Source organism: Haemorhous mexicanus, chromosome 2, assembly GCF_027477595.1.
Source record: "Haemorhous mexicanus isolate bHaeMex1 chromosome 2, bHaeMex1.pri, whole genome shotgun sequence".
Taxonomy (NCBI): Eukaryota; Metazoa; Chordata; class Aves; order Passeriformes; family Fringillidae; genus Haemorhous; species Haemorhous mexicanus.
In genome coordinates, this window is record NC_082342.1 from 6036097 (window position 1) to 7189529 (window position 1153433).

Below are 1153433 nucleotides of genomic sequence, written 5' to 3' on the forward strand. Positions count from 1 at the left end.
AGAGTTTCCTCTCCTTGTCTCTGTGCAGCCCTCCTAAAGTAATTCAACATTATTCTTTACCCATCCTCTGCTTTTGTGGGGTTTGTCAGCACTGACAGCTACAACTGGTGGTGTAGGGTTACCTGCTCACAGGATCTGCACCAGTAGGGCCTTGAAATATAAAGCAAACCTTTTCTATTAATCTGAAGTTAATAGTTTTGTAACCTTTTAAATTAGGATTAATTATGGGCAAAAATTCTGAACACCTCACACAGATTAAAGCAAGATAGCAGGCTAAGCAGGAAAAATTCAGAACCTAAAATGTGAGGAATAAAATGTATGAAAAGCTGGAGAACAAATATCCCTCTTGAGAAGGATGGCTCCTTTTCTCCAGAAGTTCTTTCAAATTCTTAGTATCTTTCAGTGTTTCTGAGTTTAAGTGTCCACTCCCCTGACTTAGGAGTCCTCAAGGCCAATTTCTGCCATTTCTGAGGCTTTCTCTACATCTGCCCTCCTCTGCAGTAGCCTCTTACTCCCTTCAGAAATTCTCCAGTACCCACTCCTCCAGACTTTTCCCTGCTTTCCTCTTCTCCCACCACTTGTCCTGCTCTTCCCTCCAGAGGAATTGGGAGTCAGGCTTGCTGGGATGCTCTAATGGAAGGTGTAGCTCCCCTTCCTCTCTTATTCCTAGGGTGTTTCTCTCCAAACCACAGCACAGGCACCAGCACCAGCCTTCATCTCTGCTCTCCCTCTTCACAGCATTCCTGCAATGGTATCACATGAAATAAATTCTATGTGCCACCATGTAAGTGACTGCTGAGGAACTAAAGCCACGTTAACCAGCCTGGCCTGCTCTAAAATCTGTTTTTGTGGCAAGGGCAGCACGAATCCCTGGCTGAAAGGGCACATTGTCTCCTCCCCTTCTCCTTTCTTACCTTTTCCTGGTTCCATAATGTGGGGTTTTTCTGACTCATTTGTTGATGAATCTTGGTGGAAGCCTCACGCTGGCCATTTTAAAGACATTTTCTGACAATCTGGTAGACAGGCTTGCTGAAATAGAAAATTTCCATATTGAGAATGTTACTTTTTCCTTTTTTTCCCCTGAAGGACTAGAAGTATCAGAGCAATGCTGCTAAAGAAAAGCTATTGCTTTCCCTTTGTTTATATGTGCACATCTTGATGAAATTCTGTGACTAGTTAGCTGCCAAAACCATTTAACGTTATGAATTAATAAACCCATGAATTTTGTATAAGATGTTTTCTGGATTGCCTTTCTTGTTGCTGATTGCCATCTTTCTTAGCAGAATAAAGCCTCCTGCTTGGGGTTGTTGCTGACACCTCAAAACAGCTCATTTATCCAGGCTGTAAAACAGATTTAATGAACCATGGGATACACAGGATTTTTCAGAAATGACCATAATGACAATGGTTGGTGGATAATAACAGGCTATTTACCTGTGCCTGAGTTGCTTCAAATTTATTTTCTTCGGACAATTTCCTAACCCTGGCTAGTGCGAGAATATGATAGAGCTGTAGGTGTACAAGCAATTTGTTAATTAAAATTAATGCTGCCTTATTGAGCTGTTGCATTAAGCAGATAGGTCTTCTGAAGAAAGCATGATCAGCTAACCAAGCAAATCTGTGGGTCTGACCAGTTTAAGAGATGAAGGATTTCTCTCATAAACTGCCTACAGCCTTCCTGGTGGCTGTGAGACCTTGTAATCAGCATATCCTTAGGATTATTGATTCTCCCCTGTGAAGTGTAAAGCTTGTCTCTGCTGATGTCCAGGTCACTGGACTGATGTGTTTACCAAAGGGAATAAGAAACCCCTTTACATTCTTATGTGAGCTAATCAGATTTACATTTAATCAGGTGCACTATGATGGATTAGATGGGTGGGTGATTACTGGAGATGGAATCAACACTTTTATGGATGACAAATGCTTCCTATCCAGGAAACTCTAGGAGTGAAGAGAAATTAGGAGTTTGGTCTCACCTTTATCAAAATTTGATTTGCCACACAACACATCAGCAGTTATGGGGTTAAAATGCACACGTGTAAGGAATATAAATATCTATATATAAGTAATCAGGAAAAAACAGTAGGAAACAAAATCAATTCAGCAGAGGCAGGTAGATTTCCTGGGTAGGTTTTATGTGAGATTTAGACATTGAATCCAAAAACACAATTCACAAAACCCTTTCTTAACCTTGCTGGCATCCAATAGGATAAAGATACTTGGATGTTCACCAGAAAGTTCCCTGGTGCTCCTATCCTGCATCTGATCCTGCTCAGGAGTGACAAAAAACAATCCTGATATTCCCTTCTAGATGAGACTGTTTTGTAGTTTCATTTAACTGTCACAAATTCAAGACATGGACCTTGCTGGGCTGGAGGACTGTACTCCATTTTCTGTCCCTTCTCCTTGTCACCAAAATCAAATTCCTTTGTAAGAAAATAGGAAGAAATTGTCCATCTATAGATGTCAGATTTAGGTACCTAAATCCTTGAGAATACTTGGGTGCTAAGATCATTTGATCATCACAGAGCTTGGAGGGCTCCAGTGTCACTGGCTTTCATTGGGCAGGTAGGATTTAACCTTGGGCATCACTTAAGTGCTTTGCTAATTCCTCTCTTAGATCTAATTATGGACCTGAGTTTGGGTTTAGTCCATGTTAATATTTTTATGTAGCATAAACAAGTGCGTTATACAGCTTTCTCAGACAAGCTTGCATTTCAAAAAAACCTCCAGCATCTACATGACAGAAGATGAATTCTAAGCATTTTTTAGGAGAGAATTTTGGCACTTGTGTAAAGAAAAAGAGAGGCAGGGAAAAGAGTTGCAGTGATAATTTCCAAGGAGCCGAGTAATTTTGATACTTTTTTCACGTGCATCCCACACCTTCAAAGGGATACATTCAGCCTCTTCTGTGAGTGGAGAGTTTTGGGATGTGCAACATTTCCTGTGTAACAACATATCAGTTTCAGGTTGTGATGAGAAAAAAATTGCTTTCAAAAATAGCGAGTTCAAAAGTGCAGCTGAAATTTGAAAGTATTAGTTTCACATTCTGCTTAAGAAAAACTGTGAAAAGAGAAGCAGAGAGGAGACTGAGGATAAAATTCCAATAAAAATAAGATATCTATATCTAGCCAGACAGTCGGTATTATATATATCTATATAATACTGTGTGCATGACAAATATGGTAACAGAGCATTAAAGCTGCATGGTTAGGCAGTCAAAAGTTTGGAAACAGCCTAGTTAAGGTTGCTTGCTGTGCTGCTCTTCTCTCTCACATTGTGAACACATTATGACTTTGATTTTTTATTTTTTTTTTAAACTCCAATACTTCTCTGCATAGCCTTTTTCAGACAGAATAAATATTTCTTTTATATAACCTCAGGAAACTTGAGATGTTGTTTATTCCTCTAAGCATTTGTGGATTTTCATTATCATAGTGGTGCAGAGAGTAACACAGATGCTCAGGCTGTTTTCTAGCCTTTTGTACCATTCAGATGGCACAGAAGGGCCATAAACCAGACACCACCAACCCACCTCCCCACCCTCCTCCCATATTTCCTTCTGTTGTGTCTGATATAGATGCTTTTCTTCTGCCTCCCTCCTTCTGCCACTTTTGCATTAAGCAAAGTGAAACACAGCAGCACAGCTTTCCCCTCAAATGAGGGGGCAAAAACTGGCAGGAGCCTTCCTCCATCATCACTCCTGTTTATTAAAAAAGGTGCAAGGCAGCATCTCCTGCAAGCCTCCATGTGATTTTTCCTTGCCTATCTCTCAGGCTGGGTGGAGACCTGGGGGAATCTAGGTCTAAGTCATGTTTCATAGCAGTCATGGCCATGTTTTAACTCTCCCATCCTCCTCCCACAGACACATGGCATCCTCTGGGAGTACAGCTGGACTTGGAGAGAGCAGTTTTTCCCCACCTGACTTCTGAGGTGTCCCCAGCTCATTGCTGTCAGGCAACAGAAAATCTCCCCAGCGTCTGTGCAGCATGGAGTCAGCTCACCTACAAATTCATCTCCCTGATAAACACACAAGCTTCAGCTCCTGCTCTCTGAATATTTTTTGTGGCACAGAACTGGATCTCTGAATTTGATACTTTTTATTTTCACAATTTGCTTGCGTGTCTTCTAACCTCTCACTCTTGAACCAGAGCACCAGAGCATTGTAAACCTTGTGCCCACAGGAAATGGGACAAGCCTACTGTCTCCTAAAAAAACCCCCTGATATCAATGGTGTCACAACTGAGTTGTGCTGATGAAAACCTGAACTATGAATTTCAATCACCATCTTATTCTGAGGGTCCAAATATTTGCCTGAGCATCTGACAGAGAGAAGAAAATATTTGTGATAAATGTAGAGCTATCCAGTGCATTTTTGTTCTACACTGTCAGACAGTCTAGAGGGCAAGATCACAGCTGCCTCTGGATCCCTTCCCTCTCCAGGTAGGACTGGGCAAACACCCAGTGTTAAATGTGTTTAATAACTTCACTATTTCCAGATGATTACCAACACCCACCTGGTAGAGATCACTCCTGAAACTGAAGAACATGAATGTTTCTTCATTCATTTTGGGATAAAATCTGCAAGGTTATTTTACATCACCCTCACCACCAGTTTAAGCTAAGACAGAAGTATCTGGAGGAGGAGTAGCCACTTTGTACCAGCACTTCTGTCTGTGGGTAATGACCAGTGGAAGAGAAGGGAAAAATGGGGAGGGGGGCACAGGCTTTCAAAGGAAAGGCATTTGTATGCCTTTATGGTATTTGCTGAAGGCTTCTTATTCCTGTATTTATTTACTGAGGGCTGAGGCTTCAGCATTGCCCTGACTCTTACATGCTCCCTGTAATGAGTGTGCAGGGGATTCAAACCCATTTTACTGCATGGCTGACTAAGACTAAAGCAAAAGGGGCAAAATATAAACTGTCAGCATGAGGTGGAAGCAACACATAAAAAAAAATTTTTACTGTATCTTTTCAGCTTCTATTTCATTTTGGAAGATAGCATAAAATTCTTACCTGAAGTGATGTTTTTAAAGCTTAAGGAGCACGATGTGATTCTGTTATGCGACTTCATGATCTTTTATAAACCTGTGCTTAGCTTAATAGATTTCTATTCTGAAGTTATGACAGGACAAAAAGAAAAGATAATGTGTTGAAAACTCAGAGCAAGATCAGCAAGCTGTATGAAAGAAAGAAAAAAAAATGTTTAACTGGGAAAGTCAGCAACTCTTCAGCAATTTTATTATAAATAACTCAATTATATTGTGTAATTCCCATGATTGCCAGAGACCTCATTGATTACTCACAATGGTACTGCATTAGGCTGCTCATAATGAGATGTTTATTTTAATAACTATTTTCTATGTGGATGTACTAGTTTGCAGAAGCACTGGGTTAAGGATACTTCAGTTAAGTGACTCCAGAATGAATTCAACATAATAAGAAGGACAGATGGATGGGCTTTCAACTCCACAGCAACAGTAAAGAAGACATCACTGCAGCACAGATACTTTCATGCTGCTCTTTTTGCAAATAAAATCTACTGACATTGGCTATTTCTGCTTAGGCTGGTTATATCATATAAAGAACTTAGAATCTTAATCAATAAAGGCCCAACATTTCTCACACTTGTGTTAAGCAGCAGCTTAGCCTGGGGAGAACAATTGTCCATGTTTCTTTGACACATGCTCTAGTATACGGAATTGCACTGGGGACAAGGTAATGGGTACCTTCAGCAATGGTTTCAGATCTTGGCCTATAATTAGTGAAGAAAATAATGAGATTTGAGTTTTAGTAGAACTTCTATGAGAAAATAGAAAATTTCATCTGCTCTTGTTTCTAATCCCCATTTTGCAGGCAAATATGGGTTCCCTGTGCTGCTTCCCTAACACCTCTTTGGTGAGCACATCTCAATATGTGAGCTATTACCCTGTGTGGAAAGCTCTCCTGGGAATCCAGCTGCAAGTCCATTTCTGTGTTCAAAGTCATTATCACTCTGGCATGATCCAAAGGCATTCACAATATCTACAAACAATCAGGGAACAACTAAAGATGCAGTCTCAGCAACTGGAATTTAAAAATCCATTTCGAACACTGAGGTACTGTAATCTGTACAAAATTATTAGATTTCACACAACTACTGAGCTATTTTGACAATTTAGTCCTCAAAAATCTGTACCAATAACTGTATTGCAAAATACAGAGGCATCGGCACAGCGTGATGCGAGTCTCTGATCTCAAGTTAATCTTCAACAATAAAATGACCTAGAAAGAATTTATTTTTGTTTCTTATGTGGCTGAGGGATTTGAGCCACACACTCTGCAGACAGGAGAGACCTGGAGAAGATTTCATTTGATACTTCTTTTTTGTCATTTCTGTTAAACCTCCGCTTACCCTCATTAATCTCACAGCAGACTCTGCCCAGCACCTTCCCGTGTAAGCACGACTTCCCTGTTGGGAAGGCTGAGCAGATGCTTGGTAAAACTTCCAAGATTTGGGCCAGCACATCATATGTTATGGATGAAAATGTCTCTGGGCAGGTTTCAGAGGTGTAGCTGCAGCCGCAAGCTCCTACTGAGGGCGTGCCAAAGCCTTTTGGAGAGAGTGCCCAGGCTCCTGTAATCCCTGCTGGATCTGCACTGGGGCTTGAGGAAACTCCAGACTTTCCCTGCCCAGCACTTCCAGCTCCAACAGCAGAATGGTGCTCCATGGACCCTCTTCTTTCTCCTTGATGCACTGGTGTGTGGGTGTACCCAAAGAAAGGATTGTCCCAAGAGTCTCATTCAATATTAATCAGTCTTATCCATCACACCTCCCTCTTAGACAATACAACTCCATTCCTACTCTGGATAGATCTGTTTATAATAGTAATAGTTCCCAGCAGAAAAATAAAACAAATTAATGTAAAAATACACAAGTAAAGTGGTGGGCAGGATGGAAGAAAGGCCTTTTGAAGAAAAATGTGATGTGTGGTCCTGCATGTGTATGACTGGTTGTTCAGTGAAAGAAATTAGAGGAGACGCTGCTTTTGTAAACAAAGTAACTGCCATATTTATGCCTCTCCTCTTCACAGAAAAGGAGTTATAAGGATTCTCTTCAGATTGTTACAGTCTGTTATGATTTCACATTAAAAAATGACACCTAACACATAATGGAAGTATTTTAGTGGATCTTGGTCACTTTGAACCCACTTATCCATAATGCTTTGCAAACACAAGCTGCAGTAGAGGCAAATGTTATCATCTTTTCTCCAGAAAAGATAAAAGAGCATTAAACCAAAGTTTGTGACAGTTCATCTTCTTACACAAAGACAAAGGAATTAAACTGTACAAGGACCATTTCAGGTTCATGATATCTGTTTTAATAACCATGATCAAGTTCGAAATTTCAGTCAGTTTTTTGCTTTGAGTCTTGGACTTTAAGAGGTTCCCTGGAGACTCCATTTTAACATGCATTGTAGAATATAAAACATATACATGTATATATAAAATGCTTAGTTTTAATAATTTTAACTAAAACTAATTGTCTGTGTCTAAAATTTTCCCTCCCTTTTGTATTAGATAAAAGCATTAACTCTATTTGCTATATAATTCCTTTTAATCTCATCTGGGTTTTACTTTCTAAGATTAAGAATCCTATAGGGAGACTGGAAATCTCTGTTTTAATCCATACACAGATTTGTCTTTTACCATACTCATATCTCTCTCTCATTTGCCAGTAGACATTGTAGTCACAATTTTCAGGTAAAAGCACTGCATGAAAAATAAGGCTGGTTTGCAGAAAAGTTTAAAGGATAAGACACTGCTTATATTATTTATTAAAAATATTTTTAAAATAAACAGGTGAGACCAAATACAATTAAAAAAGCAGAAGCACCTGAAGAAAAGAAAATTTATCACTATTTTGCTTAATTCCACATTTAACTCTTTTATCATGCTTCTACACAAATTTAAACTGGTTAGATATCTCTGTCATATCTGCCTTCATTTTCTGCAGCTGTAGATCCCTTAACAGTGAAATGAGAACCACAACACTTCTCTGCTTCACCAACCAGTCCAGTTAATGATTACTAAGGGACAGAAAAATACTTTCTAACTTTATGCCCAGTATAATGTGTAAGCATTTCTTCCCTGAAATTCTTCTTCACTTGAATAAGGTGAATAAGGTTCCTTGAATGTTTTCATCAACCCTTCTATTCTTTCCTTTTTTTTTTTATGGTCTCCATAGATAGCATTTTAATAAACACTTGAACACAGAAAATTCATCCTACATGGCCAGAAATATGTTAAAAAAAGTGAATTAAATCTATACTTGCTTCCCATCCTGCTTTCTGTACACCCCAGCAAGTGTGTGACGTGGATGAGTGTGTGCAGACAAAACTGCAAAATGAAATGGCTCTTGGAAAGCAGGAAAAGAAGCTGCTTGGTGTTCACACAGTATCAGAAAGCTAAAAGCAAATTTGCCCTTGAAGAAAAGAGTGGAAAGGAGAAAGATACTGGAAGAGATTTGAGCAGCTGAATCCAAGTTTTCTTTTAAGTTTCAACTTTGTCTGAAACAGAGTTTGACTCTCAGTGCTGCTGACACTGCATAAAGTGAATCCACCAGTGAGGCTTAGATGAAACCCGTGTAAACAGCAGCAGATTTCATGCTGTTCTAATACAGACCCTTGTGAAAGCACAACTGTTCAGAAAAATATGTAATATACTTCGAGTGTGTGGACCTACAAACCTCAAGAGGCACCACTGCAATGGTTCTGCCCGAATGACTTCTGATTTGACACTGAAGAGGCAACCTACCAAGTAATAACTGTGAAAACTGCACAGGGACAATAATTCAGCTACCATAGCTGTGTTTTAAGCACAAGGAGTTCTTGCTATATATTAGTGCTAGCCTCAACAGAAAGCTTACCTTGCCATCAGATTACTCCTCTGTGTTTTAATGTGCCATCCAAACCAAAAAAACCCAAAAAATCATAGAATCTGCTGCAGAGCACACACAGACAGGTTTACTTGCCATGTTGCATATATTGGTAGAGAAAACAGAGGTATTTGCAGTGGAAGAAATAATATGGAAAATAGAATAATTATCCATCTGAGACAACTGGCAAACTACCCAGGATTTCACTGGACAGGGCTCGTAGTCTCACCTTAGCCAAGACTTATTACTGAAGCCCTGTTCCATTACAACCACAAAACTTTCTTCCCAATTAGCTCTTCTACACTCAAAAAAACTTCCTGGGCAATACCTGGTCAGCACAACAGCTCCATGATAACTGCAGGCATTGTGTCCATTTCCCAGAGGCACAATGGTGTTCAGCAGTACCAATCCAAGCCTGAGGAGGAACTAAAGATCAAGAGTTAAAGATCAGGAGTTCTGGCCTGGCAGTAGCTTCTTGTCTCCCTGAATCTAAAAGTAAACATTAAGGAGGAGAAGAGTCATTTATTAATGCTGTTCTGCACTAGTGTTCATAAGATGCATGCTTAATTCCCACCCCTGTGCTCTGCAGAGACCATGAGCTCTTAAACCAGAATGTCTCATCACCTCAGTGATGACACCTCCAGGGATCTCCAGGGTAGGGCAGATGGGCTACAAAACCTGAGAAAGTGACTGATGCTGTCTTTCGTGGTGTGAACGCTGACTCCCTAAAATAGGAGCGCAAGAAGCTGCTGCAAGGTGGCATTATTAAATTCTGAAATCAGTCTTTATGAAAGAATATGTGAGATTCATTAATCACCTAGACCACCCTGGTTTTGAGAAATCCTGTTTTAAAAAGCGAGACACGGGTGTGACAAATTAAGATATATAAAAATAAAATAAATAAAATAAAATAAAGTCGTAGGCCACACATAGAGAAAGTGCAAGACATAAAGCACAGAACCACACCACAGAGACACAGCAAAACCCCCAGATACTTCTCTAGATAAGCAGTTTGCTAACGCAGCCATCAGGACTAATGGGCATTGTGGCTTTTTTGGCAGGAAATGTGCCAAAATCTGCTCGGAAATGTGGGTCAGGGGAGCGCTCCCGCCCGGCCGGGCGGCACTGCCGGCGCCCGCCGCTCCGCGGAGCCGCAAGGCAGCAAAAGCGCCGCCGGGGCGGGGACGTGCAGCCCGCAGCCACGGCCATTCCCCTCGAACACCATCTCCGGGAGCGCCGGGAAACTTCGGAAAAGCGTAGCGCCTTTTGGAAGTCGGGCAATAGCGTGTTTATCCCTCTAGGGAAAAGTCTGACCTGTCCTGAATGCGGGTAGGAAATAGTTTAAAAGCCTGTTTGAAGCATCGGGAAGCTGTTTGAGAGCTGCGAGCATCCTTCGGCGAGGCAGCAGCGCCCACCCCGGTACCCGCCCGGCCGCAGCCCTAGCATCAGCCCTGGGTGCAGAAAGCCCCGTGGAGGTGCTTTGTGCTCCTGCCTCTCTCTGCTGGGGCTAAGGAGGCCGCAAGGGCCAGCTGAGCGAGCAAACATCGCAAACGGGGTGCGGGGAGGGGGGAGAAGGGAGCAGCTCTGCCGGCTCATGCCCGGCACGGCCACCTGATGCCCGAGGGCACTGGAGCAGATCAAAAATAAAAATGTGTACCTGTGCATTCACCAGCTGTGGCCCTAAACCAAGGGCTGAGGCAGCATGGTTGGCCCTCTCCTCAAGGAAATGATAGGATGGCACCAATCCCTCCATTGACTCTTGTCTCGAAATCCATGTGGTGGGCGTGGATCTCTTAGAAGCAGCCTTTTGTCTGAGGAAGTTTTGTGCAGCTTCTATCAAAGACTTTGAAGATTTTCCCAGAATTCTGAGATTTTGGGCTCTGCCACGGCTCTGGTCCTCTCAGAGGTGCCAGGTCTGGGCTGTGGCCAGGGGCCAGGCGGGCACTGAGGTGCTCAGGGTTTCTGTGGCTGTGCCATGCAGCTCTGCTTGCCCAGGCTGAGGCTTCCAGGCCAGGTTTGCTGGATCTGCTGAGAGTGAGCTCAGTGTGTGATCCATCCCTGGAACATTATCTTTGCTGTTTGTGCACAGAACAAGGGTTTGGCACATAGCTACACGCTTCTGCCTGGGAAATCCCTTGCAGATATAGATGTGTGGAAAACAGAGAGAGCAAGCAGGATAGCAGATGTAGCAGGGAAAACAAAGCTTTGAAGGCAGTTTGCCCCAGAAGGATGACTCAAGTGTGATGACTTCCTCATGTTTTCACAGATACTGCGCATAAAGACCCAAACTTGGGCATTGGAGTGCAAGCCCCTCTCCCACAGATACCTGCATGTCTTCAGCACCACGCACTTTCTATTATAAGTAACGGCAACACCTTGCTTTTGAGGCAGAATTGCAAATAGAATCTCTCCTGAAATCAGCCAGCACTTGAAGACAGCTTCAGCCCCCTGCAATCAATAGTTTCTGGATAAGTTGATGCATACACTCTGAAGAAAATGAAACAAAATGTACCATGTCAGTTTACATAATCCAAGAGCTGATAGCCTTCATTTTCTGAGCCACCAAAACCAAGACCTAAAATAAGGAGATTTGCAGACTGGAGTTTAATCTCTGCATGTTTTGCATACTTTCTTTTTTCCCAAAAATGTCTCAAAACCTTTTTAAGGGGGGAAGAAACAACTGAAAGTGTCAGAGTGTTTCAGAGATAGACTGAGAAAATGATGTAAGTTGGGAAAAATGCTGCATAAACACCTTTCTTTCTGTGTCATACTGACTGCCTGACATATTAGATAAGTCAGAGAAAGGCAAAAGCTTTCAGGATCCAGCATCTGAATTTGCCTCAGGAATTCAGTTTTCAACTTTACCTAGGTTCCTGTAGCACCCAGGAAGAACAGGAGGGGAATCCTCCTGGGATTGTGGACAACAAGAGCCAAGCCCATGCTGGAATAGTGTAATCTCACAATACCCTGCTCTCTTTGCCTCTGTGGCAGTGTGGCTAGTGCTTGTACTTGTGCAACTGTAAAAGGTTTTGATCAGGAAAGCTCTCCAGGAGCCCTGGTTTAAGCACCATGATTTCCACAGGCAGGTGATGGCTTCCACAGATCCTGTCATCTTCAGGCACTCGTTACTCGTCTGAACATGCACACAGGCACTCTTTTGTGTAGGGCTGGATGCATAAAAAATTGATGGCTGGGTTGAAAACTATTGTATTAAAGATGAAAATACTCCGTGTTTATTTTTTTCATCTATTGTTTGAAATAAATTTCTCTCAAGGGTCAGTTTCCTCCCATGGAATGATTTCAGACAGTTACTCTAATAATGATTTATCAGATGTATGCATGCAACAGAGATCACTGGCAGCTACATGAAAAAGAACTTAAAAAAAGGCATTTCCTATTAATTGTAAGAAATATCATGGCAACTGTCATATGAATAGTTGTTTAAAAAGTATGAGACACAACAATTTCATTATTTTCAAGGAAACAAAAACCACAACAAAACAAATCAGATGAGAACTTCCAGAAAAAAAGAAGAAACATGTTGTCTTTTATGTAGACACTCATTCCTTTGTTGGAACATTTACATATGTACCTTTACATTTGCAGATTTTCACATTTACTTTTTGCATTCCTGCACAGCTCTGCCAATTGCCACAATTTTTCAAGAAGAAATGAAAAGTGTAAAAGATAAGGATAAAGCAAACACTACAAAATCCCTCAGCTTGAACACCAATACAACTGATTATTGTTTTAATCTTGTGCTTCTTGGGCAGTATTTACTTACTATTTAATATTTTTTATTTAATATTTAATATTTGGTTTCATTTAACCAGGTAAGGCCTCAAGAGAATGGATGCTGACTTGTCTCTTTCTAGCCCTGAGCATCAACCAGGTTATCCTAAAGCCCCTAAATTTTCTGCAGTGAGCTGTTACAAACCCCTCCCTGCTGAGTGCACACTAAAGAGATGGATGTCACTACTTGGGGACCCTGTGGCAAGGGCAGAGGACCTGCCAGGAAGGCAAAGTCAGAGTCTGCATGGAAGGCCCACCTTTGAACTCTGTGGAACCAAGGTCTGAGGAAGAAGGAAGCGTTTCAGTGTAAATGGAAATATCAAAACTGACAAGGAAAAGTCAAAACAGAGCCCTCTGAAGCAATCGGCGTAGCACCAATTACTCAAGAACAGAATCTGCTGCTGGGTGCTGCTCAGGGAGATAACACATGCACTGTCTTTCCTGTTTTCATCTCCCCTGGCAGCTTGGCCCTCTAAGTTATTTCTGTACTACTCTGTCTCCTTACTTCAGTCTTCATTCTTGCATTCTCATCACAGTGTCTCCCTAGAGCCTCTTCCTCATCCTGGGCTACTAATCTGTGGGATGATAAACCCAGGAGCCAAAACTTTCTGTGCAGTAAGCTGCACTTCGGGGTTTTTTTGTTCTTGCCCTGTCTGTTCTGCCATTCTTACTGATCTTTGAAACACATGGGGCAGAGGACAAGTAAAGAAGCACAGAGAGAGAAGTGTAAGTGAGGTTATTGCCCAATGCAGAAGAAGGCTCAAGTTACAACATCTTCAGATGGAAAAACTATCAGAAGTAAGGTTTTAGAAGACAAAATGTCTTCCCTGCTGACAGCACCGTGAGGAATAGCTGCAGGGCAGAATTTTAAAAACAGAGGTTGTCTTGACCTCTCTCCAGCCTTGCACGGTGCTCAGCATGATAGATCAGGGGAAAAAAATATTATAGTGGGTCAGACACAAAGACACATCACATTGCAACAGAGATGCAACAGCACCCCTGATTTTTCCATGGCTCTGGATGACATGAACTAGGATACTGCATTTAATAGGACTAGAAGGTTTGGAAAGAGAGAGTTCAGAAAAGAGCAACAAAATAATTAAGGGACTAGAGGGATTTACCTATGAGGAAGATTAAAAGAACTAAATAAATACGTCTAGTTTGGCTAAGTGATAACTAAGGAGAGGCATTCCAACCATCTACAAATATTTGACTGACATAGACGCTAGGGAAGGAAAGGAATTACTTAGCAGGAAACAAGCAGGTATAACAGGGAGTAATGGGATGAAATTAAGAAATAGAGAATTGAGAAATCTAAGGCAAATCCTCCTGACAATGAGTTATAATAGTCTGTAAAAAATATACCAGCATATATGCAAGAGGGAACAACCTTGCATTGGTAAGGAGGGGGACTTAAGTGACTTGCTGGGCCTTTCCAGTCTCAAATATTTATCATTCTATAATTACAAATTATTAAATTTAATGACATGTGCCAGCTTTTTTTCCAGCAAGTTCTGACTGTTGCCTCAGGTCATAAGTGTGCAATTAAAGGTCTTACATTTTGACTCATGCATCCTTATGAAATTAACTAGGTTGGTCTCTCTTTTTATTATTTTACTTAAATTGAATTTCTATTAATGCATTTTCTCTTATTTCCAACTAGCAGCTCTCTCCCCCTGCTCACAACTCATAATTCCCTCTTTATGCAAGGCGAGCCTGCACACTTTAAAGCTTCGTGGCTCAGTGCCTGAACCTGCTCAGCCTCAGGTTCAATGCCTGCTGTGTTCAAGGGAGCTGCTGTTCCCAAGCCCAGATGAGCACAGGGGCTCTCCTTCCTCTGAGGATGAACTGCATGCAACAAAGGGGAAGAAAATGCTACATGATATTTTCATCTGAGAGCTGTTTGCAGAGCTTTGAAAGCAGATCATGGCCATATGAGAAGCCTCATGTCACTGCTCACCCCGGTGTCACAGCACCACTCAGCAAATGAAAACAGGTGTTCCTGTGCTACTGCCCAAGCTCCTGGCCAGGATCACAGCTGGTGGGTAGCAAGATTCCTCTCTTTCTCTTTGGCAAATTCCTTGGTTTGATGCATGTACTTGCTTGTGCATCCAACATATACTGCAGAACATCCCCTGAAATGGGTACAAACCTAGGGAGTGGTCAGAAGGTCTCATGTGAGCAGTCATTTTGGAGATCCAAGTGGTTTGTTCTGCTCTGTCTCAGACAGAGCATGTGCTGCCTGAGGTAGCTGCTCAGCTTTTGCTGATCTTTTACCATTGGCTGTGTTACATGCACAGTCCCTCAAGGGAGTTCATGCAGTCTAGTTCTTTGTGAATTATTATCTAAATATATCTTTTGTCCAGGTACGAGTGCAGCCCACCTCCCACTGTGAAAGGCAATCTGTGATGCCTGTTGCTTTTGTGATGCATTCTTCTGGTTTCCCCTGTAGTGCAGCTGCAGACTGGCACCCTGTGTCATCAATATCTGACACACTCACACTCCTTTCATTCTTGGCTGCTTGCTTAAAGCTCCTTCCCATGATGTGTGCTGGACTCCAGCCTCAGCCAAGGCAGTAAATGACAGCAGAGTTTCATCAAGATGTGGTGCCAGCCGTGCCTGCAAACACTCTGGTGCAGCACAGGCAGCATGGGCTTCCTCCTGAAGCAGGAGATGGGGCTGCACACAGAGTCCCCTCTTTGCCACCTGATCCTGAGCCCAGAGATCCTGTCTGCCAGCACGTGAAGAGCTGCTCCTCAGAGGAGATCAGAGGATGTGAGAGCCTGGCTATTTCATCCCTCAGTGAAAAATGCTGGGTGCTGGCATTACAATATTCTGAACACTAATTACCAGGAATCCAGTTCCCAAATCTTTTCACTTTCAAGATAACACTGCAGCAATCAGGCTGAAGTGGGATAATTAAACACAGCACCGTCTCCTCTCCTCTCCCCCCCTCCCCCAGTCACTCTGCAGCCCTGTCTGTCATTTCCCAGCACGGAATGGTTGAGATGCCTGATAGGAAAGTTCAGTTGCTGTGTGCATTTTACAGGAGGTGTGGCTTCAGCACAGCTTCCTCACTAGGAAAGAGCCACAAGGAGCCCCGGCTGCTCCTGTGGCTGGTTTATCACTGAGCTGAGCCCAGCCAGAAGTAGGTGAAAAAGATGTAGCAAAGAAAGGGAAGAAGGAATGGGAATACTTGCCCCTTTTCCCGAAGCAAGAACAGGCAAAATCTCTCTCTCTTTTTGAAACCCACTGATTGTGAATCCAGTTTTGGCAGCTGTGATAAATGTCCTGAAGCATCTAAATACTTGGGGTATAAGAAGAGGATTATTGCCCATCAGAACTTGTCTATCTTTTGAATATTCTGCCCAAAGCAGCAAAAAATTGAGTAATAACCTGGTACTGACAGCTCCTCATTAAGGTTCAGCAACTTCAGCCACTGCCTTAGTCCACAGTCTTCTCTCTGTCTCCACAGCTTACTAAAACAACTTTAAATCTTGCAGTTTTGGTCTTAAACCAAGGAAAGGAATTTTCTTTTACATCTGACCAGCAAATAAAAGTATCCTTCTGCAGATTTGGACTTTTCAGGACCATACACTATATACAGCTTATATATGTATATAACGATATGTATCCATCTATATCTATATCCATATCTATATCTATCTCTATCTCTATATATCTTTCCCATTTGGGCAAGTCTTTTAGAGTATGTGATACAGTGAATGCCCATTTAACCCAAATATTGCTGGATAAGTGGAAAATAAACTTCTGGTTTTAGATTAAAAATCTAAAGCCAAAACTTGTGGTTCTGATTTCTTCAGGGCTTTGTATGGAATTTTAGTTTGTGTGCATTTTTACATTCAATAGCTAGGGTTTTTTTTTTACTTCCCTAACACTTTTCAGTTATAAAATGCTTTCCTGTAGAACTGTCCACTAGACTGTCTACATTTTCACCCTTATTTTAGGCCATTTTTGCTTCTTGCACATGTCCAGCCCCTGGGAAAACAAAACTCCCATGACACATATCTTTGAATCATTCTGCTTACCACTCACAGAAAATGAAGAGGGGAAAAAACACTCACCATTCCCCATGTATTTTCTCCAGGCTGTTTGCTAGACATTTTCATCAGTTAGATTTTTCTGAACTTCCTTGTTGTGGCTATTGTTTCTTGTCTCCTCAGTTGGTTGATCACTTCCATAGCTCTCAGCATATACACTGTTCAGAAAAAACAGACAAACAAACTTCAAACAAACTTCAACTGAAACTCCAAATATAAAACAAAGAGCATTTTTTCTCAGCCTTCTGAACTGTGGGTCAGGCACTCTGCATAGTTACTTTACAGAGGTAGAGGTTGTTCATATATTTGCTTTCACTCAGAGTTTCTGTTGAACAGGAAACAAAATACACACTTCTGAGGATGCACAAAAGGAAACAGCAGCTCTACTTATGCACAGAAAACAAATTATCTTTGGGTAGAATAAAAATATTAGAGTCCAGAATTGATGTGGTTTTCATGTTATCTTAAAGAATGGTGTGAAATCTTCCCTCTCTGCACTTTTTCTTTAATGAAGATGAGATATAACTGCACCTCTGAGGCACTCCGATTCAGGACATTTGCACATTTTGTGACTCCTAGCAGACTCCTGGCTCACTTCTCTAAAGGTAATTTCACTGTCACAGCTGTGAGATAGCATCTATAGATTATTCTGCAAAATGTAACTTTCCATTAGGAGCCAGGGGGACTATTCTCTAGCAATCAGAACTCTTTGATAAACATTTATTTTTGTCTTTTTCACCTGAACAAGGCTCTGCTGCAGTGCTTGGAACAGCTGCCAGACCAGATATGGTTGCATTTCTTGTAGCTACTGGAAATCCATGCAGTGGCAGTGGCTAGCAGTGGTACAGTGGTCAGACAAGCATTGCCATTCCTTAGTGTCCTGTCTATATATCCCATCTCAGAGGGAAGCTCTTGTCTCCTGACTGCTCAGACCTGGCTGGGAAGGGGCTGGCCAAGGACAAGGGGACACCTTTGTTTGGGGTTTTGTATGAGTTCCTTGTTTATCTCCAGGCCTTACCACAACAGAAATATTTTTTTTATTTTTAATTGTTGTGGAGTTTCAGACTCCATAATTTCTACTCTTCCCCTGCTGTTGCCTTTTTGCAGAGCAGCTAATTTTCATTCCAAGGATGGTGTACAGAGCAGCCCACTAGTTAACACCAGAGGCAGCCATCTGACAAAGGAGTGGGAAAGGACTTGGGCTTTCTGTTCTGATAATCACAAGTGCCAGTAACAGGACAGGACGAGAGGCTCAAACAAAAATAAATTAATTAGCAAGGACATTATTTATGCACTGGGAATTCCTAGTGTATGTGGTGTCTGCTCCAATAACCTGTGGACAAATCACCTCCCTCTGCTGTAACACCTTAGGGAGAGGACCAGCAGAGGAAGGCAAATTCCCATCTAAAGGGAAAAGGAAAAGAAGCAGCTGGAAAATTGGAGGGGAAATGCCCTACACATGCACAAAGAGCAGAGAGATCCATATGGACACCTGTCCCTCACCACAGCTCCTCTTGCTCCTGGCTAGACATGCTCCCGAGCGATCTGCTCTTAATACCAACAGGATTGTGGCCCATGGGGGTCTGAGCATTCCAAGCTTGCTATTCCCACTGTGGTGAAACAGATGTGAGCACAGAGCTTTTAGAAGAAAAGAAAAAAGGAAAGAAATAAAACAAAAAAGAAAGAAAACTTTTCACAACATTTTTTAAAAAAACAAGTGGAACCATATAATTTGTCTTACATTGCAATTACTTCTCTGTTTGAGATGTTCACTATTTTCTGCCATTGTAATTTCACATACTGGATAATTAGTACCCTCTGCACAGAAACAACAGGAATGGCGGGGCAGCAGGAGAACTCTTTCTGGATGCTGGTACAGTAAAATATTGTCTCATTTCTTCTCAGTGCATGACTCAAATCCAGGTGTGCAGAGGAGTAAAACTGAAAGGCCAAAATATTAAGTTAAAAACCAAAGAAAGATAGTTTGTTGAATAGTCCAGCAGAGCAAAGAAAAGCCATACTGTATAAAATTGATATGAACGTGAACATCGGTTCAAGAACTGATATGAACGTGAGCATGAAATTGATGTTTTGAAACAATCCCCTGCAGATGACCCTTAGAATACAGCCATTGACTCCATATGGAGGTAAAAGTCTGCCTCTTTTTCTTTCTGAGGGATCAGACACAGAGATTGAAATAACAAATCTGTGTAGGATATTGCCTGAAATAGGGATTTTTAAACACCTTCTAATGACTCAGAGAAAGAATATCACAGCTGTATCCAAATTCCATTTCAGCTCTATGGAACCAGGACATGATGTGCTAGGAAACAAATATTCAAGTTTCCCTTCTAAAACAAATCAATTGATTGAGAATTATATCATAAGATTTTGAAACCCTGAAGTGAATACGTTGATATTAAGTTAGTGGTGAAAACTTTAAAGCATTCAGTAAACTATCCTTTGTATCAGGCTTTCAATGATTTCACAAAACTCTGGACTAAAAGCTGTTACACATATTCTTTGAAATCCCTGTAAATTTCAGTTTTAAATAGGATAAGGAATGTAGATTTATATGGTGTGCCATTACTTCCCTATGTTACAGAATTTGTATAGCTGTATCCAGTGTGAACATGGGAAATATTGCTAACAGAAGGTAAAAATGCTTCAACAGGACATGAGCTTGCTATGATGACAGAAAAATGAATGCCAAGATATGCTTAGGGGGACAAAAAGTTTCCATAACTTTTGAGCAAATAAATTTGCATTTACAGATCTGAATGGATGCCTCAGATCTCTGACAAAGGTGCCTTTCACTGAGGTTGTTATCATTTTACTCAGTGTTTTAAACTGGGGCAAACACCTTTCCTCATGGAATGTCCTGTCTCCTAAAAAAAATGGCAAGGAAAATCAAAACCAGGCTATTCCTAAACAACATTATTGTTAGGTAAAAACTTTTACAGTCAGTTTTCCAAAAGTAATACACAACTCCAGGCACAGGGAGGCAACAGCCTAGAATAGTAATTACAGCTGATCTCAGCCAGATTTAAGAAATAGTTTCTTGCACATAGCCAAGAGGAAATAACACTTCCTCAAATCATACCAGCCCAAAAAGGTTATAATGCAGTCTCCTATGTGGTAGAATCCAAATAGTAATATTTAAATGCAATATTATTATCCTGTTTCTAGGACTAGAATAATTTCTAGAGTTCATTTGAACATGATCAATTTCACCATATCGAAAATGGTTTTGAATTTAAAGTGCAAGCTAATTCTCTATACAAAGATAAAACCTAAAGAGGAAAAATAAATCTTACAGAATCCTCCTAGAATTAATATTGGATTCTCCAAGTTCAAATTACAATAATACCATCATCAAGAGGGTCCTCAATTAACCTCATCTGACATTCCAAGCAGAATATTTTAAGGGCTGTGAAGCATGCAAATAGAAACTTCAATTAAAGACAGACTTCATACATTGGACAGCTTGTGAGAATAATGTGAAACATTATGTAACCAACCTGGTGCTTTGGTAAACACCCACAGATGATGGAGAGGAGACTGAAAAAATTGAGGATCAGCATCCTAAATCCTTTCTCAGGTAGAGCCTAGAAAGATTAAGAACTTGTTTACACAGGGGAGCAGGGACTCCCTTCACATTCTTTTCCATTTTAGTTTCTGCACGTTTGGATGACCTGCATTCACACAGCACAAATCTCAGCATGCATTAACTGCTGAGAGAAAATATATTCTGTGCTTCTTTTGGAGCCATGGTAGATTCAGAGTGCATTAAGTGAAAGCATGCTAATATTCCTTGGGTGCAGCTCCTGCCTGTGTCTTCCCACCAGGAGCTGCTCCCTCTGGAATGCTGGAGAGAGGCCTTGGCTGGGGGAAACACAACCCAGGGGTGACCTTGGTGACACCCCTGTTCATATGGACTGCTTTGGCACAAGGGCATTGCCTGCCTGCAGTGGGACAGCCACCCCAGAGGAGAAAAGGTGAAGGTTCAGGCTGCTGGGTGAGGAAACGTGGCCGCAAGGCTCTCTCTTCAGGTGGCTGATTTGCTGAGGGGTCAGTGCAGGGTTTTTCTGCTCCTCTGCACGCAAGTGAGAGCCCAGCATGAATCTTTTTACACCACTGGTATAAAACCTGTCATCACTTTGCATAGGCAGCTTGTTAGTACCAAGAAACTGAGCTGGGCTTGTGGCTGTCTTTTCCCTTTACTTTTCTTACTTTCAACTTTCCTTATGCTTCTATTAGTTGCAGCAAATATTAGATATTTTGACACACCTCCAGGTCCTGTTTTTCCAAGTATCTGCTGGAGACTTGTAGCTGTTTGAAGTTTAACCTTTCCTCAGTGACTGTGGCAAAGAAAACACTACTTAGACTTGCTGCTGCTTGTGTGCATTTAAAATTTCCTGCTCCCACTCTGACTATCAAATGGGTGTTTGTATGGATTTTCACAAGCCCTATGTTATTTCATGCATGATGATAACCCTTTCCCCTAAATGTTCAAAGGGGTAAGTATTTTCCCTGTTTGAACCAAGAAATACTGGTTAAAAAAAAGATTGTGAGAATGTAGTAGTTCACTGTATCTCAGTTATCCATCCCTCAACTGGTCTGTTCTCCCTTCTGCCATCTGACACATTATATTTTCTCCTTCCACTCATATGGCTTCTCCCAGCAGGAAATCTTCTCTTACCAGAGCAGTTTTAAAATGTGACTGCCGGCTCCTGCTTTTTCATGCAATTAAAAAAAAAAAAAAGATAAACACTGTCTCCTTACCCCCAAAAACTATTAATAGAAGTGTACTTACTGTGCACAGTTCAAACTAAGAATAGTGTTAAGTACTATATCCTAATTAGCAGAGTACAGTAATGCTCTCATTTTAATCAATGGGTTTTGAAGTTCCAGCTTTCATGGGTTGCAATGAAGCACATTTCAGAATGCAGCACCATAGAGCTCTATGGCATATTTCATAGGCATTTTCCTCCCCAATTACAAAGGGCAGAATTGCTGTAGCAGAAACATATTTCTGAGGCTTTTTCCCAGGATAAAACTTAGCAGTGCAGCTGCAAATCAGCTCTGCATAAGAAATGCACAGACTGAGGGAGGAGTGAGGCAGGAGGCTCTGGGCATCATTAACCCCTGGTGTTCTGACAGCTATTCCACAGCACAGTTGCTGCCTCTGTGTCCTTCGTGCCTGTCCCTGAGAGGTGTGACACGAACTGTGTTGGACACCAAATCCAAGGTGAGAAGGAGAAGAGTTCATGGCAACAGGAGGTGTAAAGGTGCAGCCTTTACACCTCCTGTTGCCATGAACTTTTCTTTGTGAATTGATCATTTTGAATGTGAGCCTTTTCCTCTTTTCTTTGTGAATTGATCATTTTGAAAGGTAGCACCATTATGGCCCCCTGTGGTCCTTTCTTACCTTCAGTGGTTTCCTTTGGAAAGGAGGCTCATACAAGGAAATTTTCTTTCCACCTTCCTGTCTGTCTTTCCTTCTTCCCTTTACACAGTCTTTGAACAGACAGTAGCATTGCAGCCAAACCTGACAAAGAACATGAGGTTTCAAAAATGCAGAAAGCTTTGGGAAAATGCAGAGCTGGTGGAAGCCTGAAACGTGCTGAAGGACAGGGTGGCTCAGCCCACAGCCTTTGTGCACAGATCTTTGGGAAACCCAGGCTCATTTCTACCCATGGATATGGAACAACACTGTGGTTGCAGCCTGGGTAATTTTGCACAGTTTCTTGAAGCAGTTATGTCTTCTAAATTGTTATGTCTTCCTAATTGTGTTTTGAAAAAAATAAATATTTTGTTTAGTCATCTGAGATATGTTTTTTATGAGGCTCATAATAGTAGCTACATAAAAGAAAAAGTACATTTCTCATACTTTGAATTTTTTTCATGGTCCAATAGGCTAATATTAAAACAAAATGGGATAACAGTGGGAACATAGCCACATTACACACAATGAAAACAGTATTCCCCCACTTTAAAAGGTCTTTTTTTTAATGCCTCTGCACATTCACAAAACAGCCTGGGAACTCCTTAAGAAATAATGTACTAAAGTTTGATCAAATGCACAAGAAAATGCTGCACACAAAAAAGAAAATAAAAGGAAAAGGAGGGGAAATCATATAGCACTCAATTTTTTATAATTCTCCATATAGACCACAAGAGTCTTCTCTGATTAAGTGATTAAGTGTCCAGGGAAAATGTGATTTTGAGGAAAGAGTTTCTCTTCATTTTCCTGCTTTCTTAGCTGTTCACTGGACACTTTTTATTCAAAATAACTTGCAAAGCCACTAAATTGTCAAACGGGCAGATCTAGGAAGGGATATGTGCGAATTTGGTCCCAGAATTGCAGTTGCAGAGAGGAGGATTCACAGCACACCAAAGAAAGAACAAAAAATCACAATGCTTATTGCCTACACACAAAAAAATAGCTCAGAGTGGGTGGGGAGGTGGAAGCAAGTGCACTGAGACAGATATAGTGAAGAACTGAATGTGTGACTGCTAAAGGGGTCACACTCTTGTGCAAACCAAGCAGGTCACGTAGGCAGGCCTGAGAGAAGCTCTTTCTGCTGATATTCAAAGCCAACTGTCCCTTTTTGAGCATTATTCCCTAGCTCTTCCTTATACCCATTTGCACAGTGACTCTTCTCCCTTATTTTGTACTTGCAACTGTTTATTTTTTGATATCATCTGCTACTCGCTAGAAATAATAATAAATTGAATGCATTGATTAAAAAATATCCAGGGTCTAAAATTTGGCAATTTAAATTAGGTTAAGAAGAAGTGTTCAAGATAAACCAAGATTTCATCTTGGTTTAGATGAAAACCAAGATGAAATCTCTGCCCAAGAGATTGCCTCTAATCACCAGAGAAACAAGAGCCAACTCTCTTCCCCAAATGAGGAACCAGCTCTTATGCAGTGGCCAATACCACAGAACTTTTTTTTTTCTGTCTAGTTCTTGGGAAGATGCTCACTGCATCCCACCAGGCACAGATGTAATCAGACAAGTTTTAATCTTTTCTTGTAAGCCAGTCCCCTCAGCAATCACCAGCACTGCATTACTTTGATTTCCTTTCCAACTGCTCAGCAACTTCAAGGTGAGGGGCTGTCCAGCCCCATACTCTGTGTTCTAAGGGCCAGCTCTCTTCTGCATCAGAGGGCATTTAGCAGGAGACATTAAACATCTTGCAGAAACAACCAAGATTTTCCATTTCACCATTCTTGAACGGAATTATTGTTCCTTCCTGAGTAGGAGTGTGATGGTTTTTCATAGGCAGACTGTAAAAATATAAGTAAAATAAAATGCAAAAATGGCTGTTTTGCTGTTATGCTGCATTGCAGATTCACATCTAATTTCTGCCAATGTTACCCACTCAGTCTTTTTCAACTTCGCTGTTTTCCAAATTTTTCCTCCCACTGAATCTGTATGTTTGATTAATGTTTTCCCAGATGTCTGAACCTGGGGAAAAAAAGGCACTTTTGGTCTCATTTTGTTAAGTGTTTGGAATCACTTTGATGATCCATAACTAATTTTACTGTACTTGTCACAAAGCAGATGTGTGGCAATAGTCCCCTAAGCAAGCTGCATTCAATCGTTACAAACACCTGAGTTCCCCTTTCCATTCCCCCCCGTTTTTGTGCTTATATTTTTCATTAGTAATTAACCTTCACAGTATATCAAATTCTCTTTCAATGGCTTATTGAACACATTTGACACAGGAGTTATACTTTTGATCCAAAAACATTTCATCCTCTCTTTTTAGTTTCATCCCTTTGAAGAATGTCAGATTAGGATTCAGTTTAAGGAACACAATTCAGTTAAGGAACACAATTTGGGCTGTTTTGTCTCAACCATTTAGCAAGTTAACTCTCCCTATATCTAATTTATCTGGAAGATTTTTGCTTTTAATGGGTGGAGAGTCTTTAACATTAAGAAGAACTATAAACATGAAAGATTGTAAATAATTCCCGCTTAAAGAAGGTGTACTCTGTTATCTCTAACTCAGCATCCATAATTTGCAACAGCTTCACAGCTAATCTTTATTTCAGCCCTCTCTCCTGGAAAGGTAGAAATCACCTCTGAATTGTCCCTTATTTCTGATAAGCTCAGCTATCACAACAACAGAGAGATGACTGATGCTATTGAATCTGACAACGGGAGGAATTTATGCAACAATCTAAAAAGAAACTACCCCTTTGTGGCTGTGCAGAAAACACAACTATTTAGATTCATAGAGTAGCTGAGGCTGGAAGGCATCTCTGGAAATTGTCCAACCCTGTGCTCAAAGCAGTGTCACCTACAGAGGCATTGCTGGGGGTCATGCCCAGCTGGGGTTTAAATATCTCCAATGACAGAGGCTGAACAGCCTCTCTAGGCAGCCTGTGACAGTGTTCAAGCCCTCTCACAGAAGGGAAAAAAAAAAAAAAAAAACAACCAGAAGTGATTTTCTTTTTCTTTTGTTTAAAAAGAATGTTTTATATTTCAATTTGTGCCCATTTACTACTTTTGAAAGTCACATCTCATTACACTCACAAAACAGATTTCTTGCCAAGGTATATTCTGCAGGAAAAATAAATCAGCCTCAGAAAGTGCACCTGTTTTTCTGCAGAAGGTGATGAAGAACACTTGTAACACCAACCTAGATATTTGTACTACTGGACATATCAAAATCCTTATGAAACAAAAATAGCGTCTTATTCACTTTAAAGTATAGAACAAATACATCATCTATACAGAGAAATAAAGGAATTATTTACCTGTGAAGGTTGGAATAAAAGCCATAGAATAATTTATATCATAGTGGATATTAAGAGAGAAATTATAGTATTGTTCTTGTGCCTTGTTCTAAAACTTTAGGAGAATTGCTTGTTTGGTTCCTACTCTTAGATTCTTTTTCAGTGAGAGGTGCAGATGCATGTGTGTAGAGTTGTATCCACAATAGCTCTCTGGAAAAAACATAGGTGAGACTTGGAAGAATTCTGTTTCTGAGTCTCAAAGCTGAACATGGGAGAGCCAGCAGGAGTCTCTGGTACAGCATTTGAACAGCAGCATTGTCAACTACCAAAAGATTATCGCACGCAAACAATTGCAAAACTAAAATTGGGTGAACTTCCATGCTTTTATACCCTTTCTCAGAAAGTCCCTAGGGCCTTGCTGACCATTTACCTGGTATTCAAGGGTTTCTTTTTCCTTCAACTTGTATTCAAAGGGTTCTCCTTCCTTTAATGAAGATGAAATACAAAATACTGACCACCTGTCTAATGAATTGAATTGTACCTGAATTTTTATCAAGGGTCATCCTGTTTAACTTCAGCATGTGGATTGCTTTGCCAGATCTTTTGCAATAAAGGCCCAGAGATCCTGCTTGGTCAGAAGGTAAAGCTGGTTTTTGTGTTTAAGGTGCACGAGTCAACAACTCACTGGCCTCCCTGGGACTGAATAATGATGATAGTTGCTTCCATTGTCTACAAACCCTTCCTTACCATGACTTGTAAAGCTGTGTCCTACCTGGGGAGCACTACAGCCTTTGCAGCCTTAGGGCTGACTACTGCAAGCCCCTCATTTGGGTAATCCAACATCCCCATCCTCTACACACAGCGATGCTTTGTAGGAAAGGAGCCATGGAATACTGGCTGGGTTTCCCATCTGGATGACCAGGCAGGAGCTGGATTTGAAATATGCTGATGTGTCCACCTTTCCCTCAGCCCAGACACAGCACCTTGCTGGAAATGAGTAATTGGTGTCATGGGCAATTTAATTTTGGCAGCCAAAGTTGGTGCTCTGACAGGGACCAAGGTACCACCTTCACTTTGGAGGTCAGTCAGGTGCTGGATGAAATTTGTGTTCCAAAAAGGAAAGGCAAGCCCTCAAAAATGCAAGAGGTTGGCCAAGAGATGCTACCTTTTGCCAGAGAGATATTTGAATTTTACCCCCCTAAAGTAAAATGTGGTTCTTGGGGATATTTTAGAGGTCATGGTCCTCAGTGGTGCTCTGAACCTTTTGGACAAAATAAACCTTGAGAGGACATGTAGAAACAGGAAGTGTTAATAGGTTTTGCTGGTTGTCTTTTTTTTTTTTTTTTTTTTTTCCTGTGGAGTTTGTTTTGTTTTGATTTTTTGGCTGTTTTTTCAGTGGATTTGACAGTGGGTGGAAAATGGTGACTGAGACATTGTCACAATGTTGAAACTCATCTGTCTGGAAGGGTGTAACACCATGTGCTGTGGGAGAAGGAGATGGCATGAGGGAGGGAAGAGGAGAGAATGAGGTGCCATTTCTTGGATTAGAGCTTTTATAAGCCTCCAGAAGAGAGGAAATTCAGATGTTTAGCTGGCAGCAGTTGGTGATGAGGGAAGAGCCCTGGCTCAGTTCCTTGTTGGGCTCAGGGAGCAGTTTCCCTCCATCTGTTAGGAGCTTCTGATTAGATGAGGTAGGTTAAATCTTTTTTCCCTCCGCTCTCCCTTCCCAATGGTTGGGAAATCACTTATTTGTGCTGCTGGGAGCAAAGAGAAATGAAACCACACAGCCAGTGCAGGGCTTTTAAAACTCTTTGCAGGTTGCAGAGGCTGGAAAGAGATGATTAGGGTGATTGAAGATTGGTGGAAGTGATAAGATTGGTGAAAGGGCACAGAAAGGAGCAAGGAATGATGCGTTTGCTTAATGGGATATCCATCTTAAGTTCCTCTGTCAGGCTGCCTTGTTTACAACCTGTTTAATATTTGCTCTTATCTCCTAAAAATGGTGGCTTATTAAACATTTTCTGAAACTGTTTTCAGAAGGGTCAATTTTATATCTCCAAATGTGTGTGAATTGGTGCAGAGAAAGAGGAGCTACTGCACACCTTCCACGGGCCAGTGTGACTTGTCTCAAGGCCATGCTGAAGTAGAATCAACTGCATCATGTTGCAATGATGTTTTCCACCTACAGGCACTTCTGAGCTGACTGCCATAGTGATTAAACTGAGATTGTACAGGATTGGAAATAGAGGCCAGTACAAGCTCTTCGGGCAGCAAAGCTCTGACATCAAGTTCTGGCAGGTTTTAGAGCAATAAAGCAGACACATGATTACAAAAATTAAAAAAAAACCAAAACAAACAAACAAAAAAAAAAACCACTGACAAAAGCTCTCCAGCAAATCCCAAATATATACAGGCACACAGGCACAATTGAAAAGGCAAAAAAAAAAAAAAGGAATAATATTATTTCTGAAGGAAAGGAGGAGCCTTCATTCATCTTCTAACCTCTTCTCCCTTTTCACCTTCTGTGACTATTCTTGGATTCCTTACCTCTCCTGCTATGATATTGATCCATCTCCTGTTAGGGCATTAAATCCCATAATACACAATACAACAGGCTGCTCTATTTTTGAGGCAGCCCCTTGTTAATTCTCCAACCATTGTCTGCCCTGGCACAAAACAGAATAAGGAAAGACAGCCACAAGCATCCCAGAGGCCAGGGCAGCCTCCTTTCACCAGGGGTTGCCTCACTGCCTGCCTGTGCCCTGCCAGCCCAGCAGTTTGCAGTGCTGACTCTGCCTGCTTCATCCAGGTGTCATCTCAGGAGCAGAAGTGGCAGCAGCCTCTTTTCTGTGAGAGGGAAAATGAATTTTGTGATGTGGATTCTACATCACTAAACCAGCTCTCCCACTGGGGGCTGACCAGAAATTAGGCTGAGAATATGCAAGGACCAGGTAAAGGTGGTTGCTTTTTTCAATTCAAATTTGCTATTAAGGTTATTACAGCCACAAGTTTTCTTAAATGGAAATAAAAATGTAGTTTATTTTTCCTGTCTTAATCAGTGGAAAGAGGCAGCTGTGAAAAGCCAAGCATTTCTTTCTTGCTATCATAGAATCAAAGAAAGTTTTGGGTTAGAAGGGGCCTTAGAGAAATTCAGTTATTACCTCCCTGCCATGGGCAGGGGCACTTTCCACTTGACCAGGTTGCTCAAAGCTCCATCCAACCTGGCCTTGGACACTTCCAGGGATGGAGCACCCACAACTTCTTTGGTCAGTCTGTTCCAGTGCCTCACCACCCTCACAGGAATAAATTTCTTTGTACTATCTTATAAAGATATTGTAGATATCTTATATCTACCTATTTCCATTGAAACCTGCAGCCTCTTTTCCTACCAGCAGATAAACCACCCTTCCCCATATTTCCTGTAAGCCCCTGTTAAGTAGTAGAAGGCCACCACAAGGCTTCATAAGGTTTTTTAAGTTAAATACTCCTCTACTCACAGGACTGGAAAACCAAGATGGCCAAGAAAGCTCCCATGAAGCATTTTTCTAACATGCTCATTTATAACCCAAACTAGCTGATTTACATCTCAATTTACATATATCCCACAGTGCTTCATTCCATTGATTAGACATCAGAGCATTTACATTTCCATCTCTTCCACATAACAGCAGTGGTAGGTCACAGTGACCTTACAAATATCTTGTCAAAGCCTTTTGTGTCAAAACAGCACAACCTCAGAAATGCACTATCAAAACATCCCCATCATCCAATGTCAAAACAGCTTCATCACGGAGCCTAAGCACACTCACATCCAACAAATTAACATATCAAGCCTTTATGGCACTAATATCCAAGTAAAAAACAAAAACCTAATGTCTTCCCTAATGTGAAAAGAAAATTGTTCTTGCTCCCATTTCCCACTGCTAATTAACAATGTTCCTATCTACTGGGGTGTCTCTGGGGTGACTTTTTTTTTTTTTCCTGACAGTGTCACTAAAGTGACCGACATTTTCATCTACCCAAACTTGCAAAAAGTGGCTGGAAGAGGTTTCTGGGAACTTGGCCTCAGTGATTGTCAAGGCAGTAACATCCCTGCCTAGGTACAAGACTATTCAACAAAGTGAACATCACAACCGAAAAAAATTTGCAAGCAAAGCCAATACACAGTTCTGGATCATCTCCTGTTGCATTTAAATCATCTCATTGTTCAATTTTCAGGCCAGACCTATCTTAGTGCTTGTTTCACTACAAGTGACTAAATAAATTGGGAAGGGAATAGCACACACTATTTTTTTTTTTTTGTGATTTTAAGGAAATCAGATAAACCCCAAAGATTAAATCTAACTGTTTAAAAATCACAGTCTCAGTGCTTCCCTTGCCCTCCTGCCCATCTGCATACAAGGCAGAAAAAGTATGCATAACCACACAGTTTCACACCAGTGCAACTGAATCTATGTGAATCCCATAATTTGAATTTTAAAGCCTCTCAGTCTCTGCTTTGTTTGTAAAGGAGGTTTTTAGGAACTCATCCCATCACTGGACAGCATGTTTAAGAGTAAACATAAGTAGCATCCAAACATTTGAGCAGTCAGGACAGCAATGTTTGGTGCATTCTTGAATTAGGACAAGCATAGACAACCCACTGAAAATGCAATATTGCACTCAGCTAATCTGGTGTGTCAGCACTGCAAATATTCGTGTTGGAGCAGCACTCACAATTTCAGGCAATGACTTTCTTAATCAGTAAAACATTCAAATACAGAATAAATAAATATAAATCAGCTGGTTACAGCCTTTCCATTATTTTTTCTTCAGGACATTAGCTAACAACCAAAGCAATTAAATTTACAAGCAAGAGGAAGGTTAGAGACACTCGGCTCTTAACTGACTGACCTTGCAGTGGAGACACCATGTCACAGCCATTAGCACCAGGGCAGGATCTGTTGCATTTTGCTCTGTTTCCTCAGAGTCATCTCTGTGGCAGCACTGGGTGAGACCATGAATTCAGATTGATTATATCAAGGCAGAACAAATCAGAAGCAGCAGTTGCAAATTTGTAGAAACAGACCTGACTGGAGCATTACTGTAACCCCCAAGAAAAGCAGCTGAGGGCATGACCACATACCTTGATCTTGTATAAACACCTTTTATTTAATTTTTCAGATTTGGTTAATTCCAAAAGTCATTCTTTTGAAATATGTGATTTACATATTTTTTTCATTATAGATGCATAGCAGTTCCCATATAAGCTGTCCTTGAAAGTAATATCTCAGTATATAGGAGATATTCCCTCTATTTCAAATGAGAAGACTTCTTCAGAATTCATGAACTTCTTGAGTGTGACAGATGTGATGAGACAGAAAAAACAATTCACTCTACTATAATTATGGCCTTTAGTTTATACTGACTTTGCTTTGATGGATTGCTGCATTTATTCATATTTTACTTTAATTTTCTAAAGAGTAAAATAGTGACTTGCAGTCTGTAGTCTGAGGACTAATCTCAGGATTTCTGTGACCAGTACCACAGCAGTAAAATCTCTCAATGTTCATGCTTCTTATTTTCATCTGCTTCTCCAAGTCCTTCACTGAAAACAAGACATGCAAAACCAATTTAAAGTCAAGGGGGGGAAGTTCTCCAGATCTCTCTGGCAGAAGCTCCTGCTGCCTGAGAGCTGGAAAAGGAGCAGGAGCTGTTTTCATAGGTCAGCATGACCTGAGAGAGTCGGATGAAGTGGCACAAATGTGTGTAAAAATTTATGTTGAGGAAGAAGAGCCCTGTGGGGTGCTACAATTACAGAAGGGGCTAGGAAAAAAAAGAAGAGAAGTGATTAGGTGAGGAGTCAGAAGAGAGATATATGTATGAAGAAATAAAAGGATCTCATTATATATAAAGTAGGGCCAATTTGTTCCTGTAGAGCTTTGATGCCACTCAATTTTTGCTATCCAAAGAAGGATGGCTGAGAGACCTGAGCAAGCTTGGCAGGAGGGATGAGAGAAGGCCACAGGGCTGCATTCCCAGGACTTCCAAGGAAGGAGGCTGAAATGGCTGCTAACAGTGAAATGGTAAAAGCTGCTGATACTGTGGGGCATCCCAGAGAAATACTGAGAGAAAAGCTGCCTCAACTGGACAAAAACTCTCCATTAATAGTAGATCTGAGTGAGAAAATATCTGGGACAGTAGAGGATGAGAAACACATTTAAAATGTATTTGATCACCTAAATTCTCAGCAGATATAGAGCAGGAGCACCACTACCCCTCTGTGGCTGAATCACTTGAACCCAAGGTTTCAGCACTGTGGGAGTCACTCTGTCATAGCTCTGAGGCTGCTGCAGAAACATCAGCTACTCACAGGGATGAGCCAGAGTGAAGAATGAGTCACTGACATAATAAATCCTCTTGGCAGCAAGGAACTTGGTGAATTGAAGAGATATTTTCAGCATTCTTGCCATTCATGGCACAAATTACAACTACCAAAATCCATTCCAAGCAGCTGAAGGGCTCTATACACAGGGCACCTGTTCACCAGGGTGAACATCAATGTTGCCACTGAACACTTTGGGATTCACTCTCCAATCACAGGGCAGCTGCCTCTGTGACATTATCACCATGAGCAGAAAGTGGGAAGTGACTCTCAGAATAAATGAACTTTCACGATCCAGTTTGGGTATGTTGGTGCAAGCTATAATGGCTCCTTGATTTGATCATTAAACTGGAATAACTGAGGAACTTGGTGTCACCTCTCTGGCCATGCCACAGGAATTATTCCAGTGGAATACAAAGTTGAGCAGAATTCCAGATGGCTGGCCTTATGGCAGTGAAACACAGCCCTCCTGTTTAAAGATGTGCAATGAGCTGTTTGCTCTGGCCACCAGTTGGAAGCAGCAGTGGCATGATGACATTTCCACATGGCAGTGCCCAGCATGGGGAGCTGTGCCTGTGTGTGCCACTCTTGGAGAGAACACACTTCACACAGAGCCAGAAAGTCCCAAAATACTGGCAATGGCAGTGGGGTGCAGAGGTAAACTCTTTGGACTGTAAAAAATAGGAAAAAACCCCACAAAAACTTAAATCCTGAACATGTTCCAATGACATTCTGCCATTATAGCTGTTGCAGGCAATTTCTCCTCTGGTTTGATATTTTAGCTCAGCCTGCTTAAGTCTTCAGAGGCTGCACTGACAAGCAAAAAGTCTAATTACCATGTTTAGTTTGCTCCTTTTAGCATGCTCTGCAGGCTCTGTCATCATTTCACTGTGACAAGAAGTTGGGTGGTTTTTTCCTTGTAGCAAGTTCTTCACTATTCCTGTTAAAGAAATACTGCACCAGAGATTCCTTTGATGGTTTGGTTATGTTTAACTTGCCATTAATGCTGTTCTCCTTTGAAACTTCTTCACTGTGTTTACTTTTATACATCTGGTGGAGAAATATATTTGCTTTTTTTTGTTTGTTTACTGTCACACATAAGAGAGGCATACATAAATCAAATGCTTTGTCCCTTGGGCTTCACTTGTCTTGTCTTTCTGCTGTATCAAAAATTTCAATAAAAAAAAGTTAAGTAATAATGCTATAAAGACATGAAAGGGCAATGTGGCATAGTGACAAATTGCTGGGAGTTGTACATAAAACAACCTTTTGGAAAAAGAGATGCATTCTCATTTTAGATAATTTCTTCCTTCCTTGTTTATTTTTTCAACTTGAAGTTTAAATAATTTTGATTTACAGAATCATAATGAAGAATCATAGTAAAGAAAAATCTCTTGAACCATGGTAAAGATGGATAAAACTCGTAAGGAATGTAAGAGACCCAGTTTTATCTAACACGTCCTCATTTTGAATCTGATTTCAGTTATTTCTTCTTGTTGTCACAAAAGATATAGCCTAACAAACATGGATGCTTGCAGTGGCAGTAGAAAAAAGTCATCATAAGGCAGATATCTTACTACTAAAAAAAGGGAGTAAAAGGTCACCTAATTGTATATTATTGCAGATTACACATCAGCTGGGCACCGAACTGCAGTATGCAAAGTATTGTACATGGAGAAAGTTATGATAAAGAAGGGAAGGAAGCAAAACAATCCTAAACTTGTAAAGATATGAAGTGAGTGAGGTGGGAAATGAGAAGCACTGAAATAACTTTGCATTTTCTGCTGTGAAATCAAAAGACCAAAAGCCTAATCACATTGTCAGTCAGTAACCAGTCTAGTGCAACAGGGAAAAAAAGCAGAGATGAGAAAGGAAACTTTAACAATGGCACAATATCTTCTAATTTTTTTGGATCCTTTCAATTCATCCAGCTTTCACCTGACTCTGCTCCTTCTAGTGTGCCTCTTTTTTGGGGGGGTGTTTTTTTTTGTGTTTGCATGCATGGCTTTATGTCATCCCAAGCATTTTTGGCTGAAAGGCGACATGGCTTTTCTACCCCCGTGTTGTCTTCTCCATCCACTGCCTGCATCCTGGCTGCACAACTCTAAATCCTTTCCCACTTTCATGCAGCACTCTGGCAATGGCTGAGTGTGACTGAGTATTAGCAGAGCAGATATGGCAATAGTGACCCTAGTGTTGGCCTTGGGATAACAGCAATAACCTTGCAGAACTCCTGCAGATAAAACCAGCCTCTTTTCTGTGATACCAAAACCAGAGCTGATCACCTAGTTCCTCTTTGTTTTTGTGTTCAGAGATTAAGAACTGATACAAAGATATTAAACCCTATACTGGATATTATGGGAACACTGGCTTCTTATCACTTCAGCCATGCCTTTGATCAAAACACTTATATTTGCCTCATTGTAGAGCTTATTATAAACACCACATCTATTGCTTTACTGCCATGTTATACTCTTTGAAACAAAGGACTCAGCCAACCAAAAAAAGGAAGTTTTGTATGAAAATGTCTTGCACTAAATATATAAATAATCCAAATGCAACAAGAAGATTCTAAGGAGAGTCACAGCACTGAGTAATCAGCACCCATGGCCAAAAAGTTCTCAAAGAATTTCACTCAGATACTTTCAAGGAGTTTTCCCTGCTTTATGTATCCTTCTTTTTGATTCACAATATCAGGTAGGTGATGTCTTTTTGGGTTTTTTGTTTCTTTGTTTGTCTTTAAACTACTAGAGATGTCTGCAGAGAAGAGAACTCCCAAGTCCTCTCTGCACTGCTTGACACAGTTATTTATGGATTTGCTGTTTTGGATGTTTGGCTTGGAGCACTTGGTTGGCCATCCAGTTGTCACCAGCAATGCAGTAGGAATAAAATGTCAAATTCTCAGAAAGATTCATGTGTGCGTGTGTGTGTATTTTAAATGCCTGAAATCTTATTTTTAAGCTTTCAGCTTCAAAGATCCACTTACCATTCAATGGTTGCATTCATATAAGCACAGTTTTAAACAGAAGGGCTCATTCCTTATTTTGATGTAGGATCAGTCCTGCTGTTTCATCTAAACCTTATCCCCTGTCATGTAGTAGAGCTGACAGGATGACAAAAATAAAGGCTTTAGTGCTAACAAACTTTGTTTGTTCTCCCTCTTGACTTCTCAAGTGCCACTGCTATTTATTTAAAAGGAGGAGAGATCAAGCACACATGCGATATTTAAAAATAACAAGCCACAAAGAAAAATAAAACACACAAATAAACCAACCAAACAAAACTCCAGCAAAAGTGCTATTTACAGCACTGCTAAAGAACAGGGATTCAGATGGGCTCATCCTGTGCTGCTTGCAAACCTTTACCCCATGGGCTATGAGGCTTGGCCTCAAAGGACAGCAAGAGATAACGTGCAGTGATGGAAGGAATCAATCCCTGTTTCACATCAACACTGCAGACTGGGGGTACCTTTGGGAGCATTTCCTTTATCCTAGGTTGGTTCAGGCTGTGCAGGCAGGCAGTTCAAAAGCAGACAGTTTGAACAGAAGGAAAACATCACATCATTTGTAATGTTACCTGTGATCTTAGGCACAGCTTCCAAATTGGAAGGTTGATGGCAGGAGCTGATGGATGAAAGAAACTGCCCTAAAAGGGGAATGGAGCAGCTGGCCTTTTGTGTCTGGGTGGTGCAGCTATTTCTCAGGCCCCATTTTTCTGTACTTCACAGTATTTGAAAAGAATGCTCTGAAGATAATCAAAGTTTTGCCATTGACTTCAATGGGGCCAAGACCTCATAAATATGTTTGTTTCTTCTGTTGACTAAATTGCTATTACTGCTTTCAACGTGGCATCTTAAGATTGATGTCTGCACCTCATAAGATTAAATTGGCCTCTGCATTGTAGAGAATACAACTTCTCCTTGCTAGCCACTCTGCTCTCTCACATTGATGATCAGAGGAGCAAGTCCTACTGTAGCAAGTTATTTTGCCCAGAATAACCTGGCAGGATCTTATGAGATAGGGAATGTGTTTTATTGGGGAAAGTGTTGTAGTAAAAAAGTGATCAGATTTTTTAAGTGCACAAGCTCTTCTGCTCTGATGAGGTCACTTCTCATATCCTTAGGCAAAGATCACAGGTATTTACAAAATCACAGCATGTAGGACTACACTCAGGATGGAGATGTCCCTATTAAAAAGTCCTATAATCAAATCACTGTGGATCTGTCAGAAGAATTGAGGGGGTAAAGTAGGGTTAAGATTGTGGAATAGCCTCGAAGTCAGAGAAGTCTTAGGCTTAAGTCTGTGAGCTGAATTTGGAGATCATCTTAAAGAGAGGCAATAGATAAGGCAGATTAACCCTTAAATTATTGCTTGCTGTGAGGAGCAGTCTGCAGATCAAAGACTTCAAGTCACTGGAGAAGTTTCTTTTACAAACAGCCAGAGTCTGAGACAGAGGTGAGCTGGTACTAGCCCTAGTTAGCTCCAATTCCCCAAGAAAATTGCTCAGTCCTAAGGACTGAGGTACTTGGCAGCAGCAATCAATATGATGCAGTGGTTCTTTGATTGCCAGACAAAAGTTCAACGACTAAACTTTAATGCAGAATCTCAGAGCAAATGTTTTAGAAATTCCAATTGTGTTAAAGTGGATTAACTAGAAACATTGCCTTAAATTTTAAAAGCACAGGTATATAGTAGTAGGCTGGAATGTAGCTAAGTCAATATTATTAAAGCTGCACTTATAGGCCACCCATTTATTTGAAAATACTTTTGTGGTGGGACAATGTCTTAAGAAACAGAATTTAATTACTAAGCCACAATAGAAGTGTTCAATTTGCTTTTCTCTCCTATTACTCATATTATCTATAGAGCACAAATTGATTAAGCATTGGTATAAATTCCTGGAAAGGCTCAGATTCCCAATGCAGTCAGGTTTGTTTAGCAGACAATTTATTACTTTACCTATACTAAACATTAATATTGTATTTGTACCTCTGTGTCTACCAAAGGAAGTCCTAGCTTTTATTCCTTGTACTTACTGGGGTCTCAATTATTTTAATGTACATTCTTTACTTTTAATAAATCAAAGACAATTGTCTAGAACCACTAAACCCAGAACAAAGTGATCAACTTGGCCATTTCACCACCCACGCTGCACATTTCTGTTCACTTTGCTTTTGTTTCCATGGAACTTTCCCATAAGGAGAATCAAACATTTCAAGGAAGTAATAAAGTAATAATTTATCAAAAGTAAAAATTAAAATTTCCATCTGTGGCACTGCACATGTCATGAAGTATTATAATGCCCAATAGTGTAATCTGATTATATTTTAAAGTAATTATACTTAAAACTTTTCATCTTTTTTACCATCCTAACATGCTGCTGCTATCTATTCTCCTCATAGCACGGAATATATAATGGCAGAAATTATTTCAGCTTTAACTGATAATGATGCCAGCACCAAAATCAAACATGACTTTGTGCAAATCCAGGCTGAAATTCATAGCTGGATCTGTGCAAATGTTTCTGCTTTCTGCTGAAAGTTGATAGGAACTCCTTACAAAACAGTTATACAAGAGCAGATTTCAGCCCTGGTATCAGTAGCTGTGCTGTTTTCACTACCTGGATTCTAATTAAAAGTTCTGCCTTTAGTTTCAGCCAGTCTTAAAGCTGCACAACGCTTCTCATTTTTGGATGTTGTAATCATCCAGTCTCTTGATATGAAACTTTCCAAACTGCTTTTGTCTCCTTTGGACTGATTTTTGATGTGGATTTGCATCTTTGGGATAAGGGAAAGGGGATTTGCAGACAAACTGTTTTAGCTGTTTTGAGGGGCAGGATAAGGCTTTCCCACTGTTGGGTTGAAAAGCTCTAACTTTTATTGCTCTGCAGAAACTTGGCAAAGTGACAGCAGTAGCAGATGGTACAGAGTGGGACAGGAGAGACAGTCACCTTCATGTAATGGACACTTCAATGCTATTCCATGACAAAGATTCACCACCAGACAAGTTTTAACTCCTGAAAAATCTCATTTTCATATGCTAGATGAGTGGTTTTTAAGGAGAGGCAAGGAAAAAAAGGCAGCAATAGAGACAAAAAGCACAAAAGACCTTCAGAGGAGACAGCAGCTGGGTAACAGCAGAAGGCAGTGACAGAGGCTGACAGCATGAGGTCAGCAAGCAAAGGAGCACATAAACATTCTGAGGATCATCTAACAGCTTCCCTTAAAAGAATGAGAAAACCAGGGAGGTGAACCATGAGAGGTTCTGCTGGGTGAACTCTCTGGTGCAGGAAGGTGTGGATGAGATCCCATTTTACAGCCACAGGCGTTTTGTCCATGACTGATGTGCTAAGTGGTGCAGAAGTTCTCAGCATGGGAAAAAGCTCCTGAAACACCTTATCAAAACCCACATTTTCTGCTCTGAGTGGAAGGTAGATCTCCTCTGGAGTGATTCAGTGCCTGATGTCCCTCCTCAGCACACTTGATAAATCCCCATGCCCACTACACCTCTCCTTGAAGCACGAACCCATTTTTACTCCAGACAGAGGGACTGTTCAAATACCTCACTTTTTGGGCTGTGAACTTCTGTCCAGAAAGCTCCATCTGGAGCCCACACATCTTAACAGGGTTCAACACTCTCAGGAAACAGGTCTCTGACCCCTTGGGTTAAAAACATTGGAAAGGCTCCAGAAAGGTTTTCCCAGCTTCTACAGGCAATATAAACTCTTTATCCTGCATTAACAAAGGAGACAATGTAGGGACTAACCTTGTCAGCTTGATAATGCTGTTCAGCACTACAGGACCAACTGTTGCCTGGGAGAACAGAGCAGCTCCCACCAACCTCTGATCAGCTCCTCCCCATGGTGCTTGCAGTGCTGGAAACCTCTGAAAGACACAGGCAGCAGAGCAGGGCTTTGTCTACTTCATTTCCCTCAGTACCTTACAAGACATCCTAGGATGCTCTCACATGCACAGGTCCTCGTCTCTCCCTCAGAAACCTTGCTGAAGACACACATGTAGCACTATGAGATCCAAATGGCAGAGATGCCTAAAGTCAGACCCAAGGTTCTCCTGGAGCTCCTGTTCTTAAAGTAAAAATTGATCATCTTCTGGCAAGAGTACTTGGTGTGCACTCATTTTTGTACTAGCAGGAAGTACACAATAACATTTGGCTATTTTCTATTAGCTGTTGATGTGAGGGATTTTGATTACACAAACTATTATCATCATGCTGAAACTAGATCTCTGACTAAATCAAATAAAATGTTCTTTCTGTTGTCTCTTGAAATGCAGGTTTTCCACTGCTAATTTTTTGCCATTTCTTTTCTCTGCTATTTTAATTTCCCCAAAAGCCAGTTTCTTGTAAGTGTAGTTCTTTGAGGTTATTAAAGTGGGACTTACCATTTGCAAATATTACTGTTAGAAGACTTACAACAATATTTTTCAATATTATGGCTATCACACAGACCCAAGTAGACTGAAATGGCTTCAAAACAGGCTAATTTACTCCCAAAAGAAGTTTAAAGTGCGTTTTAAAACAATGGTCCGTGATTTTGTTTGCAGAATAAAGCAATAAAACCATGAAAAGAAGAAACAGAATCACAAAGCAGTCTACATTAAACTAAAACAGTTTTAAGATCAGCACAGTGAATTTCTTCCTGACTTTGAGTCCCAAGCATGTCTCGGTGTTATAACTTTGATAACTCCTATCCATGGTTTGACTGTCATTCTTTGATAAAATATTAGTGTTGTACTGTCATTACACCTCTGTGGCAAGGAATCACACGTTGAGAAAGAGAGAAAAATGACATTATCAGGAGCCACTATCTCAGAATCTGTTTCAAATTTGTATACAAAGCCATTATGACACCCTGCTCTGGCTGGTGCAGTAATGTTTTACAGCACAATTCCATCTGCAGATGTTGCCAAAGGACAATATTCTGCTACAGTGACTAATGCATTTCCCTGTAAATAACCCTCTGATTTTTGTGGGACCTGATGCTGCCTCAGATGCCATTCAGCATGAATAAAGGTGTCAGAATATGGCCTGGAGTTATTATGTGTATAACCTAAACCTTAGTAAAGCAATGAGATACCCAGATTAATGGCTAATGCCTGGGATGATATTCCTATCTTAACCCTTGCTGTCTGACCAAAGTGAATAATAACATGCTCATGGTATATCATCAGCCTCTGAAATGCAGTTGCAACAGTATGAAATTTCAGAATAAATATCTGCCTTCATTCTTTTTTATTCCCCTTGTGGATTTAAGTCAGTTCCCTAAAATATTGTTTAATATGATTTTAGAGATTTAATAGCATCTATTGACCAAGAGAGGACAAAAGTCAGCTCTCTCCCCAGCTCCTTCTCTGTCGGATAAATTTGTTTAAGAGTGCATTTTCTTTTTAGTCTTATGTTAAGAAACTTCTTCTCAATTATCTTTGAAACCATCAAACAGCTTTTCCTAGTTAATGGAAGGTCTTTAATGACACCTAACAACATATTCTCTATACTACTTTGGGATGATTTGAATACAAAAAGCATTACAACAAGCTGGATTCTATTTTTATTCAGTCTTGTATAATTTTACACGCCAGCTGAATTACTAATAACAGCAAAGTCTACCTCACATATATACACCATGAAAAAAATTAATAACTGATAATTATGTTATTGTATAATTTCAAATTATAAAATAAGCATGTATTTAATGATTCCATAAAGTACTCCAGAATATTTCTGAATATTCTAATAGAAAAGAGAATGAAATTAACTTTCATTCCTTTGGTACTTTGAGGTCTTTCACCATTGTCTCTATGGTTTTTTTTTTCATGCTTGCATAATTATTTAATACAGCCCAATCAAGTCTGGCAGAAATGATGGCCATGTCCATAGTTCAGCAGTCTGGGTTTCTGAGTGCATTTACAGTGAATGTGTGCAAATAAAAGACCAGAGCAATCTAGTGCCGAATTCTGTGATCACAAATTCAGCTTAGGGCCAAAATTCTCTCCTAAGTGAATAAAGACAATGAGACTTCCAACCACCAGGGAGATTCACAGCACCCCAAACAGCAGAAGTGCTCCCAAAAGAAATGTGCATTTGAAATGTTGATCCAGGGCTATAGTCTTATAATCTGTATAGGAAAAGCATTCCTGCATGGAGAATTCACACAAACTGAATTTTTGAGGAGGATGACTGGGTTTTAGAACAATAGGACAACAATGCAACTTGTTATTGCTGCCCTACAATATTGCCAAGATAAAATTACCTGACAGTAGAAGTACAATTCCTGATCTTCCTTGGTCACAAGTAGTTTAAGTTCACAGCTTTGCCCTTCCTGTGTGATGTTCTATGCAGAGAGATGTTCACTAATCTGAAGCAAAGAAACACTTCATTGCCACCATACTAAAAAAATATCCAAGATTCAGAGGGCCAAACAGACAATAAAGGGAAATGAAGACAACTGTGATTCTAATTATTAACGAGGAATATTATCTGGTAGGAAAGCAATATAAGGTAATATTTAGGAAAGGAAGTCTTTCATGTCCTAGATGTGAGATGCATTAAGTTGTTCAAAAATTATAGACTGGTATAATTTCCTCTGGTTACAGTTTTGAAGTGCCCATCACTGCAGTAATTGCAAAGGCAATACTCTGAATTTGCCCAGCAGAACAAACTTCTCAAAGCATAAAAAATGGTCCTAGGGCATGAAATTGTTGCCATTAGCTCAGGTGTGATGGCTGTGCTGCTGGGTATTCACAGAACTCAAACAGCTTAGAAGATAAAAGTTTGGGTGCCAAGGGGGTCTCCAGACTGAAATGGACATTTGGGGATTTATGGCTCAGCTAATAAATGTTCTTACATGTCACTTGAGGCTGTCCAGCAGGGTACATGGCCAAAGCCAAAAGTACATAAAAGAAATTGTGAAGAAGTTGAGAGAGAGAAAAAAATGAATTCACCTTTGAAGAAATGCACATGTCGACACCTTTTCTTCTGCCACAAGTTTATACAGGAGTGTAGGTCATGCAGATGCACTGGGATGTTTCCTTTACACTGGCCTAAGAACAGGGAGAGCTGCACACAAGGGCTGAGGGGTTCTTCTTTAAATATGACAAAATATGCTGCAATATGGTAAGCAAAGTGATATATCTAGTAAAGAGACATGTTGGAAGCAGAATTGCAAACCTTACAGATAAATAAGTATATTCCATAATTACAAAACATAAGCAACTCCATTGAAGAAAAAGAGCTTAAGATTTGCTGAATGTTTTTGATGTTGACAGCAAACACTTGAAATTACTCTTCAATTGAGCACTACAGTAGGAAAAAAATGCTCTTACACTGCAGATTTTAGCTACATCTGATAAGATCTGTAAAGCCTGAGGTGTATCGACAACTCAATACCCTTAATTTCGTGGGAAAGTCACTCAAGGCAGTCTTCATTGACTTTTGCTCTAACACATTAATCACAGAAAGGAATATTTGGGGTGTCTGGGATCAATTTTTATGCCTCCTCCAACTAGCTGGGATCACTGATTTGTTAAGGAATATTTCAAGTTTTTGGCTCCTTCTTGTTATGGATTTTGAGTTGTTGTTTGGTTGTTTGTTTTTTCTTTAATTGACTGACTGTTTGACAAGATAGACTATTTCTTGCAACTGAGATACAGAATGAGCTTTTGACATGCAGAACTCTGAGGTCTTGTTTTAAAGTAATTATTTAGCTTTCCCTTGAATGACACTCTGTGAGGGATTAAGAAGGAAATCATTATAAGGTTGCACATCAGTCAGGATACTTTTCTGCCCCTTCTCTTTGATTTAGACATACACTGCCAAACAAATCAAAGATTACACTTGGGAGCTGCATGCTGCTGTGATGGATCTCTGGAGAGGAAGAGAGAAAAATGAAGTTTAAAAAAAAAAAAGGTGAAAAGAAACGTGAGGAATGAAAAAAAAGTTTCAGCAAGTGTTGTCTCTGCTGTCAGTCAAATGAAAGAGAAGGGACAACTTGATCTATTGCAAGATCATAGCCAAGGATAAAAAAGTAGAAGTTCTCCCTGACAGAAACAAACACACACGCACATTCATTTTGATTCACTCAATTTTTTGGGTTTCATTGTTCTTTGATAGACAAGAGCTTTTCCCCTGTTCTGGTGACATGCCAATGCACCAGTGCAGCCTCTTGAAGAAATAATGCACACATTTCGTGACACAAAATTATATCCTGATATTGGTAAAGCTGAGAAATGAGAAGCAAAAGGGATGTTTTTCATTAATTTCAGAGCTATTAAAGAATATAATCTCTTAATGCCTCAAAAGACTTGACTATTGAACTTTAACTATAAGTACCACTAATTAGAGGTCTTCAATGCCTGATATGTCTTCAGAGGAAAAAAAAAAAGTAAATTTCACAAACCAGCTCATTAAAACTGTGATGGCTCACTGCAAACACCTGTCAGGATGGGTAATTTGGGAGTGCCTGTGGAATGAGAGAAGAAAAGCTGCTGTAAATGCAATCCAAAGCAGGGGATGCATCAAAGCAGGGAATGCATCAGTGATTTACAAGAGGGTGAATTGGTGGAACTTCCATAGGTGGAAATAAAGAAAGTAGGCAGGACTCCTTGTATCAGGAGCCACCTCTGATAATCCCAAGACATTTTCCCCTTGGGTACAATTTTCTACAGTGACAGGACAAGCATTACTCCAAGTTGTGCTCTCAGAATTAGCTGACTTAATTGCATTAAGACTGTTTTTACCTGTGAATGTACATAGCCTACCTTATACAAGACTCACCACTAAATGTTTTATAGTGGAGGGAAGGGGCTAAGGGACAAACACAAGGTTATTATAGTCATTACAGAAGAGTGTAGACTGAAAGCAAAGGTTTCTTCAAGGTATCTAAAGAACCTTTAAAAGATGAAAAGCTTTCATTAAATTGAATTCCAAAACCCCCAAATTTTGCTAAAAAAAACCCTTAAAAGTTTACTTTGCCCAAGTAGAGTTTGATGTTACAGCATGTTCAGATTTATGGTGGAAGCATCTCAATTTAATTTTTAACAGGCTGCCTTATGTAAATCTCTAAGTGAGAGAACTCATTAAAAATTGTAGCTGAGAAAACTGTGGAATTAATCTATGAACTTTTATTCATGACTATCTGGCCCTAGAAAATTATTTGACATTGCATATGGATGTCAAATACTTGCAGACTGAACTCTGCTGGCTACAACTCTTACTCCCAGCTTGCAGCAATGACAGGCTAACACTTGAACTTAACTAGTTCATTACACTTGTTCTAACATCTTATATCCCTGAAAAGTAATATGCATCTATTATAAAACTTTACCTGCAAGTGTTCTCCTTACCTTGGAGATTTCACTCTTTTAGGTGGGATCTGTAGGATCCCTGCTCACGAATCTGCAGGATTTTGTCCTGACAAAGGCTAGAAAATAGGAAAGGATAAAATCATTGGTGTTTCTAAGACATTCTACATTTCCTGAGCTCCTGTTTCTCTTGCTCTCTCAGGAAGCCTCCCACCAGCTGTAGTCTCTGAAGAGTAGTGAGAGCTCCTGATGTCATACACCCTCTGAGATGAGTTGATGCATGAAGTGAATTCTGTCTTGAAACTGCTTGATGGCCACTTAAATTTAACCAGAATTTACTTTCTTGAACACAGAAAGAATATTTCTCCTTCTAAAATGAAAGTGAAAACTAATTTTAAAAGTTTCCTTCAAAAAATATAAACTTGTGACTGTTTCCCACCCCTCCCTTTCTTTCTACCTTAAAAAGTGAAGATTTCAAGAAGAATTTATGAACTTAGATAATGTGCATTCTGGTCTGAAGAAAACAACCCTCCTTTTCTTTAGATCTAGTGTGCATTCCTTGTCTCCTCAGAGACATTGCATTGCACAGATTGCCTTTCTTTTGAATTTGCAGTGACTTTCACAAAACTCACATCAGGGGGGTAGGAGCCTTCCAGGAACCTGACTGAGATTTCAAAAAGTGTTTGTATTATTAAGTGGCTGGTATTTTGTTTTCATTTTTTGAACGTAGATAGGGAAATCAATCTTAATATTTCTCCTGTATCTAGAAACATAAAGCTTTTAGTAATACATGGACTTAGCATTCTATTTGTTCCAACTAATGTCAGTAATGTGCAGGTCTGAAAAAAACTATTTTACACATTTATATATGTATAAATCTCTTAAAATAAATTTTACTCTGAATTATGAGTGTTTTCATTTTTAATCCAGTTTGCAACAAAAAAGAACATTAGCTATTGATAAACAGAGATTCAATCACATAAACATTTTATCTAAAAAAGCAGGCAATTGGGAGCATTTTATTTACCAAATAACCCTATATGGATTCATCATCAAAATAAAATATTTTTCTAAAGATATCTGCATTGATTTTAATTAGATTAGATCAGCATAAACCAGTTCATTTTCAATAGATACTGACATTCTAATATTTCAAATCATATTGATTCAAAATTGTTTTTTGAGAGTTATAACGAGAAAAGAAAATGCAACAGAGGCTTGCAATACAGCCTGCTCTATGGAACCAGGTAAATCACACTTTGCAAAATCATTTTCCCCTCTAATAGAGTCAAAAAATGGTTATTATTCTTTAGGGTTGCTGCACTTTAATTTATTCTTCAATTCCCAACTGCCTAAGCAGTTTTTTCAGACCTTGCACAGTCCATCATGTGTTGCATCTATTTTCTGTTTGAGAGAAATTGTCTTGATTTCCATAACAAAATAATACTTTGTGCTATTGTGATAACAATACTGCAACAATCTGCGATATCCACTAACATTTCCATCTCTGCCTTTGTGCCCAATAAACTGAGATTTCACCAGCACTATCCTAATCCAGTAAGCTTGGATTTGGCTGAAGCACTGGTCAAGCAGCATTTTACACATTAGCCATGATATTCATAAGATAATAAAGCTAATAACAGAAGGATCTCTTTCCTTTTTGCACGGATAATATTTTAGATCAGAAGGATGTGACAACTGATCTTGTGGAATGTGGCTGCTGCTCACCAGCCTAGAATAGCCTGGGGAAATTGTTCAGGCAGAATCTCCCGTTGTTCTTCCCACTAGCACCCTGTACCATTAGCTGGCAGCAAAGTATTTTTCTGAGTTTGGTGTTGCATCAAAGCTTTGAGTTTTTGTTGGGAGCTGTAGTTCCTAAAGTGGCCATCTCTATCTCCCTAGCCAGACCTCTCCTTTGTACTCTGCCAGCCAGACTTTTTTCCTCTTCCACTTATTTCTGCTAAAACCTCCAGCCTCCAAAACTCCAGCACCTTCTTAGGAACATCAAGTCACTTGGCAGGCTAATTGCTTTTCTGCCCGAAGTAGTTATCAAGTGAGTACACTATTTTCTATAGTAATTACAGAATGACCCCGGGGCAGACTGTGTACAACAACAAACCTCAGTGAGAAGGCAGATCTTTGCTATTGTGAGTGGATAAACCTCCTCTAGTGTCAACGGGGTTGTGTCTGTTTCTATGGGCAGATAATTTGGCTTGCAATAGTTGGCTGTTGGTTGACTTCCTTTGTCTTTTTTAGGAACTGTTTCTGTATGAACTCCACTTATAATTGCAGGAAAGCAATTACACCTCCTTTACCTTAAGGTTATGATGACCAATACTGTCTTAGAACCCAGAGTAGCAAATTTAATTCAAATCATTCTCTCCTTTGCCAACACATGGATCAGGCTGCTCACTTTCATTTTAGAATATTTCAAAGTGCTGCTCGATAAAATCCCCAGATGGCAGAGCATTTAGCTTCCCTTCCCCAGTCAATAACAAATGTATGCTCCTTTCATTGTCTCTATTAAAAACTCAGGTGCAATTACATCATGGAAAATTTGGTTCTCTTTTCCACATATTCAGTTAAAGATGAAGCTTCTGTGTGTCCCTTGCTATAAGAACTTTGAGGATAAGGACTATAAGGAATGGATCAGTCTGCTTCTTGTTCAGACTTGACTGCTTCTACCAGTGGGAAGCAGTAGCTGTTACTGGTCATGAATATAGAAGGGATCAAAAAAAAAAAAAAAAAAAAAAAAAGGAAGAGGCTAGAGGGAAATATTAAACAATTAGCCACAAGCTCACAGCAGGACATGTATCTGAAGACAAAGCAGGAAACAAGGTCTCAGTTGTTTCACAGCTATTACCTGCTATGTATCATGCCTTGTTTAAAGATGCTTGTTTAATCATCTTGTTCTTAGCTTCACTGTTTTTTTCCTTGCAGTTATTATTTCCTTTCAGGAAAAACACTGGTGTGCTTTATGAAGGCTGCCATTAACTCTGTCAGCCCCGAGAGACAGCAGCAACTGCAAACAGTAACTTGGATTCAGAGTGAAACTGATTATGGCAAGGGGTTTAATGCATAAACTCATCTTCACAGCAAGGGATGAAGGCCACAGGGATAAAGGTCATTGCTGGTGGTCAGATGCCTGAGTGAGACACCTTGGAATAAACACTGTGGGAAGTCAAACATACAGTTTACCCTGGCCTGGTTCTATTTTTGAAATTCTTAGGAAAAAAAAGCATCACCTGGCAAGATAAATGATGACAGAGTTGGATCTCAAAACCTCAAAGTCATAATAATCAAATTAACCTTGTCATAACAAAGAATCAAATTAGCTTACATATATATCTGTCTAGTTTATCTCTGGAAAATTGGGGAGTGTTTGAAAATCCCATAAGTAAAAACAGAGGAAGATCTGCTGTATGAGCTCCTAGGCCTATAAACAATCAAATCAACTCCCTGAAGAAATAGTAGCCAAGGTTCTTAAAGGGAATCTGTATTGACTGAGAGATCTGATGTGGCAGTATTATCACACCTTTTGTGGCAAGCATTTTTACAAAGATATAACACTGCCAAGACAGGTCCCTGTATTCACCATCAGAACTCTGACACATTCACATTTGGTGCTTTTTTTCCCCTATAAGTAATAAAGGTACAAAATAATAGCAAGGAAGACCCATGACCTTATGTGAGGGTTAAACCAAGACATAAAAGAATCTTGGCTACTTGTATTAGAAAAAATATTAAAACTGCACTTGTACATGTTCAAATCCATGTTCTTCCAAATTCTAGATTCCACAGTATAGCTCTCTCTGTTAAAATAAAAGTTAAAAATTTCCCACCTGTCCAAGAAAAGGAAATATTACTCCTGGGTGCTTGTCATTATATCTCAATATTGCAAAAAAAATTGAATTTTTTTTTAATTATCAAGAGTAATGATTCTAAGCATTGCTTCTGAATTAATTGGTTGTAGTCAGCTGTCTGCATTTCTGTTTCTTTAAAAACAGGCCAAAAATAATCCTGTCAGATTCATTTGTTTGTGTTCAAACAAGGTTTCTTTTCTGTTCCACAAGGCAGGTGATGCTTTGTTAGTTTTATCTGCAGCATGTGTGATCCAATACTTCAAGTGTACTATGTCTCTTTCTTTTTCGTTTTTAATTGGGATTTTTAAGTGACAATACATTTTTATGCTGTGCTTGGGTTTTTTAAAGGTTCTCATGTCATTTTACCTACTCTAATGTGGTTTTGCTCAAACAAAACTGGCATTTTTTTGGAAAGAAATGAGTCACTGTCAGCTACCTGGAAGACAAGTATGAATCTGCCATCACTCTGACCAGACTTATTTGTTTAATTGTTTACACTTCAAGTTCCATCAGAAGTTCTAGGTAAGTTTACAGTAAAAACACAGCCATGGTCACCAGGAGTGACAGGGCTTTAACAAGCACAAGAGAACACTGACAGCAAACTTGAGATGAGCAAAAACAAAAAAGGTGAGGAGAGAGACCTGGTAGGTTACCCAGAGAGTCAAATCCATACAGGAGGAAAATTCAGACTGGTAGCCCTTGAGCTCTCATTGGCAGTGCCTGGTTTCTTCCCTTGGGAAGATAAATACATTTACCTCAGCATTCCAGCTGCCTGTAGTCATGAAATTGGGGATTGATTTGGTCATCCACACCAAAGGTTACAGCAGAAAATGAAGACAAAAAATGTGCTTACCAGAAATCCTGATGAGCCATCTTCAGAAGTGTGTTTTCACCACTTTTGCACCTCCTTGACAATGTTTATAACATCTTGATCAAGTCCATCTAGCCAGCATGCACATGCATTCATTGTTCATTATCCTGAGATCACCTCCTAATCTTCAGGTCTTTCACCGTTCTGTCTATCCTGCAATGATGAGATTTCTGAAAGAAAGACAGCAGAGTGCTTACCATTTTAACTTGGATTTGCTAAGTGAATTCATAAATAATAACCATTATCTCTAAGGTATAAATACATGGCTAATAAAATCATGCTATGGTTTTATGTGGCTTTATAAATGTAATGCTACCATGCCTTGCTATGTTGAAGCAAGGAAAGATTTCCAACTTGCCAATCATCCTGCAAGTTTTTAAGCATCCTCTGTAACAGTATCCTTAGATATTTTATACCATAGAGCATGTGTCTGCAAGAAGTATCTGAATTCCTAAGCAATTTTTTTTCCTTCCCCAGGGTACTGAAGTTTCACTTCAGAACAGCATAAGTCCTTTAATCTTAATAAACAAAATAATAATAAAAAAGAATGGTCTAAATGGTTTCCTGCGATTTACATTAACCTTTGAAAAGGTCTTCTGTTTTCTATAATACTCAATACAATTTTTACCCTTTATCTGAAAAATTCAGATTGATACTAAAAGCTGCATGTTTCCAAAACAGCACCACTCCTCATAAATTATCCTTTTCCAAGCATACAGTAGTTTTAAGGGAACTGAAATTGCTGCCATTTACAGAAACCCCCAAAAAACATTTAAAAAAAAAAATTTGAGACACTGTGGTTACCAATATGTATATATCATGCTATTTTAAATTACTCTTTGTCTCACCATCTACATTTTGATACAAAAGTTCCTGACAAAAATGCATTTGGGCAATGGTTGCTTTTAGACTCCTGGGTTTAAAATGCGTCTGAGAGAAGATACTCCAGCAGATGGATGTAAAATTCAATTTAGTGTAGTCTACCATTTTGGAACCTAGGAATAAAATGCTTTTGAAGATTGTTATCCATAATTTTTTGTTTCCACACTGGCCCTTATTTTGGGTCCATGCTTTTTTGAGAAGTCTTCTTTCATACGTTTCTTTCTCATCATATACATTCTTTCCTTTTATTATATTCTTCCTGCTTTGTGTGGTCAGACTCAGTTTTCTTTTCAGTAGAGGCTTTAGAAAATGCTTCTTTGAGTAACAGAGACAAAAGAATGTGGCTTTAGACACTTCATATATTTTTATATATATATACATATATACACACACAAACACATATATTTGCACTTAAGTTTCTAAAAGGATGCTCCAGTACAAGCACATGAATTAATTAACATTGCCTCATTATTGATTAGCCTAACTGCTTCTGAGATAGTGGACTCTTGACTTACCAAAACCTTGTAAAGAATTTAATTTGTATTCTAGTGCTCTCCCTACATGTCTAGAAGCAATTTCAACTTTTCCCTCTTATATCAAGAAGGAAACTTGAGCCAGGAAGTGAAGAGCGTTCAGAGTAAAAGGCATTACATTCAACACCACTTTAAAAACATTACACATACAGTGAAAATGAAGCTTGGAGAGAGAATGCATGCTTTGAGCAATTATAGGTGAGAGATTTTTTTTTCAGATTGCACTTTATTTGTGATGTCTCATTAAACTGACAGTTTCTTAGAGAGGGGAGAGTAATTTGAATTAATATAGTATGCATTACATATATATTGCCATATGGATACTGCAATTCTTTAATGAAATAGAATTAAAAATGGAAGTTATTTGTGGGCATAGCCAAAAGTTTATTTCCAGAGAGATGAATACATAGAAAATCCCTGTAAATTCATGAGACATCAGTCTAGGTGTCTGCAAGTAAGAAAACACATGCCACCAGTAATAGGAAATATTTTGGCCCACTAGTAAATAATTAAATATTTTCATAGACTTCCAAGTGTCTAATGTGAACATTCAAGCACCAAAGTGAAATTTCAGTAATTAACTTGTTTGTTTTAAGAATGAAAGTAGTTTCTGTGGCCACCACTAAACTGAAGTATTTAGACACATCTTCCAAAATGTGATAACTTAATTAATTCCTTCTTAATTTCTTTGTCTGAATGAAAGTTCAGAAAAAAATGTCATACATCATGCTAATGTCTTATCTAATGTATGTTTATGCCATCATTTCTTACTTTTTTTACTCGTTGTAAGCCTTTCCCTTCTGTAACAAACTTTTGTGCAATGCAACAAATTCCTGAGAAAAAGAAGAAGGTTCATTGTTACTTTAACTAAAATTTTACGTGATTTCAGAGGGCGTGTGTCTCTCAGGATTCAAATTACAGTTTAAATAGTTTTTAATTCGAAAAACCCCAACAGTAGTGTATATTATAGGCTAGAGGAAGAAGATTATATTTTATAGATAGATTCACTAAATCTGTTGGAGTACTAGGATGGAATATGCTTTTTTTTTTTTAGTTATTAATACGTTTTAAAGCAACTATGACCTTCAGAAATACAAGTTTAGAAAAAGGCCCAGAGGATCATAAAATGATGATGACACTTCAAAAAACCTGTGTGTAAGTTGTCTTTCAATCTCAAAAATTCAAGGCTTAAGCTGAGATGAATGAACAGTTATAAAGAAAATCAGCCATGTTATCCTTACATCCCTCCACACTCCTTACATGGAAATATTTTTAATGTCTCTGGAGAAGTCTACTATCTTTTTTAGGGAGGAGAAGTTAATTGGTGTTTTTTTCCTTTGTCAATCACACAAGTTTTGCCAATGCTCTTTTTTACAAGAGAGCTTCCTCAGTAGAACATTGTGAGTAATTGCTGAGCAGGCCCTGCACACTCAGAAACTGTGTGGAAGGTTTTGGAGAAGATCTTTCCCTTCTTAAAAAACATTATTTTCCCCATCTACCCACAAGCAAACTAAATACTTTCATAGTTTTCACTCTGCCTCCTCTGTTCTTTTCTCTTCCGTTCTTACACCTCATTTTTCAGTGCTGTGACTCCACTTTCTGCACTTCCCTCTCTACTCACTTTCTTTATTACTCCCTCTTCCCATTTATTCCAAACCCAGGCTGGAGCTATGTAACCCCCCAGGAGCACATTATTCATCTATTTCTGATAGATGTTTCTATCAATTCCTTATTGCTGTGCTAAGCTTTCCCCGTGTCAACAGTCCCACTGAGTTTGGTGCAGCCACACACCCAAGCAAAGTCACTGAAAAGAGGTTTTGAAGCATTTGCTGGATGAGAACCTGCAAGCAGACAGAGCATTTCTGTGGAAATTCTCAGCATGTGTTGTGTTCCAGTCACTGCTTAAATATCCAGAGAGCCCACCCCAAAATAGGGATTGCTGGGCTGAAGTGATGCACAGACCTGTCCCAGGCCCTCTCTCCTTACCAAGGAAAATGGCAGGAATTGTTGAACTGTGCTTCATCATATTGGAGTGAAAGCAATACTGACTCAAACATTCTTGGGCAAAATTTGTGAAGATTAATTCAGGACATGGAACACTCATTTATTAAAATGATAAAAGTATCAAAAATTACAGAAGTATCTGGTACTTCTCTTTCTGTACACTTCTGACACATAGCATTATAGCAGAAAAGGGAAAAAGAAAGGGATATGTTTTGCCCTTGAGAGCAATAATATGATTACAAGAAGACAGTTTCAGATCTATTGAATATTTCAAACCATACATTTTAATGTGTGTTTCATTAACTTTGGGGTGGCAATGAAAAGGAGGCTCCTTCATGGTTTTTTTCATACTGTTCCACTTCATTATTAAGCAATGATGCCAAGCTGTTCACCAGGATTGCTGCTAGCAGGCTTGAACAGCTTCTGCCAAGTGTGATTAATGCAGATCAAACAGAGTTTATTCAGTGGAAGAGATTGGCAGATAACATTTATCATCTCTTGAGAAAGTTGGGATTTCCAGACTGACGTCAGGCTGGTGATAAACTCAGAGGTTGAAGGATGTTTGACCAACTAGTTTCGCATATCCTTTAGAAGAAAGTTGAATTCCACTTTGATTAGATTTGAAACCTGAAGAGAGCCTCATTTACATGCAAAGCCTCCTCCAGTGGTTAACTTTGTTGTTGAAAGGACTAGGCAATGGAGAGGCTTATCAGTGACTGTACTTTTTTTCATAAGTATAAAGACTGCGTGTCACTCACTAATACAGAGCAGCCTGGCACTGGCCAAATCAGCATCCTCAGGCTGCATGTAGGGTTGGGGAATAATGCAGCCTGGATTTAATTCCTGCTTTGTTAGCTGGAGCAAGCAGTTCTTTGAATTTTTTTGTTCTTTCTGTCTGCTTTGCAGTATAAACTTTTCAGAGGCCCAAGTTCAGAGAAAATCTGAAGCACAAAACAGTATTTTGCTGTCTTAGGCAAATATCTTTCTAAATAATGAGAAGATTTTAATGAGAAAACCAAAAGTTATTTAGTCTTTACCTTCCTCAAAAGCCATTATCCTTAGGTTGTTTTCCTGGCTGCTGAGCAACACAAAAGCTCTGTTGAGAAACTCATTCAGTTTCTAAGATCTATTGCTTGGCCTTGAACCTCTAACACAGACCTCTGCACAGAGATCCTCTTAGAATAACAGTTTTCCACTTCCTCCACCTTCCTCAACCAAACACAGCCCTAATGGCAGTCAGCATAATAAAAAGTCTCCAGCACAAGAAAGCAAGTTCCTAACTGTTGTCAGCTAATCTCTGAGACACCCTGTGTTGTCTCAGGTGTTTGGAGGCAGCAGAAAGCTCATTAGCACCAGATAAATCACAATCCCAGGCTCAGCCAGCTCATCAAGGGGAGGTTACTGCCCATATAAAACTGTCTTGGGCACAAAGACCTTTGCTTCCCTCCCATTTTGCCTTTCACTGACGTGACCTCTTCTGCCTGAGCAAGAATTTCTCTGCAATGACAAGAGTCCCTTTTTGACATCACTGTGACCTACCTAAGGCCTCTGTTTGTCACCACCAATTTCCACAGAGGACTTCTTTGGAACGTGCTCTAGTTCCCAAGGCTCCAAATTAGAAAGTTTACTTGGTTCATCTTGTTACAGAAAGGATGCTTCATAAAAATAATGATAATTGTTTATAACAAGCAGTTTTTTCTCTATACAAGAAAAGTAAATAGAGAAATTCCTTTTAAAATCTCACTCTATAGGTACTTTTAGCAATTGCAGGTAGTATTTTTAGCATGGTGGTTTCCTCAATGTGGCTGAAGCCATGGCTCAGATTTTTCATCCCTTAACAAAAACCTTTTGGAGCCTAAATGTTCCCTTTTATTTATTTGTTTATTTTCTGAAGCATTCTGACCACCTTCGTGCTTAGAAAAATCTGCGGCTGCTAACTCACTTTCACATTGATAACACAAGTTTGGAAATATATTCTCTCAGAGACCCTGTGCTAGACATAACTACTTCATCTGTATCTTCACCCCCAGCACTGTCTTTGGCAAAGATTCATGGCTTTATATGAGTCCAAACAGCAATTTTAAAAGAAAATAACAACAAAACCCAACAGCCCAACACATATAATCTGATGCTGCAGCTTATGTGTGGCTCATCTGGCAGATGTTCTGAAGCGAGTGCCTCTGACTCTCAGAGCTCTGGTTTCTGCTCTGTTTGCAAATGATCATTTCTGCTTTCAGTGGTGGTCCCATGCCAGATCCCTGAGGGCAGTGGCAATATGTTCCACTTAATTTCAGCTTTCACTAGACCAATATATTTTTAAAGTAATAGTAATTCAGAGTTATGACCAGAGTAATAAGGCTGTGCCCAATCTATCCTTGGGGTTGTTTGCAGATGGCTTAGTCTTGTGCTTACTGCTGGAGAACAGTGGCTCTAAGGCCTCCTTAGCATCTTCCTGCAAGCCAAACTGGAGGATTTTCAAGTCCTGTCCTTTGCCTGCCCTGCACAGCAGCAGCTCCAGGTTGCTGGCTCAGGCAGCACCAAAGTTATTCAGGCTGCTGTGCAAAGTTCATGGCTCTGCTTTACTTCAGCTGTGCTCCAGAGCCTGGAGGTGTGACACTGCCCTGCCTCAGGAGCTCAGCACACAGCAATGCCAGCTTCCCCCAGCAAAAAACATTTACTTCTGCCTCGCTTGGTGAGGTCCTTTCACAACTTCCAAATCAAATTTGCTTCTCCTTAGCTCTTTGCAACGCCATTCTGAGAGTACCTGCATCTCCTCTCTCCTCTGGCAAGTGCCCAAAGCTCCACAGTCCCCCTGTATCACTGTCAGCTGCAGCAAAGCAGCTCGAGGATCTTCTGTTTACATCTCAAAATACAACTGGAACCAATCCAGTCCAAGGCTTTCCAGCAGTACAGGCAAAGTCACTTTTGTCACCTGAAGAGTGAGTGACATGAGGCACATGAGGCAGCTCCTGCTCTTGGTGAGGACAACTCCTAAGGCTTGGGCAGGGAGGGGGTGTTTGTGCCCCTGTTGTCTCCAGGGGTTAGGGCATGACTGCCCCCCTGCCACCATCCCCAGCCTGCCACCACACCTCTGCTGGGGCTGCTGGAGTGACACCCCCCTCAAAGGAGGGAGCTGAGACCATGGACAAGCATTTGCCCCTTCCCTCCTCAGACTCACCCCAGGAAAAGCCTGGTTCCTGTGACAACAGCCATACCAAAGCATGAGCACCCCCCTTCCATCACTAAACCTGCCCTCAGCCAGGAATGCCTGCAGCCCCTCCTAATGACAAACCTGCACAGAAAGGCAATTTGAGCATTCATAATCTCCTATATCAGGCTCTCATGCCATTAATGCCACCAGTGCTGTGACCTTTTAGCAAGATATCAGGTACTAGCAGCAGGCTCAGAATTGCAAACTTTAATTAAAAACTGTATTTTGAAATAAAACTCGGTTTAGATGCACTGATAAGTGATTTTCGCTATGTGAAATTTCAGAGTTGCTTTCCTGAGGAAAAAAAAAAATCATTGCAAGCTTCCTATTAATTTCTGGCTAGCTGGGTTTCAAGGACAATTTTATTAAAAATGAGCAGAGCCTTCTGTAATAAAACCTTTGCAGTTGTTATGACCACCTGTGCTACCTCCCACCTTGATCCACCACATGACATAGCACAGCTAATTTTCCCACATCCTAGCAAGGAAATTGAGCTGTTACAATTTCAGATGATGGGGCTCACATACACATATTTTAGACTTCATTATTTTTCTGTATGACACGTCTGAAGCTGGCAGAGGTTGCCTAAACAGCTTTAAGATCTCTTTCTCTATGCAGCATGGTATAAAAGTTCAGATAAAATCATTAAAGTATCTGAATTGGTGCAAAACAAGAAACAAGAGGAAAATAAAACTGGGTTCCTCATTGAAGTGCAGAGCACTGTCTGTACAGGAAAGGTCTCAAAGGAGATGATCTTAATGGATTACTGTTAATAAACATTACAGTTTATTAAACAGTTTATAAAACAAACAACAGGGTGGCACTCATCTGAACTGAAACAAACAGGGAAATTATGGCTCTTGAGGCTTACTCACCACAGATATATTGCTTCCTGCTCTCTCCTGAGCCCTAGGTCTAAGTTTTATGAAAACACTAATTGTTCCCCACTGTCACTCTTAACCACCGATGACTCAGTGAAAAAGAAAAACAAAACAAAACAAAACACCACCAAACCCCCCCCCCCCACACCAGCCTGATTGGGTCCCCACAGACCAGCCTTTTTTGGCTGTGCCCATCGCCATTTAATTTCAGGGGGCAAAACCTCCTCATCTTAGCCACAAAGGAAGGGCAGGAGAATTCATTCTGGGGAGAGAGAGTTGGCAAGCTGAAAAATGGAAGGCAGGGGAGGAGATTATAATTAATGCATATGGGTAGTTTACATGCTGTCTCCTCTCCATGGTGAGAATGTAGCAAGCTGTCTAATTGGAGCCTGCTTTTTGGCTCCATTTAAATTCCTCAGAAAGCCTTGCACTCCACAGGCTGCATAGTTAGATTTTGTAGGTTTTGGCCACAGCAGAAGCCTAATAAAAAATACTGGGATGAAGAGGGCAAGCTATTTCAGGCATAACATTCTGTTGCAACGCAAAGAGGTCACAACTGGTGAGAATCTGCATGAAATTGCATTAGGCACAGATGAAGTGTCCGATCATCTTTCTGCCCAAATTCATAAATATATTAGCACACAGAACCATCAGAGTCACATCTTGTTTTTATATCCAGCAACCATCCTCTTCACTGGTCTCTGACAATTCTGATAAATTGCTACTGCCCTTCAAAAGAACTTTTGATTTCCATTTCAAATCCTGCCCTGGCAGTTGCCAGCATATATGTGTTTAAAAGAGTGCCATGACACTCTGGAAAGAGAGTGGATGCAGATCTTTCTTGCATTTGCTCAGAGCCTCTGGAAGCCCTATAAGCAGAAGCTTTACTACCTAAACATTTTTGTTTTCAGATATTTAGCTTTTCTGCTTTAGAAAAGTCTTTAAAAATTTAATTCCCATTATGCAAAAACGAATGTTAAACAGCAACAATGCCTGCTAGTTTAGCCAAATAAAGTGGATAGCTATCCAGTAAATTATGCAGCAAATTGCAAGCTGTGGGAGTCACATCTTAAAGGGGCAAGTCTGGAAGCCCCAGAAGTTTCATAGCTGACATCCAGGAGAGAGAATTTATTGAGTGAGGACAATACAGATGCCTGGCATGGAAAAGGAAATACTAGTCTGGAGTGGGACATCAGCCCCAGCTCCATGAGTCTATGCCTAGGTGCTCCTGTGGCCTGTAACCAGTCAATAAGAGGAATTTAAGTAAAATATACACTAAATGAAAACTTCATATTTTAGTAAAATGCAGTTAGATATATATTTCAACTCCAAATGGATCCTTTAGCTAAATGCTGTGAGTTACTACTTTTGAGTGAAGTTATAAAGCAATTAATAATGAGGTTTAGGAAAGACAGTTTAAAATAAAATGGTGCATACAGAAGGGCAAAGCTACAGCTTCTAACACTTATCTGGAAACCTGTGTGCCCAGAAACTGTTTACTGAAGTCACAACACTTATTAACTGCATCCCATTCCTCCTAAAAGACAAAATTCAACTATAAACTATTTGGAAAGGCCAGACTCCCTACATTAATTTACTGAGGCTTTCATCCTTCTGCACAGTAGTGTATTTTTAATACTGCTCAAAAGATATCAAGTACCTTCTTTCCAACCTATTCACCAGCTCTAAATGAGATTTGACATTACGAGGTCAGCTTTGCTTTGCCTCTTAGGTGACTTACAAATTTACAGAGACATAGGTTCATTGTTCTCACATGGATCAATGTTCAACAGACCACTGGTTTGGATGGCAAACATTTAACTTTCAGCCATTAAGTAGAAGAGGAAATTCAGGTTGTAACAAATTACCTGGCATCTAAACAATGTTAAAGTTGTCCATTAGGAGTGCCTGTAGACAGTGCAACAGCACATTAGTTTTAAATTGCAAAGTTCAGTCAATGGAGTGATAGAGTTCAGATCTGAAACATTTTACTGAGCTAGTTAAAGGCCTGAACAGTGAAATGTATTTAAAGTGAACAAGAGTAGAATGGAAATACTTTTCCATGATCAGAGGAAGATTGCAATCCCCCCTCACAACAGTGAAAAAAAAGCACTGAAAACCACTGTAAAACATAATGGTAGTTATAGGTGATTTTTCTATAAAATTGCCACATGAAACTGATTTCATTGTGTTTTAAACTGTGTGGACATCCTGAACAAAAGATATTTTTTATCATTATATTACACTTTGTTTTTCCTACCTGCTACAGCTCTTTCCTCCTATATAGTCATGTGAAATGTCTGTTCACATCAGCTTCCCAGTTAGGAGTGTTTTCCACCTTGAATAGGACTGGAAACCTAAATAAGGCAGAGGAAGAAAAAGAAGGAATATATAAAAGAGAAAGTCAGATAGTGGTACTGTTTGGGACAGTTGTGTAGAAATGAGACATTTTAACCCTTTGTAGTTTAAAAATGTTTCATTGGAAACTATTTTGGACTGTGTTAAGCTCTATTTACCAGTTGTTTTTTACTGCATTTTGGATGAGGAAGCACAAAAAGTATTTTCCTCATGAAATATTGCTGTGAAAAAAGTTAAAGATGCTGGTGAGAACAAGCTCCCATTCCAGATGGAATCTCTGTGTTAGTGAACTAATCTGGAAATGCAGCCACAGGCATGCAGGGAACTCTCAAACCTCTCAATCAGACCATTTGTGGGGTTTTTGGTTGGTTCTTGGTGTTTGCCTCCTCAGCCTGACTCCCAGCTTTGAATTTCTCTACTCTGTACTTTCTTGGCCCTCAACAGAAATGTTTGATGTTTATCTCCACTTTTAACCTGGATTGCAGTTCCTTGAATAATCACATTCTTCTGTTGTACCAGGGATCCCAAAAGGAAGAAGACCTGAGTGGAGATGAATCTGAGGGGTTTTAAAACATAAATGGCAATGTGAAAATGGAACTCATATAGTCTGCAGAGACAGTGAGAGTAAATGATGTTTTTCTGTTTCTCTATGTATATGTTGAGAATATGTGCCTTTTAAAAATGATGGTTAAACATAGGAAGGCTGTCCTTGGAGGGAATCTGAGACATGCAAAGGAGAAGTGAGACTGATGGAGAAAGCCATACATAAATGTAAGGAAAAAAGAAATGAGGAAATGAACTCAAGGAACTGGAAGGAGAGGGACAGCAGCAAGGGGAAACAGATAAGAGAAATCTGCGCAATTATTTATTGCATAGTGTTTATTTGGTCAGCCCATCTAAACTCTCTTTAAAGGATTCCACCTTGCTCACAGTGATAGCTGCAAACTAACCAAAATACCTAGGCAATAGTTGGCCTAATAGGGCTGATTACAGAATTTGTTTGTAATAACCACCAGACATGTTAGCTGTAAATGTATGAGACAACCTCTATGCACTTTCAATACTCAAGAAAACTGCATAATTTAAAAGATATTTCATTCAGCCATGAGTGTGTGGATAAACAAGTATCAGGAAAAAATTCTGTCAGCTTGGAAGACCAGGGGAACTCTGCCTACATGACCACTGTTGCTTGTTGAGACTGTTACTTCTCAAGAGTGCAGGCAGATATTTTTATTTGGAACTCAGTGGAGAAATTGATTCATCACAAGTCTAAAAGCCAAAGGAAATGAGTACCACTAATACAATCTCCCAATTTACAGACCTCATGATCAATTTCTGCAATTGTCGTGGCAATCAATGCATTAATACTGAAGACATGTTATCATCACTTTAGATACCCAACATAAATGTTTATATTTTTGGGAATCAACTGAAAGAAGTTGCATGAAAAAAAGAAAATTCTTAGAAAAAGAGAAGCCAAATGAGCAAACTCCAACCCAAAACATTAAAATTGAGCACCTTTGTAACACCTTTCAAAACGAGTCAAAATAAATCCAAAAATATTCAAAAAGTGCAGCTATTAGTCACTGTGCTTGCTTGATATATTATCTTGGAGCATGAAATATTTCACAAAGGATGGTCATAAAAACATAAATCTACACGAAGAGTTGTGGCTGCTCACTGTTTGTGTGGGAATCATTGTGACAGACGGTTCTGCTCTTTTCTTCTACCTACTGAGGCAGTCAGTGCTGGTGAATTAGTGCCCTTATCTTTATGGGGAAAAAAAAAAAGTTGAATTTTTTTTTCTGAGAACACAATTTCAAATTTAGTGTCTGTTAGTGCTGACCTCCAACTAACAAAGTAGAAGAAAAGGAAAATATACATCTTGATATCACAAAGCTTCATTGCTATACATGAAGTTGTTATTATTTGTACTTTGCTTTTGACATTAAAAGATGATTAAGACATTCTTATTAGGACTATTCTGTGCAATTAAAACAAAACCCATCTAACCTGAATGAGGCAATTCAAAGATTTTAGAATTATTAATAACAATAATGCCTAGAATAAAACATAATCATGACATGGACCAAATCAATGATCTGCTTTTGTTTTCTGTATATCAAGTATTTTAAATAAAGGCATAAAATTTATTTCCTCTCTTGAAGCATGAAGTCAGAGAGTCTTCATAGGAATTTTTGCTACTATAAGCAGAAAACAGTATGCCATCTAAATGGAGAACTGCCTGTATATTTTTATACTTTTTTCTCTATCATTATCTTTCTGTTTATTCATCCTGTGGCAATGAAAACCAAGGTCAGTTTAGCACTATGATAAAAAACAATGAACCCTGACCATGTATAAATTTTTATAAAATTTTATCTTGTAATTCTACGTTGTGTGACTTTCGTTTATTCCCCAATGAACTAAGTATTTTCTACAGCTGTTTTTAACAGGTAGCATGAAAATTACACAGCATTTGAGGTGAATAGCCAGTATTCCCTAAGGGCATTAAAAACTTTTTTCTGTGTTGCCAGACCTGTTTTCCTTTTCATACTTCCTAAGCTTTCTTATGATTGAGCTGTTCAGAAGAGCACTGAGGTCTTTTGCTCCAGTGGCTGCAGGGGAACAAGAAAGCTTAAAAGATGCTGGACTATATTAGAATGTTCAGCAGAGAACAGACGGACTTGGCCAGACCTGTAGGACAGTTGTTTCACACCTGTCAAGGTCAGGTCTTTCTGTGTCTGATTGTTAACAACTTTAAGTTTTACTTCTACTTTAACATACTAGATAATGACATCATTTTCTCAAGAAATACTCCAGAAAATAATAGGAAAACACTCACTTCTTTTAGGACTCTTTTCTCCATGTCTCCCTGCTCCGCAAATGGAATTAGCATCAGTTCTGTGCAGCAGGTGGGAGCACTGAAATTCTGGACTATGTTTGCACAGGTGATATCAGTGATGAAGGAGAGTGAGGTAACAGATGTGTCAGGGTGCTATTTTTCCATCATACCTCACAAAGGTTGCATAAATTAGAGTTGTTTGACAGTGTGTTGTGTTGGGACTGGGTAGCTGACAGACTGAGTGCTGGATCAGTTTTCACCTCCAGTTGTAAAATTTTAAGTTCAGTCTACTGGAAAATGTTGCCCTAGCACTTGAGAAATCACAGTTGATATAAGATTAAAAAAAACTCAAACCCATCAACAACAGCAAAACAAACACTTCTAGTGTACAGTAAAAATGTGGGGAAAAAAAAGACATCAGTAGTCAAAATCAATCAACCAGCAACAGGTGGGTTAAAGAAATAGCATATTTTCAATAGTTCCTCAAGAAAATCTTATTTTTGCAAAGGCAGAGATGTCTCACCGGGAAACTCATCCCATTGCAAAAGTGTCACCAGCTAGGCTCAAAAGAAATAAGTGTTAAACTTGCCTTTAGTGACCTTGCTATTTGCATTTTAAAAAGAAAAGTTGTCTCATATAAGAAACCCATTTTCTTACTTCTCTTAAACTTTACTTCCCCAGTGGAAGCATTACACTGTAACCCACTTTGACAAATTTTTCCACAGATATTTCAGCAAAATATCAAACATCAGAATATTTTGGTGAAAAGTAGCAAGGCATCAGTTTGCAAAACCCAAGGCATGAGCAACTTACTGAATAACATTAGCAAAACCCAAATCCCTCCATGACCCCAGGAAAAATGCTTGTACTTGAATGTCTTTGTGAGATTTCTTATTTAAGCCAGGTGTTAATAGATTTTATGTGAGTTGGAGTGGGTTTTGGGCAGTGCTAACTTTTACACATAACATGAGGCCATATGTCAACTGCTGTGACAGCCCAGTGGGAAACACAACTTTTTAGAAATCTTCTCTATAATACATGCATTTCCCACAAATTTAGAATCAATCAGCTAAAATAAAGGAATGCAATTTACTGCAGAGGTCTTTAGAGGTCGAAACTGACATTATGAATTGTATTACCAAAGAACCCAAGCATGTAAGTAGCGTAAAGACCACCAAGCACTAAGGAAGGATGAAGAACGTGCACAGCCAACATCTATTCATCATGCATCATCTTGAGAGGACAGGTGATACTTCCAGAAAAGCCTGCCAGGCTGTCACCTGTGTTTATAACACTCTTGGTTTCCTCACATATGCGCTTTAGCATGGTGCATTATAGTTCTGCTGCTCAGCTTCAGAGAAATTCATCTAGTACACAGTGGCGCTGTCTCATCTGAGTTGAAGCCATATGGTGCTTCCTTACAGATAATATGTTGTGCTGTCAGGAAGACAAGCCTATGTAGAGTGAAGATGCACCTCCATTCCGTGAAGTCTCTTAAAACTTACTTGGATATCAATTTAAACCCACCGGGTTAAAACATCTGTGAGAAATTACAACTGTAATCGATTGTCTTGGCTAACGTGCTGCTGTCATGAAATCCTATTGCTCCTTTCCAGTGGAGTAATGCTTTCCAAGGAGAGGCAGAAGGGTGTAATGAATGATGTGACAAAACTATCAATGTTAAAAAAGCGAAGCCGGCAAATAATGGTTTTTGGATTCCTCAAGTAGAAATGCAGTAAGTTAAACCTGGATAATGCCAATATACTGGGAGAATATGTACAAAAGGAACATTTGACATGGATACCTAATATTTAAACAGCATGCATTTTTGTCCTCCTGAAAAATGCCTGTGTTCAGAGATACAGAATAGTTGTATTTGTACCCAATGTTAATCTAATCAAAAATGTCAGGAAAAAGTATAGTCTGCCTTTCATTCTTAAAACTAGGACCTATACCTCAGTGTGAAGTCAGCTTCAGTTTTAAATTCAATCCATAAAGTAATGCATCTCCAAGCCTGAAATTTTTTCAGCTTCTGAATAAGTGTTTGAATAAATAACTCCTTAAACTGATTAGGTAGCTTGTCTAAGAAACACAAATGCAGGCATTTTTATGTCAACTGCCATTCATGTTTGTATACTGATATATTTGCAGGACTTGAGATGCAATAGTGTAAAAATAAATTTCTAGAAAACACTTTGATAAAACGTCCTGTTTTGACCTGTAATAAAATAAATATTTTTTCCATAATGTCTCTCAGGTTAGTGAGAAAACTAGGCTGTGTATCATATCTTTCCTTTTCCCTGAAGGAGATGCCTAAGGAATGTGAAATGACACTGGAAAATGGTCTCAGTGACCCCTCAGGTTGTCAAACCTTTGGCTGCACAAGACTAACAGCTCTTTGCAAAGCATCTCTCTTGGCAGCACTCCTGCAGCCCAAAGGCTCAGATCACAAACTTTTTAAGGGAGAACTGATAAAGGTTCATTAATGTTGATAAGCTGCATTTGGTCCAGAAGCAAGTCACAGAACTCATTAGCAGGTAGAATTATAAAGATAATGGATGAGGACTCCTGCAGCTTGGTAAAATGTAAGCCTGAAGTATTTAAGTTCATTTTGCTTTATTACAGGTTTTATGGTAGTTTGCAGTCATGGTCTGCAGTTTTCCTTCCCCCAGTGCTGTTTCTCTGCAGAGAAACTAGAGAGAGGCACAAAGCCACAGAGGATTTATTTGAGCTCTCTAAGTTTAAAGCAGGAGTGACCATTCTATGTCTCACACACCACAAGGGATGCTATACATGCTCAGCTGTGACAGAGATCATGTCTCAAAGAGAGAATTAGACCCCAGTGTGGCACTCCCAGGAAACAAACCAGGAAAAGAATAGAATTCAAGTAGAGAAATGAAACTAAAAATTACCAATTTGCAGTCAGGAAGACACCCAGCGATGAAAAGTTCTGCATGTAGTCACAGCAGCAGAAATCCTCAACAGCTGCCTGCAGGCCTGGCACTTCAGAGTGTAAGGTTCACCTCAGCTGTGACTGATGATGCTGCAGAAAATTATAAAAGGCAAAGAGCCCTTGGAGAGTGCAGCCAGGGTCTCACCTTCCTAAGTATATGAAATAAGTCCAAAAGTTACTTCAAATTTTGTTACAAGTGGCTATATTGTAATCATGAACAGAAAGACCAAAACATTACCAAAATTTAAAAAAAAAAAAAAAAGGATGATGCCACAGCAAGGAGTAAAATTAATACAATATGTGAAAGCCATGCCTTATTTACAGTATTTTTCAGCCTATTTGGTTTGTAAGAACACACTCACAAAGAGGTTAAATAAAGGGAAGCATTTTATAGAACCCACAAAGAAATTATTCCACAGCATCTTGGCAAACGTGTTATGTGATCATCCCTCCTGCCAGAAAGGAGAACAACCACACCATGAGACATTAATTTGAGGCTCATTCCTTCTGTACACACAGACACACACAGATTCTCTCTCTCTGCATAGATACTTTTACAAACACAGATGTATGTGGATGTAGAAATACAATGCATAGGTTACATACACACAGACATACCTGCATGTATCATGTGTAAGAAAATAAAATGCAATATACGGTGAAGATGGCATGAATGCTGTACATTGCAGTGGCCAAGAAAAAGCAGATAACAATTGATGGGACTGTACTTTCACATAATGGTGAAAAGAATTTCACGAGGTGCCAAATTATATATCAACTCAAATTACTTTGCAAGCAACTGTATATAAATAATTTTCCCTTACAAGTTATGAGATTTGTAAATCTATTTTACCATAGAGCTGAGTGGTTTTGCTTGCTGCATGCATAGAAACTTTACTTCATTTGAAGAAGTGGCTTTGCTCCCTTTCTTCTAGCAGAACTGCCCAGAATTTTTTAAAAGAGTTGAAAATATATCCTAGATGTCTGACAGCTATTGGAAATGGTAGACTTGGTTTGGCAGAGTATGTTCAAATGGGGCACCTCCCTTTACTGTTGTGCTGTCATGCTAGAACATGCAAGGATGAATATTGGAGCTGCCAGAGAAAGATTTTCAGATATTATCCACCTAAAAGCCCTGAATCAAAGACTTGACATCATTTGTCCGTGATAAAGATTCATCTCTTCTCTGCCTCATCCAGCCTGGTGCTCCTTAAGTCACCAAAGCTCTCATAACTGCTGCAATGAGGAAGTATGAGGCAATATTATATTACAGTGCACATTGGCTGCAACAAAGTAAAGCCTTTCAGAGATTTGGAATGTATCAGGCTAAAGTGCTTGTATGAGATTTGTGAAGACTTGTTCATTAACACTGCAATTAATTCAAAGAAAAGGACTGCCTAAGCTTTTCTTACAAACTCATCTCAGCAGACTCACAGTTATTGCAGCTCAGATATCACCACAAACACAAAGATCCTGTACTCCATTGATTTCTCTATACTGTAAAATCTTAGGTGAAGAAGCCCTAAATAGTTCTTACTTTTTCTTCTATCTAATTTTTTTTCCATAGCATTATCATGCCTTTGGAAGATTCATTGCCTTTCTTTCCTTCACTGTATCTTTTAGAGTAAATTATGTTCACACCTTAGTCTTTTTTTGACAGTATTAAATAAAAGAAAAACCTCAAATCAGTACATCTTTCCTTCCCTAAAGGGAGGCATGGCTGAACAAAGGAAAACAAAAAAAGAGAGAAGATAATTGGAGCATTTTGGAAGGAATTCCAGAACTGTGTCATGAGTTACCTCTCATACATAGAAGTTAGATTGTAGATTCTGACTTGAAACCAGACTGCTGAAAGGTGAAATTGTGCAAACTGCTCTCCAGGCTCAGAGTGATTTTGAATGTATTTTACAGGATGTCCTACAATAGCATTTTGGTTCAGGCCAGCAATTAAATCTTGGCAGTTGCTATTCACCGTGCCTTGGTCTGCATACCAAAGCAGACTCAGTGTGCACATTCCTGCATTCTGGATCAAATTAACTAAGGGATTGTGAGCTCTCCTTACACGCTTCAGCCACGGTGTTCAGTCCATGGCATCAGTCTGGAGCCAGACCAAAGGCAAACACAAGAATGCTGAGTCTGCAGCTACATCTCCTTTTCCACACTGAGCCTCTCCATTGTGTCACTTATCCTGATAAGAGACACACAACTTTGGGGAGGCTGTAATTTTCTGCTGTGCCTAAATGTGTCTGCAGAGAAATAGGACCAGCTCCCAGCTGCAACTTGAATGCAATCCAGACTATGACTACAAATCAGTGGGACAGCACTGGCTAGAATGGTTCAGGAACATCAAGGAAAAAGATGAAATTATAGACTTGATTCCGAAATATTGTTTGATTCTGAAATAACCAGGGGATTAAATAAGGACATCACAATGAAATAAATGGAGTTAAAGTTGACTATGCCATCTGTGAAGTTGGCTCACAGACTCATATTGCCTGTCGATGTTGGAAATAAAATTGCAATGCACTAATTACCTTCTTCTTAGGATCCCCATAAATACACTGAATTTAACTGCAATATGTTTAAGCACTTAGTCCATAGATAATATCAAGATAAACTATTTTCAGTCAGCTCTGGCCCATTATGGGTGTAAAATAGTTGTCAACCCTGACAACCACAAAACATTTAAAATTTATGCCAAGTGCATGTGTTTTAACCATGCACAAAAATTCTTAATTTAACCTTTTTCAGATTACTAACATTTTCCATAATCTTTTCAGAGGATCTAATAAAACCATTTAGTCATTAAAGTCATTGGTCATGATTTTTTTCCCTGTGGACCCTTAATTTGCAAACTTGGCAATTCTAACTCACATTTTAATAATTTTAATTATAAAGCATGGCAGATTAGGTTTTGTCAAAAAGTTTCAGGATTGATAATGGCAGAGTTAAAAACAAATCCTGTCAATTATTTTATTGCAAATAATACAGAGAGTACAGACAAAATCATACTATAGCTCCCATTATATTTGCAATGCCTCTAAAAAATAATTAATGTTACTATAGAATTCAGGGAATTCCAGACTGTTGAAGTAACAGTGATTGTTTGCATTGAAAAATGAAGAGCTTTGTGGCTAACCCTGTGGATCAGAAGGGTCTCACATTATCTTGTGGATCCAGCCAGCTCTTTCCTCCCCCTTCCTAATGCATTTCAATCCAGAATGCTCACAGCCTCCTCTATATTTGGTGTCCAAACCTTTTTGTGCTTGTGATGTTTCAAACACATCGTTTCCATTCCACGGGGCCAAGGTTGCTCTGCCAGACTGAAGGGCCAGGGTAAACACATTTCCAATTTCAAAGCTGTTTGTTTTGGTAATTCCAGATAGAGAGGTTCTGAAATTGGTATACACTCATTTTTGTGTTTACCAGAGGCTGTTTCAGTTCAGAATTGCTCCCATAGCCCTCAACTTGCCAGAGCCCACATGTGTAGCATAATGTCTAACAAAGAACCAAACTGAGGGACTCCAAATATTTACTAAGAAAAAAAAAAAAAAGAGAAAAATAGTGCTGCAAATCCACAAACTTCATCCCACTTAAGAAATAGCTCTTGCTGTATAATCATTTAATAGGAGCGAGGGGTAAAGTGTTGTCTCAGAGGTAATTTCAGCAAGAAAATTGAGAGGAAAAGGAGCTTTTGAGCTGCACAGAATGGTGATGGCTTTGACTATATTTTACATGAGGAGAGCCCTCAAACTGAAGGGCATTTGAGAGACACAGCACTTTCACATTGCTGTGGTAAACTAAACCACAGTCAAACAGGTACCTTGGGCCAGATATATTGGTTACAAATTTGCAGGGCCTTGTGACAAGTTCTCTGAGGTTATTAATGTCATTATGAACTTACCTGTGTAAGAGTGGTGCCTCCAAGACTCTGATGAGATCAAATCTGCTAGAGGCATTTTATGAGTGCTCTTGTACTCGTTGTCACATAAATACAATGAAGTGGAATGAATGATCAAAAAGGAAGAAAACTGACAAAGAATTGGAGAAGTAGTTGCTGTGAGTCCAAGAGCAAACCTGTTCTGCAGAGCAGACTTGGGCAGGCTGCACTCCTCTGCCCCCCATGCGCTGTCAGGACACAGCCAACACCCATGGCAAGAAGTGGCACACTTTGGGCAAGTGGTCAAGGCTTCCCTCTCACCAAGCTCTAGGACACCAGCAAGGTCTGCAGCTTGAAATGGGCTTCTGTCCAAAAAACCTTGGATTTGAATATCTTCTAGGTCAACCATCTATTTCTGGGAGAACAGCCAGAATGAATAAACCCAGATCCCTCTCAGCCCAATAAGCAACCATCCAGAGCACATTTTTCCCCCAATAAATATATAATCCACGGAAATTATTATCATAGCTCAATAATTTCACCATTATAAAGGAGTGAATTAACTCCCCTTTCAACATTTTTACATTATCATAAGCTCGTGGTAGCAGTTGTATTTTAGAGCTAGCAATATGAAATCTTCAGTGGGACCACTATCTTTATAAAAGTTATATACAATAGAAGGAAGTTTCATTCTCCAGGTAATTCATGTGTGACTTACAGTTTTTGTCATCTCTTGGTAATTATTTTCCCTCATCAGGATAAGTTTCACTGGGTATATCATGCATCATATTTTAAATAACAAATTTTAATGCATGAAATCCAATACCATAGTCATTATTCTTAGTAAGACTAGGGAATCTAAAACAATAGAAAGCCTTATTTACATCTGACTTGAACACAGCCCTTTTTAGATGTGAAAAGCCCCATCTGGTATGTGAGGGCACATATATAGGATTACTCATATTTGCATGATGCACAAAACCACATGCAATAACTGTGCAAAAATATTCAGCTTTTCTGAGGGTACCCAGTTCAGCCAATACATACATTTACCATCAGCTGTGATCAACACATAATATAAAACTTAAAGATGTTGCCTTCCAGAATCCTAAAACATTGGTCTGAAATATTTTATCTATCTCAGATAATAATCCAATCAGTTCTGTCTGCAATACTTATCTCCATTACTGGAATAACTGAGCTCCTCATTTTAGTGTGGACACCCATTAAGAAAAGTAATTTTTGTTTGCTGTTCATAGGCTGTGAAGCTCAGAGTAGAGCTGTACATTTTGTGAGCTGCTCTCAAAGTCCTCTTCTACCAAAAATGAAAGGTCAAACACTACTTCCAAAAGCATCTGGGAGGTATATCCAAGTTCTGTATGAAGGAGGAAAAAGTGACCTTACTTCCTTTTGGATGAAAGGCACAAGATCAACTCAGCCACCTGTAACACCATAAATTCCAGCCTTAGGCTGAATTTCCCAAACTTTAGATTCTTTGCTGTGTGCTGCACTCCCTTGCCCAGGGTGAGGAGTACATGCAGGACGTTGGAAGAAATTGGTACAAATATATGGGTTTCACCAACCTCAGTTTGCGGAGGGAGTCACCTCCTCCCAAAGCCTCCCAAAACACACATTTATGCTTCTCTGAGACATGCAGGTGCATTATAATGAGCTTCAGAGAGGTGCCTCTCTGCGATTAAGGCTCTTTTCCTCATCTTGGAATTACAGGTGTCCAGATCTGCTGTTTGTCACAAGGTTGAGGCTGTGGTAATGGCTGCTCTGAATTTAATGATTGCATTTCTCTGCCAAAGTCCACCAGATCATCTGTCAGAGTGTTACACATATTTAACTCCTTGCATATGCAAAGTGAGGTTTTTGGCACACTGAGAATAATTTTGCTTTTGAGTCAAACCACGCAATTTTTTTTTTTTTTCAGAGAAATTATTTTTCTATCCGGCAGAACTTGAGGATTTGGAACATCTGAGCAATAAATCTGGATGCCCCAAAGTGCCAGACAAATGCCACTGTAGATTCAGGATCAATTCAGAGCAAATGTGCTCTGAGTTCAGCATGTCTTAGACATGCTGGATACCACACAGATTAAATCTGACACATTCTGGGATTGCTGGGCTCAGCAGATGCACAGCCTGGTTGGGGCTGCAGACATTTTCAAGTTTATAAACAGAAAGAGGGGGAATGCCATTTAAGATTGTTTGAACCTGTATTCCCTAGCTTCAAGGAAGGTGTTCTAGCAGTGAGTGACAGGTATGCAGGAGTAATCAGAGGAGCTCACTTTCAGTGCTAGAAATAGTTCAGTTTGTATTGAATAAGTAACTGGTAACTGGGTCTGAAAGGGGGAGGGACAGAGGAAGCCTGAGAGGATGTTACATTTTAGCCTGATAGTTAGAGAAAATAAGAAATGAATAGTTTGTCTGCTGTGATCTGCCATCTTTTGTGTAAGAAGGCTTCATGCAGATTTGCTTTGACACACAGTGGATTTGGCCACTCAGGCAAGAGAGTGAAGAAACATTTCCTTGTTGATTGCAACACAGCAGATCAGAGCTAAATCCTCATCAGGATTAGGTTCTGTGAGGCAAACTTCTAATAATCTAGACCTTCAATGAGCTATTCAATGCTTTCTGATGGGCTCTGCACGCACTTTGCTCTTACAAAAACAAATATGAATACAGAGATGCACAAATCCTGGTGACTCTATTCACTCACCTGAAAGAACAGGAAATTTCTACAGCTGGGACAGAGCACTGAGCTCAAGTGACTTGAATGCCAAAAAAGCCATTAAACAAGGGAACTGAATAATGGATCATCTCTACCTTCGTAGATGGAGAAATAAACTCCAGGAACCAACAAAACCAATTCAGATGATATGGAAAAAATACTTTTAAAAATCACACAGTTTACATAAAGTGACAGCTATCTTAAAATGCCCATATTCCCTGTAGATATACTTTGAGCATTTAAAGAAAAAAAAATCAATTGGAATTAGGTGCTTATGATGATCTTGATCTCTGATCCATAAAAGTATTTATTTTATCATAGACTTAAGTATTTTTGTAATTATTTTATTGAATGAAGATATTTCCTAGAACAGAATATTGGTTTCCCAGGGACACTGAAGCCAGCCAGAAGTTCCCAGCTGTATTTGGTTGTATACACCTTTCTGATCTTTTCAGTTGTATTATATATCGGGCAAAAGAGGCTGTTTTAAGAAATATTAGGGGTTGCAATGTGAAAAAAAGAAAAGTCAAAGAAAATAACCTTAGACCAGTTATCCTTCCAGTTTTCCACAGTCATGTGACAGCAAGCATTCATGTAGCTGCCCACTACACTGCATATTTAGCAAAAGCAGACCCACCAAAAGCCCTAAATCCAAGGGAAGAAATGTAACAAGGGTAAGGGGCATTCTTCTTCCTTTTCATCTGCCACATTTTTTTCTCCAGTGAACTCACAATAAATTTCTTCCACTATAAAAAATAAAATTGAGGAGTAGGTTCTATACTGGATGTCAGTGTCCTGATGAGACATCTTTGTAATTAGAATAAGTGAGTAGATTTTACCAGGGGGATTTAACACATCATGCCTTATTCTTTTGGCTTTGAGCTATTAGCTGAGATCTCCAAGGTTTATTCCACACCCCACTTAAGACTTTTCCGTAAAACTCATTTCACATATGAATCACTAAAAGCTGGATTTCAAATCTGATTCTTCCCTCAGCTTCTTTTACAGATGGGAAAGCTCAAGGCTTCTCAGCTACAAATTCAGCTTTGTCCTTCCAAAGATCCTTCAAGCAAATTCAATTCAGCAGCAGGAGCATCAGGCTGGATTTGAAGGAGTCACCTGCTGGCAGGGATGTGTGTTGTGGGCAAGGGCAGGGTTTGGAGGGCCAGCAAGGGCAAAAGCAGCTAGTAAATGATATCTGTGGGGTAACAGGAATGCAATAAAATGTGAGTCTCTCCATGTGGCAGAAAGGACTACAGGTGAGTGAGAGAGAGCTGGGTAAAGGAGAAAGGTGGGAGAGTTGGGGGGGTCTGTGTGGAGAAGAGGTGGCTAGAGTAAGAAAGGCACAGAGGGTTGTTAGTAGAAGAACCAGATAATTGAGGGGAGAAGAGAGACCAGCTTGGGAATATCACCTTCAACTGCTGTTGTTCCCCCATCTGGTATGTTGTTTTTACTCAAAACCCAAATAACCCTCTCACAATCCTTTGCTTACTGCTTCTGTTGCCTCTGGGCCAGCGAGGAGGTGCAGAGCAGAGGCTTCAGGGCAGTAAAGCAAAATCTACCCTCAAACCTTATAGAAGTTGGTGCCACCAGAGCCTGAGACTGCAGGAGCACCTCCTCCACATCCTCCAGTACAGTCAGAACAGCCTTTTCCTTCTCCAGCCTGTGTCCCCAAACTGGTGCCTGATTCCAGTGCCTTTGCTGGCTCTGCTCCCAGGTGTAAGCTCCAGCATCCACAAATAGACCCTCTGCAATCAGTCAGACTACTCATGTGAGTAATGGCTCACAGCTGGATGCAAACAGAGTCATGAGCTCCCTACATTTTTAGTTTTTGAATGTTAGTATTTTTCTTGTGCTTTTTCTCCACTGAGAAATTGGATAAGAAAATTGCTTTTCCTTAAATCTTCTGCATTTAGGATCACAGTGATCAGCACAGCAAGGCAAGTAAAAAGGAATCTTAAGTGAAGTTATTCCAAAGCTCCTGCAACTCATAGCTTTTTGTTGTTATTGTTCTATGAAGCTCTTTTGCTGATAGGGTTTTTAAAAGCAGTGAACAACTCTCCTGTGATTTCAAAGCACCCAATTCTAATAAATCCAGTTGTGATGGTCAGAGCCTATCAGTTCAGATAACTTTTGTGAGATCATGCTGAATCTACTTTTTACCAGGTATCCATCCCATTTTTGGTAGGATGTGGTTTTGGGTATGTACCAATAATCTCTAGTGGTAGTGTTATCCCCTGAAGTCACTGGGCAAAATGGATAAAATTTCATTAGGTTCTCCTTCTTTATTTTAATAAATCTGAAGAAAAAAAAAGACAAGAATCTCAGGAGAAAATAAGGAGATTTTTTGGTGAGGAGCTGATTTTTATGGTGTGACTACTGTAGGACACACTTTCAAAACCTGTTCAGTGTCCAACCATTACATCTGCAAAAAATGATGAATTTGAGAGAAGTCAAACAGCATGCTACTGGCTGCTGCATTGCATGCCTTAAAACCTTTCAGATCCTCTTGAGACCTTGAATGTAAACAGGCAAACTATCTTCTAAAAATCCTTGTACTTCCTAGCAAATGTCACAACACTCCTCCTTCAGAAGGATGGTGCAAGGAACTTCCTCATTCATTCTTAAAATAAAGCAAATATCTAAAGTAATTCTATTCCATCTGAAATATGTCCGGAAATGTATTTAAAAAGATCTTTTTCTTTACTGAACTCCTACTTAAATTCTTCATACAGACATATTGCCTTGTGATTTTCTTCTCTGTAATTATCTCTCCATCTTCCTTCCCCTGTAGCCATCTCTGTGCAGCCTCCTCTGCCCAGCAGCTCTCTCTGGCTCTGGGTTGTACAGCTGATTATTCATCAATATTCCTACTGCTAAGCCTGCTGCTCATTATGCAATGGCTGCAATTCATCCTCATCCCACTTTCCCTGCTCCTCTTCTCTCCCTGCCTCCAGCACAAGTTCATCTTCCTTCCTTGCTGTGGCTGTAGCAAGATCACAGCCCTTTTCTCCTGCTCTCCCTCTCACCAGTCCACTTCATAAGCTCTGACCTCCTATCTCTATAAAGCTCTTCCTCTGTCCAGACTTCACCTCTTCTTTGCTTCTAGTCTCTTACTACACTTGAAGCTCAGTGAAGGACAAAGAAAGACAGAAAGGCTGCATGGGACAGTCCTACACTGATTTTCAACCCTATTTTTGCTGCCATCTCCTATTTCAGTGACTCTCTAATTCTGTCCAAAATCTGTTTGTGTCATGAGAAGTTTTATTAGTAAAATTTTTATCTCGGAAGCCCACGTGAAGAATTGTATTTGAAATTTGGTTTACGCCAATAAATCCATAAAACCCAAAAAGCATCTCCTGACAGATTTCTGAGCAAGTGGACTTTCTGGCAAAATATTTATATAATGATGACATTTAGATTGATCAGGCAGAAAGATGACCATCTGAAAGTCTTGTGTCTGTCTGAAGAGGGAACATGTTTGAGGAGAGGATGTCCATCCAGCTGGAGGCAGAGGAAGCAGTGTACTATAAATTCATATTTATAGCAGCCTTGCCACATAAAAACTAGGTAAGGGTAGGTATATTGGCAGGATAAAAGCTGCCTTCTTTCAGAATTTGCCTGTACATATCAGGACTGTACTTTTGATGAAGTGATAAGGAAGCACAAGCTGCAAAGTTCTGCTCACTGCCTCAGTTGAAATAACTTCACCTATCAATGCTTAGAGAACTTTAAAAAGCACCCCAAAAGTATTAACACAAACATGCAAAGATCAGTTGTTCTTATAAACTTAAGTAGTTTTCTCTAGACTGTTGGGTTTTTTCTTCATTTTTGTTCAGGCACAGCAAATAGATGTGTCAGCTTTTTGTTGGTTCAGTAACAGAAAAATCTCTCGAATCCGATTATCCCTATTCATATATAGTCTTCAGTTATTTAAAAATAAGTAGTTGGGAGATTTAGTTTTGCTTCAGAAGGTAAAGTAATCTTATTGTTCCCTAATAAGTGTAGCATGAGTCACTTCACTGCGATAGTCCCTCCACATTCCAGTCTTTATTGTCTCCAAATTAAGGAAACTGTTAGATGCATCTTACTGTGAGGAAATGAATATTTCTGATCCCTGCTGCTAAATAACACGGCAGAAAATTCCTCTGAATGTACAACAGACCTGTTTGCTAATATGAAAACTGTCCCTTGAATGCATTATTCAGTCCTTTTTAATTTCAGCAATTATTTATAATTTGTTAAACCTGTAGACTAATATCAGAGACAAAAAGTGAATGTTATTTCTTTATCAAGAGGGGTCCCCATGAGCTCCCAGCCTTTCTTAGTTCTTGACAGAAACTTGATTGTGATAATGAAGCACTATAGCCACAGGTCTGTTAAAAGCCCTGCTTTTGTTTTTGAAAGGAGTTGTGACAATTGCCTCCCATTTGAATCAATTTTACACAATCCTCACAACAATTTTTTACTCCATGATCATTTATTACTCATTATTACCTGAGTGCTCGGTGACTCCCAGCACTGCAGAGGACTCACCCTGCTGAGAGCAGCAGACAAATTGATGGGCAAACAGCCTCTGCCCCCAAACATTCTCAGTCAAGGCTCTGGAGTGTGTGTGGTGAGCAGAGAGTCGCCCCACCACCCCACCCAGCAGCCAAGGGACACCAGGGCCATGGGTGTGGCTCAGCCCTGGCCATGCCAGGGGCTCTGGTGCTGATCCAGAAGAGCACAGAGGCAGGGATGCTTACACTGAGCACCAAAGGAGCCCTTTTACACCTCCCACTAATAATTAGAGAAGGCAGGCAAGCGTAGCAAGGGTAATTCACTGCACTGGGAGCAGATTCTCCACCCCACACCAGCATAAAGTCAGACTTGGATGCACAAAGACTTTCACTTGTTTCACTAGTGCAGGAGGGAGACCTAGATCTTTATGCAAATCCTTCTCCTTATTTCAAAGAACCCTTTTTTTTGACAGGTTTTAAAGAAGAGTCATGTTTTTCTTACATTAATGCAGTTTCCACCTCAACAAAGCAATGTAGTTTAGGAAATGTCTTATTAAAAACAGGTTCTGTCTTTAAATATCTAAGAAACCCTGCCTAACAAAGCTGTGCTGTATGCAGTTGCTTATTTTCTTAGCTTATTCTGCATTATCTAACCTACCAAATATTTCAGAAAGATTCTTTTTATGTAAAACCTGCCAACAAAAATCAATGCATAAGTAGTAGAAAGTAATTTTGACTAGTGCCTGCATTACCTCCAACACATGAAATCTAACCAGCAGAGCTTGAATTCAATGAAAAACATACATATTAAAAATTAAAAATAGCAAGTACAGAAAATTGAATTGAATCAGGATTCTCCTATCACTTGGGAAAACATATGGAAAATGTTTTATTCCACAGGAGAGTCCAGACAGTATTGACCAAGCCCCTCTTGACTTTCTCTAAAACATTTTTTGCATTAAAAACAACCAGTAAGAGCAGTGATTTACTTCTAAATTCCCTGTGTGTGCAGAGAGACACAAAGGTCCTAAAACTGCTGACTAAGATAAATTGCAGGTTGGAATGTATTTAACAAATGATAATGAAAAATGCAGAAAAATATACAGAGGAACAGGAGATAGCAGTGGAATGGAGTACATGACCTGCCTGAGAAGTTACTGCACACAGCCAAAGAGCAGATCCAACTGCAGATAAATTCCCCCAGCTATCAATACCTACAGAATTAAACTGCTATTAAGAGAACACAGTGCATCCTTCAGCTGCTTAGCAAAGATGACTGGGAAGCTGGTATTACAGTAGGGGAATCACACTCTTTTTTGAGGCTAAGTTAGGAGAAAAGAATGCGCCAAAATTAAATTTTTGAGTTAGAGAGAAGGAGTAGAAAAAGAGAAGAAGCTGGAAAAAAGATTAAACAGGTGAGTATTAATAGTGACACCTCCTGCCAGCATGGCTGCCTGCTGCCCTGTGCCTTGTTCCACACTTTGGAGCATCTGGTGTTGGCTGGGATTTGAGGCTGGACGCGGGAGGCAGTGGACCAGTGGTCTAACAGGGCAGGGGAATTCCTGCCATCCTCTTTTGTACACAGGTGCAGCCAGCCCCAGGCTTGTTTGCTTTTTAAAGCTCCTCTCCCTGTTTCTCTCTGCACGTGATGGCTGCAGGGGCGTCTCATCCAGCTGTCCCTGCAAGGCTCTGGCAGAGCAGGTCCTACCCCGGGCCAGGGCTCAGCAGCAGCTACAGAGACGTGAGAGCAGCTCATGGAGCAGAGCAGGTGAGAGAAAACAGAACCTGCCACCCCCTCTGAACTCATCTGCCTTCAGGATTTTCATTTTCTCTGCTTGCAGGCACTCCAGACAGGAATGAGATGCACCAAAAAGTTCCTCTGCCCACTTAAGAAAGAGCTAATATCAGAAAAGTCCAGTCCAATATCAGAAAATTGACAGAGAATTAAGAGGGGATATTAAAAGGGAACTTGTCTTTGGTGGATAGGAAATAAATTTAATAAAATCTTCATGCTTATAAATTAATCATCTCCTACTGAGACCACTTCACAGGCTTAATGTTGTATTGTTTGTATGACACTACCACAGTGTGGTGCACAAACACTGGAGATGGAAATAACTCCACAGGGAATTGAAAGAATTGTTCTGGAGTACAGACCTCAATTCACCACCACAGAATCCATGGTAAAGTAGGACTAACACCATTTTAAAAAACAATTAAAAAAAGAAACAGAAATATAATTTTATCTCCATGTGAGAACTGGCTTTACCATCTGGCCTGAAAAGAAAGGGAAGACACAACTAACTCCATGATGAGCAGATCCTTCTGGAGACAGGTTTCAATATCCCTCTGTTACCAGCATCCTCCTAATTCTGCATATGACCTGAACTTCTATTCCCTGTGTCAACAGGGTCTTATTATTTTCCTTCCCTGCCAAGTCAGCCTTAGCTCTTCTCCTAAGCCCTGGATTTACTTTGAGAAGAGGCCACCAGGCCAATCAACTACTGACCTGGTGCTGTGAATTTTCCTCCACAGAAGCAACCACTCCAGTTTTTCTCCTGAATGAGTTTTCACAAAATAGGACTCTCATCTTTGAGATCCTCTAATCCATCTAAGACTTGGCTGAACTGGGTAGCAGTTTCAGAAATAAGTGGAAGCGACACCGAGACAGAACAGGATCAGAAACTCTTGCTTGCCTGGAAAATCAGCACTAAATTTTGTAACTCTAAGCAAAATATATATTCTGAAATGGAACTATTTAGCCAAAGAAAGCAATATTGATGTCTTCATTCATTTTTCTATTTTTTCTAACTGTAACAATACATATACATATATACTTATATATCTATATGTGTGTGTGTGTGTGTGTGTGTGTATATATATATGTGTGTGTATATATATATATATGTATGTATGTATGTATATCTGTTTTCCCACCCTGGGAAGGTCTGTTTTTTCCAAGAAAATCAGATGAGGAAAGTCTTTCTGATATCTCATCAAGAAAAAAATAACCAAACCAAAACCAATCCTCTGTACCTAGCTGGATATTGCCACTGACTCATAGGAATGTGTTCCATTAATCCTCTTATTTTCTCTTTTTTTTTTTTAAATTGTGCTAAAAGAACTAATATTTTTAGCTAATTAAAGTCCCCATTTAGATGTGTCTATCATCAGATGGGAACATTCACTCCCACCTCACGATTTATATTTGCCAGGCTCTTCACCCACCCACCCACCCAGCAGACTGCCAGCCCTGCACCTGCCACAAATACACAGATCACAATTTCTGACTTGTTCTGTTCTGCAGTGACCCACTGCACCCCTGAAACACAGCAAGCACAGGAACTCTGCTGGTACCCATCCCAAACCAACTCTAATCCTGTGACAGGTGAGCACACAGAAATATTTTGTCTTGGTTCTGGTGCACAGCTGTATTTAGAAGGGCATTCAGTGATTTGTTTGTCTTTCTGCACTGAATGACTTGTGCTATACACCCCTCATATTACCCTCCTTAAGCTTGGCTTGGCATCAGCAGTTTTATCTTGGTAGCCAAAAGGGCATCCAGTGGTGACATAGAGCTTTGCTTTTTTTGGGACAGCACTAACAGGGATTTCTAACCACTCTTGGCTGTGCACAAAGCACAGTGGTGATGCTGTAGCCCACCAGCAGCCTCCAAAGGGTCTCCTCAGGGTGCCTGGCAAATACAGCAGACACAAGCTGATGTGTGATGGAGAAAGAGAGAAAATTTTGCAAGGATGCAATGGACTCGGTGATCTCAAAGGTCTTTTCCAACTTAGTTCTGTGATTCTGCCTGCTTTCATCCCACAGATTCTTCCAGAGCTGCCACTTGATGAGCCCTTCTGCAAAGGAGAGGATGGGGTGGGGGTGGTGTGTGGAAAATTTTGTGTTTCAAACCATGTCTCTGTTTTGGAAGAGGCAGAGACCAGGTTGCTCATTGTTACACAAGACAACTGCAAGAGCTCTGCACTGTCAGATGTAACACAGAAAAACAGCTGGCCTGCTAAAGGTGAGACACCTGAAAGGAACAGGATGAAGAAAAACAGCTCTAAACCTCAAGAAAATTTTGAGATGCAATTTAAAAAAAAAAAAAACAAAAAACAAAACAAAAAAAAAAACAACCCAGAGAGGTCTGGTGAGATTGCTCCTGATATTTTTATGTTTTTAATTTCAGCTGTACAGCCAAGCAGTTTTTTCCACTACCTGCCTTGTTTATAGATGAGTCATCTTTGTGCTGCCACTGCTCTCACCTCCTTCCTTCCCCATCTGTGGCATTTCTTCCATCCATGGAAATATCTGCTATTATAATGCAACAGCAATAATGTAATATTGCTGCTATAATGCAATATGACTATGTCTGAGCAGTCCCAGCAGCTGATCAAATAACAGATTATTAAAAATAATCTATAACCAAAAGAAGATGCTAAAAACTACCTTGGTTTTACTTTTCCCTCCTCATTTCTTCAAGCCTGTTTGCCTAACATGTACACCAAGGCTTCCTGTGCTTTTTGTAAAAGACCAGATCCTGGCTGCCTTTGGCAACATGCTAAAGAAACACTCATTATTTATTGGATATGACATAGCCTTTCCTACATCCCTGACTCATTCTTTGATCTCTCCTGACAATTTATTTTAAAGAATTTTGCTATCTTAAAGGATTATAACTGGTACATGGTTTCCTTTCAAAAGGATTTAAGAAAAAAAAGGAAAAAAAAAAGAGAAAAAAAGCCTGAAACATCATTTATGTTTTTCCTACTTTTAAAAAGTTCAGCTAAGTTCACATTCACCAGTTAAGAACTATTTTCATTTGTTTCCTTTCCCTTCAGAAGCAAACCACCACTGCCTCATGACACCATTACTGCAGCATTTGTGTTTGAATTTGTCCTGTCATTTCTTTGATCATGAGGCAGCAAGGACCCTCAGTGTGTCACCTTGGGGTGCTCTGCATGCACTCTAAGCAAGGCCAGTACTTCCATTTTCCTGTACAAAGTCAGAAGGAAACAGCTTCCTGAAGTGTACTGCAGTCTGAGATAGGATCCATATCCTAATGAGATTTTTTTTTCCCCCCTATGACTACATAAACAGGAGAGCTGTTAATTTTATTCACTTATGTAAGCACCTGTCTCAAGTGGGAACATTTCACTGAGTCTCTGTGCTGGCTGGTCAAAAGTGGTTATAACACCACCTTTACATCCTTAGAAACATAAGTCATCTTCAGAAGATGCAAGTGAAGATATTTTTTCTCTCTTTTTTTCTTTTTTTCAAGCTCTCCACATTTCTGGAATATCAAGGGCAATTTTAGTTTTTGCTTCTCTCATTTTGGGCCCACAAAAGAGATATCTGAGTAATACCACAAAGATTCAAAGATTTGGGAACATGTACAGATCAATTTTAAAATATTTTTAGCTTTCTGGAAGGATATTTTAATGTGTCTTGAGTCAGACTGATATTAGCAAAGCTAATACTTCTGATTGCTATGTGCAGTGCAGTGAATCATCTCTGTGAGCTGAGGTGGCTATCAGCAGCAGAGGTTAAAAGTTCATTAAAACTAGAAAATTTGCTTGTTAGTTTTCAATGTCCAGATACAAAGCCATTCATGAAAACTTACCAAGAGTCTGCTCAAATCAGAGAGGCCCTACAAGACCTAAACAGTATTTCTGGTACTGAATTACCCACTTTTTTACAGTGTGATGGCCAAAATATTGCCATTAATTGCCACATAAACAAATGATATCAAGAGTTTGGGTGCTGTCTGAGCAGTTACAATCTGCTAATATGTTTTTAATAAATCTAGATATCTCATTGAAGGCAAGCATTAGAGGAGGAAATGATGCAAGCATTCCATAACAAACAGCAATATAAAAAACCCAATATATTCTGCAGGTGGTCATTCATGATCTCACTGAGGACAACACAGTACTTGAACAGGGAATGTCACAGTTTTCCTGATTTTTCACTGCTATCCATTTGAAAAAGAGAAGGATGACGGACACGTATGTAGTACATGAAATGGAGAAGGAGGATGGACATGGTAGTACACCCAAAAAAAGTGGTGAGATAATGGCTTTAGCTGATTTTAGCCCACAATAATCTGCAGTACTTCTATCCAATACTTAAGAATTCAACATTGTTTTTGTGCCTTACCATTCTTCCCCCTCAGGCCAGCAAAAGCCTTTTCCCCAAGCAGCCTGTGGGCAGTAGAAATCCTCTGGCTCTTGGTGAGCCTGCCAGAAAACAGGGGAGTTATTCCCTGCCAGCCCAAATGGGTTGAGAAAACACAAATTTTTATATTTCCATAGAAAGGAAGTAAGTCTTAAAGTATTTTCTGAGAAATTATTTGAAGAGAAAGTATTTTTTGGGATGTACTCCCATTTTTTGGGAGTCTTGCATGTCAGAGAGATCCCACAGGAAGGCCAAGTGTGCAGAGAAAAAGAAAACTTCATAAGGGGGATGGGGTTATGGAGGGGCCAGAAGAGAAGATGTCCCTAAATCACTCCAGATGTGCTGACTGGGGCTGACATATTGCTCTGGAGGCTGAAAAGGGCATGAGGAAGGCATGAGGGCCTCACTTTGACTCAGTTATTGGTGTGAATGCCCATAGGAGCTAAGGGAAGGATGCAGGAAGATATCTGATCAGGATGAAGAAAAGAAAACCTTTCTTCCCAGAAACCTCAGGAAAGGCTTTTGAGCTGTTCCTGGAAAAAGAAGCATGAAAGTGACATCTCTGTACACAGGAACACAGCTGTCTCCCAAAGAAGGATGAGCTGTCCTTGGCACATAGCACCAGAAGACAACAGAGCAGAAGGCATGTATCAGGTACACTGATGTTACAACTGCTCCTTCATCCCTGTGAAAGTACAGTGCAGGTGGGAGACATTTGAAACTGGCAAAACTGCATTTCTGCATGGGAAGCATTTGACACCTTTCTGCACTTTTACATTTTCTATGTTTGGCTGGTTTATGAGAATTATTCTTAAAAGCTGGGACCTCAGACTGAATGGTCACTGCTGTTTGTGAATCATGTCTTGATAACAGCCTGTTTTATTTTAATTACCTAGATCTATAGATTTGTCTTTGTTGCCATGACCTTCATTTTCTGATGTTGTGGCTTTATGACAGCTGAAATTCTATCACTGATATTAAGATGTGGTGCATAACTGATGGCTCTAATATTCTCCTCCTTTATTGCTAGGCCTTTAAATGAAAAAGCTATTTTCAAAATCTACCCCAATACCTTTGTTCATGAAGTGAATACCTCTTTGAAAAGTGTTTCCAATCTATTTTTTGCTTGGAAAAACACTCAAATGTTTATCCCTACCTTAACTTCTTCCTTTATTGGCCTTTTTCTGGCTTCCCTATGTCTGATCCTGCTACATTTCAGAGCACTGCATGTGCCTAAGAGATCCATTGCATATATCCATTTTCCTGGTCTCTGGTGAGGTTACCTTTTTGTGGTACATTGGTGCTTTTATAGCTATGTCCAAGAGGAAGTGTGCTCCTCCTTTTGCATGTACAAATAAATGTAGAGTTATATGTAACACATGAAACTCCCTTGTTCACCTCTCTATTTATATTTTTATAGATACATTTGGTAGGGTTGCCAGAGACCTTTCACTTTAACTTGCTGCTGCACCTCATGTCCCTCATGGCCCTTCACTACTGTCTCTGCAATGCCATTGACCTGAATATTCCTGTTTTCATTTCTGCCTTGTGGAAACATCTGCTCAGCCCCTTAAGCCATGCAGGGAGTCTGGTTTCATTCAGGTGTCAGAAAAGCAGTGGGATTAAACCTCTTCAATGGGTGCATGCAAGCCCTGACAACTTTTAGTAGAATAGAATAGGGAATAGGAATTAGTGCTTGGATCATAATGCTTTCTGTGCAGGCAACCACAGACCTCACTACCAAAGGAAAAGGATTTGATATCGGGCACCAACTGTGCATTCAAAATAGAAAAGGCAGCAGGCCTTCTCTTGATGAGTTTAAGCATTCAGGGACACATTCTGTCTCCTTTTGTGCTCACTCTGATTAGTCTCTCACTCCCTTTATATTCCTGCTGTAACTGGGAGGGCAGAATGTGAGTTATACAGTAGTGACACGGATGGCAGAATGCAGTCTACAATAAGCCACACAAAGTACAATACCCAAAAAGAAAACAAAATTACTGGTATGGCAGTGAGGAACACTGATATTACATAATTAAATGGCAGGATATTGGTTAAAAAAAAAAAGCCAATATTAAGTTACTATATTTGTCCTTTATTTGCACTCCATTATTTTGCTGCACCTCCCTGACACATTTCATTTCTTAGGATTTTTGGTTGAAAGTGTAGATAAATAATCTCGATTTTATCACTAGAAACACTATTATCACAATAATAGAGAGCTGGATACCCTTTTCTTTTCTTCAGTGGGTGGCACAGAGTGTTTCCAAATCTCATCTTTTCCACTGTGTCCAGTGCTTTTTCAATGCTAAATCTTTTGTTTTAAGCACACAGAGCTGCCCTGCCCAACTCCTGCACTGTGTGACTTAATGTGCTTTAGGTCTTATGAAGAAAGAATTCTCAAGACTTACTTAAGTTGAAAAGACACTTGCCTGGGTCTTCCTCAAATCTGTTACGACATCATTATATCAAAATGGATTAATGTGACAAGAATGTGAATATTCAGGTCAGGGGGCGAGTTCAAATAATTTTTAAAGCTCACTCCAATTTAAAATTGCGTGAAAGTAGGTTACTCTTACAGTGACTAAAGCTAGGCAATGCTGCTGTCTTTTTAAGCATCACAGGGGATGGATGCCAGCATGGCATCCCAAGGAATGGTAAATTCTTAATGCGAGGAATTGGATAATACATCACCTCCAAAGGTTGGGGGAGCGATATGAAAGATTGAAAAGCCCTAAAGGACACAGCTGAAAGCTGGCTGCTGCATATCCTTGAGATGCTCATGCAAGGACTCTGTGATGTACAATGCTAAAAGAAGAGGCAGCTGTAGGGTCTGTGGAGACAAGGTACCTCTGTCGGTGCTAATAAGGTGTGAGGTTATCTCACTGCTATGCTTGGGTCAGAAAAACACTGAAGTTTCTCTGAAGACACATGGCTAAAAAGATAATGAAAGAGCTGAAGAGCTACCACTTTTCACTCAGCCTTTCATCAGTGTGAGGAGATTAATGATAGACTGATATCACTCTGGAAGCTATGCTAAGGCACGTAGGAAATAAGGAAGGGATTGGTAACTGCCAGGATGGTTACACTAAGGGCCTAAATCATACCTGCCAAATTTAGTGGCTTAAAACAGCACTGGTGGATAAATGAAGAACAAGAGACAACATTTACCTGGAGTTGTGCAAAGCATTTGACAGTGTCCTACACGACTTGTTTGTCTATAAACTGTGGAGGCTTAGATTTGATGAATGCACCCATTGTAGGAGGAATTGGCTGGATGGTTGCACCCAGAGTTGTGGTCAACAGCTCAACATCTCTGGAAGGAAGAACTCATCGTGGCCCTCCAGTGCCTTAAGGAAGCCTGCAAGAAATATGGGGAGGGACTTTTCCCACCAGGTTGCAGGTTAAGATTAGCTGCTTGAAAGAAATTCTTCACTGTGAGGTGGGGGGAAGCACTGGAACAGGTTGCCCAAAAAAGCTGTGGATGCCCCATCCCTGGAAGTGCTCAAGGCCAGGTTGGATGGAGCTCTGATCTAGTGGAAGGTGTCCCTGCTCATGGCAGGAGGGTGTGGAAATGTTGTTTGTGGTCCCTTCCACCCAAACCACTCTAGCATTTTATAGTTTTGTGACAAATGGCATCTTCATCTCAAGAAAGTGACAAGTTCTCTTTTCTATTTCCCCTTTTCCTTTCTCTAACTTGCTTAGAATTCAGCCATGATTTTAGGACACTGTAGAACTTGATCTCAGCAAGAACACAATCTCTATGGAGATGTGTCCAATCACTTTAAAATAACACTGTTTTTAAAAATCTAAGAAAGAACAACCCATCCAAAAACCTACATGGCTATAGGGCTGAATTAAAATTTATTCAGGACTGAGGTTTCTGGTTGGGTCAGACCAGATCTCCATAAAAAGCATGGGCTGATGGCTCCATGTGTTTTATTTTTATATTTTTTACCCATCCCTACCTGGCTCAACAGTGATTTTTTTTATTTATTTCTTTGAACCATGGAAACAGCAGCATGGGACACAGATCAGAGGCACATTGCCAAACTGATACTTGGATGATCAATAGCTGAATAGTAAAATAGAGTGCTTAACACTTACAAAAGAAAGATGGTAATGAAGAAATCTCACAAGAGAAAGAGAGAGCTCCTTCCTGCAGCCACAGCCCATATTCTCTACTTACCATCCCAATCAAAGTCCATGATGGACATAGAAAGTGTATCCCCTGTTCCCTCTCTCCTCCCAACCTTTATCTTTAACCTCTCTTCTCTCCAGTCAACCAAAGAGTCAGAAACATTTTGTTGTATCAGTCAGATACCATTTTGCTTTTTTGAGTTTTTTGTGTTTTGCTTATCCCTTGTATTTTTCCGTTTTGCTCTGACAGTGTAACCTGAGGCTTTGTTTTCACCTCCCGTCTTTGGTATTTGCTTTAACTCAAGCCAAGACACAGATTGTGATTTTTGAGTGGAATATAAACTAAAGATGACATTTGCCTGGTCCTCTATTTCTGCCCACTGGGACTGGCCTTTCTCTCAGGGGACATCTACAAAGCAGAACAAAGGTGCAATTGTCCTAAGTGTCAGCATACATACCCTTTTGCAGTGACTGCTTTTTTCAATAGGATGTAAAAGTTGCCAGGGATTGGCCTAGTCCCTCCTGAGTGTCTTCAAGCTCCTAAAACTACAAAAGCAGCACATTAATTCCTTGTCTTTTAAAACAGGGAGATGTTCGAAGCGAGTCTCCACATAAACCTTTCATGTTTGCAATATAGCAATATTCCTTCCTCAGCTGAGTTTCTTCTTCCTCTATAAATAATCTGCCCTTTATTTTTCTAGCTTTCCATGTTAATTTAACCTAACAGGTTGCTGCTTGCCACATTTTCCTCTCTGTCACATTCCAAATTGCCAATACCCATATTCTTACACATGAGCAGAACTTATCTGGAACTTTTATACACCTGGGGAAGACGGAGATTCATCCCACCTTCTTACTTGATTGCCAGTGGCATTATGCTATCTTTTGCCTGATAAGCCAAAAAATTCCTTATCCTCATTTACACAGTCAAACTCCTGAACACTTCCCCTTCTCAGAGTCCTCCTTACATTTCTGCATCTTCCAATAAACTGTGCTTACTCTGCTATGGCTGTAGCCCACTACAGACTGGGAGTTTTAGCCCATAAGCAGGGAGAAGAGATCAATTTTTCCCTCATTCCAGAAATTTTTGTAGTTTTAAAAAACAATATGTGCTCCCTCCATCTTCCTTTTTTTGTTTTGGCTATGCAATTTCAATCTGGTCTCTGAACTCAGATGACAGTTTCTAGGAATCTATTAATTCTTGGAACTTCCTGTTAAAATGTCTCCAGCTGATCCAGATCTTTCTTTAAGCAAGTGCCCCACATTCTGTATAACCCTTTAGCCTTGAGGCCCAGAGATCTTCATCAAAGTGGAGCAGAATGGAAACAGCCTCTCAAGTGCCCTGCTGCCTCCCAGTATGGTATTTGGATTCACCACAGCAGTGTGACATTTTTAACTCATGACTCAGACGTCTTTGCTGGTGGTTCAGCACAACCCCTGACCCTTTTCTGTATAACAGCTTCCCAGCCAGCTGCTCCTCATACTTTATTTATGCAGTTGACTCAGCTTGCCTACGTGAAGGATCATGCACTTCCCCCTCTTCCTTTTCAGCTCACATTCCCCAGGTTGCAAGGATCATTTCAAATTCTGCTCTTGCTGCCCAGTGCTTGCAGGTTCCTCCCTCCCAGCTTGCCCACACCTGGAGGGTGGGGATCATTAATGAGCAACCAAAGCAGCTCCAGCACCATTCCTTTGATGGGAAAGCTGATAATTGCCTTCTCTGTAGAAGTTTCAAATGATTTTACACACGCACACGCACACGCACACACACACACACACACACACACACACACACACACATACATCTCTGTCACAGATCTCTGCAGACTGTGCTTTCTTTACTTTTTGAGGATATCAGGAGAGACAGGGTCAGAAGACTTCCCAAAGTCAAGACACAAGGGATTCAGTGCTTCTTCCCTGGCATGCTGTAGAAGCAAAGTAGGTTGGTTGAAACTATTGTTTCCCCCAAGAAAATCCATTATTTAAATGCAACTTTGATCTAACATCTATCAACAAATTTTTTTTTCATTGGCTCCTTCAGTTACCAAAATAGGGATCTTGGTGTCCTTCATGATAACCACCATCTCTGACAACACCACAGGGATCTCACTGCTACAAGTGGATTCAGATCTTGGTTACTCTATGTGTATTCACTGAGAGATTATTGGCAACAACATCTCAAATTATTCAAGGAAACAATATCTACAAGTCTCCAAAATTACAATTCTGACCTGTCAGTAGTACTAGGAGATGGTGGGGAAAGTCTTGCTTCCATATTCTTTGATTAATAATATTTTTTAATAAAAACCCCCTCAATTTCAGCTGTACAAATCATCTCCATTTTTTAAGTTGGCCCCAAATCCATTACTATTATCTTTGTTGAATAAAAAGGTTTTTAAAAAGTCTACTTTTAAGAAAAGAAAACAAAAAAGAGTGCCACTTTTACTCTATCCTGTCTAGTCTCAGCACACATATAACTTAATTCAGCATGGATCCACAGTACATTCCAGGCCCATCAAGACAACTTTGCTCATAATGTGATTTTCAGTGTTTGTGAGAATAGGTTATTGGTTAAACAGATGGGGGAAGAAGGGAGCGAGGAGAGCTTTTGAAGTTATGAGATCATAGAAAATTTATTCTGATGGTCGAATCAAGGGACTTGAAAACTGGTGATAAAAAAAAGGATTTTGCAATTTCTCATGTCTAGTTAAATTTGTATCTACTCAGGGCATTGCCCTTATACTGCAGCTGAAAAACCTGTAAGACATCCAAGGTTATACTGCAGCAGGGCACCTTCCCTGGCTTCTAATAAATTTAAATTAAGAGAGCCCTGAGTTATTGAGACAAAAGCTGAAATAGTCTTCTATCTGACAGACTCAGGAAAAGCAAATGATCCCACCTGAAAGGATGTATTTTGCTGAATGGGCACTCTGGAGTCACTCTGCTAAAATGCACTTAAAGTGATGTCAAGATAAATATCCTTATTTGTGTTTGCAATTATAATTTATACTCAATATATAGCAGCAGATAGAACTGAAGAAAAATGACCTTTACAACACGAGGTATTCAGAAACAGCAGCACCAGAGGATAACTAAAAGCTTCCCATCAGTTAGAAAACAGCTCCAAAGAAAGACCTTTCTTAGATTTTGACTCAGCTGGGTGGCAGTGAGGATTTACTGGGGCTATCCCAGGCCCTCGAATCTCAGAGCCTTTGCAGGGGTCAGCCCAGCTCGGTGTCCTGGCAAAGGCCAAGTTCCCAGAGCAAGGGACATGGCACCAGGGACAGGGACAGGGGACATGGGCATCACCCCCTGCCCTCAAGTTGCTTCTGTTTCAGCTCTCCCCCTGTCTGGCTGCCCACCAGAACCTGCAGTTCTCTGACCCTGTAAGATGTCCTTTCTGCCTCAAAAGCTACAGGGACTGATAAATTGCCTTTCTTCTCATTTCAAGGATTTCTCTTCCTCCCCTGGCACACAGAACATAATTTCTATCATTCTGCATCTGCAGGAATTCTCATTAAAACTTCTGGAGCTCTGTCCTTGTGATTATCCTGTTTTTCTAAAATTGAGGGCATGGTTAGGGAAAACAAAGACTGTTCATGACTTTCTCATAGCAATACAATACATATGCAAATAAAGAGATAAAACTCCCTCAGTTAGAGAATTTCCACAGCCCAAATGGCCATAACTAGAAGCAAAATGCCCCCCTTTTTTCACAAGTTCAGTCTTCTGTTGTCATGACTGTTACCTAGAAATAGAGATACCAAAAAACAAGCTGCAGTTTCAAAACCCCTGGTATATGCCAATAAATTCCCGTGTCAAAAGGAGCAAGAAAGGGACTTTATAAGAGCTGTTGAAGTTTAGTATTCAAACACTGCTCTAGATATTTGAGTAACTAAATGAGGAGATACATTATCTCCCTATTATCACTTCAACAATTTTGATGTCAACTATTTCACCCCACTTCAAAACCCAGACTTGCAGATTTGTTTGGCCTCACAAACCACCTAGCCCAATGAACAGCATCATGGACATGACTTGCAGGTTGGGCAGGTACCCTAACCCAATCCTACAGATAAAACTCCTGCTTCTGTCCAAGGGGGTCACACTTCTCTCAAGCTACTGGGCTGGAGTTTTATTGCTAGACAAAGTTTGGCCCAGCTTCACTAGGCCACACTAACAGTAAAATAACAATAATAATGATAAAATTCAGCAAAGCATAAAAACTTGTAGAACAGTAATAGTGATGCTTCTGCCATTTTTATGGGGAACTAATCTGGTTGCCTCGTATGGAAGCAGATTATGGGCTCATAAAACAGCACAAGGGATCTGTGGTGTAATGACTTCAGTAGGTACAGCAGCAGCTTTACTAAAGCTCCCCTCTTGACAAGCTGTATGATGTAGGAGGAGAAGTATAAATATAAAATCAATCTAAATTTTATTTGATTGTGATTTCCTCCTTATCAGGACAGAAAGAGATTGAAGGAGAGTGCAAAGTAGCAGAGCCAAATGAAAAAGCCCAACCTATAATAAAAGCTAATGCTCTCAGCTGCCTAACTGTAAAAATATTTCTGCAGATGCAGGGAACACTAAAAGTATTTACATAATTCATACAAATTAGCAGGTTTAAAAGCAAGTAATCAGCTACACAATAGGAAAGAGTAAAAAAAAAAAAAAAGGCAGAATTAAGCAAATTGAGGTATCCTTCCAGAAGCTGTCATTTCTGTTACATCAGCTCGTTTCATTTGTATGGAAGAACATCAAAACCATACCTCTGAAATGACAAAACTATGCATTTTATACCAGCCTAGAAAAAAAAAAGGTAAAATGACAATTTTGCTTGATTGCATATTTTTTCTGCTCTGTTTACAAAGGAGTAATTATACATATTTCATTTTACATATTCATTCAAAATGGATACTAACAGAATAAAATTCAGCATAGCAGCTAGAAAGACTGATAAAGAAGATAGAGTGGCTGTATGTATCCAATGCTCAAAAAGTCTCCTGAACATCTTTTTGCATCAGCTACCAACATAATATCATAGCATTGTTTCTATTTCTTTGTGTCATTTTGAATTTAAGATGAGACAAGGACCTGTTTTTATTTTAGTTGCTGTTATTTAGCATGTAGCAGCATGAAATCCAGGTCTGCAATTGTAGTAGCTCATTTCTAAACACCACTGCACTTCTAAATAAAGCCTGAATCTCTCTGATCATCCATGATAGAGCTGTGAAAATGAAGCTACTCCCATAATTTTTTAGAAAAACTTCTTATTGGGCTTACAGTATAGTTTTGGAGCAGTTTGGAGGGAATGTAACAGAAAAGTTGTTTGTGTGCCATACTTCAATAGCAATGGAATTTTTGACAGAGCCTTATGATGTACAATCTGGAGGTATTTGAATATAGTTGCAAATTCAGCCCTACTTGGTTCCATTTAAATGCTGCTTGGAGTTTTGGACTCTCCTGCTGCTTCCCACAAGGATGTCCCAGGGCTGTGTGGAAGGCCCTCATAGAAGATGTAATCAAGAAGACCCCCCCCACTCCTCCACACTGCTAAATTACTGCTGGTGTTCCAGAATTAAGACCTTCAGGCACCAGGAGAACAAATACCTGCTCAGAGTAGCCTATAAACTGAAACCTAAGGTGTGCAACTGTCCAGAGTATTTCTTCTTCACAAGCCTGCTCTCTGAGAATGGTCTCTCAAACCTCTGAAAGTGCTGCAAACTTACTCTCCCACATATTCTCTTCTACCTCATCAGCCCAGAAACTCCATGAGTTGACTGTTACTATGTCTGCTTTCACATACACAAATAAAAAATATTCACCATTTTCTCCTCATACTGCCTGATTCTGTCTTCAGCCACAGTATTTTTTTTTCAGTTGCAGTGTGAAATTTACCTAATAAATTAATTGAAACAGCAATCCAGCAAGTGCTTTAGATTACAGATGTTTGCAAGCCTTGCCTCCAAGACTGTGTCTCCAAAACAGACACAGGAACACGAGAAGGAACTTGGCAGATATTTTGAGGGTTTTATATTGAGCAGAAAGCAATGTTTTTGTGAGATTGGGGTAATAAAATACTTCTGGGTTGAAAGTGGGCTTGGTAACAGCTGTACATGCTGAAGACCTGGTGAAACATTATAAAATGTACCACAAATGTCAAGGCCAAACATGTAGAGTGTTAAAATGCACATGCCCACCAGAATCAGAGAAGTAAATAAAGGAATCTGTTAGCAAATAGAAATCCACTTAAATATATGTCACAAATAAAAGAGTACCTAAAGATCTTTGACTTTCAGCTGCTGGATCATCTCTGCCCCTCAACCCTGCCTTTCAGTGTCCTTCTCTTTTACATAAGCAGAAGTTAGGCTGTGTGGCCTGGGCAGCAAAATGTTATTGCAGTGGTTTGCCTCAACCAAGGAGCTGTCTAGCAGCAGGATAAACTGCCACAAAAGCAAAGTTATCTTACTTTTATGTAAATTCCATCTTTGACCTGCATGCAGCTGATGGTGCATATTTTATTGTGTTCACTGGGTTTTCATTAGACTCCTTGTCATTTGCTGAGAGGTTTTTTAACTTCATTTAAATCTCCTTGTGCCTCAGAAATGTCAATAAATGTCATTGTTATCATCAGTTTTGTCCTGGGTTGACTTTTCTGAGTTTTCTGTCTCTGGATTTGATTAAAATTGGGAAATAAATAGCGAATAACATATTGATTGCAGGCTGGGAAAGGTTGCAGATAATTTATTATCTGTGAGCATGATATCAAGGTTTTTTCTACCAGAATCTTCAGACTAACAAAATTCATTCTGATGGAAAAGTGGGGTTTATAGCTATTCTTTAGTGCAAAGTAGTATTTCAAGCCTTTGCTTGGTCATCTATAGACCATAAATCAAGCAAAGATCAATGGTAGTTACCTCACACTGTTAGTTTAGCAGACCTTAAAAAGGAAGCTATTAGAGATTATTAAACCTGAAATCACAATGCCTTGCTTACAGGGGAAACAAGAAAAAACAAACAAGGAAAAAAAAAACAAACATAAAACCCCAACAGACATTGCCTGTGAACATTAATCTAAGCCATAATTCACTGCATTAGCAGTAATTTCATTATATTGCTTTATCCAGTCTTACAGAAGAGTAATTATTTGGGGCTATATGTCCTAAACTGACACTTTTACAATCTCCAATACTGCATCACTAGCCAAGAGAATGAAAACTTAACTCACCAGCATATGCTTCTGCACTTTTCATCATACCAATGAACCCTCCAGAATGCTCCTGCTTTCAAATCTTTCCATGACTGGGAAAATCTGAGCATAACAATGGCAATGATTTAGAGACAACAAAATGAGACAAAATCAGATAAGACATCAATCAGGCCCTTCAGTCTTTGCTGTTTACCTCTTAAAGAGTACCTGATCTAATGCCCATTTAGTCTAGAGGATCTCATTTATAATTTCAATTATAATTACAGTCAGAGCCTTTGCCTCTGACTGCTGTCACAAGAGGAGACTGCTGGTATTACAGCAAACTGAATTAATAATCAGAAAACATATTAATGTGTCTGGTGGGCTGAAGAATCACTGTTATATTTTATTCCCCTGAAATACCAACAGTGCTGCTGTTTATTAAGGACAGCTCAGGTAAGCAGCCATCCTACCACACACCAGGAAAGAATTCCAGAATGTCCAGAGTTCGAGAAAACCTAAAAGGAGCATTACCAGGAGCAGAGTTCTTGGTGGAAACTGGACCCCAACAACAAACCCTGTCCCCACCTTTGGCCTGTCAGGATCCCAGTCACTGCTCTGTGCCTCGAGTGGACTTGCAGACTGGATGCCAATGAATGCCATCAATGCTGACTCCCAGCAGCACAGAAAAAATGTATTACACTTTTCCAGAGCCATCTGAGACACCCCATTTCCATCATCCCTAAATCCCTGACAGCCTTTAATCTGCTCATTCTCACTCCACTGAAGGTAAGGAATCCACAGGTCGCCTCAGATGGGATCACTTGCTAAGCAGTCTAAAACTGGTCTTGTGATTACTGTAGCACCAAATTCTAAAGACCCTGAGTTATTCCAGCAGTTCCCTGGATTGAACAGACCTGGCTCCCTGTATGGCAAGCGCAGAGTAGCAGCAACACATAAACAACCAGCATATTAAAGGGCATCCCCTCAGGCATGCTAGTCCTGAGATGACAGAATACAGGAATACAGACTGGATACATCAATCTTTCAATTTAAGAGACATTAATGAACAAAGATCAGCAATACTTATGTGATATCCATACAATAGTATACATAAAATAATCCACACACCTGCCCCTAGGTTCAGATCAGGTTTTCCATGTATGACCACAGTCAGGAAAGCTGCCACTCTTAGGTGACACTGTCAGTCAAACAATGGATTGACAGGTGATTACTATTAATACAACATAAACTATTCTTGTAGTATTGAAAAGCCAGACTTTAGTACCTCTGGAGCATTTAGGACAAAACAAAACAAAAAAAAAAATCAAGTGGTACAATATGAGAGGATTAAACTTAATATTATCTTCTGGGCATTTTTAAAGAATAAACTTGCTTTCTACCACAAGCATTGTGAGCAGTTGGAGGACAGTTATCATTTATTACAGGGAAGAACTCTTGTAAAGAGAGAATGAGCCAGAGGAACTGTCTCAACAATAACAGAGCTAGAAATGAACTGTCTAGAGACAAGACGCCTCGTGTAAGGTATTGAGCTACACACACTTTGTTCTGTGTCTTATTCATTTGTAATATCAGGGGTCATGGTGCATTTACTGAGGGCCCAGATGATTGTATTGCTCAAGCTTGCTTTCTTACTAATGTGAAAACAGAAATATGAAGCATGCAGGAAAAATAGCCCGGGTTTGAAGGTGAACAAAATGGCAAACAGAGCAGAGAGTCATCCCATTTCAAGCTGAACTCTGGCATTAGCCTGTGAACCTTGCTTTCCAGACACATTCCCTCTGTTCCCAGGACCCCTCTTTCACCAGTGGACTCCTAATGGTGTTGCTGTAACAGAAGAAACAGACTCTTACATCATTTACAGTCCTATGGGGACAGATCCTATGAAAGTAAATGAAAAATGAACATTACTGAAGTTATTCTGCTTCTTGCCCCAAATTATTCAGACAGTGCCAATGACCCAAGCAACAGAAGACTACTCATTGTCACTTGCAATAAACGTGAAAAGGTAGACTCTGCAGGGTTATTTTGCATAGAAACATATCTAATGTTTAGTCTTTCAGTATTTTTAGTTAGGCTAGAGATGGATTTTCAAGACTTTCTAAGAGATTTCAGCAACACAAATTGCACTGAAATGAATGGGACTTTTTCTCCCAGTTGCTTTCCACTCTCCTCATTAAGTCTAAGATATTATTTTCACCGTTTCTGTACCTCGATTACAAATGTCTGCAGCATTTCCCAATGTACAATTAGATTTGGTAGCTTCCTACACTGCCCAAATATTAATACAATCTAGAAACTTGGGAAGATTAAGTTCAGCTGCAGCAGTTTCATGCCCTGCACACTAAGCTGCCCTCAAGCATTTGTCCATGGGGGAGGGATATGTCAATACCTATGAGAATGAAACCTGCCTGGTGCAGGCAATACACCTGGCTCACAAGAATACAGAGTGTGATCACTGGAACCTCATTTCCATGAAGCTCACCCATATCTTGTACTGCTGAAAATTAGTGTAGGACACCTAATTGAAAAGATAAGCAAAGAACAATCTTGGAATAAAGACTTTTCTACGTGAGTATTATTATTCTGTTTCCACTGCAGCTTCTTTTCATTGCTGTGTTTCAGGCAATGACAAACCCTTTCACCTCAAAAACAATCAATGGGATGCTTGAAGTGGTGTGGGGGGCAGAGGGATGTACATACACAATTCTTTTTTTCTGATTTCCCTAGTCACCCACTTACCAGTGATTCCATGACACCCCATCTGCACACTGGGCAGCATCTGTGCTTTAAGCTGCAACACTGCAGCCCTTCAAAGCTGGAATGGAATGCTCCCTACACTCAGGATTCTGTGCTAATGCCTGCTGCTGGCACCGAGGCAATGCCCAATCAACTGCCTGAGCAAAGTGTTGACAGACCCCAGAGATGCTTCTCTGCCCCTGCCGTGATGAGAGGGCAAAAGGAGAAGGAACAGAGTCCATTAACAACTTGAGGGGGATGTCAAGGGATTAAATATTGTTCTGAGTTTAGTACAAGATGTGGAATGACTCACAGCTCCTGCAGATCCACTGGGAAGGAAGGAGCAGGCTGCAGATAGTGAGGAAGAGGCTGCAGAGGGAAGGTGAGCAGAGGAAGTAGCAGAGAAAGAACAGAAATTTAGCCCAAACTTTGAGGTAGAACCTCTGCTGAGCTGTGCTGTCTCACACACACTCTCTCCTGAGGCCTTTGAAGGGTACAATTTACACTCTTGCAGTTGTCCCTGAGCCCAGCATCAGAGAAGGGATTGATCAGGGATATCAGTTTCTCTTGGTTTTCCCTTTGCCTGCTGCCAGCGGAAATACCCAGAGTGTGGAAGGGCAGCACCTGCACTGTAAGCAAAAGCAGAATCTACCTGCACAAAACCATAATTTAGTTCCTTGTGACCAGCTGAAAATCGATGTTCATCTCAGAGAAGGGATCTGGAAAGCCCCTCATCAGGCCATTCTAAGGTCCAGGTGTGACAGTGAGCAGAACAACTTTCCTTACACATTTTATTACAGTTAAATATCTGCTTCTTAGCCCTTCTCTGCCTCCCAGTCCCCTGCATCTTTTCATTGTTCATTTCACTAAAACACCTTCTTTTTTTTAGATAAGTCACAGTTCAGAAAACCCTTATGCAATTCTGAGCATTGCCAAGTTTGCTGAAATGAATCCAGTGCATTACTCGAGCAGAGAAAAACACATCATTCCTCTGCTGTTCTAGTGAATGTCACAGAGAGTGTAACAAAAGAAATGTTTAATTACACTGCCACTAAGGCTCACTCAGACCCCCACCATCCTCCTCATCCCAGTACAATAGCAATAATCAGGCTAATCAGGAAGCTGGTGTTTATAAATCAATTAATACATCAATTAATGCACTGCTTAATGTGCTGCCTAGAGCAGCTATTACTGGCAGTACATGTCAGCTAATTGCTTCCTTCCTACTCCACTGGCTCAGTGGGAATCTGTTGGCAAGAGGCACCCCTTGAGTTCACTTCTCTGATATTGAGGAAGATGCTGGACCCTCACATTTGTGGGTTGTGGCATGCAACAACCTGGGTGCCTCTCTGTTCCACTGCCTCAAGAAAAAACCTCCCTCGCTGTCATCCTCCCAGAGGCTGAGGGTGAAACACACAGCTTTGCAACAGGAGATGTGTAATCAAGGACACTGCACTCCCCTGCATCACACCCAGCCCCTTCTCCCCTTGATCCTGCACCATCAAGGCCCTCAGAGGGACTGCATAAATCACAGAACCAGCCTAAAAATTGATGCTGTAGGATGTATGTGACACATCAGCAGGGACCCTACACCTTTCAAAAACTGTTAAATGAGTATTTCGTGGAGTAGCTGTGAATAATTGCAACCTGTTTTGCCTCAACACAGCGGCACACCACAAATCAGAAATTAGCTTCAGAGGTGCAGTCACAGAAGTCACAAAGAATTTGAGGTTACAGTGAGGTAAAGGTGCTCGTGTCCATCAGTCCCCTGCCTTAGCCCTGGTGCTTTTCCTGGGGCTCACTTCCTTTAAAAGGCAGTACATAAAACACAGACTTGTCAATAAAGAGCAGGCTTGATTGCTGCTGAAACTTGACAATGTACCTTGGAAAAATCTGTCCCTGCTATTTCCCAGCCTTTTTTCCTCTGGTGCAAAGCACAACAATAACCTGCAGTTTTAAGCACAAGGGTAACAGGCTTTGCACAATACGTTTTTCACACCAGCACACACTTGATTCTTCAGCCTGAATTAGGGGAACTGTCAGCACCTATTAAGTACAGCCTTACCTTAAAATGGCACTTAAGGTGAGTTATCCACTCAGGTTACAGCTAAGGTTTTAAATTTGGTTGCATCTTGGGCTTCAACTAGAATACTGGGGGAAAAAAACCCCAATTTTTCATTTTTTGGATTTTGTTAGGAGGGATTTTTTGTTTGGATTTTGTTTGGGTTTTTTGAGGGTTTATGGTTGTTTTGTGGTTTTGTTTGTTTTGGTTTTATCTGTCCATGCAAACAGAGAAAGTAAACAGCACTGGATAAAAATAGATTTATTGAGTTCAAAGCTCCATCTTACTTTCATTTTTTCCTCTTCTACTTTCCCTCCCTGAAATGTGAAGAAACCATCTTTACTTTCATTATTGCTTAAAAAAGGATAAATAAGAGATTTTTCTATTATGAGAGGTTGTTATAGACTAGCAATCAAGTTCTAATTCTACTTAGCTGCATAATGGTTGTAGTTAAATTGTATTACTTTGAGAGTATGACATATCAATTCATTGGCTTTCTATACAATTAGACTGCAATAAATCAAAGTAATTTGCTGCCATATTACATGCAGACACTTATATGAGATCTCATTATCCTCAATCTGCCACAAAAGTTTTTGTATCTTTGTGCATGCAAAAAAAAAAAAAAAAGATATGGAAATATTTTGTTGAATTTTAAATTCTGAGACACTTGAGGTTCTGCACAAACCTTTAAAGAGTTTATGTTTTTAAAGATAGCTGTTCAATAAAACCCAGCAAGTCAGAGACAAGCATAAAACAGAGTACAATGACATATTAATACTGAATGTTCTCCCCAGAAAACACCTCAGAAAAAGAACCTCCAAACCAGCAAATGCAAAGCAGATAGTGAAGTAAAACAGGCCAGAAACTCCTCAGCTGTGGAGAAACTGACTCTAGTCATCATCAGAAAAGGAGCTAACTCTGAACGTCTTTATTAAGTAAGGCAACAAAGAGGACAGAGACACACCACAATGTACCAAAAAAAAAAAAAAAAAAGGAAAAGAAGATATTCTGGGCCTGTGAAATGGGTGGTAAGTTTGGAATGGATGATGCTTTCAAAGGCACTGTATTGACTGAGCACTGCCTCAAGTGAAATGGAAAAGAGCTCTCAGCAGCTGAGGGAGCTGAGCTAGTTCAGTGCTCAGTGCCTTTGAAAAGTTTTCATGCAAACCCCAGCAGCTTTCAAGCCTGCAACACACTGATGACACAAACTTCCACTGTGTACAGGGCTGGGGTTCCAGTGCTGGTGCAGTTTGCAACAACACTTGTGTTTTTAGTGAGATACCTGCCAAAGGTAACTATTCTTTTTTGTCTCTGGTTAGCCATGTAAATACAAAACCTGTTGAAATCTCAGCATCCTATGCAACCTCAGCACTGCAAACAGGGGAAACAGCTCAAAACTGAAGGATCATGCCATTCCCCAGTTGGCTTGTTGATAGTTGACTTCAGACTGCAATATGAGGATATAGCTATAAAGCCCCAACAACCACTCCATAATGGGGAGAACACCCATTCCAGGAATTTTTTTCCCCTGGCCACAAAACCCACAAGATTGTTTTAAATCTAAAATAAAACCTTTTCACTAGAATGGGCTGGTTTGTGTCATGTAGTTTACTTTGCAGTTGCCAAGGGATTTAAAAATGGGAAAAAAACTCAATGTCTAAAAAAGAGTTCACTGCTCTTAAGACTGTGATTCAGCACAGAAACACAATCCTCTGGAGCACAAGAGCATACACAACCAGAAACCTCCTGCTCCTCTTTGAACTTTTCCTTAATGGACTTCATGGAATAGAATTTGCCAAGTCTGGGCATGTCACTGATACTCAAATACACCAAAGATTTATAGGCAGAGATTCTGGCATGATTCACTGTTTGCCTCTGAACTAAGATATAGAAGGCACATTTCTGGACAGGAATGTGAAATAGTGCTAGCCAGGTAGTGATGAAGGAGAGCAAACAGAGGAGAAAAGGAATTTCCATATACAATTCTTTAGGAGAAGCTGAAAAGGACAGGGAAAAAAAAAGACAAGGAGAAAGAAAACTAGATCCAGCAAATGGTGAAAGAGACAACAATAATCAAGATTAAGGAAAGAAACAAAGAATTGCCACTTGTAGCATGACTATGAACAACTCTTAGTACATCTGCCAGGGAGAGAAATGAAGGGAGCAGATTTTTTAAGAGTAAAGCTTTTTGCCACTCTGGGTTTAAAATTGAAACATAATGCAAACAAGAAATTATTCATGCAGATTTTGGTCTTAAAAATACTAGTGAGTGCTCATAATTTTATAAATAAAAAAGTAGTAAGAGATAGGGTATGCAGTGAAAAGCAGACTGATTTCTGTGCTCCACTGAGAAAGTCTCTCAGCGCTAAGAACAGGAGAAGAAATCACCAGACTGAAAATGGATGTGCCAGTTCCATACAGGAAAGATTTTCAGAGTCATGGACCATTACAGTGCCTCCTATGAAGAGAAGCTGAGATTACACTTTCTTATCAAGAAGAAAATGTACTACTCTCCTCACTGAAGTAATAGATTATTTCTGAACAGCTCCAGATCTTGCTTCAAATCTACCACATCCTTCTTACCAAGCAGCTCCAAATCCATCACAAGTTACCATTGAAGTGTGAAACCATAAGAGAAGTTTCTTGGTAGAACCCAGAAGATAGAAAAGAGAAGAAAAGAGTGACAAACTGAACAAGAACCAGTCAACATGTTTCTATAAATGACTAATCAGAAACAAGTGAAAAAATACTTCTTCTGGTAAAATGGATCAAGATAATCATACAAGGTTATGAGACTGCAACATTGCAAGGGAAAAAAAAAACAGCCCACCAAACCATCAAACAAAATAAAACACAAGAACAATAACATGTATTAACACTATCCGGAAGGCTCATGGGGAGTTAAAACTATTTTTTTAAATTAATATAAATTGTTCAGTATTTAGTGATTTAATCTTGTAAATAACTTTATAAAAGCTAAGAATAGATGACTGGTTGACTAAACATTGACTATACAAAATGAGGTGTGTTTTTCTCCCACTCTCTCTTCTTACACAGGTAATTATGTTGACGTGGTCTTCAAAAGTAACATCATGTCCTACAAAATGTCTATTTAGCATGTTGAAATCACTAAACACTCACTGTTACAATTGTCAGTGGGAAAAAAAAAAATTTTTTTTTTTTCCTAGTCATTCTTATTACTTTAATTCTCCAAGTATTTCTTCAGATGGAGAAAGATACAAATGGGAACTCTCTGTACTTTTTATTATCTGCTGTTGTAACAAGTGCTGTGAGGATGTAAATTAAAGACTTTGTAATGCCTCCTGTCCCTGACCAAGGTCATTAACCCAGCAGAACACACATTATCTTCTGTGCCTCAGAACTCTATTTTGTGAAGTTTAAAATAAAACCCTTAAAAGATACTTGAACAGGGCTGCCTTTGACATCTTAATGCAATCTCTAATGTTAAGCCTCCTAGCTGATTTCCTATGTAATATGTGCAAGATTTTTATGCAATTCCAAGCTTGTTTCCCACAATACATAAGTGACAGAATATCTCAAGTGCTGTCTGCTCCGTGTAAGCCACAAAGTGTTTCTCAAGTAATCATGGAATCTAGAGTGGGTTGCTTACCATGACTGAGTAATGTATTTCAGAGATAGAAGTGCTTTTGTATATATAACATTATGATTTTCCCTTTGATCTCAGCTATCACATTCAGAAGTATCCTAATCTTGGAGTTGTATAGCTCCTCTGGAAACTTTATCAAACAAAGCTTTCTTGAAACATACACATATTTTTGGGTATACCCCATGTTCTGATTTCTTCCTTTTGGTAATCAGGAGCCTACTCCTCTCCATGATAATTTTGAGCAAAGCTCGCAACTGTAAACTGTGCTTCAGACAGCCCATTTTAAAAACAGTCACTACCTCCTTATGCTGTTGTGAATTTTTGAGCTTATTTAAGGTCACTAGCCAATAGGAATAGAAAAAAAATCATCTCCAAAAATATTACACATACTGCAATAAACTATGTGCCTCTATAGAAAACAAGATATTTGCAACAGTTTCAAAATTAAATCTGCCCCAGCAAAACCAGATTAATAGTTTTTAATGAACAAAGCCAATGTCAAAAACGTGGTAAATTCAGAGTGGCAGAACCCACGTTTCAAACTTTTCTCTCTACTTCTTTTTTAATGATAATAAGTTGATTGACATCTTCCCCAGAGGGGCAGACTTCTGAACACTGATAATATCACAAGCAGCTGAGCAGATTCTTTCACTAACCATTTGAAATTGCTGGGTATTGTAAGGTATTCCTCTGCTAGTGCTGACAGTAATGAATACCTAGTTTTGCACAGCTTCAACCACATGGGGGAATCACATTTTACTGTCTTCAATTTTCAGCTGGTAATCTCATACACCAGCATATTTAATACCCTTCTGATTTATAACAGAACACCCACTAATATCTTCTCAAGCACACATTTTCAAATCCTTGTACTTGAGGACTTCACAGGTGGGGGGTAAATTGCAAGGATTTGCCTTCCAAAGGTTTATCAGAAGTGCTGTTACCCCCTACCTGTGTGCCTCTCTGTCCCTGCCATATTATAGACCCAGAATTACAGAATCCACCGTAAATCTTAATTTTCTGGGCTTCCTCATGGGAACACATCGTGCATCTGGAATTGAACACACAGCTCCCTGCAAGAAATGAACATCTTTTCCATCCCACTGCCGCCCTCCGTGTGTGTGTCCCCAGAGAAACAAAACAATTAAAGCTCACAATAGCTAGGTGTTTAGCCACTCTCAAGTATTCACTGCTGTTATCAATGAGCTGCCAGCCCAGGTGGCTTTCAGTGACATTAATATCATTCCATAATGTCCCCAGAACTTTGGGCATTCCTTTGTTCTGAAGAACTGTAATGATGGGCTCTAGGATCTAGGTGACACATTCAACTCCTGTCAAATCACCTTCAGAGAAGTCATGGGGTTTTATCCATTTCTGCAGATCTGTTTTGACAGCACTAATGGCTGATTGTTGCTCTGACTATCCACACAACATGTCATAACTCTGTTAGAACATCTGTTATTAATTTACATTGCTAAAGAGCCAGCAGGAGCTGCTTTGTTTATTTTCCAGCAGTTCCTGCTGTGTGGATGCTTCGGAGAAATGATGCAAACACTGCTCACCTGGTGCATGTTCAGGCCCTTTTCAGTGACTGAGCTGAGAGTATGGAAAGCATCTAATAGGAGAGGACAGCTCTGCTTCTTTAATTGCAGTCAACAATCACACTATCTCTGGAAGCAGATGGATTCTGACAATAATTTTTCAAATCTTGCTGAAATGCCACGCTAGTCAACAGGAGTGAGGTTGTGATCACTCAGCTATCAGAACAATCTGACTTGTTCAACTCTCTCTTTTGCAGCACAAAGTCCTGGTCTGATGTTAGCTGTGTTTGAAATAATTTTTATTGTCACTCAAGACACCCTGGCTCTAGAAGTTATGAAAGATACATCAGAAGCTTCTGATGTGCTTTTGGCCTTTGATTTCTATCCAGGCTTATAAAACATTTGCAAATGGTTCCTCTTGGGAATGCAACACTTGGACTGAATTTTATATAGAAACATCTAAATGCTTTCTTTCCACAGCTGAACAGAGAAGAAAACACAACCAAGGGTTTGTCTTTGTTATCAACTTCGCAGTTCAGCCCTAAGTTCTGGTACCCTGCTTGTCCAAACTGAACACAAATCAATTCAACTCTAGGTTCTTGAAGTCAACCAACCAGTTTCCACCAAAACCAAGCTGAGTTGTTTCAAATATTTTACTCCAGGGACAGTTACCTATATTTTATTATTTTATTATTGTGGATAAAACTGTGGTGCTTTGCTTCTCCTCACTATGTGTAGTCCTCCAATACTATACAACAGTATCCACTGCATCCTAAAATCCCCTCTTCCTGCTGTGTTCCAAAGCATGCAGTGCACACTTTTGGCTCTCATGCTAGGAAAAAACAAAAACCCCCCTTGATTTATAGTCTTTAACAATATTAGAGACATTCTGAATTAGGCAAGAAGCCACTCACATACAAATCACTTTGTTTAAGGTGCAGCTGTGGGACCCAGGGGAGGTCTGGATCAGCTTCTAAGCAGTGCTGAGACACTTGCCTTCCAGAGCAATTCCACACTTTTCTTTTCAGAGGCATCATTACTGCACTGCTGGCTTTTGAACTCATGTTGCCATAGCAAACACTGTGCATTGTCTGATTATTATTTATGCTTTGAAGGTTTCTGTAGGCAATTATTTCAAAACAGAGGTATTTGCATTCTTGAGACTGAAATGAGGCTGTGGATCCTGGAATTCATAATCCAGTGTGTGCCAGCTGAATCAGTACTTGCATTTGACCACTGCAGGGTTATGCAGCTTGCCTGGGATGCTGTTGTTGGCAAGATACTGGAGGGTCATTTTTGGATAGGAAAGATGATGAGAGCTGGGGCCTCACAGGCCACTTTTGACAAAGAACAAGGAAGGAGCTTTTGTCACTTCTGAGTGGCAGCAGGAAACCTGGGGATACAGAACTTACTTAGTAAAAATAACTAAAACACAAAACAAAGGTACCCAGGTCAGCATGCACACAACTCAACCTTCCTTAACTCTGCAAGAGTCAATGAATTTTACAGGAGGTCACATATAATCAAGGGTATTATCATCTGCTGAGTAAACTGTGAAGAGTGAAAAGTTTATCTGAAACTTGTAAAGCTGCACAGATTTTAATAGCAGAATACAAAAGGGGAAAAAGGGGCCTGTGCTTTAGGCCTCACTAACTTTCTAACTTGTACTGTCTAGAAAATTACCACATTACCTTGTAGAGAGCCTCAGGATCTGCCAATTGTTTGTAACAAAAGCATGGAAATATCTAAACATCAAGTATTTTCACCATCAGTGTGTGTTCATCTCCCCAGCTCTAATACTAAGAATTTTTCCAGTTACTCAATATATACAGTATGTACCACAGAACAAGTGGAGTGGTCTCCATACGTAAATGACAGCCTAAACCCCACCTGTGTTTTGTTCCTGTAAATTGTGCTGTATTGAGCAGGAAAAAAACTTGGATCATAACACTTACATGCTATTTTCCAGAGCCAGACAATACCTTAGAGATGAACACAAGGCTGGGAAGCAACATTTTTTTCCCAATTCAGTGCTTTGGAAGGTGGTGTGACACTGACATCAGATTTAAACACCAACAGTAAATTCTCCAACAAGTAAAAGTGAAATCCTATCAGCCTGAGTTTACACCATGCATCACAGCAAAATCCTTTAGATGCCCTTCACTCTTTTTTTGGTTTATCTCCAAATTTTACCAGGGTGATTTTTCTACATAAATTGAAGTACAAACCCTATTTTTCATGACTGGATATGGTTTAGGAGATATTGTGACATTAAAGAACATCTTGCATTTTATCTTAAGTTGTTCATCTGATGTTCATGGCTATTTCTGGAGGGATATCTGTTACACAGCTTTCCAAGTGACCCATAAGCATTTGTGTGTCTATCAGGACATGACATGGCCAAATGAAATTGCATTGACAGTTACATACAAACACATTTTTTTTTTTTGTCTAAAAAGGGATATATAAATGCCTGGGAGAGGTCCTTTGTTTAATATTTATTAAAAATAATCTAAATTCTTGAAAAATTCTTGTGGGAGACAAGAAAAAAAAAAAAAAAAAAGCTGCCACTTACAATCACTTATCTGATTTCTGCCCAACTGAGAGTGAGATTTATTTTGTTATTGTATCTAATTTCCTGGTAATATTGTAATTTTAAATAAATATACCCTTGTAGTAGAAACACTGTTGCTGGGATTTTTTCAAATCCTGGAAAGGCTTTGATGGCACTGTGATTACTTGAGTAGCCACAGAAAAATGGACAAATTGAAGGCTGGTAGGCAACAGGAATAATCAAAGATGAACAAAATAAAAAACTCTTTAGCACTGACAGATTATTTGTTGGCAAAAAAGAAAGCAAGGATATGGGGGGAAAATACAATTTTAATAGAAGGTTAGTTGAGTGCACTGCAGCAAGGAATTTGAGTGCAATGCAAAATTGCATATTGTTTCGCTTGGCTTCCACATGCTTTCCTGCCATGCTAATGAGGAAAATGTCTTTAAAAGATCAACAAAGAAATATGAGTTTGTACCAGAGAATTAGATTTGGACGCAAGGTCATAAAATTTAGGTCACACAGTCCAGTGCACAGAGCAGTGCTGATAAATTCTGACAGAGGTGGTAATCAGTTAGGATGAAAGGAAAATAAAGAATTAAGGAAAACAACAGTTTTCACACGGCTGTAGCGCACTAAACAATTTCTATACTCAGATACAAATAGCTTGAAAGAAAAGGCAACCTGTAGTGTGATAGCCATTTAGCCAAATGCTCTGAAAGCTGAAGGGCAATGCTCAAATCCTTTCTGCTTTAATAAATAAACTGGTATGAAACCTAGGACAAAGAAGATAACCAGACGAGACCCATATAGCTTAAAACAAAGAGCTCAGATACAAATCAAGTCACCACGCTGCAGACTGTACAGCTTTCAGAATTTAGAGGGTGCCATTTTCCAGTAGCCTGCCAGAGTCAAACTAAGACTGCCAATTAGCAAATAGTACATTTGAATTAAAATCCTGGGTAGAATCTAAGACAACCCATTCTAATATTTTCCTTCCTTGTATGAGTCTTCCTCTGTCTTCTAGTCTTACAGCCTGGGCCATGCAAACTTAAACACAATGTATAAAAGGAATATGATGCAGCATTGCCTGAAGCTGATGAAATTCTTTTCCGCAAATAAGGATTCTGCAAAAGAGCAGAGCCCCAACCAAAACAAATATTAAAACCACATCATTTTCAGAATGAAATAACCACATATTCAAGTAATTCTAGTCTTTTAAGGTAATTCTTTCTAAAAATCCTAAAGAAAAATTGTTTCATGTTAAAAAAAGAGATGTCAGTGTGAAACTGCTTTTTTCCTTTTTTCAGTCACGTAATGTAAGACACTGTTGGGCATTCACCATTGGCCTCTTGGCAGTGCATAGAAGCAGAAAGGCTGTGCTGAAGGCAGAAGAGGAGCATGTCTGTTAAATCCTGAAGTGATGTGATTAGAAAACTCAACATTTTGATAGGGCCTAGTAAGACAAACAACAAATGCTCTCAGCCAGGAGCTTGCTCATTTTAGAGCTGGAACAAAGCTTTGCCTCAGTTTTCCTCCTTGCCAAAACAAGTTGAATTGGCAGGTTGTATTAAGTGTCTCTTTGAAATGCCTTTTTCCTAAAAAGATCAATCAATTTTTATTTAATAGGCTTGGATGGAATTATTTACTATTTCCAGGATCTAATTTGTTTATACAAAACAGTAGCCTATTTCAAAGTCAACACCATTCAGTGTCTATCCCTATTTTCATCAGTATCTAAGTCCCCCAAGGGTTGAATAGCTCCTGTAGTCTTTACCAATCCTTCAAAATCCTTTAGGAACCCTATTCAAAAACCTATTACAAATGCTTCACTCAGAGGAAAAACTCTGTGTATCTTGTTTTTATTTGACCATGACCCTTTCAATTTCCATGTGAGGTTGGTATCTTTGAATGCCCAAGAGTCTCTTATTGTGCCAGTGATTAAGAAAGTCAGCTTGTTCTTATATGTACCCATAGGCACTCTGCCAGCACCATGAAATCCTCTTCTCCCAGACATCCACATATTCCACTGTCTCTTTCTCTCACAAAACTACAGCTTGAAACAGCCTGTCTGGTCCTCAGCTTCCACTATTCCCAGAATGGACAGCATACTCATTAATAACATTCAAATGTCTTTGCTTTTTGTAGCAATAATGTGGTGAACATGCCACAGATCAAGCTGCCAAAAAAACCCCATGACAAAAAAAAAAAAAAAAAAAAAAAAAAATATATATATATATATATATATATATATATATATATGTATATATATATATATATATATATCACTGTCCATGTGTAAAGACATTCTGAAGTGAGTTAAATATAGGACATTCCTAGAGCCTGGTAGCTGGGAAGGGAAACAGAGGCCAAAAGTTTAAAGGTGTGTTGTGACAGGCAGTCAGCATTGGTCATAGATACAGCCAGACTTATTCTGCCTTGCTTCTTGCTCAGGGGGTAATTTCTGGCAGAAGCTGTAACTCACTGCAGAAGGTGCTATTTATCATAACTATGTGTAGGAGACTGAGGATCCCGTTTGAATAAAAAGTCTGATTTGCATCTTTAATGTATGATAGTTTATATTTTAAGTTATTAATGAGTATGCTGATCTGAAGAAAGAAATTTGCTAAATATTTAATGTTAAACAAGCTTTGCTTAAACAAACTGGAACAGAAGAAATTTCTGAAGTTGCAATCACAGCATTTTCAAGTTGCAAGTTTATCAATATTCAAATACTTATAGGAGATGTTTGGGAATCTAAAGCCACAAAACAATCTTAATTTTTATAACACCTTTAAATCAAAAGGATGTCAAAGTGTTTAACAAACTGCAGGCAAGGATCATTTCACCTACAATTAAAACACAGACACGGCTGCAATGAGCTTTGGAAGTGGTTTAGCAGCACAGGGGATCCCTGCACACCAATACAGGAAAAGAATAAAGCTGCTACAACTTCAGAGACTCAGCATCAGTAGGGATTTAATCCTCAAGGTTTAGGAATTCATGTCTGCAAAGTTTGGTCCCCACACAATTAAAGAAAATAAAATCCATAATAAATTAAGCAGATTGAAAACAACTAATCAAATACACAGAATATTGTGGAGAGCCTATGAGTGTATTTTGAGAAGCAGGAGCAGACTGAGCTCAATATTTCTTTATTAAAATACAGCTTTTTCTCTCTGCTGACAGACAGCATCTTGGTAACAGACATATTCCGTGCTTCTGGTCATGGTAGAAAGAAAATTATAACCACCCAAAAAAATTATGCCTATCAATCATCAACAGCTGGTCTCAACCATTTTTCCCCACAAAAGAAAAGAAAAATATATATTTAAAAAAATTAAAATAAAAATAGTAAAAATCAAAAAACAACAAAAAAATTAAAAATTAAAAAAAATAAAAAGGAGGAAAAAAATTAAAAATAAATTTTAAAAATTAGAAAATAAATTAAAATTTAAAAAACAAAAAATGTCTTTTTAAAAACAAAAATAATACAATAGATTTAAAAATTAATAAAAGTTTTAAAATAAAAATAAATAAAATAAAATTAAAATTTAAAAAAAATTAAAAATAAAAAAAATTTAAAATAATTAAAAATAAAAAAATAAAAAAGTCAAAAGGAGTAAAATAAAATATTAAAAAATAAAAAAGAAAAATAAAAATATTTAAAAGAAATTTTAAAAGAGAAAAATAAAAAAATAAATTTAAAAATAAAAAAAGAGAAAAAAAATTTAAAAAAATTTAAAAAAGAAAAATAAAAAAAAATAAAAAAGAAAAATAAAAAAGTTTAAAAAATAGAAAAAAAAAATTGGTTATTTAGATCCCAAGTCCCACAATGTCCCTTGCATAACAGTGCATAAATAGTGCATTGCTCAGTGACCCTCTGGCCCTGAGGTGCTGGAGTCCTTAATGTCAGCTGGAAAAACAGGGACAGAAAGGGCAAAGCCAAGAAGAACATTCACGAACCATTGCTCAGAATGAATTGCACTGGATTTGGCTCAGTATCTAATTTGGTTTTTCCTTTTGCTGTTTGAGGTATTTTTGATCTTCCTGATTGGCACTACAGCTCTATCTTTAAGGCTATGTGGATTTTAAAACCACAAAAAAAACCCCAAGAGCAGTGTTGAGGTAAAAGCACCCACTTCTTCAACCCTTGCCTCAAGGAACCCTGATGGGAAGCTAAGAGAAGGCAGTCCATCATAACACACCCCCAGTTCAGTTGCAATTTTGGTCAGCCTATTTTTAACCTCATTTAAAATAGAGGCAAGCAGAGCCACCCTGCTTTTTAGCACTGCAATCGGACCAGTTCATACACTTCATTCAATGATGCTCAATTTGAGAAATTCTGGTGCAGTCCCGTGGGCACAGAGCACACCCTCAAACAGACTTCTGAGGGACACCAGTCCTCACCAGGTTGTAATGTCAGGTCACTGTTTTCTCAATATCTTTCCCTAGAATCCTGAATCTTTCACTCTGTGGTGCATCCTTTGTCCCCTCCCGCAGGAGAGCAAAGTCCATGCTCCCATCTCAGCCCAGCTACCCAAGCGCTGCCTTTGAGGCACTCCCAGGAGAGCTAGACTGGTGAAAAATCACTCTCCTCAGGCTGAATTTGCCATATGTGCTCTAAGCAAAGCAGTTCTGCATAAAAGGCAGCCCTAACAGAAGTCTGTCCATCTGCACATAGACACAGCCCAGTTCTCAGCTCCAGCCAGTAAGATGCAGGCAAAAAGGATGTTCCACACCAAAGCTTTGTGAAGTTAAATGTGGTAGAGAATAGGAATTGTTCAGACACCATAGCAATGATATAGAGAGATCTTACAGGGTTGTTCCTTCCTAAGTGTCCACCTTCCTATTCCAACTAGCAATGCTCAGAAAGTACAATCCATGAGAAGGGCAGAGAAAGAGGCTACAAAGCTGGAAACAGGCAGCCCCCGTCCTGCCCTCAGGTTTGTGATTTCATAATGAATTGGCACTTTGGGCAGCCAGCTGAAGATGAGTCAGTGCTGTTCCTTAAACATGACCTTGTGGGAAGCCAGAGTGAAGCATCCTGATGCAGTTCCCAATTCAGACAACTTAGATAAGAGTGATTCAGCCTTTTACTCTGCTCTGCTGAGAAAGAATAAACCAAAAAACAACCCACCAAAGAGTCAAAATGGAAAATTCCCATCCAGCTGCACACATGACTTTAGTTTTGGCCTTTATACAAGAAAGAATGGCCACAAGTGCATAATTCCATGTGTTGTTTCCAGGTGGCAAAGGCCAGAACATTCTTTGTGTGGAGATTTTTCAAATGTGTGTGTGTGTGTGTGTGCAGCCACATGAGCACAAATGAACATTTCCAGGTGCTGGAGTGGCATTCATTATTAAAACTCTCAAAGGAGACAAGTAAATTAAAGAGTCCACTTAGCCAGTCACCACTGGAATTTCACTGGAGGGCTTCTTTTCCATGAAATTAAGGCCTCTGATGGTGATAGATATTGGCTGGGCTGTTTGTAGGATTGTTTACAGCTTTTAATTAGCCAGGTTGCTTTATAGGAACTATTTTATATCAGTCATCTTCAATGATTCTGTAGATTGCATATTAAAGTTAAAAATAAATAAGTAAAGCAATCAGACCTGAAAAGACCAACATATTTCCAATGGTTACCTCAATAGATTTCTGGCTGTATTTTTGAAAATCACTACCTAACCTAACAAGCTGATCACAAACATGTCCTCTTCTCCCAGTTGAAAATGTGTGACTTCAAAAAGTGCTCACTGAGGTTGGAACTTGATCTTTCAGCAACATTTTTCCAGCATGTCAGTGATATGGTACAATTAGTTCCTCATCAAAAAGAAATACAGCATCTCAGCCTTCCAATTTTGCTATTGCAAGGGTTTGATTTAACATCTTGAATACCTAAACACTGCCAGGCAGCTGGGAGAGAATGGGATGCTTTGAGATCTATCCTTTTTATTAAAAGCATATTATACCTTAAGGGAGGTATGTTTTTCTGTAGGGACTGCTCCACAATTTAATTACAGCAGACTGTGCTCTCCTCTTATGAGATCCATCGGAGCTCAGGAAGCACCCTGTGATTTGTATCATCACATCCTGCCCTGTCACACTGGAATGGGGAGTTATGCTCCGTTCAGACAAATAGTATCGTTGGCAAAAATTCTCTGGACAAACTGCAGAAATGACAGTACACTGTTGCCTCCACAAGGGAGCATACATCATCCCACTTACAAACTATTACCCACTAGAAACATCTCAGAAACATGTGCTGGCTGAGGGAATACAGCACCTCACTATATCTTTTTGTTTTCCCCTTATACAAGTCAGGCAACATCTCTAAATTTCCAAAGTGGCATTTCATTTTTTTGGGGTTTTCTGGGGGGATTATATTTCACAGAAAAAGAAATGCTCAAGACACCCTCAGGAGAAAAAAACCCATGCATTTTGTATATTCAATATGTTTCTTTTAAAATTTCTTTAAACCCTTTAGTTGCACAGTATTCTCATTTTCACACAGACATGCACAAAGAGGGTTTAAATACTGCTGGATAAACCAACATTTAGGAAATCAAACTACTGCAGTCCTCAACTAAGGACAAAAAATAGACAATTTAATCTCAGAAGTGCAGTAAAATCTGGATCAAATTTTGTCATTGCAGAAAATGTGCTTCTGCTCATCATGGCATCCCCATCTTATGAAAGGGAACTGACTACATCCTTATGTAAGTCTCAAGCTCATTAAGTAGAGTGAGGAAAAAGGGACTGGATGAGAGTGGTAAGAAAGATTTTGTTAGTGACATGCTACTTCAAACACTTGCTAACCAAAAAAACGTCATTCTTCCTTTACTGCTGGGCAACACTCCCACTAAGACAGCAAAAGGTTCCAGAAATGTAAACTGAGGGAACTCAGGCAAGACTGACAATCTTGGAGACTTAGTAGTCTCATGCAGACCTGATAGTTCTGTTCCTTTCGGTTGGTTTTGTTTTTATCCCTCCGAGTAGTCCTCAGTGCCAGCATCATCTGAATGTGTGAATATGTCAGCTATCTTCTTTTCTCTAAGACAAATTTCCAGCCGACACATTTTTGAGAACGAGAATAAAACACAATTATCATGTGAACTAACAACACAGAAACGAAGAGCAAAGAGAAAACAAAACAAAAAAAACCCCAAACCTCAAAGTATTATTTTAAAGGTATCACTCATGCTTTATGATATCCTCCAGACTTGTTAATGCTTGGGATGTGTAAAATTGCTCATTTATTATCTGCCTTGTCCTATTGTCAGCTGTTTTTACTGTCAAGTCTTCATCTGGTAGTCATGTGCCAAGGAAGACTGACATGTCCTTATTCCAGCCTATCACAGCTGCCAGATGGTGCTGTCTTCCCAGCAATGGTGCACAAGGAAATGCTCTCCCATCCTTGCTCTCCTCAAATCATGCAGCAGGATTGCAGGAAGGACTGCCTCTGCATGTCTTCCTTCTCCATACTGAGCACCTCAGACAGCATTTTAAGGAGGAATGGGAAGGAAGAAGGGTAAGCGTGAGCTCCTCAGAAGTTGGTCTTCTGAAAGAAGAGAGGGTGCAGGAGGTTCTTCTGTGGGTAGCGTTGGCATGGACAGTAAACAAGTGCAGAACATCCACAGGGGGCTCAGAGAAAGCCCTGCTTATCCAGTATGCATGAAGGGCATGAACAATCCCTGTGTCCTTCGGCAATGGAGGACTTGTGCTTGATAATTCCTCCTTGGGTGGATGAAGGAATTATCAAGCTCAGAACTGTCAAGCTCAGAGGTTGTGACTGCCCTGACTTGGGCAACCTCTCAGGTTAACATTGCTTTCACACGTTTGCTTCCCTCAAAAGGCATAGCAAATGCCCAAAGGCAGTCTGACAAACTTTTAAAGGGATCCTAAAGAAGAGTAATTCCTGCTAAGAAGCTCCCATGATTTCCTCCCATGCAGTAATAGCACCACTTGTCTGTATTTTTCCATATGGGCTATCTGATCTGGAATTAGGTCTCCAAACAAACTGACAGAGGAATAAATGATGGGGAAATTGCACAGACAGAGAAAAAGAAACCTTGTATCTGAGTAGCTGTGTTGGCAGCATAGGTGCTGAGCCAGAGGCTGCTCTCAGTGAGGCCTGTGACATGGGATTTCTCCGGGCAAAGACCATGAAATGATTCATAATTTAAGCTTGCATTATTAACAAGTGCCTCTAGATAGTTGTGTCTGTCAGTCGTTCTCTTGATTTTACAAGGTACTGGCCTAGTTGGAGGCCAAGTTATTAAAAAATAATCTTCTTTGTTGTTGTAGTTATTGAACTGATGCTATCAAAAGGACTCTGATTTATAGCATGCGTCTCAAGGGAGGCTTTAGTCCTTTATTTTTTTTTTTTGCTCCTTTTGATATACATTTAAATTTGCCTCTCAGAAAGTTTCTATTTCCCTCTTTCCTGTGTGAGTGCAGATTTTTAGGCTACTCTACCATTCACCCTGTTCTCAAGCAAAGATGAGTTTAGACTGTGGTCCATCTTTCTTTCCTATTTGGAATTTTCTAAGATCATTTTCACAATCAGCACTTTGGCCTCAACACTTCGACCTGGAAACACTGCATGGCTGGTCACACAACATTCTGTGCTTTCTGAAGCTCTGGGAGCAATATTTGAATGCTCCTGGAAGTTATTGTGCCTTGTTCCCTTTTGCCACTTACTGTGGGAAGGTCACCCACAGCTGAGCTGGCGTTGACTGGTGCAGGGTCTGCAACTGGAACCAGACTGAGAAATCCTTTAGGAACTGGAGAAGTTTATTAGTCAGAGTGCCTGTTACAGCCCCTTGGGTTTTGGGATCCTAATAAATGCCTCTGCATGGTACCAGCCAACATGACAGCTTTTTAAATCTTGCTCAGGATGTGCAGTGCAAGGCTGTTGAGATGTCCAAAGACCCTCCAACACACGCACCTATTGTACAAACAACACATATTGTATGCCCTCAGACTAGACATGGAAGGAGCTCAAACTTTGGCAACCAAACCTCAGTCTGCACTTGACAGCACGGCAGGACTTTGAGTCAGATCAGGACCTAAAACACCTGCAAATTCAGCTCACTTTGTTCAGCACACACCAAGTAGAGAGGCACTGGATAGATGCTTAGAAAAAAACAAACAAAAAGTATTAAACTTTTCCGGGAGCGCTGCATTTTGAGGAGGAGAGGAACGTGTGCAGAAACTCAGGGAGAGTTGTTGTCTCACACAGACACAGGCAGATAAGAGTTAGGGGTCTCCTGGGCTCCTCTGGGCACAGCAAAGATGCTGCCCAGAGAGCTGGTGATTAACAGCATTTTACTCTGCAAGAGGCAGCCCCTCCTGGCCCCCGGTTTCTGATGAGCTCCTGTACCTGGGGAGCCATTGCCTTTCCTGATGAAAGCTGGCATGTGCTCCTGTGGCTCTTGTTAAACTGGTAATTATGCCCTCTCCCCTTCCCCCTGACTGGAAGCACAGCTATTTGGCAATGGAGTACATCCTGACACAGGTCTACATGGACATGGAATATTCACACTCAGTACAGAGAAGCATTTACTTCCAGGCAGTGGCTCCTCAGATCCAGTTTCTGTCACTTAGAATGAGTCAAATAATTTCTTATACTGACATTTCTCTCCCCTGATGATAAGTGGGGTCTAGAAAACTAGCACAGATCTAGATACTGGAGAAATCTGCAATTTGATGAGGTGAAACTCTAATCCTCCCAAGCTCCCTACATAAGGCAGTAGAAAAAGTCATGCATCTTAAAAGAGTTTCTAAGTTAGGCTCATACACTGCCAAGCACAGCTAAATATTTCTATGGGAGAAAATAATCCAAGCCAAAGGAAAAAAAAAAAAAAAAAAAAAAGTGAAAATAATCTTTTTGGAAGAAAACAGAAAAAAAGTATTACAGAAAGAAGAATTACAAAAATAAAAAATACTGCAAAACTAAGAGAGCACTGTTAGTTCTGAGCCTTTGGAAGTTCCTCAGAAAACATTTCTCAAAGAATTCTTGTGCCTTTGCCCCAGCCCCATATCTCTTAAAATGTTACTGACTTAAAGACAAGCACAAGATATCAGCATGAAAAGAAATCTCAGCAGCTCTTGACACATCAACAATTAACCCTGTAAACTATTGGGTTCAGAATTTCAAGATCAATTATCTTGACTAGAAATAACTGACTCATCCTGAAGATTTGTGTTTTAATCTATTTTAGGGTACTTGGAAATGCAGTGACACTATGTGAAGCAGGGACCAAAACTTTTATCTCTTTTCTATCATGGAATGCCTAACAAACAGGCTGTACATGTCATTCTCCTGTGTGGTCTAAGAAAGCTTACAGTGTTTTCTGAAAATTGGAACAGCCTCACCATGAAGAGTGTAGTGTGATTTTTATTTTTTTCTCCGGAACAGCCTGCAATTGACTCTCCTCAAGGAGATGGGAAATACAGAATTGAGTTTGTTCAGGCTGAAACAGAATTGAAATTCTATTGAAATTCTTCTACAAAGATGAAAAAGCTCAGAAAGAGGTTTCCCAGCTTTCTTTGCTTGGATATCACTGGCGGCAGTGAGTAACACCATCACTGACAGTGCTCACCCCCAGCTCTGTGTAAATGTGCAAAAGGCAAAGAGGAGACATTTGTTGCTTCCTTCTCTTTTTCCTACCTCACTTCTTTACACTTGCTGCCAGGATATCCCCTCTCCCTCCTGTTACACCCCAGACTGTGGCCCCAAGCTCACACCACCCCCTGCAGCTCAACTGAACTGCATCCTGCTGAGAGGGATCCCAAGAGCTGGACTTCCATGATCCCCCCAAGGGTCCCTTGCAGCTCAGGAGGTTCCACAATTCTGTGATTGTGAGCCATCACAGGAGGAGCCGCAGACTGAGGTGATGCTGCAGCCCACAGCAGCAGGCAACCAGAAAACAAGAGAAGTTCCACATTGATACAGCTGCTCTTGGGGGCAGCCTTCTCTCCATAGCACAGAGGAGAGGCTGGAAAACGTGCCTATGCAACAGGGGTTTTTCAGGAACAAGGGAAGTTTCTGCATTCAGGCAGGTGCTACCACAGTCTCCAACCCAGCAGAGACAAAAAGAAGCTTTTCCATAACGCCTACAACTCTGAAAAGGAAATATTACAGTAAAGGTAGGAGGCTGAGAATGAAAACCCTACAAAAGCCAGGTTTTGGCTTCATCAGTGAGAATCAACCCTCTTATCTGCTCAGTTAAATGAGCCCTGAGAGAGCTTCCATCTGTGGGGGTGGGTAAGGACGTGGAGAGTGGGGGGCTGGCGAGGGTGGGAAGGTGAATGCTGCTGTCCTCCTGCTGTGCTTTCTTCCACCCCATTCAAACTCGAGGGAACGCTTCCATTTCTGTGTGCCCACAGAAGCTACTGCAGGAAGAGAGCCAGACTGCTCCTCAGCAGGAACTGTCTTTAACAAAGGGACTTCTTCTCCTTACAATGCTTTCGCTTCAGGGTTATTTTAATCTGAAGCTTAACAGAACATAAAAAATATTTTGGTTAAAAAGCCTCAATGGACTAAAAGCATGACAAAGGACCTGAGAAAGACTTTTTGTCTCCTTGCTTCATCTAAAAAATTTTAAGCCTGCTTTTCTTCCTTCAATATATGTTTTAGATACCAATGTCTGTATCTGAGCTATTAATAGTTGATGGGTTTGGGCTGGGTCCAAAACCTATATTCCTTCTCCTTGCCTAAGGTGAACAAGAATTCCTCTTCATACCAATTGCTCCACAGCAACAACTTCAACAAGCTGATGCTAAGCTCTAATCAATCTAAATTATTAAAACACCAATTCAACAAAACCTAACAGAGTCTATTAAATATTCTTAGAAAATTCAGAAGTTGTTCAAAGAGAATGTGGACAAAAAGCTGCTTGCATCATAAAAAATATTTGTTATGCTTAAACATGTCATTTATGCTATCTGACACTGAAGAACTTGCAAAGCAAACTCAAATCTGATCTGAGTTCTTTATGTTAGGGCTTCCCCAGTGCCCTCTCTAAAGTACTGGATGCAAATGGGGTAAGCACCACATCTCCTTTCCCAAATAATTCTAAAGTTTCATTTCCATTCACGACTGTGTAAATACATTTCCTCACCTTGACATTCATGACAGCAGACAGAAATCACAAGGTCAGCACCCACCCCAGACCATTATAATTCATTGTTTACAAGGAACATTCTGATTTCTCTGCCTGCATTCTCTGTGTGAGCATGGCTGAGTGCCAGCTGAACCACAACGATGCCCAAGACCCAGAGAGATGATGTGGGTAAAGCACGTACTGCAGCTGTGATGATATTCAGGAAGGGGCTGGAGCATGCTGAGAGTCACTTCTGCCACACAGTAAATCAGCAGAATAAACAAGCATCCTTTATCCTAAACTCTGTAAACCCACTGCTTTCGCAGAGATTAGGGAATGGTTCTTTGGTGGTATGGGGTGGGGAGGGAAATCAGTTCATTTGAAAGGCCTGTCTGCATCATTTCTGGAAATATTGCTTGCAACTAAGGAGCTGTGCGTTATCAGCACAAATCTACAAAGCTTTTTCCTACAATCATTGCATTTTTTCGGGTTTAAAACTTTCTGATTTTTCCACTAACACCTTCAGCAGTGCATTGACACTCTAAACAGGCAGTTGCTACTGCTGTGGGTTTGTGAGCAGGCAGGGGTGAGGGTTGCCCCTGAGAACACATCCATTACACCACAGTTAATAAATGAAGGCAGGGGAGCTCTAAACACAGCAGCTACAGCCCACAAAGGGGCTGACATGTGGCTTATCTGAGTACAGTGCAACCTTTGCACTGGCTGCAGGTGGCTGCTGGCACTGGTGAGGTAGCAGGGAAGAAGGAAGATCTCTGCAGAGTGGCTACAGCATCATTCATCACAAGACACACCCACTAGCATGCAGGCTGAAGAAAAGACCAGAACTCAAAGAGATTTTTACATTATGACATTCATAAAAGGTGGGACTAAATTCAGAGTTGCCATTTGCCATTCATTTGTTAAGGAAATAAATATAATCTGAACAAAGCTGGGATGTTGTAAGACTTATGTACTAATGAAATGCCTAGTCATGAAAGATTCAGTCTAATTTAAGTGCAGTTAACACTTATTTTGAAACAAAAATGATGCAAAATAAATAATTGAAAACCCAATTAGACAAATACTTTTGAAATGTGCAATACATTAAAAATTTACCCAGAAAGAATCTTAATTTTGGATGAAATTGCCAAAAAAGAAAAAAACTTATCTCAACCTCTGTTTTCACTAATTTGAGGAATTACTCATATGTCATCTTCATCAGTGAACTGGGCTGGAGGCATCTCAGTAACCACATTCTTGTAAAACACAAACATAGGAAATATTTGAATTAGTAATAAATAGAAATTCTTTTGGAAAGAGACCTCACCTAACCTTCAGATCTACATTTTGAAGCTCTCTGTTACACCCAATTTCAAACACTTTGAAGAAATAATATGGTGTACAGCGATACAGGATTTCTACATTACAATAAAAAATTAAATAGCTACACTTTTAAAATATTATAAGCATCCATGCTAATTATTGGACAAGGGCATAAACACTAGACTCTGCAGAGCACAGAAGGATTAATGGGTAACAACGAGACGCAGCAGAGTATTAAAGAGTGAAATGTAGCTCTTGGTTAAACAATAGTCATCCATTAGTGTATATTTAAGTCAGCCAAAAATTCAGAGTAATAACCAGATATGTGTATTGCAAGATGAGGTTTAAACATTTGGGGATCACAGCCATGAAGATAATGATTCAGTTGAAGAGGAGGTCAGAGATTGCCTGTTCATCCACTGTGAACACAATATTACTGTTAAAAGCCCTAATGAAGTCCTCGGAGACAGGAGAAGATGAGTGGTCTCAGCATGGATGAGACAGCTGTTGGAATTCATGCACCCAGCTCCAGTGCATTCTTCATGGCAGATACAGGAATGCTAGAGAGCTCAAAATGAAGATGTGTGGTTTGTGTGACAACCTTTCAAATTAATTGGCTAATGTGCTTCAAAAAGATTAATTCCTGAAATTTCTATGAAAACAAGGAAGCAAGGAATGCAATCCTTCTGATGGTCCTGCTGAAAGGTTGAAGTCTGGGTTCAAGCCACAACATCTTATACGAATTCCTATCTCAGAACCCCCTTAATATATAAGTTGTTAAAGCATTGAAGTCCAAGGATATGTGGGTAGTCAGAACAGGTGATAAAAAGAGGTCTTGACTTCTAGTGCAGACTCTGAAGAAGAAAGTTCCAGTGAGGCTGAATAAAACATTTGCTATCTGAATCTCTCCTCTGCTAAAATAATTAACTTTCTGGAAATTTACAAATTTCTACTCACACCTCAAAGATTTGCTACAGAGCTCTGACACAACTGATACATCTGACAGATAAAAGTGCTTTGGAACTATAGGCTAATTTTGAACTGCATTTTTATTATAAAATAAAAGCTTTCCTTATTCTCTGTTCAGCCAGAAAGTACCTGCTGCAGTGTTAGTGCTTCTCTACTGCCTTTGTTATTTCATCAGGAACAAAAGATTGCTGCCCCAATAACAATAATAATAGTACCAGTAGTGATAATATTTATAGTCCATTAAGTTTCAGTTCTCAGGATGATAGATACTTTTTAATAATTGCAAAGATAAGATTTTACTCCTCACTATTATCTACAGCAACACAACAGCGCTTAAAGCTTTTTCCTCACCAATTTGCCTTCTCATATTGGATGCACACAGTGTTTGTTCGTTACAAGAGAGCTGCTCATTAGTGCTGAACTGTTGGCAATGATCACTGGAGCATTTGTGTTTTTACCAAAATAAATAATTAGCAACTGTGTGGAAGATATTGGATGTAGAGGAAAATGGAACAAAGAAGGATCAATATGTTAAATTTTTGAGAAGCTCATAGGCTGATGAATGACCTCAGTGGTACAACACCATTAATTGCCTTATAATACAGTTTACACAGATGGGGACTTATTTATTTGTTCATGAAGAGAAGGAGCTTTTTAGGAGGGAGGAGCCCATACAAAGTCATGGACAAGTCCCCTTTAGCATTAGGCATGCCATTAATCAGACAGTGCTTATTTCTGTCATAAATATGTATGTCCTGCTTTCAGAGATGACTGCAGTGGCTTGAAATACTGTTTTTAAGATTAGCAAAACAAATCTCTTGGATTCATTTTCCAGCCAAATGTGTGAGATATGAGCTGAAATCAGCGCTGAGCCAAAGCACTGCTATACCCCAATCTATCTTTTTAGATCTACGCTCACAGAAACACAAAATGGTTTGGGTTTGAAGGGACAGCAAAGATCATCCAGTTCCAATCCCCCTGCCATGGGCAGGATCACCTTCCACTAGATAAGGTCGGTCAGGGCCCCATCCAACCTGGCCTTGAACACTTCCAGGGTTGGAACAACCAACAACTTCTCTCTGCAACCTGAGCCAAGGCCTCACCACCTCTGGGAAAATAATTTCTTCCCAACATCTAATCTAAACCTGCCCTCTGCCAGTTGAAAACCATCACAACCACTATCTGTCTGTATAAAAGGTCCTTCTCCTTCCATTTTTAGGAGCCCTTTACGTTGAAGATGATTTTCTAGACATGTAGAAGTGTAGTGCCTTTTCCTCAGTTCAAGCCTAGACACTCCAATCCCTTATCCTTCTCTTTGCAACTGATAAAGAGCACAGTGGCCTCTAATTGTATTCCAATCACCACAGTGATTCCATGCCCACCTCACTTAGAGGAAGCCTAGAAAATTATTGCTCAATGATTGTGTGTGCAGTCTCCACATGAAAAGGAATGGCAATATTTTGGGGCTAATCCAACCATGTCCAATGATCCTTTTAGAAGGGGAAAGAGGAGAGCAAATAAAAAGTATGATCTACTGAGGCAAATAGGGCAAAATAAAGTCCTCTCAAAGAAGCAGAGAAAAACAAAGAAAAGGGAAAGTCAAAGAGCCTACAAAGAAACTTTTTAATCCTTTATTCAATGGAAATCTAACATTTGGAAGCAAGTGAATCCCTTTAGTTTTCTTAAAATAGGATTCCAGTATGTTATGAGGAGCAGTATTCACAGGACCCATATAGCAGGTACACTAATCCTAGTAAGATTTAATGCAGGAAAGTTCAAAACAAGACCAAGCCACTCTTTTGGTCTTGTATGAAAAGCAGCAACTTCTAACTGTATTTTAACACTGAAGATGTAAAAAAAAAATTAGAGGGAGAGAGAGAATTTAAGGTGAAATATAATTACACGAGGTTTTAACCAATTCATCCTCCAGAAGAGACCAGTGAGGCTTCTATGATTAGTCTATCAGTCTTTCCTTATCAACAGTCTGTGTGAAGGTGACATGAGAACTTTCTCTCTCTCCCACCCTTTTTCCTCTGCCACATCTCCAAAAATTTAGATTAGCATGAACATGAAATTTGCCTTTTTTTTTTTTTTTTCTGGAGGGGTGAGTAAGCAGCTTCCTCTGAAGTCTATCAAGAGGCTGGGCAGGAGCCCACTTTGGAGCACCGACGCAGCACTGCCAGTGAAGCCTCAGAACTTCATTTTCATTGCTGCAGGTCATCTCAAAAGCATGTGCATCCTGCCAGGCATGGGAGCAAGAGCCCCATGGCCATGGTTCAGCTGTGCAGCCCTTCTACACCAAAGCAGTGCTGCTTGCCAAGCTGCAGTGCCAGCAGAGAGCCCTTTGCAGAGGAGCTGTGGTGTTATCTCTGCTAGCTGCCAATTCTCTGAATTCCTCATTATCTAAGCATGAAATCCAATGGGTGCCTAATGCCAGCTTAAACCCCAAACCAACACAGTACCAGCAACAGGGTAAGTAGGTGTCCTCAATGTATGCAAACACAGCATTGTAGGCAGGCATCTGTTGGTGCTGTTGCACTTTTATTCCTCTTTTGCAGTCAGCTCTGGTACTTATTAAAAAAAAGTTTGAAAATTCAGAGAAATCTCCTTTTCTCAGTAGAAAACTGACAGCCTGCCTGCTGCTGCCCCTGCATAAGTTGCACTATTCGTCTTCCAGACAGAAGCACCTCTCCCTGGTATATTAATTAATCTTATGCTTCATATTCTTCAGGAGCTTTTGGAGTGCTCTGTTAACTTGAATAAATGTGGAACGACCTCGTTCTTTACCATAACCTTGCAAGAGGACTTTCCATTGAAATGGGACTTGTTCTTGCTCCTGTACATAAAGTTCCAAGGCACGTTACTCCCCTGGGTCTCTCTCCAAGCTGAATTTCAGCTCTTATCTCTTGAATAGCAGAGGAGGGAGAATTATTCTCTATGAAATATCTATATTTCTTCTGATTTTACAGTTCATACCTGCTCCCATATGTCTTAAAAATGTATGTACCCAAGATTAACCTGCAGAAATGTAGTTTACACAGATACAAGAGGCTTCCTTCTTCCAATAAAATAGAATCAATGAAATGTTGTATCTCGTTCCATGTTAGCACTGAATTAGTGTTCACTTCACTGACTGCCTTGAGAATGATTTTGCTTGTCTATGCTTGTCTTGATTTCCTCATTTTACCTCCGTTAAATTTCCAGAAATCATAGAATCATTACACTTGTAAAAAACCTCTAAGATCATCAAGTCAAATTATTCAGCTTGCACTGCCAGGTTGCCACTAAACCATGTCCCCAGGTGCCACGTCCAGTCATTTCTTGATCGCTTTCAGGTTGGTGACTCAACCACTTCCTTGGGCAGCCTGTTCCAATGCCTGACCACCCTTTCAGTGAAGAATTTTCTTTTTCCCAATGTCCAATACCAACCTTCCCTAGTGCAACTCGAGGCCGTTTACTCTCATCCTTCCTTGTTACCTGAGAGGAGATATCAACACCCCCGCACCACATCCTCCTTTCAGGGAGTTGCAGAGAGTGATAAGATCCTCCCTGATCCCCCTTTTCTCCAGGCTAAACACCCCAGAACCTCCAGCCTCTCATCAGACTTGTGCTCCAGCTCCATTCCCTTCTCTGGACTCGCTCCAGCCCCTCAATGCCTTTCTTGTAGTGATGGGGCCAAAACTGAGCACAGCATTCGTGGTGTGCCCTCACCAGTGCCCAGTGCAGAGGGACAACCCCTGCCCTGCTCCTGCTGGCCACACTATTCCCGATCCAGGCCAGGATGCCATTGGCCTCCTCAGTCACCCGGGCACATCGGGCTCACTTCAGTCGCTGTCAAGCAGCACCCCCAGGCCTTTTTCCACTGGGCAGCCTTCCAGCCACTCTTACCCAGGCCTGTAGCAATGCAAGGGGTTGTTGTTACCCAAAGTATATTCCCAGTTTTCTCACTTGTGTTTTGGTGGGGGTTTTTCACTAGAAAACTTTGCTGCTTCTTAGCACTTCCACTATTTAGGGTTCTAAATGATAATATTGCAAATGAAGAAACCCAGGAATGATCTTTCCCGCAGATACTTGGGAGAGAGAAATTAATAACTTTGTGACCATAACTGACAAATACCTATGCTTTTTAGGTCTTTTTTGCATGCTAATTTCAAAGTTTGATACTAGCACTGCTTAGCTTTTCTTCAGAGAGAAGGAAAAAAAATGCCCTGATAGGAATTAATTTTGATGTAGCTAGGACTAATTAAAGCCTCTATAGTTCCATTTGTAGAACTCAAAACACTTATGAGTGTTACACACAAAAATATCCTCACAAAATCAAACCAGAGATAAAAATGAAGCATCATGGCACTAGGTATTCCTCAGCTGAGAGCAGCATTAATGATCTTCAGCCTTCTTACATGTTGCAGAGGGAACACAGCAACCATTGACAACATTCACCATGGGAATCTAATTTACTACAAGCCTAAAAATAAGACAATTATGTCTATTTTTAAATGTGACGTTTTATTAACAGGGCAGACCTGCTCATCCTCATGCCACAGTCAAGATTTTTGATACTTGGGGGCTCACTAATCAACCCGATCCAAAAATGAGTAATTGATGCCATTGTTCACTCTGTAGAAATTCAGGCATTCGCTTCTCATTGAGTAATGTCCCTGTCCACAAGCTTGTGAAATACCTTTATTCTGTTTAAGAGAAGTAGTCAAGTCCATGAACAAACTAAGCAAATCTCAGGTTGTGGAAGCATTTGTATCTGGATTGAAAGAGACCCTCTGGATTTCAGATTTATCCATTCAGGTTAAGCAAGACTCATTAATTTGATTTGAGGGCTGAGCAACCAGCTCTTCTTTGAAGTGCTTTTCTGAGAGATGGCTGCAGATAACATGGGGTGGGAGCTGTTATCACATCCACTCTCATCAGCAGTGCTTCCCTCATCAGCAGTGCTGGTGGAAATTCTTCCTTTCCATTTCAATTTTCTCTTAGCCCATTCCCTACACAAGAGCCTTTCCTAAACCTTTGTTCCCACATCCTTGGACTCCAGGGCTGCTTCCCATCCCTCTTCCCTAGTCTCTCTCCTGGAATCAAAATCAAAAAACAATCCCATTTGCATTCCTGAGAAATCCTGAATAATTTCTGTAACTGACAATATAATGTGAAATTCCAGTTGGAAATGGCCTCCCAAAACAGAGGGAAAGGCCACCCACGCTAAGACCTCATTACACATCACGCACCTTACAGAAGACAATATTTTGTGGAGCTGCCAGAGGTGTTCAATAATTTTTTAGTTGTGACAAGACAGGAATTTAACCTTGACAATGCTTATCCTCTTTTCATTTTTTTTTTTAAGTTACAATGAGATGGGTAAGCAACAGAGGAGAAAAAAAATAGCATCTTGACTCTGCTGAATTCTTACAGAACCTGCACAATGTTCAGGTTTCCATACATTATCTCCTGTGGGGGACCCCACCTGGAATCCCTCATGTTTACAGCAATCATAGAAGTCTCTGTGGGTCTCCCTTGCTGAATAATTTCCATATCCCTTTTCATTTAAAGCTTGTTTATATACTGATTCAAATTAACAAGAAATCACCTGATTAGAATTCTAGATACTTCTCTCTAGCTCTACTACAATTGGATTAATTTGAAAAAATACATAAACACCACTTACAGGCTGCTCTATATATCTGATGAAAGAATTAACTGCATGCACAGATTTTGTCACAGATTACTCAACAGTCATGGCAACTGCATTTCAAACAAACTGAACATCCCAGCAAATACATAAAGTTTTCTGGAACATATATAAACCCTCTTAAAAAACATGTCTAAAAGAGCAGGAAGAAGGCAGTAGGGTTTGAGATAAGACTTCTTTCCAACAAGCTGAGCCCTGCTAATGAAAACATATACTCACACAAATCAAAGTGACAGACTCAATATAAACATGCAACAAAAATTAATAATAAATCCTTCCTCTAGCAGGGACATGAAATGCACAAAATGACTGCATGACCAATTAATCATAAGGCAACAAAAAGTACATTCAATGAAGGTGCAAACATAGCAGAGAAACCAAATTAATTTTTAACACCATCATGTTTTCATCTGGAAAACACCCCAGACCACTATGGCTAAGTCCTTTTGATTTTGAGACTTGTCAGAGGGTCCCTAGGAAATTGAAATCATTGCAGAAAAAGTCAAGACACAAATGGACAACATGAGCAGTAGGGACTCACCTGGACCAGATGGTGTCCACCCAGGAGTTTCAAGGGAACCTGAGGATGAAGCAGACAAACAGTGGGTTATAAATTGCTATAAAACTGTGCTAATATTTGAAGGTAAAAATAGGGTGTCATTAGGAAATAAAATTGAGTCAAGGAAAATATGTCAAAGGAATAAGATTGAAGTCTGATGCCTGCATATAGCCAATTAGTAAAAGCCTTAATAAAAGACAGGATTAATAGAAACTTGAACAAACATGATCTACTTGGAAAAAGGCAATGTGTCTTTTCAAAGAGTCAGTGCCCTAAAGACCTTTTTAGGTTCTCTTTGTTGGATTTCAGCAGAAATCTAGATAAAGATCATATATGACCTATTTAGCCTTTCAAAAATTTTTTCAACAAAGTCTTTGAAAAAGTTTTTTTTGGAGAACTAGATGGACACATGCAAGGGAAGAATTCCTGGCTCGATAATAGGCTTAATGATGGGATGAAAAAGATGTAATAGGGCTGGGTCTCAAGCAGTGAAAGAAAATCATCAGTGAAATTTCCCTGGGACCCCTGCTGTTCTATATGGCCATAAATATAGCCTCCCAAAGGGGGCCAGTGGTGAGCTGACAAAGTTTGCTGACAATACTGAGTTATTAAAGTAAGAAGGACAAGACTCATGAAAAATTGCAGGAGGATATTATGAGATTGAGCTGAGAAGAGGCTGAGCAATAAAATGTCAGATGCTGTTCAATATAGGTAAAAGTACAGTTAGTCAGACAGGAGAAAAATAATCTCAACTCCACATTTAAAGTGATGGCTGCTGAGCTGAGCATTGCAGCTTCAGAGTGTGATCTTTCAATTGTGATAGACAATGCCCTGAAAATGCCTGCTCAGTGCTCAATAGCAGTTGAAAAAGACAAATCATAGTCACAAACTATTTCAAAATGGAGAGAGAATGAAATGGAGAACTCCATTATTTCATTGTATAAACCCATGGTATCCCCATACCTTGAATGCTGGCTATTCCTTAAGCTCTGAACAAATACAGTAATACGAAAAAACCAGCAGAAAATCAAAGGTGTAGGTCAGCTTTTGTATAGGGCACAATTAAGCTAAGAATCTCTGCCATGGAAATTAAGTGACTGAGGGAGGATATGGGAAAAATTTACGCTATCCTTGCTGGTAAGAAAAGAGTGGCTAGGAATAAACTGTTGGATTTCTTTCTCAACAGAATCAGAACCAGGGGCACAAAATTAAGGAAGCAGGAGATTCCTCACATATGCTATAGGATGCAAAATCTGGGTTCAAGAGGACACAGACCCTAAAATAGAAATCCACTGACAGTTATTAAGCAGAAGGAGATAGACTTGGCATACAGAGTTTTCTGACTGGAAACAATTCAATCAGAAATAGTGAATGGAAACATTCCCCATCTTTACTCTGCTTTTACCCTTCCCTAAACTTTCACTCATAGGCTCCTACAGGGTCAGACTACAGAACTCTTGGTCTGACCCACTGTGATTGTCTTTATGTGTTTATGGCTTTAGGCTACAAGGCATGGAACCCGAAACATCCTAACATTTTCCACTGTGTATTAAATATATTACAAGTGAAGAATGAAAAGTTATTTGTAACTCTCTATCACTCAGTACTGGGGTTTGTCCCATAGCCAGTGCTCAGCCAGAAGGAGCACTGATCTCATCTGCTTTATGCATTTAATCTGCTCTATTGCTGTCACATATTGCCCAGAAACCTTAATAAGACAACTTTCTCCATTTTTACTAGCAGCAGGAGAAATATTTGCTTAATCCTTTATTTTTGCATGAAGTAGTCAGAATACTTCCTTTTGATTTTTTAGATAGTGTAATGGTTGTTTAGTACACTGCAAGGAAAGAAAATGCTAGAGATTATGGCCGAACTAGTTTTAAAAAACATTTGGACAAATAAAATATTTACATTGAATGGATTTCACATTGCAGTCCCCGAATTGGCAACAAACATTACAAATCATGAGCAATATAGAGAATAGAGAATTTAATTAACAAAGCTAAAGATGGAAAAGAAAGCACACTGATATATGGAATGTGGCTCTCAGCTTCAATATCCAGCCATAACATAGCAAGTCAATGCTTCTAAACCAATCTGAAATGAGTGAAAACCAGAAGCAACATAGTTGGAAGGTTATATTTCAAAATGCAATTAGTGTCAGAATATTTCAGAACTACTAAAAGCAAATAAGTCACCAAGTTCAATACAAAGGGAAACACACATGACAAAAGTAATTTAGGGAGGGAAACAACTCATTATTTTTATTATTTAAATCTAATCATCATTAGATTAATTTAGAGGAAATTAAATGAAAGCAAAATACTACATCTTCATATTGCCAAATAATTGGTGTCAAAGAAATTTTAATTTACTGGAAACAATCCCTTCTGTGCAATTAAAGGGAAAAAAAATCTTATTATGTATGTTAAATAGCAGCTTTCACTGTAAAATATAGCTCTCTAAAGATTAACCATGGTTTAAATGAAGGACTACAGAACAGGATTTCCTACACTCTATCTTCATGAAATTAAAAAAAAAAAACCTGAAAAAAGGCCTACATGCATACATTCAGTAAGAGTACAAAACTTTATCTATTACTGTATTTTGTGGGATCTTTTGGACAAAACCAGTATTTTATTTTGTGAAATGCTGAGATGCACTTTCAGAAAACACATGTTCCAGCATAACTACCAGGTGGCTGCTCACTTTAAATCAGAATCCAAACATTTCCAGGGTGCTCCCGCAAAGCCACAGCGCTGAGTGTCACCAAGGTGTCATTTACATGACTGAGCAAGAGGCTCCACCTCCCCTTGGCAGTGACATGGAAAGTGCCACGGGCACCCTGAGCACATGGAGAACCCTCTGGCAAAAGCCCACATGGAAAATTTCATTGCTCCAGCCCTGACCAAACTCCTCTACAGAAAATTCACAGACACTTCAAAAGAAAACCTGTCAGGGGTAGGGGACATTTCTCTTAACTGCTGCAGGTTGAATATGATAGAAATGGGCAAATGTTCACATTTTTTGATGGGTGCTTGGGTTCAGAGGAAAAACATCTCTTATCTAGAAACATGTCTGGTGACAGAGAGACCAAGTGACCTCTTTCTTTCCAGTCAGCCAAGAAATGTGCCATCCTTCCAGTGTCTTTCAGCTGTTTTGTTGCAGCCAGGAACTACAGACAGATGGCAACATGTAAGAATGAAAACAATAATATAAGCTTTTTATTGCTTTGACCCTTCCAAATTCAGGCTCAGCTGGAGGTCTGTGCACAGTCAGGCCAGTTGCTCTTTTACCCAAACTAGCTCACCCATCTCTAATCAAGATGCTAGCAACCAGCTGCATTGATCCTCTTGTATTCAGCACACAGCATTTCTGTGATGCCTGTGAAGGCTGACCTAGAACAGAGGCTGGACAGAGCTAAAGAATAAAGTAGGTATTTATTGGAAGGCCTCAATGGCTACACCATGGACAGAATAAGGGCCCAGCCAGGGATACATCCAAGATTATCCAAAATGGATGAATGGTCCATGATGACCAGTCACAGGGTCTCACACTTTTATAAGTTCTGGTCCATTACCATATTGGAGTTAATGGTCCAATTATGGCTTTAACTTATGAAATCCCATCCTTCTTGTTTTTCTCTCTTCAATCCACCATTGTTTATCCTCTTGGGTCTGAAATTTAGATCATCTATCTTTAATCCCCAGCTAAAGAAAGAATTGTTTTCTCTACCTACTCTGTGAAGAGAGCTTACCATCCCCTAACATAAAGCTCATAAGTATACACTAAAGCAGTACAGAACCTGAAAAAAATATAAAAACTAAAACCTGAGGCTTCATCTGTGCTCCACAGAAAAAGATCTCACTTTAGACCACGTCAGCCAAGTGGGTTTTTCCCTCAGGAATCCACAGGTGTGAGCTCTTGGGCTCTGGCTGATGGTGTATCCCTTGGATGCCCACTCAGACCTGTGCAGTGCTGTGTGCAGCAGGAGCAGGAGCAAACTCACCTAATTAGCCCCTCCTGCTTCCTCCTGTAAGGACACCTCCCAAAGCACTGCTCCCTCATTGAGGCTCAGCCTCCAGTTTTCCTCCCAGGGGTAAAGGAGGGACATTTTCCCACTCCAAAGGAGTCATTGCAAACTCCTCTCCTAGGGTCTCTCTCTTCCTGACCCCCCGGGAGCTTTCCAGGATAATTGAGTGTCAGTTTGTGCTCCAAGGCTCCAGACAAGTTAAAGGAAATGAGTGAGAAGCTGGGAAGAAGAGGACAATCCAGAACCACAGCCTGTTCCAGTGTCCTGGGGATTTGTCACATGGGTGAGAACCTGAACAGAACACAGCATGCCTGCCATTTGCTCCAGATATCCACATTTCTCTACTGTCAACCAGTATTCAGAAGAAAGTCAGAGCCACAACAAGGAGAATGTCCTCTCCCCCTCAGCCTTGATTTAGGCTGAGCTGAGAAGTCTGGTTTTAATGAACTACCTGGCTACACCTCACAGTGGAAAACCATCATGGATTCCCAGTCCCTTTGGAGGAGGGATCAGGATTTGCTTTGCTCATGCATGCATGCAGTCCTCTGCAGAAAAGGAAAATAAAGAGTCCTTAAAGCTGCTCTAAAAAGATTCTTGTAGAGTTGCAGTTGGGAGGTACAGCAGAGTAAAAGGTGACTGTGCCCTCATCACCCTTTCAGCTACAAAAACAAAGGAAAAGTTTGATTTCCAGGCCTTTGCAGAAAGCCATGCCATAGAAATGAAGAACTTGTTTTGCACATTTACACTGCTACAAAATTTGCTAAAACAAACACATTTCTTAGTCACATTTTCCTAATAGCTGCTATCAAAATGGTAATTGACACAAAGCAAGAGGGGGCAGTGGCCATAGTATATCTATGATGTACATTTTGTGATGGGCATATAGAATACAGGCAGAATTGCCAAACAACAGTGGATTAATTTTTTTCTTAAAACACAAAAACCAGAGAAGCTTGTCCAGGAAATTTGCTGATGAAGGAGGTTCTTAGAGCTCCCACTGCTTGGTAGGATCTTTATGATAGCTCCAGCAAAAGGATGGATTACTTTAGTTCAGGTGGAAAGAAGGAAAAAGCAGGAAAACACAAGGCTACCTTGGAGATTCAGACTCTCTGAAAACAAAACACTGCTGCATTTTCTGTTCTTCCACAGAGCCCAGGGTGGATCTCCAGTTGTGTTTGATTCTCCTGATTTCATTTGGATGTCACAAGGAGCCACTGCCCTGGAAGAGAGGCCATGTGACACACAGGACTGACAGCTTCCAAGGGCTGTCTGAAACACATCTTGGAGCTCAGGCTCCTCCAGCAATTACACTGTGATAAGAAATCATCTCCTGTAAACTTCAGCCCCAAGTAGCTGCTCACAGTCCGTTTGTGACAGTGTTTGTTTTCCCTGCTGTAATTTTTCAGACACTGTCATACTCTATTTACTCACATTGCTGTGGGCTTTTGGAAGGTTTAATTTTAATTGTTATTTTACTGTTCTAAGGTGATTCTACACCATTATTCAAATAATATATGGGCACACATTTGTGTTATAAACATATTGTCAGATACATGTGTTACAATATTGACTCTTCTCAAATTAATTTTTAATGGTAAAGAAAATACTAACATATATTTATGGATAGAAAGGTGTAGTGCAACCTGCACTCATCCAAAATAAATCATGATTTGTTCCTTAAAACCATCATTCTCCAAAATTGCTGTTTAATTAATCACTCAGTGCCCATGCACTGGGGATACATGTATTTCTTTAATTTGATTAAGCTCTGAGACCTCAGTCAGTTTAGCACAATGCCAGTAGGTGGAGTAATGGTAAAGCAAATATCTGCTTCAGCTATTTATATTTATAAACAGCCATTTTTAATATCTTTTGACGAGGTTTGCATGAACTAGATGTACATATATATATATATCTGCCAGAAACATCTATGCATAGAAATATATATTACTTACATGCACATACCTAAAAACATATAGATTAAAAGAAAATACTTGAGCCATGAAGCGCTTCTTTGTCTTAAATCTGGCATTCAGTGCAGTTTTCCTCAATTCCTCTGTATTGGGTAATACATTTTTGAATTGTGCCACAAGAAACCCTGCATTCCCACACACTTAGAGAGAACTGATCAGCCCCTGAAGGGAGCAAGGACTTGCTGCAAGTTCCACTCTGGTATTGAGGTCAGCTGGGATGTGAGAGACAGCTTTGCTTAATAGTGTCATGTCCTTGCCAACCTGCAGCTGTGCAGCGTGCCCAAAGCCTTCAGTACCCTGGATAGGAGCATCATTAGCAAGACCTTGGTCCCGTGTCAGGGTGGAGGGTGGCTGTCCTGGGTGAATGCCCTTACGTGAAGTAAAAGTTTCTATGGATGCAGCTGCTGTTTTTTTTCCTCCTCTCCATTGCATAAAAATCCTCCCAGCTATTCACCAGGGCTGCAGATAAACACTAGCAACTTCCAAGATTTCAAGTAGGCAACAGAGCAGAGACTTAACAAAAGCTTAAGAGCTCAACAATCACTGCAGCAGCTTGGTCTCCTAAACCAGTAATTTTAAGCCTCAAATTAAAGCCACTCCCATAGGTGCTATCAAAATATAGAAATATCAGAAAATTAAACCAATGTGCACTGAAAGAAATACTCTCATTTGGACTGCAACCTGTAGTTTTTGCTCAGGCAAAATTCCTACCAGTCAGTTGCAGGGTTTGTTTTTTTTTCCTTTCTGATAAAACAAGCAGGCACAAGTCCCTCAGTCAGTATAAGAAGAAAACTTCTCAGTTATTATTAATGTCTTTTCTGAGTCACCACATTCAGATAAGAAGTGCAGTACACTTCTGTACAGCTATCTCAGAATGATGTCTGAGCCATAATTAAGAGAATACATCCCCTAATATCAGCTTTCATTTTATAAGTAAAATGACTGAAACTGAGCTTTGATTGCATGCAAAAATTAAAAACTTGGTCAGGTTACCTCCATCATTCTTCAGCTAGGAGATTCACAAGAAAAACATATGGGCAGGAGTCTCATTTTGCTCTTAGTGATCGTAATGTATTGCAAATACCAACACAAAAGGAAAAAAAAGGACAAGATTTCCTCTGTAAAATTAATATAGGTCTAAAGAACTGTAAATATCAGTCTCATTATATGCACTAGCAAGTACTGGTAAGGTTATTTCCCCTACCACCATTTGTTTTATGGAGCTATGTGGGGATTATTAATATTAAAGCATCTCATCCTCCCCACGAAATTCACAAGTTCAAGAAAACATTTTCTCACATTCATTTTAAAACACTGAATCCATCTGTGCTACCTTCTCTAGGATTGCTCAAGCTCATTATAATTTTACTCTGATTCTGTTTGTAAATTACTTATGATTCATTTGGGGGTTTTTAAATCCTTCCTTTATGCAGCATTCAGTAAACCAAGAGTACCTGTACTCTTGCCCCTGCTAATTCAAGCACTGCAGTACAATCATCTTCTACCTCCCTATTTTTCTCAGGGAGAAAAGGGGATGTTCAGAATTACAGATATTTCAGACTAACCACCCATTTTCTGTCAGGCAAAATATAGTCATACCCCTGAAAACAAACATAACCTCGACTTATACCAGAGAAAGCAAGTGAGCAAAAGATGAGGGTAAAATGCACCACAATCATTCAATAAAAAGAGCTGGAATATTAAGGGAGTCATGAATTAGCATGTTCTCAGGAGATCACACTCAAAATATCTGACATGTTTTGACACGTATGGAAAGAGTAAATGAGCTTGAAAGTTAAAGTAGAAAGGGAGGTTTTTGCAGAGCTGTTGCCTCATTTGGGGCTGTATTCTTCAAGCTCCTGTGCCCCTCTGGCAGCTCCTGCAGCCTTGCCAGTGGAAGGAATCAGCCAGGGCACACCCTGCACAGGAGGGGAGGTGCCTCCAGCACAGCAGAAGACAATCCCCCCAAGATCCAAGGCAGCACAGGCAGGTGCAAGGCAGCGAGGATGGGGCCAGGGTAGAGGCACATGTGCTGCACAGGGGTGCTGTGGCCTTTTCTCAAAAGGTAACCCCAGCTCACCCTCTGCACTGCTCCTGGCTGGCTGCTGCGTTGGCCCTACATTTCTCCTCGCTTTGAAGGGGCAAAAGGCATGCCTGCCTGGGAAAGAAAGCCCCACCTTTTTTAGCAGCTGAGTGCATGGATTTCAGTTCACATCTGATCATTTGGAAAAAGGGAGTGCAGAGGGGGTAAGCTCATGTCACACACTGACTCTCATTCTTCTGCACATCCCACACCCCTGGCAGAATAGGACCTACTACCTGAATTTCAGGCTTGTTTTTTCAAAAGAGACAAAAATGTCTTTCTTCTTCTTCTCCCTGTGTTTCCATCTTAATTGAGACCAAAATTGTTTTCTGCAGAGGCTTTTATTCTCATCTCAGGAGGATTTAGACTGAACAGGAATTCCCCCAATTTTCAAAATGATCACCTACTGTTACTCCAAGATTACAAGTTGAAAGCTCAAAAACCAGAGCTATTTTGAGAAAAATCATACTATCTGCACTAATTCTCTAATTGATCCATGTACTTGTCCCCGTTTCATTTTTTTATCCCTCCCTTTCTTTCTTAGGTAGTGATTTTCACAGACTGTCTGTGAGAAGGGCATTGACCCTACTGCAGTCTCCTATCTTCTCCCAGGGAATCCTATCCAAGGGGAAAAATAAAAAATAAATCCTGTAGCATTTATGGCAAGGGCCTTCTCCACTGATGACAGAAAAAATGCATCAGGTCAGTTTTGCACTCCTCCTTAATCTGACTACAGAGTTTTCAGATTAGCTTCTACCTTGCCATTCAGAGTTATACACAGCATAAGGTTGGGAGGTCTGACATGAGGGGTTAGAGGATGATTTAGTGTATGTATTTGCCCTTTTGATTTGTTTCTTGATGTCTCCAAGCCCAGAGAGACCTTTTGCATAAATCTTATCTGATGCTGCCCAGAAAGGTAAGCTCACAATAGAGCAGTCCCTTCTGCTGGTGTTATTTCATAATGTGCACCCCATTTCTGTGTCTGCCAGGGGCTGGGCCTCTGTGTCATGGTTTGCAGCATTTCATACATTGCTCCCTGGGCTCAGAGCCACGGAGAAGAGAGAGTTTAGAAACCAGAAGAGAAGTGGGTCTTAGTCAGATTTGCTGTGAGGCAGAAATCAAGGGCAAGTCTGGAAGCTCTTGGCAGAAAGTGAGATGAGAGAGAGTGAAGTGGGGGCAGAGGGGCACAAATAAAAACCAGACCTCTTTGGGAACTTGAATATACTGCAGGTGAAATCCAATATTTAGCAGAAATATTTTTCTTTCCTAAAAGTACTGTAAAAAACTAACAGAGACCTGCATGCAAATCTTAGGCTTATAGATTAATTCAGGTTGGAAGTGACCTTGGGAGGTCATCTGCTCCAAGCTCCAGCTCAAAGCACAGTCAGAGCTGAATCCATTCCCACTCTGCATTTGTGAACAGGCATGTAATAAATACCATATCCTCAAGCAAGTGTTCTGGTCCAAGAAAAAAAAAAAATCACATCCTAAAGTAACTTGACATCTGCAAGGTAAATGATGCATCCAGCAGTAGCTAACATAGGTATTCATTACACTATCACTTCAAAGCACAGCTTTCACATGTTAGCAGCAGCCTTCTTACAGCTTTGCCTTATCTGCAGTAGCACAAAATCTCAAGTAACATGCAGAAAAATGAGCTACAGCAGTGCTTCAGTGGTAGGGGGATCAGAGGAAACCTCAAGAAAGATGTGAGGGAAATGTCCTTAGAGTCCTCCTAAATTTTCTATATAGAACTGCAAAGTATGCTATAGCAAGAAACAAGATTCCCCACAGAGTTCATGTAAATGAGAGCTCTAAAAATGTGTGCTAGATACCAGAGGATTTGTTCATTATTAAACTTATATTGTGTTTACCTGTGTAGTGAAGATTGAGGAAGACTTAATTGCATGCTATGTCCTTGCCCCCTGACCTTCATGTTAATTACATTTTGCTGTAGTGAGAAATAGATGCACCATTTTCTCTTATTTCCCTAGGACTGAGACAGTTATTAATTCCTAATAAGATAGCTTTTTCCATCTGCAGAAGGCTATATTTTCTTTTCATTGCATGCAGAGTACTCCCAGAAGCTTTTCATTTGCATATATTGGAGATCACTTCACCCATTTAACACTTCCAAAGTAAACTTGCTTAGAGCCACGGTGTGGCTGTGCTCTGGGCTTTAATCTCTTCCTGGTCTGTAATTATAACACCCACAGAAATCAGCTAGATGAGGAGGTGTGTGTGTGTGTGTATATATATATATATCCTCACACATATAGGAGTGCATGAGAAGCATGGCTGCCTGGTGTCTTCACTGAGGTTCATTTTTGTCAAGTGTTAAATGTAAAGACTGATCTTTAACGTGCTTCCCACTCTTCCTGTGGAGCTGTTATTGCCATGTCCTGTGGCTTAGTTTCTAACAAAGATGAGGCTCTGTTCTGCATAAGTAAAGATTTCCTTTTTTTTTTCCTTAAGTCTTTAAGAATGTTCTTTTTATTTCAGATGGGATATTAATTGAAATTATATTCTACTCCCATCTTCATCTACTAGCTTAATAGTCATCACATTGCACAAATTATTTTTAATACCTTGAAAAATTCATTAAGTGAACAAAAGATCCTGACATAAGTCCTAAGATTTTTTTTTCCCCCCTCAAATGTGAAGTTAATAAAAAAGGACTCTAGAATATTAAGGTCTACGTCTTAAGCCAACTTTCTTCCCATTTTAAAGAAGGGTCTTTGCTTATTTCCAGCAAATTTAGACACTAAGCTCTGACCAAAGATGATATTAAATCAGAGGATTTTAACATGTATGGACCTTCCAGCAAAAAAGGAGATTTTCAGAGTAAGACTTGTTTTCTTTGTTAAGAGACTGGGCACAGAAGGCAGCAGTTAAGCTCCTTCTTAGATTTCAAGCAGGGGAAAAGCTGCCATTTATAAGAGGACTTCAGTCCTCAGAAAAGTCTCTGCCACACAGGCAAATAAAATTGGATGGAGAGACAAAGAGAAAGCCTAGCTTGTGTGGTGCCAGTGGAAGCATCATGCCCTGCTGGAGCCTGTAGAGCTGCTGAAAATCAGTTGTTGTCACCAGCACAGCTCATTTTCTCTGAACTGTCAAGCATGAAGAACACATCCTTGTCTTCCTCCAAATTCAAGCCAGTTCTCCAGTGCTGGTGTACTCAGGTGGGGTTATGTCCACATGTGCTCTGACTGCACCCCAATGAACCAGAATTATCATCAGGCTTCCCCACTGATAAAGAAAAAAAACAACAAAACAAACCTAACAAAGCCCCAAACCCAAAAAACTTTCTGCCTTTTTTCTATCCCTATTTCTCTCACCTTACAACTCCAACAAGATTTGGCATTTGAAGGAGTTGATCCAGTGAAAGCCTCCAATAACATGGACTTGGGATGAGAGGCAACTTTTGTGTTGTGATAATCATTGAGAACCAAGGAGCAGAGTAATGGACAGATCCATCTATCCTCCCACAAACCTATTTTCTTCAGTTCTTCTCCAGCCCAGAACACCAATTGAACATAGTTTTCCCCTCCCTGGTCAGTAGCAATTCAGCTTGCCTTGCCAGGAACTGTAGGACAGGGCTGGTGAGGGAAGGAGCACACCACACCCACTTGCCAGGCATTGTCACACTCCCTGCACTACTCAAGGCCATTGTGAAATTACCAACAGGAATTTAGTCCATGTTAACGCTTAACAGACTTGCCATAGAAAAAAAAAAAAAGAATTAACTTTTTTTAATGAAAAGCTCTTTCCTTTTACTGTTAAATCTGGTTTTGCATACCGTGTAAATATCAAAACTGGTATGTGTTTACTTACAAAGCATTGGTTTTTTCCTATCAGTTTGGGATTTTCAAATATAACTAGATCAGTCAGAAATTAATAGAACTCCCCATAGATGGACATGAGTAACTCATTATGTCATAGCATAAATTGCTTTTTCTCAAGTTGCTCTACATTCATACACTCCATTTGACTGGTGGGTAAAATTATCCTTTACAGGAAGTCAAGGGGCTACTGCAGCAGAAAGAAAAAAAACTGGTCATCCTTCCCAGGCTTGACTTGCTATCCCGTGGGATTGAGCTCATGTCTAAGTGCTGTTTCACGTGAACTGGCACCCTTCATGGCTCTTAAAGTTTCATGAGCATGCCTTTGTCTGACTGTGCAGAGCAAAAGTGGTGGGAAGGTTAAAAAAACAAAACACATCTGAAACTTCTTTTCCCTTGCTGCATTTCACTGCAACAAAAAAATGCCTCCACTTAGATGCAACCAAGCCTTTCATAAAAAAATCACTGGTTGACTGATTCTGATACAGCTGTGAAAATACTTCTCCAGCTCACTTGAGTAAAGGGCCCTCCATAGCTGAGGTATTTATCCAGCTTTGCTAAACATCCCATCTTAACAGCAGTGGTTGATTAATCAAAACTGTTTGCAACCCAGTAACATCCCAGACATGCACTAGAGGGTAACAGGTAATGCACTGCAAAATAATTCTACCCACCCCTTATATATTATATGTCCAGGGCTTTTAAACTCTATTTGACTGCCATATCCATATTTCATATTGTAGAGGAGCATCTAGCAACCTAATGTGGTAGGATCATGAAAATTAATTAAATCCCTGGTCTTTCTACTCTGTATTTCCAATTACTGTCCAGTGTAGTGATCATATTCTCTTATATGACTGAGGTAATTCACTAATTTTTTTCCACTAAAACAAATTTCTGCTTTGCTAATCAAACAAGGTACACTACTAGAAGTTTGTTTGAGTTAGCCTGAAGCCCATAAGATCTCCGAAAGGTTAGATTAAAAAAAATTTCTAATAGTCCACATCATTTCATCAAAGAAAATTAGGCTAAAGCTACTAGTTCAAATACACAAGAGAAAACCACCAAGTTTGATATTTGATACAGCAGCAGAACAAGTAATGAACACTTGACACACCACTACCTTTATCATCTAAGATTTCAGCCTTTTTTCTTGGCTTGGAGTGCATTATTTTTTTTTAAATTCATGGATGGCATCATAAACTCTGCAGCTGCAGGCCTCAACACCAGGTTAAGAGCTGCATAATGATGCCAAAACTGTTTCTACTTTTGTCATTTAGTGCACATAGTCTTAAATCCAAACAGGGTTGTTAAAGATTAAAAGCAAAATAAATGGTCTTAAAAAGCCAGATAAGCTAAATTGTTACAGATTATACACGTCTCAGTTCAAAATCATTAATGGCTCTCAGAGTAAGAGATTAAAAGACAAAAATAACCTAATTAGAACAGATTTACAGTGGGGAGTTGAATTATTTGTGCTCAGAGCAAGGCAGGATTTGATCTGAAGCACATGACGATGCATTGGCAGTGATGAGGATGACCAGGAATGTTAACTAGCACAGCTCTGCCCTAAACCAATCAAAACTGTGTGAAGAACAGCTGAAAACAGTTTGGACATGGCACCTTGCATATAATGTCTGAGAACTTCTCTCACTTTGCATTGTCTGAAGAAAAGGAATGTTTAATTATGATCTTTCAGAGATTTCTTTCACTATACCCATAGTAGGCAGAGCAGTGAATTTCAACAGCAATTTCCAACAAAAGCATGTATATTTATAAGCAACTCTTATGCTATATTTGTGAAGGGAATTCTGAATAAAAGGTAGCTATACTACTGGTGTTGGATGATTTCTTAGCCATCAGCAGGGAAGCTGCAAAATTATTTTGACTGAACTGAGCACTCAAGGGTAAATTCAGATTTCAGCTACCCGTGTGTAATGCCAGTGATTTGCATTCAAGAAGCTGTGGGTAGAATCTGGCCTCAAGGAAATAGCTTGTGTTAGTGCCATAACCTTTGTTTTACAGGGAGTACAACATTTGGCCCAGAGGAGAAATACACCTCTTGTAAACCAGGTAAGCAAATGGGCACAAACCTGCTCAAGACATCACCAGCATAAATCAGAAATAATCTCATTTCCATTTAAAAAGAAACTAACACTGTATGAAAGAGAAGTCTGCATGGTTGTTCTGATTTTGGTATTAGAGAGGGATTTTGGATTGCACTCCTTCTGTGGGTTAACTAAGGTCTGCCTTTTCATTCAAATTCATTTGTAATTTACCCATTAGATGCTGATGGTTGGAATCTAAAGAATTTATTTCTAGATTTCTTTAGCTATTAAATTTTCCTGTAATCAGCTTCACCCATTCATGGCTACAGCAACACTGCTCAATGCTAACATCATCAAGATCTCTGCCTTGGTTAAATATCTCAGAGAGGGGCCAGAACTTGGTGCCTTCCAACTCTTCCAAAATACCAAATTGTGACACTGTCAAATAGAAAACACTCGGGGAGTAGATAATCATATCCTTAAGAACACTGCATTAACAGATGCAAATTAACAGATGCATTGTTAAATTCTTTTTCAGTGCAAGATTGCTTACATTTCTGGTAGTGCTCATGTCTTCACCATTATCCTAATCTGCATTTTCATATGTTCAGTGGGTCACTTTCAGACCAGCTTATGTTCACAGCATAAGATGATGCTGAGACAAGCCTGAAGACCAAGGCTGAAGAATTTCAGTGTACTTTTTACTCCTGCCATTGGCCAACTTGCTGGTCACAGGACAGCCAAGCTGCATTAAATCTATTATGTATTTTTACTGCTGGTTCTGGCCAGGAGGCACTGCATGAAGATGACACCCACTGCCTTGCCTTAACCAAGCTCCATTAGGAATGGGTAACAGAAATATCCCCGTGGGCACACTTCCCATTGTTAGCATGCTGTCTAAAATCCCAACTCAAAATTTAGCTTGTATCACTGTGTTTATCACTGTTAACTACAGGTGAAATGCTTATGTAATTATGCTAGCACTTCTTCCTTATTTCCTGTGGTTTAGTCACCTGTAAAAATAAGTTAAAAATAATTTGCTACTCATTTTCTAGTTTATTTTTAACACTGGTAATCTGTGCAAGCATAAGACTTAACTGCCACAAAGATTTTATGCAGCCCTAAACACTACTGTGAATATTTGTCTTCTTTCCCAACTCCAACCTGATCTACAGGTATAGCTTCAGGTACTAACACTAGGAATAATTTGGTAAACCAATTTCAAATAATTGTTCAAATACTTTTTCAAAGTTCTATATTCAAGACAGTATGAAAAGAGTGAAAATAAATCTACAAATACCATAATTATTTTGTTTTAGAAAAATCTTTGGACAGCAAACAAATGGACATTTTGTGTTTATAGAGATGGACAGCCACAATATAAGGAAAATTAACACCACAGGAATTTTTGTTTTATTCGTCTCTCTGGATTTGTTACTGCATTAAAAATAAATAAAATCAACCAAAACTAAAAAGCAAACAAAAAACCTAGCAAACAAAATATTCCCAGCCAACCAACCCAAAATACCAAAAAACCACCAATCCAAAAACCCACAGCAAAAAAACACTTAAACAACACTTCAGTCCTTCTACTACCGTGCTAGATAGAAAAACAATAGGGTATATTTAAGTTACATTGAAAAAGATCCCAAACTCGCTCTGTTTCCATAGCTTTAGTACTTGTGTCAATATGATCATGAATGACTGAACTTAGGGTAAACAGAAATGAAGTCTGCATTGCAAAAACAAAAATAAAGCACAAGAATTTTGCATAAAATTTCAGCCTCAGAGGCTAAGTAAATGCATGTTCTCCTGCTAAGTTTCATTCCTGAGCCAAGGACACATCTTGCTTTCAAACTTAAAATACAAATAAGAAATGTTTTTAATGAATTCAAATCATAACCATCCAGTCCCTGAGGATCAGGGAAGAAACAGTTTTTTCTGGTTTAGTCTATTATAAAGTCGCATTATTCCCATTTGAAGGAGATGCATCATCTGTGAGGACTCCATCTAGCTCATCCTTCCAGAACATGAGCATCTTTCCATTTTAACTAAGTTGCACAGTTTCTCACATATGGCATGTAATACATTTCCATAGGGGGGGAAAAAATAGAGATCTACCACCAAGAATCCTGTCCTACTGAGATGGTCATCCGTGCTCCACAAACAAGAGATCTTTGTACTAGCAGAGGTACATAATTCAGCAGCTTTTCCTTTTGTGTACCTACCCAAATCCCACACGCTTCACAAGCAAACAGAGCCTGTGGAAAACACTGTTTCAGCTGAGGAGAGAGCTCCAGCTCACCAGGCTGACTGGTCCCATCAGCACACAGCACTGATCCCTGGGTAACCAAACGCGAGCTTGGCCGCCGAAATTTCTCCGGGTGCGAGGAGGCAAAAGCACACCCTCGCTTTTTCCAGAGGGCCAGGAGCTAAATTAAACATTTAGTGCTAAGCTCCTGCCTGGAGAGCCCAGCATGGGGATGGGCAGCTGCTGGCTGTGATGGCACTCAGGGCACACATCAGCTCAGCTCCTTCCTTGCTCTGCTGAGCCCTGGAAAATCGTAGGAAGTGGAGCTGGGTAACCTAAAGCTGGCAGGGCACCTGCGCAACCCACTCACTCAGAAATCTGTGGTTTTCAGCATGGCTGTTCTTTCTCCATCCTGGTCACTGATAGTTAAGTGATAATTAAGCATAAGACAAATCACTTCAAGACCAGAAAGGAAAGCTGTATATCACTTTCATCCAATACAATAAATATAATTAAAAGGAACTATTGCTGTCTCTCTTAGTTTTCCTCCATATATATCAGCTGTCATTCCTTGAGCTTTAAAGTGCTTGAATAATAAACCTGCATGGAATTGAATTACTCCAGTAGCAAGTTGATTAGTTCCCACATCCAATAAAATGTCTGCGGTGTCTCATATATTTGGCATTTAATGTTGTAATTAATAAGTCTTGATCATGTGCCTCTTACAGCCACAGGTCAGTGACAACAGTGACATTCCCCTTCTCAGCAGGAAATTGAGCCTCCAAGACATTTTCCTAAGACATTTCCAATTATGATAAACTGTCAGATTTGCTTCAGTCGTTTTGAGAACTACTTGAAGTATATCTTTCCAGGTAAAAGCAGTGCAAAGATATAAAGCAGAGTTGGTTGCAGTTTGTACAAATCACATTTTGGGGTGTATTTCAGCTTTTTTTGGATCATTATAGATTCCCAAGTGAAAAGGTGTGCTTTTTCAAGTACGTGTCTTTCCAACTTAATCTAGCATTTCCAGTGGAGTGCCAGATACCAAATTGCTTTAAATCTGTGTAGCTCCATTGATTTCAATGGTACATGTTCAATTTATTCCACACAGGGATTTGTCCCTTCAATTTAATATGTTTTAAAAGCAATGTTCAAAGTCATTTATACTCCTTTTCTTTTTAATGATGTATGCAAGAGATTATTATTTTTTTAACGTTATTTTGTTAAATATCAGGATGTTATTTGCTCAATTTTTCCAATTATATTGACAGCATGACCCTGAAAACACTAGTGGACATAAAAGGATAGAGGTATTTTTCTGAGTTATGATCTAAAACACGTGAGATCTAGTCCAGACTGAGGGTTGGGGAAAAAAAAAAAAACAAACAAAAAACCAAAAAGCAATGCTATGAAACCAACATTACTACAGCTGCTTCTTTGGCACCCACAGTAAAGATACACTAATTTTTTAAGCACTTGCAAGGTTACCCAGGTCACATAGATGCAGTTTTAAAATAATGCTCAGAATATCAAAAAACTTAAATACTGAAGGCAAAATAAGCCTATGAATTTCTAATTGCTAGTAAGAATGAAAAGTTGCATAAAAAAGGGAGAGAAAACATTGCACTTAACACCTCTGATACAATATGCAAACGGAGGCAGAGGGAGAGGAGGGGAAAAAAACCCTATCCTTTCTGTTGCTTCCCTTTCCTGGATCTTTGCTCAGTTACACTCTGATCAAGAAATGTTCCCTCTGAATTGAAGACAAATTGCTGAGAACTCTCTAATTATCAGCCTGGCTGCACATACTTAACATTTACAGTCCCACCTTGCTGTTCATGTTTGCAATGCTGCCAGACCCAACACACAGACACACACACACAGCTTAGACTCCCAATGTACTACTGATTTCAAGAAGGAACAGAGTTTGGGTCCTCTTTATTTCTGTATAGTTTTTGTTTTAGTCTTCAGGGAGAAACTTGATTGAGGTTTCTCTTTCCTGACAATCAGAAGAGCTAGAAACTTATTTCAGCTAAAGTTGAAATTTTTATGCAGCCATGTGTCTGGGATGTTAAGAGAAAAAGGAATTTGAAATATCATGAGACCCGGTGCTACTGCAGTAAACAGTAAGAACTTACAAGATGGTATGATACAACATAAAATAGTCATACTTTCCACAAAAAGAAGAATCCCCCAAGCTTTAGGAAGCTTGTTTTTAGTCCTCAAAGTTTTGCAGGGCTAAAACCTCAGGATAGTGAGCTCACTGCTTTGCCCAAAATCATGGAGTCAATTAAAAATAAAAAAACAACAAACAAATAATAAAAACCAAACCCAGTGGAATCAAAGAACTCTAGGTTTATCACTTGCTGAGTGGGAGTGAAAATGCTGCACCTTGCTTTAGGCCTGCAGTGGATATTCCCTGAGGAAACCCTATATTTCTTGCTTCAGGAGGGGGATTGTAGGTGCTGGAAATGCCAAGCACTGAGAACTGGCAATAGAAATCCTTTCCAGCAGAGACTGAGCTCCTGCCCCTCTGCAGAGTTCTGAAGGACCTTCACACCTTTCTCCTGTGAACACCCCCCAGCAAGGTGAGCTGTGAAGACCTTGGAGGTGTCACCTGCTGGTGGCAGTAACCCCAAGTGGCACAAGCCAGGCTGGACACATCAGCTCAGGCTCAGTGGCCACTGATTATTGCCCCAGGCACTGTGCCCAGGGGACAAAGCTGCTCTGCTCTGGGCACTGGACAGCACACAGTACTCCCCATCTCCTGGAACTTTGGAGTTCACTTGTGCAGAATCCACTTGTGACAGTGCAGGTGTGTCCTCAGGCTCATGTCTCAGAGGGCACTAACATTTAATTCAGCAGCACCTGAATTACACCCGGGGCTTATGCACTCCTGAACAGAAAACAAAAACTTATTTTAGACTGAAGAGTGTCGCTACCATTTCCTCACAAGCTAAGTACATGCAAACCATGTTTTTTGCTGCTCTGAAGTCCTTCTCTCTATTTAAAACACTACACAGTGAAATTTGTTTTGATGCTGTGCTCTAGCAAACAAATTTACCAGGTCTAAGAGTGTTTAAGATGACCTCTTTTCTCCTCCAGATTCCACATTATATTCACCCTTACTTCAGAGAGGTTGTCAAGGCACTTCATAAATGTGAACAGTAATTTATTTTTATTTTGCAAAATAAAAAAAAAGTAAGTAGTCTCACGAAACACTTTAAAAATAATTATGTTTGTATTACAAATTAGTAAGAAAGATCCAGAAAATTTGCGGGAGACTGAAACTAATTATCTCCTTGGAAACAACCAGTAAAGACCATGGACCAACATGAAAGGATTCCCAAGAAATTAAAACAAGAAGAATATTTAGAAGGACAATTGTTCAAATAATTAAAAAGGAAATGAGATAAATACCACAGAATGAATACAATATAGAAAGAATAAAAAGATGAAATTTAAATAAGGGAAAAATAATGCAAAACCTATTCACTATAATAGGAGAAAAACATGAAGCACCAGTGAAACCCTGATTCTCATAGGTAAACAGCCTGACTGATAAGATCCTGCTTTTCTGAACTGTAGGAATTGCACCCAAAGGTGCAATCAAAGGATTTCCTATCCTCCGGGTTTGTAATGTGCTGCTTCCTAATTTGTAAGATTTTTATTAAATTCATATGATAATACAAGCTTTTAATACTTTCTCTTTGTAATACACAGAACCAATACACAGAAACAATTTTTTCATGTAACTAAGAGGGTGTCCATCAACTACCTGTAAGTGTACTGGCTATTTTTTGTTTAAAATAAAACAACCACAAATTAAATGATTTCTTGAAAACAAGAACAGCCATTATCTTAAAATTCACAAGGTTTAAAGTAAGTGTGGGAAAGAGCTACGGAAAAATGTGAGGAGTCAAAATCTTCCCTGTCTGTTCACATGGGCTGTCCCTTCTTATGTAAAAGAAAGGTTCCTGGTGCATCTTGGAAAGACATCCCTCTCAGAACAAGCTTTGCCTACACAAAGTCATCTCAACACCCATTTCACCCACACCAGAGGTGCCCTCATTACATCAATCTTGACTCACTGCTGTGTCATACAACCCCTAAGTCACCCCATTCACCTCACTTGTCTGACTCACTGACTGGCAGGGACTGGGAATTTTAGGGTGACAAGCCTATTCAATGGAAATCAAAGTGTCCTGCCTAACCCAGATACTTTAGACAGCAAAATTTTTATTATGCCAATGTTTTATGTTTTCTATTTCAGGATGGAAGGAAGAAAGGAGGACTTGGGACACAATTTGATCTGAAACAAAACACTGTTGTGCTTTTAAACAAAACCATGCGCCTTCATTTTGGATTAACCAATATTTGATTTCCCAGAGCTGCCAGGACACCTCACCAGAGGAATTTGCTCTTTCTAGAGCTCACCTTTTCCCTGTAGGTACCTTAATTAAGCTCCAGCTACATTTACACACCACAGCAACCCCTCCAATTAAACTTTTAAACACACTGTCTGACTCATAAGACTTTAGTGCCAGAGAGAGGATGTAGTTTGAGCCCAAATCTGAGCCAAAGTAGACACGGAGCTCAGTTTTATTTTCATAAGGTGCTGGCCCGGCTCAGGCAGGCACAGTGTAACATCCAGCCTAAAAACTTTTGAAAGTTCTGGGATTTTTGGGGGTTTTACACTGTAAGAATAATTTTATTCTCCTCTCAATCCAGGAAAAAAACCAAAGATTTCAAAATCACAATTTTCAAGCTCCGTCACATCACTTTGGGCACCATCCAACTTTTACACCCCTGTGGCCGCTCACAGTGTCACCCATCCTTTTCCATCTCTTGGTCCTCCCCAAATGAACCCATTGTCACCTCTCCCACCATCATCTCTCCCATCCCAACAGGAGCTCCTGGGGCTTGAAGCAGCCATGGACAGCAATAACTGCACCTCAGCCTGAGTTAGGGCTCTAAGTCAAAAGCAGAGGTACAGATCTTGGTTCCAGCCCACTGGGATAGAAGGGAAAGCTGTTGCCCCCTGCAGATTTGGGAAGATGAGCAAAAAGATGGAGCAAGGCAGAGTTAGGGGGGACTCACTCAGCAAGGAAGCAGATGTGCTTTGGGCCGAACCTCAGCTGGGTGCAGCACGAAGAGAAACCGGCACAAAGGAGAGGCAGGAAGGATGAAGTAATTGCTGATCTTTACAAGCCCTATGTAAAATACCATTCATAATGGTGATGACAGTCACTTTCTGCAGACAGGCACAAAGGGCTTTTTCTTCCATGGCACTCTGACAGTTTAGGCAGGAAGAGAGAGGTGGCTAGTGGAAACAAATTGTCAGCGATCTGTCACCGAAGAGCAGATTGCTTTTCTCCTCCCGAATTTTCCCTCCTGAGTTGAGATTAGTCTCTATTGAAACCCAGGGTTCTGTTCATCACTGGCCAGCACCCACAGAGATGAAATTTCTTTATCAGATCTCTCTAAATAACTAGTTGAAGCTCAAATCACTCTGACCTTAGGAAGAGGAGGAACGGTCGTTGCCAAATTCCAAATTCCAAAGCACAATGTAAAATAAAGCTCCATAACAAAAAATCATTAAGGCTATTTTTCTGCATGCAGGCTGCTGTAGCACAAATTCAACCCAATGCAATCACAAGGGAATTAAGGAAAATAAAATTATTGTAAATAAATTACTACTCTTAAAACTGCTTCAATTATTCTATATTTAGCCACATGTACAACAACAGAAATTAATCTGAGAAAAAAAGATTCAGTTACACATGAAATGCTGCTGCAGAGTACCAGGAGTTTCTGAAAGCAAGGGAAATTCTCCTTTGTTTTATTTGACTTTGTTTTGATAATCACTTTGCTGTTTACCCAGGTATAATGTCATCTTCTTTGCAGAATACTAAGATCCATGTGCAAAACAGAAATGTCTCCTAATTATTTCCTTCTAAAAGCAAACAGGAGAATTTCATATCTTGTGTAATTGAATTTGAAAAATGCCAAGAAAGTTTGTTCTCTTTATAGCCAAAGTTAGAACAAATTACTTTGGTGAGGGCTGAAATGGGGGGTGGGAGGAACACAAGTTTCCATTTAATTTCCAGGTGCACACACACTTTGTCTTTAGCTGTCAAAAGGCAGCCTTTCCATGAGAGGCTACGACAAACAGATGAAATAAAAGCAAAGCCTCTGTCACGGGGGCTCTGCCTTTGTTCTGTATTTGTGCAATGCCCAGAACACTGAAGCTCTGGCTTCACAGCCAGATATAAATAATCATGGAAGGAAATGAAAGAATAACATGAAAGAAATCAAATACATGGGTAACTAGAAAGAAGGGATAAAACTGTATTTATGCTGTTTAACCCTTACTTATCAAGCTCGTGATGCTGCCTTAGGGAAAGAATTTATTCCATTCCAAGTCAACAATATTTACAATAGTACTCTTTACAGCATGTCAAAGGTAGCACCAATGGAACATAAAACTCATATATATTTATACAGCAATCACACTCTGTAGCAAAAGAGCTCAGTTTCTCCCCATGGAGCATGGCCCACTTTCACACAGAGGAACCCACGAGAGCCCTGATCAATATGTAAATCAATATATTGAAATTACTGAAGTATTGACAAGGGGACCATGGCAGCCTTTGATATCTAGATATAGGATCCAGAAACCCAAAATATCTCCCTTATCTCTAGGACTAGAACAGAGCAGGGTGCCAGCCCACCTGCAGGTCGGGTCCCTGTTGGTGGCCGATGAGCTGCTGCTCACCAAGCCCAGCCCATCAAATGCTGGGCCTCAGTGCCAGGACCCTGCAAAGCTGGATCAGAACCTCATAGCACAGCACAACAGGGGACATCTTTCTCTTAAAAGTTACAGTTCTTATCCTTTTCAACAGAACCACAACAGGCACCAAAGAAAATGTCTGCAGTTTTCCTGGATTGATAAAGATTCAACAGCAGGAGCAGTGTTCCCTTGGAAGGGATCCACCATCCATGGAAATAACGTTTGAACCTGGTGTCTTCTGTGCAGAGGTATTTGTGTGGTGCATAACAACGTGTGGCAATTAGATGCAGCACCTAAGTACAGATCCATGCAGCCTGCTCACTATGGTGTATGGTGGATGATGAGGGAAGGGAAAAGGTGCTCTAAGTACAGCCACTTCCATCCCATTGCACAGGAGCAACATGAACCGAATGTGTGAGATGGATAAACAGGGGGTAGATTTTATATTTATTAGATTGTCACATTTCAACTGGAAATAGCAGAAAGAATTAATGGGATAGCCACAGTCTTCTGCATACTTTGTACCACAGTATCTCAAGCAGCACTTTCAGAAATTGCTGCTCTTTTGTGGCTTTGCAGGTAAAATAACACGCAAAGGTAGACAAGAGAATGAAAGCTGGCTGCCTTCAGAGGAGCGTGTAGACATTTTCTTGAAAGTATAGCAGGAAAACTTTGCCAGGCAATGGTACCAATATTGCTCAGAACAGAGCTACAGAGTAAAAATATATTGGTATTGTGATTTTACAGTGTCATGTTCCCTGACTGAGAAATGCATTCGTGACAACATGCAGAAGGGATGGAAAGAGACACAGTAATATCTCTGATTTCACCAGATGACTGAAAAACTACAGAAAGCAAAGGTTAAAATGTCACAGAGGCTCTTATTTTTTTTTTTTTTTCCTGCAGAGGAGCCTGGCAGAGGCACCTTTTGCTGTTGGTACAATTGCTGATCTACAACTGACATGAGGTTCCAGTGGAGTTATTCCCAAATCATCCATGTGCAAAGAAAGCATCTGTGTTCTGTTTCCACCAGACCACAGTGCTAGCAAGCGAGACGCCAAAGGAAGGAAATGCCACAGCATCATCACTCTGCACTGAAGACAACAAGGCCATTTCAGAAGACAGCAAGCCTGATATTAGTTCATATTATAATCAAAACAAATCAAGCATGGACAATTTGGATCACCTCACCAGGCTTTAGACACGCAGGAGGAAAATTTGGTGGTAGCCAGTGGTAATATCATTCTGATGTGCTGTGCTCAATGGCTACATTTGTCATTTAGCATTCAGAGTTCCCAGACTCAAATTCTGCAGCATCCTCTGATTGCTGATTGTTTCTGGAGAAGCAGTCAACAACTTAGCAAAATAAATGATAATACATTGGCTTTTCAATCTACAGTTTGTATTGGATTTCAAGCATTTGAGATGGAAATACCAACCTGCTTGCAGCTGCTGCACTTGTTGAACAGCAGAGATCAACAAAGAATCAACACTGGCACTTGTAACCACACAGCAACAACACAAAAGTGAAGACATGCATTCAAGTGACACATAAAAAAAAAAAAAAATCCTGCAGAAATAAAAAAAAACCCTAAAAATCCTGAATCACAAGACAGTACAACACGAATGGCTACATCAACGCAGCCACAAAATCTGTTATCTAGGAGAAAAAAACATGACAGGTATAAAATGTATATATCTACATTGAACACAGATAAAAAAATAATTAGATAATTATTTTTTGACCAATGACCAAAGCACTAATAACACTAAAATAATCTATGCCAGAAAAACAAATAAAACCAAGGAGAGAAATGAAGACAGGCACATAATAGGTGAGAGAAGAGGATGATAAATGAAAAAAAGGGTAAATCGAAAACCCTAACACAGATCTTTTAGCTCAGCAAGTTTAATGAACATCTTGGAGTTTCCTAAATTTACCAAAGAAGTGCTGCTGAACACCTGAGTTGGACAAACTCCTAAGCTGAGCATAAGAAGTATAATACAGGCCTAAAGAGTTTGAAGGAAATAGTGGAGGAAGCCAACAAAAATTCAACAAAATGCAAACTGAGGAGCTGCTAAATGGAGCTGGAAGCTTGATGAGATGGCTGCAGCAGAAGGGCCTTAATCCATATTTGCTGATACAAGTCTTTAATTCTGAGTGGTGGAGTTTCAGATCATTTGTCTGGCTCTTTTGAAATTCCCACTGCCAGTCTGTGAGCCTCTGTGGTCAGGCAGGGAATGGCATTTTTCTCACTGAATCTCTAAGCCAAAGGCCCATCATCCTGTCAGGGGCTGGGAGGGGCTGCTTCTGATGGAAGATGTGTGCTTGTATTAAGAAACCCAGCAATTTCTCCTCAAAATAGATCCATTGGCCCAATGCTCCAGCTTAGTGCGAGTTCCACTGAGCTCTTCCTAGCACGATTTTGCCTGTGGTTTTAATTGAAAGCTGTATTGCTTACTGTCCATCCTAAAATATTGACTGATTCTGCTGTGCCTTGCTGGGCAGCTGCTGTGTTATGGCCCAGAGGTAATTGATGGAGAGATCCCCCTGCTCCCCATGCTGCCTGTTCCACTGGGGAACAGAATGTCTTGCTTAATGCCTGTGAGATCCTTAAATGAAAGGCATGGGAGCACAAAACACCATCATCATTAGCTGTAAGGGCCACTGCAGAGCAATGGAAAAATATTCCTTTTCCCTGCCCATCTGGGGTTTTGCACAGTGCCTAAGCAGTGCTCCCATCCCCTGCCAGCTCAGAGAGCAAGAGATCAAATCTGTGCCTCTGGCATAATAGTGCAGAGTGCTAATTACAGAACTACCATAAAGCATCTGCTGCAATGCATAACTGTAATTCCTTGGCATGCACAAATACAGCACCTCTGTGCTCAGAGAACAGTGCTGGAAACAAATCCTGGGGCCCAGAGCATGAGTGGCCCTCCAGGGAGTGTCCTGGGCCCAGGTGAAGGGAGGCAGAGGAGCAGGGAAAGGCACCAGCCCCTGCTGCATTCCCTTCGTGCAAAAGAGTCACAAGTGCAGGCTCTGCACTCACAGAAATGCATCAAAGCCCTTGAAGCTGCCTCCTCTCCCTTCCCAGAGCAAGGCCAACTACCCAAAAGAGAAGTAGGGCTCTTCTGAGGAATGTAGAGGAAAGGAACCTTCCTTTCACAGCCCAGGGTCACCCAAAATTAATTTTTTGTGGGACACCGGAGCCTCACCCTGCCAAGGGATGTCTCAGAGAGGTTTGGTATGAATTAGTCTTCCCTGAGGCACAACCTCTCCAAGAGTTCCCACTGCCAGGCATTCCTTGTTGCCACTGCACAGATGTGTATAAATGGGATGTCTTTGCACCAAAATTAATACTGGCATGAGCAAAGAACACATTAAGAATTAAACCAAATCTTCTGTTCATATTTGTTTGGAAAGGGATACTTCTAATCCATGCAGTTACTGACTGCAGGGGCCAAGAGTACTCATACACCAAATATGATGTTTTCTTGGTTTTGGGATTGGAGGGATGTAGATGTCATCTTTCCAATACAGCTCTCTCTTTTAAGGGACTTAGAAGGCCTGTCTAAAAACCCATCCAATATATCAGGTTTATAAACTGGAAGATGAACTCCATCAGGATGGAGTCTCCAGGAAAGTCATCAAGTGCTGCCTTATTCCCAGCTGTTGTACATGGATTTGAAAAAGTGACACAGAATGTGCCTGCACTCTGCACCAGGGTCACAGGCAGAAATTATCTGCAGGAAGCTTTTTGTTAGCATGAAGCTTCTCAAAAGCTGCAGCTCTGATGTGTCAGAAAATATGTGCTTCAGTGCCTGCAGGAAATACATGTCCTAGCCTATTACACCTCTCTTTTCATCAAAGAAGGAACACTCACAGCAGTCATGGCCATTATTTTAAAATAGTATCACATTTTAAGCATCAACACTAAATAGGAACCAAACCTGGACTCTGCTTTTCAAGAAAGTCAGGGACGAATGAAGCCATTCATTCCACAGTACCAATTTATATGCTGACATTTCTAACCCTGAAGACAATAAGAGAAAAAAAAAAACAAAAACAAAAAACAAACAAACAACAAAAAAACCTAACCACCCCAAAACCAAACAACAACAAGAACAACAAAAAAAAAAAGCAAAAAAACATACACCCCAAAAAATAATAGCCCTGTAAGTTCTGTGAAAAATGCAAAAGTGTATCAAGCTGTTCTGCTAATATCTTTACAGTAAAAACAAATGTAGGCACCTATCTATGCACAATGGCACATGAGGAAATGTATATGAAAACTCTTCAGCCTGAAATGGATAAATGGAGATGAAAAACTGCTTTTGATGCCAGGCCAATCCGAGAAATTGGAGGCTTTTGTGTGCTGAGTTTCCTGGATTTGTTTTGTCTGCATAGAAACACCTTTAGTAATTCAATAATAAAATAGGAAGCTTCCTCACTGCCAAAATGAGTACCAAACAAGACTGGCACCCAGAGGGTGGCTGGGCACTGGAAGAGGATCCCCACAGAAGTGGTCACAGCACCAAGACTCACAGAGATCAAGAAGTTTTTGGACACTGCTCTCAGGTACATGGTGTGACTCCTGGGGTGTCCTGTGCAGGGCCAGGGGTTGGACTTGATGATCCTGATGGATCCCATCCAACTCAGAATTTTTCATAATATGTTCTAATATCTCTGCTGGCTATAACAGATTCATCTGAAAAGTGTAACTACAAAAAATCTGCCTACAAAATTTGAGGAGCACACCAGACCCTTATAACTGCATCACAGTATCAGTGCATTTAGAAGGAAGACATTGTGGGAAAACTTCAGTAATAGGTAGGAACTGTGAATAAAGTAAAAATTAGCTTTCTCTAGTTGCTACAGAATTGTTTCTTATTTTCATTCTTGTCTCAAATTTATTTTCACTTGAGAAATGTTAGGTTCTCTGTACAAGACAAAAATATTCTTTAATAGATCTTTATCAATACAGAAATGTGGCTCTGCTATACATTTTTACCATTCAAATCAAAAGTATCTGGAACAGACACCATCTTCATTAGGGGAAAAAAATGAGCTGTAGCGTTTATGAATCAAAGTCAATAACAAGCATTGGAAGAAAATAGTAGAATACAAATGAATTTTTCTGCTTTTCTTAGGAGGATTACCGGCGCTTCCTGAACACTCCTCAGTTTATTCTGCTGACACAAAGGTCCTTCCCTTCCATCTTTTAATATTAGATTTTGGGAAATTCAATTGACCACAGTGCTCTCTTGCCTAAATCAGTCAACAACATAGCATGAAAGAAGTCAAGAGAAAAGGAAAAAATGTATTTTAAAAAGTGTTGCTTCCATAAAATCCAGAGATAAAGAATTTACTTCTTCTGTCCTCATCACTGACCTGATTCTGCTGAAGACTGCTTATGATGGTACATGTGTGTACACGAGAAAATCAAGAAAGCTAAAAGATCTTGTCTTAGAAAAATACATGTGGGAAATGCATCTGGAAATTGTCTTTGGGACTGCATAGATTTAGAGATGTGACTGTGTTAGTTACTCTTTTTTACATCAATCAGTAATACAAGGTGTTCCAAACAGACTGGGGAAGAATGGATTGAGAGCAGCCCTGGCTGGGGGTATTGGTTGATGAGGACCTGACATGAGCTGGCAGTGTGTGCTCACAGCCCAGAAAGCCAAAAACATCCTGGGCTGCATCCAAAGCAGCGTGGCCAGCACTCGAGGGAAGGGATTCTGCCCTTGTGCTTGTCCCTGAGTCCCCACCTGCAGAGCTGCATCCAGCTCTGGGATCCTCACCACAGAAAAGTGGGGCTGCTGTGGTGGACACAGAGGTGATCAGAGGACTGGAGCACCTCTGCTCTGGACACAGGCTGAGAAGTTGGGGCTGCTCAGCCTGGAGAAGAGAAGGTTCCATGGAGACCTCACTGCAGACTTCCAGTGCCTAAAGAGGATTCACAGCAAAGCTGGAAAGGAACTTTTCCCAAAAGCTGGTAGGGATTGGACAAGGGAGGGGTGGCCTTCATCTAAAAAGGAGTAGATTTAGATTACATAATAGGAAAAAAAATTCTTTCCCATAAGGGTGGTGAGGCACTGGTACAGTTTCCCAGAGAAACTGTGGATGCCCCATCCCTGGAAATATTCCTAGGCCAGGCTGGATGGAGCTTTGAAAACATTGCTCCAGTGGGAGCTGTCTCTGCCCAAAGCAGGGGAGTTGGGAGTAAATAACCTTTAGGATCCCTTCAAACCCAAACCATTCTGGGATTACATGATATGAAAAAAATACACTGAGGAGAAACAAGAACACCATATTAGATGGCTGTGCTAAAATGGAAAAAATAAAAAGAAAAAAAGATATAATTGCTTAAAGTATCTCGTAGGATCTCTGCTTGGCAACATGATTTCAAACCCTTAAGGCCACAGACCATATTTTGCTTCAGGTCTTTGGTTTTCTTCCAGACACAAGGAATTTATCAAAGCCTGCAGAAACTGTATAAGCAGCTTGACACTGAATCCTGTGAGCTGCTGAGTATTAAGGGAGATCAGTACACTCCTTAAAGTTTCTTTTGAGAATTCTTGATTTTCTTTACTGAACATGGAGAAAAGTTGAGTGATTTAAATGCAACTCTATCCAGCAAGAAAAAAAACCAACCCAGATAACTAGAGAGTAATTTGGAACTGGAAATTGAAAAATTAACTTTTCTAAGAAACATAGGTTTTGAGAAGGACAAAAAAAATTAGCATAATAAATTTGATAAAGAAGGGAAAAATACTCAGAGAACTGGTAGCTAAAGCACTCACAGGGATGAGATAAGCCTCAAGAAATTCCGGACAACTAAAAATTCCTTAAAGAAATAGCAAAAGCACAAAAACAAACTAACCCAGTGTAAAGGAGGGACAGAAAATTTAATTAGACCCCTGTTGTGTAAATCAAAATTCTTCATTGACTTCATTTTAGAGGAAGCTATACAAGATTACCAAAGATGGTAGTAAAAGAAGAGCTTTAATACATAGGGGAAATATGAAGCAGAGCTTACTAGGCAAAGAATGTAAAAGGTAACAAGAAATCATCCTAGAATACATTAATATAAGGTTAAAAACAATAAAAATTTTGGCATTTTCATAGTGAGAGAATGCCCACAGAGCTGAAGCACTGCATGCCTTCTTGGCTGTCAGTCTTCACTAGAAAAATGATGCACAACTGAAGTAGGCAGCAAAAAGCTAGGAAAGGGAATAAACAGCTCAGAGAGACTTATGATTTGTTTTCAGATTTCATAAGCCTGATAAACTTCATTTTGGGGAATTTAAAACACCTGAAAGTTGGAAGAACTTTCCCATTAATGGCTGTTCTTTCAGGAGCTCTGGGAAATGGCATAACTCTAGAAGAGATCAAATATAAAAGGTATTTCTGTGAAGGAATAGAAAAATGGTACCAATTATACATCAGTCATCTTAACCTATTACCTGAAAACCTATCAGTACAATCAAACAGCTTTTAAGATCTAGCAAGGCAACAAGGACAAGAGAAATTGGGAAGAAAAATTCTTATCAAATCTATCCAGCATCCTTATCTGGTGATATACCAGGTCTTCTGACCTTAACTTTTCTGTGACAGGGAGACTGGTAAATCATGCATTGACTCCGTGCTGCTTATGGGGAAGTCACAGGAAACACCAAGAAGATATTTTGCATAAATGTATATATGCACACACATATATATAGGAGGGCCTTCTTTGTCCCTTGAGAATGGCTTGTTACACAAGCTGCTACAGTTCATAAAAAGTAAAATAAAAAGATTGCACAAGCTCAGCCTAGAGAGCAACCTGCTAAATCCAGACAAATACATAGTATTACAGTGGATCACAGGAGAAACATGAATCAACAGTGTCCTTCACTAGCAAAATAGGTGGACATAGAAGCAGGATTAGAGACAGCAGCATCAACTGCACTGCTCCTGCCTTTTCCAGCTTCCACAGTTTTGCTGGAGCAGTGGGTTCAGCTTTGGGTATCAGCCAGCCATAAAAGTGTGGGTTGCTTGCAGAGATTACTCAGGATCAGAAGTCTAAGACTCAACCTACAAGGAAAGGCCAAGCAAATCAGGGTTGATAACTGAAAAAGTCTCCCAGTAAACTGCAGGCTTTTGGAGAGAGAAAAGGAGAAATTTATCTTCCACGTCCATGAAAGAACAAAAACAGAAACAGGTTGAAACTCCAGCCATGGAAATCCACTTTCCATCACCAGATTTTTTTTAAGAACGGGCAAGAGAAGCATTTCTCAGCAAACACAGACAAACTTTGTCTTGTAATTTTCTGCGCTGTCTTCCCTCAGGGCATTCTGAAATCCCTTTAAAACCTATAATCTATTATTTGAAGTCCGTTCCCTGCCCCTTCAAAGAATTTACTAAAGTCACAATATTTCCTTTTGCTACCCTGAAAAAAATGTGATGGAAATATTTTTAAAAAGGCTCTATTTTTTGGTAACTGCTCCAATTAGTATGATTGTCAGATATGAGTAGGACAGGATTTGCTGGAGTGATTTGGGTCATGGTCTATAATGAGGCTTTCCACTTCCACTGTTACATTTACTATCTGAGAAAAAAAACTTCATAAAAATAATACTAATGAAAAAAAATAAGTAAAAATTTTTAAGCATTTTTCAAGCATTGACAATACTGGCCTCTGAATGATTTCTGTTCCTTACAAAAGCAAAATACAAAGTTATCTGTTGCAGGAAATAATTTATAATCATTGAAATATCTTATTTTTCTTATTATTTAGGTGATTAAAATCTCCTGTATTCTACCTTGAGGGAATCACCACACAGTCCTGAATATTTCATGCAGTCACAGAGCTATTGCCTAAACTGGAGCATATTTTCTCTTTCTTGTCACTTAGGTTAAAGCAATACCAAAGTGTTTGGGTTTGATTTTGTTTGGTTGGTTTTTTAAAGCTATTTATACACAGAATTCGAAGACAGGGCCACCCAGAACATACCACTACTGGCTGTCAAGAGATCTGGAAAAGAAAACTAAATAAAACTTACAAGGAAAGGAAAAAAAGATACACCATGCCAAACAGTCTACTAAATTACCACTTTCTCTTGTTTGAAATGTTTCATTCATAGCTTCTAAATATTCTAAATTTCCTCCACCTCCAACCTGGAGGTTGTCTCATTACACACTTTGTAAAAGTCTCAAAAACATATATCCAAAATAATTTTTACCTGAATGAAAATAACCTAAAGAGATGACTTTCTACACAATGAGGAGCAGCTTCCATACAAGAGCAGATATGGTGTCCATGGTTTTAAAGAATTCCTGAATTCAAAGGCTTGGGACAAATTTCTCACATTTGAATATACAATCAGTACATTAGCATGAAACTCTTTCCAAGTACCTCCTTCCCTAAATGCTATAGAAATGTGACCCTTCCAGTTTACCTACCAATACACAACATTCCTAAAAACATTCTGTACTCAACTGTGCACCAAATTTACTTGAAACAATACCATTCCAAAACCCTTCAGAAGTACTTGAACAAAACAGAAAAATGCCATTTAACTGAACCAAAATGTTTTATCTGATGGAAATGACATTTACTCTGATGATACTGCCAGTTATAAATCAGCTACACGAGATGAGTCCATGATGGTGCTAACTACTGAGAAATTTCTTAACCTCCCACTACTGAAATAGAGGTTTTTGGGGAAGAGATCCTGAAAATGGTACACTCCAAAGAATCTCCACTCCTTGTAAATAAATCTTCAGCTGGTCATGCCTACCAGAGCAAAAGGACCATCAGGATTCAGTGACTGTGACTCCTGCCCATCAACTCCCACAGCAGTAGTGCACTGGGGATATCTCTATCCAAAAAAAAAAAAAAAAACCAAAAAAAAACCCCAAAAACCAAAAACCCAACTCCATTCTTCTGCTCCTGCTGTACCTCATTTTATCTTATGGCACAGAAGGCAGAGACAAGAAAGATCAGCAGGACTGCAAAAAGGTGCTGACAGCTGGACTGGGATGAGATAATGTGAAAATTTGTGAAACCACTGAGTGAGATGTGGTGGAAAAACACTGGAAAATTCTGACAGAAGAATATATTATCGGAAAGAGTGTGCTTGTTGAAACAGTGAGTGACAGGATTGCCAAGGAGAGTTAGATGGCTGGGTCACTGACCAAGCCAAGGGAAAGTTTCATGGTGATAAGATTACACATGACTCATGTGGGGATGGGAATGGAATTTGCTCAAGAGGAACAGCATAAAACAAGCAGGAAATTATGGAAAAGAGCAATGGCACACACCTGTTCAAGTTGCAGGCTCAGAAAAACACCAACCAACAATTTGCTACTTGTTTATTTAGAAGATGAAGCCAAATAATAACCCAGAGACACTCAGATGAAAATCAATTTGCAATGAGTGTCTAGTCTCAAGAAACTGTAGAGGACAAAGAGATGAAGATTAATCTGACTGCTTCAAGAATGTAAAGGTATTAAACAGAAAAGAGAGATCAAGAAATATCAGACTGAAACAGCTTATATCCCTCTTTAGCACAAACCACTACAGGCTGTGCCAGTGCCAGAACATTTACTGGCCGTGGGGCTCCACTGACTCCTACAACAATTCCATCACTGAGAATCTCCTGTGGGAAGCTTGATGTGAGAAGGAAGCAGAGGTCCTGGTTTAGCTGCAAAAATTAGGCATATGAGAAAGAGCAAGTAGACAAAGACCCTGTGCTGGTGCTAAAGGTGGTTTGCTTTGTTAGCCCCTCTATGATGGAAATGGTGGGTGATAGCAGGGGGGAAAAAAAAAAATTGTAACAGCTCAAAAAAAGATGACAAGAAATCAGAATTAAGATAAAATGGAACAGGGGAGATAGCAGAGAAAGGAAAAAAAGAGGTGAGGAGAAGATGCAAATAGGAACTGACAGCAAAGAGCTGTTTGGGATCATAAATGAGCTTCTTGGAAAGCAATGTGGCACTCACTGGGCTGGAGCCACTGAATTACAGGATTATACCCCAGAACTCAGCACCACAGAATCCTCTCCCAGCTACCCAAGCAGCTCTAGATTTATCACCCTCTACAGCTTCCTGCCTTTCTTAGCTTGCCCTTGTGGAAGCATTCAAGTCAATGCTGAATGAAAAATTAACCAAGCTCTCCCTCAACTTGTCTTTTCATTTCTCATTAAATTAGAGAGAAAATGTAAATGTTATTTTCTCTCTCACTTCACCAGTTACTGACAAGTCAGGAGCTAGCAGTGAGAAGACTTCATTCAGAGCTTTGTGCTCTTGCTTCTGATGCCAGCAGCTTTCACAGGTGCTACTGGGAACAATTCAGATTGCAGCCCTTTTTCATTCAAGGAGTGCTGCAACCCATGCCCAGCAAACACAAAGGAAAAACTCAAAATGAAAGGCAAGAGGGTGCTTTCTGACAGTATTTCTTTCCAGAGTTCAGAAGTGTTCTATGCTAAATTCATACAAGGGCAAACATTTCTTTAAACAGTTTTGAGAACTTCAGCATGGAAACTCTGGAAACAGAAAATTGGTGAGGTTGTACATGATGTTTGCTCCATATAAACCAAGAAAAACCTTGGTGAATGCTTCAAGATGGTGAGGGCAGGGTTTGGCTTACTCAACCTTCAATAGGTTTCTTTATTTTACAGTTTTGTTACTGAGTGTGGCTAAAAATACTAGAACTGCTCAAATAGAGAAGTCAGATGGTTCTAGGTCCAGTTATTGAACAGAAGAAGTACAGGAAAGATGCAATTTGTGGAACAAAAAGACCATGCTCATCTTTGCTTCATCTTGTTTCTTTCTGTATTTCGTCAGGTCTTTTGTTACAAAAATAAAAGAAATGGACACCACCTGTGCAGTTCTCCTATTTCAGTATATTTTTGAGGCAGGAGAAATAAATGGTATGAAACAGAACATTTCATTCAGCTAGCTACCTCCATTTTCACCGAGGTGGGATCAGACATTTAGGCATGTAATTTCAGACCTAGCCTTCTCATATCCATTTATGGTTCTAAGGAGTCCAGGATTTATTCCATGTTATTACTCTCAGCCTCAGGACTGAGGTTTGCATGATGGCCTTACTCTCCCTCCTCCTTCCCTCAAAGAATCACACACTACAGAATGTTTTAAAAGAGGTAAAAACCTCATCCTTCCCAAAGCAGAATTCAGCTCTTACAAAAGAGTGCCAGATTTGATTTATTGGAGTGCAGCCTGAGTCAACCACAGGGCACAGATTCCTGCAGCAGGCTGTATTTTAGCAGATATGATGCTTGGCTCTGCTGTTGTCTCTCTTCCACTCTGCAGTGCTTGAAGTAGTGCATACAGCTGTGGCAAATGATATTTTTTTTTAATGGGTTTTCAGTTTAAAACAACCCCACTCAGAATTCAGCAGCAACTGGTGAGATCCATCACCTCTCACTGTTTCACACCAAGGATCTTGGTCCTGATCCTCCACCATCATGACCCAACTCATCCCTGTTTCTGCAAAACACCTCCCTTGGCAAAATACTCCCAGGGAAAACTGAGTTTTTTGTCAGAACTCTGAGTCTGCCCAGCATTGGGATGTTACTCTTACATCTATGAGAAAGCTGAAAAAAAGTCACCTGGAAGAGACTAAATCCTCCTGATCCTATTGCCAGCAGGGAATTCCCCAAAGTGATGGAGCTGGGAATGTCTGGGTGTCAACTCCGTGCTGGACAAGCCCCCTAAGAATGGTTCCTGACCTTGACTAGAAACTAGAGGATGTTTTTATCTCTTCCATAAAATCTCTCTTCCCCTTACTTCTCACCAGGGCTCTGGAAGGTCTGCTCCTGTGAGGAAGCACATGGAGTGAGTGACATTCTGCTACCATGGAAGTCAAAACTCTCAGTGGTTAATTAAAATTGGCACTTAGTTTAACTTTTTAGCAGAGAGTAGCACTCTAGTTCTCCAGGGATAGGGAGAGCAGGGAACACAAAACCCCATGTTACAGATACACTATCTACATACTGCACAGTTTGGCAGCAAGCAAGACTTAACTCCTGTTTTCCTTCATTTTACATTCCATCATTCCCTTCAAATGTATTCAATCTTTTCTGCTTTGAGGGTTGGGCTTGTTTTTTTGTTGCCTTTTATTTTTCTTCCTTTTTTTTTTTTTTCAGAATGCCAAACCTCTTTAAAACAATCATAAAGGCTCTTGAAGAGTGAGGCCCTTTATTTTTGCACAGAATTAACAGAGCACAGGTTCCTTTCCTGTGCAGCTGGAGGCACCCACTTGTAAGTGAAAGAGTGGCTCATTCCCCTCAGCCAGCCAGTTCTCAGCCAAGAACCTAACAAAGGCAAATCATCCTGGTGTTTGTCTCAAGTGTTATTCCCCATGTTGCATCATATATTCATGTTACTGCATAAGACCAATAGAGGAGAAGCCCCACCCCAGGGAAGTAAAAAATCATCTTTTCACCGTTCTTTGCCCTCTCCCCAGCAATTATACACTGATTATTACAGCAAAATACATTAAGAACCTAAATATTATAACAGGGAGTCAAAAAATTTTTTTCCTCTGCCCACACATCCTTTTGTGCTTTGGGGGCATGAATGACTACTCCTGCTGGCTGGGAAGAGAAAAGAAGGGGAATGGGAAGGGAATAGAAGCTGTGGGATGAACCAAGCAACTCCCTCTTCCCAGCTGAGCTCCTGAAGTGATGCTACACTCAAGAGATGCCAGGGAGCCACAGAGAGCCCTGCAGGTCCCTGCTCCCCCTCTCCCTTCACCTCTGAGCTCTCACAGAGCTCCTCGAGGGGCTGGTGCCTGCAGATCCACACCTCAGGACATCATCCATGTGGGAACAGGGGGAGCAAATCTGCATTGAGCAAGAGGAAAACCCCGAGGGAAAGAAAAGGTCAAAAAGAGATTGATGGCAGGGGAAGGACAGAGAGTAGAAAGAGCACCGAGACTTGTGAGATAAGGAGCAAAGGATAAACTGAGTGAGAATAAGGGGAAAACATGGGTGAGAATAAGGCTTTTTTAAGAAGAAAGGGGGAGACTTGGAAGAAGAAAATGAAGAATGCCAACAGATCATAAAAATGTTTCAGTGTGTCAAGGACTGCTCCTTATTCCACCTGTTTTTTCTGGTTGTAACAAAATTATTACTGGAGGAAAAAGACTACATTTGGGAGACTGAGTGGGAGCAAACTCCACAACATATTACAAACAAGTATGAAGGGACAAAATATACCTTTTTTTAAAGCACATAGTGAAAAATAAACTGGAGGAGTGCACCTGTGGTCCAGGACTCTTTGCCTTCCCTTTTACTAGCTATAAGCATTTAGGCTCAAAATGACTCCACTGCTCTGAAGTGGTTTGTGTGACAGCAGATGTAATCTGCACACTAAGGTCCAAGAACACAAGCACCAATTCCCAGCTGCAACCATGCAATAGAGAGGAATTTGCATGGTTCAAACAGTGACTTGAACATTCTGGAAAGTACTGTGATGGATATCTTTATACTCCATTTTCTAGAGCCTAAGCAGCAGTGTACAGATGCAGAAAGGAATTTTGTCTTTAACTGAGGAAAAAAAAAACAACCTAGAACCCAACAAATCCAAAATCAGGAGGAACAAGATAATCCACTGAGCATTTTCAGCTCTGCTTGTTTTTGGGAAAAGCAATAATTTAAGTAAATAATTTCTGTTCTTGAGAAGAGCTTTAGTCAGTCTCAACCCTGTCTCAGGTTGTAGAGTCACACAAGGGAAATCAACCTCAAGCTACCTGGCTTATCACCATGTTTTAGAAGAGAAAAGAGTACTTGCTGACTGTCCCCTTTGCATCCCTCCTCCAACTCACTGATCAAAGCAGCTGAGCAAACAAGAGTTGGGGGAAAAGTTTGCAATTTACTTTGCTAGGTTAAAAGTAAATTCTTACCCCCTCCAAGCAAGCAGGATGAGCAGTGATTCAGAGAATTGTCTAGATCACAGTGTACCTTCTTAGTCATACACTACTTCAGGCTACCCCTAAAATGCTGCTATTTTTTGCTTAGCATCAAGACCAATTCCATTGCTGCTCTCTCAAGCTGAGATGGACAGATATGTTCTTTGATTTCTTGACCCAGGCTATTATTTTGTATAAGGAAACACTATATCCCTCAGGCTGTGAATCTGAGGTCATTACTAAGATGCCAAAAGGAGTTTAAGAGATTATTGAACATGTATCTTTGCCTTATTTTCAAAAAAGTAAACAATTTTCTTATGATTCTTTGCACAATAAGGGGAAACAAATGCCAAATGCAGTAGCAAGTTTTATTCCTGCTTAAAGAAAAAAAAAAAAATCACTTTTTTCCTCATTTGTTCTATCTGTGATTAAAATTTGTCTCAAATTCTTGCTATTTTGTCTTGAATAAGTTTTTGACCTGTTGTATTACATAACATACACTGTTGTGTCACCTCTACAGATAGATGTCCTTTAAAATGACAAGAGAAATCAGCAATCAACTACAATTAGAAATATTAACCAAACTTAAAGCAATGAGTCTTCACAGCCAGTTAATGTATGCCCTGATGACTTCTTGACAATATTTTTAGTATGCAGTACAATAGCTTGCTAATGCTGAGTGATACTTTTAAATACGAAAATGTATATTGAGATGACAGATAAAAGTGTTACATGATGTTTGCCCTTGGATTAAAGGTTCCTTATTTGTTTGCAGTGACATGAGAAATGATAATGGCTTTGGAAAAACTGATATTGTTTGTCATGTCACAGGTCCTCTGAGATCTTCCTCTTTTCTGTTACTTTTAATACAAAGGGAGGCCTAACTTTGCTTGAAGTCAAATCTTAGAGGCTTAGCTTAAACCTGAACATCAAAATAGCTGACATAATTCTTGATAAGTCTTTAGATGTGGGCAGAGTGATTCATAATAAGCAACAGGTTTGGAGCCTGTATCCAGCTTACAAATGACTTCAAGGTACAGTCCCATACAGAGCACATTAACATTTAACCTTCAGGTAAAAAAAGAGGCAGAAGTCTTATTATTGAAAATCAGTTCCAAGAGCAAACATGGCAGATGTCATCTTACCAGGCAAAAAGAGAAAAATTGGTACATTCAGCATGCAGAATTCTCCCCCTCCTAATCAGTAGAAATATATGCTTGAATTTCTGTGCTGGGAAAGAATGCTCCACTTGCATTAACACTGACAGAAAAGCCTGGCAGTGTCTCACCCTAAAGACCTACAAGCTACAAAATATTCATTGGGTATTTTCCTTTGTGGAAGAATAAGACCCCTTTACCATTTCCACTGTGGCCCCAAAACAAAAGGCTAAACCCAATCATGCAGCCAGGCTAATGATAGCAAGGGTTTGTCCCTCAACCTCTGGAAACAGAGGTTAGGGTGGAAGCATAAAAACATTCTTGCTTTTTGCACAGCCATGGCATATAATCTTTAAAAACAATCAATAAGCCACAGTTGGCTGGAGTCAATGTGAGACCTCCATTGCTGGCACTTGGCTTGGGGGTCCCTTCCAAGCCAAGCCCTTCTGTGATTCCATGAAGTCAGAGAGGAAAGAGAGGTGCTGACAGACCAACCACACTACTTGCAGTTTATGAAAAAAAAAAAACCAAAAAAAACCTCCAAAAAAACTGACCACAAAGAAAATGGAACAATTTTTTTCAAATACCAAAATGAAATTATATCTCTTTTAACAGTATGAATATCAATAATCAGAATATCCTATGAAAACAAAAAGAAAAAATTAAAGGAAACCTATACAGCAACAGTAGCAGGGTTATTGGCATGGTTTCCTATGAAGCTTTTAATGAAATCAGGCACAAAATTCCACAAGCAAAATCTGACCTGTTTTGACCATATTGGAGACCTCAGACCTCGGTTAAATGTGAGCATGCATGCACTAATCTGAAACATCTCTGCACAATTAGAGAAAACTGTAGAATAAAAGCCAATCTGCGAATGAATTATAGCTAAACCAACATATATTGCAGGGAAAAAATAGCATTGTACCTGATACTAATTGCAGTTGGATGAAAAACCTAGAAACAGGAGTTCCCTAACCCATAATTCCACCAAAAAATTAAATCTGCCAAAATATATTTTTTCTATCCCATATATTATGTTACACACTACAATGAAAAAAAACCCAAACCCAACTCCAAATAAAAATTTTTTGGCAAGGTAGAAAAAAAGTCATCTGTACTTTGAAATTTATTTTTGATTACAGAGGCATTCTGGAGGTTCACTACTCTTGTAATTGTGATTCAGGTTGGTAACCTCAGTTTGTGGAAAAGAATCTGCAATTAAGTGTATTGTTACGATTCCAAAAGTTAAATTTTTAAGTTTGAAAGAGATAAAATCAAGGCCTTGAGAACTTGGAGGGGGGAGGGAAAAAAAAAAGCAAACCAGAAAATCCAGCAAAAAATCTAAAGAAAAGAATCTTCAGTGCAACAAACAACACCAAAAGTCACAATTTTTTTTGTTATTACCTAAGTACTTTTTAATGTTATTGCTTTAGTATGAATCACAGCACAGTTGCATTCACTTTAGGTGAGACAGATTTAGATTTAAGAGATCTTTCTAAAACAGAAGGAACTACTAAGGGGAGAAAAACCACCAAGAGAGTGATGAGCACCTCTTTATCAGTCTAACCCGAGATGTTACTTTCCTTTGCTCTCCCTTCCTTGTTGAGGGTTGTTGGGAGCAGTCCTGGTTTGTGCTCAAAATGTCCGTGACCCAAACAGGTTCTTTGATAATTGACAACACCAAAAACACATTAATAGAGCAACCTAGTCATCTTCTCTGCTGGGGATGCAGAGGAATGCTGACATAAAACCACTTTGGTCCCACTTCACCTGAGCAGCACAGAACAACTCACTCCATGTATTGATCTCAAACAAAAACAAAAAACAAAAACAATAGCAACAAAAAAAAAGAAGCAAGCTAAGAGGGAAGGTACAGAAGGGATAGTAGGGAAAGAAAATTAAGGAATTACTCATTCAGACCCATAAAGTCCAGGAAGGGACTTGAGGAGAAAAAAAACTTGTTGAAATTGGGGCTTGATTTCTTTGGGGTTTTAAATACAAGACACAACAAGTTTCCCTGCCTAAGCAGTAAAACAGACTCAAGCAATGGGACAGTTTCTTTGCTCAGGTATTACCAGACTGAGCAGCTTTTTTTCTGCAGCAAAGTTCTTTACAGGCTTGCTTTCAGATCCAGCTGTCAAGGACCCTCCTGGCATCCTTTGATCTTTGCTGACTTCAGAGGTGACAGTGTTAAATATTCTCACCCATGAGCTGGATAACAGGGGGACTGGCCAAAAGGAAAACTTAGGGAGTTTAACAATAACAGAAGGAAACTTCTGCACCTGGAAGAAAACAACTCCAGGCAGCAGCAAAGCCTGGGGACCGACAAGCTGAGCAGTGGCCCAGCAGTAGAGGCAACTTACATTATTTACATCATATCAAGTGCCCCTTCCACCTACTATCAGTAAAAAAACAGGGCTACTTCACACAGTGGCCTCAACTTTTCATTCAATTTCCCAGGCTAAAAATAAGTTGCAGTAATCTCATAAGGTGTCAGAAAGAAAATGAATACCAGAAAGAAAATCTGTCATAATACAAAAGAGAAGTGACTAGAGCAATATATACCCTTGATTTTTTTTTGTTTCTCTTGAATTCCAAGCCTGGTCATCTAAGTTAGTCAGAAAGGGGGACAAAAAGCAACAACCCAAGAACCAAAAAACTAAAAAATCCAATGATTCATGATGACCAGAGAGATGGTGAACAAGATGCGAATGAAACATTCATCAGATGCCAAGTAGCAGACATGCCACATAATTTCTTCAAAACAGGACCTTATCCCACTTTATTCTGTTGAAACCAACTCTAATAACTTATTATTTCTATTAGACATCCTTCTATACTTGCCTTTTGCTTCTCATCTCAGAATGCTTAATCAACATTGCTATTTAGAGATAATATGGGGCTGACCACTTTGCAGCTCCTAAGTTCTACTGGGTTTCAGTAGAAACATTATACAAATTTATACACATATCACACTGAATTTTGCATGCTGGACAGATTGAGCTCATGTTCTGCAAGTTTTCCAAAAAGCAGAACTAACATCAAAGTAAAAAGTGCCCAGCTTCCTGTTCACTTTGTAGTGGGTTTGCATTTTCAAACACAGTGCATAATCATAAGTGAAAAAATGGATGGTGTCAGCCAGAATTACTTTTGTAAAACAGCAATTTATACACAGAATTTGCACTATAATAACGGGGGGGGAGGGAGGGGGGGAGCGGGAAGGAGAGGGTCTCATTTTTTAAAAATATAAAAAAAAAAAGCACAGCAGACAACTTTTTAAAATTCATCTCTATGATATTTTAGAGTAAATGTGGTTATCTTTATAAAATACATCCTATCAAAAGGAAACAGATTTGGAGGTGCTGGGAAACCACAGACAAAACAAATGGCTAAAATGCAGAGCAGAGGTTCTCGCAATTAAAACTGATTTTAAGTGTTTCCCATTGTAAGTACCCGTGCTTTCCAATTGTTTACAAGCCCAGTAATTTGAAACTTGGACACTATCTGCATCTGAATGAGTTCATCTGCCCGGATGAACCAGCACAGCTCCAATAAAGTAGTAGAGCCAAATGAGTTTGGAGCCACTGGAGACTTGGCCTCATGCTGTGACAATCAGGAAAAAAAGTGTGGTGTTTTTTTTTTCCCAATTGCCTTTGGAGGCTTCACCATGCCACCCTTAAGAATATTTTTCCAGAATTGTTTGGTGACCTTTTTTGTTCAGGCAGAGGCTGCAGGGGGGGTGCTGGGCAAACCCCCAGCCCCAGAGAGGCTTTGGCCAGTGGGGATGGCAGAGGGATCTCTCCCAGCCTCCCTGACAGCAGCCAGCAGGGCAGGGAGCACAGTTTGCCCACAGGCTCTGCAGGTGCCAGTGGAGGAGAGCAGAGAGGAGAGAGCTGACAGCTCCTGTCAGGCATGACTGGCCATTCCCTCCTTCCCTCCCTCTCCCTTCTGGGGGCAGGGGCTGTCTGGTATTTCATGCCCCACGCGAAGCTCCAGGAGGCAGAGGTGGGAAAGGAGGGAAAGAACAAGTTGATTTTGTGTGGCACAGTCGCTCTAATCAGCCAAGCCTGAAGCATGAGATCCTGGCATTCCCATTTCCAGCTCCCCTCCCATGCAGTTAACTGGGAGCAATCAGCCCCCAGTGCAGCCTGCTGCAGACTCAGCTCCCAGGGCTCAAGAGGCAGACATCTGACCATGAGCTGCTCTTGTCTGGAGCACCAGCCACAGAATTCAGAAATTTCTTCCCCTGAGTAAACCCAGCAGGTTTATTCCTTTTATCATAGGGCTTTGCAGCTTCTCAGTCAGGCTCTCATCTCGAACTTAGGTAGAGAAAAACAGCATGTTTTTCCTTTTCTGGCAAAATATAGACCATCTGAAACTTTTAAATGCAGTCACGCACATTTATCACTCTAAAGCAGATGTAGGCCTTAGAAACCTTTTGTATGGCTCCTAAAAACAGAAGTTATATGCAGGTTATAACAGAAATTATAAGACAGGCTTTTGTAGCACAAAGCCATCCAGCCAGTTGATGGGCAGCACTCCCAGCTCTCCTCACCAGTCCAATCTCTTGCTTCCATTTCATTTCCTGTGTGTTGGGCCAAGGCTCTTTACTTTAAGCTTCACCCCCCGTGTCAATTCTCACTCACACAGCTCAGCAGCCCTCGTAACAAAAGGGAGCTTTGCAGGCCCAGACCCACAGGGAATGTTCAGGAATCAGAACCAAGGTGGGCAAACCCCTGCAGGCAGCTGGGGAAGCACAGCAATGCCCTGGCTGTGTGCCCAGAGCAGGACTGCACAGAGCAGCAGCCAAGGTGCTCCCCAAGGCACCAGCGAGCGCTCAGGGCAGCGGGGAGGTGATGCTGCCCCTCGGCAGCCCTGCTGGGACCACGGGAGATCAAGGGTCACCAGGCAGCCACTTCTGTGCTCTGTGCACCTCCCAGTCCTCAGAGACCCTGCTCTAAGGGCCAGGTTTACCCAAGTCATGTTCACTGCGTGGCATCTTGGCTGCTCTTGCCTCAGGCCTCTTTATCTCTGCTCCTTTTCTCACCCAGGCATTCAGATTCCTTTCGCAGTAATGGGGCTTTGGAGAGCTTGCTTTCAAACAACTAATAAAATTCAAAACAAGGCTTCCTGATTTGTTTCTTTGGAACAGTATTCCCTGTTCAGCTCCTGCCAAAGCTCCCCTCCCAAGGCAGGCAAAAGTTTCTTCCAAACCATCTTCCTCCCACATATTAATTAAGCAGTTCTCCCAGGTCTTGCTTTTCGCTGACCACGAGGTAATTGTAGACAGATTTCCAGCCAAGCCTTGTTGCTGGCTTAGTTTTTTTTCCTCCACTTAGGGAGTTCAAATTCACAGAGGTTGTGCTGCGCTTACCACATTACAATACATGCAGTACACTACAAATATCCTGCTAAAACTTCAGCACCATCAACATATATAATTAGGACACCCTCATATTACCATGTTGTAGAATCAGCAAACAACATGTAATCCAAGGGGTTTGGGTTTTGTCTGGTCCTTTTTGCCCTCTAGGTGTTGCAATTAATTATAGCACTGCTTTTTGTTTTGCAAGTATTATTATAGTTAATGATGATTAGTGTAGATAATTTTGTTAGGTTGCTGTTTTTTAGCTTAGGGGTATCACTTCCATTCTAAAGTGTTGATTGTTTCTTATCTAACTTTGAAAATGAGATTAGATGTTTCTTGTATTGTCAAACTATGTAGATTTATATGGTAATTTAAAATCTGATAAGCTATGAGTGGCATAGGATTGTGTAATAAAGCAATCACAGCAGTTGACACTTCAGAGGGAATTAAATTGAGTCTTGCTTTAAAAGAGAGACAAAAAAAAAAAACAAAAAAACCCACTACATGCAGGGGACCAAAGCACTGGGGGATGCATTTAGGGTGAGAGAATCATTACTTAACTTAAAAGCAGTGGCCTCATTTTCTCTGCATGACTGGACAGGTGCATCCATTATGTGTTATTTCAAGAGGAAGAATAAAGGAAATAAATGGCCAAATACCAGGAGCTGCCTAGGATGAGACAGACTCGCTGAAGATTTCCGTGATGGGACTTGGATTACAGGCTTCTCCTAATGCAGCTCTCCTTACATGCTTTTGCAGAGACATGGATGGGAGAATAATAAGGCAGGAGTGACCCCAATCCAGTGGATGCAGCTTTTTCTAGAGGAAATTTAAATTCTCCTTACGGGTGGGGCAAAGAAAAAGCAGCCCTTTTGCCTTCAGATTTAAAGGCAGCTTCTAAATCAACACTGGAAATTGAATTATGCATAAGAACTCTGCACAGAAATACCCTTTTCAGTATCTATGAAAGTGAAACAAGAAGTCAAACAGATGCTTTTAGGAAAAGATGATGCCCCTGGGGACATGATTTTGCAGGATGGGAGGCTGCCTGCTGATTTCCTTCTCACAAGAAGTCACCCCAGTGTACATGCTTAGGCTTGTGGCTCAGGGCTGTCCTGCTGCAGGACAGAAGAGGCTGAAAGAACAGCCCAGAACATGCTGGGAGAAATGTCTGTGTGAATGTGGCTCTTGCACATGGCAAACATCGTTTTGGAGCCTCCAAAAGCTGCCTGAAACAGGCCAGGGCAGTGCAGTGACAGCAGACCATCTTCCTCTGCCAGTGAAGGACACAGATCCCTCTCCCCCCTAACTCAGAGCATCAGAGGGAGCTGGCACCAGTAAAGAGCCCCCTCAGGAGTTTCCCTATGGCACAGCCAGAAGATGTTATTAGGAGGGCAGACCGGGGACTGGAGAAGACACAGTCAGAGCTCAGGACCTCCTCAGAATCCATATTAGAGGAACTTAAAAGTTGGCATTAAGATGGTGGAGGAAGGGATGGGCTGTGCCCTATAAAAGTGATCTCATTTCCAGCAAGAAAGAAAAAGAAATTCAGATACTTATGTCAAGCCGCTGTGCATTTAAGAGTAGCTGAGTCTCAGTCTGAAAAGCAGAGCTGTGATCTACTTGTTTCAGTTATGCAATCCATATTTTATGACCAAATTGGGATCAAACACTGTTATAGCTATTGTTCTTGCAGATGTTACATCTGAGTAGTAGACACTGCTGTATCATCAAACAGCTGAGCCACAGCACAAGACACATCCCTCTCCTGGCTGCACAGCATGCATGTCTACCTGAAATGAGGAGGATACAAGCCCTGGAACAAAGGTGATGGTGGAAATCCTTTATTCTGGAATATCATTCTGAGTTAACAAGCCAAGAATGGGGACCAAGAGGCAAAATGCACCTTTGTTTTTAGAAGAAAATTTTATGGCATTTCCTACTCTCCTTTTCACTCCTTAAGTCTTATGTGTGTCTCAAATTTGGAAATTACCTGGAAAATGTAGCTGGACTATGGAGTGCTCCAAGTGTTCTCTATTTGTTTTAACTCAAACAAAAATTAATATAGCATCATAAATGTGTCAAGATATAAATTGAGAAAAAAAAAAACTGTCTCCCCTCTGTCTGAAAGAGCTTAAATGCTGCAGTGCTGCAATCCTCAGTCGACAGTTTTGAGGTATGAAAGATTCTCCTTCACAGCAAGTGCTAACAGAATGCCTTATCAGAGCAAGCACCACCTCTAACAGCTCAGATCTGCCAGTGAGAGACTGGTTAGCAAAAAAAAAATAATTCATTTCTGACTTCTCCTGCACTCTACATCCTCTTGGGCTAGGCTGCAGGCACAGCTCTGTTTGTGCTCCACTAATACCCTTGTCTTTATTCCACTTTCTTCCTCTGGCCACCTCTTGCTCTGCCCCCTCCATGGTCCATCTGCTGCTCACTGCAGTGAAACCAGCCTCCCACCCTCCCTCCAAAATCCACACAGGTGACAACGAGCCCCTTCCCCAAGCAAAAAATAGAGCGAGCAAAGTAAAAACCATATCCCTTCGTCAGAGTCCCAAATAAGCCACGAGCAGCCAAAAAAGAAAAGACTTCTAGCAGAAACCCCAGAGAAAAGAAGTAAATGCTACTCAGAAAGAGATAAGCCTGAACTCTTAAATCACTTAATGCCTTCCCTGAAGTCACAGATCTACTGTGGACCAGAGAAGTCAAATCTTGTCTGCTCCAAGGGATGAAGGGGCACTACAGGCAGGACTCAACTTCCTATCCTGCCCTTTCATCTTCAGCAATCCTTGTTTCTCATCTGACACATCTGTGCTATAGACTGCAGTGACTTTAATACCAGAGATTCATGGAGGATTTTTCATTGTCAAGCCCACAGCAATGAGCAATTCTAACCATTTCTGGGAAACCTTTTTCCATCCCCCTCCACGCCTGTCAAACTACCTTAACAGTATTGGTTAAACAAAGCTGCATAAACCCAGTCTAAATCAGCTGGTGGGCTCTAATTCAGGCTTGTAACTCTTTAACATTGTTGTGCTTTATACTGCTCTGACTCAGCCAAGCAGCAAGCAGTATCTGTGAGTAAAAAGGCTTTATTTGTGAGGTGCTCCTGGAACAACTCTGCATAACCAAGAGCAAAAACAATTTCATCCCTTCTTTTGGCAAACAAGCAGCCAGGCAAGATCCTTAGCCTAACCAAGGAGTGCATGCTAACACCACGTGCTCAAGAATATTCATAATCATGCAAATATTTTTGGCCCATTGACTGAGTCCCTGCAAGTGAACAATTAGTTTCTCCTCTATAAATTTTAATAAGCATAGGGCAAACCATCTTTGCTGTAGCTGTTAGCTTTCTCCTCATCTCATTATAACAGAAGAATCCATTTGGCATTTGTCAGCTTTCTCTGTATGTCTTCAGGAGAAAATTGTTCTTGGTATTCAGCAGCTTCCTTTTTTAATACATTGTCATGAACAAAAGCATGCATTCATTGCTTCTCAGATTTCTCTACACGACTCGAGAAGAGAAAGTTTTGTTTGTCAGTTGTCATACTTCAGGATATTTTTCATAAGCAAATCACTCACCATTCATCAGCCTTATGTGGTTCTACTAAAAAAAGGAAGTAGCTTGCTCCACTTTTCAACACACAGATGCAACCTCATTATAGGTCCAGGGATGAGCAACTCTAGATGCATAAACTCATAACCAATTAGCATTATGGGGAGATCTTCTGTACTTTGAAACAAATTTTTGTGCAAGTAGCTAGGGAAAATTTCCCTGTGGTTATTAATTAGAGTGGGTAATTAAGACCATTAATCTCACTGACTTTTTTCCATCTAATTCACTGCCATTTACTTAGGAATAAATTACTGATCTTTTGGACAATTCTTCCAGCCTCAAACAATTTATTCCTTTTCAGAAGGACAGCTAAGCATGGCAAGTGCATTCTCTAAAACCACTACAAGCCACACCTAGCAGAGGGGAACAAAGCCCACTTTGAGAATTTGCACCAAGACAGCTGAGGTCATTCAAACTGCCACAGGTCAGCAGAACCTCCTTGCTGCTCCCACATGCACACTTCTCTGATCCCAGGCTAGACAAAAGTGACAGGTAAGAGGGCAAACACAGGAATTCCCTAATTTTGTTGGCATAGAGAATAAACTGACACATAAGCCCACTACACTATCTTTCTATCCTTTAGGTCTGCAACAGCTGCACAGGCATGGGGCTCCTGGTGTTATGGCAGTGCCTGCCACAGAGCCCTGCTGCCAGTTTTCCAAGAGGCTTACCACTGGCTTGGTTTATGTATCTAAAGGAACATTCCAACAGCCAAAGGCAAAACTCCTTTTGCCATCTTCATTTTGCAAAACATCCAATTTTTGATTGTTTTTTTTTTCCCCTCCATACAATCCTTGCTCTTCTGTAATGCTTAGCACCTTTCAGAAGCACACAAAGCACTGTCTGTCACAGCCAGCTGTTTCCTTTCTACACCTTCCCACAACAGCCCTGAATGGGAATTTCATTAGCTGGCTCCAAATGCAATAGGCCAGGTGTGGAGAGTGCATGACAGCAGACACCAAGTGCTTTACTCAGTAATGCAGAGAAACAAATAAAAATCCTACAATAATGCAGAACTCTGAACAGAACTTTATTGCTGATACTGTACAGGCAGGGGGGTGGCACAAAGAGACACACAGCTGTGGCTGTCATTGCCCAAAAAAGGGACCAGGAAACAAGTTTGGGCACATCCAGACTGGCTCTTTTCTATCTGGTTTGGGTATTTCAACTATCCACATCCATCACACTGCCCAAGTACATCCAGGGATGGAGCTCACTCCAGAGGCGACAAAGATGACATTCCACAGGACTTGGATTCTTTTCTCTACAGTTATTTACCAGTGAGAAAGTTCATGACAAAGAAAACCAATTTTCCAGACAGCTGCAACTGGATGTGACAGGAGATGGTTCAGACTGAGAAAGCCACACAAACCATTTTGTAGCAAAGCAGTGCTGGGGACCCAGAGGAATCCCAGGTCCAAGGACCACCTTGTACAGATTTGGCTAATCTGCTCATGCAGTCTGGACATGAGCTAGGGGATACAGAGAGGCCTGGGGTGAGGGACCAATCCCTCCTAGAGCTCTAGATGCTCATACACCACCAGGGTGGATGGTCATCGTTCACTGCAGATGTGCTCGGTGCTTTCCAGATCCCATTTCCAAGCCTTCACACTCTGAAAAGCATCTAAAGTTTTGCAATACAATCCAAATAAGCCTGAGGCAGCCTAATTTTCCTTTCAAGGAGTTATGAATCTATACTTAGGCTCCTTCTTAACAGACCATTTTTGACCCAATGGCCCATGATCTCCTTCAAATCGAGCCACAGCCTATCAGTCAACTTCTGTTTAGTTCACAGATCATCAGTGCAGTGGAATTCAACAGCTGCTCAGGAGCTATTATAGTCTTTCATGTCAATCTGATTGTCAAGGGTGTAAAACAAATGGCAAAAATCTTCCAGAATAATTTTAATTGATATTTACTGACCATACACAAGTAGTAAGCCTTTATGCCCTAGCTTCTTCTCCAAAGGGTAAAGCCAAAATTCCTTATGACCAGGGAATTAGAGCTGGCAGAACAAATTGGTCAACACAGTAAACATCAGATGTATTCTTAAGCTGTAGGAGCTTAACAGCACATTTACTCAATAAATCCCTGCTCTTCCTTTCATTCCTATAAAATAAAACTAGCTAAACTTCAAAAAGAAGTTTGAAAGGGAATATTTTTTATTAAGACTTCATATCAGGCTACCTGTAGGTCTTTTGTGCACTTAAAATGCAATCCTCAAAACATCATGAATATATGAAGGTTCAAGAATTGAAAAAAAAAAAAAGTTGCATTACACAGAAGAACAATCTTTATAAGGCAGAAAAAAACCCCCAGTTTAAAGTCAGATATAGCTTTCAAAGCATGAAATATAAACATGTACAGAAACTAATTACTGGGAAAGAGAAAGCCCCAATGGGCCAACTGAACATAAAAAAAACCCAAAAAAACAAAAAACAAACTGTAGGCATGAAATTCAGCCTTGAGAAATCATCTAAAGCATTAGTTTTTATTTTCTTTACTAAAAAAAGAGATGGGGGCAGAGAGAGGGAGGCATTAAGCCAGTGGCTAAAACGTGTATATGGTTCCACACCTTTTCCAAAAAACCCACAACCCAAAAAGACCCAAAAACTTGGAGTCAAGGGGAAGGAGCTACAAATAACCAGTCTTCTGTGAGTTCAGGGATGAACTCACACGTGTGAGCAAGGAGAAGCCCATCTGTGCTCCTTAGCAGAGGGAGAAGAAGGTGATGAATGATTTGTCTCTTTCAATAATTTCTCACAAGAATTCTATAAACTACATAATACACCAAAAAGAGCAAACAACTGCTGGCCACAAGCCTCACTTCTTCCACTTCTAGGAAACATTTTCACACAGAGTGATGAGGGTTTAGTTTTTTTCCTTCCCCTGTCCCAAAGGATTTTGGAGATGTGTGAGAAAAGGAGAATAGTTACTAAAGCAGCATTCAGGTGATAGGTAAGCATCCATTTTCATTCCCTCAGGCAGAGGATGATAGTACATCCTAAATTACTAAATAGGAAGTGATACCCTCCACCTTCTTCACACCTCTTCCAGTAGATGCCTCTTGGAGAGCAGCCTTAATCCAGAGCTGTAAACTAAAGGTTTTAAGAAATGGGACTTGGTGGTTTGCATTCAAGTCATCACTTTTGCTCCATGTGTCATAGGAGGGCTGATCACATCCCCTGAGGTTTCCATTTGCTAGCAAAAGGCAGCTGGATGTCCAGCATGGTAATGTTAAGTGGCTGTAAAATGCACACCTTGCTCTTTCCCACCTTCTTGAAAGAAGGCAACTCTGCCTGTGCACCCATCCCAGAGTTCTAGATTATAAACTCAGAGTTGAGGAGAGAACATGTTTAATTCTCAGGTATACCACTTATCTGCTTGGCTTAACCTTCATTTTCTTTGTGAGTAAAAAAGAATATTAGAAATTAGAGTCATTGCTGGGACACAGCATCTCTAGCAGAGAAAGTGAAGAGTACTTAGGCAGCAAGGCAAATTCATTAGGAGGGAATTGCAAACCCAGTCAGCATTCTTCAAGAGGACAACTCAGAAGAATAAAATTAATTTGTATCAAAAGAAGAGAAAAGAAAGGAGAAAATTTACAGATTAGAAAGGCAACTTCCAGGAAGACATTGTATGCATATTTATATAAATAACTGATGCATAGAAATAAAATTAAACTTTTAAAGGTAATGCTATTGCTGGTTTCAAGGTCAGAGTAGATTTTTCCCTCACACTAGAGGCAAAACTAGGATGACACATTTAAAGCCATTTAGGACTAGGAAAGAACATCAATCCACTTAAAAACATGCCAACCAAAAGCCACAAAATATTAACCATTTAAAAAATTCTGTGTGTTTCTATTAAAAGTTTTCTAAGTGTGTGCTCAAGTAGTTCAATTGCCACATATGCACATCATTAAATTGTTGATCTAGAATAATTGTCCTGTTCCCTTTAAAAATGTCAGAAAAATGGGGAAATTCTACACACATTTGTTTTTTCCTCTCCTGTGTCATTACATTCAAACCAGGAGGGAAGAGAATATTCCTGCTCTTTACCTTTTGACTCCTCTTCAAGCTTATTCCTGCATAAAAGTTCACCCATATCTGAAACAACTCTGCTCAGAAAGAGGGACCTGAAATGCAGAAATGAATGAAGCAGATTGATCTTTTCAGTGCCAAATCAGGAGGAGAAATAAATAAGAAATAAACAACAGCTGAAGACTGAGTAAGAGCTCAGCATTTGCACACCTGTGCCCAGGTGGGTTGAAGCACTGAGCACCAGGCTGCCATTAAACCAGAGCAATCAGTGAGACACTCACAGAAATCACTGCAAGAAAGCTGCAATGTGTTTGCTGCTTTCAGCTCTCTGATATGGGGGTCTTCAAAACCAGCTGAGCTCCCACTTTTTGGCCTGATGGTATTTTGAGAGAGGAACTTTTGTACCCCTACAGAATTAACAGGATCCTCTCATTGTCCCACGTTTACATCCTTTTTCCCCTAAAGGAGCAACTGCCTGGGTGGAATTGAGGGGTTTTGTGCCAGCCATTTGTTCCACACTGGCCACTACACTTGTCAGGCAGGAAGCAGCCTTGATTAAGTTATTTGTATTCCTAAGAGGCTCCCCACTGCCTGGGCTCACTCTGCAGTGCTCTAACCCTGACCAGGAGCAGCTGAACAAGTGACAATAGTGCTGGCTGGTTTATGCCATTAAGACATAATGCCTGTCTCACCAGCACAGAACACATTTTACTGGTGAAGCCAAAGTTTTGCTGCTCTTTTCATTTCACCAGTGTGCCAGAAAGAGCCAAGCAGGTTTGCTGGGAAAGATCTGGTGCACAATCAGAAATCCTCAGCATGATTTTGAATCCTGAACTCCCACAGGTCCCACGTGTCTGCTGTTCCCTCATAACTTGGCTTTCCAAGGTACCTCCCAGCTGGAAACATTTCATTAGGGTTTTATGGCATGAACCTGTACCCAAATGCATAAAACCTGAGCTGGAGGAGACAAAGCATCAGAGAAGTTTCTCTCTGAACAAATGGGGAAAAGGCCAGGCATCACATACTACAATGAGACAAAGTGCCTGCACGGCTGCCTAGGGCTGACTGTGGCTCCTAAAGCTGGCTCTCCAGAACCCCACCCTCCTCTCACTCTTCAGAGCTCCCTGCCCAACTCAACCAGCTTAAAAATACTTCTAGCTCACCCTATTTCTCTTTTCTGCATCATTGTGGCTAACGAGTGCAGCTGAGGAAGGGTCTGTTTAAGTAAAGAAGCAAAGAACTGCTCAGTATTCTGATACAAAAACACAAAACAAATGCATTCTTCTCTCTCATTACTCAGGGGTCCACCCTAAGAAAATTTAAATTTAATCAGAAAACAAGCAAATGTAGTAATTTGATAAAGTAGATGAGTAAGCACATGGCACTTTTATGCAGTCCTGTGTTCAACTACTTTGAAAATACAAATCTAAAATAATCTCCAAAATGCCTTGACTTTTTCCTTTGTCATTCCTTTCTTCAACAGGGAAAATAATGAACAAATATTACTTAAACTCCTGGTACGTTCAGGGCAATAGCTGATTCTGTAACCCATTAAAGGAAACTCTGAGGCAGAGAGTAGGATTTAGCAACTGCTAACCATTAAAAATATATTTTTAAGTTTCCCTGCAATACTTTTCAAAAGAATTTTCAAATATGCCATTAAGCTCATTTTTTTCTTAAACATTACAGATATTAGCATCAGCATAATACCACCATTCACACATCTGCCTTTTTCCTGTCTATTCCTCTTCTATACTTGCTGTCCTCTTCAAAGCAAAGTTTTTACTTAAAAAAACACCCTTCTCCCTTGCCAGCAAAGCACTCTCATTTTCTTCCTTCAAATCCCTCCATATAACCTACATTTCACTGAGATTGACAGTAGTGCTCTAAATGCTGTCAGTATCACACCCTATCTTACAATTTTACTCTTATCCTGTGTATCATATTCTCCTAAAATCAGATTCTAAATTGCTCGGGGCTTGAAGTCGCCTTTCTACTTTTCTTTATCTTGAATCATTCCAAAAGGGCCAAGCTCTTCCCACCCTGACTGGTTAATTTGCAGGAGCTTTGTGGCAGCCAGAAGCTGAGCCAACATTGCTCTGCTCATGGACTAGGAGCCAGCTGAGCACAGATTATTGCAGCTCCATGTTTTCCACATCAATGGACTGTGTCACTGACATAAAAACAGGCTGTGTGGCATTGGGAATGTACATCGAGGTCAGCTGGTGCTGCTCATTCTCTGCAATGTCTTGACAGAGCTGTGCCTCTATCTTAATTAATTTCAATTTTCATAACTTAAATAAAAAAAATCAGGTGACTTTTAATTATGATTTTTCATGTTAGTGTCCTTAAAATTATACAATGAGGTGAAAAGTATGTAAGATAATAATGCAATCCCAACCCCAAATCATCTATTTGAAGCAAGTGAACTGAGATTGTGGAAAACAAGATGTTCTTTGATAAACTGAGGGTGCACACCAATATTACAGCAGCAGAGTATAGCAAAGACTACACATCCAATATTCTAAATATAACGTGAAAGTCATCAGAAAAAAAAAAATCCACTTTCTTGTTAAAGGTGATGGAATGTTAATCTTTTTAATAAAGGAGAAAAACCTTTTTTCATGATAATTATATGAATTTAATGGAAACTCTCCCTGTCAAAATATTAAACCAAACTCACCCCAGGAGTCCTGACCATCTAAAACATACATCTTTCTCTACTCCTTTTGAAGTAGCAGTATATACCAGTGAGCTTTCTAATTGACTTTTTTTTAAATATAGAAAGCCTTCATAAACATAAAATGAGCCAATTTAAAACATGGATGGTCTTTGTACTGAAGTGCTGATGAGATAAAAAGCACATCTGAATTACAGAAAGCACAGGCTTTTAGAAAAGGTACCTTTAGGAAATTATTAAAATAATTTCTGCTTAGTGATTTTTAAGCCAAGGACAGAAAAGCCATTTTGCACAGGCTTATTTCCTCCATCAGCCAAGGTATCAGAAGGGCCTTGGTCTGCTTTTGGAGCTGGGGCACAGGAGCAAGAGCAGCTTTTGAACACTGCAGTCTTATCATCATTACAACGTGAGACACTCGGGCTCATTGCAAGTGGCAAGAGCAATGTGGCTCCCAAAATATCCTGCTGGGGGAATGGCAGAGCCCTGTGGTGCATGGGTGGAACTCCTTTTCTTTTGTCCTGTTCCTAACCCAGAGCCTCCCACAGGGAAGGGACACCAGGGCATTGGTGTCTAACCCAGGCCAGAGAGGTGAGGCTTGCAGGACACAGAGGTGGCACAGGTCAAAGAGGAATCAAAATCTGGTTTTTAGTTCTCATAAATTGGAACTGACAGGAAAGAATCCATTGTTTGGCATGGAAGGAAAAATACATGCCCAAGTACAAATTAAAAAATGCAGGACATCATTTCTTTCAGTGGAAAGACACAGCAGAGGCGATAAAAAATAGAAATACAATGGGAGCAGGCAGTTTGAGAGAGAGAGGAGCTGGAATGCTGAGCAATGCAGTGAGCACGGATGCCTCAAAGCAGCTGGGCACTGCAGAGTCCCAGCAGCCCATGGCAGGACAAGCTGAGCATGCACTGGCCAGTTTCTGGCTCTCTTTCAGCTCAGACTCACAGGAGATTTAAAGCCCTGACCCTCAAGAAGTGCAAGCTCTGAATCCCCAATTTATCTAACACAGACTATCAGCCCTGTTGTGGCTGAGCATGAGCTGGAAAACATCAAGTGTGAGAACGCTGGGAGATCTTGGAAGCTGGCCCAAAAATACAAACCTGTTACCCTAATCCTACAGAACCCAACAACTGTAAAGGATGCCTTATAAAGTGTCCAAAGCATGGATTGTCTGAACCTTGATAGGGCTTTGTGATTATCTTGCTTTCCTATACTCATCTGCTCTTTTTAGTCACGTACTCCAAGCAAAGCTTCACCTCCACAGCACAGAGCCTTCAGCTCCTTGCTGTACTGGGGAGTCATGAAGCTGCAAAGACATTTTAATAGGAATACTGTAGCACAGCATAGAGGCAAGGAAAAAAGCTAATCAAGACACTACATCTGAGATGGAAAGTTACTGCTTTCTCCTAAAAGTTACTAGTTTCTCCTAAAAGAGAGAGCAAGCCAGGAAAGTTACTCTTTAGCATTCTCTTTGATCTGTGCATGAATTCTTCATTTAATTTGCTTAAGCTTGAAAAAGGTGGACAAGGAAGAGAAAAATTTTTTATGAGGAAAATGGTTTCACGGCAAACCAACTTCATTTGAGACTTCTAAAAATGCATTAACTTATAGATTATAAATGCATATTCTAGACCTTTCCCACAGTTCAACATAAAGTAAAAAAAAAAAAATTAAATCATCACATTGGACAGGAGATGTGTCTCACTAAAGGTGGAAACCTTTTGAATAAGATAACAATTTTAGACCTTATTACTGAAAAATTTACACTCAAAGTTTGCTATGCATTTATGATTTTTGAAGCAAGCAGGAAATGGACGTGAGATGCAGCAGCTAGCCCCAGTGCATGGCAGAAGCATTAACTACCTGCACCTGGGGTGCTCAGCTCTCTTTTACTGCACATCTTCACAGATGAAATGACCAACCAACCCCATCTTGTCAACTGTTCCACCAAGCATCCCTTCTCTGGCCTAATGCCAGCACAAATGCTGCTATGAGCATTAGAGAGGTATAATTTGATCCTCAGAACCCCTTGATCCCTTTCCCTCCTTCAGCCTTGCAGATAAAAGTGCATCATGAGGTGCATTGTGTGCAGTTTGTCAGAGGAGGCAGTAAAAGCTGGTCCCACAGTCACATTAAATTGTCCCTGGGTACCTCTTGTTAGAAGAGAATAAGGACTTTTTTTGTGCTTTCTTCAGCCAGCTCTTCTCCCAGGGTGATGTACTAAGTACCTGCCAGCTGTTTTACATTTGGCAGAGGGAGTTGAATGCTTTTTTTCCTTTTTTTTTTTTTTTTTGCAATGAAGGCCACTACATACATGTAAGCTATTAATTCAAAGACAAACAGGCACTTCTTTGATGGAGAGATGTGAGTCTGTGAGGCAGAGATGGGTTAATAAATGTGAAAATGAATCCTCCAAGGATAATGTTCCACTGTCAAATAGCAAAACAGCTGAAGCACAGTTCTGACATCTCCTCAGGACAGATGATATTCTCATAAAACGTGGGCAGGGGAGAGACTTTTGATGTCTGGCCCTACCATTTATATTTTTAGAAGGCTATACAAAAATACTCTGAGCCCCTGAGGTATCTAATGGTTCAACAGTCCTGTGCAGTAGGTTCTGCCTCCTTTCTAAGGCACACAAATCCATAAACCTTCACTGACCTGTAGTGTCAGTGTGCTCCTGCCTGCAGCCCTTTTTTTCTGCTGTGTTAGGGAGCCTGATGAGACTCCTTATTGAATTTCTTCCTTTCAACATCAAAGATACCAGTCATGCTCTCCAATTATTTAATAGATTCTGCTACAGTGGAGATCGCCGATTCATTTTCACCAGAGATACCCAGTCATTGTAAAGAGCAATTATATATAATAACACCCTAGCTGTTCTCAAACATTCTTTTATCAAACACAGAGTCCAGTGATTACCAAGATGTGCAATGATCTGATATTGATAATAAAACTTAATGTCTTTGGTGTTAGTTTTACCAAACTGTCAATGGCTTTGCGCTGCAGACCCCAGCACTGAAAATGCAGCAGCAGTGTTTGGATTGCCTTTTGCTTCACCTGTTAAATATTTATTTCACGGTCATGCTCTTTAAGCCTCACAGAAAGGTGCCTCTGATTCAGCTTTTTGCTGTCTGGGGGAATGACACAGGGAGACAGGAGTTGCTGACTTCTAAAGCCAGTTCTGTTGCTGGGCAGCCTGAAGCAAGATGCTTTGTCTCAGTCTCCCCAGCTGTAAAATATTCCTACTTAAATGTGCACAGCGGCTGAAGATCAATTTGTTAATGGCTGTGCATTAGCACTGTGCCCAGCTCTTTGAACATTTAATATGTCCTAGAAATACTAACCCTTTTTGCCCTTTTTCACAGATGACTTTCCAGACCAACAGATTAAAGTATTCCTTTTCTAAAACTTTCCCTGAAATAAAAACCTCGGTGGTAGCTACTCACTGAGCCTTGTCTCTCAGTGGCTCTGAGGTGGCAAGTCCTCAACTTGAAGTAAAAACTTTTTCTAACCCTTCCTGTTACAACTGTGATAAAACCAGAAGCAAAATTAGAGCAGTGAGGTTCACAGTGCTCAGTTGACCTCGAAGCATAAATTGTGAAGAGCAAAAGGAGAGCATCCACCTTCTCCAGACTCATTCTGAACCCAACCAGCTGACAAAGGCTGCAGTGATGGAGATAATCACTGTCTTGAGCAGATGGATGGCAGAGCCAAGTGTAAAATTCCCTGCCCTAGAAAGCTATTATGTCCCACAGGCAGTTCTCATGCATTTCAAAAAAATCCCTATTTTAGCTAGACAAAGATCCTCTGTCTTTCATGTCTTATCCTCTCTCACTTGTAGGGCTACACTAGACACAGTTTCCCTTGGCATGTTCTCTTTTTCTGCCTTACAAATCACCTCCAGGCCAGCTGGGGCCACTTGCCTGTTAGGCAGGACAGGAGCACTGCTCCTGCTGGGGCAGGGGCTGCAGCTACCACAGAGCCTGCCCACAGCAAGTCCTGGGGGCCACACAGCACAAGGATGACATGCCTATGCATGAAATAAATTTACATGAGGCACTTCAACTGCCTAAAGCACATTTCATTCATTCCACCCTCTGGATATGGGAACTGCTGGACTTCTCTTTTCAGAGCTTTCCAGGCTGAAGCCTTAAAGAGATGAGTTGACTGAAAGGCAGCAGATAGACACAGGGGAATGTTGGCAGAGGGTGAAGAATGAGCACTCTCATGGGTGGGTGGGTGCAATTATTCTGTCACAGGAGCTCAGATCTTGCACCCAGACCAGAGCTCCACACAGTCTGCATGCCAAGTTATTCTTTGGCTTTAGGATGAAGCAGGTCCAATATGTCAGGAAGCCACAGCATGGGGGGGGTGGCTGACTCATCCTATTCTGCCTCCAAAATCAGCAAGAGTTTGAGGGTATTCAAAACCACAGTGTGGCTGTGCAATTTTGCTCACAGAATTGAATCCCACAGACCAAGGAGACTAGAGGTGTGAGCAGCAGACACCAATCCCTGTGTGGGGACTTTTGGTGGGGTCAGGGACTCTGCAATCCTCCAGAAGAAGCACTCCTCAGCTCCATCACCCCTAGTTTCAGCAAAATAACTGGCCTAGTTTGCCTCTATCAACTGCTCCAGCCCTCACTTATAATTGGAATTCATACCTTGCAAAAGCTAGAGCCTGTAGCTAACAGACACAGCAAATTATTCAGCATTAACCAGCATAATCTGCACTGGTTTTCATGCTGCCTCTTTCCCACTCCTCCCCAATCACTTACAAGCACTCTGTGGGCACAGAGGAGCACATGTAGAACAGCCACAGCAGCTGGGAAGGAATTTTTCTTGTGCACTTGGCCTCTCTACTTCTTATTCCAATGCCACATCCATTCTTTCCCCACACCAGGCAGCTGAGAGACTTTGTTAATATGGCACCTGAAATCTATTTTCATCTAGCATTCAAAACATGACTGTAAATGGTTTATTATTGTCATACTTTTAGATTACTTTAACTTTGGGAACAGTGCATTTCTGCTCTTCATTTTTCCTGGCAATACACACTGCTTCTCTTCCCTGCAAGGTGAAAGATCTATGGACTGCTAGTTGTCAGTGCTTGCAAGCAGCCATTTAAGAGCAGATATTTTTTGTCAGCTTTTTTATTTGTGAAGCTTCTATGACAGATTTGGAAATTGAAGCCCTTGATTTATCTCCAGGCTGAAACTAGACAGAGGGAAGGACACCATGAGCCTTAGGAATGAAATTACAAACACGTCATTACCTCCTTTAATCTGCTCTTGTTTCTGTGAAATTGCTCCAGACAACACCAAAAATCCATGTGCTATTACAATAAAATAAAAAAAAAAAATCCTCATTTCAGACTATATTCCCCCCAGATTATTTCAGGCCTCTCACTGTTAACTTGTGTAGAAACAAAGGCTAGTAAATATATATCTCTTTAACTTGTAGAGGAGCTCAGCCAACAGACCCAACCAACACACAAAACAGTCATGTCTAAAATCACCATTCCCCTCCCTCTTTGTATTTTCCTTGAGGTGCTTTTTGTTTGTCTGGTTTTTTTACATATTTATTAAATCTTGTTTGTCTCACAGGAGAAAATGGTTTGATAGTGAGTCACACTAGCACTCAGTTCAGGCTACATTTGGCATAACATAACATCACATCTGGCACCCTGAAACCATGACTGACAGACTCTGATCAAGATACACGTGGTGGGAGTAGCAGGGGTTATTGCAAAGCAGGAGTGAGAGGCATGGGAGGAACTAGAGTGAGAAAGTGGCAAAAAGCCCAGCTCCCATTTGTCTGCTCAAGCATTTCTATTAGCTCTTGTTTTTCCACTGTGCTATAGGCCTACACAGAAATCAAAAGCATTAGTTTGTGCTGTTACCCACGTGACAGCATCCATGGGGGATTGAAAAAGCCTCTGCTGTTATGAGAAGGGCCTGAGAGGGGGTGAAAATGGATGCACAAAGAAGAGCCCCTTTTCTGAGCCAGTCCCCAAGCTGATGCTGGCACTAGTGGCAAGTCCCAAGTAGAAAATTGCAGCTTGCCTCAGCTGGGTGTGTAAAACTCCCCTTTGGGCTGGCTGGTGTGTTTCCCATGTGAGAAAAACTCTGGTCATCCTTGAACTATTCACAACTGAGACAGATGGCAAGAGAATCAGGGCCTTGTCATTTGTGCATTTTAGTGTGGTGGAGAACAAATGTCTGGTTGCATTAGGTCTCAGAAACCAGACAGAAAGCAGCAGCAACAGTGCCTTCACACCTCACATAGGTCTAAGTGGGTGAAGAAGTCACCTGCTGTGAAAAAGGTCTCATTTTGCTTCAGAAAAGATCTAGGAGAAGGCCACTCTGCCTGGGGTAATTCCAGCCTGCAACTTCAAGCTCCTGCACCACAACCACAGAGCTGAAACAAAGCTGTGCTGGCAAAGAGGAGGAATGTTCTTCCCCTTCTTAGGTGATGTGACTCGGCAAAAGAATGGGCTATGTCCCTAGCTGTTAACTTTTAGAGTTATTCTCATCATCACTGACCCAGTAAAGCTGTGACCTTATTCTTCTGAGAGTTAGCAGCAGTGACAAACAAGCCCTGAAGCAAATGTGGGCATCTCTGCAGCCCTACCACTCCACAGAAGAGCACTCGTGCCAGAGCTGAAAACACCGGCACCAGGGAGCCCCCAACCCCACTGCCCTTCCTGGTAAGTCTGCTGCTGGAAGGAGTTCAGGTAACAGCTTCCAGTACTGAGCCCAAAAGAATATCTGATTGATGATACACTCAGCTAACTTGGCAAAGCCTCAGAAAAAGGTGAAAGTTCTGAAACACCCCTTTTGTGAGCATCTCATGCCATCCAACTCTCCACAACTATTTTAAATGCATCCCTTTTCAGTGGGCTAAGCAGCTACACCCTGGACAGCCAGATCCATGCCCTAGGCATCCACACAGATTTAAAACAGAGCTCTGGACTCTGCTGTGGCAGAGAGGCACTAAAGGTTAGATATCAAAACACACAATTTCAACCCTTAAGCCCCTTCACCAAGCCACCTCTTTGTTCTCAGACTCCTCTCTGTGACATGAAATCACTACCCACCCTTTATCACAGGTGTCTTGGGAGAATAAAAGCAGTAATCTCCTAGGAAATTTGGATGGTGTACTGAATAATGGTTATTGGTACTCACTGCCATGCTGCTGTTGTCTGCCTTCAGAAGGGAGAGGTGGAAACTGTAGAGAACAGCACTTAAACAAGAGTGGGCTGTGGGCAGAAGTAAGAAATAGGCAACCTGATTTTCTCTCTCCTCCCACACCCACTAAATGGCCACATTTAGTGAAATGGCCACAGCTGAGGCCAATGATAGCCAGGTGCCAGACATCACCAGGGCAAAAGCAAAACTGTGTGTCCTGAGCAGAGAGGAAAATCAGCCCTGTCAGAAAGTGATGAGCAAAACCTGTGTGCAGGAGGCAGCAAGCTGGGCCTTACCAGAGAGAGAAATTGTGTGTCTCTTCTTTAAAAAATAACACTGTTGTTGTTAAATCAAGCTTCTTGTGGGAATTCAAATCAGTGATGGAATCACCAGAGGAAAATAAAGTAATATTTAATTATCAAGGGTTAAAAAAAGCCATATTATTAGCCACGAGCCACCTTTATGATGATTCTTTTTCTTAGGTGCTCAGGCTGCAAATTGCCTTCCCACATAACTTCTGTCATTGTGATTTCTCTGTAATGAATGTAAAAATTTGCTTCGTAACTTGACCATAATAAAACATAATTCTAGCTTTAAATTACTGTTTACATCTTTCACTTATGGCATAAATCCTCTTTATGCACAATATAAATAATTTTCCATATTGATTATGTAATGGTATTTTTCTGTGGGCACCTAATTTTATCATTGATATGGCATTTCACCTTATTTGGGGAGAGGTAAATTTGAAACACTGTTGCATAATCTCCATTTTGGAGGAGATCTTTTGGGATAAACACATCAGACATCAGTGCTTGGTGCTAAAATTAAATCTTCATCTGCTTAAATGTGTGGGTTATGAGTGCAGCAGAACCATTTACATGTCAGTGAGATGAGAATCAATTCTGCAGAATGGAAAGATTACTTAATCTGAGATATATTTTCTTGTTTTAGAACTTGTGATTGACAGACTACCTTATTACTCTTCCTTTTTTCCTTAACTTTAAGAATATCTAATGAAATTAATCACAGCCTGGAGGAGACAGTTTGAAACCTGCTAAGAATTATATATGTCAGAGCAAGCTTTACAACTCACTTGGACTAATTTGCTGCTGGCAAATATATCATTGTCACACACTTCTGTAAACTTTGCATTTGCAATCTTTTAAACTAACCACACAGGCTGAAGCACTACTTTTCAAGTTTTAAGAGTGTGATGAAGTGTTGATGCAGGATTTCTAAGTTGGCAATAGCTCAAATAAGGATGTTTTGTTATAATCCCATGTTTTCTAATAAGTTGTTTAGTCCATATCAGAGCACAGACAGAGTAGAAATCCATAATTTTGCGATTTTTAAATAAAGCACAGAACAATGCTCTATAGCTAAAGTCAAAAAACTGAGAAATTTGTCTGTACAGGAGCTTTATGCAATCAGGTTGTACCTTAGTATCAGATAATACCTTTAAATAATTAATATTAATATTATAAATTAACTCACACAATAATTTATCCTTCTTGAATGGACAAAAAGGGTTGCATTACCCTATACCCAGGCTATGCAAACATTTTATAGAAGCAGCAAAAGTCAGAGGGAAATCTCCAGCAGGTTCTGTCTCTTCAATTCCTGTCACTGCTGTCAGTTCCCCATAAGTTACTGATTTCTGTTTGAAACAAATACCAGGGAAAATATCTATGCTATTAAAACTCCTGCACTAAAGCAAAACCTTAATTACAACCTCCTATTCTCTTGAGTCGAGCTACTGACACATCTGACTGTCACACAGCCCATCTGTTTCCAAAGTTGTTTTGCTCCGCGCTGCTGAAGACGCGGAAGGCGCTGCAGCGGGAGCCGAGCTGTCCTGTGGAGAACACTCTTCCCCAGTGTCAGCACTCAGAGATGCCTGCTCATTTCCAGACTGGGTGCTGCCATTCCAGCTCTGACAGGCATCTGAGGTGGGTTTATTAGCAAATTCAGTGGATGCTGCTGAATTCAGTTTCTTTCTACGTCGGTGGCTGTCACAGACGTTTGCTCCCCTGAGACCACCTGAGTGCAAATCTAATGGGATTTCTAATACATGTTAAACTAACATATTAGTAGGAGGCAAAGGCTAATTTTTAACATCACAATCTTTGAAGGGGTTTAAAAATGTGCCTTAAATATTAACTCCATTTCATACATGGAAAACATGGAATGGATACGAGGCTTGCTCAAAAGCCAGTACAACCTAGGTAACCTGATGTTGATTTTTCTCCTATCAGCTCAAGGGATTTGGGGAAAATAAAACCCCCTAAAGTAACTCCTCCTGACCCAAACACATTGACAGCATAATAGATTTGTACTGACACAGAGAGAGTCAGGGACAAAAGTGCCTAGGGATATGAATAAATATAGAGATATCAGTATATATGTACTTCAAATGTATTTGGAGATCAGATGCAGATCTGTATTCTTTAGCCACGTTGTTATGGGACTTTTGGTTAACTAGAGGCACAGGCACACTGTAGGAGAGGCAATCCTTGGCCTCACTCATCACAGATCAAGTGCCATCTGAAATGCTGGTTTGCAAGATGTATTTCAACTTTCTAATTCATTACAGTAGGAAGCAGTAAGAAACCCAGGTACTTCTAGACTGTGTTTAAAAACCAAACAAATAAAGCAAAACTTTGAATACTGTTTAAACCCTTCTTTCTTACCTATTTTTCTTGGTTTCTTTTTTTCCCCCCTTTTGGTTATCAGAACTTTGCTAAAGAATGTTACCCGGTACAAATAAATTTAGGAATGAATAGGCACGTTGAAGAAACTAAGGGATCACCTCAATAATGTTTTGAAAATTTTTGTAAGTGTATTTTTATCAATTCATGGGAAAAGGTAAACCTTCTGGTGAGAAATTATTTGCAAAGGGACTTTTCACACAGCAGTCTTACAGAGACACTTCTGCTTTTGGTTTAAAGCCCAGTTCTCCACTGAGGAAATGCTGCTGTAGCCCTGTACCAGCCAGATTAAACTGCTGGATCAGTCCCATGAAAAAAAAAAACCAAAACAAAACAGGACAAAAATTTTAGCTGGTTCTTGGTGCCAGCTCTGTATCAGCAAAGGGGTTGGTTTTTCACAGCAAGCTGTGCACTAGAGTGAGTGTTTGGCCAGCAAGGAGCAAGGGGATGTGGGTTAGTCACACTCTACCAGGGGCTCTGCTTCTTCAGAAATGAGTCATTTGCATTTCTTGCAGCTTAGCACAGCTACTGAAAGCAGCTGCACCCAGTGAATTTTATGAGGACATTTAATTCCTAGGCCTTTCCCTGCAGGCCCACATTTCAGTCACATAACAACTTCTTAGGAATATCTGCTCATGGTTTTCCCTTATCATACTTGACAAATCCTCCTGTAGCTTTTTGCAAAAAAAAACCAAAACTAACCCACCCTGAATTCTCATGACTTCTAGTAAATATATAGGCCTTCAGAGAAAACAAACAAAAAGTAAATACTGAGTCCCTCCATTATTTTCAGATTTTTTTTTCTGTTCAACTGTAATTGCACATTTTCTAACTTGATACATGGGCAATTCCCTACCAGTTTATGGCTGTGCCAGACACTGATCCTTCCCTATATCCTCCCACTCCAATTTCTATGCATTAGCTCAGAACCAAGCTGTGGACCTGTCCCTGCTTCTTGGGAGAGGTCAGTGCATTACCAGGCATTTTTACAGAGGCTAGACGAGGTTTGAGTCAGTACTGCAACACCTCATGCAGTTTTTTTGACATCTCTGCTGCTGTCTAATGAGAACTTTGGCATAAGAAGTCATTCAAAAGGGGAAAAAAAGAAAAAACAATGAGGAAAGAAAAAAAAAGGCTGGAACAAGCCTTTCTTCATTCCTTGCCCCAGCATGACACTACATTCAACACTTTGCAAAAACAATAACTGGGTTCTATGCTTAAGTACATCCAAATGAATCAGGAGTAATTTCACAGAGGTCTGGTGGAGTCAGGCTGATTTTAGACTGAACTAGCTTTGGTATAACTCAGCCTTATTTCTCTGGTTCTCAGTTTCACCTTGTTTCATACATAGGTGATGTCTGCCAAATCACTGTTGGTCATTAGGAAAACTAAACCCATAAATTAGCTGGCTTGTTAGGGATATAGGGCAGCAAGGGCTTTCCTTTATATTCTTATATAATGATCCCTGCTTCTACAGAGTACTTAATTTCCATTTGCAAGAGAATTTCATGGCTTGTACAATGAACTCTGCAGCTCATGAAACCCTGACAATGGTCTTCACTCCTTTCTTTTGGTTAATTGTAACAAATTTCATTGGCTGGTTAGAAAGGAGATTATTTCTGGGAAGGAAATTCCTGCCTGAGGTATTTAAGGAGGTGAGAGATTTCCAAGTTTTGTCCCTTGAGCTTATTAATAGTGCATCAAGGTTTAACCTCTTTCAGTATGAATTTAACAGAGGGGTTTTAGAGCTCCTTTTAGCTGTGAAGGAGTGAGAATGCCACTGCCATTGTCAGGGAGTAACTGTCTGTCATTCTTTTTTGCAAGCGCCCGAGTAAGTGGGTGGCAGCTGGTGACAAAGGCTGTGACTGCACTTGCCATTTTCTTGTGATAGCTAGAGCAGAGCTTTGGCCTGAAGCAGTTGCTGCTGACTTTCTCGTGTCTCCAGTAGAGCTTTGAGAGAGGAGTTATGAAGATGGAAATATTTATATCAAATATTGCTGTTCCAGATGAAGCTGCTGGTGTACTGTTACCCCAAAAGAGTAGGGAATGCTTTAGACCACAGCACCATTTCCTATTAGTTATGGGGAGAGGGCTTCTGGTGGCTACAGGAACGTCAAGATATTCCCTTTTACCTTATTGTCTCCTACAGATTTCATGCTCAAGGTGTTGCCTGTAGGCAAGCTGCTCTCTCTTGGGCTCCTGAGTTCAGTGTGGGTTTTTAGCAGGACCCTTTGATCAGCTCCAAGGCTGCCTGTGAGTGACAGTGAAGGGGAATCTGATCTGATGCCTCCTCAGTCCCAGCTCTGGGGACTTTAGGGCATGTCAGCAGTGGCAAAGTGACACTCTCTCAGTCTGCCATCGTCCTCTTCCAGAAGTCTTTTTCTCTCTCGGGCTTTGCTTTGAAATTTCTTTCCTTCCCTCCCTGAACCCTTAACAGTTTTTGCTGTTGTATCTGAATCTTTAGCTATGCTCCCCTCCTTTAACTGTGAACCTCACATTCACAATTTAACTGTGAGACTTTCAGTGCTGGGAGAGGTATTGCAGCAATTCCTCCTGCCAACACCTTTCTTTTTCTCACTTTTGTTGCATTTCTCATTCCTCTCCACCCCACACAGCCTATATGATTCTCTTCCCCCTGTTCCTAGTTCCTTACGAGTTCTGTATTGTTCGCTTTGAGCATTAAAGGGAAATACCATTTTGTATGGTTTTGCCCTATAAAAGGGCACAATGATCATGATTCATTTCCTGAATGAAAATGTAGATTCAATGCCACAGGGGCACTGAAAAAAGCTTGGCTATTTCCCTCCTACTCTGAAGGAAATAGAGAGTCGTGTTGGCAGAGAAAAATGTGTGATTTGGTGCTCACATAATGCCCTGATCTGGTGCTTCTGCTGACACACACACTCTGCCAAACTGCAGCACAGCCAAAACCAGCCACACACCAGCTTCCTTCCCATCCTTGGTTCACCTTCAGGAACTGATGCTGAATCTCCCTCCCACTTCAGTGGATACTGCCTAGCTGTACTGAGTATAGTGGGAAAATCTATAATATTTTCCACTGTTGCCTTTTTCCTGACCTGTTTCCCAGGCTGGAAAGGAAACTTGAGATAATTTTAATAAAGACATTTTTACAGGTTTTAGGAAATTAGCATAATTGATAAAAAGCACCAATTAGGAGGACAAGTGGTGATGCAATTCCCCCCAGGTCAAGCCCCTTCTCTGGAGCCCCTCATTCAGCACTGGCTGTGCTTTGTCCATGAAAATGGATCTCACAGAGTTGTTCTCAGCCTTAGTTCCCAGGAAGAATTAAGACAGCATGGAGCCTTGCACCTCCTGGGACTTGGGGCTCTGGAATTTGTTTTGTCTCTCTGCCTAGGAAAGGACATGGAAAATTACTAGGGGGAAAATCTAGCTACTAATAGGTGACAGAGTAACAAATTTATGTGTGAAGAATTCAGAGAGCACATAAAAGACAAAAGGCAAAAACCAAACAGCATCAGTAACCTTTTTATATATTATGGCTTCCCTTAGAAAGGCTCAATGTGTCATGCTGAAAAACTTACAGCCAAACCTGTTGATCAATGAATAAACTTAGTTTGCCTGTGCCACACAAAGCATCACTAGCAGCCATGCAGGTATAAAACAAATAGGAAAAAGAGGAATCTGTGTCCTAAGAGACTATGAAAGTTACAAAATCATGAGCTTGGAGGAGCAGAGAATGTAGAAAGTGTTGTGCTTGTGGGTGTGCATATTTCTGTGCAGCTGTGTCTGTTATGAGCTTAACTTGAAAATTAAACACCCTAAATTAGAGCCCACCACTAATTTCATGCAGAACCAGAAGAAGACCTTGTATTAATATTTCAGTAATTCAAGCTGTTCAGTCCTATGGGATTAACCCTTTTGTACATCACCTTCAGCTTCCATGTGCAGACAAGGCTGGGTCACAGACACTGCAATCCTGTGCTACCTGCATGAAGAGGGCACCAGCCTCACCTGTGTCCAGGTAAATAAAATTTAGGAAGCAGTCTGCTCCCAGAGATTGCCAAAACCAGCTCCATACAGAGACATTGCTACACTCCCAACAGGAGGATTTCCTCCCTCCTCTCCAGCAGCTGTGGCTTGTTACCACCTTCAGGCAATAAATAATGTGGAGCTGGTGGCAGCAATTCATCTGTGTCACCTCTCAGGTGGGTTAGAGCTGTGCAGGATGGCTGGCCATGAGGAATGTCCTCATGCACCCTCAAAGGCTTGGAAAACTAGGATGTATCTTCTCCTTAAGAAAAAAGCTCAGCCTGCTTCCCATAGCCTACATCAGCTTTTTAGAATTCATTCCAAGGTCTTCGACTTTACTTTAAAGGCTGGATTTGAGTAGAGTTAAAAGTCTTGCTAGAGATCAAAATTTAGACCATCATCAAGAAAATTATTCCTCTATTCTGCTGAATGCTTTACAGGGGGAATTTACTAAAACTGGAGCATTGAATCTCATAGGAAGAGGGAACAATCACAAACTGCATTGGTTTAGTCTTCAAGTACAAAGATATTTTAAAAATATAAAGTTCTTACATAAACATTGGGGAAATATGAAAATATATAAATAAAAACCTTAACTACAATGCTTCATTGCACACATATTCCTTCATGGGGTGTGGATGAGGAAATAGATATGACTGCTCTTAGTCATGTTCCTTACTGCTGTTCTGGAAGGTAATCTCATCCCATGTGAGTGAGTGCAATATAATGATGTACTTTAACTGGATCACATCATGGTGTGTGTGCTTTTGTCTCTGAGGTTACCATTAGATGCCCCAGAAAAAAAGAAAATGCACTAGAATAATTATAGAATTATATAAAATATTTTATTTGTCCTGAGACGGGGCTAGCTAATGCCTTGATACAGGACTAAAAGCCCTTGCAAATTGTATTATTTTCTTTTCTGTTGCTTGCAATTTCTGTCCAGCCTTATCTGTCAAGGTTCCAATTTTGATTTTCTTCTCCCTTCTTCTTTGTCTTTTGTAAATTCCCACCTGTCTCTAAGTTCAATCAACTCAAAGTCCTTGAAGTGGGAAGCACTGCTTGCTTGCCAGGTGATGGCATCAGCATTTGAGATGTTTCTTGCTGTTCAGTGGCTTTGCAAATCTCCTGGTTGGATCAGTTTCTTTTTGCACCTCGAGCCATGAATACTGCCTGAAAAGAAAAGCCACAGGCTCCCCCTTTGGTCTTACTACTAGAGAGAGACAAACCTGCCTCCCATGTTCCTGGCATGTGCAGTTTTCCTCCTCTCTGCTCCCTCTCCCCTCCACCCAGCTGGCATGGCCCAGAGGATGTCCTCCCCCTCAACACTCCAAGCAGGGATGGTTGCTATCCTCACCAGCTGACATCAGTGCTAATTTCCTGTAAGTTGCCACAGAATAAAGGAGAGGCCTCTTTCTAAAAAATCTTTCCGGCTTGCTTAAAAACACTCTCTTGTCTTCTTTTCTTCCTGTGTGCAGCTTGCAGAATCAATAAGGCCCCAGCTCTTAGCCCTGAGCAGCAGAGAAGCTATTGCTGCAAACTCAGCAGGAGGAAGAGCTAGGGCAAGCAAGGAGCCCAGAGATAATCAAAAGTGCCCTCCCATGGCTCAGGATGTTGCCAAGTGCTTGGAGCAGGACCAGAAGGCTGCACACTATGACTCTTTGTCAAACAAGGAATCATCTTCATTATCCCCACTTAATTATCTCTGAATTTCACTAATTGCACTTACCTTTACCTTGCACTTCTCAAAGGGGCTGGGCCAAGTGTTCCTCTGTAACATTACTTTTGAAAAACTCTGTGTATCCTCATGCAGGTGCCTGCTGACTGTTAAAAGGGGCAAAGAGGCCCTCTTACACATCAGTGTTTAATGTGTATAATGCCATGACAGACTGGTACAGAGACTCTGTATTCAGTGAAATTATTCTCAGTGTTCAGTGTAATTTCAGGCAGCCTTTATAGTTTAAAAGAAAGCCTGTTTGTTCTCCCTTTTGAAAAGAGACAAACAAAACCCCACTAAACTCTAAACTAAAAACCAACAAAACCAAACACAAACCAAATCAAACCAAACCAAACCAAAAACCCATAGAAAGAGAGACTCTCATTGTATATTACAACAGAAAGTGGGAAAGAGGGCTGGGATTTTGTTTGGTGTTGATGAAAAAAAACCTATTAGCAGCATTTACAGATTTAGGACTCTTTTTTTAAGGGATCCATATGAGGGATATACCAGGTTGAAGTGATAACTGTAAGAATCTTCTCTCAACCAGGGAAAGGCAGAGAGGAAAGTGTCGTTACCTCTGGGTAAACTTTTGGCTGGGGACAGAAACCAGGACAGTACTAAAATTACAGCTTGAATGCAGAAAACTATTAATCTAGGGGTGGATTGCATCATTTGCTGGACTGTATCATTTTTTGGATTGTGTCATTTTGCTTGGGTACACTGTAGACTTCCAGCATGCTTTGCCCTAAAAACCATGGGCATGGGACTGAGGAAAAAGTGAACATTTGTATTGCTGCTATATTTAAAAACTTCTTCATGCACTTTAAAAATCGGTGAAGAGGACATATTTTGGTTTAGTGAAAAGAAGGAATAAAGATAAGAACAAATCCACTGAATCGAACAGGACTCTACATTTGTCAAATGTGTGCTTAGTTCAGGTCACAGGAAAACTGAGATGTAAAAGATCACTGTAAATCCTCTGCACAGAGGTACCAATCGGGGACTAGTTTCTTTTTCAGAAACACAGACACACTCAGAATTTCCTCTTCCTTCTGACATTTGTCCCTCTCCCTTTGAAACTGGTGGTCTTGCCCTTTACAACATCAACTCAAACATGGTAAGTGGTGCAGAAAACCTTGCATGAATCCCATAGCTCCTTCAAGAGGGCTAATCCACCATTTAAGTCCCACAGGTTTAAATGCTTTTCATCACTTGACCTCTTCACAAGGATGAATTTCCCCTACAGTGAGGATGGCATCCGACAGTTGTTACTTTGTCAGTCAGAAGAAACTATAAAGCAATACACAATAAATAGTATATAAACATCAAATCAAAGAATAGAATGGGTAACTCTCAGATTACAGTCTCACAGATTATTTCCTTGGATTACTGTTTAAAATCTCAGAATTAATATTTCAAGAAGAATATGTTTGATTGCAACAATTCTGGAAACAGCAAAATCTGCTCAGTGAACAGTCTGTGTGTACAGCCACTGGTCTAAATCAACTCCACTGCCAAACTGGCAAGCACCAGGTAATATATAAAATGAATAGACAATTCAGAAATGTCCAACAGATAACTAAAATTGAAATTTTATTTTTTTTCAATAATATTCATCAGACAATTTTCTGACAAGACTTTTCTGAAAGATGAAGTGCAAATGGGAACCCTGTAAGAATGTTTAGAAGAATTGTACATGACATTTTTAAGCGCCACCAAGTACACATTGAATACTTTGTAAGTATATAGGCATAGCAACATGCAAGTGTCATGTACCCAACATTACAATATGCATTTTGTCTGTTTAAAGTTATAATGAGGAAATAAAATGAAGTTGATGTGTCTCATCATCAGTGCAATATGTTTAATTCCCATGGATTTTTTTTTTAACAGGTTAATGGTTGTATTTCTGAACCATTCAAATATATCCTTCTCAGGGCCATAAATTGCCAGTGTAAGAGCAAAGTGCACCAGAGTTCCTAGGAGAATACACTTACACTGACCATGAATAGATGAGTTTGTTATAGTCCTTTCACAAATTATGCCTTATTATTTATTCTAGGAAACTTCCTGGTGAACTGAAGGGGTTTTGTAGTTATAAAATATCTAGGCTAAAAGTAAAGGATGCACAAGGATTGCTTTATAATTCTTTTGAAAAAGAGCTAAATAGCAACTCAAACATGTGCATTAAGGACTTGAGCCTTGTTCTTTTGAGATCAATAGGCATACTGTACTCAATTTTGATGGAAGCAGGACATATATGAATCCAGTAATCCATGATTTCCCTCTCTTGGCTCACTGTTTTGGCAGAAGCAGATGACTGTAGGTTATATTTGCATATTTCTATGAAAGCTATATAGGGGTATAAGCAAATCTGCATTCACTGAAAAAGGACAACATGTGCAACTGCATATTTACTAACATTAATCAATATGCATAGAAAGGAGAGAAAGAGGAAATGATAAAGAAATCAGCCCAGCAATTAAAGACTATCCTCCTCTTTATAATCAACATAAAGAGTTGATGATCATCCTTACAATCTTATTTACAAGCTATTACTTTAAACTCCCTCCCTTTACACCTATTATAAAAACCCTTCAATATTTCATTTTAGAACAAGACTGAGAAAATTACTATGTTTAGAAGAAAATAGCATTGATGATTTTCAGCACTATGCATAAGGGCAGGCTAAGGCTGTCTGTAGTTTGTGCTGAAACATGAGTTCAGAGCCCACACATGAAACACTGCTGGCTTGACCCTGAACACAGGGAAAGTGCTAAAGTGCTGACTCCAACAGGCTTGGCTTTGCACCTGAAATCTTAAAAAAGGGAAGAAACAAAAACACTTGAATTTTTCTTTAATAGTAGCATAGACTACTCCTTTCAGAGGAGATACTTTTCCTTCCTCCTTTCCAATTAGACTGCTGCTTTTAGCCCAGCAGAGAATAAATGACTTAAAACACACGTGGAGGGAAGATCTACAGTAAACACAGTAGCCATGAAGATTTTTTTTTTTTTTTTAATTTTTTTTCCCCATCTACTGCAAGGCTCTGGAAGCCCCTAGAACTGCAGACTGATTTCCATTGGCTTCACACCTTCTGTCTGGTTGGGAGTACATTAAACAGTGCTGAAGAAAATGAACACAGCTCGGCAACAGGATGATTCCTAGATGCTGGAAGAATTCTCTTAAGGGCTGCTGGAAGCGCACGAGGCTTGGAGCATCCTGAGGATGTGGAGTGATACAGAAGTGTGCTGTTCAACCATGTTTGTACCCTTATTTTCTCCTGAGTTAAAAGAAGTGCAGTGTGCTGGGTAGGATTCCTCGACAGCAAGAAGGAACTGTGCTAGCTTCTCTTAATGCCAAGTGAACAACTTTCACGTGTTTTAGAGGCCTTCGGTCCACCCTGAAAAACCCTGTAGGAAGTCCTACTCTCAAAAGAGTTTCTAATCTGTTCTGTTGACATCAAAGGCTTCTCTATTAATTTAATTTTCTCCTGCTGTTTGCAATAGTCCTCTTCTCCCCATGCATTGAGTGTTTTTAATGTAAACATGCCCTGGCAATATTACGTTTAAATAAGTGAGAGACAAGTCAGGATATCTCAACAGTGTTGATATTGCATATTTGATTCAAAAGCTTGCATGTGCTTTTTAAAGTTTCTCTTCATACGTGCATGTCTTACTTGGAAGAATTGTGTGGCAGTTGGATTGCAAATCATTATCTAGAGCTGACTAAACATTGATGTGTTATAGCAGTTTATTTTTAAGCTGTTTGGGATGAATCCCCAGCCAGCGTAAATTGGCCCACATTTAAGGCAATAGAGTGAAGCTGATTTATACCAGCTGAGGCTGTGTCCTTATGCCCCATTAAAAAGCTAAACCTCTAACAAAATTAATAAGAACAGGGCAAGAATTATGAACCCAGAAAATATTTTTACCTATTTTTAACCGAAAAAACATAATAATACAGTGATTTCATTTCAAGACTAAAGCAAAGACTCAATAGTATTTAAAATGTATACAAATATCTCATAGCTAGTACTTAGACTAAGAGGTAGATGTCATATTCTAGGAATAGTATAGTGTGGAATGATGCTAATGGCAGTTGCTAAATACATTTATTTGCCCATTACACAGGACACAAAAGAGGGTGCTAGCAATGGCAACCACAACAAGGCTTACAAAAAAATTCTTGTCTTCTTTTGCTATTCTATGTTATCTATCTTTTGGTGCATTTCTTCTGGAAGGGCATGACAGAAAAGTGTCAAGAAGGAAAAAGATCTACAATACAAGACTTCACATTTACAAAAACATTAGCTTTATCATTTAGGGCATCCTCTGTACTGCAATGGAAGCATTTTGTACTTACAATTTAAGATTACCTGGCGTTACTGAGCAAGCAGTGGAAATTCCAGGTGAGGTGATTCAGCAAAATAAGGGTCAGAAGAATGCAGCTTTCTCCCTCTTTCTCTCTCTCTCTCTTTCGTTCATGCTAAAAATACCAGGGCATATGGCAGCATATTTCAGCATCTTAACATACTAGGCTCCCTTGAGGACAGAAAAAAAGATGAAACTTGTGCTGTTGAGCCAGCAATAAGATTACAGAACAGTGTTGCCAGACATTCAGAGTGCTGGCAGCAAAGCCATTAGAGGAGTCAGTGTCTTACTTTGCCTAAAGGTGTTTTCAGTGGTATTTAATGGTGCTCCAAGAAATGGAAAGCAAAGCTGGTGAGAATGAGGAGCAGTATTTTTTATAAATTAGTTGTCATTGCAAGTGGAGGAATTACACATATTGCATGAGAATATCCACTGCTTGTAGATGTACCTTCCACTTTTCCCTTGTGACTGCTGGGGGTCACCCCTAGCTTGAAATAACCAAAATGCATATTATAATTACATGGTTTTCCAATATCCATACACAGCAAGTACAAGATACTTACATGTAAGTACACTGTATTTACCTATATTTTTGCATAGTTTTTAGTGTGTACTTTGTGCCACTTAATAAAAAGCATTACTCATCATTTCTCTTGTTGCTGTTTTTCTTTATTAGACAGCTTGTTCAATTAGAGTTGGAGTAGCTGGGATTTTTGGTATGCTCATCACAGATTACCAGTCCCTAGGAGTGTAGAGATTAGACATTTGGAGGAGTCTGGGTAAACCATGGGGGGAAGCTGCAGTGTGAACATGAGAGTTTTAAATCACCTCCTTAATTAAGAAACGCAATATCAGATTTAATGATGCTAATTTAATAAACTTACCTTTAATTGGAACGGAATTCTAAAGGTAAGAAGTCCGTTTTCCTTTTGGTAACACTTTACAATAAGTGGCACTAAATTACACTAGAACTGCTATGTTACAGGGAATTACATGTAACTACACTGTAACTGTTGAAAGAGCTACTGTACATGTGCGTACATGGTAACTTCAGTGCTGATACAATCATGAATTACATAATTACAGATGATTCTGTCCTTTCTTTTCATTGAAATAGCTATATATATATATATTTATATATATATTATACTGCAATGAAAACACACAAGATGTTAACTTTCATGTCTCACTTAGAAAAGTTGCTTTTCTTCATGCGTTCCTTTAGAGAGAGAGTCTCAGTGCAAGACGAACCATCCTTAAGTAATGTGGAAACTTTTTGAGATGTTCTAGCTTAAACTCTGAGCCTCAAGTTAAACATCAGGTTCCTTAAACTGTCTCTTGGTTTGTCAGATGACACTAAAAGAGTGGGATGATGCACCCCTTGTCTTCTGATGCACTGCTTTCTTGTTCATATCATGAGAATGTTCTTGAAGCATTAAAAAAAACCAACAAAAAAAATCAAAGTCTACATCAAAAAGTTTAAAAATAATCAGCAATCGACACTGTAAACAGTACACTGGCAGAAACTAGCTACCTGGTCTGGAGAAAACTACTCTGCAAGTGAGTGAGGGAGAGGATGTCACATATATTTTAGTGAAGGTGGTTCCCATTCAGAGCCTCTTTTTTACACACTCGCTGGTGTCTCACATCATCATAAACACTTTTCTTTTTTCTTTTCAGAATGGGAACTTGGGCAAAAAGAATGGACAACTGGCTTTTAGCCTACTTAATGTCATTAGTGTTGAGCCATGACTCTGCTGACAGAAAAGAGGGATGCCTCTTTACACCCAGTGTAGTAATTTGAACCCGTGAAGACCAGACAGGCCTGCAAAGTGCTATCCAGGTAAAATGCTCTGTGTGGGGCCTTTCACACCTGCTGTGCACAGCTGCAAGGGATATCACCAGGTGCAAGACAATGGAAGATCAAATGGGTTAAAAATGAGCATATGTGAGCAGTTTTAATTGAAAGCCAATGAAAAAAAATCCCAAACAAACCTGTCTTAACAGTACAGTTTATATCTGTTTTTTTGCCAAGTAGAAATGCTGTCTGTACATCACTGGAGAATATGGTTTGAAATGGTCACCGCAAGGCCAATCCTGCTTTTGAAGGCCCTACTTGACCTTGGCTGGGGAATGGTTCAAGTAACAACCCTACTATTCAAGCGAGCTGGAGTTAGGAAGGATGAAGAAAGGCGTAAACATCACGCTGGTGGGGAATTCCACTGGAGCAAATAAGGCCCTCATCCAGGGAAGCACTTCATTTTTAAGCATATGAACAGTGCCTTATACTCCAAGGAAACTCCTCTGATGCCTGAAGCTATGAGCTTAAAAGCTTTGTTGAACTGGGCCCCAGGTCCTGAAATAAAACTTTGATACTGTACTACAGCTAATGTAACTTACTGCTGTGACAAGATCCCATATTTTTGGTATTAAACTGAATGACTTCCTTTGCCAGCCTTTTACATGTTTATGTTTTGAAAGACATGAATATCTTGTAAACCTATACTAGTTTTCAATGTGTCTAGTAGCACCTACCTGGTTCTCTCAAACTACCATATTATATTAACATATTATTGCATTTTTCCACAGATGGGTATGGAGTGAACTGTAAAAACAAGCATGCAATCACATCAATGCAGACTTATTTCTTTAAAATGTCATACTGTATATGATTTATTATGTTAACACTCAACCACATCATATTATTTATGTCTGTATATTTTGAAAAAAAGTGCTGCTTTGATTGACGTCACCCTTTTTTCTTAGAAATTAACAAGATAGATGCTTCAACAAAAACAATTAAAATACTCTAATATTGTCCTTAAAAGGTTTATATTCTTCTGATAAATAATCTGTCACAGCACCTTTATCTTCCATTTTACCATACCACATGATGTCGTATTCCAAATTCTCCCTTCCCCACACAAAAATAAAATCCCAGGAGAAAGTCCTTTACAGCAGACCATCATGCTTTTATGCTTCACAAACACATCAACCAGAGAGAAATACTTCTTTTGTCAAAGGTGCAAAACACAGGAGCAAAGCGAGCTCCAACAAGACTTAACTTGATTTCTCCAGTGTAGAATCATTTCCGAGACCTGTTATGGCAACCTTTTCTTTTCATTGGAAGAGGAAATAAGCCAATGGGCTTACAGTGTTTTGTTGTCATATTTAAGAGCATGTGATTTTTCAGCTGTCAATTACACAAAAAAAAAAAAAAAAAATCAGAAATAATCCAAACAGAGACCTTCACTGTGGAGCTAAAAGCATGGCAGGAATTCTCTATCATTCACGGTGACATAAGTTTGTACCTCACAAAATGCATAGACAGGAATTTAATATAAAGAATTAGTCCATTTACTGTATACACAAAACATATATCTTTTGTTTTAACACTTCTATTTTTTCTTTTTTTTTCTTTTTTTTTTTTTTTAGTTTTTTTTTTTTTTTTTTTTTGGCAAACCAACATAGAGAAGCAGCTCTGGAACTGCCAAATTAAAATTGAGAATTTTAGCAACTCAATAGTACTTTTTAAGGATAGTAATCAAGTGTGGTTGTAATTTAAAACCTGAGGCTGTGCACTGGTTGTTAGCTTAAAACTACCTTTCCATATAACATTGTGCTTCCATTGTATAACAAAGAAAAAATTAACAAGAACTAGAAAAGTTTGCTGCTGAACAGTGCTAGGACATACAGACAAAAAAATACTAACACATGTTATCTACTCAGAATATTGATTTTGAGTCATATCTAAAGGGATATAATGGACATTAGAAAATGCTTACTGGTGACTGACTTAGCTACTGCCAAAAAAGTTGAATATGTATCAAATAATGTTTAATTGAATTTATTTTATGCACTATATACAGATACTAAAATGCCTTGCAATTGTGCCCCATGAACACATCAAATTTGAGTAGGCAGGTGAGTTCATGTTAAGCAAATAAATTATAAAAACATAAATTACTCAGAAACTTCTCTAATCTTTGTGATCCTAAAGCCAGTTAAAGGGCAGGACAAATTGTTTCAAAAGAAGCTCTATTATCTAAATTTCAGAGTCTGTATAGCTACTCAGCATGTTTTTACCACTGAAACACGGCACTGTTTCAAGGTACCATTTAAATCATAACAAAACAAAGCAAAACACCCCGAAAAATTCACTGGACTGATCTTTTTCCCCACCAAATCCAAACATATGAGAAACTATACTAAACAGATTTCAATTTGTGTTTCCAAGGGCATATGTTTAAAAAACAAGTTACTTTTTGAATTATAGATAGACAGATATAAAATATTCTTTGTAAACCTCTAATCTTAGACTTAACATTTTCTGTAAGTATATTAGGACCTACCTAATAGTACTTGTTATGGATTTGTTCTATGACATACTAATAGGGACATGATAAAAGAAAACTGGAAAAGAAAGCTGCATAACACTTAAATATGTAGGAAACATGGATTAAGATGATGATTAACATTGTTAAGGCTGTATATTCAAGCACTGTATGTTAAGAGAGCAGTGGATATGATTTTTAGGCAATAAGAAATGTCCTGTTTTATGCATGATACTGTAATTATAGAATGATGATGTCAACAGCTGATTGTTGGCATAAACTGGCTACTTATAGCAGGTATGCGAGTTAATAAAGATAGCAGAAGATGGCAGAAATGAATTTTGAGAAATGATAGCCAGTTTTCTCCAGCAGTCAGCCTGATAAGTAAAACTCCAAGATTCTAGCTCTGCATCTAAATGAAATACTCTTTTTTCTCCTCTGCATTGACTTGACTGCCTTCTGCATTGATAATGGCTGTGTCGGCATCAGGTGCATCTTCAGCTCCTTTTGCTTCATTTGTTAAATATGTTCCTGTAGGAATCAGTGCAAGAGAAAAGAAAAGAAAAAGAGAATTATTAGTTTTATTTTTTAACACTGCATTACAGGAAGTACATTTCAAAAAATGTACTACAATTTTTCAATTAATGAAAAATATTTTTACACAGTTTTTAGTACACATCATAAAGGTGTGCTCAACTTTCTAATTTGCTTAAAAAATATTTACACTGATACTTACACTGGTAAAGGCATATATACAAACTCTAGTATATCCACAACAAATTAAGGAAATATTTTAATATAACTCCATTTTATCTAACTGCAGTAATATGCAATATATTTTTCAATTATAGAATCAGTGATAAAATCTTGGTTATTTAATGAAATAGCTATCTATCAAAAACAAAGCAATCTTGAAAACTTAGAGATTTGTAAAACTGCTTTTTTTTTTTTAATGGCCACTGATCATTAGCATTTCTGCTTTATATTGATCGTATCTATGGTTTAATTTCAAAGAATTGTATCATAGTAGGTTCCAAGAATTACAAAATTGAGGCAGTTTTATCAAGTGAACTAACTCATATTATACTATCACAGCTATTTTTATGCTCTAGGTAACGAAAAGAAGAAATGTGTACAACAGTCAAATTTCCCTTTGTGAAAATTTTTTATGCTGGCATAAGATGTACAACTGTTCATTCAGGAAAGTAAAACAAAAGAAACACACTTTCACTGGCTTATTAAAAAAAAAAAAATCTGATTTTCTCCCAGGTAGTATAATCAAATTGTAAAGAGATGTTTTTTATCAATTTATGTTTGCTAGGTATATGATTATCCTAGCTAAAATGAGAGTTACTGAATTAATACCAACCTTCATCCTCTGCTTCTTTTTTTTTTTTTTTTTGAGGTGTGTGGAAAGGGAATCAGCTGAGTTTTAGCAAAAGGCCTACAAGCTGTACAAAGGTTAAATCTCAAGGCATGATTTTGGAACTAACTAGGTCAAAATCAAATCACAAAGAAGTCAGAAGTCAGTGTCACTCCATTCCTGTTATTTTTAGTGGCAGGGGGGACTGAAAATGAAGGGACCGGAATTATTAAGGTAAAATCACAGAATAAAGTAAAGCCAGCTCCAGGAATGAACCCCTTATTCCAGTGGGATCATTGATGAACTGATTTGAATACTCACTACTGAATTCCAATATTATCTTTAAAACATTTATTTGAAACATTAGCAAAATCCATTAAAATATAAATCTTGTTCACTCAATGCATATATATTCTGCTCAACTGATATGTAGTTAAAACTATGAGAACATGATGAGAACATGTAATCAAGTATCAGGAGTTAAGATTCAAAACCAAGGGGCAATCTTACCCCTTGGTCGCCCTAAATCACTGACTTATAAGATGAGCTTGGGCATGCACTAACTCCATGTCCTTTGCCTTGGCCAGCCCACTGGAAAACTGGTGAAATCTCACAAGGACTTCACTTGTTACTGGACTGAGAACTATCTTTTGTTCCAATGATTTAGCAGAGGGGGGGAAGGCGAAAGGGAATGGCACCCCCAGGTGAAATCATGCCTTGCTTCCAAGAGTGCCTGAACTTCCATTAAATGTGTCCTACCTTTATGTCTTGCCAGGTATCGACCAAGGAGAATTATAGAACATAGTGTTACAAAGACAACTACAGCCACTATTCCTCCTATAAGAGCGTGATCAGGTCCGGTCTGTCCAGCCAAAGCATTTGGATCTAGAGGGAGAGACAAAAAAGAAAAAGTGGTCCTACACAGAGAAAAAAAAAAAAAAAAAAAGACAGAAAAAAATCACAATACCAAGTTTTATAGTGATCATCCAGAAAATAGGGCATTTCACTCTTTAATATTCAGTACCGTTATTCCCACTTTTACTCCCGGTATCTTATCAACAGCACAGTGCTGCTTGTATTCCCAGATCGTTAAAACCCCGAGGACATCACAGTTATGAAAAATATTACCCTATTCTTCTTTGGCAGAGGTTATTAAATGAAAAAGGTTCCTAGCTTTGTCCTAGTCATTTTGCGACAGAAAACCTGGCCACAGCTATTTATAGAAGGAAAAACAAGGAAGTGAGAATTGGGGATCAGATAGCATCAGCAGAATAGTGTCTCCATAATACATAATTTATAGAATTGATTCTCAGTGGGGAACCCTTATATGTTCTCTTCCTCTCATTCCTACCCTCTTGCACCAGAAATAAAAAGGCAGATAAAGTGCAGCCGTGCCAAGTTCCTCTGCACATGGCTGAGTCTGCATGGATTTGGTTAGATAAAGGTATCAGGCAAGCTGAAACTCAGCATTCAGACTCAAGCATCAGTTTGTGAATTTACTACAAATGCTCAATTAACACCCAGTGTGTGATATCTATTACTCCAAGCTGTAATAGATATCACAGCATCACAGTCAGCTGGGATGGAAAAGACCTTTGAGATCATCAAGCCCAACCAATGAAGTGACACCACCTTGTCAAGCAGTCCATGGCACTGAGTGCCACATCCAGTCACTTAACAACTCCAGGGATGGTGACTCCACCACCTCCCTTGCCAGCCCATTCCAAAGCCCGGTCACTCTTTCTGTGAAGAACTTCCCAATGTCTAAGCCTCCTCTGGCACAGCTTCCACTTTGGTGTTGTTAGACCTCATGCTGCTCTATTCAGCCCATTGACCCAGCCTGTCCAGGTCCCTCTGCAGAGCCCTCCTACCCTCCAACAGATCAACACTCCCCCACAACTTGGTGTCTTCTGCACATTTGCTAATGGCAGAGTGAATCAGCAGGTTCCATTTCCCAGCTCAGAGCACTGGGAATACTGTCAGATTCAAGTGCTCTGCACTGGTCATTTGCCTGTTGTGATGCCTGATGTGTCACAAAAGTTGCAAAGAGACAATCATGGGAAACGGCACAACTTTGGGGTGAGTAATTCTTCAGAGCTTTTAACAACAAACCAGTAATCTGTGACTGTTGACTCAACAGAGAAGTGCAGAAGGTAAAATTTTAATCTGAGGATCATGACATGGTTCTTATTATAATGAAAATGCCTCTGCTATGAAGTAATAGTAATTCTCTGAAGATGTTATTAGCATGTACTGTATGCTCCAATCATTCCACTCTCACTGCTTCAAGGGCATTTCCCTTGTAAGAGCTATTTATGTTCTTCAAATAGTTTGCAAACAACTTCTTTGTTTTGCAAAAGGGAAAGGCAGGAACAATATTTACACATTAAAGGGGGTAAATCTGTGAAGATGATAGAAAGGCCTCTGAAAATGCTGAGGAGGTGTCGTTCCGTAATACCATGATTACATTCTGCTGGCCAGGATTGCTATATGGCAGTAAGGTGTATGGATACGTCTGGTATGGGAGTCTCATGAGGTGTAACAAGGCTAAGTGCTGGTGCTGCACCCAGGTCAGGGCAAATCCTGCTCTCAGTCCAGGCTGGGGGATGAACAGATCTAGAGCAGTCTGGCTGAGAAGGACTTGGGGGTACTGGTGGGTGAGCTGGCCTTGTGCTTTTGCAGCCCAGAAAGCCAAATGTGTCCTGGGCTGCACCCAAAGCACTGTGGGCAGCAGTCAAGGGAGGGAATTCTGTCCCTCTGAGCCACTCTTCTGAGACCCCATCTGGAGAACTGGATCCAGTTAAGGGGTTTCCAGCACAGGAAGGACATGGACCTCTGGAGTGAATCCAGAGGAGGCCACCAAGTTGATGTGAGGGATGGGGCACCTCTCCTATGAAGAAAGGCTGGGAGCATTGGGATTGTTCAGCCTGGAGAAGACATGGCTTGACATTTTGACCTAACTGAGGCCTTCAAGTACCTGAAGGGAGCCTGCAAGAAAGTTGGAGAGACACTATTTACAAGGGTTTGTAATGATAGGACAAGGGGAAATAGCTTCAAACTAAGAGTAGGTTTAGAGCAGATTTTAGGAAGAAATTTTTCACTGTGGGGGCAGTGAGGCACAGACATAGGCTGTCCAGAGAAGCTGTGGCTGCCCCATCCCTGGAAGTGTTCAAGACCAGGTTGGATGGGGCTCTGAGCAAGCTGGTCTAGTGGAAGGTGTCCCTGCCATGGAACTAGATGATCTTTAAGGTCCCTTCCTACTCAAGCAATTCTATGATTTCAAGATCTACAAACACACATGTATATCATGTTCCACAGAGGAAAGAAAAGAATTCTGTTTTCCCTTCCTTTTGCAAGCTGTGAAGCATTCTGCAACTACATTTTCAGGCATGCTGGAGCACAGAGTGGTGTGGCCACTGGTACAGATTTGGTTCTGCTCATAACAGTCACTGGACTCATCAGGCAGGATTTTGTCACTTATTGCTGGCTTTCTGAGCTCCCACACCTTTCTCTTCTGGCTGCCACAAGGACTTTGGGAAAGCTCGTCATAGCACTTCTGTGGATATGATGGCAAATACCAGGAATGTGCCCTCAAAAAGGCTAGAAACACTTTATCAGCTCTCCTGCATCTTCTTCCACCTCCACATCCTCCTGGCATGGTGCTGCTGAGGGTGGCACCACGCTGAGTACACATCACCATCCCAGCAGGACATAGGTTCCATTTTGGGCATTAAATCTGATCCCAAATCCTGTGCACCAGCAGACTCACAAGGGAAAGCAAGAGTGCTGAAGCATTGCCTTCCAAAAGTGGGAACTTGGAGCATTCAGCCTTCCTCTCCCTTGCCTTGCAGGGGCTTTGTTTTTTGAGCAGAGCAAAGAGGGTGTGCTTGAGAAGATGGAAGGTGACAGCTTGCTGAAGGAATGTCAGCCTGCTTGAGCCATCTAGAAGATTCCTCCTCTTGTGCTGCCTGTGGCAATGTTGAGTAAAGCTCCCCCCTGCAGCAAAAGGGCAGGACCCATTTGGACTCTGAGGACCACCCATCTCCCCAAGCCCTGCAGTGTGTGTCCTGCAGGAGATGGTCTTTGGCAGCACTGGGACAGGAGCATCATGAACGTGTTTTCCCACTAAAAACTGGCTCCTGCTGGTGTGCTGCCAGTAACAGTGAAGAATAAAAGGAGATCTTCTAAGGGATAATATACTTCCTGATGCAGGGCATAATCCAGAGAAGGGTTAGCACAGAACTTTATCTACAGGCATTTTTTGCAAAGCTGATTGAAGCGCACAGCCTTAGCTCAATACCCAGACTTACAACACATGTCCTCTGTGAGCTGTAATAAACATTACAGATAAAAATCCTCACAATACACTGAGATAAATACATCTCTGTGTTTTTATCCTCTGCTGTTTCCAATTCAGAGTGACTCACTTCTCTAAAACACCTGCTGTGACTACAGGAAGTGACCCAAAGCCAGCCTCAACACAAGGTTTCCACCTATTAGTGTGGATTAATGAGATTCTAATACTGCTATAGGCTGAAAATTTTTAACATTAAAATTAAAGTAGGTATTCATTGGATTTCAAAAGTAGCAGCATATTTTTTGCTCTAATTTCAACCTTGCTATCAAAGCCAGATTAGATTAGGTTGGTATTGCTAGAGAAGTTTGTCCAGAAAAAAAAACCCAAAAACTTTTACTTAACCTTTTACTACTACATTACCAATAAACAATTCCTTTGGTAAAAAGGATAAAGGAAATGAAGGAGAGAAAGGAAAAGATGGAAGCAAAGGAAATAAAGAAAGATTCCTAAAACGGGCCGACATTTTCTTGGGAAGCAAACCTTTTTCCATCTCAAAATGAAAATCTGCACAACATAAACAATATTCTGAACTGGAAGCATACCTCATGACTAAGCTCCTCATAGAAAAATAATGCTAGCATTAAATATAAACATGCTCTACATTATGCATACAGAGTAATGCACTATACTTTTGCCTTTCATGAAATGACCTAAGCCCCATGAGTGAATTATAGATCTGGGGCTTTCTATTGTGGTATAAATAATTACTATTTCAAAATGTGCCTGAGCAGTATCTGAAAGACAGAAATACAGGGATTTGGAAGCTATACTTTTTTGTATTTTAGGTATTTATACAGTGAACCTGCATATTCATTCAAGTGTTCTGGGCACAAGTCCTAGCAGCTGCCAATAAAGTTTCTGAAACCATTGACCACTCCACAGTCTGCTTTCCAAAAAGCAGAATACTATTTAGATTATTTTTTCACATTTTAAGCTTCATGGACTTTACCAAGTAAATCCTACCCTGCCATACACACCACTCCAACAAATTAAATATCAGGTGTGCAACTGTGCAATAAATACTTATAATTCAGCTGTTTCTATAAAAAAAAGAAGAAGAAGAAAAAAATTACACTGTTACTGTTTTAACACATACTGGTTTTTACTGCATGAGCACAGGCAGCTACAGTACCCATGGCCTGAAACGGTGGAATCACAATTTTGCAATCAGACTAGATCTTCAGAGATCAGTTATGATTTGATGAAACTAAGAAAACCTTATAAAAACATAGTGACAAAAAACCTCACTATACTCTTTTATTTGCTCCTTTCCCCCTCCACCTAAATTTAGAAAGCTTCTTCAAAATACTGATTGCCAATGCTGTGAAAATTTACCCATTTTCAGCTTTTGGGGTTTCCCTGTTACTGTTTGTTCACACACTGTGAATACACTTAAATTAAATAACACACATTTAAATTAAATAACACTCTTAAAATGACTAAGAGGGGGAAAAAAATGCCTAATTTTTTAAGAGATGAAACCCATCAGATAAACCTTAGACCTAATCATTAAGTGGATATGTGCTTTTTATGACCTGCTGACAAAGTTTCAATGTAGAATATTTTAATATGAATTCACACTTTAGTTACGCAGAGAAATTTCAGAATAGTTTTTCATGCTTTTGCATAAAGTGTATGTTAATTATTCACCTAATTTCAGTTTCTTCATGCATAAGTTTCCTTCTAATGTATGTAGAGCTGACTTGACTGAACAGGCTGCAGGAAAGGGTCAGATAACCCTTTCCTGAGCAAAGGCAAAACAAGGACATTTGTGAATGCTGAAATGGCATATTTTGGGGAATATGTGCTCAAGCAGCCCTCTCTTTTGCAGAATTTTGTCAATATGTATTTTCGGCTCATATGGTGAAGTTTTAAAAAAATCACTCGGAGCATGAGACGACCTAGGTTTTGAGGCATCCAAAATATTAATTTTTTTTGACCATTTCTAGTATACAAAATATTGGGAATATCCTAATTTGCTGGGGAGCTGATATAGCATTCACAAAGTGAAGAGTTATTAAGTATATGTATAATTCATAAATTACTGTTCCTTAAGGCTGGGAAAAGAAAGGGCTGTCCCATTTCTCACAGAGGTACTGAAACCACCAGCCTACAGTCACTTATACTGATTTCATGAATAATCAAATGCTGTTGCAAAGTAGAATTGCTCCAATAAGGGCTCCTGAGGCATGGCTCCGTGTTACAATTTATATGGCAGACAAATCTCTTCAAATGACTCCTGATTATTTCCCCATATTCAGGGACTTGCTATAACCCTCAGTACAACTCACTAATATTTCATAATTTTGCAAAAAGCTATTGTTTTAAGTGTTTTGCCCAAATCAGATCAGTAAAGCAATGTGCATTTTAGGGTGGGAAACCCCAACAAGTACAAAAATTAAATAAATAGCTCTGTCTGATTTGAAAGGCTATTGAAACAGTGCAGGTGAGTGTGAAAATGAGTGGTGGGAGACTGTGATGATTTCTGGAGAAAATCTAGCAAGGAGCCTCAAATCATGAGATATCTAAACTTGCACTGCTTTGAAGTGTCCTAACCAGCAGAGACCAAACTGCAACAACTATGGGGGGAGAGTACTTAGAGGGTTTCTGAAGTCCATTAGTGAATGTAAATTACATTAGAAATATTCCCCAGTGAATTTTTTCTTCATATTGGCTTAATTTCCCAAGGAGATGAGAGCTTGTGTGATTTTCTCTTTCACTCTGTTCAAATTACTTATGAAACATGGTTCCATTACAACAAGTTTTCAGAGACGGTGAAGAACTTAAAAGTCTTGTTTTCTTACAACTAACCTGAGAGGACAGGTTGCAGCAGGGGCTCAGAGCTTATTAGATATCACACAATGTGTAGGAAGGATACCTTTATGAAAGCCCTAATAGAGACAAAAGCTTCCTTGAAAATCTCTGCCCAAAAATCAATTTTTCATTAGAGGTTTCTCTCCTTTGCAAATACTTTGGTGTCCAGTGGCACAGATCCTGTTTGAAGTTTTCACATGGCTAGGTGGCATTTCTAACCTCTGAGCCCTTGCTTCCTCACCTTTTTCTCCTTTTCCCAAAGCCCACCATTCATGCTTCTCTTCCTTCTTGTCTCAGCTCACACTGCAGTATTTCCATAATTCAGTTAAAAAGCCACAAGGCACAATCTCATGGAAACCAGAGAAGATTTCTTTCTGCAGCTTATGACACAAACTTGGGTTCTGAAATATATTCAGACTAATGTCATTGCCAAGATTTAGCCATAAGGTTCATAAAATATCTAACTGTCCTACCAAGGCAAGTTTGGGGGGAAAAAAGTAAAGAAAAATCAAAACAAACAAGCTAAAAAAAAACACCAAACCAAAAACCTTGAAACAAAACCCTCAAAACAGAACCTCAAATATCTGGTTTTACATCAGTAGGAAAAAAGACTAAAGTGGGAATTGTACCACATTATGGATAGAAGGTTGGACTGAAGTGATAGCTGACAAGGTATTTGCCTTAGGAAAAGTGGCAGAAGTGCTGTCTGTGATAAATGCTGGTAAGTTAGAATTTACCCATTTTAGCATCTTAATTTGAGCACCCCAGAGTTCAATTTCTCTTGCATGGCCTGGAAGGCTGAAACAGGTGTTTTTAATCTCTTTTAGTAATCTGCTACTAACTACTAAAGTACATGTATGCCAAACTTGTGAAACTATTGTTAAGAGGGAAAAGAAACTTTCTGCACCTTCATTTAAATTGCAAAGAGTAGCTGCCCAAAGGGGCTGGTTCTGAAATTTGTTGAAAATTCATTCTGTTATTAACCAATTCTGAACTTAAAATAATGTGACAAGCTTCTTTATCCTTCAGTGCCTGAAGCAAAGAAGAACAAAACATTGCACTAATATACAGCACATATAAACTGCTATTTTAATAGTAGAACATCATCCACCATAGCAAAGACAGGCAGAAAAAAATACTTCGAAACCTTCAACAGAATTGATAGCCTTTTCTTCCCCTGCTACTGCAGTAGCACATTTGGCCCATTTTACCTCGAAGTGGCTGAATTTTACATCCATTCCTATTAAGAGCCTACATCCCAGAAAGATAAAAGTCCCAAACTAATATTTCAGCTGATGAAACCACAGCTCCTTTCAAAGAGCTCCTGTTGTTCTCATGAAGCCAAGACTTCTTTCAGAGGAGAGAAAAATGCAAATGTGTCCTGATATGTATTTGTGAGCAGGTAGCCCTTGTCAAAGTGAATAAAAGCATTACCCATACCTATTTATTTTGCAAATGTATAATGCTCAGAAGAGAGCTGCATACCTACAACATTAAGATGAAAAGTTTAGCAATATTTTTCAGGGTCCTTAGAGCCTTGTTCCATATTTTGTGCCTGTGTCACTGATGTCATTTTTTTTAAGATTTTTTTTTCCTTTCTCTTTTTTTCCTCTTAATGCTGCTGTAAAAGCTCCAGTTTGCTGAAGGGAACAGTTCCTCTAATTAGAGAACATAAAAGACTTTTCTTATTGACAACATTATATTTTTGGCTGTCAATAAACTCATTAATTGCTTCAGACTTTGTCTCAGGAAAAAAAGAACTGAAATCTGCAATGTTTTGCCTTCCTCTTATTTTCTGTAGAGGATAATTAAGTCAATTCTGGGTTTGAAGAAATACTTGTCCATCCAGCTCTAACTTCTGTAGGCTGTAGGAAAAGAGACAACTGGCACAGATGACATGAAAATTTCCTGTTAAGTTGAATGAGTCAACTGTTCCAGCATTTTAATTTTCATTTTCTTGTGAAGTTCCAGAATGCTCAATGCCTTCATTGAAGTAAAAAAAAGACGGAACTTTGGAAACATTCACCTATTAGATACTTAAAAAAGAACAAAGAAAGAACCTATCTCTATCTAGAAAAATGAGAATCATGACTTCCTACTTTGGAAGAAAAAAACACATTTCAGAAGTGTCATCTTTCTTTTGATGACTTTCCATCAATTACTATAGGAAGATCCCAGCTCTTGGTTTTCTTTGTCAAAAAAGACCAGAGACCAGATGGAGTTAGTGTGCACACGGCTCCTTTCCCTGTCCCCAGGAGTTAATTATTTATATAAATAATAAACCATTCTCTCATTAATACAAAAACTGGAGATGCCACTTTCTTCTCCCTTTCTTTGAGTATCTTTAATCTGTGGCTTTTGGTTACTTCCCACAGACCTTGATTTGCTGGAGAAAACATGACCAGGACGTGCGGGAAGGCAGCGTGGCACCTGTGCTCCGTAGAGCTGGCTGGGCATCTGCTGCTGGCTGCCATCACAGGGGCTGGGGCCAGACTCAGATGGGCTCTGGCAGTCTTGCCATTCACATTTTAGCTACTCATTATCACCATAATACACGTTAGGTAGGAACTACAGGGAGATTGCTGAGAGAGTGATCATTCAAAGCACTAAAGGGATCGCTCAAAGCTTCCTCTGCTAACTGAAGGAAGCCCCAAGAGCTAAAGCCCACTGGAAAGTGACCTCAATATTTCCACTGTGGATTTTCTGCCACCTTGTTTTCCATGCTATCTGTTACATGAACCCCCTCACTGATTGCTTCTCAGAGCTAATCAGTATCACTGAACAGCTCAAATAATAAATACCACCACAAGTAAGCAGTGGGAGAATGACATACTTTCAGCCAAGAAATGGCATGAAACAAATGGATGGTGAGGTTCAGTAGAGAGAGAGAGAGAGCGAGAGCTGGTCCTGATGGCAGAAGCTGGGGAGGAGAAGTTTTGTCATCAGTAAGGCAGAGCCACACATGTAAAGTTAGTTGAGAACAGGTAAGGATGGGTAAAGATCAGAGAGGCAGCAACAGATTCACAGTTTTACAAGGTACATTGTACTGAAGATGTTCATGAGAGTTTTAAAACCAAGAAGGCCAGATTTAATTTAATTGAAGAACAGCTCTAATTAAAACTTAGTTCTGTGGTGGAAGAAAACCTATTGTTCAAATGAATTCTTTATGCTTGTCATACTAATTTTTTTCTTACCAAATCAGATTAGACTAATTATAAGCCTATAATGACATCAAAACACCCCAGTAAACCAGCCACTTACAGCCAGAATCTGACACCTTATTCAGGCTGAACAGCAATTTAATCTGTCATGGGACTACTCAGTATGAGTAACTGTAATAGAAGAGCCTCTTTGGCAGTTAATAGTATATTTTATCTGTCAACGTATCTCCAGATTAGCCATGCATACTTGTGGTTAGGGTAGTAACTGATCCAAAAGTGGATGGTGATGGATCCGGCTCATCTCAGAAAGAGAGATGTGAGAGACATTAGCAGAGATAGCCTGCTGTAATGCACAGAGTAACAGGAATGAGGGGTAAATTATTTATAAGGTCAGCACCACCATTAATATGTGAAGCATCTTCTATAGCTGCTCTAATTAGGGCACAAAATCTTATAAAATTCTTTGTGACAATGGCAACATCCATTTGTGAAGTTCCTGCCCAAGAGATAAATCTACCTTCAATTTGTTTGAATTTTTTCCGTGTGGTTTAATTGAATGCTATCTGTTCTTTATATGCCAACCCTGTTCTAATGGAAAAAAAAATATTTTCCCCTTTTAATAATGACATGCTTGATGGAATTCAATATCTTAACCAAATTCTCCTCTGGGAACATTAAGCCTGTTGTGTTCAGATGCCTTTAAGTTAAATACCATCCAGCTATTAGTAAGAGATTGTTTGCTCTTAAAGCCATCGATTGGTAATGGGTTTGCTAAGAGTAACATTGGTCTTTGCTTTCCTAAAGGCTTTCTGTATTCATAAAAAAATAAAGTTACAGAGTCTTTGGTTTATAGGCCTTTTTTTTTTTTTTAACTTGGCAACACGCATTAATTTCCAGCAGCATGATCTCCACTGTCAGCATCACTAGCTGTAACACATCCAGATTCTACCAAGGGGGTCACATCCCCACCAGTCTGCAGCTGACAGATTCATTTCCTATCTTCTCCTGAGACAGCAACAAGGACCGAGAATCCAGAGGTCCACTGTAATTACTATGTATATTTCAGATTAAATAAATGTGATAAAAGCCTCCATCTGGCTGTTGATCAAATGTGCAGAGGCAGGCTGATTTTCAGTGACATATTACAATATGTCTCTTGTAACAGTCCCTAATGCCAGCCTGTAAATTACTTACATTTGGGATTACTTGACTACGGCAGACAGAAATATTACTCACTGTTAAAGTGCTGCCTACTGGGAGCAGGGGGGACATGGTCTAATCTTGAAGCTGTTAAGCAAGGCATTAAGAAATAATGGGGCCATGTTTATTTTACTAAATGCTGATTGTGCTCACACTGTTTGAAGATGGCAGACCCAATTTAATAGCAGCCTGAGCTTGTTCCAGATGCTGGAAAGCTGCAGAAAGTCTAACACTGGGGAAATAAGTATCAGTACTGTTCTAGAAGAAAACTTTAAATACCAGAAAAATCCTGAAAAATATGTCAGTAGTTTCAAATTATATACTATCTGCAGAAAAGAAAATAAAAATTCAGTAGTTCAGGGCCTTCCATTTAAGAGAAATCCCAACCAGAAACTTCAACAATAAAATAACACAAATTTCATGGAAAAAGTAAACAATGAAGCTGCTATTTCATGATTTACTTTACAGCTCTCCTTGCAATGATGGCTGCAACATGTAGGCAGTCAAAATTTAGCACAATATTGAAGGTCTTTTAAAAATTTATGGTAAGAAAGAAAGGTTGGAAAAAAAAATGTCTGGAGGATATCTACAGAGCAACTAATTGTGGTTTGAAGGGCTTATCTTGTGATTTACAGCTTCTTGAGCTTTATAGCTCACATATCAACAAGAAAAATAATTCTGAATTGAGAATAAAAGGCTTATTTAAAAAAAAAAAAGAGCCAAATATCATCTCCTAGTCAAAGGATGGATATTTCTGGTCTACCCTATTACATTGTCATGGTTCTTATTGCACATTCATTCTGCCCAGAAAGTGTAGCAGGACACTCTATATAAATCAAGGAGAGTATTGGCCTTGTAAATTCTTGCTCTAAAGCTGAGCAAAACACCTTTACTGTTGTACAGCTCTTAAAAGAACAGCATCCTTGTACTGCAGTGGTTAAAATTTGTTTCCATCTAGACATATGTCCGGAAAAAATTTCTGGGAGTCATTATGAGCCTAAGAAAAAACTAGAAATATTCTTCTCATCTCCTATATGATCATTCCAACAACTTTTTCTTTCTTTCCCTACTCAGGTCTTATTCTAACTGCATGAGATTTGCTATATAAACCCTTCACCTTAAATTGTCTCATTAGCCTGCATCACTTAGCATCCACTCTTACTTAACTGAAGTGGTTCATTAAATGACATTTCCTTTTAAAAGACCTCTAAAAAGTTAGTTCTCCCTTCAGGAAGTCAAGAAGACAAATTGTGAAAGTAGGAAATAATGTGCTAAACAAATCTGGAATTAACAGAACTTTTCCAAATGCCACTGTTGAGAAACTTTTCTTCTTTCCTTCCCTTCCTTCCTAATAACTCCATTGCCTTTACATTATAGCCATGTAAGGGACATGATATTTCTCTCTGAAGTATTCTGAATGCTGAAACTGATTAAAAATAAAGATGCCCTTCAAAAACATCATGACACCCTCTTTGATGCAAAAACTTTAGTTAGTGAAATTTTGGATGACTATCTAACCAACATCTCTAATGATACCATTCCTGACATGCAAATAGGAGACACTACATTCAGCTGAAAACCAGAAATAGTTTCTGAGAGCTGTGAAGCCAAGTGTGGCTACTTCAAGGGTGTTTCAGCCCTTAGTTCAGTAAAATATATAAGCATGTTTTGAGACTTAAGACATGATTTAGTGTTTTTGTTGATTTGGAACTGGGCTGTTAGACCCCAGCTCCAATTTACAAGACACTTGCTAAAGGAGACACAGGAAAGTAAAGAAACAGCTGGGAATCCGTGAGCTGTGAGAAGCAGTGCTTTTAGCCTTCCTTGCCTTCTGGAAATCTTTAGCAGGCTGCTCCTCCTCCCATGGAGTTGAGATTCATGAATTCAGAGCTCATTGTGACACGTCTGGGTCCGGCGCCAGCGGCAGCAGCGAGCCCGCGGCGCTGAGCAGAGCAAAATCACAGAGTCCCCCTTGCTGGGAGCAGCCTCTCATCAAAGCCCTGCTCCTGTCACCTGGGCCAAGGAGGCAGCACGGGGCCTGTTCTTTCAACATCCATTTCAATACTTAAGGTGGAAAGGGGTTTTTTGCACCTCACGGCCGAGCAAAATCATGAAACCTTGCTCTTGCTGTGCTTGGTCTGCTCACAGCAGCACCAAAGGCCCAGAGGGTGGGGAGGTGCTCCTCCAGGACATCATGCTGGTGGCACCCCTTGAGAGAAAGGTTTCTCAGGGAATAAGCATGGAAAATCAGATTGAAATCCTCGCCATTCAACAAATGCCTTGAAGTGCGCTTTGGCAAAGTGTTCTCTTTATCTGAGCCTCAGTTCCTCTGAAACAAACTGATGCTCAGGAACAACGTATTACTTTGACTCACACAAGGAATTATAAAAGAATGATTTTCGATATCACAGTAGTACTGGTAAAGCAGGCACATCACCTGCCTTTACACACAATATTCTATATAACAGTGTTTCAAAACATTTGAAAGGAACTTCTGTGAGTTTAATTTTTACTAAGCTTTTTGTTTGAGATATATACATCTTTTCTTTCTTGTATAAAAGGAAACTGAGTAGCTATTATTATGATTTTGCATAATGAAAAAATTAAAAGCTAAAAGCTTTTGTTTCAGAGAGGTGAGACTGAACAAGACAGCCTCGTGCAGTTATGCCACTGGATGTAATTCACACCAGATAACTGATAAAGATAAAAATAAACAAAAATATGGGAATAAGCCAGAAATAGGATGACTCTACTTTAAGAATATGGAAACAAACAGAGAAGTATTAGGGATGCTGTTAAACATTGTTAAACAGGTCAACATGAACCCTTGGGTTCATAAACCACCTCGAACTTAATAGGAAAGGATGTTCCATTTTAACAATAGAATCATTGAAGATGGATATCAGCTGATACAAGAAGGTTTTAATATTTAAAACAACGAACAGCTATACTCTCCTGGCTTCAGTTTTCCTTTTCATCCCAGTAATGTCTACTTTCCCACAAGCGCTAATCATTTACGCATTACAATTAAACTTAGAAAATTATGATTAAAACATCTTTCTATTTAGTTACACAAAGTTACCTAAAATCTCAGGGGAGCAATCAAATATTAAATGCTTTATTTGTATGCTAATCAAATGCAGCGACACAGTTTAGAACTTCAACATTACATAAAGCAATCAAACCTGCATCTAGTGGTCAAGGTTCAGACAAGTGGAACAGTAAGGTATCCTTGCCATTTTGGTCACCACTAAGCAACAAAAGCAACCACAGCAGTCACAAAAAAAGAGCCATAAAACGTTAATGATTCAGAATAATATGCGTACAGGTAGAGTGACTTCTCTTAATAAGTGACCATTCTGGCATGAACAAGTTAGGTATTTTTAGAGACCATTGTGTCTTTCATTGCTGCCATGTGGTTAAGTCTTCATGGATAATCTTCATAAACCACTACTGTTCCAAAACCTACCATGACTGTACAGGTGTAAGCCATAATACAATATATTTCACAAATGAATGAGGAGTAGCTGGGAGAATTGCATGCTGAAGGAGAGAGAGCTGAAGGAGAAAACACTCTTGCTGTCTTCTACTACAGGGAAAGGAGAAGAGATTGTGGATCCAGGCTTTCCTTAGAGGTGGGCAAAGAAGAGAGGCAATGGACACAAGTTGGGACATAAAAAGCTCAAACTAGCTGTCAAGAAATTCTTATTCACCACAAGGTGGTCAAACTCTGGAACAAGTTACCCAGAAATTCTGTGGGTTTTCCATGCATGGACATACAAAAAAATTCACCTGAGAGAGGCCCTGAGCAATCTGGTGGTCACAACCCTGCTCTGAGTTGTGACCAGCTCTTGGACCAGCTGACCTCCAGAGGTCTGTTAAAACTTGTATCATTCTCTGTTCTAAGAAATGGGCCATAAGACACCAAAATGAAAAATACATGCAAAAAAAAAAAAAAAATTTGAAGTTTTAAAATAAACTGTTAATAATAAACTAGCATCCAGGAGGATGCTAAGATCCTGGTACTGCTTTAGGTCATGCTGTTCTTTCTGTGTTGTCTTACATTGCTGTCATATCCATACTGCAAAAATTCAAAAGGCTCCAGAATTACTTTTTTTACTATATTCTAGTGATGGACACACATTTATCAGGGAGCAGGAGTTCCCATAAAACCTTAGAAATTATACCACAGAAAGGAGGTGTATGTTAGTAGAGGAAAACTCTATGTGATATAAAGGGCCTTGTCTTCCTGTCACATTATTTTTCTCAAAATAATCTGATTTTAATCTCACAAACAGGGTCTCAGAATTCTAGGAAAAAAAAAAAAAAACCCAAAGCAAACAAACTATAAATTCTACACCAGATTATTTCAGAGAATGTTTTACACAGCATTACACATAATGAGAATGTCAGAGATCAGCAAATTGTTCCAATGGAATTTCCATCAAATTATGTTTACAATTACTGAGAGGTTAGATTTGCAAAGAAATGAGCTGACATTTCAGCATTCTGAGGCAATTGCAGTATTTTCAGTCAGAATTTCAGTTTTATGGCCAGCTTGACAAAACTAGTGTAATTCTGTTTTCCTCAGGTATAGTTAGGTTTATTTATAGTGAGGTCAACTCATTTGAAATATCTTGTATTACTTTACTGAGTAGAGAAATTGTCATGCAAGTAAAACTCTGGATGGTGGTGTCTCTCTGTAATAGTAGGGAGTAAGAACCAGCAACCACAGAAATTGCTTCTCTGCCTGTCAGAGTTGATATTCAATGCACAAAACATTTTGTAGATAAAAATATACTGAATCTTATCTCCATGTAAGAACAGTGAGCACACGTTTTTCCAAGTACACTGCAGACTCCAAACGCAGCGGGTGCTCCGATGGAACTACCACATGGAAGCCCTCATCTAACAATCGGACAACTAAATACATGGTCCAAATCTTCTCTCCAAAACTGAGGAGATAAAAATCCTGCTGCAAAAATTCTGGCCTGAAATTTCTCTCTCCCCTGAGTTTCCTTGTGGGAACACATTCTGGAGAGCATCAGCCATCTCTCTTTTCCTTCCACTTTCCCATATCCCTTTCCTCTCTGGTGACATAACTTGTCTTCAAGGAGAGGAAAATTACACAGAACATCTGTTAATGATATTGTGTCCCAGCTCTATCTAGGACTGTGCTTACACACAGTTTTCTATGTCTCCAGCCTTCCACAGCTCTCTCTTACCATCCTTCTCCTCTGCTACTTTTCCCTGAAAGATACTTATGTGGCTTCAGCAATGCTGCCATTTAAAGTGACTTTACCAGTGTCACAAGCATTTCCACCAATTCTGTTACTGCCTCATTATTTTGTTTCTGTTACTTTCTACTGTTGCTTTGGAATTGAAGAACTTTTCCTGGTCCCACAAAAGTAGGCTTCATAAGACCCCTGGCAAGTTTTTTTCTATTCATTGTGAATGTGTACTCAAGGGGAGAACCAAATAGACATTTAAGTATCTTTAGTACATCTTCAGGCAAATTTGAGCAGCAAAGTCATGAAGAGTGTTCACAGAAGAGTGGCTTAAGCCATTTAGAGGACAGCAAGACAAACGCATCCCTGAAAATACATCCTTGGATAACTGATATGCTGTACTACACATGCCTAGAGGCAGCATGCCTTTTTTTACACCTGTGGACCTGCCTTCCCCAAAAAAGTTGTTTCAAATTCACAAAGTAGGTATCTCCAGCCCTAAGTTGCCTGAGGGCACAAGCAATTTGTTTTATCTCAAGGATGTTAAATACACGCTTGAAAACACTGAATTCAAACCAAAATGTCCTGACCACAGTTATTTTATTCAAGATGCAACATGAAGGGGAACAGAATCATTATGTTTCACTAGGGATGTAGACGTTAACAAAAATATTAAAATAAATACAATCCCTCCATGCACAAAAGAGGGTGAAACCCCCTGAAATACTAAGGGAACCAGCACAACAAAACTACATGTCAATTTCACTGACATTACATGACCACCTTCGCACTAAGAGACAAAAAAGTCCCCAGAAACAGACAGTGATGTTTTGGGAGAAGTAGGGCTTTGTGACTCTAATTTAAAAAAAACCAAAATCCATCCCTTTTGAGTGGAACTGTCTTGGAGCATTGGACAAACACAGGAGTTACTGCTGGTGCCTAGAGAGGCTAGACAGAGTTAGAGGAATAATAGGTATTTATTAAAAAGGCCTTTAAAGGATACACCTTGGGCAGTACAAGAGCCTGGCCAGGGCTTCACCCAAGGTGGATGATGGGTAATGAGTTTTCACACTTTTATAAGTTTTGGTCCATTTGCATATTGGAGTTAATTGTCCAGTTACAGCTTCAGGTTATGAAGTCCCATCCTCCCAGTTTGCTCTCCTCAGTTCTCTGCTGTTTACACTTGTTGGACCTTTTTGACACCTGCAATGGTGTCCTTGGTTCTTGGGCTGGAAAAGGATTGTTATGTCTGACTAAACTGTGAAGACAACTTGCTAACACTTTATATGTAGTTCAGAGTCACACACTAATACACTACAGAATCTGGAAAATATGAAAGGTAAAACTTAAGGCATCACTATACCCAAAGACCTCTTTGAAATGCCTCATTCAGCACTGACCTGCCCTTCTCTAGCTGGCTGCCTAGTATCAGGCACTGAATGTCTCCTTGGCTTTGTCCTTGTTTGACAGGTTGCACCTACAGAAGCAAATTCCTCCTGGGAAAATGACTCAGAAGATGGATGCAGTGACACATCCCCTATCTCATCTCCCTTTGGTGCATGAGCAAGTGCACACTGACCAGCAATGGTGTGATTTAGTCCTGCTCATGATCAAAATGTTCCAGAACTCTTAACAAGGAATAAACTACAGCCAGCAGAGTGGTTCCTTAACAACAACTCACATGAGAATGAAGTGGAACGTGGAACTCTGTATTTGAAGATATCCCATGTGAAGCACATGGCATCATCAATATGCTCCTCTCCTTTCTGTAAAGATTAGTTTGATGCCTCACTGTACATTCAGGAGAATAAATTCAGTTAAAATTCTCCTCTCTCTCCATCCTACATCTTTTCAAGGGGGTGCATTTATATCACAGCTGTTGATTTAAAACATGTTGTTTGAAGCATATGTACATTTAGTTGATAGGGTATATCACTCATTTCACCACTATTTAGTTTAAACAATTCCCTTTTAGCATCTTATGACAGGAATTTACAGTTAATTGACTAATTTTCTATACTATTAACATCTTAACACTTTTATGAGAACACAGAAGAAAGCAGTTTATGTGAAACCTTGGAAGGTTTTCTTCTAAGCACTGCTTTTTCACAGAGTTTATCTTCCAGTTATTAATAGGCAATCTGCAGAAGCCAAGACACACAGTTAAATGTAAATCACATTGTCTAGTGTTGCTTAAATTTGTTCTTTGAGACATCTGCTTTTCAAGCTGTATTTACCTGTCTACTGAGAGTCAGACAAATTACAGCAAGATTTTTTTTGCCTGAAGAGATATCTGTCATTTCACAGAACAGATGCAATGGGAAGAAGTTGACTTCCCTTTTTCTGAAATATGCTGGAGAAAAAAAAAAAATCCCAAAAAACCTTGCCCAAACAAAACAAATATTTTGTTTTTCCTTTACATCCAAAAAGAACTATACCAGCCAACCCTTTAAACAAATACTATCATGACTGAGTCCCTCATCAGAGGCTTAGCACTGAACAGTTTCACATTGTTTTTGCTTCCTGCTTGCTTTACTTTCAGTATTTAAGGATGCAGTCTTGTCCCATCTGACTCAATATACATTTCAACCTTTTAAATATTTAAAACATCTTAAAACTACCACTAAGAGCTGCTGGCTGACAGAGATGGTTTTCCAAACCCAGACTACTTCTGGGACCTTCTTAGTGTGAAGTGCTCAGAAATGTGCTTCTTTGAATGGAGAATACAAACCCCATTCTGCAAAGCACTGAACAGGTATTTTTCTCATGCACATATTGATGTGGTGGCCTGGCATGTCTATAAACAGTGTCACTGAGAAGGCTTCTTGAACCAGATTTGCAATCTTTAATGGAAGTCTGTCTTGTTAGAGAACAAACTCTTGAATTGCCTCCAGCCTGGTGGCAAAGAACCACCTTGTGCTGGTAAACCCCCAGATCTAAGCAGTAAAACTTCAGGAAAGATCATATGATAATTTCAGATCACATATATTTTTGTATAACTCCTTCTTGTGAGTGATTTTTAAATTTTCTTTTTGAGACAAGCTTTGTAATCATCTATTGCAGAAATCCTTGTTGAAAATGCTGACACATAAAAGAAAATTTAAAAGAAATAATAATTTTTTTAGTCCATAGACTAACACAGAGAAACAAATATTGAGGGAAGTGACAGATAAAATCTCTCCTCTTAATCATCAGTTCCCAGAATCTGACTTCAAATTATGCCATCTCTTCATGTGCCAGCAGACTGGATAGGGTTGCTGGAGGACTAAAAGAACTCCAGAGTATGGTCCTTTAAAGGAGCAACAGTGTGTAGGGGATCCATGTCACTACAAAAGTACACGTTCTGTGGGTTGCTTAAAGAGAAAAAAATGTTGTGAAACTCTCCAATACAACACTTTGAAATGTCTCATATGTGCCTTCTGAGGAAACACAAAAAATGGTGGCTGAGATTGCTTTTTTGTAACTGACAACAGCATTTGATATCAGATCTGGCTTTTTGAGGCAGGACCTGTGTGAAACAAGCAGCTGTGCATCAAAACCAAAATATTCTTCCAAGCAGCTACAAGAAAGGACCAAGACATAAAAGGACTGATAATTATAACAGCACAAACATAATGAGCACGGAGTGTAATTGATGGTGAGTTTAACTGTTCTTTCAAAGAAAAAAAAACCAAAAACCATTAAACCATTTTCAACATGTTTAGGGAGTTATTCTACTGCTAACATTTTAATAGTGCTTTTACACCTATATTGCACAGGAACCTTTTATTCCAAGAACACCCTGAAAACTGGATGAATAATTTCAATATGTTACACCTTGTGAAACATTTAAACAAACTTGAAAATCAATTATAATAAAAGAAATGTTACACTGGTTGTGGAAATTCTGGAAAAAGTAAAGCAATGTTTTCTTCCCAGTATTTTGTGCTTATTACCATTTTTTGTACAAGAACATAAACAAAATATTTTAAGAGATTTTAAAGAAACAGAAGAGATTGGAAAGGCTATGAAAGGGGGAAAAGAATCTGCCCTAAGAACGCAAACCTCTTTCTGCCCATTTTTCTTCACTTCAGTTCATAAACATTGTTGAGTCACAGTGATGTAACCATGACTTTTGGTGCTTCCTACACGACAGAACATGCTAAAATTCAGCAGAAAGACTCACTGTACCTTTGTGGGTGACACCAGCCAGGACCAAGAAAAAGTACTGGGTACATTTGTTCTCTCTGTTTGCCAGAGGTAGGGAAAGGAAAGGCAGATTTTCAGAAGTTCCTTAGAATAATGAATTAAAATCAGCATGCCCTTCTCTTAGATCTTGCTGCTGGTATTAGCAGCAGGAGTACCAGTTTTATTTAACATATGTAGCTCTCTTTACCATTTGAAAAATTAGAATTAGTGTTATACACTTGCCTTGTGCTTGTTTCTTCCAAATGCTGCCCCTTTGCCCACCATTTAAAATAAACTATAAGCGGCTCTTTGAATAGGGATAGGAAATAAAATATATATCTTTTCCTGGTTTTCACTACTGCCCCTCTTTATCCCTAATGCATTTAAAGACAGAAGAATACCAACAAAGAAATAAAATACAAGGAAGAACAGAGGCTCTGCTTTGGATTTGCTGTGGGTGCCCAAGTATTTAGTTTTATCAGGGAGAGGGTGCTGAAACATGGAATGACATCCTCTCTGAAAAGGGTGAGGATGAGAATAGCTCCAATGGTCAGCCCCTATTAGGCTAGCAAGAAACTTCCACCAGCAAAAACAGATTTCAAGGCAGAATACCAGTCAGTGCTCTAGTCACTGTTGCATGATTAGCAAAAAACAGGTGGGCAAACAATACATATTGTAGCATGCTTTCCCTTTTTTTCTTCTCTTTTTTCCCCAATTAGCTGGTTGCTTTGCTGTTGCTAAATTCCTTTTGTTTTCAAAGAATTTCATTTTCTGTCCACTGAAGCAAAACTGAAGAAAAGAAGTTGAAAAAATGATGGGGCAACTAGGCAGGTAAAATCCTTGTAAATCCTACTCCAAACTGCTTAATATTCTGAATCCCTACTTCAGGATTTATCCCTGTTGGCATAGTCTGAGTTGCACTGATGTCTGAGTAGGAAGAATTTACTGTAGATTTGGAAGCTTTGCTTCTGAAAAAAAGGAAAGAAAAAGCAAGAAATTAAGATTCTTCTGTTATGCTGGGGTTTTCTAAAACACAAGCCCCAATGATAAAGAGAAATATAAACAAACAGAAATTAGAAGCATTAGAAGTGGTCACAAACTGCTGAAGGTCTCCATTTAACTAGCATTCAAACTGATAGCGAACCATCTAGCTCATTTTGATTCATTATGAAACACTACTGAAGAAACAGAAAAATAACATAATTCCTAATGATTAAGACTGCCATTATGTTTATTTGTTTAGGCATCAGACTCTTTTCAAGTTGCTGGGACCAAGCCAGGATTCCAATTTTTGCCTGAAGCAGGCAAGAGACTGCTGAAATGAAACATTAACATCCCTATTGCAAACAAAAGTGTGCCTTTGAGAGTGTGTGCTCAGTTCAATTGCCTGAATACACACACAGGGGCAGAGCCTTCTCTGCATCACCCAGTGGAGGAGAAGTGCAGATAAATGTCTGCTATATATCCTTTAACATACCTCAAGCACCATGTGTATTAGTACACTGCATTGAGATGAGATTTCACTTTTGTTCATTTCTTAGCACCAGGAGATACAATTGGGACACATTTAATGGATGGGCCCAGAATCAACTCAATACCTTCACCCACCCACCCTAACTCCCCCAAATTATCCAATCCTGAATAATCCCTTCATATATTCAGTGTAGCATGCACCACTGTACACATGGAATATTTTATACATTAATTTACTAGGTTAGACTCAGGGCTTGAGCCCTCTAAGCCACTGTTCTTTAACAGTCTTCAGTGATGTGTAGAAGCTAAGAGCCTCTTCAGGGTATGTAAAACCAAATAACTTGGATGAAAATGTCTCCACAGATCATGAACTTCTACCCATTGCTACCTCTCAAGCCATTTCCTGTCATTTTTCTCTCACATAAATGGGTGAGCATTGACAACAAACAAGAGTAAAATCCATACACTTTTACATTGTCAGGGCTAAAAGTCAGCGTTTCTGATTCATGACTGGCTGTGCCTTCTCCTGTCTCTGTACCACAGGGAGAGGTGTGACGGACTAGGATGTGTATCCTCCTGGCAGCTGGAGTTCCACACCAGACATTTCAGGAAATTCAGGGTCAGAAATGACATTCTGCTAAGAGGAAAGAACCACAGCAATATCACAGATGGTCTCCAGCAGAGGTATCTGCAGAGCAGCATGGCTCTCCTTTCTCTGCCCAAAGAACCCAAGCACATCTTCCCATGTGCTCCATAACCTTCCTGAACACAAAAAGCAGCTGGAATTTTATGTGTATCACCAGAGGAAAAAAGACCAAAAAAAAGGTCTCTAATGACACAGCATATTTTCCCAAAGAAAAACCAAAATCAAAACCCAAAGAAAACTCACAGTATAGTTTCCTTTAACCCACTATATAAAATTCTTATTTTTAAGGCTCCATTAATGTATTTTGTAACTTCTGAATATTGAAAAATGCAGGGGTTTTTGGCAGGAAAAACAAAGCATATGTATAAATTATTCACAGGGTAATTCATGATCATATAAATCTTCCTCCACTGAGATCATATAAATCTTCCTTCATTGGTACTAGACTTAAATTTAGATTGGTCTAACAGTCACCGACTTAATCTGATTCTGTAAAAACTGTGCCCAATTTTTTACCTGTGTTTGCTGTGTTAAATGAACAGTGACTTACACAGCAGCATGTTTACATGGTTTGTACATCAGGAGGATTTTAGCAGTAAATTATACTGCTAGAAGACTTAGGTTTAACTATGTTGGATTAAGGCAGAGGGTTGTAGCAGCTGTGATTTAATCATCTCGCAATATTCCGTATTTTTATCTGTGGTCATAAAATCTGATTCTGTATTACCCCTCTCTCTGCTTTTTGTTCCTTATTCCTACCATTATTGTAACAGATGCTCTTTGGGTTTCCCCTATCACTTCTGTTAATTGTGGAGCCATTACTGCTATTACAACCTTGAGCCACCCAGACAATATTTCTTTGCACACACCACCAGTGCAATTGCCAAATAGTTTGATAATCATTTTATCACTCAACTCACACAGTAGCTGGCCATAGAAAGAAATTATTTTTTTCCTTTATAGCAATAAGACTCACATTTGATGAGCATTCTCATCAGATGGTATCGTTTTTTTCCCCTGATAAAGTGAATTATATTGTAAGATGAGTAAATGCCTTTTTCATCTGTAATTTTTATTTGCGTTATTTGGAAGGAGGAAAATTCATAACTTGGTTTTATGATTTTACAATGTCTTTGAAGCTGAGTGACTTGGCAATAAAGAGTCCAAATTAGTAATTCATTTTGTTAAGATGTGTTACATCACTATTATTTATGGCAATAATGGGGGGATTAAGCTGCACTCTCAAGCATCTCTGTCTCCCTCAAAACCATTAGACTTTTATTTAGCTTACAAATACAATCTTAAATTTAGGGGGAAAACTTGCAAATTCTGTAACAGCAAAAGAAAACATACTTTATTCAAAAACATCCTTTAAGAAAGTAGAAAAGACTTTTATGAATACATGCATAATCAGTTGCCTGTGTACTTTCATGTTTTCAGGGTTGAGGCCTAATTAAAATACACTATGGTACCTTTGAGAAATTATTTGCTGTGACAAAAAGTTCTAGTATTTGTTATTTTTCAATCCTAGCCTTGTCCTAGTCTTTAAATTTTACACAAGCAAATAAATGTAGCTTTGGAAAAATAATCTTTCAAAATAATGCAGACTACTTAAACAACCTAGCTTTACTGGTTTAGTACAAGACAGCCTGCAATTGAGACCGAAACATTTTTTTTTTTTACCACACAATCAGGAGAGAAATTATTTTAGTTTAGAGTTCCAAACAATGTTCTGAGAGCACATTTTCAAGGTTGTGCTAGAGACAGAGTGGGCAGGATGACAAAAATGTTCTCATGTTGCATGAAGATGTTTTTCTAGCATCTCTTTCTCACTTTCTTTGTCTCTCCCTGCTAAACCTCAATTTGCCAAAAAATGGTGGAAGCCTTTTAAAAAAATATCTTAAGCCAACAGAAATTTCTAAAGGGCAAGTTCATGAGAAAAAGGGGGTGCACAGTGGTGTTTAAAAATTCTGATGATTTGTGTAATGATCACTGCCTTGGTCTGATCTTTTTAGGACCTGTATGAAATGTTTTTTACCTATGTATGCTGTGGTACCTGAACTCTGCTATGGATAGCAGCACATTTATGTTGCCTGTACACCAATTTATGCTGTCGCAAAATTTATTTTAAGTAGACTGGAGGAATGAAGAGGTATATTATGGTTGTGATTTAGTTATCTTGCACTTTTCAGTATTTTTATCTGTGGTTATAAAATTAGTAGATTTAAATTTGTTTTTAAAAACATTGCAACAAAAATAGCCTTATAGTCTAGTTATTTTAGTCACCTTTTGGAAAGACACGCTTTGATTTAACAATTTTATTGTTTCGAGTAGTAAATAAAACTATGATTTCAGCTTGTTTTTTTTTTTTTTTGTCATTTAAATAATGACAAATAGGACATTTTAATTTTTTTTTTCCTGTGCAGACAAATCTGAGAAAATAGGAATATCTGTACTGGATGGGAAAACACCACCATCTAGTCCAATTTAATTTACAACCAAATGAAAAATGGAATACTTAAAGTTTCCCTTGCTCACTTCACCCATTTTTAGACTCCAGAGTCTAGAAACTTTCTGCATTGGTGACTGTATTCACATCATTCACTTTTTTCATGTCATTTCTAATTTAATTTAACTGCTGCCACCTCTCTCTCCAGCTCTTCTCCAAGGTGAAGAGTGCCAGTGTGTTTAATCTCTCTTAGCACAGACACCATTTTCAAAGATCAGCCATCCTTCTCACTCTTCCCCCCCCTTCATTTCAATCACTTTTTTTTTTGCTGCTGGATGAGCAGAACTCCATGCTGCATTTCCAAAGTAGAGGTGCATTAATTCCAAAGCACATCCTAAGGAGCACTCCTTAAGGCCCACCCCACGTTTATGAAGTGACAAAGCAATGATTTCTGTTTGGGTTTCTGCCCCTCTCCTTGCTTGAAATCATTCTTTCTCTCCAGCAAAAGGCAAGAATGCTGCAGGGTCAGGTGACAGGGACAATGACACTGTAGAGCCCTATCACTTGTTTCCTGGTAGTGAAATAATTAATATCAATCAGGTACCAAATGAAAGATTTTTGTGCTCTTCACAGTCCTGAAATATCTCAAGCCATTTTACAAGTGGCTTGTGAAAATAGCCCTATTGGGCAGGACGGATTAGGGGGCATTACCCACTTTATTATGTGAAGGAAAAATATGCATAATCTCTCATAGATTTTTATACATACTTTGACACTGAAAATTATGAACCTGTCTAAATTTAATCGTAAATTTTACATGAACTGCAAGATGACCATGCCTTTTTGCTAAATACTCTCACCACATAAAAAAAAAAAATAAACCTGAGGAATAGAAAATGGGAATGTCCAGCATATGAATAAATAATTTTAATTTGTTTTAAATTTCTGTCTTAAAAATATAGTTGTACTACTGCTTTCTAGCGGCAGCCATATTTAGCATTATCTACTATGGTACTGCAGATATTCAGATATATATTTGGAAAATGAGTAAAAATGTGAAGTCAAATTACTTTTTCTTTCTTTGAAGCATGTTCTGTGGACACTTCAGACAGAAATTGGGTCTTATCTTGAATATTCACACCTTATCAAAGTTGTGAAGTGCTACATAAAATGAGCAAATAGAGTAAATGCTTGATAAGTACATAACAATATAAATGCTTTAAGCTTATCATGAAAATTATTTATCTATAATAACACAGACTGGGTGCCAAGAAAAAAGAACAAACCAAAACCCCTCAATTTTGTTCTACTTGTCTCAGTATGCAATGAGTAAATGGAAAAAAAAACCCAACAAATTAATGGAATATTTGGGAGTGATTATACCACAGTGCCTTCTAGACAGCCTTTCAAATAAACTTTCTGAAGTAAAGTTCAAAGAATGGGGTTTATCCCTAATGTCATCAGGGTCCTAATGTCCCACAGACACATACGCATTTGAATTAAAGAACAGATGTAGCTTCCCTGATTTCCACAGGATTGCTGATACAGCACAAAGTGGGCGGCTTTGCAGGATCAGGGCAGCATCTGCAACCTGAATACTGCCCCTTGTCCAGAAGAGAAGAAATCAGGTCATGGGAAGGCACCTAGAAAAGTGTTAATGTTCAGAATATTTTGCATTTTTTTGAAGTCACAAACGAATTCAATTAATATGTAATCCTAATGTATGTTAAATGTCATGTGAAGCTGATGAAAAGTTCTTAAATTTTATTACAGGCTTGACAAAATGTGAACTTCAGGCTGAGTTAACACTGTGCTGGACTGCAGGTCCCATTCTTTGCCATGCTCTTGCCCTGCTATGTATGTAAGGGGTGCTGCCAATGCAGCACAGCTCTGCTGCTGATACATCATTTTCCTTTTGATTGCTGAAAGAAAAGCTGTGGAATGCAGTCAGGATTAGCTCACATTCCAACAACAGTGAGTGGGAATCACGTGTTTTTCTGGGACTTACCACTTTACAGTCTTAAAACCCTACTTTTTCAGTCCAATATCCTTTCATTTTTAGGTTTTTATCTGTATTTTTCATTCACTACAATAAAGGCAATGCAAAAATAATATTTAATGCAAATGAAATATCAGCAGATAAAACTGAGATCTTAAGAGATAGCATGTTGATAGAAAGAATAAATTTATTGTCATGGGCCAACCAATTACAAAAAAAATAAAGAAAAGGTGCTTTTTTTGGCAGAAAAAGTGGTCATTCCATTTGGAAAATTCCATTTACTACATTTGCTAATAAATAACTAATCCACAGTAATTTTTGACCTAGATCTGATGTCTGAAGTTAAGCTTTAGTTGATGTTCAGGGCTAATGAAGCTGATTCTTGGAACTCTCAACTGACCAAGACTCTGAGATTATTTGACTGCCATTTTCTTTTTTCCCTTTTTAGCAGCCATCCTTTTAACATACTTTTAATATTGCAATATGGCTAAAATAACTGCCCTTTTCCAACACTGGTCTTTTGAACACAGTACAAAAGACCCTCTTCTAACCCTTATAAAGAGAATTAAAATAGCTTTTTCAAGCATTAAAAAGCCACTTATTGAAGGGATCCAGCAACAGATGGGGAAATGTATGACTGTAACTCTTCTAAACGTTTGTGTGCCTTTTAAAAAATTACATTATTCCATAACTTGAACCCTTTGATTATAATTTATTTGGAAGGGAAGATGACCTAAATTTTCATGTGTGATATTAAATGTAAAGCTTAGATCTTTCCAGGAACCTCTCTTAACTGGAGGTTTGCGAGTTCCAGTGCAACCTTAGGCATCTGCTGTGGCTGCCATGATATAAATGCCAGGGATGAATAGAAGACAATGGAACAAAATAGCACAGAACAGAAAAGCCATGGTGAAAGGGACCCGCAGGGATCATCCAGCTCAACTGCCTGATTGCTTCAGGCCTGACACTCAAAAATCTTGATTGATTGCATTGTCCAAAGTGTCCTAAACACTGACAGGGATGGGGCATCTACCACTTCTCCCTCCAGGAAGGCTGTTTCAGTGCTTGACCACTCTCTTGGTAAAGAAATATTTCCTAATGCCCACTCAGAATCTCTCCTGGTGGCAGCTCTGAACCACTCCTGGCACTGAATGCCAAGGAAGAGATCAGCACTTCCCTCTCCACTTTCCCTCCTCAGGATCAGCCTCTTTTTCTCCAGACTAGACAAGCCCAGAGTTCAATTAAATGGATTAATGCCAATTCTTACTCTGAAAGAAGAAGGAAATTGAAATATGGCATATCCACAATATTACCCTGAGTACATTTCTTTTCAAAATTAGTTAGTCAATAGTAAGAGTGAGATAAAGAAAAAGGGAATAATAAAAACAAAAAGTGTGGGAATTATGAGGTTGAAATGGGCAACAATAGGGAATTTGGTCTTACAATGCACAGAAGAAGCCACTAATTTTCTTTTATCCAGCTTTGTTTTTCCCATTGCCTTCCTCAACCATTTTGGCCAATGACAGACTCATTGAATTTTAGACACTTGTGACTTTAAATACTTATTAAGAGTTTACCCTGGATTCTTCACTAGAGTTTGTGAAAGCGTGAAGAATTAGCAGCATCATTCTGTAGCCAACAAAAGACAGAGAAAGGTTTAAGACATGTCCAATCCTACAAAACCTAAATCAGATGACCCCAAAAAGAATGAAGACTGTTTTATATGATCTCTGTTTAAATGCCAGGTGTTGAGTATGTTTAATTTCATTTACATTGAGAGACAAAAGTATAATATAGGATTGTGTTTGAACACTGAACTAAACTCAAATACTGACACATGTACCAAACAACTATAGAGTAAAAGAACTCTTTACAAAATGGTTTAATATGGTAGGATTTTAAAAGCTGTTTTGTCTAGAAACCAGGACAGTTACTAATAGGTTTAGAAGCCTATAAAAAAAGGCAACGCATTGTCAACAGCAAAAACCAGTTTTTAAAAACCCCTCTGAATGTGTTTGAGCAGCATTAATTTCCAAAGCCCTGGAATCTGCTCCTTATGTTCTGTCTTCAGAATGTAGCTTAACAGTTCATCACTTTTTTAATAAAAGTCACACATTTGAAAATGTGTTTTAGACTGACCCATGTGTTGTTCATATTATGAGCATTGTTTTTTTGTTATTATATACAAGTGCATGCAGGCATTGCCTATATAAAAAATGAAACCAAAAAAAAAAACCAGAAGAAAAAGTCTCCTGCCCTTGAACTTTCCTGATGTTCTTAATTTCTCCATAACACTGCAAATATAAAAGGAGCAAGATGTTTCAGACTGCATACAAGCCATCGATTTTATTATAGGGTTGAAGGCAAGCCCACACTACTGTGAATTTCTGTTGTATATGAATTATTCCTCTGAATGTTTTTTTGGTTGAGCAGAATTATGCAGAAATCCTACAGTCCACTCACATTTCTTCATAAATGTAAAGAAGCACATTCTGCATGGGAAAACAAGACTGAAATCTGAGTGTCATAGTAGTAATTTGAAGTAAATTTTTCACAGAAATGATCTGGTAAGAATTAGTGAATACTACTCAAAAGCCCCAGAAAGTAAAGAGGTAAAAATTTTCATCATAAAAAACCAATTAACACACTTCCCTACAGTCATGCTATAATACAGGGACTTACACTAAAAATAACAAAAAAATCCCATAGGGACTGGGAATACATAAAACCACTCACAGATTACTTGGCACAAGGTCCTGTGGTGGAGGAGAGCCAACCTGAATGCAATACAAGTCAAATTTATTCTTAGTGGTACTAACTCCAGAAATATTGGGAACAGATGCTTCTGAGATCAACTGGAGAGGGTAGGGCTCTGGAATTAGGCAACCCTTAAAAACTTAAATGACCCACGGCTGCTATTGTTTTCAAAACCACACAGTTTACCCCAAAACTACACAACAACAGTCTGACATATGGGTGTCCACACAGACAATAGCAACTCAGCAGTCACACTAACAAAAATGCATTGTAGGTGATAAATGAGTTCAGGATTGGTGGCAGTAATTGTGCCAAAGAATCTCAAAGTGTGCCCAATATTTGAAATTCGGCCCAGTAACAGAGTGGATTCTTGCACTGGATGAAGTAATTGATTGAAACTCAAAGCTAAATATCAGAAATGTTCCTCTGTACAGAAAACTGCACAAAAAAAAAAAAAAAAAAGCTTTACATATTCATTTTCTGTGATATTCTCATTGTATAACAAATTAATATGGTTTTAAAAGCCAGCTTCTGTCAAGTATGTCCAGGGACCTGGTCCAAAGTCAATGCTAAAAGTCCATTACAGCACTTTGAATTCATTAAAATGAAACCTGTCTCTTCTCTGTTGGGTGCTGAATGCACTTCATGACCTGATGTGTATACAGTAGAGACTTGTTAGCCACAAGAAAAGAAGCATACAAAAGACATAAAATGTCTTCCTGAAATTGTCAATCTGGGGGATTTTTCTATCTTTTCTTTTTTTTCCCCTTTTTTGAAATATTCCCAAAAAGATTTATATTCTGGCCTTTGTTGTCTGGGATCCTTGTCTCTTACCCTTTATGCCAGAAAAGGAAATTGTACATTAAGGTAAATTGCTACTCCTGATACTTCTTTCCCTTGACTGATGGTTTTCTATTACAGGCTTGCAAGAATTCAGACTGGAAAGAACCCCAAGCATCTTGATTGAAAAGATTTGATGCATTCTTTTCAAATTCATGCTATCTAAATCACAGCAGGATGACTTGTAATCAAAGTTTTTCAAAAAGAACATAAATTTGGGGAAAAGGAAAAGGCCATTCAGCCCATTGCAAGTCATCCTGGTTAACACAGTTCTGCCAGAATAGTATCTCCCTTCTTCTTTAATGACCCCAGTGCCTCCAATTCCAAACTTGGCTCAGTAGGCTATTGAAAAATTGTATTTCTTTTTGAGTGAAAAGTACTTCCTTGTGTTGGTTCTGAATTTCATTTTTTCAGTCAGTTCCAGTTCTGCTTCCCTGTTCGGTCTTTTATAGTCAGCCAAACAGTGAGTCAAGTGTTACTGAATAAGGTTTTCCACCCTGTATTTCTCAGAGTAGATGAGTTTGTAATTCTCTCTTTTTCTCAATTTTGCAGCGACAAAAAAGGAACTCAGCTGTGATTACGAGACCGTGGACTTCAAACTAGACTTCTCTTCCACTCCTTTCCTTTGTGTGTGTTTGAAGATAACCTTTTAAAACACTGGCATTTGATTTTTGTTCACCTGTTTGCCTTTGTTGACTGCTGACACACACACACACGTGCCAGCCCCTCCAAGCACTGTGGCACCCCCTTTTCTCCACAGTGCACTTGCTGAATCTGACAAAGAAAAGACATCTCAAATGACTAACGCAGGAAAAAAAAAAAAAAAAAACAAAACCAAGCATGTGATTTAGCAACTTATTTCAATGCTCTGAAAAATGCTAAAAAAAAAAAAACAAACCTTAAGAATACCCTTTTTTGTATTCACAGTCTGAATAACTTCACATGCAAAAATTAATAGGTCGGGTTAAATAATCTCCAAAGTCACTCTCTGTAGATTTTGCTTTTATTTTTTTTTTTTTTTTGTTCTGGGAATGCTATAGCTTCAAGTTTCACCAAGGTCATCTTTCATCCAAAAAACTTAATATAATTAGTATCAATTCTGCATTTTGTGAGGCTCACACTGGAAGTTATTAACTGTGTTTCAAGTGGAGTGTCAGAGAAACGAAGGGCAGAAGGAGTAATCTTTTCAGCTTCAAAGGCACAGTTGATGACTTTAGTTCACTGGTTAGTGAGAAAGACGTGCATTTTTTATTAAAGGTGTTAGCAATACATTTGAAACCATAAGCATTTTTCTCCCTTTTTTCTTTCCTTTCCTCATTTCTAGAACTTGGCACCACTTCAGTCTTTTTTTAACATCCCACATAGCACTGGAACAGTTGCTTTAGATGTCCTTGTTGTTAGCTATAACAATATTTAGTTGTATACTTTTGCCTGTAAGAGCGAAGCACTTGATCAATACCCTGACAGCACCGAGCTTGCCAAAATCTGCTTGCCCAGTAATAAATATATTAAAAAAAAATCAACTTTTGTTGGTAGTGCTTTTAAAATACCATAAACACCTCTCTAAATAAAGTAAAACTAAACTTTGTGATCCCATATAAATACAGCAACAGTGAAGGACATTCAACAGCAACCGTTTGCTTAATCTTTCTCCCTGCTGTAAGAAATCCAATATATCGCCCTGAAAACTCAACATTAAAGATGTGCTGGACAACACCTTTAAAACAAATCAAACCAAAATCTTAATAAGATCCTAAAGATCATAGATTCAGTTCTTTCAAATGAAATACAAGAATCAATTTCACAGCATATTTGCAGAGTCTTCTTTACGATAAATATTTGCTTTTGAGAAGACAATGCATATGGAATGTGAAGCCTTCAAGAATCAATCTATGGTTGTAACCTCAAAGACACTAAAGTGAGAAGCAAGTCTCAAGTTTGCAACAGTGAGGATAACTAAGTGCTGAAGAGAAACACCAAGGGGAATCTGTTTCCTTAGGTCCTAAATTAATTCTACATATGTTCTGGTGCATGCTCTTTAATAAAATAAAAGTTTTCGTGTCTCATTATAAATCTATAAGACAGGAAACCATACAAGAATTTAGTCTAACTGATCCAGGAGGTCCCTCCAGACTGAGAAGATCACAGATTTTTTCTGTGAATAACACAGCAAAACTACATACAGTCCCACTGAAAATTAATGAGTTTATCTATATGTAAAGTTTTACTTGGAAGAATGGAAAGTACAGCCTATTTTTCTGTGGAGGAAATAATTTGGATGTCTATAAGCCATTGTCAAGCTTATGGGGCAGCACTGACAATACACTAAAAATTGCCTATCTCTCTTTGGACTGGAAAATCCAGATACATCCACTTCAGAGCTACCTGCAAGTGAGATGGGATAAACTCATTTAACCAAACTGCTTGTAGAGATGTAAATACTAGGTCACCAAAATCTCTTGAAATCAGTAGAATTCTGGCTTTTAAAGCAAGAGGTACAAAAACCTACTTCTTAAAAAGTTCTTATTTTGAAAATCACATTTCAAGCCTGAAGAGACCAGGAAGTTAGCATGAATAATATAGTTTTCATATCTTGTTTACACATGAATTTTAAAAACCACTAACTTGAGGTCCGCACCCAACTAGAGGTCAGATGAAAATGGTGAGTGTGAAATCAGTACACACTGACTCAGGTGTAGCACTTTACACAGAGCTGGTGACACTCATGACTTCTGTCCTTCTTCCCAGGGACTTTTTTTGGAAATGCCTGTGCTTCCCTGCTAGCTGCATGTGGGGGCTGAGCAGAAGGAGAGCTAACATCTTTCAGCTTGTGGCACCTGAGGCGAGGTCTGAGGCTGAACTCAGAGCAAAGGATGCTCTTGGCAGGCAGTAAAAATGCTTCCAGCAGAAGGGACTCTTAATTTGGAGAACCTCTGGCACTGCCAGTTAACAATAGAGACTGTCAGACTGCATAATTCATACGCAGTAGGAAAAAAAAAGCACAAAAAAAAAAAAAAAAGCCAAAAAAACCTCCCAGTGTGATCAGAGCTTAGGCTGGGAATGTTTGAATTCCTGATGCATTGCTGAAGCCTCTCTGGAGCTCAGCTATATAATGGAATCTTTATCAGACCATCAACCAATTGTGATACTTATCTGCACAGCCTTGCATTTTGGGTTAAGTGATAATCCATCAAGGCTGGAAATCATTGTGTACTTTTTAAGTTGCCTACTTCATTACTGCAAGCTGACAGCTGGATGGATTTGTTAGCACTAGAAATATTTGTCCCAGGCACAAAGAGCAGGTTCCTAATATAGGATATTATGATATTTTCTTTCATGTATTCAGCACGCCTGTAGCTTAATCTATGTCTCATTTATGATACTCATTTACTTGGCAAACTATTCAGATCATGAAATCTATCTTTATTTGTTCCAGAAAGCAACAGCCTCATTTCATGAATAATATGACCAAATAATGTGTAATAATGACGACGGTCTTCATCTTACATCATCATGGCTGTTAAGCAGAGAAAATTGCCATTTTATAAATGGCACAGGTCTCTGCTTTAGTTTGTAAAGGTAAAAATTGCAAAGCACGAGTACTTTTCATGGCAATGGAGGTAGTAACTAGCCTCATGTGGGCCATGTTGCCAGAATTTTTTTTTGGTGGTTGGACTGCATGAGTACTGTACATGTTGCCTGGACGATTATTTTGGATTTATATTACAACTATAAAACATCTTTTTAAAGTATCTGAGAATTAGAAATTCCAAACAGAAGCATTTGGGTTTGATTTGGGTCTGCTCACAACAGACATCAGGGTATTTCCATTTCCATTTTTCAGCATGTAGTGATAATGCAGTTTTATATTTAGTTTCACACTGCATGAAAAATTTCCTCCTTCAATAACACATTCTGCTGATACTTACTGCCCTGTTGCCTCTAAAACATAGGAAGATATGTCATGTGGATGCACCAATACCCCAAATTCCTAGCCTTAAATTTAAAAAAAAAAAAAAAAGATTATTTTCATACTATGTTTGTACAACCTCTTGCTTGGAGCTGGTGTGGTTTTGGTCTGTGATCACTGTGCATGTAAACACATCATGTTTGCCATTATTCTAATTCTATGGCGTCATAGAAATCTGTAGGAATCCAGCCCATAAAGTATGAAACTGCTTGAGAACATTTGTTTTGCTTTGGTTTTTTTCAGTCTTGTTTTTTGTGTTGTTTTTTGGGGGAGGGGTTTAATGATTTGTTTTTATTTTTTTTAACCAGATTATGTTATAAGAAGGTTTTCCTGGCTCTGTATCTATCAGACCTGAAAACCAAAAAGCTCTTTGAGTTAGAACAGATGCTACAAGCTCCTCTGTTGATCTTAGATTTGTGAGCTTTGAGAATTCACAGCACTAATTGCACCACTAAGCCTGACTAGTGGAATGAAACCCTAATTAAATGGTGCTTCTGAAAAGGAACAAATGCTGTGCAACCCCTAAAACGGGCACTGTGGATGACTAAGCCTCATAAAAATATTGTTGTAGAACTTAAGAAACTCCAAGTCCTGTTCACAGCAGGTGTATTTTGATATGAAAAAAATCCAGCAGTTTGGTCTACTAGCTGGCTGCAGATGCTAGAGAAGATTTTCCAGCTATTACTCAGCTGTAGCTTGTGGATATTTCACCTGGCTAATGGCTCTGACCAAAGCAGTCCTATTAAAAGATTTTGGAAAAGAGTCTTCATCATGGAAAGATCTCTTTGGAAAAGAGATCTCATCATGGTCTAACATAGGCTTATTGTGATTTTTTAACACACCATCTATACAGCTGAGGAACAAGTAGATTGCAAAAATAATGGTAATGAAAGAAATCAGTATAAAATCAAGACATGGCAGTTCTTGAAAAATGGATGATGAAGACTTGAATGTCTAATGGAAAAAAAAAAAAATCGAAGGCACTGTTGTTTGAATCTCAAATTTTTCGTCCTTCTAACAAATCTAGACCTTAGGTAAGCCACTAGGAGACTAGTGCAAAAGCAGGCAGAAAGAAAAAATAAAACCTAGAAAGTTCTAATTTTCCCACACAGTTTGAATAAACCCAGCCACAAATTAGGTTTTATTTTACTGCTACAGCTATAAAGTAGTATATAAATGAACTGGCTTTTAGCTGGCTGTCATAGGAAACTGCTTTTAATGTTTGACAAGGATCATTTTTATTATCAGAGCTGAATGCAAGTGAGCACGCACAACCATATTTAGAGTCTACCCTTATCTCCTTTGCCCCTTACATATTGTATAGCTTTTCCTTGCTTTGTTGTTTCTCTCTTCATTAATATCTCAGCCTGCCAAGTTATATTAATCAGATTATGAGAAAGAAAAATAAAATTACAAGGAAAGAACTGATAATGTTTAGCATTTTTTGATAGGAAAAAGTATGAAGACTACAAGTACTGTTCAAGTAGTTTCTTCATTTATGCTGCCTATAATGACACAGTTATTCTATTAGAGTGGATTTAGGTGTGTTTTTACTTTTTTTAGTAGAGACTTCAAGGATAAACTAGGGAAAAAAAAGAAAGTAACCTAATTTTTTAGCTGGGATGGTTGTCATTTATGCTAATAAATACAAATATTCACACGTAAAGTCACAGTGTTTTTCAAAATGATTACATCCTTAAACCCCTCCTTATGCCACTCTAAACTCCAAAGTTTAGCTCCACAGATTTCCTTTATTTCATACCAAAGCTAAACCAAATAAAACATAGTGGATTATAATAAGGCAGGGATTTCACTGGTATATAAATATGTGCATTTTTTGCTTTGTGGTCATTCTGAAAAATAAACCCTTGAACTCCCCAGTGCAGCTGCCTGGGAGCAGCATCACGTCTGTGCTGCACACAACTTCTGGAGATGTTTTCAGGCGTTGCTATATAAAGCTTTGAACATTCTGGTACAGTCACCATCCAAGTGAGTCAGCTGAGCCTGAATCACTCTGATACATGCCATCAAACTGAATGGATCTGTCTTTTGAGATTGGGTTTGACATTCTTAAATTTCCACCTGTTTGGGTGGTGGTGGTGGTGGTGGTGGTGGTGAGGTTTCAGTCTTCAGTAATAAGTAAAAATAAGAAAGTTTTAAAAGCTCTTTGACTTTTTTTGACTCTTTGACTTTTTTTGTTCCTTAACAGAAATAGGATTTAAACAAAACAAAACAAAACAATGCTCTGTTTGTGTGTGTGTGGGGGGGGGGGGGGGGGGATGATTAACATAATGACAGCCCATGGGAAGGTTTTATGTACATTTGTGTGCACAGGCTTTTTCCCTCGGTGAATCCAGAAACACAGAGCTGTTTTGACTTGAGGTGGCTTCTCCTAGACTGTTACTCACACCCCCTCTCCACCTACAGGACTTGGAAAGATTGGCACAGCACCACCTAAATGAACTTTACACTAACAAAGAATTTCTCCAATGGAAGCATCCCTTGTTTCACTGTTGGGGCAAATCCACAATCCTCTTGTGCCTCTTCCCAATCATAAAAGGGAAAAATTGCATAGATCCATGCACAGCTTTCACAAATAACATTACATAAATCTGATAGAAAGACTGCTGTACATACTCATACAGTGTATAATTATTCTTTCAGTAGCCCTCCAGATTTGTTTCTTCTCCTCATACATTTTATTCTCATTTTGTTGTACATTCCTCATCACAGTTATTAGGCTTTAAGATCCCCTTGACAAATATATAAAGGGCAATATTCCTCACTGGCATCAAATTATGCTTAGGGTTTTTTGAGTTAGTAGGTAATGTACCAGTAAAAGAATAATTAATTCCTGAAGGACTGTGCACAAAAACAGGCATATGTTTACTGAGAAAGTGAAAAGTTTGACTAAACAGAAAGTTTATGAATTATCATGCTGTCATCCAACTGGATCAGTAGCCTTTTTCATGTTGTTTACTAAATGCCAGGCAAATCAGGGCAGCAATGAATCACATGGATCCAGAATTAACTGATGACTTTTGGAGAATTTTCTTTCCCATGAATTAAGGCTTTTGGTAAAGAGGAGGTACAAGAATCAGAACGCAAAATGACTTGGATTCACAGATTCCATTGGCTTCTTATACTCTGTATCTTATGCCTGCAAAGACATTTCCTGAGACTGGATGAGAAGCAATGCATACTCAAAGCAGACTATGAAAAAGTCATGCAGAACAGAGGAATATCTTGTAAAACTTACCTGAGGAGATTCTTAAGTATTAAGCACTAATTTAATGACAAAATTAGTCAAATCTGTGTAGAAAGTTTATTATGCCAGCTATGGGAAACCCAGTTCAAAGATACTATCAAATAGCATACACTGCTACAGTCTGTGGAAAACATGTTTCCATAAGACATTATCCAACAAAGCAAGAGAAAGAAAACAACAAACCAAAAAAGATGAGATGTTTGAGAATATATGGATAGTTTCTCAACTTAATGTCCTTATAAATTCTTTCATGCCAGAAATCTTGTTGTAATATGAAGCAGAGGTGTCAAAGGAAAATAAGTGGTACTTTATGTGGTACTTTTTGCTCAGCTAGCAGCAGATAGTACTGAAAAACCTGGTCTTCTCTGCAATGGCTCTTATGTCATTTGTACCTCTGTGGGGTGGGTGCTCTGACATTGCAGATGAGGTTCAGTCTTGTATTTCAGGATGGCAGAACCCCCACAGCAGGCACTGAAAGTCTGTGAACATTATTTGTTTATGGGTCCCAGACAGATAGGGGAGGAGGAGACCCAATGAGATGCACCTTGTCCAATTCCCTCTGCCATGGGAATAAAGCATTTTGAAAGAAAGTCAGGATGAAGGAAGTTAAATAGCTGAATATCTGAAGTCACTGTCTCCCATGCATATACAGTGTCTCTGTTAAATGCCACTAATACAGGGAAGCATTTTCCCCACTAAACTTGGCAAATTACTGTTCATCAGAGTCATATTGACTTCTGCTTGGAAAGCAAAACCAAAAAAAGTTGGTGCCTTCAGCTTCTTTGCAGACCATCTCTACAAGTTTGCTGTCTTTGTTCATTTATCTGTCTCCCTTTGTGCTCATTTTTCACTGTGATACACCCTGCTACCCCCCATTAGAAACAGCATTCCAGTTGTCTTCCACTGTTTGGATAAAACACTAATTACTTTGGCCTTGTCCTAATTATTCATGAATAATTTCTTTATTTTTGTTATTCATCTAGTGTATTTCTAAACACTTTTGTTTTGTTAAATTTCTCACAACTTGGTCATTATATTTTGCATCTGATTTCATGCCCATTTTCCTGTTTCTTCCACATTTATATCTTCCATTATTTATGTTTATAGTAACTTTGTTTCTGTGTTTTAGTGAGGTTTGATACCTTAGACTGTTAAAAACCCAGTTTCATTTGTTTATTACATGTGTAGTATTTTCTCTCTGCATTGGGATCAACTACCATTTTCCTTTCAATACAAGATTTTGAGGAAACATTCTTCCCACACTCATTTGTCCCTCTGATTATCTCCTCAACAGACTCTATCTACCACTTCCTTGAGACTGATGTAGTCTCATCTTTTCAGCCATTTTGCTGCATTCACTTCTTTCTTTCTGGGAAAAATGAGTGCTCATGTTTCAGCAATTGATCACCCAATTTCCTTTCTTTTACTTTCTATTAAAGCAGCATCTCTGTAAGTGTGGCATCAAATTGCATGCCTTCTCCCATGTGTTAGAGCTGAAACTTAGAAGAGAATTCCCCTGTCTCAGACCATTCTATTGATATTGGACAAACAAAATAGTGAAAATGAACACTCAACAGGAAAGAAAATGAGGCCCTAAACCACACTTAGGAGGTGAGACAATGCATTAAAAACATCAGTATAATCATAACAATGACATAGTTATGACCACATAACAAGCAGAACAAAACAATTCATGAAGGGCAGCAAACTTCAGCACAGCACACCAAGAGCATCGTCCTTCCAGGATGTGAGCCCTCAGAAAGTTGGAAGCTTCTGTGCTTTACACAAACCACTTTTATAAAGACAATTCCTGTCATTCTGTTCCTTTTCAGGAAACGTTCCTCCTGCAGCCTCTTAGACCCATGAACACTGGGCTGTATTCCGTGGTCCAGCTTTCTCTTTCTGAAGGAAAAGGACTACTACCACACTGCCTCTCACCATTAAAATAACAGCAATTTCACATTAAAAGTAATAGTAAAGATTAGAAAATGTCATTTTAGGTCTGATCTCAGTTTACCACACAAAGGCCACATTATTAAAATATCTGTGCCCTGTGGAGGAATAATTTAGGTGATTTGATACTATGACAATTTTTATTCTTGCTAGTTAGGCAGACCACTACAACTGACTAATAACAACACATCTATAAAGAAAAGATGTCATAGCTGTCTTAACTTTCCTGGCCTAACTGCACCTCATCATGTCAATACTTGCAGTGTGGTAAAATAATATAATTTCCTCTCTTTTTATACAACGAAAGCTTTCAAGAGACCACATAGGAACCTCCTGCCATTTCATTAACCATGAGAGATTTGTAGCTACCCAGAAGATGATAATCTGTAAAACCTTCTGCACACATCTTCCCTATTTAACAGTTATCTGATCAGCCACTGAAGAGTAAAATAACCTTTATATTTTGCTCATAAAGAAATGAAGCATTACTAGAAACATATGAAAAGCTGTAACAGAAAAAACCCCAACAGATGGGGGTCAGGGAGGGGAGAGAGAACTTTTAGTTCATTTACTCTAGCTCTAGTGAGATAACAACATCCCTAAATAAGGAATGCCTTAAATTGTAAAGGGCTAACAAGGGTGGTGCATCACAGAGCCTCTTTGTTATCAAGCAAGATTTCATCAACAGAAATTTCAGTGCTGAGACACCTAGCTTGTTTTAAATGGTAGCACCCAAAATAACCAGCCTTAAAAAGGTCATGTTTATTTAAAAATAACTTGCTTGCATTTTGCATTAAAGTTAATTTAATAACCTTAAAAAATTAAATGCAAATGTATACAAATAGTTTAAGCATCCTGCCAAAGTTCACATACACGCTGCTAGAGCAATGGCAACATTCAAGGTCATATGAAATCTTTCTTAACCCACCTATCACCCTTTGGATTATTCTGTTAAATATATACTGAGCTGAATGCTTGCACCCTCTCTTCAGCAATTTCTATCCTTGATAAAAAAAGAAAAATCGAAATCAAAGCTCTAATTTCCTATTTATCATGTGCTTCCCAGGCCATAACAAAGAAGGATACTGTACCTCTGATGCTGGTGGCTGTTGCCGATGTGGTTGTGCTGGCTGTTAAGGCTACATTGGTTGTGACTGTTGCAGTGGTAAGGGAGGGGATGACAGTAGTGGGAAGCAAAGTGTTGAAAACATCTGGTGAGTGGAAAAAAAAATATAAAATAAAATCATATCATGCAAACAAAGGAGAACCATAACAGTGGTTTAATTTGTAAATACAAGTATGTTGAAAATGACTAAATTAAAACATGATTAACATAAATTATTACAGGTACAACAGGGTACCTTTAAATTCTTGACATTTATCACTCTCAACTTTTATAGTCAATCTTTGAGTACACAGAATTTAAAACTCTGTTAAAATGACCACATTTCCACAGAACAAGAGAGTGACAGCTTAAGTGACAAGAATCCATTTCTTCACTGAGCCATTTTAAATGTCTCACATAGTAGAAACCATATACAGATGAAACATGCTGTGTCAGAGTGGGAGATGAAGAAAAACAACACCATCATGCTAAAATAAACACACACATGTTAACGAGAAATGGCTGTATGTTAAAACACCCACTTTCAGACAGACTCAATGAAGGGAAAAAGGGGAGAAAATTCTACTAACTATAAGAGCTGCTTTTTCCGGATTGCTTTTCTTCTTCCCACACATTTGCTTAAGACACAGTTGTCTGCTAAGATCCAGAGCAGAGTATATTTCAAAATCTTTACCCTAATTTGCAGGCACAGTCATCTTTCAGTCATCCTTAATACTTACAATTTATTGTTAGTACACATCAGTATTTTTCTAAAACATCTTCAAACTAAAAATCAGAAATGATAATAATATTGCTGATAAAAAAGCATGCACGCAAGTCAGAAAAAAAGTCATACAAAAAGTGACGACAGCATCATGTAAAACACTTCAGGTTTTGCTCAAGCAAGTGCAGGACTGCCAGAATAAGGAGCATGACTGCTTCTCTGCAGAGGAACCAACAACATCTGATGCAGAATGCTCCAGTACAGTTCAGATCATAACCAGATGTACACATAGAAAATACTTTGATTACACTGCCAAAAGCAATAAAGACCAATAGGACTTTGCCTATAAGGTGATTATAGGTTTTAAAGAACAAAAAACAAAAGCTCTGAAGAGAAGCAGAGAAAAGCACTTCTGAGAAGACAAAAACATCTGACATTTTTGAGATTATTTATATGGCAGGTTTGAAAGGGAAGGACTCTTTTCTCAGCAGTTGATGGTGAGTAACCCATTCCATACTGATTTCACTGAAAATATTTCTGAAGGGTGCTATTCAGTGCAATAAAAGAGCAAATGTCTGACCCACAATCTGTCTTCCCTTGCTTTGGAAAGAAATGCAATTGGTCCCTGAGTACCATCAATTCACACTGAAATCAATGGAAGCTGAAGTAGCTCAGAGCTTTTCAGTATTGGGCCGTACAGAACTCACTTCAGACATAGAATCCTTGAGTTCACCATTGCATAATTACTCTCTTAAGGCTTCAAAGTAGTATGCTTACCTTATTTCCATGCTATATGACAGATTATTTTCCAAATTTAAGAGTCTCCTTGTTAGTTACTATATATGTAACCTACTATTTTCTGTATTCCTCAAGTTGTGATAAAAAATACCACTATGCTCTCTGGAATCTATACCTGTGTGATGTTCTACTTCTGAAGCCATCAGAAAACAAAGATCCATCTTTCATCTCTGCACTGATTTTTAATCTAATGTACACTGATATTTAATCTAATTCCCAGTATAAAATATTCTCAAGACAGAAAAATTAGAACAGGCTTTTTAAAACCCTCACAGTTGTAGCCATATTAATCACCAGGAATAATGATAACATTACCTGGAGTGTGAGTATCACAGTAATGAAATAGAACTGAGTATAACAAGCATTAGAAATAAATTAACATGTTAAAAAGATACATGTCACATGTACTGATCAATGCAATTTCTTCTCATAAAGGGAAACTCCTTCCCTGATAGGTATCTGTTAAAAATTAAACCAAAGAGAAAAAAAAAAAAACCAAACCCACCTACTTCATAAGGAGAGCAAAACCTTGCTTATTAGGAAAGCTGTATACATCATTCTTGTATGTAAAACTAATTAGTGTGACTCACGATTCCATTCATTATCTTTCTTAAATACCAATTACTTAAGACTGCAATGACAAGTTATGGTTTTATGACAGAGCTATCCAATCTGCAAGCATGCTGTTTACCCATCTTACCAAATAATAGCTCACATGAATCACTGGTTAACTTAGAACTTTCTGGTTTCTCTTGAGATTGAAACATTTCAAACAAGATTTCTTATTTTAAATGAAAGGCTACCTAGGAAGCATTCTAGCTAACATGAACCACGATATGTCAGTGTTTTAATACAGATGTGATCTCATCAGAAGAAGAAGAAGAATGAAAACTTGCGCAGATATTAGTTTCCTGATGCAAGTCATAAACTCTGATGCCAAACATCAAAATGGAAGCCTGGCAAAAGCCTTAAAGAAAATGAGTCTTCTCAAAAGGGATGCAAAAACAAGGTATAGCATTTGGTTTCTTTCTTTGCAGAGTGAGGTGAATAGCATTGTGCAAACGACTGCAGTCTGTCTGCTTTGCTCACATCAATACCAGGACCTGCTCCTAAAATCCCCAGCACAGGACAGAAACCAGGAATCAGTGGCCTGAGGAGCATCACATTTCCCAGGCAATTAAATTTAAGTCTGTTCTGGAGTCTAGAAAGGTTTGTACCAGCTTATATTCAAGGCTCTGCCCAGTGGAATACTCCATTAACAACATGAGAGTCTGCAACATGAAAGTGCAAAGTAAGCAAATAACTCAGAGCTATCCAGATAACACCTTTTGGAATGCCTGGATCATATCTCATCTTTAAACCCTACTCTGGACAGCACAGATCCAAGCATTCTGAAATGATCCCCATGTTGGAAAGACCTGTGTTTAAGGCACCTGCTGAGTCTGACAGAATGACTCCTATCAGTTCTTCCAAGATTTATGGATTCTTGTGAAAACTTTGTCTTTGCCTTGAAAAGGCTTTTGCATAAGAGAATAGAGAATATGGAGTTCAAGAAATAAACTAGAAGCAACATCCAGTGTTCCTCAGTCTCTCATCATACATTGCAGGTATAGGAGGTAAATGGGTTTGGAAGTTCCCAAAAATACTTGGACTACAGATAAAAAAAATGATACTTAACAGCACAGGCTTCTGTTTAATCCATATGGGATTAATCTACTGTGGTTCATAGAGGGTATGCTGCTCCATGTCATGCCAGAAAAGAGAATTACAATTTGACCTGTTTCTAGTCCTGCAGGACTTTTAGTATTTTTTTTTTTTAATGCAAGGCAAACCTATTTTATTTTACTAGCAAAGCACACATTTTCACCCAGAGCTCCCTGCTGGCAGCTGCTCAGAACATGCTATCATAGGGATAATGTAGATTTGTCCTCTTGAGCTTTCTGTCAGGGAGGATCTTAGCAGAATGCAGATTTCTGCCCAAGAAATCTGTGCTGGAGTGAAACTAATTTCCACTTCCTTGTCTTGCAATTTCTGAATCTAGTTGTACACAATGTTCAGCTGAAAATGAATTTTTCTTTATGCCTCTCATGCCACTAAATACCAAGCATCATTATGACCAAGAGACCTTGCAGAGCGGAACTTTTTAATTCAAGTAGCCATACCCAAATCACTGTGCCAGATTGCTATTTCAATAATTCTAAGGTATTAATTCTTGACCTCCTGTGAAGCAGAAAATAGCTATATTTTTGCAGATGGGGAGCCAAAGAAGATAGAAAAGCCATGCTCAGGAGATCTAGAAGTCAAGCAATAATTGTCTCCATTAATTTTGAAACCTCGCTTCTAAACTGGATGTTTGTTGACAGACAGATATTCAGTCAAAAATCCAATAATGTAATTAAGCTGGTATTAACTTCATCATCTTGCTAGCTCTGAAATGCAAACAACTCATGGAGAACTAATTGTTTTCATAAAAGCTGTTGAAAATAGAAAAGGGGGTGACCTTCATGCCAAGGGACTCTCATGGACCCTTTGTCACTTCTGTTCCACAGGTTATACAGGTGAGGCTTGAACTGGACATTCAGTAGGAGAGATGGGCTCCTGACCTCTCTCTGGTAGCACAGGGAGGTTTGAGCTGAGCTGCAAACACTCAGCCAAGAACCTTCATTTCAGTGAGGACCTGGCATAATGTCAGAGCTGCTGCAGAGAGCAGACTTAGCAAAGCTCTGAAAAAGTGTTCCTTGTGGCACTGCTGCCTGCTGACACACCACAGGCAGGAGCCAGAGGAGAACAGCTGGCAGGCAACCTGAAAGCTGATTCCTAGGGGATGGTGGAAAAAGGAGGAACAGGCAAACTGAGCTTGGTGTGGAAGCTGCTCTTCAGCAGAGGCTCAGATGCAAACTGCTTAGGAGTGGCAGGGCAGTGTTGGACCAGATTGACACAAAGCAGTGTCGAGCTCGACCTGCTCAAAATTTCCTGTTTGCTTCTCCTTCTTGCTTGAATTGATGCCTTGTTCTCCTTGCTAAGGCAGAAGACATCCATCCATTTAAGTGCACAGAGTCTGGATAATTTACTCTCCCTGCCAATTTGGCCCTGAGCATTTTTACTCTCCATTTCCAAAGAAATGAGAAATGGTTCTGTTTGGTTTAGCGGGCTTATATGAAAGATAGATCTGACCTATTGAAAATATTTGACTTTTTTGGTAAAAACACAACCGATATTTTGACATGACTGAGTACAAATCAGACAACAATAGCTGCAGCTGATAAAAATGTAAAGGCTTTTGTTTCAAGCCTGACAAAGGCTGACAGAAAAATTAAAGGACAGAGTGATAATGATGGATGGTCCTTGCTGTATTTTGACTGAGAATGAAAGAAATTTTAAGTGGTAAACTGAACTGAGTGATGACCTACCTGGGAAACAATCTCACTACTCTGTGAAAAATTTAATCAGTCTGTGATATGTAGCACTAAATAATTTAGCAAGGTTTTAAATTCAAAGGGAGCTGCATTTACCTTGCTCCAAGAAAATGGGATTGAACAAAAGGATCACTCAGCTTGAACATCATGTGCCAATAGCTCCTTAGCACTCAGACTGAATGATCATGAACGCTCATGGACACGAGGTCAAGGGGTTCTTTTCACTAATTGATTCAGATTTATGAAACTCTGAAATGGCAATTATGTGCTTGACATTTTTGCTAGCAAATCAGATGTCATTAAAAATATCCAAACCCTTTTAACAAAAGCTCTATGTAGATCTATATCTTTAGTTATAGCAATAAAATCTTCAAGTGGATGAGTTCATATTGCAAGATATACAGTTGGACTAACTGGAAAGAACAATAATTTTCTCTTCTTATAGAAAGTTTTGTAGCTTGCTGGTTCATTTGTGGTTTGCTTTTTAGGTTTTTTCCCCTATTTCAAAAGCAATAGGTTTCAGTAGCAAATGAAGGAGGATGAAGTATTTAAAAATACAGCAAAAAAAGCCTGTGTCCTTCTGTTTTAAAAAAGCCAAGCAAAAACTTGGAATCTGCACATCCCTGGCCCAAATTCTGCCCTTAGAAAGTTAAGAATATAACTCAGACAAATAAAGCACATTTTAATATTAGTATTTAGTACTGGCAGTATGGTGTCATCCCAAATCACTTAAAATAAGGGCCTGATATCACACTGTGGCACCTTTTACAACACATGCTCTGACCAGAATTGCTTATGACAAAATAAAAAATGCGATGAATATAAAAAAACAAGGTGTAGTAGCAAGTTATTTCTGATTATGCCATCTCATTTGACACTGAAATATGAAGAAGTTAGCTGCCCTAAATTGTCTAGAAAGAACTCCTGTAGCGAATATCTCATTTATTTTGTGCACCAGAGCAACAGCAGGACTCACAAAGACCACAGGTGTGTGAAAGGCTGATTTTCCACAAGTAAAGCCAGGTCAGGCTCAGGACAGATGTAAAAGCTGCCAGAAAAAAAACAGCTGTATATCTCAGGCAGGTGAGAAGGAAGCAGCAGGGGGATGGAAGTACCTCAGTGTGGTAGGAAGACATGGCAAGGGAGGACAAGCTTGCAGGGCTGATAGCACTGACTGGCATTGACTTCCCTCCTCCCTCAAGGTGCATCTGCCCAGATCCAGGTCAGCTCTCAGGAGAGCTGTGGGGCCCTGGGCCAGGAAAGCAGGAGGGATATTTAGGGTATTTAGGTAAAATCCCCCTCTGCAACCTTCTGTGGGCACCCTTGATGCCTCAGGTTTTAGCTTTTATATTTTTTAGATTCTGTGCTGCTTTAGTGTGTAGTCCTGCACTTCATATGAGGGGATGGTAAGCTCTCTTCACAGAGTAGGCAGACAAAACAATTCCTTCTCTAGATGGAGACCAAGGACAAATGATCCAAACTTTAGGCCTAAGAGCATAAACAATGTGGACTGAAGAGAGAAAAACAAGAAGGATGGGCCTTCATGGGCTAAAGCTGGAATTGGACGATTGACTCCAATATGCAAGTGGACCAGAACTTATAAAAGTGAGAGACCATGTGACTGGTTGTGCATTTTGTGATCATTTTGGGTTCATCTTTGGTGTAGCCCTGGCCAGGCTCCTGTATTGCCCAAGATGCATCCATTGAGGCCATTTAATAAATACCTACTTTATTCTTTAACTCTGTCTAGCCTCTGTTCTAGCTCAGCCTTCACAAGGCATCACCCTAATAAGCAGAATATGCTGAGTAGAGGCAGCAACCACCCTTATCTTGCACAATCAGAATCTAGGGTTTAGTAGACACTGGGACTATGTGCTTTATTATGCTTGTGGGTGCTTGCTAAAAAATTATAAGAATAACAATAGACACTGAAAGGAAAGGTCTTTTGCTGTTTATTTTTTTAATGGACATTAAAACATGACCTTTCTTCACAGCACCAGATGTTGCCACAAATTTGGCTTTGCCACCTGGAGACTGGAGCAGTCTGCTGCACTCACAGTTGGTGGAGCTGCACAGAGGGACCCCAGGAAACCTGAATCAAGCATTTCACAGCAAAGCATCTAACATGAACATTTGAGAGTTGCACTGGTGGCTCATAGCTCTCAAAATGTCGGGTCTGGCCTTTGAAGCCCTCAGTGCTTACTTTAGGGATCATTTTGCTCCCCACAGCACTCCACTGAATTTGCTATCAGCAAAAGCACTCTGGCTGCAGCTCCCTTGGAACAGAGAGAGAAGTTTGCAATGAAGGCCTGGAGATGCTGGAACACGCTCCCATTTCACTGCCCGTCAGATTCATTGTTTGTCACCAGCCCAGCCATTTAAAAAGCTCCCTGTCCCTGCTCCCAGTGAAGCAGAAGAATAAAACATTACATAATGTACTGTCTCACAATATATTTACCTATTGCTGCTCAGTTTTGGTGGGGAAAATTGTGTTATCTGCAGCATTTGGACTGTTGGAAGCTAATAAGCTGTAATGCCTCATTTCTTAATTTCTAGTTAGGCTAAAACCAGGTGACACACGTAGTCTTCTAAAAAAGGATAAATTTAACAAAATAATACCTAATTATTTCAATAATTAGATCTTGAAAATTGTTTTACTGAAAGAAAAATTGAAATTCTCAAGTAGAAAAATTATTTAATACTGAAGAATCTGTTTTCAAGCCCTCTAAGTTTTACTTTATTAATGATTATTAGTGCAAGATTTACCTCTAAGGACAAATCAAACCAAGTATTCAACAGAAACACTGAGGTTCGATGTTCTGGAGTATATGGATATAACACATACAAATTTACTCCAGGAGCACTGTAACACCTAATTTTTTTCCCCCAAACTTAGCACAAGTTTTGTCAGCAGTTAAAAAAAGTCCTTTCCAGTTCAATAGTAGTAATAATAACAAAGCCTATTGTTTTAAAGGAGTCAATCTGTGTTGTATTAAAGCTCATCATTCTCATTAAAACAACTACAAAATACTGCACTGAAGCTTATGCAACTTGCCTGAATTTGGTAATTCAACACTAAATAAATAAAAAGGAAAAGTTTTAGAGCATTGTTTAAGACCACAGCCTCAAATAAAGATACCTTACTAATAAAAAGGCATGTGTGTATATATATACACACACACACATATATATGCATGTCTCAATTTTGTTCACAGCCCTACATTAATAAATACAGAAACAGTAAAGAATGGACCTCTGCCTTGAAGATGTGTATAATCATTTTTTGGGTAGTACAGACCAAAGTTTAGGAAAAAAAGACGGTATTATTCCCATTTCACAGCTGGGGAAATGAACACAGGAGAATTAAGTGGAATGTCTTACATTTTACAGACTTCTGAGCCTGACAGGGGAGTTCAGAACAGATCTCCTGAGGCTCCTTTTAATACTCTGCTAAAAAAACCCGAAAAATCAAAACCTCAAACGAAAACAAAATTGCATCCAAAAAAAGCAGTTGTCCTTATACCTGCAGTGCAAATTTCACTGCATTCAGGACAAAATGTTACCACAAAAACCACCAAACATCTTGTATGAATAAAGCCAGCTCAATTTTCCCCAGAAGCACACCATTCTATCACTATTAATATGGTGTTCTATGCCCATTGCCACTGCTTAAAAATCACATTAAGGCTGTGATGTTCATTTTTATTCTTTTTAAGTAAGCAGACAAGCCATATTTCCTTGTTTTCCCAAGCCATAAAATCGGAGTATTCAAAATTAAATGAAATAAAGTACTGGCAGCTGGCCCTTGAAAACCTATAAGGAAAAGCTAATGCACAATACAAATTCAGACACCCAGCAGCCTTGAACAAAGATGACAGCTTTCTCAGAATGACACTTGACTCTTTCTGTGCTCACACACACACACACACACAAAATTTCAAAAAGCTCAGCCAGAACTGCACTGAGAAGAAAGAAAGTAAAGAGAATTTTCCAAAATTTCCTTATTATGGGGACATGTTGGAAACATGTTGGAAACTAAATGGAGGTAAACAGATTGCTGATCTCTATTTTATTACAGTTGCTACTTTCATTTCTCTGAGAAATTCAGGACAGATCACTGAAGTTGCTTTAACAACTCTAAACTCATGGCAATAATTCTAAGGTTAGTGAAGAGAGATAACAGGAACTGTAATTTATTTTAAATAAGTTTATTTCAAAATAAAACCAAAGGGTCCAACACTAATCTGAAACACTTTATCACAGTGGGATTGCTGTATCTTATTGAAAATCACCTTGGGAAAGTGACTGGCACTGTGCAACCTAAACCACAGATTTTTGCACTTCATTGCACTGTCTCTGACTAATACACTTAATTCTCACATTCCTATCACCAAAGTACACCACCTGAGAAAATAAGGCTCTATCTTTCCAGCTGTCAATCTTTTTGCTCTGTTTTTTGCGAGTTTGGGTGTTTTTTGTCCTCAAAAGAGTTCTATACAGGTAGTTGAATTCCTACCATGATTCTTTGGTTTTATGCAACACATAACTATGAATGGTGGAATCCCTGCAATATTGTCAAGACTTAATTTTGTTAAAACTACCCAACTTCCCTTCAGGGTGGGAGATATTTATACCTTAACTATTATGCCATCAAGCAGGATAGCTCACCAGTGTAAATCACAGGGGTTTTTTTAAAAAGAATGCTTGATCATATCTGCTAATTTATTTTTAAACAAAATGATACACAAAGCAGTGCAAAGAGATTTCAGTGCCTGCTCCAAAATTATGAAAGCCACCCAGAGCTCTCCTCCATCAGGCACTTCAACATGTCAGCATCCCTCAATCCTCCCTGCTTCCCACCAATCAAGGGTTGGGAAACCTGCAGGAAATGTAAACTACAAAACCACAGGGGAAAACCAAATCCACTGGTGCAATGACCCACAGTATTATCTGAAGAAGAAACATTTTGCCCACTCCTCAAGTTTTTCCCTGCCAAACTTTTTTCTGTCCTTCCTTCTCTCCTTTGGTTTGTTCCTACACTTGCCATGAGGACTAATAAGGGCAGTTTCAGCTGGAAGATAAATCTGCCTCAGGCATGAGGTTACTAAGGAGAACAATTTTTTTTCTTCAAGAGAGTAAAGAAGCCGTATGGATACCAGAGGAGGGATAGCAAAGGGTCCTGACTGAAAATTCTTAGTGTGTCTGTCACAAATGACACATCAGCTTACACCACACATATGGAGACCTCTTCCCAAGCACCTGCAGCAAAGTTCCTTCACATGGGGTTAGAACTTTCTCAGTGCTTGTGAGGGAACCACAGCCTGGTGAAAGAAGTCAGGGCATTTTGGGACATCCTCATAAGGCAGATTCCAAGTTTCATCAGCTTTGGTCGTAATGGTTTTAATGGGTTTTTGTTTTGTTTTTTTCTCCTTGAACATGAGGGTGGTTTTGAGATACACCCTTACTGTCCTCCTGGTTATTTTTGCTGTATGCTCCCCTTACTGTGGGAATCATAGAGAAAGATTAATGCCATGAGCTTTTGTGAGCTGCCAAAACAATCTGGAATCTCTGAGAGAAAGCAAAGTGATTCATATTAAGGCATAACTAGTCAGAGTTAGATCCAATGCAGAAAGTCTGTGATGGGATTCAGCAATAAAAAACCGTGACTTTAATTGCAAAGCTAAGAGAATTTTATTATATTGCATCAACAATTCAAGCAGTAAGAGCTAGAAAATATAGTTTGTGATTGCAGCACAGAGGAGGGGCTAAAGACACCTTAGGTCCCAGCACATACTTAGATTGAAACTATGCTATGAAGAGTGATGTTAGGAAGATTTTTGAGTTTGAGGGTTTAGAGATATTTCAAATTCTTGTCAGTTTCAATATTGAAATAATTAAATACTAAAAGAAAATGGATAAATACCTTGCTTCCTCTAAGAAAAATGTTAGCTAATATAAGAAACATTTTATTGAATATTTTTCTTTTATAGAGCATAGAAATGCAGGCTAAGATAAACTCCAGAAAAATTCACCAAGCAATTAATAATTAAAAATTAAATAGCAAAAATAAAATAGTAAGTACTAATAATTATTAATATAAAGTTATGGATGTTTGAAATATTAATGGTTTGAGATGAGCTAATTACCTACTTCTATCTAAGCCTCCATGCTCACCTTCACATGTGATCAAGAAGGCTCAGATACAAAAGTTCTCAAAACTCACTATAAGAAATGCATATTTGCAGAAGCTTTTCCCTACCCCTCTCAGCCTCCAAGGCATTTACATCTATCTGCAAGAGGACTCACAATCTCAGAGCAAAGCACAGTTCTGATGTATCATCTGGTATGACCAGTGGTCATTTTAAGCAATATCATTTATATCATGTTCTATTTTCTTTCAATCTCAAAAGAAAGGTAAGTTTTGGAAGCACCATGCGAGAAGGACAGACTGGACACCTTTATCTGCAAATCACCACCTCATGGTGCAGGGAAGGCTTCAATTTAGAAAAATCACTAAGTCACTTTAATATTGTCTTTATGGTTTGAGTTTCCTGAATAATAAATGGTCTAGATGGAAACAGAAGATAATTAGCAACTGTTAGATTATAACTTTATCATCAGTCTCAAGTGAAATCATTGAGTTAATATTTTCTTCATGAATATTGCATATGATGTTCATAGACACAGTAATTTTACAAGCTGGCATCTCAAAGGAAAAAAAAGGTAAATTGAAGTAAAGTTCAGGAAAGTTGGAGGTATGAGCAATAGCAAAGGGTGAAAAATTAGAGAGCAATCTTTACCACTACAACGAATCAGTGATAATAAACTCAACAGTACTGAAGGTCAGTTAAAACAGTCAAAAAAGCAGTCAAAAAGAGTGACATATTTGGTATATTCACACAATCTTTTCCCTTTCAGAAATCCCATTAGAAATATCATATCCCGTTTCATGTGCACAGAGAAAATCAAATATTTTCAAGAGTTATGTCTTATTAAGGGTATTATCCAAAACCACAGGTTTTAGAACACATATAATATGTATTCAAATGGGAAGGAGCTTTACATATTAGAATATATTGTTAAAGGTTATATTAATATATTGTATATATTGTTATTGTTCCATTGTGAAAGGGCTTGGGGAGAGATTTCCTGCCGCTGAAATACTCTGCATTCAATTTCAATGATTAATCCAATAAGAAATTAAAAAAAAATCTTTTATATGATATATAAAAAAATCACTTCATCTTAAAATTTTTCTTTAATGAGAAACAGTATTTTAATATAAAAATGTAGAAGTGCCAAACATATTCCTCAAAAGTATTAGTGTGGTTTGGAATGTTATTTTCTTGACCTTTCTAAAATACCTTTAAGCTTATCTGGAAAAGAAATTTGTATCTTATTTTTCTAAAGGCACCATAAATGAAGAAAGATCAGTTCATACAGCTCAACCATACACCCCACTATTCAAGTATTTATCAACAAAAAGCAATTTCAAAGTAGCTGCCTTGAGAGTGTTCAGGGATAATAGCTGGACAATTCATCCATAAAATTAAGCCAACAACTCCACCACAAGTTTCTTGACAGACTTCTCATACCTGAAAATGCCAACTATACACTATTCTTCTTCAGCCCAATAATAAAAGCTCAATTGCACAATTTCTTAATTCATCTGACTGCAGGAAATTAATCTCTAAATTGTGCTTTAAATTCTGGACCACCTCTTCTAGCCCAACCAAAAGTCAGCTGGAGAAGTTGTGGTAATGATTTAATGCCTTAATGTCATTTTACAATATTAATGTAAAATTAGTGTATTTCAGCACAATTTGATGGGCTATGCTTTGGAGAAGACAGTTTTGGGGGAAGGAAGGCTTTTGAGACTGAGCATGCACTCATGAGCATGCTTTTATTTATTTATTTTTCAACTGAAAGCCGAATCTCCTTTTTTCTCCAAGTTATCTTCTGTACTTTTAATTTATTTTTACTTCATATAAAATGGGAATAGTAAAAACTTTTCACCTTTGTTTTAAGGACTCTGTACTGAGACTTCTTTCTTTTAATTCAAACAAAGATATAAAAAAAGAAAAATCTCAAAACTAAAAGGCACACATAGTCACATACAGTAAATTTCTAATTAAGTCCTAAGAAGTCTTCTGAGTCTCATATTCTTGATATGCCTGATTTCTGTAAGGGCAATGTTGGGGTTATTTACCAAATCCCCCCATAATTGCAGCTATAAATGTTATTATTGTTACAACACACCATGGCTCTGCTCAATTCTCTTTTTGCAAAGCCCACGCTTTGTTCACATAAAGGCAAAATGTTCCCCTAGGCAAAGAAAGCCTGAGGTGTGTGCGTGTAAATGAGACACTTCAACTTGGAAAACTTTAAAGGAGGAAACTTTTAAAAAAGTCCAGTCACCTCAACTTGTAGGACCTTAACACCAAAACACAGAGCAGCCAAGATTACTGATGAGTGTGCTGCTCCACAAGGATGCTGCTTCCTTTCTTTCCCAAAGTTTTCATGGGGTTTTTGTTACATGTTTATAAAGGTTTATAAAGTGTCTAAAAATACTGTGCAAGATTTACCAGAGGTCTGTGGTGAAAATATTTGCAAACTGAAAGATCTATTGCCTATTCATTAAGCTTAATTTTGAAAGAAAGCAGAATATATCCTCACCTCCTCAGGTTTTTTCAATTTTCTGCTCTGTTCAGTTTCTACCTTTACAGAGAGATATGCACAAGAGAGTTCAAGACATAAAGGAAAGAGAAGACCCCCTGTGAGGACATCAAAACAGGAATGAAATAGAATAAAACATCTGATTGCTGGAAAATGAACTGAAAAATACAAAATAATCTATAACAGATAGAGGTAGAAGAGTTTGTTTAATTTCATGTGTTTTGGATTCCACAGAGTTTCTACCAATTTTAAAAAAGAAAACTTATACAGATGTACTTATACAGGTACATCGTGCTGGAATTATTGTTGGGCAGGGAAGGTGAATATCTATAAATATAGTTAGAGGTAGGATTTAATAAACTAAGGTGTCTGGTGCAGATTTGGCATAGTTATGTTCCAGATATGGAGAACAGTCAGTCACAAAGATTTAGAACTAGACCAAAAAATTAAGAAAAAAGGGGAGAAAAAAAAAAAAGACCATGAAAGAAGGAGAATGAATACATGGGAGAGAATTAAAGGAAATGCAGAATTTAAGATCACAATTAATGAGAAGTAGAGACCAATGTGGAAGTACTTGAGAATCTATTGAAGGGAAGCAGCAAATATAATTTTAAATGCAAACTTCCAGCACAAACAGCAAAAGAGGCCAAATAGCTTGTGCGGTTGGAAAGCGAAGAGATCAAGTGCCAGGCTTAAACAAACAAAAGAGAATACTTTTCCCTCAAAGCACATTACTAAATTCAGAATCTTGTTGCCACAGGTTACTATGGAAGCTAAGATGACAAATGTTTTGAAATGGGACTGGACAAGCAGGTGGAATATCAGTAATGCTATAGTTAGGAAAGGTGCAGTGGGACTTCTGGTCTTATACATTGTAGAAGATCTAATGAGGTTGTTACTTGGTCTTTCAGTTGCCTTTTTTTGCAAAAAATTGCTTGCTCAAGAAAGAAAATACAAAATGGAGAGGCTGAAGACAAAGGAACATGTCATGACACTTTTTATTCCTCAGAGATCCTAAATTGCTAGCTCAAATGCTTTCCTAGTTAAAATTTGGGCAATAAGAGCTGCCTTGACCATCCACATCAGCTGATTCATGTTCATTTCCACATTGCTCTACCATATAATTGCTGCACAACACATTACAGCTCTGAATATTTCAATTAATTTAATGCCTGGCTGTACATTGGCATATCAGGATACTTCACCAAGGTGCTCTGTTTCAAACAGGGCTGCAAATGATCAAGTGCTGCTGTTTGCACTACGGAGGTTTCTCAATGATGTGGACTTCTGTCACTCACTCCAAGGCAGAGCTGAACTGAGTCTTTGGCAGTGGCACCCAGAGGTTCTGAACTACTCCTCCAAATACAGCAGCTGTGTCCTCAGGTTGATTATGATGGAGCACCTCCTTCCTCCACTCCAGCTAAATCACTGCAGTTATTACGGGAGCTCTGCAAGCAGAGTCTATGTTTTTGGGTTGAGCAACACGAGTTTGACAGTTTGCTCTATTTGCTGGTGATTAATGACTAGTATTTGGACAAAGGTAAACAAAAATTCTTAATAAATTGGAAGAGAGTGAAAATTGCCTGGGGCCCATTACCAAAGAAAGGGTGTAATATATCTAGCCAGAATGTGCACTTCTAAAGCACTAAGCTTGCCAATTAGAATACAGAAATGACAACAGCTACAGGCATTAAAGCCTGTGTTACTGCATGAAACAAATGCTTGAGCAAACTACATGTCTTGCCTTTGTGCTTCTGCCTATAAACTCTGACTTTGTACCCACCTTCCCACTTCACAGAATACTTTTTGACATTTATTATTAACAATAAATGTTAAGAAAAAGGAAATTAGCAGTCACATTGATTCAGCAAAGCAGCATGAGCATATTTAATAGCCCAAGCCTTTAACCTTTTTCAAATATATTCAATATCTCTGAAGTCTGGTTTCTTTAATTATACAAAAAAATCTAAAAATAATTTTTATGTTTTTAGATACTAATTGCATTGGACAGATTTCCATTCATCTGCTTACAGCAATATTTATTTTCTCTGCCATCAGTTAACATCAAAACAGCATTACCTCATCATCACCACTCACAGTGGAAAAAATACTACTCTTCTGTATAATTTTGTGTTTAGATCGGTCCAGTTAGAGGCATGAGACACTCTTTGCTTGGTATGTATAATTAATATGCATAAATACTTTGATTACACCTAATCTCTAATTAGGATAAACTATATTTTCCATTTTTGGTCAGTGTTCTCTCTACTCTAAAACTGCCTAAACCTTCTCTGAGGTAGGAAGATAACTTAAAAAATTGAGAGAATTAGTAGATTGAGTATCACTGCAAGGAGGATTTCTTAGGGGGAGACAAAAATAAAAGAGACAAGCCAGATGAAGCTCTTACACCATTAACACACACAAAGAGATAAAAATCTGTTGAAGGGGAAAAAAAAAAAGAATAAAATGTATGGAAATCACAGTACATATAAGAAAAGGAAAGCTGTGAATCATGTTGCCCTTCCCTGCCTCTGCAGAGGATACCTTCTACTGATGTCCCCTGTTTCCTCACACAAGCTCCTGTGGGAAATCCAGCACGTACCTTGTCTTAGAAACCTGATATTTTAAGGTAAGAAGTCATATGATTAATGAGCTCTAACAAAGGAGTAGGACAAAAAATTACGTCAACACGTAAAGCACAGGGGAAGGGATGAGAAATCAAAGGATGCTTCCAGATATATTTAGGAAGATAAAAAATACATCCTCTATTAAACTGAAGGATGCATCTCAGAAAATGATAAAAAGTAGGTTTTCTAGCCCCCAGAGAGAGAGAGAGGAAAAATATTGTACAATTTTAGGAGGATTATGGTTCACTAGAGACATTCATGAATGTAATGAGCTAAAGAAGGGGTAAGGCTGCTTAAATTTATCTATACAAGGGATTGTGCTATTTGATAAAATAGTTGTGTCAGTCTCCTTTTTACTTAAAATTAACCTTACAGCTCTGAACCCCAGTAAGTTGTTAAGTACTGAACATCATCTCATGCTCTGTCACAGAACTCTGATTGTTTCAGAAAGCTGGGAAGCACCTGACATTTATCTTCTCTAGTTCCAGCGCTGAAATCGCAGAAATGCAATTAGGAAAACTTGGGTACTCATAACAGAAAAGGTCAGCAATGAGCAAGCTAAACCTGATAACATGCCTAATGTGCTGCCAAACATAACAGAATGCCTCCCTGATAATGAATGATTTTACAGACTGCCAGGAAGTTGATGCAAGATAATCAGACCACCAGGGGACACACCACTGTGTGCAAGACTGGGAACAGTGAAATATTCTTTGACAGAGTTCTATTGCAGAGTCACTGCTGATGGAAAAAGATCCCCCATTATAAAAGGCCATATTTTCAGAAATAATGACATAAATAAATTGGGCAGAAAACACAAATGACAGAAGTTTCAACACATGGTAAGTGCAGACGCCATTACCTCATCAAAGGCAGAGCACTTTGTGCCTGCAGCCAACAACCACCACACCACTGCCTCTGGGATGCAAGAGACATTTTTTTCTTTTCCTCTTCTTGTAGCAGAAAATGTAAATTGAGGTTAAAGGGTTTAGTTTTTCTGTTTGTCTTTAACACAGAAATACTCACACAGCGGTACAGGCTCTGTGTTCCTCATGCAAAGGTCTCCTCCTTATTTGTGTCACTAATCCTACATAAACTAATGGTGAACTTTAAGAAAAATGAAAAGCAACTTAAGTGTTTCTTTTGATAAATGATGTTTCATCAACAGTGCCAATAAATATCTCATTACTGAAAGCAGCACTTACTAGAAATTTTACGCCAAATACCTAGAGGCAGGTAAACCTGTAGTGAAAAATGTTTCTGATACCTTACAACCACCAATTAAATGTATACTTGTTGTAACTGAGTTCATCATGAGCAAATAAAATCTACATAATTGTCTTGTCTATTTAAAAACTGAAATTTACATTAGATTTTTTTCATTTTATTTTGCCATAGTTAAAAGAAATTGCATTTAAAAAATAGAGGGAAAAAGTACCATCATGAGCTACAGTGAAGGTTCTGCTTCTATATTTTCTTATATTAAAATTTAAATTATGGAAATCATGATCTTCCAGGAATTACCTGTGATAAGAGAATATCATGTTTTGAGACCCCTAGATCTGAACTGCCAGGCTATATTAAAGGCAAATGCTAATTTTATATTCTGGTTTCCCCTACAGCTGAGTTATAGCAATCTATTTTTGGATCAATGTGGAAGGCAGCTTGTTTTTTCACATGACACATATTGTTTCCTAATTTATTAGGAGGAAAAAAAAATGCAATTCAATTTGAACTTTCCTATCTTTCCATTTTATTGGAAGTAGTTCAATGCATTTAGGACATGACACAGTTTTGAGGTCTGACTGTAATGATGGGCCTGGTGATATCAGGTAACTTTTATGAGATGAATATTTTCAGTAGCAGGCTGTAACTTTTGTGAAGTATCCAATGTCCTGTCTTTGGTGGTCTATAAAAAGCTAAGCAGAAAACCTCAAGCACACATCTGTCTCTTATTTCTCTTCATACAACCTTTTGTAAAAAGCTTTATCTGAGCTGGGCCTGAGGCAAGTATTTATGAAAAAGTACCCACACATTGCAAAACATTTTTACAGGTGCTTACTTAGCAAAAAGTTCACAGCAGAAGTGAATACATTTTGTTTAAACTGTAAGAAGAGAGGCATGCCAATAAAAGAAAGACAACACACTCCCCACAGCTAGACCATAGCATCAATAAAAGTCCAATTACACATCCAAATTTTCTTGCTATTCTTTCCATAATGACCATAAGAACCTGATTGTATCAGCTGGAAATGTTAAATATGCAGAGGATGCACTAAGGAGAGCACACTCACCATGTACTATCAGGACATATTCTGTGCTGTTTCGGCCAATGGGATTTTTTGCTTCACATCGATATGTGCCATTGTCTGTTTTGTTTAGGAAGCTGATGCTTAGAACCCTGCCATTGACAACCATTCTCTCTGGATCTGGTAGTTCTCCACCGTCCTTTGTCCACAGTACTGGTTCTGGCCTGTTGGATCAAAGTGTGGCATTTATTTAGACACATGAAACACGTATATGCAACACGTACATCAGAAATAACACCATCAGCAACTTATGAATAGTCACCTACCACCCCAAGAATGTTTGAATTACTGGATCTAATGAACTGTTACTGTTACAACCTTACCATACTGGATGTGAACTGCTAAAGAAAGTGAAAGAACAAGCAGAGAAATAAGAAAGAAGATAAATAAAAAAGGAAGCAGAATGGTACTGCAACAGGCTAAGATCTTTCCTAAATTAAAAAAAATAGTTCTTGTGAGGTTTTAGGGCCCACAGGTGCTTGGCAAGGTAAGTGCAAATAGGATGATGTGAGTGTAAGTGGTTTGAAAATGGATTCTTAAATTACTTAGGCCATTCACATTCACGAGTGAACTTGAAGGCACTGAGGATTTTTCCTGAACCGGGTGTATCAGTCCCAAAGTAGCACGTGTTACACACAACCAAGATTGTTTCTCTTGCTGCATTGTGTCACAGCCCATCCCTTTCCCCACCTTTTCTTCATCCTTCCCTTAAATAACTCCTTCTTTCACATCACAAGCAATGTAAGATTTAACTTGAAATCCTCGATTTTCTTCTCTTGTGAAACCTTTCCTCTTTTGCCTGATGCACTCACATCAATAGCCAAAGGCAATGTCCTGGCAGTGCTGACCCCCTAGGCAAGGTAAGGGCGCCACAAAGAAGGAAACTGGCAGTCCTGAAGGTTCACACACACCTCCCCTCTGACAAGGCAGATCAAACTCCTTCCTAGAGACTCTCAAGAAGCTCCACAGCCCATGAGATCTGCCTAGCAGCCAGCAGGATGTATTTATTACTGGCACAGCATTTACTTGAACATAACAAGGTATACTTTCAAATTTACATGAGGGAAATCACCACGAAGACAGGACTGTAACTGAGAATGAAAGGTTGGTTTGCTGAATCTTTTCTGTGTAAAAGGAGCAGCCAGAATACCTCAGGCCCTTTCACACCAGTCACTTCAGCAGCATATTCACAGCCTGGGAATTCTATTTTACCTTGCTTGTAGCTTTATGCAGCATAAGCCACATATCAATCTCCACCCAAACATGCCAGTTGTGTGACTCAGTAATAAACCAAAATATAATACACTATTATAAAATTAGCAGTTGCCAGGTTAGTCACTAGTAGCACTCCAGAAACACTTAATTTCACTAATTTGAAGCAGGTGCTTAAGGCCTATTAGATATAAGAAGTGCTAACAAAAAGAATTAAACCTAAATATTTAAGGAGAAATGTTTAGCCAAAGTGTGGCGTCATAAAAAGAAAAATAGTTCTAATGGGTGTAATGACATGATTTTGAGTTAGGCAACACATGTAAACAGAGAGAATTTTTTCTGAAATGTACTTCTATGAAATTCAAAGTAGTCTTTAAAGAAAAATATTTATTCTGAAATATAATAAATTTACACAAATTTTAGTAATATTTTGGATGGCACCCTGTTAAAGTATTGTCAAACTTAGTACTTAGACTGGCTATACTCCAAAATTTTGATTTTATTCCAGAAAATCATATGCTCAGAGAATGAAAGCAAGGATTAAGAGCTGATAGTGTGATGGGCCTTATTTATGCCTTACCATAAATATGTCTTAATCCTCTTCCTAAGCTCGTTTTTATTAACTGGTATCCATGCACACGTGGTACACAATGCACACACTTTCTGGTTAATGCAAGCAGGGAATCCAGATGTCCATGCTGGTGTAGAAACATTGCCCTACAGAGTTCCCAGCATTAAGAGGTGATTTGCTGTGATATTTTAAGGTGGATTTGTTCAATTTTCCAGCCAACTCCACACTGTTTCCCATTTACCAGCTTACTGTGGCTCTGCAATCCCAGGAGTGGGGACTCTGAAACACTTAGGCTACAATGTGCCCTATTACCTGCATAAATGGCATGTTAAAGCAACTTCTGTGCAGCTGTAATTTATGGAACTCAGGTTTTAAATTGAAACTAGATGGCATATCCTAGGGGAAAACCTATAGGATAACAAATAAGTATGAAATGGAGCTGTAGATATAAATTATTCAGGGAGCTCTGTCACTTTGTAATACACCAACTCTAGTGTTATACAGAGCACTTAGCTTTGGTTGCAAAATGATGTGTGGCAGAAAAGCCAGGGCTTAGAGAGAGGCAGATCTGCATTCTCTGGGTGTTGGGGAAGCTGCTAATCCAGAGTGAACATTCAGCCATCCTATGCTGTATTTGTGGCAGCAGCAGAGCAATTCCTGGGCAGGAGGCCCAGAGGCAACACATCCTGGTGGTCAGGCACAGCTCTCACTCCACCTCACCACTGCCTAAAGCAGCAATTCTGCCACAGCCACAGAATTAAATTCTGCCTGCACTGCTGGGAAGCTTTGAGACACTTGGTCTACACAATTCACTGGTTAGGCAGAAGTGAGCTAAGAACATGAGACATGCCCATGCACCCAGGCCATCACGCTGCTGTGGTCAGCAGCAGCAGAATGGCTGTTTAAGGGAAGAATGGGAGTACATCCATTCTCCACTGTCCATTCCTCCTGCACTCTGTCAGCAACAGCAATCATCCTGTCAGGGGTGCTGCAGGCAACATCTTTTGATCTCTTTGGTATCCACTTATTATTTAGACCTGTGTCTATGAATGTCTCTAACATCTTTTGGAATCTGCTTATGATGTCCATCAACTATACCTCCTGTAGCAACTAATTCTGGAAGTTTCCTACCTGCCATGCAAAATGGCATTTACTTTTATCTTTCTTTCACTGATCTCCTAGAAGTGGCAATGAATATTGCAGGACATAGTAAGTAGCATTCCTTCCTATTATAACCTTGTTGTAAGTTATGACAGCCTAGAACTTATCAGGCTTGTCTCTCCCCTTTTTCTCTGTTAGAATTTGATACTTTCTGAGATTATCAGTTGGGAAAAAAATTACACAAAAAAAAAGGGAAAGGAATCTTAACTTTAGAACACATTGGGTATTCTTTCATAATTGCCTTAGTACCTTCATTGCCCGAAGGTGAAACCCTGAAACAGCTTTCCTTCCCTGTCACAAGGAACAGACAAGTGTGAATTCTCCACAGTTTATCCTACTGAAATCTGCCCACATCTGCAGACCCAGACAGAGTTTCTTCTCTTACCAAAATTTTGAAAGGGATACTTAGGTTTGACATGCTAAAACACCTGGGAAACACGTACACTCCTAATAATGCACATTTTTCTCTATTGCATACATCCCTAACATTGCAGAATGTAAGCTTTTTTAAAAAACTAATGACTTGTCACAACATTATCAATTCTTATTTGAACTGGAACAAACAGGGATGTTCGTACAAACAGAGCCTTTTGTTTGTGCATTCAGTGAAAGCCTTGGAAAAAAGAACTGGTTTTTAGTACAGAAATCTGAGTTTGTTAACTCTCTTCATGTTGGCTTCAATACCTGACACAGAACCAACAAAATTTGGTATTCTTTTCCAGTCAAAATGAAATGGGATTGAAATGAAGGTATAAAACATTGGTGTGAAGTTCCATAATGATCCCTGTTTTATATTGTGGTACTTTTCTTACAAGTAACTGAACAAAGAAATGGTAAATTCATCAAAACTATTTTCTGGCCTTGAGAGTAGGAAACCTTTTCTTTCAAAAAAAGTCAGAGACAAAGATAGAGGCAAAAAATAAATTAAAAAATGGAATTTTTAGTTTTTTAAATTGGAAAAAAATAAAATAAAAACCACACTCTTGATTAGAAAAGAACACCTAGGCACTGCCTTACCTATACAAGAAGTGTTTACATAATATGAAAGTCAACAAAAATTTGTCTACATTAATATATTTTCTTTTTAGCTGAGGTTTATGAAATGACACAGGAGTATTTTGAGATAGAGACAGAAAATTGCCAATCTCCACCCTTAACTCAAGGACAGTGATGTTTCAGTGTTTTCTTACAATTCTCTTCTCTAGTGATATCTTTATACATAACTATAATAGTTAACTTACCCTCCATTTAAGAATTTTACATATATCTATTGTATTATGTTTTCTTTTTGAACAAAATGAATCTAGGCAATGCAATCCATTTTCACTTGAAACTTTTTGTCTCTATGCATTTTTGTTGCCCTTTTTTAATTTTTGTGCACAGAAAGGTCATGTACAAAGTGTTCTTCACTGAGTGCTTAATAAAAAACACTAGGACAACTTAATGACCCATTATAAAAGCAAAAAATAACCTTTTCTTTTCTATAAGATCATACTCAAAAAGAAAAAAAACCAAACAAAAACCTGACCAACCAAAACAACAACAAAAAGCCCAAAGCCACCTTTTTACATGTCCAATCTCACTGGGGATATTCTCATCCAACTGGGTATCTAGGCAAGAACTTGAGGAACACTAACAAGATAAAAAAAAATTCCTATTTTTGAGTAGGGCTCTCTCCAAGAATACCTTTTAGTTCTTCAAACAGGGGTACACTTGTATTCACTGAAGTCCATAAACGTAAGAGACATAACCTAGTGGAGATGCTCAAATGAGTAGTGGAAAAGGTAGCACAAGATTTAGCAGAGTGTTTCCTGTTGAAAACCTGGTGCAATGTTAGAAGTCATCTAAGGGAATGATTGCTTCATTAGTTTGAAACTTATAGTTCTTTTGTATCAAGAAATTGGATTTTTTAGCTGTGTCAGTTAATCACCCACTTGAAAGTCTAAATCCTAAGGGAACTTCTTGTTTATATAATGTACACACTTTCTTTCAGTCTCAATCTGAGGAGTCATATTGGGATGAGCTGGTTTGGGAGCATTACATCTATCAACATCAATACCCACAGTCTCAAGCCTTTCATAAAAGGCTTGGATAGATGTATTTTATTTTATGAGATATGAACTCTCTGTGATTTTCTAGTTCTGCAAAACCTGAGTGACCTTCACAGAAGGTTTCTGTCACTAGTAGAATTAGTAAAGAATATCCAAAGTATCTTTCATAAAGTTCCCTTATTTTTTTTCAGAAAGAAGCTTTGAACATCTGTATTGACTATCATTATATTTGCCTCTACTTTTCTCTTTTAAGCATTCTCAGCAGTCATAATGTAGCCTAAAAATATTTATAATGTCCTATACTAATGCTTTTTAAATGGCCAAGAATTTGATTATCAAAATCAAATGTGTTAAAAAATGAGGTGTCATCTAAATGAAGATTTCAACTTTTTATACCAAAAAAATTTAACAGAAATTTACATCTATAGAGACAACAGGAACAGCAAGAAGTATTGAAGAAAGCTGCAGTGTATTATGTGAAAAGAGTGCCTAAATAATAAACACAAAGAGGTAAACAAATCTCAAATGGTGCTAATATTCATCATTTACAGGGAACAAAAGAGAACACTAAAAAATAGAAAAAAAAAAAAAAAAAGATAGCAGAAGAGGAAAGCAAGCAGGCAAACAAAGAAACCAAACCAGCTAAAACCCAAACACTTCATTCCTTACCTTTTTTCCAAGACAGATAAAGCCTTTGCTTTGTTCATCACAACTTTACTTAGGTGACAGACCTCCCTGCCTGGATCTTGCTTTGGATAAATCAGGCAGTCCTCTCACCCTTGATGGATTACAGGTGCTAACCATGCTGATATGACAGACTAAATTTGCAGCTGAAAGTCCTTATCCCTCAGCAGACTATGACAGCAACTGATTAAAGTGCATCACGAATCTTTTCAAAGCAAAGATATTTATTCTTCTACCCAAAGATACAAAGTATATCATGTTAGAGGGTAAAAGAGTAGGTTTTCATATTCATATTTCCTCCTATCCACACTAAAATATTTCCTTTCAACTGGTATTAAGGTTCCTTTTAGGTCTAAAACCTTTGCCTATGGGAAGTTGACTGTTCTGTTTCTGCATTAATTCTCCTTTTTTCTGTGTGTGTTTCCTCTCATCCGGCTGATAAGCCATTTCCTTTTATCCTTTAGTACCCTTAGAGTCTAGGGCACCCTTTGACCAAAGGCTTTCCACCTTTAACACAACTGTGCAATGCTGCTGCTCTCTGTCTGGAGAGATTTTCCCAATTGATCATCAAGACATTATAACTTTAACTTCTCTGAAGCTACTTAACTCTAGTTTTTCCCTTTGTTCATATCATGCACCCCCTCCCCTCCCCCTCGCCAAAGAAACCTCAATTTCCTTTGTTAATCATTTTCAAGAAGCCAAGGCAATATCAGATCAATATTCTAAAAAGTGCCTAATCCACATATATATGTGTAGCTTCTTACCTAATTCCAGTATTATTTACAATCTTCTCAGAGAAGTATAAAAACCCTGCTGTGAATAACATTTTGGGGAATGGCTTTCTCATAGTCATGAGACAGATCAACAAGAGAACTTATGTGAAATCAGAAGACAACTTAGCAGTGAATTGCACCAGAAATATCCTTTGTGTTCTACTATTGTAAGCAGCAGGGAGGCTAGGAATGGACAAAAAGATTTTCTAAAAAGGAAAAAAAAAAACAGTAACAAAAAACAAATCAAACAAAAGTTTGTGAGGGAGATGCCATAGGAAGGAGTTGCCATCCTATAACCTGTTCTTCTGGTATTTTGCATAAATCCCACATTTGTCATACACTACATCTGCTGTCAAACTTCTGGTGCCTCTTTTCACCCCCCCCCCCCCATTTTTTTTTTTTTAATTTCTCTGATCTGACCAACTTCCCAAACAAATTGAGCATTTCTGTTCCTTTATTACTTCTCCAGACATTTCTGCATCAGGCAAGCAATTGAGTCCATGAAAGAGAAAATTTGCTGAACTAATAAATTTATATATCTCATCATTTATGAATCTAAAAGCAAAAAATAGAGGAGGAAGACGTTGCCATATTTCAAAACTTTTAAGGCCAGGCCACCACTTAGGAGCAAACAGAACTGAAGAATACTGGTAAACTTATGTATATCATAAAGAAGATGGGTAATCCTCTTTTAAATACACCATCAGGTCAGGGAATAGCCACTGAAGTGTTTTTTTGGTTTTTTTTTCCCCCACAATAAATCTGAAAAAGCGCTGGACATTTCGATGCATTTTCAGTAGTTCAAATCAAAATGACAAGTATTTTGGAACACTTTCAGTAGCCAGCTAATAACCATTCTTTTTCTAATATGTATTTTAAAGTCTGAGGCTCAAAATGTTTTAAGTTCAGAGGAAACACTATAACCTCTACATTTTGTGAACAGCTTTAATAAGAAGTCTGCTTTAAAACCTTGTCTTTTAAAAACAATAGTATGTATGGCTATACTGTTCATTTTATGTCACCAGTTTATAAATAATTTATATTCCTTTTAAATTTTAACCAGGAAAAAAGAAAAATCCTCCACAGAAGTATAACATGTCTTTCAAAAAGATTCCTGAGGCTAAAAATGCAGTAGGAGAGGGGCAAGCCAGTGCAGCAGCAGGAAAGAGAAAAAATAAAAAATAAAATTTAAAAAAATACCTCCAAAAAAAAAACCCAAAAGCAAAAACCAACCAAACAAAAATATCCAAACCACATTAAACAATCTTATGTCATAAATCCTGCCTCACTTTCTGGGGAGCAGAGGCCTTTCAGAAGTGATGGCCACTGTGAACTAACTTGCAATAGCTTAAGGACAAAGCAGTAGGCAACACTTCACAGGAAACATCTGCAGGTTGGCCTGCACTCGGCCACAGATGAGATAAGGTGTTTTCCAATTCCTATAAAGCAGCAAGGATGCTGGTTTTGTATCAGAATTCTTGTACTGAAGGCTGATAGGGGCATACTGCACAATGCTGCACCTGTTCAGGGGGATGCACAATGTTTTATCTGCCATGCAGTCCTTCAGCAGCTCTCACAGGCAATGGATAAGACACACCTAATGACATATCAGTAATTAAAGAAAAGTGACAGACTTGTTTTCAGGAGACTGTGCAAGAAAGTAAGGGGATAGAGACCTCCAGAAGGTGCATCTCCTTTATTGCTGCAGTAGGAGAGAGCAGCAGCAGCAGAACTGTGAAGCTGCCCCCTCATCAGGAGAATAGAAATCCAGCAGAGCCAAGTACCAAACTGATGGCCAGGCAATCTCACATAGGGAAAGAAGTGAGGTCCACTCACAGAAAAACAATAATGCCTTGAAAGCTTCTTTAAAATTCTGGAGCTGAAAGTACTTTGGATCAGCACTGGAGCACATCGATAATATACGCCCTTCCCCTGTTCTGCCTGGGATTGGTGCCATATATTGATGTGCAAATTACAAAGACAAATCCCTTTCAGTCTCATAAGCTAAGACCTACACTCTCAGATAAGAGCAGGGAAGGGAAGAGAGGAGAAACTATATACAGATAAGTGAATATTAAAGAATAATTGTCAAACCTTCCTTTAATATTTTACCACTGTTCCTAAAGGCTTTTTCTTTCCTGTCAGAGTACAGCCGAGATGATAAATGGCATGTAACAATTTTATTCACATGAAAAATTGTTGATTAAATATTGAAATCTCAATAGCCTGGTTTCACTATAATTCTAGCTATATATGTTTCTAATTATGTAGTCAGTATTCAAACAGATAAATCTTTGGGCTTCCTATGCTACTGTTTACACCTTGTTGATTCCTTCTTAACCTTTTAGAGCTATTAAGGAATTAGTAGATTATTCTTTTTCATCAGTTGCAAGTAAAGCATGACTATAAGAAAAAAGAATGATGGAAACTGCCATGGATTAAATGGACAATATCAGGAAAAAAATGTATTTCAAAGACATGCAAATGTCAGCAGTATTAAGATAATATGGTGCTCAAGTGGATGCATCACTATGGCTGCTGAAAATTACTGGGATTAACCAGGAACTATGTTCTTAATGTTAATGAGGTACTGCTGGGGATAGGAATGCTGCAGCAAAGCATAATGATAGGATGTGCACACCTTAGTTACTATGCATGTCATAGAACAGAGGAAAATAACATCTTCTCATCTGGCACATCTTCAGACCTGTTTCTAATGCCGTGTCTCCTCACAGCAGTTTACAAGCATGCTGCATCCCCAGCCAGGGGAGCAAGCACTGAGGAAAACCGTGATTTATCAGAAATAAAAGAGAAAAAAATAGCAGAAAGAGCTTCAGCACCACTGATTTTAAATGCTTTACATTTTCATGTTACAGGATTAAGGTACATTTCCTCAAGATAGCCTGGTTTACATAGGTTATGCTGAAGTGCCACATAGAGATAATGGTTGGGACTTCAAAAAACAAGAAGCAGGCAGTAACTGCTGTCACGCCACATTTTCAGGTCCTTTTTCATTATGTCTGTTGTCATATCCTCAATGCCAATTGAGGTATGAAGGGTATATAATGGAATTAATGAGCAAATATTATTACAAGGTGTTTTTTTTTCCCCTTTGACAAATCCTGATTTTCAACTGCTTAGATATTTCAGGCTGCCACACTGATGGATGTTCACACGCCTAATTTGCACTGTTTTGAATTTGCCTTCACTGTGTCCCAACATTCACAAGAAACTTTGTCTCTGTTATTACAATAAGCCGAGAAATCCCATTTAAGAAATGCCAGCTGCATTTTCTGAGTTAAGGTCAAATGCTTGCTGGCACGAGAATCAAAGAGGAAAATGAAGAGTGGCTGATTCATTTCTGCTTTTTCCATTAAGTAAACAGCTGAAATTCTCATTCACAGTTATTTGCTTGTCCAAATACTACTTGCTTGAAATAATTTGCTGTTGATGTAAGACACAGTCAAGGAAAAGCCTCATTAAACTAAAATTCCTTCCTACACTTGAGGTGCAGTGACAACACCTGAGACCTGATAAAAGCACCAGTGCTGTGTCTTGGATGACAAGCAAGGAGTTCAGAACCAACCCTCATTAACCAAGGTATGCACTTCTTGGCTTTCAATGAATGTAAGAACATCATGAAGTCTGGAAGATGAAGCAAAATATCTTCTTTTCACCAGATAAGAAACCATTAATAACTAGCCGCAGCAATGACATTTCTAAGATCTTCTGTTGAATTATGTCCTCTCAGCAAGTAAATATTTGTTGCTATATACAACAGTTTATAGGAGCACCATAGGAATGAAAATACACCATAAAATTTTTGTACCTCAGTTATTTTTTCACCATTGTCAAAAAAAGCTGATGTTGAGGCACATTGTATTGAACCATAATGAATAATAAAATGTTTTATGCTTTCAAGACAATATAACAATATCCTAACAATAATACACTGTGAACTCGTGAGTATTTGTATTTCAGAGCTAAGTTCTATACCGTGATTTGTGTCAATTTCTTTTGCATTTAAAAATAACTTCTGAAATGGTAATACGATAAAGGGAAAAAGAGACAAAGATTATTTACTTAGAGAAGTTTGTTTTCTTTTCCCAAATGTGTTATTATCTCCAGACAGAGGGGAGTGCTTTAGTTCACACAAACTTCTCTCACACAGAAGATTATTCATTAGTACCTTCATGGTAATAATTTTAGCACTGTAAGGGAGAACTCCTCAAGCTCTCCATGGGCTCCAGCTCCATTAGCATCTAGTCCCAGCAAGCCACAACAGCCTATGTTCAGTGCTTAGCAGAGAAGGAGCAGCTGCACTGAGTCAGACAAAAAGTTCAGCTAGCCCAGTCCCTTATCTCCAACACTAGGGATAAGCAGATGTCTAGGGAATAGGCCAAGCACAGATCTCAGGCATTTCTGATACCAAGCACAGTTTAAAAATACTCTGTAAACCTTAAGGACTTGCTTTTTCATGAATTTAGGCAGTTTTCCCTTGAATTACTGCAAATTTTCACCATCTGTCATATCCATAGACGACAAATTCCCAAAGTTTACCAGCCATTTTATGAAAAATTATGTCCTTGCTTGGCAACAAAGCTGGTTCTTATTAGTTTGACTTACTCTTAAACATTGCCATTTGTAGAGAGAATGAACTAGCAGTCCTTAACAATTGCCTCTGTACCATTTAAAATTTTGGAAACATCTGCAATGTTTCCCTTCTATATCAAATAGGCCCCCACAAGCTGTAATTTATGTGTTCTTCAAGGATTGGTTAAAAAATGTATATGAAATAGACTTTTCCCTCTGCAAAAGGAATTAAAACCCCATGAAAGGTTTTATGTTTGTTTGTTTGTTTGTTTTTTAATTCAAATGTCTGCTAATTCCAGTCCTTTTTATAAATTTTAGTATTTGAGAAGATGTCAGCTCTACAGATCCTGGGATCTCTCCTGAAGCTCTGTTGCCCTGACCTAGCCAGGTGGTTTTAAGCATTATGTTTCCAGTCACAGTTCATAATTCATCAATCTCATCCTTGAATTCCCTTTGAATGCTGGGATAAAACCTTCTGGTCCTGCTGACTTCCTACTGCTCATTTTGCCTGTTTGTTCCAGAACCACCTCCACAGCCCATTTAAATCTTGCTGGTGAGCACCTGAGAAAAGAGGGAGTCAGTCTTTAATGAACCCAGTTTCCTCTGCCACAGAAAACATGGATGTTGCAAATCCATCTGGCTTCTCTGTAAACCTTGATCCTCAGTTAAAAATGTATGGAGAAACTTTCCATTATTTAAGTAGAAAACCCCCCAGCTTTTATTTTCAAGTTTTTTTTCTAGTTATTCCTTTAATATTCCTGCTTTTTTTGGTGGTTTGGCTTACTGAATTTTTATATTTAATCTGCCAATATCTAAGAATTTTCTCTTTCCTTTGGAAAACAATTTCAGCTTTTCAAATTATAGCTTTTGCCATTGTTATTACTTTGATTTCTTCTGTTTAGCCTCACCAACTTCATCTCAAGGGATTCTTCTAGGTGATATGTATTGACCCTGTGGTTCTAAACTCTTTTTTTATTTTTCAAACATAGTCCTCAGGCTGCCTGGAAAGATTTAATTCTCTTAGTTGCCCCTTATAACTCCTTTTTAACAAGATTCTTCATTATTATGTAGTTCCCCTTTTGATGTTGATTACCATATAATTGCCCAGACTTTATTTTTTGCCTCTAGGTGCAAACAGCAAATAAATACTTTTTAAAGAATGAGCTGAATGAAAATGGTGCAGAGAGCTCCCTCAGTCTGTGCTACTCTTTAGAAGATTCTAGAAATTGTGTGTATGACGTAGAAAGGTAGGTTAGGGATATTTGAGAGCAATAGAAAGTAAAAACAAAACAAAAAAACAAACTAAACCCCCACAAACAAACAAACCCAAGAAAAAAATCATAATCAAAAAGCAGTAATAAGTAGAAATACTGATCTGTCTCCCACTTGCATCCCTCATATCACAGAGTATCACAGTCCTTCCCACCAGCACTTCTTAACCCTTGATAAACCTTTACAATTCCATCTTACAAGTGACCAAACCAGTGTTTCTAAGCAGGAATAAACCGACACAATGGGAAGAGGTGATCCAGGTGCAGGAGCAGGGGTTGTCCTGCAGCCCCTGGAGGAAAATACTCTGGAGCAGCATTTTCCTGCGCAAGACTGCAAATCTCAGACTCAGTCTTTCCTCAGCTCTTAAATAATGTAAGTTTTGGAAACAGTTTACCATGGTGCTTAGAAGAGTATGGATGTGGAAATTTTTAAGCAACCAAACTCAGGTCTGAGAAATCTCCAAGATCTTCCTTGCAATGCACAGACTAGCTCAGTCAAACAATGAATAATTTGTTACACTAATAATAAATTAACCCAATCTATTACTTCTCTTACCTGTTTACTGTCATGCCTGTCAGAACCACAAACACTTTTATCTTGTCATTGTCATTTTTTCTGAGGTTCTGCTCATCAAAGCGCAGTGTTAAGCTCCTCTAGAAGGATGGTGCTTTACCTTGCTAGCTTATACCACATACATGTTCTCAAGGTCTTCTGCTGTTGTAAATGTGGAGTAAAAATGTAGATTTTCAATGAGCAGGTGCTCCCTGTGACATTGAGTGGTTCCACATAACATCTGCTACACATATTCCTGAATTGTGAAACATAATCAGTATAACCAGCATGACTGACACTGAATAAGTTATACTAATGTGCCTTTTTGCGTTCTACTGCTAGTGGTTGATTTGAAAACTCTATAATTTTATGGGTAACTGTAGCTAAACACTTGTCTACAGCATCTAAGTATCGAAAAGGCCAAATGTCAGGTCCTTCCCCAAAACTTCTTTCTCATTATTCAACTTGCAGTCTAGTACTTACTTAGAATTACCTGCTCTGTATTTCAATTTTATCTATTATTCTATCCCACAGGCCTTCTCTATTTTAGCATGTTTCCACCTGAGAGCAAGGAAAAGAATTATTTCAAAAGCCATACACATGCAAAATGGATTTAACGAGCACTAAAAATGCTGCGTGCAGTTGTTTTTTATACTGTACTTTCTGCACTTTTATGGGTAAACACTGCAAAAAAGGGATGCTTAAAAAAGAGGAAAAGCAATTATTGAATTGAGCCTATTAGGCAATGTGATCATTTTACAGAACACTAAAGGGAAAGTTCTTAAGCACTGCAGGAGGGTTTATTGTAAAGTGTAATTTTCAGACAGCCACTAATGCTCCCACCTGCTTCTTTTTGTGTCACACTTTTTATAACACCAATTTCTCTGCTTTCTGCAAAATACTGGGGAAAAAATTTACAAAAAAGTATAGAATGTCCTAGCTGTTAAAAGAAGAAACAAGCTCCCAGAAAGACAGGATGTTTAGTACAAAATGAAATTTAATCTATTGAATATACATACTGTATCTCAGCAAAAATGTTACCTGCTTCATAATATGTTATCTACTATATCATGGCATAATTCTAAAGTGGAGGTGTAATGTCAATGAAATATTGGTGTAGAAAGTCTCAAGCAGAATATTCACACAATCCTTTAAAATAATTGCCTTTACCCACAAAGACAAACTCCTTATGTGGAAAGTTTTCACCAGGCAGATTTTTTCCTGCAATTCATATGATATTCTTCATAAGATTTTAGAATATTTTACTGAAAATGAGCACTCATTACATATAACATATAATAGATGTGCACCAATCAAGGCAGGAGACATCATTAGCAGGAACTCCTTCAAAATGACAATATTTCAAAAATTGGTCAACATTTCTTTGTGCCTGACAATAACCACAGGAAACAGAGTGATTAACCTCAGCTGACATGGGATATATCACATCAGATCAAATTAACAGGAGGCTGGGTTTGAGTTAACAATCACCTACTCAAACAAAGTAAGTTCCTTTAGGAGAAATAGAAGCTCGCACTTCTCCAAAAAGAAAAAAAAAAAAATACAGACAGCCTAAATGGGATAAAGATACAGAGCTGAAAAAGCAATGTTAAAAAAAAAAAAAAAAAAAAAAAGAAAAAGACCAAGTAAGAACATTTCAAGAAAATATAACAAGGGCAAAGAGACAGGCAGGACAGAGATACCAGTAGTATTTGCTGAAGATAGGCTCTATCTAACTGCTGAACAAGCCAAATTCAAAGAAAGACAACTTGGAATGGACAGAGAGCAAGACAAAAGACAGGACTAGGAGAGCCTGAGCTATCCTGAGAGCTGTTCCAAGTGACAAGGAACACAGGGATGAGAACTGTGATGAGGGTTTCTTACCCTTCTCCAACTCTATATCCACAGATACAATACCCTGTCCTGTATATGTAGGCATTTATTCAAGCATATATTTACAGAACCTTGCCCAAAGGTGTGTGTGAAATGTGTCCCTGGAAATTTCCCTGTAAACTCAGAGCATCAGAAGGCATAAATCAGATAAAGATATTTCAGTTAATACTAGTTCTGAGATCAAGGCAGAGAACATCAGGGAGGCTCCTGGTTAGTTGAACGCATAGCAGTTTTGTTCAAAACCATCCACCTTTCTGCTAAGACAAAGAGCTAAAGCAGTGAAACTCCAGTACTCCCTTTTTTTTTTTTTTTTTTTTCACTTACTTGATTTCACTTGTAGATGGTCCTTTCCAGAGAAACCAGAGACTCTTAAATTCAGGATTTCTTATGTACAAATGTGTGTGAAGCTTAAGGGAGAAATACTTTGATGCTACATTCATGTTTTGCAAGAGTAATATTTCATTGTGAGTATGGACAAATCCATCCAGTTTTACAAATCATTAATATTTATTGATACTGCCTGAACTTCCAGTTTGGGCTGTGGATTCATTCTGCACAGTGATTTATAAACACAGAAACATGGATGCTTTTCCAGATTCATTATGATAATTCATATAGGCAGAACTGATACCAGCATTCCTTTCTAGGCTGCTAGGTACTCATGGCACAAACACAGATAGCAGTGAATAAAATGTAGAAAATGAGATAATTTCTTACAGAACCTCCATCTCACCTGCCAGAGAGGCCAGGAAGTGCATCATATAAAAAGAGGACAGAAAAAACTGTCCATGGACAAAAGGCTGGCCATTAGACTAATGACTCAGAGGCTAAACCTGCCATTAGGAGGCAGTTTCAAAGCAATATTGGCAAACTGCTCACACCAAAACGTTAATGGCTGAATGTCAAGTGGGCTTCCACAATTTTCTGCCCCAGATTCTGATTTCACTCTCGAGCACAGGTTTGTAGGCGTGCTAAGAACTCACTGCTGTGTCACTCCAAAACACTCTTGGGAAAATAGGGACTATGATCAATGCTAGACATGAAATATACACCACCTATTTGTCAATTTTGAACTTAGGACTTTTTGCTGCTTCAGTTCCCAGCTGTAAATTTGAGGCAAGTGAATAATCTAATAATGCAAAGGTGTGGTAAAAAAATAAACATTTAAATATTTGTTAAGTTCTTAGATACTATGAGAAATCAAAAAAAAAAAAAAAAACCCCAAACAAAAAAACATATGAACAGTATGAAGGAACTCTAATTCTCTCTTCTGGGTCTACATCAAATAAGACATACAGGTCATTCAAAACTACCATTCATAATTATTGTTTCACCGAAGCAGTCCAGAATCCTCTTCAAAGGTTATATTCTGCCACAGTTTTCAGGAAGAAAATCATTATCATGTTTGGTTTTGGTTGTGCTTTTCTCTATAACATCAATGAGCTCACAATTAATGTTATTCTAATGAAGGATATGTGAGTTTTCTGAAATAACACAAAGAAAGTCAGGAAATTCAAATGTGTCCCTCCTAGTATTTCTCAAAATGCCTTCCTCAGGTTCAGATGTCTTTCCACTTTGAATTAGTTTGAACTAAGGCAAGTATTCAGAGGAAGGAAGAGATTTTATCCTCTTTTCTTTACAATACCTTTCATCCTTAAGCCTGAGACAAATTGATTCATGAGATAATTTTTTCTATAATTTTTTCAAGAACCAAACATATGAAAACTCTGAAGAAAGGACAGGATCTTTAGGTGAAGAAGACAGAGCATGTTGTCTACTCTGACTCTGCAAGTTTTTGGTGATTGTCTCCAATGACATTCATTGTAACCAGGAGGGATGTCACTGTCATCTGGATGTTTGTACCACTTCATGGGTGAAAAACTGGCTGAACCATTGATGGAGCTGAAAGAACACTCTACCCAGGGGATGGTTAAAAGCATATTTCTTCAGGAGTCTATCGTGGTCCTGTTTAACTCTTTAATACCAAAGGCCTGGTGGAATGTGCTGGCTGCACTGATACATCTGAGGGGAGGCCACTGTTCAGAGGAGCTTCTGTGGCCTGGAGGAATGAGCCAACAGGTGCCTCATGGGAGACAGAGAACTTCAGTAAGGATATAACATCCTACATCTAAGCTGAGAAGAACCTGGAAGCTGTGGCTAACAGCAGATTTAACTAGGGCCAGCTTGAGTCCAGGCTCTGCTGCTGTCAGGTGACTGGTAGGAGTTGATTCCCTTCACTGGCTTTCCTCAGTCTCACCTATGGCCCTGCCAGGTGCTTCTCAAATGAATCAGGCACTCTCTCTCTGGGTTCCCTGGGTGGTGTGTGTTTCCTGTTATCAGTAGTATTTGTTTCCACCAACCGTTGCAAAATGTTTGTCTCACTCAAGGGAGTCTTCTTTAAATAGATGCTAGAAAAGACAGGACACTGTGTGGAGATACCACACACATCATTTACAATATAAAATTATAGCCCAAGCCTGGCTCTTCGGTGTGCACCCATTATTGAAAGTGAACACCTTTTCTTACATTAAAAGGTTTATTTTTCCATACTTTATACTACTCTGTACATATTTGTTTTTGTTTTTGGTTGTGCTTTTCTCTATAACTTTCATGAGCTCACGAATAATGTTATTCTAATGAAGGATACCTAATGAAGGTTATTCTAATGAAGGATACCTATGTGAATTTTCTGAAATAAAAATTTTCCCTATTTATCTCAAACAAGGCCAAATATTCACTTTACATTAGTCAACCAAGTGTACTATGATTCTCCTGAGCTGCATGGAGTGGAAAGACATTTCCCTAAAGCACACAGGAGACAGCTAACTTTTTCTTTGTTTCCTGTGCCCTAATTATTCCATTATATTTTGACGTCCTTTCTCCTGAAATAGCACTGACTTAAAAAACTCACATATTTCATGCATGCTTTGATGAGAATACTGACTAAGAATATTAAATACTGAACCTTTCTTTCCTTATGGGTCAGTTTTTGAATTTATTTTTGGGACAGTTTTGAGTCACTAGACTATATTGTTATGACACAACAGTGTACAGAAGTTACAGCTTGCAATAAGAAAACATTGGCTTTTAAAAAATTTGTAAGCATGGATGGCTGTAAATGATAATTTTGTTCTTTACTGTCTATATTTTTTTACAGCTACCTCATGTTTATTTTAAAATACTCAAAATACTGTCAGGCAATATGATTTCAGAAAAGTCTAGACATTACATAAAAAGGATGTCTAGGATTTCTGAAGTTTAATTACATTTCCTTTTTCAGAAAATAAACAAAGTCTCGGTAAAACTATATTATGCTAAAAGAAGAAATAAATTAAGATGCTACAACACCTTACATATATATTGGGCAAGCTCATTGATTAAAATATTACAGACTGACAGCTGTCCAGGGATCCAGCCAAAAAAACACTGAAAAGAAAGCAGTGGTAAGAATTGAAAAGGGAAGAGATTCAATTTGGTTTGAAACTACACATCAGTACCTGAAAAAAGGAATGCTGTTGAGTAGTCATATCAAGTACAGAGTGTCTTGGCCTCAGTTATGCAGAGAAATGGCTAAATGAATATTTTTACCTGTAATTTGGAGAAAACAAAAAAAGCCCGAAAGACAAAAACCCTGGACATCAATATTATCAAAATTGTCAACAGCGTGAAGAAACCAGCAACAGACTCTTGCAAAAGGAAAGACTAAGCTAACATAAATACACACATTCAAAGTTTTCCAAAAGAAAACTCTAAAATTTTTTATGCCAAGAGTTATCAGTTGGACAAAATCCTCACAAATGCTGTATCTCAAGATCCCTTACAATTTTACACATAATAGGGCATACTCCTAGAGTTTATCATGTTTATCTGTGGTAAACTGATGATTATATTTCCTTTTATCCTTCAACAGAAAAATTTAATTGAAAATGTCATAGATTTAGCCATACAATATTCCAAACACCAGCCTTCTGCTGCTGTTTCTTAGAGCTGGTGCCTGAAGTGCTACACAACTGGGTTGGAACATCACCAAATCGACATGGCCTGCCTCTGCAAAACCATCACAGTACAGGCAGGAAGCCTGGTCTGCTCCTTTATTGGCACCATCCCACTTCCACAGCAGCAACACAGTGGTTACCCAAAAGAAGGTAATTTTCAGCTCCTTCCTCAAAGTAACAGGAGCACAGGGCCTGACTGGAGCCAGTGCTGTCCTCATCCTCCCACTGATGAGCAGAGAGGTAAAACAGCACAGTTGCAGAATTAGTGGAGTCTGTCTTACACTCTCTTATGTTGCCTCACTGAATCACATTTCCATCTTCCTTTCCATCCCCTCTCCCATGCCCTCAGCTTCTCCCCCTTAGCCCATCCTCAGCATCCCTGTTCCACCATTGGCATCTCTTCACCAAGACCATGAACCCATCCACAGCAAGTGGGAACCCCGGAGGCTGGGATAATCCCAGCCCACCTCACATGTTGTGACAACTGATGCTGCTCACATCCAAGGGTCTGAGGACATTTTTTTCTCTTGTCCAAAGTCATGGTTAATGATGGGCCAAGAGAAATCTAATACCCTAAATTGTGAAACCTCAGGAGGGCCCTAGATTTAAGCCTTAGTACAGTTCTTTGTAGTTGTTTTCTGTCCATCTGCTGTATCCCTGGAGGATGCTGTTTCAGCAATAGATACAAAGTGCAGTTGATTTCCCAGAGGTGTTGGTTTCAGCAAGTCTTCTCTCCCATTTCCTGCTATAAGTTAGGGAGGGCTTTCCCTCAGGACTGTGTTGTAGATTGGAAACACAGCATCAGGATACCAATGTTGCACGTGGTTTGAGGGACAGAATCCCTTCGAGGAAGGTGATTCACATTTCAGGGTGATGAGCTGTAAGATGGGGTATGATGCTCTAAGCTGTGTGACGCTGTGAGTACATTCCAGCTTTAGCCTCATCCCGCTTCTCCCCTTTGGAAAAGAATTCCTGGTAGCAGCAGCTACCAGTATCATCAATGTCACCACAGCCACCACCTGGCTTGACCCTTTCTCAGTCTTCATCTGAAATGCCACTTGGAAGCTTGTGAAAATTGCTCTGGGGTGCAAGAGAAACGCACCTCTAAGTAAGTGTTCACTTACTGCTGCCTGCAGAAAACAGGAGAGACTGTGGCATAAAGTATACAGGAACTAACCCATGGTGTGCAAACGGCTGTGAAGGACCAGGGCTGGCCCTGAGCTCTCCATGAAGCCCACAATTCATCACTTACCTTGTGACACTGACACATCTGAGCTCGGTGGACATCTCCAATTCCTCTTACTCTCTCCCAGCCAGAGATACTCACAATGCAGGCTGGGAGCATGACATTCCTGTTTCTCAAGCTAAGCCACTGCAAACTGCTCCCAGGAGGGTGCCTATTCATTACTGGCCCTGTGCCATGAAAGACTGACCTAATGAAGCAATACAGAGCAGCTGAAGCTGGCAGTGTCTGTGGCCTGGACAATTAGAGGTGCATTTATTGGCAAAATATTTCTAGCCCAAAGGCTACCACATACAGATCCTCAGTCTTGATAATTCTGTAATGTGAAGATTTCCCCCCCCCCCCCCCCTTTCAAAACCACATGTAAGTTTTGCATTTGAATCCTTTAAGGACAGAACACAGCTTCAATTAAAATAAATAAAAAAATCAGTAAACACCTTAATTCAAGCTCTCTTTTAATTACTAAGTTATAACCAGTGCCTCCTAATGTTTAAAGTATGTCCAGAATATTGTGTGTACCAAATAGAAAATATTGTGTATGCCAAGGTATCTCACTTTTACTCCTCTGATTGTCTCCCTGATCCTGCTGTGAGTGAGGAACTGAGTAGGGCTAGAATGCCTCAAGTCTATTAGCCAAAAAGAGCACTTCATCTATTAAGTCAAGAGGAAAATACTGAGATAAGGAAAATGCTAAATATTATCCAGCCAATGGTGCACACAATGCAATCAGTGCTGGCCTCTTTCCTAAAATTAAGCACTTGCACATCTTCAGCAGATTTTGAAAATAAGGGGGAAACAGATCTACCTCTTCATACTCAGGGGAATGTTCAATGGATAGGAGATAAAAGGATAACTCCTTCTCCTTCAGGTACATTATAAAAGCAAGAGAGGGGTCACAATGGATTTTTGTGTTACTGACAGAAGTAGTTTTCTCAGAAACACACACACATCAGAAGTACACAGGTACAGAAAGGACCAACTACATGGAGCATCAGGTCAGACTAATTAGATGGACTTCCAGTGTTATGGTCTCAAGCAGGGAAGAAGCATGATCTAGGTGCTAACCCAGTCAAGATATGGACAGAAGAGTTGCTTTAAAATGATGCACGCATATAATAAATTTTAAAAAACAGTATCTATGGAGTTTAAATTATGCCAGACATAACTCAGAAGAGCTTTTAAAAATATAAATTTTGGACTTAAATGCCTTACTTGACCTAAATCTTACTTCAGGCTCCTACATAAAGCAATGCCATGAAGTCACTAAAGCTACACCAGGGAGAAATTCAGCCATAAGTGACATGATTTTTGTCATGCAATTTACACCTTTTCTAGGTTCAAAATATTATTTCATTACCATTTTCAAGACCATTCTAAATCTGTGTATCATCACAACATTATATATTGATCTTTTGAGCAGAAGGTCAATATTTAAGAAACTTGATTCATAATGACTTAATATTAAGCAATTGGATTATTGATATATATGAGTAAATATATAACAGCCCCTCTGAGTAGTTAACTGTTTTCAAGAGTCAAGTCTATTTAAGTAGTAGATTCTGTGCAAGGGTTAACCTCTGCAAATTTATCTCTAAAGATATTAATAGAAAAGATGCTAATTCCCAAGGAAAACAATTTACATTCTTAAAGTAGGCTACACCTTTCCAAATCCTGGTAGAAATAGGCGGCCAACTTGCACATATAATTAAACTTCAAATTCCCCTGTAAATGGCAGCCAAAGTTCAATATATTTTTTCTGAGGCTGGTTGATGTAGAAAGATTTTCATGAGATGTTTTCTCCTCTATCATCAATTTAATGATGTAAACAGAAAAAGATTAAACCTGCACACCTTTCAGGTTGATATACCTGACAGGGAAAAAAACAATCTCACAGCTGGAATTCTTCCTGAAAACTAAAATAGATGACAAAGTAAAAGAGCAATCTTCTATAGACACTTAATGAAGACAGGCTTCAAGGGGTTTTCTATACCAGAGAGTACTTTACACCCCAGGAGGAGACAAAGACAGTTGATTTCTGCAGCTGAGGATTGTAGTCACAGCAGAATAAGTAAAATAACAAAAAAACATATTACTTGTTAAATCACTTACACTGGTTTTCCTTTGGATTCACAAGTCAAAATTATAGATTGTCCTTCTTCAGGCCATGAATTGGAAGAAATGATTTTAACTAAAGGTGTATCTAGGAAGAAAAAAATAGACAACTTGTTGATATACACAAAAAAGATTTATTATCTAAGAGTACATTCTTCTCTATTTACAACAGACTAAACCACAGATTTAATTTACACTTGGAGACAGTTTCATATGGAGCCTTGTGCAATTTCCATTGTCTTGAGGAAGGCAATAAAAATGACCCATGCAACTAAACCAGTAACTTTTTATATCCCTAGGAGACACAGATAGAAAGCATGTGTATACTAAGAGAAAACAATTTTTATTTCTGTATTCAGTGCAAATAGTCCATATGACTATCCAAAAGTCTGCTATCTAACAAAAAAAAAAAAGAAAAAAAAATCTAGGATGAATAACAAGTACTCCATGCAATTGTTTACCTATTTTTAGGCTGATATGATGGAATGCTGCTATTAGAAGAATGAATGCAATAGTGTACATTTGAATAAAAACCCTTTTGTTGTTGCAGAAGCTTGAAAGTCATAATAAAAAAAACTACAATGGGCTTTCAGATAAAATGCGTTGTTACAGACATTTTACAGGATATTATTTCTGAAATGCAATAAAGCTGCCCCTAAACCATAACAATCTTTAACAGAATTTGCAAAGAAAATATTTCAAATATCTGCAAAAAGCACTACAGAAGAATCAGCAATCTGTCCAATGTGATTGGATTAGTTTTAAAGTTTTAATTGCAAAAAGATACCCAGTAGATCTACTGTGAATTCATGCAAAATAAAGCATTTGAAGTAGATCTTTAACTTTTAAAATATTTGCCACCCGGATTGCAAGAATATATTTTCATAGTCAACATATGACTTAGATGGCCACCTTTATAAGGAACAAAAAAAAAAAGATAAAGAAAGGCCTGTAACACATTTTTTCCATAGGAAGAGGAAAAACAAAGTTCATTGTCAGAGTGGAAAAAAAAATCAGATTTAATAGAAACATCTCTAATTTTCCTCATGGTTTATTTGTCTATAGTTTCCTAATACAAACCACTTTATCCTGCAAATCTAGGATACCTAAGTTTTGTCTCACTAAATTTGCAGTCACTGTTATCCTTAGCAGTGACACCACTGATGTCCTGTTATTAAGCAAATGTGAAAAAGCATGACAATATGACCCCACAAAATCAACCAGAAAAAAATTTAAAAGATTTGCTGCAACAATATAGCTTCCTATTGAGATGCCAATAGTCCTGAGGAACCCTAAATGGCATCTGAACAATTAAAATGATTGAAAAAATTTCTGACTTTTGATTTTTTATTTTTGCAAACCACAGAGTAACAGCACAAGACAAGAAGAAGGAAAGGCTTAGTGCAGACTCTCTGTAATTCCACTGAAAATATTTTCAGCATCATTCAGCTTTCCAGATCAGCTGCTCTAACCTTACACCAGTAGCAAATCTGTTTCACAAGTTCATATTTTTAAGGACCCTGCAAACCATTATGCAGGTGACTAATCCTTTGGAGGCCAGGCTGGCATTTGCTTCATTTTTAGCACATGCTTAAGGCACTGACCTCAAGTGCCTTAATAAATCAGGGCATCAAGTACTTCTGTGATTTCAGTGGTGCTGTTGAAGATGAATAAATTACTCTCTTGACTATACATTGAACCAGAGGAGCAAATTAGTATCAGACAGGAATACATGAAGAATTTAACTGAGAGAGGGAGACAACTAATGCAATGAGATCAAGAGGTTTCCAGAGAAATATGAAAAAGAGCAAAACTTTGATGGAAGTAATCCTGACAGCCACAGGTGAAGGAAGAAATTAAAGGGCCATCTAGCTATTATTCCTGGCTTAAATATTTTAAAATTATCAGCATTTTATGCAATACTGTAAATGACCCAAATAAAATTGAAGAGAGGATTCCAGACAATTAAGCTTTCATCTGCATGGATCAATGCACTGCTGCTTGTCCCCTACTTAAAGTTCCCATTCCTACTTTAATCCACCAGGCAGCTCTCTGTTCTCCATACACTTCTAAACAGAGCTTACTAACACAGAAAGGTCTTGTATTTATGTTTCACCCTCTAAGGCACAACAAAGTGGCGGAGGAAATCCAGTCCCTAGTGGTTTTCCCTGCTAATTGACTTTAACAGTAACTACTTGTTTCTCTAAAGCAGGAAACACAGGGTTTAATTCAATATATGATTTTTAGGGAAGACAGCAATGGAAAATTTTTGCATTTTATTAATGATTCTTTTTCAAAAACTAGATATTCTATTTTGAGTGCTTTATTCTCAGTATTACTATTTCTGTTTTTTATTTTTAGGCCATGCCTGATTTCTCTCCAGAATTCAAGCATATATTTAAAAAGGAAAAAACTTTTAAGATAAACCTGCCCTTTATCTTCACATTCACATCAATAATTTAAATGAGAAGAAATCTTCAGAATAGTTGAATTGAATCAAAACTAACCTAAATATCTTATTTTTACAAAGATGATCGAACCCTGCTGACTGGTACTTTTCCAGAACACAAGATGCTATTACAAAACACTGCCTCCCACTGTGACTCATTTTGGAAGAACTCAAAAAGTATAAATGTACTCTATCAGTGCGTTTTGACCTGTCACACTTAAAATATTAATCATAACAACCGGAAGATCACATGATCTCAAGCAAACACCAACATTAGAAAACAGCCTAAAGAAAGAAATTTAAGAACTGTAATACTGAAAGAGGTTGATTTCTTTCCAGATATGTTTATCAGCTTATTATAAATAATGTAGAAATGTCCAAAAAAATCTCCTTCTACAACCAGAGCAAAGGAATAGAGTCAAGAGTAATGTGGGTCAGATCTTTTCCTCCTCCTCTAAACTCAGTAGAAAAATATCAATGTGTACCAGCTGAACTTACCTGAACTTTAATAACTTGCATATTTTTTAGCATTTAGCCCAGCAATTTCATGATAATAAAATACCATGGACCAGTATTCAAAGCAAAATTCTTCTGAACAAGGGAGTGGTGACTACATTTTCTTTACAATATCTACAAATATGTCCTGAGTTCTAAGAATATTATGGAGGAGATAAGTATTCCAAAAAGAATAAGATTTGGGAAAGTCCAATTCTATTAAAAAAACAGTGGTTTATGTGGGTGTAAGCACCACAGCAAATTTTCTCAATGAAACACACTGCTTTCAGTACCCAGTGACTTTTTAAGTTACATTCATCTCCAGCAGAGAGAGCTTCTTTGGCCCTCCAGTCTTTAGTTTGAGTCAAGAGGTATTTATGAGATGCAGCTGATTGCTACCACCAACCTGAACTGAGGTTCAAACATGTCTTAACATATCTTCTACCCTCCACGAGCACAGAATCTGCTACTTTGTTTCTGGACATACTAGCTACAGGTAAGAATTATTGCATGGGGCTTTTTTTTTTGTGTAACCTTTTGTGATTCAGCAGACCAAAGGCAAAAGTTCCACTTAGTGATTCTGCTTCATCCATCTTTCTAGGATTTGGGCTCATCTCATCTCACAAGCCTGGGAAACCCATTCCAAAGCTTTGGGAAGATTTATCTGGTTTTGATCAGGCTATGTCATCTTCAGCAACAGATAAAATCAGTAAACATATGTGGAAAATTGATACCAGCTTATACCAGTAAAAATCTGATCTGACACACAAAGAAACTAAACACTTCAACACTTGACTTTTGTTTTACTTTTAGCAGCAACTAATGGCAACATTCATATCTTATGGAACTGCATAACTGACTGATTTAATCTCTTTGAAGCTATTTTCAAAATAAAGGTGGTTCTCATCAGTCACAAGACCTTTGCTCTTAATCAGATCTATGCTTAAAGGTGTGTTTACTTTCAGAATGTACTTCAAGCAGTTGCTTTTACACTGCTTGAAGTAAAATAGACTTCAGTATATATTTATATTATTATATCACCAAGCCTTTATAAGGTTACATGCAGGATTAAATTCCTTCACATAAATTTACTCATATAAAATAATCACAAGAAAGCTGCTGGAAAAATCCCTCATGGTAAGTTATGTTACACTTCATGTGCAAACCCTCAACAAGCACAGTGTAAAAAAGGAAAATTGAATTCATAAAAGTAAACAAATTCGCTAAGATCGTGAAACAGGCCAACAACAGAATCAGACAATTAATCTCTACTAGTTTCTTCTTAGTGTCAAGAGAGTAAAAGTGGAATTTGGCCTATTTCTCCTATGTATCTTCAGAAGTCTTGGTCCCATCAGTTCTTAGCAAAACCTTTCATGGAATTTACAGCTCTGGCTGGGTCACTAAATCAAAGTGCAACCCTTTGCATCCTAGGGCATTAATCAGCAACAGGTGTGTATGAATAAGCACAAGAAAAATCATTTTGTGAGACTAAGTGGTAGCATTATCATGAGGTTATGATTGGAAAATGCTGTTTTATCAAATAATCCCTCCCTAATATAATCATCTTCAGTCAATGTAATTACAATCCCAGAAACAGAAAATAAGACCACCTTTCTTCTTGGGCAGATGTTAGGGTGGGTGGAACACATATATTTCATTGGCACTTTTAAGAAACAACAAGTGGAAGCAGTAGACTATTCAGGAGGAGGAGTATTCATGATCTTGTAGTCATCAGAATTCCAACAGTGCTGAAAATGCACCTATGCAAAGAACCATGCAGCAGTCTTTCCTCCAGGTAATTTTGATATGTGTATTACTTTAGCTGTAACATAAACAGCTAAAGTAATACACATATCAAAATATAAACTTCTTGCCACTAGATTTCTCTACACATTTTGTTAAAAGGTAAATCCCAGCCTCCATTGGCATTCCAGTGAAAGGAGGATTAACAGAAAAAGTCTTAGTGGTTCTCCTCTGCAGAAATTTACATAGGAATAATGTATCAGATGTACAGATCCAAGTCAGGGCTCCTAATTTACAAATTTTCTGCTGAATTATAGATATTTTTTTAATAAATAATTGCAGTGATGTACAATGAAGTTTAAACTTAGCACCCTGAATATCTTCAACGCGTCTGACTCTTCAGAAAGCAGAAGAGAACAAGGACACCTCCTTCTTTTCCCTTACAATGGTAGAATTACTAATCCCAAGGGTCCTGCACTTCAGCAGTCTACATTTAAGAGGCCTGCTCTACCTCCATAACTCAGGAAGCCACTTCTACACTCCCTCACTTAGACATAATTTAATTTTTGTGAGAAGTGCTAATCAATCCATCAAGATCAGTTATTAGACCCCATGCAGTGATTTATGAGAAAAAGAGGTTACTTAATCCACTGAGTACTGAAGTATTCACACTATGTTGATCAGATCCAGCAAAATACTTATTTGGCACTAAATTATAGATTAGAACATTCAACCTTTGGAGTTCATGGATTAAGGGTTTGGTCTGGGTCAGAGTGCAAGGACCTCCTATGCCATAGCAGAGGTCAGCCAGGAATGCTAAGGTCTCCCTTCCAGACAGATTTTGAGCTAAGATTTCACTTTGAATCTAAAAAGGCTTTTTTTACCACCCATTTCCTTTGGATAAATCGGGATATTCTGACACACAAAAAAGAAAAAGCCAGGTATCAGAAAATTTTAAGCCCAATACACATTTCTCACACAATTCAGCACTGAGCAAATTGTCTCTATTTACATTCAGTGCAAACATAACCCAGATTATACCCTTAATTTTACATTTAGAAAGGTTTTCTAGAGCCAGATTAGGATATCCACAAAAAAAGAAATACTCATAAAACTTTAAAAATCCCCACCTGTTTCCTAAGAATGTGTCAATCCTTAGCATCAAGTGGTTTTGGTACATCCATTCTTGGGCTTTACATGCAAAAAAATTACTTTTTGTTTTTTTTTTTAAAGTACTTTTTGAGCTGGTGGGCTCTAAGTGAGTAGTCTTCCTATGTGTCAAAGATGACAATATATTTGAATGTTTAAATAATTATTTAAAAAAAAAAAAGTAAACACAATGCCATAAGCAGATCTTAGGTATTTTACCAATACCAACACAAACTTAGGAAAACCTTGTCCAAACTGGTAATGAATATGTACTCAGCTAGGTCGATTATGTTTCCACACTTATTTCATATAAAGTGCAATGTCCCTTCAAGTCTTTTTAAACTTGTTTATTGCATGAAGTCTGTGATTCCTACTTCCCAAGGTAAAATGGCATCACAGAAGATGTGGGTTCTATCACATTTCAATTAAAATCTCCTGTAGTATTATACATTTAAGTTCTCACATGCTATATTTGGGTCTTCTCTTTGTACATCTTTAGCATGATTTTCTCAAGATCAAAGCAATCCAATAATTAATATTTAAAACCAAAAGATTTTATTTACTGTTTAAGTAATAATAAATTCATAAAGTAGTCTTGGTCTCAACTTTTAATTTTGGATAGGTTGGTTCACATAATTTAAGGAAATGGATGATAGTGGTGGACTAGTCAACCCAGGACATAGTGTCAAGCAGAAATCAAATTTCTCTTGACTTTCTCTGTTTTTCCTTCACCAAAGAAATAATTTATTTCTGTTGTAGAATATTGAAAGACCTGGCACAGAAAAAATGTCCCATTTGGTGACAGTAACATATAATGTTCAATATATACAAGGTGCATAGGGAAAGATAAATCTTTTGAATTATTTTAGTTTATGACTCTTTGGGGTTCAAAAGGAAAAATCCATTGGTCAGGTTCTTTCCTGTATGCATGGCACATATCAGTGTGATATATGCTGCCTAAACCTCTTTTTCTTAAAACATGAGGGATTCTGTATTTATTTTCTTTTTCTTTTTTTTTTTTTTTTCACAATGTCCTACTTAGTCTTGAAAGTTCTAGTAAAAAGGGCTAAACCTTTTGAAAACTGTAGAAAAAAGGGGGCACAGCTGGTCAAACATTTGCATGTGATGAACAAAAAGTTAACAGCTTTACACAACATATCACTACAACAAACATATTAAACCTCCAAAACAAGGCTCTTCGAACTGATTAGTTTCCATGCAGCCAAATTGTCAGGTGTCTATCTCAAAACCAAGGCAGAAACAATCCTGTCCCTAATTGTGTCATAAATAATTGAAAGCAGCTCATTAACATCATTTGACCCCAAGCCTCCGCTGTAACACTTTAATTCTGATGCATCTTTCCTTTAAAAGTGACTCTCTCTCTGTAGTTTATGTTATGAACATCTCACTAGCTGCAGCAAGAAGCTGAGTTTGCTGTAATGAAACCTGTGATCCTTGCTGGACTTGCTGTTTGAGTGCAAATTATGTTAACAGCAAAAGGAAAGAGACAGGAAAGGTCCAGGGAGGGGCAAACACTTCGCTGGCTGAGTTTGTCAGGGGAAGCAAGCACTCACAATACATCAGGATGTGCTACAAGTGTTACTTACAATCCTCCTGCTAAAAGCATTGATACCACCTCCTTATTTAATGTTTTAGGATGATGAGTAGATGGTTTTAATTACCTTTTGTCACTAGAAATTTTCTCCTATACAAAATGATTTAAAAAGCCTTAAAAGTACTGCTAGAAAGAAAAGGCTTTGTTTAACAACCTAGCAGAGCATTGGATCCAACAGTGTGGAATATGATGAGGGATCCATTCAGGAAGAAAGCTGTGCTTGTGTGACAGAGCAGTTCTTCCCACTGTGATCACTGAGCATCCCATGGATGACAGGTTTTACCTTCCTGGACCCTAACCAACACAGGGAACATATCATATTAATTACTTTCTAGTTCAGAATACACTCAGCTGAGCTCCAGGCAGCCCAGATAAAACACACAGACCTTTTCTATGGTGTAACATCCATGTCATGGCTGCCAGATCATCTGGCAAGGAAAAGGATAACCTCCACCTTCCTTCCATTACCCACTGACTATTTCCAGAATACTCCAAACTCTGAATTAATCACTTAATCTTGTGCAGCAGCACCTCCTGCCTGGATCTATAATACTGAGATTTACTCTGCCATTTTTGTTTTTTGATTTGAACACAAACCACCACTTCCTCTTTGTACCAGAGTGCAAGTTACTACAACTGGTTCATTACAACACATTTTTCTCCTTACAGGTTTAGCTAAATTATGAGCTACCAACAGCATGAACAGCATGCCTTTACTTCATGGTTTTATTTTATGACTGCAAACCTTCTGAATACTGAAAAGCTTTCATAAATTTCTCAGATATTTTAGTGTGTCAGTGAACAACAACAGTTCTGGTGCTATCATTTTTAAAAATGTTATAAAAATCTAACAGTCTGATAATAAAAGATTATTGCTACCTGGTAATAAATGGCTGCCAGATGATAAGATTCTAAAAGTTTTTCCTCGGAGACTAATTCATTTATTGTCTACCCATTTTTGTCTGTTTTTCTTCAAAATGCATGTTTGTGAAATCTATTTATGTCACAGCCTTCTACATTTTTCATTGCGTTTTTTTCTCTCTCTTACATGCTTGGAACCTTTCCATCATTTCCAGATGCAAAGATAAAATAAGCAGATACCTCTGAAAATGATGATGTATCTACTTTCTAAATTAATTAGCACTGGAGTGAGCACAGGCAAGTTTCAGGAACTTTTTTTTTCCTTCAGAAACCATGAGATTATAATTTTCATACATGGATGGCAATTACAAAACTCATTGAAAATTCTGTAGTACTATATAATTTCATTCCTATTTCTAAAAAAATGTAAGAAAATAAGCTTAGGAAAGAAGAGACTTTAAAAGTAAATTCCAAGGACAAACCACTCCAGCATGCACAAAAATAAGCATCAGATTGGATAACCTAAATGAAATGAGAAAGAGGAGAGAGGAGCACTTTAATCAGCTCTTTGCAAGTGCTCACCATTTTTAATAGCTTTTACACTTACCAGCTGTGCATCCTACAGCTGTGAATCAGCATTTCCCCTAATTTGGCTTATTTTGTAAATGGCAAGCAGCATGGCTTCTGTCTGGGCACTGCTGCCTTGAATAAGCAGTTAGGGGCAAGTCTGCCTTGGTAACTTCACCAAAGCAGCCTAGCAGATGAAGTAAGCTTGATGCTCTGCTTCAGAAAAGAATGAATAACTCACTGCTTAAATGGATGAGACAAAAAAAAAAAAAAAAAATCAATATTATATATCTGAAAAATTATTCAATTAGTAATATTTGTGGGTGAGTCAATCTCGTTCAAACAATTGTGCCATGGCAATGGCATTTAATTTTAATAAAAGTATTCAACAACACTGTGAAATTAAGCCTTATGATAGTACTTCAATACTTAGGTTTGATAGAAGTGAATACTTGGTACCATATCCAAATGGATATTCCAATGTCTTCTTTTTGTACTCCTTTAAAATTGCTTTACAGTTAAGCAGGACTAGAAACAGCATATGGTCCCTTTGTTACCTGAGATTCTTTGATGAATTCTGTTGTGTCATCCTTAATCTCATCTGGTTTATTTTAAAATGATGTTTGTTGTAGAAAAGAGTAATAACAGCTTGTAACAGAAGAGTGTAAATGCACTCTCCTGGATGCAAAACAAGAAAGTGGATGCCAATGGGGGGGAAAAGAAAGACTGATCAGTCAAATATTCCCTCCTGACACTCATATTACATGAATGCCTCAATTTGAGTACCAACTTGGCAGGAAACCATTTAGGTTACTAATTCTGTAGGCATTGATTATGTGGTAGTTTGTTAAAGATATCCATTGGACTTGTTTCAGCACTTCACCTGCTGGTCATGCCAGGCTCCTTCCCCACAATTACTAAAACACAATAAAGGATGTGAAATGTGGTAGTACATAACATGTGGCTTGGGGTTTTGGGAGGGGGAAAAAGAAGCTGGAAGTACACCACCAAAGCTCCACAGTCCCCCCCTGCTCCATTTCAAATGTTTACAGCTTTACCCTGCCTTTGTCACGTAATGTGTTATTTGATCATTCTTGCCTACCTTGTGCTTGGCCTTAACACAGGCAGAGATAAATGTGAGCACATCAGCAGCCCCTGCTGAATTAAGTGGAGGACAGAGTGGCACTGTACCCCAGTTCTGAGTGTGTGCCACTCCATGGAGATAGCACCAGACAACAGCCACTCACTCCCCTTTACATGGATTTGCAGAATGGATCACTGGTTTCTGAGTTATGCATTAAGTCCCATCCACACATGAATGATATGGTAGAAACAATATTTTCTTTGCAAATCAGTTCTGTTTTCTCCAGTGAATGCAAGTGATGAAGCTTGGTTTTACAACTTTCATCTTGTTTAATTATTTTTGTCATGCCACTTTTTCAGAGTAAACAGTAAAATCTGTTTCATTTAGCATCTCCATTGCCTTACACTGCGCTCTCTCCAACTTATTTATGTTTTATCTCACTTCTGCTGTTAAGAGAAGGTAAAAAAAGAAAAGAAAAAGAAATGCTGAACTTTGAGAGAGCGCATGACCTTTCAGTGTAACTTTATCTTCTGCTTTCCCAGATTCTTTTGTTTAAAGCCTTCATTGTTCTGTTGTGTCTGACTTAAATTATCTTGAATATGGCTTAAGAACTGTAGCACATCCATAACTGTTGGAGGAGTTAAATGAGAGCTCTGGATGCTCAGCATTTCCAAATATCCCTTCAGTCCTTTCTCCAACATTCATATCAGCTATTAGACACTATAAAATTTTAGTCTCTATAAAAATAACTAAGAAGTAGCATCAGAAAATGAAAAATTGATTTTCTTCTTGAAAATATTCATCCCACCCTCATGAATGTCAAACTTCTCTTCCTTGAGAGCTTCTGGTAATGATCTCTAAATTTGTTTTTAATCTTTTCATCCAGACTATCTCACCTGCTTTCTGGTCTTTCCTACTTTTAATATTATTAAACTCTCCATCCCAAACTTTCTTTAAAATCTTCTGGAGCCCTCTCTTAGTCACACAACAGGCACATGGAATATCCTGCCCACACCAGATTTCAAAGTTTTTATGCAGAGTAGACAAGCAACCCTGTGGATTTTCTACATAAGATTTTACAGAGAAATAAATTAGATTATATTTCACTTGTAAACCGTATTTGAACATAAACCTCCAGATGGTAAAGGTCAGGATTGTACATTAACCCTTTGAACTGGATATCCCCTTTGAAAGATGAAAAGTTTGGCAGTAAATGGACTTACAAGTTTATGAATTATTTTGCATTTAAATAATGGATTTCTTATTTTCATCCATCATTAACCTAATTGATCTCATTTAAACATGCAAATTGTAGCAGTGAACTTTTCTGTTCACAGATATCATCCTTTACTGTGTACAGTAACTATCCTTTAAGTTTCATTTGTTTCAAGCATCCACCAGTATGAAAAGTTTAATAAATGTAACTGTACTAATTAAAAAAGTGCTTACATAATTATTGAGCTATATAATTAACATTTTACTTAATTTTCATTCAATATGAAGAGTACTCAAACTGTAGCTTTTAAATTGCATTCTCATTATTATCGTTTTTATCTGCATCTTTCACTAGTAAGTGTAGAAACATCCCTCCTTTAAGGGAGATTGACAGCTACTCCTCAAAGTATTGTATTGATATATTTATTTTCCATATTAAGATTCACAGGAACAAAAAAGCAAAATAAAACCCAAAACTGCTTGGGTTGGTTGAGTATCACAACATAGGTGTCTTAGGTGGGAACCTGAATGTGTAAAAAGGATAAACTTATATGAGAGAGAGTCAACTGGAAGACACTGGAACTGTCTCCTTCTCAAGGTCATAGCAATCCAGCAGAATCTTCAGTGAAAGAGAAAAGCAGGATCAGAGCACAGAAGTTTGATCTCATTTCAGATTCAGGGAGCTGGAAAACATCCAGCTTTTCCTCATGAGCTTCTGTCCAGGAACCTGAACAGCTCACAGATTTTCACTGAAAGTGAAGGACATCCCTGCTTGCTTAGGCTTACAGAGATCAGAGGCTTTGTGAGAGACCAAGGTCCTTTCTGAACATCAGACAGAAAATGCAGCCCCCTCTTGCTTCTTAAGCTGGTACAAAAGGTGGCTTTAATTAATAGGACCAAATTTCAAATGTTGGCCTCCTTCCACAAGTTCCAGAGGTCTCTGAGGTATCACAGCTCCAAACCACTCAAATTATTCCATGATAAAATGGTTGTAGGAAGGGAGTAAATCATGCTAGTTTGAAACAGAGAGCTGCAAAGCCCTGGATATGCAAATCTCAGGTTAGGTTGGTTTTGTTTGTTTGTTTGTTTTTTGGTTGTATTTTTTGGGGTTTTTTTTGGGTTTTTTTGGGTTTTTTTTGTGACTCTAGGGAATTATGTGCCTGGAAAATCCAGGTCTTTTCACTGTATCAGAAGTTATAGGAGAATTGTGTGGTTAAACTCATTGGCTGAAGTCATTATTATACAGACATTTTCTCTCTTGGCAACATGAAACAAGTTTCAATTCTTTCAAGAATTGCAACTATTTTCACTCCTGACTCAACACACAGGCTACTTGTTTGAGTTCACCTAGAATTTTGAGGCGATATTAAAAAATGAAAAAGAAAAAGAAAAATTGGAAGGCTATTCTATGACACCTTATTATCTTAGTTAACAAAGCATTTTTCTGAATCTGGGGATGCATCTCTTGCCAGATTGTCCATAAAAAGATTGTGTGTAATCACACCAAATGTTACTACATTTTACTCCTAGCCAGTGTGTCTGTTGGGGTGCCACAGAGTGTAATGAAGAGATGGTCACAAGCAAATGAGAAAGGCCAACAACTCTGTTGACAGAAACCAAAGAGATGAGCATCACGTGAAGGAAGTTTCTTTGAAGTCTCATATTTTCTTCACTTCAGAAAAAACTATTCTCTGCCTAGGGAGTAAAAGCTACTTCCAAAAAAAAGGGAGATGTGCCCTTGTTCCTAAAGCATAGGTGTCACTTAACTCTGGGAGAGTTCTGGGAAACACACCACAAATCAAAAAGAAAAAAAAAAAAAGTAGATAACTTTAAAGCAAATAAGAGAAGGAGATAGGCCAAAGTGCAAAAGCAAAGATGTTTTTTTAAGCACAAAATTGGGGAAACAACTAAAGTAAGTAAAGAGAAAGGAGCACATGAAGAGAAAATTAGAATCAGCTTCAAAAAGACAAATGGCCACACAGCTTAAAGAAAATGAATGTGTGAAACATATTTTACTTATTTACAGTACAGAAGGACCATATGTAGGAAGAAGGGAAAAGTTTTCCTTTCCTCTCCTATTTTATCATAGCTAAGAAGGGTCCCATTTTGTGTGCTTTTGCATGGGCACACATCTGCCTTTTCTGAGCTACAAAAAAAGTCAGCAAGTCTGGGTAGAGACAGACACCTTGAAGAGCCCCTAACATATTTAACATGTAACACTCATTAGAGTTGAACATTAAGACTTAAGGGAGACAGGGTTTTTGTCTCTATATACTGTTCTGATGGGCAGCTCTGAGTCTTGTAGACATTCACAAACAGAGTCCAGCGCCCAACTATTCATGACACTTTTCTTGCCTTTTTTTAGAATGCCCTATTTCATGTAGTGCTATATGAAGGTGCAGTACATCATATACTACAATTAATATATTTTTATATATTCACACACATTTTTTACTCATTTTTGTTCAGAATGTGTATTTTAGAAACTCCGTTCCAACAAAAACTTGAAAGCAGCCAAGCAGCAAAAGTGTGCTGAACCCTCCTAGCGAGCATCAGGGAACTCTGATGAAATTACTCTGCTTGCACCAGCAGAAGTTCTGGACCCATCTTGCCATCAGGGAAGCCTCCATTTGTTGGTTTATCAGGACTGAGAGGGGCAGGGTGCTGTCAGACACACGTGCACACACAGACACCCCGTGTTCTACACGGCCGCACCAGTGTGCGGCTGATCCGATACACAGCCTGCTGCATTCTCAGGGCTTTCTTTACTTAATGCAAAATCAATACCTTGATTTCCAGGACAACGATTCCAACATTCTCATGGAATTGCTGCCTAATTTTAAAGTCAAGTCCAGATGTTCTTTGCAAAAGAATCTAATAACAGCTCACAAAAGAAGGAGTGTGCCTATCACATAAACATGTTGGAATAGCCTGTGGAAGCAAGTTAGCTGACGGCTATAGATTTGTCAGGCCGACAATTCAGTGCACATCTGTGTCTGCCAATATGGAATTTACTCAAAATTGCCTCTCTAGACACTTCTTTACATAACACATATTTAGCTTATTAGTGCTGTCATTTGGGAGTGTGGTCAGCTTTTGAGAAAAATCTCACTGAGTCCATTAGCACGGATCACATCGCAGCTGCCATTTTAGAAGCACGATGATTAGGTTTGAAGTTCAAATGATTTGATTTCACTTTAAGGCTTCAAAAGCAGCCTCTGGGGTAGATTTACACAATTAATTTTTACTGAGGTCTGCTGGGCAATTTACTGTAGTCAGAGAACCTTCACTAAGGTAAGGTAATTACCACTGGGTAATTTTATGGCACTCCGTTCAGTACGAAGCAAGATGTTGGCTGGTTTCTGCTCAGATAAGACCTGGAAGGAAGAGAAGATGCTGCTTTTGGGAATCACAACATGTCTGCAACACTGAGGAGGGATGAGAAGAATTCACGGACTTCCCAGATGTGGACCAGACATTGTACATGCCCTCAAAATGTCTTTTCAAGAACGTGCATAAGGACTTAGACAATCTCTAAAACATTGTACTGAGAAGCTTTTAAAATTGAAGCACCGTACCCATCATTCTTTAATACAGGAACAAAGAATATATTCTTTGTTTAGTCTGAACACAGAAGTAAACAATGAAATTAAATATCCCTTTGAGATTTGTATTTATCACTTACAAGAAGCACTGCCTAATAATCAGTGGCAGCTGGGCTGACAAGCAAACTTCAGAGCAAAGCCAGAGGGGATACAAGTCTATTTTAGGTTTGCTATTGACAGTAAGGGTCACCGGAAAAATAAACTCAGCAAGTAGTGTCATGCTACCACAAACCTCTGCTGGCCAAGCAGAAACTAAATTACAGCCCAACCTTTAAGCACAGCAGAAAGACTTGGGCAATTGGGCTGCCCTGCAGTGCACAGAGCACAACATACAGATGAACAGGATTAAGCACAAGCAAGATATAACATAAATTATAGACAAATAAATCAAAAGATTGGAGGAGCTAATTATCCTGTAATTGTAGTCGGCGTATATAATGTTTTCCCCTATTATTTTATTATTTTGAGTTTGCAAAATTAATCTGTGAAGCCCTGTAAAAACAAGGATCAACCATTCTCTCCTTCCAAGTAATAATATAGATAATCTCCACTGCAGACTGAACTATAAGGAAGAAAGGAAAGCAAAGAGCAGCAGAAGGTCTTAGGCACTATTTCTATCACATGCACATAAATATGAATAATGGAAAATAAAAAAAAACTTTGAGTGTAAAAGTTTAGTCCTCAGCTTCATTTCATACACTGTAGCACTACTGGGAAAGCTTATTTGATTTCTCTATCACAATAATAACACATAAGATTTGTGTAAGGGGAAGAAGAGGGAATAAACATATTCTATATCTGATGGCTTTCATTTTGTTAAGCTGACTTCCTACTAAAGTTGATGATAAAAACAGCTGTGTGTACTCATAAGCACTTCTATCTACATCTCTCCATGGACTAATTACAAATATCTGTTTCATACAGTCCCAGCATCTAAGGCAGATTTCATTTTATTCTATCTTTCACTAGGCACATTTCAAAACCTGTTATTTCATTCCATTCTTTTGCTTTCTTTTTTCTCTACCTATCATCCACCGGATGCAAACACAACCCTGCACTCTCTACTGTTCTCTTTTATTTTCCTTTGCTTTTTGGTTTGTTTGTTTGTTTGTTTTGATGAAGACAAAAATTTTGTCCATTGTCAGGGGCCAGTTGCTTGAAAAAAAGCTGGCTTTTCAACATTCAAGCATAATTATTAAAGGCAGAAATGCCTAGACAAGTTCTTATTGCCTTTTCCTTCTAACTGGTGATAATACTCTGATAATTCATGAGGAGCATCCATGTTTTAACTTTTCAGATTTTAAGAAGGTGTTTAAAACTCAAGTGCAGTTCTAGGGAGTGATGCCTCATCTTTGTACATTCATTCTCGGCCAAACTGATGCTCACCTGTGCTGCTCTGTTTGACCTTTTTAAGAGACTTGCTTATCATTCTCTCACAGTTGTCTGCTAATTTTATAGATCTCTGGGACATTAGGAGCATGTGGCAATGCCATACCAACGTGGTTGTTATTTTGGAGCCTACAGGTTGTCAAACTAACAAATTCTTCTGACTTTGAGGTCCCATAATTCATCAACTTTGCCAGCACTATTTTTGGCCTGCTGCAAGGTGGCATTGAGGATATATGTTGGATCAGCTTCTACAGGGTCCTGTGAGCATGATTCTTGTTGATATAAACAGGATGGCTTTTATATGTATGAAATCATATGGACTGACAGAAAAAAAACAGCTTCTACTGGCTGCAGTAATATCCATGACAACGGTGAGAAACACAAGGAGAAAAAAATCAAGGAGCCCAATTGCAGTGTAATGTACTCCATTTGGAGTAGCTGGGGTTGCTCCAGTGAATAATTTCACTCCTCTTTTTCTTTTAAGGCTCTCTGATGAACTATATCAGTTCCTTGAATCTTCTTCTCTTTTTTTAAGTTTCCTTGGAAAATTTGACCAGCATTAAGATTTCTGAGTATGCTGACCATGGAAATGTAGGTGGCAAGGACAAGGACAACAAAAGACTGATCTTAGTCTTCTTGTCACCAATAACAGAACACTTCCTTCTCCATAGCTTTAAATGGTTCTTCCAGTCTCTGCCCTAAACTTCAGCTTCTTTTGGCACATTTATCACTTCTCTTTCTATGTATAATGACTGTATACCAGTGCTAGAGAGTATTAAATTGATTGGTGGAAAATTAATGGAGCAAGCAGGAATGATAGCGAACAATTACTTGTGTATTATGGCTTTTGAGAAGCTGGCAGTCTGAGGGGGCACTAACATAAAGAACACCAGTAATGGAAATGCCCAGTGCAGTCTGACCTTGCCAGAGTGAGTCCAGAGAAGAGGGAGAAGGGTCATGTTCAAAATTTGGAGAAACAAGCATAGAGGAAGATGTACCTCACTGCTACTTAGCAAGGTAGTGCCTTGCTACAAGGGTGCAAACTGGAAGGGAACAACAAATATTCAGGAAGTTTTATATACAAGAGGCCACAAAAAGGCTTTTTTGTCTTATGAGGCTCATGCAAACCAGGGCCCTGCCTTTACTTGCAGGCACATTACACTACATTGCAGCCATTTTAAACTCTTTTTAGCTGTCCAATTTCTGCATCTAGTGTTCCATTAAATTTGGTTCATCTGCTGTGGTGCCAACATCTTGAGCAAGGCACTGAAGAAAGAGCAAAGAATTAGGAAGTGAAGACATGGGCAAGTTCAGTGGCTGATGGCTGTGCAATTTAGAATTCAAGGAAAGAAAGTTGTTAGGGATTCATGTCTGCAGCACAGATGCATTTGAATATATTAGGAGAGGTGTTTAACAGCCATTTGGTGAAGAAAGGCCCTGATCTCTCTCAATAAAATGATAGCTAGAATGTTTCAGAAAACATTTTTAGCACATATGCTAATCCACATTCTCTAAATTTTCAGACTTTTTTTGCAGATGGCATTTTTAGCAAAGTTGTCAGCTTCTGTGTACAGAGTGCTTTTGCTATTCTTGCATTTTACATGTGCTGCAAGTCTTAGATGCTTATAGAAATATTCCTGTTTAGAAACAAGTTACATATGGCAACAGTCCTTGACATGGCTCCTCAGGAACTGGTTGCAGCCACTGAACACTTGCCTGCTCCAGGGACAGCCTTGTCTGCTTTATAACAGGTTGATTGTACCTGGTCTTGAAAGAGATTAATGAAAGGTCTTTTGCCTTCTCTTGGTCTGACATTTTGCAGATGCCTGCTGTTGCTAGCTAGGCAACGAGATGTACACATGTTCTCCAGAAAAAAAAAAAACAAACACAGCTGGACCCCGAAAAATGGTGGATATAAGACAAGTGGATATGAAAATGTCAGCTGATGGTGTCGTTCACAGTTTATAAGAGAAAAAAACCCACTGACTCAAAGGACAATCTAACTCCTGCCCTTCTGTGTAGGGCACACAGAAAACCAGATGCATTCAACTTTGGGACAATGCACTGCGGAAAACATCATGTCCAGAAATGGTGTTTGAAATAAAAAAAATAGCCAATATATAAAGATGCAATACAACTGAAGTTTGGATTACCGAGATTGTGTGGGCCAGGCCTGAAAATAAATCTTAAAGAGCTTTTCTTCCTGAGTCTGTGCTCTTAACAACACTAGTGAGTTTCTTTAGCAGCATTCAGTGTCATTGAGGCAATCTGCTACAAACTTGTTTATTTATACCCTTGTTTCAAGTTTCTTGAAACTTTCAAGGAAAACTGTGAATTAGGATGCTCTTGATGTTAAATAACCCATTTACATTGCTTCAATGATAACCAAAAAAGACAAATGCATTTTCTTTCCACTACTTCTCAAATAAAGCCAAGAACTCAGTCCCACAGTGCTCTCAATGTTAAGCTTTCATTAAACTTTTGTGAGTCACACATGTAAAAATAAAATAAAAAACACACCCCACCAACCAAATACAAACCACAGAATCTGGCTAAAAGAAAGGTGCTATCTATCTGCACAATACCAGAGAACTTTGCTCCAACAGACACTGAAACAAAACAACACTATAAAAGCAAGCATGTATAATGTGTATTACTTACAGTGTATTTCTAGAACCTGCATTGCTATCTGAGGTGTAGAGTTTAGGGACTCATGATCTACTCTGCAACTTACAACTGCACCATCATCACTGCGATCTGCTAGGAAATCCAGCGTGCTGCTGACTGTGAATGTTTTACGAGCTGCATCTTCTTCTTTTAAATATTTAACATCTGAAAGAAAGAATAAACAGTTAGTTATCTTTCCAATATTTTTTGGAAAATAGTAGTCCAGTGTTAGACAGCTAAATTTTTGATCACAATTGCTGGAAAAAAACCCCATCTTTTATTGTTGGTCTCTTTAATATAAAAGTAATCAGACTGCAGTTATTCCTCAATTTGCTCTCATTGTCAGAATAGGAGATACATATTGAAAGTGAAAATTTTAAAACTGGTTCCATGATACTGCATTCAAACAGAAATTCCATTCATTATTACCTCTTGAATGTTTAGGTCCATATCTGGTATAAATGTCCTCTGCAGGTCATCAGAAAAAGATTGTGATCTTGTCCCACTCTCACCACCTTACATATTCACAGTGCCACCGAACATTAAATTTCCCAATTTCATTCTTATAGCCTCTCACAGTAATGAAATACATGGATATTACTGAAGCCATGTGCACACAGTCAGACTCATCCTGTGCTTACTTTATTCATTGGTTATTCTGTGGTTTGGTTAGAATTATGCTAATTTACTGATAAAACCAGGTATAGTCATCAATGGTAATAAATAACTGTAAATAGAGCATGTCATAGTATTTACTGGAATATACAAACGAGTCCCAAGAAGACCAGAAATAAGATTACTGCAGAGAACTTCCACTCACTTCTTTACACCATTCTAAACTGACTTGACACTAGCAGACTCAATTAAAAGATGTGTTTTTAGCAGATGTGTTTTTAACACAGACATTGCAGTGGAGGGAGTTTTCAGCTACACTTAGGAGTCATCATCTCAGCTCAAGGTTAAGATTCACATTCAGAACATTTTGTTGTAAGAAATACATGCTAAATCAGAAATGAAGATCCAAAAGACTGAGCATTTGAGTTAAAATGTCTGAATGTATTAATTGGAACATGAGATCTTCTTACACATACTTTAGAATTGTTTCACTTGGTTCCCAACTACTTGTGATACTTATTGATTTTAGTTTATTTCAGAAAAAATGGTAAGCTTGTTATATTGATTTATTGCAGTGAAAGCTTGAAAAGACATCTATAAATACTTAAACATATATATTAAATTACACTGAGATTTCTTATGTCCTCTGTGCCCTAAAAAAAGTGAGAGATTTCAGTTTTACAAATTATACTAAATCCCATTAGAGAACAGAATGACCTAAATAAAATTTCCATGAAATATCAATTTTAGAAAGCAAATCTTCAATGGTTTAAGCTACATAGTTTTAGATTAAAAACACCTCTGACTTCAGAGAGGTGGTCTTTATCATTGTCTCCAGACAGACAAGGACACCGTGCAGTTATACAGTTTCCATTCCTCCCTAAAAAATAATTATTTCTTGCATATGAGAATTTTTCTGCCTGTTTGCTGCTAAGCTTTAAAAGATTGCCATTTCTGCCATGGTCACTATTAATATTTAAGGGTTAGAAGGTAAGAGATGTATTGATCAGAGCTAAAGCAAAGTTATTATAATCAAACAACAAATGTCTCCACTAATATTTAAAGCAAACACATGCGATATTGTTCCTAGAGTTAGGTTTCCATATTTAATAATAAGCACCTATACAGGTAACATTCCACTTATAAGTAATGTGCACATCCCTTTGCCTATTGACTTGAGGTAGGGGACAGAAGGCTCCTGAAAACATCAGCAACTTTAATTTTATTGAGACGTTGTGGATTTTTAATCCTTTAGAAAAACAACAGCAGGTAATTTCCTAAATTGATGCTGAGAAGTCCCTCTCTAGTTATTTGTTGTGTAAAAGAGTTAGACTCTCAGAATTAACTTCCTCTGCAAAAAGGGCAGTGATAAGATTCTACAAACTGTTAGCATCCTCACCAACAGAAATTTTTAGCTTTTCCTCCTTACCAGCTGTATTTTCTTAGATGCTTCTTCATGGCAAATGAAGGTGTGATTGTAATACATTCTAATTGAGTGCAAATCCAACTGGATGTAAGAACGGTGGAGATCAGCTACTGGGTACACATCATCACTCAGGACATTTTACAGAATTTTTAAATACCTCAGTTGTAGCCTACTGTTTCATTTGTTTTCTTGCTGCTTCTCTCTCCTAAATATTCCCTTGAAGAAAAGGTTGAAAAGAAATCCATGACACGAGCATTTAGTTTGGGAAGCACTGTAATGGAACAGCCTGAAGGGATACAGCTTTCTAGAGGAGGACCTAGGGGTGGTAGGACATGTTGAACATTAGTGAACAGAGTGCCCTTGCAGGGCTAAAAGTTAAACCCGCTGCCTTGCATTAGTAAAAGCACAGGGAGAAAGCCAGGGGAAGTGATCCTTCTTTCTTTGGCACATGCATGGCTACACTGAGAGTACCAGGCCCAGTTTTGGGCTTTCTGAAGAAAAAAATGTACTACAAACGTGTTGAAAAACACTGTGGTCAGTGGAGCTGTACAAGGACATCTTAAGAAAGTTGATGTTATCTAACCCAAGGAAGAAAAGACTAAAACCAGATCAAACTGTTGGTTTAAAGAACATAAAATATGGCCATTAAGAAAAAAAGCCAGAATCCCCTCAGAGGTGTACAACAAAAGCTAATGTGCAACAAACACAAGTTACACCGAGAAAAATCTGGATTATGTATTCTGAAATATCTACAAATAATGAAAAACCTAAACAAGAGGGCTTTAGAATGCTGAAAAATCTACCCCAGACAGAAATGTTTCTATGGAATCTGTCCTGGGAGACTTTTCAAACCTGAATTGGAGAAGACCTTTAGCACCTTGATTTGACCTTGGAATAGAAGTTGGGCCAAATGAAACCTTGGTATCAGCTTCAGGCCCACTTCCATGACTTTCAGACACATGCACATACAAATTTGGCTGTTTCAACTAATACAGGGTTATAGCTCATAAGCGTAGATGTTTGATAGGGAAAATAATAAATGCAAATGATGGAATGTCGATCATCTATTGCTCATTGCAAGCTATTTATTAGAGCACATACCTGTAACACACAGAAATACTCATCTTTTAAAAAGACAGTTTTTCTGGTTTTACATGGCAGATATAATGATTGTTTACATTTAAACTCAAGTTCTGACATGAAATGGCCTTATTTTCTAAAAATAAAAAAAATCATCTTTGCTTTAGAGGTTTCTCAAGACAACGATCAGTGCTTCTCTGAAATCTTTGTGTATAGTAAAATTAAAGAAACTTACTCAAAGTATCTTAAACTGTTGCAACAAAATGAACTTATTTATTTTTAAAATCAAGTCTACCTAGGAAAAGAAAAAAAAGAAAAAGAAAATCCATTCAAAATATTCCTGAAGCCTAACAAAAATTCTTTATATAACTTTGTTCAAAGAGCATGTAATAAATTTTGATGAAAAAGATAGGCAATTTCAAAATGAAAAACTTGCATTTACCTACTCCAGTATTTTTGTTCTTCATAACCTCCCAGAAATGTCACCAGAATGCTAAACTGCAGATCTCTTTGCTAAGATGGTGCATGTATGAATGACAGCACAGTAAACTAAAAGGTGTGGCACCCAGTGCTTCACATTCAGTCTCTGTCATTACTAACACTTACTTTATCAAACAGTATTCCTTTATCAGATGATGATTCCTTTTTTGAGTCACAGCAATGGAGCTACAATTTTAGAGCGGCTTTTTCCCCTTTGGTGCAACTCTGATCTCAGTGCATAATTTATATTGGTTTGCAGCATGTATAGTACAGTGGAACACAATTGGATTTACTGGTGCTAGACAGACAAACTTCTAACCTTTAATGTCAGCTGCATTAGCATATCATTTCATATCTATTTTCTCGGATTTATCATTTCACCTTTTACACTGCACAAAGCTAATGTAACTTCTGCTGATGCCACTGCAGACTGGTTAGGTTATTTTATTTCTAACCTTTGAGAAATGGCAATGTGCTCTTCAGAAGACCTAGAAAACTGAACTGAAATGAATGTGCTCAGTACTTTCCTCCTATTTCTGGTTGTCAGGGTTTTTTCCCCTTCACTGTTCTTTTTCGTACTCCTTTTATACTCCTTTCTTCCCCATCCTCTTTCTTTTGTTTTTTGTTTTTTATTTTTTTCTTTTTAAATTCCTTTAGGAACTCTTGAGAAAAATAAAGAGTCAAATCAACAAATTGCTTGCTGGTTTCAATTACTTTTCAACTGAAGGAAATGCAAAGGTATTACACCAGATTTTAAACCATATTTTTTAAAATCACATATTTTCAAATTTCAAATACATATTTTCAAATAACAAATTTTCAATATGGCCTTGCTGTTAGGCCAACTGTATCAGCGTTTATCTTATAGTATTGACATGGCTTGGAGTGATTTCCAATCTTAACATGCCTTGAATATGTATATTCATCTGGAGGACACAATCTATGCTGTGCTGTGTGTCTTAGCTGTGCTGTTTAATTCTTCTTTTTACTTGAATTTGATTAGATGCTGCCTTTCTTTCATCAATTTCCTCAAATTTCCCAGTACTGAAAAGGATTATTTTATGTTTACTCATTTTCTATCTTTGTTGCACATTTCAAATTATTCCAGTCTAAAATGTTTGTTCTTTTCAGTACTAGTCTCATTTTCATTAGAAGTATAAGAACACCTCTAGAATGAACAGGATTCTTTAGGCAATCATCTGCAATCTCCTTGTTTCACCAGTTTTATACCAGAGCTCTGCTTTTGCACGTTGAAATTGGTAGGGAATAGTAAAGGAAGATAAATGGTTCTGTAATTAACTCTGTAACTTTGCTTGAGGCAGTTTATTGAGCTAATGAAATCCAAAATATTAGATAAATCAGATAAATGAAGGGTGGATTTTTGTTTGTTCGTTTTTATTTTTTAAAGCTGCACAGAAAAGGTGGATTCTGAATCATTTATTTATCTGGTCTTATAGCAGAATGAATAGAGATGACATGAATAAATATCAATATCTTACTCTTTTTATCCATCTACTTTATAATGGGCATCTCAACTGGCTTGGAGGTGTGACAGCCTTCTGTATTAGGAATCTCTCTTCAATCACTCATTCACCAAGGAGGATTTAAAACTATTCCAGCATTTTTAAGAATATGGAGTAGAAAACTAAGCTCTAAGCAAAGAACATACCAAGTGAAAGAGAAGATGGAGACAAAATAAACAGCTTTTTATATGCAGCTCTTTCCTAGCTCACTGCATCCTTGAAGGCAAAGCCTTGCTATCAGCTTTGGTTTTAGTTACTCAATGGCTTTTCAGTTACAGCAGACTTTGTCCAATTTCCCTCAGCCCCTGTGAAGTCTTTATGATCCCCTTTAAAGTCCATCTTCACCCTCCTTCTCACTTCAGACTGTCAGCATCCTTGCCTCAGCTGGAGATTGCGAGTTTCCCAGTTGAGATTCCCTCATTTGCTACATCCTGGCTCTTCCTCACCAGAGCAGGCTCCATAGCTACCCTATGAGAAGTACATGCTCCTGTCTGTTCCAGATGGTTCTGCCTCACCTGGTCACATTTTTTAGGGGAGTGAAACTTAAATCTGGGAATTAACTAAATCAGACATACCCCATGCTGGAATAGCATACAAGAAATGAGAAGGGAAAATATCAGGGATGAATGGTCTGACTGTGATAATAATCCAGAAAACATTTCTCTATGAAGCCTCACAATTGAGTTGATTATGCTGCACAGAGTTCTGAGCAATCCAAAACATCAGTTTTTACTATTTGAAAAAACAATAAAAAGAGGTTATATGACCACTACAGTAAATTACAATCAATTCTTCATCTGTGTACTGTCCCCTACTCGTTTCATGACCCAATAGGAGCAACTTTACAAAAACAGATTAAAAAAACCCCATAATTCTACAGAATTGATAGTTTTGACAATTGGAGCAAATGACACCAAAATCCTTTTAAATACCTTTAACTTCTTTGTCATTCTTGAACCATCTGATATCAGCTGCTGGCTTACTACCAGATGTCTTGCAAGTGAGCTGCATCCTCTCTCCCTCCATAACTGGTGAGGTAAATCCAGTAATTTGTGGCTTCTCAGGAACACCTAACAAGCAAACAAGCAAAATGTCTCTGATAGTGTCAGCTGCTGCCACGAATGCACGACCAACTTAAAGTTCACTTCTTCATATGCTCTAAATTCTGGAAACAGGATAATCAATTCCTTGTGCCTTGTCAGTTAAACCTTTTTCCTGTTGTAAATTATCCATTAATCTGAATGGTAGTTGATTCTAAATAAATAAAGCAAGCAGGAATTACCTAATTTTCTAAAAGATTGCATTTTAATAAATACCTTATCTCTATATATTCTGTATGCAGGTCTAGTCTGACTTGTTACAATATTTAAACTGCCCAGCACAGCAAGCAGGATGACGAAGCACATTAGAAGCACAGCTGTGAAAATTAAACGTTAAACTGGCAACAAAAAACTAAACTGACCTAAGGTGAGAACAAATATTTACATCTAAAAAATGAAAACTTTAATTAAAAACAAAAAAACCCCAAAACAAAACAAAACAAAAAAAAACCCAAAAAAACAAAAAAACAGGGAAAAAGGAGAGTAAAAATAAATACTGGTGTAAGTTTATCTCCAGAAAAACAAAAGAAAAATATCAAGAGGTATAATCACAGCTCCACCGACTTCAGAGCTATATAAGTTCTTCAGCTATACAACTTCTTGAGAGCAGATCATAGGATATGGACATACCACACACATAATATTCAATTTGGAAATGGCTGTTTTTCAATGAGCCATGGAAGATTAAAAAAAAAAAACAAACCAAAAAATAACCAAAACAAACAAAAAAAAAAAGACAAAGAAAATTGCAAAAGTTTTGATCTCTGCATGCATAAATCCTTTTCATTTATGAAGACACAAGAATAACTTATTTTAAAGTAATACTGATGACAGTAATTTAAAAATCTCCAAAAATGTCAGTTATATCTTGCAACTACACTGCTTTGGTGTATTCACATTTGTGGCAAGATAAAGGGCTCAGTCACAGAAATTTATCCTGTGCCCTGTATTTAATAATTTAGTTTTTCTACATCTCTTTTCCAAAATGACAGATTATGTACATGAAAGCAAAGGAGCATCACCTATTGCATAGTACATCTCTTTAATAAACCTAATCCTCTCTTTCAGGACAGGAAATCATGTCTACTACAATACACTGACACTTAAATTTTCTAATTAAAAGCAGAGCAGTCAATAAAGAGATTATTAGTACATAAAAGGATAGTTTTTCTGTTTAAAAGATGCAATACATTTAAGTGGCAGAGATCCCCTTCTCCAGCAGAAAATGTTTTAGGAGTTTAAAATGTTCCTTTGAAATAGGAAAATACAAATACAAAATGAAAAACGGCAGGAATCCTAAATTGTGCAGCTTTTTCTCTTGGAAGGTGAGTAAATGATGTTGGGAAAACTTCATGAAACCCTCCCCTAAAACGAAAGTGAAGCTTAAAGGACTGTTAGGGATCAAGCTACTTTTATTATTAAATATTAGCTAAATATTAGATATAAATATCGGCTAAATATTAGGTATTTTTGGGGCTTTTCTTGTCTTTGTAACAACTTTCTATGTCTTTCTGCCATTTCAAAGGTCAAACTGGTGCACTCCTCAATTGTTTAGATCATTAAATGCCTCTCTACAGAAGAATATTAAGCATAGGCAGTTGCTATTCCAGAATATTTTGCTTTGAGTGGGTACTTTTTGTCCTTAATGGCAAAGTTGTGAAGATTTCTGTAAAATAGTCTCAGAGGGACTGAAAGGGAGATGTATTTCATATCCTAAGCACAAAACCAATTCCCTGGCTGGATTAATGTGAATATTACTACCACAGAGAATATCTTACATTAGTTCTATTAAATTCAACTGTCTGCCCATCCACATATAAAAATAAAACAAAAAGAGAGAAAGAGTCATGTTCAGGGACAGAAAAAAGGAAAAAAGAATAAAAATCAATCTCTAAAATTATATAGCCTCTTAGGTTCGCAGGTGTGTTTTAGTGAACTATAGCAATTTTGGCTGATTGGGCTACTGACATTCATAGAATCATATAAAGCTTCAAGCAGAAACTTTATTTCCTGGGCATCTCTTGAAATCTATTGCTTTTCTATGTGTATCTATAACCTTTGGGGAAAACAGCAGAGCACTTAGAGGATAAAGCATAAAAGAAGCGGCAAACCCAGTGAAAATTTGCACTTTATAGACCAAAAAAAAAAAAGAGAAAGCAGAATGAGCCAAAAAAATGCACAGCTAAGGAAAAATGATAAAGCTCTAAAGCCCCTTTTGATTTCATGCTTTCTGATTTTCTCCCCTTTGCCCTATCCAATAGATTGTCAGGAGATGAACACATGCACCTTCTGTGCACTGGTGGTGCTCGGGATGTAGAGGTTATGTCCATTTTATGGAGCACTCGTTCCGTGGTGTTTGTGTGCTCCCTAACTCATTATCCTGCCACGGTGCAAACAGTAAGAGGCATGTTATTTTTCAGCCCAGCAATATGAAACAATAAACATCAGGGGAAACCAGATCAGACGTTTACATTTATCTTCTGCCAAGCCTTAGAAAAGTTCATTCTTATCATAATTTGCCAGAGCCTGAGGAGTTTAACACTTGCTTCTTTCTGCTCGGCTCAGTTTGTGCTTACCAAGGACGGTGAGGAAAGCCTTGGAAGTCTTGACAGGCATGGTGAACAAAGAGCAGGTGTACTGCCCTTCGTCCGACAGGGACACGTCGCTGACACTGATACTCAGCTCGTGCCACGACGCTCGCACCAGCTCGATTCTGTTGTCCCTCAGAGCTGAAAAACAACAACAAAAAAATTGACGTTACTGTTGGATCCAGCACATGAACAAAGCGTGGGATGTTGTAGAAGAGGCTCCACGAAGGTTCCTGGGGAAACCAGGCCCTGGAACGTAGGGGTGTGGACACAGTTGTCTATGCAGAGCAGTTTGTTTTTTCTGTGGAATAAAGTGGAAGAGTTGAGCAAAGTTTTGAGGGGTGTATTGAGTAATTTCTAACATATATAAACCTAGAAATGACAGGACTTGAGTTAACTCTTGCTTTCCTCTAAAATCCCAACAATGACTTTGATTTCTGCCCCCTCACAGCTTTGTTCAGTGGCTAAAATAAATCTTTCCCAAACCAGCCTGTTTTTCATGTATTTACAGACGTTGAGAATTCTGTATCTAGCCCTGCATAGTTTACTTACAGATTTTTCCGATGTCCATTACTACTAATATTGAACTGGACTATCAGATTTCTAAAATAATTATTTATTTTAATTTCTAAAAATTATTTAATTAATTATTTTACTTTCTAAAATAATTATTTTTTTTTTTACCAATAGACTGAAAGTTCCACTTATACATGCATATGTAGTACATTTAAAAATTTGAGGTAATTGAATATACTGGGTTTCCATTTTTGATTATGAATAAAAATTCAATCTCTTCTGCTTGCATGGAAGCAATGAGGGAGAAGGAGAATGTAGGTTCACTTAAATTCAAAATGTCACTTTAGTTAATGATTTAAAATTTAAAGTATTTTATAACCTACACTCAGATTAACCTCCATTTCTATTGAAAAACTGACTAAACATTCGCAAACATTCTATTTTTCTGCAGTAAAGTTGCTTCAGGAATTTGCATATATTATCCAAGCCTTTCACAGCATAGAAATACTAACATCATAAGTAAGCTAACACTGTAATTCTCCTAAGCAAACAATAAAAAAGCCTCAGGAAGTTTAAGTGTATACCTCTAGATTGAAATGTCTGGCCTGACAGTGTGTGAAACTTCAGTGAGTCTATTTTTACAGCAAACCTCTGAAAGTCGAAAGTAAAATGGGACTATGATATTTATTAAGACAGTTACATCTGCATTTGTGAGAAAAACAAAGGTGTTCAAGTCCCTAATGCTGTTCTCTCTCACCTCTTTCCAAAGTCTCCAAAGACTCTTTGATTTGCCTAGTATACCTCTTCTAATGATAAAAAAAAAAAAAAAATATAATATAATAAAGCGTTTTACTGTGGCTCTTTTGCTACTCAACCTAGATGTTTCTGCCCAGTTGCTGTCCAAATCAGTCCAGGTAGATTTACACCAAAATAGGAAGATACAGCAAAGATTCAGCAAAAAACATCACTTGAATTTGTGTTTTTCTAAGGCTGCCACTTAGGTTTGCTCTCACCAGAAAATTTCAGCTGAATTTGCTGATTATTTCAGGGTAGGCCAGCTAAAGCTCAGCTTCTTCTTCTGCAGGGTCTGAGGACTGAAAGGTGGCAGGTTAGTCATGCCTATCATAAAGGCATGCCATGAACCTCTTTGAGGAACATTAAAGGGACTGAGGCTGTGTGTAATGGACACATTCCAAACAGAACTGAGATGTCATATGGCCAATCACAACAAGAAAAAAAACCCCACAATTATTTAGCTTATAATATCAAGTCTATATAATGATGAAAAGAGCAGCAACCTTAAAGGAAAAAGCAAGCAAACCAGAAGCCACAAAATCCAAAGGTGATAGAACAGCTGAGAAAAACAAGCTCAGAAAAACAAAAAAGCACATAAAGGAAGCATCTTCCAACCCCAAACAGCAGCAAAGCTGATCACTGTGGCTTTGGCAGCCAAAACTCCTCACGACAGTGAAGCTGTTGCTATCTTTGACCAAGTAGATGGGGACTCAGAATTCCTTTCTCAGCTTGTCAATTCTAATCAGATGCCAACGAGCCGACATGAGAATTGCAGTTTATTTCATATTACTGACTTTCCCAAAACCCCCAAAAAAATTAAAAAATTATTCCAGTTTTTCCAAATGGTTTGATCACCACCACATCTGTTTATATAATTTGTGATCCTCACCACACCTGTTTATATAATTTGGCAACAGCAGAAAAAATAGAAAAACAAAACAAACAAACAAATAGACCAAAACCAAAAAGCTTCTCAGCAGTCCATAATTTGGAAGTGGTGATTTTTTTTGTCCCAGTAATCTGAAATTATTTTAAAAATAATGCACTATATACATAGCATTTTACATAGCATTTTACTTTGTTATAATTTTCAGTTGTTAATGCCTTTTGATAAAGATTTATCTATCAGTTGAAATATATTCACACAGATGGGACACCATGTAGAGTTTCATGCCCTAAGAAGAACAGTGAATTCCACTACAGCACAACTGGCCTACAGATGATGCCAACAGCACATCATTTTGATCCTACAATTGAAATACAAACTGCTTCCATCAACTACATTCTTACTGCTGCCCTTCCTCACCTCTTCCCCTCCACACCTTTTTTAACCTTTGTAAAATATAAAAACCTCAGGTCAGTCAATTTTGTGGAAAGCTGGTAAAAACAACCACTGGTCAAGAGATGAGATCAGATGTTCGATGTTTCATTTTGGAGTGGATTTTTTTCGAAAGAACTCCAAGAAAGTTTTGTCCTGGAAATATCAACCCTTTGCAATAAATGCTGCAAAGAGCACCAACATAATATTCCTTTGCAGGAAAGCTGTTTATCAGAAGCATTTTTGTAAGTGCTGGGTCTAAAAACAATTATCTCTTCCATCATTTTATATCTGAATATCTGTAAGATTCCTGTCTATGCAGATGACAGGTAAACCAAATTTTACTGCTACAGCTGTAAAGTGAGCCCTTACACAGAGACTTTTTAGAATCTTATTTTCAAATTGTATTCCTGTTACTGTTTCTATATCCTCATCTGTTTAGAAACACACCAGCTTCTCTTAATGAAATTGATAGTTATGATGGATGCCAGAACTGGTTTGTTTCCATTTTCTGTCTAAGGTACAATTTTTTTAAATGGAAGTGATGGTGATGGAAACAACAGCAACAGTGGAGAAACCAGGGGCAATTCTAGCAGCTCATGATATCCAGGCACTGTGAGTGAGTGGAGCAGGGTCTTACTCATGGCAGAAAGCCTTGTCATGCCTGGCTGATGAAGTAAAGCAGCCCATGGAGCCTGGACAGAAGGCAGATACTGAAAGGTAGCAAGTGGCAAGCAGCTCCACCAAAGTAGTTCAAATAAAGCTCCATAAAGTAAAATACAAAATTTTCTATCACATTTAATTAGCACTTTAACACAAAAAAGTAGAACACTGCTCTTTTGGAGCCTTCTTAGAAATGCCTTTGTTTTTCACATTTCACTTTGTTAGAAGCCAAACAGGCCCTTCTGGCCTCTTTCTGGGGATTTTAACTTACATTGCTTAATCATTATCCTATCCATAGTTTGCATACCTACAGAGATACTAGAAAAAGGATAAATAAACAGAATATTTATTTGACTTCTGGGAAATACACATATGCCAAAAGCAGTAACAGAGAATACCAGCACTGGCATCACTTTGCTGGATTCTCATGTTGCAAGCTGTTTGAAAAATACAAAATGCAACAAGAAATATAATTACATAGTAAATTCCAATATGCCCTAGGTACATTACTTCAGTTTTCTGTAATTCCCAGGCACATATGATGTAGTTAATTTGCAAGGCATGAAATAATTATGCATAAAACACTTGTTCCTAAGCAGACACACTTCATTTATTTTACCTGTCATTCTCTTTTCCTGTGGAAAAGATTTCCTTTCAGAATGTTCTCTGACACAGAAACAAGCAACCTTGATAATTTGTATAGTTGAGGTAATTATGAGTAAGAGATACAGTCATGTATTTCAGCTGAATTAATTAGTAATTATTGAGACTGATGACCATCAAAAAAAACTGGCCTCCTTGTTCACAATCAAACAAAGCTGTACTTTATTTTTATGCAAAAAAAATATAATTTAAACATCATATGTTATCAAAGAGAAATCCTGCAACAGGAATTGTAACAGAGAGACAAAGGAACCTTAGAAATTTGCCAAAATGGAAAAAAAAAATCCGCATTTCATACCATGAAGAAAAGGCAGTCGGACCTGTTAGACATAGTAGCCACACAGCAGCATCTCTAATGCCATTTCATCTAAAATGACCACATCTTTGTAGTATTTTGAGTCATATATTTGAAGAATGGGGTAAAAAACAAACAACAAAATCCCCAAATTCTCTAGAGTAATTTGCTGATATTTTGAGAATACTAACTTGACATATGCTGCCATCCGGGGATTCACTCAACAAAATTTTCTTCCTTATCTTGGAGGTCTTCCCTCTCTTATGGGAATAACATAACCATTAGTTGGAACCAGAAGGATTTCTGATACTCTTTAGGTCATGCTAAACTCCCAGACTTCTAATATTTATGAAACTGAAACAATCCCTCTGATTTTCAGATTCCAACTTTATGAATGCAGTACCATGATTTGAAATAGATTTAGAGGGATTTAGGCTGTGTTTCTGGATATAAATGAGAAGGCCTTTTTTCTTTGCTTCTAATGAATTCAATATATCTAGGTTCCCATAGGATGATCTACAGAACTTGCATCAACCACCACCACCAGAGGAAGAAAAAAGAGACAGAATGGGAATAAATGGAACAAACCAACCTAGTATTGTTACTCTGTGTCTTCTAAACATTCATATTTCTTTTCAAAGCATTCACATTTCCTCAAAAAGAAGAAGGACTGATACACAGTTATTCTATTCATGCCTAACCTATCTAGTCCGTACTTGATGGTATCTGAATTCCCAAGACTTTAAAACTTCTCAGTTGTTTTTCATGTAGAAAGAAAATCCACTTCCTTCCTCTTTCATTTCCAGTCATGCAAGTTGATTACCTTTATGCAAGTACACAAGGGTGGCAGTGTGAAATTTTAGTAATCCCATGTTTTCTATTTCTACTTTGGCATGTGCTGAGGCTGTTTATACCTCTCAGTGGAGGCAATTCTTACTTGTTCACAGAACTGCATTTGTGAAACTATCACCTTTTTTTCCCCTGGGACAAAAGTCCTCAAACTGAGTCTACTTTCACAGGTAATGCTAATGTAGAGGGAAAAAAATTAAGATTTTCTATACAACCTGTCAAATTGGCTGACATATGTGCCATTGGTGTCCTTTAAAGGTGGCATCATTTATAGGTAAAATCAGTGGAAATCACATAAACTGAAGGTTGCAATACTGTGGAGGGATCTTTGGCAAATTGGCTGTGGAACAGGTTGATCAATTTGCAGATGCATAATGGCTTTTCCCCCATTAGGAAAATGACTAATAACACAGATGAGTTCAAACAGACATTCCAAACAGTGTCTTTCACAGTTTTCAGTCACTTGGATGCTGAGAATACTTCAATATCACTGAATTTTTAAACCCATTCATGTACTCAATAAATTTGGGGCATCACTGAGCTTCATATAAGGTACTAAGTAAAAGTTTAGAAATTGAAAAACTACGTAAGAACCCTTGCAGATAGGTTTTTCTTTCATTCCAGTGCATTTCTAAAGTATTTGGTGATTAATTGGAAGAAATAATGGGGTCAATAGAAATATACTTCTTCCATCTCTAATCACCTGGCCATCTTCTACTTCATGATGTAGCTTGCAGTCTAATAAGAAAAGACTAGATTGTTTTCAGCAGAGATACACTGGTGAAATATTTGACTACTTTATTTAGAGAACAATGTTAAACAGCAAGCTGCTTCCTCCCTTTTAAATTTTTCAGAATTTTTGCATGTTGCATAATGCATCTGCCAAAGACATGCAGCAAACTCCCTTCATCAGGAGAGGTGCTGACAGCCTCACTAAGAGAGGCATCTATTCTGTGCTTGCCTTGAAAAGGCCAAAGCACTGGGGACTCAGAACCTGCCTGTACAACCTTATCTATTATTTATCAGGGCGCACAGCCTTAGATGCTTACGAGGAAAACCCAAACAGAAAGGTAATTTCTTCAGTGAAACAACAACAATTCTCCGTTTCCTGCAATCTGGATAAAATGAAAAAGAGTTTAAGGTGACTTACAAGGACTTATGATCTTGAACACAGCTGCCGAGTTGAGGTTTCACCAACTGTTGCCAAGTGACAAACGAAGGCCAGGATGACTACATGCCCTTCATGGATGGAATAAAGAAAACTTTCCTGCACGGCAGATTTTCTGCACTGAGCTACCTTTTCTCTCACAATCATGGTCTGTACTGGCTTCTTTCTTTTTCAGAGCACTCAAGAAACATAGCAACATGCAAAAAATGAAGAAAAACTTGCCTTCTAGGGTGTTTTTAATGCCTGTTTCTTGCATTAAGGAAGCAGTGAACTTATTTTCTTCTTGTCTTTTGAGAATCATAGGGATGATATTTATTTTCTGAGAAGGTCTGAGGCCTGACTTTCTTTCCCATAAGAAATTTAAGTTTCAAATCTTTGCAAAGCACATAGGCTTTGAACTATGAAGATGCTTTACTGCTTTACTTTGTTAGAATAATGTTTAACCATACCTCCAAACAATAAAACAAAAATCACATTAGTCAGGATGAAACATTGTCTTACAAGGTCTGTTCATCTGATTCCTTGTTCAACAGGGAATTACAAGATTTCCTATTATCCTAATGCAACTGGACATGTACCACAGCACAGTAGCCTAGAAAATATTTAAAAACCATACTTCTCAAATTTACAGCTGCAAAGCTTAAAACTGCAAAATGATCTGGCAAGGTTAGAGATGGACAGAATTAAAATAAATGAGATTCAATGGATAAAAGTAATTCATAGTCTTATGTACCAAGTTGGAGATGAATGTTTTGAAAACAGTAATGCAGGAAAGGAGCCCTGAGGATTATAGAGGAAATTATTTAACTATATGTTCAAATGCAGCCCCACTCTAAAAAGATGAATCCTATTCTGGGTTGTAGTGATCCTTGCAATTATGGTAAAAGAAAATGCTACAACATTCCAAAATAGCATACATCACACTGTGCCATATATTGTAAATTACAGACAGAAACAGTCTCTCAGTTGGGAAGAGAATTTCTGAAGGTCTACTGATGGACTACTGCTGCAAAAATAATACTAAGAAAATGAAAATAATACAATGGAGAGCTGTAATAAGTCCACATGTACTTAAGGAAAGACTAACAGAAATAAGAAGGGTTTTTTTTTTCTATATGCATCAGGTTAAATAGGACTTCACTGTGAGTGAGAAATGTTAGATAATGACTTTATCAAATAGAAGTGAGAAATAAATAGTAATCCTCTTGCAAGCCAAAGCAAAGCTAAACAGATTTCCAAGTTTGTCCTTCTGCAAAGATCAGACCAGACCATTTTTTCTCATGCTACTGATGTTGATACTAATCAGTGTGTTAGCTGTACTTAAAGACTCCTGACCAAGGCAGAGTTAAGCTTATGCAGGTATTGAAAACTGTCTGGCCAAACAGCACAGAGCTCTACCAAGGCCATCTATGTATTTTAAAGAATATAAAGTTCGATAATAAAGTTCGATAATACTCTTTTTACTTGTCAAGAGACTGCTCTTCACAGTCACTGCTGGTGACCTTCATGCACTGGCTTTTGTCAGCTTTGAATGAAAGGACTCCTAAAGAACAGGGGGCACAGAATAACTCAGACAGATTTTACACTTTCAGCACTGCTGCACAACCAGGTTCTACTCAGGCCCGCCCAAATGCAATGCATTTTTTGTGCGCATCTCCAGCTGACCGTACCTCAAGGAAGCTGAATTTCCCTGACCTTGCAGAAGGTGACATTACAGTTCTGCCCATTTACTAGCTAAGCTTAATGATCCCATGACACTGGGAGTGTTTTTAGTGACATGAATGAGTGTCACTCATGATAAAGTCATGTTTATAGCTCTTCTTCAGAGTCCTAGGAAAGTCAGAGTCCTCTAATTTCTAAAGAGTGCAGTCCTGTTCAAACGTATTATTTCAGCAGAAGATGGAGAAACTTTCTCCCTTTTTGATGTTCTAAAATAGATTTTTCTCGCTCTGAGAACATCTATAAGATGCCCCTGTTCTTCCTTGACTTCTTGATCATGTAGATACAGAAATGAACATCATCCCTCCTGTAGCAGATGGCTATGTTGGCCGCAGATGCCAACACAGGAATACTCATTCTTCCCTACTACATTAAGCACTCAGACTCCCTAAACTCCTGCTGCAGCCAGCGGAGCAAGTCATCTTCCTCCAGTGGCAAGTTAAGAAAAGGCCACTGCCTTGAAAATAGTACAGAACCTGGACAAAACAGCCAAGAAATCAATGATTGATGAATGTCTCTGCAATCAACCTAGCAATTGATCCCAGTACCAATGAAGAATCAAAGCCTAATGTATTCCTCAATACTGAAGATATTAGTGCTGTTAGGGATGACTTACACATCTCACTGGGAGGGATTTGAAATATGGAACAAAGTATCAGGAGAGATGTGAGATGAGTCTAGTGCAATTCAAGGGAGGATTCCAGAAAGCTCTTTGATGCCTGCAACATCTTTTATGATAGAGCCTTAAAGTTTTATGATGTCTCTCACACAGCTGAGCAGCAGATAATCTGTCTCTCCACCACAAGAACACAGATGATCCTTATTTTGTGGGATTTGTCTTAGTTTTCCACAGGCAGATGTGCTGAAGGAACCTGTTAGTGAGAAATGGTGTCAGAAACACATAATTAAAGGATTGGAGCCTCTCTCATCCAAGTTGAGGCTATGAGACTTGGGATTGTTTAGCAAGAAGATCAGAGAATCCTGGAGTTAATACAAATTCAAAACAAACAACAACAACAAAAAAAAAAACCTGGCAGCAGATCTAGACCTCTAATTTTGATAGGAAGCTGCTCTAGTGAGAGAACCAAGCTAGACTAGATGACCTCAAGAGGCCCTTTTCAATGTGAAACATTCTAGGATCTTGTCATTCTGAATGTTTTTGGGGTAAAGAACTTGCATATCACAAAATGCATAAGTCTGATCAATCCTGAAGTGCCAACTAAAAAACCCTTTGGTAGGTATTCACAAAGATTAATCTTCTTTAGCTTTTCCTAAGCATTTTTGTCCCTCATGGAGGATGTGGATTTGAGTCCCTCTGAAGAAGAGGCTGCCAGTCTCTCTCCTCTAGAGTCAATGGGGAAAAAAAAAAAACAACAAAAAAAAAATCAACAACAAAAGAGAGGGAGATCAAAAACCAACTTTTCTAGACTATATTTAGTTTGTGTAAATGCACTTCTTTTGCAGCTATATTCCAAGAATGTGGTGACACAAGTGCAGCAATAAAATGTTTGCACTCCACAATGGCGGCCAGACATATTCACCAAGTACTAGAGAATATTATTCAAAAAATAAATAAGAACGAACACCTGAAATATGGCAGAAACTCCCAAGTACATTTTATCTGTTGCAGAAGTTCAAAAATGTAACAATTGTAAATTTAAATTAGTTTACACTTATCAGCATCCTGAGCTGTATTAGGAAGAGCATTGCCAGCAGGCCCCAAGCAGAGGATCCCTGCAGTCTCTTCAGCACTGGAGAGATCACACCTAAAGTGTTGTGCCAATTCTGGGCTCACTCAGTGGAACAGAGAAAGAGTCATACTGGAGCAGGGCCATAAAGGCAACATCAATCATATTGGTGTGACCTGAGTGCCAGCCAAGCTTCTTTATCACTCCCCTCCTCAGCTGGACAGAGGAGAGAAAATATAATGAAAGGCTCGTGGGTCAGGATAACGAGAGGAAGAAAATACTCAACACTTGCAGTCATGGGCAAAACAGATTTGACTTGGTAAAATTCATTTATTACCAATCAATTCAGAGTAGCATAATGAGAAATAAAATCAAATATTAAAACACCTATCTTCCAACCCTCCCTTCTTTCCAGGCTTAGTTTTTCTCCAAATATTCTCCGAACTTCTCTTTCCCAGCAGCACAGAGGGACAGAATGGGGGCAGTGGTCAGTTCATGTGGTGGGTTCAGTGCTGGCTAATCACCAGTGCACTCACTAGAACGTACTTACTTATTTCCTGCTGTGATATAGAATTAGGAGAAAGGCAAAGCAGGTTCAGAACCTTTAAAGGGTATAAAGAAAAATTATTAACAGTATCTACAAGAAAGAGTAATAAGAATCAGAACAAAGACTTCAGGACACTTCTCCCCCTACAATCTTTTCTTTCCCAGTGACAATGTAAAGAAACAAAACTTAAAATTTCAGTCATTTTACCTCCTCTAAGATAGTCTTTCTTCAGTTCATTTAGGGAGAGAAGTCCCTCTTTTTAATGTTACGGAGTTCATCACTCAGTGTCTGTGCTGCTGCTTCCTCCTCAGGGGGAGGGCTCCTCACACACTTCTTCTCCAGCATTGGAGATAGTCCTCCACAAACTTAATCACAGAAAGAACTATGGTACTGTATTTTACTGCACAGGATCCCAAAAAGGCGTGAAGTCTCCGGCTTTACATACTAAAAATCTGACTGGACATGGTCTGGGGCAATCTGCCGTGGTTGATACAATTGGACTGCATGATCTCCAGAGGTTCCTTTGAAGGTTCTCTGATTCATACAGTTTTTACCTGTATCATAATGCTACAGAAAAATAAAACAAACAAAAAAATTTCTCAGGCATTACTCCCCACCTTTTCGGCTTTGAAATTGCTTTTGTATAATTAAAAACTGATACCCTGCAGAGTGCTCTGCTGAACTGTAATAAAGAAAACTGTTTGATGACTATCCATCCATAGAAATAAGTCTTACCTGCTACAGGGAAAATGTTAACAGATCAACTCTGGATTGAGTGCTGTTCTGGGTAGGCCCTCCCACAGAGAATGTCTTTTCCCAGAATAAAAAAGAGTTTTAAAAACATTTGATTGAATCAGTGAAAATCTTTCCAGAAAGAACAATAGAAAGTGAGAAGGTGAAGAAAAGGGACCCTGGTATTTGTCTGAGTACACACAGGTGAGCTCTCACATGCTCTGGGATCCTGTTCTATGGGGTTGTCTTCTGGTCCGAGCTGCTTTAGGCACTTGTAGGAGGACAGCACAACCTTGAGCTTCCCAAGAAAACTTCTACATCAACACTGAATTACTGCACCATGGGCAGAAATAACAACCACCATTGAGTTTTGCAAGTTCTGGAAATTTAGATCTTCAAATGCTGACTTACTGAATATGTTTTTGAACCCTCTATGCTTGAATAGACAAAAATCATAATGTATTACTTTTATTTCCAGGAGGTTCCTTCTGAGATCAGGAAAAGAAAAACTAAATCATACAAATCTTACTAAACTCTTGCTTAAAAAGATGAATTAAAAAAGAAAGAAACAAACAAACAATAATTTTGTAGAAAAATGCTGAGAGGTAATTTCTCGAGTGTCTCCTACATTTTAAACTTCCTTCACAGATTAAATTTTGCCTAGTTGAATCATAGAAAGTATCACCTCACAGAGATAGATTAGAAAAAAAGAATCCACTACCACTGCCACCAATAAAAAATAAAATAACATAAAATAAAATTTATAAAACTGTTGTTGCACAGAAAACTGCAATCCTATAGATTTAAGAAGAGCAGCAGATTTAACTTCACACACAGGTGAAGGGTAATCAGAGCCATATGGATTAACACTAACTCAAAGGCACTCTAAAGTTATATAGGAGACCATGGGGAGCTTCCTACTGTAAAATCTCCATCATGAGCTTTACACCAATAATTAGAAGAGTCTGCAACCAGGTTTATCTCCAGGGAATGAAAACAAAATTTTATCCTCAAGTGCAAATCCATCTTCTTAATTCTGCCAGCAGACGTAAAACAATAAGTGGATTAAAGCCAAAAAAAGGGGCAAAAAATGCCTTTGTCTTCCCCAATAGCACTTTAGAGAATAAAGTTCCTTGGAGACTGCTTAAATTGAGAGGAAAGGGAAGGGAGGGGGAAAGACTGTGGGACTACTTGAGGATCTGGCCCAGGTGTGTCTATCTAGATCCAAGACAGACAGCTACAAATGAGGCAAGATGAAACATTTCTGACTGCAACAGACAAAGTAGGATGGGAATGATGATTACACTGCTCTGCAATGGGGATTGCAGTAGCCAACTTCTCTGACTGTAGGAGCTGATAATCCATTTTAAAATTAAAGATATATTGTTCCCTGTGAAAATGAAATCAAGGACTCGACTGTGTTCTCTCCCATTACAGAACAAATCAGGTAATGTAAATCAGGTATCATCTTGTAAGGTGATCTCTACTGGAATAAATTTGACAGCAGTGACAGATGTGTCAAAAAGCCACTACAGCAATACTGAGGAGGCTCAATGGCCCTCTGAACCATTATCTGGTCTCTGATATTTCTGGCAATTTATTAAAGAATGGCAGCTAGCTCTAGCTGGGGATGAACTTAACACAAAAAAAAAAAAAAAAAGGAAAAATGAAAAAAAAAACCCAAAAAACCTTCAGCAAACATCAGAAACATGAATCTTTGTGCCTAAGGAAAACCTTTGGGCTCTGCTGAAATTCTTCAATTATTCAATGACAAGTATCTAGCTGAGTTGCTGAGCTCAAGTCTCTCAGAAGGTGCAAATGCCTCCAGGCAACTGCCTGAATTCTCCTGGGTCATTTAACTGGATTGGGAGTGCAGTGTTTCTGCATCAGGGCAACTCCCAAAGAAAGTGCTGTTCCATTGATTTTACCCAGGAGCTCACCCACTAGACATCCCCAGAACTGCTTGCTGGATCTCCTCTGGCAAACTGTGATTGTCCCAAACATGCCTGTTATTGTCCCAAACATGCACTGTTACCCACAAGGGCATGGTTAGACAACCCTGCTCAGAAGGGGTAGATTTCAGAATTTCTACCTCACTTGACCACCTATTTGCATGCCATCACTGCTGGACTTTGGGGCATCTGTCATTTAAAGTGTCCTTTGAACCTCTCCTACTTTATGTGAATACAGACATCACACATATAAATATAAACACATACTAATTAAAGGAAAGATTTAGGTGTTTTCTTGTGTTTCCTACCTGCTAGCTTATTTTTTTTTTTTTTCTGCTTCCTACTGTGAATATTTGCAGTGGCATAGCTTCAGTAGGTAAAGGTGTGAGGAAAATGCATTAAGAAAGTACAAGGCCTAGATGGTTACAACATTTTGTCCCAGTCTGATTGTTACAACAGTCTGATGGTTACAACATTTTGTCTGAGAAGACTGGTGGACAAAAGGGACTGGTTTGCATTAGGGACTGTGACAACTAAAAGTTTGTCCCTTCCTTTTCACTCCTAAACACTGATTCAGATATCTGGCTACCAGCTAGACTAAGCAGCCTCTTCTCTGTGTCTTTGTTTCAGCGTGAGCAAGATCTGACCTGGCTTACATGTTACTTTTAAGGAAACGTGGAGAGTCCCAAGAAGAACTGAACAGAATCCTTTAGGTTAAAGTTGGTTGTCCAGGTTTTATTCCCCCTCATTAGGACTTCATAATGTTTAGTTTAGATGTCTTCTTCTTCAGCTTCTATCTTTAGAGTAGTCTGCTCCTAATTTTTCTTGCATTTTTCAGACATTACTCAGAGATCTTGAATGTATAATCTGAGGCAGATACTTCCTATAGGTACCTCTGCTTTTTATGTGGAAGCGGCCTATGGCTTCCCTTGTGAAGAAAACCAGTACTTTCCACATGCTACAAAGTCATTAAAAAAAGCCAGTGTTGACTCTTCAACCTCCCATCACACCTGTTTGACTGTTTTCAAAAGACAAACCTCAGCTAAGATTCTCTTTTATTTCACCCATAAATGATACAATTAAAGGTAGGTACTGGGCACCAGTCATCAATGTACAGTGCTGAAAACTACAGAGATTCCACAACCATTATACATAATGAGCTTTCCTAAACAAAGCCTTAAAAAAAAAAAAAATTAAGAATTCTTGTTGCCTGTAATATTAGTACAAATAATGTTTGAATATGTGTGTTATGATAAAGCCCTGCACAGACCAGAACTGATGGAATGCAGAAGATGCTTCTTTTTCTAATTTCTGTTTTGGTGAGCAGGAACAAAAAAGGTGACATTTCTATGGCTGAAGTTAAAAACACTACTCCTCTGAAAAATGGATTCTGGTAACACCAACAATATACAATCTATACAGGGTATGTGTATCAACTGAGAGGAAAAAAAATGAGGAAAACAATCGTTAAGACAAACAGCAGACTAAACTAAACCTGACAGGCTTGAGTGATGACATAATACCCTCTTACTCTGTGATGGTGACACAAAAATGCCAAAGGACACAAAGCTGTCAGTCTTGTTGTTTATCTTCTATCTAGGACTAATAAAAGGAGGTTGGAGACTGACAGAACAGACACAGGGACAGTCGTAGGCATTCAGCTTGCACTCTGAAAAATGTATTGATGGATTTATGGGTGGCTTATTTGTTATTGCCTTTTCCTGCATTACCTTTGTGAGCTCCCACAAACTTTTGATATAACTTTTTTTTAAGCTATCACTGCTTTTTCAAATTCATGTTCAGTAGTTATATTTGCTGATATTGCAATGCCATAGTAATTAGGTAATCAGCTTCCAAACAATTGTCCAACTTAGTTGAAAACAAAACTAAATTTTAGGTAGCCCCTTAGGGTAGCATCATGGTGAATAATGGAATATTATCAAACAATTCTATTTTTAGCTGTCTCAGAAAACAAAGCCATATCATCATATCAATCCTGCCATATCAGCTCCTAACTACTAAAAATGGTAAGTGACACAGGTCTCTGTAGAGCACAACATTGAAGCAGCACCATTTAATTTTAGCACATAAATCTTGTAAGACAGGTAAAACTAAAAGACAGGAACAAAGAACAATCTACACAGTGAAATGTTGGTGAAAAAAAGTGAATTTTCAGGTTATTGCCCCATTTACTTAGTAAGAAACAACTTGTATAAAATATTCTGAGATGAACCAAGTATTTTTCAGAGTAATGAAGAATAACTCAAGGGGGAAGTAACTCTCTGTTATTGAAAACACAGGAGACAGCATTTGCAAAATTTTCCCACACAAGAATACAATGCCTGTGAAACTCAAATCACTCTTCTTTATTACTCAAGAACATCATACAGTTGAAGAAGGGACCCTATAAGGCCACAATGCCTTACAATTAATTCCTGTCACTGGAGGGATTGCACAGACCTATGCTGGCAAGGTATGCCTTTAAGACTTGCAAGAGATATTTCCTCCTCTAAAAGAAAATACATAGGACCTTTAATTCCTGATTCATCCACCTCTCATATAGAAACTAACACTGAAAGGCACAATCCTGAAGAGTGAGCAATCCATTTCCCACTGAGGCTGGCATGCTTCTCTCTAAAGCACTGAACGTGCTCCTGAGAAACACTGAACTGCTTCTACTTTGGTTCCTGGTTTGTGGTTTGACCTTGTCTGGAGTCACTTTTACCTCACTGAGCCCATGATTTCTAACCCCATGCAGTCACAGTGACTTTTCCTTCTATCTGCCCATTTGCTGTAGAGTGTTATTTGGGAAAAGACAAGGTAACCAAGAAAGGTGGAGCAAGATTCAGCTCTCACTCCATAGTGAACTGGAAAACATTCCTTTGTTGACACAGAAACACAAATTGGCTGAGTGTTAACAGCTCTGTTCATCTCCTGGTTGCTGAGTGCTGGGGCAGCAGCAACAAGAATGGGAACAAAGTGTTTGTCTGGAATAGCTGAACTGAACAGGCATTTGAAAACCCTTTTAAGTCCCACTGCTTTATGTCCATGTGCTTGCTCCTGTGGCATTTGAGATTGATCCAGTTCTATTCTCCTCACTGACTACAAACCAGTGCATCCTACTCTCCCTTATTTCGGTGATTTTGACTGATAATTTTCTTATTTTACAACCCCCAACAAATCCTTTTGCTTTAAGGTTGTGCTTTAGCACTATACTTAACACTGGCCAATGCAAACAGAACAATTCATAAAATGAAGGACAATCAAAAAACCCCTCTCTTTCCTGCACTACACCTGCATCAGAATGCAGCTATATATATTTTAATGAGACATGTGTCAGTGTGCACCACTGTGCTACAAGCCCATTGTTGCAGCTGTTGAAGTTATTTCTCTCTGGCATCACAACACAGTGCCTGAAAACCCCCAAAGCTCAGAAATGCACCCATCATGTCTTATTACTTCAGTAATGTAGGAAACCTGTCTAGCCACTAAACTGGGCAGCAGGAACTCTTCCTCTAGATCTTTTCCCTGCATCCAACTCACATGTTTCTGGTGACAACAGAGGTTTTTATTGTTATTTCAGGTGCAGGAATCTGCTGAACTTTCAGCCATCTTGTGTTCCTTGGGACAAGGCAAGAGGAAAATAGGTGAATAAAACACCTGAGTGCAACAAAGGGGTTTTTAATTTACTGAAGTGTGCATTAGCTGAACTGCTTCCTCCTACTGTAGCATGGTCATTAACCTTCTTAAGAGATCAGCAGCTCTTACAAGCACATCCCCAGAAATTTAACGGAGAGACTTCTGCCTTTTAATATAAAGATCTGTCCTTATTTTGTCTGCGCTTTTTTTTTAATAAAATAGGTACTTCTTGTTATTTTTAATAGTATAACAAAGAAATTCCTGATTCACATTTCAGTCTCCTGTATTTCAAACAGAAACCTGATGCACTATCATTTAAACATACAGCCACAAAACTGTTTACTTTTCTACTTTTCTGTCTGTGCCACACTCAGTGAAACTTAGCGACAATTAAATTAATGCATTTAAACAAAGCTGTGGTTTCAAGGGCACCCTATTGCAGGAGAGCCTGAAAGCATGATGTCCTTTACATCCTTTACACTCTGATGTCAGCCTCCTGTCAAAGCAGCTTTATTCTGACTATGAAAGAATGTGATCTTGACCAAAATAAAAATGAAGGGAATCAGTCAGAACTATTCAGAAGATGTAATTCCTGCTCTAACACATTGCTCATCATAAACTGATTCTCAGCTGACATTGTATCGGTTAAGTTTCTAGCTCAAAATTTTAAGTGCATTGCTAAAGTAACATTAACAACTTTTACAATATCAAATGGAAATTACACTCACAGCCACGTGCAACATGTAAACAAACACCGGTACTGGCAAGAAAATAGCTCAAAGCTGGTCTAAAAGGCTTGGAGAAAAATGAGGCATGAACAAAATGCCTAAGAGGTAGGAATTGCATACTCTTATCTCAAAATTTATGCCAGTCTCTAAAGTCTTTGATAAACCTGGGTTTTACCTTCTACTCCTATTTCAGAAAAGCAGAAGATGTTTACTAGCAGCCCAAGAGATACTGGGTCCATTAACTGAAAAAAGAGTAAAGAGCTAAAGAAAACATGATTTATTGTTATAACCAAAAAGATAAGCAACATTCTATTCCTGCGAGAGAATACACAACATAAGGCTCATGGGTCAGGATAAGGGCAGGGAGAAATGACTCAGCAATTACCATCATGGGCAAAACAGGTTTGACTTGGGGAAATTAATTTTACTGCCAATCAAATAATCTGAGAATGCATTTAAAATCAAGTAAATTAGCAACACCAGACTCAAACTAGGGAAAAAAAAATGCATCATAGTATCACAACTATCTCAGTGCTTTACAGCTTATTATCTCATAAGGAAAAAAAAAAAAAAAAAAAAAAAAACCTCCAAAAAAATATTCTGCAACAAATAATTAAAAAAAAACACCCTCCTCATAATTTAGGCTATTTTAAGGACTGGTAGACCTTTATTTTTTCTAATAAAAATAGGGAGCCATTTCCACAGCCTGGAGCTCCTTGGGGAAATTCTGGACAATTCTATTCCATTTTTTCCATGGCCTGTACCTAAATATAACTACAAACTGCAATTGCCACAGATGTGCACGGTGTTGTTGAACCAGGACAACTCTCTGGACCAGCCATTCTCTGCTCCTCAGCCACAGAAGCAACATCTTGTATATGCACAGTCCCAGAGAAGAGTTTCCTTCTTTGTTTGGGCATACCTGGCATCTGAAATGCTCAATATGATGAGAGGGAAGCACTTGTGAAGCTGTTTATGATTGTCTTTGTCACCTGGCTAAAGCAGCTACCACCTCAGGGTCCCCTGTGGATGCACAGGAACAACACACACTGCCAGTTTGGAATGTCACTGGACAGAGCAGAGTGCCACTGCATGGGGCTGGACTAAAAGAGTCCCCTGAATGACAGCCAGGCTCAGCTGCACACAGAGGTGAAGGGGAAACAGGATGCAATAAACAATAAAAATTCTGCATTTCTGCATACAAATGTACTTCCTGGTGGTTGTGGCCGAGTTAATGACCTTTGGAACAGCCTCAAAGCAAGATGCCACAAGGAAAGCATCAGAAATAGGAAGGAACAGTACAGTACAGTCCCCACCAAAGCTGATTCTGCAGTGAAAAATGCAGTGCCACAGGAGGAATATCAAAACCAGCTTGAAAATAATGGCAGGGTGCAGTGGGATCTGACATCAGTCCAGCTGCACCAGCTGAATTCAGCAACAGCAATGTAACCACAGTGATGTGGTTATACCACACCAAGTACTTGTGATGGTATTTCTGCACAATTCTGCCCTTGGCTGCATATCTCAGCTGGTACCTCTGCCTCCTGACTGACATACAGATATTTTTCAAGGCTCTTTGTAAGGCTTTTCTTTCACTAACATAGCAATGTTACAATTCACTGTGGGAAATTTCCAAGTTTTTCCTATTTACTGGGTTGAATCTGATTTTACTGGCACATTGATTGTTGAAAAAAACCCACAAGACAGAGAACTGTTTTATTCTTGTAACTAATTATATGTAACCTTCACGTTGAGGAAACCTTTTATTCTTCAGATACTGTACTATGCCATTACAAAGTGGATTATAATTGTCCAGCAGGACTAGCAGGAGTGCATCAGAATTCACAGTAACGATTTACAGGACCATTAATTGCCTAAATATTTGATCAGTCTCCATCATTCATCTATTGCAATATTTATTTTAGATTTAAGTAGTTTTCTTATGCTCGTTATATCAGCAAATCACTATGGGGAATAGTTCTTCAAATAAGTTTTTACAGCATAGAATAAAAAGTGACTCTGATGTCTATAACCAGAAAGATAAAGCAGAAATTATTTTCCATTTTTCATTGCAAGGTGATGTTTTTGCTAATCAGACCACCTGAGCCAATGCACCATAAAAGATTGTTTGACACAGAGAATATACATCACAGATAAGCTTAATTACTTTTCAAAGGGGAAAGAAAACTGCTCTGTGAAATAGCAGACGGGTCTCATATTGACCTGACATGAGCTGACAGAGATGATTGCTGCTATTCTGCAGCTCAGACATGGTTGTATTTTACAAAAGTTCTGCCTGGCATGGGCAAGTTACCCACTGTAGCAGTGCTAGAACCAATGCTGTTTTCACTTTTTACTCCACACTACTGGATCTGGGCTCTACGGGGGTTCTAGAGGGCCCACACCAAGTTCTCTTCAACATCTCCATTAATGTCCTGGATGCAGGACACACAGGAATACTAAGTTTGCCAACAATTCTAAATTGGAAGGAGCTGTCAACTCTCTTGAGGGCAGAGAGACCTTGAGAAATTAAGAGTTGAGTGATCCCCAGCTGTATGAAGATTTACAAGGGCAAGTGCCAGATTGAGCACCTGGGACAGGACAGCCCTTGTTGTGTGTATAGCCTGGGGAGTGAGAGGCTGGAGAGCAGTGCCATGGAAAGGGCCCTGGGGGTCCTGGCTGATGCTAAATCTGAGTCAGCAGTGCCCTGGCAGCCAGGAGGGACATCCCTGTCCTGGAGGCACCAGGCCCAGCATCACCAGCTGGGCAAGGGAGGGGATTGTCCTGCTCTGCTCTGGGCTGGGGCAGCCTCACCTCCAGTCCTGGGGGAGTTTTGGGTGCCACAATATAAAAAGACATGAAGGTGTTGGACAGTGTCCAAAAGAGGCCATGAGGATGGTGAGGGGACTGGTGGGGAAGCCTTCTGACAAATAGCTGAGGTCACTTGGTCTGTTCAGCCTGGAGAAGGGGAGACTGAGGGGAGACCTCATTGGGGTCTTCAACGTCCTTATGAGGGGAAGTAGAGGGGCAGGCACCGCTCTCTTCACTCTGTGACCAGTGACAGGAAAGAGAACGAAGCTGAGTCGGGATGTTTAGGTTGGATATCAGGAAAATGTGTTTGAACCAGGGATGTGGTCACATCAGCCTGTTTGACTTCAGAGAGCACTTGGACAACACTGCTGAGAGCAGATGGTGTGACTTTTGGGGTGTCCTGTGCAAGGCCAGGAGTTGGACTCAATGACCCTGATGGTTCCCTTCCAACTCAACATTTTCTATTATTCTATGACCTGACAGAAGACTAAGATCACTGAGAGCCCTCTAAAACTGACACTAAACATTTCCAACGAAATACTCTTTCGGTCAAAGACAATCTGTCACTATTATTCACATCAAGAAGCATCTTAATCAGCAGGAAGCCCTGCTTTAATCAATTACCAGGCAATTCCTGCCTGTGGCAGCCTTTGGTCCAAGTATGTCACAGTCTGACTGGGAGGGACACCTTCACTCACCTCCTGCTCCCAGTGGGAGAATTGCAGCACAACACATATCCTCAAGGACTCGCAGTTCAAGTAGCAGATCCTTGGGCATATTAGTGCCATGACAGATAGCTCTGTGCAGGATTTTTGGATCCTAAGGTAGCCTGACTCACAGAGAGGCAGAGACTGGACATGCTTACTTTGAAATTATATTTATGGGAGCCTATATAGCTCTTCATCTAATTTTTATCTAAAATGGAGACCTGCATGATGCAAATGTTCTGGGCCACTGAGGAAGACAGTGCTTAGGAGAAGAAACATCATAAACATGACATTATCTTTCAAATTCCAAGGCACAGTAGACATGCAATCTCTAAGATGGATAAATAAATACATAAAAAACCCTCAAGTACTTGTAGGTGTGCTCAAAAAAACTTTTTTTTTTTCCTTGAAGTTAAAATCATGACTTCCCTAGTTCACATTAAATATCGGTAGCACTGATTTTGCAAGAAATAGTCTTCAAAACACATCTCAAGGGTATACTAGACTATATTACTTTCATTGGATAGGAAGTTAGTGACATAAAATCCTTCATCAATAATCTTAGAGTAGTCCTGTTCTATTCCAATGCAATTTATGCTTCTCAAAAGCTTTTGAGGTACTTTCTCCTTGAATAATAATGCCTCTTCTTTTTTGCTCTCTCTGGCTGGCACGCCATTTTAGATTTGATAAATCAAGCCTTAAAAATTTTATGATTATTCCAGTTGTTTCAAGCCTCCTTTCCACATGCTATTTTTTCCTGCCTTATGTTTTCATTCTCTTTTCCTTTCTAATGTCACTGTACTTCATAAATGCACTTTGTTTTACAAGGTTTTGCTAGTCTGGTTTTTATTCTGTCTCTTTATTATTATCTTCTGCTTCTTTTATTCCTTTTGTTTTCCCTTTATCTACTTTCATGTCTCTGCACTGTTACAGTGGGCTGAAGTACAGAGTAGGAGCAAAGCCACCATGCATTCTAAGGGGGGTGGCTGAATTTAGAAAAGGAAGGACTCAGCCCTAATCTAGCCTTTTTTTTTTTTTTTCCTGTAGTAAGAAGGTAAATACTCAATTGTGCTTTCAGTTTAATTACACTATTATTATGTTAGCCTTTCCATTTGATACTCATTGCAAGGTTTGTAATGGTGGTGCCTGGTGGTCACCAAGACAAGGATAGCCATGGCTTTCACACAATTAATTACACTGCACACTGCTATTTGATCACACTAGAGTGAGAAGCACATTAGGAGAAAAGATAACACAAAGGAAACAAAATAGTAAATAACTGCATGTTTTCTAGGACACTTGTATTAAAGACATTTGAAAAGCACATAACCTGTCAGGGCTCAGATTCCCTGTCTCTTTCTCCTCACATTTCACATGTTCTTTTTTTGTTTTATTTCAATAACTATGTTGAAAATAAAAATCCATGGAAATACTTTTTAACAACTAAAACACTCTAACAATGAACTATCTAGACTATAAAGTGGGATATTTCAGATGTCACTCAAATTTTTTATGGCATGACACGGGAAGGAGATGAAGCAATGAATTGAGAGCAATGCTGCCTGCACAAGACACAGACACAGAAACTGCACAGCAAGGGAAGATGCCCTGTCTCCTCCTTTGTATAAGAATATGTGTCTGGTAGGCAGGCCTGTGTTAATGCTGAACTTCCCCTTTAGACACCTTAAAAAATTAGTTTCCTATACCCACTTCATTTTCAGAATTTGCAAAATACAATGATTTTCTAATTGGCAACAAGAACAGGAGCAAATAATTTCATGGCAGGTATATTAAGGAATCTTTATTCACTCCTGTTTTTCTCCAATCTGTTTGGGTTATTTCCCCCACTCCCTCCTTCCCCCTGCAAACATATTTCTGTTCTAAACTGTCTGTTTTTACACATAAAAAAACTTGTGTACATGAAACTGACCCCATGAGTAGAATACTGAGTGGCAAATAATTCACTTCTGTCTGGCTCTGATTTCACACTTATAAATAAAGTAGCAGGGCTTTGTTCTGATATTTTTTTGATAACACCATCTCAGAGGTACAATTTTACAATCCATATTTAATGCAGAAAATAGTGAAAAAAAGAAAAAGTTTACTAATCAGTTTATTGAACCGTTTCCTTTTATTTTTTTGACTGAAGGTTCTTGACTCTTACCTCCTTTTCTAATGATGATTATTTTGCTAATGCTAGGAATCCATAGTTCCATTAGAGAGAAAAATAACATTGGGAGGCAAAGTCCCAGTTCAGTCTTTTCAGTTAGTCTCAAAATGTTATGAAAATTGACAAGTTTCCTATTTCTGATGATACTTACACTAGTAGTCTAATTACTTCTTCCTGTTCTGTGACTGTTATGCAATTATATTATGCCATGAAAACAGCATGCTCTGTCAAATTGTTCTTTTTGTTTCTTCATAAAATTTTAGTACATTCGAAGTAAGAGAAAAAGCATTCTCTGTAACTAAGCCATAGAAAAAGCACCAGCTTTTTTTTTTTTTTTTTTTTTAAATATTTATAAAACTCTTACTAATTAATGAGACCTTCAATTTACTGGAAGATATTGAGATATCTTACTGGAAGATATTGTGATATCTTACATCACAACACACAGTCTCTAAGATGTTCCCTGCCAATCACATTTGATTTTTTTGATTGATTCAATCAGGCACAATTTAATCAGAAATAAATGAAATGTCCTCTATTAGAATAAAAATGCACACTTGATTCTTATTCATTCTCTTATCATATTTCTAGTATCCACAACTGTATAAGGATTAGGGAGCTCAGTGATGCATTTTCAGCTGATCCTTTGGTCTGTTCTCCTAAATATCCAACATACAAGACATGATGTGTGATAATGGATGCATTTCTGGCTGATGACACTGGGATTGTAAGAAATGACAAGCTGATAACACTTCTTTCACTCCAGCTATAAGTCTGTTCCTTGTTTTAGCTAAGCATAGTGAAAATGAGGGCTATTTTTTGGGATGAACTACATCTTTAGCCTAAGTAAGAATAGAAGGTTTCCTAAATAAAAGAAATAAGTTTGGCAAGAGAATATTTCTGAAAAACACCAGATGATGTTGTGTGGGTAAAATCCAAAATTAAACTGAGTAAAACACAAGGAAAACACTTCCAAACAATAAAAAAAAAGGAAAAATCTTGAAGCAGAAAGGAGGCAGAATTTTGTGAAGAAATAGATTCATTATATTTTATGAATACCTAGATGTTATATTTTTGAGCAAGATCTTCAGGCTCACCAAGGCTGAGTCACGATCCCTGGAGGTGTTCAAGAAATTACTGGACCTGGCACTCAGTGCCATGGTCTGGTTGGCAAGGTGGTGACTGGTCAAAGTTCATGATCCTGGAGGTCTTTTCCAACCTAAATGATTCTATGAAGATGGTTTTGCCTTTGTCCAGCCACAGCTAACACCACATTTGGCCTAAGATTATCCAAAAAATTTACTCAATACATGATACAGTTCCTTGTGCCTAAAGCTCTTAAAGTAAGACATAATCAAACCAACACTATAATCCATGAAAATAAGGTGGAGCTGAGAATAAGACTGTCATGCTCTCAGAAGAAATGTGCAGCTGATTCAGGTCACACAGGATATGGTCTCAGCAATCTGCAATGGGCTATTACAAACATCTATCAAAAAAAAAAAAAGCAGCAAAGAGAGGCATCCTCAGATGTGATTAAAGAAAACACTGGAATCAGAGAACACTGAATGAACTGCTGTCCTCTAAAATTGTTTTGTGATGAGCCAGCCTTGATTCATTCTATGTCAGCAGAACCTGTCAGATGAATGACACACTTGGGCATCGAGCATTCATGCTTCACGCTGCCAAATGAAAGAAGATGAAAAGGTCCATCTCCATACATTCAACCCTTTCCCTAATGGTTTACCTAATGATAAGTATTATGCATTAAGCAGATGGGAGAATTGAAACAGAGGTGACATTTGATGCATATGTTAGCATGTCCTCATTCTTTTGTTTGAAGTGCTCCAAAAGAAAGGGAGAGAAAGAATGAATTCTTTTCATTTTTCCTAAATTTAATTCTTATGTGAGAAATCTCCTTTCATACAAGTACTCTAAATGAACAGTTGATTTGCTTGGGAATATAATGAGGATTGCAATGCAAAAGCTCACAGTAACTTTCATGGTTTCCCTTCAACTAGTCATTTGGATGCTTGGTCCTCAACTTCAAACCTTTTCCTAGATATTATCCAAGACCCAGGAATTCATAACACTTCACTGATGCAAAACCTATGGAAGATTTGCTACTGTCCCATAATCTCTAGAATAGCACTTTTTTACTGCACTAAGTATTGCAAAATATGGGCATGTGACTTCTATGTATTTATAGAAGCCCTGATCCTATTTTTGCTATTAAAAATTGTTTCAAGGAAAAAAATGTGAGTATTTGGACATATCATTTTCTCCTTAGCCTTTACAAAAATTAAGATAGCTACGGCAGATTTGCTTCCAAAATAATGAAAGGCATGTGCTCTTTTATACTGCTTCTTTTCACATAGATGAGGAGAGCTCACCAGCTAAGCTGTTTATCAATTACCATTGCAGCTGGCTACTGGTTCTCTGAGGCAATGAGAAGGCAGTTTTATACAAATAATTTCTACCTCAGATGCTCTCTCATGCAGAGCCCTGCTTTCTATCAACATATCTATCTATCTATCTATCTATCTATCTATCTATCTATCTATCTATCTATCTATCCTTACAAAAGGTGAGTAAACCCTTAATATCTTGCTTGGTTTAACACCTGCTGTAAAGTACCTCACCTGGTTTTCCCAAGAGGACACAAAGGTATAAATCCTGTATTTCTACCTCCAGGAAAGCAGACCTCAGGTGACTGCAAGACCCTTCAAAGAGCACTTGGATAGTGCCAAAAATATTGTGCCTTTTCATGCAATGGAGGGGGGCTAGCAGCCTTTTGTTTTTGAAAATTACAGTTTGATTGTGGAAAAAACAGTAAAAAGCAGTGCTTTTAACTTGTCCTTGAGCCAGTACAGAGTTTGTTATAGATGCCAACTATTCTAAAATTATAACTCAAAGATTTGAGGCATACATTTTAGAGGTAGTTAAAGAGGCATCAGTATCTTGCTGATGTAGAATAGTTTTTTTTTCACTCTCCTGTTAATCAGTCTCCCTCATTGGAAATATTCAAGGTTTCTCTGGACATAATGCTGTGCAATGTGTTCAGGGATGACCCTGTTTGAGCACGGGACCAAATGAGCCACTGTGGTCCCTTCCAACCTGACCCATTCTGTTATTCTGGGACTTTGAGAAGCAGATAAAAAGGTCTGCCAATATTGACAGATCTGTTTCTGAAATAAATAGGTCTGGGGAGGAGTTAATAATGAATAATAAATAGGAGGGAGCAGAGTTCTTTCTGCATTTGTAATTAATACTAAGCTGTTTCAGTGCTTACTAAGAAGGTAGAATTCCTAGATTCATGTTTGATCCATCTGGATTTTTTTTTTTTTTCTGTAAAACTGTAAGTCTGTCAAAGTTTGGGATACCCAGATGTTAAAGGCATGCTTAATTCCTGAAAAAAGGATAAATGTGGGCACAGAGTACTAAAATAATGGAGGGAACAATATAAAATATCACTATTTTATCTGTATTTTGAAGCAAAAAAATCCATTATGAAAATGGCTGCTATATTTTAAAGTCATAATGAGTCACGCAGGTTTTATTAATGCTCAACATAAAAATTTTTAAATTCATTACAAAAATTGAAGTCATTGTTCCTGAGTGCTTCAGGGATCCATATTTTTAACTGAAGTACATTAGGAAAGACTGAAGCTTTGGAAAAGCCTTTGGAAAAGTCTTCCCTTTTAATCTCAGTCAGCTGGGAAGCAGATGTTTTAAAAGCTATTTAATGGCAGAGGATAAGGTCCAAGCCAGCTGTGCCAGTTTTTCTAAGCACATCATGCAAACACTTATTCATATGGATGATATTGTCACTGTAAGAACATTGAAATAGGCACATAAACTTGAAATGTTAAAGTTCTAGAAAAAGCCCTACCCCAGGATGATAACTGAATCACAAAATCCTTCAGAGCCTCACGGCAATTCTTTTGTCACTGTCACTACTTTTAGTACATGTTAATCTTGAAAGTGATAACAGTAACCACATTAATGAAAAAATAACTTAATAAAGGTGGAACAAACTATAAACAACACTCGGTAAAAACAAGCAAGATTATGACAACAAATCCAAATTTGAGTTGTAAATATTCTTTTTGAGTTGCATGACTTTCTTTTATCTACTGGAGTAAGCATCAGTAAAAAAATGTTAAGGAAATGCATATTGTAAGAAAAAAAAAATGGTCCATATAATTATGAAGCTTTCATTAAAAAATTAATGAATATAAAAATATAATTCTGTTTATATGACTTAGTGGAAAAATAGAACAGTGACTCATTCAGTAGACAAGCAAAGCTTCATCATCTGTACACTGTTGGTACAAAATTTGAATGAGTGTTTTGTAAGGGGAAATGGATAAGAGTATAAGATGAGGCTTCTTTTGACACTTCTAAAAAAAGAAGTTCAGAGGCAAAAATTGCATACACTTGACTATATTCTGTCCTTATTTGAGCTGACAATTTAGAGAAATTCAGAATTCAAGAACTGCAATCAAAAATAGGCCAGGATTTTACCAACTAAATTCTCAGGGCTAGGGTATTAATGTGCAGTCCTATTGATTTTGGTGGATACAACTTCCCAACAATCTGATTAGCTATCCAAATAATTATTTAGTATTAGAATTTAACTAAAAATTTTTGAAGTACCTACAGGGTCATTTGGGCCTCCTGATTTTCTAAAAAGAAAATCAACTCCTGACTTTTGGAAATTGTATTAAAAAATTGTCATTATTTGAAATAATAAAATGAATACACTATAAAATAAGTTCTAAAACAGTATATTCTGATGAAGAAGGGAATTTTTCAGCATAAGAAGGAAATACACAACATGTGCTTGAGTTTGTGGAACTATTTCCTATGGATTAGCTTTCTAGAATGAATGAATTCATTCATGAATTAATCCCAAAAACAGCAACTGAAAATACCAGGTGTTTGTTTGAACTCTGAGATCCTGGAAGTCACTGAAGTTTAATCAGTTCCTGACAGCTACTTTATGCCCTATCAGATTCATCTTCTGGTTTTGACAATGGATGGAACTTTATTACCAGAGCCTTTTAGAGAGCTCATTATATCTATATATAAAATTAATGAAGGCTAACACTTAGGTGGAAGTTTCAGAACTATAAGCAATCATGGAATGCAACCCTGAAAACTTCAGGAACTGGCCTGAGGCTGGCAATTGTTGCGACCACAGTTTTGACTGAATGAGCTATCATTTGACCCTAAAGCAGCTGTCCAGCCAAAACCTATCACAGAATGGATGACAACAGCTATTTCAGCAGCATTTGTAGAGGCAAGAACACACCAAGAGTCAATAGTGAAAGTAATAAAAAAGGATAAACTTTCCATTACAAATAAAACCCAGGAAAATCTTTCTGATCCTGTTTGTACAAGAAATTGTATATAATGCCAAAGCTTAGAAGTGGAGGGGGAAAAATAGACTCCACACATTATAACTGGTCAAAGGAAGAAAGGATGTCATGATAACCCCCAGAAACAGACTTCAGGAAAATAAGCACATCTTTGTTTGTGCTAATACTTTTGCTACAGTATTTACAGTTTCTTTGAGCATTTCTTATCTCAAGTTATTACCCCTCTCAAAAGAATGAGAGAGAAAAAAACCAAACTTGCTAGGAAACGAAGTACTAAAGATTTCTTTCAAAAGTACATTTGAAATTACATAAGAAACATTACTCCTCTCCCCCTGTCTTTTATCATTACTTAATTATGCATTATTGGAATTGAGCTCTCCCTGCAAATTTCATGTGAAAGCTTTTAAACCTGGCGATGGTCTGACAATACCAAAATTCTATGATTTTAATTTTAGAATTAAAAAGTCTCAAAGAACTAGGATTTTAAGCTATAGTTTGGTATTTCAGAAATGGCAATATTAAGAATTTGTGAAGAATGCTATTTTGTTTTTCAAACCACATTATGCAAACATGTACAACATGCAAATACGACAAAAAAGAAACCTCCCTAGACCACTGCCTTTCTACTTTTTACCCTGCTTTTTTTTTTTTTTTGCTAAACACCATAAATAATAATCCCCAAATATAAAAATATACACCTTCAACATTCAGCTACTGTTTGATTTGTTTCCATCAAATAGCAGCTTAGCCTATAACTACCTTACTTGCATGTGACCTGAAAATTTCTTTTTACCTTGGGAAAATATTTACTTATAGTGAGATCTACAGTGCCTTTGGAGGAAACACTACTGATCCTATATATATATATATATATATATATATATATATATATATATATATATATAAAGAAGAAAAGAAGAAAATCTCTGTTATGGAAGCAGCTGACCTTTAACATCTTTAACATCTGCTGCAAAATCACAGGAAGCATTTCAATTAACAACTTTAGCAAACTGCTGCATTAAAATTGCTACAAATTATTTACTCAATTTCATTAACAAAAGAGAATTTCTGTGACACAGCCAAAATACTTCTGAGGAAAAGACAGCATGCTGAGTCTGGTCACGGGGCAATTGAGCTCATTTAACACAGGAGGGAAAAACAGTGGAAAGCAAATGAAAAGTGCCAAGGCTGAGCCTGGAAACCTCATTGATGGGAAGTGATCACATTTCAAAAGGGTTGTGATAGAGAAACAATCATTAAGCAATTCTTCTGTGGCATCAGGAGCCAGAAGTAGAAGCCTGGAATTAGAATTCTGAGAAGAAGGAACTTTAAACACAGAGTACTTTCCTTTTTTTTTTCTCTTTTAATTCTGTTATTTACAGATCTATTGTGAATTTTTTCCTACATCTACTGGTCAGCTTACTCAGGAAGAACCTACACTGCTTTCAGGCACTCTGAGGGCGGTCTCACACATGTGATTACTCACTGACTTGATTCATAGGAGTGTTGCAAGACACTCAAAGCTCCTGTGAACAACCTATTAATTCCTAACAGAAGCCTGCAACAAAATGCTCTTGGACTCTGGATGCTAGAAATGCCAACTAAGTTTAATGGTAATAGGATGACTTCCAAAATTCCAGTTCTACATCTTTAATACTGTGTCTTGTTGCCATTGTTCAGAAGAAGTCAGCAATTTAAACTTTGGTGATAATTTCATATGTGATGTTGCAAAGGGAAAGACTGAGATGGAAACTCGTAAATTCACATGGAGAAAAGCTTACTTGTAAAGCTTTGTATGTGAAATAAAGAGTCTATCTGAAACTACAGAAGCTCTGAAAGAACCTTCATGTAGAAGATAACCCATATTATCACATTTGCTGTGGGTTATCCAATATATTTACACACTTTTCACTTGAATAACACAAAGCAGTCTCAAAGACAGCTGCCAGGAAAACAACAATTACTGCTTGATCTGGTTGTAACACTATACCTAAACCCACATCTTTCATTTAGAGTCACTGGGCACTAACAAAGATCAAGATACCCTGCCCTCAAAGGTAGAATATAATAATATATATATGTGAGGCAAAGGAGAGAAAGAAGGCACAGACATTTTAATCCTCCAAAGTACAGGCATCAGACAGAAGCTGAAGGAGACTGATGGCCATATTTGCAAAAGTGCTTGTTTGATAAAACAAAACTCTCACCTGACCATCTCCTTAGACTTCCAGAGAGGCAAGGGTTCCTCAGTCTCTGTCAAATCCCCCTCCCCAAAAAAACCCTTATAAAAAAATCCTGAACATTCCTTTACTCTGGACCACAATTTCAGAAGGGACAGACGCAAAGAGCACTTGTTACTAAAAACAGACAATATTTTTTATAAAGAAGTGATCAAAGACCTCAAAAATCTTTTATCTGATGGTCAAGGATATTTTCTGTGTAATTAGAAATGTAAATTTGGAAACTTTCAGATGGAAGACGGCATTGAATAATAAATAATCCAAGTAGGATTTGTTTTATTGCTTATTCATGTTTGAACCAGATAAAAGCTGCAGAAATATGGCTAAACATTGCTATTGTCTTCATTAATACAAAAAAAAAAGTGAGACATGAATACTCCATCCATCCTAAGGTGGATGATAGTTCATCTTATTTACCAAAGGCTACATAAGAAAACTTTGATTGAAAAAGAAATCAACACCATATTTCATGACTCCTAACCCAGTACTTTAAGTATAAAAAAATTTTTCTGTAATTATCAGTTTTCTCTCAGTCAGTTTCTGCCCTCACAGTGTCTTACAGAGAAGTCATCCTGCTACTGATACCTAAAGCACCACAAAGCGATTTAAGATGAGTTTTTTTTTCTTTTCGACCATGTTCTTTTAGATATTCTTCTGATCTTTGAAGCCATCTATGTTCCTTCTTCATTCCCCATTTTTCTTCCCAGATATGGCTTCTGACTCCCTTTTCTCTTTGAAATCCCCACCTTCTTCTACAGAAAGAAGGAGTCTAATGAAACAGCGTACTGAAATCTCACCTCCTGATATTCTTTGAGGACCATTTTGACACTCACTACTTAAAATCTTGAGTGCCACAGAGATCTTCAGTAAAACTGTGCAAAAATAAAGAGAGCAACAAGGAGTACAGAGACTTCCAGATTATGTGAGATTAGAATGACAATCTTTGAAATTGGTTAAATAGAGCTTGGTGAGAACTAAACTTTATCCATAAAGTGATGAGTTAGAAAAACTAGAGAATGTCAAGAATCTAATTCCAAGTCTATGCATTTGAACTTAAATTCCTTAGGACTAAAACATTAGGGTGGGAGTGGATAGTTCTCATAAATATCCCATCAGTCCCACCAAACATGGCCTTCCAAAAGCACCTGATTATATTTAAAGGATTATAGCATGAGTCTATCACTGGCACAAGTCAGTGAACATGCAGCTCACTTGCATGTTTCAACTTGATGGCATTGCTTTCCTTCTGAGTTGTTTAGAATAAACAACTTGAAGTTTACAGCATGAATTTGTTGAGATCAGGAGCCCAAGAATTCTGCTTGCTGGTGTGCTATGAGAGTGTCACTGCAAATGGCACCAGTGTGCAAAGCCCTTTGGTGACATTCCTGTGACACACCACATTCAACAGAACAACCTGGTGAGACAGGGAGAGTTCTCATCATTCTGGAGAGAGACAGGTTTATGATCAGAGGTTCTAAAACCTCTTTTAATCATCAACATCTGAATCAGTGACTCAGACGTATTCAGAGGGAGAAGCCGTGGGGGAGTTTCTTTAAAAAGAACAAGCAAAATAAAGTAAGCAAAGCACAAAACTAATTAAACTTGATGCAACAAAAAACTCCAGCATTTTTGATGCAATTTATTAAAGAGAAAAAGCTGTGAAATTAACAGCAATCAAAAACTAATTAAAGTTGATGCAATAGGAGCAGCCAAAGAATGCCTGATAACATTTATTGAACCAAAGAAACATGGCTGTCAAGCTAAAAGAAATCAACCAAACTCTGTTTTTGAATAGTTACACAAAGATAATTATTCTCTGGATGACACTTACAGAATAAGATTCAAGTCATTACCTCAAAAGACAAAAGGACTGACATGCTGTGTTAAACTGCCTGTGAAAAAAGGGCCTTAATACAGAAACTTCCTAAGTAATTTCTAGGTCTTGCATATAAACAAATATGATTCATCAATCAAAAACAATGCACTGCTACTGTTATATCTATTACTTCTATAAACTATTATTTGAAAAATATTTGGGAGAACACCTTGTGTAGTAACAGGGTACTTAGAAGGCAGGGATTCCTGGTTTTTCATCCTGCCTTTGAAACTCATTGCCTCAGTGCCTGGGGCAAGTAATTATCATCTAGGAGTCCATTTGTTTTAGGATTAGGATGCAAAACTCAATTCCTGATGTCAAGCACCATTTAAGGTATGGCTAACTGCCAAAAAAATTCTTTTCCTAAAGAGGGTCCTGGTGGGGAATAGTGAAGTGGATCTGCCTGCAGTGAGAGCGAGGCACTTCAATTTTCCCAATGTAGTTGTACATCTTTTGTATCAACGATTCAGATTTATAGAAAAAAAAATCAGACAAAAATAGGTGTTCACAGATTCTACAGTATGTTAAAAGCTTAAAAGCTTTCTGTTTAACTAAAATTGCACTTCGTAAATGCTGTAGGATGGGTAACAGTCAGGGTCCCAGTAATGTCAATCTCATCCAAAATACTCAACTTCCAGCAACTGTATTCTGAAATAATCATTTAAAACAAATTGGGTTTTAAATTGGTGAGCCATATAGGCTTTCAAAATTCTTGCTAGTAAATCTCCAACATTATCATCATCATCCTCCTCCTAAAAACTATCACAAGGCTCCCATTCATGCAATGATCAAATAAAAGTCTGTCTTGTAAAAAATGGTATCACAGCCAAGTGTAGCACAGATCCAAAGCAAACTATCAGACTTGGTTCGTTATTTTGACCTCACAAAGATAATATCCTCAGTGGAGGAGTTAAGTTTCCTATAATTCATTTAATGTTTTTAGGTTCCCACTTCTTATGCTAAGATTATAATAGTAATAAAAATAATAACAACAATAACAACAAGGACAACCACCTGTTACTGATGTAGGGCATATCAAAAAGCGATGTTTGAAGCCTGGTATTCAATTCCAAAAAGCTGCAATCTGGTATTAGTGACATGGCTAAGGTAGGTTTTGATTCTTTTTAAGCATAAAATAGTGAGTTAGTCTGTTCAATGGTTCTGATATGCTATTTTATCCCCAAGGACATTTTAGCAGTGGGTGAAATCCTCATTACTGACACAGTCTTTCAACTGTACTTTTTTTTTTTATAAGAATGCTCAGCCTTACATTGTCAAAATATCCATTTTCCTTTCAGAGACAGTTTATATCATTAACATGGATATTGAATGGATTCTTTTTTCCTAGTCTGTTGTGAAATTGCTTAAAATTTCAGAAGGAAAGTCAAGATGTTAAACTCTTCTTTATCTTGGAAATAAACACTGTCTTGCAGGGAGCACTTGTTTGTATTCACTTCAACAGCAGATGAATATGGTTCCAGCAGAGCTCCAGTAAAGAGAACATTTTCATGTTTGTGTATTACAGATCTCAGCAGCCTGGTGCAGAACTTTACACATAAAATTGCAGCACCACATTACCTCCTTTCATAAGCTAGTTAAAGCCACTGCAGAGGGCAGAGTTTTATCTGCTACTCTGTGACAAGATTTGGTCTGTCACAGGCAGAACCTGCCTATGAGGCAACTGCTGGGAGTGATAAATAATATTTTAATTTCTTGAACACACAAAGTTTTTAAAGAACTAGCTCTTTCAGGCTTTTTTAGTAAATTTTTCAGCAAAGAGCTTCTGAAACATGAAATCCAAAGAATTCACACTTGTACTGTTTATAGTAATTTGCCCTTTTTACAAAATTTCTCAGCTTCTTTATCCATCTTTTCCTGCTGGGTAAGAAAGAATTGGGACTTACCCTCCTGGTCTAGAGCTGCTTCATTCTCTTCTCTCAGCTGCCTGGTCAGTATCTGCCTCTTCAAGTAGAGAAGAAAAAAAAATTCTACCTGCCTTTCTTGCAGTGGCAGAATATATTTAGATCACTTTCTTCATGTTCCTAATACCCATGAATTTATAGATATTTGATACTTATACTTTCTTTGAAACAGATTGGAACTGAAAAACATAATAATGAGGGAGCATTTGAAAGAAGAAAATGTGAGTTAAATGATGGTGCAATCATATGGTACAATTCACTAGAAACACTAGGTAAAAATGTTTTTTCTTCCAGCACTTCAGAATAAATGCACACTCACAAAATCCCAAAACAAGTCTGAGGAAACCACACTGACAGTACACCCCTTGCAGGAACATGACTTGAAACTACCTGATCATTTCTAGGCACTGAGGAAAGGAAAACCTTTGAAGATTCTCAGATGGTATTGTTTTCAGTGCCACATAAATTACATCAATTCAATTTCTATCACCCTCTATTCCAGGCCTATTAAATCTTTACTAATAGGTCTCCTTCATGTCATGCCCATGCAGCAAGATGCAAGGCCCTTTTTATCATAAGTTAAACCGTGGTAATGGGGGGATGGCTGGGTGACATACTGCTCTCAGACAAGGAGGGTAATTTGCAAATTTTAAAATAAGAAATTAATCCTTATCGCCTTCATAACAGCTTGAAGGACAACTCTGATCCACTGTGCCTTGATCAGCCTGATGTAAAAAAATACCCATTTATTGTTGTAGATAAAAGAAGGAAATGAAATATGACTGCTGGAATATCTTTCTTCAAAATTGTTACAAAGCACATAAAAATGAATAAGGACATTTTCATATCACTGCCATTTGATCTTTTCCTTTGCTACTCTCTCCCATGTTTGAAAACATAAACACAGATGTAGGCTGCTTGACTGTCTTAGGAGAAAAGGGAAGATTCTGTCACAATCAGAAAGAGAAAATCTATATTAATAAGGGTGTGGAGGTAGCATTTTTTTTTTAGCAAAGTGAGTTTATTACTGACCAGAGCGAAAACCACTTCCACCAAGGAAGTTGCAGTGCACTGACAGATTGTACACTGACTCCTTAACTTACTTCCTTGCAAATTGACATCATCATTGCCAGCAGATTTTGTTAAACATGGATGAACTGCCCCTCTTAAAGCCTTCAGCAGCAATGCTGACATTTTTTGGACAGTAAATCCTCTCATTTTTGAAAAAGCAATGATATACACTTTAGGACACATCGATCTGGAGGATGAGTCCAAGCTCATCCAGGCTTAAAAACCTTGGAAATAGCACAAGCTGACCTGAGTTGCATTAACTTTTCTGAATTCCCCTATAGCCTCTCAAAAGGAGTGGTTCAAACACAACATGATAAGAGAGTGTTTACGGCTGTCCTCGGGAGCCTCTGCATTGTGTGCTGATGTGGCGCTGCATCATCCTGGGATGATGAACTCTGGCTCGAGGAGCAAAGGCAGAACAGAGAGAAATATGGTTGGAATAAACTTTTCTTATACCACCTTAACTGCAGTACAGTCAGACAGAGAATAATGTGAGTAATAAAGCAAGGATGTAGCTGGCAAGAATGGGTAAAATATGTCTCTCTGCATAGCACACTCCCATCTATAAATGGGTAAAAGTATGCACATCCTTGGTAACTTCAACACTCAAACTAAACTGGATTTTAAAAGTCTAACTCACTACAGAAGTGGATTATTTTACACAAAGCCTCATGTTTTATATCATAGTTTTCATTTCCTCAGGAGTTGAAGTACAAGAGTTCAGCAAAAGAGCACAGCATCAAAACAAAGATACGTCTTGCTTTTTTTATCCTACTATTTTAGAAGACAGGTGTGCACAGTTTTTCATAAGCAAGGAAAAAAAACTTTTAAAAGATTTGTAAACTGTACCTTTCGTTTATCCCCACTGAGGCTGCTCACTTTCTGAAAATAAACATAAAAAACCTCAAGATGCCCCAGAGAGAAAGCATGAGACACCCCTTCTGCTGAAACAAAACTCACCAGAAGCTGGCACAAAAAAAACCCCAAAATATACAGTTATCCTACTAGTAGAGCTTTCCACGACACAAAGTAAAGCTATTTAGCAGCACAGTACCTTGTAATGCTGCCCCTTCACTCACAGGTGCCTTAGCCCTGAGCGGATCTGTGATGGAGCAGGGAATGAGCTCACAGCTCTGACCCAGGGCTCTGATCTCCCCTCTATCAGAATGGGATGTTGTTCTGACAGTAAGGTAATACCTGGGGGGGAACAGTAATTCTAAGAAGCAGTTTGTGCTGGTGGTGTTGTGCTCTGTAGTGCCAAGGTTCATCCCTTACTCCTGTTTCTCAAGAGACTGAAATTCAGTTTTAGGTCAACTCTTACATGTACGGACCTGATTCTTGAAGTAGACCTTTCCATGGTTCCAAGTACCTCCCTTGTTATGGGCATGTGAGGCAGTAAAACCAAACACTAAATTACTTTCAGTTTTCAATCAGAGGCTCTTGAATAGAGCCAATGAAAGGAAAGTTGTTTATCAGTGATCTGTGCAGCTAGGCTGATGTGTTTCACACAAAACTGGTAAAGAGCCCACATGGACAAAATCATCTTATTGAGAAAATCACTAATTAATTGATGTAGTAATGCCTCATTTTCTATTTTCTATTTTAAAACTTTGTTTTAAAACTGCTTTCTACTTTTTAAAAAAATAACTGTGATGCTAGAATGGTGTGCTGGTTTTGGCTGGGGTGGAATTAAGTTTCTCCATAGCAGCTGGAATAGGGCTGTGTTTTGTTTTTGTGCTGAACATAGATTGAGATTTTCATTTAGAACAAGTTTCCATTCCGTACTTATAAAACTGAACTGAAAAAAACATTTAAAATTACTTTTTGGAAGATAATATGCTTACATCAGGCAATTTCTTTCCTCTCCCCCAGTTCAAGTTTGATACTTAATGCTACATTTTGAAAAGAAGAATATTAAAATGGTGACATTTCCTGAAAACCAGCAAATCCAGATCTCACCGCAGTTCAGTTCTGAAGGAGAACAGCTTTAAAAGAGACATGAGGGTCTCATTATTAACACTCAAAAACTTTAGTAAAAAAGCTTGCTAAGCATTAATCCACAGACATGCTTGAAAAACATTCTGATGACTAAGGATGCTTGTTTCAGAAAGTGTGGGTACAGTGCACTAATACTTTTTTTCAAATATTTTCTGTCCTTCAGTGTCAAAAATGTTGTCTTTTCATAGTCTTTTCCAGAAGTTAATTCAGGGTGAAAGATCAGGCAGGTGTCATTCATGTGAAGTCTTGATACTTTATTTATAACAATTTCTTACTGTGACTGGTGAGCAACCAATTTATCTGGAAAACACTCAGGAGGGATCCTTGTCAGACAGAAGGATGTGGCACCCATGAGGTCTCTCAAACACTTCCCCAAGAACTAGTGAACAGAGGCTGACACAGGTATTTTAACAAGAACACCTCAGGTGGTGCTCAGCCTCCTGACTGAGAGGAATAGCATCTTGCATGATTTCAAGGCTCCTACTTGCCTCAGCTCTAAGGTGACCCTCCCAGCTGAGTGCAAGAATAATTCCAGTATGAAACTGTACACTGCAACATAGAAAAAAAAGGAACAAGCCCTCCTCTTTCAGTGCCCCACTACCCTGCCCACCCTGACAGATGCTCATGCACGGGGAAACAGCCATTTAAAATTCAAAACATTGACCAGGCAGCATCAAGAAGGGCTGAAGAAGAAAATGATAAGAAAATGTTTTTATGCTAATAAGGGGAAACTGAAGCCTTCAACAGGTCAGAAAAAAAAACCCATTCACAATCCTAGCTTATCTGCACAGAGAGAAAATTCCATGTGTGTGAGTCAGTTGCTAAGAAAGCTCTGACTAATGCAGATACAAGTCTGACTTTTTAAGTTGACATTTCTACTTTTCCAGTGGATCAGAACTGTCAGAAGAGTTCCCCAGGCAGAGCAGAGGATTGCAGAGCAGAGCTATTCTGTAGCAGTCTGAGTTGTGGCGTAAGTGCTTTGATGGAATTAGTAATGGTGGTTTAAGGAGCAGCCTCGGATTCTATTCCCAGCACTAGCAATTACCACTCCCATAACAGAATCAGAACAAAGGAACAAAATCAGATAGAAACGAGCTGGCAAAGAGCAAATTCCCTTCTGCTGCTGCTTTCACAATGCCATTAAATAACATCTGGCAGTGGGGCAGGGCAGACAACTGGAGACCGGAGCATTTTAAAGTGCTGTTACCAGACTTGCCAAGAGCTCAGCTGTACACAGTCCTTTATGTCTCTTCTGCTTTTCTCACAAGATGTGACTGTGATAAACATTTACCATTCAAAAATTAAAAATTATCAAAAATGTCTTTTATCAACTACATCAGCAGAACAAACTGTGCATCTGTAGACGGATTAAATACAATTTTGCTAGGTAGTTGGAAAAAAAGTAGTTCAAGATAGCATTTGGCATGGGTTAATCACCTCTTTCATTAAAGAAAGGAATACATACTGAGAACATCTTTCTGCCATCCGATTAAGCAATGAGCCAATACAATTGTAAATCTTCCAGAAATTCCCCATGGTTCAACTCAACAGAGGCAATTCTTTACTTCTCAGACCATATCTCTCATTTTCAGATAAGCATTGCATTAATTGTTTACAAAAACTTTCTATCATGCTGTTAAAAGAAATGAAATGTGACTGTTATGATTCTCCTTAGCAACCTTTGACAATTAAGAGATTGAATTATTCATATGCATTTTTAATAATATATTAAAATTTTTAAAGGTTGCTCACCACTCAATTGCTCAAACAGCACGCAGACCCAAAGCTGTTTGATTCCAGTATAAACAGTGCCACTGTTTCCTTTCTGCTGTTGTAGGGGCTGACACAACTTACTGTCTCTGTAACTGAGGTAAAAAGGATTTCAGGCTACTATTCTGAGAATCACATGCTATGAATCGATGTGCAAGTCATTGGAATTTCTTCTTCCTTTTAATGAGGCAGATTTTAAGCCTTGTCTGCACTTGTTTTATTATTTACAATATAAGTACTAATTCTCTGCACCCATAGCATGTAAATCTGCTCAAGTTTGACCCCTTTTCTGAAAACAGTCCAATGCAGACAAGTTTTCTCCTCTGTGCTAATAAGCAGCACAACCATGATATGAAAATAGGAAGAATGAGACTTGCACTGAGGCTAATAATAATTTCATTCAGCAATGGGAAGATACAAATGACACCTGCTTTTTTTTTTTTAGAAAAAAAAAAAAAGACTGGAAAAATCTGAAGAATGTCAGGAGAGGAAGCACATCCTGCGTGAAGAAAAAAAAATACACATGTGCTAAGACTTTACATTGCATCGTAGATTTTAAAAACTAAGCTTTTGTTTACTGGAATAAACTAAATCATGACCAGATAACCCTAATAGGAAGATCCATCTAGTAAGATGGGAAGACCTATCTTGTATTTTTTGCTTCTAAATGTTATTTTAGATAATGAGAAATTCTATTTGGGTTGCTTTGCTTCCATCTACCATACACATGAGCCATCAGTGTAATTGCATGGCATTATTTTTCTCTTAGGCTGCTGCTGGACAACAGAGCTACAGATAGAAATAAAGTAGTAACAGCTTGTGACAGGTTACACTTAAAATGTTTGATCAGACTGATCAATGGTTCTGTGCTTCCAAAGCTAAGCTGAGGTTCAAGGAAGGAAAAGATAATGGTTGTTCCAACACTTTGGATACATCTCAGTGAATTAGAAGGCACTTGGGATGCTGCCCCAGACTTAATATAGCTGTCACATACAAAAATGCTTTTTACCATCTCAGACTCCATGATGGAAATACTCACCTGCATTATTTCTTTCAAAAATTATTTCTGTTACTGTCTATCCACTTATATTACACCTTGGTTTTATTTTAGATTTCAGAAGCATATTTTTTTACCCAGTTTTGTAATTATTTTATGGTATCTAAACAGCATACTGAAAAAACTATTGATATTTGAAAGTGAACATACAAACATCAATAATTACCTTTTTGTTACAGTAGATTAACTGTTACGGCATTTTAATTATTTTATACATCTCTTAATATGAGGTTAAACTCCCTCTGTTATTGTTTTGTTGGTTTGTTTTTTCCTCTTCTCCATTTACACAAGTGCCTTTTGGTTTTTGTGTTTCCTCAAGCTCCTTTTACCCAGAGAACAAGCCTCTGAAAGTAATCTCATTCAGGTTGATTCAGTTCTTGTTTCAGTTAAATTTAAAGTTATTTTCTTTGGCTCACAGCAGAACATTGCAGAGTCTCTCACTGAGGTATTGAGGATTTTCACCCAATATCAGCAGCTCATCAGCAATTACTTTTCTGCACACAGATCCTTAAAGATCCAGGACATGATGATTTGTTACAATTTCTGTGCTGAAACAATCATGCTCCTTAAATAAGTTTCTACCAGAAAGGGAGAGGAAAGATGAGCACTTCTAATAATGGGAGATCCCATGCTTCCACCTCAGAAATTGAAAACAGTATTATTTTTGGGCACATCCAGGCACTATGAAAGCAAGCATTTACTGTCTTTATTTAAATCTTTGGACATATTCAAATCCTCAGTTTGCCTGACCTTAATACCATGATCCTCCTGTAAGCTATTCATCTGGCTTTTGGATTGGCTTCATAACATCTGATGTTAGATTTGGTAAAAATTGCCTTTAATTTCTTTCCCAGTGCTGACAGACATTTAAATATGGTATTCTTTTTTTGCTAATAGAGCAGAATTTCTATCCACGTGATAAGGTGAGAATCTAATGCATAGGAGGCATTCAAAAATTTCCCTTAGGTTTAGTACACATCTTTTACAAATTTCTTTTAGTCGGTATATTATACATATATTTAACATACCCAGTGAAAAGAGACACAAGCTGTCCTCACCCTTGCTAAGTGTGTGGAGGCAAGTCTGCTACAGAGATGTTCATACTTACTGTATTGCAGCCAGCTCTAACTCGGAGAGGATTTTTCTCCCTGAGCCAACAGGCTCCTAAACCCTGCTAATTAAGCACTGTGGGGACAGAACATCTCTGGGATGTCTCTACCCTATTTGGCTGAGCAAGATGGACATGTCTCCACAATCAGGCAAGCCTCCACCTCCCCAGAGAGGCTGTAATTTCAGAGGGCACAGGGCTGGAGCCCACAGGTAGAACCCTGTTATCAAACCAGGTTCTGGGGCAGGTTTGGAATCAACCTAGTTGTCTCAGGCCCAGGTAAGGCAGAGTGGGATTTCTGAATCATGCTGATAAAAGAAGCTTTTCCTATTCCATTAGTATTTTCCTACCTGGCAGTCACTGTCCTTCAGTCATATCCTTTGGAGTTCTTTTCCATCCACTTGGGTAATTCTCTAAAAATATGTTGCTGAATCGCTCTTCTGAACTACATTTCTCCTTGACCTGCTGTGTTTTTTATTCCTGCAACATTTACTGACTGTTAATATCCACGTTAACCCTTCTAAAAGCAGCTGGAATGGCAGTGACTGTACCACCTGCTGTTAGTGTAGAACTGCTGAGATTATATTGCATTTCATTTCAGCTCCTGTTTCAAAGTCAGCTTTTGATTGACTGCTTCCAGTACCACTACCCAGAGTGGTGCAGAAACTTAAATTTTAAATGTGTTAAGTTACATCTGTGTCTATGAGCCATCCTAAAAATGTTCTTTTCAGCTGATCTAATTTGCTTGGAGAAACCCTGTGGAATCTCAACAGACCTGTCTGTAATATCTTAGCTAGCTCCAATGTCTCTTCATGGCACTGTGCCACACAGATACTGCCATGTTTTCAGGGGTTTCTGCTTTGCCCTTGGAAGATTTTTGTCCTCCAGACGCAAAGTCATGACTACACTTGTGGTGTGAATTTTTTCTTATTTCTGTATCCAACATTGCACATTTCTGTCTGGGGAATATCTGAATGTTCCACGATTGTCTTTCCCTTTTAATTATAATTTTTCTTATGTGTTTATCCTAAAGCTATTCATTTATATACTGATATTACATTTCTAAATATTTGCACTTCAACATTTTCCAATGCTGCCCTTTTCCTCTGAGAAGCATAATTTTCACCAGACCTGAAAATATCAGGTAAAAATTCAGTTTTCAAAGTCAGTTGTTTCTCTTCTCGTCTGTTGAGTTTTCTTGGATTTATTTAACAATCACTTGTATGACAAAACATTCAGGTTCTGGTCTGTCTGGTGACCCTCTTATTCCTATGACTCCACTGTACTGAATATCCTGTGATATAACAATCAGCATTCTTGCCTGTCACATAGTTTCTCCAAAAAAATAACCTTCACCTTCCCTAAGGAACACTCCTTGCTGTGTTCCTGATTAAAAACAAAATGTCTTTTTTCTGCCTACCTTCATGTTTCTTATGATGTACAATGCTGAGCTCCACTGCTCCGGGACCTACTGCTTATCATCGAGTGTATTGTCCCACTTGCCCTTCCCTGCACTCCAACTGTTCCTCGCTATCTTTTGCTTTAAGAGTTGTCTCAAAAAACCCCAACGGGTTCAGAATTTAATGTAGCAGGTCCATTTTCTTCAGAAATACCAGGAAGTTTGGCTCATCCACATAAACAACTAGTGCAGAGAGTGAAGATACAAGAAATTTCTCTTTGCACCTCTTTTAAACTTCGCCCTCCCCTCAAAAAAGAAAGGAATTCTCACTCATAAAATATTCTTTGCCATTTAAAACAAAAATAGCCAGCAGCCTGAGTATCATGAAACTTCATTACAGAGTAATCTGAGCAGTGTCATCACAACTACTGCTTCAATTCATCATATACCAATGTATCAGCTTCATTCTCCATTTCGCTTGAGTGCTGGTAAACTCAATTTCTACACATACCCACACTTCAGCAGAATATAATGCAAACTCCTACACTTTCTAACCATCTCTACAATACAGCCTTTTACTCCCTTAATTCTGCTAAGAAACAGAAAAATAAATGCTGTAAGTGGGAGTAGTTCTACTAATTTATTGCAATGAAATAATATTCTAATGCATTGTAATACATTTTTAAAATGTAATTTTCATATTCATGCAGACAATAGCTGTCAAGATATTTTAACAGACTCCTGGTCCCTTTTATCGCGTTATCTTTTTTAAGACACATGAACACAAACATTCCAGGTTTCAAAAGTGGCAACCTGTTTTGAAACCATGGGGTTTAAGGGTAAAGTGAGACACTTGATCTCAAAAGCTCTAAGACAGCTTCTTTCCTTCCCCAGAGCACTACGGAACTACCAACCAAAATGATTTAAGCTTGTTTAGTATCCATGACCCAGAGGGAAGCTATACTGGGTTTGGTAGGGATGGAGCGAATTTTCTTCATAGCAACCTGTACTATGGTGCAGTGTTTTGGGTTCATGACTAAAACAGTGTGGAAAACAGATCAGTGCACTGAGTATCGTTGAGCATTGTCAAGGCTTTCTCTGTTTCTCTCTCTGCACTCACAGTGAGAAGGCTGGGGGTGGCCAAGAAGTTGGAAAGGTTCACAGCGAGGACTTCTAACCCAATATGACCAATAGTCCATAAACACAGCAATAAAAAACTTGGGAGTTGTTTTCCCAGAGTAGGGTCTGTCTGGAGACTGGCAGGCGCATGACACTGCGGGTGGGACAGAGTGAGTGACTGCCTTTCCATTACTTGGAATTTTTTTATTCCTATTTACTTCTCTTATTAAACTCTCATAACCTTGATCTAAGTTTTTCTTGGTTTTGCCCTTCTGATTCTCTCCCCTACCCCCTTGCAAGGGAGTGAGAGCAAGAACCCATTAATAAGAAAGAAAATTGCAGCTTAACAACTTAACCCAGGTTATCTGTCCCTATATGTCATACTTTGGGTCTCAAGGAAAGATAGGACCTGGCCAGACAGCTACTGATATTTCTCTGGCACAGTTGTGAAATCAACAGATCTGACCAACAGAAATAGATGATCTCAACTACATGCCTTGGAATGACTAAAAGATTTTTATGGAAAGCTCATTGTGAAAATTGTATTTCTACCTTATACATTTTTTTTTTGTTAAGTGCTAGAAACTTCCTAAATATTATAAAACATTTACAGACTATTGCTATTCAGGTCAGGGAGATAAAAAGAAGATAAAATCCTATCCCTCTGCAGTAACATTTCCCAATCTTAACTGGCTGTAAAATAATCCTTCAATAATTATCCATATAGTTTTCTTACATTTTTCCCATTTCTTTTCATGCTACTTCATAGGTTGATTACAAGGTATTCTTTCCTTGAAAGGGTCTATTAAACTCTAAGTAACAGTGCATCTAATTTATGTGTGTACTCTGGGATGGGGTTAAGCTTGGTCATCATGTCCTGTCTCATACCATCTCCACTCAATTATGTAACAAGAAGCAGTGCATGTGAAGGTGGAGACATAAGTCAATTCATCATCACTACTTGTTTTCACATTACCTAAATGCTAATTCTCTCCATCCTCCCAACAATACAGCTTGTCTGCCTCCCTCTCTTGCATAACCAATTTAAACCATGTATGTTCTGCTTTCATTTCTACTGCAAAAAGAAACAGTATTTTGGTAGCTTCTCTGACTTGTGTTTTGTACAAGCCTACTCCTTTTGTCTACATGCTTTCCTACATCTTAAATTCAACTGCTTACTGGAATCATTAAATGTCTACAAGAGCTAAGTTCATAATTTCTCCCCAGTCAAAAAAAACCTCAAATTATTTTTCTAACTCACAAGTACCTCTGCTTGTTTATGCAGATTAGAATCTGAGGCTCAATCACCAGAGAATGGTGTGGATTTGGTTTATACTTAAATTCAATAGCCAGAGCCTGGCTGCCACAAAACAAGTCAAAGAATAAATACAGCTATCTAGGATGGAGTTCTGTATCAATACCATCAAAAAGCCAGGATTTTCATACCTGAAAAGACCAGCCTTTTAGATGGCAATTCAATCACCATTTTAGTGTTAGAGAAAAAACATTCTCTGCACTATTGAATCCTTCCAAACTGACATACATGATTCTGGAATTAAAATCCCATGCCTTGTACACAGTGAATTTCTCTCTCCCCCTAAATATCTTTCTACTGAGAAAGAAAAAGGTCAGGAGTTGTTTGTAAGGAGCTGAAAGCACATCCCAACAGTCACGATGGTTTGATTGGAGACATGGCCTCAACTCTTTAAACACACATGCAAGTTCCAACACAGTATTGCCACCCTTGAGAGGGAGCAAATGCTGAACCTCACGGGCTGCTGCTGGACCCAAACATGGTCCTGAGATCACCTGAGGCACTGTGCCTATCAGGGAAGCTCTTGAGGGCTTTGCAAAATCAGTGTCCTCTCACAACCCTTGCCTACTGCACCACTATCTCTGAAAGGTATTGAGAGCTACACAAATGCAAAGCACTCTTACACGTGAAAAATCAAAGGTCATCTAAAGAAACATATTCTGCTGCTGAGGGATGAATAATTCTGAGGCTGGAATATCCTTTCTAATTTTTCAGGAAGACATGAAAGTGCTACTACTTGATGAAAGCACAGGAGACATGTACCCACCTATGGTTAGCAGCAGGCACATGTCTCATCAAAACCTGTGTCAGTTTGTCGCAAACTTATCACGGTCAATGTCAACACACCCTTGTTTTACTATCAAGAGACCTGAAACCTTCCCTGTTAAGGTGGAGAGCAGGTATTTTACACTTGCACTTGCCTGACTGAGCAAAACTGTTAGGTCTGTACACACCAGGTACAGATTCTCTTCCTTTTGATAGCCTGATTACACATTTTTATACTGAGGAGATTAAACAGCTTTGATATCAACAGCCATTGTTCAGTTGTACATTCCTCCTTTATAACTCAATATCCTGCTACATATTTATCTATATTCCCTACTGAATGGGAATATGAGAAGATGGCTGCTATAGTAAGTTGCATAAAGGTTCTTTTCAGTCTTTTCTTTATCAAATATCTCTGTGTTTCCATGCTATGGCCTTTTTCTTATAGCTCTGCATTCATATTTATGTCTCTCTGCATTTATTGCCCTCTCAAAATCCTTAAGAAGTGACACCAGTGAAGATAAAACAAAATAACCTATATTAATTTAAAATAATATCTGCCAGTTCTACACTGTTGCACATTGTGCTTCTTCCAAAGGCAGCAGTGCAATTATAGGTACTTGGGTGCATAAAGTGATACGGAGGTTTCTATGGCAATTATTCATTTTAATTGAACATTGTGTAGGGAAAGACTTATTTCAAGTGCTCCACACAATTTGCATTTGTTTCCAGAGAATCTGGACTTCCTTAGGGTGAGTTGTGAAATCCTATTTTTCAGGAAGACACAATCTTTAAAATTCTCTTAGGGGAGCATGGGGTGGGAGACTGAGGTAAGGTTGTTAAGCTTATTAACATTTAGGAGCATGAATCCACTCATTCAGTACAGTATTTTAAACTGTCTGGAAAAGACTTGATGTTTTAAATGAAAGAGAAAGAATTAAAAATACAATTGATACACAATGCCCTTGAATCTCTGAGGTAGAGGAACCAGAAAAGGACAGAAATACTAAAAAGGACAGCAAGGAGACAGGTCATCAGTGAGACCAAGTCCACCAGATCAAACATTTCTGTTTTCGTATATTTTAGGTACTCTGTGTTATAATAATAATGAGGAAATTATGTAGTTATTATTATGAGGATATAATGAGTTATTTTGCATCCTAATATATTTTAGAGTGTCAAAGAAAGAGTTGGAGGGAAGCAGCAGTTTTACCTTGGCTAGATAATAAAAAAAAGCTATAACCTATTTCCTGTAGGAAACTAGAACTTTTTTCTCTTCCTTATTCTCATCACCATGAGTCAAATACGTTAGGCCTAAATTTACAACAAAAAAAAAATTATATGTACTGCAACTGATGAAGACTTGGAAACAACCACTGAACTGTAACTTCACATTCACTAAATTCAGCGCTGCATTTTCTAAAACAAAGCTCTCCTTATTTTTTATCTATATCATTTTAAGGCTATACGGGCCAAGTGCCAGAAATTTCCCAAATTAAAAATAGCTCTTGTCTCCTTCATAAGTAATAAATAAATATGAATTTGATGAGAAGGTGGGGGGTGGAAGTGTTCTTTACCAGCCACACAATCTTCCTAACTGAGAAAAAAACATCTAAGAAAGAGGTGGCCAAAGCAGTATGTGAGGGCTAGTAGAAGAGTAATTTTAATAATGTGGATTTGGTATTAGTGTGTCTGGCTCATTGAGCTTCTGTACTTCAGGATATCCAGAACAGAAAAGGAAGAATGACTCCTAACTTCAATGTCAATGATTGCCTCACAGTTCAGAAGAATGCAAAATTACATTAATGTGATTTTCATAATATATGTGTCATCCATTTTTAATAAACTGAAGACTAATAATTAACCCCCTGTGAAAAGGCACAGGAATTTGGATGCCACATTTCTTCCAGGTGACTGACTCTTTTCTCCTTTTTCACCAGAAGTTCTATTTTGGTCAGAAAATGGCTTTGCAAGACAGGAGAACCAACCTGCTTGAGAAAGGAGCATGGAGTAGGTCTCACCAAGGACAATCCAGCAAGGGAGAGCTTTTCATTGCTTGGACAATTTCCTCTATTTTTGGCACCTGTTCTGCCATATGGTGATGGTCCTAAGGTCTATGGTTGGACTTGATGAGTCCTTTTCTAACCTTAAGTATTATATATACTGTCAGCTCTTACCATCCTCATATTCTGCTGGACTCTCAAACCTCTTTTGACACTTATGTGCATTCCTTCATTTTATTATTGGACTCTTTCATATTATTAAAATATATAGTTATCAAAAAAAAAGGTTTCTTGAATTTGTTTTATGCTTCCAGACATGAAAGAAATACACTCTCACTCCTACACATGCCAGTCATATAAATAGAAAATAACCTATTAAGGGAAGAAAAGTTTAGAGTAAGCAAATTTGATTTATTTCTGCATGTGGCAACACTCAGAGTTACTCAGCTCTGATGGTGATGAAAGGCTGCTGGTGATGCTGCTTGTCTAAGCTTCTGTTTTCCAACAGAACATAACTCTATAGCTATTCAAGCTTCCATTAATTTTCAGGGTTTGAGAAACACAGCCATTAAAAAACAATGTTCATGGTGTTGAAAGGACAAGACCTGGAGGTTGGTTTTGGCTAACAATAAGAGACAGGTTTGAATAGACTCTGGCAGAGGCACTGCTGTCAATAAATTAAATGCAATGACTGGTTCTAGTAGAAAGCTGATTTTTCACAGCCAAATTGTATGCCTGGCTGGGAGAAGTGGAAAAGGAGGAAAGAAAAAAAAAAAAAAGGGGGAAGCCTGTACAGTTTCACTTGCCATAATTTCCTGACAAAACCACTATTAAACATCTCTCTACATTTTGGCTTAATAATGCAACCATCAAAAGAACATGAAGAAAATATCTTTCTTACTTATAGGAACCCATACAAATACAAACAGGAAGAATTGCCAGTGAAAGCTGTAACTTCCCTCTCAGAAATGGCAGAATGCTTTCCATGCAGGAATTGGATGTACAGCTCACTCCCCTCAGAATACTTGAGACTGGAAATATCACACAGAGTGCAAATGGCTGCTGACATAAGACTTAATATCTCCAACTAAAGGATCTGAAGTTTTTCTTCACCACATGAAGACATTTCCATGTGTAACAGATGCAGAGTAATTCCTCAACAAAATTAATCATCAAATATTTCTTCAAGTCTTGGGACGAGCTAAAAGTTCAATAAAGACTGTGGTCCCTTAAATTCACACACTTGAGCACTGCACATTTCCTGTGGGGAATATAAATTGCTTCTAGTACTTACTACTCTGCATGTCATTCAAATTCGGTTGCTTTAATTCATTAAATTCAAAACTAATACAAACTTCAATTATTTGTTGTAAAAGTAGAGATTTTGCTAAAGCACACAGAAAATTCAATACACACCAAAATGGCTACAGTGCTCAAATTAATGTATTTGCAGTCCTCACACGTATTTCTCAGCATCCTTTAAAATGTCACTTATTTTATAAAAGATATAGATTTTCTGAGTATTGATGTGCCCTATCAACAGACAAGGTGTCTCTGCTTTTAGTTTTGCAGACACTATTTACCCACCCCAAATCACTAATGATCACAGCTAAAATGAAGGGGTGCATGTGATTTCAAAGTATCTGCAGTCCTCTTTCACAGCACCTCAGTCCTTTTTCTCAGCATCCTTTAAAATGTCACTTATTTTATAAAAGATATAGCTTTTCTGAGTATTGATGTGCCCTATCAACAGATAAGGTGTCTCTGCTTTTAGTTTTGCAGACATTACTTACCCATCCCAAATCACTAATGATTACAGCTAAAATGAAGGGGTGCGTGTGGGCAAAGGTGACAGCACAGGACTTACAGCTGCAAAGTTTGCACCTTCTAAACCTCTCATCTTCAATCCTACATTCAAAAGGTACTTATGATTTCAAAGAAATTGCAAATCAAATGATTACACGCTACAGGAAATTAGATAAAAGAGAAAGGAACCACTTCAACACCATCAAGAGATTCTATTCAGCTATTATATTAATAATAAAAAAACATATTTTGATTGCAGCTTCTGCAGGTATAAAATGACAGGTTTTAGATTCTCTTTTATTGAAGTGCACAGATCTACAAAGCGTTTTCAGTCCTACAAGGTATTTTAAACTCTTGTAATCATTCAGCAAAGCATTTGGACAGCAGTTCTTTAATTTTGAGCAGAGTAACAACTGCACTTGTTAAAATATGTTCTAGAGTATGTAGCACCTTTCAAAATAAATTCAAGCACCAGAATTAACTATTGAACTTTTGTACCACTGAAATCAACACCAAAGCTTTTACATTTTTTAAAGCCAAGTGATGAATTTATTACTCCTAACTTTAATTTCTTTACAGAATCTACTGCAATCTTGACATTAACGTTCTATTATGTAAAATGCAAAGCTTTTTGAATTCAATTCAAGGTCTACAAATACATAGCACTTCAAAATAATGTCCTTATTTTTGTAAGGAATGGATGTTTTCTGGTCTTTTGTTCTTCACAAATTTAACTAAAATGTAAAAAAATCTGTGCATGGAAATATTGGAAACATCTGGACACAAAATCCAAGCATTTTTTATTAGCTGTTAAGAACAGCTACCACAGCAACTGTGCATCGCACCAGCAACCAGACTGCTGTACACTAGTGGCAAACCGTGGGATTGTATACATAATTGTAAAAATATATAGAATGTATATTTATGAGTACACACTAATAAAAATGAGTCACAAGTTTTATGGGCTACTACTTCTCTTGCCACTCATAAATGCTCTTCTAATATATTTTTCAACAATGTAAAGTTATCTTAAAATAAGCCTATCAAAGGAAATTATATTAAATAAGCCTTTCAAATCCTATTCTTTTTCTTTAATAATTTAAATATAATATAATGTGCAAGAGAGTATTTCAGTGAACCCCAGTCAAAAAAATTAAAAAAGTCACATAATAATTATAACGGAAGACGTCAATTCCTAGAATATATGGGAAAAGCATTCATATCACTGTATTAAAGAGAAATGGTTTTAAACGTTTCTTTCTTATAAAAAAACAGTGCAGAAGCATGAGTTTAGGAAACAATTTACCTTTCTTGTCATCGAAGTACAGTGTCTGTTGAGCTGGATTTGACCACTGGAGGGAGGTGTTATCATTTTGATCGACCCTGCAGGTCAAATTTGCTGTTCCACCTTCAACAACTGTGACGTTCTGTGTGAGTGGGAACTGCCCTTGGCTGCCTGAGGAGGGACGGAAGGGATGCAGAAAGGAAGAGAAAAAGAGAGAAAAAAAGAAAATATTTAAGTTGCAGGATTGCATTTATTCCAGCAGCTTCCCACAGATGATAGACCCGGAATTCAATGTGATCTAGTCTGACCAATGAAAGGTAGTACAACAAATTTTTTAAAATTGCATTTACAATATATTTCCTATAACCAAGAAACAGCTGAATGAATTAAAAATAAGGGTTTCCCCCTCTTTTTCCCCCTCTGTGAGTCATACTATTTAGTTCCAAAGGAATACTCAGTATTTTTGTCTCCTCAGACATACCAAAGAAAACTCAGTGCAGGCAACACAGTTAAATCATTGTTGAAAACATCACTGAGAACATAACATAAAAATCCACAGAGTTTTTAACAGAGAGGGATGGGGCAATCTTGACTCCCTTTTCCCTTTTTATACATTTTAAAGGCCTCTCAGGATGATGCTTTCTGTGTCGGGTTTGGAAAGTTGTTGGAGAGTAAATGCAGTGTGAATCTAACACTTGATGCATGCTCTGTTGGGGGAATATAACCTGATCTCATATGAAAATGGAAGAGGTGATGTAGTAGGTCTCCTTCACATCTGTGATTCTATCCCAGAGCACTATCAATCACATTAAGTGCTTGCTGAAAAGTCACTGGGAAGGTTTCCAAATGCCTCTACACAATGGAGGAGCAGTATCAGTCAGGTTCTTGAATCACAACCATTTCCAATGACATAGGCTAAAGTGTTTATGCAGCGTTATAGCACACCCCTCGTCAAACAGCACAACACATTCTGACAAACAGGACTGCAACAAGGGAGCTTATAAAAAACATGGAAGGGGTTTTTAACATGGGTGGGGAAAGAAAAAAATCTTCAATAATCTTCAAAGCAAGACACTTCATTGAACATATGACTGTTAACTAGGAGATATATGATTATATGATTATATTATATTAGAAGATATATTATTTGAGGGTACAATGCAAAAAAAAAAAAGACAACTTAATACTCCAAATGAAATATATGCTTCTTTCTTCTCCTGCATTTATAGAGGTTCTATTAAAAGAAGCACTGAAGAGTAGGTAGAGATGCTTGCATAAGAAGTGTAAAGCCAAGATTGACACTCAAGTGGGATGTGTCAGAAATTAAAAACCTCTCTACAGTCCTACAGGAGGGAACAGGAGCTCATAGATGTGTCACAAGCACATCAAGGAGATAATATATACAATATCCACTAATGATACAATACAGAATCATAAACCCAGCATAAAACCTTCAGAGAAACATTCTATTTTAGTGGCTCTCATCAGACTTGTTCCCAACTAAGTTAAAGTGAGGCATGTGTTCTATACAAAAGCATAAGATACAGGTTTGCAGATGACCAGAGTAAAGAAGTAAAGATTAACAACTGAATTTATATTTGACCTACTGATACTGCACAAACCAGAATTCTAGTCAGATATGATTTCCCTATGTTAAATAATCCTGATAGCTTTAGGCATAGAAAAAAATCACCCACATCAGAGAAATAAATAAAATATTTCCATCAAAATGCAGATCTGAATAACTGGTATAATTTTTCTATAAATGTCAACTACAGCTGTTTAAAGATCAAAATGTACCATGTACTGATATTTACTCTAAGAGGGTATTTACTATTAACAGGATAACAGATAAAGTAAAAAAAAAAAAAAAAATTAGGAATACTACAAATACCATAGCTAATTTAAATGCTGCAAATAATAAATGCCAAAATTCTCATGACATCCTCTATATCTGACACTTCATTAATCAAAACCTGCTTCTTGAAAACCACACATTGAAAAATATATGATGAGAGAAAAATCATAAACAAGGATGGAAAAAAAAAGAAACAGAAAAGATTTGTAATTTCCTTCCATTTCTCCTCTTTCAATTCCAATCTGTCAAGGAACTTCAAGATATTGCATAAATTGCTTATCATTTAAATTAGAATTTTTTAAATCCAGAAAAATGCACACAGCCTGTTATTACTTCCACTAAATTACAGTCAACTTACCAAAGGAATAACCTTCTAAAGTACGAGCTGTGAATAGGAGGCTATGTGGGCTAAACCACTTTTTGCCTACAAGAAGCATTAAACAGAACCCAGTGCCAGAGATTAGCACAGTGAAATCTGTCACTTACATTAAAGAATTGGAATGAAAGGTAGTTTAATAAAGAACCTGCTGTAATGATTCAGGACCCTATTAACACAGATGAGGAGATCTCCCCATAATTACTCTGTGTTCTCTGTCTGATATTACAGCTCTTATCATGAAGGTGTCAGTGCGCGTGCACTCCATCATTTGTTAATGACTGCCAAGTCACAGACTCGTGTCTGGTCAAGAAGTAAACTATTCTGATCAACCATATAAATGAAAACTATAGATGCCATAACCTGAATAGGTCAGAAGAATTTCCTTTTCTCTCGCCAACCTAGTGATTGCTGATGATTTGGAGATAAGAATTAATTTATAATATAAAAAAAGACAAAAAAGTTCATTGTATCTCTTGCCAACAGAGAATCTGTATGGTTCTGGAGAGGATGCTCAGAGTTTCATGGGAAGTTTGGACTGGAGAAAGAGGTACAGAGAAAATGAGAGAAAATTTAATATGGAAAGTAGCCTGAGTAGAAAAAAGGGAGCCTTTGCAGGACAGAGAAAACTATATAAAGCAAGTCCAAAGGAATGGATACCGCACTCCTCTAAATGAAGACAAAAATTATTAGCAAGTGATGGTAGAAGTAAGACAAAGAAAAATTTAGGAGATTTACTTTACTGTTTGCATCTGATGTGGGATACTGAAGTAGGGCTGGAAGGACAGGAGAAGGTTGTAAAGCCGTATATGAAACAGGTGAACAGTAAAGCAAGCATCAACATCCTGCCCTTTTACTGCAGTAAAAGTGTCAAAGAAGTGGATTATGCGACTAGGGATTCCTTCTGGATCTTGAGGATCTGACAATATTTTGTGGGAGAGGCCTTGTTTCTGTTAATGCCCCCTAACAAAAGCATTCCATCTTGACTTAAGAAGTCCAGTAATGGAAAACTGACTGGCCTATTTCAGAGAGTAACAGTCATCATTGTTCAAACAAAACCAGAAGATCTACTTCTGCTCTGAATTTTTCTTGCTGTAGCTCCCAGCTTCCACCGGCTCTTCTATCTTTTCCTCTGATCTGAAGAGCCCTCTCTTATCAAATTTCTCTTGCAGGTACTTAAGAGACTGTGATCATATCACCCATTAACCTTCTTTTTGATAATCTAAATAAATTGAGATCTTAAGTCTTTCTGCAGAAATCTCATTTTCCTAATCCTTTAATTAGTCCGTGCCTCCTCTCTGTGCCCTCTTCCATGTGTCCTCTCCTTTTTGAAGTGTGTGTGCCAGACCTGGAAGCCCCCCTGCTGCAGTCACAGAAGGCAGAAATCTGAAGGTGATGCCACTTCTCTTCCCATTTTTGCTATTCTTGTTTGCACACTGAAAAGAGTCCCTTGGCCCCATCATCAGACACAGGTTTGGCTGAAGATTTACCATGGGGCTGGCATATTCCCTCTGACACACTTCTAGTTCTCTTCCCTGCACTGAACACAGCTTTTTTGGTAAGTTCAGTAGAATTTATTTCCTACTTAACTATTAACTGAAGATGACTGACAGGTATAATTGAGATAATGAATAGGACAGGGATGCTGAGCATCCTAAAGACAGGGCTACCCATCCAGCTTACTTGCTATCCTCCCAACAAATGGCTGGGAATGAATGTCATTTCTAACCTCCAGCAGCAGGTAAAGTCAATCAAACACATAAATATAAATATAAATATAAATATAAATATAAATATAAATATATATATATATATATATATATATCTCCACTACAGTATGCAAAATTACATTGTGTTCCAAAATCAAATCTAGAGAGAACAAACAAATTTTACTGCCTTTATGGAATACACTAATAAAGACTTAAAAAAAAAAATACTGATGGCCCACATTAATAATTCCTTGCATCTGAAAAGGAAAAAATTACAAGGTTATGCAATGGTAAATTGCAATAAGCAGTGATATTACTGCAGACAGGAGGCTGCATCAAGATATCATGGTCACCATGTTGTATCGTAGTCCCTCAGCTCATATTAGAAGCTTTGTTAGCAACATTATATCAACTTTCTGGACTAGATGGAGCTATGTTTAAATATACTGTACTACAGGTTGTTTCTGCAATGCTTTGTGGAGGACCAGTTCTCGTATCTCATTAGCCACAAGTTGTTTCCTGTCAAGAAAGGCCTTTTTTTTTGTTTGTTTGTTTTTCTTTTTCCCACCCAGAAATCACAGCTAAACTGCTTTTACATTTAACACAGATTTTTATCTCAGTATGTGAGACGTCTGTGTAGAATAATTATCATTATGTGGTCCAGTTTGTAAACATTCATCATGTGAGTTCACCTCATGTTTTTTTGTTTATGCTTGGGTTAGGTTTTGTGCTTGGTTTTGTGGCTTTGCTTTTGGATTTTTTTTTTTTTTTTGGTTGTTGTTGTTGGCTTTTTTTTTTTTACTTTTTGCAATTACAATAAAAGCTCTTTAATGAGTTTTACACTCCCACTTGATGCTTAGGTGATACATTCTAATCAATTTACCAGGCTAATTATAAATGTGACTAGGTGGCTGTAAGCACTGAGAAAACATAATTCTCTCTTTAGTTTTGTTTCTGCAAAGGTCTCTTTTTGTAAAGTAAACAGTTATGTTACTAATTAAGAGCATTTTACATTATCAGGGCAGAAAGCTTTGCCACTCTGTATCAGAAAGGCAGGAAAAGAAATGGTTTTAGTTAGAGAAAATGGCCTGGAAAAGAGGTGAGAGACAGCAGTGAATTATCAATGCTTTGCCACATTGGTTCTACTTTTGAGAGCCTGGCAGACCAGTGTACCCATGAAGCAAATTAAGTCTATCAGCATGTAAGAGGGAAAAAGTAGAGTCTAAAGTTTTAAAGCAGAGATTTTTCCTTTTCAGTCTTGCATGGAACCACAAAGCCATGGGCTTTTTACTTGATACCTCTAAGCGTGGTGTCAGCCAAAACCAGAGCCCATAACCATGCAAAGGATTAGCAGAGGAAATTAAATAAAGCAAAACAAAACAACACCTCAAATTTGAGCAAATTATTTTTCAAAACAGTCTGATTTTTAATATTGATTTTTACAGGACCAGGCCCTAAAAACAAAGGAAATATTTGAGTATGAGGGAAAGCGACTTACTACTTCAAATAGCAGCCTGCATCTATAGGGAGACAAGATTAAGTTTTGGCCTTCTTTCTTAGTAAAGAAATGAAAACATTAAGGAGTAAAAAGCTATTATGATGAAATATCTAATATACTGAATCACTTTTCTGGCTTTCTCACTTAATTTATATATGAAATAATGCAAACATCTCTCCAAGGAGACAAAATGTTATTAGCTTGTCTTTACCTAATTTAAAGAGCAATGATATTGTGAATTGCATTTCAGCAGGAATAAACAGAGATCTGCATTACTGTGCAACTGTGGGCTTCTTCTGACTTTGCAATGGGAATGAATCTGCTTCTCTGTTTTGTCAGCATGGAGACCAGATTGAAAGTTCATGTCCTAGAAATTCTGAAGGAAGAAACTACGCAAGTTGTTGCCTTTAATATTTTTAATTTTTTTTTTAAACAGTCCTTAAGAGTGTGGTAAAAATATCCATTACAGATTAAAAAAGGCAGTTTAACTCCTGATGCATAACTACCTGCTTTGCTTTATTCTAAAAGAAAATACAACAATGTGCCTGCATGCCAAACTGCATTCACACAGCATTTTTAAAGAACAAAAGATTGCCTGAGCATTATTTGATACACAGAGTCCTTGACTGGATGAATTCACCTTTCTGAACTTACTGTTTTAAATAACAGTAATTTAGTTCTATATCTGGATTGTAAATACTTTTTGAGTTTATGCAGTTATGCTGTTGAGTTTAAGTTGCTTGCTCACTGAAGAAACATCATTTAAAAAAAGAAGCAAACCAAACAAAACAAACAAAATAGTGTCCTCTGATAACTGTTACATACGCCAGTAACAAAACCTCTTGCAGAGAAAACTGGAATTAATGAGAACACTGCAGAAACTTACTACAGAATGACAGACAGTTTTAGGAGAGAGAGAAGAAATAATGCAGAGAATAACTGTTAACCCCAGATTGTGCATTCAAGGTCACTGAGCCTTTTTAAATGTTTCAGCAATACTAAAATAATGCAAAGGCAAAGGACAAGAGTGCAGTCTCTGATTTCAGACTATGAAATTTATGTCTGACAGCAAAAACAGAAAAGGAAGAAGCCAGTTCTTCCTTCCTTCATTCTATGTGTTTCAGGTATATATTTCCAAACCAGCAGCTAACTCAAAATATACTTATTTGGACTACATGACAGTGAAAGAGATTGCAGATATAAACTGGAAAAAAAAAAACACATTGAAGTAAAATTATGCCACAATGATAAACAGGAAAAAAGTATGAAAGAGATAATAAGGGAGAAAAAAAAAAGTAGGCACAAACAGTGCTGCTTTCCTAGGAACCTTGTCTAAGTGCCTATTTTTCACTCTTTTCAGGCCATCACCATGGTATTACTTGCTTGTGCATGGAGAAGAGTATCCAGGGATTTTATTCAGTTATTATTAATTAAAAGGCATTCTCTTCCAGCCCTCTGAATTCCTGAGAAAGTTATAAATCCAAACATAATTGAAGTGAACCGCATCTTCCCACAAAAGTTGTAACAAACTGATGAATTTTCTGGTTCTCATAATTGTAAATATGGCTCAGAGCTTTCTGCCACTTCTCACTTGAAAGCATTATGCTCAATTCTTTGTGCTTTAACAAATTGAAAAGTTCTTTTCCCCTAAAAGCAGGACAGCATCTAGTCCTGACATGAAGAGTAAGGAATTGTATACTTTAATTTCTTTCAGGATCTGGTTCTCATTGTCACCATATTTGTATTCCTAATCTGTAATATATACCAAAGACACCTTTGTTAATCTTCCAATTATTCAGAAAGCCAACCACAGCCTTTCCCACAATTATCTTCTATTTTAATCCCAGTTTGAAATACTTTGGGCAAATTGCCCAGAGTAAATTCAGAGTAAATATAAATATAATTTAACATTAATGCTGGGGGAAATATTTTGAAATATTTTGAAAATATTATTAAATAATAATACCTTTATTGCAAATAGGTAATGTGTAAAAAAATGGAAATTACTTTAAATTCCAAAGTAATCAAGAAAATTTTGGCTAGAAGAAACAATGGACTGATATAATTAGAAATATTAACTTTTCAAACAGTATTAAAAAAAAACAGTTGTTCTTCAGCAAAAATAAAAATATTTGGTTTCCAATTTTTCAAATCAAACATTCCACTGAAAGGTAATTACACAAAGAAGAAAAAAATGTATCAGGAGATTTGATTCATCTTTTCCCTCCTCATTTTGCTACAATCCCTTTCATGACTTCCTTTCTCTCATTTGCTAAAAACTGTATATCTCTTGGAAAAAAAAATGCTCTCTTAGGCTTTCCAGCTATTGAGTTCTATAAAAGAAAATATATTTGCATCTCTCTAGGAATACACTTTTCTTCTTTCCTTCATCCTTGAAGACAAATTATGGTATTTCAAGTCCAACATGTAGGTAACCCACCTGGCAAGGACTTTCTTATTGCATACCTATTTATCTTTGTTCTCTGTTTGACCTTTTTTTTCCTAGCTGAGCAGAACACAACCAAGGTTTAAAATCCTTCCACTTTTAACTTTGTTTCACCAACTTCTGAAATGTCATTCAAAGAGAAGTTAAAAGACAGAGAAAAGGCAGCTACACAAATCAGCTCCAAGTAGTGCTGTAGTTTGAATGTTTGTGATCTCAAAAAGCATTCAGAAATCCCCCAAAATGCACCATAACTGCACTGCTTATTCTTTATTATAAACACACATAGCAAGAGCTCACTCACCAAATGGAACCTCCTGTGTTTAAATGGAAGCTTGAACTTTTCACTGTATTGAACAGCTGAGCAAAATTAAAAAATAAAACTGTTCTAGGTTTGCCTTAGTATTTGCCCACACACTAGCTTTATTCTTGTTAAAAAATTAGAACCAAACATGTCTTGTACATATTTACACATATATGCCCACAAAGGAGAAGGGAGCGAACAGTGGTAAAATTGCTAATAAACCCCAGCTTGTTTCTGTGGATTTAACTTCTTTTTACTTCAGTATATTTTAATTAGACTAGGACATCACGTTTAAACACTGATCTTACCACTCCTGGTTTGGAAACAATCTGAATAAGAATCACCTCTCATTGCACCAGTACACTAAAGAAATCTTTTCTACCTGGACTTCCAGCATTTCACTGCTCAGTTTGCTTCAGATGACATGTCTTCTTCAAATGTAAATGAAAAAAAGAGCAAATGTGGAGAAAACAGATTTTGATCAGAGACTTATCTATTCTGATTACTACATCACTGGTGGTTTTCAGTGAAATATTCTGTAGTTGTAAATAGTACTGATAAAACTATCCTAGCAGTAAATGGGGATCAATATACAGGGGTCAGATCTTTGAATTCCATCAATAGAACAAAATATGGACAAGCTTACTTCGATACTTTCAAAACAAACCCTTTCATAAAAACTATTCTGAAGAGTTGTGTTTTAACACACAAAAGAAACCCTGTCTTAAAGGTGGGAAATACCGTGCATGCAGTTTGCTCTGAACAGCACTTCCCTTAATGACCTTGTGTTGATCAATATCTAAACGCATCCTGGCCAGCTGGGAATGTTCCCTGAAGAGGGCAGTTCTGATTCTCACAAAGGAAAAGTCAGAATGATTAATAAAGTGTTTTCCACTTGTGATCATCTGTATATTCACAAAGTTTTCACTCCTGATGATTTCACCATCCTGTCAATATCTGCCTTCTTTGTTGTTTGACTCTTTTTCTTCTGCAGAGGAGATCACAGCTCTGTTCAAGCTCGTGAAAGTTCAAGTACAAAACAACAGTTTTAAAGCTGACTTTGTACTTGATGGGTTGTTTTCCTTTTTCTTGGTTTACACAATAAAATAAGACCAGGAATTGGTCTGGAGAATAACTGCTTTTCACAATTCTAGCAGCCTTTTTGAGCCTAAGTGGCACCAAACTATAAACAACAAAATTACTTAGGCCAGACTACACTTTTAGGCATCAGAAGCCTGGCTTGACCTAAAGAAATGAAAGGCAGTTTGCACCAAACAAGGATGTATATTCCACTCTGCCCTCTCCCCTTCTTGCCTCAACACTTGCTCTTTCCCTCTGCTCTGTGTCCCAACAAAGAACGACCCTTTCCCTTCTAACAACACTATTTGTATTTCAGAGTGACAGAGGAGGCTTCTTCCTGTGCAACCTTCTGAGTGAAGAGAATGTTTTCTCAGGTGATTGCTTTTTGCCAAATTTCATCTGGGAACCAGGTGACTTGTTCCTATTAGCAGGTATTAGAAGATTAGGATTGGATCCTGCTAGTCTTTCAGGTACCTGTTTCCCTAATGAGTCTTGCATGCAGATCAGTTGTAGATGTGGCTCTAATTTTGTGCAATTTAGATATCACTCCATGCAAAACTGCATTAGACTTCGGTGTACATTGAAATAAAATCACTTACTCTCTTGACTTTCTTTTTTCCTCCCTGCGGTCTATGAAATATCCATTGATATGGCAGTGCTGATGTGCAGCAGTTCTCCCTGCTGACTTAGGCCAGCAAGCTGCTCATGAATCTAGCAGATGTTTCAGTTGTCTAGGCCAATGGAAACCTTATGGACCCTTTTTTCTTCATCTCCTCCCAGGAGCAAATGTTAGTACAGCAGATATCTGGATGTGTGCCATGTAGCAGCAGAGACAGGAAAAAGCTGCTGTGGCTTCACTGAGCGTGGTGCTGTATAATGATTGTATTTTTTTTTTCCAGTCCTCTCTAAGAGCATTATTTACAAATGTCATGATCCTCACATGTAGCTAAACACAAACCTGGGTTCTTTAAAACATCCCCTAAACTTCCCCTGTTGTGCTATTGAACCTTAGGTTAACACACATATATAAATTAGAAAGATATGTTCATAGGCTGGTCTTCTATTTCCCCACCAATATAAATTTAGAAATGCTTAAATGCAAGTTGCATTCAGCATTGTGCCTCTAACAGATTGTACAGACTGTGACAATGGAAACTGTTAATAGGATTTAAGACATGAACAATTTAATTTTTAAAAATTTAATTTAAAATATGGAACAGGCTGCCCAGAGAAGCTGTGGATGCCCTGTCCTTGGAAGTGTCCCAGGCCAGGCTGGGTGGGGCTTTGAGCAACCTGGGATAGTGAAAGTTCAACGCCCCCCATGTCAGGGGGTGGAACTGGATGAACTTAAAGGCCCCTTAGAACCCAAACCATTCTCTGTTTCTATGATTATATGGTAATTTAAAAGAAATTATATTCTTGAATTCTCTAGCTGTCCTCAAAAACTGCTTTTTGAAACCTTATTTTTTTTGTCACTAGACCTCACTTTAGCGGTGGGTGGTATGAACAGTCTCTTATTCAAAATCTCTAAGTTCTTATTCTAGAATGTGTTTCTTTTCTTATTTTGACCTTTGGATCCCTTTTATTTGTGAAAATTCAACATGAAGTCTGTCATTTCCAGTTGTCTATGAATAAAAAGCTTCAACCCAAATATCATATTTGCTTGAAATTCTTTCTCTTACTGCTCCTAAAGGTAATAATTTAGTTTAACAATAGGGATAAGCAAAAAAAAATTCCAAATTTCTTTACTTTATGCATTTATGAAAAATATTTTTAGATGTAGGCATTAATTATTCCTCTCTCATGAGACAATTAAATTATGAGTCCTCAGAAAGTAGAAAAAGGGACAGGATAGGGGCACCTATGTGAAGTCAGTTGCAGAACCAGGAACGCAGAAGTGACTTCTGAATTTCCCCAAGTAGCATTAGCTTCAGTGTCATCTGGGCTGAAGCCTTTGTCTTTTTTTAACAAAAAAGCCTAATTTCTCTCCAACAGGCTGACAAAAAGAATTTATTCATCAATTACTTCCAATTAGAAAACTACATCTTTCTTAGGAAATTTTTTAGTCTTCCTTAAAATCAGATATAGCTATGTCCCTTGCACAAAGAATCCCTCATAGATCTGGAATGAGAATCACAGTTAAATTAACTGTATTCAAAAAGCAAAGAATCAAATTAATCAGCTTCATATAAATAACCTCATATCTTTACAGATAAGTTAAACTTAAAAAAAAAATTTAAAAAGGTTAAGCTAAGAGACTACAATAATTCTATAATTGATTTAATATAAAAAAATAGCGAATTTTATAATACGTGATCCACGAGGGCTCTCAACAATAACAGTTTTGCAAAGTAATATATTTTTTTTAAATCCACTGAAATGTAAGAAATCAGAAAGTAAATTGATATGTGCATTAAAGTAATTTTCTAGGTCGGTGAATCAATGTCAGTAATGGTTGACTAAATTCCTTACTCGGCTGTAAGAATATTTTAGTTGAAGCCTTTTATTTTATAATTTACTGAATTATTATAAAGGTTATTTGGTACCTAACACAATGCTGTCTTCTAGAAAAGAGAAAAAAAAAAACCCAAAAACATTAAACTCTCTTCATGCTTGATAAAATGTCCGCTCTGGTAAAATTTGCAGGAGAGACAAAAATTCTTTTCCTTGTCACACAAACATTGCCTCACCTTGTGCATTTTACAGGAAAAATTACATGGCAGAGGAGGACAGATGATAAAATTTACAAAACTGATATACTAGCTTTAATATAGAGATTTTAATTTTTTTAAACACTTACAACACCTACCCTAAGCAGAAAAATGTATTTCCCCATTAGGGAAATATAAATGTCAAAGACCATATTTGCATATCAGGGGAGGGCAGGACAGGGGAGGAGGAGACACAATGACTAACATCTGTTGAACAGATTGAGATAACAAGATTTTTCCAGACAGCAGAGTGCATTTCTCAGGTGAAGAAATGAAAGAGCATTACAGTGAATTAATGTGTTTTAAAGTGGAGTAATAGCAGTGAAATGGGAGTTTCTGAACTTAGGAATTTTAAGGTAAGTTTTGAAAATACATAACATACAACAGCTCTTGAGTTTAGGTCTTCAGAATGAGCATAATAATTTTAGTAACTTTCAAGCACAGCCGGTACTATATTTGAGCAAAATAAGTCTTTTTTGCCTTTTTTTTCCCTAGTTGGTCTTTGTTAATTTTTTAAACCTACAGAGAAGAAAATGCAACATGGATATTTCTACATCTTTTTGCCCACTTAGATTCAACTGATTTTTTTCCTTTCAGTTTGCACAAAGCATCTCATTCTTGGCATTCTTCCACAGAGCTATCAGAGTCTCTGCTTGAAACACCATATATGAGAGGAAGGCAAAAGAACTGATCTTGTTCACCAAGTGCCTTTGTTTTGAGTATCAAGATTTCTGTATTCTCAAGACCATGCACTTGTTTATGAACACTGACAAAGCAAATGAGCAAGTGCTTAGAACACAATGTGCTTCATTAACACTGCTACTGCAAATTTTATACCCACACACATCTACATGTTTGTAGATGCAGACTCCTTTGCAGCCATTACAGAGTAACTGCATTTCTTGTGGAGTAGTTAGCTAAGATTAAAAAGACTTGAAAATGTTTTATTTGGAAAGAGGAGCTGATGATTTAGTGGGGATTTTCTGTGAAGAAGACATACAGCTTAAAAAGAGTGCACAAAGTTCTACACCTCTGAGCACAGAGCACACCAAACAGCAGAAAGGGTGACTTTGCTCATGATCCAAATCTCTTCTCAGTCAATACTCAGGCTTGAGGCATCTGTCACACTTGGACTCTTTTTCCTTTTCAGCACTGTAGTGTAGTGCTTAGTGCTTTCTCTTCAAAACAGGCAGTGGAAAGTGGCCACAGGACAAGTCCTACAAGGGTTCATTTTCTGTTTCTCCATTTCTGACCTAGAGCAAGCACAGCTATGTACACACTATACCCCAATTCGCAGCACAACCATCACTTTTATTGATCTTCCTGAGTTTCTTTCACAGAATCACAAGAAAAAAAAAAAAAATCATATCAACTAAATAACTGAGGCGAGGTAAATTCTATCACCAGAGGATACCTTCCATATTTCTCCTTTGGGCCAGGCAGCTGTGGAATAGAGATCACTGTCCTTTGCAACATCATTATATTGCTTTTTTAATCTTAATTTCAATAGTTATGTATCCCCCACTTTGAGAAGGTACAGAAAATCCATTACAAATTCTTTCCAAACCCTTAGTAAAAACCTAGCTTTCAAGCGCTGTTTTACTCACTTTTAGATGTTGCTCCTTCTGCTCGACTCTGAGAATCAAAGGAACAGAAAGAATGATAGCAGTGAAGACATCTTTCACTATCATGCACTGTATAAAAAGCCTGAGCGAGTTCTCCTGAGCACCATGGAATTACAGGCTATTACATGCACTTATAAATCTTTCTTACAGCACCTGTTGGGCTTCCCATACTTCAGCTCTCCCAGAATGATGAACATGGATTTATCAGCACAGTAATGCCAATAGGAGTCAAGAACTGGAAGTGTTTCTTGCTGTAAAATAATCCATGTCTAAAAAAAAATCAGGGGCAAAAAAGAAAAGTTGATCTTCTCAATTAATTTGATGTGTAATTAAATCATGCCTCATTTAGGCATCCTCCCACCTAGAATTTATACTTGCAGCCATGAAAAGCAATTGCCTTGAAGACTTTTGTCAAGCATGCTCCTCCTAATGAGAGATTTGGATTGGTAAATCTACCTTCCTCTGTCACTGGCAGCAGAGTCTAGAATATCTCAGCTGCTTCCCTCCAGATGTTTATTTCCCTGGCCAAATGCTGCTTCCATTGCCCTGTGTGCTGCTGTACCACTTCAGCTGTCAGGCTGGCCAGACCCTGAACTGAATCTGTGAAATGATTGGGTTTCAGCAGTCCCAGGCTGGATGGCAGACAGGTGAATCAGTGCAACCCAGGTCATGGGGACTGGGAATAACTTCTCTGATATCAGCTTGTAATAAATAAAATCCTTACTGAACCACATATCTGTGATTTCTTGTGTGCAGGAGCTACTTATATGCAAACAGATGCATGGGGCTGAATAAAAATGTAGTAGGATTACAAAAGATGAGTCAAAACTTGGCCAGAGTTCTCTTAAATATTACACTAAGTTCATTTACAGAAACAACTCACAATAACATTTCAAAAAGGGAGTTTACATATTTAAAAGGCCAAGAATAATTGGTTGGTTTTCAGCTAAACATAATTCTGGCTCTGTATTTTCACGGAAAAAAACAAAACAAGGTAACTGTTATGATCTCCAAACAAGCCAACATTGAAGAACCTATTTCACTAAAAGACTCTAACATTATTTCCACTGCTTCTGGGCAATTATTTGAAAATAATAAATTCAATGGAGCTAAAGTATCTCATTCCCCATGCATGGAAACCTTCTTTTCTAGGAATATATACAGGTTCTTAGATGATGCCCTCTGTAATAATAGCTTTTAATGGCTTTGTGTCGGGATAAGTGGGGAATAAAAAAAACAAAAAAACAAAACTAGACCCTCCTAAGGTTTTCAGTAAGAACCATTTATATACAGTTCTTGTACACCTGAACTAGACCAGGAAGAGTATTTTCTTTTTACTCACTTTACTTTTAAACAGGTAGAACAGCTGCATCCAAAAATACTATAAAGAAAAAAAAAATCTTTAAAGCAAATGAATCTGCTCCAAGAAGGATGAAAATAAGGCAGCAAAACCAACCATTAAAATTATGATTTTTGATTTGCATAAATATTTCCAATTTTTTATGCAGTGCCATGTGGGAAAAAAAAATAAAATCCAGCAATTCTGAGACATGGAGCTTTAATTAAGAGAAAAATGTAACACCAAACAACATGAAACTTGTCACAGAGCAGCAAGAGATAAGAACTTTATTTTTCAGATACAAATGAAAATGTGAAAGAAATGACTGTATGTTATAATACTGCTGCAATCTGATTTTTCAGTTCCAAAACCCACACCAAATGCGCTAAGATGCTGGCACAAGGGCAAGGAAAAAACCACAAGTCCTATCCCAGTCTGTATTTGAGAACTTGTACAATCATACAGAAAACTCACTTGCTTTTGACTGCTCTAACTACTGATGTTACAAACATTCTTGCTTCAGGCTTCATATACAGAAGGCCAGCATCATGGGGAAGAAGGAAAAGAAAAACAAACAAACAAAAAATCAACAAAACCAGCAACCCCTCTCACTCCCCAAAGCAATATCACATTTGTTTGGACATGGGAAGCTCTGTTCCAATAGATTGGAACAAAATGTATGGCAAAACCAGTGATTGCAGAAAGCCCTTGGAGCCTGTGCAGCACATTCTGCATGAATAAATGCAAACACAGAGATTATTGCAAGAGAGAGATTAAATCAAATTTTTGCTCCACAATTACAAAAACTGTAGCCATTTCATAAAATAGATCATCATATCTCACAACATCTGTTCCATCACAGTTATACAATGAGAAGCTGACTCCCCCTCACAGCTACAAGCAACTTATTCTAGCTCTACCAGACAAGAAAGTTAGACAAGTAAGTAAATTTCTTATTTGTTCTCCCTTATATACTAACAGATGAGTCAGCCTAAAGTATTAAAATAGCAAATGGAGGTAAAAAGTAGAAGGCAGCTTTCCTAGTGTCACTGCACTATTAAAGATGAGGTAGAAAAGCTGTGCCCATTCTCCAAGCAAACACATTCCTAAAAATTCAGAAAAAACTTTTTTGGTGTGTGATGACACACAGATTCATGACTACAGAAGAAAAGTCAAAAGGATTGTAAAAAACCTTACTCTACCCCATTCTCCATCTTGAATTTATGGTGTATATTTCATTTAATATCATTAAAAATAGCCAAGAATCCACATTATATAAAAAAAAACAAAAAAACAAAACACCAATATTTAAAACACTAAAGTGTAACAGGAGAAAGTCAGGAGGGACTAAAATGTTATGCCTGGCAGATGACATTACACAACTAGAATGTGATGAAGGAAGGGTCATAATCCTGGACTAGTGGAGAGAAAACCAGAAAAAACATATTGAACTGGAGACAGAATATTTAAATCATTCCTTTGGGCAGACTAGCTGCAAAGGACTGAAACATCAGAAACTGAAGGAAAAAAAACCCAACTTATGACAAGAAGTCTGAACAGTGACAAGCAACTTTAAATCAGTCTTTAATGTCTTTTGGTCTAAAAGGGACCAAATTTCCAAAGGGCAGGTCTTACTATTTCCTGAAAAAATTAAAACCACTCAGCAATTCTGAAATTTTATAGCTGAAATAGCTTGGTTAGGAACAAGGCTTTTAAAAACAAAGAATGATAATAGGTTAAAGTATAGCAATCACTGGGAAAAAAACTCAACCAAACAAAACAGCGAAAGGGACAGAGAAAATTGCATCAAGCAGGATAAAGATGAAAGAACAAACTCCATCAGAAAATGCTTAAATGACAAATTGATACATGTCACAGAAATTCATCAATTCTAATGATACTCAGTTTAAAAAAATCCCCAAACTTTACAGTCTTTAAAACGCAGAGAGGAGCAATGAGAATTTTCATTTAGAAATGCATAGCTGGCTGTTATTTTGTTTTGAAATATTGCTGGAAATGGAAACATTTAAAACTGGGGTTTTTCTGCCTTTTTTTTTTTTTTTTTTTACCTTAAGAACTTACTGAATTTGAAGGGAATTATCTCAATGAGTTCCAACACATTCATTTACACATTTATATACAGTCTCTAGCTGTATCACAGCATTAAAAGAGGGATTCACAGAACACAAGGTCTATCTACATTTTCCTCCTACAGGTCACAAGAAATAACAATAAATTCTTTAAGCAGAAACACAGAATAGACTATACTAAGGTTTCCAAACCAATTTTCATTCTACTTCAAGTTGTGTGTGGAGGGAATTGGCTAATAAAAAGTCTTACACACAAAATCCATTACAGGAAGGCTCATTTCCCCAAAAGTGGGTCAGAAACAATTTCAACCTTGTTAACAGGATGGGGAAATGACGACTGTTGAAACAAGCAATGCAAGAAAGAGATTTTAAAGTCTTTGTTTTTGCACCCAATCCCTAAGTTTGAACAAACAAATTTTAAGGGATCAAAGCCAGCCTATTATAAAGCATAAAACTATCTCTGCTGAGAACCATAAATTATGTATGGAGCAGGCATATTTACCAGTGCTGCTAGTAATGCAGAACATCTCTGAATGAGCACTGACTGTTGAATGCCTCATGTTCTTTTATGATGAATTATGCAGGAAGCTCCAACACAACTGTGCTAAGGTGCTGGAGTTCATGTACAGGAGGGCTTGAGAGCCATTGAATAAGTGGGAAACAAAAATATTACCTTTTTTCCTTTTTCCTTTTACTCAGATCCAACATTTTGTGAAGAGTAATTGCCTCTAACACAAAAAAGAATATACTGAAAAAGTCAGATAAAATTATTGTCTTCTCCACCTCCTTCCATTTTTTTTCCTGCTCACCTACCTCTCCCTTGCCACACAGCCCTTCCTCAAGTGAGGCAGCTACATAAAGCTTTGAAGTACTGATTGCAGTGATGCACTAAATTTCATGAACAAAAAAAAGGCATTTGAGAATTCAAGATCCAGTATGGTACATCAATTTGATATTTCCTCCATCGTGGATAGGTAATTTTCAATAAAAATACCCTTTTGCTTCTTTCAAAATAAGGATAGCTTCAGAACAGGTTCATTTATTGTAAAGGCTGCAAAGAATCTGAAATAGTAGTGAAGTGTGGGGAATATCTATGTGGCCCAATGAGGCACAATGCAACAACTCTTCCCAGCTCCAAGGCAGTGAGATCCAGAAGCCATCTGCTCCTCTTCTATCCATGTGCCTAGACTGCTTTGAAGCACAGCTATGCCCTAGCTGTACTATTTCTGATTCAACACCTAAGTTAGTATCTCTCTCTGGTTGCCTCACTGAACTCCACAAACTGGAGTGAGTGCAGGGATTTTTAGCAGGCACAATCAAAATCAAGTGCAGGTTTTCCCATCCAAATTGGAAGCACAAAAGGACACAGCAGTCTGTCATCTGGCTCGTTCCAGAAGATGGGAAACCAATCTGAAACCCCCACATGCAGAGTCATTGTGAGCCTGCTTGGTTACCTGATACATGTGTGGACTCGTGGTTGTGAGCACTTTATTGTTTCCTAAGACAGATGGATGAAATTCTGTAGGGAAGCCATCCGATTCAGCTAAAAATATGGTGAAACACACGTGATACTCAACCTGCCTGAATATGACATGTCAGGAAAATACGAAGTGTAATTTTCCCCCAAATACTCAAAAGTGTCTCTAATTCAATTCAAATATCATAGAATCACACCACAGAATGTTTTGGGTTTGAAGGAACCTTAAGGATCATCTGGTTCCAACAACCCTGGCACAGGCAGGATGCCTTCCATCAGACCAGGTTGCTCAAAGCCCCAGCCAGCCTGGGCTTGAACACTTCCAGGGATGGAACATGATCAGCTTCTCTCTGACAGTAAAGAATTTCCTCCGAACATCTAATCTAAAACTACCTTTTTTCAGATTTAGGTCTCATAGATCTTTCCTTTTTTTCTAAAAAGGAGGGCTATATTTCCTTTTTTTTTTGCAGCCAGTGGGAACTTCACTACAACTTCTAAAATATAATGACTTAGCCACTTCATCTGTCACTACCCTTAGGACCCATGGATATATGAGAGTATTTTTCAGTCCTTGTGCTATTTGTGTTATCCAGAGCCTTTTCTATTTATTTAGACCTATAGAGAAGTAAAAGTATATAATTTTCACCTTTTTTTCAAAGTGAATACACAGGTTTAACACAGTGCAAATTTTTTAACTTCTCATTTAAAGCAGGTGCTTGAAATTTTCAAATCTTCAGGGACAAATATCCATCTTGGGCTGAAACTTTATCTGTCTCTACTCAGGAGAGAGGATTCACTTTTTTTCTCTTTAAGAAAGTTATAAACCTCATCTTGAAGTCTTTGAAGATGAAATGTATTTTCCCTATGCTCCTAACTTCAGCAATGGCCTAGAGACTTAACAGGAAAGTAGGTCATTAGAGTCCCAGATACTTTCTTTGACACAGCTAAATGACATTTCTTCTGGAATCCAAATGTCATTTTTGCCCTTTATTCTTAGAAAAATAGATGTCAATCCCCACTAGAAAACACTGTGATCATTACTTTTTGATAGAAAATTTAAATCAATGGAAAATAAAATAAGTTAGAGGTTCTGCTTCTCTTCAGCTTCTGTTTCATATCAATTTTCTAGGCTTCCTGGGCTGCCTAAGCATGTCTCAGCTGCCAGTCTCTCCTGTTCAAGAGTGAATCTAAAGGTATCTAAGGCAGCATCTGTGCATTTTGGAAGCTCACAGAGTTCAAGATCCAAAAAAATTCTGCTTAGTTTCACACTGATTTAGGAAAAAAAAGCAAACCTCTTTTAGTGAACTTTCACTCTGTAACGCATCTAACAGCCTAATCACTGCCATACTGTAGATAAGGGAACAGCAACAGCTGAAACACAAAGCCCAACAGGTTTTAAGTCTAAATGGTTATTTTCAATCACAAGGCACAAGTTGAGAAGTGGGATGCCTTGTCTTGGCATCCTCCTGTCACCAGCCCAGTTCTCTCCTCCAGCACAGCAGTTCCCCCTTTTAACAATCCCCAATCCCCACTTGTCCCATACTCATTTTAAGCATGGCTGCAAAATGTTTCAGACTGACTGGTGTTTTGTGGTTTTCTATTATGCTCCCCCAGGATACACAATTTGCGTCTAATAGAAGCTCACATCACACACTCAAGGAAACAAAACAGAGAGAAACAAGGAAAATACATGTTTATGAAATATTTTGCCGTGAACAACCCAGCAAGTTCCATTACAGAGACCTCTTTAGCCACAAGGCCTTAATACTTGAATGACACAACATTGAAAATTGAAAAAAAAAAAAAAAAAAAACCCCACAAATAATCCTTGGCAGTGGGAGACCATGGGATGGTTTACCAGAAAAAATTCTGAAATTCAAATCACTATGCAAGCTGGGCAGTAGAAATATGGTTTAGTTCAATTGATATATAACATTTCTGTAAGCATTTAATTAAAAATCCTTTCCCACCCAATTCAGTGCCATCTCCCTCCTTTCAGGAGTTCCTTCCTGCCATCACCCTTCGTACTGGCCTCAAGTACATCAAATTCTTGACTAGAATCCAGGGAAAGTGTTTGGACAACCCTATCTCATGAAAAAAAAAACAGGAAGATACAGAAACTGTTTTCCTAGGAAGTAACTTGAGATATCAGGAAAGAAACATCCAGCTAGTGAAATTCTAAGACATTAAAAGACCTCTTTTCTGCCCCAAGCATGGATAAAGCATTTTAAAACCAGTCCAATCACAAGAAACCCTATGTCAAAATCATAACAGATTATTTTACTGCCAATGAGGGAGGCAGACAGACTCCATTACATTTTATTGCAACTCAAAACTATATTATGCCTTATACTTTTGCAACTTGGTTCCATAAATTCATAAACTTATGTTTTCAGGTCAATATACCCTTTCAGCCATAATCTTGCACTCTGACAAGCCAAGCAAATGACCTGACATAGAAAATGTTAATCTCTGCTGGTCACTGGAACAGGCGTTGAGCTCCCCAAGCTGCTGACAGGGTAACAAGTTGTGCCTCTACAGGAACAGCAAGTCTGGTACTGAGTGATGCTGCACATATTCAAAAAGGGGGAAAAAAAAAAAAATCATTGCCTGGCTGTCATGGATCACTGCAAAAACAAGGAGCATGCCTGAATACCAAGAATTCCCAAGGGAAAACTTTTATAATATCAAATAATGCCATGAGTGCCTGCGGGGGAAAAAAGGAAAAAAAAAAAAACAGGAAAGAAAAATATATCATAATTTTGAAGTTCATCAATGAGGTACTGATAACCTAGAGAGTGTGACCAACAACCAAACAGGAACCATGGAATAGGATTTACAACATCTGTAGCAGATTGGAATGCTCTGGAAGATAGACATAAGACACTTCAGGAATTTAACACAAAATGGTGCAAAAATCAGGAAATGTCCAATAAAGTCTTGTAAGGATACATCAGATCAAATACAATTCTGCTGGCATAGTGCACAATTATTCTATGTACTTAGGATACAGATGAAGTAACAACATAACTACAAAGTTAATGAAAAAATGACCAGCAGAAATTATGGAATTATGGTAAGAAAATTACAAAAAAAACCCACCTAACAGGAAATTATTATCTATGTAATATAGGTATAATTTATCTGAGATTAGAAGTTTTTCTTTTTCTTTTTTTTTTTTTTTTTTTTTTTTTTTTTTTTTTTTTTTTTTTTTTGGTATCTCACTGCTTGCCTTTTTACCACCACTGAGAAGCATTACACTTCCTAAACATCCATGTCTTGACCAAAAAAACCCAGCTAACAAATGCACCGCCAAGTCACCTTGTGTAGATGGGAAGGATAAGTGAATTTGTTCCCTGCAAATGACCAGGAAGAGGTGAAATCTGAAAGTATCATTCATACAGAAGAGGGCTGATACATCTCACAGAAAGTGCTGGACAACCTTTAGGACTGCAGTAATAGAAATGAGAAAAAATCCCCATGCACTTGGGGATTACAAATTGAAACTTCAGCTATACCCTAGAATCTCATTAGCTGAGAACAACCGAGGAGGAAGAAGACACATTTTCTAATTTATCACTGGATGAGTATGAATGACCAATATGGAGCAGCTTCAAGGGAAGCAGTTGTAAGACAGGTGAAGTATTACTGGTAGATGTTGGAAGGCTGGATAGAAAAGATGCAGTGAATCCCAGGTAAAACTGGAGAATTTTCAGCTCACTTCAGTCAACAGCAGCCAATTCACACCATGAAACACAGGAAAAATATCATCCTAGAAATAGAAGAGACTGAAAAATATCTGTCTGTCTACCAAAATGACGACTGGGAAAAAAAAATTATAGCTGTGTATTATTCACAGTGATAAAAAATTACATGTGAGAAGATGCTTATAATTAAAGATCATCTCGACAAAAGAAAAAGTTCTATGAATCTGCTGCTTCAGGAAATTAGAAGAGTACACCTGTCATTATAAGGGAAAGGTTCAGAGTTTCCCTAATGAAATTACCAGCTGAGAAGGAAAACAAACTGAAATCGAACCAACCAACCAACACCAAACCAAAACCAACAAATCCTCAGCTTTTCAGAAGAATGAAAACAGAGGAGGAAATATGTAATACCGACAGAGATTGGTCTTGATGATCAAGAATATTCCCATAGCTGTTCATGCTCAACCTGCATTTTAGAAATAGCCAAAGGGCTTGAATATCGTACTTCAAGAACTCAACCAAATACACACCTTTTGGGAAACACGTGAACATTTTTCAGGTAAAACTGACACCTTTACAGCCAAGATCACTGATATGACATCTTCTTTAGAGTAATTGTGACAGGAAATAACACTTAGCTCTTCACAGAAGCACTAAGGAAAGTAGAATTTATTTTTTAAAAAGTAAAGTTATTAAAATAGTTGTCACTAACCTACACAAATGAATGGATATATTTTGGAATATATTTAGATCAGATCAAGATGGCAGGTGAATAAAGGAGGACTATTTACAAGAGCATGTAGAGACAGGATAAGAGGGAATGGCTTCAAATTAAAGAGAGTAGGTTTAGATCAGATATTAGGGAGAAATACTGGACCTTGATAACTGCTGGTGTCCCAAACACCAGAAACTTATCTCAACAGAACTCCAAGGCCCACTTTTCCTCTTGGGCTTTTGAAGAGTGGAAAAGCCAAAGATCAGAAGAATTCTACCACATCTGCTGTGGAAAAGCATTTTTACTAGCGTGCCTTCTGAGGAATATTTATTGCTGGAGTGGGATGGGTAGTCCATTACAATAATCATTACAAAAATTGAATTCTGTAAGAGAAGCCCAACCATAGTAGGGAAGCCCATTCATTCTATTCATTTCTGTACATAACATTATCTGAAAAGAACACTGAATTATCAGCTCATTAGTGTTACACACTTTTAAATTCCTAAAATGCAAATGGACATTAATGCAGGGATTGATATTCTCCCTTCCTTTCTGAGCTTCTATTTGGAAAGCATTAGCTGACACACTTTACATTTCTAGAAATCAATGATGAATAAACAAAATAAATACTTCTCCCCATGACAAATGAAAACAGCTACTTCTGAAGGAAATTAAGCAATGAAACAAAGGGATTTCCAATGACAGGCTTTCTGAATGAAAAGAGAAACTACACAAAAAGCACAAAAAGTTTTTCTACCTTGAAAAAGTTATGTAAATAGTTTTCTCAGTAACTAAAATAAATCTTTTTTTCTCCTGATAGACCACACACAGTACATATAATATATGCATATAGAAATAATAACTATTAGAAAAAACAATAAACTAGGAGAGTCACCCTTCACAAAAGAAAAAGGACTGCAGTATCCTCAGTACCAATTAACAAAAGAATGAGTCTGTGGGAAACCAGCTGGATGCGTTCTCTGTGCACAGGTATATAAATCCGGAGTTTATAGCCTTATCTCTGTTTGCATCCTTTAAACCAGATTTTTGAAAACTGGCAATGATCTCAATAAGACACATGGGGACCTGCAAAGCCTAGGAAGAACTTCCACTACTGGCTGCTGCAAAGCCCAACTGCACTACTCCTTTCCATGGCCTTCTTTCCAGCATTTCCCTCCCTCCTGACAGCTACACTCAGTTTTATTTCAAACTCCTTAATTCTCTTGCTTATTTCCCTTTGAATATTTTTTATCAAGTTACAGTGTTTTAAAGATTTGTATCATATTCTTTAAACTTAGAAGACTAAGTTGGAATCATGACTTTTAGCTAGCGGGCCTCTAGGGAGCCCATTAACAGAACGCTGAAACAACAAATGAAAATATCCAATTTTTACAGTGTTTTGGGTGTTTTATTTAATTAATACATGTTATTAATCTATTAGCTAATCTATTATGCTTCCAGATCTGGTTTCATAGAATCATAAGTTCATAGAATTAGGATCCTAAGAAGGAAAACCTGAGGATTTTTTTCTTTTCTGGAGTGCTGGTACTGGCATACTTTGAGTTGCAGCAATCTGAGAAGAACAGACTTATATATCTGTTTGGCTTCCTGAGAGGCAACAACAGCTTCCAAAACATGAATGGCAGAGGTTCCTTCTGAAATTTGCAATTATTTGTGATACTCCAAACAGAGCGCTGGTTCTTTAACATGAGCTGAGAAGATGCACAAAGACAATGTGATCTTGCCAGTTAGTTTTTACAAGAGATGAACTTATAAGAGATGAAGCTTAACAGAGAAGGAGTTGGGTGTTCAGCAACAGGGTAAGTAGTGATTGAGGATGTTAACTCAGAATCAACAATTTAAGATGCAAGGTATTTTTCTCTCCTTAATCTCTAATGATCCTTCAGACCTTGTGGTCAACAGGCCAGCATAAATCGTTCCACAACCATCTCTAATCACAGAACATTTTTTTAAATAGTAGTGTATTAATAGCACAGGAACAAAAATCCCTCCAAAGTACACTGCTCAAGTGTTTTCCACTACCTTTCCTTTATATGCAGCCTGTAATTAAAATGTGAGGAAGACCTTGAAGCTATTAGCTCTTGAAAGAATCCAAGAGGAATGCTGAGCATAATGCTTACTTACAAAGAACTAGAGATCCCTATGAAACTATAACAGCACACATGAAAAAGTCTTAGCTGACCTAGGCCTTTATGCTTCATCCAAGAAACCAAGTTAGAATTAACAAAAAACCACACATGGCAGCAGTGATGGTGAATCCTCAGCCATTTAAACACCATGTGTTTCACTGACCACTAAAGTAAAACAAATTCTCTGAAGATCTGATCCCATACAGAGATTTAAGGAACAAATCTTGAGATCTGATCTAATGTGGAGAATCATTATAAGCCCTCTGGTTTTCAAAAGAAGATTTTAGGAAAAAAAAAATTCCTTCTTCTTAAAGCACTTTTTTCACTTCCTTTTGTTATAAAAGCACACTGAACAAAACCAAGCCTGAAAGAAAAGCCTGTACTTTTAAAAGTGTCTGTATCTTCAGAAAAATAAAAATCAGTTACCATGGGTTTAACCTGTACACCAACTGTTATCTTTTCTTCTGTATTTCAGTATTATTATCAATACCCTTTGTCTATATGAAATTTTGGAACAAAAGAAAAACAAAATTCAATTGAAGTTGAGAAATTTAGATATTTAGGAAAAAGAAATTGACAACCTGCCTCAGAGCAGCAGCTCCAACCATCTGACAGATATTAGGTACTCATGCCCAACAATTCCACAGGATGCAGAAAATATGACGAACTTGTCTTGGGAACTCACTATATCCTTTTGATTGTGCCTAAATCAACAGTCTAGACTCTGAAGCAAAGTGTTTTGTCTGACTGGAATCTGACAAATTACTTAACTGAGCCAGCACACAGCAATATGTGTATGAAATGCAATGTGCTGCCTTTGGAAATTCTTTGCAGAGAGTCATAAGGGCTCAATGCTCAAAACCATGACCAGATTTACAGCAGCACATCCATTCAAATAGCAAATAAAGCAACCACATCTCCAGCAGAGCTCTATTCAAGTATGGCAAGCTCTCCTAATACACTGCTTTTGACAGTCTCATGTGCTTAACACCCAAATGAGCACAGACAAATTAAAAAAAAAAAAAAAAGGGCAATCAGAATTTGTATTAACCATTGTGGAGGGAAGAGTGGCCTATCTGAAAGTTAGGGAATAAAAACTGACAAATGCTTTAGTCAGTGTTAACCAGGTCCATCTCAGAATGGAGCATCCTCCCTAGAGTCCCTCTCCCACAGCTGTGTTGCATTTCACAAGCATGAAAACAGACACTGTCCTTATTCCATCCCAAATTCTTCTGCACTGACTAAAAAAATCATTTAGTCAATAAATGACTGACACATTGGCTCAGTGTAGATGCCTCTCAAATAAAAAGGACATGTTGACAGCAGTAGCCCCTACAAATCTCATTTCAGGGGGGGTTTGTACCCTTCTTTTGATATTTCTATGCTGTTAGAGGAGCTCGATTCCATAATAAATTGCAACTTTAGCGAGTGTTATATGATCACAACTGTTAATATTGGGTTTTGTGCATCTGTTCTGGAAAACAGAATAAAATTCTTTAGAAGCCGTAAAGAGGACATGCAGGCTTGTCAAACTGCTGCTTCTAGAGCTGCTCCATGTAAAAAATGAAAAACTGATTCATGTTTTTTTGGTCTCCTTATTATGTAGCAGAACTTGGGAACTTGAATGGCAAAATAATTCTGACAGGAACTACAATGGCGAGCATTTTGACTGCATACACATGACATGATGTGGAAACCTCAGCTCTCTCAATATTGGTAAGATCTTACAGATGTTAGGGCCAAGTATTTCCCAAGTATAATTACAAAGAGTCAAGAGCAGACAGCAACTTTGTTAAGAACTATTATCGTCATTATGATTCCATCTTTTCTCCCTGAGGATCACTGCTGGAGTTTTCAAGGAAGAAAAAAGGACAGGAATGTATTTCATGAGTTTTCTAAAAAGCCCTCCAGAACTCAGACAACTGGTTTCTCTCCCAAATCCTCTAGGACAAATGGTATTTATATGATATACTTAAGTAGATTTGCATGATTTTTTGAGACATAATTAAAATGTCTTACATTATGTAATGGAAAACTAAACCATGAAATAATCTAGTGTTCTGATCTAATGTGAATTTTGCATTTAAGAGGATATTAAAAAAAAAAATTCAACAAGACCCAACACAATTTTAAATTTAAACCTTCAAAGTCCTTCTGCACTCTTAACATGGTCATTTTCAAAACTTTTTCACTTCCAAACTTTTCTGGCTTTTTGTTTCTCTGTGGACTGTCTTCAAAGACAAGCATGAAATTTGGTTCTACATCACCACTTTCTTCCTCATCAGAAATGCTGAATATGAGAAAATTCTGACCCTTAACATCCATGAGAAATCATGAAGGAAAACTGAAATCCGTATGTTTCAGCCTCACAAGTTTAACCAGTGGACAGAATTTAATCCTTGGAGGAAAGCACAGGCTTTATAAACTGGAAGTAGTGACTAAACTACAGGGGAGGAAATACCAAAGAGACAGTAAAGGAATGGTTATAAAGGCTACATTTACTTTGTTATTCTCTCTGAAAGTACAATCACTTACAAATATTAAAGGTGCTTTTAATACCTTTAAGTGACATATGAAAATTCTACCTTTAGAAGTCAAAAATGTACTTTGAAGAATAACATCATAGGATTTTACAAAGCAGAGCTCCTCTACTTCAATAGCACTAGAATATCTGAAAAATTTCAATCAGGTTTCAAATCCCGCTATGCTACTACAACAGTCTTGGCAAGCTTTTTGAAATGACCTTGTAGTAAAGGTGGAATATGACAGGTTTTTATTTCTACATGTCTCAGGGGTGAAAGCTTATAACCATAAATAAATGCTTTTCCAAACTACTGATTTATGGAGTTTCCCCAGGCTCTATATTGGATTCACACTTTCAACATCTATACACTTCCACTTGTTCACAACTTTTGCCATCATATGTTGCAGAGTGTCATTTTTGCAGATGATACCCTGAGTTAGCTATTCCTCAACAACAAAAAAAAAAAAAAAAAAAAAGAAGGAAAAAAAAGAAACAGCAAAGCTATTGCCTGAGTAGCATCAGTAACTGAATAGCTGAGAACTTTGTGAAGATAATGTAAATAGGAAAAAATAGGAAAAATATTAATTTTTGGGTCTCCTTGTATATGTTTATTTCATCCTGCTCCTTACATGCTATTGTGTTACTGAGTTAATTCTATGATAATTTTCTGAATGAGAAATATGCTTGGCTAATTACATGTACTAAAGAGAGGACTTAAACTGGTAGGTTTAGACCCTGTAGGTCTTGCAATTGTGTTGACTAGTTTTGACACACACAATTTCTCCTGGTTTACATGGTTTTCAGTCAAAACTCTGGTATGAATGAAACCTATTCTTTACCTAGCTATTTACAAATATATAGAATATACACAATAAACTTTATCATAAGATGTGAGAAAATCAAAGATGGCCGGGTATAACATGACCAATGATGAAGATCTGGTGAAGTCCAGTGAAAAAAATTGATTCTTAACTAAAAGACAACCTGAGTAATTGCACAACTATCCAGGCAATAACAGAGTATGTTGGTTCAACACTCTTCACATGATCCCTCCTGACTTAAGGTCCAAATAAGCTGATACCAATTTCATTGACATAATGAGAACAAACAAAGTAAGTCAAGTGAATAATGTCCAGAGTGATCTTTTGCTCCTGGATAAGATGCTTTTAGACAGTGCATCAACTGCTATGATGATTTATATTACAGACTGAGATGTAAGCCTCAAGTAGCATTGTTAAAGCTAAATTTAATCTTATGTTTCTGAAGGAGAATCAGTCTCCTCTTTTAAAAGTAAGGCAGAAACAATATACTTCTGCATTTGTAGAAGAAATGACTGAAAGAAAAAAAGCCATGGTCTTCCGTGGTTCTCAAAAATAGTTTCTTTGGGTTACAGATGCAATGTCAAGAAAAAGACACTACTCAAAAATCCACTGGATATCCACCAGGCAACAAAAAATAGTCCTGTTATATCCACCTTGTGAGGCAAGTGATATAAGAGTTTAAGGCACTTACAGTACTTAAAACTAAACAGAATAATACTAAAAAAGAAAAAAACAGTTTGATAGTATCTCCCATTAAAAGGACATCCCCAAGAACCTTTATTTGCCATTATATGCCTAGAACCAGCTTTTATGCTGTTTTTGAGAGAGAATATAGCATTGTGTGTGTACTACAGCAGAACATTGCTATGAGAAGCAGTGGCACTATAATATGAATGGGATTTCCGCTGAGAAAAAAATTAAAAATAGAGCTTCATACACAGCTAAAATGGGAGAAAGAAGCATGTCAGAAATAGCTACCAATCCAACAGGATTTTATAAAGATTGGACAAGATGAATCCTGCAAAATTAAAGCAGTTACAACTTTCCCTCTGCAAGAAGTCTCTTCTTGGGGACTTACAAATCTTCTTGAAAATGTCACCATTTCTAATCTGTGAGCCAGAGGAGACTTAGGAAGAGAAAGAAATGTTGTACTTCTAAACAAGCAGATGATTGATCTTTCTGGAGGGCTTGCTTTCCCCTCCTGCAATAGAAGTTGGCCTTTATATTCTTTTTTTCTTTATAAAAAGTTTCCATAGTCATCCTCAGTATTCCCAACCAAAAAAAGAAAAAACTAACAACAACAATGAAAAGCACCATAAAAGAAAAAAAAAAAAACAACAAACCCCACAATCAAAATTATCAGAAACTCTGATTGATACTTTGAAGGGTTAAAAGCCAATTGCCTAACTACAGGAGGTTTGGGACAGACCTGACAATAACTTTTTAGTAACACATGCCACTGTTATTAAACACTAGGACCCCCACCCAGCAAAACCCCTCACCTTCTTTGCTGCAGTACTGCTTGTTGTCCACTTCGGGATATGGCACACTTTGGGACAGAGGCATAATGACGAAACCCAAAGGCCACGTGTCCACTGATCGTGAAGCAATTGGTGCTCCAATGACGAAGGCATCTCATGCCACCCCCCACCCCTCACGTAAGTGGGTTTTTTCTGTAAATAACCCCACTGAAGCAGACTACCAAGCTGTGAAAAGTCTTGAAGCCTGCAGAGTACGCTTCCTCATAGCCGGAAATGAGGCTTTGGGGCATCATAGCCCCAAAGAAGAAGAAAGAGTGAAAGAGTGACCATCAGCACTTAAGAAAGTGTTGCTGACAGCTCACCTGAAGTTGCCTGTGGGTCCGATGAAGATAAGGAGCAGCACTGCAGCAAAGAAGGTGATGTGTTTTGCCAGGTGGGGGACCCTGTGGGCTGAGGGCACCAGAGTGACCTCATGGGAGCTGCTGCCGCCATGAAGGCCAGAACTAAAATGGCCGAAATCGTGCACGAGTTCCCTGAAGCCTACGTCAAGTGGGGCGTGGCCTTAGAGATCTGAGGCTCCTGATTGGCCAGCAACTGCGCAATTTTGAAACTGAAGTCTACGCGCTGATTGGCCCACCAGGGGGAGGCAAGAGCCACTGGGCCACCTCCCGAGAGGGGTCACAGTTCTGTGAGGGCCGCGGTGAGTGGTGGGACAGCCATGACAGGGAAAACACAGTCGTCGTGGATGACTTCTGTGGCTGGCTCCTCTTCTGTGAGTTGCTCCGGCTGACCAACCACTATCCATATAAAGTCCTCATGAATGGAATTCCCGTCTTTGTGGAATTCACAAGCAAGAAGATCATCATGACCAACAACAAGATGCTGGACCAGTGGTATGGAGAGCAGTCAACATGAGGGCATTGTACAGAAGGATCAACCGTCTGTACCTTGTGGAGACCAATGAAATAAGAGACATACCACAGTTTATGTGCAAGCAAACATTCATCTGGAGGAAAACACTCAAAAATCCCATTTAGGGTTAGGAACAGGGAATGGGATTTGCTACACTTTTCTCTATTTTGGAGACGGGTGTAGACCATCTGGCAGCACAGGCCTTATGAGGCCTGGGTTAAACTGACGGAATAGGACATAAAGAGTTAGTCTGTAAAACAGATCTAAGTCCTTGTCCTCATCCTGGGTCATGCTCATTGGCTAGCAACCAGAGTGTATCAAAGAAGAGAAAATGAGGAGCACAGAACTCCATTTCTCAACTAATTACATTTGAATGAAGACACTTGGCCCTCTCTTCCACTAGTTGGCTGAAAATTGACACATCATTAGCAGATCTGGTAAGATCATCCAGGATGCAAACCATTGTTAACTGCTGCCAGAAGAGATCTGCAAGAATATTGTCCCAAAATTGTCACAATAGCACTCCTTAAGAGGTCAGGGCAGTCTTCAAACAGGTGCTCTGCTAGAGGAAATGTTCATTTATAGAGATCAAGTTAAACAAATCTTATCTGGTGCATTAAGAAATGGTCCTTAAAATATTCATGCACTAAAGAAACCTCTGATAGCCTGAGATTTTCAGGTGGCATTTTCAGTTTCTGCTTCACCAAATTAAGTGCCACAAATGACCTTTTTAATGTTTCATTTTGCTCCCTCCTCACCCTTTCAAACCCTTCTGAACTAGACTTCTTGGAAATGTCCTAACTATTCTGCTCATAAGCATCCTGTGGCAGCATCTCCCAGGAGTCCAAAGGAATCACAGAATCACAAGGTTGGAAGAGACTTTCAAGAACATCAAGTCCAACCTGTTTCCTGACGCCTCAACTGAGCCATGGCACCAAATGCCACATCCAGTCTCTTTTTACAACATCCAGGGATGGTGACTCCACCACCTCCCCAGGCAGACCATTCCAATAGTTTAAGAAGATCTGTCCTGTGCGTATTTACCTACTCTGGAGACCACAAAAAACTTCATGCAACTTCTTCTAGGTCATCAAAAGTCTAAGAAAGAAAACCATGGTAAAATCAAGCAATCATAGTGCAAATCTATCCTGGAGCTGTGAAATCCTTGAGATACTACAGTTTGATTGGAAGGCTGTGAGCAAACAGATTTAAGTGGGTTTTACTTACTGGGTAGCTCAGTCCAAATGACCTGCAGACCAGATGACCTTTCAACCTAAATTGATTCTAAGTGCCTCAAAGCAATGCTAAAGTAGAAAGTTCAACAGCTGCTTTACAGCACTTAATACAAGCAGTCTTTGACAAAGACTGAGAAAATACTTCAGGAAATAGCATTGAATGCAATTTTTGAGAGCAAAGGCTCTGTTGTTCAGCTTACAGACAATCCCACTAGGAGGGGGAGGGATGTGGAGACCAGCAGGAGTTTTCCCATGCTAACAATGCACAAACAAAAGACAGGTGATCCCACAGAATATCATTTAATAATGTGCTCTGGAACTCTCAGATCTTAGGGTAGGCATGAGGTCAACTGTGCCTTGCTGAAAACGGCAGCTCAAATTCCAGACTTTCAGAAAGGAAAGATGAAGACCCATACATAAGAGCAAAGACATAAAGGACTGCTGGATTTAAAAATAAAAGTGCCAAAAGAGAAACTCCTCCTGAGAATTCTCTCAGTTGTGAATTGATGTTTCCAGTGCCGTATTAGAGAACTGTTTTCCAGTTAAGTGTTAGACTTGAAAAGGAGGAACAGACCTTTCTTTACTGCTTAGACAGAGTAATGAGAAAAGCAGTAAGGCATCATCTACTTCATGTCTTCCACCACAGGAGATCATAAAATAGGTCCTATGCTTTTGGTAAAAGACAGAACTATTGCAGGACTGAATTCCTTGTGGATATTGGGTGCTTTCATCACAGGGCTGTTCAGCTCCAAAGGAGAAGCTGAGGACTTCTTGAAGGCACTGTGCAGCTGAGCAAGAGATCTCCAAAGATAACGCAGATCACAGTGTCAAACCTCTTTCAGTATATAGAGTTTCAGCTGTGCATTCAATATGCATGTGCACTTCTGAAATGAATGTGTGTTAATGCTCACAGATGAGTGGTACCCATGAGTAATTCTGACTCATCCTACAATTCCTGTGCCTCCAGGGCAGTTTCTGTTTTAATGGCAATATATGGGAGTATCAGCTAATCACTGAATACTGATGAGATTGTGTTCATTTATGCTGAAAAGTCCCTTCTGTGGATGTCTTGGTTCGGGCTTTTTTTGTTAATTATGAAGGTCTCAAAGTCTTGACCACTGCTACACAGCACCACAGCTAAATACATAACAGTACAGAAAGGAGGAAAGCAATTTTTAAGGCATGCATAGGCAAAAAGATGAATTTGATTTTGTTCACTCCCCTCATTCATGTCACCCAATGCATGCAAAGTTTCTGAGAAAAAGGTCTTACAAAAAGCCATGCAAGGGTTTAAATAAATACAAACCTGAGCTGTATTTTAAGTATTGGTTTAATTATTCTAATGCATAAAAACTCCCAACTGGCTGTATTTTCTTTGATTATTATTATTGTTCTACAAACTCAAGCTAAGCAATGTATGGAATTGAACTTTTCAAACCTTGTGAATCTTGACTTCCAAAATACATGTAAACTAGCAGAGATTTTTGCCTTAAAATCTTATGTATAATTATCAGAAAACTCAAATTTATCTACCAGAAATAATATAAAAATGATAGGAAAATACATATTCTCATGATTTTCTATGCAAATATATGTTCATACATATAAACACACATGCATCTATATATATAAACAGGTATGCATTGATTTATGTGTACCTGTAAGTCAAAATACACCGCTCAGGTTGCATTTGCTACATCACTGCTTCGTTGAAATTCAGGAAATGGTTTACAGCACTGCTGACCTTACATGATTAGTTCTGAAAGGTTTCCTTCTTTGTCACACTGATTTGTGGCAATCACCTTGCTGCTCTGAAGCCATAAATCTCTGCAGATATCATAGTATGCCTTTCTATATATTGGTATGCCATCAGGAACAGTGATGATCATTTATACTAGTGTGAAAAGACAGGAAATGCTTAGGAGACACTTAGGAGTTCATTGTTCTCTGTTCAGATATTTATGACTATGACTAGAGATAAAAAATAAAAATTACATTTACATATTTATGAGCATTTTTATGCAATATCTTCATTTCGATTAAAATGCCATCAATATCCCTACACTACTATATTGCAAGTCAGAAATCTAACTACAAAGCACTTAGTTTTATCTTTTTCCTGAAAACTTCCCAAATTAAAGTAATTAACAAAATTCAGAATGAGCAGTGCTGATTGATAAACTGCATTTAGGTGTAAATTCAAATTGTAAAGAACTAATCTAGCATACCATTGGACCTAAAGATATTTTTCTTTGTTTGGAGAAGCAGAAACAACCTTGGGAGAAAATGCGTGGGCTGCAGAACCATGCAATGCAAATTGAAGGGTGCAGGCAGAAACTCACCTCTAGCTTTGTTCTTTGTAGCAGCCACTGGAAGCAAGGAAAAGATTGCACAAGAAGAAGAGAACAAAGATAGATTAGACAGAAGTTTGAGCAAGCAAGAACACAGAGAAACTTCATCACTATCGATTCAAAGCTAACAAACACCGTTTCTAAGATTATTTGACCTATTTATTAGAGACACTGCTGTGCTGTGAGAGAGTTCAGAGCTATGATTCTGTCAGAAGCCCTGCACTGAGAAGTTGGAAAATACACCAGAATACACACTCAAAAAAGCACAGTGAGGATTGCAGAAAATTCATGGATCATTAGTTACAAGTAGGTGAGAACATATGCACACACATTGGTGAATTCTAAAACGTAAAGCACAATTTGGCTTACCAAAAGTACATTCTGAAGAACCTAAATCTTATGTCTTCCCCTTGCTCCTATTTCTTCAAACATCATTTTTCTGTGAAGCTGATGCAAATAAGCATCAGTTAATCTGCAAACATTCCAATGATTTATAATCTGCTATACGATTACTGTTTTTCTTAATTGAAACCTATAACTTCAGATTGTTCTTGCACCCTAATGGAGCATGCAAACCAAAAGGAACAGATGATATTTTAAACAACAGTAACCAATCTTCAAACTCACAGAAATAGGGACAGACATTACAGCCTTCCTTGAGTATCCCGAATCCACACAGTTTCATGCTCTTAGTACTTCATCCCAGCAGGGTAACAAAAACAAACACTGTAGTTTAAAATGTTTCACTAAAAGCCACAATATCACCAAAATAAACAGAACCATTGTTTTCTGTTTTCTGAGGCTCAAGGATAATGTTGTTTAAATAAAATATTTCTCAAAACCCAAAGTTAGAATGGAATCACTCTGTTAATGGAATTAATTAAATTATTCAAAAAGATGCCATCCAAACCTCTCTAAATTCTCAAGCACACTCTGAGAAGGCATCTCATTCAAGAGCATCTCCATGAAAAAAAAAACAAAATATGTAATTCCTCTTCTGCTAGCCCTTCTTGTAGGGCAGAACTACATTGACAATTCAAAAGTAGCTATGCTTGAGACCAGAAGGCATGAAAGTAAAGGAGAAACACGAAATCCTTTTCTGGTGGCTTTGCTTCTCTTGTTTATATCTAAAAGACTTGTTTGCTTGATTTGTTTCTTTTCATTTTTGGTCTGGTGTCTCACCAGTCAGTCTTTACTAAAATAAGCAAAGAGTATATAGCAGTGAAGACCAAGTTGCCATATATGAAGAAATTGCTGAAAACCTAACACTTGTAACTTTATGAATGCATCAAAATATCAGTTCCCCTGTAGCCACCTTTTTTTATTTTTTATTTTTTCACTGGTCCCTCCTTTACGTCCAAGTTCCCCATTTTGACTTGTCAACATTCTCCTTGTAGTGAAAACTACCCAAAAAATTCTGCTTTGGGGAGCTCCAATGAGTGCAGATGCTTCTGCAGAGCTCTTTCCAGAGGGTGGTTTAAGAAGATGTATTCACCTGCAAACTGCCCGTAAATCTTACACGTGCTAAAAATTGCTTGTGTAGTAAACAAAATTAATGATCCCATTCTAATTTTAGAAGAAGTGAACAGTTTCTCCTTCATGCAAATCTAAGTTGATAATGAATACATTGAGTTCATCAACCTGTTCATTTTATTACGCTTCCCCTTTTTTTTTTTAAGCCCAGAGAATTACATCTACATGAATGTATTATCACTTCTAGCCGGAATAATCACATAAACTTAACAAAGGTCTGGAGAAAACACCATCTCCCTGTCCCCACCAGAAATTTAAAAGCAACAGGAGACTTTGTACTTAATTAAACAGAATAAAAAAAATTGTTTGCGTGTATATATAAATACATAAATTAAAAAATATATGTACTTAAACTCTTCAGTATATATATACACACAGCTGTATATATATACGCAGATGTAAGTGATATAATTTATGTGTATGGACACATAAATGCATGTATATTAAAAGAACCCACAATGAGACAACTTTATTTTGAAGTGTGTGCACTAGACAGAGAATTATTATCTTTCAGTAAATAAAGAAAAGTATTAAATGAGATTGTGCATTATAATTGTAAGTAGGACAGGTTACTAGGCTTGTTAGGCCAATTATAACTCTCTGCAAACCCACTAATAGAGGACTAGATGACAGTAACCTTCTTAAAAATGTCATGTTCAATACTTGTAAATTTTCCCATTGACAGCATGGTCCAATTACAAGTCAATTCATAAAGTTCAAACTGCACAACAGCCAAATTAGCTGAAAATGGTCTTACAAGATATAATTCTGCCTACAGAAGGCAACTAGCTACAGCTGTTTCTATCTTTCTGATACTTAGCATGAAGGAAAATTCCCTTTCATTGCTATCATTGAGGAAAGTTCTTTTTTTCAAAGCTGAAAGAATTTTCCTCTCTTCCCTCTTTACTCACCTCCTCACTCTGTAAAAAGAAGACAATGTTCATCCTATATACATTATGTTTGAAAAATTTTACCCACCTCTTGTAGTTACATGAAAAGCCATAGAAGATAAGCATAGACAAATGTTTTGAATGAGCACCATCAAGACTGAAATTTAGCAGAGGGAAGCTGAGAGTTTGGCTGGAGATATGGGAAAACTGAGCTTTTTATGCCCCATGTCAGTGACAAAAGACTTTAGGTTTCAAAAAACAACATTACAGTCAAAGAATCCACTTTTACTTTAAATCTTCAGCAAGTAAGTTGATTTATCCACATTTCATATAATACATTCTCTTTTTTCCCACCTAGACTTCCTTGCTTGCTGACAAAAGAAAAAAAACTATTCAAGGCAGTGAGTCTACCTCACCTTAAAGTAGTATATGTATATATTACTACATCAGGACACTGATTTGAGACTTCTGTAATACAAATCAAATGGTTTAGGACTGGCAAGAGATTGTTTTTGGGCACATAACCTAAAATCTGCTGCATATGTCTGGTATACTTTTTTTGTTTAAATCAAGAAGATAATCAATAAATTGATAAAAAGGAAAGACTTCTGATATCTCCCCATGTTCAGGAATATCTCTAAAAAAAAAGGACATTTATAAGGGCGATTTTCTTTAGTGAACCTATCTTGTCTTTCTTAGGAAAATTATTCTGGACAGGAGGGCATACTGCAGAAAAGTGTGAACAGTCACCTTTGTGGAACTTAAGGAAAATTTTTAAAGACCAGAGAAGAAAGAAAGACAAAGCAGGTGTGCTGGTTATGCATTGGAGCCATTCATGGAAGTGACTTTCTAAGAGAAGTGGCTCTCAATTTCCTCTGTGTCTGACAAAAAAAAATCAGTAATTAGCTGTGAGAAGTGACAATCTGTTAAACCACTGAGAAAGCTGGACATGCCTCTGTGTTAAAGATGAAAAAAACCTGGGAAGCTCTCTTTTCCTTCTGGCCTGAGAGCAGGTAACAAGGCTGGCCCAGCTCCCATCTCAGCCAGGTCAGATAACAATCTGCACGCCCCAGGCAAGACATTAACTCTTTCAGTGCACAGATAAGATTTGCAGACCTTCAATCCTCCCTCCGTATTGAGAGAAAAAGACAGAGTGAGAACATGTAGAGGAACAACATGAAGACACCAAGGTCAGTAAAGAAAGAGTCAAGTCCAGATAGGAGGAGATAGGAGCCTTGATTTTGAGGCTGAAATCCTCTAGGAAAGCTATGGAGAAGAATGTAATCGATACATCATACTCTTTTTTCTTGTAACTTGCTGAAAGTATGGGGAGATTAAGTGGTCAAATGGTAGATATGAGCAAAGGTCTCCATGCCAAAGTAAGCAGGTGTTGAAGTAGCTGTGATCTCGTGAGAAGTTTTAACAGAGAGAGAAAAGTAATGAAGACCACTTTTCCCCCATGGAGAGAAGATCTCTGTTCTCAGAGATGAAGATGATCTCAGAGATAAAGAAAACTTTTGTTCTTGAACAGTTCATCTTTAAAATAGTACCTCATAACTTGACATGGCCCATAAAAACAGCTGTGAGAAAGATGGGAGGGACTTCACAATTGCAGATACCCAGGCAGCTGTTATTTGTGGAAACTGAAACCATGAGAGAACTGTTTTCTTGTGGAGAAGTCTCCATAAATTGGCAAGAGGGACTCCTCTCCCTAAGTGAACTGAAAAAAGACTATTCTAGAAATTATACACTGACTGAATTGTTTCTGTACTCTGTTAGTGGGAAAGAAAAGGTCATAGCGGGGAGGAGAGGTGTTCTAAACATTTTTCTGATTCTTACTATTCTTTCTTTTAGGTACTGTCAATAAACTTTTTTTTTTATCCCCTTTTAAAGTTTTGAGCCTGCTTTTCCTTCCTCCCAATCCCATCTCACACCAGAAAATGAGTAAATATATTCTAGTCGGTGCACTGGTGTTTAGCCAGCATTGAACCTACCACATTAATTAGTGAATTGGCTGGGAAATCTCAAATTAGTGAAACAAAACCACTACAGCTGGAAGAAAAAACATATTTTCAGAAGTCAGTTTGGAAGGCATGGCAGAGCTACTAGATTTCTAGGTAAGGCTGAGAAATAAATCACCTCTATTTTCTCTAGCAAGGTTAAACACTATTGTATTTTTTGAAGGCTCTTGTGGTCACATCATATGTAAAACAAAAGGGTTGGCCACCAGGGAAAGGTCTGTGAGTGAGGGCATCACAGAACAGCAAGAACTCAAGGTCAGTGATCTCGGGGGAGTCCCACTATGAGAGATCTGGAAAGGGGAGAAAAACTGCCAGGTACAGCTAAATTTCACAGAACAAATGTTTTTAGGGCATTTTTAAATCAGAAAAGTAATCCTGCTGTAGCTGTGCTGTCAAAACAATATTTTAAAAAAATCATTGCCTGAATGTAAGAACTTAGATTCAAATTTCAAAAACCCTAATATACCCTTGCTCTCAAATATCAATAATATATTGTGCTTTATTTTCTGTGATACATCTTTCTGACTTCTTGCTTTTTGTATGCCAACAATTGTTGAATTACATTCTTTGATAAATGGTGGCTACAAGTTGTTCAATATTTTCTCCACACTCAGCTGCTCTACACTGTTCAATTTTGTAGACACTTTTAGACAGATTTGATATAGCTTTTATTTTATTTTTCTCTTATATGTGATTTATTATTCGATTTGGAGTTTTGTCTTTTGTCTTTGGAGAAAACCACATCCGTCCAATTACTTCAATAGCTCAATAAAATAAAAAAAGTGAAAAAGCATTTCCCCCAGATATCCAGCTAACCTTTTTATTTCAAAAAATAAGGAGAAAGGAAAAGGAAAGTGAAAGGTTTGAGGTCAGTCTTGTTCTCATTTCACCTACTGGATGCACAAAGATCACAGATAGAGGAACAAACAGTAAAATATTTAAATTTTTTAATGAGTACATACTCTAGTCAAGAAAAACCAAGGTGAAAGTCACATTCATGAAGTATATTGCGTTGATTTTCTCCAAATTCAGTAACCTACAATTCCAGCAATTCTGGAGGTCCTCTCATCTTCAATAAAAAAATAACATATCACCAGTCACATGGATGCATTTATTCCTCTGTATTTTTACTCCAGCCTTAAAATCTTTTAGGATCATGAAAAATTATCAGAGAAGCAGCATAAAAAAGCATCCCCCACTCCACAAAATAGGAGGAAACAAACAACAACAACCCACAGCCCTGTTCCTCAACACATCCAACATATAATTCAGATTACCTTTTTAAAAAAAAAAAAAACAAAAACAAAAAAACCCCAAAAATTCTTAGTTATTTTTACATTGCCTATACTTAGAATTTTCTTTTTAATTTTAGGATGATGATGATGACAACAACTACATTTTTTCCCTTTGGATAAACAGACAGATTATCACTGACCATTTAGGTCACCTAAATGCCAGCTCTGAATCTCTGACTGGGAAAGCTCCTCTGTGTGACAGAAGGCCTTGGCAGGATCATTTCCTCCAAAAACTAATGCAAATTATTAGGCTCCCACAGACTAGAGACCCATTTAAACAAAGATACCCACACGTGCTGCAAAGCAGAATCCTTCCCACCCTCCTTTTCAGAACAAGTATTTTCCAAAAGCCGCTGAAGGAGAAACAAACCACCACCATCCCCTGAAATTCATGGTGGGAATTTGAGTCTCCTGAATTCAGGAAGACATTGCTGCTTAGACTCAAAGAGTGGCCAACAGATGACACAAAAACATGGGATCTAAATTTATTTGTTTCTGATTTTCTGATCTTTCCTTTATTGCTATGCCTTTGCATTTAATAGTGAATATAATTTTTATACATAAGTTCTGCACAAGCTTCTCATGGAGATTCCTAAAATATCTGATAGTGGCATTTGCAGATATAACCAGAATCCATATATTCCTAGATCAGCCTTCCTCTCTTTGTGTATATAACCATTAAAAAACTGTGCAGTCATGCATATCTAACTCAATAGAATTCAAACACATGACCTTCTTTTATTCTATTTATTCTGTGTCCTGTCTCTGCATCATTACATCTATAAGACAAGTTCCCAAAATGACATCAGGTAATTTCCCTCAGAAACATAAAATAGTCTTGAAGATGCAACTGAAAAAGGGACAAAAACGCAAATGGGAAGGATTCTGAGGATGTCAGCCACTGCATCCTGTGGGTTTGAAGCATCATGACTTTTCTTTGGACCCCTCCCAAGAGATTGCCTAATGTAGCATTAAAACCTTTGGTGATGGGGACTTCAAGAGCTCTCCAGATCACCTCTTTCAGTGCACAGTTGTCTCTCTCAACAGTAAATTGCTTTGCTGTTTTATAACTTATGTAGGAAACTGGTACAATTCTTTCACCATTCTCATACCTTCCAGGAGTTCAAATTAGAGAGTGCATACTTCTTAAATGTAACTCTTTGCAAACCTGAAGATTTATTATTCCTGTTGTATGCTTAAAAATAATCTAAACTTTCTCAAGATAAGTTTTCGAAGTTGTCCTTGATTCCCTTCCCTAGTTTTAAAACTGTGACTAGATTATCACATGCAACAACATTTATTATGCAGCACTAATCACAAAATATTGAAAAACATGCAGCTCCATTTTTTTCTGAAAAGTAGGGTATAAATATAGTAATTTTGTTCTCAATACTCATTATGACTGGCATGACAGAGATCAGCAGAAGCCTCTTATAATCTAAACATCACTAGAGTGCAGGATTCCAGCTGTAGCTGATTCACATTAGCAGCTGGAAACACATAACACAGAATATTACAGGACAGTGAAAACAGAAGATAAATATAATCATGCCCTAAAGGGTCCTCTTAAAAATATTATGATAAGACTATTTGCCCATCCCAAAACACCAACTTTTTGCATGTTTTAATGCAGCTGGACACGTAACTTCTACAAGCAATGCAAGTTGCTACTAAGCAATTTTATCATAAGCTGGGTTTACATAAAACATCAGAGAATCACCTGCAAATCAATAATTTAACTCATGAAGAAAAGTAAATACAATTTTTATATTTCATTTTTCTATGGTAACAGTATGTTTTAAGAAGTATTTATAAAGACAGCTCTGGAGTAGTAGAATTAAGCACTGCAATAGGCTGTAAGCAGGGTTGTGTCAGGCAGAGATACAAGTCTCCAGTTCTGCTCTCAGATCACTTTCACAGTTATTTCAAAACTTAAATATTTGAAAAGCTTTAATATTCATTAATCCATTACCTCAAAAAAAGCTATCAAAATTGTTAATCATACAGAATGTGCATACACACAAACATACCCAGATTCTGTGTTTTTGTCAGGTCTCCAGAATAAAAAGAAAGGAAAAGATCTTTCTTGGAAACACTTAGCAAAGTATTTGTCTGCCATCAGGTAACTGTGACTGGGCACAAGCAGCTGAGCCTCTGTCTCTTTTCACATCTGCAGATCAATACATACAAAACACCTCAAATAATGCCCTGTCCATTTTACCCAGTCCAAGAGCAACCTGTGACATTAATGTCTCACATAGATTTGGTTTTTGATGAGGTATATGCCATCCTACATTATCACAAATAGAAATTTCCTCCATCTACTATGCTCATGTACATTCCTTTCTGGCCACAGTCCACAGGTCTGTTAACCCACAAAAGTTTAAAGGTTCTTGTGTTTGAAAATAACCTCCTTTGCAACCTACATCAAACAAACAAACAAAACCAAACAAACAAAGCCGAATAAAACCAAACAAACCAACAAAACCCAAAACCAACCAACCAACCAAAATCACAAAAACCAAAACAATAAAAAGCCAAACAAACAAACAAACAAAACCTAAAACCAAAAACCCTTTGCACCATCCAGAGCAAGAACCAATGCAGGCAGACAAATAGCTGAGGTTCTCTTTATATTACCTCTGTTTACAACTGAATCATCTACTGGAAGCTCTAAAATGTTTCTCAAAAGGCAGCTGGTTTGTATGGTTACTGTCCCTATTTATTAATTTATTTTAAATTATAGCCTTTGGTATCCCTGTATAAGAACTGTTACAACACAACCATACAGATAACCTGAATGAAATGCTTTTTAGTAAGATTAATCTGTGTATGAAGGACCACTGGGGCAATGCCTGAAGCATGTGGAAACAAGCACATATCTTAAAAGCAGACAATTAAAACCTTAAACAGAAAACAGAAAAATAGTATTTTTTTGTATTCCCCAAATATTATCCATTTAACTTTTCCAGATATTAAGAGACAAGCTTAGATTTGTCAAGATTGATGAAAAAAAAAATTGTTAAGATTGTTAAAAAAAAACCATAATAAACTCAGTGCAGAGCTCAGACAATTAGATTTTCTTAGATTCAAATTGACATCTATGACCTAAATTTAAGTACTTCTATAACTGAAGAATTGGAATTTCAGATCCATTAGCAAATCAAATATTGCACTGTTTCAGACCCCTAAATACAAAAAAATAACCTCTTACCCCAAAATAGTACTAACCACAGTCAAATGACTCTGTTTCAAACACATATTTTGTCATTTAACCTCATAAACATGGTAGGAAAAGACATTGCATTCTATATGATCTATTTATATTATATATCCCAGTTTAGATAATGGAAAACATAAGGTGATTATTTCAACTCTATCATAATTCTACTAGGGAAGTAACATTAAAATAAAATAAAAAAAAATTAAAACTCTTGAATTGTTCAATGTGATTTACTGTTTTTTTTTTTTTCTATTTTTTTCCTAACAGTTCAAGAAACACAAATAAAGTGAAAAAAACCCCAAAAAACATTAAGACTGAATGCCATACTCAAAGTTCAAATATTTAACAGCAATTTATCATCTGCGACCCATAACCATGCAAAAAATAAGGATAACTACTGTCTTTTTCCTTATATGTAACTTTACAACAAAGGACTTCAATACTGGAAACAGAAAAGTCATAACACTACACTGTTTTTCAGCCAATATCAAATTTGATGCCTCCTTGGCAAGACTTACTAAGCAGGACTTTTGGAGATTGGTTGAGATATGTAAATGAGGAATTATTTTTATAGGATTTCACAGTCCAGAAATAAATTTCATCCTTTCTATTGATCTTTTTGACCTGACACCATTTTACATCGCATATCTGAAATTTCACCTGACTTAGTAATCAGTTACTCATAATAAATGACAAAAAACAAAACCAAGACTAGTTCATTTCCTGTATACATTTCTAATCTTACCCTAAAATTTTAAATATATATGTATATGTGTGCTGAATATACGAAGTAATAGAGTTACTCAGCTACAATTACTCAGCTCAGTTACTCAGCTAGAATTACTCAGCTACAATTTTCTCACAGTTATGAAAAATACAACTGAAAATTCACAAATCAAACAAATTTACAATTCAAGACTTAAGATTTTGTACCCACATTTTTATATAAAGAAACCCAAGCCAATAATTACAATGAGATGGACCAGAATCTACAAGCTTATACCTGCACATTCAGAATATGAAAACTCATAAAACAGCCATTATGTTTTTCAGAGAGAAAAAAACCCCAAAACAGTATCAATTCATAATTTCAAACATTTTTTAGAAACCTTAGAAATTAAAGTTTTTAAAAAAAACTATAATTGCTCCACATTATTTACTTTTAATATTGACAAGAGGCCCATTTTGATTTGCTCTGAGCATTAAACACATTTCTATTCCTCCTTGCATTATGCTGCCACTGTACTGAAATTATTTGTAGGTAAAAGTATATTATGAACTGATCTATATTTACAGTAGATGTACATACATTGGCCATACTCAAAACCAGAGCAGATACATCTCATGGACAGCTCAGTTTTGCCAGAGAGACATCAAAATAAGGATTTATTGGAGAAGATCATTAGCAGGGTGTGTATTCAGAGTGAAAGCGTAGTCAGCACAAGCAGCTGGCAAACAGACACATCAACCATGGTCCATGGACCACTGTAGATGCAGCACCAAAAGAGCTTCTAAGTGACTGCTAGAAATATATGAAGGGAGAAAAACATCATTCTGCAAGTTCTACTGCTTTGGTGGAATGAAAAAGAAAAGACTGAAGGATTTTGGTTTGTATGTAGCCCAGGACCTTTAAAAACTGAGTCTAGGACAGGTGGGGAGTTAATACACTAAGCTAAATTGAAAATCATAGACGACCAAAAAAATAAAAACAGTTCTTCAATGCCAACTAGAAAAATTAAAATACAGGGAGGTAAAAAAGAAATGTGTACAGTCAATTGAAAATGAAAAATGGTAATGTGGAAAGATGACAAGATGAAAGAATTTTGAGAAACTTTTGAATAATATCACAAGAAATATAATTTTAGGAAATTAAAGACTAGGTCTAGTCAGAGTGACTATTTTAAAAATAAATATGTGATTCTTCAAGCAATCCTCTTAATTAAGACTTAGGAACTAAACTATTCTTACTACTCCTACAATGATGAATTTGTTATGGTAAAGAAATGATTTGTGAACTCCGTACATATCCGAATTGTAGAGCAGCTGCATTTGAGTCTTCACTGTACTTGGACTCCCAATGTGAGCTTTATAAAGTGCTGAAAGGACATATGCCAAGCAAATAATTTCTCAAGGCATTCCTCAGTAATGCAGTCTGAAATTCTACTGAAAAACAAACAAACAAATCCCAAAAACAGATACACACACACACCCCCTCCCATCCCTCACTCCCCCAGACACCAAACCAGTCTGCAAGACAAATAAACAAGACACTATTGGGTATTTCTAACTTGTTCCTTGACATCTCGGCCAACATGCATCTTCTAGACAACATTATTACACAATTACACTGAGCTAAACAAGCACACAGACTCCCTTTAGAGCAGAAATAGTGTTCACACCCAGTTTTTAGCTTCAATCACCACTGGAAAGGGAGGAAATATTTTGGAATGCCACCTGTTTGTAGCACAAACACTGCACAATAAAAGATACCGGGAAAAAGAACACAAAAAGGAGGTTGGTGTTGCTATTTTTGCTGTCAGGGCAGAGCCCAAAGACATTTGTCGTTCTGTGAATGAGTACAGAACAAACTCTGGCTGTTAACAAGTGCCCTGCAAGAGTCAACCAGATCCTTAACAACTAAGTGCATAGCTCAGCAAATATTACAGGCATGTTCTTGCCTTGCACACCTCTTGGAGCCCACCAAAGCAGACAGGAACAACAGAACATCCTCACTGTTATTCCAGAAAACCAAAGAAGCCTTTCAGGGCCATTTCTGATCACTTCAGCCACACAACTCCTTCCCATTCAGCACAATCCTTGCAGTTTAGAAGAAGTTTGCACACGCAGTCACAGCATAAATAGAAACTGGCAACATAACTATGAGTACTCCTCCTTAAAAACCTCATACGCCTTCTCTTCAAAGAGATTTATGAATAATGGGAACTAAATAATTCATGGCACTGCAGATGCCAGTCGAAATAGCCTCTTCCTTTTTAAGGTTTCAGTTTGTAGATGTGTGATCAAAAGCCTTCATCAGTCATGAGAGTGGCATTTGTACTCAGTCCAAACAAACCGTATTTGCATCTGAATGTTTTCCATTGAAATGAGAGACGTAATATGCAAGCCAAGTTCCAACTAAAAGGCGTTTTATGCTATTTAAATTCAGTCAAATTAAAGGCTGAATGTAACCTAAAAGGTCTACTCTCAGAACAGTAATTTGACACATCATAAATAAGACGCGTGTTTTTGTTAAGAGGGCCTTAGCACTTGTCTGAAAATTTTACACAGCATCCTAACAGTGCTGCCTCTTGAGGGATAATAGAGGAAAATCCTATATAAAAAGGAAGGAAGTAAACAGAAAACCCACTGGCAAGTAGGGCAAAGCTTTAACCTGCTTATACACAGATATGTGAAATCACAAAACCATTTAGATTGGAAAAGACCTCTAAGATCATTGAGCCCAACCTTTAAAATCAGGCAGCTTAATGCAGTTGCTCTGTGAAGGCAACACCAACATGAAAGATCTTGCCACTACATTTTTAAGCAAATAGGTACATATTGGACACCAAATTTTCACCTGTTTTATTAATCCTATTGATGAGTAAAATGAGGATCACTGTTTGCCAGGTCCATTGCTCAGGTTTGCTACTACACTGCAAACTACAAGAATCCCTCAAAAGAATTAAAAAAAGGAAAAATAAAAATAGTCCACAAAGATTTCAATTAGCAAATGGAGAAGAATTTTACGTCAGCAAGGGAAAAAGCTGTAGGATTAGATTAAAATTCTTGCTCTTGCCAAGGGGAAATATATACAACTCTCATAAATTGAGGTCAATACTAATTTTAAAAAGACTATTAAGAGCCTAGAATGTCCTGAAATGAACCTTAGTGGGGATAAACAAGATAATTCTTTTAAATTGTCATGGAGGTTTACTGTAAATCCTTCACATTTTTCCTTTTGTTTTTACTAAATTTTTGTGAGAGACTCTTCCTATTGTATTTAACAATGATATGCTTTGATAAAAGAAAGAAGCAAAATATTATGTATGACCTCAAATTGAAAAATGTCACAGGTCAGTATTATTATATGAAGTCCATCTTTATCTGGAGTTTTTTTTTTTTCTGTTTGGTTGGCTTTACTTTTTTTTTTTTTTTAAGGAAAAAATATATAATTTTTATTTGCAGATATTAGAAGCACATGAATCAGTTATACAAAATATATCATATTGAGGTATTAATTATAAAGTCTTTTAATTTAATTTAGTAATTAGTATATGCACCATACATGAGACTCACTACAAAGAGCCCAATGATGCTCATATTAATTAATACACAATCTATTTAAATACTTAAGAAATGCATGATTTTAAGGTAACACTAATTTTGAAAGGAAGAGTTTATGTGAACAAAAGGTAATAGGAAGAAGAGGAATGTACTCCAGGAATGAGACTATTCCACAGACCTCTCAGGAAAACAATAGGGAATGGCTTGAGGCAGACTAGCACAATAGAGCACTAACTCTGGGAATGCTAATGAGTAAAGCCAAGGAAAAATGCTGGAGCATCAGATATTGGAAGATGACAGTGATGGGGCAGATGTAGAAAAATGATTACCAACTTCAGACCCCCTAGAGCAGCATGAATGAAATCACATCCTTGTGTTCTGGGAAATAAAACAGGCAACTTGGACAGAAATAAAGACAGCCTTTAATTATCGAAAAGTAAATTGGGAGCAGCCCATGATAATTCCGAAGTGGCATTATTATAGTACACAATGCAGAGTTAATTCAGAAATCAGTTTGTTCAAAAGCATCAACAGCTGGGTTTAATAATCGACACAATGAAGAAAAGCTCAAGATGGGAGATTATCGAGCAATTTCAATCACATTATTAGATTTACAACTACACAGTGGCAAAGAATCTGTAAGTTAGAGTTATTTAAATAAAGGAAAACAATACTTTGGATTGATGAGCTCCAAGAGTGTCAAGAAATGAACTTTTACAGCATTATTTTGTCCAGTTGTGTTTCAGAGATGTTTTGTTATGCTTTTACCATGCCAAAAGCTGACTTTGTCATTCCTTCATCACTTGAAAAATAAAACAAATGCTGTCTTGTCACAAGACCAATATATCATTTGAATGAAAAAAATGCTTTAGCCCCAGAAAAGGCACTACCTTTATTCATTATAAATGAATAAATATCAGTTATATTCACTTATATTTCCTTCAGCAAATTCTCTTAATGTTTTTACTATTTTATAATTAAAGCATATCATTATAATTGGGAAAGATTGTAAAGAGCACAATCAGATTATCAAATGATTATAGCCAATACCACTGGCAAAGCAAAAATAGTGGATGACTGCAAATTTAGTCAAAAGGACTGAATAATTTATTGTAATAAACTGAACTCTGTGAAACACATGATCAAATTTTACATATAAAACAGGAAAAGCAAATACTGTAGTGTCATAACTTGTTCTACATACACCAGAAATTAAAGATTTAAAGGTTTTTTTAACTTTTTTTGTTTGCTTTTTAAAGGAGAAGAATAAGATTGTGTTGTTCAGACTAATCCCTGCCTTACATCTTTCTAGTTAACCAGGAATCTTTACAGCTAAAATATACTTTTAGAAATACTCTTATGTCCATCCAGTTTGGTTTTTGATCATCACCTTAGTAAAACTGCTAAGTGATGTTCTGAAAACAACAACAACAACAACAACAATAATAATAACACCAAACACTGGTGTTCTAAATATGTGCATCAGGTCTGCCTAAGAACAGACTGACAAAAACTAAATACCTAACCAAGTTTGGTGATATCATTCTGAAGTCAGGGAATGGATCAGGACAGACACAGCGACTTGACACCCTGCTGGTTATCACATGAAAGATAAATATTTCTAGTTTCTCTCCTCATATCACTATGAAAACCACACAAACACTTGGTTAAACTGTCAAGTGGCACATTAACAGTAAAATACATCCTCATGTATTTTAGTACTGATTTCCAGTAAGGAAAAAAGTAGCTCTAGGATGAAAAGAATAATATAGACAAGATGAAGCTTCAAAGAACAATTTCTGAAACCTACATAAACATTATCTGAAGACTATTTTATTCCACCTTCCTTCTCTCTGCTTTAACCCACAACTGAAGTACACATACAGAAAAGAAAGATTACCATGGTATTTTCTTAGCTTAAACAATATTTTGACAAGTTTCAGTTCATAACAATACTTTCAAAAAGAAAAACAAAAGAGCTTCTACAGTCAGCACATGGTCTACCAAGCTACACTGAGAACCAAGTACTCTAAGCTGAATATTGTTTAAAACTGAAATTTTAAATTACATTCCCTTCAAAGAAACAAAATGAATGCTGACAAAAAAGTGTCACTCAAGGTAAAATGCTGGTATCAGTTCTGTGAGAAGCTGTCAACCAGAAAATAACACAAGTATAAATATTTGGGCTCTAAAACAACTTACAGCAAACATACAAGTGCTAAATCCATATCAGACTCAGTTTTTTTTTTTTTAATTCTGCATTTTTAATACTGTAAGGAACAGAAATATCATTTGCACAGAGACAACATTGCATGACCTTCCATATTTCATCACATGGCAAACAATTCTAGTGATATTTTTGCTACCAAGTATTCCTCTGCTTAAGCTGAAATATGTAACATATGGATAAATTTCATATCAATGACAGTTGATCAAAAATTTTATTGGAAGCCATGAAAAAATCCATCTACAACTAATCATATGAATATATACATTTATTTGTTGAAAACTAACTTTTTTAGCTAACACAGGTTTTCCTTCTACAATCCTAACATTTTGTTTCTTTTAATGATTTAAGTGTCCTCTTCCTTTGCTTCATCTCCCAAACAAATGAAAACAAGCAAAAGAAAACAACCAGTCTTTCAATAGATTTTATATCGTTTTCAATCAGAACTGTAATCTGCCATTCAAAGAGAAAGGGTAAGAAGGAAAAAATTTGGCCTGTGCAAAATGAATGAATGAAAAAGTATTTTAACAAAATGTATTCATGTAAGAAGCAAATTCAGGCTAAAAAAGTCTATTACCCACTAAATATGACAGGGATATTTCTATTGACTTTAGTAAGCTATGAATCAAACAATAATTATACCATTAGATTACTGAAAGAAAAATAACAGTGATTTAGAAAAAATAAATGGAAAAAAGGAAATAGCCCTAGAATAACCTGTATAATCTGATATCAACCTTGGCTAGGTGAAATTGCATTTTTCAGCATCCTGTAATGCTGCAATTATCAGTAGTCACATGCACATATTATTATATATTTAGCAGCCAAGATGGATGATTATTGTACATTATAGACTCCTGATAAAATAAATTAACCGAGAAATGTTATCAGAGAGAATATTCATGACAAATGAAGCAAATTCCTTCAAAAACTTGCTACCCTGGCAAAGTGATGACTCACACAATAAGATCCAGGAATCAACAGACAACCAACACTGTCACAGCAAACAGTCAGCTCACAAAGTTGATAGGAGAAAAACATAATAAAATGAAATCTCCAAGAAGCAGAGCAAGCAGCCATGAGACTGCGTGTCTCTTGATCACATGTGGCTGAGCTGTTGCTCACATCAGTTGTGCTGGAGACCAGTTTAGCTGAAAGGAAACACCCAGGAAGGTGGTCACTGGCTGTCAATGCCATGATTTTACACCCCAAACTGACACATGCCATTTCATACTTCAACCCTAAAACCCAGGAATGCATCTACTAAGAAGTGGCATGCAGGTATTTTCAGGGAATTAAGTTTCTAAAAACTGTGTAGTTCATTCAAGCATAGAAAATTCTTTGTTATGCTTGATTTTGGGAAGGGTTAAAGCACCTGCTTTAGATGACCCTGCACAGGGTCTTCTGTATATATTTAACTATATGTAAGAAAGACAGATGAAGGTCCTCTTCAAGCTTAGTGCCATGCTGAGTGCACAGTCATCAAAATTCCATGAAAATCTATATTAACAATAATCCCAGGTAATTTAAAAACATGAAGCTCAAAGCACTGGAAAAGACATTAGATACATAAAAGTATAGTGGTAATAAGGAACATTAAATACCAGAAGATAATCACCTTGACATCATACATTTTTTTAACATTAAGCCTTTTTACATTGGGACCATTGTGAATTAAGTGACCATAAATCTGAATGAATGTTCCTTTCCTCTGTCCAACCCCCAAGCACTTGTGACTCCCCCTCCCCTTTTATGCCAGTACATTTCAATCTACGTGGAGAATTTAATGAAGAAACTAACGTAGCTGAAACCATTTCTCTGCATTTCTGTTGAGGCTTCAGTTCTCTTTTTGAATTTAATCAGCACCTAAATTCCTTCTATGTACTTAACCATAACTGTGATGTACTTGACTCTCATAAAAACACATACTAACACATACTCTCCTCACATCTTTAATCTGAAAATATTTTATAAAATGCATTACAGTTAATATCAGGAACACTGAATAGCTCTCAGATATAATCTACACCTTGTGTCATAAATAGAAATTGACGCTAACATGAGAAAAACAAACAAAAATAGCACACAACTTGAAACTTTCAGCATCCGCAAACAGGAGATGTTTAAGATGATGTTAATTACCTCAGTGAATCTGCTGAATTTGATTGAAGGTTAACTTTCAAGTTCTAGCTTTAGAAGAACATACTTTTGACAGATCATAAATATGGTATCAGTAATACAGCAACTTAAGACAGATCACAAGACTACTGTAATTTATAGACTTTTTGCATATTTGGACTGAACTGGACCTTAAGGAAGGTGAGAGGCTGGGGGGAGGGGGGTTTGGGAGGATGAAGCCCACTTAATGCATGTAATTGGTCAATTAATTTATCAACTGTGAAAAAAGTATAAAAAAAATAATGAAAGGCATAGTTAAACTATTCAATTTCTTTTGAACTTTATTCTCTGAGTGTGAAAAATCTGCTACTATGAAATCATGTTAAAATTTCCACTGCAAAAAGAAGCCAATTTCCAAGGCAGTACTTAATTAATTTATGGAGTTACTGCTGTGCAAGTTCATTGAGACAAATACTAAAGCTGTTTTTTAAGAGGGTTGGATAATTTTCTGATGATAAACAACAGTGGCAGCTTTGTAAGCAAAGACAATGATTGTAAGAGTAATTAAATCCCATGCTTCAGGGTACAAAATAGAATCCCTTTGCTCCAAGTCCGGCATGAATTATTACTAATAGCATTTTCCTCAACTCATAAATGTTAACCCTTAGGTCAGCTGTGGTATTTGGCCACCTTTTAACCTGTTAGCCAGTGTCAAGAGAAATCCATGGGTTAACTCAGCATGGAAGTGGCTGTGCTTCCATTTTTAAAAATATATTTGGGCACTGGCAGTGTAACATGCATGCATTATTTCCTGCTGTAATATTTCTACATCTTCCTCTCTGCTAAAATACTCCAGTAAACTAAAACTTTAGAAAATGTGAATATGAGCGTTTCATCCAAAAAAAAAACCAACCCAATAAAAAGGAGGTAAAGTGGAAGGAAGGACACATGCGAAAAGTTATAAAATTGTTCAAAATCTGACTGTCCTTTCATTGTCCACATATGTAGAAGAAAAAATAATGAGTCCAGACAACACATCTCATAATACTTCACAGCAAGTGGCAAGACAAGAAAAGACAAAGAAAAGAAAAACCCACAATGTTAATAGCATCTTGTACTTAGTTATAAACAACTGGAGAACTTCAGAGTTTCATCCCAAAAAATATGACACCAAATCCTGATCACTTTTAGGCACCTATTTTCATGAATATACACACTAAAATTAAAATAGAAAAATTAGCTGAACAATGTTGCTCGAAACCACTAAGCCCTGGAAGTATACAATCCCAAAAATGGCAAACACCACTCCTGAAGGAAATGGTGAGTGAAGCAGCACAAAGCCAATAAGGTAGGTAAAGTCCATGCCATACTTCGTGATGAGAATTTTTCATACTTTGCAATGCAAAAATTCCAAGGACAGCCTGCAAAGAACTGCAACCCACTGGCAGGTGATCCACACCTGAAATCCAGGTGGCTGTATTATTGATTCTTCCCTCATCACCACCGGGAAGACATTAATCATTAAGGAGTCAAAGCTGAAAATCCCTGACTCCTGAGATGCCACTGGACTGTGTCAGTGAGGCTGCTCAGAACGGGCACATTGCTGCTTTCTTTCCAATTACTGCACGGAGCAGCCAGAAGAGAGCTGCTCACTCTGAGAGCAAAGCCATGTGCTCCCTCAACCTCTGGCACTGTCTGCTCTCACAAACAAGTGACAGCAGCACCAGTGACTACAAACAGTTTGCAGAACCCCTATAACAAGGGCCTGAGTAAATGCATTTCAAGTTAGATTCAATATTCTCCCATGCCCCCAAGCCTTTCAGAAGTTGCCATCTGTAGCCACATCAGCACAATGTGCCTGAGTTACTCTGTCTCCAGTTTCTATACTCTCTAAGTTATATCTATTTTCAGAGTTCATATAGTAAAAAAACCCTACAAACAAACAGAAAACAAACCACCCACCAAACAAAACCAAAACAAAAGAAAAACCACAGGATTTCACTTTCTTCCTAAGGAATTTTCAACTCAACTATAGAAAGACAACAAAATTTAAAAAATTAAACAAAGAGGTTTTCTGAAACAGCTCCTTCTATTCTTTTACTCCAGAGTTAAAAGCAGTTATCTACAATGAAAACAAAAAAATCTAAAATCCCACCTTCCTCTTATTGTTGAAAGCAATAATGATAGGTTTAGTTCTAACAGATTAATAGTTATCCTGTCTATTTGGACTTAAGAGTGACCTTCAGAATTATTAACAGATTTATACAAAGGACAGTTTTCAGCAGACACCCAGATTCAGAGCTTTGTTCTCTCCATTCATTGGACTAAAATTCAGGAGCTTGGTCAAAACATTTTATGTTATAGCAGCTGATTATTTAATTTTATTCTAGGAATTATAATTTTTTTTTATGTCAAATGTAAAAGAAAAACATACCTACACTTCTTTTTAGTGTTTAATTCCATATAACTCTGACAATAGCTGCATAACTGAAAATGTTTTGACCAGGAATTAGACCAGATGATTCCTGAAGTCTATCCCAATTTAAACTGTTCTGTGACTCTGACGAAGTTTCTGTTACAATGCAAGAGGAACTTCCTCTAATTTGTAGGTAGAGGAAAAATCTTTTTTAAAATCAGTTTGTAGGCATGGAAAAAAGTAACATGCATTTACCATTAATGAAAAAAAAGGACCAGGAAATAAAAGTGGATCAGTAAAGTGGGGATAGCTCAGAGTTTTCACTCTTACTGTTCATAAGGCTGTGAGTGCTTTAAAAAAAAATCAGTGTGCAGTCAGCAGAGTGTGGTAGAATACCCAGGCTGTGCTGTGGCTCATAGGAAAGCATCATCATCCTTTAATCTCCACCTGAGTTTCACAACTCTTTTTAAACTTTACGCATTATTTCTGTCTTAGCACTGTGTGACTGCAGACATGCCAGCTTCAAGCCTGGCACAGTAACACCCAGGGCAGGGAAGCTGCTCACTGGCTGAGAGCATTGGAACCATCAGTGCTGAGTGTTTTTCTTTAATAAATTCTACACATGTGCTGTCGTGGGATCCCTGGGTGAGAGAGGAGCTGCGTACTCCAGGCAATCCTCACCTCAGAAAATGTCATTATCACGGGCTGCTCTTGTAGCAAATGAAAACTTTCTTCATGAGGGTAGTTGAACCCTGAAACAGGGTGCAAGAGGAACTCAAGAACCTCAATTTCTTGGAGTCACTCCATTTTATACGCAATGAATTCATCTTCAAATCTTTACCTTGGGTATTTTATTAATAAACTACATATCGGGTCCATTGAGATACTAATATGACTTTTGATCACCGTAGAAAAAGAATATTTTATCTCCCTATACAATTACAGTTCTAATATTTACTAATTGTCATGATTTGTGAACACTTAGAGTTTAAAAAAAAAAAAACAAACACTCCTGAATTAGGATTTAGAGATATTATTCTTGATGGAATTAAGATTTGAAAAGACACAGAACCTCAAGTGCGGTTGAGTATAAAAGGAATTTTCCCCCCTCTGGTGGCAAATTAATAATTTTTATAAGAAGCAGCCTTTTCTCTTGCATTACAAACAGGTTATTAGACAGATGATACAGTGTTTCAGTAGATTAGAAAGAGATAAGAACAGTATTTGCTCTATTAAATTGTAATTATGTTCTCCATGGTTAGAACTTTTAAATCATTTATTCATTTTACACAAAACTGCAAACTAGTTTATGTTAAGGGTGATTTACGGTACTGAGCAAACGCTGAGGCATCTCAAACCCAAGAGGCTGTCTATCTGAAGACCCAAGAGACTGAACAGTCTTGCAGTGCCTATGGCATCAAACTGTTCCTCAGAGTAGCCAAGCATAAAAGGGTGCTGACAAGCCATTTTGGGCATTGGTAATGGAGAATTCTGCTAGAAGAATGGTAAGTCTTAGCCAGGAGAGCTCTACAGCTACAGAGGCCTGAAACAGTTCTATTCCATGCTGCAGTAAATAATAAAAAAATACCAAACCAAACTCCAGCAAAGATTACCTACTGCCTCTGCTGTAACTGTGCTACTGTCACAACAACATGCTCTCCACTGCTTCAAAGGCTGACTTGATCCACCAGACCACCTCAGATAAACCAGAGCCCCATCTCATGTCACATCAGGACCAGCAGCAGCCCAGGACACAGCATTGCTTAACATTGCATTTTATTAGAAATTTTATAGGAACTTATGGTCGTCATCAAATACCTCCATAGTATACGTGACACAGACTACTCAAGTATTTCTTAATGTTTCTGTCAATGCTTTTACTAAAATTTATCAATGTACTTAATTTCCATTGCCACTAAACAAGGTCTGTGGTATTGAAAATGTCATGAATTCTCTCCCTGTTGTTCCATTTCCCTCTAAAAATACACCCTCCTGACACGTTCTCTCTCCCTAATAAATAACATTGCAGTTCCTGACCTTCAGAGCTGAAAAATGTGTATTGCATCAAGCCACATGCTAGATTTCAGGTAGCAAGACTGTGTTTGTCTTCCTATGTATTTGCAACTAAAAAATAAACCCAACAGAAAACCAACCAAAAAACTCCCCAAAACTTTGTTTTAAAGGAATTTAGAAGAGCACGAACAAGATCAATATTTTACATTTCAGGTTATTAAATTTCTACTAAAGATCCTATTCATCAAAAACATCTACACATGTATTCTTCCAATTTTTAATCCAATAAGACACATATGGCATTATGTGAGAAATTCAGAAAAGCAAAGAAAAATATCCCTGGAAATGGTTATGGGTGGCAGTTTAACACTGCTATTGATTAAGCACCTGGAATATATTGGAAGCTGACAGAAAAGTCTCTTGACTGTAGAAATCGATGCAAGATGAATCTGCTCACTTTCTTTGCAGATTGGGGAATTGGGTGTAAAGGTGAGATTCCAGCACTGAGCACACTCCCACGTGTCTTTATGGTCGTGCTTCTTACTCATCCTCATCCAGCATAACTCTGGCTGCTCTGGAATGAGGGGCCAGACTTGCAACCTTTTGGATGAACAGGATGGAAAGTTGTGGAAAGGGGAGCATTGAGTGTTTGTGACACTCAAACTCAGTCATCTCACTGAGATGCCTGACTTTCAAAACACTAAAAGAAACACAAAACAAACAAAATCACCAACAACCAAAACCAAAGGTGTCTTACTTAGTGGAAAAAGAGAGTCTTGGTTTAGGCTTCCTCTCCAACTTGCCCTTCAGAAGAATCTGTCTCTCAGTCTATTAAGGGACCTCTCAAAACTCCTCCTTCTCATGGGGAGGTGACATGAACAATTCCTCAAATGTGCTTATGGCATTAAAGGGTTATTTTTTTTTCCCCCAAGACATTGAGGACTCCACCATTCAATACCAATTCATAGGAAAGAAGAAAGAACTTGCAAAAATACCTGTCACATGGTCTCCAAATCAAACTGCAAGAAATGTACACACACAGCTGAAGTGATTGGTTAAAGCAGGCTGAAACTTCTTAATTGTCTTTAAAACAGAAACAAATGCCTGGACTGTAAACTGGAATTTGGATGGTCACCTCCATGTGCAAAACAGCACAGGGTAAGGATCTCACTAGGGTTCCAAACCTTACTACACTGAGCACTATACAAACATCAGGGCAGAAAATCCCTGTCCACAGATCTGTTAATCCCTGTTAAGAACTGCTAAACCTGCCCAAGAGAGACAAGTCCTCAAGAAAGTTCTGTAGGCCCTTAGCACATATTTCTTTACAAGAAAGGAGCAGAATGCATGACTGGGGCAATGAGAAGGGTGTTTCTGAGTAAAAGAGGTGCAGCAAACAGCAGAGGATTGCTATAAAGCAAAGCAGAGAAGAACAAGGGGAGAGAGAAAATTAGCAGGATAAATATAGCTGAGGATATTCCAGCAGACTAGGGAAAAAAAAAAAAAAAGACTCAACAGCATTCAGATTCAACAGTGACCAAACAAATGAGAGTTAATAAAAACCCTAATGAAATCCTGGACTTGGGTTAGAGTGAATAATGTCTGGAATAATGTCTGGAATAATGTCAGGCTACAGAAGCCCATCCCCTAACTGTGTTCCTGAGGAGTCTAAACCTCTCTTGAGTCACTCTTAATGTTTTCTCTTTATTCTTCTTAGGAGGAACAAGGATGAACATGGTAGAAAACAGAGGTCTTAGCAACATGAAATAATTTCCTACAGAGCTTTTGCTTAGCTTCCTGACAATGTCTTAAACTCTTATCAAAGGAAGCCAGGGCAATATCAAAGCATGAAAACACTGATCATATGTTCAAATATGACCTTTTCTGTGAGTTATTGCAATGGTTTGGACACGTTGTACAAATTAACTTACTGAAGAGGGGTCATGGCATTCTTGAAACTTCTGAGAAATTGTGCAAAAATAATAAATACAAATGTAAGTGATGGTGAGTCCATATTTTCTAAGTCAGTTTTCACCTGACCCATGTGATAAGCCTAAAAACCTCAGCCAGCATGCCTTTGCTTAATTAGGTTGCTACTACAAAATTATCCAAAACAACAGATACAAGTTCATCTTTGATAATCACCTGCCACTTCTTTATTGAAATCCTTTCGCATCTCTTCATGAACTATTTTTCTTTTTTTTCCTATGCCTGGACAAGGAATGTTGAGCAGAAACTGGGAAAAACTCAGAAACAAGTGTATGTTTTACCTCTATGGATGTTCTGTCTTACATAACAAATTGTTTCCTCTAAGTCTGCTTTAACCAGCTATTATTTGGAAAATAGTATTCTATTTGCTAAAAAATAGTATGATAAAAGTGTACAATAATCACCACAAGTAAAACAGTCTAAAGACAGATTATCCTCCTGTCAAGTTAGGAGGCAGAGGAAGCACCATCTAACACAGATTGACCCTTAGACCAGATAAAGGTCACTAGTCCCAAGATTAACAACGGAATATAAGCACATCCCCATTTTGTTGCTCATACTTCCTTTACTGCACTGCAAGCCTAGAGGTTGAAAATACTTAAATGCATTAATAAAACTTAAGATTTTTTTTTCAAATAGCACATAAGAAGGAGAGAAGAAAAAAATATGCTTGTTCTAGAAATGCAAAATATTTTATATGGATTTTTAATTTAAATATTTGTTCTGTCGAACAAAGAAAATGCAGGCCAACAAAAGCCATGATTATCAAAGAACTCCCCCTTTTCTTTCAGCTGTTTTTTAAGGGCTTGTCAGTTTTTATTGTACACTCACTCCTCTTTAGGCTCCTACTCCTATTATTTAATTTTTCTGCTGGCCTGTAGATAAGAAATCTGTTGTCAGCCTGTCTGCATATGTCCATCAGATATGCACAGGGAATAAAATGTTTAGAACAGGAGACAAAGGGCTATTCCTTTTCTCCTGCCTGACAAAAATCAGATTCACTGGAAGCTGAAGCCAACTATACCACTTTTAGTGGCAGCAGGTTGAAGAATGCTTTCTATTTACAAATATTATTTGTAGCATAGAGGAACATATGTTGTATGGTGGATCTTTCAAACTCTAAAAGTGGCTAAAAGAAGCTGTTGCACTTAGAAAAAATATAATCTGCCAAATCCAATATTTTAACTATCCACAAGGAGGAAAATAAAATTTATGTATAGGGAAAAAAAAACCCTATGAAAATAAAAATGTATTTAAAACCATCACTGAATTTTTTTGCATTTCTTTAAAGAGCTTTTCAATGACTGCTTGGCAAGGCCTGCAACATGGGGACACCTTGAAGCTCTGCTTTATAAAGATTAACACACTGAAATTCATTGGACCTCCAGTGACTAAAACACCAATGTATTCATTAAATATCACTATAACTCTACAGGTGGAAGCTCCTCTCACTTCACCTGCAGCACTTAGTGGGCAAGATTCAATCAAAAGCTCTCATAAATATGCTTGCAGTGACATTCAGCTTTGTGCTTTCCTCTTAGTTTATTTCCCAGCTTAATCAGCATTTAGAATGCACTTCTGCCACTTGCATGAGCACAACACACTGTAATAACACTGACCATGATTGATATTTCTTCATACAGACTTGCTATTAGTGCAATTATTTATTTATGATATACTTTTATGAAAATCACTATTTCATGTATGAACATCCCTAAATGATCCCCATATGCAGCAGTAATTATTTATGATATTTTGAGGAATTATTTAATATCTGCACTCAGCCAACTACTTTTTATGAGACAAAGCTCAATGCAACATGAAAAAAATGGCATCCTGAATTTGTCAACTACACTTAAATGATTGCAAAGTACAATAACAAAGATATTGGCTAACTAAATCAGACTATTCAAAGCTGTTGAATCTGAGGAAAACACTGCATATTTGTTCACACTCTCACTGACAGATATTTGCAAAACAATTTAAAGATATAAGTAAGTGGCATAAATTAAGGGCCACTTACAAAGACACTAACAGGTTGTCTACTCAGGAAAAGAAATCCATTACAGGACTATTAATTTTCAGACTCTGAAGTTTTGAAATTTCAAGTTATTCTTACTTCCTTAAAACCATATGATCTAGAATACATCTTCACCATTCTTAAGGGAGCAAGCAAGGATATCTTTCTGTTTCAATAAACAGGTAGAAAATTTATTATCCTCAGAATAACTACCATCAGAAATATATATAAAACCCTATTCTGGATTGGAAGGCATTTCATGAAAGAAAAAAAGGAAAAGAATTAATTTAGTAGCTATAATCACAGTAAGGACTCGATTCCATAATTTCTTTTATATATCCCCATCTGAAAGAGCAGAGTTCCAATTTCATCAGAAAAAATGTAGGCAGGCATTATAAGAGAGGCACATTATGGAGAAGCAATGAGGGAAGAAATAAAACACACTGTTGTGCAAGAACCACGAGAATTAAAACAGTAGTGGGAACATGAGCACAGCACAGAGAAAGGGTTAATTAGTGTTAGAGGTGGAAGCTGAGGAGCAGCTTTCAAAACACCAGCATGGAAATGTGTGAATGGTGTCCCTGTCCTCCTGACAGACAGTAGAGCTCACACAGCTTTAAGCAGGAGCTCAACCAACAGTGCTTTAAGCAGTGCTGACAGCACCTGTGCCCATGCACTGAGCCAGGAGAGAAGAGAGAGAGAAAAGCAGCAAGAGCTGCTGTGCAAAATCTGACTGACACCTCTGCAGAGCAATTTCAGGTCTGTGCTGACAAAGCACTGGCAGGAGGAGTTCAGCAGCACTGGAGCTCAGCCCAAAGAGGAGAAGCTGCTGAGAGAAGCCTGTGTCCATGCTATTGACTCAGCAGCTGACCCAGGAGAAATGGTCAGCAGCCATTCCCTGAAGCAGGAAAAGCATTTGCTGCTGCCATCTGTAAGCCATGAGACCCTGTTATCCCACTGTGCTACAGAAGCAAACAAAAGCTCAAAGGACTGGTTAAGAACAAAGAATCAAAGAACTTTAGACCAGTAAGGATCCACCAAAGTTAAAACAGTTCAGATGTCATCTAAAACCCTCTCTCTTCATTTATATATTTGGACACTGGAAAGTAGGTCATGAGATACAAAGGACTCAGGGCTCAGTCCTTAGCAGAAGTCCTTGAGAAGAGACAGAAAACATTAAAATCTTATCCTCAGCAGAAAAACAACAAATTGATCAGGGAAAATTTTATTTGCTGAAACTGTCATAACCTATCATGTCATCCAGATGATCTGACAATACGTGTTTGTATGAAGAGATGTAAACAGTTTAGCTCCTTTGTTACAAGCATTTCAAAGACAGGTTTGGAGTCTTTAAACTCTCCTCTTGCTTGAGTATGGTACTCTTGGTCCTACTGACAATAAACCCCAGAGTTGCCTTTACTGCAGAAGGGCCAGAGAGCTGGATTGAATGGACACGTTGGGCTTTATGTTTCTTGTCAGATATGCTCTGTGCAGAATGATATCACAGACAGCAAAATGGGGCATGAACAACTGCATGCCAATTTCACATCAATCCCTCTGTGCCCAAATCTGCAGCCCAGCTGAGATTTGCTGAAATCTGTTCTCAGCTACACCGGGCACTTCCACCTCCAGGGAGCTTGTGTGTGTTCCATCATTATTCCACCATGCAGTAAGGGGAAAAACCTCTGTTGCCCAGATTTTAGCAGCTGCCTCGATTCTTGCACGACCTTTTGGCCTTATTTCAGTATCTCCTAAAAAAGAATAAAACTATTTTTAACAAGTTTGTTCCTTTCCTTTAGTCTTTTTCCCAAGCTGATTTTCGGAGTGTTAAATATGAAAAATAGTAGCTGTGCATCACTGAAGATAGGACACTGAGATTTTAGACAGGAAATTTTATGGGTTTTATGAAAGGCAGGACATTAATCAGTATAATGATAACATTTATTCAAAAAAATGACCATAATACAAGGCAAATGTATCAGCCACCTTAACAAGTAAGATGAAGGACACCACCAAATAACCAAAGATATGCTTTGTTCTTAAATATGATTGCAGGACAAACTGTTCTCCAAGGAAAAGACAAATGGATGGATTTTCCAGATTCTGGCACCATAATCATCTTTTATACCTGGTGTCTGAAGAATGGTGAGATGGGTTGACCCCAAACAGCACCTAAGCCTCCACCCAGCTCACTCTTCCCCAGCAGGATGGGGAAGAGAAAAGGACAGACAAAAGCAAGAAAAAAAAAAAAAGTACATTGAAATAAAGAAATTTTAGGGAAGAAAAACAAATTAACAAACCAAACTCCAAATAAATTGGAGAAAAATGAAAAAACTGAAAACCAGGCTCAGTAGTAGCCAACAAACTGTTTCAGTCACAAATCCAAGGCACAGCACCACACAGGCTGCTATGAAGAAAATTAACTCCATGCCAGGCAGAGCTGGTGCAAGGGTCTATCTACAGCCAAACTATAAATCCTCTGTCAAGAAAAAAAGAGAAATGGAACTAAGAATTACTAAAACTGGTAAAATATCAGAGCCGTAACAGCTAGGCCCCAGTGAAACTTCTCTAATAATAAAAGGACAGCAAGAAAATTAATGGCTTGGACAGAGATTTCATTGAGTAAAATTTACCAAAGGAACAAGCTATGGAAGGAGGATTTATCTTTTGTAGAACAAATAATAAGTAACCTATCATAGTTCCATCTCTAAAATTCTGAATAGGGAAGCCACAGTGTGTATTTTTTTTGTGTTTAGCATGGTAAAATTAGGACAAGACCCAAAAATATTCATTACTGGAAATAAGGCAAAAGATACTGACACACAAATTGAAAGTAATAAATCAAATTACTTACTAGCTTTGCTCTTACTTGTACAATGTAAAGAGGAGGGAGATGAGAATAAAAAAGAAATATAAGGTACCAGTAGTTTACTACTTCACAAGTTACTAACTATTGTATAAATCCCGTACTCCCAAGTAACATGAAATGGTGATGCCATAATTGTCTAATATTTCTCTTCACATATGAAGTCTGAGTATGTGTCACATGAAGCAAGAGACTGACAACAAGAGACCAAAATCACTTTTTAATTTTTCAGCTCTGATGCACTGTTCAAAGGGAAAAGCCATATGATCAGTGGAAAGAGATGTGACCCAATCTGCTCCATAAAGACAGCTGGGCTCAGAATATTGATTCTGCTCTTTGCTTTGCCTGTCACTGACATGAGGAAGCCAGAAAGAATGACCTTGTTCTAATGGCAATATCTACACTCTGCTTGCACCACAGTTTAATACAAAAACTTCTCTCTCCTTGAGGTCAAAGCCTCCTTCCAGGTGTATGAAATCCATTATAATCATAATAAATTCTCATCTTAATCTCATAGTTAGGCTGCCTATTTCATTTTTCAAGAAGTCACAGAATTATGCTTCTGATTTCAGCTCCTTACTGAACTCTCCCCAGTATTTCCTGCCTACGAAATTCCAGTCTTCTGCCTTTTCTTCAGTGCTATCCATTTGTGCCTGCACCAGTACTCCTGCCCCTTGGCACCACTTGGTACACAGATCTTTAATTATTCCATTAACCAAACCTTTATGGGACCTAATAATAAGCTACGTGAGATCTTTTTCAGGAACCAGCGTCTGGTCACCAAAAGTTTTTGTTGCTACTGATTCTTGTTCTTGTAGATCTGACAACAAAAAGAGAGATTTTTCTCCACTTGTACTTCTGGAACACCCACCAGTAGAAAGCCAACAAAATTTATATACTGAGTATAAAATACATACAAAGCTCAGAGTTAGTCAAAAGGTGATATTAAATGGCTTCTGGCAAGGGAGTCTTACATAGAGTATAAAACTGATCCTTTTTTTTTTTCTTTTTCTGAAAGACACAGATTCAAAGCAGATTTTAATAATACAAAATCTTAACAACAATTTTCACAGAAGAACCACAGAATTTAACAAAGATTGCAATATTATGGTATACTGTGAATTATCTTTTTCCCTCAGTAAATTGACTACTGCTATAAGAGCTCTAGTCACTTGATAGTTCATTCTGTAAGACATTGCTGAGAATAATATTGCCACCATGACTTAAATCAGTTTGCAATTAACTTTTTTTTTTTTTTTAATATCTCTGTTAAGTGTTTAAAAAAATATTTTTGAGAAAAAGCCAAAACAGAGTTAACCACTGATATTCTCACCATTGTAGTCAAGGAAATTGAAACACTAATTGCAATTGCACTATCATCTGTGGCTGACACGAGGAAACACAATTACAATTCACAAAATAAAATCCATCTCCACCAAAGACCCAATTAGATGGCTCTCTCTTTTCATACTGCATTAGCACAGGAACTCTGAATCCAAAAGTATCAGATGGACTTGTTAAAAGCATCTACAGAGAAGTTTGCTTTTTTTCCTTCTGACATCAAAATCAACAGGCATCAGATTTTTCTGACTAAGCCTGACATTCCTGCTCAGACATCCAAAGCAAACTTTTCAATAAGAAGATACACTGATTGAGGATACCCTGAGGAAAAAAGATATTTATGAGTGACAGGAAGCCGACTGCTGAAAACGTATATCCCACTCTCATCTACATGCAAACACTTCAGAAGCTAGAGGGAAGCTATAAAACCTAGTCTGGGTATTAATTTTATGTTTTCTCTGCAAACTAACTCCTCATGACAAGCTTAAAATAACAAGTAGGATTTTTTTTTTTCCTACTTGCTCTGTGGCAGCCAGGATAAGAGGTCCTGGCCAGGCTTGGGCTGAGGGGTCACAAATGACCCCCACCTGTTATTTGCCCACCAAACAAAAGCATTTTTGCATCCTTCAGTGGCCTGGTTCTGTGCTCTAACAAATTCCCTACAGGAGCACTATGCTTGTAATAAAAGACTTTGAACTTCATACTCAGAACTAAAGAAGGATGCTTCAGAGTAAAAATTTTTATTACCTGAAAGTTTCCAAAGCCAGTATGAACTTTCACTAACTGAAACCGGAATATTTAACTACCACAGTCATATAAAATGCATTTTAACGAACCCCTGGAGGAATGAATCATAGCTCTTTGTTTCCCTCCTCTAAGTTGGGGAAAATAATTTTCTTGGAGCAGATCCATTTTTTCCACTGACAGAGGAAAACTTAACAAGGGGCAAAGGAACTGGGCAAACACTCAGCCTCCCTCTACAAGTGCAGAGAGAGAGAAAATCAGGTCTCCATTCCCTACTAAAGGAACAGCACTGGCATTCAGCACTGGGGAATGAGATTGCACTCCCTGTGTTAAGAGAACAAAATTGGAAAAGGCATTTAATTTAATGTTGTGTCTTAATCACACCATGCTTATTAATAAAAAATAGGGTTTGTGCTGATGGAAGGAAAAACTGACATTTCCAGCTCCAGTACTGAACAACTGGACAGCATCAGCAAATGATGATTTGCCTCAAGACAGCATTACATTATGTAGTAATTTTCATGCCCACACATTAAATTTAATTTGCAAATGGAAGAATAAATTAAGGGAAAAAAAAAAAGAAAAAAAACAACTATAAAACCAGAAATCTTGGTGACCTGATAATATGGTAGTGGTGTCCATAAACTGCTGAAATAGCTGGAAAGCAAAACACCAGCTTTGAGAAAGGGAGAGGTCAGGACAATGCTTTAGAAAAAGGTTTTGACCACTTTATAGAAACAATGTAAAACTCACAAACATTTACTATTAACATATTAAGCCAACCAATGACTTTAAAACCAGCAAATCTGCCCCAGAAACTGTGATGTAAAATTGCTGTCAGAATCTCAGGTAAACAACCCCAGGTGCAGTTATCTTATGTGAAAAGACATTTTCAGTTCTAAAAGCAGGAGTTTCAGAAGAACCAGGCTTATGCAATGCTAGTTGTATTAGGTGGTGGGAAATATTTATTGTAACCAAATTTGACATAATCACACTTGTTGCCTTGTCTGACATGCATTTTGGACACATTAAGGCAATTTATTGAATTAAGTGCATATTAAAAATTCAATCACTGTCATGCTTCAAATTACTTTTTCCTGACAGATGAGAACAACAGACATCTTACATTTATTCACTATTTCATCTTTGTCTTCTAAAATTCTCACTTTTTAATATCTGTTGTATTCCAGGTGACAATGCTGAAACATTCACATTTGGGAGGAAAGTATTAGACTGAAAATCTGATATTTTTCTCTGCAGTCTTTTTTGACTATGACAGACTTTTTACATATTCTATACATATACTACATATATGCATGTATTTATATACAGATATGCATATACATAAACGTGTTTTGCTTTAATGTAAAGACTTGCAGTTACAAAATTTTAAGAGCTTTTAGACAATTGAGTCATATATTTATACCTGAACTTAAAGGAATATTTTGTAAAACAAATTCTGGACTTCATTATTATTGATGGATTTTATGAAGCCCATTAAAAAGTGAATAGAAAAAAAACAAGATAAAGCTTTTTTAATGTTTGCTTTATATTTAGAACTTATTGGATATCATATGGGCTTACACATAAATTGGCAAAGCCTTGTGCAACTAAATTTTAAGAGGTTATTTAAAAGAGTGTAAGAGGAAAACAAGTAAATTTCTTATTAGTCATAGCCAAGTTACTTAGAGAAACTCTTTCATTATATGAGCAAGATTCTCCACAGCAGTAAGAGAGGCTATGTATAAAATAAGATGCTAATAAAAATAATTATGGAAATTTATTATAAGTATATAAATATTAAATTCAGAATAATCATTTTGCTTCCTAAATTAAACAAACCCCAAGTATTTAGTACTTTAAAAACATGAAACTCACTCCCAATCCTACATAAAATACTTCCTTGGCAGGGCCTTTGTTCCTTACACATTTATCTTGAATTCAGAGGGCCAATGAAGAGCTCCAATTCTTGCCTCTGAAAGAAGCTATTTCCTATCTCTGGCCTTTACAAATAAAAAAAAATTAAAAAAGGTAACTACTCAACTACTACCCCTTCCCATTTTGTTTTAATTACAGCTGCACTACTTTTCTCCAAGTTTTTGAAGCCTAGATAACCTAAATTTCAGGCTAAAAAAACCCCCCAATAACAACAAAACAAACTTTTGTAACCCCTTGTTTTTTTTAATACTTCATTTCTGTGTTCTATTTCTTTTTCTGGTGACCTTTATCAGAGCCTCCTCATTTCTGCCCAGCTCTCTGGAAGTTTCTCCAAGCCCACTGTACTTAACAGAGGTCTCCTGTGCATAATCCCACCCAAAAACTCATGTAACATGAGTGAATGTAACAGCTTTAACTACCTGTCTCACCAATCTGCCTCTTCATTCCCTCTCTGTTCTACCACATCCAAATTAAAATCTCATTAGCCTCTTCCTATGGCCTTTTGATATGGATGTCTAGCATGTATTTCAGATAATATCACAGCTCAACTGAAGCTTTTAATTCTGAACCACCCCTCCCTCCCACCCCCCCTTTTAAAATTTCTCTCATGAATACTTTCTATAGTATTAACCACTTGCATCTCAGCCTTCTAAATTTGACTTAAATCACTATACTTATTATACCCTATGATAAGTCCTTTGCCATTTTGGTCCACAGATGTTTCTTGCATACTGTCTCTGAAATACAGGCCTTCTAATCTTTTTGGAGAGAAAAAAAGAAAAAAAAAAAAGAAATGAAAGAAAGATCATCCCATCTTCTGTATGGCTGCATTCCTTGTTTTTTACCTACATCAGTGCAATTTTACTTGGTTCAAATCTGTTCCAGATGTGGCTACCACCAGAGAAAAGATTCATCAGTGCAGATGAATACTGCAGTATCCCATGAGCAGTGGCTGCTCCAGTGTGAATCCTCTGGATCACCTCAGGGAAGCAGCACACTCCTGCATTCTAAACCCCACTACAACTCAGTAGAGCCCCAAGGAATCTCACCTGTGCATCAACACATTGGAAAAGACATTTACATAATTTTCTTTATTGCTTAAATGCAAGCTTTCTTCATTTTCTCAGCCTTCTTGCCCTATCCCCTTCTCTACCTCAACATTGATACCAATTTCTGCTTCTCAACCAAAGCTGGAAGCCTCCAAAGCCCATTTAAACAGGAAGGGCAGATCTCCAAACCTAAAGGGTTGGTCTGCTTGAAGCAGCCCCTTAAATCCACCTTCCTCATGCAGCCAGGATCACAATAAAGGCTCTTTCAACACTCAACCTGCAGCCCACTGTGCCAAACAACTGTAACACCATCTTACTGAGTCTATTTCTCTGTTTGATCTTTTTTTTCTTTTTAGCTATCTTTTCTACTCTTGCATGACACAGACCATCTATTACCTTTTTGTGTTTATAGATCAAGTAGTACAGCACAGTCTTATCACTTACACAGTGAATGAATGGAGAATAGTAATGTAAATTAACTAAAAACCTGAATGTGACAAGACCTTTCTTAATCTATAAAAATACAGCCAGTCTGAGAAACAACTAGAGCGTGACTTATCTTTTACAACCTCTCTTTAAAAATAAAAGCTATATCAAAATATTAGGCACATCTATATCAGAGAGGCAAGAGAGGACAGGAAGGGGAAAAAGGGAAGAATTTTATAATATCAGTGTTGCTCTGTAGCAAAATGATTCTTAAATATTTTCTCTTAAAAGCTATGTCTAGCTGACAGTGTAGTCAACAGTTAATATTTATGCTCATATGAGAACTTTCTATCCCAAGGAAGATAAAAAAAATTTTTTCGTCATGTATTTTATATTCTGGTCTCTTGCTTATTTAGACATTCAGCATCCATAAACAAGCAGTTTATCCATGAGATCAGCTATGTGACACCAAAATTAATAGACTCCTGAGAAACATCCTTTACAAAAAAAAAAAAAAAAAAAAAAAAAAAAAAAAAAAAAAAAAGTTGATTAGCATGCTTATACATGGCTTAAAGGAAAGCAGACAAATTGTGCAAGAACACAAATGTCTCTTAAGACCTCAGTTTCTGCAGTCATTTGGATGAAAGCAACACTGTATTTTTGGTAACTGTGCTGTTTCACAAAATACTGCTCGTTAAGATACAAGCCTATGTCTAATAGCAGTGACAAAGGCATTATTTCAAATGCTCTGACTGAAAAAGAAAGAGAAAAGAAACAAAAAGAAACAAAAATTAAACCAGTAAAGGACAAATTGATTCATAAGCCAAAATACTGCCCCAAAATACACGAAGACACAGTTTCTCATTGGCAGTGCTACCCTTTTATGTGTCTAACTAGACAGAGAGATCTAAAACCACGTCTATCTTCAGCCAAACTATTCCTCAAGTCATTTAAAACAGCAAACATGCAAAGACCTTGCAGCACGCTTACCCTTTCAGCTTGTCCTAACTCTGCAGCCCAGAGCTTTTTATGCCAAATGGGACATGGCTTTGCTTTCAAGAGGTACCCTTATGGATTCTTTTCACTTTCCTGCAGATTTGCTGCTAGAATTTATAAGTAGCACTTCAAGCCTTTTCTCCCCCTCGTCCACACTGGTTTAACTTCTTTATGATGGCAGATAATTGTTTTGGCCTTAGGCAAGGAATGTGCTCTCTGCTTAGGAAGATGGCTGCACAGCATCTTTATAAGGGAGCCAAATGAGGAAAAAGGAGGTAGTTGCAGAACATTACATTTTTTTATCTTATCAATTATTGAGGAAATACTCTTCTATTTAGTATGGTAAGAACACTAATAAAAGGTCAAAATAAAGTGTTAGGCTCTTGGTATTGATGGGAATAAGAGTCAGGATGAACAAAAATTCAAAATAAACGTTGTTTAATGAATATGGTAGAAAAACTATCACTGAACTAACACAAACTGCAGAAAACAATAATTGCTATTAAAAGAATAAAAGAAAACTGAAATGAATCCAAGTAAGTGAAAACCTGATGGAAGTCCATCTTCTGTACAATCTTCTTTCTTATTGAACCATAAATGCATCCTATTTTTAACTGCAATTAGTATAATCTGAGCTGATACAACAAAAATAAGTCTATAAAACATATAATGTACATCTATACTGAAATGGTATCCCGAAATTCATTACCAAGGACAATAATTTATTGATTCTCAAATTCTGTATATCTGAAAAGGCAAGGTTAAAGATTTTTTTAATCAAGAGAACAAAAAAAAAGATACTTAAAACCTTTTTTCACAAATGAAATTGAAGGTGAATTTTTGAAAGCTGAGAGGTGGGGCCTCTGTAGGTGGCCCAAAGTTGTGTGCTACTTTATTAAGCTTCCTCCTCCTCTTTTCTAATATGGCATCAATAATTGTCAAAAAAATTTGGATTTTCTATTTTTTTTTTTTTTCTGTGTTGAACTTAGAATGAGGGAAAAAATTCCTGATTGTAAACTAACATAGAGATTGAAATACAATAAAGGACTTAAAGCACTAGAAAAGAAGCACAGGCAAAGATAGTCCTTCTCATCACCTTAAGCAGTTCTATCATCACAGCTATAACTCTTTCTCCTATTTCCCATATAAGTCTGTACCTCCCAAGGACAGCAAATATCATTACAGGAATACTTGAGGGAAATCTCTCCACTGATACTAATGTTTTCATTCTGTAGTGGAAGCAGCAAACCTAAACTTTGCAATGGAACATTAGAACACAGACAGCCTTTAGCTTTCCTCTATTTCCATTATTTTGTTGTTCCCTTTAATGCTTTTTTTCTCCATTCCCTCAGTACTTAGAGCCCCTAAAGTTACTAATGAAAAATCAGTTTGAACTTACTCACGAACATGACATTAACAGAGACTTTGAAATTTATTTCCAAGTTTGTTAAAAGTACTTATGAATAGTGATGTTCATGAAAAAGTTAGTTAAAAATTCATTGTATTTTTACAACAGTGTAGGCTATTCTTAAATTTCTCAAATACTTACTAAAAGCCTGGTGATTTTTCGCTATGTTTTTTGCATGTTTTCCCTGGTTTTAATGCAGAAGCTTTTAAATATAAAAGAGGTTTGGTTTTCAACAGAATAGAACCCAAACAGGTCACTGTTAACACCAGCTCTTCTTCTCACACCCTTTCTGAACCTTTTCCTATGGAGACAAACTGGAAAACACCATGCTGGCAGCAGCTGAGGAAGCAAACACAAGTGATTCTTTTGAGAATTCTGCTGGCAGCTGACTGCTCCATCTATTTCCCAGCAGTGTTAAGAACACAATATGGCAGCAACAAAACAAAAAGTCAAAGCTGTGGCTTTGCTGATATCTCATACTTTATACTCAGTTCAGAAATCTGTTTTGTTTTTTTCCAGAGACATTTGGTTAACAAGTTGCAGACTGATATTTAAATAACTATCTCTGGTTTAGCTCTTGAGAAAGAGACAAAGACAGACAGAATTCCTGCAGTTCAAACTTCAGACACCTCCTCAGTCACATACATCAAAAGTATGACATAGCTGGAGTATTTACAAGCGTTTACACAATTTTCATTAATTCCTAAATGACTACATAGCAGCTCTGGTATTTAATAAAGGGATACAGTGAAATCCAAGTGGCTGACATATAAACCTCCAGAGGCAGTACTAACCTGAGGCTGGCAGGCATCCTCTCTTCTGCTTTGGCTGAGTGACCTTTTACTTGACCTACAAGCATGAGTATCACTCAGGAATATCAATGAGAAGTACAAGAAACCAGCTCTCTCCTACACTGGTTCCCTGGGCAGTGGATGGTGCAGAAGGTAATGTAAAACCCAAAATGTACACATTGTTTTGTGAATATTTGCATTTGTCTTCCTAAAAATTGACAGATTTATCCCCTTCTGCCTTATTTCCCCTTCCCTCCGGGCTTTCTTTTTTGAAGTCAGGTTCTTCTGAAACTGCTGCACAGAGAAACAAAATATTGACATGGCTGCCAGATTGCCATGGAATTACTCCACAGAGGAGAATTCTGAATTAACATTCAACATCATTTTAGCTTTAATATTTTGTGGTTCAGTCACTAGACCTTGCAGTTTATTGCATCTGTGAACTGCATTTTCTTCTGCCAGAAAATAACCTTCTGTTTAAGGCACTTGAGGTTGGTTAAAAAAAAAAATCCTCAAACAGATTTCATTAATTCAGGCAAGAGAAAGTTAATATCCCATGACACAGCCTATTTGTTTGTAGGGGTGTTAAATGCATCATTTCCCTAATAAACTAAACCACCAGAGGAATGTCTAGAAGCTGGTGTTCCTTCCCTCAACCCATAAAATAGCAGCAGTGTCTGCCAGGTAAACTCTGAGGAAAAGTAGTCAATGGATCACATACTGATAAGCCTTTTTAAGTGAGGTAAACAGATTGATATCTCAAAAACAGGAAGAAAATATTCTGTTTGGAATCTTTTGAATGGTCTCTTCTGCAGGACCCAGAAGCACAGTCCATTTATTGTGCCCTCAAAAGAAAGAGCCTGTTCTACCAGTGCATTACCTACATTACAGTTTGAGCATTCAGAATCCCTGCATTTGCATGTTTAGAGGGATTGCTTGAGAAACATGGTTTTCATCTTGCTGATCTTTATAGTTTCAACTTATCATCTAATCAATGCTATAAAGAAAACAAAACCAATCATTTGAACAGCACAGATACATGGCATGACAAATTCAGCTTGAAAAGAAAAAAAGCTAGCATAATTACAGCTGATAACATTTGTAGAAAAGAATGCTCACTGACTTGTGCTATGGAGATGTGCCCTATCACCTTCACATACCCTGAAATAAAACAGATGAGGTTCCTACTCCACAAAACATTTAATTTAAGAAACACCTTCTCTCCTGCATGCCACAGATCAATTCACTTCTGAGCTATCATTGCTGCCCAAGAGGAATTTGAAAATCTGAACAAAATTCAAAGGTTTTCCAGCTCCTCCTATTTGTACATTTAATTCCCTGAGGACTCTCTATTAGCTATCTGGCATGGAAAGTCAAACATGTTTGTTGGAAACAAAACACCCTATAAACCAAAAGCCTTGCAGACTGTACACTTCCCAATTGTTTTTGAAAACCACTGTCCTTGGCCCTTTTAATTTGACCAGCACATCCTTCTGATGGGGAGATCAGAGTCTTTCAGAAAGCTGAATAAATGTAAGATGAAAACTAAGTATTTTTGACATGTCAAGACATATTTGAAACATAAAATTAGGCGAGACAATTGCCTAATGGATCACCATGAATGTTAACATTGTGACTGAGAAAGATCTCTGCATACATCAGAGAAATGGAAAATATCAAGTTTTCTGGTTTTATCCATCTTATCTAGGGAAACATAGACATAAAAAACATCAGCCTTCTTATGGTCTTATGCAGTCCCTCCTACTGACTAAGGAACAATCTAGACCCTTAGATTTTACTGAAATATAAATCTAGCTGCCTAGCTAACTCTCAGTTATTTTAAAGATGTATGTACCACTGCAAATGCCTATAAAGATCAAAATCATCTGCCCTGATGTGTTCTTACATCTTCTTGAGTAGAGGACTGGTCTCAAAGAAGCAAATAATTTTCTCTCAGGTAAGATTAGGCTCAGAAGCTATTCCGATCCAGACAATGGAATGGGCATATTACTCAAACATCAAGGGACTTTTGCCCACAATACTGTAAAATTCCACCAGTGCTGACTCCTGGACCAATGTGTGTGATAGTAATCTGTAAGCTTTTAGGGAGCTGGACTGGAGGGTTTACAAATGAAACAACAGAAAGCCATATTCATTTAAAAAGATAAAATACAATAGTGATAAACCATGAACATACAGCTGTGCTTTCCACTAGGATCTTAGCCCACTCAATGGTATGACAAGAATTAATTTGCCCAGCTGCAGTTCACAACCAGACTATCTCTGCTGATAGTCTGGAGTGCTGTGAGAATTCCAGACTATCAGCAGAGAGGCACCTCATGTCCCATGGGATGACAAGGCTCACAACCCACAGACTCTTGTGCAGTAAAGCTGACATGACAGGACTGCATTTTGCAACAACAGCCTCAGAGCTGGCCTGTGGCACAGCCAGGAGAGCTACAGCCACAGCACCACTGCTGGGTGACCCCTGGGATGGACATGTGTGTATGGAGATCAGCTTCAGAAGGGTAAATATCCCTTCCAGGTGGAGCAGATGAAGGGATGACAGCATGCAGGGAAGCTCAGTGCAGGCTTGTGAGGTGCAAGATACAGGAGGGAAGAGCACAGTGGAGAATATTGCCATGTGAGTTGTTGTTTCTGTTCTCAAACTTGTCAAACCACAGATTTTCACTAAAATGCACAAATGGTATCATATTCAAGAGAACCAGGAATTTTTACTTTTCCCTCCCTGCAAGGTACTTAACTGAACCAAGGGATTCTGGTATCTCATGATTGCAGGGACTGGACAGATGTTTGCATACACACACTGAACAAACATTTTGGTTTTAAAATATGTATTTATACACGCTTTATGAACACTAGCTGTGATCTGCATCTAATCTTTAGCTGTATTTGTCCTCCTTTCACCTACATGACAATCAAAAGAATAATTTTATCAATGGTGTTGTAAACCACTACATATTCTGAAAGGAGTGAATTATTCAGCTGAATCCTAACATAGTTGCCCATGAAAAGTGTTTGACAGAACTGTATGATCTGCAGGGCAGCAATCCAACTTTTAATACTGCTGTGTTACCCAAGCCATAAATATTTTTCTGACACTGTCAGGTTTAACATTCAGCTCTGCTATAATTTCTAACCTAAACTATGAATAGTTTAAAGGATTTGTAGTCTCTTAATATTTCATCTGCTGTAATTATAGTTGTTTTAATGTGCTATATCTGTTTCTGCAATACAGTAAGGTTCTTGTTTTCTGAAAAAAAAATAAAACAAAAAAAAAAAAATCCCCACACAACAAAAAACCTAAGGAACTTCAAAGCACAAATCAAAACTGCTACATAAATCAAGTAAATATTAATTATGAAACTGCTGGCTCAAACAGAGGAAGACAATCACAACTTTGGAAAAATAGTTCAGCTTCATGATTATTTCAATAACCACTGTTTACCTGACTACTACAACCTGTATACTGTGTAAAAAAAAAAAAAAAAAAAAAAAGGCAATTAAACAGGAAGAAATGCATCAGACCAACAAGCTTAATTGAAAGTGAGGAGATGGAAAAATCTAATTAACTTTGCAAACTAGTTTTGCCTTTGTCAATTACCTTAATTGTGCTATTGGAGTACAGGTTATGATCCTCACTAAAATTTGAATCACAAGAACATGTCTGAAATCTCTGAAAGAGAAGCAGCCTCTGAATGCTTCTTAATTACGGCAGCACACAAGATGAAGCAGCATCACATCTGTTGAGGCTCAATGTTTGTAGGGTTGAAACCTCTCATACTTTTACTTCTACCTACTTAACTGCTGCTCATATTTGAAATTTGGGATGCCATTACAGTCAGTCTTTTAATGCAATACTTATAAATGGGAGTTTGGGACTTCCCTAACCCTAGATTGTTTACCAAAGAATCATCTTATTTCACAGAGAATTCCCACTGAAACCACAGAACAGGGACAAAGTACTAGGGAGAAGGTACCAGGGAATTGCCACAGCACTGCTGCAGCAGTGGCTGCCTTAGGGCCAGAGCAGATCTGAACAGATCAGACCTTTTCTGCCAGCACAATTTCATGGCTGCAGCTGGCAATGACTATGGATGATTTTCTGATGGAGGACTCAAGATTACACTCTGAAGTACATATTGATAACATACTAGAGAAAAAAAAAAAAAAAAAGGTGAAGACTGAGAAAAGGACCTGGAGCTTCCCAGGGATTTCCCCTTGAGGACTGTGAGCACCTCCTTTAAGTCAGCCAAGGAGAGCAACTTCTTTCACCTCCATCATTTATACAGGATCCTGACCCTGACCAGCAGCCAAACACCCACCCTGACTCCTGCTCACTCCACTCTTTTGTGGGGCAGGGAGAAAACAGAAGGAAGGCAAGAAGACTCATGGAATGACACAATGGCAGGTTAATAGGGAAAAGCAAAAACTGTGTGTGCAAGTACAGCAAAATCCCCTGCTTCCCATCGGGAGGCAGATGTTCACCACCTCCCAGGCAAGCAGAGACTCAGAGACCATCAATGGCTGTCAGGAAAACAAACACTTTAACCCTGAATGTCCCTCTTCCTTCAGCTCTGAGCTTTTATGTCTGAGCACACCACATGATGGGATGGGATACCCCTTTGGTGAGCCAGGCCCTGCTGTCCTGTGTCTCCTCCCAACTTCTTGCCCATTCCCAGCCTTCCAGTTTGTGTGGGGCTGGATAAAACCAAGGTTTTGCACTAAACAACACCAAAATATAGCTGTTTCACCAACACTGGTTGAGCCACAACCACAAAGCACAGCACCATATGGGCTGCTCTGGAAAAAGGTATTTGTCCCACTACAAATTTAATGGAAAACACAGTCATTCCACTCAAAAAAGACACCTATATATGAAAACAATGCCAAAAATCAGCCTGAGAGATTGCAACTTTCTGTGATACAAACATCCTGACCCATGAGACAAAAAGATTTCTTAGATCTCTTAATGCCTTTCAGACTTCAGCTCAGCCTATAAACCTACTACCTGGAAGAAAAGTTGAAATTAATTCAAAGCTTTTCTAACAATCTTTTTCTTTAAAAAAAAAAAAAGTGAAATCAGCTAAATTATTCTTTTTATTTAAAAAAAAAAAATCTATCAGTAAAACAATGACTGCAAACAATGTAATTCAGAGCAAAAGCTTTAAGAAGTTGGAAATGTAAGCAAATAAAACTCTGAGAGAAAACAACAGCAAACAGTTTTGGAAATTAGTTTAAGTTACATGCTCCTCATTCTTATTGTCAAAACAATATCTTCTATTCTTTGACAAATACATATTTTTATTCAATGTTGCTGCCTCCAATCACAACACTTCCAAGCAATAAAAAAAAACTCCACACGCCTTTAAATGAAAACTCAGTTTTCTGTAACTAAAATCAGCCTTGACAGCAACACAGTTGTAACAGATCCACTCCCTTTAAATTAAAAAAGTGTGGTTTGGTTTTGTTTGGGTTTTTTTTCTGCTTATTCCTTTAAGAACTTAATCTGAAAATTATTAAGTGGAATGTCCTCCTTCTAAGTGTACAAATTCTCTCAGCTTGAAATTCCAGCTATCAGGCACCTGAATTGAGCATTGGATGGGACATCAGAGAGATCAGCTTAATCCCTCCCCTATCTCAGCACACATCATATAAATCCCATTCACAGAGCTATCAAACATCAGCCTTGCTTGTCAAGGATTCCTGCCACTCCTGCTCCTCTTGAGATCTGCCTCCTCCAACAGCACATTCCAGCTGAAGGTAAAGAAACTGTGCTCACAGTGTGCCAGGGCTGCACTGGAGGTGACATCCTGTGACAATCTCTGCGAGCTGATGGTGGGGCCACTCTTCAGCCCAAGGGGAAAAAGGTTTCCTTATCACCAGATGCAGGAAAAGACAAAATGTACCTAACAGCAGGTTGAGTCTACAGGAGGAAAGGAGTCAGGGAAACTAAGTGCAGTGCAGTTCCTGAGAGCTCAAGAAAAAGTAAATGAAGCTTTTGATAAAAAATACACAGCAGTTCGTTTAATAGTCTATACAAGTTGGAAAGCCCAAGAGTAATGTTTAAAGCTACTGAAGTCCCCTAGAGTAAGGAAAATTTTATGGATTAAATACTTAATCCAAAAGAGAAATAAATCAGCTGCCATGCCACAACCTTGCAGCCTGAGGCAAAAATACTCAATATATTAAATTGCTATATAAACAACCCATGTCTGAAAGTAAAGTGCCCTAAAAACTTAAAGAAAAAAAAAAGTCCATTGAAAAGAGCAACCTTTTTTTTTTACTTCAACTTTGCTGGAATGTACTCTGAAATGCAGACTATATGAGAAAACCATTTGCCTTTCAGATACACAAAAACAAAGATTCCATTTGCTTTAATCAGTGTCTCATACCTAGCATTTAAGAGCAGAATTGGGCTCTCTATTAGCAGTTCTGCAATTCTCTATACTGTAATATCACTAGGCTTATGTCTCAAGTCTTCTGTTTAATTAAATTGTACTTTTTATTTTTAAGATATTGGCATGGCAGTTCCACGGGAAAAAAAAATAGCATCTTACACTCTATTCTGAATTTGTTTTAAACCTCTTGCTTTTCAATAAAGCTACCTCCAAAAAGTGCAGATTTTAGGTACTTCAATGGGATTACAGCTTGCCTGCTAATTCTGCCATTAAATTAATTCTGAGAAGCTCTCCACTGCAGTTACTTCAGTAACAAATAAGACTCAAGTATAAAAGATGCATTAAAACGTGTCTTGGTCCCAATGTAAATGCAGAGAGCATTACAGCCATGTAATTTCAAGGAGAAAACAGACAAGGAAGACTCTAATAAACTGCATACTTGAAAAAACAGACATAGTGTTGGTCTCATGAAGATAAAAATATAATATTTTGTATTTGATTTATGTAGCTAGAACAGTGCCTATTAGAGCATTTTCGATTTCATTTTGATTATTTATTTTTCCATCAAAAACTCAAAGTCCAACAAGGTAAAAAACCAAAATGTATGGTACCTGCCCCACAGAGAGGAAAAACAGAAATTAAGCAAAGGCAAAGAGATGAAAACTGAATTTTCACACTGTCAAGATGAGTTGTTGTCACTTTCAACCTTGCCTGTATTGTTCCAGCATATGCATCAATTAGATAACTTATTCCACTGCAGAATCACATGCACAGGTTTCACATTTTAATGACTGTGTAAGAACACTGAAGCACTTCATGAAGGAAGAAGAGCCCTGGCAATGCAAATTCAGGTTGTCTGGGTCACCTGCCTCCCAAGCAGCTTTCCACAGCTGCTCACACAAGACGTTTACTCCACAGATGGAAAGGGATGAAGTCTTTGCTTCTCCAGCATCACTTTCACTCAGGTAGTGGTGCTGGGGAACTGACAGCTGAGCAGCACAAGCAATGATCCCCTCTCCTGCTCCCCTGGTACAGAGCAGTGGGATGCATGCAGAGGAGAGACATTTCCCCTCCCCCATCATTTAAACTGCATAAACTGTAATTTTAGTAAATCAAGCAAAGAGCTAATCAAGTTTTGATTTGCTAATTACTTCTCAATTTGATTAGAGCTGGCAGCTAATCATCTCTGGAAACGTAAAGTCAATCTTTCACTCGCATTTGAAAATCAGGACTTTAGTGTAAAGAACTGATATTGTGCATTACATCCTCATAATTATTTTTTTCATATTTCAGTGTTTTTAACAACAATCCTAATTTTCATTATTGTGGCAGCATTCTGAATAAAAACTCCATAGAGTTGTATGTGGCCTGAGAGGGAACAAAACATTGATAGAAGTTCTGGTACTGCTAACATTAAAGTTCAAGGAATATGTAATGTTACATTAAAAAATACAATGCAATTAAAAAACCTAAGTTCTCATAGAAAAAAAAAAAAGAAAGGAAAAGGATGAACAAAGCAATGCAGAATCTTAACAATCAGAAATTTCAGGGTAAACTTGTAGGACTTCATCCATGAGAAAAAAAAAACAAAAATTACATTATATAAGAGAAACAAGTTGAACCAGAATCAAGACATTCACACTATGCAGTTTCATTTTTTCTGAAGTAACAGAGAAAGAGGAAAGAGACTGAAGTTATTCTCTATTTTAGTTTTGTTAAGTCCTTAGTATGCAGTATCTACCTGTATTTTTCCTTATCTGACTTGAGGGCAGCCTTCTAGACCCACTAACTATCTGCTGCTCTTCACTGCCTGGCTTCTGCAGATCCTTCCTACATGAGTTTCACTAAGAGATAGATGGAAAGCTAATGCCCTGAAAAATATATCATTACAGCTACCACACCAGCAGTTTCTGACCAGAGTAAAGCCCAAGCGTGCTTTGATAGACAAAACTCAGATTAGGCATATCCCTGCAAAATCCCTTCCCTACAAAAGAATCATAGAACCAACTGGGCTGGAAAAGACCTTTGAGATCATCACGTCCAGCCTATGACCAAATATCTCCTCATCAACTAAACCTTGGCACTGAGTGCCACATCCAGTCTGTTTTTAAACACATCCAGGCACAGTGACTCCACCACCTCCCTGGGCAGATGATTCCAGTGCCCAGTCACTCTCCCAGTGAAGAATTCTTTCCTGATGTCTAAGCTGAACTTTCCCTGCTGCAGCTTAAGGCCATAATATAGTCCCTGTTTCCTTGTTTATGTTTCCTCAGGCTTACATTTCATGCAGCCACCAGACTGACATTTTTCAAGCCATCCTTTGCCTTCAAGGATTATCACTCCAGATCCCCATCTCCCCCCAGCCATGCATTATATGCAGTTCCTTCTGCAATGCAGACTCCCTTCAATTCCAACACAACACATGGGGAGCAGCAGCAGGGAATAAACAGCAGCTCTGAGCATGGCTTAAAATCATTTGGGAGGCATTGCAGAGAAGGGAACAGAAGGTGCCCAGTGAAGTGAAATCCTAAAGCACAGCTTGCCTCCTTCCTTTCCAGCTCCACCTTTCCAGACCTGCAGGTCTGCACCATGGCAGGACAGAACCACAGCAGTGGGAAAGGACAAAGAGGTAGGAGGTGGCACTGCTTCAGCTCCCTTGGACAGGGAAAGGGGCAGCCAACAGTCATTTACACCTGATTTACTAAAAAGAGTGTGGTCTAAGTACCCTGCTGAAGATTCTGGGACATAAAAAAGGAGTCAGAAACAACTGAGGAGCAATCTTAAATATAAGTGCAGCTTAAATTAGTGAAATAAATGGTTTGATTTTAGAAAAAACACATTTCAAAGAAAAAACACAAAGAGCCTGGCAAAAACATTTTTCTTGGACCTTTTCCTACGAAATACTTAGCTTTTTTCTTTTACCATTACTTCTCATTTTTAAACATCTTGGTTTTGTATTATAAACTCTTGAAAGATGTCATTAAGCCCAAAAAAATTACTATGATTCTTTGCAAAGACATTTTAAATACTTCATTAATAAATCATTTGATGAAGAAATTCAATCGTGAGGCTTTGTTACAAACTTGAATGATTTTTTTTCAGAACCCCCCTGAAATAAATTATCTAGCCAGCTGCAACTAGCAAACAAAAATAGTTGATACTGGGATGTAAAAAGTGTCTCTTCTGTCTATAATTTTTCTTTGTCTCTATAACAATTTCCTAAAAGTTGCTGATTTAATTGAATTGCTATTAATTCTTTGGTTTTTTCCTCTCATCTATCCATTCTGATTTTCAGTTGAATGCTGGAACATTAGAAGTGGAAGGGTTTTGATCGAAGAAGGTAGATACTAAAGACACTAACAGTGCCACCGAGTCCTTGGTGTTGTGGATTTCCAGTTTTGAGTAGCACCCTTGCTCTAGAGTCTCTCATTACAAAAATGACTGATTGCACATAACCATCATTACTGTCAAAAGTTTTACAAATTCATCATCAGTATAATAATTATAGAAAAAAAACCTAATTGTAGCTTCAGCATTTGTTACATCTTAATAAAAATCAAAATCTAAAAGACGAGGAAATCTCTGCTCTCTTTACCAGCTTCCATGAAATCACAGCAAGCACGTTCTGCTTTCCTGTTCTTTAATTTTCCTTGGTAAAGTAATTATGCATAAAATATATTCTTAGTTTTCCTGAAGTCGAATTGGGACAAGAAACTAAAAAAGGTAATTGAAACCTCACAAGACATGGAAAAGCAGACTTTGTGACATTTGACACACCCTATATTGCATTCTACAACAAAAACACAAGCTAGTTTCAAGTGATATGGATTAAACATTTTCCCTCTGATAGAATATTAGAGGTGTTGTCCATTACAGAGTATTGAAAATGACACTTATTTTTAATCAAGTGCATGTTTCCTATCTAAAGTTCAGAACAGAAATACCAGCAGCTTTCCAAAACATCCTTAAAAACACAAGATTAAAGGACTTTGGAATTAATACCTAATCTTTAATTTTGCTGTTATCACAGGCACAGTCTAAACTTGGCTACTTGTGATTTTGGCAGTTATTTCAAAAGCACAGTCAGAAAATTATTAAGGCATTGCAATGGAATCCACATGAGAAAGAAAAATCCACTGCTTAGTTTTGCCAGCAGTGCTCTTCAAGAAATATTGTTCCCATAAACTCCTTTGCTATGATTCTATTGATGAAACATTCTGCATTCACCTTAACTCCCAGGTCTAAGCCAACTAATGAAAAAATGTGTCTTTTCAAATTTAGGTGATAGTTATAGTATAAATTAGATGTACACCTAAGGTATAACTGAAACACTTAATGCTTACTGAAGTAAAACTTGAGGAAGAAATAAATTTTTTCAAAGCACTTGAAACATACAGTTGAGATAGTATCTAGTAAACCAGCTACTTTTCAAACATCAAGGAAATAAAACTAAAGATTGTATCTGTCTTAAATTAGAACACAACCACTTTTGTCCATCAAAGAGGAAAACAATTCTACAATTCAGTTTGAGTATTCAGTGATCAAGTGCCAAACACCAGTGGTTCAACTCAATCCATCTTTTTGGTCTCTGCAACTTTAGTCCTTCTTTACAAAAAATGAATAAATGAATGTGTTTGGAAAACAAGGAGGTATTCTATGAGGAAACTTAAAAAAAGTCTAAACAAGAAAATCTGGTTTCCAACCAGAAAACCAGTAAAAGATGAGGCTTATGCTTTTTTTTTTTTTTTTTTTTTTTTTTTTTTTTTTTTTGTAGAAAGCCAGAATACAACAAAACAGCATGGGTTGTATTTCCTGGGGAAACAAATTTTCCCAGCCAATTCAATTTATTTTTTGAGAAAAACATTTCTCTCAAGTCTTTGTTCTAGCCATTGCTCCAATAATTGCCTCTGCCAGTTCACATAACAAGTCACTGGGATGATTTCTGTCTATAATTTAATACAAAAATCATAACTTAAATGAAGTGAGGAATCAGGATGTTGACAAGCTTACTTGTGAAGAACAAAGAAATTATGCTAAGGAAAGATATGAACTTCAGACCCCTTATCATGAATTATACATCAGATTCCACAGGAAATTTAGAAGTAATGAAGCTTGCTATCATTTCCTTACCTTCAAATGAGTACTCTACTTATTAGCAACCAAACCGTAGTGACTAGAAGTTTGGTAAAAATTTAGTTTTTATGCATCTATGATCATAAAAATCATGGTGGAATTGTTTTTAATGTTACTGCACATTTGTTGGATTAATATTTCTGGTGGTTCTGAAAGTTCACCTGGATTTTTAAAAAAATTCAAATTCTTCAGTGCCTCAGGTACTTTCTCACGTTACTCTCCATTAAACACTTGCACATCCTTTGAGGTGAAGTGATTTTCTCAATTTTTCAAATTGAAATCCTTGTTTCCCCATGAATCTTTTTCAAATCCTAAGTTTGTTAAAAACCAATTTCCCGTTAACAGCCTAAATGAATCAAATGGAAGCTTTCTAGTTTAAGAGATATATTGGTAATATACAGCCAGAGGCATGCAAAAATTCATACAAAGACTAAACATAATCTTTAACATCTCCCTTCAGGAACTTGGAGGAAAAACAAGAGCATGGAGTGGAAAAATATAAGGAAGACACAAAAAATTATTTTGCCCAATAGCAATCAGATTGGTAATGGTGAAGTTATGAGCAAGATTTGAACAGAGGTAAATTAAAAATCTTTACACCTTTTACTAGGTCGTGGGTTTTTGTTTCATGTGTGGCAATTCTACTCAGAAACCACAGGTTCAATGTAGCAGGAAATTAGGGAGAAAATTCTAAATGCTTTTACTCCTAGTGAAGCAGTTATTTTCCAATAAGATCTCATTCTGTTCTTGTTTATCTGTTCTCTAGTGTGGCAGAACATGATGCTGCGATATTGAAAGCAAGCTAAGGATCTCCTCCTCAAACAGATCTTCTCCTCCTTTCCAAATTAATTTTTTAACACACTTGTTAGCACAGTAAGTCACCCAGATCTTAGCAGCTCTATAAATGGCTTGCTCACATCCATGTTAAATCTTTCAAGTATCTAGCAAGATGCCTCATGTCAAAACAATCTGATCGTGTAATTAAGTCCTGATCAAAAATATTATTGGAAATCACCACAAATATTTTAACTTCACGAAAATATCACATCTTTGCTTTTCATTTAACAGAACATGAAGGTCTGAGTAATCATACTACAGCAAAATAATTGTCCTAATTAACATGTGTGAAGAGTTGAAACCTGCTGTAATTATTCCTCTGTATGTGAAATATGTAAACAATTTTTGAGACATAAATTAAGAGAATGGAAATGTTTCCTCATTCTGCAGTTATTAGTACCAAATCAGAAGCTGTAACAATTTCTGCTTAGCTGATTTTTATCTGCAAGAATGTAGAAGTTTTAAGTGAAGCTCACCCAAGCTAAACATACTAGAAAACACAGTAGACATGAGACACTTCTGAGAGAACACAGACTGTGAATTGCAAATAGGTTTTAAATGGACAAAAAGTAAAAAACAATAACTACACGAAAAAAGATGCAAACTGAAATCTCATCTTAACATTGAATACCAGTAAAAAAATCCATCACAATCTATCCTGAAAACCCCACAGATACCTATACTTTCATTGCAAAGGTATTTAATTGTCTTCATAAAATGTAATATGAATATCAACTCAATATTAAAATACTGTCAAAAATACCCTGTATTTTTTCCCTTTATGTTTGGAATAAGCAACTGAAAAAAACCCTGCCATATTCAATTAATGATTTATGAGGTCAGTGTATTCTTCCTGACTAATAATGCAAAGACATCATTTAAAAATCTGACTAACATGACACAAAAGTTGTCATGGAAATAAAAGAAAATCAATGCAAATATTGCTAAACATATCCTATATTTTATTTCTCTAAAACTGGTGTATTACCATTATTTCTTCCCAGTTCTGTCATTAGTTTTTTGTTTGTTTTGGGTGGGCTTGGGCTTTTTTGATTGTTTTCTTGATTAAGACACAAAGATGTTTTAGAGCAGGGTATGACGGATCAGGGCAGCCATCACTCAGATGCTAAACCTCTCATTCCAGGAACACAGCATGTGGTGTGACCTCATTAAAACCAGTCTTGCTTATCAAGAATGATTTGAGAGACAGGTGAAATATAGTTTTTTAATTCATCATTCAATTATTTATATTTTTAACTAGTTTGTCTCTCTCTAATTGGTACAAATTATGCAAGGCAAAACTGCCCTGGTGGTGTAATAGTTTATTAAGAACAAAGAGTATATCAGCCAAAAGTCAAAGTTGCTTCTCTTCCAAATGTTTCAAACCCATACATGTCTCAGGAGAAAATGTTCCTTTAGGTTGATGTAGTTTCACATATGACACTGGTGTTCATATATTTTAGAAAACTTGGAGTTAAAGGATACAAGGTTTTGTGTTTTTTTTTTTTTTTTAAATACTTTTTTTTATATGACCTCATTGTCCTTTGCACAGCACTTCAGTCAAAAAAACCCAGGAAGAAAGCTGATAAATTACCACATCCAAAGAAAGGGATTGCTACTCATGCTACTTCTACAGACATTGCTCTTGAGGTTGGATAAATTGTTAAAATCACAATAGAGGAATGAGGTACCAAAAAAACCTTGAAATACATTGTTATGAGAGTCGGGTTTATTTGTGCTGAAAAGTTGTCAGGGAACTAAACCAAAAAAGAAAATTTTATAAATAACACTGGTTGGTCATTGTAAAAAACAAAGTAGTTTTAAAAGTTCTGCTGTCAATTCTCCTCATTCAACATAATTTTAATATGTTGAAAGCACTGAAATGTTTATTTTACCGTATATAGAAGTAGCAATAAGTATGAGAAGAAAGAAATCCAGGATGGAACAAGAGCTGAGAAAATGAAAGATGATTACCCTTCATGGGCGACATATTTGATTTATTCCACTGAGATTCATTTCCTTTGATCATAAATTATACTGTTAAAATCAATATTTTGAGTACTATGCACAGGAGGGGACACATGGGAAAACCTACTAAGAGAGTTGGCAAAGAGATACAACTCTCAGTGAATGACATGAATGACTGTGTTTATCATTATTTCATTGGGTCAGTTGCTACTTTGATATCATCTGATCTCTTCTACTGTTTCTGACCTCTTCTTCCCAACAGCAGGCATGTAACAGGCATCTCAGAGAATGCTTTTGCAAGAATCCTTTTTTGTTGAGTTGTTGAACCTTTTTTAGTCGTTATAGAAGTCAGAGGTCAATGTTATCAAAGCAAATATATGAAAAACCAGTTTTAAAAAGACTGTTATCAGTCCTTCCTCTCCATTCAGAGAAACAAAAACAAACATATTCAGCTTTTAATTTGCCTCTCTCCTGCAACAAAACTGTATTATAAATTACATATGACAGCTGAACACCCTAAAGAATCTCTCTGGGTGCATGACAGCTGAGTTACATATTAGCCAAATATGATAGAATTATTTGTCACTTTAAATTACTTTCAATAAAAATTATGAATCGATTAAACAAAAATACAAACTGTCAGTGAAGTTTTCATTTAGATTGACCAAAAGCAGAAATGCAATGCTGACAATACTAGTCTGCGGGTTTTTTTGTTCAATTGTTTTTTTTTTAATATTGCTGCTTCTAAACACAGCAAAACTTCACCAGTAATTCATGCTGCCCAAGATGTGTGCATGTTCATTCTGTAAGAACACACACTATACAGTTAAAAGTGAAAATGTTATCTCATTACTGTGTCACCCTAACAAAACAGCAAATCCCTGCAAAGCAAGGGAACACACAGCCTGAAGATCAACAGGGATTCTGAAGTAATCAAAGAATTTCTTGGTTACTTCAGGTCGAAGAAAATCTTCAGTGGAGAGGTTTACCTGAAGTTTATAAAAAGCATGTGCTGTAAAAGAAGTAAAACAGTTGCCAGATTTTGGCAACTCATTAGAGAAATCTACACTAAAACCTGTTAGATTTGGAGCTAGAAGTACTGAGACTGATTTAGAACTTTGTTTTATAGAAGAAATATAAAGACATGCTTTGAAAAATACGAAGGAGCATGCAAAATGTTCTAATTACCCTAACAGTGAAAGGAAAAGGCATTATTGAGTGTATTTTGTAAAAATTTTTTGCCATTATATATTTCTTACCCTTGAAAAAATGATAGCCACACAGAAAAATTCTTTTCAGGCCCTCACAAACTATTTGAGAACTTTCATTAGTAAACATCTGGAGATAAAACAAATTATATGAAAAAATAGAATCAGTGAAAGTTCTGAAAGCCCTATGCTTCCCAAGTTCTTCATGGGTTTTTGTGTCCTGGAAACACTTAAGCTGGTACTGACACAAAATGTTTTAGTGGGAAAATAAAATAGTAACAATAAAATGTGAAATACCTGATTTTTAGAAATAAGATAACTTTCACTGTGAACAGAATTTTCAGACTTGAGCAGAGGCACTAAGAAATTTTACAACCTTTCTTAAATGCCTCTCTAATAATGTTTACTTGAGGTTTCAGAAAGAAATAACAGCTAATTATATTGCATATAAATACATTTCTTAAATCTGTACTGTTTACTGACTCTCGAGTGACACAAACAGAAATGTAAGCATCAGTCTGCAATCCTGTCACAAGATGGGAAGTTCTACCAGAGACCCAGAATGAGTCTGAACTCATTTTGTTATTTAAATAGACCTGCCAAAATGGACAGACAGGAGCTAATTCTAACTGCTTAAATATGCAACAGCTGGATAGGTCACACTACCTTCTGACTAGCAATAAATCACTGATTTTGGTGTTGTCCCCATTATACTGAAAGGCTGAATGAAGATTCTGATATGGAAATGAATTCAAAAGAGAAATCTGGCTCAGCGGCACATCAGGTACAAATACACATGAGGAAAAAAGTACATAAGAAATAAAGCTACATAGGGAAATCTTTCACATTACTCATGCATCAGAATGTATGATTTCAAAGAAAAGGCAAAGGAAAACTTTTTTTCTGTGTGTTGTGTGTGTGTGTGCATCTCACATTGTTTGCTTTTTGGACGCAAAGGTTCCTGATACAGAAACAGTTGTGGGAACAGTTGTTCAATTCTTTGCCCTTTCTCTGTTGGAGGGCACAAAGAGATGGACCTGATTTGCAGGAAAAGATTCCCTTTTTGACTGTCTGGAAGACATGAGAAGGAAAATCCATTTAAAAAAGAACTAAAGCAATCAAAGAGATGATCTCAACCCACTGCACAATCTCTCTTACTGAATGTTCTTGACAACCAATATAAAGGTTCCAAGCTTATGTAGGGGGTTAAGAAAAGTAAACACTTAAGCCACATCTAACTCTTTTTGATTCAGGAAGAGCATCCAGGTTGGAAAAAAATAAGACCAACAGACTTACATCAAATACCAGTAACATTTGTTGTTAGAAAAATGAATTTTAGTGTTCTACCTATATACCAGGATTAAAAGATGCAGTAAACTAACTTTGCCATTACAGTGAAAAATGCAGGTGGAGAATGCACAAAACATTTCTTTTGCTTTTACTGACTTATTTTGCACCTCTGTGGTTTTTTTTTCCCCCCAAACTGAGTTATCCACATTGCATTAGAATTCCTTTTGCGTTTCTATTGCTCCACAGTGTGCTTATTCCTCACCTTGTTGTTTACAGCACATAAAGAGCTGAGGCAGGTGTTGCACATAAGGCTGACACTCTGTCAGCCATAAGCTGCTCTCTGGTCAGCAGCTGGTTTTATATATGCATGAGGTGAAGTATTACTGTTAGAAGAGCTTTCCAAAGAGATTCAGAAGTAAATTAAAGAAGCTACCCAGCTGGTGATTTTAATGAATAGGTAAAAATAATGAGAAAAGAAGAAAAAAAAAAAAAATCATCAGACACAGAGCATGATTTCACTGGAAGTATTTTCTTAAGCACATAAAGTAAGCATTTTTTAAGGTTAAAAAACAGACTAGTGTCCAGCATGAGCTTAAAAGTAATTTACTGCTCCTGTGGTCTAAAACACAACACACTGTAAAGCTCTGTCGTGGTTTACATCCACACTGGGGTGGAAGAATATTAAAAAAAAAAAAAAAAACTCCCACATGCCTGCAGGTGATCGTTCTAGAATACAAAATATGTTCCACCAACAAATGGATAGAATGAAATTTATCAGAAATTTAATTAAAACAAGTCAAATATGCAAAATTAAAAAGAAGAAATAGAAAATCTGTCCAAGCTCCCCTTCATTAATTTAGTAAGGAAAAAGAGAAGTGACTTCCATTTTTTATTATTCCCTGTGTAAGAGCAGCATGGGCTATTTTTTAGAATTCTAGGGAATTCTAAATGCAGCTAAAGTGAGCCCACTTCCCTGTGTGAGGCCACACAAAAATAGTCCTTAAGTCTCCCAGTATGAGAAGGATACTGGAAGTATCATCAGTGCTGGGCCATCAAGCTGACCCTTAGCAACCTGACCTCATGAGATACTGGGAGCTGGCACTTGGACTTCAGGGCCATTGGGAGTTCCTTCCAATTTAAATACTGACTCTACACTTCTCCTAAAAAACATCCAGATACAATTTTCCAGAGGGTTCCAATTCACTAAGGATTTAAACAAGTTTTCTTTCAGGAAAGACATGAACTGAATCCCTACAGATTTTTTTTTCTTACTAAATCACCTTCCTCTGACAGAAATTTCTTTATCCATGGAACACCCTCTGGAGGAGAGGTCCAACACGTGCCCTGGTTAGACAGGAGCTGATTTTCTACCTGGGGTATTTATACTGACCAGTGAGGCAGCCGCTCTCCAACAAATAATGATACAAATAATGATTCTTTTACATAACACAAATAATGATTCTTTTCACCTCAGCCATAGTCAGATACTACAATTTTTGTGCCTTTCATGGTATTCTGAGTAGCATTTTGAAGGCCTCTAACCTTTTTACCAAACAATTATGAATCTTCTGACTCTTGCATTCCCAGACTGTTTTAAAAACAAACACCTGTTCAAACCACATCACATGAAATCACTAACTAAAAGAAAATAACTTTTCCATCATGGAGGCAGTGAAAGTCTCTAGGATTACCATAGGATTGAGCAAACACAAGTGAATTAGCTTACTGGAGATCCAAAGGAGAGACAGGAGGGAAATTCTGTCTTCTTCCTCTAGCATGCCATGCTGTTTCATACATACACACCTTATATTTATATACATATATACATAAATATATATATATATAAAGGTTTACTAAAATAAGTCCAATATAATTATATTTTTCCATTTTCCATCTATATGTGGCACTGTTACATAACAGTCACTGGCTGGACAGCAGATTATTTCTTCAGCATTTTGGAAGTGCATAAAACCCTTTTTCTTTGGAACTCATCTCCTTCAGGAAAGAGGGACATTTTCTGAGAAAAACACAAAATACCTTTCTTGCTTTTAATGTCTGTCTTGCATTTCTATTGCTGCCTGTACTACTGGCATATTTCTCTGGATTCCCAATTTGAAGAATATAATTTTCAGGAAAAATTAACATATACGCCCCCAAACTTTGCAAGATGCTCACTTATATCTGAGATTGTCATTTCAAGACTGAGAAGTGTGCATTGAACTGGAGATAAAATCTTTCCAGACTCCTCCACCAGTCACAGAACAGCTTTTCTTTGCTTTCCCCAGAAGAGGCAAAGAGAGACAGATAATTCATGTGGCAGCTGGTCTCCCTGTGGGCAGTGTGCTGTACAGACACTTTATCATCAGGCTAAATGAATTTATTTAATTTTCACATAATGAAAATTGCCATTTCAGGAACAACCACTGTCTATTATTATTTTATTTAATAAAGCCCTTAAAAGAACAACAATATACAGAAAAAAAAGGACAAAGTCTGGGCACCATATTTGGAAAAACAAATAAAAACATAAATTTTTAATAAATCTCCGTTTTCCTTACACAGTATTAGAGGTATGTATAATGATTTTAAATTACCCTTTTTACATATATTTATTCTTATTAATCTGTATTTGTCTCTGCCCACAAGTCCATCTAGGCTTGTTTCCTAGTCCCAGTGCCACTGCTTTCCCTTGCAACCTGCAGAAACACAAATTTTCCAAAAAAAAAAAAGATGAAAGAAAGTAAAGAAAAACCCAGATTTTTGATTTTTTTCCCTATTTACAAGCTACTCTTCCACTTTTGGGGCTGAACTTGAGGAGTAGGCCAGGTTAGTAATGAATATCTGCTACATTTTTGATATACTATTAATATGTCAAAAGTTATTCCTTGCTAAATAATAGTTTTTTTCTTGCAAAAGTTTTGTTGATTTTTAAGCCCCTTGTGATCCAACATTGCACAAATTCTGAACCTTGTGTATGGTAGCTGGGTTCAGGATAACTGCAGCAAAAAAACAAACCAGAGGAGAATTAAATTTACAACTTCAAAACAGTTCTCTGGATTCAAAATGCATTTGATACACATGACGAGGTGACTGACACTTGCAATTATATGAATATCTGCTGGCTACTATTATTTTAAGCTTTTTTCAAAAGAAAGAATAATAACATTTAAAATGCTGTGGAAGTGATGATTAGTGCAAACCAGGAAACAACACTTACTGGGAATGAAAAGGCTTTGATGTGTCAAAATTAAAAAATTTTAAATTATCCACATTTTTGTTTTGATCTAAGTCAGCATATTAATACTGGTTATTGTAGCTGTTTTATACTCAAAATATGTGCTATTCTAAACATGTCACACTTAATTTTCTTGATCTTGTTCAAAAAATTATATAATAGGTAATCTGCTGAGCAAGTTCAAAATTGGTATACAAGGCCATATTTCTCTTGCCAGGTTGCTTTTTTGTACAAAACATACTTTTGATGCTAGTTTTGTGCTTTTCAATTTTGTTTAAAGACTGGAGAACTACCAGGATCTTCTAATATGATCTGAGTAAAAATTCTGTGAGATACTTTTGTTGTTGAAATATCTTCTGTTGTTCTTCTGTTGTTCTCAATAGACATCTATCCACTAAAGATCATCTTAATTTCAACAATAAAAATTTGGGTCATGGTGGCTACAACCCAAATTGTGGCTAGAACCACAGATTGAAGCAAACACTATCTCTGTGTTGATATTTGCTCCTTCTCATTTCACTGCCCTCTCAAAATACTCTGCCAACAAAATAAACAAGTAATTTCAAGCTGGGATTGCCTGGTGAAGATGATTCAAGAAAGAAGATTCAAAGTGATAGTTTCTTTTTGAGCAATGCAATCATGCATCACAAATTGCAAATTCACCTCCTGGAACAGCTGTTTAAATCATGTTTATTTTGCAATTAATGGAAAAGCCCAATTTACCATTCATTATTACGAACTTTCAAATACAGTGAGACTAGGAAGTTTTCATTTCCAGTTCTAACTTCTCACATTTTTTATTTTCTCTCTTTTTTTTTTTTTTTTAAGGAGAGTTATTGAAATCCTTTTTACATTTATTATGTAATCTTTATGTTGTTGTTGGGTTTGGATGTAGAACTTTACATATTATAAATGCATGTAAAACACACAGTGTATGGGTGTTTTTTAGAGTACAGAGGACTTTCATTTAGCAAAATTTCTCCTTTCCTGGTACTAGGTAGATGGAAAAAAAGGTTAAGGCTTTTCCCACTGTCATTACATGGAAGAGGTGGGTCAACAATCCATCACAAACTAGTTATATTAAAGAGCACTTTTAAAAGATTATTCCTTCTGAACTACTTCTCTTAGATAAATATCAGGTTATCTGTTCATAGTCATTATACATTTACAAATTTAGAACTTGAGTTATCTAAAAGCAATTATCACATTAGAAGTTGCATTAAAAACAGCATCAAACTTAACACTCAAACTAAAATGGAAACCATTTTTTACTTTCTAATTCAGCTCATCCTACACAATTTTTGGTAATATTTGTGCTGTTTTCAAAAGATGCAAACGAATGTTTTAACACCATGAACTACACAAGGTTCTATTTGCTTCTACTGCATTGCAGGAGGATAACTAGATTCTGCAGTGATGATCTACACATAAAATCTAAGCAAAGTAATTTTTTGCTCCCCCCCAGAGAAACGAGATAAAAATCAAAAAAACCTCTGGATTTTAGACTTTCTGACTTTTAACTGTCAACAAGTTCTTAATAAAAAGAGCACACTCAGATGTAACATATTTTTTATCTGGGGAAAAGGAAATGCATTCCTCATTAAAACAAGCACCTTCTCTTACATAACATTATTGAAAGTCATAAATAGTCAGTTTTACGTTTTAGATAAAAAAATTGTTATCAAATTCCCCAGTAAGTTATTCCATCCTCTAAAAATTAAGAAAAAACATGGGGGCAAGGCTCACTCCCACAAGAAATAATTTCTTTCTGTGCCTATGACAGCATTAGTCTCATTCTCTTACACTTCTTTTCAAGCTTCTACAGCCATAGCTTCCTGCCTTTTTATGATTTCCATGCTGAAGCTTAAGGAGCAGAGATAAGAGGTTTGAGGCAGAGATAACACGAAAAAGCAGTTCCAGGGGAGGAGAAGGGGAAAGGAACCCTTTGGGGTTAAGATATATTGCTAGCTGGAGCATTCAGAACAAGCCTTTTACCACTGTACCTTTGGTTAACTACGTATCCTTTTCTTGTCTTTTTGCTGTTCTGCTATGAGGATCATCCTTCACACTTCTGATTTAATGAAAGAATGCAGTCCCACATGGATGGGCACAGTGTCCCCCCTCAAACTTGACTCTCAAAGGAAGTTAAAAAAAAAAAAAGTTTACAGACCCCAACAATTTAATAAAGTAAGATCCATCTCCCAGCAGAGATAATGTTGGGGTTTTTGCATTTTATTGGTACTAGATTTTTCTTGTTTACTTTTTTCCATTCAAGCGCTAAAACCTGGACTTTCTAAAACTTGTATGCATGCACAATTAATATATAGACACAATATTTATTCATATATATATAAGCTAAACATTGCTAAGACTAAAAAAGACCAAAAAATTGCTACTGAAGAAAACGGATGTGACAGCTCTTCAGACCTTCAAAGCAGCAACTTAATAAGAATGCCAAGGACTAATATAACTACATTATATAACTATATTTTTTTTTTGTTTACATGAAGAAAGTTTTACTTTGTTTAAATGCATAAAGTTATTTAAAACAGGCACATTATAAATGGCCATCCCTCCTTGGAATGTAGTTTCCACCATGCACATTTTCCACATCCTGTACAAGCAGGAGTAACAGCCAGTGAGAAGTAACTAAGCACTGAGCTACCAATAGGTTGCTGCTCACAAGATTTCCAATGCCTGAAGTTTCCCCATATGTTGCTAAATTATCTTATAATGAGGATATTAATTTTCTGAAATCTAAACTGGGTATTAGCCAGTAGGGAGCAAGAATACCAAATTTTAAAGACTTAGAGATTGTGCGAAGCTGGATCTTCCTCCTCCTCTTTTGCAGTTCTCATTTTCTCCCTCTAGAGCTGTCAAATACCTGGCAGCTCATCCCAGTCCTCAGCCTTGCAGCTCATAAAGCTGCTCTAATTCAAAAGTGTAAAGAAAACCCGACACAGTGACTCTGAGAAAGAAAAAACAGTGGTTGTGTGACAGACACAATCATCAGTTTTCTCTATGATTTTTTTTCCCCCCTGACTTCCATCATTCAGATAAAATGTCGTCACCAATTTGGCATGCAGGTCTGAAGGAACACGCAGTAGTCTGAGATTTGCCGTGTGACCAGGGGAAAGGGTCAGAAAGGGAATCCAGCACTGAAATACCAGCTCATCAAACAGCACACTGTGGAAGTTGGTTCCTTCTGCCTCCTATATTTTACAGAAGGTATAAATAAGTCAAGTCAAATATATTAAAAATAACCTTTTTCCATTTGAGTTCCCATCCAAAATTTCCCTCTCTCCTCTCCAACTTTTTGTTACTTTACATGCAGGTTTAATTACAGCGCATTATTGGCACTTCCTCCACAATCTCAGTACAGTTGCAGTGGTATAAACAGCCCAGGTGTCAGAGGGCTTGAGGAGATTTTGGGCAGGACCTGCCAAAGAAAATTAGAAGCTCTAAATGGAAACTCTGCAAAGCCATATTGCCTATTTGAGATCCCACCTAGATAGTGTCCAGTATACTGAGCAACTTGAATTTAAAAAAAAAAAAATCCAGTTAATATTTAAATTATCTGTTCTATAATACAGCACTGACAGTCAGGCTCTTGCAAGACATCTGGTTATACAGATACTATGCTGGGGCTCCTGAGAAAAATGATGTAAACTTTCAAGCATCAGTGAAACAAATTAACCAATCTTCTTCCCATCAACAATTATTATCTTTACCTTTTCCAACAGGAACACACACTTATATGAATCAGTACAGAAAATAACTGTCAGTAAGACACAAGAGATTCCACATAAACCAAATCCATTTTTCAGAACACTCAAGTTTCACTCCCTCTAATTACTGAGAGTTCTTTGTGCCATTAGAGCTAACTATCAGCTGAAGACATGCATGTCTTACATGAAAATGAAGGCTTTGGAGTATTAGTTATACTGACACCTGAAATGAATGCTGCTTCTAACAAGCCATTCCTGCACTTACATTTCATCTGTTATCCCAACTTTACTTCATCAGACAGGAGATGGAAGCAAGTGTGCTTAGGAGAAGTGAATTTATTTGCCACTCAAACTTTGTGCTGATATTTTCATCTAAATTTGAACTATCTTCAGTACGGATAAGCAGGAATCATGAGTATTTTTCAAACTTCCTTCTCTAGATTTGTCATAGGAGAGTTCTCAAAACACAGTTGAACCAAACAATTAGAGATTAGAGGAAGCTAGAGCAAGCTTTGTTAATATTAAAGTATTCCTATCAAAGATGTGAGTAGCTTCTCTGAATTTACTTTTAAGATGGTAAACACACCCCCACCAAAGTTGGTAAAGAACCTCTCCAGCTTCTTTGCTCCCTCTTAAGACATTATGCAGACACGGAAATTTTACATTAATTTGACTGCTGACTCTCACAGAGGTAACAGGGATATTGCAGCAAACAGACTAAAAAGAGCACACCACTGCTCCCTGGTAGCTAATCTGAAATATTTGCAGCTCTTGGAAGTTATTCCTTCTAAAGATGAACAGTGAGAGCCAGCAGCCTTCCCCTGGCAGGCTCAGTGACTGACTATCACAATCTTATCTTGATGGAGATATTTCCTGATGGAGGGAGAGCCAGATCTCTGGCAGTTCCCACAAAGCATTATCTGGAATAAAACCCTTCCCCTTGCTAGCAGGCACTGTGCTACCCTCCTTGCCGCTGTCTTATCTGGTCTAGATTATAAGGAGCCTTTCATGAGTTAGGCATGGAAGCAATTTGGAAGCTTTCTCAAAAGCTTGAACTTTAAGACCTACTAAATAAGGCTTAATGTTTATAAATGACATGTCAGAGTAACTCAGGAGACTCTGGAAGAAGCTTTCCTGTCTTTTTTATTAGAGAGACAGTGTCTTTTTAGTGCCTGGAAACACACAAAAAGAGTCATCAATCGACTCCACAATCTGGAATGGTTATAAAAAGGCATTGCAGCAAAGGAAAACACCTCAAATATATGGTTTTATTTTAAGCATAAACCCCAAATATTTTTTGCCACTTTACTTGAGTTACTAACTCAAAGATGTTATCAAAAAAGTAAACCACAAGATCTTAAAATAGTCACTGAACCCAAATGTGTCCTCTGAGGACCACAGCAACCTACCTTTGGAAGGAGTTTTTACTTGGATAGTATTGTCCAAAACAAAAACCCTAATAAAGCAGGATCAGGGCCAAACCTCGGTCTAAACTTCTGTGAGCAAATTGTAACAGCTTATGGAGTATTTCCTTTGATAAAAGCTAATTTGCCATTTTCTAAGCTCAAACCAACCTTTTACTACACAAATACTTGAAAGTGGAGACTGTTATGAACAAATCAATCCTCATAATGTCCTTGAAGCGTGAAATGAGGTAACAAAGTCTCTTTGTTTAGTATTCAACATCATGTGACTTCAAGTTTTTTGGATAGGACATGGCTAAAAACCAACCTCTACAGTGCTCATATAAAGTCATGATAGAACACATCAAAATAAAGCAACTTACCACACTTCCCTGTATCTAACCAACTCACTAAAATTCTGGTCCTCAGGCTTAAAAAAACTGAGCTAGAAAAAAAGAATTAGAACTGTTCTATTTTGGTTATTATACAATACTTTCATTTATCATTTTATAAAATCTGTGTTAGGAAAAAATACAATGAAAACTGACTAAAAATTATAACAAAAACTGTTCCTAAACAATAAAAATCATTAAAATTGCATAATATGTTGTAAAGCCTTAGCTTTCATCAACCAATATAGTTCAGAAAAGTCCCAGAAGAAATTTTTCAATCACTTGTTGAATTTTTTTACAGTATGGAAAAGTATGTTTTCCTGAACTCCAACCTATGAGTATGAAATACTGCATGTCTCCTACCTAATTGTACTATTGCTAAAAATATTTCACAGTTTATATTTGTTAGTTCTAGAAGCTTACTCAACATGCATATTTTGCCTAAGTTGCTTTCAGTTTAAGTCTGAATGTGCTCTTACAAATCATCTTCTGTTTATTCCCAGTTTTTTGTTGTGCACTAAGGACTAAAACATATTTTCAGAATGGCTTGCCACTGTTTTTCTTATGTTCTACCAGAACCACTGCTACAGTTGTAACATTCTGCAAAACACAAAGCTGGTATATCACTTTTTTTTTTTTCCTTCTTTACCCTTTCCCTCTGCTTCCATAAGCTATTTGATCTACATTTAGTGTTTGGAAGGACACACAACCAATTCTCACCTCAAAGCTTAGAATGTATAAACTCCTGTTTTCTACAAAACAAGGATAACACCGTAAGCAGGATGCTACCACACAGTGCCTCAGGTTTCCTCTCATGAGGTGACATCAGAGGCAGAAGATAAAGGGAAATTGCTGGGGATGGTGATGGTCTAAATGGCTACACCAGGGCTGTACTTCTAAAAGACTTCCAAAATATATACTCACACCAGCAAAGGGGTTTTAGATTTGTTTGTGGGCAGCATTCCCCTGCTTTTACTCACAGCAAGATACTGCCAAAGAAGGTGGTCACAACCAGTACATTTTAAGAGTTTTTCAAAATAAAGGTGTCTAGTTTGTGGATTTTTTTTTTACCTGCATACTGGATGTTTGTTAGGTTTGAAGTGTTTTCAAAAGAGAAAGGGAGAAAAGCACATCATAAGCTTATAAAAGGCCTTCAAAATTCTGCTGCTTACCAAAGGGCATAACCCATTCCTCTCTATCTCTGGTTATCTTCAGTAGCCCAGGTGTCACATCAATTGCTTTAGGCTTTCTGTATCTCCCAGTATTCCTGGTACAATCTTTTGAAAGTAAGGTTCAGGTGCATTTCCTTTTCTTCTTTTGGTAATTGTGTCTGTAAGGTAACTCCAGAACTGCTGGATGGAGAGATTATCAAATAGATAGAAATCTATGCAAGTAAATCTACTGGTTATTTCACTGAAGAAAAAAAGATACATTTTAAATATATTTTAAGAGTGTAGAATGATCTCCAGCAGATTTTCTGTACCAACTATCAGAAGCTTTGTGAAAACACTCTGACTCTGCTTGCTGATTTGGAACAAGAACTAAAAGGAAAAGAGAGGGTTCAGTTCATTAACACAAGCACATTTTTTTGCTGCTTTTTCAAATTATTTGGCTTAATTCTTTGTTTTGAACTGCTGGTTAATGAAAAGGTTGCAAAAGTTAATACTGATTTAGTCTGATTTTCTCACAGAACAGGCAAAATATTGTCCACAGTAATATGACCTGTTATCCATATAACTATCTCTCCATAAAAATACTGAGGTAAGTTATAGACACTGCATTCTCCATCCTTGCCTCAGAATGACTTTGTGCTGCAGTGTAACAAGCTATTCTGACCTAGATTAAAGAATGCAAGTGCTAAGAGCAAACTTCTTTAAGGGGCACAGGCTTCAGCACTGGATGAATTGACCCCAGCACTTGCCAGAGAAAGGCAGCCCAGAGTGAGTTTCTTGCTGCTGGAGTTAGGTGAATACTTGAACCCAAATAGCTCAGGCCTGTACAATAACTCTAAATAGTTTGTGGGCACCTTTTATTTGGTGTCTGTTAACACTCCTGGTCTCAGTTTCCACAAAGTTACTTTCCATCATTAGGTGATTCATTAGCTGTATGTAGATAAAGCTCACATCTGAAAAGCAATCAAGTTCATAATCGCCAAAAACCAACCAGAGCACTTGCATGGATGATGCATGTTCCATGGCTTACCTTCCTTAGTTTCCATACAGATGGAGATTGATGTTTGCAGACTAATGCACTCAGTAAGGCTTATTAAACATTTGTATTACCCCACCTAAACAGCAAATCATCTCCTGCTGCACTGTGCTTCTTTGTGCTGAAACTCTCAAAGTGGCTACAAATAATTTCTGCTTCCATGCGAATACTTATTGGTCATGTTTAATAAAAATGGCCAGTACCACTATTAAACAAATAAAAGCATTATAGAAATCAGCTTGTTAAATTGTAAAAATCAAAGGTTTAGCTATCAGTCTCAGGTTCTCTAAATATACAATAAAGACAACTGGGACATTATTGTCAATATTGTCGATACTGAGGCTATATTAGACAGATAACTGAATTCAGAGTAATGAGTTCTGGTGCTTTAGCTTGCTACAGTTTTGGGGCTTTTTATATTAAAGTTTGTTAATGATTTAGCATGCTTTAACAGCTTCTGAAAGGGCTTGAGTAAATAACAAAAAGCCACAGAACAAAAATAAACCAGCAGTGCTCCCTCAGACACTCTGAAACCCAGAGTGGGAACACATTGTTTTTAAAACAAGAAATTCTTTGGTGCCAGTATGACTCCAGCCTCAGCTTTCTGTAGCATGCTTCACTCACCATACATGCAGAATGCACTTTAATTTCATCCTTGGGTTGTATACACACATTCCTGGTATTTTTAGAAGCACTTTAAAAGTATAAAATCTATTCCCTATGCCCTCATCAATTTGAAATTACCATTTTAAGGCTGATTAAATAAGGATTAGTGCCAATGTTCTACTTATTAGTCTGTGTCTTCAGCTGGAACTGATGATGTAGTATTTGTCAATAACTAGTTCACAGCCTTAAATTCTGCAAAAAGAAACCTTTGCAAGACAGTCCATCTGTCAGAAGATTTTGCAGCAGGCTCCCATGTAGAAGAAACCCATCTATTATGGGATGATACAAGCTTAAGGTGGCATGTATCACAGCTGTTTGATTACTACTGGGAAGATGACTTGCATCCCCCTTACAGCCCTGTATCAGAATCCAGCAGTGATGGATTGAATTTCCCTGGCTTTAGTGTGATGATGGATTGCCTTAGCTCTATGTGCAGGAAAGGTAAAGGCAGGTCCAAAATTATCATCATGGCTAGAAGATGCTGGTCTGAGTGGGGATTTCCAGCACATCTAAATAGCTGACAAAACATTTTGAGGACATTTCAAAAGTCTAAAACCATGAGACTGTAATCTGGGATTTCTCCATTGGAATAAAAGAACCTGGGAGACACAAATCAGGCAGCATGTTCAAAAATTTAATTAGTTTCTTCACAAGATCTGATTTCAAACATGCTCTGCTGTCCACACACACCCCATTCCAGTCACTCCATGCAAACTGCACATCCTGACTACAAAACATCTTACTATGAACTGAGATCTACATTGCTCTGTTGGTCTACCAAGGAGAAAAAAGAAAGCATCAAGTTTTTAAAACCTGTGTTACTACATCCAAAAAGAGAATCAAGACAACCCCCAATGATTTTAATCTTGCACTGAAATGCCTTGTTTTAACAAAACTATTGTCAAGTGCCAATATTTCACATATAAATGCCACTACTTACCTCAGTATGTTCCTTAAACACGGTTTTGATACCAGTCTATTTTTAAACATTTTATGGTTTTTTTCTTTGCATTTTGAGGTTCTCAGTGTAATGGACCTATTATTAGAATATGTTGTTATAATACAGAGAACTTTGACTGGGCTCCATTCACAGAGCTTGCAAGTCACTAAACACAATTAGCTAATTTTAAATCTTTAAATGTATTGCATTATATTTTGTGTCATAATTGGTCATAATATTTTATGGCAGTTACTAAGATTTAGAGGTAAGATTCAAAGAACAGTAAGCATAAGAGGTTCAAATCCTGCTTTCATCTTTAAAGGAGGGTTTGAAAGAGAGAAAAACAGAACAATTTCCTTTAAAATACATTTCCCTTACCCCAAATACTTAAATTTCAAGAAAAGAGGGGAAAATAAAAAAAAAAATCCAAACAAAAACCAACACAACTTAAATTTGGCATCCTTTTTATGCTTTCCTCACTTCTATTCAACCATTTCACTTCCATATCTTCTTATGTTTAGAAACTAAAGGCCTTTAGAATCCATCAATGCTTTGCACTTCAATAAACTTTCCAGTATTTTTCCCCATAAATTTATTGTTCTGTGTGTAAAACTTTTTCACTCAAGCTCTATCTCAGCCTTTCTTAATATCTTTTGATTTCCTCCCTTTTGCTTTCTGCATGAATGAAGAGTTCATTTAACATTAGCCATCCTCCCATCAAATAAAGAAATTTCACTAAAATACCCATAAAATATATTCATTTTCAGTCGGCCTCTTAATCTTTCTTCATAAATTAAATCTTTGAAGCCAGGTAGGAATTTTGTTTCTTCTCTTTTACCAGTGAAGAGAAATTATCTAAAGATCAGTACTGAAAACTTCAGCCTGGGATTTGATCTAAACATTGAATCCAAAAAGCTAAGGATTCTATCTTTTGAATGTGCATAAAGCTCAAACACCTTTTTTCCTCTCTACTTGCAGTACTAAGTTTATTATACAACCTCATGCTGTACCAAGTGGGCAAAGAGAAAAAAAAGACTGCCATTTTGTTGAAAATTTGCAGCCCATTAACTCCCAGTTAACCACTTTATAGGGAAGAAAGATTTTAAAGCAGGTATTCATCCATAACTGTCCCTATGCAACCCTGCAAAAAAAAAAAAAGTAATTTTGTTCTTCTGGGTAACCTTTGTTTTCAGCACTCCTTAATTTCACCTTCAGGGAAGTGCGTGTGTCCCAAGTCTCCTCCACAGAATGTAAATATTACTCTCTAAAAAGTCATAATGCAGTTTTGTTAACTTAAAAACCAGCTGTAAGGTGACATATTTTCCCTGGAGCTTTAACGTGATGACACTGAATTAGAAGCTCCAGTTGAGACACAGTTAAGAGCAAAGAAATTGTGTCTATATGCATGTTAGTACAACAAGTCTTTGATGGTGATCAAGCCCATGGGCACCATCATTACATACATATTAAATTGCCTCCACAAAATCATATAAAGAAATGGTTGCTAAGCAAAATACTCAAAAGGAGGAAAATGCCAGACTCAAGGTAGCCTGAAAAATCCAGTTCTTGTCTACTATAACACCATTTTTAAGTGAAGAGTAAAATTCTACCTTTCATCACCAGGAATCCTGCATATTGCAGTGAAAGAGATCACTACAAACTTACTTTCATCCTTATGCTCACTGAGCAGTCCTGTACCTAAAACCACAAACCTGTATTGTGTTGTAGCACGTAAAAAAAAGAGAGATTTTCCTTGTGAACATTTCTACCATGTTCTGCTGATGTATATAAGAACTTCACAAACCTCACAAATTTATTTTTATAAAGCCTCTTTATGAAATTAAGCATTACTCTTGAATCTGTGCTCCAGCTGTGCTCCAAGTCCCAGTTTCTGGTAGCCACATGGAACATCTGTAGGGTGTCCTGGTTTCATCTGGGATAGAGTTCATTTTCATACTAGTAGCTGAGCTGTATTTTGAATTTAAAGTAAGAATAATGTTAACAATATGCTGACGTTTTAGTTGTTAGTAAGTATACTTAATCTAAGCCAAGGACTTGTCAGTTCCCAAGCTCTGCCAGTGAGAAATGGCACAAGGGGCTGGAAGGGAGCATGAGCAGGACAGCTCAGCTGTCTGGGAGGGAGGAAGTAGTGGCTTTGATGTATTTGGTTGCTGGCTGTGATTAAAACACTACAGAGGAAAACTCACCTGAATACAACATTCTCAATTCTAGACCTATTCAACACTGCAAACCTTGTTCATGAGCCACAGCCCTCCAAAGGAGAAACCCTCCATGTCAGTGCCTATCAGACACCAGCATGATTACCTGTTTATACATATTGATTACCTCATTTTGCCTTTATTCTTTCTCTGTCTCATTATTTAATTGCAATGTCATGGATGATTTCATCTTGTTTTAAATCAAATAGCGGAAAACAAAATAATTTCAGAACACAGAACTCTGAAAAAAAAGTTTTACAGCAGATCTCTCTTGAAGTTCTACTCTGGATAGTGAAAAAAAAAAAACAAAAACCAAAAGCCACTGTATCAGTCACAATAAATAACAACTTTCATATTTATTCAGAGGACTCACTTTCCAAGCGTTTTTAAATATATTTAAAAACTCTTCAAGACACAGCCACAGTGATAGTGTATCACCCTTTAAACCAAAGATAAAATAAGCATAAACACCATATCATTGTAATTGTTATTACTTTCACACTTAACTTTGCTTCAACTTTGCAATGCAGCTGTTGCTACACTGACAGAACAAACAGAACCACCTCCTGCCTATACTTCGGTTTGTCTATTTTCCTAGCATTTTTCAACTAATAAATAACTAATAATTTTACAAGGGGACTAATATGTGAAACTGTTTTATTAAAGAGCTTCTGTTTTGCTCAAATATCAACAAAAAAATGCACACTAATGGGTACATTGTAACAAGTCAGTCACTGCTGGAAACCAGTCAACAGTTCTAAACTAAATTTTTGCAAACTCCATAAAGGGGATTAAATAACTGAATTTTGGCTATTGATAGCACTTTTATACCTGCTAGTAGCATTGTGCCTTCACAGATGTTTAAAACACATTAAATGAAATAAACTGAGCAGCATTCCCTTTCAAGGCACTATGAACCCACTGAGAGGCATTCTCACCTTCCATTAGCTTGCCTCTCCCCTCCAGTGCACTCAGGTTTTATACAGATCCTGAGCCATTTCACTGGTGTGACTGAAAGTGCTCTTACTCACAGCTGCCCCACAGGAAGCCTGGAGGAGCACGAATGTCACGAGTGAAGCACAAGGGGATGTGAATCTGATCCTCAAACTGAATCAGCCCCCTCAATCCCCTGCAACAGGAACTCCCAGGAGAGAGCCAGCTGCTGCCAAGGCATCTCATCACCACTGCTAAGGCCAGCACAGTTCCCAGTCTTTAGTCATGGCATCAACACCAAAAAAGCACTGCCATGGTACCACAGCACTCAGGTGGGTGAGTGACAGCAGCCAGCACAGGGGCAACAGATGGAGGGGAAGAGGTTCCCAGGGAGAAAAACTGAGTGGAAACTCCAGAAAATGTTCCTGGAGACACACAGAGGGAACAGCTTCAGTTAAACTTGGGGATACCTAAGATTCCCAGGGTACACAAAAAGAACAAAAGGGACTCTGAAATAGAACACGCCAATGAGCATGGCCCAGGGGACCCTGAAGCCCTGAAATTAGGCTGAGTGTTTTCTGGGTAAAATCCTTATGCTGACACACTCAACTTTTCTGCCAAATCACTTTTCCTCCTGCAAGGCATGGAAATCCTTTAATTTGTAAAAGTCAGCGCATGCAATCCAAGTGTTTGGCACCAGTCTCCACTGAAGTCTCCCCATTACCAACAATGTGTCCTAAACCACATCAGCAGCACACACCTCAGAACACATGGGAGGTCAGCTTTTAGCTGCTGAGCCTGATTCTAGAGGCCATCCATTTCCACTGCCACCCTCCCTACAAAATGAGAAAATGCAATTTTACCCCACTTAAATTAGTTACTCTTTCTTGAAATACCTCTACCTGTATGGCAAAAGCCAATTTCACATACTGCAAAGGCCTTTGCTCTGACACAATAATCACTCTGATGCCTTAGAGGTGTGTTTCAGAGACAAACATCTGGCAAGTTTCAGTTTTCTCATGACAGAGATTCAGCTGGCACTGTCATGCAGCTAACATGGGTGCATTCCCTGTGGATTTCAAGTGCTCTCTGGAGATCAGTGTGCTTGTAGGCTCCACTGTTTAATATTACCACCCAGTGAGACTGACTTTCTGCAGACTTCTCCAATCTGTAGAACCAAAATGAGAATTTAAGACCTCCCTGAAGCATACTCAGCCTGACAACTGCCTGCATTCTGTATTCAGATACAAATTTTACACTCTCCTCACACAAAATTCTCCTATTTGGAGAAGCAATTGGAAGGAAACCCATTCTTCCTAAATACTTTGGGTAATGCATGAAAGAAGATTGATTTTAAACTTTCCAATATTATCTCCTCTCAAAGAGAAGCCTGGCCCAATGATACTGTCATGTCACACATCAGTGACTGAGTCCTATAATCAGAGGAAACAATTTCCCATCAAACTGAGACCCTGAGAAATATCCCTTACATCATCTGATCCCTGGGCAAAACATTACTTGGAACAATCCTTCCTGAGCTCAGTTTCTGCCCCTGGGACAGGGAAACTGGGAGCAGATTCTTCTCCATTATCGATGCTCCCACAAGTCCTGCTGTAGCCAAAGTTGGATGCAAAAGATAGGAAGTGGTAAAGAAGTCAAAAAAAGCCTCTTCTTCCCTCTAATCATCTATTCCTGCACTATGTAAACTGACACAAAGTACAGGGGTAGCACTTTGGCTTTATCTAGTTGCATTGCCTTTGAGATTTGATATGTATTCCAGGGTTTAAAAAAAACACAGAATAAACCACAAAAAACAAAATAAAAAACCCAAAGAAAACAAACCCAAAGAAACAAGCCCAAAACCACAGCATATTCCCCTTAGCAAAAAAATGTCATTAATAATAAACAGAGACGGAGAAGAAGAGGGGAGAGTAAAAAGAGAGCCAAGATGGAAAACAAAAAATGGTAGAAACAACAGCATGTAAATTCAAATGATTTAAAGTTTAGAAATGCAAGGGGAAGGATAAATCTTAGATTTTAGCAGACAGGAGGAATGGTTCCCTGATTCCATCAGGCCTGTGAAAGTAAAGCCCCCAGAACATCTGAACTAGGGCCAGTCAGCCACCAGGACAGTTTCCTGGCAGTTGAAACCACAGCAGATGGGGAAAGGGCAGAACTCATCTCTCAGAGCAAGCCTCTCAAGTCAACAATAGTTCACAGCTGACTTGGGCAAAGTCAGGCTTACATCCTTTGTTATGAGCTTCCTCTGCTAAGTGCTTGCTGAAAGCACTGAAGAGATTAGGGCAACTCTTCTAGAAGTGGTCTTTACCTAGATGGGCTGAGGAAATGTTCTGGCTAGCAACCTGCTTCCTTCAGGCAGAAATTCAAACTCAGACATTCACCTGTTTGGGAGAAGTTGCTTGTAATTTGAATACAGAATTGGATTAGAATCAAATTTCATACATGTCTATCTCTGGGTGAGTCCCATGTAGCCCTGTTAGTTGATATGAGCAGCACTTTCTCAGGACAAATCTGATCATCCCCACTTACAACGCTCTGGTTCACATCTAGCAGCAGTCCTGAGAGGCACAAAGAGATTTCTTGAAGATGAAACTGAACTGGATACACTCCATGAACACCTGTGGTGCTCTCCAGCCTCTGACAGATGCTCCAGTCCATGCAACAAAAGCTTTCCCAAGGCACAAAGCAGGTCCTCAGTACCATCCCTTTCAATCAGCTGCCCCCTTTCTCTAATGTCACTTGATAAGGCAGAGATGGCCTTGGGGTTCACCGCAATAAAGTGCACATATTTTCAGTTTGGCCTTTCTTACACAGTGCCAGAGAAAAAATTTCTAATTTCCACCTTCTCACTTACGTCCTGGACATTGGAGTTCCTCAAGTACACCGAAGTAGAAAAATGGAAAGCAAGGCTTGGTGATGACCAAAGGAAGAGCCATTTCCACAGATTAAACAAGGGTATTGGCCAAAATGAACTTGATAATATATCTAAGTCACTTTTGCTTACATTAGGAAGGTTTTTTTTTTTTTTAATTTCTGTCCAGGCATTTTTTTCATAATACATTCAGTGCAATGTAATTGCTAAATAGAGCATAAAACAAGCTATGAAAAGGAATTCCAACTAATATGCATCAAAACATACGAATTCAAACAAATTGTTTAAGTACATTAGGAAGTTTAGCAAACTGTCAAATATCTTAAATTCTCACAGCCTCCTCAACTTCACCCTAATTACTGCTTTTAACTATTGCTACCAGTTACAACCTAAGAAAATGCTTCCCTTTTCCTCCAGGAAGGTCCATTACAACTGCTGCCCAGAGGCAAGCTCCTGAAATGATTCATCAAAACAAAACAAAAAAAAAAACCAAAAAACCCAAAACACAAAAACACAAAAAAAACCCCAAAACCACAAAAAACCCCAGCAACAACAAACAAAAATAAAAATAAAAAAAATCGTCGTCTGCAGTTTGTGACTGATTTTTTTTGTACTTGAGGTGGTCTTGAATCAAACCAAGTCCATCATGACACCAAAATAACCATTTGAAAATCGGTGTACTGCTAACATACATTCCTCTAGTAAGTTACTAAGAAGGTCAAGCTACATGACCTAGGTAGCAGTGCAAGTGATCAAATATTAATTTTTCAAACTCCCCAAGAGAGAAAGAGTGAACAATCATCAAGGAAAAAACACCAAAAAGGAGAAAAATCCTACTTCTATTCTATAAGACTGAATGCACCAGTTGTATTTAAAGAGAATAATAAAGCAAATCTGAAACATTCTTTCCCCCCTGTTCTGCTACTGGTATTTGTTACATTCTCATGCATATTGGCATGAGCAATGCTAAGTAATTTTTCATTGATCATATGGATACTTTAATTTGTATTTTTTATAATCATCCCATTGACATTCTTTTGCAACTTGTTTTGCATAAGAAGATAAAATAGGAATCCAATAAAAATAAGTTCTAAAATTCCTTATGGGCAGGTTCTCTAGAGGATATTGTCTTCTCTGTGTTCTTACCATGTATAAACCTCAGACCAAAGATGAGTTTTACAACAGTCTGAAGTAAAAACAAATTTGCAATTAGATGGACAAACACAGAGGAGATGTGGCAGAGTTGACAACCATGCCTTCATTAAAAACAAACATGCATTTTGCTTTTCCACAGGATACACAAAGAGATGGTTACTGCCTGCTCATCATTTGACCTTTGTTGCTATCATGTCAAGCAAAGGAAGGAAGCATTTCAGCCAGCAAAGAATCATTTAAAATTCCACGGGTTTCAGATAACATCTTGACAGAAATTACAAGCATTGCCTTCCAGTGACTGAGCTCATCTGGCCTCTTTGGAAAACATGGCTAAATAAAAAATTCATTATCTGCATTTTCACATTTACTATGGAAAGAAAGGAAGAAAATCTAGAGGCTGGGCAGGTTTAAATACTTGTCTCAGAGACTCTATGATTTTTCCATATACAAAAAAATAATCACTTCACTCTGCATTGTTTTTCTTAGATTTGCCTTCCTGGTACAAACATCTAACCCCTCACATCTAGAAACATTATCCATTGACTGCTTCAATTTACCAAGGGCTTAAACACTACTCTCTCCCAAAGCCTGTAACCACCAGTCAGAAGGATGAATCAAGCTAATAGCCTTATGGTGTACTCATCATTTGGCCTCTGTATTTGAGAGTAAAAGCAGCAAACAATTGAACAACTTCACAGGAGATTCTAGCAGTAAGAGTACTTTTTCCTGCTGTAAGGTCACTTTTGCTGATTCATAACTGTCAGGGGAAAAAACAGTGCTCCTCCTTCTAGATTGCCTGGTAAAGCATGACTGAAAAACAACAAAAAAAAAACCCCAAAAATCTCTAGATAAACTCTCAAATCCAAAGAACCTTTCAAATAATGACAAAACAGACTGATCAAAATGGAAACAACTCCACAAGGTGTCAAAATTTTGTTTATGTACAGCCTGCAGTAAAGACCCTCTTTCTGAGCAATATTTCACTGCCTTTTGCTTCATATTCCCATTAGACTGTCATCACACATTCACCCTGGGAGAGGAGCAGGCATGGATATTCACAGAGTTGTGTTCTTTGCCTCAGACTGCCCCCATCTGCAGAGTTATTGACTGAAACATGTTTACCTACAGCAGAACGCAGGGGTTTCACTGATAACCAACTGATGGGTGACAGCTTGCCAAGACAAAGATGCCTCCTTCAACCAGCTGTGTTTCAAGGTATTCTGTGTGTCTCAAACTAAAGTTGCAGAGATGACAGAAGGTAAGCAAGCAGCTGCCTGTTCTTTTTTCCAGTAACTCCTGTCCACACACTCTGGAAGGATTTGAATACATCTACATTTCAGAAGTAAAAAGTTAAGACTTGGTTTCAGCAGACTACTGCAGGGGTTTTTTTGTTGTGTTTCTTGTTATTGGTTGTGGTTTTTTTTTTTTTTTTTTTTTTTAATTTGAAGAGCTCTGTGGTTGTTAAATCTTTACTCAACTCCTCTGAACAAATTTATCACTTCTAACAGGAAGACACTGTAAGAATCACTGGACTTTAACAAGTCACCCTGAAGGTACTTGGTGCTTCTGCTTTCAGGCTCTCAAAGGAAAATTTCCCCAGTTACTGAAACATACTGTCACTGCAAAAGCAATGGAAGACAGAACTACAAAAACCCCACTTGTTCTGTATATACAGCATTACTCTCCATATTTTCAGTCTCTCCCAAACTATGGCAAAATTATTTAAATTTTTGGGCTGTAGATAAAGTGTGGCAGATAGAAGACCTTTCCTAGAAGCAGTTCTTTTAATTTTATATCTGATATTTGATGGTCAAGGACAAAAATAACCATTTTTGGTTGGCAATAAGGAAGACTACATTAAGTGTTACAGCTCAAAACACACCCAGAACACCACAGCATTCTCTCAGGTCACCACCACAGACCTGATGCCCAAGATATTAAGACATCTACACTCACTTATGTAATTTTATGAAGCCTTAGAAAAACATCAGAGTTTTCCTCTGCTGCACCCACATTTTACAAGTGATTCCAAATTTGTAAGAGGCTGTCTCTGTCTTTGTTTACACAGAGCACTGCAACTGTAAGCCAATTGAGGATGGAGAAAAGCAGAAGATGAACAGAAATGATCAAAGATAATTCAACTTAGAATATCCTATGGACCAATAATGAAGAGACACACCTGATGGATAGCACAGACAACATGAAACCTGTTTTTTCCCAGAAGCAGATCCTGAATTTGCTACTTTCCTTTGGTAGAAAGTTCAGGAAAACATAATAAGAAACAGGACACTGATGGGAGTCTTTGCATTTTATCAGAGACAAAAAATAATTCTTTAGCCCAGTGAATAGGATCCTACCAGGGAATGGGCTCTTGATCTCCAGCTGCACCTGCATTGCCTCTACTTTCTGTCAGTTAAAACAGGAGAGGTGCAGATCAACTACATTTCATCTTTCCCTCCACCCTCCTTCCATCCAGCAGTGCTGCTTCTTCCTTTCTTAAGCAAATCAGAGCTAGTTTGAGTGTAAAATCAGTGCAGTTTACAGTTCTCAGAAGGAACTTTTTTTTTGGATAACCAATTGTTACTCCAAGGCTGTAAAGAGAAGCAAAGGAGATCCTAATTCCTTTTTGTATTAAGGTGTGCCAGGTACTGGTCCCAGAACTGCTGTGCTGGAAGACTGCAGGGGGATAACAAGGGAAGAGAGGCACCACAGGCATTTGCTGCAACATACAGAAAACTCACTTCTGGTGCCTAAAATCATGAGTTTCAAAATAATATTTTGGCATCCATCTGTTAAAAAAGAAATCAACTAAAATAAGCAATGCTGAAAATCCAAACATTATAAATGTACAAATGCCTACTGTACTGACACGTTCTGCAGCCACAGGGCCTGAAACTCCAGCCCTTTATTGACGTTTCTTTCTGTGTGATTTTTCCCTCCAACATAATTTTTCAATATAATAGGTCAAATGCAAAACCACCCACACATTACATATATGGTACAAACACAAAATGTGTAAAACTTTATATTGGAAAAAGGCTTCCTGATGCAAACTTAGACTAAGAAGAAAAAAACCTAAGCCATATCCTATAATTTGACAATGCAGTTAAAAAAAGCAAAAACAAAACGAAAAACCCCAACAAACATAAAACCAAACCAAACAAGCATTAACAACAAAAAAGCAACACAAGCCTATAACATAATCTGGGTATGTGAAACACACAACAGTAACAAAGGCACACATGTTTGCCAAGGCTGTGGGATAGCTCAGAGCAGCATTAAGCAAAGAAATAAATGCAGACCCAAGTGTTTTACTAAAGCCCATCTCAGATTCTCTGTATTTCCTGGCATGGACAATTTATTTTTAGTACATTAATTCTCTAGAGAAAGAAAATGAGCAAGCCCACAGTAACTCTTCCCCTTATCCCAGCCATGAAAGAGATCAACCCCCAGAGTTTCAGACCAGCCCACAGCTTTTGATGCCCAGGTTCATTTCAATCTGAAACCCACTCTCTTCAAGAACTGAGAGCAGAAAAGTCCCAAAGGAAGAAAATTTGAATAGATTTATTAGTGCTGTTTGTCTGGTTGGGCTGAGGGGCTTGTGCCTTTACATCTCAATAACTATATTCCTCTAACATACATAAAATCATACTGGGAGAAATCTTTTCTCCACAAAAGCAATTTTTTCAAAAGTTTTGCAGTGCTATGGTTGTGCACAAACATAAGCATTCATGTAGAGTTTGTGGATTTATTATTTCATCTCCTGGCACCCTGATTTCTTTCAGCATGAAGAGGCTAATTTTCTTCAAATAGGACTTCATTGTCGTTCACACAAAAAGCTGAGTTCATTTAACAAACTCTGCTTAATGAAAAATAAATTATTCAGAAGGACAAAATAATATATAGTATACAGGGTCTATTCCTATATCAGCAGCAACTGCACCTCCAGCAAGGTCAGAGAATACTATTCCAGAAAACAGAAGTTTCATGTTAAACCCTTTCCTAAGAGTACACTGATTTTTACAGATGCATTCAGTATCAAGAAAAAGTGTCCGAGAGCAATTTCATTTTCTTCACCAGTGACATTTTCAGGAATGGAAACAGTTCAGTGAAGAAAGCTGAATTGCTGAGAAGAGTTAGTGGCACAAACTGAAAAAAAAAAAAAGATAGTTCTTAAAAAAAATAAATCACCACTTATTTGACCCTACTTCCTTATGTTGATAATGGCTTGGATAATTCCACCTCTAGTATTTCTTTCCACATATAGTTCTTGGTCTTTCACTGGGGCAAGCAGGCATGTGATACATTTGGTAGGCATAAGATTTTTTCCCCCAATCTCAGCATTGTAGGTCTGCTGATCCTTCCTTGACAAATATTTCTCTTGTTTGGCATTTTATCACTGGTTGAAACAAATTCTCACAGTCCCAGCAGTCCGTGATACTCGTAGCCTTTTTGCCATTCTGTCTTTGCACCTTGTGCAGACATGAACTCAAAATATTACAGGTAAGATTTAATCCCTTTTAGAAATTTATCAACTTTGGTCTTCTCTGTCACTTCAACTAGTGCCAGACCAGAATTCAGCTCAAAACTTATTTCTTCTATGGATGAAAGAGCTTTAGCTACTAAATATTTATCTATTAAATAAAGAGGTTACCTGCTTCTCCTGTTGTATCCTATTCCCTCACTTAACTGAAGTCAAATTTACAGACCTGCATCCTGCTAAAAACAGTTGAGAGTAACTTTAAGATATCACAGTCTCAAACCATTAAAATCTATTACCACATCATCACAGGATATTAAAAGAGAAAGAAAGCAAACCCAACTTTGCCAAGCCACACATGAAAAAAAGAAAACCCAAAAAACAAAACATGACACAGAAATGAACTGTAAGTAATTCAACCTCACTTTCCTCCAGGCTCATTTTCAACTGTGGGGAAATAGCTGTACATCTATTTGGAATTCATGGGAAGATTAGGCCAAAACACTCCACAGCCAAGGCAGAAATGGTAATTCTATCCAACTCTTATATATCATGCACAGTTAGCAATTGTTTACTTGGCCTTTACAAACATGCCTGGCTTAAAAAAAAAAAAAAAAAAATCAAAAAAAAGGCATGAAAAATGAATAAAATTAGTTTCTGGCAAACATTTTGGACTCAAGAGATCCAGTTTATTTTGATTAAAATTAAATTTTAAAGACCACCTCTTTCCAAAAATGAATTGGTTTCTATGAAGGCAATGTACCTAGAGGGATATCCTTCAAAGGACAAGGATACAGACTGGGGTAAAGATGCCATCTGTACACTACATGAGGCACTGTAAACATCTTTCAGTTTAATTGTATATTTTACTACAAATACTAAAAATGAAAGCCTTTTACAGAATACTAAGCCTACTGAAACAGAAGAAAAAAAATTTTCTTTATCCAGTTGTATATTTTACATGTTTTGCTTTGCTTTCTCCAGAAATGCTCATACAAACCATTCTCCCCTAAAAGTAAAAAAACCCCAACCAACAAAAAAACCCCAAATAAACAACAAAAAAAAAAAAAAAAAAAAAAAAAAAAACAGAACACAAAACCACCCACCACCCAAAAGCTATAATTGAGACTATATATCCTTAATTTTTAAACTCTTATATTTAATGCTAAGACAACGTGTTAGTAATACTCTACTGTGAAGCAAAACCAAAGTATGGGGCAGATTACCAAATTCTCTTCAAAGATTTGTTTGTTGCTATACACACTTGTTGCTTTACAGTCTGGAAATGTAATATAAATCTACTCAGCAGGTAATCTATATTGCAGAACATGGATAGAGAAAATAAAATAAAAAATGATACAAGTAAAAAAACCAAACAACCCACATTTATTTACCAGATTTTTTTTTCTCCTTGTCCCTTGAGGTTTACATGGTTTGTGCAGTCAGCAGCACATTACAGAACCACATAAGGATAAAAAAGCTGAAATATCAACCAAATAGCCCATATTTCAATGGGCATATTTCCTATATTAGGCATATTTCTTGAGCAGTGATGAAGTGTATTCATGAATAAAACCATTGCTTCATTGGACTAAGTTTGTTCTTGGAAAGTAGGTCAAAATTTATTCACATGGACATGGAGCAGCAATTTTCTAAGGCTGGAAATGTCAGTGCCTATCTTGATTTGTAAATCTCCAGGCAAACTTCTGTGCATGAACAGGTATCAAGGGCTTTCTGTGAACTGCAGAGCTCCCAGGAATTGAGCAGAAACAGTGAGAGATTCCAGCAGAAGAATGAAAATTTAAACTAATTTCTTCTATGTGTGTTTGCCATTTTACCTTTTGCATAAGGGACCATGTGAGGCATATATTGCCAACAGAGTATAAAATAATAATATTAAGTAGTCTTTTAATTAAATTTGGACTTCACTGCTTGAGAAAATTTATTACTATTTGTTTATAATTAGGAATATATATGTTTTTAAGCATGAACATTAAATGAGAAAGTTAAAGTCGACATGGCAGAATTGTACTCCTACTTAGTCTCATGAGCTTGTCTCATTTCCCCCCTTCTTCCATTCTATTTCTCAATATCCCCTAGCCTGTTTTCAATATTTTTTTCCTTGCTGAAACTTTGCCTTTCAACTCTCTGACCTTATTGTTCACACAACAGAATCTCACATTCCAAGAGCAGCCACTTCACGTGACATCTTAATTTTGCACATTTCCTAATGCAACTGTTTTTCTATCCAGAAAATATTTCAGGTGGGGTAAGCAAAGAATCAGTTTGAACACATCCCCAAAAAGAAATAACAGAGTAGGTAGAGTTCTCATCTACTTCCTAGCTTCCAACATGATTGGCACAAGAGGGTGCCTAATTTCACCTTACTCCCAATTCACCAGGAAAAAGAGGTGTGGGGAAGAGAAAAGAAAAAAAAACTGCAAAAGATTTCAGTCATTTACTGGCTGACATACTTTGATAAATACGCTTCTACTGCATTATTTCAGAAAAAGTTAGGGAGATTGAGAAGAGTGCAAGAGGGAAAAACTGTCAAAATCTATTATCTCAGGCAATATATAATAATTAAGGATATTTAATCAAGCAAAGGAAGTGGTAGCTACAGATTGTGTGGATTTTTTTGTTTTGTTTTGTTTGAAAAAAACCCTTACTTTGGTAGAGCTCTTAAATCCAGTTTAGGCTGTTTATGCATTCACAAACTGAGACTTTCATACAAAGTGAAATCTTAATTGCCTTAGTGTTTCCTGTGTTTAAGTGCCTTCCAGTACATTTAAAGAGTAATTCCATAAAGAATAAATTATATCCATTAACTGACTTTATTGGACATACTTGAAAGATAATATGATTGCTATAATTGATTTTCTTTTTTTGCACAGTTTTGATGAAAGCCAATTTAGTGTTGAGTTCTCCCTAGCAGAACTTCCTGGTTTTAATAGTGCACACTTTGATAATTTTAAAAGCAGTACTCATTAAGTCCATTTGTCTAAGATTTTAATAAAATATGAGGTACTATATCAGCATGATCTATGTTCATTGCATTAAGTATCATTTGCATTCTGGACATATCTACAATGCAATATTCATATTTATGTTCAATAGTTAGTGTATTCTTTTAAGCTGGGTAGATCTACCAATTCATTACAGTCAAAGCCTTAGCACAGAATACACAAGAAAAATAAGATTCAGGTGGTCTGTCTCTGTCCTGATATCCCTGGTGGAAAAAGTTAGAGAAAATGAAAAACCAAATATTAAAACAAACAAACAAACAAAAAAAAGTACAACCAACTAAATAAATTAATTAAAAAAAAAAAAAAAGTCCCAACCAAACAACCCCCTGCAAAAACCCCAAGCACAAAACCAACCAACCAAACAAAACCAACAAATACCCAAACCATTTAAAAAGATATGAGCCTTGCTGGAGCTGCATAGGTCTGCTGCCTTTCCACATAATGATTTCAGCTGGTAACTTAACTTGTCAATCTAACAGAGACTTGTTTTATGCTGTGCTTCTGCTGAATTAGAGTTCAAGAAGTATATTCCACTCTTATAATAGTCAAAGTTGTAAGCAAAGCCAATTGGGGGGAAAAAAAATAAAGTAACCAACATTCTGCAGGATTTCATTGCTCAGCAGCTGAATGGGCTATGGCTGAAATTATAGCTGTCAATTTATGTTCCTGTGTTGTCAGACAAAACACCAGTGTCCTTAAATTGATGAAACTCATTGAAACCAATTTTCAGCTCCTATCAGTCATATCTCGAGCTGCACTGTTCTGATGCTGGGCACTCAAGTGTAGCAAATAACTTGAGATAGTCAGAGAGTAAAAAATATTTACTGAGCTGATAAGAACAAATGGTCAAGCCATTAGTAACAGGTCTTAGACTAGGTCTTAGGTTTTTATCAAAAAATAACTTAAAATTTCTTTAAACTTAATTTTTTTAACTATTTAGTGCCCATACAGTTTTAGTTTCTGCCTAATAAATGTTAATGCTAAGTTTTGTTTTAATATGCCTGGAAATTCTTCAACATAAAAAGCAGGCTAAATGTTTGTGGTGGTTTTTTCTGTCTTCTGGTTTTCGTGGTTTTTTTGTTTTTTTTTTCCCATCACCCACCATGTAATCCAGCTGAGATTGGATTTATTGAAATACTCTTCTGTGTACAGTACTATCAAAATCTCAAAGTGCAAGACATTCAATATCAGCACGGCTTTATCCCCTCCTTTTTCCTTTATACAGTTAAAGACTTGAAAAGCCGAAAAACACATTGAGGGAAACAAAAATAATTTACTTACTTATTCACTCAGCATCTTGCTGAGAAAAATGGCCTAAGAAAAACCTGCCGACCAGATTACATTCTGCCAGTGCAGTTCTGCTCAGGTCCATATCCTGATTGTGCCAACAGATGTACAAACACAGGCTGATCCCTTGAAGGGCCTGGGATGTGTTGTAACAGCAGCACAGAGCACATGGCCATAAATAAACCCAGGGAATTCAGAACTAAAGGAGCAAGCACAGGAAGGACAAGCAGTCAATACATATTTGCATAGATCATGACACAAAAAGTCATTTTTCCTATAGTCTGCTATGATTAGAAGATAGTGGAAATTAATACACAATAAAAATCCCTTTCATGGAATTTATAATCTTTTTTTCAAAATTGCTGCAGTTGTAAATGGTTTGGAGAGAGAAGAGAAAAGGAAGGGATGTAGAGAAGTTGAGATGATGTGTTCTCCTGTGAAATTAGACCAAGATACCTAAGTTGGCAATCAGGCCAGAAAAACCTGGAGGCAGAGGCTGCAGAATTGAAGCAAAACTGACCCAATCAGAAACTCAGCTGCTGAGCAGAGAAGCAATGAGAGAGCTCTGGGGAGCAAGACATATCCAAATAGAAGCAGTGGCTCAAGCATCAAGCCCAACATTTTCCTGTGCTGTTAGGCTGGGAAGAAACCAGCCAAAATTTCAGCCAAATGTCAGTTCCATTGGTAAATAATGCTGCTCACCAAGACCTGACATTCTTAGGCCTCATACTGAATCTCCACAAAGAGTTCTGGGCATAGCATAAGCCAGCAGGTAGCAGATACCTTGATTCCAAATAACATATGTGCCCCCATATAAAGGATAACATGGCCATTACTCATAGCTTTCTGTGTCAGTAGATAAAACTTATTAAAAAAAAAACAAAAAAAGTCACTTAAACCAAAGCATGAGCAACAAGAAAAAGGCATGACAACAAACTAACCCCATCATTAAAGATTATGTTTAATTATCATAGCAAACAAAGACACACTTAGCACCCCCAGTACATCATAAGGAGCTCTTAGAGCTCTATCTTTGCAAAAAAGGGAGACCAAAATGAAAAACAAATCAATAATAATAATAATAATAAAAGTTACACAATGAAATTGCTTTTAATGGCCTGACAGCCTCTCTTAGCATGACAGAAGAGACTCCACAAACCCTGGGGTAACACAAGGAATTTCTACTCAGCTACAACTCTGGGTTCAAACTTGTAAGAGTGGTAATCAAGTATATACTACAAGATTACTTCCTATTCTTGATTTGGAAAAGGTGCTTTCCTCTATTTATATATACACCTTAAAACAGCACTTTAACACCTCAATCCACAAACAAGAGACTCAAAGTTATTTGTCAAGCTAAAGACGAATTTTAATAGCTTCAACATTTCAACATTTATAAACATTGGTTTGTTCTGGGTTTTTCATGAAGTCCAAACACTGAAGAATCAGTTTCCAAACCCATACAGGCAGTAGAGCCCTTTCTCTCATATTTTCCACCCAGCCTCTGCAAGCAGCCATGCCTATCTATGAATTCTGTGAATGACAGCCAGCATGGGGAGATAAAAAAAGTTTATTGTTTAGAAAATTAGGCCTTTTATTTGATGGATTAGTATTTTCACTTAGAGCCAATCATTTGATAGCCCACATACATCACACCTGTAGAAGTGGGTTAAGCAGACTAGCTTTGTGCCCAAGCTGAGCATGCAAAATCTCTGCATATATCTCCAAATATAAACCAATTTATAGTTGCAAAAAAATCCTAACTTGACATTTACTGCTCCTTCTGTCTTTATTTTTGGTATAAGTAATCAGCAAAAGTCATGTGCTGTACGTGCAATTGACAAGTTAACTCCTACAGTATATAATGTACTCCTCTAATAATAATTGTCTAAACAATAACTGTCAGCACTCAAATATACAGTAATGATGCCTTGTTACTTTATCACTGTATTGCAGGATTTGTCTGCTCTCCTGATGTCAGCAAAATTCCAATTCAATACAGTTTAAATGCTATTATTTTAGTTTTCCTGTGTTTAGTATAGTAGAGACATCAATACTGTGGCACCTATAACAAACACACAAGTAACTCAAAGTACATTACACATAATTATTCTTTAACAAGTTCATTGATTGCAGCAGATAGATTCTGCTCATTACCAAAAGAAGGAGGCCTATGTCAGAATAAAAAAAAAGTGTGCCTCAAAATTTTTCCACTTTCAATGCTGTTGCATTAATGTTTAATAGTATAAATTGCTTCACCCACAAACATTGATGTGTCCCAGCTTACTTCAGAAAAAAAAAAAATGTTTCTACCCAAGCCTTACCTTTGGCAGTCACTTCTAAAATGAAATGGGAAACTACTTCATAAATCTTGCAACAGGTGCCAAAGATTGAAAACCTGCTTGTACAGATTTCAGTCCCTGTGAAAATACTCTGCAAGTCTTGATGAAAGACTTCTTGGTTTTGGGGGAAAATGCTGGCCTTACTTAAAAAATGTTTTGCAGATTTTTCTTCCCCTTAAAATAAGGGGTCCACACAGTTTCTTTCAAAGAAACCATAGCTAATTTTCATTAAGTTATTTGCAATGATATAGTTCTCATTTATCCAGTTATGAATTAGGATTTGGACACAGGCAGGCAAAAAAGGAAGGGCACTCAGAAAGCTGAAATGAGAGATAGGACTATAGGTGAACATGGCTTCTATGGAGAGGAACTAGGGAACAAGGAATAAAGAATAAATCAAGGAAGAGAAGATAAATAAAGGTTAAAAAAAAAAAGAGTGGGGAATATTAAGGTCTATATTTCCCTCTCCTTGGCGAACAGACACCCAGGCCCCTTCCAGAATAGCTAACTGCATCTCAGATTTCTTTCCCCCCCACATGAATGAGGAGCTGTGAGTCTTTAACACCCAACAAGTAACAACCAGGGCAGGACTGTAAGAACAGCACAGTTTTTAGCAGCTTCCACACAGTCTGAGGTCTAAGGAGTCCCCAGAAAAAGATCAGTTTTTCCTCTCAAGAAACCCCTAGTGAGTTGTTGTGTTTCCTTTCCATTATCTATGTGGTTTATATTTTTTTCCAATACAGCCAGATTTTGATAATCCACAATACTCTATAGTAACAAGTTGTAATAGTTTTACTTTAATCTGAAAAAAGTACGATTTTCTGGGTTTTTTCCTAATCACTTATTTTCTAAACAACCAAGAAATCATCATTCAGCACCCAAAGTAAACCATAAAGTTTAATTTTAATAATACTGCTTTTTCTTAAGGACTATTTTAATCCTCTATGTTAAAGCTCCTCCCTCACTGATCTCTCATTTCCAGCCCACTCCACAGAAAATATATTTTCCAAGTATTTTTCCCATTTTACATCTTCCTTGCCCATAAGCACATAATCCATATAAATCTGTAATGTCACTTACCAAGCATTAAACCTCCAGAACGCACAGATTAATTGCTAGAAACCTCTTAAAACGACAACAGGTTCAGCCCCTAGCCCAAAACACACAAAGCAGCTCTGAAAAAGAGCTAATGAATCTCTTTTAGGGGCACACACCTTTTTGTAGTGACCCTACAATGCACCATCCTCTCATGTGTTACCCATCACATTCTGATTTGCCAAGCTGATGTAATTTCCCACTGGAATGCTGGACTGGAATCCCTCCCACACACGAGGCTGGAGTGCTCACAGGTGCTTCCTACTAACTTCAAGAGGCATAGGGTTAAAGTTGGGTTGTTTTTTTTTTTGTTTGTTTGTTTGTTTTTTTTACCTTTGCCTGCTTATTTTTTCCTAATGTTGAGTTTTAGTGAACTCCGTCCTGAGATGTGCTGCAATTAAGCAACTTAACTCTGTGTTAGTGAAGGCTGAGGATAAAATTTTTGTCTGTTTTTTTTTTTTGTGTTTTTTTTTTTTTTTTTTTTTTTTACGAACATGTTAAGAAAATTTCCACAGGAGGAGTTTTTGGCCTGTTTGGGGGGAAAAGGAGAAGGGCTGCATCTCAATTGATGGTCAGCTTGAGGCAACTGAAAAAACCTGAGAAGGCAATCATTATTTCTTTGAGGTTCCATGGAGGGACTAGCTTTTCAAGGTATTACTGCCTTGATCTAGCTTGTAATATACTTGTAATATAATTTGAAACAAACAAAACAAAACAAAACAAAAATTAAGGCACAGCAGACATATTCCTAGGTTGACTTGGTATCTAATGTTTTCAGAATGGGATGGGAACTGGCCTAATACAATCTGAAATTCCAAATATAGAAAAGCAAAACCAAAAATTAGAAAAGGGGGGGGGGGGAAGGAAAGAATCTATTTATCTGATTTCATGATGAAATAATGTTAATATCAATTCTGAATGGCAACAGTGGCTTCAAGTCATGAAGCTGCTGTTCAGCTCTCTAACCCAGTAAAGCTGTCACCACTGCTGGGTGACTTAGCAAGGACATAACAGCTTTGTTCTAGGCTTGTTTTAGGCTCACCTAGAGCATTATTTTAGCATAATAAACAGTGACAGCAACCCTGTCATTATCATCAGGTAACTCCCACTTGATTTGATTTGGTTTGGCTTTGTACAGTGGTGGGGTGTAAACCCCACTGTTATTGATACCCTGAAATACTTTTAGCAGTAATGCAGAACAGTAGCTAGTTTTTAGTCTTCATCTAGCATGCTCTTTATGAATCTAGCATAAAAATGCAGATAGAGGAGTAAAGTCATGAAATGAGAGCAAAGGCTTTCAAAGTACAGACAGAATATCCAGGATTGTAGAAATAAATATTTGGTAATCAATTACAGGTCACTAACAGATGCAACCTTGAGATGTGGATCATAAGACAAAAAAACCCCAAAAATACAATATTTGTAAAACATATCAGCTAGGATGTAAAGCAGTGGAAAAAGGGATAAGGTGTTGCAGCATGTTGCAGAAAGAAGTTCTATCAGCCTCAAAGGAACTGCAGCGAGAGGGGGAAATAAAGCATTTACAATGGACTTGTCCTAGTAAAGGACACAGAATGCTGGTGACTGACTGCAACCCACTCTTCCCTCCATTCCTGCCTGAACCTGTCACGGCCCCAGAGGGAAAGGGGATGGCAAATGTCCCATCAGAGCACAGCAGAAGATGTAGGAAGTGTCACCATTTAACACATATGACTATTGAGACTGCAATGAAAAACTCTTACAACAAATTGCCAGAGATAATCCTGATTTAGAAACTGCTAGACACCTCTTGTGTCTCACATGCTTCCATGAGCAGGAGAAGTATTCTTCCTCCTCCCTCTCTCTACCTTTTAAACAATTCTAAGAGCTCTTCAGCATAGCTTTGCCTGTAAGCTGAGCCATAGGATAAACAATTTTCATTTTAGCTAAACATCTCAGATTGAGCCAAGTGTCTGTAAGGTCAGAACACTCAATGCTTCAATCCCAAAGCAAAACAATGAAATGTAAAAACATTTCATTGCATGTGATATTTTCAGGGTCCCCTGTGGCAGGAAGGAAAAGTTGAATCTGACTCCATGTTCTTAAAAGGCTAATTTATTATTATATTATATTATTATTATATTATATTATATTATATTATATTATATTATATTATATTATATTATATTATATTATATTATATTATATTATATTATATTATATTATATTATATTATATTATATTATATTATAGAATGCTATACTAAAGAAGAGAGAAGAGACTCTTACAGAAGGCCTAACAAGATACTAATTAAAAACCTGTGACTCTCCAGAGCCCCAACACAGCTGGACTGGAATTGGCCATTAAGTTAAAACTATTCACATGAAACCAATCAAACAATGAGCTGTTGGTAAACAATCTCCAAACCACACTCTAAAGCAGCAAAACACAGGAGAAGTAAATCAGATAATTATTGTTTTCATTTTTCTCTGAGGCTTCTCAGCTTCCCAGGAGAAGAAATCCTGGCAAAGGGATTTTTCAGAAAATATGACAGTGACAATTACATCTGAGGGATTCATCCAAGGGTCAGGATAGCTGATGGCTACCATGAATCCAGACCATGACCAAGCCAGGCAACACTCTTTAGTAGCACTGTACAGATGTCCTGAGAAGCAGTGTCCACATCTTTACAATCATTTAACAACCCACAATTTGAAACAGTAGGCCTGGGGGTTGTCCTTCGGTTGTTTGTGTTTTTTTGCTTTGTTGCTTTGTTTATACACTTCTTGCAACTGCTGTTCTGTGCCCACTCACGTCTCGAGTAAATGCAGTGAAACAGATTCATGAGAACAAGGCAAAATATAACTCACTAGTGCTCAGGGGGCAGCCACTGCAGGGGTAAACTAAAGCCATCTGTTTGTGACCATTCCTGCTGCGTGAGACCACGTGCACCTCATTGCTTCCCATGGACAAAGCACAGAATTATCAGACCATGCTGCAGCACCTATTTTTTCTTCTGTAGGAAGAAGAAATCCTCTGTTGGAGCAGGGCATGGCTGAGATCAGCGGTGGAACGCCGTGAGCACGCTTGTGCAGTCTGTGCCCTACCTGGCATGTGGAATGAAAAGGCCCTTCATTTTTCATCAGTGTCTTAATCTGCACAAGTATAATTACAGCCCTCCTCAGTAATGGTAAATACAAATTATTCTGTTCTGCAAGAAGAAGATAAGCTCATTTTTTATGTTTCAACAAAAAAAATGAATGTATGATTGGAATAAAGAGATATTTATCCCAGCTTAAGTGTTAGGATTATGTAACAACTTTTGAAATGCCTGCACAGAAATTGAATGTTTTCCAGTTCAGCATCTTAATAGTCATCTTATAAAACTACAATGGAGAAAAAAGAAAGGCTTTTCAAATTTGCTACAACACTCTTTAAAGGCCACCGTAAAAAGATCAACCATAGGTCATTTATACTGTTTTATTTCCATTATAGAATTTCCTTTGAACACAGAAAATTATTTAACTGTCTTATAATTTACCATTACACAACCAACACCTTGGAAATCTTCACCATGATTTGAAAGTGTGTGTTGAATACAATAAATGACAATCTATTTACTAGCTTAATTAGCAAATAGTTCACCTCATAGGTTTTTGCCTAATTACAGTCTTCTACACCACTGTCTAACTGAAAAGAAACAAAAAAAAAAAAAAAAAACAAACCTGAAGTGTCTGAAATTACCATGTTAGAGATTGGAAGCCTTTATAATTCAAGACAGAGCAGCCTGTTGCTTAATATTTTTATTTCTTTGGAAAAAGCATGAGTTTACTACTGCTAGCCCAGCTAGCAAGTGAGAAACTTCTGAATTTGAAATTCTTGAGTGTCATGCTTTCTTCAAGAATTATTAAAATGGAGATTTGCTACAGTTTACAGTTTGTAAACTAAATCCTAAGGAGTCCTACCTAATCCTCATTTTTTTTTCTTCTATAGTTAGCAAACAAGTCTCAGTCAAGGTAATGTGGTTACAATCTATTTGTATATATTGTTTATCACAACAAATAGCATTTATAACAATGCACAGAGCAAGAAAAATACATTTTTCACTACTTTTAAATGTTTATTCTCCCTGAGACAGGAAGTCATTTACTCTGCCTTGCAGAACATTTAATCCCTTTTACCATTCAGATCCAACAGGATTTAAGGATGTACAACATCTCATGGGGCAGGGCCTGAGAGCATTCCAAGAAAAACCCCATTTTAACCATCTTTGCAGCCCCAGCAGGCCTCCACTTCTGGGATGATTTTATCTGTTATTTTTAGAACTGATAATTACTCATTCTGCCATACCAATTTCTAAAAACTGGCAAAGAAAACTGACAAGTATATGAAATATTCCATTAAAAATTAGCAGAGGGATACGATTGCTTCCTCTTATTTTCTGATGGTGATTTAGAGTAGGACTGTACTCTACAGGGGACAGTATTTCTTCACCTTCACCAGTTCAAAGTGTCAGAACTATATAGTTTGTATATATATGTGTACATGTATATATACATATATTTTGTATATATATATACATGTGTATATACATATACACGCATGTATATTTATATGTGTATATATATGTGCATATATATGTATATCATTTGTCCTTGGTGTACTTATTCCTTCTTCCTTGGCACATTCAATACCTTGCTATTTCTCTAAAACAAAAAAAAAAACAAAAAAAAATGAACCAAAGCAACCCAACCAAAAAAAACCAACAAAAACCCCACATAAGAAAAAACCTCACAGCCCAGAAAAAAGAGCCACTCACTGAAAAAAAAAAAAAAAATTAAAAATCCCAATCTATCTGTGGGTTGCATTTGATATGAACCACCCACTGTGCACCTCCTGTTTCAGAGCGTTGGTACAGGCGTTGGTTAATTCTCTCTCTTGTGTGCAGTTTTAGACAATATTCTGTTTAAATTGAATACATAGTTCTGTATTCAGTTTTATAAACCGTAGCACTGAGTACATTTAATTCATCCTTATTTTAATTTTTCTAAGGAGCAGATGTTTAGTAGGCACAGGCTGCCTCACAAGAAGGGAAAAGAGGGGAGTCAAAGTCGTTTTAGCTCCCTTGCTGAATTGAGCAACAGAAGAAAAGAACTGAGCTAAAATATGGAGAAAAATCAAAGTAAAAATCCTGGTGTAACCTCAGAGAATCAGCAGGTGCTTAATTGCTTAAAAAGAATTAGGAGGTGACAGACAACAGGTTTATACTAGACTTTCCCAGTGTGGCACTGAATTTTGAAGAACACCTTGATCAAATCTCTTGTGTTGGAAAGGCCAGCATTAAAAGGGGGAGTGTTAAAATCTGAGCAGATGTAAGAGGAATACACAATCCCTACTCTTTTAAATGTGCTTCGCTGTAGCAGATGCAGATGGAGCTGCTGCATCTCCATCCCATAAAAGGTCATACCATCATCACTGCCTGATCAGCCTGAGCTCTGGACTCACATATTTACTGCTGGGGAGTCATCTGTGAGAGGAAGGAGGGCAGTAAAAGGGATCCGTCTGCCCACACACCCTTGCTTGTCTTGGAAAAACACAATGTACCTTTACTAATCTATAAAAGTATTGGGAATCTGGAAGTGACACATTTCAACTGATTATTGATCAGTAGTTCATATGAAAGGGATTAAAAACACTGTTCACATTACACTGTACTTAAACGAGTTCAGATTTCAAAGTATAAATAAATCTTCCTCTTTTGACACAAAATCTCTTTGGCTGAGACTTTTCATTCCCACCTTCATGCTTTGTTTGCTCATCACATTAAAATTTCAATTTTTTTTTACACAGAAAGGCAAAAACAAAGCATAAAAGATATTTACATAATACTTTACATAACAAGCTCCTTTTGAGAAATGAGAATATTAAAATTTCAAAAGTACAGTCACAGCAAGTGGTAGGCGAGCAAGGCAGATAAATCAAATCCTATTTCTTGCCATGCTGTGAAAAGACGGCTGGCTTTTAATCATCATGATGTGCCATATGTAAATTCCATCAAAGAAGAAGTTTGGTAAATGTTATATTTCATAACCACAGGGAAGGAAGCTATTTATAAACACCAATTAAATGATATAATATAGTCCAAAGCCATTAATAATAAAACTATTAATGTAGGTAGACATTACTTTCACATGGAGGAGTTTTTGAAGTAAACTTTTTCAAATGCATATTTAACTAAGGAAACATTGCATTTTTTCTAGTCAAGGTCATTTTAACTTATCATATTTTCAGGGATATAAGTTGTTCAAGAAAGAAAATAATACATAAAACACTCAAACTTAGAATCACTTTCTCAAAAACTCTGAGATTGTTTCAGTGAGCAGCTGTGTTTTATATGTGGTTGGAAATCTCTACATGCATGTATGAAGCTTAAATGCAAGTTCGTGTTGGATTTTGCCAGCCTCAGGAAACGTTTGGTGGTGCAAACGTCTTGAACAGAAGATTGCAGTTAGGTTTGGCACCACAAGCTTCCAGTGGAGTGAAGAATCCATCACAATAATACTATTATCACACTAGAATTGTGCATCACTCACATTAGAAGAAATCAAACTCATCTGAAAGCATTAAAAGCCATTATGCTTCACAAAACTCCTAGAAAGGCTGTAATAATTAATGCCATAGTAATAAAGCTTTGGAATAGTTAATCTGCCCTGTCTCAAACCAGTGTGGTAAGCTGAACCTAGATGTTAAAGCTCTAAATACTGGACTAACACTTAAAAAAATGGTTTTCTTACAGAGAAGATGCTGAATTCAAGTGGTTTTAAACAGAATTCTACAGCAAAACATGAGGGATAGCTAATGACTGCTGGGCTTCTTGCAATAATGGAGCTTATAGGCTACCCACTGGATACCCCAGGAAAGACACAAGGATAGAGTATTTTACTATGTAATAAAGGCACAGAGGAATTTATCTCTTCTTGGTAGACATCACACTTCAGACACAAAATTTCTAAAAGGCCACAGCAAAGCATCAACTTAAAAAACTCCAAACCAAACAATCCCCTCCCCAACTTTCCAGATATTCAGTAATGTATATTTTGCTATATCTAAAACATCCTCAAATCTAGTTCACACTCTCACCAGAAAATTTATAGAACCCCGTGTTTGTTTTCCACAAGACAGAAAAAGCCATTTTCAGTTACAGATTTAAAACCAAAGTTTTATTCTGATGAGTTTTATAAAGAGAGCTAACTATCTCCATATTTTCAGCACACTCAGCAATGTCTGTGTGCATAAACTGAGACCTGTCATGTCTGTCTTGTGATTAGGAGAAATTTAATGCTTCACCTCTTTGTCATATTTGTTGTTTTGTCATAACTGGCATGTAGATTGAATGGCAGGTGACATTTCCAAAGATTTAAATAAGGTAAGAAATTAATCAAATTAATATATTCATTTTCTAAAGTATAATGAGTCATTTGCATATAAAATGTAAGAGTCTGTCAATATAAAATGAACTCCAAACGCTTGAGGACATAATGAACTCCATTTCTTATATTTCTCTGTGTATGCATGTATATGTGTAGGTGTATATATATATATATATATACACACATACACACTGCAGACAAAGATTTTAGTCCCTGAATTTCTTGCTGTTTTATGCAGTAGTTTAGATTGAGCAAGAGCTAATGATGTCCCCTCCATGGATCACAGCACACAGGACACCAGACTGCAGCACTCTGTAGGGGACCTACAGAGCTCCTCATATACCAGCTGCAAAGGCAGCCTCTGACCAGCCCTCCAGAAGAGGGAAATGTTCTAACAATGCCCACAGTATTTTCCAAGGGTGAACTTCAGGTCTGATTATGTAAAAGGAGTGAGACATATCCTTACCACACATGGAATTCCATGGAGATCACTGAAAACCGGGTGGAGAGGACAGGATCTTACCCTTTGGCCACTTTGCAGAACTACAGTCCTAATGAAAGTTAAGGCAAACATGGCATGGAGCTCCATATAGGAAAGAGACAGCAAATTAACACATCTGCCAAGAATAAAGAATAAAAAACGCTGTCCAGGCTGTGTTAAAATATACCACAGGAAAGTCACATTTACAAATTAAGCAGCAGGAGTTTCAAGGCTACCAGCTAATTCCAATTTAATGATGCTGCCAGTGTGTGAAACAATACAGTGAAGCAAAATAAGCTGATTTGGTCAGTCAATAATTGAAAATCTATTTGCCTAATGTTGATTTACAGTGCAACAGGATTCAGCTACTGAAATTTGTAACTGGTGCTCCTGTCAACAGAAGAAAGGGCAGCCTTTAATTTATGAATCGAAGAGAGCTAGGACTAATTAAAGATGCAACATAAAGCTGGGAAATGGTAACTCTAACATGCAGTATGAATTCACATAAACACACACATTTTAGCCAGCTGGAGCTGAGCTATGGTGCTAACTGCATGGGCTTGGCTTTGCACAGGGGGTTCAAGAGTTCTTGGTGTTTTTGCTCATGTGCACATTCCCATGATACACACAGGGCTTCTTTACACGTCCAAATACTATTGTCAGAAGGAAGAAAAATGAGTGAAGAGGTAACAAATACTACAGGGAGGTACAAAAAGGAAAAAGAAAAACAGAGGCAAGTTTTAGGTTGAAGAATAGCAGGCAGTGCCTACAAGCACAGGCCACCTGCAGGAGACCTGGTGCTTCAACATCACTTGTAGATCTTTGGAAAAATTCCGTATTTTCTTCACAACTGCATGCACAGCTCCTCCTGCAGGCACTCTATGTCAACAGTCTGCTTAAAAGACTCAAGTCTATAAAACAATTTGCCCCACTATTCCTCTGCTTCAAAATGAGCAACCCTCATTTCCCTCCTGGTGGCAGAAGAGGACTTTGGCCTGTAATTCCCATTTCTCAGTATGCCATTCTCATATTCTCAGTATTCCCATTTCTCAGGGACACTACGGGTTTAGCAGAACAAATGCTCATGAAATTTCTATCATAAGCATATTCTCCTTAAGGATATATATTTGACAAACTGTCAAACAAGGCAGAAGAGTGACAAACTCCATTCTATAATCTACCTGATCTCAGTGAAACATAACAGAGACACAAAGCAAATGAATTTAAATGCCCTATGTTGGCCTGTTATGCCTCATAATTGTTCAGATTTTGGCTAGATACACTAGGGAAGGCACTTGGAAGTTGAATTCCATGCATGCTGCAGAATGGTTACAGGAACAAGACCAAATTTAGTCTCTCACACACAGCTTCTTTTAAGAGTACTTTAGTGGTGTATGTATAAGCATAATGTTTGTGGATGAGATTATCCAACAGCTAAAATAAACTTTGAAAACGGTGATTGAACACACAAGTGTTCAGGAATTTGCTGATAGATCTTAATCAGAGTGTCAGTGAAGGTTTGGGATCCTCCAGGCAGCTTGGAGGGGAAGCTGAGGATCCAGTCACTATTTATTTGCTACAGAAGTCATTGATATGTACAGGGAGCCTATGAAAAACTCTTTTCTGAACACAACGGGAACCTCAGATTTGGTCTTCAGAAAACATGAACATACCAGAGAACACTGATCTGCAGAATTGTTTTAACCTGCTTACAGTATTGCTACAAGTGTTTCTGTGACACTTTGACAGGATTCTTTACTAGGTTCTTTCTACCTATTTTCTAAAATTAATATTCCTCTGCCAGTATTTTCCCCTACATTTCCACACTATCTCTCTGTTACCTCCAAGTCATGTTTTCTGCAGTACCTACCTGTCATTTCAGCTATCTACTTTACAGCAAAGTTCAATTTAACTTCAGACTTCTTTTCAATGAGGGATAACTGACTCTGTCTTTAAGGAGGTATGAGGCATGTTTACTCTTTACTTTTGTCTCTACTATTTTCATTCTATTCCTTTTAGTATACACAATTTTGCATACTGCTTGCCCTCACAGAGTTGTCCTTGAAGCCTACAAAACCCTCTTTCATTTTAAACCAGCTCTCTTTCACATGCTTGTTTCTGAAAGCAAAAATATTTCCTATTATGACTCAAATTCTTACGAGAGATATACAGCAATTCCAGTATATCTCTATTAATCTTTAGAAAAAGACATTTTTTGAGAAGAAGTGAGTGTAAACAGTGTCTCTGAAGAGACAGGGGGAGAAAAATAGTTATGTGTCAGCACAGTGGGATAGAAGCTACAACTCTATTAAACTCTTAATAGAAGTATTTAAATTAAAACACCCCTTTGAGTGAAATTCTGCACTAATGTATGTTACCTGAGACTTCCCCTGCCTCCTCTCTCTCATCCCACCACTGAACCCTGGGAAACATTTTAACCTCCTGCAGTGCAGTCAGCAATCCATCCATGACTGATTGACCCATATCACGATGGAAGCAGACCCTGTGGGTCAGAAGGATGCACCAAAGGGAAAGATGAGGCACTGAATCTGTGCTTGATGGGCAGAGGAGACAGAAGATTAGAGAGGAGATAAGGTGGATAATAGGCTTGGCTTCTGACACCTCTTCTTGTGAAGGTTCTCCAACCAAAATATTGTTCGGAGTTCTTTTCGGGTAATTAAATGGGAGCTGAGGGGAGATATAACCTGTCAAGGTCTGAATAGCTCAACCTCCAACACTTGCTTCCACAGAAAAGTCTGACTGAGGAAATGAAGTAAACATTCCCATTAAGCAGACTCCTGTTTCCTGCTCCCTCTCCTTCCCCCAGAGCAGGCATGCACTCACAAGGTGCTCAGCCATCCTGGGTACTTCAACAAGCAGTTTAGCCCCACAGTGAAAACCAAAGAGCCCTCAAGAGCAAACACCATTCATTACCATCAGAGGACTTATCACTGCAGGAGTCACTTTGTTTTACTGAACAGACATGCTAAATCTGCTATTACCAAGTCACATCATTTTTTCAGAGAACAAAGTGCTGCTTTGGCCACACGCACCTGTGTTTCTTTGATTGTTCACCTTCAGTTTGCTTTTATCACTAAAGCCTGGTGCCAGCTTTAACACAGAAACAAATGACCTAATGAAAGAGAGCTGAACGCTATAAAAAGGCAAATTATTCAGTTGAGATAAAAATGTGTTCTTGAATGTACATGCACACTTCAGAGCAGGACAGAGGATCCAGCTTCTCACACAGTATCACTTTTTCAGGGTTAAAAGGGTCAAAGAAGCAGAATCTGGGCAATGAAAACAGAATAGGGAATTTGTGTGTCCTGAATATGCACATGGGCACTTTATAACCAAAAAAAAAAAAAAAGGCAGTAAAAGTAGCAACATATAAAACTAATTTTCTTTATAAATAACAAAAGTTCTTCTCCCAAAGCTGGGACTTGTGATGCATTAAATGCTCTGCATGTGAAGAAATGAGTTCTTCAGTATTTCCAGAAATGGAAGGATGCCTCTTAGGTCACACATGGAAAGAAGCATAAACAACAAACAAGTCTGAAAACCAGAATGACAAGACAGATGACCTCTGTTAAAGCCAAACAAAGGTATTTATTAAAAAAAAATTACTAAAAAACATAACCCTTGAAGTCTTCACTAATTTGAATAATGAAAAAAATTACTGGAGTGAAACCTCTGATCGAACCTTAACTTGTTTCTATAAATGTAAGATCTAATTTGTATTCAGGACACATCAATTTTCTCTTGTTTTCAAGAGAAACAATTCATTACAGAAGTTTAATGAACTCTACTCCATTTTTTATCAGGCTTTACCTTTAGAGGACGAGAAAAGGCACTAAAGACACAAGGTACTCAATGACAAAAAGAACTAACTAGGATCCCTAAGTTCATTTCTTCAGAATTACATATCTGCAAAGAAGAATGACCTAAATCCTTTACAATTTCTAAGAAATTACAGCCTAGTTTTCATGTTAATATGACTATCTATCTTGTAGTTGACAACTACTGTAAAAACTGAGAAACTTCAAGATACAGACATCCTCCCAGTGAATACTGCAGTTTTATAGTCTGTAAACATTTCTCTCACTGTTCACTGAGAAAAATACAGTAAGAGTGAACTCAAAAAAAAAAAAAAAAAAAAAGAGCATCAGAAGAATCCTCTGCATGCTTCATTTTGAAGGCACAGAATTAAGGATCTTTTTTTTTGTCTAGTGATCAGTGACTGAAGTACATTATACCCAACTTTAAAATATCAGCAATATTGCCTGTGCAGTAAGAGAAGTGATCCATCGAATTTAATACAGTAAGTTCCTTTGTTAGAACAATTGAGCCACACCCCATGCTGCCACTCGTTCTCTAGCTTCACTTCAGCTGTGCCAATCAATAAAAACTGAGATTTTTGTCCTTCTACACTGTTTATGATACAGATGTGTGGCAGTCGCAACAGCATTCAAAAAATCAACCAGGATTTTTTGAGGAATTACACAAAAATGTTTTCCAGTATAACCTGGAAAAAAAAAAAGTAGTATTTATGATTTTATGTTGAATTAGGAGGCCTTGCAAAGCTAATAAAATTATCATTTAATATAGTATTTAAACTATGAGGTTTGATCTGAAACACTTTTAAATTAAAAATATTGTTAGCATTTTAAAGAGCACCTTGAGAGACAAGAGCATTCTGTGTGATTTAAGGTGTATAACAAATATGACAGAAAATATACACAAATGTGCATGACAGAGCAAGTTATCACTTTGTCATGTGCATAGAGCTCTTTAAAAAGAACATTATTCTTTAGACAGATTTTTATTCTCAGATTTCCTACTGCTCCCAAGACTCACTCCCTCTTTTAAGACAGTGGCATATTTCAAAAATCCTCCAGGTTTTGGCAGAGGATTATTTTCTGCCCCAAGGAGGTAAAAACGAGAAGGAGTGGGAATCTGAGGGTCTCTGAGGAAAGGCAGAGAGTTGTCCATGCCATGGGGTGTTGAACACCCTGGGGAGAATGGGGTCACAGCCATCAGGGGTTTATGAACAGGCACAGGGACAACGCTGCTGCAGAATTGCTCCCCCATGGTGACCATGGGACTGGCGCCATTCTTAGTTTCTAATTGGAAATTCTGGGATTGTTGAGGCAGAAGGGCAAGGTCAGCTGTGATGCACAACCAGTAGGCTGGATGGGATAGTCCCTGACTATAGACTTCCCTGCATCCACATGTACAAACTGACCACCACTGACTCAAATACAGAGGACAGAAGGCATCACACAAAGAGCCTGAATCAGTATTGCTGGTGGTTAACAGAATGTGCTGGTTTGCATCATTCTGCATTTCCAATAAAATTATACAATAGTCAGTGGTTTTGTTTTTTGTTTTTTTTTTTTAATTCAGCATGCACAAAAAGACAATCTGGATTTCTTTGTCTTCTCTTGATTATTTTTCATTGCTGAGTCTTCCTACAGACAAGTCTAAAAGTCGTGGCACTTTGCCAAAATGCACATTACTTCTGAATCAGTTTAGATGCATATTCTATCTAAAAAGAGCACCTGAGGTATCTTGGTGTACTTTCTTTACACATATTATTGTTATTTGAATTGTTTATGTGCCTGTGAAAACATGCGGAGAAGAAAATCAAAATAAATAGGTCAAAGCAAAGACTTCACAAATGGGGACAAATGTGGATCTAATACATCACTCAGGAGAAAACAAATCATTTGGTTTCTGGCATAGGCTTTTTCAGTCATGTAGAAAATCAGTTTTCAAAAATAAGTGTTAAAAATAACTAACTATCCAGATCAGGCCTGGTAATGATAAAGAGAAGGATCTGTGATTACAGGCTTATTAACTAATCTTCTAACTTTTGTCTGAATATAAAAAATTATGCAATTGTGTTTACTGTGACCAGCTTTCATTCTCTGATGGTTTGCACTGTAAACAAAAAATTTACCTCCTTTCTACCGGTTATCACTAAAGTGAACTACAGCAAAATTAAAATGACAGAAGAAGACAGACTTAAGGGAGCAATACACAAATACCTGCCAGAATGGAGAAAGAACAGTGAGGGCCACAGAAGTAAAAAAAGACAAAATAAAATTTTATGAGCTGCCACTGAACCAGGAGATACTAATTAAGGTTGCAGAGTTATATGAAAAAAGAAAAAACACAGATAATACATCTACAGCCATATTAACCAATGGCTGCCATGTGAGGCTTCACTGTGGGTGTCCACAAAAATGAAATGTGGCCAAACCCAGAACAGACAGCACGGAGTCTGAAAACCCTCCCTCATCACCACTGGGCAAGTCTAATGTAAAAATGTGGGCTTAAATTACTGCTGGTTGAATTTAAAATGTGCCAGGTCAGTGCCAGACTGCCTCATTGTCCAAAGGCTCAGTGTCATGAAGGGGACATGAAGACAAGATGGCACCAGTGAGAAGCATGAGCTTGCACTGAATGATCCCTATGGGTTCTTTCCAACTCAAAATGCTCAACGATTCTTTAATCCTGTACTGGCCCACTGAAGCTCATGACTTGTAAAGCAAAGGTTTTAATTCCACCCTCCCTTCTTGACTGCAGCTCAGGGAAGCTCTTCAGTGCCCAGCTCCATCCATTCAGAGGACATCAAAACAGGCTGGTACCTCCTGTGACCTTGAGGAGAGGATGAAGTAGATGCTAAAATGAATTGTTGCAAAAGAGCCTGCCTGAAGAAAACACACCAGGAGAAACCTGGATATTTCTTGAAGAGTTTTCCTTCACAAGCTTGATGTTGCCACTGCAAGGGAGTGAAAGGTAATTAGAGTGATTAACTGAAAATCATTGAGGAGCTGTCATTTGCTCCTTTGTCAGCGCTGAAGCTGCACAGGGCCAGGATCACTTCTCTAAAATACCAACAAAGAATACTTAATGAAGAAAGGTGACTGGAGGGTGGAACTGTTTGAGGAGTTTTGCACCATAATGTCAAACATTTGCTATTAGTTCTCAATGAATATTTTTCATCCTTAGGAGTAGTAGCCACCTTCCAAGGTTTCAATTCTTTAATATTTCATATTATGCCAGAACTCCATTCTTTTTACATTAATTCCTTTAAAAGAGAAATGAAGAAGTGAACAACATTTCACAGAAGAGTATTCAGCAGAAAGTCTTCCTGGGATTTTTAAAGCAGAATATAAAAGAAATAAAAAATAAAAAAAAAGAAAAAAATTCCTTTTGCTTCTTTAAGTGGCAATACTGATAAACTCATCGGTTTTCTTCTGACAATACAAGAATTATTGGTAAGTTTCCTTGAAGCCTGATATATTTCTGGTCAATAACTGAAATATTTCACCAATTTTTCAACAAAAATAGCAAGAATATTCTGGAAACAAAATCTCTGGGTATGCAGATTTAGAGACTGAAATATAACATTAAAAAATTATGGGTTGGGTCTCTTAGAGCATTTTATTCACCTATTACTAAGTCATTTTATTGTCCAACTTATCTTCCACATGAGTTATAATAATTGTACAGGAAAACAACCTTAGACAAGACTGCTAAGATATTTTCTGCATTCATTCACAAATAATTTTGAATTGATTTAAACCCAAAAAACACCACCAACATTACATGTTTTGCTTGAGATGTTTCATCAGAGATCTGGGCCTTCAATCCTAGTGTCACCTGAGTGGGAACATCCAGAAGGCATGAAAAAACACACCATGGTGTTGGTGTTGCTCTTTACTACACTGAACTTCTTCAAAAAAAAAATTTAAAAAGAGGAAAAAGAGCACAAAAATTATGACTGGGTGACAGCAATGGAATTTTTGAATAGTCAAATCAAGGGGAACAAAAAGAGCACTGATGAAAAGTTGAATTACTCAGATGAGGAAAAATTAGTTGACTGCATTCCACTAGAATTTGCTTTTTGGTTTGAAACCCTATGATCTGGAAAGCAACATATTTGCATTTACTTTTTAATGCATTAATAGCAGCTTAATTGTGAAAGTTTCTTCCTAAATAATCTCATTAAAAATTAACTGGTGTTTGATTGATATGAAAACAGTTTTGATTTTGCTTTCTAGCTTTATTTCTACTAAAATTGTACAGTTTGAAAAGTAATATGCTTTTCTTTATTATCACAACAGTACAGTCATTTTGCCAGCTTTTCTACTGAATAATTTGATCACTGTAGAAATGAGCTTTGCTTCAGCTTGCTTTTGATTTGTGTGTACATGCATTAAGATTTTATGGTCCTTCTCTAAAAGCTAAAATGTGATACAATAATGTCTCCCATGTCAAGGACAATGCAATGGGACATTGCTTTTGGAGGAATTCTGGCCGAGGATTTGGGGTTACCCTGCCAGCACTCTAAGGAGCAGACAAACCATTCCAGATCACTGCCCATCAGGAGGACACTGCCAAACACTTTCTGGTGGTGCCCAGCAGCAGGGTGAGGAACAACAGCCATAAAATAAAACACCAGAAGCTCCATTTAACATGAGGAAGAACTTTTTTTTACATTGAAAGCTGCAGAGCACTGGAACAGCTGCCCAGGGAGGGTGTGGATTCTCCCTCTTTGGAAACTTTAAAACATCACCTGGACACATCCCTGTGTCACCTGCTTGAGGTGAACCTTCCTTGGCAAGAGGTTGGGCTGGGAGATCTACAGACATCCCTTCCAACCCCAGCTATTCTGTGGAATACACTTTTAAAGGATATAATTATTTTTCTCACTCTAAGTGATATCATAGACAATTTAGAACTTTGTTCTTTTCCTTTTTAATTGTTCATCCTCTGTAAGAAAACCTTAATTTGGTGATTGATTTAAGAAACGTGCACAGAAACCATCATGCAAAATGTAAAATTTTGAAAAATAAAGTACCAAAATAAGGTTTGCAAAAAGAAGCCCCACAATTTCCACACAACCTTTCCTGTGATATCACATGCATATTTAATACACGTGTGTGCTTTAACAATTTAATCTTACATTAGTGCTTCTGCACAACTCCCTCTTCATTCATGGCAAAGACAGTTTACAGGAAGAGGAAATTCCATGAGCTTTAACCTCATAAATCTACTTATAGTCCTAAATTTCATCTAAGCCCTGCACAGGCAAGAAATCTTACAAACTGAAAGTAATTTATTTTACTTGTGAATTCAAGTCTTCTATTTAATGACGTCTTCCTAAACTAGAGATGCAGCTTAAAAAGAGGGATTATCCATTATCCCTACCCATTTTTATCACAAAGAGACCATACTTCCATTCACAATAGGTAGAGAGAAAAAAATCCAAGCTGCCCTAACGTAACCTCACCTATAAAAACAGTGCTTATAGCATAGTTGTATGTGAAAATGATATAAAAATACAAGAATCTCTGTAATTCATAAAACAATTTACAGCACAAACTGTTGTCACAACTTAAAAGTGACCGAGAATTGCCTTGGAAATTATGGCTAATGGATTATAATAGTCTTTGTCACAAATTATCTGGAGTAGTTTTGGTTAAGCATCATGTAGCTTTATATAACATTATACTGCATTAATATGCTATTTCATCAAATCGCTCAAAACCTCTATTAATCTTAATGGACCCAAAGCAAGAGATCTCCTAAGAAGTTAAATAACATCTCTTTTGGTATAGGTGTGCTGCTCGTGGCTGGAACAGAGTTCATTTTCTTCACAGTAGCTACATGGGGCAGTGTTTTGGATTAGTGCTGGGAGCAAAGCTGACAATGCAGGGATGTTTTCCTTCCTGCTGGGCAGAGCCTGCACAGAGCCGAGGCCTTTTCTGCTTCTCACCCAGGAAGTGGGCTGGGTGGGGTGTACAAGAAGTTGGGAGAGGATACATCAGTCAGGTGGTGGTGAACAACTACTCTTGTTTGCATCACTTGCCTTCTTTGGGGTTTAATTCTCTGTCTTTGTTATTTCCTTTTAATTTATAAATAAAATAATTATTATTATATAATTTCAATTATTAAACTCTTTTTATCTCAACTCCCATGACTTTTCTCACTTTTACCCTTTTGATTCTCTCCCTCCATCCCGCTGGGAGGGAGGGAAGGAGTGAATGCATGAATGACTGACTGCTTGGGGCTTCGTTGCTGGCTGGGGTTAGACACAACATGGTAGATAACTATTTAGCCCAGGAAGATAGATCTTATAACATAAATATCTGCTTGACAGAGAAGCAAAGTTAATATTTGTCAAAGAAATCAAAACAAAACCAAAACAAAACCAAAAAACCAAAAAAACAAAAACCCCCAAAAACTCCAAACCAAAAAACCCAACAACAACCAAATACAAAACAAAAAAAACCAACACCAAACCCCATATAAAGCCTGGACTGAGCTACCTACAGTCAAAGAAATTGTAGAATTTTTTGCTTCCCCACAGAGCCTTAAAAGAGATCAAATTTTCAAGACAGGTATTGCAAATGTACTGAGCAAGGACTTCAGGGTGGAGAAAGACACAGGAAAAGGAACTGCTGAATTGCCTTATACAGCTTCTTGCATTCTCTTTGGGTAAAACACAATCCTGCAGAGTTATTATCGCTAAAAAAATTTCAGTCACTAAAAAAATTTAAACAGGAAAGGAACTCCAGGTTGCTCAATGGTGAAATAGCCAGCAACATGCAAAGAAGCATCTACAGCAACCCCTTTTTTTTCTTTTTTTTCCGTGCTTGAATGAAGAATTTTAACAACATTCAGCAGATGCCATCATTATGTGAGAATATCTTGATTGCTGTAACTCTGCAACAGAAAACAGGATTTGCATACAAGTAATAGCAAGCCACTCCTTGGAAATGGTACTTCCAAGTGGACTTGTTAACACCAAGAAATATGGGATGCCTGCTGTGCAAACTTATTTAAGAGCATTGCATTGTAAAATATTCTAGTTGAAGTGTTCCCACTGGAAAAGGGTAAATTTTTTTTACCAAAAACTTTCCTTTTACTATGGAAGTGCCTGGTAGGATCACCACTTTATCTTAAATAAATATGCACTATAATGTATTTACATAAAGAAGGTAATACTGATTATCTTAAAATGATCTTAGTCTAGACCACTTGCCAGCATACTATACATGCAAAGTCAATTAGGTCACAGATTTGAGCACTTAACATTTCTCTCATTACAGCTCTTCATATGGTGTGAGAGGGAAAAACAGTGACAAATTTGTGCCCGTGCAGTTTCATGAATTCACCAGGAACAAAAAAAGGATGGCTACTAGGGGCAGGGAGAGATGCAAGGGAGCGAAGGAAATAAAAACAAAATATGAAAGCAGAAATTCTCCTACAGTCAGAAGGATTCAGTACGCCAATTTGAAGAATAAATCAGAAACTGTTCCAGCTGCCATCCTTCTTAAACTTAATGATGCTCTGCACAATTTACAGGTATCAATCTGATCAGAGATACAGAATCCATGGTTTCAAACCTGCACCTCAGCTTTAGTACCATTCATCTGCTACAGGTAACATGCTCCAAGATTAAAACAAATAGCATATTACATTTAAAGCAAGAGCATCTGCTGGAAGTACAGTGCAGAACAACAGATGTTACTACACCAAATAATTATCAATCTTTTGCTGATCCAGTGGCACTGACAAGGTATTCAAAATGCAGCTGGACAAGGAAAGACCTTCCCATCCCAAAGTTATTCATGGAACTCCGGGTGATTTAGCAAAATAATCTTGAAACCTCTGGACATCTCAGCAAACATTACCTTTAAAAAGCCATTTAGATTCATCACACCATTCTGTCTAGCACTAAAGGATTTATGTTGTTTACTTGTCTTTGTGTAGCTGCAGGATTTTATGTATCCCAGTATCCAACAGTGCAGATACTGGCAGCAACAACAACAACAAAAAAATCAGTGCTCAAGTGTGAATACAACATTATTAGGGAAAACCCGGCAGTATCATTCATTTTAAAGTTGCATTTTGAAAGGCAGGATACAATCAAGGAAACAAAGACCTCTGAAATGTTGTTTTCAAGAGGCTACACTCTTCTCTTGCTGCAAGACAGCCACATCAAGGACCACAAAAGCACAGGTTGTTGGTGAGGGGCAAAAACAGGAAACAATTTTAATTACATTTTCCAGGAGACTCTTAGAAAGCTGTAGATGACAGACATTCTAGTACTGGATCTTGGCTGAAGCTACTGTAATCCATTGTATTTTGTGTCAATAATCTCAGGTTAATAAATAAATGAGGTTTAGTTGTCTATTTAAAATACAAGACTCTTACAGAAGTAATATCTGCAAATCTTGATTAACGCCTAGGATGTAAAAGGAAACCAGGCTTGCTTGGTTTGTTTTTAGAGCTGTCCATATCCAATATTAACTTAAATTGAAATAAAAAGTATTTTAGATGCTTAGGTACATCAGTCTATGCAGCACAGCCAAGCTGTGCCAATCCCACCTCTCAGCAAAATGTCAGCCTATAAATCCTGTCTAGAAGCAGAAATGAGTTTGAAGCACCCTTATGGCACAATGGTATTTCAGGATCTTTTGACATTAATCTTGACATCGTGAACTACACATGCAGCTCCACACTTTGTTACTATTTGCATCACACAATTTTTTTCTTCCTTTTTTCTTTTTAATTTTCAAAGTCACTTCACAAAGTAGCAATATTGTTGTCTTATCCTTGCTTTGTAAATATAAAGACATATATATAGACTAGTATGGTAGTAACATGAATTAAATAGTTTTCACAGAAGAAAAGCAGAAGAGTAGCTCAGAATACATATATATATATATATATTTATAAGAGTAGCTATCTATATGACACAGTAGCTCAAAATAGATTTTCAAGGTTTGGTAAATATCTGCTAAGGCTGGCTACTTCTCATTTGGAAATCAAACATTTTACTGATTCAGACACTCTTCATATTGAAGGGAATCTGATGTTCACACACGCACACACACAATTATACTCCCATCATAGGCTTCAGATACCTGAAAAATGTTACCTTGCTGTAGTCTGATTATAGTGTGAGAAGATATTCTCTTACCTAGAACACAAAAGAGAAATTGTTTTAGATTAATTCACAGAATTTTTCCAATCATACATTGTGCAAATTAAAGAAAAATGAACTACATACAACCAACAAATTTGGTTTTGACTATTTAGTGGTAAATGGTCTCTAGTATTAAATAAATCCAAGGTATTCGGCATCATCTTCTTTCACATCTTTGCCATTTTCTCTCCTTAGACGATTACAAACTTTGTCTTTTCAATCAAAGAAGGTTAAAAGCCATGTAAAAATCCAAATTCCATGTTTAAATATATCTTGGTATGATTCAGGTTCTTCACTTTAAAACTTTGTCCAGTGTGTACCACTTGTACAAATGTACATGCATATACAATTTTTTTTTTTTTTTTTTTTTGAAATTAGGTATTTAAAGACTTCTATAAACCTCACTCTACAGTGGTTTGGGGTTTTTTTGGCTTGTTTGGGTTTTTGTGGGTTTTTGTTTCTTTGTTTTTTGGGTGTAACAATACTATAAAACATACTTCAGTTTCATTTTATCTTCCACTTTTTCAACAATGACAAAGTTCCCATAAGTTTTAGTCAGCAGTACCTTGAAGCTATAGGAATGGCTCAAGTAGTACTGGCACTTTCTGTTTATTAAGTGTTTACAAAGTAGTAAATACATATGTTTTCAAGCAATTTAACCTTTAAACGGTATACATTCTTTTAAGCAAAGTAAGGTCACCCTAATGATGCCAACAACAAATAAATTACAAGTTCTTTCAACTGCTTGAACTATGGAATATATGGATTCCTGGAACAACTGAAAATTTCTTCCTACAAGTTATTTATTAACACTTGTGTGGATTATTGGAGTTTCAACCAAGACTACAGAACTTTTTACTTTTCAACAAAGTTTTCCTTATGCCAAAAAGGAAACAAAACATCTCTTAGTTTAGAGCTGCAGCCATAAACCTTCAGCAACCATATTTATGGTTTTAAATTTTAGGTTTGAAATTTGGTTGAACTTCTTATGAGCAACACAGCAAAAATGAACACAAACCCAGCCAACTTGGTATGTCTGCAACACACAAAGGTTTTCAGATGATTTAAAATCCACCAGTACAATATTTCTCACTGGTCCTGGCCCAGTATCACTGACACATCCAGCAAGCACAGGCTGGGTACATTTTTTTTCCCAGCACCAACAACTGTGGATCTGCTTCTTCCCTTCTCCCCCCAGATGCTACAGCTTCTTCATGCTCTGTTTGTGCAGCCATGCACTGATCCAAAACTTCTCGGTGACATTCTCCACTCTAAACTTCAAACCATTTAAACTTGAAAACCAGTTTTCTGTTAACTTTTTAAACTAGATCATTTAGACAGGTCTGGGTTAATTTCTGGTAATGGCAATGCTTGAAATGGCACAACAGAGAGTGTGATAACCCTCAGTGGAGAAAGCTTTGCTGGCAGATGGTCCCAACCTTTCCTTTAACCTAATTCTGTTTATCCATTAGGTAACCTAAGTGATTTTCTCAGTGAACAGCTATAGGACAGCAAAACAAACTTTTTTTTATTCTCCCCTGCTATTGAAACCTGTGGAACAGAGCTTTCTTTAAAACCAGTTGTTTTCCTGTTCACTCTGTTGAGCTCATGATCTTTTTAATAACTACCTTAGCTGTTTTTGTAGATTTTCTTTGATAATTGTGACACAGTTGGGCTGAGTGATTGTACTGGGATAGAGAACAGGGGGGAAAAAAGTGACATTGCCAATGGCAAATGGTTTCTAGTGTCTATCAGATTTTATTCCAGCGAAAACCCGCTTGGCTTCATCCTCACAACTTTCAGTAAAGGTTTTACTACACTTGAAGAATTATAGAATATTCTGTCAAGAATATCAGCTCTTGGGCTTTGTTAAACAAAGAAGTATTTAGATCTTCAAATGTTAATGTATTTTATTTAGAGACTGTTAAACACTTTGAAGAAGGATGCAAAAGTGCTGTCATCTGAAAATATTTCAAATTAAAAAAAAAAATTGGGCTTCCATCAGGGCAAGCCAAGCAGGTTCTGAGAAAGGAAGACTTTGCCATGTGGAAGTTCTGCTACTGCCAATGTAGTCACAGCTCTAAAAATCCTCATATTATTCAGTGACCATGCCATCTGTCTAAGACAAAAAAAAGGAGCTCCAGAGTTAGACACTTCCTGTTGCATCCCTCTTCTTGCTCCTTTCTACTCTTCTTATCAATCTGCAGAATCCAAAATGTGTTTAACTAGGGATTTATGTGTATTATTGTGCTTCTATTCTGTTTCACAAGTGCAGACACCAGCACGGTTTCTTTAAGGTCTTGTGAGAGAAAACTTCGAATGGTCTTTGGAAAAGAGAAACAGATTCTAAGGGTGGATACAGGGATTTATTGCAGTCATCTTAAATACCAAAACATCTGCAGGTTTTAGTAGCTAGGACACATGTTACAGAAAAGAAAAAAAATAGGGTATATTATTATACCCTGTATTTTCAGCTGTGAAACTGAGTAGCAGATGTTCATGAGCAACAAGTGATTTCAATGTAATAATTAGCAAAGAAAATAGCTTTAGTGTGGGATAGCAAAAGGGCACTGACATGCTCTGGTTTGACACAAAGGGAACAGAGAAAAGTAGACCAAATGAGATTTCTGTGTCATGTACACTGAAGAAACAGGGAATGGCATAAGGATAAATCATCACTGGAGATTTTTATAATGATTTAGAGTTCACTTCCATATGATTTAGAGAGATCAGAGCTTTACAACTAAGGTGTAAATTCAAAGTTATATGTTTTATGATCAATGAACCAGGAACAAGCTGAGTTCAACAAATATCTGACCAATTAGAGACCAACAGCAGTCCTATACCAAAAGCAGAGTACAAAAGTAGCCTTGAATAAACAGATACACTGTTCTAAGCCAGCTGGGAAAATACATTATAAAATAATCCACAATAATGGGAAAAACTAAGGATTTTAAGTTGTTATCACTGCTAATGAGTCAAACTACTAAATTACCTTCCCTTAAAACATAGGACATTAAAAATTTTAAAAAAGTGATTTTAGATATTCAGTCTTAGCAACCTCCTTCATTTCTTGCTATAAATGAATCCTTTCAGCTCAAATGCAGAATACAAAACCATAAATATTTACATCTTCACCACAGTTATGCAGACTGCACAGATCCAAGCCTTGCTCACAGCTCTCAGGCTGATCAGGCCTGCTTGCATCATATTAATTCTCCTTGAGCTCAACTTTGAGTTGACTTTGAAGTTTATGAGCTGAAAAGCAGCTAAATTAAGCAGAACAAAACAAGCAAATGACAGCTAAAGAAGCATTAGACCCAAGTATATCCATTCAATTAATTTGCAGTTTTACCCACTCTTCTGTTCAACTGATTTGTCAAAATTTCAGCAGAAGTACCATATGACTGAATTTATGCTACACACATCAGTAAGATAAATATCTGAAATAAAGGACAAAATTATAAATTCTGCACAACTAGACCTAGTAAAAATAAACAAACTCAATTTTTTTCTTGTTTGCTTTTAAATGTATGTATTTGCTCTTTAGTGGCAATTTGAAATGTTATTTTATAGATATATGAAAAAAAAATCCCCTCATAAAGCGACAGAAAAATATTCAAGAGCTAAAAGAAAGAGAAAATGTAGAAATTATAAAAGTCTTCTTGGGAAAAAAGGTATAGGAGATTTTGCAGGAAACTAACAATTATTTTTTTCTTGCTGTACTATGATGGATTTCAACCCAAATTACATGTGAGCCCAATTATTACATCAGTCCTAAACAGGGTAAAGTGCTGCAGTTTTGTCCTCAGCTACATCAAAGAAACCCGACTTGTCTTCTCAACCTTACAATCCATCCTAAATATTGCTTGAGATACAGATGGATTAAAAAAGAACACCAATCAAATGCTGGTATGGAAACTACAGAACATTTCAGTTTTCAGACAGATTTTTTAATTACTATGGATATGTACTAAGTTCTCAGTAGAGATGATAGCTACTGCAGCTGTACTTTCCTAACCAAAGTATGCAAGAACTCACTTCTCACTTCACAAAGCTACCTAGAGTAAGAGGAAAGACAAAACATGGGTGAGTCTAAAGATGATCAGTAAACCTTTAGGAGTATGGGTGATGATCAGTCTGGAGTCCTGTGGAGAAAAAGATACTTTGCTCCTTCCTTTTTTTTTCTTCCCCATAAGGAAAAAAACCCAGTGTGCTTTAGTAAACACTTTGTACTTATTTTCCCACAGAATTCCTTATGGTTGTGGAGTTCCATAAGAACTTCCCACAGAATTCCTTATGGATTCTTCCAGTAATCAAGCTAACTTAGTAAAACCTATAGCTTGTCACTTCCTGAAAAAGGTGACAGGTTCTAAATTTCGCAGAGGCACCATATTCCTACAAAGTCTGGAAAGATACTAATGGGGATAAATAAATATGTCTTTTGATCCAAATACTGCCCCACTGCTGTCCTCTAAATCACAGAAACACTAGAACAAATCAAAGCAAACAATGAGAAAAAAAGTGTTATACCATCAATGTTGCTCTCAAATTTGCTGACTACATCTCCCATTAACTCTATTATTTTAATGTAATCAAGGACATTAAAGTTTTCTGAGCACTTTATGTACTCAGTATTGCAAAGCACATGCAATAATAAACTCCTATTTTTCATAATTGCCAAGTAAGCATTAATAGAAGTAATTCTTCTTTATTAAATGATTTTCTGACGAGTTTTGAAAGCTTGGATGCAGATGTACTTATCTGTCCTCTAAAGCTAAGATAAACTACATTTACTGTGTTTGTATGCATGCATGGTTGATTCTCAAATCATGCCTTGGAACAAACTAATAATTGTATATAATTAGAAACATAGGAAAATGCCCCCAGTTCACACTGCTGGCTAGAAAAGCATTGCCAATGACTAAATCAGAGGAACAGTAATAATATACTAAGAAAAAACAAATATCAAAGATATAAGCATAACAAAAAAATGTACCTTCAGTATATTAATCAACTTACTATGGCACAATCTTGTAAGAAGTGTTAGGAGATAACAGAACCAAAAATTCTTTGCTTAAGAATTAACCAAACAAAAAATCTGAGAATGTTTTAAATGCATATGCTAAGTTAAAAAAAAAAAAAAAAAAAAAAAAAAAAGTAGAGTCAACCATTGGTCAACAATAATACTAGGATTTTTCTCCATCTGAACTTCACATTTCTACTACATGGATTCTGTGTCCTGTCAGACTGGATTGGAGCCTTGTTTCTTAAAGCCAGATGGGCCAGATGTAGGCTCTCAGCTGTAATTTGGGGTAACAGCCTTATTTAAACCTTTAGAGAAATCAATGTTTAAAAGCTTATTTGCAATCTCTTAATTCTGGAGTCGGATCTCCTCTACTTTCATGCTTAAAATTCGAGGTAGGCAAATTGTGAAACTACAGGTTAGGATAGCTCTAGTAATCACATATTAGGTCCTTTGCCATGAGTTTCTTCTGAAATTATGAAAAAACTAAAACAGTAATAACTATTGTGTCTCATTTATCCTAATATACACACTTTAGTTACTTTAGGAAATGGTAGCTACAAAGTCTGAATATGATTCTAGATTATAAACTATGGCTTATGTTAATGTAGAAACACTTGGAAAATAATAAGAGGAAATATGTGTGTGTTAGATATAGGCTTGGCTTGAGATGCATTAGCAAAACATGTGAAAACATAGAGAAGCTGTGGTGAGGTGACCTTAGCTGGCTGCCAGCTGCCCACCCAGCTGATTATGTCCAAAACAGGACAGGGAGGAAAGAATATGATGAAAATGCTCTTCCTTTTTTTTTTTTTTTTGCCACAAACAACAACTCAGGGAAAATTAATTTAATTTATTGGCAGTTAAAACAGAGTCAGATGGTAAGAAAAAAAGACAAAAAGTACAAAGCACTCACTTCATCAGTCCTAAACCTCTGCCTCCTCCACTGGAGCAAGGCTCAGGAATGGGAGCTGTGATCACCCCACAAAAATGATGCCTCTCAGCCACTCCCTCCTCCTGCTTTTCCCTGACTTCAGCATTGGGTTTTCCATGGGGTCTAAAGGGGAACATGGATCACCTCCTCCTGCTCTCCCCTTGGGGCTCTCAGGACTCTGTCACATTTTTCCTCACAATCTTGGCTGTGGGCTCAGCTGTGCCCTGCTCTGGGTCAGCTGGATCCTGCTGGGGACAGCAAGGGGCAGCCCTGGCTGCCAGAGCCTGGGCACCTGTATCCCTGCAGGCCCCCAAACTTCACAACCAGGGCTCACAAGGCTGAAAATTCTCTGGGGAAGCTGGGCAACACAATCAGCCCAGTAATTTGTCATCAGGCAGATGTGCAGATGTGCTCAATCTTAATTCCTCTGTCAGTCTCTGTACACAAGGTAGGTACTCTGAGTTAGTGCTGTGACTGCTCCTGTGGCTGAGAAAAAAAGCTAAATCTTTCTATTTATCCAGCATTTTGCTTTAAGTGGACCTCTGAGTCAATTATAAAAGTATGTGTACGTGAAATTTCTATCAATAACACTAAAGAGATGAAGGAAGCACACTATGGGGGACACGAAGATTATTTTCTTATTGACATACACAATAATTGATTAGGTTTCTCAGCTCCTGTTGCTAGAAATTCTGATGTATTACACTTAGGATTACTAGTTAGCTTCCATTTCCTTTCAACTTTTGCCTCTGGATAAGCTCAACTATTCCCAAGAAGAAACACTGATCAAGTACATTTGTCATGCGAACAACTATAATAAGGTAATTCATCATAGTCTGCCAGACCCTATTCCAGGAAGACTGCTGCATTTTTATCCTTACTTAAAAATCTGCTGTCACTCCTGCTGGAAATTTTGGTAGACACTTTGGACGTGTTTAAAAGCCCTTCCAAACTGATAGTGGCAGATAATTAAGTTATCAGCTATCAAAGTCCTTTTTCACTCTCTGCAATGTTTATGACACCATGAACCTTTCTGTCTGGTTTAATCTGACCTGTTCTGAACGTGTGATCCCTTGTTCCTTCCCTTTCCCTTTCCTACTGGTAGCCAGTGACCAGGGTAACTCACTACAACAAATGAACCTGTTCTGGAGGGTCTAATTGAACAATTTTGTTTTCTTTTCAAGGTCTGAACTCAACCACATCCCACAATTTATTCTTCAGCACTGTAGTGGCAAAAGCTTTACCTGAAGGCAGAGAGCTAAGATTTTAAGTTTCCAAATGGAAGAAGAATAAACCAATGCTGGCTCATAGTTGTGAGTGGGTGAAAGTGGAGGTGCTATTAAGGCTGTCAGTAATGCTTCATGTTTTTTGTATATTCTCTAGTCAAAGCTTATTTTTTATTTTTTGTAAGCTTGGTGCTTTGCCTCCATGTTGAGTGTAAAACTTCATATACTCTTCCTGTATTTTCTCTTACATTTCTCTGGTAGTGCTCTGCAGATATAAGTATTTTCTTTTTTAAAAAAATTTGCTTTTTGTTCAGCCAAAATAAACCAGAAGGGCATGAAGTTTAAGCACTGGTGAACAATCTTACAAATGAAAATGTACTGAAGAAAAAAACTACTGAAGAAGAAGCAGGTTCTATTTTCATCTTCCAGAACAGCATTAACAATAATAGCAAGGAGAAAATAAACTCAGTCTTGCAGATCTATTGCCTCACACACAAACAGGGCATAGTTTTAGTCCTTGCACCTTGTCCATCAGCCCCTTTTATCTGTGGTTTTTCAATATAGCAATGCAAACCTAATGACAAAGTGATCTTAAAAGCTAGAATCAATTTCCACTGCAGTCACAGCCATCAGAAAGATAGGGAGAGAAGTTAGATCTGATAAGCAAAATTAAAAGTAACATCAGTTAAACCCACAGGTAGACACACAGGGTAGATTGCTAGCAATGCCATGCAATCTGTGTGCACTTGGTTTATTAACAGCATTTCATTTATGAAAGAAGAAGCAGCATGACACAAGATTTATCCTGAAGCAAAACTTCATCAAGTGTGAAAGATGGGGATTCAGCATCACAAGATAAATGAGCACTACTCCTAACACTGGAAAAGGGAAGGAGCCCTGATAGCTCTAGGTGAAGCAAGGACCATTCTTAATGCTCACTTCACTTGCATTAATAAGTCTTCAATAAAAATGTCATATATTACAAATAAGAAGCCTAAGTATGCAAGGAACCAAGTCAGTAATATTTCAGTCTTCAAAATGCTCCACCTTCCAAGCTTTGTTTATATATGTCTCATATGAAACAGGTGAAATGAATTTTAAAAAGACAGAAATAGACTTATGCACTCAGAGATTGTCATGCACTTGGAATTAAGAACATTCGTAACCATTTCACTTGGATTTAGAGTTTCTCAAGTTTGGTCCCTGAGAAGGGAGATTCAGAAGCTAAAGTAAACATTATTTTCAAAACCAATATTTAAATAGTATCATGCTTAGTTATTTTTCCTAGACTTTTCACATTAGCTAAAAAATTTCAGAAACAAGATTTCCAGTGGAGATCTTGAAACAATTATGCTTTGAAAGATTCAGCTCATATTGCTAATATTAATTCCAAATCAATCTAACTAGAGTATCCAACATGTCCAATTTGAGGGACACGATTTACCTCAGAGTATCAACAGAAATTGGTATGTTTGTTCTCCCATTCCTAGTTCCACAGCTGGATCACTCCTTGCCCACACTGTGATTCCAGGCTTGAAGCAAACAGGGTGCCAGACAAGCAGATGTCCTGAAAACCTTGGCTGTAAATTGCAGCCCTTCCCTATTCCATGACCAAATGAAGTGGCATCTGTCTCTCACAGGTGAGGAAAAAGTTCAGAGGTGCAAATAAAAGCAACTGTGTGTTGAATGGCCTTTGCCCAGCATATCCACCCCAAAATGGCAGAGCCTCTCATTTTCAATTAATAAGGGTTTTTTGTTGGTTTTATTAATCTAGTTGCCCTTACCAATCAAAGCTTGCCCGAGCTACGAGCAGTGCTAAGAAACAGAAGCAGCAATTTCAGGGAAAGATCTTCAAAGTCTAGGAGCAAAGTGTTCATATTCCACTTGAAGACAATATCTTATTATAATTCCTTCATATTCTGAATAGAAAATCTGGAGTCAAGATTTTGTATATGTGGAGTGCTATGATGTAACTATTTAGCATTTGAGAAAACCTTATTGCTTATATGGCTGTTATGAAAATCTTCCTAGACTCTAATGAAGGTAAAACTGCTGGAGTACATACAATGAGTCAGAATTGCAAATAATCCCAATTTATAATTTAAAAAACCATTAATTTTTGATATAAAAGCCATATCAAAGTTACAGCACAGAGAAACATAGTTCTTATTGCCAAAGGGACCTGGGGACCATGACAACAAATTTCAGGATGCTGGATTTTAAACTGAAGGCACTCCTGTCACAAAGCAATCATTCTTTCCATGGAGTTATAAAAACAGCCTAAGCAATGCAAGGCCATAAAGTGTTTGACCCCTTTCCCACGAGCCAATAAATCAGGGTGCCAAAGAAATACCACACTATCAAACTGATGAAGCCATGAGACTGATGAGAGAGCCTCCAAATTCAGCTGGGAAGAATTTCATTTCAAGTTTCCTGGGGGAATTCTTGATGCCAGATAGACTGAATTCCTACTCAATATTTCTCTGTCTGTGGCGATCGTCAGTTTTAATTATTCCTGACATTTTGTCTATCATACTGGATCCCTGGAGAAAAGTAATGAGTCTCCTCGTGTGAAAGGTGAAAAGAATGAAGATCACATTAACATGCTTGAAATAAATTACCCACATGATCTTGTGACTATAAAACCCCAGAAAGGATCCCATTAAACCACTTGCAACTACCAGTGTGACTACAAAAATCTCCTCATTAGCTATAAAAGTTAACTAGCAACACCTTAATTCTGGCATTTCAGTTTCATTTGTTGATTGTGTGTTCCTGTTCCAGATTCAATAACAGCAATTGTCTGATAGGAATGATCAGCCCAGTACCAGCCTACCAACAAGGGCTGCTCACCTGAGAAGTTGAGCACTGCCATTTCCCAACTGTTTTTTTAGGAGTGTTTGGGAAAGAAGTTTGGTAAAGTTATCTTTAACTTTTCCCTGAAGGTCATGTTTGTACTGAAATAAAACTTACTCAGCTTTTTTTTTGCAAAGAATATACCAATCAGCTCAAATCAAAAGCATTGGAAAGTACAAATTACATTCTCTCTCCTCCTGGCTTACTGGAAGAAGCACTGTGTGATAGTCTCAAGGAAAATTAAGCAAAGAAGTCCAACTGTCTGTATTGTCTTATCTTAATAGAATTTTAGAACAGCAATGAATGCCTCTGAAATACAACTAAGGAGAAAAGCTATTTGGCAGAAGATTATAAATTATATTTTCATACTCAACAAAATAAGTACAAGATAAATTATTATTATATTCAAAACTACAACTCAGTGAGTAAAGGCAGAAGACTTCAAAAATAATTTAAAACACTTTCCTCTGAGAAATACTGTTTTATGAACTACTAATGTATCAATACATTTTATAAAAATCACTGATACATTAAAATAGTCCATTTTGTCCCTATTTCTACACATAATGCATTTACTAAGCAATGCTGTGGGTATATGCACAAATCTATATAAATATGAAGTAGCATAAAATATCAAATACGTACTCAATTTTCTACTTTATGAAGTAAATTGTCTACCTTCTCTTGGTAATATTCACACAATACCTATTTTCTAAGGTGCATAAGCAAACATCTCGAGGTAACATTTTGTGCAGTTCTGCTGACAGGCAAAACAAGTTCAGTCCCAGAAACGTAAAAGATGGTCAAGAAATAAAGTGTTACAGTAAATATCATCATATTTCTAGCTGACAAAAGCTTCCGGATGCCAAGAGCGCCGAGTTCATTTTCTGTGATCTTTTAGCACCTTTTACTGTTCCTAAGTTTCTTCAGCAGAACTCCTGCAGATCTTTTTGTCAGAAAAATACATTAAGCAAATTAACTGGTTGCATTTCTCCTGGGGCCAGGAGCTCCCCCATATATTATAACGAGGTGATTATGTTGGCACTTTGTCACTGCTGGACTTTGCATTAAGTGTTACTTGACATATGCTTTCATGAAATGATTTAAAATAACAGGCAGTTAAATACAGGCAGCAGAACAGTGGTGACTGCACATGCTACTTGTGACTGCAGCATACACAATTCTCACATAAGTTTTATTTATGCTGTCAGACAGAAAAGGCAACTTTTCAACAATTTCAGATGAGTAATTAATACCATGCAGACAAATATGAAATAAAATTCTAAGCTACTTTATATTATTTTCCTTTCTTATCCCCTTATGTTCTCAATGGGCATTTGAACTAAATGTTTAGAAGTAAATCTCCAGCCATTACTGGAAGCAGTTTATAGAAATCTTTGGAGTCCATAACCACATAAAAAGATTAACTTTAAAAAAAATATTGAGGCGCTATTCTGCAAATTCTCAGGTAGAGAGCACAGCAGAGCACTGTAGAATAATTTTACTATAAAATTAGACATGCACAAAAAGTTTGGGTCTGTATAAATAGTTCTGACCATGAAAAAAAAAACAAATCTATAATTTTGTCAGCCACGTTCAGCAGAAGAACCAAACTCAGTAATAAGGTTTGAGCACATAAGCACAAAAATCAGATGTCTATTCTAAAATGCATCTGTTGCCTTGCAGCAGTCTTGAGTTATAAACAAAAAAAGTGACATATATAAAAAATAAACAACCTACAAACAGGAAGGAAATAGACCATTGTGAATATATTTCAATTTGATATCACATTTAGAAATTGCTGCAGTGCTCATCAGATATGTTACACTAGTCAGAACTGGTAAAGTCACAAGCCATCATTTTGCAAAATTTCCCTTTCAAGATCCTTACTGAAACTAAATACAAAATCCTACTGACTTCACACTGACACAAACACATCCTCAGGGTTAGCAAGCACAGTTCTTTGTTGCACTAACTCACACTGTTCTTAAATCTCACCTTGAATAAAGAAGGAGTAGCTATTCCAAGAATAACAAGTACTGTTGTTATTGAATGTGCTGGGATATTTATTACAATGTCTCTCATCACATATAACTATGCAAAACAGTTATTATTTTTATCATCTGCAGTTATTGAACTTCACATTCACCATCATAGAAGCTCATGCTTAACTTTAAGCTGGTTTAAAATATTTCTTTTTAAAAACAAAGGCCTTCTCCTAATTTTTCTTTTTAAGTTTCAGACACTTGGGAACTGCATTTTACGTAATAAAATGCCCTTGGTGTCACTTCAAAAACATGCAATCTGCCCCCCCCCCCCAAAAAAAAAAAAACCCAAAAAAGAAAACAAAACAAAAAAATAGACATTTTTAGGCTTTCATATATCATTATATAGGTGTAAAACCATGAAGAGCATTGTGCCTTTTCATTTTTGAGAGTTATCAATAAGAGGGGCACTCTTCAGACAAAAGCAAGAATAAAAAATGACCATTTCCTAGTTATTGCAAAGTTTATCACCTCAAGATGCGGAATAGCACTTGATAAAAGCAGAAAGAAACCCTGTAACCTCGTTTACTTAGTATGAATAAACACCTAAGTGATTTGATTGGAAAAATAGGATCAAGTATCTCCATTCTCTAGACTTTCCTCTTATAGAACAGGCTCTCAGAAATAGCATTCTTTTTGAGCTACATTTCATGATCAGAGGGATCTTTATGCTCCAAGTTGCAATTTAAGATAAAGAAAATAACAGAAATAACCCACTCATCTGTACAGACACTGTACACCACAAGGTGCTTTACCCAATAGTGAACTGGTATTTTATCCTTTGTGCTCCCAGCATAGGAAATGGAAGAGTCATAAATCAACATGGAATTGACTGGGTTGGAAGAGACATTAAAGATCATCAAGTTCCAACCCCCTGCCATGGGCAGGGACACCTTCCACTGTCCCAGGTTGCTCAGAGCCCCACCCAGCCTGGCTTTGAACACTTCCAGGGACGGGGCAGCCACAGCTTCCTTGGGAAACCTGTTCCAGTGCCACACCACCCTCACAGTAAACAATTTTTCCCTGATAGCCAATCTACCCTCTTTCAGTTTAAATGGAATAGTGGTGGTCCTTAATAAAAATTTTTTTTTTTTTTTTTCCCTTCTGGAAATGGATTAGTGGTCAGTGGGAACAGGGTGGCTTTACTGACTCTTGCTTTGTATCAACTGGCAAGATGCAACTCTGCCATTTTGCAGAAATAACATACAGCTGGTGCTATAGTGATTAATGGAAAAGGGACTATCTCTGTTCTGATGCTTGATTTATCTTTCTAAATGCAACTTCTAAATGCACAAGGATCTCACTCTGCTCACTAAACTGAGAACTGCTGTCCTTTCACAGCACAGAAAATAAGACCACCATCTGTTTCTTTGTAAATTCTTTATCTAAAGAGATTGTTGTAAAAGCAAAGAAAATTCTGAGAATAAAATTGCAAAAATCTAATTTGAAGTTGTCAAAATACAAACAAATTGGAGATGAGGATGGATGAGGGTGGGTGGTCTGGAAGCCTGTCTAAAACCATATGGCCTGATCTAAGACCTAAGATATAAATCAAAATTTGATGGTTTCCTTAAGAGATTTCAGTCACAAAGACCTATGTAAATCATTAAGACTGCAGAAACAGAGTCTTATTGTTACCACTGCTTATGTAAGTTTGTTTTTTAAATATTGTGACATTTGCAAATGCATTGTATGTTACCATAAACTCCAATTTATAGCAAAACAAACTGCTTCAAGCTGTGCTGGATGGAGCAAATGGAAGCTGCAGGTGTCTGAGGAGTAAATGGATGCCAGCTTGTTAGCTGAGGTGAGAGGCTGAGGCAAGGAGCAGGCTGAACTTGCATAATGAAGAGCAGGTTTCAGGAAAGGCTGAAATTCTGCAGGCAAATGAGAAAAAGAAGTAGAAGCAAAGATAATTTTTTATTTCTTGAGAGGGTCTGGACATATTAAGGTAAAGCAGGAGCTTATGGTAAGAAGCTGGATTTCTGGAGGCACTGGAGGAGGATCAATGGAACTGGTGAGTAATTAGGCAGAAGCCAAACACCTCAGAAATTGGTGGAGGTGGTTTGGGCAGCAGACAATGAGGATTCATGGATAATCCCCAGTACCAGACTGCCAGACCACAGAACAAGAACAGTTTCATTGCCCTTTGAAGAACACAGCAGAAAAGGAAACACCAACAATACACTAATTAATATACTAACAAGCCTTTTAGTGTGATGACTGAAACTGCTCTTTCCCCAATTAACTCTTCAAAAGGAGATGTTGTTCCTGTTTCTTCTGGCCCCCACAACACCACTTTGTATCAAAACCAGCACTTGGCTGGCTGCAGACTGAACACCAGGGAAGAACTAACACAGCTGCAAAGCAACCTTGCATTCTGCTCACAACCTTACCTCATAAACACTCCCTCCAATTCAAGCCAAGTCCTTTTGCAGGGATAGAGCAATTGAGGCAGCAACCACTTCCCATGGGGCAGGAATATAGTGAACAAGTGAGTGTGCAATGGTTTGAAAAAAAGCCAAAAGCTCGGAAGGAGTCAAACCTCCTCTGCTATCCAGTAAAGCTGGCACAGACTGTGCCTTCTTCAGGATCAAAGCAGAAGTGACCACAGACACTCAGCAATTGCCACTTCTACCAAACATTACTCACAACACAAGCTTGCTGAAAATTGCCTGTTAACTAGAAAATTACCATAATGAGATTCAAGAACCTATCCACAATCACCTTTAGAGGAAGCTCTCATATTTTTTTTTGTCTATACCTGTCTGTGTGTAAACCATGGACCAAAAGTAAATGAGAACTTCCATGCAGTGAGAGGTACTTGGTTTAGTGGGGAAAAATACATTTCTCCCTCAAAATACTGTCCTTTTAAACACAGTGCAATCTTTGTTTCAAACTTGTGTAGCCTTATACATCTGGCAATCTGCAGTATAAGAAGTGTGAGCAATTTTCAGATACAAGAGCCTGTTTTACCACCCTACCATTAACACTGTACCATTTACACAGTTCTCTTCACAGGATCTGTGAAGCTGGCATTATGAACAGTAGGAAGGAATAAATGCAAAACAAGCTTTCTTTGGCTCTTGCCCAGTGAAGTCACAGAAACCCAGAAGCTCACAGTTCAATCTTATCAGATTTTTACCACAGGTGAAATGCTTCACTTTTTACTTGTGAACTGTATCATCTGTGCAGTGCAAAAACGTATAAATAACAGGAGACAAAATGATCTTGGCACCATCCTTTCAAATTCCATTCTTCCATCCATGTGTTTTTTTAATGAGAGCTTTCATTGGTGGAAAGATATTACAAGAACTCTAAAGCAGTCTGAAGAAAATGGGAGAAAAACTCAATTTACCAACTCAATTTGCTTACAAAAGAAATTAGACCTTATTTCAGATACGTGTACTCTCCCTCACTTGAACTAAAAACATACTTAAAGCATAAGCTGGTGATTTCTTTGAGACTAATTAATGTTATCTTTACCATGTGCCCATTAACCACTCAGTCAGTGGTGACTGGAAGCCTCTTGAACTTTAGTTGTACATAGTCAGCTAAAACACAAGTTCATGTAATGGATGTGTCCTCTTGTTCTACAAGAGCAGACAGTGCTCAGAAGTTATATCTACTTACTTACACACTTCACTGTCCTTGCTGCTTGTTGCTGTCACTGAAAAGCATCTCTGAATTTGGCATTGACCCTCCAGTGAATTACGTCATTGTGTTCTCATTTATAATTGACAAAAAAAAGTGATGCAGAGAAATACAAACTACAGGGCCTAAAGCTAAATTCCTAGATTCTTATGTCGTCACCTGTGTATCACCAGACTGACCACCTGCAGTTCTAATTTGCTGAAATGCAACCTGAGCAGCACCTCACCTTGTCCTTCCCAGCCTCAACCTGGACAAACCCCAAACCATTAAAAACTATCAGGTTCCTAGTTACAGCAACTAATTTCAGTTACTTAAATTGTGAAGCACTGACTGAAGCACCTTAAACATTATAAGGAGGCAGTGGATATTATTAAATTAGTGGCATGACAGAGCCCTTCTCGGAATGATGGATGGAGAAGAATTAGTGGCCATGTAATTAGAGCACGGAAGGAAGACCAAGAGAGAGGTCCCAGAATAGCAAGTCCACACAGCACTGCTGGAAATGATCTGTCCTGTTCTGGAAGCAGCCTAGCCGCATTAGCATGCTGCTCTGCTGTGCCAATAAAGCTTTTGAAGTTAGAATGCCCTGAGTGTAACTGGATAAAATAAGTGACTCAGCTGGGGTCAGGAATCGACGAGTTTTAAACCGTGCGTTTGGGAATGTTCTCTTCCAGAGCTGAAACAAGCAGCTTTATCCTGCCTCTGCCTGACATTAGTTCTAGTAAAGCTTCCCTGTGATTGAATCTGGCTGTGCTGCTATGCCTGTGTCCCAGACAGGATCCAGTTACTGCTAAGCTTCCTCAGTGTGAAAAGAGATCAGATGCAGTCTCTGACTTGAGGATTTCCAGAGAAGTTTTTAAGAAGAAATTCTCTTGGAAAAGAACAAAACAAAAGTTTCCAGTTTCTCACAGTATCAAGAAAAAGAGAACAGCAATCCCTTTTCTGGACTCTAGTGTATTTACTCACAAAGCCTAACAAACTAAGCACCACAAATCAGAGCTCTGGGTGTGTAGCTAAATTTTCAAAGCCTCTACTGAACCTAAGGAGAGAAATTTTCAGATGATCTCATTTAAATTGTACTTAATGCAGCCCTACTGCTCAGATGTGGTCAAACTATATCACATCTCCTAGTGCTTCCTCAGTGTCACTCATTGCCCTCAGCTGCAGTGCAGCATCTGGTCAAAATCAGTAAATGTGCTCACTCTCCTCATTTTGGTGCAGATCCTGGTTTCTCTCCTCAGACAGGAGGATCTCTTAGCACCTCTGCTTGTGTCCAGCAATCTCCCCTCCCCAAACTGTGGGTGTCCAGTCCCTGTCAAATAACCTGGCAGTCAGTTTTGTTAGAATGCCTCTTGTCAAACACACTAGATCAACCCTCAGCTGGGCGCTGGCCCACTTGGCAAAGCTGTTGCTTTGCTTGGCCAGCTTCTTCCCTATATCCACTGTAGTGCCCAAAGTGGGTCTATTCAAATGCCAATGAGCTTCTTTAACCTCTTCACTGTCCCTAGCCAAGTATTGCCTGTCATAAACAACACCCATGCAAATAGTGAACATCACAGGAAAAGGTTAGAAGCAACACACATGTGCACAAAATAACCAGGATAAACCAATTCATGGTGTTTCATAAAACTAATCCAAAAAAATCTCCTTTGCTTTTGAGGCTTTGGTTGTACACAAGGATCAAAAAAGGATGAAAATCTGATGCTGTTATTCTGTAACAGAAAACTCAGGCAGCATTGTGTACCCTGGAAAAAAGGAAGACATAAAACTTCTACATAAACTCCTGGGATGCTATAAAACAACCAGTTTTCAATTTCTGACCCTGAACACTGTCAGTAAGTATGCCCTGCTTGTTCAGTCTATAAATTTTCAAGGTTATTTTGAAAGTGAAGAAAAAAAAAAAAAAGCCCACAAAAAAATTTCTTGTCATGAGAAAAAAAAACCCCTCATATCAACAAGGAAGGGATTATTTTTTTTTAAACTCATCCAGACATTATTACTGATACAACTTTTAAATTTGAATAGGCTAAGGCATGATGCATATTGTATTTTCAATATATTTAAAATTCAGTTTGATTAAAGTCCAGCAGGCAGAATTGTAGGATATAGTCATAACTTCTGTGGTAGTTTTGAAAGATGTTGCTAGATTTGAGCTATGGAACCAATTAGAGCTCCAGTTCAGTCTAAGGAAAAATGAGTCTCCAAAAATAGAACACTTGCACCACATAAAAGAAAAAGCAGATATACCCATAGAACCAAACTAGAACACCAACACGAAATGAATCCGGATTTTAAAGGAAATGTGATAAAGGAAAATGAAATACCTGCAAATACATTGTGCAGAGAATTTTACGCTGAGCATTTCAATTATCCAACATAGGCATGCCAGTGACTGCTTTACAGATACAGCTGAACTGCCTGGTACCAGCAGAAAGATGAAATTAAATATCTCTCTCAACTCCCTTCCCTTCCTTTAGACACTGAAACCCTTAAAATAATTTAACATATACATGCTCTCTGCTTCGATGCAGCCCCTCTGAGTGAAGATAGGACAGTAGAAAACAGGGCAAAAAGACTGAATCAAAATGTGGTTTTTTGTTGTTTCTGAAAATATAACAATGTGAGGGTGCTACAGTGAACACAAGAAAGAAAAATTAAAATGGTCTGAATGCCTCTGGATGAAATTATTATTTTCAGTTCAGTTACCTGTTAGATCACTTCCCTCAGAGTTATGAAATGTTATGCTGCATCTTTTACTTTCATCAATTGTAGCACTCCAGCATTATACAAAGAAAGAAGAATCATTGATGTTCTAATCTCTACTTATTTTTCTTTTAGCATTTTTAATCCTTTTCAGCTTCTTTTGAGGTACAGCTTCCTTCCAGCTCACAAAGAAGGCTAATGACATCAATAGACTGCTCACGAGGGCACTTATAACAAAACATTTCCAAAAGAATTCCAGTGCTTTTAAAATACTTCAAAATTTTTCAGGAGACTAAACTGAGCTAGATTCATCCTCCACCCCCATTCCAATGTAATTACAAAAAAAAAAAAAAAAATATATACACACACACACACTTTTTTTTATTTTTTTGTTGCTTTCTGAAGCATTATGAAGAAAAATCTCTTGGTTGTCTTTGCATTGATCAGTGAGAATGAAAGAGACCTGCACCAAGCTGGAAACAAGTCAAAATGCTCTGACTTGTTAATGAAATCCTTCCTATGTACAAAAGGCATTTACTCACCACCTTAATAGTCACACTGCAAGTAGATTTTATCTTGCTAGAGATTCATTTATTTCAATGAGAAACTAATCTCTTTTGTGGGATTCATATGAAGGATTTGAATTTAAAAATAAATAAAAGGAATTGTTTACCTGCAGTAGGTAATAACACCTTTGGAAATGCCATCAATGGATATTGACTACAGAATCATGAAGCATTAACCTGGCACACTTAAGTGAGTTGATGCTGCAAAAATATAATGAATCTTTGCTTTAGACCAGCACAGAACAAAATGAAGGCAAAATTAAAATTAGATTCCAGTCGCACTCAGAAAAATTAAGGGGAAATTGTAAAAAACATTTTTAGAGAACAAGTTTGGAAATGAATGTAAAAAGCTGCTTCTTGAAGCCTTGCAAATTGCATTTGAAGGGACTGACCTGACAGAAGGCTGGCAATGGATGCAACTGGAGCTTTAATTGACTAAGCTTGGACATCTGTCTCAGCTGTCAATCCTCCTTACAATAAGATTGATAGATGCAAGCTAATCACCAATTAGAGGCAGCTCCTTCAGATCTGGGCTGGGGCTGGAGAAGCTGAACTCGCACAGAGGTGGATAAAAAGAGTGTGCAGGGGAGAAAAAAAGAGAGAGATTTCTGTCTGTTTCTTTCCAGAGACCTGGAGATGATCTTAGGCTGAATTCACAGGGCAAAGCAGCACAGTAATGAAGGAAAGGGAGAAATGCTGGCTCCATGGCTGCGTGACCAACCTCCATCTCCTCTTAAGGCACTTTGGAGCAATACCCAGTAGGGCTTTACTTGCACAGCCATTAGCATCCCTTAGCTCCTAGAATGCAAAGTATTTCAGCAGTATGTAATGTGATTGCATTAGCTGTCTGTTTTTCTTCCTCCCCCAAATGCAAATGCATTATCTAGTCCTTCTAACTCTTCCACATCCTCCTTAACAGGTTACTATTTATAATAAAAATCATTAGGATTCCTTTTGCTCCTAATATGTTTAAACTCATTCTGGACTGTCCTTGCTGGCTGCTGGTTAAAAATTATGTTCTCATTTTCTCTATACATTTTCTACCATTTCTAGCTTTGGATATACTGCTTTTAGGAAAAAAAACCTCCTTTTTCTTCATAGTTTAGAAACTGATCTTATTTATTTTCGCTGGCCTGGACTTTTAAAACCATAGAATTATAGAATACAGTGAGTTGCAAGGGATCCATCAGGATCATGAAGTCCAACTCCTGGCCTCGTGCAGGGCACCCCAAGAATCTCACCATGATGATGAACCTTGTCTCTTCTCTGCCCCTTTCCCTCCTCCAGATTGTGGAATTGTGTCTTTGTAAACGCAGACTGTGGGTTTTATAGTTTAGACTCATTGATATTTGGGATTCACATGTAATGCCATCGTGACACACCATGAGAGCACTTTAATGAATTATAATTATATTCAAGACACAGAAATAGTGCAGTGAATTTATTCTTTCTTTTTCTTCTCTCTCCACTGGTAAAAGTTTGTTTTTTCTCAGGACACATACTAGTTGCTTTAAGTGCTCCTTTTGTAACTACATCTGCACAAGTACTTAGATTTGGATTTATGTGCTTGAAGAGGAAAAATGTTAAGAAATGTGGTGGTTTTGGGAGCAAATACTTGTTTCTATTGTTGTTTATCTCACCATTCTAGCCCTCATGTCAAGAGAAACTACTCGTGGAAGCAGCAGTTGAGGTTATAACAAAAGTTTCTAGGTTTGAAAAATAATGACTGGCAGCACAAAACCTCCAGCATGGCATAGACACATCTACCACCCAACAGAGCAGTGCTTTTTCCCCCAGAAAAGCCCAAATGGTTTCTGGAGTGATTTAGTAGCATGGAATAGATACTGAGACGTACACCACATTAAATGGCCCCTAACATGCTTTCAAGATAATCTACTTCTAATTTGCCTATGACTTGGACACATATATCAATCACTCCCAGAATAAAAAGAAAGTTTTTAGGGTGCCTCATGAGATGCTTTGCCATTAACCATTAGAGCTTTGCCATTAAGCATAAGCTTTTTTCAGGAACAAATGCATATTAGGTATCTCTGTTCCAAGGTTCTCTGTTTATTGTTAAAAATGAGCATTATTCAAAATATCTGAATTCATTCTGCAATGCTTAATAGGGAACTGCTTCCTTTGGGGAGGGGGAAGGGGAAGGGAGGAAGTAAAAGAACTTAGGCTTGCATTTTTATATCTCAGTTGTTAGAGAAGTCTCCACCTACCTAAAAAGCCAAGGAAGTGACTTTCAGATATTGATGTCTGCACCAAATAAATCCTATCTCTGGCACACAAATATTTTGCAGTGGCAGCTGACTGTCCTGCTGTTGGCTGGTAATGGAAATGCCAGAAATACCTGACATCCCAAGGGTTAAATCATTTCTGTAACAATAATGATCAAGCCATTAAATGTACATGAATATTTAATTTCAGCTGCACTTAGTTCCAGTCTTAATTGTCAAAACCACTTTGCTAAAAATATGCAAATAAATTATCTATCGTCCTCATTTATGCAACATCTTCACCTCCAGATTTAGGACAAGGAGTTAAATTCACAAAAAAGCCATTTTAGTGACTTGTTCTGCCAATTTTGTCCACTATGCGTGAGAACTATTAACTAGGACTAAGAATAGTTGTGGCATCATCCATTCTCCTTCACCAGCCTTTCTATTTACCATAATTTTCACATCTTTCTCCTGATCTATTGGAAATAACTCCTCCACAATGATTTGGCTTCATCTCCAATGCTTTTCACTTGATCCAAGAAAAAAACTCCACTGTCCAGCTTTAGGCTTTCAAAACAGGCTTACATTCAAAGTGTGGGAGCAACTCTGGGTTAAAATCAAAATGTGTGGAGTGTGATTCACTTTAAACATAAAATTATTTTAATGGCACTATTGAAAGGGCCCTAAGCATTCTCCAGAAGCTATTAAGCCATTCAGTGCATCCTGCAGTGCTAGAAACTCCACGTACTCTGGCCCAATGACTACTCCATGTGGATCTTTTATCTAGAAGAGCTATATAGCAATGAGAAACAGCAGTGACTCGCACATTGCAATTAAAAAAAAAAAAAAAAAAAAAGTATGGCTTATTTTTAATTAGTTTAACTGAGTTTTTAAAGAAAAATGTCTTTTTTTCTCCTACATTTTTTTTGTCAAGACCCGTAGAGATGAAAGACTTATAATGATATTACTTAAATAACTGAAAGAATAAAACCAGGCAAATAAAACTGGACAATCAACAACTAATGGAGACAAAACTTTTAAAAGTAAACTTGAAGCTCTACACTACAGCCATTAGTAAAGAAAAGACCCAAGGATTAAGTGACAGGGCACCTAACCTTAAAGGCAGGCAAAATGCACACCTAATACTTGTGCCTTGAGGCAAAAATCTCCTTTCCTTGAGTGACAAACCCATTTCCTACTGGTGCCTGCTAGGGGCCAAAGAGCATTCTCACATCATTTTTTATGGCTCAGCAGAGTAGCTGACTGCTTCAATTTAGTACTTTTTTAGAGTGCAAATGAAGATATTTTTTCTGTCATTGGGAAAATTTGAACTTTGCAAAACCTAATTAAGAGACATTTATTATGTTTCCCACAGCGTGTTCAAAAAGATGCGTAAATTTTAAAATAAATTACTGCTGCAGATGAGTGTGACAACATAACTGAATCTTTTGCATGGAACATCTATTGTAGACAGTATGGTTTTATTATATTTGAAGGACTGAATTTTATCAGTTAGAATGAGTAGTAAAAATGTTTTTATTAGGCAGGCTTAGAAATGCGATCAAATTTGGACTAATGCCATCAAGGTCTGGTGTGTGCCCTAAAAGGAAGATGAGAAGATCAGGCCCTTTCACCCTCACCCTACACAAGTACCTACTAAAGAAAACAGCAGGTGAGACAAGCTGCAAAAGGAACAATATTGATGGGAAAGGTGGAAAAAAACACAGCTCTAGAACATATTTATGAATATGTGAGAGTGAATGTTATGTTCAAGAAAATCTGTTTGTGCATTAATTCAATGACAGTAGAGGGAAGGATTTTTCAGGAATACTGGACTTCACACAGTTTCTTTATTTTTAATATTATGTCTAACTGTTACAAGGCTACACTACCACTATCTCTTTTCAATCTCAGGGAGAATGTGAAATTAATTCAACACTGAAACACATTGCCATGAACTATTCCTTCATTTGTTTTCTCATGTTTTTCTAAAATAAAGCAGCAACACAAAAAGATACTCCCAGGTTAACCAACTAATGTATTATTCCAAAGGAAAAAACTTATGAGCATTGTCACAAAGTGTATGCAGAATTACCCTGCCCTATTTGCCCTATACTTCCTGCAGCAGACTCCATACAGGCAATCAAGCTTTCAGGCAGTCTGGCACTGACTGTCCTCTTTTCAAAAAGAAACTACCATCCTAAAATAAAAGTGTGAAAAATCAGTTCTTGGCCAAGCCATCACATCTCAACATCTTATGTTTTCAAGCTGTAAATCAGCAGAACATTTTTTATGCCCCTTTGCCCACACTAAGATATTTCAGGTGTTTAACATTCCTGGTGAAGAGGTTAACAAAAACAAAAGGTAGAATTGCCACAAGTTATTGTGTAACTTTAGACAAAAAGTCAAAGGAGTTCTATGAGCTCTGGCCTCAAAAATAAGATTTTCTTTTTTCCTTTTGTTAAGAAGTTGTTTTTTTTCACAGTTTTGCAACACACACTGTGCTAAGTAAATGCAAATAATACCAGAAATCAACATTTTCTAGAGGATGGAGTTTGTTAGTGTAAAATCACTATTATTCAGAAGCCTAAATATAAAGTCTTGGTTCATAACTCCTGGTATCTATATTATTATGTATTTTACTAGTAGTATTTTCAAAAAAAAAAAAAAAGGCATGTTCTCTAGAAAATGAAAGAAATTCCTATGATATGCAACTTATCTACTGTAGCTCTAATAATGCAGGGAATAGGAAGGAAAGAAAAGAGGAAAAGAGGAAAAGAAAAAAAAAAAGAGGAAAAGAGGAAAACTCTGCAAATTGGCACTTATACCAGGAATAGATAAAAAAAATCATAACTTTCTCCATGTTCTTTTTTTCTTATTCCACTCAACTCTTTTTCATATTTTCCTCTTCAACACAGAAATATAGGTCTTATACACTGACTCTGAGCTATACTTTATTGCTCAGCATGTTGCTTCCTTGAATTAGACTCTGTATTGTCCAAATTCCCCATCTAATGTGACAGAATTTACATCTTTATGTGGCAAAGTATATGTTTCATCCCAGATATGATTAATGCAGAGAATTCCAGAATTCTCTACTGCTAAATGTGCATTTTAGCATTCTGTTTTCTGATTTGAGATATACTGGCACAGAATAGGATTAAGGGTAAAGGCAGACATTAATATGTTCCTAATCCTAAGAACACAAAACAAAGCAAGGCAGGAGATACCTTGTAAAATGGCAGCTTCCCCTTTTTCTCCACATATACTTATAGCAAGAAAATCAATCTCTCCCTCAACAAATGATCTCCATCATCTTCTGCCTCCACACAGGTATGATAGAAAGCCTTTTTTCTCTAAACATGAGCATGAAGCTCAACAGCAAAGACTTTTTTTTTTTCCACAGCACTTTTTTTACATCCAACTGCTCTGTTTCTCCATATATGTGAATATTTTCATATGCAGCAGGCAATGATTTAAGTTGGGGAATGAGAAAGCTAACACAAGCCAATCGCCAGGAGCTGAAGTACGAATGTTCCCAAAAGCCAAAAAAATAAACCCAACCAATAACAGTGGAACACTGCATTACCAGAAGCAGTGCTATGAAGAACAAATCTAGGTTTTACTTAAGTGCCAACAGCTGAAGCTCTGAAGAAATTTGGATAGAACAACAGAAAATTTTTCTTGAAATCAAAAAATCTTCATCAGCACGAAGCTGTTAAAGACATCTTTAATTCCTATATGCAATCTCAGTAAAATTTCTAAGATTATTAATTTCTGAGTGAGCAACTGCTAGCTCCTCACATGAAGATAATTTTTATTAAGCATGATATCCTTATACTAAAGGCCAACAGTTCTCTGCAGCAACTGAGCAAAGGTTAGTTTTCACACCCTTCTGGATACTACATGCATTTCCTTCCCACGGTAGATGGAGGAATTTCCAAAGCTGAAAGCTATTTTGAGCAGCTTCCAGAGCCTCTCTTTGTAACACCTTCTTAACTGTGATTTCCTAATCACTATGCAGAAGATTTCACTGCCTAATTAAAGGACTGGTGCAGTGATGAAGATAAAGAATACAGAGCAGGGCTGCAAGCTAATCTACAAGCAAAACACAGGAGCTACTTGTCAAGAGTAAGGGCATATTTTATCGACAGCTGTGTCCAATAAGGATGAGTTATACAGTGAAGGTTTAATATTAATGCATTTCAGTCTTTCCCATTACTTATTCTTTATACATACCTAGGGCATTTCCAATTCTCTCACTCTCCCATCTTATTGTAATGCAATTAACATTTTAACCCCTCTGAAAATCCTTGTTTTTACATCATCTCAGACTTTTCTAGACAGTGCTTGACAGAGCTGTAGGTCTCAGCAGTTATGTTTTTGGCCTATAAAATGCAGGTGGGGGTGTGTAAGTCTTGGTGATGAGTGAACCTTCTATTTGCACCTTTAAAACTTTCTTTTCCTTTATGTCTGTGTGTCTCTCTCTCTCTCTTTCTCTCTCTCTCTATATATATATTCAAGTATATAGTCTTTTTATACAATTTCCCCCCAAAAGGATATCAATAATGAAAGAGGAACAGATAGCTGTTATGGACAGAAGGCATTACCTACTGTTCTGTAAAATAACTATTTTTAAACAGTATGTGTTTAGTGACCTTAACACCAGCACTATGCTCCTTTGTACAGTCATGGTTCAGCTCCTTTGAGACCTGGACTGCCTCTGTTCAAGTCGTCCATTCCCTGCATGGAATTCTGCCCATTTACAGCAGAACCATCACCTGGGGAAGACTGAACCTCCACCATCCACATGACATCCATAAGGGAGCTCACAGCTGTCCAGTGAGGAGGAAAGAAGCAATAACCATAGAAGAATAATCTTAGGGCTGAAAGCAGCAGTCTATTCTACCTCTACACTGGAATCAAAAAATATTAAATCAAAGTCCTTCCTCCTCATGGCTTCTAATTGTCTGTTCTGTATTTGGGAGCAATTAATTTGAGACACCTGGGATATAATCTGCAGACATAAGCACTCACAACTACACCAGAAAGACAATGCTGTTATCAGCTCATAAACCTCTACACATACACTGGGAGTGTCCAAATGAAGACCCAACTGAGGCTTTTAAATTGCTGGACATAGATTGCCCATGCCTGTGTTTGCCTTGCACAACTTAAGAATAATATTAATATGGCTTCAAATCACAGAGATGTTCTAAAAGTGGATTTGTCATATGGACATGTATTTTTACAATAAAATTCTCTTGCAAGAGAAAAGCTGGGGATTGAATCCTAGCAAGCAATGAGGCGCTCATGATCTCTCTCTCTTTTCTGACACTTTGAAGATTTCAGGGGGAACAAAGCTGTCAGGACCCCAAGTGCATTTCACCTCCTGGGACTTTGCCTAGCTAGACTCAAAGCCAACACAAAGCACAGCTGGTGACTTTGGAGACCGACACTGAGAAGAAAAAGAGAAGAAACCTCAGCTGTGTCAGCTCCCCATTCCCTTGAGAGCTGCTTTTATGCTTTTATGCTCTCATCCTAGATCCCTGACTGAGCTGTGCTGCCACAACCCTGCCAGTTCCTGGCCATGACTCCTGCTGAGCTGGACCCCGACCTGACCCAGCCTTGGCCCTCCTGGTTCCTAGGGCCACAGCACATGATCAGGACCCTTGGCTGGATGCTCTCACCATCCCCAGGCCTGCCTGCCTTGCCCAGATGGCTGCAGTGATACAGGGCTACTGCTGCTGAGAGCACTGCCCTGTCCGCTGTGCTGCTCCCAGTCCTGGGGCTGTGACCCAGGGCTGTCCCTCAACCCAGAACCGCCAGGCTTGACCCCAAGCACCACCCAGACCCTAATCCCCAGCCCACCTCCACCTCTGTTGCTGTCCCTCAACTACCACACCTACCCCATCCCAGGCTGCAAGTGATGCCCAGCCCCATTCAGGTTTAGCACTGGTCTCTGGTGGCACCTGGCAGGAGGTGTTGGCAGGGTTCCCACTCCAACATCATCTGGCTATTACTAACAAGATTATTCCAAAAAGGATGTACTTGAAGATAGGAAAGCTCATCCAAAAAAGGTGAGAAGTAAACCTTGGTGTCCTGCAGTACGAGTGTCTAACTAGGAGCCACCACGTAAGGGGTGAGAGACAGAGGTTTTAACATCCCCCCAGGAAAAGAGCCAGGACCACCCCCCTTTCCTGCAGAGATGGAATCACAGAAGGATGATCTTTAAGGATGACCTTAAAGATCATCTAGCCCCATACTGCTGCCGTGGCCAGGAACACCTTTCACCAGACAAGTTTGCTCAAGGCCCTAAACAATTTGGCCTTGAATACTGCCAAGGCTGGGGCATCCACAACCTCCCTGGGCAATCTGTTGTACAAATAAAGACTTCAGGCAATCAGACCTGGTTGTGTTCTCTCTCAATGAGCCAGGAGTAGCTAAAGACACCTGGGTTCAGACTCAACAGCTATAAACATTCCATATACCAATGGTCAACCTATGGATTGCCTCCCAACCCCTCACTGGGCAGCAGGAGCTAAATGTAAGGATGGCAGAGGAAAGCTGGATGTGTGCTGATGAGCCTGCACCAGTGCAAGTATTCCTGTCACCTCCACCAAGCCAAGGATTCCCTGCTCTGTGGAGAAGCCTGTAGCAGCAGTACCCTGAGGTGTCTGTGCACTGAAAAGAGAATTGAAGTTAGGGTTGTACAAGCTGAGCAGAGAGGCCAGATACCTAAAAATTAGGCAAAATACCTTTGTTCCTTTGAGGATCTAGTTGTAAGATACAAAAGCTGAAATACTTGGGAAAAAAGCACATGAGGAAATCAATAATTCTGTCTGTGTTCAGTGTGAAGGCTGGACTGAGGGCTGTAAATGTTACATGCAGGAAGGCAATGGGGAAGCTGGAAGGAAATCCTGAATAGCAGCTCCTGCAGTCCTCAGCAGAAGTTAAAGGCTGTGAGGTGACACCAGTCTGTGAGCAGGTAATTAAAGCCTGTATTAGTGTCCCTGTCTGCAGGGGACAAATCAGGGTTGCATAGGAAATCCTCATCAGTGTTTTCTAGGCTGCCAGAGCTTGCCTTGCCACCTTGAAGTAGCCTTGGCATATGTTAATTTTCATTCCTTTTAATGTCATATTATATAAACAAGCCCTGTATAAAGATTGACTTTGGATATTTGTATTCAAAAAAAAAAAGGAATTATCCTCTTTGTTTTATTTGAAGGATATATTATAACACCTTCGCTGCTCAAAGGACACACTGTAATTAAAGATTGAATTTTCTCAGGATTTTAACTAAATCTGTCACTTAGCTTATGAATTAAACATAATTAAACACGGGGTCTCATAAGAATTGTGCTTCTGCGCCTGCTCATTTCTGTATTGTTTCTTTAACTAAAAAATTACTGGTTTTCCAGTGGTCTGCATAATTTGAAATAACTAATGTACTTGGTAAAAATACAATTTTTTTTTTTCCTTATTATAGTCAGAATTTTTACTTTCTTGAAACTGTAGTTATTCCACTCCTGTCCATGATCAAGGAAGGCAATAGCTTGTCCACAGGCAGCTTTGGCAGGGACTAAGTGGTCCCTACCAGACAATGATATCCTTTGCATTTCTCCTAATCCCTCAGAAGACACAGGGAGCCTTTGGGAATAGAGCTGCCATCTCACTGAAGCTTGGCATGGTGTGAATGCTACCTGTGAGCTGCAGTGGCCGATATTCCCACTTCTGGGAGAGGGGCTGCTTGGGGAGGGGGCTGCCCTTGCATTAAGAAGTTTCACAGAATAACTCAATTAATGATCATCTCTCTCATTTGACAAAATAAATGAAACAGAACTTTGTGGTTTTTTTATGTACAGTAAATAAGATAAAATAGATCAATGCAATATCTGCCATACATACTTTGTTACCACTCATTGTTTCTGCATTCATTCTACAGATATTTCAGCATATTTAACCCATATTTACTTGCCATCCCAGATACCTGCTACCAGCAGAAGCAGCAAATGACCTTAAACGATCCACATCACAAGCCCCAGCTCCTCTTGGCTGCTACTATTTCCCTTTCAAATCTCAGATATTCCAAGCACTTAACGGTTGATTCTTTCATTGACTAATAGCAAAAATGAAACTGCGACAAGAGAAAGAAAAAAACACATAAGTTTAACAGAATCACAGAATTTCTTTGACCTTTGGAGGTCATCTGGACCAACCCCTTCCCCCAAAAAGCACCACTTAGGCCTAATTGCTCAGAACCATGTTTAGATGGCTTTTGACTGTTTCCAAGGTTTGAGACTACACAAACTCCCAAGGAATTTCAGCTTTGCTTACAAAAAAGAAAAGGAAAAGGAAAAAAAATAAAAAAGGAGTATGCTGGCCACACATTAATTATAACACTCTTAACCCATCATGCAAGGTCAATTCTGATGATTTATCAGTGTCCATAAGGTTGAAATTCAGCTGCGTGTTGCTGTGCAAAAGAGGAAGTGCTAATGCCAGGAATATATGCAGAAGTACAACATAAATGCAGGTTTCACTCCTTCCCAGATATTAATCTCGAAATTGCTTATTTATAAAAAGTACTTAAAGATTCATAACCACTTGTGGCTCCTTTTCTCCGCAGCTGACAGCAAAAATTAAATACTAAACATAATTCTTGCTCAATTTTAAAGATTAATACATATGTCTGCCATCATACAAAGTATGCAATTAGAAAAAAATATGGAATTCTGAGTGTTTGAAAAAAGATAACACTCTTCAAAAGCGGAATTTATTTTTCTGTCAAGTACTGCCTTAGTTTAGAAATGCAGTTCATAAAAAAGTCATCCTCTCTATCTCTCAGTTCTTATCTTTCTCATAAGATGAGTTAATGATGTTTTATGGCAGCTGCACTAACTTTTCCCCTCCCTCTGCTAAAATAAGGCAATGTAGTAGAATGAGCAAAAAAAAGCCCTCTTTACTAACACTTTATGGCCTTTGTTTGGTTTTCATTTTCACTTTATCGTGTAAAGATTTTTCATCAATTTTGCATATGCTTATATATTTCACTCCTTTTCCCAATATAATTACTTCCTATTTTCTTAAAATTGCTCTCCTAAAACAAGAACAAAAGTTCTTGAGGCAAATTTATTATAGTTCAAGGCTCATTCTGTTTTCTGACTGTCTTTATGAAATAGAAATAAACATAATTACCTTGGGGACCTGCAGCCTTCTGTCAAATTTGACTGAAATCAGCCAAAAGCTTCGGATATTTTCAGGGGAAGACAGAACCATGCAAAGTCATAAACACTGAAAAGTTGTACAACTCTTCCTTTAAAAAACAAAACCCCACTAAAAAAAAACCCAAACCAACCAAGCCAACAAAACCAGTGTTACCTTAACAAATAAAATGGAAACTGTCTTGCCTCTGAGCTATGCTTCAGAAGTATGAAATTCAAAAATTCGCCTTACTCCAGGAGAAATATTCATTTAAATTCAATTTTAATGAGCGCTATGAAGTCTATGCAGAAGATTCATTTTCATAAACCACTCTGAACTTCCAACTTTTGCTCATGATGTTCTATTACTTTTTAATGTTGTTTTAATATATTCCTAAAAAAAAAAAAAAAAAAAAAAAGAAAAGAAAAAAAAAGCCACCATTTTGGTGGCTTTTCAAACCAGACTAGAGGTAGCAATTTTCAAAAAACTTTTTTCCTTTAGTAAATTCAAAGTTCCCTATTTCAAAGTAAAAATAATTTGGCTGAAACTCCTCCTAAGATTAGCTTTTGTTAGAATCCTAGAGCTAATAATGACAGAAACGTCCCAAAATCTGCAAAGATAAATCTCATCTTTTAAATTACTGAAAGCCTTCATTAAGCCTTAATATATGCTGTCAGTTTCAAACTAAATAATAGATGAGATTTTAACATAATCAGAAGAAAACTGCTGGTACCTGCCTCTGTTACTGTCACAGTTAAATTGACATGGTAATTTTCAAAATAATGTCTTCTCTAAGTCAGTTAAAGAATGACAAGCACTCACCATTTAGAAAACTTTTCTCCACATAGAAGGAAGCCCCTTCCCATGAATTCAGTGGTATGAATGAGCAAACATCTTGTTTGCTTTGTCCAGTGTGGGAGTAAAAATCAGTGGCTGGGTTAATAAAATAAATCTGAAAAAGTCATACTGACACTTTTCTCTTGGAAAAAAAATATTCTCTTGTTGAAGTACTGCTTCACAAGTATTTTATTATCTGTTTTTTTGGTATTCATGGCTGTAAGGCAAAATCTATAATAATTCTTATTAAATGTGGATTTGGGGATTGGATTGCAGACTGTGTTAAAAGCCTACACAGCATTACATGTGCTGTGAGGACAAGGACTGCACAATGCAGACAGCTCAAACCTGGGGTCCCCTTACGTGTTACCTGGTATTCAAAAGGCCACGTGCCATCCATAAAAGTTTGGTTTAGGAAGTGCTGCATTTCTCTTTTGGAAGGTCACCCTTGATGGTTTCCAAGTCTCTGTTAAGACAGTCATGTTTTGTGCCCATCAGCTGTCACTATTAGAGACATTTCCAATCCTATCCCATTTCACTATTTTAGCTGCAAAAAGGATTAAAATGGGATGTAATCATTTCAAGTACTTCACAAGTAGCTCAGAGTTCTAGCTCCTAGATCACTTGATAAAACCAGAGAAAATATTTGAACACTCAAGGAAGGCAACAGCACTATGGATAATAAAATGCTATGACTCAGAGCCCTTTTTCGGTGTTAGGATTTATTTTCTGGTTTTCTAAAACAAAACAAGAAATTTACAACTGAAAACACCTGCAAAGATTGCAACCCCTCTGGGCTGAGTCGAGTTCCCCTGGGCTTTGTCTGTGGAATCTGACCAGACCTTGACATCTGGAAATTCTTTCAGGTCATCCAAATGTGCCTGGCATCTAGGCATGAAGCTATATAAAAATAATTTAAATAAAAACAAACTCCACCATCTACCTATGAAATGAAATTTATTACTCCATCCTCCTGAGGATTTATGGGTGATGACAAAAAATAGCACAGGCTCATTTCTCTTTTCAGCTTCCAAGCAAAATAAACAGGACAGACTAAGTGAACAGGAAAAAGAGAGCTGTAATTCAAATAGTGGGCTTAAGGTGTGCATGTTCTTTTACATCCAATTGCTCCATGAGCTTAAGAAGCTAAACTCACCATTAATAACCAAGATTGCTCCATGATTAGAGAGCCACATCATCCCCTTTCAGTAAGGGGAAAATAATGCTTACTAGACACTGAACTCTTCACTGACTTGACTGACAGAGATGAGAGAGCCCTGGTGTGCACAGGCACCTCTGGGCACCTGTATTTGTGTGTTCCTGTGTGCACACACCTGTGTGAGAAGGGAAGCCTTTCACACTTCATTTCTAAACCATTTTCTTCCTTATGCAAAGGTGAAATGGAAGCTGTTCTGCTTCTGCTTTGGCCTCCTTCTGCTGAGGCTTTGATGATTGTTGCTGCTTCGTGTCACATCCATCCGTGTGGCACGTACTGCATATATCCAGCATGAATATTTCATGAATATTGGGGAAGCAATTGCAATGTGAGACACAATGCATATTTCAGATGACACATGACTGATGTGTTTAGAGATCTGGGTTTATTATGTACTTGCAACATTCATCTGCTACCAGAAAGCTGGTCTTTTCCCCTATTGCACTGAATAAAGTCAAAGAAGGAAAACAAATGTGCATTTTGAATGTATCTGATCTTTTACTGAAACAATGAATTTAGGTACTGTCATGTTTGTTTTCCACTTTCTTTCCCCAAAGACAGAGCACAGAGATAAAAACAACATCAAAACTGCTTGTATTTGCTTTAAAACACAAAAAGTTTCATTTTAAAGAACTTTTCATGTTCCACACAATTATTAAGTTTGGATTAATACCACATATTTTAAAGTAGGACTTCTACTATAGAAACAATTATATGATTTTATTTAATATTTCTGATTTTCTAAAGATTAATCTGTTACTTACTATCTCCAAATGATTAACAAGTTCAAATTTAAAAGGGGAGACCCACATCTAGTCAGCAAGCAAGCAGTTTTTTAAGACAGGCACTTGAGTGAACATTTGTTACCATTTCTGCTGTATGAATTCACAGTTCCAGCATGGGATTTCCTTCACTGTCTTGCTTCAAATCAAAACAAAACCAAAATAGAAATTACTTTCCCACCCATAAACTCACACACATGATTTTGAAAAGGCTTCATTTTTCCTAGTGAGTGAAAAAAAAAAAAAAATTTGGAAGCTCCATAAGTTTCAGGGTGAGGAGTTTTCTGCCATTTGTATTCAATGACTTCTTGCAGCTCCTCATCCTTTGGGAGCCTTAGGAGCTCCAAGGTCCCACTGAGCCCAGCCCAGGTACAGAGCCTGCCACACCTCACTCAGGAATGCACAAGAAATTGCATGGGAACTCTGAGATAGCTCTGAGTTATCTTAAGAAGCTGATGAAGAACCATGAGATCAGACTTCATCTCACATTAGCTGTTGCTTTCAGGTACCCATTCAAGCAGGTTATGCAGCTGCTTTATGGGACCTCCAAGTTTTCCCTGCAATAAAAGAGAACCTTACTTCCTGGAGAGATGCTTGCTTGTTAGAAAATCCTTTGGATCTTTAAAAATCACTAAAGGTCAAATGGAAAAATGCCAGCAACAACTCAAAACCAACAGAACACATTGCTAAGTCAATTGGTCCAATTGTGAAACTCCCTCATGACAGCTTCTCAAACCCACCTGTTTCCCCTTTAGTGCCAGAATTGTGGACATTTCAGCTACTCTGCTTTCATTTTTGGCCCTTATTTAAGGGTGCACATTTCAGGGAAGAAAATACTGCTTTTCTCTTCCCTCCTTTCTCCCTTTTGTAGATATTGCAGTGAGGAAAACAGAAAGCCTATAGCCTGCTTATAGTTCATTGTATGTACTTAGTATATTTTAAATGTGTTAATTCTCTGAAATGAAACAATTCTGTCACAAGTGCTAATGCTTCATGGCCTGAGAAAAGAAAGGATTCCAACATGCTAACAACAAAAATAAGTCTCAATTCATGCTATGCCACTGAAAAATCAAACCCAAGATCAACATCCAGAGAAAAAAGTTTCTTAGTCCCTCAAAAGCGGACCTAGTAAATGATTAGCATTCATTAATAAACAAAAACAAATTTCAGAAAAATTACATGATATAACCACATGCCAGCAATTGTAGAGAAAAAAGGAAGTAGACATCCTTGGGAATTGGGAAGCACTTCCCAACAATGCAGCTAATTGTAATTTCAAATTGGGCCACAGGTGTTAGTTACCTAAAAGCCTTCCTGTGTGGCAGCTGCTTGTTCACTGGTGTTGGTGGACAGTTCATCCCATCAAGGGCCTCGTCACAATTATCTCCTTTGTTGGCAGTCCTGGTGTAAGCCAAGAGCTGCAGGACCACCCCTGCTCCCCCTGATGAGCAGCATCCTGATGAGCTCTGCTTCTGGAGCTTGTTTTAATTCCCACACTTTGCTATCCAGCAAACCCACGTTCCCTTGAAAATAGATATTCCTGTCCAACCTTGTCTGCCTCAGGTAATCACCTTGGCTCTAGACAGCAGCCCAGTCCTTGGAATTGAGGATGAGGGGGTCAACAAATGGCTGGTTTTACCTCAGAAGTCAGAATTTGCTAGGAAAGACAACGTAGGATGGCTAGCACTGCTAAAAAAGAGATTTGGAGATATTCTTCAAGAAAAGGCACCAATGAATCATCTTGGAACAAGTGTCATGACCATACAGACCAGATAGGATTTTCCTAAACAGAGATGCTGTACATCAATGCAAACAATGTTAAGGGAAGGAGGAGAGGAAATTTAAAAAGCTGAAGCCTTCTCCCTGCCTTAATTCAGGAATGGAACAGAAAGAATACTGCAGCTTAGCCTAGAGACACAAATCTTTATAAAGGCTGACTGATCCCTAAAAGTCATTACAGTGACTTCTAGAGTCACTATAAAAACAGCACTCTTGCTTTTCTAAGTGCTGGCATTTAATCTATTTCTGGTGCACATTAATAAAATAGAGCACACAAGCTTTTCATGCACACATTCTCACATACATGCTTTGGAGCAGCATATAAAAAATGGTGTTATTCCATGATCTTGACCAAGAGTTATTAATTCTCTTGCCTTCAGCTGACATTCATTCTTATCTTTCACATCATTCTACTTTCACTGCAATCTTGAACAAAAATCTAATTTATGTGCAAACATAAGAATGCTAGACCACACTATGTGTGTTCTGTTTCATATGGAATTCCCAGCCATCACTTACAATATTTCTCATGTTTCCATCATCAGGACATGCCCAATAGACTATAGGCCTTAGAATTAAATAAAATAAATATAAGGAAACAAATTCTTCAGTGGTGTTTCTCACACTTTTCTTTGAGAATCAAAGAATTTTCAGAATATTAAAAACAAACAACAGCAACAAAAAAGCCTAAAAAATCTATTTTAAAAAGTAGGAAATACACATATATATGTATTAAAGCCTGGTATAATGGATCTCAAGGCTTCATACCTGGCAAAGGTGGCTGTAACGATGCTGATTCCCTTTCAACCTCATGCTTCTCAGACATTGATAAAGCATCTAGGCACTCAGAAACAATGTGGTCAAAGAAATTTGGTTGTCATATCTGAATGCTTGAAATACACGAGGAATAATTAAAGTGGTTAGTGTTGCTCTGGTGAGCCTTGATTTTCCATACAGATAGCTCTGGGGTACACTGTCTTTTTAATGCTACATTTTAATTTACTATGGTACTTTTGGCTGTTGCCTTCTGAGCCATTTTATTATGTTTAAAGACTTCCCATGATAAGAACACTTCAATGTATTTACAATATAGTGATTTTCTATATGTTAATTTGGTCAGTCACCATGTCTGGTTATTGATCATCTGAGATGGTCACAATTCTAAGCTAGTACCCTCAATGAACGTGCATTGCAATAAAAAAACAATGACACTAACTAGGAAAAGAGTGACACTGTTATTGCAGTTCCTTAATCTCAAAAGTCCAATCACCACCACCAACAAAAGGATTTAATATTAAAAAAAAAATCAGCCATGTTCAAATAAAAACAAATTCAAGTTTAAATACCATCTTGGGAAAACAAAGTAGTCTGTTAATCACTTAAAGCACTAACAAAATGGAGAATTACTACAAAGATTAGTTTCTATAGTCAGTGTGTGGCACCTCATTTTAGTGGCTGTAGTACTTTGGAAAAAAACAAGGCTAACAACTTTTAAAGGATAAAGAAGGATTTTTTTAGGCAAACACAAAGAGACAAGATTGTCTCCTTAACTGCAGCTTGGCTCTCCTTTATGCTCACTGAATCCTTCCTCTTCCAGTTTTTTCTCCTCTGTTTTCATCCATTCACCAAGCAACTTCTGCCTCTTTTTGCCTTTAGCTTAGACTACTTTTAACACATTTCTTCAGTCACAATCCCTGATTAAAAAGTGAACTTGCCTGCCTGGTGAAATTCCTTTGTACCCTTCCTACCTATCAGTAACTCAGTGAATTTTAGCGAGGTCTTAACTTTCCTGACTGGCTCTACAGCACAACTGCGCCCAGAGAGAGAGAGGGGAGAGGCTTTGCAGATTTACCACTTCTACAAGTGGGGAACCCTGCCCATCCATCTATCCCTCTCTGCTGGAACTGGTGATGGATTTTCCACCAGACACTTTCCCCACCACTCCCTGCAGGTCTGTCACGACTGAGCCGAGGTACTCAGCTGTCAAGATGTGCTGGGCCATTCCTGACAGTTATCCTCTCTGGTCCTTTGACAGTGTGTCTATCCAGCCCCTGAGGAATTTCACTTCCCAGTCTTTTAACAATCCTCCAGCTCTGCTGACAGCCAGAGTGGAAGTGGTCAGCTCCCAAGCTCTGAGCCTCCTATGGCCTTGCAGAGCTGAGGTCCCCAGGTGTCCCAGCAGCCTCACCAGGGGAGTCAGGACCAGGAATCGCTTCATTTTTTACAGAAAGGTTTCCTCTTCTCCTTCATGCTTTCCATTTTCTTTCCCTACTCTAAAAATTACTGGTTGTGTTTTTGTTTGTTTCTTTTTCTTGAAGATAAAACCTGAGAAACAAAACCATGGTGAGTGGCCCTGTGGCAAACCAAGCATGACAGAAAACAGAGAAGCCCAGATGGAGGCGAGGAAAACTTTCTGCATTGCACAACTTTGTATGACAGCTATTTATAGCTAGAAAGAAAGTGGTATCTCTTTCCCTAATCCTCCTCACACCCCAATAGCCAAGCCTTAAGTGCATGAAGTTGCTTTATTTCCACACATCTGTTAGCAAATCTGGACGGCTGTCACACAATTACTGGAGGTCAAAGTAGCAGGGCTAGCAATAGAGATAACAAACTAAAGCTCGTTTGAGAAATGTCTGTATTCCTTCTGTCATGCAGAGTCAACTTTATCAGTCATTAGCTTTGTAACCTAAGAGGCTCACCACACCTGTGGGCTTTCAAATGAAACCAAAGGAGTTAGTTCTGACCTTTAAATGACTAGAAAAAGGGTACTTGAGGGACATTTTCTCTGTTGTGTGACTGTCTGCAGAGAAATCTGTGCTAGAGTTCTGTCAATTTAGTCAAGTGGGACCTCCTAGAAGGGCATTCACTGTTAAAGCCCCTTGACTCAGAAACTGAATGTCCCTTTAACTCCCCAGCCTGGATTTATTGACTCTTCTGTAATGATATTAGGTTGCCTTCTATACTAGAAAAATGAAGGAAGCTTTTCAATGTTAAAATTGGGGCTGATATTTTGAGCAGCTTAATTAAGACTATTCCTTTGTAATTCTTACAGGCAGCTGGCCCATTAAAAAAAAAAAAAAAAAAAAAAAAAACCAAAAACTGTGATACTAAAATAAAGTACAGTAACGTTTAATGCTATTCTTTCACACTCCATAAGTGGAAAATATTCATATGCAATTAGAAAAAAAATGTTTAGGTTGAAAAAAGCATTTCTCTGATTGTGAACATTGTGTGATAGAGAAGTAAGTGCAAAGCTACAAGTTTTAAAGGAACTGAAACAAGTCCTGCTGCAAGTTTGGATTTTGGGTCTAAGAAGAGATGATGTTTCTCATTAGAGAAACAGCAGCAGAAGTTCCTGTTGGTGAAGCAGTCTATCAAGTGGTGTGTGGACTAGCAGACTACTTTCTAGATGCTGTGACATGTATTAGCATCTGTCCCCCAGGTCCCTAAAAAGTAAATGCCAGAACAAAATTGCTTTAAGAGCCAATTTCACGTTGCTCATTGCTTGCAAGTAAATTCTGCATCTTTCCAGCAGAATGAGATGCAGGCAGGAGTTTTAGGAATTTTGTTTAAGTAGAAAGTAGTAACTCAAGACAGATGAACACAAAAGTGCCTGTCTTGCCAAGCTACTGGGAGCAAAGCTAAATCAGTCCCCCCAAAAAACTTAGTATTAGGTTCTTCCTTCCTGCCTCCCAAAACAAGCAGCCCTTAATCTGTCAAGCAGCTTGACAATAACTCTCATCTGGCCAGGTGAAAGCAATTGATTCCTACAAGTTAGTTTCAAATTAACTATCTGAAAACACAAAATCAAATTTAGGTTACTTTTAGGTCTTATATTTGTAATTCTAAACTCTGCTACATTTTTCATGACTGTCTGCCTTTGTACCTCCACACTGATGTTTCTCAAGTGACGCTTTTAGGGATGAGGTTTAGCAGAGGACTTGACAGTGCTAGATTTACTTGGACTTGGTGATCTCAGAGGTCTTTTTCAACCTAAATGATTCTGAATCTGACCTAAGAGATTTTAGGTGTAGATTTCAACTTGACAGCTGAAAAAACTTCTGCTTCTCAGCCTATAGTTCCATCCTTTCTGGTAATGCAAACAATGGCACCTTCTTAAAGGACACAAGAATTAGGTAGAATGATTCAGCTGCTTCTTCATGACAATATCCAAATTATATTTTGTTACCTTATCAACTATTAAATTGAAGAATAATTAAAATAATAGGCAAAACAAAGAAAGATTATCACATTGCCCTCTAAAAAAAAAAAAATTGAAATCACTTACACTCTCCATATAGCTGACAATACTAGCAACTTAATTCTGTTAGCTAGCTGCTCTTTTCAGAAATAAATTTAAAAAAAAACCTGAGATAAACCAATGGCTTCAGTTTGGATTTAAAACTATTACTCAATTTGATGTAATAAAATGCACACAGAAATGTTTATGTCCTAAACTATTAGAAGCATTTCAAAGACTTTTTGACACCTCAATATCCAATACAAGTTTACTCTCAGAAATGTCTGCTAAGAAATACATTGAGCCCTTACAGATTATTATCTGGAAAAGATCAAGGAACTTGATCATTTCCATACAAATGCATAAATAAGGTTATTATTTTCATTCACAGTGTTTTAATTATCTAGGTAGGTATATAAAAAAGACATTATAGTTTTCATTCCACTACTTTTGTTTCATTCTGGCTGGAATGCAGGTAAAACACAGTTAAGAAAAAGCCATTTTTTTTTATCCACAGTCACTGAAACTTCACCTAAAACAGAAATGAAAATGTTTACATTCTTTACAGCTGGAGAGTGTTGAAATACAGTCAGTGCTTGGCTGAAATTCAAGTGTTTCTTATTGTACATAAATATTACTCTCAGAAAAACAACCCCTTTAAAGTGATTTTGCAATTCAAAACACAGCTTGCTGTACCTTTCTACCATGTTCCCTTGGTGACTCCAACTTTGCTCCATAGAATAAACAGACAGATAAAATTCAGAAGGAGCACTTATATCTTAGCCCAAAAAAACCTTGGAAGGCATTTTGAAGCTATAGCTGTAAGCAGGTCTCTGTTTAATACTGTTTATCTGCAAACGAATCAAAAACTTAAATTATAATTTTCAATCAGATCAAACTTAGGTTTAAAAGTTCTAATTTCTTTTCTTCTCAGCCTAACCTTTCCAAAGAAAAGGATTATCCCTTCCTAATATGTTCCAGTTGATATGAAATTAAATGTGAAATATGGAAGCAAAGGCAAGTCTGGATTCACAAAACTAGAGAAAGATGATTTGAAGTATCTCCAGGGCTGGGAAAATTAAAATCAGACACAGTTCCTGAACTTGGCAGTTAAAATATAATCTGCAAATACCACATCCTGCTATTTCTTTTCTTCTCACCACCCAAGAAGAAATATTACTTTTGTTCACCTTAACATAGATCTCAACTCTCTTTCCTCTCAGAATGATACATCTTTAGTATTCCTACTTGATATGCAGCATATTCCTTGTTCCATAAGTGGATAGTGTGAGAACTCAGTGAGAATGTTTTCTGTTTATAGAGGTCAAGGTTTGTGAAATAACATGCATATTATGAGATAGATGCTTAGTGCAAAACCATCTCTAGCTTCTCCTAAAACAAGAAGAAATAAAATACAACCACAGCTTCCAGACTGTCCCTAGTTTAAGCTTGTTTTATCAATAGTTTGCAGCACTCTCCGAGTTCTTCCACATTAAAATTGTTTGTAGACTTCCCTGCAGGGACATCTGCACTGAACATAAAACATGTCTAGAAGTGACACTGAGCACTGAATCATCCCTGGTCGCTCACACTGCTTGTTACTTTTATCCCAGACTCTTCTGGAAGGAACAACCCAGCTATTCACAAAGCCAACCTCTGTCCTTTTTTTTTTTTTTTTTTCCAGACAATTTATGTCCAGCTCTACTCTCCGGACACAGCACAGACAGAATCAGAGGCAATTGCCTCCCATCACCCAAGAGAATCTCTCAAAACCAACTTGGCACATTTTGTGTCCTCTGACTCCAGCCACAGCTCAAAGCATCACATACTTTGATATTCATATTACAAAATGAAAAGTTAGTCAGTGCAAAAGAGCCCTGATATTTCATGCAGTGGGACCTTAAGCAGTAAAAACCAGCTCTGTCTACGGATTCAGAACCTGTAAGCTGTGGAGGAGACCCAGAGCAAAGTGACTTGAAATGTGTACAAAGCCTTTGCTGGTTTTTGATGGTCATCTTGTCCTGCACTGTGAGGTGATATTTCTGAAAGTTCTTACTGAAATTTATTTATTATTTTAAAATTAAATATAATCCCAGCTAGCAATCTGTAAACCATTGTAATGATTTCTAGTTAAGTATAACTTTTTCTTTCCCTCCCAACAAACTATTATTAGTGCATATATTATTATATGCACTTCGGAATACAGTTGAAAACATCATTTTCAAGGAACTATTCTTCACAGCATCTATTTTATATGCAACCAGACATTTATGACAAATGATTAGTCTTTACACTGGGTAACTAGCTCTAATATCAAAAATCCATTGAGATTTAGCACCCTTAAACTCAACAATGACATGTTACCATAGTATTATCTTTCAGCACAGACATAAAAGCATAATCTTCAAGAGTTTTCATTTCAAAGAGTTCTTCTTGAGATTGCAGTAATAGTTTAATGACAGAGAGATTTTAGAAGGAAAAAGGTGTGGAAAATGAAATAAAGCTGTCCTTAAAGACTGAAAGCTCACAGAATTTTGAAGAAGAGTTCAGCAGTTGTCAATGCCAATAGAATTTAATGGAGTAGATACAAAGCAAAAGACAAAATCAATACCAAGGTGTTTGTGCTTCATTTCTTTGTAGTTGTCAAACCTTTGAAGTTGTTAAATAATGACTTATAGACTAGGAATAGATGTCTACTTTGACATTTCCTTAATGCCATGTCAAGAACCCATCTACTCATACTCAAAAAAAAAAGTTTATATGATACAGAAGAGAAATTCAATCTCAGAACCATGTGATGTGAAATTTACAGCACCTGAGTCTCTATATTGTCTTTGAAAAATACAAATAAAATAATTGAGAAAAAAACCCCAAAACATTGAATTTCTAAAAAAATCGTTCTTTCAGACACACTCAGCATGCATGTATAGCATAAAACCATTTTGTTACCTTAAGTCATTCTACAACAGACAGAAGATCATTCTTCAAGGATTCTCCATTTTCCTGCTCCTCTGAAACAGGTCTCACTCAACCCTGGCAGGCAGTCAATGACCTACTCAGAGTTGAAAGTGGCCTGGGCATTGAGGAAATGGCCTCAAGTTGCACTAGGGGATGTTCAGATTAGGTATTGAGAAAAATGTCTTCACTGGAGGGTGATCAGGCATTGAAACAGGCTGCCCTGGGCAGTGGTGGAATCACCATCCCTGGAGGCATTTAACAGATGTGTAGATGTGGTGCCTGGGGATGGGACTGAGAGGTGAACCCAGCAGTGCTGGGTTCTGGTTGGACTCAATTATTTTAGTGAACTTTTTCAATGATTGATCTCAGACAAAACCACAGGCCCTTCCAGGAGAACCCCGAGCATTCCAAACCATGGATACAGAGACTGTCCCCTTCCCACTGTGGGCCTGCTCCTGGCCCACTGAGGCTGGTACAAGCTGCATCCCTCTCTCCTGCAGGACTGGAATCTGGCATGGATGACAGGCTATCAAGTTTTGCTTCACAAGGGAGCTACTCTTCCCTGAGCCAGCAACTTGGTACTGTTGATCTGGGGCAAGTCCACCCAAGGGTGTCAAACAGGAAGGCTGGGTGAATAAACCAGAATGTAAATGAACCCCACTTCCCTAATTCCCAGGTGAGCAGCTCTGTGGCTCTGATTCATGACTCGTGCTTGATTAAGTTGCAGCAGCTGAAGAGGTTACTGTCCCACCCCAATCAGAGTGTTAAATTAGGAGGATGCAGATCTTAATTCCTTGCCCTGTTGCAGCTAAATCCTGCAGGGACTGTGAGTCAGCCCACTCAGGTGCCATGGTTCATTGTCTCATATACAAACTGAAATGTCCCTTGGTTTACCTAAATACTGCCATGGCTCTGGAGCAAAGTTTTCACCGTTCCCTCAACCCCACTCTTGGGAAAGAATCTGCCAGCTGGGGGACAGGAGTGACAGACACCAGCCAGATCCTCTTCATCTGCTCAGCAGGATTCAACAGAGCTCATGGCTCACAGCTCTTACTCTGACCCAGCAGCACCTTGTCTAGCTTGGGTTAATCTATCCTGTAAATGCAGCCTAGATGTTGAACTTTACACTCAACTCATCGCTCATTCTGTATTCATGCCATCATGCAGAGATCCAGTTAAAGTAGCATTAATCATTTAAAATCTACATCAGAGTAAAAACAATACTTAAATCTAACAAATACTACTCCTTTTATTAGCCATTAAAAATAATTTAGGTAGGCATTGTGCAAGACTATCAAAGAAAAAGGAATTTAAACATCACTAAGATCCAACTCTGAACCATCCTGCAGAACAGATCAAGGTTAAAACCAGTCCATTCATTGCCTCAAAAAGCAAAGGAGGGAGCAAAAAACAAAGCTGCAAAACCTCCTTCCTGGCTTTCTATGTGCATTTAATACTGCTGGTAGAATCTCTTATCTCTGACAGTCATTTTATTTCTTCACATATTTATGGAATACTGAGGAGAACAGATTAGGCAGATTTATTTCTTTTCAAGGTCACTCCTTTAGTGATCTGAAGCTAAAACAAAAGCTCAGACTTCCAGAGTATTCTCATATTCTAATATTTCAATATTAAATGGATTTTAATTCAGAAAACACAGGCAGAGGTTTGGAAGACAATTATCTGGTTGGGAAATCAATCTGCTAATACTGGAATTCTGTGTACACTGGAACCATGTGTAACCTTGGTTGGTGCTCTCACTATCAGATCTCCACACCTGGTAGGCCAGGGTGGGACTTCCTTACAGGCACTCTGCAAAGCTTTCACCAGACATGATCGCAATTATGCCTGTGCTTTCTGCAGCCTGCTTGACCTGGGATTTCTAAAAACTCTATTACAGGGTTCAGACAGGGGTACTGAAAACAGAATTGACACAATTGAGATGCATTGTGGGGCTGATTTTGTATTTTGGATGCCTTAATATGATTAGGACTGTTCATTTTTCCATGACAATAGATAATTAAAACAAAAATTCCCAGACATTGCATCAAAGTTGGTTTGCTTTTTCTTCTGCAACTGAAGTCTCATTTTCTTTTTAGAAAATTTTGTGGAAATATAAACCCATGGGAAGGAGACTCCAGAGAATATTTTGTCCTCCAGTAACATGTATGGATGAGATGACTTGCTGAGCAATACCTTGTTAACAACTTTCAGGTTTTAGGGAAAGCAGAGGGGGTTAGTTTGCATGCTGCTTGCTTTAAGAAATTACTGCATAATCAAAACAAGCCTTCCCACAGGAGGGATTCTTCAGCAGCCAAGGAAGGCAGACAGGCATTACCCCAGACATTCAATACAGAGGGTATGACAAGAGGAAGAACAAAAGGACAATTCAACACCTCCCTTTCTTACTGCAGCTGTAGAAGGAGCTACAAGGACTAGCAGGCAGCTCAGAGAGCTCTGCTGCTGAAGATCTACTTAAGCAAAGGGACAGAGGCACCTGGCACTGAGTTGCAAGGCACACCTGTCCTAATCCCATGTCACCACTGCAGGTGAAGCTTGGGAATATCCCTGTTTCTCAGCTGGTAAGGACAGGTCTCTCTTCTGTCCCACGGTAAAGTACTTTTTGCCACTATCAACTCTTCAAAGCACTTCAATTTCATCCCTGCAGCTTCCAGAAAACACCCCAATACAAATCATAACATAAATGCAGTCATCTCCTGCTTCAGAGACAAGAACACACAGTTCAGGGTCATGAGCAGATAATTACAATTCCATATTGTTTTATTTCATCCTTTATCTCTAGAACTTTCTTTTCCAGTATCAATTTTTGTTGCCAATCAAGAGATTGGCATACTAAAAGTATGTGATGATACACTTGACCATTTACCTGATCCAGCTTCAGTATTTCCCATCAGAGTCTTGAAAGGGATTTCACATTCAGGGAGTAAAGGAATGCAATTACATGAAAACAGTTATGTGTCAGACTTTGGAAGAACACAGAAAGCAGGGCCAAGAATAGCTGTTACATTTTAGGGAAAGGAAGCAACCTCATGAATCTCCTGTTAGGCTGTAAAGCACCAAAAAGTAAGGAAAATATTTTGAGTCCTAAAGTGATGTATAAAATGCTTGTTTACCAAAGTTATTAACTAAAACAAAGCAAAAATTTCACATTACAAGCTGTCTGATCTCTTGCTTTCATCGCTGGCTAGTAGCCAGTTAATTACAGCAAATTATTAATGTATTAAATCCTGTTTGCTGAAGCTATCAACAGTTTTCACTGGGTGAAAATATTCAAGTTTTGTAGGAACTGGAACAGATGCTTTATCCTTACCTTGTACCATTTGCAAAGTGAGGAACTGCTTAATGTAGCGTGGCTATACTGTGTGGAAAAACAGAACAAAAGCAACTCTGGCATAAAGTCAGTGACAAACTTTAATCTGTGCCAATATCACACTTGAACTTGCACATTATAACCAATACTTCTGTAATGCCACAGATAACAGTATTCCCACAGCAATTTTAAGAGAGAGGCATCTATAATGATAGGTAATTTGCCATTGCAGACAAACATCTGGAGTTGTCCAGAGGCTGAACATTATTCCACATAACTGTGCCTGGCTGCGAGTGAGAACAGTGAGTAGGAAACATTCTCCCATAATCGTCCTCTGAAAAAGGTTTTATTTATCTCCCAAAGGGTAAAAATTTTACAAATATGAGAGTTACTGAAAAACCCAGAGGACTCTTAAGGAGAAAGTAAGTTAGGCTTCACAAGGATTTTCAAGAGAAGGATATCATCTACTCTGAAGCCAGGACAATAGATTTTTTTTTTTTTTCTATGCACTTAACTCTTGTTCAAAAACATAAGCAAACCAAACCAGAATTATATGGCATAATTCAGTTCCACAAACAAGCACAGAAATTTGATTCTGCAATGTTACCAGTTTATAATAGCTAAAGAAATTGCATCATGTGGTTTTGTTTTGTTTTTTTTTTTTTTTTTTTTTTTTAACTTCCAGGGACAGCAACCAACTCTTGACCCACTCTTTTTGCACCACCTCTTGACGGGGTATGAATTTTATCATTGCATTTGCATAGTCTTTTTGTTAAGTTTCTGAGCAATCCTTCCATCTCCCCTTGCCTGCCTGCTCACCAGGATTTTGGTCCTGTCCCCCAGTTCCCTCTTTTTCCAGCCACAAACCCCCCCTTGGCTGTGAAGCTGGCTACTACAGCCAGACAAATCACTCCCAAATGCACCTCACCAACTCTACACAGTCTGATATCTCCAGCTGCCAAGCAGAAAATGTCTATTTGATGATGGCTTAAAGTGTACCATTATGCTGTCTCTGAGGTAAAGCAGGCAATGCTAACAGTCTTTCTATTTTATTTTAATGCTGTGTCTGTATATTCAAAAGTCTCATTAAGCAGTGCTGCACTTTTCCTTCTAGAAGGATGCCTGTGCAATGCATTTTCCTAAGGGTGTAACAAAAATATACATGAATCACCTTTATTCATGAGATTATCTCCAGGATGTTCTTTGTACACTGTAGGTTTAGGAAATAATTTATATTTCATTTTGGGAGATCTGTACTCCACCTGACAGTAAAAAGACTAACAAAAAAATGCACTGTTTATCTATACTTTTTTTGTTGTTTAGGTTTTTGTTTTGTTTTGGTTTGGGTTTATTTGGTTTTGTTTTTTGGGTTTTTTTTTTTTTTTTGTCTCTTCTGTATAGCATTACAGACCTGTGATACACTTGGGGCAAAAATTTTAGTGATGTATGAAGTGAAGACATCTCTAAATATTCTGATAGTCCTTGACATGATGACAAATCTGAAGAGGGAAACAGAAGCTCTCAGCTCAGATGAGGTGAAGAGATGATACCACTAAGGAGACAGATCTTACTTTACTCTATGCAAGTTTATAGCCACTGTAGCATCAAAATAAAGCTACTTGGATGAGTAGCTGGGGGAAAAACAAGTTTAATTTACCTTATCCTTCTTATACACATATTATTACTAGGTGGCTGAACCTCATGCTCAAGCATATTTGAGAAAATGTAAAGAGACATAAATTTGTTGTCAGAGTTTCAAACTAACTTCAAACTAACTCCACTCGTTTGCCACTTCTGTGTTAACTCAGCTCCTATCCCCTCAAACACAGTCCCAAAAGCTCATTCTGTGCAACTGCTAAGTCTTAATTACCTGCTGAACTCTGTCTTTAGGACCAGCAGGTGATAAAGTGCAATCACATGTGTCCAGAAGCCTTAAACCTCTGCCTTTATTTCTCAGCACACCAGACAAAAGTAGTGGTTTTTTACTTAAATTTTAGGGCAAATTTAATATTGTGTTTCAGCTTCTTTATCAACTTAGTGACCCAGATCTGAAGAAAATCTCCACCTCTAACCAAAGACTTCACCTCTCTGATAACTTTCCTGACACTGCAGTTTCTGCACAACAGCAGCATAGAGTGTTCATATGCAAACCATTGAACTGATTTTAAAAAGAGATAAAAATGGATCAACAAAGCAGTGTCTCAAAATGTGATATTTTTCAATCATAAAATTTCCCAAATTCTCTAAAATAACACGATGCATTACCTTGCTGCAGTTGATATAATGGAAAAGCTTTTTCCAAAATCTATTACTTTTTTTCTTCAAAATAAAGATTTTTATCTTTTTAGCTAAATTTCTCTAAAACTCTGTCTACATTTGAAATCATGCATGACATGTGTCTCTATGAGCTCTCAAGTAACAAAAAAATGACACCTTATTGGCTAAGAATTCTTTTCCCATCCCTCTGTCTTATGCAGATGATGTGAAGTCATGCAGAGCACACTGGAAAAGAGGCAGGCCAAAATTTTGCTTCCAAAATTAGTTCTGTACATTGCAGTACCAATATTTCAAAATTAAAAATACTAATTCAAAATTCAGGTTTTTCAGAAATTTGGCTAGCTCATCATAAAACCCATTTCTCTGTATCTTCCAAACTATCTGATAATATTTACAATTTACATGACAAAGCTGGCACTTATAAGGAAGGCACTATTGTGTTGCTTTTTTTTTAATTAACAACAAATATGGGTTGAGAATACAGGCATTATGAATCTAATGAAACTAAACTCACAAGTATTACAACTTCTGGAAAACAAGAATGGCTGAAGAAGAAAGTGTTTGTACTGACTACATAGAGAAAAAAATACCTAATTTGACTAATTTTGTTTATACCTGCATCTCATTAATGGAAACTTGTATCACAGAGTTAGATTGCCAAAGAAAACATGTCAACTCTCTTAGTATTTTCACATCTTTAGATAAAGTAATCTGGAAAAAAAAATTCCATAATGGGGAAATGTGTCAATTTTTGCTGTGGAGGGATTTGTGTTTGGCAGTTTTGAATGAAACTGTTTAATAGACATGGTCACCGGAGAAGCACAGCTTGAACATTATAATAGCTATAATTTGAATTTACCTGACATAAAAGGAGGAGGAGGGGGGGGAAGGAGAGGGAGGCAAAGAAGGAAGGGAGGAAGGCATAGATTCAAAGAGCAAAAGACTACAAAGGGAAGTAAAAAACAGCTTATCTATCCACAACAATCTCATGACTACATTAGAACTAATGGAAGCCTGCCAAGACTAGCTCAAAATTAGTAATGTTGTCCTTCTCAGTAGTGGTAGCCACCACAAGCAAGAGGTGACAAGAACTGGAAGCCTTCCCAGAATTTCATTTTCTTGGGAAAGCACCCAGTAGATAATTCTATTTAATTCCAAACCGTTAGATAAGAAAAAACAAAGAATCCCAGGTTTAAATGGCATGTCTGTATCAGCTGTGCAAGGTGATTTATTTCTTTAAATAGGGCAAAACAGTGAAAAAAAAAAATGGCTTAAGTGCCTGAGAGCAGTTATCAAGGGTCTCAAGAGAAAGAAGGGGAAATAGAGCAAATTTGGGTCCAGCATTCCATTCTGAAATTTGTAGTGCTTTGCCATTTAGAGGTAGTTTGTTTAGGCACAGTGAGGAAAACTTATGACTAAAAGAAGCAAATTCTTATTAGAAATGTGTCAACTGGCTTATTAATAAATGCAATTTAATAGAAAAGTCCTTAATATGTGCTAGCAAAAGAAAATCAATTGTATTTGCAAGTCTTAACAAAACCCTCAGTTTAATTGCAAGACATAATACTCCAGAAGGACCATGCTGAATTTATTTTACCACTTGGCTCTAATTTTAACAGGTGGAAACCATTTAAATGGAACTCAGCATTAACTAACTCCCCTCTCTACTTGCCTTTATTTGTGCCTGTGGGGTGCTCAGGAACCCCTTGGTAAGCAACACAATGTGAAAGCAAAGTATCAACAGCCAGTAAAAAGTCCCATTTCCACTGGCAGCAATCAGCTCTGCTGTGAGCTTGGGCATCCACGAGGTGATGGGGGCTGCTTGGAAAGCTTTCTTTATACAGAACCCATGGTAGGTTATATTTGGTGATGAAACAGAAGTTAGGAGGAGATGAAGTTCCTCAGCTTTGAATTTTTAAGAGCGATGTGTTTGTAAACAGACAAACCAGCAAAAAAGTTTTGCATTTTTTAACCAATTTGTGACAAAAAGCATTAAAAAACAACTAGGTAAAATCTTATTTTCTAAAGAATGCACCCATGATTTTGTTTTTCATAGGCAGCCAACAGTCTGTAAAAGTGTTTCTTTGACCAGGTTTTGATGGAATAATCTCTTCAAGTTTCAAGTTCTGAGAAAAACTGATGAGGATATAGATGTAAATTCTGAAAGTACACAGATGTGTGCACAGCAACGTGCTTCTCTAAAAAGCACCCCTATAATTCAAAGCAAGTGGCCAGGCTATTTTTTTCTAAACAAGTATTCATCATTATTGAAAACTTGGGCTTTACTTTCTCCAGTCATGGTATAAAAAATCCTCCCTAAAATCCTGTTAAAAAATTTGATTTTAGTTTTCACAAATGAAAATTTTAATTTGCAAAATCACTAGGGAAGCAAATGTTCTGAGGACTCTTCTGAATTAAAAAAAAAAAAAAAAATGTGTTTTTTTCAAATGAACAACAAATATACATTATTATTTATCTATTCTTCGCCCATAGTGGACACCCCCAAATTCATTTAGGGGAATACTGCACAGTTCCAGTTTCCATGGTTACTGGAAAAGACTCCATTTGATAGCAAAAATGTTCTTAAAAATTTTATGTTCTTGAACATGTTGAGACTAACTGGATTAACTACTTCTTCCTTCATTGAATGCTTTAATTTTTTAAAATGTGCATTTGGGGCATGTGTGTGGGTGGTGGATGCCAAAAAAAATAATTTTAAAAGGTAGAGAGGGTAGTCAATTAAAAAAACCCAAACAGATTAGTTGTTTCAAAACTGAATTTTTGAAGAGCTGATCTGGTTATTACTTGCTTACCCCAGCATATACTAAACCTAAATCCTAATAGAAGGAAAAGGCAAAAATTCACTTTCTTCCATGACCCAAAGAATGAAAACATGGAAATCAAATGAGAAAAAGTCGTTCCATTGACAGTATTTTCCTAGAAAACAGAGAAATCAAAATACTGTAACTTGTAAAGGTAAAATTTGCACCCCAATAAAACCTGCTATATAAAGAATTCAAAAGGTTTCATTGGCATTAATTCAATACTTCCTAATCACCTTGCCATTCATTATACAAGAACAGAAAAGTTTGGGAAAGCCAGTGTAAATCACCTGTGCATTTGACACCTTAAAAAGACAAACAAAATAATGACATTTACTGAAAAAATAAATTCTGAAACTTCATGGAGTTTTTCTCTAAAATGACCATTATTAAAGAGGATCTGGGACAATGGAAACTCAATAATGTCTAATGTTGACTGTCAAGAGGACAGAAAGCACAAAATTTTGGGCCAGTCTTGGCAAGCTGAGTAGAGAAAAGTAGCAGCATAGCATTAAGAAAGCCAATACTGCTACTCTCTATCTGCTGCCATATTGACTTCCCAAAATATTCTTCAGAATGTGGAGTTGTTGGACAATACAGAGGTCAGAAAAAACAAAATTTATTTTAGATATACAAGGAATGATGAAATATATTACATCATTCCTTAAAAATTAAAAGGGCTAGAGCAAGGCTCATTGCACATATGAAAATGAGCACTTGAAACACCTTAAAAAATGCTTTTAGAAACATATTCCTACCTGAATAAAAAACAACAGCTCTGAGGATAAAATATGATCCTTTGTGCATGTGGCACTTGGGTTTTATCGTCAAGGGGTGTGGGGGAGGAAGAAATGGTAAATCTCTCTTGAGCAAAATAAGAAAGTTTTCATCCTGACTTCTGCTGGGCAGAGAAAAGTTTTCAATTTAATTCTTTCTAATCACTTGCCTTAGTTAATGCTCTTTCATGACCCTTTACCACCAAAAATTGGAAAAAACAAGTCCTCTTGCTGCCAGTGAGTAAAAAGCACCGTACACAGCAGAATACCAATTCAGCCTGCAAAGCTGGTACCATTCCCACTTGTTGTTGCTTTCTTTTCCTGGTGAAGTCCATCATTAATGAAGACTACAGAAAAGCAGAGTAATTTGTTTTTCATGTTAACCTCTTCAGCTCACAGCCATGCACAGCAAGACAGACTGCAGCACTAGTGGAATGCTGGCATCAAAATTACCCCTTTCCTTCATGTCTGCTCATTTAGACAAAATAATGACCTGCAGACAACCAATAAAGGGTGTATTTTTTCCCAAATAATTGATGATTGAATCTACTCTCGTTACAGTTTACTGGGAGTTCATATAGGATTACAATTTAAAGAAAACATATTCAACAAAAGCTTCCTGCAGCTGGACCCTCTGTGTAGCATTGTAACAATCTGAATTCGAGGGTTAGACTACAAAGACTGATTCATCTGCTTTGTTCAACACCCAATTTTAAATTCACTGTATTCACTGCCTTAAACTCACTTTTCCATAATGGCTAAAAAGAATGATTATTAATTACCCCGGCAAAACTTACACATATTTCCTCAGTTTTGAAGGAGTTGATAAAGACTTCCTCCTGTTTAATACATGTTAAACTTTTTTTACTTTTCAATTTACCTAATAAATCCATCATCCAAATTGCAGCATAATTTTGAATTGCTTTTGAAAAGCACAAGCTAAATCAGTGTTATCATTCCTTCATATTTCTGAAATAGTCAAGTGCATTCCAGAGAGTGCCCTCAATATTTACCTTTCTTTTTTTTCTTCTCCCCACTTTAGGTTGAAAAGTTGTTCTGGTTGATTTCTTTTTGAGCTGAATTCTTTCAGGCTCCTCCATTTAGCAGTGTTGGTGTCTGGAGAACTTTGAAGCCTGAGCTGGGAACTGACCTGCATCAAATCTATCAGCTCCTGCAAGACCTGTCAAATCATCAACAAGCCCTCCCTTGTCACAGCTGACAGAGCTGTGGGACAATATTTCCTTCCTATCACTTTCATGGCCTTTCTGCAGCCTGAGGAAAGAGGGAGATGGACTTTACTGGCCTCGCAGTCTGAGATGCTCTTTCTTTGGAAATTGAACTTCAGCAACAAAGGGATTTTCTGGTGTCGGCCCCAGGGGCTGTGGGGCGTGCACATGTGGAAGGATAAACTCTGAAAAGGCTAGTGGCATGAAGGGGAGATATAAACTTTAAAAATCAGATCATGGAACTGTTATCAGGCTAACAATCACCTTGGTCCAGAGGAGAAAAAGACAAAACACAATAGAAACTTTTTGAGAAACATCCCTTGACCCTTCCCCAGATCAGTGGAACAGATAGGAGAGAAGCCTTTGCCCCTCACCCCTAAATTATATTTATTCCTGTGATGATTCCCTCAGTTATGAACACAATCTTCTCTGTAAACAAGGAAGACCTCTTTCAAGCATAATTCCTATGAAATCATTGCCATTACCATTGCTCCAAATAATTTTTCAGGGCACAGTTGTGGGGTCACATGTTATGGAGTCCTGAGGTGCTGAAGCCAGGAGAAGTCACTCAGTTGGTGACTACACATCTGGCACTGGTGTCTCCAAGGCCAAAGTGACAGAGGAATTATTGATACTTGCTGTTGTTGACAAGGGTACATTAGGTTAAAAAAACTTAATAATCAAGAAAAAAGTAACAGCTTATGAAAACAAAGTACAAGGCTAAGAAATGGCCTAGCTTGTTAACCCAAATGCCAGAAACATCCAAAGACTGAGACAGAGAAGAAAAGTTTGCATAGGTTTGTCTATCATTTTTCCAGAAAGGATTGCTAGCATTTGTTAGTGCAACAACATTAAAATGGAAGGCATATTAAAGATACATAAAGAACCTTTTTCTCTATTCTGTTAAAGGCGTAAACTGTGTTATTAAAAAAAAAAAAAAGAAGGAGCAGGGCACATTTTCATAAGGCTTTATGTAGATATATGCAGTCTTTCATACTCATGTTCATGGGCTATTTGCACTGAATTGACTAAAGATGCCAAGCAGAGATAGAATATTCATTTCTGAAATATAAATCATCAAGGGATGAACAGTCTCTGGCACTCCCTTGGGTTTACACTCTTTGCGAGTTTTCTGTCTCGGCAGATTCCTGAGATTGATGCTCAAACAATCTCCTGCTCCCTATGTGCTTCTCCAGGCTTGCATGTGACTCTTCAGAACCATATCTGAAGGTGTCAAAAATTCAGTTTATTTTCCTCATTTTTATCATTCTGCATGAGAAATATATTGTTCTTGTTACTCAAATACCCCCAAAAGCAGAATCGATCATTTGTCAGAAAATCAGGATGACAGGATATCATGCTCAGCTGTGGCAGGGGAAGAAGTTCAGGTTGAACACCAGGAAGAATTTCTTCACAAAGAAAGTGATCAGATATAAGAGTGGGCTGCCCAGGTGGGTGTTGGAGTTACTGTCCCAGAGGGTGTTTAAGGAAAGACTGGATGTGGCACTCAGTGCCTTGGTTTCATTGACATGGGGTGTTTAGCCATGGGTGGGACTCTGTGATTATCTCAGAACTTTATTCCAGCCTGAGTCTGTGATTCAATCTGATGTAATCCATAAAATATTCCAACATAGGAAATAAAGTAAGACCAAGACAACCCAAAGTAAAAAAGCTGAGTCCAAGAGACACTTGAAAATTAAAGCTCCTGGCCTGGTTACAAATATGAGTGAAGGCTTTTGTAGGACAAACTTTAGAGTCAAACATGTTTCTGCAATCTCCCTGCTCAGGCAGGAAAGAGAGGTGGATAATAACCACTCCACATAAGGCAATACAAAAACATTTTCTGCAGAAACATTACACTTGGAGATAAAAATGTTTAATAGAGGAATGGTAAGTGGTGCAAAGCAGTAGTTAAAGAATAAAAAATATACCTTTCTATTTCTTTTTCCTGTTCACTGTTATAATTACTCTCTACAGACAGTTAGTTCATTAACTTCCCTTGTTATTTGACTGCACATAATGAATGAAGAATCAACAAAACAGAGAATACCAGGATGCAGAGAGTGGGCACAATTCCTGTAGCTCATGCACATGCATGATGGCTCTCACATTCACATCTCGACACAAATACATGAATTTCTTTATGACCAAAAAAGCAAAAGTATTACCCGGTTTATCTTAAAATAAAAGAGAAAACTTATAATTAATTTAAAGAAAAGTATTGCTTTAAACCAGACTTGAGTCTTCTTTCTGCTGAAAATAATAAAATATTAGGGGAGGACGCAATAAGTTCTGACTAAATATGGAAACTTAAAACTATTGTAAGAAGAAATGTCAGCCTTCCAGTACACATGATTTCATCAATATTTCAATAAAATATAAAGGGAAAAGAATATTTTAATTTTACATGAGAAACAAATGACAGTTATTTGACGTAGATCAATACCTTTAGAAGAAAATGTTTTGGGGGAAAAAAGTGCCAGGTTTCATAAGAATTATGCTTTGTGGAACTGAAAAACAGATTTAGAATGTATTACCTGTAGAGGGGGGCTAGCACATTACCAAGCTCTGAGAAAGGAACAGCTGGACTGTAGTAGGACCTCTCTTCTAGGAGAGAGATAGGAGTTAACATGTAAAATATGACTTCCAAAATGTTCATGCAGACCAATTACATATGATCAGGCAGCTATAATTCATGTGCCTCCCTGATTTTTATGTGGTGACAGACTGCTCTGACAGACATCTGACATGAATTATTTTTTTTCCCCTCTTGCACCACTAGAGCTATTGCAGATGATATATCACTTCCCATGTAAACAGACATTTCTCACATGTCTAAACTGCCAGGAAACTTTATGATGCTTTCTAGGACATCAAAAGTATTAGTGATAGGGAAATATCTCTCATTTGAAAGTGCAATAGTTTGGTTTTCACCCTGTCAATTAATGAATGAAGAAAACCATTCAAGCAGCATGAAAATTGCCTGCAAAATAAAAATTCATAAAGTGAACTAGGATTTTTTTGGGAACCTCTGTGTTCACAGAGATATTGAGGAGCTGCTGTCTGAAAGCAGAACACATCTTAGGGCTCATGCCTCTTTTTTTTCTCTTTTTTTTCCCCAAGTAGTTATTCCCATCACAGGGAGCATGATAATCAGGTCATTCAGGTTTGATACAATGCTTGTTGTGCCTTTCTATCCTGATAGTATTCTTTTCAACTGTGTACTTTTTTTCTTTTATCAAAAAAGCTTCCTCTATAGCCCTGGTTTCTGAGAAATCCAAAGACTTCCGAAGCTTTTTTAAGTTAACTCTGAGACGACAAAAAAAGTGAACACTGGAATACATGTTAAAAGTTGAATTAATTTTAAATGACACAAATTACTATTTAATATTCTGGAAATTAAAATGCAGAGATTTCACAAAAGGTTATCCAGTGGTTGAGTTATTGTGGGAGTGGTTCTGCTGCTCAAGCACAAGTGTACTGTGCCATAAAATAGAGCCAGGGATATCTTGACCAGACAGTCTCAAGGTTGCCAAAAATGTTGTGTCATGCTGTTCTACTCCAGGCACATCTCTTGGCTACATTAAAGCACCTCATGTGGCATTAGATACCTTATTTTAAGCAAAAAATGTTTAAATGAATCCTGCCAAAAAATTCCGCAATCATTTTTTTCTTTTTTGAGAGAATATATAAACATTTACCATATATTCCCCTTAAAAAGCAGATTGCTTGGTATTTTAGCATTTTGTTTTTAATTTTCCTCCCTGATTGCAAAGGTTAGATTTTGACTTTGACCAACCACATCATTTGAATTGTGATACATTTTGCAGTGTGGAAAATCTTTTTACGGGACTCTTGCAGTTAGGAATAATTTGTCAAAGCAGGCTTTGTGCTTGATGCAACTCTTTAGACACACGTTTTCTTAAATTAGAGGTTATATGAAGATTTTTCTGTTTTCAAACATTGGTCAAACAACAGAACACACTGGCAGAAAAATATTCATCTCAGGTTAAACTTAATCTGGTAATAAGTGCACAGATTGTTTATAACAAAAAACCTTACAGGAACAGAGGCGAAACAATGCCTTTCTTTGCCATACATAAAAAGAGAACCAAAGGGCATTATAAATGTAATAAATTCTTCAAAGTGCCAGATCTTATCCAAATCAAGAGAGGAGTAAAATGGGAATTGCTTGCCTCTTCAGCAAGGGTTTATTTCTCACCTGACTTGGTCGAAATATAGACAGGGAAGAGAACAAGATCCTGAGCTGATAGACATCCTTAGAGCTCCACTAAAGTCGAAAGAATAAACAGATTTCACAGCATCTGAAGATTAGCCCCCAAGAGATCAAAACTTAACAGTTTTTTTTTTTTTTTTTCCATCCCTGAACACCCCAGCACTCAGTACCTTTACAATCTGCTCTACTGGAGTTCCTGCTCATAAAACAGATGGTGTGATATAGTGTCACATCAAGCACTGGTTCAAAAGAACAACCTCTTCCTTGCAGCAGGCTGATTCCTCCCCCATTCCTCAAACAGTTCACTGAGACAAACCAATTAATCAGGAAAAATTTTGCTTTAGGGGTGCTTCCTCTCCAGTCAGGAACTTTGCAGCTTTTTGAGAAGACAAAAAATGCAAATTCTCCCAAAAGTTTCACAGTAAGCTTCTTTTAATCTTTTATGCAACGCGACACAAACAAAATCACTGAAAAAGTTTGCTTGTATTGGGATGGAATAGCTTCCATCACAAAAACTAATCCTTTATTCGGGGAAATTTGCAAGGAGTCTGAGGCTTAACAGCTGTATCATAAATTCCCACTAAAGACAGGAGTGTGCTGATAAAGCACATAAACCTATCCTGAGTCACCACATCATTTACAATAGGGAAGATCCACGAGCCACAAAATTACTCTAATTTTAGTGTGGCTGCTGCATAAATTTTTCATAGAAGAGATTCTGAAAATATGTACAAGAATTTTTGTTGTTATTTGGTTTTGTTTTTTTTTATTTTTTCCAAATCGAGTTATTTTTATAATTTATTTTCTTTTACTGTAGCTTCCTTTCTCCTGCTGTAATTAATAAATTCTAAGGGAAGCACACTTTCACCTGAATGTCCTAAACTGAGACCAGCCTCACCAATCTAGTAGTGGCTGTAGACAGAGTCATGGGCTGCCAAAGATAACCCAATGAGCTCAGGAAGAGAAGGAATGGGAACAGAGTTGCCAACTGCTGGTCATGCACAAGCTAAACAAAAACATAATTAATTCCCTTAGATAGAAAGCATTCAAATGTCTGAAATGAAAATGCATAAAGAAATTAGATTCTACCTCAGATTTTACAGAATATACCTTACTAATACATAATTAAAAACAAACTAACCAAACAAAAACCTCTTAATGTAAAAATAACAATTATCTTCTCCTGTTAAGAGATTATTACATTTCCTGATTCAAACTCTACAACTTAAAATGGAAGGTGTATTTATACTTTATAGTCCCTTTGTCATTAGAAACTAAAAGAATTCAATAAGATATTTTGCTTTTTGGTTTATACTGCTTATGGACAAGCAGCAATACCTTAAAAACTACAAGAAAATTACATTTTTTCCTGAAGTTCCCAAATCTGACAACTTTTGTCAGGCTGTGGGAGAGCAATATATGATTTCCTTGTCATCAGCTTACCTCCTGTCTCTAAAAACCAAACAAAATATTTCTTTACGCTGAGGATTTGTTTTCAAATGTCAAAAAACCCCTCAAAAAAAAAAAAAACAAAAAAAAACCAAAAACACAGCCCACACGAGTTGGCCAAAAGCCAAATTATTTCTTGAATGGATAAAATACACAAGATGCTGTGCACTTCTCTGCTGCTTGGACACACACTGTTGCCACAGCCCTACAAACACTTCACCTCAGCTCACCAAGATAAAGCACTCAATCCAATTGCCTTTTAAGAAAATTGTGAAAACGTGCCCTGCCTATGAGAATGAGGACTACAGCCATGTCTTTTTTGTTGTTTTTTTTTGGGTTGGTTTGGTTTCTTGTGGGTTTTTTTGTTTCTTTCTTTGTTTTGTTTTTTTTTCCCCCACATTTTGATTATTTTCTTTGCATGAGTAGCTCATGTGAATACCAGAACTGGAGACAGAACCACTTTGTTATCTCAGGTACCTTTTGTACATATTTTAGAGCTTGCACATTAAGGATTTCCATAGGCCAAAGTGGATGCTCTGTTCTATTTTGTTCCACTGTGGACAGCAGAAGCCTGTGCACAGCATTGTATCAATATCAATGCAATGCTGCTGGATTTAATAATTGTGATAAATGTGCCCAGGAGTGCCAAAATCACTCCTCTATAGAAACAACTGGGCTGTTGTGTTCTGGAAAGCAATTCCAAGGCTGTTCTCCCCTATCCTCTCTGCCCACCCTATCCTGACAAACCAGGCTGCTGGGATGGCAGCATCACCTGGAGCTCCTCAGAGTGCCCAGGTATTCACTTTGGAGTGCAAAACTATCCTGGAAGGACCTAGGTGATTTACCCTGGCAGGCAGCTGAACACCTCATGCTCAGAACCAGGGCACAGTGGTTTACTGAAACTGCTAACCCAAAACACAGAGGGATTTCCAGATGAAAATGGGAAGAGGAAATTGCAATCTTCCTCTGGATGGATATAATAGCATCCAAGTAACCAAACCTTTGTTACTAAGAAAAAATGCAAACCCCAAATATAATTATTAAAAGAAAAAACAACATGAAACAAACAAGAAACTTCCCCAAAGCTTAGAAGAGTGTTTTATGTTTTACATAAATTTTTACCATGACCCACCAGCATATTTAATAATCCTCATTCACGATTATATAAAAGGAAGCTGAATGTTGGTTAGAACCTAAAAACTGAAAAACTGCATTGAAAGTCTTTAATAAAAATACTTTGCATCTACTGTCTAGATTTCTGAGAAAGGAAAATGACCAAAAATATTAAACAAACCAAAATGTTCTATTTTTCAAAGCTAAGATCAGTGGCAAAATTGTTTTGATAGCTACACTATATTCCTACTTCAGATAATGTTCTTAACTAAGTTTAGATGCTTAAGTAGCATTAGATCATTATTCCTGATTCACATGGAATATCAGACAGAACTGATCAAAAATAAGTTACTTAAATTTACTACATTATTCTTTAGAGACCTCTTGCACCTCTAAATAGCTGATAAAATATGAAGTACATCCTTTTATCAAATCAAGAAGAAAATTAAACTTTATGATTTATATCAATACCCCTCTAAACTTTAAGTTTCTCCAAATTAAATAGAAAGAAATTATCTACAAGTTTCTAGTTCAAGTAAGGTGATTTCCTATCGTCCTCAGCTGATCCAAAATGAATGCAAAATGAACACAATTCATATACTGTTTACATCAAAGTATATAGGTAACAAAAAAAGTTAAAAATGCAAGGCTTTGAATTTCCTAAGAGTCATCATGAATTAGAGAATTACATCAGAGGAACTGAGTTTTTCCCAGTGCTTCCCCTTAAAGCCAATGACACATAAAAGCAATGCTGACAGACAACATAAGGATGTAGAGCAAAGAGGGTAACAACAATTGACCAAATCAAGATGAAGTATCAAGTAGGTTTAGTAAGAACAAGGATAATGTACTAAAATATGCAGTGCCACTTACACCAATAGTTATTACCTTAAAACAAATAGTCTTCATCTGAAATTAGAACAATACTGAAACTATGCCTCCTAACACATCTTTCTCTCCTGCAACGCATTTTTCTGCATGAATACTTTTAACAGGGTGAATTCTTCTCTTTGCCCTAGAACAACATCATTTGAAACCCATTTACAACTCCCATTTACTGGTGGTGGAACACTGTTTCTTGCCAAAGATCGTCCCTCAAGGGATTCAGATTGATTGTTCCACCAAATACATAGTGACAAAGAGATTTTTGATCAGGGCTATGGTACAGGCAAGGTCATCAAGTGATGTTACTTCAAACCCAGTGTGCATTTTGAGGTGAGCTGGGCCCTAACAACAACCTCTGGTGAGATACCAGCCCAAGCTGTAAAATCACAACAATTGCTTTGACATTGTTTCCCTGCCACAGTCCAGCCCTTCATTTCATGTGTTTAATAAAATTATCATGTTATGCCAGAGCTCAGCATTTCTTTGAGAAAAATATACTCCCCTGACCAAACAAGCAGGAAATGTGGAGAACAGCCTTGCACAGCACAACCATAAAGACAAAAATCAAAGCTAGGAGGTTTTACGTATTTTGACCTCTGAAATTTGGGCAAAAAAAGCAGAAGCAGTCAAATTATTACTCTTTGTACTCAAAAGACCACATGAACTTTATAAAAAGTTAATTGTATAAGAGAAAATATGTAAAAATGAGTGCTATGTTATTAACTCAGAATTTTGTAATTTTATTTCTATGTGAAACCCTTCCTTTCTTTGGGGAGAATTGTCAAAGGGACAGATGCAGGATGCTTCTTTTGGGGAGCACAGCTGGAAATCAAAAAAGTCAAACTGATCTACACTTTTCCTTTTATTTATTCATTGATGTAGAATGAGCTTCTCCTTTTCCTAACCCTCATTCATAATGGCTAAAGAAATAATTATCTCTTTTCAATCATTCTTCATCAGAGACAACATTTAATAATTCATTTATACTTCAGGAGACATGTTGAGACTGGTAATTAGTTAAGAGATGGATTTTATGCATAATAATTTGCAGATGTGTTATAAAATTCCCACTCTTGAAACCATCATATGCTCTAGCAGCTTCTGTGTAAATAGAATTAAATTAAATACAAACTAAAAAAGGTATTTTCTTTTTTGACAAGATTTCAAATCAGTTTAGTTGACATTGCTTAGAAAGACTTTGTAAGACAAATGGACATATTTAAAAGCACATTTTGACTGCAAAAAAGAAGATTTGTTCCAAATATATTAATTATAAATGACATTTCTATTTAACATATAGCACTAAAATGAAGCTATGTCAGTTATATTAAAAATATTTCACTTAAAATATTTTGTTAAAAAAAAAAGTGCTGACGATGGCACTTCAGGAAGTTATTTCAAATAATAGATGACAAGAGGTTACCATTTTCTTTGGACTGGTGTAGTTTCCCTCTTTAATTATTTTATTCCCGAGTGGGCCTCATCTCACTGCAGGGAATACTGGAATCACTTTCAGAGTGCACTTCTCAAGTGTTCATAGCCTGCCTCTTTCCATAACCAAACTCTTTGGGGACAGAAAGCTGCAAACACATTTTGTTCTCATGCATGCCTGTTTAGTAAGAATCACCTTCTTCTCACTTTTAATTAATTTTATACTTCCATAGTCTTGTAGTCTGTGTTTTAACATTAAGCCTTTTCTCCTGTCAAATATCCACGCACCGTTTCAAAATGCATTTTCATGTATAGCAGCTGTCTTAACAACTGCCAGAAAGATGGATCTGAAGCAGTGTGACTGTCTTGACTTTTAAAAATATTTGAGCTTTTCTCTAAGTATTTACCCCATGATTATAATGCATTTGGAATGAACACGCTTTCCAAATATTTTCCCCCTTATCTTTAATTTGTTTTCTGCGTTGATAGGCATGATCAATAATTCATCTATTTGTGAATCCCTAAGTATGCCTTTTTCAATGTATTCTTTTCAAAGTTGTATTTTTCTGACATAATGAAATGAATTCTTATCACACTAAACAGTGTATCAGAAAGTTCTGCTGCTCTCAGTTTCAAAGCACCATCTGTGTCTCAAGGTCTCTTCAAATGAGCTGCTAGGACTAGACTTCCCAGAAAGACCAGACCAGATTACCACTTATAAACAGAATTTTAAAGCTATTTTCTTAAAACTGGCATGTCAGAAGGAATTTTCGTCAGCTGAGTGGAAGTTGTGAACAGCAGCATGGGAAATGCTTTGCAGAAATAATCAAATTCCATAAATGAGGCATTACCTTCCTTTGACTTCAATGGATCCTCGGCTGATCCCCCCCCACTCCTGGTAAGGTTTAAGTGCTGTTGGAACTTCAGGCATAAACTGTTGGCTAAGTGGGGGCTCATTTTAGCCCAGGGGTCTACTCTAAACTTTGTGACTCAACAGGAGAATCCTCCATATTCCCTTTTTAATCCTTAACCTTTACTACCCATTCTCTTCCCCCTCTTCCACTCAGAGTCCAAATTGATTGCTTTGGGTTGATTTTTTTTGGCTGTAAGTTGCTTACTTTAGGTTTTTTTATTTTACTGCACATAGAGGAGGAAGCTGAAGGTGATGAGTTCCTTGGGACTGGAGAAAAGGAAAATGAGAAATGGGAAAAGGAGTTGTGGCAGGGGAGGGTGGCTCACTTAGCACAGCAGTAGTAAGGAGGTTAATAATCCTGTCTCACTTTAAAAATTCCCTCTTGTCATGGAATAAGAGGGAATTTTCATCCCCACCAACTGAGGGGGTCAAATAAAATTGTGACATAAATCATGCTAATTATCATATCTCCTTTGGTATAAAGAAAGACATATCTAGTGTTCTGAATGGAGGATGTGCTACCATCATGTGGAGCCACAGAGGGAGCTGCGGGACTCCAGACTGGAAGAGCTGTATGCCTCAAAGGAATCTTGCAGGATCGATCTTCATATACTTACAGAAACTTTGATTCTAAACTTCATTTAAGCTTCTCTATGTTATAAAATGTCTCTGACGGGGATCTAAAGAAGAGAACTTTGAAATAATGTAACCAAATGTCTATGATCATCTTAATTAAATGTTGTTAATTCACAGCATTGCAGTCAGTTGAGGACACTGGGGTGTGAACTTATGCTTTAATGCTATTTTTCTAAATCCTATCCCCTTTAGAAATCCTCTGGGAACAATTTTTGCCTCACATCTGCCATCGAGCTCAATGGCCCCCCTCACTAATGAAGGAAAGTTCAGTGATTTGGTCTCATGCCTTTGGAAAACGTTGAAGAAATGGAATATGAATGCAGTCAGTACTGCCAACAAGACCTCTTACACTCCTGAGAGACCAGAGGAGACTGTGCATTTCAGAGGACCCTGCTCAACAGCACTGTTCTAATTCCAGAAGGATGCTGGTTACTTCTGCTCACAGTCACCAACGAAGTGGTGATGGCCCAGTGATGAAGCAGGAAGGAAAGCAACCACAGCCTGATTCAAAACTTGGATTCAATTCTGATGTTCCAAGTTTCAAATAACCTTTGCATTACTGTTGGAAGGTTCTGGGTGAGTTAAAGAGAAAGCACTCTGCAGTGGTTTCACAAATGTCTGAACTCATAAATCTGCAGGGTCTTTCTGAACATCAATAGTTGCCATGAACTAGAATTAAGGAGAAAAAGGAGGATGGATAGCAATGTCAGATTCAATTCACTTTAGACTTGTGCACTGCTTTGCTTTTCAAAGAGGCACAGAAACAAATCCTGAAATAGTCTGCCTGCTTTTAAGGTTAAACATTGTTGTGATCCACTTCTGGATGCACACCTAGCTATAACTGCTCTTACTTTTTAAGGGCCTAAAACATACTCAACAAGCATGCTTTACATGATGAGACATGTCTTAAGAAATCATCTTCTGTGCTAAGCAGCTGTCATGACACAAAGCTTCCTCTTGGCTCTTTAGATTTCAAATCTTGAGACTCCTAAAGTTTTTTTCTCTGCCCCAGCACTAGAATAATGCAATTTGTTTCATGTGTTGAATCCCTGCTCCCGACTCCTTTAAATCCCCCAATCAGAGGTGATCCCTATCCTAAAAGAATCCCAAGTACTGTAGCTCAGAATTTTGACTAAGAATAGAAAAGCCTTTCCTGCCTTTCTTTTTTTTTTTTTTTTTTAATCCAAATGGTTGATAGATTGTAGGTTGTTAACATGGAAACCACTGGATAAATACACAGGTAATTAATGTACAACAGAATCACTGCATTATTGTATAAAGAAGAAATGAGATATTTAAAATTGATACACACTTCTAAAATGGAACCCATCCATCTACAGGTCATTTACAAGATACTATGATTGTATAAACATGACAACCTCTTTTTGTTCTGTGAAAATTCACACGACATCTGTTGTGTACATTTGTTGCAACTGAGTAACTTGCTGAAATATTCTGTTTTCCTGCAGTGAATTAAGATGGGAGGGACTGTGCTGTGTTGTAACCATCAACATGAAAAAGTGATAAAAAAAAAAAAACTTTACAGGTAATGTTCTTGAGATGAATTTCTGACAAACAGCCTGAAGCAGTACTAGAGCCTGAACCACAGGCATCAAGCACCCTTTTCCTTGCCCACTCCAGTCTGGGATTTGCCCTCTGTTGTCCATGACAAAAGGACTGTAGGGAGCTCTCACCCTTCCAACCCTTCCAGAGAAGGAGCCACAGGCCAGGTGACACCACAATGAAAGCTTCAGGATTCTTAGTTCAAATCACAAACACTCCTCTAAGAAATATAACTAAAACCAGATTATAAAAACAAGTATAATTTCATGTTTTTACTGTCTCCCACTCCAAAATGGCATTTTTAAATGTCTAAAAAATTCCCACTCATGGAAAAGAAAAAGAATCTGTATCCCTCTTAGTTTTGTTGAGTTCTTTTGACTGTCTTGCATAGTTCCATGAAGATAAACCTCTAGACTTTCATTTTACTTTATTCTTTTATCAGAAATGTTAAAAGCCTCTCCACTGTCTTGTAAACTGTATTATATAGAAAGATAATGGATATGGAAATTTTAGCAGCATTATGAATACTGAAATATAACAATTTTATGAATGTAGTCTGTGAGATAACTGTGTGACTATGATGAGGCACCAACACTTTTGGTTTAAATATGTTATGCTAAAACAGTTGGGATGCTCACCATATGCCTATAATTCTTAAAATGAATGCAATCTGCTCAGGAAGACACTGCCACCTCTTTCAAGAAAACAACTGACAAGCACAGATTTGAAAGACAACATCATTTTCCTCAGCTATATATTAAACCAGTAAGTTTTTCTAGATTGAAAGCATAAGGATGGAAAAACCTTCAAGTATACAAATCCTTGGGAGAAAGGAGAATTATCTTTCAAGGGCATTTTTGTCAGTTTTGAGAAAGAAAAGCTGACCTGGGAAACCACAGAAGAGAAGGTTGTAAAAAGTTAAGACATCATGAGATGAGAAGTGTCTCTTAGTTCTAGTTATATTAGATATCCAGCTACCCCTACAGCCTTCTATTTCAATTCCTCCAGTTTCTTTAAGCAGAAGAGGTCATTGTTCAGGTGTTGGTGTCTGTACAGACTGCTTTAGGAATCCTTGGTTTTCCTTGCTTTTACAAGATGTGTTCTCTCAAAAACAATTTGTCTTACTAATACATGGTTTAGCATTTGAAAGAGTTTTTTGGTTCATGCAATCCTTCAGAAGAAGCAGTCCTGGCCAAAAATTAGACTTTCTGAATATGTTTTGCATAGAATATAAGGACTTACAGTCCAGACACAGCTGGCCAGGGAAAGGTAGACTGTGATTTTACAGTGAGAAATGGGTGGTTTATAGACATCTGAAATTGGGAGGACTCTAGCAAGGACTGCAGCAGTCAGGGAAGCAAAGGTTATGGGTCAAAGGTACACAACTTCCTATTGCTTCAGAAATTACCACCTGTCACCTGGAGCTCTGCAACTGACGGGGTACAAGATCTCATCCTGTTCCAAATGCAAACTCATTTAATTCAACAGTTAGAGCAAGCAGAAACAAAAGCACGACCACCCCAATGGGCGTTTGGTACTTTGCAAATTTGTGGAAATTCTCTTTTGCTGAGTCCTGCTGAAGCAGCACTTATCCCAGGAACAATGAGAGATGATACCACTCTTGAATACAAGTAGATTTTCATATAAATAATGGCTGTCAGCTTCGAGTTAATCACGCTTTTTGCTGAGATCATCACTATCTAAAAACAATGCATAACAATATTAAACCAGATAAATTGTTTTTTCAAAAATAATCAAGCATACTCCTTTTATACTTAGCCTTCAAATGATGAAGGTCTTTTCACTACAAAGCCTGGTATGTTTTACATAGCTTTTTTTTTAAACATTTTTAATGCTGAATATGGCAGAGTATATCATCTTTATTACTGAATGAGTAAATAAGCAGCCCACTATTGCTCACCGTGCAAAACTGGAAACCATTATAAGAAATCAACAAGTAATGGAGGGTGGGAGGGAGTCCTTTTCCTACACAATGTGTAGTCAAACTCTGCAAGCCATTGTCATTCACACAGCTCTGGATGACAAACAGCAGCCACAGATTTCATAAGAGAATTGACTTCAGGTCATGGCATAAAAACCTCTCCAAGACTACGGTGAAGGCAAATGTTCTCTCCCTCAGGAGGATCCTAAACTGCAGCATCCCAGGAATCTGAGCTTGTAAACAGATGCCAGTTTGACTGTTTTCCCCTGGTATTTCCTAAGCATCCTCTACATTTGGCTAGAGATTTTACCATAAAAGGTGTGTGTAGGATCCTCCACATTTGGGAGGTGAGGGGGAATGCTCAGCAGTGGTTTTGGCTGGCAATATATAAACTTGCATTTACTTAGAAGCCGTGGCATTTTTCTCTCCTGAAGAGAACACATTTAAATATGAGGCTCTCTTCAACAGTTATATTCCAGTTCAGAGGGACTGCCAGTACTTATTTTTCTTGTGTTTTTAATTGTTTTGGTTAGTCTTTAGACTAACCAAACAGGAATCCTAGAAAACAGACAGCAATAAGTACCATAGATCCATAAATATTATTCAAGATCAAATGATCTGAATCTAATTGAGAAAAAATACACACTGAACTCAAATTCAGTATAGACAGTTAATAGATCATCATGAAAAACCAGGACAGTGTTTAGGCTTCAAATGAATGAACCAATGTCAGAGAAGTATAGCTGTTGGCTTCACACAAGATATATCGTGACCCTATTATTAGGAGAGAAAAAAAAGCGAGTTTGGCTTTCTTTCAACCTCCTCACAGCCCAGAGAAAGAACCCAAATTCTAGTTAATATGAAATTCCTTCTGTTTCAAATATTAAATAATAATTAAAGAAGTGTTCACAAAAAATAAAATATAAGAAAACCAATTAAATTGCCACAAAGTATTGAAAAAAACCCAAAATAAACTGTCTAATATGATCACGATCAACTCTTCCCCCACCATTTAGCAAATAAACAGCAGTTTCATTCATGTGTTTGTAATATTTTCTTTTTTTGACAGCTTAATTTCATTTAACTCCATCTACTATTTGATTTCCATTAGGAATGCTAAAATGTACTGAGATGAGATGTCTGAAATGTTTACTCTCTTTAAAATAATAATTTCTGCCACATACACCAAAGTTTTCTAACATGGAAGGGCCAGCCTATGAACTCAAATGAACCAGCTCTTAGCTGTACCCATTAAAAATAAAATATACAGAAAGATGGTTTTAGAGGGTGTTTTTTTGGTTATCAAGAAACTTGAGGAAAGAGCTCCAAAATGTCATTCCATTGAGCAAACAGAAATCTACATCCATAGGTTTGCACTCTATACAGTCTTACCTAACTTTAGAAGAGCATGGAAAAATATTGCCTTTCCATATAAACATACAACCAGAAAAAAAAAAAAAAAAAAAAAAAAAAATTAAAAAATCATAAAATCACAGACAAACAAATCAAGTAAAAACACCACAAGCAGAAAAACAAAAAACCCCAAACAAACTTCACTTATCCTTAGAACTGATTCCTGCATTCTTCATTTCAACATTAAATAGAAAGACTTGCAATATGAAATTTTTAAAGAATGTCTGAGTTTTCATTTTTTTTTTCTTGGGGGGGGGGGGGGGGGAGGGGTGGTGGTTTCCCCCACAGGCATCAATTTAATTGAGGAACTCCATCTAGTAGTGAAAATAAAATCCCTTATGAGGACAATCAGACAGTGAAGCAGGTTACCCAAAGAGGTCGTCCAACCTGAGATTTTCAAGTCCAGACTGAAGAAAGCCCTGAGCAGCCTGGTCTGACCCCATAACCAACCCTGCTTGAGTCAGAGATTTAACTGGAAACCCCCTGAGTTCTCCTCCATCCAACTGATATTGTTCTGCAATCCTGCATTAAAATTATGAGTTGGATAAAACATCAAATAATGTATTGGTATCAGCTTCTGAAGAATCATATGTATCTAGAAATTTATTTCACTTCTAAAATACAAACCAATGAGTCATTTTTGGTTATATATCAATTATAGGCATTCCCAAAATCATCTCATATTCCTAAAATGAGTTATACTCCATGCAAACTAGAGGATTACAGTCATTTATAAGTCTTCATCTTACACCCAATTCTGCAGTCTCTTTTCTCAAGTGGTTCATATTCCTAGGAAAATTTTTTGCTTCTTAACATGACAGAGTCAAATACATGATATAACCAAATCAAGTACAACTATACCTTGAATTACTTAATTTGTGCTAATACAAAGCCTCCTCTAAATAGCAACTTTAAGAAAATTACAAACTATTTGACTTCGAAGCACATCTCTCAAACAAAAAAATCTGCATCCACAACTGGCTGAAGCTACTCATATCTGCCATTCAAAGAGATGACAGCAATAAAACCCAGAGCTCAGGTTTATTCTTTGATCACAAGGTTGCTGACTGGCAGTTTTATACAATCATTTTAAACAAAAGGTATTTACATCAAAAAGCAGCTGTGTTTGGGCAATGACAGGTTCAAAAAGATGCAGAGGGAAAAAGAAAAGATTCCCTCTGAAGAACTCTTTCTAATTGGCATTCTGCTAGTCCTGTGCACAAAGGAAATTGTTTAAAGTACTTAACTTTAGAAAAATAAAGTTCATCATTGTTCCAAGAGTATCCTGGGGAGATTTAGCAGAAAAAAAGTAAGACACTGGTTCAACATGGAAGAAAGATTCCTTTTAAAGGGAACACATCCTACCATAAACAGCAACAATTTGGCAATTTTTCACCATCACACATACAAGGCATTTTTCTCCCTGAGACATCATCTCCCTCCCATTTATGTCAAAAAACTTTTTTAAAAACAACTTTTAATATCTGATACTTGAAAGTTCTTTTCCTCCTTCTCTCCAATTCATTAAATAAGTGCTACTGTCAGTTCCCATGAAAACACAAGTAAAAAAAAAATCCTGATAAAACTGACTTGACTAACAAGAAACTTCCTTAGACTCCAGCCACAAATGCTCCTCTATTTACCAGCACCTTTTTTGAATTTTAGCTAGGAAATCATTTATATCAATATCAGCTTCCTGGGACAGAAGAGCTTTGCCAAGTCCTCCACAGCAGGTCAGTGGCCTGAGCAAACCCACGAGGGAAGTGAGCACAAGCCCTTCCAGGTTAGATGGTGGAGGCTTCCACAGAGCCTTCCCTACAACAGCTAAGGAGCACCAGGCTGTTATTTGTAACACCTCATACAAAGTACAGATGTACAAAGTACACTAAAGGCATCACATTTCTACATTCAGAAAAAAGACAGCATGGATTCTAGCAGGGCTTTGGAGCTCGTTGAAAAAAGGAAAAGTGACAGAGGTGTTCACAAAACAAACAGAAGTAAATAAGATGAAATTCATCCCACAATGTACTGCCAAAGTGATTGCCAGATGAAGAAATGAGATCATTTCAAACAAAGCAGCATAAGCTACATCTCAGTTTCACTGTGGAGTAAGAGTAGGCTGGTACTTAAATAAAAATGGAAGAGCCACCTTCAGAGCATTGACTTTTCTCATATGATGTACAAATTTGTTTTTGAAGCAATATTTATAACCCTGATTTTATTAAAAATAGTTAAATGCACGTAGAAAATTAGAAGCTTAAGCATCAGCTCCCTCCATTCTCCTTGCTGAATTAAAATTTGCTTATATTTGGTTTAGGGTTTAAGATGTTCTCAAGTCATAAAAACATAGAGCACACTGAAATACTGATTGATGTTAAATTATTTCAGCCCAGACTTTTCTGCTGCTCACTGTTACTTGCACTGAGCATCAACAACAATCAATCCATTACTGGTGGTAACTGACATTAAAATTTCATTTAACTTAGTGTTTTCCCCTTATGTATCAGTTTCAGGCATAACTAATATACATTAGCACTGACCTTAAAGAATTCTATTCCTCTTAACATTAAATTTGGCATTACCTTGACTAATTGTTATCTACAAATCCCCCACCAACCACATAAGTCTACTAAATTAGATTAGAGCAGAGGTAATTTATTAAAAAAAAAAAAAGCTTATATAATTAAAGTCCTTAAATCCATGTTACAACAATGGAATATAAAGTGATTAAAGAGTTCTACATGAAAACCAAATTACTAACTTTTTTTCCATAAACCCTTCAGTCATACAACTGAGCAAAGTTTAGCAACTTCGGTGATTTCCAATGTTGGAACAAGGAAAGAAAGAAAGATTTAATTGTGTGGAGTAGGGAGGTGAAATACACAGATTATGGAAATTTTTTATAAAATAATTACCCTTATTAATCCACTTCATTGGCAGAGAGAATCAAAAGCTTCCATGTTAGAATAGGGAAAAGAAATTGAGACCAGACAATAATGCTCTTTTTCATTTTCCTCTGCTCTGGATGGTAAAATACCTGGAACCTCTGGCAGCTAAATTTATTGTGGCATATGGGTGCAAACTTTTATCTTCAGCTTAATGAAAAATATTTGTGAGAAAATGTAATAAGACTATGCTATATTTTCTTCCAGATGGGTATTTCATATTATAGCTAGTATTAGTTATATGAGTTATGAAGCAAATTTATTACATTTATTTATCTTCAGTCAACTATTTTCTAAACTTGCAAATGCCAATAATTCACTTTCCAGTCAAAGCTCAACAAATTATCATAATGGTCTTTTAATTCCTAGCCATTAGGAATCCTTAGTCCTCTTTATATCAAACAAAGAACAGAACATCCTCTATCAATACTGGCCTTTTCATGCAAACTGAAGGAAGTGGCTGAGGTGATTCAAGGTCTTCCACCACTTGGAAAGAAATTACTTCTGCTGTAGGTGCTGGGATTCATGACACTGAGTCCACAAGTGGGGGTACTCAAAAAAAAAAGATAACTGTGACTGAGATTTTTCCCCTCACCTTCTGTCTAGAAGAAGATTCAGTGTGAAAAACCAAACTGCAAGCAGCATAGAACTTTCTTAACCTCAACCTTTCATCCTTGGCTTATTAGACAGCATGAAATAACACTGGAAAGAGATTAAAAGGAATACAGATGATGGCTTAGCAAAAAAAAGAACACTGAGAAAATCTCAGAAATCAAAAGAACCAAAATGAAAATCAAACAGGAATTTTCTACAGAAAAGCTGACTGAGCCAAGCTGCTCATTGTAAAAGCTTCTCTTAGTAACACTGGGTTCCTTGTACATAAAATTTAGACAATTTCATATTAGTGACATGATCATTAAAATAGGCTTTCCCTTGATATTCTGCTCCTCCTGCATTAAAGATAGATTAAAGCAAAGGTTTCCATCTGCAAATACTTAAAGACCTTCTTTGCAATTTAATCTGTCCATTTAGGTAAGGTTGGTATCACATCTTCCCTTAACAGAAGGGTCATCTGTCAGTAATCCTCCAGGTACATTTCCAAGCTTAGAATATAAAATTTTTAATCTTTCTGATTGCCTTTGTAGTGAAAGATTACTATTCAGGTAAATGCACTCTTTGTTTTACATGTATTTTATCAGTCTAAACCTCTTTTATCAACTTATTTAAGATGTGCAAGCATCATTCTCTCCTTGGCTATGAGTTTTGAATACACTGACAGGCCAACTGAGCTGTCTTCCCCAAAGAGAAAAAAAACAAAACAGACAAGATCCAGGTGATGGCATACCTCAAATATTTTAAGTAATTCAATAGAGAAGCTTCCACTTCACTGACTGCTACAGGAGTGCAGAAGTGGCATTCTTGGTGAAAATGAGCTTCTGTAAATATACTTTTGCTTCTTGACTAAGCTGCCCTTACAAATGCAAAAGTTGGAAGACTGTGTAGAATCAAGGATGTTTAACAGCAAAAGGAGTAAAGCAGGAAAATTTCCACCCGCCACCAAACATAAGAATTATATTGTCTAAGCAAAGCTCAGACTTTAATTTATTGATGTCAAGCTGGAAAGCTTGCCTTGCTTCTGCAGTTGGCATGGGATGTACTAGAAGAGCACTCAGCCTGATTTCTACTTTGTGAAATCCATCACAGAACATACGATTAAAACATTAACTCTTAAAATATTGAAGCAAGAAGAAGCACTTTGAAGCAAGAAGAAATGAATACAAAGTATCTGTAATAATACAGTACATAAGCAATCATATTTAGGGTATGTATGTCATCCCATACCTCTCTTTTGCAACACTGGTTATTCTTTGCCTTGTGAAACTGAGCTGCTACAAAAAGATGTAATATTAGTCCTTAAAATTTGTCCTTCACACAAATTCAGAAATATTGTAATAATATAAACTGGCAAGAAACATTACTATTAATTTTCATTTTCAAGTAGCTGCTGTTTCATATATCACTAAATCCTCCACCCCATGCATCACTTTAATTCCTTTTCACCTTGACTATCAAAGCAGCTACAGCCAGCTAGACACAAAAATTTTATAGCAACTATACATTATTTATGTGGCTAAATAATTAATCTGTAATCTGTTTAAAATAATTAGGAAAAAGAGCACAAGACATACTCTGTATTTTAAACACCAAACTATAAATACTTGTAAATCATCAGTGCTTGAAGCAGTTGCACCCAGAAAAAGGATAACTATAATCAAAAACAGGAACTTTGTCCAAAAGGAGTCTCATACCTTGGCATTTTGTTCTCTGAGCTGTTAGGAAAGGCCCATGTACTTCATACAGGTTTATGCTTAGCTTTTGGTAAGGAGCCCAGCTCAGAACATTTCCTGTAGATAGTGTCACCTTTTATCACCTATATATTACCTTTTATCTTTTTGCATTACTCTGGAACCAATACAAGATCCTATTCTTCCCAAAATACTAGTAAGGATCACAGCAAAGTTAGCAGTCTGTACCTGCTTTGGGCAGCAGTCCTGAATGGGTACCTCCTGAATTCTCCTCTCCAAATAAGCATTTTTGAAACAGCTAGAGGATTGTTTTGAAGTCTACATTAACATGTATACAAATAATGCCACTATTTTTATTATCCAAGGTGGTTTTGGCTTTTTCTGGGTTTTTTTTTTTTTTTTTTTTTTTTTTTGGTGATTTTTTTTTTAAATTACAAGTTTGTCTTTGTAAATGAGATCCTACAAAATGTAGACAGACAACTTGCTTTACTTGGAAATGCAATTTCAGGAGTATAATATAAGGCTCAGAAAATGTCAACTTTTTCTGAGTAAAGAGAATTGTATGATGAGACTTTGGCACAACAGCAGTGTTTATCATCTATTTCCCAGATATGCACAGTTAAATATTGGGCAAGCCAAATGTTGGAACATCCTGCATGGAGTTGGAAACAGAAGAAATGCCAGGTACTCAGACATTTACATACAGAAGGAGTTCTGAATATGAAGGTCCATAAGGCACATAATTTTACATGACATTTTGTCTATTTTCCAAAGTAGAGCCCATTGCAACAAGTTTCTAAAATTATTTTATTCTAAATCGTGGAGGTGAGATGTAGAATTCAAGATTTTAACCAACCCCAAAACCAGTGGAAGAACAGGTATAAAATCCTAATCTGTCTTTGTTACAAACCCTGAAAACATTAGCTTAACCAAAAAGAGAAGTAAATGAAGTGCTGATAGCTATTTTTTTCCCAAGTCAATTTGTAGCCTGTCCAGTTGTACAGTAACATGGTTTTAATTAGTCTCAATCAACAAGATCAGCTTACCTGTGCTCCTGTCTATGTGAAATGAATATAAATATTACAACATCACCTATGCATTTAAATCACAGAGCTCATCAGCTTCTGCTGGCAAGGTGAAAGATAAAAGCTACAGAAGGTCCTTCCCAGCCTCTGTCACTAATGATAAACAGCATTAACTGCTTCTGCAGACACTAATGCTGCTATCTTGGGAACACAGGCAGCCACCATGAGAACTTTACAGCTTCACTAATCATACTCTTGTTTGTCACAGAACACCAAATAAAATCTCAAAGAGAAAAGGCAATAAATATTAACAGCCATGAACAAAGGAAGGTCACATTAATATGTAGATCTTTAAATACAAGATGCTTTCTTCATTAACTAAATAACTTGTTCATTATTATAGTGTCAAGGGAGCGTAAGGGAGAAAATACATTAAAAAAATTCCCTGATTGAGAGGTTTAATATATTATATACTCAACATCTAATATTTACAGAATAGGGATTTTTGTTTGCTCTGTTTTTAATTCCAAGTTAAAAGATGTTTACATCACCTATTTTATAACCTCCATATGTCGTTCAGCTTTCTGCTTTACCCAGAAATTGATGGGTAAAATTTGGTTTTGGTCCACATTTACCCCTATTACTTATGGTTTTTCTTAATTTTTTCCCCTTTTCTAAGTTTTTTATTTTTCCTCTAGATTCATGGCATATCAGGATCCACTCCCATTTCTTTCTGATACCAGAATCGCAGTAATGCCCTTAATTTTTTTTTTCCCCTCAAGAAGTAGATCAAATTATCCATCCCATAAACTGTCAAATATTCCTTTAAAACCACAGTATTAGATAGACACTGAAACACTGGTGGCAGGTCAAGTCTATGTGGACATGTACTTACACCTCATCTATACCCAACAATACTTTTGTTACACAAATGCTTGGCAAAGGATTAGCAGGAACAAAAGAACTGCGTCCATCAAAACTCCACTCTCTTGAATAATGCTATAACTAATCTAAATTTAGTTTTCCACCCAAGTAAACTGTATTTTTTTACTTTTAGTTACCTTAAGCCCTTGATTATACTTTGACAAGCTGTTCTCACCTTCCCTTCACTCAGCAGCCCTCTCGATACCAAGGATTAGGGTTTAAGATGTTCTCAAGTCATAAACCAATACAACAGACTGAAATACTAATTGACATTAAATTGTTTTAGCCCAGACTTCTCTGCTGTTCACTGTTACTTGCACAGAGCATCAACAACAATCAATCTCTTACCGGTGGTAACTGACATTAAAATTTCATTTAAGAAAGGAGAAAAATAATGTCAGACTAATGTCAGGCTCCACCAGTACTACTGTAGGAAAGGTGCACAGCCTGACTCCCAAGAGGCTGTGAAGTTCATCAGAAAGACCATGGATGTGAAGCCTTTTGGGAGTGCAGGGAGACAGCCTGAGTGAAAGAATCAACTCTGAAAGAACAACTGGGCAGCCTCCCATCTCAGCCCTCCTCACACAGGAATGCTCCCCACCCTCCTGCATGAGCACCAGCCTGGCCCCAAACATCTCCTTGTCAGCCATCAATAGCACCTCAGTTATGTGATCCTTCTTGTACACAAGCACTGGAGATGAAATGAGATTATCAGGAGCTAGTGGCCTATGAAGGGCACAATAGTCCTGTCACAGCTCAACAGGAGATTTATAAACCCTGACTGGAGTGAGGGTGAGAAACCTGAACATTAACAGTATTCAAGACATGTGGTTAAAATGAAAAATTGTATTTTAAAAATCACTTTAATATCGTATTAGAAAGTCAGAATTAAGATGCAAATACATTTAGGGATACATTCAAATCGATCTTCAGTTAGATGATTCTTTCATATATATTAATTCACTCAGAATAAATTAAATTAAATCCATTTTTACATGCTGTATTGTCAACAATTACATTTTTGAACAATTTGCTACTGATTTGTTATTGGAAAGTAGGGAACACAAGCCAGACTTTATAGGGGTATGAAGTGGTCCCACGTTTAAGGCTTATCACAGAAAATTCAGCATGACCACTCCCACCATCATGGCAGATTTCTAGAGGTACACACTGAGGCACACTTGAGAATGAAAACAATGCCTTTTGTTAGAATAAGGAAGTTAAATTTTAAAGTTTTCCTTGAATTTTCAGGTATCACACAGAAAGGTGTCACTCAAGGATATGCTGTGCTGGTGTTTATCTTTCCATCTAATGGCTCTGAGAGTCTTGTCTCATCTCTAACTCAACTGCTGCATTTTTAACTCACACAAACTTTTTGACATCTACAAACTCCTGCAGCAAGGAGTTCCTCACACCAGTGGTGTGCTGATTTAAATACACATTTCTGCTGTAGAGCTGCAATTCAGCTTCACTTTTATAGCCCTTACTGAGATGGGAACCCTCTGGAAAAAGGGAGATTCCTGAAGAGGAGCCCAAGTTAGATAAGTTCTTTACCTTATGGCAATTTCCCCCTTCATTTTCCTGGTTATAGAGCATAACAGGCTCATGATTTCTGTCACACAGATGTACTTTCTAAACATGTAAATCCCAGACTGCATGCATACTTCATAAGCATATCACACAGGGCTTTTTTTCTACCCCCTCTGAAGTGAGGGATTTTAACAGTGAAAGGTTCAGAAAAAGCAAGTAAAAAGTCAGTCACAGCCATTGGCATAGATATTCAATCCTTCCCTGAGTTCATTTAAAGCCAAATTCAAAGAGAACAGCAGGATCCCAAAATGGTATTTCAGACAAGACATTTTCAAACAAGACTGTTGTTTGACTTTCAAGCAAAAGACTTTTAGAACTCATTCATCAAAAGATAAACAAACATAAGAGACCTTATCACACAGGTGCAGCAGATGTAACAGAAAAAAGGGAAAAAAAAAAATCACACCTCTGACAAAATGGGAGATAAAAGTAGATAACAAGAAGCAAACAGGGAACCAGATTAAAGTCACTATCTTGAGACCTTGTTACAACTCAGATCCATTCAGCAGAGATCTACTTCACAGTAAAATCTTCTCTGGCTTTCAGGAGAAATCACAAAGAACCTGCCATTCCAGAACAGATGTTCAGGTAATAAGTGAATGCCCTACCCCATTATTCTGTTAGGAGATAAGATTTTCAGCAAAACAACAGAAACACAATTTACTTTCTCTAGTCTGATCGTGAATTAAGTAAGGGTAGGTCTCATCCTAGCAGGAAAACTGAGAAGAAATGATTGTGAATATGAAAGTTCCCTAAAATCAAAACTTTGCCTGTTCAGAGCATATTCAGATACTTTTGGTCACTAATTATAGGCTTAGAAAGCACTTATTTCTCCAAAATATTAAAACACTCTTAAAAGTCATAATGATGGATGACTCTAAAAGGGGCAACTGGCCAAAAGCCATGTGCCTCAGACAGAGTCAGATCACAGCAGTGGCTTCCTCAGGGGGAATTTCTTGGGCCATTCCTTAGTGAAGAGAGACTGCTTCTTCGAGGGACCGACCTCGGGAAATTCAGCGCTGTTCCAAATATTCTTGTGGGAGAAGAAAATTTTGAAGTTAACAACATTTAAAAATGAAGAAAAGTTTGGGAAACAAGCCCAGGAACACTAGGCTCTCAAGAGGGGAAATTTTTATCAAGAACGGAATGTGACAAATATCTTGACCATCTCTTGCATTAAAAGCCAGAGCTCTTAGACACAACCCAAATGGATTATTCTAATATTTAAAAAAGTTGTAGATCTCAAATGTAGTAAAGTGAGGCCAACTGTTCAATCTACATTATTTTTTGACCTAAAATCCTGAATTTGGATTTGGTAAGAATGCTCACAGTGCAAATTCTTATCCATACTGTCAGTGATTTCAGGTGAGTTCCAACAAGAAACTCAGTTAAGTATCATAAATAATATTATAGCTCCATGTGAAGGACTTGCCTGAGGTTTTGAAGAGTGATGGATTCTACTAGATGACTAATACAGATCCACTGGGAAGTATGATAGATATGGGAACTCATTTCACCATTCTTCCAAGGGACATATCATTCCTAGTCAACTCAGGATGCAATAAATCATCTATACCCATTTCAAAGCTCTATTTAGGATATTGTCTACAGAAATGAGCAGCTCAACAAGCAACAACTAATTCTAACAATTAAAAAAATTGGCCTTGCAGACAAACATAGTTGCTTTACCACTAATTGGGAAAATCCTCTCAGGCAAAAACAAAACAAAAAAACAAAAACCAGGAAAATCATCCAACTTGATAAAATATTTCAGGAGTAGGTTTTAGGTGATTTTTCTTCTTCTGATTCCCACCCAGGGAGATCATGTGTACTCCCTCTCAAGGCATGCTTACCCTATTCTTATTGTGTCAGGATTCCCTACTGAAAATTACTTTAAAAACCATGTAATTGATCACTTATTTGAGAGCAGGAGCTACAAGTACCTCTGAAATTATGTCATACCCTACTGCTTACTCTGCCAATGACCTGATTCAGGGGCTACAATGATGCCAAGAGGCAGAGGGATTCAAAAGAAGAATAACACAGCTACATGATGGAAGAACCTGTCACAGCAGGAGGAACAACAAACAGAGACAGGGTCAGAGGCAATTGTTCTGTGGTCAGCAGCTCCACTAGGACTATGCCAGAAGCAGTGAAAATTTCCTGCAGGAACAAAGCAAGAACCTTCAACAGCTGCCTACAAGGCACCTTTGGAATGTGTAGGCAGCAGACAGTAGAAAAGGCATGGGAAAAAGTATGTTAGAAATTTCATCTGGAAAAGTTTTACCTATTTAGATATAGTTCAAGGTAAGTAAACCTACTTACTCTTGTGGGTTAAGTTAAACATCTGCACAAACTTGTGCATGTTGAAGATCAGAATCTGAATCTAAATTGTTAGAATCAGCCATAATGCATCTGTATTCTCAATTAAATCTGTTTTAGAGCAGTCTGTAACCACTGGATAACTTACCCCTGAGTAAACCCTGGGTAAACCCCTGGGTAACCCAGGAATTTATCAGGACACAGGATAAGAACTGTAATTTTATGTATGGCAGTGGAATAAGAAAACATTCCTGTTCTGTTATAGAACACTGTCACTCCCTGTCAAGGCACCTGAAATGGTGCAATTTCTTTTCCAGAAAATCATTTTATAAATTTGCTCAGAAATTACATTGAGAAGTAACTTTTGATAAACTAATTCACCTAAGAGAGCAGTTCAGATACTGAAACTACAAAAGAGAGCAGATTCTGTTTGTGTAGCTGAGCACCATTCCTCTCTTCAGCTTTTGGTAGTGTCATTTTTGTAATATAAAATCCAATATTCTCATATGGTACATCTGCTGTTTGTTTAAAAGGATAACAGGATATAGGCCCCTTTCTATAAGCAAGATGCAACTTACCTATCTTATCTCAAATAGAACCCATGAGTTAAGTAGATATTAACAGGTAATTGTACTGCATTTTAATTTTATTTATTTAAAATACATGTGTTACATATCTTATAGCTGTATTTCCTTTTTCCTTCCTTCATCTTTAAAACAGTACACAAATACAGAAACACTTCTTCCAAGTGAAAGGATCACTTCAAAGTCCCATATATTTTCCCCTTCAAGTACTATCATAGGTGATAAATTACAACAAATTGCAAGCCTAACAAAACAACACTTTAAACTGCATTGTCATATTTATTATGAAGTTCCTGGTTCATTGCATTTTGGCATTTTATACAACTGGTTCTGACAGTGATTAACATGGTTTGGGCTTCTGCTGTTCCACCCAAGAGAAATAAAACACCAAAATCTCTGCAGGTGTGTAATGGGCCAGGGATTCACAATCTGTTCTGCAAAGTCAGACTTCAAAGACTTCAAAAACAAAAATACTAAAGTTGGCATTGCCTCTGTAATAATTTAAAGCTTTTTGCATATTTCAAGGAATTTTAATTTCAGTGTTTTAATCAGCACTGTTTTTCAACAGTTTTCTGCAACAATTTAACCAATTGCATGAAAATTCTCCATTAGCTCTGAGTCCCACAAACCAGAAAACATACCAAGGAGTAGATCTGAGACTTAATACAGAGCAACCTAAATTATTAAGTACTTACTTGAGCTTGAAAAGGGGCTTTCACTTATTTGAAGCACACTGTACAATTTATCTGATGCATATGTGTGGTTAAAATTATACAGTAATTACAAAGCAGCAATCACACAGTTGCACCTGCAGTACAGGAGCCTCAGGACAACATCCTAATTGTTCCTGTGATTACCTGTCTAAAAGTAGCACAGAACATACTGAAGGAGAGGTAAACTTCAGGTTACAATTTCAAGTTCTTTACTACTGAAAAAAAACAACCAGAGGCAAACCCCAAAATAATATTTATTTCTAGAAGTGTTAATAGAAAATTCTGTCTTATACATTATAGAAATTTCAAAAACATATTTCCTTATTAAATATTTTTATTAAGATGTGATGAAGACAATCACTCAGTATGTTTCTTTGTGCTTTGTCTTTCCTTGAAAGTATATCCCCTTATATACAATACACTGTATTTTATCAGCACTTTGAGAATGTTTTGCTCCCTATGCAAATGGCACTTTCCTTGACCTTTGGCATTTAGTTTGAAATTCAACTTCAAAAGCATAGCTTCTTAAATATGGGGCCAAATATTTTGATCTTAAAAGAAGCCTGAAGTAGTTCCCTAAACATTTCCATTTTCCCTTGGAAATTATAAACATAATTTCAAGCTTCACTTATAAACCTGATTTTCAAAGCTTCAAAATACTCATCAGAACAAAATGAGTAACTGCAATACAACATAAACCCATGGAAAACACTTACACCATTTTGCTGAAGGTTCAGCCAAAACCATTGTTCTTGAGCAAAAATAAAATCATCTTCCTGATCATAATAAAATAACATTACCACAAAGATAAAAGCATAATCAAAAAAATGAGCAAAGGCCTGGGAAGCCTGGCATGTGACAGAGTGAGAGAAGTGGGTTTGAGCAGCCTTGAGACACGAAGGCCTAGAGAAGACCTTGGCACCATGCTCAAAGAGTGACTAAAAGAAGGAAACTCCCTTTTCACAGGGAGTCCCATGGAGAAGATGAAGGGTAATGGATGCAACTTTCTTCGGGGCAGATTCCAGCTGGGCACAAGAGGCCAATTAATTAAAAAGAGCCCAATCAGCTCCTGCAAAAATCTCCACAGGAAAGAGCTGGATTCCCCAATTTCAAAGCCTAAAAATCCAGCTGGACAAGAGGCTGGGGCAACATGTCTAGAGCGTGCTTTTGCCAAGAACCACTGGAGCAGGTGAGGGAGGTGGTGGAGTCACCACCCCTGGAGGTGGCAGTCGGTGCCATGGCTTAGTTGAGGTGTTGGGGCATGGGTTGGACTCAGCCTTGGAGGTCTCTTCCAACCCAGCGATTCTGTGAATTCTGTGAAGATGATGCTCCAAGTCCCTTCCAAACTGGTGTTCTATGATTCTGTGATCATCAGAAGGAATAAGCCAAACAAATTAAGCAGAAGAGGAAGGTTAGAAGGACTCCACAGTCTTTAGCATTGCTCTTTACTAGATGAGGATTAACTAAGCAAAGGGTCTATTAGAAGTCTTTTTAATTGCAAAGCTGTTGATGATTTAATAATTAGGTGTGAGTGAGTCATGCAGATGAGCATCACCCTGTGTGCTGTCCTGAGATAGCTGAGAAATAGGTTGCTGCCTTCTGAACGCCTCTACCTCTCTCTATTTCCATCAGCTTCAGCACCAGACCTCTGAACAAAAGAGCCACACCTTTAATTTTTTTCTTTAAAATTGTAGGACTTTGTTGCTATACACGAATTCTAATATTGTCAGTCTGAGGGAATTTAAGAGATAGCCCAATAATAAAAGCTAAGTTATTTGCTACTCTTGGAAATCCACAAACTTCACATAAAATTGCTGCAATTACACTCCATGCAAGGATTTAATTAATACTACGGAAATAGTGCAGTTAAAATACAGCACTAAACATGTCTGAAACAAAAGTAATTCATCTATGGAGACAAACTAAAATGTATAAAAAAGCACAATAAAATCACAGCATGATAGGAGAAAAGGTAAAATTCAGGCTCTACGGAAGAAATTGCATTTGAAAAAGAAAATCTTCCTAATAAGCATAGGTCTCTCAGGTTTTTCACAAACCTGAAGGAAAAGATTGCATAGAGGCTGCATTATGGGAATTTCTTAGAATCTCAATATAGAAACTTTGAAGTGCATTCTTACAAAGAAACCTCACCCATCCATTAGATAACAGCTGGGAAAGTAATATGCACATGAGTTTGAGAAATCATACACTGACTTGGTTCTGACCACAGATAGTTCATAGCACTCCTAGGAGTGTTAGGGCAGCCATTATTTGCCATTATTTTTGATGCTGACAAAACACAACTTTAATATATAGTCTCAACTCTATTGTTTGGCTTCTGATGTGGCCATATGAGAGAGCTCAGACAGAAAAGAGCAGACAAAATCAGAATGGGAAAAGTTGTGTGCCATCAAAGGAGAGCAAAATAATTATTTAATATAACAAAACACAGAGTAAAAGCCCAGGTGATGTCTGCCTTCATTATTTCCAGTTTCTACATATAGTCTACTTGAAGAAGTAATAATTAAATGGGCAAAGTTATTTATGAGTGAGTTATTTAAATCTGGACAGCCAAAATTAACAACCAGAACTCATTAGAATATTCAAGTGCCACAGATTCAAACATCAGAGAATGCAAAACACAACAAAAAAATGCTAATCTTCCCCCGTCAAATAACAAATATTATTAGCATAATTATCAGCTAAGCACCTGTGGCAAAATATTAACTTTCTTCCCTAATACTCACAAAATGGTGAGACATGTAGGACCTCAATAAGGTATAAATACAGGCCATTCATAGTTTGGGGGTTTGCTTTTTGGTTTGGTTTTGTGTTTTTTTCCTTTTTTAATCATCAGGCATCCAACCAAAGAACACAATGTTAGGCTTCCTTCCACTACACATATTCCACAATTGCAAAGTGAAAGGCAGCCTCTAAATTTCTGAGTGTTTTCCAGAGCTGCAGTCTCCTGATTCCAGGTTTGTAACACTATCAGTTTCTTTCTAAATTATAATAAACATAGCATACAAGAAGGATGTTAATTTTTCACATTAATTCAAATGTTGTAATAAAGTATTACCATGTCTCCTTGATATGAATGTTCCGTGATATTATTCCTATGATTATTAACTCCTTTGACATACACTCAGAACTATTTATACTGTATATAAATTAATAAATTATGCATCTAGCAGTTAGTTGAAGTTGCTCATTCCAATTTCTGTTAATTAATAATGTGGCTGTCATGGTAAATCATAGAATTTGTGCTAAAAAAAAAAAGTCAAACTATTATCTATCAAACTCTAAAAATGCTAATCAATACCCTGAAGACACTTTGGCCTTACTTGGCATCACTTTTCCCAGATAGTTATTTTGTTTTATTTCAAAGACTTTCCCTGCAATGCTTTGTTTTCAGAGAAAAAGAGAAGCTGGGGAGAGCAACGAATTAACATAGAAAGCTGATTGTTTGGTGTATATTAAATAATATATGTATGATATTGAGTAAAGCAGAACTAAGACTGCAGATGCAAATGACTGCAACCTATCCAAAGGCTATAAAGATTCCTGGCTGATAAAGACTCAAGTCCCTGAAAGTTTCATTTTGACAGACACCTATGGGATTTTCCATTGGTGCTGGCCTACTGAGAAAAGACAAGATCTGAATGTGCAGCTCCCATAAACGTTTTGATGCTCTATTACTAATGCTTTCCATGTAAAATTTCAGAATCAAAAACAAACATAGCTTAGCAATACAATATGTGCTGCATTTCATTTTGAGATGCAGACTGTAAAATTCCTTTCCTGCAAGTAACACAATTATTTTATGGCAAACAGAAACGTTAATCCTCACCAATGTCAGCCAGACAGCATACTTAATTCTGTCAAGACTTGCATGTTACTGTGTACCCCACATTTCATACAGTTAAAATTTCCTTCCTATGCAAAACTGATACAAGACGTATTTTCAAGCTTGCAAATCTTCCCCCACAGAATATAGAAACATGCCCCCATTTAAAAAAAAAAAAACCTAACCAGCAAACCCCTACAGAAAATTATTTATCGGATTATGGGGCATACACTGAGTAGGTGTAGTTTGAAACTAGAATGGTTCAAGTACTGAATTATTTTTATGTAGTTACTAAAAGGAGACTTTTTTTCTCTCTTGATATAAAAATTCTCTCTGTATACCCTGCTAATTCTACAAAGTGGCTATCCCTGATTCATAAAACCATGAGAACTCACTTTTTATAAATAACCTTTACATTAAAAAAATGTACATAGAAGACACTATTTCTCATGAGTTCTCCTACAGATAACACTAGTGGCATAATAAGATACATAATCATATACCCTTCTGTTAGGATTCTCTCTTACTGCAGTTCATGTGGTGCTGACTTTAGTACCCCACATGAAAAGGCTTTCACAAAACCTAGAAACCACACACTGCCCAATGAAGATGATGATGACAACTGATGCAGCACTCACAGCAGTGACCATACCACTTTCTGCTGGTATTTTGTCCCTCTGCTGGTTCTCAAAACTTAAAATAGCTCGAATCCAAGAGAGAGTCTTGAAACTCTGAAGCAGGACCCCAGTTAATTACTGATTATGCAAGCACAGAGAAATTTGTCAGCTAAAACAAGATAAAGCTGCTCCATCCGGGAGCCAGAGCAATCAACTCCTTAGCAAATCCACCCAATGGCCACAGCCTGTTCAGTGATGTGTCAATGCTGCCCAGACACCTCGTGAGTGTAGGAGTGAAGCCCAGGGTCAGCTGAATTGTGAGTTTCAGGCAAAAAAACCAGCTGTGGTGGCTCACCCACATTTCGATTCTGCCCATGAAACCGTGTCAGCACAGCGGGTTTAATGAGGACGTGGCCAGCTCAGGAGAACCATCCCATAAATCTCATCAGGAGGAGCTGACCTGAGGCTACTGCAGCCCCACAGAAAAGGTCTTTAATCTGACTCAACAAGCATTCAGGATTTTCTTCTGATGTTTCCTAGCAGACACTCTAATGCAGCTTGACCTGTAGGATGTGCGGGAGGAAAAGAACAAACACACGAAAAAGAAAACAGGAGGTAGCGAAGACAGAGTGATAAAAAAGCATCCAACAGATTTTACAAGCTCATAGTTTAAAATTGCTCTGTACTCTTTTTTTATAACCAAACTTGAGGTACAGGAAGAATGGAGCCTGAACATGCTATTTCTAAACTATCTACAACCAGAAGAAAATGCCCAAACTATTTCTTTGTTGAACAAAATAGCACCAATACTTTAATTTTAGCAAGAGCCACAAATGTTCATGCTTCATTTTTAGGAGACTGGAGGGCAGCCACAAGACTAAAACATTATTTTGAAATACTTCTCAGTACTTCTATCATAGACAGGAAATGTTGGGATGAAACTGGATTAGGATTTATATTTCTTCTTCAACTTTACTCTTCCTGGAGTTTAGAGAGGCTGTTCTATAAATCTGAAATTCCACATATTTTTCTAACACCATTCACTATTCTCTCAGCTAAATCTCAAAAAAAGAATGACCAATGCATGTACTGGTCACAGAGAGAATGAGAATTCACACAAAACAGGGTGCTGTTATGAAGCGAAAACTTGAGCCCCTGATTGATTCAACATTGTTCTAACTACTCAGGTTCATAGATGTGTTACAGAAACACAGACTTTATTTATACATATATAATGTTAGAGCACATAAAATGTTGATTTATCCTATAGTCTACTTATGCTTTCTCTGTGTGTCAGCTTAGACCTCATCTCTTTTTTCTCTCAGGCAACTTTTACACAGCCCTTATATTTATAAAGCAATATATAAATAAACAGTAACACCTGAGAGGCAATGACACCCCAGACTTGGGAATTTGACTGAAGAAAATTGAGAATTTGGAAAAAAATCCTGAGTTTCTTCAGTTAATCTAAGATTTCCCCCCCCAACACTCCCCAGATAACTGGCTTTCTAATGTTGTTATACTATCGCTTATTTCCCTAATTCTAATGCAGTAATACAGACTCGAATTTGTTAAAATAACCCAAACCATCAAACAGGGAAAGTCCAGGAGAGAAGAAATGATTGGATCATTCTTCCCAGAACAAATTCCACTTCTTTGTAAAGAAGAGTCTTCTCCCCAGAACTGAAGATTTCCCAAAGCCTGTAGTTTGCCATTTTTGAAAAACTAATGATGTCTGCTCTTCTATAATTCCTGACACCAAAAATTTAATGTATTACATATTTGATAAGAGAAAAAAAAATTCCACATTGTGCAAGTCTGGTAGAAAAACTTTAACTATAAATATTTCAAAGCCCATTCTCATTAAAAAGTAAAAATATTTCTCATCCATTTCTTATGTGCATTTGGGCATGTAACATGTATTTTTGAAAGCATTGTCTGAAAAATAAAAATTAAAAAACCCCAAGCCTTTCAAAATGGCTTGAAATATATCGCATCAAACACAAAATATACAAATCTTAAAAAACTATGTTTATTTACTTATTCAAAAATTAAATTTCAGGTTTAAACAGAGTTGAAAGAAATAAAATTATTGTAATGGAAGAGAGAAATTATCGTTTAATTGAATGTCTCTCCACAGTCATAATAAATTTATAAAGCTTTCTCTTTTAGATGATACAAGTGAAGACCTGAGAGAAATAAAGAAATTTTTGTCTCAATCCCTCAAGTTATAAAGTACTTAATCCTTTCAAGAGAAAATCACCTGAATATATCAGGGTTTTGTTCCCAGGTTTATTTTTTCAACATAGTATCTCACCAATGTCCCCGAAATCAATAGAAGAACAGAATTTCAAAAACACTGGATTGATTTGATTTCATTAATGGTAAAATTAATTGCAATTTCATGTAATACATTTCAGCCTCTCAACTCATATTCTGCCAACACTTTTGCAGGAGAATAACTCAATTGATCCAAGGGTGAGGACACCTCAACCAAAATCTCCAGCACCCCAAAACATACAAAGGCATTGCAGCATCTTATCCTCACCTCAAGTCTCCCACTCAGTGATCACCACTGCACCAAATAAAAAATTCATCACTCCTATCCTCCAGAACACACCCACATCATGATACTTTTACATCAAAAGAGTATATTTCTAATTTTTACTTAGTAACATATACTTTATAATACAAAAATTTTATAATTTGACATTTTATGCATCCTACATAGTGAAAAGAACACACCATGGCACTTCTGAGCCTTTGTTCATGGAATTATGTGGTTCTGTACCAAGATTTTAGTACTGTAAAGTGACTTCTAAATAGCTATAAAAAGGCATCTTGGTGGCATGACTATCAGGTCAAATGATATCATGTAAGTTAATATTAAAAAAAAATAAAAATTAGGCCTACATTCTGCATCTTGTGCTTTAGACAATAATTCAGCTTCCCTCCTCTTCATTCCAAGACTTAATTCAGATCGAAGAATAAATCCCACCCTTCCTTAAGAAATTAACTCTAAAATATTTTTCAACAGAAGTAGGAAACATCTATGCCTTTGAAACAGTGATTTCAGAAAAAGTATAGAAGACATTCTCAAGCTGCATTTGAGTCCATATTTAAAAGGAAACTTAATTTTTACTTTATACAATCATAGCACAAACTGTTTTGACTTTTCTTGCTTTTTTTTTTTTGGTATGGTTGGTTTTTTGGTTTTTTTTTGTTTGTTTTTTTTTTTTTAGTTGAGAAGGAAATTTCTTTACTTTGCTCACATTTTGAATACTTCCACACCTGCCAACTTATTTCAGATCTTCTTCCCAACAACACATTGATTGTAGCACAAAAATGCCCTCCTAGATTAAGGATACATATATATATATATATATATATATATATATATATATATATATATATATATATATATATATATATATATATATATATGTATATATATGTATACATATATATATACACACATATTTATACATATATATATATACACACACACACATATGTATACACACACACACCAATTTTCAGACTTCAATTGAAACACTGACAATATACATACAAACATATTAGTGCCATTCAACCTTTCATTGATTCTTTTGTTGGATACGCTATTGATATCACAGTTTAGTTGTTCTGTTGCCACAGTTCACAGCTATGGAAAAATTCATAAGTTAGTTATTTCTATTTACAGTTTTTTTCTACATAGCAACAGATTTGTGTATGGTGTCATCATGTATACATTGATTATACCTGAAAGAAATTCCATGAAGGACTAGAAAGGACTATGAACAAATTGAAGAGCATCAACACTCTTCAAGAATGTACAGTCAGGAATTCAGTGATATCTATATTTGCCTCCTAAGACTAAGATAGTTCTGATGAGAATTACATTATCCTTAATGAACAGAAAGTTACTCTGCTTTTAACCTTTCATATCAACATAAGAAAAAAAGAAAAATATCCCAATAAAATAAAACTTCTTTTTGAAATTTATGGCTTAAAAGATAAGGATTCAAGGTACAATAATAAAATTTTGATTTAGGATCAAATTCCTTTTTATCTGCACTAGATTTTTTGGGGTTTTTGTTAAGAGAAATGTGAAGGTTTCATCTCAGTCAAAACATGAACCTCCTAATTCTTTCAATTGTTTTTCTCATTCCTGCTACAAAGTACTATATTGAAGAGAAGCTCTTCATTTTAGACTACAATTTCTCAAACAAAAAAAGCAACCTAAAAACAGTAACAAATCCCTTTTTTCCCCCCTTTGTCATTCTATAATAGACTCTGGCATATTGATTTCACTTAAAAGATGCATTTCATTTAGAAATGCTCATGTCCTAATTAGTAGAAAATAGGTCAAAACACCATCATCTAATGATCCATGCATTTGGCATGGATTAGGCTTCCCATGTCCTCTGCATATACACACAGCCATAGGCATGTTTTAAAGCCAGTTTGCCACAGATGCTGAGTCACCCTGACTTTCCCTGAAATCAAAGGAATTTATTAGGCACTTCTTATGAATATAAAAGTTTGATACTACCATAAGTAACACTCTAAAGCAGTATCTCAGTAATACTGCTAACAGTTTAATATACTGAAAAATGCAGAAATTATTCAACCAAGCTCCTTCTTTTTTAGCAAAGGCTAAAGGGAAACCTTCATTAAAATCAAAAACCAAGCCACTTATTTGGTAGTTTACTGACTAAAAACTTAGTTATTTAGCAGGTGAATGCCTGTTGGTTAAGAAGGTGGGATACCTTCACATGATAAAGCAACACTCTTGGAACAATAGTCCCCCCCAAAAACTCCTACTCTAAAGTGTGCCCTTTAACCAAATAAAAATATTTTTAAAATTAAAGGAAATGCAGCCAGCTCTATTTTAAAGCAAACAAAAACTCTTCACTGAGGAAATGCAGTAGTAGTGAATTAAATTCATTAAGATACCAGTTGAGTTTGCATCTAACTTCAAGCACAAATAAATGTCTGCAGAGAAATGCACTTAATCCTGTTCATTCAGTTGTGCCTAAGTAGCTTGTTATAGAAGGACATTGACCCTGTGGTGTGTATCTTGGTGCATGCACATGTGAACTTCCAGGGAAGAGACATTTTGGGCAGATGGTTAAGAATAACCTCTTCACTAACTTTTTCACAACTCTCCCAATTAGTGATGAACTAATGATGGGGATGGGGGTTGGAGATAAGCTCATAAAGCCAAGCTCAAGACCAAAGTCTGGATATTTCTTACAAGAAAAGAGCAAATAGAGTAATTTTCAGGTCTTGCTAAATAAAAACAAAGCATATTTGGAAATGCCATCAGTGGAGAATACTGGCATTACTGATGTCTGTATACTGTGTTACTCCCATGTCTTGAATTTATACAATGAGCATTTTTACTTATAACTATTCTTCAAAATACCATTCTTTACTTTGTGGCAAAAAAAAAAAAAAAAAAAAAAAAGAAGAAAACAACTGGAGGAATCTAACTAAATTCTGCTGCTGATTTTGGCATTTTGGGGATACAGCACATTTTGCAAGGCATTGGTAGAAGGAGTAGAGTGGCATAAAAGCAGTAATATATTTGACTAGCACACTCTTAGTTATCATGCCTTTTTTCTGACACACAAGCAAAACGACAGGTGCTCTTTCCTCTGCACATGGACTAATCTTCACCAAGGTCAAATGATTTTATGTATTGCAACAGCAAATTAAATTTCTATTTATGGATTTTTCTCCAAGAGTTGAATCAAATAAATCTCTTAGTTTCAGCAAAAAGTTCCTTATTCCTGTTTTCAGTTGCACTGTGGCATTACTCCTTCCCTCTATTCCTTTTATACTCCGTGCATTACATCTCCCACCCTTAAGTTTATGAAAATTCCTCATTTCCTTGATGCCTCATCCATCCAGACCTGGGGAGCAGAGCCCGTGGTAGCTGCTCAGGAGTGCAAATCAAGCATTTCATGCCCAAAGCTATTACACAGAAATGACTGTCTGGGGTTGCATCATCAGCATTACTGCTGTAGCATGAAGGAGAAAAACAAAACAAATATTAATGGGAGAGATGGAAGGACAGCAATGAACACAAAGACTAGTTAAATCACTGCTGCTGATTTTCCATGACCTCCCTGTTTAAGGGAGTTATGCAAATGGACCCAAGTATTGACATGCAGGTGTTTCATCTCACATGGACCATCATAGCACCTCAGAGACTTCAGGGGTTTGTCATACTCGGCTGAGTCAAGTAATTAAACTATTTGTTGCAATTAAAAAGCATGAATACTGTAGAATCTACCCCTTCTCTCCTTCTAAATTTCCAACAGAAATTTTGAAGTGTTTTAAAAGCAAAGAATTCGACCACCTTGCCAAACAGATGGCGAAAAAATTCAGGTTTTCATTTGAAAAAGGTCAAGTAGAAGTCCCAACAAGGATACAGCAAAATATATCTGATATGCACAGCACAAAACCTTCTACTACGATTTCTGTCAATGATTTCTCAAAAATAGATTTTATAGATTTATAGCTTTAATACATACCTTAGCCATGGGAGAGTCTCATGGCTGTACAGCTTTCCCTTTTTATTTCAGATTTGATTAGTACATCTCATACAAAACCTAGATCTTCTGAAAAAAAAAGTATTCAAAGAAGTGGTTTCAGTGAACATTTAGGATTCCTCTCTTTTCTTTTTTTATTAAGTTTGACATTTTTGAACTATACTGTATTACAGGCTATTAGCCTAAAGCAATGATTGGGTAGATTAGATTTTTAGTGAAACACAGAATGAAAAATGTGTGAAAAATTGAAATTACAAGCTTGTATTAGTTGGTTCTCTTCAGAGGGCAGCTCCACCGTTGTTGTACAGTGAAGCAATAACAATTTAGACCCTGCAGCTTACATCAGTGTAAACTGAAAACCATATCCAACATGCCATGACACTGAAGACATCCTCCTCTAAGAAAGAGCTCTGTTTAAGCAAATATCAAAATCTTTTTATTTGTGTTTTTTTCTCCACTAATGATGGATACTGTTTCTTACCCTCCTTTTTCCTTCCCGTGTCTGGTCCACCAGTAGCCCTGGGGTTCCCAAGGGGAGCTGAAACAATTTCCCTGCCCTTGTGGGACTTGGGGCAGTGCCTGCACCCCTCCCTCCCTTCAACCAGAGCTCTTTGATGGCAGGACAGTTGAGCTCCTTCCCTTCATGCCCTTGAAGAATATTTCCCCTTCAAAAGCTCAATGCATTAGGTTCACACATTGCCTCACAGCTCAGAATGGTTTCTCAAACAGCCCATTCTCTGCAAAAACTCTGGCAACTAAATCTTGCTGCATTTCATATGTCTTGCATTAAGAAAATGCACTAAAAAATTCAGAAGTACTATATAATATACACTGCAGTAAACTAGGATAACACAAAGCCCATATTTTCTGATTGAAAAAAAAACCCACTCTCAAGGCAGAATTTTTTCTTTTTTTTTTTTAATGTATCAGTGTCTTTTTTGCATTATGTGCCATTTTAATAAGGGAAAAACGAATCAGCAGCTGATGGATGGATAGCACTTTCAGAAAGTTGATAAGATGGGAATGATAGAGCCACTGAACCATGTCTCTACCATCTCATAACAATTTTCATTATAAAACAGACTTGCTTTAACTTCATAAGGGACGTAACTCTCTTGGGCAGAGTAAAAAGAAGCTCCTGTATATTTTTAAGTTCCAAGTTACAAACAGCAGACTTTAATTCACTGCATTTACTCTTTTAGGATTTTCAACTTAAAGTCAACTTGCTTTCTACTTCTGCAAAAAAAACCCTCTATTACTTGCAGAAGGTGACTACAAAAACTCCATGTTCTCCTTTAATCTGAATTGCAAAGGAGAATTGGTCAGCCAAGCAGAGGCCAATATTCTGGGCAGCAGAGTCAGTGTGAGGATGCTGCCCTGGTGGATAGGAGACAGCAGATGGAAGCTATAGAAGAGTACAAGGCAGCACATCTATTTCCTCAAGCAGGGCAATTCTTAATTAATCTGCAATTTATGAAACCCTCCATGCTCCCAGGAATCTTCCCAGGGAGCCTTTGCTTGGCTGGTCTCTGGGGAGGTGAAAAAATGCCTCCCTTGGTGCACTGTGCCTATGGCATGACTCTGAGGACTCTCTACAGCACAGAGGAAAATAAGCACATGAGGAAGAAATTAACACCTAAAGTAAAATATCCAAATAGCACTAGGCTAAAAACTGAATAATAAATTCAAAAGGAACCACAGAATATGGAGCCTGAACAAACGTTGTATGGAAGGGGAGCAGATACACAACACTATAATGAGGCATTTAGCAAGAAAACCTCTCCTCTAAAATCAAAGGCAGCAGCTGGCATTTGCTTTTAACTAAAAAGCCTGCTTTCCTTGACACAATATTTAGCTCTAACCTTTGCCTGAGCTAGTTATAGGGGTTTCCTAGAATTGGTGGTGTCACATTAAACAACATCAAAAAGGAATGGGAAAGACTTTCAACACTAAATATATATTTTTTTATATTTCTTTCAATTAATTTTTGAACTACAAGCAGCTAGTGAAACGTAAACATTTTGCTTTGCAGAGAGATTCCCTTGAAGAAAAGTATCCTCCACCACAAGGAAGAATCATCACCATCCCAGATTAGATCCCTGGTTCACCAAATTACCCACGAGAGTAACTAAAGCCCCACACAATGCAGTCTTTTTGGATTTTAATGCATAAAAATGATCTTTATATCTCTATCATCACCTCAGGACTGACCTTCACTCTAAGTTCATCTTCCTTCTTTTCTCCCAGTTTTGTAAAACTTTATTCTCCCACTCTGGAATTTCAGCTACAACTGTCCTGCTGACTCACTGGTCCACTCCCCTACTGCTTGACTGAAATACTATTTCCAGTATCTTTCCCTGGGATCTGATTACAGCATGTAAAGAATACTGTTACTCCTTTCCCTGCAACAACAGATTGAGTCCTGGACTATTCTCACTTGGATTCTCTTCACTAGTCTCACACTCACTGTTTATTTCTCTTTTCATATATTTCCACCGTTGTCAATACACAAATGTGTCCCTCTGGATGAAAGCCATCTGGAACAGCCTTTTTGCATTGCTTTGCCTCATCAGCTTCAGCTTCTATTAAAATCTCCTTAAAACTGGAATTTTAAAATATAAATATATTTAATATGAACATTACAGTGCAATTAAGGCAATAAACTCCCTTTGCTTCCTTTCCAAAAGTTATGCACCGTTAATTTCAAAACCACAGTCAAGCTCAAAGTGCTCAAATGTAACAATGTAACAATTCTGAGTTAGAAAAACTCACCAACAAGGAAACCTTGATTTGTGAACATTAAGTTTTACCTGGTCTGCACATACATGGAAGCTCATATGTATGAGTCAAAGAGAAAAGCATCCTCTCCCTCTGAGGAGAAATGGGAACCAAGAACGCAACACACTCCACTCCTTTTAAATGTTTCATTTGTCTTAGGCTTGTGAAGAATGTCATGCTAATAAATGCTGATAGCCTGTTTTTGCAGAAGCAATCTCCTGGTTCCAAGTGAGTGGCTGGAACAATGTTTTATCTCCAAACAGGAGGCAGGAAATGTCACTTGGACTGCTGGAGTCAGTGATGATGTTACCAACAGCTCCACGAGGATGCACAAAACAGATCCTGGTCAAAGTAACAGTGAAAAATTTTGAAACAATCCAAGGGGTTATTTAAAAAGGACAGGATATTCTGTATTTCACTTGTTAGTAATGGAAGGCAGTCTGAAAGAGCTGGGTTTACCTCTACATCTTTTTACATCTATGTATCTGTTAGCTTAAATCTGAACTGAATTTACACCTTACAGAGTGAGCTATGATGGCAACATCCTGGAATAGAGTAATTTTCTTCCTCATCTGCATACTTCTCCATCAACCTATTTTCCACCAAACTGCAGTCCAAGTTCCATCTGCTTCTCCTAAATGTATTCCTATCTAGCCATGTGCAAAGCACTCTGCTATCATGCACATCCAAATAAATGCACCAAAATCAGTGTACAGATGTTTGCCTGCTTTGCTGAAGCAGGAACAGAGATGCTGAAGCTCCAGAGATGGAGCTTTATCACAGATGTTTGTCATTGCTGTGGCACATCCTCAGTAATTTCTGATAAATATTGTACTTCACACAGTGTGCTGCTATTTCAGCTGCTGTAAATTTCCACAGAGAAAGAGGTTTGAAAAGAAATGACTATCAGAAAAAAAATCATTAATAATTTTAGTTGCTATGCATTAACCAGAATTACATTTTAATACATGTGGTATTTTCTTTATAAATTAATGACACGTAAGATGCCTAATGAGATCTGGCTGACTAAGGTTTTAATCCAAGAAAACTGAGCAACACACTGATGATGTACTCATGTTAGACCCAAATTCACTTCACAATAGAATTTGGGGCAGAGGTGGGGAGAAAAGTAGCTTCAGACATAAAAAAATCCTTTTAAAATGTAAATACCTACAGTAAATGGAGACATGTTATCACTATCACACTTTGAGAAAATGTGCTTGGTTACCTTCTAATGTACTCAGAAAAACATGGGGAGGGCAAAGTGCTGGGGTGGTTCAGCATCCCAGGACAGTGTGAGAGTGCCTGAAATTAGTGTGGCAGATAGCTCTGTAACAAGGCTCTGGTTTCAGCTTCTCCAGAAGTAAAATCAGCTGAGGGCCCCAAAACCACAGAAAAAGACCTGGAAACATTGAAATGAAACCTTAACAAATCTCACTCAAAGGTATAAACAACTTTATTTCTCAGTTACCCAGTGTTTGGTACCTTTTAGTTCCGGGTGTCTCTACAGCTCAACCAAATTACATCAGTTTATCCAGGCAATAAAAGAACAAATATAATAAAAACCTCCCAAATCAGAAGCCACAAACTGCTTCAGTATAGCTTGCTGGTGGATCCACTGCCTTGCATTTATACAGCCCAACTTCCACAGTAAACAGGACAGCTCAGACAGAAAAAAAAAGTACATTATAGATTGGTCTAAACACAAAGTACAGCTCATCCTCACTAAAAATCAGATATATTGATACTGTACTGCATTATTAGACACAAAATATGCCTACACTGATGGATCATTCTCTAAGTTCTCTTTTTAGAAAATCACCCCCTTAAATCAAAGGTGACATGTTGATCCAGCCTACAGGATTTCTGTCTTGTTAAGAAAAATCCAGATATTTTGTATACCATGCAAATAATCCAGTATTATATGGCCCATAGAGTACAGAATAATGTTCCTGAATTAGATTTACTACAAAATAAAACAAAGGGAATTCTGTATTTGTCCTTATTTGTGTATTCCTAATCAGACATACACAAAAAAAATCTTCATCTAATCAGGGCACCACAGTTTGACCTGGCATTCTAACAGGCCAGGTACAAACCTACCCTTAAAACAAACAAACAAACAAACAAAACAAAAAAACAAAAACAAAAAAAAACCAAAACAAAAAAAAAAAACCACAAAAAAACCCAACAAATCCTACAAAAAAAAAGCCCCAACAAAATAAAAAGAACAAACAAAACACCGAAAACCACATAGGAACTAGTTAGTAACAATTAGAAATTTTCAAATTGTTTCTATTAGTCAGAAACAATTCAAACTTTATTATTAAGCCATTAAGAATAAACAGTCCCAACAATTTGGGCGAACATACCCTAAATCAAGGACACTATTCACTACTGCTCCTGTCAGAGCAAGCAGAGAATGAACCACTGGGAAATTTAATCTCAGCTTCATGGATGGATTACACAGCTATGTCTTCACTACAGCAAAATCCAAGATGCCTGTGGAAAACACAGCAGCCCTCTGAAGCCAAGACATGTGCTACAAGGCTCTGCCTGTGTTTCTCTTCTCCATATTGCCCCCAAAGCTCTAAACACCAATTCAAATGAAAAAAAGTACAAAGGCTCCAGTCTGGCCTGAGACTCCTCCTTATCTTAACCATATAATTATGCATTTCCTTTTCCTGTATATGTTGTGTTCATACATGGTGTGAGAAGTGTGAGCAGTCACACAGAGTGGCTGGTAGTGTCTGGGTTTTCACTTGCAACTGCAAACAACAAATAGATTACTTTTAATGCATTAGTGCCAGATGTATCCATTCACTGTCACTTGATTTTTTTTTTCCTCTGCTTTTTACAAGTCTAGTTTTTAATATTTACTTCATTTATTCTACAACATGATGCACAAAAGTTCATTTTTACTTCCATTTATAGCTACAACAATGAACACTACAGAAATAACCTTGGTGCTAAAGCATTTAATGCCATCATATCTTCTCATTTCTATGGGATTGATAATGGTTGTTGACATGCTTATGTCCAAATTCTACATGGCCACTGATTTTTATCTAAATATAAAACAATTTGTCAGGGCATAGAAAAAACTTCGAGTTTTGCACTTTCAGTGACTTTTCTGACCAGTGTGTCTTGAATATTGCCAATATTTCCCTTACTTTTTTTTTTTTTATTTTAAAGATATAAAATAATTTGAATGTATGTGATTGTGGAAAGAGAACCTTTAAGCTGATGCATGGTATGAAAGCTTTTATCTTCACTGGCAAATTCAAAACTCTACTTGCACCTTTTCTCTGAGAACAGCAGGCAAAAAAAACCACTTTGGGATTCTGAGCAAGTCACTGCCTGGCTTTACTCACTTATGGCCCCAGGCTTGGAATTGCCTTCCCTGGACTTCCTGCCTTGTGCTATGGGCTAAGTAATTCATTGGAAAGAGGCAATTACCACATCTTGATTATTCTGCAGCCCTTGCTCTGGTCTATAGGAGATGGGAGCAAACGGCATTTCCCAGCCACACATGGGCAGCCAGCCTCCAACCAGGTGTTAAGTAGGAACTTGGAGTACATGTAATTTTCTTAGCTCAGTTCATAATGACTTAAATGACTTGAAAAAAAAATATATTTCTTCCCCACCTGCAAAAACAAACAAATTAAAAAGCGCAAGAGCTCTTAGTGGAGAAAGGTGCAAATGATGCAACTCAATTTATCAACCTAATCCACATCACATGAAAACTGATGGATTACATGTGGTGGTTCAACAGGGAACATCTCTTGTCATTATTTGCTCACAATCTTCCCACCAGCCAATAACTGTTGGTCTTAATTGACACTGTGTAATTCTCAAACAGCTGAACCTTCTTTCAGTGAATGAACTGTTGATAAACCCTTTGTTAACATCTTCATAGTAAATATAGAAATTACACACTAGTGGAATGAGACAAACAGCACCCTACCCCAAAATAAAAATCCTAACTGTCCAAAGCACATAAAAGCAAGTTGCATGTACCTCTATTCAAAAGCTGTGGATTTTAACATTAATTACCTCTTTCTTCAAGCTTTAATTTAGGGACCATTGCTTTAGAGATTACCTTCCCTTTGGGGTCTTCATGGCAAACATACAGCTACAGAAACAGGAGCAGATTGTACATAGAGATGATAGAGGCAATGAGTATTATGCAGTGACATCTCTATCAAAGGGAAAACCACTCAGCCTTCCACCCAAAAACACAAACAGAAGGAAAATGCACAACTCACAGGTCTGCTCTGAACAGTGCCAGACTCCGGCCACCCAGGAGAGCACAGGAATTGCCATGAGCCCCACAGCTAAAACTCTCAGTACCAAGAGAGTACAATCATTTGCAAAGGATCTAATGCAGAAAACACTTCCCCCCCCCCCCCCCCCCCCCCCCCCCCCACTGTCTCTGGAGCATCCCTCTGATCCCATTACCCTTTCAGGAATAACAGCTTTCAAGCTCTTCTTCTCAGGAGACAACTACAGTAACAAACTGCTCAGCTATCATAGGAACAGCTATTCAGAAAGACAAATTGAGTAAAAGTTTATCTGCAGTCGCGGTTTAAGCCTCAGTTATAGACCAGTCTTTATGTGTTTAAATACAAATTTTTAAAAACTAGCAGAAGTTACCCACAGATTAATGACTGGCAAGATCCTCTAAAGTATGTCCATGTCTCAGTAAAATTAGTACTAGTGCATTAATTATGAATATTTATAGAATGTGAACTTTAAAATGCTAGTATAATGACAGTTTTTGTTTGAACTATTTTTCTTAGAAAAAATATATTAAACTTCAACTTTTGGTATCTTTTTGGTAGAGATCTTTAAAGTCAAGATCACTGTAAAAGTTTGAGTAGATGTAAAAAAATCTGAGAGAAAGATTCCCTCTGACCAATGCCTTATCAGGAAAGATTTTGTGTTTCTATGCTCTCTCATCTCTGAATTATATTTAAGTTTAAAAATCAGAAAATGGGCCACTTCCTTGACCTTAATTGTTACACATTTTTAGCTATGAAATCTTTGTGATATTTTCATTATCGCCTGTCTAATATCACCTCACCTATCCAGCTTTGCAATGCAGTATTGTCTACAGCCTCCGTGCCTTGGGGAAAGATTTTTCATTTCATTTTGTTTGTTCAGACTTTAATGAGATTCTTAAAAGAGCAATCCCTTGGATTGTAATAGAATCCCACCATAGATCAGTGGCTAGTAGGAAGAGTTTCGACATGACTGCTTTTGCAGAGAGGGAAATTTATGTTCACAAAAGTAGACTAGATAAAGAAAGGTGGAAGAAAGAGAAAAGAATGAAGCAGCAACAGGCACTTAGATTATATTAAGTGTGTAACATCAGAAGATATTCAAAAAAGGAGGAAAAAACTCACAGAAATGTTATTAGGGGGCACACTTTAAAATAAAATTGCTTCTTCCTCCCTTCTTTTCAAAGGAATTTTTATTTTCCAAAGTTACTGATAATGACAACTAGAACATACAAGAGTCCACAAAAAAAAAATGGGCAAATTGGTTTGAAAATCTGCTAATGAGAGTTGTACTGGTGTCTAGAATAATAAAATTCAATATTAAAGGACAAGAGACAGTATTTTACCATCTTATCTGAAATAGATGATTGCCTTTGTAAAAATCCCATGGTTATGACCAGAATCAGAAAACACTTTGCATACAGCAAATCTCTATATCAAAGGAAAATGATGACTTGTCTCCCTTCAATGTAAGTTTTTGGCATGTTTACTTTTAGACATGATTTTGAAAATTTAAGTATCTTTTGAGGAAACAAATAATTGGAAAGATGTTGATAATAATTCACTAAATATATCTAATTACATTATTATATGCATTCAGTAGTATAAAATATTCAATTCGGAAAAAAATGAAAACAGTCCAAACTTTCAGGCCACCTGTGATTCAACAAGACTTGGCAGGACAACAGAAGCCACCAATATAAACATTAACTTCTGTGATCAGCCCTGTGTTTAATGTCTCATGGTACTCCTAAAAAGCACTGAGAGGAGAGAAAAATGAGCAAATCATTTTTAAAGCTAATGTTCCCTGAAGGCAAGAGGAAAATGGTAAAGAAGATGAGGAGAGTAAAAATGGTTGTTCACAGGTCTTAACTAGTAAGTTCCAGCTATTTTTCATAGTGCTTTAAAAGAAAAACAAAACTAATTTCTAACATAATTATAAGCTTTTTTAAAATTGTTTTCTGGCTTATCTTGGTTTTAGTAATACTTATTAGGCATCTATAATAATATATAATATTATTTTATGCCAATTAGAATACATAAAGTTATGACAGGAATATTTTAAATCATTGAAGGGGCAGAAGACATCCACTTTCATCATCTCTGCATTACTGCAGTAATGCAGTGTGGTAATCACATATCCTCTAAACAGAGAGAGACACAGCTGTCCCAGGATATTCCTGGGAAGCTGTGAGAAACTTAGAGAAAAGAATTAAAACAAGTATTTTATTATTTTCTCTAACAATTATTATCTCTTTCTGTAACCATTATTTATAGATATAGTTCTCCAAACTGTACTATTCATAGTTCACCAACAGTGAACAGTTTTTACTTTGAGACCAATCAAGTTTCACCTTAACAAGTCACATTATAAATAAACCTACTCCTTTCACTAAACCTTCAGCCTTCTAATTCACCTTGCAAAAACTGAAGTCTTTAATTCCATCCCTAACTCAACAACACCAATGTAACACCATTATTTGCTCTTCTCTCTGTTAACATCCAAAGTTGAGAGCTGACCATTTACCAAAGAGGCAAGATAGATTATAAATTTAACTGAGATAAGCTTAATTTCTGAATCACAGATTTACTGAGGTAATAAACTATTACAATATCAGAAGGATACGTGGGTACATTAATCCACACACTGTGAGTGGTTTAGCAGACTGCAGGTGAATACATCTTTATTGATTTCAAAATGGTTTGGAGCAGACAGCTCATGGCAATATCCAGATCAGACATGAATTTCAGCCTCCAAAATGCCTCAAACATGACTAAGCAACATCAAGCACTCCCAGCTAGAGACAGGCTTGGAGTAATTAAGAACTAGCTGGTAATTAGGTACTAACCAGAGCCTCCTTGATCCCAGCTCAACATTCACTGCCCTCCCAGCCAAGCTACAAAAACTGCCAACAGGAGAAAGGGGAAGGCACCAAAGAGTCAGCAATGGTTTAGTTCTGTTTGAAGGTGTTTTTAAACACCCTCAGCCCAGAAATACCCACGGACAGCTCCTCTGGGCCGCGGACGGAGCGCAACGCAGATGCTGAGCCATCAGAGCTGGCAGCGTGCAGAGACAGCCCTGGAGCAGGAGGAGGCTTTAGCAGAGCCCTGAGCAGATGCCTGGGCCAGGTCAGAAGCACAGCTGCTCCTGGCAAAACTTCAGCTGACTCCGGGGAGCCCCGGGTTCCTATTAGCCTCCACTTAATCCCAGGCAAAACCTGGCCCTGCAAGGCAATGCACCTGAGCTAATAAGCTCCTTCTGGATCCAAAACACAGAGGGAACAGGGGGATGAGCCAGCAGGAGCCAGCCTGGGTCCTGCTGGCATGGAACGGAGCCAGCACTAATAAGCTGGGCCCATATGACAGCTTTCATGCTGGGCTGTGCTGCACATCCCAACAGCGTGGGTATTTTCAAGGTTTTTTTCTGCTATCCACTGTCACGCTGACTGCCTGGCATGCCACCACATCAGTCTGGCCCTAAAAGAGCCAGCTGTGAGGGGAAAATATGGAAAGGTCTCCTACCAATATAATTTGGCTGCTCCTGGCATTAAGAAAGAAAGATTTGGACGTTAAGACAATCTATGTTGTTTTTTCACGTGACTGCATATTTCAGCATTTTTGAACTTGCTTCTTTCCGTAGCATGGGTTTAAAACCATTTTTAAAAAAATATTTGTAATACGCCAGTGTTTGATTAATATGAATGGCATTTTCATTTTATGTTGAGCTTAAAGTAAAACCTTTGTTCAAGAAGTTTATACAAAATATGCTCTGGTGAGTTAAAAACTTTCTTATGACAAAATACAGATTTTGTATAAAATGTCTCATAATTCTCTCATTTCTAAGATTATGAAACACTGGTAAAAACCTGCCACAACTTCTGCTTTTATTTTTACTTTGGGGGGAAAAAAATAGTGGGTTTCTTTTACTCAAGTACAAATCTTGAAAAAAGTGCACAAGATATGCCAACTCATCTTTTACATCTTATAAGCCTGTATCTGAGCTAAAAACTGGGGTTTTTTTGTTCTGTGGGGAATTTAACTAATTAATGCCTGGAAATCCAATTATTCTTACAGTACATTTTAGAACAGATATATTGCTTTTTCTAAGTCATATGCAGCTGAGTTCAAATTTTTACTTTTTCCCAATATGAAATTACTGTTCTGCTTCACTGTTCAACACACCTCATTTCATCATGGGGTGGGGCTTTGGTAACAAACAAGACTAAATTTTCTCAAGTTGTGCCAGAGGAAACTTAGATCAGGCATTAGGGAAACTGTCCTCACCAGAAAGGCTGTCCAGAATTGGAACAGGCTGCCAAGGGAGGGGAGTGAGTCCTAAGATCCTAAATACCAATCCTGAAGGTATTTAAAAGATGTACAAACATGTCACTTCTGGACACGGTTTATTGGTGGATATGAAAAAGCTGAGTTAATTGTTGGACTCAAAGACCTTAAAGATCTTTGTCACCCCACATGATTCTATGGTTCTGTGATTCCCTATTTTTAAAGGAGATTAATGCAATCTAAAAAACAAGTCCCTGTGGAGAAGTATTATAGAAATGTATAGCATATGAAATGTCCATTTTGACTGAAGACTTTTTGAAAGGCCTCCCTTACATGGATCGCAAACTCCAATCTAAAATTCAATGAAACTGAACTCTTAAGTGTTAAAAAAAACAGTTGTATTTTCTTTGCCTTGAGTGTTGCATTAAAAACAATCTTATATGCAAAGTCAGCGAATTAAAAAAGTAATACAAATTTTAAAACTGCTGAAGAAAATAAGACCATTTATGTGCAAAAATTGAAATGTTGCTATTATAGGTAAACCACACAGTTCTGCAGAAGACCAGGGAAGCAGATGAGGAATCAGAGAGCAAACCTTACAGCTTCCAGCCCTCTGTTAGCATGTTTCTTATTCCAAAGTTATTTCATTAACACTTATAAACATCTCTCCCTCAGCTTTCAATAGGCAATTTCTACACACAAAGAAAAGAGCACCTCAAAAGAAAAGAAATACTCCCAGGTAGTTTTATACAAACTCTCCTTTCTGCCACAAGGTCTTTTTGAGTTAAATAAAATTCAGAAAACCTTAAAGCCAGGGGAGACAACTGCAGTCTAAACCAACAGAACCACAGAACACACAGAACAATTGTTACAAAAGGGATGTTTTGTCCCCTCCCTTGATAAACTGAGTATGGGGTTTTCTTAGACTGCAGTCGAATGAGCTCCATTTCTGAAACATTCTGTCACTCTGTTCTGTCACCTTTGCAATTTCTTAAGACTTTTAGGAATAGATACTGAAAAATAAGTTTATTATGACAGTAACTGCTTTAGCAGTTACCTGCAAAATCAACATTAACTTCCTAATTTCCATCTACCAGCCTTCAGCTTGTATATTGTACAGTTAAAGCTGCGTCAGAGGCTCAAGGTGGGTTATCCAGCAGAACAGTAACAATCTCTTTCATTGGATGAGACTCTTGATGGAACTCCAAGGTGCTGCATAACCCAGAAAGGACGGGGTAAACTACTCTGCCATCTGAGAAGTTTGTTTCATTTATTGTCACCTCTACCCTTTTTTGACAAGCCAGGAGGAAGTCCAAGATCTGGCCTTTTTTTCCTCAGCAATTCTTATAGTAAAATGCCAAGATCAAAACTTTAAATTTTTGCTCAGGTCTTCTGTGTCTCTTTTCTCCCAAACCCCTTTCAGCTGCCCTTGAGGTGGTTCACACTAAAATGGCACCATGTCAACATCACATCTCCTCACTCTGCTGTTGTGAAAGCAAACTTCAAAGCCACATCTGGCACCAGAGGGGTTGCCCAGAGCTGTGGAGCATCTCCCCAGCTCGTGTTCCTGCAGGACAGTTCCAACGTGTGTCCCTCAAACCTGGACACGTGAAGACCACCACAACCTGCTGGGGATGACTTCCCAGTGCTTGGCTCTCAATCTTTTGTCCTCAGAGGTGTGTGAACAGATTGCTCTGTGGGGATTTGCTTTCTCCTTGGAGGCTGAGCAAATTTCCCATGATCCTGGGGTTTCAGCAGCAGGAAAAACCTGTTACAGAAATTACTGATGACAAACCACAAGGGCCATGTGGCCCATCAGTGATTCGATTTTCAGAACATGATATTAAATTTGCAAGATGATTTTGCCTTGATAGACAAACCCAAGACTTCAATCTTTGTGATCACCACAAATATATCAAGGTTTCCAACCTCTACATTAATTTCTTACCATTTTAATTCTCATTTTGGTTTACCCAGTTTTCTAGACACCTTTATCATCTGTGAGTATATGTAATTCAGGCTATTTAAGAAATACAATTATTCCATCAATAACTCTGAAATATCAATCTCTGCCAGAAATAAATGCATGCTAAAAGACCCTGACTGATGCATCACTAAAAATTAGCTGTGTGACAGTCCATTCTTTTCAATCCAGCCAGCTTTGGTTTCAGCACTATACCTGTTTCGGACTAAGCTAGAATGTCACATAGGCTATGGAAAACAACCTCATGGCATGAAACACAGTGTTTAAGAAGTAACAAACCATACTTAGCATGAAAAAAAAAAAATTACCACCACTTTCTGATATGCTGAAAGTAGATATACACAAACCATGGAAACACATACTTTCACAAGACGTGTAAAACAATATTATCGTATAATTTGGAGGAAAAAACCTGACTTTCAATTACAGCATATTATAATGCAGAAGACTACTGACAATGTAAACCCCTGCAGGGAGGGATTTGTAAAATTCCCATTACAGCCCATGGTGTACTGCTGTTCACACAGAGAGGGATTTCCTAGAGCTGACATAAAACTACACTTACCTTTGGCTGCCACTGGGGTAAGTGCTAATTCAACATAAGTGATGGTTTTATTTGTTTGTTCTGTTTGTCAGAAAGGTACAGGCACACCAGTTACACTGTGAAATATAGGAATTATGCTTCAATTTTACACACAACTCAAGGGGACATTAAAGATCATCTAGTTCCAGCCAAAGATAAAGACATAAATAACAGTTTTAGCGCTCACTGTGAAAAGCTCCAGAACCAGTTCAGATGACAATGAAGACCTAGTCACTGGTTTCTGTTCTAAAAGATCTTATTAATATGGTAATTTTCAGTACACAAAATTATTTTTGATACCTCAGACATGGATAAATGCACAACACTGAAATCACGAGTAAAATTCACTATGGCCTGGTCACGCATTTTCCTGTTGTCTGTAGCAGGACATTTGAATTTGACCCAAGCACAAAAAGCTAAGCAAATATTTTATTATTTTACATTTGCATTAGTTCAGTGCCTGGAAAACAGGCTACTCTGGCAGTGTGACTGGTGACATTCAGGTGACAGAGGTGAGGGTAATATAAGGATCTCTGCCAACTGTAATGACAGCGATAGCACATAAAATAGACTGAGCAAAACAGAAAAATGGATCCATCAAGGCAACAGAGCCTCTTCCACATCAGCCTGCTAATAAAGTATCTCAGAAAGCTCAGAGTAACTTTATGCTCTGTGTTGGAAATTAGCAGGCTGACCTTCTAAGCCCGGATTGCCAATGCAAAACTAAAGTGTCACCAAGGTCAACAATTACACATATGCACAGTAACTGCATTATCATTCTTGGCATTTGTTTCCTGACATAGGAATAAGTTGAACTATCCTGTAATGTGAGAGCTGCAGAACTGAAGGAAGCAAAACTACAAAAAAACAAATCACTTGTTTTCAAAGGCTAAAAAAACAATCATTGCATTTTAATTGTACAACAATAAACTGGTGATTTAATTTATTCCATATATATATTTTAGGAGTTTGATATTAAAAATAATGAACAATTAACATAAATGAAGTAGCAATTACTCTTTTCTGCCTTTCATGCTTACCATAATAATCTGTTATGAGAGCCAGCACTGAAAAGCAATAAATATAATCTCACTTCATTTTGCTGATCAACAGCAATCAGTTAATGGTTATCATATGAGATACAATCGATAGAACAGGAAATTTAGAGAGAGATGTTTATTGCTACTTAGTGAGTACTTCTATTGATATTTTAAATTTATAATTAGAATAACAACTCATTTGCCTTTCATCATAAAAGCTTCAGTCCTTGCTTTTAGACTTCCAGACGAAGAAAACCCATAATTTTGTTGTGACAGAACTTGTAGGAAGACTAATTTCCCCACCTACTTTAACACAACAAAATGCTCCAAAATACTGCCAATTAAAAAGTGTTCAAATGAAAAAATAGAGATATTTCAACAGTGTCAAGCAAAGAAAAAAAAGGCCAAGTACTAAATAAAAAAGGGATCTCTCATTCATGCAGGAAGGATTTCAATAGGATTTTTACATTATTCTACATAACATGGACTTTATTCAGGAAGATATTTATGCATATTTCTAATCTTATTAAAGGCTTACTCACTGATGAGCTCATTGTATTTCAAGAGGGGCTTTTTTTTTTCTCCTGCCATGATTCCTTTAGAGTTGCACTTCACAGATAAAATATAAAAAATACAGTATAAGAAGCCTAATAGGATGCTCCATCTGTGACATTGACATAATAAGGTGTTTCAAAAGATATAAGAAAGTCTCAAGGGGAGATTTCTTCCCAACTCCAGGCACCTAGCAGATGTCATTCCTTCTCTCAAAAAAAAATTAAAGTCAAATTATCTCATTTTTTAAATTTAACGTGTTCATGTCTGTTTCATTTTCCCTTCAAGACCTTTTCTTTTGCAGAAAACAACCTTAGGACTATTGAAAATCCAAATCAGAAACTGAAATCTAAACTAAAGCTTAAAAACATACAATTTTTTTTATATTACTTTTTAGACAACACCTTGAAAGCTTCAGTTGTTTACAGAGCTTCAATACCTTCTGCACTTCTTCACTCCATAAATACAGATGAGTGAAATTCAAAGTTTTTTGTACAACTAGACCACTGGCAAACATAAAAACTTTTAAATACCATAAATTCTATAGCAACCTCAGTATTATACACTTCAAATTGCCCTGTTGGATATCATTCACTGGACAGATCAAGAAGATTTTCCTAAAACTGTACACAGCCCACAAACTATAGAAGTGCATTCCTTGTCTCATTTAGATGTTATTTTCTACCAGCTCTAAATTTGGTTTCCCATACCAGTTCCAGTCTGTCTCGACCTTTGGGAGGCATTCAGGAATGACCTATGGAATTACCAGTACCACACTAGAAGGAAGTGTGAATTAAGGGACCCTGGGAGGAATTATCAGTCACACAAAAATGAGACAAGCCCTGGTGACAGGAAGCACACGGTGTAGAAGAGCTGTAGTGAGATGAGCCAGGGCACATGAAACATCTGCCTGTGGAAGCTGTGATACCTCCCAAGCCTTGCCTGTGAGCCCACTCAAGGAACTTGAGCAAAGACGAGCACGAGAAGTTATTCATTCTCCTTTGACCTACTTCATCTTCTAATTAGCATTTGGTAATTGGCTGGAAAAAGTCCAATTTCTTGCCCAGTCGATGCTTTTTCAGGTATGCTGACTGCTTTGGGTTAATGCCTGGGAATATGGCAATCTGTACTGTGTGGTTTAGGAATACAAATCTCACCGTAATTAAGTAGAATCCAAGTACCTTACAGTTAGGGGTTTTTTCATCACTCCAAATGATACACCACATTGCAAAGAATGATATGAAAAAGCTGCCTGTGTAACTCCAAAGGATTAATAAACAAAGGAGAGCGATCTTGCCCTCCCCCCCCGCCACCCTTGCTGCACTTTAGAAGCAACAGATCATCAAACCTGAAAGATTCAGTAAATATTTTACAGGGAGAGGAAAGAAGAAAACATAAGTGCATTTAAAACCAACTGCAAAGTACTTTTAAGAATAAGTTTTAACTTCAGGTAAAATAGCAAGAATATTCTGAACAAAAACCAAACCAAAACCAACAAGGAAAAAGGAGAGGGAAAAACTAGCTAATACTACAAAACTGTTTGATTGGCAACTAAAGCCAAGCTACCCTTCTGCTGTTTTTGTAAACAAAGTAATCATTTACTAAACTGTCAAATGAGTTCCAATGTTCTACCCTGCAAATCTCAATCTGATGGAGCATCCCCAAGCATGCCATCAAATATGAAAAAGCTCCAGTTGAATAAAGCCTCAACTGACTCTGGAGAATCAGTTCAGCTGAAGAAATAGTGAAAAGTACATGCAAATATCTATTCTGACACATTTTTTCAAAGGTGAGTGATAGCTTTGATTTTTTTTTTTCCACAAAAAGCATCCCAATGCTTAGTCATATTGTATATTGTAGGGCACCACATGAACCTTCATAGCAAAGTCACCAGTTTCTTGTTGAGACTGAAACAAAGAGCAGTGTGGATGCTGCATACCTTTAACTGAATTGACATAGGCAGCACTAACCGGTAAACAAGTAATTGTATTTTCACACTGAGAAGAAGTAAGAAGTCTGAAAAGTCAAATAACAAGTGGACTGGAATTTCAGTGGTACCAGTCATGAAGTTAGAATTTCAGTGAAGGTTGATTTGATATTGGAAGGGTAACTGCATCATTCTGGTTTCATTAAAAAATGTAAAGAAAAGCCTTTCTGGAGATAGAGAAGTGTTTTCTACTGAATCTTATCTACTGCAAAGTTCTTATTAAGGATGAGGATTTGAGGTCAATCCTCTAGTTTCAGGAAGTTAATCGAGTGATTAAGCTTTGACTAAAAATTTCAGGGATAAAGTTCTTCCAACTGAGCTTAACCTCAGCATGTGTGATGGAATTAAAACTTAGTAAATCCTCACTTGCCAGAAGGACTTGTGTTGGAAACAAAACTGATGAGTTGTTGCTGCCATCCCAACCTTGGACGGTATATAATTAACCCAATGACAGGCTAATCATATTCAACTGCTTCTCCTGTTCTCAGTGGCTGTTATACAATATTTGAGAAAATAAAAGCAAATTTGGAACCTGCTCCTGAAAGTACAAATGTAAATACTTAGCTCTGATCTGTTTTGCTCTACAGAGTTTAATATATGTGTATTATCCTACCCACAGGCATCCATTTGAAACCAAGGCCACTAATTAGATACTCAATGTGCCAGGAAATTTGAGTTTCAGTCATGGGTTCTGCCACAAATGTGTGATGCACTTTAAAACCTTTGCCTGAAAGATACTGAGTGAGCACAAAAAATTAATACTGAGTCCCTTTTAAAATCAGCTAATCAAATTTTATGAAAAAGACAAAAAAAAAAAAATGAAGAAGAATGTGGAAGAATTCACCAAAGCATAAAACAAAAGGTTCCTTAGACATCCTTCAGACCTTTTTTTTCAATTTCTCAGAAAAATATTCAAGTACACTCCCAATATTACTAGTGACTCAGTTATAATCACTCTGCATGCAATGACAGTTATAATGTTAGATCTTCACACTGTGACCCATAATTACTGGTGTTGCTGTGGTTCAAAGCAGCGAGTGGGGAGAAGAGGTTCTGTCCCACAGGGACAGCCACAAGCCAGGCTGTTCAAAGTGAGTCACTTCACACATCCAAGTCCAAATTTTCATGTAGAAGCAGATTTTAGAAAAAGCTTTCAGATTACACTGACATTGAAAAATGCTAAAAATCCTTCTACTTTTGAAAAAAAAAAAAGCCAAAAAACCAAAACAAAACCGAATAAACCAAACAACAAAACTGTTAAGGAAACTTCCCGGTGTGACCATTCACAGGACTCCCTGACAGCCACACTCCCTATGTCACAGATTTTCACTGCTCGGACCAAAGCCCCTTTGCAGTGATGGCCCCAGGGACCTGCTGGGTTCCCACTGGTCTCCCCACTCACACAGTCAGGCCAGCTTGATCCCAGGTTTCCCAAAGCAGAGTCTCAGATGTCTCATTCCATAAAGCTGCACTAAGACAGAAACAGCCTGAGATGGTTCCTCTGAGAGATCCCAAAGGAACCCCTGGGCTTTTAACCCCTCCCAGTCCAAGCTTGCCATGGTCTTACTCTTCCTTCTCAGTTTTCCCTCTCCTGCTCTTTATTTCCCAGTGTCCATCCACCTGGCTGGGACACCCATCTTCCTGCCCTCTGCCATCAAGGCCTTTTTTCTTGGTCTCCCACATTCAGAGCTCGAGCTGTACCTCAATCTGCAGTTTACAAATCAAGTTACCAGCACCAAATATATTCCCCAGCAAAACCAAACACCCCAAATGTGTTTAAAGGCTCCTTGGTCACAAATAAAGCTTATGTAAAGCTGGCTGAAGACACAGCTCAACTGCACTGTTGCCAGCCATGCTTGCCTGAACCTGAGCAAGCTGGAGGTACTGAGCAGAACCACACAAGACCTTTGCTTGCTCCCATTTCTCCTAATAACTTCTAACACCAAGAACAGATGGATGAGCTGTTCCTGTGCAATGTCTTATGCCCAGAATTGCTGAAGTTCCTGTGGATTGCAGGCAGCACTGAGTGGGTGTCTTCCTGCCAATCCAAGTTCAACTCCCACGCAAGTTCTGCAGGAATGGTCAGGCCAGAGCCGATGCCATCTCCCAGTGCTCTGAGGAGCCAGCAAGCCCCACTGCCAGCAAGGCTACTTAGTTCAGGTTGTACACCCTTAATTTTGTCTGAGGATAAAATGTCTGAAGATAAAAAGCCTCCAACTCCAAAGCTGTCTCAGAGTGTGCATGATTACTATACTAAGGCGCATGATTACTATATTAAGGTGCACGATTACTATATTAAGCTGTCCCCCTTTTCAACCCTGAGCCTCTTGGCATATTTCCTGGCTGTGACATCTGCCTATTAATATTCCACAGGAAAGCAGTCCAAAGTAAAACTGTTTTAGGCCTCCAAGACCAGTGCTGACCTTCTTTCTAATAATAAACAAGAATTTCTGTTCCACATTGACTTTAGATTCAGTGTGAAAGAAAACATAATACCTATAAAACCCAGTACAGCTACCTAGTAGTATAAAGGAATATATGAACCTAGAAAAACAACAAAACACATATAGACACACAAAATTATCACCTTGCGACTAAACAAAAAGTAATTCTTTTCACATGACATTTCTTGCTGTTCTAGTTCACTTCTCACTGTTCATAGTTTTCCTATAAATCAATGCATCTCAAAGTCATCTCAGAACTTCAAACTTTTCTTAGCACAAAATCTTCCACCCCTGCTTTCCTCTTGCTGACAGTTCCCTGTAACTTTCAAAAGCCTTTCCCATATTCTGTGCTCTCTGTCTTTGCACTTTCTCTGCCATGCTAAACACCAGTGAAGACAGAGAGACCAGATTAAAGGTGTGGTTTAAGTGCATTCCCTTTAACAACAGCAAGGCATGAGGAATGCTGGCAAAAATATTTTTGAGGCTTTAGGTAACCTTGTGGATGAGTGTCTTCTAACAGATCATCATTGTTGTCAAGTGGATTGTTACTGGTGTGTCCCATTCTGCTATAAAAGCACGAGTTGGGGAGGATTCTTTTTGATTAAATTTTTCAGATGAAAACGAAGTGTAAACATGGCAATATTACATCTGAGAACAATTTATTGGAAAAGCAACCAGGGGGGTAAGTGTTACTACTAAAGGGGGATAGGAAAAGGAGAAAAAGAGAGGAGAGAAGAAAAAGAGAGAGGGGAAAAGAAACAGAAGACAGAGACAGTGTTACCACAAGAACACCAGCTCTTTGTTGGCATCAACTTTTACCTCACATATAACATATGCTGAGGTATAAATAGATTGGTCCCTCTCATGGTGTTAGAACAAAAGATGTACATGTGATGAGTCTGTAACAATGACACCTTACTCAGGCTATCAGAAAACCAGGAGATTTAAGAACAGATTCCCAAAAAAACAAACACCAGGTGACAGCAAAGGCCATGAAAGAGAGAGCACAGGATGATGGCAAAGCTGCCAGGGCTCCAAACACAAATCAGAAATGGTCAATTATAGTCACTAAGGGAGCATGGGTTTGTTAACTGAAGCAAAAAAAGAATGGTTTTACAAATCAATAAAGATCAAGTTAATAAACTGTGTTTGCCAAACAATATAAATGAACAAAAGCAGCTTCCAACCGTGCAGGAAGAAACACTCTAAGTCAAAACCCCACTCTTCCCAACCAAGAGAAGAAAGAATGATTAATATCAGAGATTTCTGGTGCAGAAAGTGAGGTGCTGACCATTCCCCATAATGCCATACTGCTTTCCTACTGAATTATCACCACCAATCCTAGCACCAAGACTTTTTACTAAAGGTAAGGTTAATGCTTGAGAAAGAAACAGACATTCTATGTATAGTCCTGTCAGTTCTGATTGTCCCATTTTTGGCAATAACTTGTAACAATTGCATAATTTGGTCTATAAGAATTAATATCATTATACCAAGACAAATAGTTCTCTGAGAAGACTTAAGACTTTAATGAGATTAAGAATAAGTGCTGGTTTGCATTTACAGTGTGTTTCTTTAGACCACATTAACACAGGGTGCTTGACACCTACCCTGCCCTTAAAGATTAGAGTTATGATGCAAAGTTGTGGCTTGAGATCAGAAAAACTTGCCCAGAAGCCTAATTTGCATCCTTTATCCTTTTGACCCTACAAATTATGAATTAGAAGAACAAGCTGATGGCTGCTCTCCAGAATGCCTTCCTTAAGAGAAACAATGACCAAGAACTACATTTCTTCCCTGATGGAATCAGTAATGAAAAACTGAACAGTTTGAACCAGATCCAACCGGTTCTGACCAGAGTCAACAAGTTCAGAAAGCTTCAGACTGTTTTTAAACAAGATCAAACCAGTTCAGCCCGAACAAACTGGCTCTGAAATCTGGTTGAAACCAGTTTAAACCACATGTGACCATTTCTGACTGCTTCAGACAGGTTTCAACCGGTTCAAAACAGTTCTAACTGGTTCAAAATGGTTTTGATCTGATCCAACCAGTTCTACAGGTTTGGATCAGATCTACTTCCAGCCAATTCTGAATGATTCAATCCAGTTTTGACCAGATCCAACCATTCAAATCACTTTAAACTGGTTTAATTTGGTTTGGACTAGTTTGAAAAAGATTAAAATTATGAATAAAGGCAGTATTTTGGGTTCTACTGAAAATCTGTAGAGGTTTCAGTCCCCTCATCACCTGCCCCACGCTGTTCTGTCACCACAGTATCTAACTCCACAGAGGAGCAGCAGGAGAGGTCCTGGGCAGAAGGGTCAGGCAGCCCTGCCACTGTCACCAGTGCCATCTTGACAACCACATGTAGTTCTTCTCCACACACAGAAAAGCTCCCAGAGTCTAATGACTGTAATAGTGTTGAAATAAAATAAAATGGCTGTGATTGCAGTTTCAGAGAACATAATAAATGGCAGGTATACCTAAAGATGACAAGCTAATTTGCACTCTTATTTTGGCATTATTGACAACTACACAGGAAAATTAATCAATACCTAAGCTATCTTATTTTCCTTTAAGTGATGAAGCCCTGTCTACAGTGGGTTTGTATTTTATTAAGGTGGGATTATTAGATAAAGCAAGCAAAGCTTCTTTGCAAATGAAAACCTTTTAACATCTCTGTCATTAGAAAAATACTAAACTTAATATGAGTTACAATATAGTGGGTTATGTTTTCAGGGGAGGCTGAAACTTTAAAATCTCCAATATGAAATGAGAAATGGCTTCTGTGAACTGCCATTGATAATGCAGCACAAGAAAATATTACACATATTTACTGATCATTTAAAATAGCCCATGCCTAATGGGCAATAATTTATCTAAATGGTGCACAGAATAAAAATAGGACACAAAGTTACAGACAATTATCCCCAGTTTTGAGCCAGAGCACCTGCAGCAGTTTCTACTTATTAGTTTGAAAGTTTTGTACTAAAAATGAAATATTTCTAATAAAGCATTTAATGAATGAACATACTTAGAATGCTGGTAAAAAAAATTACAAACCACACCTAAAATGCATTAGGTGAAAAACTGATGAAACAAGGTACAATAAGCCCACTTCAGAGAAACAAGGCAGCAAAAGTGGACCAGAATATTTCCAGCTACCTAAGTAGCCCAAGAAACAGGGGAGGATTTGTCTTGAGGGATTTCAGTGACATCTCATTTTGTGTAAGCCTATACAGACACTGAAGGCATGTGTCCAGCTAACCATACCTGGAAAAATAAAAAATAAAAATAAAATTAAAATAAACCTAAAATAAGAATAAAACACAAATAAAATTTAAGAATTTTAAAAAATAAAATAAAGAAAAAAATAAACATAAAAGAAAAATGAATAATAAAAATTAATAAAAAATAAAAACTCAAAAATAAAACTAAAACAGGTGTTGCCTGTGGTCATATGTGAAGGGAGAGTGGGAAGCTGTACAAAATAGTTGCTCTATTCTTGTCCCTGTCATGGAATAATTTACATCAAAGTTTAAAAATCTTAGCATTTTTGGCCAAAATTTAGATGCACACAATATAAGTGATGTATTGTGAAGTGATAAAACTGAAATATAAAGAACATCAAACAGGAGGAAAAAAAACAACAGCAGAGGAATATTAAGAAAATATAAAGAATGCAAAGGTGATAGATTCAAAGAGAAGGCTCTGAATGTTTCCCCAACACCCAATGCAGCCTGAAAATCATAATAGTTGCAAAAATTAGTTCAAGAATGTGAAAAAAATATTGCTAAATTGTTCAGTTACTTTTTGGTTATCACATGCTCAAGACAGACCTCTGCTCCAATTTGCTGGAGCAGCAAGCCGTAGGAAATAAAAGAAAGAAGAATGTAAAAGACAAATAATACTGAATAAAGAATCAACTATTTTGCTTTATTTTTAGGCCTTTAGGCCACCAAGAAGGAAATACAAGCAGAACTGCTAAGCATTTTTTTAAAGAAGAGCAAAAACACAAAGGTAAAAAAAATATTTTTTAAATTAAAAAAAAGAGTTAGTAAAGAGGAAGTAGATTTTAAAAAAGGACTCTATATTCCAAGACTGTAGCACTTGTAAATTTCAATCTTGTATTTGAAGCTGTAACACAACATGATCTAAAACAAATCTCTTGATTTAATATATAAGATTTCTTTCAATATATGAAATTATGCCTGTCCTTGAAAGGTTGGAAAGTTTAACTAGTTCATGGTTTATTTAGTACTTACAATCCTAACAGCAGGCTGCCTTAGGCCTCATTTCCACTTAATACAGAAAAACAACATTCCTTATTCATGTACTGTCTGATCAAAGGTTTACATTAAGCACAACACACAAAAAAAAAAAGCATATTTTGAGTAGATTTCTTACAGCTGAGTAAGAAAGTGAGCCCAGCTCATTGAAAATTTATTACTTCAGGTCATACTCATGTTGCAATTTGTGCACAAACTTGTTTTGCCAAATTTAAACCATTCAAAATCAAAAAGAAGAAAGGAATGGTATGATATGGATACATAATGGCATAAACACAGGCATAACAACAAATGAATAGGAAAAAAATGTGAGGTGAGGCTTCTTTTCTTGAGTGGTTCATGTTTGCATTTATTTGCATTATTTGCATGCTGATTAAAACCACTTTGGGCAGAAAGGATTCCAGGCACTCACATAATTGTGTTCCTGCTGATGGATCTTTGGGCCCAGCAGTCACAAGACTGAGCAGACAGAGGGAAATGCCAATTACTTTGCCTTGGGTATTTTAGGCAGATTGCTTGTACTGAGACAAGCCTGCACATCCCATCAGTCACCACCTGGCAAGGTACACCACTGAACTTCTACTTTAACCACTGGGGTAGATTAAAGTCAAGTCAATCACATTCAATTTCTAGGATGGTTTAAATACCTGGTACACCTCATGCAGCCACTGACAAAACAAATAAATGGTCTGTGCAGCTAGAAAAATTATCACCTCTTAAATTCTAATTACCTTGAATTTGATGTGATGGTCTACCTGATCTCTGATACCCTCTCAGGAGTTTTGCAATCAAGATGCCTCATCTCCCAGCAGGGCTCATGGTGGAGGGATGGCAGAATACAGTTGAAGTGTTTCACAGCTAGCCACCAAAACAAATTCTGGCTGAGCTTTTGTTCATTTTTCTGTGCTGAAACTAATAAGCAGATGCAGCTTTATCTAGTCAAAGACACAGGCAAAGAGGTTATTTTAAGGACCTGTGAGCTCACAATGCTTCTGGACTAGAATTAATGTCATGGAGCTCAAGACAAGCACCATCCTGGCTTACAGTGTTGTGGTACCAGCTTTATTTTACTTGAAATACAAGTTTGTTATGCTTGACAAACTGTGTGAGACCAGAAACACTTCATTTGTTTTACTTGAGCTGCTGCAGAGGAGACAGGCACAAAAGCGTTCAATCCAGTATTGAATGAGTTTGGTTTGCTTAATTTCTTACTTCTGTTAAATATCTACCTGCCTGCAAGGAAAGGAAAATGGCAACATTTGTAAAGTTCCAGGTTCACACAGGAAAAGCAGGTAGAAAAAGAAAGAAATTCTTGCGACCATTTACATTTCACATTTCATTGATGATAAAAGCAGTTATTGTCTCCATTTTAGAATGTTTCCAACTTTCTGCTTATTAAATAACTATCTCTCCTAACAGCCTGCTGTCCACTTAACAAAAACAAACATTTCCTTAGATTTAAGTCTAAAACTTTACTTAAAACTCTCAATTCTGACCAGAGGTTCTTTACTCTGGGAATTTCTCTTCTTTAACCATTGAGAAAGAGATCCTATCACAGCTTTAATTAACTTTTTTTCCCCAGCATTTTTTAAGAGAGAAATCTGAAGGAGAAACAATTTGGAAATAAATTATCATTTGTTCTTGGAGCTGGCCTTACAGGCCTTCCAAAATATTTGTCTGCAGATCCCCAACGGCAGGAGCTGGAACAATCTGTCCTGTTCTTTAGTCGACAGAATGGATCCCTCTATCCAGATCCATTTAGCCCTCTAAGTACTTCACACATGCATTGATTCTTTGTCAGAATTTCAGGGCTTTTGACTGAGACTCCCTTTTTCCCATGTTCAGTGTATGTCACAGTATCAATTCTGTTAGTTCAGAAAGTCCATTTCACTCTGGCACACTTTGTTAACTACCCCTTTCTTTCACTTTGTCCAAGAAACTAAGTAACACAACAAAAAACCTAGGACCAACAAAGCTGGGTTTTTTTCCCCTGTATCAAAGAGATGAGCTGTTAAAAACCCCTGTAAGGTCTTACTAAGGAGAAAAAGAGGAATTCTGAGCAACAACAATGGAGTCTATACCAGATTTTTGAAATAACATTTACCTACACCAGTTGTCTCCAAATCAGCATTTCTGGCATTTCCTCTGGACAAGACAATTTCTTTCTCAGGCTTCAGTCCTTGACTTGTGTTAATCACAACCCTCTGAGGTGTGGCTTCAGCCCCCCTTGGCCACCACACACGTGGCCCAGCAGCCACTGCTGTCACTGCTCCATGTGCCCCAATACTGCAGCCCCAGCACCATGGGCATCAAATGCCTTTTCCAACATCCCCTCATTTTTTGTTTTCCCCCATAATATGCCACACATTTTATTGGATATATATTTTCTCTGGCTGCATGACCCCCAAGTTGTGCTCCCTCGGGTATTTTCTAGTTTTGAATCAAGTTTTTAGATTTGCTTCTCCTTCCTATGTTTTATTATTCTGCTGATTTCACATGCTAACTGAAAACAGAATTAACTTTCTGGTTTGCTTTCTCAGTGAGGCAAATTGAATTTGTTACCTTCACCACAAATTAACACAATACAGCTTGGAAAAATGTATTTTATATATACTTGGAAAACTTGTAACACCCTTCGTGTCACTAGCTGGTATATGAATAATTCAGATTCAATTACTCAGTGACAGAGTATCTATACAAACTGCAAGAAAATTAATTGTTTATTTCTTAGTGTGAAGGAAGATAGTCCCCCATATTCAGCATCTGAACCGTGTAGTGAGTAGATATAGGAACAGAAAGTTTCAGGAACAGGAGGACAAAAGGAATCTTGTTTTCTTTCACAGTTCTGTGTTCCTGGTGCTACAGCTGGGCAAAGTTTAAGCCATAGATGAAGTGATGATTTTACCTGCAGAGTAGCAATTTGATTTGACCCTCATCCACAGAAAAGGCAGTTCTCAAAACATGAGGATTTTTCTAAAAAAATTGTGACAAATAAAGCAAATCAACAGTCAGTTCCATAAATGAGCATTTCTTTGGAAGAGGGAGGTCTGCCAACTTTTGGGAAAACCTAGAGACCACAGCAGGGCAGGACACCTCAAACAGATACTACTTTCATTAAAACTGCTGGAAAGAAACCCCCCAAAACAACAAAACAACAAATAAAGCAGTTTGAATCTAAGCACCTACACTTCAGTCTTTGCCAAGGGAGGAAGGAAAGTTGGTATCTGCCTTTTGAGGGGGAAAGAAAGTTGATTCAGAAATTACTGCAAAATGGGTCGTCAGTTTGAAGCAGTGTTGCTAAATCCATTAAGTACTTTGAGAGTAGACAGAGAATCTCATGTTTTCATATTAAATTTTCTTTTCACTTGCCTAGTGAAAACATGCCAGCTTAAAACATTTGAACACTGATTACTAAGGAGACAAGAAAAAAGGTCAGATCTTCTTTGGAGTCTAAAAAAGTGACTTGGGTTATTGTCTGATGTAATTTTTAAGAGATAGATAAGACTTAGCACAGATACAGGAGAAAGATAAGACAGCGACACATTTAAATCTGCACAGTGATAAGCCTACCCATGCTATCAAACTGCAGAAATGATCATTATTTGTTACCACACAACGCTGAGTATTTAGGCAAACAAACTCCCTTTTTCCCCAAGGCAGTCATTTATCCCTTTGGAAAGGCTTGCATTTCAGTTTGGGGGTTTTTATTTCATTTTTTAAACCAAACACATGTTTATATATATATAGTTTTTGCTTTACTCCAATAAAGGTTTGATGTTCCCTTGCTATGGGAAAAGCTCAACAGCAGAAAAATTTTAACTAGGTACTTGAAGTTAGTAATGGGACATAAGATTGATGACAAGTACATGAAAATAAAACAAACAAAAAACCCTACATGCACACACAAAAAATAAAAACAAACCCCACAAAAAAACCCCAACACAGCCCTATTTTTACCCCTCTCAGCAGAAAAACTTCCTGCATGCTTGAACAGAAGACCCTATTGGTTCTTCTGATACAGCTTGCCAAGGGAAATGCACAGACATTAGCTCTGATGATTAAATGCCACAAGACAACCCTTAGAGATAGATTTAGCTTTAAATTACAGATAATTTAGCATATTTTACTTTTCTAGTGTAGAGTTCTTCAGTGAAAACTGAATAGTCATGTATTAAGAAATTCCATTTCGCATTTAAATTCAGTTATTTCAGAACTTTATTAACATTGAGACTAAAGCAAGAGCTTTGAATCAAATGTTCAGTAATGAGAAAAAGCATTTGTTAAATAGTTAAAACTCTATTAAAATAAAAGGAACAATTTCACTTTTAGAAAAGAAAAATATCACAGAAGTGATATAAGTGATAGTAAGACTACCCTAAAATATGTATTAAAATATTCAAATTATAGTGATTTTTTTATAGCTAAAAGTATGCTGCCATGGGTGGCATAGAACTGTATGGGTTTTTGCTTTTAACATTCTGTTAGTGAACTGCTCCCAAATATCCTAAAAAAAAGAGTTCTAAGAAAAGAGGGTTTATTGTGAAATGGGGATTGATTCTATAAGCTGCATAAATAAATACAAAAAAAATTCTGAATTTTTTTTTTTTTTTTAATTGAGAAGTCAGTCGTGACAACAAAACCAATTTTAAATAAGAGCATTGCTTGCACCATGGCCAAGATCAGTCAGAATTAGTCAGACTTTGCCTTCTAAGAGGTGATTTTGGTAGCAGTGATAAATTCAACTAAAATGTGATGCGTGCAAACTAGAATTAAATGAGCTGGAATACCTGCAAATTGGAATACGTCTTATTTGTTATTTCCTTGCATGCAAAAGCAAAGATAACGTTTTAAAAGGCATGGACAACATGACAATTCATTACCATAGCGCAGACATGACCTGCTGTACAAAGCAATTACGCAGCTGCAGAAAACCCCTTCTTAATTATCCTTTCTAGTTTAGGTTCCTTCACAACTCCACTGCACAGCCTTGGCTGCATCAATCCCAACTTCTCCAGAGACAGCAACAATCCCAGGGTTGGGTCTGCAGTGGCACCTGCAGGGGGCTGCAGACAGGCTGACACAGCCCCTCTGAGGTGTGAACTGATCCTGTCTGTCAAAGCAGGTGCTAATGAAAATGCAAAAGGTAACAATTTAAAAGTCAGCATTAATCCTTCCGCTGCTCAACAGGACAGAAGGAACAAGTCACAGGTGAATCTCTTGTTATTGAATGCAGCAGCAAGGAGCTGTACAGTGATGGAGAAGGCAACATGATACTTCTACCAAAGGCTGCTGGAGGTGGCAAGGAGCAATGAACACTTTCTCATCTAGGGTTAAGAGTATTATTTATCTTATTCCAAAACACACATGAGACGAACAGACATAAATTTCTGGAACTGCCTGCTGTGGCATGATAGGACCAATGGAATCAATGAAACAAAGACCTGAAGGAAAAGAAATTCCCTCTTCTTATTTACAGTGCACTGGTTATAAAATTATGCTGATACTGACCACCAAGGGCTAGAGAGCAGCCATCATCCAAACAGGACACAAACCACAGAATCATAGAATGGTTTGGGCTGGAAGGGACCTTAAAGGTCATCTAGTTCCAAACCCCCTCCCTGTCATGGGCAGGGACACCTTCCACTAGACCAGGCTGCTCAGAGCCCCATCCAAACTGGCCTGAACACCTTCAGGGATAGGGCATCCACAACTTTTCTGGGTTACCTATTCCAGTGCCTCGCCACCCTCACAGTGAAGGGTTATTTCTTCTTAATATCTAATATAAACCCCACACTCCTTAAGTCTGAAAACCTTAGCTTTTGTTTTATGACCACCCACACTCATAAAAAGAATATAACACCCCTGTAAAGAGAATGAAGCACAAAATTCTGGACTTGCCCTGGTTCTCCACCAATTTAAATCCTGTTTCATTTCATTATTTCAAGCCTAGGAGTATTTAAGATGTTTTGTTCCGCTGTTTGCTCACCCCTGGGAGCAGCTGCCTCTGGCACAGCACAGCTCTCTTCCTCCAGAGGGAACCTGGACAGACAGTGGGACAGGCCTGGTGCCCCTTGGTCCAACAGGATCCAGGAGGTAGCAAACACAGGCTGGAGACTAAAAAAGAGTATTTTGAATCCCTCCTGCATAAACCATAGCCTGAGCAGCCTGTGGATAACAGGGCTGTCCACAAGTTATCCATGTGGGTAACTTAGATTGTTTTTCAAATGCAGCCATCATTTTTGCCAGTATCTCAATTGTTATTTTGAAATACCACTTACCCTCCAAGTTCTCAACTACTCTGTAATAAAATTCCTCACAAGGTGCTATCAACATTCAAATATCCCACTCATTTAAATAAGGCACTGTTATAACACAGTGAGCACATCATCACATAATTTCACAAAATTTGTTGTAGATATTTAACACTGATTATAATTTTGAGAAAGCAATTTGTGCAGGAGCTTCATCCTATAAGATATATTCTTAGCTGAGATTACATAGTCCCTTTCAAACAATGTGTGGTAAATTGTTGATTATAGTCAATTAAAGGATACAATATGAAGTGGTTTTATGCTACACAGTTCTTTCAACCGTAGGAAATTACTAGCAAATTCTATCAAACAGCAAAACCTATGAAAACTTGTTAAAAGCAACAACACACCTTGCATGCCATGGATAAGTCATAAAAATTCCCTAAATTCAAAACCATTCCAGCACATGTGTGCCCACAGTACAAGTTTTCACATTACAGAAATGATCAAAGCAGTGCTCTATTACCAATTTCAGCAATTGTCAATTCTCTTTTTGAGACATGATGTTACCTCAGGTTAAAAAAAAAAAAAAAACAAAACAAATGGTTGGGGAGGGGGGAAGCTTCTCACATATATAAAACTATAAATATCCAACCCACAAATACAATGTTCCTACCTCTTTGCAGAGAAAAGAAAAAACAGATGGTGTCTTTTCCAGTGATAAACTAGGTAATCTGTATTCCCTTCTAGAGATGCCAGTCTTGGTCTCCCTATGTTCTATCTGGCACATCAGTTGCAATATCATACTGTTTTTATCACCAGTTCTCCAGACAACCACCAATGTCTGGCACACTCCTTTGTGAATTAAATGCAAAATCAGGGGGTTTAACCTGCCTTCTTCAACTCCGCACTACAGCACTGCAGAGAGTTTTCTGAAGAGATCTTGCACAGTGCATCTTCTTAGTTTTATTAGCTTTATGTGTCAAAGTGAAAGGTTTAAACAAACTCTTCAGAAGAATTTACTTCTGTAAATGGAAACAAAGAAGAGCAGGCTAATCAACCATGTTCAGCAAATAACTGATGGTACAACAAAGAGCAACAAATAATAAATCAAACAAACATCTGTGTTAATTGATTCTGCCAAGTGCCTTTTCATTAATACCAGGTCATACTTCTAGAGTATGTCAATATGTATAAGCAATACACAGTCTTCAAGAAAGAGCAATCCCTGCTGTTAACAAGCAGAACGTTCTAATGATTGCTTCCTGGCTTAAACACTTGGATAAAAAACCCCTCCATTGGAACGGGAGTAATGACACTTCATTTCACTGGCTGTCTCTGATCTGCCCTGGGTAACTTGAAGCCAGGATGAGGCTCCAGGGCAGGAAGAGCTTGTGGTGCTCCCTGGAGGATGCTCCATGGTCTTTGCCATCTGTGAGGAGAGCTGGTTCTCCTCAAAGCCAAAATGGGCCTAGACCAACCCCATCAGGGCACAGGCTTGAATCCAGAGGCAGGCAAGCTCCAAAACCAGGCAATCTCCTCAAAATCACACCATGCCAAAGTAAGCCTAGACCAACTCAGAGTCAGGGCTTAAGTCCAGAGTTAGACAAGTTCCTGGGGGCTGTGGTGGAACCTCACTCTGTCTGGAGCTCAGTGGTGTGACTGTACTCACTAATTTCCTCACATAGCTTCTGAAAGGATTAGACAGCTAATATTTTAAAACCTTTAAAAAATTAAAAACTTCTAAAAAATTTGCAGTGACCTTGCAAGTTTGAGTTGTTTACAAACTTCACTTCATGAACTCAATCTGTTTATGTTTACAGGTGTGACAAAGATATACTTCAGTCTTTGGAAATTAGCATGCATATTATATTTGTCCCCTCAAATATTGTAAATCTATAATACTACTGTGCACATAAAAAATACATAACCAGAACTCCATTTTCTGATCAAAATCTAATTTCATGCCCAGCTTTTTATTTGCTTATACCGGTACTACAGATGAATAAATATGCCCATAGACCAAGTAGCCTCACAGTTTGAAGTTAAAAAATATGGGGGAAAGTATATATGCAGATTTGCATCTATTTAATCACAAATAAAACCCATTGCATTTTCTTGCAGTCTGGAACAGTACCATGTTACCTTAATCACCAACAGAAGGCAAAAATCTATTTCACAAATGTTTCAAAAAAAGCACTCAAAATGTAGATTTCAATGTGCTGACTAAAGCACGCGCAAACTGCTAAGCAAATAAAACAACTGAGCCTTTGTTATTGATAGAGGGCACTCAGACAGCCCCAGGGTTCAGCAGAATACTAAACAGATTACTGGAACCACAACCAGCACCACTCTGAGGTGCCGACTTCATTCTCAGGGTTTTATGCAAGATGGAAACTTCTGCTGCTTTACAAAGAGCTGATAAATGAGTTAGCACTAAGAGTTTTTTTCCCAGCATTTTCCTCTCTAGATTCTGTTCACTACTTGACAGTAATGCATGTGTAACAAAATCCTTAGAATTACATCCCTGTACCCCAAAAAGCCTCAATGGGATCTACACATAGAGATCCCATCAGAGGTGACAGTGACACTTCCAGCTTCTCCTCAATTAAGTACCAGTGCTACAGGAGACAATTTCTCTTTGAGGCATATCTCATGCATAACCATGCTATATAAGCTGCTTTAAAATTAAAAAAAAATGTTTACTGTTCAGACAGATTGATTTTCCAATGTATTTCACCTTTAGTTCCACAAACAATTAAGGCAGTAAAGGTTTCCCTGCCTATCACTGCTGCTTCAAACATTCTTCCTGAATGAACAGCTTGAAAATCAATGCAAATGCTTTTCCAGCAATGTGGGCTGTTTGGCCATGTCCAGAACAAAAAGTGTGGGCCAACTGGAAGCAAATATGTAAGAAACAGCTGGCAGAGAAGATCTGCTGTCTGTGTCTCACACATTTCCACAACAAATCTTGCCTCCCATCAGCTGTTGGAAGCTGGAAAACCACACTGAACATTGCTAGAGAATGATACAGATTCTTGTTACTGACCTTGACAACTTCTGACAAAGATTCTTTCAAACAGAAATAAGAAGATGAATATTTTTAAAACACTTATGCAATTGATTCCTAACACAGATATGTTGATTTTCTGGTTAAAAAAAGGTTCAAAATAAGGAGAATCCAGAATGCTCAAACTTTTGTGGAGTTCTGTGAGAGAAAACAACTAGTCTGGAAAGCATTCCTTAAACATAACCAGGAAAACAACCAGCAAGAAGCACCTGCTCCCATCAAGCAAAACACATTGTCAGTGTGTATGCAAGCTCTTCCAGCTGGAAACAAAGTACAATCTCATTTAAACAAAAATTAACGTCTCAAATGAAGACATTATTAGTTAAATGATCAATGCAGATATGATAACTTATATGTTTTTATATGATAGTTAAGCCTCCCAAACACTAGGTTATTTTTCCCAGTTCTAAATACCAACCTTAGAAATATCTAGTAAAATTGGACAAAAGCTGCCTGTTCAAACTAAGACAGTTCAAGTGTGGGGAGATATTTTTACAATACAATTTTAAAGACTTGTAAATTGGTAAACTGCAAGTGAAGATTTCCAAAAGCAGTTCATTAGTTGTCGAGGTGATCGGAATAACATGTGTAGAAAATCAATCTATTTCTTCAAGAATTTAGTACTAAGTATGTCATGTAACCATGACTCAGTCATCATTTATTCTGATATAAGACGTGTTTATATTTCACTTACAGAAATATAAAATTCTTGAGATCTGAAGATTGTTTAGTTGATGCTCTATGTGCACAAAATTGCTTTCACTCTCAGGGGTATTCAACAGTATTGTATTTCCCATTATTTATTTGTGATTGGATTTATTACTTGAAGATTCTGCCAAATACCTACCATTGGTACTTTAGGAGTAATAATTTAGCTCCATCACTATTCAGTATTAGCTCAAATGCTCATATTTCACAGCCACAATATTTAAGCAACGTGCACTTTAGAGCATCATAGCAGATCCAAACAAAGTAGGAAGAAAACACATAAACAACTAATCTGTCATTTCATGGCTATTCCCCACTGCAGCATTTACCAGTTGCCTGCTCTAACAAACTCAAAAATTCCAGCCTAGCTGCTTAGAGCCCAGCCCACAGCCCCAGGGTCTCCTGGGCTGCTCCAGCTGCCATCACCTTCCTTTGCCACCCTCGTTCATGGTTTATGCACATTTGGTTTGCTGTTGATTATCACTTTTCCTTTCAGCCTTTTGTTTTTCCCCCTACCTCACTGCTTCCACTTTTTTTCAAGTATGTTATCCATCTTCCAAATTCTCCTCAGGAGATCTAATTGGACTGCATTTCCTTGAAGCTGAAGCTCACTGTGGTACTTCTGCAGTGTTCCCAATCTCTTTGTGGACCTGGCAATTTTTTCTTTTTTTTAAACTTTCAAGTATTTCCATCTCCTCTTAGTTTGGTATCACATGCTAATTCTATTAGCATGTTGTTCAACACTCTCCCTGATCATTAATAAAGACATTAAAAATGACTGGTTCTAGCAGTGATCCCTGTGGTACCCTCAAGACACCCTTTGTTTGTAGTGTTTCAGCCAACTTTTAATCCACATGACAGTGCTCTTATCCAAGCCAATTTGAATTAATTTTGCAAGTCAGGCTTAGCAAAGCAACAGCCAAGCTTTTGCAAAAACACAAAATTACTACAGTTTTCTTCTGCATTCGTCTCCCCCCAAGTTTTGTAGGTTTTTAATCAACTAAAAGAGTAAGCTTTATTTATCAACTTAATTGGCAGCTATATGCTATGTATTTGTTCTATCACATACTCTGGAATGTGTATACAACTTTTAGTACTACATCTGCTTTTTTCCTGGTATTTTACATTTCCTTCATAGCTTCTCATATTTTAGAAGTGATAGGCAGTGCTACCACTGCCTTGTCAAGTACTGATCTGATGACTAAAAAGTGGTAAGGACTATAGCCTCAGGCTCCTCAGAGAAAGCAAAAGTAGGTTTAGCAAGGAAATTAATCTGTATGACCATTGGCAGGATTTCAGAATAAGTTGTAGGATACCGTAGCTCTATAGAAATGGAGTTAAGACCAAACTAATCCATTTTCAACATAAACAAGATCCAGCCTCCACAACAGAAATTGTAAAGGCAAATATCACAAGTCAGAATATATGTCATTTGCTGAGTAAATAGTATATAAGGAATATATGCACCTTCCTTTGTGACTGTACATGGAGTTAAAAGGCATTTTTAATTTATTCGATTCCTTGTCTTTTATCTGTAAATTATGATTTATTTTACAGGATTTTAATTTACAAATTTTCTAATCATAAATGCTTTTTCTCATTTTGCCTTGTCAAAGAGTCCTATTTAAAAATGATTTCAGTATCCCAGGCAAGTGATCTCATATATTTGGTAATTTGTCTAGGATTTTGTGTGCGCATGCCTTAATCCATAGTTGTAAAATCTATCTGTGAAGATTTTTAGTTGACTTCACCTTATTGTCATGTTTAAAAAATACTACATCTAAAAAGCCGTGATAATAGTCATAATTTATCAATTTCTTCTAGAATATAAGTTTTACAACTCTCACATGCCCTAAACTCATTGTTTCTAAAATTCTCACAAAATAAATTTCTAAACTTTGATGTCCTGGTATTACTACATTCAAAATACATACAAAATGACCCTGAATTTTGATGACTATAAATATCATTCAGTAGCTCCAAATTAGCACACTTTAATTTCATACAGGGTTCTAATAAGAACAACAAGAATCAGATATAAAACTCCAGTCTTACCATGATGGGCGATGTAGTTTCAATAATATTCACTTTAATAAAGAAAAGGTCCTATATTATCTTAATAAGAAATAACAAAATTATGGGCATGAAATGCAACTACTTTTACTAAAAGCAACACACTTTCCTTTTCAAGGAGGAAGCAGCCAGTGGGTGTTTCAAGTATTATGGAAGTTAGAGATATGTGAGAAGGCATGAAACAGAAATGCTTAGTTCTGTGCTACTGGAGTGAACACACTTCATGAAGAAATACATAAACCCTTCTTTATGAAGTGCTTCCTTCTCACCATCAGCACACTCAGTACCCCCTTATGAAGAAATTATACTTAATCGTGAAGGCTGAAGATTTCAAGCTTACTTTTTTATTTTATTAAGTGCCTACAAATATCCCTTTTTTAAAATCTATACTAAGGTTCTTAATTATTGCCTGCTTCAGACTCCCACTTGAAGTTTCCTGTTAAAAGAAGAGGAAAAAAAGACTTTATAATTTCTGCTTATCTGTGAGCTTCTTCTGGACAACAAGCACCACTGTATTGCTGGCAAGCAAGTGACCTGCAGATCATTTCCTATATTTCTGGGCAAAGTGGATGAAGAGAGATCATTTCACTTACTGCAAAGAATGTCAGGTACAAACATATTGAAATTGTAAATTATTTTGCTTTTGTAATTAGCAATTTCACTTTGTGCTTTTATTCTGCCAGCTACATCTACAGGCAATATCTGTATTCATTTTCCATCAATGACCTCTACCCAGAATACTTTGATTTCAGTGCTGTCTGTGGGAATCTGATCCTACCCCTTCCTCCCTGCTCTCTCTACTTCCTCCTGCAATGCTTTCTTATATCCTATTCCAAGCCAACATTGCAGTATCATGCCAACTGCTATTCAGTCACGATCTTGCACAAACAACTTATATAAAATCAAGAAGAAATAAATTAAATCAGCAGCATAGGACCAACAATGGGCTCTCAAGGGAACGGCTGTTCTCCTGGTCCTGTTTTTCACCAATCTCCTGGGCCTGATGGCTGTGCTACACCTGAAAGAAGGAACTTGTGTGGGCTGAGAGGTGAGAAGAACAGGATATTCTAGATCTTGGAGATTCTCCTTCTCCATGACTACAGCCACAGGCATCTTTCCCACTCACAGAAATGGAGGAAATGAGAACCTGCTCCTTTTTCATTCTCTAGAGCTTGATTCTGAGGAATCAGTCTCATATGCAGATTTTTCTTTCCCTCCAACAATATAAAGCAGTTCAAAGTCCTTGCTGTCAGAAGTTCCTTTTGCTCTCTTTCTTTCTCAGGTTATTCTGTATCAGAAGTATATTCCTGTACACACTTAAAAGCAGATATTGCACAAAGGAATGCATTACCCACTGCTCACACTTAAGCATTTTTGCATAGGTTTCATGTTCAAATTTCAGGGATTTTTGTCGAGCAATTTATGTAGGTACAAACTCCTTAAAGTGTCCACTGGGGACATCTGTCTTTGCAATTCCATCATTTCAAGTGAACATGATACCTGTGTCCCCAGGTAAAAGCCGTGATGCAATTCCACCAGACAGTTGCTGTACTTTGCGCAGTGTGGGTGTGAGAGCTAATTTTGTCCTTAGATTCAGAGGCTTCATTAACAGTCTTAACACATTCACTGCAGCTTTCTAAATCCTTTCAGGCTTTAACACTTAGGCTACTGAAAAAAAAAAAAAATTAAAAATGGAAGTTCATATACAGAAAATGTTATTTCTCTACCTCAAATAAAGCAGATCTTTTAGATGATGCCAAATGCCACATTACAGCACATCATTCCACTGAAATGAAATTTGTGGGAAATAAATCATAGCTAGTAAAGGCTGTAAATCACTACTTTGGGCAATTTATCCTGATATAAAATATGTGAAACTCTGAATTGAGATGCATGGAGAAATAGAATGAAAATTATGTGCCTACTATATGAAGGCATATGACCATAAACATAATGCATATTCCACCACTTTGCTGTTATGCCTTTACATTCTAAGGGTTTGATCATGTTACAGTATATTGATTACAAAATTAATTATTAAAGTATGTTGGGGAAAAAAAAAATCCACTTTTTTTTCCCCTAGACAGGTATTTTTTTCTAGCTTTAATGTTTCATACAGAATGGGAATATTCTAGTCAATTTCTTAAAAAAAAAATCTTAAGAAAAACCAACCCTGAAACTCTCCGGAATATTTTTTTCAGAATATGTCACTAACAGGATGAGGAAAAAAAAAGATAAATCAGTCCTTTTTGTGGTCATTAAAAGCTTCCATACACAAAAAATATTTTCACCAACTGATGGGTTCTCTCATGGCAAGATGTGTGTCAATTATATTTTATTCCTTAAAAACTGCCCATGACATCAAGTTATAATACAGATAACTAAGCTTTTACATATTGCTGGTTTAGAGATAGGAGAGGTAAAATTTTGCATCTAAATAATACAGAATCCAGCTATATTTCAAATTAATGTCAAAAGTTACAGCTATATTTACAATTTCAGTAAAAAAAGGAAGCTTTACTGTTATCCCAGTATTATTTGCTGATTCATTTCTGTTCCTTTTCATGCTCACTAATCCTAACCCAAAGGCTGCTTCTTTTTTCATTCTGACTGTATGACTGAACTAATACAAGAAATTTTAAATTATGGATGAACGTCACTGCAGTTAGCCTTGCTCCACTCAAAATTACTTCCAACAGCTGCAAATCACAACTTTGTTTCTAGCAGCAATGAGGGATGATTACTGTAGGATCATTTGTCAGAATTTTGCTTTCCACAAACAGGAATTTATCTGGATGGGTGTCTCCCAACAGCAACACCTTCTGTTTTCAGGCTGAGACCTTTTATAGAACAAATGGACCCAAACTGGCTGAAGAGCCAAGGTCGTTAACTGGACTACACTACACCAACATTTTCTAGGTGCTCCCACATTACTCCTTGGGAACAGCAGCAAAATTAAAAAACAATTCAAGATGAAATTTCTGTCAGAATCCAAAGGCCTTTTCTTATAGTGAATCACTCCTCTCTTAGGCTTCATTTATCATAGCACTGAACAAGGAGAAACTTGCCCCTCACGCAAACTACAGATATTTTGGGGATGAGCAAAATACTTAGTGAATCTAAAGCTGAAGCAAAAAAAAACAAGGCAAAAAAACCTGGCAAATTCAGATTCTTGTTTTGTTAAATGAGCTAAACTGTGAGACAGAAGAGAGCAAGGAGACATGAGAGACATTTCATTTTTCTAGACCACAGGAATGAAACCTGTCTGGAGTGAAACTTGCACAGGAGAAAGAAAAACTCTTCATTTCCTTCCTGGTCTTAAGGACTTCTGAATCAGTAAGTTTTCATTATTTATTGCCTTTTATATTAAAAATGATCTCTGCTGATTTCTTTCCTGCAAAGTTGGAATTAATACTTCCCTCTACTCCCTGAGAACCAGGTATCTGAAAGCACCTGTCATATGTGATCTGACAGTTTTGGGGATGCACCTCAGGTTCATGTGTAGGGGTTTTATTTCACTCATGGCAGATTTCAGCTTCAGGAAACAGGTTCTCATAGTCTCTTAATCAGCTAAAATGGTCTAAATGCTATTTTTGCCTGCATCTCAGGTTTTCTTTTGTCCCATTTTCTTGTCCCCCTCTCTAGACAAGTAATAATTTGCTTTGGATGAAAGCTATTATATTCATATAACATGAATTTTATTTGAAAATTAATCTTGGTTTAGAGAGATTACTATTTTATTTTATGTAAAAAAAAAAAAAACCTTGAATGGGTCTTACACAATTTTTTCCACATACACTGAAAGTAAGTATATTGCCAAAAAGAAAGTAATTTTGATTAACACTAAAATTTGATTTAAAACTGCTTTCTGTATTTCTAATTTCAGTATTTTTTAGGTTTTTCAGTCTCTAAAAACACTGCATCATTACTGACTACACATTCTGTAATAAAGAACTTCTCTTCCTGAGATGAATTACTGTACTCTAGGTAAGGTACACATGAATATGAATGTATGAGTCACCTTTTGTGACTCTTCTCTCACTCATATTAAGGAAAAAGGAGAATTTAAGACAAGCTGATAGTTCTCATATTAACAAAACAGAGAACATGAACAACAGATACACTACCACTTCTGGAAAAGCTGTCTGCACTAACAGTGACTCTCTGCTTTATATTATTGAACGACAGTATTTTAAGGTTCTTTTGAAGTCATGAGAAACATTTTTAACACTGCTTTTTGTGGCAGTCTACAAACATTTTTAAACCTTTCCCTGTCTCTGTAAAAGGGAAGGATAAGCTCCAATAAGAAAAGCAAACTGCCAGTAGTTTATTTCAAAAGGGTTTTCTTGCTCTAAAACTCCTTTTGGGAAAAGAACTAATCTCAAGGCTAGGAGCTGCATTGTGTTTAGGTAACTTTTCTTTCTACCACAAGCTTAGTGAAACACAAGTGAATGCCAAGTGACATGTTTGCAGTGGGAGCTTTTAGTCCTCCTTAAGGAAGGATGGTGGCCTATCAGTAGATGCAGCAGAGCCAACTCACCTGCTTTCCTCCAGCTTTCAGAGAAAGACAAGGGGAAAAGCAAAGTGACAACAGAGGCTTAAGCTTTGTTGTACAATAGCAACAGATTTCAGCTACTGAAAAAGCATTTATTTCTAGTCCCAAAGTGTTTGGAGAAAAGAAACACTGTTTAACTAAGTGTATTCAGAGGCATTCCTCCCCATAAAGGACAGTTTTAGTCTGATGTGGTAGACAGAGGAGTCAGAGCACAGGAAGGCAGAAGTCCACAGGAGCTGATATGAAACTGAGTGACAGACCTCACAAAGGATCTTATTCAGAAACCTTGAGTCTGACTCAGCAAAGGCAAGAATAAACTGCAGAATAAACACAGGACTAACGCCACAAAACTCACACTGACCTGGCATTAGGAAAGGGGCACCCATGTGGTCGTCTGGGTGGCTTGGCACAGACTTCCACCACCTGCTAGCACGTGGGAGATTCCCTGGTCTTAGTGATGTGGACACCATTCCTAAGGAGCTTCAATCAAACTTCCTACCCTTTCCCTTCCTCTTCTGGCAGAAGATAAAGCACGTTGAGCAGCTCTTCTCACAAGTGTTGATTCTTTGCCAAAGGTTCAGCAATTTTGAGGGCAAAAGCAATACTGCTTTCTGTTAGTTGTTGTGAAAAGCCATCTTCACTTGAAAGCCTTTCCAGCGAGAGGGCAATGAGCATGGCTGTATTCCCACTGAACTCTCCAGATAGAAAGTGAAAAACACTCTGGGAAGTGCTGTGTAATCATAGAATATTAGAGGATGAAATTCCACTCCAGTGGATCACTACATATGAAGACATATGTTATACTGGGTCATCTCTTAAAAGACAGGCTTAGCTCCCTCAGTGTTCCCAGTAACTGGTGTCAAGCACTGCCATGAATAACAATCAAGAAAATAATATATAATCAGTCAACATGTATAGTAACTAAAGAGAGCAATCTCCCAAGATTTATCTTCCAGCAATTTTAGCTCATCAGAAAAACAAGAGTAGGAAATGTCTTCAAAAGGATTTGTGATATTTGGGATAATCAAAAAAGATTAAACATCAACGTTAAAACAAATATGAAGATTCAACCTATAGGGTCAAGATGTTTAAAGAAATACATCTATAATCCCTGTAAAGAAAAGTGACAGAATAACAATTCAGGGTAAGACTTTCCAAGAGTAAATAAAGGTTTTGTAGAAAAATGAAAGTAGGCAATAATATTGGCACCAGGACAGGCATGTCCCTCCTGGCTGCCAGGGCATTGCTGAATCCCCAGGACTCCCAGGTCCTTTCCATTGCTTTCCAGCCTCTCATTTCCCAGAGTATTCAAACATCCAGTGTTGTCCGTCTCAGGTGCAGAACCCTGCACTTGTCCTTGTTAAACTTGATAGGGCTGGTGACTGCCCAGCCATGTCATTTCTGCAGGGAATTCCTGTTCTCTAGGGAGTCAGCAGCTCCTCCTACTTTAGTATTATCAGCAAAGCTTCTTAAATACCTTTGAGTCCTGTGTTCAAGCTGCTTGTGAAGATGTTGAAGAGCACAGGGCCGAGGATGGAGCCCTGTGGAACCCCACTGGTGGCAGGTCACCAGTTTGATGTCACCCCAGTCACTCTAACTCCTGGTGCCCAACCCATGAGCCAACTGCTATCCAGCTGGGCGATTTGTCCAGATGGATCCTGTGACAGACAGGACCAACAGCTTTACCAAAATCCAAAAAGCGACCTAATATTGGAAAACAGACCAGAAATCCTGGCATTAAGTGTGGCCCGGCCAGCAGAGCAATACACAGGGATCAGCTCTGCAGACAGTTTTTACAGGGAAACTGAAGTCCACAATCTCCTACACCCTCCCTTCAAAGGGGAAGGATGCAGGACTGTCTATAGGGTCAGCTGACCAAAATCCATTCACTTGTTTACCAAATACAGACCTGACAGAAATGCATCTCACCCTACCTGGGTAAATGGCAATGAGAGTGACTCCTCACCACTAGGTTAAAAAATAATCCTTATAACAACCCTGAGACAACAGAGCAGACCATCCCTACCCTTAACTTCAAACCTGAGCCCTCAACTCAAACTGAAAAAGACAATATTCAACTAAGTGAAAGGAAAGATGAACATATATTCAAGATGTTAGATAAAGTTAATCATGTTCATGAAGCTACACTAATGATTGTTTAGAGGAGGATGAACAGCCAGAAGAGCAAAACTGAACCTAGCAAGAGAAAATAAATAAACCTCAAGTAATATCATGAGGGGTTTTTTTAATAATTAACTACAAGAAAATACTCAGTTTTCTATTGTAATTAAATTTGAAAAATACAAAAATGCAATTTTTGTAGCTCTCTAACAATGCAAGAACAAAATATGAGTGAAAACAGCATCTAAAAAGTAAATTAAAGATGACAAGAAACAAAAAATGTCATTTTATCTTTAAAATACCACACAGCTCCAGTCAGTGAAATGACTTCTAAACTCCAGTCATTCATTGCAAGCTCAAGTTATCATCTGACATCTGATTACATGTAACCAGTGTAGCCTCGGTTGCAGCTATCAGCACATGGCAGTGACCCTTGGACATTCCCACACTGATGGAGATTAGTCTCTGAATTGGTATTCACTCCTGCTATACTTATTAAAAAAACCACAAAAAAAACCCCACAGAAATCCTGTGATAACGTAAGTTTTATTTCTTTACAGCTACCCTTCACAGTGCCAAATACTAGATAAAATGAAAACCTGTTCAGAGCAGGGAGAAACTAGAACTGACTGAAATGACTGACATATAAAATGCCATAGTAAAGATGGCAGCACAGTATTAGTGGTTACCTCAAAATACTATCAACTAGTGAGCAGTTCTTGTGAAGAATAAAAAACACCAGTGGTCATGTTCTCCTAGGCATAAAACAAACCTAGTGTTCAAACACAGCCTAATTTAATCAGAGGGCTGGAGCTGCTCTCCTCTGAAGACAAGATGAGAGAGTTGGGGCTGTTCAGCCTGGAGAGGAGATGTTCCAGAGAGGCCTCCAAGCACCTTCCATTACCTCAAGAGAGCTTAGGGAGGGAATTTTCGCAATGTATTGACAAGAAAAGGAGAAAGGGCTTTAAGCTGAGAGTAGCTTTGGATTAAATATTAGGAGGGAATTCTTTACTGTCAGGGTGGTAAAGTTCTGGAGAAGTTGCACAGAGAAGCTGCAGCTGCCCTGTTCCTGGGAATGTTCAAGGCTAGGCTGGATGGGGCTTGGAGCAATCTGGTCTAGTGGAAGGCATCTTTGCTCATGGCTCATGAGTCAAAACAAGATGACCTTTAAGGTCCCTTCCAAGCCCAACCATTCTGTGATTCTTTGGTCTGTCCTTAATCACACCAGAGTTTTTTGACCCTTCTGTTCTTCAGTTTTCAATATTGGTTGTGTAATCCCTCTCCGGCACAGAGTTTGAGTTTTTCAAAGAAGCATCTGTCAAACCTCTAGAAATTGTTTGATGTGAGTAGATTTGCCACAGAATTTCAGAAAGCAGCAGTTTTTAAAAGTACTACTAGAAATTCAATGAACCAAATACTCATAACTTTTACTGCTAATCACAGTTTTCAAGATTTTGCTAAATTGATAATTTCAAACCACAGCCTACAAGGTAGAAGATCAGGAGGAATGAAGGCTTATGCAATGGGAATGGATAGTAACACAAACAGAAAAATGAGTGGTTTCAGACCTGCTGTAATCCTGAGGTTCACTCACCATTGCTACCTGGCTGTGTATCACAAACATTACTTCCATTAGAAATCATCTCAGAAGACTCAAGCCTGAGCCTACTTTCTGCCATGCAAAACCACTATTTTTGTCAAATCTCTCATAACAGAAATTCAACCTTCATGCTGGTAAAGATTTTTTTTTAAAGACAGTTCCAGCACTGCTTACAAAAGGAGACAAGTCTTTAAATTGCCTTTATAAACAAAACTAAGTAATTTATACACAAGAAAGAGCTAAGACATGTGGGGTTTACACTTTAGCTTCAAAGTCGGGTCATTTTTCTCAGCATCTTGGCTTGATCTCTTTATTCACTTATTTTTTTCCCTCTACACAGTAAGACAAAGTTTCCCAGTGCTACAAATGACAAAAAAAAAAATCCCACTCCCAAAAAGACTAGCTACCTCAAGTTTTTATGTGAGCATGACAATGAAAGGAGCATTTGGCACATCAAGTTAAATAAGTTCTACTAAGACCTTGTGTTGTCTTCTCCACACCCACCTAGACTGCAACTAAATCAGCAAGGACTCCACAAGACTGGCCAAGAGATAACCCACAACATCCCAACCTGAATGAGTGAAGGAACATCAGAAAACCTACATATTGTCTTATATGAGGACTAAAGAGTGATACAATATCTGTTCAGAAAGATTCTGCCCATTACATACTGATAAAAAGCTGGTTTCAGATCTTTAAACGTGAATTTTCACATGCTCTGAAGTAAATTCAGAACTCAGCTTTGAAAGTTGCTCAATGAAAGTGATTAACTGCTGGATACAAGATCAATGCACAGGAGTCCTAAGGGCATAAATAAAGACCCTAAAAAGTATTATGTATAAATACTTCATTTCAAAACTACTGAGCACCTGCTGCAGAAACTATGGAATTAAAGCACCATCTACCAGCATAAGTTTCTGGATGTTAATGCATTTTTACATTAATCAGGATCCCACTATAGAGATGCTCATTGCAGCACCAGTATTAGTTACACAGAAGAATATTCCTTTCCAATCTAAATTAATTTGCCAGCATAAGTACATGGAATGTAGACAAATTGTCTCTTGGACAGAGAAATAAATGAATTGGATCACCTCTTTTCTGGTTTCCTGTGACACATGCTTTTGCACACCAAGTTTGTCCTGGTTAAAACATTTTCTTTCTATCAGTACATTCTAATGACACAACTAAAATCAATCATTGTTCTCTCTGTTGCCACAGAGAGAGAGATGAATCTGCCACAGCTTGAATTGCTATTACAATATACTTAGGGTAAATTATCTACTCAGCAAAGACAGAAATCCTGCCAATTCAACAAAGTTATTCTGACCTCTTCAGTGTCATCAAACTATTGTTACAATCATGGGCCCACTGGATTTAAATATTTGAGATTTAGAAAGCTTAAACATGTGTTCTGCTCCTGGAATACTGTGGTATACAGCTTAAGTTCTTCATAAATCCAAGTTGTTTCAAAAGGCAAAGGTCAGACTGCAAACTGCATGGACTTGCTATAGGATACTTAACTTTGGTCATTAGCATTTTTATCACCCAGAGTGTCCCACTAAACCATTCCCACTGTTAAGATGGGTTTTGCTTCTGGGCAGAATTTCTCTCAAAACACAGCTTTTTCAAAATCTGAACATCCTCTTTGTGCTACTATTAAACCATTTTGCAATAGCAGTATTTCTGAACAAAGCACTCTTATCGTTGAGTAACCCACATTGCTGAGGGTTAGATGACCTTGGTGGTGCTGCAACATTTGTAATTCTCCAGCACAATCAATTATTCCATGATAATTTCTTTTGTCAGAGAATATTTTAAGGCAACGAGGACTGGATTTTTTTTCCTGTGAAGGAAAAGATCTGCTTTGACTGGTATACAGAGATGTTCATACAAGGGTCACTGACTGACAAGGGAATTGTAAATTACTCAGTAATAAAAAATAATAGTAGACATTTATATAGCATTGTACCTCACACACAATGACCTCTAGGCTCATTATAATAAGTATTATTTGTCAAAAATACATTGCAGTGCCCATCATATCTTCCAACAGTTTTTACATTTGAAAAAGCCATTAAGGGAATATTAGATTTCAAATATTCTCAATCAGGTAGCCTAGCATATTACAGCAGGTGCCCAAACTGCTCTGCAAATAAAATACAGATAACAAGGTAAAAAAAAAAAACTATTTAAGATTAAGTGTCATAAATTAAAATATTGGGCAGGAAACTTTTGTTTCAAACTTCAAAAATTATTAGCAGGGAGGAAAAATGTTGCATGCTAAATAGCTTCACCTCATGTTTTTAAACTTTTCCTCAGAATCCCATACACAATCACAGCAATGAAATGACAATGAAGCAGAAATCACAGGAGTGAAACAACAATCCCCCCAAAATTTGGATCATCCTGACAAATATATAGAAGAAAGAAAGAAAGAAAATGGCTGAACTTCTCATGTGTAAACACTTCCTGCATTAAACAATATTATTCCATAGAATTTGGAAAAGATATAGAAGGGAGAGCAATTGAGCACTGACCTGGACTAGATAAAGAATTCCTGTGCCAGCATTTGCTCTTACTTTTACTGACAGGAGTGTCTAGAAGCTTAAATTCCCTAAGGATTTTGGCAACTCCCTGACCATGGAGAAGACAATAGACTAAACTGGAAGGGACATTCAGAAGTTATCTGATGCAAAGCCACACACAGCAGGAGTGACTGCAGCCGTGTCAGGAAGTCAGAGGGCTGTGTCTTGAAGTAAACCCAAGTGCACAGTCCTTTCCTGCAAACAGCTGTTTCTAGCCTTCAGAGTATCAAGCACTCACATTAAAAATGGAAATTAAAAGAAGAAATATTTCAATTGAAGCTAACATTTTATAAGATCCAATGTAAAAATCTTCAGTGCAATAAAATCTATCATCTCACAAGCAGGGCATGATAGCAATCAAAACTAAGACATCCCAGTAAACATGTCACAATAAACTGCAATGAAAGAAGATGATACATAAAAAGTGATGAATGACTGTAGTGGGGAATCCACAATTTTTCAAAGCATTACCATAGTTAAAAGACAGTAGCATCTGAGAATAATAATGACTAATTAGCAATATCTGCAGTACATTTCATGTTTAACTGGCACTGCTTAAGGAGAATTAAGTCCTAAACCTTTAATATATCTTATATCATTGAAGATGATCGAGGGCCTTGCACATAAAATATTACAGTCAAGAGCATAAATAAAATATATAAGGAATCACCTTCATATGTTGTAAGGACATATTTTACTTGAGGTTACAGAAATGGTTATATAACCTTACAGCTATTTAAGCAGTCTGACACAATATGTATATTTCTATATATTTGCACATGTGTACACTCAGATGCACAAACAGCACAAGGAGTTGTTAAGCTTTCCTTCAAATACTGCATGAAGAAACCTAATAAACACCTGTAGCTTAGATTTATTTTCTTGCTGTAAATAATTTTGGAATTTCACAGACAGTGATAAAAAAAGATGAGGAATTGTCTTAAGTTCCTCAGGTGATATTTCATCCAAAGTAAAAATCAAGCATATAGGTTAATAAAATAAAAAGGAAAACCTCAGAAACAAAGTCAATGGATTTCAGAAGTCTGGCTTTTCCTCTAAGGAAGCTGCCTAACAGAGAAAAGGCAGTACTGACTCTCCTCTCCAGCCCTACACCACTTAGACCCATGTAAACCAAACCACTTGTGTAAAACAAAAGTAAGTAGCAGCCAATTTCTAAAGCATTGCACAGCAAAAATATCAACACTAAAACTCTAAATTGCTTCAAAAATCTACTGGGCTGTTGAGCAGCCCTTGTTCTGGGCTGCTCTAGCACCAGCTGGACAAGGGTTACCTCCCTCCACAGAGCGCAAAAAAGAGGGAGACTCGTAACAAAGGCTGGGCTGCTTCAACTGAACCAAAGTCTCTTCATCTGCAGACCTAATTCTGAATGTTTAATTACTACCATAACAGGAGAGACCCATTTAAAAACACATCCAAGTTATAAAGTTGTGAGTCTTAAAATTAGATTGCACCTTTTCCACAACATCTATCCATATGAAGAGAAGGGGAAAAGCATCCTCCGTAAACAAGTTTACAATGTCATCAGGTCTCTCTTGATTGTGACCAAGTCAGCTTTCCCACATCATAAAATGAAAACTAAAGACTTTTTCATTTAATGATTGATTTTTTGGTACATTCAGAGAAGGTGGAATCCAGTCCACAAGGGAACAAAATTGATACTGATCAAAAATTTCTCAGGTCATCTATAAATCCTATTGAAAACATAGCATCAAATTCAAACAGAGAAAAACATACAATTGATTCAAGGAATATAACAAGAAGCAAAATGCCCTTGGCATGCAAACAGTAAAATGAGTTTCACCTGGGTTTCCTCCAACCCAAGTGAAATAGGCAGAAATACAATTTGATGTATCAAATCAGCTGGTCAGGAACAGAAAAGAAATTGGCAAAGAAAAACTGGCAAAGACTCAAAAGCGAACTAACACAGAAACACAGAAAACTAAAAAACAGTAAAAAAACTGTTACTAGAGCCAAGAGGTTACTCAACATTAAAACTTTTTTTTTACTTTCAAGACAAAAAAAAAGAAGGAAGCAAAGATTAAACAAAGAGATGATCTCTTTTAACACTTACATGTGATGCTAGAACACATATTTACAAATTATATAGTGTATTACATTTTACTGATCCATGATATGTTTATAATACGCCACTTCAGAACAGTTTGTTTCTCTTGTGACTTAAATTTCTGAAAACATGGTTCAATTAGAAAAGGGCTGCAATAAGTTTGTGTTACCTTTAAACTCACTTTTTATATCACTAATATGCAGTTAACACATCTCACCAAAAAGTCGCTCACGCATCAGCCTTTCTCTGAATCTATGTGAAAAACTATTCCTTTATAATCCACACATGAATGAGAGCCTGCTTATTTAACTGTATAAATCAAAGGATGATCACAGTACTTTCTTCTCCAATAGCCCCATAAAAGATTAGCAAGCCTTAACTTCTCATGTTGGGTGAGCTATTCAGGCTTAGAACAGATTTCTGAATGCATCATTTTAAGTAAAACAATTTAACAAAGTCTTACTCAGACCCTTCTTAAAATGCTATTTTTGGAATGAATTACCATTGAATGGAATTGTATTTCACCATCCAAACCCTGCAGTCCATCGTAGCTCCCCAAATCTCCTCTTGAGCCCTGAAATGGAGTTTCTTTATCACCTTGGTTCTGCACACAAACCAGACTAGAAATGCAGCCAAAGTAGTTTTCTTTCAATGATTTTTTTTTTTTTAATGCATTTCCTACATATTTAATTTTCCTTACTTCTTTTGCCTTGAGAGCACTGCTTTATATTTCTAGAAATTTCTCTGTCCTCATTCATCAATACACTTCTTCTTTCCTACTTGTCCCCCAGGGTCAATCTTAAATATCTTAAAATAGATCTCTTACAGGTAGTAACACCTAAAGAAAATACTTCTATTTCATGCACCTTCTTTGTTTTGTTTATAAGCTGTTCACAACAGGATAGAGCAAATTCTTAAAATATCTTTCAAAACCACTGCATTAATACACTTCTAGAAGGCATTAATTGGTTACATGTAAACGCATAGTAACAACAATATGATGCTGCTCAGCACTGAAACACAAAGGGAGAGGGAAAATTGATGTGAATCACTTGAGTTAGGTGCATCAACAGTTTAATAACATTGATAGTCTACAGCTATTTATACTTCTTCAGTGAATACTGTAACAGTGAGAAGTACCTGGATGCACAGTGTTTTCATCCTAAATTGTCTAAACTAACAAAACAAAATTCATGCCAGGTCTGGGAAGTTGAGTAAGCATCCAGACTGCCAAAATTGCTTTATTGCTTCAATTGCAATCTAGCACAAATATCTGTTTTCTATGCCGTGGGACTAGAAATTAATAAAATCCCTTCTAATGGCACCATTTCATTACAAAAGCCTACCAATGTTTCTGTGTTTCAGTTAAAAAGTGCAAAGGGAAAAGAAGAGAGACAAAGACAGGAAAGATCTGGAAAAAGGAAGAAAGAGGAAGAAAATTGAAGTTACTGCTTCCAAATTAATCCATGGGTACATGAATATTTATGTACGGCACCTGAAGTACTCAAACACCAAATTCTCTTCAGAGTTAAATCCTGGTTCAGTAAAAGCTTCCTCTTTTAGCCCATGTATTAATACTATTATTTATAAACATAATTATACGCTAAATGTTCAAGTTAAAACCTTCAACTTATGTGATGAAGAAACGCAAAGATAACTCATGACAGTAGAAAGTCAGATTTTATTCTTAAGTATAAAAGGATTTTTAAAAAGCCCTGCCAATTTAGCAGTAACCTCTGGGATTCTAAAATTGTGGAAGAAAGGTAAACCAAAAAGATAATCATTGTGACAGATTTAACTCATATTTTCAATGGTGTTTTTTTTCTTTTCTGAAAGTACGTTTTGATTTCTAAGAGTTGGCACAAGTTTTGATTTAAAGAGTACTTACAGCTAGCTGATTAAATATTTGTGGTACTCAGCAGTAAAAAGAAAAATATAAATGCATAATGAATTGATTAATATATTTGTATTGCTGAGGCTATTAAAACGTCAGATGAATTTTATCAGGCAAAATTCTTGGAGCAAGGCATGCACCCATAACTGTCTTGCACAAAGTGGGAGGGCTGGAACCATTAGGGTCAGCCCTAATCCAAACACCTGGAAAAGAGGAAGATTTTCTCAGCTGAAAAGATCCCAGGCTTTATCATCTTTCAAAAGGTTGGGTTAGAACACCTTGATATAACCATTCATTGAAATTCTTTGGTTTACACTGGAGAGGAGTAAATTCCTCACTTCTCTTTCCACTGTCTTTCTCTTCAAAGAATAAAAAATATTCGAAAGCAGAATGATCCATTAGACACCAGATGAGTCTCTTCCAGCTGTCCTTGCCACAAGTCCAACATAGCTACATTTAAATATGAAATGGAAAACTTCTGCTACCACTTCTTCAACTATCACCAAACAAGACAACAAGTGTGAAGCTAAAAACCCTTAATCTATTCTCTAGTTAAAATAATCAAAAATCATCGTCCAGAACTCAAACTCAAAGCAAGATCCCTCCAACCCAAGGAAAAGAAAATCCCCAAAATCCCTTTATACCCACAAAACACACAGGCCCATGAGGGACTTCAGAAGTTTTGTTGATAGCTGAATCTTCAGTAAATACAAAAGGAAGCTACTGAGCAATTATACAGAGCAAAAGGTGCAATTAAGCATTTATTGGCATTTAATTGTTATTAATTGTGCCACTTTCTGTAGTAAATCACCAATTACACACAATATGCTGAGCTTAATTGCTGTACATAAAATCCACGTGTGTTTGCACATACACACACACATAGAAATTTTCACAAAACCAGCTATTATATCTCATTGTCCTTAATTAAAATGGAAATTCAAACCACGCTTAGAAGCTAATTTCCAATTTCATTTAATGGAAAGTGAAAGATAGACTTCCAATAGGGTGTTTATAGAAAGGAATTAATACTTTCATAATAAGATTATTATTCTGCCCTCCTCCCTTCAACAGTTTCTAAATGGATCCACAGTCCTTCTGAAGACTGTGCAACTGACACTCAAAACAAAACTCTTGATTCTCAGCAGAGCTAGAGCTTTGGAAAACCACAGAAATTCTCAGACAACAGCTCCAAACTGCCCCAGCCATGTCCTGGAATGCTGGATTGTCCTTGACCTCTTGCAGAGCCTGCTGAAACCAATGCCAATTACTGTCAGTTCTGTTGGTTTATTCTGCAGTGTAGGCACCTGTAGACTCTGGAATCAAACACAACTGCAATTGCTTTCACCCAGGTCACCACACAGCCACCAGCTGATAACAACTGTCACTCATTACCCACTGAAAACATGATCAGATTGACAGCATAGATATGAAAGCCACTTCCCCCCCCCCCCCCCCCCCCCCAAATCCAGACTACCAATTCCTCGCATTGAAAGGAGTCAGCCCTTTCCCTTCTTCAGAAGTTTGTGTTGCTACCCAAATCCATTAAAAACAGCCATTAAATACATGTCTGTACTATATTAAACAAGTAGAAACACAAAGCAATTTGCCTGCAACAAAGAATATTCTCAAGCCACTTGTTCCTCAACAACACATGAAAAGAGTATTTACATGTGCTGGGAAGGAGAGAATGGGGAAGAGGGAAGGGAGAGAGTGAACTTGTCTTCTGGCGGGTTAACAAATTCAGATGCTGGTGGAATTGAGACAGAAAAACCTCAAGTCAAGTCTCTCACAATTGTACACTGCTACCAGCATTTTCCCAGTTATTTAAAGAGGGCCCTATCTCAGTCACCTTTGCCAATACATGGCCCAAAAATACAGAACAGAAACAGCAAATTTTAGGTAATCAGTCTTTATGCAAGATAATAAAGGAACAGTTCAAGTCTTATGAAGTATTCTGCCAGTCTAACATCCAAAGAGCAATTAGGTGGAATAAGTGGACACGTGCCCCCAAAGAGGGAAATTCAACTCACGCCAAGATTGGTGGCAAGGAGCATTTGTGACCAGTCACAAGAAGCTCAGGACTTTACACTGTGCTCTGCTGAACATCACAGAGTAACTTTTCATTATTTGTCAGGAAATTACTAAGCTCACATAAACAGCTTCCTTTTCATCTACTGCCCCAGGAGAGCCCAATGCATCAGGACAGAGATACATCTCTCCATCCTGCTAAAAATGTTCTTCCCCAAGCCATCTCCCCAGCTTCCCTTGCAAGAGTGAAACATTCAGGCTAAAAATAATTTATTCCAATAATGATCATGGCAGGCTAGTAAAAGTCCAATAAAAGAAGATAGGATAAATTGAAGATGAGAGTCCAATAAAATACAATTAGTAGTTTATGAAACCCATCAAAATAGGACAAACAATCAAAAAGAAAAAGCCAAATGACATCCTAGTTAAGGGAGGTCAGCAAATGCATTTTTCACCCAATTTCTTAGAGACAGATAAAGTTCAGAGATCTCAGAGAGCAAAATGATTGTCAGAGTAGCCTTCCCTCAAATCTAGGGGAGATATTTTAGCAGCAAGAACCACTGTTAGTATTAAGTTGTTAAAACTCTTACAGAATCTATTGTTAGCAACTCAGTACTCCCCTCCTCTGGGCAAAACTAAACAAAACAGAATTCACTAAGGCTGTCTTCCTATTCCTGTGTTCCAAACACCCATATACTTTTCCTTTATACCTACATAAAGGATATTTCTTTTTATTTACCAATTCAGATTTAAGACTGTGACAGGTGTAATGGTCATTACAAGCAACAGACACACTGTACTCAGACTATCACAACACGTTATGCCTGCCAATAAAAGTCATTAAGTTGATAAAACAGCTAATACCACTGCAAGAACAAAATTGTGTTGCTTCTTCCCCCCATTTATCCCTCCATTTTTCTGTTTCTGGATGTTTTTCTTACTTCTAGCAACTGAATTAGTAATTGAATGGCTATTAAAAATAATAAGCCCTCCAGCTGCACACTGAAAGTCCTCTCTTCTTGCACACTGAAAAATTCCTGGAAGTTGATTCCTTGTATCTGAAGGACATCAAAATTAGGTAAACTTTCCCATAAAACATCTTTTTTTCTATTATACTTTACTCTCCAATACATGTTAGTACTCCAACAATACCAACTGCCATCACTGATGAAACATTACAAGGAAGCTATTCAATGAAAATAGCTGAAATTTCAAGTATTATTCCTCAATATATTTCAGTTGTTTTAGTGGGAGTGTTTTATTTTTTTCAAAAATTAGGCTTATATAAAGGTTACCCTTGTGAATCTCCTGCAGAGTGACCTTCAGTGTAGAAGGGACATGCTACTAAAGCAACAGGAAAACAAGACAACAGGGCTCAAATGCATGAAGGTATTTAAGAAAAAATAATTCTATAAGCAGAAAAAGTGGATATTCCTGGCTAATATACTGGATCCCATTACTATATTTCCACATGTTTAGTATTTCCATCAAGTCTTCAACAAATATTTTGTCCCATTGCCATGACTCATAATAATGCTTAAAAGGCTACTCATTCTCAGTGCTTATTTTCCACTTAACTTCTTCTCAAGTAGATTTTAGATACAGGAACTAATTAGATTTAGGCTACTAATTCCTTCATTCCATCAAGATATATACAGAGATACCCTAGCATATGACAAAGTATTAATTAATGGGAATACATAACAAGACAGTGAAAAGCATGCTAGGAAACAAGGTTTTTACCCTAATACAATAATTTCTGTTAAAATGAGAGATATTAATAGAACATAATTTCCTTCTGATATTGGTATTTACAAGCTATATTGTAAATACTGCTTGTTTGCAGTAGCCTGAATCTTATTAGAAACATTATATTTTTCAGTTTATATTTAGGGAAGAAACCCTATAATTTGAAACACAAAAGTATGAAAATTGTTGCAAAGTTGAAGAGAAAATATTGAAAATAATGCAGAAAAAAACAGTATACAAGTGAGACAGGGCCCGATTCTGATTTGAATAAAGGAATAAAAATAGCGGGTCCTTAAAAGAGGGAAATAAACACTTGAAATTGCAACTTTTGATGGGTAACTATCATTTGAAGTGTGCTGTCAAAATATGATTTTCCCAAACGATGTGTTTTCTCAATTAATGTTGGGCTAAAGAAGAGAAGACAATCATGAAACTCCTCTGACAATCCACCTCTCTACCTTTTTTCCTCCAATGTCACACTGAAATAAACAACATAAAAATAGATCCATTGGTGAACATAGTAACAAATTGGATTATGGATAATTTTGCTATCTCCTCCAGTTTTTAAAAAATCTTTTCATGTGTAAGAGAGGACAATGAACGAAAAGAAAGATCATGAGAAACAACTGAGCTGTTTCCATTAAAAAAAACAATAGTTCAGAAGAGTTACAAAACCTGAATAATTCAACTTTTATTTCTTCCTTAGATCACTCGCTGATGAAAATTTCCTCTTTTTTATTTTTTGATTTTTGTTGTTTTATAGTTAACAACCTTCTTCACTGAGAAAAAGCATTTTTGTCTTCTCATCTTGCAACAAGCCCCCACCCTTTAATGAAAAAAGATCACATTTTCATAATACTAAGGACATTTTCTGTTCTCTTTACACACCAACTCACACATGTTACTTTTATGTAGAAGAATGCATGCCAAACTGATGAAATCTGCACTGTGTGACTCACAGAAATTCTAAGTTATTCTCAGCTACAGCAATCACCACTTCTATTTTAATGAACCTTCCTGACCCCAGGCTAATAAAACCAGAGTCAATTAACAGCAACTTAATATTTTGCAAATAATGTAAGCGTGATGCAGGAACAGCAAATTCTTGAACATGCTACAGCAACAGATGTTCTGATTGCTTATTTCTCTGTCATTTGCTTTCAGATGTTCTGACTCCAAAGTCTTCGTGCTCCTATGTTACTGTAAAAAGCCTTGCAAAATCCAGTCTCCTGGACAACCCCAAACTACAAATAACGAATGCCAAGGCATCATAAAAACTGAACATAAAATGCCCCAGCAGGTAGCCATAATGACACTGCTTGAAGATTATAGTACACTAAAGCTTCAGAAGGTTGCATAATAAAATTGCTAAATGATTAATTTAATATACCAATCGCTGCCACAGTGATTGCAGAGGCAAGGTACAAGCAGCTGTAGAATATGCAAGTGTCTGACTGGTACAGCCAGGTGTGAAGAAAACTGAAGTGAATCCTGACATACCCAAATACAGAACGACTATGAACTGCTACAGCTGAAGTGTAGATTTATTTTGTGGCTTTCTTGCCTTGCAATAAGGTCAAAGCAGAAATATGGAACCATAGGTTTTGCACTAGACCATTTATTCCACTACACACAAAATGTTTTACATTTTATCAGTGCTACTGCCAGCAGCTTGTTCCTTGATATTATCACCTCTGTAGTTACCACCTGCATTAAAGTTCCATGTCAAACATTTTCCTGATGTCTCTACACCAAAGGATAAGCTTCATGTAACTCTATTTTCCAAACTGGATCTCCATATTTGTTCAACTTTCTCTTTATTATGTGCAAGTTCTGATCTAAGCCTAAAGCACAAAGGCAATCAATGCTGAAGAATGACTAGAAATGGTTTCTTTATTCCACTCTTCACTGAATAGAAAGTTTCCATTATCTCCCTCAACATCTTTACTCTATCAATTTGACAGGGGCACATGGTTCTACACTCCACTGCCCTCAGTCCAGAACTGTACACAGCTTTTCTATCTTTTCCTAATAAAAGCATGATATATGATATTGTCTAGTGAAAACTACTTGTCTGTTCTCATAAGTGTCATCTTCCTTCTAATTGCTCTATACTTTATCGAAATGCATATTAGAGTAAATATCCAGTGTCAGTCAAACCTTAGATGCATGAAATACAAAAGCTTATTTGAACAAGCAGAAAATGGAAATCATTACAGCACAATAAATGCTAAACTAGTTAAGCCAGGATGTAAGACACCTGTGATAAAATTTACACTATGATCTCCTAACGTTTTTTGACAGATCACTGTACCTGAAAAATATTTGTCTTACAGAGAAGCATTATTTAAGATGCACTGTTCAAAGATAATTGGAACAAAATGGCAAACAGAAAAATGTTCACTCAAGGAAAGATTTTATCAAGCCTGGGATGTCAAGACAGCACACTGCTACAACTGTGAAAGCAAAGCATAGCAAATGTCCAGGGAAGCCCTTGAAATTAAAACTGTAAAAAAACAGGGGTCTCCTGTCTTCCCTGCCTCCTCCATGTGGACCTAGCAGAACAGACTCACCACTGCAGACTTGTTTGGTCCTTGATAAAATGAGCTCTAACTTGCCTAATGGGGTCCTGGTTCTGCAGGGACCCAAGACACCCATGATTGCCTTTTGTACTTTTTCTCCTTACTGTCCCATTAAATTTCTGATTTTCAGACTTTAATGAAGTTGACTGTAGAGCCCAGATGTGCTGTGGTATTGTCTGGTGCCATGTCCTGTGAACCCTTTCAAACCTACCAACTTCTACTTGTTTGCTGGTTATGAGATCCTTGAGGACTTAGGTTCCCCACATCAAAGTAAGTGCAAACTGAAAAGTTATACTTCTTTACATTCTTTAATTCACTCTAACTCACCAACTTGAATGTACACCTCAATGCTAAGAAAAACTCTGAAGACTTTGAGGAGGAGCATGGTATGACTCTAATTTCACTGGGCAGCACAAAAAAAGATAAAGGTCAGGTCTTGACCAAACATTGTACAGAAAAGTAAAGCTGCTGACCTCTCCAACACCACATCCCCCTATTCATCACATCTCACCCTCTTCTCCTTTCTTCCTTCCCACTTCAGAAGTTCAGTCCCAAACACACAACAGCTGTAGAGGGAAAAACCAGGCAAGGCAGTGATGCCAGAGCAGTGGATCTGTCTCCAGCCCCTCGCTGCAATGAGAAGCTGCTGCATATTAAATACTCCAGGCTGGACTGTGGGGAGAAAAAGGAACCAGGCATAAAAGACCAGATATTGCTTGGAAATTTAGGCCCAGGATTAGCACTGCAGTTATCTCAAAACTGCAGTAACAATCAAAACTATTAATGACAACAAGGGATACTTTCAGAATTCTGATATTACATTGCTATTGCTGTGTTGCCCAGTGCTTTCTTATATAGACAATAAAGTAGGCCTCTGTATAAAATTGTCCTCTTAAATGGGAACTAAATCTATATCAACTTCTGTTATTTCATCATAAAAGCTAAAAAAAAGAAAAGCCCAAAATTAAGCACAAGCCTCTTCCTCTATGTTTTATCAAGCCATTCTACAAGTACTCTTTTTCAGACAGAAAACAGAGTTTAAAACTCAGTTTTTCTAGCATTCTTCAGACATATTCTACTAAAATCCCACTGAGAGCTTGCCTGGCCATGCTGCAGAACTCAAAGAGTCTGTGCTCCTGGTATCACAACTGCTCTTTTGTTTCATTGAGCAGAAGATGATTTCACTTTGGTTATGTAAATTGAAGTATTTACCAAATAGTATTTTATTCTTGAAATACTTAATCAGCCAACAGACTCTGCAAAGCAACCACTTTCATAGCTTGCTACTTGGTTTACCTTTTAGTACAGCCTCAGATAAGAAGTAAAGGCAGTCATTTACAATGTAACTTTAAAAAAAACACTCTCCTGTGGTCTTATTTATCTATGCTGCATACTCACTTTATCTTCTTGCCACTACTGCTCAATACTGTGTGTTCAACACATATGGTTACTTAAAAGCACTCCCACAATAAATGAACTGGAAAAACTCAGAGGAAAAAAAACCCCACAAAGTCCACATCTGACTCCTGGAATAAGGTATTCCTTATAATTGTATAACAAGAAGCAAACTGAATTCATTTTTCCTATTATAATTTTCTAAGTGTTCAATAAATCTATGTATGTCCTATATTTGCCATGTTAAACAGAGCTTAGATGGTAGAGTCCCTTCCTCAAAATCTAACAAGATCTATATTGCTTTTAATTAAAAATTACAGTAACTGAGCTTGAAAACACAGTTTGGATGCAGAAAACAGAAAATTAAATTGTTTGAATAATAAAACAAAAAAGTTCGCCCATTAAACTCCTTCTCCATGGGAAATTATTTGTTTAACAGAGCTGGTGCTTAATCATTCCCTCCTGTTTTCACCCTTGGGCTTTACTTCTGAAGCACCATAATCAAATACAAGGTTACAATGAAAAGCTGCTTCAGTGCCCCAGTGCACAGATCATATTCTCTTATTGAGCTCCCTGCCCTTTCCTACCTGTCCTTCCTCCCTCCCACCTTCAAACAAGAAGTACAGCTTGATCTTTTCCTTGATCTTTCTGTAAAAAGCAATCTATAATATTGACCTCTAAGAAGCTGCTAGCAATTAGATTTCCCCAGGGATTACCAGAGCGAGGCCAATGTTCGATGACTCAGGAATTGCAACTATTCCAGAGACTTTTCTGAACAAAACTCCTGCACCTGGAAGAGCTGCAGAAACACCTTAGCTGAGCAAGAAAGGGAGTGGCCTTCAATTTGCCTCCCTCTAGAGCTCCAGTTATTGCTCCCTGTCAATCCACTCTGGAACAGCCCTTAAATCCCACGGGCAAACACCCCTCAGCCACGTTTTCTGCTGCTTGTAAAAGCATTCCATCCCTCAAGTATGGGCACATGGAGATTGGAAGTTTCCCTCGAATTTCCTTAACAGAAATGGGGACTGCTAACAAAAAGACCCCCCATCCAAGAAGCATAAAAAGAGCTGCCTGCTCTCTCCATACAGAAATAATTTTCATTGTTCAATAAAAACAATATTATCCTTTAGAAAGAGGGCTCACAGCCAATTTAGTACTGACAATTCTTAGTCTTATATTAATTTTAGTATTATACTTAAATACTCTTATACTCTCTTCCTTATGAACAATTATTTATAATATAGCACATCTTAGGAGCTCAAAACTACATTTAGTAGCCATCAGAGGTAAATATTTCTTGAGAAATTTCTCACTTGTAAATTATTTTCCCCACATACCCAAAGCTCTGCTGTTCTTTAATAAGTTGCTCTGCAAGAACAATATAATTTGGCTTTTTTCCCCCACCTTGGGAGGACAAGCAAGTCTTAGGGGCCAGATCAATTTTTGGATGAAACCTTGAATTCCATCTCAGACATTTTTTGAGGCATTTTTCCAGACAATTTTATCTCCCAAATACTACAACAAAGCCTATTCAGGAGACAGGGTCAGCAGACCTCAGGCTGCCCTAACATCCCCTTTATTTTCACAAACTGAGCCAGAGGCCACTGAGTACATGGACCATGACACTTAAGGACTCCCCTGACATTTAGAATCTATAAAGCACCTGCCTTTGAAGTAAGTTTCTTTTAGATGATTAGTGAAAAACTGGCTCAGTGTGTAGCCACCAACATATAAGTCCTCTCACAGACACAGCAAATAAGTCAACTTTAGACCATAACAGCACCAACTCATCCAAAATTGAATGTAGCCTGAAGTCACCAAGAGGTCTCAGACATATATTTGTATTTAAAAAGTTTAATTATGGATGGATGTGTCAAACTACTTGATAGTTTTCTGGGGGTTTTTTTGGTTTATTTTTTATGCTGGATGTTTAATGAAGACACCTGCAAGGAACCGCAGTGCTCACTGTGTGATGAACAATCTCCCATGTATAGTGCATGGAAGTGCTTAAAAGAGGAAACCAACTGGTAATTGTTTTCTCAGCTTTTTAAGTAATTGAGAAGTCCATCCATGCAGTGGACAGCAATTCCTTCATGTAATACAGTGGAAGTAAACTTTGATTTTTTTTTTTTGGCAATATTGCAGCCAAAAAAAGATGATTTTTTTCAATCTTTTCAGCACAGCAGTGGCTAAACCATCCAACTTCTTTCTCTTTCATTTACCAAAAACAAAACAAAACCAACCTCAAAGAACATAGGAGGTGTTTTAGTGTAAATCTGGAGCACCAAAATTAGGGGAGAAAAAGAAGAGACTAAAGACCCCCCCTTAAAAACAACCCAAACTTTGTATAATTCATTATGCATACACATGCACCACAGACATGGGTTCATAGGTAAAAAAAAAAGCAAAAAATCCACACCTCAAGATTTTTCTATCAGTGATAGTCTAAATTTGGTAATTGCCTGATTTAAGAATATTAGTTTCCCTCACATTTCCAAGTCTAGTGGAATTCCGAAGTAAGAACGTCCCAGAATTTGGAGATTTTTCCAGTGAGAGGAGACAGTGCAATCAGAACAGAATACAGGAGCATAGGAACATGCAAAATTATAGTAGGTATTTACACAAAATTTAAGATTGAGTCAGGTCTTGATTATATAAAGCATGTTCATGGTCTTTCAAACAATGAATTATTATTAGAAAAAAACATAATAAAAAAAAACCAACCCCCCCCCACTAAAAAAAAAAAAAAAAAAATCACCCAGAGTAACAACAGGGACAGAAAACCCAAACTGCTGAAAAGCCACTTGAGATTATCAACTGTATGATGCATTAGAGACAATTTACTGAATATCTAATCCAAAACAGATTATCACAGCATAAAACAATAATCTGCTTAAAGAGTTCACTATGGCATGAAAAGCACCAGCTCTTATTTGTGGAGTAAATCTTCATTTAAAAGAAAAGGAAGGCAAAAGAAAGGTATCATTTATCTCTGGGATGCCAGGTGAGGTGAATGCACAGCATGATGATGCCAAAACTGGCAGAGAAAGTCACTTTGCAGGGAACTAGCATGGCTGCTTTTAACATGTGCTATTCACTTTTGCACTTTTCAAAATTCTCAATTAGCAGTCAGAATAAAATAATGATAGATTGAAGTTTTCCTATTGAAAAACCATTGAGTTTGTGTTAACAGCAAAGTGGTTGCAACAAAAACAGCATACTAGCAAAAATCCTAGCAAAAACCCAGGATCCAAGAGTGAAAAAATGTCACCTAGGTAGTGAGTCAGGAGAAGAAACAGTTGGATGGGTTTTGCATATTCTGAATCTGGCATTTTATTCCAGATGTAAACAGAAAAAAGTTACTCCGGGCTGGCAGTGATGAAAACACACCTAAAATGAGGAAGAAAGAGGACCCTTCTTGCCACTCAGTCATCTTTTGGGATTTGAGGAAGAGCTGTTCTGTCTTTGGCACTTTTGTGCTGGTCCAGATCAAACTAACCAGAGGGGGAAGCAGAGGTTTTCAAAGTACTTGAAGTTCCTATTGATTTCTGCTCCTTTCTGAAACTGATCCAGAGATTAACACCAGCATTTTTGCCCTCTCTCAGATTCCCCTTCATTTATCTCCTTTTTTTTTTATCATCTTTTCATTCCATGACTACCTTTCTGAAAAGGGTTTTGATTTAGCCAGTCAGGACTTTCTATTGCAACACTGCCATGAGTCAATGAGCAAAAAGCCCAGCAAAATCAATGACTAAGGGCATAGAAAGATGAATTTTGGCACAGTGAGCTGGGATGATTGAAAACTTACTGCACCAGGTGCTCATTACAGAGTCTGGCCACTTCAGCACCAAGTTATTTTGACTTGCTAGGAGCTGTACTCTGATTTGAGGAACAAAAATTCAGACAACCTGTTAATTCAGCTGCAAAGGTGCTAATCTAGTGATTAGCATTTTAAAGAACTACATTTAACTTCTAGAGAAATAATTAGTCTGCACCCTAAAATGGATTGAGCTTGGCAACTGTGTGTGCCTTGGCTTCTAGTGAGTAGTAAAAACCATGTGGTAAACTGTGGCTACCTAAGCAAATCTCCCAATAGGTGACTGCATAAACAAAACATCATCTTCCTGTTGTCATTTTTATCAATTTGCCTTATTCTTCTTTCAAGGAAACAATAATTTTTCAGGAAAAAAGTTTTAAGCTCATAGTGACTAACTTTTTCCACCCAGAAAACCTTCAAAAGCAAGACTTGCCTTATGTTATAGATCAAACCCAGAAAATCATCACCTCTTCCTCAAAATTGTGATGAGAAACATTTCAAGACTGACTTGACTCGCCAACTGTCCCAATATTATTGCTGCAGCTGAAATAATTTTCAAAAATAGAGGTATGATATCAGTTGATACTGGACTAAGCAAGTTAATTATTAGGAATTTAAAAGTGATGTTTAGTGTTAAAACAGTTAACATTTCAGCACTAGTTAATCCATTAAATAAATGAAATATTATGCAGCTTTATTCTGTACTGAGTTACTTTTCCCCTCAAATAATGAGAGAATTGCTTAATGCAGAATCAAAGTCTCAATTACTTTTTCTCACTGTCTGCTGAAAGTACAAAGCAGTCTCGAAAAATAAAGCCACCATGTATAGAAGAGGAGAAAAGAAAATGAAAATTTGCTAGGGAGCACTGATGAATAAATAGCAGAAAGAGCATTTCTACGAAGCATAAAAGAAGGAACTCAAAAAGCCAGGGAAGTACATGTCTGAATTTGTACAGAGGAAATAGAATATAGACACTGGATTAAGAAGCTACAACATGCCACAAGAAAATATAATTGCAATATATAAATTTATAACACTGCATCAAGTGCAGTCATTTCAAAGACAAAAATGAAATAGTGAATGTCTAAATGTAAGCCAGGAAATGTCTAGAATAATTTACCTTACAAGGAGGAGTAATAATCATTCAATTCAAAAAGAACCTCCTCCAACCAGAAAGAACTATAAGTATATGAAGTATAATAACCTAAATTAATTACAAACTGGATCTACGTGGAGTCACTTGGGTTTTTTGCCTATCTGTCCCACAGAACCTCAGGAGTTGATTAGGCTGAACCCAGTTCAGTAAATGCATCTGAAGCTATGTCAGTGCTTTTATTCAACCAGACTGAGCTCAAGACAATTTTCCTGAATGTATTCACAATAAGGGGGTGACATTTTATTAATAAACCATACATAATATTATCAAAAAGGGCCCTGGTTTTCATTCTGTTTAATGGACTATATTCAAGAGACCACAATCATATCTGAAACCTGTTATTACTTCCCTAAAATGGCAGTAAGTGAAATGATGCCATTCATCCAGGTTATTTAGCAGGGACAAAACGAGTCAGTAAAACCACCTGACACAGAGCAGTACAAAAAAAAAAAAAAAAAAAGCCAAAAACCACCAAACACACAGAGGGAGGTAAGAAAAAAAAATTTACCTTAAACAAATCTGTTGCACATTAATAAAATACATAAGTCTCTTTCTTTTAAATACTCGAGAGTGATTTTCATTATTCTCTTTTCCTTGAAAGTTCTATAAACCTAAACAGTAACTTACATAACATAAATATGCCATTGATCTGCCAATAAATTAAAGCTCATCTCACTGACTATGGTTCAACAGTCATGCTTACTAGATATATTTTAAGTATTTAGAACGAGACAATATCAAGTTGCCTTTTAGAAAAAAATGATGTGTAAGAAATTAGGGACCTGGATGACACAAAATTACTTCTAGCTCATGGCTGCTAGCCTGCAAAATGTAAGCAACTGAAAATGGTATGGAAAAGTCTCAAATATTTTTAGAGTAAAAATATTTAAGAAGTGTTCTAATGCTAAAAAGCCAAGAGATATAGAATATTCTAAATACCATATCTATAGCACAGTAGGATAGGAAGATAAACTCCATGCAGAATTTTACTACTGTTGTTGGAATATGAGAATTGAATCAACCATGAATTTTTCATTAAAAATTACTATTTATTTAAGTCTAATAATTTTTAATGCTCTTATTTTTTAGAAAATTTAGCAGTTGGAAAAATACTTCTCTAATTAAAACTAGATTTGTTCAGTTTCTGTCCAAAAGCACAGACAAAACTACTTCATGCCAGCATTAGCATACTGGTGCTCACAATCTTGAATTTTGAAAACCACATTTTGGCTCCTATTCTGATGGACATACGAGGGCATTAAAATCTTAGAGAGCCACATACACACAGGTTGCTTGGAACTGCTGACTATCCTCTGAAAAGCTTCTTTCATTCCTGTTGGAGCACCCGGCACTTCCTAGAAAATTACACTTGTCTCAAAGTTTCCACACACAATGCAAATAAGGAAATTACTTACCTGTTTATCTGATCCATCTTCCTATGTGGCCCCACATGATTTTAGTTACACAAAAAGAGGGGAGACTGAAATTTCTGGGCAGAAATAAACTAAATCTTTGCTCATTCCTTGCAGAAGAGATTAATTTATGCTTTCTTCCTTTTAAAAACTCCTTCAAAACCAAGCAAACAAACAAAGCCAAGTAAATAATGCATATAAAGTAAGACATGGGAGGCAACTGAGAAGGCATAAAATAGGTGTTACTAGATGAAAGCTAAAACAGAATAGAAAAGGCCTGGAGTGAGGAATGTGAGCAAATAGCTCACTCACCATCACTGAACAGATAGCTAAGAATCACAGTCCTATCAATCAGACAGTTTGGCTTTGTATCTGTCTCCACAGGAAAAAACCAAAAAACAAAAAAAATTATGAGCACCATGAAAAAGAGCATTCAGGTAGCCAGAGAGACCTTCTGGCAACTTCATTAATCAGTACTTTTCATTCTGTGCTGATAAACAGCACAAACTGGACTAGAGTTCCCTGCAAGAACAAGCAACAACTTCAATATATTCTGTGGCAGCTTAATTGCTCTGCTGCCTTTCCTGAGCTAACACAGGGACCAGGTTAACACCTGTCTTTTGGAAGAAGTGTAACTTCTGAAATAAAAGAAAAACCTCAAGGATTTTCACATATTTATTTCTTTACATCAAATCAATACACACTTTCGACTCCCAATGAATACCACCTCACTTATACTCACTTCCCTGGCTTTTCAACTCCTACCCTACACTGCATCTTGCAAGCTGAAGGAAGGACAATATATTTTATTTATATTAGAAGTCACATAGCATGTTTTCTGCACTGTAAGTAATCAAACAAAAACATAACAAGATGTTCCATCAAGCTGCAGATCATAGACAAAGTACATCATGCCCTGTAGCAACACCTCCCATTCAGTGCACAGAAAGATGCTGCAGTCATCTCTTAGCAATTACCCTGCTTAATTCATGTTGTCCTCACATGGTAGCTTGGATATGGAAAAATATTTAGTGCCATATATACCTCTGCACAAAGCTGCACCAAAAACTCTCAGCAGAGCTATTATAAACACTGAGGTGTATCTTCCTCTCTGAACTTGAACTCTGCATCCTCTTTGCTCCTGCCTGGCCCACCTGGGAGCAAGCTGGAGGTCATCCCATGCTGCTGGCCAGAATCAGCCTTGGAGGCATTCCCAGCCCCTCAGGAATGTGAAGCTGCCTCACTCCCCGTGCTGCAGAGGGCAGCTCATCCCTTGGCTTAAGGTTCTCCTTCTGCACTTGGATCCTCAGCTCTTCCACATCCACCCCAGTGCCCAGCCCTGTTCCTAGCCCAGATGCTGATGCTCTAGCCTTGCCTGCTTCCAATGCTCATGCTGCCATTCTGGATTTCCCAGCTTTCCAAACTCACATCTTGTCCATCAGCTGATGTGTTTCCATTTGTGACTGCCACAACTTCAGCCCTTCAGTTTGACTGAATGGCTCTTCAGCTTGCTGTTCAGATCAGCCTGCTGCACTCAGCTGCTCTAGTCCATGTTTCCCAGGCCACTGTGACTGCCCCCAGTCATTTACATCATTTACATCATGCACATGAAACCCCAGACAGAGTCATCTTGACATAAATAAGGAATACTACACAAACAGCTCTTCTCCATGCAGCTTAAACTTGCCACTGTTAAAGGCTGCTTTGTCACCTTTCAACAGGAAGCCACAAAAGCACCTGCAAGCTGAGGTGTGTTACCCCACACAGTGAAGTACAAGTGCTACCATATTCTCTCCAGTGTATACACAAAACTCATCAAGATAAAAAAGAAAAATCAAAGAAAACCACGCTAAATGCACAAAGCAGCAATTGAAAGGAACAAAATCTGATTTAAGCACTCTACAAAACCCCTTTTCTGTATATGCATGCACTAGAAAAAAAGCATTTAAAGAAGATAACCAAACAACTTGCATTTAGGGATACCCAAGCAAAACTCATGTCAAAATTGACTTTTACAGAGCATATAAAAGAGAAAAGCTTCAAACTGATTCTTGTTTCAAAGGACTTGCAGATACTATTGAAAAAATAATTTGGTTTGTAATTGCTGAGATCTCAGAATTGCTCCACAAGTAGCACTTGCATATATAAAAAAAACCCTATCAAGTCTGAAGTGTTAGACTTCCTATTCTATAATTTCACTTTGAAGTACAATGCAGGCATTATAAAGAAGTTGTTTACCCTAGGAACAAAAGGGGTAGTGGGGGGGAGTCTTTGTTTTAAATGCACAATGCACATTTGTTTGGAAGGGTGGGGGGAAAAAAACACTCCAACCAACCAAGACACAAAAAACCAGCCCCAAACAAACAAAAAAAAACCAAACAAAACCAACAAAAAGCTAGCTCCAAGAGGAAAGGAACAAGTAACAGGTTATCAAATCATTTCTGCAGTTTCCTTTCCCTTCAGTCAGAATAAAACAGGGCACAGTCATAGTATTCAAAAGCCTATTAAATTCAAATTTCATCTCAAACCGGGGCAAATAATGAAGTATTAAAGTTGCCTGCAGATGGGAAAATCCTTTATCAAGGTATATTTGAAATACACCTTTTTTGTTAGACACAGTCCTGACTGCTCAAATTGTTGAGGTACTTCAGGAATTGTGCAGTTTGGCTGCACCTTGATTTTGTAGCTGCAGGGGAGTCAGCAGGAGTGCAGGGCCTCTGGGTTTTGATAGGAGGTGCTATGCCTGCTTCTCTATCAGCTGAATTTTAAATCTGCTCATCAAAAGATTTAGGAAGATGCTCCTGTTGTCATAAGTGATTCTCATTTTCAGGCATTTTATGGTTCAATTAATACCCCAAGCCAAGCCTAAATGCCTAGGGGAGAAGGGAGAATAGGAACAGAAGGGTGGAAGGATGGATATGCTCTGGTTTATAGAACCAAAGATCTAAGCAGTGTTAACTGCAAGCCAATGAGGGGTGCACATCAAGCTTTATGTAAAGTAGAGAGAAATAGCAACCTGGCTACAAAAATGTGAGCTAAAACCCTCTTTTCTTTTTTAAATAGGACAATAAAGTGTCTCCAATACATACAAAAGCCATTACTGCTGTAACTAGTAACAGAAGTCTACTCATAGGAAAATAAAAAGACCAATTTTAGTAAGCAAGCAAAGCTGATGTAATTATTCAAGGTGTCAGAAGATATTCCTGAAGAAACTTTTAAAGGCAGCTATTATTTTAAAATGCAACTCAGCTTATTTATAATATTCTGTATTTGGATTACACACAGTATCCATCCACGTTTAGTGGTTAAAATGAAAATGGCATTGGTATTTTGTCATTACAAACTGATTTTTTCCTAATACTGTTTATTAGCGCATTTATGTTAAAGTTGCACTTTATTTGGCTCAGCTTTTCAACTTCATTAAATGCAATTCACATTATTTCAATACAGTATATAAGATCAATATATCCTACTCTACATTCAAGAGGTGTAAGCACCAATATTTGGATCTATTCTTATACTCTCAGAGGCTTCTCCAGTAGCCAATAAATGCTGACATAAAAATCCCAGGCTTTTTGAAGTCCTGCTTTTATGCTGGCAATTATGCATAGAATAAGGAAGATTTTCTGTTCCTGATTAATTTTCTTATTCCAGAACTACTATATTCAAAGCTATGTTTCTAAATAGAATCCAACCTGGAACATAAATCATTGGCCTTCATATTTTCTTTCATGAACTTGCCTTAAGTTTGTTCATAAGATCCATGCAACTGTGACTAGCTCCCATCAACAGAACTGATGAGAGAATAGACAATAAATCACACTTGAGTTACTTTGTTTGGTAGCTTTAGATACCCAGGCAGATGGAAATTATTCAAAAATACCTTTTAAGTCTATAAACTACTGTCACCTTTGACACAATTTTTGTTCCATTTATACGCTATACATTGCAGCTATTAATTACAGAATCACCAAATGAAAAATAAAAAAAAAAAATAACAATGAAAACCACTGAATACTTTTCTATGGGATGAATTATTGACCCTCACAATCAAGATTTCCTTTCAGTTCCATAAAGCTTATCACTGGCTTCTTTGTATTTCAATTGAAGCAATCAGTTTAAGATTTGATAGCAGAAATTTTACAAAATCAAGTCTTAAAATTAGAGGTAAACACCGGTTATTGTTTCTGTAAGACATCTGAACTTGGAGGTAGTTTTAATAGTTCTTGAAAAGTTAACCTGCAACCTAAAAACACAAAACCAGACAAAATATCTCTATAAGATTTATTCCACCTTTTGTAAAAGTGGTTTAAAACCTTTAAAGAAAAAGTTTACAGTCGAGTAAGTCATGGCTGTGACAAAAAAAGTAGAGCCCAAATAAGAAAGCCATAACAAAATGGCTATTGGAAATCCTGAATTTATCCCATTCACTACATTTTTAATATATATTCTCTGCCTTGAGGATTTGAATTCATGGTTGTTGAGTGCTTCTGTGCTCTTTGCTCTACTCACCTATTCTTCTATACACATGACATGCATCACACGGGACTACTCAGCATTTCTAAAATAAACTTCTAAGTTTCCCAGGTTTAAACCCCCCCTCCAAAGCCTCATTTCCTAGAAGCATGTTCGTTTTATGTTTCCCGAATGCCATTGTACAGGTATGACTGAATAAACCCTATTCAGTTTAGAACACATATCAGGCTTCCTAGAGACTCTGGACCATGTCCCAGGCCTATTTTGAACACTTCCTTCCTTCCTTCCATCATTTAAACCAACTGGGCATTTGAAAATTTAAGCATCCACATTGATAACACAATTTCAGACAAAAAAGAACCACTAAATTAGCATGAAAAAAATCACATCTCACAAACTAACCATTTTAATGAACATTTAAATAAACACGATTTGAAGTCAGAACTATTTTCACCAATATAAAGTCAGAACTTTTTTTTAATGAGTTTGCAATGTTTAAGTGTATTTTTTGTACAGCTATGTTTCTGTTAATTGTAATTTCTGACAGATAAAACAGACATTTCCAATGACAACTGTTGACCCTGGAGTTGCTGGTAATGTAGTACAAAGCAATCCAGTAGGGCTGGGAGTACAGCAAAAGTCTTTTACTGCCAGTTTTTCCCATCATACACTCACTTGTTGATAAGAAGTAAATCCAGGATAGGCAAGCCAGTTTGTTTAAAAGTCTTCCAGAAAAAAAAAAAAGCTAATTATAAAAAAAAAAAATTATGCAAATCCCAATGACGAAATATATAAGTTGAGTATTAACCCACTAACAAATCTTTTTTCCTAATAACTTTTGCAGATGAAATATAACTCCAAAGCATAATGCTAAACACTCATTAAATTCAAAATAAAACACATTTATGAATAAGTTTAGTTATCTAAATCTGTGAAATAATTTTCTGAATTAGTTTTTATGACTGTGAATCAGTATTTCATGGAACACTTGTTCCTACAGAAACAATTTTCCATCTACAATTCTAAGAGTTTGCAAGCCTGCCCTATACACAAATTTTAAACAACAGGACACCAATCAGACAACTCCATGAAACTGAGTATCCAATCCAAGCCAAGATTCCCCATAAAAAATATATTTTCAAATCTTCTCCAAGTTTTTATTACACATTAATGTAGCAACCAATTGTGGCACACACCAAGAAGGATTAAAATGCCATTGCAGGGGTTAGTATCAATTATTCATTTTTGCTTGTGTGCTCATTAAAAAAACAACCAACAAAAAAAAAAATAAATGGTATCTTTTTTACTTACCCACCACATACTACAAAAAAGCAATGAGCATTGTTGGCAAGCAGGAATTCTGTTAACCTTCAGTTACTCACCTAGGAAAAAGAAGAGAAAGGGATATGCACACTTAGTGGAAGGAAGAACATGGCAGACTTAATTTGCCAAGTACATTAGTTCCATGTTCATGAGATTTTTGAATTAAAATATCTTTGAATTCAAGTTTAAAGGATGGAGATGGAATTGTTTTACAGCAAAGTGGATCACAAAAAAACAATTTGGTAGAAGTTGCATTTGTGTAAAATCCAAGCAGCCCATTCAGCTGGAGCACTGACACGATTCTGTTCTGCTACAACAAGAGGAGTGCCAAAATCTTTGAAAAACAAAATAGATAAAGACTTTGAGTTCAGAATACACTGCATAAAGCAACATTTTAACAGAACAGAGTTACAACAGTAATTTACTTTCATGACTACCATATTCACTTTGAAGGTTTTCAGTGAAGCTGGTGGAAGATCTGAAGTTTTGCCTGATAAAATTAAGACAACTTTTCTGAACTTGCACATTTACCTGTTTTAGTGTATTCTCTCTTTAGCAGAACACACTGTGCTTTAGGTAATGCCAAATGAGTTTTGACTATGAAATGTTCTGCCAGAGATTTAATGAATTCAGCATTTATTAATGAGTAGCAGAAATGGAAAGCAATTACGAATATCAGAATAAAAGCTTTCTTCATCAGTGTATACACCTAAGCTACATGTGCTAAAAAAGTCTAGGATCTCAAATGTTTACAATAGATTAAAAAAAATAAACAGCAAAACCTTTACCAAGAACATTAATATCTCCCTATAGTAGGCTACACAAAATTGCATTAGCTTCAGGAAAGGCTATGCCTTCAAATTTGGGAGATTTGCCAATGAATTAAACTTCAAAGGATGCAATAAATTGGAAATTGCTTGAAACTGAGCACATCTGAAAAACCTAACTACATCACATTAGTAGAATGTGTAGTCATAACCATAGGCAACCTAAAAGGTAGCTCTTCAGAAATGTCACTCACAAAGCCCCAAAGCATCCCAGCTGCCCACTCAGGGGACAGTAGTGACACACTTCCACATTTCAGTGCATCTCACAAACCTCACTTCAGCACCCAGACTGCTGAAGGGAAAGTGAGATGCAAAGCCATGCAGACCATGTAGTATTAGTTGTGCTCTGCATAATCCACAAGAATTTCCAGTGCTGTGGAGAGGAGCAAGGACTGTTAAAACTGGTCCTGCTATACCCCTGCCATCCTTCATTGCACAACCACAGCCCTCTTGCAGAAATTCTTCAGCAAAAAAACCTCGCAAATATTATGAATTGAAGGTTAGACTGTTTTACTGTGGATAACCTAAGAAAATTCTATATCACAGCAGCTCTTAGATGCCACTGTAGGTTCTTACATACAACCTTACATCCAAGGTTTAGGAAAAGAAGTTTCCTTTTTATTTTAGGTTTTTCCAGAGCATAGGTGCTGAGTGGAATAGTGAGGTAAACTTAGGAAAAAGTACATGGCATGCTTCATGACAGAAATTTTAAGTACTCTTGCAGGGCAATAGATAATCTTTAATGAAGTTCCTAATGATGCATCTCAAGATCTAAGACCTAAGTACATAAATTAGGTCTAGAGTGAGATCAGGGCCACACCATTCCACCATTTAAGAAGAGACTGCAGAAAAAATGCATGGCTAAAAGTCCAAGAGAGAATAATAGAAACATTATTATTGGAAAAAAAGCTCAAAGATCATCAAGTCCAGCCTTCAACTGAATACTACCACAGCCACTAAACCATGGATTGCTGCATCCACTCCCTTTTTGAACACTTCATGGGATGGTGACTCCCCCACCTCCCTCAGCCTGTTGAAACACTTCACCACTCTTGCAGTGAAGGAATTTTGCCAAATATCCAACTTAAAACTCGCCAGGCACAACGTCAAAAATTATTAGGCAAATTTTAAAAAAGCAGGGAATAAAGTCCTGAGTATCTCACTTTAACAGGTAATAATCCAGTTAAGCACATAACTTGGCTCCATTCTTATAGAGAGGATTACTTTCTGCCAATGGCTGTGGAACTTCTGAATGTATCACGTAACTAAACTGGCACCCATAAACCATCCATTAACTCCTTATAACTTGTTTAATACTATGTCTAAAAATCCCTTCAAATGCTGTCAATTCCTGCATAATTGTGGACTCCTCCAGTTTAGATTCCAAAGGAGCAATATTTGTAATCTAAGTTTGCAAGGAAAATGTTTATCTAACTTCAGAGCATTAAAAACTCATGGCAGTTGGGTAAAGCATTAGTGAGACAAAGCTTCCTCCTAAGCAAGCAATTGAAAAACAATGAAAATAGCATTTAAAATATTTATTCGCTATTACCACATGGTTTAATGTTATACATCAGATTTCTATTATGAAACCAAGCCATAAAACGTGCTCTACATCCAGTTTCCATAAGAGCAAAGGAAAAGTCACTCATCAGGAAAGAAAGAGTTTGTGAGGTTCTGATATATGCTACATTGCTTTTGTTGATACAATATTATTAGGAGGAGATACTTTTTCATTGTTTAAATAAAAATCACTCTCAAAATAAACTGCTACACAGTAATTTAGAGACAAAAACCCCTCTAGCTTCTTTCATAAAGTCCTTCAAATTACATCAGTGCTGCAGTGAAAAAATCTTATAAGCAACTGCATTTTCCAACGTTATGCTTTCATTATTTCCAAGTGTCAGACTATTAATGTGACAGCAAATTGTAGTCATTAGTCAAAAATATTGAATAAAATGGTTTACATGCTTAAAGTGACCTTGAGACTGTCTTGTACAATATTGATAGCCAAAACAATTGCTGATTCATGATTGCTCCTGACTAAATGAAATCATACTTCAATTTAGAAATTGAACTACACCTCAAATTTAACTTTTTCTTAAATTCTGTACTCACTTTTAACTTTCCAATGTATGTGGGACTATATATGAAATCTGAACTTAAGTGTAGCCAGATAGAAATATTCAGGAAATATCAAGAAAACTTACCATGCTACTGGTGTGCATGCACAGCACTTTCATTGTTATAGTATGGGATAATTGTACAGTAAAATTTTAACTGTCCACACAATTTTTAATTGGAATACTATCTAAAAGACTTATAATTCCAAAAGCACTTAGCAAAAAGAAAAAATTCCAGCTGGCTGAACTTCAGTCTTCTTAATCAAAATTTTAATTCATTGCGTGGCTTAGTGTGATGGGGGAGGAAAGGGGACACAAAATGACACAAATCACTAACTTTATTTCTTTTCTCCTTCGGCAAGAAGGAAAACAAGCAAACGATTACAAAAATTTGATAGAACAAAATTGTGGCTGTGTTCCTTTTCAGAGAAGAGAGGTGCATTACATTACTTCTCTGAATTTTTTTCCTTTTTTGGACTGTCTAGCAGTTCTGTTTGTATTCCTCTGTGTAAGTCAATACTACTTGTGTAATTTCACTGAAGGAAGAGACACATATCTACAGTTTATCTTTAAAAAAAAAAAATCACATCATCCTGAAGTACAGGATTTTACATTTTTTTGCTTCTGAACACCTTCTAGGTACACTGTCTTGCTCAAAATCCAGGTCATATAAGACAAGAAATCACACTATGAGTAAAACCAGAGCATGTCAGAGCAAGGCAGACAGCATTCCCTCTCTCCTGTAACTTAGGCCAAAACCAGACAGTTTTTTGTTCATTTGTTTGTTCTACAGATACCAATCTATAAACTTTAAAGATCACATAAAGCACAGACGCAGTTAAAGAAGTCATTAAAGCACTAGGGTACCTTCTGTAAGCATCTGCTCAGTGCAAAAGACAGAAAAGTTATGTACTCAACAGATGATGCAATCTATGTGAAAATTTAAACAGAAAATACTCCATGTTATGTGGCCTTCAACTATAGAAAAATCTATAGAAAAATCTAGAATTTAGGTTGAGGTGCACACCTAAAGCCAGAATTCAGCTGTCTGTATATCAAAAACGATCTGGCAGTTGCATATTAATGACAGAGGTTAATTCCCAAAAACTTTCTAGTCAATTAGATATTTAAGAAATCATTTAACTAATTGAAGTAAGTTCTTTATAAGACTGCGAAAAATTGTTAAGAGGTACATTTCTTTTCTAATTATCTTTATACAGACTCTTCAAACTTCCAGTGCAATTAAGCTTAATGAAAACTTTAATGATTTAAAGACAAATGAACATCATTTTAGTTGTCCTAGATAACATATATCCTTCACAAAAGGCTGAGCAGTGACATTCTTCACACAACTTGCACACACCAATGCTTTCCAAAATGGATAATATCTCTTTGGCATGTCACCTTGGGTCAGGCATAATTTAACTATTGATTTCATCTGCTTGTAATACTAATTCTTATGGCAACAAGCAGCAAGAATGGGATTTTTTTTTCATTAACTACTAGGTATTTTCTATCAAACACTAAACAAGGAATTTTTGAGTAAACACCAGGTATTTGCTATTGCACCTGTAGTGCCTCTTTCACTCGTGCAAGACACCTGGTAAAGATCTATAGCAAAACTGCTGTCATGTTTTATGGGATATTCAGAATCCATGGAATACAGCACCAGTAGGAATGACAGAGCACTGCCCTGAGAAGCAGGAAACCCCCTTGAGCAGGGAGGTGCATGACAGGAACCACAAGCCTGGCATGCTGTGGAGCCATGACAAATGAGTTTCATTTTGGTGATCTGCTTATGAGCTTCATTTTGGTGATCTGTTAATGACAGAATCAAAAACCATAAATTCATTACTCAGCTACCTCATTCAGTGCAAAGCTCACCTAGGATTTACAAGGTGGTAGGACAAATTGACACAAATCTAAAACAAAAAAGCTCCAACTTCACTCTAGTTAAAACCCATTGCAAGTTGAAAATTTTGCATTTAAGCTACATTAACTCACTTCCTAAATATTAAAACTCCTTCCAAGAATTGCTTAAAAGCAATCAGAACTCTTTAGAAATATAATTTTGTGAATCATTATGTCTTTATATTTTGCATAATAATCTTCAGAGATACAAGGCTATTTTTGTGCTGTCTTTTCCAAACACAATGTGCTTCTTTCATCTATTACACAATATGGATATGAGTATACTAGAAAGCAATTGCAATTATCAAAAGATGAAATATATGATGAAATGAAAGTATTGATCAAAGCTCTCACATTTTTGCCAAAATCTATTTGGAAACACACTCTACAATACAAAAATATAAAAGAGCTCATGCATATTCAGACACAGCCAGATGAACACACACATCAGTGCTACAGAAGAATTTTTTAAAACACACCAGATCTGACACTCGAAAGATCTCTGTATCACTGAATAAAACCTTTAGTCTAGTGACAACCACAGTGAGATCAGCATCACTCCAAAATACACACAGAGATTCAATAGGTTTTGCTCTCTCAAAGTTGACAGCATTTAAAGTCAGAGATTAAAAGGGAGCACAGGTTTCCTTCCTAAGTTTAGTATTTACCATAAAGCATTTCAAATCAAGACACACAAAAAAAACCACATTAAAGTATATGGGTGGTGGCTCTTGAAGTATCATCTTCACAAGTTTATTTTTTGACACATCTCCAAGTAAAACAACAAACCTCCGTAAGTAATCCTCAGCAAACTGGAAGCCTGACACATAGGATAACTAAACAAGCTTACCTGAGCTGAGCTTTCTCTAGCCATTACTAAAAATTAAAACAGATAAATAGCTTGCAGATAATATATTAGACCTTTTTACTTGCTGCCAATCAAAACTGAGGGTAGCATCTTAAGAGGAGATGATGGAATACTGCATCATGCTGTGGTGACAAATTCACCTATTATTACATAAAAGGCACTTTTTATAAGTCTGTAAGTATTTAAGCATTCATAAGATATTCTTTATTTCATTATAGACCTTACAAGCCTCTTACACAGTGGAAAAAAAAAAATAAATTGAGTTTATAAAGAAATTTGGAAGAGCATTCTTACCATCACCTACTGCAACAAGAGGTGGCATGAAAATCTTCCAGACAGCAACAAAACCTTCCTCCTTCTTTGTCAGACTCACACTGGGCTCACAGTTGGGCACTATAAAGTAATAGAATGAGGAGCAGATTGACCTCCAACCATCACCACTGCTCCAACACCTGCCTTTTTCTGGCTCCATGACAGCACAGACACTGGACCTGCACAACTGCATCTCCTCTCAAATCCCTGAGTCTTCCTTGACTTAACTTTCCAACAATGATCAATTCATCCCACTGGTAACACGCCAAAGAAGGAATAACAAAGGGGGTTTGACATCTTTAGAGTGTTCTCTACATAACTAGATTTTATTTTTTTTAAGAGTAATGTGTCAATGCTAAGTATAGGTTTCTATTTTTGCCTATTGATTTTCAGAGTGCTTTAAGCATCATAAGATGAGTGAGATTGCTGAGGTAAAACAATGGGAAACAAAATCATATTTACAAATTTATGTGAGATTCCTGGGCTCCCCAGGGAAGTGGGTACAGCACCAAGCCTGACAGAGTTCCAGAAGCACTTGGACAATATTCTGGAGCACATGATGTGATTCTTGGGGATGGTGCTGTGCAGAGCCAGGAGTTAGATGTGATGATCCTTGTGGGTCCCTTCCCACTCTGGATATTCTGTGATGCTGTGATATTTAAAAGCATCGTTGGCAAGCTAAAAAAGGATATTTCTTCATTTAGCTCTAGATATCCACCAAAAAAAAAAAAAAATCCATAGCCCATACAAGTTACCAATTGATGGATATATTAATTTGAAAAAGGCAATATTTTAAAAACCTTACTGTTGCTTCTGAATCACACAGTTCTACAAATTATCTTAATTACATGGGGGGGAAAAGGGAAAATTTGCTTTTCACCACATTAAACAGCATTTCATTAGTAGAAAGATATTCAGTGATGCCTAGGAATGTCACTTTTAAGTTCTAAGTTATGTGCCTGGTGTCAGAACTTCCAGCACCTGGCAAAAATTGCAGCTCAGAAGGTCTAACAATTTAAAAATAACTGAATCAAAGGCTTATTTTTAATTTCAAACAAAATAATCACCTGCATTTAGCAATACACATATTTAGACAAGCTGCCTGTCTCTGCTCTCAACCACCTCTTTCCTTCTGTCATCTCCAACTTGTCACTTTTCAACTCCAAATATGCAGGGTTTTTTTTTCCCTTGGATGACTTGTCATTGAAACTGTCAAAAACTAATTATTTATGTATAGCTATTTATTATTAATCCAGTAAAATCTTCACAGACATCACACTGCTCCTGTTTGCTCGTGTCATCCTGCTGCCAGCCCTGGGTTTCACTGCTGTTGGTTTGATGCCTTTTTACACAGATCAGCCCCAATTTCCTTGCTGACCACTTCCACAGCACAGCAGGCCCAGATATGCTGCCTGCTCTTTTTTTTCTGTCTGGTTTTCTTTTTATCAAGTTCACACCCTTTCAAACATTTTCCTGCAAGACCACCAAAGCTATAAAAAAACCCAAATTATATCAATGTTTTATACAGGGAAATCACTTTGACAGATAAACACTTTGATATTTTTTTCCCAATAATAGGAAAAAATTAAATTTTGAGGTCCTTTCTTTCAAATGGCTTCACATGACTAAATGGGTCCAACTTTAAAACAAGATGAAACAAACAAAAAAAACCAACAAAATAAAAACCAACCTGCCTTTCTGCTGAATTAATTTCCTACTTTGTGTACATTTTGGTGAGCTAGTTAGTAAAAAAGGTAGTTTCCTGTATGTGAAAGTGACAGGCACGCCTGTCACTTAACATTTTACTCCTTATTGTCCAATTTAAAACATTTCTGCACTCTTCTATTGTCCAAATTCTTGACATACCTGTAACAACCCCTCCTCCTCCCTCCTACTGTTAAAGCTGGGTTCCAATCACTGTCCAGGTTACTTTTAAGATCTTTCAAATTTAAGCTCTGAATAGGTGAAATGTAAATATAAATAAAAACAGATCTTCCACAGAAGAAGAGCTGCCACCTCCACAGATTGTATGTGATTACTTGGCCAATCCTGTTAATTCCCCAAAATAATTTGTTGCAATGTATGAGTTGTGCTAAGAGATTTAATTGGCAATTTTTTTGCTCTTCTCGCTGTTTAAAAGTCTCTATGTTCAGTCTAAAAGGAATTAACACTCCACAAGCAGAGCACAGGCTGAAATAAAATGTCCATTCAAAAAACCCAAGCAAGAGAATTCCCAGAAAAATAAACCAAAGTTAGTAGAGAATGAGAATTACAAAATCTTCTAAGGAAGGAGGTTCTGTCCCCCCCCACTGCCTGTCACAGCTGAAACTCACCACTTACAAGCAGCCCATCATCCTTTTTTCCTTTACTTATCTTAACTTCTCTACATGCAAATTTAATAGGAATCTCAAATTTAGTGTTTTCTTCTGCAATTTTCATGATTTTAACCTGATTTGACACTACCATCATACTTACCTTCACTCTCATGTGATTACTCTAAAAACTCTACCTTTTTTTCCATTCCATTTGCAGTGACTATTTGGACCTAACATCTGGTTTATTCCCTGTCCCACACCTGCCTCTCACAAAAAGCAGCCTAGATGATTGGTTTATTTGATTTCTGCCACAGCACGTCACCTTCATAAATGCAACTCACTTGATCTGGATCCATATAACACATATAGTGTGTGTGCGCACATATAGGCTCCAGATTTTTAAATAAACTCTTAAAAGCCATCATTGTAGGAAAAAATAGTTTAATAATAATAGAAAATTTTCAAGAGTCACAACAAGGAACTTTGAAACCTTAGAATACATCTATGAACCTGCTACACTGCTTCTGGCTTCTCTCCCAGATGCCTTTACTTGTGGCTTGTTTATTCCTCTAGAACTTCCTTTGGGCAGAAGAATTTTTTGTGGGGTTGGGGATGGTTACTTTTATGCTAGAGACTTCCAGATCAATTTTTTTTTTTTTCTTTTTTTCCAGTAGCACACACACAGGGGAAGAACTCAAAGCTTTATCTTCATGACAAGTCCAACAAATGCAGTCCAAAAACCACACTGCATGAGCCATGTGTCCAGTTGGAAAGTCCCCTGTACTAAATAAAAACAGAAAACTTCTAAGAGCTTATTTACCACAGATAAAATGCAGCTTGACATAACCTTCAAGTTTCTGCCATGACAAACCAAGAAAAAAGGGCTGAAGTCCATTCTACAGGCTTCATTTAGCAATAGAAAAAAAAACTCATTGTGAAAGGTACCAAAAAAGTAACAAAAGAGTAAGCACATTTTCTAAGCTTAAGATCCTGGGCATTTTCACATCAAAGTGCTGAAAGGAGTCACAAAAATATCCATGTGGAAAGGCTGCTTGGCAGGATGGTTGCCTCACTAAATGGCAAAACACAGTCAAAAAAAATGTAAGATGAATTTAAAACAATTACTCTGGACATATTACTCAGGCTTGAAGTATAATCAAGTGCCTGAATGTACAGCAGGCAAGCTACACCACCCTGCACATGTAAGAACAGAAGAGCTGATCTCATATTCTGAAGCTACTGTTGAGCATGCAGATATTTAAATTATATGTCTATTATTCAACACAGGGCCTAGTGAACATGTTCATCAGCTTTTCCTTCTATTTATTGTTACTGAATGAGCTGATCACCTTCAGAATTTCATCATGTTTAAAATTTATTTTAATGATATTTCAAGAGTTCTAGGCTGTCAGAAAAAAATGCTATCAATTGGGTTTTAGTCTTGGGGATTTTCTTGAGGGTTTCCTTTTTGTTTTAGTTTGCTTTCTTTGGAGGTTTTCTTACTATTTTGGATAAAACACAACAGGAAAAAAAGCTATAGGGTGGGTTCATGCTGGAAACTCAGTCCAACCCAAAACATGATCATGACTTCATATTTTATCAAATATTTTCCTACATGGGAAAACAAATTAAAAAATAAACCACAAGGGGAAAAGTCAATCTAGGTCTTCAGGGTGAGTTTCTAAAACAATGAAAATTTTACATACATTGGAACAGATCTTATGCCCACAATCACTATCAATAGAAAGCTTCTAAAATTCCTGGACTCACAAATCCCTTTCATGAAGAGTTAGTCAACAAGGAGAAAAATATTGACTGATAAAAAGAGGTTTCATTTTTTCCACCTATTGACTAAGTAAGGGCTACAAGGCAAGGATATTTAAGCTCAGGCCTGAGAGATCACAGTAAGGACCAAGCAAAGCACAAACCTGGAGTCAAAGAAAGCACTCTGGAAAAGGAACATAAAAGGAACCAACTGCCCACAGCTGGCCAGCACATCATCTCCGTGGTGCTCTGCCAAGAAGCAAGTCAATATAGGGAAAACCTAAACATTCACAGCTCCTGTAACTGAGAATCCCAAGGGAAGAGCTCCAGCACTCCTATTAGTTCTGGTCAATTGTGCCTTACAGGTTTGCTTCATGGATACCACTATGCTTTAATGTGGTTGATCATTGAAACAACACCTTGATAAAGGCAGAAGAAAAACTTCAGCATGAGCAGTTAAACCAGGAGATCAGAACCACCATTTCAGAAATTGGTTCAGGGTCCCACCCAGGCATGAAACAATGACACGATCCCACAAGTAGGCAAGGAAGATCTCATTTAAGACTCTCAAGAGACCAGACAGCCAGTAATAAAATACATTTTGTTCCTGTGGCAAATACAGGACAATATTCAGAACACAACTAGGGCAGCAATTTAAAAACAACTGACTCTTCAATGGTTACCTGCATCTCATCCCAAGTTAGTTCTAATATTGTCTCCCACAAAAAAAAAAAAAAAAAAAACCAACAAAAAACATTAAGAACCAAACCTTTTTCACGAACTGAGAATCTGTAACTTCAATGAACACTGAATCATAGCTAAAGGAATTTTAAGACTGAAAATATATATGCATGTTTGTACACATAAAGAGATATTTAAAAATATAAAGCAAGAATGACAAGCTTCCATTCTGAAACGTCTACATAGATTCCAAAGACAGAGATAAAGTATAGCTAAAAATCAGAGAAGACAGTAATTTTGTTCAAACAAGTCAAAAAATCAGGGTGGAATTGTGCAAGTGGAGCATCATTAAATAGTGTTAGCTCTGTGCCAAATTCATTGAAAATTCTGACAAATTTGAAAATCTCAATTGAAAATTCCCTGACAATACACAGATGCACACAAAAAATGTAAAGAATTAACTGAATTAGTAACCATGAACAGTTCCAGGAAAACAAGCATTGATGCCAACTTCCTATAATCCCCAACAGTTAAACCATGAAGTAAAACAATAAATTAATCACTGACTTTCCAATTCTCATTTCCTTCCACTATTTGAAAGGAGAAGTCTTAGAACTAAAGGCCATAGGGGAAGAGCCAGTTTAAGACTGAATGGGTCTGAATCACTGAATACCAACAAATGAACTCAAGTGGACCAACAGAAATTCATTGCCCTTAATCATCAAGCCACTTGAAATTAACTAAAAAAACCCATGGATTTTAAAAACATATTTTTGTTTCAATTTTCATTTTTTTTGTTCAATATTTCTATAAGTCAAGATGCTCTATGACTAAAAGGCAATAAACATAACATTTTAGTTTTATGAAAATAAAATCTCTGCCAAAAGAAATCAACATTTTATGTTCAAAATAGGTGCAGAAATTAAAGCACAAATTTTTTCTTAATTCAATGGTATTTGAGGAAAATTAAAAGCATGGAATCAAAATATGCAGAAATATTTTTATATGTATTAGATCAAATCTACATTTCTGCTACTGTTTTCTTAATGTATTTTCCTACATTGTTTTAAGTCTGAATTTTAACATTTTTACATATCTGAACTTGGATGCTCTTCTTGATTCTTTACAGGAACTGTAGAAATACCAAGTCCCTGAAAACTTCCCTCTACAGTTCCAAGTTTGAAAGTATTTTTTCTCAACCAAAAATATGAGTTGAGCTTTTATTTTTTCCTTCACAATACTCCAGATGTAGATTTCTAGCTCTGTCAACAGCTTCACAGATTACTTTTTTTTTACTGTGTTAAAGACAGTGCACAGCAACTGCAACAGAGCAAAGCTGATGTTACACACCTCCTTTGCACCTGTGCCTTTCATGCAAAGCACTCACCATGCTCAAGAGTTAGACTGCATGAATATCATTATCACAGAGTCTTTATGCCATTTAGCATGCAGGCATTTCATGTATTTCTGGTTTAGTAACTATAACAGGTGAGAACAAGCTTCAGTAAACACATTTGTTTGCCTTCAAATTAGAAGTTTAACTGCATTAACATACTGATATGACAGAGATAATTCAAAGGCTCATCATGCCTAAAACTAAATTGATATTTCTTTAGAGTCCTGTGACTTAAAAAAAATTAAAAACTATTCCATGAGGAATTACTCCAACCACTACATATTTATGTTTTACACAGGGAGGGAGAAACATGCTACCAAGATGGCAAACCTTCAGTTCCTACAGGGGACCTGCAAGCCATAGGTACACACCAACACCTCCAAGAGCACAGAAGTAAAACTATCTACAGCAAGCATTTTTAACAGGCAAAGTACCATCTGAAATTTCCTAAACAAAGTCAGACAACACATATCACTTCAAATCACAAATGCTACTGATTTTGCAGGACAGTTAAAAAAAAAAAAAGCTGAACTTAAGTTTTATAAATTCTTTGGGTTTTTTTTCTGCTAAATTACACAAATACTGTTATCTTAAAACAAAGACATGAATAATTCTTTAATGAGTCTGAAAAGATAATAAAAATATTATCTTTTGTGTTTGGACTACTAACTAATCACGTAAAATTTCTATTTGTAACTGACCTGAAATACTTTTTAACAGTAGTTTTACTTGTATGGGATTATTTGTGGTTTGCTTGGTTTTATTTGTTTAGGTAGGCTTTTTTTTCATTGGTTACTTTCTGTTGTTGATGTGTTATTGGGTTTTCTAGATATTTAAAATCATCTCGTTAAACCTTCTTGCTACGGCTTCCATATTTTAGGTACTGAAAAAAAATCATAGTTTTTTTTATAACAAGCTACTGGTTCAGCTGATAGAGTTCAAAATGTTAGAGAAAAAATCTATTAACAGGTTGGGCAGAATATTATTATGTAACTGGGTACACAAGGTCATCCATGGTTTTACTGTTATAAAATTACATAACACGTTAAGGAAAAGCTTGTTGCTCCCATGTGCAAATTTCTCATATACATATATATATGTTGATAAGACAATTGGTTATCCATGGCCACTAAAATTAGGCACATTGTGATACTGAAATATTTTTCCTGATGAATATTTTAATAAAAAACTAATTTTGTTTTTGTAGTTTTACTTGAACTACAAAAGAAATACCAAGTTGTGACCTGGATGACCCTCATTTCACCAGAACTTGTATGTAAAAGAAAATGGACCCCTAATCCCTATTGTTGTGGGACTTAGTAACCTCTTATCTTCTCCACAGACAATTAGTGACACCTTCCATTCCTTCAAATTTCTGAAACTTCTTTTCAATAAATTCTTTATGACATGCATGTGATATTCTAAAAGATTAAAACACCCAACTCCAAGGAATCAAACAGGAAGTGAACAGATCTCTACTGAGGTGCCTGACAGTTGAGCAGCATAGAATTACAATGGACACTTTTCAACTTGTTGTAGTTCAATTAACAATGTTATCAATAGTGGTAAAGCAGATCCATATAGATTATATTTAATATGTGCCTTTAAGAGCCAGTTTTCATGTTACTTTTTAAAAGTTAAAAGCTATCTAATTTCTGAGATTGGGAAAAACCCACCAGTTTTTAACATAAAATTATTGAAGTTATTTTAATATCAGCTTCATGGTTCCTGCATGTAATGTTATGTTGACAGTAATAATGATGAATGAATGTCACAATTCCCACAGTGCTTACTTTCAAGAAAGGTGCTATTTTGCCACCTTCCATGAGAAAAAAAAAACCAATACAAATATAGTTTTACATTAGGAAAAACTTTTTTCCTCATAACTCTTGGAGAAGTCTTGATTTGAATCAAGATTACACTTTGGCCCCTGAAATTCCAACACAGTGAAGCAATGAATAAATTAAATGAGAATAATTTAAGCCCCCTCTGGCTCCACAAATACTGGAAACATGGTCCTGGTGGATGTACATACTCAGGGACTTAGCAGAAGAATGACAGCCCACCACTAGACACACACAAGTCTGGTGAGCACACAAGAAAGGCAGGCCCTGAAGGATAACCTCCCACCCAGGCATCTATCACTCCAAGTGCCTTCCCTCACCTCCTTCCCCTCCCCTCCTGGCTCTTCTAACCCTCTCCCACACATCTCTCCAACCTCCACACAACACTCTGTAGAGGCAAAAAAGAGAAGCACCCAGAAGTCCCAAATCTCAGGGCTCTTCTCCTCTTTGGTTTGTCCAAATGAACAAAGCAAAAGGCATTTTGAATCAGCTTCCCAAAGTGACCTGGGAATCTCTGCACAACAGCAGCTGAACTTCAGAGATGGCACCAGAAACACCCATGAGACAAGGGATGAAGTGCTTGGGTAACAAAAGCAGCTCCTGGTAGTCCAAAGTCCATTTCTTCCATTTCTCTCCCCAAGTTACAAAACAATCTTCTTATTTAAATGAGTTATGAACAAGTGTTTCCAGAATGCTCTGAATAGATCAGTGATGGCAAAGTCTGAGAAGACAAAAAAAAAAAAAAAACCCCAAACAAAATACCACACCGCAAAAAAAAAAATTCCAGCCAACAACAACAAAAATCAGAACAATTTCTTTTTCATTCATTTTCATAGTACATTAAATCAGAAATTTTACCAAAGCAGTTTGTTGAGGCCCACTTAATTAGCACTTAAAGAGATACAGAGAAGTACAGAAGAAGGTATTTTCTGGAGGCTGGTTTCTGGTTTTTGCAAGGCTTTGGGTTTTGTTGTCCCTTCCCTTTTTTTTTTTTCTCTGTTTTGGTTTGCTTCTTTGGGTGGTTTGTTTTGTTTGGCACCTCTTTTTTGAGAGGTTGGTATTATCTGGATTGTCTTAATTACCCTTGGCCAACTACAGGACATGATCTTTAATTAGTAGCTTGTTTACTGCCAAATAAAATATATCTTATTCTAATGACATTTCCATATACCTATCATTCTTGGGCATGAAAATATATGCTATTATAAAAATATATAAATTAAAACATAAATTATTAATAAAATTATAAAATTAAAAGAATATATTATTGATATTATTTCAAAATAAATTGATTGAAAATTTTGTATTAATTTACTTTATAGCCTAGCATCTTACATATAATTTTCAAGAAAATACAACGCAAGTATGTGTCTTTGCATATATAATGAAAGATAACTCATTTTACAGCCTTTTTGTAAACAAGTAGGAATTTTCATTGGATACAAGACATTTTGGAGCAGTGCTTCTTTAGGAATTATAACGTAACATGATATTTGACTGAATGCTACAATTATGAACAAAACACTAAATACTGAACAACCATTTTACAGTTTTCTGTGTGACATGGCTATTTATGTACAACGTTAATTTTAATGAGCGATTCTGTCATGGAAAATAAACATCTTTTCATGGTTCAATAAATGAGTCTGATTAACCAAATCTGACAGATTTTAACCTCTAATGTTTTAATCCTCTGCCTCTATCCACGATACAACTTCTGCTAAGCTAAATATTGAAATTTATAAGAAGAATTTTTGTTTGTATTATCTGGAAAAAACCTTTACAGATCACCTTTTGCAAATTACAACACATTAAAAAATTATAAAACAAATTTGAAAACATATATTCCAACTGCTAGTCTATATAATTTAACTGAATTAATTTCGTATTTTTTTTTAACAGGAACACATTATACATTCCAATTATCAACAACAAAACAGCACAAAACACTATCTCCAGAAATGCAGGGATATTAAAAATACCTACAAAGTCTTATCAGTGATAAGTGAGAATTTGCATGCACACCAAAATGCAGTCACATCACTCCTCCATTCTGATAAGCCTATTAAATTTTCTCCCTTTTCCAATTTTCAACTTTAGAGACCAAAAAGAACAACAACAACAAATTTGTCTGTAGAATAGCATATCACATCTGCTACCAGTAGTAGGTATGCAATCACTGGGATTTTCTTTATGTTGGAAACGCCAAATAAACCTCATCACTATAAGTACAGGTTTGATTTGTTAGAACATAGCCACTATCACAAGGGCTGAAGATGAAATTTAAGCCCACTGAAACTGGGAAGAAAATTTACCACTTTGAAGGTAAATTTTCTAATCCTTTAATTTACTCCCCCTTCCATTTTAAGAACTTGGTGGCAAATGTTATTTTACTATTGCAAATCCTACTAAGTTGCATTATGTTCCCTTCTACAACAAGGTAAAAACATTTTAAACTATTTGCAATGAAAAAAGTTTTGGTCTTTGTTTTACATGGAGAGTTTCCTTCAGAGCTGCAGGAACTCAAAAATCCATAATTTTATTTCTATTTTCTTACCATCATCGTAGTAACCCAAGCTAACAGGACAGGTGCTGAAACATTTGCAAAAGCACTCCACCTATTTATTCTTAACACCTTACTTCTAGCCTTAAAATGTTCCTGTAGTCTATTAGGCTTTTTCTGCTCACTTAGAAGGGCAAATGTTATTCAGATTTTCATCTTGTACATTTTATAAACATGTTCATATCACCAAAACTAAAAATAAAAGTAACAAAGAAAAGATATTCTTCTATATTCAGGAAGAGGCTTCTCAGGATCTGCAAAAGCTATATAAAAATAAATAAATAATAATTTTTAAAAAATCATTAAATGGAAAAGAAATTGGTGATTCAAGACCCCCATGCTCTGCCAATACTTGAAATTCCCACTCAGGAAGGGAGCCTGATGCTGCTGATACCTGTGCTCTGTACCAGCACACAACAGCAAGGCTGTGTTTACACTGAAGGGCTCTCTGGTTTTTCTTATTAGCACTTGAGGAAGTGAAGCTAGTTCATAAATAACATGGTGATCTTTCAATTGAGAAAATACTTTGTACAGCTGAATTCATGAAGAGAAAGATGCAGAAACAATTACAAAAACTAAGATTGATAGAGCAGTTAATCTTATGCTATGTTATATAAACCTCCAACTGCACATCAGTCAACTAAACAAGTGCAGAAACCAAACACCTTTTTTTCACCCAGCACACAATTTTCTGAGGCAAACTTAGTGCAAATGATTGTTTTCTCTGCTTAATAAATGAAATCTTCAATTTTTCTTTTTACTGCAGCATGCTTTGGAATTATACAACCGACTGAGGTTTTATCTAGTACCAGAAAAACAACTTGCTTTAAGGCTCATTAAGCAATATTTTGAAGACTGACAGTCCTGCTCACCAGGTTACAACTGAATGATGCTGTTCATATACTATTTTGCCTTGGGAGTTTAATAACTTTTCTTGGGCTTTCTTGGCTTTCCTGCACAGAAAATGCAAGCACCACAATCCTATAAAAACTGTGAATGTATAATAATGGGCAGATTTTGCTTTTGAATAGCCACCAATCTATACTAAGTGGTCAAAGTATGGGTGAAGTGGGAATTCAGAGCAACTACTATTCTTCTTAAGTAGCATAATTTCCTCTGCAAGGAACAGACTGAAAACCAATCTCCACATTCTCAATCATGCATTGACAGGTACCCAAAGAAGAAACAGGCTAAAACACAAAGTTCTTTTGTGACAGGGGGCTCTGCATTATCCCCACTTAAAACAACTTGCTGTTCAGTTACACACATGTAATTGGTATGAATACTCACCAAGCAGATGTCTGTGTTAATTTCTATAATAGCTTTCTGAGATTGTGTTTGGGCAACTGTAGTATTCTGAACCTGTCAAGTTCACAATAATTGCTTAATTTGTGAATAGGCACTTGTAAATTTAAGCCAGTTGTCTGAGATTTTCTATCATAGCTAAGATGTGATTTTCTAAATAAAATTTCTTTGTTCCTCTTTTCCATGTGCTTCATAGTTGCACACTACTGTTACACCCTCCTCAGGTGCCTCTCTTCCAGGTCATGGTGCACACCAGTATGTTTCATCTCCCCTGAAATGGAAACCTTTCCAAAATCAACATCTTCGTTATCCTGCTGTGCAACTTCCCTATTTTTAATTTATGACTTTCCAAGGTAGTGTTGCTCATGAATTTCCAATGATGTACTGATCTTTCCTTACTTGTTCTTGATTCCATTTCCCTTCTGAAATTCAGTAAGGGGAGCTAACGTTTGGACAACTATTGTGGTTTTGGACAACTATTTATAATACAAATATTTAATATTTGTAATATTTATTTAAATATAAAACTAGTTTTATTTATAAGGACAACTATTTATAAGAGTGTTTTTGTTTCCCTCAAGCAATAACAGTAGCTAATTTAAAGTCTGTGATTACTATATCAAGCTATATTCATTATCAAGCTTACTTTTAATATGATTTTTTAACCTCTCCTTTCTTAAATATGTTATCCTAGAGATGCTGCCACCCTTGCTGATGGACTCAACTTTGGCCAGCAGCTGGTCCATTTTGGAGTCACCTCTAAAATCAGGCTTAAGGGTTGCACGACTCAAAAAAAACCCCATTGAGCAAGTGTGAGTTGTTTCTACATTTCTAATATAATATTTTAAGACTCCAATACTCTGATAATTTTGCAGTTTTCCCAGCAGTTGAACTTTATGATTAGATGAAAAATTATAAAAATGCCAAACCAAGCAATTTTGAGTTCTGAGTCATGTCCATTCTTTTCACATTCTGCCTTAAGGCTTTACTACATACCCAAGGTCTCAACACTAATAGAATTTAGTTTATCACACAATGAAACAGTTTTCCCCTTCACCTTAAGAGCTGTGGCATTTAGAGGAAAAAACCTCCAGTTAAAAAGATCTAAGCAGTTCTGCCTGTAATTGACCACTCCCTTGAAGTTTACAATTCATAAACAGTTTGGAAGTTTATGCCTCTGGAAGAGACAGAAAAATCCCCTTCCACAGCCACAGCCAGAGTCCCATTTTGGCATCTCTGGCAGACACAGGTTACCCAAACTGCCTAAATTACCCCCTGCTGGGTGACACAAACACATCTTGGTCGTTTACTCAAGCTAAATATTGGAGGATATTTAATGGTGGAAAATATTTAAGCCATATTACTTTTTTATTTCGCATGAAACCAAGCCTTAAAATCCAGGCTGAAAAAACCAGCTCCATATTTGTGAGTTTCCTTCCGAACTAAGGGTTCCTCCCTTAAATCTCAAGAAAAAATTAGAAACCCTTTTGAATGCCTCTGATATGAAGCCAACTCCTAGCAAATTAAGAATTTCAAAATGAGGAACAATGTAATCTGAACATAAAGGAAACATTAATTAAGAAGTAGCAAGGAAAAGTCATCCAAAATCAATTCAAGGAAAATTAAAAAGAGATGCAAAGTCAATGTTCACATTAACATTGCAGTGGTAGTGCTCTAGAATGATTAAAAAAACCCAGAAAACTAGTCCCCAAAGCAAGCTGCTTTTAAGTGAGGAAAGTGTTAGACTAATGTACAACAGATTCTGACAGTGCCTGACACAGAACATTGAAAAACCACATTTGACTTAAATAATAAACCCATGGAACACAAGAAGTGAAAACTGAACAGACATTCTAGCTCTACTTCTGCAGTAATAACCTCCATGCAAGCAGCCACCTACCACAGCTTTGATGTCAATTCTGCTCCCCAGTGGCTCATGGCTCTAACAGAAGAATGGAGGCCACGTTTGGCATTATTAAACCCTCCTCCAGAAATAATCTTTTTTTATCATTATGGCAAATGGAATACGAAAAAGCCACTAAATCAAATAGGGACAACACTAATACATCACACCTACATCCATAATTTTAATGACTTCTTCACATGAGAGGGTTTTGTTTAAGGAAAACAAACCAAAATGCCTACCACACAGCATTCAATTTCAAATTCTTGAAATTATAGGGAACCAAGTATTAGACTTACGAAAAGAACAGTACAGCAAAATATAACTTATGAAAACCACAACATGAAAAGTTATTATTAAAGAGGTTGATTTAAAAAAAAGAAATCACTGTATACAACAATTTATTATGTTCCCATTACATTTGATGTACTGCACACAACAAGTGTAAGTGCACTCAACCACTGTTCCTGTCTGGTGTGGATTTGGCTGTGCTCCTACTGAAGACCTGAAAAGGTTTTCAAAAGACGCTGAAAGGAAATAAAGTCAAATAGGATGCACTGTTCTGCAAACAAAACAGTTACACAGCTTCTCAAACAAAGCCTATTTGAGTCAGGAATCCTTTTATATTCAGGTAAAATACTGCTAATAAATTCAAACCACATATCTGCAAGTGGTTCAATTTAGTCACTGCCTTGAACACCACACTGGCAGACAATAGTATGGATGCAGTTTAGCCTAAATAAGGTACCACATGGAAGCATCAAGCAATAAATAGCCTACTGCTAATCCATCCCAGCAAGAACCCTTTCTATCCTGTTCTGCGGCTCCTGGGCTCCACTTTGATGGATGAACTAACAGGTCTGCTTTAATACATCCAAAACTAATCTGACAGGGAAGGGAACACAAAAAGGGGCTGTTGCCCTCACAATACCCATAAAGAGGTGTGGCCTTGGGTGCTGGTTTTGGCTGGGGTAGAGTTAGATTTCTTACCAGGGGCTGTTTAGCTTTTGGGCTGAACATAGGGTAGATAATATAGAGATGGTTTTGTGGTGTCTGTGCAGGGCTTGCACAGGGCCAAGGCCTTCTCTGATGGCAGGGAGGCTGGGGGTACTTGGGAGGAGACACAGCCAGGACAAGTGGCCCAAAGGGATATTCCAGCCCATGTGACATGATGCTCAGTGTATAAGCTGGGGAAAGGAGGAGGAAGTGGGGGACATTTGGAGTGATGCCATTTGTCTGCCCAAGTCACCCTTATGTGTGATGGTGCCCTGCTCCCTGGAGGTGGCTGAACACCTGCCCAATCATGGGAAGTGGGGAATCAATGCTTTGTTTTGTTCTGCTGTGTGTGAAGCTGTGGCTCTCCCCATTAAACTGCCTTTACCTCAACCCATGAGTTTTCCAGCTTTTACCCTTCAGATTCCCTCCCTGATCTCACTGGTGGAGGGGTGAGCAAGTGGCTGTCTGGGGTGAAACCACAGCACCTCTATAAAAACAAACCACCCAGAAGGAGGAAATGTCATGTACTGTAAGAATACTGCAGTTTGGGGTTATAAATAGAAGTCTTCTCCCACCAGTTAGTTTACTGCACTGAGAAATAAAATCCCACAGGGTTCCAAGGTTTTCTCCAAGATTTTCACAAATCAAAGCCTCAAAATAGGAGAAGGAAAGAGGGAGAAGTAATTTCACTTCCCAACACTTGAACTTCAGCAATGCCTACTGAAAAACTCCCAGACTGGTGTCCCCCAATCTTATCAAAGTAGGATTAAGAAAGAGGTTTAGAAAGCCTCCTACTGAATCAATAGCAGGTTTGGCTTGTTTCAGAGACTTCTGTCCCAAACATCAGCAATTTTCCTTTAAGGCCTGAGATGACTTAGTATTCAAAAAAAAACCCAAAATAAAACAGAACATGCAGTCTCATGCTGAAAAGCTTTCTGTATATCATTGTAGACAAAAAAAATTGGAGCTCATTTTCGAAGTTCTGCTGTGAATTCAGTGCTAGCTATGAAATCCTCTCTTGGATCAAGCCGACAGCTTAGCTGACCCAGTTCTGTCAGCAGTAGAAGCACACCAACTTAACCTCTACCCAGGGATCCTGTCTTTTATACTCAACTCCTCACCTGGAAGTGTTCAAAACCCAAGTAACCACAGCACCTCACACCATGGCTTTATATGCATGGTGCTGTCACAAGCTGGACTAGATCTCTGAGGTCTTTTCCAAACCTGATGATTCTGCGGTGTACTACAGGTATATGCCCCTGCCTGGGCCTTTTAGTACCCCTCTGGGCCAACTGCCCACAAACTCACCTGATCATTTTTTGAACACACTGGCACCATTTCCTACAAACATCCTGTGGCAGCAACTTCCAGAAGGGCAAAAAAGAGTATAAATACAAATACTTTTTTTCCCCCCTCATCTGTTTTACATATCTCTGCTCATTTAATCAGATGTCCCCAGTACTGACATTATTTCCCAATCAGTTCTGCATTTGCTTTACCACTTAAATGATTAAAAAAAAAAACAAAAAAAACAACTTTAGTCCTATCCCTCACTCACTTCAGACTAAAATGTTGAGGGTCCTCTCTTCACTGGAAGCTACTCCACACCCTTGATATTACCAGTTTCTCCCCATTTTCTCTCATTTCACCATCTCTTTCTTGAAATGAAGAGGGCACAACTGTACATTGTGCTCAAGAGGATGTGGCATGAATTTTTTAATATTCTTAAAAAAAATATGGCCCTACATTTTCTTTCAAGAAAACAAAGCAATGAAAAGCAACAAAACCCCCCACGACTTTCCAAAAGGTAATCTAACTTGACTCCTGTTGTCATTGATTGTCACTGATAATTGGGACAAAAGAATCAGAACTCATATGAACCATATGAGAGAAGAGAAGGCTACTTTGGCTAGACTGCTTTCTTCCTTCTAATTCCTAGTATGCTCTACAGCTTGGGAGAAAGCAGACTACCATTCTTAACAACAACAGTAAGATTATTTTTCTCACTCACTAAAGTAAAAGAAACATTTAACATAACTCCTCTAAAAGCATGTGAACTTGAGAAAACCCTAACACTGCCAGTTGTTTCAGTTCTATCAAGAAGCCTCAAACCAAGCTATTGTACTCAAACTGTCTTAAAATTTCAGAACACAACCTGCACAATAAAATCATAAAATTTGGTCTTTTTTAGAACTTGTCACCTTTTGATGCATGGTAAAGATGCAGTTTTTTAATCACTTACATTTTCTACTTACTAAGAGATTTAAAAGAAGAAATCTTGTGCTTTATGCAGTAAACAGTATTTGAAATGGTATTATAAACCACTACCACAAGTGTTCCCTTATAAAGCTCTATAGCAAATGGCTTTCTGTGTTTATTGTATGTCCTGAAAAGACAATCAAGTAGATTTCACGGGGATAGAATCAACATTACTGAGCCAAAACAGGTAATAAAGCACCAAGTCATTACAGTGGTTGTCTGCCAATACAATTGCTTTTTATCAGACAAGAATATCCAGTAACATATCAATTGTCTTTTCTTCTACTCTTACTTCATGAAAGGAAAGGGCTTCCCAATGAAAATTGTGCAAACTGTATACACAAAAATTGTTAAGGCCCAGAGAACCCCATAATTGCATTGAAGCAACTCAGAAATCTAAAACTTCTTAATCAAGGCTTTTCTTACCCTGAAAAAATATAGCGAGATGTCCTTATGATTTTCACTAATACAAACAAACCCATGAAAGGGCAAGACTAAATTATTGGCTTTAATATTGGCATTTCATGTAGCTGTACAAACTTTTGTCAACAGAAGTGGTGTATAATACACAGTTTATGCCAAGTGAGTATTGCAATCCATTAAAAAAACAAACTACTCACTGCTCTAAAATGAATCATATGCTACAGACATGATAAATATATTAACTTCCCATTGTTGTAACTACCATAACTAAGTTTCATTTTTTTGGTGCTTGAAATCACAAAAGTCCATAGAATATTTTACAAGCACGTGTTTTAGACAAATTTTAAGTACTACTGTCCTGCAGGTGATAAAAGGCAGCATTCACCCCTTAACAGATGGAAAACCAAAAAAGATAAAGTGGCTTTTTCCTAGTCATAGAGAGCAAAATTTCCTCACTTACAACATATCAAATCAGAGTGACTTTACTAGATTAAAGCAAATCATCTTAACATATCTAGACTTTCTTTTTTCTTTTTTTTTTCCCTCTTGCTATTAAATACACCAAAAAAAAAAAATAGAACAGAATCGATCATAAAAGAGATTCGGTAAAAATTTAATATAGACAAAACAGCCTTTAAAAATTAAAATTTAAAGAAAAAAAAAGATCTCATGGTATTTTGCTTTGGCCAGTTTGGTTGATTTTTGGGGCTTTTTGGGAAAGAAATGTTATGCCAGTAGTTTATGCATGCATCATTTCTGGTGCCTTCAAACACAGAATGCGTACCCACTTGAGTCTGTGGTAATGAGACCTCACAAAAATCAACTCCTGGCTGTCACAGCTACAATATTAGAGCAAAAAAAGATTAATTCAACAGCAAAAAAAGATAATGATAATACTGCTTTGCAGTTTTGGTTTGTTTTTTTTTTTTTTTTTTTAATAGCATGAGTTCACCATGATCTATGAGGTAACTTTGAAGTTTCCAGATCACAGTTTGAAGAAATCAGGAAAAAAAAAAAAAAAACAAGTCAGACCAAAACACTTGACTGCAAACTTGATCAATGCTTGAGATTTTTGTTATCTTCTCACCAAATAAAAAAAAAACAACAGAAATGGATATTCTATATCATAGCTGACTATGAATACACTTAAGCATAAAACTGAGAACGTATCCTTGAAGACTGCCATGAGGTTAATAAAGAATACCATCTGTTCTATAAATTTGACTGATTTATATTAATACAAACATGATGTAAATAAAAAGCAAGCTGAATACACTGTTCTATTTAAAGCTCTCCACGCTATTCATGCTTATGCTCTGTGCCACATATTTATAAAAAATGAGACACTGACAAGTACCCAAACTCTAAGTTGCCCACTGTCACACAGATTTTGTAACTTCTCCAGAGGTACTCCACAGTTCCACCCAAGTGTAAAGAACAAAACATCAAGCTGAGCAATCAAACTGAAGCAATTCAGCCTCCTCTGGATCTGAACCCTGTATTTCCTTTTAAAAAAACTAACAACTCCTTCTATGAGCTCTTCCACCTCAACTCACTTCATTCCCACCAGCTTTCCCATCATCCTTGTCTGTTCCACCACTCATAATCAAACCCTGAACTGCAGCACCAGCTTCCTGCCACAGTTAACTCAAAAACACAGATGTGCTGAATGATTTAGAATCATGGATGTAATTATCCAGCAACAAATACAGCCAACAACCATGACCTCTGCTAAAACTAAGGGGAGTATTTATTTTCTCTCAAATTTACACCAGTTCACAAGGTGACCAAAGAAACCAAGCAAGGCATGAAAGGGAAAGGAGTCAAACGGCTGAGTTGCATGAACTTCACTTCCAGAGTCACTGGCAGGTAAGAGTAAGAAAGAACAAAACCCAACAGAAAGAATAGATATTCTTAGATTTGTTTTACAAAAAGAAATTTCATCAGAAAATTAGTCTGACAAATTCACCTTAACAAGGCCCGATCAAAAGAAGAACCCCCCCCCCCAAAAAAAAAAGATAAAAATGTCTGTATTATGGACAACCAAGTATTATTCTTCCATTCAGTATTTCTGCTTGTTCAGTGAATTTGTTTTCATGAGCTGCAACCTGACCAGAAGCATTTAAGGAAAAGACTCTCAGAAAAGTCTCACCCATGTACAGATTAAAAAAGAAAAAAATTGCATTCATCTGTATCCATGCAAGCCAAATCCACACAACCAACACCAAAAAATCACCTAAAACCCCAAAAACTGCAGCTAAGCACAGTGAGGAAATGCTACCTCCTCCATCTTCTGGCAAAATATAATTTATAGTAACCTCTCATTAAGGCAGATGCTATTAAAAGAAAAAAAGGGGGGCAAAGCCTTTCACTGTATGAACACTTCCATTTCAAGAAGCTAGGACTCAATTCCCAGCACAAACTCACATATAATTCAACACTAGATCAGCTTCTCAAATGTAGTTTATAGCATTATGACTAAGGGGTAGTTGAATTGATTTTCAATTCAAGTCAGAAATCAAGTTAACCTCCACCTCTCAGCAGACAAGTCCATCCTAGTAAAGCAGGAGAAAAATATCTAAAGGTTTCTGTAGTTAACAGAACGCCCAGTTGGTAACGTAGCAAAAGGAAAAAAAAACATCACTGTACAAGTACAATCTTCCTTCCAGAGATTCTGTAAATAATACATTTTCCAGGATGAGAGTGTGCTTTCCCCAATGATGAGGATCCAGCTATGATATATTTCCCACTTTCAAACATAATAATGCAATAATAATAATAATACTGCAATTTAAGCAAAGCAGAAACAAAATGTTTACTCCTGTTTTCTCACAGTCCAACCACCTCCATCCTTGATGGGTCACCTGAACAGAGTCACAACACATCGGTCTGACCTCTCAGGCAGTGCAATGTCCTTGGCAGCATCACCAGCAAGGTCACAGATGTGTCACACCCTGACTACAACTCAATGCCCCTGCTCAATTTTTCACTGGGACTCAGTAAACAAACAATTAAAAGGATGAAAACCAAACCACACAAAATGTTAGTGTTTTCTACACATTCAATATGATTGTGGTAATGTAAGTGTGGCTGTCGAACAAGCAGAACAAGTAAAAGCTAATAAATTAAAAGGATTTACTTGCAAAAATACATCTAAAACTGTCCTTTTGACACAGCCTATGCTAGGTAGTAAAAGATATAGTACAAAGTTTTTCTCCTCTACCCCCACATGTCTTAGGAAGGTCAGTATTAGCAGTGAATAGGAGCTTCAATAAAAGGTCATATTTACTTAAGAAGTGTGATAATCACACATAAAAATTGTAGGTATTTCTGTGTAAAATTATATATACTGAAAAAATTCTCTTGAATTTTATAATGACTAGACAGAGTATGAAAACCATTTGAAGGCCAGGCTATTCAAAATATTAAGGTTCAGAAAAATCCAAAAGTATTAGTGGGCTTTCCAATATATTATTACTATTCCTCTTATTTACCTAAGGGTTTTACTTCTCTTGAAAAAATAAAAGTCAGACTGTGGCTAAATCACTTAACATCTCCCATGTTGGAAGGTCAAATCTCTGCTCTGAACCAAGGTTTTCTCATTGAAAAAGAAAAAAAGGCAGCTAAGAATAGGACTTGGATCATCAGTAAATTATCTCTGCAGAATTAGCTGAATGTTTCAGAAAAACATGCTCTCAAAACTTGAATTTCTGAACAGAAAAAAAGAAAGCAATTGATGAGACTGAGATTATTGCATTCCCTTTCTCAGGGAATCTACAACCACAGACCCTAACTTTAAAATAATTGCTGTCTATTAAAACCTTCCTAAGTTGCCTGATTCAATCTAAATAAACTCAGAAATAAATATCATCCTTACCCATAAATCACCAACTGATCAAAACCATTATTTATTATTTGATAGCCATTAAATCTTAAGAGATCATCCATGAATGAACAAGAGCTATATAAATGAACAATACACTGAGTGTAAATGTTTTAAAGTAAAGTTCCAGGAAGGATTTAGTAGCATTCTGCTTCAGTGGGTTAATTCTTGAGCAAGAACAGTAAAGCACCACGTATTTTATATGTGCTTTTTTTTTTTCCAATGATGCATTGTCCTCCTGAAATGAGTATTTTCTTGACTGAAATCAAAGACAGTTTATTGAAAGAACAGAACTGTAATGCTGCCTATGACATAACAAAGTTATCTCCCAAGGTAAAACAGTATTTTTGATCTTTACTTATCTTTTGAGATCGATAAAAAGCCACAAATACTGCATCACTGTGCTCTTGGTAAGGATTGGCAGCTTGCCTTTTTCTAGGTAAACATATAAGTTTAGTAAAGTTAGGAGAAATTAGAGAAGAACACAAACAAACATTATTCATCACCTTAATACTACTATCCTCACCCATAGTATCAACTCTAGAAATCCAAACACAGAACACACCAAATTACCATAAAACCCCCCCACCTCAAACCAACACATCAAAAAGCTGATACAGAATTGAATCACATTTCTGTGTTAATTAATGGCACATTTCAATGTTTGAAGTATATTTTAACTTTGGGGATTTTATGCTTTTTTTGATAGGGCTTACTACTTTCATAAAGGCTTGGTAATGACTCAGAACAATTGGCATGTGCTTTCAAATTCAGGAAATAAGCCTCTACTGCCTATTTTTTCTCTTAGGGAAGACTAAGAAACAATCAGCACTCATTTATCAACATTATTTGAAGTTGTTAGTTTATACAATACCTACAGCAAAGTTACAAGGAAGCCAGTACTTGTGGGCACTTTAATTTCTTTGCATTTGTATCTGATTGGTGTTACATAGGCTGAAATCACATACACTGACTATATATGAGCAGTTGTCTTATCTTTATTCTACACGGTATAATGCCAGTTACCCAAAATTGTATCCTAAAATTTAAGCACAGAAACATGAATGAAATCTCACTGGAATGGGAAGGTAATAGAGCATTCAGAGTGTTACCTGATGGTTTATTTCCCATCAATGTATTCCATTAGGGACCTTGGCAAACAATATCAACACAGAAGAAAAGAAACACATACAGAAAACCCCAAGATATATTCTGAAGCTCCACTCTACAAATTAAAGTCTGACCTGTTATGAAAAGTCCTAAAGTATTTTTCTTCGCCATTGCTTAAAGATATTTTCTACTAAAAACAACCTTGTTTTGAAACAAGAGGCAGGAATTATTTGTCTTATTTTTCTTTTTTTTTTTTTTTTTTTTTTTTTTGCTATTTCTATGGCAAGGATACAAAACTTGCTCCTATTTGCATATACACCTATATCAAGTGCATCACCAGCACTGCACAATTTCTGCACATTCTTTGGGGATTATACAAATTTGGAAAGTCTGTTTTACTGCCTTTGTTGACAGTACAACTCCACGCAAAAGTACACAAACATAGAACTGATTGTTTGTGTGTCAATTCTCCAGTCAGCTTTGCAGGAGATCTCCTTACATTAATCCCTTAAAAGCTGCTTAGGCAAAAAAAGCACTCCCTCACCTCGAGTTGTTTTAGACAAACACAAATACAAACTCTAACTCTGTGGACCTCTTTACAAGCAGCCTGATTATCATCCATTGAATCTCTTGCTGTGACACGAAAATTTCAGTTCAACATTGCAAGTCAGGTCCTTTAAACCATGGAGCTGATGTCTATTGTGAGCCATACAAAAATTGTCGTTCCTTTTTAAATGATGCTCAGCAGCAACATGGAAATGTGGCAGAAACAGGATGCCATCTCAGCCTCCCACCTTTCTAGCCACAAGTGTCTGATAACACTTTAAACTACCTCATTTTCATCTCTGTGTGATACAGCCTACAGGACTTAAAAACTGTAAGAGAAAGTTATACACTTTTCCATCAAAAAACTATTTTTATCAAAATAGGTTTTGTTCAAGTACAGCTTGAAAACATTTTCTAAGTTTCAAAACACTTGACTAGTATTTCTTAGTTTCGCTAAAACTCTTCAGGTTCTGTTTGATTTTTTATTTATTTCAGCCTAAAATAATTTGATTTTTTTCAAAATTAAATAAGAATGATTCAACATCAGTTAGTCAAAAAGACTTCAATACACCCAACACTGAATTATTGGTGTATTATTTCCATGGTAAACAAAATTTTTGCTCTGAATTTGAGTGACAACTAAAAAACCAGCATTTGCTATGGAACAAATATTATTTTCCTACTTATTTTTGCCAGAAACAAAGAAAAAATAGTGAGTTCCTTCTCTGCCCTCTTAAATCTGCTTCCCAGTCATTCATTCCTACCATCCAAATGCCATTTTTGACTGTGTTCTCTAGATTCTCTGAGCCTCCCAAGAGCATCCACATTTTACAAACTGCTTTTCTATCTGTGGCAACATTCTTCTGAGATCCCTGCACCTCAAGTGCCCCATCATAACCTTTTGCTTCCCCATCCTTAGTTAAGCCTGCAAGACACAAATTCTGCCATCTTATGAAAGTTAGGTAAAATCATTTTGGCTCTAGCTGAAAGACTTCATGGTAAAGGACCCGAGAGAGTGAAACATCATCTGCACTTGACCTAAAAAAAAACAAACAAAAAAGGGAAACAACAACAACTGAAACAAACAACCCCTGAAAGAAACAACATAAACAAAAGAAACAAAACCACTAACAAATAAAACACCACAAGATAAAGCAGAGTATATTAAAGCTATAGCATGAAAGTTGACACTTCCATGTGTAAACACATCATTTACAGGTACAATTCCAGGCAGCAACAAGCACCTGTCCTGCTCTTTGGAGAGCACAAAAAACACCAATTTACATTAAAGGGTCCCAAAGATACACACAACAACTAAACCCTAAATTATATATACTCCAGGATTCCCCTCCATTCTTGGAAGGGTTTAATTGTCAAAGCTACATAACACAACAGCTCTGCTCAAGGTAAGTGAAGGAGTGGACGTGGGCTCAAGGAGCAAACAAATCCCTTGGCAGGAGAACAGCAGCTCTGTCAGGCGCTGATCGGCAGCGCAGCCGCCGACGGGTAACGCAGAGCCACGCTCTGCCAGCATGCAGCACGGCTTGGCTCCCTTCCCAGCTCCACCTGAAATGACCTTGTGCAAGCTGTCAGTCAGCCCTGCTCAAAGAGACATCCCCAGGCAGGGAACCCTGGTACAGCCAGGATTGTTCCCAGCAGTCCGGGGAAGAGCAGCGGGCGCATCGCACAACCCTGGGATGCAACGTCCGCTGGATTTCCCAGCAGCACACAAGGAAAGAGGTTGAGTCTCCCCAAACACACACTAACAGCACAATGTTTTTAGGTCTTTGTGACCTACAATTATTTTGAGAATGCTTGTGTGACCCTTCTGAGTTCAGAACCATGAAGATGGCAGCGCTAAACCCACAACAGACCTAATTTCAGGAGGCTTCCTAGCCAAAACATCCACATCTCATACTCTTACTTACTCGAATCTTCACTCTCACTGAGAGCCCTTAATTTGCTTTATGTACATTTATTTTTGATAAAAGGTATTTTTATAATTAGAAGTCCAGAAAGGACAACCAGATCTGTCCACTCTGAACTCCTGCAGATGACAGGAAATAGTTTCACATAGAGAATGCCAATCCAGTCCAAAATGATGGAAGGAACAAAAGGAAAAAAAAGACCAATTATACCTTTATCACAGCCCAACCACACAGCAGGGCAAGGCTCCCTCAGGCAACTCTCCCCCTCAGTCTGAGAGCCCCATGGCCACATGGCAGCACATCCATTTTTCTCTTGATCATTCTGGTTCCTTCTCTATTCCCACCCTACTTTTGACCTACCTAAAGGTCAAAATTTCTTTTAACTGGCTTTTGCTGATGCTATGTAACCTGCTACCAGCCACTTTTCATTTTCTGCCTGTGCAGTGGACAGAAAACCTGATACCTCATATTTAACTAGTTAACAGCTAGATTCACCCTGGGGTACCAGGCAAGAAAAGGCCCTCCCAAGCCTGAACAGCTCTGAGTGGTGGCACTCAACAGCCCTGGCTCTACAAGTCACTGTGCTTTGCAGGTTTGAGCTCTGAAAAGCAAGCTTACCACTCACGCCTGGAGAAAAATATTGACACATTTTCACCTGTGCTTAAAAACACCATCTCTGTCTGATCTCAGCATGCATTGCCTCTTTTCATCCCTCCTTTTAAAGCACTGACTGCACAGGAGTGTACACATCTTCCATTTTCTGTATGGGAGATTTTCTTTGCTGGTATTCTGAGCTCATCTCTAGTAATAAATTGGTATTTACATGCATTAAATGAAGAAAGGGCATACAGTGTCCAAGAGAGGAGTTTGCTCTTCCTTAGCCTGACACTGTGGTCAAGTCACTTCATCTCCCCCTTGTCTCAAAACTGGGGACTACTTTGATAATTGTTTAAAAATAGTTTAAGACTCTTAGCAAGCTTAAAAAACATGGAACATGGTTTTATTATTGAAAAAAGGGATGCTGATAAATGACCATCATATTCAAAATTAAAACAGATCTGATAATGAAAGCATAGTAATGCTTAACAAATCTCATTTTCTCTGGTTTGAAATAACTACATTTATGAGTAAGAAGAAACAGCTGCAACATAACATTCCTTTTACATGTGCTTGTGCTATTTACTTAATATTGAGTTTATGGGGGGAAGGAAAAGATAAATTTTAGAACATGGCTTTCCAGACAAAAAGAAAAAGTAATAAAGATGGTGAGAATGGAAGGGGATTGACCTATCCTCAGCTTAAAAAAAAACCCTCAACAAATGCTCAAGTTTGTTGCCCCAAATCCAAAAACTATCACTGCAAATTCCTGCAAAGCAGGAATGTACAAGAGCTGACTTGGAAAAGATTTAGGTTATCAGACTGGAGCCATGCACTCAGTGGAGCTCAAGGCAAGCCTAGGTCTGCTTCTTCTGACCTGAACACTTCAGGCTGGCTCAGTGAAAGGTAGGAAGGCAAATTAAATCACCATCTGGACTAACAAACACATGTTAATGGATATCAAATTAATTTGAAGGAAAAATGGGCTAAGCCTTAAATGAAGAAAGAAGCAACCTGTTTCTTCTTTCCCCTAGAACTTTACTCCACTTTTAAAACATAAGGGGATAGGGGAAAAGAAAAAAAATACAAATTAGGAGGCACATTGCTTCCCCTCCAGCAGCCTATGAATGATTTACAACTATGAGCTAAGAAACTGCTTCCTCCTATTTTATTCTAAACTAATACCCATGGTTTCTTAATCTGATGCCAGGAACTTGGTACAAATGTTCCATAAAGTCTGTGCTGAGTGAGGAAACTGTGCTGCTCATGTTTTTTAGCATATCAGAACTAACCTCTGTTTTCAACTTCTTACTTGTTAAAAAAAAAAAAAAAAAGGGGAAGTTTTCCAATGGTTAGGTCACTGTCAAAACAATGCACAGCATGGAAAGCATACAGGGCTGTGGTCTAACAGTAAATGCACAGAACCAGGACTTGACAGGTCTGCTGAACTGCTGCTGCAGTCTTAGGTTTCCCCACTTATTCTTAAACATCTGACTGTACAAAAAGAAAGGAATAATTTGCCAATATGACTGTCTTGCAAATGAACTAATTAACATTGATAAATCCCCTCCATGAATATCAAGTCACAGACTTTAATTAAGCATGATTTCAAACTCCTTCACATGTTTATTCACACATTTACTACAGTGCTTCTGGGGTCTTTTGCAGCTTCTTAAAACTTACATACAGAAAGACTAAGTATTTCCAGGTGAAAAATTCTTAGATTAATAATACTTTAAAAATACACACATTAAACTAGTATTTGTAATTTTAACAGTGTCATAGTTCTCAAAAATTGCTAGTTTTAGTCCACATCTGAAATAGTCATGTTAAAGAATTCACTTGATTACTTCATTATTGAAACCGAAAATAAAACCTCAGAATGCACTAAATTTGAAAGCCGAAAAAAAAAAAATAAAGGCTGGGAAGGGACAGGAGCAACGACAGTGTAACTCTGCTGGGAAATGACTTAAAAACTGCCAGGCCCACTTTTCAGAAGGATAAAGAGAGGGGCAGTGTTTTTATTTCTTCTTGCTCATTGCAATGTCTAGTTTGGCCAGAAGAGACAATCCAGAGTTTACAGATAACATAGATTTGGAAAAATGCAGTATAATTCAAACTAAAATAAAAATATTAAGATTTCCTTAGACTTGCTTTCTTTAGAACAAGCTGCAGATTTTCTTACTCAAAAATTTTTAAGCTGTTCTGCTACTTCTTGAAGTAAAGTTGTCCACACAACACATAGGAATCCTTTCAATACCTCAAGTGGTATTTTAGTTCACTGTAAAAAGATATTTTTTAGCAAGATCTGCAAGGTTAACTAAAAAAAACCAAAAAAAAAAAAAAAAAAAACCAAAAAACCAAAAACTTAAACTTATTAAAGGGAATACAATGGAGTTCTGCCATTTTCAGGAAAAAGAAATGAGACTGTTTTCAGTGTTCTAGTACCCTAATTTATGGAGTAAGAACTTCAAAGTACCTTCAGCACAGAAAATTTTACAGTGTAATTGACCAATTCAGGATTCATGCTGAGTACTGGATATATCTTAGCAGCCACTATCAAATTCCACACACTAATAAAAAAAATTTCTTCATCAGTCACCAAAGCAAGGGAGGAATATTCTTATACATGTTCACATTTGTGGGCATTTTACAATACTATGTAGTCCCTGAATGAAGCAATTTGCATACTTTTACTCAGGTAGATATTATGGCCAGCCATTACCAACAGAGGTGACTGATGTCTTCTCCAAATTAATTTTTATTACAAATTCTCATGGGATTATAAAACCCAATAATCACAAGAGCTCCTGAAATGGAGACAGAATTTTTATTTACCAGCCCTAATCTGTGTTTAGAGCTGGTCTTCACTACAGTCTTGTGCACTTTCCTCCTCATCTGCCTAGGAGTGATCTCCAGACTTAATTAGATCACCACAAACCTTACATTGTGCTGGTGCAGTACCACATACACTGAGTCCATGAACGAACACTCACCCCATCCTCTGCTACTTCCCTCTCCTCCCTTTGTAAAAGATACTAACCTTTAAACACTCCCTGCAACTCACAGCAGACCACATCTGATGCTTCTCAGGTAAACACAAGTATGCTTAAGCAGGGCAACAACAAATTTTCAGAGTATATTCAAAGATTAAAAGGGTTTTTCTGGTTTTTTGTTTTTTTTTTTTTTTTTTTTCCATTTAGACTGGGCCATTCCCCTATCTCTTCCATGTCAGGGCGCTACCCTTGCACTAATTCCCTGCTCATGAAGTACAGCTCACTAGAGAAGCAAGAACTAAACTTGCAGTGTGCCTTTCAAAGGAAAGAAAAAAAGAAAAAGACCATCAAAAAAAAGCCACTCACAGTTAAAAAAAAACACTACTAAAATGACACTCCCAAAGCACAACAAAATCATAACTGAAAAAAACCTAATCAAAAACTAAACTAGTTTACCCAGATTTGGTTTTCTGTTTATTTACTTTTTCCTTTTCGTAGTTTGTTGAAGCAAAGCCTTAGTTATAGCAATTACTCTGGATTTCAGTGAAATGGGTGGAACACTTGTTGTACAAGTTTTTTTAAGTTATCTGGATACATTCCCCACACTTATCTCACTGGCAATTCCAACTCACACATCACAGAAAATCAAAGTCCAACTAAGAATTAGGAACCTGAAATGCTCTGGTAGTGCTCATACCCAGCATATGTGTTAGGCAGGAAAAGTGAATTATATTCAGTTTGGATGTAGAAATTCCTTGATCATAAATGTCTATCTTGGCTGTATATTGTCTGCAGAAGTCACCGCAGAAAAGAGCAACTAAAAGTTACCACATACAGAAGCACAGGACTACAGAAGAATTCAGATTCATTCTTTGTGAAACAGATAGTTATAGGTGCAAGAATCCGAAAATAATTTACATTTCCTCTAGACCAAGAAGAAATTTAAAATCTGTTCAGCTGGACATACGGTGTAAAGCCATTCAACAAGATGTTTTTTGTGAGTTATATTGTGCATGGGTAACAATTTTTTTTTTTGAATCCACAAAACTACAGCAATGCTTATAAAAACCAGCTTAATAGATGTTCCTGAAGTACTTCAAGTTCTTTGCCTAGTTATATTTATAAGCAACTAAATAATATCAGCTTGAGGTCTGTACAAAGTCAGCTGGAACATCCTGTTTCCCTGAAGAAGTCACTGTTCTGCACAAGGCAGGGAACATTTGTGGGAGGCTGAGAACCAAGGAAGCCACGTACTTGACACATTTAGAACTTCAGCTGAGGCATGACAGAACACACAATTTAAAAGAGCTTCAGAAAAGCAGCTCTTTGCTAGGAAGAATGAAGTGAGGTTCTGGACCATTTTTCTGGTCATTTCCAGCACACCAGCTTTTAAGATATTTCTCCAGGACAAAAAAGCAGATAGGTTTTAATTTTTGTTCCAGGCTTCCTTCCCAGTGCTTTCAGGCAATCTCACCATAACTGCATTGAGCTTAGTGGTTTGTTTTTTTTTTTTTTGGGGGGGGGGGTTGGGTTTCACTCCAAGCACTTCATTTTACTTCCATTTTTAAAGCTCTTTTAGAAGAGCTGCCTGCTGAAGCAACATCTGTTTTGAAACACAACAGCAGCTGACAACCTTACCAAAACACAGCCTACAGGGTTTGTACTTGCTTTGCCTTTGTTAGAACAAGCCTCACAACTGTTCTTAAAGACAGGTCAATGGCAATGTGGACATAAGAAATAGATCTCTGAAGAAGGGACATGAGTGTATGTAAGATAACGTGCTAAGAGGGGATTTGTAGTAAAAACCAGTAATTTAGGAGGAGGAAGACTATGCACTAAACTAACCCTGCCTTATTTTCAGCATGTTTTCCCTCTAATACTCTAATTCCCATGCAAAACCAATGAGAAATTCAGGACAGAGGACAGAAGTTATAGTAGAGTATTTGGATGAAAGGAACCAAGAGGCCTGAGCTCAGGATCTCCTGTAACACATATACCAGATAAAAATACACAAGTAGCTTTCACAAAACTAGCTAAATATCTCAGTTGCTTCAGAATCAGAATTTTCTTTCAAATGGGCTCCTTGGCAGGACTCGCTCTGTATCTATGATGTGAGCCTAGAATGACATCCAGGCTCACACAAGACAATTCTGACCTGAGAATCCCATGACAAAGGCAATGCCCCAGGTAACCACCTGCCTCCACAGGGCAGGAAATACAGAACAATGTCGTGCTGATACGATGTGAGCATCTTCCACACAGGACCTGTGCTCCATGGGAATGTTTGTAGCCTGCAAACCAATGGTCTAGATCCATCCAAGCTGATCAAAAAGCAAGCCAATACCAAATGCAGCTAAACACTGCAAAAGAACAACTTACAAAGCAAGTTTCACAAAGGCAGTGCTACCCAGCAGTTTTGTATTCTAACCTCCTCTTTTTTAAGGCACAGTGGAGAGACAGGTCAAAGGAAAAAATAAAACAGCTGACTGAGCAAAAGTGTCAGGACTTCGCAGACAAACATGCTTTGTTGGCTAATAATACACACTTCATACTCCAGAGAGAATTGCTACCTATGCAGAATCCTTGAGATTCAAGATCAGCCTAGGAGAAACCCAAACACTGTCAGCAACAGCACGTGCAGGAATCCAAAAGTCACATCACACTGCTAACTGTGAAAAACACATCTGGAAGGGGGACCTGAAAAATCAAACAGCATGGAATCTGTGTTTACCAGAGACCTTTCAAGGAACCCAGACCAAAGAAAAGTAATGCAGTCACAGCATGTTAGTCACCAGCCCAAAAACCCCGCCCTGCCAAAAAAATATTAAGAACCCACTAAAAATTTCAAATTCTCACTAATCATATTATCATAGCCATTAGAGGTTGTCAATGGGTAATTAAATACATTTGCAGGTTTTGCAGCCTTAAGAGCAAAGAACAGGCATTAATCCAGGTAACCAAATGTCCACAGGAGGAGGCATCAGCTTTTGCATAGAAATACTTTTCAGTAAAGCTCTTTCATGCAGCCAGTTAGCAGCAGCCACTCTTTCTCACCACTTGTGTGCTTTGCCACGAGTCCTTGCATCTTTTGACATCTTCTAGAGAAGGAAAAAGCTACCTGGGTAGGTGACTTGCTTAATAAAAAAAAAAAAAAAAAAAGCTGTTTAGATGAGCAGAAAAGAACCCAAACAGTATTTTCCATGTTTACAGAATGATAACTCGGTCCTTAAACAAAATTAAGATACAAAAAGTAAAGGCAGTCATCATGTTTGTTTTTTTTTTTCTACAGTTTTTAAACTAGTGTATATCAAATATGAAAAGCACTAAAACATTAGTGTTTCTGTTTATTGCAAAACACCCTATCTACTGTTCTCAAGGAAAAAGATTAGATCTTCTTTCTATATGCACATAATCTCTCCTGGGACGCTGGTGTTGCTTTAATGTTCATCTTTCTTTTCTCTAAAAATATTTTGTGGTTGACTAACAGAAGCTGTTTTTGTTGTGGCAATCAGAATATAGTCTTAGTACAATGTTATGATCAGCATTTTGGTGTAATCTAGAGCTTAATGCCTTGAACTCTCACTGAAGTATCCATTTGAGGTGCATCAGTGTTTCTGCTTCATAGCAGATCGGACCAAAGAAAATTAGTTTGAAGCTCTTAAAAACATTTAATACCCTAAAAGTATTTTACATAAAGAAGATTTATCCACACACCAAATTTTATTGGAAATATTTATCCAGTCAATGGAACACACCTAGAAGTGTAAGAACAATGCCAGGAACTTGAAATACAGAAATGATGCCAAACTTCAGCAAATTACTACAAAAAACAAGACTCAACAGAACATTGCTGAAAAGTTTTTCCTTTTTGCCTTTTATTGCAAAATGCTTAACTCATTTTTGAATGACACAAAAAGAGTAATACCTATTTCAACGTGAGACGAGAAGTAATCAATTACTGATAGGCTTCATACAGTTCTTAGTAATAGCAAAAAACAGCAAGGGAATATTTAAAATAGAAATTCTTTGACTAAATAAAACTATTTCAACATCAAAATAAATTTAATTTAATGCTACTTTACCTCTAAAAATACAAAGGAAAAAGACTTCTGAAAAATATACAAGAGTACAAGAAGTCTAGGAAAATGTAATTGGGTCTTTGGTATCAGAAAGGTTGTGCTGAAAAACAGCCATGTATAAAAAGTGAAACAGCTCACAGTCAAACAGAAGAGACTAATAAAAGAAAAAAATTTCCACTTGTAGATTGTAATGGGACCTAATAGAGATTCTGATTGTATGTGTTGATCTAGTGTGGGCATAAAGTTCTATACTTCTGCCCTAAACAAGTTTTGTCTGCAGGCATCTTTGATTTGTTCACTTTCTATTTTAACCTAAAAGCACTGAAAACAAAATCTGTATTTGTTACCTGCTCCCAGTGAGAGTCTTCCATTTTCTCTTCCATTTTTAAGTATGCCTTTTGTCAGGCAGAAAACCTGCAATTAAGGAAGCTTAGGTTCCAAAAACAAGACAACTTGACCAGAAAGTGACCATAAGCTATATTAACACTCTGCAAGCAGTTCTGATTGAAAAAAAACAGCTCAATAACAGCACTGTTTGTCATTTTAAGTCCAATAAAATGACACTACTTGTGATAAATACACTGTGAAAAAGCTAAGAAAGAAAACTAAGCAAGCCTGAGGCGCTTTGAGCCATGTCAGCATGTGTGTGCATCCCCTTCTGTTTTTAAAGGTAACTCATGTCTGATAATGTTGTTCTCAGCCTAGGAGTTGGATAGTAACAGTGTTCATTGGAATAGAGAACAGTTTTCCAGGGGGACCTCCTAGTCCAGCTGCCTGACCAGTTTAGGGTGACCAAACATTAAAACATTATTTAGGGCATTTTCCAAATGCCTCAAACACAGACAGAGATGGAGTTGGCCACCAGTGTTTGGTCCATGGACTTGGAATTTAGACAGACATATTCTTACTTCTGGCTTGGAGTATTATCTCAGCTTTTTTCACCACAAAGAAGGAGGTCAACTTGATGGTTATCTAGCTACTTATGTATATAGAGAAATAAATAAATAAATATACTAATTATAAAAGAGTTGGAAAATATTCACACTATGTAGGATACTTCACCCAGTCTCCCAAAAACATGAAACAAAGGATCTGAATGAATTTAGCAATTAAATGAACAAAGCCACAAAAACACACGTAGATACCATGTGCACATCTATATTCTTCCTAAAAACTTGAAATCATGTCCACTAAAAAACCCTAAGCCCTTAGCAATATTTTAAAGTCCTCCTATCCAATTAATTTTTATACTTTCCTATCTTCATCTTCTTCAATTGTCTTTCAACTAAGCAGCATTTTCATACTTAGATAACAAAACATGCACAATTCTAAACAGCAAAAACTGAGTCTGAGTTGGCAAGGGCCCTTGCTTTCCTTTAAAGCCTAATTTCCTCTGTACACCTGCTATCACCTATTTAATATATTGATATATTTTCATTAAAGCCCTTGGTCCCTACAGCAGCAGAATTCTTGTCAGTTTATCTACTCACCATTTTAAAAACCCATCTTTAGCAATAGATGGCTCCTGCCTTCCTTTAAAGAATAGAAAAAGAAACAAAGCTTATACTCTCCTATGGCTTACACTGCATTTGAGGACTAAATTTTTTTCAGACACTTCAGTAAATGATTTGCCAATGAAACTCAAGACCCATTTTGCAACAGAGCTTAGCATTTAGTGTTTGTTTTCTTTGTGAATGAAAACTAATCGCCAAAAATCATAAGCTTTAAGTGTCGATAACCAGAAATGCGATTTTAAGGTATTTTAATCACTGAATTAAATAAACACTTGAAGAATGTTTCAAAACTCCAAAGAGTAAAAAGGAAAAGAAAAACCCTTTGTTCCTTCATTATAAGCTAAATTATCAATTTTATAAGATACAGAATATTACATAATGATTACTGGAATAACAAATGATAACTAAGGTCGTGCTTCATCATCGCTGCAGAAAACAGTCATCTGAATGTTACAGTCAAATTAATTTCAAGTTTAATCAGCAAACCACTGCAAATATCCAATTATCAGCAAGAAAGAATTTAAGCACAGATAAGATTGGTGTTACATATTTATTTGGAGATTGAATTTTTCAATTCTGAAACTTTGTCCATTTCATTTTCTCTTTCAAAAATAAAATCCCTTATGAAAGTGGTCTGTAACACTTTTTTTACCATGCCTTTATAAAAAATATTTAAATATTAACACCTAAATATTTAAATATTAACACCTAAACAGCTAAACTCTAATTTCCCTGATTTTTTTTCCACAAACATCATTAACAGCTAATGATGTTAATAAAAAATCAATGTGATATAAAAAAATATGCAGACTTATATAAAAAGCTTTACCACAATGTGACACTGATATAGATTACTTTGCCACAGAAAACTAAAAGGAAGAAAACATTTATTAGTCACACATCAGAGCACATAAAATATGTATTCATTTACACACATTATAGCTGTTTGAGAGCTCTAGTACTGAAGAGCAACAGAATATACAAAGAAGAAAAAAAGCCCAAAACAAAACATAAACAAAGAACAGAATAAAACCACGAAGTAGAAAGAGAACTTTGAGCAAAACTGAACTGCAAATACACCTGTACCAGAGGACTCTACCTAACTTAACTGAGGTCAGATGAGACTTCAGTTACCCAAAGACAGCCCAGCTGATAATACAACCATTTCACCATAGACCTCTTCCCCACAGGCCTCTCAACCCTTAAAATTTACTTTTCCTAGGAGGTGTTTTTCTTTCCCTCATCCTGGAAAACTGACAGTGTCACAGTGAGTTGTTAAATCAACAATACCCACAATTATTACACTGGAAAAGGCACTGCCACATCCAGCACCACACCACATTCCCAAGCTGGATGTCTCAGTGCCACAATTAATAATAACCAGGCTTTGCATTTCCTCTGTACCTGCCCTAAGACAGAGGTGAGGTGATTGTGACCCACCTTGGTTTCAAGCACTGTTTGGGTATCATTCCATACCCAGTATTTTGGTGCTTCCAACTATTTTATTTCTTCCAATAATTTGGAAGAGAAAAAAAAGTATTTTGATTGCCTACATCTCCATGTCTCCCTCTACCCTTTGTTTACTTTCCTGCTGTCTCATCAATTGAATTTAAAAAATTACTGACTCCAAATTCTATCATCCTGCCTGAAGTCCCCTTGGATTAAGTTCAGCAGAAGGAACAGCCTTCAGCAAACTATTTCCTCAGCAGTCTGAGGCTTAGATTTTCCTGGCACTTACTGATATTAATCATGATGGCTGATCTTTTTGAACCCTTCTGTTACCTATCCTTTAATAAAAAATCCACTTCCATCTCCCTGAGATTTTATAGATGAGGCTGCTTAATACCATCAATCGATTACCCTATTAAAACATTTCTCAAAACTGCCTCTAGCTATAGACAACTGATGTTCTTGCCCTCCTAGGCACACAATTAAATACAAAGGTCAAACCTAAAATTCAAATTAGATCAGACATATTGATCAAAGAAGCATCAGGTTTCTCTGAAATGTATCTGAAGGCATCACAGATTTAAGACTTTTTAATTTAAGAGCAAGTAACAGACCAATAGGAAAGTCCATAACCCAAAAAGCAACATGGATAAAAACACTGACATTACTCAGAACATAAATTATTTGTCTTTTAGCTTTTTGTACAGAAACCAAACCAGTGTTAGATAATGCATATTCAAATTTGCATGTGTTACTACTGCTGCTGTATAAAAACCAATGAATCACTAATATTTGATATCAATATATGCATTTTCAAATTTACCTACAAACACAATGATGATTTAATTTGCCACATTTTAGGGAAATAACTCCCTACTATCTCCATAAGGACTGCTTTGATGTGGATAGTTCACTCCACAGATCTACCCTGCAAAGTTACTAAACAAAAGCATCCTCTCCTTTCTGGTGAGCAACACAACTTTAAATGGTGAGGAAAGTCTTCAACACAAATACTCTTTTTAGCAACAGTAGAACTGGATCATATTTTTTTTTCCCCTGGGTATTATTATCCAGGCTGACAGAAAACTATGAAGTGTTAACAAGTGCTTCATTGAAATAAAAATTAACTTGCTCAGATCTGTTAGTGGTGGAACATGATTCCAATCTAACAGATCTTTCTTAGCACAGTATGAGGCACAACTGTACTACAGGAATATAGCAGGCTTTTCTTGCAAGTTTTTTTGGTTTAAAAGCCATTCTTGAGCTAGAAGGAAAAATAGCCAAGTATTTATTCATTTTCAATGAAAGCAAACTTATCTGATAAATGACCCATTAGTTTTCTCATAATTCTGTCAGACTTATTACAGTTTTTAGGTTCTGAATGACTGTAATTTACTATAATTGGTTTGCAGGACAAGAGATAAATTTGACTTGCTCAATTGCAGATTCACTAAAATAATTTTGAACACTGAAATTATTTCAGAGCATAACAGTCATGACAAAAATATAACAAAACCAAAGAATTTTAATAGAAGAAATGCTACAGTTTGATTTTTAAAAGCAGATTGATTCTGGGAAGGTTTATGTGCAAAACAAAATTTACATAACATTAGGAATCAACTTTGAGGCAGGCTGATGGTTTTCAGTAATCAATCTTTACACTGATGTTTAGAAGGAAGAGGTGGCTGAGAAGTGATACAACCGGATAGCTCAACACATGCTACATAGATATGGGACTCTGCTGAACACTTAACCTCTCTCAAGTTCCTGGATAGTAAAATGTTAGGAGAGCCAGAAAGCTGAAGTTTGCATGGAAACTTAAAACCTCGTTTTTGTCCAGTTAGACTTCAAGGTTTATCTGATTTTTAACAGTTCAGAGGCCTTCTAAATGTTGATATTGGAAATAGTTTACTCTTATGAAATGTTGGTCCTAATGCAAACTATAAAATGGAAAGCAACATAACAGCAATGGGGGAGGAGAGATTAAGAATAATTTCAGAAATCTTCTCTTAAATTTCACCTTACAACTACAGGAAAAAAGAAAAAGCAAACCACTAGAGGCTAAACTGATATTTAAAGTGAAAAATGAGGTAACATCTTCACTGCCTTGACCTCCCTTTCTGTTTACTTGCTACTCAAAAAGGAGAAGCTGCATAGTGCCTATGTTTACCTTCTTTTCAGAAGCACAAAGCATTTCAGTCTCGTGTTTTGTGCTCTTATTTCTCCTAAAACATCACAAATCAAAATGCTACGGTGCATTTAAGTAGACCAGTATTTTTTTTCAGGAAGAATACTGATTTTTATGGGCTTCACTAGTTAGATGTTCACTCCTGTGAAGGGTTTTAAATGACATAGGTTGATATCAGAAATGTTTAGCCAAGGAAGTCAAATGTACTGAGTGGCAAATTCAGTCTTTCACAGGTGGTAAAGCAACAAAGTTAAACTAAGTTCCAGACAAAAATAAAAGAGTCTTGTTTCCATTTTGTTACTGTGGTCAAGTCAAACTCTGAAGATCCAGTGTTACCACATTGGAATGTGGTTCACAGTAAATAAGGCTTGGATCAGAATCCACAGTGATATCCTGAATAGGATGGGTGAAAGAAAAAGAAATGACAAATATATTTTTATGACAGTTGATTTCAGCTGGAGCTAAAAAGCATTAGCAAGCCCTAAATCTCATTTCCCACTACTTATACCTGAAATCTGAACCAGCCAAAGATGCATCTTAACTGAGAGTTTGGTCTTCCAGCAGCAGAGCTGGAAATATACTTCAGACTAAAAAGGTACCAAATTATCTCTGTAGAATAACTATCACCCTTCAGCCTGAAAAACACCTGACAAACCTAAAATGGCCACCACAGGATTCTGAGTTAAAGAATAAATAATAAACTTCCTTTCTGCCCATAAATATCTATGGTTTGGAAAAGAGCACACCTTCAGATGAGGCATTCTTTGACAGCTACTAAACACAATGCACTTGTTCTCTGGGAGAGCCTAGCAGAAAAATTGAAATAAAGATCCTAATACACATGGAAAATACTCCTAATATACTGAGAAAAATTACACACATCGCTTTCCATCTCTCCAGGAACTGCATCAGAGTGTGGTGCTGATGAGGATGAAGGAGTTCAAAAACTCCAGCTGGAAGTGCTGGTGCAGGCACAGGAGCTGATGCCCCATGCCACCAACTCCAGAGGGGAGCTGCAGGTACACAGCCTGGTTACCATGGCCAGAGCTGCCAGTTAACTTGAACTGAAATGGACTAACTGTGCCTAAAAAGCTAAACTACAAGCAACCCCTGAAAGTTCTCTTACACAGACAAGTTCTTCAGCAAAGGCACAAAGTTTGAGCACAGCCATGTTTACTGTGCATGTATTTGACAGGGTGTGCAAACATACTCCTGTTTGTGGGGGGAAAATGGGGAAATGCTGGTGGAAGTACAGCTCCTTCCTTAAAATAACCTCCATTTCACAAAATACCACAGCCCCTTCCTTTATTCCATTCATTTTCCTCAGACTTTTAACAAAGAGCAGGTTAACCAACTCTGTTAAAAACCAGTTTGTCAATACACAATGGTATTATCACTTCCAAACAAGGCTAGTGATTCAGAAAACAGTTTGAGAAATGCAAAAAATCATGAATGATAAAAAATAAACCTAAAACAAGGTGAAAAGTTAGCTTTGATTTTTTTTCACACTTTGAAATATCAGGTTGTAAGTGCTCTTCATTTAATTAGAAGAAAACTGAATAGAACTGGTTAACAACTTAACTAAAGGTCATCCTCAAGAATTCTAAGCCCCTTAATAATTGAGCAGTGGACTCCATGTAAATATTTTAAAATTTTCATTCTGTTTTATTGCTTTTATTCTCCATGTGCTATTATCTGTCTATTGTGCTATTGTTCCAAATTCATTCAAAATAGGTGAGAATTTTATATAAAGAAAATAATTTAAAACATCATTTGCAAGCAAAACCTGCCCACATTTTCATCTACAAGTGGGGGGTTATTTGCATCTTCTATAAATGACATCAAAAAGAAAATTATATGGTAACATTAAAAAATATATATTCTGTTAATGTTCCCCTTATAATAATGGCATATCATCAAACCCAACTACCCACCATCAAAATTTTACTTTTTAAGCTCAAATTTAGAGAAAAAGTTCTTAAAAAGGCCTATACCTATGTGTGTTACATATAAAACATTTGTTAAGAATAGAATATTGCATAAGAAAACCTTCAAAGTTCAGACCATAAAGTAGATGAACTTGAAAATTCTCCTCATCCTTACAAGCATTCCTATAAACCATTTATTGAAAAATAACTATCTTTCTCTGAATTAAGCACTTGTGTTTATCCATCTTCAATATATCTCAGCACTCTAGAAACATTTCATTTATTTATGATTTATTTTTACCAAAATTTCCCATTAAGTAAAGTTAGATGTTGATATGACTTTTTTCAAAGATTTGGAAAAAAAATTTCACAGTTAATATTGGAGAAGATGTTTACAGAGGCCTATGAAAATTTCTGTTACCTCACAGTCACCAGCTATCCAAATATACAAACACTGCAGAGAACCTATTTTCTGTGTTCATAGCAAACCTCTTCTGGATTAAGCTTTTTTGAAGTTATGAACACTCAACATGCATTGGTACAAATGTCTAACAATGTCTGGTGATTAAAAATTTGCCATAGAAAAGGCTTTTGTGAAGGTCATTTCAGGGAGATTTAACAACTGCTTGGTTAGTTACCAGGTACTTTCCTACGCACTGTTTAAAATATAATTTACAAAGAGTGAGAAAAAAATCCCACTCTGACTTGATTAAATGAAATTTCACAACATGCAGCATTTACAGTCCACCCTTATTTTGCCTTCCTTCTCATGCTGAGATATCAGCCTAGTCACAGCTCAATTCAATTCAGCCAGTATTGGACATGGATGGTGAGGAAGGGTTTTGTATTTCCATTTAGCATGGCATGACTTCATGCCAGGGTAACCAGTGTACTCCAGCCAGAAAGCCCCAGAGCGATGGGATCCATGCTGGAAAACCCAGGCTCCAGACTGTCAGTGTTTTGGTTCTAGAATTAGAGCCAAGGAAAGGTGCAGAACAGCCCCATGCACTTCTAAACCTAAAATTTTGGCACAAAAGCACAACTGCTACAAAATGCCAAAGGGATAAAGAAATCTATTTTAAGTACATAAATATAACCGTTTTTATCATGCAAATGCAACTCATATCTAAGTCTGCTGTCACTAACAAGAGTCATTCTATCCACCATTTAGCTTTCATGTCACTCTCTTGTAGATACACTTATTTCACAAGGAGTAGAAAGGCATCAAAAACCCTCTATTACTGAATAAGCTGGGGAGTGAGCAGGTGTGTTCTCATTTCCTTCCACTGGATTTACATGAAAAAACAGCTCAAGGACAAACCAACCTTGAACAGGATGGGGTACACTCTCTCAAGTTTCCTTCAAAACTGACAGGAGGAAAAGAAAAAAAGTAGTCACAGTTGTGATTTAGAAATCTCTGAAGCCCCCTTCCCTCTTCAAGTAGGATACGGCTTCATCAGCATCCCACAAGTTTAAGATTGTGATCCCTGGCACAACACAGCACCATCTGTAACTCTGAGTTCAAAGAATTTTCTTCCTTCAGATATCCAGTGAAGTAACTGAAGTCCTTCTTCCTGTGCTGGTGTGTCTGGAAAGCCACTCAGAGACTCCTTCCATGGAAGTGACAAGATATTAAAGTCACTTTTATGAGCAATGCTTTGGAGCCATATAAAAACTGGTTTAAACAGAATAGGAAGCTATATAAGCTTCAGAATAGGAAGCCATGAGAAAAGTGATCTGGAATGATTTACATTGGAAGACCACTATTTTTCCTCTTTCTAATTCATCTGTTTCATTCACTACATGACTACACCAAGCTACAGCAGAAACCCTAGAGACAACAGCTTCATTAACTGTACAGCTCTCATTCTCCAAATACCACCCCTTAAACTGAGTAAGAATCCAATGAAAGACAGTGTGTGAACATGTAATTAAAGACAATTATAATACATACTCACAGGGAGAATGGGGGGCAAATTAAAATTGAAGAAGTCATATGAATGCTGACAGTCCTCACTGACAAAAGATTATAACCTGCAGCAGCTGTGTGAACCAGCAAGAGAGAAATGGAGCACGTGTCTGCTGTTAGTGGATTTCATGGCTACTTGCCAACACCTGACCAAGTCTGACACAGGAATTCTGGATTCACTTCCAGATTCTTCAAGCAGTTCAAGACCTTTTGCATCTGCCTCTCCTAAAGAAGATTATTACTCCCAAATAATAATGTTGGTTCAATTCCTAGTGGTTTACTCCCTTCTGTATTATGTTCCCTACTTCCCACTTCAGCTGATCACAACAGGGTCCATTTCCCCATCCAAATGCAGAGCACCCCATCACCTAACCTGACTTCAAATATCAATTGAGCCTCACTCCAGTCCAGCTGTTTTCTCTGTTCAACATACAGCTCATAGATGGCTGAATTTCTTGACAAATGAAGGTGGCATCTTTCAGGGATCCTAATAACATTTAAGCATTCAGATCAAGCAAAAAGCCAACCCCCAAAAACAAGAGAGTGCAGAAGAATAAAACACATCTCCTACCATGTTTACTGTTCATAATTCACATCACAATCTCTTCGGAAACAAATTAGAAAGAAGATAAATACTTAGTTATTTTTGGGGGTTTTTTTAACTTTACTTGAAAGCCTAATGGCACAACAGAGATAAAATTAGAATCTCAGTTCCCATAACTACAGTAAGCATCCTTATTAATGCACATGATTTCAGAAGGTCCTCCCCTACATTCAGTGGCAGCTGCTGCTTTCTGTATAACTTCATTTACCTGTGGCAGCAGAGTTCATAAAACAGACCAAGCTCTTACTATGATGCCTACTGATTTAACACATCTCCAAGAAAAACATGAAAAAAAAATTTAAAAAACCAAAAAAGACTGTGCCTGAGGAGAAAGGAACAGAATATCAGACAGAGGTTTCAGTGCAATTTCACAGAAGCTGAATAAAGATGTAATGACTTGAAACTAGTCAAAGGCAGTTTTTCCAGGAGTCACTGGAAAAGGACTTATCTGCAGCTGAGAGCAGTGCTGTGAAGCAGCTGGCTTATGTTGATGGAGAGCTGCTCACACCCCTGAAGAACAGTGAGGGAAAAAGTTTATAAGTGCAAACAGCCAGGAAATGGAGCTGGCTTAGTATAAAGGATAAAGAGAAACCTTGATATTGAGCAGCAAAAGCAACAAGGAAAAACAACCTCAGGGACTTGAACAAGCAAAAGGGAATATGTTTTATCTGGCATGGGCAGAGACCCATGCCATGAATAGTCTATAAATTACAATCTTGACAATTCTAATCCCAGTTTGTTTTGTCAGTTCAACCAAAAGTAAAGTTTATAGATAGCAGTAAACCAAAATACACACAAATTATCTAGAAAAAGATGCACAAAAAATGCTGTTATTACTTTGAACAGTAAGTACAACAGGCAAATGAAGACTTGCAAATTCTCTTAATGAGATCTTGTGGCTTCCAGTGAAACAGCACATGAATTTCAGTACCAGTCATTATACACACAGCAAAAATCCTAAACTTCATGTTAGCACCTTAGGAGGTTAAATTGACTACTTCCATTCAGGAACAAGGCTCTTGTATAATGCTAGATAAGGCTATTAAAAAAATAAAATCAAGCTAATATTTTTTTGTTTTCTTCTCTTTTCTCCAAATAAATTAAATGCTACTGATTATTAGAAAAACCAAAGAAAACAGAGGTTATCATTGGACTATAGTGTAAACCAAATTTGTCAGCATCTTGACTACTGTTAAGTTCTGATCACCTCATCTACAAGGATACAGAGAGGGGGAAAAAGGATTGGGAAAAACTCCATGAGTAACAGCAATGACAAAATCATGTAGCAGCAGCTAATTCATTTAAAAGCCATGACTACAACTCTCTAGTCACCCATGGCACAGAGAGCAGTTAAGTATCATTGTACACTGTAATATGTTAGCCACTACTCATCAAAATTAATTTGTAATTTAAAACAAAAGGAAGCAGTTTGCTTGCAATGGGAGATAAACCCATAGTAGCCCCTGCAAAAAGATAAGTGAAAGCTCAATATTACACGAGGGGCTAGGCAAGTTCATGGAATACCAATCAAATGAGGATAGCCTATTATGTAAACCCCAACATCTGGGTCTAGAAATTTATGAAACTAAGATAGGGATATTAAGGGCAGTGTCATAAACACATGGGGCACTGTGTTCACTGCTGGAAACAGGAGAATGGTATATGGTCTTGAAGTCTGATTCAGTCCAGACATGTTCCTCCGTATTTCAGTTGCAAAGTCTTATGTACTTTGGTAGTTAGAGCACAAAGCAGGATGAGAAGTTTAAGCTGTAAATCAGCATCAGCTCCTGTCTCAAGTGAAATGCAGACTGATGGGCCACTTCAACCACCAACTGCCCTACACGAGGTAAAAATCATAAAGTAAACAATTCTCAGCTTCTGTAGTTTGCTACTATTTACAAACCACCATGCAAAACCTGCCTTGGGCACCAAATTGCTGCCTTCTCAGTCCTTGTCAAACAGAACAATTTGTCCTAATCCAAAAAAACCCCACACTATTTTCAGACCAAAGATCTTTGTCTGATCTATCTGAAAACCCCTATAACTCTTCTTGAGCCGTATGAAAACAGAGTTTGTCAGTTTGCTTGCCTTCTGTTTTAGGGGCTCTTTTTTTGAAGTGAATACAGAATTTCTCCAAAACACTTTGTTGATTGAAAGGAAAGCCCAGCAACCTTTCTTCCTTGAACATTTAAGTATGGACTTGAAGACTTATGTCATCTTGACTACGTCAGACCTGTGGCATAGGTTCTCTGGAAAAAACAGAATGTAGAACGTTCCCATGACAATATACTATCTCTTTAGGTCAAAATCATATTTAACAAGTCCTACTCTCCCATCTTCCAAATCAAAGGAGGTCATCTGAATTTTTCTTCTCTAGGCAGATGTGGAAGGACTGTGTTGGCTTGATAAAGTTCTTGATAAAACTCTGGGATGAGTTGCTGAAGGAAAATTGCTGGTTGAATTGAATCTTGCATTTCTGCTTCCTTTTTTCCTGTATTTTTGTGTAACCTGGCAACAGTTGGAACTAGAGAACCCTTTGTTAAAGTTTCCTACTATTAGCTCAATATAAGAGAAGAAAGAGCTTATGGACATGCCAAAAAATAGTGGGAAAAACGAATAATAGAATTTTTTACAACTCTGTAATATAGTCCTAATTTAGATAGTATTGTGGCCATATCAATTCAGAAAAAAAAAAAGGTATACCTAAGAATTCCATATCCTTTAAATTTAGAAGCTACTTCCAGTACTTAATGCTTCACTGTATCCATACAAGTACTACTTCTCCTAGTGGATAAGCAAAACCCAATATTTTTATATCACACCTTAACATTTGAAAGCTGAGAAATCAGAAAGAGACTGCACTGCTTCATTTCACCCAGCAAGCCTTACTACACATTCTCACATGTTAACCCTGTTATTTGCCTCAATTGCTACCTGCTGGGCAGTTTCCTTTGTTTCAGTCAGCTGAGACAGTCTCTCATTAGGCTCATTTCTTTCGCAGCAAAATATCTGCAATCTTGGCAATTGTTCTAGACATTTTCCGGAGGTGCAGTACTACACTAACTTTTTCAACAAGCATTCCCTAATTACATCCAATGAGCTTTCCTTGCTTTCTGCTTAGAATTTCTTGATATAATTCAAGATCTAATATCAAGCAGCATGGTTAATTTATGAAGAGTCCCCACCCAGTATCTCAGCCATGATATTTTTATTATGACCTAATCATACACACACACAAAAGGAAGACTATGACTTCTTTCGTACCTTTTCCAATTTAGACAAACAAGTTCATTACTCCAACTTTAGCTTTAAGCCTTAAGCACACCATCAGTTTTGCTCTGCAACAATCATCAGACAATTGTGCACACTGTTTGTTATACATAAAAGATGTTTGAATTTTTTTGCTAAGCAGATTCAGCCAACATTCACGTTTTTCATCAACAAAACAAATAACCCATCAGGGAGGCATTTGAAGCATTATTCACTGAATTATCCAGACTGAAATTCACTATCTCCAATTATTAGTAACAAGTCTGATCAGACAGAAGACAGAGAAACTGAATCTTCTGTTGGCAAGGATGGGAGCATCCTTGCCAACTAAGTCTATAACCATTATTTAAATAGCAAACGGTCTAAAATCTTCCACAAATATTTTAAGAAACCAACCTTTCCTGTGAAAGCTAATTCTATGCAATTGGACTGATTCATGTTTTTTGTCATTTTTAGTTCAGTAAAACAATGCTGAACATGCTATTGTGAAGCTGCTCTGCAGCATGCTGCGGCCCATCATCAGAGGCTGTTTTACAGAACTACATGCTCAACACTTTCCTTGATGTGACTCACTTAAATTTCAGATGAAGCAGCAAGTCACCAGCTGCCTCCAAGTACCACCAGCTCTGTCAGTGTTCTCTGTGCCTGCCTGACAGACTGGTGCCAGCAGCACTGATCTGATTTTCAGTGCAGCACAGTTGTACAGATTACAGAGTGTGCTATCTGATGAGTAAACAAAGTTTCTCTGCATTTCTCAACTATCCTGAGTGCTTCTAGTCACCTTAACTATAGCTGCAGGCTAAGAGCCAAAAAAGCCAGTGTGTCCCTGAGCTCCAAGAAGCTAATACTTACACATTAAATACTCTTTGCCAGCTCCTTTACAATCTCAGTATCCACACTCACTGATCCTGCTAAGGTTCAGAGTGTGATGCCACTGTCTGGGTAGATACTGGTCATTACACATTCTTGCACAAGTCTAGATCTCAGCAAATATTTCTCACTGCTCCATAAAAATCAACTCCAAATCAGCACAATATCACCCTTAACAATATTTCCCTTACAGCAAAGCTCATACACAAGCCTTATTTTGAGAACCCTTTACAGCTCAAAAATCCTAGCATTTCCTCTGCTGATGCCTGTTTTTTCAGTTTACATAAATTATCTTTCTGAAACACACATAACAACACCTTTTAACTTTTTATTTTCTTCCCCAACTCACACACTGCTCCTGCTATTTGATCCCTCTGTTTCAGACCATTGTATTCCTTTTTAAAATTATTTCTAATAACTACAGATATGAATCTGCATATTCCCCATTTTTCTTTCCTTACTTCTTTAGAACTATTAGTAAGTGCTAGAATTGACCTTTTTCTTTTTTTTTTTTTTGCCATTGGCTGAAAACGCAACTATGATACATAAACCCACATGAGTATTAGTGGTTTTGGAGAATGGTCATACTATAAAATGCAGGTTTGGAAAGTCAAAAAACCACCGTAAGAAGAAAAAAACCCCAAAAAGAAGAAAAAAACAAACAAAAAAGGCCCAAACTGAAATTAAGCAAATATTCCTCTTACTTTTTTATATTAGTGAAAAAACACAGTCAAGAACTAGCAAGATCTATTACTTTTCAAAAGTTCCTTCATTATCCTGGTGAGCTAAGAAGAAATTCAGATCCACCTGGGTAACAACAGACAGGAAGCATGAAGCTTTTGAAAAACTTGCCACAAGTTGAGTAAATCATCCTCCTAAATAATGGAGGTACAACAAGATTCAGATCCCACTCTCATATTAATTCTTTCTTGAAAGACGTAGCTCCCACAACTGTCAAGGGATTCATTAGACAAAGTTTGATTAATTTCACATAACTAACAAGCTTAGGGCACAACATCCCAAAAAATTTAAACCTATTGTGCCAACACTCATTCAAGGAAGAAACAGCAATATACATTGGCACAGGTTTCAATTATATTTTTTGGATTGTTGAAAGAAAAAATTGAAATACTTTGTCCTTTTTTATATTGATGTCTCAGAGAGAGAGAGAGAATGGGATTTCTTCATCATACTATTGAACTTGTTAAATTTAATTGTTTCATATTAAAAAAAAAACCACAATTATTATTTTTTTACTTAAATGTAAACTGAAACACTCTACTTTAAATTGACCCAACACTATCCAAACAAGGTGTGCTCCCATGAAATAACATCTGCTTAGTAAGTCACACACTGAAATTCAGTCAAATTAAGTTTTGTGGATACTGAATGACTGAACCTGAGCAGCTACCCAATTTGTGCCTGAGTGTCTTTTATTTCCATCATTCTCTCTTCTTCCCTCAAATATGGATGTCTGCTGCACTGAGCTGCAGCTCTCAGGCTGCTGCTACATGCAGCAGCACAAGCCATCATTTTTTATGTTCATAAATTTTTAGTAGAAGCCAGAATCACTCAATCCTCTCTGCCCCAGCCCACAAATGCAGCATGCAAATTGCAAAATAAAGCTCACTAAAAGAGCTGCAAGATGAAGATTCATTTACCACACCAAAAACAAATCCACTGCTGCTTTTGTGATAAGTGTAGGCTACTGGTTACATGGATACAGATGAAGACAGTATGTATTTTCAACATCTTCCTGTATTAATTAGGCAGTTTTGATTATTAGACCGTTTAAAACATTATCAGGGCTAAGAGTAAATTCTTGTCCCTGTCTACACATGGTGAATTCCTTTTTGCCCACAACAAGGGACAGCACAATACAAACAGGGAAAAAAAATCCTTTCCAATTTCAACATGATTTAGCTCCTTTTGAAATTCATTTGGAATTGATCTTTCAGGGGAAAACACTGTAGGTAAACATGTCAGCCATACAAAGGTGATAGTTAAGGATCTCTGCTGTTCATTGCAAGGCTTGAAACAGGATAGACATGGAAAGGTTTGACCACAGAGGACTGGAGTTGGAAATGCTGTAGTTATGTGGAGCCAGCCTAGAGACACAGGTGCACCCTCTGTCACAATGCCATCTCATGACATGAAATTTAGACAAACATGAATAGATTATAATATTATATAAATAACAGATTATATTATAGATGTAGATTATATAAAATATATAAACACTATTTATATTTAAGATAGATTATATTAATCTATTATAAATAGAGTAAATTACAATATAAATAAATAGCATTATTACATATTAATATTTAAATATATTCTATTTTTTTATTTTATTATAATTATATTTAATAGGTTTATGAACTCTATCAGATCCCCACTAATGAGTTCTCTAATCTAGAAAGCTGCAAGGATCTAATTCCTTTTTGTTTTCCTTGAGTTGTAAATCTGTTTTGGGATTCAAAAATATATTAGAAAAAAATATCCATTTAACTAAGTACTATCAGAGCAACTAAAGAAATCAAATCAGATTATCAGACAACATTCAGCATCTGAGTTAGACCTGCATTCTATGAACATAACTAAGTTTCTGAAGTAATTCAGAAGAAAACAGTGTCACAAAGGACAAAAATTTAAAAGAAAAAAACAGCACCTCAGGTCAATGAAGTAACAAATCATCCCATCATTCATCCTCTTGCATTGTGGTATCTTCTAGACTTTTGCATAAAAATATCCCAAAATTAGATGACATTCTGCTTAAAAAGGATGTAGCCATAAAAAGGCACAAAAAAGTACCTTTCATCCCTTAAATTTTACCACATTTCAGAAGATAGTCACAGCTAAATTTACTATTCTGCTTCATCTGAAGCCAAAAGATGATTCAAAAACTGTAAGAATATAAATGGGGCCAACCCCACCATGGTAAGCCAAATTTGTTTAACAACCTCTTACATACATAAGGTAACACCTTAACATATATTTGGTAGGAGAGAACTTAATGTTCCTCACAACCTCACTGCTTCACTTACTGATCATTCCAACAAAACCTCAAGAATCTATTTGATAAGGAAAAAAATCACTTTAGAATGTGATAAGCAGATCTGGTCACCATAAATAGTTTGGGAATGCTGTAAATACTGTGATCAAGAGCACAGATGAACATCAAACATCTCTTAGCAGAGGGTTACATTTCACTGCTGTAACAAGAAAAAGTCATCAAGAGGAAAGAAAATGATGTTATTTAATTTTGCCTTAAAATAAAATTCTTTAAGGATCTACCTGGGGACCGTAAACAGCATCATGAATTGTGAAAGCCCACAGCCTGAATGCATTCTTACAGCAGATGATGCTCCACTCTACTCAAAATACAACATTAGACACATTTGGGAGTGTTTCCCCAAACGGCACACTTCCTTCTCAAATAGCAGCCTACCTGCTTCCATGGAATTCAAAATTAACAAAGTTCCCATTAATTCAGTAAGGGCTGCAGAAAACCCAGCAGAGCCTCAGCTCCAAAATTATTTATCAATCTATTTGATCTCAAATTTCAAAGACCCTGAAAAATCCCAACAAGTACACATTCTCAGCAAAGCAAGATAGTACAAATACACTTTAGCAGGAAGGTCTGGCAAGCTTAATCACTGAGACAGATGCCTCAGTCATTATCCAGGATCAACCTAAAATATACAAAATACCCTACAAAGCTTCTGCGAAAGTGTGGTAATAAACCGGGACAAACTTCTGCCACAAAGCTACTCTTTCAAGACAAAATTTTACTAGGATTCCAGTGTAGAAGAGTAGATTGAGTTGTAATGACTACAGTGCCATATCAGCTTCCTTTCCAAATAAAATATATTGACAACCTTTTCTTCAGGAAGTAAAATCTCCATCTTGCTGGGCATTTAAGCAAAAAATATCCCAACCCTGAAAATCCTCTCAGGTGGGCATTTCTGCCCAAGACAAGGGCTCACAGAGGAGCAACAAACATTCTTAGTAGCGATAGCTCTTATCCTTGATCAAGAAAAAAAAAGTCAAGTATCTATTTTAAGCCAATACAGTAATATTTTTTAAAATTTATTTGACGAACTTAAACCACAAAACTATCTTTGCCTGAAGTCCTCTAACAGGGACAAAGTTAGTTCTACGATTGCAGAAGTACAAGGCTGGTTCTGTTACCCAGCAAATCTGTTGCTAGCATAAAGGAAACAAGTTTCAACATCAGGGAAACCACTGAACAATGTAAAAAACATGAAAAAAAAGCCCACAGGCGTCTATTCAGTTCAAGACTGGAAATGAGGCAGAATACATGGAAACCTTTTACATGTGCTTTTTAGACCAAGACTAAGTATTTTTGCTTTGCATCAGATTCTTTTTCCCCCACTAGTAGTTTCTAATAAGCTAACCTGTATTTTCTGCATCACCTATTTAGTCATTTTTACAGAAGCTGATAATTCTGTAGACACAGATCACATGGAATTGTAAAATATTAACTTGCATTACTTCTAATTAAGTAGCTTTTAGACTCAGCCAAAACCCCATTGTATTTTTCAACTACCTGAGAAGCTTTTATTGTTCCTAGTTTATATTTATTTTATCAGCATACTTTTATAAGTCACCCCCAAAAAAAGTAACACATCAAGTACCTCCGAAGATATTAGCGCTATTATTTCAAATGCTGCAGCAAAAATTCATTTTTAAACACCTTCAAAATTACCAAGAAATAAACACATTTAACACTGCCTCATGACTGAAGAAGCCTTACAAAGTCAGTGTGCATGTCAGAGCTGCTCACAAACCAGAGAGACCTTTCACACCACGGAGCTTGTTCCCAATCCCAGCGCTGACACTCTGCCTGAACCAAACACAGCAGGACAAATAATAACTGGGTATCTGTCTGCATATTAATGGCCAATATTCCACCTGCAAAAATGAAACTGTGTTATTTCAATCCCAGCAGCAGATGAAGGTGCAGTGTGTTTGAAGCCTGACACTTTCAGCAGCTGCAGAACAGCACCAACACTGCAGACAGCACGGAGCATGCTGGCTGGCACTGCTGAACGTTGCTTCAGAAGCCTCATAAAACATTCCCAGATAATGACACATATTTTCTTCCTGCAAACTCAAACAGCTGGTTCTCACTGACACACAGCTTTGTCAGTGCCAGGTTAAAGAAATCCTGCACATGATCACAGGGAAAGTCTGCTTTCATCGTTCTAGTCAGGAGGAGTAGACAAAGGAAAGCGAACACACACACACACACTTGGGTTTACCAGCCACAAACCACAGAATATTCCCAGCTGGAAGAGACCCAGAAGGACCATCAAGTCCACCTGTTAAGTGAATGGCCCATACAGGGATCAAACCCACAACCCTGCCATTATTAGCACCATGCTCAAACCAAATGAATCCTTGAAGATTCGCCTACTCTCAGAGTGCTCCACTTCCACATAACAGGCCAAAACTTCCTAAGTCTCAAACAGAGCCTGTAACTTCATCAATAACCACTAAAAAAAAATTTTGAAAACCATCTAGGCTTGATCTACAAATAGATCATAAAAACAACATGTACCAGGAATATTAGATCTAGGCAGTTAACACAGGGTTTATTTTGTTATGGACTAGGGGAGACGAGTCCTGTTGTGACAATGTCACTGATGCTTCTGGAGCTGAGAGGAGGATGCCCCCCAAGCAATATCTTTCTCATGGTAATTCCAGAGTAAAACTTGAAGTACATTAACCACTAGGAAAGCACAACCAACATCATCTCTGACCATGAGTATCATGACAGAAAGAAGACAGAGACATCACAGGCTTTCATTTGGTATACAAATATCAACTATTTCCTTTGTTTCCCTTTCATGGTGCTGCAGCTATCAAGTTTACTATTTGAGAGCAAATAAATAGTATTTCACCTCTCCATGATCTTGAATACTCAGAATGGATTTAGAGGAAGCAGTGGATGGATATAACAGACTTTTGGCATGATTTCTTCACAACTTCAGCAAATCCTCTTTCATTGATTTTGGAGGTTTTTTGACTGACTTATGGCCAAAAGAAGAAATAGAGAAAAGGGGTTTCAGACTGAAAAAAAACTACCACTCTTCCTAGGTTGTAATCAGTGTTGTTCCCCACTTGGAGTAATGGTAACTTTGAAATAAGCGTTTCAACTTTTCAGGGGAAACATTCAATTACCCCTTGCTTCATCAAGTCTTTTCCAGCAACAATTTTAGTTTTGATGACATGAGCAAGCTCATCCCCTATTCTTCATAATGCAGAGTGGCTACAGAACATACAATATTATCTTAAGTGTTATTATTATCTGAAGCAATATTATTTGAAGCAATTATTATTCAGCACACCAGAAAAGCCTCCCTTTCACTGGATTTGGTTCAAGTTAATCTCTAAATAAGGGAAGACACTGAGGGTGCAGAAAATGTGGTTATTTCAGAATTCCATCTATGCATAGACAGTGCATGCATCAACTTATCCAGCCAAAACCAGAATGCTACACATATTTTACAAAATCATCCTAATGAGAGTGAAAAAACGCAAGTTATTTAGGATCAAACTGTAAAAGAAGAAATTACTTGGGATTATATCTATTGAGTTCAGTTGTGTTTTTCACTCATTTAGGCAACAGAAGTAAAACAAGTACTCACAAATATTTGCAGTGAAATAAAAGCATCTGGCTATGATAAAGTGGATTTATATTAATCTTCCTAGCCCCTTATAACTTCACTATGTGGTAACCTACTAAGAAGCAGGTCACTAAAAAACAGGAAAAACATTAAGCACTGATGCACATGAGTAGTGAAGTCCATTGATTTCTTCCACATACATATTTGCATTCCAGACAAAACATAGGAATCCTCAACATGACCTGTTTTGTTTTTATAATCCTCTAAAAGAAAGCAGTCAGCATTTCAAGCCTTTCCAAAAGCTATTTACAATGGAATATGTCAAATATTTTAATAAATTTTCCAACTCTGTATAAAAAGGTTTCTCAACAGTGCATACAGTAAGCACATCAAAGACAATAGTTAGGGGTGCAAAGGTTTTTTCGTTTCTTTTCTTCTCAAGGCTGTATGTTTTCCCCATTTATGAATTTTTCCTGTCTGCGAATTAAGTCTATGATCTAAAAGCTAAAGAATCAAAAGGCTCAGATTTTTATATCAGGCTTTCTTACAAACATCTGCTTAGAAAAAAAAGTTTTATTTGTTTGACATCAATCAAGTGTTCAAAAGAAAAACAGCAACATTTGCTATGCAAGGTGAACCAAGTACAGAGTTTGCTAATATCATTCTGAGTTTCAGAGAGCCAGAAAGTTAAGTTGAAAATTAATAAAATTGGCCTTAAAACCTTCAGAATATTCCATCAGTGTGGAGACAGAGCACAGCAAAGGTACTGCAGAGGCGTAACTGTGGGATCAGAGTCAGATTAAGACTCTTGGCAGCTGCCAACAGAAATAAAATGCCCCTTTCAACATAATAAACCAGCACATTAATATATTTCCTTAAAACCAGGATATTTTTAATTAACGAGTTCAGTCATATAGCTGTGAAAAAAAAAAAAGGCAAATTGAAATTATGGCAAAAATAAATTTGCAAACCATAGGAGATTCAGCTATTTTTGAAAGCTATTTCCTTTTCAAAAGGCCAACTGATCAAAGACAAAACCAGATATTTTTTGTGATATTCATGCGATGAAGGTGATGCTCTTTAGCAACTGGATTTAGACAAGTTACTCATTTCATGGAGGCCATTAGACAGATGGCCACAACTTTCAATCGTGTCCAGCCTCATGGCAGTTCAAACTCAGGACCAAGAGGTAAAAAGCTTTGTATGCCATTAATAATCTCCAGGCCATCTGTTCTCTGTAAATGGAGACACTCTAGGACAAATCTCAACATATTTTTTATTACAATATTTATTTCAAACCTCTCCAGAAGCTTACTATTTACCACATCAAGTTCTCTCCATTTGCCAAATATTAATTTACCTCGTTGGAATCAGCTATGAAAACACATGAGTTGCTTCTATTGAACAAACTTTAACTGGCATGGCACCCTACAACTGAATGGCCTTTTCCATGCCTTAGCTGAAAAACGATCTATTGTTCAAGAGCTCCTTCAAAATTTTAAATAAAACACCACTTACATTTTGCTGATCTCACAGATATGCTACAATTGAACACACCAATTATGAAAATGCTTTAATAGGAAAGCAATTGAAATTAAACCCTTGTGCTAAACACCCTCAAGAGCACATATGGATTTTAACTTCCTGATGAGGTGACCTTGGCCAGCTGCCGGGCACCCACCCAGCTGCTCTCATTCCCCCTTCTCACCAGTGGAGAAGATAAGATGGAAAAGCCCGTGGGTTGAGATAGAGACCATTTACAAATCAGTATTACAAAAAAAAAAAATAGACTGTTCCTGGGGAAAATTAATTTATTACCAAATAAACTAGAGTTACACAGTGAGAAAAAAGACCAGAACTAAACAGCTTCCCCTCCTCATTGCTCACCTCTGCTCCCTCACTCCTGACTCCTCTATCTCTACCCTCCCTGAAGAGCTTAGACAGCATTTTAAAGTCAATCCCCAGCTCCTCTTTGCTGCTTCTTCCTCCTCACACTTTTCCTTTTATCCAGCATGGGACCCTCCCAATGGCCACAGGAATAAAAATATTCCTATGGAGACCCTCCATGGATGCAATGGGGAGATTTGCTCTGCTATGGTCCTGTCCACAACCTGCCAGGGAATATTTTTCCCCCCACACTTTCACTGGGATCTGCAGAGGAATCCCTGCCTCTGTAGCTGCATCTCCTGCTCTCCCTGTCCCTGTGGCTCTTAAAGCTGTTCCTCATTTTTTCCCTTCACAACCAGGCAGTGCTGCCCTCCCTTAATCCAGCTGTCCCTGAGACATAACCACTGTGGCTGAGGATTTATATTAATAAAGAATATTTATTTTATTAATAAATTTACAGCTCAGCTATGCCCTAGGTGGGGGTCAGCTGGGACCAGCTGTGGCCACCACAGGGCAATCCTGGCCACCCAGCAGGTGCCTTTGACACCCACACCCTGTTCACTGTGCCTCAGGCCCCTACACCTGATGTCACCAGCTCCATCTTAACTCTTTCAGCATTTCTATAAAATTTAAAACTCATCCCAATTAGAATGAAGTGATATTGAAAGTGCAGTACTGATTGCTTCCCTTTTCCTGCTTTTCTTTTCTCCCCAGGCTTCCACACAAGTTCACCATTGGCAGCTTGTTCCACGGAGAGGAACAAATTCTCAGTGGCAATGCCACCACTGGGTGTGAGGTGCCAACTGCTGTGCTATTCCCAGGTGGCAGACAGGCCAGGCTGTCCCCAGCCCTGTGGAGAGGCAGGGACTGGGCACCCAGCCTGGCAGTGGCAGCTCCCCAAAGCACTCGGGGTCACAAGCAGGCAAGAGGATTCCAGGGCAGCTCTGACATGCACAGGCTCATCTGAACTAAATACTGCACTAGCAGAGGGTTTAACTCCACACAGCCTTTTCCTTTCTGCTGGCAGGGATCTCAAGTCCTGCTAAAGAAGGCTGACAGATCCAAGTGCCATAAATCCACAGATGCTGGCAGCAAAAGCAGAGGTAGGGCTTTTAGTAAAGCACAGCCACTTCCAGACCTGGACAAGTGCTGCAATGGGGTAGGACCCTCCTTCCCTAGTTGTCTTCTGCCCTTCCTACCTCCTGTTATTCCTTAAAAAGCTATTTCTCAGCAATTCTAGCTTGTTGAAAATAAAAAGCAACACTTGAAAAACTGCCAGAAGCAAATTAAAAAAAAAAAAAAAATCAAACCCCAGAACCATGCATACAGTACAAAAAGGTTGAAAAAAAATGCCCATTGGGAAGCAGCTGAGAAAAGTGACAAAGAGGTTTTTGTGGATTTACGTCAAAGAAAGCAAATTACCTCTCTATGACCAAAAGCAACTGTCCAGTATCAATCAACTTACGCAAAATTTACCTCTGGGATTGAAATATACTTTTCTCCCACACCATCCAATAATACTGAAAGATTACCATCCAATCCCACTGAAAAGACAGGGAAACTAAAAAAAACACCTGAAACTTCAATTAACACACTTGTTTTCCCAACTAACCTTACTAATTTAAAGTTAAGGTCCCTGCCATTTTTCACCTCACTCTGATCTCACTCAGAGATCACTTTCATTGATAAAACTTGTGTGGAACATTTAAGGCAATGCAATTTTGCATATGTGGAAGAGTAGGGAAAAATAAGATTGCAAAAAAAGTGTAAAGCAGTAGAAAACTATGAAGCAAAAAAAAAAAAAAAAAAAAGAAAAGCACACACACTAAACTTGATTTCTTATAAAGAGAACTGGTATTTTTTCATTGTGTTTGAAAATTAAGCAGGGCGAAATATAAGCATCATCAATTTGACTGCTTGTATTTTAGGTTAGAGTTTTGCTTTTCAGAAGAGGTAATACACAAGCTGACAAACACAGAGAGCCATGACCATGATGCAGACATGGGCCCAGAGTGCTGCTACACAGTCAAATATTCTAATATGAAGCTGTCTAACTAGGCAAAAGGAATTGAGAACCAGAGCAACATGAAATCCTCATTAATCCATCTCCATAACACCACTTGATCTTCCAAGAAGCAGCTGTGGAAGCAGTAAGCCTGCTTGTGATCATCCTCTATGGTGCAGCTTCAAGTATTCCTGTCTGGAGTTCCAAGACAACTGTGTTCTAATAAGCAGTGTGAACCAGACACTCTGACAGGAGACACAGCTTCTGTCCAGTGGCTGTGATAATCTTTTACACAAAACTGGGTTTTGATGGCTCTTTTGTGTAATTGCCAGCCTCCATTCTATTTTGTATATCAAGACTTGATCCCATTATTACAGTCACAGCAGGTTTTTTTCTTGTTCTTATCCTCACAGAACTCTGGTAGAGAGTCCCAGAAACCACCAAATATCCTTAGAAAAACAACACACCACCTTTCCTGATGTACATTGAGACCTAGCAACACTACCCACGCAAATGACTTCAGCAGTTTCATCCAGCTACCCCCTGTTGGAAAACACCTGGCCAGAGCTAAGCAATACCTGCCTGTGTTGGGTTTGCATGGCAAGGTTTTGGTAGCCAGGGGTGCTACAGGTGTGAGGAGCTGCCAGAAGCTTCTTCCCCCATGTGTGACAGAGCCAATGCCAGGCTCTGGTGAGTCCAAGGTGGATGGACTGGGGTCAAGGCTGAGCCAGTCAGGAATGGCAGCAGCTCAGGCAACAGATCTGAGAAGGAGGGCAAAAACCTGCACAAGAGGATCAGCAGTGGAAGAGAGAAGTGTGAACGAGGAACAACTCTGCAGACACCAGCAGAAGGAGGGGCAGGAGGTGCTCCAAGGTGGCAGAGCTGAGATTCCCCTGCAGCCCCTGGTGAGACCATGGTGAAACAGCTGTGGTCCTGCAGCCCAGGGAGGGCACAGGGCAGCAGAGACCCACCTGCAGCCCAGGGAGGATCCCACACCAGAGCAGGCAGATGCAGAAAGCAGGCAGTGCTGCTTCCTAGAACAGAAGAGACAATGGGAATAAGGTGAAATAAAGGAGGTCCAAACTGGCTACAGTGAGAATCTCCCACCTGATGATGGCAGGCAGGCAGCCCAGAAAGCCTGTGCAATCTCAGTCCTTGGAGGCTTTCAAGCTCCTACTGGATCAAGAGCTGAGTAACCTGGTCAGACCTTAGAGCTGATGCTGCCTTGAAAGCAAGAGGATAGTTAGAAATCTCCAAAGAAACCTCCCAAGAGGAAGTATCCCACCCTGTGCTAGCATATTAGAAATTGTAGGTATAAAATATTTTCTCACTAGAATGTCATCTATCCATTAACTTGCAATACCTGAGGAGCAGGACATTTTTAGTATGACTAAACACAGTAATTTCTTATTAACAATAATAAATTGAAAATGCTGACTAACTGAAGGAAGTGACATCCTCACTTTGCTAGTCTCATTAAAGTAGTAAAAATGAACAAGAAATAGTCAATTGTCTCTATTTTTATATTTCTCAATTTTAAGTGTTTTTTTTTCCTTCTTCTAATCAAAGTATTTGCAAATAACTATGACCAGGCCAATTTAAACTTCAGAATTCCCAAATTTAAAAATCAATTAAACTATTTTTTTTTTGTAATTAAAGAGATTACAGTAGAAACATCTGCTTCAACTGGATGTCTTCCAGAGTATTTACAATTCAAATGCAGCTGCATTGCTTAAATAAAGAAGTAGAAATAATAAAACAAACTAATAAAAAATGCCAAGCAGTAATCAGAGGAGAACATGTCCAAGTCTTTACTTATGCCTGAGCAAATAAAAACCTAATTTAACTTCAAGTATTAGGTGTTGAAATACACTATCAGCAGATATTTGAAATTCAAAGCTGCCAGCCACCCTTACCAAAGGAAAATTTAAGTATTTCTTCATAAATCTTCAAAGGCAGAAAGAAATAAAAGTATAAGGTGAAATGTAAGGCATTCCCTTATTTCAAAAGTGTTGACTTGGCAGGTCAGATGAGCTCTTCTGTCTCCTTTACTTTGTAACTCCACATCAACTTAGACACCATAAGGAACTGAACGAAGGAATTCCATCTCCCCCTATAATTCCATTTTGTTCATTCCTGCTGCTGTGCCACCTACACTCTGACTGCTGGCTTCTGGGCTGTGGAAGGGATCCAGACACAAAATAACCTAGCAGAATGATGAGCTTTAATCTGCAAGTTCTCAGAACCTGTGCCATCACAGAAATGCTTTTTCTGGCCTTGCTGTTGGACCACCAACCAAAAATGTTTCTTAAAAAAAACCTGTACTTGGAGAAAAGCTTGTCTGTGATTGTAGTGAAAAAAGGCAGCTTTATAGATAAAAGAGAACATGAAAACTTGCAAAAATGTAACCTCTGTATTTATTTGAATAGCATTTTGCTCTTCTAATTAATGCAAGACAACAAGAAACATATTTTTCCTCATTTAAAACTTGAAGCATATATACAAAGTAAGAAATTTTCTCACCCAGAATTTCATGCTCAGAAAATTTGGTCATACTGCTTGTACACACAGATCTAAACCAAGCACCTTTAAATCAAAGAAACCACTGAAACAACCAGCAATGATAGGTTTTAAAAACCTCCAAACAACTATTGAAGAGACAGGGAAAACTGTCCAATTAAAATAAATAATCTTCAAAGACAGTATTTTATACCACAATAGTGACAGCCAAGAAACAGTAGCTAATAAACATGATATCACTTCATAATATAATTTGTCTTTGAAGCAAAGGCTGGCAGATTCTAACCTTTTATATTTAAAGCCCTGAGCCATGCCCCAAATCCAAATATGCATCTAAATAAGCCTACAAGAAACACACATGTTAAAATAACACGTTGTCATAGTACTGCAAAAGTTCCATACCTTCATGGCGATTTCTCATGGGCAGCTCCTCACAGCACGGACTCTTCCTTCTTCACAGCACAGCCAACAAACTCCAACTCTCTCCCCAACCAGCCAACCCACTCTTTTTGTAGCACTCTTCTTACAGGACACAGCTGTGGCCTATTAAGGGCAGGCCTGTTCCTAATCTTTGGTGATTAGTACAGCTGCAACTCCTCAGGTGTGAGGCCACTTTCTGCACTACCTTTATTTTCTTACATTCCATCCCTCCACACTTACATAGCTACACTTTTAGCACATTTGACAGTCTGAGAAAAGTAGGAGCTGTGGCTCTCACTACTGAAACAAATCATGAGTTGTACAAGGTTTTATTGCACATCCACTGAAATGCCCACCCATGAAAGAGTTTAATAAACTCAGAGAAACAAAAAAAGGCCATATTAAATAGTTCATGCATTAAAAAAATTATGTGAACAACTACAGCATCACTGAGTACTGACTGAAAATACATCACTCATTAGCTCCGATAAAGACTAAAACCTGAAGAGCTTGTAGAGAGAAAGTATTTTGCAATATAATATAATACAGTATTTTGAAAATCCCTAGCTCTACTGAATAAAAAAAAAAGTGAGCTTGCTTGAGAAGGGATTTCTGTACAGCAGTAAGGAGGTGGAGAAGAATGTAGGTGATAGTAAAGAGGAGGTGGTGCTGGAATAAATTAAGAGAGTTCTTCACATCTTAGTGCAGGAAGTCACTTACATTTTCTGCTGAATTTCCCTAAATCTTCCACTGGCCTTTTATCAGAATGTCAAAGCCTAGTCTGGTCAATGGCTGGGAACAGCACCAGTTAAACTTCAGTTCCTGCTGGCAACTGAATCCTTAATAATTGGCACAGATTAATTCTGAGCAGCAGAGGTTGCAATGCAAAGAGAAGCTCTGACAACTACATGTGGAAGGAAAACAAATGAAAAGTACCCTGCTATTCTAAGTAATCCATTTTAAGTAATCCCACTTGAAGTTTGACAGGGCCATAGTTAGAAAGCAATGTGAATTGCAATAGGTGTCTAAGCACTCAAAAACAGGACTGTTCCTGTGACAGTAGTTCCTACAAGTAGAAACAGACCTCACTTAAAGATACATTAAAAAACACTGCATTTCTTTAATTGCACATTTCCTTTAATACATTCATTTTCACTTTATATTTATTCTCAGACTGATTTACTCCATGATTTCAGGCAAACATATGACAGAATTTTTCGAGAGTGAACTTTTTTGTAGTCCATTCTTGTGGTAGTTGTGTGACACTTACAAAATTGGCCCTTCGGAAAAACATCAACAACAAGCCTAAAACACAAAACTTCCCCCAAAAATAGCACCACTATGGGGTTACAGTAACCTGGACTGATTCATTACTTTTGAGAGCAACATAAGGGGACTGTTGAGTTCACAATAAAAGATTAAATCTATTTTTAGCCTGAAACTACCCCAACTTCAGCCTGCACATTCAGTCAGGACTTCTCTGCATTATTCACAGCAAAAATTTCTCAGAGTGAAACTCTGCTGCTGCCTGTGAAACCTCCCTCTGCAGGGAGCTGCTGCAAACACAACCCAGCAGGCAGTGCTCACATCCAGCTGGAACAGCTGTGAAACCCTGCTTGCACAGACACAGCTCTCACTCAGCACAGAGAGCAGCAGCACAGGCAGCCAGGGGAGAAGTTTGGTACCAAGATGAAGAAGCAGATTGTTCCCAAATTGAAGAAGACCTAGTTAAATCTCACAGAACTCAGGCAAAATTTTTTCCAAGCTAAAACCTAAGAAATAGAGGGAAAAGGTAAAAAGGAACATAATCTTTCAATTATCTTCTCCTAACTCTAATTCTGCATTTATTGAATGACAGATGTTTGTGCATCCAAGCTGCTCACCTGCATGTTTTAAACAGCAGCAATTTTTTTTTCCAGCTGTACATGCTTTCCAGCATTTTCTGAGCATGCAGCAATCATGACAGAATCCAAGTTTTTTTTTTTTTTTTAATTATTATAAATTGACTCACTATGCATTGTCAGCTTTTACAACACAATTCAAACAGTTGAGCCTAGAATGGATTTTTGTAGGCAAAGCTTATTCCCTCTGACAGCATTAGCTCTGCCCACTGAGCAGATGGACAATGTCAGACCAAAAGCAGTAATTCATGCTGAAACACAAGACACATCACTTTAAACATCCATTGCTTACAGCTGGTTGTAAGAGCAGGGAAAGTCCATCTCCTCTCTGCCCACAATATACAACATTTAATTAACTACAGAACCCAGTATCATATACAGAACACAGGAACTTAATTTATGCAGTATTGCCTGAGAAGAAAATAAGAGATACTAGTCAAAAACACTACTGCTAAGTTTTAAGTAACTGAAATCTTTTCTAAGGTTTATGAAGAGGAAAACAGTCCTTGCCCTGCACTACCAGAAGAGGCCTGGAGGTATCCTGCACACTGGATCAGCCCCTCTCCTCACCTGTTCTCAATAAAGGACAGGGTTGAAGCTCTTGCTCTCAGTGCTCAGATAACAGGACTCCATGGAGAGCACATTCCTGCTTTTCCCATATCAGGTAGGACTCTGACTGATGCCTAGAGGCACTAACCCTTCACAGGTGCAATGCAAAGAATATAAAAAAATTACACCCAAAAAAAAGATATAAACATTTAGGTTGAAAAAGAGCTCCAGGACTATCCAGCCTGGCCATTAACCTAACACTGATAAGTACATCCCTGAACCCTGTCCCTAAACTGTGAACAGCATCAACAATTTTCTGCATAATTCCAGGGAGAAGGATCCCCTCACTTCCCTGGACAGTGTCTGTTTCCATGTCTGACCAACCTTTCAGTGAAATACTTTCCTAATATTCAATATAACCCAATATAACCCCCCACCCACCAGTGCAACTTGAGACTGTTTCCTCTTGTCCAATAGCTTGCTATCTGAACAACCTAGAACATAATTGCCTGGATGTGTGAGAATATCACAAGAACCTTTTCATTTATCTCCAGAAGCTGTAAATACAGACAACAAAAGGAAGAAAAGCAAAAGCCCAAAACTAGAAGCTCTTGATAGAGGGCCTTGAAAATGATACACTTATGATACCCTTTCAGTTAAATTCCTGAAAAAATAAATTGTAACAATGCTAAGGCAAATACAAAATCGACATAAAAGACTTCCAGAAGAAAAGCTAAAAGTATGCTAAGCTTCAGTACCCAGAGCTTGTGGGTGGGAAATTGGGGCAAAGAAACTAATCAAGTCACAGGACACAGAACACTCTGCCACGGCTGCTTTTCTGCAACATGCTCTACATCATTGCTTTTTAAGCTTATCTTCCTTGATAGTGAAAAAAACCCCAAAACTTTAATGGCAGATGAATTACTTTAAATCTGTAAAACTCACCAAAGTCACTGGCAGAAAGCAGCAAGAGCTGGGCTACTCCCCAAGCAAGGAGCTGTGGATGACCACAGCACAAAAGGTGAAGAGAAAGGCCCAGAAGTGCCTGAACACAGCACACAGGGACACAAAGTGTTGGTCACAGGTGCCACCAACACACCCCAGGGAGCAGCAGGGAAAGGAACAAGCCAGGAACAAGCAGGGAAGTCCCACCAATGCTCAGGAGCAAAGCTGGAATCAGACTCAGGGCAGGATCAGCTGCCTGGACTGAGCTTAAATGGAGCTCCAAGGCTCAGGGGCAGGTGAGGCTCCAGTTTCAGGTGATGCTGCTCAGGGCAGTCAAGGGCTGTCAGAACCCTTGGGACTCTGACAGATTTTTTTTTTTTTAGCTTACTCCACTCACCACTAATTAAAGTGAGTTTTGACAAAATTTGTTTAAATGGGGACCTTTCTGTCCAGCAGGGTTTAATTAATATTGAAATAAAATGCCATTTAAACACCACAACAAGCATTAAGCAGATGAACTACGTGGATTAGCACCGAAAGAATGCTTTACATATTTTTCTTAATCTTTTATCAACAATATTCCTGTTGGGCTAATTGTCAAGGAGCAAGAGGACTTGATTTAAAAAAAAAAAAGAAAAAAAAAAGAAAAAGCAGCTGACAGGAAGCTCAAAAGAGGGCATCTTTGCACATAGTATAGAGAAAAACAACATAGTATAGAGGCAAACAAACAAATATCTCAGTGAATTTGATGTATTTTTGAGTAGATTAATAGAAACTGTTATTAAAATTGAGGTAGAAATTTTAATTTAATTTAAAGCCTGTTTTGTAAAGGGGACTGATACTTCAGAAAGCTATTGGGGTCTTGCCAAGGTGTTAAAAAGCTGTGGAGAGGGGTGTATTTATACAAAAGGTTTTCAAAAATGCCCCTTGCCCAGGTGCCCTGCCACTGGGTGTAAAATCCAGCAAGAGGAAATACCTGGGTAAGGAACTGTGCAGTAGCACATGGTCACAGTTCACAGCAAGAAGTTACTGGTGGAGCTCTGCAAGGTTTGCTACTGAAATTGGAGATATTCAATTAAGTAACTGGATGGTCCATTATTAAATTATCTCAAAGAAGAGATGAATAGGAAAGCAATCAAGTTTGCTGATTAAAGTCAGCTATTGAAGATAAGAAGACTGAACATGAACCAAACACCTAATTAAAAAGGAAATATCACCTGTAACACAGGTACTATCTTAATCATAATTTATTGAAGATAAGAATAATATTCCAGAGAAGTTTCACCAGAGATATTCACCTTGCTTTTGCTTTCTTTTGCTATCTTTTTTTTTTTTTTTTTACTCCTGTTGTGGGCACAACCAGTCTCAGATTCTATATGGAAAAGCCACCCAGAGATTCTGACTAGAAATTCACATCAGCTGGAGCAGCACAAATTCCCAAGTGACTACCCAATAAACTCAGAAACATGCACCCTGTTTTAAGGGGAAAAAAAAGCATTTAAAAATGAAGAAAAGTGTCTTACTTTGGTCAAGGCAGGCACCTAATTGCAGTGAGACTGCTTTTGCAACATTTAGAGAATTTCAAATTGCTGTATCATTTGGCTTCTTATCCAATTAATTTAGACTCAGTTTAAACTGTATATATTAGTAGAGAGGTCACATTAGAATAACGGAGACAGCTGTTTTAGTTAGTATATTTACAAAACTGCTTCTGCTGTACTATTTTGAGACAAATTTTTTGCTGTGAAGATTTCTGTAGTGCTTGAGCTGTCTGATGTGTTGACAATCTTTTCTGATCTGTGAAAAGTCAGCACATATCACTAATATTGGATAACTGCATCAGATATTTCACCTTAAGCTTGCTAGAACAGCATGAAGCTGCTAAATTAGGATGGAATCTACTTTTTAAGAATCATACTTAGCCAGGATCAAATTAATGTCTTGATCAGCACCAGGAACTAATAATGGATCCTTGAGGCAGTCCAAACTATATTTTTCAGTCAAAAAATTTTCAAAACCCAGCAAAGATACCCCCACAAATGCTAAAGTTGGTAGGAAAACACCCCTCCAGCACGGTGTATTGCTTGCTGTGCAATACACCACAGCCTGCACAATTAAATCGCATTTGAAATTACCTTCCTATCTATAAAGTGGAAATGACAGTTGTTAAAAAAAAAAAATTGTAAAAAAAAAAGTCTTTAAATAAATCCATGGCTTATGAAGGGAACTGTAGGTCCATGCTCCTGATCGCTACAGTAGGCAAAATAGCAAGGAACACAAAGAGAGCAAAGATAGTAAAATGTGTGGATAAATGTGATTTATATTGGAAGAGTCAATGGGGGTTTTTGAAGAAAAGCCTGGAAAAATAATGCAGTTCTGTGATGAACAACAGCACAAGGTTAATGATGTTCCATCTAAGGAATTTACAAAGATTTTCAAAGGCTTTTAAACAAAGCCAAAATCACTCATTATGGGGTTTGGGTTTGTTGCGTTTTAAAAGGAAATCAGGCAACCACCTGAGATAACAAGAAAGGCATAAGCCACAGATTGTAAATCCTCACAAGTCATTTCAAAACATTTTTAAAAAGGTCAATCAGGAGCAGTCAACATGGATTTACAAGAAGCAAATCATGCTCGACCAACCTAATTTCCCCCTGTGACAAAGTGACTGTCTATGCAGATAAGGGAAGCACAGTGAATGCAATGTACATTGACTTTTGGAAAGCTTTTGAACGTCTGACACAGCATTCAGATTTAAAAGCTGAAGAAGCCTTCCAGCTGACAAGTAAAAACTCGGAGTTAAGTGACTCAAGAGATTCATCTGGCATCACAAAAAATATACACAGGCATGGCATATTCTGTCCTATTTGAACAACACATTTATTACATTAGTTATAACATAAAAAAGCATTCTGAACTTTTTATATGTAGTACAAAGAAGCAGGGTGTCTCAATGGCAAAAAGCACACACATGGCAGAAAGAAAAGCAAATAACTAGATATTAACCTGAGCATTAGAAGGCAGCACCAGAAGAGCAATCTAAATCAGGAATCAGATTAATAGTCATTATTATCTCTCTCTCTCTCTCCTGTCTAAAATCCCTCTTCACTTATTAGCTGGATCTAGTTCAGAAAGCTGCATGAAAAGGAGGTGATTGGGTGGACCCAGACTGGTGGGTTTGTTTATTTGTTTGATGTGTTTCCCAATTCTCTGGAGTTCAGCAAGAACATGGTTGGTTGCCTCCATCTGACACTTCACAAGAACCAAGGAAGAACAATGGCTAGAGAGACTACATCAAATAGCAGGCAACCTGATTACCAATCTTTAATAAAGGTTAAAAACAATACAACAGGAGAGCACACTTATCAAAACAAAGTGTTTTGACAGAACCAAAATGTGTTTTCTTTTGAGAATTTGTCTCTCGGGTATTTTTCGCTTTCATCTAGAATGGACAAAACAAAAACAACACTTTCCCATAGGACAAAATAAAACATAAGCTTGGCTATGTCTCTAATCAGATTTTTCAGCAATGAAGAAAAAAAAGCCCTGATGTCTTCCATCTCCTACTTCTCCACTATCAAAACAAAGTTAGACAGGGATAAAGTGATATTCCCAGAAGAGAAAATATCTGCACTACTTGCCCCTCAGTCCTGCTGAAGCTCCATTTCCAGCACTTTCACTGATCCCAGCCGCCTGGACAAACTGGTGTATTGGTGTCTGATAGCCAATTCCCCGGGCCATCCTTCTCACAGCAGTTTGGCTTTGCTTTCATGTAAGTTAATTGTTTACACACAACATTGGCCTTTTCTGGTACCAAGCACAGTTCCTACTTTCATGGCTAAATAGAGTTATTCTAGGCTGTGCCAAGAAGTTACAGCATGCTATTCAGTAAAATTAGAACAAACAGGAAAATTTGTCATCACATAAAATGCAGCACTAATTCATTTTTCATGACTGAAAAATGTAATTATAGAGCATTTCTAATATAAAAGACTTTATTGCATAAACTTAACACACAATTTGCAAGTTCCAACTAATTAAAGAAAATATTTATGAAGTGAATGGTTTCAGAATATTGTATGAATTAAGGATATGAGAAGAGTGACAGAATTTTCATTCTACGTATTTTTTATCAGCGAACTGGGATGCCAAGATATTGTTTATGAGGGTTCTGAATACACCTAGATCAAATGGAATTACAAAATATATATAATTCTGAAGCCACATCAGTAAGTCAGTGCAAGTCACCAACACGAACACCTTAAAAAGGATTCGAGTTAAGACTGTTAAATTATTTCAATTGAAACATACTGAAAAATATTCATTGCTAAAAATGCAAGAAAGAGAACTAATGAAATAATGAAAATATCTTTGAAATAAGCCCTCTGAGCTTAGTTCAGAAGTCCACTGACTGCTCCCTTTAAATGCCTTGGCTAGAGAAAGGGTTTTTTGTAATCAGGAGCCTCATAAGGAAAAGAAGAATAATTCCAAAGGATAAGAATTTCTTCCTCTCAAAGAAAAATCATAGGAGCTCTTCTTTCTCTCTCATTTAGGCAATTTCAGCTCAATGTCCTTCCATTGTGCACAAACCATGGTGGACAGCTAACCTGTAGAGAATGAAGCTATTGAACCATGAAAAATTTCCCAGAAATCTTACTTAAAACTGCTTTGTAAGTTTTAGGCTGTGAGACCCTATGAAAAAGTACCTCTACAAGCAAATTTATATTCCAGTGAGTTAATCATGCTGCAATATAAGCCTGGAACATTCACTTTGCTGGTCAGAAGAAAAGACCTATACCCTTACAGCAGGCTCTATGGAAAATAGATTTGTTTTTCCCAATACATCACAGCTGTAGACTGAATTTTCAAATGCCTTCCAGAACTGCCATTATCATAACTCCTGACTTCTCTTGTTGCTTCTCTCTTTGTACAAATACTACCTGGGGTTTGCATTGAACTGAGACAGTTCTTTTCCCTAGCAGTGATGAGTAATCACACCACTTCACTAGGCAGGTATTAGCTTTTCAGAAAAAAAAAAAAAATCTGAAAAATGTACGAATTTGCGAAGACTATGAAGACATTATGAAGAACTTCTCAAGTTCAAACAAAAAAAAAATAGTTAAAAACCTAAATCTTGCAAAAGCCATCTTTAATAGAGTCAGGTCGCTATGGTACTTCAGAGAAATGTTACTCAGCATTTACACTGCAATTATTTAAGTGTGGTATCCAAGTCAACAGGAAGGGTCCAATTTGCATAGAGCATTCAGAGAAAAGAGAAATTTAGGAGCAGAGGATGCAATTTAGAGTAAAATATGCAAGCTGGATGAATGCAAGCACTTCATTTTATTCCACAGGTCCTGGAGGTTTAAGCATCTATCTTGAGAATCTAACATTGTCAAATAAGCAGGTTTAGAATTTGCCATCACTAGAAATGGAATTGAAAAAATGAGGAACCTTTTTGTATTTCAAATACCCATCACAAAAAGCCAAAGGGAACAGGGTATTGCTGATCCACTACCATTTAAGTGGGAAGTGTGGAATCCCAAAAGTGCAGTGGTTTAAATAATCAAAAAATGGTAAAGAAGAGAGTCACTACTCAGACAGAAGAGTTTGAATCCATCCTGTCTCACCAAGGGAATATTAAGCTCTTTTAGCAAGTGAAGTAAGTTATTTTACTTCACACTCTTATCAGAATTTAACATTGAGTAGCTAACACTTTATAACCTGCTGTTCTAGAGAGGGAACTCATGGAGCAGCATTCTCCAAGCTTTCTGGTTAAAGCACTTATCTGAGACAGGTGACACCTGCCAGGAGCCCCTGATGACTGAGGGGGGAGTCTGCTCTCTGATTTGGCATGAAAGAGATGATGAGATGTGAAAGTGGTGGTCCCTTCTCTTGTACAAGAGGAGATGTCTCAGAAGCTCATTTAGTGCACTCTGATTTTCCTCCATATCTAGGCTCCTGGACAAGTAACTGCAGATCTTCCCTCAGATGTTTCCTTCCTACACCAGAGTTGTTCTGCCAGTCTGGGCTTGAGTTTCCTGCCCAGAAAGGGATGGCAGCAGACTAAACCAAAAAGTATACCTAAAACTTCCTGATGACTCTCATCTGGCAGGAAAGACACTCAGGGAACCCAGACAGCCAATTTCTATAATATTATGTAGTGAAACATCAAAAGATGATGGCTGTAATCCTCCTTTACATTAACTTTTTGGAAGAGTAGCAGAAATAGGGTTTTAAATGGTGACTTAGCACTCAGACACATTAAAAAAACAAAAAGGCTGATTATGACAGCAAACTCTCAGTCTCCAAAGCCAAAATGCAAGTTGCAACACAGAAGATATAGCAAAAGAAAAAAAAAAGAAAAAAAAAAAAGCAAATTCTGGTTTACTTTTATAACTCAGCTGCCCTCTATCAAACTAGGAACTTTTATTGTACTCATGGTTCTTTTCTCCCTCAATAAAATAAAAATTAACTCAGTAATATCAGAGGAGGGAAATAAACAAGCAGCTACTTAAGAATCAGTTTATTATCTAAAAAGCCAAACTAAAAGGGAGCTGTCAGCTGGGATTTCCCCCTCCTAACCTGTTCTCTGGGAAAGATTAGCTCTTTCAGATTCTAAACTATGGATCATTAGAAAAACTGAATGGCCACTGAAGTTGCTAAAAAAATAAAACCTAACACTCAATGAAGCAAAGCTCTTTTAGTGGGGGTAGAGATTAGGAACACAGACTGTATGGACAGTAATACATAAAGCTTCAATTTGTGCTTCCCTGTAAGAACAGGAAGAGTTTTGTGGTCTGTTACAGAACATAGGCTTTCTGTAGCTAAATCATATATTAGTTTATTTCAGAAAACAACTTTTAAAATGCAATGTATAAATTGTATTCCACATTAGAGAGACAGGCTAATACCTCATTCTGCACTGCTGTAATGTGCTGCATTTCAATACCAATTCTACACAGAGCTGCTTATTTTCTAATGGATTTCTGGAAAATGCTAAATACTATCAAAATGTCTCAAAGCTGATTAACCTTTTATGGAATCAGAAACTTCAGGACACAGGAGCTGGGGAGGTTGCCTTCCCATGCTGGCAATTCCTGGACATGGTGGCATCACATCAGCAATTATTTATCAGCTCGGGAGAACTGGCAGGGAAAAGCCTTTCTGTGCCCAAGGTGCTGTGTCCCTTTTCCCTGGAACAGGGAGCCTAAATGCATTTTGGAGCACAGAAATCCGAGAGTGCCTCTGCTCAAGAGCACATGAAAGCTCAAAGCTGGAGCCTGGTATATGAAGACTTCCCGCTCCTGGCTGAAGAACTAGGAGATTTCTAGTTTGTAGATAACTTTGAACAAACTCCCTTAAAAAGCCTCAAACTACTCAGCACATCAAGTTCTTCCCATCTGCTGCACATTAAAATCTGCTATTCATTAAAACACCGACTGCTATCTCCTCCAGGTTTGGGGGTCTGTGTTGGCTTTGATTTTCTGTCTTTTTAAAGGTATTTCCCACAATATTTTTCTCTTCAATTGTTGTTGGAGTTTTTAATCTTAAAAGCAAATATGAGAAAATATATTTAATCTGAAATTGGAAAACCAAAACTTAAACAAAAAACCTTTTAAAATCAGCTATTTACAGTTTTACAAATATTTCTCATGAAATAGAAATAAAGATGCCTATAACTAGCACCGAAGGCCTCTGATAAGACACAGTTACATAGTTTAATATCAATAACTCCTTTCATAGAAGAAAAATCCTGAAACCTTGGCCTTTTCCCCCCACCTCCCAAGATGAAGACAGGAAACTTTGTTCACCCCTTCCCTGACTGTGCTCTCTGTACTCACAGCTTGGCGCCTTTTGGACCAGGACACAGAAGCCTTTCTGGTCCTGGTGGAAACACAGACAGCATGTTATCCATAAAACCTGTCTGCATCCTAAATGACTCTCCACCATGCTCTGTCCAAAAGAGATTAATGAGACAGATTTCCCCGCTGTCTGCTGCTCTGCATGTTTGTGTTCCATGCTGAAATCATGAAGAGCTTCAGGGCAGAATTAATAAAAATTGATTAAAACAAACTCGATCTCTATTTTTCTTCATTTGTGTCTGGAAATATATGTTGATACATTATATCAAATTTCATTAGCAAAAGCCACAGTTTAGAAAGTGTTAAATATACTTATTACTAATTTTTTTTTCATTTGAGAATTTTCTATCCTTAACCTAACATGCAGATCAACTTTTCTTTCTCTTCCTGGGAATTCTAATAATAACTACACATTTTTTTAATACTCTTAGTACTGAAAGCATAAGGATAAGGGACTGGTGAGGAGTCTTCCATTGGGGGGATTAAAAAAAAATTTACTTTGCTTATTAACTGGCATAAGCATTCGATCAAACAACTGAAAAGATTAATTACTGAGTAAATATTATACACAAAGATAAAAATCTTCACTGTTGTGAAGATGATCCCCATCTTAGTGAGCACTTTGGTAACAAAATATTTTGCATAGTTTTAACAAATTTTATTTATTTTGGTGTTTAACTTTGTAATGTCAGAAAAGGTTCAAAATTCTTCTCAGTATAAAGATATATATGTAGTGTACTTTTTATTTTTATAAACATGTCAACACTACTCTCATATTTAACACACCCATATTAGTTTACATGGAAGAACATCTGTCCTTTAATTCCTCAGCCCAATACACTTTCAAATAATTCCAGCTGCACAGCACTCCAATCCTATTTTCTCCAAGCTTGCTGTTAATCTTATATCCAGGATGATGTTTGCTTTCTATTGTAAAATGTAAACAAAATTCTTCCCAAAATGTACTCTGATAAAGAGACTACTCAGAAAAAAAGTGGTGCTAAATAAATTATAATTTATATATGTCACTTCAACAATAGACATGTCCAATCATTACAAAAATGCAAAATCTAAAAGAGAGAAAAAAAACCCAAAACCAAAATGCAGAATGCAACTCTGTATGCACCAGACATTAAAACATAGTTTTTCAAGGTCAAGCGAGATTTCAGGGCAAAAAGCTGCATTTACCTCATCTGAATAAACAATAAAGAATAGAAATCCATTAACACAGCAAGAAGATCCACATTACATCAGTTTTCAGTAGACTTGACTAATCTAGACTCCATTTCTCATAGCTGGATATTCTCCATTTTATTGAAGAAATGAATGGCACATTAGACAGAACTATATTTAGATTTGCATTGCAACAGAATGAAAAGAAAAGGTTGGTCAAACTGCAGAAATAATAACAACAAAGTAAGAAAAATTACCACAGAATTAAGTTGCTAGGATACAGCACACTAATGTGAAATCAGATATAACAATTAAAGTAAAACTATACTTTCTAGATGTAAGAACAAAACCATGTATTAGTCTAAGCCAAGTAATTAAATAGAATATTGAAAACAGAGGTTAATGGAAGAAAACAACTCAAAATGCTACATAGTCAATTCCACATCAAAAGCTGGAAAGGTGAATTGATACACAATTACAGAAACCAATTTGACAGTAGCTAGAATAGATCAGAGACCACTTCCACACTTACATCATCAACATGATCTTCTGGTTTGGCAAGTTGTAGTTAAAAATTTTCTCAGTGCTGCTGTGATAGCACAGAATAGTAAAAGCCAAGTATTAAAACCACAAAAAACCAACAAACCACAAAAGCAAACAAACGAAAACCCAAACAAATAAACAAAACCCCCAAAACACTAAAAGAAGAGATCTAACTCTGGGGAAATGGGTCAAAGAAAGTGGTTTGCATAGAGAACTCAAGACTCCACAATGTCTCCCGGTTAGTTTTTATCTGCTCAAATAGTACAGCTGCATGGGAAAAAAATTCCTCAGAAGAGTGAAACTAATCAAGCAACCAAAACAAACAAATAGAAAAAACCCAATGAAAATAATGGAAGTTCTGAAATACAGAATTGCCTCAAACTTGTAGATAAAATGAGCACATCAGCCTAAAGCAATGATTTTTCTGAACTGTACTAACATCAGCTTGCCTTTGTATAAATAGGAAAACAGTTCTTGCCCACTTTTCATTAAATCAAGATTTACAAATTCAGCCACAATGATGAGAAATCAGTGCATATTCTATCATGCAAGAGTAAGTCTTTGACATGTTTCTTTAGGTACCTCTGATTTCGTAGGTTATGTAAATACTGACCTCTCCATCCCAGGCATGCAAGTTCCAGATCTGCACTACTTAAATTTACTTATCTGTAATTTGTATTTTATTTGACCAAGTGATAGCAGGTTGAAGCACTTTTTAAGGTGACTCGGAAAACCTTGAAAACTTAATAAAACCCCAAAACACAAAAGCTTAATGTCCAAAAAGATTGTCTACAACCACTGGGGTCCAGCAACAAAGCTAAAAGTGTTTATTATCAAAGCTAATAGTGTTCATTGTTAATACACTGAATACATTTATCCTTACAAATATGGAGTATATTCTTACAAAAAACTACTCTGCTGTAGCAGTTTTACTGTGCAAAAAAACACCATTCTCAAAAAGATGATTTGAGAGCTTTCGAACCAAGTAAGCACCAATATTAAAATTGAGCTATTTCATAAATAAAACTCTCCAGGCCTTGCACTACAGCCCAATAATGTGCTGGCAAATGGAGCTGACAACAGATGCAGCAGAAGGAGCATTGACACCTTCAGCATCAAAACACCTGTCTGCAAGGCCACCATGGGGAAGGACAGGGCTGCAGCTAAATTCCACATAATCCATACAATTCCTTACATCAGGGAGTGATGGCAGAAAACTTTCTGACTTCATAAAACTTATGAAGCTGCTGAATCCTCATGCCCTGAAATTGAATAAAATATTTTAATTATTTCTATGCAGGACCTTCAAGATGGTAATCATTTTTAAAGACACCTGCATATGGCTGATTTAGATATTCTGACAACAGAACATGGCAAGAAAGAGCACGCTCCCAGCAGTATCTGTCACTCCTCCTTTTTTCCAGCCACAAGTCACTCAAATTTGCTACTCCCCAATACCTGTTGTATTATAAAAGCCTCTGCAATGCTGCACACATCTAATCCTTGCACACAACATCCTCCCTGTCCAACAGCAGGCTCCAAATTGCCATTGAATCAGGCAGTTCTTGCAACCCAAGTCAACTTGGTGGCTTGTTTATGTCCAACAGATGGGCCATAAACTTGGAGGCAGCTAAAAGAAGAAATAAAACTGGCAAAATAGTTCTCATAAGCCAGGGGGAAGCTGCATTCACAGAAGGATACATTAAGCTTCCCTCTGTCCCCTCCCAAATATCACACTGATAAATGAGGGAACAATCATGATGGGAGTTTGCTCTGTCTTCTATAGTTGTATTTTTCACTTTCACCTAAATGATCTAAGACATGCAAAAAACGAAGGAGAGAGAAGGGTTAGCTTTGGGCTTTGGATGTTTTGGGGTTTTTTAACTTTTAAAATTGACGATTTCAGACAGGCTCCAAGGATGGATAACTAAAGAGTATTCTTAGCTCATGCAAAAGCCAGACGTGAAGATGAGAAAAGAGCTAGACAGAAATTCTTCCAGATTTTTGCAGGATAATTGTGTTTACTGCCCAGTTTAGAATGATATAAGGTCTCAGAACCTTATATAAATACATATTTATACAACTAATCTATTTCTATGCATACATTAATGAAAAAATAATATCGGTTTATTTTTTGTATTATATTCTTTCAAATTAATACAATATCCAAATTTGAAACATGTTTAATACTTTTTTAATTCAATCATATTTGGCACACTGCCAAAGTCTCAATTCAACTGTACTTCTCATTTACATTGAATTTTTTGCAATGTGTGGAACAGTCTAAGCAATACATTTCAAATTAAAGAAAAAGGAAGGACATACAGACATACTTTTATCATTTTGAGTTAGGATGCACTTTAGAAGTTAATTCACAAGTGAAACAAACTCTATGATTCTGTAAGCTTGAAAATGTTGGCAGCTGTAAAGCTGTTATACCCAGGAAAAGAGACAATTTAGGATGTAAATTTGGAGCAAAACCATCAGTGTCCCAGAACCCTCTCCAAGTGTGACGACACACACTCAGAGGACAACAGCAGGCTGGCTGTGTCCTGAAATCCTAAGCGAGGGATTAAACTTCCAGCAAGGCTGGGGTTATCTGGTGATGTTGCTGCATCATCAGAGGAGACAAAGGAGACATCATCACTTCGTGTGTGCTCTTGCTTGAACGACTTTAACGCTGATGACACCACCAGTGTAAGAACACACAAATGGAGCAGGGTTCTGACACAGTTCTGAGAGATTAATTCTGCTTTTCTCTAAAGAAGCCCGTGGCCATGGCTTCCTCCTCCTCCTTATATTCCATAGAGCCTTGTCTCCTCTCCACATCCTGCTGCAGCTTCTCTTCCCTCTTGCTCTCATCCTGTCCCACTACCATATCCTCTTCCATTTTCCTCTACTGCAGGCACCATTGTGTTTCCTCCTCCCTACGCTTCCTCTCCCACCCTTCCCAACCCCCCAAAAGCAGCTGTGCCACCCTCTTTCCCCCTACCCCAGCTGCACATGGGCAAGTGGAGGATCCAAGGGACAGAGATGGAGGATCCAAGGGACAATCTGCTCCCTCTGGATAACTCCGTGTTTCTCAGCGCTGCCAGGCACACAAAGGATGCCAGCAGGAAAACCTCCACCGAGGCACAGGGCCAACCCCAAGAGCTGAGCATGGCTGTGTGCTCCACCCTGAAACAGCTCCTGGGAGCCACGGCAGCTGAAGATGCTGACTAACAGTGCCATCCAAGCGATCTGTAATTTCCAGAGTATTTAGAGCATATCTAACCACTTTAAGTCGCAGAACAAATGCATCCTGGCAAAGTCAGAAATGATGAAAAATTTGGTCACTCTCCCAAGCAAAAATGTTTAGAAACAATGTAGGAGGATGGCAATTTTTCTGGCAACTGACACTGTGAAAATAAACAACGAATCAGTCTTTTAATTTGTCATCCCGAGTTTAATAATTTAAATAAGTTAAGTGACTTCTTAAACATGCACCTGGATTTAGAAAGATTTTAGCATCTGTCCTTTGTGGTAAACACAGCAAATAATGACAACTTTGAGCCTTTTTTAGCTATTGCTTCCTCATCTGTTGCAACAGTTAAATGAATCTTTGAAAAGAGTGTAGTGGAAATAGATCAGTTAGCTGATCCTATTGGTTTTTCCTTCTTCAGTAACTATGATGGAAGTAAATCTTTAACCATTGTCTTGGTGCTTACTGCAAGAACTGAATTTTAAATTGACTTGTAAACAAACATGAATCTGTGTGAATACCACATGATGAGCAGATCTCATAAGGCAGCTATTCGGGTGTCTCACTTGTCTTAGGCACCTGCAGCTTCTGATGAAACACTTCAAAAGATTTGCTGTAATAGGCTCTGCAGAGGAAGCACTTTAGGAGTATGACTAAGCAAAGCAGAAACAGAAGATTGTTTCTGAATACCTATTAAACTAAATGTTCAGTAACATGCCTGCAAAATACTCTAAGAGAGTTTAGATATGTATGCACACTTAATATTTCTATGCTACAGAAGATACACAAGCATTTTAGAGTTATTTAAATTATTTTAGTCCATTACCTGCTTTCTAAAAGTTACTCTTAATGAACTGACAAGTAATTTTAGGGGAAGAAGGGTAAGCCAAAAAAACTTCAGCCTCGGTCACATTACATGAAACTGCCATGAGTAAACAGTTTCAAAGACATATCTTCCTTTTTGAGAAGAGTGAAAATGAAAAAAGTATAATTCAATATACCACATATTCCTAAGCACAAACACATATATGTACCAGATTAATGCAATTTCTGTCATAAGAAGTTTTATAAATTTACATCTCAACTTTTTTTACACAAAACAACAAGAGACGATCAAGAATCAATTTCAAAACTACATGTACTAAGAATCCATGAAGTCTTGTTAAATGAATGAAATGCCAAAATAATGTTTCAGGTTAAGAGCTTTGGTTTTGTAAAAAGATTAAAATTATATTAAGCAGTGATTTCTTTATTCTACTGTGAAATAACTCTACGTGATATTCTGAAGCCATAATTTTGCAGGTCTGCAAAGCCATATTTAAAAATGTTATTCAAAGGCCAAAGTTTATACATGTTTTTACATGCTTATAGTTAATTGAAGAGTAAAAATAAAAAGCAAACCATTTTCTTTCTTTTCTGACTTCAACCCACAGAAGAACTTTGCAAGTCCTGTAGAAAAGCTTCCTTTTCAAGGCCAGTCTCTTTTGACTGCTTGGTGGGTTTGTTCTGTCAGCAGATAGCACTAGAAATTAATACATTTTCAACTCTCCAGATATACATTCAAAAACACTGAGTACCAGAATTGGGAATACAGAAATCTGATTGAGATGGGGTTTGTTTGTTCGTTTCTTGGAGTTTTTTTTGCCACAAAGCATCAACTACACTTCATTTATCTCACACATTGTTTTGTCAAGTAGCCAAATCAGAGGCCAGAGTACATAACCTTGGTCTGCACAACTAGAAAAATATTTCTGATGGGCTAGAACCAAAAAATCCAAACTTTTCATTTCAGAAAGACAAAATGAAGACTTGAAGCATCTACAATTAAAAGCAGCAAATACTCAGAGTCAGCACTTTCACAAGGGCTTGTCTGGAAAGACAAACATAATCCAGGGGCAGAAACCCAAAAACTTCTTGAGAAGCTTCTCACTTTAATGAATAGACAGCTACATCAAGAGAAATCTTTGATCAATTTTCACCTAAATCTGTTGAATACATTACAAAAAATGTAATCATAAAAATGAAACAAAGCAGGAATAAACTAATGTTTACAAGGAGGATGAAAAGAACAGTTAACAAGTAAGGTCTTGTAACAAATAAGTAAGGAAGATTGAAGAAGGAAAAATATTTCCATCTGTACTTTTTTTTTAATGCAAAATGAATGAAATTTTGATTTAAAAGTAAAGTAAATTTCAAGTTGTGTATCAGAAGACAAATATTTTTAGTGTGATAATAACAATGTTGGACACATAAAAAGAAAAAAAAAAAAACCTATCATTTTTAAGACAAATAGAAGGTAGGAATCAAATATTCTCAGATCTTCCTAAGACAACAAATATCTCATATATGAAATGAAATCAAACTCTACTAGCTTCTGCTTATTTCTGGAGAACCTAAGCTTGATCTTTGGATAAAATTCATTTAACATTCCCATAAGCAACAATTACCAAATAGGTAGGACAGTGCTAATTGAATTGACTGATGATACACTTGGTAGAAGTATCAGTGTAGAGAAAAAGCACAATTTAACACCTAAAAAAACCTTCATGACTGAAAATACTCGACCAATACAGCAGCCCAAAATGAGAAATGGTAGCTATTCATTCCTTCTGCATAATATAGGGAGTCCCCTGCTTTAATTTTCTGGTTCAAGAATAAGCAAAGAAAAAAAAAATTAAAAATAAACAAACAAAAATAAAAAATGTGAGCTCCAAATATTATAGTTCCTGTAAATGACAAGTGGAGTAATCCAGCAGCAGTAGACATTAAAAATAGGGAAGGATTAGTAACAATAAATTCCTAATCTTATTTATAAATGAATTCTTGGTTCATAAAAGGGACTATAGCATGTAGCAGCTTAGAATAGCAGAATAGTGCTGATATATATTCTGAAAACTATTAGAATAGGCTCTGTTCATAGCAGGATATTCACCCTCTGGATTGAGGCTAGTCAAGCACACAGCATTTGGATTAGAAGCATGAGATACTTGTCACTATATAAAAACTGAATTGAGGAAGTCACTCAAGCTGTTCTTCTGAAATCAGGCACAGGAAGAGCCAACCACAGGAACAAAAATATCATTATTTAAGAGATTTCACAGAGAAAAAAAAAAGAAAGTGGATAAAAGAGATAATATAAATGTGCACAATATTTTTAAAAGGAAAATCTATTTACAACCATTGGTATTTAATGCCATTACACTGATATTCAATGTTTCACATTGAAAAGTATTTTATTCTTTTATTACAGAAAGTATGTGGAGCTGAAACATGTTCAAGACATGTAATTTATTAATTCTAATGAAGAACTTGGATCACATTTTAAGTTGCAATTTGATTAGGACTAAACTGTGTAGTGAGGCTGAACCAGCTACACATGGCAGGGATCTTTGTACACATCTGAAATGATATTATTTCCCTACACTTTACAGCAGGCAGTCCACCCTTCATGCCTCAAATCACATGTCCTGTTCCTCTCCCATCTACCATATTAATTTTTTACATCCTTTCTATCCATATCCATACATTTACATCTTTTCTATCCAGCATTTCAGAGCTCTCTGCATTTCCCCATTTCCTTGCTCACCATAACATCCCACCAAAGCTGCCATGTGATTCCAGGAGAGAGAAAACCAGTCCAAGCCCGGATTCCATCTGAACCCTCTTCCACATGACAACATCAGTGCCTCCCAGCCTTGCAAATCCTGCCTGGATGCTTACCCCACCTAAATGTGCACACTCAGCCCTGTAGGTGATTGAGATTAATCTTGAAACTCCAGGATCAGCAAGGTGGTGCCCACAGAAGATCTGGTTTGGCAGCTCCCCTCACTGCAGCCCATGGAAGCCAACAATAAAAGCAACACATCTGCCACTGAAAATTCAGTGGATGCACTTCACATGCACAATGAAATTAGTGCCATCATGTTTTTTAGATGTATCACCTTTTATTCTTGCTAGTAAATAGCTTCATCTTCAACAGGAAAATTACTACTTAACAAAAAACCCCCAAAGAAAGAAAGAAAACGTTCATTAAACCACATTCAGTGCTGAACTAGAGGTCTTTCGAGTGACCTGGTGTTGGAAATTTCAGGTTCTTTTTGTGAAAGAGGTTGCATTAATACTTATATTTGTTACCCTTTCAGATTACCTTTTTTCAGGGTTAATAAGCTCAACTGCTTGCAAAATAAGCAAAAAGCTTAAAAGCACTGAAAGTATTTATATTAGGCGTTTTTATTTCCATTTGTTCAGCTTCTCCTGGAGTCTAAGAAATTGACAACCTCAAAATATGAACTCCTGCAGCTACAAACAGCAAAGGATTTAACCAAAACAAACTGTAATGGTTGCATTGAAGGAATGGCCAGCAGACAGCCTTCCATTTCAGAGAAATTAATTGTGTCTCCTCAGCGAAGAGCATCTGTTTCCACAAAAGTAGGACAAAGGCTGGAATGTAGCACAGCCTTTCACATCCAGCATTAACCAGATGACCCACAATGACCTGGAACAGCATAATTCTGACTCTGTTGAACAAGCCAGTGCCAGGTCTTCCACAACTCAGCCACATTGACATCAACACTTAAAAAAAAAAAAATAGTACACATTTTTGATGTGGCTTCTATTTACAGAAAGCAAAATTACACATTTTGGGGGGAAGTTTTCACATTTCACTTTCAGAACACTTCAGTTATTGCACTTAATAGGTTTCTGGCTTAAGACTTTCATTCTGAGCAACTTTCTCACCAGAAACCAACTCATGCATGGACATTTAATTTATTAGCTTTGAATGCAGTGCAAATCAAGTTTTATATATGTATATATATATATATATATGTGTGTGTGTGTGTGTGTGTGTGTGTGTGTGTGTGTATGTATATATATGTATGTATGTACATGTGCATATATATATATATATGTTTATACAGAGTTAAACTGATTTGAAATGTTTACATACAAATATAATTAAAACAATAGTTAAAACATATTAAATAAATGCAACCTCTATACCATGTATTTTTTCTTAAATGATAGAAAATGCAACCTGACTTTTTTCCAAACTTCTGCACATGAATTTCTACTGATCACAGTGGGTGTTTCATTTTTAAGTGGACTACATCTCACACAAAACTCTGGATTTCAAGATGCATTTTTAGCAGTCTACACCAAGACTAATGAGTAGATTTGGTTTAGTACAGTGCTAGGACAAGATGATACTAAAAATTCTCACTGAGAAGAATGGGACATGTATTGATAAAAAGTTAAATGTGGTGTTTGCACAGAGTAAGGAACAGCAGTGTACTGAAGATGAATTACACTAGGCTAATTAGCCCAGACACAGCCCCATGATGTTTCCAGCTCAAGGACTTCTTTGGAGAACTCCTCTTTCAGCCCCTTACCCTTGTTGTAAGCTGGTGAACTGCAGCTGCTCAGAAGATGCATTTCATATGGAGTAAGACAGGCTCAACTCAAAGGGTTAGTGCAGAAGGATGAGCTCAACTCTACTTGATACTTTGTCATGGTATTTTGTGATGAGAAAGCCTAAAAATGAAGATGTTGAAGGACACTTGCCAGCAGACCCAGCAACAAGAGAGAAGATTTAATGAACCAATAGTCAAAAATTTAGCCAACACTATAGGTGGCAGAAAGCTTTATTTATTATATCACTCTTCTGAATGAGTTTTAGTACTTCCACAGTCTCACAAGACTATTTGGTGGGGTGGGGGAAGAGTTTTTGATTTGCTGAGATCATCAGGCAACTTAAAAGCCTGTGCAGACTGCAGAACAGTGGTACTTATTTAACAAATCCATTCTGGGATGCAGCTGCTGACAAATAGGCATAGATAAAATGGTCCTGTTATATGCATGAGGTTTCTACATGGCAATTACTTAAAATTTACAGCTTATGCACACAGCAAGTCGAGAAAAATGCCAACACATTTGTGGGACTGAATGACTTTTCACACGCTGTGACTGCACCTTTGGATTTTCACAGAGCAGACACATGGGTATGCCTACAATTCCAGCTGCAAAAAATCATAGAGAATACACAAATTACAGTAAAAAAATCACCTTGATGTTATCTGAGAACTGATATTGCTTATGTGTTTCACAATGAAAATGAACAGAATCCCGAAGAATACAGTCCCACAGAGATGAAAAACACAATCATCTTTACTTCAGCTTAAAAAACTTGTTTCATGGTAGAACAGCTGGACTGCAGAAATTTATTTGTATTTTTAAGTGTTGCTGGTAAAGTTTCATGCGCACTTCAAATTCTTCAGGGAAGTGAGGAGACAGAAGGTGGCTGGCAAAAAAAAAAAACAACAAAAAAATTCTTTTCTGGGTACTCAGAATATTTGCATAGAGTCAGATAACTGAATTAGGTTCATCAAATATCCCACAATAATTGCCCTATCTTCTTGATCACTTATTTTCAGTAAGGATATAAACAGATGTACACAAACAATTCTTTGCCTCCCTCATAATTTCCATTTAATTCTGCTATGTTTGCAATGGTATGCACAGATAGAGGTTTTCAAGATGACTTAACCATCACAAATACTATGAAACAACTCTCAAAAAATATTGTATCATTATCATGAGCCTGAGTAGCCTTAGAACTCAATTTAGCTAGTGTTAACCTTAAAAAGCTAAATTCAAAGGTTCTGAGATCCCACTATCAGGGAAAATGAGGAGTAAACACTTTTACTCTAAATATTAATTATTTCCTTTAAATTCCATAGTTGGAAGAAAGACTTCAGGTTAAATTCTCTCTATTTACAGATCTGTTTAAGTTTTCATCTGACTTCTGAAGCGTGAGCTGTCTAAAGGTGTGCTGAAGAAACAAACTAGAGTCACATCCTACACTAAAGTCATACTAGAGAATCTTGCTTTGACTATATTTGAAATAAAACAGTTACTGTCACTGTGGCAACTGAAACACGATGAAAACAAGGGGAAAGTTCTTGTAAATATCAAAAGAAAGTATCTAAGAACTTAAAAGTGGTGCAGAAGCAGCAAAATCTGAGATATTGTTATGCAGAATGAGGTAGTTCTCTATTGCCCCATTCTTACAACACTTCCACAGACACCATGGAAGTTGGGTGTAGTTGTCTTTTTTACTAAATCAGACATTAATGTTTAGTGTTACCACATTATCCTTACTCAAATCCAAACAACAACAACAACAAAAAACATAAAAAAGCACCAAAAAAAAAAACCCCACACTGGTTTTTTTTCTGGTCAGTTTTGTCACTGACTGGTGACAACGGGCTCCTCATGCTTTTGGCCCAAAACACACAGCAATTTCATGTTTATTCAGAATTATTCTTCAGCTGATTTAATAAATCTAAAATTTCAGGACTTATGGCAACTGATATAAGAACAAAACAGAAAAAAAAAGTAAAAGCTCAGACAATGGAGAAAGAATAGATGAAATTGCAGATTAAAAAAAAAAAAAAAACAACAACTTGAAAGTGGAATACAAAGCCTAAATCAAAGAACGTTGGGAAAAACACTAATTTTCTCACAAATAGAAATGCAAAGTATTTTATGGCTCCTTTACATTGTGGCATTTTCCTGGATTAGAAAAGTAACCTTATATACAGTGTCATCTTGCACCTCATGTATAAATTATTCATTGCAATGTAAGCCAAGGGAAAAAACCTACTGTGCCAATCTAAATGATTTCAAACAGAAGGTACCTAAAATTCAGTACCTTATTCAGATCTCTCCCCATACTGGTAACCCTCACTAGGGGGGAAAACAAAAAAAAGAACTTAGTATTATTTTAATGTACTAAGAAAGCAAATCTGAGCTTTAGTGATCACAGAACCACAGAAACAGAATGGCCTGGGTTGGAAGGGACTTGAAAGATCATCTATTTCCAACCTCCCTGCCATGGGCAAGGACACGTTTCATGCTTTTGGAATCACTGTGCTTCCCAGAACCAAAGAGCAAAAGAAATAAAGATAAAAATTATCATATTTCCTCTATTTTGAAATAATAATACCCCTCTCTCTTCCTCATATCTAAGGATCAAGAAGCATCCATATTCTAAAAGTTATTTTGGAGTGTTGCAGAATGTTCAGTGCACCTGGCTTAAATCAGATTAATAAATAGCATCTTTAACCTAGAAAAATCAGTGAAACAACAGCAGCTCTGGTTCTAACACCTCAGTCCTGCACATGTTCATGCTTGGCTGTTTTGAAAGGAGTGGGCTGGTGCAGAAAGACTTATAAGTGGTCCTTCATTTATTTATTGACAGCCCACCCCCAACACAGTACATAAATGATCCATTTTAGTGGTTGTGAACCACAGCACTTGAAAAGAATTAACTACCTTATTATAAATTCTCTCTCTCTCCAGTCAGATATTTCTTTAAGACAACACTTGCACATAGAAGGACTTGATTCAGGGGTCCAACCCTTCTTGAGAAAAAGAGGAAATGCTGTAAAAATTAAGTACTTGCAATAATTGTGAATATGTGCTGATCTGCAGGGAAAACTATGGGCTGGGGGAGAAAGCGGAAACTTCTGAAGGTAGCTGGTTTGATTATTTTAAATTTAAAATATACATTCAGAAATCTTCTGCACACTTGTACCCAAGTATAGTTAGGAACACAACGTCTATGAACACACCCCTTTTAAAAGTAACTAGTCTGCTAACCCATGAGATGCAATTCTGCAATAAGGAAGTGCTAAGCACTGAAGTAACTCTGGCAGTGAGATTTTATTAATAGTTTTTAATGGTAAAAACTAAAACCAAAGATATTGTAAAAACTCCATTACCACACAGAGCATAATAAAATGTGACTCCTGCTTCAGAGCTAAGAATATTTTCTTGTCAGAAATAAAAAAGGATTTTTTAAAATTCTTTGTCAATTGGAGTTGTTTTGGGTTTCTTTCCTGTTTTCAGAAATAAATCAAAACATCTTTCATTGCTTTTCAAACATTGGAATAGCTGCTTTGGTGATGCTAAAAATCTCACAAAAATTAACATAAAATGAATTGTTGCTTTTAACATTGGTAGATACAAATTTGCAATTGTATGGGTACTATTTAGATATTTGACTAAATTCCTAATTTGTGTCAAGTAAAAGCATTTTTGATTGTTCATTATTAAGCATAAAGTAAAAACCCAACTTTCTGTTTCAGATTCCACTCTGTATTGCAGCACTTCAGAAGGAATAGGGGAAACAAATTCCATGAAAAAATGTTTTCACACTCCTCCATTAACAGCTGCAGCTTATTTTTTGAGTAAGTAATTACATACTTAGAGCAAACACATTTATAACTCTGACCCAGCCAGAGCACATTTTCATTTCTTTTTCAGTGCAGAAGTACATTTTCCCCTTATTTCTTTATCTTCCATCTGTTCTTTCAATGTTTTAGTTTAAGCAGTGGTCAATGAGAGGCACTCTCTCCAGAAGTGCTACATACTGGAGTTGGAGTCTAATTAGACATTTATTATTCTGCTGCAACACTGAACACTAATAAAACAAATCTATCTCGCTCCTAGGCAGTTCATTATAATCTAGCTTCACTATTTCCTATTGCAGCATTAATGGCATTGAGACAAGACAGTGATTAAAAATTTATATTTTTTGTAAATGGAATAAAACTTAATAAATTGGTTTTCTTGTTAAATTAATTGTGGTTTATATACTGCTACTACAGAATTACAACAAATTTCTCCCAGCAATTATTGATGATCTCATTGTGCTGGTAGCAAATTAGTCCCAAAGTGTTTAAGAAACCAACAGTGGAAAAGGATTAAAAAGGTTCACACAACTAAACAAGTTAAACTGATTAGAACAAATAATGCTAAATATAACACCAAGTATAGAGTCTAAAAAGTTATTTGAATTAACTCCAAAGTCACTCAAACTGAAAATAAAAGGAAGTGTATCACCCTGCTGAATAAAACTACACCATTTGTTCAATGCAAAAGCTTTTTCCATACAGTAAAAAGTGTTATGCTGAGAAATTATTAGCAGTTAAAGTAGCATTCTCAATGAAATGTTAAAAAATAACTTCTTCTAACATTTAAGACAGCTAAATTCATGAAAAGTAGTAGCCTGGTGTTCTCAGTCCATACTTAGGAATTTAGCTAAGCAACAAAGATGAAAGAACAGCACCACCTAGTTCTCTATTTAAAAGTTTTCAAATATCATCATCCATTGATTTATTTTTGTAATCTAAATTCACATAGGCGTGTGTATTGTGCAATAAAATCTGTCACATTGCCACAGGAAACAATACTAACAAGTTTGTCAGGAGTTATTAAAGCATCTGATGTAGATGCTTTACAAGGGTGTACTGTGAAAAAAAAATCAAAAACAACTAGCACATGCAAGAATGGCAGAGCTTTGCAATAATACAAATCTTGTTCTGAAGCACCAGAAACGCTGGATGGATTGCTCATATTCTCTTAATTCTACTCTTGGGACTATTCCCTAATTTAGCCAAAACACTGTATTTGCATTGATTCCCCTGTACAATAGCCTGACACTTTACCAGAGTGTTCCCCATGTTCCAGATACAAAAAACATATTCACGATACAGTCAGCCCCAGAGCCTCAGTAATGTGTTTAAAAAACTTGTTGCCAGTCGTTTCATAGCTACTTTTCTATTCTGCAAGCAACAGAAGCCTTTCAGAAATGGGGTACATATTTCAGGTGTTAGCTGAACTGCAAGTTTTCGTGTGAAAAATTCCCCTTTCAGAGAATCAGTGGCGTGTACTGGGACAATCCAGAAGTTTACCAGGAGGCAAGATCAGCACCTATAAACTGCCTACTCCTACTACTCAAACATCTTGCCCAACTTGTAGTAGCGTGGCTGCCAATGTTTAAATCTGATAAGCATGGTGCTACACATGCAGAGCAGTAATTCCATTTTTCTAGACATTCTGGATTTCCTAAGTTCTCACTCAGATCAAGAGGACAAAATAGCAGTGGAACTGTATTTCTGAAGACATCTTCTGTTTTGACATTGATATTCATAAGTCAACTCCAATTTCTCATACTAATATACATTCCACTGAATCTTTTCTGTAAGCCTCTTAATTCAAACAGAGCACAAGTGACAGTGACACTTTGAGTATTCTGGGTTGTACTGCATTCTACAGTGAAATGGCTTGTCTTGTAACATTAGAGAGAAAATGGGAGTTAACTGCACCTACAAAGTGCTTTAGCTGCCTTTGAATGAGATGCTCAAATCAAGCAATTGATTTCTCTTAACTCAGAATGAGGAAAATTAAATGGGGCTACGCTGAAATGCTCTCATGCAGTACATCTGTACCAATCTGCAGAAATTCATCTCAATTCCTGGTTTTCCTATAGTGACTTCTCAAGTATTTTCAGCTCTCATATTTACCCCATCCTACTTATGCCTGTAGGAAGACCTCCACGTTTTGCTGACATAAAAAAAAAAAAAAAATCAGGTGAATGGACAAGAGAGACTGGAGCTTTATGACCATCCCTATAAAAAGCATTTGAAACCAGTTTCCCTGGCAGGAGGCAGGCTCCAGTGCCAGGGACTGACTCCAACTGGCTCTCCTCCTCACCTCTGTCAGTACTCATTTGACAAAGGCTGAGAGGTAGTGGGTAGAAAACACTAATAATTAAAAATAAACAAAACCAACCAAAAAGAAAAAAGGGAAAAAAAATTCTAATCCGGCTATCACATCCATCTCAGGTAGTTTCTCTTCGAAGTAAGAAAGAAGGATGTCCTCTCACAGCTTCTACAGAATGCACTGCCCCTAAAATCTTGACTTGTTTCATTCCATTTCCTGCAGAGGGCAAGAGGTGGAAAGTCACAGCAGGCGACAGGTGAAAAGTCCCACGGCATCCTGCAAACCTGCAGTCATACAGGGGTTTGCTCCAGCCTGATCTTCACAGATGTCTTGGACCTTCACAGCAAAGTGTCTGTGTTAACTCCAGAAGGGATGTTTTATTCCTAGAGCAAATGAGCTGCCCCCAAGCCTTGTTCTCCATCCATCCATGTACCATCCATGAAGAACACCCAGGCACTGTCCTGGCACAGCTCACTCCTTGCAGAATTGGCACATCAATGTAAACAGATTAGACAGGATCTGAATTTGAGGCCTTTATCCTCACAATCTTAAGAAAGCAAATCCCTCATGCATACAGAGCAGGGCTACTGCTGTTTCCCCACCATAAGCCTTGAAGCAGCAAGCAGAAGGAAAAAAAAAGGTTTGTTGTTTTGGGATTTTTTTTATTGGCAGTTATCCTGCACAGACAAGGCCTACAGGGAGAATAATCTGCATTTCTCTGTGACCAGCCAGTCACATATTTTGAAATTTACAAAAAGTTCAACCAATTAAAAGGAAAAAAAAAAGCCTATGATATTAATTCTAAACACAAACTTTTCATTTGTTTACTTGAAATGATAAAGACTACTAGATTCTGTTTTCCTGTTGGGGTTTCTGGTATATTTCAGTTTGCAACAGACATAGTCTAATGAACATTAAGAGCATCTGCACTTCCAAATCCTGTTGTACAGACATCACAGTAAAATGAAGAATACCCTTCATAGCACATGTTCAACTGCCTTCTTTATCCAGATTTCCTACTATTCCATTTTGCATCATATCAGGAAGAAATTGTTCTTTTGTAGAACAGAAGTATCACTTCTAACAGACAAAAGCAGATCTGTACAAAATCTGGTGTATCTCTTTCTCTCAAAATCCAAAGACAGATTGGGAAATTCTACAATCCCATTGTTTTTGAGAACTCTTCTCCTCCCCCTGCCCCCAGATATTGCTTCCACAAAATATATCAAAGTCTAATCACTTAAACCAATGTTATATTCCAAGCTGTTTTGAAATTACATTAATCTTACGTGCTAAGCATGTGAAAGTCCCATAAATAAGTCTACAAGCCAGTGAGGTTTTTTATCTATCATAAATAAAAACAAATGGCCCATATATTTCTATTGATTATATGCTTTCCCAGTGGCTCCCAAATTCACCATTCAGAATGCAGCAAAGCAGTAATGATTTATAATTTGCAAAACAAAGATGGCTTAGGAAGCTGAAAACATTTCAATTTTATTCCGGTCCAATTCTAAAACTCAGGCTTATTTTATGGGGAAAGTACTGAAATTATGTGAGCTTTGGACTATTATTTAAGGAGTTAATTAGATTTATTCACTCTAAGAACCAATTTTGCATTTTACACACCAAAAAGAAGCATTAACCAGAAGGTGGTAAACCACAAACTTTACATTTACTGAGGAGAGATATGCCACATGCTTGACAAAAAAATCCATATAATAAGAAGAATGGCAAATAGTTCTGCAGAAGATGGGCAAATAGTCAAGGTTCTAACCCATACTTAAATTACTTGTACCCTGCCTGTTTTTGAAACCACACCATCTTGACTGTGTTTATATAAGCAGCAGTCAAGATTTTCCCTAAGACATGTTAGGCTGAGGACTCCAGCCTTTAGAGAAAATGCAGTCTTTAAAGCTAATTCACTGCTAATTTGGTTTTATAACAAAAGATGAGAGACACTCTTTAAATATGCAATGTCCCATCAATTACCTGACTTGATAGCTAAGTTCTGAAAAGCTTCTCAGTGTTAGGTGTTGCCACTTTTGCTACAATTGGTTTCGAAACAAAATTGAAGGGATTCCCTTTTGACTGCACACATGTAATTTACCACAATCACCACTGAACAAGATGGCATTTCTATCTTCCTCCATATCAGTCCAAATCTCACCCATTTTTCATAGGGTCACAAGGCTACATGATTCAAGCCTGGGGACATCAGTAACATTATTAGAAATCTCTAATGAAAAAGTTAAAAAACTGTAAAGTTAAGAGAAAACTGCAATGCCAAGAAGATGTTTCACATGTCATTTAAGAAGTGGCATGTTAGTTTAAGGTTTCCTCCAAAGACAAGAAAGTCTTTCATTCTCACTACTATTATCTTAGTTGCTAACAAAAGAATTCATATAAATGGAATACTTCAGCATATTATACCATTTGATGACTTGTCACAGATTTGGGATACTTTGTTAATCCTTGATTAGTAATCAGTTTAGTGAGTAATATTTCTAGTCACTGCATTTATTCTCCAATTTGCAAATGGCTGCAGTTCAATGTTTTTGTGTATTTGAAGACACAAAAAAATCTCATTCAGTTGAAAGAAATTCAAGAGTGAAAATAAGTGTTTTCATTTATCAAATTCAGTCTTACTTTCTCTGTATAAACAGAGGAAATCAATCGAGAATTCTTCACCGTTCTCCAGTGTACCACAATAAAACACCAACCAGCATGTCAAGATTTTAACTTCACATATAAAAACATATAAACACTCAGCCAAGGAAAAAAAAAACACTTTAAAAGGGATAAATATGAAATGAACTTGATGCTAGGACATACTTTTAACAATCTTTTAATTAAAATAAATTTGATTGCTTCTGCTTTAACTAGTACAGCTTTTCCCCTGGTTAGGGACTAACCAGAACAGCCCTCCTGCCTTACAGCATAGCAGGAATAAAAGCAGGTCAAGTTACACTGTTAATCCAGCAGATGTAGGTCAGTTTGGGATAAATATCTGAACAGACAGAAAATACCACAGTGCCCGTGCCTACTACAACTGCTGCTGTGAAGTAATTTGGTCTTACTCTCTTCAGAGCTGTCAGTCAGTGGCAGTTCTTGAATCTCCAGTGTTGAATTTAGGAAAAAAAACCAAGAGTTTTAAGACTCCAATGGGTCTGTACAGCTGCACAGCCTATTCAGCTTCTGCAGAAGCAGCAGCAATAATGCAGAGCATCAATACTGATGCACATTGATGATAAAGGTGTAACTGTATCTTCATAAGTGGTCACAGATATTTTTGCCTGTAACAGCAGACTCTGGTTCCTTGACCTAAGGTTTAGTAATTGAATTACCATGATTAGAACCATTGTTTGATTAATACTGTGGTATATAAGAGCTTTAAAATATCACCAGGATATTTTTACCTCTAACTTAAAAAACAATCTCTCCTGCACCATCCTTTCCATCAAACTGTTTACACAAAGATGATGATAGAGGGAATATCAAAGCTATTTAAACAGCCTCCATACTGGATATGTGATGACACACTCTGCTTTACAGAAAACCTAAACCTTGCCAAATCCATTCAAAAAAATGAAGGAAAAGCTGTAGAGTAGTTCAGGAATGTATCTCCACATGAACAAAACTTATACAGCAAAATATTCAGCTCTGAAAGAACTTTAGGGGTTTGAATTGAGGAACATACACTAAAATTATTTTTGTGAAACTGAAGAGCAGCTGCCTATGGACAGTTAATAATCTCTATCAGCTATTTGAGGAAAAAAGGATAAATCTAAATTGAGTATTAAAAAAAAGGAAAAAAAAGATGAATGCATGAATTTATTGTAATGTAAAACTATATTAAAATTGATTTGCTGCTCCTCTAAATGCAAAAGTTATAAAAGGACTCACACTCTCCAAGAGCCATTTGATTAAACTAGAAACCAGTAAATACAACTCAACTCACTGTTGGGAGGAAATTGTCTTTCCCTCAAAAATCCTAAACTTGTCAAGACAGCAAAAGCATTCCTAAATAAGACTTACAAAGGTCCCAAGGTCTCTATTTTGCAAATAAAATGATAGCAAAGGATTCAAGTATGATTTTTTTTTTCACTCACATTTGCAGATTAAAGGGAAAGGAGATGGGAAAATAGGTAGACAAACCAGCTACATTGTTCCCTAACCCCTCTGTAGCTTTTCTAAGTTCCACATGCTAAAAAGTCCTACGCACCAAACTCCAGCATTAAAGGAGAGCACTAGAAGAAAAGCTATAGAGCCCCCAGTGTTTTATCCCTGAAATAAATGTTCTCTCCTTCTTCCAACCCCCTTAGAATGCTATAATGATAGTGGCTTATGCATTGATATTTAAAGCACCCATCCTGAGCTTAGTATGCATTAACATAAGAGAAACTGCAAACATTTGGGCTTTGTCTTTAATTTTCATGTATAAAATGAAAGGAAAAGATCCTGAAATAGGTTCAGAGGGGGGAAAAAGGAAAAAAAAAAAAAAAGCCACAACATTAAGGACCCTTGCAAAGACACACTCATTTTTGAAAATACTCAGTTCTTTCCAAAATGTTTTCATTATGTAGAAGGATAATTGCTCAAGGGCAAATTCCTGAAAGAAATCATGATTTTACAATTTATTCCTTGCCACTGGAATGTGATATTTGCCTTTCTTCCTTTCAAACACACCTCAAAAACTCCTTGGGAAGAAGGGATATGCTCATTAAGATCATACTTAATATCAATGCAATCCCAGAGGATACACACACTAAACTGTGTCTAATAGTTTTACCATTCTGCATTTGTTTTAGGATGTGTATTTTAAAAAGCATGTCAGTGGCAATCTCTCTACAGAAGACCCTGCATTGTTTTGAGAGGCCCTAACTTTTGGGAGTTTCTGCCTGCTGTTCAACTCAATTAAAACAAAATTGAAGTAATCCTTCTTTCTCTTAGAAAATGCATTAAAAGGACAATGACAACTTCTCCTATTTCTACATTTTTAAGTGTTAGATGGAGAGGGAGTCACTGTTCTAGTTCAGTCAACCACATTCTGGTTGGTTATACTGCTGTTCTTTTTGGCAAGCACCAGATGTCCACATCCATACCATACACAACTGCTGTAACCAGTTACTTAATCAACACTTTTAATGCACAGGAGAGAAAAAGGAAAAAAAAAAAAAACAAAAAAACCCCAAAACCACCTCAAAATCCAAGCTTCAATTTACATAGCAATATTAAAAGAATAACTCCTATTAAGAGAATAATTATTTGGTGGAAAGAGTAAGGGAAATCTCATTCAACACATGTTGTCAATAGTAGGATCAGGCCAGAGGGATGAGAAAGCTTATTATGAGAACTAAGGCTTCTGGAATTATAAACTATAACTTAGAGACATTTGCAGTACATTATCATGGAATTGGAACTGACAAGTAAATTTTAAAGCAGAGGCAGATCCACTGTTCTACATTTCTGAAATAAGATTTTAAAAAAAGAAGAACAAAACTAACAGAAAAGTAGACAAGAAAAATGTATTTGCTTCAACAGAGGTGCTGCTGTTGATCAGCACTTCCATGGAGTTACTTCTTTGGTGACAAACTTCAAAACTGTTTACTGTTGATTTCATGGTGGAAACTTGATAAATACTTTGAGTGCAAGAATATTTGAGTGAGTAATCCCTATTCAGGTCCTCCACAGGGAAGTTGTGGGGCATCATCAGTGGAAATCTGGATTGTTTACTTACTTCATGTTCTAAACTTGAACTGCTATAAAATGACTAACAGTACAAAGTCATGAAGAAATCAAGCAAAATAATTCATAAAATATGAACTAGCCTAAGAACTAAGCAGCTAATAAGCCTACCAAGCCCTGGTTAGATTGATGAAAGTCATATAAAGACAGACACCATCAGGTAGAGTGAAAAAATTTACATTTCAACTTGTGTCTAAAATATTCCACCTGGAGACTGTACTAGAACTACTGTATTTTATGATGCAATTTTGTATGCCCTCACAGTACCAACAGAATTAAAACTCCATGCATTTGACTTGCTGTACACTGTATTAGCATATGAACGCTTAGCTGTCAAGACAACTCCTGTGCAGGCAGCCTTGGGTTGCCAAGGTTTTGTTAACAGAAATCCAACTGAAAATTCAAAACAAAGTCTAAATACACAAGATATTGAGTAATGTGTAACAACTTCATCTTAAATCAGCTTAGACCATCTCGTAAGTACTCATATCCATGTTTGTCCAGGTTTGTTTGCAGGTTTTTTTATTCTGCTTGTAACAGATCTGGGCTAATGAAAAGATTCTCACCCGCAAGCAATTACCTGTCTTGGCTGATTTGTTGCATCAGTGGCCACGGTTTCTGACATATTACAGAGTCCCTGCATTATTTTCATTAGTAGACGGGTTGCAAGCCTTTGAAGTGTCTAAAGGAACTGCACTGAGAAGACTTGCCCATGTTGGGAAAATCTTGGACATGGATCGTTTGCTCCCACTCATGGCACTACCCAGTGCCTTCCCGGAGCGGAGCACATTAAGGCATTAGATGCCATTTGCATTATCACACAGCAGGGGGCTACAGCAGCTACAATTCCAGGATAATCCCAACCTGTATCTGTATCCTATCTGTATCCAGCAGAACTATTTTTATTGTAGCAGTTTCTCACGTGGCGACTCTTGACAATAACGAGCTTAATCCTCAGGTTGCATAAAAACAGCTCAGATGAAGCACTTGAGTTTTTCTAAAAACATGCCCACCCCGCAACTGTTAAATTTTGTCTGAGACTACATTCATGAAGTCAAAAGACAATCAGAACAGAAAGAAAAAAAAAAAAAAAAAAAAAAAAAAAGTAAGGCTGTCTGTAAACATAAATAACAGGTTAACCTCCTGGGACATCCTCTAAGTACTCCAGGCTCATTACAGAGCTCAAGTTAAGAACAGCAGCAGGCAGAGATCCTACTCTTTTCACAGCAAACGCTGGAGAGGGCAGAGCAGACAAATACCATCCCCGAACTCAGCTGACAAACCGCTTCCCAGCTCCACATGCTATTACTCCCTCTCCCACCTCCGTGGCTCCCCTTTCACAGCAAGCAGTTGACACTGGGCTCTTTTACTTGTTGTTTGCCTTCTCTCTGAAGGGACTGCTTGCTGCTAATGCTATTCCATGCACAAGCTGAGAAGCATTATTCTATGTCCTCTTCCCTCAGCTGATGCTTCATCAATACTCAGGACAGATTCCTTGAGCAAGTCTCTCCACAGATCTTGCCAGAAAGGAAAACTTCCATACAGGACACATGTCAGCTTGACTCTTTGTCACCTTGTTTTTAATTAGCTTCAGTTTCACCAACAGAAACCATCGGTAATTACAGTTCAGAAGTGCTTCAGATCCTCAGGACAAAGATGTTATTCCCACCAGAGCTGACAGAAAAACCTGCATGTCCCATGGTCCACAAACAAAAAATTGAAGGAATATAATAAATCCATTGAGCCACTTCACAATACAGTTTGGGCAAGTAAATCAAGCCAAAGGAAAAACTACTTTTAAATGCAGCTATTAAGCTATCAACAAGAAATATGTCTAATGGTAACTGTGTCTGCTACTTCTGTCAAAATAAATGGCAGAAACGAACAAAACAACATTTACGAAGTTGCACTTTAAGGTGGACTGAAGGAATTTGGTATTCTGTTGGATACAGCTGCCACTGAGGACAGTCTTATGTAATATATTTATTCATCTCCTCCATTCTCCTTTACCTCAGGAAACAAGGGTTGGAGAAATTACTTCCTCTCACTTCTGCCTGAGTGCTACAGGTTCTTTATATCCCCTTGAAAGAACACTCTGCTGAAGTGTAGCACACAGAGAGCCTAAGTATTTCTGACTGAAGTTTTAATCAGGAGCTGAAAAAATAATTGTGTGAGAAACTGAAGAGAGGGGAGATGTTTTACACACGCAGAGGGCAAGCTCGGTAATGTGTTAGGCATCACTTTTCCCCGTCTGCAAGGACAGGCCCAATCTGGTTATTTTCACACAGCCACAGTCAGGTTTTGCAGTACACCCCATTTCTTTGCAACACGTTTTTTACCTGCTGCAGTTCACAGAGTTACATTCTGCCTGGCACGCTCTCTAAACTGCAGTGAAAGACATCACTGTTTTTAATCACTGGTTTACTCTTAAAGCCGCGCCGCGCTGAATGCGGCTGATTGCATCTTAGGAAAGATCAAATCCTCCTCCTCCAGCAGCAACCCCGATTTTATTGGTGACAGAAAGTCAGTCCAGAGGCTTCCCACCCCCAGCTCCGTTGCAGGGCAATGAATTGACAATTCACAGGGAAATGTAAGAGGCAGAGAGGAGCCAGACCCCAGGTGCAGCGCGCCGCACATGCCCCCATAAATAATCCTGTATAGCACCAACACAGCAGCTCCTTGTGCGGTGACGTACCGGGCAACCCATAAACATCGGGAAAGAATACAAATAATCCGCCCGACGGAGCCGTCCTTCGAGGCTGCCCAGCGCACTCCCTTCCCCTCCCATTCTTTCTCGCGTCCTCGGCCGGGAACTTCCCCGCGAGGTGGAGCGGGGGCACTCGGGGTGGGGGGGGGTCTGGACGATGGGGATGGCAGCGGGGGAGGCTCCCGTGTTTCGGGAACCCGGGCGGCTGCCCGTGCCCCAGCTCCGGGCTGCCAGCCGCGGCTCCCTCCGGAGAGATCGCCCGACACATGACGCAGCCATGAGAAACGCGAAATATATTAAACTTGACGTGAAATGGCATGACGGAGGAGAGCGGGGGGGAGAAAAAAAATAGAAGGTTAAAAAAAAACCTACAAGGCCACTTAGTTTAATCGACTCTTCGCTTCTCCTTCCCACACCGAAACACCGAGAGAAGGGCTGCGAGATGCCCCGCATCCTCCCGGAGGAGTGGGGTCCGCCAGCGAGTTGCAGCGGGGTGGCTCCCCGGCCCCCTCCGCCCCCTCCGGACCGCGGGGCCGGGCCGCTCCCAGCCCGCCACCCCGCACCGTGGGGTCCCCGCCGAGCGGGGCGGCCGGAGGGCCGCGACGCCATCCCGGGAGCGAGGGGGCAAACTCCCGGCGGCAGCACAGCGGGCTTGGCTGCCGGCTCGGCTCCCGCCGGAGCGGGAGAGGGCTGGGGGAGGCTCCCCCGCAGGCAGCCGCGGCGGGCGGTCACCTCGCAGCGTGTCGCGGGGCTTCCCTGCGCGGCGGCCGCTCCATCCGATTTGGCCGGATAACGGGAACGAGGGGGAGCGGCGGCGGGCAGGAGGGAGAGGGGAATACATCCAGTCTGCAAACTAGCTGCAGGATGAGCCGCCTGGAGCAGGATGGCGAAGGGATCCGGGCTCATCCGATTACCCTCCGTGCACATTCGATGCCTCTCACACAGACACGCACTCCCGGTGGCGGCGCAGCGAGGCGCGGGCACCCCCCCCATCCCGCCGCCCCCCGCCGGGGGGGCACGGCTGGAGCCCGCACGTTTCCCCGGGATGCTGTAGCAGAGCACACGCCGCTGCTGCGGCTGCACTCGCACTTTCGGGGGCACGTTCGCGGCGGGCGAGGGAGGAGGTGACGGCCAGTCGGGGGACGGCTGCGGGGGTCGGCGAGCGGCTGGCGGAGGCGGGGTGAGGGGTAGGTGGAGGAAGAAGAGCGGAGGGCGAGAAGAGGCTGACGAGGGAAGGGCAGGAAGGGTTAACAGCCGTGCGGCGCTTCAGCGCTGGATAGCGCTACCAGAGCGGGAGGCTGGGGGCGCACGGCGAGGGGGGGAAGCCGGGAGAGGGGCGAGGGAGGGAGCGGGTCAGGAGTGGGGCGGGGGGAAAATCTGGGATGCCCCGGGCCGCAGCGGTGCCCCCCCGGCGTCCCTCCCTCCCCGCGCGTGGGGCAGGGGTGGGGAGGAGGCGGTACCTTGTACGAGGATCCCGCAGAGGCTGTAGAAGCGCAGGAGCGCGCCGGGCTTCAGCCGCATCCTGGGGGCTCCCCTCGGGCTGGGTGGGCGCCAGGCACGCAGATCCGCAGCCTCCCGCCGCTCCGCTCTCCGGGCGCTTCCTTCCCCCCGCAGGAGCCGCCGCCGCCGCCGCCTCCGCCGCAGTGTCTCCCTCGCTGTATCCAGTGGGGTGAGGAGGAGGAGGAGGAGGAGGAGGACCAGGGTCGCGGGGGTGGATTGGGGAGGGAGGAGGAGGAGGAGGAGGAGGAGGAGGAGGAGGAGGAGGAGGAAAGAGCGGCTCTCTCCGCTGGCTCCGGCGCTGCTGGGCAGGTTCAGGTTCCCACCGCGGAGCGGTGCCAGGTGCCCCCGCTGGCTCCCCTTGCCCCTGCCGGCGTGTCCGTCCGTCCGTCCGTCCGCCTCTCCGCTCGCCTATGGCAGGCTGTCCCGTGCCGTGCCGCCGCGGGGCGGCGGAGGCGGGGGGGATGCGCAGGGGCTCCGCTCCGCTCCCGCTCCGCTCCAGCAGCTTCCCGGCGCGAGACACAAGGGCAACCTCCGCTCGCCCCGCCCCTTTCTGCCACCGGCCCCGCCCCCGGGCCCGCCCTCCCGCCACACCCCGACCCTCCCTGCGCCTCGGCCACGCCTCCGCGGTCTCTTTGGTCCCGCCCCCGCCGGCCGGGCCCCGCCCCTCACTCCCGACCCGGCCCCTCGGGCGGGCGCGTGACTGGCGCGCGGCGCTGCCCAATGGCCGCAGCCCAGAGTAGGCCGGGCAGCCAATGAAAAGCCGCGTTACAAAGCAAAGGGGCGCGCCCCGGGGCCGGGCCCGCCTCTCTCGCCGCTGAGTGACAGCCAGCTCGGGCCAATCGCCGGGAACAGCGGCCGCGAGGCGGCGCCGCAGCCAATGGGCGGTGAGAGCGGCGGGGGCGGGGCGGGAGCGGGCGCTGTCCAGGGCCGGTGCTGAAGCGTCGGCCGCGCCGGGCGGGAGCGCCGCGGGACGCGGACCCGGCCCGGGGCTCTGCGAGGGACGCGGCCCCTTCGGCCGGCCCTTGCCTAAAGCCCCTTCTCCTCCCTCTGCTCTTCCTCCCCGAAAACAGCGGATCAAAGAAGGGCTTGCTGCGTCTCCGTGCCCGTGGGGACGAATCCCGTGCAGGTGCCCTCACCGCGGCGGCGATGAGATCGAACCCCGAGCAATGGCGATAAAGAGCTTCCTGGACTTTGGGCCGTGTTGGGCGGACTCTGCGTGGCGTGGAGAAAGTTTTTTCTGTGGAGGGTTTCTTGGGAGGGTTGGTGGCATTCAGCTCGTGTTCTGGAATTGCTAATGTTCCGAAAGATAAAGCGCCATGAGAAATGCAGGAAGGCAGGCAGCCACCTCACCTTTGTGTAGCTGGTGTTCAGCACAGCATGGGCCACCTCTTGCACAAGTGAAATCAGAATGCCTGGGTTTGAAGTTGCTCAGTCTGTCTGTAAACACCCCGTGGAGGAGTTCTGTTGCCTTATTCCACAGAAAGCAGAATTCCCCTGCACCCAAATAATGACCAGGCATTTTTCCAGGTCTGGTTCCATCCTTTTCCTGTTGAGGTTTTCTCTCCTACACCATGCAGCATGTTTCCCACAGTAACTCTGAATTTCCACCTTGACGTCCCAGGCTTTGACAGCAAAGGGCTTTGTGGAGATAAGTGGTGAAATAGTCTTCCCTACAGGAGAAGGAAGCTCTTTTAAAGCTCATTTCTCTGAAGGGGGCACGGTCTCAGATCATCAAGGAAGTGCAATCAGTTGTCAACTTCACCTTGAAGAGCTTACACAGGAGTGGGATCGGGGAAGTTATGCATTCTGCAGTCATATCCTCCACTTGGTTCATTAGCAAGTGATGATTATGCCTGGCAGCAGCTGAGACTGCATCAGGATTTATACTGAGTTCTCCCAATCTCCAAAAGATGCTCACATAAAATACAGAATCGAATTAAAGAATTACCTTTTAAAGTTCTAGCATTCATACGGTTTGGTAGCATGGCATCTATCTCCATGCTTTTGGAGAGCTGTGTTAACACTATAGAGGATGTTGCACTGGAATGTCCCCTAGGACAGGGAGGCATTTGTGGTCTGCCTCTAATGCATGAGTAGATATTTGCTTTATGGGTTGTTTTTTTTTTCTTTTTTCTTTTTCCTTTTTTTTTTATTCTTAGTGAAAAAAAACACAACAGGCAAAGGTTTTACAACCGTTCTCTTAGGGTTCAGGGCAGGGCCAGCAGTAATGAATGGGGAATGATTATCAAAATATTTTAGAAGACTTACAAAAAGGATCAAGTAATCATTTTTAAGGCAGCCCTATAAATGTCAGCAAATGTTGGTGTGGAGTTTTTTTTTTTGGTTGGTGATGGAGGAAATTAAAAAAACAATTCCCACAAATCCTTCACTAAGGCAGGACTGTAATCCATCCTGAAGTGCTTTTGCATTAATTATGACAGTTGATAGCTCTGTACTTTTGACAAGACATACTTTTGTTGTAGTCTTGTTCCAGGAAACATTATAGGAAACATACAAGAGTCTTCCTAGCTTAGTGATGAAAAGCTGTAGAAAGACGTCCTCTGGCAGGTTAGAAATGAAGTGCCTGTCTATACATCGTAGGGTTTTCAAGTCTTTGCCATATTAGTACACTGGAAAAGCTGATCTGAGTGTTTAGAAACACCAGCTGACCTTTTCTTCCCTGGATTCACTGACGGGGATATCATGTCACCCCCATGTCAGGAGCACCACCAGAAATACTGGTTCTTGCCATTCTTTTCTGGCTCAGATGGGTCTGAAATGGGCTAGCAATATGTTGATAGAGAAAAAAAAATTCCTAACAAAAGTCCCTGTGTTTTTTTTGCTGACTATATATCTGAAAAAATGTGTGATTAAAATCATTGCAGCTGCCAGATATGATGCCATACTTCTCCTGATTAACTCAGCTGTGTTAATTTGATGGTTTCTGTAGGCATAGATGCACATCTTGTGACATCCAGTGGCAGCTGATATCTAAGCCAACTCTGCAATTGGTCTGTGGAGCAGCATGGCCAGAAGCTCCATTGCTTCCAGACCAAGAGGGCAAGAGGGATTCTTCAGGAAACACACTTCAGGACAGTGTAAATAGTAATACCCTAAAATGCCAATAAGAGATAACCCTGAAAATCAGATGCAGAAGGAAAACATTCTATCACAAACAGAAAAATGCTCTTCTGCATTATCCTGTTATTCACCAAGTTGACATGTACAAATATTCCTGATGCTAAACAAAGCAAAATAGCTTAATCCCCAAACACGATTCAGAAGTAGTCCTCAGGTATTTCCTCTTACTAATTGTTAAACAGCAAGTTCCCCAACTTATCATAAAATCACCTCAAGACAACAGCTAAGCTCCACCTCTTCTAAACAGAGCCATCTGTGTTGTGTTGGGTTAGAGTACCTCTAGAGTTTGCCCTGAAGGACAAACAAAATCTGAAGGAATAATCGTGTTTTTTAATGATGCTCCTTGATAGCATCAGTAGTCAGTGATTAGGGAAACCCTCCCTAAGGAAAACATATATTAGCCAAAATATTATGATTTTGTTGAATTCATCAAACGGTGGAAGATGTATAGATAATTTATGGAAAGAGAAACTTCCAGTGTTACAAGCTGGGAAACAGCTCTAGAAACAATTGTTCTGTGCTGTGTCCTCTAATTTATAATTTTTAAGTAAATTTTGTATAATCTAGAGGGTAGCGAAGAAGTAGTCACGATATAGTTGCAGAGTACCAAAACCAACTAAAAAAGCCCCACAGGAAATAAGGAGAAGGCAAGCTGCTAGTGACAGAAGTTAGGGACAGATTCTATCCTGAGTTGCAAAACTGCTAATCACTCGCGATCACATTTAAAACAGCAGTTTGGAAAGTAAGATTTATATATGTGTTTCAGTAGGAAAAAATCTTGTGAGAAAACCCCACTGTAGCTTCCCCCTAGCCTTGAAGAAATTTCTGTCTGTATAGCAGCCTCTTGTATTTGTCCTTAATAAGTGCTGATGGTTCTATTTGCCCCACCATGAGCTTCCCTAATGTGGAGGGTCCCTAGATCCAGGAGGGATCACAAGAAGTGCATTTCCCTGCCTAGTGCACCATTCCTGGCCTATGCGGAAATCAGAGCAGCAGAGTTCATCCCTGGAGTCTGTGCATTTCCCTTTTGAACTGCCTTTTACCGTGTTTCAGCAGCTACAGCAGAAGAGTTGAGGTTTTGTTTGTTTTTGTTGCTCTTTGGGGTGAGAAATTTTGAGTGGTTGAGGTAAGTCGCTGTTGTTTTTAATGGTTTGGGTTTGGTGGAAGCTGATTACTAAAATAAAAAAACCCAGATAACATTTACTTACCAGATGCCAGCAAAAATGCAATGGTTTGAACAAATACTGTAACTACTAATTTAGTTAAATCTATCCAACTGTGAAAATATATTGGCGTGAATAAAAATATATAGACATGAAACGCATTGCACTTTTTTTTTTGTTTGAAAAAAAAAATTGGCTTCAGTAAAGAGCAATTGAAGTTTGAAAATATGCTCCAGAGAAGAAATGTGTTCATTTCCATAAAACATATTGGTGTGTAAATATACAGAATGTATCAGTTCCAGAGCAATATTATGAATTCAGTGAAATTTTGTTCTGTGTTAGTTAGTAAGATGAAGCAAGTAAAAGGAATTGCATGCTGTGAATACTACATATAAAATATGTGTGGGATGAAGTCCCATTTATAAAGCAATTATAAATGTGAGATATTTCACAGACTTTTGGAGTAGAAAAAAGTCTATAAAACAACCCTGTCAATGCAATGCCAATGCAAAGTAAACCAAGGTCAAACCTCACTGGTATCATTCTCATTGAAAAATACCTAATCTACATTTCGAGTTGGTGAATATAATTGCAGAAGAGAATTACCAATGATGAGTGGAAGCAGAATTATCTTATTCATTACCTGACCTCTCATCCATATAATTTGTGGAATGAAGACACAGAAAAAATGGTGCTGTTAACATGATTCTCCATATATTCGAGTTAGGTCTCCCACTTCCTAGAGTGTTTGATAATTAGCAGAAGTGTGTGCTTTCCTATGCCTTCTCACCCTCATCCAAGAAGCAACTGCTTGAAGAAATGTTACTTCCCCACCCAAAATGACAGAGCTGGGGAGTTATAAAACTTTAACAGCTTTTGTAACATTATTTCCTTATGATTTTTTAAATATTCCAGCCATATTGTGGAATGCAGGGAGTGGTTGGACCCTGGAAGCCCAGGACAGTGGTTACAGCATCAAGCCTGACAGAGCTCAAGAAATCTGGAAAGAAACTGGACAAGTCTCTGAGGCACATTGTGTGACTCTTGGGGTGTCCTGTGCAGGGTCAGGAGTTGGACTCAATGACCCTGATGGCACCTTTCCAATTCAGGATATTCTCTGATTTTCTGATTCTATGATCCTTGCCCTTCCAATCCAGGATATCTAATGATTCTAAGTAATGCATGTTACAATTGGCCAAAAAACAATTTTAATACATGGAATTAAGTAGACACTAATTGTGTTTTAATTGTGTTTGAACAGATTTGCATATAGTTTAGAATACATCCCAGCTAACATCTTCAGAATATGTATTTATCCAATTATCTAATTTTTTTTTTATTTCTAATATTTTGTATTTTTTAATTGCTTTGCCTTTTATTACTTATCCAGACATTATATGATGTGTTGCACAAAATCTCTCTTGCACTCAGCTGAAGTTACAAAAAATGTATTCAAAAACTCAGTAAGAAGGGAGTTGTTCCTTCTGTAGAACATCATGTCAGCCTTTTTACTTTCTGAAGACCATCTTCGGTTAGTGACAGCAGTACTATGATTTTCTCACATGTTCTGATAGTATAAAGGAGGCTCAAGATATTTAGATCCAACATTCGTGTTTTTTGAGACTATGATTTTCATAGTAGTGCATCCTAAATTTAAAATGTTTTCAAATACAAGTCAAAGTATTTTAACTGATCCAGAGTAAGACTCATAGAATTGAACAAATACATCAGTTTGCCCATACTAAAGACTCCTAAAATATTTGTTCAAGCACATCTATGCTTTTTAAAACAAGGCTCTAAGCATTCAGAGGACCTTTCTGAAAAGAGCATTTCTTTTGCTGTCTCTATGAAAATTGGCCCACAGCCTAAGCCTCAGGGAAATAAAAAAATGCACACAACCAACTTAAAAGATTATAGCCTTTATTATTTCTATGTATTCTGTCTCTGCTCAACAGTCTCATTAGAATTAGATGACCTAGCAATGAAATACAGCTAGACTGGATTACCAGTGCTCTTTCCAGCAGTGGGAACGAGACTAATTCTGTCAGATGGGTGGTGTTAGGTACCACAAATAGGAGCAGAAAGAGCAGACTCTGTTTGACCCATGTCTAACCAGTTCTGACACCCCAATCACCCTTTTTGACGACCTGCTTTACTGTGTCCTGGCTTGCACAGCAAAGAAACCAAGGAATAGGAGAAATTGTGTGGTCCAGTTTTTGCTTTTCTGTTCAGTCAGGATTCTGAGGGCTTTAATAGCCCCTAATGATCCTGTTCATCTGGGGTATCCACCCACAACCATGGGCTCAGGAACTCTGTTCAAGCTGAGCTGTGTTAGGAGAGTGCATGTCTCTAGCTTAGTTGTACTCCTATTTGGTTATGGAAGACTTTGAGGCAGATTTCAATCTGATGCTGTGAGCACTGATCCTAACCTTGGCCTTCTCATTGTGATCTCTGACCTGCTCCTGTACTCTGATGCTGCCTTACAGCCTGTGCTCTTGGCTGGGCTCTGCCAAAATCTCTGGGTCTGTCCTTGCTCCAGTGCTGTGAGACTGGGTGCTGAGGCCTCTGTCCTCATGGGCTGGGCACCCTGTGTTCCTGGCTCACTTGTTCTTCAGGAAGCAGCCCTGCTCTTGTTAATTCCCAGCAGATGTAGTCTGAGAGACCACAGCTCCCAAGGAGTTGGAAATAGATCCAGGTCTTTGGTTTCAGAGATTTGTGTCATCTTTTGATCTGCTGACGCTGAGCAGAATCAAAAGGATGTCATGTGGTACAAAAAAAAAAAAAAAAAAAAAAAAAAAGAACAGAGGAAAAATCCACAAGGGAGGAAGGTAAAGTATATTCAGACAAATTATTTTGGGAGACTAGCTCTAGAAAAGTACAAGTGTGATGGAAGGTCAGAGTAAAATTAGGACTTTAAATTATAGGTTGAATGTATGAAAAAGTATGGCATAACGCTGAGGTTGAAATCAGAGGGAAGATAAACTGTTAGTAAGGACAGCCAAGGTGATGAGAACATATTGAGACCCCAGAATGGAAGGAGTTTGTGGTCATCCAGGTGAGGAATTTAAGACCAGATTATCTAGGAAATAAGAAGGATAAGATAAATCTGAAGGCAGAGTAAAACTTCAAAGAGGTACTTAGAATCCCTGAGTCCAGAAAATGGACCGAGGAGCTACAGAATGAGGAGCATGAGTCAAGACAAGAAAACAAGTAACAAAAGGAACTGTGTGGTGATGAAAAACCAGAAAATAAAGTCCTACAGTAAAAAAAGTGAGAGCAGAAAAAAGAAGAAAAAAAGCATAGAACGAAAAAAAAACCCAAAAAACAAGATTTAGGTAGTACAACTTAGAAAGCATGAGATGAGAAGCCAGAGGAATGGAAAGGGGAATGATGGAAGTAGCTACTGATAGATGAGAAAAATAAGGAGAATAACAAAACTTCAGGCTTTAAATAAAAGGCAGAAATGGCGCTATCCAAATTGTTTTGCAGGGCCCGAAGCTCACTGTATCTCATTTTCATAATGCATCTGCTTTTAGTAAATATCTGAGATTCATGATCAAGTATTTATGACATTACTGTCTCCTCTAGGAAACAGTAATATTCTATACCACTCCCTAACTGATGAGCTCAAATGAAAAGATGTCAGGTGGATTTAAAGGCTCCATGCCTCCTGGTGATCTGCATGGATATCAATGTGCTAACATTTTTTCTCCTTCGTTCACTTCCATAAATTGTAGGGAAACACATACATTTACTGTACATAAGGATTTTACAGTTAGGAGATGGTCATAACCAAATAAATGAACTTGTTAGTTATACCAGCTTTATGTTGCTTTTGCATCTTTATATGATGAACTAAAACTGCCTGGCAGCTCTTCCTTCTGTTTTCTTCCGTGCCTTGTCCATCTGTTGTCCTGTTCTACCCCTCCTCCACATAACACAGAGCCTTGGACTCAGTCAGCCCAAGAAGAGGCTCTGGGGATGATTCATGGGTTTGGGGAGAAGGAAGACACTGATAGATAGAATCTCTAATTCATTAACTGGAGAAAAACCAGAAAATATGTATTCAATATGGCAGAGGTCTGAGAAAAGAGGAAAAGACAGTCTCTGAGAAACTAAATGAGGCCTTTGAGAATTGGATTATGTTTCACTATGCCTCAGAGTTCCTCTCTGATGTTAGGTAAGTCACTCAGACCAAATGTTTTTACAGTGCTAATAAATTGATATTAATGCTCATTTTCTCAGTTCCTAACTTCATACCAAAGAGTCTTATCTGCAGAAATGTGAAGTACTGCAGACATCCTAAAGCCGGTGTGAACTGGACTGAGAACACGCAGAGCTGTGTAATGAAAATTGGCCACTTGGAATTAGTGGTTACCTTTGACATTAATCTTAATTAAATACTTCATTATAATGTATCTGCAGAACGAGGACAAATTAAAGTTGCATAGGCAATTCCAAATCCTGGCATTTCTTAAGCCTTTGATTTTTCAATTTTAGTGATGTTAATATGGCTTTGTATACCTATTGGTCATTTATTAGGATTCAGTTATTTACTTTTTTTTTTTATTATTAGCTTACTAGCTTTGGTGTAGTTGTTCCTCTGGAATATTTGCCTAACACTTTAAATCTGTTCTATCTCAGAAGTGTAATCATCATGAATGAAGTCAGTGAAAGTTCCAGGTTTTTTTTGCCCTGAAGAATGTAAATCTCTCGTATTAATCCCATAAATCACAAATGGACACAGACATTATGACTACTAAGATAAATAATGACTTACATTGCAGCTTGTTACTGGCTCAAACTATGGAACTGACTTCACCCATCTTTGAAAGAAAAATAATGGAAATATATTGGAAAAGAAGTAAACCGGAAGGAATTCTGCAAAATGCAACAACTTGTCAGTCTGTTGAACTGTTGTTTCAGAGTAGGTGAGAGGTGTTTGTTACTGTAATTTCTACATTGTTTTGCCTGTAAATATTTTTTTTTTTAAGCAGAATGTTTTTATTTAGGATCACATTGAAATGCATGTCAATCACAGAAATATATGGAATACCAACATTTATAAGTTTTCTAGCTTTATTTTTTATGAAATGTGGTTCTAGACCTGCTAATTGCTAATATTTTGTTTAATGAACATGGCATATTAAGAAGTGAACAAGCATGGTTTTTAATGCTTTTAAAACTTAACTGTGCAGTAAAGTGATTAATATATCACTTGCCATTGTGATATAGGACTATGGAATCAGAGTTTGCTCCAAGGTGAAAAACAGAATTAAGAATTTTTTAAAAGTGTATGTTGCAGCCATAAAAAAATATAATACAGAAGGTTTAACGGATTAGCATCCAAAATTCAAGTTTCTAAAGCAGTTAGATACTAGAGTTATAAAGAGCATATTTATGATAGAGGAGCAGAAGAAACCATTAAAAGGTTTTCAAGGTGCTTTTACTTGTTAAAGCAAATCTAAATTCTCTAATAATCACAAAATTGGTTTTTGGCAAGTGCATTCAGTTGCCATTAATAATTCAGGTGTTAGAAGATGGTACTAACTTTAAAATAATGACGTGTAAAGTAAGATTTTTTTTTCCTTATGGCTCTAAATTATGGGTCCTGAGGTTTTTTTATTAATATCAGGACTGTGTTGTAGCCTATTGTCAGTGATTTTTCCAGTGACAGATGATAAGATTAGAATGAGCTGAAAATTATCCCTTGCTAGAGGCTGTGTATGGAAATAGTGGAAAGTAGTCACACATACAAAATGTCATTTAAAAAATTCTTCTGGATTTTAGTTGTCTGAAACTTTTCACTTGCAACAGAGATTTAACTCTGCCTGATTTAATTGGATTAAGCTATGTCTCCTTTTTTAAGATCAGAATAATTTTTATAACACCAAAGCATAGAAAATCACTAAACACAACTGTACTGCGTGTGTACTCTCAGTTTTTCCTGTGGAAGTATAAAGACTGAAATTAGCAAATGCTATCTGAGCAGCAGGCAATCCACTAGAGGCTGGTTTCTTGCCTACAGCAGAACTCAATTTGATTTGCTCCATATTTATAGCTTTTGCATTTTACAGAGGTCAAAAAAGGTTAATTAAATAATTTCAATATTTCACTTTAAGAGTATACAATAACTGTTTACTATATAAAAGGTAAGTTGAAGAAGAAAAATCAGAAACTTTATGTTCAGTTCTTATGTTCTGTTAAGGCATTTTTTATATGTGGAAAATAGTAGGTAAGACTGGATACTTTTCCAGTATTCATACTCCAAGTATAGCTTGGTATATGAAAATGCTTCATCACATCAAAACTAATTATCACTATAACATTATGAATCACATGCTCAAACCTTTTAAAGAATAAAATTTTTTTTTCAAATATTTCGTGAAGATTAAACTGACGGAGTAGGGATTCTCTCTGTTTTTCATAATGGCTTCACATACATTTCCACAAGTGATGATGGGTTGTGAATGGGAATGAAATTTACTAAATGACTCATCAGACTCTGGGCTGATGTGAGACATTCCTTTTGTGACTCCTGTTTGCAAGTATATTCTGAGGATGTTAATAAAATACAGGAACAGACCAACACCAAAATCTCTGTTGTCTCAAGATGACCCTAAAGATTCTGTAAGTGAAAGCACCAGAACAATCTGGGACAGCTGCTAAGCACTCTGTATTTTCCTGTAGCTGCTAGGTCTAGTTTTCTCTCATAGCTTAAGCATGTTCATGAATTTCCTGGCCTTTACAGCTGAATATTTACAAAAGCATAACTTTTCATCTAAGTTTTTGTGTAGGTTATCACATCCAGTAGTTTTAGATAGTTTAAGTACATCATTCACTATTCTTTGATACTGGGAACAGTAACAAAATTAGAAAGGCAAATTAGTTTCCAGGGGTTTGACCTTATGAGAGCTATGCTCACTAGCATATTTTGGCCTGAATTTCTCCAGTGATTATAGGGATATATTTGCTGTGTGAGGTTTTACAGTTCATACTGTTTAAGGAATCTCTTTAACCTCTCTAGCCTGTGACTGTTGGACTCCACCACCTCTTTGAGAGGTTAGACAGTCTAATTTGATAAAAATATGTAAGGTCTTCTGACAATCCTTTTGACAGTACTCTAAAAAGAGACCCAGATGAAACTTTGCAAGTTCCAGTGAGCATTAGGTCTTTGACTAATTCCATGAAACAATTTATTTACATTTAGCCAACACATTTATCTGAACTACATAAATTATCATATAAAGTCAGTTTAGTTGAAACTGTGATGTTAATGTGTTATCATTAGTCACTCACAGTTGGTTACAGTCACGAGTAAGGCTGAAGATTTACAATTTTTATTGTGTCATAGCATATGGAAATCAAGTGTCTGACGCTTTGAATTGTGCCAATAAAAGTGTTTTGTTTGTCTTCAAAGACCATAATTTGCACTTCCAAATGTGACCATGAAATGGCTCACTCTCAGTCTTTATTTTCATTTTGTAATGTTTCCAGAGTCTCATTGTCTGGCTCTATGGATCAGTAGTATAAAGTAACACATTTTTTTTTTTGGCGTAGCAAAGCTGGATACTTGAATGCTGTACCTACAGATATTGACAAGCAGAATGTTACCATTTTGAAACTGATTGTACAGGATGAGTTACCTGACTATACTCCCTGATGGCTGTGCTAGTCCACATGAGTCTATAGATGATGAAAAAATGAGAAGTAAAAGAAACTTATCTCCCTTATTCCCCGAGTGTCTTGAAATTGAAATATTTTGATGTTTTGTGCCATTAACAATTTTGAGAGAAGATAAGGAGGATGTTGTTATACTTGTTTTTATTAAGACCTCTGTCCTGAAAGTATTTTTGAACTGTAAGGGAATTAAAATTGCTGAGTAAGTGAATGTTCTACATAAACATTAAGAAAGGGCAGGATGTTTCTGAATTTCAAAAGATATAATTTAGGTTAAAATTCTACATGGGCTTGCAGTGTAAAAACCATTTTTACCAACTGAATCTGTATTTTAACAAAGCATATGGATACAAACTTAGCCAAACTCTTCTAAGACTATTGAGACCATTCATGAACATAAAACTATGCAGACCTTTTTCTAAATTCTTGCTGGCTAGAAACATTAGGGTGTGCTTGTTTTATTTTTGATCTTTTGTGAACCTCCAGATCATCCACAGTTCCTGTGCTCTGTGCAGCTTCAGAGAGTGGTCTTGGAATTATAAAAGCTGGATTTCTTCTTTATATGACTAAATCACAATGCAAGCTTGAGCATACAGTTTACACACTTCACCACCTCATGAGTTTTTTAATACACAAAACCAGACTACAGTCAGTCTAAGGAACCCCATTCATCCATGTGCTTATTTTCAAAATGAATGGTTTTGTTCTGCAGAGCCATTCTTATTGTGTTTTCTTACTTGGTGGCATAACCCTATCCTTACTTACAAGGATTTCTTCAAATGAATTGAATTGTATAAATTTCATTATTGAAAGCATAATGGGGTTTTGGTGTTTTTTAAAAATTCAGGGGGAATAAAAAAAGCATTAGATTTGCAAAGATTTTTGTGGGACCTAGTAGGAAATTTTCTTTCTTCATTGTGAGTTGAACTTTTCCTTCAGAAGGTTACATGTATTAAATTAATTTCTTTTCAAAACATGTTTTTCCTTGGTTTCTTATTTTTCACAGACCATGGGACTTTGCAAATGAGTTAAACGCCTCCTTATTTTCAACACAGGAAAATCAAGAACTATCAGAACCTGGATTTTTCCATGCAGCAGCTCGAATTCATGTCAGACTCAGTAGGAAAACAGTTTGCTATTTTACCTAGTGAAATTAGTCTAAGCTTTTTCCCTCTTCTCACTGTGCTGCTTGGTTCATCATGAGCTGGAAAATTGTTTTGGGGTTTTTTTTTTTTTTTTTTTTTGCATGACCAAGTTGTGACTAAGATCTGCTTGGGACCCTCTTTGGAGAAAAGTATGCCTTGACCAGAAGCAGAGCATCTTGGTAAGTTGCAAACTGGCAAGGAGTATTAAAATGCTGCAAACTGGCAAGGAGTATTAAGACTAATAAACAGAATTTTAACAAATATCACTTACAGCAAACAAATAATAGATGTGTTCCCATAATAGTTCAATAGAGGAAGAATTTAAGGCTGAAGTGTAAGTCCTAAATATTTATAAGGAAAACACACATTACTTGATGCTGGTTTTACCTTGCCTTCTTCCCACAGGGAATGGGATGACCCTGGCTGATTGTTGTGAGGTAGAATCTTTGATGCTGTGGCATTGAGCAGTTTAAGCAAAATACTTTTTCTTTAGTTTACCAAGGAATGGAGAAAAGCCTTTTCACTTGCACTGGGAATTCTGTGGTTCTCTGGCTTGGAATCTCATTTATTTCCTGAAAACTGTATCCAACAGGATCTGTAGCTCAGGTGGCAATTGTCACTCCTTCTGTGTCTCTCATCTCTCTTTCTCTCATTGCTGCAGAAATTGTGACAGTCCTCACAGCAGGGTTTTACTGCCACTCCACTGAGGAATTTACAAAATATTTGTTAGGGTACAAATTCTCTCTCTGCTTCTAAATTAATTTCTCTTTCTCAGATACTCAAGGTATTGCTGCACACTTGTGTCCACTTAGTGACCAGCTGATATGCCCATAAATGTTTTCTATAAAATTCAAACAAGCCTCATTAAATCAGCAATAGTCTTGAAGTGAAATTTTTAGAATAATTTTAATAAGTCAAGATGTGGAATGATTTTTCCTTTTGTTGTGGAAAATACAGGTTTTTCTTGAAGAAAATCTAGCCTCGAAATGTTCATATAACTCTTTTTCTTTCAACTTCTCAGATTTCTGAAAGCATGAATTTTGACATGAAAGTGCTCATACAGTAGTATGAAGTAAACTCATTGTCATGAAATATATTGACCTCAGTGTAGTATGTGATTTCTACTGAGAAGTTAAGACTGATTAGCTTTCCTTACTTTAAAGTAATAAAATTATGTTGGAGATATTTGAATTCAGTAACAAAAAATAGTGAGAAACATTTACTGGATGGGATACAATAAACAGTCCACAACTAAACAATTGAGTCGTTCTGTACTTCCCTGGTGTGACACTCCCAGTCTATCTAAGTTGGTGCTGGGATTTTTTTTTTTTTTTTTTTTTTTGGTGAAGGAAATAACTGCTATGGAAATGTACTTCTGGTTTTAATTGTTTAACATTTGCATTCTTAGATGCATAAGGCCTCATTCTTTCACACTGGACTGTGCAACTCAACTGTTTGTCTGTTGTACTGGCAGAGTAGATTTTTCTCTACAATGTTTTAAGAAGGGCCTCCTTTTTGAAGTGATGTCTCTGTGACCTTTTGTTACGGAAAAGTGTTGTTAAAGCATGTCCTGAGTGTGGCTGTTGTATAATAGAGCTGACATTTACTATTTATCCCACTTGAAAAAGGCTTAGCCATACATAGTTAGCAATGCACAGATGTATCATCCACCTTCCATGTGATTTCATTGAGGTTCACGCTTAAACAATCAGAAATTTCTCTGGAATTGCTAAGCTCTCTTCTTTTGGTGTACATTTGTCCATGATCAAGCTGTCATTTCGATTTACCAGCTTCTCTCCCATCTGGTTTTGAGTATTTAATTACTTTTTTGCTATGAAGTTGCTCTTTTATGTTTCTTGAGAATTTCCCTGCTCCCCATCTGAGGATCTCAGCATGTGGAAGGAATGGGTTGTGTTAAAATTCCAGCCCTACAAATGATGCACAGTAGTGTTGTAGTCTAAAAATTCTGGGTCAGGAAACTTATCTTGTTAGTGTTCAGTGATAAAAGTTCCTATTGTTTTTGGTACTGATATTACTTTCCAAAGCTAAGGATAATAAGCTGGGGCAAATTATGCATTTCTAAATCAGGTATGCAGTGTTTCTTACTTAGGAACCCTAAAAGTGTGAAGGGGCTCCTCATTAGGAAGCATTGCCTAAAAATTAGAGCCACTGTCATGCAGTGGTACATGGCAAAAAGAGGATTATTAAAAGAAGATTCATCTGGTTTGCTACTACACTAGCTGATACTTTATTTTCTTGATTTTTAGTTTTTTTTCCTAAGTAAGATGCAAACTTTCTTTACCTATTTGTGTGAAAAATAGTTTTGATTCCCTGCATCCCAATGGTTTCCTTCACAATTTCTCAGTTCTAGTGAAAGGGACAAGGGCTATACAAAATATTCAAGTACAGCTTTGAAATTATACTATTGCAGAGAAATTTATTCCGTGATATCTGTGATGCATCCATGGATGTAGTACATAATTCAGTACATTTTCTTCACTCACAGAATTGTGTTCAGAAAGAGGTTTAACAACTGTGTTGTTAAACAACTGTGTGGATGTGGCACTCGGGGACATGGGTTAATGCTGGGACCTGCTCTGAGAGCTCAGGGTGAGGCCAGGGCTGATGCTGAGACATAGATTTTGCAGAAGAGCAGAGCTTCCAAGGCCTTCAGTGCCAGGAAAAAGAAGGAATGCTGATTTCTGTAGTTATGAGTGCTTGTTTGGAGTCATCATCTTCATCCCACTTAGTGGGAGTTCAAGCCCTTTGTCCCAATCAGGCTGATACTGGAAATTAGTGGGGGAATGAGAAACCAGAGCCAGGAAAAGGAGGGTGCTGTAATTGCTGCTACTTTTCCACTCTGAGGAGTGTTTCCTCTCCTCCAGTTAAAGACCAAGCAGTGTTCAGAACTGGGGTGTGGGTTTAAAATACATTTAATTCCTAATGTTGGTGGGGATGTACATGGGAAATTCAGTCAGAAAAGGAAAATGCTACAGGTGTGGGGCTGGCTGTGGACTGTTTTAAATATTGATGTGTTAAACTTTTTTGCAGCCAGAGATTTAGTATGTAGCCATTTAGCAGTATCTCAGTCCACCAATTCTTCTAGTTCCAAAGGATATATTCACATAACCAAGAGACCATACTTCAAAGAAGGTTTTGACAAAGGGTAGTAGAGAGAAAAATTAGATAAAATAATCAACTCTCAGTAATTTTTTCCTACTTTCCCAGCCATGGACCACTCAAGAGAAACAGGGAGAAATGTTTACCTTTTCCATATCAAACTAGATTGCTTCATCATTCAACCACCATGCTTACTTTTGGAGTTAGAAATTGAAATGGAAAGATCAGATTCTTCAACTTTTTGCAGATTAAATTTTGCACGAGTGTTAGAGCTGCTGTTTAATTTCATCCTGCTTAGTACTTTCATAGGAGTTGTCACAAACAGAATTTTAATTCCATTAAACAAAAAAAGCTGATGAAAAGTGACTTTATGGGTTTAGTCAAAAATAAACAATTTGAATTAATTTTGTCCTCTGTGGAAGTAAAGATGGTTTTTAGTGCTGAGTTCCAAACTAGAGGAATTTATGACCAAACTTCCTCATTTGCATTGCATAACCAGAGGTTACTTAAAAAGGGAAAGCAAATAATTCCAGTGTTTGGACCTCCAGAGAGGATGAAAACAAAGCCAGCCAAGGATTTATTTGGGTTTTTCAAGGTTGCCTAGTTTATATAACATAACATAACATAACATAACATAACATAACATAACATAACATAACATAACATAATATAACAACATCCAGAGACCATCTAAAAACTTGGCTTATTACAAGACATGATTGCTGGTTTGTTCTGTTTTAGAGCAGATCAATGACTTCTATACATTTTACTGCATTCTACTTGATTTTGTTAGACAAAGCCCTAATGAGAGCCTTAAGTTATTTTTTCCCTTTTCTTCCTTGATTTTGCTAAAACATCTGGTTTTAGCCTGGTCTTATCAGAGCTGGAAACTTCATAGGAGAGTGTTAAGATGCCACTGAGGTTCCTTAATTAGCACCTAACAGAATTATCCTTAGCAGCTTTAAGAATCACCCTCTGGGCAGTGATGCTCAAATGTCTGGCAGTAGCTTGGCAATCAGGTAGGCAGTAGGTTTGCAGTAGGAATCTGTTCTAGCTTTGCCTCTTCTGACTTTGAAATAACAAGGGCTTTGCCACATCATTCCCCCACCCCATCCTCCATAAGCAAATCATAACCATGGTTTGCTTCCAGTTAGTCTTGGAGTATCCCACTTTCTGAGTCTTTGTTTCTGCTGCAATATTATTTTTTGGGGAATTCTTTTCTGCACTCTACTGTCATTTATCTGATTTTTTTTCATGGTATATTTGTGTGTATTTCTTATTGTAAACAATATTTTATTAATTTCCAAAAGAACACCTCTTTTCCCAGGCCGTATGTTTGATGTTCTGCTTAATATTGTGATAGATGTTCTGAGATATTGCAGTTTCTGTCAGTTAAATGACACATTCTTTTACCTCGTGGCACTTACCTCACATTTATTTTACTACAGGCTCCACAGGGAAGCCATCACAGTACTAAGCTGTCAGAGTTCAAAAACCATCTGGATGACACTCTTTTTATGATTTATGAGTTTGTGATTTACTTTTAGGGGGTCCTGTAAGGAACAAAGAGTTGGATGTCATGATCCTTACAGGTTTCTTCTAACTTGAGATATTTCATGATTCTGTGGGGGTTTTATTCACTTTTTTTTTTCCATATGTAAGGCAGTGAGAAGGTTTGGTTTGGACTTCAGCAACGCTATTGAGAAACTGAACATTTAAATCACTAACCAGTATTTTGAAGGGGAACTTGTACAATCCAAGAGTCAATATTATTAAATATAGGGGACTCCTTCACACTGAGACTTAATAAAATAATGAGGTTCAACACCTTTCTTTGTCTATAAAAGCTCTCATGTTTCAGTAACATTTAAAACATTTTTTTTTTTCTTTTCTTCTATAAGAGTAATTTTAAGTACATGATGTGTGTTATATAACCTCCTATAATTACTGAGGGAGAAACAAAGAAATTATACTCTGCCATGTGCAGGTATAAGAAAATGCAACCTTAAAGAATGCTTTTATTTACATTAAGATATTGGAAATCATCTTATTGTGTTGAGAATAAATTGTTGCTAGACCCTCTTTCCACTTTTGCTTATTTTTCTCTCCAGCTGTTTTGCATATTTATTAGCTTCTTATCAGAGATACTTTGAATATAATTTTAAAATAGGAAAATAAATGTTTTCTTACTTTTTGTATCAGGATAGTTGTAAAGAAGTACATTTTCTGCATGATGTAGAGGGAGTTAGGCATGCAATTTCCATTAATAATGAACCATGCAAAAAATTTGCCCTTGAGAGGTACATGTATAGACATCACAAACATTAATCATTAAAGTTGTTCAGGATTCTTGAACTACTTTCTTATCCAAAAATTATAGGATATATAAGAATTTAATTTCTCTTTGAAACAGTTGGAATTAATCTGGCTCATCTTACATAAAGAAATATCTTTGTACAAAGTCAGGAAATCTGTGTGTTCCATGGAGTTTCGTGGACAGACAGACCCTGCCAATCCCTCTACATATGCAATTTGTTCAGTTCTAGTGTTTATTTTCAGATTCCATACATGTCCTTTTCAGGCATATATTAAGCCCATTATTTGTCTTGTCAGAAAACAGGTCTGGTGTTTTTTTAGGGATTCTATAAAATTTGGATGTGTCACTATATGTTTCTCAGGAGTTTACTAGGATGTGTCACTACTTTCTGTGCCTAGATGTGACTACAAAGGTGCTTGTTTCCTTCTCTCCTCATCTAACAAATTGTCCTCTGCAGAGTTAGTCAAAATCCTGTAAATATTTATGCATCTGCTTCCCACTTTAAAAAGCATTACTCACTTCAATGGAATACACAACAGTGAAATTGAAACTATGTGTTAAAATTTGAGGGATTAGGGCCTCGGTTTGTAGCAACTGGCAAGGTCTGTGTGAAAATCCTGTGACCTTGATGGAAAATGCTCTTTTGTTTTAGTGACTCACAGTTGTAGGTGTCTCTTTACTGCAGGACTCAAACAGAATGTAGATACAACCTCCCTTTTTTGATCTGTTTCTAGTGGAAGTGTCTTCAAACAGTTTGAAGACCTAATTGTAAAAACTAGTCTGCCAAATACACTTGAAGCAAAGCTGGTGTTTGCAGTGCCTGAAGAGGTAGCTAGAGCAATCTGAAATTAGCTCAAGCAGCCATGTTTCATGTTTTTATTTCACATTATTCTTGTTTTCTTTCCACAGTTAAAAGGAAGATGAATGCAAGAAATTTTTTTTTGTTTTAGCCTTCAGTTCTGGATGTCATGAATACTGAGTTTTTGGAAAAGAACTTTCAAGTAGTGTTAAAAGTTCTGGCTTTAATTGTGGCACTTAAAATGTGGGGCTTTATATTTTACATCCTGTCCTGATAACATAATATTTGCTATTTTAGCTACAAACTATGGATTCTGTGTTAGGCCTCATCGTTTGTTTGGCTGATATCTTGAAAGAGAATGAGGTTTCAATTTTTTAAGAATGTTTTACACACCTTGAAGCATGGGTATTTAGGAGTGATGACTTCTTGCAAGTGTAATTTATTTGGGGAACAAATAAAACCTCCTAAAGTTTCTTAGGTGAGAAGGGTGCAACAATTTCCATGAGTGCCCTTGGTTTTTAGAGATATCACTTTTTAGTCTTAAAGCTATCACTTCTCTGCATAACTTTTATTCTCTAGTTTTTAGAGTTTTCCTTTGAAGTACAGAGAAGGAAACTTGCAATGTGCTGGTTTTGAATTGCACTGCCTTCCTCTTGAAATGCTGCTTTCTTTTCAAGTTGACTTGGTTTGGTTGAGCTATCTTGATTAATTAGCAGATGGTCACCCAGTTCCTTGAAGGAGATTACATCAGTCTTTCTAGAGAACTTCCAAATGAATAAAATGTTGATGAGATGAGCAGAATTGATATCCAACAGTTCATATTTGTCTTTAACCAGTACTTCTTTACTGACTAAACCCTCAAGAGCAAGCATATATTTGGAATGAGTAATGCCATGTAAATTCTCAAATTCTGAGCTGGCCATTGCTGGAGGGACAAGAAATCTGCAGGTAGCACCATCCTCAATTTTTCTGAGACTTGAGGAAAATTCTTAGGAGAAATGACAGAGTGATAGTGTTCCCCTGATAGAAGACTAGTCTGACTGCAGTACCTCCTATTTCAGGGAGCTGCAGCACCTGCACATGCTCCAGAGAGCCTCAGTGAACAGAAGGGACTAAAAAAGACGGACGAATAACATTTAGCAGTTTAACTGCCTGTAATCTTAGCACAGTTTTAACAGATGGCTTTCAGACTGATACTGTGCATTGCTGAAAAGCTGGCATATAACCTCAGTTAAATTCCAGGATTGCATTACACGCCTGGTGTGCTCACTATGTGGGAGTGTGTATGTAAACACATTACCTGCCTGCAAGATACATCACATGAAAAGTCAAGACTGACAATTCTTGTGGTAGCACCATCCCTCTCTTTGGTGTTCAATACCAATGTATCTTGTTAAGATGTTGTAGAAGCCCAGAGGAAAAGGGGCTTGTGTGTATGTCTCAAACAGCAATAGCTGGATGGCTGTGAAGCCAAACAGGAATTGTTGGCACCAACAGCCAAGGATTGTTGGTAACGGCACACTGTGAGAAGGAGCAGGATGTGGCTGGAGAAAGGAGCCACTGGGAGGAAAGGGCAGTACTTTTCTGGGACAAACACCCTGTTCTTGTTCCTACAGATAAGCACAGCACAGTACAGTACAGGCACAGGAATGAGATCTGATGCCTTGTAAAGGCTGACCTAGAACAGAGGCTAGACAGAGTTAAAGAATAAAGTAGGTATTCATTAAAAGACTTCAATGGATTCACCTTGGGCAGCACAAGAGCCCAGCCAGGGATAGACCAAAATGGTCACTAAATGGATGACTGGTCACGGGGTCTCTCACTTTTATAAGTTCTGGTTCATTTGCATATAGGAGTTAATTGTCCAGTTACAGCTTCAGGTTATGAAGTCCCATCCCTCTTGTTTATCTCTCTTCAGTCCACGTTGTTTATGCTCTTGGGCCTGAAATTTGGATCATTTGTCCTTGGTCCCCAACTAGAGCAGGAATTTTTTTCTCTAGCTACTCTGTGAAGAGAGCTTACCATCCCTTAATAAGAAGCTCAGAACTACACACTAAAGCAGTACAGAATCTGAAAAATATAAAAGCTAAAACCTAATGCATCAGATCAAGAAGTAGGCATGCACTATAGGGGGGGAATAAGACCACCAAAACCCCCTGAAGTCCTTTCTTACCTACTTACTCTCTTCCTTTTTGCCGTACCCCTTTATCCAAACCCCTTATGTAGCATCTCAGAGACTCACCTAGAAATTTCCAAGTGTGTAATTTGCTAACAAAACTTTGTGAGTTATTGGGGACCCTCTGACTTCTGTTTTTCCTTTCAACTCTGAGCATCTATGAATCTTGAGTGCTCCATTCCCCTTAAGGCTGGGACATCACAGATGCTGACAAGGTGGCTGTAATCCATTTATATCACTGCTTTTGGTTTCTAAACCTTGCACCTGGCCATTCTATCCTGAGACAGACTTCTTTCACTGAAAGAATAGGAAAAAAATTTTTTGACATCCATCTTTCTAGAGGTCATAATGCTGTTTGTATTTGTACCTCCTGCAAGACAGGTAATTTAATACATAAGTGCTTAAATAAGGGCCCCTTGTCAGCAGCATGTGTTTTGGGGTCACTCTTTGGTGGAGAGATGATAGTCCTGGACAACAGGTGGGGAATAGCAGGGGCAGTCACACGTCTTATTGCAGTGACAGCAGTTACAGATGTTTAAATCATCCCAGAGGTGGAACCTTTAACTTCTGTTATGGTTTCAGAAAGGGAACTAGAAGCAGTGGGTAAAAGATCAAAAGGCAGTAGCTATCTCTCTGTCCTACAAGCAGAAAGGAAGAGTAGATCATGCTGTAATACTGTGCCAAGGACAGAGCAAATGAGACTAAGAAAGATTATGGTGGACATGGGTAATTGGAAAACAGCTGGGATGGATAGGGAGATTGGAAAGATGCAATGAATTCTTGCTATGTATTATTTAGTTAGTAATAAATTCATGTTGTCTACTTTTTAATTAAATGTATATGTCTGAGGCAGGCAGTATAATTGGTTACATGGAGTTATCAATGTATTTGCATAGAGGCACCTCAGGAAATGTATAGGGGACTTCCAGCCCTGTGCTGGTTTTAAGAGAGGGGTTCAAAACTTCTGAACTGTAGCAGAAGAATCAAGGGAAAGCCTAAAGGATTCCCTTTCAGGAAATTGTAGTGGAAATGTCCCCTAAACTTCTGACATCTACGTGATTCTTTCCTCCAGCTTTGCTGTAAGCCAGCCCTGGCAACCTCTGCCACAAAGCAGGCAGCCACATAGAGAGGCACAGTCACAGAATGTTACCTGTCCTATAAGCAGCTTCCAGCAGCACAATGCCACCCTGGCATTATGCAGACAAATCTCAGCTCTGCTTTCTTTTAAAGGGGTAACTGAGATTGTCTAAGGAAGGGAGGAATCATTTCCCTTTGTTTCCTTTAAAACTGAAGCTATGTCTCCAGTGTTATATTCTGTTTCAAAAATTGGAGACTGAACTGATAAAATAAAAAATGTCATGGTCTGGGAACGTTGGCTGAAAAGCTGAGGTCAAAGAGGGATTATGTGGGAGTTCAGACACGCTGTAGAAACACTGAGAGAAAAACTGAAGGAGGAGATCATGAATGCTGCTGCTGCTCACACTGCATTCTATTTTGTTTTACCTTCTTAGAACTTCTCACTTGGTTTCTGAAGCACAGAAAACCATACCAACTTCCTGAAATGCCATCTTGATTTCAGTCCAGTGAATTTAATTGGCAGTAGTGCATAATGATTTGAAGAACAAGTACAGCCCCAAAGTCAGTGCTAATACTGCTGGGGCTTGGTATATGCTGAGAATTCATTGCGTGAAGCTCAGCAAAAGATCAAGACTAAAATTATTAGTTAGGTCTACTTGCAGAATTTGGAAACTGATTTTGCACTGACATAATTTGCATGAAGCCTGTCCTGTGAAATCACACGTAGGCAGGAAGTAAAATTATTTGCAAGACTAGACAATTTTCAAATTACTGGGTCACTTGAATAAAAAATATCATCTTTTTGAGAGAATTATAATCAAGTGAAATCATCAGAAAAGATAGACCAAAAGACCAAACATCACCCTTTTCTTTCATGTTAGAATTTTTAATACATAAACTTCACAGCAGATTAAACCCCAAGTCTAAACCAGCTGTTTTAAGTATTTCTATAACTAGAAATGCCCCTAAATAAAAAAAAGACTGTAACTCATTCTATTGTATTTTGTTCATGCAAAGAAGGTGCTGTCTTTGTGGGAGAAGGGCTGGCAGGGATTCACAGGGGGAAAGAAAGTAGGAATAAAGAAGAAAAATACATTCATCTATAGTTAAAAATCATGTTTGATTTTTTTTGATAATTCAATTGTGCTAAACATGAATTATCACCTTTTGTTGAGAGAGAAAATTAGAAGCATAACTTCAAGCAGACAATAATGAAAAGAAAGCATTCATCATTCCACACTGACTAGAAAACAGCAAGAATAAATCAGACAAATCAAGCATTGTGGTAACTGTTATATGGTCCTATGCTTCTTTCTGCCTATTATTAATTGAATGACAATTCCTATTTATGGTCTATCGGGGTTGTTTGGCTTCAAAGTGAAAGGTGCTTGAGGTAAGGGACTTTGGTATATTTTACTGAGATGTGTCCAGTGGTTTAAGGAATAACTTTCTGCTGGATGCAGAAAGCTAGTTGCTCTTTCTTTCTGTCAGTCTTTTCTTTTCTTCCTTTCTTTCTGAGTTATTAAAAACTGGTAAATGAATCTTCACCTCCACCCAGGATTTTAGCTGCAATCCCAAAACTCACTGACATCCTGAATGCAGCAGAAGTGCCACAACAGGAGACCTTTGCTCAAAGGTTTGAAATTGCTAACACGCGTCCTGGTGAACAAATATCCCTGTGGTGACATTTATGAGTAGAATCTATTCAAAATGAAAAATATCCAACTAAGTTAATAGTATGTCTGACTGAATGTGAATAGTGGTTTTAAGCCTATATACCTTTGATTTCATTAGGCTTACATCTTGGAGGATTTGCCATTCTGTAACACATTGTTTGAAGTTATCATAATTTTAGGTATTACATGAAATGTTTCTTTTTATGTCCCCCTTCTTCTCTGGGCTAATTGCAATAGCGTTTGAGAATTTGTAAAATTTGAATATCATTGGACTGTTGAAACAAGCATGGCCTTCTTGCTGGGAACCAGCATGCTTTTAAATGAGGTTCAGATGCTGTTTAGGGTTTTGCAACTCTTTGTGGCTACTCCAGCCTCTGTGACAAGCACAGAAGCTGATCATGCCCCAGTACTGGTTGTACCTGCCCTAAGCATGCTATGTATTCTATTGGTAATAATCTCAGACAGTCATAGAACATTAAATTTTACTTTTTACATAATATACAGATAACATAATCCTTCACTCAATTGCTCCATCATCATATGCCAGAGAATCTTCTATATAGGGAAGAATAAAGCATTAAGTATGATTTGTATTAAACCTACTATTAATCCCTTTCTTTTCTTTCACAGCCTTAAAAAGTAGCCTTGGCTCTGCAAACACTTTTGTTGCTTTTAACATTTTGTTTCCTTTGGATTTAGACTGTGTGTTGACTCTGCTGTTCACTCTGGATAGCAGCTGTTCTTGCTGAATTGGTTGTTTCCATGTCATACTTCTCTGCACAAGGATGTGTTTGCTCTCTGTTTTCCTCTGGAGGCAAGGTCTTACTTAGAGTACTCCAAAAAAAGTTTTTATTTTGTGGCTATATTCTCCTATCCAGAATTTTTTTGCAAGTAAGATTGCTCTGTCTCTACTAGTTTTAAATATGAAAAGAAAATAAAGAAGAAAAAATTTCCATGGTAAGTTTCTCTTCTGTGCCAGCTCTCTGCAAAGTACTCTCTGCATGTCAACAAAGATCAACAGTAGCAAGGCTCTCTGACTAGATATACATTTATATCACTAAAATAAATTCATTAAAATGAATTTATCCTCAGAGTGAATGACAGTAATACTGAAATTGAGAAGCACTCAGAGATGGGTAGATAAAATCTGTACACAGATTATTACAAAGTTTAACACAGGTGCAGCAGTAGATTAAGATTTGACTGACAATTAAATAATATTTTTCTCTCTTTCCCAGTACACAAATGATAATTTCAACCATTAAAAATTGAAACTAAAAGCAAAGGTGTGCTAATGGAAATATTTATGGATTGATGGAAAATATATTTAGGCAGTAATAAATAATGACCTTGGAGGTAAAAGGTCATAAGGAGTGGATCGACTTGCAAACTTTTTTTCAGAAATATGAGGCCTTTTCAGAAAGAAATGTGACAAACCTAGAAGTAGAATTACTTATTAGTAATTTGGTGGTAAAAAAACCCATGAAAAGTCACAAAATATGTATTTTTAACTCTAATATAATCTCCATTTAAATATATAGCTAAAAAGGGGAAGCATTAATCAGTAGCAGAGAAAAATCCCCAAATATATAAAAAGAAATGCCTTATTAAAAGATTAATTATTAAATGAAAGGAAATGTAGCAAACCCAGAATTTCTTCTGGGAATTGCAGTAACATAGGATTCAAAATTGCTTCAAGAGATTATCTTGGTCTATTCAATGACAAAAAATTATCTAACCCATCTCTGTGGGGTTTTTTCCAAGCTATGGTCTTGTTTTTATATTTTACCATTTCTTTTTAGAAAATATTTCTTCTGATGTCCTACATATGTCTTTGCTGTAAATGAATATTATTCCTTGTTAACTTCCCCATCTTCCCAGAAAATGCTGATTATAAATCCATGCCTTTCCTTTGGAAGAATCAAATTCTCCTCAAAATATTTTTTTTTTTTTTTGACTGAAAACCCACTATTTTCCCAGGTTTTATTCACAACCAGATGTTTTTAAGGCTAACCTCAATGATAGATTTGCTCAGAAAAAGTATGTTAATCTCTATAGCCTCTGAAATGATTTTAAATCTTTTGCACAGCAACAAATATTTCTTTTTCTAGTTACTAATACTGTGATATACATTGGAAAAGATTGTTTAATTTAATGGGATTTTACAAGCTTGAAAATCTTCTTTAGGGCTGACATATTAATCTATTTTCTTTAATCTAGGAAGCATAGGGGTTAAATTTAAAATGTAGTAGAGATGAAGATTCCAAAAAGTAACAGCAGAATCCCAATTCTGTAAATTTCCTGACTTTTGAAATGTTTTAAGCTTCTATACATTTGAAAACCAGAGTTGTAATAGCCTTTTCTGCAGGAGGAGCATAACCATGCTAATTTGTTCTAGGATTTCTTTTTATCCCAAAGTATACCAGGTATTTTGAAATAGCAGTGCACAGGTGAAAGTGTTATTTCTGCCTTCAGCCCTTGCTTTTTATGCAAAGTGTAGAAAGCAGTAACAAAAAGTTAGGAGCACAGGCCTGGAGAGAGAATGAAGTTCATTGGACCACAGGATACACAAAGAGCTGCTCAAGTTCTAGGCATTGCCATTAATTGAGTATTGATGCTGTGGCAAATATCAAGTTTTACATGACAAATTCACGTCACCAGGAATTTTTACCCTTTCCCAGAATATTTGAAAAATTATAGATGTGTTGGGAAATCTGCTGATTATTATTCCCTTCATCTTGCTTTGTGTCTGATGTCTTTCCTAAAACATTTTTGAAGTGTGATTCCCTCTTGCTTTTTCATGAGTGCAGACTCAGCTGTATGTAGCAGATACAATACTTTGAGGCAGCACTATGAATTTTTTTGTTGCATTGCTGACTTGTGAATTTATACTTGGGGAATTTTGTCAGTTCTGACTTTCACTCTGTGCAGTCCTTTAAGCACCTCATGTGCTGCCTTCTGGAAAAGCCAGAAGAAAATCCCCCTCTTGTTCGGATGAGATGCAAAGGGCATTTAGAAGAACCAGCAGCTGCCAAATGATGTGCTGCAGGTTAGCAAGCTGCATCTCTAATCCAGCTTCATTTGCCAGTGCCTCACCTGCTCACCTTATACACTGAATAGCCACTTGAATGCCTTATCATGGCAGCCCTTAGTGGTGGCTGTTGTATGCACACAATAGTTTATTATTAAGACACTTGGATGTGTAAAAATATGATTTCTGTATTTTGTTTGCTATGGCCATCACTGAGATGATTGATTTTGACCCACTCAGGTTTCTCCTCCTGATTTGTTTGTTTTTTGTTCCTTTTGGTCAGAAGGAGGGGGTACAGTGTAAGCTGGCTGCTGTTGATTTGGCACTGACTCCTAGGGTCCTCTGTGCCTTCCTCACAGCTGCAAATTTCTCTGGTGTAGCTCTCTAAGGACTGTGTGCTTCCTCCAGAGCAATTGCAATTTTGATCAGCTGCTGCCCCTTTCCAACACCCAGTGCTGTCCCTGCCTGCTGGTGTTTGCATTATGCACGTGTCCCCTGCACCCTGGGGCTGCTGTGTGCTCTCAGCTGGCCTTGCCTGACCCCTGGCCTCCAGAGTTTTTGCCAGGCACCACCTGTATCACCTCAAAGGAAAGCTGTTGAATTGTGCACCTGCACCTATTTTGAATACCTGAAGCCATTTTGCTGCTTCAGCAGATGTTATGGCATAACCTGAATACTTTTTTTAAATAGAAATTTGTTAGGAAATTGAACACTTTGTGCCTTTTTTGAGAAATGAGCTGCAGTCACCACTGTACTGTACCGCTGAGCACACTTGACATCCATTTGGGTCATGTAGCTTGAGTTTCACATTTAAATGCACTAAGCTTTGGGTGGCATAAGGGTCTCCCCTGCCCTGCCCTCAGAATTATTGATATAATTTGGTGCAATCTCAGCCCTGCCTGAGATGCTCTGAGGTGCTCTGGCAGTGCCTCTGCCATGCCCTCTCCACTCCACAGATCTCTGGAAGGATGTCAGTCTTCACACTTGCCTGTGGATTGGGGCTCAATTATATTTCTTGCCAAACCATCTCTGTACATTCAGTTTTTTCTAGGAAGATTGCTTAGCTACATTCTTGTTTTCAGGTAGGAACTTGTTTTCTTTCAATTCTATAGAGATCCATTGATTAATCACTTGTTAATCATCATTGATTCATCTATGATAATTAAACAGGTAATAACATGTTTTTAAATATTAATAATTTGCATACATGAATATTTAGTCTTTTATTAATATCCAGAGTAAATTAATTATCTATAGTCCTTCCTGTTAACTCATATAACTTGTACAATGCTTGCTTTTGACACAATACAGTGTTAATATTTAGGCTGTAAAATTTTTCACAACAAATACACCTTCCGTTTATTTGCTACCTTTCAGAGTACTTTTGCCACAGAGAGCTTCTCAAGATAAATTTGCTGGTGTTTACTGGTATTTTCATACTGAAAACTCATAACAAGCAATGCAGTGCTATTTCTTTCTCTCTGCACTCACTGTGTTTCCTTTTCAGACCTCTTATCTGGGGTAGCCTATGTTCTTTTTTTTTTTTCTCTTTTTTTAATCTTTTGACCTTCAGATTATAATATTGGGCCTCAGTGATTGAAAATCCCTTCTTATATTTAACATGATAGACTGTATACTGTCATGCTCTTTCTTGGAACTGCTGAAGCTCTTGGCACACAGCTAGGTCTAGTGAGGATACACTGACATTTCTGCTTTAGGGAAAAACATTTATTCTTCCAACACTTTGTTAAACTCTCTAGCTATCCTGCTATACATAGAACAGTTCAATTTCTTTGTATAGCTTTTTTTATTTTTTGCTACTCCTTGAAGCTTGTTCCTCCATTGATGGAACTTCTGCAGCACCTTGTTTCTTGCCTTGTAACTCACTCTTGCCCTTTCCCTTAATATCAGAACCAGTTCCAAGATCCCAGCTTTCATCCTTTTCTTACTGGGAGAGAAGTCACCATGCAGGATTTGCAACAAATCCCTCAATAATTTATTTTTCTCTGGTAGTCTTGTGTGATTTATGTACATTCCTGCTCCTGCTGTCATCACCTGCCTCGATAGCTTGTTTAGGACAATGGATGTTATTACTGGGATAAGAGTGCATGCATAGTATGGAGCATTGTCTTCTCCTTGGATGAGAGGGAACTGAATGAATCAAACATATGGGTTTTGGAGGAAGAGGTCTATGAGTCACAGGACCTTATTCTTCTGTCTTTGACTTCTTAGCCCCATCTTCTTTCCTCCCCCCAGTGTACGCAACCTTAGAAAATTTCTGTGCTGCTTTCCCTCTTGAGTTCTGTGATAGGGATTTTTTTTTTTTTTTATAGTTAAAAAAGATAGTTCAGTAGTTTAAATAGTTCAAACAGTTTCTTCTAAGATTCTTTTTTGTTAAAAATCAAACTCTGAATCTTCATCCAGGTAAGTTACTCTTATCTAAAGACAACACCTCCAAACAGTGTATCAGTTCTGCTGTGGATGACTTTTTGTGTGGCTTTTTGTTTTGATCGATAAATTCCTTTAGAGTAAATTTCCTCAAATGGAGGACATGTTTTAATTCTGAAACTATAGAAATAGAAAACATATTCAATCTAAACATGTATTATATATAGAATATATGGGGGGAGCAAAGTGCTCTTCCTGGGGCTCAAAAATAACAATATGTCATTTTATTAATAATACTGTAATAGACATCATATAAAAAGTTTTTATCTTGTGCCCATTTAAGTCTGCTTTTGTAAGATCCTATAGCAAAAGAATGTAAGTGACAAAATCCATTAAAGAATATATTATCAGCAGGTCTTTTACAACCCCTGGACTTTCTTGGGTCCAGTGCTAAAATAAATTTGTCTCAGCTGCCAGTGTTAAACCAGATACCCAAAAAGTCAATGAATCAAACCCCAAAAACCCCAAATGTTTTAGAAAGCATTTGAAAATAAGGCAACACGTCTAGGAGATTGTATAGGGAATCAGAGATATTTCATCATATTCAGATTGGAAAGAGCCCACAGTCAACTTTAGTTAGTTCAAAGGTGCAAATAACTTGTTTGATGCAACTTCTTAGGAAGACAGTGGTGGGTGCAAGAGGAGTTCTGGGATGAGGAGGCACACTTCATCTGCAAGCATGTTGTGTAACACTGTGGAGTGATGGTCAATGGGCTGGGATACTGGGCCAGGACAAGCAGCTGAGGGAGCACCCATGGTCACAGCAACAGCACAGGAAGAGTGCAGAAACTCAGGTGTGGGCATGGGGTAGTGGAGAGCACAGCAGTGAGAGAAAACTTTGGGGAAAAAAGGTGGAGAGTTGCTGCTGGAGGAGTTGAACTCTGTTTCTTTGAGAATTTTGGAGAAATGAACTAGTGTGTAACATCCAAAGTCCACGTTTCTTGCCTTGTAGAATGAGAGTAGTTGTTCTTTCTTTAGATTTAGAGATTTTATTTTTCTTTTCCATATTTCTGTCATTCCTTTGATTAGATTATTCATTTAAATAATACAAAGGTAATTATGATCCATTCTGTTAGAACTAATTTACAGATCAAATGACAACTCATAATGCCTGCTATTTATATTACTAGTTTGAATGGGCTATTCCTGTACTTGGAGGAGGTTCTCTTTAAAGACCTGCTAATATTTTGGCTCCTCTGCCCTTCAGAGCTGTCTTCCAATAGATTCCACCTCTACTTTTCTGAATAAGATGATAGCAGCTACAAATAACTGCATGGTTTCCTTGTTCTGCACTTTGCTTTGTACATACTTTCTCACCTGTTTGTTGTTTATCAAAATTTTTTGTGCATCTTTTTGGTGTTCTGAGTGAAAATGCATGAGTTTTTTTACCACAAAATTATTATGTATTGATTTTCTGAGTGGGAAGTGCCATTAGTGAAGTCAAGAACTTTCACCAGCAAGGCACAGCTGTTTAAGATACCAGCCTTTTGCCAGCTTACTTTTAAACCTCCTGAATTTGCTATCGTGAAGTTCCATGGTGTTACATATTTGCCTAATTTTCCTCTCAACACTTTCATTCTGCAGTGAAAGCAAGATCCTACTTTACCCAAGGAACAACAGGCACTGCTCCATCCCACTTGTCCATGTATATTTTCTGACACCAGAAATCTGAGGCTTAGGAACTTACATTGGTAATAATAAAACACTGTAACAGAACAAGAGAGTAAACATCATTTTCAGTCCAACACCACTGCCTTTCCCTGAACTCATCTTTGCCAATGGAACTAATGACTTGGCAAAACCAGGGAATTCCATGAGCCTGCACTTCATTATTATGTATTGAACAGATGTAAAAAGTTCATGGTGACTTAGTTTGCTGTGGTTTATTTCTAAGTAGGTAGGGGTTGGGTTTTTTATAAAAAATCCTGTGCAGCTGAACCTGAGAAACAACAGATTGTTCCTGGCCCTGATGAATACCCACAGGAATGAAGAAGGCAAGAAGGGATTTGTTGCCACCTGTGTGTGTGACACCACTTCAGGCTGTTCTTTGTTCTGGTTTGCCTTTGATGTTATGGTTGGTTTGATATATAGGGAAGGGCTGACTAAAATACCAAGGCATGATGGTATAAGCACACCATCTGAAAAGAACTGGGAACTCCTATGGAAATCAGGAAGGCTCAGAGTGTTTTCCCACAAGAAAATACCATTTCATACCCCCTCCAGTGCAGGCCAATGTCACAATCTGCCTTTCTGCTTCTAATTCTGAAGAAGTTGTTTTCTGTCCCTCCTGAGATTGATGCCTTGCATATGTGTATTCTGTGCACTGCTAGACTCAGATTTAGGCTCTGTGGGTGATCTTGTGCCACCACAGGCCATTGTACATTCTGTAAAACACAATGAAACTGATAAAAGGGAAAAAGGGCATCCAGGTGAATTGCCAGAAGCAGCCCTCAGGTTTCCTGAACCTCCTGAAAATAAGACAGCAAAAAGAATACACTTTTATCCCTCAATGCTAGTATATCATAATGTTCCTATGCTTGAAACTCCTAAGGTTCCATATTTTCAATATTAGTACCTTTTGTCTCAAGCTAGCTCTTAACTAGGCAACTATTGTGGGAATTCTATTAAAGAAGAAACACCATCCTTGCCAAAATTCACAATTATATTCCTCCTTGCTTCAATGTTTGAACACAAATGGTTTTCATGTAGCATTAGAGACTCTTCAGTAGGTGAACATCTATCTGCTCAGACAAACTGGAGAAGGGAGATACATGTTTATTCCAGCTATGTTCCTAAGCAGATTTTTCAAGGCAAGAAGACTGGATAGAATCGTATCCTAGACAGAATTCACAATGGAGAAAAGTTTGTTTCAAACTCAGCTCTTTAATTAAATTGTCCAGACAAACAAACTGCAACTCAAAAACCAGACATTACAATAACTACAGCAGGGAGAAAGTGCTCTGTTGCCTAGAGATTATTTCAAATGTTGATTCCTCAGGAGGATTGCTCTGTGATACATTCAATATACTGTCAAATATAAAATTTGGTTAAAATTTTGCTTATCTCATTGAAAGATTATTCATCTGTTTTCCCTTTGCTTAGAAGTAAAACTTTACTGAGATGGCTTCGATTCCATTTTTGCAAGTTGTTATGTAGGTGGGAAATACTTGCTCAGGTAAGCAAAGCTTTTTGATTTAAATGGAAATAGCTTGCTTGGGTAAGTGACTGCATGGTTAGACCAATTGCTTCTCCATTTCCTTAGTCTTTTATTCTGTCTGCAAATTGTCAAACATGTATCTGTTAACACTGAGATGATAATAGAAAGAAAAAAGTTTCATTCTTCAAACTTGCTGACACATTCTTTCTGATAGGCCAGTCTCTGGTACAGTGGGATTTCCAAATTTATGAAAATTCAGTATCAAATGCTGAGGGTTAAAATCTTTACTGAAAGGAAAAGAAAAATTTCTAAGTCTCTAATAACGGCTTAATCAATGTGGGAAGGACTTTCTTTTACTTAATCTGTGCATCTAGAATTTAAAATATTTTCAGTTTTCCCTCCTGTCCTCTTACACTTTCTGGATTGTCTTTGGTGATCAGACCTTGCTAGGGCTACATAAGTAGTGATGACAGCAGAAAATGCTTCAAAGACAACCCTTAATCCCTCCAGAACGTGTTGATGTGAGCAGGAATAAGGTGGCCTGGTTAAATAGGTAAAATTATTGGGGAAAAGATCTCCTGAAAAATAGTGACAGAGGGAGGCCTCTCAGTTTGGAAGGTGGGGCCTGGAAGTAGCTCTGTGAAACAAAAACTTCCTTGAAAAGTACATCTGGAAACTGAGTGAATGGCAACTGTGGGGATCTAGATAGCAGAGGCACCCAGAGATACCACCAAGAGGTGCATAAACAAGGAACTGCAACAACAATTTACCCTCTGAGCAAGTGGCAAATAGTCTGGAAAAATCAAATTGCTCTGAAATAACGGGAAACAAAATTAAGTGTTGGCTCTTGCAGGTGAAAAATCAAAATTAGCAGCATCTTTTGACTGCTCAAAGTGGTGCTTCCTACACCCTCTTGTGTTATAAAAAATACTTCATTTTATCCCAAATGGAGCCTCTTCCTTGGAGAACATCCCATGATGCACATAACTTTTCCTAAACAGGGTGAATGCTCCTCAGGGGCTTTCTGTGAGAGTTTGGACTCTATCCAGGCTTTGTGACATGGACCACCTCAAAGGGGAGGTGGTGATCTCTATACACCCCCAGACTGGGCAACATTTTAGGTCCTGAAAGCTGTGTATGATTTCTTGCCTGTCAGATTATAATTCATGTTTTGTTTTTTTTTTCTCTAAACCCAAATATATTTAAAAGAATAAGAGAGTTTTGTGTGTGTGTGTGTGAAAAAATTATAAAAATATAATGAATTTTTTTTCTCCACTAGCAAGCTGTTTCCTTCTGTTGCTTTTTAAAGTATATAAAAGAAAGTACAGTGAGTTTATTAATAGCATTTACAGTGAGTTTATTAATAGAATTAGGTGACTTAAAATTATAAAGAAGATTTCTGGATATAATTTTGTAGTACTGGGAATGAAAACTAGTGGTGAAACATTTAAGCAGCATTACTTTTCAGAACTTCTGTTCCAAAATTCTTGGGAGATTTTCTTTTCCATTACACCTGAACTCTGTCCTTTTCACCACAATATTTTCATATCTAATGATTTCTTTAACTTATGAGAGGAAATCACCAGTAACTGTAAACCTACATTTGTGACTATCTTCCCTTCCCTTTATTTGATTTGTTCTAATCTCCATTTTTATGCAAACAAAAAATGAAATTGCCTGTAAGTCTCCATCTATATCCATGTTAATATTAATATTTATTTTTCAGTCTAGAACTGAAAGACTCAGTGTGACTGCAACCTGCTTACTCTACTTAGTTTTGACTTGCTTCACTTTCTGCTTTTTCATTTTTTTCAGGTTTCTGTGGACAAATCTTCAGCTACAAACTTCCTGTAATCATTTCCAAATTTTTATTTTAGGCAAATAACTGAGGAACCACAACTAAAGTCAACTATGACTCTGATTTGATGAAGAGAGGGTGTTTTTCTAGAAACTTATGAATGATGTTTTCAGATTTATATGAAATTCAGAACAAAGATGCCTCTTTCCCTGTATGTAATGAGGTAAGTGAAAACCTCCGACAAAGAAGGTTTTCTGGAAAAGTAATGCAAGATTTCTGCTGGGTCAAACAAATTACTCACTTTTTAGTCCTCAATTCTCTTTTGTATCCTAGAAAATATTCTTTTTGTAAGAGCCTTTAGTGAGAAAAAACAAAAGGCTAGAAATTCAGCCAGAAAAGCTGTCAAGATGTATGTTTTTAGAACATGTCTCCTTTAAAAAATATTCATTCTGGGTTGAAGAAAAATAGTTATTATTCTAAGATCTCCTTTCCTGCTGTTGTTTAGTGCCTTGAGAGTGTTATTATGATTCTATATATTCCTTATCCCTGTATCTTTGACTTGGCTTTACAACACTGAAATGGAAAGCATTTACAAACATGATCTCATGTCCCTGAAAAGTCTGAAGAGAAGATGTGATCATATCACAATGAGATTGTCTAGCAAATAAGAAGGACAATGACTATGCAAAAAACCCTCATTTTGCAGTGACAATCATTCTTTTATTTTGAAACACTTTAAACCTACGAACATTAGTGAGCTAGGTGAAAGGCAAAATTTTAAATGCCACCTCACAGCTAAGAAATCAGATTTCAAATTAAAGGATGGTAAAATTGGAAATTTTATCTGATTACTATTAAAAAAAATAATTCAAAGCTAGAGTCAAGCTCCTGCCAATAATCTTGGTTTATTGTCATTGAAGGCCTGTGGTGATAATCATACAAATGGACAGTTAATTTTTTTCTACATATTTGAATCACTTTTTTTCTGAAATTAAGTACCATATTTTGTGAAGGTAGCTATTTCTGTCTGCAGGACCTGAGCTGAATGTTCTATTGAAAGGTACTGGACTAACAGCTGTGGAAAGCATAATTTTCTATTTAATTAGTACACTGAACTCAAGTAATGACATTTTGGGGTTTTTTTGTACACTGTTCAACTGGTGAGTCTCAGGTCTGCTCTGGAGTAATTACTTATATCTCAAGAATTAAGGGGGGGTTTGTATTAGTTTTAATCAATCTGAACTTTGCTTTTGAAGGCAAAGTACTGTGTGAGTAAAGATAAATTGCCCAGCAGTCTTCGGCTTTGTCAATGGAAATGGAAGTTGGTCACAAGTTTTGTCTTTTATATCTATTTTTACATCGACAAAAATTTAACATGGGCCACAAAAGATGCATTAAAAGACCATCCTGGTTGAGGATGTTGTTGATTCATTTTGAGTTAGTTTACCTGAAAAGCCATTTGAGTGAGAATCAACAGGATCTGGTACTAAAAGATATCTTCCCACAAAGAAGGATGGGTTGATAAGCAAAGACTATTTTGTTTGGTTCAGATGTTTTGGGTGCAGATGGTATATTGAGTAGTTAACAATGAACATTTATGTTTTACATGCATAAGCTCTGATTGGTTTTTTTCTCACCATTTAAATAAACAAATTATTTCTCATAATATGCATAGCAGTGTTTCCACTTCCATGAATATGGATTCTATCTTTGTTTTACAAATAAATCGTAACTTTTACATTAAGAAAGGAGTAGTATAACATTGCTTGTTTATATGCTGGCAGAAATACCTTATCTGTGTTTTTTTGGTTTTATTATAATGTTTGTAAAGCTCTGGAGATTCTAAAACTAATTTCATTGTTGTTAAACTCCTGGATAATCTGTTCTGTGACTTTGTGCATTGCTGACATCCAACATTTAGAATATTTTTTCCTTGGTGGAGGCTGTTGTTTAGTCTTGCTTTCACCAAAGCTTGCTATCATTTATCCTTCTCATCCAGCTGCAAGGTTCAATCCCTGCCCGCTGAATTTCCTTAATGCCCCATTTACTTGCCTTAAACTGTTATAGTGTAACTTTCTATTCTTATTTAGGGACATCACCTGTTTTTAGCTTAGAAATACAATAGCTGATCATGTGTGCATGAACATTTGTATCTGTTTTTGTTTTATGGTGTGGTGTTTAAGATTTAGGAAACTGAAAAGTAGCAGAAATGCAAGGGTAAAGGAAAATGGGAAAAATGTGGAAAATAATAGATAAAAGTATGGTATTTCTGGCCAAGCTTTATCATAAACTTATTTTCTATAAAGCTAAATAAAATGGATTTGTCTTGATCATCTGCACAAAAGGATGTAGGAGACAGGAGAATAAGAAACTTCTTTACTTGACTTATCACCAGCTCTGTCATGCAGATGTAAGTCATGGAATCATTCTTCCTTCTATCTATAAGGGAATAGACAAGCCAACTCTCTATCCATGAAATCATATCAATCTGAAGAGCTGAGGTGACATGGAAGAGGTCAAGAAGCACTAGGATACATAATGGTGGGAACTGGAAGTTGTCTTTATATACTGGGATAAAACTATAGCTTGTGGGTAGTCTTTTCAGACTCTTTCAAGGGGCTCTGGGTCGCTGACAGCTGTTCCAGAAACAATATTCCATTCCACACTTCCTCATTACCAGTGATTCAAGTGGGTAAACTAGACATTGCATCCATGAAATTATTCCTAAGAAAGAAATGTACCTGAGCAAAGAGGCACTTAAGTCACCACTACACCTGTCTGGGGAACAATGGCCTAGGAAAGCCACTTCTGAAATGAAACCCTGCATGGCAGAAATAGGAAAGGTTCAATCAGGTGCTCAAATTCCAATGCTGAATTTTTGCAAGCTGAAGACTGATCTGAGCTTGCAGACAAGCACATGGCTGCATCTGTGCACACAAATCTGGTATTTATATAAGACATCATTCCATATGTGCGTGTCTTTACGAGAGGCAGAAGTCAGTCTGCAAGAATATATTCCTTAAAATCATTTTACAATATGCAGCTTCTTGGAAAGAATAATGGTTTCTAATATTTTTTCAAGCTAAACATTTACTACAGATCCTTTGCTAAAATGGTCTTTAAAATTTTTTTGTGGTGAGATTGTCACTGTGACTAGATTCTGATTTAACTCCAAAATCAGACTGCAAAGTAATAGTTTGAGAAGATGAACTTTGTAATCTAACAATGCAGAAAAGAAAAAAAGAAATTATGCTGGCACTTCTAAAATGTAAAATTGTAATTGTTTCACTGTGTTTATCACAAATATTTGTTTAGTGGCATGCCTAGATTTATGACAGTTTTCAGATATCTTTGCTGTCAGGATGTTTTGTAATGGCCAGAATATTTCCTGCCATATTTCACCTTTATTTGAATGGCAATCACTGCTGACTGTGCTTCTATTTCTTTCCAGAAAATCATGTCTGCAAAGTGCTGTGAGTTTTACACTTGATTAAAAAGGCAGGGGCTTTCTGTACTATCATCATAATTAGCCAGATGACCAGAAATGACTCCCAGTAAGGGTTGAAGAGTTGTCCCAGTTCAGTCCTTGGAGCTTTTCAGTTGAATTTAAACTATAAGCTACATAAATATCAGTTCAAAATATTTTTTAGGTAGGAACTCCTATTGGTGTATCTTAGCATCTCTTTAAGAGATCAGGCTGTGGTTGTTCAGCTCACCATTGGCCTGTGTAGACCCTTCTGGGCCCCTTCTGGGGTCTCAGTCATGCATCCTATCTGGAAAAGCCAGTGCTGGAAATCAGAGGAAGATGATAGTTCTGTCTGAATCTCTTATCTTAGGATAAAGCTTTTCTGTCTTTTTATCAGTTCATACTATGTTTATGTAATAATCTATTTATGAGAAATATGTTATATTTTTGAAAAACAGACATACAAATTGCAATTGCTATACCTTCTTCCTATTCAAACTTCTCTTCCCATTGTATCCAAGCTGATCTAGCTAAATAAAAAATCAGTAAGATCCAATACTCTCAACTTCTTTTTTGCCTGTAGAAGCTAACAGCAGAAATTACTGCCTTTTGTACCATAATGGCTCTTGTTGCTCAGTTGGTAAGGAACATGTGTGAGAACAGCCATGTAAACGTGACTTGTTATTTAACCCCTGAACTAAAATGCCATCAACAACCACAGAGGTTGCACCAGGTGAAACAGCAAAGCAGAGCATTGGGAAGGACATGATCCATGGGATGAGTCTTACACCACAACATTTACAACCAGCAGGCTTTTTGAGAAAGCAAATTGCTTGTGGAATGTACTGTCTTGTGCTATTGCCAGCCTTCCTCTTTCCCTGATATAGTAATAAATGCTTGTTTTTTTTTTATTTTCAGGCAGTGCTGTGCTGGCTGTGCTCCTGTTAATGCTGCTTAGGGTGCTGGAGGCCTTTCTGGCTGCCAGGGCATGCTGCTGGCTCATGCTGAGCTTGCTGCCTACCAATACCCTAAAGTCCCTTTTCTAGCTTTTTAGGTGCCATGATTTAGAGTAAACTCTGTCCAAAACATTTAAAGGAGCATAAGGCTCTGCTGTTAAAAGGAATCAGTAAAAAAAAAGTGAACATCAAGATCAGAATTCATGATTATCCCATGAGATTCCTTCCTGACACTGATTTCTTGAAGTCATTTCATTATGTGACACATAAGACAAAATACAGCTTTTTATTACCCTGGAGAATGATGATTTTCCTACCTGTTGGACTGAATGAATTGTTGGGCCATATTTACATAATTTTCCATTTATTAGGAAATCCTGTTTGTGCTGTCTCCTGCAGAAAGAGAGGCAGAGGTCATTTAAGAGCAAAAAATGCCTAAAAAAGAACATGTACTGGAGAAATAAAGGGAGTCAAAAGCAAAAGGGAAAGTACCCATCACCCTTGTGCATATTGCTGCTGCTAGTTCCAACATTTAAACACCTAATAAATGAACACTGCCCTGAGAGAAATTCTTAAAAAGCTCAAACCAAACAACTGCCTTTGCACAAAAATAAGCAAAACAGTATCTGCCCCAAATAGCTATTAGATTAAAAAAGTCAGGAATTTATAAAACAGCAACTAACTGGGTGGAAACCACAAAAATCCTGAAAATTCAACACACGTAACAAATTCTTGTTACGAGTGTGTTGAATTTTCAGGATTTCTGAAGGACAGCAATATCTTGTAATTTCCCATTTCTTTTCCCTGTGACTTTCACGTTGATGAGTAATAAATGCACAAGTCTGGTTTAAAAATCAGTTGCTTCCTTTCCTTAAATCTCTCAGAAGCATGACAGCACATATCTATTTCACATCACAGTACTGAGAAAAAAAAAATGACACTCAACATCCTTCCCACAAGAGACAAATTGGAAATAGAATTGGAGCTTACTTTGAACTGCTTGGAAGAGCAAAACTGGTGGCAAAGTGAGCATGAATTTGCACTACCTTGACCTTGAGGCATCGCTCGTGAGGGTCATAAACAGTGAAAAATAAGTGGCAAGAAAAAAAGTCACTATAAAAGCTGGAGGGGTAATAAAAGAAGTTTAACATATTTTTTTACTAGCTGTTTTAAACACTTTAATAACACATGAACACAGAGTCTAGAAATATCATCATAGGCTTTCAATGGAATAATGCCCACTTAAAATAATTATTTTATTTTATTTTTAATTTCTAGTTTCTTTCTTCTCTAACTCTATCATTAGTATTATGATACAAATTATATGTTGCCCTCAGTAAGTATTAATTGGTTCTTTTAAAAACATTTCATGGGTTCCACACAAAGAACCAATATCTGTAATAAGTGGCTTTTCCCCATCCAGACAGGTAATTCAACATGAAAGAAGCAAGATTGCATATCCCTTCCTGTGTTTCACAGTTTTGGAGGATTAAGATTCACAGAGCAGTACAAGAGCTTTCTCATGCACAATTACTTATCTTAAGCTGACCACTACCCTCAGTGAATAAAAATTCATAATTCTGCTCTGTGTCTGCTCATTTGTTTGCTCTTCCTTAAAGAAAAAACCAGCAGCTGGTGAACTGTGTAGTGGATAGAAAGACTGAAGAGTGAAATCCCATTTGGACTGAAAGTATGTACTTGACATAGAAGGATACACATGAAGGACCAAAAGGAAAGATGTGTATCTGTTCACCCAACCACCCATTTTTATGCTACTCCCCTTTCTGCACATTTTTGATATGCCCCAAGAGTTCAGTCTTGGGTTTTAAGTTCAATACTTCTTTCTGTCTGAAGGACATAACGAGATTTTTTTTTAAAAACGTGCTGTAAATGGGATAGCAGTTTCTCAGTTGTAGGCCATGAAAACTATTACTGCAGATTGATTGTTAACTTTTTTCCTAGCAAGCAGTTCTATCTCACAGTGTGATCTTCTCCCCCCTTCACAGACTTGAAGTTAAAAATAAGCTGAAGTTTGCACAGTTGTTATTATATTTTCTCTTAACACATGACTGACATTTGGACAAAAATCACTTTTCACTCTCGCTTTCATTTTTTTCCCCAAATTTTTGTTTTGCTACTGAATGTTTCTGAAGAGTATACATTGTTTCTTCTTCCTCCTCTTCAATCTTTTTTTACTGTGTCTTTTGAAGATGTCATGAAAACACTGTTGCATCCCTGTCCACTGATTTTTATTTTGCTATACTTAATTATTTGAAAATAAAAGTCACCTACCTGTGCTGACAGGTTTTGCTGGTCATTTGTTTAACGGAGCCTTGGGCTGTTCAACCATTTACTATTCTAGCTGAAGGCAGCTCAAGGCATTTTCTTCTGCCAGGCCATAATCAGTGTTGCCTTCTTTTGTGCTCCTTGTTATCTAGGCCAAATATGTTGAATTTGTTAATATGGAAAACCTCAAATGTTATTTGGCCTTTCAAACTGCAACAAAAGTAAATACAAATAAAACAGTACTCCAACTATCACACAGAATATTTTCTTTGAATTATTTTCCAAGGCTTTCACATTTTGGTGAAATAAGTATGAACTAGAACAATAAAATCTCTAGACCCATGATGCCTAGAGAAGATTCTGCCAGCTAGAAGCACAAAACCTGCAATGATTAGTCCTCAGTCCCAAACCAGTAATGAAGGAAACTGATTTTCAGAACTTGGCAAGAGTGCCTTAAATACAGCAAAGACAGAAATCCGTATTCAATCTTTGGTACCTATAAACAAGATTTCACTCCTTCCTTTATGCTATATTGATCTTTGTGTGAGGAGACAGTTTGTTTTGAAGCAAATGTCTCCGAGACACTTTGATTTTCTATGAGCTTTCAGAGGAAATGTCTGGAAACAAAAAGGATAACTTCAGTTGCAGTGAGCTACTGAACACTGCAGCCAGGCTGCTGATGGTTTTGGAACAGCCCATTTGTATCTTTGGGTACCTTTTCACTCTGCCATAACCTGTTATGTACACATATGCCATTTGTAGATGCTTGAGAGCAAATATTCCTGGTTTTGGGAGAATTGGGTAGCTGTGTGTGATGCAGAAAGTTGCACCACTCCTTATGCAACCATGGTATATCTGACGTGTGCTGTTATGGTTATTTACATGCACCAGATATGTGGAACAGCACAGAACATCCCATGGCTTCAGCTGTTCTGGAAGTGCCAGCTCTTACTTCAGAATAAATTAGCAATCATAAAGGAAATTCCTTTCTGGTTAGTTAATCTTTATGCTATTAATGGGTAAACTACATTTTATCATTATTTTCATAGGTTATGCTGTCCCCAAATTCAATATTGAGGACAGATACGTTCAATAAAACCTTGATCCAGCAACCAGACATTTTTAAGAACAGTGAATTTGGTTCTGAAACACCCTTCTCTTAATACATTTCTATAATTGTGCCTGCTGCTGCAGACATTTGCTGGTGTTAAGAACAGTATGTATACTTCAAATTGGACTCTTAGCACTGAAAATGAAACAAAGAAACTTACAAACAAAGCAGGGAAGATCATTTTGTACCCATGTTGGGATCTGGTTGGGTATGTAAGATATATTTATGTAACTGAGTAGATAATGTTTTGCATCCTGCAGTGAGAGCATGGAACAAGTGATTTCACTGGCTATCCTGTAAGGCTGCATTTGCTTTAAATCCTGTAGATACACAATATCAGCAGAGTAACAAACTTTCACATAGCTTAATCCTGAGAAACAAAAGCTATTGTTATATGCTTACTCCCCATGATAATGTAATTTCTTTAGTAGCAACACAATTTGGAGTTTTTTCACAGCCGTGTCTCTACTTCCAGGTGGACACTGTTTCCATCCCACATTTAGTACAATTCTGGTCAGTAAGGCACAGAACAGTGAAAGTTGTTTTAGTGAGGAGACTGACATATTGCAGTTGGACAAAAGGTAGTGAACTGTGACAAGAGTCAAGGCAGCATAATTGCCATTATCATTGATTTACCAACAGTGTTTCTGGTGCTATTATGTGCCCAAATTAATCTGTCTGAAAATACCTTTCCTTGATAGAGCTCTATGAAATTAACTTGAAGCATTTGAGTATTGAAGTATTTGAATACTTGAAGAATTCCTGTGTTTGAATTAATGAAGTTTAAGAAAGGAACTTCAAGTTTTCTGAATCTCTTATAGACCCAAACTCTTTGGAAGTTGCCAGCCCCAGGGCTTCTGAATCCTAACTTCATTTGGAGCCACTTGCATAGCTCCTTCAAATTCCCCTGGAAATCTTTGTCCAATGAATTCCTTCCATGTAGCTGCCTTTTCATTGTTCCCTTCAGGATGCAAATTTAAAATATCAAAATATGATTTTTTTTCCCCCACAAGAAACAAAATCATGCACTTAAAAATATGATGATATTTTTTATTTCATTTTGATATATCAAGATGGAAACAATTTTGAACTGTCATTTTGGAGCACAGAAAAAAAAAAAAGAGGTCTGAAATTGCTTTCTCCCATGAACAGTTTGAGTTTTGATAAAAATAGGCTCTTCTGTGAGAATTCAACTTTTAAAAATTACAGCATTTTCCCTAATATAATAAGTTTTGCAATTAATTAACAGAAATTAAAAACCTCATCCTTTTCTATATGAACTTTAATAAGGAGGGACTGTAGAAACTGGGCTTGTTTCCTCTGGAGAAGCCTGAGAGAGGATCTCATCAATGCACATAAATATCTCCAAGGATGGGTGCCTAGAGGTTGGTGCCAGATTGTTTTTGGTGGTGCTCAGTGACAGAAGGAGCAGCAATGACCACCAAATAAAACACAAGAAGCTCATCTCAGCAAGAGGAAGAATTTTCCATGATGGTGGCACAGCACTGGAACACCTGCCCAGAGAGGTCCTGGATTCTCCCTCTCTGGAAATATTCCAAATGCACATGGACATGCTCCTCTATCACCTGCTTGAGGTAACCCTTCCTTGGCAGGGAGGTTGGGCTGGATGATCTCCACAGGACCCTTCCAACCTGAACTATTCTGCGATTGTCTTCTCTTTAAAATTCTTGTTTCTTTTCTTCTGAATTCTAAGCAAATACCATACAGAGAAAAAGTAGAGCTACACATCATGAAAATGCTCATGTTTGTGTGGAGGCAAAATAGAAGTCATCAGCTAGGCAAAAAAAGAGTTGCACTTTTCATCCTATGAGCAGAACCACATTCTTTTTTATTGTCTGGAAATCTCAGTGGTGTTCAGTATTGTTGGAGCCAAACTCTGCTTTTGTATAATTGGTGCTGCCTGTTCGGGTAGTAACACGCTGAAACTAAAAATGGGAGTAATATTCTTTGTATGTAACCTGGTCTTTCATTATCATCAAAATAAACATCCAACTATTGGTAATTCAAAGAGCTATGCATCCATCTATCTATCTGTCTATCTATCTATCTATCTATCCATCCATCCATCCATCCATCCATCCATCCATCCATTCATCCATCATCTATCTTCTATCTACCTATCTATCTATCTGCCTGTCTTTGTGTCTTTTTTTTTTTTATCTAGGAGCATTTTTTGTCTTCAACATGGATCGAGATGATTTAGATTTTTCCAACCCCATCAGACTTTCAGGATGACCAGAAACAGCACAGCAAAACATGATATTTGGTTTTCATCTGTAAGTGTTTGAAAAGAATCCTAGTTCCTTTGTCATGAATGGCTGAATAACTCCCAAAACAAAATGCAGTGGCTTGCTTTACCTTCAGGTTTATTTCTAATTGTGTGTTCTGCCTGTAGATTCTTATCTGTGTCCTTAGACTCACTTATGAAGACAAAACTTTGATCTTAGATATCCTTTCTCCCAGGAACATCCTCTGTGGATCTTTCAAAGTGTGCTTCTTCTTGAAGAACTATGTTTTGAGATATAATTGAAGATCTGCAGGAACCAGCTTCTTCCTGTTGGGAAGGATGCACAGTGGTCTTTCATTGTTTCCTAGACTTTTGTTACATTCTCTTACAGCATCTTCTGTCAGTTTGACTTTAAAGAGGATTTCTCTCTGTGTTCCTCTGTGACTTGTACATGAGGCATAAGATGTCAGTTTTCTTAATTACTGTGGTCAGTTTACGTTACATCATGAAGAATCTGTCTTCACTTTTGATTTTCTAATTAAAATTATTACAGAAAATTCAGAACTGCTGTGAGTAAATATTGTATATTAATTTCACTGCATGAATTAGATCTGGTGATGGACCAGAGTTGTTTTGGTTTGACAGTAGGTTAACACAAAGAAAATTCTGAACTGTTTGTATTGCTGTAGTTGGTAAAGATACTCAGTGCAAGAAAAATAAATGCTCTCATCTATTTAGTGTGAAATTAAGGGTTAAAGAAACCTGAATTATTATAATATTTAGGATTTTTATTACAGAAAATATGCATCTCCAGTGTAAGATCTATCTTCTTTGTTGGATATTTTTTGTAAAAGCAGCTGAAAATATTCCAAGTATTACTAATAAATCTGTTTCTAACAAGTAAAATTAAGCACTCCTTTCTTCTTCTCTAGTGCCCAAAAATCAGCCCAATAAGTAATTCTTTCTTTATAAGATAGGATAGACATATCAAATCCTCCCCAGCTGTTTTCTATCAAGAAAGAGCTGTGGGCAGCCTCTTGCATCCCATAGTTTGTACAAGATTTCAAATTCTAACTTCTGAGAGCCTTTAGAGGAAATGCTTTGTCTGTGTTACTCTGTACCTGCTCTGGATTGCTCTCTCCTCTCTCATTCCCTTTCCTGCACAAATTATCTCCCAACAATTTGCGCATATTATCTGTCATCTAATTAGGAAAATTTCCTCAAACATTTTCTCTCTTCTGGGAAATGTGATTACCACCTCTGGAAAGTGGGTTCTAGATTCTCAAATGGCAATATTTCTGCTGCTAAAAGGCTTTCTCACATAGCCCTGTTCTGGAAATACTTTAGAAGCAATTTAGAGTAACAAAGCTTTTTATGTCCTTCTGGTCTCATTAATTTTTAATAGAAGTAGAAGAAAACATAACTGCTGTTTAATGTCAGGCAGGAAAACTGCCCTGACACTCTGCAGCCTGGGAAAAATCAGCACTGCTTTTCAAAAGAGCTGGATTTGGACTAGTCACTCCAGTGCTCAGAAATCAGAGCAGGGATTCTTGGCTTGACAAATATTTAATATTAAGGTTAAGTTTATGGTCAGGTCCTTTATGCACCTCTGACAAGGAGGAAAAAGATGCATTGGATGAGATGCACACAAAGCAGATGTCAGCAAAACTGCGGAGAAAAACATATTCTGTGCTTGCTATGAAAACAGAAAATATAAGCTAGCTAACCATCATTCCTGAAAAATTAAGGTATAATTATTTCTTGCATGTGTTTAAATAAGCTCTATTTGAATCACTGCATCAGTTCCCAAGATTACATGGAAGTTATTTTTTTTTTTTTGCATCAAAAGAAAGTACATGTATTTAGATAAAAGTAAAATCAATAAACCCACAAGTCAGAATAAAGAAAAAGTTTTTATCTATCTTTCCCCCTGCCTGTTTCTGCTCATATAGGACTTGGAAATTCAATGATATTTAAAAAAAAGATAAATTGAAGAAGCATTATTGTTTTCTAAGTAGATGCTGAACCGAAAAATCCTGTACTTTTTTTTTTTTTTCCTAGCTAAGAATCATTACAGCTGCAACAAATCAAATGTCTAAGGGAATTTAAGTTTTCTTCACTTCTGCCATGCATAGAGGAAATTTGATTCCTATGCCGACTTTCTTATAATTATTCTGATAATGTAACAGCTCACTGAATTACTTTCATGAATTTCAAGATTCTTCATTTTTCAGAGACAGGTAAAGAAAGCTTTTGGTAGACACCTGCTAGGTGCTGAATGCTTTTTGGAAAATTAGAGAAATGAACTGGGAGATTGCACTAAAACTAGACAAGAACATACAGCTGTGGGGGTGACAGTCCTAATTTATGAAAAAAGAAAAAAAAAGAGAATAAAATAATATTTTTAGTGAGATTAAGCATTACACTAGGGCACTTTCCAAATCAGAATGTTCCTAATAAACTGGGTTTTTCTGGCCAGGAGTGATTTCTGGGAAGGGATTTCAATCCTCAGTTCCTTTTCTACTGATGATGGGTAAAGAACACCCTTTTGTAGCTGATTTCATCTGTCAGTTCAATCTTCTTCTCCTCCTTTGAAGTCAGAATTATCTAATTCCTCAGTTAAATCAAATGTCAGTTTCTGTTTTTATATTAAAAGAATTGTATAAGACACACTGAACATTCAGTGCTTAGCTGGAGTGTTTATCTTTTCGTCTCATTGATTTTGTAGACAGTTTTCTCTTCCCTTCAATGTCCCTTTTCTCTTTGAGATGCCTACTGTGCTGCAGTGTTGGGGTTTTTTTCACAATGCCAAATAGCATCTCAGCAAGATTTAAGATGTGCACTTTATTATAAGAGGAAAATGTCTCTCTGTCATGTACGTGATTTTGGATTGTTTTGTTTTCAGAAGGATAATGCTGCTTGGGGAATGGAGGTCAGATCAAATATATCACATCAAAACCTGCAGGTTCCAGAAACAATGCCCAGGCTTTGTCTGGCTTCCAGGGTAAAACGGCCTGTTAATTGAATGCAAAACTGAAATGCCAAATAAAAAACTGCTTCTTCAAGGAGCTATAGATTATGGAGCTGGGTTTTGGCACTGAAGAGGCAGTATCAACAGAAATATCACTGCACAACCCCCCAAACTGCACTTTACTCTGCTTTTTATTACACTGTGAATACTCCCTCATCCTCTGGAACTGTCGTTTCTTAGGTGCTTATCAGTGGTGTTCTGTGATTCAGAAATCACTGGATGAATCATTAACTTCACAAAGGCCTTTTTCATGTCACACTAAGTACAGGAGTACTTAATCCATAAACAAAGCTATAATCCTTGGTTTTACAGTTCCCTGATCTAACAACTGAACCTACCCCTCTGAGTCAGGGTGCTAATGAGAAAATTGAAGCTTCAGTGTTACTGAATTGAGTTGAAAATATTATTCCAGACACTTTAGGAAAACTGTATTTCTCGCTCTTTTTGGATAAAACGTGGTACAAGAATAACTTGGCTCAGACTTGTGGTTCACAGTAGGATGGGCTCAGGGGTATGTTTGGGAATTAGAGGAGTTTGGACAGACTGCTCCAAATAGCCTTCAAGTTTTAAAGAAATTAGGTGGGTTGACGTTACCTGTACACCAGGTACCTGCCAAAGTCATTTATCACCCTCCCTTTCCATCTGGGGAGAGATACTGGAGTGTTTTAATTTTTAACTCATAAGAAATAAAACCAGAACACCCACCTGGTATTTCCTAAAAAACTTCCTGAGGTTATAGCATCAGAGACTGGGATTATATTATGTTTAAATCCAACAACAAATATTTTTATAAGAACATCATGAAGGATCTGTCAATCTCTTGACTCTTACATCTTCATTTTAAGGTAGTGATTTTTCCAAAATCTTCTATTCAAGTCCACTATCAAGTCAGCATGTGGGGCTGTGGTTGGATATTAGCATGGCAGAAAGGTAGATGGAAGAACTTGACAGGCTGAAAGAGCTGGGGTTGCCCAGAGAAGTTCTGGGTACTCCATCTCTGGAAGTTTTGAAGGCCGGGTTGGATGGAGCTCTGAACAACCTGGTCTGGTGGAAGGTGTCCCTGCCCAGGGCAGAGAGTTTGGAACTGGATGATTTTTTAAGATCCCTTCTGATAAATACTGCTTTACAAATCCATGTGCTAGACAGGCTAAGAGATGACTGATACATAGAGATAAGTTCCCATTCCCTTTCTTAAAGTCTAAAAATATTCTTAATGAAAGATGAAATTGATGAAAGTGAAGTGATATTTTTTAACAGATGTAACAAGCCCCCAATTTATAGCTTCAACTAAGAGTCCTTCAGAGAAGATGTCTTGATCTGAATTAATTTTTAAATTAATAATGGAATATGTTGAAGTGGCTTCTCCACTGAGAAGCAAAATGGTACTTTACCATTAAAACCCTAAAATGTGTTCACTACACTTCTAGGACTGTGACTCCTGCTGCTAAATTTTTTGTACATTTAGGCCAAAGAAATGTTAGAAAATGGCATTGCAAAAAGCAGAGGATATGTCTCAAGAGAATGCAGCTACTTTGGGTGCAAGTCCTTAGAACTGTGACCTGTAGTATAAGAATGGCATTGTTACTTTAATGGATAATCATGTAGGATCTTCTTACATGGAAAATGTCTTTGTTATCAATAGGTTTGTGGAAAGTACATTTCCCAGAAAAGATCTTCTAACACCCATTGAACTAAGTTGAAAAATTACTATTGATCTGGATGAGAATGAGATCAGCACCATACTGGGAAAAATGACACATACATATATAGAATAGTTAATGTAGAAAAGTAATTACTTCTTGCTTTATAATTTGGTATAAATTTAGCAACTAATCACCAAAAATTACAATAGTTTCCAGAATTCTATTCTATCTTACATTTCAAAATGATTTCATCATTTTTTTCTATATCAATCACACAGTATCATTCTTTTTTTTTTCCATGAAATGAAATAATTTTACAAAATGTTATTGCTCCTTTACGTACTTTAAGGATTTAATGTATAATGTTAAGAGTTAAAAGCAATTGTAAGCTTAATTAAAAAAAGAAGAAGGTATCATACCATACTTGGAGTAGGAGGATAGTGCACTATGTACATAAAGATGTGATTTAACCAAATATAAGGTGCTGCAAAGGTGACCAAAGGAAGTGACTGGCATGACTTAGAGTGCCTAGGGAGTATTGGTTAGTCCAAAGCCAGCTGGATCTCTATACCTCCCTGGCAAACAGCAAGCTTCAAGTGCAATAGACAGTACTGTACTGATGGAAAATTAACTTGTTGAATAGGCATGCAATTGTTGTGGAGGTAATCACTTCTAGAGAACATAATCTTCCTGTGTCTGGCTTTCTGAAATGGAATGAAATTAATTACTGGAAGCAAAACTTCACCATAAAAAAAATGTTGAGGTATAAATCATTATTGAATTCATATGATCTTTAATATTTGCAGGGTTCCTCTTAAATCTGAATGCAATTCATGCAGTACGTCAGTCCCGGAAGAGAAAAGAGAAAGTCTGTATAACAAGAGCTGGATGTCTTCATATCTGAGGGGTTTCTCATTCTGGTAGGCTTCAGTGGGCATATGGGGAACAGGGCCTTCTGCCTTCTGAGCAGATAAGGAGCAGATTGTGCTCATGGCAGTGTTATCTGCCTCCTCATCTCCTGTATGAGCTGTGACCCAGCACCACGTTCCAGCAGCCAGCCAGGACAAAGAGGGATTAGGAAGGTCTGTATTGTGCCTGCTCATCACCCATGGAAGTGACTTTTAAAGCTCTGCTGTGATTCAGCTGGCTGCTACACAGGTTGCTCAATCTGCACAAAACCAATCACAACAATTGTATAACACAAAAAACATAAAGCATGGAAATGTTCAAAGAATTGTGTGCTCAAAACCATTCCAAGTTTTGTCTAAAGCTAAAACTCTGCTTCGGAAACTGGCAAGTTTTATTTGATTATTTATGCACATTATTGAATTTTATCCAGAGGAGAAAAAAACTGATTTGATGTCAATGATGACACACTGGAACTCCAGCTGAAAGAGAAGCAGAACACTTTGCAGGAATGAAGTCTTCTTTGGCTGGACTCTATTAGCAGCAAGCTGACTTACAGGAAGCTTTGACACACAGTCTAACCAGATTAACCTGGAGGAGAGATGAGTCCTGAAATGCTAACACTGACAAATTGGAGATATGTGCTGATGAAAGCCATGCACCACTTGCTCTTTGCTGATCTTCTTGCTCAATATGGTACATGACAATGAAGATCAAAACCAGAGACAAAAACAGACAAATCACAGATTGTGGAGGTATGAAAAGGTATTGTACCTTTCAGCATCTTCTCTTTGTCAACACATCCATCTCTTGAGGTGTGTGAGATATCTTGAGATATCTATTTTCACCTTAGGTAAGTTGCCAAGTGTATGTGAAAGGAGCAGTGCAGTCGTGTCCATCTGGATGGCAAGGCAATTTGGAAGGCATTTCTTTAAAAAAATCCCGTAAAAACAAAATGCAAGAAATCCATGGAATGATTACCTCATCTTTTTGCAGGCTTTTCTCCTGACTGTGTGCTAGAATTAAATCTGCTCAATGGATCAGATGGGTGTTCTGCACACTGAAATTGTATCAAGGCCTTGGACAGACCTTGTTTTAATTGACAGGTTGTACATTTTGTACAAAAGCTTGTTCTGCTGTACAAGTTTTTCAGCAAACAACTACTGGAGGCTCTGTCTGTGCCAGTAAGCACCAGAGGGCAAGGGACATGACACAGCTTTCATCCCCAAGTCTTTTTCCCTCCTAAAATAGGATTGACTTGTCCATACTGCCTTTGGAGATCCAGAACACACCCCGAAGGCTCTGCTGCCAGAGTCAAGGTCACTTCTGCTCCTCTGCTGCCTGCTCAGGGTTAGTGCTGGCATGTGTCTCCTCAGCCTTGGCTCAGTGCTGTGTGAGAGATGTGCCTCCCTCCCCCGTCCCCACTTCTGCCCTGTCCCACTCAGCTAGCTGGCCCTGTGCTCTTCCTCATCCCCATTGTCTGACCCACACTGAGCTCTGGGCTGGCTGTGGGGGCTCTCAGTCCTTTCCTGATTGTCCCCTGGCTGCCCTTCCCCAATGGAGCAGCTGGTGTGGCACACATGGTGAAATTACAGCCCTTATTTACACATTCAAAATCTGTGGTTTTCTTGGTTTAGCTCTGCAATTTACACAAAAAAAACCTAACTAGAATTTATTTTCCATAATATCTCATAAAAATAATGCCAGCAGGTAATTTTCGTAGCAACACGCTATTAAAATAAATATCAGATTTCAGTATAGATTTTATGTTTTTTCCTGTTTGAAAGTAATCTGAAGAATGTCCTCAATTTATTCTGCATATGGAAATTAGGTTGAATACAAGATTGAACTTTCTCCTTTACTAACTGTTTAAAAATAACACACACTTTTCTTGTGAGCTTTCTAGCTGATATCAATGCTATTGCTTCAAGATATGGAAACTGAAAATGGAGAGGCTTACATATGGTCTTCATATGTAAAAATTTTTTTACATATATTTTAATACAGATAACTTTTCTATCTTCAACAAATAGTTTCTGTGGAAGAAATAAACAGTTGTATGCATGGTCATGTTGTATCCAGAAAAGTTAAGTTATATCCCGGGGTTTTTATTATTTTTTAAAATTTTTCTAGGCTTATTTCTACTGAAGACCCAAAAGGGTGTGTTCATTTCTTTACACAATTTAAAGTTTGAACAACTAATTAGAATAAAATATCATTCTTGATAACATCTCTAGATGAGACAAGGCTCAGAGGACTAGCATACAGTAAAAATAACAAATGTGTCATTGCTACTAAAATGGCTGCAAAGGAGAAATACATTTTTTTGCATGTCAACGCATAAAACTGTATCTTTAAGAATAAAAAATGTAACCAATATCTGGAGGATGGAAACTGCCAAAAATTTGCATTTTTGATAAGTAATGAGTTGAACTCAACTCAAGCTCCAACTGCATCATTTTTTAGAAAAAGTCTGAAAAAGATATCAAGTTGTATGAATGCCATCTTGGCTTTCTTTGCTTTCTTCTGTTTGCTTGTTTTTTTGTTCTGGGTTTTGTTTGTTTGTTTGTCTTTGGCACTAAAGTAATTCTTCAGGACTAATTTTTTTATTTCTCATTGATTCCAGTTTAAAAAAAAGTCAGCAGCATGAGAAAATTTCATACAGAAGCTAAGACAATGATTATAGAAGTGGAAAACATATCTGAAAATGAAAGATTCAAGGAATATAATGTACATATTTTATGAAAGAGAAGTTAAATAGCAATTTTATTAAAAAATTGATTCAGACATGGTCATATAAAATGTACCTTCTTTGTTCTCTTCAAGGCTTTGAGTAAAGCTGTTGGCATAAGTTTATAGTATTATACGAGCAATTTAAAAAATTACAGAGAACTTTCTTGACCTCCTTTCTTGTGGGAATCTCAGCTGCCAATGCTATTTGTAATCTGTCCATGTAACAAGGTTTTTGTCCTGTCCATGTAGCACCCTCCTTTGTAATCCCCAGGCACAGCCCAGGCATCAGCCTGGACCAGGAAATGTTCTCAAATGACACTTTGGAGGCATCCAGGCTGCTGTGGAGGCTCAGAGTCTTTAAAATGTGCTGCAGTGCCTGCTCCATTCCAGTTGGCCTTGATGCCAAAGCAGTTTCAAAGATTCATAAATTACTAATGCACAAGTTTGCGTTGTCAAGGCCTTAGACCTGAAACATCTCCAGATGAGCTCTCCATGTTTGACACTTTCCTGTTTTTACCACACCATTATACAGGCTGACATATCTAGAGATCAATTAAAAACTGACATCAGATAGTAAATTGTTTAAATACTGCAGTTAGCAATCAGAATTAGTCTTCATTTTACATCCTAAATATTTTACATACTATCTCCAAAAGTGAAGGTGAAATATTTCATACTCAAGGCATTTTAGAGACACAGACAATTTAGACTCTCAGAATATGTTTGATTTATATAGAATTTTACTTTTTATTATAAAACTACATCTTACAGCATTCCAAAGGTTCATCACATTATTCTCTGGATCAGAGCGAAGAGCCAACAGTCACAAAAGAGAAATGTGGCCTTTCTTTTCTCATCTTTGCAAAGATACAAAGACAACCATATTATACAAGTTTTTCAGACATTTAATACAGTATGGAAAAATGAAACTGACCCAAGTCTGCTCTAAATTTTTATTGAGCACGGGAAATACTGCTGCTCCCCTACCATCAATCTGATTTTCTTAGGATACCACTGTTAATATGGGTGAATATAGATAGACTAGATTTTCACCCAAATAGCCAAGTAAGATGAACACTGAATTCCTAGCGTGTCTATGAGGCTCAGCATTGCAAATTGCAACACTGAACCTCATGTCTTCATTTAATTAAACACTCACCTAACCTTAGGAATGCTGACTCCCTTTAACTCCAGCATATTTTGCATGATACAGTGGCAGAATTGCAGTCCCCTGGAAAATGCTTTATAAAACAAAATAACTTTCAGTACTGTCTACTAAAAATACTACATTTAAAAAAATAAAAGATAACTTTTGATTTATGGAAACAATGTTTCAAAATTCTTGAACTGAGACCAACAGTTTTTAGATAGGAGCTCTTCTTTTCCCAAAAATTGTGCTGGAATAGTTGTCTCTTAATTTGTGACAGCTTAAAAGAAGAGTGGTAAGATAACAGTTATGAATTAATTAGTTATAAGTTAGTATGAAACCAAATTTTTCAGCTACATTGCTTAAACAGGCCACGTTTAATTTGCAATATTGAAGTTGTTGGGTAAAAGCTGTGGAATGTGGTAGAGGCACAGAAGTTCCCTGATTCCTGAGCTGCTCTCTGCATGCCAGGCAGATTGTGGTGACACCACAGGGCATTGCTATGGAAAAAAAAAAAGGAGTTTCAAAGAATGATTATGACAGGCAATTTCAAAGGAAACAACATTTCTCTAGCATTAGACTGACGTGATATCATTCTTTATTCTGTTTGAACAGAGAAAGTGATGGTGTCTGTTCATTACTTTGCCAGACTTGATTTATCAGGGCTTTTATCTCTTAAGGGATTATAATGATGGCTAATACTAATATATAATAAATAATGTATAGTTACACTGCACATGTAGATTTGATAATCTAAATACATGTTGATATTTCACCAACACTAACAAGTATTATGCTTTTGATATTTGTGAGATTTGAAAAAAAAAAAAGTTTCACTACTTGCAGAATTGTCAAAATTTGCTGTTTTCTTATGTGTTTGTGGTTGGCTTTAATAAGCATTTAATAGCAACTTGTATTTGGAATGGAAAGCTTTGCATGAAATAAAATCTTTAATTACTTAGTTAAAATACCTGCATTTTTCTATTTACAGCTCAATAGTCACTCAGCCATCCTTTGATATTGTTAAAGAGCACTTTTTGACCAAAGATATTGTCTGTCTTTGAAATGTTTAAACAAGAAGCAAACACAAAGGGTGAATGTTGGCAAAACGAGCACTGTAACACACATACTCCAAGTGCTACCCTTACTAGTGCAAAGAACTCAGTTTCTCCCAATGGAAGCAATAATGGAATAGGTTCTGAGGAAGGTAACAGTGATTTATCCCTCAGGGGATAAATCACAGCTCACCATCAGGAGAGCACATTGGCCCTGCACTTCCTCCTCATCCCACAGCCCCTGGAAAGGCAAACCTTGGGTTCTGCACCAAAATATTTGCACTTCCTCATGGCCAGCTTTGCTTTTGGACCCTCTGGCAGGGGAGGAGGTGCCTGGGCTGGAATCACAGCCGTGCTTAAGAGGTGAAGATCTCATCCCACTCCTCATCCATCTTCTTTGGAAGCTGTCTGAGCATGAGGGCATCTGAGGTACTGCCCAAAGAGCCAAAGGAAAGTACGAGAAGGTGCCCATTAAACCAGCCCTGAGCAAACCAGAGATTTAAACCTGCTTGCTCTGTTCCCATCTCACCCCTCAGCATGAGAGTTACATCAATTCAGGCTCCCAAGGCCTCATTCTCATTTGTAAGAAGGGCACTTCACATCACTCTGGTAATACAAAGAGGCATTAAAACAGGAGTAATTTATATGTACATCATTTTTATGGCTCTGTTGTTATTAGAAGGGTGTAAAGAGGCATTAGGAGAAACCACTATCAGGCTACTTAGGGTCTTTGCTTCCAGGGACTACATTGCAGAGCCTAAATGGCTAAGGGCATATAAGTGAGGACATCTAAGAAAGGCATCTGTGTGATAAGGTACATATTGGAAAGGCCAGGAAAAAGTACTAGTTTAAATCTTCTAAACTCACTCATAAACCCCTGGGATGCAAGATCTGCTGGAGTAATGGCACTGAGTTATCTGGAAGCTGTTAACCTTTTTCACAAGGCTATATTGAATAAAATGTTGCTATCATCAGGAAGCTGTTTGCCAGCCTCTATGCTGTAAATAAATTTGAGATAAATATATTGCATACTGGAATTCATTTTATCACAACAGCACAGAAATAGCAGAAAATTTGTCAAGGATGTATAATAGGCACAAAATTGATGAACGTGGAGACTGAACACTCTTCCTGCTGACCTGGGATGTACAGATGGAATAATGTTGGAAATGCCTAACCTCCTTTTATGTGTAACTTCGGAATACTTGTACAAATGCAGTATATTTCTGAAAGCTATTTATATCTAAAAAAATAACACATTGATAAAAGTGGAGTAACTGTGCACTTTGGTTTTCTACAAATAATATTGCAGGATTAAGAATGAATTTCTAGATCTCAACCAGTACTAAAATCTCTGTACTCTTCTGTTATTTCTGTATTTTGTTCCCACGGAAAGTAAAGAACAAAACTTTTTATGAACACCAACCACTTTTACCTGTGATTTCCAGTGTTTGGTGACATGAAAAAGCATTATTAAAACAGAATTAAGCAAAGAAAGTAAACAAAAATCCACTTGTTCCTGCAGCTTGTTCATATCCTTTCATTCAGTATCTCTGCTATTTATTTTGTCTCAGTATGTTTTACCCTGACTAAGGCCAAATTTTTCTTTGCTTGCAGATGGTCTCTCTCCATTCTGTTTTGATCACTTTGCAATTTATTGTGTCTTTATGTTTGTCTTCTGTCCTTTCAGCTTCAGCATCACCCATATAATTAAGAAATAAACAAATAAGGGGAAAATAAACAAAAAAAATGAAAAATGGTAGAAGTAGCAAAAGGCACACAAGAGCTCAGTTTTCATAGCTTGGTTGAATAAAAATCTTCAAACCAAAGGACAAAAAATCCTCTTATGAAATCCTAAAAATAAGTGTACTTTGATATAGCTACATGAGCAGTCATCAAGCACTAATTAATCTCCTCTTTCATCCAAAAGGCATCGTCATCTTTTGGCTATATTGGTCCATGGCTCATACCTATAATTTGTGAAGAATAATTAAACCATGTGAAAAAATAACCCCAGAAGTCCATTCAATAGCTAAAATTTAACACAGTCCAAGACAGACTTTCTATAGGGGAAAAGAGTAAAACCAAATAATTTATTTATCAGTTGCTCACTCACATCTGACAGACACCAGCAGCACACCCCTACGAAACAGTAACAGAAAGAATTGACACTTTCAAAAATGTTTCTAATGGTGTATGCACAGTTTTCAGTCACGTGGAGGTAAACATATTTCTGCATTCAAATTGTTTTCATGAACCATTCCTATAACAAATGAATAAGAGAGAGAGACTGTAGGGAGATTGTATGGGAGAGTGTAAAAGGGATAAGCCAGACTCTGCTGGTGCTGGAACTGTGAAAACTTGGCTCCTCAAGGCTCCCTTCTGGGAGGGACAGCCTGAATGGATTCTGTGCCTTTTGCAGCATGGATTTTGTGCTTCAGCCTGGTGACTGCTGTCTGTGGGGCTATTGTTTGTGTGACTGTATTGTCTGTGGGACTCACCTGTGGGAGCCTGAGACAGCTATTCTTTCCTCAGAAAGAAGATAACGATGCTGAGGTCCTAAATGCAATTAGGCTTTGGACTTTGTCACATTCTCTAATGCTGCTGAAAGGAGCACGCTCCCTTCAGACTTGGACAGGGGACTAATCCTCTGAACCTTGAACCTCCAGCTGCCAGGATTATGAGCCATAAGTAAAGACACAGAGAATGCTGCTGTACTTCAGGTGGGAACAACTTCATGATGAATTCTTTAATTTTAAACTATTGCAAGAGGTGTTGTTCAGCTCCTGTAAACATCTGTCACGTTTCTACTCTTTGGAAATTCTGGGTGTAAGAAAACAGTCTCAACAAAAACCATCCCAGCTCGGCTGAACAATTAATAAACTTGCTTTACTTTTTTCACTTTTCAATCATTATCCTCCAGGGGATTCTTGGACTATACCACTATTCTCATATTAAAAATTTAGGACAATAAAGAACTGCAAGTAAAGTTTATTTGCCTCTTGGGAGCAAGTAGCCAGAGATTGTTGTGTCCATCAACTCTCTGCTCACATCAGCAGACAGCTGAATGCTCCTAAAGTAGCAGAAATTGCATTAGCTTTGTTCATATCAGTGTTTCTTGCAGCTTCACAGTCCAAGGCCAACAGCGAGTGCTCACTTGGGCATTCATCATCCCTAGTGGTTCTTACAGTGTATAATCTCAGCTTCAGCACAGAGATCTTTCATTTGAGACTGCAGAAACTGGTAAATCCACAACACTGTGCCTGCTACTTTTGGTTCTGGCTGATGAACAAATGATTGTTTGCCTCCATTGCCGGATATTCATGTCAAATTCAAATACTTCAGACTCATCACTGCAAACAAAGTGCCTGAAATTAAGACCTGGTGAAGTAAAAAGGCTTGCCACGCTTCACTTTGGGAAAATTTGTAACAGGAATGGGAGAAATATAAAAAGTTCTTAGGAGCTGTCATTTAGCACAATGTGCAACTTGCATGTTTTGAGTAAGTATGGAAACATTTCCTGGCAAAGTGCAAAAATAACTACTTGTGTCATGTTTTTCTGGGAAATATTTTTTGGAAAACATAACCCTGTTTTTACCCGGAATTTCATTTTTTGTTCTAGAAATTTACTCATCTACAAGTGAATGTATATAATTTCTCTTATAATTTATTTAGTTCGGAAAAAAATGTAAAAACCCTGAGCTTACATGCTCAGCGGTTGTGATGGTTCCTTTTACATACTAAATGAGTAGGAAACCACTTTTTTTTCACCACCCCTCCTCACCCCCAATTGTTTGTGTTATGCCATTTTAGAGAAGTGAATGGAGGGCAGCAGTCTGGCAAGGTCCAGATCCAGCATAAGATAAACGAGGTGTTTAGGAGCAGGGAAAGGATCTCAACTTCTTGGCAGTTTTGAGAAAAGGTATTTTGCAGTTCCTGGTGAAACTATGTACAAAGGCACTTGTACAGGTGTCCAGAAAATAGAATGGCAGCTTCTTTGATAACCTGAATAAATAAGGAAAGAAACAGTAGAGGATGAATTTTTTTCTTTTTAGAAATTAAAGATTTGTACTCTTTTTTATGAACTGATTTTTAATACAACTAAGAATCAACTATTTAATTTCATGTTGATATTATTTAATGTTCTTCCACCTCCTTGTAAAGTTTGATGTTAAACATAGACCATACTTTAAACATTCCCAAAATGAAAATGGAAAGCTATCAATCGAAAGGGAAAAGGAAATACTAAAAGATTACTGGAGTTTAATTTTTCCCCCACACTTTTTATTTGGAGAAGGTGAGCATAAAATTGCAGATTGTTTTGCACCTTAAAACTTTCCATTTTCAATGCATCTTTAACTGATGTAAAAATGTACACCCACCTGTGTCATTGTAGTTTACAATTGTACTTTGCCCACTAGATTAAGCCAAGCAGATCCTTTTGCCAGTATCAGATTTTTGTAAAATCATTTCTTTCAAGTGTGTTGGCTTTGCAGTAGGTACCCAAAATTAGGCAGGAGAATAGTTATAGGGTCAAAGAGACTTTCTATCTCTAAAAAGATTCCTTTTGATTTGGCTGGGGTATAAATCTCTGAAAATCAAAATTAACCTGTGCTCAGTAGAGCATCTTGGGGAACTGATAAGATCTTTTTGGGCATTGTATCCTCACTGAAGCTGCTGCAGTACCAAAGGCTTTGGTACAGGCCAGACTCAGAGAAAATGCTGCCAGCCTCCACTAGGTTTCCTATGTAGTCTGTGCACAGCTAAATATTCACAAAGTGCATTCTGTCCCTCTAGCTGCTGTCCAAAATCATCTTGGTTGAGAAAATGGCTTTGTGCTAGTCTTAGAATTACAGTTAAGGAATTGGGAAGATCCATCCTAGTGCAGCCCTATTTCACTGACACAGTTAAAATGTGATGAAGTTATCCATGGCAAAGGCAGGAAAAAGAGCAGGATTCTGATATGTCAGGACTTCTGCAAGCAATTCCACTGCCTTTCTGCATAAAAATTTTGGATTTCTGACCTTGCCTGCGTTGACTCTAACTGTGAATGTGACTAACTTCCCAACAATGTCTTGGCTTTGCACAGCAGGGCAAGTGAAGGCTGCATCACTGTACTTAATTCTGATATTCGTTACACAATCTATATTGGACCCTTACGCTTCTTTATTGAAATAATTGGTAAAATGAGAATTCTTTATCTGCAATTTCTGTGAAGGTGGTAAGGTAACATGAATCTACTTATAACAATAATGCAGATTTCTGCCTGGCAGTGATCATCAGCTACAATATGGTCAATTCAGGGAAGAATATCAATTTTATATCCTTCTCTGTTAAGAACAATGGAGTTTAGTGACTTATTATTTTGTTTGCTATTCCTTAAAAATAGAAAAATGGTATTAAAATGAAATCAAAACAGACCAAAAAACACATTAGGCTTTCTAGCATTTAACTTCCAATAAATAGCATTTTTCTCTCCCCCCGCCCCACCAACTATATAGTTCTGTTTAAAATGACATCAAGCTCTCCAGACACATTTTTCTGGATACATTTCAGCTGCAGATCTAAAGAGTTCCTCAGTCACAGATTTTCCAGGTTTATGAACGCTGACATTTAAGACAAGCTCCTTGCTCTGGATAATTAGGCCTCCTTTGCAGGAATTCAAACACCTGGCTCACTTCTCTCTCCGGACCATGATTTGCCCTTCTGTCCTTTGCAAATTTATTCTCCTTGTTGTAACATTTAAAGTACCTTAAATTTGTATTCGTGGGGATGGATCCTCATGTGGTGAAATGAAGCCTCATTTGATGGATTGCTGGGAGCTACTTCAGTATCCAGCAGAATTAATCTGGTTGAAAACGTTCTTTTTCAATTCTTTTGCTTAACTCATATTTGCAGAGAAATTCAGAGCGTGCTTAGTACACTGGCTGCTCACCTGAAGACAAAACCATCTTTTGAAATTTCCACCAATTCACTTACAATGTGTTCCTCTTTTAAAGCCTCCAGATGTATGAGAGCATTGATGGTGGCAGTAGTGTTGCAGAGGGACACTGTGGGTCTGAGCAAGTTATCTCCTCACTGTCTGGGACCGAGTTCAAAAGTACCAAATATCTGTTTATGAGGAGGAAAAATTCAGTCAGAAGGTGGAAAGGCAGGGATGCTTTGGAAGACAGGAAGAAGCTCTGCTGGCAGTGATTAAGATGAATAATATAATGTGCTCTAATGAATGTCAAAAAGCAAAGTTACACTTGATTCATGCTCAGCTTAAAATATTCCAGTAAAATAATTATTTTAACCAAAGACATGTCAAGAACCATGTTATTTCTCTGACAGTGACTGCAAAAGAGTATCTCTGAGAAAAAGACCAAAAATAGTTGAATGCTTGTTCTTTATAGTAAGTTATTTGACCATTTACTCTGGGGATTTGGGAATTAGGTACTGTATCTGGAGTGCAGCAATATTTTCTACATTTCCTGTTACAGTAAACTTTATAGTACTGCATTATTTCCAGGTTTTGCCTTTTCAACACTTTTTTGTTTATTTTAATACTTATTTTGAAAGGAAGTACTACTGAGCTGCTCCTGGGATTTCTCCTTTTTTAAAACTTTTTCTGTTGGAGTTAGAAACTACATTTGGCTTAGGGCATAGTCTTGCCTTTTTTTTTTTTTTTTTTTTTATTTCCTCTATTTGACCCCTGTAAACAACTCTCAAGCTATCAGTAGATTATTTTCTGTTTCTTCAAATAATTGAGACATATCTTTTATATAACTATGAGCTAGTTTCAAGTTAGTATGGCAACATGGTCTTCTAAGAAATATTTAAAGTTTCTGTTTAAGAAAATACCTTGAAAAATCAAACAAGTTTCTGCTCTCTGTTCAAGTGTCCTTGTACCTTCTGTAAATATAAAAAAATCCTGTCTACTAGGTTTACAATGGGCATATAGTAAATGGCTGGTTCTTTTATTTTTTTCTCTCCTTTCTTTATTTGAAACTGGTGTTTGAATCAAAATCCACTTAAGGCAGCAAATACCATTATCCCACTGTGCAACAATACACCTCAGTACTATAATTGAGATTAACTTTCAATCACTACAATTTGTGAATCAGCAATTTCGAGAGGCTTCACTAGTTTTTCCGTGTGGAAGCAATCTACCCCCTGCTCACAAAATGATGCTTTTCTTTGGGAACATGGAAGACAGTGGAGAGGTTCTTTAAAAATCTTCTGTTGAGATAGAAGATAAGAAGCCAAATATAAATGAATGAATTTATATCTGAGATAAATGTGATCCTTATTCTTGAGGCTTCATAACCAATGCCTTTCTTCTGATTTCAGAATACAAGAAAAATATGTATCTAGAAACTCTCTATACTTAGGAAAAGAATATCTTAATTAAAGTAGAAATTCTTGTAATGTAAGATTAGTAAATCAGGTGTAAATTGCTATGTCTTCTATTGGCCTAGTTAATTTTAGCAAGTTAATATTACAGTCTAAGGATTTTAGTACTGATTTCAAAACAAGTAAAGCTACAGCTTAATGTGAAGGCACAGATTAAAAATGTGGAGATAAAACAGACAGATAAATAATCTACTTTTTTTACATACAATGGGATTAGGCAGAGTTTCATTTAAGACCTAAAACTGATTCAGTCTTTTTAGTGCTGAGCTTGATAGTAGTTAAATCTGCTCCTGACATAGTTGTTTGCTCCTCTGAATCCTGCAAGAGGTCTCACCAAGTCAGAATAGGCATCACATGTGTGTAAAAGCTTAGGCTCTCTAGAAGATGTAGTATCCAAACTCCATTTTTTTTCTTTCTAGGCAGTGATCTAATCACCAGTTTATATTTTGTTTCATGTCTGCATGGGAGAGAGGAAGAGGACACTTTGTATTCACACCTGCTAAGTCATTTTGGTTAGCAGAAGAACAGGAAAGATTTAGTAGATCAAAAGCTGTAGGGGGATACAGTGTGGGTAAATGAAAGCGGTCTAGATGGTAATCTTATCCCCCAACGAGTTGCAGCTGGACCAATTACTAAAGATTAGAAGCAGGCCTGATCTTAACAGGCCACAGCTGCAGCCAATAAGAACAAGTGGTATAAAAGAGTGGGTTGGTGGGATGTGATGTTAGATGGCTGCTGCAAGGACCAGGAACAGGCAAGGCTTAGAGGAGCTGCCTGTGAGAAACATCGAGGGGGTATGCAGCTCTGGTGATATGGAATCCTTGCACCATGATGACGTTAGAACTCATGCTATCTAAGACAACAAAAAGACATGGAATAAAAAACATGGAATAAAAAGTTAGAAAGCTCTTTTTTGGTGGTGAGGAGTAAAGATCTGGATTTAAATATATTGTTATTTTACAGTGTCTTCTGTATCTTGAATGTATCCTAAATATTGCCACTATGAAAAGGGCTGGGAATGCTACCACTTCCTCCTCCCATGTAATGCTGGGAAAAAGAGTGAATGCCCAATTTTTATACGATTTCTTTTGAACTTATGTTGCAGCAATTGAATTATGGACCTAAATTGGAGACAAGCTTCTCCTTTCTTCTTGAAATTAGATGCTTGTAGCTCAGATGTTGTTGATGAGGAGTAGAGATGGTAGCATAAAACTTCATTTTTACTTTCTCTTTTGTTTGTTTCTAGAGTAAATTAAAAAGTTTTCTTAGTAACTGTTTAAGTTTCAAAATAAAAAAAAAATCAAATAAACTGGCTTACATAAATTTCACTTAAAGAATCACCTGTGAAATAATCTGTATCAATAATATCTAAAACTACTTATTAAAAATTATAAACTTTCTATTGTAATACTACTTAAGGAGAATGTAGACAACCAAAAAAAATTATCCTGACACATAAAATCATGAAAACATTATTTTGAGCTCTCTAAATAAAACAAAGAGTGGCCAAATTATAATTAAGACAGAATGATTTGAAGTTTTCCACCAAGATGAGATCTGATTCATAAGAGAAAATGTGTTAATCCAGTATTTGATTTTTCCAACATTCAGCTCGATATTATGTGATGTGAAAGTCCATAAATTTACACATACATACATAGGGAATAGATTAGATGGATTAAATACTTGACAGATATCATGATGGAGCTGTTGAGGAGGATGTACAGAAACCTGTCAGCTAGAGTTCACAGACATCAGAGCTTGTTTGCTGAGTGGTATTTTAGTCATTGATCCAGATGATGCTGCGCAGTCCTGCTGATGATGGTCAGAGATAATAAAGAACCATAGGATTAGACTTAACATAAAGCCAGGGAAATCTGAGTCACTTGGATAGAAGACCAAATATCAGGAAACATCCATAATTTAGCCAAATGCATCTGGTACTGTTAATCTAAGAGGATGGGAGAATCTGCTTTGGGAGCTCCAGCAGTGGATGTGTGGGTAATCCTGGGTAATTGCCTCAGTGTGAGCTCCCAACAATTCTTAATAGCACCCAGCTGACCACATGAAAGGCATTGCTGTATGAGACAATGGCTCGCAATTGGTTAGTATTTAGAGAGTGAAAAACATGCATTTTTCTAAGAGCAATTATCTGGTTCATGCTTGAGAAGGAACTGTTTTCCATATGTTTATAGTTGTTGACACGCCCATATGTGTCTTCTGAACTCTTTTACCTTTAAGTGGGGAATGTGAGGTGTTTTTAGTATGAAGTTTGACTATAATTAACTTCTCAGAAAGTGTAAATAAGGGACTGCCAGTAAAATTTGGTCTCCTGCAGCTCTCCAAATGGTTACAGCTATATTGATCTTGTTTTAAACAGACAATCATAATAGACACAGTAAAGGCATGGATTCTACAGTATTTTAGCAAGGACTTTATGGCAGAAGGGAATATTTTGTGTTTTCAAGTTCAGGTTCCTGGCAGCCATGATATGCAAATTATTTCAGACACCTTACTTAAAAAACCACTATGAAATTCCTGTATTCCTAAATATCACAAAATAACAAATACTCCTACATTGTAAGATTTGTTTAGTGGTGATCTAGGTTTTATCTACAGAACTACAAACTTTTACACTGTCTCATCTAGTTCATAAATCCTTGGTTTATGCAAGCTTAATGACATCCAGTCTTGCCAAAGCTTGCATTTATTATGCTTTGAAAATTTGGTCATGACAAATGCTACTTTTTTCTGGGACATCTAGTGTCCCTTCCTTCCTTTTCTATTCTCCTGATTGCAGAAATGGTAGTTTTCAATACATAATAAAGCTTTAGTAATTTGATGTTGATTAAGTAGGGACTGGTTTTTGACATACTCCTACTGAGAGAAACCTTGTACCAGAGAGGTCTAATGAATTCAAAGTGTTACTTCAAGAATATAATGTTAAGATAAACGGTATCAGACTTAATAATTAACTCTGTTAAGTAGGGAAAATAACTGTATGATGTCCTTGGCACTTTTCAATCCTTAAACAGTGGTAAAGATGCAGAACATGCAAGGCATTCAAATCTTGAGTGACTTTTCAAATCTCCTTTTTTAGCTTTTCTGGTCCTCATCTACTGAAATTTAGTGTCCTTCATGTATTGAAAATGCTGGTTGCTTTTTAGTTCTACTTTTTTTTTTTTTTTTTTACTCAGGTTTTCTGCATAATTTCTTTCATATGATTTTACAAGGCTTCCTGTGCATGTAAGAGCTTCAGCCTCAGGGTATTAACCTCTGTTTGGCCAGGCAAAAGCACCTAGGTTTACACAGAGTCACCTGGTGTCAACGAGCTCCACAGTTAGTTGGAAATTAGGGATTAATCTGACTGGTGTTTAAAAGAGTGTCAGCACATGAAAGTAATCTCTGTATTTGTGATCCTCTAATTTTTGTGCCCATATCATTACATTCTGTGGGTTATCTGGTAAACATCTTTCTTTCCCCAGCTTTACTATTTGTTCTGAGTGACTTTTTTCATCACAACTCTCTTTAAACAACCGTCTATAATGAGTCTGTACATCCAGCAGCAATCCATCTCCTGTTAGATATTCACAGACTGAGGAACCTTGATGCTATAGGCTGACAAGGAAATCCCTTTTTTCCACTGAGTGTAGAACAGTTGAAGGAAAAAAAAAGCCCTGAAACTGTATTGGTACGAACACTAATTCCTACTGATTTCTAAGATGCCTAATTCCCTTCAATTTGTTTGGCTCAAATGATTACTTCCCCATGTGTCTTAAAAGAACTGTTCTGTCAGGTAGTATTGACTGGAGTTGCTGTGAGTCTAACTGGGTTGTTTACAGAAAGTGCCCTTTAACATGATTATTGTGAAGAGGCAAATTTGGATTAGGACTTATGTGTGTATTGTCAGTATCTTAGGTACCTGTTCTGGAAGCTGAGCATGGTCCCTGAGGTTTTGCAGACACTTCACCTTGCAAGGATATCCCTCTAGACTGGAAGAGAAGATGTCTACTTATTACTTTGAGCATTGAGGAGGTTTAGTGTAATCAACACTATTTTAGCAGCAATAACTTGTAGCTGCTGTATTTTATTCTAGATGTAGACTAAATCCTGGTCTATCTATCTGTCATACTGTTCATACTTAGGGTGAGAAGTGGGGGGAGAAGAAAAATTAATTTCTTTGGATAATAAATATGACTGGAAAAAGTTCCCAATAAATTAAATGATGAAAGATAAGCAGGTGTTCCAAGACATGTGAGTGCTTGCATTCTGAAAGGAAAAGCCTTGACAGAGAGGACAGAACAAGATTCTAGCTGATTGTATTTAAAATGTATCCTTGATGTGGTCCATTAGTTGATCACATGATTCTATGATTTATGTAAGTACTCTTGCAATGAAGAGAAGTTGAAAAACATGGCAAGGTGCCAATGTAGGACTTTTTTTTTCAAAACCAGACCTGTTCTTGTTCAAACAATAGATCAGCTTCTGCGTTGTGCAGATCAGAGCAGTTAGATATCAGAGAGATAAGCAAGATTGATTGGGGTAATATTCAAATTGTAATACATATCAAATTATTGAACAGCCGTTTTAATGAAGGATGAGCAATCTGAGGAAAGAGCTGGTGACATTCACAGATAATCTGCAATAGGTTACTGCAGGAATTGTTGTAATGCTGTCCATCAGCTCTCTTCCAATGCACATTGCAGTGTGCATTGACTTTTGAAAAGTCTTTTTGTTGTGAGGAAAACATAATTTTATGACACCAAAGAAGGATCTTCCTTACCCTCTCACTAAAAATCTCCTTCCTAGCCCTAGGTGGCAGATTGCTTAGGTGAGAGCCAGCCTGGCACTGGTGGCAGCTTGGGCTTGTATCAAAAAGGGAAGAAGAACCATTGATCTCCTCACATATGATTCATTAGGTGACTTTTTTTTTTTTTTAAGATGGTAAATTCATGCCTGTTTGTGTGGACCTTTGCCAAAACAAGCTTACGGTTTTGTAAAGTTGGCAAATTCCCTCTTCTCTAAGTGTGTTTCACATTCTTCAAACTGTCAAACCGCTAACCAGTGGTAAGAGAGAATGCAGTTGTGCTGAAATACTAAATATGCACATACAAAACCATTTTCACCAAAAAACTTTGGCCCATCCTACATTCAGAAGGTATTATTATTGATAAATGACATATATTTAATCTAAAAATTTTCTATGAGAATTTTTAACATGATCTTGGTTTAAAAAGATTTTTTAAGAAGTCGATAGAATTTATTGCATCTCCATGCGGAAATTTTAGTGCAGAATTCCATGGTATTCAGAAAATTATATTCCAGACTACAAAAGGGACTAATTTTTCTTTATGTACCCTAAAATAAAGATGAGATCAATCTTACTGTGGTCCTCAGGTCTGTCTTCTACTCTTCAAAAGCAGAGCTCTGTGAGATAAGCTAGATATTATTTCAAAGGTGTGTCTCAAGTTGAATGTGACAAATGAGTAACTGTTTTCTCAAAAATGAAGATGTTTTGGAACTTTTAATTCCTGAGTAATCAGTAGATTCAAAGAAAGATGGTCTGGAAAAAAGAAATGCATTGTTGACAAAGCTGCCCAATGGATTCTTTTGTAAAAGCCTCAGGATTTTCGAGAGGTAACTTAGCAAGGACCTTGGAAAGAACAGAGTTGAAAACACTGAGAAAATTGAAGGGGAAAAAAAAGTTTGAGGGATATGACCATCCAATAAAATAGTGTTGGGATCTTGGTGGACATGAATGAAGAATATAGAAGTTTTCTGAGAAGACAGGCGTATCTTCCATCTGGGAACCTTCCCAGTGTTCCAGTTCAGAGCTCCACTGCTATGAGAACACAGGCCATGAAACCTAACCATGGCTTAGAAACAATACAGTATGAAGAAATGCTGAAAAATTCAGAAAAAAGAGCAAGACACCAGCTGTACTGAAGTAAATATTTGCTCTCTGAGAAAGGAGGGTAAAAAAAATCTTTAACTGCATCTGCAGCTCAACAATGATACCAGGAAAAAAGAATGGGATACCTCTGTCAGAAACTGGCAGTCAAGCTTTTCCTTACACCAAAGTATGAACCTGGAGCTCATAAACCAACAGAAGGCATCTCAGAAAGGGAGAGTTTATTTTGGTTTTTTTTGGTTTGTGCACTAATCTAAGTAATAGGGAGTAGAAATTAAAACACATGAGGTACTGACAGTGGAAGGAAAAGCACTGATCAGCAAGAAAAGAAAGGAGGCAATTTGTTTCATGTTGGATGATTAAAACTCCTCACAGTCTCTTAAGGCAGCTGATTATGATAATAATGCAAGACCATGAGCTTATGTTTTAAATTATATTGCATCTGCTTTTTATTGGACACACAAGAATAAGGTTCATTTTGAAGCCATCTCTGAAGGTGAAGGTTTTATTCCTTTTATATTTCAACATATGAATTGTTATAGAAACATCATATTAATAATCAAATGGGTGATTTTACTTCCTCTCCTCCCTTCTGATCAAGGACCCATAAACCCTTGCCTATGTGAAGTTGCTATAGTTTTTAATATTTATCATAACCTTATTTTACTGACTCAGGCAAGTGTGTATATTTTTCATCTGTCAGTTTGCAACCATAACTCAGTGCTATAGTGACATTGAGATGTTAAAAAATCATTTGGCTTTCATGTTCTACAATTTAAAGCTGTAGTTGAATGGAGTAAATAATGTATGTCTCCTTTAAAATACTTACACTAATCTGTTCATAAAATCCAAACCAAACTCTTAGGCTAACAGAGTTGCATGAGCACCTAATATTTTGCCCGTGTCAGCAAGTTTAGACATGCATTTTCTAACTTCTGTCCTCTAAATGTATATTCTTCTCACTTTGCAATGTGCATTTCTCTCTGCCTAAAATAGGGAAAAAAAGAAGGAAAAAAAAAGCACACCATAATTAGAGTTTAGTGGTCATCATGCATCCTTAACTTATTTACTGCATCTTTTTCTTCCTTTTGATAATATTGTCAAGTCTTTACAAAAAACCCTTAGTTTATCATTGCCCACTTCTGCCCAGTTATAGCAGAACTTTCATTTGCTTCACGTAAGTATTTTATTCTTGCTTTTTAATTTACAAATAGCTTCCTCTGTCATTTGGGCATACTGCATTTTTTCTCCATTATTTTCAAACATCTCTCTGGCCTATGCAATTGGGGGAACCTATTTCATGCTTTGAAAAAGCATCTGTTATGTATAATTTGCTTGCTGAATATGGCAAGTGGGGTAGTTACCAGATTCTAGAAGATTATCCACCTGAGAAACATTTCTGTATTGGGAGATTTGCTGTATTTTGGATTGGAACACCAATCCATTCTGGTTGCTAATCTTTCCCAAATGTGGTAAAAAATTGTAAAAAATCGAGGTTTGTGTATGTAGTGTGTGTAGATGTTACCATCATCTGCATAGTAACCATGACAATGATTTGGTTCACAACAGAAATCACAAATACTGAAATTAGCTAAACAGTTATTAAATTGCCAATTAAATAGCTAATGAACAAGTGTAAATGAGTCAGATATTCAGACTTTGCTCCTAAACTCTCTTCATTTTTTTGTGTGTTGTATTTGGACACTGGGTCAATCTGATGCTTCTGGAAAGGAGAGTAGGATGGGATGAAGGAAGAATTTGGAGGTGGAGCAAAAGAGGGAAATCTTTGTTTTGTGAGTCATCTTCCTTAACAATGAAAGCATCAGAATCAAGAATGATACATGACAACACCTCGTTGTGCATGTGAAGTCAGTGACAGGTGCTGGACCGGGTAATTTATAACACTCTTCCATGTGAATGCCACGTGTTAATAATTTAATAGCTGGATTTTCAGCAAAAACTTTTAATTGCCTGATCCAGTCCATTGGGACATCATTAAAATAGGCATTTTGCAGTGCTGAAGACTAAAACCAAGTTCTAAAAAGCTCGTCCACTGTCACAGTAGAAATGGACAGTTTCTAACCCCTTGAAATTGACAAGGACTGAAAGTCAAGTCTACTTATGACCAGAAGGTGTCAGAACAGTAGATAAAAGTATCCGCTTCCTAAGTGCTACTGAATTATTTCTATTTGGTGTCACAAAGATACGGGATTTCAGCTTGGATTCCAGAGGATAAAAGGCCCCTGAGTTCTTTTTGTGTCCTTTAACAGCATATCATGAGGAGCTGATGAAATTCACTGTGCAGCAGCATGTAATGCAACTCCCCTGTACCTTAGAGAGGGTTCTACATTTCTCAGTTTGTTTGGCTTCACTCAAGTCCAAGTTCTCTTTAAAACATGCTATAACTTGGCAGCAATCAGTGAGCTGAAATTTAAAAAGGCCTTTAATAGCACATGATGAAGCAGTAATGAAAGATGGGTTGTTAATCAGAATCATTGGGGTCATAATTTTCTTAGAAGTTTAACTTGCTCTGCACTCCTCCTCCAATCTTATGAGGTTTTCTTTTAGGTACCTCCAGTTTCTTGGAGATGTTGGAAGTCACAGTAATGTCATTTTTGTGTGGTTACATCAAACTGCTTGTAGCAGAGGCCACATTCTGTTCCTTCACCAAGACTCTAGAACATAAACAGTTCCCTTTCTGACAGGCAAGCCAGGACTCTCCATTTCTTGAAACTGTAGTCTTTCCTTCCTGCCTTCCTTATTTATCCTCACACTCCTTCTGTTCCATAGTGCTTTTTCTGTCTTTCCATGTTTCATCTTTCTTCTTTTTTTTTTTTTCCTTTCCCCAAATGGCTTGTTATAAAACATATGCAATCAGTGATTTATGGTCTAATGTGAGGACTTATCTTAACTGAACTCCTCCACCCTCACCTTTGACTCCTTGAAGATGTCCTCACCAAGTATTCTCTTACAAGAAATGACCATTTTGTTGAATCTTTGAGAACACACAAATAGTTCCTCTTCATGTGGCATGCATTTCAATCAGTAAGATTGTTGCTCAGTTACTTTATGTTATGACCAATGAATTGCAAACAAAATAAGCCCCAAGGAATCTGCATAATATAAAATCAAGGATCAGCCAGATTTTCTAAGGGTGAAAATGCAATTCCAAAAAATGCTGGTGTTGATGAATGTGAAGCTTTGGCATCATAACACATGTAGAGAAACTTTATATATTTTAAGCTGTTTGTGAAGCTTACCACTGCTCCATGTGCAGAAAGTGCACCCTCAAGTAAGGACACTGAGCCTGTATTTAGTTCCTTTTTAATTTTGACAAGCTCTTTTGGTGTTTTTGGTGGATTTCTTTTTTCATGTGGCTCTTCAAGCTGCTCCTCAGTTACAGTACAAATGTTAATGACACATGGATTTCACTTAGAAGTATTAAAAGGAAAAAAATGTGTCAACATTACTGAATATTTTGAGATAGACCACATGGTCTAACCTTTTGCATGTTATATGGAAAGGTAGCTAAGGTGAAGGGATAAGCATTGGTTCTATTGCACTGTCTTAGAAATAATAAAAAAAAAAAAAGAAGAGGGCTTTTTTTTTAATTTTTTTTTTAAGACATTGCCATTGATCTTCTGAAATATATGGTATTTGAAGATCAAATGCCACATCTGCTTTGGGATGCAAGATTACTTGAAATATCTACAAAGCACATTCTGGTCATCATTATAGTTATCCTTGACTTTTGCTCTGCTAAGAGGTTAAAAAGAAATTAATTCCTGTACTGCATGCAGTCTTCAAAGATACATATTTTCAATAAATACCAATATAAAAATTTGTATGTTTTCCGTTAAGTGGGTTCAGATTAATTCTTTCCTTTCACTGCTTTGTGAAAAGCCTAGTCACTGTGAAAGGAGACACGGAATTTCTGGAAATAAGGAGCAGAGTCTGTATCACTCCTTTGCCAGGTGGTAGAGCAGCTTGCTGCAGCAGTTAAAAGTCAGAGCCATATGGCTCTGATCCACTGCAACTGCTACAATGGAATGAAAAGTCTGGAAAACAGAAAAAGATGAATGAAAGAGTGAAGAAGTAGTCACTTACTCTGATCAATGTGACAAGGGCTGCTCTGAAAAACAAAATAGTCTCAATCTGTAGAGTTTGGTAAGTATCGGCTTTGAAAAGAATAAACATACAATCTCTTACAGCTCCAAAAAGACATTTTGGCACAAGAACCCCTATGCCTGTGTGACTTCTCATCAAAACTGATGGAGATAGAAGCTTAGAGGTTTACATGGCCAGTCTTGGAGAACAGGGAATAACCCAGCATGGAGTGCATGGAGGCTGTGGTTGGAGTCTGTCTTTGCAGATGTAATTATGGAAAAGAAAAATAATGAACTAGCTAATAAACTTGTACATGCTGGATGGATTAGAGGGGAGTCAGAAGAATTGTGCTGACCACACCAAATAAAGATCTAGCCCAAATTCAGCATATATATTTAAATTTCATGGATGGATATAGTTTAATATTAGTGTCTTCCTTCCCACCGCCCGAAAGAATTTACAGTTAATAATTAACAGCAAAATATCTCTGTGCCATCTTGCACCATTAGAACAGTTTTCTGAAAGTCTTGGCAAACAGCTTAAGAGTATTTTGCTTCCTGGATTTATATTATGAAGGAGATAGTCTCCTTGACAAAATGGAAAGTAAGGCTAAAATATTATAGAAATAAAACTCCAAAAATTGTCAAACATGCAGCCTGGTGAGATGGGAAACTTGTGCCTGTTTTGAGATGAACTGAACGAGATGTCCTGGATCCCCAAGGAAGACAAAAGTGGTTTTAAAATCTGGAGCTTTTTAAAGCCAGCTGTTCCTAAAAAATAAGCAAGATTTCAAATGTAAAATTGACCAGATCAGAGTAAAATGGGCTCATACACTCCTCTCCTTCTACCCTCTGTGTCTTCTTGTGGGTCCTGGACTTTATTTTAGTCCTTCAGTGCTGTTCTTTTCTGCACTGCAGCAAACTCCCCAGTGCCCATGAGTTCTCTTGAAGGCAAGTCCTTCCTGGGTCCACTGCTGGTGTTGGGTTTCTCACCATGGTCTTGTCATCAGGTGCTGTCTTTGACCTCTGAATCTCAAGTTCTCCACACCACAACCTTCTCAAAACCCCCTGAAATTCCTATGGGTGACTTAGCATGTTTGCTATCAACAATTTTTTTTCTTCAGAACTCACATACATGGAAATAAATTATGCAGCACTGGCTGTGGAAGGTTTTGATATTGCAGAGATATTGAAAACAAAAGGCTCATGGCTCTGTTTAAGCAACTGGCAAATCCTTTAAGTGAAAATATTCAGCACTGATGAATTACAGGAAGAAGGATTTTTTGATCTTTGAAAAATATCTTTCAAAGACCTAGCAACAATATCAAATATTCAGAGTTCCTAGATAACAAGTATTGGTCTCTATTGAATTTTATCATAGTTCCAAAGTCATACCAAATTTGTAATTTTGTATCAATGAAATTCCCCAGGTCTTCAAGAGTTCTCTCTCTTCACTAGGAAAAAAAAAAAAAAAAAAAACCAAAAAACAAACAACAAAAACAATATTAAGAAGTGTATAGAATTAAATAGTTAACAGGTAAAAAAAGACCAGAGTTCCCATATGTTGTATTCCTATGTGGTAGCCTTTTCAAGTTTTAATCTAGAATTTTGAATAAATAATTTAAAAAAATAGTTCAGAATTACACCTATTGTGTTTTTTACAAGGTTGTCATCTTGCTAGTATTCTCTCATTAATGTATCATCCATTTGACAATTTTAACTATATTTGTGATTTATACTTTGGTTAAAAGCATATACTGGATTAAGTAGGTTAAGATTAAAGTAATTTTAATTAAAGAAAATTTAAATCAAACCTCTTCTATCCAACTGTAAAAATTCTAATTCAACAGGTTCCTCACTTCTGGTTTTTTATTTGCATTATGTGATTGCAAGAAAAATATGGGGTTTTCTGTGACAAAACACCAAAATCAATTTTTTAAAAAATGCAACAAGTAGCTCTTGGGGCAGCATGAAAATTTGGATTTTTTTTAGGTAAAAATGTGTTGGAAAGGACATGCAATAACCTATCAATAATATAATCATTATATTGACCCTACTGAAAATCTCATATGCAGAAGTAATTTTTGCTCAAATAAGAGCTTTATTAAAATTCAAATACCTGTTTTTCTTGAGAAAAAATAGACACTGGAAAGTGTTTTGTGAAATAGGCTACCCAAGATCCAAAAGTTTTGGAATATGTAAGCCTCTGACTTTGCTAGTGCTTATCTCTAGGAACTGATGACTGATCAAAAAGTTTGCAATAAATACTCCAGTTCTCTCAAATCGGGTACTATATTAAAATTACACATGGTACCCAAATAGATAAAATAATTTTTATTAACACTTCTTTTTATTTTTCAAAAATTATTTTTAGACTGCTTGCATGTCCAGAATTAACATGCAATAATGCAAATTTTACATTTACATTTTCTATTAAGTTTCCCAGTTTTGTATATGTTACAAGAGCTGAGCTTCTGAGTCTCTGTATAAGGATTAAATGAGAAAGTGTGCCTTAAAATGGCCTTAATGTGCTTTGCCTTAGCTACATTTATCTTGATATTGCAATTATTATGCAATGCTTAATCCTTTTAGTGCAGAGCAACAATTCAGTGGCCAAATGAAAGGGAAGGGGGATGTGCTTTCATGTTGCCATTGTTAGAGAAGTAACATTCTCTTCAGCTGTTACACAGATGATTATTGTTGAAATAAATGACCTGTGCCTAATGTTTTACTATTCAACATAGCATAAACTGATGGAATGTGAAGGGCACCACAATGAAATTAATGTGTTATCCAAAATATAATTTGAGAGGAAGTTCTTCCACTTAATATTTTGTTGAAAATATTTTATGGAATATAAGGGAAGGAATATTTGCCTCACACTTGGATTTATACAAGTCTTTTCTCCTTCTCCTGAGGTCAGCTGCCTGACTAAATAAATGTACTTTTATAAAGCAAGGTGGCAGCAAGAAACTTCTGACAGAAAAAAATGGTCTAGTATGCTCATTTTTCATGAGAGCAGCAAAAAGAGGAGATACAAACCCTGACCACAGTCTGTCTTGGTTCCTTCCTTCTGCACATTGTACCCATCCTTAACCATAGCACTTGTTAGTCTCAGTTAGGATTAAAATAACCAGATTTTCTGAAACTCATTAGTTCTTTGCACTGAAGCATTTTACCTCAGGTGTTGAAGAAAACCTCGTGGTTATTGTAATTTTCAATAACTTTCATCCTCTCTAAGATTTAAATCAAGTGTGTCTGGGGATACATTTGCAGAGGGGTGATTGAATAATTTTCTGTGTCCATCTAATGTGAGCAGACTCTTTTTAAATAAAATAATTTTTATCCCTCTTGGTCTTGCTGGAAACAGAAGTCTCTGATGGTGTCATTTACTTTAGCAAGAATGTAGATTTTCTTTTAACTGTGGATATCAGCCTATAGGAATTGCTTTCCTTGATATATTTTCATTTTTTAAAAATAGCGTAGAAGCAAAAAGAATCTAGGAAACATCCTGAGAATAAAATCTCCATACCTGTGACTGCTAGAGGGGAACTAAGCAGTTTCTAAAATAAAAATCAATAGGAAAGCTGTCAGGCACTGGCAACTTACTTATAGGAAAAAAATTGTCTTTCATAATTTCTTTAGTCTTAACTTGATTTATACAGGTGGATTTTTGTTTTAATCTATTTTAGGAAACTAAATTTTTTATAAGAATTTTGGGAGTTTTTATTTCCAAATGTCTTCAATACAGGTTAAAGTTTTTATACATATCAAGGATTTTCTGAAAATCCAATTTCCTAATGTTATTAAAATCTTTCAGGTTCTGGGTTGGGTTTGGGTGGGATTTTTTTTTTTTTTGTGTGTGTTTTTGAGTTTAGCTCATGAGGCTGAAAGTATCTTATTCACTTTGTCTGATCTAAACTGACCTCTTTAAACTGTTTTGTCATGTTTTGCTTTTACCTGTAACTGGTGCCTCTGGGATCCCACCTTGAGACTTAAGAGGACTAATAGCTCTTAGATGATTCTGAAAATCTTCTTTTAAATTGTAAGACCTTGTCTAGACTAGGATTACTGTTATAAATGTGTTTGTTGACTAATTCTGATGAGTCCTTTCATATCAGTCTAGATAAGGTGGCTGTGTCCTTGGCAATGTTTTCCTGAATTTTCTGTAAGTATTGTCTTTTTGATCCTCCTTTTCTGTTTGTGTGTGTGTGTGCATTTATTTGTATGAAAATAAGTATATGACAATTCTAATCATTCATATGTATCACTTAATCACTTATTTTGCACAAATATGTAAACTAGGTGCAAGGCAGTGAGTAATTAAATCCCTTGTGTGTGTGTGTGTATGTTTAGAACATATCTATTTGATCTCTGAATAAAAGACCAATAGAATAGGTATTTTGAGGGAAATTTGGCACTTCAACCCTGTCTTAATAGAAAAGAAGCCATGATTAGAAGAGGAAAAGATTTCACAATGTTTGGAAATTGTATATACATAGAAATGGTAATATTGCATAAATATAAATGAAAACTTTACATAGGTAGAAATGGTAATATTACCAGAATAATTTTGATGGAGCACAATATGGAATTAACTACAAGTTCTACTGTTAGCAATATGGGAAATGTGTATTTCAAGGATACAGAAATAAAAATTTTGGTGTAAGGATAGGAATAAGCCACATTTCCAAAATCCTGATCAGGGACTTGGATTCCTAAAGAATCATCAAATTCCAGTTCAAAGAATGACAAAGAGAGGAAGACAGGAAGAAGGGAGAACTGATGAATGTCTGAGCAGAAGTCTCTGTACCTTAACACATACACAAAAGATTGGACAATGCTGCAAGAGCATTTTATGCTGCACTTTTAGAAATAAGCATAAATGTGTTTGAACACTGAAAACAGTGTCGTGAGATAATTTCTTGTCTGGAATGAGCTGCTGGGAGTGCAAGAATCTGGCTGTCCCACCTTCATTTCCATGGCATTTTCATATAGAACACAACTATTATTATTATTATTACTATTATTATTATTATTATTATTATTATTATGTCTATTATTGGCTGTTCCAGAGCATTGAGACCCCCAGTGGATATGTTTCCCACCCCACCAAGGCTGCCTTGGCAGAGCAGAGCTTTGTGCTGTCCTGGTTACTGTGCCCCAAAGTGCACAGTCCAGGGCAGGGAGCCATCCAGCCCTGCCAGCTTTGTGCCACTGGAGGAAATATCAAACTGCTACAGCAAAAGGTCTGGCACAAGACAAGGAATTTGTCTCTAGGGGAAATCAGAGTCCGTTCATTATTACCTGCAGTTTTAACCAAAAAAAGTTTTCTACAGAGCTTCTAAATGGCTGAGTATGCTGTTTTGTTTGTCCCAAACAGTACACCTGATACTGACATATGCAGAGGTAGAAAGCAGACTAATACAGAAGAAATTTAGTTTAAAACTGATTTGAAATTTAAACGTATAAAGGCTTTCACTGCACTTTCTTTTCTTATTTATTTTGTAGTCAAAAAGAAGTTGCCAGGGAACTCATTTTGCCAGGACCCTACATGAATCCACTCTGACTTGTTTTCAGAGCAAACACAAAACCTTCTGTGAGGCCTTGCTGCTGCTAGCACTGTCACTCACTTCAACCTGCAAATTTCAAGCAGTTTCCCCCCTTTCTCCACCAAATAAGTTAACTAATTTTTTTTTAAAAAGTCTCTAACAAAAGCTTCCTTGAAGTAAAGCTCTTGTGTTTAAATTGTGAAAAGCAGACTGAAAACCAGCAGCTGTTTCAGCTGTTCCTTTTTTATGGAAGGTGCCTGGCTACTGCTGGGATAGTGACACTGGGATTTTCTTTTTTTTTATGTTTGTGTTCTTTTTGAGCTATTCTTTTCTACTGACTACATTTGCTGATGTAGAAACTCTTAGAATACTAGTTCTGAAATCAGACACCACGCTTATATGCAAAAACCAAATTTTCCGAAGTCTGATATAGGAGTTAGATATCTGTGTTTTTTTCTGATAAATCACAATTAATTGGTGCTAGTGCTGGATGATAACATAATGAGGATATTGACATTGGGTATAATACTCCATTGACTAACTTACTTTCAGAATTTTGTGTTGTATAAACAGCTTTAATTCCAGTCCTTGGGGTTAGGATGTTCTTACAAAGAAAATCACATATTTTTGCATGTGTCTAACAATACTTACACCATCACAGTGTCAGAACAGCTTTTCAGTGCTCTACAAATAGGCAGAGTTGACAAAAGTGAAGGTCATCCAGGAAACGGACTAATTCAGTATTGCTTTTATCAGTTCAATTTTGACAGAGATCCTTTAAAAAGTACTTGAATTCCTCTCTGTTGGATATCTGTCAAAATAGAAAGGAAGTTAATTTAAAACAAATCCCTCAAGCAGAGATTAATTTTTCCTGCTTTTTGAATCAGGTGTAATCCTATATTTCTGCCCAAACTGTTATTATGCTAGTAATAATGCAAAATACTGACAATACATCACAGTTGATTCTTTTAGAATTTGATAAAGAATGATGAATTCAGATGAATGATTCTATGACAAGTAAAATCTCACCCTATTGCAAGATTAACCCAGGAGACAGTGAACAAGTCCCACCTGGCTGGCATTGGCTCCCCTGTCACAGAATGAAAGACAATGAGCAGAGACCCTTGCTGAGGCCATTGATGGTCTTCAGGGGGGTGTTCATCAAACAAGTTCTGTAGATTTAGGGTCATTCTTGCCATGCAGATCATGGGACATGACCCTTTTGTGCCCCAAGATTCAATTTGACCAGTGCTTCACTGAGATTTATTTAACGATAGTACTCTCTTCTTTGCATGGCTGTAGAGTCTCTTCCAGAAAAGCTTGTAGCTGCAAACTTGCCCAAAATATTTTAATCAAGGGATCTCCCTACCCTGCCTGTGGCTGAACTCTAATAAGGAAGAGAAAGCTGCATACTGGATGAGATGGACCTGATGGGATCCAGAAGGGTTTCATAACCAAACCCTTTAGTATGTCTTTGCTGCAGTGGTAGCTGATTATAGAGCAAAGATAATAAAGTTTTCAATATTGCCAAAGAGGAATGTCATGCCACCACAGCTAATTGTCTGAGTACCCAGTGCTACCTAAGAGGTTTTGGAGCAGACTGAGAGCAACTATGCAGATACAACCTGAAATTGGAAGCTGTGACTTCTGTGACAAGAGTTGGGTGTACACCACTCCCTCCATTTCCCCACTCTGTTCCTATCCTCTCCCAGACAGGTGTCAGCTGCAAAGAAACCCTGGGAGCAAGAAGAGGTCATCCAGATCAAGGTGCCAAGATGGGAACCCTCAGCCCACACTGCACCAAATCTGTCTTTTATGACTAGCTGATAAAATTTGTGAAGATACCATGACTACTCAAGCCTGTGTTCTGATGGAGTGTGAATAAAAGGTATTTGTGGATCAGGCTTGGCTTTTCTTCCTTGAATGCTACATGTACCAAAAAGAGGTATAAACAAGGAAACACCTTGATAAAAAAGGGCAAGTTCTGTAGGCAGTGACCATGAACAGGTGTTTACTTCCTTGCTTTGTTTGTTTGTTTAAATACACTATATTGTCCCACTGCTGGCACAACAAATTTTAATTTCTTTCTTTAAATATTCCTCACTTTTTCACATACATTTATTTTTCATTCAATGTTCACACTTTCTCAGTACCTGCATAGTCTGAAAAGCCTGCCTTTGTGCAAGAATGTAGCTGAAAATTGGAACATTGCTGCATTTTTAGATCTAATTGAAAATAAATACATAAAGCTGCCAGTTTTGCAGTGCCTTTTGCCTGATGAAAGGTCATTCTTAATCTTTTTCATAGTTAATGGAATGCACTGTTGTGATTATACTGAAATCTGAATGCCTTTGGAAAGTTTGAAAACTAAACAATTTTGTGCAAGATAACAGAGAAAAATAATTTCCTTTGAAGAATGACCTTTCAAAAGTGACTAGTCCCTATCTTTTCAGTGATGCCAACATGTCAGCTTCACATTGTGTACAAGCCTCCCCGTCTCTGCCATATGCAAATATCCTCACTAAAACAGTAAAACAATGCTACATAGAGTAATATTCATTTTTTCACAAATGTTCATCAGATAATAGCTCTTAAGCATCTTTGAATACAGAGCACTGTAGGGGCTGTCAGCTTAGCCAGTTGATTTTGTTTACAAAATGTCAGCATATCCTTTTTTCTGAAAAGGACAGATGATAGTGTCTCCTCAAGAAGGAAACCTCAGGCCAGCTCTCAACGTACACCATCAGCAGTGACCTCTATTGTCTTACTCACAGCAACACCAATAACAAAAGGTAATTGTCACACACATGAGAACAGAAAAAAGTACAGGAACGTGAAGATTAACGAGTTAAGATTATATCCATCATCATTTTCTAATAAAAGTTTGTGCTATATTTCTGCATGCAGTTTCTTCAGAAATCTTCAAATTCAATTTTGATAAAATTGTAAGTCAGAGTAAAACTGGGGATATGCAACCTTAAGGCTGTTCTTTTAGATGAATGGTTTATGGTCACTAAAGCTTACAGTTAGCAATGAGAAAGAAAAATAACAAAGAAAATATTAATAAATCCTCTTAAGATTAATCAGACTCTTACTTTGCATTTTGTAGAGAATTTTTACAAGGTACTAAATAAATTTTATTTTCAGAACGCAGCCTGTTTCTCAGAACTATTTGCATATGAGAAAAGATAAGAGGAAAAAATTCATAATTTCCTATTCAGAAGTGCATTTATGTGCCTATTGAGTAAAACAGTTAAAACCAGATGCTGCTGTGGGACCATTTATGTTATTGGAATGTACATTCAAGTTGTTGACAGGAATTACATGGCAAGGTCCAATAAATTTATGCCACATTCTGACTATATTTTCATCTTTCTAGCTTTCATTTTCTATTTTACCATAGAGATAATATATTTTTGGTTGTCCATCACAGAGTTCTATGCATAAAAACCTTTACTTTTTGGACTTGTGTACTCATGAAGAGTCACCTAAACAAAAGCAATGCAGCCACAAAGAAGAAAAATGCATATAGGGCCATTGAAACAGAAGAATTGTCAAGGCCTATGTACTAAAATTATTTCATTCATTTAAAAAGTACATGAATGCACACTCTGCATCAAGACAGCGCCGTACTGTAAGTAATATTTTGTGTATTGCTTGACATTAGGTGGTCACGGTGTTACAGACTGAACATGTCTTCTGGAACCACACTGGTTTGCAATTCTATACACTTAAGATTTACATGTAGAGAAATCAGTATATATTAGTGATATTTCATACAATTGCAAGGTGTCAGGTGAGCTGTTGGATTGGTTTGACTTCAATTATGACATGTAATAACCTATAACTTTTTTATTTGATGCATTATGATAACACAGAATACAGGCTTCTTTCATCTCAGCAACATCTCTTCAGTGTTTGAAATCCTTCCTAAGATTTTGAAGTATAAGGCAAAGAATTCTGTATCACATTCCTCATCTCTATTATGTTACTTAGTCATAAAGTGATAGAAGAATCCAGCTGCATGCTTTCTTGTTTGAGAAGATTATCTGTTTATTTGGGTTGCTTTTGTATACTGACTCTTTTTGCCAACTGCTCCTTCCAGCAGCAGCAGTTCTTTTCTTTTGTTGGTAGCTCAGAAGTATGAGTCATATTTTGGGAACTTCTGCATTATGTTAATACATTTAATTATATTATATGCATGTCTAGCCATTGATATTTTATTTCAATAACTTCCAAGCTCCTATCCAAACCCAAAAGAATAGTTGTCATAATATTTGACTTCCTGTGATTCTAGTTTCAACATCTTCAGGGACGAAGGTTCATCCTAATAATCTATTATAATTGGTCCCTTTGCACAATTAATAAGTCAAGTCTTATCAATCAGTGACTTTCTGTTTGTGTAACAAGTGCTGCAGATACTATGCAGAGAAAAGCCTTCACTGTAAGGGAAACTTTAAAGCCAAGTAAGAGAGATTGTTCCTGGTAACTTTTGAAGTAAGATCCCATTCACAGAGCTGTGTTTGACAGGGAATTGATTAGGTGAGGCATCAGCTGCTGTCGATAAAGAAAACAATTGTTAAAACTTAAGGAAAGCCTCCCAATACCACAGATCCAGGATGAATACTTCCAGGGTGAGAGTGCAGCAGTGACTGCAGCGTTTTTTGTTGAAATCCATTCTGAGAGGCTGCAGCAATGGGTGTAACACACAGCCTTGCTGAGGTAATTTGAGCAGGTCTAGGCTGAAGTTCACTATCCAGCATGTGGAGGAGAAGTGGGAAGCTTAACATTCCCCTTGCCATCTGCAGTGCAGCACTGAGATGCTCCTCAGCTGGGCAAAGGAGGTGGGAGAACAACTGAACCTTGCACGAGGGACAGAGTTTTCCTCCCTCCTTTTCCACCACTCAGGATGGATGGGCAGAAGTGGTTTATGCACACCAGTTACAGCCACTTTTCTTCCCTTCTAGTTTACTTCCAGGATAACTCATTCAAGAGCCAGCTAAGCCCATCTCATTTGTTCTCTGTTGCTGAACAGCTGGTTGTCAGATGCAGGAACTGACCTTTCTCAGGCAGCCCCTGAGAAAAACCCCACAAAGGTAGTAAGTCAAGGGAGCTTTGGAATGACTATAAATTAGGTGAGGAGAATCTTCCATGGTGATTGAAGGAATGGTAGAACTGCAAAAGTCCCTCCCTTCTGCCCTTGAGGCTTCATCTGAAGATGATATATTTCTGATGGCTGTCACTTCCGAAGGTTTTCCAGTTCCAAAGAGACTTTTTTTATGGCACTGAAAGAAGTGTGAAGCAGTTCTTTGTCCCTCTACTCTGCTCTCATGAATATCCTGGCTGCAAGGATGCATCCAGCTCTGAGATCCTTGGCACGGAAAGGACATGGGTCTGTTGGAGATAGTCCAGAGGAAGCCACAGAGATGATCAGAGGGCTCGAGAATCTCTCCTGTGAGGAAAGGCTGAGACACTTAGGGCTGCTCATCCTGGAGAAGAGAAGGCTCAGAGGAGATCTTATGGCATCATTCCAGTATCTGTAGTGGGCTTAACAGGGAGCTGAAGAGGGACTTTTTGTAGAGTCCTGCAGTGGTAGGGGAAGGGGTGAATGGTTTTGAACAGAAAGGGGGTTCGTTTAGATTAGATATTAGGAAAAAGTTATTTGTAGCGAGGGCAGTGAGGCACTGGAACAGGTTGTCCAGGGAAGCTGTGGCTGCTCCATCCCTGGAAGTGTTTAGGGACAGGCTGGATGGGGTTCTGAGCAACCTGGGATAGTGGAAGGTGTTCCTGCCCATGGCAGAGGGGTGTGGAGTGGATGACCTCTAGGGTTCTTTCCAACCCAAATCATTCTATGTACCAATGACCCTGCAGGCTGTCTGGAACTGGACTGTGGCACTTGTAAGTGTTAAATAGTTGAGGATAGCTTTAGAAAAGGATGTGGAATGCAAGTAAAACCAAAAGCATTGTGCAAAACCCAAGAAATCCCATATCAACATTTTCTGGTTTGTAATGATTCCTTTTTATTGCCAAGGACATTAAGTAGGACAGACACTTAGGAATTCTTACCCTGATGTTTTGTTCTGGAGTTCATGCTCTTTCCTTGGAGCATCCAGGCAATTATCACCGTTTCTATTTGTTCATAGATCAATAAATGAAGGAACCATCACTTTCAGGAGCCTGAAGTTAGTGAAAGAAAGAAGCAGGTCTACCAAGTGGTGGTAAAAAAAAAAAAAAAATTAAAAAGAGAAATGGGCTAATGCTTCACTTACATGAAAATAATGTTTTATGTATCTCTTTAATTATTGAATGCATGCTGGCTTATGGAAGAAAGGTAAATATGACACGGTAAAATAAAATGTGATATCTGTTCAGACATCACATTTTGATTTAGATTTGCAGGATCTTTTTTTGGAATGCCTGGGTGTTTGGTTTTGTGGTTTTTTTTGTTTTTTTTTTTTTTATATCTGAGATGCTTGTGTAACATGTGGATATGGAGCCCGTTTTAGAATAAACAATAATAAATCACATTAGGGTTCTTTCCTGATGAGTTGGCATGACTCATCATATATGTTTAGAAGACATGTCAGGCAGGCAACATAAAAAGTCAGGAAAGCATCTGAAGTGACATAGAAACAGACAGAACCTGAATCTCTCGACTCCCAGCCTAGTACACCAGAAATTTTCCACCTGAATATTTAATACTCCATGCTCTAGATTTAGAGCAACTTTGTGGGCTAAACATCTGGAACAATTTCTGTTTCAGATTTAGGTTACTGACATAGCAAAGGAATTGCATGTTGGCAGTGAATTCTTACCTCGTTTTTAAGGGACAAAATAAGATTATTACAATTCCATAACATACAATATATCATTAAGTAGGACCAATCATTCAGTTCAGGAGGACACAGATTTTCCCAGAGCATTAGAATTATTTTGATCACACAAATACATAAGGGAACTAATAATGTGTTTGCTAAAATATTTATGGAGTTAAATTATTCCATGAATTGAATTGTAGTTCACTGAGATTGTTTCATTTTAATATTAATATGGACAAACTGTGTCAGAGATGCTAAAAATGTTGAACTTCAAACACATTTCTTGATCATTCTGATTTATATAAGTGCCTTTTGGTTTAAGGCATATACAGTGAAAGATAAAAGGAAAAAAAAATCTTGATATACCTTAAGGTGATAGGTGAACAAAGTGAAGACCTATATAGAAATAGGTCACAAACTATCAGTTGCATATAATAAATATTTTAGTTTAGGTTACTGTAAAATGCTGTTTGCCAGTAACTTTGCAGAAGAGTAGTTCAGAGTAAAATAACTTTAGAACATGGAAATCTAAATGATATTTTCTGTCAAAGTTTTCTCTGAAAGAAATGCTTAGCACTTTAAATCAAAATGAATTCATTTCTTAAAAATCATATAGTGGATGTAAAACCATTCCTCTAACATGTGATCAACCCACACATACTTTAGTTTGTCATTCTTCTCTTTCATTTTGCAGGTGTTGTTAAAAAAAATGCAAAAGCCTCCACTTGCAAAGATGGATGTGTACTTAGTTATTTACAGCTTTAAATGATAAAAAAGGCCTTTATAGAATTCTGAAAATGTTGAAATTGTTTTTCCCAGCTGGGAAGTGGGGTTTACTTCATTTTTAAAAATATGTCTGTGTCACAATGTTCTGGAGTTTTATGCCAAGAAACTGCTGCATGTTATGGAGTCCCATGGAGGGGAAAAGGGCTGACTCTGCTTAGGGTAACTGCCACATCCACCTGGTGACTGAAACAGACATGGTGATTTTCAGAGATGATTGTTCCTGTGAAACAAAATGGTTGATTAAGCAGTGGATTTGGAGATTTCTTCATGTCTTTTTTTATGTATAGCTCCAAGAGTTGCATATGAAAGGTGACCTTCCCTCTGAAATATTTCTGCACTATACTCCAGGGGACATTATTTGGATTTATATGGGATCAAGACCATTATGCATAGAGAAAATTAGATTTTTTATTTTCTTTGAATCAAGTATTTGGGCTGTTTTTTTTTCTTTCTAGAATGTTGTGTATGTATCCCAATAAAAATGAGATTCAGAAAATGAGGACGCATTAAAGAATCTGACTGTATTTCAGTGACTTTATTTGCATTACTCTCTTTTCAGTATGCAAATATCTTAATAGGGAGCCATTGAGAAAGTGAAAAAATGCATCATTACAATTACTTTTTCCATCATCAGTTACTGCCTTCTTTATCCCACTCTATGCCCAGACATATTCTCATTACTTTATTTTGCATTTTTGAAAAGATCAGTCCTCTGGTCTATGAGAGAGGCTTTGCTCTTGAGATATGCATGATCTGACATAATCTAAAGAGGTATACCCTCAGCTGTGCTGATATGAAGTAAATAAATTAATGTGGGAACCTGTGATTTAACCTCTTCAGTGAAATCCATTTTGGTATAATCTTCGATCTTTGCTTGTTGCAGCTTTTCTATGCTACAAGAACATTTTAACATTCTGAAGCTGAACTCCTCTGAAATCCATCATGTATCTTTTAAGAGATTTTAAATAATGTCATATGAATTTAGTGAGTTCACCTTCCCTGTACCAATAGAACTTCAATAAAACTGTGATTTCACTAATAATAAATGCAGAATTTACATAACATCTTATAAGTTATTTTTGCTTTCAGTTATGAAAAATCTAGATAATCCTAAAAAATAATGTTGGCAATTCAGCAATTATAGACTTATCTAGACATAAATATATACAGATAGATACCCATTTCTTCAGTATTTCTTTCTTTCTACTAGCACATTTTTAAATTTAATTCCTCCCATGATTTCTCCACTGCTGGGTCTTTGTATAGAACTGTGGGAAGATAGCAGAGGCTGTACATTGTGGCATTGCAAGTTCAACCAACTGTTTGTGCACCTGACACAGTCTGATGGTTACAAAACAGAGGAGGCTCTTGCCCTCTGAGATCTGCCAATGGAAGAGGCAGCACAATTTCGACTATGCTCTCATAACAACAAACTTTTTACACTTCTGAGATCAGCAGTGCCATATTACTCCTAACCAACAGCAGTCTTCAGGAGGTTTTGAAATTTTGGCGGTGAAACCTGGCATCTGGTTGATGGATCAACCAGTAAAATGATAAATCCTACATAATTTAGTAATCAGAATGGACAATATATCCATTATATCTATTTCATGATGTCACTATTTATATCAACATCATGATACCTATTTAGGTCTCTCTCAAGTTTGCAAATCCTAAGCACTAAAGTTCCCAAAACTGAGCACTAAAGTTCCCAAATAATCTGATTCCTCTCCAGCTGGAATCAGGTGACATCCCGAGTCTGTCCCACAGCTGACCAGTGCCAGATATGGAGGTTTCCTCTTCTGTGGCTGCAGCAGCAGCTCTTCCTCCCTCCCTCTTTCACGTGGTGTCATTCTGCTCCTTTTTAGGCTCTACCCAAGATCATTGCTCAAAAGACTGATTGCACTATCCCAGCAGAAAACCATCTGAAATTGCCTCATGGAGAGGCCTGATATATGTTGCAGCTAAAGCAAGGTAAACAGAGACAGCATGCAGTAGGGAGCAGTGACAAGGTGTTAGATTGGCTCAAGCTGTCTTGTGTAATTTTGTTTCTGAAAGTGAAGTGACACAGCTTTTGTAGCTTGGATATGAAAAGCAGTGTTAGCTCTGTTTGGTCTTTTTTTGTTTGTTTGAGTTTCAGTGGATTTTTTTCAAGCTGCATGTTAGTTCTAGTACTATCGTCTGTGCTGGTTTTGCTAGGATAGAGTTCATTTTCTTCACAGTGGCTAGTATGGGGCTGTGCTTTGGATGTTTAATGGAAACAGCATGGATAATTGAGGGATATTTTTGTTTCTGCTGAGGAGCACTTAGACAGAGCCAAGGAGCTTCCTGCCTCCTGCTCCACCAGGCCAGCCAGTGGGCTGAGGGGGCGCAAGGAGGTGGGAGGGGACGCAGAAGGGACAAGTGACCCCAGCTGACCCAAGGGATGTCCCAGGCAATAATGGCATTGTGTTCAGGGTATACAGCTGGGGGAACGAGAGGAAAGCAGAGGAGAGGCTCAGAGTTGATGGCATTTGTCTTCCCAGTGCTGGCTGAACACCTGCCTGCCCATGGGATATGGTGAATGAATTCCTTGCTTTCCTTTACTTGCATGCATGGATTTTACTAGAAAATTAGGTTGACTATTTAGCCTTTCAAACAGAGAATTTTCATCTTTTAGGGAAAAGAAAACTGGAGTAATAATGGATGATGTACAGTCTTCCCCTGTCCAATGAATCCAGTCCCCTGGAAAATCAAAGGCTTGCTAAATACTCCAAGGAAGAGTTCCCAATTCCCTTTCATTCTAAGAAGCTCCTCGCGTCCCATTCAAGGCCCTGTTACCACAAGCATCTTGATGTGAGCCTGCTCAACCATTTGTTCTCTAAAATATTCCCCCCCTGAGCAGCACTGTCCAGGTTGTCTTGCTATTTATTTAGGAAAATAGAAGAATACAGGAGGAGTAGCTATACCTGTGCACAAAATTAAACCCCCAAATACAGTATCCATCCCATGATCATTAAAATAGTTTCAGCTGTAGACATAATTGCTATTTGTTACTGACAATCATCACTGTGTGCAGAGAAAAGTTGTATAATATGTCTAAAAAGGAACTTTTGTGTCTAATTTTATGTTTCAGCAGAACTGAAAACATGACAAATTTATTTTGGAAGGAAAGAAAAAATTTCAGAACAAATAAAATTTTCCATAGGTAGAAATTTCCTTCTTTCCTTTCTTCCTAAACAACTGTATTATATTTTAAATAGCTTTGAAACTTTCTTTGGATGATTCTTTATCGCCTTTTTTTAATGGCATCAATAAAAAAATTTCATTGGACAAATCATGTCATGCTTTAGTAATGAATATGACAAACATTTTCATTAAAAGGAGCATACAGATTTAGACTTAGACTAAATATTGACCTATCTAACTTGGAATATCAGCCCATTCACAAAGCAGTTAAGTCCAGGTACACACAGGGGAATAAAAGAGAGCACTTATTTACTTCAGAATCAAAAGTTGCTCTACAACATGTATAATTAAAAATTATAGTAAAATGGTAATTTAAAAAACCTACAGAAAAAAAAAAATTATAAGTATTGACAAAAAAGCTGAGTGCATGTGTTTTAAAAAATTTGACCAGAGATTTATTTTTATGATTTTTTATCATTTATTTTTCCATCAGAAAACAAACAAACAAACAAAAAATACCCTACAAGCCCACAATAAAACCAACAAAAAGAAACAGGTTTCCTTCCTTCTCATTTTATTGGTGATGACAGATGTTACTTGGTCTTTTAGGAGTGAAGCCCTCTTCAAAAATTATTGCTAAGAAGTTAGGGCTTAATTACCCTAAATTTTGTGAGATTATTGACTTTAATAAAAGTTTAGTTTCAGGAAGCAGTGCATAATTTCTCTGCCTCTGGTTGGTCTGCTGAGCTCTCATAAATTCCTTTTTTTTAATGTCAAAAATCAGTCAGAATCCCTTTCTGCAGCCATACTATCTGATGCTAGGAAGGATTTTGAGAAAATAGGATAATTTTATTCACATAAACTAGCTTTTGAACTAGTTTTGTAGGGAACAGACTACTGGTTGTGTCAGCATCTCATGTACTTGGTGCAAAGACTCAACATGGATAAACAACTCATTTTACGATGAAACATAAGACATGATTGCCTGGAATCAATCTTATTAGCCCCAAAAGAAAGACAAGGTATGACGTAGGATTCACCCAAACTGGTCTTTAAATATATAAATATACATTGCTGCCATTTTATTTTATCCTGTTCTAGACACAAAACTCTTCAAACATATTGAGCTTTGCAACCAAATACCTACATAAAATGTTAATTGGAAGAGAAACAAAATGCCTGTGCTCTGTTGCAAAACCCAGTCTTACTGAAGCTTATAGAGCATGTGTTTTAAATGGCATATTAGCACCAAAAGGCTGTCTGTATGGAATTACCTTTAACCAGCATGTCAAATCTGCCTACAATTTCTTCTCATGAATTAAATTGGAAGTCTATTTAAAAGTATTTAAGCCTTAAAATATGGGCTTTTGGATATATTTTTATTTGATGTTCTATAATGAATTGTTTCATCAAATTAATGGGAACAAATGCTGCAATATAATAGCTCCTGGTGATGCTTTTCTTATTAACTGTGGAAGCTATAGATCAAATTCTTCCTTCAGATAAATTGTTGTGTGATCAGCATCACTCAGTTTCTCAGGAGTTTCAAGCAATGTCTTTCAGCAATTGCTCGTCATCTTTCTTTGAATAATTTTCTAAATCTGACAGACAAATTCAACCCTAATGCAAGCTGAATGCCCTCTAGTTTACACCACAATGAAATGAACCATTGCAGCCCATTTTTGAACACTGTCCTTGGGAATTCTTTCATTATATACTGGCGACAGTGACTGCCTTTGTTGACATTTCTCTTCAATCTACAGCCCAGATATGCCTTTCTCCACTGCCATTCTGGAGGAAATCTACTGAAGTCAATGGAGGTACAGGAGTTTAAATAGCTGTACAAGGAGAAATGCATCATGAGAGTTAGAGTAGACAAGGATGAGTTCACTGTCCTCATTTAACTTGCAGCTTAAGCCTGTGGCATTCCCTCAAGTTTCTGGGGGTAGGAGAATGGTGCACTGACTCACTGTCATCCTGTCAAGTACATTTGAGTGGCTTTTATTAGGTCTGCAATTTTAGTTTGGTGTAAAACAAAACAAAAGAAATCCTGGTTTATCAGTTTAATGACAGTGGCACTCTTTTGTGCCAAAGAAAGTGGGAAAATGGTTTCTTGTCAGTCCAGCTGCTGACTGAGGTAGATATGTATCTACAGAGATTTAAGGAACAATATTTTTGGGACATTAGACCTTTCCTCATCCTAAGGGATAAATCTGAAATACTTGCCAGTTTCTCGTTTTCAATTTTTATGTTGTTATTTGGGTTCAGTTTCAGACCATGACAGAAGATGATTTGGGGATGAGCAGCGCTCAGATTGTGCCAGGGTCCAGGTCACAGGCTGCTGTGCCAAGCCTGGGGACAGTGCAGTGCCCACCCTCCCCAGTGAAGGGGGGGACCTGGGCTGGGCCAGGCCTGCTGATGTCCCTGAGCTCAGCCCCAAAATCAGCCCTTGGGCTGGGACAGCGTCAGGGGAGGGAACAGTCAGACACATTTCCAGGGTGGGGGGCAAGGTTAGAGTGATAAAACAGATCCAAGGACAAGCCACTCTGTGGGTCAGGAGCAGGGATGGATGGATGGATGGATGGATGGATGGATGGATGGATGGATGGATGGATGGATGGATGGATGGATGGATGGATGGATGGGGAAATGCTGAGATGTGGTAAGTCTGCAACACAGATGTAGTGTATTATCTACACCTGAAACCAATCTTGAGAGCCTCAGTTTAAAAGCCCTCAGGCAAGGGGTGTGGTCTTTGTTAATGCTCATCTGCTTTCTCTTGTGTCTTTTTTTTTCCTATTTAGTCCTGAGCTATGGCTGTCAAAACCCTCAGGAAGGGCAAGATGCAGTGAAAGCCTTTAGGCTGTGCATTTATGGTATATCTGTGTACAATAAGTTGGAAAAAGTCACTGTTAGAGCAAACTAGCTGCTCTTTTGAGCTACTGTAGCTGGACTTTTAGAACCCCTTGTGCTTAAATGTTTACAAGCATAACTTGGAGATTCTTTCTGGATGAAAGCTGCTGTGGACTCTTCATTTGGGAGTAAGTAAAATCCTTGAAACCAAAACTAAAAACTCCTATAAAGCATGTACTCCGATTCACAGGAAAATTTTCAGTCCTTTTGTCTTGTTGTTGTTATGGCACTTTGTTTGGGTTCTTTTAGTAAATTCTTAAAATCTTGAAATTCTGAAGTGCATAAACTCAGGATTATTGTTTTAATATCTGTTCCCTTTTAGAAGCAATGCATCTTTTTAGAGGTGTCAACTTGTGTGTCTTTCTCGCAATAATTTTCAAGGGCTAATAATTTATTCTTTCTCCATTTATCCTTCTTTCCTCTTTACCCATCCACTGCATGATATTTTAAATGAGTTTGTTATTTCTACTTGTGGTCCTTTAAAATTGTCCATGAGTTTTTTTTGTCTGATGTTTTTAGAATGACCCTAGGAGCTCTAACAGTAGTTTACCTCCTTGCAAATAAGACTCACTTCACAGCATTAATCTATGAATATTTCTTTGGGGAGACCTTGCTTTCCTTGATACTAGGTGAGGGGTAGAAAAAAAAAAAATCTCTTCTCCTTTGAAGCAATTCATCGTTTTTGATGACTTCCAACTGACTCTATTACCTCAGAACTGGAATTTTTTCTGAATGTGAATTTATCAGTAGGGTTGTTAGTTTATAGTACTGTTCTGCCAAGTGATGGTGACTTTCCTCAATAAGTTTCCCATAGTAGTTTAGTGCTGTTTAGTGAAAGCCAGACAATTTTGTGCCAATTTGATATTACCTTATTTGGGTGGTTTGAAGTCTTAAAAGTTTTCAAAGCATCTACCTTGAGTTTTCTTTCTTAAATCTAAGAAAAAAATCCCAAACAAGTGCCCTCCAGCTGTTGACTTGACATTGCAGAAATGTTTTGGGATTGGATCTTGGTAGAGCCTTCAGGATATGTATTATGAAATCTAGCATTGCATTTTATCTCTATTTTTTTGTGTAGTTCTGTTCTCCTTTTTATGACCCTGCTCAGCCTCCTCTATCCCAATACACCTGTAATCCTACACAGCAAACAAACTTCAGCTTCTTATTGGATACCTCCTTGTAAATTCTCAGTAGGCAGACTATTTCACAGTGTGATAAGCAGCCATTTGCACATGAAGCTTATACCAGTAGAAGTGGAACTGTGCTGTCCTTTCTGCTTGAGTCACTGACAGAGCAGGTTCTGGGAGCTCATGCTAAACCTAAATGCTGTAGTTTGTAAAGCACCAGTTTTCAATGTCAGCATCCGTTCTTACTTGTAACAGCCTGGGAAAGTCTCTCTGGACCCACAGCTCTTCTGTTCTAAATCCTGTGAAGGTGAATAATAGGTCTGTAAAGTCTCTCTAACCACGTGCACAGGTATTCCTAACATAGAACATTCTTATCTGTGAGCACAGCTTGCTTTCACTTTCAAATGAAGACTTCAGGTGTTTTTTTTTTTTTTCTTAAAGACAGCGGTAAATATTTAAATCTCTGTGAGTGTTACTTTTTGACAAATGATACTGGCAGACAGGAAATTTGCTATGGTTTCTTTATTATCCAGTGCTGAAATCCAGATTTTAATCTGTAGTGAAGTACAAGGATGGAGGTGCTTGAAGACCCCAGCTATACATTGATATCAAGGGCAAGTAAGAACTGGCAGGAGAAGGAGTCTCTCTGTCCTGCAGAGCAGGAGCTATCCTTTGTCAGATGGGTAAAAGAAAAAGTAAAAAGGAAAAAAAAGTCATAGGTGTAGTCAGGCTGTCTGTGGCATTTCTAATTTTATCTGCCTGGATGGTGATCAAGTGAGCTGTCCTGGTGGAGCAGGTCTGGATGAGAATGTTCATAGTAAAAGCAAAATTCTTGGTTAGCAGTGTTGATGCTCTTTGCACTACTGCTGAAGATTTGTGCTTTAATCCATCAGAAAAGCTCACAGCCTCCCCTCACAGCTTATTTTCTGCCTGATCCTTTGGTTAAGTCGTAATCCTGTGTGTGGCATTGCAGTCATGAAAATTGTGTCACAAATCCAGCATAATGTTTTTCTGTAGGAAGAAGCAGTAAAAAGGAAGGAACTTAGGGAGGGCAAAATGGGGTTTATAGAAATCTTTGAGAACTAGAATGGCATTTCTTCCTTTCTTTGAATTTAAGAACTCTTCAGCATGCAGTGTACAGAGCCTAGGACTGCTACAGCAAAAGAGGATTTAGTCTGTGTTTTGCTCTTCTCTGTGTACTCATATTAATAACATTTCTTTTTGTTTTGGAAGGGAACATAATTGTGACTTTTTTTGTGAGTATATTTGTAACAACTTTATAATTAAAACAGTCAGTCTAAGGGGAAAACAGGCAAACGTTTTTGCTGGAGGACTGAATTGGGACTTGAGAATCAGTGGATAATAAGTTTTGAAATGTTGGGTTTTTATATATGAGGTTATTTTGGAGTGGGTGCTGTCTTTCCACATGTATTCACAACACATAATCTCTTTTGTCAAAAGCAGAAATGCTACTATAACATAATAAAATACCACTGCATAGTATTTATGACACTGAAAATAAGAGGAAGGGCTGAACTCATCTGTGAGTATTTCATGAGAATAGTGACGATACTGTTCCATGTTTAAAATGTTGATTTTATTTACTGCCTTCTTTATAGGCACTTGCAAGATGTTTATCACCAGGTTGTCTTTTTAATACTTATTTTGATAAATGTCAATGCAGCTACAGAGAAAGACAGGGACACATTTCTAAACTTCTGCAATTTTTAGCACAAATCTTGGGCATGTTTAATTAGTTATATGAAAGTACTTTAAAATTGCATTAACTTTAAATCAAAGCAGAGTCTGGCCTGCACTTGTCCTGCACTAAGTAGCCTTTTACAATGTAAGAAACTATTATCAGATGACAGCAGTGAAGTTTCTGAAGTTTTCCAGCAATTTAGGAAAATGAACTAACTTGAATTGATTGTTTAAATTTCCAAGTAATCATCCTTATTATCTCATGCTTTAGCTGCAATGTGGAACTCGGAGAATGAAATTTTTCGATAGAAAGCATCTTTTCTCCTTTGGCCATTGGGATTTTTGCAAGCTGTAATAAATGAAGTGATTCCCAATGGAGTGTGTCTATGTACTATGTTTTGATGTACTGTGGACTTTATCTTTTATGATACTCATTTTTGACTTCAACTGCATAATATCATAATTTGAGATGGGCACGTGTAGCTCTGTTATAAACAAATGAAAAGCTAATGTCTTTTATTAAGTAAATTTTGCTTCTAACATTTAAATATTTCTCCTTCAAAATGCTGCCCTCAGACCTTGTGTGTTTGGGGATTTATTCAGTGGCAGAAGCAATTTATTTTTTATTTTTAATAAATGGCCCTTTAGGCACTTTGGACAGTTATAGCAGAATTAGCAGTTTGGTCACATTTGAAGTGCTCCCTCTGAGCAGCTATAACACAACCTTGTTATTTCATTATGAAATGGGATCTAAGCTCCGTGTATGTCCTGTTAGGCTGCAGTTCAAAAAAAAGATAATAACCTCATGGGGCTTATCTTTGTTAATGTACTGTGACCTCTGCTATTTTCATATTTCCTCTGAAGTGCTCCCTTAGTGTAGCTGTAGTAAAGTAATCCAAAGAACTTTTTGTAATGAGAACAGAATTCTGTGGCACCTATAGGTCCTTGTGTGACATATCCTGCAGTGGAGATGGGGGGATATTTGTGAGTGTATTACATTGGGTGAGCTCAGACATCCCTCAGAGTTCAGTATGTGTGAAACTGCTTGTTCTTCTCAAGGTCTGAGTGTAGGATGGCCTACAAGGCTCTTTGCATAATAATAAAAAAACTCATTAAATCATATTATCAAATTTATAAAACCACCCTTTTTTTATCTTCTTTTTCTGGACTTCAGGTAATTATGAACAAAGAAATAATTTCATTGCTTTGGCCATTGTACCAGCAGTATAAACCAAATTAGGTGTTCCAATTTTTGCTTTTTCCACTGCAGTCTGAAGCCTGCATGACTTAAATCCTTCAGTCTAGAACATTGTATATCAAATTTTCTGTTATTTCCATCTGTGTACTGCATGTGGTGTAGCTTCCAAAGCACAGAGGGTAGGTCTAACTTGAATGTTGCTCAAGAAAATACAAGTTAATATCAATAGGGAACTTGAAAAAACATTAAAAATGCTTCAAATGTCACTTGATTATCATTACTAGAAAGTTTAGACTGAAAGGACACTGTTCATTGTTTTCTTAGCAAGTTATAGAAGAAAGCAATTCCTAAAATTTTATAGCATCATAAAGAAATGCTCATGAAAGCTCAGACAAAACTTGCTTGAAGCAGTTGAGATGGCCACAATAGAATTAAGTTTATAGACTGTATATGTATAAAAACAGCCCAGAAATACAACACTGGATGTTCAGGAAGAAAAATTTAGTAAATAACAGGTAAAGTCTAACCCCTCATAAATAAGCTTCAGAGCTACAGGTAAAGCTAGAAATCCTTAGGTTTGGGAAGGTTAAGTCTATCATCAGCATAAGTATACATATTTGATTAAAACTTGAGAAAGAATAAATATATATAGTGTGGCTAAATGACAGAATTTATCTTTTGAAACTTTTCTGAATACAAATAGTATCTATCAAAGGGTTGGACAGGGATTGTAGTTCCATTACAGGAAAACTTAAGTAGGAAATATTCAAACATAACAAAATTTTAGCATTTACACTGGATGAAGTGAAAGTCAAGAAAATTTAAAATGAATAGAAAAAAGTCAAATAAAAACAAAACCCAACCTGTCTCACACAGTGATTGAGTAACTACCTTCAGAAGTTCAGTACCCACCAAAGCATTCAATTATCATCAATAATTTGTGTTTCAGTCCACTCTATGGCTATAATATTAAATTTGCCTTGGTTATTATTGGACAGGCATATTTGAGTCCATATCAATATGGATTAGTAAAATATAACAATAAGTTGGAGATGGTCAGGGGTTCCCATTGGGAGTTATGATTCTGATTCATCTTGGGAGAGGATGGGACTTGCATGGTTCATCTTGCAAGCGCGAAGATACTGTGTGAGCGTGATCTCAAGTATGCAAAGCTGAGTTTCTGTATGTATTTACATGTGTATACTTGTACATACACATGTACATATACATGAATGGTGAGCAGCTTCCAAGGAAGGAGAGGTAAAGCTATCATTTTTAAAACATAACAAATATGGTTTGTGTTTGTGTTTAGATACAGGTATTTTCTTTCAAACTCTTTCAGCACAACTGTGTATTTGTCATTTAAAAAAATCAAATAATTTAACTGCTTCAGAGCTAAATCTTTCCATGGGTTAATTTGAAGAAGACTGTCAAATACTGGAAGTAAATTAATGGTGATGATTAAAAATGAGCCATGGAAAGCAAACACCAGAAAATGTGAGTGCAAATCATATCTTTAGTTCATCTAAAGGCTAACAGTTGTTAGGCTATTTCCCATGTCAAATTTTTTCTAGATAATTATATGACATGTGAAAATTGAAGAAAGGACTTCAGATAAGAAAAGATTTTGAGTTGACACTAAATTGTTGAAAGTAGTCAAGTATAATGAATCCTGAAAACATTCTGAAATAATAGCAAGGTTAGATGAATAGGCAGTTGGACAGGTAATGTAATTCACTCCTAACAGATATAAGAAAATCCTAACTAGAAAGAGTGACTGGATTTTTTTTCATATCTCTGGCATGAAAAAGTTGTTATAACCACTGAGGAAATACATACCATTGGCACTGCAGTTTAAACAACTGAATTAAAACAAAGCTGCACAAACAAATTGTCTTATCAGGTATCTAGAGCCTGTGATATCAGCCACAGTCAGAGATGGGGAAGTAACTCCCAATTCTTCAGTTGCCTAATTTAAATAAAATTTTGTCCCTGATTTTTTACAGCCAAAAAGTTCATTTTTAACCGGAAATGAAAATTTGACAGTCTTTGCTTTAAAAGAGATTTTTTTTTCTGCAACTCAAATATGTAAATCTGTAGCATGTGCTTATTTCAATGGTCATTTCTGCTAACTCACAAAATATTTGAATAGATCTTCAACTACCTTGAATTAACATAGAAAAGTTGGAACCTTGCATTGGTGCTGATTTAATGGGAATCTAGGCAGAATCTGGCTCCCAGTTGCTCAGATCATAGCTGATGTTCAAGCTAAATTAACTTGAAATTTGGTTTCAATTTTGAGAGTTAGTGCAATTGTCCTGCAATGGATTTATGCTGCAGCTTTAACAGAAAATGTTCATTCTGACTTGCAAATTCTCACATGGAGATTCACGACATCAAAACTATAAAGAAATTCAACAAGGAAACAAAATTGAGTGTTTCACTTCAGGCTGGAATTCCTGGTCCAAAACAGACGAAGTTTATAGAAAATCAGGTAACTAACAGTAAAATGATGACAATGTGTGTTTATTTTGGGATGACTGAAGCAATTAGAATTTCAGGACATGTGATTCATGGCAGTGACTTGAAACCACATCCTTCATTCTTCTGAATATGCAGGCTGCCCTCTTTCTTCATCCTTGCTGATTTCCTTTTGTATTGGAACAGCCATATTGATTTGCTCATAGACTACAATGGGCCAGGCTGAATGTTCAATACTTAAATTGGAAATACAGAAGACTGAAAACTGTTTTACTTTACTGTGCTTTAAAGAAGGGAGAAAAATAAAGTCTCCCAAGTAGTATTGGTTACTCACAGTTTATTATCTTGGGGCAGAAAATATTCATTAGAGTTCAATTTACTTACGTGAGCAAAATATTTGTAATAGTAGTAAGATTTGGGCACGTTAATTTTTTAGAGAAAAGCTCGGTAGCCCCAGAGACATTATTTGTTAAAAAATTACAGGCTGTTTTTAGACCCATTTTTTAGCTCTTCAAGCTCATGCTAATGAGTAGCTTAGATCATGACCATTTTAAGAACTAAGAATACCACCCTTCCCCGCTCCCTCCGAAAATATTTCAGAATTTATTTCAGGGAAGTAGATTAATGGTTTTTTGACTTGGTCTTTATAAAAGTATTTTGAGTGTGGATTTTTGATAAATTCAAGGTATGAATTGTACAGATGCAGCAGTGACCAAAAACTTCAAAATACCAAGTTGTGTGGTTTGTTTTTTAATTTCTTGCCTTATTCTACTTCCTAATGTATTTCACAGCATGAATAGGAATAGAGAAGAGTTAGAATTTTGCCAAAAGGGATTTTTTTCCAGACGGATTTGAATAGTTTGTCTTATATTTAATGACAGATATAGAATTACTGTAGCTGTATAGCAGATTATCGTTCTCAAAGTAAGTGCTATACTATTTTAGAGTATAATTAAAAACTACATAAAATAATTTCATAAAATCCCTTTTTTAATTGTACGACTTTACAAATTTTAGGCAGTCTGGAAGTGTTTCTTTAGAGCATCCTACGATTTTTAACTTATTTTAAAGAGATAAGTAGGACATCATGTATTTATATATTGATATACCTGTAGTAGTATGACATAGTAGAATTATAGATATTTTTACTGCTGATATTTCATATGCTACTCTTCACCTGGAAACATGTAGTAGTACTCTATCTTTGGGTTTTTTTGGTCCAGTTGTATTTTACAGTTTTTTCACTTCAGAGTAGGAAACAGGATTAGAAAATGACTACTTGTCATTGAAAGAGAACATAATCTATTCTAAAACCTAAATGTACAGAAGCTGCAACTGTAAATGGTACATGTGTTTTTAGTCTGACCTAGTAAAACAAATAATTGTATGTGAACTGGTTATACCATGAATATGATCTTTGTGTGAATCCCTGAGATGAGAATGCCTATGCATGGACAGATAAATTTAGGTGCAATACACAACAAGTTTCATTAACTCTGTTAATTGTGAAATAATTTATTATATTTGAAGCCACTTACTGTAATCAAACTGCAAATATGATTTATTACACTAAGATTTGAGATATCAGAACTCCTTGCATATTTGAGTAGAAAACATAACAGGAGGAGTGGACAACTAAATCGAGCTCTTCAACTTATGTTGGACCAAATCTACAGATAAATTTATGTAAATTTATCTTGTTTCTTTTCTGGTAATCCACTTCATTGCAGCAACTCTCTGCTCAGTAACAAAGGATTTATTAGAACATGTAAGCTGAAATGTGCTGATATTCATTTGGTTCCAATTAGATCAATGGTGTGCTTAAAATTAAGTGCTTGGATGAGGTGCTGCTGTTGAAGTTTAATCATTCCACAAAGGGCTAAATAACCATGCTTAACCATGAGGAAAATGGTAAAACAGCACAGTTTGTGCACTCTGTACAGAAAATGAAGAATAAAAATATATCTGGTTGTTCTTTGGCTTGAGGTCCCGAATTTGGCACATTGTTCTACCAAGCTGTGCAGGGTCAAAGCTCACATTCAGGTCTGAAGTGTGGCCATGTGAAAAACTTTAGTGTGTGTGCCATCTATCATACCTTGGTTTTTTATCTAACTTATTAATTTTTCCTTAATAGGATTCTTTTTCCCTAGTAAGTTCTTCTTTTCCATGAAAAACATTTAACAGTGAAGGTGAATACAGGTATCTGTAAGAAATCTATGTAAGTGTATATAATTTTCTGTGCTTTATTTTCTAATCAATACAGTGGCCCACTTACCATATTAACAGTGTGTCATTTGTCCTGAAGATGATGATTAAGCAAAAGAGAAACATTTCAAGTTGTTTGTGCTAAATTTTACTTGCTGTGTTTCAAGCAGACAACTGAACCCTTGATGTAGGAGACTAAATTCCATCTTAATGGTTTTGGGGAATTTGTGATGATTAATAAATTTTTTTGTTAGTGTTTTCCAATCACAAGTGAGAATATATTTTAAGTAGTGTTAAATTGTATTGTTATAGTGGCTGAGGAAAGCAATTTGCAAAGAACAATAAATGCCAAAGATGGAAATAAGTGCTCTGGCTATCAACAAAACAATAACCTAACAGAGTTCATTTAGCACCCTTCCAGATGGCAAGAATTTTCACAAAAGAACATTGTTTGCCATCACTACTGCAAACATATGCATTTTTTTCCGCTAATAAGCATATGTATTAAATTATTCCTATACCAATATGCACATCTAAACCTTGATCCTACATATTTCTAGCAAGAATATGTCTGTGTATGTAGGTAGATTGAAATCAAAATGTGATATTAAAGGAATTGTATATCATGATTTGTCACCAAATTTGAAATGAATTGTTGAATGGAACTTGATCCTCTAGTGCTTTGTGCAATCACTCTGCAAAGTAGCTAATTTGTTAATATGCTAATTTCCTAATTTCTGTATTTGTATTGGATCCTCTGTATGAATGTGAAACACAGATTTTTGTACAATAGGGATTCTGTTTCAATGCTTCTAAAATAAAATGAAAAAGTTATTGAAGTGATTGCAACATTTTATGAAGCATGATGTAACTCAATTATTGTAGCAAGTGAATTTGAACATCTTTTTGTGGGGAAGAGCACAGGTATATATAATTTTTAGTACTGGATTTCAGAGGTATTTGAGGGGGTTTTAATTTTTTATTTCTGTATATTTTTAAAAAGATAAAAATCTATATGTTAGAGAAAACCACCCAAGGAAGGTCATTAATGAGTGAAAACTAGTTGTCTTTGTTGTTACTGAATGATTTCCATTTTAATGTATCTTTTAAATAGCTAAATAAATTGCTTGAGGTTTGAAATTTAGTATCAACTGTACTGAAATTTTCAGTAAATTGCTTTGACAGTTTTCCCACACAAGTTGTGATCATCATTCCGTGACTTGTGACACTGTGTTGTGTTTTATGTTGTCTGTAACTTAATAATTTGGGGTGGTTTTTTTTTGTGTTGGTGTGGGTTTTGTGGTTTTTTGTTTTTTTTTTCCTTGTAGCAGTAACCTTTTTGGTATTCAATAGCAAAAATAGCCCCTGGGAGCTTTCTGGTTCATGTGCAAGAGCAAAGTGTTGCAGAAAGCATGTGCTAAGAGCATTGCATTCTGTGATTTGCAGTTTCAAAACGTGCACTGACTTGAACATATCTGTGCATCACATGGGGAGCTGCCACAACCCTGGAGGGAAGAAATGGAAGCTTAATGTCAAGTGAAAAAAAGTATGTTCAAGCTTTTAATAGCAAAGTTAAAAACAAAGATGATGGAAGGAATATGTTCAGAATAAATTAGTTAATTTTTAGTAGCAGCACTTTGCTTTATATGGGCTGGGATTGTAAGGTGGAGCAATGACAGAAGGAAAGAGTGCCTTGATACCCTCCAATGGATGCCTTTAATGCACAGAATTCTGCTCCTAGATCCATTATACTTTGCAGACATTTTGCTCTTTGTGCCAATTTCCTTCATTCTGATCAGCCAAATTCAGACATCTGTCCCTCAGCACCTCTAGCCAGGGAGCTGATCTGAACTGCACTGTCTGTTTACATTGAGTTTAGCATGTTTTGATTTTTCTCCTCTGTTTTCATGCTATCATTCTCCCTGTTTCTTTATGTTTTGATAACAAAGCCAGTTTCAGGCAGCCTCTGTCAGCATGCTCCAATTGTGATAACCAGGAAAATGCAGTTATCTTCTAGTCTAGGCAATGAAGATGCAGTTCTGCTCTCCGTGTCCTTGTTAAATTAACCTTTGCCATGAGGATTCCAACTAATCAATAGCAGTGAAGTTAGAGGCAGTGAAAAGGAGTCAGAAAATTATTCTCTGAATTTTGGTGATAGCTAGGAGTGAAATTTCTGTCCCCCTGAAGTAATCTGGCCATTCTAAAGATCCCCCAGATTTTAGGACAGAAGACATTTTCTTATAATGAGGGGACAGACATTGAAAATGTGGGGAGAAAAAGCCATGAATATAATGAGAAGAAAAACAGCTGGGAGATTATGGGTCCCCACAAACTATGAGCATGTTGCAGTCACTGTGGCAGTGCAGGAGTTGCTAATAGTGAAGAAGTTAGAGCCAGCAGAGATTGCATCTTGTTAAAGAGATTTCAAGAGTAAAAAAGTTCCAGGAGTCATTTGCCCTTACTGTTGAATCCACTTTAGTCCTCAAAATCAAGACTTTAGTCGTAGTGTGAATTCTTTGATCCAGATATTGTCAAAAAATGGGGAAATAGAATTTTGTTGCTAGTATTTAGTGTTTTCAGAACATGTTTTCTATGTAAAAATGTGTATTTATTATCTGTATTTTAATATGATTTATTATTTACAGATTAGCTCACATATTATTTGCCTGTAGAAATTGTAGTAGATCTGTATCAAGATATCAGTAGAGGTGAGTTAGTGGCAAATTGTTCTGGATGACACGTCCATATCTTTGAATGGAGGAGAACCAGAAGGAGGCATTTTATTCCCCCACCCAGTATTTTCTGCTTTCAATTGTAACTTGTACAAGACAAGGGTCTGCAGTCCAGCAGGTGCACTGATCACATTCATCTGAGAATTAATTACAATCCTGGGAGCTCTTTACTGTGAACTGTGAGCCAGTGAAGTTCAGCTTTGCAGTCTGTACCAGTCTATTTTATCATAGAAATTGGAAAAGAGAGCGAAGTTTTTGAAAGAATGTGTTTCTGGAAATGGCAGTAGAAGTCTGCAGAAATATATGCAATGTTCTAGTTTTTGTACATGCACCTCTTTCTATTTGTTTCTGACAACTAATCAGGACAGAACTAACCTGGAATATGAATGTGGAATTTAATTTGTGTGTGATTTTAGATGAGGATGAACATATACTGAGAGGTCCTGTGTTCTGGGCAAATGATTCTGAATAAGAAAACAAATGCATCTAGGGAAAGCCTATAATTTTCATATATGTGCAAGAAATTTTGGGATACTTAATTTAATCAAGAATGTAATCCAGAAGTATATTTATTACATCAAGTCTCCAAGGCGTGAAATTCCAATCGAATTATGCATCTTTTTGCAACTTGGTTTTTCTCTGAATTTTAAGGTTTATTGCTTTCTTCCATTCTTGAATATATTTGGTGAATGTTTGGCAAATGCCAAGTCATCAAACTGAAGTTTATTGACATCGAAAAGAGCTGGTCTCTCCCCAGCCTAATAGGAAAGTGTTATGTGCCTATCACAGTAATTGTGTTCTAAAATTTATGCTTTGAATTTGAAAGAAGCACTTAGAGTACATAAATGGTTGCTCTGCAAGGAAGGTGTTTCTTTGCAAATAAAAATAATAATATCCTGCTGGTTTGTAATCCATGGACTATGGAGTAGTCTAGAAACTTTTACATGTTATTTTGCTGGAAGTTTTCTAATTTCCATAGTAAATTATGTTGTGACTGAATACTTGAATTTCAAGGGACAATTAAAAGAAACTTTCAGCTGTGTGAGTATGTTAATGAAAACACACCTCAGCATGCTTAAAGTTTTTGGAAAGGTCTCCTAATATCAGATGTAATTCTATCTGAAGGATGCAGCCTAGCATCACTGAGGTATTTCAATTTGATCCTTTCTTTTCCATCCTCCAAAATGGGAAGATCTCCAGTGCATGTTTCAGCTGGGTAGGTTGAAACACTGAGAAACACTGAGCTTTGTTGCATCATGATGCAAATTTATGCTGTCACTGAGCAGAAATATTTCCTTCCTTTTTTTGACTAATTTTCCCGTTCCAAACCTGAATTGTTGTGCTTTAAGTGTATCTGCCTTAGAGTGCTGTTCCAGTTTAAATGAGCATCTCCTCTGATGTCAGCATCCTTGCATGAGGTGATTGCTGTAGAAAAAAATTCTTTAGGATGAGTACAGTAGGTGCCATATGATGATTGCTGTTTTCCTGGAGCAATTTAGGGTGTTATCTCCTTTGCTTGCTTAGGATCTACAAGTAAGAAAATATTTAAAATTTGAAATTTAGTGAAAAAATCTTGTTTAATATTTTGTGTGGACTTCTGCATTGTTGTTTGCTATATGTATTATCACAGAAGAAATCAGGAAAGCTCTTAAAGCATAAAAGCTCTTAAATAGTCTTCATACTCTCGATGAAAAAAATTCCAGCAGGGATTGTTGACAAAGTGCTAAGTAACGTGAGAAAAGGTAGCTGAATGGAGTCACTTTGTAATTAGCATTTCTTGTCAGGAATATGTTCTTTAGGAGTACAAATTGTTTGAAATGAGCAGTTTTACCTTCATTTTTGAGACAGCTAAATGGAATTTGTTAGTGAAGTGTTTCAATGAGGAACAGGAGGAGGTTTTGGGTTTTGTTTTAGTGCTTTTCAAGTGATAGAGGTAGAAATCAGAGATCTGAATATATCCTTCTAAGTAACTGGCCTAATTCTGGATAAAAAACCCCCTTTGCTGATGTTTACATTAAGTGCTAATTCTGAATGTTTCCCTTGAAAGTTTTTCTATGTAATCTCTAGACTCTTTAACCTTTATAATGCTCCTTCACTTCCTTCCTAAGTACCTTTACAATGGGTAACTACTGGTGTGGTACTGTGTTTCTCTCAATTCAGAGCTTTATTTTCATGTAACACTCCTAGAAAGCAAGCTGACAGTCTGTTCACTATCCCATTGCCTATTTACATGCCCAGTCAGGCAAATAATGTATTTATGCCACTTTGCAACAGTTTACCCATCTTTGGATGAGTACCTTCATAGAAATGAAAATATATCAGCCAAAATAAGAACGTTTTCAGGACCCTCACAAAACAGAACAGTCTTTTATGTCCCACTCCAAGCATTGTGTAAGATCAGATGTGCTATCACATTTTACAGAAATACAGATTCTGACCCACCTACTCTTTGGGTAAACCTCTTGAAACTGTTGGGCTGCTGTGCCAAAAATAGGAGTGTTTGTAGCAGCTGCTGGATTGAACGAGTTGGAGTGTCTGTTGGGGAAAGCATGCAACAGTTAGACAAAAATCACAGCAGCTGAGACAGACAACTAGAACAGTCTAAGAGTCCTGGGGTGCATGAAGAGGCAAAATTATTGGATTCATCACAAAGGACAGATTATGAGACATCAGTGAATAGAAATCTATCCTATTAAAATTAGCAGGACCAGTTGCAGAGTAAAGTGCTGTTTAACATGCACCAGCTGCTACTGCTTCTCTTATCACACTGCAGGACACATTCTGGGACTGTCAAATTTCCTCCCAGTCGTGTATTCTCATCAATATCTCCATTCTGCTGGACTGCTTTGGGATTTATCTTTTCTTTTCATAACCTTCCTGGGACCTCTCCTTTGATTTCTCTGCTTATGTCTTTTGCTGTAGCTTCTTCTTTTCTTCCATTCTTTGTAGGAGTCAACTCTATAGTCATTATTCACCTTATCAGCTACCAAGGGTGATTTAGGGTGTGTAATTAATTTTAAGTAGTGAGCTAGGTCTTAGAGGAAGCCTAAACATATTTATTTTGTAATATGTTTTAATCAATCAGCTGCAATTTAGAAGCCTCACATGCAGAAAAATTTATGTGGTAGATACAGCATTAGAAAACCAGATGGCGAAGAAGGAATTGGAAATCGAGCAGATGGGCAATGAATGAAATGCAAATTAAATAAGGTTTGAAGGATCTTGGGGTCTAACTGTAAATTTTGAAAGGGAAATACCTATTAAATTAATTTTATCTTTTTCATACTACACTCTCATTTATTTATTTTTTAAATTTTACTTCAATTTTGCTCTTTCAAATAGTTTTGTCGTGACTTGTTGAAATATTAAAATGTTTTTACTGAAACAGCATCACAAAATGTACATCTTTTGTTATGGTGCATCTTCATGAAGGACAGGCTAGAAGTTTAGAGTCTTCTGCACAAGGACTTGGTCGTGTTCTGTTTAAGTACCAATATCAGATATTACTCCTTTTTGATGTTCATTAGTGAACACAAGGCAATAGCAAAATAAGTCCTCTCATATAAATTTGTTAATTTTAACATCTGTAACTGTCAGTTCTCCAGAAAAAAAATAGTGACTACTTTTCCCACATAACTTACATTTCCTGTACATTGACTTGTATAAAGCATTATAGCAGATGATAGATTTGTCATGGAGCTTTGTTTACACTACATTTGAAGCCATTCAACTGCAAAATCAGTTTAAGAAAGAGTGAAGTTGATTTCTTTACATGATTTACTTCGCTTTTCTTTTTCTAACAACCAGGCCCATATTGCAACAAATATTACCTTCTATTTCTGGAGAGAGAAATGGATTAGACACCAAATGAAAATAGACAGTTTTGAATTCTTGAAAAAAGACCCATACCCAAAAAAACTCAACAATAACTCCATGACTTGAATTAGCAATGCAAGAAGTGGAGTCCTAGAAAGGGAGAAATTTATTTTGGAATGCATTTGGAGTTAAAAAGCACAATAGCATGTGCCCATGCCCACGCTCATATTGGTGTTTATCTTTGAAACTGTCAAAAAGTGGTGGCAAAAAAAAATCCTCTCCTAGAACAATGACTCTATTGCCTACTCTTTAAAGTGTCCAAAACTTGATTTTTTAAATTTTTTTTTGAGATTGGTGCATAATAGTAAATGTCAAGTATGTCAAAAGCTGATATAAGCACTAGAAAATTTCTTTTCAGATGGCCTGCATTAACTCACCAACAGAACCCAAAATCTAAATCAACCTCCAAGGATGTCAGCTGTTGTTATAGTCACAAGTTTTAGCACACTTCCAAGGCAGAGAGCTGTGTATGCAAATATAGCTGTAGTTGGGATTTGTGGTCCCCTCTAGCAAACAAAATTAGGGTCAAAGCCAAGAGTTCCAGCGATTCTTTCAACGGAGGCTTCTAAATTCTTCATGAGCAGCATGTTTTTAGTCACTTGAACGTAACTAGGTCATATAACCATAAAAGTGGCATGCTTTGAAAAATCTGAATTTCTTCAAAGTATGGTGAGATTAAACCCAAAGCCTGGGATCTGAAGGATTTTCATAGACATGACAAAGTGTCTGTGAACCTTACAAGAGGAGGAACAGCTAATACTTCATGAGCATCAGCTCTCATGAGTAGTCAGTTTTGATTGGGTTTGATTTTTAGTAATCTATTCAGTTCAGTGTTTAGACTGGGGATTGGCTTTGCTGCCTTGAAGGATTATAGACTACCATTTCTAACTTATTATAGGCAGCTGGAATAATTAATTTGAAGCACCAGCAGTTTAATTTCAAATAAAAAGTTCCCTTTTCTCTCAGGATTCCATAAGAAAAAAAAAATTTTTAAGTTTCAGATCATGAGATTAGTACTGAAAAGGCAAAATATATATTTCTAGAAAGTCCAAGTCAGAAATTTAACTACTCCATCGTGCAACAGTAAAACATGGACTTAAAAGCATATGTTTAAGTAGAAAGGTCTTAATAACATCATGTTTTCCTACCTGTACTTCCAGAATTTCGTTATAAGCAGTCTTTCTCTCTCTGTGAGAGCACACAAAGGAAGTTGGGTAAAAATCAAACTCTAATAAAGTACTCTAGGATAGACTAAAGTTTGCAATAAGGAAAGGTATCAATAAATCTCTTAAATATTACATGGGTGTTATCAAGCTCTAAGATAGATGTCAAGCATTGATATAAATAGCTAAAGTACAGATGAAAGTGTCTTGCTTCTTTTTATTGTTCTCTCCAGATGTGTGGTGGGGCAATTCCTCTGAGATGCTGTTTCACTCTTCTCTTTTCCTTCTGGTGAAAACAGGACTGGCAAAGCAGGGCTATCTGCAGCAGCAACAGTCAGGGGGTTTTGGTTTTAACAGATTTGCACCCACGAGGAAAAGCAGCTGCATAACTCAACAAGAAAAGACTTTGGGATGAGGGTTGTCACTTGCCCTGGCTGGCAGGACTCTGATATGGGAAATGCAGGAGTTCAGAGCATCAGGGTGCACACTGACTTTTCCTGCCTTCACTCCCCAGAGCGTGTGACATCCCATCCCCTTAAAACCTCATTTCATGATGAAGAGCCTTGCAGTTTCACTTTGCAGAACTGGTCTGGGGGAATATGAAAAAATTTCTAAAACCAATTTATGACAGTATTGTACTTTTTTTTAAATTATGGCAAAGTTCTACAGTAAGCCCAACTATACTGACTTTGTCTTGTCAGAAAGTACTTCAAATAAGGAGGGCAGTCACACATGTGATGGATTTGGAATTTTTTTTTTCAAAACCTCCGAATTGTCAACCTGATAAGGTTGTTTTCATGTATGATCAATGTTCAGCCTGGTTATAATATGTATTATGATATGACACATTCCAATAATGTTTTTATATATAATTTAATAAATATGCAGTTATTGTAGCCTCAGAGCCAAAATAGCTGTTTGCAAAATCAGATAGATTGTTTGGATAAGTACATTAAAATAAAGGGAAATCTTAAATATTCCTTATTGTTTTAAGGCCAAAACCCCTCAGTTGTGTGTTTCCAAAATGTCTATCACACTAAAGAATTTACAGAAGTGTGAACTGCTCTATGAGAATCATAACCTAAAGAGACACTAGAAGTAGTTTGTTGATATGTGTTTGTGACTGAAAGGTCCTGACACATTCTGGTAGTTGATTTTTAACTATTCCAGTATGTGTTACACTCTCTACTTTGACATTCATACCTGAATCCAAGTCTTGAGCAAAGACAGTTTGCAGTTTCTATAATTTTATTAAAACAGAATTGAGATAATTTCTTTTTGCATAATGTAAGAATTAATCCCAGAACATTTGCCCCAGAATGTAATATGTGTCAAAGTGCACTTGAAAAATGATGAAATTAGCTAACAGAATAAAATACTTTTTGAAAATTCAAACACATGGTAAAGATATTCTTCTAGCTCAGAAAAATCCTTGCCTCAGGTAGTTGGGGTGCAAGGCTGCCAATATAAGAACAATCACTCTACCCTGTTTTTATTCTCTATTTAAATAATCTTCACTGGGTAAACGATCACAGTTAGTCATTTCCAAAGACATTATCATAGACTAAATTGACCGAGTTCAGCTGGAGATGTCTTTGCTTGGGAACTGTCTAGGTATGAAATATGGAAAAGATTCCCTTATCACATAAGGACCAGGCAGTTCAGATTCCCTGGCTATTCTGTTAAAGAATGTGTATTTCCCTGTTTCAGCTGCACAGATGTTAAAGGACATTTTACATTTTTAATTGGAAAATAGCAGTTAGACTGGCTTGTGCTGCTTTTCGTGCCCCAATCTGTCTGAGTCAAAGCTCATACCTGGAGCCCAGTGTGCCTTACACTGTGTGGTTACAGGCAGACCTAAAACCCTGAATCACTTTGCAGGATGATGATGTGTTTCTATGTTCTCTCTCAGCTTATTCCAGCAGTGAATTTTGAGTCTACCTATTTCAGGCCTAAATATTTGGTCACTGTTTGACTTACTACTAAGTAAGTTCTCATAATTCTCAGTTTTTTGATAGGAGCAAAAATCAAGACTTTACCAGGCAGGAGGTGATCCCTCTGTGAGATTCTGGAACACTGACATTTTGATGATCACAGTTCCTAAAGAAATGAGATGGTGTGGGAAGCCTGCTTGTAAGGATTAGCCTTAGCTGGCAAGGACTACCCTGCTGGTAAACCTGACTAGTTACTTGTTTGGTAGAATAACCTAAGAAAAACTGATGGATATTTGATTTACCTAAATTTTAAATAGTAATTAAACTGTAATGGGGCATATAAGGTGAGATTTGGGAATTTCTCATGTAATGGAAGTCAATACGTATATTTAAAAAGATAATAATTTGGAGAACTTCCTAGATTCATCTGTTCTCATTTAGCTTGGGGAGAAAATGACAGGTAGGTTTTAACAATTATTCTCTTGAGGTATAGCGAGTGCTTAACATTTTGATTGATGGATCTGTGGTAGATTCTCCCACAATAAATAAATATATATATAAATATATATATTTGGTATATTTACGTTGCTGTTCATTAACTAGCCCAGTAAAAAATACAGACTTCTGCAAAGAAGTATTTTTGTTCATTTTTAGAAAAAGAATAGTTTTTTTTCTGAAACTCTCTAATTTCTAATTGCTAGAAAATGTTATGCATGAGTTATGAAGTTACAATATGCTAGCCAGTTGGAAATGTTTGATTATTTGATAACTTTATCAAATAACATTAAAATCTGAGTGAACAGAGGCATTAGATAAGGAGAAAAACAGTGATATTTAAGGGGATTTAGGCCATAGGGATGGAATTTATGCAAGAGAGATTTCCCTTGCTGTAGTGATAGATATGAAACAGCTTGTGTTCACACTGCTCAGGACAAATCCTCTGACAGGCAGGCATTGCCTCCTCTCCCTAATCCTGGCTGGCTCAGCAGCTGCTCCACAGCCTTTTGCAGCTCACCAGGGGTTCCCCTGTGTGGAATAACAGGCACACAGTGTTGGAAATGCTGTTCCTCCTCCCGCTCTGCCTTGTCAGGGTCTATAAGGGAAATCAGTGCCCTTCCCAACCCCTTTTCAGTCAGAGTCCTGAATGTTACCCTGCGCTGCCTCTCTGCTGTTTTATTTGCTGCTGTTGTTGCTCAAGTGGTCAGGGCATCATCTTGAGCACATCACTGGGTGTGCTGCTTCCTCCTCTGCTCTGGAGACCTTCCAAAATGGGATGGAGTCCTGCTTACAGACACTGGGACAAAATCCTAGGGAGGATTAAGCTGTGCGTGCATCTTTTATGTGCAGAGAATCACATTTAAAACTCTGTCAGGATCAGCATCACAATCAAGGTGGAGTGCATCCTTCTCTTAGGCCCTAATGACAGCTGGACAAAGCTCCTACTGGTTATTGTGAAATCATTTCTTCACAGGTGTGACCAGAGCAGAGGGCTGGAAAGCTCCACCAGACTGCCTTATCCATGAGTAGAATTTATCAGCAATTTATCCAGGTGCCTTTCAGGGCTTTGGAGGACTGTGGCCATCTATGGGATTTACATTCCCATGTGGCATCCCTACAAAGGGCTCAAATACCTCACCTTCTCTTTCTATTAAGCAGGAAGTCAGGGACTGCCATGGGAGGTCATGAGTGGAATAGCTCACCACCCTGGTATTTGATGCTTGGGTGCCTCAACAAACAATTTCCCCCACATTTTGGTAAATCAGAGACCTTCTGTGACTTTTTACCAACCATTCTAATCTCTGACTGGAAGAATCCACAGAGTGGGACAGCCACAGAGGTGTACCTGCACCTCAGTGGGTTGTTTATGAGGCAGGGGGACAAAGAGGAGATGTCAGGATATGATATCTTTATCAGTCAGCCTGAAGTGGAGGATGTATCACCAGGGGAAAATAGGGAAGGTCGTGTGAGGCAGATGTTACAGTTGTGAATGTTTCTCTAGCAGGGTGGATGCTCTTTAAAACCAGTGAGCACAGGCTCAGGCAGTGTAGTCCTTCACTTCAAAATTCAGTGAATGCCTCTTTTTTTTTTTCATCTGAGAGTCACTGTGAAAGTTGCACTTTTTCTCTGACCTATGCAGAGGAGATGCCTGGCAGCTTATGTTGTTGCACTGTTTGTGAATGTCTGTTTGCTCTTGATGTCCATAAATGTGAATGGCTGTGGTTTATCAGTGTCACTCTCTTTTCCTGGCCAGAGCTGTGATACAGCTTTTGGTCATGCAGACCTGTTGTCTGGAGGCAGTGTCAGGTGCTGGGAGGTACAGAAGCTGTTGTTCCCTTGTGTCACCTGCTTCACCCTGCTCCCTGCCATACCTTGACTTCCCCAAACAGAGTCAGTGGCCCCTGCCCCTTCCCTCCTTGCTCTCTGCCCTCAGTCAGTCATAAAGAAGGCTGAGCATTTGACACAAAACCTTTTATGTGATGGTCCCCAAGGTCCTGCTCCGTTAAGCGTGCCAGGCTGCTCCAGACCTCTGGCTGGCAGGTGTCATTGATGATCTCATCTTCAGGGACTTCTGAGCTTTGAGTTGATGTGGCTGGCAACGTGCTCTCACAAGATTTGCTTCAAACACCAGCCCAGGAGCAGACTCTCATGGATGAGAGTGTCAGAGAAGTGGGACCAAAGACTGAAATGAGACATTAGCCAAATTATCAGTGTAGACATGGTTATAATTTAGAGAATTTTGAAACCAATATTTTGTATCTCCCATGAAAAGCACTTGTTGTAATCTTGTGCCTTCTCACACAGTGCATTTTGCATAACAATAATAGAGATAATTATGGTAATTACAATAAAAATTAATAATACTTGCCCTTTTTTCAGTAGATTTTTAAGTGCTTTTCAACACTGACTAATTAAGTCTAACAATATCTTGCGAGGTGGGTAGCAGGTGTCTGCTCATCTCTCTGGATCCTGTCACCCACCCTAGTAGTACAGCTGCTTCTACTTAAGTCTCATTGACTTCTAAATTATCATCATGGTTTTCAGCAGATAATTTTCCCACATCCTCTCCACAGCGTGTTGAGAAGTGGAAACCCTTTCTTCCATGACTTTGCCTTTGAGAACACTGGAAATAGTTATGGAGAGATGGAGAGGACTTATGGCTGTATCCAATACAGTAGGAATGGGAGGCTGTGCAGCCACGCCAACTCAGGCATGCTTGATATGTGAAGAGGTGGAGAGCATTTTGTAAGGGAAGTATGAAAATCCTCTAGATTATGCAAGAAAATAACTTCAGGTCACTCATTTGGGTAATGTTTAGTCATATGATCAAGCATATCCAGACTTGCCCACTAGGAAGAAAAAAATTAATGCAGTTCTGGGGATACTCATTGCATGCACAGGAAAAAAAAAGCATAAGGAATTATAGCGAAAAGGGCTATAGGTTTTTTTAATCTCTTTTTTCTTTTTCACCTACTGCCTTAAACGTATACACACAAGGTGCATTTACTGTATTTTCAAAAGTTATATGAGAGATTATTCATGTTGAGGCAAACTAAACAGAGATGCAACCTGTTCCTCCTAATAATCATGGAATAATCTGGACTCTTTTCAGCAACATAGCGGGTTTTGAGAAGGCTGTGAAATGACAGATGCTTGATTAAATTTTTAAAGGGTAAAGTGGAGGATGTAGGGTAAATTTTCTGAACAGTGTACAGAAGACAACACAAATCCTGCTATTAGTTTACAAGAAATGTGGGTGTTAAATAATAACAGGGTTCCCACGCAGACATTTCTAATATAACTGCTGCACAAATTTACACCCATGCATCCAGTGAGTTCACACACTGAAAACTGGAATGGGTCTTTCAGTTCTTCTATGTTATCAAAATTATTATTCTTCATTTTTTCAAGTAAGGTAACAGGATTTTTTTAAGGCTTAGCACCACATACAAAGCCTGATTCTAACTCTGGCCCTCAGGAAATTAATGATGACAGATAATCCATCATGAACTTTGGATATGGACAATATATCAGCCCCATAAGATCAGGCAAATATCTTTGACCATGGGGGCACTTGTGCATCTATGGAGTCAGAAAGCACCAAAATCAGAATCAGCTTGTAAAAGAGCACAGCCCTGAACAGGGGAATTAGAGCATGCATGTCAAATTTCTTCTGAATTGAGTGTTTATACAGTCATACAAGAGATTTTTTTTCCTCAGTAGAACTACAGGTTGAAGGAAGAGCAAAGCCTAAATCCTCCCATGAGGCCAATCAAAAGAGCAGAGGTGCTACTAAAAACCTGAATCATTTTGAGTCACTGCTTCTGGAGATTAGAGAAGACCAGACCTGGCATTTAAAATGGAGAACAAGTGTTGTATGAAAACCAGGATAAAGATGTAAGGGAATATCCTTGAATTAAGAAGTGAGAAACAAGCGTCTCTGGCTAATATTAACAAAATTGTACAGATTAGGGTTGAATAAATGTAGATGAATCTGATGCAATATAGATGAACTCTAGACTTTTGTATAACTTTTTAAAAACCCTTATGGCTTGTGCATCTTTCCAAAAAAACTCAGAAAAGGCTCAGAGTCCCAGTGAATCTAATCTTGATAAATATTGAAGAATACAGTTTCAAGTAACTTTATTGGATTGTAAACACATAATTAATTGTTTAACCCACCTAAGAGGTATAATTCACTTAAAAAAAAGGTTTGGAAAGACATAGTCCTAAAATTGTATATCTTCTTGCTCTATCTACTGTACTTTTAAAGTACATTGCCTAATAGAATAACATAGTAAAATTGAAATTCCACCTGTTTTAGTAGTTACTTAATATTTATCAGAATAAAAAGTGACAGATATTTATTACTTTACTCTGCTGATGGCAGAGTAAAGTACTGATTCTACACTTACATAACTGTAGTAATTTGTGCATTACTTTGTGAAATTTCCACAAAACAACTCCTTTCCTTCGGTGTCAGCCTAGTGTGGGGTATCCTAAAAGTCTGCTCCCAGGAATTGTGAGCACAGAGAAGTAGTAGTTTTTATTTGAAAAGAAAAATAATAAATTGATAAGTAACTTATGCCTCAGGAATCAGGGGAGTGTCTGAATTTAGCCTTAATTAATCTTTTTGAAACTTTGACTTTGGGCAGAAGAGCCAGCCTAAGAGACAAAGGGCTCTAATAGTGTGTTTTGCTATCACTTTAACTAGAAGAGTTCAGTTTGAATTCTAGCTATATAATTCAACTAAAAAATCCTACTTATACACATTCAAATAAATTATGTGGTAGCACAGGACCTTTCTGATAGCATCAGTATAAATGTCTAATTTGATATTCTTTGCTTTTTAGGAGTTCTTCACCTTTAAGTTGTTGCTTGCAGAGCGCTGGGAGGTTTCTTTCCAGACATACTGTATTTTTGACTTAATATGACATGTCTAAGATTTTTTCCTTGTAGCTAACACCCTCCTCTCTAAAATAAATGTCTTGGGTACTGACACATGAAAACATTCCCTGAATGGGAACAACTCTTAAACATTTGCTTAATGTTCTGCATAGGAGTGGATTCAAGCATGGACTTATGAGCTTTCAGAATCCAGGCTTAGTACCTGAGAGAATAAAACTCCATGTGTCATTAACCTTCCTATCCTACTCCCATTAAAAAAAAAACCAAAAAAAACCCAAAAAAAAACCCCAAAAAACCCCAAAGCATCATCCAGCTGATCAATTTAAATTGTGTTGACTGGCAGAAGTTAAAGGGTTAGAAATGAGGCCAACAGCAAGTTTAATGATGGAAACTCCATGTAAATCATGTGGTGTTTTAGCAGAATTATGGTGCATGATGGAAGATGAGATTGTAGCAATCATGCTTTTAATAGAGGACTGAAATATTCTTTTTTAGTTAGTTGCTATATCCGCTTCAGTAAAAGAAGCAGTAGTTGCAATCTCTAATTCTTTATAAAGTGTTAGAATGCAGAATGAGAAATATTGATTTAGAAAGTGGCAATTTTAACAACATCAGTTTTTTGGCCTGTGAGAAGCACATGTTGTCTGCCTGAAACAACTACATAGGGCTGGATTCGACCTGTTGGAGCAAGCTGCTATAAAATATGATTTCAAATATCATACAGAGCTAGGGAGATAGAAGTTCTAGAGCTTTAATATCTTTTTACCTGCAATAGTTTCTCCAAATCAAATGAAGATATATTTAGACTGGAAATGTAACTTAGCAGTTGCACTTACTGTGTCTTATTGTATCCTTTATAGGGAAAGCAATTAGCTGAAGAACTTTAATAATATTAATTAACCAGATAGCACTGCTTTCTCATGTCAATGAAAATATTCCCTCATACAGCATTCTTTGATCATTTTGTTCTTTCTGTTTTGAACTCATAAAAAATGATGGATATATAGATTTACTGCAGGATTAGTGGGACTGCAGGAAAAAGCCATCTGCTTTCATGTAATTAACACAATATTAGGTTCAATAATTTGTACACAGCAAACCCAAGTTTTCTAGAATGACTTCTAAACTTGATAGGAATTCATCACAACAGGGGAAATTCATAGTATTGCAGAGCATCTTGTTTTCATGGTTAACTATTTCAATATCTATTATATGTGTGTAACCCTAATATCCACAGCTTCTTGGTATGACTTTTTGCTCAAGTAAAAATCTTATGGTTAGGCATCATTTATCCTCAATAAATGTTTATCACCGGTCCTAAGTCTTTCAAAGATGTCATCACTGTATTATTTCACAAAAAGTATTAAGCTTTGCTGTGTATGCAAGCTATTTTTTTTTCACTAGTCATTAGTGTGATACACACTCCATGTTTTAAGTGTCCGTTTTAAAATCTAGGCAGGTGCAGCTGGATGTCCTGTTCCATTGTCACCTTCACCACCACTACTAATGAAGAAAAAATTTCTGGATCACGCCTGCTCTCCATTCAACTGTTTATGCATTTAGAGAGAGTATTAGATCATAATTTTTGCCCACCTTTTTTTTGCTTGAAGTTTTTTGAGCTTTAATATTGTGTTTCTTGGTTTTTAAACTGCAGCTTCCTGGACTGTAAACTGTATTTCTTTCATGTATTAAAATCCATACACTTTCTTGACTAAGTTCACCATACAAATTAATTCACAGTCCATAATAAGTGCTGTTGGGTACAATGTATCTGCCATAAAAATGTTATAGTCCCTGTGACTTTAGAAATGTATAATGTTCTTTCACACGTATCTCGTATGGATGTTCCAGAAAATCATTTCTCCTAACAGTTATTATAAAATGTTACTGAGGATTAGCTCCATCTCTTTTCCCGTTCTTCTTTGGAGTTTTGTTCTAATCTCAGCTGTGTTTGTGTCTTTAGACAATGTTAGGGAAGTAGAAATGCATTTTACGTTTCAGTGGCTGTACTAAGATGAGGTCTAATCCCTGCTGCTGTTTCCATTTACTGCATGTAATGAACTTCCATGCAATTACATGTAGGGAAAACTGTAGCACTACATCCAAGAAGAATCAGGGCATCTGGTATGGAATCAGCCACAGATGGGTATGTATGAACCTTGAGTGTGTTTTGTGCAGTGCTGGAGCAGACAAGTGTCGTATCCAGACTTGTATTTCAGCCTTGTTGTGACAGATAACAGCTCCAGTACCAGAGAGGAAAGTCTCTTTTGAGAAGCATCCTTTATGCTGCATGGAACATGAAAATCAACAAACTTTGTATCAGTGTTCGACAATATACTGAAAATAATGCTGTGTTGCTTGGGGAGTTTCTGGAAACAAGGACTAAATATGTCCTTGTAGGAAATTCCTTGCATCTCTGCCTTGTAGATCTAACAGTCTGCATTGAGTTGGTGGTTGTGGCTGTGCACAGGGGAACATCACAGCCAGTGCAGCTTCTCTCTTGTGAAGGGGTGGCAGAGCAGGGCTGGTTGAGAATTTACTGATAGATCTCACAGAGCAGAATCAAACTTCTCTCACAGCTCAAACTTGGTGTTGGTATGAAGAAGTTTACTCTCATTCCTTATGTTCAATTCATATGCGTAATTCCTGGAATTTCCATGCTTTCTACTTTTAAGTCCACAGGTTCTTCTTCATCATTCTATCCATCATTTTTATGATGGTAACTGTGTTCTGGACAACTTATAGCCCAGAATATTTGTGCGGACCTGGCAAACAAGATTTATGTTGTAGAACAGGCTCTGAAGTGAACACAGTATGGAATTGTCACTTTTTGTTTATAGAGCAATCCAATTTTAATCTATTTTGGATTCTAAATTACAATCAGAGCTGATATAACAATGTAAAAAATTGTATTTCACAACTTCCACATCATGTTTAATTTTTAAATTACAGATAATCAAAATTGTGTTTTCTTTCTCTACTATATTTGCTAATCACAGTGTTGAACTGAACAAAGTCTGTAGGGTCTTGTTTGTTTTGCTGAGGGTTGTTTTTTTTGCTTGGTTTGTTTATTTTCCCTTAAAATATTCTTTTTATTTTAGCAATTTCAGTAAGCCACAGTGCCTGTACATTTATTGTTTGGAATGGAAGTTAAGACATAGATAGAGAAGATAACACGTAGATACACTGTATTAATTGTGGTATAAATTAGAACAGACAATTTGTTAATATATATTTCATGATTTTCTTTTCATGTTGTATGCAGGGCATATTTGTGCTATATGAGTTTACAAATGTACCTAAATCAAGTAAAGAAAATAAACCAAACAGGAACACAGAAAGCCTATTAAAGAAATTACTTGGAAAAATGCATTAGAGTCAGAGGCTCAACAGTGTGTCTTAACTAAATTCTGGTGTCATGAAAGTAAGAACTTGAAGTTCTTTGGCTATAAATGTAGGACCTGCCCACTTATATAAGCTGCAGCACTCAGTTGTCAGCTCAGTGAATAGAAAAAAATTCAGTTTTAGAGGAAAACAACCATTCTACCAGAAAATATCAACAGAAAACTTAACAATATTTTTTTAAACCAAACTATTTTTAACACAAACGTTGAGCTATTCTTTGCTAACATTTAATTTCTCAACTCCTTTTTTTTTTTTTTTTTTGGCTTGTATTTATTTCTCTGATATGGAATATAACTATTAGAGGAAATATGAAGAAAAACCAATTCTGCAACAAATGAGGTCACAATGCTAATGAAAAAGTTAGTGCAACATTTTTTAATTTCAGCAAGAAAGCAATGTATGTCCCTTTTTCTACCAAGGCAGCAAATCAAAGCAATGGCCATGTCCAGTGCAATGACTTCAGTCTAAACAATCCTTGCATGGTTGTCATCCACGAAAATTGCAGCAAGGCAGTACTGAAGTCACTATCAAGAGTCAGATAACTCACAGAGCCCAGAGTCAGATAATCTGACTGAGCCCAGAAAAACCCTGGGCTCCTTAGTATGAGTATATTGCAGTAAATATTTAAGAACTGCTCACACTTCTAAAGGAGAACTTTTTTTTAAAAATGTTTCACATGAGTGCAAAAAAATAAACAAACTTTGGCACACTTGAAAGAGTTTGGTGGTGTTTTGTAAAGATGAGCTGCAGACATGAATTCAGGCTATGTTCTGCTCACATATATTTAATTTAAATTAATTTAGATCTCCACTTCCTTGCACCCTGTATCGGTGCTTATTCCATTTCATAGTGAGTGCAACAGTACAAGTACAATTACATTTGGTAGCATTTACCACCTGTTTTGTATAAAATAAAAGGTTTTCCAGATGGAAGCAACAGAAAATCAATCTGAAAGGCAAAATGATTCCTTATTGGAATTAATTTATGGTGCTGTTTGATTTCACCAGCTGAAATGGTGGCTAACAGCTGCTGGAAGGAGGGATTCTTTTCCTCACCCTTGGTCATGCAATTGTGCCTCTTCCAGTGCTGTGAGAACAGAGCCTGCTGTCAAGACAGTAAACCAGGAAGAAATATTTTGTATGCTTGATTTTTTTTTTTTTTTTTAATTTTCTAAAATATCTTTCTGTAGATTTTTGGGTGACACATTCTTGCCGTGGCAGCTCTTTGTGAAATTGGCAAGGCAAGTGTCGTTGGTCTGGGCCAGGAACTACCCCCCTGACTGTATCCAAGGGAGTCAGGTGTTTTTGGAACAGTTAGACCAAACCTTAGAGGAGTGAAAACCCTTGCCTGCTGTAAATACAAATGGAGACTGTAAAGCTCTTATTCCATACCATGAAAACTCCTGGTTCCCCCCAGGTGTGTGTATGTTACACATGGCACAAAGCTCACACAGATAAGTCTTGGCTATGCAAGACATGATGTTCCAACCAAATTTTTGAAAAGACTTCTCAAAATTTTGTATCATAATAAAAGACTTCCCTTGAATCTAGAGAAATTTGCTATATAATCAACATTTCTAATTAATTGCCATGCTTGGCATACGGGTAACTTCAGGCTATTTAGCTATAATCAAAGTATAGAATTACTTAGTAGAAAAAGGAAAGTTGGTTTCATTTGATCAAGGGCAATTTTATAGGAATGGATCAGTGTTTCTATCTAAAAGAGAAGAGGTACCCTCAACCTTCCAAAATATTGTGATTGTATCAACAAAAAAGTTAATTGGTATATTCAAAGGTTTAAATAGTAATCTTCATGCATGACTCTGGCAAAACCTTCCACAAAATTCCATAATGGAAACTGAACTTTTTATCCTTCAAAGTCTCTTTTTAATGTTCTGTATTATGAATATATGACTGTGGCATTAATAGGTGATAAATTATGTCAGTGTGAAATTGGGCCTATAGTTTAAAATAAGAGTTAGCTGATGTTTTAAGACCAAAGAAACTAAATATACAAAGTATTGCAAAAAATTGAAGCAACAAATAAAGGGGATTGGTTCTTTAGGAGGTTTTTTATGTGTGATTTTGTTTGTTTTTATTATGGCACGATAATGGAAAATTGCCCAATATTTAAAACTTGATGTCATTTAATGTTTTATGAGATCTATAATGTGAGGACTAGAAAATGTGATAAAATTTTAGATAAGTGAAATTAGAAGAAATTTTTTGTACTGTTGGAAGAATCACAAACATAAGTGAAATGTTTTATAAAAATAATTGTCAGTTGGATTTTGATACAAGCGTGAAAATACCCAAGCCCAGGAATAATTTAATCTATTCATGTATGTTTTTGTATTAGAAAAATATCTTAGGGACATTGAGTGGGAAAACCACAAACAGCAAACAGATAAACATTTACTTCAGTAGAAATGTTTCCTTGGTGTATGGTGATGCTACCACATAAACAAATATATGAAAACATCAGAATATTTTTAAAAATAACATAGATTACAACAGTGTTATATTTCTATCATACATTCTTGGTGTGTAGACAGGATGTTGTGTAGTTTCCATTTTCTCTACTTCAAAAGTAAGGATGGCTTTGGGATAGATTAATAGAAATCTGGGAACAATTCTTTGCAAGCAGAGGGTGAAAGATTTCTTCAGAGGGATGATTAAGACAACTGGCATAAAAGCACGAATGACTGAAAAATGCTGGGGTTTTTGTCTAAATTTTTTTATTAATTCAATGTACTTTTTATTTAAAAAAAGGCAGCTCAACATGTGTTACTGTAAAAGTAATGCTGATTTTTCCTATTGTTTCTTTTTTTTATAACACCTTTTGTTCTCAAGAATATTTTCTAAAGATGACTTATTTCCCTCTTTACCATTTTCCATGTTGGTTTTGTTTTTGGGTCTTTACCACAAAACTAATCTGATTCTATTTATTTACCTTCAGTTTTGTTTTTTTATTTACCTTATGTGCATTTAGTCTTAGCCATTTGCAGTACCAATTTTGTTTTGCTTTTAAACTTCCAAATTTTTAAACAGTGCTTTGTGAAAATGTTTTGCCATCTCCTGCTTGCTTGCAATTTTTACTTGCTTCTTTTTAATACCTGTCAGTTAGGACTATAAAGTGACATACTGTACTAAAATGACATGGAGTATTAAAAAGAAGTAAACTTAATTTTTAATATTAAGAGAATGAAATATGTTTTGAAAACCATTCTAGTTTTCACATATAGTTGAATTCTCATGTTGGTGCTGAGTTAAAATGCAGTAGGACAGAATTTTAAGGTGATCATCACCACTGGTACTCATATAATTTTATTGTGTTCCACAGTATTTATAATAAATTTCTGTGTTCTCTCTTGCTTTTTTCCTAGTTCAGGCAAACATTTTGGGATATGGCATTTCAAGCATGGAGACAACATGAAAAATGTGAAAAATGAATTCTGTTACTTTTTAAGGACTAGCTCACCATGTCAAATACATGTAAGTACTAAGGAAACAACTATGAGGAAAATTCTTGATTTGAAATCCTTTTTAATTTTAATTTTTTTTCTCTTGCATATGAATCCTAGAGAAGAGTTATGTACAATTACATGTGGTAAACACAAGCATCAATTAATAGCAGGGGTTTTGAATTGGAGCTAATTTGGTTTTGCACAGGAGATTTTGCATGGAATAAACACTAAATGTAGTGATCTTTGAAAGACAGGAAATTAAACTAATTTTTCAATATATTTTTAGTATCCCTCTCAGTAATTCCTGATATTTATCTACAGAGTGGCATGCAAACATTGGAAACTGGACTGTACATATGTAGCGTGGTTTGTTGTTTGGTTGGTTTTTTTGTTTGGTTGGGTGGGGGTTTTGGGGTGTTTTTTTAGGTGTTTTGGGGTGCTTCTTCTGTAGTTTTTGGTGCTTTTTGGTGTTTTTTTTTTGTAATATATACTTTACAGTACAATTAATATAGTCTGATCCCTAGAAATTTAAGGTGAGGGAAAGTTGGATATTGAAACAGATAGGAGAAATATTCTGGATAAGAGCTGTGACCCAAACCCAGTGCAAATGACATTTAGAAAGTCAATTTTACCATTTTCGAGTCAGCAAACCTTGTTCTTTCACACTAATGAAGCAGCTGAAGACCTTATTCTTTTCAAAAGACCAAGTCCTTGAGCCCTATTCAGCATTAGCTATACTGAGACATGATATAATAAGTAAAATAAAATTCCAACTATGCACTTTACTGAGGTAGTGAAAGTAAACTGTACTCAAAAATATTAATCTAGTTCACCACCACAACATCCTCTATGTTAAGAACAAGAGATTTTTACATATTCTCATCAGGAAAAAGTTAGTGAAGGTATGGAGGAAAGATTTTTCTAACAAAAATTAACAGCCCTTTGAAATATGCCTCCTGTGGGACCCTCCTGGGTGAACTATGACAGAAGAGCGCAAAACAACCCTATGTCTAAGGGTGTAGATCTGCCTCTTCTTCAATTTAGAAAGAGCTTGTTGAACTCTTCCTTGAATGATGTCTAGAGTTGCTCTTTTCCAACACTTATTCTGCCTCCTGGAAGCAATATTAAATTCCCTGAATCTGCTTGAAAGATTCCTCCTTGAGAAGTGAACAAAATATTGGTTTATTTATGTTTTGTGCTGCAGCACGAAAAAAATAAGAGCACTGAAGTCTAAGTTGCAAAGAGGCCATGGATGCATGGTCAAATCCATTACAGGCAAGCTTTCCTCCCAAGGATTTGCTCTGACATTACTAATATGCATGGTCCTAAAATATCAGGAAATACACAGGGCAAAGCTCAACAAAAGTGTCCTTGAGTCACACAAAGGATGGGTCTCAGTATTTTATTCACATTAGATTAATGTTTGCTGTCTTAGAGAGCAGTCTAATTGAAGGCAAGCAAAATAGCTGTAATGACTTCCAATAAAAGCAGGAAAAAGGAGAGCAACAGGGAAGACAAGGAGTAAATGCTGTTTTCTTCACCTAACTGTGTGTTTCTTTATCAACATGGATATATCATCTTTAGAGGCAAGAATACATTGAGTCGAGTATCTCCTTTGTAAGTAAATTTAATTTATAGATAATTTTTCTCTGAAATCAATGTATCCTGTCTTCTTATGCCTCAGACAATTTAGTGCAAGTTCTTCACGGGCTAAAGAGCTTGGTTTAATGGTTGGAGAATTCTCTTCCATTTATAAAAAATAGCCTAGAAAATGTATAGTGGACTAGTGAGCCATCTTATCAAGTCCATGTAACCAAATAAAGAATTTAGACCAGTTAATTAAAAGAAGTCATTAAAGGTGTATTCTTGCAACAAACAATTACGGAGTAGAAAATAGCTTTGAAATGCAATTAAGTTCAAATGTTTCTCTCTGTTTACCAAAATTAATTAATGCCTCCTTGACAGCATACCCTATTTTGAAGATTCGTAATTTGACACTTATGTAAGACACAAATAACATCATGAATTTCTAATCACAACAGAATTTAGATTTTCTATTGAATTATTATATTATAAGAACAAATGATATTCCTTTTCTTTAGCTGTGCTTCAGTAATTTTTGTTTCTCTGGTGAGTGCTCTAGTCCAGGTGATTTTGTTACTGGTGAGAAGGGAAATCTGAAAGTTATTTCTTCAGAGCTAATGCTGAACATTAGAAGCATTTTAATTTTGCAAATATTGACCTCATGTGACAACTTATGCAAGTGGTGCTTTTCTGCAGTATTTGTAATTTGCAATTGTGTAACTTTGGTATTATTCTTGATAAAAGTTTGAATCAGATTTGGGGGTTATTTCCATTGAGCCCTTGAGGCTCTTAGTATGTACAATGTGAGGGTTATTAGCTGGGAAGAATATTGATTTTTGCATAAAATGTCAGTGCTTTAGTCTAGAAAACCAGTAATGCTCCCCTCACCAAACTCAACAAAAATGACCATTTTAGACCAACCAAAATGAAATAAATAAAATCAAAATAATTTATTTAATGCATAATTTCAAGGGTCAATGAGAAATTGCTTCAGATTTGGTTTGGAAGGAGAAAACTATTAGAATAAAAAAAGCAAATGGAAAATGCAATAAAATGACAGTATGGGGTGTGGTACTAGAAGGATCAGCTCACGAATGGGCAAACCATCAGTTTGGGTTTTTTGGGGGGGGATGAAACTGCAGGAACACCTCTAATATTCACAGTTTGTTTCATAACTTTGGTAGGCACATTTGATAAGGAAACCATAGAGTATTTGTTAGAACTAAAGAAAATTTTATTAATTTGAAAAGTTTACCTGATCTGAAAATAGACTTTTTGAATTTAACTTAAAAAACAAGTTATAAACTGCAGAGTCATTCAGGAAGCCCTTCTTTCCCTTAATAATTTTTAGATCATTGTCTTCTATTCTTTTTACTTTTCCACTAAGCTACTTACACATTTCTAAATACCTAATTAACTTCATAATTAAGATAAATGCTTTATACTCAAATGGCTTCTTTAAACTCATAACCAGTTGTAATGCAGCCAGTGTCCTACATACTGGAATATAAAATATTTTATTGTTTGCATAGCACCAATATTAAGATGTTATTACCAGTTATCTGAATTTACATACAAAATGTTTCTAAGTGTACCACTTGAGAGGTTTATGCTTTGAATATTTAAGTATTTGCATTTTTTCACCTTTAAGAAAGAACACTTATTTGCAATAACCTAAATATCTTCCAAAGATGAAATATTCATTTGATGTTAAATAGGTGGATGCTTTCAATGACTTCATGCAAGACATTCTCTGAAATATCATGATTCATATAGTTGTTTTAAGTTTTTTTTTTTTTTAGTTGAAATGTAGGGTGACAACCCTCTGCCTTTACAATAATGTTTATAGCTTTTGTTAGCATATTCCCCAAATTTTGTTTCTGTATTATCCATGGTAAAATCTGCTTGAATTTGAACATCTACTTTTACTTAAAGTAGAAAAACTGAATAAATATGATTAAAAAAACCAAAAAAATTAGTTTTCAGAAAGATAATCTAAGTGGTGCATCCTCTTGTATTTTCATAAAAGGCTTTTAGGATTGCATGCTATTATTTATGCCATTTGCCATTTTCATTTAAAGATTCCATGTAAAATATTCAAAAAATTAACATGATCTTTACTTTTATGTGTATTTCAAAGCACAGCACACAAAATATTGTTATAGCACCACACAGACTTTGAAATATCTTTCATTTCCTTTATAAACACATTTGCATCAAAGCAAATACAGTTTAATGCCCAAATGGAGTTTATTTCTCTTTAAAATAGGGAAATCATCCAAGATAATAGAAAGAATGCCCCCAAAATTACTGTAATTAGCTCAATGACTCCTGTTAATCAAATAGCCCCCTCAAAAGATAAAACTATTTCATCCTGAGTCTCCATCTCAGATAGAAAACTATTTCATCCTGAGTCACTATCTCAGATAGAAAACAAACTGGTAATAACTTTATGTCAAAAATATATATTAGGGTTCTTCATGTTAGTTATTAAAGTAATTTCTGGTAATTTTTGGAGGGTATATGTAAGAAAAAATAATATTCAGGCAAGTTTAGCTAATAAATTCATCATAAATCTAAGGATATGAAGATTAAAATTAATTTAAAATGTTTTGCCTGCTTGGTCATGTATATAAGTTTTTCCCCATGGATATGGTCTGTTGAGCATACATATAAAACTTATGTCATCAGTAGAGTAATTTCTTGAATCTTGAAAATATGAAAAAAGCATTTCTGTTTTTATATAAATAGTAAGGACTGAAGTATATATATCTGCCTACATAATTTATAATTCATGTGTAATATATAAATATGTATGTAATTGATGTATAATATATGTCTGCAATTGTCATGTGTAATAATAATACACCTAAATTATGTTTGGATATTCCAGCAAAATTCCTCAACCCAGAATCTAGGCAGTAAATCTACTCTAAAATTGTCTGGAGCACACAGGTGGCGATGCATTATTTTATTGTTGCATTTATTGATTTTATTGTGGCACAGCACAAATCTGCCAGCAATGAAATAGAATATGATGATGCCAAAATGTGTGGAGAGGCATTTCACTTCATGCATAGTGAGGAAAGTTGTTGAACTGATATGCTAGATATGGGAGACATACAAAAAGAGAATGAATTATTTTATTCTTTCTTGGCCTGTGTGGCTTCAGCTTAAGAAAAACCTGAAGTATTTTAAGCAGCATCACTCAGGCCAGCTTTAGCAGTATCTACAGCAGGCATTCTTGTGTGAAATAATTTTTGTGCTAAGTGCATAGAGAGGGTTATTTCCTAGAGTCTTATTTCCTAGGCTGTAAGTGCTCCTACTCAAATGCTAAACCAAAAATGTACAGTCACCAAAACATCTCCAACTATGATGACATTGCATATTTCTAATGCCTGTTCCTCAAAAGTCTCATCCAGCAGGGCAAGATGTGGGACAGGTTCCTGGTGTGAGAGCTGCTAAACCACCAACCTGCTTCTGCAGCTGGAAAAGGGAGTTGGAGATGGAACAGGCGGGGAATGGTTTCCATTTCTCATTTCAAAGGAGAGAAGCAGGGTGTGGATGTCTGTGACAATGACCACTGCAGGAGAAATATTAACACTGAGATAACTGTGCTGAGTAGGCTGCTGTCAAGGGCATAGATTCTTAATTTATTATTTTTTTTAATACTTGACCACAGAATAAGATTTTTAAAATTTCTTTGTGTGTTCTAATAATAAATTCATGATATAACTAGACCTCAAGATAAAAACAAAATTTGGTCTATGAAATGTTCTCTGTTTCAGTCACACAGTTTTTTAGTCTGACAGTCAAATAGCAGTTCCTGACTTTTCATATGGATTGTTAAACTCAGAGTATTTGATATCAAAGTGGATTTTTGCTGGAAGATATATTTTTTAAAAAAGAAATTGAAAAAAAAGTAGTGAGGAAGAGCTCAAATTTTGTTCCAAATTCACAAAATCAACAAGCAGTCTGGGGTTTCTGTTTGCAGGACAGGTATATATTGGCTGAAAGGACTGAAAATAGTTTGCTGTGTGTTTTGTCATTGAAACACAGACTACTGAACTCCCTGGAATTTCAAAAAAGGACTTTTCTCCTTCAGGAAATATTATTGTCTGATGACAGCCATGATACAAAACTGGCACTGCACAGCTACACTTCCATGAAACAGAAAGCAAAAGAGAAGAAATGGGAACAAGAGAAGTTTAAGTTTCCTTTATACCTTTCCCCATACACTCTCTGGGACAACAAGAGGGAAATCCTGGAGACTACAGTCCCCTGGCCTGCTTTATGCTATCCCCAATCTCTTCCATATTGCCCTGAAGGAATCAGCACAGTGCAGTTCTTTAAACAAACATCCCCTACACAGCCCCAGGTCTCTTTGCCTTCCAAGCAAGCTGCCATTTACCCCCTGTGGCACAGGTAGTACTTGCATTAAATTCATGTTCTTTGTTGCCACAGTTAACTTATCAAGGCCCCCACCTGGCTTGATGTATTCTGAAGTGGAAGTTCAGTGTTTGGGGCTTTAATCTGCATGGCAGAACAAGCTCATGCTCTTTTCTCTCTGCACAAGATGTAAAGGCAGCATCTTGGAAATACCTGAGCCTGGGGAATCAAATGCCCAGCTGAAGCAGACTGCTGTCTCACACTCAAACACCATGAGACTAAACATTATTGCATTTCCTGCATGAGCTTCCCCTGAGGGATGGACTCCTGGAGGTGCAGTCTCAGAGCATGTAGAACATACCAGGACAAGGGCACAGCTCTCACAAAGCAGCATGGCAGCTGTCATGTTTGCTGCTAAACATGGCCAGAACACTATGTGATACTTTTTTCCAACCTTTTCTCTTCATCCTTAATACCAGTGGGATCTCTGGATGTTTTTCCCCTCTTTCTTGAATGTTTGCTCACTTTAATCTCTTATTATAGCCTGTGGTAATGACCAGGTTAAGACAAGTCTTGTGTATGGGAATACAGTTTCAGAGCCTTTCCTTAAAATGTCTTCATTTCCAAAAAATGGTTTAAAGATTCAGAAATAAATGACTGAGGAGAGGAGAGAGAGAACTGGGTAAGGAGCACTGGGATGGCAAGATCAAGTGTTGTTCTTGGAGCAGGGAGTGATTTTTAGGGCAGGTTCTGAGAACAAGTGCTGGCTTACCCATTGTGGGTGAGGACAGCAGGAAAGCACATCCTGCTGGAGCTCTGCTCTGTGCTCCAGAGCACAACAGAGCCAAAAGCACTTTTTTTTTGTTTTGAGTTCTTGGGCAAACATAAAATTGAAGCCATAAGGAGCATTGGACCTGACCTGGATCCAGGGAGGAGTTAGTGATCTTGGTAAGAGAGACAGTAGCTGCAAACTGGCTGCTCCTTACAGGCCTAGTGATTCCTCTAGCATATGAAACACATAATTTGGTTCCATGCATCAAAATTATTGTGGATTTTATTCAAAGGAAATAGAAAAAAAAAAAGCTTTGTTTCAAAAGTTATATCAACCATACTTCTTATTTTCTCAGCCCTTTTACGAGTGTTCTGCTATGTACTATGATTTCTTTTCTTCACAACATTTTTGTTTTATTTTGATGGGAAATGTTATTTAATGAATGCAAAGCTGCTTTTGGAGAAAAACATTGGTACAGATCAAATGGGTGAAGTGGCAGTTTCTCACATTCAAGGTGGATTTTCTGCTCATAGTGATAGGGAAGCAGAGACAGAGCTATTGCAGAACTGAGCAAGTTTGGGATGATGGCTTAGTCTTTGAAAGTTCAGGTGGACATTACACTGCTCAGGCTAAGAAGTTTCCAGAGCAGAGCTACATGAATTATCTTTCTGTGGCCTGTACACCTTAGTAGGTAAATATCATTGATCTGAACTAATTCCAAATACTAATTAGAATGCACTGGTACAAGATTTGGCAAAAAAGAGACAGTTTCTTCATTCTAATTTAAAACTAGAACTGAATCTCAACTTCATACACATCAGGTGGTTTTCCTAAGTTGTGTAATGTGGTTGTGAAAACTTTCTTCTAATTCACCATTTTGGGTTTGTATCTTTAAGGCAGCACTTTTTTTTTCTGGTAAATTTAGTGCTAGCATTTTTAGGAAGGTTAAGCATTGATTTTGCTCACAGTGAGTCAGGAAATGGACTGAAGAAATATTTTCCACCTGGCCAGTAACTTTTTTATAGTTCTTGGTTATTGCGGAGTGGGAAGTACACCACCCCATCACCTGAAGATTTAAGAAAAAGTGCTAGAAGATTTCAACATTTGCGTCACAGAAAAACAAAAACCATGGAATTTTGAGTAAGTTACTGGAACAGCAGGGCAATTGCCCTCCTGCATCCATTTGTTTTCTTTTTTATACACACATATTTATTTCAGATGTATTCTGTTTTCAGACATTCCAATTCTAGCAATACTTGCAAAGCTTCAATTAGGGAGTGACAAGCACCGTGTTAACTTTTTTAGCTCAGCATATGTGGCTATGTACAAACTCATGCATAAACATAAAGCAAACTACCCAGCAGAAAAAAAAGGCTAATACTTTTTTTAGAGCAGAAAGGAAAAATAGCAGCCAATGAAAACCACAGCTGCAAGATTCTAATTGCCGAAAGAGCAACATGTTTGTCCGTGCCACCCAAGGAGGCAGAAAGCTGAGGAGTGGGAAGAGATCTGAGTAACAAAAGAGAACTTTACAGAGCATCAGCTCTGAGAGTTGGATGTGCTGGTATGAAAGCACGAGCGTGTGGAGGCGTGTGCAGTGACAGGCAGGAGCTGTGGCTGTTCTGAAAGAGGAGCACAGCCAAGCACAGATAATCAGGATTTTAATTTTTTTTCCGCCATTGGCTTCAAACCCTCGGTTTAGCTGCACTCACAGAAGTGAATTTTCAATGCATCTAACAACTGCTCTTTACACAGCAACAGAAGCATCCACAAAAGCAATGTAAATGACCTTGGCAATGTATTCTTTTTGGCTTTGTAAAGGGTGTTTTTGCCTCACTCACATTCATCCTGACCTCCACAGCAAGGATCTCTTTCCTACTTTATCATTTTGATCAAATTAGTAATGAGAACTTACATCTCTTCCACTAGGTCTCCCTTTTTAACATGTCAGATACTGTGTTTTGATTCTGCTTTCAAGACTCCTTAAGACTCTTTGTCCTCTTCTTATAAATTTGTTTAACAGTACTGAGAAATCACTTTTGATCCCTAGCTGGTAAGCAATACCTTTTGCCGTCTCTTCCCTGCTAAGCCTGTGAACAGACACCTTTCTAACATTTCTCATGTGCCCCACAGCTGTGGCAGACTCTCTGATAACCTTCCCAGTAGTCTCCTTTTCCTTTCTAGCTATGAAATTCTCCCCATGTCCTTGCTACCACCACCATGAGCACCGTTTAAATGTGTTCACTCAGCTTCATTTTACTGATGAAAGAGTTGGTTACAGACTTGTGCTGTGGTTGGATTTGGCTTTAATTAGATGTCACCTACCTTATCAATTTTTTTCCACTGTAGCTTTGTCATATTGTTGCTTTTTTCACTCTTTCGGCTGAGTGAGAAAGCAGTCTTCCCCTTTTTTGTTGCTTATTAGAAAAATAGGATTAAATCCAACAACCAAACATCAGTTTGTTATACCCATCTTTTAACATGCAGAAGTCTTTTTGTCAGAAGAGATGAAAAGTATTCTCTGCTTCAGGGTCAAATGTTGCAAAAGAAATGTCAAAGTCTTTTGAAAAGATTTGAAAGAGCTGCAATTCATTAAGTTTCTCAAAGAAAAGATTACAGAGGGGAGAATAAGCCTGCCTGATTACTGAATGTAAATAGAATTAGGCCAAGTGGAACTAGGTGCAACAGGAACATAGTAAAATGCCAATGTCTAATATCTTAGACAATACTTTATTGTTAAATAGATCAAAACCCAGGGTGAAAACAGCTGTTCAGAGAATGATGTTTTGGGATATATACTGCAACTGAAGCAGCAATAAAAGAGCAATTACTCATGCTGTAATGCTTACAGGAGCAGCTATTTCTCATTTCCTTGCCTCTGCACCCCAATAGTGTCAGCAGCAGGAATAACACCTTCAGGAACTTAACATCTCCCAGGGAAGAAATTATTTCCCTTATGACTTTTGTGTTTGGGATTTAATTGGTGTCATTGATCAAAGAATGAATAATATTGATATTGTCTTCAGAGGTGGTTTAAAAGAGACACTTTAGGTTCCTTTGGAAATCTTTCAATCATAAGACATGTTGAGGTTGTAGCACTAGTTCTACACATACAGTACAAGCAACCCAAGAAATCAAAGGTAAGAGGAAAATCAACATCTTTCCTAGGAGCACTCTTAAAAGGGGAAAGTGGGAGCAGAAGAAAGGAAGGAGTAAGTTGTTACCTGAACTTTGTTTTCAATTTTCTTGCAGTGTGCATAACTACAGACCCCTTTCAGCCCTGGGGGAAAAAAAAAAAACAAACTTGAAACAAAATAACCAAAGCAATGATATATTTTACAGTTCCAGCTCTGAATAACAGTTTAGAGATCCTAAGATTGCTAATTTTCTGTTTTTTCCAATGTGATAAAAATAGTTTGAGTTACATAACAAAAGTAAATTTAGAATAACTGCTTGAAATTTGTTTATATTTGAAACTTCTACTTTTAATATTAACCTGTGAAAAGAGTAAGATTTTGCAACTACAAGCTTTGAGAGTTCTTTTCAGTAAATATATTAATTGATCTTTTAAGAAACACAATGTGACCTTCCCTCATAGGTAATATTAGAACAAAAGAGCTACAAAAACTCTGTGAGAAAACCTCTTGAATGTTTAAGATGTTGCAAAGGCCTATGTGCCCGGTTTTTCACAAACCAACAGGTTTCTTTTTATTATATACTTGATATATTTATGCATAATATACATATTTTGAATTTTTTGTTCATATATAATGCATATAAAATATATAAGTGCATATAAATGTGTGCTTTATCTTCTTATAAAAAACTTTGGTCTCAGATGTATCAAGTATTAAAAAAAATGTCTATGACAGTATTTCATAAAAGTAACAAGAGGAATAAAAGAAGCAGTGGGATAGGAAGGAAGCTGTCATGTGGCATTTTTGTCTTTGCAGTGTGAGGTTCCCTTTGTCCTGATGTTAATTTTTCTCACTGGTGTGCATTCACTGTTGTTTCAGCGAATGAAATGCTGCAATTTAGGAGTAGCTCAGAGGTGACAACTTGTAGCTGTTCTTTTAGGTAGGCAGTGACATAAAAAGTACAGGCCTTGGAAATGTGAAGAACTTGAATGCTTCATGATTTTAAACTGGTTGGTGTTCAGAACTGTTGTAAGTAATTTAGATGATAATGCCTTAGAACATGAACTTGATAAAAAAGAAGATATTTTCCTGCCAATCAGAGGTAGATCAGTTTTTATCTGTAGTACCTCAGTAGGTTTGTTTTGATGATGATGATTTCTGTAATTTTTTGTGGAAAGGGTTACAAATTACTTTCTGCTTTTCTTTTTGACTTTTGCTTTCCAGTTTAATAAATAACTTCACATTTTTCTAAATTTAAAATTTTCTGTGAAGTTTTCTCATACTGATATGTTTATTTTTGTTGCTAAATACTCTTCTCACTTTTTAGGTTTTTATCTCTTCATAGTTGTCAAAGCCTGTCAGAAAACAGCTTATATAGGGTTTTCCCCCCTTCTTTTCTTATTTTTGAGTGATAAAACTCTTTTTTCTAGTCATAATGAACAAATGTGTTAAAAGTCCTGTCAACTTTTCTGACAGATGTGAAAATCCAAATGATTCCTGGCATGGATATATTTTACCCTACTGAAGGGTTTTAATTTACTCATTTATTCCCCCTTTCTCAGGGAGCAACATGATATGAGAGACAGGAGGAGTAGAGAACCTACCACCAATTAAGAAATGTGTAAATACACACTATCCTTCACTCAAGTGTTAAAAGAAAAAAAAATGAAGAGTAAAGCAGACTACTTGCTGACATGGCAAATCTAAGCTGAGCATTTATAGAAATCACTGATTTTCAGTGTGGTGCAAAAACAGAGAAAAAGACTTTACTGAAGTTAAGTGGGGGATAACAGGTTCAGCTCATCTCAGTAGAGGCTTCATACTCAGAAATGTTAAATATTGTAAAGATCTGTACCAGAGCAAGTTAAAAATCATTATTAGAAATATCTAGCAATATTTTAAACACACTTTAAAAAGGTGAAAACAAAATCTCTATCAAAGAGAGGTATTTATCAGTTCATCAAGTAAAGGAAAGGCAGCCATGCACAGGGAAGTGATCAAGGGGTTTTCCATGGTCAGGACAGATCCATTATAAGAAGTGTCCATTTGAAATTCTTGTGAAATATTGTAAGCCAAAACTGAGATTACCTACATAATTAAAATTTGCTTTTCTTGCTCCTACGAATCTTGGATACAGTTTTTCAGTGGTAATCTCTGTCTTCCAGGATCCCCTTCCCTCTGTAAAATTCTCAGTTCACTTACAGAGCTGGCTGGACAATCCTGGCTAATTTTTTTTTTTGTTTATTCTCTGTTTTAGTCCATGGTGCCTATGCAGCTGTCATTATGTATATAGGATTTTGGTTAAAACAGTCTGTTCAAATAAAAATGAAACAAAGCAAACAAAGCTTTACGATTTGGGCTATAGTAACTGTTTCCTTGCCTCTGCCTGACTGCATTCTGCCATTTTTAGAAATGAGCAGCTTTTAGAAGAGACAGCAAACTTCCTGCAGGATGCAAAGGATGGTTTCTCCTTTTTGTTTTTTTCTGTGGTGGGGCCTGACTAAAGTAAGAATGTTTCTTTCCTACCTTTTGAGCATCATTGTCACATCATGGGGAACAGGAAAAAAGGGTACCTCCCTCCTTTTTTTGGGAAGTTATGTATTTTACCTTGCTGAAGCTCTAAGGGGAAGAAGACCCATTATGATATTTATTTTCTTCTCTGCAAGTCTCTTACTAGTTCCTGTTACCTTCAGATTATGTTCTTAACCAGCTCATGTTGAAGAAAAGCAACTCATGACTTAGAAAAAAGTCTCTGATTGCTAAAAGCAAATACTTGATTCTGAGTCACACAGACCAGGATGGCAGATTTTTTTGGGAGCTGAACTTCATCACAATTCCATATATATTTCAGGATTTTAGCTTCAAACCTATAGTCAGGATTGTAGACTGAGGGACCATTAGCATTTGGAGCATATCTGATGTATTCCTGGAACACGTCTTCAAATTTATTTTTGTCTGTAAGGAATCCAGTTTGTTTACTCCCAGGCTTCTCCACAGAGTGACATGAGGCACAGCACGTGGGTGATAGGGAGAGATGCTTCAGAAACTCTCTCTTGTTCTGGTAAAATATTTAAGTGGATGGATGAAGTGCAAACCACAGTCTTCCGTTCTAGTGCTTTAAACTGTAAAGTCTATTTCTCCAGCATGGAAACACTTCCCACTGAATTTATGGGGAATATGAGCAGACAGTGAATTATTTAACACATGCAGAAGGACTTGGTTTCTTCTTTTGAGGAAGTGTTTTCTAAAAATCCGCAGTCTGTATCTATCACTGGCAAAATCAGTTTCAATCCATAGGGTTGAGTTTGGCAAAATTAATGGCAGTTGAACTGGGTGAAATATTGGAATGCCAAATGTCTTAAGGCACTTTCCAGGTTTTCTGTTGGCCAAAATTCCATGGAAATGTTTTTTGGAGCTGTGTGGTCTTTAACTGGTGTGCATACGTAGAGTCTCTATGAGATGGTCAGTACTGCTGTTGTTTCAGGTATGATTGACCGTAAAATAGTACCAACTATTAGAGTAAAAAGTTCATTAGAATCACTCAGTTATTAAAGTTGGAAAAGACGTTCCAGATCTTGTATCCCATGTATCTAAGTGCCATGTTCGGATGCCTTTTGAAAATTTATTGTTCATACTTGAAAATAAAGTAGGCTTAGTTCTAGGCAATGTCAGTGCAGAAATTTTTCAAATGCACAAGGGGCACACTACGGCACCAGAGATGGCAACATGAGGCAAAACAAATGAACAGATTTTGGAGATCAAACTAATTCCTCAGGCCACCTGGACTGATGTGCAATAACAGATTAGGAGAGAGAGTATACTGCCATGACTGAAACTTAATGTTTCCATTAATAAAATAGATCACTTCTATCTGACCAACACCATTTACAAATACTACATGCATAAAACATTTAGGAAAAAAGGTTCAAAAAGGAAAAGATGTAGTGACTCTACAGCGATTTGCCTCCCAGCAGTGTGAATTTCTTTATACTTCAGTACAATAGGAAAGGGACTGGCTGGCTATCAAGTATATGAAGCGTTTAGCACTTCCCCTGGAATATCCCAGAGGATACATCTGTGTTGGAAAAAGAAACTTAAAAGTAAAGATATTTTTTTAGTTTAGCCTATGCCCATTTTATAACATTGATTAGTACAATTAATCTATCTTTGTGTTTGGAGGCAATTGGGGAATTGTTGTTTTGATGGCCAAAGGACCAACAAAAAAACCACCACAAAAAAAAAGCACCAAAAGCCTGGTAGAACACATATTTGTGGGAAGTGAAAATGATTTGATTAACAGTGAAAAGTACTGTCTTTGAAGTATATCAATCTATTCATTATTTATATAAATATATAAGTGCAGATACACTTATCCATTTGCATTTGTGGAGTATCTTCTATGTAGGTATTTCAGTTCTTCACTATGGTTGAATAGTAAATAACTCTAGTGTGAGTACCAGCATATTTTTTCTGTGTTTATTTTTGCAATACCTAGAGATCTCTTGCTATCAACTGGAAAACACCCTTGTTCCTTCAAAGGAGACAGACCAGTTCATCTCTCTGTAAACCATAACACCATTTGCTGAAGTTATGTCAAATGCTTGATCAAACTTGGCACCTGTGTAACAGCACTTGAGGTGTTTCACAAAAAAATCTCTTGGGGAGAAAGCAGGAAAAGTCTTGTTGCAGGAAAAAAATGTTTTCTTCACCTTCCTCTTCTAGAACTCAAATATTCACAAAATATTTCTTCCAATAAATAAAATGGACCCTGAAGCATAGGAACTGAACTACAAACTGCTCATATCTGTAGCATTTAATAATTTTCAAAAAAGGAATTTTTTACTTCACATGGATGTTATGGCACCAGTTTTTCTTCAAGGTATCATTTTCAGGTAACCCTATCAACAGTGCTCTAGAAAGCCTAAAGTTAGGCCAGTTTAAGGATGCAAAGAGAGAACCCTTCCTAAGCAAAGTGTCTAATATCTTCAGTTTGACTTCTTTCAGTAGTGAATCCAATAGATTTTTTCTGCATTTAATTTTTTCCTGAGTGTACATTTACTCTTCAGAAGCATGGCAAGACAAAGAAATGTAAATATGTAATGTTTTTATTTGTAATGTTAGGAAAGGATAACAGACACATGAAGGCCATCTCTGATGCTCACATTTTGTTGAGCATCAATAATCACAAAGATTATTGTTTCTTTAGTGCGACTCTGAAACTAAGCAAAGGAACAGACGTGCTTTTTGAACAAAAATAATTTACATTTAGGCATTCCATTTATCAAAGCGTTTTTGCTTGTAAAAATACACAAGCAAGTGTTGTAAATCTGGTCAACTGTAGATCTCAGACAATAGATGATGATTTATTATAGAGGATGCTTGTCTACAGTTGGAGTTTTGAATATCTATTGCAGTTAGTCCTTTTTGCAAGAAGAAAAAAATCCTTCTGCATTAATGTCACTGCATGTCCTGCATATGTCCACAACATTAACCAAAAAAGTGAGGACCTTTGGCTACAAATGAACACTTTGCAGTTTCTCACAGTTGTGTATGTTAGTCATGTACAATGCTATCAAGTCAGAGCCTCAATACCACATAGCTGTTGGCCTTTATTGGAAGTCTGACTGTCCTGCTTAACATATTTCAGCAAAATTTTGTTTTCTAATGTTCAGTCTATTTTTAATTCATAACTCCATAAAGAACTTGAAAAAGGGCAGTTTTGGAAAGGTGGGGCTTGGCACAGACTCCTCATGATTTTTTCTTGACTTTTAATGAAGCTCCCTCTTAGGGGGTGGGTGTCTTACTTGAGGTGCAGCAGTGTTGGTCTCTAATCACTCTCATGTACCTGGGGCCCACAGTGAACCCCTGCCTTGTAAGAGGTGAGACAGTTTGAATAGAGTGATTTCTGGAATTAGATCTTTAAAAATACTTAAAAAAAAAACCAACAAAAAACTGTATATTGCAAGACTTGCAACTCATCAGACTTTGCTTCATTGCTCTTATCTTCATTGACTTTGGTTTAAGCCAAACTGAGGAAGTACCAATGCTTGAAATAGAAGATGTGGCCTATGCTCCCATAATTTAAGAGTTTTGTTTGATTAGTAAGTATAAGTTTGCTCAGCATATTGATACTGTGGAAAAACTCAAAGAAATTAGTGACCTAAAGCCCATTTCCCCTTACAATTGGAGTTGGGCACCTTCTCTGTTTTCTGTTAGAACTGGTACATGGAAGAACACTAGATGGCTTTGCAGTAGGATTTAAACATGACAAACCTAATGATTTCAAGGAAACTAAGATTTTTTTACAGCCTAACACTCTGCACTGGTGGGGTGAAACATCGAGCTGTTATCCAACTCTTAAATCAGTCCAGCAGATGTGGAGGGGCACACAATGGGTTCTGCACAGAATCAATGGATCTCTAACTGATTTATGGCTCTTAAACATTAGAGCTTCCTTAGAATTTATTCTGCTTCTTTCTTTTCACTCTGTTTTCTTTCCCCTTTCTTTTATTTTGTCAACTGCACAACATATCAATATCATTCATGCAGTGTGAAGAATGAAGGTGAATTCCCTCCCCACCTCCTTGAATTTTTTTTTCTTTTGTGTGAAAGTTAGGCTTTTATGTTTCTATTTTTTCACCTAAGTTTATCTACTAAAGTGTTCAGAAATGGATGAACTTCTGTAAAGGTCTGGAGAAATTTCACTTTAAAGTATAACACAATCAATTTAGAAAAGCTTATATTGGCAAAAACTGCCTAGTGCCATTTATCCTTACCTGGGATGTTTAATTTTTAAATACATCTTCAGATTCAGTGTGAAACTACTGGTTTGCAGAGAATGAAACAATGTGAAGGCTTATGTTTTCAATATTTTTCCTTAAATTACATGTCCCCCTTGCCCCAAACCTTTTAGGTTTGTTATACCTCCCTCCCCCCTAAACTATATTTTGTTGGCTTACAGGCACAAAAGGTTCAGTAATGTCATTTAAAAAAAAAAAAAAAAGTTAAAGTAAAAATTTCAAGACTTATTCTGGTGGTATTATCAAATGAATTTCTAAATGTGGTGATTTCTCTTTCACGGTTCCTGTATTTATTGAAATCCTGGACTGCACATCACGGGTATGTGATAAGTTGCAAACATTATTTCTTTTCTTCATTAAGGGAAATTTTTAGACTGTTCTGCCTTAAAAATCTATTTATAGTAATAAACATTACTTCTCTTTTACCTCTTCAGTAAGGACCAGAATCTGAAACGTGTGAAAGTTGAGACAAGTGAACAAATGTGTGCATCATGAACTAAGTTATTTTCTAGTTAGCACTTCTACACAGGGATTTAACACACCAAAGTTATGCATTTTGTTTCAGCAAATTTGATGGATTTACCCCAAATTTTTTAAATACAGAACAATCCCCTGATTACAAATATCTCGGAATAGCTGATTAATAGTCATTTAAAATGTCCTGGAGATTTGTTTGGATCAACTCTGGACAGGGAATTCCTAGATGGGTAAATATTGTCCCAAAGCAATAAAGAAAGTTTTATCCAAGTCTATGCCAAACACACTCAAGGTTGTCTTGGACTGATAATTTGTCAAATAATTTTATTATTGGGTTTATTTCTGAGATCATGATTTAATAGAGCGTTATAGATATGGTTTGGACTATAGACATCTCCTTAATAATTTTTGTTTGTCTACTTAATACTGACTATTCAGTATTTTTTGAGGCAGATGTGTTTACATATTTATAAATTCGAATGGGGGAAAAAAATCACCATTATTTATGCATGGTACTCATGTCCCAAGTGTCCAGTTTGAGATGTTATACAATGGTAAGAATAAGGCCTGTGTTCTGTACATGAAAATCAAACTGTCTGCCATGTCCCAATCCTTATTTTAGTAAAGCTTCATGTGTTACTGAGATCTACAAGTCCTTTACTTATTGAAAATAAGTTAATTGTGAATGCCTTTTTTTCTGATCAGAACTCTTTCACTAGTCAAAGTTTAGACCTGGCATGTTCAATAAAGGCTGGCTGAGCATTGGTGGTGTCCTGAGAGCAGCTGATGCTTCTACTCCTGATTACTCCTTTTTGACATCCATTTGAGTAGCCACCCCCCTCGTAGATGGGCTGTCTCAGTCTGTAGGCTCTCCCTGTTCTACCTGGATTTAGCAAAGTCCATTGTCCCCAGCTCAACCTCTGTGACAAGTATACTTTGCTATTGCAGATCAGATCTCTTCAAAGTAAAAAAAAAAAAATAGTAAGATCAATATTATTAAAAAGTAATCAAGTTGTCATAGCCTTACAGTTATCAGAGAGCTTGTGCAAGGCAGCATATCCTATGCATTATTTAAAATAGGGAGTCTATTGGCAATTTTGGCATGTGATCAGTCTTCTATGCCATTTGTAGGATTTTGTTGTCATTTTTAAGAGCATTTGTTATATAATATTTCAGACCTGGCTGCAAATACTGATTTTTGGAATCCAGTGTGTAGGTGTGGATTTTCTCCTAAAGTATAATACTCCAAATAATTATTGTGGCCTTTTTTTCAAATGACTTATTTTGCAGTTTCCTTATTGTACTTTTTTTTTCCCTTCCCTTACTTTGTGATCTTGCAAATGACATATATTTATTCAGGTATCAGATAAAGGTCAAATTGTGTAACATTACTCCAGCAGATGTCTGTGGTCATTAATTGTTATGGTGTTGTGGGTCCCAGGACAAGGGGACCCACAATGGAGGGGTCCCCTCCAATTCTCATCTGAGAATTGACTCAAAGTTATTAGAAGGTTGATTTATTATTTCATGATATTATATTATACTAAAAGAAATGTGTATTAAAACTATACTAAAGAAAGAGAAAGGAGACATCAGAAGGCTAGAAAAGAATGACAATAAAAAACCTGTGATTGACCAGAGTCCTGACACAGCTGGACTGGGATTGGTCATGAAGTTAAAACAATTCACATGCTGGGTAAACAATTCTCCAAATCACATTCCAAAGCAGCAAAACAGGGAGAATCTGAAGCTTCCCAGCTTCCCAAGAGAAGAAATCCTGGTGAAGGGATTTTTCATAAAACATCACAGTGACAGATATCGAAGGCTCTAAAGGCTCAAGTCAAGTAATGGATTGGAGATGGTATTATAATATCATTATTTAATTATTGGTTAGTTATACGTTATAAAAAGAAACAAAGTTGGAACTCTTGTCCATGTTGTACAGGCCAAAAGTAGCTCCCTTCATTTCTTCATATCTGTGCTTCTAAGATTTCTCTCATTTCTGTAATTTTTATAGTCATCCTCGTAAATCTAGAAGTGTCAAACCCATCAGAGGGTTTTTTAAGTGTCTACATTCTTTTAGAATTCAAACTTCATTCTGAACTTCGTAAAGTATGTACAAGCATACACAAAATGTACAGCAATTATAAATAAATATGAAAGAGTTTTCTTAGATTCTGAAAGAATTTAATAAATATGTGCCTACCAGATTCGCTGAATTAGGGCTGTTTGTTCTAAGTTCTTTTTATCTTCTCTAAACCAAAATATCACCCATGCCTATTGTACTTATCCTCTCTTCACCTTGATTATGAATAATTTAAGTGTTGAAATATCATTCTTCTTTAAATCAGGGCTTTGTATGTGAAGGAAAAATAGGCAGCAGAAGATACAAACTGATAATACAAAATGTCCTCAAGAAATGAGAGAAGAGACCACACTGTTTCTTTCTTTTTACTTCTTTTTTTTTTCTTTCTCATCAAGGACTTCCATATCCTCTTTATCATCTCTTCCTGCTTGTTGCTTACTTATTGTGAATAAAACCTCTTCAGCTTGCTTTCAACAAAATAATTCACTTTTGTCTTTTCTATAAACCAATTCTCTATTATTTCCCTTTGTCCTTATCCATAAAGAAATAAACTTCCTCTATTTTTTTTTCTCCTCTCAGTGTAGCACCTTTTGATATATATATTGTTTATATTGATACCATTCAAAGCTCACTCTCCTGTGTGAGTTTAGATTCTGTTCTGTAACCAATTATTTTTATTGACCGGTGGGATACTGCACATTTTTCCAATAGGACTCAGCCACCAAAAAATTACAGTTGGAGTTTTCTGAAAACACTGAAAAAAATTATGTAGACAACTCTAGACACTCCTCTTATTTCATATGAGGAAGGGATAAATAGTTTCCAGCTCAACTGAACAGCTGAGCATTGGGTCCCTTTTTTTTTAAGAGAGTTTTTGGATTAATGGCTCCTGTGGTAAACATTATTGCTTCAGTACGTACTGAATGTGTTGCAGGTGGAGAGTCTTAATGTAACAATGAAAGTGATCAGTTTTTTAAAATCAGTATTCAGCAAACTTTTGTTTTCATGCCTTTGTTCCCCACTTTTATTTGCACCCCCACAAAACCTTTTGTCTCTCATAACACCAGTCCACCTGCCAGTTTTTCATTATTACAGAAAGCCTCAGCCCTGAGAAGAGTGCAGTTTTGCTTTACTCTGTTCATGACTATGACCTTCTCTAAGAATTTTTTCATCTATTTCATGTCCTTACCACAGATATGGATGAAAATCTAGTCTGTTTCTATTAGCAGGATGAATGGAATTGTTCTTCAGTTGTACCCAAGCACTTCTATATTAGATCAAATTGCTTCATGGTTAGACAGAATGTCTTTCAATTTCTTTTCCCCTCTGTCTCTAGGACAGCAGAGAGCTCAGATGCTTACAGAAGTTCTACTGAGACCCCTTATTTTTTTTTCTAAAATTATTGCTTGTTGATACCTAGGCTAATGAATAACACATTAACTTTTTTAGGTGAATTTGTGGCATTCAATTTTAAATATGTCAACATGGCTTTAGATGGGAATTTTTTTATAAGAGCTATATTTCAACAGTTTAATAGCTTTCTGACTTAAAATAGGCCCTCATGTTTTAGGCCTTTTGTATGCTAGTTTTTCTAGAAAGGGATATTTCATGAGTGCTTCCTTATGGAACTACAATACTGATAGCAAATCTAAATTAAGTATATTATTTCTTTAATAATAAGTTTTATAATTGTTTACAAGAGATTGAACATTACCAGGACTGGTAATCTGCAGTCAGGCAACTTTGTCAGCTCCAATATTATAGCAAGATTACAGTAAAAATGAATGACCCACGTAGAAAGCTCATTTTTTAATGAGTATTTCATTCATTTAATTTCCAAGGTCAGAGTATGGATGATAACAGCTTTTAATAAAGGAAATTTGCTCATTTGGTGCGCATGACAAGAGACAGCAAAGAGCTTCAGTACTCTAGCATTTTAAAAGATTTAGTGCAGAGAGCCCAACAAAAAATAATTTATCACTGCGGTTACTGTCGTTTGCCTTTCCACTCGGTGGAAAGAAGAGGGAGAAGAGAGGCATGAAACTGCTTCCAGCTTTGAGGTGTGGAATTAATGGAGAGTTGATGCCTAGTCTGTTGCTGTGCAGTCAGTGCTTTACAGCAGCTAAAGTGAGCACAGAAGAACAGGGTAGCAGTTGCTCTGAATGGATCATTTTCCTTGTTGAGACTGAAAGTTTTATGAACATGTTTTAAGAGTAGTGCAGCTAAACCCAAGACTTCTGCATTCATGTTAACTAAGAAGCCCATACCTACTATTTATATAAAGTGGGTTTTTTTCACTGTGTGTTAAATTAATTCTGTCTCTGGGTTGGTTTTTTTTTCCCTCTGAGGAGATTCCCTCAGGTTTCACTTTGCTAGAACTTGTTATGACTTATATATTTATCTATATGATTATACAGTCCAGGAGCTCATGTAAATTCCTACAGGCTTGTTGCTTCTAAAATATTTGTTCCACTTTCTGCTCCATGGCAATCATTCAAAAAATAAATATTTAAAAGTTTTCCAATGTTTAATACTGACAAAAAAATTCTTTCAATAATTTTAAAGATCATGAAGCTTCTTGTATTTTGGTGAAATTTTTTGTGGCCAAAAAAACCTGGGGAGAAACACTATATCTTTAGAGCCTAACTCTTATAATTTTTCTAATTGTATAATGAAAGTTATACTTTCAGCTATGGGGAATTCAGAATATTCAGGGAATTTTACCCTTGTTATTTTTACTTGTTGACTGATGAACTCCAGCTTTCTGTTTCTTAAAATTCTAATAATTGAACTTACCTCCTCTAACCTTAATACAAAGGCTAAAATGAACCATAGGTGGTTTAAACCACGATTTACTCCAGGAAAGTTCTCATTGCTTTATACATCTGAAGTATCTTGGGCATTTACTCCCTGCTTTAGCCAAGGAATATCACTCAGTGTGTTCCTCCAGAACTAGGAATAAGTGACTCCCTTACTCATGATGAAAATATAAATCCATAATGGCTTGGATAATGAACAGGAAAGTAGTCTTAGCAAGGTATTCATCTCTATATCAAATTTATCCTGGTTGTGTAATATGTGATTAGCTATGCTCTCAGGCTTTCTTCCCTTGATGTAATGGAATTAAATAAATAATAATACTAAATAATAAATTCTTTACTTCCAAGAAGGTAAGCATCCTGAATTCCAGGCACAACTTTAACATCCAATTCTCCTTTCCCTGGAGTAGTGCAGAAGTATTTAAGTATGAATCTTATTGGAAGCAGTTTCAGTCACCAAAAATAGATGTGACCAGGCTGTTATAGAATTTTTGGGCTTAAATACAGCAAAATAATATTTCTATATTCTGTGCCCATTCTTTTGAATGATCCTGAATTCAGAGAATTAGATCCTGTTATCTACACCAACTTTGATTTCTTTGAAAATGAGCTCAAATCTTCAAACAAAGAGAAATGTTTTGCCAAAAATTAAAAACCAAACCAAAATCCGCTTGAAATCAGGATGTATTTTGATGATTTTTGCATTACATTGTGGACACATTTTGAGATTTAAAAAGTATTTTTGAGAAATTGGTAGCTGTGAAAGACCTTGCTATTGCTGTTTAGTTTTCTCATAACTGTTTCCCTCTTTTTATCTCAACAAGATATCATGGAAGAAAGTTATAAAATCCAGCTAGAGAATGATAGGATTATGAATTCTTTCATAAATAAATGGTAACACAGACTCAGATTAACATGAATAGCTCTTTATTGGGTGGTTGTTTTTTGGATTTTTTTTTAAATAGTAACTCAGTAGATGAAAGATAAATTTATCTTTTTAATTAAGAAAACCTGACAAGCACTGTTACTTATGGGAAATCACATCTGCCCTAACGTGGGATAATAAAATGTGTCCATTTATATTTTTTGTGGAAAAATATGCAAGTCTAACATTAGACAGCTTAAGATTTCTGTTGCCCTTTCATTTCTTTTGTATTATAATTGATTGGGGGGTGTAAATGGTATGGCATGGCACTACATTGTTTTAACATAACATGTTTAGTGGATTTTTCAAATTACTTTTGTGGGGCTTTGCAGAATGGTGTATGGATACATGACTGGTATTTGGGGTGGAGATTTGTCTTTTAGGATGAAGGAAATGAAATCCTCAAAATTAGCAGTGTTTTTGTTACCGTCCTTGTAGGATTTGCCTTTCATGGTGTGTGTGAAAGCACCCCTTAGGCTAATCACATAGAAGTGCTAAAAAAAAAAAGCATACTTGGAATAAAATTATAGTATCATGATTTCTTTTATATTATCCCTTTTGGGGAAGGACAGAGAGGGGATGATTGGGAAACTGCCCCACAGAGGAAAAAAAGATCACTGTTATGAAAAAGGCTGACTTGTTCCTTGTTTTTGTTTGCCTTTTTTATTTTAATGTACTACAGCCAGTAATAAGGTTATTGAATAATTCCAAGGACACATTATCATCCACCTTCTACTTTTTATTTAACTGAACACATGTTCAAAGGCAAATAATATGTGCTAGCTAAAAGTCTGGTTCACAGAAGTGCTATCCCTTCCCATTTATTCCAGGCCAAGTAAATCTGCCCTACAATTTTGTTAATGGCCACTTTTTTAAAAGCAAATAATAACCTCCCCCCTAAAAATTGTCACCACCACTCCCTCCCCTTCCCAAACCCTACTGATAGTCAATCAACCATGCAAAGAAAATTTCTAATTTCAGTGTCTCCTGATATGTTCTGTTTTAGCAGCCTTAGGTGCTGAGCCTCAAAGTTGTTTAAGGAAGGCCCAGACTGGACAAGAGAAAACATTTCTTTAGAGAGAAAATGGTCAAAACTGGAACAGGCTCCCAGGAGTGAGAGAGGTGGCCAATAGCTCAAAACTGTCATTTTTTGAGGTTATTTTTTTCCAGTTATGACAATTATACCAGTAAATCTGTTAAGCTGAAAAGCTGAATATTTTTAAATGGAACAAAGCTGTGTCTAAAGCTTCTCTTATTCACTATTTCTTGTATATGAGATATTTTCTGGTCACACAAAAAAGTTGTCTCTACTGACACAGAGGAAGAAATGGTCAAGTGGGAACAAATAATAAGCCTTAGTTAAAAGGGTTATAGCTACAATAAAAAACTATAAAGGCTGTGCCAGTTTAGTGCTAATGCTTACTTGGAAGAAAAGTGGTTTATTGATTGGAAATTTGTTGTAGGATTATTGTTGTAGCTTCTCTTTTATTGTTTTCTTGAAACATGACTTTGCACACCCATGGTCATTTCATTGTCAATTAATTTAGGAAAAAGAAAAATGTTTGAAACAAGACTAAAAGAAAGGGTTTCTATAGTGGTTCATGCATCCAGAAAATGCTATAAATATGAGATAAGCAGTAATACCTGGAAACTAAAACTAAACTGGAACGCAAGGAGGGTCTCAAGAAATGGGAAGATTCAATTCTCCAAATCTGTATATAATATCAGTCTATGATTGTACTTTCCAAGATTTCAAAGTAATGCATGAAAACTCCATTTTCTGGCTAACATGACAAGTCTTGGCTCATTAATGGAAACATGGAGAGTGACAATTGAAATTATATATAAAAATGAGGATCCACTAGCACAGTCCATACATACAGGGAAAATCGTTGATTCCTCTGTCTTATCTGAGAGGTTCAGAAACAATTTTTTTCAGATATATAATTTTTAATGACATATAAAGCCAGGTTACAGTAATTAAAATTTGAGGGATGTCTCTGAAATTTGTGATGAGGAAAAATGTAAATAAGGAATCTTAATAAGTAAAACTTGGGTAAGAGTTAAAATGGCTTAATTTGAGTTTCTTCTTAATCAGAGGAGAAAGGTACTACTTCAGTTCTGAAGGGTGGGGAGAATTGTGCAAACACAGTCTGCTGAAAACCTGAGTTCTAGCCAAGTAGTTTAAACTCTGCATTTTATATTGATTGTTAAAGCTGGGAAAAATGAACATCACTACTTCAGTACATTCGGTTTTGGTGATATGCTGAATTTGAGGTTAATTTAGGATGGGATTTTCTGCAAATTTTTTTTGTGAAAATGTCTTGACTTTATCCTAGTAAGGAATAAGATTAGTTTCTTAAACTATGAAAATATATGAAGAACAAGTAAAGCATAATTAAATCAATTCATAACAAATTTGAAGATTATACATTTACACACATTTCGTGTACCTAGCTAGATTACATTCCATTTACATGCAAAATTATATTTTATCAGTCATATTCTTTGTTTTGCAGCAGCAGATTGCAAGTCACATTAATTTTCTGTTTATTCTCTTCATTTAGTGTAATTTCATTGTTTCCCATTTAGAACAATTCATTAGACAAATTGCTTTGAAGTTGGGAAGTCAAAGGCACTCTCTCTTTGTTCACGGCAGCGTAGCTGGCTGTCCTTCCTGTAAGTGGCCCTTCTGGAAACCACAGTGCTTGAACACTTGCTGATAGCACTGCAAAAGCACCTCATGTAAAATGAAACTCACTGTGTTCTTATTGATTTTGGTACAAATGCCACTTATCCACAGGAGAGTCAAGCTCCACTTTGTTCTGATGATGGTCTGCTCAGAGTAATTCATGCGTCACTACTCCAAAAGTGCAATTGTGATCTAGTGCTACCTGAGGCCTCACGGCTTCATTCACACCTGGCAGTAAAACTCTGCTGATTTTGCAAATTCTGGTTTGTGCCTTCCCAGTAGAGTCCATCTTTGTCTCGCTTCAACACTCAGGAGCTGAATCATGGGATAGTTGGGGCTGGAAGGGACCTCTGGAGATCATCCAGCCCAACCCTGCTGCCAAGGCAGGGTCACCTTGAGCTGGTGACACAGGAACATGTCCAGGGGGGTTTGAATGTCTCAGAGAGGGAGATCCCATGACCTCCCTGGGCAGCTATTCCAGTGCTCTGCAGCTCTCACTATAAAGAAGTTCTTCCTCATTTTATGTGAAACATCTTGAGTTCTGTTTTATGGCTGTTGCCCCCTGTCCTGTCACTGGGCACCACTGAGAAGTCTGGTACCATCCTCTTGGCCCCTGCCTTTGAGATATTTATGTGCATTGATGAAATTCTCTCTCAGGCCTTCTCTTCTCTGCACTGAACAGGCCCAGCTCCCACAGTCTCTCCTAATTAGAGAGGTGCTCCAGTCCTTTAATCATTTTGTGGCCTCTGCTGCACCCACTCCTGTAGCTCCTTGTCTTTCTGGAACTGTGGAGACCAGAACTGGACACAATATTTGAGGCGTGACCTCACTAGGGCTGAGTAGAGGGGGAGAATCAGCTCCCTGAATCTCCCTTCACAAACACAATAAACATTTCTGCTTGCATTGTGCATATCGTTAAGAGATGCATTGAAAAAATAACCCAGCTATTCAGGAATCTCTAATTATATTATAGTAAACAGTACATAACTTTTATACCATAAAATAAATACAATTGTAAAGAAGAAGGCTATGTTTGTACAAATATACATATATCAATGTGCAAATGAGTGTGATGTTTCCACCTATATGCATTTTCTTGTTTGGACTATTGCATATGTATAAATTAGGTATTGATAGATTTTTAAAAATGTTTTTAATGCTATTTAAGGGACTTGAGACTTATATCTCAATGGAAGAGAAATAAATGTGAGTACATCTCCTCAGCAGCTATGAAAATCTTAATCATGACTGATAAATTGTGCAATATCTAATTCCTAAATCAGCAAAAGTATATGAGAAGCTAAACTGCAGGGTATCTATTGAAATATATCTCAATAGAAGTAAATATTATTCTGTATGACTCTAATTGTCCAACTGAATTTAATTTTTTTTGTATTTCTAAGAAATTACATACCTCTAGTAGGTTTAACTTGTAAGGATAACGAAACAAACTTAGTTTGAAAATGCAATCTGTCATTACAGCACGATGTAGTGTGTCTGATACACTTAAGGGTTTACATTTTCATCCTGTGACTCCTTATGAACTTCAGTGGAACAATTTCCAAGTGAGACTATAAACACAGAACAGGAGAAGTCTTCAGAGGTGCAACCAGGTTCCCTCTTTGTTAATTTCCCACTATTGAATGACTGAAACTCCTTGCAAATAAATTTAAACTTTGCTTTGAAATAAAATATTCCCATTTGTGGCTACTTTAACAGACAATGAACTGTTGCTTAATTATTTTAATTTTCTTCCTTTCTTTTTACCTTGGCATTGTCTCATTTCATCTGTCTCCTGTAGTACATTGAAAACGTGAAAATGTTTAACTAGAAAGGAAAGTAATGGAAGGACTAGCATGTGCACCTAAAATTCAGGTTCCAAGTTTATATCAACAATTTCTAAAGCCATAAACATCAAAAAGAAATAAAGTTTATATATATTTTCAATAAAATGCCTCTACTGCATAAATAAAATACAATGCACTACTAAAATACATTTATATCTTGTAACTCAAGATACAGAGAATAAACATTGCACTAACAAAACAATATAAAACAAGCTATATTTTTGTGTAGTGATACATAGAAATATTAAATAATATTAATGTGTTAATGAAGGGCTATAATGGCTGTTTATTGCACTTACAGTTAGAGGAAAGGTAATTCTAGTTACTTCAAACAATTCAGTTTCTACTTTTCACCTTCTAGTTCATAGATATAGAGTACACCAAACTATGCTTTGCAGGTTCTTCAGTAAAGTATTTTAAACCAAATTTATTGTGACTGATGCCTAAATTCAGGGATTGGAAGCACATTCATAACTTTTCTCATTAAGTTTTACTCATTACTAGCAGGCTTTCTCCAAGATCTACCCCTTATTAACTGCTAGGGATATCATTCACTCACAAGAGATTTAAATGTCATTGGTTACAAACCCATTATTCATAAATTCTACTTTGCAAGGCTTTTCCTTTTCTGTTACTGAACGCAGAACTATCTTAGTCATTAAAACGCATATTTGTTTCTAATGAATTTTTAGACTTTTACACACCCAAACAGCAACTGCAAAAGAACCCCTCAAAACTGAAAATTTCATTTTTAGCTCCTCTCAGTGCAACATGATCCCTTTTAACTAATGTTTGATTTGAACCAGACTCCCAGTTCAGTAAGATATGATGCAGATCCCATAGTACAAATCCTCAATTGAATAGAAAATAGTACTCCACTGGAAGAGGCAATGTGCTCTGAAGTACAAAATTCTGAACTAGAATGGTTATATTTGGTTGTTTCTCCTTCCATGCTATGGGAGGTGTTTTGTATATCCTTCCTATGCCATCCCACACTTTTCTCACTTCTAGGAAGGCAACTATGTTGCGAACTCCATGAGTGAAACCCAGGGCATATTAATTAGGTATTTTAGAATAATTTTTTAAAGCATCCAACTGTTGAACTGTTTTACAACTTTGAATTCAAGAAATGCAAACATATGCTATTTGATGTTTCCTCAATATTATTGCATCTGATTTAGAGCTTGTAATTGGGTCCTTTGCAAGCAATTATTTCACTGTGATAGTCTTGCAAAGGTGTGGAAAAGAAGCAAACCACAATATTATCAATATTTGATACTTTACTTATTAATGATAATTATTTTTAAAAGTTGTTTATTAATTAGATACTAATTTAACAGCAATTAATGATTAATAAAGGAATTATAAATCTAATATTTATAACCTGCATTTTAGAAATTCAGGAGCTTGTAATGTCATTGTTGTAGAGATTGAATTTTTTCCAAGTTCTTTTCTCAGATACTTTATACATTTGTATAACAGTTAAAAAAATGAAAAAAAAAAAAAGTGTAGCTGTTTCATAATTATCCATCCCTTCTAAAACTACTTGTTCTGCATCCTGGTTATATAGGCAGTGGTATGAGGATGTGTCAGGGCAGGTTTAGGTTGGATATTGGGAAAAGGTTCTTCTCCCAGAGGGTGGTTGGGCACTGGAACGGGTTCCCCAGGGCAGTGGTCACAGCACCAGGCCTGACAGTGTTCAAGAAGTGTTTGGACAATGCTCAGGCACATGGTGTGACTCCTGGGGTGTCCTGTGCAGAGCCAGGAGGTTCACTCAATGATCCTGATGGGTTCCTTCCAACTCAGGATCATCCATACATCAAATGTGTTGGTCAGTCAAAGGCCACTGACAAGGCAGCTTACCTGTAACAGGCTGTTAATTGTACTGTTGGATTCTACTGGTTTAAAGGACCCTCTGTAGAAAATTTGACTTATGCAAAATTGTTAACTGAAGTTTGTTGGCTAAATTTTATTTAAAAGAAACAGCTTTCCTGGTTTTTTTTCTAGACAGCCTTGCATGTGATCCATTCCTGTTCTTCAGTCTCAAAAGCATCTTATAAGAGGATGACTTCTCTTAGGTTTAATTCTCATAGCCAAAGTATTGCTTACAGAAATGGCATAAATTAATGTGTTATGACTTCAAATGACATGGTGGAGAAAGTGTGCTGTAGTCAGAATATGTCTGAACCCTTTAATGAGAGTAAGCAATGGTTTAGCAATGATTCAGCAAGGGTAGTTATAGAAAACTTAAGTTAGTAAATTTTTTGTAGTTTTAGAGAAGACTGTAAGGAGGATTTTGTTACCTTTTGAAATGTGATGTGGGTACATATTTTTATTGTGGCATAGTCCTTTAAATGAGATCAAATTATTTAATTTTGTGTCTGTGTTCTCCTGAGAAATGAATCTGATTTTGTGTTTAATATATCTGTCTTACAGAAATGTCTGTCAAGTTGTGATAGACTCCAAATTAGGTACATATTATTCATTACCTGTAGTACTTTAATTTTTGCTAGTCAAGGTCTGTTGGTATGAAATTTCAGATTTTAAAGCATGATTATATTTTCTAAAATTGTTGCTAAATATAAGCCCATGTTGATGATTCAGAAGATAATTATGATCAAAGCATATTTTTATGGGCAGAAAACTTATGATACAATTTTTTCACTGACTTCTTCAGTTTTGTAACCCTGTAGTGACTTTTGTATTATTTTTAACATTTGTGCTGTTTTTCAAGGGGGTCAGATATGTATGTTGTGACAAAATTTATAAATACAAATTACCAGAGAATAGTTAGCTGGTGCCTTTGGGATATTCTCACTACAGAAGAGTCAAGTCACCCAGATTTCCTCCTCACCTTGGATAATTTGACCTGTGTCTGCTTCCCCCACACCCCAGTATATTTCTTCCTAGGCAATCCCTTTTTCTTAGAGATCTGGCATGTTGCCCCTAAAGGGCTGAAGAGCTTTTAGATGTAGGACTATTTGCCCCCAGTGCTGTGGAACAAGCTGTGCTGCAAGCACGCAGCACAAGCTGTACTGCTCTGAAATACTATTGTCTGTCTTTTCCCATCTGCTCCCTTCAGTCAGATTAGAAAGACCTACTATTTAAAATAAAAAAGGAACAATGTTCACCAGTATTCTTTTATCTATAACAACTTAATTTTTTCATAACTCCTTCCATTTGAAAATTTTAGACTGTCATAAAAACGAGTTAACTCTGGCTTTCTCCTTTACGAGTAATTTTATTTTTTCCCCACCAGTAAGCAGCACAAAGTGCTGGTCCCTAAAACCTAGACAGCTATCAGTGACAAAATGAAGGAAATCTTACTCTGTTGTGAGCACAAGCATCTTTTATAGCCTAATTACAGGTTACACATGAATTAACTTTTGGAAACTCTTAATGAAAGGAGATGTCTATTTCAATAACTGCCTTCCAGTCAAACCCAAGCTGATGGAAATAAGTGCTAAAGTTTAACAGATCTGTTTTGGTTTATTACCTTTATCATTTTTTAAAAGTAAAAAAAATAATACCCTTCCAACACCCAAACCCCAAAAGCTTTACTGTCATAAGGAAATATCATTTCTTTAGTGTAGTATGTGTATGTATAATGCTGGTGCTGACATAACATAATTCACAGTGTAGGTTAAATAAAGTAAGAAAATGAACTAATGATATTGAAAATATCTCACTTTGAGAAATAAAATTGAAGAATATTTCTGTTTCTGAATGCTACAAATGATTCTGAATTAAATATTAATAATTAAGTGTTTTTGCACCATATGCAGATTCTTCTAACTTATTAGATTTGAGAGTCAAATAGTAGCAAGCTGAGAGGAAGAAAAAATCTGCAAGGAGAACTGTGCTCAAAGAGGTTTAACATTTAAAGGAAAAATATATATAACTCAAATGGAAGTTCACAGGCGTAGCTATCTTACTACAGAGTTATGTCAAACTGGAAATCAAGTACCTGGACTAGAATTCTACCAGGAGAAAAATGTATTTTCCATCTGATGCTAAATAGTTAATATGAGAATAAAATAAGTAAAAAACCTCACAATAAAAACAAAAAAATGGTAACTGCTATTTTAATTTAAATAACATAACTCTTAGGTCAATGCCATAATATTTCTCATACTCATAATTTTGTGCTCTGCAAATATGCATTTAAAATCATAGCACTTTTGGATGCAGACTTGTATTGTAAAGAAACCCCAACAAAAAAAAGCCCCATAGTCCAATTTTGAATATTGTTTGCCTTATTGTTGGATAGTGCTGTGACTGATGTTATGTATTCCAGATTTATGTCTGAATAGGTTTGTGTTTTCAGAACATGTTTTTGAGAATTATGAAAGATATTCTAGAAGATTTGTGTCTATATAGTCATCAAAAACAGTCACTGAGTACTAAAATTAAAAGTAAATACAGAGAACAGTAAAACTGAATGCAGGATCCCAAAACTAAAAGGAATTGTGAGAACAAGCAGGATGAAGAGTGTTTTCAGTTTCCTCCACATGTATGAAAAAGTCTTTGTTAAGTACAGCGAGTACAACATAGAAATATTTGGCTTATTTTTTTCTGACTTGAATAAGAAGGTTTACTTTCTGTGAGATCTGAAGCTCTAGAAGAAAACCTTAAAGAAGGAAACCTCTTCTACTTTAGCTTAGTGTCACCCTTCTTTGACTGCAGCTTGTTTGGCACAAGTCACATTCTGGGACAAAACACATCATGGCTGAGCTGCAACCACTCCACCAGTCTTTATTCCAAACTGTTAAAATCCTCTGCAAGCCTTAGGCAATTTTTAGGAATTAATCCCTTGTCAGCCTCATGGTTTAACAGCTTTGGTTTTCAATATGATATTCTCTATCCCCATGATTCATAGTAGGCAGATTGTTTACTAAACAGATTAAAAACCAAGACAGAAAAAATTGAGCCAAACCTCTACTCTTTGCGATTACACATAATTTTCTAAAAGGTAATGCTAAATGTTTTCATGCATTCAAAACGAACTTGGACAAATATGAATGAAAAAAATCAAATGAAGCATGCTAAGTACAAAGGGACCACCTTAACAGTGGAAGTCCTTTGGGGTGTAGGATGTTGTAAGAGTACTCTGGAATATTATTGCTCTGGTTTTGGCCTTTTATTCTGGAGGAATACACTGCTGTAGAGAGAAATCTGGGCAGGATGATCTGTTTTCTTTTATTCCTACAATTTCTCTTGTATATGTTCTCACACAAATTCTTGCATGATTCAAAGTAATCTCTCTAATTCCACACCAGCTTCAGGTCAGAAACTTTATGTCAATACATATAGATTTTTAGTTGCTTTAATGTTGTGAGAATTTTGAACATTCTGATTTCCAGCACTAGTGTTGCTCTTAAAAGAAAATTACATTAATGCTGAATTGAAAGATCCTGTTGTTTAACACAATTTTCAAACAATTTGAACCACTGTAAAAAAAAAAACCACTGTAAAAAAAAATGCTGTAAGCTGGTGTGAAGAGAAGGAAATTTCCTTTCTAAATAACGTTAAAATTGTTTGATTAGTCTCTCTTGATGATACCAGATAATGTTAATGTGAGAAAAACTAAAAATATACTAAGTTGTTAAGATGTTCCTGTTCTTAGCAAGTTTTAGAGAGAGATTCAGACATAGGGAAATAGTTATTGCCCATATAAAAATGAATTCTGTTTGGTGGCTGAAGACAGAATAGATCATTAAATACATTCTCAAAAATCACAGTGATGAACTTTCAAATCCAGCATTGAGAATTTATTTTTTTAAAGATGACTTCACAAAAGAATATGATACTAGGAATATCTTTGGTAAAGAATAGCTTTAAGATTCAGAAACTCTAAAATTTGTATGACTCTAAAAGCCACCTGAACAATCTGGAAAAGTAAACAAAATCTTTCAAAGGATACTTTGCACACAGTACTGTGCAGGGTGGTGCTCATATATTGAGTCAAACAAATAATCTTTTAAGTTTTTTTATGTAATCTGAAGAGAACACCTGTAAATGACATTATGTTCTAGTTCTAGTTTTGCCCATACACTGCAATTAAGCAGTTTTATGTTACAAAGTGTGTTGTAAAATTATATCAAAATCAATGATATGAACAGGTATATCTGGGCACTTTTCTCTAAATGTCTTGGATCTGGAATTCCCATCTGTACTTCACTGCATCCTATGCTCAGCCATTAGACCACCAAATTGCAGATGAGGAGTGTTGAGCATTGGTGAATAGCTGAAAAAAATTTGGGTAACTCAGCACAAGGTTGCTCAGCACAGGTGTTTGTGTAATTATGATGTATTAGAATACCTCTTTGTTCTATAGCCTTCCAGCTGCCTAGAGAGTAAATTCCAGAAATTTTTAGCAGAGATGAATATCTCTGAACAAGGCTGCAGCAATCACCTTTTAGAGGGAATATAGACATTTTACTTTCTCAGGTCAAGGCACCACTCCCTTGAAAATGATGCTTGCATGCCAAGTAACAGACATGATGGCTTCTTTCTCCACCTCCTTCATTATCTGCCAAGTTAGAAAAAAACTCACCAGGCAGATTTTTAAGAAATTGCTGCAAAAAGAGGCCATAGAAAATGCTGCAGCTGAGAGAGTATCTTTAGGATCCACCACCTCTGTGCTAAGGACAGGGGAAACAGGAGTCTGAAAAATGTTTAAGTATCCTGGGAATAGCAGAATGCTTGCCATTTATTTATACCAAAAAGCAGTCTAATTGTGATTTTATAGATTTCTGCATATGTAGGCTGAGGCTGGCCCTAAGAGAACATTAACAGCCCTCACCTCAATAAACACAAATGATGGAGTGCAGAATGAGTATGCCAATACAATTTCTACTCAAAGTCATTTCTCCTTAGAAGTCACTATAAGTAGATGAAGCTGTCTCCAAGCTATTTAGAAGACATTAAAAATCATTTAATCACAAGTAAATGTCAGAGTATTTTTGCAATCAAACAAAACCCCCACTTCTGTACCTTAGACACCTTTAAGGACATTACAGAAAATCTCAAATCCTAACATGCTTCCAAAGTAAGAGTAGTATATATTTTTAGCCCCATTTCACAGATGAGAAGCAGACGTGCTGTAATTAGAAAGAAACCACCCAAGCTAATAAAACCACTTGGGCTGAAACTTTCATCTAGCCAAATTTTTGCTTCTGCTGCATGAGAAAGGACAGTGAGGGACCTTTCCAGATCTTTCTTATGCCTTTCCTCAACCTGCATTTGAGCTGGAGGCTGTAATTTAGCATTGTAAGAGTAGCCTGCCAGGGCGCCTTTTCCATGACACAAGTTCTAAGTCCATTGCAGATCCAAAGCATTGCAACAAATGGCAACAAACTCCACAATTATACTGAAAAAGCAGGTATTTTGGTATTAATGCTTCAGTCTACTAACTTTGGGCTTCTAAATTTTGACATGAATAAATGGAAATAATCATTCTTTGTTCATGATTTTAAATATCTAAGAGTTAACTTTTCCAGACCAATATGTCAGGGTTTACTTAGTACTGAGACCAATCCATATTTTTTGAGTTTTTTAGTCCTACTTTTTTGTCCTGGATTTTAGCTGAGGAGACTGAAGTGAATCTGTAATTCAGGATATGACTGTGCCATGACTGTACATGATTCCATAATGGTAGTCTCTTTTACTCTCTCTTCTTTCCCCTAGCTGCTTTTTTTCACATTCTTCTTAGCCTTTGCCTGTCACTGAGTGTCAGGCTATTAGTGTTTTCCTAGGATTATTGGCAATGACAATTAAATATCTCTTCAGAATGAAAACAGCTTGGCCAGGGACCATCACTCTGTATTTATTATAAAAACTTTTCTCCCCTTTCATGTACCTGATCTTACTCTTATCCACAGTAATGTTCATTTGCTCCTTGTCCCATAGTTGATTGATACCTTGAAAACCACTGCAGCTCCTGGTAGTCAGTTTTCATCACTATTATTTTAAAGAATTTTATATCACCAGAACACTTAGTCCCCTCATTATTCTCTTTTTTTCCCAGATCATTTATGTTGAGCAGTAGATATCCCAGCAGAGCTCCCTGAGGGACTATGCTGTTAAACCTCTACTTTTGTTGAAGCTGATCACTTAATCCTACTATTTAAGCTATTTATTAATTCATGAGAAGACCTCCCCTCATGTCCCATGACAGCTCAATTTCCCATGAGTTTAGATATTATCCTAGGCCATAGTGTTTTTTAATTCTTGACAGCAACTCTAACAAAACAATTTAGTACCTAATATCAAAATTCTCAGTCTATATATAATAATATTAATGTAAAAATAAAAGGCAACTGCCTCCCTCCCCAAAACTCCAGCTGATAACACAAGAAAAGCATTTATAATGTAAACCTTGAAAGATGTAGCATTTTAAATTATGTGGCAAAAGTTCAAAAAGGAATTTAAGTTAGTGACCTATTTCGTGAAGGGTCTTTTTGGGTGTACTCCTTGGTTATTTTTGTTTTACCAATGGGATATTTTTCTGTAAATTAGAGATGAAGTAAAGTAAGACAGGAAGTTACCAGGCTGCAATATTAATGGTTGGTTCTGTGGAACTGAGTTCATTTTGGAAAACACAATTTACAGTTCCTAAAAGCTAGTAATAAGATAATTGATGCAAAGCTGTAATATCATTTGGTCCCACTTGAGAGAGAAAGCTTAATATTAAAATATTTTTGACTGACAACATTGCCATTTATCTTCCTAGCAGGAGTCAAGTGAGAACAATAAAGTGAGCAAAGCTCTCTGTGCTCCATCCGTATCAGCTGCCATCATACTTAAAACAAATGATGTGAACAACCCCCAGTAAGATTTTATTTCTCAGATTTTTTGGATTTCAATACCCATAGTGGAACTTCAATAGATTTGAGAAGTTCTCTGAGTATGACACTTTGTAGACTTGTAGGAAGAAAAAACCCAAATGCATAGTAGTCCCAGGTGTCGCCAATTCAATCACCAAAATTAGATGGCTGTTATGTAAATTATGCAAATATGAGACTCAACCTCTTCTTTCATATTTGAGGAACGAAATATTTAATGATGTTGACATTTTTAATTATCATCAGGCCTCTGAGTTAGCTCCTAAGTGGGATCAATGTTATTACAGGTTATCTGCAGACTCTGCTGGACATTTCTGCATCACATCAGACTTTATTGAACATGTATGAGTTAGCTGTGCTTAAAAATCTGAAACAATGGACAATAAAGAAATAAATTTTCAGAGTCACCAAACAGATAAATTTAAAGGGAACTTTGAAAAGGGTCTGCTCTTTGGTAGTGGTCAGAATCTGATCATATTATGATGAACATTTTTTTCTATATCTTTTCCCATACCCCAACATTACTTTTGATGTAAGTTTCAAAAAAAATATCACCAAAGTTCACTATTGGGATGGAAATTTTATGAGAAAAGAAATATCATAAGTGTAAACTTTTTAATTTAAATTTATTTATCTGCCTCACATCACTAAATTATATTGTTCCTTACATTTACTTAGCAGGCAGAAAATAAGAGTCAAAAGATAGGCCATTCCAAAAATTTAATTTCAGCTCTCTCATTGGCATGCCTCACAGAAATTTGCTGATAGCTAAACCTCAGTTTTTCCATCAGCAAAAGAGGGATAACAGTGCTTAACTGAATCACAAAGCCAGTGATATTATTGCTGTTGTTTGTCCTATTTTGTAAGTAGATGTAATCATCTGTGCTACACAGAACTTTCTGAGAGGAATCTACCTATCTAAATAGAGATCTTAAAATCCTGAGGATTAATTAATTTATGTTTGCATAATTCTTTGAAGCTGTGTAACACTATATAAATGGTAAATATTATCTACTCCCAACCATTGACTATGACTTTTGGTAGGTACTGCATATCTCAGTGCACACTATCACTACAGCCCAAGTCCTCTAAAACTCATAAAATTATCAGTTTTCCTGTTAATATTATTTCTGTCCTCTTCTCTAACCTTCACTCTCTTTGCCTGGCCTGCTAAAAGAAAAAACTGCCAGCTAACTGCTCATAAAACCATTTCAGCCATTTTAGTCTGTGAGTTTTACTGCATAGAAACTCTCCATCTTACTTCAAAGTTCAAAAACCCAAACGAGCACAGAATGACCTGCATGCTGACTTGGTGGGGAAGGGACACAGTGTGTGGCAGGGAGCTCCTGTGGGGAACAAACAGTGATTCAGATGGGACAATAATGTGCTCCTGCATATTTTAGGGAGTATCAACAGGGTGACATTGGGTTCTTGGAACTGAGAAGGCTAATATGGTGATTTTTATATATAAACTCTGGCTAGGCGTCAACTCTCTGTCCTACATTTCCTCATCAAAAAAAAAGAAGAAATAGCTACATTTGATTCATATATATATATATATATATATATATATATATTTATACACTCACAAAAAGTCAGTTTATCTTATTCAAACTACATAGTTTTCCAGGACAGTGCATAGCAAAATAAGACAATTGAAATCTTTAGATTCTACTTCATTAGTAGCAATAATTGATTTCACACACTCTTAAATATATTTTTAAAAAATTGTAATTCCTAGTCGTACTGAGCATGGAGAATTGACGGAAAGGGCATTTAGGATCCATTAATAAATGACTAAGAAAACATCACATTTTTATCCTATTTTTAAGGATTGAGTGATTTACAGTCCCCAGGTCACTATCCTGCAGACTGTGTGGCTATATCTTAGCTGTCCACCTCTATGCTTCTGAGCCTTCAGGTCCAACCTCATGCCCTAACTACATCCTGACTCCTTCTTGACATGAGATCTGGGAATTCTCTAGCCCTTTCCTCTCCTGATCAGCAGCTCCTTTCCTGGAAGGAATTTTGGGCACAGTTGGAACTTGAGGGCACATTTCCAACAGTGCCAGTCTGGCTGATGAGGAACAAGGGGCTTTCTGTGGCACACACCTATCACTGGGTATGGATTTGGCTTTCCGTGGTGTTACCTGCTTAAAAACAAGGAGTAAGAATGATTGTCAGCTGCATGGCAGTGACAGAAGCAGCCAAGTCATCACCCAGTGGCCTTGAAACATGGACCATCTGGAAATGATTCTGTCACACACAGAAAGCTCAGGCTGGGATTGAAAAATTTGTATGCAAGATTTCCAAGGAAAGTAGAATCCAATAGTCCTTTTTATTTCCAGTGGAAAGAGGGTGCACCCAAGTGCAGTTTCTCTTTGCAACTTGAGCAATTCACAGAAACTGCTGCCAATTGTCACATGAGTTTTTGACTCAGATTTCTTCACAGGAGTATGAAATTGTCCTCTAGCAATGCTACATGTCTATATCTAAGAAACTAAGGCAGAGCTTCTTTTTCCACTAATGCTTCTCCCCCTTGGGATCACCTTCTGACACATTGCAGAGACAGATTTCTTGGTTCATCATTTCCTTCTTCTGACAAGGAAAAAATGTCTGTTTAAAGCTTTACACTATATAAGTCTAAAATACCAGTGCTTCATACCCTGGCTGTACAGTGTGTTTCTATCACATCCTTTCAGAAATATCCTAAAGTGTGGTTTAATCTCATGAAAACAGGTAATTTGGCCATGGGCGATACAGTGTGAAGGGTATCCTGAAAATTTTGATTGCTCCCCTTTTTATTTATCTTGGTGGGGCAGATTAGAGGTTTCACAGATGGCAATCATTCCTCACATTAGTTGTCTAGCAAGGAAGGAATGAAATCTGCTCTGTAAACTTGAAGGCCTCCTTATCTGTTGCTGTAACTCAACTTTCTTTTCCCACTACAAAGTTAACAGGGCCCTAGTGAAATTCCTGAAAGCCAAGTAAAAGAGGAAGGACCTTCTTGTGTCCTGGAATAATTCTTAGGGAAATGTTTATCACATATACTGTGCAACTCCATTAATGTTTCCAGCAGTAGGGTTTAGTTTAACAACATAAAACTCTTGAAGGATGCAGTTTAAGTAACTACTGATAAACACAGACTCAGGCAGAAAAAATGTACATTTTCTAAAATATATTGCCCTTATTTAAAAGCAGGTTGTTTTTTTGGGTTTTTTTCAATTATGGATTGCATTACTTGCTAAATTTAGTAATTTAGTTAATGTAAACATAAAGGAATATTACTGAAAAATAAATAGGAAAAAATATTAATGTCTTTTTCTAGTAAACTGGAGGGAGTGACACATCAATTAAAGGCAAGTAGATGTTTGTTCCTTCATTGATACTTGTCCTCCTATAGCCATAACTAGATAAACTCTTCATTTATTTATTGAAATTAATGACAGATTTTGTGCAATTAGGATTATTATCTTGGTGGTTTGTGGGTCTTTTCCCCCTACATATCCCACTAGTATACCTTCTTCAAAATAATCTACACCCACATTTATCAAATCTACTGCCATTTTATACAAATCTAACTAGTAAATCCTAGTGGTAATGTCAATAAACACCAATGTAATAAAAAATGTGCTCCACGGGTTTCTTCTCTATTTAAATCCCTTTGACACTTCCTCACGTATCTGTTTTTGCAAGCAAGCCCCTTATCTACCTTTCTTGTTTTCCTAATATCAATTGCTGTGGAAGTGAACACTTGCAAATTCCAGTTTTGAGCAGCAATTTTAGCACAGCTTTTATCTGTCCTTCTGACATTTTTCCTTTCATTTCTTTTTGAATCTGTATTGCACAGTTAAAAAAAAAAAAAAAACATCCTTTTCAGAAAGAAAAGTACTGAGTTGATATATCTGCATTCTTACAGCATTCATAGCTTATAAAATGCTGGCCTTGTGATTACTAACTCCTTGAATAACCACATTCAAGTCCAAGGCGTTGGAAAGAAACATGAATCATATTTCTGACTACAGCATTTCTGTGAGTCTGTGAAAGGCTGACTGGTTTATGCCCCAAAGCCCATGGATTCAATAGATGTCTTTCATTTAAATGAGTTTCAGGTCAGATCTACTACGGCTGCACAAACACTGGAAAATCAACAACATTCTTTAACTGGAGTGAGTAGTCTGCTTAACATGATGAATATCATGTGCTACCTAACTAAATCTGTAAGAAGTGCCTGAGTTCTGTTGCCTGTTTAAACAAAATCAAAGGTATTTGGAAGAACTCAAGTGGACAGAAAGCTGCCTCAAAGTGAGTATGTTAACAGGAAAACTGAAAACATCAGCGTGGCTTTTATCACTCAAGCAGAAATTACAGGGTTTGGGAAGAGATTTTTAACACTTTATCTATATCTCAAGAACATAAACCTTATTGAAAGACTTTTCTGCTTGGTCACGGATATTTTTTTATGAAAGATTCATGTATATTTTGTTACCACATTCTATTTTGCAGCATTAAAGAAAAGCGTTGGTGGGAGGTGCAGGGATGAAATCTTTCCAAAAATATCTCTTCTTTTACTTCACTTCCTGCTTTATCTGCAGGCCTTGACTGTTTTGGACTTAATTTTTTTCCAGCAATTCCTTTCTCCTTGTTCCTTAGCAATACCTCTGTCCTTGACTGCATTTCTGTCTTGGGATCTGTACTTTTTTATTTTTTGTGGACTAAATGTCTGCTTTGTTCATATTACTTACAGGTTTAGAATTTTTCTGGGTCAGCAAATCAAGAAGAAATGATAAAACTTTGTCTTTGGGGAAAGCTCTGAGTTCTTAGAGCTGACCCTACAATGAGAATATCAAAGTCGGTGACAGACCAAAGGAATAAAGAAGATATTGTGAAATTGACTTGCTTTGATGGTATAATATAAAAAAAGAAAATAGACGTTGAACCAAGCACAAAACACTTGCCAAAAACTTAGGAAAATCCAAAACTCAATTCTCTGGGACATTACTGAACTCATCTTTCATATTACTTTATAGTTTTGTAAAACTTTCCAGTGATTTTTTTTTTTTTTTGGCTGATAATTTTCAAGAATGAGGTGGTCTGGAATATTCCTCTGTGCTACCTAATGGGATTAGGTATTGCCCCATGGGAAATCAGTTGAATTTCGTGACTGCTGGTGTTGTATTTTTACACTTAAAATTTTTAAGTCTATGGACAACACCAAACAAAATCTGGAGATGAAAGGGGCTCTAAAACCTTTTGAGTGTTCTAGAAAGAAACGTCAGGGACAGCAGAACAGCCTGAAGAGCAATACCTCATGATTCTTTGCAAAAATTCCCATGAAAAGCTTGTCTCTGCAAGGTGAGAAAGATGGGATAAATGCGCCTGGGATAAAAGGGAAGACTAAAGAATAATCTGTCAAGAAGAGAAGCCTGTTTTCCTAACAGAGTGCCCATCCTAACCCAATTCCTTCCAGGAGCAGCAGGGCCCTCCCTCTCCTCAGGCAGCAGCAGTGAGGCTCCAGGTCAGCTTGCAGAGGCAGAAATGAAGGAGAACAATGGTCAGATCATTAAAGAAATGAACCTGGCAGCAGGCAAGTGAGACAATGGGGCTGCCTTTTTGGCAGGAGTGGATTCCAGCTCACCAGACTGAATTACAACCTCAGATCCCAACATGACCTGTGGAAACTGCAGCTGGAGAAGCTGAAAAAGCAAAACACTTACCAGCAAAAGGGAAGGATCAAGAGAAAAGAGGTTCAGATCAAAGCCACACTTTTGCTGGAGCAAAGGCCACCAGGACTGACAGCATTTCCCCATCAGTGGTGCTTGACTGGCTGGAAAAAGAAGCACCTCCAAGCCCTGCTGGGAGAGAAAAGGAGCTTGTAAAGTCCTGCACCCAGAGCTGCCAGCCAGATCAGGTGTGTTGCTCATAAATTGTTGAACTATATTGTTAAGGGAATAACAGATTGAGGGATTGTAAATAAGTATTGTAATTGCTAATGGGAAACAGCACAGCTCAGTGTTTCAACCCATGGTGTGAGAAGTGGGAAGACTTCTCCAGGTTGACTCCAGCCTCTTCCACAAATTTCTTATATGCCCTGTTTTAATCTTCCTTGCTATTTAGAAATGGGACAGGTAATAGCTTGCCACATGTGAGTAAAAATGTCCTTTAGTATAATAAACTCTTCATAAAATAATAAACTCTTCATAAAATAGGACAGTAATAAGAGTCATGAACTGCATTTCATGAGATTTTTTGTAATATGGCATAAGAAACATTCATATCCAAATTCTAAAGAGTGAACATAATTTGTTTTTCTGGAAAAAAAAAAAAAAAAGGCAGATTTTTAAACCTCAGAATTTAAAATTTTCCCTCTGATATATCAGGGATCATGCAGAAACCTTTAGGGAATGAACATCCAATAACGGGTATAAAAAGACCCAAAAACATTATCCTGAGTCATCTGTCTAATTTTTCTTCTTTTAAAGCTGTGAAAGGGAGATATACTTAGGACTGTGTGCCTTTTACATCCCATCTATATTTTTCCAATTAAAGGAAAACAACTCTGCTTTTAAGCTATCACAGGGAAAATAATTTCCCTCCACAAGATGGCTCCCACAGTGAGAAACTCCAGGCTCTGAAGATTTCTTTTATTAATTCTTCAGAAACTAATCCCAAATCATATGATTTAATCTGTCTGCTTTTAGCTCCTGAGGATTGATGTTTATTAAATAAATTTAAAAAATAGAAAAAGAAATAAAAAGTTTTGTTTTCTTTCATGCTGCAATTATTCTGTGGTGCAGGATAGATAACTTTGTTATTGTGATTGCTCACAACATGGGGCAAATTTCTTGATGCCTATTTTGATTATTTTTGTCAACTGTGTATTTTTTTCTAAAAAGTCTAGTCCAAGTGGCCATTTCATGCCAGGGATGCCTAATAAGAACTCCCTACTGAAATCAGTGAGGGACTAAAAATCAATGGTTACATATGGTCCAAGTTGTTTTATTCTAGAATATTCCATGATAGTCTTTGGGGATATAACAGCAAAAACCAATTCTGGTTATTACCTCCACAAGAACACCATTTTTATGATTTTTCAGTGACAGAGTTTCATGGAGCTTAGCAGATTAAAGGGAAAAGAGAAATCTAAGGAAATATATAAAACCAAATCTGTAGAATGAAAGAGTTTTATGACTGTAAGAGTGTTTGCAAGCACCCTACTTGGGAAGTTAATACCCCTTGCTCCTGATGCTCCAAAGCAGTTATGTGCATACCCACATTAAAACATATCTAAAAGCTTGAAACTGTGAGAGAAGATTGAGCCCCAAGTGGTTTTGTCTTGTTTTGCTGTTGGTAAAGAGCACTCACACAGGCAACAGAAATGTACCTTGGTAGAAGTGAGCCCTGACATTCTGGTTTTGAGCCTTGAGCAGCACAAACAAACGCAACCAAGTTTTGTGCACTTGTGGTAATGAGTTTTTTTGCATACCAGCAGTACCTGGGGCTTTCCACCTCTGATAGATCTGTAGACAGAAATTGCTCTTGCAATTGTGTCAGCATCTGTCTCCAAAGGAACAGTGAGGTTGAAGATAAAATCCTTGCTTTGTTTACCTGCATCTCACCTAGGCTAAAACTACATTGAAGTGCCCAGTGCTAGTGCAGGTATTTTGTTTTTAATGGCAGGAGATTGTTTTATTTTTCCTCTTCATATTTCATGAATGGTAACTGTGCAAAATAATTTCTTCCTTTGAGCTTATTGACAGTCACTACACAGGATTCTGGAAAAGGAAGTCCCACATAAAACAAAAATAAAAATATTTCCTTTTTTTTTTTTTTTTTTTGCTTTGATTTTGAAAAAACAAAAAAGAAGATGCAGGCATTTATACCTTTCAAGTGGCAGATATTGAAAGTGATTGAAGGTCATTTATAAGTTCAGAAGGATTTATGATAAAATGTGTGCTGATGTTTCCTCTGACTCAAGTTACCTTCTATTTAACTGGCATATAAATGAGCTTTAATTAACCTGTTCGAAAATGATAGAGAAATAGAGAAAGACCCAGTGCCAATTTAATAACTAATGTTCCTATTATGCATGCCTGTAGGAAAGCCTGTGGGAGAAAGAAAAAATCACTGGGCATTTTGTAGTGTTCACCTTGCAGAGCTCTGTTCCCCCAAGCCTTTTGTATTCAGAAATCTGTCATGCAAAAATGATGCAAATCTGTAGTTTACATAGGATGCATAACCATGGTGTTTGGTAGAGCTTGGGGAACTTCCAGCAAAACACAGTTTAATTGGAAAATGCCATTTCATTGAACCTACAATCTTCTGCTCCAGATTTCTACAGCTGAGCAAATATCCAGTGCTCTTAACAATGAATCTGACAAGGACATCAGTTTTACTGAAAACTGGAAGGCTTGGGAAGGTTTGTGAAAAATCATTAACTTTTAATGTTATTTTATTTTGCATTTTTATTTTTCTGTGAGTAGGAATTGTGCAGTTTCTCAGGTTGGACATTGGCAGAGGGATCATCTATCACCTGCCTAGCATGGGCCTGCATTTGTAAGCACTGTGTTTCCCACATAGTAGGGGAAAGTCACAAAAACCCAAATAACTGGAGTGATGTATAATTAATGGGGGGCTGGATGGAGTGGAGGAAAAGACATATTCTGTTCTTTCACTTTTGTATGTGTCACAGACACATCAGCTTTTTTAGTATCCCAACAGCTGAGAATGTACTGGGCAACAAAGAAATGGGCCCAATGTCCTGAATCAGACTCTGATTATCAGAAATGTTGATTAGATGGAGCAAGTAAGGAAATAAACTTTCAGTAAGATTTTTTTTGAGGAGTGTCACTGAAGAAAGCCTTACATAATTTTTCCCCTAATATCTAATGAAGCTGTCAATAAGAAGCCTTTACAAAGTTTAATCTGAAAGGTGTGGAAATTTGCTCTCTGTACTAATGGATCTGTCCAGCCATTGGATTAAAATCTAGAGGGAAAGTGTATGAGGGTTATCCTCTGAGTTGAAAGTGCTATGGGGGAATGAGAGGAAAAGCTATGGAAAGGAAAAAAAAATAGAGGCAGTTGCAAGAGTTAAAGTACATACCTATTTTGTCATAAGGCATTGTCTTATGTTAAGCAGTTTATATTTTTATCCCTGAATCTGTGATACTATTTCAAGCTATAAAAAACCACAGAAAATTAATTCCTGTTAAAAAAAAGCTTTTTTTTTTTTTAATAAACAGTTTCATATTGAAAAGAAAAACTAATGGAAGTTGTAATTCATACACAAAAAAAGAGACTAGAACATGATAGTTGAGAGAGTTATACCTGAAAAAATAATTGTAGCTTATGTTTTTTACCAACACCTCCTTGGACACCTCAGGCTTCATTACACTCAGACTTCAGGGAAAAGAAGTTCCTGGGTATTCTAGAAAATACTTAATGAAAAATAGAGGTCTGTTCCAAGAGTAAAGGCAGAGTTTTTTTTTAAAAAATCAGCATCTCAATGATCTATGTTTTGCTAGGAAATATATATGTGAGGTCTTCCAGCCCCTTTTGAATCACTGGCATCTCAAATACCTAACCCTTCCAAAAAGGAAATCTACTAATCTGTAGGAAGGGTTTACTCAACTATAATTGCATATCTATTTCTAAATGAAACAGTAGATCTCCTTAAGCCATTCATCAACTTCATCCTTGTGCATGTTAATTGTTCACTCAGTTGGGATTACAGTTCTTCTACTAATATTTTTAGAGATGGATTAAACACTTATATGAGATATTGTGCTGGTTTTGGGTGAGGTAGAGCTAATTTTCTTCACAGTAGCTGATAACTCGCTGTGTTTTGGGTCTGTGCTGGAAAAATGTTGGTAATTCAGGGATGTTTCCATTACTGCTGAGCAGCAATTGCACATTGCCAAGGCCTTTTCTGCTTCCCTCCTCATCAGCAAGTGAGGAGCAGGGAGGAGCACAGGGAGATGGGGGAGAGCACAGCCAGGACATGCGACCTCAGGGGATATCCCAGACCACATAGCACCATGCTCAGCATATAAAACTGGGGGAAAGGAGAAGGAGCAGAGGGACCTTCAGGGTGATTTGAGACTCTTAAGTCACCACTGGACATGAAGGAACCTTGCTCTCCTTGGGATGGCTGAACACCTGCCTGCCCATGGGAAGTGGGGAGGGAATTCCTTGCTTTGCTTTGCTTGTGTGCAGAAGTTTTGCTTTCCCTATTAAACTGTCTTTATCCCAACCCATGAGTTTTCCAGTTCTTTCCCTTCTGATTCTCTCCCCTCCCTGCTGGTGGGGTGAGGCTGAGCTGCTGACTGGGGTTAAACCACGAGAGCCCTTTTGGGCACCCAGTGTGGGACAAAGGGTTCAAGGCAACGACAGATGTGACTGGAATGTGCTGGGTAGAATCCACAGCTGTTTTTGCTGTTCATCTATGAAGGGACAGCTCCTGTGCCAGCCATGGGGCTCCTTTGCCTGACTGTGAGAGTCTGGTGCTCATTTGGGGCTGATTTTTGCTTTCCCTGCTTGCTGCAGTGCTGCACTGCTGATCACCCTCCACCGTTGGGACTGGGAATGTGTTGGTGACAGCAATGGGGGCACATGACCAGTGCTTGCTGTACTGGGCAGGCAGGAACTCCAGTGTGAGCTCCAAATGTGCCCTTTAGTAGGAATTTTATGGAGTAGTGTTGAGTTAGTGAGCTACACAGAGCACAGGAGATGCCAGCAGCATCTGTTGCAGATTGAGTTCATCAGTTCATTGAGACATGTCTGTGTCTGTACAAACAGGTTCTGATGATGCCCTGAGAAGAGTGAGCTGTTGGAGAGATTCAAAGGTCCTTTATCTATAGTGGTGGCCCTTTGAGACAAGTAATAGATTGTGAGAGAGGAAAAGTGTTTTCTCTCAATTTGTGCTCAATTAGAATAAGTTGAAATACGTGGGAAGTATGAAACAATTTACTCTGTATTCTCCAGAGATCAATTAACTAGAAATCTTGAAAATTTTTATTAAAAAGAGGTATAACAAAGATGTCCTTCTGCACTACTCTTTCCTTTTCTTGTGAATCCTCTGTGCCAAAGATTTAACATGTCCATAATTCCTTCATGAATTTAATGATCTTTTTCATTATACAGAATGTCACCACAGCATACTTTGTTGTTATTGACCCACTGTGTGCAGCTGTATTCATATCTTGTCTATTACATTTATATATTTATATATTTACACACAAATGTCCTCTTTCCCCAGAATACCTCCCACAGTGCATTTTTTATAGGTAGATTTATTTGGAGGGAAAAAGAATCACCCCTGAATTAAAATACATTTATTTTGACCTAGAAGTCTCAGATACACCTACAGAAATACTCTTATTTACCTGAAAATATTCTGCTTACCATGTGTTTAACTTTGTCAATGTTCTTATGGAATGCATGAAATGATTTGAGAAATATTAAGGTTAAAATTTTAAAAAACTCTTATTATAGTTAGTTGCTTCCATTTGAGAATAATTATTCAAAATATATCAAGCTTTGAAGACAAATAATTCAACACCCAAAATTAGAAAATAAGTTAGAAGATTCATTAATGGATCTGCGCAAAAATATCCAATTATTTTGCTGTTTGTTGTAAGCTAGCACCTTTTTAGTCTAATGTAATAAACATTCACAGTTAAAGGTTGACTAAGATAATACTAACAAAAAAAAAAAAAAAAATTTTTCTATTTCTTTATCTTTATTCCATATGTTTTTCAGGAATAAAATTTCAAAAATGGAAAACATTTCAAAAATCGTTTCAGAAAAAAACTGCAATCTCCCCTTATCCAAGTTCTTTACTTCCAATTTTGATGTACAGCAGAAAACCTAATAGAAAACAGTTTTTGGCAAAGTAAGATCAAGGTTAGAGTTCAGAGTTGTAATAATTTGCCAAAACCACCCCCTGTAGTATTGTTAACAAAGAAAAAAGATTGTATCTGAAGACAACTGAGGAAAAAATTCAAAAACTTTTGAAATGTCTTTTGTTCCATTCATTTATTTATTTGCATATTAATTTACAGCCACCTAAGACATACAGACATACTTTCATAGGGTAAAGGGACCTCAGGAAGTCTCTTGTCCAACCTTGAGCTTATGCCTGAGCAGCTTTGTGGTCAGTTTACGTGGCTCAGAGTTTGATTCAGACAGATTTTGGAAACCTCCAGAGAAGCTGCCTGCAGCATCTCGGGGCAGCTGCTCCAACACTTGATTGTCCTTAGAGGGAGGAAGAAAAAAATTCTCCTTATATCTGGTTGGATAATTTTTTTTTTTTTTTTTAATTTTATATGTTTTTCTATGTTTCAGAACACATTGCTATTTTTCACTGACTGATCACAAAAACAATGAACTTGCAAACTGACTCTGTAGCAGAACACTTCTTTTGCCTAGATAAATTTTTAATTGGTTGTTTGTGATTGTACCTGTGTATCCAGCATTCTGGGCTTCGTGTCTTAATTTTTGAGAAAGCACATCTAGAGATGGCCATAAAAATGTATTTTTGGTACTCCAGATCAATAAAAACTGAAGTGCAGAAGGAAGTAGATAACTCCTGAGGACACCTTTTCTTGGAGTACAGCTTAAGACCGTACAGTATCAGGAGTACAAAGATATTATTATTTATTTATTTATCCCGAGAAATGGATTGGAGCAATTAAAAGCTACTCCAGCGTTGGAACTCCTCATTAAGGATGGCAACATGGGCAAGTTCAAGAAGTTTTTCTCTCAAAGAATTTGCTGTTAATAGGAAGAAAAACATTCAGAAGGCTGTTATTTTTGACTGTTACTGTCTGGTTTTGAAGATTTTGAATTTTTCTTGAATTTGAAGACTTTTTTCAGGGAAGCCAGGCAGAGATGATTGCTGAGAAATAGTTGCAAAGGAGCACTGGGAATGCTGAGTTGTGCTAGATTCCACATGAGGATGGAACATACGAGCAATTTGGCATTAATCATAAATGTTACAGGTGGAAACTGAAAAACCTTCAGCCCATCTCAGGAAGGAAAGCCAGTTTAACATTTGATGTGGGGAAAGGGACACTAGCAGCACCTCTCTTGGGTTATTGCAAAGAGTTCATATCACTTTGTCCAAGATCAAATGCCGAGGCAAGTCTGTAAGAACAAGACACCCCTATAGCATTAAACCTAAGAACTTTATCTTAGCCTCCAAAAATTTTTGACTCTGGGACTATCTCAGCCAGTATCCTGATTGGATTTTTCTTCTTTTTATTGGTTCTGTCACCCTATGTCGAGTCCTCAGCATTCAAAACATCCAATGTCAAGGGACATTTCTTCACATATCATGTGAAAAACTGACATCTAGTTTGACTTTTAGTGGTCCATGCAAGGATCAGAAGGTTTTCATACTGTGGTTTTCCAAAGGCAACCTTTAGAACTGGGCCTTGAGTTTGAGAAAATCTCCTTCCAAAAGACAAATGGGATTGCTCTGCTTGAAGAAAACAACACTGCTTTTTTTTTTTTGTTACATTTTAATGATGCTTTTTTAGCTTGGGGTGTAGAATGTATATTTATCTTGCTCAAAAGTGCCATGTAACTGATTACTATGCTGTCATGTTTTTGGCTTTAAAGATCAATTTGCTCCACCATCATCTTAGAAATTGGCCAAAAGACTTTCAATAGGATTTGTATGTGACTTATTTCTATCTGTATCTGATCTTAACAAATTACAAATAAATCCTCTACTTGGAATATATTGTTGTAGAGAGGAGCTGAGATTACCCTGACGTGCTTTCTGTTCAGAAGTGTAAATCAAATCAGCTACTCAGCACTTGGAATTTCAGAAATTGACACACTGTCATCTCTGGGGAAATACATTTTATGGCAGGTTCTCTGACACATGTAAACGTTTTGGCTTAATGCCATTATCTAAATAAAGGCATCTTCTGCTGTATTATCTCCCCTGTGGTATCTAAGAAATCCACAGGCAGCTGGCAAATATCCACATTGGAACTGTGGAGATCCTTTAGGAGAGGAAAATCTTGAGTCCAGAGACCACACCAAAGGGCACCCCAAAGACACGAAGTCCTCATGCTTAGGCAAGGAAGGATATCCAGAAGGAGATCATAATAAAGCACATTTTTGTCCTTTAAGCAATGACATTGGGATTCCTGTCCTAGGAGGCTGAGGAAGCAGACAGCATCATCAAGTCCAAAAATGAATAATAGAAGTTTGAAGGATTACCCTGAACATTATTTTACCTCTAGAAACTTTGATTCACACTTTTTTTTTGAGAGACAGATTTCCCCTTCTGTTTTTTTTTTTTTTTTTTCCCTATGCCACAACTTTTCATCTGTGGGCTCTGTGAGCTATTCCAGACAATCCTTCATTTAAAAACAGATTACCTGCAGTCTTACAGCAAAAAAAAAAAAAAATTCTCCTGTTACTAAAGTTCCTCCCTATCCAGTTAGCTCATATAGGATGTGGACATATTATTGGCATTTAAGTGAAAAATCTGTTTAATAAAAGTAAATTCATTTCATGATGCTCAGTGGCTAAGTTAGCCAAATTATTCCAATTAATTTGCCCCTTAATTTGTAATGAAATTCTATAAATAAAGAGCTATGTACCTAGACAGAAGAAATATTTCCCACTTTCATTCAATATGAAGAAGAAAAGTATTAAAAATATATGAACAAATTGATGTTAATTTTAGCATGGTTAAACAATTTGTGCTGGCCAAACCACAGCTTTAAAAGAAAGGAATTGCTGAGAAGCACTAGGCAGTGGCATAATTGACTTTTGGTGGCTTCAAAAGACTGTGAACACCCCTAACAGTTTTTGGCAGTTCCAAAGGCTTTTATCATGATCAATGTGCAATATTAAATAAGTCTCCTTCAAAATGAATATGAATTCAAACTGTATTTCCATCTCAGCTTTCTGGTGACAGGAGGAAACCACCTGAGTTTCACTCTCATGGTTTATGACATCCCTGGAAGGCTTTGATGGAATTATAGCCTTATTAAGTACAGTTGGGGTGCATTATTCCTTAAATAATTGCAACTACAAGTCATTATTCCCCCTAGAAATTAGAACTTGCTGTACTTTCATCAACCATGTAATCTTGAAGTAAGTTGGGGGGAATTTCAGCGTGGGAGGACATCTGCTTTTTAATTTCTGTCACTACTATACGTTCACAGCTTGGAAGAGTTGTTAGCATCTAATATTAACAGCCCTTAAACTTCTTTGTTTTGCTTTAAGAAACACTATTCACAACAATTTATTTGAGTCATCACTGATGTTTACACAAATTTTATTGGAGCAAATCAATTTGTAATTATTTTTATTATTATTTAGATTTATATCAGTTTCAGGACCAGTGCATGCCAAGCAAGTTGAATATTTCTGTCATGGGCAAGGGTGACTAGGAGGAAGATGAGTGCATGTACTATTTTCTAGTTAAAAGGAGTGAACCCATCTGGGAAAAAATGCATGGTGTTTATAAGGCATGCCACTAAGATGGGAATTTTTCCTCTCTATTGATATTTTCAGTCATCACAGCCTTATCAGCTCAGTTAGCTTTGTATATTTTCCTCTTTCAACAGTTTTCACCCTGCTTAGGCTTTTAAATAGTGGAAAGCATTATTCAGTGCTGCATACTGAAAAGAAAGCATGTTAAAGAAAAGTCTTTAGTGTAGCACATATATCATTAAGCCTGAAGGAGTCGAGGGCTTTTATTCTCTCTCTCTCTCTTGGCTTTTTTTTTTTTTTTTTTTCCCTTATTTTTTATGCAACTTTGAGGACTATGTCAGGTAGGAAGATTTCTGCACCCTATTCTCTCATAACTTTTCATACCATAAAAAATATCTAGTTATAACAAAGAAAAAATAAAATTTGTCATCACATTGAATGACTAATATAAAATTTAGTGGGATTGTGAAAAAGATGGAGTCCCTCTTTTAAGTGAAGCTTGGAGAAAGAAGAATCCTTGGTTACTCAGAGAAATTTAAAAACATTTATTTGCATCTCCAATAATGGATTAGAGAGTGTGCTAAACAAAAACTTTGAAGGATATATTTAAATTCTAAGATGTTATAAGCATTTTGGGAGAGGTTATATTTTTATAAGTATAGCAGTCTTGTTACATCCATGTGAATACTTCTGTCTTAAAATCATATTTGCTATCTTTTATTAATCAATGTTACTATTTCAAATGACTTTGGTAATACATTTTAAATTTAAAATTTAAGGAGATGGGCACAAATCTCTGAAGGATTACAGTAAAAGTGATATTTATCAAAGATGAGATCTTTAAAATGTAGCATATTGGTTTAGCTTGGCTAGATTCAATACTATTTAAAATTCAAGTGCTTACAAATAATGCAAACAGTGCCAGTGGAGGGGGGTGGGGGTTTGAGATTGAATTCTTTTTGAAATGGAATAATATTTTAATTCACCTTGAGGGCTTGTTCTTAAATAAATGGTGGCATGAAATGTTATGAAGCAATACACACAAATGGGCTGCTGTTTAACATCCATGAATGGTTTGCAGATGTTTCCATGCTGGAGATGGTTGGCTCAATTGAAATTATGTGCTGTGCCTGATATTAGAGTTATATTGAAAGACAGATAAGTACAGCACAGAAATTAATGCATTACAATGGTAATGTAAAACTTTGTCTTCTTCTATTAAGGTAAGACAAATGTGATTAAAAGAATTTCTCTAATATGTACAACTCAAAAATATTTTACATCAAGAAGTACTTGGGTAATGCCAGAACCATAGCTAATGTATAAAACCCAGGGAAAGTAATGATCCATATTAAATTCCATGTCCCAGCTATAAATATCAACAACACAGAAAGCAGACATGTTTTATCAGTTGCATCCTTTAAATCTAATTATGCACTGCTTAGTATTATGAATGCACATAAATTTGCCTCTCAAGACTTACATGTTTTACATCTAAAGCCCACTACAAAAGCATGCTCAGAGTCATGGGGAAAGATGAGAGGTAAGAGGAAGTATTTAAAAGGAACTTTCTGGTTATGGTAGACGTTTTATTTTTAAATGCAATTAATATGTTAGAAAAATTAGACTTATAAATACCACCAGATGCTCATAATATATCTTCAATAACAACACACAAATGAATTATATTTGGGCAGGCAGAAAACATCCTGAAGGCAATACTCACAGGACTGTCATGGGGAGAGCTGTAATGGATAACATTTCTGGCATAGATTACTATGATTTTATGTTTTCCACAGCTCTATTTGTCAGTTTAAGTTTAGTCTCTCTGAAATTCCATTGAACTAACTGATAAGGTTGGGTAACATATATTTGTAATTTAAAAATAAATAAATACCCCAACTAACTGAGATTTCACTTTTTGAAGCTAATTGTGGTAAGTCAGCAAAAAAGGGAGACTAAGGTCACCATGACATGAATATTACCAGAGATGTCAAGGACCCAGGTCCAACACCTTTTTTCCATAACTCAACACAGGAAATAGAACATGGTCTTGGTCTTAAATATGTGACCAAGCTACGATGTTATTTGCTTTTCAAACTCTTTCTCTTACTCTCCCATGGTACTTTGAGAACATTTAATTAAAGAAGTCTTCATTAACAAGTTTTTTGTGCATACCAGACTCTAAACATGGATTTTTTGTAAGGTACAGTCTCAGACTGTATTTCCTTTGCTTGTTGGGGAGCTGTAGTAAGACATCAATTTACTTTTACTGTAGTCTGGCAGAATTTATGAGATTATTGCTAAGTAACTTGCTTAGGGAAGGGATTTAAAGGATGGATGGATGGGTGGATGGATGGATGGATGGATAGGTTTGAGCAACAGCAATCCCCCAGGGCTGCCTTGCCAACTTTCCCCGTTATCTAAATGTTCAGCTTTCACTAAAACCTATCTCACTTTGTGATTCTGAAAGACAGATAACTTCTATCATTGGCAATCTCCTTCTGCCAGGCACCAATGTGAAAGCTCTTGCAGGCTTTTTAGTTCCTGCCCATGCTCTTGCAGGCTTTTTACTTCCTTTTGTGCCATTAACAATAAACAGATTTGCTGGTTTTTAATTACTGAGAATAGCATATTTTGGCAATGCAGCAGAGGAAGAGGTCCCATGGTTTTATGTTCCTGGAGTGTTATAGGGTTCCTAAAGAGCTGCAACTTTCCAGGAGTACTTATAGTAGGATTCATATAATTACAGGAAGAAATTACAGCTTTTCAATTTCCAAGTGTCCCTTTCATCATTAAAGTTTCATCAGAGTCCCATATTGTCCAACTGAACTCATTTTGCAAAGCAAACACACAAAAAAAACTTCCCACCTTTGATTCCACACTGTGGTTTGCTTGCATTTGTGGGTAATACATTGCAAAATTTCTCCTATTGCTTTGTGCTAAGGAGTAAATATGAAAGTAATGCATTTAAACATTTCAGTACTGATGTACAGGGTATGAGTTTAACATCCTGCACATTAAAAAAGTGAATTTGAAACATTTGGTGAATCTCAGACATAGTGTTGCAATTATACATTTTATTTCTTTTTTAGTTTAGCATATGGCTCCATTATGAACCCTGTTAGTAGTTTTCAGCTTTCTTCACTAAATTAAAATAAAATAAAAACCCCCCTAGAAACTGCATACACAGAGTTGACACTGCCTCTTGATCAAGGAAAAAAAAAATATTTTACAATAGTAAGATTTTAAAAGCTTCTCTGGTGATCTGCTGTTTCTGCCCTTGGCTGAGTGAGGGGTCCTCAGCAGAGAAGCTGAACAGAAACCCAGCTCTTGTCCACTGTGACCAGGAGTGTGCTCAGCCAGACATGAGTTACTCTGTTTGAGGCAAGAACTGAAAGAATCTGATTTCTCTGGAAATTTATTTCAAGTATTTTCAGTCAAAGTATGTATTGATATTCTTAAAAATGTGTACTAATGGTTAGTTTAGGCTACTATATTGTTAATATATGTAGGTTCAGTGGGCCTGCTGTAAGATTTTATATATTTAAGGCACATATATGTGGGTAAATACAGAAATATCACTTCACTATTTAGAATTCAGTCTTCAGCTGCCAATTTTCTGCCATGTCTGAATCTATTCAGCAGGTTGTGACAATGCTAAAGAAAACTGTAGACTACAAATTAAAAATATTTGTAAAAACTTAAAACTTTGTAGAATTTAGGGATTTTTCAAGGTGATGAACTAATGTGAATATTGATATAATGTCAAAGTTTTAATTTAACTATTTTGAAACTCAGTTCTCTTTAGCATTTACTTTATTAGACATATCATTGAAATAAGTTTCCCAAAAATGACTCTCAACATTGGTGCATCACCATTTGCTTTAAGATGCATTTAGGAAATGTACATTTAAGCCATAGAATCCTCTGGATTTGTGAGCCAAAGTGTAATTATGAGCATATAGTGAATACAGGTTCTCTTTATTTGGGCTTTTTTGTTCTGTGAATATCTACCTCTCATCAACTTTACAGAAAGTTGAGGCCAAAAACCCAATGCATCTAGGCACAGAAGTCTAGTGGGTAGAATGTAAGCAAAAATAAATACTTTAACAGTGGCTAGCTAAAAAACTCTTGACAGTTTTTAAGTTACCTGTTATGTTTGTAAAACATTATGATTCTGAAAAGAAAAAACAAAAGTGCTAAATCCAAGTTAGCAGGGAAAATATAAAAGATATTACTGATGCTATAGCTAAAGAGGGAATAAAATCTGTGTAATATTATCCATATTAATGAATTAATGTGAAGAACTATCAGAATAGGAGAAATCTTTCTATGGTTATACACTACAAAAAGGGGTGCTTCCTTCCAAATCTGTAGATCTTGGCAAATTTTCATTGAAGTGAAACTACTGTAGATGGGCTGATCCATCTCCTAAAAATCTCTCCATGGTATCTTTTGGATTTAAAAAACATTACAAGGACTGTTCTACTTATGGCATCACTTTGGAAGCTGACATAATTAAATGAGGCTTGCAGAGAGGAGGGTTTGCTTGTTGGTTGGTGTTTTTTTTTTTTTCCTTGTGAGTTCTAATTCTGACCTACTTCCCACAGGTGTTTGGAATCTGTCATCAAGTTTTGTGCTGAGTTAGCATTGTTAACTTCAGTGAAAATGTAGTTCCTAAAAGATCTAGAAATCACAGCTGTGCAGTGCCTTGGAAGGGCATCACGGCCTCCTCATACATGAATAATGCAAAGTCTAGTCCTGGAAGTAGGATTGTTTTCCAAATGCCATAATTATATATAAATTCCTTTCTTTATTTATGTAAAATGGGGGGAGGGGGGTGAAAGAGGGGTTTAAACAAAAAATTAGAACAATTGGTAATCAATTGGTAATGGGGTAGAAGACTGCACTTTTCAGTAGTCTGTTTATCCCCACAGTTTCAAATTTTCCTGTGCCAAATTAATGCTGAGCTCTTTCTTTTGTTAGGCTGAAATTCCTGCATTACAAAGGGAAAAAAATCAAACTGAACATTCCACTCGGTATATTTGAGAGAAGAGTTGAGATATGGTGTGATTTTTTTTGCGATTAAAATAGGAAAAGTATGGATTTTACTTAATGGGAATGATTAGAATAGTTCCAAAAGAGCATGGCTATTGCCTAGCATAGTGTCATGTTACATATCTCATGTTTGGAACATCTGAAGTCCTATTTTATGGATCCTGTTAGCAGGGAATGCAATGTTAAGCAATATGTTTTAATGGAGTTGCCGTTGTGCTTCTCTAATGGGAGATTATGAAATTATAATTAGTGTAATCCTGCTTGTGTTACATAAAATGACAAAACTGCCATTTACTTCAGTAGGAACTATATTAATTACGCTGTTGCAATTAACCTTCTCCATCCCTCTTTTAAACTTGCTATTCTCAAATAACCGTGTAACGCTTTTCAGCTGGCAACAGAGACTGGAGACAGATTAAACCAAATACAAGAAGCAGAGGAAGTTGATATCAGTTAAGAGAGCAACTCTGGTAGAGGATCCTTAGAAAGGGAAGTTAGAAAATAGGCTAAAATGAAGAGAACATGAAGGGGGTGTGTCCCGTTTCTCCCTGCCTTTGCAACATCTCTGAGGGATTGTACTGATGAATTGTGCACAAATGTGTGTCTTGCTAGAGTCAGCAAACAATTTTTGTGGAAAAAGTAATGGGTGGGGAGTGACGCTGCTGAATGATAATAAAAAAAGGAATAAAAAGAAGAGAGACACCATTATTGATCAATATGGCAATGTTTCTGACCCTGCTGCTAAAGTTAACTTGCTATTCAGAAACTTCTATTCTGAAGAGAGTAAAAGCAAAGTTGTAACTTGCTATCTTAGTGCTTGTATAGGGGAAAATCTTTTATAAACTTAACAAAAAGTTAAGAATTTTTACTTCAGTTTTTCTTCCAGTAAAACCATTTTTTTTTCTTGCAATTTTCAAAAGGAACTGTGTGCTGTGGAAAATAGATGAAATGCAACATGTACTTGGTGTCTGTGAACACTCTGATTTGGTCTTCATCTCACTCACAGGAATATATTTCCTCTGATGTGCCTTCTCTTTTTCTAATTTGGATCTCTTTTAAAATTTGATCCATACATTTCAATGCCCAATGTACCGTAGGATCAATAGGGTATTAGAAATACAATATCCTGTTAGGATGGAATAGCTAAAGACATATTAAGGAAGAGGGTACATGTAAATCTGTGTGCATTCTCTATTTTGACAAAGCCCAATTTAAATGAGCAGTGAACTGAAGAGTTGCCAAAGCACTGACCTCTCCCACCTCATCACCAGAGAAACCATGAGGTCAAATCACACACTGACAAGAAAATCGAGCATGGCTTTCACCTGAGCATGAGAACACTCATCTGCAAGGAGAGAGAGTCTCAACCCTATGAATATTTATGCATTTTGTACAATTATTGTTGAATACAGAACACGAACATTCATTAGTGCAGGAACTTAAACCCCACTTTTCCTCATCCTGGGTAACTGCACAAGTCATTAGGCTCCAAGGTCACATCCAGCCCTCAGTGAAATATTTGTTTCACTGTACCATCCTCATTTTGGATAGTATCATGGAATGAATATTTTACTACACCATCTAAAATGCAACATCATCTGCAACAGCAAAAAGGAGCCTGCACTATTTCCAATATAAATCCTTTAAATTCATGTATTTATTGTGTTTTTTTTCTTTTTTTTTTTTTCAAAAATCCTTGACCATATCTATTTTATGGTCCTAAATTGATTATTGAAAAATGTATGTTCTTCAATTTTCCGTAGGTCTTATATTTTCTTTAATTATCAGTGTCATTATTTAAATCTGAAAATGTATCACACATCTATATCAAACTTTTATCTATAGTCTATATATTTCATATATATTTATTACAATATATATATATATATATATATATATATATGCACAGTATATAGCCTTGGCACCATGAGGACTGTGAATTCATAAAAAGTAAATTACTTGCCTCAGAAACTGCAATCTTGCTGAGTAAAAATGCAGGGCCAAATATACTTGATTATGTAGTTGCCCACTGAATCTTGTCTTTATTCAGAATCTTATTTTCACAGAAATTAGCTGTAACCTTATGTATATCACCACTACTTTTCATTAACCTCGGCTTCCTTTGAAATATTTTATTACTGTATTTCAAGATGTGAACTGAGGTTACTTCAGGTATCATATTCCATATTTTGGGGGGTTTGATTAACATTTCAGCTTTAATATATTTAAAAGAAGCAATAATCATGCAATATATCCCTTCTATTTTTGTTACCATGTGTTAACCATAGATTAAATAAGGAAATTTAGACTAAATTTCTCTTATGACTTTGTCTCTTCCGTTCACCAGCAGTTTAGGAATCCCTATTTTTTATTGCTTCATTCAAAAATCAATTGTCCACATTACTTTTAGGCATTGTGATGAGGGTTCAGAAAAAATTACCACTAGAAGTACATTTGAGAATATATATATATGCCTCCATTCATGTATGTTTGTATCAATGCTTCTATTTAGAAAGTAATTTAAAGTAGAATAAAATTAGTGAATAGATTTCATTTTCCCATCTGCACTCATAAAACTTCATATTAATACTTCTTCTGAGTCATGGTTTGATAAAGGTTACATAGGGATGAAACCTTTTTGATACAAGAATAATTTGAGAAACTTCTAACCATGGTTACTTTTCTCATTTGAAAGTAGCTTAGATAATTTAAAATGCCAAGTGTACATGCACCTTCTCTTTTACTACTATCTGAAATACAGTGAAAAGTTTTTGTTTCATTATTTCTAACCAAGGAGAACTGGAAATTTTTGTCTTTCATTAAATTAATCTCCCTTTTCTATTATAACCCAAAGGTTTGCTTTTCAGATCTGGCACCTAATATCATTTATTCCAAAACTGATGAGTGTTGTCCAATTACCTATTCTTCCACTTGAACAGTAATTGAGTTCTTCTTAAGAACTCTTATGCATTGTTTGAAGGAGCCTGATGGAGCTCTAAAACATTCCTCAAGGACAGTAACGAGGCCCTGTGTTTGTGAGACTGACTCCCAGGTAAAAAGAGAATTCTGAGCTACATTTTGTCCAAGTGCCAAGGACAGCTGGAAAGTAAGGATTTGATTCTCCTTTAACCTATTTTGCATCATACTTTTCATGTAACTTATGTATTTAAAGACAATCAGGACCTTTGTGTTTGGGAGAGCAAACTCTTCAGAAATTTACAGGTGAAATCAAACCCCTCCACCCCAAACCCACAGAAAGTGAGGTAAAGCAGGACAGGGTATGGTCCATTGCAATACTACGTGTCGCTCACATTCATTCCTTTCCCTTCCAGTTGGCCAATGTAAGCTGCTCTGACAGCCACAGATTTTCTTCTTGCCTGTCAGTAGCTACACTGAAAGCTGCAGGTCTAAACTGTGTAAAGAAAGCAACCCTGTCTGTTTCCTCTGACAGGGTTATTGACACACTTAATTACAAAGGTTATTAGGGGTTATAAGTACGTAGCTAAATGTTTCAGGCGCCATTTTTCATGAGAGTTAGACATGACTTCACTTTGCTCTTGGCTCTAAAACCTAAAATAAAGCTAAAACTGCTTTATTGTCCACTGGTCTTTTGACACCAGGCTCGATGTCCAACAGCATCTGTGCTGTCAGTCAGTCTTACACAGAAATTGTCATCTTTCTTCCACAGTGGATCACTGACCTTTCACTGCATGAAGGGGATTGACATGACAACATGCCTTCTATAATTTCTCACAATATATACTTTTTTGCTGCTACAGACATATTGACCTTCTAATCACACAGGCTTGGCGCTGCTGGCAGTGTAACATGGTCACTGCTTTTGTTTCCTGTTGCCCTTTTTAAAAACATATTCCTTTCAGGCTTCACATAAAAATATTTAACCATCCAATTGTTTGATAGGTGGCTGTACATTTCTTGAAATACTATATATAATCGTGTTAACATTAATATTATTAACATTAATATTTTTTAATTAATAAAATTGTGATTCTTCCCACCTTCCCCAGACTAGGAGGAATCTCTGCAGCTGCCCAAGGTTTTAGGCTGAAAACTGGAGCTGGTGCTGAGATGATCAGTTTTCAGGAGTGGTTCTTCAGCCAGGCAAAAGGGCAAGCTTAAAGGCAGGGTGCATGGAAGCAAGAGCTCTTTGCACAAAGCTCTCCCCTGCAAATTTTTAATCTGTATCCCACAAAATATAACAGAGGAAAAATGTGTCTTCTGTAACATATAACAGGATGATTAAAAAGGAAAACTTCAGAAAAGCTCTCTATCACTATGAAATTGTATGGATTTTCAGAGTTCCTATTTTGTTCCTTTTTAAAATCTGCAGACTCTTGCCAGAAACCTTTCTGAGAAAGGGAATGAGATAATTTGAGCCATTTGGCAAAGACATATTATTAAATTTTTCTGCTCTAGCCATATGCATTATCTCATCTTATGTTTGTTGATTTCTTTTAACCTCACACCCAAAATTCACCCAAGAATACTGTGCAAGATATAAACTAGTTTTACTAATATGATGGAAAAACTGACTAGTAATCTATTTCTATTATGCATTTCTCTATTTTATACTATATGATTATTAATCATTATCCATACATTTGGCTCTTTGAGTAGTTGACATTTATTTTTTACTCCTGTTAATAAACTTTCAGATGGTCACTTCTCTACTAGAATAACCAAATGAGGTATTCAGTCATGTGTATCTCTGCTTCCTAGTCATGAGTGCTCTCGAGAGGAGTGGCCCAAAAAACTTATTTTAAACAATAAATTTCTATTATTCTGAAAATTCCACCTAGATTCTCCTGAATGACCTATGTCATCTATACACTGCCACTTATCAAATGGCTCAGAAATTTTTTGTCAAGATGTTAACAGAGAACCTAAAGAAATTAATTTGAAGCAATACTTACAATTGCAATGTACAATTGTATCAGTTTGGGGTGGGATAGAGTTAAGTTTCTTCACAGTAGCAGCATGGGGCTCTGATTTGGATTTGTATTGATAATGCTTCCTTTTGTATTTGTATTGATAATATTTTCTTACTGCTGAGCAGGGGTTCAATACACAGAACCAAGGCTTTTTCTCCTTATCAAATCCCTTCAGCAATGAAGGCAAGAAACTGGGAAGGGACCCAGCCAGGACAGCTGACCTGATCTGTCCCAAGGGATGTCCCATATGCCATCATTCTTAGCACACAATGAAGGAGGAAGGATGGGATGTTTGGAGTGATGGTACTCATTTTCCTAAATCACTATGGTATGTGTTAGGGATGGCTAGGGATGGCTGGACACCTGCCTGCCCATGGGAAGTGATGAATGAATTTCCCATTTTTCTTTGCTTACGTGTCTGACTTTTGCTTTACTATTAAAATCCACCCATGAGACTTCTCACTTTCACCCTCCTGATTCTCTCTTCATCCCACCAGGGAAAGTGAGCAGCCGGTTGGGGCTGAGCTGCCAGCTGGGGTTAGACCATGACAACCATAGAGGTGCCCCAAAATTTTAACTGGATAATCCTGGTACCTATTGTTCACTTGCCTGAGGAATCTGTTTGTCATCTGAGGCCTTGGAAGCTGTTCATATTTATGCCAAGTTCTGCTCGAGGCAGGGAAGTTTCCGGATGCTGTTGTTCCCTTCCAAGCTGCCGCATCTCAAAGATAAACAGGAAATGCACGTATGTGTTCTTCAGGATCTGTCATATGTGAGATGTAAGCTGTGTCCTCCTTTCTGGTGTGTAAACATCCCTTATGAAATATGACACTTTATTGGGTTTTATTTTGTTTGAAAGGGTTTTCAGAGAAGCTGGGGAGGGAAGGATCTTCTCTGCATTTTCTCAGTCATCAGCTTTTTCTTAAAAAGCTTTATCCTTATTAGAACTAAAGCTTCTTTATTCCTTCACAGCTCTACAGAGGTTTCTTAACATAAGAGACAGTCTTATTTTGAATTTATTATTGTTCCTCTGCTATCTGGGATTGATTTTTCTCTTATTTTAACCTTTTTTTTCCATGCAAAGTAATTTTTCAGCATCAGGGGAGCAGTATAGCCAAACATTTTGCTGGTGGGTAATTCCAAGCATAGCATAAGGCCTTTTTGCTGAACTTGTACATACCATATTTTTTAAATTCTCCTTTATTTCTTCCACAATCTACTTACTGTGTTATTTCAGTACACCTTGTGCTTCCTTTTAAGAATACTTATTTGACTAATCATGATTTCTTTCCAGTCCTATTTATTATCCTTAGTGAGACCCTGATTTAGTTTTCATAACTAAATATCAAACTTAAACTAAACTATACTGCTAAATTATTTTTATTTCACAGACTAGATTCATGAATCAAGTCTGCAGTTTTATAATTTCTCATTTAGAAGCTGCCTTTGGTCATTTCATTTTTCACAATCTTCTATCCAGCTGCTACTGTGTATATCAAATTTTGTTGCCTTTTCTTTCCTCTGTGCTTCTATCCTTTTCTGCTTTCTATTACTCCCACTTCCAAATTAAAAAAAAAAAAAAAAAATTCTTGTATACATTTATAAAATGCTTTTCTATTATTTTATTAGCACCTTGTCTGGGATTATGAAGGTTCCAGTGTCCATGATCAAATGGACATAATGGAAAATACTTGCCTTTGTTCAGTTTCCTTCAGCTGTGGATATTTGCACTATAAGATTATTCTGTATCTAACATACTCTAATCTTACTGTATTGGGGTTTTTTTCCCCCTCCTTGTTTTAAAAGATGGAGTCTTTGAGGCATATATGATCTATCCACTTCTAGTTGTCTTTAATAGCATAATTATAGACCTATGATTCATCTAGTTTTGGCACATTAATGAAGAGAACTGCCACATTAAGAAGAGTAGATATTATTGGGCTATGTTCATTGTAGGTATCCTTCTACTAGAAATTCATCTCTATGAGTTTTTATTAGTAATTAAAAGATGATTCAATTCAGAATTATTCTTTTTTATTTGTATCTGTAGAAAAACTATAGAATTACTTCCAATAAATGTATGGAATATTCATAAAAATAGATAGTATCTCCAAATCTGTAAAATATATATGCATGTGTGTGCATGTAACACCTGAAAGAAAAAAAATCTGAGTTTTGAATTGTTTGGTTGTTTAGCTCCAACATATTTCTTTATAGATGCAATATACAATTTTCTAAATTTAAAAGTAAGTTTCCCAAAGCTCCTCCTTCACATGCGAAATGCTCTATCATTTGGCACAAAACCAGTAAAATGTTTTTGGAAGTGCTGGGGTTTCAGCACTACTTTCATTACAGACTTCTGAGAGGCAGTCCTACATAATTGTCTATGAAGAGACTGAGTAGAAGCAATTAATTCACTAATAATGTCAGCAGTCAGGGTCTTTTAAAATAGATCCCAAACCACCAGAGGAATAAATGCCGATATCTGATCCCTCTTCATCCTACACTCATAAATTTTCTGCAACAAAAAGTGGAGGACTATTGAATTATTCTGTGGGTCAAATCCAGACCAGCAAACTAATGCAAATCTGTCATTAAGCACATGACTACCAGCTCTCAGCACTTGGACATTACAATAAGTTCATTTGGGGTGGTAGGTTCAAATAAGTTTTTCAGTTACAAGATTTTTGTCCTCCAATTCTGTGAATAATCTACTTCCTCCTGTAGTAGGGGCTTGGTGATTTTCCAACTAAATGGGTGCAAGAACCCAAAAGTCAAAAAGTTTCATTTCTTGAATACTTCTAAGATCCACAGTGAGAGTAACACTATTTACAAGCTTAAATTATTATCCAGTGACTAAAAAACCAAGGCTTTTCTGTGACCTGTGTATAGCTTGGAAAGGTTAAAAAACCTTTCAGGCAGAGTTGTGCTACAGTGTACAAATCTCTGTTACTACAAAAATTGTACATAAGAAAGTAATTGTACATTGTGACTACACTGCTTGTATATAAGTTTACAATAGAAAATAATTTCACAGAGCAGGATTTTTTTATAAATGAGCAAAGAAATCTTTTTTTATAGGACTGAAATGATGAATAATTTTTTTATTGGCATCTTCAGAATCCTCTAGATTGGTTTAGGATTCTGTTAATTTATGGGCCAATAACTATTTCTAAATAAAAGAGTCAAAAAAAAAAAAAAAAAGGAAATAAAAAAATGAAAAAAAGGTCCCTTGAGATAAAGACCAAAGTGAGAAATTAAACCATGGAGGTATAGGGGTAAATATTATTATCTCAAAGACACAGGGAGAACTAAGGATTCTTCAGGTAAAGAAGATTTCAAAATTAAAAAAATCCTCTGGATGGGATGGATGATAAAGAACCATATGATGGATTATTTAGTATCTAGGGAGACAATTAACCACTCTATCCCCCCTTAAATGCATACATGAGGGATTGAAGCATAAAGGGTAAAAGGGTCTATTTCCCTTCCTCACACATCAGCTGTCATTTTGGGCTGCCATTGCATCCATTTACCATTTTTCACTTTAACGAGTGCACAAAGATGAGTAACACAAACAACTGAACTGAGGCTACAGTGTTCTTGGTAAACAACAAGTGTACTGGAATTGGGCAATGTTTGTTTCTGTTTCTAAATAAATATACTGTAGTGGCTCTGAGCTTGTTGGTTTTGTTTTGTTCTGCTTTTTGTCCCTTTCGATCTCAATCACCATTTCCTCTGCAAAACAGGTGAAGAAACTCTACACAATAGCTGGGGAAACTGATTGACACTGATAAGTAAGTGAGTAAACCAGAGCAATATAATCAAGCCATGCTGTAGCAAGAGACAACCTCAGATGCATTGCATCTGAGAGCTGCTCTGTTGGGTTTAGATGCTAAAAGAAATTTTGAAACTACTAGAAAAAAGCAGCCTAAGGGATTTCTATGGCTCTTGCTGCTTCTTTTTCTGTTCATGTTTTTGAAGAGAATTTCACCATCACACACCTGGAACCATTTTCAGTCTTGCTTCTCTGCTTCCAGAGCTGTGTGTGAAGCAGCTGGGCAGACAGGGAAAGGGAGGAGCTCTTCTCCTGCCACCAGCTCCCCTCTCAGCTGGGGGCTTGATTACACAACCCTTTTGTGCATCTCAGGAGCTGGATTATGGAAAGGTAAGAGGGATAAAGGGTTGCTTGCTTTTGCAAAATATTGGCCATGAACATTTGTAAAGACTCAGTTCTACATTCTGAAGTATTTCAATTCTGAAATTATTGTATTTTCAGTGTGTCCCTCTATTGCTTCAGACCCTGAGCAGATTTTTTATTAGAGGTTAAAATAGCTCAGAAGCAGATAGGATTTGCATTATGCCATTGGAACAGATTCCTTGGCCATTCAGTATTGAGAAGCTGAAGCACTCATGCTCCTACCTGTTTTCTGAGCTATGAGCTCTTCTTTCTATCCAATGTCTGTTGGAGATTTTGTACCACCTCCTGCTGTAGTTTGGAATACAATAGCTTCAGCTGAAAAAAAATTACTATGAAAATAAAAAAAAAAAAAAAGCACCAGAATTGAAATGAAACAGGACAGAAGATTTTTATTCCAGTGTAGGTGGCATAAAATGTTTAAGCTTGTACAGTGCATTTAAATAAGGGTTCATAGAGACTCATTACTTTCCTTGATATTATAAAATACGTATCTTAGAAATACTCAGGTACCGTACAAGGACAACCATCAGCTACTTTGAATGGACTGTAAATACCTGCCTAAATAATCTTCAAATCCAGCTAATATAAAAACACCCATTTGGTAGCAGGAGAAAATGCTTACACCTGCTTATATGACATCTACAAGTGTTTGAGAATTTCATTTCTAGTTCCTGGTCTCTTCAGCTGCAAGTTAAAAACAGCCCAGCAAACAAGGACAAGACAAAATAGGAGCATTCAGGCTGTGTGGTGTAGAATAATGAAAGCAATTTAGATATATCTGAGATAATACCACATTAACTGCATTAGTGAAGCATTTTCTCCCATAACATAATCTGCCAATGGTGCTCGTTAACTGACAGAATAAAACTTCTTGTCAATTTTATTTTTGCATATACATATTTTCTCTAACAATATGTTCTTTTCTTCTTTGTGAATTTATGTATTACATCACAGCCTGCACTCTTAATGCTCCCTTATGAAAATTCAAACCATTCACATGCATTTCATCTGAGCTCTTCCATACATAGTTCTACAACCTGCTTTGAGACAATCAGTATTCCTCTGGCAGGAGAACTCCTGAGACTTGCAGATGTAAATATATGAGGATATCTGACTACTGGAAGGAGAGAAAACCATGCCATAGCTTTTCCTGCCTTGTACCCAGGTTGGCTGAAAGGCCAGGAACCTGTATCATGTCCCATGTGTTAAACCTCTGTCTACACCCTGAAGCAATGACTGAAAACAGTTAAAGTAAATCTGCCTGGAATCAGGGACTCAAGCTCTCCTGACTTGAAGCAAGGAATTGTCTTTCCAGTAAAGACTGGGAGAAGAGTCAATCTGGGAACTGAGGCTGAGGGGTGCTGCCTCTTCGCAATCACTGAAGATCTGCCCTCAAGCTCTTTGAATTCTTTGAGAGAAATCTCTGAAGACCAGTTCCTCACATTCCCCCCTATGCTTCATCTTAGGGCTTTGGAAAAGCCTTGCAGATGACTATAAAAATAGCAGGCTAGATAATTCTTAAAAGCTCTTGTGCCCCTGTCAATGATGCTTTACTGTAAAGGCAGCATTGGCAATTCCAGTAAATCACTCAGAATTATCTGTAATATTGTTCTCATACCTCTTCTTGACCCTTGGGACATGTATGCCCATTGTAATGAATAAAAAAGAATGATGCAACTGGCAAAGTCTTATAGAAATATTAGCCAAAATTGGGATGTGCCCCTTAGTTCTTCCTACAACATGTTTGTAACACAACTGGTGTGAGGCATGCCCTGAAAAAGAGCCTAAGACTCTATGCATCAAGGAAATGCCATTGGGAAAGATCTGCAGCTGTGAGCAGTAATTGGTAAAGTGCTATCATCAAAGCCCACATGGTCACATATGCAGAGGGAGATTCATAGCACATCAAGTGTAAAATGAAAGCTGTGATATAGCAAACATGAAGCCAAAGAAATATTGGTCAATATGTTGAGGCTGATGGCTGAAGCAGTCCCCAAACTGTGAGTAACTTTGAAAATAACAGGAGAAAACTGGAAACACAACCCCCAAACAGTTGTTCTAGTTAGTGGAAAAAGCTGATGTAGAGAAATATTCCACAGAAATGAGGTGCAGATGCTGGATCATTATCAATGAGTAATATCACAGTGTCAGTGCTCTCACAAGCATGAAAGTGATATACATCATCACTAATCCCTATGGATTTATTGTGTCACATGGTCAGTCTACATTCCTCCATCTCCATCAGGCAAAGGCTGTGGACACTAAACAATAAAACTGATGTCCTTCAGTCACAGTGAATAGATGAATGAGGAACACAGATCAGTAGCATCACAGAGTATAAGAGTGGATTAGTAGGCTAAGACACATGAAATATGTCCTGGTATAAAATATTAAACTAATTATGAAGAGTGGTTCTGCATAGCCAACACCAGATGCTTTGATTCTGGCTACTAATCTGTTTGAAACACAAGGCTGTGTGACATGTAAGTGTGGTCCTGCACACTGGCAAGGTGCCCAGAGACTGCAAACCTGTGATGGAATGGTGAGAGTGAGAATTTCTCACTCTTTTTTTTCATCTTGCTTTAAATGGTAGCCAGATAGTTCCCTCCCTCTTAATTTATTCTGCTACATGTTGAACAAAATTAAGGGTGTGCCCCTAAAAGAAAAGAGTTCTTCAGGTTTTTGGAAAGAAAGAAAAATATCATTGATATCAACCTGTCCACTGGCATTTCAAGCACCTTTCTCTCCATCAGCAGAGAGGGAGCTAATATTTGGAACATGCGTGGAGATCCCTAAGTGGCTACAGGTAGGATCCCTTTTTCCTTTGTAGTTCCTTTGCTAAATTAAGGAATGAGGAATAACGGACCTTAAAATTTCTGATTCAGTGATACCGAGTGGAGTTTTCCATATTCTGCATATTCTCTTGGTCAGGGAATGAATACTTGGGAATTTTTGTATTTAGGAATAAATCAGCATGATGTGACTTTTGGAAACAATATGCTACACAGAGAGAACAAAAGGATCCGGTTACATGATGGTTCAAAAGCTTTGATTCATAATGGTTACTCCTTGGTTATATATCATACCATCTATATTTAAGGTTGCCTGGTCAAACCCAGTGAAATTTGCACGGTTTTGTAGGCAAAAGCCAGAATATCCTTATTAATATCACCTAAATGATTTTAGACACTCAGCTGTAGTGATAAGAGCTGAAGACTTCTCAAGTGATTTATTCTTTTCACCTCTTGTTCCACGACTACACTCCGCAGGAAATCATCCACCACTGCCCATAAATAAAGCAATAGTTTTAGCTTCATAAACTCAAGTGAAACCACAGTGAGAGCAATACTGGATCACATTCCATGAAGGCTCGTGCTTTGATAAGATCTTGCTTCTAGAATGATTAAAAAATATGCATTGGTATCAGAATGCATCATCTTTCTTTCTTCCTTACCCACTTTCCTTGGATACTTCTCTAATTTTTATATCTTAGTTTTTTTGCCTCCTGGATTATATACAGCTAGAACTAAGACAGAAGTCTGAATTTCTGTCTGTGATGTTTTATCAGATGAAGTGGTGCATTTTAGTGCATTTAATGCCTTGGAATGCCTGGGGTTCACCCTTTTGCAGGTGACAGAAGGGGGATTACACATCATGTTTTGATGATTTACTTGAAAAGCAGCTTGGCTTTGTATTTGGGTGAATGTCAACCTTCCTATCTCACCTTGATAGTTCTTTATGCTTGTGTGGCATGCAACCCAAGGAACAAAAGAATTGGAGAGACTTGACCTATATCTCTGAAAAGTGACTGAACCTAAAAAGAAGAACCTTATGATTCTGTCCTAGAAAATTTCTTCCACTAGTTCACTTCAATCCAATTAAAAAAAAAAAAAAAAAGGACTCTACAGTTTGTTTGAATTAAGCTCATTGTCTGATTAGAAGCTCTGACTAAGCAGTTGTAGGAATACAGTGTGTATTTAAGTGAGAAAACTTTCTCTGGTTGATTAATCAAGGGAAAGTTTCATGGTTCAACTACTCCACACTGGTTTTGCTGTGATTTGCAAAAAGAGGAGATCACAGAAGGGTTGTGGGTTTTTTCTTCTAAAGAACATGCCCACTACATTGTATTGCAATTTAATTTATTTTTTATTTGACCACCATTCATCACCATTTACTCTTAGGTCCATGACAGGAGTTGCAATTCAAACAGCACATTTCCTGTTAAGTTTACTATGATGCATTGATGAGGTCTTTCTTTTGGGGAGCTGCAACTGTATGGGATCTTTTCTATATTATCTACCATCACTTTGGTTTGATTTTAAAGTGTGAGGGGTAATAAAATTTTCAGAGTAAATTCTCTGATGTAGGCTACTAGTCTCCATTTTTCTTTCCCTCATTTTAATTTCATTACCCTCCAAATTTTTCTCCAGTGCCCTTTGTATAATGGTGTGATAACCTCAACCATTTCTCTTGATATTCCCCAAACTACAAATAAAGCTTCCCTACATTTGTCTCACTTCCACACATTTTATTTTTCTTCTCTTTGAATGCTGTTTATTATTGCCAGCCATAACATAAAAATGCGTAATCCCTTTAAAACTACTTTATTTTATACAACCTCTTTGGTGATCTGAGTGGCCTGGTAGTTGCCAGTTTTTCCAGGTTTAGGTTTGCACTGCAGGAGGGGAGGGACTGCAGGGTTTGTTGGGAGAGCAGGAAGTCTGTGTGTGTCTGAGGTGGAAAGGGCAAGGCAGCAGGCCAGGTGAGTTGTTTTGGAGGAGCAGATGCTTGACTTATTTCTTGTACCTAGGTATGATGACCCTGACAAAAGTCAATGAGCACATCCAGCTTTTTTTCCTTAGGATCCCATCCCAGCCAGTGCTCAGCGTAGAGCTGTTCTATGGGTTAATCAGGGTGAGAAAGCCATTGCTCATCCTGGGACCTGTGTCGAGCTGTTACTGGGGAATTTTGAATGAGGCAAGCAATTGCAGTAAAGTGAAGGAAGGTCTGACCATGAAAGCTGCTAGACCTTTTTGAGAAACTGAAGTTTATTCCTACCTATGACATGGAATGCTATTTTGTGCTACCAAATAACTTTGACCTGACTTTTCTCACTCATAGACAAGATTCTTAATTTCCTTGACATCTTATGTACAAAAGTATAATATTTTAGGAACTATATTCTCCAATTAAGTATTCCCACTAAAACCAGGAGCCACTCATCCCTCCTGGACTGAGATGAGAACAGTTTGCTGGAAACAGCAGTGAGAGAAGAAAAAAAAACATGAACAGCAACCCTAGTAACAAAAGTGTACAAAATTCTTAACGTGCCAAAGTGTTCACCATGGAGCCCATGACCCAACTGAAGCCCCTCTGACAGCAATAGAGACCTTCCTCAGGAAAGACTCCCTTCCTCACACCCCTGGCAATGGTGTGAGCTGGTATAGAACAAGCTCCAGGCCCTGCCTGGCCTGGGACAAGTGTTTATAAATCAGAACTAAAACTGTAGTCAATAAATCTCTAAACATAAAAAGCGCTATCTAACATTAGGGATGCTGAAAAATCAGTTTCTAACCACCTTTCAAACTTCACATGCAAAATCACTTGATGCTTTTGACCTTAAACTCCCTGAGATGCAGAAACCCTCTTTAAAATGTATATAATAATGAATACCTCCCCATCATGTTAGAGGGGTGAGAGGTTGGGGAAATAAATTGGTATTTGGGAAGCCGTCACGTAGTAGAAATGTGTGAATTAAGTTTCTGTTTTTAGAACAGTGTTTTAAGAGTGTGCCACTAATAATAGCTGGAACTACACATAAAAAAATGAAGAGGAATAAAAAATGGAGAAGCTTTTCATAAATGATTTCCATCCAAGCTGTGCATTGCACCAGGACTTAGGAGATTCATTAACTTTTCATGCTTGTGATCTTATGTCTGAAGAGTACCATAAGCAAGAGGACTAAATTTCAATGGCTCACATGTGGTCTTCAAATAATTTGCAGCATAGGCTGATAGTACTTTTGACATTGTTTTAGGGTTATGTACATAAGCATTTATGCCTATGCATATGTATTGGCAGATGCAGTTACAAATCATATTCACCCATCAGTTATTCTTGTTTTGGACCCTAAGACACTGTTACATGTTTCAGAGATATCTTGATATTTTCAAGCTTTGTCATTTACTGCATTTGGATCTTTCTTCCTATTAATTTTTTGCTTTAATCACATAGTTGATAGTAGAGTTTCATCTGTAATGTAATTTACATCAATTGTGCAAAATTGTTGTCAAATGACCTTGCTAATATGGCAAATCACATATAAGAGAGGGTATTTAAATGAGATCTAAATGTTTAAATAGCTTCAAATCTTAGCATTAATAATATTCAAAATGTTGACTGTGCTACTTGAGACTTATAACCTTTCTCAAATGGATCCTTAGTTAATTATCTCTAAACCCAGCCTTTTAAAACATTATTCTGTGTCTAGAGATTGATATTTAACTTTTTTCTATTAATCATATTTAGTTTTAAGATTGGGAAAGGTAGTCCTCTAAGGTTCAGCTGACATTTAGACAATTATGTTGAGACTTAGCATTGATATATTTTGGTTGCTTAACCCTTCTTGTCAGCAGTTTTGTATTTTATGCAGACCTTGCTGGTGTGACACTGGCATTTACAGAAGAGTGAATCTATTTTAATAAAATAATTCCTGTCCTTGTAGTTATAACAGTTGTGACTATTATCTGAAAACAAAGCAGTATGAAGTTGTAATCAATCTATAGGAAACAGTTTCACATGCAAATATATTCATATCCCTGGTGAAAATTGATGCTGATATGTATTAAACTGTAGGCCTTTTATTAAAATACCATTATATGTACTTCCCAATTTATAAAAGGGGGAAAAAATCCAATACCACCAAAAGAAAACCAGAAAGAAACAACCCAATCCTAAAGTCAAAACCTTATTTTTCAGTGGTTAAAACTTGATAGGTTTATGAAAACTGTACAGGTTACTCCATGACTCTGTCTGTTGAAGGCTACAGGGAAAAAATCTTCATTGATATGGATTAAGAAAACTGGGGATATTTAAGCTATAGCAAGGCTTCTGTCATTCTGTTGTTTATTGCTTCCAGAATTGAAGAGCTCTTATTCTGTCTGCATCCTAACTCACTGTTTCTTAAAGGAATATTTTTTAGGGGTTGCAGGAAGATAATGTCAAATTATCTGACCAAAAAATGTGGTACCTGGATTTCGGTATCTCTAATCAAGTTGGTGTTGGGTTGTAAGGCTGGAGTGTTGAGTGCTGTCAATGTGTCACTGCCATTTAAACAGCAATCCATGTCCCTTCTCTATTTCTAGGCTGTAGAAGAAATATTTCATGGAGGTGTCATGCACTGGAACTAAACTGGCATAATAAAAAGTAGAAATAGTAAAATGAAGGTTGTCAATAAATTGGTGATGGACAGAGGGAGAGTGAATTACTTGCTTGGTGTAAACACTGATTTCAGTTCATCAATTCTACTTTTTTTTTAAAGACTGAAAAATGCTTGTTTACATTTAAAACTATCCTAAGATTAATTAATATTTTAATGCCTTTGAAATTTTGAAAATAATAATCAGTAGATAACATACAGAACATGCTAATTATCTTTCTAAGATTATCTTTTCCAAACATAGTTCTCTGAATTTTTGAATGGTGGCATCTGAAGGTCATTTATGAACAATTCATATGGCAATTCAGAGCTAATAAACAGCCTCGTGTACTATGAATTACCACCTGCTCCCTTTTTTCAAGAAAGCATCTTTCAATATCCATGTCACACTACTGTTTATCACATTTCAGATTGATGTCTACTTTGTGCAGGAGAACCTTAACAGCAGGGTTTGAGAATTAGTATCTTGTTTGTGCTCTGCTCTCAGAAGCTTTTTCCTCAATGCTCCTGATGTCTAGCCTGGTTTTTTTTTCATAAACATTTCTGTAAGTACCATCGCCAGGTACCATCCTTGTCTAGGGAAGAGGACAGAACAATCTGTTTCAGTGGTAGTATCCTGGTTCTGGTGGGATAATGTTCTCCAGGGTAGCTGGTGCAGTGCTGAGTTTTTAGATTTAATATCAGAACAATGCTGGAAACACAAAGATGCTTTGGTGTTGAACAGTGTGTGCCGTCAGTGTCTCACACTCTGCTTGTGAGGAGAGGCACAAGAACCTGGGAGGGAGCATGGCCAGAACAGCTGACCTGAGCTGGCCAAAGGAATATTCCATAAAATATCATGTCCAGTATGCAAACTGGATGGAGTTGGCTGGAAGGGGTGATTACTGCCCAGGGATGCAGCATCAGTCGGTGGGTGGTAGAGAGGTTGTATTGAGCATCACTTCTCTCTCAAGTGTTATCTCTCATTCCCTACTATTATTTTTATACCTTATTGCGTTCAATTTTTAAATAGTTCTTATCTTAATGCAAAAGGTTTGCTTCCTTTCCTTCAGTTCTCCTCCCAGCTGGCAGGCTGAGGGGGTTGTCTGAATAAGTGGTCATGTGGGCCTTAGCTGATGACTGGGGTTAAACCATGACGGGTAGGAAGGACCAAATTAAATCCTGTCCTCCTCCTAGAGGACTTGTGTGAGTGCTCAGGTTGACATAGTGCTCAGTGGGCCCAGAGGGAAACCCTACAATGCACCAAATGGAGTGAAATGTGGCTATAAAGAGTGGCTGCAGAGGCACAGGTGGGATTTCTTTGCTGCTGCTGCCACTGCTGGTGAGAAGCCCGAGCTGGGCTAAGCAGGACATGCTCAGCTCAGTGGTAGCCTTGTCTTCCACTCAGCCTAGCATCTTCCACTCCAAACAGAAGAACATTCTTTATGCTGCCAGCTCTTTTCCCTGCCAGGGCCCAGCAGCCAGACTGAACTGTGCCTGTCCTCTGCTCCTTCACCTCTTCTCCAGGATGTCAGTACTCAGGAGAGAGGATAAAGTGAGAGGATGGGTGGGTGTGTGAAGGGAGGCTGCTCCATAGGTGGGATTGATGCCCAAATGGAGAGAGCACACGTGTGTGTGCAGGCTGCAGCCTCCCACAAAGATGGGAGGGAGGATGCTGAAATCTTTATTCACTTCCTACAGGCACTGCTCCCAGGCTGCCTATTTTAGGGGAAATATTTAGCATAACTGATGCCTCTGTGGCTCCAGGTCTGACGTGAGGTGGGATTCAGAGTTGTGAGAGCACTCCAGGTTGTGTTCAGGGCACCAGAGAAGAACCTGGCTTTTTGTTTATGTTGCTCAAACAATTCAGTAGTTGGTATGTACTGTGCTATATATATATCGTGTTGATATATACTTTTGAAAATAGTAAATTCCTGAATTTATGCAACAGCTAGGCAAACAATAAAGGATGTAGAGAGCTGAAATATAGAATAGGTGCCAGATTACTCATCCTCCTCCCACTCTCTGTTGGTAATACTTTCCTTTAAAAGTAGAAGGCAGTGGTAAATTTTAATGACTTTTTCCTTCCAAGTTTCTATTTTTAGATTTATAGGTAGAAGAGGCTAGCAAATATTTTTAAGTTTTAGTGCTCAAAGAAAGTTCCAAATGAACAGTCCTTGAGAATAAAACCTCTAGGTCTGGCAGGACACAGGAAAGGCAGAATGTGTATAAGCCTCAGGCCTCTGTGACGTGCTTCAGAGCTGGAAGTGTTCCCGTCGTGTGACCTTTCAGCTGAGACTACCCGTAAAAGTATCAATTAATGTTAACAGTTTTATGGTGTGGGCTCTTGCACTTTGAGAACTATGCTAAGACCATTTATTAACCTTATCTAATGTTCAGTGTAGTTAAATGAACTGGTTTTTGTTGCTTTTAGCGCTCACTAATCCCCTCAATCACTCAGTCCTTCAGCATCAAAAATGACCTTTTTTCCTACTGACGGAGAACTAATTCTTGTGACATATTAATGCATTTTTTATTCATCATATTCAAATAATATGTACAAAATTGATAGATGATCATGTGTGTGAGATTCTATATTTCCAAATTTCCAGATTGTTCAATTCTCCCTTTCTGTGTCACTCTGAAGTGCATGAGGTATGTACTTTGTTTGTACATGGTGAAATACAAAGAAGGTTGGCTGCAGCTACTCAAACAATTCCATCTGAGCTTGTTTTAAGTTAGTGATTGCTATTTTAATGGAAATTTGGTAAGAAAAAATCCTTCTGCTTTCTGCTCTGAGCTGAGCGAATATTTCGTGAGAACAGGTTTCTATCAAAATCTGATTTTATTTTTTTTAAAAAGTTTTACTTTGAATTCCTTGTATGAGTTTTCAGATGACCTTTACTGTGAATGGTTGTTGCTTTTATTTTCATTTCCTTCAACCTTTTGTGCTATGCAAACCAAATTTATAGGTAGTGACCCACCTGCCCAGTCAGCATTAGAAATTCCTCATGGGACATGCTGTAGAATCATGTAGGGAAAACCTATTACTGCTAGCAAGGAGTGGTACTCAGAGATAAAACAAGTCTACAAGTGTGACAAACTATGAGAGGGAAAGCACGGATAGCCATGGTGAAAACGTAGTGCTACAAGCTCAGATTAATAGCTTTGAATAATTTAAATGTATAGGGTTTGTTCATGTGTCTGACCTCGTTGTGATTAATGCTCAGGTCTAGAACTACAAATAATATTCCCCTCTGCTCTGCAGGAAGCTTCTTCAGCTTCAGTTTTGGAGAGCATGTGCTAACCACTGCATAATTTCTAAGGGGGTGTTGCTTGATCTAGTGACTTGGTGGCACTTGTGGCGTTGAGGTCCATCTGCTATTCAGGGAGCATAGGAAAAGAGGCAGGAGGCCAGATGTCACATACTAAAGACCTTGTCTCACTGTGGATGGCAGCTCTGGAATGCAGCACTTAGCACACTCCTTGCATCACTAAAAGGGTAAGAGGAGAACAGTGTGATCTTCCTATAGCTCATATTGTATCATCCTGATTTTTGGAAGGATGTTGAGTAGGTCAGGGTGTTAACAGCTTTCCTTTTTTTTGCCCTTTTTTTTTTTTTTTTGGTCAAGTGGTTTATTTCAAAATGATAAGAGAAACAGTGAAAGTTACCAATTATCCAATTATTTTTACTGTTTAACAAGTTCCTGAATCAGTTTCTGCCTCCTTGGAGATGATGTACACCCATGATGTATTATGATGCACATAATATGAATACAGGTAAGAATTGCTTCTAGATTTGCTAGAAATAAAACAACTTCCCTCTAGATTTCAGGTTCTGGGTTCCATATAATTTGTAAAAATTAGCCTTACAACCATAACATGTTAAGTAAGGGCACATTCATCACTGAGTAACCTTTCTTCTCAGTGCCCAAGTTCTTTGCACAATCTGGGCTAAACTTGTGACATGCTCAGATAAACATACAAAAAAACCCACCACCCCCAAACAAAAACACCTCCCCCTATCCTGGATCAACAAGAACAGATGTCTTTCCAGTTAAAATTTTCATACTGTTTGCCATAGCCAAAAACAGTGTCTCTGCTTTCTTTAGAGCTTTATTTTTCTCCTGAGTCTGAGTTACTCCACCAGAAAGGTGAATATCCATTTTCTAAATGCCGTGAGCCAAAAACATGCTGTGCACATTTAGGCTTTGTGCTCTAACCATAAGAATTTCCCAAAGGCAAGTCAAATGGTGGGAAAAAATAGAGAAAAGAATGGACAGCACTTTTCTTACCTAATTTAGGGCCTTTTGGATGTCTTGCAGCCAGAAGCTTGGCACTACTGCGATGTATTGCAAACAGCTGGATTTTATTTTTTTTTATTGTGGAAATTACCTTCATAATTAATTTTCCATCCCAAACACATTTTGTTTAATCATTACGGGGCAGCTTCATTATTCAATTATCCAGATTGCTACAGCAAAAAATGAGTCATCTATATAAAGCTTTAGGTAGTTATATAGTATTTTTAAATACTATAAATCTATGAAAATACTGTTTGGTCATGGCAGAAAAAAACTATTGAAGACTTAAAGACAACTCCTCCTATAAATAGTTAAATTTAAAAAAAAAAATCTACATCCAAAAATCCAGCAGTCATATGTGATTAATTTTATAGCACTTTTTAAAATTAGGTCTCCTAGCTATCCAATCATTTTAGTGTAAGAGCTGAGGCTTTAATAAAAGAATATAATTTATCTGACTTGCACTTTCCAATTGTCAGACTAAGAACTCTATGCCAAAGTAAACTAACTGTGCCTGTCCTTTGGTAACTGCCCTTATATTATTTGTACCATCACACATATAAAGTTCTTTGAATAACTGATATCCCTTCTCCATTCTTTGAATATTTTTTGTCAAATAATTATCCTATTTACTTTAGAAATGAGGGAAGGAGTAGAGAAAAGAGGTTCAAGTTGCCAACCCTTTAGCTACTTTTGCTGCCACTCATATATTCTATTCATATTTAACATAATTTAATATTTTTTGGTTGGTTGATTGGTCTTTTTTTTTTTTTTTTTTTTTTTTTTTTTTTTGTTTAATACTGCTGACATACACTGAGTTTTTTACTGTTTTATGCCAGCATGGTCCTTTCTTAAAATGATAGCAGGTTGATAAGAGATTTCAATAATTTTGTCTATTTATAAATAGCTATTTCCCCTTCTTTTAGAATTGCAAATACTTTATTTGGATTCCATGCTTTTGGGAAAGTTTCAAATTAGAAATAAATGGCAAAAATGCTCTCTGTCTAATTACCCAACCTTATTATAATTGCAAAACACAAAATAAGTGCAAGTTATTTAAAACCCTTGCTAGTTATAGACTATAAAATGTGAAGTTAGTCTGAAATTAAATGGAAAACTATGTAAGCTCTAGTAAAATGCTGTTCTGTGTATTTTATGTGATATGCATTTCTATTAGGAAAACCAGACTGCCGTTTACTGTTCTAGTGCTTATAGGACATGTGATTCCACACTGTGGTGGAGTTATCTCTCCCCCTGCTTTGCTTGTTCTCATAGCAATAATATCATACAGCACTGGCATTAGAACAAAATTCCTTATTAAAAAAAAAAAAAAAAGAAAAATACTGAAGTTCTACATGCCTGAACTCTGTTGAAATTGGTGGAAATACCAAGGTATAAATTTAGCTTGGGTGATATGTAGAAGAAACATTAATTATCAGGAAACCAAGAGAAAAACGTCTTTATCACTGTTAATTTTTTCCAACATGTTTAACAAATGAACACAGGGTGCCTTTTGCAACCATTATTGCAAAGTACCAGATTTATGTCTATTATGGATGAGTCAACAATGGGAAAAAAAAAAGTTGGTAATGGATTATGCTTCAGTTCTGTTTGTCATAATCGTTTAACCTTACTCAAGAATACTTGCACTCAGAATGGCTGTTCTTCATTTTAACATGATTTAATCAAAAAAGTAAATTGTGGTGAATGCTGAGAGCAAGATAGTCATATTTGGGTGATCACACATAGCTCATTTGCATTTTGTAGTTGTGCTACTTTAGTGCTACTCGTAGAATTTTTTTCTGTGTGATTATGGAAATTAAAAAAAAAAAAAACCATTTATTCTTTGAACATTTCCCTTGCTGTTAACAGTAATTAATCATTTAGTGTCTTTAGATGTCACTAAGCATCTGTATTTGGCAAGTCTTCTCTTTAACTAGAACCATTCTATAAAACATATAATTCATCCACCATTTCAGCTACTGTTGACTTCCCAATTAAGCCACTCAAAATAATTTTTTTCATTTCTCTCTTTCTCTAAAATTCTGCTGGTAGGCTTCTTGGTCAAAACAAAGGTTTAGCCTTGAAAATAGAAAAGGCTACACTGCTTTATGTAGTTTTTTCTTGAATCCATCCTCTAGGAATACTCACCTCTAGATAAAGGTAGATGCTCATATTTCTTAATATCACACTAGATGTGTTTCATCCAATTTTGTTCATTAAAACTTCCCCCAAAACAGTCCTTATGGAAAATGATGATTTGTTGAAAACTAAAAATTTCGAAGAAATATACACATTTTGGCAGAGTTTTTATTAATATATTTCTTAACATCCCTAAGGCCAAAATACTCAATTTGAACTTTTTCAGAATGGAATTTTTTTCTTGAAGAACAACTTGTTTGTAATTATTTTTGTTCTACAATATTTGTGAAATGCTCTACCAATATCTGTGAAGTCTGTATCACAATAAAATTTTGCTGTTTATTTGTTTTCTGAAACAAATATCAGAATTAAGCACCGAACTAATCCTTTTCTTACTTTTTAAATAAGATGGTTTTAATTTTATTTTTCATCTGAGTGGATAGGAAACATCCCAAAGTCCAACATTTGTCATACAGATAATTGGATTCCAAGGCGGTGTGGTAAAATTTACTTTTTTGAAGATAGAGCAGTTCCAAATTGGAGGATTCTGTCTGAAAATTGATGGTATCTGTGAAAGGAAAGCATTTTGCTATTTGTGGAGAGCAGTTGTCCAGGTCACTTCATAGTTCAACAGGGCAAAGCAAAAGTGCAGGCTAGTGGGAGTAAAAGGATATTGAAGATCAGGAAAAATACTGTCCCAAGCATATTGAGTAATTGTCTAAAAAGAATCTCCCCACACAAAAGCATTTCAGGGAGGGACATTGCTTGTTTTATGTAGAGCTGAGCACTTGTTTGCTAAATGCCACTTGATTGCTAAATGCTGTGGACAAATTAGTAGCATGCTTGAGAGAAGAAAATAATTAGGATTCCCATTGCTGCGTTCATGGAGGTCTTACAGTGAAGCATCCAAGTCCTTATGATCATAGCACACTTTTCTGCACTCATTCTCTGCTTTGGCATCTTCTTGTATCCCAGTGTTCCATGCAATCATCTACACTTCCAGCTCATTCTTTTGAGGGATACAGCTTCTTCTTTTGCATCTCTAATTTCCATGTAAGTTAAGAGAACTTAGCATCTGTCAGAATGAAGACATGACAATTTTCCTGCTTTTTATTCAGATGACAAATGCTGATATCCAGTGGGGTAATTCTGTGTGGTTCTTTCACTGGATGGAGCCCTGTGGGATCCCCTTAATTTGGAGGCGAGATACTGACTAAGAAAGATTACATCTTCTGGAAGATTTTGGTTGCTAAGTTATTTTAAGCATAAAAGTTCCTTCTCCTTTTCCAGTAGGAAAAGCGCATAATGGCTAATTAGGCCCTCAGGGATCAATTTTCAAAACAGTGTGCAGGAAGTGCGAGCACAAATCTTATTTGTTAATGGGCTTTGTGAACATACCTCCTGTGATTTTTCAAAATTTAGAACGACAAAACAGCAACCTCATTGGAGAAGCAGGTTTAAATATATAGCATATGATGACTTTTTCTTGGGGGCATTAGGCAGATGACATACATTAAGGCCACAGAGTGTTTTTGTGGTCATTAGGCTTTACTTCCTCAAACCTTTAAACAGAACAAAATAACAAAATAATGTCTGCAGGCCTGTTGATGAAATCAATCCCACAGTTCTTACCTAAGTCCTCTTTGCTTAAAGGAGGAAAAGCAACAAACACTAGTCACTAATTTTGGTGGGGAAAAATATAAAAAAAATAAAATGAACATCATTAAACATTTAATTGTAAAGATTATGCAAGAATGAAATAACAAGAGAGCACATGGAAAGACTTCACACTAATATTGAATCTAATTCTCTATTTAAACTCTTGGGAAAAGATTCCTTTATATTGCATAGGAAAATGCAACAAATGCATGTTATTCTTTTAATAATGTCAAACAGAAGGGGAAAAACGTTATTTATGCTGTATGTGAATATTATAGTATGCTAATGGAATTGATAATTATCATTTATAGTAATACTGAAGTTCATGACTACAAGAAAGAATTTAGAAGTAGGTGGATGTGTTTGGAGATAGGCTGCATATGATTCAAGGGATGGGCAACTGTAACCCGAGCACATTTGTTTGGGTAATTTGTTCAGGTGTCCTCAGGCAGTTTTCTGCTGTGGTACCTCATTTCTGGCCTGGTCTGTAGGCAGATCACCTCAGGTTTGTTAGCACCTTCACATTTTAGTAGTTTTCAAAAGTTGAAATGAGGATCTGGATTCCTAATGTTGAATCTGAACCTTCCCTGGCACAAATTACTGCCACTTCCTTTGATCCTATCCCTTGCTACCTGAGAGAAAAGGCTGACCTCCAGCTGGTAGGTTACAACCTACTTTCAGGGAGTTGAAGAGAAGGATAAGGTCTCCCCTGTGTCTCATTTTCTCCAAACTCCAGCTCCCTCAGCAATTTGTGCTCCAGACCCTTCCCCAGCTCCATTGCCCTTCTCTGGATGTGCTCCAGCCCCTCAGTGTCCATGTTGGAGTGTTGTACCAGTGCTGAGTACAGGGGGACAATCCCTGCCCTGCTCCTACTGGCCTCACCATTGCTGATCCCAGCCAGGTGCCACTGGCCTTCTTGGCCACCTGGGCACCCTCTGCCTCTTGTTCAGCTGCTGTTCACCAGCATCCCCAGGCTTTTGGGCAGCTTTCCAGCCAGTCTGGAACCACTGAACAGTGTTGCTGTCACTCAGGTGCAGGACCTGCCCCTTCACCTGGTTGAACCTCATACAGTTCTCCTTGATTCATCACTTCAGCCTGTCCACATCCCTCTGAAGAGCTTTTCTACCCTCCAGCAGATCAGTATTCCCACCCAGTTTGGTGTTATCTACAGACTGATTGATAAAGGTATTGAACAAAAGATAAAGATATTGACCCCTAAACTGAACCCTGGGAGCATCACTTATGTTTAGCAGCCAGCTGGATGTAACTTCATTTTCCACAACTCTGCCCTGGCCATCCAGACAAATGCAAGTCAAAAAAAGCCAAATTCTCCAGAGAATGTTGTGGAAAATGGTGTCATAGGCTTTACTAAAGTCCAGAGAGGTGACATCCACATCCTTTATGCCATCTACTGCATGAGATACACTGTCTGTATATTTTGGTCAGTATCTGACACACCCCCCCCCCCCCCCCCAAAACCACAAAATATCTTTCCAAGATAATGATTTTTTTTTTCTAACAATTAAAAACACAATTTGTGTTCTCCTCCCTTGAGTCAGTACTATTTTACTTCTAAACTTCTGAAAGCTGCCAAATCTACTACATTACAGAGACCTTCCACCACTGAGAGTTTTTTGCCCTCCTGCTGTTCCCCTGTGCACATACTAGTTTTCTTTCACTTATCTCTGACAGTTTATCTGCTTTCTATCTTGCCTAAGGTGCCTAATTCTCCTCTACTACCTTTCCCAGAAGTTTTTTCTACCTGACCCTGTATGCCAGAAGGGCCCTTCAGCAAAACTCTTTCCCTACCACCTTGCCACCTGCCAGAGCTGAGCTGGGTTTTGTACTGTGCTTGTAAAGAACTAATTGATTAGTATTAATGCAGTATAGCCAGGTTTTTAAAGACTTTTGCAAGCCTTGAAGAATTTCTTGCTGTGTATTCTAAAGATATCATAATTTCCTAAAGTGACAATCGAGCTTCCTGTACCTCTTTGAAGCACCCTTTACAGTGATTCTTCAAGTTCCTACTTTGTCTTAAAATCATAAGTGCCTTAGGAAATGCTGATAAGAGCACTCAGGCACTTGCCTAAAGGAACCAATGTGCAAATGCTGTGACCCTGTGTGACAAGAACAGCTGCAGGGAGTGGCTTCCTAGGCTGTCACTATCACTGAAACCTCAATATTTGTCAAAGGAATAAATGCAATAAAATGAGCATTAGGACGTAACAAATGCTAGTTGAGGCCAGGAATTTTGACAGGATGAACAGCTGAAAGTCAGGTTCGAATTTATGCTCCTAAATTAAGCTTGTTTATTGCAGGCACATGGTAAGTTTGGCCTAATGTTTATGCATTGTTGAAGTTTGGGACAAATGGGATGCAGAAGAATTAATTTGTAATGTACTGTAGTGAATGCAACACCTTGGTGCAGAAGTGCCTTGATTATTTTACCTTTCTAGGAAAACATTATTGATCAATTAATTACCTTGCTTAGATATTACTCCATAAATTACAATTATATTTGAATGAAACCTGGTACTTATCATAGATGAAAGCTGATTTTTTTTTCTCATGACCTTAGATAGCCAATTTCTAGAAATAGTACTAGTGCATTTTTCCCATTAGAGGTTTCTATAATATTTAAAAGCAACAATAAATTAAAGAAAATATTAATAAAAAGAAGTGAACATTAGATGAAAACCTTTCCTATGTCAATGTCTCAGACAACTGGTTGTGTGTTCTGAATTTCAATCTTCATTCTCCAATTACTTTTACCAGAAATAAAATTATTACGTAGTTGATAAACTGGAGAGTGTACTTGGAAAGAAATCTTGGGTTTTATATCGTTGGAAGTAGGGGCAATTTTGGGACTTGAATGTAAAAGTTTCTGGATCTTTCAGATTTTTTAAAACAATTCTTATGCAACCAGTCTATTTTTCTTTCAGTTTATCTGTTAATAGTTATATTTAAAAAATGTGTGGTTCTTAAAGAACCCCTTACTTTTACAGAACAATATATATAAAGAAAATGAAGAGTGGAGTAGAGATTACTACCTGATCTTTCTGGGAAATAAACTTCTAAAAATATCCCCCTCTAATTTTCTTTTAAGGCAGCCTCAAGGAAGAAATTGTATATCGCATTTGTCATAACACAAGATGTCTAAGGCATAGTTCGTACTCAAGCTGTGCAAAATGTGAGGTGGATCACCTGAGTCTCTGCTCTTCTAAAGTTTAAGCTCTGTCTCTTAAAATAATATCAGGATATTTAAAATTACGTAATATTTTAAAACATAATCAATGCACAAACTTTGTTAGCATTTCTCTGTGTAAAATCCTGTAAATATGTAATTCTGTATATGGTAAGATACTTTTTCTGGCTGTTTTTAATGCAGTGGTTAAAACCTTACCATCCTGAAGAATTTTTTTTTTTTAATACGTAGTGAGTGCAACTGAAATTTGGGCCATTAGGGTTTATTGATTCTGCTCTTACATATGTCAGCTTCTGTTAGCATATCCCAAGGCACAGAGCTGTGGTACCATCAACATCAGAGGAAAGACTTGAAGAAAGCTGTCTTCACAAAATATGCTGTCTCATTCTCCAGTTATTTGATTTTGAGCAGGAGTGTCTTCTCCTCAGATTATTTTTCCCTCCTGGAGGCTGCCTTGAGGGAAGGAAATACTGCAAAAACACAAAGGTGCATTTCAGAGGAAGAAGTTCCATCTTCATTTGAGTAGTCTTTAAGTAAAGGTGGAAGTGATATGGGGCTGCATGACCTGAGCCAAAAGTGCACAGATCAAAACTTAGGTCATTCTGGCTCATGTCTAAAGAAAGTCATGGTATAAAAGGATTAGCCCATTTTCTAAAAGTTCATCTGCAAGAGGGCAATTTTTTATTGATGCAGTAGAGCAGCTGCCATATTGGTTGCCAGAGGGGTGGGAAGTTTAATAGACATTTAAAATTTTAGATTGCTCTGGCTCCATGTAGAAGTTTGAGCTGTAAAATAGTGAAATGACAAAAATGGCATAAAGTCGTGATGTCTCCACCTGGAAGGATGCAGATAATTGAGTTGGACTGAGTTGCTGGAAGCTTATCATCTCAGTGCACTTTTACAGTAAAAATTAATATGCAGCCAGAAATCCTTGCATCCTAACAAAACTGTGCACTTTTATAATACAATGAATCTCAGCATTTCCAAGGAAGCTTTCAAGCAGGATGTAACTTTTATGTAAGAAATATGTTCTGTGGGCTGGAACATCATACAACACTTTCCAGGCATTCACACACATATACATATATATAGACATCTCTTCAAAGATAAAAAGTGTGCAAATTATTATAGATTTTAAGCTGGTGTAAAAGATTTCAAGAAGTCTGTGACTGAAAAACTCTTGGTGTGGGAGCAGGAGTATGCAAATTGTGCTAAGGAGGTTCTCACCCCACAGTCAGATCCTCAAACACCACGGCACTACAGGTGCAAATGGATGCTTCACAGTGTGGTTCACAACTGGCCACAGATGCCAAAAGATAAAGAGAGGGAGACAAATAGAGTTATGGGGTTCTAATCTTGCTTAACCTGATACGCAAGTGTTAATGTATAACATAGCAAAGACAAAGTTATTAGCTGGTCTTGGATTTAGTTTAGGAAAAGTCATTTAAAACAAACATTCTAACTACTTTGGGATAAAATGAGACCAGATTCAGATCTTGATACCAGCTGCCTTTTGTAGAAACTACTCCTTGGATTAACATGAGTAGCTGATTTTTTTTTTTTTTTTTTTTTTTTTCTTTGTTGTAGGATAAAGTACCACATACTTATATTGTAGTCGTTTCTGTACTGGGGTGATTAATCTGTGGTTAAAGACTCAGAGAGCACAGAGAAGTCTCTCTTTTCTCACATTTGCAAGAGGAAGGCATTGTCAAACGCCTTCAGGCTGCGTAGGGGATAAAAGGCACTGATGGTTTGAAGCTGTGTCATGCTCAGTAAACACCCACAGGATGGTATGTATGAGAAATATGCTACACAGAGCTCTGGGAATCTTGGGAAGATTTTGGCAGCTCCTGCAGCTCTGTATGTGACAAAGTCAAAACCAAGGAACCTGTCACAAGTTGTACCTACAGAGAAGTGTCTGAATACTGTGAGGAGTCACCTTTAAACCCCACTCACCCTTAGAGGAAGCAGTTTAGGACAGAGCAGCATAAAATTTTGCATGAAGCACTTTACCATGATTTTTAGGGCAGAGACACATCCTTGCTACTCCATAGAAAACAGTACTTTTAAAAATTATATCAAATTATATAATCTGATTCAGATGTCTTTCATTACACTTGGCATAGCCAAGTGATATGCATTAAAAAAAAAAAAAGAAAAAAAAAAAGCCTCACCAGAAATAAGGACATTCCCATCAGCCCCTAAGGAAGGGTTTGAAAGAAGCAGATTGACTTCCAGACACATGATGAAAAGCTCCATTGATTTTAGTGGGGTTGCTCTAAAAATGTCTATCTTAAACCAGGTCAGAATCCAGCCCTTTTTTTCAGCTATACATTCAACAGAAAAATAGAGGCAAAAATTTCACAGCAATGATTGAAGGTGGGATGTTGGTTACTGAGGTAAAAGCATATCTGGAAAAGATACAAAAAAGGAAATTGTTTTCATAGTGCCTATATTTTAAAAATCATTCCTGAAAATTTAATATCTTGCTGTATTTGTACTAAGGTTTGCCATGTAGGAAAAATCCTCTCTGAGGAATTCCTTTGACTTTGCAATCCACATCAGAATATCATTTCCTTTTCAATCTATTTAGTGATGCATTCATCAAAGATTTAGGTGTTGAGATTTTGTGCATCCTGGAGAACTCTGTGAAAAAACCTGTTGAGAGATATATATAGCATAATGCATGTGAAGGAAAGGGTATGGGGGAAAAGCATGAACCCCTGTGTTTCAGCTACAACAAAATTCTACTTAAGTAGGTATGAAAATCCTGTTGTTCAAAAAAATGTGGTAGAGAGAAAGCAATGTCACATGGAGGATTTTCATTTGATATGCAGCTAACAGTGCCAAATCATCCATTGGTTTTTCCATAAAAGAAAAATGTAGACATGGTTAAGTATATGCACGGTACCAGCATTAATTTAAGAATTAGTTAAGTGGTTCTGGATCAGGAAATTAGATTATAATGAACTCAATGTGATTTCATTGAGGTAAGAGAAATTTAAACTTGATAACTATTCAGAAGAAGAATAGGTAATAAGTTAGCATTCTGTTTCCCTGGAGGCAAAAGAGCCCTGACAGGACTGTTTCTCTCATTAATAGCTGACATGACTTTGTCCTAGATTATTTGCTGGCTTCACTAAAGAATTTGCAGTTATCTGACACACATGTTCTTCATATTCCTAATGGATGAAAAGTCTAATTAAGTATATAGGTATACAATTCAATCTCTCCATGGCTCTGTTGGAGTGGAAGTTTGCTAAACCATTTTTAACCCAGATTTAATTCACAACTGTAGGACATAGGACCTTATAATTCAAGCTACCTATTTGTAAAGGAAAGTGTCAAAATATCCCATCAGTTTGGAAAAAGGAATAGCTATAGGATAATCACAGATATTGGGCGAGATCTGAATGCAATTTAATCCTACCAAATTCCTTTTTATTATTTTTTATTTAGGGTTCTAAATTATTTGGTGAAGTTGTTGCAAATTGGATGCTAGACATGAAAGTTAAATACATTTCTAATTATTTCATTCATTTTTACTCATTTTTTCAATTAAATAAGACCTATATTGACCTTAAAAACTGAGGTAGTAAAATATGGATTGGATTTGCACTTAGACCTGTGAACAACTCTTACTGTATCTATAATTAATTAATTTGGAATCCTGATCAGTATAATGCATGTTGGAGTTTAAAAGTAACTCTAAGAACATTTGATTTTAGTTAGTCCCTATGCACAAAATTCTTTCAACCTTAAAGTATATGTTAAAAGTCAATATTAGAGTAAATATAAAGTCCAGTAATTTCCTTACTAATTTATATTTCTGTACTCCCATAGATGACCTTTCTATGACTCAAAGCAATTTCTTGAGAGGATGTTTTCTGAAATTTGCAACATGAAAAAATGTTTTCTAGATGATTACCTATTCCAAACAGATAAACAAACAATCAAGGAAAAAAAAGTTGCAAGCATTTTGACAGATGATTTGAGGAACATTTGGAGACAAGACATAATTAGAAGGGTCTGACCTTCTGCAAATTGTGAACACTTTCAAAGTATGTAACTTTCATGAAGACTTACATAGTCAGATTTATTTAGAATTTTCCACTATTATTAATCATCTATCAAAGGCCCAAGGGCATGACAGAGGAGTTTGTTTGGTTTCTGAGCTTTGGGCTTGCAGACTTTTCCAGGGGCTGCTCTTTGCACCCTTTTCTCTGTGTCCCCACACTCCTTGCTCTTGCTGTCTCTGTGGAATGGGATTCCCAAGGAAATGCACCAAGATGGCAGCAGGAAAAAGAGATACAGGCATTTGTAAGGCACTGCCAGATCTGACTGCTTCCATGAGCTGTCTTCAAATACAGATACAGCAGAGGGTGAATTTTGTCTCTAGAGCCTTACACTGAAAGCCTGAACTGAACATAGACTGATATTTTAATTCCACAAATACACAGTACAAGAAGAACTGCATATTTGCTGTTTATATAATTATATAACCAAGTCTCTGAGAGAGAGCTATAATCTTCCTAAACATTAATACTTATATAGAGCTCTAAGTTACCATAGAATTTGGAAGAGGCAAACAGTCCCAGAAACTGTAGGGGAGAAAAACACCTATTTTCTAAATGTTGCTTAAGAGTTGAATCTATTTTTGACTTCTCCACTCCATTTGCCTGCCTATTCTCTTCTCTGTTAATGTTATTTAGCACTTCTGTGGAAGACTGACTTTGAAGCACTAACTCCTGACCTTCTCACAGTTTCTTTTTCTTCATCTCTTCTGCTTTTATTGTTTTTCTTCAATTCTGCCCTAATTAGAAAGACATTTTACTATCTGGGTGTACTTGTTTTAGCCGTGCTTTTGATAGTGTGTTCTTTTGGACATCGTTAAGGAACAGCTCAAGTGCTTTTCTCTAGTGATGGCTAAAGGTTCAGTCCAGCTCATGGAAGTAATTGGTTCTTTTTCTCATTATTATCAGTCCACTTAAGTAATTTGTCTCCCAGAAGATGATGTAGAACATCAATTCAGGGAGAAAAGAACACAAGAAGGAAAATGGGGTTTCTGTTTATTATTTTTTAATTCTTTTCAGTGCTTACCTAAATGTGACAGAAAGCTGAATCAGATCTTGTGTTTCCTCTGAGGAATCTTGAGGAACCACAAGTTCACATTGCATTTTATAATATGAAAATTCACTTGTTAGAGGAGATGCACTCCATCCTTTAAGGAAGACAGAAGACAAATATATTATCCAGAAATGTACATTTAGGTCACACTTGGACCTAACCCATAAATTAACTAATTATTTTATGTACTTTGCTTAGAATTAATTGATTTTTGGGTCCCATTTTTTGATTGACTTTTGCTTTTGTTTCTTTGGTTTGGGGTTTATTTGTTTTGTTTGTTTGTTTATTTGTTTTTATTTTTTAGTCCAAGGGGAACTGGTATATAAATTCTCTCAAAAAATTATTCAGAAATTTCTAATTCAGTTATTAATTAACAGCTAGGTACTCTGTGGACATTGCTTTAAATTTATGTAAGACATAAAACCACTTTTATTGTAGTTTGAAAGAAACTAACTTTTCTGTTTAAGATTAATATTTTCAGAAATACCATTTGGATATGCTTTCCAAACTGTCTTGAAAAACACACAAAAGAGTCTAACAAAAGACAAGTTAAGTTTGCAATTACTGCCGAATATAATATTTGCAAGACCACTGTACTTTGAAAGTTAATTTTTAATCCTTTGACACTGTTGAGCATGTTTCCTCCTAAGGGCAGCAAGAAAGCCAGCTACATTTGACCACATTTATCTGGGCAAATCCTTCCTGCCAAGAGAAACATTGATCTATATACACTTATGTGCTTCAAATTACAATTTAAATTGTTCATTAATGAATTTGCTATTTTTGTGGCACCCACTACATTTGTTTTTCCTTTATTGTCAGAATTTTAGGCCTTACTTATGTACTTCAAGGTAAGTGGAGATTTTGTGCAGTAGCTCATAGGTCAAACTGGTGCTTAATCCATGGCTGTGTTTCAACTGGGGCTCTCATGTCAAACTTCAAACAAGTCTGAAGAAGAGAATCAATTAAAGGAAGGTAGAACACAATAATTTAGAGGCTAACCTCTCATTTTTTATTATTTTTTAAAGTAAAACTTACTCTTTTGATGTCTTTCCAAACTAGATCTCAGAGGCCTCTAATAAAAGAAGAAACATGTTCTCCTCATTGACATTAATTAAGCATGAGTTATTAAAAAAATAGCAAGCATCAGTTATTTAAAAAAATCTTGATAATAATACCTGGCAATTGTACTGGTATAAAAATCTTTCACTTATGGAGTTTCAGTGTAGCCAACTCAGATTCTGTGGTCAGTATATTCCCTCAGTATCCTTACAGATATTTCTAGAGTAATAGCATAAATTATTTCCCTACAGTCATCTTATATCTCTTTTTTTTCAGTAAGAAATGACAGAGCTATATCCTGAAGGATGCTTAAGTCCCTGCTGGTTCCATTAAATACTCAGGGAGCTACACTGCCTGCAAAATGGATTATATATGTACCCTGTCTTCAAACTATAGGGTTCATATCTTCCAGGATGCTGAACAGGATGCTGAATGTAACTCATTAACAAAAAACAAACAAACAAACAAAAAACCAACCCCAAAAAAAGACCCAGGATCACAAAGTAGAATTTACAGCAGATTACTTGGCAGTGGCATGGAACAAAATGAATTATCGAGGAGTTTCTACTAAATATGTGACCTCTTAGATGGCTAAGGACAAGAAACATGGTGAACTGTAACAGTATCAATGTCACAAGGACTAGAGAATTCCTGCCTTCGTTTTTTTTTTTTTTTTTTTTTTTGTTGGTTGTTTTTTTTTTGTGGCATATCTGTCGTGGATAGAATGGTCAATCCAGCTTCACTCTGTGTCTGACAGCCTTGATGCTGCTGCATCTTTTGTGTGCCTGCTCTGATCTCCAAGCATCTGCCTTGTAATGTCTCATGATAGGCCCGTGCCCTTGCATAAGGAAAGGGATTTTCTAGAGAAAAATGTGCTTAAAGATGTCCCTCCTTATAAAACTGTGCATGTCTTTACAGCCTGAAGGCAACTGCAAACCTGATTCAGCTCTCAAAGCCAGGAAAGTCCTTGTTGTGACTTTAGCAGGAGTTGTATCTACAGATGATGATAAATGTATTGCATAATAACAGTGTCAGCTACTCTAATTTGACTTCCTTCCTATACGAACTGGTGGTGCACAGGATGTGTCCTTCACAGCAGGGAAATGGGGAGTGGGATGCACCCAGGAGCTGGGCTTTGGGAGCATAGCAAAAAAAAAAGATATTGGGAACAAGCTGTCAGAGCACTTGCCACTAATAGGGTTCTCTGTCTGTGAAGTGGCAATTTCAATAATTTTGAAATTTGCACATAAATACTCTTGTCTGTTAGAGGTAACATTTGAAATGTGGAAAAAAAAAAAAAATTCAAAAAATGCAGAAATGTAGGGGGGAAAAAAAAAAAGATCTATTTCCAGAAATGTTTTCAGCATAATGGGCCTGTTGGAATCTTTCAACCATAACGTGTTATCCATTTAATAATCATGTCTGGTTATAGCAACTTCCTGTATAATAGTGACTATGATTTTCAAACTATTAAAATTATGCATTTTATAGGTTTTTAGCTCACTGATTTTAAATTAAGTATATTCATATTGAGGAGTTTTTGAATATCTGTCACTAAGGAAGTCATCAAAATAGATTGTCAGGTAAATTAAAGCAGCAGTAAAGCATCTCACCGAGGAGATATTTCTCTTTTATGAGTGGCTGCTTTTGAAGTATGTTGAGGAGGGGAGAGTTCTGAGAGTGTCTTGTCCTATATATTCTTTAAATTAGAATATATTTGCAGTCACCTGTCCTGGTGTTTTACTAAGGCAGAGATGATGGCCATGAACAAAGACTCCTGGGCAGTCTGTGGCTGAGAGAGATGAGGAACTTCACCCCCTTGACTTTGTTCAGTCAATAAAAAACACTGCATATCACATTTTACATGCATTGTTTGCTCTCATGCACAAAGAAAGGATGCATACTTGTAAAAAATATATATATACACACCCATATGTGCATTCATATATAAACAAGGTGTGTGGGTGCCTATAGAAAGGGAGACCCCATGTGTGTACATATGTTTTCTGTACATTTTGAGTAATGTTTCTTTGAAGTGCAGGTCATGCATACTTAAACATATGACAAGTCTGAACACAAGAAATAACTTACATATATTATTTGCAATTTGTGATATGAAAAATGCCGTTTTTCTGTATTGCTGAGAGACAAACATTGTTGACATTAACAACTGGAAACAGAAAAAAAAAATAAAATTCTAAGTTTAGGTTCTGCATACCTGTATGATTTTTTTTAAGGGATGAGAGAATAGAAGATTTTTATGGAATTTAGTGTTTTTCTGAAGAGCGGAAATATTTTAAATTAGAACTAGTCTTTCAATAATGATGAGTTGTTTGATTGTTATGCTGTGCTTCCTAACACAGAACTTTTCTGCAGCAAAAAGGTTAATTAGTTGGGAAAAGAAGTACAGAACACAATCATGAATGAGACAGTATTAAGTTTTCCTTTTTCTGCCTGTCTCCCAGCCTTTTTCTAGAAAAGACACTCAAAGAGGGTAGAGGTGCCTGTGTAATTGGACATTCCTTAGTGAACTGTACTGTCTTGATTCATACACACAGAGGGAAATAAATGAATTTAATTTTCCTTTAGAATATTACTGGCTTCACAAGTCCTTAGTCTGGGTTTTGTTGTTTTGGGGCTTTTTTTAAGAGAAAAGTCCAATTGCTCTCTTGGTGAACTTTTCTCAAGTTGTTTGGCAGGAAGGTGTGCCAACAAATCATGGACTTTTCTATGAGGTATTTATATATATTTTCAAGAGATGGTTATGTGTATTTTCAGGAGGTATTTATGAACATTTTCAAGAGGTATTACTGAGCAGGTACTTTCTCACTGCACAAATTCCATCCCAGGAACTGGTGAGAGAGAAGCAGCGAATCCATGTGCCACTAACCTGGGACACATTTGTGTCAAACAAAATGAAAATGAAATGAATGAAAGTATGAAAGCTCTTAGGGCTTCAAAGCACTTTTTTAACAGTAAAAAAAGAAAAATAGCCTAAAGAGTACAGAGCTAATACCTGACCAATTTGTGTCTGCAGCTATGTCTTTTATGTAAAGATTTGAAGAAAAACAAATATGTAAAGCAGGCAAACTTGTGCACACACACCCCCTCCATGTTTTTGATTTTAGGTATTTAAATCTCTCACCTTCACCTGCACTTCTTATGCAACTCTTTTCAGTTCTTTCCAAGTTTCTATAGCTTTTGCCATCTGTCAGCAGTATTTCTTAGTTGTAAGATGTTAAACAAGAAGAAACTGAACTTAAGGTAAATATTAGGCAGTTTCACACTTTTTAACTGTCAAACTTGTATTTTTAATACTCTGAGATCATTCATTCCAAGTGCTATTTTCATCCAGCAGAGAAGCAGAAATAGGACTACATTTAATCACAATTCAGCTTGAATTTTGAATATTAAATGTTCATAATTAAGGCTTCTAAACAATTTACAGAGCTAGTAATAATTACAGGAATTAATTTGTAAATTTCTTTAATTAAAAATAATTTTGGCAAATTATAACTTGCTCCTGAGAAGTTTAAGAATAGAATTTGAAGCAAGGTTTTGTATAACTTTGTTCAATGCCTCAAATCCTCCAGTTTCTTTGGGGTATACATGACAGCTAAATTTTAATTGTAGTAAGGTAATTTTTAGTTCAACACATGTCAATTCTGTACTGTCATATATATTTAAATTTAGGGGGAGATGGGCAGGACAACTAAGACATGTCTTATCATCACCTCTTTGTGATGTGTTTGAAGCAAAGCAGGCTAATAGCAGCTTTGGAAAAGGGATTTTTATTTTGCACGTTTGCCAGTCAGAAATATATACTGCAGGAAATGTTCAAACCATGGCATTCATGTGGTACATCTTGGACTAGCCAAGGCACATGGCATTCCTGCTAGGAAGGAAATATAACCCCTAATTTGACATTATTTCCTTCTATTTTTCAAGAAAAGACCTTTAAGTCTGGAACATAATGAATTTGAAAAATTAGCCCGAACCCATTCAAACTCTCTGCAGTGTAATTCTGATATGTATGTGTACAGGAAAGCAGGAAATGTTCTTGAGCTTGTTATCAAGTGAGACAAGGTTAATTAGTGACCAGAATAGCTTTAGCATTTATTTTACTCCATTATATTTTACCACCTGTCCTTCTTCCAGTATAAAATTTCCCAGTTTTAATATGAGAAAGGAGTCACTGCTGCTTTTCACATCTGAAGTAACTAATAAATGCATATTTAATATGCAGGTTGGTTGTTCTCCTGTGGGTTTTGGTGTTTGTTTTTGTTTTTTTTGGTTGGTTGTTTTTTATTAAGTGTATAGATTATTTAGACCTATATTTTTGGAAAGGAACATTGATTGATATTTCAAAGGTTCAGTACCAAAATTACAGCTGGATTTTCAAGGGTTCTGTGTTTGTGCTGAGCAGCCTTCAGTAAAGCAAAGATTTTCAAAGGTCTCAAAATGCAGTGTGTCAATACTTTCAAAATAAACTTGTTTCTTTGATGAGAAGTATACAGTGCTGCTTGAACAAGTACTTGCTTGAAGGTGGAGTGTATAGAAACACTCCTGTCCATACAAAGAAAAGAACAGAATTGCTAATTAATATCAAGCTGAGAGTTAAATTTGAACATATTTATAACTCTTCAGGTATACACAAGACTATCTGAGTTTCATGTTCTTCATTATTGCTTTGCAGTCCTGAAAAATGTGATGTAATTTAATTTTTTTTTTTTTTTTTAACCTAACTGTATACCTAGGGAACTGACTTCCACTTGCCACTGGGGTTTCCATACAAATTCAGATTCTCTCTTTGGCTCCTGTCACTATTTTGTATTCAGGAAACACTCTATTTATAAATTGAAAATAGCTATTTATCATTAATCTTTAAGACTAAAGTCTTTAAAATTCAAGCTGAATTTAAGATTTCAGCTAAAAGCAGGGATGCAAAATACTTAAAGTGAGTTAGTATTTCAGTATTCTATTCTATGTTTTCTACTTGGTATTTATATATAATACTCTGTTACTTTATGTTCTTTAACATTATAAATGATTTTTTTTTCAAAATTAAAATTCAGTCTGGCTCAGATTACTTGACGATGGTCAATGTTTGAAAACAGTAGGATAGATAGACCAAAATGCTATCTTACCACAAAAAAATACTGTAAAAAGAGAGACAAGCTAGTGAAAAATAGTGTGTGTTTTCATTTTGTTTTTCTTCACCGTCTTTCTGCTCTGTAAAAAAAGGGATTTCATATTTCTTTGGTTACTTTTGGTGCAGACACTGAACCCTATGGATTGGTCTACGCTGTAAACCACTAGAGCAGAGTGTCCTGTCCAAACTGAGCAGAAAATCCCAGTTAGAGAGGGTAGGGGGCTCAGCAGCAGAACAGAGAGAATGTTTGGTAGCCCAGTGAACATTATGTTCTCAATTATCATGTCAACAAAAAGAAACAACCTCAGCTCTCTAATGAACTGCTTTAGATCTTTATTCATGTTCTATTGTCCTAAGGAATTTCTACTCATCTAAACTTTTGCAGTTACCTGCTGTCAATTAAAAAAATCCCAAAACCTTTAAGAAGAAGTAAAGGGTGAAGGTTTAGTTTAGAAGTTTAGTTTCATGTTTTGGTGACTCATTGGATTATGTAATCATGGACATCCTATCTATTGGAGCAGAGCCAGGCTGATGCTGCACAAACCCTCTTCCTTCAAGGTTCTTGGCTAATGAACACTTCTAAATGAGGGAACACCCTTGCTCACTTGGTCAATTAAGAAACATAACAATCAAGAGATGACTCCCTACCATCTTTAATTTGGTGAAAAATCTGAGATTTTGAGACTTCAGCTCTCATTTTACTTTGATTTGGTTTGAAGGAAGACTCAATCTCATATAAGGAATGTATGGGATAAGTAAATGCAAATGTCATCACTGTTTTCTTGAAGGTTTTTTTCTTCATCACAGTGGTCTGAAATGAACTTACAGAGCTTTCTGAGTTTATTTTACATAGAAAAGGAAAATTTAATCCTTCACATATAATATTAGAGTAAATCCAGTTTTATATACGTGTAAATTTGAGGTCCCAAATACAGAATTTATTTTGAAATCAAAATTACTCTCTGTATTATAATTTGAATTTTCAGTATTTCAAAATGTAAAGCAAGTAACTGTGTAATATTCAGTGTCTATATCTATGAGTATACTTTCCCAGACTAGCTAGTGTTAAATATCTAATGCCTGCAATATGTTTTATAATGATGATGATGATGATGATGATAATAATAATAATAATAATAATAATAATAATAATGTAGGTTGGAAGGGATCTCAAGGTCATGTAATTGTCCAACTTCCAGCGTTACATGGATTCAGCTTCTTGTTTTGACTCAGGAGAATTCTTAGATTAATGCTCAAGATTATGGTTAGCAGCACCAGTGAACAGTTGTCCTCCATCCATGCTGGAGCAGATTTTCTAACCAAAATCCAGAAAAGAAATGCTTTATCTCAGTTTGGAACTTGTCCTATTCTACAATCTGTTAAAAAACAAAATCAAATCTAAACCAAGGTATATATGTAGAAGCCTCATTTAGATATTTTCAACTAAAAGGGATTTACTTGAGATTCCTGAGGTCATTAACTAACTTGGATTGGATTTTGCAGCTAAGCTTCTCTGTTTTTTCCAGTCTGATTTCTTTCTTCTGGTACATTTTTAGTAAATATTACATGTACTATTCAACAATTCAGGTAAGTGGCTTTCCTTGTAAAGAAAATAAATAAATAAAAATCAAACTGTAGTATTCAATCTTTCATAGGATGTCCTTTGCAAGCTGGGAGCAACAACAGCTCTGTCTACACTTTCCTCACAGCCTGATCCACTAAGGACCTTTACCACAACACACCTCAAAATTCAATCCAAAGTAGAAAATTGCAGTCAAACTCCATTATGAAAAGTTATTTAGAGAATTAATATTATATAAGGCTTATGAAGAAATTATTATTCCACACATTAGATTACTGTGGAAAGGTCAGAGTATGCAACAGTTATGGCACTCATCTCCTGTCTGTTGACAGTCATTAAATGTAACCAGTAGAGAGATGCTGAGCTGAGCCTGCAGTTGAGGCAGCAGATACTAAGGAAATGTTGATGCCTGGCATTTAAGCAGCTCTGTTACTCCTCATCAATGAAAGGAGAGATCAGCTGCAGCCCTGGCACTGTCAGCTCATCTCATTGCTATGGATGACAACTGCACATCACTAATACCTTTTTTTCCATTTCATCTCCTACACAGTTCTGTCTTCCAACTAGTCTTTTCTCCTTCAGTCAATCAAAAGATAAACCCAAAGGTCTTTTTGCAGCTTGAGGTCCCCTAAGAGGTTTCATATGAGTACTCACAAGGACAAGAAATAACCTGACAGCATTCCCATTCATGTTTTGGGTACTGCAGCATGTGTAACAGAAGCCCTCTGAAGCAGTTCATGCAGTCACAGCTTCACACAATGCTATTACCTATTCCTATAAATGTTTTAACCTCCTCTCCAGACTTCAGTACCTGGTCAGGAATATCTATGGCTAGTGATTAGTTCATTAGGCTAAAAACACTGCCAGTTATAGGAAAATGCTCAAAAGAACTGTAGGTAAGGTTTGGAATACTTACCTCATACTGAAAAACTTCAGTAATTTCTGCTTTGTGCGGAGAAGGTTAAGGGAGGATTTGATTCTGGATTGAAGATATCCACCATGGAATAAGATCTTGACCAGCGGAAGCTACATAAACTGACAGAGTAAAACCACAGACAAATAGTTGAAAAACTGAAGTTTGAAAACCATCAAATTTGGGATAATATTCAGGTGTATAAAACAAGCATTATATTCCACTGAGGCAGCTTACTAAGGGAGCAATTATTGTGTTGGTTTACAATTAAAATGCACATATGCATTGAAAAGACACACTTTAGTTTACCTGCATGCTACTGAACTTTGTGTCATCATTACATGGAGAGAAGAATCATTAGTTCTCAGAAAGATCTTTTTCAAAAGTCTGTGGCCTGCTTTATGGTCGCTCCTGACTTTAAAATCATTGTGCTGCCAAGCAGCCAAGAGTAAATAAATGTATCTTAAAAACATTAGAAAATGCACAAGTCACATTCATTTTGCCTGGACAATGCTTTCATTTGTCATAGAATCATGGAAGGGTTTGGGCCAGATGTGTCCAACTCAGAATATTCTGTGCATCTAAGCTCTTAAATATCAGCTAATTGTAACCTCTCTGCCATGGGCAGGGACACTTTTCACCTTCCACTAAACCAGGTTGCTCAGAGCCCCATCCAGTCTGGTCTTGAACACCTCCATGTGTCATATGGCAGTGTCAGAATAATTTTTGTTCAAAAGAATTTTGACCCACAGGCTTAGAGAGGGAGATGAAACCTACCATGAGAATAAAATACATCCACCAGTTCATTGCTTCTTTGTTATTTGCTTCTTGGTTACATGGCATTTTTTAATTTGCTTTCATGAAATACATAGATTATAATGAAATATTTGAATGCTACCCAAAACTTTAAAATGAAGTTCCAATTCTTACATTTTGTATTTATTCTGTATTTCACTATTATAGGGTACTCATTTCATTATATTGAATTATCTTTGTGCTATAATGAAAACCATTAATTTTTTAAAATCAGTATGAGTATAAACAAAAAGAAAAGAAAAAACCACGTCATGCCACTCAAATTTGATTGCTTTTTTGATAGACTTAGAAAATTGTGGATGAAGGATATGAAGCAGATATATTTGCATTTTAGTAAAATATGATCGCGCCTTTGAAAATCTTACAAAAAAAACCCCTCATTCACTTGGATATGATTGCTATTACATGGAGGGAAATCTTGGTGAAAGACAATGAACAAAGTGAACTTTAATGTGGGGTGAAGTGTGGATAGATACTCAAATCATATGTATTAAAATTCAATTTATTCAATCCTTTCTGGTCAGATCTGGAAGATGGAGTAAATAGCATTAAAGAATTTGAAAATCATGGTGTGCTGGAAAGCCAATTTTAATGAGCATGGGGTGGATCAATAGGGAAGTTTGCCTCTTGCCCCAGTGTGTCTTCACTTTACTCTGATATCCTAAACAAAACCCAGTAAATATACTTTGGCTGAACAAGTATTAGAAAATTTATTTACTCAATTATTCTCTTTTAAGGGCATAAATGATTCAATGTTTTCTGTCTTGAAATAAGTAGGTCTAATATGTATTTCCCTTCCCTTTTGGAGAAAATGTCAGTATGGACATGGTATTCCTTCTAGTAAGGAGCTCTGGATGCTGCTGATGGACTGCTCTGTGTCCCCGCCTTTCCCAATGTTATTGAGCAAGACTGAAGGTTTTCCAAAGAAAAACAGGTTTAGCACAAAAAAAAAAAAAAAAAAACAAAGCATAAATATGAGGAATTTTTGCAGGCCAGCTTTATTACCAAAGAAGGTTTTAAAAAATATTAGTTAATTATTTCGACCGTTAGACTGTTAAAATTTTAATTGGAATTACAGTAAATCATTATTGCCACATATTTGGTATCCTTTGTCCAAAAAAGATTTTGAGTAGAACTCTTTTTACAATGTTTGGCAGTTATGAAAGAGAGTTTATCCACGCCCAAAAAAAAAAAAAAATCATGTTTACTCAACATTCGATTGGTATGATGTCACTTATGAAAGAATGTTTAAAGCATTATATAACTGATTTTTTGTCAGGCAAATTTTTAAATTAAGAAACCAAACAGCAGATATAGAACTATTTATTTTACGTCTAAATCCTTTCAGAAAGACTTTGTCAGTTTTAGTCTGTCATGATTTTGAAAGTGTTACCTCAATTTCCTGGAAAAGTCTTATCACAAAAAAAAAAAAAAAAAGCCAACCAAAACCCCCCAAACAAATAAAAAAATAATCTAATAATAATAAATTTTTCTCTCTTTTTTCTTTTCTGCTGTTTTTGGGGATTTTTGCTTATAATCCGTTGAACTGTGAAGCTCTACATGTGACAATCCCTTAAGAAATACAGATACTCAACACAGATAATACACGTATAGGTGTGCAGCTTGATAATGGGATCTTACCCCACCCCTTCAATATATCAGTGAAAAAATAAATCCAAATAAACATTATTTTTATTATTTTCATCATCATTATCATGAGTAACCCATTGAAAATTATAGAACTTCTCTCAAAGTAAGATACTTTTCTGATTAGAAATGTTGGATAAAAATATCTGATATTTTGATTTTCCTTCTGATAGGTTTAAGAGATGTGTTTATTTTCGGGATTATCTTAAGGCCAGGTGCACTGCTCTGATTCCCACTGAGTGTCCCCTAGGTTATTTACAGAGAATGGTATTTCTCAGTATGATTACAGGAGATGGGACCTACTTTCCTTTACTTTTTCTTTATCCAGAAATTCCTGAGCAAAGGCTGTGCTGGTGTTTCTATAAGGCTTAAGTGTGTGTGGAAATGAATCACTCAGTCTGAATGACTTGGCTTGAAATGCTCTCTCTTTCCCAAACTCCAGTTTTGCCTCTTGTTTGCTATTGCCTACATGCTCCAAGTGCTCCAAGGCATTCAGTTTTGTTTGTATGGTGCTTACCAGATGGTTTTCTCCAGCTAAGAATTTCCAGCCCAGACTCACTAATGGCTGTCAGGCAGCAGGCTCACTCAGCTATCTCAAGTTAAGTGGAACCCATTAATTTTGCCATCTTGCAGTGACTTGCATTTTCCATCTAAAGATAGTTAAAAATTTATTTCTCATCTTTCTTTTTCCCTGCTACCCCCTAATGCGTATTGCTATTTTTATTGCAACATGCAGTTGTTTTAGAAACACGCGTTTCCTAAGTGATTTACATTGTCACAGGAAAAGGCACAAAGTACTGAACTTTATGACAAAATAAAAAGGATAACCTACTGATGAGTACTCCTTTCATTTCCACCCTATTTCTAAATTGTAGGGCTAATGGACCAAAAAGATTTTTCATGTTTTTTCTGCCCACAAGCTTTGTCTGCATAGGAAAAGAGAAATACATGCAAACTTTGTGTGACCTAGAGAATCTTTCTGACTGCAGTGACCTGGTGGGGCAGCACCTCCTACTGCTCTGCTAACAAGACCCACTGATTCTAAACACCTCCAAGTCTTCACAAATGATTTCTATCTGTGAAATATAAGACAGAAGTTCACCAGCCATATTAGGTGCAACCCTGACAGAGCTTTCACTCAGTTAATGCCATGGCAAAATTAAAAAGCCAGGAGGGGCGGGAGGGAAGACCTGCCATACAGAGAGAGAAAATAATTGCAGCACTGTTCGCTAAGGAAGAATAGATCACCTTTTCACACTACTAATTTGCCTTGCTGCCTCTACTAACAGCCTCTGGATCCCACCTAATTGTACCCCTCCGTTCCTCTGCCAGAGCGCATTGTCACGTCTGCTGCTTTGGCTGCCTTTTGCTCTCTCCTCATTGTGTTCTCTGACAAATGATGAGACACTGAAGTATGAAGAATGCAAACTGCATTATAGGAGCTCTTCAGATCACTTGAATTAGCCAATTGGCTGTGGAAACCTTTCATTTTAAGCGTTTTTTCATTTCTGAGAAAAAAAAGGGCTCGTACAGAGCAGGTCAAACTTCATATTTATGACTAAGATTTTTTGCCTCCATTGTTTTTACAAAATGAAACACTGTTTTTTTTTTTTTTTTTTCTCATTCTGTTATTTAAAAATCTATTTTTCAGGTAAGAAAAAATGAATTATAGGTATGAATATTTTCAGGTACGTAATTTTTGATACATAATTCCTTTTTCAGATTTTAATTTACCAAGCACCTGGTACTTTCATTGTTTGGACCCTCAGATATAAACTTTGGGGAGCTACAATTCTGTCTCTAGATAAACTTTTCAGTTCTCAAGAGCCAGTCAATTATATTATTGTGTACATTAACTTGTCCTCTGCTGGATATCTGGGAATGAGCAAAACCTAGGGGTAGCATTTACTCTGGTATTTTCAGCAGATCATTAATGGAGTTATTTCCCATTGTCTTTCTTACACCATGGAAAAAACATCCAAAGAATGGAAAAGTTTAATACAGACACAACAGGAAAATTATTTTCCTTCTGCTTTTACCTTTTGGGAGCTTTGTGCATATCCTATGCATGGTGCTTTTTAGTATTAATAACTGATCTATTCATCATGCTATCAACATGTTCAACAAACAATTCTTTGTTTGCTTACTGTCTTCCAACACAGTCTGTAGTTCAGCATATTAGCAGATCCAAGCCATAAGAGATAAAAAACATTCACATAGGATTTCCTTAGATCTATATTTTGTGCTAACTCCTTATCAGGTATCTGAATCAAGGTTATCACACATTTTTATACAACTTGATCCACATAGTAGGAATAAAATAAATATTCTCTGTACAAATAATTCTGTACTCTGAAATAAGAATCTGCATGTAATTCGGGAAGCCTAGAATGTAGCCTATTTCCCATTGGTATGTACACAAATATTTATGTTGATATTCTGTCCAAAAGTTTGCAGCTTGTTTGTTGTGAATTGTCTATAATTTATTTGTCATCAATATAATGTTTTAGGAATTGATTTCCAATTCCTTAGCTCAAGCTGGATGGTAATTTCGAGTCAAAGTGTAGCACAAAGGAAGTACTTTTGTGCTGAAATGAGCATGGACAAAAACCAATATGATAAAAATAGAGTGGGAAAATTATTTTATAATTTTTCATATGACCAGGAAACTGTCTAATTTGACAACATTCAACTACTCAATTAAAATCCTGAAAGTTCAGGCTCGGAGTGCTGTGTATTCAAGGACTGCAGAGTGAAATGCTCTGTGCCCCAGACACACAGGGCTCCAGAGCCACTCCAGGGCACAGCTGAGCCCTGCAGCCACAACCGTGGGGCAAAGTCACACAGACAGGGCAGATGGTGAGGAAGGACACTATGCTGCCATCAGTGAGAACTGAGGGGAAAGTGTGACAAACGGCTCTCTGAGCTCTGTGGTGAGAGAATGAGCAGGGCCAGGAGGTGCTGCAGATGTTCATGCAGCCTTTGAGACCCTCATGACAGAGCAGTAATTCCCTGTAACCAGTGGACAGTAGATGAGAGCCCACAGAGGACCAGCAAGCTCCTGGCAGAAGAGGAGCACCCACAGGAGCTGGTTTTCTGGGAGAAACTGCAGCCTGTGAAGGAACCACACTGAATGTGTCTCTGCCTGATGGACTTTACCCCTTGGAGAGGATCCATTTATCCCTTGGAGGGGATCCATGCTGAAGCAGCTCTTGAAGGGCTGCGGGCTGTGGGAAGGACTCACCTTGGAGCAGTTTGTGAAGGTCTGGATCCAGTGAGACGGATCCCATGCTGGAGCATTGGAACTGTATGAGGAAAAAGGAGCAGCAGAGTCAAATTGTTATGAACTAACAACAGCTCCCCTTGTCCCATCTCCCTGCACCATTCAGGGAGAGGAGGAGGAGACAGAAGATTCCACAAAGGAATGAAGCTGAGCCAAGGAAGAAGAAAAGGAGAATGGTAAGGTGATGTGGTTTTGAGTTTATTTCTGCTACTTCATTTTTAATCCCATAAGTGATACACTAAATTAATTTCCTCCAAATGAAGTCTGTTTTCCTTATGGTGATAACTCACAAGCAGTCTCCCTGTTTTCATCTTCACCTATGAGCTATTTTTTCCTCCTGTGCTGTTGAGGAATAGGAGTGAGAGTGGCTGGGTGGGCATCTACCAGCCAGACAAGGTCAGCTCACCACACTTCCAAAGAAAGTTAAAATTTACTGTCACTGAGAATCTGCTCTCTCCTTCTGAGGCCATAAATGTTGTTGTCAGGAAATTAATAGAAAGTACACCTTCACTTTCCAAAACTGTGGCAAGATCATTGAAGCTGGATTCCAGTCTTCTCTGTGCGTACTCCAGCTAAATGTTTATATGCGTGACAACATTGGATTTTGAGGAGTGTTTGCAATACTTGGATATCAGAAAATTCATGCCTGATTTATGTAGAAGCATTTTTTAAAGTGTAAAAATAAGATTACAATATTTTACCAAATTTTTCTAACAATGCAGCCAGAAGAATAACTAAAATTAACTTTGTTAAAAGTTGATTTTTAAATCTATTTCTTCCTTAAGGGAAGCTGTTCAAGAACTAGCCTGCTAATTTTAATTCAGTGGTCTTTTAGTATATTTTTTGTGGTTAGGAAAAAACTTTCCAATATAGAAATTCCTAAGTTTTCTGATATACTATTAAATTGGTTAGGTAGAAATAAATTTTAATTTTTTTTTTTTATAAAAGATATTAGTTAAAAAAATTAAAAGTAACCACAGGTTATGCTCAAATTAGTAGTGCTATAAACTTCAAGGTTTTTCACATTGTTATTTTTAAAATAACTGACAACGAGTCAGTATTTTTGTATTTCATTTATTACACACTACAACACTTTGTGATCAAAGTTAAAATGAAGAAAATGTTTTTTAATTGATTTACAGTAAATTTAATATTTGATTAACATTTCAGAAGGGGGAAAAACAAATGAACATGCTAACAAACATGCTACTGATGCTCATGATAATTCAGAATGTTCTTAGAATAGATAATGCCTCAATGAAGACATCAAGATTTCATATAAATATTCCTCCCTGCAGGTTTTATAACAGGCAGAAGAATCTTTGAATCAACAAGTTTTGAAAAACTGTATTGGATTTAAACCCTTCCTGCCATAAAAAAAAGAAAAAAATAAAACCAAGAAAAGATAATATCTCCTTGCCATGTTTTAATTATTATGCTCACCTCTTTCTATACATATTCTTCCATTTTTCAGTCCACTAGGTTTTGCATTTACTGATATTAAATCTCCCCTGTTAGCTGAAAGTGTCACAGACCAAACCACTCTTTTTCACTTCGCTTTGACCTCTGTTATTTTATTTCCAACTGTTTTGTAAGTTCTGGTCAAAGCTGAATAAACACTGTAAAGTTACCAGTGGCAGATGTGGAGCTGCTATTCCAAGCACGGGAAAAAAGAAACTGTACAGGGATTTCAGATTAATTGGTCATGAAATCACCTAAAAACTTCTAAAAGTCATTATGAAGTATGACACCTAAAAAACTTCACTATGTACAGAACAATGATTTCCTTAAAAAAACGAAGAACTACTCTCTGTGCCTCCAGTGATCTGCAAATGAAAGCTTGAGAACTACATCCTAAAGGAAATGGACAGGATGTAGATAAACCTTTCTTTTCTAGATCATTGATAGGAATATGAGAATATAAAATGGTGAGTAATGGTTCATTATGAGATGAATATCAGACATAATAAAGTAATTCCAATTCAGATTGTTCATCTGGGCCCAATCACAACTTGGCCAGAAGATCTGTTCTGAGGTAGAAAGGAAAAAAAAAAAAGGACATAAGGGAGTTAAGCACTTAACATCAGGATTTTAAGAGTATTTAGCTTCTGTCTATCATGAGAGTTAGTATGACTGAGCCATCTAGCAGCCCATGAAAAAAACCCAGCTACCACTTTATTTCACAGAGACATCACTCCTTCCTCCAAAAGCTGAAACCTACTCTCATTTTTTCACTTGGATCACCTGCTGCATACCAATAGCTATCAGCTATTCTTTATCAGCACCCACTGTTACTGCTCTGAAACTTCAAATACAACAACCCCCCCTAAAATTCATCCTTGAACACCTCCTATTTTATTAAAAGTTCAGGTGTATATATCCTAGAGGCCCTACTACATTTTCACTTGTAAGGCCTTTTTGGTTTTTTTTTTTAACTTAACATGTCCTCTCTTTTCTTTACATCCTTGCATGAACCTTCCCTACTGGCAGTTTGAGTTTCTTATGTTCAATTAATTTTAACTCATTTAACCTGGAAAGGGCAGCTGCTCCCCACTAGGCCGTGTAGTCCTCAGTTTCTGGTACAGCTGTAGTAATCAGAGAGTGTGAATTAAAACTCAGGGGAAGGGTGGAGCACTTTCACAAGCAGCCTTCTCCAGAAAAGTCTCTGATTCCATCTTGCTGGGATTGGTTAATGGACAAGTGCTATAAAGCAAAGGCTGGAGGTTGAGTTTTATCTCCCTTTACTTGGTGTTCTTGCTGGGATTAAAGCACACGGAGTTCTGCTACTAGTGGCTTGCAGCACTGCTTCATCTTGGTGTAAGTGTTTATGTCCTTTCTAACTGCATTGAATTTCTGGCTTGCTGACAGAATAGGATGCTCTTCTTGCTTTCAAAACAGTTTTTAAAGGATTGTTGCTGTGGTTTCTTTTTCATCTTCATGTTTCCTATGTGAAACACTTCATCCAGCAGATGGGATAACTAGCCTAAAGCTTGGAGTGTGAATTTGGGTTTATGGCTCTCATTTTGTAGGTGCCTACGTTAAGCACGAAACCTTACGCTCCTTGAGGGAAAAGAGGATAATAAATCCTTTCATATGTTTTATTTTATCCTCTTCCAATGCCTTAAGAAGTTCTATGAGGTTTGGATCTGCAGGTGGGTGAGCATGGAATGGATGCCCTTTGAAGGGAGGAAAGTAATGAGTTTTAACCTTTCATTTTGGGAGTATTTGTGCTTTTGACTTTTGACTGAGGACTGGCCTTTTGGGGTGTCATAACAGTTTTTGAGGGTGAGGCAGTGACTTCACACCTAGTAAGTGTTTAATATTTACCACCTCTCTGTCCTAGCTGAATTGCACTTACTGTCCTTGCAGTTTTTGTCCATCTCTGTTTGCATCTGTACCTTTTATACATGATATAAAGTGACAACTGATACCAAATGATATTGACAGGCCTTTATTGAACTTAATTACTCTTCAGAGACTGGCATGAATCAATCCTCATAAAATTCATCTGTCACTTTGTGATGTGCCAGCTTTAACATGGAGGAGATGAAGGGAAAACTCTTTGAGAAAGGAGCCCATTTTAACAGCAAGTTATTTCTTCTTTAATTATTGATGGACTGTTCAAGTGAAAATTGTCAGTTAACACAGTGAAAATAAAGATGAGAAAATTCACTGGTGACATTCAGTTTGGTTGTGTTCTGAAGTGTAGTAAATACCATGAACTTCCGTTAAAATTAGTAAGTGCCCTGAAAATGCTCTTACCACTATGGCAGATGAAATTTTTTACCAGTATGAATTTCAGTACTTATTGTTTTGTATGGCTTTTCTTGTTTATTTGTGTGTTTTGCTTTGTTGTAGTTGTTTATTTGTTTGTTTTGGTTACACAAAGCTATGGAGTTCTACTTTCATAACAGAAATATCATGGACGAATCTGAAAATGACAAGTTGTGAGCTTTACTGAAAAAACAAGTTAACATGTTCTATGCTAATGATAAACATTTTCAAGAGGTGTCTAGTTTTTACTGTTATGAATTCAACCAAAAAATTTCCAGTAGCTTAGGGAAAATAGTATAGATACAAGCCATTGGTAACTTTACACCTTTTAGTTGGAATCTATTCATATTGCTTAGTGTAAAACAGTGCTTCTGAAGCTGAGGATGTTAATTGAAGGCAGATTCTTATTTTTCTTCTTAGTTTAATATGGTGTTCTCTCTCTCTCTCTGGTGATATTTGTCGAAACTTTCTTTCCTCACCCTTATCACTACATCTTTCTGTGATGGAGGAGTTAAACCACTGATTCTCAATGTGAAGGGAGGTAGGAGTAAGACTGGAATCAAAAATAATTTTTAAGCCAATCTGTTTTATTTTTCTGACACTAAAATAATGGAAGTTTTATAGAGACTGAGCACTTGGGGAGTGAGGCCACTCCAATTTCAATTACCCTGCGGGGCTTTCAGCCTATGTTTTATATGAAGTAGGTGGAGGGTAGCTCAAAACTGCATCTAAGAATTCAAAGAATAGTCAAGAGAAAACAAGTATAATAATATCATTTGGGGAACCATTACTGCTTGGCCTAGCCAAGTAAAGGTGTGAAGCTGACATGTAGTCAGCATTAAAGCTATTCATTTGGAGTAGTTTTCTAAAATGACTAATATTTTTGTTAGCTCCCCTCCATTCTTATCATTCCTGTCCTCTAAATGCAGTTAAACTTCTGACTTTTTCACAGGCAATATGCTCCCAGTTTTTTCTTTTGTCTGTCCTCTTCTTTTGTCTTCTGTAGGTTGGTTGTGTTGGGTGGGGTTTTTTTGTGTAATTAGTCCTCCTACAACTTCCATGTTAAAGAGAAGTACCCTCTCTTGTTTCCTGTTGCTAGGCTACATGACTCATGTTCATTTAAGAGACATTTCTATGGCATAAAAATGTACCATGTAGAAATGCCCGGGTTTGATTGTTGTGAGATATTTTGGAGTATTGGAAGTGCTGTTTGCCACAACACTGTAATGTTCTATCCAAGCTGAATTGCCCCACAGAGTAACAATTTCTTTTAGCTAATGTAACTTCCTTTATGAGTCATAAGAGTTCATATCTTAAGATATCCTTGTTGGTCTGCATCTGTAGATACTCTGCACATCTTTGGGTAGACCTTGTAACTTGTTCTAATTTGATAACTTTGGTCTTGGACTTAATTAACAACTTTCAATATACTGGGAGCTGCTTCTTAGCCTATTTTCCTGCTAGAGATTAAAGCTCCAGACAGACATTCTTTCAACCAGAGTTAAAGCACTCAAAGATTTCATGTGTTTGGCTTCTTTGAGGTGAGGTTCTTTTTCAGAGTTAGCCCTTTTTTATGAAAATACTAGTACAATTTCCTCCAAGATTTCTTTTTCAGGAACTTGGAGTACACATGGATGGATTAATCCCCTTTGAGTCTCTCCAATAATGCATCCAATAGAATTTAAAATTGTGGCTAGGATTTTAAAAAATTGTTTATGTTCCCCGGCCTGATTAGCTACTATCTATCTATTACTGCTTTTTCAAGCAATGCATTAAGCAGTGTAATTATTTGGAATTCTGTAATTTGGCCATTCTCTTCACAGCTGGAAAACATCAAAAGTGTCTCTTCAGTAATATTTTAGGTTATTACTTTTTAAAATGTATTAATACTGATTTATTTACTTTATTACAAAGAAAGGAGATGGAGTTTGCACTTGAAGAACAATGGGATTTGTGATGTTCTGATTTCTTAAGGAAGGTTTATACTGCTTTTTCAAATTTGCTCCTGAGAAAACTGTCTACTAGTTCAGGCAATGAAGAATTGTGAAAATAAAAACAGGTTTTGAAATAATTCTAGATATTCTGTGCAGAATACCTCTGAGAAGATAATAACAGTATTAAGGAATGTTATGCAGGCCCTAATTGAGTTCTGTTTGTGATCCAGTGTGGCACAATGTTACCTTCCTATGTGATGCAATTACTTCTATCTATATGATTACAAACAAACTCAATATTAACAGAATCCCATTCAGCTGAGTACATGGAACATATACTACTAATATAAAGTTGATTTGAATTAAATTGCTGTATAAATGAGGATTAGTGGCCTGAAATGGGCCTTATGTGCTTTGACAAAAAGCACGTTCAAGTGCTGTAAACCCAGCAAGTCCCCATCTACAATTGGACATTGCTGTCCATAAATTCAAGCTTTTAAATCTTTTACTACCACAGAGCTCTCAAAGGATTTTTCCACTAATAGTGCTGACTTGCCAGCAAACTTCTGGCATCTCAGCATGGCAGGACCTGAGTCAATTGCTACTTTCTCATCTGGATAACAGCAAAAACCTGTCGTGCATTCAAGCAGGGAGCTTGCTGGGGTCTGAGAAGGCCAGATAGCAAAGAATCTTAGCAGAAATCCTGTAAAATAAACTTGGAAGAAATTTTGAAGACGTAATTTTTCACTTTCAGCCCCAAGGTAGAATTGGGTCTTCCTATGTTATTCCTGACGCATATTTATCTAGTTTTGTCTAAATATAATAATGGAAATTTGGCTGCCTCCCTAGGAACTCTCTTCCAGTCCTTAGCCATCTGTAGTGCTACACACTTCACCTGAAAGTCTCTTGCTACTATTAAACCCACTGCTGCTTTCCTTATCTTCATCAGAAGATAAGTGAAGAATAGTTTATTCGCCACTAATTAATAACTTAAAGTGTAAAAGGTAAAAATGTTGTTATATGCATCTTCCTTGAATCTTTGTAAAACCAAATGATATCATTTCTTTTAAACCTTGATCATGCTTGTTACTTCTCTTAAAATTTTTTCCCCTCCATTCCCAACTGTTTTGCATTCTCCTTGAATCACAGTGCCCAAAACCAGAATGGTGATTGCTTTGGAGCTTTAGCAGCAAGTAATGCCACTAAAAAAATTCTTCATGTATCTTACAGCCTATAGCTGTGCTTTGTTTTGCAACATAACAATTGAACAGAGGTGAAAGACTTGATTACCTTGGACTACCAAGTAGTAAAGTTTCCTATCTGTTAGCTGGGACATCATTCAGAAAATATTAAAGGGGAGATTTTACTTCAAATTAACTTGAGACAATGCTTTCTGAAAAATAGGTTATTCCAGACTGTTGCTAAATTTAGACTAAATTTTTGGAGTCTTGTGATGGACAGAATGGATCTGTTTAATTTATGATGCTGCTGGTATGCTGCTTGATTAATCTTGAACAAAAGTACTTTATAAGAGGTTCCAGACCACAACCTTAGAATTTTTTTTTTTTTTCCTTAAGGGATTTCAGGTTAGTCTAAATTGCTATATCTCTGAAAGGCATGGATGATGTTTGAAAAGCAGGTTCCCCTATAACTACATGGCTACCGCAGATGCCCTATAAAAATTCCCAGAGCAATATTCCAGGTTGAAAAACTGGGGCATTTCCCAAACTGACATCTTGACTGAGCCCTTCATGTGCCCTCTTTCTTATTTCATTTGTCTTTTGAGCTGGTCATTAACAGGATGTAGGGAGGAAAAAAAAAAACTCAATAGGATGGAGGGAACAAAAACTCCACAGTAATTCACTTCCACAAGATATGAGAAGCTTTGTGCTGGAAACAAATATTTTGCTTCTGTAAACAGTATCTCAAAGTAAAATCCTACATGACTCTCCTCTTCCCTTTAGCCCTCCTCACCCCTTCTAGTGGGATGACAGAAATAATGACTTGATGCTTGGCTTTGGTGAATCATGGCCTCGGTAGCAGAAGTGCTATAATTATCTCATTGCTACTATCACAGCATTGTAAATATTAAATGCAAAAAACAATGTTTCAATAGCTTTGAGGTTTTGACACTTAGTGAGAAAAGCCATGGAGTTCACAGCTAATATTTCCTCTCTTTCAGTTAATCTATTGAGTATTTTTAGTACAGTCCTGCTTTACAAGCCACAGATTGTCATTATTAGTAGAACAAGCTCCTGGAAGTCCATCTCTGTGCTGCTGATTTCACTCTATTGTCAACCATGAGCCAGGATTCACTTAGCAGAAAGGATCCTCTGATTAGCTTTCCCTGCATGCCACCTATGTAATCAGGCTTCCAAGAACTGCAATAAGCCTCCCCATCTGCTCGGGTAATGAGATAAGGTGCACACACCCCCCAGCTTCAGCAGCAGTGGGAGGAGAGATGGCATTTTGGTTGAGCCCTTATTATCTAGTTCTTGGAAAGGTGGCTCTCCATGGCTGTATTAATACAAGGAAATCAGAAATGAGAAGTTGATAAAAGAGGAAATTTTCAGGCTTATCTGAATTTATTCTATCGATGTTTGGAAAGAAAGGTGATATTTGTAATCATCTTAGAAGAGCTTTGTGGTACCACTATTTTGATGCTTGGTTTTGTTGTGTGCTTACTTAAGAAACCTTGTTTCTGGCCTACTCTGAAAAAAAACCCCTACCTAATCTGTGCCACTTTAATCACTTTTTCTTCCCAATTTAAGAGGCTTCACAACTTGCTCCCTCTAAACATGATTATTTCCATTCAGAAATACTCATTTTGATGACTAAAATCAGGCATGGAGACATGCGTGGTGGTATATTAGGAACAACTTCTGGCACCTAAGATTTTTAGGGCACACATCTCTGCTTCTCTTGTTTTTATGCTGAAAAATGGGGGCTACTCCCTGGTATGTTTTCATCGAGAAGAGCTTGCAATAGGACGCGTATTTGAGTCTAAACTGAATTTTAAAAAACCTGCTAAATAATACCCTAAGGCAAGGAAAATGAGCTGAGAAAGAGCTACTCCTTTTTTACAGAGTACTTGTATTTGATCTGAAGGTTAATTCTGAAGGATTATGTTGTTTTCGTGTGTTTATTTAGAATAAGATTAGGACAAATGTTTAGTTTATTATTAAAATGTTCTAGACAGAATTTTCCAAAGGACACTTCATAGTTGACCTCTTAAATATTTGTACACCAAGTGCTGCTTCTGACTGAAGCAAAATTGCAGAAATTAACCACAGCATAAGGTCCTAAATGTGTTTATTGGTCTATCAAAATGTTTTCATCTGTGGTGTTCTGACATTTGCAGTTAGTCTTAGTCCAACACTGCATTTTCTATTCAAGACTAACCAGATGATTCATATTTTGCAGTTCAGCAAAGTGGAAGTAGGCTTAGGTTTTTTTATGGATGTTCCTCCTTCCATTTATATTGTGTATAGTTATTTTTTGCTATTACTCTGGTATTTAAAATCCAGCAGGAACATACCCAGACATGCTCCCTCTATGACATGCAACAGAATGGGAGTTTGATTGAAGAATCTAGCTGATAAATGACAGTGATGTATCATGTTGCCTATCTATATCTGCATGACATCTTTTAAAACATCAGGTTAAATGGAGATGTGTTATTTGCAAATGCTTTTTACAAACATCCCCCCCCAAAAAAGATTTAGTAATGAATTTATATGATCCAAAAAATTCACAGATCTCAGAAGAAAAACATCTTTATTCCTCGTTTCAGGGGCCCTTCTGGAATGTGTGTGAGAGATTTTTTTTTTCCCCCCCTATATTTTCTTAGTTGCAGCTTAATAGACTTGCTTTCAGTCTTTGGCCTAAGAAAAGGACAAATATCAGAGCATGGGCAGAGGGAGTGGAGGAAAACACCAAACCAAACTCATCAAACACTTATTTAGCACTTAATGACAGAGCTGTGGTTTCAGAGGGGCTATTAAGCAGCTGGCAGGTAAGAACATCAAAGTTCTAACAATATTTCAAATGTATGAAACTTCTGTTTAGAGCTAAGTTAAGGATGGTTGTTCATGAAATAGCTAGGAATAAATCTTTTAGGCGTAGTGTAGAATCGTGAGGTAGTATACTTTGGAAATCAATATTCACAACATGCTGATTAATCTCTTAGTTCTTTCAGAATAATTCTGCAGAATAAAAGAGGAATAAGCCATTAAATATAAAGCAGAGGACAAATGTGGAAGCCATTTACGGTTGCTGTGTTTGGGAACGTCTAATTTGAAGTGGGGCTTCCACAGATCTTGAAACATAAAGGAGTACCATAGTAATCCTGTTTGGTGTGAATCTAAAAGGCTGTATTATTTATTGAAAAAAATTGGAGTTGACATTCAAAATTAATGCATAATATTTAATGGAAAGAAAAATTCTCTAACCAAGTCTGCTAAAGAATATCAGAACTGGCCAGGACACTGTGGGAGTTAATGGAATCTGCCTTCCACTGTCTTTAGTGTGGCAGTAGCAGGTAGTGGAGGAAAACTCCTTGCCAGGCTGAGAACTGCATGGATGAGGCTGAAGCATGGAGCTCTAGCAGCTGCCAGGACCTCCTTGGTGATAATCACATCAGAACTTCAGGAAATTGTAAATGTTGTGCTCAGAGACACAGTTTAGTGGTGGGCATGGCTCTGTTAGGTTAATGGTTGTTCTCAATGACCTTATAGGTCTTCTCCAGCAGTGATGATTCTTTGATTCCTGACCTGGTTGTGTGAATGTGGGTGTGCTGCTTCTCTGCAGTTAATAGGTAAATCAAGTGTAAACGTGTAATTTGGAGAGTGGGCCTGCAAGACTCATGCACCCCAATGGCCAAAGGGGTCCTGCCTAAATTTCCCTGCCTTACTGCTTTCTGCTCCCCTGCTTTCCACCAGCTGCTTCTTCAATGTACTTGGCTAGAATTGCGAATGTGGAAACTTCATTGTTTCTGGCCTTGGATACAACATTTTTCTGTAATGACTGAGGACTTGCCCAAAGCAATAACATGATGTTTGAAGGAGAAATGGCAGGAAAATTATGGGAGATGCCAGAGAAGGAATGCTTGTTCCTCTTTATTCTCCACAGGTTTAGTGTAAGAGAAATCTTCATTTAACCTGCATTTTCAGTATAGTTACTCTAAAAATGGAATCTTGTTTCATATTTGGTCTGGTTTTTTCTTTGGCAAATCAATATGCTTAAGTCCATTTGTGTTTTCCTCCCACTTACTTCCTTTGCATACACACTACAAAAATAGCAGGCAAAAATCATCCTTCTGTTGCTTCACTAACCCATGCAGATTGTAATTCTGCTTTAGAAGACCCTCCATGGCCAGAACTGCTGCACTACTTACTTAAAAAGGCTTGTAAGAGCTTCTCTTGTACATGCAATTTATAAAAAATCATGCCTAGTTTGATAGTCACTTTCTACGTATGTTAGATATGACACTACAAAGATACATGACAGATTCAATGGGATTTTGTAAGAAAAAGATCATTTGGATAAAGTGCTCCTAGCTCCTCTTAGGCTTACACAGCTGTAATTCCTAAATACTACTATTTAAATTTATATAAATTATCCTTTGCTTTGTAGCATAGGATATTCTAGTCTCAGATTCTTTACTGGAATAAAGATTCTAGCTCTAAAATCTAATCCTCTAGAATTTTATTTATGTGAGTGCTTAGTCAGTGAGTCCAAGAAAGTCATTTTATTAAGCTAAAGTCCTCTAGAACTGAATGAGAGAACTTTTTTTTTTGTAATACCCTTAGAGATACTTTGTAGAATTCTTAGCTTAATTTTAGTGTTCTAAAATAAGTATTAACAACCCATCTGATTAAAAATAATTCTTATTTATTCTTTCCTATTTTTATCTGCTCTGATGAAGCTCAGAACTTTACCTCATTTCCAAGAGAAAAATTGGATAATTTTAGGGCTGTTTTTTTTTAACTCTATTACTATAAAACAGATAATTCTCTACAATATGATAGCAGTCTGTTCTGCATTCCCTTTTGTCTCGGTCAGATTTACTGAAGGTAGTAAAAGGGGAAATTTAGGGATGCACCAAGAGCCTGGACAGGTGGTGTGGTTTAACCCCAGCTAGCAGCCAAGCCCCAGGCAGCAGTTCACTCATTCCCACACCAATAGGAACAGGGAGAAAATGGAAAGGCTAAAAACTGTTAATTTGAGATAGTATAATAGGGAAAGCAAAAGGCATGCACACAAGCACAGCAGGGAATGAATTTTCCTCTTCCCATGAGCATCCCCATCCCCAGGAGGGCAGGGCCCTATCACATGTAATGGTTACTTTGGAAGGCAAATGCCATCACTCAACTCTCCCCACTTTATATACTGAGCATGATATCACATGGTCTGGAATATCCCTTTTGTCAGTTTGGGTCACCTGTCCTGACTGTGTCCCCTCCCAAGGTGGCAGTGTGAAAAACAGGAAAGGACTTGGCTCTGTGGAAGCCCTGCTCAAAAATAATACAAACATCTCTCTGTTATCAAACCTGTGTTCAGCACAAATCTGAAACACAGCCCCATGGCAGATACCCTGAAGAAAACTAACTCAACCTCAGCCTAAGCTAGCAAAACAGGTGTCAGCTCAATTAACAGAGCAAGTCAGATTTTTTTTTATGTTGGATGCTGAAAACAGCTTTCAAAATCAAGGCAAATACACATTACTTATGTCACAGTGCTTTCCTAATTTTCACATTGATATTCTTGGTCTAATTTGATCAGCAAATGGCCTATTTATATACAGCTTTATTTTTCCGTTTGCAAGTTTGACTTTGGCAGCACTAGCATGGCTTGGAAGGTGTTCCTTTGCTCAGTGGTTTTATTCTCTGTCCCTAAGATGGTGGCACCCTTCTGGCATGTGCTGGTAGAGTGCCTGAGGCAGGAGCTGGTGTGCCCTGGTCCTTCAAATTCACTTTCACACAATGGAGCCACTGAGAGCAGAGAGAGTGAGCCAGGAGCTACAACAAGCTATAGGGCCTAAGTGAGGCACTTATCAACTCAGCCAGAGTTAATCAAACCATCATTTTCTGCAGTAAAAGGTCAATTTTAGGTGAATTGGATGCTTCTCTCTGCTTGCAGGAAAATGTGAGATGACTGCAGTAAATTGAGGCTTGTGGTTAAATGTGCAAAACTTTTGGCTTTGCTGTTCACTCTGTAGCTACAATTTTTGCTGATTTTATTGTTTTGTGAAAACTTGTCCCTGAGTCATGTTTTCTGTTACTCAGCACTGGCTAATTTATGTCTCTTATACTTTCTGTTGAAGAAGATTTCTTGCGAGTTATAAAAAAAATGGAGCAGGGAAAACTCTCTGCAGAAATGTAACATAGTGCTTTCCATTCTCTGACTAGTTCTTTTGCAGTAGTGCACAATAAAACTCATAACTGAAGTGTGGTTTTGTAAGCTGAGGGTGATTTAGTCTTCATGTTTAAAAAATTAAAAAAGACCACATAAATCTCCTTGGTAGGAGAGGAAGAAAATGGACAGAGAAGCAAGAATTATCTGCTTGAAGAGCAAGGGACATCTGATGCCTTCAAGCAAAGGCAGATGACAAAAACCCTATAGGACTCAAACAGGGCTCTGATCACTCACCCATCTAATATTAAAAATTGTAGGTACTCATCTGAAGAGTTTAGATTGGACATTTAACAACACTAAAAATACTCCATTCACTGCCTAACAAGCAGAGAGCCTTGACATTTAGATTAATTTGAAAATTACAGCTCAGGATTTATCTTGTGTATGCTTAAAACATTAGCAAACCAAATTTATACAGACCTGGTAAAGAAATTGGGAAACTGGGGAAAGAGTTTTCACATTTTATATTTGATTAACTGTGCATCTGACAGTGTAAGGCAAATATGTCTTTAAGAACAAAATTAAATATGTACCAGAAGTCACTTTCTGACAATCAGAAAATCAGATTTTATGTCATCACAACTAATATTAGCAAAATGTCCTTTAATATGATAGTATTCAGAGAATAAGTTTCACCTCTTACATTTCATACAATCTAAAATCATCCCCTCACCCACTGCACCTTTTAATCTTTTTTTCTTTATTTTACCTACAAAAGCATCTTTATTAATAGTGCTATAGAAGTTGAGCCAGCAGGATTTCTTAGATCTTTTAATAACCCTCTGAATTTAAGCTTTCCTTACCTTCCTTTTATGATGTACCAAGTCTAAAAACTTTAAGGTTGATCTAACTTTACTAAAGGCCTTCTTTTTTCACTTTGACCACCGTATAGGCGTGACTATATCATAAGGGGAAAAGGTTTTTCTTTCCTACCTGATGAAGCTGTGCTCAAAATCTGTATTTGTCACTTGCAATAGTGTTCAAATGAGATAGTGCTGCTGACCAGCAGGCTTGTTCCTCTTTTGCTCTCAGAAGTTTGCTGGAAAACAAAATGAGGATCCTATTTTTAGCTGACTTCTCTAGCACCTGCTCCAATGTGATATTTCTCTAGAAGTAGACTGAACAGTCCAAGGAAAGTAAAAGCCATCAACAAATATTGGAAGGAAGCAAATACTTTTTCTTTGAAAATATATGTCTTAATTTCAGAAAGCACAAAGAAACATCAAATTCAGATATTTTAGTAATTTTTAATTTGGTTTAACAACTGAAAACAAATACAGCTTGGCTATAAGATTCCCTCTAAATGACTTGTCAATTCACATGGGTGCAGGGGCAATAACAGCCTTGGAAGAGAAAAAAATAATCATTGAATGCGATTGATTTGATGCTCTTTTTATGAGTAGATAAAAGATATAGGATTTATTCTGCTCTAGGTTATCTGCCTCACTTGCCCCAAACAATAACCCTGGCTGCCTTACCCATGGCATTTGTGTCTCGGGGGCATTTTGGGCTTGTTGTTTCTGGCCTGTGAGCTCCAGCCGGATGAAGAGGCTAGCAGGGCTGAAGGGAAAGTTGTGACCCTGATTTTGTTACTGAGCTTCCCTCTTAAGTAGTCAAATGACTTGAGTCCTCCTGTGATTTTTGGAGTGCCCCTGCTGGGTGTAGGGCTCTCCCATACCTTGGTACAGCTCATCTCTTTTTCCCAAAGCCCTGTCCCCATCAATTCTGCCTCTCTGCTGGTATCACACCCTGTTTGCTGTCTTGCAGCTCCTCACCTGCAGCAGGGTCAGGAGGTAGTGCCAGCACAGTGCTTCATCTGTCACATTCACAGGTGGCTCCACAGGCCCACAAGTCTGCCATGTCTTGCTGTGAAAGCTCCAGAGCGACTCTGGAACAGGCACAAATTTGTTCTGTTAGGCTGTAATGTCACTCCTGGGGTCCTAGGGCTAGTTCTGACCTTTTCCTCATTCTAAAGGCAGCGTGTTTTCACATGGGGCTGTGATTTTCCTCACTGGTCTCTGTTGTTCAGTCAGACTTTTGCATATTGTGAGGGGCCAGCGTGGGAAGTGAAAGTTTAAGGTACTGGTGAGGTCAAAATTGTCTACAGCCACATTAGAAATAAAAAAGAAAAAAAAAATTCTGCAGATGGAAGAGATGAGTCTGCAGCTGAACTGAGAATAGTATTTATCAAGTTGTTCTCTTATCTTGAATGAGTCTTGAAGTCTGTGAAGTGGCCATTAAGGACCCATGGCAGGAACAGTGGGATACTAATCTTCTTTACAGATTGCAATTTAACTAAAGTCATGGTGTGCTAAATGGTATTGTAGGTCTTAACGAGAGTGCATCAAAAAACCTTGTTTTTCAAACTCTGTGTAAAGTATGTTACTCTGATTTTACTTTTTTTTTTCCTTGTTATTGAGAAATAGCATTTGGACTCTTCTTTGAGTGCCTGGAGTTAACCAAACAGATGAACTGGTTTCTTGAAATTGATAAATTTAATACCTTGGCTTGATAATGTTGTCTGTGACAACATTAGCCTATTTCTTACATGCTATTTCTCTTAAGAACGAGTAACAATAATATTTATTTTTAACTTCTGTTGACCTGCATAGATGAATTTTGACCAAACTGATATAAATCCATAGGAGTATGTGAATATTTTTATATTCCTTATTATGTCATAAAAAATATAGCTTTTCCTTTATATACTGAAATCACTAGAAGTGTTTCAAATATGCCAGAAAAAGAGAACATCTTTTTGCTATGTCTGCAGTGAAATGGCTACAGAAAATGGCTTCTAAAAATTGTCTCAATATGTGCAGAGATATTTTGCAGGCTTCCTGGTACACAGCAATTTACAAAAGGAAATACTATCATATACAGTGTATTTGCTGGGTATGATATAACAACAATAAGAAAATAAGCAAGGTTTGGATCCCAACTAGCAAGACTTGAGATATTTCAACTGTTCGGAACTATAGGATAAACTAACAAAATACCAAGCAGGCTTTTCCTTTCAGTTATAAAATATTTATACTGTGGCTGCAGTCAAAAAAGCTACTGCTCATACTCTCTCCCAATGCTTCATTTAGCCCACAAAAGTTAAAACTGCTATTCTTTCTTAGACACTGAAAGTTTTTTTTTTTGGTGGATTTTTTTTTGTTTGTTTGGTGGTTTTGGGTTTGTTGGTTTTTTTTTTTTAGTTGTTTTTTTTTTTTTTTTTTCTCCTCAGACTTAAGTAGGGGAAATGACCAAGTTTTGCTTGGGGTGTTTTTGCCAAGCATCCTGGGTGGAAAGGCTTCAGGGAGATGAGGCAGGCAAATTAAATAATATTTAAATACCCAAGCTGAGACAGTTTTTACCATAATTCATGCTGAGGGTTAAACATTTTGACTTCTTGGATTTTGTCTTTGATCCTTTTATGTATTCAACAGAATTGGCAACTTTGTCAGCAGATTAAATGTTTTGTCTTGCTGTTTGACTTTTACCTCAGGTCACTTAAGAAACAAAGATGCATTATAGTTACAGAAATATTCAGAAGAGTGGATGTTATATTGAAAAACTGCAATTAATAAGTTCTTGTTTCATTTTGTAAATGGATGGGATACTTCTACCTATTATTTATTGTAACTGAAAAATTATGTCAGTACTGATGGAGCAAGTTCATTTTCCATGAGCAGATAAAATCTTCGTGAGTTCTGTCATATTTTTTTTTTTGCTTTTGTGATTTTTATGTTAAGCTACAGAGAAAAATTAAGTGAAAGTGTTTCCTTTTTAAAGTGTTTGAAACAGGCTTGCTTCTTTACGAACTTTGGTGTAGAATTCTTTGTGAGAATCAAAACTAAATTGTCAAAACTTTTAATAAAGGAAGGAAAAAAGTGGGGAGGATTATACCACCATACTTCATAAGCTTGAAAGCAAATTTCTGACATCTAAGCCTATGACATGAACCTCCTGCTTCTCAGTGGACATAAGCCACAGATATAAGTTTAGTCTACCAATTCTATTTTTGTTTCTTGCCTCTCCTTAGGTGCACTCAACAGTACATGCACACCTTTAATATCCAACAGATCTTTGAAATTGGGAATGGAGGACTAGAAGTGCACTTGGCTGTTGTTGGGCAATGCTGAGCTGCTTTCAGCTTAGACAGGTAGTGATGTAAAATTAAACTCTCCTGTGACTGACTGGAGAATCCATACTGAAGTCCTAATACATGGCTTCAAAACTATAGAAAGTTGATTGTAGGGATGGAAATCCTAAATGCTATCTACCAATGCTATTTACTATGAAATTACATTTTTGCTGAAATATTACCTAGAGATTGTGGCCCAGTTTTCAAACCTCCACAATAAAATGCCTCTAAAGAAAGTTCTTCTCTCTTCCTTTGTCAGTCTTCCCCTATTTTAATGTGACTGTGTTGCTCTTCGTGGAATCATAAATAGTAACAGACTATAGAAATAACATTTCTTCACTTGTACCATTACAAAAGAAAAGTAGTCAAATGAGATAGTAACTTCAGGTTGTGCTACTTAGGACACAAATTTTGCATATTTTCTATACCAGTTTGAGACAGAGACCTTGTTTGCCTGCATATCTGTGATGATTTCAGCTGTATAAAGTGCTCTTACCTTAAACTTCGCTTCTGTTAGCGAATGGGTGTTTTAGAAAACTTAATCTTGCTCCTTAAGTAAATTTCAGTTTAATAATGAACCAAACTAAACAATTATTTTTTGTCTTGTCTGCCTCACCTCCTGATTTTGTCTTTTTTAAAAGACTGGGGACTGTAAAGTGGGGAATATTTTTGTGATGTATTTACAGTAAAAGGTAAATAACTTCACTTTCTGAAATATTGATATCAAGTGAGATACTTTTTAGTTTCTCATCTCTCTTCTGCTTTTAGATGAGTACATATCTGTTTTATTTGCATAAATTATGCAAGCTTATGGCTGGTTTGAGTTGACTTTCTACCTCCTTACTTTCTTTTGGAACTCAGGCAGAAGTAAGTTATTTAAGCTGAATGCTGGAATAAATGGGAATATCAGAAAAGTGTGATATGGCAGCAGTGACTAAGCAGCCTGTATTATTTTGCTTATGGGATAGTTATAGAGGTAATTCAAAGGAAAAAAATAGCTAGACCTAAAAATTGTTATGATTAGGTGTAAAGATCTCTGCTGAAAATTTTTGACCCCAAAAATAACTTTTTGATATGTTCTTCAAAGCTCCAAAGTCATTACAAAGCTCTTGCTGGAAACTTACTATGAATTAAAAAAAAAAAAAAAAAAAAATCAGATTTAAAACAGGCCTTAGAAACCAAGCTATCTCTCTTGAAAAAGGCAAGACAATAATCTGAAAGGCTTTGCCTGGTAGTTGAAAGCTCAAAGGCTATCATAACTTGGAAACATTAGTGGTGGTTTTTGAGAAGTAATTGTTTAGTACAGTGGGTGATCCTAAAAACTTACAGTAAGAAGCAGCCGAAGTGGTTTAAAAAATGTGTTATGTGTTTCCAAGTAGAATTCTGAAACATCTGAGATTACTGCAAAGGTGGTGGTTTGGATTTTTTTCCCCTTCCTCCCCGACAGTCCCCTTACAATTGCCATATTTTAAAGAGGATTGTCAAAATGCCTCTCATCCTCTATTCTAATGAAATACTTATATGAGCTCAGGTACCAAATAAACCATTAAAGAGAATTTAAACATTCACTTGGATGAAGGAAGATATAAACTAAGCTTTATTGTAGCCTCAGTACAACACCACAAAATAAATATGCAAAATGAGCATCCTTCATAATAATAACACTAACCATGAGAATTAGTAAAACATAATGGAGCAAGGCAGATTTTTTCTTTTTTTTTTTTTTTTTTTCTTTTTTTTGCCACTACTTTTCAGGAATTGGGAGAAATTTTTGATGTGGAAGAAATTTTATGTGACTGTTGGGATCTGTTTTTAAGGCCTTAGAGAGTACAGGGTGCAGTAGAGAAAGGTGAGAGACTGAGCAGCTAAATTAAGAGTAGTAGGTAGTAATTTGAATGTTCCATTGATTTAAGGTTTTACTGAATCTACTCACCCGACTCCAAACACCTTCATAATCTAAAATTTTTGCATTCATAACAAAAAAAAATGTTTACATTTTCTTATTAAAAGAGAGAACAAATTTAGTCTGGCATTTGGTTTTGATGCTTTAATTAATGGAGCTGGGGCTGCTGGTAGTACAACTGAAATGGTCTGAAACCCTAAAATGTTTCTTTGCTGAAATTTTGAGAAAGTTATAGTGCACACATGCTGCTACCCACACACAGACAGAGTGAAAATGCTTTGCCAGTAATGGCAGCATATTTTTGAATTTGAGGAGGCACTTGCAAAGGTGGGGTTTTTGTCTCCTCTTGCCAACCAAAGTACAAGTCTTTAATAACTCTTTTGAGGGGGATAATTTTTTACGTATAAATTTGCAAGGAAATCTATTGTTCTAAAGGCATTGCATAAACTACTGTTGTACCACCATCCCTCACCATCCCCCATGTACTGAATTGTTTCTTCTTGGTGATAAACTGCTAAATGAAGACTGCTTTTTATTTTGATCCTTTTTTAACACTAGCAAGTGAAATAGAACTCTGCTCCCAAGTCAGCAGGTGGAGGTGAATGTGGTTCTTGGAGGTTTTGTGCTGAATGCTGAAGTGGAGGCAGGATGCTTTGTTATATATTGATGGCTCTATTAGGCTAAAATGAGCTTCTCACTGTGGGGAGTTTTGTGGTTTGAGGAGAGGATCATCTGTTTCAATTATGAATAGTTTTCAATAACTTACTTAGGTATACTTACTTCCATAACAGTGTTTGCCTTTTGCATCTTTTATAAAAAGATGGAAAGCACTTCACAGCAGGAATTCCTTGTGGGATGTTGTCCAGAGTATTACATAGTGATGACCTGGTCCATAGGTAAAGCTTTCAGTGGTTGCTGCAATATAAACAGCACTGTGGTGATGTGGAAAACCCCCGTGTATTCACCAAGTACTGGCTTGTCAGATAGGATGGGCTTTGTAACTTCCTTCAAATTTTTCCCTATTTTCCTTTAATTGTTTCAGGTACTATTCTTCCCTCATCTTCTTTGGTAACTGAGGTATTAAAAAACCAGAAGAAAGTTCCTCAAAAATTGAAATATGTGTTAACTAAATCAAGTCCTTTTAAAAGGCAGGGCCAACTTCTACGGCTAAAATGCTATGTGTCAGGCAAGAAGTCTTTTGAGTTTTGTGTACTGGCTTGATTGAATGAACTGGTCTGTGTGCCTTCCATCCCACCCTTTTCTATGAACAGTGTACCCCTGTTCCCTGAAGTACAATTAGATGCTGAAAGGAGCTCTTAATCTACGAAAAGAGGACTTGTATTTGCCCCTGTGTTCTGCTTGTACTTCAGTAATCTGCCATTTAGCATCTTCAAGCATTTCTGATGCTGGTGGGAACTACTAATTTTCCCACTCTGACTAGAAGAATGCACTCCCTTATCCAGCGTTCGTTTTTGGGTTACAGCATGCTTGTTATCTTGTGACTCGCCCTCCTCTCTCCTGTTTCCCTATTCAGGATAGTAGTTAATGTTCATTAATCAGGAATAAAAAGAGCCTGCATTTTCAGTGCAATGTTCAGTTATTTGAAGACCAAAGAAGAAAACTAAGCCTCTTTTCAACAGCCAAAAATATAAGGGGGAGCAACAAACGAATTCATACAAAAATTCTTTGCAGTGTAGCAATAGAGTATCTGAATTTAATAATATTTGAATTGTTTCCAACAAGCAATAACATAACAAACCTATCTTATCCTATTACCTAATCAGGTTTAGTCCATGCTATCCTGTTGTAACTTACTGTGTGCCCTTGCAGTTTTCCAGTGGTTTTGTCAGCTTCAAACTCAGAAAGCTGCTGGAAGGAGCCAAAAGAATATACCTTTTCTTTTGTACAAACAGTAAGACATCTGGAGCCTGTTAGATGGGTTGAAATCAAAATGGCAAGAAAAATTATGTCTATGACGCGCTAAAAATCCTTTGTACCAACTGAGGTCCAAATGTCACAATGATTGAGGGGTAAATGAACTTTGTCAGAGATGTGAGGAAGAGGAGGGAAGGTTTTTTTATGTCATTACTCATATTGGATCAGTCAATAAATGCAGCTCAAAGGAGAAAAAGGATGCATTTTGGCCATGGTGACTGATAAAGTATTAAGTGGAGGATAGAGAGGCTACATTTCTTTGGGTCTGCAGCTCTTCCCACCAGAATTGTATTCCTGTGTGTATGTTAATTGAATTTTGCATTCCCTTAAGACCTCTATTATCCTATTAAAGTGAAAAATGTTATCAGAATTTCCAGACCATTATTCTAATATGTAACCTTCAAAAAATTTTATTTTCACTTCTGTGCCTCAGCTAAAAGTGACAGGACTTTCTTATGCAGACCACTGTCTACTTGGTTTGTTATTCTCAGGAAAATACAGTATTAATGTCAGTACTTACCTGCATTTGCAAGGGTGCTTCTCTCTTGAATAACAGCAGCTACAAAATCTAATTCTTTTTGCATTGTGTGAATTTATACAGTTTATGAAATGCACTTAAAAAAGAAAAAAAATCAAGGAGCAAGCTTAACACCAAAATATTTAACATAAACAGATATTTTAGTTTTGGGTTTTTTCCCCTGACAGTTTAAATGCCACTGTTAGTGTAACATAATTTTCACTTTAAACCTCTGAAGTGTTTTTTGGTGGTTTTTTTTTTTTTTTTCTGTTTGTTTGTTTTATCTTACTGCCTGTGAATACCAGAATATTACTCTTTGGTTCAACTTGAAGGAATGGTTGTGCACTTTTTTCAGGTACATAATGGAATTCACTGGGATGGGTTAGTGGGTTACACTGGGATGCCAAGGTGGAGCCTTTTCAGGATTGCAATGTCATGTTTTCTGTTGGCATGCGGTTGGGCTGCTGGCCCCTTTCACACAAGTAAACGCAGGTGAACTCTTCCATACAAGTTCCTTGCCATAGCAAGGTGTGACTAAGGCTTAGGATAAAAAAAAAAAAAGAAAAGAAGTAGTAACTTCCTCAGGTATTTGATCCTGTCTTCAGTTTGGGTATGAATACGTTGAAAGCCCATTTGTAAGTGTAAAGCTGATTCTGACTGTAATAACATCATTCAGGTGTCTTAAATGGGGGATATTTATATGGAAAAGTTGTTGACTTCAAGAATAGCCTACTTTGAGGATAAATTTCTGGAATGGTACAGGAATACTCAGCACAAGGCATTGTACTAATCTTTTTATAAGTATTTTAGTGTTTCTTTGTCTTCAAAATATGTGCTTGTAGCCTGATTTATAATCCAAAACGGGGGGTTAAAAAAAAAGAGCAGCACAACAGATGGATGGTCAAAGTTGGAAAAGCCTGACTTATGACCATCTTTCCACCTTTCTAACAGAAATTGAAGGGATTGATGTAACGAACTTGTAATTGTTTTATCTGATTTTTCACTGATAGCGCTTCAAATTCCTATCTGCTTTGTTCTGAACTGAAGAATGGCTCCTCCTCCCTGAACAGTTTTCCTACTGTTCAGTCAACAGAGAACTGAAAACCAAACCATGTTTAGCTGAGAAGATGTAGCTACATCAAGCAAGCATCCTGAAAATAGTGCAGAGCTTCTTTTTGGGCCTGCACTTAGGAATATTCATTTAGAGAAACTCTGGAGCATCTGACAGATGCTACACATTCTCATCACACACACATTCTGTGAAGGTTGCCTACTATCATGGGCACAAATGTGGGAGTAGAGTTGCAGAGACATATGCATCATATTTAGATTTCTACATGTGCAAATCTAATTATAATCAGAGAGGCACAGTACATTTTAAACTGGTTTTTTTTTTTTCCCCTTTGCTATTGCATTCCTATCAGATATATCTGTTAGAAGGAAATGTCTGTGGGCAGTGACATAACCACAGCACAGTGAGCAAGAGAATTGGAAGTCAAGCAAAACTTCTGACTCTATAATGTTATGGCAAGTTCCTGAATGTTGATCTACTGCGTGGTGCCTTAGCAGGCTGTTTCTCAGGAGATGGCCAAACAGACCAGAAGATTCTAAACAGATATTTTAAAGGCCTTTAAAATCTGAGACAAGTGTAAGTGGGGGAAAAAATATTTTGTTATCTAAAAAATAAAAATTGTTCAGTTGTAGCTTAACACTTCAGCAGTTAGAAAGAAGGAAGAGACAGGTTTCAATGTTTATTTAAAAGAATAACAATGATGGGCCAAAGGTGATTATTTAAGAAATGACATGCTGACATATTTTACTTTAATGTCATGAAAATTATTGTCCTGCTTTGACTTTTTTGCTTGCTCTGTGCAATGTATTTCTATTTTCTTCATGCTCATTTCTGTATTATTTATTGCCGAACTTATATTTCTTCCTTCTCCTCTTCCTGCCACTAGTGTGGCTGAATGGTGTCAATTTCTTGTTTTTTCTTTGAAATTTTTTCTTATTTCTTGAAACAGTGGTTTGCTCTAGATGTCAGGACTAGAACTATTTTTTTGAGGAGGTTATATCATGTGACTTAAATACTTTGCCCACTTTTTCTACTAACTTTGATACTTCAAATTTGACTCCTTATTCTGTTAATAGTGTTAAAAAAAAAAAAAAAACCAAAACCCCAACACAAAAAAAGAACAACAAAAAAAAAAGACCTAGGGGAAAAAAAAAAAATTAAAACCCCCCTGTGATTGGTTAGCCTCCTACTTGATATTTGGTAAATATATTCAGATTAAAGTTTCATAGATTTGTGTTTGCATTCCTGATATTCATTTGAATTCTCACATTTTATTCCAGTTTCTTAAGCGGAGTCTATTCTGTAAATAGCTATATCTTTTAATCAACCTCTCAGAATCTTTTGAAGCTCTTCAGTTCAGAGTTTCACATGATGTTATCCCCTGTAGACTCACCTCATCACTTTGAGAAGGCATTTCTGTATTTAGACCATGACAAATTTGCTATGTTTGCATTTCAGAGCACCTGAAGTCATGGAAATATCTTTCTTAATTCTTTTTTTTTTCTTTTTTTTTTTCCCCTTCACCCTGTATTTTAAAAGGAAAAAAGGAGTATGACCCTGTCGTGCAACAAGTGGCTGTCCTGAAGTAGCACTGTGTCCTTAGCCTGGCTTTGCTGTGTGCTTTGCAGTACTTGCTCTGAAGCCTGCAGACAAAAAAGTAGCAGCTGCCTGGTGCTCTGCTCCCAGTGAACGGGCTCCCTTGACAGCCTGCAGTACATCACGTACCCCTGGGCTTCTTCAGGCCCACTGTTCTCCAGGACACCCTGTACAAAATCCATAGTGTCTCTATGCTGGGGGTGACAGCATCTGGGTGTGGGAAAACCCTTCAGCAAAGCTGAGTGTGTTCGTGCCCCTGCAGGAAAGTTCTGGAATGATGAAAACTTAATAAATTCAGTTTTGTTTTGCAGAACACTGTGAAACAGAATTGGAATTTGATCAGATTTATTCTGAGTGTACTAAGATATAGTAGTTGGCTGGAAACTCATCCACCAAAGCTGTTAATGTAATTAATCAAGTAATTGAACAGTTTAAGATGAAAGAAACAATTTTTTTTTGGTGCTGCCTATTATTATCACACTGGAAAAAGCGTTCACCTTTCTCAACAAAAGAATGCTCTGTGATGGGTGGACTAAGTTTGTTTTCATGAAGCAAGGGACAGAACGTTTTAAGTCTGGTTAAACAGAGAGAAAAGCCTTCCATCAATGTTTATTCCTCTCTGTTTGTTCAGTACTCCTAGTAACACCTTCAGATGTAGTATGAAAGGGAAGTGTGGCATCTCTTATTACCAACTGTTTGCTGAAGAAGACAATATGAGAAGTGGATTTCCAAGAGGGTGTTCAGCATACCTGAGCTGATAGGAGAAAATGCAGACAAAATTCAAAAGCCTCTTCAGAAACATACCACAAACATTTTGCCTTCCCCAGAAGCTAAACCTCAATCTGAGTACCCCAGGTGGAAAAAATAACAAGTGTATTCATATGTAAAATGGAAAAAAAAATGCCTGTTGCTTACAAATTTCATTTTAGTATAATATTGAATGTTTAGTGGCCAGCTCTTAGCCAAACTAATAAGAACTGGGTTGGCATACCAGGCTCTTCTGTGTGTCACTTGCAAATTGCTAAAGTTGTCACCAAACTGGTTAATAGGTCTGACCCCTATCACAGCACGAATGAGAAATTCCTGCCCTGCCTTAGGATACCGTGGTCTTTTCTCTGTAAACCTGCTTTAGCTGATACATTTCATTAGATAAACTGAATATTAATGAACACTTTGACAAACCAGCTGGGCTTCCAAAGATTTTGTGTGTTGGGGTTTGGTTTTCTTTCGGTTTAAGTCAGTCAGGTTTGCAGGTTTTGGTTTTTCTTTCAGTCTTTGAGTCATGCAGTGTTGAGCTTTTTAACCTCATTACTCAGATCAGGACAAGATTTTATCCTGTTTCTCTGCTAGTGTCTCTGAGTCAACACAGGCACCCAGAAGCCCCACAGCCCCATAGCAAGAACAAAAACAGTCAATTTATTTCTATTACCTTGCTAGCAGGGGCATCCCTGAGGCAGCACCTGGTCAGAGGCACATCAGCAGAGGCACAGGCACTGTTGCACTCAGTCCATGCTGGAAGTCACTGTCCTGCTGTTCCCACAGGTTTATCCATGGTTATTCCCAGCTGCAAGGTCACTTAAGCCATTTAGATTCCTCCTGGTCAGACTTCTGCTTTTTAATTCTTTCCTCCCAACAATGTCTGATGTCTAATAGTGGTTTTGCACAAAGAAAGGATGAATACAGAATGAGGAGGGAAAATTTTTCCACCACAGCTTTCAAGATGACTGAAGAGATGGAGTAGTCTTTAACAAGTATACCTGTAGAACTGGAGAAGCCTGGTCAATTTTATCATGAGATAAAATGTCATGTTGATATGTTTGACATGTTTAGAATAATGTAGCACTGAGAAAAAGTAGCAACACACTTCTGATGTTCCACTTGCAAGATTCCACTAATGCTTTAGCATTTGGGTCAGCAGCTGCTTCTAGTTTGAACCTAATGTTTATTATTACTGGAACAAGATATCTCCCTTGGAGAATGAGCAGGCACCCTGGGCTTCTATTTCATAGCACAGTGCTGGCTTTTGAAAAGGGCAGAAAGGAGGTTTTCTCTGTCATCCCAAGAAGGGCTGCCTGGTCACACTCTTGCACTACTGTGAAACTTATTTTTCAATGATGACGTATCTTACAAACTAGCATGATGCTTTGTCTGAGCTGACTTGGTGATGTTTTCTGTAGTTTTGGATGCATACATCTGGCTTTTTCTTTCCTTTTCCCTTTTCCAACCTTTATTAGATTGAGTTCTTCTCACTCCCTGCTGTAGCATTCTGAAAAAGTTTGCTTGCATTAAGCAATTAATAAAGTCAAGATAATGATAGTCTAGAAAACTTTGTTTTATCCTTCACTGCTCTGGGTATGATCTGAAGATTTTCCATGATACTGTATGGTAATTTGGGAATTGCCATTCCAAATTTGGGAATTGGACTATAAGCACTTTGTTTCCATTTTTCCATACTTGATTACATAAGCTGCCTGTAAAGGGGTTCTGCCACAATAATACAAGCTAATTTAGGACTCAAGTTGAAACACATTTACTGTATTGAGTCAGGATCTAGATGTAGATATTTTTAATAGATGTCTTATAATTCATGTTTGAATTTTCCATTTCTAATTTTATTATCTCCTACTTAAACAGTTCTAAGTATAATGTTTGTTCCTCAGAGTACTGCTAAATCATCCTCAGTGTGCTCTAAAATCTTATTTCATTTCCAAGTCCCATTTTTAAAATGTTAAACTATTAACTAGGACACAATGTAAGTATTCCCTGTATGAAGATGGTAGTCTTTTGAAAAAGAATTGTTCCTCTCTGAGATTGGTAGTTATAATTTCTAGTGCTACAGCTCTGAATCTTGAGTCTAACACGGGATTTACTATTAGCCTAAATTTCCAAAGAACTCCACTGCTTTAGCTTCTATAGGTGTGGAGGAGGAAGAGAAGGAAAAGAGGGGAATGCGTTATTATAATCAGGAATTGCAAGTAATTTTAAAATGCTAATTTTGATCTGTTATTTTTGGCTTTATTGATGCTTTTGCTTTCTTGCTGCAAGGGACAGCAGTGTGTTTTCTTTTGCACACCTTCTACTATATATTATTTTCCTTCTGTTTGATGGTGGAAGTGGCCATACTCTATGTGTAAGCTAATAACTTTCAGGCTGCAAGATTGATTCTGCCTGAGAATCTGAATCTGTGCCATTGACTGACTTTGTACTAAGTCCCAAGTCACAAAACACATGTTTATCCCTGTAGAGGCTGGCAGCACAATTGTCAAAAAGACAGAATGTTACTAGCAATTTTATAAAAGTACATATCTGTGTCTTTATGCATACCTGATTTCTTATCTTAAATAAAAATTGGCTAGGACTGGGGAAAATTATGAACAGCTAAAATGGGTTAATTATATTTCACATTCATTATGTATAAATGAAAAGCCCAGCATTATTCAAAAGCTTCACTCAATTAAATCTTCATGAACTTAAAATTCTTATTGGTCCCTAATTAAATTAGGGGAATTACTGGCAAACTGAATTGGAGTTGATCTGTATTTAGGGACCTCTTGAACAAGGTCCCTCATCAATATAGTATCTTGCATATCGCTGCCTTAAATCTACCCCTGTGATACTTCTATCTCAGTTGATCTAATTCATGGTTTTAATTTTGTTTCCTTCTCATGAATTCTGTATCTGTGGGTCCCAAAGAAGGAATGATTGTTAGTTACTTAAGTAAATCTTTCATTTTTGTAGCACTGCTAGGGTCTTAATCTGGGACTCTCTGGGCTTCTTGGTTGTTGAGCAGAAATGTTTTCTAAGCTAGGCAAACCCTTAGAAGACATAAATAAGCAAGACAAGAGAAACTCACTATTCAAAGGTGATTAAATAGGAATTTGGCAACTATATCTAACAGTGGAATGCCAGGTTTTTCTAAAGTAATTGTCTCCTAAGTTCTGAATACACATACACTAACAAAAGAATATACTCCCATAACAAGACATAAACACTTATTGTTGCCTTTAGGCCCATTTGTAGAATAAAAATTTAGAGTTCTGCTAAACAAGGTAATTCATACTTCTCCCTGGATTTAATAGCAGCTCTTGAGTATTTCCTATATTGATTTATTCCTTCTTTCAAAAGAAAGAAATTAACATGGAATTATATTCCACAATCAGAAAATATATAACTTAATGCCAAATAATTCTAACGTAATTTTAAGGGAATTTGGTTTAAATGTGGATAAGATTCCCTAAGTAGTCATGATTGTTGCCATTGGGTGTCTGTTAGAATGAGGAGACAAAGACTCCAGAAATATCCCTTCGTTCCAACACCAAGTTGCTCTTTTTTTGTACCTGCTGGTATAATATCAGAGGTGCAAGCCTGCACTTGAAAAGCTGACACATGGCTCTCTTCCAGCATTTCCTGCCAATATAAATTAATGCTTACCATAAGACATACTTGGATTGTACAAAAGGATGGTCCTGTGGGAGATGCTTGAGGAACAACTGAGTAGTTCTGGCTCTTACACATCAAATCTAAGGGTATATATTAATTAATTACAAAACAATCCATTATTGTTTCTTGCCAGACCTAGTGTTTTGGATGTCCACAGTGATAGAATCATATTTGTTTAGGAGGGAATATCTGTCTCACAGGACCTGGTATCTAGAGGAAGATTAATCACTCTGCTAGTTAATTAATATAATGACACTTAATGCTGTATAGTTATTTCATTTGTAACATTAAATGGATATTATTGCTCTCATTTTATCCCCTACCATTTTAAAACCACAAAAGAGACATACTATCATTTATTTAGTTATTTAATTTTTCTTTTCTTTGACTAGGAAGATATTAGGGTTTACCAATGTAAAAGTATGGGATTTACAGAGCTTAACTGGATATTACTCCATCTCTTGAGTGCCTGGATCTTAAACACAACTACTTCATGTCAAGTAGAAACCAAATAAAGAGCTGATGCCAAAACTTATTCTTCACCAAGCTTTTCTTGGTAAATGAGCCGATTGTGCTAAGTAGAGGACTGTCTATGAGTAGAAAGTAGGTGTCAGAAGCAGGTACCTAATAATTACTGCCCTCCTGTTTGTAATTTGCTTGGTGTTGTCAGCTGAAGGAAGTAAAAAAAAACAAAACCTTTTTTTAAGAGGAGGTGCTGAAATGATGAAGCAGAGAAGACTCAGTAGGTTGGTGAGATGAAAAATGGGGAGTCATACTGAAGCCTGCAGTCAAGTACTCAACAATAAAAAGGCCCTAGGTTTTAATTTCATTAAAATCAGAAAATCACTATTATTTCAAGTAGATGTATCAGATAACATCTGATACTGGACTTCTTGCACATGCAAGACTGTGCTGTATACCTACGATCAGTGGTATAATATTTGAATTGATTCAAGAATACTTTTGGACTCAAAGACATTTTAAATTTACATAGTATTAACTTAATTCTTAATAGTGATAAACATTTCTGAAAGGGAAACAGTAAACACTTGTTTAATTCACCTGTCAGATGGTGTGGAGACCTCAGTCTGTGATAGAGGTCTTCCTTTACAGGAAAAGGGAAAAAACTGTGCTGTAGGATATTTTACGTCTCATGGCTATGAATTTCTTTTGTTAATATTCTAGGGATTGCTGTTATTTTGATGGTGAATATTTCTTCAACTTTCCTTGGGAAATGGTTGTTTCAATTTTTTTACATTTGGTAACACACTACACCTTTCTCACCCATGAAAGGTTATATTCACAGTGAAAATATTATCAGTGTCAGTAATTTTCAGGAAGTATGACTTTGTGCTCTTCCTATGGGTCAGAGACATCCAGTTATAGAACAGAACTGATACTCTAAGGATCAGTCATAAACGTGAATGAAAACACTTAAAGGAAATTGTAGAGTTGAAATCCATCCATGTTCAAAAGGCCAATGTGTAATTTTTCCTCCATTTCAAGTTCGACTTCTGTCATTTTAAGCGTTCTCTGTGATATAATGCTTTATTCTCAGAAAAGAAGGACGGCAATGGTGAGGCACTTTCACAGTACTGTTTTTTTTCCATTGCATTCTTCTAGACTTGAATTAGTATCACAATGCACCAATAAAATAAAATAACCTCAACCAAACCCAAAAAAAAGCTACTTATATGTACAGATGAGTGAGAGAGAATATATTTGGCTACTGAATCAGCAAGAAGTTAAAACCTTTGTCTTTCTCCCCATGTCCACAAAGACTTTGGGCCCTTGTCAGAAAGTGTGTTGGTACAAAATTTTGATTTGCATATCTGGCTCTGCTGGCATGACTTCTATCTGCTATCTGTATTGCTTATCTGCTGTATTAGTTCTGAAAACAAATGTCAGGAGCTGGGATATTTGACACAGGATGATCTTGGAAAATCTTGCTAGTCTGTCAGTGCTTCCTGTCATACCCAATGACAACAGCCTTTGTTTTCTGGATGCTAAGACTGAGATTTGGGACACAAAACAGGCACGTATGTGTTAAAGTCACAAGGATTTGGACCTTTTGGGTTTAAACATGCTTTCTAAAAAAAAAAGATATCTATATAAATAAACATATTATTACAGTGATACTAAATAATCAGTATAGAAATGGTAAAGGAACAGGATTGAACATGATTCCAAGATTTCAATATCCAGTTAGTCAAATGGCTGCTGACAGGCTTGGGACTTAGTTGCCCTTGTTGAGCAAAGGTGGCAGTGGCCATCCAGATGTTATCACAACATGATCAAAATATGGAATGAAAATGATCCATGGATGCCTTTGTTATCAGTCTTGTCTGACCTTTCTGGGTGACTTGGTCAAGCCACTGCCCTGGTGAATAGCCAGTCCAAGCATGACTCTTCTGCTGGTTAAGTGGTGGGAGACCAGCTTAGAAAATTATTCATATTACTAAATTACATCTGTCTCTTGAGCAATAGGTTGGTAGATACAGACCACCTAATTAGAACTGCAAAAATCTTTTAAAACATTTTGAAGTTTTTGAATATGGAAAGTGACCCTGGGCATGCTTTGGTGTGCCCAGAAGGTATGTGCTAAGTCAGTGGCCATGATTTTGCAAAAAGATTTTATATGGAAACCTAAATGAGGAGGGTTTATTTTTTAGGTGTGGGTGACCAGGCTCTCAGCTATGTGATGGCCTGGGGTAAATGACAGCTAATGGATGAAAATATTTCCCCTATGAAGGACTCCAGAAGGAATTGATTCATATATTAGTACTTGTCTTGTAGTTGAGACTTGTCAAAACTGCTGTAGAAAAGGCTCGGAGTTGTGCACCATTGTTGCCTGTTACTGGGATTACTGCCTCCCTGAGCAGGGCCATCACTCTCCTCAGGCTTCCTTTTGCTGGCAGTGTGCATGCAGAAACTCTTCTTCCTGCCCATCTTCCCTTTGCTGGCTTGAACTCCAGCTAAGCATTGCTGATTCTACTCCCACCTATGCAGCCAGTATCTCTATTTCTCCCAAGCAGCTATCCCTACTTTTGGATTGTGTCCTTTTGTTTTGTTCCTGAACTCAGCCAGGAGCTCTCCTTTTTATTTGTGCTGGCCTTGTTGGATTTCTGCAAAGTGGGATGAGCAGTTCTCGTGCTCTGATAAAGCTGCCCTTGAGCTTTAGCCAGCTGGGTCCCTTTGCCCTGGCAGGCATTTTCCCATGGGATCTTTCCAAGCAGGTCCCTGCAGAGGCTGAAATCTTCTCTTTGCATTCTAAGACTGCAATACTGTTGATTCTACTCATTCCTTTTATCTTGAGCATCTGGATTTCCTCTGACCCACTGTATTGACCAGTAGATACCAGAGGCTCATGAGACACAGCTCCTGTGACAGTGAGACTTTTCCCAGCTGTCTCAGGAAGGTTTTATCTGCCCCTCTTTCTTGATTACCAGTCTGGTATTTAGCTGGAGCACCAAATGATTGCTTTTGCTCAACAACAGGATTGAGAAATGTACCACCTGGACCCCCATCTTTCACCCTTGCCAACAGGGTGTCCTACTTTTTAGTACAGTGCACATGGGCCTTATCTACTTATTTGATTCTGGGGTAAAGAAATAGGGATGGGAATGAATTTCATAGTACATTTCTGTGGGGCAGGCTTGATATTTGTACTCAAATGTGGTAGTGTTTTTCTTTTTTTCTCTACCTTTTTGCTTCTCCTGTGCACTGTATGGTAGGAGTTGGTGTACCTGTGTGTCTCAGAGTATTCTTAGATAAGTGCTCAGGGCGAGGGAGAGAAGCAGCAGGTAATCTTGGAGTCTTTCATCGCAGAAGCCCTAGAGGATCCTTTTAACATAAAACTACTTGTACTTAACATAAAACATACAGTAAATGAAATGTTCCTTCAGGTAAAAGTGTGACCATTTGGGAAACTTACCTCATTCTATCACTTAGCCAGTTGCTCTACTGAAGAGGAAGGAATTGAAGGGGGAGTTGGTGAGATTAGCACATTAGCTTGAAATCTTGAACACTAAAATCCTCATTTTCTCAGTCTTGTCTTTGCTTGTCTTACTTGACAAGTCTATATGAGATTGTCTTTATAACATTTTAAATAGTGGTAATCTTCCTTGGTTCTGAATATTTGCTTCAGCTGCAGAATGTACAAATAGGCTCTGCCTTAATGTGCTTGAATAGTCTTGAATAGACTTCTTTAGCTTAATGTTCCCTTCAGGGATTCAGATTCACAACTTTCCATCTTTTCTTCTTCCTACTTCTGTCTCTGAAAACATCAGCATCTCTTTAAGTATCTCTACTTCCTCCTCAGGCAGTTTGTCATGAGGTTTCTTCTGGTCTGTGAGTTTCCTTTAAGCTGACTTTTTTTATTTCTTTGCCTCTTTTATTTTTTTTTTAGTTGGGGGTGGGTTCTTTTACTTTATTTTATTCTCAGTTCCAAATCACCTCCCTTGCTACAGCATTGACCCTTTTGTGATGCTGCTGTTTGGAAAAAAAAAAAAAAAAAACACACCATAATGAACTTTGTTCACTGTTCCTAACAATTGTCTCTTCTTTTCTATCAGTTGGGAAATTGAGCCTGTATAAAGGAAGAAACTTTTTAGAGAGTGAGGCTCTGCTTTGCAGATATCTCTTTGCAGTCTGTAATTTAAACCATGATACTGGTGCCACTGACATGCTGACATTGGGCATATGTACAGTGCTTGCAGGCTCAGGAGCCTTCAAGTTTTCTTGAAAGAACTTGTCAGACCTTTTCTAATTATTCATAATCAGAAAAAAAAGATACAGAAGAAATTGTATAAATTGAAGGGCTTTCCTAGGAAATTGTTAGGTTCAGTCAAGTTGTGCTAGTGTCATTTTAGATGTCCTTCAGGTTTTAAAGACATTTTCTTTGGGTCACGAAAGATTTCTCTTCTGTACCTTGGTAACTGGAAATAAAGAGCACTATTCTAGTGTTCCGTGAGCATGTCTATGTGCTCATTTGTTTCACTAATAAAGAGTATAAAACTACCTTCTTCACATGACTGTATAAATGACAAAGTAAAAACTGGTAATAGATTTTCTAGAACACCTACTTTTCTTTATTTTTCCTGATCGCCTTTGTTATCACTCCTTAGAGTCTTTGTTCCACTCCCTCTGTCTTATACCAGCATCAGAAAATATTGCCAGCAGTCTGGAACTTTATTTTTTATTAGTTTCAGGAGCATTTCAGTATGGTTCTTTTCCACCACTTAGCATGATAAAATGCTGTAGTAATCCCAAAATTACTGGTTTATATTTGTGTTCTTTTATTTACACTCTTTTGTCATGCATGTTATGCTGCTGTTTGGTTTGAAAAGACTGGTGTCTGCTAAAGAAGTGACCCTTATGGCTATTCTTGTGTGTACTTATTTTCTTATTTGCATTTTATTAACCTCACTCTGAGAGAATTAGTTTCCACCAGCTTCTCCTGTTGCCAGTGAAAGGAGAGGCAACAGCTCTGGTGAAGTTTGGTATTACTTCCAGAGTGGGAAGGGATCGAAACCATTTTTACCTTTTCACTGACAACAGGGGAAACAGAGGGTTTAGTTTCCTTATGCTAATGTACTCTGTGAATATCCACTGTGCTACTTCCCCAAATTGCTTACAATTTAATTTGAAACAATGCGTAACAATCGACTGTAACCAACAAATAAGGGGAATGATGAGAAATGCAAGAACAGAAGTGCCAGTAATAAAATCATTACATGGTTCCAAGTGACTTCTGTCATTGGACTTGGGAGCAGAATGAGGCATTAAAAACTAAGCAGTATGAAATGTAACATTCTGGCAAATTTGAAAGCACTGTGGGAATACTGACTCTCTCATTCAGATGTGGGCTTTATGAAGGGTGGTTATTTCTGTGCTGAAACTCATAAAACAAAGTGCTTTAAAATATTTGTCTGTTTAGGTCTCTTTATATTGCAAGGTCAATGTGTTGGTCTAAAATGTTAACAAAATAGCCATTTAGCTCTGAAAGCTCCTTTTTACTATAACAATTCACAACTTTATTGTGTGCTGCTGCTCTCTGTGCTGCAGCCCTCCAAGGACAAAAAAATACTGAGAAAAGAGAGTCTTTGAATAAAGGAATTCTCTCATGCATTGCCAGATGGAATCACTCAGAACATAAAAAAAAAAATAGTCCACTAAATTGATAGAGCAGAGCTGTCATCCTATATATATTTTTTTTTTTTTCTGTGCGTGCATATATACATACACACAGATCCATAAAATTGTTTGGGCTATTCTTTCTAATATGGAAAGGAGAATATTCTTTCCTTAGAGCCTAAGTGTGAAAGTAATTGCTTCCAAATCTTCCAATTACACCTAATTCCCTCAAAGGAACTACACCAAGATATTCCTTTAGATTCTTTTTATGTTATTTGAATGTTGTGCAAACTGGGAGTGGTTCTTAACTGTCCATTTGTGTTGAAGTTATATGGAGGATCTTCAGGAAATGAAAAGTTGAAATGTGTTCCTTCTCCCTCACTGTGGAGGAGAAAAAAAGCCCAAAAGATTTAAATGAAACTGAATTCTGATACTCAATCATGGACAAAATATTGTATATGCAAACCTGTATGTACGCTGTTACATCTATAGATGAATGCACAAGAAATCTGGAGTGGATTTCATAGCTCTTGGGAACAAGGGGAAACAGCTGAGGCTTTATTGCTGCAGTTCAGCTTTGCTGAGCATTGCAAATATAGAATGTTGAAAGAAAAGCTAATAAGAGGATAGCTGTTGGCACAAGAGGCTCACATTTATCAGCAGTTTCAATTAAAATTAGGTGCTGCACTTAGAAAAGCCATAGCAAATGTGAGAATCAAAGAAGTGACTTGATTTACAATTACCTCTGTGCCACTGATGTGTTTATCAAACAATTCAGATATAGTAATGAGTAAAAATACTAATGTGAAAAGAGGAGCCAGATCAAATCTATCTCCCAAGTGTAGCATACAAGTGTTGAATGAGAGAGGAAAGAAATAAGGGGGAAGAATGGAAAACTTGTGGAAGCTGAAACTACATGTCATAATTTAACATCAGTGTTAAAATTCACAATGCAGGAGATGTTGGAAAGAGTGTCATAGTTAAGTGACATTAGGTCTTTACTTGTGGAAGTTAGATTACTCTTTAAGAACAGAGATCTGGTAATGACTAAGTAAAGAAAAAATTGCTGGTACCAGTAAGAAATATTGGAGCAGTAAGCAGTGTAATTCCAACACCTGATTCTATGAAGATCAGTGAAAGTTTGACAAGGAGTAACTTTGAGAGCATTTGTGCCCATTTTGTTCACAATATGAAAGATCATTCATCCATCTCTGTTGAAAATGTCATTAGAGTGTATGGCAGGTGGCAGAGAAATCTGAATGTCAGTGAAATAAAGCATAAGAGATTTTCCTGGTGAGGCATGAAGGTTGTCATCTGTAAGTCCTGTTTCTTTGAGCTTCTTACTTTATCTTTGGAAGAGAGGGGAGGATAAAAAAGAAGAACTAATGGAATCAAAGATACTTGGTTATTTCCCAAGATCTTAGGTGAATGTTACATTATTGATACTTAAAACAATAATTGATTCTGTGGATCTTTTTGTTACTTTTGCAAGAGTCAAGGAGGTCTGTCAGGAGAGACTGACTGCAACTCTGAGGTTTCAGCAGTCTTCCTGGCAATTCCCCTTTGCTACATAATGTGTATTATTATCTGTTTATTACCTTGTTTGGATGGCACTTTCAACTGGCTTCCCCTCAGCAATGTCTTTAATGCCAGAACACTTCTGAAAGAAACTTTCAGGCTGTGACAGGCTTGCCTGGGTATCTTGGCCATGCCTGTGATATGATGGTTTCCAACACAGCTAAAAATGAATGCAGTAACTACCTGCTGTTTGAGATTTTCACAGTAAGTTGGACTGGCTGCAAGAAAGGAAACGGGAATTTGAATTGAGACAGAAACCCTTAAGGTTGCATAATTCACAAACGGTGCTCCTCTGAAATTGAGCAAGTCTTAAGAGATGGTTTGGGGGCAAAAAAACAGCATTAACAAATGATGTGGGGTAGAGCTTTTTGTAACTGAAAGCAAATCAAATAGCTCAACTTCGTTGTGTAGTATCAGTCTGGAAACTCCAGGGTAAACTGGCTAAGTCCAAGCTCCTTGCCTCAAAAGGGAATGGTGGTGTTATAGATCCTTTGCCCTCTGCAACTGTCCTGTGAGGCTTGTCCTGAATACAGATTATACCTAAAATGTCATTATTAGTCCCAGCCAATGACAACAGAATGTAAGAGTGAGCACAGGATCAGGAATACAAGAGAACTTCATAGAAGGTTATGGTGGTTTTTTTGTTTGGCTTTTTTTTTTTTTTTAATGAAGGACTTTCACAAATCTGTTTTAGAAATTTGACATAAATGCTTATCTTGGAGGCTGTTTTGTAAGATTTTTGCCATCAGAATGTTAGCATCCAAACCTGCTTTTATATATTTTCTGAGGTTTTGGCTCTGCCTAAGGAAGTTATTTGTGATCATCCTGCATTCAGGGAAGATTCTGATGAATTTATTAAATATTTTTTCTCTTGTCTGTAAAAGGAAAGAATCAGTTTAAACACTTCAATAGTTCATTGCAGTTTATGTACCTTAGTAACTTTGGTGCTTTTCTAATTTTTTAACATCTGAAATAGAAAAAAATATTAACTATTATAAGAAACTATTAAGGAAAAATAACAACCTATTTTTGCATTCATGTGAAAATATTTAAGTTTACTTTACAAGTGGAAAAATAAGTCTATATTTTTAAAATTCCTTCCAGCTTGATCCCAATTTAAGGCATCTTGAGTATTCTGTGATGCTATGGGTGCTTTGCTGATTGGTTCATCAATACATTAATAAGCTCTTCTTTCTTCTCTTCCTTAATGAATTTTTAGTCTGCTTATTTAAAATAGACTATTTTTTTTCAAGGATCTCAGCAGTGAATGGTGCAAAAAAATATTTAATGCCTGCCCATGGCAGGGACGTTAGAACTAGATGACTTTTAATGTCCCTTTGAACATAAACCACTCTGGGATTCTCTGGTTCATGTCAGCTGAAGTGTTAGATGCCATTGGCTGTTTCCCACCAAAGACTGAGATACTTACCACAAGAATGAGGATTTTTTTTCAGGAATATTGTGCTCTATAGAAGTGAGTTTTATAACAATACTTCTCACTAAGATTGTTTACCTTAGTTCTGGAGAAGAAAGTGGGTTTGGGGAGGCATATTAAATTTGGGGAGGTAAATTCAGTAAAATATTTTAGTGAAACAGAGTAAATCCACTATTGTTCACTGTTGTTGGCCTAAAATATTTTTCTGGTTTGTTACACTCTCTGATATAGACTACCATTTATCTGTTTTATTTTCTCTGCAATATCCTTTACAGAGATGAAGTACTAAACTGTACTTCCTGTTTTTATAGTTCTTTGAATTCTCTTAGTGTTCGGTAGTGTTTTGATCTTTCAGGATTCTCCTGTTTAACTGATAGAATCTTTCCCTGATGATTATTAGAAAGTTATTCTAGTTTCCCAGTTAAAGTTGTTATAGTAATCTTTGGCATGGCCAAAAGTTAAAAAAAACCATTAAGAATGCAGACTGTAATTCCAGTAGACAAACATCAAAAATTGCAGAATGCAATTCCAGTAGACATTTTGAAGCCAAACATCAGCCAAACTGATGTTTGGCTTCAAAATGTCTACTGGAATTGCATTCTGATACCACATTCTTGCAATACAAGTTATAATAGAATTGAAAAATAATGTAATTCTTGGAGGGTTTTTTTGTGTTTGTTTATTTTATTTGTTGTTTTGGTTTTGGGGTTGTTTGTTTTGGGTTTTTAGGGTTTTTTAAGTTTGAAGAGCCAACTGCAAAGAGAAGTGGAGGGAGTACTTTGAAGAATAAGAACAGGATCTCTTATGGCAGCTTTCTTGCATGGTACTATTTGTTGCTGCAGGAATGAGGCAGGAAGACAGCTGTTTATGCAAATAAAATGTCTCACAAATCCACATGAGAAGGTGTGCACAACACTTATGAGAAAGAAATGTTCCCTCATGCTCATACAGCGTCTGTTTCCTGAATAAATCCCACACCAGTCTAAATTCCTGTCTGCCAGCTTGTGTTAATGAATACGAAACTTCCTGAAGAGTCAAAGCATAACAGAAAAAAGGAGCAGAAACATTGCTTTTATTTTGGAATGGATGCATGACTAATCCAAATTAGACATACAGCACTATCCATTTCAAAGGGCAGGCTCTCTGGCTGGCTTTGCTTGTTCACTTGCTGTAAAGCGAAAAAATACACTGGGAACTTGGTCAAATATAATGGAAAGAGAAAGAGAAAAGGATAAAATTCGATTATAAAAGTTGAGGGGAAAAAATCCTACTACAGAAGTGCAGTGTATGTTGTTTTGATGTCCAACTGAATTTTTTTTTTCCTCCTGCCAGAAGTAGTATGGCATATGACACCAGGAATTTGGTGAGGTGTGGTTTTGGGTTTTTTCCCCAAGAACTGGTCATAATGTCTAACCATTTCATTTGTGAGAGGTACAACGCAGCTATTTCTGTCTACTTAATTTCAAGTGCTGTTAAATATAAATGATTAAATAAGTTGAATTTCATCTAACTGGCTTCCATATAAACATTTCTGTGAGAAAAGGGTCTAACGATTGGACACCTTATGATGGTAGAGCATATGGAAATTTCAGTGTTGTCATGGTTGCACTGCTTGTTGTGCCTATGAAGTTCCCTGATTTATGAAAGTCGGACTAATTTTTTGGACTTGGGCAGATCTTCTGGATCTTTATAGTTTTACGTACTACATTGCACCATTCTAGCTTCCAAATGTGAACAAAATAGAAAAGGAGCTGTTGCTCCTCTGACTTTGAGTGAATCCTAATTTTCATTTGCATGTGGAAATCACAGGACTGATTATCAGGGCTTGGTTGCTGACATCTGTCTGTAGCATGGATGGTTGCTTTATGGTGCTTTCGTAGTGTCTGTCTTATTTATTTGGGGGAACAGCTAAGGAATCTGATGATATTTTATCATTTCTTGTTACCCTGTTGGCAAGCTGAGCTCTATGGCAAATAAGACTGCAATCTAGAAATAAAAATTGATTTTTAAAATTTTATCATGACTTTGTAGTGTTGAATACATGGAGTTGGCCAGTAGTAACTCTTGTAGCAGAATTTCTTACAGGTAGGAATATAGAAAAATATGTTACTAATCTTACGTAGTATTGAAACTTTCTATAAGTTGTCTTTAGTTTTTACTAGTTTCTTAACAGTGGCTAAAAAAAGGAAAAAATATCCATCTTGACAGACAAGTGCACATATAGAAGAAAAAATAGCTTTCAGCTCCAAGTGTAAGACTTTCTTTGTACACTCAAATATGTGTTATTTCATTGCTTAGGAAAGCAAACTAATCCCTCCAAGAAATTCTATTATGTGGAACCGTATTGCTACCGATACAAGTCAACAGCAATTTTGTAACTGTGGAAACCAATCATATTTATTTCTGGCACCTACAGTATGTTCCAACTGACTGATGATAGTAGTACTCAGTCCTTTGTGAGGACTAGCTGCTGTAATAAGGGTGAAAGATAAACCTCCGAAACCTATTGACAAAATATTTGTGACAAGGAGATGATAAAACTCAAGAATTTGGGTTTCGTTCCAGCTTGCTCTGGGAATGTGCTCTTGTGACCCACACTCTACATCTTCCTTCTGTAGAGGGGACTGCTTCTAAAAGATGTGATGGTGATTATTCCTTTTTCACTGCAGTGCAATGAGGAGAAAAGCACATGTGAAGAATAATAGAGTTGGCTTTCTTAAGTTCCATTGCAGGTGCTGCAGAAGTGACAGCATCAGTCTCTTTTAATTTGAGACGTAGTCCTACTGAGATCCTACAGATCTGGGATAGAACAGATACAAAATCTGACAGGATTTAAAGTGACTTGCATTTTTTTTCTGCCAAGTTCAGTAAATGTCATCTCCTTAGCATGTGAAAATGAAATTTTTTTCAGTCTTCATTTCATCAACTGTGCTGAATTTAGAATGTGATCCAATCTTAATATTAAAGAAAATTACGCTAAAACACTTTGAAGCTTATTATGCCAGGAAAATAAATTTTAAAAATCTAGAAATTCAATGTTATTATGACTTTTGGAAGGCACAATAACTTTAGCCTGCAAAATTAAGGGCTAAATAAAAACATCACAAACTAAGGGGGGGGGGGGGGGGGGGTGGGAACAAAGAACAAAACAACAAAAAACCTTCAATGAAACAACCCCAATAACCCTGAGGCTTTAATTTCTATTGCTAACATAATGGTGAAATGACACACTCATGAAATAAATCAATCCCCTCTGACAGCTGCCAAACTTCAACCTGTGATTTGCTGCTAGAGATACTACTTTTAGGAGACTTTCTGGTCACTTGCTCCTAGAAGGCCTTTAAAATATAGCTTCAGGAAATCTTTCATTGTACAGAATACATAAGAGAGTGACTAAGAAGGATGTATGTGGTAGGACCTGCTACCTGGAGGAGAGGAAGTTTTATTAGATTACAGTTGCTGCTAATTTCTGCTTCAGAAGACAGTCTAATAAAAAAAAAAAAAAAAAAACCACAAACCAAAAAAACCCCAAAAAAACCAACCCAACCAAAATAAACCCAAAACCCACCAAAAACCAAAAAAAGTAGCCAAAAAAACCTGACTTGTTTATATAAAAAATGCTTGTTGAAAGTCTACACCAGTTATCAGCTAAGGATAATCAATAGGGGTTTGTACTTTTTCCTTTCTCCTACTTAGAGATCAGAACCTGTTATTCCTTTGCTCATTTACTTGGCAAAATGATTATTGGCTGCTGTGGAGGGATAGAATATAAGAAAATATAGATAGTGCAGAAGGTGGTCTCATCTAAGGAGGTGCAGCTGTACTAATCACCCAAGATTAGGAGCAGGACTGCCCTTAATAGGCCACAGCTGTGTCCAATAAGAAGAGTGCTACAAAAGAGGTGGAGTTTGTTGGCTGCGCTGTGAAGTGAGTTGGAGTTGCTGGCTGTGAAGAAGGAGTCAGTGCTGTGAGGAGCTGCCCATGAGAAATCACCAAGAAGGTATGAGAACTTTTGCAATATGATGACAACAGGCTGCTGCCTCTCTATAAGGAGAGCTAAGTTTAGCACTGTCAGGAAAACCACAAAGGCCTTGTGAACTGGTGAAAAGGCTCCCCTTCCCCCCACTCAGAGACTTCTTAGACATCCAAGCAGTAGCTAAATATTCATTCAGAAACCAAATTAATTTGGCAGCAGAGGTTTACCCTGGCATAAGAGCCCTGACAAAGAATCCTGAAGAACTAGAGTTTATGAACACCTCATATCAGATGGTGACTTCTACAGCTTCAACCAGGGTCTTAGGGAGGGATCTTTTGTTGGGCTTTGTTCAGTTAGGAATAACTTCGTGGGGGTATTGACCAACAGGCATTCATTTCCTTGTGTGCTCTAAAGCCATCTGGTAGCAGTACATTTATTTCAGTCCCCTCAGTAATGCTGCTAAGGAATTGTGTACACTGTCCTCAGAGTCATGGATTAGTAGTGAGATTCAATCAAGTCCTCATATTAATGGTTTTCTGCTCTGGAACAGCTGCTGCCACCCATGGAAACCCAAAGGATTTTTTCCCAAATTTTTTTGTGTAAAGCCTCCTGCCTTCTCCTGGAAAAGAAAGAGGAAAAAAAAAAAAGGCACAGATGGCATGGTGACCACTGATATTTTAAGACCTGCCTTGTTCTTGTGACTGTCTAAATCCCTAAGTATGGAATATAAACACCTATAATGGGAGAGGGAAAGGGTCATGTGCCCACTAAACTCAGGGAATAAGGTTTAAGAAGCTGAATATCCCAACAGCAAGGAGATCAGATGGTGGCCTTTGTTTTAGATAAACAGCTATGAAGATCTGAATGGATCACCTAGTGATGCAAATATCTGGCTGAATCAGCCAAACTGGCAGGGGGGCTGTAAAGCTCTATTGAAAAACAAAATTCTCCTGAAAAGAATAAAATAAATAGATGAGATAGGGAACTGTTGGGGGGGGGGGGGGGGGGGGGGGTGTTTGGTTTTTGGGTTTTTTTGTTGTTTTTTTATTTTAAAGAAGGGTCTTTCCAAAGAAATAGCTCTTTCTTGCTTCAACCTATCAAATGGCATAATTCACACAGGAATAACAAAGATGCTGAGCTAAGTATGTTGTTCTTGAAGAGGTGTATAGGAAAAAAGGGCAGTAAGCTTTGTCTTTTTAATCTAGTAGTCTTAAGTAATAGAATATTTTGAACCATTAAGAAGAGACTTTAGCAGTTAAACACCTGGGTATCAGTTACTAGATATTGGGAGACTTTCTTGTGGTTATCCAAGTGTATTCAATAATGAATCCATTTCCAAAGAAGGATATCTGAGCCTATGTTGGATACTGTGCTCTCAGATTATTTGATTGACTGGTCAGACCTAATTCCTAAAACACTAGAGCTGATCTATTGACTTCTCTTCCAATACCTATTTTCTTGAATAGCTTGCCACACTGTCCAGAAGTGGCACATATAAATATATGTAGTGATTTAGGCATTGTATTGCAACTCTTTGCAGACTTTTGTAAGGACATTCATGTAATAGACTGAACTAGACAGGTGCTGCTTTGACCAGTTAGAATCTGTAACATCTGTGGCAGATACTTCATTCACCTCTCTCCCCCTTATTTTATTTACTTAATAGTTAGGGAAGGATTTGTCCTTGGAATATTGGATAGTCATGTGTTTTTATCTCAGCAGAAGTCCTTTAATGAGAATAAGCTTTTAACAGAAAATCATTACTTAAACAATCTTAGAGCCTTTTGTTATCTGTTGGAACTGAAATCAATATGCCAGGACATATATACTGAAATTAAGTGCAAACTTGATTTGAGCATCATATTAGTTTCCAGACTAACACTTCAGAGCTATTTAGCTAACAAACTATTTTAACTAAGTGTTTTTCATTGATATTTCCATAATGTATTTTCCATGTATTTTCATTACATTTATATATGGCCTTCACTCAGAGAACTTGTATTTTGCAAGCACATAGCAAGATTAAACTGAAATGCTGCCTGCCAAAAAAAAAAAAAAAAAAAAAGACCTTAAACAAGGTCTTTTTCTTAAATCTGCTATGGGGAACAATTAAAGCATAGAGTAAAGCACATCATAAGAACTAAACATGTCATATGGGCTACTGTGATGACTCAAAAGTCTAATTCACTTGCATGTTCTTTACAAAGAATTTAGTTCTAAGCTTTTATGTGACATCTTAAAGGTGACTTAGTCCACTATTTGTCACATCTTTGCACAATGTAGTTGTGAAGAGAAATTTTTCAGTTCTCTCAAGTAGGTACAGATTTCCTTGTTCTGTGTTTTTAGCAGGTAGTGCTCTTGATTATTAAAAAGTGACATAATGATACTAATTATGATTTTAAACCACAACAAACAAATTCCAAGACTTCATCCTGCTCAATGAAATCATGTCCTAATTTCTCCTTCTCATCACTTAAGGCAACTTGAAATAGCTTCAATGTGAATAACCTCCAACAAAGCAGTTCTGCTCGAAAGTCAGGTGTGTGAGGTTGAGGCAGACAAAGACAGTAGATGGACATATCCACCAAAATGAGACTGAGGTGGGAAAATTACTTCATGTATGCATGGTTTTGTTTTCTTTTTTCAGAAAAAGATAAAACAATCTTAGGGTTTAGTGTACTATTTCAGAGATACCACTGCAATATATTTTATTTTCTTTTTTCCCCAGTATGTTTTTCATGTTAGACCTCTAATTCAAGAAGGTTACAAAAGATATTGGGTTTTTGGCTAAATGGTTTTTAGCATCAATTTTAGTAATTCTGTCATAGATTAGGTGAAAATTGCATTTTAGTACATGATTTTTTTTTTTTTTGATAAATGAACAAAAAGTAGTTCTGGATTTCCTGGAAATTTTGACCAATAATATTTCTTATCAATATTTTACCCGAATGGAGACAAAATGAGAACCCTCTCCTCAAATTATTTTTTTATTATTATTTATAAAATAAATTCTAATTTTGGGGGAAAATGTAGATGCAGAAAACTTTATTTAAAGTTACTATTTGCAAATTCATAGCCTCTATGCCTGTCACAAGGCTGGTTTTTGGGTTTTTGTTGGTTTGTTGGGGTTTTTTTTCCTAGACAAAAGTCATGGAAGAAAGAGTTAGGTTCTGTACAAAGAATTAGTTTTAATAGGAGCCAAAAAATAAAATAATATCAAAATAATTATGAAACATCTTTTTTTTTTTGGTATAGCCTTCTTACACTTCTATTTGTTAATTCTGTGTTGGGACTTTTAAAATATTTTATATAACCTAGATGATACTAAAATGTTAGCCTATATCTCATAAGGCTGGTGTTTGCATTTCATAAATGCTTATTCCAGGACACAGTTTAGTGCCTTGGATGTTATTTTTATTGTAAATAACTTCAGTCAATTATCCACGGAATAACTCAAGTTAATGTAGGAGCAAGCATTTAAGTTCATGAATAATCTTGTTCTTCAAGTGAGTACATGTTTAATATTTCAGAACACCGTTATAACATTTGTTACAAGCAATTCAAGCTGGGCTATGAAATCAGCTCTCGATAAGCACTTCATGCTAGAGAACTCATTTTAGAGGATGTCCTCTCTTGCAAAACACTCTGTGCATCTTTCCCCATGTTTACTTTGCACCCAAGTGCTAATGGCAGCATTCCTGTGGATGTTTGAGCTGCCCTTTCTCTGCTCCATTGCCACTGTGAATGGACCAGACTGGCTTCTACACTCTCAGAGATAATGAGGTTGTAATTCCACTACAATTATGCTTTCAAGGAGGACTCAGAGCTCCTTGCAGTTACTCACCTAACCTGCCCAGAGGGCACTGCAGTATGGTGTGCCCAAGCCTGCCTGGAAAGCTTCCCAAGAAGCAGTGGCACTAGGCTCTCCCGAGCTCACTGCTCTGGTCATTCCAGCCATCTCTCTTGAGTTTCAGGAAATGTCACTCGATGCTGGCAGAAGTGGGAACTTTCACCTCTAATATTTATGGTTTTTGCATGTGGATTGCCCTTCTGTCTCTCTTGCAGAGTCCAAAAGCTGCCTTTCACTTGTGCTTGCTAGCAGAACACCACTTGTGATGTTTCTCACCATAAGACTGGTGCTGCTGATTTGTTTCTTCAGGTTTATTTCTGTTAGATGATAGATATGGTTTGCTCGATCTGGTTAAGCTGTGTCACAGCCTCCACCCACCTCCCTGGCCTAGAGCTCTGATCAGCTGTGCATCACAGCTGGAGGTATTTAAAATGCACACCTGAAAGGACTTGGAAGCCTTGTGTAGTTCTGTGATTATGTGCAAGCATACATGGCTGTCATTTAAACCTCTTGGACAAACAAAAAGGAGATGGAGAGCTCTAAAATGCAGCTCTATTTTTAACTGATAAATCATATCGTAATTATAATAGGAAAAAACATCCGGAATTTAACTGTATCTTTTGAAAGCTCAATTTTTTTTTTTTTTTGAGTTAGTGATGATCAGGGAACTAAAACACTTCATGTAGAAATCAGTTAATCACTGTTCACACTGAGCAAAATTTAGCTAGGTATTAAAACTCCAGCTGACTAAATGTGAGAGAGCCTGGGTTTGGAAATGGCACCAAGACAAGCATCAAGCTGATTGGAAAATGATTTTTTTTTTTCCCCCCTTGAGAAAGGAAAATCTTTGTATATTTATGACATTAGATTTTTGGTTTAGTCCTATCTGCTTGCATGGATTTGAAGTGCCTTGGGCTTAAGACAGGATGTTGGAATTTACTTGTTGATGGGATTTCTAAAGTCTTCAGAAACTTAGGTGATTAAATGGTAAGGATCCTGCAGTTTGTTTTTGCACTGTCACATCACACACAAGCCACTGCAAGAGCCCTTTACTTTGTTGAGATAGAGTTGTTTTCAGTAAACATAATGTTTTCATAAGGTATGACAGTGAAAAAAAAATTTATTACAAATATTATTTGCCACAAGCACAACTACTTGTCTAGTTATATATTTACAGCAAATATCTTTCATTAAATAATTAGAATTAAAATTTTATTACAAACCAAAAATGAGACAAAATTTGAAAAAGTATCTGCCTTTTAAATTCAAGCCAGTTACCCTTAATTGTGAAAGGCACTAGCCTAGATTTAGGTCTCCTTTGCACAGATTGAAGCTACCACTGATTTGAATGTCTTTTTGTCTTGATAGCTTGCAGTAAATTCTTACAGTTACTAACATGTATTTCCCCAGTGTGAGTAATAATGTCTCATTTTCTTCTGGACATGCTGTATACTTAAATGCATGATTCATAAATAGCCTACAAAATGAGATACATTTATTAATGTCTAAGTAATCATTGAAAGAATTGCTATATTGCATCAAATTGAAAACAGAACATCAATGTTTCTACTGAGCTGCTGATTTTCTTTTTCTTCACAGAAAGAACAAATCATTCCTTCAAATATCTCTCCTGCCAGTTATTAATGCTAGCATTATCAGCTATTTTCAAAGCTAAATCTCTGACTTGAGCCTCTTCCTGGGTTCTGCTGCCTTTTCCAAATTTCATAGAACTTTTTTTATCTTTTTAATTGTTTTACCTTTTTTCTTAACACAAAACTAAGTTAAACCCATTTTTCCACTTTAGCAAGTACCTTTTCTCCAAACAGAAATACACTGCACCCTTTCCTCTTGTGAATCAGAATTCATTATTATGACTACTGTTCCTTTTTTTACTTTAGGCAAAACATAGTGTTCAGAATTACCATGCAAGCACACCAGGGTGGGTGGGTACAGGCAGGGATGTGCACAATTTGCAGGCATACTCATGAGTCAAATGATTATGGTCATGAAATTGCAAGTGGGGAAGGGGACATCATGCCCTGTCTTTGTGCAGATAAATACCTTTATGTATTCCTCTGATTTTGAGAGGCTTGATCCAGTGATCTGTTTTCTCTTTTGTTGCTGCTGGGCTGGTGGAGTGAGGGATTTGAAGCCTGTGTGATGCTGCCCATCCAGCAGACTCTCTTGGTGATGATGTTCATGCAGCCAAATTTCTGTCAGGTGTCTGTCAGGCTTTTAGTCCACTACATTGTAGGTCTCAAGCTGGGTGTTGATGGATATTGTTTTCATTGAAATTAAAAGGCTTTAGGGGAAAAAAAAGGCCCATTATATTGATTTTTCCTTTTCAAACACTTATATTATCAAAGTAACTTTGAAATTAAAATCTGAAAATTCTGGTGTATTAAAATAACATAAAATGTGAATTGAAATAAAATGTTTTCCTTTATTAAGTCAATAACATTCTATTGATCAAAAAGATATTTTTGTTTCTAAGAATATTGATTTTATATTATGCTGAAATTCAATGCTTGATAAGGATTGGAAATCTTTGTGCTTTTGGTAGAATTAACCATGAAAAGGAGATGGAAGCTCTCACTGACTCCTAAACCAACTCCAATCAATCTGAACAGGCTGGCTTGGAACCCTTCCTCCGTTCCATACGTGTACTTTGCTCCAACTTCCCTTCCTAAAGCCTCCTTTTTCTGTGTGCACTTGTTCCTTTTCCTAGAAAATTAGGAGTATTCTCACCAAGAAAGGGTGAAGAGTTTGGTTATAAGGGGGCAAGGGTGTCAGTGTAGATAGAGTACACATAAGTATATCTGTAAATTTATGACATACTGCTAATTCCGTGCTAAGTGTGGACACTCTGGTTATTTAGAATAATTTTGACTGGCCACAGCTTTCTGTTGCCTTGTGCTCTGCTGTAAATTCAAACCCTACACTATTCTTCAATATCCTTCCCAGGCACACAAGCCCTTAAAAAACTCACCAGAGGAGTGAAGTCACCAGAAAGTAAGATGTTATTACCCTGCAGTCCCCAAGAGGTCAAAAACATAAACACCTTGGTGGATATAATCTATGGCGTTCAACTCAGTGAAGGTATATTGATATATATTAAAAAGGCATGTAGATTTGTAGGAAATCACCACTTTGTGTTTAGCTCCAGGAATCTTTAGTGAGGTCATTTACTTAATGGCTAAAAGTCCTTTTCATGTATCTAATCAACATAATGAGCATTATGTGATGTGCCATTAACTCTGCAGTTGCCTGAGCATCAGGGGACAAATCTTCTGTCAGCTCTGGGTGTAAGTGTGCATGTTTCTGTGTGTACAAACACTGAAGGATGTTGTGCTCATAAAACAGTACTTTTAGGTGGTTTCTGTTTGTTGTTGTAGTACTTGTTCTTACCAAAGCTTTGACTGGAGATGAGTTTTGTATTCTTTAAGGAAAAGTGTACGGGCCCTTTTCAGTACAAACAGTCTTTGAGAAGAGGCCTTTGAGGCAGGCCCTATTGCCACAACAGATGGGCACACTGTAAATCTTCATTTGTTATTTCTCTTATTTTTTTTGGTGAAAAACTGTAATTCTTAGGCTGTAGCTTTTAATCATGGTATTTGGGTATTGGTTTCATATATTAATTTTTGTGTGCATATCTTGGAAATAGTTACTTGATGTACAACTATCAGAGGAATTTTGGACTCCAGACGCTTAAGAATGCAAGTTTTTCTCTCCCTGTCATGCAGTCAAATTATTTATATATATGCCATCAGGAATCCTGGGTTAAGCATCACTGTTTCACTTTGAGGATGCACAGAAAACAGAACCTTTTATTTTTTCTTTCTGGCTTTCTCATCCTAAGGAAATGCGAGGCCCACACTCATGGTAACCAGAGGGAGTGTTGGTTGGCCTTGCCTCCCTTTGGTCTCCAGCAAGCCCTTAAGAGGCCTCCTATGCAAGCCTATGAGCACGAAATCGATAAGATGAGCGTTTTAAACAAATAGCTTACCTTTTTTATGATCCAGCCATCCACTCTGGAGGTGCATTGTGCTGCAGCTGGCGGCGAGACGAGCGCTGTGGGAGCCGTGGGCAGAGCAGGCCTGACTGCTGTCCTGGTTAGATCACGGACAGAGCAGCAGTGATTTAAACAAAATTGGTTGGGCAAAGGCTGCTGAGGCAATAATTTTCTTAAAGGCCATCAAAGTGTGGTCAGGTGGTCAGAGTGTGAGTGTGGAAACCAAGTGTTTTGGGTTCTGCTCCTGCTTGTGGATACGTCTAATTCGTCACCTGCATCAACTAAATTTTCGTCATCTGAAAAATGGAGATAAATCACTTATTTCTTGTGACCCTAAGGTGGCAAAGTGCTATTTAGAGCAAACTTCGGTTAAACTTTTTGTTTACCAAAATGAGTAATTTCTCTGGCATGTCCCAGATGATTTCCATCATATTTTGTTCTCTCTTTTCTTGTGTGATCTCATTTTGAAACTTGCAAGTGGAGAAGTGGAGAAAAGGCCATGGAAATACATGTGTTTATATATGACAACTAATAAGAAAACCTCCTGTTGCTTTCTCGTATCAAGATGCATTAGTTAGTAGTAAAACTGAACTACTCAACCTGCTATAACCTACCTGTTTACCCCTTTAATTTCTTCTTCTGTAAATCATTCAGCAGTTGAGATAACTTATTTTCTTAAAGATGCCTAGATGGTAGGATTAATCCCTAACAAGATGGTTGCAAAATTATCAGCAGTGTGTTTGTGGAATACTATTACTTAAAGTTTGAGTTTTTTTAAAGAGATGTCTATGAAAAAATATTCCTCTATAACAGTGTCCAGGGCATCATAACAGACTTTTGTCTTAATTATATTAATCTTTAAAGCATGAGATTTCCTTCTGAAATTTGATTGTTAATTTACACAAACATAGCATGTTTTACATTTGAAACTCTATTAGAAAGCAACAATAAGATTGTTATCGATTGACTTTTTTTCTTAAAGTGTAAAATCTACTTTTCTGTGAATGTAATACAGCCAGAAATACTTTTTGGAAAGGTACATTTGCTCTCTGCTTTTAAAAAATTAGTATTTGGGGCAAGGTTTGATTTTTAGGGCCTTGTTCAGTATCTATATGCCATATTTGATCTTCCTGGATTTGTGCTTACAATCTCAGCAAATTCTCAATTAGATTGAAAGAGCTGAATTATAAAAAAGATAAATCCTTAATTCACACTCTAAGCCTGAAAAAAAAAATTTCTACCAATAGCTTCTATGAACAGTTAAATTCCAGGTTGGTTCAGATCGCTCTTTACACATAGATATTAATTTTTATATAAATTATGACATTGTAGAAATTATTTTTTGTTGAACTACTGGACACTCACTATTTCTTAGGGGGTTTTTTTGTGTTAGTTTGAGACACTAGAAAATATAACCCAAGTGCAAAATTCTCGTAGGACCTCCAGATGATAATTTTCTAAGGGAGCAATGAGTATTTCTGCCTCAAGACTGAAACAACCCCTTCATCCAGTCTTGAAGCAAAATATTAGGTGCTATCTCCTTTGTTTCTTCTATAAAGTTTTTCTGTACTATTGCTGTCCAAGATTGGATGCAACTGCTTGGCCTTGAAGGTTTGTCATATTTGATAAACCTTAGGCTTTGTGCTTAACCCTGCTGCGCCTGACTCTGTCAGTGTGCTTTCAGATCAGGAGCTTAAAAATGTAAGGGAGTCCTAGGAGTCATAATGTCATCCTGAGTAAGATATTTTACACGTGGGAAATAAACCAGTTGCTGACATGAACTAGGACCTGAGGTACCATGCAACACATGAGTTTTGTTGCAAGGCTTAAAAGAATCCTGCCAAAAACAGATGGGGGAAAATAAAAATTCTATTCAGTAGCTGTTGGCTTAAATCCTCTGACTCCTGTAGTGTGTTGTGTTGTAGCACCTTCCTTGCTTTAATAACTATCTGTCACATCTGAAATAGGGCATGTGTTTTGAGGTTGGGATGCTGTTAATGTAGGCAGAGTAAGGGAAGAGGATTGAGAGGTGCTTCTGCAACCCTGCTAATAGTATAATCCCATGCTGAAGAAAAAAGAAAACAGAGAAGAAAGGATATTTTTTCCTACAATAGGTGCACAAAATAAAGCAGCCAGGAGCAGGAATAGTTTTTGCCATCATAATTTTAACCATAGCTTCACCTCTCTAAATCTGCCAACATAAACCTTTCCAAACAAACGTTTGTGTACACAAACACTCACACCCACTCTCTCAAAATGGGTAAATTATCTTTACAATTACCACAAAATATTGTTGTTGATATTTCATGATGGTATAACAAGTAGATTTTTCTAACCATCTTGTAAAGCAGAGTATGTCATTAGGGCCAAACTCCTATAAAAATGAAAATAACTTTTTTATCTTGTGAAACATCTTAGGGTAGTGTACATGATTTTAATGGGTGAATTATTTTAAACATGGCCTTCATCATCTACCCCACCCTTTTCACAATCAGTAAAGAACATAAGGCATGACTGGATTATGAAATGAAAGAAGTGATAAATGGTTCTTATTCAATAAAGTTTTAATCTCTTAGGATTTGTTTTTCTTTCAAATTGTGGGAGGACTGGAGGATTGCTGTACTTGGAATGCTTTCTTTTTAGTCTTAAGACAAATTTGAATTGAGCCATATTTTCTGGGAAAATTCAGATCTGTTGGCAAAATCAAGAGGGTTTCATATACAAAACCAAAAAAAAGTAGTAAAACAAAAGGACTGTGCTACAGAAATGACTGAAGAATTCAAGTTCTGTGAATACAAGAGAAGAGATGAGGAAGATTAACTGCAGTCTGTGAGAACCAAATTCTGCTCAAGTGTTTTAACAGTGCTCAGTGTCTCTGTTCTCTGTCTCTGTCTCCCAAAGACTATCTATGGAACTTGTTTTAGGAAGAGTAATTCCTGATAAATATCAGCTCTGCCTTGGTCTGGTGGGGTTTTGGTTTGCTGTTTTTTGGTTTTTTTCCTCCTACAACTCAGTTGAGTCCAGATCAGTCAGGTCTGGTCCATGTTTGGCTAAGTTCCAGTCTGTCAGATCAAGATCTAGGTCTGCCCCTATGTTCCGGTAAGGCAGATCAGGTCAAGTGAAGTCAGGTCTACGTCCAGGTCTACCAGGTCCAGCTCTCATCCTGTAGAGTCCCAGGTCTAAGTCTTTCCCTGTGTCTTGGTCACGTCAAGTGGAGTCAGATTCAGCCCCAGGCTGCCAAGCCTTTCTGACCCTCCCCAGTGCCAGCTGCTCACGGAGAGAAGATAAACTGGCGAACAGCCATAGGCTGAGATAATGCAATTTACTGATAGAAAGATAAATTTACTCATGCACCAGCAAAGAGAAAAGGAGGATTTTATTCTCCACTTCCCATCAGCAAGCAATGTGCAGCCACTTCCTGTGAAGCATAGCTGCAGGATGGAATTATTGCACATAAGGCATGTCCTCCCTTCCTCCTTTACTTTTTTTTATACCTGAGCTGCCATCATAGGATATGGAATATCTCTTAGCTATTCTCTTGGTGAAAAGGATCCGTGTAGTCACTTCAGTCCCCTGGTTCTTATGGAGCTTGTTAAAAGTACCACCTTAATAATTTCACTGGAGATTATGCTACAGATCCTGAATATAGATGTAACTTAGGCATTCCTTACCCATGGAATACTCTAAGGACTGTGTCCAGAGTGGCATCAACATGTTTGGCATTGAAGTTTGGGAGTTTGTGTCTAAGCTTTTGTGGTAAGTGCGTGCTGGGAATCTAAATATGAAAAGGTGAAGAAACTTGCTTTTTTAATGAAAAAAATGAATGCATTTGTTTGGGAACCTGACTCTTGGTAAACATCCACACAGTCTATCTGTGTGCACATGGGCTCAGGGACTCACAAATATTTCTTCAACATGCTGAGTTTCTACCTTGCGAAAGCACTGTAGAATTGAGTTGTAGAAACACACAACCATTGTTTGCACAAAGGTTCAAGAATACGAAGAGATTAGGTTGAAGTCCAGAGCAGTGTGATTGTTTAATTTGAAAAGAAAAAAGAAGTATGGAAATGGGAGATGAAACCTGGGTAATTCCAACTGCTTGCCTCTGCCGTAATAGAAATTTGAGTTTTGGAGAGAAGCATGAGTATCAAATATATGCATTTAAAAAACCGTTTTCTTGCTTGAATGAAATTACTATTGGGTTTGTTGAGGGTCATTGGTTTGTTTGTTTGGGTTTTCTTAACTCTCCTGTGCTTGGTTAATATATTGACATAAAATAACTCCCTTTAAATACTTTTTATAAAATTATGGGAGGCCAGAGGAGGATAACAGAGCTGGGGAAGAGTCTGGAGCACAACAACAACTGGGTGTTGAGCCTGGAAAAAAAGGGGGGTTGGTAGAAACCTCCTTGCTCTCTACAAGGACCTGAAAAGAGGTTGTAGCTGAGCGGGTGCCAGCCTCTCCTCCCAGGAAGCCAGAGATAGGATAAGAGGAAATGGCCTCAGGCTGTACCTGGGGAGGTTTAGCTTTGATCTCAGAAGGATTGTCTCCATGAAAAGGGCTGTTAAATGTCAGAATGAGCAGCCAGTTGCGCAAAGAAAGGAAAACAGCCTAGAGATGAGGCTGGCAATGATGATTTCCTCTCTGTAGAGGACAATATCAAAATGTATGTTTCCAACGGACAGAGATGATCTTGTTTCTCCTAGTCTGAATTTGGCCCACATGTTTGTTGTTTTAAGTTTGTCCCCATCTAATTAAGCGGCTTAACAGAGCCACCATGAACAGGCAATTTCCAAAAACTAATTTACGATTCATTCTGACTTGAGACTTTAGTGGGGAAAGGAGTTAAAAGTTTCATAAAAACACAGTGGTATTTTTTGAGGATCACCTTGGAAAGGAAGGAATCAAGAAGCCCACTGAAGGGACAGGGAAGTGATAGGTTCATCCTGAGGAATTTTTAAGCGTTTCATTGTGCAGGCTTACAGTTCTTATTTATGTATGACTTTTGACTCGTTAAATATATTGATGTAGGTTGTCAAAGATGTCTTTAGCCAGTTTTATGAAATACATCCTCAGTAAAATCACAAGATTATTTCATCTGACTTAATAAGGCCACATATGATGCAAGGATAGTGCATACATTGACTTAATAGAAGTGGTTTATCTGTGTTTGAATTGATTTAATTGTCTGTTTAATTATGTCTAGATTTTAAAGTTCTGACTAATTTTTCCCTCTTATATTAAAATATGCAAATAAGCAGTCAAAAACTGAGTATCAATAGAATCTCCTGTGAACTGCCTGAACAAAAACTTGTCACAAATCTGACTCTACACTCAAAGGGGTGGAAATAGCACCACGGATGGATTTACAGGATACCAATAAAAGCCTTTTATATAAGAACATCCCCAGAGACAAATCTTTTATATACTCTGAGGTACATAAATCACTGACAAATCTGTCTGGCAATCTTGTTTAGTAATTTCATTTATTAACCAAACCAATTTAACAGTTTATAGACTTGTTCATTCAAACTTGTTAGAGACACTCTCTGTATGTTTAAAACACCACTAACTATGTGTGTGTGCCACTAAATTATAACTAAGGATATCATCAGTTTCCACTCCTCCCATTCCCTCACTCTTTATGTAGTGAGCTGAAAATGGTAATTGTGTGCTATAGCATCTTCCCTGAGCATTTTATTTTGGATATGATTCTTAAAAAACGTCTTAGGGATTATCTCAGCCTTAGAAACATGTCTCTATTTTCAAGCAGGAAGAGCCTTTTCTTTAAGGATTGTATTCATGCTGTTTCATTCTTCCTCTGAAATTTCTCCCTATGCCTTCTGATGTATAAGACAGCTTAGAATTGCAATTTACAGATGGACATATGTGGTCCTCTCTATCATGTAGCTTTTCCCCATCACAATAAATCACCCCAATTTAATGAGAATTGCCTCTCTGCACTTAGACTGGAACAAAAAAAAAACCTTGCCATCCCTTTTCTGAAAGGAGGTATCCTGCCCATTTAAATGTGGCATTAGTAGTCATGTCCACCAACAGAATGTTTCTGTCTAAATGAGATTTTATTAAAGAGGGAGGGGAAAGTGCTCTCAGTTATGACAGACTGAGACTCCAGCAGTTGGATGTTATTGAAGGGGGAAGGGAAAAGATGAAGAAAATTGAGCTCTAGAAGTAGTCTGGACATTAACAGGCTCTGTCGGCTGCACTTTTTTGTAGGAGAGGTGACTGTAGGCATTGTCACAGAATGAATGTACATTAACACTCTTATTACACTTACTAGCAGTCACCATAATTAGGAAGGCAGCTGGAGAAGGGGGCACTTGTCTATCAGCACATACTTACACGTCGGGCTTGAAATTTATCTGTGCAAACTAAGCATGCAAGTAGGAAATCTTGCTCTCGAATTACCAGTCCCTAAGCGTGCTCTCCTATAGTCATTACTCAGAATGCTTTTTCAAAATATGAGGTAATGTGCTGGGCTGGTTTTTTATGCTATTGAAATGTATAGATCTTAATTATTGTTTGCCTTTAAAATGATATTCAGTGCATCAGTACTCCAGGTACAAATGGTTATTAACATCCCTCTTACTGGTGAATTGTTAGCCTGCCAGGCTGAGGCCTTCCCTAGACAAAAATATCTTGATGATGCAGAGAATTCAGTAATATTGATTGTAAAGGTAAAATTGACATGAGAGCAACTAGAAATTAGAAATCTGAAAGTGGAAAAAAACCCTCTGCAGCACATTTGATGGCTTGGGCAAAGAGATGTGCACAACTATTGATATGGTTTGCAGTTTTGGTCTCTTTGTTATAGTTTCCCATGGTGTAATTTAGTATGTGACCATGAAGGTGAAGTTGACTTAAGTGGTCTTTGTTTCACAGCTTGCTGTTTGCTCTTAATAAAGGAGTTAGTGCAGAACTAGGATAAAATGTGTAACCTTTTGTGGCCTCATAAGAACTGAGTGGCAAACTGTAAGAAAGAGGGTAAATTAACACCAGATCTGCATCTAATAAATCTTCTCTAAATTAATCTTAGGCATTAATTAATAGATGGCAAAGTATATCTTTTCTCGTTAATGAATAAGAAAAATGTCTTATAATATCATGCACTCAGGATAATAAGGATTAAGACAGTGATGTTAACAGAAGGCTTTTTCCTCTGTCATGAATCTGGGAAATCCTCTCCTTATTTTGCCACCCACTCTGTAGAAGTGCTATGACTGTGGCTGGCAGAAGGAAAAGCAAACACTGCCGAGCCAGCTATTCGCAGCTGTATCTGTGTCTCAGCTGTGCCCATCCATCTGCAGTCGTTGCCATCTGCCAATTGCTGTAGTTGGGGAGCATCTGGAAGGCGAGCAATTTTAAAGATAATCTGCTGCCCTGCAAAGAAATCTTTTCCTACTTTTTCTTTTTAATCTTACTTGCTTCTCTTTCCTCTCTCATGACTTGTGTGCTTGGCAGATGTACACCAGTAAAGTGCTGAGAAACAGAGCATTCCTTCCAGTATCCCATAGAAAAAGGAGACCAGTCAGAGTATCCATGATGAGGACAGCACGAGGAGATGCTCTTGTCTTCCACATTTAATCTACGAGTAGATTCCTTATAGGAATTTTGTGTTGTATTAAGTTCTGCAGGAGAGGATAGATCCACATGTGTGCACTTCCTTATATTTCTGAATAATGAAATAGATTTAGAAGAATTATTTAGAAGAATTAGGTAGATTAGATAGAATTAGATGGTTTATAGGTTTGGCTTCTAGGGTCTTATTTTTAACAATCTGGCTCTTCTGTTGTATTTTCAGTTAAAAAGACATAGAGACAAATGTCTCGTGCTCTGGTAATCTCTTACAGCTGTGCATAGGATAATGCAGAAGGACTTACTATAGATAAACAAGAATGCCCATTGCTTCATAAGAACCCCAAAGAATCATGCATAAAGGATAAACTGAACTGGAGCTGGAGATCTGTTACAATGAGGGAGACTTGGGACCCCCAATATGAGAGTTCAGCAAGCTTTTTTTATTGATTAGAGCATCAGACATTTATGCACAACAAGTAATAAGCTCATACATGTTCTGTAAGCTAAGCAATCTATTGGTTATACTATAGGTATCAGTTCCCCCCCTACTTCTTCATTCCTTACGACTTACATCTTTTTCTCAAGTCTCTCTCTCAGCTACATCATCTTGTTATTGTACTACAGCTATGCTCAAGGCCACAGCGGCTTTGCAGGTGTAGGGACTCAGATTAGCTGGGTGCAGTATTTTTCCAATTCTTGGTCAGCTATCCAGAGCATGTCTACGTGGCCTTTGTCATGTAACCAGCCCTCCACAGAAATCTGAGAGCTCTTAGCAAAGAATGATAATCCAGCTGCCTTTTCTTGCTTATGTTGATTTTTTCTGTATCTATGCTGGAATTTTGAAGCTACATTTTTCTGGATATGTTTGGTACTGTTGTGTTGGAGCTTTTTTAATTTTTTTGCTGAATTGTGAAGAAATTGAAACTGGGACTCCTGGCTTGGAGTGGATTTTACCTTGTGCAAGACTATTTTTTGTTGTCTTATTGCCAAAAACCTCAGATAACAAAATCATCTATGCTCATGGAAAATCTGACATGTTTTTTTAAATTTTTTTGGGTTTTTTTTTAACCCATATACCCCCCCTTTAAAACTACTCTCCTGCAGAAACAAACTGGTAAGTAAAAACCTATTCTCCCCTTCCTCAATGATAATCTCTTATTGAAATCAATGCTTAACAGTGAAACAGGCAAGAGAGATGTTTAGGTTTGTGCAAGAAATAGGAAACAAATGCACTAAAATGGCTGTTTACTTCTTTGAATCCAGATCTTACCCAGGCTCTGTTTGAGGCAATGCCAGAGTGTCACTTTCACAAGGCATCTGCATCAGCAGCTTTAAGCAGGGGAAAAGGTTTTGTCAGAATAAAAGAAAAATATTGGGAACCTCTATCAACTTTATTTTCTGGCTCTGTGGGTTTCCCTCAGTTGTAATCTGCACTATTTTCTTTTTAAAACAAAAAAGCCCTGTAAAATTTTTCTTGCTTGTGCATTAGTGTCTTATTTACTGTTGCTTCTGAGCAGGAGGCTGTCATTCCTACTTTTTCTGTTTTTCTTTTTTGGTTTGATTGTCATTTTGTTGTTTTGGTTTGGGATTTTTTTGTTGTTTTATTTTCTCAGTCCTCTGGTCATGTGCTTTGAAAATGAACTACTACTTTTCTATTCCTTTTTGTGTTGGTACAATAAGAATTTATTTCTGGCAGCTGGTTCAGTAGGACTCTGGTCCTTGGCTGTGAATCTTGGATTCTTACCAATTGTTCCTGTTCTGGGCCTGGTAGCTTTAGCTCATTAATCTAATGTTCTATAACTTCCTGCTGCTAATCCTGGTTGTTGGGCCCCGTGTTCATTAAGCTTGCTCCTGACTCCCATGTATAACATGGGGTGTGAAATAATCTGTAACAACAAGATACATGGAAGCACAGCCTTGCTCCCCAAGCAGCCCTCCTGTCTTCTGCAGCATCACTTGTGCTCCAAGGACTGTCAGTGAGGGTAAAACCTGTCCTATGCAATTGCTAACACTTGTTAGTGTGCATGGAATAAGTGCTCTAAACTTCTTGGGTTTTTTTATTTTCTCTCTTGCTGAATAAAAGCAATGAGCCAATGTCAGTGTCTGATGGGCTGCCAGCATGAGGCTTGGCCCACTATTAAGTGGAAAAGAGCAGGTCAAGTTGCAGTCAGCCTCCTTTTCTCTACCTAAGATCAAGGCATTCTTGTTGTCCTTGTGATTTGAATGCAGAGTGCCTCATGGCTAATGACTTTGAGGCTAACACCTTAAAATGGGCAAGAATTGCCAGGTATTTTTCCATCTTTCATAAGCTAAACTAGCAGTCATCTTTCTGTGATACACAAATGCTTCAGGATGCAATTAAGGGTGTTTATTTTTTACTATTTAAACGCCGGGGTTGGGAGGAAAGATTTGAATCCTTTCTGTCCGAGTTCATAAACTCACCCTGTCATTGTAACTTCAAAATTAAATTTACTTAGACCCTGGTGAATATTGGAGTCTTTCATGGGTGTCTGGCTGTGTGACAAGGGGAAGAGCCACCCTAACATTTTAGATCTGGGAAGAGTTAGGGTGGTTGGCTCTGTAATGCTCCTTTTCATGGAGAACCCAAACCACCAGCAATTATGCAAAGCTAGGAAGCAGCCAGGAGCAGCAAGTTTTCTGTACACTCCCTTTTACAAATTTCTCTGCTTACCAAGTTGTTTTTTTTTATTTTTTTTTTAATAAAATATTTTTTCCTCATAAAAGCCAGTAAGTTAGTTTCTGGGGTAGTCCCTTCTAAATTTTAAGGTTGGTAATTATCTTTAGCTTAGTGTAACCTCAGTTTGTTTGTGGTCCACTGCTCTAAAGAGGGAAAATTTCTGATTGATGTTTCTGCAAAAGTTGAAGGTTGCAGCAACTCATTATGGCAACTCTGTTAAACCATTTGCTGACATTAATTCTAGCAGTGATTAAAGAGCTTGGCTGTGTCACCAAAAGTGCAGGGAAAAACCAAAAAACTCTCCAAAAACGTTTTTAGTGTTTGAGAATCAAGGCATTACTTTATTCTGGCCAGGATGTGCAACAAAAATAATTTCATCCACACATTTCACTGCTTGTGCAGTGAAAATAATTTCATCACACCTAAATTTTACTTGATTTTTCACATATTTTATACAGTCAAAACCCATAGAAATTCATTGGTTCAATGTTCATTGGTCCCAAGTTGCACAGTTCTTAGTATTTGGGTTCCTACTGGTTGTGAATTTCTTGGCTTCCAATGATAATTAGGTCTTTATTTCTTATCTCTCTTTCCCCAGACCAGGTGTCTCTGACCATGCCAGGGGTGATGCTTGGAGTTGGTGTTCCTTCAGGGTCATTAATGGTCATTTGTGTATCTTCTGTGCTATTCCCAGTCTGTTGACATGATAGTGTCATTAGACCTCTCCCAGTGGAAGAGTTCCCTTGAAAACAAGCTTCAGTTCCCTTCCCCTGGGGCAAAAGCAAACAAAACTAACTAAAATTACATTAATAAAATTCAACTTTGTGTAATTGCCAACAGCTGCAGCCTTGCCTTGAGAAAGAAGGTGGCAGCTTATGTAGGTGTGATAGAACCTCTGGTAATTCTTAGGGAAAACTTCTGAGCTATGCTAATTTACTGCACAGTGAGAGCCAAAACTGGTCAAAATATTGTGGCTGAGTCTTTACCTGCACCGAGATGAAGAGCAAGATTACTTCATAACTCTTGCTGTAAAAAGGTCTATTTTTTCCTATGTGCATGTTAGGGGCCCAAGAAGTTTAGGTTTAAATTACAAAGATTCAGCATTGAATACTATGGGGAAAATAAATAAGTCATGGAAAGGGGTCTGCACAGGTTTCCTGGCAAATTACAGTGTCTTTGGTTTTTAAGTGAGGTTTACATAAAACCAGGTCAGATAGGACAAAGGTGGCTGAAGTTGCCTTATGATAGGGGAAGGAGCTGAAGGATTTTCCTAGGTCCCATCTAGTCTTATAACACTTATCCGGAAAATACTTAGGAAATTAAATCACACTCCTTCACCTCTGCCCTGGGTTTGTGCCATTTTCTTTCTCCTGTAAAGGTGAGCTGCAACCTGAGCCATGTAACAAATCATCTCAAATGCATCTCTGGCCGCTGCTATTAAAGAATCCCTTGCAGGAAAAGGCTTGAATTGCATAGTCAGCCCCATTTGTCCCTTCTTACCCCTCAAAGAGATTCTAATGTCCTTGCCTTACAATACATTGAAAATAATGAGTACAGTGATGTTTGTCCAGTTTTCCCCATCCTGGCTACAAAATGCTTGAGGCAAGTTTGTGCTGCAAGCTGAAATCAGTAAGGGCTGTGAATTTGCTGGAATAAAAATAATGATGATAATAACAAAGCAATACCCTAGTATAGGGAATCATTCACATTCTGAGCAATGTATTGGCAATCAGGGTGTTTGTAACTGCAGTGCATGGTGAGTTTCATATTTTTATATGTCTTTCTTGGCATGAATCCTTGGAATGGTTATAGAGGATAATATGATATGCACATTGACATGAATAGGCATAACGCTTCATCTTAGTGACACCTCATACCTACAAAATTCAGAAGGATTGCTGTACTAGAAGCAGCTGAAAGCAGTCTTTAAAACAACAAATATAATGCTTTAGTTTGCAGAATTCCTAGAGTCTGGTAAGCATGAGTGAAATATTGATGTTTTTGAGAAGTGAGTTTAAATATCTTCATCTCTATCTATGAGTTACTGTGCAAGACAGCTCCTTCCTGAAGCTAGAAGTAAAAATTAATTAAAAATTCAGCAATTGCCAAAAATCTTATTTCATATGATACAGAGGCTCAATAATTTTCATTGGAAAGCAATCTACAAACAGATCTGCAGGCATTTTTGACCATGTATGCATAGATCAGGGAAAAACAGAACAAAGTAAATGAAGACACAAGTCTACACTGTAGCATCAAGATTTAATTATTTGCTTTTTGGATTTAATTATTTGCTACTTTGTTTTATTATGTTCAATGCATTCCCTAGTTTTTGAAACACTTCTTTACCAAGAGGGTGGTCAGACTTTGAAACAGACTTCCTGGGGAGTTGGTAGATGGTGGCCCTCTCAGTATTTAGGAGAATTTGGACAATGCCCTTAATAATGTGTTTTAACTTCTGGTCCCTGACTTGTACCAGGTGATCATTGTAGGTCCCTTACATCTGAAATACTTTATTCTAATTTTTTATTCAGTCAGAGACTGAATGAGTATCTCTTTGAAAATTATAGCATCCTTAGGTGCCATTCAACTGAAAGAGCAATCCAGCTTGCTTTAACAGGAAAAGTGGCTCTGTTGCTTCAAATAGGACCAGATTTTGAGCTCATATTTGTGCAAGTTTGTGGGAGTTCTGCTGAAGATTATAAACTAATCTCACGAGGTAAAAATTGAGCTGAGAAAGCTCATCTTATTAAAACAAACAAAAAAGAGCTATTTCTGTGTTCCCTGCTCATTTATGTGGAATAGACGTGACATACACGTCTTACAGGAGCCTGAAGAGGCTGTTTCCCATCTCCCCAGCTACTTTTTCAAAGTTATTAGCATATCACATATTTCCTAATAAACTATGCATTTTCTTTTCTGCTGCTGATTTGGCACTTTAGTATGTGCTTTGAGAATAGAACTGATTCATTATAAAACCATATTTATTTACCCTGATCTTTTATCTTTCCTGAAGTGCCTCTGCAAACCAGAGGCAGGAATGCAAGTGTCCTGTTCCCCACAGATGTGCCCTGTCTGCCTAACCACTTAAGCCTACTCATCTGCTGACATCTGTTCAGTGTGGCCCTGAGCTCACAGACCCTCTTCTTGAGATCTATAACAAAAGTGGCCATAATTAAAAAAATAAAAACAACCAAATAAATAATGCACCTCTCCCTTAATTTTCTCAGGTAAGATTTGTTCAGGAGCCAACAGGGTTGCTCAGAAGCAGAAGGGTTATTCCAGTTTCAGCAGTTTTTAAACCAAGATAATTAGTGATTCATGACCCTATTTTGGTTTTGTTCAAGAAAAAAAAAGGGAAAATTAGGAAGGCTTTTAGCTGACCAGGCTAAACAATGAGGTGTAAAGTGACAATCCTGTGCCCTACAGTACAGGAGGGTGGTAAACTCTGCTAATTGTCCTCTTGCCTGACAATTTTAATGCACTCTGATTAGTGTAGAGATTCTGTGACCATTCTAACAGGATCTTGTCCAATTAATACGAGTCCTTAACTTTTCCCCCTGCTGAAAAACAAACATGCACTGCTTCTACACAACTATGTGCCCTTCCACATGCTGGGGATGGGATGGGATGGGGAGGAGAAGCAGAAGTAGTAACTTAATTTGTACAGAAGAGATCTGTGTGGAGGGTCATTGCAGTGAGACACAGAGATTGTGACAAACAATGACAGAGGTAAATCTACTCTCTGTGAACCAAAATATAAGTGCTAAGATTAGAGTCATTCAGTCTGAGCTTGGATCATTTATATATCCAAAAAATAGGTTTGTCCTTAACAGGTTTTGAAGAGTAAGATAGAATACAAGATTATAAAAATAAACTCAAACCTCCCTGGTAAAAGTTTGAATGGGGATTTGGCTTTTATCTTAACTTGGATCAATATTTAATACTCTTTTCATTTGGATTTCTGCCATAGGATGGGTTTTAGAAATGGGGCCCAAAGTGATGTATATACATAGGCATATTGAATAGTTTGTATAAGAAATCCTTCTTATCCATCAGGTTATCTTTTCATCATGGTTCTTTGATACTAAAATTCCAACTCTGGAGTGCAGTTCTTTTAAAAATTAAAGTTGCATAACTTCAAAATATTTTTCTGCTGTTTTATACTAAAACTCTTCTAAATTTCCATAGTGTGATTCATTAAAGGGAAGCTGGTAACAGTAAAAAAAACACTGTTCTGTAAACAGCTGTAGTGTTTCGTGTAGGTGTTGTTATTGGTAGGGGATTGGTAACACTTGAAAAAAAGTTGACAAAAAGTATTAAACTGTGAGTGTATTTTAATTCCCATTTCATAACTTTTAAACTGCATTAGCTGGGCTTTTAGGATAAAGAGCTGCAATTTTCTTTACATCATTCTTATTGCTGTCTTAGCACCATCTCTCTTAATATACAGCATTTGTAGAAACCACAAGTATTTGTGTCTGCATTTATGTAGTGGTATAGCTTTAGGAGAGCCATCACATTCACTAAGACAAAATTTAGTAAGTCCTAAAGACTAAACAAAAAATTTTAAATTTATGGAGAAGAAAAAGAAAATAAAACATTTTCTACTCTGGAGACTAATTTATAAGTTTGTATTCACAAATAGTCTAATCAGTTGCTGGAAGACATGCAGGTCTAAAACAGCTCAATATCTGTTTGGTAGATTTCATCATCTCAAAGTTATAGAGCATAGCATGGCTGAATAAGCTGTATGTGCATGGTAGAGATGAATGTCTGTATACAACTCTATTTATTAAGGGCAACTTAGCGATATTTGCAGAAGTGTGGATGGTAGACTAATTTTTTTCTGTCTCTTTGGGGCACATCAATCTGTCTACATAAATTGGCTCCACCATTTTTGTGGTGGGACTTTCTTCTCATTAATTTTTAAGCTGTTTTGCCAGTGGCTTTGCAGCATAAATACCACTGCCATATTTAATCACAGATGTGCCTCTCACAGTACCTGAGTCATTCTTTCCTTCAGCAGTAGAGCAGAGCACTCAGAGATGCCACATATTAATGCAAAGCATTAGGCTGAAATTGCATTTGAAAGCTTCAATACAATAGAGCTCAGTGGTCTCTTTTTGCCTTAGAGGCAACAGTAGGGAAACCAGCACATAATAGGAATTTTAACTACAGTTCCACTTTGTATTATCTACTGCCTTGTAGCATGATGCTGAGAGAGACAGACATACCTCTGGGAATCAAACCCCTGGACTGACTAGTAGATAAAATATAGGTGATGATAAACATAAGTTCTTCCAGTCAAAGCCAATAATCTTTTCATCCTTCTTCTGTTCTGTTTTTTTTTTTTTTTTTAATTCTTCTAGATTGTTTATATTTGTTTCTCTCTTGCAGTATGTTTTCTGATTTTTTTTTTTTTCTTTTAACATTTTCTACTGAGCATCCTCAGGACAGTTCTAAGTCTACAGCTGTAAATGAATTGTTATCAATTACCTTGTTAAAAGAAAACCAAGAGTTTTTTCAGTCTTCTGAATTAATTACCTTTTCACAGTAGAATAACATTGGCAAAACTATACAGTTCAGTAATTTACATATTATATAGGGGATTAGAAGTGAGATAGGTTTGAAGTTGTACTGAAATATGTGATATACGTGACAGGGTTTGTATCATTTTTTCTTACACTTTAAACCTACAGTGTTTAAAAAAGAGAAAATTGTTGACACTGTTTAAAAAAAAGTAAAATATTTCTGGCCTTGGCCACTAGCTCTATTTTTATTGCACTAATGGAAAAAATTGTGCCTTCCTTAACAGAAGGAAAGACATCTATGTGTGTGTTTGAAACTATTTATTGATGTATACATAGAATTCATTTTATTTTACTTTCACAGCTGAAGCAGTGCACTGGGAGCAAAGCCAAATACTGTTTAAAAAAGAAAAAAAACCAAAAAACCCCAAATAAACATTCCCCTCCCTGTCCCCTGACAACAAAACCTGTAAGGAAGACATGTTTTGGGATAGAATAAGTTTATATTAGGGTTTAAATGGTGTGGCCAATTAAAATTGACTGTGTGAGTGATTTTTTTTTTTTTTTTTGAGAAGGGTGAAAAGTTAATAGAAAAAGTACCGTTAGTTCTTCCTTTTGAGTTTGACTTTACTGATCCTATGGCTTCTTTTGAGTTATCCCTTGAACCTAAGAAAACCTTTTAAAAATTGTTCTGGACGTATGAATTTTAGGTATTTGGTACTCATTTTGTTCTGTAAGGACAGTTACATACTGTAGTGTATTCCTATGATAATTTGGCAACTCTTGATAGCAAGGAATAGAGGTTTTTATGCATCATTTTTACAAGGAGGAACAGGAAATGGAGCACAGTAAGGATTCAAAGAAAATTAAAACATGGGGGTTCAGTTGTTGGATTTTTTCCTGTACGTCCAAAAAGACTTGTAAATCTAATGTATATTTGTGTGCTGTTCTCCCATGCACACTTTCAACACTTCTTTCAAGAAAAGTAAAGTGCCACCTTTTTCATTGTGCTTGCAAGAACACAGTGAGCTCTGTTGTGGAGTGAGACGCCCATTTTCAAATATCTAAGAGCAGATGCTGTTCATGGGCAGTGCCTCTGTGTCAGTGTGCTAGCAGTTCACATGATTGCCAGCTTGAAAATTATGTATAGAGAGAGCCAAGTAAGGGCATTTTGCTTTGTGCCCATTTGAGATGGACCCTGTGTCTCTCATCTTGGCCAAAATGAAATTTTAAAAATTGAGGCAGAGAGACAAACAAGAAAAGTGCTGTGGGCTGGAAAGGGAAAGGAGGATTCCTGTGTCTAGCACTGGGTTTGTGAGCATGGATGTGTGTGAACACACACAGAGAAATAATCACCTGTGCTCATCAGAAGTACAGCCCCAGCAAGTTACATCCTGAATTATTCTGATGCTCAGTGATATTAACTACCACTTGGAGGAGTCAGGTTTTGGCTCAGACATTAAGCCTATTATGGATGAGGATTATTTTGACTACTGTCAATGGTTGTGGACAATAGTATCTCAGCAAAACAACTGTGAGGAAATCCACAAAAGATCTGGCAGAACTGGCTCCTGGAGAAATACAACATCAAGCTTTCTTTTTTTTTTTTTTTCTGGCTTTGTTTTCTTTTTATCTCCATCTGTTTTGTTTGTGCCTATCTGCCAAAAAGTACATGCTGAATTTCAATTCATGAATGAATGAGGGTCTGTTTGGTTTCTTTGAAAGGACATTTGAATCTAGGCAAATTATCTACAGAAAGGCTAAGCATAAAATACTAGATCCTTAAAGAGGCCAATCTTAAGTTCTCTTTTAGATAAATCAAGAAATGTATGACTAGAAGCTGTGAAGAACAACTCATGAAATGAATTTCTGTGACTGCTAAAGTGGTGGTTCTGAAGTACCACTGCGAAGAAACATCACTGATAGAGCTGAGAGAGCTGTGAGTTTGAGTGGGATTAGTTCCTTAATAAATTTTTGCTATGAGTAAGACAGCTAACTAGCTAGACACTTGCAGAGGGACAAACAGCACTCTACAGAAACATTGGTTTTGATGTGAGTTTGTGTTTATTTGTAGGCGTTTTGTTTTGTTTTTTTAAAAAATCAACTAGTTATTTGAGTTTAAACAGAAGAGTGTTGTGGTTGGGTTTTTCTTCCCTCCATAAGGACAATGGAACAGTAACAAGTATCTTCCACTTCAGGTTCCACTTTCATATCGAATTCTGCTGGAGTTTCTGTAAGCTGAAATGTTAGTGACTAAGTCAGATGTATGTCCAAAAGGAATTGGTTTGCAAAATAAGGATATAAGGTTATGTTTAGTATGAAAGGAAGTGGTGGATCATTGAGAAGGTTTTGTGTTTAGCTGTTCAGGAGCTTGCTCTGATGGGAATGTTTGACCTGCTTGGCACAGGATGTTCATAGATCTGAAAACACAGGGATTGGAAAGGCAGATATGTATGTCAAGGGGGATGGACATGAAAAAAAAAACCAAAAAAAACCCACCCCAAAACTTTAAACGAGCATTTAAGTGTGAGGATAATGTAAATTGTTGTGAAATAGTAATGGTTTGATAGTTTGATGAATACTTTATCCCCGAATAAAACACAGTTGATGAGAGTGCTTTGTATAAAAAGCTAAAACTCAGGGAACAAAGGAAGGCTGATCTGGCAGGAATTATTACAAATGTGAGAATGATAAACAGGAGTGCATCAAGGGCAACTGAGTCCCTGTTTTCTTCAGTGCAAAACTTTCCTAACACATAATAAGATAGGTAGCTAATATAGCTAGCTAATAATAGTTTTCAAGTTAATCAAGGGGGAATAAATCACTAAGCAGACTTGATAAGAATGTAGAAGACATGGAATTAATAATCACAAATACATACAGTATTTTTAAATCCTTGTCTTGGGCAGGAGAATGCAACAATAATCAGCATCAAGGTCATAAGGTGTGCTGAGAAAAATGTATGTGGGGAGACCTAAATTCAACACATGCATTTCAGTAGCATATTTTGCAGTTATTAGCCATATGAAAGTGAAGAAAATTGGGAAAAATGACAGTAGTTGGAAAGACCTCTGTGAATTAGTAGTTGTGGTCCATATTACTTCTACTAAGTGGAGTTGAATTAACTTTTGCATGCTAATAAGAATAATGGTGACTAATTTTTGCTTGTTACAGGAACTGAGAGTAGAAGGTTTGTGCGTGTGGTGATGTTTTTTAACCAAAGAAATTCTTTAATTGCATGTGACTTCATTCTTGGTCCAAATCTGCAAGTTTCCATTCTCATCATTCCACCTCTCTCTGTAGCATGGCTTCTTTATAGAGTGATGCCCAGAGGATTAGCCTTCAAATTGGCTAAAGAGACTAAATATTTATCAGAATATAATGTAACTGAACTGGCCAGAGTGAAAACACTATGTGTCGTTGGTCTCATGAGGAGAAATGTTGGGATGAAAGAGTAAAGATAGACTCCTGGGACTGGGAATAAAGATCTGGGATATGATTCTTTCAAAGGTGAACAGTGGTGCTGGAGCTGCTTAGTCAAGGGGAGCAAACTGTGTATGACCAGGGGCAGAGCAGAGTCATGGGAGACAATGCCTTGCTGGCAGCTGCACTGAGGTTGGTGTTGTGTATGGCAAGGTTGGTGTCATGAGCTGATCCAAACTGAGAAGAAACAAGTTGACTACAGCCACCTGAAGGATAAATATGCTGTAAAAGAGAGGTTTAATCTGCTTGACATAGACAAAAAAAAACACTTACATTTGATTGAAATTTAATGGTTTGGGAGTTATGTTTTTTGGGTTAAGGATTGGTACAGGTTGTATACAGCATGCTATGTGGGAGATGGAATTCTATAAACTACAGTTTATTTTACAGTATTTGCATTTATCTCCCTATCTTAGCATTCACCCTTCCCCCTGGGTCACTGAGAGGTAAACTAGTTGAATGGTCACGGTTCTGGCACTATTTTTTAGCCTGGAATTGTAAAAGCACATTGGAACTGTGAAAGCAAACTATGAAGAGTACTGGCAAGTTCTGTGAAGGAATTTGCAGCCCTAAACAACAGGATGAAACAGAAGAGTCGTCACCCAACTGAATTACCTTAGTTTTTCTCAACTGCTTTCCAAATAGTAGCATTTTTTTCTGATTGATTCTAATCTCTGTCAGAAATTGCTGCCTTTCACCTTTACCCTTCTGTATTTTTCTAACTAGCTCAGTTTATTAAATTTTATTTAACTCTGCCCTCCAAGTTTGTGTGTTTGGAATGGTTTCTTGCTAGCCTTGCCACAATAAACAGTCAAGAGGAAGAATCAAGGCTGTGCCATTGCACTGAATCATCATCTAGAGATTTGAATTCCAGAATTTTTATGCCTGCTTTGCAGCTGCTTCTGTTTGTGTTTGGTGTCAACCTGCAGAATGGATTAGTTGAGCGAGTTGGCGGAGGCATAAACAGCATTGGTGAGACTGATAATAGAGGTGCTCATCTGCTTGCTTGTTCTTTGGTGTTTTGTTGAACTTTGCTTCAACTTGAGCACAATTTTTGCCCATTTTCACCCTTTTGATCTGTCCCTTTTTTACTCTGTTTGACATAAACTTTTCCATAGGAAGCAGATCGTTGTGGCACATGAGAGAGTCAGTAGCAGCTTCAACAGATGTTGCCCAGCATGCAGGAACTGCAAAAGCATTCCCTGTAACAGGAAAATAGCAAAGTTGATACCTGGTACTTTGTCAGTACTGAGGGGGGCGGGCAGGGATGCTCTGGGACTGTCTGCCTATACCAAGAAATTTAAAACTTGGCACTTCTATCTAATGGGACTTGGAAAAAGTTGGTCTTGGTGTTCTCAGGGAAATAATGCTTCTGTCATACCTTGGTTGAAACTCAATTAAGATTAAATGAAAGTTTTATGATACAGCTCTTCCAGCTCCAGAAGATTTAGAAAGAGAGGGGGACAGAGAACCAGTGTACACTGAGTGCTGCTTTGTGTGTCAGATGAAGTGTAGAGTAGGTCTTAAATGTGTGGTTGGGAGCACCCAAACAAAATAGTTGGGAGATTAATGAGTCTTGTGCTGCAAGGCATTCTTCCAAGAGAAGAAGGTACTTTGCTATTTTATCTTTTAGCCACAGGTGTATATTTGGTGCTAATAGTGCTCTGGAGATCATCAAGAGGAAAATGCCAGAGGCATGGCAGGATTTGGAATGGCTAGTCATTTATTATCCTTGTGTACAGTCACCGTGAGAGAAACGTGTTAAATCGCCTAGCATATAGTGAGGGTGGGGAAGAGCATCTAAAGCTTGCTGAGAACTGCCTGCTGTGACAGAAACAACTCGATTCCCTTACAAAGGAATGGGCTTATGTCCAGCTCCAGGAGGAGTACAGTTAATAAAGAATTCTGGAAGACTGCTACTCTCAGAATGATTCAGTGACTATGGTATAAACTTCTTAAAAGTAGTACAGCTTTTGAACAGTCTCAGAAAGTGAGAGAGCCTGTTCCTGGAACCAGTACCAACAGCTTATAAAAGAGGGAAACCACTTGTTTTTTAAACCATCATGGCTATCTGAAGGGATAGCTGCTACCAGGTGTGTTATTAGGAGGTGAGGATTATGGGATGCCCTACTGGAACACCATGTCTGGCAGCCGAAGCCTTCTGTGAATGACTCAGGATCAGTTCCCTCCATCCAGAGAATGCCTTTTTGCAGTAAGGTGAAAATTGGATGTGAGCATTATCATTGAGGTCTCCTCTTTACTACAAACCCTGGATCATCAAAAAAGGTTTTGAGAAACACAGGCAGTAGGGCAAGAGAGAAATTAATCAGTTCAGCTTTGTGGCACAGTATTGAGGCACATGTTTTCCAGACTGCTTGTTGTTCAGGGTCTCTGAACACCTTGGGAGTGCATGTTGATATGAATTTCTGTCACACAGATCAGACCTTGATCTTAGCTCTGTGATTTTTGTGTAGGAAACAGGATCAATGCAGGCAGCATTGCTCAGAGTTGATCAAGTAGAGTCTAATAAAAGAGCTCTGCTTGACTTGAAACTAATACCATGGCAGATCCAAGGGGAGTGGCAGATATGTGGTTTTCTTATACTCACCTGGGAGGGAGACGATTGAGATCTTGTTCTCTGATTACTGATGTTAAAAACAAGGTAAAACTCCCATATAATCAATCAAACAAAAACTCTGTAAGTTAATGATGGGGCACTTGTGGGAGGAGAGAGTTGAGCATGCATGCCATAGAGGGGACTGGGTTTCACCACTGGGTCTCCTGGGGAAAAAGGAGAGCAACAAGGCTGGTGAGGGGCTTGGAACACAAGCCCTGTGAGGCTGGGGGAACTGGGGCTGTTTAGCCAAAAAGGAGACTCCGGGTTGACATTATCGCTCTCTAGAACTCCCTGAAAGGTGGCTGTAGCCAGGTGGGGGTTGGTCTCTTTTTCCAAGCAGCAACTGGCTGAACCAGAGGAAGTAGTCTTAAGCTGCACCAAGGGAAATTTAGGTTGGATGTTAGGGAAAAGTTTTTGACAGAGAGTGATGAAGTACTGTAATTGTCTGCCTGGGGAGGAGGCAGTAGAGTCACCGTTCCTGGATGTTTTCATAAAAAGACTGGATGTGGCACTCAGTGCCATGGCTTAGTTGAGGTGTTGGGCCATGTGTTGGACTCAATGATCTTCAAGGTCTCTTCCAACCTTGTGGTTCTGTGAAAAGGGAGCAGCACTGTTACTGTCTCCTCAAGGATGATTTAACAGGGAGTGCCACCATGCTGGCTGCCCCTCAGGGGGGCCCTGCAAAGTGACCCAGAGGCTCATCAGGGAGAATCAAAACCATGTCTCAAGAATCTTTTCCAGTGCTTGTTCATTAAACCCTACCTGCCTCTAGTTGTGCCGGCAAGGAGACCTTCCTAAGGAATGTCCCTGGTAAAATCTTCCCTGTGTTACGTGTGGCTAGGAAATGAAGATAAGAACACTGGTGTCTTGTGGCATAGGCATAGGTTCTGTGGAGCTTCCTGTAGCCTGTCACAGTTTTGAATATTTCATTAGTCATACAGAAGCTGATAAAGCCTGAGGACTCGATGTATGGGAAATAAAAGGAAGGAAAGATTAAGCTGGAGTTGTCAACCGCTTCAGGTACTTAAGAGATAGCTTTGCCACATTTCAGCAGTCTGAAGGCCCAATACCATAAAAACCTGATGTACAGGAAAGATCTTAGAACAAACATATCAAAGAGTGATATCTACTATGCTCATCTATTTTTAGTCACAAGAGAATGTGATTTTTCCATGGTTTTTTTTTCTATATTGTGATTTGCTCTATGCACAGGTCTGCACTCAAAAGAATCCAGTTCTAATTCTATTAAACTATTCAGTCATGAATATACTTGAGAATAACTGGTAGACCTTTGGCAAATGATATAGATTAGAGCAATTGAAATTAACTCCATCTATTTTCCAATTTATTTATTAATAAATTTATATATAAATACATCAGACAAAACTGAATGGATGCACAAATATATACAAAGGCTTTAACATTTTGTTTGATAAAATAAAGGCATCTAAATTAAAAGTAACAAGAAAAAAAATATGCTGCAGAAATTCTTGCAGCATTTTTATAAAGCAGTAAGCTTTTAAACATCACTACATTTTGTTATAGTAGAGCGCACTGTGTATAGCAGGTTCTGTCTCTTAATTCTGTTGACACAATTCAGAAATGTACAAGAATCACCAATGCTGCTGGAATGACAGTAAGGAAGACTAATATCTAATCTCTCATTTAAAAGCACTAAAAGCTAATATGTAGGACTTGCTAAATATTAAAAGCTACTTTATATAAAACTGTTATATAATCTACAGAGCCAGGCAAGAATAACCTTTAAAAATTTTTTTAGCTAACGGAGCAAAATAAAATAAAAACCAAAAAAAAGGACTTCTTTTTAAAAAGCCTTCTGCTACTCTCAAATGATAAAAAGTGGATTATAGGAGTTGTCCTCATTGCAGAAACAGAAGTATACTGGAAGTATTAAGTTTTTTCTTTCCCATAAAGTAACAGAAGAAAGTATTTTTCCCTTATTGTGTCTTACAAAATTGTTAAGCCTCAATTGAATCCAATTCTTGGAAAAATTAGAGGCTGTGAAGTGTTTAACTTTTTTTGTGAAGTGTTTAACTTTTTTTTTTAATGTTTCCTTAGACACTGGATTGAAAAAATGCTTTTAAAGTGAAAGATCTTTCAGAGTATGTCAAAGTCAGAATATAAACTGTCAGAATTCCTTTATGGCTTACAATCTCCAAACACTAACAAAATTGCTTTCCACAGTAGGATTGCTGTTATGAAGGGTGTTTTCAAATGCAAAATTTTTGACAGAAAACATCTTGAAGGTGGGATAAGTTCAGTTGGCTGGTGTTTTGTTCAGCAGGACTATGTGTCCAAACTAATAGAGTGGTGGGTTTTTTTGTTGGGTAGTACTACCAACACATTTCTAGTGATGAAGGCCAAAGTGTCTGCACTGGTAAGGCAGTAGATGGTATAGAGTGAATGTGTTTAGTTAGTTTGTAAAAATTATGAACAAAATACAAGCAATTTATGACATTGTAGAAGCTTGGTAGCCTCAGAAATATTCCTTTATTTTATGAAACTCATTCACTCCTAGGTACCATTCTTCCATTTCCACCCTTTTTCTCTACTTGAGAAGGAAGGCTGGAGTGATTAGTTTAAAAATGCAGGTGGAGTGTTAGTTTATTTGTATTATTGAAAATCTAGGAACAAGGTGTAAGTTTCATTGGCCTTCATCAAAGAAGTTAAGAAATTATGCTTTATTGATCTTGTTGGGGGGGATTTATTGCACTGAGACAAGACACTCAAAGTGATATTTTATTCCATATCAAGGAAATGTATTTCTCTCCTTGGTTTAGATGATGCCACGTTCAGCACTGATAAGATGTAAGGTCCAATGTTCATGTCTCAAAATGAGATGGGAGAGAGGGAACTGGGTCACACAGATGATGTGAGACAAGCAGACATAGCAGATGTTGTACATCTATCACACGCTCATGAAGTACATGTTCCATGACCCTAAGGCTTTTTTTTTTTTTCACTTGCTCTCTTCAAAGAACTGCATAAGATTTCTAAAATGATAGAAGAAAGTGATTCTATCATGCAATGTGAGGTAATATGTCTTCAAGATAAAATCTTGAAAAAATAGGTAAATTCATATTTCTCATATTCAGAGAATGGGAAAGGAATAATTTCAAGAGGATTTTTAAAATGTTGTACTGCCTGTAAAATGATGATTTCTTTTAACAGTGATGTTCTCTGTAGACATTTTGTACAAAATCTATATCCACTGCAGTGATCCAAACTTTAGGCCTATTTTGCAGTAATCTAGATAGATTGAATATAGCAGACACAATTTGAAAAGGAAGTTTCTCAGCCTTCCTGTGGAAGTTCACTGAAGACTTGAAATTGCATTGATTTCTCACGAAACTTCAGTTTCTAGTTGTTCAGTTGCTTACAAGAAAAAATCGGTTTCTCCTCTCATACCTTTCTTCTGTGCCATCTTGATATAAATTAAAATACTCTCCATAAGCTGGACGAATGCAATTGTCAGGACTTTCATTAAGTAAACAGCTGAAATGAAAAGGAAACAACACACATTGTTCAGATATCTAGCTGTGGTTTGACTCTGCCTTCTCAACTGCCTCTACCAAACTGCAGTGTAATCTCACTTAGCGAGTGTCTGAAATGGAGGGCCGGAGTCAAGGGCTTCTGAGCATAGTGGCAATTTTGGTTTTGCTAGAAAATATCACTGAAAATATTTCAAAATATTGTTGTTGTGATTATTTTTGTTTTCTCATGTTGTCTTCAGCTGAAGCGCCGGATATTCCCAGGCAGAGAATTCCTAACATTTATAATTTGAAATTAGCCTTATTTTTGTTTATTTTCAAATAAAATTGGTAGGCTGTGTCTGGGCTATAGCAGTAAGGTTAACCAGTACATGAATTCTGACTTTTCTGTGTTGTGCAGCCCATCTCTGGAAACATTATTTTCTGTGATTCTGGGGGTTGCTTTTTGGTAGAGTTTTGATTGATGTCACAGATACAGGGCAGAGTAAAATATTCAGGAACAGTCTTTTTTCCTTTTTCCTCTTTTTCCTTTTTCCTTTTTTTTTCCTTTTTCCTTTTTTTTTCCTTTTTCCTTTTTTTTTTCCTTTTTCCTTTTTTTTTTCCTTTTTCCTTTTTTTTTCCTTTTTCCTTTTTTTTTTCCTTTTTCCTTTTTTTTTTTCCTTTTTCCTTTTTTTTTTCCTTTTTCCTTTTTTTTTTCCTTTTTCCTTTTTTTTTCCTTTTTCCTTTTTTTTTTCCTTTTTCCTTTTTTTTTTCCTTTTTCCTTTTTTTTTTCCTTTTTTCCTTTTTTTTTCCTTTTTCCTTTTTTTTCCTTTTTCCTTTTTTTTCCTTTTTCCTTTTTTTTCCTTTTTCCTTTTTTTTTTCCTTTCTCCTTTTTTTTTTTCCTTTTTCCTTTTTTTTCTTTTTCCTTTTTTTTTCTTTTTCCTTTTTTTTCCTTTTTCCTTTTTTTTCCTTTTTCCTTTTTTTTCTTTTTCCTTTTTTTTTCTTTTTCCTTTTTTTTCCTTTTTCCTTTTTTTTCCTTTTTCTTTTTTTTTTTCCTTTTTCCTTTTTTTTTCTTTTTTTCTTTTTTTTTCCTTTTTTCTTTTTTTTTTCCTTTTTCCTTTTTCCTTTTTTTTTTCCTTTTTCCTTTTTTTTTCCTTTTTCCTTTTTTTTTCCTTTTTCCTTTTTTTTTCCTTTTTCCTTTTTTTTTCCTTTTTCCTTTTTTTTCCTTTTTCCTTTTTTTTCCTTTTTCCTTTTTTTTTCCTTTTTCCTTTTTTTTTTCCTTTTTCCTTTTTTTTTCCTTTTTCCTTTTTTTTTTTTTCCCTCTACTTATATTTTTCTGGAACTGATCACATTGTTTTTTTTATTCCTGAATTCTTACTCAGGATGTTTTAGCTAGGGCAGATCTTCCTACTTAGTTAGGAAAAAGGAAAAAAAAAAACTATGGAAGACCTAAATGGTGAACAAAAAAAAAATTCAGTGCAGTTTTTTGGCAGTGGAAAATATACACATCTTTCTAATACTGGCAAAAATGTGAGTTCAAAGATTCCAAAACCACCCCAAAAGTTAATATAGAAAAAGGAATACAAACTGACTTAAGTGTTTTAGTAATGAAAAATCCTCATGTAATGTTCATTTGAGCTGAAAAATGTGCCTGTTGTGCCTCTAGAATTTCATGGGACAGTCATGGAAAGAGTAATAACTTTGTGACTGTTGGCTCATTATATGGAAGTTCTACCAAAAAAGGTTGTACATGGCCTAAAGTATTAAAGACTTAATGAAACTGTCATCACTATAATGATAAATATCTGTTCCAGAATGTCATCTCAGAGAGTACTCTAAGCATATCAGAATAAATAGTTGACCATAATTCTGTAATGCCATCGAATTTTTAAAGAAATTATAGCCCTTCTAGTATGCTATATGTAAAAAACTACGAATTTGTAGCAAAAGTTGCTGGAACCAGTTGGAATAAGTAATAATGACATCATTGAATCCTGGGGTTCAAAGCTCTGATAATTTTGTCCAGGTGCCTCATGGAATAGGTGGAAATTCCCTTGAAAGCCTCCAAGTGAAATTCAGCCATTACATAAATGATGGCTTAAGTTGATCATAAAAGTGAGCACATAGAGAAATACAGGTTATATTTGTTCAGCATTCAGTAGGTCTGAAAAACCTTCTGGATAGAGTAGCAGAGGCAGACATCAGGAAAGAGTAGTAATAAATCAGCAACTTTGCTCTTTAGTGCCTATTTCTACCATACCTAACAGCCTGACTGGATCTCAAATCAGTGGCAGTTGCTATATACTCAATTTAAAGTGTCTACTCTATGCTGAATTGGTGTAATTTCATGTGCACTTGTTACATGACTTTGGTTTTCTCTTAAATGCATTGCATATTTAGCGTGCAAAGAATAAGAACTAATTTCAGTGATGTATGTTGATTAGGCTCTTGTTAGGCATAAATAAGGGTTATCTTGTGCTATACAGTGTATTACATCTGAGAGCACATAGCTTTCTCTGTCTTCTTCCACTTCCACCCACAGACATTTAGACAAAGAGCAGAAGCTGAAGCGTGAATCTCTTAGCTCTGAGCAAAGCCTGATACAAGAAACAGCAATGTTTATTGATTACTTGCAACTTTTTGACACTGCAAAAACAGGGGAAAACAGGGGTATAAAAACGTCAAAACTAGAGATAAAACTACCCTTTCATAGCAAGCACATGAATTTTGCACTAAAATTTGGACAATATGTGTGAAGATATATAGTTGGTAACTTAAAAGTATGAAAGAAGGTAACTCATCTGGATTTATAAAAGCTTTCTAAAAAGAAAAAAACATGTTGATTTATTGTTTTAGACTTGTTGCTGTTAGTAAATTCAGCAACTAAGGGCAAAAAGAAAATCACTATAAGAAGGCAGATTACCAATGAAAGAGCATTTGTGAGTAGGACTTGTGATGTTGACACAGTTTTCAAAGTGAATGAGATCATAAGTCGAAAAAAAAGAGGTTGAGAACACTTAGAGGGAAGGAGAAGAAATTTAATCATTTTAAAGAACACCCAGGAAGGTGTTCAAGGAAGATAAAAAGTTGGAGAATGAAATTTTCCACTCTGTCAAATGGGCTAGATAAAATGAGAGGGTAGGAACAGAGGAGTAAAATTGGGAGTTCAGGAATTAATGTGCGCATAGGTACTCGTGCAAATAAAAAAGCTGCTCAAGTACAGAGGAAAGAGAAATTGGAAGGCATCTGGAGAAGGAGCAGTGGCTAGAAAAATACTTTTTTTTGGGCTCAGTGAAAATTGGATATTTCAAAGAAATAGACTGAACGCAGTCATACTTTCAATCCAAGAAAACCAAATTCTTTCATCGAGACCTCTAATCTAAGAAACAATAATTACTTACCATTAAGTTATTGAAGAATTAAAATTCTCCTGGTTCACTCAATAAACATTTATCTATGATATTTAAGATTATCTTCATGTCTTGAAGACACTGTAAACATGTCTGGAAATGACACACTCCCACAGTTTCTATACAGCAGAATATGATGAAACCAGCCACCAAAAAATATTACATTTTCCACTTGCATTCATATCAGCTAACAGAATAATATCCATGTGATTTAGAACTGCACATCTCAAAAGTCTTTAAAGGATCTGAAAATCAAGTTATAAACTATGGTGCTTCCTAAAGTTCTCTAATAAACATATTATTTCCATGTCAAGTGTAAAGGAGAGGAAAGAGATGTGGTGGCACAGAATATTTTGTTCTTTTATTTTTCACTGTTGTTCATGCATATTTTGTACATTGTTTTTGAGAATGGCATAATTTAAGAAATAGTATTTCTTGTCTAAAATGTGAATACTGAGAGTCAATGAGGAGATTGCTGAGGTGTGATTATTTTTTCTTAAGCAAACTCCAGGTTTCTAACTCAGTTCTGTGACTTGAAAATTATAATTTTGAGACAGGGTTTATGGTATCAGCAGTGTTTATTCTCATGCTTAAGTTATTCTTATTATCGTAGCATTTAAGAAAAAATTATTTGTGCCTTTCACAAACTCCTTCATGGTGCTGGCTGCCATATGATTATTAGTTTGGTAATTTTTTGTGAGGCTGAGTTCAGGTAGCTAATACTGATACCCTAAATGCTCTTGAATTCCACTGAAAACAAAGAATAAAATTGAATAGAAACAAAATGATATTACTCAATAATTAGGATGATTTATTTTGCTTTTTTCAAAACTACACCACAAAATGACAAATGATAATTTGGGTATGTTCTTCTGATGCACCTGAGAGTTGGAAAAAGTCTAATTCCTGTAGACCCACACCTTAATGATTTTATACTTCTAGCACTCAGTTGCAAAGATGTTACAGGAAAGTATCTGGTAATTTCTGACTTCTAATATGAATTATTACACATACATTAAAAGTAAGTGTAATAAACTTCTCCAGTGCAATTTTTGATGTGCTGGAGGTACCTGGCAACTCTGACACAACTAAAAAAAGCTGACATCTCAAAATCTCTCTCAGGAATCAGGAAAACAAATTCTGTCAAGTTTAGTAGCCTATATATTACATATTTAGTACTGTACATTCAGTGTCAGTGTAAAGCAAGAAATAGTCAACTGCTTTGAATACAGGCCTTGGGAGGACTGAACCAAAAAAAAAAAAAAAAGGCAACAAAAAATCAGAAAGATTTATTCATCTTTTTTTCAGTTAGAACAAAACCAAATATTCTTAGCAAGCCTCCAAACCTCTCAAACTGTAGTTTAGTGATTCACTGCAATATAACTGAATTAAAAAAGATTCCTTTGAAATAGCAATGAACATCTCTCTCACTGTTTTAAATGAGCACAAATATCTGAAATATGTAGTGGCATTATAAAACAACTAAGAATCTATTAAAGAGAAACCTCTAACATGGACTTCAGCTAGAGGAATGTATGAAATGTCTTTGAGAAGGAAGTAAGGAGTAGTGAATTCCTGTACTCTAGATTATTTTCATAAATATAAAAACAAATAAATATTTATAAGTATAGATAGAAGTAATTATTTAAGTAGAGATAATAGGAGATTTTTTCCAAGAAATCAAGGTGTGCTAAGAATCCAGATTCCATTGATTTTTCTCTCTTAACCATGGGCCTTTGACATCTCTTGTAATATGATTAAAAAACTGCTTCTTCTCAAGTGCAAGACAGATCTGAATGATCATTTTATCAGTTAAAGAATGCCTGGTAGGTCAAGTGCAGTAAACAATGTTGTGTTTGCACACCAGGATTCTGGGCTGAGGAAGTGCCATTCAAGGACATGCATAAATGAGATAAAACTGAGCCATAAAATCAGGAACACAGAATGAGGAGGAGGTGTTAGACAATGAGGCAAATTAACTCAGTTCCAATTACTAAGATTAAGTTTGCATTACAGTTGCAACTTAAATTTATATTTGCGAAGAGAAACAAGAAAGATAAGTGTGATGATGCTTGACATCTAAGGCCAAGTGTAACTTTTAGAGGGTTTAGCATAAACCTTATATTAAATCATTCTGTTTTAGCAGTGGTTTATAATAATATGAGGTGAGGGAAAACTGGTAAATGGTTCATGTGCACAGGGAATTTGTTTAGCTGCTACATAATACTATGTTTTCCTAAAAAGAATAATTTCTATTTCCAGAGGTACCTGTTTCATAAAACTTCACATGAACCTTGCTGAGCCTCAAGCACTGGAAAATCATGTGGCTTTTCAAACCCTCATCTTTTGCTCTGATGGTTTTGTCTTTGGCACATTAGGGAAAGTGGGAACTCACATTATTCTCTAACCCTCATCTTGGAGGAAAACCACCATTTCCTCTTGAAGCTTTTATAAAACCATGAGAGTTGGCAGCAGTGTATTTATAGTTTTGTTTTCTAGCTAGTTAGGCTGGAGACAGAATTTGATTTAGTTTTGGCCTCAGAAAAAATTTTAATTGATAAAGATACTAAAAGCAGAAAAGCCATTTCCTTAAGAAAATGAAAGGTCTACAAGCCATCACAAGCATAACAATGCCAACTTTCTGTACTTCTGGACTTTATTCTGTGCAATTAATATGAAGACCAAATGTAATTCATTTTTCTTTAGGTAAGAATTCTTTTGTTTGCGAAGCTGCATTCAAATCTCAGAAAGCTGTGAAGGACAGCCTAATATTTATTAGAAATAAAAAGCTAGCATTGTTTTTAATTCAACTGCACTTTCTCAAAAGTGATTTGTACAAGCCCTTATGAATTTTTCAATTCCCACCACTTTAAGTGATTTTCTGTTTTATACTTAGATTATTAAAAAGTTCATTTCTTTGTAAGGTAGTTGTCACAACAGAAAGACTATGTTTTATCAGAGGTTAAGGGTTTGATTACTAAATTACAAAGCTTGGGGTAGTTAACAAATAGAGAAATGAAGATAGATCTTGCATGACCATTGCAATTTATGATTTTTTTTCTAAAATCAGAGAGATATGAAAGGCCTCTGTGTAATATCTGCTAACATTTTTTTGATATTTTGCTTATCTAGAGGAGCAAAAATCAACCTATGCGGAGAATTAGGTAAATAAAACTTTCTTGTACATGCAAAGTGTGGCCCTTTTGAATCCAATTTCAGCACTTTATTGGTGGTTCTTAATGCATTTAAGGAAGGGAAATAAGTTCAGGTCTTCTGTAGGTGAAAATAATGTGAATTCAAAATGAGAACTGAGGCTACTGCAGGTGGGCTGGGGTGATGGTTTTTTGTTTTTTATTAATATGTAGGGGTTTATTACTTTAATGGGGAGGGATTTACCTCCAAGGATTTCAATTTCTCATAACAGAAAGTAGCATATAGTCAGAAGTTAATAGTTTTATTGTAACAAAGGCATCTATTTTATTTGCCATTTTCAGGCACTAGCATTCAACAGGTTAGTGTTCAGCTGAATTAATTTTTAATAGTTTGCAAAAACAGATATTCAAAAGGTTCTTCTTTTGCTTCTTCAGTGTGTCTGTTACTGATATTTGATCAGGTTTTCTGTAGGGTTCAGAGTAACTTTATTTTCATGTCTAATGCCAGTTCAGAGTTGCCTTGAACTGAACCACAGAGAAGTGACAATCTGTTAGGACTTAATTCTGTATTTGTTACTTTACCTTTTGGTTTCACAATTCTCGTTAACACGTGTTGTGCCTTGACAGGTAGTAGAACTGTATTATCTGTTTTATTAAGTGTTTGTGAACAGTTGTTTTATTGGACTGAGGGCCATATTGGTTTGATCTTTTGAATTTTGTCTCTGAAAAAAGTTTGTTTATATATCTATATATTTCCAATTAGTTTTCATAATGCCTTTTCATATTTCCTTTGAGTATTTAGAGCTTTTCATCAGAAAATGTTATTTTGGGTAGGAACAATATTAAAGTACTCTGAGGCATGAAGATTAGTCTACACACTATTTTGAATTTATTTTGTTGCATTCCACTCCTTTCAATGAATGTGTTCTCCTTTGTTGGTTTTATTAAACTAGTGTGTCTGAAGCTGTTTGGAAGATATTTAGTTTTAAGGTATGGAAAGTTCTTGAGAGATTGGAGTATAAATCTAAGAGGAGGATTTCTGCCTTAAAGTGTTTATAAGTTGTCTTCGAGATCCTCTCATATACTGAAGTATACTTTCTGCTACTAAAAGTGCAGTAATACTACACTGATTGTTAACATTACAACACATAAAAAATTCTCAGTTTTGATTTAAAATGTAACAATAGCAAGAATGTTGGGGGCTTTTTTGGGTTTGGTGGTTTTTTTTTTTGTCTCTAAAGTTAAAAGAAACCTTGAACATAATGCATAAATATGTGTTTCAGGACAATTCACTACAGTGAAGCACTATATTGCTTTGTCTTAGTAAGGTAATTAGTGCCTGTGGAACAATCCATTTTGGTGCCCAGCTTATGCTACCTTGACATATGAAGTTAGTAAAATAACTTCAAGTTTCACATGGTGAAGATGAAGAGACAACCTTGCACGGTTGCCAATGAAAGTATAGCTGTAAGTTTTATTTTGGAAAAACATTTATATCAGTTGTAAAATACAAACTTGATTTGCCACCAACTAGCAGTAAGCATTTACCAGTGTACAGCTTGTGTTACTGCTGATAAGCCAATTTAAGTGTATAAGGAAGAAATTTTTTTGCAAGCCTTTAAGGCTGATAACTGAATTATTTTCAAGAATATGAGTTAGTTTAGAAGACCATAATTTTATTTTTCTTCCCAGAAGAAAAAAGAGCCTTATTGTGGTAACTGTTGGAAACGCAACATTGTCTATTCAAACAAGAGGTAGATAAACAAATGCCTAACATGGATTTTTTTAATTTTGTTTTTCCTGCCTAAGCAATGCATCAAATGTCCTTGATCTTCTAGAACTGTCAGTTCTTGAAAGTCAGTCCTAAAAAAACTGTCATCTTCTGGTGAAAATAAAAGACAAAGTTAGTAAAAAGATGGTGTAGGAACTATACTTCAAATGAACAGAATGGGATTGCAAGAAATAAGTCGCAAAGGAAGAGACATCTCTGAGATAAACATCTCCCCATGTTAGCTCCAAATAATAACAATGGAAGTGGCTGACAGACCTCATGTGATCAACTCACTCAGCTGATGTTTCACCTGGCTTGAATCAGGCAGCTACAGCATGCACAGGTAGCCTAGAAGTTCACAATGCACTTGACTGATGTGCATGACTAATTTATTTATTTATTCATCCCAGTGAAGGTGATCAGTTTCCTATTTAAAGTCTATAAATAGATCTGTAAAATCCAGAAATTCTGATTCCACACTCAACATTTTTTGTGAAAATCAAATAGGCACATATTTGTGGTGAAAAGAATGGCAAAGTTCTACATCAAATCAGATAAACCCACCGCTTTTAACTGAAAAAATGGTGCCTCTTGGTGACTGTTTTCTATTGACAGTTGCTGTTTTCCAGATTCAATTACCAAATGGTCATTTTTGGAAGATACCTTTGAGCTATTATAAAGGTATGTGGCAACTCTGATGTGTTTGGGGTGCATTACTTTGTCATCTGGTAGTTCAGATAGGGCCAGAGCTCCTCAGAGTTATTGGATATTAGTGACAAGAACTTTCCTTACCGATGGATCTGTCCAAGAGTAAAATCAATATTGCCATTAATATTAATGTAACAAATGCACCTGCAACTGAGTGGAGCATATCATAAATGGGTTTAGGTACAAGTGGAATTTAGTGCTTCAGTTCAGGGAATGTGCTGTTAAGAGAAATATCTGTAGTTGTCCTAATGCCTTATATTAGTTCCTACAGTATTTTTCTCTTTCTGAACACTTGAACTCTTTTTTTTTTTTTTTTTTAATGTGAGCAACTGAAGTTTTGAATACTTTCCCAAGTGAGGAATTGGAAATGTATTTGTAATAGCAGATGAAGCTTAATGTAGTGATAATTCTGGTAACAATGTTGAAACAAGGTCTTCTGACAGTGGAAGAGTGAGAAAAAGCATTTTAGAAGAGGCCTTAGGAAATATATGTATAACCTCTTTGCAGCAGCAACCCCAATGAGATCAATGTGTGGTGCTGTATTTATATTACTTCCAGTACAACATTGATATTCTGGTAAAAGATTGTAGGGAAAAGCAGAGCAAATAGCTTTTTAGTGATTATTCTGTATCCCTGAGTATTCTGGGTCATATGTTGTATCCAAAAGCAATTTGTCTGCATTAGAAACATATAATTTTTTACCTCCCTGAAAGCAAATAGTACCAGTAGAAGGATTACATTTATTATGCTGCAGTTAATGAGATTTGGAAGTGCTTAATGTAAAAGTGTGGTGTCATATATATTTCACTTAATTTGAAAAATATGTAAGAAAAAGGGGTGAAACTATTTATTGATGAAAACCAAAACCATCCCCTTTGCCACCAGAATAAGGACACCAACCAAGAGAAAAGCAATTTAGTCACCTACTGTGCAAAACACCACTGAAAGTTATCATGGCAAAACTTAAGCTACAGAAATCAGGAGACTTTTGAACTCCAGAGGTTGGCAAGAGCAAGTACTGAACAACCACCCTGTAAAGTCTGTTGGGTTTGTATCTCTGTCTAAAAGAGGATTTATGCCTTTGCACTTCCCTTCATGTTGTGCATCAAGAGCAGAATTTTGTTTCTATGTCTGACAGTGCTTAAGGCATTTGGACAATGCCCTTAAAAGCATGCTTTAACTTCTGGTCACCCTGAAGTTGTCAGGCACTTGGACTAGATGATTAGGGGCATCTTCCAACTAAAAATATTCTGTTCCATTCTAAATACACTGTCAAGTACTGTACATAAAAAGGACAGGATCTTTAGAAACAGTTTTCTCAGTTGTGCTGGGGACTCAACATCCACAACAACCACTCTTACATTTATATATTTGCTTGCTTGTTTTAATTTTGTTGGGGGTATTTTTGTTTGTTTGTTTTTATTTTTATTATCCCTATTAAGGATTCATGAATTAAGTGTATTAGAGATGCCTCCAAAGTGAAACTTCCACCTTTTGGTTTTTTATTATTATTATGGAAGGTTCCCAAATCGTGGGCTTTGAAACCACTTCAGAGAGAAAACCAAAACACAGAAAATGGAGATGATCAGGTTGTTTTTCTCAGAAACACCCTTCACCCAAGCTAGAGAAGCTACAGGTACAACCCATCCATTTTGGCTTGTCTTTAGAATTAATGTAGTGGTTTTGTTTTTACTGTCTGGTTCCCACTTCATGAATGGATTTGACACTTTTGATTCAAAGTAATACAGCAGTTAATCCCCTACTATCCCCCAAAATTGTGACAAAAACATTTGTTTGTTTCCTTGAGATAGGGAAAAGGATCATATGGCTTTAATACATGCTCATTTTCTATTCCCCTAATTATTTTATTTATAATGAGGTCAAAGTGAAGGAAAAATGACTGAACTTGTCAGTAAGTGTGCAGCTTTCCCCAGTTTTATCTCAGTGTTTTTGTCTTCTTTTCATCCTTTCTTTCTTTTCCCTTATAGAAAACTAATATAATTTTACTATAATACCCCTCTCCTAAGAGATGTCTTTGTATGCATACAAGCCCCTAAATCTTCCTTTTTTAATCCCCCTAATCTGTTGCAAGTCTACCTTATTTAGTGGAACTCAGAAGTGTTTCTGAGGGAGGCGTGCACACTGGAATATTACCTTTATATGCTAATTAATTGAATATGATAACGAGGACATGATGACAAAGTCAAAGCAGAAGCAGAAAACAAGTAATCTGTTTATTTCTTAACAAGCAAACTGGCTTAGTAGAGGCCTGCCCAAGTGCCTGAAAATTTAGTTTGCTACATGTGAGTTGAGTTTTTGAGTGCAAGTCCCATGGGAAAGTCCTAGGAGATAACACTGTGTATGGCTGCTTTTTCTGTAATAAAACTGGTACACTTACCTGTAGTAAGGGTATTTCTTATGGAGGAGTTGTCAGGACAGGCTCTTCTGTGTAGGACTTTATTCTGTGAGCTCCAGACTGAGATCCCACCCTGCCAAGAGTTAGAGGACTTGTACCATCCAACCTGAAGTGCTCAGCAAGATCCCATCACTGCCAGGGGTATGTGCCTCAGTCACCTCTGTTTCCCTCCTCCTAAATACAGCAATGTGGATCGCTGTTGAACGTGACCCAAGGACAGTCTGGGTAGCTGTCAAATAACCCAGCCCAGGGAAGGAAGCAGTCTTGAAATGCTCACAAGGCATTTGCAAGGTTTGCAAGAGCTGTAGATTGGAAAATCCTAGTATAATAGAAGTAACTCATGTCATTTTGTTAAAGTAAATCCATTTTTTGCACCATTGAGACACTGTTGCTCTCCTGAACTATTTTATGTTTTGGGAGCTTTGGAACTGGAAAATCTTCCCAGACAGGGAGGTTCTACAGAAAGAAGAGCACAAAGATAAATTTTATTCCCCCTTCTAATTTCTACATTTTGTTTACATCTTATGCTGTGTTAATCCTATTCTCCCAGCTGCTCAGCAGCATGTTTAGGCTGATAAGAAAATGTCCTGCTTTCTGATTCAATTTTCTCCTCCACTTGCTGTTGTGTGTACCACTTTATTTTTATTCTCCTTTTTCTTCTGTCATCCACTCCAGAAATATTTCCTTTACACTGATAACTCATAGCTACTGAAACACTTTGGGATGAAAGGTGTCAGCATCACATATTTGCAAAGGACATTCTTATGCCTGTAGACTGCATGTACTGCCTGGAACAGGCACATGGAGCTGTCATTGCATTGATTTCATTTGTTCTTCCACTTCAATTCTTCAGTAGAAGTAGAAACTGTATATTTTAGGCAGTCTCAGTTGTACAATTTCATAAACAAAAGGCTTGGTGTTGAAGCTTTAAACCTAACAAAGCTCTTAATCAGGCTCCATATCTGTCATTTTATTCCCTTTTCATATATGCTAAATAAAAAAAAAAAAAAAAACAGTTCCTATTTTAGTCTCTGCCTCAAACTGTTCTTTGGTAAATGTGAGCTTTATAGACCCCTCTTTATGCATTTCAATACTATTTATATCTCCAGCTATTTACTGTGAGGAAAATGGATGTTGTCTCACCTCTGTGGAATTTTTAAGAAATTAAAGGAGTAACATTTTTAGGATCTTGGCTTTTTCTTAGCAAACAACCTCAATAGGATTTTGTGTTACCAGTGACCCTTAAAATTTAGCTTTTTTTTAAATGAGAAAATTGCCACTTAGCAATAATGTTACATGACTCAGGCAGCTTGATGTTGTCTGTCAAAATCTACCATCAGCAGAAAGATTTGAAAGAACTGGAGATGATTGGAAGAAAAAAACCACTTGCCTTATTTTCTTCCACTCATAATTTTATGTGGGTAAGCAATTAAAAAATGAAAGGAATTGTATACTGACATAGTTTTAAAATTCAGGCATTTTTTATACTCTCATGTGAACACTTCTAATTTCATTGAAGATAGCCAAATTACAGTCATGTAAGTTGAGAATACTCTTGCCTTGTGCTATAAACATTAATTTGATAAATAAAGCATGAGACTATGTGCAGTCAGAAATAGAGGATGTAAAAATTTTGCAGTTAGGAATTTATTTTCAGCAAATGAAATTTGGCAGGAGTTCTCTTAAACCATTTTCAGTGATGATTTCTTGATGTTATTCCTGGCTTTTACACACTTTCTCTAAAATATCTGCAAGCTGTTCCATTTTTTTTTCTTTTTTGTGATCATGGATATTGAGTTGTATTCCTTAATGCCTCATCTTTGGACTCCTAGAAGGGACATCCCAAGAGGTTTTGCAGAATGGACAGAAACACAAAGGGAAGGGTGTGTGTATGTGTGCATGACTGATAGATGGGTTAGACTAACATCCAGAGAAATTAATATGACAAGCAGAGCAGTAAATAAAGGAGGAAAAACTGAGGGGAGCATTTGAGAGGTGTGGAGCTGGAGAATGGAAAGGAAAATGAGCAAGAAGAAAGCAGATAAAATGAGCATTGCTGTATAGAAACCACTCCTTTTGTCAGGAGTTAGATACTTCCATTTGAAGCTGGTGGAGAACACTTTAGAGTCCAAAAACTCTAAATGTCATTACAACTAGTGTTGTAACTAAAATATTACAGCTCCATTTGTAGCACTTCTCAGTGAAGTGGACTGTCTTTAGAATTATGGTATTAAGCATTTGCAAATAGCTATCTGGAATCAAGCCTAAATAAATAAATATATGAACATCCCCCCAAGCTTAGGAAGAATTTAATTAAGATTTTTTTCAGAACTTTCTTTATAGTTGGAAAAGACTCTAGAGTATTCTCCTAGGGTTCATTCACTTTCTTCATGTTTGAGGAGCCAGCCATCACAAACCAAAAAATCTACACCCAGACCACAAAATCAATCTTGTTTGTAACACAGCTTTTCAGAGGAAGCATGGGAGCAGAATCTCATGTTAAATATAATATTTTTTTCCAACTTTGTCTTCCTCACTGACTTCTTTGTAGAGCTAAAAATCTAATCCCATTTACTTGCTAGAAAGTACTGACTTCTCTGATGCTTTGTGAAGGCTGACCTAGACCAGAGGCTAGACAGAGATAAAGAATAAAGTAGGTATTTATAAGAAGGCCTCAGTGGATACACCTTGGGCAGCACAAGAGCCCAACCAGGGCTAAACAAAATGCACAAGGGGTCACGGGGCCTCTCACTTTTATAAGTTCTGCTCCATTAGCATAGGAGTTAATAGTCCAGTTACAGCATCAGATAATCAAGTCCCATCCTTCTTGTTTTTCTCTTTTCAGTCTGCCTTATTTATGCTCTTGGGCCTGAAATTTGGGTGGTTGTCCTTGGTCCACAGCTAGAGAAGGAATTGTTTTGTCTAGCTGCTCTTTGAAGAGAGCTTACCAACACTTGATATGAAGCTCTGAACTACACACTAAGGCAACACAGGATATGAAAAATGTAAAAGCTAAAACTGAACATATCATTTCCCTGTCCTTTTTCTTCTTTCCATCTTCATGCCAAGCAGCTGGCAGTCCCTTGATGGGACATATGCTCAGTTTGGGCTCCTCAGTTCACTCTAGAATGTGATTGTCCACTTGTATTTAGCTCTTAAAAGTTTTCTCTATTGCCTGCTCTTTTTAAAAAGCTACTGAAGCAAGTTGGGTATGGCCAGCTGCCAGACACCCGCTTGGCTGCTGTCAGTCCTCTACCTCAAGGACATAGGGATGGAAAATAAGATGTCAAAGCTCAAGGGTCAAAGGCTCAAGGGCTGCTTCTCAAACTGTTCCCCTCAACACCAGACAGGTTCTGCCATTCCTTACTTTGATGGGATTTTGGTACTGCCATGCGCTTTATGGCCTCAAGAAAAGGATTTCAGTAAGACAATTAGAATTCTTAAATATGCTTTATTTTATGGAGTAGCAGCCTAGTATGAATTGCTTTAAAAGGATTACTAGGACTTTGTAGAGGTAAGATTATAAACTGTTCTTTCCCCTTCAAGAGTCAGGGAGTGATTTGCAAATATGAAGCACGTTCAGAATAAATAGACATGGAAGTAAAAAAGAATTTCTGACTACAAGAAAAAAAACCACACAATCCCAGCCGATGGTTTGCAAGGAGTGCCACAGTCCTGTGCCTTTCATTAAAGGCCCTATTTAATCTGCCTGGACATTTGTGATATCTGTAACAACCTGAGCAAGACACTCAAATCCATTCATCCTAGGAATCTGTGCATTTTCTGAGGTCAAATAAAGCAAATCTAGGTGAACAGAAATGACAGCTATACTTCTTTGGGGAAAACACTAAAAGTATTTTCTTTTATTCAATCTCCTTAGTTTGCCAGGGAGAGAGGACTTCTGTACACCTGATATATGTATATGTTTGTCACAATTTCTTGGATTTTGAATGCCTGAGAAAGGCTGAGTAGTATGCAGACTTGGTGCCCATTCCCTGTAAGCCACACTGCAGAAATCTCTCCGTATTAATTGATGATGCTTTTTCACCAGCATGCAGGTATTTGTTAATAATTTGTTAACAGCCATGTATCAATTACACATCTCTACTCCTTTTTTTCCCCCTTTAAATGGAAGCTTTCTGCAAAGCCTGTGTCTGAACTCTTTAATATCATAGCCTCTGTGTCTGAACCCTGATCTCATTTTATCCCTCCACCCAAGTCCAAAGCTCAGGTACGATTTAATTCTGAAAAGAATGGTTGTTCTTTGAGAGAGGGAAGTATGACTGAACCCTTGCTATCTCATCTAATCTTGTTATGCATGCACCACTGGTTTCTGAGATACTTTCTCAGGAGGCTGGAGGGAAGGCAGATGCTTAGGACAAGGGGACAGACAGAGGTAAGGACATCACAGGGGCAATCACTACCTGCTGTGGTGTGTTTTATGCACGCAGGTGGATAGGAGCTTCTGAGGTCAACATCAACAATAACTAAAATTTACTGTTGTACAGATAGCTCACATTTCTCTCTTCTCTACTTCCATGCTCAAAGTTGAGCTGTAAGTGGGGCACAGCCATGAGACTCTAATAATCTGGCTATCATTTGAAGTGCTTTGAACTTTGAATTTCAAGATGCTTGGGAGTCTGAAACTGCTCCTGCAAAAAACTCTGGCACCATATTTTAACACGTTATGTATTTCACAGACACTATTTTATTTTTCTTCTTCTCATAGGCAGTCTTCTTAAAATAAGAGGATTTTTTATTTAACAGAAAAAAGGAAAGAATGTTTTTATTTTAAAAAGTAAACAAATAATCTGTAAAAAAATTGACAAAATATATAGGCATTTGTTTCATTTATCTTTTTTCTGTTTTTTTAGTTTTTTTTTTTTAGACTAAGCTAAGCTTCAGCAAGTTATGTGGGGTTTGTATTTTAAGAACAAAATCAACTGTAAGGTGAAGGTGAATAATCTTGCAACCATAGTTTGGCTGTCAACACAAGTCTAATTCTCAAACATTGCTATGCAAAGAACTTCTTTCAAAAACATCTTTAGCTTGGTTCCTAAACTACTGAGCTTTATAGGCAAAGGGAAAAAAAAAAAGTAAAGCATATGGAAGCTCTATAAGTCTGTTTTGGCACATAATGCTGGCCCTGGATTGTGGTAGCTTCCTTCTTTATCATTCAAGGTGTGTTTAGTTTCCTGGTCAAAATTTTTATTTCTTTCATTTCTCGACTGAATTCCATCCATTCTTACCAAGCTCTACTAATGGAATTTATTTTGACTGTTATTGCAATGATCTCTTTTGTTTTCTCTACACTCTGTTAGCTGCATCTTACCTTTCAACATACTATAATCTTTTTCAGGAGCTGTGTGGTTCAAGAATTGAACAAAAAAGCACGTCTGCTAATATATAGGAAAGGAGGAGGAGAACACTGCAATTGCAGTAACATTTTTTCCCACACTCCAAAAGTGAATGAGGAAGACAACTTCTCTGGGAAGGCTCTTCTACTTGCTCACTCACATAATCGCAGAATCTACATAGATCAGCATTGGCTCCAGGGGGATCCTTCTGAAATGTTAAGCTTTGTAGCATAAGCTCAAGATAGTGATCTGATTTTATATGTAGTAGAATAGATGCTGGTTGTGCAGTTGTTGGGAGGCAATAGAACTGCTGTGAAAACCAACATGTGGCAGGAATAGCCTGGGAGGAGAGATGACAACTTTATGTGCAGCAGCTTTTGTCTCTCTCTTCATTTCCACGTTCCAGGCACAGCTGCCATCCAGAGCTGCGTGTGCCAGGTGCCAAGGAATGTGTTCCCCTCTCCCATGAGAACTCTGCCCCCTTGCATCCCCTGGTGTTCTCTGACCTGTTGCAGGTGTGTTCCTGTCATGTGGCATTGCTGAGGGGAATGGTTTCATAGCAGTTGGACAATCCCATTGCTTTTGAGTGATAGCATCCATTCTGCAACAGGTGCTGTAGAATTTGATGGGGAAAAAAAATCACACTAAACCCCCAGAAACAAAAAGACAATTCAAATAAATGACTAAATTAATATTTTTCATTCTGTAGGAGGTATATTTTTTGGAACTCGTAGAAAGGTTGAGATTTTCAGCACTGTTAGTGGTGGTAATTGAAGCTGTTATGTTTGGGTGATCTAGCTCCCTAATTTCAATATGTATTTCTACAGCCATACTGTATTGGTGCATGCAGGATGTGAAAATGGGAATAAAACTATACTGCCCTGAAGTTAAAAAGCTAAAATAGAAGCAAATCAAGACCAAAACAGTCTTTTCCATGTAGCTCTAAATGAAGACAATGTCATTGAAAATGAACCTGCCACCACTAATATGATGCAGCAGCTTTTTTACAGGCAAGTCATTTCAGAAATTATAATGGTGCTTAAAATTGCATATCTAGTGACTGTTTAGATGCCCAAGGATATCCCACACCTCCACCTGCTGCTGCAGAAGAGCAAGAAATCCGGCTCTGTGTTGTACTGTCTTGTATCCACTAGGGCATTTCGAACGGCACCTGATGCTTGTGTTTAGTGCATGAATCACTCCCTTGGTATAAGACTCAGTGCTGTGTTTCTAGTTCCAAATCAATAATACAAGAGTTTATTTACCATGTTTTGCCCTCAGCTCTTTTTTTTCAGACGGGGAATCTTTTATGTTTCATTATTGTCTTTACAAATTGTATGTAGTAATTGTAAAAAGGAGAAGGTGGTCTAGTTCCCCCTTATGTTTTTACTTTTATTGGGAAAAAAATAAATTAAATGATACCTGATGGTAAGAACAGGTATTTGGACAATGCTACTCATTAAATAGACCTGGCTCTGTTAAATTTCTGAGACAGATGTTCAAAGAATCTTTTTTCATTGGGTTTATGCATCTGATGGTGAACATTTACATATAAATGAATCTCCAGCATAATTAAAATGAAATTTATTGTTGGTAGCAGCATGGCATAGTAGATTTTGGTAGATGATTTAAATTAAGAAGGCTAAGTTAAACAGCAAACCTCAAAGCTGAATGAATTTTTATTACCTTTTTCCCAGTGATTCCTACCTTTTCCAACATTTTTTGGGGGCCTTTTTAAATGAACCTATTGATCCCCCCTCTACATTTTTCCTTTTGCTTCTTCCCCACACGTGCACTTCCACTGGTACTTCTGTGCTGAAATAATTGAGTTTCTGTGACAGTTTTTTTAAGGGGTCTAATGATGATAAGAAGATCATGAACTTTATTTCCTATGGCCAGTGTTATCTAGTTGTGCTCCTTACAAATACCTTGTTAGGTGTAACTTAACTATATCTGTCTGATAGTCCTTTATGTAACATACCTTGCTGAGATTTTATAGTGGAATCCTTAAATGCCAAGGACAATTAGATGGACTGTTTGAATAAAAATGTTATTTCTTTAGCCTTAAAAACAGCACAGTGGGTTCTAGAACTTGGTGACTGTTTCTAGCATGTGAGGACTATGACAATTTTTTTTGCCCCTGTACATATTTCTCTCATTCTTGCAATGGGATTTACATTTCTTTAAACACATCCTGCAGGAAATTTATCATTGGCTTTGAAAATCCTGACAGATTTCTGATTTCTTTGAGTCTTAAGTACGCTAAGCCTCTACGGGCTGGGATCTGCATGCAGGATTTGTAAAGAATAACATTTGAGTTCCTTGCAGGTCCTGCACCCAGAATATTTAGTGTGCCACAATGCTTTAAACATATACATGGATATTTAAGTAAGAAAACATCAAATCTGCATACGGCAGAATTTCTTTCCTCAAAAAAGAAAAGAAAATGGAGACAGGAGGAACATCTTGTGATACAGCAAATGCAGGGATGACTGAACGCTATTTTTACTGGAGAACAGTCACTTTCCTGTGGAAGCATAGATGCAAGAAGGGTACTTTAATGTACTGGCATTCAGGAAATATGAAATCTTAGTAAGCATACTGCAACCCTGTCACAATTATATTCATTATGTTTTTGAACAGTCTTTAATATATTTAAATGTCTGTAATACTTGACATATTTGTTTAATTTTTGTCAGTCATGGAGAAAGTATCTTAATACCTGTTTTTCTAAGGAATAAGTAATATATTTGTTAATCCTGGATATTCCTTATTATAATTTCTTCTTATTTTAATCTCTGTACTTCATATTTCCCTGGTTTACTTGCAAGTATCTTGGACCAAGGTGCAGTAAGTTCCATGTTGGCCTTCTCTTGGGCTTCACAGTCTTTACTTTTGGAAAAAATCTACTTACCTTGTCCTGGCAAATATTTGTTAATAAGGTAACTGTGACCACACAGTTTACAATTTGTTGCTGTCGTCTGGCAGGGGAACTGTTTGAGGAAAAGTAATTAAAGCATCCCTGCCCGCTAACTGCTTATAAATGTAAACAGTGTCACAGTGGAATGTTTCTACCTCTATTAAGTGACAGCTTTAAATTATTGCTAATATGGACAGAGCATAGAGAACATCACTAGATATTTACTGATGCATACAAAGCTGGGCTGCACCTCTGTTATATTGCACAAGAGAGACTAGACTTATGATAACTTGGAGAGACCTATAAGACTTTGAGTGTTGTTTCAGTCTTACACTGAAAGATGAAAAAAGTACCTATGGACTGAGTGATTTTCAGGAAGTGTTACTGGGAGGTGCAGTTGATCCCCTTGTCTTGCTGCCTCTCCTGATACCATTTTATAGTCCCATAATTCATACACAATAAAGAGGATAATTTTCAATTAAAACTCCTTTCTTGAACACCAGGAAAAAGTGTTTTAAAATCTTTGAGAAGAAGAGATTGATGAGAGATGAAGGGAAGGGAGGAGAAGAAATTGACTTGGTGCTTCTACATTAGAGAGTCTTTTTGCAGAATCCAATTAATGATTGTTAGTAGTGCTAGTATTTATTACTGATATAGTGGTCTTTGCTTTGGGATATATATTCTAAAATTACCAAAAGCAGAAAATACTTTATAAGTAGAGAAGACAAGAAGAAAGTGGGAGAGAAAAGAGGAAGAGGGACCTAAGGTAACCTAACAGTAAATGAACATTTAAAATGTCAAGTCAGCGAATCACAGAATGGGTTTGGTTGGAAGGGACTTTAGTGGACCATCTGACCCAACCTCCCTGCTCAGACAAGGCCATCCCAGTGCACAGGGCACAGGATTGTGTCCAGGTAGATCTGGAAAATCTCCTGTGAGGGAGGCTAAGCACCCTGTCTGAGCAACCTGTTCCAGCACTTGGTCAATGAACAGGAAAGAAGTTCTGCCTCATGTTCATTGTGAAATTTCTGGGCTTTCTCTTCTTGTCCTGTTGCTGGGTACCACTAAGCAGAGCCTGGCTGCATCCTCTTGACATCCTCCACTGAGACACTGGCAGACCTTGATGAGGTTCCCTTTCAGGTGTCTCTTCTTCAGGCTCGACAGCCCAGCCCCCTCAGCCTTTCATCACATGAGAGATACTCCAGCCCCTCAGTCAACTTGGTTACCCTCCACTGGATCTGCTCCAGGAGCTCTGTGTCTCTTGGACTGAGGAACCCAGAACTGGACACAGCACTCCAGATGTGGCCACAGCAGGGCTGAGCAGAAGGGCAGGACCACCTCCCTTGTCCTGTTGGCAATGCTCTTCCTGATGCATTCCAGGATACCACTGGTCCTCCTTTGTCCCCAGGGCTCTGCTGCCTCGTGGTCAGCTTTGTGTCCACCAGGACCCTGCATTTTCCTTTGAGTTTCAGAAAGTTCCCCTCTGCCTGTGGCTCCAGCCTGTCAAGGCCCTTCTGAAGGGCTGCACAGCCCTCTGGGGTATCAGCCACTCCTCCCAGCTTTGTGCCTTCCACCTCCCTGTGCCCTCTATCAGAGCTGCTGAAATCCCTGTTCTAACTCCTTATGAGTTATCGCTATTCGGAAGAAAACAAAATAGGGGGAAGAAAGCTCATTAATAAAAAATGGAGAGATGAAATCAGCTGTGTTTTTACAAAATTTCTGAATTACTAACTCTGTTTTAAACTTGATCATCTAACTAGATATGTGAAGAGAAAAAAAGAGTTGTGAGAGAAGTATAAATAATTAACTTGGGAGTATCTCCGATGGAAAAAATACAATAAACGAACAACCTTATTTTTTTTAACATACAATATATATATATCAAGCACTTTTTCATAAGCAGGCAGCAGAGATATAGGTAATGCACTTAATGAAACAATAGGGACTAACTGTTAAAAATAAAAATTAAAATGAGACTGTTAGGACTTTCCGTCCCCAACAGAAAAATGTTGAAAAATTAAGGAAATTCTCATTTACCACTTCCCACATTTATTCTCTGTGGAAATGGAGATAAAATAATCCTGCAATAATTAAAAGAAGCATAAAAATATCTTAAATAAAATAATAAGTTAACAGTTATGAAAAAAAAAAAAAAAAACCACAGTCTATATCAACTTAGAAAAACCTAATTTAAAATGTCCTCAAAACTTACAGGAAAACTTGCTAATGACGAAATCCAGCAAAGCTTTTCCAGACCAGTGTAGCAGTGCATCTGGGTTCCTGGAAAGCAAGTTACTGACAACTGACAAAGGTATTTTATCTGTAATGCTTTGCCCCTGCGGCTTCAAAGTGTGAAAGATGCAGCTTATTGTCCCCTTACAATATCAGAAATATCAAAACAAAAATAGTAAGAGGTTTTCATTGTCGTGTTTGATGAAATAGGCTTTGGCATAGCATGCTACTTCAGCATTTATTATTTATGTGATTTTTATCGTGTCAGGCTTAATCTGCAGTATGGCTAATCTTTAATGGATTTAATGCTGCCTGTGAGGTGTTGAGAATGCTCTGTAAAAAGAAGAAAATATGTTGCTCTTGTTACTTCCCTCAAGAATGACGTATGCATAGATAGCATTCAAGTGTTCCAATGAAGGATATACAGCTCAAGGAGTAAGTTAAAATCAGGTTGAGAAAGGTTGCTCCTATTGTCACTTGGATGCCCCGGTTTGGGCATCCAAGTTAGACCAGATTATGGATGAATTAAAATAATTTTTAATTACCTTCTCCATCAGACCACACTACAACTCACAGAGAAAAGGCACTGTTACAGTCCATTGCAGGTTGTATGCAAGGATTTGTCAGCACTGCTGCTCTGTAAATGAGAAGGAAGAGAGAAACAGGTCTGTCTTTATTTTCCAGCTGTCTGCTGAAATTTTGGGAAGGGGAGTCTGGGCTGCAAATTATTTGTCTTTCAGCAGTGGGCCCCTTTTAGGCACTGGAAGATTGTCCTGGTGCCCTCTCCAGGCTGAGCAGCCCCTGCCTGTGTCTGTGGGAGAGATGCTCCAAAACCCTGATTTTTTCCGTGGTTCTCCTCTGGACTCACTCCAACAGGTCCACAGCCCTGGATGCCCCAGAGCTAAGTGCAGGTCTCTAAAACTCCTAATTTGTATGTGGTTTGGAATATATTCTGGCACTAAATATTTTGCTTGCAGGCAAGAGGTAAAACTAGCTATTGAAAGTTCATTATGTAAGAGTATTTAGAAGAAAGGAAAACAAGTATTTTATTTCTCTGTTTGGAAAATATCAGTACTTGTGCTAAGTAACAATTGTTAACTTCTGTAGAAAACTGTGTAGGCTTTCTTTTTTATAAATCCCATTTTTACATGGCTATTAGCTGTAATGGCTGTAATGGAGGTTTTGCCAGAAACAGTTGATTTTGCTAAAGCCAGATTTTGACATATTTGCCTCAGCTGCATCATTTTAACCATCAAGCTAACAATGCCAGCCTTTACTAAGCCTCTACTCAAATAATCAGCAAAATTCGCTTGAATAATTTTGTTTGCCTTATTTTTCCTTTTTTTTTTTTTTTTAACTGAATACCTACTGCTGAAATCCAGGCTACTGGATGTTCTGAGGCTGTGCACAGCAGTCTTTGTCTACAATTGGAATCATTGGAACCTCACAATTCAGGTTGATTTTTTTGGTGTGTGTGTTTGTTTTTTGTGGGTTTTGTTTTACGTTTTTGGGTTGGTTTTTTTTCATATTCTATTTTGCATTATACTTTAAGCTCCAGGAAGAATGATTGACTGTAACTTGTCCTCAATAGCTGTATATCCATTGTGAGACTGAACTCTGTGAGGAAAAACCCAACACCTGAACCAACAGGCAAAATATTTTTCATGCATTAAATTGGTATTTTTAAGTGAGAAATAAGCAAGATCTCTGAATTCTAATGAAGGGATAAGAGTTTCCTTTTTTTTTTAGAAGGGAGAGAAGATATATATAAAAAGAGGAGAATAGCTACCTGCCTGATGTTTTTTTCTTCCTTTAGGGCAGAAGGATACTGGGTTTAATGTCCATAGGAGCACAAGTATAACTTACAGAGTTTGTGTACCAGCTTTGTTCTGCATTTTTCATAAAGATAAATACCTTTATACCCTAGACTTGAAGCAAGGGAGAAGGAGAGAGGAATGATTTAAGATGATTATGAACAGCAAACTATCATTTAGAGAGCTATTATTCTAAGCCTTAGCCCTCAAGTGCCTCACTGGAAAGTGCAACTCATATAAAATTTGTCTGAATTACTTGGTTATTCCTATGACCCATTCTAAGACCACCAAGTAAACATCCATATATCTATAATATTGCTTTCTTTTTGTCATTTTGTTTTAAATCTGCTGCTTGTTAGATTGAGTGTGGTACTGCTACTAAAAAGTTATTTTTTAGCTGAAAAAGTATGTACAAATGAGGCAGTCAAAGCCATATTTGCTTCTGTGTATTTAACAGATCTTAGTGGCTTTTTCTTCTAACATTTTCCTCATCCTTTGAACCCATACAAACTTGACTAGCCAAGTGCCAAATATCCATTGGGGAAGGAAGAAGGTTTTTGCAGCTCTGGGACATTTCAGACAGTGGAAAACACTCAGCAGCATCCTAATCCAATATTGACTTGCTAATCTTTGGATTTAATGTGGTTTTCACTACCTTCTTTTGACTTTTACCTCTTCCTCTTCTGACTCTTCTCACTGGAGAAACAGTGAACATTTAGTCCTCAGCCAGCCTATGCTGTAGACCAGCTCTTAGAAGTGTTTTGTAGCAACCACATTTAATACCTCCAGCATCTATTTCTAGATGGTGAATTGATAGATTTTGCAAAAAAATCAACTTGTGCTTGAAGTAACTTTTGCTTAAGTGGTTGGTGGATTTTATCCAGAAATGCAAATTTCAGAAATTTTGGAGCTACTGAAATCAGAGCAGAAATATTCATCTCATTAAAACCAGGATGCCTTAGAGAACTGTGTCTGTTTCTTAAAAGTGTAGAGAAAAGATAAAAAGCGTAATGGGCCTTCCTTCAACACTGTCAGAGCTAGGGCAAGAAGAATCTAACCACAATATTTTCTAGCTCTTTTTGCATTTAGAAAGTAGCAAAAACAAGCTCTGCCTTCCACTTTCATGGCCATGTTAATGTAATGTAGGTGAATTAGCCCAAGTGATTGATCTAAGGAACTGCTATACAACACAACCAGGAACTCTACTCTGCCTAATGAAGTGTCAATATGTCTCAAATGGTCCCTCAAATGATTTAAAGGAATTGTCAGATTTAGTCAAAGAAGACTCCAATGATTTATGGTATTGTATAAAGCTCTTAATCATTTAACTATAGGAGTGCTTCAAATCACTCATCATTTTCTCAGCTACTTATCCTGATGCATATACTAATGTCTAATTTGCTAATTAGAGGAGGAAGATTGCAGTGCTTTGACAGACAAGGCCAAAAATGGATTCTGCCTATAAAAGAAGTCACAAAGGTAACAAAGAGAATTTGCAAAGGAGGAAATAAGGCGTAAATAAAGCAATCAGTTGCAAGACTGGAAATCTGCAGTTAGATAATTTACTATAAAAGATTGAAATTAATGCAGAATCATGGTAAACGCATACAAAGCCAGAGGAAAATCCTAATAGGCTTAAAAAAAAATTCTTCATACAAGTTCCTTTCCACAGCAATTTTAATAGGTTCACTTGTTAAACAATCTTCAAAAAATTGTCCTCATTATATAATCTGTTTTAAGAGGAACTACTAGGAATTCCTTACTCATGACTTCAGAGTGATGTTAAAACAAAGGACAAGACATCATGAAAGACTACTAGAAAAACTGTTATTACAGCAGGAATATAAAGAAAGAGAGAAAAGTGATGAAACATTTGAACAGCCTCAGTTTTGTAAGGAATCTGACAAATCAGAGATACAATTCATTTAATGGAGATCATGTGACAATGTTCATTTTACAAGAGTCCACAGGCTCTGACAGACATGCATCTATAATTGCAGAAGGAACCATAGCTTTGCATTTGTAATTTTCTTTTGTCACATGTCATATGATCAAACATAAACTTCATGGTGTTAGCAGCCTAGATAGAGATCATGGCTAAATTGCAGAGGAAGTATGTGAAAATCCGAATGCAAAATTTGATATATTGACATTAGTATTTATTCTATGAGATTAGCTTCAAAATAAATTCAAACACCATAGTGTAAGAAAACTTAAATTACAACGAATTACAATATAGATAGTATATCACATTAATTTTAATATGTTGAAATTGTAATCAGAAATAATTGGACTTTCAGTAGAAAAGTAAATGAAGTTGCTGAAACAAAAGGAAATTAACATTGATTGCAAGTGGAATAAACTGTGCAGATTTGGAAGGTTCTGATTTATTGAGCTGGGAACTACTTCTAAGGCCATTAACAAAAAGATTTAATTAATGTGTCACTATTTTTGCCAGAATAGTGCAAGGAGTTAGAAGCCATTAAAAATATAATTTCATTTTGATAGGGAAAATCAATATGAAAATTGCAGGAGAAGCAATCTCAGATTATCAGACTGGACATTAATAAATTTAGCTATTGAAAACTGTTAAGAAAAAACACAAGTTCCTAACAAGCATCACAACTCCAAACATGAAAAGCTGTTCTCTTTCACATTCTAATGAAGTCTTTGTCTCTTGGAGAAAGTAACATGTCTAGGAAATATGTTTCTTACCTAATTGTCTATTTCTGTGCTTCCCAGTCCCTCATAGTCTCAAGTACCTGCCCTTTGAGCAGTATTCAAATTGGTCTAAGACTGCTACTTAGATGTTTCATCCTCTTTCTGTGCTCTGCCTAGTTTGCAACAGAGCATTAAACATCTCTGCATAAAATGATACTGCCTTAAAAGCACCCCACTGCTTTTGGTAAAAGTGCCTTAAAAGCACCCCACTGCTTTTTTATGGTAAAAGTGACCATAGGTGGATGATGTATTGGGATAAATCTGTGCTACTTTACTACACCAGTACAGATTAATATTCTGTGAACTAGACAAGGATGAAAAAGTCCTACTGGATAAGGACTCTCAAATATAAGTTAACTCCTGACTTGAAAAACTATTCTGTTTATGACTCAGTGAAAGGGGAATACTACCTGTGCTGATTGAAGACCTCAAGGATAAAAACCATTCATGATTTTGTAGCTCTCAAACTGTTTCTGAGGACTTTGTAAGCAGCTAGATAAATAGGAAGAGAGAGATTGATTTTTCTCTATTTATATTCTGTAGACACAAACTTAAAAAAAATACTTACCCTCTCTGCTTTCCCATTAGCTTGAAAATACCAGAGATTTTGTAAACTACACTCTTGCTTGCCTGGAGTAGAGAATTGTGTGTCACAAGGCTCCCATCCCCTGGTGAATTCTGAATGATTCTTTTATCATGTATGAATCCTTTAGAAGATAAACCAATCATTCTCTTTCTATTATCTAACCCTTTCTACAGTAAGTGGTGTCTTTTAATTCACTCAATACTGAAAGAGATTGTGCAATATATGGTACTGAAACATTTTGAGACTCAGTTTGTAAATGAGATGTGAAGGGCCTCCTCCTCACTCCTGATGTCTGTGTTCTGAGCACATTGGCAGTAGAACAGTGCAGCCTCTTTTCTTTCACCACTAGAAAGGGAGTAGCCCTTTCCTGTGGGGCTCCCTGGGTAAGAATTCAGAAATTGAAGCAGTCTGTCATGTTGTCCACTGGATTCCCCAGATACCTAAGCGAGACATATTTGAAAACAAATTTCTTTGTCAGATGAAAAGAAATCCTGTGTTGAAGTGCTGCTGCTCTTGAAGGGAACTCTAAACTTCTGGAAGCTGTCATTTTGCAGTGTTCATTATCAGCCTCATTGCTATTCAACAGACAGTTTGGGACAGCAAAAGGAAAGCTGAGGCTCTGTAAGAGCAGGCAAGTCACTGCATTGTGCACAGATCCTCTTTTCTGTGTATAGCATTATCAGCACTGTAGGGAAAGCTGCTGAGTATAACCATGTCATTGCAAATGCTGAGGCCTTTCAAGTGTATTTTATCAGATGGTCTCTGTCTCAGGGCACAAAGAGCATATGTTAGGATTACTGACGATATTTCTTTTCATCCAAAACAGTAAAAAAAGAAAAAAAAAAAAAAAACCCAAAAACCCCCCAAAAAAGAACCAACACAAAAACACCCTCAAGAAAGTAAAGCCACCAAATGAATAAAAGAGATTCCTAACTTGCCAGCCAGAAAAAAGCATTTTAGTTCTTTCTTCTCTATTCAGTTTTTGTGTCTGTTTACCACAATGCTTAACTTACCTAAAGCTAGATATCTCCTGTTTTCTCTCACTTTTTTTTTGTAGCTAAAAGCAATATATATAGAAAGAAGTAGTTCAGGTATAAATCCTGCAAGTGGAACTCACCTAAATTGTATCACAAATCTTCTGAGATGCAGTTTTTATTTATTTTGAAGTTTTGTCCTTTCTTTCTGCATTGTAAAGCTCTGATTTCCGTATTTCCTTCCTTTAGCATCCTAAAATCAGTGGTGAAATGGAAGAGTAGTGGATTAAAACATAATAAATATTTTGATATTTATAGAATATATATTTTTAAAATTCATCATTTAATCTTAATTGTTGGATTATTGCACTAGTTCCATTGAGTCTTAAGAAAAAAGCACTTTAGGTTCAACTAATAGGTTCAATATGGTAGCAGTCCACTACTGAGGCTCTTCTTTAAGAGTTTCTTTAACATAAGCAGCTTAGAAGTTGCAATTGGCTTCTGCTTCACAGTCAGTCAGAGCTAAGAAAAAAAGGATTCTGAGATGGCCAGGGAATTGTTAGAATAACTTGACCTGGCTTTTGTACCAGTGAAGTTCAGGATGTGTCCAGTGTTACAGAATGGCAACTGTCTGAGGTGCCCCTTCACTGACTGCTTTTACAGTGGAGCCAAATGGGTTGTGGGGATATTTCAGGTGGAACTCATGCCCTCACCCCAGAGTACAGCTGAGGTGGAGACACCAATATCTGAAGGTAATTGCTCAGCTACAGCAGCCAAATGCCACCGACATACCAAATTGTTGATTTATGTCACACAAAGGCAGCGTGGAAAGCAAGCACCTGGGTCAAGTGTGCTTTTTCAATTTTTTTCCTTTACTGTCTTCCTGTGTTCAGTCACAAGAAATGATACAGAGCCAGCCTGAAGAGTGGAACTGAATGTTTGTGGGAAGATTGTCAATTTTAAAGCAGACTCAGGTGTAGATGTAATGGCCATATCAGAAAAGAAGTTTCACTCCCCTCACAGCTGAACCAACTGTGGCTACTGCAAATAGTTCTAGAGGCAGCATAAACACAAAGAGCAAAGCCTGTGTCTTAATTTAATACTTGGGGTTGGGAGGCTTTACACTTATGTTTTCCTTCATCAGAACACTAACTATTCTCTTGATGAAAAGAATGAAAAAAAAAAAATTAAAAGGGTGCATTGGACTCATCTGTTATGTACACACTGTCACTGTTTATAACATTGAAACTTTGAGCTTCAAAAAAATTTCCTTTCTCACAGTTTTCAAGTAGCTTTCAGTGTAACACAGTGTTGGACCAGCTACACTCAGCATCTTGTATGATCAGACCCTGATGTGTCAGGAAACTTGAAATGTGTAACAGAGTTGTTCTGTGTTAGAAGTACAGTATCATCTGCTGTCACTTTGTGAGGAAGAATGTAAAAACCCAGACATGTGAGAACCTCAAAAAACTCTTCAGAAGGTGGAAAAACCATTTTATAACTTTCTAACTGTGGAATAAAAGCTATTCTCTTGAAGGAGGGGTAAGGATAGTCTAGCTACCTTCCTAACAAATCAGCACCCTTGTCATCCTCTAGTAAGGCTGAGGCATGGCCATTGGGACATTCCTCAGTCTGTCCCAAGGATTTAATTGATTATTGAAGAGGTACTACAGTGCCTTGGTGTTAGGCTGTTCTGCTCATCAAATGTGTCAGGACAGGTCTTGAAAGGTAAGGGTAGATAAAAGTCTCAGTTGGTATCTGACTAATGCATTCATTTAATAAAACCACTATTTTCAAGTTTACCTAAGATTCTTAATTTTTAAAAAAATGTAACTGTCTACAAGTTAAAAACCTAAAAGCTATGAAGCCACAGTAGGTTCTTTATATTTATCTTATGTAGAAGTTAAACATTCTGGCGCATGGAGAACATTAAGGTGCATGTTTTAACTCTCAAGCATTTTCATCTCCAGAGGGTGGAGTGATCATCTGATTAATACTTGTAACATCACATAACATGAATATATATTCCAGGACTTGAGACAGTGTTGGTTATTTCTTTCATATATGGAATATTAAGCACTCAACTTCTTCCTAATGTTCTTTCAACTCTAAACAATGCTACTTTTAATTAAAACAGCATATTAAGGATGTAAAGATCAGATATGATTTCCTTCTATAGTTATCTTCCAGGCATTATTACTAGGATTTTGTGAAGAAAAAATTAAATAAAAAGTAGGGTTTAGTTTTATTATAAAAGTGAATCACATCATTAGGAGATAATACTATATTATTTTCCTGAATTGACAATGAACACGATCACCTTAACAGGCTCCTTTTGATGCAGTATTTAAAATGATAAGTGAAGGATGTGTTAGGAATAAAATAGAACCACAGGTGGTGTTTTGGTTTCCCTGTCCCACACATCAAATACTGAGAATAAATTAACAGATAAAATATTCTACCTGAAGTTTGGAAATACTTTATTAATTGCTAAAATATTTAATTTCCTGGTTTGAGTCTGAATTAGGAACTTCATCAGAACTCAAATATTTCAAAACAGCAGGGTCTTAAGTTAAATGTTAAGCATTGTTTAATCATGAGTTTGCTTCGAAGTAGCGATAACACTGAGACAGGCTGTGAAGTCTTTCAAATTCCAGCATAAATTAATAGATTTAATGAACCTTTTTCTCTGGTTTATTGAGGACACGTTTTCATTCTCGGGCTCAGGGTTTGCTTTAAGTTTGACATGTACATGGCTGCATCACTTGGAGAGCACAAGTGGGTGGGTGTCTCTCGCGCAGCCGCGGCCTCGCTGCGGTGGGGAAGGTCTCAGCCCCAGCGGGGTTCTGCTTGTTTGACAAAGCCACCTCTGTGGGCTCCTCCGTGAAAGGCTGGAGCTCATTTTAAAAGTCAGACAAATGACAGGCAAGGGAGCACGCTGTCCTCCCCGCTGTGGCATCGTGGCACTGATTCACGAGGAGAACAGGTGACTTTGCTGAGGCTGGAAAGAAAATACGCGGCAGAGCTGAACACTGGCACGAGAGCTGTGTAATGCACCAGCTGCAAAAGCATCAGTGCAGTGTATCTGTGGCCTTTGCCTTTGACTGCAAACTATCTGCCTGTCTCCTGTTAGGGCTGCAAGATTGGGATTCTTGCCTTCTGCAGGAATTAGTGTCACCTGAGCTCAGAGCAACAGCTGGCATTGCCTTCCACATGAACTGTCAGCACAGAGTGGAGATCTAACTGATCACCTCCTTAAAAAATATGGTGATCAAAAACCCTGTACAACCAAAGTCCTGATTCAGAATTGCTTGTTTGGGAACTAAAGAGTTGACACTATGCCAGTAGTTTGACAAGACTAGGTCTCATTAAAGTGATTATTGTCATGTAATGATTAGGGTCAATTACATTTTCAGGCACTCTGGGTTGTCTAGCTGCTGCTTGGATATAGAAAGACTTGTATGAAGCTAAGCCTTTTTTAATGAAAAAGTCGAGTTCAAAGCAGCATATAGAGGAATAAAAAGGGCATTTATGCAAGAGGCAGTAAATTAAAAGAGCTGAAAAGATGTGAAGATAGATGAAAATGAGTATGTGAATTGCTTCTACATTAAGGTATGGTAGCATCTATATCAATTGTAACAACATAATTTAGGTTTTCAAAATTCCATTCACATTTATATTCATCTAGTTGTATTTTTTTTTCTAGTATGAAATATTGAATGTTTTTTTACCAACTGTTCCCTGTAATAAGACATTTGCCATGGTATTACAAGATAATAATAGCTCTCTCTGGCTATGCATCTTTCTCACTCTCCATGTTTTCTGGGTGTTTTACTTGCCCTTTAATATTTTTGGCAGGTGGGTTGAGATCAGAATAGCAAGTCTGCATAATTTAAATGAAAAGGTCATGTCCTGCTTCCCCAGAGGGGAATCCCGAGAGGGATTGTCCAGCTTGAACTGCACAGAGATTTAAAAACAAGTCCCAGTGAGTGAGTTGGTGGAAGGACTAAAGAACATGAACCATGCGTAGTCATTTCTTTTTCACCTGTCCTTTAAGGAAGACTTTAAAATATACAGTAACATAGTGGTGTGTAACACTTTTGTATTTGTGTATAGGTGGCAAATTATAGGGGAGGGAGAAAGTCAAGGCTTTGATCCCAAAGAAATAGGAAGAATGTTGAATCAAAATGTTCCTGACTCTTGTAACTTGGGTAAAAAAAAAAAAAAAATCCGTAATTTTTTTAAGAAGGAGATGATGATAGGCTGAGGAGTCAGCACAGCTGGATGGGCCAAATACAGCAGCAGCATCTGGCAGATACATCTACACTGACTGCAGGTTCACCACTGAACTTTTTGATAGTTCACACTTAATAATCAACATCTGGTTAAGCCAGCTGTTGCCAGGCTCTTTGTGTCCACCATAGATGCTGCTGGAAGGCAAAGGCAAAAGCAAACATAATGTGGGTGGATTAAAAGAGCAGGTGCTGCCTTTTCCTGAAATGCATCAGTATCAGCTGTATGCATGCTTCATTTTTTGTGCTCCAAGTCAAGCAGGGATTTCCACAATTATTCAAGTAATTTGGGGTAATTCCAAAGTATTTCAGATCAGTGTTTGAAAGTGCTGGTGGGTGTGCTGATTGAATTTTCCATTATTTTAAGGGGTCAATTCATTTGCTACTTGGTTACTTGTAGAGAGTTGTGTTGTGCCAGTGATGGTAAGAAGTTGATGTTTTCTCAGTTCAGGCAAAAATATATTTGATGCTTGATTGTGTTAAAAGCCAATTCTTTACTATATCTGGGGCTATGCATGCTTTTGTCTTTATTGTTTCTTTGAATATGAGAATAAATAATAAATTATCATTAATAAGTTTGCAGGAGTTGACAAAAGACTAAAGTGCAAATGATTTCTATGTGACCCATGTAGTATAGTTCTGAATCCATTGAAATAAATGACAGAAGTCTGAATCCTAAATGGAAACAGTTTTATAAAAATATTTCATGATCTTAACTAGACATTAAACTAACATTGACTTAAGTCTTCCCTGAGCTGAATTGAAATTAATGTGAGTGAGAATAGAAAAAAATCTACTATTGAGGAAAAAGATTCTTTCAGTTGAAGATACTGATGTGGTCTCATGCATTTTATGGGTTATGCTTATGTAACACATTACCAGTGGAAATAGAGGTGATGGAATGGCCATCAAAGCTATTAGGGTGCTGTTTGTTTTATTGCTCTGAGTAGATTGGTTGATTTCAGTATAACCCAAGTTAATGGAGCTGCTAGTGTAAGTACAGTGAGCATGATTTAGTCCTTGACACATACATATTTATGTATTGTTATGTTGTGGGGCACTTCTTCAAGCTGTGATTATTCTATTAAGCCCTTGCATTCACTTGAATTTTTCACATGCTGCTTCTTATTTACAAAATGCTATCCAGGCCTTGCAAGACCTAATGAATTTTTAATTGTGAGCCAATGATAAAGGTTTCTGCAAACACTCTGAAGTCATCCATCATTAAATACATTTTACAAAACAATTTTCTTTTGCTTACTTGAATGTTGCCACCCTATTTCCATCTTATCATTTGACTTCATCAAAATACAAGACATAAGTTACTCAGCTTTTGAATGCCCTCTACATTATCAAAATTCTGACTAAATGCTCATTTACATACAGTCAAATCTCAAGTTGATTGCTGTCTCTTTGAGTCTTGAAAAGCCTTAACACACATGAATTTTACTATTTTGACTCATTTTTCTTCATAATATTTCCTTGAAAAATGCATACATTATGTGGTTAAAAAATGTGCTTCTTTCTTTACATTGTTTATTATAATGATAATCCAGTCTTCCATACTAGCTTCACCATTCTATTTTTTTTCTATCAAAAATATCTTTTATATGAAAAAATATTGTTGGTGAGCAGTGGTGTTAGAGAATCTATACTTGCACTTTATTAATGTTCTTCTTTTGCTATTAATCAAGTAAGGTGTATTTGTGTTGCATTTTATGCCTCAGGTTCTGGGCAGCATATATGAATATCAAAAGATTCTTCTTATATTTTTAAAGAACAATGAAACCTGCCAAATTTGGACTGCAAGATTAGCATGTGCATTCATGGTTAGGACTATAGAAGCAATTTATGATAAATGAGACGCTACCCCTGAAACTTTGGCATAGAGTAAATTAAAGAAAAAAATGTGGGTGTTTTTTTTTAGCTGTTACAGAGAGTGCAATGAAAAGTGATGCTGTTAAGATGTAAGGAAGATTTATCAGAGGAAAATTATAAATTTCATTGATTTTAAAATTTTTATATAGAACCCCTGCTCCACTGTCACATTTCTTAAACCTTTTTCAAATAGGCAAGTGTGAGAATACAATTTAACTCTGTTAATCAGCTTTCCCAAATTACAATATTAGCCTGTGAGTTGTTATCATTTACAGAAAACAAAATAATTTTTGAGTAATTTTGTTCTTTCAAGATTATCAGAAAGTGTCATACCTAAAGCAGAGATAGAATTAGAAATTGTTTATTGTTTGAGAAAAAAAAATTACTACCACCCATTATTTAATGAAGGCTATAATTCATAGTTGCCTGGAGCAATAAAATAGAGGTAAAGAAATGTAGTCAGTTATTTCCTTTTTTATGTGAGTTATGATGTTTCTGATTTGTTGGAATGATGGTACAAAATCCTCTTTGCAGCTCAAAGCTTATGATGCTCATACTTGTAATATTGACTATTGACTACCATAGAATAGAACAAGGTGCCTGTAAAACACATCAGCAGTCTGGCTTTCCTGAATTGTTATAAAAATCATGTGAAATAAATGATCCATTACCATTTTGGGGGCTAACTTGCAGGGTAACATGGTGGGGTATAGAAACTTTAGGGTGAAGGCTTTTTTTGTAGCCCATATTCCCCTTTCAGCGCTGTCTGATGCCTGAGTGCAGCAAGCAGGTGCAATTCTGTGGTGCAAGAGTGAGGACACAGAATTAAAATATCTTGCTTTGGAATACATTTGACAAAACAGTTAAGAAAGTTCAGCAGAGGACCTCAGTGCCTGAAGAGACATTTCCTGTGGGTACCCAGCCCACAGGATGGCTGTACTCCAATGCTTTGTTAATCTTTCAAGGGAGAATCCTCATCTGTTCTCAGCTGGCTAGAACCTTTGACAGAATACAAGGAGATAATATGGATTTATACATAAAAAAAATATTTTTATGCAAGATAGGGAAATAATTTCAGATATTACAGCTATTTTTTTAGACATTCTCCTTCCTTACTTAGACTAACTGCAAGGTGTTCCAAATTTCAGCCTGAACCCAAGATTCAGTTGGGTTTCAAGCTCCAGAGGTCCACTGAGGTCTATCTCCTCTTTGTGGGCAGCTGTTATACCCTTGGCACTCTGAAAGTCTTGCCATGTATTACAAGGCAGGTTCAAAATGTCTTTGTTTCTTCCATGTTCATGAGTCTATGCAGAAAAAGGCTTTTTTATGTGCTATTCAAAATAATTGGCAGGGAAGACCTCTCCAATTTACAATGCTGTCTGAATCTTGTTTTGAAGATATCAGTCCTTGAAAAAAAAAATTCTCTCTTTTCACAAAATTGGTAACTCACAAAACCCAACCAACAAATGAAAATTCTTAATGAATTAAAAATCCTTCATAGGCAAATGGACTTGCCCATAGAACAGTAGTATTGATTTCATCCCCTTTGTTTTTCACTAGAGATTACCTTTTATTAGCATGTGCTAATAGATATTTTGGTGAAAATCCAGTGAAGTAAGGGGGTTTTTGACTTTTAAATTAGTGTTGGAAATATCTACTGTGTACCTAGAAATTTCAGTATGGAAATAGCTGGTGGGTTCTGGTTTAGTTAAGTCAACAAGATTCATAGAAGCAGAAACAGGGTTAATTTATAAAACCTCCTAACTATTATCTTTCTCTTGAGAAAATACCTTAGGCCATGCCCTTGTTAGTGTACAATAGTGGGAGCTAAAATATTTCATTGAGAAAATCCTCTATTACTTTATATAACATTTAAAGCCAGTTTTGTAGATATAAAGGTGTAGCAGAAATTCAGTTAAGGTTGAAATGTCCTTTCAAATGTGTCTTCAGCATTTTTGACTAGCTGTAACATTTAATTTTTTTTAAAGAATATAAAAGAATGGTGTTTTTCAAAAGCCTGAAGTATAGTGAAAAAACCTAAAATGGTTGCCTTTCAGAAAGCTTTCTTCAGCCTTTTCATTTAGCCTTTTAGAAAGGGCAGGGTTATGCAAACTCAAGATACAAATAACAAAGAACAGTAGAAATTATCTTCCAGAAGGTAAGGAGGGGGATATACTCAGTCCAACACTCTTTACTTAATGAGGTGATTATTTGTTTTTCCCTAAATAGGAAAATACATTCCTGACAAAAAGCTGCATTTTAATATACTAGGCAAAAATTTGACTGACACTCTGTAAAATTTGAGGAACAGTAACTAAAAACTATAAATTACACATTGTTGCCCTGGACAGATTTACTACTAGATTACTACGAAATTTGGTGTTTGTATTGGAGATTCAAAAATATTTATATAAGTTTTTTTGGGTGAGGGGTCTGAAATAAAGAGAAACAAAAAGAAAAGCTCTGAAGAGAACAGTTGATGGCATAATGGCATGAGTAAGTATCTCAGTATTATGCAAATTAGGTTTGCTGTAGGTAAGTGCAGAATAATTATTCTCATGCTAAAATTTGTGGGTGACAACTGTGTTTTTCAGCAATCTGACTGCAAACCTTGGCTCTTGAGGCTGACCTTGTGTAAGTGGTGACTAGTGACACAAAAAACTTCCCCATTAGGTAAGTGTTCTGCTGTGGAGGGACTCTAAAGCAATAAATTGTGCCAACACACGTCCATTTCAGGGATTCTGTAAGTTAATAGACTGCTTGAGTAATTTAGCAACAGGGATAAATGTCCATCTGTGGAAAGTTCTTGAAAAATTATGGCAAGATGAATAAAATCTAGAGAGCAAGCAGTGCAGCACAAATAACTTGTGATAGGATCCAGTGTGAATCTCAAAGAAGTCTAATCATTTTATTGCAGAAAAGTCTGTGATGCAAATTCTAATAGCAAGAGAAATGAAGCTACAGTGGTAGACACATGAAGATTTAGCAGGTGGAAACCATAATATGCCAAGGGATATTTTTTTTGTTTTCAGAACGCCCACACTCTGAGTAACTGATATTAATGTTACATTTCTGTATGCAGAAAAATTGTCTTAGAAAGGATTTCACTGAAAATTTATGCTGACTTTCTGCTGTCTTTTCTGATATTACTTACATGTTATATTTTGAAAATAAATAGTCCGTGGGACAGAATCTGAATATTTCAATGTACTAGTAATATGAAGCAATGTCACAATGAAAGTAATGGTTTGATCTTTCCATGTTATTAAACTTCAATTTAGTTCTTCAAAGTTATAAAATACGAAAATTCTCCACATATTTAAAGCATGAACAGTTAAAAAATACCTTGTTGATGAACAGCATCGGTGGATTAGACCTTTTAATCAAATTTAACAAAACGTGGAGAACTTACAGTAATTACTTTTCTTGCATTTTAAGTTATTAATATTTTTTAATTTTTTTTGTTTCAGAAATTATCTTTTATAACATAGCAATATGAACAGATTTTTTAACCTAGACTAAATGAGTGTTTATGCTTGGTAATCCATACCATTTAGCAGAATTCTTAAAATCTCTGAATTTTCTTTTGTGGATAGTCTAAACTATTTTTGCAATATACTCTAATTTGAATTTGTATGGTTTAGCGAGCACCCACTTTTCTCAACAGGTTTGCAGCTTTTTAAGGTTGCACTCCTGCCATGCTGTTCCCCTTGAGCTTCAATTTGTGACATTTGGAGAGAACTACAGAGATACTCTTTAGGGATGGATTTCCTTATGCGTCTTTTCTTTTGTTATATCTCTAGGTATGTGTAACAAGTCCTGTGAAATGCTGTCTCTGTGTTTCTTAATTTCAGTGGAATTGACAGTGCAATGCCGAGTGCAAACAGGCTCAGAAGTACCTCCTGAAGCAATGGATGGAGTGGAAAACATCTGATTAATCCGGAGTTCCTGTGACTTGTGAGTATGACTCAAGTGTTCTGAAAGTAAAAAAAAAAAAAAGAAAAATGCACAACTTTACAGGTAATACCAGGCTTTACCCAGTTGCCTAAATCATCAAGGTTCTTTTTATCCAAGTGTAGTGTTTCTGCTTACCTTGCTATGTAAGTACAGATAAACTATGCTTTTCCTTGTTTATAGCAGTACTCACTATTTTGTCAGTGTTCGCTTAGAATATCTCAAGTGGACTGCACCTTATAAAAATATCTTTTTGAATGCTTAATTTTTTCTTAATTTTTATCCATAATAAAATAAAACAAAGCAAACATCTGAAGAAAAAGTAACAACAATAACTTAAAATACTAAAAGATTTACTTTAGTGACAACTGGATAGTCACCAGGACCTTCATGAATCTGCTTTTGTTTCTCAGGGAGATTTACCTTGTTGTTTTCCTGTATGTGTTTCATTTGAAAGGTGCATGCTGTGTGCCAGAAGTAGAGAATGACCATATTTCTTCCAGTTAATTTTAAAACCCTGAGAAGGTTTTTGTTGTTTTATTTTTCAGATGCCTGAAAAACTTTGTTAGTCAGTCTGGGTACAAGACTAGGTACAGTCATAGGACTGAAAATGAGTTTTGATTATGTACTCAAAGTAATGTCATGACACGGGGTTGGTGATTGTTTAGTATTTGTTATGGTATAAAAAAGGATCACCCTCATCAGTGAACTGATGAACAGGATAATTCAAGGAAGAATTGACATTGCTTGAGGCCAAAATGGTGAAATGTTCTTCAATAGAATTATAACCACATGAGAAAATTTTGGAGAATGAATAAAGGTCATTTTGTCCATCAAGACATATTCTTTGTAGTAGACTGTTTCCCCAAGGATCATATCTAATTGCTTCTTGAATGACACTGGTGCTTTTTGCCTGCACAACTTTGCCTGCAGGCTATTCTATGTATTTATTATTCTCTGCATAAGAAGGTGCTTTCTGATATACATATATATATGCTGAATTTATTTTTCTATTTCCATTTAATTCTCTTGTCCTATAATCTGTGTTGGAATGGAAATAATAACCTCAATTAACATTATCTGTGGCAGATAAGAATGCTTCAAAAGCAACAGTTCTACCCTTTCCTTAAAATTAGATGCCCAGATTTATAATCTAAGTAACCACAACTGCATATCAAATGGTGGCAGGGCTTTCCCTTGGAAGATTTCACATCAGAGTTAGTCTTATTTCCCTGAATGCACTTTACTGATGTTGTTGATGCTTCGTCCCCCATTGACCAAAAACCTGTCCAATGCAGAACATCTGATGACACTTGTTGTCTCTTTTAACATCAGCTAAAGGGAAGACAAATGCAAGATGTGCTTTAAACTTATTTCAACAGGCAGAAAAATGAGAGGCAATTGCTGGGGACATGACAGTAAGAGATCACTAACTCCTCCTTTGCTCTTTTTTCAAAACAACTTAGCCTTACTTTAGTTTTGGAAGATTTAAAAGATAAATCAGATTGTCCACACTGCCTAACTTTAAACCGTATCAAACCTGGGTTACTGGACTTAAAGGAGGGGTGCCTAATCTTCCTCAATATTTACAGTTTTTGCCCCATACTGGTCAGAGGAGCCAAGCAGCTGATTAGGCAATTCAGTCACAGTCCTATTTATGCGGGGTTTTTTACTGTGTCAAGCTCCAGAAAAGCAGCCAAGGCAGTATTCAGCTGGGTGTAGCATAAACTTTAGCAGCAACAGCATCATGGTCTGAATGCCACTTTTTTTTTTCTTTTTGCCTGGAGACAGAGAAATCAAAGCTTCTTCCTCTCTCACCGCTCCCCATCCAACACCCTGCCTTAGTTCCATCCATTCAGTTCAGCATTCTTCAGTTGTAGACTCCTTACGGGGCTTCAGATGGCCCAAGCCTACAACTCCTCAACAAAAACAAAAGGAAAAATTAGTTTTCCTCCCAGTTCTGAGAAACTTCTTGAATGTTCATACTGAAAATAGCTGCCATATCATCTCCTGTGGCAGACCAGACCCTGCTAGCGCTCTTCTTCCAGCAGCCTGGGTTTCAGATTAGTTGAGGGTCTGTATTATCAACACCTCCACAGATGTGAGAGCCAGGTTTCATAGCTGATGAGCTGACTGCCATCACTTAAGCACTGAGATATTGCTGTGTAGAGATTATGGGAAAAACTTTATGGAAATGCAACAAGTGCCTCCAATCTGGCTCTGAGCCATAGACACTGACCCTCTGTGGAAGGTCTATAAATCAAGTCCCTCTGCTCATGGACAGAATTGTGTAAAGGGAGCCAACAGGTGTCAAAATAGCAATAAAACATATTTATTTAGAGACTTAAAAAAATACCAGGCTTTAGATAGGACTTTGACATTTCCAGGACTTATTCTTTAGAGCAGAATGAACATTATACTCCCTTGCTTTCTGTTGGATAAAAAGCACTCAAAACAAGGTCTTCAATTTGTAAAAAAACAAACAAGCAAGAAAAAATCATGATCCATTTCCAGTACTGAAAGAGGATTCCTTCTCTGACTAGAAAAGCTTGTATTAACTAGTTTTCCAGCATGCATTCAAGATAAGACACCTTCAAGCTATTCTGAATAACCATTTTATTGAAGTGATTTCAGACACATGCAATCTCTACTAAAACTCTCTTAACCCCCATTGAACAACAAGAACAACCATGGCAATTATTTCAAATCACAGTTACATGGGAAGAAAAAAGACCTATGAATACATTCATGGCAGATTTTGTGCTATCTTCAGTACTTTAATCATCCATTTAACCTGGAATGCTCTGCAATATTGCAAAGCATCCTTGTAATGTACTGGTCACAAAATATTCATCTGAGCAGTGTGATTTTTCATATTAGTGCCTATTTCTGATCATAGGAAGCTGGCCTTACTCCCTTGCCAGAAATAGGTGTGAACATGGGTTAGGGTTTGTGTCAGAACACATCTGTAGAACAACTAATTAGAAATTATAATGGCATTGACTTTAATTTATGCTGGCATCATAGTAGGTCTACGCTTGATAGGAAGATTTCTTCTAGCTTAAAAGTGAGGGGGATGATGGACAATCTTAACCAGTGTCTGGAAGGAATTCTCTTTCAGTACTGGAAACTGATCATGATTTTTTCTTGCATAGAAGTTGAGCTGCACCACACAATCTTCTTTCCCCACTCATGCTAAGATCTAGGGAGGCTCAGAGACAAGGCAGTGTACAGATACCTTGCCAGAGCTCTCTCAGTGAAACCATTATCACTAGGCGTGCTACACCACTGGTTTACAAAGAGAGAAAAATTGAATATTATAGAACTTTGTTCCCTTGTTTAAAATTGGAAAATAATGTGAGATAACAAGAGTAATTATTTTATTCCAGCTAGTGAAACTCAGCGAAATTATATTTGCAGAAATGTCTTTACTGTTGCAAGAAAGAAAGAAAAAAATAAATAAAATGAGTACATGAAAAATGTAGAATGGATAAAACTGTGTAGTGCATTCCAGCAGAGATTAAATACTCAATGTGATTTTTAAACTTACTTTGTTTTATTAGGCTTCAGGTTACCAGGAGACTCTTTTATTAGAAAAAAAGTCTATGAAACTGATTTTGTTTAAGCTCTAAATTAGTATCATAGCATGAGACACATGGTTTTAGCTTATAACTGTGTTTTCAAGATGTCTCTATATTTGCCTAGGAGAGGGTAACTGAATTTCAGTAAATAAGTATTTCACATATATCTAGAGGCCATGTTTTAACTGAATATGCCTTCTGTTTAGCCATATTAACAAGGTTTGCTTTCACAGGTGTAAAACAGGGTCAGTAATGCTAACAAATCAAGAAATTATTCCCCTGTGAAGACCAAAACACTGCCAGAAGCAAAGAAATTGATAAGATTTAGCCAGAAATTGAATATGACATGTTTTTTGCATCCTAAAGTGATGCATTGACCCTACTTGTTCTTCTTGAAGTCTAAATATTTCATCTCTTCATTCACTTAAATTCAATTCCTTACTTTCTTAAATTTTACTTTGTTTTCAGCTAAAGTAAGATGGGAGATGCCACTTCAAAATAAGATTCTTTTTAGTTTATTCACGATAATGGTGATTTTACTGTTTTTAATGACTTCTTTGTTTTATAGAATACATTTATGCTCACACATCACAAGGATTTGTAACAAGTTACCTCACTTAACAGTAATGCTTAACTTAATGCTTAACTTTGCATCTTTTTACCTTCAGGTAGGGTGGAACAACTAGTGCAGATTTCAGCCTGCCGAAAATAATTTTCTCTGCTGGATGGAGCAGATTATTACGAGGTAATTTAAAATATATATATAGAAAATGGGGAAAAGTTGTTTACACCAAATGCATTTGTTAACCCTCTGATAATTGCCTACAGTGTTTTGAAGAGGTAAACACAAATATGCCATATGAATTTATGCATGAATTTCATCTAAGAATATCTCAGACTTGTCCTAATAACTAGAAATACATTTTCTAAAGCAAATTGTTATCTGGGAATAAATTGCATGTTGGCTTCATCCTTCCTCCCACAGTCACTTGCTTATCTCCAGTCGCTCGCTCTTTCTGCTTTTCCCCTTTTTTTTTTTTTCTTTTTTTTTTTTTTTTTTTTTTTTTTTTTGAGCAAACACATTTAACAGCTGTGGAAACAAACAGGGCATACTTGGCAAAAGTAGGGACCAGATGCCAAACTCTGCAATGCTTGTTCTCACAGCATCAGGCGGGGCTGCTGCTAACTCCTTGGTGTCACCTCTGCTGGCTCCTTTTCCAGTTTCACTGCTGGCAGGCAGCAGAAGGTGCATCTGGAGATGTTGTCAAGGTCCTGCAGCTGTGGGGCCAACTTGGCTCCGGTGTCCCTATTTCTCTTTTATATTTAAATGTTATTTTTGCATGAAATAACATTAATTGCTCGAACATAACTTGTATTTATCTTAGTGTTCACGGAGATGAGGGAGAAAATAACTTTGTTTTCTGTAGGAGGAGATGTTTTTCTATGATTAATTACTGTCTTGAATTTGGGGGAGATTGGGCTCCTCTTTAATGGGGCACAAAAATATCAATTGACAGCTGGCTGGCACTGCTGATGTGCTCTGAGAATCTGTGTCTGGATGTGATATGGGGTCACATCAGTGTGTGGGGAAAGGAGAGGGTGAGCGGGGTGTGAGTTCTGCTGTGGCCTCATTTGTCGCCGTCATGTTTTCTGGAAAAATCCCCTTGCCCAGGAGTCTTCTCCTGGGAAGCTGAGAAGCCTCAGAGGAAAATAAAACAGTATTATCTCATTTGCTTCTCCTGCATTTTGCTGCTTTGGAATGTGGTTTGTTTACTAACAGGTGGTTGTTTCATTGGTTTCATTTGAATTGTTTTTACTTAATGACCAATCCCGGTCCAGCTTTGTCAGGGCTCTGGTAAGAGTCATGAGTTTTTCATTATTTTTTAGCCCTCTGCCTGTATCCTTCTCTCTATTCTTTAGTATAGTTTTAGTATAGCATTCTTGTATATAATATAATAAAGTAATAAATTAGCCTTCTAAGAACATGGAGTCAGATTCATCATTCCTCCCTACGACAGGGGACTCAGAAAATACCACACTCATTCACTGTTGGTTTTGCTTTAAATTGCAAGTCACCCTGGAGAGGGTCTAGAGAGCAGCTAATTCCAAATGCTATTAATAGCCTGTAAAATAAATCTGGCATCCCAGACAGAGAGAGGGAACAAAAGAGGAAGCTGAAGGGAGAATACATTATCCTCCTCAGCCAGTGGTAGGACACGAGGAAATGAAGTGAAGTTGCTTCAGGGGAAGTTCAGATGGGACATCAGAAAAAGGCTCTTGACTGAGAGGGTCGTCAGTCATTGCAACAGGCTTCCTTGGAAAGTGGTCATGGTACCAAGCCTGCCTGAGCTCACCAAGTGTTTGGACAACTCATTTAGCCAAATGGTTTTGTTCTAGTTAGTCCTGTGAGGAGTAGGGAGTTGGGCTTTGTGATCCCTGTCTGTCCCTTCCAACTTCAGATGCTCAATGATTCCGTGCCAGCTCGAGTGTGTTGGGGAGCATATCCTTGGCATAGACTGGACTCTAAACTCAGATAATGCTGCTGTATGCTCCCTCATTTATACTCATATAAATGGGAGCTTAGACCTTTATGGCTTCAGTATCATGCTGTAATTTGTTACTGTGTGACTAATGCTGGGTCTTATTTGGGTGCTAATAATCCTTCTCTATCCAGTTTTATTCTGATTGGAAGCCTCTTCTTGTTCCAGAAGTTACTTTCTGTTTTTCTATGGCTCCAGTGTTCATGGGCCATTGCTCTCTTATTTGCAAATCAGTTTTTTACAGTTAATCCTTGCTGCTCTGTGGCTGTTTATCTTCCTGTCCACACCATCAGCACCAGTCCAGACTTCATGAAGGCTTTAGGCTCCCAAACTGCCATATCAACTACTGATACAAAAACAGATATAAATTCTGTGCCTCTCCTGAGTGGTGGTGGTTGTGGTAGGCTCTGTCTATCACCAGGTGAAGCCCAAAATCTTGCCTTCCCTTCTGGTTTAGGAAAAATTTGGAACAAATCAGGGGAAAAACATGAATGTACAGGGTGTGTTCTTCAGGTGGGTGAGGAGATGAATGCATGTGCTAAGCTTTGCGGTGGTCAGTGAAGGGATACAGCAGAAAAAAAAGGATATAGAGCTGGTTTTGAGGAGACTGAATGGGCAGTGGGAAGATCAATATCTGATGCCCAAGGGTCTTCCATGGCAGAAGGAATTTAGGGACCCCTGTCCTTGACTTGCCCTTCTCACAGCAGCTAATAACCAGAAATTGGTGTGATTACCAGTACATACCATCAGAAAGATTTATCTAAGTCACAAGGCTTTGCATATTTGTTTTCACTGCCAATTTTCATTGTTGCAACATTTCTTACATGTTGTTACATTTCTTTTTGCAGTGAGGATGTGATTATTTTCTCCATATGCAATTGTTTGAATTGTCAATTTTACTGAAACGCAGCACCATTTAAAATCAGAAATGGAAAAATACTATTGCTTCATAGTTAACTTTGTGTATTAATGTTCTATCTTTCCCCTAAAAAGCAGCCAAAGTTAGCATTGTTCTTTTCAGAGGATATTTCTAGTCATTTCAATGACTTATTTTGCCTAGCATTTTTTCTTATAGCCCCACATAGTATAATATGAATTTATTTAGGCAGCACAATCTTGTAATGCATTGTTGAGGTTTTAGACCATTCTGCATATTTTTCCTGTAAAAGGGGAAACACCTGGTTCTCATATAGTGTTTATGACATGCATCAGCAAGCTACTACAAAGAACTGAGACACTGTACAACTTAATGTGTCAATTTGCTATCATTTTAGTAGTTTTAAGGTGTTGATTTATTGTGCATTTGGAACCAGGTTAGATCTATAAACTGGGGTAATGAATAGAGGGACCAAGTCACCTGGGAGATACAAACTTTTTCCGGAGTGGGTGATTAAAGACCAAACTAACAAAATACCACCTTACTATTTCTCTGAACTCCAAAGCTGTGAACAGAAATCAAAACCATATTTGAAGTATATTCATTTTTAAATTTTCCTTGAGATAATTGCCATTTTAAAATCTTATTCTTACTTCACAACAGACAGGAAGATTGCCAATAATAAATAAACCCTCTACCTAAAATCTGAGGACATAGCTGCTACACATCTTGAGTGATCCTGCCATCCACTCCTCACTCCCAGCCCATGGTCAGCTACACATGGATAACTAAGGATAACAGGAACTGGTGCATGCAGCATCTGTTTTCCTCATTGCCTTGCCTCATCCAACCAAATAAGTTTTCATTTTACTCATGCATCAAATACGATAAAATTTTTGTGACATGAGGCAAAAAAAATCTATCTTTGCCCACTGCTTGTATGCCAGCTGAAGAGACATAATTGTTGATAGGCCATAATCTGGCATACTTTTTGGTGGTTTTATTTTTTTTTTTTAAATTTGCTTTAGTTATATTTAGGCATTGGGACTGATCAGGTATAGGTAGTATCTGTCCCGGAAATTTTACAATAGAAACAGACATGGCACATGTAATGTATTGCAATACAACTCAATTTGTGGAGGAATTTGTAGATCAGAAAAATAAGTAAGGAAATGGGAAATTTACAAAATTTAAAATCTGGAGGCACAGAGATTTTAATTTGTCTTTGAAATGTCTTTTCATTCTTTAAGAGTTTAAGGTTTGCATTCATCTTTTAATGGTTGGAGTTGTTACAATGAACTTCGGGGTTTGTACGTCAGAATTTTTAATCATGATTCAAAAACTTACACAATGAATGAATGATAAACACATATTTACACTTGAGGAAGAGAATATACAAGCAGAGAATTTTAGGAATTCTGTTTCAAATGTGAAATATGGTGATACTGCAGTCCAGTGGTGTCCCTTGTACACAAGTGGATAACTTGTATATCAATTTATTAATTCTTGTGTAGCTTCTGAATTGTACAGGGCAACCAATGTTTGTAAGAGGGGGGAAAACAAGCTGTTGTAAACTTCTCAATATCTGTTCTTGTCATGACAGAAAACCTGTGCACCACAACAAACAGTCATGTGGGAATTTGCTAACAGGAATTGAAATTATCAAATGATCAAGAATTGAATGCTATGGAAGGTGAGCAGTAAAAGCAGATGTATTGGATGTAATGCCAGCCATATTTGAGAACTGAAAGCAATTTAAAAAATATCCCAGCAATCGTCCAATACCAGTAGTGCAAAAACTCTGGCAGTGTACATGGATATGAAAAGAAAGAAACAAAACTGTGCAATGTAACCTTATTAAACTTTTCCTTAGTAGGTAACTGCAGTAAATTTTCATGTTTTGAAATCAGGATTCATATCTGGGTGAATTGGACAGCAGCTGGACAAAATCTTTAGTTTTATATGAATGCTGTGTGTTTGGTATCTTTACAAATAAACATCAACAGATTAAGACAGAAAATTATTCCTTAAATCACTGTGATCATTTTCTGTAAGTGGAGCCTCATCTGGAGAAAGCATGCTGTGTAGTGGCTATACAGTCTGTCTTGTGTAACTTTTAGATAAATTGCTGCAGCACTCTTTATCCTGGTCACAGACCTGCTATGGTCTATCACAGCAGCTATGCCTTACCCCAGTTAACAAATTGAGTGCATCACACTCCAGTGACAGTTCTTCCAGCCACTCATCCTCCTCTACTACATCTTGGCCCACTGAGTAAGAATGTGTCAAGTTGTCCTTCCTCTGTCATCTGTCTACTGGCCCTTCTTCCATGGGATTGCCATGGAGCAAAATGTCACACAATTGAATCTGTATATGCACAAAAATATTGTTTTCAGGGGTTTTTTATGCCTTTGTGAAGGTTAACTGTGCAAAGGAGAGTGGGAGAAGTATTTTTCATTTATATCACTTATCATGTTGGCAATTGTTTTACAGAAACCCTTCTTGTGATCTTCATCCACAGACAGCAAATACAATTAATTGCATTAATGACTTCCTACATTTTTTGTCTCTTGGTTGGATTGTATTCTGCCTGGAAATGTGAGAATCCCAACTGGGGTTTGGTTTTTGTGTGGGCAAAGGCATTCTTAATATTTTGTTTGGACATTGATTCTTTATACTAGGACAAAGCCAAATGCATTCTGCAGTATTTTGCTTCTGAAGAGGGACTAATTAGGTTTTTTTCTTCACTGTTTTAGTGGAAACAGCAGATCTGTGAGGTCTATCCTGCTGTCTCAAAATTGTTTAAAGTTGGGCAAGCAGCTCAAAGTTCAGAGTGAGGAATGAAAGGATTGCCAGACTTCTGTACCACCCAGAGGTGAGAAAAAAACCCAAAACAAACAAACAAACAAAAAAGACCCAAACCAAAACAAACAAATAAATCAGTAAAAAGAAAACCCACAACAACCTACCTTCATTAAATATATCTTTTTTCCTTAGGAAATCAGGCTTAAAAAAATAAAAATAAGTTAATTCAATTATTTAAGTTACTGTTCATCTCTAGAAACTTTTAAAATGTAATTTTGCTCAGTGTGACGTGTATGATGCTCCACAGTTCTTTCAACTCTATGAGGAGAGGACAATGAACCATGGAAGAGATTGGTGTGACTTCTGATTGCCATTACTGGGGATCTGTTGGTGGTAAATATTTGACACTGGGGAGGGATGACTCAAAAATACAGTCAATTCAAAGAGACTTCTTTCAGAAAATTGTGCAAGCTCTGTTATCCAAAAAACAGCTTCATGATCAAAATAGAAGTAAACAGCTGGCTGTAAATCATCTTGCTTATTATTAGTGCCACTTTTTCTCTGAGGGTGTGATCTGATACAGGTAATGCTCTTAAATGTCATTTTTTTGCATCATCCTTCAGTGAAAGTATGTTGTGCCATAGATGAGAGTGATGTGGTAGAAGATGACAAGGGGAATTTTAGCCATTGCAATAGTTTCCAGTGTCAGAACATTAAACTAATTCATCTTGAATGTATCCCATGAGATGATAATTTCTCTTTTTCTGTTCTCCATATTTCTTTTTCGTATTTATCATGGCAAAGGCAACTGGGTCAAAAAACACAGGGTCTGCTATGCATGACCCTTGAATAATGTGGTCCCTAATCCCCTGCCTTAAATTCATTAAAATTATTTGTATTAATAGCCAATTTGAATTTCAGGTGACTGCAACCACTGCAAAACAGAAGCTCTGATACAGACAACTGTAATTTCAGTAACCTTGGGGCAGTGTAAAGAGAAACTGAAAGTGCTTGGTGGAAGTGCAGAGATTCCTAGGGTCTCCATAAAGTAGGGGAGTTACAGAGATTTTTAGGATAGTATCATCTTATGTTCAAGAGCACTGAAGACATCTATTAGAGGGCAAGATCATATGATTTGTTGACTTTCTATTAGTTTTAAAGGTAGTTAGTGCTGATGTTTCAAATTAATATCTAAAGGTAGGTCTATGTGGTAATTAGTAATGAAGCAATGATTAATGTAGTGAGATAAACACAGCAGTTGAGACATGCAGGAAATGATGGTTGATCTGAAACAAATAGGGGGAAAAAAACCAACTCTTAAGTCTCACCTAAAGACTCTACAGGAGTAGATGTGTTACTTTTGGATACATGTAAATTACTGGCTAAAATTCTGTCACAGGGTTGGATAGGGAAAATAGAATACTTAGGTATTTGCAAGTTAATGTCATATTAAAAATTTCTATACACAGAAAATTGTCTGGCCCATTGGTTTCTATTATTTTTAAGAGGGTACAAGTGTATACATTTTTGGGCACAGTGTGTTACTGTTGTATTTCTCCAAAGACAATTTACACTGAAAAAAGCAAAGGAAAATATGTAACTCCCTAAAAATTATCTATTCTGGAGCATGCAAAATCAGATATTAATACAGACATTTACAGAAATGGGTCTTGCTTTAGTTTCACATTTCTAAGCTACCTGCTGAAGACTGGAGGTGCATTGAGAACTTTTTCAATTACAAATTTGGGCTGAGATTCTTATTGTTATTATATTCATGCATAGGAAATGCTGCTAGAGCTAGGGAAATGTTTTCAGTTTTGATTTGTTGGGGTTTTTTAATGAGGTGTTTGATGGTTTGCAAAACCATTGGAGTTGATTTTTTTTTTTACTGCATTACTTCAACAGCCTCTTGAAGTGAGTGACTGTACACAGCTTTTTCATATGCAGTATAAAAGGCAAATGAAAATAAGGGAACAAGATATGAGCTGAACTTAAGGTAGCAAGTTTGTTTAAAACCAAAACAAAAACCAACTACTTTCATGCCTTTTCAATTTACCAAGGGTTTTTGCTCTTTTTTTCTGTTTCAACAGAAGCACCAAAAGTTGGGAGATAGTTTCTTTTTTTGAAAGGAATGCACTGGTTTCAACTCTTGCATCTTTCAATGTCTTGTGTCTATCAAAGTGTTTCTGAGTTTGCTTTTCAGACTTTCAGACTGCAAAACCCACCAAGTGGAGGTGACATTGATGAGCTGAGGGTGGGGATAATGGTTCTGGAGTATTTTTCATTTCCTTTTGGAGGCATAACTCGGTAACCAGAGCCTACCCTTGCTTCTTGTGGTGAGAATCCCAAAAACACTGTGAGTGGTTTGGATCTGTAATGCTTTCAGTAGAAGATAGTGTGATGTGGCAATGTTTCACACAGAGATAATTCAGACCTGTTTGAAGCCATTGCATTTTTATCTGTGCCTGCCCTCTGTGTCGCTGTAGGACTGAGATATTTTGCTCTCAGACCAGCAGTAATTTTCAACATCTCAGACATCCCTCTCCAGACTCTTCAGAGAAAGTGTTTTCCTTCCCTCAGCTCTGATGTCTCTCTCATGGGGTGTAGTCCCAACTCCTCTCTGTAGACCACTACTCTCCCTCTCTGCCACCTGCTTTGAAAGCTTTCCTGGGCTCTCCAGAAATTTTTCCCAGTTCTGCATGATCAGCTGGCTCCAGGTAAGGGGAGAAAATCCTGCTTCTTCCAAGGGCTTTCACCTCCTTCTAAGAATTTACCTCCATGCTTCCAGACTCATTTTTATCCAAACAACAAAGTGACACAATGCTGGAAGCAAGGAAAAACTCTGGCTGGCTTGCTGTGGGATCGAAGAGTGAAGGCAAAGAACTGCCTCTTCCTATGTTACACTCAACATTCAGGCACTAGCCAGCTCTCAAGTAAAAGATTTTCCTTTAAAATCTGAGCTGCAAAATAAAGAAAATAAGGAAGCCTTGTAGAGCTGTAAAAAATGAAAATACTGATAGGTGATTGCTATAAGAAATCATTTTTCCTCAATGTCTTCAAGTTAATTTTGCATGTAGATAAGGAAAAATATGCCAAGTTCTGGACAACTGATTCAGGTTCAAAATCACCTGTTGTTTCCTTTATCAAATTTTATTAAAAAATGTTTTCACTTGCAAAAGAATGGAACACAATCAAGGTACTGGCAACTGATTGCTGCAAATTGTTGCCATCTCAAAGGAAGAAAAATCATGACTTTGTATTTTGTTTGCAGTTTTTTAGATTATGCAAATAAATTCAAATTATTTACTTTTGAAGATAGAGCATTGCAGTGTCGTAGGAACTGGAAATTAACTGCATAGTTTGAGAAATTATGTCTCCCTTTCCAGCAAGTTAGTGGCAGTCTAAATTAGTAAATTAGTTTAGAAGTAAGGTTGGAATGATACCACTACGAAAACCTTGTGTATGGGGATTTTTGTTTTTCTTTTTTTTTTTAATATATATATACATATATGTACTAATTATTGTTTAAAGGTAATATCAGAGAAAGAGGGAGAAATTAAAAATACTTATATATTTATATAATTTACATATGTATATGATTTTTATATAAAATGTTTATAAAATATTAAAATATTTCTATATTTATATAAAATATTTTAATGAAACAATTTTATATAATATTTATATATACTAGTTTGTCTAGGTTCCATTTTCAAAAACAACTCACAAGAAATATTCATATAAATTTATATATTTTGATGGTAGATATTGAGGATGAAATTAAAATTTTTCTGTCTTGGTTGCTTGTCTCTTATTCATCTCTGTTCTCCCACTTTCTTCTTACAGCTTTTTATTACAGTTGACTATTTTTGGAATGGATTGAGGAAGTCCTTTTATTTTTATGGATTACTTAGTATCTCAATTTTGCCTACATAATGATAAAAAAGTGGTTCAGAAATTCAGAAATATCAGTAAATCAAAGTAAGCAAATAATGCTGTATAAGAAATAGGGAAAATGTTAGGAATTTTAAACAGTTGTTTTTACAGAGAGAAAGTGAGTCTGAAAAGTTGTGACATGATTTCCTTCTGCAATGATAAAGAACTGATATTGGGTATACAAATACTCTATGATGAATGCTTTCTTTTCAAGATTCTGGTCTGGAGCTCTGAGCCTTACATGTTTAGTAAAACTGGAGTTAAACAGATGCCAAGGAATCAGGCAACATGACTTGATCTAGATCACAAACATTTCTAGGTGAAAACATGGACTGTATCTTCAGAAATGAAATGTCATGCATTAAGAGTCCTTTGCAATCCCTTAAAAGGCTGTAGGCCTTCAAAGGATTTGTATCCTTAGATACTTTCCACTTCCTTTTCATTTGCTGTATGCTGTTCTGAACACCTCAAAGTACGTTATAAATAATGAATTAAGCCTTACAGAAAGTTCTATTTTGTACAGACAGTATTGCAGCCCATTTGCTAGGAAGCAAAGTAAAACTGAGGGAGAGAGCACTGGACTAAATTCTTAAAGAGATAGAAAGAGAACAGAAAAATTAGGAATTTGATGACTGTTTGCCATGACCATTTGCTAGGACCACATGACAACAAATGGTTTTCTTTAACTCTCTTTCAGCAATCAAATAAATAGCATTAAATCCCCTTCCTCCCCAAGAAAACACTTAATAACATTTACTATGTACACATTCAAAACTCAACCCATGTTTTGATCTGTAAACGTATGTGGAAAATGATATTCAAACATTCTTCTACATTCTTAAATGCTCTGCTTGTCTGTCATAGTCATGTTGATCACTAGCTACTAAAACCTGTGTATCAGTGTATGAGCTATGTGCTTGGGAGAGAAGAACATTTCATTTATTCCTTTTATGTTCACAATTGTATTCTTCTGAAGAGAGAGCTGAAAATGCAGCATATGATTTGGGTGAAACAGTTGATCTGATTAATTTTTACAAGATTAAATCCCAAATCTTCTCTTACGAGTGTTTTTATGAACTGGAACTTATCTTATATTTGAATGTTAAAGTTTTTTAAGTAACTGAACTGTTTGCTTATATTTTTTTTCTTAAAACTGTTGGGCAACATTAACTGCTATTTAATTATGAAAATATTTGAAATATTTATGGACAATTCTGTGATTTCATTACGGATACAAAAACTATTCAGAGATGATGACAAATTTCTGTTGTTCTATTTTTGATGAAGTAACCCTCCTTAGGATTGTTTTCTTCTTTGTTTGTTTGAGGGTTTTTTTATTTATGTTGGAGGGATTTATCTAAAACTGTTGGATTTTTTTTCTTTAAAGTTTTGCAAGAGTCCTTGAAAAAGGACTCTTTAAAACAAATCAGTAAAGGGAATTCTGCCCATTTAATGAGTAATACATTAGGCCATAGATTTTTCTGAAACAGGAGATTCTGATAATTCAGGCACCATCTTTGTTACTCTGTTCTGAGACTCTGGTATTGCAAAAGGAGTGGGAGGCAGCACTTTTAAAGTATTTTATTTGCATTTCAATCAAAACCAATGTTCTTTCTCCGTGCCATTAGCTACTTCTTCTGATGTAAAAGTGGGAACAAGATAACATTTATCTTCATTGCAGTGAATGGTCAAAGAGACAAAGCATGAGGGTGGATGCAAACACTGATCCACTCCATGGATCACTTAGCATTCAGTGTTCCTAAGCCCTGCTTTTGTTCCTTTGTTTGCACACTTATAACTTGGGCTTTTCCTCTGAGTCCCACTTGGAATTTAGCTTTATGTTTGTCAGTGTAGACACTCAGCAAAGAGCTAAATCCTCCTGTGAGCTGCGTGTGCCTTTAGGATAGGAGCCAACAAACCCTTTCCTGTACCTTACCCTGGCACATTTGTGAGAGGTAATTAAATAACTAAACCCCTCTCCAGTTAGAGTAGAAGCACTGTAGAGTCTGATCTGGCAGTGAGTGAGTTTATGCCATTAAGTTTCAAAAGTGCAGGCCTAAGCTCTAGGAATTTTTGAAGATATTATGGGACGTATTTTTTTAATCTCTCAGTTTGTAGACTTGTTCCCAATCAGGATGTGCAAACCACCAAGAAATATTTTATAATGGTATCAAAAAACCCCCTTTATAACTGTAAGATCCTGTTCTCATCCTGAGGATTTTAGTACCATTAGAAGTTACTATTTTGAACAGATGAAATGGGGCTGATTTCTATTATAAAGAGCTTGGTCTTCCTTTTCTGTCTTCCATTTCCATCCTAACAGGTCAAAAGATATCAGTCTTTGACTTGTCACAGTTGCAGGATTGCATATTGCCATTCCTGGGCTTCAGGACAGTATAAATTTCAAAGTAGAAGGAAAAGTGAATCTTTTTCAGGCAGTCTGGCCATTATGGTTGCTCTTGTGTTTGTTTTCTAATTGTGTTAATTCTTGCCTCTCTGTTATTTGAATTCTAGTTATTGGTTGAGAAAATTTTGAAAGACTTAAAGTAAAACAGCAAATTGTAGGTAATAAAATTAATTTTATTCTTTGGCACTGATTTATAAATCAATAGCAGAAACACAAAGTTCATAAATTAATATCTGTATGCACAGAACTGACCAAAAATGCAGTTTTGTTGTTCAATTTAACTTATTTTCTGGATTGTCTGACCCATGCTAATAGTTCTTATAAATTTGCATTTATTTCCTCTCTGCATTACTCAAAGGAGAGGATGCTAATATTTTCTTTGCTTCCCCTACCACTTGTATTATTCAAGCACATTCTGTTTCCCATTTGTATTTAACTACATGGTGATTTTTATTTTCTTCCGAATTTGACTGCATCAAATAAAATCACAATTTATGTGATTAAATCAAAATTTTCAAGAAAATAATATTTCTTTTTGTGTGAGTGTGCATGTATGTGTATTTTTTTGGGGGGACAGCCAGGATGTTTTACTTTTATCACTCTTCTCAATTCTACAGAGTTTGTGAAACATAGCAAGGTGAAGTCCTATTAAATTTCTGTCTAGAATTATTTTTATGAAAATATCTGGCTTTCAACACTAATATTTTACAGCTGGAAAACAAAAAATCACTGGTGGCACACGTTTGCAGAGGTGTTCAGGAGGGGAGGGAGTGGGGCTTGTGCCAAGCAGGAGAACAGTACATATCAGAAAGCTGGAGTTCCACATCAGCCTACTCCAATTTGCTCTTGTTTTAGAGGAATCTGGTATTGACTGGACAATTAGCATTGTTTGAAATGCTCATCTATATCGTGCATTGAATACATTATTCTGTGAAAAAGTTATTGTTCCCTCTGAATATTCTGTCTCCGGAGTCTATTTGTGTTTAGATAACCACAAACTGTGACAGATTTTCTGTCTCTTTTGTGTAAGAGATTAATGAGTTATTGGATCAAGTGCAATGTAATAAAGGCTGTTGTCTTTACACTTTTGGTCAAGCCCATAGCAAACTGTCTAGAACTAGATTTTCACAAATGTGCCTTGACAACTTTTGTTGTGTTTTTGTCATTAGATCACTGGCTTTAGTCTCTTAAGTTGCCTCTTATTTTTCCCCTTCTAAGATAGAAAGTAATGATCCCAGGAGGCAAGCTCTATTTGTAATACTTGTACGAATGTTTAAATTATTTTTATGACTCTGCTTCTAAAACATGTGTTAGAATTGTTTTGATGTATTTTTTTTCCTTTGAACAAAGCATAGCATTTTATGATCACATATATTTTTATCATTAGTTTTAAATTGGTGTAGAAAGATGATGTTTATTTCTTTCCATATTGAGTGAAGCAATGTTAGACAGAAATGTACCTATATTCATGCAGTTTTAAACTGTTTTTGACCTAGAACAAAATATGTGGTAAGCAAGTTCTGATTTTTGAAATTGTGATGTCCCGAAATCCAAAACAAAGTTTTCGGGTTCCCATAAGTAGAAGTATTCCTAATGATCTCTTAACCTCAACTTTGTGGAAGAAAAAAAAGTTTTAAGGAAGCTATTATGTGAAATGATTAAAAAAGAATTGGTATTTATCATCTGTTCATTATATATTTCTTTCTCTGAACCTCTGGATTGTTTGTCACATACATACTTCTGCTATGCTTTTGGTAGTATTTTAACATGAGAAAAATATTCCTGTCTTTTTTTAACACACTAATTGCTCAATAAGGTTCCAAATTGTCAGGGAAGAGTGAAGTGATGGTCCTCCCCTGTAAGTGCTTTTAAGTGTGAATTATTGTCATTTCACACATCACTATCAGGAAATAGCCATTTTTCTCTGACAGAGGAAAATCTTGTTGGATTGCAGTCCGCCTGGGCTGATGCAGAATGTTCATAGGCATTGCAGAATGTTCACAGACATGCTCTCTCCTTTTCCCTTTCAAAGCAGAAGTAATTCACAGAAATAGAAGCACAATGTGCCTGAGGCCCACAGAAAGAAAAATTTGAAATATTACTTAAAGTATACAGCTGCATTCATATTGTGTCCTTGTATTATTATTATTCAGCCATATAACCTCAATTTAACTTGCTTAATATTATCATAGTCTAGGTTTAATTTAGCATACATATTGCCAAACTACAAATCCCTCTGATTCCCTGTGAGATCAAAATTTAGCCAAGGCTTTGATTGGGACATCATCTGGTAACTTTGGAGAGTTCCACAGTCTCTCTTGGGGTCATTTGAGGTAAAAATTCAGTCAGTGCTGAAGATGAATAGCATTTAACTTGCATTTCTAATTTATGTTTCCAATAATACCTTGAGGTTTTATTCACTTCTTAATCTTCTGGCTCCTCCTCTTAAAAAATATTATATTTTATTTAAGGAACTGGGCTGGTTTCCTCCTGTACACAGTAGATACTGGGGTGTGCTCAAGGTTTGTGCTGCTTCAAGGGCCGCTGAAATAGTCGAGTTCTCTGAGATACCCGCAGTGTAAGGGAAACCCCTGAGTGACATGAAAACCACTCAAGCTTTTCTCAGCTTATTTAAGGCAGGTGAAAAAGTGCATGGCAGGAAGACCATGGTGTGCTGTTGGCTCCTAATTAGCACACTTGCAGTGAGACCACAGTTCATCAACTAGACAGGGTTGGTGAGTGGCCAAAAGCTCACTGCAGCTTATTTTTCCTCAACCACTTTACAGAACTATGCATTCACTTGAGTTCCTCCTTTTTTTTTTTTTTTTTTTTTTTTTTGCTTCAATTTATTAATGAGAAACTTCAAGTCCTGCAACCCCGAGCCATAATTTCTCCTGATGTCACTGGTGTTTAGAGCCTGTCATCAGGCATTTTAGCCTGACTACGCATCAAGATTTGCTGTCTGGGAAAGAGCACTTCTCGAACAGTAGGATTAATGCTTGATTGGTCTCTTGTCCATATAAAAGCCTTACAGACAGAAATAAACCAGAAGAAATCAGAGAGAAATAGTGTGGTTCATGTGTAGCTTTGAGTTTATAGAATTCCACATTTTGTTTTTTGTGTGTGTTTTGGCACATACATTCACAGGTGGGCACAAGCATGCCATCAGTATTTCTGCCCACAGGAAAACCTCTCAAACCCATTGCCTTTGTGCCCAATTTTAGTGGGAGAGCCTGATGACCTGAACCTCCTGACCGATCGGGCGTTCCCACCTCCTAGGTTAGAGCTGTCATTCAGTGGTTTATTTGACTTGTGGTGAATGCTTTCTCTTACCACTTGTCCTGATTTGGCCAAAAGGTAGTCTTGCTCAGAATCCATCTCCCAGAGACTGGTCATTCCACATGGACTCATTCCTTACCTCGTGTAACAAAATGCATTTTGCCTTTAATATTTTTTGTTCCTTTTTCAATCGATGAGCTGCTGTTGAGAGAACACCAAATCTAGAGCCTTTAGGAGTTACTGCTTATCAAGTACAAGCCTTCTGGCTGTGTGAAGGATTCACCTGAGTCCTTGTCTCAGAAGCAGTCTCAAACCCTTTTATTCCTTAAATTCCCATAATTGTGTGTCTTGTAGCTGCAGTGTTTTCATACTAATGTTGTATTTTTCTCCTTTCTTTTTTGGTCGTTTTGCTGAATTGTTTTCAATGCCCTTTGAAGTGTTTTCTGTTAAATAAGCTGGGAGTGGTTTTGTTGTGGTTTTTTTTTAATTTGGTTGCTGGGTTTTTTTCACTCAGGGTGCTGATATCAGATGACAGCTGAACCAGCTTTGGTGATAAATCTTTGTTTCAGTGTCACTCTCAATGGGTTGTTAGGGGCAGCCCGGTGTTTAAATGACTGGTGAGTGATAAAAATCTAAAGGATTTAGATTTTTAAAAACTTCCCAGCTTATAAGATTTAGATAAGCCTGTTCCTACTTAACCTCCAAAATTAACACATATATGCCTTTCAGTTTTATTAACTTTTAGTGACTTGATTTATTTAGAGGACTTTACTGAAAATTTGTAAGATTTAACCTCTTGTTTGAAGACTTTCTTAATAAAAAAATATGTAATGATGTTGAATTAATCTGTCTTAAAAAAAAAAATACTGTGTTGTTTAAAAGCTTTGCCTGGGTACAGCAGAAATATTTTCTTTCACAATCCAGCTGCTTAGAGGGATTATTTAATTCAAATTCACCAGTGCTGAAATCTCTCATAATAATTCATTACCTAATAGGATTACCTTAAAAGAGAGCTAGATGGCACAGTTAGTCAATAGTGTATGATACATTTTTGGAGGGTTAGGCTTAAATCTGACCCTGGGACACAAATGCATCATGTTTGCTGGTCTGAATATAAGCCCAAGTAGATGTTTGTTTATGTTGCATACAATCTGGCATAATTTCATGAAGCTTGGCAGACTGCTCACTAAAGACCTGAGATTCAACGAGCAGTTTTGGACAGAGGAACATTGGCACAGCTGTTTGGACAACCTGATTTAGCACATCTGAACTGTTCTTGGCTTTAACCAATGGAGGTAGTGTTTCATTTCCCTGACTGCTAAAATTTATAAAACTCACATAATAATTTAGTAGAAAATTAAGAGCAGCAGTGCCACTGGAACTGATCTTTAGCTATTGTGTCTAGGTGTTATTCCTAATTATAATCAGGATAGAAAAACTGGCTTACATAGAATTTTGTAATAAAACCCTCTGTTGCAATATTCAAGTAGATTAGGTATCTCTCAAAATTAGGAAATATCAAAGAATAGACCTCCAATAACAAGAACCATTTCTGAGTTTTTAGGACATAATCTATAATTACAGTAATCAGTTGGTAAAATCTGTGTCACTTTGTGCTAGATATAGTCTAATTATATTTTGCTTCTCTGTGCAGTACCTCAATTAGTAGTTATTCCTGAAATAAGTTGTCTGTACGTTAAAATGAGGTATGTTGTCTAGGATAAAAATATCACATAAGCAAAAAAGAATAGTTGGGAGAAAAAATAGAAATGTCGTCTTTTCTTTTATTGAAATACAAAATATTTTCATTTTTCTCTGTTGCCATACAAAGGAAAAGTTTGTATTGTAGCAGATTCCATACAAAAAAATTTCAGTGCTTTATTCTGACATTGTGCTGCATCTTCTATAGGTTAATGTGGGAACACTTTTCCAGCATGTGCAGATTTCTTGTCAAACTGTCTGAAAAATTTTGTTTGTTTGTTTGTGCTATGTAAGTTTCTTACTCTTTGTTTCTAATACAAAGGTTGCATTATCATTTCATAGAAGAAATTCTAATGGAGGAAATACTCCATTACAGTAGGGGAGTATATGAGGTAACACTCAGTCTGTTGCTTTTTCTCAAGCACAATAAATACACATTATTTTGTGCTAAGACAGGCTCCAAGTTTCTAGTTCTTGCTTTTAGAGTCCCAGAACTCAGATATGCTATTTTAGAAATTTGAGATTTCTAGTGATAAGACCTAGAGTGTCATTAACATTCACACATTCCATCACAACTTTAGCTACTCTTTAATTGAATATGTGGTGCATTTCACATATCAAATTTCATTAGATATAAAAGATGACAGAGTCTCTGTTGCTGAGAAAACCTCGGGTATTTATGAGCACAAATCCAAAATGCCATATACTGTGTCTGATCATACTTTTAGTCTCCAACCTAATGAAGTGTATTTTGTAGTGGCTTTAATTGCTATGAATATAGAACTTGCTATCTGTGTATGGGAATCATTTAAACTTACTGGTGACCATGAAAATCTTGAAATTCTCTACTATTATTAAAGTAAACTTAGCAGCATGTTGCCTGAACAGAACAAAAAGAACTAATTTGAAATTAGTCAATTTTAAAAAAGGAAACTGTAAAACTGGGCAGATTGAATTGTTCCTTTCTACTGGAGTTGCTCCTTATTCTTCAATAATATTTCCTATGTTTTGGATGCCTTATTAGGGTTTGCACCATTTAAGAGAAGTGCAAGTGGAGAAAAGCACTCATTCAGACCTATTCTTCATCAAAACCAAACTGGAAAGAGTCCCCTGTATCATTTTGTGTTAACATTGTCTGTGTTGTGTTAAAATTATCTGTAAAGCAAAGCATGTGTCTGATTTAATGTTTTACTGAACTTTTGAGAGATGGTTTAAAATTTTTTCTTTACCTCTTAACAGTACTGCCTATATGTGAATTCCTCACCTGAGGGGTGTTCCTGAGCACTGCTGAATTAAAAACATAAAAGCAAAATCTTCAGGCTGGACATCATGGAAAATGCTACATATATGGCACAAGACTCCAAATCATAAAAGACTATTGATATTCTGAATTTTAACCAACAGAAATCTCATATTATAGTTTGGAGAACAACTTGCTTGGTCCATTATGTTGTACAGAAAGCAATGAAGTCTAACCAGGTCTGTACTATTTTCTTTACCTGAATGCCTCATGTTATAGGCAGTGACAGAACTTTTGGCAGCCACAGAAATCCAATGATTTCCTGCAGCATGCAAGTTCTCCTGGGGTGTCTGAAAAAGTGCAAATGCATGTAAAAAAGATCATCCTCAGAATTCCATGCATTTGATCTCAGATGAAAAGCAGAGGAACAGAAAAAATTGCAATACCACCCCCTTCATATAAACATATGAAAAGCTATGAACATGTGGACTTTGTGACTTATAGCAACTGTACTTCTATGTATCTTTGAGCTTTTGCTGGAATGCATATTTATTTTTTATTTCCTGGGTGTTTTTTCTTCGTGTGTACCACTGAAATGCTTGGGACTGAATATGCAACCAAGAAATATAGGAAAGCCACCTTCAGGTTTGGTAGTTTGGGTGTGGTTTTTGTATTTTCCATTTAAAAGTATAATTTTGTGGTTTTTTTAGCTGTCATATGCTATCATCTAGGAGATCCAGCCATGAATCCTGTTATGACAGGTTATGGCTATGTTCTATTGACAATAGACAGTTTGTAATGCATAATAGGCAGTGTAAAATATCAATTTTTAAAAAGAGTTCAGATACCAGACTCTTTGCAGTAAAAGTAGTTGTGAAGATATTTAGAAAATGTTGTTCATAATTATTGCAAATTTACTTTGCTAATTCTGAATTTTGAACCCTGGTTATGTTTTTGCAAAATAATCCATAGTTATTAACTGATCAGTGGCCTGGAAGGTTCCTCATTTATTGGGAACATGAGGAAATAAGGATATGACATTGATCAGAGACAGAAAGTCTGTGAGGCATCTTTCTGTGGCAGAGAGCATGCATTGCACTAGAAAATGCTTGTAGACAGACTATGGCATTCCCCCATCCCATTAAGCCTGAGGGAGTGTCAGGGTTTACCATATGCTCTCCATGTGCACCACTTTTGTTAAATTCACTCTCCTCACTCTGGTTTTTTTTTGTCCTTTTTTTAATACTTTTTTCTTTTCTGTCTTGCCCTGCCACCACCAGTCCTTTCATCCTTCCTTCTGTTCAAACAGAAAGCTTCATTTTCACTAGGGATGCTTTCCACCCTTCTGTTTCTGCCTGCCCACCGTTGCTAATAACAGCTCCTTCTTGAGTCTCTATAGCAATCAGGCAGCAGAAGCACTCAGCACTGAAAAACAGGCAAATCTTGGTAGCAGCCTCCCATTTTTTTCTTTTTTATTTTCTGTGCAGTAGTTGCCACCTGCCTTCACCTCTGCAGAAATCTGTCAATGCAGATATTCATCCAATGGATCAAGAAGGAGGAAACAGCAGAGTATGGATCAGTTTCCTAAAGTAATAAACTGGATAAAATATTTGTATATTTTACCACACTTTATGAAACTAATGAAGCATCTCAAATGTACATAAATATTCTGCTGCTGTTCAGTGTAGCTAAAATATCTGGAAAAAAATTATATAAACAAGAAGGTTGACCTCTTTTGATATTAAACATAGAATAGTGGAATAAATATAGTGTTACCCTATGTATTTGGGGTGAAAATACAATAAATATTCTAATTCATAAGGGAAAAATTTTTTCTGACTGAGAAGACAAAAATATTTAATTTTCTATGTATGAATGTCTGTGTAATATTCCAGAGAAGAGATGAATTAAGTAAAGTTTGCTTTTATTGCAAAGACAAGGTTTGGGTACTGTGTGCTGTGCAGGAAAATCAAATAAGACGTTCTGTCAGGAAGGCAAAAAATAAATAGCATTAGTTCTCTAGGCTGATTCTGAGCTATCAAAAATATGTCCAGTCTAACATAGATGGCATTTAGTTATAGTGCAGATGAATATTTATTAATATTCTTCAGAGACTGAAAGGATGGCTTTTGTTTCACTAGACACTTGAAGACATGATATTCAGAATGTTTCCTTTGTTTGGCGTCAAAAAGTATTATGATCATTTTGGCAAAGAGTGCACAAACAAAGCTATCAGGCACTGTACTGTACTGACAGGCTTTGAGTTAGAAGATTAGTGTTGAATGACCAAAACTTCAAATAATTTGCAAGGCCTTTCAGTCAAATGTAGGACAGATGTTTTATAAATAGTGTAATACATAACATAATACGTGGCTTTAAGATTTTCAACAAGGTCAGAGAAAAACCTGTTTTTGGGGTCAATTGGCAGGTGACAACAAGTAAAGTATAAATTAAATCTCAAAGCTGTTTTTTAAGAGAAAAACAAGTGTGATTTCAATGTAAGGAATGGACAGTGTGGCAGTTGAATTAAAAAGCAGCAGCAATTGTGCATTTTCATAAGCAAGAGACGGTACAACTTTAATTGTTCCTTCATGGTGTCTGTGTTGAATTTTTCAAGAGATGCCAGAATAGGAGAGATTGTCCTTTATAAATGATAACCACACTGGCATGGCCCACTTGTGGGAACATGGGGAACCATCTGTATCCAAGTACCAGAATATTTTGTATTCTCTTTTATAGGAATGACTTATCATGTAGAGATGATCCTGTTTGCACCTTCACCAGGAGAGTCATTTGCTTTGCAGAAGCTCATGTTCAACACAGTCCTTCAGGTGCAAGAGAGGCAAGGAGTGAAACAGATTTCTGTCAGATTTCTAGGTATGAGAACAGCGAAGAGTGCAGGTGATGCTGTGCTGGCTGCACCAGCCTGGTTTGAGTGAGGTGACTTTCTGGCAGAGAGAAGGCCTCAGCGTGCGCTGCCTGTGCAGTTAATAGTGCAGGGATAGCTCCCTTCCACATGCTTTATCCCACTGTGCCTTCCAAGCACTGACTAAGGGTCAGCAAAGGGTCTGAGGAGAGGATAAACAGACTGTCTGAACTCTTCAGTTCAAAAGCATGGGGCTGTAGTCTCTGTTGAACCATGGCTGACTGGAGCCAATATGGAAAATTAACTGGCTTTGCTAGCAAACGCAGAGGAGAGGTGTGTACTAGCAATGTTGAAAGCAAAATTGACAAAACAGTGGAATAAAAGATCTTGAAAAATGCCAGCAGGACATGAACAGGATGGAATACACACGAAGAAGGAAAAAATTGTTTCTTTAAGTCAGATGATTTGTGCACCAGAGTCTCAGCATTCATTTAATGGGAAAGTAACTTCCTGTGTGATAAAAATGCAAAGAATAACTTGAAAGCAAGAACCGGCCGGTGAGTGATGTACTTTGTTAGGCTTCAGCAGTAAAGCCTGAAAACTGCAACCTTTGTGTTTTCTAATAACCCATGCACTTCCATGCTGCATTCTTCTGGCTACCAAACAATGACACCTAAAAATGTTCGTCGCTGCTGGGCTCTAATTCAGTAGCAGCAAGAAGCAAAAAGGTGGCTGATTACAGTACAGAGGGAGAATACCTGCAGGGAGTGACTTCTTGGTTGTCACAGAGGAGATGACAGAAAATTTGGCAGCTGAAAAGAATGACCACTGATTTTCTTCATTATTTAAGGAGAAACAAAGCCTAGAATTCTCAGTAGGGTGAAGCTTGTCATTCTGTTCAGATAAGAACACAGGGAAGCACACAAGCAAAGAATGCTGAGTATATTAAGTATATTAATATGCATCCCAGTGTATTAAGTCTGTAAGAACATTAAGAACATACTAATAATACCACTTGTAGCATATATATGTATAAACATGTAAATTGTACTGATTATGGCTACATCTTGGCATTCAGAGTCAGCAGATCTGAAACAGCATCCTAATTATTTCTCTCATCCCATGCCTCATGTTTAATATTCAGTAGTATTTCTTATGGAATCTACTTAACTCTTGTCACCCTTTATAACACCCATGGTTTAAAAGCTATTAGAAGATCTAGTAAGAGCTACTCCTGTGTGTCCATGATCCCAAGCCACAGTTATCTGTGTGTATGGATTGTCTCTCTAGATGTGCCCTTGCAGAGACAGTACAGAATACAGAGTGAGATGGGCAGGTGGTTGAATGATTAATCTCTAAATTTATTGCAAAACCATGCGGCTTCACACTTTGATCTTCTTGACTGTTAGGATCTGATTATTAAAAGATGCCTCTGCCTGAATTGAAGTGGATGTGAGACCATATGCCAAAGTCAATAGTACAGATTTTACTAAACAGTAAATGAGAGCAAGAGAGATTGAGTAGGAAGACAGCACCACATGGAACCCTGTGGTGTCTTCCTAGCCCTTCTTCTTCTGTTCTTCTTTGTGCTGGGGGTCTCCAAGTGATCTTCTGGAAGTGCTACTTTTATACAGGCCTTTTTAATATACCCTGTGCTTCTCACAAGTTCACTCAGCCAAATTTTGTCCAGTGTGCTTATTCCAAACCTTCACCTTCATTTAGCCCTGGAAATAATGCTTTCCTGTTGCCATCTGTGCCTGTTGTGGTGACTTAACTTATGGGAACTTGCTTCTTTGGCAGTGGTTTGAGACATTCTTTAAGTTCTCATAATGGTTTAATAATCCGTCTCAATATTTAGAAGCAGCAGAGAAGAACCAGAAAATTTATAATATTCAGCACTTACTTTTCCACAATGATCTTTATTGATCCTCAATTAATATTACATTTAATAGTATTTGTTTTAGGCTGTGGCTTCCAAGCTTGTTTATTGTGGTCCTTTCTTTCCCTGTATTTCTATTTGTAGATAGAAGTATAAATCAGTAAACAAGTAGCAGAATTGGGGATCTAATGTTTTAGGCTCTCATTTTTAATTTGTAGGACTTCTAGAATGATTTGTTGTCATTATTTTTGCTGTTCAGTTTATAGTGTTGTTAAACAAGCAAAACTCTCCTCTTTTAATATCCTTCAGCAATATATTCTAACTGGGGGAAAAAAAAAAAAAAAACAAACCAAGAAAAACCCCCACCCTTGATTATAAGTTTGAAACTGATGTTCTTTCTCTCAGTATGCATTCCTGAATTGTAAATCAGGGAGAACAGAAACTCTCAGTCTTCTCACTTTGTTCTAGTCAATATTAATGCTTGTTTTTATTATGCATTCATGTATTTTCCCTTTCTTGGAGGGAATGAAGTGCATTGCTGTATATTTTAAGGAGTCTTTTGTGTCTTTTCATATTCCTCTTACTCCTCTTTAACTTCTGTGCTTTTTCTTCTCACCTTCTTGTTAATACTCAAAGTTTTTGACGGTTGAGTTGGGGCATCTTGATATTTCTGTCTTAGAGATTAACATATGGTTTTACATTGGGGTATAGCAACAAATATTTTCCTTTCTTTAGAGGCTCACCTGAAGATTAATTGATTTGAGTCAGTCTGAAGCCAATAATTTTCCAGATTTTTAAAGAAATCTACGGGTTTTTTTCTGGATATTTCACTATGAGCATAAAATTATATGAGTAAAGGGTGTTAGATGACTCTCACAAAGCCCATCAAGTATTAGGACTAATTTTAGTCATTCACAATCTAATTGCATGGTTCCATACCTGTTTCTTCTGGTTTTTGCTCTAGTACATTTTAAACAACTTTTTAGAAAACAGAATTTCTTCAAAGGGAGGTCTGCTCTCTTGAGTGTTTAGGACAACCTTTGAGCAAAAGATTTACCTTCTTTGCCAAGGCCAGAGAAGATCAAGACTAGGATTCATGTGAATATCCTGGCTATAGGACTGCCATAATGTAAGGGGCAGAAAAGGGAACAGGAAAGAGACAAAAGCTAGAAAAGGCTGTCACCTGAATAATGCTTGTAATAAAATCTGAATTTTTTTTGGAAACAAAATTAGGTCACGTATTATAACCCTTCCCAATGTTTGTTCTCACTTGAAAATGTTTGGATTTGGCATAACTGCCAACTCATTTTCCAGAAAGTTATTAACCAAAAAAGTATGTTTTATCAGTCTGTTCTAGGTTAATGTAAAATGCCTAATGTGTGTACTCATGTGTAAATGTGCTTTAAAAAAAAGCTAGGAACTTTTCAGAAGCTTAACACAACTTTCATATTTTATCATTAATTCATGACGAAATTAATCAAATGTTCATGTAGATATAAATGGGAGATACCTGCATATCCTTTTGCTATGTCACACTCAAGTGTCAGATTTGGTACCCCACAAAAACTGTTCCGATCAGTCCGCAATATTTTCTTTATAACAAGAAAACAAATGAATGGTTTTGAGCACAGTTGAAAGAACAAGCCTGGTGTTGTGTTGCTTTATGATCTGTGCTCAGAGTCTGTGTAATACATTCTTGACCTTTCAAGGAACAGCGTTTTTCTTTCAAATGTAGTTTCCTTTTTTTAAGTCCACGTACCTTTGGGTCGAGCAGGACAGCGATGGAGCACTGTGGTAAATTGACCAGCACACAATGCCACTGTCCCTGCAATTGAATCAGAGTTGTTCAACATATCCTTGTGCTAAAATAAGTGTGTTTTGCTTCACATGGTAGAAAGCTGGATTTTACAGGGAAAGGTTTGTTATCTCTGTTCTTTCTCCAAGTGTATGTCATGATTTTAGTGAATATTAAAGCAAGTAAATAACCAATTTTATTGGCCGACTTGTTCTGTTTGTAAAACAGACTTCCATCAAACCCAAAAAGGAAATGGTCAAAATACAAGATTATATTGGAACATTTTTGCATGTAGAAATACAAGACAGTGCAATGATTATAATGACTGTTAAAGAAGTAACTGACAGGATTCAGAGAGGAATAAGAGAGACTGCTGCTGCCTTGGCATCTGTGACTCATCAGCAAGTGAGTATTAATGTTTACACTGCTTAGGTGTTTGCTTGTCAGTCTGTAGGGTATGTCAAATAATAATTTGGGAAAAAAAAAACCTCAGAGTTGCTCCTTGGATGTACAAGTTCAGAATTTGAGGGAGCTTTTGAATAAGAATTGGAGAAACAGTTCTTCTGGTGGGTAAAATTGAAGCGCCTGAAGTTGAAAGATCATTTTCTTTTTCCTCATTCAGCAGAACTGGAGCGTTTTTGTTTCTGATGTTGAATTACTTTAAGTGATGGGAGCTAATTTCCTTTAGGTAAGCATTAGAAAAGTTGATCAGATGAGATTTTATTTGCCTTCAGTGCAAAGCACAATTTATATAAGGAAGGGTGGTGGGGGTTTTAAGTGTGTGTGATGACTTGTTCTCCTTAAATACCCATGAAGTTGCAAGTGAGAATATTGATTGTGATATTGATTAGCTCAGTGATGGTGATGAGACATCACTGCATTAATTATAAGGTCCTGCATTTACTGAATGACTGTTCATTCCTCTCTCTTTCTCTCCTTTTACTTCTTTCTCCTAGCTATGCAATGCAGATGGCTGAGTGTGTTTTATTTTTGTGGTGTTCTTGTCCAGGTGTAATCAAAGTACTAAGAAAAAATGAGAAATTGTGAATCCTCATCCAGCAGTCATTTCAAAAGGAGTTATGGTTTTCTTCCCGCCCCCCGCTGTAAAATTCAAATGCGCTTTTCTTCCTAGCCAATGGCAGGCAAGGAAACAGAGCAAGAAGAAAGGAAAGTCATGTTTCCCTTATTCTCTGTCAATTCTTCACACAATTTAAATTATTATTATTATTCTCTGTCCCTCTGTGTGCCATGAGGTAGTTTAATAGCCTGGCCTACAGAAGAAAAGGTAAAAATGCTTTGATATCATGAAAATAGAGGAAGTGTCTAAATTAAAAACTAGGAGCTGTCAGAGGGGAAGAAAGGTAACCTCTGAAACATTTCAAAGTCTCATGTAGAAATATACTATGGTTGGCATGTCACTTTGATTTTGGTTGTTTCAATGGCTTCAGTACTTGAAAAAAATCAGAATTCCCCTCACGTCGTGTGACTGTTTCTCACTGTTTACTTTTGAGTTCCCTTTCCCACTGTGTCCAGCTGAATCATTTAAATTTGTGTTGAAGTCTAGTGGACAAGTGACAGGAAGTTTATAAGCCTAGGGGAGAGTTATTTTAGAAATAACATAGGCAGTGTGAGCAGCTCACTGTATCTTCGGGTCACATTATTTATTGATTTTATTTTAAATGTTGTTCCATAGAAATAACTTTACAAGGTTCACAAAAGATTTTCTTAGGGCTTGAATAGGCATGAGTATGATAGAAACAAAATAATACAATGGCAGTGTGTCATCACTCTGCAAAGATATCACTACCAACAAACCTTTAAAAAAAACTTAAATGTTTCAGTATTTGAGAACCAGACAGGGGATGAATTGCTGCTTTTATTCCTACTTAGGAGAAACCCAAGGTACCATCAAACAGTGAGAAGCAACTGAGGAGTTGGAAAGCTGAAATTAGTTTACTTTGTTACTGATAGACCAATTAGTTAGACTTTGTTACTGCACCTCTTTTTTTAAACTTCTTTTCACTTTTAAAACTTCTAAGTGCTCTCTTAATGATTTGGACATCATGTTGACATGGGTTGATCATGGACGTTACCTTCCTGAGGCACTGAGATCCTTGAGGGGTAGTTGCTGGTGAATCTTGTTGGAAATAGAAGATGTCATCTCCAACCTTTCATCCTTACCCTTTGTGGAAGTTACCTTCTGTGTAGTACAGCTGTAGTAACGCTGACAGAAGTGGATGTTTGCCTCTACTTTGCTGCTTTTTCATGTGACTCAGTAAAAACACTAGCCTTTGAACTGGAATGACTGAAGAATGAGTGAAGAATGGTCCTTTTTACCATCTCTGGCATGTCAAGAAAACTGATAAAAATTGGGGAGCTGGAGAACTACTAGTGTTTGAATGGTCATGGTTGTGGGCTTCAGGGTTCAGAGTCAATGCCTCAGAGTGTCATAAACTACACAATTAATAAATTGTCTGATTTGAAGCTGGAAGCTTTGCTAGGTCCTTTCTGGATGTGATGCGAGGCAGGCTAGAAAGCAGAATCATCTCCCCCAGTCATGGATTTTAGTTGATAGGAAAAATAAAGCCACTGACACAAGGCCAGTAAATAAAAGAAAGCTTTCTCATCTCCTTTCTTGATATTCAGCTCTAGAAATGCACGTAGTGGAGTTGTGCCATCTTATGTTTGGAATAGTGATATACAAATAAAAAGATTAAGTTTCCCTCCATATCAGTCCAGAGAGGGGTAATCTTAATCAGGACTTTTCATACACAAATCTGCATCAACCCAACCCTTGTGGGCAAATGAGTACCATGACAATAGGTCTAAGTGTTGATATGATTGGTATGCTTTGCTATAAGTTATTTCTTCCTATGTAGCTATCCAATGTATATCTCAGTATGAATTGTGAAATGTCCTGTTTGAGGCCTGGGGGAAAATGAGCTTTGCTTCATTTTGTTTGCTTTTTTGTTTGGTGGTTTTTGACTTTTTGTAATTTTCTTGTATTGGGAAAGAAATTAAAAAAAAAAAAAAAAGCCAAATAAATATTTCCTGCTTACCAGCTGAAAAAGCAAGGAGCTGAGAAAGAGTTGAAGTGGTAGTCTTAGAACTGAGGAAAATTCTCATTTAAATCTGTCCTTAGCAAGCTGCATACATTATACATTCAAATATATGTATATACATGAACATATAATTGAGATGGATATACAGGTGGTATGCTCCAAGAAAGAGTCAGAAAAAGAGATTAAGGTTAAATGTGTATTTAAAAGTAGGGTTTTAAAAATGCTTGCTTTTCCCAAATTCAAATTCAGATGTTTTGAAAAGTTAAATAGGATTCAGTTGTTTGAGGATTACTTTGTGTATGACTTGGATTTAAATCACAGGGCATTTCAGATCAGCTACTCTGTTCAAAGCAGCTGCTGTTAAAGGATTTTTACATGATATTGCTTCCAGGGTATTAGTATAGCAGGTCTTCTTCTAGCTGATTTTGAAGTGAAATATAGATTTTACATTGTCCTTGTCTAATGTGTATTTTTTTTGAGCAATCTTGATCTGCTGTTTAAGGGTATTAACTGGTTCAAAATCGTTGGCATCGTTTAGCGGATTTTAAATAGAGGAATACAGAGTTAAGCTATGTGAAGCCATGCTTTCCATTTAACTGTAGAAGTGTAAAAATCAAGTCTCTAGAGTGAAAAAAGTTCTTAGAATCATGCATTCAGTGATTCAGATCCTAAAGAAACACACAGATGATACTTCAGTAAGGGTAATATGAATATCTTGGATTATAATTATATAGCATTTCCCCAACAGGCTGAAAAGAACATAGAGTATTTATGAGAGGGGAAAAAAAAAAAAAAAAAAGAGACAAGATTTTGGTAAGCTTTTTAAGCAAAGTCAAAAGAAAATGAAATATGCCTACAGTATTTCACCCACAAACAGATGGCCAAACATAACAAACCAATAGTATGTAAATATCAGTGTTAGGAAGATCTGTTGCAATGCATGAAAAATTACTGGTTTCTTGGCTGCTACCTTCATACAGACTAAACCTTCACACAGAAGAGTAGGATATATGTTATTTTTTTTCACAGAGACAGATGTAGTTGCTCAAAGTTGCCACCTTCATTTAAAAGCCCATTTTTTAAAAAGTGCAATGTAGAAACAACAGATGCCCTTTAGAACTTGTACAGGTGGTGAAAGAAATACCCAGAATTCAAAAGTGTGGAGATACAGGCAGTGAAAGGAAATGTTGTTCTGTTTTCACGAGGTCTGGGAGTCCCTTGCACCCATGTAAGTCTGTGAGAGAGAACTTGTGAGGGAAATTGAAAATTTGAGCAGAGTTGTTGCAGCCAGCAGGCTGTGGAATAGTGAACTTCTGGTTCTGTGTCACACAGTCATCAGAACACTGGCACTAAAGTGTCTCTTCCTGTTTAAATTCCCAAGAAAAGTGATGATCCAGATTGCATCTTAGTGTGCTGCTCCTGGAAGCACAATTTATTAACAACCATCAAAATCTACAGTCTTTTTCCATGTGTGTTGCATATAACATCTCTTCTATTTGAAGACACATTTTGCAACTAAAGTATGCTAAGGGTGTTTGCTCATTCAAATTACTTTAGTGGGGTTTTTGTTTTAATTTTAAAAAAAGGGCTGGGCAAGTGACTCCCAGGCAATTGATTTAAAATCTTCCTCTGACAATGGCTTGTCTGCTCTGGAATCTGAATGATGCTGCTTTACTCCCTGGCCCTAGTAAAGCCTTTCCAGTTCCTTGGATTTGGAACTTTTGTCTGGCCCAGGTTCTGTACAGCACTGGGCAATGTAGAAGTCAAACATTACAAAATGTGGAATGGGCAGAGATCCCAGTTTTAAACTGAGATTCTTCGTATTATTATTTCAGCAGAATCAGAAAAATGTACTACAGTTCTCTGAAAATAATTAGATATGATGAAGTGAGTATTGATTATTTATAATTTAAATGATTAGTCATGAATTGAAAGTTCTTAAACAAGCTATTTCTTTAAGAAAACTACCAGCTTTAAAAAATTACTTTTTGTGCAGTTGATCAAAATATGTTTTTGAATATTCTCTAAAATAAAATTAGAAAAATAGAATATATATTTTTGAGATGACAGTCTCTTCTCATTTTTTCCCTAGTGGTCCTTGTTACCAATAGAACAAGATTTTCTGGAGCCCTTAATTATTATTTGTGTTTTTATCAGGATCAAGGAAAGAATTCTCTGATTTGAGATTTTCATGAAGTGCTGCTTGTAATATGTCCTTTCCCAAAGCAGACTAAGATAGCCCAAAACCCTTGCATCTCCCCAAAATATATTTTCCTGATATTATACATCTTGAAATTATTAGAAATAATGAGTAGCAACATGATTTTGGGAATTTGCTCTTGACTATAGACAAGCCTTTGTAAAAAGCAAGTTTAGAGAAAATCTTGTTCTATTACTGTTATGTCTTTATATCAGTGATGTTGATTATTGCAGGAATATTGTGACCAAATTGAGTTCAAGAACTTCTGAACTTGAAAGTTTAGGTAACAGATGTGAAAACTATGTGTTAAGGTGTTTAAACATTCTTCATCTTCCTGTGATGCTTGTTAGGAAAGATGGGTCCTGTCCCTGGTCACCAGAGAGCAGAGATCAGTGCCTGCCCCTCCTCTTCCCCTCACTAGGAAGCTGTAACTGCAGTGAGATCTCTCCTCAGTCTTCTCCTCTCCAGGCTGAACAGACACAGTGACCTCAGCTGCTCTTCATATGCTTCTTCTTTAGATGCTGTCCAAGGAAAAATTAGGCTTGTTTAGGTGCTATAGATTTATTAATCAGGAACTGTACATAAAAAGGCACTGGGGAAGAGAACAGGCACTTCTGGACAGGTCATACAAAGAAGGATTATCTCCAAGAATGCAAAAGTGGCTGTTTTCCAAAGAGAATGCTGATTCCTGAAATTGTAATTAAATGTTCTTCATGTTTCTTCCTCCTCTCCCCAGGGAATCATGTCTTTTATGGAGGTCATGCATCCTGGAATTCCTGTTGTGTCAGTATGGCCTCTCTTAATCCTAAACCATTTTATCTAGGATGGAAGTACCATGGAAGGATGTGGGTCAGTAGCTATTAAAAGGTCTAACTGGGTTTCTGATGTAAAAAAAAAAGAGGAATACAATGAATGAAAATATTGTTCTGAAACAGGAACTGAATTACTCTTTCTAATTTGCCAGCATTAGTATTTCAGAATAGAGTGTCAAGTCGTAAAAAAATGCATTGATAATTTTGTCTCAGTTTTGATGCCATAGTTAATTTAGTATCTTCATAGTTAATTTTGATTCATTTCTTTAGTTCCCTCAGCTCTGTTCTCACTCTGGGTAAGACATTCCCTTGCCTCCATTCTCTTTTCATACTTTGCCAGCTTTCCTTGTAGAGAGCTGAAAATGTGTTATAGATCATTAACGTGACTAATCTCGACATACTTTTGCAATAAGCATTGCTAGCTCTAGCAAGATAGACCATTTCCCTCTCTGTGTTCTGAAATTATAGAAGTAAACTCTGAATTCTGTTGCTCTCAAATGTTCTCCTATTGCTGCCTCTCCATTTGACTTTCCTGTGTGAAATTTATGTTAACTCTGATATGACCACAGCCTGGTAGCAGATATTGTTTTGTCTGTCAGAGTGTTAACACTTGGGTTGTATGAGAAAGAGCAAAGCTGGTGGTGGGAAAATTGAATTAACAACACAAACATCAGTTTTGTAATGAAAACAATTGATAATGTTTATATTTAAAGTGCAAAGTATTGCAAATGCAATGCCAGTCTGGTTACATTAATATGAAGAGAAACAGAGGAACAATATTATAATAACAATTTATTACTTGTACAATTTAATAAGGAACATTTTCTGGTGACAAGCTGGTTAATAAGAGCAGGCAGTCAGAACTGAATATGCTTAGGGAGAAAATGATAGTTTTTATTCCTCTGGGTGTAGTTTCAAATTCTCCAGGTTTTCTGCAAATGGGAAAATGAGAAACCATCCAGTTGTAATTGTGAAAAATTTCCCTCTCCTGGTTTTTTTAACCACTTAATCAGTTTCTTATTGTGGATTCATTTACAACTTTCTCAATTTTGGATTAGATGAGCAATCATTTAGTTTTTTTCTTAACAGACTTGGACTTCTGGATTTTTTACTTGCAATTCTGACTTTCTGTATTAATTTTTTTCCATCCCCCCCTCTTTTTTTTTAGTTTTTTGAAAGTCAAAAATCTATCTGTGTTATATGATATGCACTATTATTAATTTCCCTTTTACTTCTACTCACCTTTTCGGTGTCCCAGCACAGGATGAGTATCTTCTGTCATATGGAAACACCCACACTAACTGACAGGTGATCCAGGAAAAGACAGATTAAAATCAAACCATACAGGTTAATGGAAAGGAATTTATGGTGATCTCTTACCAATGAACACTGTGATAGAGTGAGAAAATGCCATAGGACAATCTCAGTGCTGAACTGGCTAACAGTTGTTGCCAGGGTAGTCTATAAGATGTTTAATTATTCAAATGAGGTCCTATTTAGACTCTTTACTTGGAAGCTGGTTTCATGTTTTCCTGGAAGGACTCAGTTTTCATCTGTTAGCTGTTTTTATCCAGCTGAATTACAATAACACACAAAATTTGAGTGGTGCCTTCCAACCATAAAATGATACATCTTTGCTCAGAGGGTTTGTGTTCCATATCACTGAATTGGTGGAGCTGTGCCAGGTTATGCCATCTGAAGGTTTGGCCCTCAGTAGCACACAATATTCTGTTTCCAAGGACCATTACTCAAATAGAATAACCCAATCACACTACAGACCAAGGTCTGCTTTGCCAAACTTTGGGACAGGAACTTCTTTTCTCTAATTGTTGGGATACAAAATGAAAGTACAGGTGGGTAAGTAGCATAAAATGTATATGGTATTTCCTTTTCTCTATTCTAGAAGTGATTTGATGTCCTGTGGAAGTAAGATGTGACTTTCAAAGTGGAGAATGATTTTGCTTATTTGAACTGCCTCTGTTTAAATTTCTAATTTTAATCGAGACTGTTGGGATGTTGGTTTTAAATGTACTGAGGGCCAGACTTGGGCCAGAACTTAAACACTGATATGTAAGCAGCCAGAAACCTCTGGCCCTCTATTGCTTGAACTGTAATAGTTGCATAGGTCATATGGTGTAGCAGAATTATTTCTAAAATTGCATAA

General features: G+C 37.4%; 1 protein-coding gene across 3 annotated transcripts; it reads right to left on the minus strand.

Moving 5' to 3' along the window:
* Nucleotides 1–198469: 198469 nt before the first annotated feature.
* CADM2 (cell adhesion molecule 2) lies at nucleotides 198470–776504 on the minus strand. Of its 3 annotated transcripts, XM_059872630.1 has the most exons (11): nucleotides 775932–776503; nucleotides 402148–402174; nucleotides 367772–367921; nucleotides 316661–316813; nucleotides 313917–314054; nucleotides 307855–308025; nucleotides 289019–289109; nucleotides 266895–267073; nucleotides 248346–248465; nucleotides 207732–207857; nucleotides 198470–206140 (listed from the first exon to the last, which is right to left on the minus strand). In XM_059872630.1, the coding sequence occupies exons 1-11, from the start codon at nucleotides 775990–775992 to the stop codon at nucleotides 206022–206024; spliced, it is 1335 nt and encodes a 444-aa protein (XP_059728613.1). In that variant the 5' UTR covers nucleotides 775993–776503; the 3' UTR covers nucleotides 198470–206021. The 3 variants fall into 3 exon arrangements, with proteins under 3 accessions (XP_059728613.1, XP_059728635.1, XP_059728623.1); XM_059872652.1 differs by lacking the exon at nucleotides 248346–248465 and having other exon boundaries at nucleotides 775932–776504; XM_059872640.1 differs by lacking the exon at nucleotides 402148–402174 and having other exon boundaries at nucleotides 775932–776501.
* Between the last annotated feature and the right edge of the window lie 376929 nt (nucleotides 776505–1153433).

Coding starts and splice junctions, on each gene's coding strand:
- CADM2 (XM_059872630.1), bottom strand. CDS start 775,992: ATGCGGCTGAAGCCCGGCGCGCTCCTGCGCTTCTACAGCCTCTGCGGG. Junction 289,110..307,854: donor GCAGGTTCTAGAAATACACT/GTAAGTAATACA, acceptor TTTTCTTCCTAG/ATACACCTTTAGTTAAAATC. Junction 267,074..289,018: donor GAATCCAAAGGAAAACCAGT/GTAAGTGATTTA, acceptor TTGATCCAACAG/GCCAGAACCAGTACTGTGGA.